Source organism: Phymastichus coffea, unplaced genomic scaffold (assembly GCF_024137745.1).
Source record: "Phymastichus coffea isolate CEN01 unplaced genomic scaffold, Cenicafe_Pcof_1.1 PCOF00006, whole genome shotgun sequence".
NCBI lineage: Eukaryota > Metazoa > Arthropoda > Insecta > Hymenoptera > Eulophidae > Phymastichus > Phymastichus coffea.
In genome coordinates this window covers 8,188,335-9,341,767 of record NW_026706817.1, presented here as the reverse complement: position 1 = coordinate 9,341,767, position 1,153,433 = coordinate 8,188,335, and the positions used below count along the sequence as shown (strand labels likewise).

At 38.8% G+C, this 1,153,433-nt stretch overlaps 5 protein-coding genes across 5 annotated transcripts; 3 read left to right on the top strand and 2 right to left on the bottom strand.

Moving 5' to 3' along the window:
* Window positions 1-53,035: 53,035 nt before the first annotated feature.
* On the bottom strand, window positions 53,036-54,528 carry LOC131668167 (histone-lysine N-methyltransferase SETMAR-like). The gene is made up of 5 exons (XM_058942101.1): window positions 54,126-54,528; window positions 53,774-53,983; window positions 53,469-53,701; window positions 53,169-53,400; window positions 53,036-53,127 (listed from the first exon to the last, which is right to left on the bottom strand). The coding sequence occupies exons 1-5, from the start codon at window positions 54,526-54,528 to the stop codon at window positions 53,036-53,038; spliced, it is 1,170 nt and encodes a 389-aa protein (XP_058798084.1).
* Window positions 54,529-125,339: 70,811 nt separating this feature from the next.
* On the top strand, window positions 125,340-129,478 carry LOC131668142 (uncharacterized). The gene is made up of 2 exons (XM_058942052.1): window positions 125,340-127,203; window positions 127,272-129,478. Exons 1-2 carry the CDS (start codon window positions 125,340-125,342, stop codon window positions 129,476-129,478), a joined length of 4,071 nt encoding a protein of 1,356 aa, XP_058798035.1.
* Window positions 129,479-234,403: 104,925 nt separating this feature from the next.
* On the top strand, window positions 234,404-1,021,826 carry LOC131668442 (putative aldehyde dehydrogenase family 7 member A1 homolog). Its single transcript, XM_058942621.1, has 9 exons — window positions 234,404-234,602; window positions 376,317-376,533; window positions 610,549-610,736; window positions 663,405-663,604; window positions 685,299-685,414; window positions 870,376-870,504; window positions 943,723-943,832; window positions 1,020,445-1,020,705; window positions 1,021,614-1,021,826. Exons 1-9 carry the CDS (start codon window positions 234,444-234,446, stop codon window positions 1,021,824-1,021,826), a joined length of 1,593 nt encoding a protein of 530 aa, XP_058798604.1. The 5' UTR covers window positions 234,404-234,443.
* On the top strand, window positions 262,158-263,433 carry LOC131668450 (uncharacterized). Its single transcript, XM_058942634.1, has 2 exons — window positions 262,158-263,016; window positions 263,100-263,433. Exons 1-2 carry the CDS (start codon window positions 262,300-262,302, stop codon window positions 263,109-263,111), a joined length of 729 nt encoding a protein of 242 aa, XP_058798617.1. The 5' UTR covers window positions 262,158-262,299; the 3' UTR covers window positions 263,112-263,433.
* LOC131668457 (rRNA N6-adenosine-methyltransferase METTL5) lies at window positions 1,021,354-1,087,365 on the bottom strand. Its single transcript, XM_058942647.1, has 3 exons — window positions 1,086,882-1,087,365; window positions 1,021,823-1,022,143; window positions 1,021,354-1,021,590 (listed from the first exon to the last, which is right to left on the bottom strand). The coding sequence occupies exons 1-2, from the start codon at window positions 1,087,213-1,087,215 to the stop codon at window positions 1,021,851-1,021,853; spliced, it is 627 nt and encodes a 208-aa protein (XP_058798630.1). The 5' UTR covers window positions 1,087,216-1,087,365; the 3' UTR covers window positions 1,021,354-1,021,590; window positions 1,021,823-1,021,850.
* Between the last annotated feature and the right edge of the window lie 66,068 nt (window positions 1,087,366-1,153,433).

The window sequence follows — 1,153,433 nt, the reverse complement described above, 5'->3', positions numbered from 1 at the left end:
AAATGAAAAAAATAAAACAGTAACTGCAATAGTAGAAGTTCCATCTATTCTATATAAACATATAAAAAACAATAGTAATAAATTATTTATTGGTTGTCAAAACTGCAGAGTCTTCGACGTCATCAACACATATCCGTGTTACAACTGCTCAGGTTTTGGCCACGACGGCGCAAAGTGTGAAAAAGCAAAAAAAGAGCCAACGTGTTATAAATGTGCCGGCAAGCACCAAGCAAAAATGTGTAGTAGCAGCATACTCCAATGTCCAAACTGCATTTTCCACAATGAAACATATAGTAAAAACTACAACGTAAACCATAGTGCAATCGACAGCGATATGTGTGAAGTTTTAAAAATGAAAATAAAAAGGTATATTGAAATGACAGATTATCCAATTCAACCAACCTATCAAAGATATTTTGGTAGAATAAACTTTGAAACAAACACCCGCAAGATATATAACCGTCCGAGAATAAATAACAGTTTATCGTTATCATCGTTATCTACACCAAGTCCAACAGGTAATAAAACCAGGAATACTAAATAGTTTTCTGCAATATTACAATATGGATAACAATTTATATGATATTATATTTGAAAATGAACATAAAACAGATAATATTGATGATTTAAACAAATATATATGTAAAGAAAATAATATCATTCTATGTATAAACATCAGAAGCCTAAAAAAAAATTACAATAAATTGCTAGTATTTCTGAAGAACCTCGATAAAAAACCATGTATAATAGTATGCACAGAAACATGGTATTTAGAAAATCATGAAATGTTCAATATTCCAGACTATAAATATATTATAATGAAAGTAAAATAAACAAATCAGATGGAGTTGTTTTGTACATGAAAGAAGAAATCATCGAAATTACAGAAATTCTTGAAATAGATAAATTAAAAATAATTAACTCTAATATTACACTAGAAAACAACAAAAATTTGGTGCTGTCTGCAATTTACAGATCCCATGATTTATCTAAATCTGAATTCCTTTTGAATCTCAAAGAATTATTGAAAATAAACAAAAAATATAAAAACAATATTTTAATGGGAGACTTTAATTTTGATATATTGAGAGAAGAAATACTAGATCAAGATTTTCTACAAGTACTGCTAGAAAATGGATATTACCCAGGTCTACATACCATAACAAGACCATCCAATATTGATATTAACAAAGGTACATGTATAGATAATTTTTTTGTTAGGCTAGAAAAAGTCAAATATAAAACTTACGTCCTCAACGTACCCTTCAATTATCACTACCCAATAATGATAAGTCTAAGGAATAATTATAAATGTACACAAAAAACCCATTTCAAAATAATAAACTATTTTAAACTAAAAAATAAAGCCAAAAGAACTGTTTGGGCTGACATACAAATAATAAAAGACCCTAACCTAGCTACGAACAAATTAATAGAAAAAATACAAACATGTATCAAGGCATCATCTAATAACAATAAACACAATAAGAATAAAATGAACCCAAGGAGTAATTGGATAGCTAAAGCAATAATGATATCATGTGCACACAAAGAAAAACTTTATAATAATCGGAAAAAAGATCCCAATAATACAATAAAAAGAGAAAAATATAAAAACTATGTAGAAACTTTAAAAAAGACCATAGATCTAGCTAAAGAAAAATATGAAAAAAATCAAATCAAAACACATCAACACAATCCACGAAAATTATGGAAAATAATCAACAACAAAATTGGGAAGAAAACCAAAAAAAACAATAATATAAATCATCTATTAATAAGTAATAATAAAATTACAAACTCAAACGACATTGCAGAACAAATGAATACATTTTTCAGTACAGTAGGCAAACAGATATGTGATAATATTAGACAACCAATAAATAGTAACATTACTCTACCATCTATGAACAACAACAGTATTTTTCTACATTTAACAAATAGAATAGAAGTTCAACAAACAATAAGAAAAATGGGCTACAAAAATGGAGGATCTGACGGCATCAACACTCAGGTACTAAAGATGATAATAAATCACATAAGTGATCCGTTGACCTATATCTTTAATTTATGCTTACAAAAAGAAATATGGCCTGACGAATTAAAAAGTGCTGAAATTATTCCTATCCATAAAACTAAAGAGAAGTATCTACCAACAAATTATAGACCTATATCTTTAATATCAAATATTGCCAAAATTTTTGAAAAATTAATACAAATCAGGATTACAAGTTTTTTCAACAAACATAATTTATTTTCTAATAAACAGTTTGGTTTTAGAAAAGGTCTTAGCACCAAAAATGCCCTATACTACCTAACTCAATATACAATCAACTAGACAAAAGTAAATCAATAGTAGCAACTTTCTTGGATCTAGCGAAAGCTTTTGACACTGTGGACCACAAAATTCTACTCAAAAAACTTTACAGATATGGAATTAGAGGAAGTGCGTATGAACTTATCAAAAGCTATCTAAGTAATAGGAAACAAAGAGTTAAAATCAATGGTGAATATAGTCAATATCAACAAGTCAACATTGGCGTACCACAAGGTACAATATTGGGACCTTTATTTTTCATAATCTATATAAATGATATGTTACAATTGCTACCAAATGATAGTGTGTCGGCTTTTGCTGATGACACGGTAATTATCGTGAAAGGCGAAACATGGCATGAAGTCGAAAGAAATATGAATTTCTACTTAAACAAAATATCCATTTGGCTAGCATTGAATAAACTGTCACTAAACATTGATAAAACAGTTTATATGGCTTTTGGAAATAACTGCAATAGCAACTCAACATATCTACATATAAATATAAAGGGTGCACCCATTCGAAAAGTTGATAACACTAAGTACCTTGGAGTGCTTTTCGATAGCCATATGAGATGGGACCTGCATACAAACATGCTATACAATAGACTAAAATATCTAACTTATATTTTCCACAAATTATCTAGGATAATGAGCACAGATAATCTACGTATGATTTACTATGCACTTTTCCATAGCATAACAACCTATGGTATTATAGCATGGGGTGGAGCATACATTGGAAGACTCAAATATATACAAACTCTACAAACGCGACTATTACAAATAATAAATAAAAACAAGTTTATAAATGAAACAAATCCACTAAACATAGATCAAACATTCACCATGGAATCTCTAGTGTATCACTATGTCAACCTGCAAGATATGTTCCTAAAGAAAAATTCCGTAACAAGGAAAAAAACTATACAGCCCCTTAAAAGAAAATTAACAATCAGCATTAAAGATAGCTATACAAGAGCTTTAGCCACCTTCAATCAACTACCTTCTCACCTCAAAACTTTAAATAGCAATATAAAAACAATAAAGGACAAAATAAAAAAATGGGTCAAAGGCCATCCATACTAGATACTTGATACAGGAATACAATGAACCACAAAATACACTGCAACAATTTACAACAAATCTATTACAAACTAAAGCAACAAGGGAACTTTGATAGTCTAAATTCAGCATTGCAAGTCCATGTGGATGAGGATAAGGATAAGTTTCTCTTGGATGTAAGGACATATTTGTGTTCACAAGGCACTTGTACACTTCATCAAAATCGTTCTCATCGTCGAATGTCTGAATATAACATGAAAAAAATGAAAGTATCAGATAACTACAGAAAAATAATTGAAACAATTGCAAATGTGATTGACATAGCATGGAACTCACAACGGATAACTATTAATACCAAAACAAAAAACGGATTCAAAGAGGGAAAAAGAAACGAAACTTACATTCTAACAAAAACAGATACAACCAACATAAATTTCATTAATAAATGTGAATACTGCACATACAAACAATTAATTGGTAAAAAACATACATTTCATAAAAGAAGAAAACAAAGAAGATCACAAAGAACCAAATATAGATAAAGTAAGATATAAACCCATAGAAACAGTATTTAAACAAATAGATGACATTGCAGACAACAATAGTATGCAAATAGAAACAAGTAAACCAAAAAATACATCAGGAAAACCGATTCTACAAACAAATAATATTCGAATGACCTATGGAGACATCAATTATCTTGGAAACAATAAAGCATTATTATACTTTTATAGAGGTATCAGAGGATATCAAACTTTCACTAATTCATTGCACTCACTGGAATAACAACCTAAATATAAAGATTTGATAGTCTTAGATGACATAGTATTCACAGCAACATGTAAATGCGATTCACATAAACAACATACTGAAATGTTCCCTCACTATAGAGTCACGTGTGCTACAGGACTTACTTGTCCAGCTAGACTAAATACATATGAAAGAATATCATATGCAAGAAAAATGAAAGCATCAATGACGACAATCGTAACGGCCAGACAAATGTTAATCAGATATTGGAGATAGAAGAACAAAATTGAAGATATTAGTGAAGTAAGCTTTTATAGGAAGCATTCTTGCTACCAATATTAAGCTATATTTCATTTGTGAAATATTATAAACTATTATACAAAATGACTCTTAGTTTAAAATTTTTTTTTTTCTTTTAATATCTTTAAGTGTTAGTAGTTTTATAATACCAGACCAGCGAACAGGTTTATCCTCTGCCTGATTACAAATTTGTAATGGATAATTGTATAATTATTACCACTTGTTGTAATATTTTGTACTATACTCTGGTTAATAATAATAATAATAATAATAACAAGGCTTTTCATTCACCTGCTGAAAATTTAACTTTTACCTACGCGGCAAAACATACGTTAGTAACAACGGATGACATCCCGGTACATATACGCCGATATCTAAGAATTAGTAGAAAATGAAATCGCCAAGCTTTCATGAGCAGGCATCATAGAACCCTCGGATAGGAACTATAATGTTCCTCTACTCGTCATTCCCAAGCATAGAGGCGAATGAAGAGTCGTATTCGACTTCAGAGAGCTGAACAAGAAAACGAAATTTAACCCCTATCCGATAGCGAACTTATTCAATAGTTTAACACAGTAAATGGGTCAAACCTGTTCTTGATTTAGACATGCAGAGCAGATTTCACCAAATTAAATTAGTCGCTAGGAACCGCCCGAAAACTGTATTTTTCACCCCTTTGGGCCGTTTTCATTTTGTCCGAATACCTATCGATTTGAAAAATACGCCTAACACTTGCCAGTGCATGATGGATAATATATTAAGAGACATACAAGCGAAAATTGTACACTTCTTGCATAAATTAAAGGAACAAAATAAATATCAAATTTTTTTCATAATTTTCAACAGGCTGTATTTCAGTGATAAATTGTCGTACAGGAAATAAAAAAATATAGCTTTTTAAGCTTGAAGACTCTAGATTTCGAATTCTTTAGTTAAAAATTTTTCGGAGTATCTGTAGCCATGCAAATCTTGGATAAAGCACAAACAAAAAATTTTCCAAAAAATTGATTGAAAAAAAAATTTTTTCCACCTTAACGTTAGCATGAAAAAAGAGCAAAAAAGTGCCAATTTTCCTTTTTTTGGTTAATCCACTGTATTTCCGGAAATATAAAGGGAAAAACTTAGGTTTGACAGAATTTTACAGTATAACGTACGCCAAAGACCCCCCTAAATTTTTAGATCTATCAGTTCAGCGGTTTTCCTGGACCGATTGATTGAAATTTTGAAAAAATTTTTGTTCCGTAAACTTGACTTAATCTTTCTAAAAATCAATAATTTCATTTTTTTCGAATTTACTCAATTTTCAGTTTTCTGAAGATTGATTAACGAAAACAAATCTTAAAAAGTTTTTTCAAAAATTTCGAAAATTTTCTCAACATTTTTTTTGAAAATTGAAAAAAAATTCCGAAATATTTCCTTAAAAAAATATCTCACACTAAATAATAATATCCCTAACTAATAATCTCATCTCATAGGCTCACCCTAAAGGACATCCCTGTAACTTTCCGCTAATTAATTTTTTGGAAAATTAAATTTTCAATTTTTAAAATTAAAAAAAACCAAGAGGCCATTTCTGACTTACCTCGTTGAAGCTGTGAACACATTCAAACCTTTTTTTCCTAAAAAAAATTTTATTGAATAGAATTAAAGTCGATATCCCGAAACTGTGCCCATGGTACTTATTGCGCGAAATTCTGAGCGATAAATTTTTTACTGTAACGGTCCTATCTATGAGCTAGTTTATTAAATCACTGAACTACTGCAACTAGTCTAACGAATCTATCTTTTTATTCAAATCAATACACCAAGCGGCGCTACCTCACTGTTTACGCGATTGTATACAAATAAGAGTCGAATCAAAATAAACAGCGTGACGTCACAAAGTAATAGATATAGATATAATGATTTTGGATATTAAGAAAAATATGTTAATTAGAGATAATTTTAATATAACAAAGTATTGATTATATAGATTTGAGCATGTAGATTCATAATATAATAACAAAAATTACATTCAATTATGAAATAATAATGAATATCAATATGCAAAGTTGATTTATTTATTACGTTAACATATGAAATATTAGAAAATGTAAATAATTCATATGCAAAGTGAATAAGTATAGAACATGAGTAAGAATTGGTTTCATTAATAACAGCTGAATAATAACTGTTATTAGTAAATAAACAATTAATAATTTAGTTAAAGAATAAGCTATATATAGAATGAAAATATTAAGTTTAAACTTGATAATGATAATTTTATGATTTAGAAATCTTAGATAATTAATCTAATAATTGCATAATAAGATTAGAAAAAACCGTTACAAATATGAAAAATTAGTCATAATTCAAATGTTTTTAATTAATTTAAATATTTATTTTTAGAGAATACTTCCAAAATTAATCAACTATAAAGTTATATGAAAATTTAATAATTTTCTATTGTAAAGATTGTAATATCACGTTAATTAACTTTATTAGTTAATAACTTTTGACGACACTATAGGCGATAATTGTATATTGTATAAAATCAACAAATAACAAATTCTGTAAAGTTTACATGTGTTAAAAGCTTAATATTAATGGTTATTTACTTGTAAATTAAGAAAACTCATTTCTCAAAATTCGCGAATGTCTCTCGAATTTTCGATGACATCTCTCCTGCAAAAATAAGCGGGAAAATCTGTGTTTAAATAGACCCACCTTTGCACAGGCTAGCATTCACTTCTAGCCTTGCAAGGTGAGCGCATGAGTCTGAATAAACTTGGATTATACCTAAGTTCTTTCTCTCATTGTAATTAACTGAGCAAGACTATTCCTTCCTTATAATTTGAGCTCAACTTATAGAACATTTCGCGCTATAAGAAACTTGGGCCGAATTATATCCTATCAAAGAAAGACTTTAGCTCTGCTTATGGGACAATTCGCACGATAAGAAACTAGGGCATTGTCTGACTTTCCTCGAAATATTGTACTCATTTATATACAGGGTGGTGAAAAAGTATGGAAACACCTGAAAATCTTAGAGGGTTGGTCATAAAAATAAAATTCTTAAGGTCAGGTCCTATATAACTTTCAACGAGGAATCCAGTGATGACCTTGAATTTGACCTTGGACCTTACCTTCATGGGTCATTTCAAGGTCAACCTCATTTTTTCAAATGAGAACCCCTATTTTTGATGCCGGAATCAAAATGAGCGGGAAATTTTACGTCCAGATACGTGGTTAGGTATGAGGTTAAAGTAACCTCTGGAGGTCAAATAGAGGTCAATGTCGGAAAAAGTATGGAAACCCCTGAAAATCTGAGCGTTGGTCGTAAAAATAAAATTGTTAACGTCAGGTCTTATGTAACTTTCAACGATGAATCCAGTGATGACCTTGAATTTGACCTTGGACCTTACCTTCAAGGTCATTTCAAGGTTAAATTTCTTTTGTTAAATGGGAACCTAAACTTTTGACAACGGCAATTGAAAGAGAGTCAAATTTTACGTTAAAATATGCCTTGAGGTCCAAGGTCGACGTGACCTCTGGAGGTCAAATAAAGATTAACAGTATATTTATATCGAAACTCCAAAAAAATGTGTCTATTTTGATTATTAAACAAGAAAACTAGTTTCTCAATCCAGAATCTTTCTTTTAGCGCTATCCAGGAACAACGACGTGGACGTAGAAGGATTCTGTTCCCTTTGGGGGGCATTTTTAGAGTAAGTTCCGCTTGCCTTTCACTTGGGGTGCTTTGTTGAATAGGTTTTAGTATCACTGATCTTGATCACGCTACCCTGAACCTGAATCAGGATACACGGCTACACGGAAACACGGCGATTTCCAAAATTACTGAATAAGTTGGCTAAAATAAGAAAATAATTTAGAAAATCAGATATGTAGTTTGTAATAATTTGCAAAAACGATTCACTTGCAGAAATTTGCAAAAACTATTCATTTACGAAAATTTGCTAAAATGATTCATTGGCATAAATTTGGTAAAACGTTTCATTTGCAAAAAATTTCTAAATCGTAGCCTTTCAAACAAATAGCGAAAATGAAGTTGGATCCCGCAAAAATTCGTTTCTATTTTCATTAACATTCATTTACCATTCAAACCGTTACATGAAAAAAGTATTGCTAAGTTTAAATTAGACAAGAAAAAATTATTTTCGTTACGCCTGCTTCTACAAGAAAAAAAGAAAAGAAAGAAAGCCAACGTATCCACATTTTCAAATGAAAATCCGACGTGTCCGCTTTTACAAATAAAAACTCAACTTGTCCGATTATTCCGCCAAACTGACGAAATGTATCTTTAACAAAATAGCTGTCTCATTAAAAGTCGAAAATTCAATATTATGTGTGACTTTTTCATGTCCGCGTAGTTACATAAATGATATTGTTAAAAAAAGGTTTTCTTTAGATAGAAAATAAATTTATGAATGAATGAATTTTTATTTCAATTCGCTTGACGAATACATTTTTGGTATTACTGCATAAATAACACTCTGTAGTTGCAAGAGATAAAATTTAACAAAATCACCAAATATTTTTGTTATAAATTAGTTTTGTACGAAGAAGTCATTTTCAAACCATTATGTTTCGATTGTCCGAATGAGAACGGATATCACTTTTGATGATGAGAGGTTTGGGGTGATATGCATAGGTCATATACACAGGTAACTAATCTGTTTAATGCAACATTTCGAAACGATGGTACTCCTATATCAAGAGGAACTGTTTCAAAAACAATAAGACGTTTTGATGACACGGGATCTGTTCGAAATCGTCCTGTTGCTGGTAGACCATCGACAGCAACAAACGAAGAAAAATCTTTACATGTTTTACAGTCTTTTGTAGAAAATCCTCATGAGACTCTTCGATCTGCAGCTTTACAACACGACATCCATCACACATCTGTTCTTCAAATTTTGAACAGAAACAAATTGCATCCCTTCAAAATTAAACTCGTGCAAGAATTAAATGAAGATGATCCTGATCGTCGCACTGAATTTTGTGAGACGATGATGGAAATGATAACTGACAATCCACAATTTTTAGGAAATATTGTCTTTTCAGATGAAGCAACGTTTCAGTTAAACGGTAATGTCAATCGACATAACTTTCGATATTGGTCTGATACAAATCCTCACTGGATGGACGCAACTCACACTCAATATCCTCAAAAACTAAATGTGTGGGCAGGAATTGTAGACGACACAATAATAAGTCCCTTTTTTATCGAAGGAAATTTAAATGCACAAAATTATGAACAGCTATTGCGAAACCAAATTGTTCCAGCAATACAAGCTGTAAAAGGAGACGATTTCGAAAACACATGGTTCCAGCAAGACGGTGCAGCACCATATTTTGCAGTTAATGTTAGAGGATTCTTGAATGAAACATTCTTCGAAAGATGGATAGGTAGACGAGGTAGCATAGAGTGGCCTCCAAGATCTCCAGACTTAACACCATTGGATTTTTTCTTATGGGGTTATTTAAAAGATCGCGTTTACAGAACAAATCCAGAAAATCTTGATGAATTAAGACGTAGAATTATTGAGGAAACTGCTCTCATTACAAGAGATATGATTCGACATGCAGTTCAGTCATTTTACATCAGGATTGGTTACTGTCAAGAAACAAATGGAGAACAATTTGAGCATCTGTTATAAATTTACTCATCTACTATAATAATTCATAAAAACGCCCTAAGTGAGAGGCAAGGGGAACTCACGATAATCCAGCACCCCGACGTGAGAGGCAAGGGGAACTCACGATAATCCAGCACCCCGACGTGAGAGGCAAGGGGAACTCACGATAATCCAGCACCCCGACGTGAGAGGCAAGGGGAACTCACGATAATCCAGCACCCCGACGTGAGAGGCAAGGGGAACTCACGATAATCCAGCACCCCGACGTGAGAGGCAAGGGGAACTCACGATAATCCAGCACCCCAAAGGGAACAGAATCCTTCTACGTCCACGTCGTTGTTCCTGGATAGCGCTAAAAGAAGGATTCTGGATTGAGATACTAGTTTTCTTGTTTAATAATCAAAATAGACACATTTTTGGAGTTTCGATATAAATATACTGTTAATCTTTATTTGACCTCCAGAGGTCACGTCGACCTTGGCCTCAAGGCATATTTTAACGTAAAATTTGACTCTCTTTCAATTGCCGTGGTCAAAAGTTTAGGTTCCCATTTAACAAAAGAAATTTAACCTTGAAATGACCTTGAAGGTAAGGTCCAAGGTCAAATTCAAGGTCATCACTGGATTCATCGTTGAAAGTTACATAAGACCTGACGTTAACAATTTTATTTTTACGACCAACGCTCAGATTTTCAGGGGTTTCCATACTTTTTCCGACATTGACCTCTATTTGACCTCCAGAGGTTACTTTAACCTCATACCTAACCACGTATCTGGACGTAAAATTTCCCGCTCATTTTGATTCCGGCATCAAAAATAGGGGTTCTCATTTGAAAAAATGAGGTTGACCTTGAAATGACCCATGAAGCTAAGGTCCACGGTCAAATTCAAGGTCATCACTGGATTCCTCGTTGAATGTTATATAGGACCTGACCTTAAGAATTTTATTTTTATGACCAACCCTCTGAGATTTTCAGGTGTTTCTATACTTTTTCACCACCCTGTATATATATTTGATTTACTTATTGATTACATTTGATTTATCTATCTATTTTATTGACAAGTAGAGTAAAATTATTGGAAAGAAATTCTTACTCATTAGCTAGATACGAGAGTTCGAATTATTTTATTTATAAGTGATACGAACATCACATTACGTTTTCTACAGAGCCATTACATAATACAAAACAGTTTTTTCCAAAACTTTTCGACTTCTGGTAATAAAAACCAATCAACAGTTTTTTTCATTATTTTTAAAGAAATTACTGACAGCAGCTTTTAAATTCCAATTTATCCCGTAATGCCTCCCACCCGACATTTATTTGCGTCAGAAGTCACTCGGCTTTGTTCAGGAGAGGTACAGATATCGACAGATTGGTGAAGAACTCGGTGTAAGTGCTTCGGTTGCGTCTTGTTCGTACAACCGATTCCGGGAAAAAAATGGATACCAACGACGTGCTGGACAAGAACCACATCGAGCAACGACTCGTCGAGATGATCGAGCAATCATACGACAGGCTATCCAAGACCCTTTTACTCTAGCAAACGTCATCGCTCGAAACTTCCCGTATCATCATCAACAGCGACAACAACAACGACAGCCGCGAAACATTTCTCAATCGACGGTAAATAATCGTCTTCGCGAATCTGGACTCCGTGCTCGAACTGCTGCCCGTGCACTGATGTTGACCGTTCCACATCGTAGGGCTCGTTTGCAGTACGCTCGCAACCATGTAAACTGGTCAATGAGAAATTGGAACAGCGTTTTTTTTCTGACGAGTCTCGGTTTTGCCTGCATGGTAACGACTGAAGACTTCAAGCTTGGCGTCGTACAGGTTAACGTTATCAACAGCGTTTTATTTGTCCCGTAGCTGCTTACGGTGGAGGATCGGTGATGGTTGGGACTGCAATTTCACGGAATTCTCGTACTCCTTTAGTGATTTTTTGAGGCACTCTCAATACTAGGCGTTACATTGACCGAATCTTGAAATCTCACGTGTTACCGTTAGCACGAAACAGAAAAGGATTTATTTTTATGCAAGATAATGCTAAGCCTCAAACGGCGAATATCACCCATCAATTCTTTCAGAGGAACAACATCAGATTGTTGAGGCATCCTGCAATGAGTCCTGATCTGAATCCCATAGAGCACGTCTGGGACATATTGGGCCGCTGATTGCGTCAAAATTATCTCTATCTGAATAATTTAGCAGAATTAGAGAACGCTCTGATAAGAGTTTGGCGTCAAATCCCTCAACGGATGATCCGAAATTGTATTTCGAATATGGGACAAAAGTTACAAGCTGTAATTAGGAGTAGAGACGAGAACATTCGATACTGAACACATACCCATTACACACTTTAGTAAATGAGTTTGGAGTCGTAAATAACTGTTGAGCTGACGAACCACGGGGTCTCATTTCTTCTAAAAATTGCTTACACTACACTAATACTTATATCCTTCGGAAAATGAGTTTGGAGTCGTTAAATACTGTGAAAATGACAAACCACAGGATCTCATTATTTCTGAAGTATCTAACACACGCGCGTAAGCACAAAAGAAGTGTAAATTCAACCATGTAACTTCCACATGGTATGCTTTGGATAACGCTAATGCCGGCGGGAAATCAGTAATAATCAGAAACCTTGTTTGTCTTGAAAACAAACAAAAATTTTTTTTCCAATCAACCATGTCAGTATTTTGTAGGAAATCTTCTGCAGAAAACGAAACCCCTTATCCGTTCGCTGGGCGACCAGTAGTTTCAGAGATATTATATCGGCAGTTGAGTAAAAAAAGATCCTTTTGCATTCAAAATTCAATATCATGAAAACTAATGCTCGTATCTGGCTCTCGCCAAAAGGAAATTGAAGCTAAATGAAGAGGCTATGCAACCAATGTGTTGGTCTAGCTCGAAAAAATTTTGTCATGCTCGTAGAGTAAAATAACGAAGTAAAAGTTTTGGAAAATTTTTTTTGTACTTTATCCAAGAATTGCATGGCTACAGGTGATCCGAAAAATTTCGAAATCTAGAGTCTTCAAACTTCAAAATCTATATTTTTTTATTTCTTATATGACAATTTCTCACTGAAATATAGCCTGCTGAAAACTGCCAAAAAAATTAGAAATTTTTTTTGTTCCATTAATTTATGCGAGAAGTGTACGAGGGCGGGGGGGGGGGAAGGATCAATAAGTCTTTAGATAAAGAAGGAAAAAAAAGTTTTCCGTATATAGTTTTTTTTATTTTTCAACATAATCTTCTTGAAGGTCGATGCGTTTTATTAAACGGCTTTCCAGTTTTTTTAAGCCATCAGAAAAACATGGTTTCTGAATACCCTCAAAATAAGCATTTGTATCGGCGATAACTTCTTCATTCGACGTGAATCGTTGCCCGGCAAGCCATTTTTTGAGGTTAGAAAATAAGAAAAAGTTACTGGGAGCTAAATCAAGCGAATGTGGTGGATGGTCAATTAATTCGAACTTTAAATCGTTAATTTTTGCCATTGGAACTGCACACATTTGAACTCGAGCATTGTCTTGAAGAAAAAGGCATTTTTTTTTGTTCCAGTAGGTCGTTTTTCTGTGATTTTTTTCGTTCAGCTGACCTAATAATGACACATAATATTGTCCAGTGATCGTCTGGCCCTTTTCCAAGTAGTCGATGTAGATGATTCCATACGCGTCCCAGAAAACCGCGGCCATAATCTTGCCAGTTAACTTTACTGTCTGCCTTCTTTGGGGCTGGTTCTCCTGCGGTAATCCATTGTTTGGACTATTCTTTGATTTCAGGAGTGTAGTGGTGTACCCATGTTTCGTCTACAGTTACGAGTTGACGCCAAAAGTCTTCCGGATTACGACGTATGCGTGCCAAAAGAGCCTCAGAGGTAACCACGCGAGTTCGTTTGTTTTCAACAGTGAGCAAACGCCGCACCTTTCTTGCTGATATTTTTTTCATCCCCAATTTTTCATGCAAAATTGAAATGATTGTACCCTTTGAAACCCCTGTGGCCTCACCTAATTCTCTCAATTTTAGTCTTCTATCACTCAATGCCATATCGTGGATTTTGTTGACCATTTCGGGCGTACTCACTTCTACGGGGCGTCATGAACAAGGTTCATCTTTTGTTGTTGTACGGCCGCGTTTAAATTCATTTACCCAGTTATAAACAGTCTTAAACACAGGGGCAGACTTGCCATGAACGGCGTTCGACTCAACTATGATTTCTTTTGGTGTAAGGCCTTTCAAATGAAAATGTTTTATCACCATTAGAAACAGTTTTTTCCATTTTTCAAATAAACCAATAACTTTTTGTTCAACCAACGCTCACAAAAAAACGACTTAATGAATCTAGCTTAAACTTTGTACAATATCTAGTTAGTAGTATTGCTTGCCAAAAACATCATAATTTAAACGTGACGAGCACCATCTCTTGAATTTTGTAAAGACTTATTGACCCTCCCTCGTATTTGCATACATAGATGGCCTAAACGTATTGACGCGACATATCGCTGACCATGATAAGAAATTCCTTTTAATCGCCAAAATACTAATCCACGCAAATTCAAAGTTTAACCTCCAAAAATACAAGCTTTATCGCAAGGAAGACCTTGCGAATCTTGGACACGTCTTAATTCGCGAAGGAATTATACCAGATCGTAAGAAGATTGAAGCGATAGAGAAATTTCCATTATCAGAAAACGCAACAGCTGCGAAGTCCTTCCACGGTTTCATTGGTTACTACTGCCGATTTATTCCAAACTTTTCTATAATTGCTATAATATATAACCTTTAATAGAACTACTTAACCTGAAAGTTCCATTTATTTAGGGCGAACCGCAACAAAATTCCTTCGAATATTTGAAACGTTGTCTGATTTCTGCACCCATATTAATACACATTAATTTTGAAAAATGATTTTTCGTAACCAAAAATGCCTTGAATTAAGCTATAAGAGGATTTTTAAGCCAAAGGCGGGAAAATTTACAGTTTTCAATTTGTTTTGTTTCTAGAACACTTACCAAACCTGAAGTCAATTATAGTACAATAGAAAAGGAACTGCTCGCTATAGTATACTGATAGAACAATTTCGATACTATATTTTCGCTCGAGAATTCACTGTGATTACAGATCATCAGCCGCTGGTCTAACTACAAAACTTCAAAAACCCCAACTCATGTTTAGAGAAATAAGAATACAAATTATAGGAATATGATTTCAACATTATCTACAGTCCTAGTAAGAATAACGGCGTCGCCAGTCCTCTGTCAAGGTACCCACTGCTACTTTAAGACGTACTTGTCATCAGGAGGCGAGACAAAACTGAGTCAAAAAGTACGTATCCATCGGCAAAATATCCGAAACAAGGCGGTCAGATCGCGAAAGAAACGAGAAAATATTGCAAGGTGAAAAACACGGTGTCAAAAACTACATCAAAGGGGTCTCATTGAATGAGTGCTTCAACATAGCGCGGTATGGCAAACTTAAAATTGGAAAAGCCATCATAATAAACATAAGAATGAACATGACAACCCGTGAAACAGTCACCAGCTATGGCTCCTTGTTCGACCAAGGAAAATATCAAGGAGTACTACTTGCAGTGAACGGTATTGAGTACGAGCACGCGTATGAGTACTCACTCAGAGCTTACAATCATAGCACAAAAATTCTACGTTAGTACAAAAAAGGAAAAGAATATATCTTCCTCTTAGCAAGTACTAAATGCTAAGCTGAACGCCTCAAACGATAAAACGACAACATTCCGCTAGATGACAAACCTTTTCTACTGTTACTAATTTACAATCTTTCTATGAAACCACATTGATTAATCTTACGATAAGTTATCCTAGTAGTTGGGCACCGAAAAGAGTAATATCAAATAATAATGAATATATACCTAGAGCAATAATAAATTTTAAAAGAAAGAGAAAAGGTATACTCTTACGAAATATTTGCCACTATTCCTGCATTAAATTTAAGAAAATATCAATACCGCGGTGGGTCAATGACACCGCTGATAGATATGACAGCGGTTTCAGGTAACCTACGGCTTGAGCTATGAATAAATATATCTAGTCATACGAACAATCACTAATAAAATTGTCAGGAAATTACCTTACATTTATGTGGCAATAGTAAGTCTCAGTATCAAATCTGTCAGCGCTAGTTTGTGCAATACATAAATTGCTGAGTTTGTTTGCAATTTCAAAAGTAAGGGCTTCTTTAACAAGCTCCACACTTTTTTAAATAGCGGGGGAGGTGTTATGTTCCATGCTAAGGTAGACACCAGATACTGAAGTGCCCCTAAGCGATCATTTCTGTGAAAAAGCTCATTTTAAGGTTTCTCACGCAAGAAAACCTACCTGTAGAGATTTATTGTTCTCCGCGGTCGCGAAAAGGCACATGTGTGTCTGCAATTCAAAGTTATCTTTTGCAAAATTGTCAATCCAGCTTAATAGCGTTCGATGTGCACTTTTTGAGTAAAGAGCCGCAAGGCTCAGAGGAAGGAGAAGTCCTATCCTCTCTCCCAGTCTTTCGTCTCTCTCCGTTTCTCGTCCCTCTCCGTTTCTCGGTTCCCACCTGATCAATTTTTCTCATTTTTGAACTGGCTCTCTCTTTCTCGCTTCTGCGGAAGTCGACACATGATTTTACTCTCGCGGTTGATTTTACAGCGTAGAGAGCAGAGGGATAAGCTGGTTAGTTAGTGATGTTCATTGTCGCGCCAATGAGCGACTTACCCTTTTTTGTTATTTTTAATGATTTGGCAATGAAGGTCTTAGAAGCTTTTCGGTAAACAGTTCCTTTTTTGAGAACGAGGAATAAAAAAGGCAGATAGGAACGAGACAACGGAGAGAACAGACGCGTTCAAAGTCGCGAGCGAATAGTTTTATTATCTCGAAAGATGTAAATAAATACGTTCTCTGAAATATTTTCTAGAGAAATTAATTTAAAAACCTAAACTCTCCGACAATCTCTCTCGACTAGTGTGATGTAGTGGCAGTGAATGTCGTTTCAAGCGCACTTTATATTCGATCATAAAGACTAAGAAGCAGTTAGAAGAGAAACTCCCATCATCTAAGGACAGGAAAACAGGACATAACACCATCGTGTAAGAGAAATTCATACCATTCAGATTTCGACAAAAAAAATTAGCATAGATAATAAACTTTATATAATTTTACCTGAAGAAAGAAACGAGACTAAATAAGAACTTGCAATGTGATTGTTAATTTTATAAATTAGCAAAAAAGAATGACATGGACAGAATTGTTCTGAAAAACGTTTCTTCTATTGAACGTAAGTCACTATTAAGTAAAAAAAAATTAAACAAATCTGAAATGATGTAAAAAGTGTTCGAAATATGCTAGTTTGATACAGAAATCTAAAAGTCATATTCGTAAAAAGTCTGTGATGGTAAATAATATTAAAGAAAGTGTAAAAAATATTGAACTGAAAACAGAACAATAATTAATCTTTTCTGCTAAAAGATCTTATTGAACTCAAAGGGGAATCTAATTCAGTAAAGTTGTTGTAAGCATAAGATGAGAAAGTCCTCAGAGTTAAAATAGGATAAGTGTAAAGCAAAAAAACGTTATTAATGATAGATGATTTTCAAAATATTCGTACTACCTTTAATTTTAGTTATAAAGTAACAAGTAGAATTATGACAGCTATTCATTGTAACGAGTGTCACTCGTTAAAAGTAGAGCCTAAGCGCTTCCATCGCGTGGGATAACGCAAAAGTCAGCCCGCGAGATCAAAGCAGAGAGGGGGAAGCGGAAAGCGCCCGCGAAACGAACGAAGGAAAGAAAGTGGAAGAGAGGAGAGAGATTAGGGCATCGGTCACCGCGTGTTAAGCGCGCGTAACATGGGACAGTAGGAAAAGGGAAAAGGGAAATGAGAGCGATTAGGCCGCCGGCCGGCGTGCGCGAGGCGCGAAGAAGGGAGAGGAGCGCGTGGCGGCATTCGAGTCTGGACCTGCGGATAGATAAGCACGAGTGACAAGTGACTATAGAAAAGAGATCGAAGAACTCCACGACTGACATCGAGTGAAGGTCCGACAGTTCTAAGGGAGCAGAGAATCCTAGCTGAGGGCAAGATCGTCTACTGCCCATTATAGCCAGTTGCCCAGAGCGGTCTGAGGCGACAGTCGAGGATCGCGGGCAACTGTAGGTCCGGGCAGGGATAACCTCGGCTTAGAAGAGCGCTGCGAAGAAGAGCCAGAGCTCGACGAGACCCGGGACTCCGTCAAGAACGCGGTTGTCTGCAGCAACTCGTTCCCGTAACGTAAGTCCTCGGTAATAGATGTAAGTGCGTGCGGCCGAATATCAAAATCAGATAGTGCGCGTCTTTCTCTCTCTCATCGTGAGCGCGACATACCCGGCGAAATCTCTCGGCCACAGCGTTATCGTTGTAAGATCGAACGCGGTAAAAAGGAATAAAACTGTAGATCTTGTGACAATTGGCTGAGACTTTTCTTTTCGAACTCCTTTTGGTTTTCCTCTCCGATCGCCCGTAACAGAACCTGCCCGACCTTGAGTCACTGGGCAGCTCGGATCGCCGCACGTGTTCTCCACGTGTGGGTTTCCACGGGCTCTAGGGCGAAAGGTCAGAAGATCGTGGCTGTCCGAACGAGGTGATCGAGGCGGCGGTTAGCCTCGCAACGCAAGGAATATCCTTACTTTAACGGATAAGATTTTTATTCGCACCCCGAATAAAATACCCCGTTACATCATATTGCAGTAAAAATGCGAAAGTAATTTATTCAACTTTGAAAAGAAAATTACTAGATAAAAATCATATATTAAATGATTTATTTGATTGCACATATGTTGCATTAATAATGATTTTTTTTTACTGGTAAGACATCGATGTACTATACCAATTTAGAGAAACTGATTGAACATTACCGAGTCACGGAATATTATATCAAATCATTGGAAATTTGAAATTGATGATGGAAGTGGTGTTTTGAAAGTTTGTTCGAGTATGTAGTCTACCAGTGAAAGTGATTTGATTGAAAATTTTTAAAAATTTACTCTACAATCGGACAGAGAAGGTATTGTGTCAAAAAATGACAAGATTCAAGTGTTAAGAACTCATTAATTTTAGAAATAATTCCACATATTGAAGTACATTATGAAAATGTGGTACAATTGTGCTTAGAGTTAGGTAACAATGATTATGAGGAAACTATTGGAACCAATTTAATGCTTGCGAACATGGCATACCTTTCAGACCGATTATTTCTACTATTAATAACCCTCCTAATTTCTTATCAAAATTTTTAGATAAAGTTTTTAAAAAAAGTATTTCAAAATCCCAGTCTCATAATAGTTTGCAGTTGATTAAAAAATCAAATTCACTAATTATTTTAAATGGATTTATTTTAGTTTCAATGGATGTATCTTCATTGTTTACTAACATTCCTGAAAATCTAAGTTAAAAGTTTAGATAAACGTTTCCAACAAATTCATTTTCATTCTAAGATACCATTTACTGACATTATTGATAGTGTTGAATTTTTGTTTTACAATAAGTTTTTTCAATTTAATAATGTTATTTACCAGTAAATTTTTTGAACATCAATAAGATCTCTAATTTCTCCACTATCTGTTGATTTAATAATGGATGACTTAGAAACTTATTGCCATAACAGATTGAAAGTACTAAATAATTGTATTCCAGTTTTTTACTTTAGATATATGGATTATACAATTATGTTCATTGAAGAAGAACATTTACAGTTTGTTTAAGATGTTTTTAATGAGAAAACAGTTCTTTATGAAATAGCAAATAGTATTAAAGTTGCGTTTTTGAATTTGTCATTATCTACATTTAATAATAGAATTTTAACTAATTGGTATCAAAAGCCAACTAGTTCCGGCAGAGTGCTAAATTTTCATTTAAATTATATTATACAACAGAAATGAAATATTGTTCATAACGTAGTTCACAGACTTTTGTCTTTTAGAAATTTCTATACAGGCAATATCGAAATCGTGAAAAACAATTTAATTGGTTGTTGAAATATCTGAATTCATATTTCCCGCGTAAAAGATGTATGTGGTAGCGCACGAGTACACGGCGAGATGTATCTGTACGTATCATAAAAGTGAGTTGAGAGAGAGCAGCTGCTCGAGGCGGACCGTGTCTCTGAGTATGTGATCCACGTTGTATATATTTGCATGACAATATATTTTATTTAAAGAGATGCAATCGTGTTTATCCCAGTCATTTTTAACATGGTAGCAGAGCGTGGTTAATTAAAAGTGAGGTTGATTGAGTGTATGGTTGTCAAAAGTTGAATGGAAAAGATAGGAAAGAATGTTGTCAGAAATTTGTTTATAAAGTTGAAAAATAGTGTCGTGAATCGCTAGAAATATTATTCAAGAATGTATAAAATGCGAAAGTGAAAAAAATTATTGAATGATCAAGAAGATGCAAGTAGATACAATTTTGAAGCCGTCATGCGGTGCATGGCAGGAGCACATGGCAATTTGAGGCTATACGACTAAATGAGTAGAAAGAAGATAATAAAGTACTCAATGTAATGAAACACCGAGGATATTGATAAGTATACTGAAAATATGAAGGTAATAAATTTTTTATCGAAGAATGAAGTCGTTTGAAACAATCATAAACAGTTAGAAACAAAAATAAAGTTAAAGCATTGAAGCTTAATAACACATCAACAAGGATTAATAAATATTTTATTAGATTTTGAAAAAAAGTGACTGACGTTGAAAGATTACGTTTGAGTATTGAAGTATACGCTACACGTGCATGAACGAGAACGTTGAGTAAAGTTGTGAAAATTTTGTTTGAAAGTTGTAAAATACAGAATGGCTTCTGATACGGATATAAAAATTCCTATTTTTGATGGCAAAGATTACAACCTTTGGAAAAAAAGATTATTACTCTTACTGAAATTTAGAACTTGTGATGAGGTAGTCACACGCGAAAAATAATTGAAAGATACTGATTGGGAAAAGCATGATTGTAAAGCTATGAACTTAATATATTCTAGTATTTCAAATGAACAATTGGAGTTTGTATGTGATGAAAAAACAGCAATTGATATATTGAATAAGTTTGATGAAATGTACCTAAAAAAATCAACTTCTTTACAAATAGTTTTAAGAAATAGACTGGATAAATTAAAACTGAAAAATTTTGAAAATGCTGATAGTTTCTTTAGTGAATTTGAGAAATTAATTAATGAATTGAAAAGTGCTGGAGCAGATATAAAAGAACAAGAAAAATTAGATTATATATTAAAAACTCTACCTGATTCACTTGCATACATTGGAGATTTAGTCGATACTTTGCACGATAAAGATAATAATTGCAGTTATATAAAAAATAAAATTAAAATGTATGAAATTCAACATAGCCAAAATAACAGTAAAAAGTCAAATTTATTTAAAGTTAAAAAGAAGGACATTGAATGCTTTATTTGCCACAAAAAAGGGCATACAAAAAAGGATTGTAAAACTAATGCCTTTCCAAATTTCCGAGCAAATTGGCGAGGAGGTGCTACAACCCGAGGCAGCTGGCGAGGCAACAACTCTCGTGGAAGCTGGCAAAGAGGCAGCCACAATCAAGAAGAAAATTACCAAAACAACAACAACAGAGGTTATACAAACAACAACAATAGAGGCTACGGTAACTACAGAGGCTACAGCAACAACAGAGGATACAACTACATCAACAACCGAGGTTACGGTCAACGAGGAGGTCACCGAGAGTTCAACCAACAACGAAGTTTTCAACAAGAAGGTCAACACGACGCACGCTATAGTTATAATGATAGGTATTACGATAATACACCACAGACTTTTTATTTGCATGCAAGTACTGATGTTAAAAATGTTAATAGTAGAGTAAATTCCATAAATCAGAGTCAAAGTACACAAATTAATTGGATCTTAGATAGTGGTTGTACAGATCACATTATAAACGATGATTCTTATTTCTCAAATTTTAAAAAGTTAGAAAGACCAATTTATGTAACTATTGCAGACGGTAGAAAAATAAAGTGTGAAAAGGTTGGAAATATTATAACATCATTTTATCAAAAAAGTTTTAGAACAGAAATAATTATGACAAATGTTTTTTATGTAAAAGAATTGGATAGAAATTTAATAAGTCAAGCAAGAATTACAAATAATAAAAATTTTTAAATCTTATCACAAAGAAATCGATCTCAAATTTACGATAGAAACAATAATATAATTTGTACTGCGTATAATGATAATGGTCTATATAAAATTTCGTCATATGTTGATAAAAGAAATATTAGCGTAAATAATTCTGGAATAATAAGTCAAAAAGAAAAATTGCATAGAATTCTTGGCCATGTAAATTTTGATTATTTAGAAAAACTTTGCAAATATGAATTAATCGAAGGACTTCCAAAAAACTTAGAAAAAGAATATATGAAATGTGGAATTTGTATCAAAAATAAAATGCATAATTTACGTTTTGAAAACAATAGAACAAGAGCAACAGAAATCCTTCAATTAGTTTATACTGACTTAAATGGCCCACACAGAAATACGGGGTACGAAGGTTCAAAATATTTTCTCACATTTATTGACGACTTTAGCAAATGCACATTGATTTTTCCAATTCAAAGTAAAACTGAAGTATATCAATGTTTTCTTGAGTACATAAATTTAGTAGAAAATTTAACAGGTAAAAAGATTAAAAAATTGAGGTGCGATAATGGAAAAGAATACATAAATAACAATGTTTTTAACTTGATCAGAGATAAAGGTATATATCTTGAGCCTTGCCCACCGTATGTTCATCCACTAAATGGAACAGCGGAGAGATACAATAGAACGGTCATGGACACCGCTAGATGTTTATTATCGGAAGCAAAGTTAAATATTAGATATTGGCCTGAAGCAGTAAAAACTGCAGCGTATTTAAAAAATCGTACAATTGCGAATACACTTCTTAATAAGACACCTTACGAGATATTTTTTGGAAAAAGACCGAGTATGAAGTATTTAAGAATTTTTGGAAGTAAAATCTTTGTAAAAACTCCGGAAGAAAAAAGACATTCAAAATAGGACAGAAAAGCTGATATGGGAAATTTGGTTGGATATGATAACGTAGGTTATATAGTTTTAATGAATGGTAGAATTATAATTGCTAGACACGTAGAAGTAGTTGAAGATGATGTGAAATGGATAGGAATAGATACTGATAATGAGAGTGAAAATGAATCTGAAATGAGATATGAAAGTATGAGTGATGATGAAGTATTTTATGATAATGAGAAAATTAAGAAAGAAAACGAATTTAAAAAAAGAAAAAAATCTAGTACAAATTCAAGCGGTAATGATAATGAAAAAGTAAACCCAAAGTTTGAAAGGAGAGAGTCAACGTGAGAGAAAAGAAAACCTGGTTGGTACGGTCAACCAGTGACAAGTTTTATTTATGTAAATACTGTTAGTGCTGATTCACCTAAGACTTATAATGATGCAGTAAATTGTAATGATTCTGATTTATGGAATGATGCTATGGTAAAAGAAATTCAAAGTATAGAAAAAAATAAAACTTGGACAAAAGTTGACAAACCAATAGATAAGAAAATTTTAGATTTAAGATGGGTTTACACAAATAAATCTGATGGTAGGAAAAAAGCGAGACTTGTGGTACGTGGATACCAACAAGATCAAATAATTGAGGACATATATTCACCAGTAGTTAGACTGCAAACTTTGAAATTACTTTTAGCTTACTGTAACCAAAATGAATTTTATATTGAACAAATGGATGTTGAAACAGCGTTTTTGAATGGAAAAGTTAAATCTGAAATTTATGTGAAAATACCACAAGGTTATGAAAATGTTAATGAGAATTCTGATAAAGTTTTAAAGTTAGAAAAAGCTTTGTATGGCTTAAGAGAAAGTCCTAGAGCTTGGTACGAATGTTTTGATAATTTTGTTAAAAGTATGAATTTCAAAAGAAGTGAAAGCGACTATTGTTTATATTATAAAACTGAGAATGGAGAAAAAATTTATATATTATTATTTGTTGATGATTTGCTAGTTTGTTCAAAAAATCAAACTGTCATTGATAAAATTAAAAAGAAATTAATGAAAAGATTTGCTATGAAAGATCTAGGAAAAATAAAAACGTATTTAGGAATTAATGTTGAATATAATCTTGAAAAGGGAAAATTGAGTCTTGATCAGACTGATTATATAAACTCGTTAGGAAATGTTTATAATTTAGAAAATACTAAACTGTACTCAACACCTATGGAGGAAAGGTTACATATACCTCCAGCACAATCAGCATCTAATGAAATTAAATATAGAAATTTAATTGGAGCACTTTTGTATATAAGTACATGTACTCGATCAGATATAAGCTATAGTGTAAATTATTTGAGTAGGTTTCAAAATTGTTATGATAAAACGCATTATAAATATGCTTTAAGAGTACTGAAATATTTATATTTAACCAAAGGAAAAAGATTGAATTTTATAAGAAAATCGAGTAATAATAATAATATTCTAGATTGCTATGTTGATGCTGATTGGGCAGGTGACAAAAATAGTAGACAGTCGACGACAGGTTTTGTTATACGTTATTATGGGAATACAATTTTTTGGAAAGCAAAGAAACAAAGTAGTGTAGCTAAATCTTCTACAGCAGCAGAATATGTAGCTTTATCTGATGGTGTTAGCGAGGTAAAAGTAATCAAAAATTTATTAAAAGATTTAGACGTAAATATTGTTAAACCTATAAAAATCTACGAAGATAACTCTGGTGCAATTGCTATTGCCAAATATGGTAATCTTACAAAGAAATCTAAATACATAGAAACGCATTTTCATTTTGTTAACGAAAGCTACGTAAGAAATGAAATTGATATTGTAAAAGTAGAGAGCGAAAAGAATATTGCGGATATATTTACAAAAGCACTAGGTAAAAACAAGTTCGAAATGTTCAGGAAAGATTTAAATATTGTATAATGAATTATAAGAGAAAGAATGTAAGATTTATGAAACTTGTGAATATTATGGATTTTTGAAAATGTTTATTGCTAGGAAATATAAATTCAAGGAGGTGTGTTGAAATATGTGAATTCATATTTCTCGCGTAAAAGATGTATGTGGTAGTGCATGGGCAGAAGAGTACGAGTACACGGCCAGATGTATCTGTACGTATCATAAAAGTGAGTTGAGAGAGAGCGGCTGCTCGAGGCGGACCGTGTCTCTGAGTATGTGATCCACGTTGTATATATTTGCATGACAATATATTTTATTTAAACAGATGCAATCGTGATAATCCCAGTCATTTTTAACATTGGTAATAATTATATCCTTGTGACTTTATTGATTCAGTGATTTCAGAGCATATTCGCAAAACTAAAATTTAGTATATATGTTTCTGTATTTGGTAACTAAAATTTGGTATATATATATATATATCTTATAGCCACGCCTGCGAAGCCGTTGCCCGTCATCAATTTTCTCACATCGCAATAATCTTTATTCCAGACATACAGGGTGTCCCATTTTCAAGGAACTACCTCGAAATTTTCTACGGTTGGCATTCTACAAAAAAATTGTTGAGATAAAAGTTGTTTGGGACAATGAGGGACACCTTTCCCAGAAATCGGATTTGACCTAGAAGTTTATTTTCAAGGTCACTTGAAGGTCAAAGTCCTTTTTTGAATAGAAATCTATAATTTTGGTCCCGGATTCGGAAAGAGCGAGAAATTCTACATTCAGATAAGGTATTATGTGTGAGGTGCGGTTACCCCCCCCCCCCCCCCCCCGCGTAAGGTCATAAAGGGGTCAAATTTATTATTTCCTTCATCTATGCACAAGGATGATCGGGCAAGGGTAAGATTATTTGTAATAACCCAATAACTTGCTGGTAATATCTTGCCCCCCCCCCCCAACCCAACAACTAGACGGTAATATCTTGCTGCAGCAAGATATCGGCCTTGACCGTCAAAATTACCCAGGAAGGCTTCGGTACCCAAACCACGTGAGAATTCGAATCATTGAACGAAGAGACAGACGTCAATCACGAATACGCAGAAATTGTCGACGCATTATGAGACGACGATTATCAGCGATTATCCACGAATTCTCGATGTTTTGGCAATGGTTGATTTGGATCATCATATCTCTGCGTGAAATTCAAATACGTACTGAAATCCCAAAAACAACAGCCGGTAGAATTTTACGGCTTCATAGATTTCATCCGTATCACATAACTTTGACTCAAGCTTTGATGCCAGATGATCTCCGCCACAGACTTGAATTCTGTAATTGGGCACAAGCAAGGATTCGTGAAGATCCTGAATTTTTCAGATACGTAATGTTTTCGGATGAAGCTACATTTCATAGTAATGGGCAACTCAATCGCCATAATACTCATTACTGGTCTATCCAGAACCCTTATTGGGTACGTCATGTTGATAATCAGCATAGATGGAGCCTCGTAGTTTAGTGAGGTATAATAATTAGTTATCTAATAGGACCTTATTTTTTCGATGGAAATGTCAACGGCGCCGAATATCTTAAATTCCTGCAGAATGAATTACCAGAATTATTGGAAGATGTGGACTTGGAAACAAGACGACGATTATGGCTTTAACAGGACGGTGCACCATGTCATCCCTCACTAAAAGTTCGTCACTTCTTGAACCAACGATACCGAAGACGATGGATAGGCATTGATAGTGACATTTCTGAGTGGTGTCCAAGATCACCAGATCTAACCAGTCCAGGTTTCTTTTTATGGGACTATTTGAAAAGTATTGTTTATGCACAGCAACCAACAATACGGCAAGATATGATGTAACGTATCATACAAGCGTGTAGAGCTACTCCGCGTCACGTGTTGTTGTCCACAGTTAAAAACTTCGAACGTAGAATTCAACACTACATAAATTTGAATGGCGGTATTTTTGAACATTTTATGAGATAAACGTTTGTGTTACAACCTTGACCATAACTCTATCTGTAGTCATCGTCTTGTCTTCATTGGCTGGGCATTTCCACCTTGTTTTAATTAGCTGGGTAATCAATATCTCGCCTTCATTGGTTGGATAGCCAACGTCTTGTCTTGATCGGCTCAGCATTCTCACCTTGCCTAGATAGACTGGACACTCCCTCTTTGCATACATTGGTTAGATTGGTTCACGTTACTAAATGTGGCACGAACACACGTAATGATTAAATAAAAAATAACCTCGATAATCGAACTTTTATTTAGCTTGGGTATTGGGTTATTATTATCATTATTATTATTTCTTTTTTCTTAAGGAGAGTCTGAATCCATTTATGGACAATTTACGGATGCCCGCCAAGTGTGGGACTCAGTAGCTTAGGCCACCAATACCCACCAAACATATCTCTCCTTGTTCGCACCGCAACCAACCCGGAACTGTTTATCACATTATTTCAGACTGGGCGGCTGTCATTGCGTGTCTAACGGACACCCTCCAGCGTGAGCGGGGATGACCGAAACGCAATGGGAAGACGTGCCCTGGTACGTCGAAGCGAGGGACCTGTGAGTCGTAGGAGCAATCCCTTAATACAGATACGCAGGGTGGGATGTTTTGAACTAAAGCCCAGGAGGGGAGGCCTAGCTGGTTGATCATCTTAGGAATTTCCTCTAGCTGTTCTAGCTCGGTCTCTCTTCTGACATCCCAATTTGGGTTGGTTTCTGCGGGGTAGTGGTACCAAGTCAAGCAAATTTCGTAAGATTTGTATGCCGCGTGTTTCCGACGCGGTAGACGTTGGGGCAACTAGAGTCCTGTTGCGCCCAAACCGAGGGTCAAGCCTTTAGTTCCGCTCTCCTTGAGCGGAAACCTTGAAAAGATCGGTACTTCTTTGTGACGGTGTAGACCGGTCATGGCCTGCACTGTGTGCTTGGTTCCCTCTCTATCCTAGGCATAGGCGCACGGCTGGCATCGGACGCACGTTATTTTACGTGTCTGATGCCTGCCTTTATTTTTTTCAGTATTGCAGTTAGAGAAAGAGTGAGAGAGAAGGCAGCGAGCAAGAGAAATGGGAAGGAAATATCAAGAGTAGGAGAGAGAGAACGAAAATATATGTAGTTCGGTGAGGCTCGATTCGCACGCACTACTAGATCGGCCGCACTGGAAAGGATTGCCATCTTTTCTTTGCCTCGAAGCAGAGAGAGAGTGTGAGAGCCGTGACGACAAAAGAAAACTGGGCCACGTCTTGCGTTAGCCGCCTCACCTGCAGCCCACCTGCCAAGCAGTCATCACTTTTTGGTCAGGTTTAGTTTTCTCTCCTCTCGTTTCTCTCTCTCTATTTTCCTCGGCATTGTCTCGCGGTTTGTGTGCGGCGCCAGGCTTTCACTAGCCGGCGCAACGTATCTTCGTCGTTTGAGTCGGTTAATGAAATGACATGGCGCTAACGTGCCGGTCATCTCATTTAGTGTAAATTTTGCGCATTATTAGTGATAAGTGGTTTTGTATCCTCGTCGGCACTCAGGGAAGTGGAAGTGTAATAAACGGTCAATTAACGAAGTTGAGTGTGTGAAATCATTGAGTCTACACCTTCTCCTTCCTGCTTTACTAGGAGCGACATTCCGCCTCCCTTACCCTCCTCTTAAATAATTCGGTAATAGCAGCGAATTGTAGGCATTGAAGGCTAACGCTATTACACCTTTTGAGGAGGTTGTCGTCTTGGATTAACAAGGCTCCGACTCCCTGTGAGCGTCAGGGATATCATAGCAAACTTGACTTCCGGATTTCCAATGTATCTTTGAGAGCGAAGGAGTGAAAGACAGTGGGCTATGCCAACCTCCGGTGCCCAGGGAGAGGGATGGTAATATTTGATTACGCTGTGCCTTCCTAAAAACGGAAAAGTGTGAACAATGCATACACTAACTGTCATTGTGTGTCCAAGCACACATTCATCCCTTTAATACTCATTCATTCCCAAATAGGCTCTAAAATTTTCTCATTTATTCAATTTTCCAAGCATCCATCCGTCTTTTTGTTTCGCAACACATTCGTAACGTACAGCGCGATCTTACACGATGCATCGGCTGTTGCCAACATTACGTTCGTCAAGTTTTCTGGCATAATCGGCCCTAATTCTGTCTCCAGTGTCAATCTTTGCTCGGCCTAACGGTCGCACACGAAAAACGTGTGCTCCGCGTCGTCCCAAGACCCCCTACAGTACACACAGTCTAGGGAAGTTACCTTAACCATTCTGTGCCGGTACTTTCGGAAGTATCCGTGTCCGGTCAGAGACTGGGTGAGATAGAAATCCACTTCCCCGTGTTTTCTATCTTACCACGGACCAACGTTTGGTATCAGTCTGTGGGTCCATCGTCCTTGAACGTCTATCGTCCATCTTGTCTGCCATTATTCTGTCGTTTTCGTTCGTTCCTCTGTTCCAGCGTCGACCCTCCCTACGGTTGCACTTCGGTCGTAAATGCGTTTCCTCTCGCCTGTCAAGAGGTCGATCGAGGTAATGCCCGCGATCGCGAATATCGCGTTTTTCGAAACTGTTCGGTACGCGAACGCGATTTTTAGCGCTCCCGTTCTTTGTACGCTCGTCATAGTCTTTGCGCGTCTCCTCACCCGTAACAAGTTGGCCCATACCTCTGCTCCGTAAAGCATGATGAAGTGGGTTACGCCCATCAGCAGTCTTCGTATACTCGATCTTGGTCCTTTCGTGTTTGTCATCAGCCTGCTCAAGGCATTGGTCCATTCGCTGGCTCTGGCGGTCGCGACTCGTATGTGGGGCCAAAATTTCAGTTTCGTATCTAGAGTGACCCCCAGGTACTTTACCTCACTTATGGTCTCCAGTCGTTCCGTTTCTATGGTCATCGGTATTATCGTGTCTATTCTCTGTCTCAACAGTATCAGTAAGTCTGTTTGAAAAAGAGCCAGGCTCAGTCCGTGGTCCGTCATCCACCAATCCAAACAGCTCATCACCTGGCTCAGTTTAAGCTGAGCTAGATGTGTGGCGCGGGCCGTTATTACGGCTGCTACGTCGTCAGCGTAGGCGACCAGACGCGTGTCCGGGGGCATGTCGAGCTTTATTAGTTCATCGTACAGTACGTTCCAGAGGTCGGGACCCAGTATGGATCCTTGTGCCGCCACCGCTATAATTTTCTGGTACTTCCGTCCTTCCGTCGTTTCATACGTCAGTCTTCGGTCCTTTAAGTAATCCTTCAAGACTCTTAAAAGGTAGGCGGGCATCTGTAAGCCGTCTAGTGATCTCAGAATATCCACCCACCTAGCAGAGTTAAAGGCGTTCTTTACGTCTAATGTTAGTAGGAGTGTTATTGGTCTGGCTCCGTAGCAAATCTCGTTCATTCTGTCAATTACCTGTCTCATGTCTGATTGCTCCTATCGTTGAGCGTCCTTTCCAGAAACTGTGTTGTCGGTCCGATAGGTCGCCAGCGGCTTGCACCGCTGCGTTCAGTCTTGGTCTCAGTAGCAGTTCGTATAATTTGCCGGTCGTATTGAGGAGACTCAAGGGCATATACGAATTCGGCTTGTCGGGGTCTCCCTTACCTTTGCCAATGAGTACCAACCTCGCGTCTTTCCAGAGTTTACTGAAAATACCCGCTGTCAGGTACCCATTGTACCACTGTAAGAGTATGTCGGGCCGTCAAGTCGCTACATACCGTAGCAGTTCACCCGGTATACCAGATGGTCCAGGAGCCTTGTTCATCTTCAGTAAGGTTGTCGCTCGTATGAGCCCTTCCCATGTGAATCAAGAACATTCCATCTCTTCGTCCGTGTTCGTGTCATCGATTCTGTCAGGATGCGATGGAAAAAGACCCTCAACTATCTTTTCCATTGTCCTAGCGTCTTTTGTCTCCGGTGGAGCTCGGACACCTAGTTTCCGGGTCACAATTTTGTAACCCATCCCACGGGACCGAGTCCACCTCGTCTGTTAGTCGTGTTCAGCATTGTCGGTTGCTGTCCGTTACAGCTTGTCTCAGCCTTTTTCTGGCAAGTTTGTATGCCTCTGAGGCTTCTTCGTCATGTCTGTTTTTTGTCTTTGTGCCTATCTACGTCGCCGGTGACACTCGCGTCTGATGTCTGCAATTTCTTGCGTCCACCAGTACATTTCTCGCCGGACGCGTCCGTATCGCTTTTTCGGAATCGTAGCTTCGCATAGATGACGGAGTTATTTTTCCGCCTCCTCAGCTAACTTCTCCGCCCAATCCGTACCACTTCAAAGTGGTTTCCGTAAAAGGCTCTGCGTTTTACAGTAGTCTGCCGAGTTCTTTTCTGTCCAAGTGTTTCGTGTCCCATCGTAGAGGGGGTAACACATTACCTCTTCGTCTATTCGTATTTATGTCTGTTACTTCAAAGATGATGTATTGGTGATCACTGGCTGTATATTCCTCGATCACTTTCGATCCTCTTATTCGCGTCAGTAGTCTGTCTGTGGCGAAGGTCACGTCTGGTATAGATTGACCCCACCCCGGTCGTCTAAATGTCGCCGTCTTTCCCTTGTTCACCACGACCAGTTCCAGTCTCGCGCCCATCCCTAGTAGCAGTGGTCCGCGTCTGTTTGTCCTGGGCATACCCCACTCAATCGCCCGCGCGTTCAAATCGCCCGCCACGATCGTATTTCCGAGTCTTCTCTCACGGCGTCTTCGATATCTGTGAGTCTGTTGGCATACTCCAACGCGGAATAGTTTGATGACAGGTATACACTGACGATAACGATAGTGCCCAAAGATAGTGCGCCCCGGACCTGCTTGCCGAGACTCGCATCGCTTCGTTTCCGCGTACCCACACCGCCGTCGTGTTCGATTTGCTAGGGAACCATCATGGCTCAGGTCTGTTCCTGTATTTTTCACTTATAACAAGCACGTCTGCGTTCGTCTCCGTCGCAATTTGAGGGAGAGCATGTGTTCTACGCTACTCCTGTTCACATTGCATTGTAGTATCGTCAGGGTCATGTTTTCTGTTTCGTCTTCAGTTCCATCAGTGCTGCTCTGTATACGGTGCACCAGCCTGATCAGTTGAAGCATCTTTGAGGATGAATGCGGAGTCGAGCTCGACAATTCATCCATCCTATTTTGATTCGTTGATTGCCTATCAGTCTCGTTGCTTCCGTCGTGTCGAACTTGCAAACGGCTCGCGCATTCCCATATGCAATGGGCGCAAAGAGATGGACTTTCCGTTCCGAGTCCGTATTTAATTCGCGATGTCCCGTACCGTCGTGACGCAGTCCAAGTCAGTAAACTCCAGCGAAGTTATATCACCCTCGAAGTTAAGTCTTTTACTGTCGCAGTCTGTCCTAATACTATCTGAAATATCCTTTGGAAGTTCTGTCCTTGCGACTTTTCCAGCCGTATGAATACAGCACCGTTCATGGTTTTTCTAATCGTCTGAACGTCTACCTTCTCTGTCTTGGGGTCTACCTTCTGTCTGATAGTCCACAAGACTCGGGCATACAGTTATCCTTCTGCCGGCTTGATCAGAATGGTTCCGCGCCTGGTTTTCAGGTTGGGACATTCCGATCCTCGGCTTCTGTATCCATCTGTCGTCTTCTGTACCGTTTCGTTGTCGGTGTTTTTCTTGTTCCTTTTCTGTTTCTTTTTTACGACAGTGGCCCAATCCTCTGACACCTCCGCTCTCATCTCAACATCCTCCGAAGGAGTCTGTTGAGTGGTATACGTGATATCCCCCTCGTCAGATGTCTATCGGTTTCTGGCATTTACCCCCGGCTTTTGCTGTATGGTAGCAACGTCTAGGAGCGTTTTCCGTCTTTCGTCATCTACTTGGTCTGGGCTTGGGGTCTGTTTTAGCTGTCGCCTTTTATATCCCGGAGTTTCCTCCATTACATTCGCTCGTTTTTCCGTTACGTTCGTCTTTTGACTGATCTGTCGCATTCGCTTCAATTCATACATACAAACTTCTACAGCCTCATATATCTTAGCCATACCGTTTGTAATCACGCCACTCACGTTTTTTTATATGTTCGTCTTCTCCGTAATTTGTCCTAGGACGCTGTGTATGGTGAGCAGTTGCTTTCGCATCTTAGTCTCCACAGCGTCCCATGATTCTGTCGACATCGACTCTGTCCTTTTCCCTGTCGCAATTATCCGTCCTCCAGCCAGGTTTCCTACTGGTGTACCGAGGGAGCCGGGAAACTCTTGTGACGCTCCTGAGTCGATGGGCGCAGGCGGCACTCTAGTACCTGCAAAATTTTCTTTACCTTTCATTTCATTTTCATCTCCTTCATTCTACTATGTGTTTTATGTGTTAGTGGTCAGAACTAATTCCGAGGTATAGTGAGTCCTGTAATCTTTCCTGAGTAAATCCCCTGACCGAGCGTGCCTAGAGTCCGTTCTCTGCCCTCGACCGTTCCTCCTCTCCTCCCTGAAGCAAGGGCCCTTCCAATCGCCAATCGAGATTTAGCGCTTATTAGGCGCATTACCATAGTGTAGGGCGAGCCTCCCATGCTGGTTGAGCTGGGTCCGACCCCCTCCAACTACTGACGGTCCAGGAGTACGAGACTGGTTTCACGATTGTACCCTCCAGAGTCGGCACACACACACAATTTAGGGTAAACTCTCTCGTGATTGCTCTCGTCACCGTCTGGTAAAGTTCTGCTTTGTGTCTGATCGACTAATCCGTCATTCCTCTGGTTTCACATGATTTATAACCCGCCTGGAAAAAATACCCGTTTATAGGGTTCCATCTCATTCGTAGGCAATACCCGTTTATAGGGCCCTTCATTCATGCTCCCAGAGAATTTTCAAACAGTCAATAAGATGTGTAGGTTTTGTCTGATGAGTGTCTACAGCCTTACTGCCTACCACTATTGGCGGCTGTAGTCATTGCTTTCCTTAGCCGTCTCTATTATAGATTGGGTTATTATTATCATTATTATTATTATTGTTGTTGTTATTATTATCATTATTATATTATAGGAGAGGCGGTTGACCGCACCCCACACATAATACCTTACCTGAACGTAGAATTCCCGCTCTTTCCGAATCCATAATAAAAAATGGGCGTTCTTATTAAAAAAATCACTTAGTTATTTGGTTATTTGAGTTATTGAGTTATAGGGTTATTTAAGTTTTTGAGTTATTAAAATTAATCTTACCTTTGCCTGATCATCCCTATGCATAGATGAAGAAAGTAGTAAATTTGACCGCTACATGACCTTACACGGGAGGAGGGTTCACCGCACTCCACACATAATACTTTATCTGAACGTAGAATTTCTTGCTCTTTCCGAATCCGGGATCAAAATTGTAGTTTCCTATTCAAAAAATGACTTTAACCTTCAAATGACCTTGAAAATAAACCTCAATCCGATTTCTGGGAAAGGTATCCCTCATTGTCCCAAACAACTTTTGTCTGAACAATTTTTTTGTAGAATTCCAACCGTAGAAAATTTTGGGTGGTTCCTTTAAAATGGATCCTTTAAAATTTTGCTTCGAGATGACCATCATACCTGCTACCTTATATCTTGCAGTTTGTATGGCAAGACCTTGTACTGCTCGCGACCGATAAGGTTAATCTGGAGAATGTTAACATTAGGGACGTTAGCCATTCTTTCATCTATTACCTGGCTTCCTTCTAACTTCTCGTAGTGCCTGGCAAGAAGCATCCCCTGTCCTGTGATCGTGCGATCGGCTAGCTGCCTTGCATAGCATGCATATCTGTATCCGACTCGGCAACGGTAGCACAGTCTCACTGGGATCTCGTTTGCACACTCTGCGGCTATATGGCTGTATTTAAGACATTTGAAGCATTTAGAAAACCCCTTTTCACGCGGGCTCTAGCATAAACTTATTCAACACAAATTTTGCCGGATTTGAGTATCTTTTCGGTTGCAGTGGCTCTTGGTGCCATAGCTACGTTGTTGATCCTTTTCTGAGAGATTTTACTTCTATTTGCGCAGGATTGGCCTCTCCGAGTGTATTAACCACTGCCTTTTACACTTCTTACATCTCCTCCAATTGGAGTGTTTTACACTGGTTCCTCTTCACTAGCATTCCTGTAGCAACTGCTATTACAATACTTATTCAGGTTACCTACGACTGCGCTGGGTTATTGTTGTAGTTTTGTAGCGCTACCCCTCCTAGATTCATGCAACTGGTACAAAGCGGTTGTATGGTTGAAAGGGTCAGTCACCGGGGCTTCCACCCGATCGAAACTGTCGACAAGACTATTGTTTACTACCTCGTTAGTTTCCATATTTTAAATACACTGAACTGGTTATCCTTGCTACCCTTTTTTTTGCTCTGCGATACTGGGGTGCCCAACTTTCATGGCAGCACCGCTGTATCTTGTATTCTAAGAAAGAGCTCATTAACAAGATACTAGCATCCGGGCCAGATGCTCCTTAGTTATTATCTTGGTTGTTATTTGTGACGGTGTAGGCCTGTCATGGCCTGCACAGTGCGCTTATCTCCCTCTCCTTCCTAGGCAAAGGCGCACGGCCGGCATTAAGCGCACGTTTTTATCACATGCCTGATGCCTGCCCTTTTCATTTTCAGCAACGCACGAGAGCGGAGGACGAGGACAGGGACGCGACGACGCTACCGCATATATATATAGAGAGAGAGAGAAACTATAGTCTAGTAGTTGGGCTTGGCGCGCGGCACTTGTCGCGACCGGCATTGCCGCGTGCCGCCGATTAGGAGGCGAGTGGTGGGAGAAGGCGCGAGTAGCCGGCTTCTCATGCACTCGCGACAGTGAGTTACGCGACGCGCGCGACAGCAATCAGTCGTACGAGTTAGTTGGTGACCATCGCTGCCTGCCCTTTATTCGGGAAGAAGTCAGCATTCCTCAGCAGATTGGCCGGACGGGACTTCCTCTGCCAGCGACGCAGCAGTCAGGAGTTTTTCCTGCAAGAAGCCGTCATCGAGGCAACACTCGACAGCCTTTTCTGCCAGGTCGCCGGCCACGCAGCAGCCAGGGGTTTTCCAGCCTAGCCGCCGGTGGGACACCTTCAAGGCTGCCAGCAACAGCGACGTCCACCGAAATTGGTCAGGTCACCGATTCCTCTCTCTCTCTCTTTATATCTCTTCCTTTCCTCGGCGATTCTCACGGTTCGCGTTGCGACGCCAGGCCTCCCCGAGCCGGCGTAGTTTTCGACAGTGCGTAATTTAAGTAATTGTTTGAGCCGGTTAACGAGGTGACACGGCGCTAGCGTGCCGGTCATCTCGTTTAGATTAAGTTTGCGCGTTATTGTTAATAAGTGTTTGTACTTTCGTCGGCACTCTAGGTAGTGCGTTGTAATAAACGGTTTGTCAATGGATTGAGTGTGTGAAATTATTCTGCCCGCTGTTCTCCTTCCTGCTTTGCCTGGAGCGATACACCGCCTCCCTTGCCTTCCCCCTTTATAAATAATTGGTGATAGTGGTGAATTTATCGGCATTGCACGCCGACGCTATTACATGGCATCCCTTGTGGGGATGGGCAAAGCAGAGGTGAGAACAGTGCTTGCATGTGTGTGCGCGAATAGCTAATAAGTAGCATTAGTAATTACATTTTCCTTTTTTTTACGGTTAATTCGGTAGTATGGTTTGTGAAAGTGATTTTGTCGCGTCTTGTTAGCAAGGGCAAAGCGTATTAAAACAACGCGCCTTTGTTTGAGAGAAAACGTAGAAATTTGAAGCATCAGTGTATCGGGTCGCGACACGCAAAGGTCGCTCGCGCCAACACGTGTTCGCTTCCGAGAATTTGAGCGTCCGAGTGTGTTTACGTTCGAACGCTGCATTCCTTTCTGGTTCTAGGCAAGGCGATAACTTGCCGGCCTAGCACACTGAAGGAACATAGTTTTTTTGTATTATTCTATTCGTTTATTATTTATTTCTTTTTTTCTTGGTTGGTTACATATAGTATAGTTTTTTCGTTTATATTTTTCTTTAACGTGTTAGCTGTCTGTTGGCAACTCGCGCGCGTCGTTGGATTTGAAAATAGTTTTTTTTAAGTATTTATTTCATTTGAATTTTTTTTTTATTAGCTAACGATTCGATCGCACCATGCCGCTTGCATGTAAGGATCGCGTAACCATGCGTAGAATTCTCCGCGATACTCGCGTCAAGGAAGTCAAGCGCCGTATCGACTCAACAGAGCCGGTCGTATTGTTACGGTTAATGCGACATAGGAGACTTTCTTTACACGGCGAAATCGAAGAGTTGAGGGAACGCTACTTGCGCTTTACGCTTGCGATAGAAAGGCCAGAGCTAGGAGCGCCGCTTCAACCGAGCGATTTTAAAGAAGGTCACGTGCCTGATCTTTCGCACCGCGAACCCACGCACGCGGCGGTTAGCAGCGACGAAAGCCAGACTGATCCGGTCGAATACGTTAGAGTCGCGTCACCAAGGGCAGTAGAGCCAGGCTTGCCAGGGCAGGCGACTTTGACACCACAAAGTGTTGCCGCTCTGCATCGGCCAGCTCAGCTGCAGGGCGCTAGGCTTACGACTCCTGACCGCGGGGAGGTAATTTTGCTAGCAACTGGCGCTGTCAGTACGGCTCAGCCTCAGGGTGCTAGAGCGATGACGCCCATTCGCGTGGAGGTTATCTCGCCGGTAACCAGTCCAGTAAGAACTACCCCCCCAGAGCGAGGCGCGCGCGCGACGAATGCGCCCGACTCAGAGAGACGTAGTGCCGGCACCTTGAGCCAGGTATGGAATGCAATAACAGCTGTTCCGCGATGGATATACCGGCGGGAAGTGCAACAAGGCATCACTGACGGCACAAATACCGTGTATAGGGTAGAGAGAGAGGCAATGCAGGGTGGTGCGGATCAGGCTGCGCAACAGGCTCGACAGCCGTTGCAAGCCGATCCGACGACCGGCCGCGCGGCGCTCAACGTGCCAGCGGCCGCCAGCTGAATCATGTCCTCTTTCCTGAGTGCCCACCATCGGACAGAGAGTCATGGATCTCTGAATGGGAAAGAGCTGTGCGAGCGCCTGTTAGCGTAGGCGCGCGAGTGTTTAGACGAGAAAAAGGAGACTCAGACTCGGAGTCCAGAGCTTCAACGAGAGCGTCGGAGTGTAAGCCGGTCAAGGCGAAAACTTTGCCGGACCATGGCAGCACAGTTGACCTCTCGAGCTCCTCCGAGTCAAAGATCGGAGAGCAAAGGAAAGGCGCGTCGCGTAAAAGCGACAAGACGACGAAAGCTAAAAGGAAAAAGAAAAGTCCAAAGCACGTTAAATATATCAATGGCGTGCCAGCCGATGGTGTTAGTGCGCTAAATGCCTGGTCGCTTCGTTTTTCTGATGATGGTAATACGAGCGCGATTAGCTATTTATCAGGACTAGAGGACTGTCAGCGCTTTTATAGAATTCCGGATAAAGAATTGCTAAACGCAGTAGGCACTAGTTTGCGTGGTAAGGCGCGTACTTGGTACGAGCTTAATCGAAAGCAATGGGCGACTTTATCGGAATTCAGAAAGAGCTTTTCAGCTAATTTTTGTCGTCGGCTTAGTAGGCAGCAGTTGTATAGGGAATTGATGCAGAGGTCGCAAGGAGAACGCGAACGCATCTCCGAATATGTAACGGCCTTCCAGTCGATCTTGAGACGTTTCGATCCGCCTGTTTCCGACAAAAAGCAAGTAGCTATTATTGTGGAAGGGTTACATCCGCAGTATAGGCGATATCTTGAAACGAAAGCGTTTAAAGACCTAAGTCAATTCAAGGAAGCCGGCCTAGCGTTAGAAGATCGTATGATAGGTTGGAAAAGGTGGCAACGTCCACCGAGCGCGGACGTTACGCTCGTACCAGAATCTGCTTATACCGAGCCTAAGAAGCTGGCTGGAAAGAAAGCAGTCGTAGCGGTAGAACAGGTCGCGAGCGAATTAGATGAGGTTTTAACACTAGAACCGGCTAAAGATACGCGCGCTGGCAGAAGGAAAGCAAAGGCCAAGGGCAAAGGGCCGAAGAGCGAAGTTACTGCGGCTAATGCCCAAGGCACGAAGCCGCAGGCGACGAACCGCTCTCCACAGCAGGCTGCGCAACCGAACGTTGTATCGCAACCAAGTGTTGCAGCTCAGCCGAACGTTGCAGCGCAGCCGCCGGCCGCCCAGGTGCCGATGTTCTCCGCGCCGAGTTTGATTCCACAACAGCGTGGACAAGCTAATGGCGCTCAAACAGGTGCTGCGAGAGGACAACGTCCTTTTGCAGGCGTGTGTTTCGCGTGTGGCCTGGTTGGCCATCAGAGGTCTCAGTGCCCGGTTGCGCAGAATTCGCAGCCGATTGTTTGCTATAAGTGCCGACAACCAGGGCACTATGCAAACAATTGCCCGCTGAGACCGACGGAGGCCAAGCCGGAGTGTCAGGTTTGTGGGACCGTTGGGTTTGTTTTCCGAAATTGTCCGACTTGTAGTCAAGTAAGATAGGGAAACTCAGGTGCAGGAGCCGCCGACCGCTCAGCGACTGCTGCTTAAAGCAAATCGAACGGGCGGTTTGGATAGATGAGTTGCTAAGAAAGAAGAGTAACTCGGTTGTTGCGTCGAAAATAAGGAATTTCGATTGCATTATTGACGTAAGGTTAGAAGTAGAATCGGATACAGGCGAAAGAAAGCAAGTCGTCTGTGGCCGGTAGTTTTAGATGTAGGTGAGAAGTTAGAATCGGATGCAAACGAAAGAAAGCAAGTCGTTTGCAGGCCGGTAGTATTGGATGTAGACGAGAAATTAGAGTCGGATGCAAACGAAAGTAAGCAAGTCGTTTGTAGGCCGGGTAGCGGAGTCATTTACGATGTAGCTGACGAGAAGCTGGGGAGACCAGATCTCGCAGTCAGTGGAGAGTCTATTTCCTCGGCTTTGGACGGGCCCCTAAAGCCAGAAGACCAAAAATCGAGCATTCCGCACGGTGGAAAAACCTCGGTTCAACGTGTTAGTGCCAGGGCCGGTCATGAACAACGGGACGAGGCGACAAGCGGAACTTTGTTTAAGCACGATGCGTGGGGTGCGGTCGGAAAGAACAAAACTCAGCTGAACGTGGACTCTTCCACATCTAATGACGTAGCGGGCTCAATAAATTCGTGTATAGAAAATACACAAGTATTGAACGAGCCCGCTAACACTACAGTTTTGGGCAAGCGTCCGGTTGTCTGTAGAGACGCACCGTCCGTTTCGGTGAGGGGGGAGACTGAGGATAGTTCAGTACCTTTGCTAATAACGGAAGAGTCGAATCAAGCGTTAGTAGCCGTGACAGAAAATAGGTTTTTCTTGAAGGTGAAGATAGGCAATGAAGTCTATAACGCGCTGCTGGACTCAGGTGTTCAGGTGTCAGTTGTAGGACCGAGGCTTGCACAAAGATACGAGGAACGTTTGAGGTCGCCAACTATATTCGTGCAAGGTATTTCAGGTGAAAAGGCGCGAACATTAGGCGATCTCAGACTCTGTGTTGAGATAGGTGGTAGAATCGCCTGGCTGACCGTCACGGCCGTGTCAACTTTAAAACATGACCTGATATTAGGCGCGGATTTCTGTAAGAACTGGCAAATTAACATTGATTTCGGGAATCGTGCTTGGCGGTCAGGTGATCAGAGTGATTGGTGTCAATTTGCCGACGAAGGTAGTGAAGCAGTTGACATGTTTGTGGAATGCGCAGGTTTTAATAGGTACGAAGAGACTCAGCGCGAGACGATTATGGCGCTTGTTCGCCGGATCGTCCCCGAGTCTGGTGATTCACTAACGTTATCGAACATATTATCGATGTAGGTGACGCGCGCCCTATTAAAACGCCAATGCGTCGAATGCACCGAAAATCTTGGCCTTCCTGCAGGATGAAACGATGCGCCTGTGGAAGGCAAAGATAATCAGGCCGTCGAACAGTCAATGGTGTAGCTCGCCGGTAGTCGTACGTAAGCAAGACGGCGGTTATAGATTTTGTCTAGATTTTAGGCCGGTTAATAAAGTGACAAAGATTGACGCTTATTCAATGCCAAGCATGGACTCAATCTTAGATAGGTTGCGCGGCGCGGTCCATCTTTCGAAAATCGACTTAAAGTCAGCATTCTAGTAAATTCCGCTCTCGGAACCGAGCAAGCAGTATACAGCTTTCGTAGTACCGGGACTAGGTTTGTGGGAGTTTGGAAGAATGCCCTTTGGTTTAGTGAACGCGCCAGCAACGTTCATGAGGGTAATGGACGCACTTTTCGGGCCTGAATACGAACCGCACGTCTTCTGGTATCTTGATGATTTACTAGTGGTTAGCGCGGACTTTGAAAGTCATGTCTTTTGGCTAGAAAAGGTATTAAAAAGGTTAGTTAGCGTAGGTCTGGAAATTAATCTCGAGAAGTCGGATTTCTTCTGCACAGAAGTGACGTATTTAGGCTATCGCTTAGACAGTGAGGGTTTGCGTCCGGACGACAATAAGGTGCAACCGATTGTAGACTATCCGGCTCCGAGCAATGTAGCTCAGTTGCGTCGCTTTCTCGGGATGATAGGCTGGTACGCTAGGTTTATCGAACACGAAAGTAATATTAAAGTTCCTCTAACAAAATTAATTCGTAAAGATCAATCGTGGGAATGGGGTGAAGCTCAACAAGTTGCATTTGAAAGGTTGAAGCGCGCGTTGACTGAGGCGCCTGTTCTTGCGCGCCCGGACTTCGCGCGCCCTTTCTACTTGCACTGTGACGGTTTATCTTTCGCGGTTGGCGCGTGTTTAGTTCAAATATTCGACGATGGCGAGCATCCGATATGCTATGCCAGCCGAATGCTTAACACTCATGAGCATAACTACACGGTTAGTGAGATAAAGTTTTTAGCCGTTCTATTCGCGGTAAAGAAATTTAGACCGTACATAGAAGGGTCACACTTTATTGTAGTTACTGATCATAGCGCGCTTACGAAAATTTTGAATAAAAGAGAACTTACAGGTCGGTTAGAGAGGTGGGTACTTGAGTTTCAGTAACACGACTGTGAGATAGTACATAGGAATGGGGCATTACACCATGTGCCAGACGCGCTATCTAGAGAATTCGAAGACGAGTATGAGGTATGCGCGTTTGAGGATACGAGCGATAAGTGGTATTTGCAACGAATACAGGATGTGTTATCTAGGCCAAAAAAGTATAGAACGTGGAGAGTAGAAGGTAACACGCTCTATAAGTTTATGCAGAACCATTTGCTCGATTCGATCACTAACAGAGAAGAGTGTTGGTGCATAGTAGTGCCGGTCGAGCATAGAGAACGCGTGTTGCGCGACGCTCATTGCGAGCCCTCCTCTGGACATTTAGGCCGGGAAAAGACTTACGATAGGATAGCACGTGAGCACTACTGGCCGGGCGTTTGGTACGACGTTAATACCTTTATTTCCGAGTGTAAAAAGTGCCAGGAGTACAAGACTGTACAACAGGCGCCGCTCGGTCTAATGGGAAAACATGCAGTAGAACGCCCTTGGGCCGTGGTAGCCACGGACGTAGTCGAGCTACCGCGTAGCAAAAACAGGTTTCGGTATATGGTCGTGTTTCAAGATCTATTCACCAAGTGGATAGAACTGAAACCGCTCAGGTCGGCAGACGGGCCTGCTCTTGCCGCTGCCTTGGAAGAATTAATCTTATTTAAATGGGAAACGCCAGAGTACTTGATAAGCGACAATGCGAAAGCATACAAGAGCGTGATCTTCCAAGGTATGTTGCGAGAGCATGGCATCGAGCACGTGTTGTGCCCCGCATATCATCAGCAGAGCGATCCGGTTGAACGCGTCAATAAGACGCTGAAAACTATGATTGCTATGTTTGTTGATAAAGACCACAGAAGCTGGGACCGTTATTTGCACGAGTTTAGGCACGCTTTAAATACCTGTTTAATGAAGTTGCCTATCACGAAAATTGATACGCAAGCGTGGACGGATCGGTTAACGCGATTGAATGCTCTTCGAGACCTAGTGGCGAAACATATTGAAGAAGCTCAAGAAAGGCAGAAGCGTCAATATGATAGAGGTAGAAAGCAAGTACTTTTCCAAGTAGGCGATCTAGTCTGACGGAAAGTCCATACGCTTTCTAACGCTGCCGCGGGTAAGAACGCGAAATTAGATCCGAAGTACGACGGTCCGTTCAAGATTATTAGCGTAGTTTCACCCGAGATTTATGAGTTGCAAACAGATAGCAAACACCGTAGCACGAGAGTACATGTATCGGAATTGAAGCGATACATACCACCTCGTAGAGTTAAAGGTTGTGAGTAGACTGTATATCTGTTTATTTTAATTGTTTAACGTATGTGCTGTTTTATTTTGTTTGTAGGTTTTATATTATTAGTACTATGGAAGGTACGCCGATGGAGTCAGGAGCAGCCCCACCCGTCGAGCCTGATCGCTCTGCGCAATCCGTTGCCGCGGTCGAGTTGAGCGCCGCGCTTCGAGTCGAACAGCCGATGGCGCTGGAGCAGGTGGAATTGAGCCAGGCTGAGAAACCTGCCGCTCTTCCTTTGCAGGAAGAGCAGGCGGCCTCTCAAGCCGAGGCTCAGCCACTGCATCCAAGTGCCTCGACTGTCCAGCTTGGCAGTGCCGGTTCGGGCCGCAACGTGCCGATTCCTCCCCCGTTGCCGGCGGGACCGGTCCCGGCCGAAGTGGGTAGCCAGGTACACCTCGCTAGGAAAGGCAAGGCTCCGCAAACGGTACTCCGTTTAGCTATGCCGGTGCAGACCTGGCCGGAGGCAGTGAGGAAGTGCACTTCCTTCCGAATCACAACTCTCGCGATACGCGAAGCCGCGGAGAAATCTCGCGTGATGTCCGCCTCGGCAGGTTTGTTCCAGCCACCGGCTGGAGAGGACTCCCGGAGTGATTCGTCGCCGGACCGACTCCCCGCGGCCAGTTGCGCCGTTAGACCGGTAATAGGGAGAGCCGCTAAGACGCGCGCGAATTCGCGAAGACGAGTTGGCCGTACGCCGTTGCCATCTCCGTCGGCACGTTCCACGGGCATGAACGGGGTACTCGAAATGCTCGACGACGACGGTAGTTCGACCGAGAAGAGTGCGCGGGCCGCTGATGCGCCTAAGGTGGCGCCTCAGAGGCACGTACACGAACCTTTGCCGTGGAAGCCTCTCGAGCTTCAGAGGCTCGACCCGGCTTACCAGTTCGTAAGAACTGGTGGCCCGGGTGGCTTCGCACCGGCCGGTTACTCGGCCGACGAGAGAAAGCGCGAGCACGAGGAGCGCATGAACGCGGGACGGAGACGAAATCGAGATCGGCTCAACCTATCCTCGTGTAACATAGAATCGCCGCTGCACTCGCGGGACCCAATGCCGCCGTCTTCGGCTCGCCTGGTCGCGAACGTTGCGTCAATTGACCCCGACCAACGTACCGGGGCTTCGGCGAGTCGAGCGGCGAGTCACATTGTGGCTCGAAGGCTTGGGCCCTGCGGGAGTGGTGTCGGCGCTATGGAGGTGGACGGGCCGTCGGTGCCCTCGCCGTCTCCTCTGTCACCGTTGCCGGTCCTCCCCGTGCCGACTGTTGAGCGCGCCTCGACATCATCAGAGGCGTGCCCACCAGTAAGGCGCCAGGGTGCACGCGCGGAAAGGTCGTCGTTCGATCAACTAGATCTCCCACCGTACCGGTGTTTCAACTGTCGGACGGGCTCCCACCGCAGGACTGACTGTACGAGGCCGCCACTCAGACGCGACTTTTGTCGGAATTGTGGCCGTTTGGACACGATTGTCGACAACTGTCCGCGTTGTAGCCAAGCGTATTCACGGGAGCAAGCGCAGTTGCGAGCGATTCGGGACGTCCCGACCTCGGTCTCGAGTGAGCCGCTGGCGAGTGTGGTGTCTGTCCCACAAGACAGGCCCACGCCACAGCAGGCTCCTCGAGAACCGGAGCCCCAAGTTTCGTTTCCATCGACAGTCGCGACGGCCACCTCGGGAGTGACTAGGAAGAAACGCCATCGTTCGGGAAAGGTGTACCGCAAAAGGCTGGCCCGAAAAAGCGCTCGGCAGCAGACGAGCGACGTTGAGTCTCGGTCGCCCAACGGGTCGAGCTCGCTCCCGGCGTAAGTTGCCCCGATGGAAACATCGGAGGCGACCCCGCCGGTAGCAGCGGTCGCGAGCGGTCAACGGCTCAGTGGTGCTTGCTCCCTTACCCCAGTGGCGGAGGAATTAAGAGCCCTCCGCCTCAAGTATTTGGAGAGGAGAGATTAGTCTCCGAAGGCAAGGTATGGTATTCTTTATGAGGCGGATATGTGCGTGTGGCGTCATGGTGCGCCATTGATTCGATCGGGTTGTGCGTTAATTAAAAATTCTTTATTGGATTTATTTTCTTTAGAATAATCGTTTTGCTTTTGTGCTTGACGTTGTAAGACTTAGCTGGCATAGATCGGTCGTTAATTCGAATCTTCGTTTAAATAATAAAACTTAGATTAAGCTAGTTTAAGTGTTATAAGTTTATGTATAAGCTATTTTTAGTTTGTAGCGTTTGACCGAGCCGTGAGCCATTTGCCGGAAAGAGAGAGAGAGCTTGAAGAGAGCTTAAAGAGAGGTAAGGCCTTGTCTCCAAGGGAGAGCTTGGGCCTTCGGAGGGGCTGTGACGGTGTAGGCCTGTTATGGCCTGCACCGTGCGCTTATCTCCCTCTCCTTCCTAGGCAAAGGCGCACGGCCGGCATTAAGCGCACGTTTTTATCACGTGCCTGATGCCTGCCCTTTTCATTTTCAGCAACGCACGAGAGTGGAGGACGAGGACAGGGACGCGACGACGCTACCGCATATATATAGAGAGAGAGAAAGACACTATAGTCTAGTAGTTGGGCTTGGCGCGCGGCACTTGTCGCGACCGGCATTGCCGCGTGCCGCCGATTAGGAGGCGAGTGGTGGGAGAAGGCACGAGTAGCCGGCTTCTCATGCACTCGCGACAGTGAGTTACGCGACGCGCGCGACAGCAATCAGTCGTACGAGTTAGTTGGTGACCATCGCTGCCTGCCCTTTGTTCAGGAAGAAGTCAGCATTCCTCAGCAGATTGGCCGGACGGGACTTCCTCTGCCAGCGACGCAGCAGTCAGGAGTTTTTCCTGCAAGAAGCCGTCATCGAGGCAACACCCGACAGCCTTTTCTGCCAGGTCGCCGGCCACGCAGCAGCCAGGGGTTTTCCAGCCTAGCCGCCGGTGGGACACCTTCAAGGCTGCCAGAAACAGCGACGTCCACCGAAATTGGTCAGGTCACCGATTCCTCTCTCTCTTTATATCTCTTCCTTTCCTCGGCGATTCTCACGGTTCGCGTTGCGACGCCAGGCCTCCCCGAGCCGGCGTAGTTTTCGACAGTGGGTAATTCAAGTAATTGTTTGAGCCGGTTAACGAGGTAACACGGCGCTAGCGTGCCGGTCATCTCGTTTATATTAAGTTTGCGCGTTATTGTTAATAAGTGTTTGTACTTTCGTCGGCACTCTAGGTAGTGCGTTGTAATAAACGGTTTGTCAACGGATTGAGTGTGTGAAATTATTCTGCCCGCTGTTCTCCTTCCTGCTTTGCCTGGAGCGATACACCGCCTCCCTTGCCTTCCCCCTTTATAAATAATTGGTGATAGTGGTGAATTTATCGGCATTGCACGCCGACGCTATTACATATTCTTCCACTTCTCCTTTCCCTATCTCTGTTAGAACAAGGTCCTGGGCTCAAGACTGCCGTAGTGGAGTTACACACACATACAACGTGTGTGTATATATATATATATATAACTTAATACACTAAACATGTGGTAGGGTACATAAGTGTCTAACAACCAACATGCCATTGAGATCTTACCACACGGAGGTCAGGCAGGCGAAAGCAGTTGGTCAAAAATGGATCCAAAATCTGAATGCACAGTCTTGTTCTACACAAACACTATATTAAAAACCCTCGAAAATGAAAATTCTAGCTACTCCTTCTTTCTAAATATAGGCATTTTAAGATTATTACTCACTTTTAGCATTAACCAAGGCATTAACCAAGGCATTAACCAATTACGTGAATGTAGTGGTTACATGGCCTTATTTTATACACACTCTTGCGTAAGCGCGCACACATACATCAAAACAACAGATTCATTTTTTTCGAATTCATTTTTTTGAATTTTCTTTGCATTTTTTTTAAATTATTTTGTTAATATATGCATTGTAATTATATATTAAGCGATAAAAATGGAATAACTGCTTTCAGATATCTTGGCAAATAAGATTCGTCCTATATTAGATTAATCTTGTAACGATCCCATATTTTTAAAATCTCACGGTGGTCTGACTCACCACTTTACTCAGATCATAAACCTAATACATATTGCCATCAATAAACTACAAGCTTTGTTTAATATGTTCAAGAATTACATGTATCTTGAATGTTCGAGTAACATTGTCAATACTCTGCAAAGCTTTATCTAACTCATTAATATACGCATCTAATAAGGGTAAAACAACAATCAACTATTTGATTCATTGCTTTAAAAGATGATATATATGGCATAAATTTTAGGATCATTAAGTTGGTCTGCTTCTTTCAACATTGTTCTGCGAGCGTTGCCTTTGAAACAATTCTCGTGATAATTTGTCGCAATCACTTTTAACTTTCTAGGAATAATTAGAGCTTTGTTTTCACCTAAAATGGAAACTAAGTCATCGCTAAACAAATTATTAACAAAATCTTAGTTAATGCTGAAAGTGAGTAAAAGGCACATAATAATCTTAAAATGACTATATTTAGGAAGAATGAGAAGCTAGGATTTTCATTTCCATGGATTTTTAGTGTATTTTTCGACACTCCGTGCGCAAAGTGCGTTTTTCCCGCACGCGCGACAGAAAACGTGCCTTGAAAATCACACTTTCCACACGTCGTATCAAAAAATACGGTACGGCACATATTCGAAAAAGATAGATTCGGGCGTAAACGCCACACGAGACAAGAACCTACTTTCCCGCACTTGTATCGTAATGTACTATTTTTATATAGCACAAGACTGTACATTCAGAGTTTAGATCCATTTTTGATCAACTACCTTCCTGCCCACCGTAACCATCTGCATTTAATCCATGTTACGTTGAATGGTGAGGATTATCGATACTATTAGTAACATGCGTACATGCTGTGACTGATATCGTTACCAATGCTATTGGAAAATTGTATCAAAATTCTTATAGCCTATACTGATAGTGAAAAATGAGAAGAAGAGACTAAAAGCAATGTAAGAATGACAAACTGAAAAATACAATATTCAAAGGAGTATCCTTCGAGAGCAGAACAGACCTCACCGAAGTAATACTGAAAAAATGCCAAATGATGCTAAATATCGTAAGGGGGATTTCAAGTTACGATTTCACACCTACACAGTTATAAAAAAATAAGTTTTTTACTCCTCTGGAGACTGGCACATGACAGTATTTTGGTGGAAATACTTTGTACAATCTCATTAACAATGCTTACTATGATTTATAAAAGATTTCACTATAATCTCAATAAAAAAAATACACACATAAACCTTCGCGGACCATTCAGCACAGAACTTTTCTATATATATATGTTTATACCCAAATCCATAGCAAGGTATAAATATTTTAAATGATTCAAGGTAGGACAAAAAATAATATAAGATTCGAGAGCTTTATTTAATATTCATTTTACAAAACGCGAAATTAATAGATTTTTATATAATATGTAGAAATAAATTATTGTAGATAATTACCAATATCAGGCGCTGTGTATACGGCATCATTTATTACTTTCAGAATATTTGTTTTTTTTAATGCTTCATTGCGTAAGCAATACAGCCTTTTCTTTTTTGAGATGATGGCATCTTTCTTTATATCTAATATATCACTTAATACATCAGACGAAATGTATATATCATCATTAGTGATTATTAAAAAGTTCAGAATTTCTTCGTCTCTAGTAGTGAATTTTTGATGTGAAATAAAAGATGATTTGATATTTTTTCTTGAGTTATCAATAAATCTGTACAATAATCCAATTTTATTAGAATATAGAGTTCCAGATGAACAAATCTTTTTGTAATGAGCCATATTATCTATATAACTGTGTAAATAAAATATAATCATATGAAAAATATCAATAATAGTAACAATTATTTTATAATTACAAATTCTTAGTTTTCTTTTATTAAACTATAAAAATGTTCTTGAGAATATTGTAACACACTGAACATGGAATACTGAACATGGATTGAAAGAGGCCGAGAAATCTTGAAGGATATACCTTGTGACAAAATTTCCTCCTTTTGTCACTAATTCTTTTGCCGGATAAGTGAGGCACTTTTGCTCAAGGTAATTGAGAGAGGAAAGAGAGGGGAGGTCAATAAATAAATAATGCAATGACAAAAATCATATTAAACTAAACCCATTATTATTAATAATTATTCACACTAAACATACGCGCGCATAACATAATCTAAATTATTGACCAAATAACTACAAAATAGAACAGTAAACTACTTAAAATAACCGCAAATAAATATTTCGCATTTCATCCTAATACCTAATCGCGCATTTAATCTATTACAAACTTACTTAAAAATTACGCTAACCTATACCGGATGAATTGCTCGACACGTGGGCGCCTGGACAATTCGCCAGTCGCAATTTACATTACTACGAATTACACTTAAGCGTGAACCTTTAGATAGCCGGCACGTGAATGCCTGGCTATCTTATTCAACGCGTACCAGTCGTCACATCACCAGAGAGAGAGAGAGAGTGTAGAGAGAAAGAAGAAAAGAAGGCTTGACCTTTTATCCACTGCTCTTCGCAACGTCGTGAATTTCGAGCGATGTGCTGCTGCAAGAAGTACCGGTCGTCAATGCTGGTCAGATTGTTGCTAGATGCTGGCTGTTGTCGCTGGCCAAGTATCTGCAGGCTACGTTGGCTTTCCTTACAGGTGGGGCTGGCTATAGTCGCAGACAAAGCTGTTGCCGGTAGAATTGGCTTTCCTTTCAGCTATCCCAAACTGCACTCTCTGCACTCTCACAGGACTAGGCTTGGACTCCCGCACGCACTTTTTCTAGCGCTCGTCTCGCGGCCGCTCAGCGGCGCTCGCTCTTCTCCCTACCTTGACCTATTAGTTAGGCGGCACGCGACGCGTCGCGCGCCTGCCTATCCCTGCATAGGCCTAATGCTGTCTCTCTCTCTCTCTTTTTCTTACTCTTTCCGTGCTCCTCAACTTATTCCTGCGCTCAGCTCCAAACAAAAAGGCCAAGTGTTAGGCGCATACTTTAATGCGCCCCACGTTGGCCACCACGCCTTGCCTAGTGAAGAAGGAAGAAACGCAGACGAGAGACCGGCACATGGCCTGCTCTCGTCACAACCTTATTTGTTGACTCGCCTATTTATGTTAATCCGCTTAGACATATATGTTGTCGTAATTAGTACAATAAGACACGTTTACTCTAAATTAGAGATATAAGAGAGAGCGAGATTAATTTGGTACTTTTATTCTGACTATTCTTCCTTCTCATTGTCATCATCTCCGCTAACGTGCGAATCTACCTTGTCACTAGATGAAAGAAGACATCTTAAATTGGTCAAATAATTCGAGCTCCGCTATTTTATTCTGACTAATTAAACGGATGAGCCTTGTATTGTAATTTCGAAAATTCAATCATTCTAAAAATTTACCGTGAATCGTTTTCCCGCGAAGAAGTAAAAAAGTTGTTCATTCATGAAACGGAAGCTATTCTTGAAAATATCCTTATTCCAATTTTAAATTATGCGATTCACACGGATTTTCGAACTCCTATCAAGTTCGAGATTGAACAGATCTCAATATAAATAATAGAATAAGAGATATATATATATATATATATATATATATATATATATATATACAGGTTGATTCTGAAACATATGAAGAGTTTGGTACCATTCGATTCGTTTTGAAAAATGGAATAAGATGGCACAGTTAAAATTTTTTTTTGATAATTAGTCAATTAGATAATCGCGATTGAATGTCAGCCAATGAGCGGCTGGCTACTGCCGACGGGCCGCGCGACGGCGAGTCGCGACGGAGAAGGGAGGTCGACTCGCGCATTTTAATCAACACGTGACAGAGGTGCTCAACTCTTGACCTGTTACTGCTAGCAGCCGTTATGTTGACGTATTTTGATATTATGAATATCAATAATAATATGGATAAAATTATTAAAAAATACGTTGCAATGTAATAATGCATTACATTGTTTTGTATTGTAAAAAACATGAATTGTACAAAATGAATAAAAACATTGATGAAATTTCGAACGAGGCATAAAAGAATAACTAAATGCCAGCAACGATAACTTCATATTGTTTATTGAACAATATTTTCAAAACAAATAAGTGTTGTGTACTACATGCGCATGCAAGAATGTTTTCGTTGGTCTTGTGGAAAAATAGTAAAGAGTGCAGTGTCGTGGCGTCCGAGAATTTGCGTCGTGTAGGAGTATTGCACGAGGCAAAATACGGGCGTAAATGGCTTGCAGTGGATTTGGTGGCAACAAATGGTAAGTTAGTACAATTATCATATACACATTATTAACCTTTAATGTTTATTTAGATGACAGGGAATATTTAAACGAATTGGAAGTTTCGACTGATGGTAAGGTGATTCTTGGAAATGAGCGCAGTGAAGGTAATTTAAATAAAAAAATTGTTAATCTATTATATTAATAAAAATATGATTATTTTTTAGATTCGGGAGATAATGACGAGGAGGCTATTTGAAGAGGATTTTGAGAAAGGAGTTTGCCGGACTGGAACCCCGAAATGGCAAGGTAGGGCAACTTACATACATACATACATACATTCATATACTCATACAATAAAAAACATACATACACAGCTCTTACAGACGTACAGGGTCATGCCTACTAACGCTTGCAAGCTTATAAACATACACACGCACACCCGCTGTATACAGCCAGTACTTACGCACGCTTGCAAGCTCATCTACCCACACACCGATGCATGCGCATACACGTTCACATGCACATTGCATTCACGCACGTTTGCAAGCTCACAAGCCCACGCATATACAACCACGCTAGTTCGCATGCGCTCACGCACTCTTGCAATCTCACACACAGGTACACACACACTACCAAGCACACTCGGACATAACGCTTAAAAAAACATACATTCATACGCACACGATACATACAACTAATATAAAAATAACAATACTTATTGTTATAGGTACGGCTTTGTGATGGTTCTTCGGTTTATGTTGTCCAAATTGAATTGGACAACATAACCGAAAAATACAAAGGGGACCCACAAAAACTGGTGACGAAGCTCATCAACATGCTGGTGATCAAAGATGAGCTTCGTCGCATGACACCTACCGGGAAAGCCGGTACGGTTGCCATTCCGAAAGCCATTTATGAAGGCGTACTCGGTAAGATATTATCTAATAATATAATCATTGAAAAGTAATTATTCTTGTTTTTGTTTTCCAGAATTTGTTAACAAGATTTCGACGGGGGCGGAAAAAATGGCGACGGATAGATATCGGCTAGCTCTGACGCGGATATGCGACAACGCGCGTCGAATTAAAAAATAATTTTACATTTTTTATATTAATTTTTATTTGTAAAACTTATTAATAATAAACAATTTCTGAACAATAACATTTTTTAACACAATAACTTAAACAATAATAACAATAACATAATAATAAGATAAATTAATAATAAATAATGTAAAAAAAAAATTAACAACAATAACAAAAAGTTTAACGAAATCTCCAGCCAGGACCGCAATTCCGCCAAACACTGCAAATAAATGGAAAATATTATATTTTTTTTACTTTTTTCTTTAACCTAATAACCCAACAACTTTGCTTACGACTTTTCTACGAACGAATAAACACAATAACCCAACAACTTTGTTTACGACTTTATTACGACTTTTTTACGACTTTTTTACGACTTTTACGACTTTTACGACTTTTTTACGACTTTTTTTACGACTGTTTTACGACTTTTCTATGAACCCAATAACCCAATAACCCAACAACTTTGTTTACGACTTTTCTACGACTTACCTCTTTCTATTCGTCCATCTCCCAGTCTGGATCGTTATCTTCTTCTGGATCCCTCTCAAGCTCCTCGTCGCCTACTCCATCACCAGGATCCCCCCTGCCTTCATGCATTGTTCAAAGTGGCCCGTATCCATTTGTATACATAGGCGAGCTCTTCGTAAAACTTGGAGCGTCGCTCTATGTATTTGATCGGGGGCCACATTTTCTGCCCACTCTTGAACAGCCTGCCAGCATCCATCTGCGTTGCCAGGTGGACCGTTATAGTAGATGGCCTCTTTGCACGTTTCCCAAACATAATAATCCAATGGATTATGATCTGGGGAACGTGCTGGCCATTCTACGGTACCACCACGGCCTATCCACTCAGGGTAAGACTGGAAAAACATAGAAATCAGTATACTTTTTTTTATAAATTAATAAAAAACAAACAGTAATCAATTACCTCGTCGAGATGGTCCCGGACAGGCTGCGCAAAGTGGGCTGGGGCTCCGTCGTGCATCAGGATGATGTTATTTTGATCTGGGAGGACGTCATCTAGAAGAGCTGGCAGATCATGTTGCAGAAAATCGAGGTACGCACCAGCATTGAGGTTTCGCGGTAGACGGAATGGACCCACAATTCGGTCACGAATCACACCAGCCCATACATTTACGGCATATCTATGCTGCGAACGATCTAAATTATGTTGAAAAATATTGTTAAATATTTTGTTGTGCAAGCAAATACAATATTATTCTTAAAATATACCTTCTCGCACCGCAAATGGATTCTCGTGGACCCACACATGTTCATTGTGTTGGTTGAACATTCCGATTCGCCCGAAAGTGGATTCATCCGTCCATAAAATGCGATCCAAGATGTTAGGATCTTCGTCAACCGCGTCCACAAGCCAATGACAGTACCTCAATCTCTGTTGCAGATCTCCAGGTTCTAATAAATGATTAAACGGTCCATTGTCTTTAATACAAACCGAGATATAATTGATCAAAACATAAAAATAAATACTGTGTCCGTCAGCATATCAAAGTTACTACAGGATCGACCTCCTGTCGTTACACGCGAATACATAACCGCTATAAATAACAAATTATGCACTTACCTAGTGACTGCACTCGCCGGAGATGATACGCATGTTGACCATCATCCTTCATGATCCGTTGTACAGTGCTGTACGAACACGCCACACCTAACGCCGCCGAGACTTGCCGCGAAACAGATCGCAAGCTGTCTGTCGGATCGGCGGCGAAAGCTGCGACGACAGGGTCATGAAGGCGATCGCGTTGGCGTTGGCGTCCTCCATCAGGATTCCTGACCACGACACTGCCCGTTTCCCTCAACCTTCTCACGGTATTTTCTATCGTCCGAGGATTGGGGTGTTGTGCTCTAAGAGGGTAAAGCTCAGCGTACCGTCGAGCAGCTGCATTCGCATTACCCTCAGCCCAGCCCAAGCACAACACCATATCGGTGTACTCCTCGTTGGAATAAGCATTTCTTCTTGCCATTTTGCAACGATGGAGTACACCGTGTCAAGAAAATTTTGCAACTAAGTCTATCAATAGTAATGAACAAATGAATAGCAAAAAAAAAACATTACTATTCATTTATTTGGAACTATTGATGTTTGACTGTTTGAGAGTTTGCATATTACAAAATATTCAAATCCTTGAACTATCGAAAATTCGATGCTTAAGTTGAGATAATTAAATAAATAGCGTTAAATCCATTACCCTATTGCAACTAATGCAGACCATTAATTAATCAATTTATTGATTGATTGATTGATTGTTTGTTTGAAAAATGTATTTCACGTATTGTATTGTATGTAGCTACAATGTAAGTAATGCCTATTGTAACTATTCGTATAGTTTAATATGCGTTTATTAAACATGCAAGTAATTGCACAATGTGCAATATTTTCGTAAAAGCGCATGTAGTACACATGTTTTTATTGATTTCATAAAATTCATGTTTTTTTACGATACAAAACAATGTAATGCATTATTACATTGCAACGTATTTTTTAATAATTTTATCCATATTATTATTGATATTCATAATATCAAAATACGTCAACATAACGGCTGCTACCAGTAACAGGTCAAGAGTTGAGCACCTCTGTCACCTGTTGAATAACATGCGCGAGTCGACCTCCCTTCTCCGTCGCGACTCGCCGTCGCGCGGCCCGTCGGCCGTAGCCAGCCGCTCATTGGCTGACATTCAATCGCGATTATCTAATTGACTAATTATCAAAAAAAAATTTTAACTGTGCCATCTTATTCCATTTTTCAAAACGAATCGAATGGTACCAAACTCTTCATATGTTTCAGAATCAACCTGTATATATATATATATATATATATATATATATATATATATATATATATATATATATATATATAAAGAATATGATTAAATTAAACAAGGAAATTGGAATAAATGAACAATAAAGCAGAAAATAACAAAAAAAGTGTAATAATAAAAAAAAGTATAGCTTAAATAATAAATATATGAAATATAAAGAAGAAAAATGAAGAGCAATAGCCAATGAACAGGGAAAAGAGATGTAAGGTAAAGAAATCAATAGAGATAGATGGAAGCGTGTTAGCGAAAATCAAAGATTTCCGACTTAACGAGTCTTGTAAATGAGGTTATGCTAATGAAATGGATGTCGATTGAAGATGAGAGATCGTTGATAATATTACATGAATTATTATCAATACCAGAAGCATTCTTCAGATTTTATTTTTACGAGAGCGGATAGAAAAAGTATATTCGCCAGCGCTAAGAATACGAGGTGGAATAATATTCTAAATGGCTAATTTTAATCGACGCACCCAAAAATTCTGAAATGTTAGAAAAATTGTTCAGGATAATTAGGGTCCATCTTTCTGTGAAAATAGATTTAATCTTGAAGTCGATTTTTAAAATTATTTTAAGGTCGAAACAGGTTTTTTAAATGGGAATCCCTTTTTTTGACACCAGATTTTAAAATAGCGGAAAATTTTACGTCCTAAAAGATATTAAGTGAATTTCGGAAAATCATATCAAGGTCATATCATGTTTAAATACTGAAAAAATTGGCTAAAAACCGGTGCATATTAACATTTAGATCAGTTTGCAAGATTATTTGAAGGTCAAACTGATTTTTTTTAATGAGAACCCCTACTTTTGACACCGAATTCTAAAAAACCGGAAATATTATTTTACAGTTGTCCCTTATCTCACTTTTAGCGATACTGAAAAATAACGTCGCGAAAGTAGTAACGACTATTTCCTTCGGGGTGCGTATTTAACGTGATTCCCCTTGTCTCGCACATTTGGGGTGCTTATTTACAACAGACGATAACAGGAATAACAACGATAATAATAACAACATCGCCCGGCCTCGATCGGGAAAAGATTTGAGAAGCAGAAGAAGACCTGTTACCTAGACATCCGTTTTGCCTTTTTCAGAGCATTCCGCCTTCAACGAGGACAAAGGTCGCCGATAAATATACGGAGTCGACTGGAGGCAAGGTCGGTCTGGTGTTTTCTCTTTCTCTCTCTCTCTCTCTATCCGAGGCGTCGGATAAACACCTCGCAGTTCGGCAGCTCTGCCGATTGCGAGGTCGCGCTTTGTTTTGTTCGGGCGGTTGTCGTTTTGTATGCGAGCATAATTTTCTTTTATTTTTTATTTTCTACTGTTTTGCATATTTCCTACTATTTTGTAGTTTATTTTATTTTGTATTTTTCTTTGATTTGTATTCTCCGATTATTTTATATACCCTTTAATTTCCTTTTGTTTCGATTGATTTGTCCGCGATTAAGTTCCATTATTTATCATTTCATCGCCACTATTATTAAAGATTACTGTTGATTCAAATTTGGCCTCATTTATTATACCCTCACAGTCGCTCCTGATCCCGTGTAACAATCCGCGTACGATTAGCGCGTGTGCTCGATGCGTTATTCAGCTGTGGGAACGATTTTGCTTCCCGAATCCCCGAATAAATAATCTGTACGGGCAGTCGCGAGCCTTTCAAAGAAGGACGACTGAGATTCTCCGTTACAAATTATTCAACGGCAAAAAGAGTATTTATATTTTGATTTTGTTTTAGATTAAAACATGAAGCTCAATCCTTTGAACGTAGTCAATATATTATTAGCATATTTTCAAAGTTTACAAATACCAGCGAGATTAATTTCAAAGAAATTAAATTGTCAGAAAAGTTGAAAGATATATTAATAGATGCCGTGTATGAGTTTAATGATATTGATATGGTTGTTGAAGAGACGTTAGATTTTCATGAAAATTATAAAGGTACTGATGCTAAAATAATCGAAGATGAAGTTCAACATCACTTTCCTTATCCTGATTTTGCACCAACAAATCAGTGCACAAATGATGATGAAGAAATCACATTTGATTATAAACAAAGAGCCGTAGAATTTCGGAGGAGCGGAAAAAACAAAAACTTTAAACTAGATACTGTACAACATAGATTCAAAAAAGTTTCATCTATAAGTCAACTTATACGTTGGGCGAAAACAATTAATAAAAATGGAATTTACTGAGAAAAAATTGCGCAAATTTTCCAATACACGTTTGATAACTTAAAAGCCGCTATTGCAGCTGGTACGACAGCGCATGATCAAGATATACAGAAATGGGCAATGCAAGCTCAAAAAATTGTTGGACATGAAGATATAAAATTTAAGGCATTTTGAAATTGGTTACTAAAATTTAAAAAAGCTCATAGAATAGTATCTAGAAAAATAAATAAATTTATCACCAAAAAAACATTAGAAAGTAAAGAAGAACTACAAACTAATGCTGATGCTTTTTTAGCTGATATTAAATCATGTATATCAGAAATCGGAATTACAAACTTTTATAATTCAGATCAGAATGGTTTCCAATTAGAAATGCACTCAGGAAGAACATTAGCAGTTGAAGGAAAAAAGCAGGTTGTAACGGTCCTATTTATGAGCTATTTATTAAATCACTGAATTACTGCAACTAGTCTAACGTATCTATCTGTTTATTCAAATCAATACATTAAGCGGCGCTACCTCACTGTTTAAGCGATTGTATACAAATAAGAGTCGAATCAAAATAAACAGCGTGACGTCACAAAGTATAGATATAATGATTTTGGATATTAAGAAAAATATGTTAATTAGATATAATTTTAATATGACAAAGTATTGATTATATAAATTTTAGCATGTAGATTCATAATATAATAACAAAAGTTACATTCAATTATGAAATAATAATGAATATCAATATGCAAAGTTGATTTATTTATTACGTTAACAATATAAAATATTAGAAAAATGTAAATAATTCATATGCAAAGTGAATAAGTATAGAACATGAGTAAGAATTGGTTTCATTAATAACAGCTGAATAATAACTGTTATTAGTAAATAAACAATTAATAATTTAGTTAAACAATAAGCTATATATAGAATGAAAATATTAAGTTTAAACTTGATAATGATAACTTTATGATTTAGAAATCTTAGATAATTAATCTAATAATTGCATTATAAGATTAGAAAAAACCGTTACAAATATGAAAAATTAGTCATAATTCAAATGTTATTAACTAATTTAAATATTTATTTTTAGAGAATACTTCCAAAATTAATCAACTATAAAGTTATATGAAAATTTAATAATTTTCTATTGTAAATATTGTAATATCACGTTAATTAACTTTATTAGTTAATAACTTTTGACGACACTATTGGCGATAATTGTATATTGTATAAAATCAACAAATAACAAATTCTGTAAAGTTTACATGTGTTAAAAGCTTAATATTAATGGTTATTTACTTGTAAATTAAGAAAACTCATTTCTCAAAATTCGCGAATATCTCTCGAATTTTCGATGACATCTCTCCTGCAAAAATAAGCGGGAAAATCTGTGTATAAATAGGCCCACCTTTGCACAGGCTAGCATTCACTTCTAGCCTTGCAAGGTGAGCGCATGAGTCTGAATAAACTTGGATTATACCTAAGTTCTTTCTCTCATTGTAATTAACTGAGCAAGACTGTTCCTTCCTTATAATTCGAGCTCGACTTATAGAACATCTCGCGCTATAAGAAACTTGGGCCGAATTATATCCTATCAAAGAAAGACTTTAGCTCTGCTTATGGGACAATTCGCACCATGAGAAACTAGGGCATTGTCTGACTTTCCTCGAAATATTGTACTTATTTATATATATTTAATTTATTTATTAGATTACATTTGATTGATCTATCTATTTTATTAGAGAGTTATTTTAAGTAAGAGCTATTTTAAGTAGAGTAAAATTATTGGAAACAAATTCTTACTCATTAGCTAGATACGAGAGTTCGAATTACTTTATTTATAAGTGATACGAACATCACAAGGTGCAATGTGTGGTACAGTCGGTTTAATCGACAACGCACAGTTATACAATTCAGCCAACTATCTCAGCAACCGGAAAACTTTTATCACCACTTTTTATAGTAATAAAAGAAAAAAGTGGTCAATTCGGTCCCATAATGGAATCTTCATTATTTAGACCAGAAAATATGCATGTGTAAGCATCTAAATCTGGAAAATTAACGACAAGTTAGTATATTTTTGTTTATTATAATGCAATGACATAAAAAAATTTTGACATTTTTTTATTTTAGATCATTTCAAAATTTGGTTGAAAGAAGTTTTTTACCAAAAGTTGGACTTCAATGTGTACTTCTACTCGACTCTTGGAGTGGACATTGCAATAAAGCTGTAAGGGAAACGATACCGACAAATAAAATTGTTAATATAAAAAAATTCCCACAGGAACGACAGGGAACATCCAACCACTCGATGTTTATAGATTTCGTATCTGGAAAAACTTCGTTAGACGTTTATCAGATCAAGTAATTTTGAAGGACTATGAAATGAATCTACATTTATTAAATAACGTCATAAAAATACAGTCTCTTGTCCATAACCAGCTTTCTTTACCAAGATATACAAATATTTTTAAATACGATTGGTATAAAAGCGGCTACATTGCTGAAAAACCAGCTAAAACAGATAACCCTGTTGATTTTGGTTTTGCAGATTCTTGCACTATACATTGCGAAGTAGAAGCATGTAAAAATGTTGCTATAATATGGTGTGGTTGGTGTAAAAGATTATTATGTTTCAAACACTTTTTCGATGATTATCATTTCTGTAAGAAATTCGTTGAATGATACATTTTAATTTACTAATAAATAAAAAAAAGAAAAAGATGGAAATTATTATGAAAAATCAAAATATATATAGTATCGCGTACGATGGCTCTTACATAAATATATTTATGTATATACATACGAATATAAATATATATGTATTGTAACGGGGTAGCTATCCGTTTATTTAACTTATGCGCGCGATCGTATCGAAGAGCGCGCGGGATTATCTACACGTTCAAATTCGAAAATCGGAGAGCAGGAGGGAACGGGTATCAGTCAACCAACTATCTACTATTGCGAAATATCAATATCAGAATTATGATCAATATCACAAGCGAGATCGTTTATGGCCTCTTAATGCTACACTATATTCGGCCCGCGTGTTTATGTTTACAAGACGCGCGCGCGCAACAATAACATGCGGTGTCGGATCGCTCACCACTCTTTGTTCGTCGAGTTATCACATATACGTTTCTTTCTAAGTACGAGAGACTAGTTATTAGCAATTCTACCACAACCGCGAAATTAAGCTGGCCAGCTACCTTTTTAGCAGTCGCGCGAAGAACGGAAGAAAAAGCTCGCACTCTGGTTGCGGGAAAGTCTGTCTTTGTCACGAGGTGGCTCACGTTTTCGGTTTCGCCCTCGATGGCGAAACCCCTCACTCAATCGCACTAGCACACACTCGCTCTGATCTGTCAGGTACAGCTCCTGTCGATCCTTGTCAGTTGACTCGCCTACATACTCCAAGGAAAACTCCGGAAAAAACTCTAATCAATTGCTACGACAGCTGAGCGTGCGGATTCTAATCCTCGACTGGTTCGTTTTCATTCGCGCGCGTTCCGTCGCGTCTCGTACCGAATTCCCTCAATACATTCCGCCCCGACCGACAGGTGCTGCCCTTGCCGGCAGCCGCATGGTTGGGCTGTTAGCGCTAATACGACGTTTACCATCACAGCCCCCTTCCAGTCTGGACCTATAGGGTCGTCGACGATAACATTATTAGCGCTGTTCCTTTTGAGGTGAAGAGGAGAAAGGATAATAAAAGGTCATATTCTCTGTGATACTTTGAGTTTTTATTTAGTGTTTGTGTGATTGTGGCCCTGCCCACGGGGGCAGGGATCGTTCACCTGGCTGGTCTCGTTGGTTCTTCCTGGCCTTCTTCGTTCAACGGGGGGCGCCCGCGTGCCTCCCATCCCAATCTCTCCTGGACCAGGTCGACGTGCTGTCTGACACGGGGACACCGACCTGTGCGGGTCACCCCGGGGTAATGGCATACGTTGCACCCTTCCTACTGTGCGCGGGAGAGGATGCCACGCGGGAGACCTCTCTCTCTGGGGGTCAGTGTCAACCCGTCCCGCCGGTTCGGGGCGGACCACAACGGCCTTTCGACCGTGGGGTCCTCACCCGTGGATCCCACCACATGATTTATGTGGATGGGTCCCGTTACTTGACCCCCGTTGCTGCCGTCCACGTTGACCACGAGGTTTACCCCGTATGTCTGCGGGCTCCGATGCGTCGTGGCCTCCGACCTGATCTCCGGAGCCGCTAGTCTGGGTCCGATAGTTGGAGGCTGGGAGAGGCCAATATAGTAGGTGCGTCATCGACCGGGCCTTCGAGGGCCTGGCGGTGACAGCGCTGCACCTCCTTTAGCGCCTGTGCGAACTGGCGCCGGCGGGACACCACCTTACTCCAGTAATCCATTACACTGGGGCAGTGTCCCGCAGCCGTGTACACGTCATACTCCGCGTATACGGCTCGTTGGAGGGTGTTGAGGCTCGTCCAGCCTTGTTCGACCTCCGTCAAACCCTCCACTATCTCTTCCAGGTTCGTTCACCAGGCGAGGATGCCTGGCTAGTGAACCTGGGGCGCCAGGTCGCATCGGAGAAGGCCCTCTCCGTTTGCGTGCCTACGGATGTTGGTGGGGCTTTCAACGGGATGGCTTCCGCTGTAGGTCCAGGTAGCGGCGCGGTCTCTCCGCGCGTGATTCCCGGCGTCGACAACGCGCATGTGGTAGTCCCTTCGATGGGGAGCTCTTCTATTAGCACGGATGACGAACTCTCGTGAGCTCGCACCCGTGCTTGCTCCTTTTCCTCCTTCTTGGTACTGAGAAGGTTTAGTGCGGCGTGAACCACCCTTTCGACGGCGGGGCCCCAGTCTAGCCCAATGAGGGTGGCCGCTGCCTGCTCAAATTGCTCGAGCGTGATCTGCATCCTGTAACAATCCCACGCGTCAGTATCTATAATCCTTTCCTCGGGTATCGAAGGTGGGCGCCTATTCGGCTGTCAAAGGCCTTCGTCGCCGGGGTTGAAGGTGAGGTACTTGGCGTCGGTCTCCCAGGTCCTTCGTTCGCAGGGCCTCATGCATCCACGGTCGGTGTTCTCGGCGGTCTACCCCTCTTCCCTTTCCCGACGATGGGAGGAGATATACATAGATTCTGTCGATGCGGGGTAGTGTGTGAGGTTAGTGCATTCTTGCGAGGTCTCCCTCGTGAGCGCTTCACCGTATTAGTTGAGGGGATAGTTATTGGGATCTTGTCGGAGGGATCGGAAGGGGCGTGACGAGGTGGGCTCGAAGTTGCCGCGTTATCATTCCGGAGTGTGTTATCCGTAGTGTCGGCGCGCCCGTTTCCGCGTATCGTCGCCTCGGTTCCCTCGGTGGTAGGTGTATCGTCATCTCGCTGTGGGGTTTCTCCTTCCGGCAAGGTATCCTCCTGTCCATAATAGGGTTTGAGGTCTTTGGCGTGATCCAATTCTGTGACCTCTTCCTGCTGGTTAGCAAGGCGGTACGAGTTGACTCTGAGTACTTTCGTGACAATGAAGGGACCTACGAATTTGGGCGCTAGCTTCGCGGAAATACCCTGCGTCGCACTGGATAGTACGTGATTTTTCTTCCATACCCAGTCCCCTTCCTTAAATTCGGTGGTTCTGTGCTTGGCGTTATAATATCTCGCCTGTCTCCGGGACTCGTCCGAAGCCATTTCATGAGCTTGCTAGATAACGAATCGGTGGTTTTTCATATGCTCGTTCCATTGTCCGGTTCGGAGCAAATCTTCCTCTCTGGCTGCAAGCTCGTCCATTTATCTCCGAAGGGTGTTCGGGGCTTCCGGTTGCCTACCGTAATTGAGCATGGCAGGACTGGTTCCCGTGGAACTGTGGACAGCAGTGTTCAACGCGAACGCGAGTTCAGGTAACACTCGGTCCCATTCTTTGTGATTTCCCCGCAGGTACGAGGTTATCATTGTCTTCAGAGTTCTGTTCACTCTTTCCGTAGGGTTAGCCTGTGGGGTATAGGTCGGCATAAAGGTTCGGTTTACCCCTTAGTCTCTCAGGTACCCGTCTACCAGCTGGTTGCGGAACTCGGTGCCATTATCGGACAGGAAGATCTTAGGCGCACGGAAGCGCAGGATTACGCGGTCCCGGAGTTCCTTCGCGATCGTCTTGCCGTTGGCACTACGTATAGGTATGCACTCGACCCATCGTGTGAATAAGTCGATGAATACCAACACGTATTCACACCCTCGAGGGCTCCACGGAAAGGGTCCGGCGATGTCGCCCGCAACCACTTGCTAAGGCGTGGACAACATCCGATCCTGCATGAGCCCGCGCCGCAGTCCTTGTTCGACCTAACACTGCCGACAAACCTGACATTTTTAGACGTAACCCTTGACTTCCGCGTACATCCCTGGCCAATAGTAGGATTAGGCGACGCGGGCGAAGGTCTTCTCGCGTCCCAAATGTCCCGCAGTCTCAAGTTCGTGGCTCTCGAACAGGACCGCCTTGCGGTCTTCCGGTGGCACGACAGGCTTCCATGCGTCCTCGTACCCATTTCGCCTTCGCCTTGGTAGTCGCAGCTCGGCTTTTGGTGATACATATCTTTGCCAACTACTTTCCAATCCGGGTAGTCTGCTGGATTGTCCTCGACATGTCTGAACTGTTCCGCGTACCAGGCTTTGTCACCTGGCTTCGGCTGGTCGAATGCACTAACCTCAGCCTTCGTGAACTCAAAAGCGCGCGTCAACGCATCGGGTAATATGTTGTCGGCCCCCTTTCGATACTCGATCTCGAAAGTATAACCTTGGAGTTGGAAGGCCCATCGGGCTAGACGTCCTATCAGGTTCTCCAGGTCGTACAGCCATTTCAGATTGTTATGATCCGTTACCACCCTGAATCGTAGGCCTCTATGTATGGGCGGAATTTCTGTATAGCCCATACGATCGCCAAGCACTCGCGCTCCGTGGCAGAGTAATTTTGCTCCGCCGGGTTAAGGACTCTGCTAGCGTACTCGATGATCCGGCCTCCGTCTCCTACTCTTTGAATCAGGACAGCGCCGATTCCCGTAGCGCTAGCATCCGTTTCCAGCACGTACTGCCCGTCGGGTTCCGGTAACCCGAGGCACGGTTCGGATATCATGAGTGCCTTAAGTTTGGCGAAGGCTTGTTCTTGGTCTGGTCCCCACACATATTCGCTCTTTTTCCCCGTCAATTTCGTTAACGGTTGAGCGTATGATCACTCAAGAATCGGCGGTACCATGAAGCAACCCCCAGGAAGGTGCGCAGCTGTCGCACGTTTCCTGGTCGTGGGTACTCCACGATAGAGCGTACCTTTTCAGGGTCGGGCCTGATACCCTCGCGGTTAATCAACAAACCCAGGTATTTGGCATCAGGCTTGCAGAAGACGCTCTTCTCTCGATTAATCGAGAGGCCAGCTCTACACAACCTATCCAACGCGGTTTTAAGATGTTGTAGGTGATCTTCGAATTTGGACGATACTACGATGATATCATCCAAATAGGCGAAGGCGAAATCGCCAAGCTCGGGTCCGATTACGCTATCTATCAACCGTTGGAAGGTGGCGCCGGCGTACGAGAGACCGAATGGCATTCGCACGAACTGGAAATGTCCCAGTCCGGGCACGGTAAAAGCAGTGATAGGTCGGGATTCGGTCTTGAGTGGTATTTGGTGATACGCGCTACTGAGGTCGAGTGTGCAGATATAGCGCGCGTTTCGTAAGCGCCTCAATATATCTTGCATAAACGGTAAGGGGTACGCATTTGGCTCGGTGACTTTGTTGACCTTCCTGAAGTCTATTCGAAATCGATACGAGCCATCCTTCTTGCGTATCATAACCACTGGGCTCGACCAGCCACTGTCCGCTGGATCGATAACCCCTTGGTCTAACATCTCCCTTACCAGTCTATGCATTTCTTGCTCGATCTTGTGTGATACTGGATAGTAGCACTGTTTGATCGGTTTCGTATCACCGACCCGAATCTCGTATTCAATGCCTGCCGCACATCCCAAGCCCACGGGGGTCTGCGATAAGACCTCACCGATGGTCCTCTGCAATATCGCCTGTTGAGAGGCCGTCACCTCGGCTAGTCCGATCGTAGCTAATCTCGGACCAGCCTTCAAGCTAGTTACCTCTAACTTCATCTTGGATTGTGATTTCTTGAACAGCAACGTAACATCGTCGGGGTCAAGTACCGCTCTAAACAATCTGACAAAATTCACTCCTAGGATACATTCCTCGACGAGGGCTGGGAGGATAGCTACCCTCGTCGGCATCGTCACGTCCCCCACTGTGAACGGCAACATGGCATGACCAACGATCGTTAACTGACGACCATCTAGTAGTCCTGCCGTACCCACGTGGGTGGTATCTAACCTGATGCCTAGCACAGACGCTATCTGCAGAGCATTACTACCCATTGCTGTGGTGGAAGCCCCCGGATCATAGAGAGCCCGTATCTGGAAGTCTCCTATTTTCACCGGCGCGTTTCCTGTTTCGGGGAATATTGCGAAACAGATTCGGCGGCTCCATAGCCCTGCTCTTTGCACACCATAGCGCTAGCCACTGTGCTCTCGCGTGGTAAAGTGATGCCATTTGTCGTTCGAACCACCTCGGTTTGGACGATCGGAGTTTCCATGGGGTTATCCTTCGACGATTTATCTGCCGTTACCCGCGCCCCCAAGGGTTTGTTGTCAGATGAGATGACCACGTACTCGGCGGGTGGTTATTCACTTCAGTATTAACTCCACTGAGTTGATGCTATCCACCCTCTCCGAAAGGGATCGTCCGGAGGTGGGTCCTGCCGGTGGCCCCGTGGGCCTCTGTCCGGGTCCAGCTGGAGTACTGTGAGGTAACCTGGTGTCGTAATGATAGGTGAAGGTATCTTGGAATGCTATGCTCTTACGCGTGTTCAGTACAGTATAGATCTATAAATGATAATTAGACCTCGTGTTATTCTCGTGTTTATTTTTAAGAGATATTTCTCGCCACTTTGGTACTATGAAAATAAAATGTATTAAACATATTTTTATTTGTCATAAATTATGTTTGAGCTACAGATATGTTTTATCAAAAAAAATGGGATAGCCCACGTACGGTGTAGAAATCAATTATTTTAAGAAAAAGCAACTGATAAACTCGATTCTCCCAAAGTTAGGTCTATTAGCCTACATTTGGTTGGGTAAGGGTGGTTTATGGGGGTTTGGTGGGTTAGAGGCAGGTTGGTTAGTTGAGGTAGCTCGCTCAGGCGTAGGATTAAATTATTTCAGGAAATAACAAACGACTTATCTCGTGTTTCCCAGGGTTAGGAGGTTTAGCCTGCTTGTGTTTCAGTAAGGGTGGTTTATAAGGATGGGAGTTAGATAGGTTAGGGGTAGGTGGATAAGAGGTATGTTATACAGCTGGGATAACTCGCTTATGGTGTAAAAGTCAATTATTTCAAGAATTAACAAACGACTACAGTTGCTTTTCACAGGATTAAGTGGGTTAGCCTGCATGTGGTTCGGTAATGGTGGTTTATGGGGGTTTGGTGGGTAAGAGGCAGGTTGGTTATTTGAGGCAGCTCGCTCATGCATAGGATTAAATTATTTCAAGAAATAACAAACGACTAAGCTTTTTTATCCCAAAGTTAGGTCTATTAGCCTACATTTGGTTGGGTAAGGGTGGTTTATGGGGGTTTGGTGGGTTAGAGGCAGGTTGGTTAGTTGAGGTAGCTCGCTCAGGCGTAGGATTAAATTATTTCAGGAAATAACAAACGACTTAACTCGTGTTTCCCAAGGTTAGGAGGTTTAGCCTGCTTGTGTTTCAGTAACGGTGGTTTATAAGGATGGCGGTTAGATAGGGTAGGGGGAGGTGGATAAGTGGTATGTTATACAGCTGGGATAACTCGCTTATGGTGTAAAATTCAGTTATTAACATTCAATTATTAATATTAAAATTCAATTATTCAATTAAATAACAAACGACTAAAGTTGCTTTTCACAGGGTTAGGTGTATTAACCTGCTGATAGTTTGACGGGGGTGATTTCTAGGGGGTAAAACACCCCTTAAATATATTTTTTTTAAATCCGGAAACACGTCAATTCGATTTTGGTATTTTCTCATTATCAGTTCGATTTTTAAATCACTCGAGCTGATTTACTATGTTACAAGTCGTAAAACAGTACAAAAAATAGTGTATTTACCCCTATTAAAAAGGAGGTTGCAACTCTTCGGTATACATGTTATGTCCTTAAAAGCGCCTTTTTATAAGAAATTTTTTAACGTTGAGTTTACTGAAAAATATTCATTTGATGCTGAGAAATATTAAAAAAACTGATTTTAGGGGTTGATTTTCAGGGTGGATTTCACCCCTTAAAAGCCCTTATGGGCCGATAAAAATAAACACGTATCTAATTTTCTTTCAAGTACTACAATATATCCCAAAATCATTCAAATCGGTGGTCGGGTTGGGGTGGTTCCCTTGTGAGTCCAAATACGAGTTCCCTCAGTTGTTCTGAATGCAGCTTAACCCATTTCTTCCCAAGGCGCCATTTTATAGTCGATTTGTGAAGATTTTGTGGATTTATTGTGGATATGATGATACTCTCTGAAACAAGTATCACAGAAATAAGTTTTGCACTCATAGCAATAAAATATTGTTCTTATGGTACACTTTATACACATTCGTCTACGATGAGGTATTGTGAGTTTCAAATACTTTGATAACTTTTCAATCGGTTGCTCAAATAAGACTTTGCAACACTTTTTGCAAAATCTTTACTAGACATTCTCTTTTTGTTCACCATATTGTACAAAATCAAAGCATTTGTCAGTGAAGACTCGATCAATCAACATAAAATAACCCATGTCCATTTCTTTGAACCAATATTCGTTTTTAGATCACTGCAGTATTGATCATGAAGATCAACTCCTCCCATAAATTTGTTGTATGTCTTGAATGCTCCAGGAAATTCAATTGTTACTTTACGTTTAGCTGTTTTATCGATTCGTTCCATTGGAATAGTAGGTGTAACGCCAACGGCTGTAGATAATATGGACACTGGTTTCGAGTCCATTACCGTAATGTAATTTATACCACTGGTTTTATCATGACTTACAACATAAGATCCTCTAACAGCTTTCTTTTTATCTAGTTTATGTTTATCTATCAATGTCTTCTGTTCGGAATTTTTGATCAATGTTTTCGAGTTTTTACTTGATTTATCCAACACTTTTGGAAACATCTCCTTTGTAAAAACACGATCATCTCTAACCGTACCTGTTGCACGCAGGCTTTGTTTTTTCAAGTGTACCAGTAAATCAGGGGATGTGAAAAATCTATCAAAATATAGATGATATTTAGCTACATCATTCTTATCGACCGATGTTAGAAAAACATGAAGCATATTCATCACTGCCCGAGATCCTAAACTGCATTTAGAGAACTTCGTGTCACTTTGATAATCATTTTTTCCACAATAGATATCTATTTCTAAAACAAATCCATTAGAAGTACAAAGGGCCCATAATTTTATTCCAAAACGTATTGGTTTGTCTTTGATGAATTGTTTTAGAAGCGTGCGACCGAAAAATTTAATCATCATTTCATCTATTGATAAAGAAGAGCAAAAAAATCCAAACTGTTTTACATTTTCTCTGAAAATGTTTAAAATTACACGAACTTTCCAAACTTTGTCATTATCAGTCTTATCCGAATTTTTCGAAGTTTTCAAATTAGACTCAATTTTTTCAAACAAATTTCTATTCATCGTTTCTGAAACAACATCGGAATGCCACATTAAATCAGTCGACCAGTAATCTCTATAGCTTTTACGAATATTGGACGTGGAAAAAATGATAATACCTAAAAATTTGTTGAAATGATCTGGATCTAATTCAAATCCATTTTCAGTTGTCGCTTCAATAATGTAATCTCTCATTCTATTACAAAAAAAACATTTCAAATAATTCTCGAGGTTCCTTTCCTAGTACATTTTGTTTTATTGCTTCAAAATTATATATTTCTGATTCAAGTTGAACATCGTATGGTCTTTCTTGATCTATCCATTCGTATTTATGTGAGGCTTCTAACTTTTTCTCGTTCGCGGAAAAATTTTGATACACTTCTTCATAAGATAAGGCTACTGCATCAGTGAATCTAGAAGTTCCATCAGCTTCTCCGTCATTATCGAGACCTTCTACGTCACTATTATCATCATCGGGTACCCACATAACTTCATGATCATTTTCATCTTCATCACTATGATCATTGTTTTCTACAACACTGCTATCAACACTGGCATTCCTCATCGACTTACGTTTCGGCATGATTTTGCTAGTTTTATGAAACTTCTTTTAGAGTCCGAATCTGATAAATATTTATCTTGAAAAAATACTCGGTGAATAGTAAAGCTCGCCAATTATCCTGAAAAGGACTATTGGAGAGACAGCCGAAGAAAAGAGTGAATATGCTCCAACTATCTTGAAAAAGACCGTTAGAGAAATACGCACTTTTCAATCCTCCACAAGATGGAAAATCTCGCCAATTATCCTGAAAAGGACTATTGGAGAGACAGCCGAAGAAAAAGAGTGAATATGCTCCAACTATCTTGAAAAAGACCGTTAGAGAAATACGCACTTTTCAATCCTCCACAAGATGGAAAATCTCTCCAATTATCCTGAAAAGGACTATTAGAGAGACAGCCGAAGAAAAAGAGTGAATATGCTCCAACTATCTTGAAAAAGACCGTTAGAGAAATACGCACTTTTCAATCCTCCACAAGATGGGAAAGTTCGCCAATTATCCTGAAAAGAACTATTGGAGAGGCAGCCGAAGAAAAAGAGTGAATATGCTCCAACTATCTTGAAAAAGACCGTTAGAGAAATACACATTTTACAATACTCGAGAAGACAAAGGATTTATCCAACTGTAGGGACAAAGAATCCAGAAAAAAATATAGTAATTAGATTCGCAATTTTATCAACATTACCTGATTTTGGTACTACCGACGCCATATTAGATCCGCTATTTTGTAAAATTGAAAACGGACATTAGCATTGTATTCAGCGATATCGAAAACATAGGAATTAAGTAACCACTCACTGGTGCTCATCATTTTGGTATTAACGACGCCATATTGGATCCGCCATTTTGTAAAATTGAAATTGACACTAGCATTGTATTCAGCGACATCGAAAGTATAGGTAGTATATATTCATTCTCTAAATCGGCTTTTATTTAGAAAATCTTAGATTTCCCCGCTTGTCAACATGTTGCTGGCCGCCATCTTGGAAAAATGTTCCAGGAAAATTCGTAATGCCTAGGTTTATCAAAGAACTAACATTTTCAATGTAAATCTACATTTTCATCCCGATTCTATAAATTTCAGTAACTAATTTCTGAAAGAAAAATTCTAATGTAATACTAAATTTTCATCAACATTCAAGACGCCATTTTGTAATTTTCCGTGAAAAATATCCTAATTCTGACTGCAGATTCATAAAGAGCGGAAAATTTTACAATAGAAAAGTGACTTCTAGTATACATTTTCGATTATTTTGAGGTTTTCCTCGGTCAAAAACCAATCGACTATAAAATGGCGCGTTGGGAAGAAATGGGTTAAGGTCATTTTAAGATCAAATAAAAAAAAATTTCATGAGGTCTTTCTAATTTTCTTTTAAGTTGTTTCCAATAGTATATTATGCATTCAGAGCGTATTGGTTTTTGTAGGGTAACAGATCAATATGAGCGTGAGTAAAAAGTATTCCATTATTCTTCAGCCTTCAACATTTACTGAAGAAGCTTTAGAATATAGAAGAACTTTGTTGAAAGTAAGTATATCGCAAAATGACTCATGTTACCTTATGTTTTTGGACATCAGAAATACTTGTCAAGTATCACAAGCATTTTAAAGACCTTCACAAAAATGATGAATTTCATTAACGTTAGGTTAGGTACATCTCAAGTGCCACACGTTCTGTCGTATGTTTTTAGGTATTTTGTCTACGAATTCACTACCAGAAGTACTCTATTATTTTTTTTTCTTCCAGCATATTGTTAAAGAACTTTCAGAAAAATCAAAAGTTTCATTAGAAATGACAACATTTTTCATCATTTTTTTGAGTATTAAGATTAGCCATCAGAAGTATTCCTTTACTTTTCCGCTCTCTGCAGCTCTTTGAAGAAGCCTCAGAATAATAAAGAATGTCATTCTAGTTAAGTATATCGTGAGTTATTTCCTGATAAAAAAATACAATCATCATCAGAAACTATATTATCCATGATTTCTGATTAATCAGTTGGAGAATATTTATCTGGTATTAGAGTAGATTATTAATTTCGAATCATGGCCAATTTTTCATGACTGCAAAGAACTATTTCAATACTTAATCGTAACCTTATTTTTAGCACATTACATAAAGCCTTACATAAAGTCATAATCAACATGTCGATCTACAAAAATCGTGGTCAGAATTTAAATAGGAACTGAAAAACGTACCAATTTGTTTTGATTGCTTTTTTGTTTATATTTTCAAAATGCAAGGCTGATTCATCTGTGTAAGTTATTTTCTCTGAAACATTATTTCTTACTTCTGTCAAGCTGTTAGCATTAGCATTACCCAGAGTTCATCACGTGAAGATTGCTCAGTTGAAATTGAACTCTGTTGTTTATCAGTCTGTCAGTTTGTCGTTAGTCTGTAAGTTTTTCAGTCGATTAGTCTCTCGGTTTGACCGTGTCTATCACTGCCTGTCATTTAAAAATATTATCTGTCTTTCAAGATTAGTCAATTTATCCATTGAAATATCTTGGTCTTATCTTCCAATAATGATTTATCCTGATTCTACTATATATATCTTATCATTAGTGAACTTCAAGCTCAAATATTTCACCGTTATTATCGTTTCCATTACGGTTACCAGCATCCTGTATGTACTCTAGTAAAGTTCTACTTAGATATTTTATTTGCTGCTAATGACGACCATATTCTAAAAACCATAAAACACTGTCAACATGGGTACAACAACCCATGTTGTATGCATGTATGTATGGTTCGAGCACCAGACTTACAGGTACAATCGTAACCTAATATTGGTCCTTCTTTTAATTCATGTAATCGCTGATATATCATCATTGCTTACTGGAAACCATATCCACAGCTGATATCGAATGGCATTTCTGAATTTTGAGAAAATTCTAAATCTCAAATATTCTGGCTCATAAATGTGTCTGTCAAATTGAAAGATATCAGTACTTTCATGATAAAAATAATATTGTATGTGCGAGATCGATTTGATAAGTACCAAAAATTACATGATGAAGAACTGCAAAATCAAATTGAGAAAACTCTGTATTGGCTTGATTTATTTCCTCCTATAGTAAAAATTTAGATTAATTGCTATTTATACAGTTTTATTTATTCAAAATTTTACTGGGAAACAAAAATTCTCTTATAACTCAACTAACCGCTTGCTGGATAAAGGTTCGCTAATTAACAAAGGACTTATTTAAATATACGTATAATTTTTTAATCATTTTTTTTAAATTTCTACTCAAGCTAAGCTCTAGAGCGAGAACTCGGTAACAGGTTCAGAGGCCAAAATTATTTGCGACATATTGTGGATATTAAATATTCAAATTAGGAAAAAATTATACAAGGTGTCAAATAAGTAACGGAACAAGGCTGTAGCTTTTTAGGTACAGATTATTAGACCAAGGTCAAGTTCATTCCTTTAGTAACTTTCAACGCGGAATCCGATGGTGATCTTGGATTTGACCTTGAGCCTGACCTTGAAGATTATTTCAAGGTCAACTTTTTTACATTTAGCGTTACCCAGAACAACGACGTGGACGTAGTAAAATATGTTCCCTTTGGGGTGCTTGATTACCGTGAGTCCCCTTGCCTCTCACGATGGGGTGCTTGATTAGCGTGAGTCCCCTTGCCTCTCACGATGGGGTGCTTGATCACCGTGAGTCCCCTTGCCTCTCACGTTTTGCTGAAATCTACTTCATATGTTCAAATTGCCTACCACCAACTTCTTGGCAAGCAGCTATGCGATCATAGAAAGCAGTGACAGCTCTGCGAATCATTTCCCTATCTATGACAGCAGCTTCCCCTAAAATCCTATTTCGCAGTTCTTCTAAAGTTTGTGGTTGTGTTGCGTAAACTTTACTTTTTAAGTAACCCCAAAGAAAGTAATCCAGAGGCGTCATATCAGGCGATCTAGCCGGCCACTCAATTTTACCCCTTCTTCCAATCCATTTAGCTAGGAATTGATTGTCCAGGTATTCTCTAACGTTCCTTCCAAAGTAAGGCGCAGCTTCATCCTGTTGAAACCATTTTTCATCAAAATTATCACCCGCTACTTCTCTTATTCTTGGTACAATTTCATTCCTAAGAAGCTCTTCATATCTTACTGCAGTGAGATTGCCTTCGATGAAAAATGGTCCTATCAACGTATCATTTAATATTCCAGCCCAAACATTAACCTTTTGCGGATATTGTGTGTGGCTCTCTAGCATCCAAAAAGGATTAGTGTCGGACCAGTACCTACAATTGTGCCTGTTTACTTCACCGTTCAATTGGAAAGTAGCTTCGTCAGAAAAAACAATATTATACAAAAAATTAGGATCTTCGTCAATTCTAGTCATCATAAATTCACAGAATTCAACTCGGCGATCTGGATCATCTTCATTAAGTTCTTGTACTAAAAGAATCTTAAAGGGGTGAAATTGTATAAATTTTAGTATACGTCGCACTGATTCATGAGATATTTCGTACTAAGCAGCTGCTTTACGCAATGTATGATGTGGATTTTCAATGAAAGCTTGTGAAATTTCTATTTGTTTTTCTTCAGCACTAGCAGACTTTGGACGACCGGGCCTTTCAGCATCTTCAATACTGCCATGTTCATTAAAGCGTTGAACAGTTCTAGAGACTGTCGATTTAGATATTGGCGTTAAACCGTCTCCATTACGGAAGGTTTCATTGAATAAGATCCGAACCTCATCTAAAGTTCGCATACGATCTCCCCAACCACGCATCATACAAACTCACTCTTTCCTGCTTAGAAAGTCGATTATATGCCATGATTTTTCAAGGAAATGAAACCAGAAAATGTAAAAAGCTTCAGGAAGAAAATAAAATTATCGTATTGTATTTATTTAAAAGAGATACAAACAATGCAAAACCAATTAAATTATAATTGAAATATTCAAAAGTAACAAATTTTATTGTGCCATATAATGTATTAAATAAGTACACTGAAAAATACAAAATAAAAAAGTACGAGGTGTGATCAAAAAGTAAGGTGAATTTTTATTTTTCTCAAAAAATATTTATTTATTCATCAATTTTTATTTTATCTCCTTCAAAGTAATCCCCCTCGGATATAATGCACTTGTGCCAACGCTTTTTCCAATCCTGTAAGCATTTCAAAAAATCATTTTTTGTGATCTTGTTTAGTTCATCCTTCGATGCCGTCTTTATCTCCTCAATCGTGGCAAAACGCCGTCCTTTCATGAGCCTTATCAGTTTTGGGAACAAGAAGAAGTCACAGGGGGCCAGATCTGGGGCATATGGTGCCTGTGGCATCGTTACTGTGTTGGTTTTAGCCAAAAATTCGCGCACAAGCAACGATGTGTGAGCAGGGACGTTATCATGGTGCAAAAGCCAATTTTTATTTTTCCACAAATTCGGACGTTTCTGGCGGATTGCTTCGCGCAAATTGCGCATAACTTGCAGGTAATATTCCTTATTTACTGTTCTACCCTGTGGCAAGAACTCATGATGCGCCACGCCCCTGCAGTCAAAGAAAACTGTAAGCAAAACCTTTACATTTGATCGAACTTGGCGTGCTTTTTTTGGTCTTGGTGATCCAGAATGCCTCCACTGGGACGATTGAGTCTTAGTCTCGACGTCATAATCGTATACCCATGTTTCGTCACCTGTCATAACCCTGTTGAGTAAATCTGGATCATCGTTGACGTCATTCAGTAGCTCTTGGGCGATGCTCATGCGACGTTTCTTTTGGTCGAAATTGAGCAATTTCGGAACAAACTTCGCTGACACACGTCTCATGTCTAAAACACTCGTCAAAATTGATTGGCACGAACCAAATGAGATGCCAATATCATCAGCAATTTCTCTAATGGTAATTCGACGATTTCCCAACACTATTTTCTTCACTTCTTCAACATTCTCATCAGTTGTTGATGTGCTGGGGCGTCCAGAACGAGGTTCGTCGTCGGTGTCTTCTCGGCCTTCTTGGAAGAGTTTATACCACTTGTAAACATTTTTTTGGCTTAAAGTAGACTCACCGTATGCCACTTTCAGCATTTCAAGTATTTTGGAACATTTGATTCCATTTTTCACACAAAATTTAATGCAAACTCTTTGATCCATGTTTTTAGACAGCAGCAAATCGTGGAGCACGCAAAACACTTCTAACCTTGATGCCTCTCACAAACAAACCAAACATACTACAAAGCTGAAATTTGGAACGTATGTTCTAGACGAGTGTACCGACATAACCAAATAAAAAAGTTGAAGATCAAACGGACGTAGCCCGCTAAATTTCAAAATTCACCTTACTTTTTGATCACACCTCGTATATTTTAGTCTTTTTAAATTTTTGTTTCTCTCTAAAAAAAAAAAGTGTCAAAATTATGAAGCGCAAATGATCAATACTTTTTGAAACAATTTACATTCTAACGATACTCAAATAATAAAGATTACTGCAATATTTTTATTATTTCCGAAACTTAAGTGTGACGAAGAAGATAAAAAAATCACGTCGTTCTTCCTGGGTAACGCTAAATGTGAAAAAGTTAACCTTGAAATAACCTTGAAGGTGAAGCTCAAGATCAAACCGAAAGTCACCGACGGATTCGTCGTTGAAGGCTACTAAAGGAATGAGCTTTTCCAGTATGGTGTAAACTTTACAGCAGATCAGGCAGTCATGAAATTACAATGACCTTGAACTTAACTTAACTGCGGGCCAGTTCGTAGGTTGACTCAAAACTAGTCCACAAGGAGTGGAAGTCCAACGCTCTCTGCGGTAGCTCGCAGTGGGCTGTAGGATTCGGGCACGACGAGCTCGACCGAAAGGTGTGATCTCAGAAAATGCGTGGTATGGTTTGAAGTGCTATAGGCGCCACCCGGGTGAGGTAGTACCCACGAGTGGTTTCTCGCAGGGGAGCCGTTTCTCGCATAACATCAAGGGAGGTGCCGGGCCGGTTGGAAGAAGTAGCGTTTCTCTTTTTGACAGTTGTTTTTTGTGTTTGTCAAGTTCGTTTGGTTTTGATTCTAGCTTTAGTTCTGGGGTTTCCTTTAGTTTTGAGTTTAGAGTATTTTGATTTATCGCTATTAGAGACTCACTCGTGGTCAATGGAAAGGCCCAGCCATGGCGAGACGCCCGGACGGCAAGAGCGGGAGATAGCCCCCGATCCTACGGAAAGGATCGGTTGCTTCGGGGAAGGGGGGGCTGTGACGGAGAATCTCGGCTAGGCAGATTTCGTCCGTTTGGCTCTCGCAAATGTCCGTGCGCCGCGCCAAGCTGAGAGTGTTAAGTAAGCTGTAGCACGCACACTCATGCTTGGTTTTTGTTTACAAGGTGCTGTACACGGACCGAGCTGACGGCTGGAACGATAGAGATGGCACAGAAGAAGAAAAAGAGAGAGAGAGAGAGTGCGGTTGAATTGCGGATCATCGCGGAAAATTCGAGAGCGTCTCTGCTAGGCTGTGGGCAGAGAAAGTCACGCGTGGATTAAACCGAAAGTCAACGGTTTTCCGGAGTTGGCCCCGCGACCTCGTTGACGTTCGTTCGTTTTCGGAGACACGCCCGGTGAGTGGACGAGTATTGGAGTATATGGCTGGGTCGCGCCCAGGTGTATTCCGACGGATACCCGGCACCGGTTCGTGTGGCTAACCGACGAGGTGCGCGGGTACGTGCTTGAGCAGTCTTTGACACTTCTGAAGTAACGAGCAACCGAGGGGCAAAAACAACGACTACAGTAATCATCGAGCGGAACAACGGATTGAGGCAGCAGTATTGTGGAGCGAACGAGAGGACGAGCAAGAAGATAAAGAGCGACGAAAACAAACTCCAGCGAGACGGTCAACCAAAAGGAGCGCACCAGTGACGTCACACTGCAGAGCGTTCCAGCCGTCGGAGATGCTGAAGGTCGAGGTCGGTGCCGTGTTTTCTTCTGTTTCTCTACGCCAGCTTATAGGTGGTAACACGGCAGATCTACTGGCTACCCCGTTGATGAATTAAAGGCGGAAAGTGTTTTGTCGGGCATTTGTTGTAACATTTAGTTTTAGAAAGGGAATCGGCAGGCTGACCAGCCACCGATTAACCTTCGCGTTCGGGTTTGTTATTGTGCCGCTCGTAGTATATAAGCGCGAGATCACCGTATTGTAATCGATTGTTGACAAGTAAAGGATTAGTGTGTTAATCCGCTGTTGTGTTTATTCGCCTGTATCACTCCTCATCCCGACTTCGAATCTATACGCTTAACGTGGTTGTGCTTGACGCGTTATTTAGTCGTGGAAACGTCTTTTGCTTCCCGAATCCCCAAATAAATAATTTGCCGCGAACTACCTAGGCGGGAACGGTCGCATATTCTCCTTTACAACTGTCTATTCTCTTGTAAATTAGAAAAATTGATTTCGTACAATTACGTAAATAACTTGAAGAGGGCTGTCCTGCGAAAATAGGCGGGAAAATCTGTGTATAAATATACTGATTTTTTCACAGGCTAGCATTCACTCCTAGCCTTGCAAAGTGGGCGCTCGAGATCAAATAAACTTGACTTATACCTAAGTTCTTTCTCTCAAGTGATTAACTGAGCAAATCCTTCTTTTCCTATTGTAATTTACGCACAACTCATAGACCATTTCGCGCTATGAGAAATTTGGGCAGAATTGCATCCTTTTTACAAGAAAGATTTAAGCTCTGCTTATGGAACACTTCGTACCATAAGAAACTAGGGTAAAGTCTATCTTTCCTTAAATCCAATTCATATAACCATAGATATTCATTTATAATTTTATTTCAAACTTAATATTCAGAAGCATTTTTTAAATTTAAAACGAATTCTTACTCATTAACGCAATAGACCACGAGAGTATGAACAGTATTATAAATAACAGGTGATATTAACATTACAAACCAATCTGATTGCAATTCAATTGCATCAGTGTTAGAAGAGATTGATTTGAACAACTTCACATCATTTGCATAGGAAAAAAATTTTTAAATTTTAAATTTCTAAAAAGGCGTCATTAATGAATTTGTTTGTATTTTTTATTTACTCCAAGTTTATTTACAATCTGTCCTTATCTTGGGGAAATATGTAAATGTGGTCACTATTATGATAACTATGACTGATAATTTGTCTATATCTCTATTAATTCGTATTTGTTGAGTCTAGAGAAAGTGATCGCTGTCTTAAGAACTTTGCTGATAAATTAAATAAATAATAAATAATAATTTAATAAATAATAGCATAGTTTTGCTATTTGCAATTAGTATTGTATTTTTCAAATAACGTTTTAATTTCTTTTTTTACTTATGGTATAAATATTTTAAAGATTTTATTGCGTAGGACATTCGACTGAAATATTTCCAAGATTTCAATTTTCGAGTTTGAATGAGTGCCTCATAGTTGCATGCCATATGAGGTCTGTTCCAAAATTATTCGGTCTAACACAATTTCTTGGCGCATGATTTAATCTTCGTCATCCGGGAAGTAGCATTCTTCAAAGTAGACCTATTTGATTGAATAAGATGCTCATATCGATGTTTCCATTTATTAAAACACTCTTGAAAGTTAGACTTTGGAATCGCCTTTAGTGCATTTGTCGCAGTAGTTTCTACAGTTTCTTTATCGTCGAATCGATGTCCCTTAAGTGGTATTTTCAATTGAAGAAACAGCCAAAAGTCGCAAAGAGCTATATGAGGACTGTACAGAGGGTGGCGAGCTACGTAACGCTGTGTTTCAATAATTATTGCTACACAACGTTTGATGCATGCATATGAGCATTGTCTTGATGAAGAAGCCAGTGACTAGTTTTCTAAAGTTGCGGTCGTGTTCTCTTGATTGCATCATGAAATCTTTTCAAAAATTCAATATAGTACTTTTTTTCGATTATCTGGCCTGTAGAAGCACATTCGTCGTGCACAATGCCCTTGTAATAGAAAAAAAACTATGAACATTGACTTGATGTTGCTTCGACTTTGATGGGCTGTAATATGGTGTTTTGCCGACTAACAATCACCATGGTACTCGGCGTAATATAAATTACAAATTACGATAATTAATTTATCAGATTATTGGGCACCAGGCATTACTAGGAGTACTAATTAATTAGACATAAGTAATTTTTCAGGGGATTGCCGCCCTGAATAATAATTAGTGTTAAGAATTTTAGCTAACACTGCAAGTAATTTTATATAGAGCAGTCTAATATTTTGGCAGACTAATCCATTTGAACTATGAAGCTGACAAAATATTATTCGCGAATCAATAGGTGTGTTTACCCGCGATACGTATCCGCGGCTATGCTTAATTTGATACTGAGTCGTGGCTTACCTTGATAGTAAACAGTCGAAGAAGATCCATTGTAACTAGTCGCTCGATTAAGAGCCTTTTAAATAACTGCAGAATGGTCCAAAAAGCCAACGACAGCTCTCCGTACTCCGAATTGCACTAGCGCAGCGAACTGTAAAATAATTTACAACTAACAACTATTTATTTTAATTTTTTTCATATGCTGTTACGCGATGAGCACCAGCGTTACAAATTTACTAACTACTAATACCTGCTATTCTTCCACCGACTACTCCGAAAAGTCAATATATGAATTGAAGCACAGGAAAATAATCAACGCTGCTAAAGAAGGAAAAACCATCCTATGTACGCCTACATGATGCGAGAAAAATAAGGAGTCATCAAATGCTGGACGTACACGATATGGAACTCCAAGATCTACGTCCAAAAATGCACATACCATGCCTCAAATAATTATTTTAATCTTGCGTAAGCGTATCGGATATTTTCTTCATGTTGCCTACACACAGAAAATATTTTGTAATTTTGCTTATGGAAAGCAGCGATAACTTTCCTAATTTAATTAATATGCGCAATAATACTCAAAAATTTCGATAATAAAAATATGTAAAGATCGTCTCGATATCTATCTCGAATTTATATACCGAGAGATACAAATTAACCTCTCGTTATTATTTAATAAAATTCATTTTAATATTCGTCTCAATTTAAATGCTGCTCGATATGCATATTCATATTCTACGCTAGCCACGCCCACTTACGTCTAAGCCTATGCGAAAAGAACGAGATAGTTTAATAGATAGAAAAGGACGGCGTATCACACTCGGCTTGCCTAGTAGATAGAGACAGAATAATATCTTGATCGATGCGATAGGGAAAGATAACGTCATGAGCGAAAATTATCGAAATCAAATTGTATTGCGACTATGAATATTCATGACTAGGAGAAAGTGGAGAGGGAAGAATTAGCAAGAGTTTGCCGATGGCTTTAGTCAAGTACAGACGTATAGTTCTGTCTCTTTGAATCATTTTGCAGATCTTTTTTTTTTTCGTGACTTTCCAAAGTTCAAGTGCCTGTGCACCATAGCTTGCTCGTGCTCACCGTGCCTAAATTTTAAGATTAATTGTCACATTACTGAATGGAATAGGCATTACTGGCGATAAGAGATTATTTCAAGCGTATACCAGCTTTACATAAAATTAGAGTGAGTACCGCACGACTTATCGTTACCCAGACTTTTGCTAATTTCATTTCATTATTCATCTCGGTCCGCATAAATGTGCCGTATACCAGCGAGATAACTGGCTTAATGAATAGTGCGAGGAGGAGTACGTAATAGCGCATCCGCGTTCGAAAACTCGTCGTGCCTATCTTTATATTGCGAAATTCCGTCTATCTTGTTATTAATAGTTTTAAGATAAGAGCCTGTATACTTAGACTAACATTTACGCAAAACACTATCGTCATTGTATGTTATTTACTCTTCACATTCACACAATTTCTTTGTTTAATAAATCGGCTCAATTAATTTTAAACCTAATTGTATGTTATATTCTAAACCTCCTGCCTTGTCCTCTATCCATCCGACCTTGGATTTCGCTCCAGCTTCGATAGAGAACCAGCGGAGTTAGTAAACATATAACCGATTTCGATCCGACTACTTGCTATCAAGGTAAGCCACGACCAAGCATCGATTGAGCTAAGCCGCGGATAAATATCGCGGATAAACAAATCTGTACACCTATTGATTCGTGAATAATATTTTGTTAGCTTCATAGTTCAAGGGGATTAGCCTGACGAAATGCTAAATTGCTCTCTATAAAATTATTTGCCGTGCGGGTTGAAAATTCCTAACGCCCGCCCTTACTACTCAGAGTGGCGCCCCTCTGAAGAATTAATCCTGCTTAATTAGTAGTGCCTGGCGCCCAATAATCTAATAAATTGTGATATTCGTATCACTTATAAATAAAATAATTCGAACTCTCGTAAACTAGCTAATGAGTAAGAATTTGTTTCCGATGATTTTACTCTAATTGTCAAGGGAATAGATAATGAATCAAATATAATAAATAAGTAAATCAAATATACATAAGTAATTGCAATATATCGAGGAAAGTCAGACAATGCCCTAGTTTCTTATGGTGCGAATTGTCCCATAAGCAGAGCTAAAGTCTTTCTTTGATAGGATATAATTCGGCCCAAGTTTCTTATAGCGCGAGATGTTCTATAAGTCGAGCTCAAATTATAAGGAAAGGTTAGACTTGCTTAGTTAATCACAATGAGAGAAAGAACTTAGGTATTAATCCAAGTTTATTCAGACTCATGCGCTCACCTTACAAGGCTAGAAGTGAATGAATCTAGCCTGTGCAAAGGTGGGCCTATTTATACACAGATTTTCCGCTTATTATTGCAGGAGAGATTTCATCGAAAATTCGAGAGACATTCGCGAATTTTGAGAAATGATTTTTCTTAATTTACAAGTAAATAACCATTAATATTAAGTTTTTAACACATGGAAATTTTACAGAATTAGTTATTTGTTGATTTTATACAATATACAATTATCGCCAATAGTGTCGTCAAAAGTTATTAACTAATAAAGTTAATTAACGTGATATTACATTATTTACAATAGAAAATTATTAAAATTTCATATAACTTTATAGTTGATTAATTTTGGAAGTATTTTCCAAAATTAATTATTTAAATTAATTAATAACATTTGAATTATGACTAATTTTTCATATTTGTAACGGTTTTCTTCTAATCTTAATATGCGATTATTAGATTAGTTATCTAAGATTTCTAAATCATAAAATTATCATTATCAAGTATTAACTTAATATTTTCGTTTTATATATAGCTTATTGTTTAAATAAATTATTAATTGTTTATTTATTAATAACAGTTGTTATTTAGCTGTTATTAATGAAACCAATTCTTACTCATGTTCTATGCTTATTCATTTTACATATAAATTATTTATATTTTTCTAATATTCCATATGTTAATAAATAAATTAACTTTACATATTGATATTCATTATTAATTTATAATTGAATGAGATATTGTGAATCTGCATGTTAAAATCTATATAATCGAAACTTTGTTATATTTAAATTATATATAATTAACATATTTTTCTCAACATTATGGATCATTATATCTATGTTTATTATTTGTGACGTCACGCTGTTTGTTTTGACTCGACTTTTATTTGTATACAGTCGCGTAAATAGTGAGGTAGCGCCGCTTAATGTATTGTTTTGACTAAACAGATAAGTACGTTAGACTAGTTGCAGTCATTTAATAAACAGCTCATAAATAGGACCGTTACATAGCCCCCTCTTGAGACTGAATAATTTCTGATAAGAAGTCTCATGAATAAGTTCCTTATGAGCTTTTTATTGATATTTTAGTTTGTTTTTTATATATTTTTTCTTTATTTCTTTATGTTGTTGGTAAAGCTGCAGAGGGCACAGGAGCAGAAGGACGTGGTACGTTTGAAGGCAGGAACGTAATTGTAGACTGGTTCCTAAATTGATCTTTATTTTTCGCCTTTGCCACCTAAGCAGGCTTGGATGGTGTCTGTGTGCTTTTGCACATAGACCAAGGCACCATATTTTGAGATGGCACAAAAGGTCTGGCTAATGGTGCTGGAATGTAGTGTTTTAGATCAGACCTATTGGTCTGAGTGCTTTCAGTCTTTCCAGACATCTTTCCAGATCGATAGTGTACTCTTTCCAGTGTTTACATATATCAGATCAATATGCAAATTTGATTGGAGAGAGAATATATCCCCTGGTGGCTAAATTTGGTACGGTTTTAGTAGAGAAGTATGAAATACACCTCTATCTTTACCATTTTTATATTTCAATAAGTATGTATCTAAACCGATTATGGATTTAATTATATACGGGCCTTCGTATAAGTTTAAGAGTTTTTTAATAATTTCTTCTTCTTAATTACTTATATTTTGACTCTGTAATAATACATAATCATTAACTTTATATTGATAATGATGTATATTTTTATTGAAATTATTTGCACGTTTTATAAGTTTATTGTGCATTTTTTTCTTGATATCTTCTACTTGATTATAATTTGTAGGTACCTTTGTTTTGGTGTCAGGTATCCACCGATGCCAAAATCTATCTGGTCTTATATGTAGATGAGCTTCTATAGGAGTTGTTTCAATTGTTTCATGATATACACAATTCATTATTTGTTGTATTTTGGGAATTAATGGAGCCCAACCTTTATGATTGTCGTTAGCATATGCTCTTAAAAATCTTCCCAGTTCTCTATGTATTCTTTCTACAATATTGCTTTGTGGATGTCGAATACTAGAAAATACTAATTTTATATTATTAGCTAAAAGCTTTTCTTTCCATGCTTTAGCTGTGAACTGTGTTCCATGATCACATATGATTGCTGATGGTTTACCATAATTTGGTATATAATGTTCAAATATCTTTTTAATAGTAGTATATGTAGTTGATCTTTTTATAGGATACAAAACTACAATTTTACTAAAGCAATCTATTGTGGTTAAAATGTATTTAACCCCTCCTCGTGAAGTTGGCAATGGTCCATAAAAATCTATAGACAATAGATCATTTGGTTTTTCAACTAATATAGGCTGCATTATGGATGATATCTACTTCGTATAATATTTTGTACGTTGACAGAGATCGCAGCGATTTATAGTTTTAGCTACTTTTTTGCGAAGCTTGTAGATATAAAAATTTTCTTGTAACATTTTCGTAATTTTTCTAGATCCAATATGACCATATATTTCATGTATTTCTTGGACCAATTCTTGAATAATTATTTCTGGTAGTAATAATTTATTGTTAATTTTATCTTTTTTATATACTAAATTGTTATAAACTATATATCTATGATTGAAATTTTCTTTATTCCTTAAGTTTTGTATAAAACCATCATTTTGTTGTAATGACTCCATATTCTTGAAGTATTTCATTAAATTTCGTGAAGGTTCTTTCATCAACATAGCAATTTCAATTTCATCTGTATAATTATTACTGCAGTCTGTGATATGTCTAGATAGAAAATCGGCGGCCTTATTCTTATTTCCTGGTAGATACTCATACGTAATGTTGTAGTCTTGAAGAAACAAGCACCACCTCACTAATCTCGCATTTGTAAATTTACAAGTCGTTAAAAATTTCAACGCTTCGTGATCAGTACGAATAATTATTTCTTTCGCACCTCTTAGATACGTTTCTAATTTTAAACATGACCAAGCTACAGCTAATAATTCTTTTTCAGTAGTAAAATAATTTAATTCTGCTCCTTTTAGAGTTCTAGATATAAATGTTATAACTTCTTCATCACCTTCATTATTCAATTGTGACAAAGCAGCGGCTATAGTATGATAACTGGCATCAGTAGTTAATATGTAAGGTTTATTAGGATTAGGAAATTTTAAAGTGATTGTATCAATAAATATTTTTTTCACGTTATTAAAAGCTGTTTCATGCTCAGGTAACCATTGATAGCATTTACTTTGTTGCAATAAATTCATTAAAGGTCTACATATTTCAGCATAATTTGAATAATACCCAAGGTCGGAAAAACAGAGGAAGCAGGTTATTGGAATAAGGAAAGTAATTAGAGTGGTATAAAATTGAGCCGATTTATTAAATAACAATCTATGTAATAATTGTCTTGTGTAAAATTAATAACAATCGGAATAACCGTTCAGTTAGGCGCACATAACTTAAGGCTAATAACAAAATGAGAAATTTAAACTTTGAAATTAGGCACACGTACAATGAGTTTCGAACGCTAACGCGCTATTACGTACTCTTCTTTGCACTATTTACCTAACTCTTAATTTCGCTGATGTGCAATGTAGTGAAATGAATAGACGTGAAATTACCGGTTAACAATAAATCGTGTAGTACTAACTTTCAGACTGAAGTAGATTTGATATCTTTATTCAATCTAAATTTTCTATCGTCAAATTAGCGGCTTCCGTATTTAGTAACGTGATTTTAGTATCTTTTCGAATCAGGCACGGTGAGCACGGGCGAGCCATGGTACTTCTAAATAAATGTACTCCAATTCTAGAAAAATCACGGGGAAAATCTATAAAATAATTCAAGGAGACAGAACTATACGTCTGTATCAGGTAAAAGCCATCAACAAACTCCGGCTAATTCTCCCCCTTCCTCTTTCTCCTAGTCATAAATTTTCGTAGTCGCAAGATAATTTCGATTTCGATGATTTTTGTGCTCTCTCTATCGCATCAATCAATATACAAGCTTGTCTCTGTCTATTAGGCAAGTTGAGTGTGATGCGCCGTCCTTTTCTATCTATTAAGCTATCTCTTTCTATTTAACATAGGCGTAGATGTAAAGTGCGTGGCTAATGCAGCATTTGAATATGTATATCAAGCAGCATTTTAATTGCTATTACACTCACGATATACGAGACAGGTTTTACAATTATTTTGATAAATATTTGTGAGAAGATAATTTAAATATTTTAACATACACTTATGTGGGAATTATTAGCACGCTTCCGCATATTTTATTTTGATATTGGAAATATTAAATATTAATTGTGTACGCAGGCCAAATCAGAAAAGCTTACCTGTATACATATAGGCAAAGTCAAGGAAGTGTTTTTAACATACGCTTTCAGAAAATTAAAGAAAAATCAAATACATGTTAGATGTATTTTCCGGACACGCTTCTTGAGTTAATCGTCGTATCTGAGGCGATTGTTTAGTAATTCCATATTCTTCTCTCTTGCAATTTATGTTTACGGCAGTGTTGGTTATTTCTGCTTCTTGAAGTGAACAACCTTTATTGGCCTGATGACTTTCGGAGGAGGTTTTGGAAGAATAGCAGGTTAAAATAATTATTTAATAATAGTACCGCTGGTGCTCATTGTGTAACAGTACATGAATAAAAAAAATACATAAATTGATAATTGTAGATTATTTTACAATTCACTGCGCTAGTGCAATTCGGAGTACGGAGAGCTGTCGCTGGCCTTTCCTGGACCACCGACTGTTTTTATGTTATGATTAATTATTACTGTTATTATTAATTATCAAACAGCTCGTTACAGGGCAAATTATGAAGAACCCAAATAGTCGTTGTAAATAAATACACGTTGCGCGGGAAGTAAGGCGTTTCATCGGTATCTCGGGTTACTGACGAGAAGGTTAGGAGTTGCTGATTACGTTTGTATCCTCCACAGATTGCCTGAGTCTCTCTGCACGAAGATATAAACGTAGGTCAGATACTTTTGGGACAAACTTTGTAGGAACAGATTGTTTTAATTTGTATCAGATTGTTGTTGCTTTGTATTTTATTTTAATTTATATGTTTTAATTATCCTTTAATGAGCCAGTACATTTTTCTCCATTTCTGTCTGAAATGCCTTTATCAGAGAAAAGTAAGCAGTATACGGCTTTTAGCGCTCTGGATTGTGTATTCTAGGAGTAAACTACTTGATTTTCCGGCTAGTCAACGTGCCGGTGACATTTGTATAGCTCATGAATGTCTTATTTGGCTCAAGTTACGAGTCTTACGTCTTTAAGTATTTGGTTAACATGATAGTGTCAGCCGCCGAAAGAAGAAGCGCGCAGAGACAAAGTTGGTTGGCAAAGCTTAACTAGGAGCAGAGACACCAGGTTATTAGGAAGTTCGCTGAGATGTTACTCCTGACCCCAATCGAGGATTAGGATTGAACCTGCCATACGAAAGCTTTTTATGTGTTATAGACGTTTGTTCACGGTTGTAAGTTTCTTTTTATATTGTAAATGTTCTGTTTATTCTTATTTTATTTATTTGATGAATTTTATTTTTTTCTTTTACGTTATACTCGTACGGCAACGGGTGACCGATATCTCCGATAATCCTACATCTGGTTCGTTTGGACTCATCGGTGCACTCGAGTGGCCCGAATGTCGACGCCTAAATACTGGAAGATTGAGCTAAAAAGCCTCAGACCGTTCGCCGGATCGATTGCTTTGGAGAGAGGAATGGTGATAAGGATGTTCGGATCCGCCATCTTGGTTCTCTTCCCTGATTGTGCGACTTCAACGAACTAAGAAAGTGTATTTTCGATACACTGACGCTTGGTTTTCTCTGCTTGAGGTACCGAACATCATCAACATCCTTCTAGACGACTTGGTGGGAGGAAGAGAAAGGAAAAGGAAACAATCGAATGGCCAGAGACAGAGAGAGCGCACACTAATTTCGCTCCCTTTGGAAGTCTAAAAAAGAGATACAAGGAGAAGAAGAGATAAGGATAGAGATAAACGCGACAAAGAGCGCACTGTGGAGTAATCACTGGAAAAGCCGATTTTTGGCAGTTAAAGATCAATAAAATCGGCGAGAAAATGCAAACTCTGGGCTTGATCAGTTTTTCTTCGCAACACTAAAAGAATAAGTGGCGGCAGCTACATCAGCATTGGAGTAGCGAGACTGTTATCAACAGTAGCAGCAGTAGAAGGAGCAGTCATAACAACGATCGGTCAAAAGCATGCACAGTCAGATTGGCAACAAAGAACTGTCGCTTATAGTTAACGGCAGTACAGCAGGCGTGTAGCAGAATAATCCGTCTAGGGCCTCGAAATGTACGAACAGTTTCTGTGTGGTTTTATGTCTATCTATCTGTCTCTCTTTTTTTCTCATACGATTAACTTTTGCGTCTGTTTTCACAATATTTACTGCGTCATTTCCATTATTATCTCTCTCTCCGTTTCTCTCAGTATATTAAATCCATATTTTTCATACAAATTTTCAATGTGATTATTGACTGCAGTTATTGTTTGGTTTTTGAGGTGAGCAGACGTATTGGAACTGTGCTCTGTCCGAAAAGCTATAATATTATCAAATCAAGTGAACTGACAGTTAAATTTAAAATTTATTAACGGTATCTCGAAACAAAAGAAAATAACGGCCGAAATGGTCGATCAAATAAGGAACGACATGTCTATTCATAATGAAAACCAATAAATGTAAATAAATCATAAATAATAAACAAACTGAATATGATAAAAGACTGAGAAATAGCCCAGAAGTTTAAACTCAATGTAAAAAAAGACAAGCACAATTATCAGAAGACTGATATACAGATTACTGTAACACAAACAACAAGTACGAAATACTTCGAGAAAATAAAGAAAGGAAAGATAATATAGCGAAGAAGAAAACAATAAAGCAAATCAGTTGAAAGGTAAATCCCCTCCAATCTTCGTTTATAATGTAGAAAATATCCCACCATTAGAAACAACATATGCACAGGTCATATCAAAACAAAACGATCAGAGTGAGATAGAAATATCAAAACAAACTATTATTCAAACAGAACTAAATAAACATAATAACGAAGTAAATACAAATGATAATTCTGAACACATAGAGCAGCTGATACAAAAATGGATTCAATGTTAAATCTTCTAACTGTACTAGTCAATAAAATGGCATAATGAACAATCTAAAACTCGCTATCTGGAACACAAAACCGTTTCATGCAGAGGCACCTTGAATTAAAAGGATTTTCAATCTACGAAAATATATCCATCATATCGATATCAGAAACACACTTTACATATAAAAAATATCTTAATATATCAAACTACACTGTAGATAAAACCAATTATTCACTTATAAAAGCATACGAAGGTAGTGTTATTATAATCAAAACAGAAATAAACCACTATATCCACACCTACACTAGTGAAGTCTATTTACAAGCAAGCACTGTAATTATCAAGGATAAAGACGAACCAATAACAATATCAGGTGTTTACTGTCCTCCATACAAAACAATTACAAAAGAATACTGGACTAACTTTTTCAACACAATCGGAAATCGCTTTATAGTAGGAAAAAATATACTGATTACATAGAGGAACGCGTAACGTGCAACGTTCCTCTTAAAACAGCTAATAATGTAGAAAGCAGCAATAACTCACACAACGTAATTTTAACTAAAACTATTAACGAATGTTCAACTACAATAGATAGAAATAAAACATAGCAAATTGCGTTCACTAAAATAGCCCTAAAATAAAAAAAAAAGATTATTAAGAACAAGATATCAGATAACTAGGTCGAGTCAAGACGAAATTAAAGTAAAAAAAGCATCAAAAGATCTAAAGAAAATGTTATAGGTAGAAAAAATACACAAAAGTGAAATTAACTTAGATCACTGATTACTATAGAAGCAATAGATTACTCATTATGGAAAAATACTACACGCTATGAACGGCAAACTACATTTATAAGACCTATCAGAAAACCAGATGGTAACTAGGTATGATAGGGCGAGGAAAAAACTGAAACGTTCGCAAATTATATTAGCCCAGTATTCAAGCCTCACCAAAGAATAATTACTGAAGAAGAACAATAAATCTTACTAGAGACTATGACGTCCAAGACAGTACACTAATCAAACCGGTTAAAATAAAGGAAGTATTAAAAATTATTAATAATATTAAGAATAGAAAAGCTTCCAGTTTTGATATATCATTGGAAAATTATTAAAATGTTACCCACCATTGCAATAAGATACTTAACAATTGTTTTTAATGCATGTTTGCGTCTATTTTCCTTCACAGTGAAAAAAAGATTAACTCAATAATACTAAATAGAAAACTTATCCTTGATTATCAATTCGATTTCAGGTATTGAAATTATTATTATTATTATTATCCTTATTCTTGACTACGCCAAGATTGAGGAAGTAAACAGAATAATATCTGTTGCGAGAAAAGCCAACGATATAATCATTAGTGCACTGGTATATTTCTGGGTGTCGGCCAGACTTTTGACTAGGTTTGTCAAAAAGGGCACCTGCACACACTCAAGACATTTTTTTCTGAATCCAACCTCACTACAAATTGTTACAATCTTATTTATACAATAGAGCCTATTAAGTTAAAATAAATAAAAATATATGAAAACGTCAGTTAATAAAAGCAGGTGTACCAACGAGCCGTATTATAAATCCATCACTTTTTCTGTTATACGAGGTGTGTTGAAAAAGTAAGGTGACTTTGTATTTTTAAGAAAAAATATTTATTTATTTATCAATATTTATGTTGTCACCTTTAAAGTAATCCCCCTCAGATACAATACACTTATGCCAATGGTTTTTCCAATCCTCAAAGCACTTCTCATAAGCACTTTTCGGTATAGCCTTGAGCACTTCCAGCGATGCACTCTTTATCTCTTCAATCGTTGCAAATCTCCGTCCTTTCATAGGTCTCTTTAGTTTTGGGAACAAGAAAAAGTTACATGGGGCCAAATCCGGTGAATATAATGGCTGAGGCATGATTGTGGTGTCGTTTTTTGCCAAAAAATCTCTCACAAGCAAAGATGAGTGAGCAGAGGCATTATCGTGATGCAAAAGTCATGAATTGTTTTTCCACAATTCTGGGCGTTTTCTTCGTATTGCTTCTCGCAAACTTCAAGATAATACTGTTTATTGACCGTACATCGATATGGTAAGAACTACTGATGCACCACGCCATGGTAATCGAAGAAAACAGTGAGCAAAACTTTGACATTTGATCGAACTTGGCGTGCTTTTTTCGGTCTTGGCTCATCTGGGCTCTTCCATTGGGACGATATACCCATGATTCATCACCAGTTATGACCCTTTTGAGTAAATCTGGGTCGTCGTTGACGTCATTCAACAGTTCTTGAGCGATGCTCATGCGACGGTTCTTTTAGTCAAAATTTAGCAATTTTGGAACAAACTTCGCTGACACACGTCTCATGCCCAAAACGTTAGAAACATTTCATGACACGAGCCAAGCGATATACCAACATCTTCAGCAACTTCTCTGATAGTGATTCGACGATTTTCCAGAACAATTTTCTTCACTGCTTGAACGTTTTCATCAGTTGTTGACGTGCTTGGGCGTCAGAGCGAGGCTCGTCATTGGCATCTTCCCGGCCATCTTGGAAGAGTTTGTACCACTTGTAAACATTTTTTTTACTCAGAACAGTTTCACCGTATGCCACCGTCAACATTTCAAGTGTTTCGGAGCACTTTATTTTATTTTTTACACAAAATTTGATGCAAATCCTTTGATCTATATTTTTCGATAGCAAGAAATCGCCGAGCACGCAAAACACTTATAACCTTTACGCCTCTCACAACCAAACAAAAAATGCTATACACATGAAACTTGGTACAGATGTTCAGGAAGAGTGTACCAACATAACAAAACAATAAAATCGGTAATCGAAAGTACGTTGCCCATGAAATTTGAAAAGGATCCTTACTTTTTGAACACACCTCGTACACCTTGGAGCTACCAAACTATTAATATCTTGACATCTAGATCTGCAGATGATACAGCAGTTTTAACAGTCTACCGAGCGACAACAATAGCAAACAAAACATTACAAAACTTGTGACGGGGGAGGACAGGGAAGAAACAATTCGTTTTATTTCTTCGGCGTCCTCGGCCACCAGCAGTGCAGTCAGCCGATGATTGCAGCTATGATTTTTTCCTTGGGCGCCAGCTACCGTCCTCGCGTTAGGAGGATGAGTAGCGCTGCAGATCAGCTGGCTCTGATCGCTGAAAGTCGAATAGCTTGCTGTCTTCTCCGCACGCTGGCCTTGCTAGCCACCTAGAGGTGTAGGAACGGGAGCGCGAAGTCCTATCTAGCGTGCGGAAGAAAATGTGAGCGGCGGCTAGTCAAAATGTCGGGCAAGGAAACTTCTTTCAGCAGCAGGTCGTCAGAGCGGCGGCTCAAGGTGCCTTAGCAGCGATCTGGGAATGGTGAAGCGTGGTAAGGGAGGGGGACTTTTCTCTCGCGCACACGGAATGGCGTCGAAGCGTCGACGCTCACTTGCCGGTTCCACGTGATAGCTACGGAGGAATGTGAAAAATTGATCGTGGTTTAGTAAGAAAATAAACATTTTGCGGGAATTATTATTTATTTTAATAAACTATCAGTTTCCCTGGTCAGCCCGAGGTCGGTCATGTCATAGGTTGCATGGGTAGCGAAAAAGGGGAAATAATTAATAGCGTCCGGTCATTGCATCCCCAACACAATTCGGTCTTCTTTTTGTTAAGCGCAAGAAATCTATCCACGGCGGTCTACCCCGTCCGAATTTCCCTACGAAGTTCGCGGATGGCGCATCGCGATGCGATCGCGATCTGCTTTCACGGTGATCGCGCAAACGTCTGGCGGCACTCTCATTAATGCGTGGACAACCTCGACGAACGCGCAATGGTCTGGTGGCACTGGTCGGATGACGGCGATCGGTTTGGCGAACGAGCACGATATAACAAAAAAAAGAAGAAAAGAGGGTACTCACTTTTGAACGCCCACCTTTCGCTACCCCCTTATTTTTTGGTCCGGTCTTATGTTGGTTGCTATCACTAGTCAATCTCTGCTGCTTCCTTGTTCAGTTTTTATCCGTCACTAAAAACTACACTTGATTTCTACTCTGTATAACGGCCTGACTGCTACAGTCGCGGCATTTCGCGGGCGTTTCACGTCGCTTCTCCTCGATTACCTCCCTTTCAAGTCGCGGGTTTTTATCCTATTGGTTTAGATTGTTGCTAAGCCGATTATCAGCGCTATCTATCAGTATTCTAGCCCGCGCAATTTTACTACTGGTCGGATCTTGGCACCTAATTTCCCTATTAGTCGGTCAGATAGCGTTGGTTTTACCTTATCCGTCAATTTACCCCTATCCTACTCGTCATTGGTCGGTATAGTCGCGCGCGTTGGTTAGTTTCGCGTTGTTATCGTCTATTCTTTGCGCGCATACGCTCGTTAGTCATACCGATCGCCCCTACATGAATATCGGTATCGTCTGTCTCGCTTGTACGCACGCTCTACGCTATCCTCCCGTTCGCGCCCGATCGCTCTCCTATCGGTCATCTCACTCGCACTCATGTGCTCGGTTGCCCCTCTCTTGATCTAGCTCACTCTCCTATCAGTTGTCTCCGATGTTCCTGTTCTTCTCCGGGTCGCGTTGATCAATCGTGCGTGTGTGTGTGTGTGTTTCCAACAGTTCCTCAGGTGTGCTAAATCGTCGGCCAGTGGTGTTAGTGGGTGTGCCGTGTTCCCCTTATGCATTAACTAGCAGGATCAGCTGATCTCAAGTGCGACCTTTTTCGTCGTGTGGCTTCCTAGGGAAGTGTCGGTCCGGGTTGCTGTGTGTGATCGTATGTGTCCGGAAGTGTAAGGATCGTGCACATCGATTTGGGCAGGTCCTGAGAGGTGTTTTTTCGCGAGGTCTCAAGGCTAATCGTATGCTCTTATGTGAGCTAATGGGATCAGATGATCAGGCGTCCGCGGCCTCTTATTGGAAGAGGATTCTTCTTCAGCCCTATAAGTCAGGCTTTTCGCGTGATGAGGCATCATCACATAGCCTCCCCAACAGCCGGTGCATTACACATGCACCGCGGATGGTAGGTCACATTCTGTTGACGGCGTTACTTTTCTTAGTAGTGTTGGTGCGGCTCCTTGCTGGTCCTCGAGTGCTAGCTTGGTTACATAAGGATGGTTAGGAAAAGTCGGACGAGGTCAAATAAATGAGATGTAATTTAATTGTTGGAGTTGGTCTTTTCTTTGACTGTTTACAAACGGTGATCCACTGCTTGAATCGCCGTTATCAGCTGGGTCTCTGCTAGACGACGCTGGTTCAGACGTCCAAGTTTCGCGGCTACCATAGCTTCCACAGCCTGTCGGAGCCGGTCCAGGTCTCTCTGACGGTCCGAAGTCACTTTGGTGTCATCTGGAGGTAACTCCGTTCGGGTTCGGCTTCGGTTCTGGCGGCAATAAGGGTGTTTCTCTTGCCGGGGCTGTCTGAGAATGGCACCCGTTGATGGTCCTGGCCGTTCTGGGTCTACTTGTCTAGTGATCTCCTCGTAGGTTGAAGAGGGTGCAGTTAGGTGTTCCCACTGCACTGGAGGAAGCGGCAGTCCCCAGCTTGGCGGCCTCGCAGTCGTCGTTGCGGTCATTGTTCCGGTCGTTCTGGTGGTCGGTGTTGCGGTCGTTCTGGTGGTTGGTGTTGTGGTCGTTCTGATGGTCCCGGTCTGTCCTAGCGTTTCTAGTATGCGGTGGAGCATCGAGGGCAAACTTGTATGGTAGTGTCCCCTCCTCAATTCCAGCAATATTCTGCGGCTTCGGATGACCGTGAGCACGTCCGATAGCTGTGCCCCGGCATCCAGCAGTTAAAACAACTACCGCGGGGGGGTCCACCACGGTGGGGTCCGTTGGTATGGGCTTTAACCCTCCAAACTCGGCTCCCATCTCTCTAGGGCGAGACTCAAAATTAATCCATGACTGAGGTAGTTGGGGGCGAATTGGGGGTCTGGTTCTACATCCTGTGTTTCCTGAGTCACCTCCACCTCACTCTCTAGATCTTCTAATTGAAGGTGTCGCCTCGGGTTGTACCTCCTTCGTCTACCGTTCTCTTCTCTTATCCTTATTTGGCTCAAGTCTTGCATCAGGGTCTGGTCGGGTATATTTTCTGTGTTTATGGGAAGCCAGCCGGGGTGTGGCAGTCCCTTAGGTGGTCGATCAGAGGTCGCAGGTGTCTCGTCCGACTGTCCTACTTCTGGTGTGGTCAGGTCCTTGCAACGGTCTTGGTAGGGCTTTCCAATCCCTCATCTTCATTGAATGGCTTAGCACTCCTACTAATGGCAAAGTCGCTGGCAAATATAACCCTGTTTATTCTTGGTCAGTTTTTTCCCCGACGCCTGAGAACGGTTCGGCACCAGTACGCAACAGCAACATAGGCTGTTGCAGGAAGCGCTGAACCGATTCCAGGGCGAAGATGAATTGGTGAGAGATTACGTGTCCAATCTGGTAGCTCTTGTCAATCGACTGGAACCATCAATGCCTTTGGAAGGGGGATATTGGATCTGCTGCATGCAAACCTCCTTCCAAACATCCAGATACAGCTACGTCATAGTGAGTTCACGTCAATACGCGTGTTTAATCGGAGAGCGATCGAAGTACAGAATACTTTGTCATGCGGTCAACGTCCACGCGTATTCACGGACCCAAACTCGATGATTTTCCCTCAACACGCATACCAGCCGATCAAAAGAACGGCTGGTAATAAATCCCAAACCGCTGTAGTAGCGTGCGAAAGGAAGGGGCGTGTTAAGAAGGAGGGAGATGGAGAACCCTGCTAGGAGGCCCACTCAACTGGTAACGTTATCAGCTACGCAAACGTCCACTTCAGATAAGAAGATGGAGGAGCGGCTCGAGGGCATAGAAAGACTCTTGCACAAAATGGCCATGGAATGGCAGAACAGCCCTCCAGAGCAGCATAAAAGCCGATAGCGTGGAAGAAGGAGGAATTCAACTTCTCCCAGGTCTCCTGGTGAGTGGCGAGAAGGACAGAGGAGGAAAATCGACTTCACGAAGCCTTTTCAGTGTTCCACTTGTGGCAAGCTGGGGTTCAGCTGTATGTTCTGCTCAGATTGTAACAAAAGAAATGGCAGGGAGAGCGAAGAGAAGAGGTCATCTACGCGGCTCCAATGAATTCAACCTCTCGCCGCAGATCGTCGACGGGGATAAAGAAAGTTGTCGGTGATCTAGTGATCCAAACAGATCTTAAGAGGGCAGCAAGAGGGCACGGGATCTCGCAGTACAAGGAAGCAGAAGGTGATTGAGCCCGATGCCAGCCCTCGGCAGAGTAGGGGTGTGGTCATCCTGGAAAGACCAGGTGGTTATATACATGTTGTGGAGGAGGGAGAAGACTCGATTATTATGAGGATCGAACAACCCAAAAACCTGAAAGGTTCGAGCACTACCACACAAAAAGTACTCTGCCTAAGGAATCCACGAGTAGGAACAAGCCCATTGTCGTGGATACGACCCAGAAGATGAGACCCGATGGTGGTTAGGGGAGACATACGTGACTTTCATATTAGCGCACTCTATGATATCGGTGCCTCATCTACAGTAATGGAACAGTTAGAGCTGAGATTAGTATCGGAGATGGGACTCGGACTGAATGTTTCCAGAGCGAGCGGTGCATGGCTTGCCGACGGACGCCCGTGCCCCATCGTTAGTCACGTGATGTTTATCTCTAAGGTAGGGAGAATCACAAAGAAGATAAGAGTCACCATTACGCCAATGCTCACAGATGATTGCTATGTAAGCGCGAACTTTATAAGATAGTTCTGCGCAGTTTTGGATCCCGACGAGGACAAATAATGGCTGAAGGACGCCCAGGTAAAAGTACCTATGAAAGTGGCAGAAATTGATGATACGGCGTTTCGCACCTGTAGGAGTGTGGGAGACTACGGAAACTTAGCTTGAGGAAATTGAAGACCTCGTCAGTTGATTGATTCCTGACGGAGGTTTCAGGCTGTGCTGTGGGGGTTCAGAACGAAATAGATGTTGGAAGTGCTCGACCTATCAAGAAAAGTACTACCCAGTATCCAACAGGGTGCGAGAGGAAATGCATCCGCTGAGCAAGAATATGCAAGAAAAAGATGTAATCGAACCAGCGACCAGCGGATGGTCAAGTCCAGTAGTGATGTTAAAAAAAGCTGATGAAAAATATAAGTTCTGCATAAATTATGAAAAGGTAAACGCAATAACCAAACTAGATGCCTATCCTTAGCCATATATGAGCGACATCCTAAGACGGATAAGGGATGCCAAGTTCATATCCACGCTGGACTTAAGTAGCGCATACGATCAGATTCCCCTAAAAGAAGAGTCCCGCCTGATATCGGCGTTTACAGTGCCACGGTTGGGGTATTTTCCATTTAAAAGGATGCCCTTCGGACTATCATACGCGGGAGCGACCTTCCAGAGGTAGATGGATAAAGTGATAGGCCCAGTATGGATCCATTCGCTTTTGCCTACCTCGACGATGTAATTGTGGTTTCGTCATAATTTGAGGAGCTTAAATGGCACCTGGAAAAGGTATTAAAACGTATTCTGGATGTGGGTTTAACCATCAACAAAGTTAAAAGCCACTTCTGTAAGACGGAAGTAAGGTACTCGGGAGTCCTCGTGAATCAGGACGGAGTAAGACCAGATACCGAAAAGATACCACCAATACTGGAGTATCCAACACCATTAACAGTCAGACAGGTATAGACGTTCTATAAGTGACTTCGCCATGATCGCAGAAACAATAAACCGCCTGTCGAAAAAGAATATACGAGTACGTTTCTCTTGGGTGGTACGAGCTTTTGCGAGGTTGCAGGAGACGATAACTTTCGCCCCAATACTGCAACCACCCTATCGTTGTGGTCAGTTTGTACTACAAACTGACACAAGCGATAGTGAGATCGAGGGGGTCCTCACGCAGGATGTCGATGGCGAGGGGCGTGTGATCGAATATGCCAGCCGATCACTCAACAGCGCTGAGAGAAATTATATAGTCTCCGAGAGTGTGTGCTTGGCAATGGTATGGGCCATTGGGAAGTTCCCGCTGTACATTGAAGGGCATTACTTCAAGGTCATCACTGTTCATAGTTGCCTGAAATGGCTTCACAGTACGAGAAATCCCACGGGAAGACTAGCGCGTTAGGCGCTAGCATTACAAGGCAATGTCTTCGATATTGAATATCGACGGGGAAAATTCAATGCTGTGCCGGATGCATTGTCTAGGACCTATGACGTGAAGAGTACTGAAGTGAGTGCCATAAATAGCCGACCAGAGACCACTGATGCCTGGTATTTACAACAATACCAGGAGGTATGCCATGACCCACACTCACACCCTACATGGAAGGTAGTTAGGGAAAGGCTGCATCACTATAAGCCTGATGTGGACGGTGAAGGATCCATCAACAACGAAGAAGCGTGGAAGCGGTGCCTAGAGAGAAAAGGCACCAAGTGCTCCAGATGGATCATGATGCTCCGACGGCAGGGCATCAAGTACGAAAGCGTACGTTCTCCAGGGCTAGGCTCTTGTACTACTGGCCTAAGATGTATGATCCGGTCAGGAAGTACGTGAAGAGTTGCCCGGTAAGTCAGAAATGCAAGGTGAAATAAAGGGCACCTTGCCGACTGATGGCTCGTAGACAAGTGTCACGAATCTGGATGCTGGTGGTCGGTGATATCACTGGGCCGTTCCCCAAAAACTCTAGAGGTTTTAAATATGTCCTGGTCTTTATAGACCTTTTTACTCGCTAGGTAGAGTTGGTTACGATACGTAAAACGAATGATAAGACGATCGCGAAGGAATTACACGAGCGGATTGTCACTAGGTTTGGCCTACCAGAGGTATGCTTATCGGATAACGGGACCGAGTTTAAGAATCAGAAAGTCGAGTTATACCTTTGTATGACCGGCATCCAGTGCGCCTTGACTCCCGTGTACCATGCTCAAGCGAATTCTACAGAGTGAGTAAACAGGACTCTTAAAACCATGATCACGTCATACGTGAGCTGTGATCATAAGAGCTGGGATGAACACATATCAGAGTTCAACTTTACGTTGAACTCGGCAACTCATAGCGCCACCGGATATAGTCCTGCGATGCTCATCTTTGGGCGTAAGCCGGTACCTCCATTGACGTTCCGAAGATCCAAGAATCAGCAGGCCCTTGAGTGTTTGGAGGGCTGTAGTAGATTGGACTAAACATATGGAGAATCTCCCTAACCTATAGGAGGGTGCCAACTCCAAGTCAAAGGAGGATGCGGCATGTCAGGCGGGTTACTACGATCGGATGAGACGGCAACCCGAGTTTAAGGTCGGAGATGGAAGAAAAACAGGGTACTTTCCTCGGCAGCCCTAGAGATATATCAGCCAAATTGGCACCGAAATACGTCCGTCCGTATGTGATTGAAAAGATATGTGGTTCCAACACATAGACTGGGTAATCAGTTAGAGATCCTGCCCGAGCTCTTCCATGCCAAGGACCTTAAACCCTACTATGGTCCGGGCGAAAAAGAGGGCGAAGAAGCGACCGACATCGAACCTCACGAGCCACGTCAATAAGGACTGGAGGAAGCTAGAGACTGCGCGAGAACGTGCGAAGATCCGGGCGGGGATTTGTCGAACGAGCGGATCGAAATAGATACCCCCACGGCCGTCAGTAACCATCCCACCAAGGCGTCGGATTTACAGATATCCGCACCAACTAAGAGAGGTCGAGCTCGACCTCGAGAGGTCCCAGAGACAAAGGATGGTTGAGTCGATTATCCCGAACAAGCCATGGTAAGGGAGCGGTAACCGACGAAAATCAGGGCGTTCACGCAAGTAAATACGAGAGAACGCCTAATCCGGTGGGATGCGACGAATAGTAGGTTTTTTGTCACGCAGGGAGTTTCATCCAATCTTTTTCTTCTGGATGTTACAGATGAACCGTAGAATCGTCGTTGATGAGGAGACTTTCGAGGTGGTCTCCCAGATGCTTTTGGATCTGTAACTGGGCCCTGACGCAACGCAGTTGATTGAAGATCTGCACAGCTTTGCTAGGGCCCAGGTGGAGGGGGCCACTCGAAGATAGCGCCACCATGGATCGGTGGTGGACGTTCTCCGAGACGCCACGTGGATCACCCCGAAGAAAGTTTCTTGGGACTCTTCGACCCAAACGGAGGACCAGGAAGAGGTAAAGCGTCCCAAGTCCACCGTGGACCAGAGTGTGCAGAATTTTAAGTCCGGCGTACCGCAGACGTCGGACAGTGTGAGCCAGTGCCCTGGACCCAGGGAGACCTGTGGAGCTTTACACTGCATCTGTAACCACCCCCGTATCTCAGAGCAGCAGACTCTCCTCCTCGATTTCAGACATGTACGTCTGGTACTCAACGAGGTGAAGAGTGGCTGGTGGTTCGTCAGAGAACTCCAGTCTCAAGTGCATGAGCACCTGAGACATTTTCTGAACCGCCAGGGGACAGAAGAGCTGCTCGGGACGTGGGCAGATGTACACCATGATCATGGTCAGGTCGCACGATAGATGTGCGACCGCCACGGCGGAAGGCATGACGATCAACGCCTCCCAGAGAGTCAGCGCCCAGCAGTCCCCTCGGTCTGCGGAGCAGACCGCACAGGATCGGAAGGCTAGTCAATCCCGATCGGAGCTGAGGGGATGCTACATTTGTGGGGAGCCTGGGGTGACCAATTCCCAACAGAGCCCAAAGAAGACTACACACTGGCGCTACTTGAAGCACAGAGCGCCAGGTGTAGCCAAAAAATGACATAGGCCCTGGAGGGCAAACAATAAATTATCCCTAAATAGAGGAAGGGATGTTTGACATTTGGTTCCTCTCCTTTCTTCTTTTTCAGGTTTCTGATGACGGCGAATCGCTGGTATTCGTCTTGTCTGGGTAATCAAGACTTGGAGGGTGCTGCAACGGTAGTCAATTCGATCAATCGATACGTTCGCGATTCGGTAGCACTCGTAATGCTAGAGCGAACTTCTAAGAGAGAGAGGGGACGTGCGAGAGTTCAATTTTTCATTTAAGCCTCAGCTGTTGTTCGTCAGAGTACCGCCAACATTTTTTCAATTGTGTTTTCTCCGTTTGGTAATCGAAAATTTGTTGGTTTTATACGTGCGAGAGTGACAACAAAGTGCAATAGATATAAGATGCAAGGACCAAGGAGGCTAATCTGAGCGATGACACAGTTAAGAGCTGCTCTCGTGAGTTAAGCTGGCCAGCTTCGCATTAATAGTTTCGTGCGTTTAGGTGAAGTCGCTGGCGATCTCATATGAGATCGAGAAACGACAAAAGGCGATCACGCGTATAATGCGATTGTAGCGAAGTCGAATAAACATAGCTCTTACGTGGCAGGGGATAAGATGGCGACGCCCGTATAAGCCACGTGTAGCAAATCGTGATAGCAACGCAGGCCCAAAACTTATACACTGCCGGCCAAAAGTTTGGAAACACTTCGTTCGGATTTCGAAATATGTATTTTTCCAGGAGTTTTGCCTCGAAAAAAGTATTTTTTGCTCATAATGACACAGAATCAAGCCTTTCCAGGTAACTTGAGGGTTAAGGTTTTAGATAAAAGTAGTATGAACTTAGAATTTTTGCCAGTCCGTTTGTTTTCATAATATTGACGATATGAGAGTTTATTATCGATGAGAAATTTATTGTGATGTTCTACTTTTGTTTCCTTTTTTGGCTTTAAACTTTTATCCATATTACTTTGGTTTGTCAGTATTGTTTTTTTATAAGTCTTGTATTTGATTTCCCTCATTTGAGTCAAAACTGTAAGCGTCTTTAAGTTGTCTCGAATATTTTTTTTTATTTAGGAATTTGTAAAAGTTTTGGCTTACATATTTATATTATACGGCTCAGTCATGGGAAAACGTAAAGAAATTCCACTTGAAAAAAGGGGAGCTGTATTGGCATTACATAATGAAGGTATCTCATATCGTGAAATTGCCAAAAAATTGAAAATTTCATTGAAAGGTGTGCATTCAACGATCAAAAGATTTGAAGACACGGGTAATCATCACGATCGTCCTCGAACCGGACGTCCAAAAGTAACTACTTCTCGCGAAGGTAAGCATATAGTGGTTACCAGTAAACGGAATAGACGGTTAACAGCTCCCGAAATATGCGCAGACATCAACAGAAGTCGTGAAAAACCGGTTTCACTAACAACTGTAAAAAGAAGATTAAACGCTGCCGGACTCAAAGGATGTGTTGCAGTGAAAAAACCATTACTACGTAAAGAGAATAAAAAGAAAAGACTACAATGGGCTAAAAGGCATCGAAACTGGACGATGGATCAATGGAAAAATGTGCTCTGGAGTGACGAATCCAAGTATGAAATATTTGGCTCTCGACGTAGAATTTATGTGAGAAGAAGTGCGTCCGAAAAAATGACACCTCAGTGTATAGTGCCTACTGTGAAGCATGGAGGTGGCTCAGTGATGGTGTGGGGATGTTTTTCTGGCCATGGAACCGGAGATTTAGTGAAAATTGATGGAATAATGAGAAAAGAGCAATATAAAAATATTCTCGTTCGTCATGCGATTCCCTCTGGATTAAGAGGACCCGGCCGTGGTTTTGTCTTCCAGCAAGACAACGACCCAAAACATACGTCGATCCTCTGCCGCAGTTATTTAGAGCAAAAAAAAGCTGATGGTGTCTTGGAAAATATGACATGGCCGCCGCAATCGCCAGACCTCAACCCGATCGAACTTCTGTGGGAAGATCTCGATCGAAAAATAAGAACATGTTGTCCAACATCCGCTGGAGACTTATGGGAGAAGCTAAGAGAGGCGTGGGCTTCTCTGGAACAGGAAACTTTGGACAAACTTATCGAAAGAATGCCACGGTTGGTGAGAGCAGTCATCAAAAGCAAGGGTGGATTTTTTGATGAAAAAAAAATCTGATATATTAATACCTTTTCTTTATAGACTTTTGTATTTTTCTTTTTATGTCTAGATACACTTTTTCTTGTTGTCTAGATATATTTTTTCTTGTTGTAAAATATACATTTTTTGTTGTTATACTATGTTTCAAACAAGTGAATCAATAAATTTCCTAATTAATTCATGAATACATATTTTTTCAACACTGTTTCCAAACTTTTGGCCGGCAGTGTACACCATTGTCGAAACAGTAAAGGACGCTTTAATGACGTATAATTTCTATGTAAAATAATCATTGATTGGCCCATTGACAAAATCTATTTCGCCATCAATATATTCGTTGAGGTAAAACTACTTCATGCTTTCGCACCCGTTTTCGGCTTGCCGGATTTTCTCCAAATACTTCCGAGCGAGGCTAAGACTATCGAATAAAGTAACGGTAGCAACCAATGGAGACTTCGTTCTGAAAGAAATGTCTACGTCTGGGGTAAGGTATCGGCGGGAGGATTGCCGCGGAGAAGGTTCTCGTGATTGCCCGTGTGGGCAATCTTTTAGAAAATTTCAGTGCGCCGCTAAAATGTGCGGCAACATTCTCGTAGCTCGCGCTCATTTGTGCACATATACGAGGCAAACCTACAACCGTGCCCGGCATAGCCTGTCATAAAATCACACCCCGTTAGAGTATATAACAATTTTACACATGACCTATTGTGTATAGAATATTATGGTACAGTATATCCATGCCTCGTCCTCTTCATTCGGTTCTTTTGCTGGTGTCGCTAGCGCATCAATAATTTCTTACTCCAAAGCCTGGTACTCATCATCTATAGGGAAGTCTTTTCCTACAGCTCCAATAGCTCGGTTGAGAACATCCTGCCACAACCGAGCTTCCGGCGAAAAAACTCATTGATTCAATGTCTGCACTGCATATTATTATACTTTAACGTACAACTCAGTCCTTAATTAAACAAAACACGAAATATGTATTTATTGCAAAAAGACGACTGGCGGATATTTTATTCATTTTCATCAAATTGGAGCACGCCTCGATCATTGGTCGACTAGACGGAGGTAGAGATTATGAAACAGCACTGATTTTGTAACGCGTATATAATTAGTAGTGGGAGTAGCTAAGTTAAAAAAGGATTAGTGCGGAGCAGTTTAGCATGGGTACATTAATATGTGATCTTAGTCGCGCGTGCGCTTTTCTTTTTACACAGCAGGCAAGACGTAAACATCAGTTCAACTAATTTTTACGTTTCAGGCAAGTCGTAAAAATCAACGAACAGGCCGTCGCTGGATAACTCCTGCCAGCTTCTCCGGGTAGCGTCCCGAGCAGATGCTGGAACAAGGCAGTCGTCCTCTTTCCTCTCGGTCCTTCTCGGCTTCTTGGTGGCGTGTACGTTCGGCTGACCATTTGTTCTCAACTGCACTTTCGACTCTGACCGACTAAACCGTCTTAAGTTCCGATCGACTGGAAAACCTTCTGACTGACTGCTCGACTCACTACCGTCTGTCTCGCTTGTTTTTTTCTTCCACGATCGATAGCTTCTTTCTCGTTCTTTCTCTCACTACTTGACCTACTTATTAGGCGGCGCGCGACCAATGCGCTAATTGGTTTGCGACGCGCGCCTGCCGAATCTTGCATGAGGCACGCACGCCCCTAACTCTCTCTATCTTTTTAATACCTCTATACTCTATCGTCAGCGTAATAGCTTCGAGCCGACTCGGCCTCACTCGGCAATCTCCGTCGGCTGAAACAAAGACCATGCAGTAGACACATTCTTAAATGCGCCTAATGCTGGTCACCGGGTCCGAAAGAAAGGGGGAATTGGCGAAAATACCGAAGAGAACAAGCGCAACGTCACATTTTCATTCAATTAAAATAAAAAACAGCACTTTTCACTGCAACATTACAATGTACGTATGACAAAATATATGTTTAATAAACAAATGAATTATATTTGAAAAAATTTATTGAATTTCGATAAAACAGTACTTTTCAGTGCTAAATTATAAAAATTATTAAAAACTTTGCCTGGTGTTTTTTTTCTTGTTTTCTATCGAATTTACAGTAAAATCAATAGGTAAGTATAAGGTAGGTATGTTTTTTAATTAAGTTATTTTCACTAGGTTGAAATAAACGACTGACATAATCATTTTTGTATTAAAAGTAATTACATATTTGTCTCCAATTGTCGTACATGAAGAATAACCATAGTAATTTATATAATCTTATTTTATAACTCCTTCTTATTATTTATACGTAGCCACAAATCAAATTTTTTGAACAATTTTTACCACTTTTTTATAGATTTAATTATATTATAGAATATGAATCAATTAAATGCTAGATAATAAGCATACGCAACGCGCATACTGACTAGTAGTCTCTCAAAGAATGGCTACGGCTCAAGCGGCATAGCATAGTCAAGCAAACGTACGAGGGGCGCGGGTTCGATTCCCCGTAGTGATGATATTTTTGGTTTCATTGATATTATAATTTCAATTAATGTATAACGAGCGGCCAGACCCTCGTTATGTCTGTCTCTCCCCATACATAATTATAATTATTCTTATATATATAATTGTCTTATAATTATCCCACATGTATGGCAGCCAAAGGTAAGTCAGAGAGAGCGCTAATAGAGGGCGAGCTAGAGAGAGAGAATTCGGGAGGCCGGCGCGACGCGCGCGAGTAGGAGAGTGGGGCAGGACAAAGCCCCGCGATAAGGACTCGCTCTTGTACCGGCGACTTCGAAGCACGTGGACGTGTGACGAGCGGCTATACTTGTGCTTGCGATCTTTTGTTGTCCGACCTTCCGCGACTAACCTTTTGTGACTGACTTTTCGGTTGTCTGCGAATACGCGAGTGTCCACTCGGTGTAAGATATCGGTGCCGAGATTGCCCCTAGTGCCTTTGGTGGGCTAGATCCTGCGACCACGCGTGCGAGCCTTTAAGGCCGCCCGCCTTTTGACTGCACCCGAGAGCTGTACACTGCGCGTCATCGCGAGCCACGTGCGAGGCTGAGGATATCGCCTGCAGGGCTAACGCCGAAACATTAATGTAAGTACCTTCTCGAATACGTGTCTCTCTCGCTAGCTTTCGCCACTCTCTCTCCCGCTTACGCTGCGTATTAATTTTGTATTACTTTCCGTAGTAAACTCGATGTTACTCGTATATCTGTTTTCTTCTTTTGCGCTTCCCCTTTACCTATCGTAAGCAATCCCGTTCCGTCCGGCTTTCGCACCTGAATTTCGTGATTGTTCCAAAGCGCCCATAGGACTACATGACGCTCTCCGCGGGCCAAGGTAACAGACGCTGCACCACAACGTTCCTGTTGCTGCTGGGCTAGGCTTTGCGCAGCCTATTACGAGGCCCACACCGAGCTGTTTTAATCCCCTCGTAATTTATATAACGAGTGACCCGCGCTGGGTCAAAACCCCGTTATAAATGATAAATATTTTTTATTTTGAAGAATTATTTATTAAAATATACTCGTAATTGAATATTTAATTTCAATTAAATATTTAAATATAATTACATCTTCAAATATGATTAAATATTCAAATGTCTTTTTTCTGTTAGAGATTTAATTGATGTCTTTAAATGGAAGGGTATAAGGATATAACTGTCATGAAAAAATAAGTTGATATATATTATACAAAAATTTTCAATTTATTTGTTCATATAAATACTACAACATGTTGTATGTAGATGGTTTAAAGTTTTTTATATCCTTCTGATTTTGGAATAGATTTGGTGTTGGTTAAATAATTTTCATTGTATGATTTCCATTGAAACACTGTTTTGTTTTCTTATTATTTGCATTCGAACTTTTACTAATTTCGGGAAGACGCATTTACGGTACATTATTTTTCTGCCCTATTCTGATGAAGAATGATTACAATAAGCTAAGCACGTTGTATTTATAGTTTAATCGTTAAAGATCAACCGCTGGTAATTTTTTTTAATACTTGTGACATCAAATTCGAATAATTGACTAAAGCGTTTACTAAAAATAGGTTGCCTTATTTAGTTGATTATTTTGAATGGATAGAAAATTAGGGAAGTAGAAGGGGGGTGGTGGGGGTAACTTTTATCTAATCCATGTGCTACTCGTGGTATAAAAATGGACTGAAATTCAGTGACAGTCATATTTGGCTATTCGCATTAAGCTAGTTAGTGTTAAAAAAAGAAATAGTAACAGCTTTCTGTAGCGCAACGTTCTTGTGCGAAAAAATGATACTCTGCAACGATTATGAGCGAGAAGGTGTTGGGCTACAGGTAACTATTATTTATTCGAAATTAATTAACTCAATTTCGAATGAATGATTTAAGCTCTGCTTATGGGATACTTTGCACCATAAGAAACTAGGGTAAACTCTATCTTTTTTTAAGCCCAATTCAAACAATTATAGATATTTCATTTATAATTTTACTTCAAACTCAATATTCATATATATTTCAAATTTAAAAGGAATTCTTACTCATTAATCGAATTTCTTACTCATGTCGTGATCATGATAGATCACGAGATTACGAATAAAATAATAAATAATAGGTGATATTAACATCATAAAGTCATATATTTGTAATCGTTGTCTGCACTATTTCTGAAATGAAAAAAGATTGAAAATACACGATATTGATTGTAAAAATGTGAATAAGTGTAAAATTGTGCTTCCTGATGAGGGGCACAAATTTTTACAATTTTACAATTGGAAAAATGACTGTCCTGTGCCGTACGTTGTGTATCTCGATTTCAAGAGTTTTTTGAAACTGGTGTTTAATGATGAATGCGTCTATCAACATCACGAACCGTATAGTGTTGGTTGTTTCATGATGACTCTAATTCACATTATTGAAACTACGGACAGAAAACTACCGATGACATTAGTCCAGCGAAGTAGTTCGTACATACTCTCTATTACTTAGCTATGAACCTGCACAAGTTATACAAAAATCCACAGTCTATGAGAAATTTAAGTTCTCATGATACATTTAGCTTTCTTCGTGCTACAGAATTCCACAAATGTAAAAAGCCCTTTTACACTGAGAAGGATACAACAGTTCGCGATCATTGCCATTTTACGGGAAAGCATCTGCTCATAGCACATGTAACATTTATAACGGGGTTGTTACTAGCCCGCGTTATTTCGCGAGAGAACAGAAAATATTAAATGCAGCTCATTGCGAGCGTACAATAACCGCTCGAGGCTATGCCCGGATATTCAGTTATGCCTTAAGGCCCGCGGGAGCGTCGTGAATCCAGCAGCTAATCTTCTTATCAATTCGTCGACGGGGAAACGTAGAAGGTTGTAGAGATGGGTGTAAATAAGAGGAAGGCGTACATAATATAAAACGACGTTTATATAATATAAGGGTTTACAAGGGATGCAGCGTAGCGATAAAGAGAGAGAGAATAACAAGCCAGCGAGAGAGAGACAGAAGACACGAAAAGGTGATCTCTCGATGGGAGGGTCGTTTTGTTCTGTCTTTGGCGTAGCTAAGGAGTAGCTGGGATGATCACGGAACGGTCCTTCCATGGAAAGCCCTAGGACCGTAGTCCTCGAGGTAGTCGTACCTGTCGGCTAATCCCAGCTCGAATTTCCAATGCTGGAAAAAGTTCGGGCAGTTTTCCGTCCTGCTTACACCGGTAAGATTGCACACGAAGCAGTATCGGACGCCTCTCTTTGGCACATTAGGGCCGTCCCACTTACCACAGGGTGTGGTAGCACACATGTGCTTCAACGCGTGGTGCTGAGGGACCAGGTTTTGGTTACCTTCGCAATAGTGAGCGGCTTGTGCACGATGGGCCAGCTCTCGGCGCTGTCCAAGAGAGAATTGAATTTCCCTCGACGCCTGATCTTCAGCTTCCGCGGGGGAATAGGATGGAACCTGCAATACCCCTGTAGACACGGGGAGCGGTTGAACCTCCGCTTCCAGCAGATTTAGCTGGGCCAACCGGCGTTGTATCTCTTCTCCCTCCTGGCGCTTTTGCTCCTGGAGTTTCAACAGGAGGGCTCCTTCCTTTTGGATCTTCTTCGGCGTATCCCAACGGGCCGCTGCATAAGCCAGAAATGCGCGGCGCTCCACTTCGTCCTGGATCTTGGTAAGTAGATCCTCGGGGGCGAGGGCCCGGATTCGATGGTCAGGGTGATTTGCCAGAGCTAGGGCCTCGGAGTAGGCCTGACCTTCGGCTTGATCAGCCTTACGGCGAGCTGCTCGGAGATCTTTTATTCTCTGCTTGATAGCCAACCATTGGTCCTCGGAGGAGACGGCATTGGCCATATCTCCTCCTTGATGGGACTAAGCAGTAGGAACCGGGAGTGCCGGTAACCAAGGCTGAGCTAGAGCCTCACGAACGAGCTGGCGACCACCGGCCGTATCGGCCCAAGTCAGGAGCAGCTCTTTAATTGAGGGGAGCTGAGGAATCAGCTCGAAAGGAAGGGTAGCCGTTCGCGTGGCCATTTCGTTGGCCAGTTCCAAGAGCCGGGTTGCCACGAAACGGGGAACCTCTACCCTAACGGTCTCTTGTTGTTCGGTAATCTGTCGTGCAGGTAACATGATCTGTAAGGAATACCGATGTTTATTATACATGCATGAGTAATGACATAATGTATTCGTGGAAAGGCAAAAAAAAACAAAAACATAGCTTATTATATAAGAAGCGTTAGAGCGGTAAGAAAAGTTAGTGGCAAGGCAACGTATACCAATTGATAACTACGATATGGGATTATGTCGCGAATGTAGTCGGCGAGGTGAAAGCATAACTGGTGCCCAGCCAGGAGGTTGGCTTTGAGACTTACGAGGCCTGCCTTTCTTACGAGGAGCTACCGCCTCCAGGGCGGGTAGAGTTTGGTGATTTACCGCTACCTTTCCTATATTTACTCCACTTTCTGATTGGAGTAGATAGGAATTCATTCCCAAACGTTTAGTCACGATAAACGGACCCTAGAATTTTGTGCCGAAGAGAGAACATGATTCTTCGCCCAGACTTTGTCACCAACATTATAGACAACCTCGCGATGGTAATCGTTAAAGTACCTTTCCTGTCGCGTCTGCGCGGCTCTGCTATTTTCCAGGGCACAAGCTCGTACTTCGACGAGTTTTTCCATACGGTCGTGCCATTCGTCACGGGCTGTAGCTTCCAATTGTAGAACCGCCTCACGCTCCTCCTCGCGTCTAACCGTGAAAGGGGGCACAGGATGTCGCCCGTAGTTGAGGAAAGCTGGGCTTGAGCGAGTAGCTTCATGAATGGCTGAGTTATAGGCGAGTGCTAATCCAGCTATGTGTTCATCCCATTTCGCATGCTTATCCTCAATGAAAGCGGCAATAATAGTTTTAATAGTCCGATTTACTCGCTCTGTCGGGTTCGACCGTGGATTATACGGGGCGCATGTTCCATGGACCACCCCGTGTGACTCCAGGAACTCATCGACTAACTTGTTTTTGAAAGGCGTGTCATTATTCGAAAGAAAACGGTCAGGGGTTCCGGCACGAAGTGCTCAACATCTTTGTACATACCAGGTCAATGATAGCGTAAGACGGCTCGTTGATGAGTCTTATATCGTCCTTGATGGCCCGATGTCGGCTCATCATGGCATTCCGCCAGAACTTTCTATCGTTGTTCTCGGGGAACTACCAGCTTCCATGCATCGTCATCATTGCCCATCAAATCATCGACTACTGGGTCAGTTCGATAAACATATAAGCGGCCACCTACTACTTTCCAGTAGGGATGCGCTTTAGGATCCAACTTGCGTCTATACCATGAGTATTTGGTGTTGTCGTCGATGGAGAGAGAAGCTAAAGTGGCGATAACTTCTTCGTCCGTCTCGAATATACGTGAAAGTGCGTCGGGCACGACATCGTCCTTGCCTTTGCGGTGCACGATGTCAAAGTCGTAGCCTTGAAGGCGTAACGACCAACGGCCTAGTTTTCCGTTAGGGTTCTTCAGATTCCTAAGCCAAGTCAGACTGTGGTAGTCTGTAACCACTGTAAAGTGATAGCCTTCTATGTATGGGCGGCTTCTCTCAATTAACCAGATTACCACGAGGCATTCTCGTTCGGTAACTGACAGGCGACGCTCGGCCGCGGAGAGGACTCTGCTGCCATAACAAATGACATTTATTTTTTGAACCAACACGAAGCAAATGCCCGTGTCGCTGGCGTCACATTCGATAGAGAATGGGGCATTGGGGTCTGGCCTAGCTAGAACAGGGGCAGATACAAGGAGAGCTTTAACTTACTCGAAGGAGGCCCAATGTTCGTCAGTCCATACATACTTAGAATCTTTTCTAGTAAGGGAAGTAAGTGGTTCAGCAATGGCTGCAAAATCATCCAGAAACTTCCTGTACCACGAGGCCATGCCAAGGAAACGACGTAGTTGACGCAAATTCTTAGGTCTCGGGTATTGTAGAATGGGTTTCACTCTCTCAGGATCCGGGCGGCTGCCATCTCGATACACCAGTACGCCGAGGTAACGCACCTCGAACATACATATTTTAGACTTTTTCATATTTACAGTAAGCCCAGCCTCGTTAACTCGCTTTAGAATCAACGTGAGCCACTTTATGTGATCGGCAAACGTATTTGTTGCAATGATCAGATCGTCTAAATAGGCAAAAGCAAAAGTCTCCATTTCAGGCGTGATAAGCTTATCCGCCAGCATTTGAAACGTAGCAGGACCGCCAGCCAAGCTATAAAGCATCCGAGTAAATTCAAATAAACCCATACCAGGAACGGTAAAGGCCGTAATTGGAATGGAATTTTCCTTAAATGGAATCTGCCAAAAGGCTCCCGAATAATCTAGGGCGCTTATATATTTGGCGTGTTGTATCTTCCGTAAAATAACATCTATATAAGGTAATGGATACGCAGATATCTTTGAAACCGCATTAACTTTGCGATAGTCCACACAAAACCGATACGTTCCATCTGGTTTCAGAATCATTACCACTGGGCTAGACCACTCGCTCTTGGATCTCCGGATCACTCCCATCTGCAACATTCTATGTACTTGCTTATGCATTTCGTCCTCTATTTTCTTAGACACTGGATAGTATCTTTGTTTAATCGGGCGCGGGCTAGTAAGGTTAATTTCATGAGCGATCCATCCGGTGTAGCCTAACTGTTCACCAGAAGTTTCAGGGATCAAGCTATGCATGACCCTAACGATTTCAGCTCTCTGCTCACCTGTGAGATCTTCGATCCCCAGAGAGGACAAGACCATTGCCTATTCAGACTTCTCGGAAGAGAGGGCTGCGGGCACGCCTTCGGAGCAACCTTCGAAAGTCAGCCTGTTATTCGTGGGATCCAACATGGCCGAAAAGGCGCGCTTGAAGTCGGCACCTAATATGCACTCAGTGTCGACTTCTGATAAAATGAGATCGTCAATCGCATGAGTTACCCCTCCCAAGGTAAAGGGCAACTTTACGATGCCCATAATGGGTACGTAGTGACCATCGACTGCCTTTGCCCCTGGGCCCACATAAGGATGCACGCGCCTACTCAAGGCGGTGGCAATCGAAATAGCGTTTGGGCCAAGGACAGTACGGGAAGATCCGGTATCCCAGAGGCCTCTGAATTTATAGTCTCCGACACTCACGGTCAGCCACCAGCGAGGTGACTTCTCAACCTGGGCGCTGGCCACAGTACCGCCGTCGCAGGGCTGTTGCACGTCGGAAGAACTAACTTGAGCTAGCATCGGGTCGTTCACCGTGTTGTGTACAGCCTGCGAAGCTCCTGTGTCGCCGCTAATCTCGAAGGTCCCGTGGTTTAGGGGAGCAATAGGGACCTTATCTACTTGCTCCCTTCGACGTTTTTTGCTTTGAGTTTAGCTTTTTCCAGAGGACTACATTCTGGACAAGACTTTTTCGTATAGCCAGGCCAACTGCAGTTCCAACAAAGAAGTTTATCTTATCTTATCCGATCTTGGCGTAGCCACTAAGGAGGGATTTTTATCGCGAGGTCTTAGACCTCCTCGACCACGGTCTCTGCCTCTGTACGAGTCCCAACGAGGGCTCTTAGACTCCTCACGGCGGGTGAACTCGGAGTTGGTGCCAGGACTCCTATCCTTGGCCTGAATAGCGGGTGATTTGGATCTTTCCATTTCTTTGAGCTTCTTCTCAAGGATTCTCATCATCAACTTTTCCAACTCGTCCGCTGAAGCGCTGGGAGCTCATGGAGGATAGGCCGGACGGCTTGTTCTCGCTGCCCCTCGGAGGCCTATGCGCTGTCTCAGGTAGGATGCTGTACTCAGCTGGAGGTGGGGGCTTCCACTGTCTAGCTTCATCATCTTCAGCCTCTTGGGCTTTGGTCAAAAGTACCCGAACGTCCTCCAGGTCGTTCCTATAGTGCTTCAATTTCTTGTGAAGCTTTGGTAGCATATTATCGATGACGAGGGTTATCTGGTCTTTCATCTCCCACGGCGAATCCATTCTTTTCAAAATGGTAAGCAGAGCTACGCTATATTCTGTCACTGGTTCTTCTGCACCCTGGGTCCGGCAATGAGCTTCTACCACTAGGTTTCTCCGATTTTTCTTTGACTTGCTGTAGGTCGTGAGAGCCGTATCTTTAAATTCGTCGAAAGTGTCCCAGGTTTTTCTTAGGGCCCTATACCAAAAGAGAGCGGATCCGGTGAATAAGGGAGTCATGGAGTCCAACAGCTCTGTATCCGCCACTCGGTCTAGGCGCCGGTTCTCCTCTACTCTTTCCAGGAACTCTTCAATGCTTAGCCCTTCGGCACCAGAAAATTTGATTTTCCATTCTCTGACTGTTTTCCCCAGGTTCCTGCTCGAGGGGTAATAAGCTGAACCTGTTTGATGTAAACTAGTCGGGTGGCTGGCTATCTGTGGGTAGAAATGTGCACCCTGTTGTGGTGAGTTCACTGTCGCGCTAGGTATGGCCCCCCTCCCCCAGCTCGAGCTTGCCGGGGCGGTCGAGGTAACGAGGGAAGCCGTCGGGCCGAGCGAAGAAAGGACATTGAACTGGGCATTCCTCCTTTCGTGCGAATGGGCCTGCGGGGGTGTTATATGCTTTTGGGCCGTCGAGGTAATTGTGGAGAGAAATGCATTAGGCGGTGCCATCGCAGAGGGGTAGGTGGTGGAGTGGAACATCGGTGTCCGTGGGTCCAGTGACGAAGTGGTCGGGGGATGAACTGTGTCGTCAAATTTTTGTGTTTCGTTATAGTAGTTATAACTTAAGGTGTCCTGGAATTGTACTGTTTTTGAACTTTGTGCTTCTAGGCGAGTTAGTTCTGCTGCTTGCTGTTGATTGATGGACCAGCTTGTTTTTAACTGCTCGTGCAGTTGTATGTTCGCTGTGTACAGCGTGTCCTTTTCCGTTTTGAGTTTTTGTAAGACCGTCTCAAGGCGGCTGAAATGATTTTCGTATTGTTTCAGCAGGTCTTTATTTTCTTCTACTTCTTTTTGCCAGGCTGCAAATTGCGTCTGGAATTTTGTTCGTTCTGCATGTGTTGCCATTTCTAATTTCCATCCTCTTCGCAGTTCGTCTGCTATAGATTTCGTCGTAATTTCTGTCTGGCCATTGGGCAGTACGATTTTTATTTGTTCTTGACTGGTACTATCGTACTTTGACATTGACGCAGTAGTAGTGGGTGTTGTGGTGTTGGTTACAGGGGTTACATTTGTCGTCGTAAATGTGATTGTTGTAAGTGTATGCATGATTGTTTGTTGTGATGGTAACACTTCATGGCTTTGCCCTTGTGGATTTGTGACTTCGGGAGATCGTGAGTCCGCTCCGAGGGTTAGCGTCATTTCGCTGTTGCCGTTGTGAGATGAACTGGTTGCCAAATGCTCTTCAATTTCTTCTTTTACGGTAATTGGGAGGCTCATATATCTTTCCATTTACAAAGCCGTATGTAGGTCTTTACTAATGTCGGATGGTAGTGTACCTGATTTGAAGAATGTTTTGGCCAAGTCATCCCGTCTTGTACGGGCCAATGCCTCATCGTCGTTTTTGGACACGACGAAGTCCTGTGCTGTATAGTCCCCTTGTTGTCTGCGGTATAATCTGTCCGCTCGCTCCAGAAAGCGTCCGTCGTTGTGCAATTCTAATTGTGATAGTGCGTTATCTAGGTCGATACTTGATAAATTTCGGATCCAGGTAAGCAGTTGTTCGTCTAACTTTTCTTCAAAGATTGTTAGGTCATCGAGCGTCCAGTTAGTTGCCATTGTTGTTATATGTTGAGTTTAATTTTATTATTTTAATTTGTTTTACAACTATTTATCATTCATTTGTATAATTTGTTATTATTATTTTTATTTCACAATTGTTAGCAATTTGAGCTAGTGCGGGAACGCTACCGAAGAAAACGAACGAAAGTTGTTAGCCGAAATTGTCAAAGGCTAAGTTAAACGATCGTTAATTGATTTTGAATCAATTTAACCATTAGCGCAATATATACTGCGTGCGCTTCAAAAAAACGAAGTTGAAATGGATTTGACACAAGAATTGTCGCGAGGCAATTATGCGAAAGAAAGAAGACATATGTGCGAGCCGCCGAGAAAGGTTGTTATATATTACTATATATACAGTGCCGGTCAGCCACTTTTACCCCCCCACGGGCAAAATCAGTCTAACTTCAAAGTTTTATATCTCTGGTAGAAATTAACGTACAGAGACGCGCGTGGGTGCGTTTGAAAGGTCTTTCGGAGAGCTTTCAAATGATATGACTCACGGTTGCCATCGATTGTTTTTTTAAATTTTGCAACAATTATGCAAAATTGAAAATTCTGAAATTTTTTTATTATTTTTGACAATTAGCCAATTTTGGAAAAAAAATCGTACGAAAATTTGAAGTACACCATTTTTTAGCTATTACCAAGCCCTATCTGAATCACTCATCAAAAATTTATTTTCGTCAAATATGATGCGCGCACGGGCATTTTTTCCTGGAAGTGACAGTTTTTTTCAACATTTTTTATCTCCGTCAAATTGTAACAATCGAAAAAAATTTATAGGAGAAAAAATGTTTGTTTTTTCACGTAGAATACTGCAATAATTTTTTTTTCGGTTTTTCGAAAAATTTTTTTTTTCGGTTTTTTTCAATTTTTTTTTCTCACAGTCGGTACGCTAAAAAGATGAGAAACCACAAAAAAAAATTTTTTTCCACCCATTCAATAATACTACATAACAAGTATCGTAAATTACATAAAAAAAAATCTTTTTTTTTTCGACCTTGAAAAATAATTTAAACCGAAAAAAAAAATTTTTCGAAAAACCGAAAAAAAAATTATTGCAGTATTCTACGTGAAAAAACAAACATTTTTTCTCCTATAAATTTTTTTCGATTGTTACAATTTGACGGAGATAAAAAATGTTGAAAAAAACTGTCACTTTCAGGAAAAAATGCCCGTGCGCGCGTCATATTTGACGAAAATAAATTTTTGATGAGTGATTCAGATAGGGCTTGGTAATAGCTAAAAAATGGTGTACTTCAAATTTTCGTACGATTTTTTTTCCAAAATTGGCTAATTGTCAAAAATAATAAAAAAATTTCAGAATTTTCAATTTTGCATAATTGTTGCAAAATTTAAAAAAACAATCGATGGCAACCGTGAGTCATATTATCTGAAAGCTCTCCGAAAGACCTTTCAAACGCACCCACGCGCGTCTCTGTACGTTAATTTCTACCAGAGATATAAAACTTTGAAGTTAGACTGATTTTGCCCGTGGGGGGGTAAAAGTGGCTGACCGGCACTGTATATATATGTATTATCGTTTTGATTTGACTAGCTTATTGGTTTATAGGCGAACGAAATTCCACGCTTCGTCGAACTCACACACAACAACACATTTTCCGCGATATCCTATGTATACACACTCATATTTATACGTACAGTCGTGTGATATTTCTTAAATGGCGTAGCCTTGAAAAATATATTTTATTCCAATATTGAAATAGTTTAAGTAGTTTGAGAAGTTTGAAGCTGCTCGACAAGCGAGGTGTATAGCAGTTTCAAGGCTGCCTTGTAAATAACACACTGTGTTTACATTCGCCGCGCGACCTGAGTCTCTATGATACACGCTCTAATGCTCTATCGTTTTCGTAAATACGCTGCGTCGTGTCTCTCACACGAAGAATGAAAAGAAAAAGCTACTTGGAATGCCACTGTCGGTTGGGCGCCAATATAACGGGGTTGTTACTAGCCCGCGTTATTTCGCGAGAGAACAGAAAATATTAAATGCAGCTCATTGCGGGCGTACAATAACCGCTCGAGGCTATGCCCGGATATTCATTTATGCCTTAAGGCCCGCGGGAGCGTCGTGAATCCAGCAGCTAATCTTCTTATCAATTCGTCGACGGGGAAACGTAGAAGGTTGTAGAGATGGGTGTAAATAAGAGGAAGGCGTACATAAGATAAAACGACGTTTATATAATATAAGGGTTTACAAGGGATGCAGCGTAGCGATAAAGAGAGAGAGAATAACAAGCCAGCGAGAGAGAGACAGAAGACACGAAAAGGTACTTACATAGGACGATAGGACCACAGACTAGTCCTACTTGACGCTCAATCACTGCGAATCTGGCGACTGCCTAGTACCCGCTTACTCCCACACACTCTCTCACACTACACTCTCGATACGCAAATTGCAATTGGTAGTTTCTCCTCTGATCTGCCACAAGGCCACGTAGAGGGTCGGAAAAGAAGTTGTCAGTTTTCAATACGAAAGCCGGCCGGCGAGAACACGTATACTTTCGGACGCGATCAACAAGCTAGTGTCGCGGAAGAGCCCCCCCCCCCCACTCTCTCTCCTTCTCTGCCGAGCATATGTCGGTTTTTATCGCTCCACAGTCTCTGATCTCGCACATGAATATACCTTCCGTTTGAGCCTACGCAAGTCTATCCTCCCTCTCGCTAGTTCACGTTGTACTATATATATACTCTCTCTCTCCTACCTTATACTCTATTGCCCGCTGCTACTGCGACTTCTAGACATCGTACGTAAATTAATGCTATATCAAATAAAGAATTATGTGTAAGCATATAGGTATATAAATAAATAATGCTATATCAAATAATGAATTATGTGTAAGCATATCGGTACATAAATAAATATAGTCGTCTGAGATATACTGGTGGAATATCACTGAACCTCCTCCGAAAAGCGGTTTTGAATGGTGTGACATTGACTCAAACTTCTCTTTCGATGTTCCCGATGATTCACTCTTTGAATACATACTCGAATTTGACTTAGAGTATATGATGGAAATTCCGGAGCACAAGTCTGCTCCTGAATCCAAACAGAAAAAACTCATGACGACTTTGGATGATAAAGAACGTTACGTGATCCACTATAGAGCATTGAAGCAAGTAATAAAGCATAGCTTACGTCTCAAGAAAATCCATCGGGATTTGAAATTTGATCAGAGTGCGTGGTTGAAGAAATATACTGAATTGAACAGCGACATGCATAAACAAGCAAAAAATGAGTTTGAACAAATGTTATTTAAACTTTTCAACAATGCTGTGTACGGGAAGACAATGGAAAATGAAAAGATACACATCGTTGTGAAAGTAGTGAACAAGTGGAAGGGGCGATATGGTGCTGAAGCTTTCATAGCTCGGCCAAATTTCCATAGTAGAGATATTCTTGACGATGCGGGGATTCAACTCTTGCGAACAGAAATAACAGTGAAAAACCCCATATACATCAGTCTTGCTGTCCTTGACTTGTCGAACACTCTCGTGTATCGCTTCCACTATGAGTATATGGCCAGTGCTGTGGGTGAGCATTGCAAATTGTTATACACTGACACGGATAGTCTGGTGTATAAAATCACTAATACCGACATATATAACGTCGTGCATCGAAATATTCATGAATTCGATATCTCAGACTTTGATGAACAAAATCAGTTCAATATTCCAAGAGCCTATAAGAAAGTGGTTGGACTGATGAAAGATGTGAACAACAGTTAAATGATGTTGGAGTTTGTCGGATTCAGTATTAAAATGTATAGCATTAGAGGTCAGAATAGAAATCCGATAAAAAAGGTGAAAGGTCTAAAGAGTTCCATATTGAAAGCTACGACCGTATTTAACGACCATGTCAAGTATCTTCCTAGAATGCGACTTTAAGCCGAGACCAAAAGATCATCAGATCTCGCCATTATCATTTATACGAGTACAGTGAAAGGCAGACAAAGATCGCGCTCAGTGCGCACGATGACAAACGATTCTTGCTTTCTATTACCACCGATACGCTTCCTTGGGGTCACTACGGTATTCCATTAGTGGAAAGGGAGGGCATTGGAAATGGTCTTGGTCTAACCCCCATCTGCTGCCCCAGCGCCAGCCGTCGTGTCTCCAGTATTGGTCACCGTTAACGAGCTCCCAATGAACTTGAAGAAGGGAGCAGAAAATAGTGTAGAAAAGTAGCAGAAAGCAGAAAAATTTAGATCAATCGCAACCACGAACTGTGGAGCTTATTCTCGTTGAGAAAAAATCAGCAGCAACAACCAGTGAGCAGCAACAATCTTCTGATTATATTCTAAGTCCAATTGCATGAAGGAAAACAAAGTTACTAGAAGCTAGATTTGTCACTAAAATTTAAAAGTTTAGTGATTGAAAGAAAAAAATTATTTTACCTTCGAGGTAAATACAAAATATTCTAGAAGTCATTTTTTCTTTTTTACAAATTGAATCGTTATTACTAATTTGTTTATTTTTTTTGTAAAGATAGATCTTATTCAACCAAATAATATTGCACGTGTGCGAATTTAAGCCCAACAAAAAAATTAGTGAATTGACAAAAGGCTGCAAATATATGATCACCAGAGTAAAGCCAGTTGCAACACGATTTGGTGACAAAATCATTGTTGAGATTAACGACGAATTTCAACTATTTCTGTCATCCAAGCTGTTGCAATTTTACAAAATCAAAAATGGATGGACGATTTGATGGAAAACGCCAATAAACTTAATTTACGAGTATTTATAAATTATTAAGGAGAAAACTGTATAGAATTTAGTAGTGCGTAGACGCATTATTATTATTAATAAATACATTCGATTGGACATCTAAGGAAATACACAAACATTTTGAAGCATCAAATTATATGATACAAAGATAAAAAAAATTACAAATAGCTAAAGGACCAATGGCAACATTAGTTTCTGCAAAAACATGTAATTTATCATTAATTTCTTAATTTTTTTTAATAGTTTTAGTAATTATGACTTTCAAATTTAGGAAAGGTTATTTCAAAAGAAACAATAATAAATATTATACATTTTTATGCTAGTGAAGACAATACTTACATATTGCCGGGTATAAAAGATTGTATCAAAACTAAAGATATAGAATAAAATATAGTTTTTTAGGAAAAACGTCTAATTCTTTGTTCATTGAAGAAATTATACATGCAGTTTAAATAGTATTATCCAGATGCATCTGTTGAATTTTCAACTTTTGGAAAACATAGACCTAAATATTGTTACTAGCGGGAAGTAATGGGACTCATTCAGTTTGTGTTTGCTCGATCCATCAAAATGTAAAGTTAATGATATCAGGTATTTATTTTGTAATTGTAACGATATAATCATAAATATCACTCGATTTTAAATTAAGCATATATAATTTATTTTAGGTTCTTCATTACCTGCAATAATATACGGTTATGATTTTCAGTTCAAAGATTACAAAGACATTTTGAAATTTATTATTTGTGACAATGATTCTGACATTCCAGACGCTAAATGCTAGTTGGGTAAATGTGAGAATTGTTCTCCAAGACTATTTGCTAACAATATTTTTGGAATTAGACTTCGATGAAATAAATTATTCGCAATGGGTCTCAACACCAAGAACCACATTAAAAAACATCACTTATGATGCCAGTGACTTCATCGCTGGCATTATCACTTAGTTTTTGCGAAAAAACTAAGCATCTCTTATCCCATACATTTATTTCGAGAGAGCAGTCTAAATATTTTAAAGACCTTAAAAATAAATTGCTGGATGATGAGATAAATATTAATTGAGATTTCTCCGAAAACTACGCATTTATTGTGTAAAATGTCCCACCAAAATTTCATTAAAATAATAACCAAGCCACTATTTTTGTTGGTTTCAAAATTCAAGGTGAATTAAAAAAAAAGGATTTATCGTTATTTTAGATAATTTGACACATGATACTATAGCTGTTTCTACATATCAGCAACTTTTGCTAAAGTATGTAAATAACAACTTCTCAATCAAAAACATAGATTACTTTAGTGTAGGTGCTCCCCAACAGTTTAAAAATTATAAAAATATATTAAATTTATATTATCATTATGACGATTTTAAAATTAAAGCCGTATGGAATTTCTTTCCTACAGCTCATGGGAAAGGTGCTTGTGATGGCATTGAAGGTTCTATAAAGAAAGCTGCTGTGAAAGTCAGTTTAATATTACCATCAGAAAAATCAATTTTAACTCCAAATGCGTTGTATGATTGCTTGAAACTCAAAAGTAATTTTCGTTATGTAGAATTTGAATTTTTGCCCATTAGTCATTATAATAAAAATTTAAGTAAGTTAAATAAGAGGTTTGATAATAATATTCGAGTTGCAAATTTGCAAAGGCAACATAATTTTATTCCAACCAAAAGTAGAATAATAAAGCATAAAATTTTTTCAAATAGCGAACAATATGAGGAAACAAAAATTATTAATAAACTATAGTAGTATAGGCTATATGGGATCCAAGCCACTTTTACCATACGAGTATTTATTCCTTCCTTACCAGCAGTCGGTAACATTATCAATCCTGCATTATCGAATGGGATGTTTTACCGGCAGATTTTTTATCGACAGTTTGCATTGTAGTCGACCGTTATATACGTTTGCGTGCGTGCGTGCGTGCGTGATAGTTAGCGACGTGGAGATGGATGGATGATGCCCCCCGCAGGCCCCCGGTCACCGGCCCCATGCCCAATGATCGATCGATGATGAGTTAGATTGATGAAAAAAAAGATATATGATTAATGGGTGGGGTATTATCGACGGCGGCGTACAGGCATGATGCCCATTCGGTATATCTCGTGGAAAGTTCTGGATTTAGCGGTGTACTACTACTATTACTACTACTCATGCGCATGCCCCGTGGGGGCTAAGGTTTATTATTATTGGAAAATCAACAAAAAAATCATCAAAATTTTGAATACGTTTAAAATTAAAAAAAATATTTATTTGATAAAAAAGTATACATGACTGTTATATTATAAGACTTATACAAGTTTTGTAACCTGATTATCTGTATTTCTTCTTATCATTGTTGAACTGTTGGTAGCCTTTTTGTTCTGGAAATTAACTAGTGTTGGTTGAAAATTTGGAAGTGATTTGTTTCCATGTAAATTGTTTTTTGTTTTCATCTGGGTCTTCTTGGCGAAGACGCGAATACTCAACTGACGGATAGCGGTCCATTTCATTCGAATGCTTGCTGATGAATAATCTGATTCTTGCGTTGTCTTATTTATAATAGCTGACAATTACGTTAGTTACACAGCCAAGAGAGTAATCTGGATTCTATGTTTGATAATTATCAATCTTTGTTTTCAGAGGTTGTAACACATTTATGCAAAATCATCTTCGATATTTGTAAGCCGAGTAAACAGGAATATATTTCACTTTGAAAAGTTTAACTTTGAATTTTGATTGGAATCGGTATATTCACGATTTAGATATAAAACTGTGAATATAAAATGTACATCCATAACCAATTCATTTCGGAGATAATTGTCAATGGTGATGCGAACATATTCAGCAACATATTGCATAAAAACGTTTAGTATGGAATGACTAACATTGATCACTACTTTTTTAGCTAACCTATCAGTTCTAGAACTAGGAATATCTTCCTGAGTAAATATATGACAAAGGCCCATTGAATATTCAGATAAATTATTCATTTTCTTATCCTTTGTCATGTACCAGATACCTTTCAATAAGGTTATAGAATATTCAATTATTATGAGATCATTCGTTGATAGGTTAAAAATGTTAGAAAAATGTTCATTCACCTTCGTCAATGAGTGACATAATTCATCGTTGTTTAAACCGTAGAATCATCTACATTGTACGGTTTACTAAGATATTCATGCAAGAACGCTATAGCCCGACTTCGAATGTTGTTACTTAATGAATTCATAATGTGTCTGATGCTGCTACAGACGGCAAATGAGCTGCAGCGAATGAATCGTGCTCCTTTTGTAACGGCAACTGCGTCATAGAGAGGGTAAATGACTCATTCAACTTATGAATGTCAGATAAAACTTCTATGATTTTTATATCATGTTCTTCTCGATGAAGATCAATCAATGATAAGTTTCTTTTAATTCAGCTTTCAATTTTAAAATAGAATCTTTAATATTTTCAATCTCTGTTAAAAGAATCTTATATGAAGTTTTCAAATTTAGTTTGTCAGCTCCTCTGAGCTTGCATCCAAATACATCAATACTCATTGTTAAAATGTATAAAAAAAGGAAATGAATGGATGATAAATAGTAAATTGAAAGATGTTAATTTCTTGAAGTTTTTTATATTTATTGAATTACTGTAACTTACATAAATTCTAATAAGCTGCCGCCAAGGTACTTAAGCTTAACAATTCTTTTTTTAAGTTGACAGAGCAGAGTATTGTACGATTCCGGGTTCACAATAAAATGTTCGCTTAGTGTTCGCGGCATCTGCGCTCCATGTGCATAGCACGAAAGTAGAGAGTAATAATTTATAACAATTTTTTTGGCGGTTGTAAATGTGAAAGTTTATTTAGAGATTCGGTCCTTTGTCGCTTAATGTTTTCTCTCTTTTTTTTGCGGATGGGGAAAACCCAGAATATTAACACGTGCGGCAGTTCCAGCGGTGCGCGCGCGATACAAAAGAAAACAGGCGGTATGGTCGTCCAGCAATTGTCGCGCAGGTAAACGTTCGGAGGGAAATTCGGCACTATAAACCTTGCTTTTTTTTAATTGTCTCCACGAACAGGCCCAATGCTGGAGAAAACTCTGATCCTTCTTCAGGAAGGAGGAAGCAGCAGTAGCTCTCGAGAACTCGATCCTTACACCTCGTAGCTCTATCTCAGCACCTCGTCGCATTATTTTCAGTCACCTAGTTAACTGCTGCTTTCAATTGTTACGTCGTTGTCTTAATTTATCGTGCTAGCCTTCACGGGTAACGTGTGTGTTGAATGTGAGTGCGAGTTCCTGCAGTATCGTGCATTTTATCTTGTGACCTGTCGAACCCACGATCGCAACAAGGGCTACCGGCATCCGTAGGCCTAGCTGAGGATATACGTGATATCCTCTGAGGCGTCTCCGACCCTGGGCAGCTCAGACAGCAGCAACTCGGCCCTACTTTAGGGGCAGCATAGTGCGGGCCGTGCCCGTGACCAAGACGTTGGCACTGTGCTGCTCTAGGAGACGACCTTCCTTCTCGCACAAGGTGCAATTAGCGTCGTGTGGTAAGCGAGTAGTCTATAACTTGAATGGCCATTCACAGGCAAAGCGAGCCTGCCGAAATGTATTAACTATAATAAGTAGCATAACTCTGTACATTCGTCGACTGTATTTGCTTATATTTAGATGGCTTTTCCCTACTTATGACTGGGGTTTTTATGCCGGATAAATACGAGCCTAATTATATTAGATAAAATTATAATAAAAAATAAATCCATATCTTTTATTTGTTCACTATTCACGCACCATATTAGTATTAAATTTCAAATAACTCAATATACATGAGACTTATAAATTCTTTCTAATAGGGGATCCAAATTTCTGTGTTAATTATATTTAACTTGGAATTTCTACTAAGAATTGTCCAATTTGTTCATGGTGCCCCGGGTGAGGAGTGCGTGATTAGTGAATAAATACATTGATTGCTGCGTTGCTTTATGGTCATATTTAGAATTGTCTTGTGTTAGAGGTCCACCACGATATAGTACGCTCTTTCCATTTGTCTTTTGTCTTTGTGTGTAAGATGGCGCCTAGCCCGTTAACCCGACTGATAGTACTCCAACAACAACGCCATGATGAAATTAAACGCATCGGCGATCACATACGTCATCGTGCGGCTAACACGCTTAGCAAAACGATCATACAAACGCGCATTAATATGATCAACGACCTGTGGGCGGATGTGCGTAAGACACACACCGATATTGCACTGCGAGCAGAGGCGTTTGAAAACGCTTATATTACTGAAAATAAGTACGCTGCCTTGCAAGATATCTATGAGAATACCCTTGACGTATTGTTAACCGCACTACCGCAGTCTCCGAGTAATGAGGAACGCAATCCTCGACGACGCGAACGTGAAGACGACGATCACGACGATTGTTCAGCAAAACTTCCTAGGTTAGATCTACCTACCTTCTCGGGCAAGCATGAAGATTGGGATAGCTTCGCGGACATTTTTACCACCCTCGTACACAACGCGCCGCGCATTGCTGATACTACTAAGCTTCAATACCTGAAGTCTTGCTTGAAAGGCTCTGCAGCCGAGTTAGTGAAGGACGTCACTATCTTAGGTATAAATTATGATACGACATGGAAAGCTTTGAAAAATCGATTTCATAATCCGCGCTTGACAATTAATAACTTGCTTGACGCCTTTATTAACTTGCCGCATCTTAAGAAAGAGTCAGCCTCTGATTTGCGTAGTTTTATCGACAATGCACAACGAATTGTGCGTTCGCTTAAAAATCTAAGAGCTCCGGTAGTCCATTGGGATTTATGGCTAGTCCATTTGTTGGAAGTCCGTCTTGATACCGAGTCCCGAAAACACTGGGAAGCTGAGTGGAGTGCGAAAGATCAATCATCCTTAGCCAACATAGAAGACGATGACGATGATTATCTCGTTCGCATGCCAAAGTTCGTCGATTTGGCTGCGTTTCTAGAGAGACGCGCACAGTCTTTGATAGTCATCCAAGCTGATAAGGAGGACAAACGTCCGAACCCTCCTATCAGTACTCTCTCAAGCTCGCGTAAAGTTCATCACGCACAATCGTCGCAGCCAGCCAGGATTTTGAAATGTGGATTTTGTGAAGGAAATCATTTTACTTCAAAATGTTCCGCCTTCCTTGCAAAAACTCCAGAAGAACGCAAAAAGGCAGTGCGCGAAGCTAAGCTGTGCTTCAACTGCCTCGGCCGTCATAAGCGTTCCGCGTGCCCATCAAAGTATAGGTGTAAAGACTGCACAACCGAAGAACGTCATCATACTTTGCTTCACTCCGCTTTTTCCACTGAAAGGTCAAGTGCTTTAGCAGCTACACAAAAATTTAGAGCGAATATTGGGCGCACGGCGGGCGGCCCCGGACTCAGTATTAACGCTTGCAACTCGGCTGCAAGTCAGCAATCCATCTTACTCGCCACGGCCCAAGTTACGGTTATAGGCCCGTTTGGAAGACAGACTTGTGCTCGGGTCTTGCTTGATCAAGGGTCAGAAGCCACGTTTGTCTCTGAGTCGCTCGTCCAACTCCTCCAGCTCAAACGAGATCGTGTGACAACTAGCCTAATGGGAATAGGAGGCTGTACTGCTGGCGCCGTCAAACACGCGACTAGCTTCACCATGAAATCGAACCAGGATCCTCCATTTAAAATTGATGTGAATGCATTTGTTCTGCCTAGATTGACGTCCGAATTACCGTCGCGAAATCTTGTGGAGCTTGAATTAGAACCATTTAAGATGCTACCTCTCGCTGATCCGGAATTTTATCTCTCGGATAGAGTCGACATTTTGATAGGAGCGGATCTTTACGGACAATTGTTACGAGCAGGTTTGACCAAATTTCCTTCAAGCTCGCTAGTTGCGCAAAATACTGCTCTCGGCTGGGTGATATCAGGTCCAACGCAAAGAGTGCCGTTACGGCAGCAAGCAAACGTGAGACCGTTAAATCTTTGCGTTGTGTAGTTAGCAATGACTTAAGTGATGTGATCGAACGTTTTTGGACAGTCGAAGAGGTTCCTGTCGCGCCTAAGAGTCTGAAGCCTCAGGATGAAGTATGGGAGAAACTTTTTGCCGAAACTCATAAGCGTACTACTGACGGACGATTTCAGGTTCGCCTACCCCTTAATTCAGAGCCTCCACGAGTAGCCGATGAGACGCGAAGAGTGGCCCTCGGTTCTTTGCAACATCTATTGCGTCGCTTTTCGCGCGATCCTACATTACAGCAGGCATACACCGACTTTATGGAAACGTACATAAAGCTCGGTCATATGATACCTGTACCAAGATCTGAAATTAAGAACACGCGAGCGTGGTATCATCCACATCATCCTGTTATCACCGGTACTGCAGAAAAACCCAAGATACGTGTTGTTTTTGATGCCTCTCGTCGTACTCATGATAAGTACTGCTTGAACGAGCTTCTCATGTCAGGGCCAGCTCTTCAGAGTGATCTCTCGTTGATCTTGTTGAATTGGCGTCGGTATAAATATGTTTTTACAGCTGATATTGTGAAAATCTTCCGGCAAATTCTTGTTGCTCGCGAAGATCAGGATTTGCAACGTATCCTGTGGTCGCGTGCACCGGGAAGGCCTGCTATGGATTACCGCTTAACAACGGTCACGTACGGCACGGCCTGCGCGCCTTTTCTCGCGATTCGTACGCTGCTGCAATTAGCATCCGACGAAAAGACATGTTTTCCCCTCGGAGCGGCTTGTCTTGAGTCAAATACGTACGTCGACGATACGTTCGCGGGTGCAGATGATTTGCCGACGGCTGTGCGTATACGTGACGAGTTTATCGGCATCTTGAAGTCCGCTGGCATCGAGTTAGATAAGTGGGCTGCAAATCACCCGAATCTATTACCTTCATTTATCCTGTCGGGTGAAGTCGGCGCGATTAAACAAATCGACACTAACAGCGCGGTAAAAACGCTCGGTGTGCATTGGAACCCGTCGAGCGATGCCTTTAGCTTTAGCGCGTCGATCTTGAGCCGTTCAGAGAAAAAACTCACAAAAAGATCGATCTATTCGGACATCGCGCGGTTATATGACCCTCTTGGCTGGCTTGCTCCTGTGACGGTACTGGCAAAAATTATTATGCAGGACTTATGGATTGAGAAGTGCGACTGGGATGAGCCCTTGTCTGCCGAAATCTGCGACCGCTGGCAGAGCTACTGCCAGTCACTCTCAACACTGCACACTCTCTCGATTAATCGTTGGCTTGGGTTGTTTGATCAGAAACCATTTGAGATTCATGGTTTTTCTGACGCATCTTCACGTGCATACGCCGCTGTCGTCTATTTACGCATCGATAACGGTAACGGTAATTATCATGTATCGTTGCTAACAGCAAAAACGAAGGTTGCACCAGTTAAGACCGTCAGCATTCCGAACCTTGAGTTGTGCGGTGCAACTCTTCTCGTTAAATTAGTGGTACACTTGCAAAAACTGAAGTTTCTGCAAAATGTGCCAATACGCCTATGGTCCGACAGTCAAGTAGTACTCACTTGGCTCAAGAAGCACCCGTGTCATTGGAAGACATTTGTTGCCAACCGTGTTTCTTTAATTCAAACCGAGTTACCTTCCGCGTTGTGGTCGCACGTACCCACAAAACAAAATCCGGCTGATCTTGCCACGCGAGGCGCGATGCCTGACGAATTGCGAGCGAATGACTTGTGGTGGACTGGTCCTATGTGGCTATTATCTCCTTCTGATAAATGGCCCCAGCCACGACAATCGTTGCGTTCACTACATACTCGGCCAAGCTCTGACGAACCAGTGTTGTTGGCGAGATACTCGAGTCTTACGCGACTCATACGTATAACTGCATGGTGTTTGCGACCAATATTGCAAAAGGTTCGACAGCGAGCATCCCAAGGCTCTTATCCTAAATATCTCACGCTTGCAGATATTGATAATGCCAGAACCGTGATCGTGAGAGTAGCTCAAGCGCACACGTTTTCGACGGAAATCGAGTTACTACGATCTCATAAGACTCTACCTAAGCGCCATTATTTATGCAAATTACAGCCCTTTTTAGATAAGGATGGTATTCTTCGCGTCGGAGGTCGCTTGAGTAATGCCAATCTACCTCGCCATTTGCAATATCCGCCAATTTTACCTCGTTCCTCATCCCTTAGCCGACTCTTTGTGTCATACGCGCACGAGTGAGCGTATCATGGTGGACCTACTCTAACGATAAGTATTCTGTTGCGATTTGCGTGGATTGTGAATATGCGAGCGTTGGTCAAATCAGCGATACACAAATGTGTAAGATGCCAGCGTCATTCGCCTCGCTTGGCCCATCAACTCATGGGCGATCTACCAACGGAACGTGTGACCCCTGCTCGACCATTTACCAACACTGGTCTGGATTATGCTGGTCCCTTCCAACTACGCGCATCAAAGGGCCGTGGCCGAACGATCTACAAGGGCTACATTGCGCTTTTTGTATGTTTTGCTACAAAGGCATTGCATCTTGAAGTTGTGAGTGATCTCACGACTACTTCATTTCTCGCTGCCTATCGACGCTTCGTAAGCAGAAGAGGACTCTGCAAGAAACTTTTCAGCGATAATGCTACAACCTTCCGTGGAGCTGACACCGAGCTTCGAAGCATGTTCACAGCCGCCTCAAGCTTTTACAAGGAAGCCGCAAACTTACTACTCAACGATAGAACAGAGTGAACATTCATCCCGCCTACAACTCCACACTATGGAGGACTATGGGAGGCTGGAGTTAAGTCTACTAAGAATCTGCTGAAAAAGTTGATTGGAGAACGCATTCTTACTTTCGAAGAGCTATCAACAGTCCTGGCTGAGATTGAAGCTTGCCTCAATTCGCGCCCCTTGTGCCAACTGACAGCAGATCCCGAGGACTTGCAAGCACTCACTCCAGCACATTTTCTCATCGGAGCTGCCTCTGGAGTTATCCCTGACGAAGCCACACCATCGGTCCCAGAAAATCGTCTCGACCGATTCCAACTCTTGCAGCGAATCCGAGACCAATTCTGGAAGCGTTGGTCCAGCGAGTATGTACTTCTACTGCAAGCGCGAAACAAGTGGCAACATCCGACTGCAAATTTCACAATCGGTCAACTGGTCCTTATGAAGGATGATCGCTATCCACCATCTAAATGGCCTCTTGGGCGTGTGCTTGAATTACACGCTGGCTCAGATGGTCTTGTTCGAGTGGTGACTGTCAAGACTGCAAACAACACACTCCGTCGACACATTGCCTGTCTCGCACCCTTGAACCTGCATCGATCTGAAGACCATGAGGATAAGTCCAAGCCGGAAAATAGTATATAAGTTGCGAAGTGTACATTCGTCCGACGGACGAAGGCGGGCGGAATGTTCGCGGCATCTGCGCTCCATGTGCATAGCACGAAAGTAGAGAGTAATAATTTATAACAATTTTTTTGGCGGTTGTAAATGTGAAAGTTTATTTAGAGATTCGGTCCTTTGTCGCTTAATGTTTTCTCTCTTTTTTTGCGGATGGGGAAAACCCAGAATATTAACACGTGCGGCAGTTCCAGCGGTGTGCGCGCGATACAAAAGAAAACAGGCGGTATGGTCGTCCAGCAATTGTCGCGCAGGTAAACATTCGGAGGAAAATTCGGCACTATAAACCTTGCTTTTTTTTAATTGTCTCCACGAACAGGCCCAATGCTGGAGAAAACTCTGATCCTTCTTCAGGAAGGAGGAAGCAGCAGTAGCTCTCGAGAACTCGATCCTTACACCTCGTAGCTCTATCTCAGCACCTCGTCATCTAGTTGCGCTCAGTTAACTGCTGCTTTCAATTGTTACGTCGTTGTGTTAATTTATCGTGCTAGCCTTCACGGGTAACGTGTGTGTTGAATGTGAGTGCGAGTTCCTGCAGTATCGCGCATTTTATCTTGTGACCTGTCGAACCCACGATCGCAACAAGGGCTACCGGCATCCGTAGGCCTAGCTGAGGATATACGTGATATCCTCTGAGGCGTCTCCGACCCTGGGCAGCTCAGACAGCAGCAACTCGGCCCTACTTTAGGGGCAGCATAGTGTGGGCCGTGCCCGTGACCAAGACGTTGGCACTGTGCTGCTCTAGGAGACGACCTTCCTTCTCGCACAAGGTGCAATTAGCGTCGTGTGGTAAGCGAGTAGTCTATAACTTGAATGGCCATTCACAGGCAAAGCGAGCCTGCCGAAATGTATTAACTATAATAAGTAGCATAACTCTGTACATTCGTCGACTGTATTTGCTTATATTTAGATGGCTTTTCCCTACTTATGACTGGGGTTTTTATGCCGGATAAATACGAGCCTAATTATATTAGATAAAATTATAATAAAAAATAAATCCATATCTTTTATTTGTTCACTATTCACGCACCATATTAGTATTAAATTTCAAATAACTCAATATACATGAGACTTATAAATTCTTTCTAATAGGGGATCCAAATTTCTGTGTTAATTATATTTAACTTGGAATTTCTACTAAGAATTGTCCAATTTGTTCACTTAGTTTATTGGGAAGGAAAACGTCAAACTCAGCCTCCAGTTCGACGACTCTTGTTCCGAATTTTGTTTGAACTTTTTTCATGCCAGTGACTGTTTAAGGATTGAAGGATTCAATTTTTTTAATTTCTTCGTTGGCAAGTAGGATGGGGTACGAACTACTGCGTTAATAGCTTCCACAATGCGACATGTAAAATTCCAAGTATAAAAAATGAAAAAATTCTATGAATAACAGTTGACATACAATTTTTGATTAAAAAGAGTATTCAAGCTATATGAAGGATCTACTGTGAGCGTAGACGAGCGAATGAATCGGTATCTTATATGGTTAAACCGCTCATTTTAATTGAAGATGTTGTACCAATCCCCCACCTCTACTTAATTTTCCTCATCCTCTAAATCTAACATTTTTAGTTTGCTGATCACATCATAATCATAATCATCACTATCATCATTATTCGACTCTGATGTTGAAGAATCACTGTCAGGGAGGTCGCAAGTCTGACTTAATTGTCGACTATAACGGTTTTTCAACCAGTTTTTAAGAGCCACGATATTTAGAAGCGCGTAGATTTCTGTCCAGTCTAGAGGATGATAATTGCAAACTATAGGTTCATAAAATCCTGACTGATGTAAGGAAGGACAACCCAGATCTTCGAGATCGAAGACATGATCAATAAATCTAGTGAGCTACTTCACTTTTTGACGCCCCTTTAAATAAATAAGAACTTTCTCAGTGTCAGCTGCTAAGCGACATAGGTCTTGTATAATAAGCGGATGGCAATCGTATGGTAAGTTTCCTGTATTCCAATCAAGCCCATGGAAGTTATTTGTAAGCCATGAATTTTCACGGTTTGAATGACTGGGAAGTTCTTCCCAAGGACATGGTGGTTTGAAAATCCAATGGACGGGTTCAATATCGTTAATTCAATATATTGAGATTTATCGTTGCTAGTTCTTTAAAAACTGGTTGATGATCGTACTTAAAGTCTTGTATATCAGAGATGATTTACATGTCAAATCTACAATAAAAAAAATATTAGACAGAAATATAGTTTAAATCAAAAGTTAGTTCATTGATTGAAATTTTTTCAATACCTTGTTAAAGGATTGCAATGTGCCATGATTGCTCGAACCGATGAGTGCTCGACTGAATATGATGAAGCATCGATTTTGACACGCATTTTATACATTTACCCCTTTCCACTTTTTCAAATATGTTAGTAACAGCGCGATAATCAAAATTCGCTCACACGTCTATGTCCAATCTTTATGAATGTGGCAAAGTTCTTTTTATATGCTACAAGAACTCTAGCTCCGAGCAAATATAGTTAAGTCCCTTTAAACGAGCTGACGCTAGATGACTTATACTATAGCCTTTCTTTCCAATGCGCACACGGCTTAGTTTCATCTGTCTCTGCTATCGACACTTAGTCTCTACAGCATGCAAAACAGAAAAAAAACTTAGAATCGTGCGCCTACGAAGTGATATAGCTCCATTAGCTATGTTGCACGCTGAGAAAGATAAGTTTTCGGTCATATGAGAACTTACACGTGTGAACGTAATATGGTCTTAGCCGTGGAGCAGTGCAATGCGTCACACTCTCCCCTCTCCCAAAAGTTAGCCATGTAGCGCGTGGCTATGAGCTGTGCGTGCACTTTCTCTCTCATTCATGAATTTATATAAAGGGAGATCATAATGCACACGCGTTAATTGATGATTGAACAGCGTCACGACTGCACCTTATGAATTACTAAATCAACGCGCTCATTTCAACTTTGAAAAATTTTTAAGTATTCATTGCACTAAATGTAATGTATTTGGTCTTGAAAATTTTTTTGAAGTTAATGAAAAAAGTAGTTAGCGTGACAGTTAGAAGCGTGCACGCATGAAAGGACATAGTTACGCGCGCGAGTATAAGTGGTCTTAGTTGCGCGCGAGTATAAGTAGAATTAGTTGCGCGCGCGAGCATAAACACCTTGCACGAAAAGTCCATAACCGGAAGACCTCATCCTCTCGCTGCGAAAGCTTAGAGTTAAATGACTCTGCGTTAAGCTCCCCATCCTGAAGTAGCCTTTAAATTCCTATGCATTGATTGATATGTAGGGACTTTGTCGCGCGCGAACATATTAGGACTTAATTATATGCAAGCATATTCGAGACTTACGATATATTACAAGTGTCAATACCCTCACTTGACTTTGACAATTTTTTAAAATAAAAATTTTTTCAATCATTTTTCTTAGAATTCATAGGTTTAATACAGTTAGTTCATTGCTATACATGTATATAGTAACCAATGCTCTCGGTTACGTTAGCTGATCCATAGTCGTAAAAATTTGAAACGTCGCGCCGTAGGTCATGTTATAATACAAATTCCCAAAACAAAATACACCAACTTTCTCTTATTTTAAGTGCGTAGTTCGATTTGAAAGAAAGAAAAAATCTCAGTTAGTGTAAAGCTGTGGTGCTGTTCAAATGTCTGAATTTTGACAGTGAAAAAATGTCGCGTTCTTCGAGGCGTTATTTCATCCATGAAATATATAAAAGTGAAAATTGTGATCGTGCACAAGAACATTTAATGGATCCACGACTTCAGTAATTAGAGTTATCAGTTGTTAGTTTGTTAGTTTTCATATCGTACATTGATATATGTGTTTTTCAAAAGTAGTTTTAACAGTCTAGTGATTGTTTTATTATTTTAGCCACTTAATTTTTATAAACGAAAAAGCAGAGAAATTGGAACGCAAACCGATATAGAAGATTGTCCAAAATCTGTGACTTCGAAAGAAAACGTCATTATAGAAGTCATCGTTCCTGATGCTGTAAGAATAAAAAAATTTTAAAATCGCAATGGAAATGGAAATTTTCAAATTAATGTTTATCTAATGATTTATTATTCTGATTGCAGAATTAGACAAAAATCGTGCATCGACGAAAAAAATGAAGAGTCGCCAACTCAAAATTATCCCGTTTCAACGGTAAATTTTTTAAAAAAATTTTAACGTCGGAATAGAAACTGAATTTTTTAAGTTAAATTAATTTTTTTTTAATTTTAGACACTTTTGGATATTGGTAATAATACAGATTATGAAAAGGTATGTTAAAACACTATTTTATTTTTATAAAAAAATTATTTGCATAACGACTTATTATTCTGTGTAACAGACTGCCTCCTAGCCGCAAACCCCGGGTAATAATAATCCTTAATACAGTCAGACGGTGCACTGTTAACTGTATGCTTCTAGCACACTTGCTCACCTTGTCTCGGTGTGCGCCTGCGCCGAGTTCTCTTACCGATCTAACCTGGGTTCGCGATCTCTCCGCAAGGGGCGCTGGTACGCTTGCTTTCCAGCGCTCCGTCGGCCACTGCTGACAACTCGGTTGGCGGGCAGCTTCTCCTGTTGCTTTCGTGATTCGTGCTGTACTACCGGCGCGTTCGAATCAAACGTAAACAATAACACCGATGTCGAACAAAGGGATGACGAAATAATGAGAGTGTTTCGTATTGATCTCTAACCAATTTATTTACTCAAAATGTATATAAGGGAGGGATTTGCCGAGAGACTTTCGCACGCTATTCCGACACCGTAATCCGAACGGGGAGAGAGAGAGAGTATATCTCGCAGACGTCGCGGACTATTCGCACGCTCGCTGACTATAAATCAACCGCGCACACTGCGCGGGATCGCACGCTAGACGTGATAAAAAAATGCTGTGCACCTACCGCTAAATCTACGAGGATACGGTGGCCAACCGTATCCGATTAAATTAACTGACGATGAACTGCCTCTGCGACTGCTGCTCCGCTGATGTTGTTGCGTCGCCGCTGAAGCTGCCGAGGTTGAGCTCGCTGCTGCCGAGGCCGCACACATTAAGCAATGTGCGCACTCGGCACTCCACTCACAGCTGTTATTACCGGTGTCGGAGCCACACACGTTGTGCAGTGTGTGCACTCGTTCCACCGTACCGATTGTTGTTGACAGTTGTTGATGCACACGTTGCGCAGAGTGCACACCCACCTCCACACTCACTAACAATGTACACAACTCCCTGGATCTCACTCAGAAACAATAGAACACGTCGTTGCCTCTGACTCGTTAACTACGATGTAGCCGGACTGAAGGACACAGTCATACTGGCTCGCTAACTCTCTCCTCCCGGTCATTGCTCCTAACGCGCCCTCTCTCTCTCTCTCTCTCTCTCTCTCTAATCCAAACCGATCGCGGCTTTTACGCTCAGCCACGCTTAGTAGCTCACGCGAGTCCAAACGATTTTCGGCAATCGTTGCATCTGATTGCAGGAGGATTTTGAAAAAATGTATATCGAAGAAAAAAGTAATGTGGCTGTAATTGAATATTATCCAGTACCAATCGTAAGTTTTTATTTTCAAAATCATATTTTATAAAAAAATTTTTTATCATAAATTCATTTATTATTATCTCATTTATTACCATAAATTTTTCAGAATCCATCAAACTACCACAGTTCAACGAAACATCAAAATAATACGCAGGCATACGAAGAATATGTTCCCTCTTCAGAGGTAAAATATTTTTTTTAATTTCTAACATTAATATTTTTTTTAATTTCTAACGTTCATCATTTTTACTTATTTATTTTTTATAGTATAATCAGAAGAAACAATACTTAGAATGAAAAAGGCAAAATGGAAAAAAATCTGGAAAAAAATCTAATAAACTTGCAGATCAAAGTGCAGAAGTACTTATTTTTATCTACGTATATTCTCTTTTATTAACTTAATTTAAATGAATCTGTAACGACGGAGTCACTCGCAGATACACTTGGAGTAAGCGTAGACTCATGGTTGCTCTAATTTGGCTTGTGCGTAACACTAGGGACGAGCAATATTGTTGCTCCAGAAAACACCTAATTATGGGATTAATAATAACTAAATGTTATTATGAGCACACCAGACTTCTAACTTAATGTGCTCTTAAGGGGCTTGAATGAAGATCCACCAGCCTCAGGCTTAATGGATCTCCGAAAAGGGAAAACTACTACTGAAAGAAAAGATAACTAAATAAATTTAATAACTTACTCTTTTTTTTATTGTATCATTCACTCTTTTTATCCTGCGCGTCCTTATTTTATATTAATTGATTTTTCTTGTATTTCTTGTTCCGCTTCTTGGGCTGCTTGGCAGCCTAACTCTTTGACTGACTTCTTGACTGAGTTTTGTTAAGTTCTTAGTTGACTTCTTTGCTAACTCCTTGGCCGACTTCTTGGCATTATTGATTCCTGTGCTTCCTTCAGCACTCACTCACTGGTACTCAATCTCCCTCTTGCACACACACTACGACGACTGCCCTTTGAGTCTTGTGCAGCCCTTTTTATATCAGGTGGTTGGGTGATGAGTCCCTCTTTGAGCCTCTCGGTTTCGGGAGAAGTGGTGCAGGCAGTGATGTGTTAATTGGTCCGTTTGTTTCTTTTGATTTTCCTCGCTGGATTTTCGGGCCCTGATTGGAGCGGAGCGTGGACAAAACCGGGAGCGCGGATGCAAGGGTACAGGCCTTAGCTCGTGAGATGGCTCCTCAAGTATCGTTCGCAGCCAAGATTGGTTCATAATTTTGTAATTATTAAATAATCGAAGTCGGAAGAAATCTAATCAACCGTGAATAGCTTATACACTACTTAATACTAACAACAATATTACAATTAATTCCGCCGCTTAATAATTATGTAGTAATAAAATATAATAAAAATAGAGCGATGCTTGTTATCTCGCACGCTACGTTGTATAAATTCGTAGATTAATTTCTTATAATAAAAGTTCGCTAACTAACAGTGAATTCATTAAAATTAACGTATATTTTTTTATTTCTTCTATTTTCTGCTTAAACTAAGCTCCGGAACGAAAACTTGATAAGAGGTTTTGAGAAGCCAAAATTATTCCTGATATATTGTTGAAGTAAAAATATTCAAGTTCAAAAAATATTAATTCATGATTTCTAAGGCCTAATTTCTAGTTGGAAAGGGAAAAATTCGTTAGTCATGATGTGAACAGGATGCAGACGAGATCTTATAGCTCTCTTCTCTTATCGGCATGTCAGCGCCCACATGTTCGGAAGCTGTATGCACTTCGTATGTAAGTGCGAGGGTGCGAGGGGCGGAAGAGCGTAATAAAAAAAGGAATGCACGCTTACATAAATTTGGACTATAGATTTTATTGCCGTTTGGAGACTATCAAGGAAAATTTCCCTGCGACACTTGACTCGGTTCCTACAGCTCATGGGAAACGGTTTCAACTCTGCCGTTGGTCTTAATACTAGGGAAAATTATTTTTCTAAAATCTTAACAATTTTGATCATATGGCTCACCGTCACAAATCTATAATGAAAAAATACTATTTTTAGAAACAGCAGCCGGACATGGTGTACCATTTGGATATTTACCATCCAAACAACAAAATCGAGTCTTTGCCACGCGTGCCTAAAAAGATGGATGAGAAAATAAAGAAGGATAACTCTTATAAGTATGTAGAATGTAAAAACATACACACATGACGATACCGGAAATAAACCGAGAAAAACAGAAGACTGATGACAAACAAATTACCAAAAAAGAATTGCCAAAAATAATAAGTGACGTTAAGACGCGCGTTATACCAAACAAATATAGAAATAAGACTGAAGCGATAAAAACAGACAAAAACGATAAATCGATCGCGAAAACCAAAGAACAGAAACTCCTTCCTCATTCCACAACATAATCTTAAAAAAAAAATGTAAAACAAACAGACAAAAATACGGACGCGACGAAATCACGACCGAAATTCAGATAGCGAAAACACACTCCTCGATCAAAATCAATTATTAGTACCACGAGTTCTGATAAATCACCTCCTCTGAAAAAAAAGAAATCCCCCCCAAAAACTTCTCCAAAAAAAATTGTAATAAGCTCTTCGAGTTTCTCAAGTTCCGCGAGTTCCTCGAGTTCTTCCAGCAGCTCCTCTTATGAAAAATCTCCACAAAGATAAGACTTAAATGACAACGTACTCCTCCAGACACTAACGCCTCTCGACCAAAACCAGTACAATATTCTCGAAAAAAACGATAGAGTTCGTGTTCCTCGATACATAAGCGACTGAATGAGTTTTTACATTTTAAAATTTAAATATTTTTTATGTACGTGCCTACGCCGTATAAGTAGTATAGCAATGTATGTTCCAGCATACCTGCGGGGGGTCCGTAACCCTTTGACACCCCCCCCCTCTCATGTTAATAATAATTGTTATTGTTAACAATTATTATTAACAATATTCGTGGGGAGGGTACTTAGTTTAACCCTTTGATTCCCTGGCCTAATCATTCCATGTTAATTATTATTAATGTTAATAATTGTTTATAATTTTTTGACGAAGGTTTCTAGGGCTCTTAGTCCCTAGGGCTCCTAGTCTCTAGGGACCCTATACCTAGTGCTTTCTGTCTAATTAAATTTAAATGTATGTTTTTTTAAGTTATAAATATATATATTATTGACAATTTACTTGCTGCATTGAAAATGAAACGAATAGAAAATAGCGACGATTTTTGAAAAAAAATGAAGGGACAGACCGGAGAATCGAACCGGAGTCCTCTGGGTTGACAGGCTAGCGCTCTACCACTAGAGTTAACGCCATATATACCTTAGAGGATGTATATTGTCTATATTAGCTACACACGTATACATTTGGTATAGGGCCTGAGTGTGCGGAGGAGGGGGAGCGTATGCTGTCTATACTTCTAACTTGTGGATGCGTGCTCTCTCTCTCTCTTGTGTATTTACTGCAGCACATACTATATTCTCACGATTTTGACTATGACATATGCATGATGATTTAAATATAAGACTTAAATCTTCCAATCACGGACATCTCATTTCAGTTTCGATACCTAAAATATTTCTGTTGTAACGGGGATTCGGACTTCTCCGTGGAGGGTGATGCTAGGTGGCTACTCAGCTTGTTGGTAGCTCATTTCGAGGTCATGCGGGACTCAGCCCAGTGGCTCAGTCATGCCACCGGAAGGCAACCTTGCCTTCGGCCCGCGGAGAGCGTCGCAAGTCAGGTAGTAGCAGGCGGTGTGAGTCAGCGCACGTGTAGCACGGGAGAGGGGGAATGCCGAAAGGAAAGACACAGCGGTTAGCAGAAAGAGCGTTTACTAAAACGAAGGTAATAGCAAAAGCATACAAGTGGCATGCGCCGTGAGAGAGACAAGCAAGAAGCGAGCGAGAGAGAGACTTATGATCGAGCAGGCACTTACACGTCAGTTTAGCAGTAGCCTCGGACTTGCTTCTGACACGCGCAGGTGTTCAGCCACGAGGCAGCTCTCTCGGCCTGATCACGGTTGTCCACACGTACGCACGCTCGCACACGCAGTCCGCAGTATACTATTGGTGCCTTGGTCTTTCACCCACTTGCACGCACTCTGCACTCTCGTTCTTTGTCGGCGGAAAACACTGGCTACGTAGCACCGGGTACCTACTCGTCGCGCGGTGACAGCCGGGCTTGCGTTCGTCGCAAAGGCGTGCAGCTAATTGTCCCTCACACGCGGAAGAGGTCCCCCTCTCTCTTGCTGGCTATTCGGCAGCAGCCCGTCCCAGCCAATTAGGCAAACGCGCGCGACACTCGAGCGTCCACGCACTCACGCATACACGCGGATCTCTCTCTTTGCTCGGTCTCTCTCACTTACCTCGCGCAGCATCAGCAGCTGCGGCCAGATAGGAAAATTACATAAGAAAAATACATAAGTTGTTAATAGATTATAATTGGCTTAAGGGGGGAGAGAGACATAACGAGGCTAAACTCTTTATACTGTAATTAAAAAAAAAAAAAAACTAATTAAATTCAAATTTAGAATTTTGTACTATTGTATATTATTTGAACCTACTTTTCAGGAATAATTTTTTTGAGACATTGCTTCTTTTGTAATCCTTTCACATAAATATTTCTACAATTATGTAAATGACTACGAATAGTACAATTTCAATAATTATATGGTAAAATACCATTTCTCCATAATATACCTATAAAATTGATTATATTAAGTATTTCAAATAAAATCAATGTTAATTAACGATAATAAAAAATAAAAACCATGATGATGTAATTTCAACCACTTATTAAAACTTTCATATTCAATAGGCAGTTTGAGCCAATGATATGGAGGTTTAAAAAGTAGTACTGTAGATGCAGTATTAGAACATACTGGTAAATAGGCAAACTCCTTAAAAATAAAAATATTATTAGGACTCTGAAAGCCTTGAATATCTAAAATATAGTCCATCTTAGAGTATAAATCCAATTATTCTCTATGATATGTGAGCTGAATCGTATCTCAAAGCAATAATGACTATATTTTTATTCTGAAGATCTATATATAAACCCTTTAATACTAAATTAATAAGTTAGAGGGTGCTACAGTCGGTTCACCCCCACTATTTCGCTTTAGCTATCCTTTCCATATACTGCCTACAGCGCCCTCACTTTATAAGCAACGCCCTCAGTTTGCTGGCAGCGCCCTCACTTAAAAAAATGTTTGCATTTATAAGACTACTGATCTTGATAGATGGTTTCAAAATAACGTTAAAGATATTATACTTAAACAAATCGAAGAATTTCAAGAAAGAGACTCAGGCTGGTCGATAAAAACTTATTGGTCTCACTATTAATATAAATAAGTATAATCCATTCAAACCATACTCATATATATCATTACCGTCAAGCATAGATAATAAAAGAGCCTGTGTTGATGTTAAAAATAAAGACAATGAATGTTTTAAATGGGCTATACTTTTATGCCTTCTTCTAGTTGAAAGAAATCCAAACGGAGTAATTAAGGACAAGCCCTATGAGAATGAACTGAATTTTGATGGAATAAGCTTCCCTGTAAAAATAAAAAGTATACTTAAATTTGAAAAGTTGAATAATATAAGTGTAAATTTATATATACTTAAAAAATATGGATCGAAATATGAAGTCTCACCGTGCTATATAACGAAATTAAAACAAAGTAAACATGTGAACTTACTCTTAATACAAAACGAATATATTGATGAAAATGATACTAATAGACCTCGAATATCAATAGATGATGAAAATTCAAATTAGAAACTCACTACATATGAATTAAAACTTTATCTGCTCTCCTTCGTAGACAAGTTACTCAACATACTGAAAAAATTTATCTTTGCGAACGTTGCCTTCATTATTTTACTAACAAGGAAAATTTGAAATCTCATGAAGTTGACTGTTCCAAAATAAATAAGTGTCGGATTAATTTACCTGACGATGCTACTTTAGAATTTAAAAATTTTAAACATAAAGAGGAAGTTCCATTTATTATATACGCTGATTATGAATATCTGTTAAAACCTATAGAAGATCCGAATAGAAATCTCAATGTTAAGAAACATACGTTCCAAGAACATGAAGCCTATAGCATTGGATTATATGTAAAATGCCGTTATGATGATAGTAAGTCGATATATAAGTCATATAGAAAAAATTAAATGAAAACGAATCACCAGCATTATGATTTATAAAGTAATTGAAGTCCCTAGTGATTGAGTTAGAACAGATATATAATAATGCAATAAAAATGAATTTATCATTAATTAATGAACAGGCATTCAAAACGGCAAGATGTCATATTTGCAACCAATATTTTCAAGATAACTAAAAACGAGTTCGAGATCATTGTCATTTAACAGGAAAATTTAGAGGTGCAGCTCACAATCATTGCAATTTGAATTATAAAAATGCTGCTTTCATGCCAGTCGTATTTCATAACTTTACAGGCTATGACTCACATTTTATTATAACAGAAATTGCTACTAACTCAGAATTTGAAGGAAAGATCTCTGTTCTTGCTCAAAACAAGGAGCGATACATATCCTTCACAAAAGAAGTTACAAACAGTCGAATTAGCTTTTGATTCATTGATTCCTTTCGATTTATGCCTAGATCTTTAGATAAATTAGCATATTATTTACCTTAACTAGATATTGTACAGAGAGAATTTCAGAAAGATAATTACACTTTAGAACAGATTAATTTACTCAAAACAAAAGTAGTTTTCCCATATGAATACACCCAAAATTTAAATAGACTAATTAAGACAGAGTTACCATCTATTGAAAAATTTCATAGTCGATTGAGAGATAGTGATATTCCTACTGAAAAATATAAGCATGCTCAAAACGTATGGAATATTTTCGGCAGTATTTGGAAGAAAATAGATTTAGGAAGTATTCTGATCTCTATCTGAAAACTGATGTAGCTATCTAGCTGATATTTTTGGAAATTTTCGATCAACCTGTAAGAATGCATATGATTTCGATCCTGCTCATTATTAACGCAGGTTATATTTGAGAAGTAGATCTAGAGTATCCACAAGAGCTACATGATGATCATAAAGACTCTTTGTCTCGAACATACTAAACCACCTGGATCAAAACAGAAAAACTTTTCACAACGCTTTATGATAAAGAATGATACGTTATTAATTATAGAGCGTTCAAACAAGATTTTAAATATAGACTAAAACTAAAAAAGATATACACTGCCCGTCAATCACTTTTGCCATGCTTACCTCAAAATTAGGCAAACTTGAAAGTTTTGTATCTCGGTCGGAAATCATCGTATCACAAAACCCGCAGGGCATTTTAAAGGTAATTGCAAAAGCTTCCATTTAAGACGTGCGTCCAGAGACTTAAAAATGAAAATATGTGTTTTTTACAGTAAAAAAACTGATTAAAAAAATTTCAATTTTTTAACCTCAACTTAAATCAATGCCAATTTAGAACCAGGCGATGGAGGGCAAATCGACCTGAAGGGTTCGGAGGGTAATGTCTTTCCCTTTAAAATGAGCTCCCGTGGGGTTCTATCCGATGTTTTTTAACCGAGTTACGGCATCTTTTGTAAAAAGCAACGTTTTAAAAAAATATCAAAGAGAAAAAAGTTTCATTTTGTGTCAAAGAATACGAAAATAAAGTCAAAATAAAGAAATAGAGAAAAAATTATTTTCGGTTTTTTAGCGCATTAACAAAATAAAGGAATTTAACTTTTTTTTTACGCTTAGTTTTAGTTTTTTTGTGATTTACTACGTCCCTAGACATTTTAAAACTAAGCTTAAATAAAAGTTAAATTCCTTTATTATTTATTAATTATTTATTTATTTATTACTAAGAATAAATAAATAAATAAGTAATTCTTTGATTTTTTATTTTACAGGATGGATTTCTCAGCAATAAATAAAATTTCCAAGATGACTTTCCTTCCTCGGAAGGCGATGTCCCAACTTACATCGAATACATTATATCAAGTTACTAAAGTTAGATCATTAACAACGAAAGATGGATTTAGCGTTGTTATTACAATAGATCACGAATTTGATGTGTTCCTGCTCAAAAGGGTTAATATAGTACTCGAAAAAGATGAAGAAATGTTGAAAAACCTACATCAGACTAGTGAGAAGGAGAAGTTATTTATTTACCATATTGTCGGTTCAAAGTTCGAATTTAAACATAATTGTATCTTCAACGAATAATAATTAAATGTATTATAATACTAATGTAGATAGCTGCACTATGAATAATAAAAAAAAAAATATCTAATTGAATAGTCTCTTTTTCCCTTTATTTAACTATCCTCTTATTTCCTTTTGTGGAGAGGTAAAAAACTAGTTCATAATGTAGCCCTTTCCAATGAATTTTATCTCATTGTAATGATGACTCATGAGCGACGATTCGAAAGGAAGTACCTCACAAGTGAGAGCGAAGGTTGGGGCTCTCATTATTCCCATAATTAAGCTTAAGTTCCGATAGAGGGCAGTCTTTCGTGTTCTAATATATTTATAAGAAGAATGCATAGCTTGCATTACCATTCAGTGAGAAGAAATAGCTATAGCAAGGCTATCCTCTTGTGATTCATCATGGCGCCTATTAGAAAAACAAGAAGAGCATTCGAGCTTCAAAGCATGAATGGTTCTCGGATAATATTCAAATTCATCATCTTTCTATTGAAGACAAAGATTCAAGGAAAGGAGTGTGGGAGTAGCTTGCACGAGATCGAGAACGCTTCCAACGTCGTATTATGCAACTAAGTAGTATAATATCGTGAGCACTATTTAAAAATTCTATAATAATGATGAATCATATTCTTGAACCTATACTAAAAAATCATTGTACGAGGTGTGATCAAAAAGTAAGGTGAATTTTGAAATTTAGCGGGCTACGTCCGTTCGATCTTCGACTTTTTTATTTGGTTATGTCGGTACACTCGTCTAGAACATACGTTCCAAATTTCAGCTTTGTAGTGTGTTTGGTTTGTTTGTGAGAGGCATCAAGGTTAGAAGTGTTTTGCGTGCTCCACGATTTGCTGCTGTCTAAAAACATGGATCAAAGAGTTTGCATTAAATTTTGTGTGAAAAATGGAATCAAATGTTCCAAAATACTTGAAATGCTGAAAGTGGCATACGGTGAGTCTACTTTAAGCCAAAAAAATGTTTACAAATGGTATAAACTCTTCCAAGAAGGCCGAGAAGACACCGACGACGAACCTCGTTCTGGACGCCCCAGCACATCAACAACTGATGAGAATGTTGAAGAAGTGAAGAAAATAGTGTTGGGAAATCGTCGAATTATCATTAGAGAAATTGCTGATGATATTGGCATCTCATTTGGTTCGTGCCAATCAATTTTGACGAGTGTTTTAGACATGAGACGTGTGTCAGCGAAGTTTGTTCCGAAATTGCTCAATTTCGACCAAAAGAAACGTCGCATGAGCATCGCCCAGGAGCTACTGAATGACGTCAACGATGATCCAGATTTACTCAACAGGGTTATGACAGGTGACGAAACATGGGTATACGATTATGACGTCGAGACTAAGACTCAATCGTCCCAGTGGAGGCATTCTGGATCACCAAGACCAAAAAAAGCACGCCAAGTTCGATCAAATGTAAAGGTTTTGCTTACAGTTTTCTTTGACTGCAGGGGTGTGGTGCATCATGAGTTCTTGCCACAGGGTAGAACAGTAAATAAGGAATATTACCTGCAAGTTATGCGCAATTTGCGCGAAGCAATCCGCCAGAAACGTCCGAATTTGTGGAAAAAGAAAAATTGGCTTTTGCACGATGATAACACCCCTGCTCACACATCGTTGCTTGTGCGCGAATTTTTGGCTAAAACCAACACAGTAACGATGCCACAGGCACCGTATTCCCCAGATCTGGCCCCCTGTGACTTCTTCTTGTTCCCAAAACTGAAGAGGCCCATGAAAGGACGGCGTTTTGCCACAATTGAGGAGATAAAGACGGCATCGAAGGATGAACTAAACAAGATCACAAAAAATGATTTTTTGAAATGCTTTGAGGATTGGAAAAAGCGTTGGCACAAGTGCATTATATCCGAGGGGGATTACTTTGAAGGAGATAAAATAAAAATTGATGAATAAATAAATATTTTTTGAGAAAAATAAAAATTCACCTTACTTTTTGATCACACCTCGTATAGTATGTACACTTAACAAACCAAAAGTCTAAGTGGATGTGGAAGAAGTAACAAGTGAAGGGAGGCGGTCTGGCGGCTAGAAAAAAGTGTAGTAGTGGGGTAAATGTCTTAAGAGTGAGAGAGAAGAGCTCGGAAAACGTCATTCTCTCAGAAGAATCATCACCAGTATTATCCACTTCCTTCTCCACTATTCTCAAGTCTTCGATAGCAAGATGGACTTGAAAATGTTAAATAAAATAGCTATGATCCACTACCAGAGAAAAATCATTATTAACTTGAAGAAAATCATTGTTATTTAGTAACAAACTTTAAGGAAGAAGATAACAATTGAATCATTCTGGAGCTGAATTCCAACTTATTTTACCAGATCGAATTTCAAGAGCCATCACGAAACATTATGATCTTTATAAATTACTTTCAGATCATGTACAAAAATATTGTTTACAAATTGAATATCATAGCGGTGGTAGTTTTCAATTTATTATTTAATGTAACAAAAATGTATCTTTATTTCAATAAAGTATGTACAAGAAATTTATTATAAAATATATTGTGGAGAGGTAAATGAGTCACAGGTGTTTCTACTAAAGCAGGTTTCGATATGTTCTAATGGACTCACAAGTGATGATGCTCAAATGGAAGTACCCCACAGGTGAGAGCGAAGGTTGGGGCTCTTACATTAAAATAAAACAAAAATTATTTATTATTATTATGATATTTATTTGAATAAAAGTTACTTTAGATAAACGTCTTTATTCTTTCATACGTATTAAGTCTTATCTATCCACGAATTGTGCGAGTTGAATAGTAAAAATCTTAGTAGACCAGTTAGGAGTGTATCTTTTTTCGAAAACGTGTTTAGACTTGCTCACACGTACTTTATCGCCTAGTTGGAATTTAGGGATCTTAACGAAAAGACGTCGGTCGTCAGAGAATCGTCTCAACACTTGTATTTGATTCTCTTTAGGCTTCATATCTATCGTACGATGTTTTCGATTATAGTAAGATTTCAATAAATCAGCTAGAATGTTGATCCATTTGTAATTTCCTTGAAGACTGAATTTTTTCCACATGACATTTTTAAGCGTGCGATTGAAACATTCACAAATAAATTCCTTAAGATGGTTATAGGTTGAGTATAGATTTATTTTATACTTTGTCATTAGTCTTTGAAAATTTGAATTGTAGAATTCTTTGCCACGGTCCACATGTAGATTTCTAGGAGTGCGTCCGTTTTTTAATATAGACTTCATTGCATAAACAACATCTACACCAGTTTTTTGTTTCACAGGAACTGCCCAAGCGTACTTTGAAAATAGATCCGACGATCCTTCCTTTAAAAACAAGTGGTGAACTGAATTGTCACTTTTCTAAAAGTAGTAACAGAACTAGGGTTGGGCTGAAGAAAACTGCCTATTTTTTCGCCTTCTTTTATGCCTTTTCATATCTTCTCCTTTAAAAAAAATCATAGAGATAGGTGTGCGAATCCATTTAACCTTATAGGACATATCAGTAAGAAGCTAAGGAAGAAGCCGAAAGATATGAATAAAAGATTTCCTGATATATTTGATACTTCAGTAGCTTGTAAATCATGCAGAGTATTGCATAAAAAAAATTTATTTTTCAGATAACGATACTGTTTTCGTTGACGAAAATGATAACATGAGTATAAGTTCTGAAAATGATCTTGAAGATTCTACATTTTCTGGTGAGGAGGAAGTTATACCAGATGAAGTTACGAAGATATTAAACGGTATTAGAGATAAATTTAATAGTCTACCTAATGATGATCATTTTTATATAAGTATTCTTACGGTTGCTTCTCATTCGTGAAGCAGTTGTAAAGTTTCAAAGGTATTTTTAATCATATAGAATGGTACGCAAAACTAAAATGTTAAAAGCTTCTCGAGAAATGTTGACTTCTCCAATAAAATCATCAGGTAAAACTTTACCTTAAGCAACAGTTGAAAAAGTAATACAATTTTATGAAAATGATAAAAATAGCAGGATTCTATCGAACGCAAAAGATGCAGTAACAGTGAAAATTAATGGAAATAAAAAGAAAGGAACAAAAAAGATTATTGCTTGATGATATCAAGAACTTGCATGTTCAATCAATCAAAAGTTCTCTGAAGATCCAGTTGGATTAACAAAATTTGCAGAGCTCGGACCAAAATGGTATGTCTTAGCAGATTCCGCAGGAACACATACTGTGTGTGTATGCACAATTCATCATATTTTCAAAGCAATGATTCATGCAATTAATTTGGAAAAACTATCAAACAATACCTTCAAAAACTATAAAGATTGTATATTTTATATTTTATGCAGAGCTTCTAAAATACAATGTTATTTAAATGAGTTCGAATTATGTCCAAAAATTACATTTTCAAATTTTCTCGAAAAAATCTTAGACGATAACCATATGAGTCAAGTGATATTCTGCACATGGCAATCTACAAAAAGATGCACTGTTATAAAACAGTGCTTGTCTGATGAAAATTTAATTGACATATTATGCACGAAATTAGAGGAATTAATATCCATCACTTTATCTCTAAAGAGCAATCGAAATTCATTTCTGAAATGAAAAATAATATTTGAGATAAAGAAATTGTAGTATAATTAGATTTTGCTCAGAACTATGTTTTTGTTGCTCAAAAAACTGCAGAAGCATTCAATTTTAATGATGATAAAAATACAATCTTTCCAATTGTTGTTTATTACAAATCAGGCAAAGACGTGAAACATTATAGTATTGTGACAATGTCTAATTGTAATAAGTATGATGCAACTGCAATGTACGAGGGTGGTCCGATAAGTACTTAGCCTACAAAAGAAAAACGAAAATTTTGAAAAAGTGGCGTTTTATTTTTCAACATAGTCTCCTTTTAGTTCGATACACTTGGCCCAGCGATGCTCCAACTTCTTTAACCCGTCTGAAAAATACGTTTCCTCGAGGTCTGAAAAGTAGGCTTCCGTGGCAGCGATTACCTCCTCATTCGACTCAAATTTCTGCCCGGCGAGTGACTTTTTCAAGTTTGGAAATAAAAAGAAGTCGCACGGGGCTAAATCTGGAAAATACGGTGGATGGGGCAGCAGCTCGTAACCTAATTCGACCAATTTGGCCATGGCGACGGCGGAGGTATGAGCCGGTGCGTTGTCATGGTGGAAGTACACTTTTTTCTTTGCCAAATTGGGCCGTTTTTTCTGCAATTCGACGTCGAATCTGCCCAATAATTCGGCATAGTACAGCCCTGTGACCGTTTTGCCCCTTTCCAGGTAGTCGATGTAGATCACACCTTGTGAATCCCAGAAAACGGTGGCTATCACCTTTCCGGCCGATGGGGCAGTCTTCGACTTCTTCGGAGCACTTTCGCCGGGTAAACTCCACTGTTTCGACTGTTCCTTGGTCTCTGGTGTATACCAGTGGATCCATGTTTCGTCGACTGTCACGAAACGACGCAGAAACTCCTTCGGATTGCGCTTAAAAAGCGTCAGACATTGCTCTGAAGTTGTCTCACGGTTGCGCTTGTTGTCCAAAATTTCATGCAGGACATGACCCACGCAGTCTTTTGAGATGCCTACGATCTTAGCTATCTCGCGCACCTTCAATCGTCGATCTGCCAATACGAGATTGTGACTTTTTGTCACGTTATCCTCCGTGGTAGCCGTTTTCGGAGCAGCTGAACGTGGCTCTTCAAAAATCGACGTGCGACCACGTTGAAACTCGTTAAACCAATTTTTGACGGTCGCCATCGAAGGAGAAGAGTCATCGTACACAGCATCCAAACGATTTTTGATTTCGCTGCGCGATTTCCCTTCCAAAAACAAGAATCGAATCACTGACCGATACTGCTCTTTTTCTATTTTTCAAACATCAACGGACACACTTGCTTTCACACGCTCTCAAAAATAAACTACAACTCCGATCCGGCTGAAATCTTGACAGTAACCATCAAGAAGGTTGTACTACGTGATAGAATATTTCTTTTGCGAGAGTGGCGCCATCGGGCGGTGAGGCTAAGTACTTATCAGACCACCCTCGTATATACCGCAATAAAAGTTTATTCCTGAAATTCTTAAGGTTTGTCTTAAATTGAAAAAAATAAAATATGTTAGTGATGGTACTAAGCAAAATTTCTACAACCATTTTTAAATATGTAATTTGATGTACCATAAAAAAAATTTAACATCGAAGTTGAATAGTATTTCTTCGCGACAGCTCCCGGCAAAGATAGCTGTGATGGAGTTAGAGCGATCGTGAATAGAGAAGCTGCACGAGCTAGCTTACAAGTTCCTGCTAATGAAACTATTTGCAATAATGAAACATTATCTTCATGGACTAATGAATAAAAATTTAACATAAAATTTTTTTTATACAAATGATGACGATAAAGCTGGTAAATATCGTTCACAACGATTCAACAATTGTCCAGCAGCAAGAAAAATTCAAAAGGGGAGTGCATTTATTCCACAGTTAAATGATCAACTGACCCTAAAACAATTTTCTAACGCTACAAAATCATTGAGTGAAATGTACTACGAACTCAATGACAAAAACTCTTCTCCAGTGGAAATAAGACAAATAAGAAGTCTTTTAGCATAAAGGACTAGTCTATAATATAACCAATACATTTCATAACTAGAACCACTTTAGTCCTTGCCTTGATTGGCCGGATCGCTTAGTCGTCGTCTTAAACGGTTGACACCACAAGAATATAAAAATGGAGACTAAAATTGTTATATTATGACTATGGCATAATATACAACCCATGAAATGCTAACACTTGTGCAAACGCACTATCAAGAAACTCAATAGTAAAAGGCGATATAAATGTTTTAACTAGGGCTCAGAAAATAAAAAGAATCGAAAAACAAAGAAATACAAAAAAATCAAAGATAACACGAAAGTTAAAAAAATTTTACAACGAACAATCAAAAAAGCAACAATCATCAAGACAAATAAAACTGAAGAAAACAATAATGACAAACGTATTACAGGAAAACACGACAAGATTATTTTTACAATAATGCTTATCGAATCCGGAAAAGACAACTTCGTTATTTTTATCGATAATCTATACAGCCCACTGGACGAGAAAATTATTTGTTTGATATTTAATAAAACAATACTAGTTAATAATAATGTAAAACCAAAAGAAATAGAAGTCACATAACTGGACATACAAGAATTACTATTAATACTGTGCATTATCAAAAAACGATCAATATCTTCAATAATTGACGATATTAAACTAATAATCACAACGCATAAAGAACTTATGATCAAGAAAAAAATTAAATGATACAGTATTTAAAAAAATTTTCCAATACATAATCTTGAAGGGAACTCATTAGGAAAAATTTCTTAAAAATACCTTCAAGAATATCGGTATTAACATTATTATATGTCTAAACTATATAGATTATGTAGAAACAACCAATCGTGATAACACATTCAACTTACATCATATATCTACGCTAGGTGGACATTCAGGAGTAAATAGAACAATGAACCGTATTAAGTATAAATACTTCTGGGAAAATATGAAAACAGATATAGAAAGCCATATCAAAAGCTGTGAATGCTGCAAAAGAAAGAAACTAAAAAAGATAAAAACCAGATAACCTGTGATTATCACAGATACACCATTCAAAACATTTGATAAAATATCGATGGACATATTAGGACTGTTAAATATAACAAAAAATAACAACAAATACATTCTAACAATACAAGACCAACTTTCAAAATTCCTCCTCGTGAGCCCGCTATCCGATCAAACAGTCAGTATCTGAAGCATTCATAAATAAATTCATTGTACATTTAGCTCTTCAAAAATAGTTTTAACAGATCGCTCTATAAATTTCACAAGTAAATTATTAAAAGCAATTGCAAAAAGATTCAAATCCTCTAAAATTGAAACAACAGGATTCTCACCCTAATCAAATGGCCTACTAGAAAGAACCTATCACTAATTGTGCTAATAACTAAAACACGTTTCAAAGAAAATAGAATAAGATAACCTACTGAATTTAACATATTTTCATTACAAGTACGCACAGCGCACACACATTCACTCCACACGAACTAGTCTTCGTTTACCCACACTACAATCAAATGAACCACGTGTAGCATATGAATAACTTCCAACATTTAATAATTACATATCGCAATTAATCAAAAATATGAAAGATGTAGCACGAGAAAATCTGATTTTAGCAAAAGAATAATCAAAAAATTACTATGACCGTTTTATTAATCCGATCGACTTTAGAAAAGGCAACCAAGTCTGGCTTATAAATGAACCGAAACCTGGCAAACTAGAAAAAAATAAAAATTTAAAACCATTCGAAATCATACATAAAACTGATAATAACAAAATCACTATAATTAAGGGTAGAAAACCATGTACAGTCTATAAGAATAAATTTATTATACATAAGAAAAAAAATCCTTACACTATTCTAGGTAATTCTCATCATAATGATCAAAACATTGCTACTAACTACAATCTTTAAAGTAAACAACGCACTCATCGGATACCACTGCAGGGTTACAACACCAAACATTACCAGCTTCTCCCCGTTGTATTCAATTCGTTAAAGGTCAAAGGTAAATTAAAATTACTTTCGTTCAAACAAATGCAAAGATTAGCTTGAATAATGATAAAATAATACTAACTTCTAGGGTAGTACGTAAATTATTAGAAAAATCGTGCTTAGATAGGGAAGCAGGATACGCATTCTGAAATATTCTACCAGAACGTCAATGCATCAAAAACAAATATGTTATCTTATAAAAAGGGCTAGCAATAAGATACTCTAGTGATAAGAACCGTGAAGTAATCTATATGTTAAATACCAGCGAAATAACATTTTCACTAACAGTTGAAGACAAAATAATAAGATGTAACAGAAATTTCATTAGAACAGAAAACCTAAAACTATTTATTGCCCCAAAAGACAATTATTTAATTATTTACAAGTTCGGAAACGACATCGTCAGTAATAGAATAGCGCAAACTTAGATCTATTTACTTATATTAATTACGAAATCCTTTTACGTACAAAAACATTTCAGAAGATAACTTAACAATCTATATTTAGATCTTATAACAAGTAAATGAGAAATCGAAAAGGAAGCAATGCGAAATTCCCTATCCATTGTAATTCTTTCCCCAGATGAATTTGCACATAACATTATGGAAAAACCAGGATACATGGCAATAATTGCAGGGGAAGTAGTATACATAATCAAATATTTATCTACAACAGTCAAGATATTACATCTCAAAGAGTGCTACAGCAAACTACCAGTCCTCTCAGGAAACGAAATCGGGTATCTGACACCTAGAACGCATATTCTAAAAAAACAGGGTATCTAAGTAAACTGCAACTCAATAATACCCACATACTATAAGATCGGAAACTAATGGATAAAATTTGCACCGACACCAACTAAAACAGCACCCTCACATATACGAAACCAAATACCAAAATTGGACGTTGGAATCCGTTGAATCTCTAGTAAGAAATGGCATATACTCTGAAGAAGAACGACTAACTACAAAACCAAATAATATTCCCAATGGCAAAAAAAATCACTCCTAAACGTCATAGCCCGAGAAATGACTGGAGAACAAGCAATGGAAAACATAATCACGGAAAACGTATTAAAAAAATTAGCTGAAAGCACATGGAACCTGCTCATTGATAAACTCTTTACATGTGGATCAATGTCCTCAGTGGTTATCATCATACCTATAATCTTGCACATAAGAAAACTAGTAATCCACACCATTATTAGAGATACATTATATACACCTTACGTGCAATCTATGAATGGTCCTTACGTCTTTTCGGGGCAATTTTCAGCTCAAGAACACATATGTTTATAACACTACAGAAGCCAAACCATAACAAAGAAGACATCGAACTCCAACTCCAAAAAATAATAATAAATCTGCCGCCACCACATTTCAAATTATCATCTCCATCTATCCCGAATAAATCACCCCCCTCCCTCCGAAATACAATAACTAATACCTCAAAATTTAAACCAATAAATGGACTGTTTTCTCTAGATATATGATAAACAAGTAATAATCTTAACATTTTACATTATTTTATCACCTGAAATATCAAACGCAACAAAGAAGAGGACGTATTATATTTCAATTTATCAAACAATAAAACAATACAAAAAGATTTTAACAATTATATATTATAATTCATTATAATTTCATAGTAAAACAGACTTATTTAATAGTACGCTATATTTACCACTGCGCGGAACACTCCACCATCGAGGGCGCTTTTGCAAAATTATTACGATATAACACTTACATACTATATCATAGTGTCCGAGTTTGAAAAAACCCATGGCTAAGTCTAAAATTGTGTATCATTTAGCACCACCAACTTGATTGAAAATATTACAAATGTTTGGTATCGGATAAGAATCAGCGATTGTTATCTCGTTGAATTTCTCATATCAAGTACCATCCTACCATTTTCGTTGGTGGCTTTTAGCACTATCAAAATAGGTGTTTTGTCAGATGAATTTGATTCGCAAATTAATCCAGCTATCAACAGCTTATTAACATGATATTTTAGCAAATCTATCATAGCATGTGGAAATTGTTACTGCTTACAATTAATTGATATTTCATCTACAGTATTGATTTCATGCATAACTACATCAGTACCAGGTAGGTTATCACCTAGATCTAGGTAGATAGAATGCGTCTCTGAACTTATTTACAAATTCAACAATGTATTCTTTCTCTTTTTCATTCATTTGATCTAAGTACAAATTTTCTTATATTTTGGTGTTCGACCCTGCACTTTCATCTTCAAAAATAGATCTACCATACAGAAGCCATCCAAGTAGTTTAATTGTTGAATATCGAGATCTTCATACATTTCGCTTGTTGCCATTCTTGAAACATGCTTAACGGCCATACAACAGAATAGAGTTTTTGTTTCACTGTGTATTATAGGTACCACATAATTTTTTGCTTTGAATATTTTGTAATTACAATCGTGTACAGCGTTTGAGTTTTCAAAAAAGAAAACGCTTATAAACCTTCGCTTATCATCAATTGCATGAAAAACTGTTTTGTTTCCGAATAACTTTATTTCTGTAATTCGTAATATTATTTGTACGGTATTTCTAATGCTTCTAATACAAATCATTGTCGTGTAACGAAAGCTCGTTCGTTATCAATTTAACAGATGGGTAAGTGAGGCGCACTCGCTCATAGCAATCAAGGCGGAACGGGGGGGAAAGGTAAAAAAATGAAAGTAATTAAGAAATATTACACACACCACAAAAATCGCATTCAAATCAAATTTAATTCTAATCAAAACCAAAACCAAATTATACTCATATTTCAAAATACCGTACATTAATAAACCGTACAATAATACCACCTTTTAATCTAATGAATAAAACGGTGTTGCAAAGACGTCTTAACACTAACGAACTCAACGTTGTTATTAACACCTAATACAATACCAGAAAAATAAACAAATTAACTAACTTATCACGCTTACTAATATAACCGATATACAGCACGCGTGCCGCCCAACAGATGACCGCCATGACGACGATGAACCAATTTAGCCTACTTAAACTAAAGAGAAAGCCACCTGGTGAAGGATCGCCTTGACGGTACTCTACCTGAACAAATTTATAACGCCAACCGTAATTAAGGCAGATAGCCGATGCCTGTACGCCTTGCTACTTACCTGACTCTTGCGACTACCCGCTGTGCCATACCGCTAAAGAGGGAGAGAGAGATAGAGAGAAAGAAATTAGATTTTCCTCTCGGCTACTTCTCGGGTCCTTGGCGGTGTGTGCGTTCGGCTGACCTTTTGTTCTCAACTGCACTTCAACTCTGTACCTCTGACCGACTAAATTGTCTTGATTGCTGATCGACTAGCTACCGTTTTTGTCTCTAATCGACTGAAAACCTTCTGTCGCTCGTTCACTTCCGTAATCAACAGCTTCTTCCTCATTCTTTCTCTTCCCACTTGACGTACTTATTAGACGGCGCGCGACCAATGCGCTAATTGGTTCGCAACGCGTGCCTGCCTAATTCTGCGTGGGGCACGCACGCTTCTAGCTCTCTCTCTCTTTCTAATACCTCTATACTTTGTCGTCCACTTGACGACTTCGGACCGGCTCGGCCTCGCTCGGCAATCTCCGTCGACTGAAACAAAGACCATGCATTAGGCGCATTCTTAAATGTGCCTGACGCTGGTCACCGTGCCTTGCCGAGAGAGAGGGATTATATTATTGGGGAAAATACCGACGAGAACAATCGCAACACTTGCTCTCGTCACAGTCGTGGTATCTATCTCATTTCCTGGAGGTAATAAATGTTGTTTTATAAGATTAACTTCTGACCCTGTATCTAGTAAGAAATATTCTTTTGTTTTAGTAGGGGGATTGATTATTTTAATTTTAGATGATACTTTATCAAATTGTTTTATTTTGACAATGTGAACAAAACAGAAACTAGCGTGAGCGAGTAGTTTATTTATTCAAAGTAGAGTCTATGATTCCCAAAATTTGACAATTGTTTTATTCTCTAGATAATATCTAGCTCCAGATACTGTTTCAAAGAGTACCTAGAAGTTGCTGAAACAATTTGAAATTCAGTGACTTTTCCGAAAATTGACAAAGTGATTGCGCCCAGTATGGGAACAGTTTATAAGCCAATTCCTTTCAACGAAAGTATGTTCTGAATTATCTATATATTCTAAATGATCTTGCAGCAAACTAATTTAAATATGTTAGCCTTCCGATCCAGTATCCATCATGATTTTCAAGCGGTTATTTCCCAAAATGTTAACACTTTCTATTAGAACTTTTGCAAAGATTCTTGAACTTAAGGGTATGGGCTGAGCAACATCTCGTTGTTTTCATACGATTGGTGCACTTATGTCGTATTGGTCCTGTACATTACGCTCGTTTGCGGATGCTATAATTTGTTTTCCTTTTTTTGATTACAGGCTTTATTGACTTTTCTTTTTATACATTCAACTATCGTATGTCCAGGTTTCTTACAATATGTCCGGATTGACGTAAATGACAAACTCCTTTGTTGATTGTATTGACTTGTGCGCAATATATACAGAATTAAAAAACATATGTAAACCTTGATATTTTTTGATTCGTCTAAAAATGTTATATAAGGTGGAATTAATAAAAAGTTTTTATAATAATTGAGTAATGAGATAATTAGCAATTAATGAGAGCCAATCAGTGGCTAGCTCTGGTCCGGCAGCTGCTTGATGCTTGATGCTTGATGGTGAGCGGGAAAGAGAAGCAGCGCGAACGGACTGACAACGGTGCTAAATTCGCTACCTAACCAATATATGGGTATATCTATAGCAGTTGTTGATACAATGCGCATTATTAAATGTTGGTTTTAATCGATTTTATACTTAATAAAACTGAAGTATGAGCAATTCCACAAAGAAACGTTCTTAATTCTGCACAATTTTCATATTAGGGACAGGCATCTACGGAAATCATTTTTATAAATTAGATTGTGTATAAATCGACAAAAAAATTTACCACCATTTTTGGATGATATCCATTTTTTTATTCGCTCCTAAAATTCTGAAACTTATGACATTTTTTTGCGATTTTTGCAATAATGAAATTGAAAAAATATTGAATAGTCGTTGAGATATTGTCGATTAAAAAACAAAATGACGTAAGCGGTCAGAATTCAAATGAACCACGCAAGAGATCAGCGAAACTATTGCACAAAAGTTACAATAGCTAACGATTATTCAATATTTTTTCAATCAAGGAAGATCTGCGTATTCGATACGAGATAAGCCATCGTTGACACTGTTTGAAATTTTAATACGATCATAAATATATTTATTATGGCAATTTAAACAATTAATTTGTTAATAAAAAAATTGTCTATAAACTTCTTGACTCGATAGCTCTAAAATTCATAATCAGCAACTTAAAATACATAAAAGACGCTTGGGTCGCGCAGACTATCCCAATTAAACACAAAAGTTTACGTATTAGTTGACGAATATATTTAGTTGATGAATCAGCGTGGTGATTGTTTAAAAGTCAATACCTCTAATTGTAATTGATATTTTTTCAAAAGTCAAAGTGTTTATTAATCTTTAAGTAAATACCTATCCTGTCGTGTAACTTTGAGGTGATTGTTACATTTGGAGCGATACTTATATCCTTGTAAACAAATAAAATAGCGAAAAATTAAAAAAAAATATTTCATTTTAACACTAATTTGTTTATATGTGAGTACGAAAACTATTTTTTTGACGTCAAAATGTAGAGCACACTTTGTTCATTAAAATGTGCACTTAAAAATAACAAAATCTTGATTAAAAGCTGTGATATTGGTGATTTTGCATATCGCAAAAATCATGAAAAAAATGTTTTACGTTTCAGAACTGTAGGAGCAAATAAAAAAAAATAGTTATCTTCTAAAAATATTTTTTTGCGGATTTTCATAATCTAATTTATAAAATGATTTTCAGAAACGCGTGCCCCTAATATAAAAATTCTCGAAAACTGTGCCGAATTATAGATGTTCTTTGTGTAACTGCTCATATCTTCATATCAAAAGCGCTGAATATCATATAATGAAAAACTAAATTTTTATAGTTCGGTAAATATATAAAGCTCAAATAAATAAATGTTCATACATTTATCAAGCATGTTTATACTTATTAATTTATATTTTTTATTGTTGAATCAAATAATTAAATACGCAAGCTCTTCGTAGTCAGAGCAGATTGATTCTGCCAAAATAAACCGAGTGGACTATCCCACCATATCCAAAAATCTCCGAAGTTACTCTATATTTCGGGGCGCTAGGTAGTCCATAATTGGTTGAATCCGGTCCGGATCTAGGCGCAGGCCTTCGCTGTCCAATTTGTATTCCGTGCAGAAAAAGTCCGATTTCCCCAAGTTTATTTCCAGGCCCACCTCAATAGCCGTGCTAACACTCTCTCTAACTACTGCATGTGGTCTTCAAAATTCGCGCTTACTACCAACAAGTCGTCCATGTACCAAAACACATTCTGCGTGAACTCCAGTTCAAAAAGCACGTCCAAATAGCGCATGAATGTCGCGGGCGCGTTCACCAGGCCGAATGGCATTCTCTTGAACTCCCCGGAACCGCAAACACAGTATACTGCTTGCTTTCTTCGTCCAAGGGAATCTGCAAGAACACTGACTTAAGATAAATTTTTTATAAGAATACCGCGCCGCGCAATCAATCCAGGATTGAATCCAGGCTAGGCATTGAGTATGCATCCATCTTTGTTACCTTTTTTACCGGTCTAAAGTCTAAACAAAACCGATATGTCCCGTCTGCCTTTTTCACCACTATCGGCGCGCTACTCCATTGACTATCTGATAGTCTAACTATACCCGCGTACCACATCCTCGTCGTTTCTTCCTGCGCGAACCTCAGGATCGGCTGTGACATCCGTTGCGTAGGCGTTTTAATTGGTCTCGCATTAGTAGTATAGCAATGTATGTTCCAGCACACCTGCGGGGGGTCTCCGGTGTGCTGGAACATACGTATGTTCCAGCACACCTGCGGGGGATCTGTAACCCTTTGACCCCACCGGCCCTTTGGCCCCTGGCTATGTTAATAATAATTATTATTATTAACAATTATTATTAACAATATTCGTGGGGGGTCCCTTGGTTTAACCCTTTGATTCCCTGGCCTCTATCCCTTCTGTGTTAATTATTATTATTATTAATGTTAATAATTGTTTATAATTTTTGAGGAAGGTTTCTAGGGCTCCTAGTCCCTAGGGCTCCTAGTCCCTAGGGACCCTATACCTAGTGCTTTCAGTCTAATTAAATTTAAATGTTTTTTTTTTAAAGTTATAAATATATATATTATTAACAATTTACTTGCTACATTGAGAATGAAACGAATATAGAAAATAGCGACGATTTTTTTGAAAAAAATGAAAAGACAGACCGGAGAATCGAACCGGAGTCCTCTGGGTTGGCAGGCTAGCGTTCTACCACTAGAGCCAATGCCACATGTACCTTAGAGGATGCATATTGTGTATATTAGCTACACACGCATACATTTGGTATAGGGCCCGAGCGTGCGGAGGAGGAGGGGAGCGCATGCTGTCTATAGTTCTGGCCTGATGGGGATGCGCTACTATAGTAGTATTAAATGTATGCTCTCTCTCTAGCTCTGACTCAGCGTGGTCCACAGTGCGAGGAGGAGGGGAGCGCATGATCAGCTATGCTTATTAACTACCCTATTATCTTAAGTTAATTATGTCTATCATAAATGTAGATCATAGCTGGTTTGAGGGTGATCAAGCTTCTCCACTACTTTCAGAAAGAGAGAGCATCTATGCTTACTACGTTCCCTCTTATCTTATGTTACCTATGACTATCGCAAATGTAGATCATAGACGGTTTAAGGATGGTCAAACAAAACTTATAGCGCGGACGCGTGACCTGCGTTTAATGTGTTTTCTGCGGATGACCATAAAGTCAGCGGGACGTCAAGATTTATAGTTTTTAGAAAGTGACAAACTTTCTAGCCTACATGGGGTGGGAAATGGTACACTAAACGTCCTATCTCACTCAAAGAATGTCTACGTTTGTGTGTAGCGTTACATATATTGTAGAAAATTCGTACCTGATAATAGTGTGAGTGTTCAGTAGGATTTTCGTTGATCAGTCTTAAAGGAAACTTCGAGCGGTTCACAGTGCAGTGCTAATTGTTTATTATTATTTAAACGTTAGTAATTTTTATATTTTTTATAAAGTTATAAATAAAAAAAATAAAACAACAATGGAAAATATTGTTAAAGCGTGTGAGTTTTTAGAAACTGTAAGTATAATTTTAAATAATTTAAAAATAATTAAAATAACTTTTATAATTTTTTAATAATATTATTATTCAATTTCAGCTTACCACTTACCAGCTTGCGACCATGCAGAATGTGGGAAAAGAGCCGTTATATCGGCTCTTAATTTTAATATTAATTACCGTAAGTATTTTTTCTCATATATTTATTTATTTATTTATTTATTTATTATCATTTATTTTCAGTTGCAACGATTTGTGGAGGAGAGCAGTCCTCAAGGACTGCAAATCATCGAAATGAAAGCTATGGTTCAACAAGTAAGTATTATTATAAAATTATAACAATTTATATTTTTTATTAATATTTAATTGTGTTATCTCTTTTCAGTGGATCAAGGAATCTATGGCGGCCAGAATGATGGCGCATCAAGTCGCCTATCAAATTGACAAAATTGTCAATGATCGCGTCAATGCAAAACTATAGCAACATAAGCGTGCGGACGCTATACGGAGGCAGCAAGAATCCGCTCGATTGGAGCGGAAACGGAAAGCCGCCTTAGCTAAAGCGCAGCAAGACGAACTTGCTGCGAAAGTTAAGCGAAGGCTTTCCAGCATTGCTGCACCATCAACAACAGCCATGGTGAATGAAGGTAATGGGTCATCTTCGAGGCTGTCAATGTCATCTGCGTCGATGACATTATCATCGTCATCAGCAACGTCGAGGACAACATCACCAGCGACGTCAACAGCAACCTCATCGACAGCAACATCCGCAGGCTGTCAAAGAGGAGATAATACTCAAATTGATAAACCACTCGATTTAACCGCTAATGTAAGTAATCAAGTTATACAATAAATCAATAAATTTAAATTAAAAATAATAATTAAAAAATTTTTTTACAGAAAAAAATTCTGGTGGTAAAAAACGTTGAGTGTGTTCGACGGAAAGTAATTTTGATTCCGGCTCAACCAACCATCAGGAAGCCGACTCGCCCCTCTAAGGTCGTCGGATCCAAAAAAATTAAACAATAATATTAAAAAGAAAAAAAAAATTGTATTTTTAATTTTATAAAAAAAAATAATAAATTAAACTAAAATAAAAAATTAATAATGTTTTAATTTACTTAGGATCTACCAGTGCCCCCACCCCCATTCACCTATTCCACCTACCTACTCTCATCCACTCACCCACCAATATTCATCTACATAGGTTGGTAAGGTAGGATGCTGTAGAAGTTGGTAGGGTATTTAGTAAGTTGTATGATGATCTCTCTCCTTCTATAGTAGGGAACATAGTAAGCTTATGCTGGCTAAGTTTGGGCCCTCGGAGAGGGGGTAGCGTCTCTAGCTTGCTAGGTGCGTACGCCGTTTAGTGTGGATGCTATTCTTTCTCTCTCTCTCTCTCTCTAGGATTATAGGTAGGTTGTATTAAATTCTAACAATATATAGTGTATATGTATATATATATATATATATAATTTTATTTTTTTTATTGAAAAGCATTGTGTACATTGATCATATAATGTCTTGTTAATTTTAAACTAATTTTTTAACATCACCACTAATTGGATTATATTGTACAATACGATCATGTAATATTAAGCAGTAGGCTGCAGTATCTTCAGGAAAATCGGTCCGAGTTTCAAATTCTAGGCGAACATCGACTGGAGCGCTTTTTAATGTTTCATTTTGTTTGAAGCAGTCTATAACTATTAACGGCACTTTATTAATGAAATCCTTTTTATTGAGTAACGGCTCGTTTTCTTTACCATAGTAAGCGTTTTGAAAATTAGTATACATATCGTAGAGAACAGCAAACTGATTTTGATTGATATTTAAATTGAGATTTCCATACGGATAGCATTGTGAATTGAGGAATAGCTTCACATTACTAATATTACAATGATCAAAATTACTAGAATTAACACTTGCTGAACTTTTACGTTTAGTTTGAAAAGCTAAAATAACAAAGCGAGGCTTTTCCAATTGATTGGAAGTCTTAACACTCCAAACATGCTTTGATGTACGAGGTAATTTTGGATACTCATACATTTCCCAAGTATGATAACTCATAGTAATTGCACGATCTCGTCCAATCTGATTGAGTAATTTGATTTTTTCTTTGTCTGCGACCATCACATATGGCATCAACCATTTAACCTTAGTTAAAGTAATTTTTGATTTTTCTGAAGCATCAGGATTCCTTACTAGAATACTTAAAATAGCATTCAAATCATCTTTTGATCTTGTGAGAATAAGTTCATGCTTGACATTGACTACAATTTTCCGATAATCTTCAGCAAAGCCCAGTAACATACTGAGAGGGATAGTCACATCAAAAAAACCTTGAGCGTTACATATTAAAACTTCATTGTTATCACCATTCCATCCGGCATTTTCAGCGATAGAGTTTTGACATGGATTGAGTGAAAGCCAATTTTTCATGAGGCTCGTTAAGCCTACATTTTTCACTTTATCAATTTCAATAGCATTTATTTCATATCGTATTTCCTCGAACAAATGACAGAGGGCGTTGTTGACTAATAAAGTGTTCTCCACTGGCGTAGTACCGTCCGGCTTGGTCAACCGACCACAAATATGAATCATACTGCGTGATGGAAGCAGAGATAAATCTTGATGTTGAATTGCTATATGGATTTCATCACTATTATTGAAATATGATAATGAATAAGGCTGATGCGTATGAACTTCATAATGAGCTATAGACTCATCGAAAGCGACACCTGAATGAATGTCTAGAATTCCCTCCATATTGTTGTTGTTGTTTTATACAGCACACTAATATACACAATATTTTCTTCCACGATTTTCGACGACTTTCAGTCTCAAGCTTTTCAGGAATTGACAGTTCTGAGGTGTGAGCGGTCTGATAGCTCGCTGTTGACTGATTGTTGATTGACATTTTTGTCTCTTAATATAGACTCGACCAGACTTTATATTGTAAATGATACCCATTACTAAGATATGGTCTTTATATGTACTCGCACTGTGATACCTTCTCCTCGAAAGTTAACTAGTTTTCCGTCTTGATCAACTATACGAATTTGAAAATGATCAATGCTCCTCACAGCGACTGGAAGGTAAATGACTTGAGAGGGAACTTCTATAATCTTATATCCAGGTGGGACTGCAGGGAAAAATTCATGTATAGTATGTACTTTGCGATCGTTTATGTAAGAGCCTGTAGTAATATTACACTCTACACGTAAAGCGTTGACTTTGAGAATAGTGACGGGTAAGTCAGAACTATGTGTTTTGTTTTCAACGAGCGTACGTCTAGTGAAGCCTAAAATTGTTCCAATAGAATCTACTGGTTCAAAATGTATTTTTTGACTGCACTGAATGACACAACGTAAAGTATTATTATTTGGTTTCAGGCTAAACGATATACCTTTAGATGCTAATGCTTCTTGGAGAAAGCTTTCAATATCTTCTATTTCGTAGCTACCAGTTGGTAAAGTGATAGCTTCTTGACCTTCAATGTAAAACTTATTATAACCAACGTCAATGTTAGGTATTGAATTAAATGTTAATAGCTCAACTAGACCAAGAACGTATTTTTTGTTTGGTATCAATTCGATTGGTGGAAAATAATATGTTTCGAGTACGGATGATGTTCCTGAGAGACTCAATGTCAGTGTATTCTCCATGACAGATGCATGTCAAATGATAGTCATTCTTTGAATGAGTATTTTATATATTAGTCGTCTTTTCTATAGCTTGTTTAAAAGAAATTTGAGACAAAGATGGCCGCAATTATATGTATTAAAATCTTGATATCTAATATAATTATACATGATAACTTTGAGATAAAGCAATAGATCTATAGGTGGTTGTAGATTACCAAAACTATCAAAATACATAACCTCATCACCTTTCTTTTTGTATGCTACCCAATGAGTACCTGGTCCACGTTTATCATCTAAATTTACAATAGCTGCCTCTTTATATCGTGGTCCATCAGCTGGCAGAGCATTACGCATGAAAACACCTCGAAAATTTGCAATTTTTAGTATTTTAGGATATTTTCTTATATCATGATCTGTCAGTGCTCGATTAGGTAAAGTTATTTCGAGCTTTTTTTTTTAAACCTTTTCCACTTGAATATGGTTTCAAATGTAGACCATAACCTTTACGATATGGTTTCAAATAAAGTCCTTTACCAATAGCAATAGCTTCCATAGTTTTATTATGTCTATGAGCTTCGTTCAATTGATTTTGAGCGGCCTTAGCACTGTTAACGGCTTTTGCTATTGAAGCAGCTCCTCCAGCTAGAGCTCCAGTGGCGGTTAAAGCAGCAAATAATGGAATTAAAAAAGGAATCGCTCCACCAACTTTACTGGGAATAGGTAAAATACGGGGTATATTTATTTTACTTCTACCGCCAGCCTTTTTCACAGCTTCATTGGCTCCTTTTATAGCCGAACGAATAACTACAAGAGCTCTATTGTTAGGCACACTACTTTTCGAGACCGTCTTAATAATTTTATTCAATGTCACTGACGGCTTTTTGATTTTTCTACATTTCTTTCGTGCTTGACGTTTTTTAAATCCTCTACCTTGTTTCTTACTACCTTTCTTCATAGCAACACCCATACCAAGCTTACTTTTAACTTTCATAATGTTGGCTACAGTGAAGGCAGCTGCTTTCTCACCAAAACTGCTATCTTTAGCTTGTACTCTTTCCCAAGCTTTGTTAGCTAGAATTTCGTCAGCTTTATTTCTTGTCGCAATATCCTCCAGATTTTGCGCATAAGCAATATCGTGTTCTTTACAAGCAACGTCTAGTGGATTTTTACCAGGATCTCCACGTGCCAATCGTTTGTTCAATTTTGTACCAGGACCACAATACTGATATCCAGGTAAGTGAGCTTCAATAGGCAAGTTATTTATAATCTCGTTCACTAGATCACCACCAGTCTTTTTTTTATAGTACGTGATCATACTTCTTCGAAAGACAGCATGTTAATGAAATAAAAGATATATAAGCAGACTTTTTATACCTAACAACTCATTCATTGAGGTGTCAATGATGAGTAAACAACATGGATTTCCAAGAACAACCTCTTAAGCTTCAAGTTATTAATTTCGATAGAGTGGTGGAGACGGAAAAACAAGAAAAAAGACATGGTGAACTATTGCCTAATAGTATCCGTGCCGTTTTCTGCGGACCTAGTAATTGTGGAAAAACTAATTGTTTATTAACATTAATCACTCATCCTAATGGTCTTAGATTTGAAAACGTATATGTCTACTCAAAATCCCTTAATCAGCCTAAATATACATTTTTGAAAGATTTATTAGAGCCTATTAATGATATAGAGTATCATGCTTTCAGCGAGCATGAGACAGTTGTTTCACCAGATAAAACACGACCAAATTCTATCATGATTTTTGACGATATAGCCACTGAGAAGCAAGATAACGTAAGAGCATTCTTCTGTATGGGTAGACATAAAAAAGTAGATAGTTTCTATCTCTGTCAATCGTACGCTCGCATTCCGAAGCATCTCATTCGAGATAATGTGAATTTACTTGTTTTGTTTCGACAAGATGGCGTGAATATTAAGCACATTTACAATGATCATGTTAACTCAGATATGTCTTTTGAGAAGTTTAAAGCAATTTGTTTAAAATGTTGGAGAGACGATAATCATTGGTTTTTGGTTATCGACAGAGACAGACCAATAAATCATGGACGATATAGAAAGGGATTTGATTCTTTTGCTATAAATATAGATGAGTGAGTGGATGAAGATTATTTAACTTCAGAAATTAGAAGCGTAAACATGACTGACTTTGAAAGAGAAAAGAAGGTGCTCGAACAATTATCCATGGCTCGTGATGCCATATGACGCAAGTATCAACTAATAAAACGTGGTAAAGCTGATTTAGAAAAGATATTGCATGAAACTTTTAAACCTATGGTTGATCCATTAAAGAAACTCGTAGAGGCAACTACTGATAAAAGTAACGCTACTACTGCTGAACAGCCAACGAAAAAGAAAAAGAAAATCGAGTTCGATAATGTTTTCAAGTCAGAAGTAGTAACTGAGACTCCCTACAAATCTAGATATTTCAATAGTACTGCTAATGAATTAAATTCTACATTACAACTGCTTGATACTACATTTGAGTCTGCTATTTCTATTGATGATAATGATGATGATCATGATGAATCATCACTTGATACAACTGCTATAAATTTGAAAAAAAGTAGTTTAAATGTAACTACAGAACAGAGACAATAGCTATTAGATGATTCGACTGTAGGAAACTATGTTCGACTATTGCATGAACCTCAGCAGAAAAGTAATTTAAACAAGACATTTGGTGTTCGCTTGCATGATATTACATAAGTCATAGGCAATTCTCCAATTTCTTTCCAAAACGATAACGTGACTGTGAATGATAAAGTATACAGCAAGACACCTGGTTTAATGAAACTTCTCTTTCGTAAAGAATCTGATTCTAAATTAATCAGTTCATCGGATATTGAAAATTATATAAAAATTCTCGAAATCGCTAACGCTCATCGAAAGAGATACGAAACAAATGGAGAATATCGCAATAAGCATGTAAATAAATTCAAAAAGTATATTGGACCAAATTTATCTTTGAGCAGTAGCGCTAAGAAGCGTAAATCGACTATTGATGGAAGAGGTCTTTTTCCTAACTATAAAATAGCTAGAAAAGGAACGTTATTTGATTATGTATATTGGAATGATCCAAACGAGCTCATTGATCGATTGAGATTGCTTATTGCCGAACAAACCGCCGGTAATTCAAGTCATGTTAATGAAATTCATTCAATTATTGAAGAATTACGTGAAGCTGGCTATATATATTAAGAGAATCCTAAATATTACTCAGTAATAAAATGAGTGTTGATGTGTTTGGACGTATATTGAATAAAAAAAAGGAGGATAATAGAGGTCCTCCTGGTATAAGGTATAATATCACTGAAGACGGACAATACGACGCGAATGACAAAAGAATTTGTTATATAGCCGATCCTCAGGAGAGTAACGATGCTGTAAACTTACGAACGTTGCGAAAAACTAGTGAAGCTAACGTTACTACGCTTACGAGTATGATAAATGATCTCTCAAAATCATTGGATACAATAAGATTAGAATTAGTAAAGCATCGAGTAGTTATTACTCAGTTAGAAAAAGATAATAATAGTAATCATAAAGAGAAAGAAAAAACTATTGGACCGTTTGACATTTAAAAAAAAAAACTTTAAAATGAAACATCATAGAGTGGTGGATGAGTTACATAAACCAGCACGTCGAAACTATCCCCGTAGAAAAGTTGATGTACGCGGAATAGATGAGACATGGCAAGCTGATTTTGTAGAGATGCAAGGCTACTCGAGAGAGAACAAAGGCTTTCGATATCTATTAACTGTCATTGATATATTTTCAAAGTACGCTTGGGCAGTGCCTGTGAAACAAAATACTGGTGTAGATGTTGCTTATGCAATGAAGTCTATATTAAAAAAAGAACGCACTCCTAGAAATCTACATGTGGATTGTGGCAAAGAATTCTACAATTCAAATTTTCAAAGACTAATGACAAAGTATAAAATAAATCTATATTCAACCTATAGCAATCTTAAGGCAACTATTTGTGAACGTTTCAATCGCACGCTAAAAAATGTCATGTGGAAAAAATTCAATCTTCAAGGAAATTACAAATGGATCAACATTCTAGCTGATTTATTGAAATCTTACAATAATCGAAAACATCGTACGATAGATATGAAGCCAAAAGACGTAACTAAAGATAATGAAATGCAGGTGTTGAGACGATTCTCTTACGATCGACGTCTTTTCGTTAAGAGCCCTAAATTTCATGTAGGCGATAAAGTACGTGTGAGCAAGTCTAAACACGTTTTCGAAAAAGGATACACTCCTAACTGGTCTACTGAGATTTTTACTATTCAACGAGTTGCGAAGACAAAGCCTATCACTTATCATTTAAGAGATTATAAAGGCAATCCAATTGTTGGAGGTTTTTACGAGCAAGAACTACAGAAAGCTATGTATCCTGATGTATATCTCATTGAAAAAGTTTTAAGGAAACCTGGTAATCAAGTATACGTTAAATGGTTGGGATTCGACAAGTCGCACAATTCATGGATAGATAAGACTTTATACATATGAAAGAATAAAGACGTTTATGTAAAGTAAATTTTATTCAAATAAATATCACAATAATAATAAATAATTTTTGTTTTATTTTAATTGTAAGAGCCCCAACCTTCGCTCTCACCTGTGAGGTACTTCCATTTGAACGTCATCACTTGTGAGTCCATTAGAACATATCGAAACCTGCTTTAGTAGAAACACCTGTGACTCATTTACCTCTCCACAATATATTTTATAATAAATTTATTGTACATACTTTATTTAAATAAAGATACATTGATGTTACATTAAATAATAAATTGAAATCTACCAGCGCTATGATATTCAATCTGTAAACAATATTTTTGTACATGATCTGAAAGTAATATATAAAGATCATAATGTTTCATGATGGCTCTTGAAATTCGATCTGGTAAAATAAGTTGGAATTCACAATCGAGCTCGAGAATGATTCGATTGTTATCTTCTTCCTTAAAGTTTGTTACTAAATAACAATGATTTTCTTCAAATTCATAATGATTTTTCTCCGGTAGTAGATCAAAGGGCTTCATAGCTATTTTATTTAACATTTCTAAGTCCATCTTGCTATCGAAGACTTGAGAATAGTAGAGAAGGAAGTGGATACTACTGGTAATGATTCTTCTAACAGAATGACGTTTTCCGAGTTCTTCTCTCTCTCTTAAGACCTTTACCCCACCTACACTTTTTCTAGCCGGCACGGCCGCCTCCCTCCACTTGCTACTTCTTCCATCTCCACTTGCTGCTTCTTCCACCTCCACTTAGATTTTTCGTTTGTTAAGTGTATATACTATACAATGATTTTTTAGTATAGGTTCAAGAATATGATTCATCATTATTATACGTTTTTTAAATAGTGCTCGCGATATTATACTACTTAGTTGCATAATACGACGTTGGAAGCGTTCTCGATCTCGTGCAAGCTGCTCCCACACTCCTTTTCTCGAGTCTTTGTCTTTAATAGGAAGATGATGAATTTGAATATTATCTGAGAACCAGACATACTTCGAAGCGCGAATGCTCTTTTTGTTTCTTCTAATAGGCGCCATGATGAACCACAAGAGGATAGTCTTGCTATAGCTATTTCTTCTCACTGAATGATGGTAAAGCAAACTATGCATTCTTCTTATAAATATATTAGAACTCGAATGACTGCCCTCTATCGGAACTTACGGTTAATCATAGGAATAGTGAGAGCCCCAACCTTCGCTCTCACCTGTGAGGTACTTCCTTTCGAATCAACGCTCATGAGTCACCTTTACATTGAGATGAAATTCAATGGAAAGGGCTACATTAAGAACTTTTTTTTTTACCTCTCCACAAAAGGAAATAAGAGGATAGTTAAATAAAGGAAAAAAGACTATTTAATTAGATATATTTTTTTTTATTATTCATAGTGTAGCTATTTATATTAGTATTATAATACATTTAATTACTATTCGTTGAAAATACAATTATGTTTAAATTCGAAGTTTGAACCGACAATATGGTAAATAAATAACTCATCCTTCTCACTAGTCTGATGTAGGTTGTTCAACATTTCTTCATCTTTTTCGAGTACTATGTTAACCCTTTTAGGCAGGAACACATCAAATTCGTCGTCAACTGTAATAACAACGCTAAATCCATATTTCGTTGTTAATGATCTAACTTTTGTTACTTGGTATAACGTGTTCGATGTTAGTTGGGACATCGCCTTCCGAGGAAGGAAAGTCGTCTTCGAAATTTTATTTATTGCTGAGAAATCCATTCTGTAAAATAAAAAATCAAAGAATTATTTATTTATTTATTACTAAGGTATTAATAAACTAAAATTATTTAAATATCTTACTTGTTTCAATAGTTAGTGGAAGACGTATTAGAGGTAAGACTGTTGCTTGAGTGAGAGCTGAGCAACTGTTTGGAACAAGAGTGAGCTCTTAGTTTTATAAGTGGCATCCCCACTCTTAAAGCTCAAGCCGCCGTCGCCGCTTCCCTCTCTTTCAGTCTCCCCTCTCTCATGATTCTTCATCTAAAACCATTCTCCCACTCTGTAGACTCAGATATCCATTGTTTTTCCCTCTCCATTACTAGTCATCAACGCCATCTAGTAACTGTCGAAGGAGTAGAATTCTTTCGCTAGTGCTGCCCTCTAGAATTATTTTCTTCAAATCTAAATCTTTTCATATTACTATTTTGTTCTATCACTTCGTCTTCTTCTCTATACCTCTTTCTTCGTAGCTGTTCAACTCTTTCTTTCATTTCAGCAATTTCGAGAGTTTTATAATGCCCCCATGGAAGTGTGTCCGGATTATTATAAAAAATACATCGTTTATCATCATGAGGGCTTAGTGCTGTCTTTTCCTCTCTCTCTGTTAATACTTGATGTAATTTAGATCGAATATTACATTGAGTACGTTTAATAATTTCCATTTCGTTTAAACACCTTCGATAATCTGAATGAGTTATTGTATTTTTTACTGTATGTTTTTTCACTCCTTTTGCCTTTTTCAAGGGATCCTTATTTATTATTTCAATACTGTATAGTTTACTTCGTAACCCAATGTACTCCCTCATAATAGCAGCATTGCACTCATCCTTCATAACACCAAGAACTTTTTTGTTAGCTAGAGGCATTCCAAATTGATTATCAGCAGGATAGTCCGATGTGTCAAATTTATCAATGTCTACTTTCATGATCTCATACATATCGACATCTTGAATTTCATAAATGAGGCTTTCAGTATCAGTATAAAGTAATTTACATTTTTCACCAATACGTTGCTTCATGTAACCATAATGAAAGTCATAGACTAATGTTTTTGGAAGATCTAATACACATAGACCGATGTATATAGGTTTTTTAATACTGATAGTTGTCCGCGATAATTGAATAGCAGCTAAATTTTCATGAAAGATAGAACTTCTATGGAAATTTCGTTGGGCAATTCGAGCTTCAGCGCCATATCTACCACCCCATTGATTGATCAGTTTGACATCTTTTCGTTTTCTTTCGTCTTCCATTGTTTTTCCATATACTGCATTAATCATAAGCTTGTAAAATAATTTTTCAAACTCATTTTTAGCTTGCTTTCTTTTTTCAGTATTTAAATCAACATATGGTTTCAGCCATTGTTTTTGTTTGAATTCTAGCGCTCTATATATCTTTTTGAGTTTTAGTCCATATTTGAGAGCTTGTTTTAACGCTCTATAATGAATAACGTATCGTTCTTTATCATAAAGCGTTGTCAAAAGTTTTTTCTGTTTTGATCCGGGTGGTTTAGTATGTTCAGGACAAAGAGGTAGGTCTTTATGTTCATCATGCAGCTCTTGTGGATACTCTAGATCTACTTCTAAAATATAGCCTACGTCGCTATCATCAGAGATATTGAAAAAATTTGACATATCCACATTTGAAACCCATTTGAAGCCCTCAAATGGTAGTGATTGAGTCATAGCCCAACCATAAAGGTTGTTTACGTCATAATATATTAAAAATTTGTTTGGCTCATCCTTATTGAATTCTTCACCCATATATTTATTGTTTGCTTTTGAAAATCTATTGCAGCATTGACTAATACCTCTTCGAATATCTTTTTGAATGAATAAAACCATATCTATATCTGTTAATAGTTCAAGCTTCATATTTGTATATTTTAACATAGCGTCCCATGTTAATCCAGGAGTAGTGTAATAATGAGCAGGATCGAGATCATATGCATTCTTACAGGTTGATCGAAAATTCTCAAAAATATCAGCTAGTAAAAGTACATCAGTTTTCAGATAGAGATCAGAATACATTCCTAAATCTATTTTCTTCCAAATACTACCGAAAATATTCCATACGTTTTGAGCATGCTTATATTCTTCAGTAGGAATATCACTATCTGTCAATTGACTATGAAATTTTTCAATAGATGGTAACTCTGTCTCAGTTAGTCTATTTAAATTTTGTATGTATTCATATGGGAAAACTCCTTTTCTTTTGAGTAAATTAATCTGTTCTAAAGTGTAATTATCTTTCTGAAATTCTCTCTGTACAATATCTAGCTGAGGTAAATAATATGCTAATTTATCTAGAGATGTAGGCATAAATCGAAAGGAATCAATGAAACGAAAGCTAATTCGACTGTTTGCAACTTCTTTTGTGAAGGATATGTATCGCTCCTTGTTTTCAGCGAGAACAGAGATCTTTCCTTCAAATTCTGAGTTAGTAGCAATTTCTGTTATAATAAAATGTGAGTCATAGCCTGTAAAGTTATGAAATACGACTGGTATGAAAGCAGCATTTTTATAATTCAAATTGCAATGATTGTGAGCTGCACCTCTAAATTTTCCTGTTAAATGACAATGATCACGAACTCGTTTTTGGTTATCTTGAAAATATTGGTTGCAAATATGACATCTTCTTGCCGTTTTGAATGTCCGTTCATTAATAAATGATAAATCTATTTTTATTGCATTATTATATATCTTTTCTAACTCAATCACTAGGGACTTCAATTGCTTTATAAACCATGATGCTGGTGATTTGTCTTCATTTAATTTTTTTCTATATGACTTATATATCGACTTACTATCATCATAACGGCATTTTACATATAATCCAATGCTATAGACTTCATGTTCTTGGAAACTATGTCTCTTAACATTGAGATTTCTATTCGGATCTTCTATAGGTTTTAACAGACATTCAAAATCCGCGTATATAATAAATGGAACTTCCTCTTTATGTTTAAAATTTTTAAATTCTAAAGTAGCATCGTCAGGTAAATTAATCCGACACTTATTTATTTTGGAACAGTCAACTTCATGAGATTTCAAATTTTCCTTGTTAGTAAAATAATGAAGGCAACGTTCGCAAAGATAAATTTTTTCAGTATGTTGAGTAACTTGTCTACGAAGGAGAGCAGATAAAGTTTTAATTCATACGTAGTGAGTTTTTAATTTGAATTTTCATCATCTATTGATATTCGAGGTCTATTAGTATCATTTTCATCAATATATTCGTTTTGTATTAAGAGTAAGTTCACATGTTTAGTTTGTTTTAATTTCGTTATATAGCTCGGTGAGACTTCATATTTCGATCCATATTTTTTTAGTATATATAAATTTACACTTATATTATTCAACTTTTCAAATTTTGGAATACTTTTTATTTTTACAGGGAAGCTTATACCATCAAAATTCAGTTCATTCTCATAGGGCTTGTACTTAATTACTCTGTTTGGATTTCTTGCAACTGGTTGAAGGCATGAAAGTATAGCCCATTCAAAACATTCATTGTCTTCATTTTTTACATTAACACAGGCTTTTTTATTATCTATGCTTGACGGTAATGGTATATACGAGCATGGTTTAAGTGGAATATACTTATTTATATTAATAATGAGACCGACAATAGTTTTTAACGACCAGCCTGAGTCTCTTTCTTGAAATTCTTCGATTTGTTTAAGTATAATATCTTTAACGTTATTTTGAAACCATCTATCAAGATCAGTAGTCTTATAAATGCAAACTTTTTCTGTATTGAAATACTTGATTTGAATATCTTCTTCTTGATTTTTCTTTATGATAAATTGTGATGCCATTTCTGTATTTATTTTTAAGTTATTATGGATAGCAAGAAATTGAGGTATTTTAATTTGTAATAGTTGATTTGCGGCAACTAGAAATGTTTTTATATCTAAATGATGTTGATTAACTATACAGACTGTACTAATTCGATTTTCAAAGGCTGAATGAATTGGTCTCCAAACAACTCCATCTCCTAGAATTTCATCCTGAATAGTTGTTAATGGTTGTATACTTCCACCAACTTTTATAGTTTTACTTAAATTGACTTCAATAGAATTTAAATGACAAGCACAAGTTTGACACCTTTGTCGAATTGCTCTACTTAAATCAGATCGTTTCATAAATTCATTAATTGAAATTATAGCATTAACTGTTAGATTTCTCCATCTAATACAATCGCCTATATCTAAATCGTTCGAATGGTTATAAGCTTTCCATAAATTTTTAATTGTTTCTTCAAAATAGGCGATAGAAGTCATGTTGTTAGTTATCTAGTTTTATTGTCTTGTACAGTCACTTGTCTATAGTTGTATAAAGGATTATTATGATGAAAGGATGGAAAAGGTAGTGAACAGTTCTAAAATGAACTTGTTCTCAGTTGGTAATGAATATTGATTTGTTTAACAAATCAATAAGGATTCAACTAACTACTGAGGAACTACTTGCAAATGGCGTAAGGTAAGGCAAGCTTAGCTCGCAGGCTGTCTCGAGAGACTGCGCTCTTTTGCTAGGCCAAAGCTGCTTTTAAAGGTTAAGTGAGGGCGCTGTCAGCAAACTGAGGGCGCTGCCTACAAAGTGTGGGTGCTGTAGGCAGTATATGGAAGGGTTAGCTCAAACGAAAGAGTGGGGGTGAACCGACTGTAGCACCATCTAACTTATTAATTTAGTATTAAAGGGTTTATATATAGATCTTCAGAATAAAAATATAGTCATTATTACTTTGAGATACGATTCAGCTCATATATCATAGAGAATAATGGGATTTATACTCTAAGATGGACTATATTTTAGATATTCAAGGCTTTCAGAGTCTTAATAATACTTTTATTTGTAAGGAGTTTGCCTATTTACCAGTATGTTCTAATACTTCACCTACAGTACTACTTTTTAAACCTCCATATCATTGGCTCAAACTGTCTATTGAATATCAAAGTGTTAATAAGTGGTTGGAATTACATCATCATGGTATTTATTTTTATTATCGTTAATTAACATTGATTTTATTTGAAATATTTAATATAATCAATTTTATAGGTATATTATGGAGAAATGGTATTTTACTATATAATTTTTTAAATTGTACTATACGTAGTCATTTACATAATTGTAGAAATATTTATGTGAAAGGATTACAAAAGAAGCAATGGCTTAAAAAAATTATTCCTGAAAAGTAGGTTCAAATAATATACAATAGTACAAAATTCTAAATTCGAATTTAATTAGTTTTTTTTTAATTACAGAAATATTTTAGATATCGAAACTGAAATGAGATGTCCGCGGTTGGAAGATTTAAGTCTTAAATTTAAACCATCATGCATATATCATAGTCAAAATCGTGAGAATATAGTATGTGCTGCAGTAAATACACAAAAGATACACGATTGGATGATGGAAAGACAAAAACAAGCAAAATCAAAAGGGATCGACACAGTCGAAAGATTTACAGACGACTATAATTCATATAAAAATTCAACTATATATTTAAAAATAGCTATGTCAGACACTGAACATAAAGATTATAAACAAAGTGTACTCTATTCAATGTATAATTAAAAATAATAAATATTAAATAAATAATAAATGTGTGCTTATTTAAATAGTAAAATAATCATAACGATTGTAAGAAAGGGTGAATGGATGGGAATAAGGTTCTCTCCTAGCAGAAATGTTTAGGAGGAACATCTCAAGGAGGTGTCAGTCGAGCGACTACATTCGTAGTCTCTAGCATTCTCACGAAAACAGTTCCCTTCGTGGAGAGAGCACGTGTTGACTATAGACAGCTTACGCTCCCCTCCGCGCACCATGGTCCACGCTTAGCTAGAGCGTAGGAGAGAGAGAGAGAGAGAGAGAGAGAGAGAGAGAGAGAGAAGAGAGAGAGCGCACGTTTACTACTACTATAGTAGCGCATCCCCATCAGGTCAGAACTATAGACAGCATGCGCTCCCCTCCTCCTCGCATTATGGACCACGCTGAGTCAGAGCTAGAGAGAGAGAGCATACATTTAATACTACTATAGTAGCGCATCCCCATCAGGCCAGAACTATAGACAGCATGCGCTCCCCTCCTCCTCCGCACGCTCGGGCCCTATACCAAATGTATGCGTGTGTAGCTAATATACACAATATGCATCCTCTAAGGTACATGTGGCATTGGCTCTAGTGGTAGAACGCTAGCCTGCCAACCCAGAGGACTCCGGTTCGATTCTCCGGTCTGTCTTTTCATTTTTTTTCAAAAAAATCGTCGCTATTTTCTATATTCGTTTCATTCTCAATGTAGCAAGTAAATTGTTAATAATATATATATTTATAACTTAAAAAAAAAAACATTTAAATTTAATTAGACTGAAAGCACTAGGTATAGGGTCCCTAGGGACTAGGAGCCCTAGGGACTAGGAGCCCTAGAAACCTTCCTCAAAAATTATAAACAATTATTAACATTAATAATAATAATAATTAACATAGAAGGGATAGCGGCCAGGGAATCAAAGGGTTAAACCAAGGGACCCCCCCACGAATATTGTTAATAATAATTGTTAACAATAATAATTATTATCAACATAGCCAGGGGGCCAAAGGGTTAAGCCCGGTGGGGTCAAAGGGTTACAAACCCCCCGCAGATGTGCTGGAACATACCTTGCTATACTACTCGCATTCCAGACATCTATTATGTGCTTAATTAACTTCATCTCGGTTGGGGTGGCTCCAGGTTCGGGCACGCTGCTATGCACCAGTGCTATCACCTGCTCCCGCTAAGTGACCCTATATGTTGCCAGTCCCGGACGCTCGGCAAAAACCTGTGCCGACCTACCCGCCTCTCGATGCTGATATCTTGCATTCACTCGTTCCAGAAATCCGCACCAAGGATCAAGACATGGGCGCACCGCACCACTGCACATGCAGTCAACGTTTCGCTCTTCCCTCCTACTTCGATATTTAGTTGTAGGTCGCCTAAAAGATCCGGTTCCTCGCCCGAGACTCCTCTTATAAAAATTGTCGGCGGCCTCAAGCGCGATGCAAACCTACTCGCTAAACTCGGGTCCATGACTATAACCTGCGCACCCGAATCTAATAACACCTGGTAGTCCTTCCCATTTATATATTTATATTAATTGCCAGGAAAAACCTATTCTCTACCATTGCCATCTGGGCTGCGTTATTGTCTTCGCTCTGGTTCATGGGCTGATCACCCGAGCTTGCCTCGGCCTTTCCCTTCGTTAAAACGGAAGGAGTTTCTGCTACCTTTGCGCGATTCACCGGGTGATCCATCCGCGACACCCCTGGCCTACTCTGAATCCTTTGCTCTCCGTAGTCCGAGAGTGACCGGGAGCCATTCGGCGATTCAATAGCATCCGATAGCAACAGAGAGCTCCGCGGCGGTCCCTTGGCCGCGTGCTCCACCCGCGCTCGATCGGTTCGCTCGCTTTCTATACGCACTTCCGAGAGCAACGGGGAGCTTCTTGACGGCTCTTTGGCCATGTGCTCAACCCGCGCTCAATCGAGTCGCTTACCTAGCACTTCGGACTTTCCATTATTAACCGCGTCTTCACTGTCCTTGCACCCGGGCTCCTGTATTTCATGCCTCTCTATTCCAGCTATGGCCCTCAAAAATTCACCGTTATCAATATCCTCCTTTCCAATCGTTCATAACGACGTGACAATTTATATTACTGCTTTCTCATCAGGTACTTCCGAATGCGCGCCTCCGGTTACGTGCGCCTGTCCACTCCTAATATTTTCACTATTCAGGTTACGTGGCTTGACCTTTTCCCCATTGTTTCCTTCTCCCGATCCGGCTAACATCGCGCAAGCCACCCTGTTCTGGTGTAACTTAAGCGCCAGCAATTCTTGCCAACGTAAACTCAGGCAGGGGTCGACGAGAGAACTTCGGCCCCCGCCCACGCATTTACCTGCTACGCGATGCCACTCGCGTACGTCGGGCAATTCTGGAATACGAACCCGACCGTCTCACAAACCTGACAACTAATCGTCGCATCCAGACACGCACCCGCGAAGTGACCAGGTCACTTACACCTATAACACGTGGACGGTGGCCTACCCCCCCCCCCTGCGATCCACCTGGCTCGGACACCGTGAGCTCCTATACCCCCGTCTTCCGCACGTAAAACAATTCCCCTCGAATGCGCGTGAACTTCCGCCCATCCTTTCGGTGCTCTGCTGCGCGCCCCGCTGTTAGGAAATCGAACTCGGTGGAACCGAAGTCCGCGATTGGGCAGAGCCCGTGTCCGCCGGGCCGGCCGCGGGTGCGACATTATTCGCACTGATGCCGGGGCCCGCTCCTGTGCCCGAACCCAGCCTGCTGTCTTCGCCTCGTTGTGCTGCCGCCGGAATTACTTCACTCTCCGACACATCACTACTCCTCCTTTGTACGCAACACGACAACGCTCGATCTAAGACTTTACACAGCTCAACTAATCACTCGACTCTCTTCTTTACCTCGCTTGCCCTTGATTATTTCGAATTCTTTTTCTGTTCTCTCTATACCGGAATATTTTCCACTAAAGTCGCATCACGTCTCTTTTGTGCAGCTATCCGAACAACGATTTCCTCGATTCCCCATAATGGATGCCATGTAACACGATGCATTTCTTAACTCGGTTCGCGCGTCAAGTTAATAGTCCAAAATAACGTCGCGCTACTAATTATTTATAAAAGAGGATGTACGGAAGGTGCAGTCACTTCGCCATGGAAGGCGTCGATAGGTTTTCGTCGTTCGGCGGTCCGGATGCTGCAATTGAAGGACAGGAGAAGACGTAGGAATGATTCAATTCATTTATCGTTAACAGTCTTCATTGATTAATCGTTATAATATATGCGACTTTGCATCAGAAAGAAGGCCGTGCAAGCCTGTCTCTCTGCGAGTGAATGCAGTGGAGACAAAGCTTCGACTCACTCTCACTCGTCCGGTCGTCCAGCAGATACGGTGCTAGATAAGCGCACGGACCTACCTGTCCACGTACTGACGATTTATCCGAGAGAGAGAATGGAAACCGAGGGGCGTACCGATAATACAGAAGAGTACCTGACCTGAGGAAACGGGCGTTGTCGAGAACCCGGCGATCAGCTTTAGCCGGTATCACTCCGCCACTCCTCGACGTCCCTCTCGTGATAGCTGCATGTCCTTTCGAGTTTCTAGGAGAATCCAGGAAGAGCTGGTTGCCTCTTGTAGTCTTCTCGCTGCTTTCCGTCGCCAAAGGATGGCCGACGAATGCTATTGGTCACTTTCTCTCTCGATTTTCACTTCTTTAGCTATCGCTCACGACATTGGACTGGTTAGTACTACTCGCACTCTTCTATTCCTCGCGGCATTCCCGCCACCTTTCCTCAGCACCCAAAATCGTCCGAGCGCCGCCGGCTATGCACACATGTGCGAGTCACGCCGGCGACACTATTTCTCTCTCTCTCCTTCTATCTCTCTCTCCTTTCCTCACACGACGCCAACCATCAACGCAGAACGGGAACTAAACCTGAAACAAAGCCACATCGAGCGTCGATACTTGGTCTGAATCACCAAGATATCGATGTGGCAGTAGCGAAGGGAAGGGCCCGCAGAAGAGAGAGAGAGGCACACAGGCCGAGCAATCTCAGCGATTGTCTCACTCGTCACAAAGTTTTGAAATAGTTTTGAAAATAATAACACCCCCCACACACACACATATATACGCTCCAACACGACCATAAATACTCGAAAATCAACGGAAACATGCGCAAAAATTCCTCATAAAGTTATAAGGAAAGTGATAAGTAAAGTCCTGAAAAATATCATCAAGAAAGTCCTCTAGAAGGATTTTTTGAAATTTTTTGACGACTTTATTGAGGATTTTTTTGATTACTTCTTGAGGGTATTTTCGATGGTTCGATTCCCCGATCTGTCCCTTTTTTTAAATTACCCCTTTCTCTACATTTTCAATTCAACATTATATTTAATTTATAATATTTTATAACTATTTAAAATTTAATATACATTTTAATGATTTACCAAACCAAACATATATCATTAGGGTTACTAAGCCCTAGAGACTTTTACCAATCACGTGGCTCTCATGGGCTAGAACAAATCTATGTTCTGTCTCACTTTTACCGCGGAGTCCATCCAGAACATACATTGCTATAGTAAGAGGATAGGTTAACAAAAAATTTTAACTATCGGACGTAACACAATCATTTATAAATATTACTAACCAATTCTATCGCGAACGAGGAAAAACGAGTCTTCCGCCGCTTGCCAACTTACCTTCGTTTATTAAGCAAAAGCAAGCCTATATTAATGTGCAGAATTGCGACGATTATGAGTATTTTAAGAAGCCATCCTTTTTATATTATGTCCAACTAACATGGACTTAAATCGTGCCTCAACGTATAAAAAATATGTTAAAGGTTACCCCCTGATAAGATAATCCCTGTTTCAGGATTAAAAGAAAAAGTATGGGTCTGTATTTATGTACTCATTTAAAAGTGTTCCAGCCAATTATCCGCTTTCCCCCCGCTAAAGGGGGGGGGCACAAAAACTTTCATTATAGATTTTATTTTTTTCTTTGAAACTAAAAAAGGTAATGACACAGGATTCGCAACATTATATTTTCATCGAACGTCGAATTCTTTGTTATTTTCGAATCCAAGATAAAAAAAGTAGGCTACTCTAAAAAACACAAGGTTGACCTTCAAATTACCTTAAAAATGACCCTCCATGTCAAAGTTAAAGTCACCACAATATGCCCTCTCAATGTGCAATAACTTTTATCTGTAACAGTTTTCGCAAAACCTTACTGTTCTTAGGTCCGTTAGGCGGAAAGATTAAAAAAAATAGCATTAAACTTTATGTGATCTTAGGAGTGAGCTTAGGAGGTCTACCGGATTCCACGTACAGTAGGTCATTAGAACGTATTTCCCACTCTTTCTGAAACCTATGTCAAAAATAGAGGTTCCTATTTAAAAAACCAAATAGACCTTCAAATAACTTTGAAAATTCCCCTTAAGGAAAGTCAATTCACCATAATGTTGACCCCCTCAAAAACGAGTAACTTTTATTTGAAACGTTTCTCGCTAGCTCTCATAGTTTTTGAGATATCTAGGTGCGTAATATAAAATGGAACACCCTGTATATTTATAGAAATAAACATAATTTACATTAAAATAAATTAAAATCAATATTTCGAATGCAACTAGAGGTCTTCTTTGTAGTAGTGCTGGTGGTCGTTGTGATGGTGATGATGGCGATATATCCTCGCTGTAGCTGGTAGTAGTCTAGCAATGTATGTTTCTGCTCACCTGCGGGGGGTCCGTAACCCTTTGGTCCCGTAACCCTTTCATGTTAATAATAATTATTATTATTGTTAATAATTGTTATTAACAATATTTGTGGGGGTCCCTGGTTTAACCCTTTGGTTCCCTGGCCAAACCTTTCCATGTTAATTATTATTAATGTTAATAATTGTTTATAATTTTTTAAGAAAGGTTCCTAGGGCTCCTAGTTCCTATGGACCCTATACCTATTGCTTTCTGTCTAATTTAATTAAATATATTTTAAAAAAGTTATAAATATATTATTGATAATTTACTTGCTACATTGAAAATGAATGAAGTGAAATGAAACGAATAGAAAATAGCGACGATTGAAAAAAATGAAGAGACAGACCGGAGAATCGAACCGGAGTCCTCTGGGTTGGCAGGCTAGCGTTCTACCACTAGAGCCAATGCCACATGTATCTTAGAGGATGCATATTGTGTATATTAACTACACGTGCATACATTTGGTATAGGGCCCGAGGGTGCGGAGGAGGGGAGTGCATGCTGTCTATAGTTCTGTCCTGATGAGGATGCGCTGCTATAGTAGTAGTAAACGTGTGCTCTCTTTCTCTCTCTCTTTCTCTTGTCTCCTACGCTGTAGCTAAGCGTGGACCACGGTGCGCGGAGGGAAACGATGCTGTCTATAGTCAATGCGTGCTCTCTCCACGAAGAGAACTTCACTTAATACCATAGCTGTTTTCGTGAGAATGCTAGAGACTACGAATGCAGTCGCTCGACTGACACCTCCTTGAGATGTTCCTCCTAAACATCTCTGCTAGGAGAGAACCTTATTCCCATCCGTTCGCCCTTCCTTGCAATCGTAATGATTAGTTTATTATTTAAATAAGTTCGCATTTTATTTTTTATTTCATATTTATTATTTTTTAATTATACATTGAGTAGAGTACACTTTGTCTATAATCTTTATGTTCAGTGTCCGACATAGCTATTTTTAAATATTCAGTCGAATTTTTATATGAATTATAGTCGTCTGTAAATCTTTCGACTGTATCGATCCCGTTTGATTTTGCTTGTTTTTCTCTTTCCATGATCCAATCGCATATCTTTTGTGTATTTACCGCACATACGAGGTGTGATCAAAAAGTAAGGTGAATTTTGAAATTTAGCGGGCTACGTCCGTTCGATCTTCGACTTTTTTATTTGGTTATGTCGGTACACTCGTCTAGAACATACGTTCCAAATTTCAGCTTTGTAGTATGTTTGGTTTGTTTGTGAGAGGCATCAAGGTTAGAAGTGTTTTGCGTGCTCCACGATTTGCTGCTGTCTAAAAACATGGATCAAAGAGTTTGCATTAAATTTTGTGTGAAAAATGGAATCAAATGTTCCAAAACACTTGAAATGCTGAAAGTGGCATACGGTGAGTCTACTTTAAGCCAAAAAAATGTTTACAAGTGGTATAAACTCTTCCAAGAAGGCCGAGAAGACACCGACGACGAACCTCGTTCTGGACGCCCCAGCACATCAACAACTGATGAGAATGTTGAAGAAGTGAAGAAAATAGTGTTGAGAAATCGTCGAATTACCATTAGAGAAATTGCTGATGATATTGGCATCTCATTTGGTTCGTGCCAATCAATTTTGACGAGTGTTTTAGACATGAGACGTGTGGCAGAGAAGTTTGTTCCGAAATTGCTCAATTTCGACCAAAAGAAACGTCGCATGATATATGCGTGATGATTTAAATTTAAGACTTAAATCTTCCAATCGCGGACATCTCATTTCAGTTTCGATATCTAAAATGTTTCTGTAATTAAAAAAAAAACTAATTAAATTCGAATTTAGAATTTTGTACTATTGTATATTATTTGAACCTACTTTTCAGGAATAATTTTTTTGAGACATTGCTTCTTTTGTAATCCTTTCACATAATTATTTCTACAATTACGTAAATGACTACGAATAGTACAATTTCAATAATTATATGGTATGTAACAGGCTACCGTTCAGCCGCAAATTCCGGGCAATTGTAGTTATCAATACGGCCAACCGGTGCTCTGTTAGCTGTATGCTTCGAGCACACTAACTCACCTTGCTCCGGTGTATGCATGAACCGAGTCCTCTCAGCGATCTAACTTAGATGTGCGAACTCTCCGCAAGAGGCGCTGATGCGCTGGCTTGCCAGCGCTCCGTCGGCCACTGCAGACAACTCGGTCGACGAACAGCTCCTTCTATGGCTTTCGCGATCCGTGTTGGATTACCGGCGCGTTCGAATCAAAATGAAAACATAAACACCGACACCGGACAAAGGGGAGACGAAATAATAAGATCTTCTCTTATTGATATCTGACCACTTTATTGGACGAAACTAATCCTGTACAAGGGATTTGCCGAGAGTCTGAACGCAACGCTGTATCGACACAATAATTTGAATGGGGAGAGAGACAGTAGATTTCGAAGAACGTCGTGGACTAGTCGCACGCACGCTACCTAAAAACTCACCGCGCACGCTGCGCGGGATCGCACGCAAAACGTATTACAAAGTGCAGCGCACTTACCGCTGATCTGATGAGGATACGGTGGCCAACCGTATCCACTTACGCCGACGACGAACTGCCTTTGCAACCGCCCTTTGCTGCTGTTGTTGCGTTGCGCCGTGGGTGCAACTGAGGTTGTGGTCGCTGCTGCCGATGCTGCACACGTTATGCAGTGTGCGCACTCGTCACTCCACTCGTAGCACAAAGTATCTATCAAATATCCCAATTGGTCACTCGGCACAGCTTTACACGTTGTTAGACTCAAGGAGAAGAAACTACGATGTCGCCAAACTGAAGAACACAGTCATACTGGCTCGCTACCTCTCCCGTCCCGGTCATTGCTCCTAACGCGCCCTCTCTCTCTCTCTCTAACATAAGCCGATCACGGCTATTACACTTAGCCACGCTCGACAGTCTACGCGAGGCCTAACGATTTTCGTTAATCGTTGCAGGTAAAATACCATTTCTCCATAATATACCTATAAAATTGATTATATTAAATATTTCAAATAAAATCAATGCATATTGAATACCATGATGATGTAATTTCAACCACTTATTAACACTTTCATATTCAATAGGCAGTTTGAGCCAACGATATGGAGGTTTAAAAAGTAGTACTGTAGGTGCAGTATTAGAACATACTGGTAAATAGGCAAACTCCTTAAAAATAAAAATATTATTAGGACTCTGAAAGCCTTGAATATCTAAAATATAGTCCATCTTAGAGTATAAATCCAATTATTCTCTATGATATGTGAGCTGAATCGTATCTCAAAGCAATAATGACTATATTTTTATTCTGAAGATCTATATATAAACCCTTTAATACTAAATTAATAAGTTAGAGGGTGCTACAGTCGGTTCACCCCCACTCTTTCGTTTTAGCTATCCTTTCCACATACTGCCTACAGAGATAATAGTGTTACTTGCACGGGCCTTACTCTGCTAGCAGCGCCCTCACTTTGCAGGCAGCGCCCTCAGTTTGCTGGCAGCGCCCTCACTTAACCTTTATAAGCCGCTTCGGCCTAGCAAAAGAGCGCAGTCTCTCAAGACAGTCTGCGAGCTAAGCTTGCCTTATCTTACTCCATTTGCAAGTAGTTCCTAAGTAGTTAGTTGAATCCTTATTGATTTTTTAAGCAAATCAGTATTAATTACCAACTGAGAACGAGTTCATTTTAGAGCTGTTTCCATTTCAGGAGATGGAGTTGTTTGGAGGCCAATCCATTCAGCCTTTAAAAATCGAATTAGTACAGTCTGTATAGTTAATCAACATCATTTAAATATAAAAACATTTCTAGTTGCCGCAAATCAAGTTTTACAAATTAAAATACCTCAATTTCTTGCTATCCATAATAACTTGAAAATAAATACAGAAATCGCATCACAATTTATCATAAAGAAAAATCAAGAAGAAGATATTCAAATCAAGTATTTCAATACAGAAAATGTTTGCATCTTGTAACGGGGATTTAGACCGTTTACAAAAAAATATTTATCGAGAGGATTGTAGAAAATTGCAGCTCGTTGCAGGCGTGCAACAACAATATGAGGTTATGCCCGATAGTTCAGCTTTGCCTTATGGCCCGCAGAGAGCGTTGTGGATAACACTGCAAGAATTCGCGATCTTGATTATTCAACGAGTTCAGTGCGACACTAAGGGAACGGAGGGGAGTCAGGCGCAAATAAATCAAGAGCGTGTAATAAATAAAATGACGAACTTTATATGCATAAATGAAAAGTGTACAATAGAGGTAGGGCAGCGGTAGAGAGAGAAGCGGAAGCAAGCGAGAGAGAATCCTAAGTGACAAGAAGGCACTTACATATAGATATTGCTGAGCCCTCGTGCTAAAAATTAAGCTCGCGTCTTTGGATGAGAACAATAGCCTGATGGCGAAAACTCTGGCGATGGCTTTGCTGCTCTCGCAGGAAAAGAATCTAAACGCCACCTCACTCACACTTCTCTCACACACGAATCTATCATACACGAAAAAGTCCAGTACAAAAATGCTGTAAACTCTTGTAAAAAAGGAATAGCGGAGATTCGCGGCCACGAGGCAAAACAACAAAAAAGAAAATCACACACAGCGCGATAAACACGTGTGTTTCGGTCGACAGCCAGCTAGCTAATTGCCGCGGAAGAGCTCCCCACTCTCTCTCCTTCTAGTCGGCGTGCTCACTCCTGTAGCGCGACACACTCACACATACGCACACGCAAAAGGAACACAATCTCACTTTCTCTCTCTCTCTCTACTAACAGTAAGGTACGACCAGGAAGGGCATAGCCACGTGTCAATCGTTCTTGAAAGAAAAACATAAGGAGAACGTATTATTTTAAGAAAATGGAAAAAGGGCGTCAATGCCTGATTAAAAAAAGATATTAAGGTGACACGCGAACTTATGCCAAAAGGCCGATCTTAGACGCGACTAATCTGATGCTAATAAGGCTAATTAACGGAGAAAACTTCTTAGGTCGTCGTCTTCTTGAATTTCCAATCTTCTTCGGTGTGGCCTTTTGGAGAAAGAGAGTAGCTACCGGTGACACTAGTGTTGCGGCTCTTGCTGCCGGTCGTCAAACTCGTTGCCGTAATCGTAGCGGGGCAGCAGGCCCTGTTCAAACTTCCAATGCAGGAAGAAGTTTGGACAGTTCTCCGTGCGGGATACTGCCGTCAGATGGCATACGAAGCAGAAGCGTACCCCACACTTTTCAGGGTTGGGACCATCATCCCTGCCACATGGCTCAGTATTGTTGAAGTTCCTTAAGGCCTGGTATTGCGGAACCAATCGGGCGTTGTCCCTACAAAAGAGCACGGGGGTATTTTGTACCCTTTCAGCCAGGAGACGACGCTCCTTAGGCGTCAGGTGTTCGGGAGTTCGGGGTGAAACGGGCGGCCTGCCAGCGATTGAGAGAGGAGCTCGTTCAATTCCTCCAATTGAGCATGAATCTGCTGGAGCTCGCGACGTGTCCTCTCCTGCGTCTCCAGCAGCTCTTCTTTCTCTCTTTGGAGGGCCATTGCAGCATCGAACCTTTGACCTTCCTCTCTGAGGAAGGCATAGCGTTCCATGGCCCCTTTCATCTTGGCCAGGAAGGCGGGGTTAACCACGAGTCTGACGCGAGCGTCATCGTGGTTCGAGATGGCAACGGCCTCGGCATAGGCCTCTTACTCATTTTTTTTCACACCTTCGCTTCTAATAGAGCCTATCATTCAGCAGGGCTGGTCTAGTTATCAGTTTCTTGTGGAGTACCTCTTGTTAGTTCCTCTCCAGCGAACCATTGGTCTCGACCCAAGTGAGGAGGAGCTCCTTAATGGCGGGTAGTTGCGGGCGGATGTCCTGGTTCAGTCCGGATTCCATGGCTGACCAGTGAGCAGCAAGTTCCTAGAACCTGCTTAAAAGAGCTCTGGGGACTTCCAACTGCACCGCGCTGGTCTTATTCATGGGCAGCATTGTCTGTAAGAAAAATATACCTTACGTAGTACACCGAGCCAACAAAAAAAAAGCACCAGTAGAAGCGAGGCCAAGCAGCAAGGCCAAAATCATGGTTAAGTCGTTAGGTAGAAGCTTTAAGCGAGGAAGAAAGCAAGAAGCAAAGAGTGTTAAATAAAAGTTCTATATTTAAGGGTCGGGTTTGCCTCTCGGGCGTAATCGCCGTGGAGAAGCCACTACTGGCGGCGGAGGAGTTTTTTAGAACCCTTGGGCCGACCTCTCTTACGGATGATCGCGACCGCAGGTGTGGGTGGAACTTGACTCGAACTTCGCAGGGTCGTTGAGTCAGCCACCGAGACAGGCACTGAAGAGGTAGGCTCTGCTACTGGTTCAGGCTCGTTAACCAAAGACTGATTGACCACTCCAATACCATCATCAGAGAAGTCACTTTGCTCCTCTGCATTGTCTTCTTCGCCAGAAGGCTCGTCAGGAGGAAATTGATCCTTATCCTGGCAGGGCTTGAAATGGTGTACGGCGACCTTTCTTATATCCTTGCCACTTATAGACTGGATTAGATAGGAATTCATGCCAAGACGCTTAGTAACAACAAAAAGGCCACAAAATTTCGGGCAGAACTTTGCCACCGCGGCCTTGGCAGCTGAGGAAAGAACGTGATTCTTCGCCCACACCTTGTCACCGATACTATAACTGACGTCACAATGCCTGTCGTTATAATACTTTTACTGCCTTGCTTGTGCCCGCGTTTTAAAGTGAGGTCTCTTTGAACGGTAGATCTCACAAGTGCCAACTGCTCCGCCTCAACGGGGTGACGCGGTGAACACCCAGAAGAGTGGCCAAATGGCGGCTCTGGCTAAATTTCGAACGCGATGAACCCTGTTTTGAACCAAGGACAGAGTTTTGAAAGTTTTGAAAGATCTGACTTTGGGACGGAACGGGGTAAAAACAACCTTTCGAATGACGGATACCCACCAGCGTGAGCGGGTTGGACCGAAACGCAATGGGGAGACATACCTCGGTATGTCGAAGCGATGGACCTGTGAGTCGTGGGAGAAATCCCTTAATACAGGTACGCAGGGTGGGATGTATTTTGAAAGCGAGCCCAGGAGGGGGGACTTAGTTGGTTGATCGTCTTAGGAATCTTCCTCTGGCTGTCCTGGCTGAGTCTCCTTTCTGACATCCCAATTTGGGTTGGCCTCTGCGGGGTAGTGGTACCAGGTCAAGCAAATCTCGTAAGATTTGTATGCTGCGTGCTTCCGACGTAGTAGACGTTGGGGCAACTAGAGTCCCGTCGCGCCCAAACCGAGGGTCAAACCTTTAGTTCCGCTCTCCTTGAGCGTTGAACCGTGAAAAGATCGGTACTCCTTCCGAGGAGGTCGCCGCCTTAGATTAAAAAGGTTCCGACTCGCTGAGTCGCGCCAGGGATGTCGTAGCAAACTTGACTTCCGGATCCCCAATATATTTGAAAGCGAAGGGGTGAAAGACAGTGGGCTATGCCAACTTATTGGCGCCCAGAGAGAGGGGTGATCATGTCTTGGAGACGCCATATCACCCTCAAATCGGAAAAGTGTGAAACAACGCAAACACTAGCTGCCTTGCTTGTGCGGCTCTGGTATTTTCAAGAGCCGTAGCTCGAACTTCGTTGAGCTTTTCCATCCGGTAACGCTATTCCTTGAGTGCCGTAACCTCGAGTTGTTGTACAACTGCGTGCTCTTCTTCCAATCAAACCGTACACGGAGGCACCGGATTCCTTTCATAATTCAGGAAGGCCGGACTGGCGCGACTAGCCTCGTGGATGGCAGTATTGTAGGCGAACGCGAGCTCATCTATGTCCTCGTCCCACTTGGAATGCTTTTCTTCGATGAAAGCCGAGATCATCGTTTTTATAGTTCTATTGACTCGCTCTGTGGAGTTCAACTTGGGATAATAGGGAGCACAAGTTCCATGGAAAACACCCTGTGCGTCCAGGAACTTGTCAACTAAGTTGTTCTTGAAGGACGTGCCATTGTCGGAGAGAAACCTATCAGGCAATCCAAAACGGAGGAAAACTCGCTGATCAAGCTCTCTCTTAATAGTTTCACCGATAGCATACATCCATGAAAATGAGCAAGTGATATGAGATATCAAGATTTCGATACCTATAACTATGGACATCTTCGCCTCAAATTTCTTTCGAATAAACTATAAATAGATGTGATGAATGAGTAAACAGTCATTAAATAAAAATCTCTGATGGAGAAAACACTAACGTTAAGTCTGTCAGGAAATTCATCAGTTCTTGAAGCAAATTATTTTCCACCAATAGAGCTATTGTCTAATAAAAAATATGTACTAGGCTTAGTGGAGCTATTAACATTTATTCAATACCAAATATTGACGTTGGTAATAATAAATTTTACGTTGGTGAACACGAAATCGTTTTACCGACAGGTAGCTATGAGATAGAAGATATTGAGAGTTTTCTACAAGAAACGTTAGCGCTTAATCAAATATCAATTGGCTTAAAACCAAACAATAATAGTAGTGTTATTCAGTGTAGCCATAAAATAAATTTCAAACCAAAAGATTCTATTGGTTCAATTTTAGGCTTTACTAGACGAGAGCTATCTGCAAACGAAACTCATAGCTCTGATTTACCTGTAACTATTCACAAAGTGAACGCTTTACGTGTAGAGTGTAATATTACTATAGGTTCTTATATAAACGAATGTAAAGTGCATACTATATATGAATTTTTTCCAGCAGTATCACCAGGATATAAGTTTTGAAGTACCTTCACATATAATTTATTTACCAGTCGCCGTGAGAAGAATTGATCATTTAGAAATACGTATTGTTGATCAAGACGGAAACCTAGTTAATTTTCGAGGAGAAGTCATTACTGTACGTGTACACATCAAAGCAATATCGTGATGGGAATCATATTTAACAACAATAAAATTGGACGAGGATATATGAATAGACTGAAATGTTAGTCAACGATCAGTCGACCGAGAGCTACCGCAGCGCTCACACGTCAGAACATTCAGTTCCTGAAAAGTCTAGGACTAAAAGTAAAAGAAAATACATGAGCTGGCGTAAAGTATCGTGTATATTAGTGTGTTGCTTACAACAAAATGGACGAAATTCTAAATATTCATTCAGGTGTCGCTTTCGATGAGTCGATAGCTCATTACGAAGTTCATACGCATCAACCTTATTCATTATCACATTTCAATAACAATGATGAAATTCGTATCTCAATTCAGCATCAAGATTTATCCATACTTCCATCTCGTAGTATGATTCATGTTTGCGGTAGATTAACTCAGAAAAATGGAAATGTAGCAGTTAAAACTAAGTAAGTTAATAATGCTCTATGTCATTTATTCGAAGAGATACGATACGAGATAAATGCTATTGAAATAGATAAAGTAAAAAATGTTGGCTTGACAAGTCTTATGAAGAATTGGCTATCACTCAATCCGAGTCAAAGTTCAATAGCTGATAATGCTGGTTGGACTAGTGACAAAGAAGTATCACTTACAAATGACGAAGGTTATTTTGTTGTTACTATACCTCTCAGTATGCTGCTTGGATTTGCTGAAGATTATCGAAAAATTGTAGTAAACGTTAAATATGAGCTTATTATTACAATATCAAGAAATGATTTGAATGCTACGATAACTACACCTACAAATACAAATGGAGTATTTACTTCTGAAAAAATTTAAATTACTCTGAATAAAATTGAATGGTTAATGCCATATGTAGTAGCAGCTGATAGAGAAAAAATCAAATTACTTAATCAAATTAGTCGTGATAGAGCGATCACTATGAGTTCTCGCACATGGGAGTTATACGAGTATCCAAAATTACCTCGCACATCTAAACATGTTTGGAGTGTGAAGACATCCAATCAATTGGAAGAACTTCGTTTCGTTATTTTAGCTTTTCAAACACAACGAAAAAATGAAGTAGCTGCTTCTGCTAGTTACTTTGATCATTGTAACATTTGCGATGTTAAATTATTTCTATACTTTCAATGCTATCTATATAGAAATCTTAATTTAAACATTAATGAAAACGAGTATGCAGTACTTTATGATATTTACGCTAACTTTCAAAGCGCAAATTATGGAAAAGAACATGAATCATTGCTTAATAAAATAAATAAACCGTTAATCGTGATAGATTGTTCGAAACAAAATGAATCTATCAAAAGTGCTCCTGTAGACGTCCGCCTAGATTCATGAGCATGTTATTTCTCTCACAATCAAACCAATTATGTCTATTATTGATAGCTCTACTAATTTCTTATCAAAAATTGAGATAATGAACTTAACAAATATATTTCAAAACTTCTGGCTTATATTAGTAATAGTTTACAGTTAATAAAAATGGATAGATTTTGGTTTCATTGAATGTATCTTTATTGTTGAACAATATTCCAGAAAGTCTAACTATTAAAAAATTAGATAAACGTTTTCAACAAATTTATTTTTATTCTAAGATACAGATATTATTGATAGTAGTAAATTTTATTTCACAATACATTATATTTCACAATACTTATCGATTGAGCGTGCAGGTAAATAATTATGTATCTTACCTTCAACCGACTAGGCTTTCAGAAGATTTTCTAAATGAGTCTCAGGTGTTTACACGTTTTTAGGGTTAATTATTTAAGAACAAATTTATAATGTTGAGATACAATTCTGGATCTGGGTGATCCGATATTGAAATTTCGAATGAATACGTGAATGATGATTCAGCCTTTTTATACCATAGGCTGGCTCGTCCTTTTTTTCATTTTTGCCATATTAATATGTTATACATAGTATTTACGGAGTTAATATGCAGAACACACTTAGCCTAATCTATCTCGCTAGATAGATTTACAAAATTTCCCGGAAAAGCTAACAATTGGTATGATAGGAAGTTAGATAGGCGATACTCGATTAGTTATCATAGCCCGTCTTTAATTTCGACATGCGGTCTTTAATATCGACATGACAGCTCTATTTTTAAATTTACAATTTTATTACCATATTACCTTATAAAAGTACAACAAATATGTTCACACATGTGTTATAAATTAAATTATATTGTTAAACTTGGTAAGGATAAAAATGAAAAATGATCAGAGATTTGCATTGTTTGTAAGTTTTAATATAACGAATATCTGGCTGTTTATATAAGACAGACAAAAAGGAAGCTCAAACAAAGAATCAAGGAACATGAAAATTCTTCCTTGGGTAAATTACACCGATACCTAAACATTTTACTAATAATCCGAAATACCGTTGTAGTTTTAACAATGTTTGAATTTTAGACAAAGAGAATAAATGATTAATTTCTTAAATGATATACTGTGACGGTAAACGTCTTATTAGCGCTATCACCTCAACCATGCGGCTGCCCGCGAGGGCAGCACCTACGGGTTGGGGAAAATGTGGAATAAGGGAATTCGGTACGAGACGGGACGGAATGCGCGCGAATATAAATGAATCAGTCGAGGATAAACTATCCGAGCATCCAGCCGCTGAGCAATAAGCCAGATTTTTCCGCCAAAGTTTCCGCGAGGAATAAGAAGTGAGCCAGCCGATTTTCCGAGTCGCAAGAAGTGACACCTCCGAGCTCGCGAGATCTATTTTCGTCGTTGTGGCAGCGAGTGTATGTGAGTGAGCAAGAGTGAAGAGTTTCGCAATCGAGGGCGAAACCGAGAGCGGACTGCTCCTGTAAAGGACTGACGATAACGAACTTGTCTCCTTTCCCCTTGCGAGTAGTGCGACCGATATGAAGGTAAGCTGGCCAGCTTTATATCGCGACTTTGTTTTATTTATCTCGCGACTGCGCGAAACTAATTGCTAATCCCTCGTACTTTGTAAGAATCGGTAGCGTGCATGTGCTTACCCGGCGAACAAAGAGCTGCGATCGCTCCGACGCTGCATGTTATTGACGCGCGCGCGGTTTGTAAACATAAGCACGCGGGTCAAGTATACTGTAGAGAATAGGAAAATAAACTAACTCGCATGTGATACTGATTATAATTTCGCTGTTATTATTTCTCACTAGTAGCAAGTTGGTTAACTGACTCCCGTCCCCTCTTGTTCTCCGATTAATGAATTTGAACGTTTTGACAGCACCGCGCGCTCTTCGATGCAATTGCGCGAGTAAATAATCGAAATAAAAAGACGGAGCATTCACCCCGCTATAATACATAGAGTAATATTATTAATATACAAGAGATAATACTCAATATCTCAGTAAACAATTCAATAGTATTTTTAAGCTTCTTAAATTAATTTACTAACATTAGTCATCTGATACTATATTATTTCATAAGCTATTGTTCCATGAAATATTTTCACAAGCTTGTTTTATTAAAAATAGGTTTTGTTAATAATTCCATATATTAATATAATTAATTTTTTATTTTTCTCGAGTTTTTCTCATTGTTTCTCAGTTTGACTTGTGTCGCAATCAATATCTAGCTCTTGGTGAGTGCAGACGTACAATATTAGTGATAAACTCCCCACAAGGAGAAGTGAAGGCAATTCGTTTGATCTACTAATCCAATCAGAGTAAGAATAAACAAATTTAAATTAGAGTACATAAAATTAAAAGATAGTGATAGCCGTTTGATTTAAACAAATGGCTGGTAGGTCTAATGGGCTAAATGCCCAAACTATTGATGCAAATTGAGAAAATGTAATAGATAATAAAAATCAATATAACGAGGCTTGGACTGAAAAGAACGGAAGAGAAAAGCAAATAGTCGAGAAATAAAAGTTTAAACTAAAAATAAGAAAATAACATTAAAAGACTACTGGCTAGGCAAGCCAGCAGAATTAAAGAACATTCGGACAGTTAGAGTCGGAAGTTGCACCAGAATCTATCGAGCCGTCGAGCCAAGATAAACCATCCAAATCCCCTCCAATATTAGTGATTGAAGTAGATAACATAAGACCGTTAAAAGAATGTGACGAGAGCCGGCCGTGTGCCGGTCTCTCGTCTGTGTTTCTCCCTCCTCCACTCGGCAAGGCGTGTTGGCCAACGTTAGGCGCACACTTTAATGCGCCTAACACTTGGTCTTTTTGTTTCAGCGCCAAGGATGGGCCAGCGCAGTTGAGCGCAAGAAAAAGTTGAGGAGTGCGGAGAGAGAGTGAGAAAAAGAGAGAGAGAGAGAGAGAGAGTACTAGGCCCATGCAGGGATAGGCAGGCGCGCAACGCGTGACCGATAAGCGGTGCGTCGCGTGCCGCCTAACTAATAGGTCAAGGTAGGGTGAGGAGCGAGCGCCGCTGAGCGGCTGCGAGACGAGCGCAAGAATAAGTGCGTGAGGGAGTCCAAATCTAGCCCTGGTAGAGTGCAGAGAGTGCAGTTTGGGGATAGCCGAAAGGAAAGCCAACCACCGGCAACAGCTTTGTCTGTGACTACAGCCAGCCCCCCCTGCAAGGAAAGCCAAAGTAGCCTGCAGATACTTGATTAGCGACAGTAGCCAGCAGCTAGCAACGATCTGACCAGCAACGACGACCGGTACTTCCTGCGGCAGCACATCGCTCAAAATTCTCGACGTTGCGAGGAGCAGTGAATAAAGGTTAAGCCTTCTTTTCTTCTTTCTCTCTACACTCTCTCTCTTTCTCTGGTGATACGACGACCGGTGCGCGTTGAAAAAGATAGCCTGGCATTCACGTGCCGGCTATCTAAAGGTTCGCGCTTAAGTTTAATTTATAGTAGTGTAAGTTGCGACCGGCGAATTGTCCAGGCGCCCACGTGCCGGGCTATGCCATCCGTTATAGGCTCGCGTAGTTTTTAAGTAAGTTTGTAATAGGTTAAGTGCGCGATTAGGTATTAGGATGAAATGCGAAATATTCATTTGTGAATTTATAAGTAGTTTACTGTTCTATTTTGTAGTTAGTTGGTCAATAATTTAGACTATGTTATGCACGCGTATGTTTAGTTTGAATAATGATTAATAATAATAGGTTGTAAGTTTAATTTGATTCATGTCATTGTATAACTTATTTATGACCTATCTTCTCATTTCTCCCTCAATTGCCTTGAGCGAAAGCGCCTCACTTACCCCGCAAAATAATTGGTGACAAAGGAAGAGTGATTCTTGTCACAAGAAGAACTTGATCGTATAGCAAAACTCAGTTATACATTTAAAATCCAGAAGAACAATGAAGTCAGAATACAACCAGTGTTATCTCAATATTACAATCCCATAATAAAAATACTAAAATAGAAAAATGCTGAAGTTTATACCTATCAAAGAAAACCGGACAGAAATTACAGAGTAATGCTAAAAGTATCCATCTTTTTGTCGATACGGAGGAACTGAAAATAGAAATAGAAAGCTATAATCACAAAGTAAAAAAAATTACCAATATTAGACACAGCCAAACAAAAATACCATTACCACTCTTTTTCATTGAAATAGAAACTCAAGATAACAACAAACAGATTTATGATATAGTTAGGCTACAAAACACAGAGGTAAAATTTGAACCGCCAAGAAAAAAGAGGAAAGTCCTCCAGTGTACCAGATGCCAGTGATTTTGTCACACTGAAAACTATTGCAACAAAAATCCCGCTTATGTCAAATGCGCAAAAAGCCATCTAACAGTGGACTATCTAATAAAAGAAAAGATGAAATTGTCAAATATGCTAACTGTTGAGAAGATCATCCAGCCAGTTACAAAGGATGTAATGTCCGAAAACAATTAGTGCAAAAACTATTCCCTCTAATAAGAGAAAAGAAGTTAAACTCAATTAACAATCAACAAGAAGATAATAGTAGCATGAACACTAATATGTCATATGCGCAAGCTGTCAGTGGAGATGGTTCCAAGCAAGAGCAGAGTCCTGAAAAATTAGATTTAAATAAACAAACTTCGGTTGCGATAAACAAAATAAAAGAAATGATAACTAAGATGATGATGAAAATGGAAACATTGTTAAACCTAATAACCACACTACAGATAAAACTAGCTTAATGGAGTCCAAACTGCTAATAGCTATTTAGAACTAGCGAGCAGATAGCACTAGCGAGAAAATTCTACTCCTTTGACAGTCACTAGATGGCGCTCATGACTAGTAATGGAGAGGGAGAAACAATGGATACCAGAGTCTACAGAGTGGGAGAATGGCTTTAGATGAAAAATCATGAGAGAGGGGAGACTGAAAGAGAGGGAAGCGGCGACGGGGCTTGAGCTTTAAGAGTAGGATTGACACTTATAAAACTGAGAGCTCACTCTTGTTCGAAACAGTTGTTCAGCTCTCACTCAAGCAACAGCCTTACCCTCAACCTCCAATACATCTTCTACTAACAATTGAAACAAGTAAGATATTTAAATAATTTTAGTTTATTAATACCTTAGTAATAAATTAATAAATAATTAATTCTTTGATTTTTTATTTTACAGAATGGATTTCTCAGCAATAAATAAAATTTCCAAGACGACTTTCCTTCCTCGGAAGGCGATGTCCCAACTTACATCGAATACATTATATCAAGTTACTAAAGATAGATCATTGACAACGAAATATGGATTTAGCGTTGTTATTACAATACAATAGATGATGAATTTGAGTTGTTCCTGCCCGAAAGAGTTAATGTACTTCTAGAAAAAGATGAAGAAACATTAAAAAAATCTACTTCAAACAAGCAAGAAGGAGGAGCTCTTTATTTATTGTCGGTTCATACTTCGAATTTAAATATAATTGTATCTTCAACGAATAATAATTAATGTATTATAATACTAATGTAAATGAATAGTAAAAAAAAATATCTAATCGAATAGTCTTTTTTTTTCCTTTATTTAACTACCCTCTTATTTCCTTTTGTAGAAGGTAAAAAAAAGTCCATAATGTAACCCTTTTCAATGAATTTTATCGCATTGTAAAGGTAACTCATGAGTGACGATTCGAAAGGAAGTACCTCACAGGTGAGAGCGAAGGTTGGGCTCTCACTATTCCTATAATTAACCTTAAGTTCCGATAGACAGCAATCGTTCGAGTCCTAATATATTTATAAGAAGGATGCATAGTTTGCATTACCATCATTCAATGAGACAAAATAGCAAAATAGCTATAGCAAGACTATCCTCTTGTGATTCATCATGGCGCCTGTTAGAAGAAACAAGAAGAGCATTTGTGCTTCGAAGCATGTATGGTTCTTGGATAATATTCAAATTCATTATCTTCCTATTGATGATAAAGACTCGAGGAAAGGAGTGTGTGAGTAGCTTGCACGAGATCGAGAACGTTTCCAACGTCGTATCATGCACCTAAGTAGTATAATATCACGAGCACTATTTAAAAATCGTATAATAATGATGAATCATATTCTTGAACCTATACTAAAAAATAATTCTATAGTATATACACTTAACAATCTAAATATCTAAGTGGAGGTGGAAGAAGTAGCTAGTGGAAGGAGGCAGTCGTGGTGGCTAGAAAAAAAGTGTAGTAGTGGGGTAAAGGTCTTAAGAGAGAAGAGCTCGGAAAACGTCATTCTGTTAGAAGAATCATCACCAGTAGTATACACTTCCTTCTCCACTATTCTCCAGTCTTCGATAGCGAAATGGACTTGGAAATATTAAATAAAATAGCTATGAAGCCCTGTCATCCACTACCGGAGATAAATCATTATGAACTAGAAGAAAATCATTGTTATTTAGTGACAAACTTTAAGGAAAAAGATAACAATCGATTCGTTCTCGAGCTCGATGCTGAATCCCAAATTATTTTACCTGAACGAATTTCAAGAGCCATCATTAAACATTATGATCTTTATATATTACTTTCAGATTATGTATAAAAATATTGTTTACAGATTGAATATCATAGCGCTGGTAGATTTAAATTTATTATTTAATGTAACAAAAATTTATCTTATTTTCAATAAAGTATGTACAATAAATTTATTGTAAAATATATTATGGAGAGGTAAATGAGTCACAGGTGTTTCTACTAAAGCAGGTTTCGACATGTTCTAATGGACTCACAAGTGATGATGCTCAAATGGAAGTACCTCACAGGTGAGAGCGAAGGTTGGAGCTGGTACCATTAAAAATAAAACAAAAATTATTTATTATTATTATGATATTTATTTGAATAAAAGTTACTTTACATAAACGTCTTTATTCTTTCATACTGTAACGGAGGAGGTTATCTGAAAAATAGGAAATTTATTTAAGAACAAATCCCACGATGCAGAGCAAATCGCCGCTTCATTATCACGTATGATAGTACGTGTATTCGCCTTAATGTCAGATGATTTATCCTAGTTGTCTTCTATTAAACGGAGTTGAACTCACCTTAAGTCACGTGTCTTGTGACACTCGTTGAGTTTTAAGTGTGAGCGACTTTAATCCTAATCTTCTCAATCCCCTAGATATAATTGAATTAAAACCAAAGCCTTTTTCAATTACTTAAGCTACTAGGAAAATTAAATTACGAAAACGGTGAATAAATTTAACAGACTTTAATTAATAAAAATTACTACAGTCTTTGTAGAGCCGAAAGACTAACGCACGCAAATAGGATTTTACAATTAGTTATATTCGGTAAGAAAGAGAGAGAGAGAAGATTTGAATTATACCGCGAACGAACGCTCGACGCGAATACTAAAAAATAACGCTATCGCGAATAGACAAAATACCGAATGTATTTTGTATCGCTTATAATGACGGACGGTGCACCTACCATGCGGTGCAATTACGGTGATCAGCCGTAATTATTGTTGCAAAAATATCAACTGCCGCTGCCCCTTGATTATCAGCTGCGCTGCCTTGTACTGCCTCCAATTAGCTACAATCTGCTGCTTCTGCACAGCTCCTTGCTGCTGCTTTTTATGTCGAGAATACCGTTGCACTCACGCACGAAATTGTCCCAGAAAACTAATTATTCGGCGAAAACAAAGTGCAACACAAATCGGCGGTAAATTCGCGTTCATAGCTGAAGCGTAACTGCCTATTTAAAAGATCGCGCGCCCCCTCTCTCTTTTAACTGTTAGAACTAACGCGCGAGAAGTAGAATCGCGAACGGTTCGATTAATTAAATCGACTACCGTTACAATACGTATAAAGTCTTATTTATCCATGAATTGTGCGAGTTGTCGAATCCCAATCATTCAACGTATACTTGATTACCACGTTTCCTTAAAACTTTTTCTATGTCATAAACATTAGCATCCATAGCTTTGTGTAGTTCTTGCTCGTAAAAACCTCCAACAATTGGATTGCCTTTGTAATCTCTTAAATTCTCTTTAGTTGCGTCTTTAGGCTTTATATCTATTGTACGATGTTTTCGATTATTGTAAGATTTCAATAAATCAGCTAGAATGTCGATCCATTTGTAATTTCCTTGTAGACTGAATTTTTTCCACATGACATTTTTTAGCGTGCGATTGAAACGTTCACAAATAGATGCCTTAAGATTGCTATAGGTTGAATATAGATTTATTGTATACTTTGTCATTGAAAATTTGAATTTTAGAATTCTTTGCCACGGTCCATATGTAGATTTCTAGGAGTGCGTCCTTTTTTTAATATAGACTCCATTGCATAAGCAACATCTACACCAGTTTTTTGTTTCACAGGATCTGCCCAAGCGTACTTTGAAAATATATCAATGACAGTTAATAGATATCGAAAGCCTTTGTTCTCTCTCGAGTAGCCTTGCATCTCTACAAGATCAGCTTGTCATATTTCATCTATTCCACGTACATCAACTTTTCTACGGGGATAGTTTCGACGTGCTCGTTTATGTAAGTGTTCGCGTCATATGCGCTCCATGTGTTTGAAGGAAAGGAAAAGATCGAATCTCTCAACGAGATCAAACAGCGAGATTAGAAGCTCAACAAAACATCTCAACTATAAAGGTTGAGAGAAAAAACAGCACAAAAACAACCGGCATCCCTTTATGGCCCAAACTTTCTTTCATTCATACAAGCACGTTCTGGACATTATTTTCGGGACTTTCCCAGCTCGGGATTTCCCCAACTTTCGCTAGTTGCCAAACTCAGGAGGGCCATTAAAAAAAAAGAGAATAGAGGACCGATTGCCTGCAGGTATAATGGTAGCGTCGCCACTACCATCAACGCCGCCGCTGCGCTGTCGCCGTGCTGCTGCCACGTTACGGGCAGCCTCCGCAACCTCGTAGAGTGGGCCTGAGCAGAACCCTGGCGCTCGCTCCACTTTTTTGGCTTCCAGGGAAACAGCGGAGGGAGCGACAGTGCGATTCGGGAAATCGCCAAGAACAGTTCTCGCTCTCAAACCATCTCAGTTTTCGGTTTCTCTCCGTTCGACACGACAGTTTGTTTAGCCGCTAAAAAGGGGACTGGACCTGGGAGTGCGTGTAGAGCGCGCCGACCGCATATATATATACGACTACACGGCTTGTGTACGACCCAGCGCCAGACGGAAGGGTTAAGACCGATCAAGGTTTTAGCTGAGGACACGGGCGTGTTTTCTGAGGTGTCACCGACTGCCTGGGCTTCAGCCCGACTCTACCATCTTCTGCATACGCGCACCTTCGACCAGGAACAACGTAGTAGGCGGTGCCCAGGACCAAGACGTTGGTACTACGATTGTTCTAGGTGACACCTTCCTAGCACTGTGTGCTGTCGGCTGTGGTAAACGTTTTTATATTGAATGGCCATTCAATCCGCGCTTCGACAAAGGCAAGCGAGCCTTCATAATTGTTTGCGTGTGTATTAATTCATATTTAGTTCTATAATTGTTAGCAGTATTACAGATTTCTTAGTTTACTTACTTCATTGATTTGTTCACCGTCCAGTTAGCGTCATATTAATAATTTTCATTAATTAAGTCACTTATCTGTAACTATCTGTATTAATTTCTTTCTATTCAAATGGCTTTTCCCCCACTCAGGACTGGGGTTTTTTATACCGGCTGAATTTTGTTTGATTATAATTAAAGATTACTTATATTAAACACTGGAATTATTATTTCGCACAACTACACTCACCTAATATAATAACGAATTCAATACTTAAATCTATGAGACTTATATATCCACATTTTTCTACCTATTAAATACGCTCAAAGCCTTCAGTAAGTCATCCACCACTTTGATGTTTCATTTTCAATCTTTTTTTTAAATTGATGTAAAAAGTCAAACGGTAAAATCTTTATTCCTTTCTCCTTATTATTATTATTATTATTATTATTTTCAATTCAAAGAGTTGCGGAATCCTTTTTGCGGATTCCCCTTAGTCTTTCTGACTGAGGGGTTATGTGGGACTCCCCGAAAAAAAGTAGGCCTACTCACTAAACCGCCATCTCCTTGGTGTCCTTCCCTCCCAGCCAGGGACTATGTTAATATTACTTCTGCCTAGAGGTTCTGTCTATGTTCGTCCGTTCGTGTCCTTCCTCCATATCTCGTTACGTCGCGTCACTTCTTCTGCTCAGTCATCTGTCAGGCAGCCATCCGCGTTATTATGTCTCAGTATAGTTTGCGTATAGGTAGCGACTAAGCGCCACCATTCGGGTTTATGCAGCATGAGAGCCACGATGTTATCGGGGGTGATGCTGCCGACCGTTTCTTCCAGTTCCTGTCTGAGTCTTGTCCAGCGGTCACACGCGAAAAACATGTGTTCCGCGTCATCTCGTTCGTGTCCACAGTACTTACAATCGGGTGTTCGCAGTCTGTTCATATTGTAAGGTACCGTCGAAAGTACCCGTGGCCCGTCAAGAGCCGGGTGACGTAAAATTTACATCAATCGTCTCGTCCAGTTACCACCTCGTTCCTCTGTCCATCGGCCTTACCAAATGTCAATTGTCCTGTCGCGCTCAGCGATTGCCGCGTTCTTTCGTCCTATGTCCGCGCTGCTCCCGTAGATCCTTTTCCGTTCAAAGGCCAGAAGATCCACGGGTATTACGCCAGCCACCACCAAAATAGCCTGCGCAGAGACTGTTCGGTAGGAGCAAGCGATTCGCAGTGCGCCCTGTCTCTGTACCATCATCATTGTCTTACAGTATTTTTTCGTCTTCAGGGAGTCTGCCCGTATTTCCGCGCCGTATATAAGGTTCGAGTTAGCTGTTGCCATTAACAGTCGTCGTTTTCCCGATCTCGGTCCCGTCGTATTTGCCATCAGGCGACTCAAGGATGCTATCCTCTATGCCGCTTTCCGGGTTGTTTTCTGTATATGAGGCCAGAAGGTCATCCTCGTATATCGAGGGTTACCCCAAGGTACTTGACTTTCCTCTTGATCTCTATTTCGCATGTCCCCACCCTCATGTGCAGTATCGTCTGTATGCGTCTTCTCGTGAGAAACATCAGTTCCGTTTTTTCCGTTGCGAGTTGTAGTCCGTGATCTGTCATCCATCGTCCGACTCTTCTCATGGTCTGGTTCAACGCCAGCTGCGCCAGCTCGGGGGACCTCTCCGTAACCACCGCCGCCACGTCATCAGTGTAGGCGACGAGGGTCACTCCGAGCGGCATCCCAAGCCGAAGCAAGCTATCCTATAAGCCATTCCAGAAGTCAGGTCCCAGTATCGACCCCTATGCCACCCCAGCGGTGACCTGTCTCGTTACTTGTCCCTCGATCGTCTCGTACGTTATCCGTCTGTTTGTTAGGTAATCCGACAACCCGAAGCAGGTATGGCTGGATCCCAAAGTTGCTTTTCAGCACCTCCAAGATATCCTTCCAACTAGCCGAATTGAAAGCATTCCTAATGTCAAGCGTCGCCAGCAACACTATAGGTCGCGCTGCGTGGCAGTGTCTGTCTAGTTCCAGGAAAGAGTCGACCACCTTTTGGATCGCTCCAATTGTCGATCGACCCCTCCTGAAACCGAACTGCAAATCTGATAAACCTCCTCCGGTCTGTATCACATCTATTAGTCTCGGTCTCAGTAGTTGTTCAAAGAGTTTACCAGTCGTGTCAAGTAAACTCAACGGTCGATAAGCCGAAGGCGTGCCAGGATCGCTTCTACCTTTTGGGATAAGAACGAGCCTTGCCACCTTCCAGATCCGGTTCTTTAATAGAATAGTAAGTGGTTTTGCGATCTTAGCAAAATTTTCTATAAATCGTCTATAGTATCCTGCCAGGCCGAGCCGTTGTTTAACAGTCTTTGGTGTGCATGGGACATGGAATTCTTTTACTGCGCGTAGTTTGTGGTTGCACGAGCGTAGTCCGTCTTTCGAGATTATATGTCCAAGATAATCAATTTCCCGGCCTCAAATTTTTCATTTCTTCGGATGAAGGACCAGATTATTTTCGCGAAGGCGTTTCATTAATTCGATGATGCTGTGAAAGTGTTCGTTGAATGTTTTAGAATATACGCAAATATCATCGAAAAATGCTACTACATTTTTTAAGTATGATACTAGTACGAGTATATTTATTAGTGACTGAAAAACTGGTGCGCTAGTTTTCAGTTCAAAGGGCGAGCGACAAAACGATATATGCCTGACTCGCATTGGAATACAGTTTTATGCCTGTGTTCCTTTTTAATGCTTATCTGATGATATGATGAATACATATCGAATGATGAGAGTAGCTGCGCGCTGACCATCCGTTCAAATAAGTCGACAGGTAGAGGGACTGGGAAATTATAATCCGATATAACTTTATTTAGCGCGCGATAGTCAACGATACGATCGATACGATACGCGGCGGTTGCGGTTCTCCATCTTGCGTATTCTTTTTGGGCACGTAAATGACTAGTGCGCAGTATGCGCTAGTTGATTTTTCGATAATCCCTCTGTCTAATAATTCTTGCATTTGTTCATTTATATATATACTGATCTGCGGGGATGCCTAAACTGTCGGAGTCTAATTGGTACTTCAGAGGTAGTATAGATCTCGTACTCGAGAATACTCGTGGCTCCGAGCTTGTCGCCCTTAACAAAAAATCTGTCGCTGTAATTTTAGACGATTTCTTCAACCTTTGTTCGTTGATCTTGTTTGACATGGTCCAATTTAATCAATAATTGAAGTAACTGTTTGACTTTTTCGTCAGATTATTAATTTCAGGGTTAATAAAGAGTGCTGCGCTGCGCGCTCTAGGTACTTTACCCCTAGTAATCAAGCGGACTGTTAATAATGCATTTAATGCATTACTAACTATATTAGGTTTTTGTAAGTTACTTTGTGATTTAATAATTGGATTGAGGTATCTATTTAGAATTTCGAGCAAGTATACGCGATCGCTATCAATTTCAGATTCTTTAGTGTTAAAACAACTGATAATACTGTTAGTTAATAAGAATTATTATTAACAAGAGTATTAGCGGATAATCTGATTCTGATTTTTCTGATTGTTTAATCATTTCTGATACTTTGTTGAAAGCGTCGAGTAAATCAGATTCGTTTTCCAGAGTTTGCGTGAGCATGCCATAAGTTACAGATACAGAGTTAATTTTTTTTTGAGTTATCGGAAAGGTCGTTAACAGCCAGGTTGTACAGATTGTCGGACTCTGATTTTTTTTGTGTTTCTCGGAATTCGTCTTCAGACAGCTGAGGTACATCCTCTTTAGGAGTCAGTGTATCATTCTGTTTTATGGCATCGTGACCATTTTTTCTTTACATGAGTTTCGTATATAGGCGTGTTCGTCCTCCAAGTTTCGACCACTAGGTCCGGCGATTTCCCGCTAGGACAGTCGACCGAATGCGAGGAGTTATCGCTAGGCTGTGCCTGCCCTTCGTTTGCGAGAGACATCTTGCTGGGTGCCTGGTTAATTTTTGTTGCTACGGGAATAGATCCAATGTCACAGGATTTACGTGAGAATTGGGAAAACAAGTCGTTACTTTCTAAGAGATTCCTAGCGTAATCAATATGCGCTCTGTACTTTTCTAATGACTCGCTTCCTATTACACCGTCTTCTAATATAGGAAAATTTTCCGGTACTAGGTGAAAATCTAGTACAAAGTTATGAAAGGTTAATGAAATTTTTCTTAATGTCAAGATACTTTCTTGCGAGATCTCTCGTAGTTCCTATCTGTCTAAATTATTTATGTGGACACCGTCTGGTTTGGTTGAAATTTTAAGTAGTGAGACTGCTGCCCCGGTGTCTACGATAAAGCTAAATTTTTGTTTAGTTGTATTTATTTCAAGCTGTATTGTGGGTGACTAACTGTTAAGATGTAAAAGGATGATTTTTTGTGCGTGCGACGTTTGAGGCGCTGTATTTACAGGGCTCCCTGGTAGCGTCGACTGTCTGGGAACCCTTATCTTTTCCGCCTGTTGTAATTTTTGATTTTGAGGAATTAGTTTGTTGCAATTTTTCTTGCGAATTTAAATTGACTGGGGCGCTTGGTTTTACTTGATTTTGGGCGGCCCAATGTGGCTGATGGTTGGAGCGGGAACTAGTGCTATTGTTGGCTGCCGCGCGAGGCTCCACCTACGGCTGCTGTTTAGGCTGCTGCGGTTGCTGTTTTGATTCTGCGGTATCCGATACCAACAGTCTTTAGCTGTATGTCTTGGCCTATTGAAAATTTGGCAGGTGTTAGTATCCTCCTCTTTCATTAATCGAACCGGCTCTATTTTAGGTTGGATTAGCGCTTTTTCTGTTTCGGTTATTTCCTCAGGTTTCTGTACGTTGAATTCTCGTTCAATTTCTATTGCTTTAGTTATGGCTAATTCTAAATTTTCGACTTCCCCCAAACGCGCTTTGATGACCCAATATAAACTGCGGATGAAGAATTTTACTTTATCTTTTTCAAGTTGGCTTTTAAATCCAGCATAGTTTCGATTTTTCCTTACTGCTGCTTCAAAAAGTTCGTCAGCTACTGTTTTTCACTCTATTAAAAAATGTGACTACATTCTCAACACGTTTTTGTTTTAAGGTTGCTAATTCGCTTGTTAATTGATTACATTTTTTTGCTGATCCGAACAGTAGGTCTAAAATTTTAATCATTTGTTCTACATTATCAAACGTTTTTCCTTGCACGCTTTTAAGTGCATCACCGCTTAGTTTAATTTTAATTAACTTGGTGAGATCATTTTCATTGATTGTCGGGACTATGCTGCGTAACTCTCGACCGTCGATAAATAAGTGTAAAGGTATGTTAAATCTATCGAATTTAGGTACGAAGTTAACAGCGTCTTTTAAGCTAAAATTTTTTATTAGCAATACTATCTTTTGTGTGGAATTCATCAGTCCTGTTCTGAAAGTCCCCGGCGTATAATACGTAGTCAATGGGCTGCTTTCAAAATTAGTTTTGTTTGTAGTGGCAACATGTGGAGTTGGAGTGAAATCAACTTTTTGCGATTTATTATGAGCCATTTCTGGTGATTTGGAAGCGGATGGTGTATTAGTCATAGACACGTTTGTAATGGATTATACGTTTCTGAATTTTCAATTGCTGTTTCGTAACCTGTTTGATCTTCAATGAGCTCAAGTAATGAAATTTCAGTTTTATCTAATTTTAATTTTTCGACGTTTATATCCGTAATAACGTTAAGGAGGAATGCTGGATTTAAATTTTTACTAGTCATTTCAATGAGGATGTCGAATATTAGGTCATCTTTACATAAAAAGTCCAATGGGATTGTATCAATGTAGTCTTGTAAATTATATTTTAATCTTTGTAATTCCTCGACTCAGGTAATTTGCTTTGTTTCGGTGGGCGGATATCTTTGATGCAGGTATGCGAGACATTCTGTAAGCGTAGGTTCCCTGTTTGTCGCAAAGTTTGGTTCTATTTCGCTAATTTTTTTAATTAGTATTTTGAGTGTAATTAGTTTTCGTTCGTAAGGTGTTTCGACCATCGTAATTTTTTTGCAATAATATCCTAATTACCAAGAATCAGGGGCCCCTAATTGTTATGTCTAGTCGAGGAGATGTTACGGCTAGACGTAATAATGTTTAAAATACTGTCACGTTGGTAAAAGTTGGATCTTAGTCAGGAGTTAAGCAGAGATTGGTTAAAGGGATAGCGCCTTTATTATATGTAGCGTATTTGAATAGATAACTTAGTTTCTTACCTTGTTAGGATTGGATTTCAGAAGAGGTTTTTACAATCAGTCTCAGGTCTTTGCGCTTGATTTAAGATTTATTGTTTAAAGACAGGTTTATAATGCCTAACAAAGTATAATTCCGGTTCTGAGTATCCGGGTAGCGAGACTTAGAAATAACTAAATCAGTATAAGCACGAGTACTAGGGTATGAGTACTAATATAAGCGCTAATGTAAACTGTAATATGAACTGCGTGAACTGTGTATTGTGTGAACTGAACTGCACTGCTCTTCGCGGATTTCGATCCAGCCTTTTTATACCATAGGCTGATGTACCCCATCCTGTGTTTTCGCCGAATTAATATGCGATGAGTACTATTCGCGGAAATATTATGGAGAACGTGCTTAGACTAATCTATCCCGCTAGATAGATTTACAAATGTTCCCGGGAGGGTTGATACGATAGGAAATTAAATTACCGATACCCGGTTAGTTACGATAACCCGTTGTGTGACATTTACTTATCATAGTTTGTCACGTACGTTTTCTTTGTATCGACGTGACAAGACAGATTATAATTTTGTGATAAAAAAAGAAAAAAAAAACTTGTGTCGTGAAACTTTTAGGACGTATTTTGCATTGCGTTTTCTAATTGCTATGTATTATATTAACTTGACTATGTTGTTTATTTTATTCAACAAAATTTATAATAAATTTTTTGTTGACTCATAGCCATCGACGACGTAATCTTGAAAAATTCCTTAGTTCGTATGTGTTTTTATTCAATGTTTGTTATTCAATGATGTGTTTGTTATTCAATGATATCATCTTTATTATTAAATTATCATCATGTGTATACAACGGAGTAGGTAAACCAGAGGGGCCTCAACTCAGAGGGGTATCAGCTCACTAAGTTGAAGCGTGTGAATGTTCACCTCACCTCCCGCCCCCCTATCGGCCCGTGCGCTGTCGGCTCCCCCCCCCCTCCTACTGAGTTATACCGATGCGTTCTACGCACTCCCCCCTCCTCTACTGAGTTGATCTGATGTGGCGTCTACCGATGCGTTCTACGCACTCCCCCCATCCCTACTGAGTTGATCTGATGTGGCGTGCGTTCTTCCCCCTCTCCCAGCCTACTGATTTGATTCCTATGCACTGCGCGCGTCACCTCCCACTCCTCCTACTGAGTTGTACCGGTGCAGTTTACGCACTCCCCCTCCCCTACTGACTTTATCTGATGTGGCGTGCATTCTCTGCACTTCCCCCTCTCCCACTAATTTGATTCCTATGCACTACGCGCGCGTTCTGTGTTACGCGTTTTGATTTTTTTATTGTGTGTGTGTGTGTCTGTGTGCGTGTGTGCGCGCGTGTGTGCGAGCGTGTGTTAAAAATTTTTAGATTTATCTGAAAAAAAACGGACGGATCGGGGGATCGAACGCGCGTCCTCCGGATCCGCAGGCCGATGCTCTACCGCTAGAGCTACAGCCACTGTTACCACGGGCAATACCGTATTGTGTATACTAGCTACACGATTGATATGTGGGGGGGCGACGGTAGCGGCGGCGCCGGCGGCTGCTGCTGCTGGGGAGGGCCCAAGCGCTAATACATACAAATGATAATAAATTTTAATAAATATACTAATTATAATAAATATTATACATAAATATTTATTATAATTGGTATATAACGAATAATAATTTTTTTATATTCGATGTGCGCGCGCGTGTGTATGTGTGTGTGTATGTGTGTCTGATCGGTGAAATAAAAAAGACATATTATTATTAATAATTATTTATTATATAAAAAATACAAGAAAATATTAAAAAATGTACAAAAAAATATAAAAAAATATAAAAAATGTACAAAAATTTATAAAAAAACCGACGCTTAGTTATCGTCACCATCGTCGTCGTCGTCGTCGTCGTCGTCGTGATCAGCGGGAAATAACTTGGCAACTTTATAGCGCGGGGCGTCGTCGACCGTTTCATCCATGACGCACAGGCGCTTTTTCCCCGTGATGTGGAGATCCTGCATGAGCGCCGTTACAGGCGATCTCGCGGGCCTACTCAAGGGACCTGGCGACGGCGATCGAGAAGACTGGCGCACAGCAGGAGAACCTTCGGGACTGCACGACCTCGATGAAAATAATCTGCGCACCACGTGTCTGACCGGCCCATTTCGATCGACGTGCCGCCTGCTGCCGCGCTGCGGTGGTGATTCCACCCACTGCGGCTGCCGACTGCAGCGACCAGCGGTGCAGTATACGCACTCCCAGCCCTCGCATACTGGCATGTTGTTGTTGTTGTTGTTGTTGTTGTTGTCGTCGACCTGCAACAAAAAAATTAAAAAAAACTTAGAACATACTACCGCCGATCAGAAAAAAAGAAAAGAGAAAAAAATCATACCTATTCTCTTTGGCGGCAGGGCGTCTCTTGTATCTCTGGTGAAACTAAGTTCATCAAGAGCGGCTGTTGTGGCGTTGTGATGTCGATGATCACGGGTACTGCTCGAGGCGTCACCAGGTCGACGTGTGTCACGTGTCGTGATGATGGTGATGGTGGTGGTGGTGGTCGACGCGAGACAATCACCTCGCAGACCATCTCCACGTCGTCGTCGTCATCGTCATCAGACCTGAAAAAAAAGATTCTTTAATTGAAAAAAAAATCAATTCATATATCTATCTATATATAATAATATTCAACTTACACATTCACCGTTGGAAGTAATCGCGAGCTTGGAGACGGTGGCAGTAATTCAAGTGGCGACCGATGCCTGCTGTAATAGGAAACACATGTATAATAAAACTGTGAGAGTAACAGCGATAACGACTACGACGACGAAAACCAGACATCGTAAAAAAAAGAACGCGATCCAAAAACAAAACAAGAAATTTTAACTACGTGAGAGAAAGGGACATTAAATTTAAAATTGGAAATACTCTCTCTCCCATATATATACACGTACATACATATTATATAACGAATAATACAATATTATTCAATGAAAAAAAAGAACAGAACCTCTTTTTTTAATGTAAAGAACATATATGCTCTTATTATTATAAAAAATTTACGTATAACTAATACCATTATATTGATAAATTAATAAAATTTAAATATAATTGTGTTATTAGTATAATGGTATTAATTATATATAAAAAGTTTATAATAATAAAAACATATCTATTTACATTTAAATGATTTTGTTCTTTATATATAAAAAACATAATGAGAGAGAGGGAGAGAGTAAAAGAGAATGAAAAAAATAGTTACTTACAATAATAATATTGTAGCTGGAGGTGTCAGTGGCATCCGTATTGTTGCCGCTTCGTGGATGTCGTCGCCGTTTCTCCTCGGCGAAGGTGTTCGCGGCTGCTCGACGACTTCGTCCACCGCTGCTTCATGTGCTGGTAAATTCATCACTCCGAAAACTTCGTCATCTTCGTAAAGATCAACGTCCTCGCCAAGTGCTTCTATGGCTTGATTTAATACGTTTTGCCACGACACATCGTCCAGCGAAAACAATTGTTCCAACAATTCATCACTCACTGCACTATCGTTTTCACGCTGCATTTTTCTTCACTGAACTTAACTTCACGACAAAAAAAATCACAATGATGTATCGTTGCAAGGCGTTCCAATTTTATTCATTTTTCAAACACTTGCCGCGTTTCGGTCATTGGTCGAAGTTTTTGGACTAGGGACGCGAGACTACACGATAGCACTGATTTTGTCGCGCGCATAAGACTATTATAATTAGTGGTGGGAGTAGCTAAAGAAAATGTGATTAGTGCGGAGAAAAGACGCCAATGTGTATTAATATAGGATCGCGATAGCGCGTATGCTCTTTTTTTCTCACGCAACGGACGAAAAGTAGGTGGTGGCAAGCCGTTGGTAGTGACAAGTTGCAGCGAACAAACGATCGGCCCTTTTCTGGGCCACTTTTTTTTCAAGTTGACGAAGCTGTACAATCCCGACAGTTAATCGATATCATGATCAGATCAGATAAATTTAATACAGCACTTTTCAGTGCTAAATTTTCAATAAAAAACTTATATTATTTTTCTATAAATCAGCACTTTTCAGTGCTATTCAAACGTATGGTTAAATATAACATAGACTAACTATTTGTTTAATAAAAAACTTATATAATTTTTTAAGAAATTAGCACTTTTAAGTGCTATTCAAACGTATGTGCAAATATATCGTAGCCGCAAAGGTAAGTACTAAAACAATAACATTTGGAAATTACGAATAAATTTAACCTTGTGTTTTTCTTTATTCTTAACCCTCCATTTTCAGCGAAACGAGCAGGTAAGTATAAGGTAAGTATTTTTTTTAATTAGTTAAAAAATTAGTTTTTAATTATTTTTTTAATTAGTTAAAAGTATTTTTTTAATTAGTTAATCAATATAATATTTAAAATATACAAAATTAAAAATAGTTCGTTTAATTCAGTGTACAAAATAATATTAAAAAAATGATAATTTTTTCCTAAATCATAAAGTAATATACAGTTAGTATGCACTATCTTTAGAAAGATCGACAATGACTCAGACGGTTGAGCACTGTCGTATAGATGCAAAGGAGGCTAGGTTCGATTCTCCTGTATGTCTATTACCGAAAGATTGTTACAAGAAAAAAATTCGATAAATAATGTTACTAGTTTTTTCTTATAGAGTATTAGATGTAGACAATTAATTATTCATATGTAAATTGTCAACAATTAAATTCAACAGAAAGGACAGGTAATTTCTTCTTAATTAAAAATAATTGAAATATCGTTATTAAAAACAACAACAACAACAACAAATGTCTCTAAAAAATCAGTGCGTATATGCGACTGTTTTAAATGACGTCACTCGCATAGGCCGTTGAGTCAATTCCCCACAAGTTGTATGCTTTACATACGCATACACGCACGCGCGCGCGCGCACGTGTATGTATAACTCATAAAAATTAAATGAATTTTTTTTTTATGGAATGTATGGTATATATGGAATGTTTTTAATGGAGGATGGAGGGGGGAAATCTTAATCGTCCGTTATAAAAATGAGCTGCATCTCATCAGCAGTCGCATTCGCATCCAAAGTCAATTAGTGTAAAGTGTGAAATAGAAAAGGTTATACGAACATTCTACAATGAGCTCCAACAAGATTGACTATAGGTAATTATTTGTTTTATTGTTTATAGAACATACTTTATATATTTTTTTAATATTTTTTTATTTGTGCAGATTCGAGCAAGCGAGGCTGGATAGCTTCACGTCTCAATGGACATGCGCACACGTACGACCAGCAGATCTTGCTGCGACCGGCTTTTATTATACGAGGCAGATCGATCAAGTGCGCTGTTTTGAATGTGGTATGGAAGTCTGTCGTTAGGAAGAAGGTGACGACCCTATGACGGAACATAAGCGCTGGGATGGTGGCTGCCTCTTCATTCGTAACAGAAGTTGCGACAATGTGCCGATCGAATCGAGCCCCGTACCGGTACTTCCTCCTCCTCGACGAAAAAGTAAAGATGTCTGTGGACCGTATAAGCTCGAGTATCGGGCAGCAACAGCGTGCGCAACAACTAGTTTCGAGTACAGACGAGCCTGCGTTATCGTTATCGATTGAGAGTCTTGTTACAAAGCTTTTTTCCGATTTACATTTGACGGAGAAATGTGCTTCGAAAACCATAGCAAATGCAACTGTTGGTATGGTATCTGTTTGCGAAGAATTTGTACGCGGTTATAAGAAGAGTATCGATAAACAAAATGAAAAAATGAATAAAATTCGCGAAAGGATTGAAAAGTCGCAGCGAGATATAGGCAATATTTTGCGTCAACTTCAAATTACCAGATGTAAGATATGTTTGGATGCTAGGGTCGCTGTACTTTTTTTACCTTGTGGACATATCACTGTATGCATGGAATGTGCATCAAGAATTGACGATCGTCCAATATGTCGTCAAACTATGCGTCAAACCAAACGCGTTCGTGCTTATTTTGCGTAAATTTGTTCTTGTTTGGTTTTAATAAAGTTCCTATTATTTTTAAAAAATGTTTGTGTACTTTTTTTCTCTTTTAATCTAATATTTTTATTGTATTTTAATGTTAAATTTTTTTTGTTTCTTATATATAATAATAATACACATTTCTAAAATTTATATATTATAAGTGAGTAAAAAACAAGGATTGATCAATACGTTAATTTTTTAAATTTATTTTCAAACTTAGATATAAAAAAATCAAATTACATTTCACGACTTTTGCGAGCGAGCATCCATCTACTGATAGCCAGCGCGTTTTTAAAGGCACACGGTGGATTTGATAGATACGCGTTGTGGTTACTGCATACGGAAATGCTATCGTTTGAAAGATTCTTGAGTGATGGACAACCCAAATCTTCAACGTTAACCACAGTCGTCTGTAAAAAAATCATTAGATATCATTTTTTTTCTTTAAGATGATACGCGACGAAAAGACACTTACTGTGCATTGGTCAATAAATTTCTGAACCATTTTGTTTTTTCAAGACCTTTGACAAAAATAGTTGCTCCAAAAAGTGTTTTTTTCATTATTTTTCCAAGATCGTCGTACGATAAATCGCTAGATTCCCACGGAATATCATGAAAATTTCTCGCTAACCACCGGTTTTCACACTGATTTTTCTTTAATAACCACTCCCATGGGTAAGGTGATTTAAACAGAAGCACCGATGGAGTTGGATCTTCTTCCAGAGGGCAAAGAGCAATCTCCTTAAATACGAATTCGTTTAAGGTAGTTTTGAAGCCCTGTACGTCTACAATAAAATCCATCGTAGTAACTGAGGAATCGACGTTGACGACTGTGTCAATACAGACGAATGAATGTCTTTTTATACTGAGCTTGCACTTGTTGATGTCCCACTATAATTTTTCGATCAATCACAATCGTTCACCCCCTCTATACTTTTTCCAACCAATTAGCATTGACGAGTAATGAATATAACGCGATGGATTTGTCAAATATGCTCAGTTGAGTAACTAGCAACATGGCTGAGTATTTCAAGAACACAGCTTTGTTGCTCTTGCGCGCACATCTTCTGGCGAATGCAGGTTATGCTAGTTACGAAGACATCGAAAGATGGTTGACACTGGGTTCATTGGCTTTGCGCAAAGCTTTCTCGTTCGCCTAGCTTGATCGTGTCTGGCAGACAAAAGCTGCAGGCAGCTATGTGCATGATTAGAAGCGTTTTACATCTGCTAAACTAATACAAGAGTAGGCTGTTGGCACAGCCCCCCATTGCCACCTCATCGATTGCCAAACCTGTGGTAAGCAAGCATAGCGAACAATCCATATACGAACCTCTCGTTATTTTGGATGTAGTTGATGAAGGTCTCGAACTGGCTAGTACTACTACTACCACTATACCGGCTGTTGTTAATCCAGCTCAAGACTCAACAGTTCACTGGAACGACATCAATAGTGCGTTCAGAGGCAGAATAAAGACTGGTGTGATAACCAATCTGAAACATCTGGATTTGAATGAGTTTTTGAGGCATGCCAAACCATTATTCCATGCTCAAATTTAGGAGACATTGAAGAAACATAGTTCTTTAAAAGTTAATGCCGTACTGGATGCCGAGTATGCAGTCGAAAAGAATAATTGCGATGAAAAGCTCGATGTGAAACATTTCAATACGAAGATGGCGCCAATATACCTAACCACAGACATAGACGAGTGGCTCGTCGAAAACGTTTTACAACCAATCAGTAAGAGCACGGAAGAATTTCAAGAGCAAGACTCGGGCTGGTCTCTTCGCGTTATATTAAACTTAACCGTAAATATCAGCAAGTACAATCCTATGAGAGCTGGTTCTTACGTTGAATTGCCCAAGCCTATTAAAAGAAAGAGAGCCTGTGTGAACGTGCGGAACAACGACAACGAATGCTTCAAATGGGCCATCCTTTCGGCGTTACATCCAGTAGCAAGGAATGTATGCCGTGTCACTGCCTATACTGCTCATCAAGATAAATATAATTTCAAAGATCTATCATTTCCGGTACACCCGAAAGAAGTCGTGAAATTTGAAAAGCAAAACAACGTTTCAGTGAACGTGTACTTTTTAAATTTGAATAATGGGTCCTACGATGTGTTACCGCAACATTTGACCGATGAGAAAAAAGACAGGCACGTGAATCTTTTTCTAGTGGAAAATTATTATATCGATGTGAACGAAAAGCAGCAGCAGCAGCAACAGCAGCAACAGCAGCAGCAACAGCAGCAGCAGCAGCAGCAGCAGCAGCAAATGGAACGTCCCGGTATGCCATACAAAGTGCATTACGTTTGGATAAAAGACTTATCTCGATTGATGTATCGACAGTTGTCATTTCGCAAATGTAAGTCGTACATATGCGATCGTTGCTTGCACTATTTTCTGACTGAAGAGAGATTGAAAACGCACGAGATCGACTGTAAACATGTGAATATTTGTAAATTTGTGCTTCCCAGTGTCAAGGATAAATATTTACAATTTGAAAACTTTAAAAACGAGTGCGCGGTACCGTTCGTCGTGTACGCCGATTTTGAGTCTCTTGGAAGCGGTGTCCAACGACGAGCGGATCTATCAACGTCACAAACCGTACAGCGTTGGCTTTTTCGTCAAGTGTAGCTACGATGACTCTCTTTCGCGTTATCGAAGCTACAGACAGAAAACCGTCGATGACGTTAGTCCGGCCAAGTGGTTCGTTCGCAATCTTCACGATTTGGCCAAGTATCTGCAAGAGTTGTACAGAAGCCCGCAGCCTATGGAAAATTTAACGTTCCAAGAGGCATTTAGCTTTCTTCGTGCTACGCTATGTCATATATGTAATAGGCCTTTTGTCGAGAAAAAAAAAAAAGACAGAAAAGTTCGCGATCATTGTTACTTTATGGGAAAGTATCGTGGAGCTGCTCACAGCACGTGTAACATTGCTTATCAAGAATCGCGAACTATACCCGTTTTTTTTCACAATCTCAGCGGATACGATGTGCATCTATTTATCCGGGAAATCGCGAACGAATTTCCCGGTCGAGTGAGCCTCATTCCTCAAACCAAGGAAAAATACATATCTTTTACGAAGTACGTGGAAGGTACCAATATAAAGCTGCGTTTTGTCGATTCGTTTCGATTTATGGCGTCTTCGCTCGACAAACTATCGTCGTACTTGGAAAAACACGATATTCTAGAGCGAGATTTTCAGCAAGATGACGGATACACACTGCCGCAGATTGCCCTACTCAAGAGAAAAGGTGTATTTCCGTATGACTGTGTGTCGTCGTTTACAAAACTCGAGGAGACAACGACGCTTCCACGAAAGCAAGATTTTTACAGCAGTCTGTACGATTCGGATATCAGCGACGAGGAGTACAGTCACGCGGAGATCGTTTGGAGGACGTTCGACATCGCCGATCTCGGCAACTATTCGGATTTCTATCTCAAGACGGACGTTCTCTTGTTGGCCGAAGTTTTTGAAAATTTCAGAGCCAAGTATCGAACGGCGTATCGTTTGGATCCGGCCCACTACTATACGACGCCCGGATTGAGTTGGGACGCCATGTTGAAATATACGGGTGTAAGGTTGGAGCTCTTGACGGATATCGACATGCTCATGTTTGTCGAGCGCGGCATTCGCGGTGGAGTTAGCCAGTGTTGTAATAGGTACGCTGCCCCGAACAATCCATACATGGACGACGACGACGACGACGACGACGACGACGACGACGACGACGACGACAACTACGATCCACAGAAAGATGACAAATATTTGATGTATTTTGACGTCAATAACCTTTACGATTGGAGTATGATCGAGCCTCTTCCACTCGGTGATTTCGAATGGTGCGACATTGACGCCGCCGCCGCCAACTTTTCCTTCGATATTCCCGATGACTCAGCCTTCGGTTACATACTCGAGGTGGATTTGGAGTATCCAAAAGAAATTCACGATGCGCACAGAAATATGCCATTTTGTCCGGAACACAAAGCCGCTCCGGGATCCAAACAGAAAAAGCTCATGACGACTCTCCATAATAAGGAGCTTTACGTAATCCATTACAGAGCTCTAAAACAAGCAATAGGGCATGGCTTGCACCTCGCAAAGATACATCGGGTTTTAAAGTTTAAACAGAGTCCATGGCTCAAGACGTACATCGATTTGAATAGCGAGTTGCGTAAGCGAGCGGCAAACGAATTCGAAAAAATGCTGTACAAACTGTTCAACAATGCGGTGTACGGCAAGACCATGGAAAACGAGAAGAAACGCATCGACGTGAAGTTGGTGAACAAGTGGGAGGGGCGATACGGTGCCGAGGCTCTGATAGCTCGACCAAATTTCCACAGTAGCGACATTTTCGACACGAACTGGTGGCGATTCAACTGTTGCGTACGGAAATCACCGTGAGAAAACCCATTTACATAGGTCTCGCTGTTCTCGACTTGTCCAAGACGCTCGTGTATCGATTCCACTACGACTACATGCGCGGTGCCGCCGTTGGCGAAGAGCGTTGCAAGCTTCTGTACACCGACACGGACAGTCTCGTGTACGAGATCACCAATGTAGACATGTACGAGGTCATGCGTCGTGATATTCGCGAATTCGATACGTCGGATTTTCCAGAGTCGAATCGCTTCGCGATTCCCAGAGCCAATAAGAGGGTGGTCGACAAGATGAAGGACGAGAACGCTGGAATGCTCAGCTCGAGTTCGTGGGACTCAGAAGCAAAATGTACAGCGTGAGAGTTCGGAATAGAGATGCGATAAAGAAGGCAAAAGGGTATCAAGAATTCGGTGCTGAATACCACGATTACGTTCGCGGACTACGTCAAATGTCTCCGAGAAAATGTGATTTTGAGCCGACAGCAAAAGTCCATTAGATCGCGTCATCATCAGTTGTACAGCGAGAGACAAACAAAGATCGCGCTCAGCGCGCACGACGATAAACGCTTCTAGCTGCCCGGAACCACCAATACGCTTCCTTGGGGCCATTACGGCATTCCATTGATGGAGAGGGAGGGGCGGATAGAGGCGTTGGGAATGATCGCAGTCGAGCCAACGGTCGCTGCTGCCGCCGCCGACGCCACAGCCGCCGCCACCACCATCGAAACGCCAGCCGACACCGTCGATCCGCTAACCACCGCCGTCGAGCCTCCAGCCGACGCCGTCGAGCCGCCGTCGCCGAAAAAGAGCGGAGTGGGGGACGGGTTATATCAATCGACACCCTAGGCTTCGCAGCTCATTCTCATCGAGACAAAGTTACCGGCAACGTTGACGACGAGTAGCGAGCAGCAGCAGCAGCAACAGCAGCAGTCTTCGAATTTCATTCTTAGTCAACTTGCACCGAGGAAAAGAAAGTTACTGGAAGCTCGGTTTGTCGATAAAATTAGAAAAAAATAAAAAAAATTACACGAGGTAATTGTGATTTTGTGTGTGTGTTTTGTTTCAAGTTAACTGAGTTTAAATATCATTGTTTTTTTCTACAGATGGATCTCGCGCATCTGAATAATTTAGCTTGTAATCAATTCAAACCCACTATGAAGATTCGTGAATTGGACACAGAATCTAAGTATATGATCACCAGACTCAAACAAGTTTAAACACGATACGGTGCAAAAATCGTAGCCGAAGTGAACGAGGAGTTTCAGCTGTTTCTCCCAAACAAGGTTTCGAGTGCACTGATCGTGAATCCATATGAAGATTCTTTGGCTGTCTACCTTTCGCTAAATTAGATTTCATGGCCGCTGTCACATCGCGACCGGTTTTCCTTTTCATTGGCACAGTCCACGCGTACTTGGAAAAATTATCAATTATCGTGAGAAGCCAATTATAACCGCGATTTTGTCTAGAATAGGCCTGTATATCGACGAGATCGGCTTGCCACGTCTCATCGATACCTCGAACGTCGTACTTTCGTCTTGGATAATTACGTCTCGTTGGTTTGTGCAACTCCTCCACCACCGCTTCCATCTAATCGACTGTTTTCTAAATTTTTAACACTTGACTTTATTCGTGGTAATTCCTCTTTGATAATTGCATCCAAATCCTCAAGATCACTCCTTAATCGTGCGATCACGTCTCTCGTAGATTTGATTGCCATCCGAACAATGTTTTCCGCAGTTTCCCAATTGATAGCATCTTTAGCCTTCCGCGGAGGAGCAAGATTTTCCAATCTTTTTTTTTTTTTTTTTTTTTTTTTTTATTAGATGCATTAAATCTACAATAATTGGCTATAAAGTTTGTTAAGAAATAATGGAAAAACATTTGTTACATTAAACTTTTAAGTCACATTTTTTAAGAAACGATACGATTGATTCGCACGCTTTAACATTAGGTTTCGCTATTAACATTTCTATATTTAAAGGTAGTTGTAATTTCAGCTGTAATAATTCTTTAATCAATTCAATTCTTTGATTGTCATATAATCGACATTGCCAAACAATATGGTTTATATCTTGAGAAAAGTATGTACATGTACAAGACGGATCGCTTACAATTTTAACTCGAGCCAAAGAAGCCGCGAGGTTGTAGTGATCAGCTCTGCAACGATTGATTGTAACAATTACTTCCCTTGAAATTTGTTTTTTGTAAAACCAGGGTTTGGAAGATTCAGAGTAATACTTTTCATAGTAATTTTTCCCTTTTTTAATACTTATTTCTCTGATGGTTTGCTTGGTGTTTTCATTCATATCATTTTTAAAATTTTCCCATAGATCAATGAAAGGAAGCTTAGTAGAATCATTCGTTACAGAGCTGTGAGCAGTTTTAGCCGCAGTATCAGCTAGTTCATTACCAATAATTCCACAATGAGAAGGGATCCAAACTATTACGATTGAGCCTGTATTAAAGATATTGTTTTTAAATTCTAGGTATTTTTTTTTTATTTCAAAGATGAATGGATTAGTTTTTATGCTAAACGTTGGTGTTTGAAGAGCTGAGACAACGCTTAAAGAGTCTGTGAATATTAAGTTGCGATTGTTTGGGTACTTTGAAGCGATGTCAAGAGCATCTGTAATAGCTGAACACTCTGCTGAAAATATTGAAAAGTTTTTATGCAAACTTTTTGTAATTATAATATTTTTTTTGGTGCAATACAGGCAGTGCCAACAGAAGGCATTTCTTTACTTTTACTACCATCCGTGAATATTAAATTAACATTTTCTGAATTAAGTTTTTCGAAATATGAATTTGGATTTTTGGATTTTTTGATGTATCTTCCCATTGTGGCATTAGTGGGAATAACTGATGTTATAATTTCGTAGCTATAAGAGTAAACATTCTATTTTTCATTTTTTTGAATTAGTTGAGTTTGTTCGTATATATTTATTAAACATTTATCGATTAGTCTTTTACGTTTGTGTTTATCTTTTTTAATTTTCTTTTGATATTTACATACAGTTTTAAAAATAGGTAGGCTTTCGTTTGAAAATATTTTAGATATGTAAGTGTTACATAAAAATTTCGTTCTTTCAATTAGTGTAGTTAATTTTGACTCTGCAAGCAATACATTTATAGGGGTGGTTTTTTGTAGTCCTAATGCTAGACGAACAGCTTGATATTGTATACGTTCTAATTTTTCTATCAAGTCTTTTCGAGAGGGAAAGTACACAAAATTACAGTAATCTAATATTGATCTAAGATAACTTTTATAAAAAATTAGCATGGTGGTAGGATTAGCACCCCACCAAATTCCTTGTAGAAATTTGAGTATATTAAGAGATTTTTGACATCTGTTGTACAAGTGATTAATGTGAGGGACGAATGTGAGTTTGTAGTCAAATATAACGCCAAGAAATCGAGCAGATTCGCTAGAGGTAATAACATTATTTTGGATTTTTATAGAAGTTTCTCCAGGAAGAGTACTTAGATTGTTAAAATCAATAAACAGAGTTTTATGAGCAGCAAGATCAAGTCCAATCAAAGATAGTTCAGTATTCAGTATGGTAATGGCTTTTTGTAATGTATTTAAATTTTTAGAGTAGAAAGTGATATCATCTGCAAATTGAGATATTGTGACTGACTTTGGTATATTTTTAACAATATTTGCTACATATATTGTATATAAAAGAGGACTAAGTACTCCTCCTTCAGGAACTCCTTTAAATGTATGTTGAGTCTCATTTATATCGCCATTGTATACAATTCGTTCGTATGTTATAAATTTTATAAAATTAATTAGAACGTATGGACAACCGATATCAGCTAATTTTTTTTATAAGATATCTGGTAGTACATTATCAAACGCTCCTTGTACATCTAGAAATGTAGCATACATATGTTTTTTATTTTTAATTGCTTCATTAGTATCTAAAAATAGTTTAGTTATATTATCTGTGCAGCTTTGGCCTTTGCGAAATCCAATTTGAGTGTCTGGTAATATATTTTCTTTTTCTACCCACCACTGAAATTTATTTTTTACTATGGTTTCAAATAACTTACAAATAGCAGAAGTCAGAGCTATAGGACGATATGAGTCACTGTTGGGTTTTTGGATAAAGTGTACATATGTTTGTTTCCAATTTTGAGGAAAATTTCCAGTTCTGTACATTTCATTATAAATGTCAAGTAACAAAAGTTTGTATTTTACTGTTAAATTTTGGAGTATAGTGTAGTCTATTCCATCTATTCCTGGAGATGAATTGGCATTTCGAGTATCTAAGGCTAAATTAAACTCAACATAGTTAAAAGAGCTTTCTAAGAATTCATTGGATTTACATTTTGGAAGAAATTCAGGATTTGTGACAGCCCAAGGTGGAGATATTTTATTCAGTGCTTCTATCTTTCTGCTTATTTGCAAATTCTCTGAAGTGTGTAATTTTTTAATTTTAATCCATTTATTTTTCAAAATTTTACATGTGTTCCATACATATCGGCTGTCAGTTTGTAGATTTATCTTTTCTGCAAATTTTACAAAGCTATTTTTCTTTTTGATTTTAAAAGTTCTTTTCGCAAACGCGGCAAGTCTGTTATATTCAATTAAATCAGCTAGTGATTGGGATTTTATCCAGTTTTTAAGAGCTTTGTTTCGGTTTTCTTTGGCTTCCATGCATTCATTATCCCACCATGCTAGTGGATTTCGATAAATTTTTGAACTAACATTTTTCTTTGTTGGAGTACTTATTTTGACTGACTCGGTTAAAATTTGTACAAATTTGTTATATTTTTCAACAACTGAGAGGGTGTCATATTCTTGTGTAAGGAAATATGGATATTCTTCATGAAGATTTAGTAAGAATGTTGACCAGTCAGTTTTTTTGGATCTAATTTTAAATGTTTTCTTTTTATAGAATGTTTTTTCTGTATTTATATTTATAAAAATCGGAAAGTGATCTGAACCCCAGGTAACATCATGCACTTTAGTTTCAATTTTGTCTGAGAAATTATTGGATGATAGAACTAGATCTATATTTGATTTTGATTTTTTATCTATATGAGTATAAGTGTCAACATTATGAATAAAAAAATTATACTTTTCTGTACATTTATAGAAGTTATTGCCATTCGTATCCGAATTTTCGCAATTCCAGAAAACATTATGGGCGTTAAAGTCGCCAACAAATAAGTTATTTTCTAAGGAGTTGAAATTATTAAAAATTTTATTCCATTGATTTAGTGCAAGAGTGTAATCCGGAGCTCTGTAACATACAAATAAGTTAAAAGCAGGGTTTGTGTCTATTTGAACACCGGCGAGTTCAACAGTAAAGTCAGGGGACTGAATATTTTTAATTTCTTTGTATGGTATGCTCTCTCTAAAGAGTATGAGGATACCGCCACCATTCGCATGAGTTCTATCTTTTCTAAATGTGACGAATCCGGGGAATTCAAACTCACAGTAGAGTTGAGCCAAGACTCAACACAAACAAAAATGTCGCTTTTGCTTAAAATTAGAGGTAGTTCTTCCTTCCGTTTTCTTATACTTCTAGCATTCCAATAGGTAATCTTTAATTCAAATTGATTTTTGATTTTTTGATTTTTAGAAGCCATCTTGGAAATTAAATTCTAAAAGTCGCTAGAATTACAATCACTTGTTTCTTCTTCTGTAATATGCTGTACATTTTCAGGTGTGTCTAGACTTTTTCTGATTTTAGTGATCCGGGTTTTCATCATTCTTTCTTCAATCAGTGGATATATATTTTTAAGCATTGTAGATAGCGTAGTTATTTCTGTAGTGTATTGGAGTGCGATTTCTCGAATGTTCGTTTGACCGTATGTGTTTGAGATAAATAACGAGAGTTTGTCAAAATCTAGTGGGTGATTTCCAAGATAGCTTTGAATTTGCTGTCTTGCTGGTTGTAACATTACTCCAACTTCTTCTGGAGAGCGAACTGTAGTTTTATTTCTTTTGTTATTATGAGTAACTTTCTTAAATCTATCATCGTCGATTAAATTCTTTTCTTGCGCGTCACCGATTGAGGCGTTTGAGCTTGAAGAAGATAGTTGCCTTTTGGTACTGGTCGCCAGAGTTGTCTGCTTGTTTACCTCGTTTTGAGCTGAGGGAGAGTGTGCTGTATTGATATTTTCCACACTTTGAATCGCATTTTGTTTGGGGTCTGTTTCTTGTTGTGTAATTGATGGAAAGTTTGATTGCGTATTCTGCTGTGGCTTATTCGTTGTATCTTCAATATTTTTTCAATGTTTGGCAAGGTGTCCCTCTTCCTTGCATAGGAAGCAGGTCAATTTTTCATATTTGCTTCGTCTTGTCGAAAAATTGCGAATAAATTGACGTTATCTCTCACGAGATGCTTAGGAATACGCGCGTACGTTTGCGAGAGATAGAAACAGTCGACGCTCCTATGTCTGTCCATACAAAAGAAAACGCGTACATTGTCCTGTTTCTCTCAGGCGATGTCGTCGAATATCATAATTGAATTAGGCAATGCATGCTCGGGATCGATCACGGATTCGTGCTCCTTGAACGGAAAATACTTCACTCCGTCTATCGGCTTTAACATCTCTTCCAATAATTTATACTTTGGCTGATCGAGCGATTTCGAGTACACATAAACATTTTCGAATCTAACGCCATTGGGGTGAGCGATAAGCGCCAAAAGACTGTTGGTCTTGCCACAGTTGGACGGACCACAAAAAATAGCTCTGATGCTATTCGGCAGTAAATCTCCATGACGCTTTGGTTGCTTATCCTCCCGCACGATGACGTCAAAATTTTCTACGGGAAGTTTCACAGTTTGTTTCTTGAAATTCATACTCACGAGACAGAGTTCGAACAATAACTGATCACATGGCTATATATATACACCTGTTTTTATAGTTTAAAACGTTAGTCGTGTGTTGGACTTGGTCGAGGGATGATCATATGCAAACGTCAAAAAGCAAAGAAAGGACGAGGATTCGTCAATAATATCATTAATAAACTTTCGTTTGAACTCCATATTCCAGGCTATCAATATTGCGGACCAGGAACTAAGTTACAGACACGTTTAGCTCGCGGCGATCCAGGAATCAATCCTCTCGACGCAGCTTGCAAACAACACGATATAGCGTACTCGAAAAATCGAGAAAATATCCAGGCTAGAAATATCGCAGACAAAATTTTAGCTGAAAAAGCGATCAAAAGAGTCTTCGATAAGGATTCTAGTTTTGATGAGAAAGCAGCTGCTTACGCTATATCTAACGCCATGAAATTAAAATCAAAGTTTGGTATGGGTCTCGCGAAGAGAAGAAAGAAAACCAAGATGAAAGGACGCAAGAAAACGAAAAAGTTAATTAATTTGAAAAGCGTGATCAAAGCGGCCACATTTAAATGGTCCAAGGGTAAATGTGCGCACAAAGTCATCGGTTCTGCTTTAAAAAAAGCTCGTACAACCGTTAAAAAAGCTGGTGGAAAAGCAAACATCAATGTTCCACGAATTCTGCCAATATCAACTAAGATGGGTGGAGCTTTGCCCTTCCTCATACCACTTTTTGCAAGCTTGAGTGCAACTGGCGCTCTAGCTGGTGGCGCCGCGGGAATCGCAAAAGCCGTGAACGATGCAAAGTCTGCAAAACAGCAATTGGAGGAGAACAAGAGACACAACAAAACGATGGAGACCATTACTTTGGGAAAAGGCCTGTATCTCAAACCTTATAAAAAAGGCTATGGAGTTTATCTCAAACCTTATCTGGGATCAGGTTTAAAAAAAAAAAAAGTTCGAAATAAATTTACCGGATAGAGCCCTTACAAATGCCGACTTGATGAAGTACGAGGTGTGATCAAAAAGTAAGTATCGACCGACGATAACTACACCCCTCGTAGTATGTTCGTCGATCTTGCAGAAGGACTTAAGTAACCAGGACTATTGAACTTTTTCGAATAAAATCCCTCTACCGCTCGAATTGTGGCTGCATTTCCATATACGAGGTGTGATCAAAAAGTAAGGAGAATTTTTATTTTTCTCAAAAAATATTTATTTATTCATCAATTTTTATTTTATCTCCTTCAAAGTAATTCCCCTCGGATATAATGCACTTGTGCCAACGCTTTTTCCAATCCTCAAAGCATTTCAAAAAATCATTTTTTGTGATCTTGTTTAGTTCATCCTTCGATGCCGTCTTTATCTCCTCAATCGTGGCAAAACGCCGTCCTTTCATGGGCCTCTTCAGTTTTGGGAACAAGAAGAAGTCACAGGGGGCCAGATCTGGGGAATACGGTGCCTGTGGCATCGTTACTGTGTTGGTTTTAGCCAAAAATTCGCGCACTAGCAACGATGTGTGAGCAGGGGCGTTATCATGGTGCAAAAGCCAATTTTTATTTTTCCACAAATTCGGACGTTTCTGGCGGATTGCTTCGCGCAAATTGCGCATAACTTGCAGGTAATATTCCTTATTTACTGTTCTACCCTGTGGCAAGAACTCATGATGCACCACGCCCCTGCAGTCAAAGAAAACTGTAAGCAAAACCTTTACATTTGATCGAACTTGGCGTGCTTTTTTTGGTCTTGGTGATCCAGAATGCCTCCACTGGGACGATTGAATCTTAGTCTCGACGTCATAACCGTATACCCATGTTTTGTCACCTGTTATAACCCTGTTGAGTAAATCTGGATCATCGTTGACGTCATTCAGTAGCTCTTGGGCGATGCTCATGCGACGTTTCTTTTGGTCGAAATTGAGCAATTTCGGAACAAACTTCGCTGACACACGTCTCATGTCTAAAACACTCGTCAAAATTGATTGGCACGAAGCAAATGAGATGCCAATATCATCAGCAATTTCTCTAACGGTAATTGGACGATTTCCCAACACTATTTTCTTCACTTCTTCAACATTCTCATCAGTTGTTGATGTGCTGGGGCGTCCAGAACGAGGTTCGTCGTCGGTGTCTTCTCGGCCTTCTTGGAAGAGTTTATACCACTTGTAAACATTTTTTTGGCTTAAAGTAGACTCACCGTATGCCACTTTCAGCATTTCAAGTGTTTTGGAACATTTGATTCCATTTTTTACACAAAATTTAATGCAAACTCTTTGATCCATGTTTTTAGACAGCAGCAAATCGTGGAGCACGCAAAACACTTCTAACCTTGATGCCTCTCACAAACAAACCAAACATACTACAAAGCTGAAATTTGGAACGTATGTTCTAGACGACATAACCAAATAAAAAAGTCGAAGATCGAACGGACGTAGCCCCCTAAATTTCAAAATTCACCTTACTTTTTGATCACACCGCGTATGCAAAAGTTTTGAGTATACCAAATTTTCGCGGAGTCTTCATGAGAAATGACTTACCGAGTTCTGGACCATATTATCACGAATCAGCTATAGTCAATCTTGACGGCGTCGAAGGAACAGGAACGCACTGGTTGGCTTATCGCAAAATCGGAAAAAACGTCACATATTTCGATAGCTTTGGAGATTTTTGACCACCTATTGATTTAATGATGTATCTTGGCGATATCGAGATCAAATATAATACGAAAAGATATCAAGATTTCAATTCTCACGTATGCGGTTATCTTTGCTTACAGTTTTTGTGCGAGGGTATAAAAGTAAAGGCAACGTGAAAATATCGGTAGTCATGTTCACACAGTCATGGAGGATTCGTTAACTCTGACGCTCTCGGGTAATTCTTCACTGTTGGAAGCGCACTATTTCCCACCAATCGAACTATCACAGCATAAACATTACAAGTTGGGCTTAGTCGAGTTTCTAACGTTCAACTCGATACCTAATATCGACGTACATAATAATAAATTTTACGTCGCAAATCAAATTATCGACATACCTGTCGGGACCTACAAGATCGACGACATTGATAAATTTCTTCGCAAAGCTGTGCAGCCTCTCCGTACTGATAATAATAATATAACATTTAGTTTGAAACCAAACAACAACACCTTGCATTGTACAATCAAGTGTTCCGAACCTATCGATTTTCGTCCGCAGAATTCTATCGGACGATTGTTGGATTTTTCACAACGTACATTAGAGGCAAACGTTTTTCACAACTCTGATCTTCCCGTCAGTATTCTCAGAGTGAACGCTGTGAGAGTCGAGTGTAATATAACCGCTGGAGCTTACTTGAACGGAAACACCGTTCACGATATTCACGAATTTTTTCCAGCAGTACCGCCTGGATATAAAATTATTGAAATTCCCTCTCGCATGATTTATCTTCCAGTTACGAAAAAGTCTATAGATTATTTATAATTACGCATCGTCGATCAAGACGGAAATTTAATTAATTTTCGCGGTGAAGTCATAACCATCAGCTTATACCTCAAAAGCGTATAATGGGAACTGTTTACGATGCAAAGAGTGGTAGGGACTATATAAGCATGGAAAAATGCAAACCCATCATCAGTCGTCGACTAAAATTGAAAACGTCAACAGGACGAACTCCAGTCATCAATCGTCATCGGAAAGCGAAAGCTTTAACACGTCAAAGCATAAAGTTCCTAAAAAGTCTTGGGTTAAGAGTAGTTCCAAGTGGAAAATAAATTGCCTAATTTTTTCTTTTTGCTCTTGCTTTCAACGAAACAATGGAGAACATTCTAGAAATACAGTCACCTCTCGTCTTCGATGAATCTTTGGCTCATTACGAGATCCACGCTCATCAACCTTACACCAATCCATCGTTCAAAAATAGTGACGAGATTCGTATATCAATTCAACATCAAGACTTGTGCCTTTTACCATCTCGCAGCTCGTTACACATTTGTGGACGATTACGCAGCAACAATAACACTTTGTTAACGAATACTGATTTTGTTAATAATGCCATTTGTCACATGTTTGAAGAAATTAGGTATGAGCTGAATGCTATAGAAATAGATAAATGTAAGAACGTTAGTCTCACAACCGTTATGAAGAACTGGTTATCTCTCACTCCAAGTCAAACCTTGATTGCCGAAAATGCCGGATGGATAAATACCTTAGAACAAGAGGACCGTAAAATAACTAATGCGAATGGCGACTTTGACATTTTGATTCCTCTGAGCTTCATACTTGGATTCGCTGAGGATTATTGCAAAGTGCTAGTGAATATGAAACATGAATTAATTCTCGTAAGATCGAGTAGTGATTTAAATGCAGTTTATCAAACGAAGAAGACCGTGGCCAACGTTGAAGCTTACGAATAATTCAAGATTAATGTAACACGTCTCGAATGGCTTATGCCCTATGTGACTGCATCGAATGCAAAGAAAATACGTCTACTCGACTTTCTAAAAAGCGAACGAAGTATTTCAATGAGTTTTCGTAGTTGGGAACTGTACGAATATCCAGCGCTGTCTGCAAACACAAATCACGTCTGGACAGTTAAAACGACAAATCAGTTGGAGAAACCACGCTACGTCATCTTAGCCTTCCAAATCAATCGAAAAAATGAACTAAACTCTAACTCTAGTATATTTGATCATTGTAACATCAGAAATGTAAAACTGTACCTCAACTATCAGTGCTATCCATACGGTAATCTCAACATTGATTTCAGTAAAAACCAGTACGCAATGTTGTACGATATGTATGCCAATTTTTAAAACGTATACTACGGTAAGGATACAGAACCGATGCTCAAAAAACTCGAATATAAAAATTACATGCCACTCGTAGTGATTGATTGTTCGAAACAAAACGAGTCATTAAAGACTGCTCCAGTAGATGTGCGCTTGGAGTTCGAAACCAGAGAAAATATTCCCGAAGGAACTACAGCGTATTGTCTTATTCTACACGATCGCATCGTTTAGTATAATCCGATAAATGGAGATGTGAAGAAACTTATTTAGAAGAGGGGGAAAGGGTATTAAAGAATTGACTCTTTCCATAAGCAGCTCAGTAGTAGCTTTCTATCGCAATGGAGTACGTAGTGGATATGCAAGGCTTCATGATGCCTGGCAAAACTTATGCCGTGAAAGAGTTAGCAATACTCCCACTTAACTACAACGAAGAACCGCTCGTACGCTTGTTCAAACCTCCCTTTCCATGGCGAAGACTAACGGAGAAATATAAGCGAGAAAATCTCTGGTTAGAACTCTACTATCATGGATTAACATGGAAATACTACTGGAAATACCTACTACATTTGGAAATACTTTGTTTCCATGTTGATGATTCTTTGTTCTTCTTTTCGTCCGGGTCTTCCTGTGGAAGACGAGAGTACTTTACTTTAGAGTAGCGATCCATTTTATTGGAATGCTGGTTGATGAAAGATTCGATAATTTTTACACCGTGCTATTTATAGTAGCTTACAACCACGAAGTCTACAAATAAAAGAAATTAAGCAGGTACTTGCACGTTTTTTCTATTAAACCATCTTCGGTAGATGAGACACGCATGCACGCACACACACGCGCGCCCGCGCGCACACATCGAACATAAGAAAAAAAAATTATTATTCGTTATATACCAATTATGATTAGTATATTTATTAAAATTTATTATCATTTGTATGTATTAGCGCTTGGGCCCTCCCCAGCAGCAGCAGTCGCCGGCGCCGCCACCACCGCCGCCCCCCCACATATCAATCGTGTAGCTAGTATACACAATACGGTATTGCCCGTGGTAACAGTGACTGTAGCTCTAGCGGTAGAGCATCGGCCTGCGGATCCGGAGGACGCGCGTTCGATCCCCCGATCCGTCCGTTTTTTTTGAGATAAATCTAAAAATTTTTAACACACGCTCGCACACACGCGCGCGCACACACACACACAATAAAAAAATCAAAACGCGTAACACAGAACGCGCGCGCAGTGCATAGGAATCAAATTAGTGGGAGAGGGGGAAGTGCAGAGAACGCACGCCACATCAGATCAAGCCACATCAGATCAACTCAGTAGGGGAGGGGGAGTGCGTAGAACGCACCGGTATAACTTAGTAGGAGGGGAGGGAGCCGACAGCGCACGGGCCGATAGGGTGGAGGGGGGAGGTGAGGTGAACATGCACACGCTTCAACGCAGTAAGCTGATACCCCTCTGGTTTACCTACTCAACTGATTGATTGATATTTTAAATAAACTACCTCATGAGGCTGTAAGACAAACCAGCGAAACATTGTCAAAAATAAATTGAGTTCAGATATTTTTAGATTATAGTATTTAGGTATCACTCTCCTATTTCTTTGCTTCATATAATTTTGAAAGATATTTTTTGACTCAATACACGTTTGAAGTCTTATTGGCGAAATTCCAATAAACTTAAGAGAAACATGAACTTGCGGAAACTTAGAAGGTACGAAATCATTTTTATACAGGTCTACTTGAAACATGTTTTCCTTAAACAATGGTTAGCCTTACAAATTGCTCATTCTTAAAGATTGCTTAGTCATTCAACTCATGAGACATTTATTTTTGAAAGACAAAATAGCCTAAGTCAATATCTCCTTTCGCAAAGAGAATATTATAACATAAGTTTTGCTAAAAATTTTTTATTAAGCTGAAAATTTTACGGACTTCGTGTATTTTTGAATAAAATGATTATATTCAATCATTGAGAAAATAGAGAACATGCAAATCTCTTAACCGCAACCTGATGGCTGCAAATATATTGTTTTATTGAAAAATAGCATATATTAATACATGTATATTTAAAGAGTATATATGAATTGGGTAAACTGAATAATATTTATTAAGGTTAATGTGGCTGTTCAATCAATTTATAGTTAAAAGCAGAAAGTTATCCTTCGATAAAATTTCGTCTCTATACTGAAGAAAGTCTCTAACCAAGTTTTAGTAGGAGTAATCATGACACTCTATCTTTATTGACGAGGAAATCGAGTATCATGCATGATAACTCAGTTTAGCACATCACCACAATTCTGCAGTCCACCAAACGCGTAGTCGCAATAACAATCTTCATTCTACTTTTATTTTTCTTCCGTGAATAATTCAAATCTCTACAATCAACCTCTCTTTTTTGTCTTTTGATATCGAAAAACGAAAGGGACACGTTCATCTGATCGCAAAAAAGTAAAAACAGCTATTCCTTGACATCGCGAATTCTCTCCTCGCGTTTCCTGTTTTGACTAATCAGCGTGCATGATCACTCTTCTACGACGCGAATGTACCTATCTCTCTTTCTCCGCGTCTCGTTCACATCTATTAAGCATACTTGCTCACACGGTGCCAAATCATAGAAGTACGTAGCTGGCATCATACAAAATAATAATTATAAAATATTGAATATGTCTATGTGCGTATGCACGCCCCACTAACGTCACCATTGCCGTCCTCCTCCATGCGCTGTGGCACACACTCTCTCATGCTTCAGCTTCTGTAGCAGCAGCAGTGACACCAATACATAAGTTTCTTAGATTATACTTTTTTGTTAAATAAATTAGAATATTATTATTCGAAAGTGAAGCCTATCTGTGTCCATTTATTTTCCAATCACCATTCCAAAATAAAATAATAATAATTATTAAATCATAGGAAAAGAGATAGACATAACGAATTAGCTATCTTACTCGTTATAGATTGGATGTCCCCTTCTTAGTAAAATCTTGCACGGTTTTTTTAGGACTAAGTTCTAGAATTCAGTATTCATACTATGTTCATCACTTGCACGAATTTCCTGCGTAAACTTAGTACATAGATTTAACATCCTGGGAACCTCCAGATTCAACTCAAACATTTCATCTTTTTACTAATTATGGCCAACGTTGTTGCATTGTAGAAAATGTTCCGCACATATATTTGTAGAAAAATTTACACAAAATCTAAAGTCTGATGGGCCTTATTACAAGCCAATTAAGCCATACAAGAGAAAGAGAGAGACTCTTACACTGACTAAACTAGGGATTCGGGGGATGGAAACTGTCTTGCTCTTTGCGACCATGTGGGCTGCGCTAACCTATTTCAAGTGAACCGAAACATAAATTTAATAATATTAATTGAGAATATACTTGTTGAAAGATTTAAATATTAATAGACAAAATAAAATAATAATATACAAATTAAAATAATTTTAACCATAAAAAAATATAATAATCAGAATATTTAAATGAATGCTTAGAGGTTATCGTGATACTATTGTAATCTATTCATATTGATTCAACCTTATAAATTTTCAACCGTTAATATCTTGTTCGAGCTAATGCGTTAAATCGGAAAATATCTTATAGAAAATAGTGTGTAATGATAAAAATTTAACACTAAACCTACCAGAGCGGTCAAATGACTGCTCCTAAAGCCCGAAAAATAAATGTTTTTTAATTATTATATGATAATTATTTTGTGTATATTGTTTATGATAAATTCTGTATTTAATACAATCAACTGGAAAAGATTAAATGTTTTTTTCAAAAGCCGTCATTTGACCGCCATTCAGTAGAAACAGGCATATATGATATGTCGGTAGGTTTAAGTGTTAATAATATTCAATCATATTCCATTGAATTTATTAAATTAAGTATATTAAAATAAAAACTTGTAGGTTAAAAAAATAAAATAATATAAAATTGGAATTCAAAATATAGAGTAGAATAGCTTACATCAAGTTAGATGAAATAAAAATAAGTAAATAAACAGGAATAAATGAATTACATTCTTAGTAAGAATGAATAAAATACCTTATTACAAAAGATAACTACTGATAACATGTATTTTTATAGTATCTTATCTACAGCTGTAAGTGTGTTGAAATAAACTTGCTTACAGTTTCGTTTCTGAACATTATTATATGAAAAATGTTTCGAGTAGGTTCAAAAAATTTATGTTTATATTATTGTAACACATCGTTACAATTATTCCAATTTATACGTAATAAATATGACTTTCTACATGAGCTTGGAATTGAAAATGAAAATCCTGGATATTTTGATGGAAAATGGGGTGGTACTGGAAAAGTAAGTGATATTAACTAAAGGAATTTTTGAGCCTCAAGTTTATGCGTTAATAATTATAGCATAAGAGTAATTTAAGCATATGAATTGCCATAATTTTTGGATTAAGGATTTTAAGTGAAAACTACAAAAATATTGATCGATTTATATTATTTATTAAAAATATTTCAGTATCAAGAACAGAAATATTATGAAATAAAAATATGAATAAAAACACAAATACTATATATTTCAAATCAATTTATTACTTCACTATACATACAAAATATTTTATATTTGAAACCTTCATGAAAAAGTTGTGAACGATCTTCCTAAGTTGACTCGGATTAATACTTTATCAAACCGTTTATTTGTTATAAACTGAATCATGAATAATACTTCCACAAATCATGAAAAAATAATTTAGAAAATTGGTGGAAGTTCGTTTCAGTAAATCAAATAAGATATAAAGGTATTAGAATTGTTTCGATTAAATCTAAAAATAGTTTTCTTATGTAAATATTACAACCGTTAAAATAAATGTCTAATAGGCTTGATGTTTTAGAATTGGAGATAATTGACTGTGAAATTTATAGTCTTTAACACAAATAAAACTATAAATGAGGTGGATAACATATTTATACGAAATCTTGGCGAATAATTTATTTAAATTGTTAATAAAAAAGTATCACTTTCAAAGGTGCTTTAAAATTTAAAATAATTTTCAAAAATTATACACTCGACAGGGTAACTAGCATCTGAATATAACCTTAAACTTTTCACAATCATTTACTCAATTTAAAGATTAATATAGACATAGTTTAGAAACATATAATCTGTCTCGACGAAATAAAATTAATGATACATATTCTAACAAAATATAACGAAATTTGGTAGATATTGTTTTTTCAAATCAAATTCTTAAAATTTTAAAAATCACAAATGTCAATAAAACCTACGACGAAAATCTTTGGTTTATCATATGATTGTGTATGTGTTCAAATAATACAACAATGTTCATGCGATATTAATTTACATATATTTGTACATGGTATCAAATAATTCATAAAATTATATATCATTATAAATAAAACCAAAACATTTTTATATTTCAGAAAAACAGATTTCGACAAAGCTAACGACGAAATTGTGCAAATCGATTACGTACGCTTTCTACTATTACAAAAATATTCATCACATATTTGTTTGCGAGATTTGTAATTTTCACTATTATAGCACAATATTAGTTATCGTTAGTCAGCTTAAATGAAATGATATTGTCTTCAATTTTATCATTTAATCTATCATTTTTTAAAGCTTTATATTAATCAACAGTTAACAAGTATATTTTCATATGAAAAAAATCAAAAATTAAATATCTTCATTTTTTCATATACTTAACCTGTAATTATATATGCAAATATCCGTCTCTTTTTTCTCGCTATCTTTTTAATGTTTAAACTATCTAGAACATACGTAATTTCAACATATTATTTAATATTTTTTTTATATTTAGAATTGATGTATTAAAGTATTTTATATTCTAGAATTTTTATTTATATAAACTAGCGTTATCAAGGGCACGAAGCGTTCTTTTTCGTTTGATTTTTATTGGTAAATAAAAATTCAGTTAAATTTATATTTGTAGATTTAGTTGTAATTTCATATCTAATGACGTAACAGATGTTCAGGTATGTACTATAGGTAATAGGAAGTATACTGAGTTCATATAATCTTTTCCATTTTCTTTTGCGTCTGACAATTACATTTTCTTTATTGTCTAACAAATGTTTGTACTTCTTGTACGATATCCCTAATTCAATAAATATATTTTGTTGACAAAAATACTGGAAGTTTAGTTTTGGCTCATTTGGGAAAGTGCTTTTCACATTAAATTTCAACATTTTTACTTTCAGCTGTCAACGTTACTGTCATCCTTTACCTATTTATCCATTTCGTTTTTAACTCTATATTTATATTTATAAATGAAATTTTTTAAAAGTTACATTGTACCTTATTTCTTCAAATTACTTTTCAGTATTTCCTACAAAATATTAATTACTGATTATCTTTATTGATGATTATACATATTCGAAGCTAAACTTCATTAAATAAATATTCAGTAAATTCATATCCTACAAATAAATGTAATTAAAGTGTATTTAAATTATTCAACATAATATTTTAAGGTTAAACCGTTGGGTGAATATGAAGTTTATTTTTCTCCTAATTCCTACGAATCATCTTATTTTCCCGCAATCAATCAAAAATATCTTAAACCATTTATTGGCACGGATTGACTACCAATTCCTTTAAATAAACATACATGCCATTACAGATAGTAACTCATATGACCATAGTCCAGTCAACCAGAAAACGAATAAACTAGTTTGACTTTGAAACCTATCTCAAATGCGCAGCTTTATCACTAATATTTAATACAGTAGAATAAGAGAGGCACTTTTTTTCCTAGCAATTGAAAGCGGGAAAGAGATAAGAGATAAATAAATAAATTCATCACAAAATTTATATCAAATAACGTCAATTTTATTTATAAAATATTTATAACAGCAAATTTATATTGGTTTATTTACAATAGAATTGGTAGATAACATTTCAATATAATACCTTCAATGTAGCATGTACGCTAATAATGTCATTTTCTTTCAATTACGTATCTTTCGCTAATTTTTTAGTAACCATCAATTTTGAAACCAATTCAATTTGGGAAAAATATAAAAATTATTTTACAGAAGATTTAAAAGAAAATAAATATTATTAATATTATATACGGTGGTTCTGAAACATTTTATGAAACTTCTATCATTGGATTCACCTTGAAAAATTATTTAAGATAAAATTTGTTGTTTATTTATTCAAATATGAAGTATTATTATGGGAAACTTTATTAATAATACACAGAATAAAAAAATGCAGTATATAATACAATATAAAAGTAGCACGTAACGCAGTACGTGATAACACACACAATAATTGAAATAGTCTTTAGTTCATTAATAAGCACTGTAATTAATACTGTATATAAAACACTGAACAACTTGATGTGAAAACTGTCTATAGAAAAATGCGACTGGCTGTCGCGTCGGCTACTTCCGGACTGACCCCTTGCCTTGCACTAGAGAGAGTGCATCCTTCGGGACTCCTTGAGAGGAAGGGGACAGGGCCATAAAATAAGGGCCTCCTACAAAGCCATAAACATAGCTTTCCTTTCCTCACTGATGTAGAAGTGTGCATGTTGTTGTAATATTCCAACACCCTTCCTCAACGACACACACTCGTGGTAGATTACTGACACACTAATCCGCTCTTTTCTGCCAAGTTTTGCAACTTTAATTTTCCTAATGGCTTCGTTAGCATGTCGGCAACCATTTCCTCTGTAGGGCAATATTTGTAATCCATAATACCATTTTTCTTGATATCTCTGATGAAATGATATTTTATATCGATGTGTTTGCTGCGATTGCTGAATTTTCCGTTTTCAACAAGCTTCAAGCAGCTCTGATTATTATCTTCGTAAATAATCGTCGTGTCCTGCGCCTTTCGCTCGAAATCTTCAAGTAGATAGCGTATCCATAAACCTTCTCGAGTTGCTTCCGCAAGAGCAATGTACTCTGCATGGGTCGATGAATCGGCAACGCAGGTCTGTTTTCGACAGGCCCAGCTTATTGGTGAGCCATAAAACTGAAACAGGTAGCCGCTATTAGATTTTCTGTCGCTGCGGTTTTCCGCCCAATCTGCGTCTGCATAGCCAATTAGCCCTGAAACTCCTTTTTTCTGTCCTAAGCGAAGTTCGTAATTGACTGTGCCCTTTAAATAACGAGCGATCCTTTTTGCCTCGTTCCAATCTGCTTTTGTAAGCGACCTGTTATATTGACTCAAAATTGTCACACTAACAGCAATATCTGGCCTTGTATTCACCGCTAAATAGAGCAATGATCCTATTAATTGCTGGTACTTCTCGCTGTTCGGCATCGGTTCATCATCTTGTCTTGCTTTCAAATATCCTTGATCTAGTGGAATACGTGAAATTTTCGCATCCTCGAGACCAAAACGATTTAAAATGTTCCTGATATAAGTCGACTGCTTGATGCAAAAAATGCCATCTGCATTTCTTCGTATTTCCATGCCTAGATAATAACTTAGCATGCCGAGATCCTTGAGCTGAAACTTTTTACTCAAAAATGTTGAAACTTCATCGATTGATTTCACGTCCTTGGCTGCGATCAAAAAATCATCTACATAGACTATCAAATACACAATTTTATCACCGTTGATTTTTGTATACAAGCAGGGGTCTACAACGCTTGATACAAATCCATATTCTTTCAAATAGTCACTGAGTTGATCGTGCCAAACTTTAGCGGCTTGCTTTAATCCATAGATGCCTTTAATCAATCTGCATACATTTTCTTCTTTTCCCTCGATGTATCCTTCGGGTTGACTCATATAAATCCGTTCCTTTAGTGTTCCATTTAGAAAGGCAGTCTTCGCGTCGAAGTGCTTTACGACCATACCTTTTTGACCTGCGACGGTGAGAAGCGTACGAAAGGTTGCTTGCTTTACGACAGGAGCAAACACCTCGTCATAATCGACGCCGTATTTTTGAGAGAAACCTCGAGCAACGAGGCGAGCCGTATATCTCTCTACTTTTCCTTTTGCATTGCACTTTTTTGTAAAAACCCATTTGCAAGTGACAATGTTCTGCTCGCTAGGTCGCGGCACTGTTTTCCATGTGCCGTTTGATCGCAAAGACTCGATCTCTTCATCCATAGCCTTCTTCCAATTTTCTTTTTCAGACCTTGATAAGGCCTCCGAGACAGTACGCGGGTTGCTCTCTTCTTTAGCTAATTTTGCTGTAGCTACATACCTGTCTGGCGGCACGCCCCTATTTGACCTATTGGAGCGTCGAACCGCTGCGGGGTCTGCTGCAGGTATATGAGCGACCGGTGCGTACCCACAGTGGCTGCTGCTTGTCTCATCTGGAGTAATAAAATCATCGGCGTCCAAACTGTTGTCGTTCTCATCAGTAGACTCACTCGAACTGCTGGCGTTGTCAGGTATATTCTCTCCTTCATCATCGCATTGTTTGCATCTCGAGAATATAACTTCGAATTTTGAAGCATCATCTTTTTTCAAAGTATCACCAAAATGCACATCTCGGCTAATCTTGATTTCGTTTGTCCTTGGATTGAGAAGTCGATAAGCCTTCGATTCCTCCGAATAGCCAACGAAAATCATTTTTTCGGATTTGTCATCCAACTTCTTGCGCAGCTCGTCCTCGACGTGTCTATAGGCCGCGCAGCCGAAAATGCGCAGATGCTCCAAACTTGGTTTTCTGCCGTACCATAATTCGTATGGTGTTTTGCCTGTCACTCGCGTAGGTAATCTATTTTGCAAATAACATGCAGTGTGAATTGCTTCACCCCAATACTTTTTACCTAGTTCAGCATCTGAGAGCATACATCGTGTTGCATCCGTCAAATATCTGTTTTTTCTCTCTGCCACGCCGTTTTGCGGTGGCGAATAGGGTGCTGTGTACTGAATGCGAATCCCTTCCTTTTGCAGATAATCTCGCAAATCACGATTTACGTACTCTCGTCCTCGATCTGACCTAATCATCTTTATGGTCTTGCTAAATTGTGTCTTGCACATCTGCACAAACAACTTAATAAATTTCGCTGCTTCATTTTTGTGCTCCATCAAATACACGTACGTGTATCTCGAATAATCATCGATGATAGTCAGAGCGTATTTCTTGTGGCCAGCTGTAAACTCTGGCATCGAGCAGACATCTGTATGAATTAAGTCGAGGCGGGCCTTTGTTTTGCTCAACGATTGCTTTGGAAATGCCAAGCGAGGCATTTTTCCCTTAAAACAGCACTCGCAAAGCTCGCGCTTGCCACAATCGTTTACCTGAATGCCTGTAGCAAGGCCGTTCGCCACTAATTCCTTTATTGCTCCAGGATGCCGATGCCCAAAACGCCTGTGCCACACGTGCAAGCAGTTTTCTGAGTGTCCCTCGCTGCTTTCCACCTTTATTGCTTGATTTGCCGAGCAGGCTCTTTCCGGAGTTTTTATCTCATAGAGATCCGAATGAGAAGGCGCGCGCGCGAATGCTTTCACCACACCATCCTTCACAACACTACAGCCATCGTCTTTGAAAATAAGCACGTACCCATCATTTGTCATTTTTCTGACCGACAATAAATTTGTCCCCAAGCCGGGAACGAGCAGTAAGTCTTTTATTTCCAACTCTGAGATTTTTTCATCGCCAACTTATGGCTCCAGACCCTTTGCCGCCGATTTCTGCTTTTCGTTTGTCCGCGAGACGGACGAAGCCTTTATGGCTCGAGTCTATCCTTGTGAAAAAATCTCGAGACTGCACCATGTGGCTCGTTGCTCCTGAGTCCACGATCCAGCTGCATTCTGTTGTTTTCGCGCCGAGGCATACCTCGCTACATGTGTTGAGTGAAGCTTGCACTAAATAGACAAAATATCCTTCTCCGCTGTCCTCCGAAACTTTATTGCTCTTTTCCTGCTGTTTGTCCTGCTGTTTCTTCTTTGCTAACCAAGCCTTGAATTTTTCACATTTTGGCCTTATGTGTCCTTCTTCCTTGCAGAAATAACAGCCCTTCTTTTTCTTTTGAGAGCCGCTGCTATTTGCCTGATGAGCAGCTTTCATGGCTGTTCCTATGTTTACACTTTCTCTTATTTCTTGAGTCCCCTTACGCCTCCTGTATTCGTCGATCAATCGACTCTTGATAAATTCTGACGTAAGATCCTTTTCGGGCCTACTCTCCAATGCCGTAATGAGAGTATCATAAGATTCTGGTATACTTGATAAGTAAAAGCACATTACCACATCATCTGGTACATTCATACCCAGTCCGCTCAACTTATCAAAGCTATCCGACAATGTAACAATGTGTTCTTCCATATTACCTCCTTCTTCGAGAAAAGTTCGACACAAACGCTTCAAGAGATGTACCTTATTTGAAGTCGTTGATTTGTTGTAATATGATTCCAGAGCCAACCATGCCTCACGCGCTGTCTTACCTTTGATAAAACGCAATTGACTATCTTCAACAGTCATGCCAATCGTTATGCGAGCAATTTTATCCTTTTCAAGCCATTTCTTGTTGGCTAGTTCGGCAGCGGCTTTAGTAGCGTCGTCAGCTCCAGCGACAGGCGTGCACGCGGCCGGTTTGTCCTGATTGACCGCGTCCCACGCATCGTTGTCATCTTCTAACAATAATTGCAACTTATAACTCCATGTTGTATAATTATTGCCATTCAGCTTTTCCACATTGAAACGTAATTTGTCAGCCATCGCGTAAAAACTCGATTCACTTTATCACAGTTCACTTTCAGTGTTTTAACTCTTTAACTTCAATTGTCTTTTTACTGCGTTACTCAACTTTATGTGCACTTTTATTGGATTATTACTGGGCCCATAACCTGTTGTTTATTTATTCAAATATGAAGTATTATTATGAGAAACTTTATTAATAATACACAGAATAAAAAAATGCAGTATATAATACAATATAAAAGTAGCACGTAACACAGTACGTGATAACACACACAATAATTGAAATAGTCTTTAGTTCATTAATAAGCACTGTAATTAAAACTGTAATTACTGTATATAAAACACTGAACAACTTGATGTGAAAACTGTCTATAGAAAAATGCGACTGGCTGTCGCGTCGGCTACTTCCGGACTGACAGCTTGCCTTGCACTAGAGAGAGTGCATCCTTCGGGACTCCTTGAGAGGAAGGGGACAGGGCCATAAAATAAGGGCCTCCTACAAAGCCATAAACATAGCTTTCCTTTCCTCACTGATGTAGAAGTGTGCATGTTGTTGTAATATTCCAACAAAATTATTTAAAATTTTTTTGGTAATTATTTTAGTAATTATTTTGGTAATGGTTTTATGAGCTGACACCATTATCCTTAATTACCATTCCTACAAAAAAAGCCCTAGGTCACAGAAAAGCTGCAAACCATGATGCGCGCTCGTGATGCTCTCTTTAAGTGCTTCAAAAAAACAGATTCTCTCTATGATTTAATTAAATACCGTACTGTTTGCAACTCCCTCTCCAATACTCTTCATACGGCAAGAAATTCGTACATCCTTAATAATATCCACCATGCCAACTATCAAACAAAAATGGCAAACTCTTCATGACATTGGTATTGCTAGCAGACAATTGCCCTCTCCACTGCTTTTCTTTTTTCCTGATACCCTCAATGACCACTACGCTGAATCTTACTCAGCAGAGATTTAAAGATATCATTAACGTATCTTCTCACAATCCTATTTTTCATCATTCTTTTCCTTTCTTCACGTTCTCTAATATCTCTCTACTTGAGGTCGAGCTTGAGGTCAGAGCGCTTTGCTCGAGGAGTAAGGGCGTTGATGGTCTTACTGCTCAAATGCTCAAGATTGGCTTGAATTCCCTTGCTCCTCAACTAACGCATATCATTAACCAGTCTATTATTACATTCATTTTTCCTTCCTCCTGGAAGCTCACCCTTATCTGTCCGTTATCTAAAACCAAAGCTTCCCAGTCTCCATCTGATACCAGACCTGTAGCCCAGCTCTCTGAGCCGTCCTAGGTTATGGAACATTTACTTTATATGTATCTTTCTTCTTATTTGAATGTTCATAATCTCTTCGATGTGAGGCAGGCTGGTTTTCAGAGGGGCCACTTGACCAAGACCGCCCTAGTGGGCCTTCTTGTTGATATTAGGCATGCTATTGAGTTGAGACAAGTTACTATCCTCTTGTTCTTTGACTTTTCTAAGGCTTTTGACGCGATCCCTCTTGATCTTCTCATTTCTAAAATAAGGGCCTGCAATGTTGCTAATTCAACACTCCCTTGGTTTTTTAGCTACTTGACTGAACGGCTGCAGGCTATTGTTGATCAGGGTGGTTTCGTGTCCCAGTAGTTGCCTGCTCAGACTTGTGTCTCTCAGGGTAGTGTCCTAGGACCACTCCTTTTTGCTATTTTTATAAATAATCTACCTAAAGTACTATTATTTTGTCGATACATTATCTATGCCGATGATACCTAAATTTACTATCATTATTTCCTCTCTGAAATCTTTGATCATCTTAATAGAGTGCAACTTGATGCGCAGGCTATTGCTGATTGGACCAGGCTCAACGGTTTCCAACTTATTGTTGCTAAGACAAATACGATTATTATTGGCAGTGAATCCTATATTTTATTTTTAAACCTTAGTTCACTTCTACAGATCACCGTTGACAAAAATCCTATAACCTTCTACCTCTCGGTCAGGAGCCTCGGCCTCACAATCTCATCTACACTCCATTGAACAACTATTATATTAACATCATTAAAAAGGTCTATCTTAATCTAAACTTCCTTAAATTTTATAGAAAATCCCTATCTATCTCTACCAGAAAATACCTTGTATAAACACTAATTTTTTCTCACTTTAATTACGCTTCTCTGACTTTTTATCAACTAGATAAAACTAGATCCAAGTAATAGCTCTTTCATCATAGAGTCAGTTCCGAATCTCTTTCAAATATTCCGTCTTTCTTAAAGCTACCAACCGTCTCACTTCCTTTTAATGTTTCAGCCTTCACGTCTACTTCACAATCTCACAACATCTTCGCAAACATTTCTATCTACACAATCCTGGATTCTACTTTGCCTATAATTTTCTTCCTTTTAATTCACTTCATTAATTGTTTCTCTCTACATTATCATTCTTAATCATTATTCTGTTTCCCTTTTGTTCTTTCGGCTATTTTCTTCGAATGTTCTTGAGATGCTTACATATATTTATATACTTATATATCTATTATTTCTCTCGTTTGCCTATATACTGACTCAGGTTCTTCTTTAGGTGTGTTTCTTGCCTCTACTTTTAATACTCTTTTGTGTTTTTAATAGTTTTTTACGTTTTATTTTAACCGTATTTATTTTTAACTTTATTTTATTTAGCTTATTATTTAGTTTCAAGTTTTATTGTTCATCTTTAATTGTAAATTTTTACACTGCGCTTTTTATTGCTATTTATTTATTTGTTATTTATTTTGTTATTTATTTTCAAGTTCATTTTTATTCTTTTCGATTGTATTTTTTTGTAACCTTATAACCTTATTGCCTAATATTTTATTGCTTGTTTTTTTATTGTAAATTTTGCAAAGGGGGAAATTATTTCGCCGCTTATTATGCCGATACTGCGCCCCTGCGAATTAGAGTGGACTCTATTCCAGTAAAGGGAGCTGGCGCGAACTCCCACGAACGCGAATTCAACGTGATGACGGGAAAGGTGAAGGAAGCAAGCCGGTATAATTAAAAAAGGCAATCTTTTTATTACGCTACCATCACCGATACAATAATAATAAGCGGAAACTATACTTAATATAACAATTGTGAGTGCAGACGCTTAAACCATTTAAACGCGACAAACAGGCGAAATCTAGGAGCATATTCGCTAGACTATTTAGACGCGACAAATAAGTGAAATTTAGGAGCGTATTCGCTCATCTATCTCAGCGCGACAGATAAAAGATCATGGCGTTGCACCGGACGAGAACTGGTGCGGGAGAGAATTAGCGAGAAAATATTTTATGCGACCCACCGGATGACTCCATCCGTGGCTCCCTGGTGGAGAGCCGCCGTCGCTGGAAATGCAGCCCCGCTGTCAGTGGAGCTCGTAGAACCACCGATGATAGTCTGCTGATCGCTGGGGGCATCCCCGGCTCCTTAATCGCCTAATGGTGGTAGACGAAGGGGGCTGCTGGAAGCAGCCGAATATCCACAGACGAAAAGATCTGAACCTCACTGGTTGTCAGTCTCACTAATCGCAGCCGGTGCACCGTCGGTCCAAGAAGTAGCTCTTGTGACCTGATTACGGAATCTTCTAAGCTGTTCTGCCAGTCCACTCCTAATCGCTCGATTTTCTTTCTTTTTGCCCTTCTTTTAGTGGCACGAGCCGTACTCTCCGCGTTCTCGCTAGCCCTTCTCGCTCTCTTACCCTCTCCTTCTAGCTCTCGGTCTTCCTCGCGCCGTCTTCTCCGCCGGCCACGCCCTCCTCTATCCAGGCCCTGCAACGAAACGAGCGCGTAAATATTATGCCGCCATAGCCACGCTCGGCCATACCATCCGTGCGAGGAGAGTGCCGCGTACAGAGCGAGCGAATATCGTCATGAGCCCTGGCACAATTTTAACCAGCTTATGTTTTGTGCTCTCACTGCTTATAGCCTACGGGGTTATAGCCCAAGGTTTAATAAATGCTCAATTAATCAATCAATCTCCTTCAATAGGCTATAGCTATGCATAGTAAAAGGAGTATGCGTCTCTCTCTAGCTTGAGATGTGTATGGAACGGGTATGCTTGCTAAGGCGAACGTCAAGCTTATATTAAAAGACAGAGCTCAGTGCCTCACCCGTACTATGTTTGGGAAATCGTCTTTTCCTACGCTTCTCGATCCACCCACCCAGTCTTCCACTTCACACTCTCCTACTTACCTTAGATATATTTATTTATAGTAGTAGACAATGTAATTATTAGAAATTATCTATTTTTTTATTTATTATTTTCATTATACGAGGTCTGTCCGGAAAGTATCGGGCCTACGTTTATATCTTCGCGCCATAGCGTTCGAGCGACCTTTACCGGACAGAAACGTCAACAGTAAAGCCTCACAAATCTATTGGTTACTTACTGATACCTGCCGGACGTATAGTTCATGCGCAGCGTGTCTTTGTTTACCGTGCCTTTTTCGCGTTCGTCGGATTTTGATATTGTCAAAAATGACTGAAAAACAAGATCAACGAATTTGCATCAAATTTTGCTTTCAACTCGGAAAAACGAGTTCGAAAACTATTGAAATGATGCAAAAGGTCTTCGGAAGCGAGTGTATGAGCAAAACACGAATAAAAGAGTGGTATAAACGGTTCAAGGATGGCCGCACTTCTGTCGATAGTGATTCTCGTTCCGGCCGACCTTCGACGACAAAAACCGCAGATAATATTGAGCGGGTGCGACTTGCAATCGAACAAGATCGTCGTATGACTGTGCAAGAACTAGAAGAAGACCTTGGGATACCAAAAACTATCATTTCAGAAACTTTAACCGAAAATTTAGGAATGAAACGCGTGTGTGCGAAATTCATCCCAAAATTGCTCACAGCAGAGCAGAAAAACATTCGCTTAGAAATTGCTCTGGACAATCTGGAAATGGTCAATAATGATGATAATGTGCTTAGAAAAGTTATTACAGGTGATGAATTATGGGTTTATGGTTATGATCCTGAAACAAAACAACAATCTTCACAGTGGAAGCATTCTGAATCGCCAAGACCAAAAAAAGCACGTCAAAGTCGGAGCAATGTTGAGTCAATGTTGAATGTTTTTTTCGATTGTGAAGGTGTTGTATATCACGAATATGCACCAACAGGTCAGACAATCAATAAGGAATACTACGTTCAAATTTTGAAACGTTTGCGTGATGCAGTAAGAAGAAAACGGCCGCACTTTTGGGAAAGTGGTGACTGGCTTCTCCATCACGATAATGCGCCAGCGCATTCATTCAATCTTGTGCAGCAGTTTTTGAGCAAACACAATATCGCATTCCTTCGACAACCTCCATACAGTCCCGACATAGCCCCTTGCGACTTTTGGCTGTTTACATAACTAATAAAACCACTCAAAGGACACCGATTCGATGAGAAAACAACGATTGAAAACAATGGGACGAGTGTACTTAAGGCTATCCCTAAAAGAGAGTTCCAGGACTGTTTTGAAAAGTGAAAACATCGATCGAACCGTGTTATTCAATCAAGTGGGGATTACTTTGAAGAATGCCAGCCACCAGATGATAAAGAATAACGCTAGCACAAAAATATAAAGGTAGACCCGATACTTTCTCGACAGACCTCGTATAAGTAGATAATAAAAGTAATACTGTGTAAACAATGAAATTTATGGCATTTATTTATTTACTATTTCATTATAGACTAGAAATTATCAGCGCGCCGTAATTTTATCAACATCACAATAAAAAATCAAATATTAGTGTAATAATTCGAACAACTAAGAAATTATTATAGCATAAGTCACTTTGGCAGAAGGACAAATCAATTTATATACTCGTAAAGCACACCCAAAGCAGCAAATAAACAAATTATCAACTTTACGTTATAATTATACATTTGCTGAATATTGATTACGAACAGTCTATTTTTATTGGTACAATTCAATGTATACAAAATTTTTAACGATCATAGTAGATCTTTAATCCTCAAATTAAATTTTTAGTGATTCCTATGATCTCACTCTCGACATGGCAACGTAAAGTTGGCCGTGATTAAATCATTTTTCCGTAAATCGATACCTATCTTTTCTAAAGTTTATCCTTGAGATTTATTGATAGTTATAGCAAGAGCCAATCTAATGGAAAATCGTTTAAAAGTAAATAGATATTGATTTTCACAGAATAATGTTATTCAATTAAGAAATATTATATTATTACGTTTGTCCCATGTTAATATTTTACATTGTAATAAATGATTTGAAAAATCAACCACTTGTAACCTTGTTCCATTGCATAAACCTTCACTGAGAATTATATTTCTAATGAACATGACTATGCAAAATTTTCGTAAGCGCAACTTATGAGGAAGGAAATTGGGTGAATTTAGCGAATTAAGATATTCAGGTAAAACAATATCTTCCATATCACCATTATCACGATTCTCCGTGCTATCTATTCCAGTGTAAATGTATTCAGTATTTTTATCTAATAAGTTAGTAATTCTATTATCCATATCATCTACATCAGCATTGATGGATGATAAAATAGCACATTAACTAATATCATCAATTTTTTTTATCTGTGATCAACTTTCCAAAAATGGTTTTAACAATGCATCCATCAACTGGTAATATACAGTGTTCTGGAAGTTGTAAATGATTATCCTGATTGTTCAATGTACCATCACTTACGTCCAACAAATAATTAGCAAATTCAATTTCGTGCAGCAAAAAAATCAATTTCATTTTCAAATGAAGATTACAAAAAGGGAACATAAATGATTATTTTCAAAAGATAAATTTAATATTTCATTATGAGTTCCATTCCCTTTGATTGGAAGATGTTGCCGAAAATCACCACCTAAAATCATTATTCTACCGCCAAATCGTAGATCATTATTCATGATATATCTTAAAGTTCTATCTACTATTTTTCAAGCATATCTAGGGGTCATTCATGCTTCGTTCCAAATAAATACTTCAGTATTTTTTAAAATGATGCCTTCATTGTATTTTAATGTTTGAAGATGAGTCATTGCGCATGCATAAGCGCGCGCTGAACACGCGACTTGGGTGGGAGCATGGAAACGGGCAAACCAAATGTTTTATGTACTGTTTTCTCATTCGGTAGCAGTGTTGCAGCAGTACCTGTGTATGTCATTGTAGAACATTGTATATTTTCTGACAAGAAAAGATTAAAAATGGTAAACAAAAGTTCTACCTGATCCTCCTTGTTCGTCTATATAAAAGCAAGTAAGCCATTATAATCATTTGTACGCGATGTTGCAAGAATTTTATCAAATATTTCTTTTTGTTCGGCATTTAATTGCTGATATTGCTGATTACTTATTGTTGATGATTGTAGTTCACGTTCATTGTTGTCATGAGCGATGTTAATTGTGACATTTTGATCCACTGTTAGAAAATGGGCTAAACTTTTTCCTTCTTTAATTAATATATTATTGATTTCAATATAAGTTAATTGATAACTAAGTTGTATTTTATTGCTATGCGCAAAATCTTCAGATATTGAATTTTTAAATATTTCTCACAATTTTTCAGGATAAACAGGTTGAAAGTGAATCAGTATTTGTGCAAATAAATTTCAGAGTCGGTGAGGCATCATCCAAGTTACTGCTTCTCTTATAGCTTTGTTCCACTCTTCATCATTTTCAATAATTTCTAAATCTAAACAGGCTGCTGTAAAAGATGGGTGCAATACATTATGTATAGTTTTTAAATCGTTATAGCTTGTAATACCTTTTTCATGTAGTAATAATAATCTTAAATAAAATAATTCGATTTGTATAGGACTTACAGAATACATTCGACCTATAACATTAAAATGTTTTTTCCGTATTTCCCACGAAGTAACAGATTGGCCGTTTATTTTTGTTTTCTTGTAGGTAAAATGTTTGGGTATTTCAGGATAATAATGTGACGGTGGGCCATATATGATCAAAAGATTAAAATTTCAAAAGAATAATTTTTCTAATATTAAGACCAACGGCAAAGTTGAAACCATTTCTCATGAGCTGTGGGAACCGAGCCGAGTGTCGCAGGGAAATTTTTCTTGATAGTCTCCAAGCAATAGAATCTATAGTCTAAATTTATATAAGCGTGCATTCCTTTCATTACGCTCTTCTGCCCCTCGTACCTTCGCACTTACATATCAATCTCCAAACACGTGAGCGCTAAGATGCCGATGAGAGAAGAGGGCCATGGGATCGCGTCTGCATCCTATTCACATCATAACTAATGAATTTTTCCCTTTCCAACTAGAAGTTAGGCATTAGAAATTATGAAATAATATTTTTTGAACTTAATTATTTTGATTTCAACAATATATCAAAAATAATTTTTTGGCCTCTTGAAACCTCTTATCGAGTTTTCACTCCGGAGCAGAAAATAGAAAAAAAATTAAAAAAATACGTTAATTTTAATGAATTTACTGTTATTTAGCGAACTTCTACTATATGAAATTAATCTACGAATTTACACAACGTAGCGTGCGAGATAATAAGCATCACTCTATTTTTATTATATTTTATTACCACATAATTATTAAGCGGCGGATTTAATTGTAATATTGTAGTATTAAGTAGTGTATAAGCTATTCACGGTCGATTAGATTTCTTCCGACTTCGATTATTTAATAATTACAAAATTATGAACAAATCTTGGCTGCGAACGATACTCGAAGAGACATCTCACGAGCTAAGGCCTGTACCCTTGCGTCCGCTCCTCCGATTTTCTCCACGCCCCCGCTCCAATCAGGGCCCGAAAATCCAACGAGGAAAATCAGAAGAAACAAACGGACCAATTAATATATCATTGCCTGCTCCACTCCTCCCAAAACCGAGAGGCTGAGAGAGGGACTCATCACCCAAACACCCACATAATATAAAAAGGACTGCACAAGACATAGAGTGGAAGTTCTAGAAAAGTTGTTAGAGAAATTTAAGTTGTTAGAGTTAGAGTTAGTTGCAAGAGTTGTATTAGTTGCAGTCAGTGATTGTAGTGACTGTGCAAAGCAGAGATTGAAAGAAGCACAGAAATCAGTAGTGACAAGAAGTCAGCCAAGAAGTTAGCAATATTGAGTCAAGAAGTCAGTCAAAGAGCCAAGCAGCCAAGCAACCAAGCAATGGAACAAGAAAAACAAGAAAAATAAGTTAATGTAAAATTAAGACGAGCAGGCCGAAAGATTGAATTACAAAATAAAAAAAAGAGTAAGCAATCAAATTTTAATTTTTTTTACTTATCTATCTCTCCTCTCTTTTATAAGTAGGTCGCAAATCAAAAATTTTCTCTTTGTCGTATTTGGAGACTACATTTGATAGGCTCCAAATACAATTTATATTAGGAAAACCGGGTTCTACTACTGGTAGGACCCAGGGTACTTCGCACTCTCGGATTACGACTATTGATTGGAATCCAAGAGCACATTGGCACTGTCCCCTTCGGTATTCTTAATTTTCGAATAGAGATCCCACTAGTTTATGCGAGAAATCGCAGTCTAGTAACAACAGAACCCTGAGACTGCGCCAAGACTCAGGTGCATCTGAGATGTGTCGTTGCCACGACGTCACAATAATATTGCCTCGCTGTATCATTAGTCGTATTCAATTTGAAGTAATCAAGTAGTATACTTCTTGAGTTGTTTAAAGTTGCTAATATGGAAGCTTGATCTACATTTTCCATAATTATGATTGATTCTTCATGAGGCAAGTGTACTAGAAGTCGCAAAACAGAGTGACTTTTATTTTGTACTGTGAAACTGAAAATTCGGTAACACGATTCCACAGGACCAACATAACGCGTTTCAATGGAATTACAACATTCATCATGTATAATAGTGCTACCATTTTCTACTTGTCTAATTACAACTGTAGCAGCATCGTGTCCTTTATAAATATATTTGTACAAATATTTAACTGCTGTAATGCTTGAAACAATTCCGACATTAATATACAGTCGGAAATCTGTGATAATTCAGTACAATACGGCACAACCTATATATTATTTACATTATGTCCATTAGGACATTCATAATCAACGCCAGTGTCTCTTCGACGATAATGTGGAAAACCATTTTCATTCATAGTACTTTTTTCTTGAAACTGATTTTTGAAAGTGGATTTTTTTTTGAACATTTAGCATCTTTCATACATCAGTTACTGTATGAGTCATGAATCATATTTCTCATAACAATATCGTATAATCGTGGATTTCTTAATTTAATTGATATCTCTGCTGATATGAATTTATCTCTATATCAGCAGTAGTATTTTGTATGCCTGTTCTAAGGTAATCAATAGATGCATGCGTGGCAATACTCTTTATTGAAATTGAATGACGCAAATATAATACGCAACTTTGCTAAAAAAAATTTTGTTTGAAAACGATATCGAGTAATCAATCTTTTTTTAAATCAAAAACTCTGGCTACTACATCTGGTCGATCAGCAACCTGTTGACCAGGTAATACATTTTCTGATATTTCCAGCCAATTGCGGTTACTTGTCATTATGTCAAAATGTCATGTTTTCCTGTTCCATTTACAATAGCCATAGTATCTTGATAACATTATTGCGTATATCTAGGTGATCCATTAAATGATGAAGGATGAATGACAGTTTTACCTACATGGTCATTAACAACTGTAGCGCAATTTCTCATGTGGTCATGTAAACCTTGATAAGTATCAGCTCTTAATTCTTTGTAGTTATTTTTACAATACTGAATACTACGAGGGGGGTCAATAAGTCTTTACAAAAAGAAGGAAAAAAAAGTTTTGCGTATGTAATTTTTTTTTATTTTTCAACATAATCTAATTGAAGGTCGATACATTTTATTAAACGGCCTTCCAGTTTTTTTAAGCCATCATAAAAATATGATTTCTGAAAACCCTCAAAATTAGCATTTATTTCCACGATGACTTCTTCATTCGACGTGAATCGTTGTCCGGCAAGCCATTTTTTGAAGTTAGGAAATAAGAAAAAGTCACTGGGAGCCAAATCAGGCGAATATGGTGGATGGTCAACTAATTCGTACTTTAAATCGTTAATTTTTGTCATCGAAACTGCATATGTGTGAACTCGAGCATTGTCTTGAAGAAAGAGGCATTTTTGTTTGTTCAAGTGAGGACGTTGTTCTCTGATTTTTTTCTTTCAGCTAACTTAATAACGACGCATAACATTGTCCAGTGATCGTCTGGCCCTTTTCCAAGTAGTCGATGTAGATGATTCCATACACATCCCAGAAAACCGTGGCCATAATCTTGCCAGCTGACATTACTGCCTTTGCCTTCTTTGGGGCTGGTTCTCCTGCGGTAATCCATTGTTTAGACTGTTCTTTGGTTTGAGGAGTGTAGTAGTATACCCATGTTTCGTCTACAGTTACGAGTCCACGCCAAAAGTCTTCTGGATTATGACGTATGCGTGCCAAAAGAGTCTCAGAGGCAACCACGCGGGTTCGTTTGTTTTCAACAGTGAACAAACGCGGCACCCATCTTACTGATATTTTTTTCATCCCCAATTTTTCATGCAAAATTGAAATGATTGTACCCTTTGATACCCCTGTAGCCTCAACTAATTCTCGCAATTTTAATCTTCTATCACTCAACACTATATAGTGGATTTTGTTGACCATTTCGGGCTTACTCACTTCTTCGGGGCGTCCTGAACGAGGTTCATCTTTTGTTGTTGTACGGCCGCGTTTAAATTCATTTACCCAGTTATAAACAGTCTTAAACACAGGGGTAGACTTGCCATAAATGGCGTTCAACTCAACTGTGATTTCTTTTGGTATAAGGCCTTTCAAATGAAAATGTTTCATCACCGCTCTAAACTCTGTTTTTTCCATTTTTCAAATAAACCAATAACTTTTTGTTCAACCAACGCTCACAAAAAAATGACGTAATGAATCGAGCTGAAAATTTGTACGATATCTTGTTAATAATAGAGCTTGCCAAAAATATCATAATTTAAGCGTGACGAGCTCCATCTCTTGGATTTCGTAAAGTCTTATTGACCCCCCCTCGTATCATTCTTAATTTTTACGTAACTATCAACAACTCATTGCTAGTTCCGGCCTCTAGTAATAGGATTAAATTCATTGCCTCTGATAGCTATTCTCTATCTTGTATAATCTAAACGTGAAATTTTTCTACAGCTATCATTAATGCACATCATATTTTGATGCCAACTTCGACTACCATTGTGAATCAATGATTGAAGTTTAATTATATTATTTCTCACATATAAATTCATATCATGATCCATTAACATTGCATTATCAGAAAATGTGCGGACAAAGTTTTTCCAAATATGGAATCCATAGACATCGAGTGGTTGTATTTTTCCTGTGGTTCCAGTTGGAACTTTCTTTATTTTAATAATTTTATTTTGTGGCATCGTTTCTTCTATAACTTTGTCAAAATGATCACTCCAAGAATCAAGTTAAAATATTAAGTGATGGCCTACATGGGGATAAAATATTTTTTCCAACCAGATTATAAAGTAATCTGCAATTAAACGACTTACTAATTAACTGATCAACGATATTACAATGTAAAAAATGTTATTAGTTCCCTTACTTGTTGTTAATTTTCCAGATTTAGATGCTTCCACGTACACGTTTTCTGGTCTAAATATGTTTTGTTCTATAATAGGGCCAAACTTGCTACTTGGTTCCTTTAAAACTAGAAATAGCGGTGACAGCAGTTGTCCCGTAGCTGATATTAGTGGCTGCATAGTATAACTATGCGTTGTTCCTGAAATTGACTGTACCAGACATTGTACTTGCTTTTCTCCTTCTACTGTTAATGTTCTTTCAGAATGTATTTCTAGCAGAAATCCGCTCTGATCTGAATTATACAAATTTTCGAGCCCAATCCTTGGTATACACGATTTAACGTCATCGATAAATGCTTCAGCTTTAGCCGTAAGTTCTGCACTACTTTCTAGTGTTATTCTTGTTATGAACTTATTTATTTTTCTAGAAACTATTCTGTGTGCTTCTTAAATTTGAGTAACCAATGTTTAGAAGCTTTGAATGTAATATCATCAAAACCAATTTCTTTTTTAGCTTGTATGGCCCATCGAATTATATCTTCATCGTGGATAATTGAACCACTGTCGAGAGCTGCTTTAAAATTATCCAGGGTATACTGACAAATTTAGGCTACTTTTTCTCTATACGTGCCACCTTTATTAATTGAATGAGCCGAACGACGTAGCTGACTAATAGTTGATACTTTTTTGAATTTGTTTTGCACTGTTTTGAGACTTAAATTTTGCATCGTTTTGCTACTTCTCCAAAAATCTACAGCTCTTTTTTGTATTCAAAATCGAGTTCTTCATTATCTGCTGTACATTGATTTGTTGGTACTATACCCGGATCAGGAAAATGATGTTGCACTTCATCTTCAATTATTTCCGCATTATGATCTTTATACACTTCTTGAAAATCCAAAGAGTCATCAGTAATCATTTCTACATCGTTGAAATCATATGTTGCATCTATTAAAATTTCTTTTATTTTTTCGGCCAACTCTGTTTCATGATATTCGTGACACTATCTGGTATGTTTAACGCTTGAAAGTATGCTAATAATAAGTTTAGAACGTTTAACGGATTAATTTTTATTTTTCAATCTGAAATAAAAACAAGCGGTAAAATTTATACAAGCTGTGTTTTAGCATGTAAGGCACGACTGCTACATTTCTACCAGAATAAAACGAGTGAATGTAAATTGAATCAAATCATTAATTTATGTATTGGAGAAGAATTCTCATTCCACTTTGTGATGTTTGGAAAACTCTATTTTTGGTTCACTTTATAGGCGCCGAAAATGGTAGTTTTTATTTACATCTTATAAAGAAACTCTTTGAGTTTGTTAAAAAACTTTATTACATACGATGTACCATGGTTATATGTTGAAAATATCTTTTTGCCCTGTGTGACGGCCAGCCAAAAGTTAGTTTTTTTTCAATATTAATTAATAGAAATAAATATGAAGAACGGAGCGGGAATCTTCCTGATTTCCCATGATGAAAACGTATTCGAGATAAAGAGTTTATATAAAACTTGATAGTGGCCCGAGCCTGCGACGCTCTATCCTGCTTTGTCCCACGCGGTTGACAGGAGCCTACGATCATCGCGTATACATCGGGGGGCCAATAGAAGGGGGCCATAAAAATGCAATTTATCTTTTTTCTTCACCGAATTTTAAGAAAATATCCGTAATATTCATGGATTTTAATCAATTTTGTAAGTTATTATTATACCATAATGCGCATCTTTTAATCACCAAATAACTAATAAATAATTTTATATTAGAATAATAATTCATGTTTTGTCGCGGAACGACTAAGCTATCATGCCTTAGGTGGCATGACGCCTTTATCTCCTTTTGAACCTTTTAATTGGTTACACACGAGTGTTGATGATTGAAATGGGTGAAGGTGTTGAAATTATTTTACACTCGCGTAATGGGAAAAAGCCGTCTGGCACAAAAAACCCATGATTTATTAAAATCTTAATAACACTGAACTAATACAAAAAAAGAGCAAATTACGCATAGAATGAAGATTCCGTACTTAAAGGAATAAAAAGAAAGAACGAGCGAATTTTACAAATGATGTCGCGTGCTTACACATACACACACACACCGCACTGCACACTGATGAAATGATATATTGTGGTCGAGAGAAATCTCAGACACACAATTTTGATGTAAAGATGTACTCAATACACCTAAAATGAATTAAGTGATGAAATTGAATACTTGATTAGCACCTCAAACGCCGAACGGCGAATGAGTATGATGCAACACGTGGTGACTTTAGTATATGAACTATTTTTTTTTTACACATGAATTGACTTAAGATTAATTAACTGAACTAACACTCGATAAAAGGTGCGCAATACGTTGGTTTGCGTCTTAACTATTCTGATAAGGGGCGCGAAAGCACACAATGAACTTTTAAGAAACTAAAAGCTATACTAAGCACGTGTTCACGAGCTGAAAGCCGGAACTCTTCGTCGCTACTGACTGACAACCACGTGGCGAGCGAGCAATTAGCCGCGTCCGGCATGTGCTTTCATTTTATAATAAATCGTAGAAGTTTTGGATTTTTCTAAATATTTATAATAATTTAATTATTGTAATAATCACTATGTATCGTTAAAATTAACTAAGTGTAGTACGATTTTGTATAAGTAATTATAAACTATAGCGTTACTCTTGTTCTTAAAGTTGCACTCCTAGAGCCATCTCTGGAGAAAAGGGCCCAAGTTAAAAAGGGACCGCCCTTTCTCTCTCTGAAAATTCACGCCCACAGACCAATAAAGAAATCCTAGATAGGATTAGAAAATTTCCCACCAATACAAAATTTGGCCGTTATCGCTTCATGGGCGTGAGGAAAGGGATTTCCACCCAACCACCCACTGCTTATAAAAAGCTCTGTACAAGAGTGTAGGAGTGGAGTGAGAACCAGGAAGTATCTAACAAGAAGTGACTACCAATGAGTGAGTGCTGAAGGAAGCATAAGAGAAGAAAATTTTGAAGTATTGTAACGGGGGAGATAAATCTGAAAATGGGAAATTTATTTAAGAACAAACTCCCACGATGCAGAGCAAACCGCCGCTCCGTTAAACACGTATTATAATACGTGTATTCGCCTTAACGTCAGATGATTTATCCTAGTTGTCTTCTATCGAACGGAGTTGAACTCACCTTAATTCACGTGTCTTGTTACACTTGATGAGTTTTAAGTGTGAGCGATTTTACTCCTAATCTTCTTAATCCCCTAGACGTAATTGGATTAAAGCCTAAGCCTTTTTCAATTACTTAAGCTACTAGGAAAATTAAATGACGAAAACGGCGAAAATGGCGAATAAATTTAACAGATTTTAATTAATAAAAAGATCACTAAGACTAACGCTCGCGAGTAGGATTTTACAATTAACTATTTTCCGTGAGAAAGAGAGAGAGAGAGAGAAGATTCGAATATTACCGGCGCAAATACAGAAAATAACCATATCACGAATATACAAAATATTAAAAGTATTTTGTATCGCTTAATATGACGGGAGGTGCACCTACCATGCCGTGCAATTATGGTGATCAGCCGTAATTGTTGTTGCAAAAATTTCAACTGCCGCTGCCCCTCTATTATCAGCTGCGCTTCCTCGATTCGCTTTTATTTGCTGCTTCTGCACCGCTGCTTGCTGCTGCAATACTGTCGTTGCACACACGCACGTAATTGACCAAAGAAAACTTTATTCGGCGAAAACAAAGTGCGAAAAACAAATCGGCGGTAACTCGCGTTAACAGCTGAGGCGTAACTGCTTATTCAAAAGATCGCGCGCCCCCTATCTCTCTCAGTAGTTCGAACTAACGCGCGAGAAGCAGAATCGAGAATGGTTCGATTAATTAAATCGACTACCGTTGCAGTATATTATCAAGAAGTCAGCCAAAATTCAATCAAGAAGTCACCCAACTACATCCAGAATAGAGAGAAAGAGAGAGCAAGAGGTCAAAGAGCAGAGAGAGCGCAGCCTTAATAACAAATAATTAAATAAAATAAAAGTAAGTAAAACCGTATATCTGGCTATACTTTTCTTTCTTTAAGCAATCCGTTTTTTTGGAAATTCATTAAGCGTAAGTCTGGTGAATTTTCATTAAAGTCCTTTAAAAACACATTAAGTGTGAGTCTGGTGTGTTCGTAATAACATTTGGTTATTACATACCACGCTAACATACAGTTTTCTCCACGCAACAATATTGCTCGTCCCGGCTTATGTGCTATACGATAGCCAAATCAGAGCAACCCTGAGTTTACGCTTACTCCAAGCGTACCTGAGAGTGACCCCGACGTCACACCTGCTTCCAGCAAAAATATGCTGTTATATGCATGTAAATCGGGCGGAAAATAGCACTTTGCCGCTCAAGGGTGGAGGAATGAACCCTTGGGCGGAAAATAAACTTAGGGGCGAAAATGTGCAGAAAAGGAACAAATTTCCGTTCTAGAAAATTTACTTACAATTAGCTATAACCATAACTTTAATATTCACAAAAAGGGTTTTTTTTTAAAATGTTATATCTTTTAAACTAAATCCGACTAGGCCCAAACATTTTCTAAAAATACGTAATTTGACCTCCAAACACCTTCAAACTTACTTCTATGAAGTTTTAACTGAAACTTTTACTATTATAAAGCTTTCTCTGGGAGGAAGCAAAATAAAAAATTGAGTCTTCCGCGAAAAAAAAATTGAGTCTTCTGCGAAAATCGCGTGTTTTTTTCGCTTTTAAAACAGACATGGCACCTTCAGCGAATTCATATTAGTTCAAAATTTATTTCATACTTTAAATAATTATTTTTTAATTGGTTACACATTTTGTTCTGGTGAAAATATAAGGCCTATTGTTAAGGAGTCGTGCCCAAAATGAATGATAAGTAACTATTACGATAGTATTCTTACACTCGAAATCGCTAAACAAGAGACTGTACTGGTCTAAACATTTTTATTTCAGAAGGAATTTTGAAAAAAAAAATTAAATATTTGTTTTCGTTACAATAAATTTTCGAAACAAGATGAAACAAAACAGTATCTTTTCTAGACGGGCCTCTTGAGCGGTATCGAGTTTAATTGAAAGAAGCAATAATACAAAAGTTTATTTATTCATTTTATATGAAACGTAATAATTACTGAAAAGATGTTCAAACAGTGAATAAAATACTTACGTATTGTAAAAATAATCACTTTTGAATTTTTCTACAACTGTATGATACCATTGATAAACAAAAAGACGTACTATTCGTAATTTCCGGCATCGAACTAGAATATCCACAAAACTCACTCACTACCGAAAAAATAACACAAGCAGCTGTGGTAAACACTCGATGAAAACAATCTAAAAAAAGAATATACTGATTTGCACATATTGTTAACAACTTTTATTAGTGAAAGACATTTATCTGTGGAATTATCATTGAATGTATGATAACATTCATTAAACTAATGAATGTACGAGTATATACAATTCCCTTTCCATAACAACGTGTTCTTTAATTGTAAATGAAATTCAAGTATTAATATTCTTTTACGTATTTTTACCAATAACAAAAGTTATCATAGTAATATAATAATATTATTAATAATAATAACAATAAGAATAAGAATAAGAATAGGAATAAGAATAAGAATAAGCATAATTGCAATAGCAATAATAACAGTAATACTGGCCGGGCTGGTCCAGTGAGTGGTAACACCTCACTGGGCAAATGCTAGCTTCCAACGTCCACGACGTGCCCGGTGGAAACGTTGTCCGTCGCGTCAATGCTCTGAGCAGCAACGCTATAACGGATACGGCCAAGAGGAAGATATGGCTCACAAATGACGCAAAAGATAATGGTATTCTGCCGATGTGTCCAACCATTAATCACTCATACACATACACACACACACACTACGCAAACACTCACACACACACGCCTTCTGGCAAACCGGAGAAGTGAATGCTCGGTGACCCTATAAACGGGTCTTACCGAAAAGCGAATGGTCGGGGACTCCTATAAACGAAGTCGCCCGAAAGCGAGAGAAGGGGATATCTCTAAACGGACTCTCCCCGTGAATGAAGCCTGGTTTCGCCTATGGGCACTCACGTACACGCACACACCACAGGGGGGAACACTGAACACACAGGGTAAACATACAGGGGGGGGGACCTCAGGGGCCGTGCGCTGTCCCAGCGCGGTTCGTGGAGTCGCGACCACGAGGGACCTTCAGCACAACGGGACAAAACCATCAATATGAATATGCACAATGAAAACATTGATGTACCTCAAGTGGTAACTCCTTCTCAGGAGGAATCCACCCCGGGTTCCGATCGGGTGAAAGCCCCGGTGGCCACGGGCAGCGGCACGGATTTTGAGGGCCGCACTTTGTGCACGGGAATGGGGGGAAAGACAGGAAAAAACGACAAGAAACTACTGAACATACCGAGACGACAGAGGACGGACAGTGGGTCAAGCGGCGGCAGCGGGGTGAGCTACGTCTCTGCCGCTGAGGGCCAAGAACCGACGACAGGACGAACACCGACAAGAACTAGTGATACACGAGACGTGACGGTACCGCTGCGGCGCATACAAGTGCCACCTGCGCGGAAAAACGAGGGCTCCGAAAAGCAGACCTCCAACACTGACGCCGACATGAAAGACGTGGACAATGACAACGGACATATGACAGAAAACCTCCAGCTGTTTCGCACGCAGCTCAGGCGCATTGATGCCGCGCTCGAAAAGATGGAGGCACGGACTAAGATACAGAGAAATATTAGTACGGACATAACGACTAGTATGGCTGTAATAAAGGAGGCGGTGGAGATTGCATGGAGTGAATGCGACCGCCTAAATCCCCTCCTGGAGTCCGTAAACGACAGGAGGACAGAAAGACAGAAAAGAAAGAGGGAGGACACGGGGGCCAGCCCTGAGCAAGCCGTGGCCTATCAAAGGGTTGCGGACGAGTCAGGCTGGACCACGGTGAACTCCGCGAACAGAAAAAAGAGGAAGTCTAAACAGAAGACTAATGACCAAACGACGGAGACGACTTCCCTCAAACAGAAGACGCAACAGACTACCCCTGTGGTGGCGCTGGGCGCGCGGAGGGAGAGGCCACTAGCTTCGACATCCGCAGCGGCGACGCCTATCCACGGGAACAAACGGCCCGAGCTGGACAAGAACCGGCCCAGTGCGGGTGGTTCCCGCCGGAAGGGGGGGACCAACGTTATACTGGTACGGCCAAACGACGGACGAACGTACGCGGATACCCTGCGCAGACTAAAGACGGAGATTAATCCCGAGGGCTCTAAAGTGAATATCTCGGGATATCGGAAGACTAAGGACGGAGGACTCCTCATGCGCTTTCGCTGTAACGCAGACGCAAGACGGAAGTTCCAGGAGAAACTCCAGGTTACTCTTGGAAATGAGGGTAATGTACGAGACATGACACACGGACAGACACTAGAGATACTAGACCTCGACTGTGTTACAGACACGAATGATGTACAGAACGCATTGAAACGAGAAACAGGACAAGATGCGGACTTTAAGATCCACATTTTCGGACCGAATAAACACGACGTTTGTATGGCAGTGTTCGAAGCAGACAGAGACACGGCCCACAAACTGCTCAAGAAGGGCAGAATTAAGATCGGCTGGGTCAACTGTCGGCTGAGAGAAAGATTGACGGTCCCGAGGTGCTACCGGTGCCTCGGATACGGACATAGACGAACGGACTGCACAGGACCTGACAGAGGACAGTGCTGTTGGAGGTGCGGGGGGACCGGCCATGTCGGGAGAGCCTGCCCCACCAAACAGCCGACGTGCTTCCTATGTTCCGAGGCGCGTGCAACGGAGAGGGCGCACGTCCCGGGAACGGGAGCGTGCGCGGCCTACCGGGCAGCGCTGGAGGAGTGCCGGAAGCAGACACGACAATGACAGGAATCTTACAAGGAAACCTGCGTAGGTGCGAGGCAGCCCAGCTGCTTATATCACAGACAGCGAAGGAACGAAACGTAGACATACTGATACTGAGCGAGCAACTGTGGGACTTACGAGAACAGGACGGCTGGTTCTCGAATACCCTCGGTACGTCGGCCATATGGGTCAAAGGCAAACCGGCTAGGAGAATACAAGCGTCTGGCAGGGGGGAAGATTACGCGTGGGTGAGGGTAGATTCCGTCACCTACGTTAGCGTATATTTGACCCCAAACTGCACGATGGCAGTGTACGAGGAAAAAGTCGGTAAGCTGGAAGACGCCCTCACAGGTCTCCCGGGTGACTTTGTCGTCGCGGGAGACATGAACGCGAGAGCGGTCGAGTGGGGTATGACAACGACGGACAAACGAGGAAGACTGCTTCTGGAAATGGCCGCAAGGCTTGATCTGGTAGTGGTCAACCAAGGGACGACAACGACCTATAGACGACCGGGCTTCGGATACTCAATACCCGATGTGACGATGACGTCAGACAGGATCTCGTCGCGGATAAGAGGATGGCGGGTGACCGAGGACTATACAGCCAGCGATCATCAGCACATCGTCTTTGAGGTGACAAATCAATCGACGAACATACGAAACGGACAAACTAGAGACAGGACTTCAACGTATTGGAACTTACGACGACAAGATAGAGAGCTGTTTGACAAACTGCTAAGGGAGGCACCGTTACCCGCCGAGTCTGTCCCGGCAGAGCTTGGTCTGCGGGAGCGTGCCGAATGGATAACGGACAAGACAACGGAACTGATAACGGAACTGTGCGACGCCACGATGACTCGACGCAAGGGCCGAACACACAAACGAGCAATGTACTGGTGGACGGACGAGATTGGCCTCCTCCGTGGGGAATGCATTGCCTGCCGCCGGAGGATGAACCGCGCACGGAAAAAGAGCAGACCAGACGCGGACGAACTATCGACAGCGTACAAGATGGCACGTAAGAGACTGACCACTAAAATAAAGGACAGTAAAAACCGATGCGCTAGACAGTTGTGTGAAGAAGTGGAGCGGGACCCCTGGGGACTTGGCTACAAGATTGTGACCAAGAAATTGGGGGCCCTTGGCCCTTCTGAACCAAAAGACAAAGACACCATGAAAGCAATAGTAGATGGACTTTTCCCAAACCAACCAGAGACGGAAGAAATGACGAACGAACAAGAGACGACAGTGCCAGAGTTTGTCGGGGCAGAGCTTATTAAGGCTGTGTCCACGATCAAGCCTGGTAAGGCACCCGGACCAGACGGTATACCGGGAGAGATCCTCCAGCAGATCGTGAGCGTACGTCCAGGACTCCTCCTGGATAAGTATAACGCGGTCTTACGTGCGGGCATCTTTCCCAGACGATGGAAGACTGCTAGACTGGTTCTCCTGCATAAAGGAAAAGGAGAGCCGAATAGTCCGTCTTCCTATAGACCCCTGAGTCTTCTAGACACAGCGGGTAAACTTTACGAAGCGTTATTGAAACCAAGACTGACGAACGCGGTAACTGCAAACGGAGGACTTGCAGGAAACCAGTACGGATTCAGACGGGGCTGCTCAACTATAGGGGCGATTCGACAAGTGACCGACGCCTTTCGGCGGACGAGGCTCGTGTGCTACGGAGCGAGGCCAATAGTACTTCTCGCGACTCTTGATGTCAGGAATGCCTTCAACTCCGCTCGGTGGGGGGATATTCTGGAGGCCCTACAAACTTTCAGGGTTCCCGAATACCTGATGCGGGTGATGAGGGAGTACCTACACGACAGATGGATTCGATACGAGACGACCGACAGAACAGTGACCAGACGAATCACAGCAGGAGTCGCCCAAGGCTCAATCCTTGGACCCGACTTCTGGAACATACTGTACGACGCACTACTAAGACTACCGATGCCACCGGGGGTGGAGCTGGTTGCCTACGCCGATGATGTGGCTGTGGTGATAATAGCCCGTACCCCGGAGCTGGCGCAAATGCTTCTGAACCGCGCGATGTTACGAATCAATAGATGGATGACTGAACGCGGACTTAGCCTTGCCCTGGCCAAGACAGAACTCATCCTTCTGACGGGAAGCAGGATTAATACCCTGATTCCCATGACAGTCGGAGAGGTATCGCTGCGGACCAGTGGGGCGGTCGAGTATCTGGGGGTGACCCTAGATACGAAGATGACCTTCTGGCCGCACATACAACAGACAGCGAGGAAGGCGGCAGAGAGGACTTCCGCTCTCAGTCGTCTTATGGCAAATACATTTGGACCGAGACAATGGAAGAGACGACTACTGATGACAACGACCCACTCGATCATGCTCTACGGGGCGGAGGTGTGGGCCGACGCGTTGGGGGTCAAGAAATACTGCAAACGACTGACAAACGTACAAAGACAGGGAGCACTGAGGATAGCCTGCGCCTACAGGACAGTCTCGGCTGAGGCTGTCCTGGTGGTGGCGGGGGTTATCCCGATAAACATGCTCGCCAGAGAGCGGAAACGCGTGTACGAACGAAACAGCGACATGACCAGAACGGAAGCTGCCCAGGACGAAAGAACTAGGACGATGACGGACTGGAACAAACAATGGAGGATGAGCACGAACGGAGCATGGACTAGACGACTCATTGACGACCTGAGACCGTGGACGGAGAGGCAATTTGGGGAAGTGAATTTTTACCTGACCCAGTTTCTTACCGGCCACGGGTACTTCAGGAAATATCTGTTTGACAGAAACAAAGTTAACAGCGCCGACTGTAAATACTGTGGATACAAATGTGATGACGCAGAGCATACATTTTTCAAATGCTCACACTGGAACGACGAAAGGCAAAGACTGGAGACGACGCTTGGAAACATCACGCCCAACAACATTGTGGCAAAGATGCTACAAGACAAAGACTACTGGACGGTAACGGCAACGTACGTTGAGACTATCCTACGAGGGAAAAAGGCGGACGGTTGCCTGGAAGTCGAGTGTTAGACGAGAAGAATGCGGGAGTAAATGGTATGAACAAATGGATGAATGTGAATAAACGGACGTAACGAAACGATACAGGACCCGTGGACAACGAGAGGACTTGACGCGGTTCTCCAGCGGGAAGTAATGCTTACGCGGTTCCCCGCTGGAGAATGGTGTAGGTGGACTTTACTACTCTTCCCCGGATGGTTTACCCTCCGGTTGAAGAGAAGCGGGATTTGGGCGGTCAGCTGGTCTTCGACGACCCGGAGGCTCCTTGCGTTCGATTGATAGATCGCTTGAAACAGCCCGGTCTGAGAGGATCAGCGAGTCACGTCACACGGCGGGTGGGAGAGTGTAGGTGGGTAGCTTCGGTGAACTGCCGTCACACTCCAACCGTTATGGTCCATGAGGATTTATCCTGTTTTTTTACCACCATAAAAAAAAAAAAAAAAAAAAAAAAAAAAAAAAAAAAAAATAACAGTAATACTGATAATAGCAATGATAATGAAAAATAATAATAATAATGAGAATAATATTTATGATTGAATTTAGATTTTTTGATAAATTCATTAAATCGTATAAAATAGTATTATTATGGAATGCCAGACTGTAAATATTTTACTATAGTAAAATAATCATTACTTCGAGAATTCATCTAAAAAACTTTTGGCTTACGGAATAATTGTAACAATGAAAAACTCCTAAGTTTGACAGCTATAAAATTTATTACAAAACGCAAAAGAGGTTGATAAACTAATTTTATTAACCTATGTTTTTTCATTTGCAAAAAAGTGTGGTGATAGGTGACAATTCGCGCAAAGCGAATTTGTCCCGTATGTAGGCCTTTCAACAGCCGAGCGGCCTTAGACTCAGGCGGTAGACAGGCTTTCGGGCACCCCGGCTCGTTCGCACGTCAATAATGAAATCCCTATTAATCTTAATCCGCCACTCGATACCGCGATCATGAGATATTTAATCGGACGTTTATATATATTTTCGCTCGTTTATGTAAAAAAAAGAATGTAGTAGAATTTTTTTTAATATAACGGGGAGGCACTGTAACGGGGTTAATATCCGTCTATTTAATTATGCGTGCGATCTCATCGAAGAGCGCGCGGGATTACCTAAACGTTCAAATTCGAAAATCGGAGAGCAGGAGGAAACGGCCGTCAGTCAACCAACTTTCCACTAAAAATTACATACAATATAACATGCGAAATCGTTTATTTCCTCTTATATCTACAATGTATTAGGCCCGCGTGTTTATGTTTACAAAGCGCGCGCGCGCGACAATACCATGCAGTGTCGGATCGGTCGTCGCTCTTTGTCGTCGAGTTAATACATGCACGCTTCTTATGGAATACGAGAGATCAGTTAGTAGCAATCAGAGGAATCGCGAAATTAAGCTAGCCAGCATACCTTATTAGCAGTCGCATGGTGAACGAGAGTAAAAGTTCGTATTTAAGTCTCGGGGAAGTCCGCTTCTATGACCGAGTGGATCGCGCCTTCGAACCCATCTTCGCCTTGGTAGTCACAGCTCGGCTTTTGGTGGTACATCACTTTGCCAACTACTTTGAAGTCCGGGTAGTCTTCTAGGTTGTCCTCGATGCGCCGGAAATGTTCCACGTACCAGGCTTTGTCCCTTGGCTTCGGCTGGTCCATTGCACTAACCTCAGCCTTCGTGGGCTCAAAAGTGCGTGATAACGCGTCGGGTAATACGTGGTCGGCCTCCTTTCGATACTTGATCTCGAAGGTATGGTCTTGGAGTTGCAAGGCCCATCGGGCTAGGCGTCCTATCAGGTTCTTCAGATTGTATAGCCATTTCAGACTGTTATGGTCCGTTACCACCTTGAATCAGTACGCCTCTATGTATGGGCGGAACTTCTGTATAGCCCATACGACCGCCAAAAACTCGCGCTCCATAGCAGAGTAATTTTGCCCCGCCGGGTTGAGGACTCTGCTAGCGAACTCGATGATTCGGTCTTCGTCCCTTACTCTTTGAATCAGGACGGCGCCGATTCCCACAGCGCTAGCGTCTGTTTCCAACACGTACTGTCCCCCGGCTCCGGTAACCCGAGGCACGGTGCGGATATCATGAGTGCCTTAAGTTTAGCGAAAGCTTGTTCTTGGTCCGATCCCCACACGTATTCGCATTTCTTCTCTGTTAATTTCGTTAACGGTTGAGCGTGTGTGGCGAAGTCACTCAAGAATCGGCGGTACCATGAAGCAACTCCGCAGGAAGGTACGCAGTTGTCGCACGTTTCCTGGTTGAGGGTACTCCACAATAGAGCGCACTTTTTCAGGGTCTGGCCTGATACCCTCGCGGTTAATCAACAAACCTAGATATTTAGCCTCAGGCTTGCAGAAGACGCTCTTCTCTCGATTAATTGAGAGTCTGGCTCGACATAACCTATCCAATACAATCTTAAGATGTTGTAGGTGATCTTCGAATTTGGACGATACTACGATGATATCATCCAAATAGTCGAAGGCGAAATCGCCAAGCTCAGGTCCGATCACGCTATTTATTAATCGTTGGAAGGTGGCGCCGGCGTACGAGAGATTGAATGGCATTCGTACGAACTGGAAATGCCCCAATCCGGGTACGGTAAAGGCAGTGATAGGTCGAGATTCGAGTTTGAGTGGTATTTGGTGATACGCCCTATTGAGGTTGAGTGTGGAGATATAGCGCGCGTTACGTAAGCGCCTCAATATATCTTGCATAAACGGTAGGGGATATGCGTTTGGCTCGGTGGCCTTATTGACCTTCCTGAAGTCTATACAGAATCGATACGAGACATCCTTCTTGCGTATCATAAGCACTGGGCTCGACCAGCCGCTATCCGCTGGCTCGATCACCCCTTGGTCTAACATCTCCCTTACCAATCTATGCAATTCTTGCTCGACCTTGTGTGATAGTGGATAGTAGCGCTGCTTGATCGGTTTAGTATCACCGACCCGAATCTCGTGTTCAATGTCTGCCGCACATCCCAGTGCCACGGGGGCCTGCAATAAGGCCTCGTCGATGGCCCCCTGCAATATCGCCTGTTGAGAGGCTGTTACCTGGGTTGGTCCGATCGTAGCTAATCTCGGACCAGCCTCTAAGCTAGTTACTTCTAACTTCATCTTGATTTGTGATTTCTTGAACAGCAACGTATCATCGTCGGGGTCAAGTACCCCTCTAAACAATCTAACAAAATTCACTCCTGGGATACATTCATCGACTAGGGTTGGGACTATAGGTACCCTCGTCCTCATCATCACGTCCCCTATGGTGAACGGCAACACGGCGTGACCAACAATTGTCAACTTACGGCCATCTGGTAGTCCTGCCGTACCCGCGTGGGTGGTATCCAACCTGATGCCTAGCACAGACGCTATTTGCAGAGCATTACTACCCATTGCTGTGGTGGAAGCTCCCGGATCATAGAGAGCCCGTATCCGGAAGTCTTCTATTTTCACCGGTAGCCACCAGCGCGTTTCTTTTTCCGGGGTATATTGCGAAACAGGTTCGGCGGCTCCACAGCCTTGCTCTTTGCACACCATAGCGCTAGCCACTATGCTCTCGCGTGGTAAAGTGATGCCACTTGTCGTTTGAACCACCTTGGTTCGGACGATGGGAGTTTCCATGGGGTTACCCTTTGATGGTTTATCTGCCGTTACCCGCGCCTCCGAGGGCGTGTGCGATCCATTCGCCACCACCTCGGCCAGTCTAGGGTCTTGGGACCAACGTCAATACCCTCTCTCTCCGCGTTTACTTTACCGCCATATTCATCATTTGCGCCACCAGGGGAGTTCTCGCTCTCGTCGCTCAACACGCTCGCTACTATTGATGCTAACTGTGTTGGCGGAGGCCGCGAGATTTCGTTAACGGGGTTTATTTTAGGGGATGAAGGAGTGGGGTCAACCCCACCTAACTACTCCTTTCCTCGTTCCCCTTGTTGCATTGGGGACAGTACTTTTTGCTGTACACCAGTAACCCGCACTCGATGCACTTGAGTGGCTTGGAGAAGTCCCTCTCCCGTCTTCGAGGAGCTTCCGGCTTCCTAGTGCGGTCCTCCGAGGTCAAGTTTTTCCCAAAGAGGTTGTGTTTCTCCCTTCAGATATCTCCTTGAGAGATAATAGCATTTGGCTCAGCAGATCGGCGGGTGGAGCCTTCTTTTCGCCATCAACTGTCTCTAGACTCGGACTAGGTGTCGCCCCCGAGGGCGTCGGTGTGTAGACGACCTGGTGCGTCACCTTCTCGAGCACTTTCTCCATACGATCCAACCTGTCGCTGACCTCCCGTTTATCATTGGACATCGCTGCCAGCTTGCCCTTACGACCCTTGCTTCCATCGGTGCGAGGGTGGTACGCTAACTCCGGTTACAGAGTTGATTGTGGATCCGGTACCACCCGTTCTGCCTTTCTCTGGTGCAGGCTGTTCTGTGCCGCCGTGGCCAGCGCATTCAGGGCTCGCATGGAGTTCACTTCAGATCTCAGCACCTAGCCCTGGATGTCCGGGAGAAGCTTGGCGTGCAGCAGGTCCAACTGACAATCAGGCGTCATCTCAGGGTTTAGCCGCTTCATCAGGCCCATCATGTTGGCGACATAAACATTTACGGGTTCGTCGGGGTCCTGATATCGGCTCTGAATTTCCCTCATCAGACGCTGTTGTTGCTGCACGCTGGTCCCAAACCACTCTCTTGCGTCCATCTCGAACTCAGCGTAGGAGAGCCATTCCTCCTTCACCGCCTCGTACCAGGTGAGGGCGGGACCGATGAGTAGCTCCGATACCGTTAGAAGCATTTTGTCTTCCGTGAGTCTCGCGCCATTCCTTAAATTGTCCAGCCTAGACAGGAAGGTGTCAATACTCGCATTTCCCTCTCCTGAAAACTTCAGTTTCCATCCTCGGACAATGCGTCCGACATCCCTTGTAGTCGACCAAGGGTTTGTTGTCTGCTGAGATGACCACGTGCTCGGCGGGTGGTTATTCACTTCAGCATTAACTCCACTGAGTTGATGCTGTCCACCCTCTCCGAAAGGGAGCGTCCGGCGGGGGGTCCTACCGGTGGCCCCCGTGGGCCTCTATCCGGGTCCAGCTGGAGTACTATGAGGTAACCTGGTGTCGTAATGATAGGTGAAGGTATCTTGGAATGCGACGCTCCTACGCGTGTTTTCTTGTTGTCTCATTTCGCTAGAATTATTCGCATTATCTTGCTGTACACTCCTGTTTTCGGCATTTTCCAATGCGCTCATTCTGACAGACAGGTCGTCCAGTTGGCTCTAAACATTGCTGCAGTTGTTCTATATCTAGTCTAATATTTTCGTTAGACTCGATACGTTTACTCTTAACAAGTCTAGCAGCTCAAGCTTCTTCTCATTTTCTCTGGACCGGAAAATGAGGTCCTGGATCATTACTGCGGATGCCGGCGGGAGTTGAAATTGGCTACCATCATTAGCCGTTATAGTAATATTCTTATTACTGCTAGTACTCTCGCCGTCGTCTACTACGTTTGTGATGTTTATCGCTGTTTCCTGAATCCGCGATATCACCTCTGCACTTTGCATTAGCTGGGCTAGCGGGTGTTCACCTTCTTGTTCGGATGCTGTGTGTTTCGCGTATATGGATACTATGAGCTCCGAGCGTAGGGCTGCTCTTCTTGCTGGATTGCCGTGTTGGTTGTCGATTTCCACGAAATCCGCCGCAGATAAAAATGCTGCTTTCATACCAGTCGTATTTCATAACATTACAGGTTATGACTCACATTTTATTATAAAAGAAATTGCTACTAACTCAGAATTTGAAGGAAAGATCTCTGTTCTCGCTGAAAACAATAAGCGATAGATATACTTCACATAAGAAGTTGCAAACAGTCGAATTAGTTTTCGTTTCATAGATTCATTTCGATTTATGCCTACATCTCTAGATAAATTAGCATATAATTTACCTCAGCTAGATATTGTACAGAAAGAATTTCAGAAAGATAATTACACTTTAGATCAGATTAATTTACTGAAAAGAAAAGGAGTTTTCCCATATGAATACACCCAAAATTTAAATAGACTAACTAAGACAGAGTTACCATCTATTGAAAAATTTCATAGTCGATTGAGAGATAGTGATATACCTACTGAAGGATATAAGCATGCTCAAAACGTATGGAATATTTTCGGCAGTATTTGGAAGAAAATAGATTTAGGAAGTATTCTGATCTCTATCTGAAAACTGATGTAGCTATCTAGCTGATATTTTTGGAAATTTTCGATCAACCTGCAAGAATGCATATGATTTCGATCCTGCTCATTATTACACTACCCTTGGATTAACATGGGACGCGATGTTAAAATATACAAATATGAAGCTTGAACTATTAACAGATATGGATATGGTTTTATTCATTCAAAAAGGTATTCGTGGAGGTATTAGTCAATGCTGCCATAGATTTTCAAAAGCAAACAATAAATATATGGGTGAAGAATTCAATAAGGATGAGCCAAATAAAATTTTAATGTATTATGACGTAAATAACCTTTATGGTTGGGCTATGACTCAATCACTACCATTTGAGGGCTTCAAATGGGTTTCAAATGTGGATATGTTAAATTTTTTCAATGTCTCTGATAATAGCGACGTAGACTATATTTTAGAAGTAGATCTAGAGTACCCACAAGAGCTACATGATGATTATAAAGACATATCTCTTTGTCCCGAATATACTAAACCACCCGGATCAAAACAGAAAAAACATTTCACAACGCTTTATGGTAAAGAACGATACGTTATTCATTATAGAGCGTTAAAACAAGCTCTCAAATATGGATTAAAACTAAAAAAGATATATAGAGCGCTAGAATTCAAACAAAAACAATGGCTGAATCCATAAGTTGATTTAAATACTGAAAAAATAAAGCAAGCTAAAAATGAGTTTGAAAAATTAGTTTACAAGATTATGATTAATGCAGTATATGGAAAAACGATGGAAGACGAAAGACAACGAAAACATGTCAAACTTGTCAATCAATGGGGTGGTAGATATGGCGCTGAAGCTCGAATTGCCCAATCAAATTTCCATAGTAATTCCATCTTTCATGAAAATTTAGCTGCTATTCAATTATCCAGTACAACTATCAGTATAAGAAAACCTATATACGAGGTCTGTCCGGAAAGTATCGGGCCTACCTTTATATTTTCGTGCTAGTGTTATTCTTTATCATCTGGTGGGTGGCATCCTTCAAAGTATTCCCCAGTTGATTGAATAACACGGTTCCATCGATGTTTCCACTTTTCAAAACAGTCCTGGAACTCATTTTTAGGGATAGCCTTAAGTACACTTGTCCCATTGTTTTCAACCGTTGTTTTGTCATCGAATCGGTGTCCTTTGAGTGGTTTTTTTAATTTTGGAAACAGCCAAAAGTCACAAGGGGCTATGTCGGGACTATATGGAAGTTGTCGAAGCAATGCGATATTGTGTTTGCGCAAAAACTGCTGCACAAGATTGGATGAATGCGTTGGCGCATTATTGTGATGGAGAAGCCAGTCACCACTTTCCCAAAAGTGCGGCCGATTTCTTCTTACTGCATCACGCAAACGTTTCAAAATTTGAACGTAGTATTCTTTATTGATTGTTTGACCTGTTGGTGCATATTCGTGATGTACAACACCTTCACAATCGAAAAATACAATCAACATTGACTTTACATTGCTCCGACTTTGACGTGCTTTTTTTGGTCTTGGCGATTCAGAATGTGAAGATTGTTGTTTTCTTTCAGGATCATAACCATAAGCCCATGATTCATAAGCTGTAATAATTTTTCTAAGCACACTATCATCATTATTGACCATTTCCAGATTGTCGAGAGCGATTTCTATGCGAACGTTCTTCTGCTCTGCTGTGAGCAATTTTGGGATGAATTTCGCACACACGCGTTTCATACCTAAATTTTCGGTTAAAATTTCTGAAATGAAGTTTTTGGTATCCCTAAGTCTTCTTCTAATGCTCGCACAGTCATACGACGATCTTGTTCGATTGTAAGTTTCACTCGCTCAATATTATCTGCGGTTTTTGTCGTCGAAGGTCGGCCGGAACGAGAATCACTATAGACAGAAGTGCGACCATCCTTGAACCGTTTATACCACTCTTCTATTCGTTTTTTGCTCATACACTCGCTTTCGAAGGTTTTTTGCATCATTTCAATAGTTTTCGAACTCGTTGATCTTGTTTTTCAGTCATTTTTGACAATATCAAAATCCGACGAACGCGAAAAAGGCACTGTAAACAAAGACACGCTGTGCATGAACTATACGTCCGGCAGGTATCAGTAAGTAACCAATAGATTCGTGAGGCTTTACTGTTGACGTTTCTGTCCGGTAGAGGTCGCTCCAATACTGGCGCGAAGATATAAACGTAGGCACTATACTTTCCGGACAAACCTCTTATATCGGTCTATGTGTATTAGATCTTTCAAAAACATTAGTCTATAACTTTCATTATGGTTACATGAAGCAACGAATTGGTGAAAAATGTAAATTACTTTATACTGATACTGACAGCCTAATTTATGAAAATCAAAATGTCGATATGTATGAGATCATGAAAGAAGACATTGATAAATTTGACACATCGGACTATCCTGCTGATAATCAATTTGAAATGCCTGTAGCTAACAAAAAAATTCTTGGTGTTATGAAGGATGAGTGCAATGCTATTATTATGAGATCGTACATTGGGTTACGAAGTAAACTATACAGTATCGAAATAATAAATAAGAATACCTTGAAAAAGGCAAAAGGAGTGAAAAAACATACAGTAAAAAATACAATAACTCACTCAGATTATCGAAAGTGTTTAAACGATATGGAAATTATTAAACGTACCCAAGGTTATATTCGATCTAAATTACATCAAGTAATAACAGAGAGAGAGAGTGAGAGGAAAAGACAGCACTAAGCCCTCATGATGATAAATGTTGTATTTTTGATAATAATCCGGATGCACTTCCATGGGGGCATAATAAAACTCTCGAAATTGCTGAAATGAAAGAAAGAGTTGAACAGCTACGATGAAAGAGGTATAGAGAAGAAGACGAAGTGATAGAAGAAAATAGTAGTATGAAAAGATTGAGAATTGAAGAAAATAATTCTAGAGGGCAGCACTAGCAAAAGAATTCTATTCCTTCGACAGTTACTAGATGGCGCTGATGACTAGTAATGGAGAGGGAGAAACAATGAATGCCTGAGTCTATAGAGTGGGAGAATGGTTTTAGATGAAGAATCACGAGAGAGGGGAAACCGAAAGAGAGGGAAACGGCTACGGCGGCTTGAGCTTTAAGAGTGGGGTTGCCATTTATAAAACAGAGAGCTCACTCTTGTTCAAAACAGTTGCTCAGCTCTCACTCAAGCAACAGTCTTATCTCAACCTCTAATACATCTTCCACTAACCATTGAAACAAGTAAGATATTTAAATAATTTTAGTTCATTAATACCTCAGTAATAAATTAATAAATAATTAATTCTTTGATTTTTTATTTTACAGAATGGATTTCTCAGCAATAAATAAAATTTCCATGACGACTTTCCTTTCTCGGAAGGCGATGTCCCAACTTACATCGAATTCATTATATCAAATTACTAAAGTTAGATCATTAACAAAGAAATATGGATTTAGCGTTGTTATTACAATAGATCACGAATTTGATGTGTTCCTGCTCAAAAGAGTTAATATAGTTCTCGAAAAAGATGAAGAAATGTTGAAAAACCTACATCAGACTAGTGAGGAGGAGCAGTTATTTATTTACCATATTGTCGGTTCAAACTTCGAATTTAAAGATAATTGTATCTTCAACGAATAATAATTAAATGTATTATAATACTAATGTAAATAGCTGCACTATGAATAATAAATAAAAATATATCTAATTAAATAGTCTTTTTTTTCTTTATTTAACTATCCTTTTATTTCCTTTTGTGGAGAGGTAAAAAAAAAGTTCATAATGTAGCCCTTTCCAATGAATTTTATCTCATTGTAAAGGTGACTCATGAGCGACAATTCGAAAGGAAATACCTCATAGGTGAGAGCGAAAGTTGGGGGTCTCACTATTCCTATAATTAACTTTAAGTTCCGATAGACGGCAGTCATTCGAGTTCTAATATATTTATGAGAAGGATGCATAGCTTACATTTCATCATTCAGTGAGAAGAAATAGCTATAGCAAGACTATCCTCTTGTGATTCATCATGGCGCCTATTAGAAAAAACGAGAGCATTCGTTCTTCGAAGTATGTACACTGCCGCCCAATAATCTTTGCCCACCTAAGAACAAAACGACTATAACTTTGAAACTCTATATCTCGGCTGGAATTACACCTACAGAGCTCAGCGGGGGCTCATTTGAAAGGGTTTTTCAAGCACTTTTCAATGGTGTATATTAAAATCATGCTTAGATATTTCCCTTGCAGATAGGGCGGCGAATATCAAAACAAAAATTACGAAATTTTTGCTTTTTCTTTAACCGCTTGCCATTTTGAGAAAAAAAATCGTAGAAAAATTCTAAACATAGCATTTTTTAGCTCTTTTTCTGCACTATCCAAAACACAAATTCAAAAATAATTTTTGTCTAAATTCAGCGATTATATGAGCATTTCATTCAAAAACAGCATTTATATTCATTGCTCTGTATCTCGGAAAAATCGAATTGTAGAAAAAAATTTTCTATGGTATGGTAAACAATTTTTTAGAAGATTAGAACAACATTAAAAAAAATTTATTTTCACTAATCATTAGTTATGTCAGTTTTGGTAGATTAGATTAATTTTTCTACTTAGATTTTTCGTTGATCGAGATTTGCATACAATTAAAATTTGTCTACAATTAATAGAATAGCTTCGAGTATAAATGATCTGTTTTATTATTCCAAAGTGAAATATTGAAAAAATTAGACTACTTGATATTACGACTGAAAAAAAAATGTTTTCATATGATTATCAAATTCCGTTCACGTATGCTACTTACAAAATAGAGCATTTTCTTCCAAGAAAATTTTTTTCTACAATTCGAATTTTCCGAGATACAGAGCAATGAATATAGATGCTGTTTTTGAATGAAATGCTCATATAATCGCTGAATTTAGACGAAAATTATTTTTGAATGAGTGTTTTGGATAGTGCAGAAAAAGAGCTAAAAAAAGCTATTTTTCGAATTTTTCTACGATTTTTTTTCTCGAAATGGCAAGCGGTTAAAGAAAAAGCAAAAATTTTGTAATTTTTGTTTTGATATTCGCCGCCCTATCTGCAAGGGAAATATCTAAGCATGATTTTAATATACACCATTGAAAAGTGCTCGAAAAACCCTTTCAAATAAGCCCCCGCAGAGCTCTGTAGGTGTACTTCCAGCCGAGATATGGAGTTTCAAAGTTATAGTCGTTTTGTTCTTAGGTGGGTAAAGATTATTGGGCGGGAGTGTATGATTCTCGGATAATATTCAAATTCATCATCTTCCTAGTGAAGACAAAGACTCAAGGAAAGGAGTGTGGGAGCAGCTTGCACGAGATCGAGAACGCTTCCAATGTCGTATTATGTAACTAAGTAGTATAATATCGCGAGCACTATTTACAAAACGTATAATAATGATGAATCATATTCTTGAACCTATACTAAAAAAACATTGTATAGTATATACAGTTAACAAACTAAAAATCTAAGTGGAGGTGGAAGAAGCAGCAAGTGGAGGTGGAAGAAGCAGCAAGTGGAGGTGGAAGAAGCAGTAAGTGGAGGTGGAAGAATTTTTGGGCGGGAGTGTATGTGTGTACTTGATTTCTCTCGTAGGCAAATTATTATAGGCTAAATCGAATAGCTCGTAGACAGTGTCGTTACAATACAGTAAGATATTTAGTATTTCAACACATATATATATATATATATATATATTAGTTATTTACGTATCTAGGGAGAGCCTCAACGGATTACGTGGAGGCGCGTTGGTGATAGGTGGGGGTAGAGAGCCGAGGTCGCGTAGCGGCCGAAGTATCATCTACCCCCCACCTATGAACGCGCCAAGACGTATCCGAAGCTCTCCCTAGATACGTAAATAACTAATATATATATATATATATATATATATATGTGTGTGTGTGTGTGTGTGTGTGTGTGTGTGTGTGTAAATACTAAATATCTTACTTATATTCCGCGTTTCTTACAATTCTTTTCATAATCCAATATCTTAGCTTTGTCTAAGTCAAATTTGTATGAGAGAGTTATTCTATGTGTAGCTACTATTGTATCTGAGTCAATATTTTTTTTTTTTTTTGTGTTCATTTAATCTAATTTTTAAGGATCGCTTACTTTCACCTATGTAGACCGCTGAATATTGTTTGTAGTTAAAATTATGTAGACAATACCAGTGTTGTCTAATAAATCAAATTTGTCTTTTGCTAAATGAATGAATTCTTGTAATGGTTTTTTTAATAAAGGGATTGTTGTAATGTCATGTTTTTTTTTAATACAGAAGAACATTTTTTTAAAGATGTTGCAATTATTTGGAATAGTGACTGTAGGTAGTTTTTGATTTATAAATTTTTTAGAATTATTCTTCCCTTTTATATATTTGTTAATCTGTTTGTGTATGTGTTTTTTTTTTTTTTAATAAATTCAGATGGATAATTACTCTTTTTCAGGATATTAATACTTATTTTTAGATTGCGTGAACGAAATAGTTTGTCAGCAAGTAAAAACACCTGGTCAATTAAATTTGAAACTTATAACGTGTGATAAACCACTCATTATGTCTCTCTCTCTCAAACAACCACTCTTATATGAGCAAATCCCTAAAACTTTAAAAATTTAAGTTACTCCATGATATTCGGGCTATACTAAGAGGAATTCGAAATTTGAAAAAAGGTTTTTTGTTCAAAAAATGATGACTAACAACCTCCATTAATTTATTTTAGACCATCAATTATAGATATAAAGCTATAAATCGAAATTGTATCGTTTGTGCAACAATTTAATGTGTTACTCGCTATAGAAAATTTGATTCTTTGTATTGTAAAAAAAAAAGTCTTGAACAAATTGCTTCAACATTTTTTTGTAAGTTAATCTTCACCATATTATTGTAATAAAATCGGTCTCATGCATGTGCTTCTATTAGACACAAAATAAAAAATTCAAATGTAAGTGAAATTCACTTTATAAAAAAACCGAAAACTTCGTAGACTTTATTTTTTTTTGCAAATAAGTTTGTTGGAACTCATACATAAATACTTAGAATGTGTTCTACTCTAAATTACTAATCTAAATCTATTTTTGTTATGCTTGTGCCTTGTAAATTATCCGAGTTGAACACTTTAGTAGTTGGCGTAGTCGGTGCGCCGCTCATGTTGAAAAAAGACATTTTTTATTGGCACAATAAAAATACCTTTCAGATTGATATATAACCCAAAGCCAATTTATATTTATTGTTTTTACATGATATTTAAACTCTGCTTGAGTTGCATATACATTGCGTTGACTGGTAAGATGCAATTATAAAAATTATAAAAGTCTAACATCGATATGATATAACGAATGAATTCATGTATAAGCTCACTATACCTATAACTCTCATTTCGCTTTCAAAACAGATAGAGCGAATTGTGCGTCTACTGAAATATGTAAGCAAACACTGAAAGTCGCGCGAAAAATTCAATGTCGTCCTGACTCTCGGGCAGTAAGTATGTGATATGAGCACAGCAGTTGCTCGTAATTTTTTTCAGAATGGATGATTTTAGTACCAAAGAAAAAAATAAACAATTGAAACGTGACAAAGTGAATGCCAAGAGAGATATAGAAAGGCAAAAGCGGCAGAAACGTGCAGATGATCTTCGTGAATTTAACGAAAAAAGAAGACAAGAACGTCTTTCAGACGTACAGTAAGTGCACAATTTTCGAAAAAGAACATTGCACCTAAACGCACGGATAAAATGATCTGTTTTACATAGTTATGCTCATTTTATGTATTATTGTGTATTTCAGCGTGAAAAATATTGATGTTTCTCAAATCCTATACCTGGATGAATCGTTAAATAATGAAATAATTGGTGACAGCAGCAGTATCGAAAATGAAAGTATCACAAGACAAATTAGCCGACTCAAAAGGAAACAATCAGTCAATTACAGGACTACGCAAAAACGGAAATCAACAAATGTACAAACAGTAAGTCCTCTCAAACAAATACGTCTTGACAGCCAGGCCAGTGACCTCGACAGTGACGACTCAAGTGATGATGTTTTGGATGACGGTGACTTTGTAAATAACGAAGTCTCCCCAGGTATTGTTTCACAGCCATATCTTGAAGGTGCTCTAATTGAAAGCAACAGTCGAGACGGGTTTGAATATAACGCTTCAAAACAAACGCGAATAGAAATTAAAAAAGTGGAAAATTCTTTACGTTTGTCGAACAATAGGGAAAGGAGGTTGCGCAGAAAAATTGAAAAATTGAAATTGGTTATTAAAAAAAAGTTAGACAGCGAGATGTATGGAGAGTAAAATATTACAGAGAGTTGCGAAAAAACACAAAGAAAGATGAAATTTTGAGAGAAGTGGAGGAAATTGAAAAACAAGGTGAAACTGAGATTAGGAAGCATTTATTAATTGGAAAAGTTTTGCAAGCTCAGTTGATTAATAATAAAACCAAACTGAATACAGAAATTGAAAAAGCTACTTTTGCGCGAAACACATCAGGTACAATTTCAAAGAAATATCGTTGTTTAAATAAATTATCTAAAATCAATAACTATTATTATAATAAAAAAATCAATAAATATAGCGATTGGTCTGGTAGGCGTTCTAACAAAAAAATAATGCTAATTAGAAAAACATTATCTGATGCGATTACTGCGTTTTTAGAGAGGGACGAGAACTCATGTGTAGCACCGGGTGTCAGGGATGTAGTAACAGAAAATGGAATGACTAAAAGAAAACGCTACTTAATGGACACAGTTGATAATATGCATAAAAAATTTTTGCAAACTGAAAAATTGAAAATTTCCCGATCTGTATTCTATAAACTCAAACCTTTTTGGATTTTGAATAAAAAATTCACTGCTCGTGATACATGTTTATGTAAACAGCATGCAAATTTCAATTTTCTATTGCAAAAATTGGCTCATTTGAAGATTATTTCAGCCAGAAGTTCATATAAGTTTATTAACAAGTTTGTTTGCGATTATAAAAATAAAAAGTGCATGTACAGAGACTGTGAAATATGTGGTAGAAGAACTGTAAAAGATAATAAAAATAATATGAAAACATATTATTATAAGTGGGTGACATCAAAAGAACATCGCATCGGCAAAAATAATAAAGTTTTCGACGTTACTATCACTTCGAAAACTAAAATTTTCTGTACTGTTTCAGAACTAATCCAAGAACTAAATACATCACTAAACTCATTCTTAAAACATTCTTATGATACTAGTCACCAGTTGTTATTTTTTGAGGAAAACAAATGTAATCTGAAACTAAACGAAGTCCAAATGGTCGTTGATTTCTCGGAAAATTACATATGTAAATACTCAGAAGAAATTCAAGCTGTTCACTTTGGAGCTTCTCAAAAACAGCTAAGCCTCCACACGGGAGTTTTCTATTACAAGAAAACTTTGCACGATGAACCGGAGTGTGTTTCTTTTTGTACTATGTCGGAAAATTTAAGGCATGATGCCAGTGCTATATGGGCCCATTTGCAACCAATTATTAAGCTTATCCAGTCAACTGTACCAAATGTAGAAACAATTCACATTCGCAGTGATGGTCCCACGACACAGTACAAAAACAAAACTAATTTCTACTCGTTTCGTCTACATTGTGAAAAATTTCGTTTAAAAAGTGCTTCATGGAATATTTCTACTCCAGGGCATGGAAAGAGTAGTGCTGACGCAACTGGAGGGACAGTGAAAAGATTGTGTGATAATTTCGTTCTAGCTGGAAACGATATTACTTCAGCAGATGATGTAATCACTGCTGTTACTAAATCTGATAAGAAAAAGATTCAAATTTTCAAAGTTATACTTGATGAAATAGAAAATATTGATCGTTGAATGATTATTGAATAAAGATTGTTGAGCCTCATTTAAAATCCGCGCCAAATTCTAACAAAGTTTTTCAATTATTGTGGAATGCAGAATTAAAAAATACATTATTCCTTAATTATCTCTCATGTAATTCATGTTTCACCATACTTCCATGTACTCATTATACACTCAAACCAACTAAATAGAATTTAGTCAATGAAAAAGTTGGGAAGGTGCAAAAACAGAAAAAAAAACTAGCAACAAAGCGACAAAAAAGCATACGTGAAAATAATTAAATTCAGTATTATTGTTATAGTTAATTTTGTTAGTTATAAAAACAATCAGATTTAATATTATTGTTATAATTAATGTTTGTAACTATTGTATTTTGTTCATTAATTTGTTGTACTATTATTTATAAGATAAATAAAGTTTACCTATTAATAAAAATATATTTAATGTATTTTTTTTTCGACACCTACAAAATTTCCAGTCTCTGTCAATTATGCTTTTTTGTGAAAAAAGGTTCTGAAAAAAACATGAGCTTGTATTTTTTCATGTTATTTAAATCTAACTAAAAGAGAAAAAAAGATCCTGGAAGCTGTGCTTTGAAAAAAAAAAAATTTTTTTTTTAATATCAAATTTCAAAATTTTCGGAGATTAGCTCATATATATACTTATATACTTATATTTATATTAATTTATGTAATTTTATGTACAAAGCCTAGAAGTGGCAGCCGCAGCAGACAATAGAGTACGAGGTAAGAGAGAGAGAATACTTAATTTGCAACGCGAACTAGCGAGACGAAGGATAAGCTCGTGCAGATCCAAACCGAAGGCGCGCTGACGTGCGAGAGAGAGACGGCCGCGCGACAGGAACCGACTTAGGTTCGACAGAGTAGGGGAGAGAGAGTGGGGAACGCTCCCGCGACATTAGTTTGGGAATTGCGTCCGAAACCACGCGTGCTCCTGCCGGCCGGCTTTCGCAGAGAAGTCCAGATATTACGTATCTTCATTTAGACGTTTGGTTTGGCCCTGCGGCAGTTGAAAGGAGAGACTTCCCACTGTAATTAGTGTAGAGGCGGTTGCAATCACGACGCTCTCAGGAAGCTCGATTATAATCCGCTTAGCAAAACATGGATGATGCATATAGTGCACCATATGGCCAGCCGCGAGGCTGGCCAGGTCACTTTGTGCAAAAATCTTTTGTCAAAGCGGCGGACGACAATTGTCTTCCTTAGCAGAGAACGCAGACTCCTCAAATAAACAACTCGTTGTTTTAGGCGAGGACGTCGAAACTTCTCTCTTTTGTGTACGGGCATATACAAATGCTGAAGTACAAAATGCGTCACCGATTGCCCTCGACAAGCAACTAATGCTAGTCGACCCGAAGTGAATGCAATGTATATTTGAACGAAGACTTGCAATCACAAGTGCGGATGTGTGTACCTTCACGTGGTGGGGCTGAAAACGCTGTCTCTGCAAAGAAACAGTAGGCAAAACACATAACGCTTGCCCCCAGGGCTAAAGGCCAACCGGCCAAACAAGATATAACAACACGGACCATAACAATACGTGGTGAGGTGCGGCCTGCAAACGCCCAAACATTCATCGCGGAGTCTACCACACCTCAAGAGCTCAACTCGAGCCCAGAAAAGCCAAAATCCGGGAGTCACTTGAGGGGAAATCTCTTGGGATTGTGGTACCGCGCGCCCTCTTAGAGGACGGGAGACCGCTTCGGGAGCTAGTTGCAGAGGGCCAATGGTCCCGGCAATCCGAATATAATTCGGGTAGATAACAAATTCCCCCCTATCGACTGGCAATCGGTAGGTGCCACCACCGTGGGTAAAGAGTCGCGGCCGTGGTCATAGCAGCCACCCAAAGTTCTTTGCCTCGAGCTCCCGGAGTAAGGCCCGACACCAAATTTTGCGAGAGAACAGTCCATTGGGCCGAGTAACTCTCGATGACTAGAACGCACTACGGATGCTAAAACCCTTACGAAAAATGTTTCCACAGAAGGGCAACATCCTTCCTGCTAAGGAATTGTTTTGAGCCCTAATAACTAAAGCAATTTTTGCAATTGAAAGCGAAATTAGTGGCTGTCAGCTCCTTTTGAAAGCGAAAACCATGCACTGAAAGTCCATCAGATCCAGTGCTGCTAATGGCGAACACAGGCTAAGATGACAGTAAAGGCAGAAACCCGGCATGCTCACTCAAATGCTACTTTGGTTGCAACTCGTCTAACACCTAACCCGGACTTGACCAAACGAGGTTTGATTGAAAATCAAACCCAGCGTGAAATAAAAACACGCTGGTACACTCGTAATTAGTTTTAAGTTACATTATAATAAGATTAGTCCTAAGCAATTAACTAAAATTTAAGCAATAGCATAAGCAGTAGTACAGTAAGTAGAAAAATTAGTATTAAGATGCGTTAAAGAAAGTTACCGATTAAAAATTAAAAATTAAGAATCATAAATCAAAAATCAAAATCAAAAATCAATCAAAAATCAAAAATCAAATAAAAGAAAATCAAAACAAAAATCAAAATCAAAATCAAAACTAAAAACAGATCAAAAGCTAGAAAAATAACTAGCTAATAAATCAAAATGTAAATAAAAGAGCCATGGGACCCCGAACCCATGGAGAAACCCGATAAGGTAACCAAGCTCAAGCCTAAGTAAACACGCACACGCAGAAGTACTCACTGCTCGCACTTGAACGCCACTTGCTTAGTTGAACGCGAAAGTTAACGCCAGGACTAAAGTTGAAAGCCACCCTCCAGATCGCCAGCAGCGATCCCAAAGGAGGAAAAATATAACTAGAAATTGCGTTGTACCTTGAAAGCGACATGGTCAACCACTCTAGGTATAACAAGGCGAGGAAACGTAAGCAGGAGATGACCGTCGAGAAACCAGAGCACTGCTCTAACACTCCGGTATCAACTCAGTTTCCTTCGCAACCAATCGAAACAGAAGAAAGCAAAGACGATTGCCCACCAGTTAAGAGGGTTTGTTTGAACGCACACCAAAACCCCGAACTGGGCCAGAAGTTGAGGATCATACAATTGAACCTCAACAAAAGGCAAGTAGCCAACGATGAGCTGGGAGACATCATGACGGACAGAAATCTTGACATACAGGTGGCACTGGTGCAAGAACCATATCACTGGAATAACGCGATTTCAGGTATGGGCAGCATCGCAGCTATTCATGGATCCAAAAAGGGTGAAAAGATTCAAGCTGCGATACTTTACAATCCGCACAAGGTCACCGCTGTCAAGATCTCTAATCTGTGCGACTCCCATTGTGTTTGCGCACAAGTGGTCGGAGCCTTTGGCGAAATATACCTCGTAAGCATCTACTGCCAGTTCAGCCACAGCAGGAAGACCTATCTTGACAAACTAGCTGAGACTCTGAAGCAATTGAAAGGCAAAAGAGTCTTAGTTGGAATGGATGCAAATGCCAAGTCAAAGATCTGGTCTAACACACAGGACAAGAATGGAACAGTCATTGAAGAATTCATAGACCAATTTGGGCTAATAGTGGCCAATAGAAGGGACCAACTTCCAACGTGCCGTAGCACGAGGGGCGAGACGGATGTCGATGTAACCTTACATACGTCAAACCTGTCAAACCTCTTGGCTAGCTGGGCGGTGAAAGAGTGGACCACCAGTGACCACAGGCCCATAGTGATCGAACTGGATTTTGCCTCACATCCAACCAGACTCGTACGAACCGGAGAAACATTAGAACCAAGGTTCAACACGAGAAAAGCTGATTGGGAGAAATTCGGGCGACTTTGTAAATTCGAGAAAGAGAACCTAGCTAAACTCCCTTTAAAAACCGTCGAAGACATTGAAACTTATGTTTCAAAATTCGAAGAGGTTCTGATAAGGGCAGCAAAGGACTCTATTCCATCAAAAACGAGAAGAACGCGCTCTCAACCCTGGTGGAATCCTGACTTGCGAAGAAAGAAGCGGGCGATACAAAAAGAACGCAAAATCGTCGCTCTGAAAGACAAGGAAGGATCGAATAGGAAACAAAGAAAAGCCCTCCAGAGATCACTTGAGAAATTGAGTCAAATGAAATCTGAATATGCTGCGGCTGTTAAAAAAGCCAAACGCAACAGCTGGAGAGACTTCTGCACTATCGAAAGCGAAAAGAATGCTTGGGCGTATCCATACAAACGAGCATCCAACAAAGTCAGAATCTCAAAAGCAATGTGCACGGTTAACTGTAATGGTTCTGTTACAAAAGATTGGAAAGAAACAAGCATGGCTTTACTAGAAGAATTAATGCCTGATGACGACCCAAGCTGCGAAAATGACACACATGCAAAGATCCGTAGAGATATGCGGGAGGTTCCAGCAACCGGCAACGCAGAGCCTTTCCTAATAAGGGAAGTTGAAATAGCCCTTAAAGCGAACAAGGCAGGGAAATCACCAGGCAAAGATAGAATAGAGTCGGAAATGCTTGTTAATGCAAAACCATTACACCAGGAACTGACACGACTTTTCAATGCCTGCCTAAAATGCGGAGTGTTCCCCAGAAGATGGAAAAGTGGAATGCTAATCACGTTGCTCAAAGGGGTTGAAAAACCCGAGAACGAGATTAAATCATATAGACCCGTATGTCTACTCCCCATAGCCGGGAAGACACTCGAGAGGCTTGTGATTCAAAGAATTTCCAACATTCTAAACAGCTCGGACTGGTCTTCGGAGGATCAATTTGGCTTTAAGGCAAATAGATCCACAGAGGACGCCATCAGAAGACTATATGAAATAGTAGAAGAGGCAGAATCTGATCCGTCGATCAAGTACGTAGCCGCTATTCCACTGGACGTCTCAGGAGCATTCGATGCCTTATGGTGGCCAAGCCTGCTTTCCCATTTGAAAGAAAGAAACTGCCCAAGAAACATCTATAAGCTCCTCCAGAGTTACTTCAGTGATCGAGAGGTGGGCATATATGCCCACTTCGAAGAAACACTGAAAACAGTGACGAAGGGGTGCCCCCAGGGCTCAGTTTTCGGACCGGTAGGCTGGAACGTCATATTTGACAAACCACTCCGGTCAATCAGGGACGCAGGATACGAAGTACTAGCCTACGCAGACGATGTGCTTCCCATCATTAAGGCAAAAACACGCATTGACTTTGAAAGACAAGCCCAAGAAATCATTAATATAATGATGGATTGGTGCAAGTCTGACAAGATGAACTTGGCGGTACAAAAGTCAGCACTAATATGGCTAAAAGGCCAATTAAGCGAGAATAGGAACCCTACAGTCAAAATTGGAAAAGACAACATTAGAACGCACAAAACAGTCAAGTACCTAGGAATCACAATCTCGAAGGGCTTCCGATTAGAAGAACATATTCGAAACGTGATTCAAGACTGTAACAGTACTTACTTCGAGCTAAGCAAAATAGCAAGAGTAAATTGGGGCCTAAAATTCAATTCTTTGAAAGAGATATATAATGGCTTCTTAGTATCGAAAGTTACATATGCCGCTGCAGGCTGGTGGCAAAGGACCAACATCAAACAGCAATCTGCTTTAGAAGGATTGCAACGATCGGTCCTCTGCAAAACACTCAAAGCTTACAGATCGATCTCTCATGAAGCAGCACACGTACTTGCAGCCTCCCGACCGATAGCTCTAGAGCTTGACGCGAGAGTTGCAAAGTACTGCGTCAGGAAAGGGAGATCGGTTAAAATGCACGGCATCCGAATTACATCGGAAGAACTTCGATCGGGCAGACTAAAAATCTCAAAAGCCATACAACTCATCAACGATGAAATCGAAAGGGTATGGCAAGAGAGATGGCAGTCAGCCACAAATGGCAGGAGAACGTACTGCTACTTCCCAGTAATCAAGGACAGATTAAAGAAGAGGTGGCTAAATCCCAATCACTACACAGTCCAGTTTATGACTGGACATGGTGCTTTTAAGTCATACCTCCACAAGAGAGGATTATGCGAAGACCAACTGTGTAGCTGCGGAGAAATAGAAAGCGAAAGCCACATTCTCTTTAACTGCGAAGAATTAAGGGAACTAAGAAAGCCATTAATAGAGGCTGTTGAAGAAGAAGGTCACATATGGCCTTGCCCAGAATCAGCCCTAGTATCCAGCAGGAAAATCTACAAAGCCTTCGGAGACTTTGCTAGAAAAGTCATAGAGCCCAGGGAAGGAGCACCCATGAAGAGGAGGAAGCGAAGAAATGTAGTTACAAACTACGGTAGAAAGATACCATCTCTTACAAGGTCCCTAACCAAAGGACATAAACTCGCACAATAATCTAATTTTTGAACTCAGACAAGCTCACAAAGCTTAAAATTTTTGAACGATAATTTTTGAATATCAACTTCAGAAATAAATTCTGAAGTCTGAATACTTGAACGCGACGAACCCCGTTTTGACCCAAAGACAGAATTTTGAACCAAATGCATGGCTTAAAAGGCAAGAATACTGAAAATTGCCTGGGGAGTTGCCTTGTCGGCTAGACGAGACCCCGCCCTGACATAATAGTCAAAAACCAAATCGAAAGAGCAATCATCAGTATCAGCCAAGCCATAAAATCACTCTCTAGAAAGCGAGATCTGACTTTGGGACAAACGGGGTAATAACAACCTTTCGAATGACGGATACCCACCAGCGTGAGCGGGGACGACCGAAACGCAATGGGGAGACGTACCTCGGTATGTCGAAGCGATGGACCTGTGAGTCGTGGGAGAAATCCCTTAATACAGGTACGCAGGGTGGGATGTTTTTCGAACGCGAGCCCAAGAGGGGGGACTTAGTTGGTTGATCGTCTTAGGAATCTCCTCTGGCTGTCCTGGCTGAGTCTCCCTTCTGACATCCCAATTTGGGTTGGCCTCTGCGGGGCAGTGGTACCAGGTCAAGCAAATCTCGTAAGATTTGTATGCTGCGTGCTTCCGACGCAGTAGACGTTGGGGCAACTAGAGTCCCGTCGCGCCCAAACCGAGGGTCAAACCTTTAGTTCCGCTCTCCTTGAGCGTCGAACCGTGAAAAGATCGGTACTCCTTCCGAGGAGGTCGCCGCCTTAGATTAAAAAGGTTCCGACTCGCTGAGTCGCGCCAGGGATGTCGTAGCAAACTTGACTTCCGGATCCCCAGTATATTTGAAAGCGAAGGGGTGAAAGACAGTGGGCTATGCCAACTTATTGGCGCCCAGAGAGATGGGTGGCAATGTCTTGATTACGCTATACCACCCACAAATCGGAAAAGTGTGAACAACGCATACACTAGCTGTAATTAGTGTAGAATGGACCTGTGAGTCGTGGGAGAAATCCCTTAATACAGGTACGCAGGGTGGGATGTTTTTCGAACGCGAGCCCAGGAGGGGAGACTTAGTTGGTTGATCGTCTTAGGAATCTTCCTCTGGCTGTCCTGGCTGAGTCTCCCTTCTGACATCCCAACTTGGGTTGGCCTCTGCGGGGTAGTGGTACCAGGTCAAGCAAATCTCTTAAGATTTGTATGCTGCGTGCTTCCGACGCAGTAGACGTTGGGGCAACTAGAGTCCCGTCGCGCCCAAACCGAGGGTCAAGCCTTTAGTTCCGCTCTCATTGAGCGTCGAACCGTGAAAAGATCGGTACTCCTTTCGAGGAGGTCGCCGCCTTAGATCAAAAAAGTTCCGACTCACTGAGTGCGCCAGGGATGTCGTAGCAAAATTGACTTCCGGATCCCCAATGTATTTGAAAGCGAAGGGGTGAAAGACAGTGGGCTATGCCAACTTATTGGCGCCTAGAGAGAAGGGTGGAAATGTCTTGAGTACGCTATACCACCCTCAAAACGGAAAAGTGTGAAACAACGCATACACTAGCTGTAATTAGTGTAGAGTGTTGCGAGATAGTGTGTGGGACTATTCCAGTGCAAGCTTGCCGATTGTCCCTCTGTATCCGAGCGTTTGATAAGGCTCATCCGTGGCCTCGTGCGCATTTGTAAGTACCTTCTTGTGTACCTTGTTTCTCTCTCGCTAGCTAGTTCCTCTCTCTCTCTCTTTATTACCACGCTGCTTTCTATGTAAACTTACAAGCTGTAGAAATATCGTTTATTTTATGTAACCCTTCTTCTTATTTACACCTGACTCTACAACTTTCCACGCTTTCCCCGTCGGTGAATTAACTCGAAGACTAGCTGCTGAATCCACGACGCTCCCGCGGGCATTAAGTATAATATACTTATTGATCTCTCGCGAAATAACGCGGGCAAATATCTACCCCGTTATATTGGCGCCCAACCGACAGTGGCATTCGAAGTAGCTTTTCTTCTTGTGCGAGAGACACGACGCCGCGTGTTTACGAAAACGATAGAGTATCAGTGCGTGTATAACAGCGACTCAGGTTGCGCAGCGAATGTAAACACAGTGTGTTATTTACACGGCAGCCTTGAAATTGCTATAAGCCTCGCTAGTCGAGCAATTTCAAACTTTTTCAATATTGGAATATAATATATTTTTCAAGGCTACGCCGTTTAAGAAATATCAGACGATTGTACGTAAGAAAATGTGTATGTATACATAGAACACGGCGAAAAGTGTGTCGTGGCATGTGAATTCGACAAACGAGGACCTTCGTTCGCCTATAAACCAACAAGCTAATCAAAACAAAACTCTTCTTTTCTCTCTTTTGCATAATTGCCTCGCGATAATTCGTAGAGCGAATCCAACTGGACTGACACCTGAAAGAATTCCAACTTCGCTTTTGGAGCGCACGCAGTATACATTGCGCTAGATATTGAATTAATCTAAACTCAATTAACGATCGTTTAACTTAGCCTTTAACGATTTCGGCCAACAACTTTCGTTCGTCTTCTTCGGCAGCGCCTCCGAACTAGCTCAGTCCGCTAACAATTACATAATAAAATTAATAAAAACCAATCAAAATAATAAAAATAATCTGAAGAAATGACAACAATGGCAACTAATTGGACGCTCGACGACTTAACAATCTTTAAAGAAAGATTGAACGAGCAACTGCTTGCCTGGGTCCGAAATTTATCAAGTATCGACCTGGACAACGCACTGTCACAATTAGAATTGCACAACGAGGGACGCTTTCTTGAGCGAGCGGACAGATTATACCGCAGACTACAAGGGGACTATACAGCACAGGACTTCGTAGCGCCCAAAGACGAAGATGACACATTGACCCGTACAAGACGGGATGACTTAGCCAAAACATTCTTCGAATCAGGTACACTACCATCCGACATTAGTAAAGACCTACATACAGCTTTGGAAATGGAAAGATATTTAAGCCTTCAAATTACCATAAATGAAGAAAGTGAAGAACGTTTGGCAACCAGCTCACCTCACAACAGTAACAGCGAAATGTCGCTAACCCTCGGAGTAGACTCACAATCTTCCGAACTCACAGGGCAAAGCCATCAAGTATTACCATCACAACAGACAAGTACATTTATGACGACAAATGTAACTCCCGCAAACAACACTACTACTACCGTGCCAACCTCAAAGTACGACAGGACTAGTCAAGAACTAATAAAAATCGTACTGCCCAATGGCCAGACAGAAATTACGACGAAGCCGATAGTAGACGAACTGCGTAGAGGATGGAAACTAGAAATGGCAAGACATGCAGAACGAACACAATTTCAGACGTAATTCGCAGCCTGGCAAAAAGAAGTAGAAGAAACTAAAACCTGCTGAAACAATACGAAAGTCATTTCAGGGGGTATCCCTCAATAGATCGATGAAAAAAGTCTTTTTTTTTGCATAGATCGAAAGTACATCATTTCAAGAATGTGCTGTTAAAATATTGGACCGAAATTCAGAGCGGTTCAGCCGCTATAGCTATTTTCTTATAGAAACTCTGGCGCGCAGAGCAGGTAGGCAGCTGCGCGCTCGAGCGGCAAGACGCCCCGCTGGGCGGTGCGCTGCAGTTCGCTTCCTACTTATAATATACAATGGATTAGATGTTTCTCGATCTTCCTTTGTATAAACTGTACGTTCGTTTACAGGGTCAGGCTAGGTGTAGCATAGTAGGTACAAAGATTTCTGGGGAAAGGTAGGGATTCGTTTGGGAGACCGTTACTACAGTTTGCTCAGTTTTATTTCGGCTTTTGGGTAGTGAGCATCGTGTTTCTAGTTTTCACAATTTGAAAATGAGTACTAGTTATCCTAAGGGCGAAAAAGAAGAAGGCTATCGTGCCGCAAAGAGACGAAGATCTTTCCGCGGTAATCAATTCTCAACTAAAGAAGGCGAGCAAGTAGGCATCAGTGCAAGTGCAAGAAAATTGGCATCGGCGTCTCTTGAAGATGTTCCGGTAAACGCTAGTCATAGATATCGCATAATAGAGTTTATGACGCTGTTTCTTACACTTTCACAAACTCTCTGCTGCCCAAAGTGTAAGGGACATGTTTAGTTTGAAGAACAAATGCGGCAAACAGGCTTTGGATGGAAATTAGTACTCACGTGCAGGTGTGGCACAACGGCTATTGATACAAGCCCGTATATAAATAACGGTTACGAAGTGAATCGACGAATAGTCTTTGTTATGAGACTGCTAGGCATAGGTATGATAAATTTATTTGCTGGGTTGATGGAGTTTGGAATCGGTCTGAGTAAAGGCGGCTACGATCGCATTCTCGAACATATACATGATGCTTCCAGAATTTGTTTTCTCCTGAGCTGCAAAAATGCTATTGAGGAAGCGAAAAAAAACAACGAAGAAAATTCACGGCCTTTGTTACAATTAAAAGTTTCGGGTGATGGTTCATGGAAAAAGCGAGGCTTTACGTCGAAAATCGGCGTTACAACTTTGATTGAATATGAAACAGGGAAAGTAGTTGATTTAATCGTCAAAAGTACGCCGTCACGCCCAAACCGAGGGTCAAGCCTTTAGTTCCGCTCTCCTTGAGCGTTGAACCTTGAAAAGATCGGTACTCCTCTCAAGGAGGTCGCCGCCTTAGATGAAAAAGGTTCCGACTCGCTGTGTGCGTCAGGGATGTCGCAGCAAACTTGACTTCCGGATCTCCAAAAATGTTTGAAAGCGAAGGAGTGAAAGACAGTGGGCTATGCCAACCTGTTGGCGCCCAGTGAGAAGGGTGGTAATGTTTGATTACGCTGTGCCTCCCTCAAATCGGAAAAGTATGACAACACACATACACTAACTGTAATTAGTGTAGAGGCGGTTTCAATCACGACGCTCTCAGAAAGCTCGATTATAATCCGCTTAGCAAAAACATGGATGATGCACATAGTGCACCATATGGCCAGCCGTGAGGCTGGCCAGGTCACTTTCTGCAAAAATCTTTTGTCAAAGCGGCGGACAGTAATTGTCTTCCTTAGCAGAGAACGGAAACTCCTCAAACAAACAACTCGTTGTTTTAGGAGACGACGTCGAAAACTTCTTTCTTTTGTGTACGGGCATATACAAATGCTGAAGTACAAAATACGTCACCGATTGCCCTCGACAAGCAATTAATGCTAGTCGACCCGAAGTGAATGCAATGTATATTTGAACGAAGACTTGCAATCACAAGTGCGGATGTGTGTACCTTCACGCGGTGGGGTTGAAAACGCTGTCTCTGTAAAGAAACAGTAGGCAAAACACACAACGCTCGCCCCTAGGGCAAATGGCCAATAGGCTAAACGACAATAAACAACACGGACCATGACAGCACGTGGTGAGGTGCGGCCCGTAAACGCCCAAACATTCAACGCGGAGTCTACCACACCCCAAGAACTCAACTCGAGCCCAGAAAAGCCAAAATTCGGGAATCACTTGAGTGGAAATCTCTAAGGATTGTGGTACCGCGCGCCCTCTTAGAGGACGGGAGACCGCTCCGGGAGCTAGTTGCAGAGGACCAATGGTCCCGGCAATCCGAATTTAATTCGGGTAGATAAGAAATTACTTCCTATCAACTGGCAATTGGTAGGTGCCACTACTGTGGATAAAGAGTCGCGGCCGTGGTCATAGCAGCCACCCAAAGTTCTTTGCCTCGAGCTCCCGGAGTAAGGCCCGACACCTTTGTGCGAGAAAACAGTCCATTGAGCCGAGTAACTCTCGATGACTAGAACGCACTACGGATACCGAAACCCTTAGGAAAAATATTTCCACAGAAGGGCAGCATCCTTCCTGCTAAGGAATTGATTAAGCACTAATAGCTAAAACAATTTTACATTTGAAAGCGAAATTAGTGGCTGTCAGCTCCCTTTGAAAGCGAAAACCATGCACTAAACATCCATCAGATCCAGTGCTGCTAATGGTTAACACAGGCCAAGATCACAGAAAAGGCAGAAACCCGACATGCTAACTCAAATGCTACTTTGGTTGCAATTCGTCAAATACCTAACCCTGGCTTGACCAAAACGAGGTTTGATTAATATCAAACCCAGCGTGAAAGATAAACACGATGGTACACTCGTAATTAGTTTTAAGTTATATTATAATCAAATTAGTTCTTAAGTAGTTAACAATAATTTAAGCAATAATATAAGCTGTAGTGTAGTAAATAGTAAGAAAGTTACCAATCGAAGTAAAATAAATAAGAAAGAATCAAAAATTACAAAAAAAAAAAAAAAAAAAAATTACAGATTTAAACCTATAAATTTAAAATCTCTAAATCAAATCAAAAAGAAATAAGATAAAATAAAATAAAACAAAATCAAAATAAATAATCTAATAACAGATTAAAACGCTAGAAAAATAACTAGCTTAATCAATTTGTAAATAAAAGAGCCATGGGAAACCATGGAGAAACCCGCCAAGGTAACTAACGAAGCTCACGTCAACACACACAAGTACTCACTGCTCGCACTCGAACGCCACTCGCTTAATTGAACGCGCACATTAACGCCAGAACTAGAATTGAAAGCCACCCTCCAGAATCGTCAGCAGCGATTCCAAAGGAGGAAATATATAACTAGACATTGCGTTGTACCTTGAAAGCGATATGGTCAACCATTCTAGGTATAATAATGCGGGGAAACGTAAGCAGGAGGCGACCGTCGAGAAACCAGAGCACTACTCCAATACTCCGGCGTTAACTCAGTTTCCTTCGCAACCAAACAATCTTGACGAAAGCAAAGACGATTGCCCACCAGTTAAGAGGTTTAAGTTGAACGCACAACAAAACCCTGAACTGGGCCCGAAACTGAGGATCATACAATTGAACCTCAATAAAAGGCAAGTAGCCAACGATGAGCTGGGAGAAATCATGACAGACAGAAATCTTGACATACAGGTGGCACTGGTGCAAGAACCATATTACTTGAATAACGCGATTTCAGGTATGGGCAGTGTCGCAGCCATTCACGGAGCCGAAAAAGGCGAAACGATTCAAGCTGCGATACTCTACAATCCGCACAAGGTCACTGCTACCAAGATTTCTAACCTGTGTGACTCTCACTGTGTTTGCGCACAAGTGGTCGTAGCCTTTGGCGAAATTTACTTCATAAGCATCTATTGCCAGTTCAGCCACAGCAGGAAGACCTATCTTGACAAACTAGCTGAGACTCTGAAGCAATTGAAAGGTAAAAGAGTCTTAGTTGGAATGGACGCAAATGTCAGGTCAAAGATCTGGTCTAACACATAGGACAAGAATGGAACAGTCATAGAAGAATTCATAGACCAATACGGGCTAAGAGTGGCCAATAGGAGGGGCCAACTTCCAACGTGCCGTAGCACGAGAGGCGAGACGGATATCGATGTAACTTTACACACGTCAAATCTGTCAAACCTCTTGGCTAGCTGGGCGGTGAAAGAATGGACCACCAGTGACCACAGGCCCATAGTGATCGAACTGGATTTTGCCTCACAACCAGCCAGACTCTTACGAACCGGAGAAACATTAGAACCAAGGTTCAATATGGGAAAAGCTGATTGGGAGAAATTCGGGAGACTTTGTAAATTCGAGAAAGAGAACCTAGCTAAACTCCCTTTAAGAACCTCTGAAGACATTGAAACATATGTTTCTAAATTCGAAGAGGTTCTAATAAGGACAGCAAAGGACTCTATTCCATGAAAAATGAGAAGAACGCGCTCTCAACCCTGATGGAATCCTGACTTGCGAAGTAAGAAGCGAGCGATACAAAAAGAACGCAAAATCGTCGCTCTGAAAGACAAGGAAGAATCGAATAGAAAAAAAAGGAAAGCCCTCCAGAGATCACTTGACAAATTGAGTCAAATGAAATCTGAATATGCAACGATGTTGCAATTTTATCGGAATGTAACGGAATATGCTATTAAAAAAGCCAAATGTAACAGCTGGAGAGACTTCTGCACTAATGAAAGCGAAAAGAATGCTTGGTCGTATCCATACAAACGAGCATCCAACAAAGTCAGAATCTCAAAAGCAATGTGCACGGTTAACCGTAATGGTTCTGTTACAAAAGATTGGAAAGAAACAAGCATGACTCTACTAGAAGAATTAATGCCTGATGATGACCCAAGCTGAGAAAATGATACACACGCAAAGATTCGCAGAGATATGCGGGAGGTTCCAGTAACCGGCGACGCAAAGCCTTTTCTAATAAGGGAAGTTGAAATGGCCCTTAAAGCGAACAAGGCAGGGAAATCACCAGGCAAAGATAGAATAGAGTCGAAAATGCTTGTCAACGCAAAACCATTACACGACTTTTTAACGCCTGCCTAAAATGCGGAGTGTTCCCCAGAAGATGGAAAAGTGGAATGCTAATCACGTTGCTCAAAGGGACTGAAAAAAAAAAAAACATCACTCATGTTTAAACTTTGATACTGCAGATTGAAAGAATGAACTAGCAACCTGTTAACGGCAGGTTGAGATGATCGTATGTGTTTTATGCTACTAACGTGGACTAATGAGCTGGCGGAAATGCCTCCGAGTATGATCAGTCTTAACATGTTTAAACAAGATCGTCAAACTTCTGCTAAACACAATATGCGCGCGATTATATTAAAATCCCTAATATATTTTTTTAAAACTATGCCACAAAGAACATACGTGTAGAGTAGGTAAACCAGAGGGGTATCAGCTCACTGAGTTGAAGCGTGTGAGTTGAGGTATGTGCATGTTCACCTCACCTCCCCCCCTTACTGATCGGCCCGTGCGCTGTCGACTCACCCCCCCTCCTCCTAGTGAGTTAAACCGGTGCGTTCTACGCACTCCCCCCTCCCCTACTGTGTTGATCTGATGTGGCGTGCGTTCTCCCCCCCTGCTCTACTGTGCTGTACGTGCGTTCTACGCACTCCCCCCTCTCCTATACTATGCTGATGTGCTCTGACGCGCGTTCTCTGCACTTCCCCCTCTCCTAGCCTACTGATTTGATTCCTATGCACTGTGTGCTGATGTGTTCTGACGTAACGTGCGTTCTCTGCACTTCCCCCTCCCTCCATCTCCTTCTCACTCTCCTCGTGATCTGATGTATTCTCGATGCGCGCGCGCGCGTTCTGTGTTACGCGTTTTGATTTTGTATGTGTGTGTGTGTGTGTGTGTGTGTGTGCGTGTGTGTGTGTGTGTGTTAAATTTTTGAATTTATCGGAAAAAAAATCGGATCGGGGGATCGAACGTGCGTCCTCCAGATCCGCAGGCAGATGCTCTACCGCTAGAGCTACAGCCACTGTTACTACGAGCAATACCGTATTGTGTATACTAGCTACACGATTGATATGTGGGGGGCGGCTGCTGCTGGGGAGGGCCCAAGTGCTAATACATACAAATGATAATAAATTTTAATAAATATACTAATTATAATAAATATTATACACAAATATTTATTATAATTAGTATATAACGAATAATAATAATTTTTTTGATGTTCAATGTGTACGCGCGCGCGTGTGTGTGTGCATGCGTGTCTCGTCTACCGAAGATGGTTTAATAGAAAAAACGTGCAAGTACCTGCTTACTTTCTTTTAGTTGTAAACTTCGAGGTTGTAAGCTACTATAAATAGCACACTGTAAGAATTATCGAATCATTCATCAACCAGCATTCTAATAAAATGGATCGCTACTCTAAAGTAAAGTACTCTCGTGTTCCACAGGAAGACCCGGACGAAAAGAAGAACAAAGAATCATCGACATGGAAACAAAGTATTTCCAAATTTTCGAGCAATACTAAAAATTTTCCTGAACAGAAAGGTTATCAGCAGTTCAATAACGAAAAGAAGAAATAATAATCATATGTATACATGTCATCATTGTACACCACCTCAACTAATAAATAAACATTTTTTTCATCTAAATTCTATGTTGTATAAATTTTTTTTGTAGATAAAAAATATAAAATTTATTATAAAAAAAGATGAACTGCTGCTGCTGCTGTCATCGTCAGAGTCAGCGAAGAATTTCGCTTTCTTTTTGGATGGTTTAATAAAAAATAAAAGAATATTTTTTTTGTATGAATTAAAACAAAAATTTTTTATTAATAAAAAATATATCTTATTCTACATGTTCTTAAAAAATACATATTATTCTACAAAGTATTTATTTAAAAAACAAAATCACTATACAAATCCTTCAACGACTTCATCGCTCTCTTCCCAATCCATACAACAGCCACCGATATAAAACTTTTTCATTAATTTAACGTTTTGATGTGCACATGTCGTTACGTATTTGCCGTTATGATTAGGGTATACGGTAACTGATTTTAATTTTTCGAAAGGCGAATAGCCCCAATCATTCAAATCGAAAACTTTGAGGCCATATCGTTCTAACCACTCTTTTTTCAAATCTCCGGAAACGAAAATTTTTGTGGCATCTTTGAGTGTATCTGTGATAATGAATTTATGCTCTTCGTATTTATAATCGCCAGATTTCCATGTTAATCCATGATAGTAGAGTTCTAACCAGAGATTTTCTCGCTTATATTTCTCCGTTAGTCTTCACCATGGAAAGGGAGGTTTGAACAAGCGTACGAGCGGTTCTTCGTTGTAGTTAAGTGGAAGTATCGCTAACTCTTTCACAGCATAAGTTTTGCCAGGCATCATGAAGCCTTGCATATCCACTACGTACTCCATTGCGATAGGAAGCTACTACTGAGCTGCTTAAGGAAGAGTCAATTCTTTAATACCCTTTCCCCCCTCTCCTAAATAAGTTTCTTCACATCTCCATTTATCGGATTATACTAATCGATGCGATCGTGTAGAATAAGACAATACGTTGTAGTTCCTTCGGGAATATTTTCTCTGGTTTCGAACTCCAAGCGCACATCTACTGGAGCAGTCTTTAATGATTCGTTTTGTTTGGAACAGTCCAACTCGGAACAGCAGTTAAAGCTCCCCAGTTTTGGCTTAGCGCCCCAGTGCTACGTTCGCCCCGATCTCTGGCTTCTTGCTCGCGAGCGCGTCCGGTCGCGCTAACCGACGGCAGGCATGTCACCGGTGACAACGCGTTTTCGTTAACCGGCGCGGCTGCGCTCTCGCCCGGCGACCGAACCCGCTCGCGAGGAGCGGCAACACTAGCAGTTACCTGCGTCGCCTGCTTTCTCGCGCGCGTTAATTCAATCGCCAAGGGCGTCACAGCCATCGCGAGCTCATCGCCAAGATCTGCGCTCTGCGCCCTGTCCGCCGCTGCTTCTTACTGCTCGTCGCATGGCAAGTCCGGGATTTGGCCCAGCGCGAAATCTTTAGAATGCAACGGCGGCCGTAAATCTGGTCGTTCTTTCACCAACATAAATCGAAAATACCGGTCCCGTAACTCTTCTAAATCGCCGCACAAAGTCAATCCGCGATAGCGCATCAACTCTAACAGAACGGCCGGCTCTGTTGAGTCAATTTTTACGTTTTAATCTTTTCGCGTGCGCATCACGTAATATTCTGCGTAAGACGATTCTGTCTCTACACGCTAATGACATTTTGCTTCTGTAAAAAAAATTAAATTTTTTTTAAGAGACTGAAATGCGAGCTACAAGAACGAACGTGTCTCAACCACGATCTATGTAATTCGACACTATTGCCAAATAATAAGACCGATTCTTTCTAAGCTCTGAGCCGGCGAGGAATCGCCTTGCATAAGCCAAAGAAAGAAACCGTAAATATATACATGTGTCCACTTACTAGAAAATATCACAAAACAAAACAAAACAGCAAGGCAAAGTTTTACTTTCTAAGAAATAGGAAACTTAAAATGTGTCGAACTCTAGCGCTCGAACGGCTCAATGACGCACGCGCGGCTATCCGACTCCCCGAAAAGAAAAGGTCGCCGATAGGCCCAAAACAAAACAATCCGAGAGAACAACGACGAAATTCCTTATAAAAAAAAAAGTTCATAGCATGCGCGTTTTGCCCTTAGCTAACAAATTATTTTTCCCTTCTTAAAAAAAACTATTAACGCTCGACCATTTCTCTCTATTATTACCCGATTGTTAATTTCCCCACAAGGGATGCCATATAACGAGGGCAGCGCCTTATTCGACACTGACTTCACCAATTTATTAAGGGGAGAGTAAGAGAGGCACTTTCGCTCTTTAACCATCGGGGAACGAGAGGATAGGTCGAACGAATAAATAATTTTCCTTACTTGGAACATACAACTTAAATCTATTCAGACAAACAAATACAAAATCGGTTATAATAAAGTTTGCATGACGCGCACATGTACAGAACAACTTAAACCAACGCGGGAGGATGAATGGCCCGGCGACTAAATCGCCTTGACCATTTGCCTCCTTACAAAGGAAAGAATACGTCGAAACCTCTCTACCGCATTACGATGAGCGTAGCCGGCAAGTGATCGCCAAGGCCAAGGCTCTGCCCTTGGCGATGAGCCGGCAACGGGGAGTTGACCTGGCCGCTAGCTGGACGTCTTCCTCGGCGTAGCCCGTGGTGAACCTACTGGAAGTCATGCCGTGCACGGTGGCGAGGGCGACACTGAGTGTCCTGCTGCAGGTATTGTCGCCACACGTTGCCTCGTCTCGCCCTGGTCTGGTCACTCCTGCACGTGTACTTCTTCTTCTCTCTTTTCGCTGCTACTTCCAACTTCTCTCCTTAACTTTCTTCCGGGAACTAGCTCACGCGACTTGACGCATGGTCAGCGTTCGCGCTCTCGCCAGTCTCTCCCACCAAGCCCACTCATTAGGCGGCGTGCGACAAAAGCGCTAATTGGTCGCGCGTCACACGCCGGCCCAAACCTGCATAGTGCGTGCATAGACGCGCACTCTAGCATGCTCGCTAACTTTCTCTCTCTCTCTCTCTCTCTGTCTCTCTCTGTCTCATAGTCGCTGCGCTCTTGCTTCTTCGGGCGCTCTCAACCTTGCTCGGCAATCTTCGGCGGCTGGAAAAACATAAAGGCCAGTGGTTAGGCGCAATAAATTTATGCGCCGAACGCTGACCACGCCGCCATGCCGAGCGATAAGAGGGAGAGAGAGAAGGAGGGCAGACGAGGAGCAAGCGTACTGCTTGCTCTCGTCAGAGTTTTTTGAGCATCGGTTCGGCATCCTTACCGTAGTATACGTTTTGAAAATTGGCATACATATCGTACAACATTGCGTACTGGTTTTTACTGAAATCAATGTTGAGATTACCGTATGGATAGCACTGAGAGTTGAGGTATAGTTTTACATTTCTGATGTTACAATGACGAAATATACGAGCGTTAGAGTTTGGTTTATTTTTTCGATTGATTTGGAAGGCTAAGATAATGTAGCGTGGTTTCTCCAACTGATTTGTCGTTTTAACTGTCCAGACGTAATTTGTGTTTGCAGGCAGCGCTGGATATTCGTATAGTTCCCAACTACGAAAACTCATTGAAATACTTCGTTCGCTTTTTAGAAAGTCGAGTAGATGTATTTTCTTTGCATTCGATGCAGTCACGTAGGGCATAAGCCATTCGAGACAGACGTGTTACATTAATCTTGAATTCTTCATATGCTTCAACGTCGGTTACGGTCTTCTTCGTTTGATAAACTGCATTTAAATCAGTACTCGATCTTCCGAGAATTAATTCATGTTTTATATTCACTAGCACTTTGCGATAGTCCTCAGCAAAGTCAAAATCGCCATTCGCATTAGTTATTTTACGGTCCTCTTGTTCTAAGGCATTTATCCATCCGGCATTTTCGACAATCAAGGTTTGACTTGGAGTGAGAGATAACCAATTCTTCATAACGGTTATGAGACCAACGTTCTTTCATTTATATATTTCTATAGCATTCAGCTCATACCTAATTTCTTCAAACATGTGACAAATGGCATTATTAACAAAATCAGTATTCGTTAACAAAGTGTTATTGTTGCTGCGTAATCGTCCACAAATGTGTAACGAGCTGCGAGCTGGTAAAAGGCACAAGTCTTGATGTTGAATTGATATACGAATCTCGTCACTATTTTTGAACGATGAATTGGTGTAAGGTTGATGAGCGTGGATCTCGTAATGAGCCAAAGATTCATCGAAGACGAGAGGTGACTGTATTTCAGGAATGTTCTCCATTGTTTCATTGAAAGCAGCAGCAAAAAAATAAAATTAGACAATTTATTTTCCACCTGGAACCAGTCTTAACCCAAGACTTTTTAGGAACTTTATACTTGGACGCGTTAAAGCTTTCGTTTTCCGATGACGATTGATGACTGAAGTTCGACGTGTTGACGTTTTCAATTTCAGTCGACTACTGATGATGGGTTTGCATTTTTCAATGTTGATATAGCCCCTACCACTCTTTGAATCGTAAACAATTCCCATTATACGCTTTTGAGGTGTAATCTGATGGTTATGACTTCACCGCGAAAATTAATTAAATTTCCGTCTTGATCGACAGTTAGTGTATGTGTGTCGTTCATACTTTTCCGCTTTGAGGGTGGCGCAGCGTAATCAAACATTACCACCCCTCTCTCTGGGCGCCAATAGGTTGGCATAGCCCACTGTCTGTCACTCCTTCGCTTTCAAACATTATTGGAGATCCGGAAGTCAAGTTTGCTGCGACATCCCTGACGCACACAGCGAGTCGGAACCTTTTTTAATCTAAGGCGGCGACCTCCTCGAAAGGAGTACCGATCTTTTCACGGTTCGACGGTCAAGGAGAGCGGAACTAAAGGCTTGACCCTCGGTTTGGGCGCGACGGGACTATAGTTGCCCCAACGTCTACTGCGTCGGAAGCACGCAGCCTACAAATCTTACGAGATTTGCTTGACCTGGTACCACTACCCCGCAGAGGCCAACCCAAGTTGGGATGTCAGAAGAGAGACTCAGCTAGGACAGCCAGAGGAAATTCCTAAGATGATCAACCAACTAAGCCTCCCCTCCTGGGCTCGCGTTCAAAAAACATCCCACCCTGCGTACCTGTATTAAGGGATTTCTCCCACGACTCTCAGGTCCATCGCTTCGACGTACCGAGGCACGTCTTCCCATTCCGTTTCGGTCATCCCCGCTCACGCTGGTGGGTATCCGTCATTCGAAAGGTTGTTGTTACCCCGTTTTGTCCCAAAGTCAGATCTCGCTTTCTAAAGAATGGTTTTTATGACTTGGCTGATACTGATATTTGCTCTTTCGATTTAGTTTTTGACTGTTATGTCAGGGCGGGATCTCGTCTAGCTGACAAGGTGACTCCCGAGGCAGTTTTCAGTATTCTTGCCGGTCATGCTACGCATTTGGTTCAAAACTCCGTCGTTGGGATAAATGGGGTAATTCGCGTACAAGTATTCAAGCTTCAGAATTTAATTCTGAAGTTGATGTTCAAAAATTATCGTTCAAAAATTTCAAGCTTTATAGGCTTGTCTGGGTTCAAAAATTAGGTTATTGTGGGAGTTTTTGTCCTTTGGTTAGGGACCTTGTAAGAGGCGGCGTCTTTCTACCATAGTTCGTGACTATTTTTCTGCGCTTTCTCTTTGTTATAGGTGCTCCTTCTCTGGGATCTATGACTTTTGTAGCAAAGTCTTCAAAGACTTTGTAGATTTTCCTGCTAGATACTAGGGCATTTTCCGGGCAAGGCCATGTATGACCCTCCTCTTCGACGGCCTCTATTAATGGCTTCCTTAGTTCCCTTATATCTTCGCAGTTAAAGAGAATATGACTTTCGCTTTCTATTTCACCACAGCTACACAGTTGGTCTTCACATAGTCCTCTCTTGTGGAGGTATGACTTAAAAGCGCCATGTCCAGTCATAAACTGGACTGTGTAGTGATTGGAATTTAGCCACCTCTTCTTTAATCTGTCCTTGATTACTAGGAAGTAGCAGTACGTTCTCCTGCCATTTGTGGCTGACTGCCATCTCTCCTGCCATACCCTTTCGATTTCATCATTGATGAGTTGTATGGCTTTCGCGATTTTTAGTCTGCCCGATCGAAGTTCCTCGGATTTAATTCGGATGCCGTGTATTTTAATCGATTTCCCTTTCCTGACGCAGTACTTTGCAATTCTCGCGTTGAGCTCTAGAGCTATTGGTCGGGAGGCTGCAAGCACATGCGCCGCTTCATGAGAGATCGATTTGTAGGCTTTGAGTGTCTTGCAAAGAACGGATCGCTGCTATCTTTCTAACGCAGATTGCTGTTTGATGTTGGTCCTTTGCCACCAGCCCGCAGCGGCATATGTAATTTTCGATAGTAGGAAGCCATTATATATCTTTTTCATGGAGTTGAATTTTAGGCCCCAGTTCGCTTTTGCAACTTGACTTAGCTCGAAATAGGTGTTATTACAGTCTTGAACCACATTTCTAATATGTTCTTCCAATTGGAAGCCCTTCGAGATTGTGATTCCTAGGTACTTGACTGTTTTGTGCGTTCTAATGTTGTCTTTCCCGATTTTGTCTGTAGGGTTCCTATTCTCGCTTAGTTGGCCTTTTAGCCATATTAGTGCTGACTTTCCTACTACTAATTTCATTTTGTCAGACTTGCACCAGTCTGTCATTATATTAATGATTTCTTGGGCTTGTCTTTCAAAATCAATGCGTGTCTTTGCCTTAATGATGGGAAGCACATCGTCTGCGTAGGCTAGTACTTCGTATCCTGCGTCCCTGATTGCCCGGAGTGGTTTATCAAAGATGACGTTCCAACCTACCGGTCCAAATACTGAACCCTGAGGGCATCCCTTCGTTACTGTTTTCAGTGTTTCTTCGAAGTGAGCATATATGCCCACTTCTCGATCACTGAAGTAACTCTGGAGGAGTTTGTAGATGTTCCTCAGGCAGTTTCTTTCTTTCAATTGGGAGAGCAGGCTTGGCCACCATAAAGCATCGAATGCTCCTGAGACGTCCAGTGGAATAGCGGCTACGTACTTTGTCGACGGATCAGATTCTGCCTCTTCTACTATTTTATATAGTCTTCTAATAGCATCCTCTGTGGATCTGTTTGCCTTAAAGCCAAATTGATCCTCCGCAGACCAGTCCGAGCTGTTAAGAATATTGGATATTCTTTGAATCACAAGCCTCTCGAGTGTCTTCCCAGCTATGGAGAGTAGACATACGGGTCTATATGATTTAATCTCATTCTCGGGTTTTTCAACCCCTTTGAGCAACGTGATTAGCATTCCACTTTTCCATCTTCTGGGGAACACTCCGCATTTTAAGCAGGCGTTGAAAAGTCGTGTCAGTTCCTGGTGTAATGGTTTTGCGTTAACAAGCATTTCTGACTCTTTTATTTTATCTTTGCCTGGTGATTTCCCTGCTTTGTTCGCTTTAAGGGCCATTTCAACTTCCCTTATTGGGAAAGGCGTTGCGTCGCCGGTTACTGGAACCTCCCGCATATCTCTGCGAATCTTTGTATGTACAACGTTTTCGCAGCTTGGGTCGTCATCAGGCATTAGTTCTTCTAGTAGAGCCATGCTTGTTTCCTCCCAGTCTTTTGTGACTGAACCATTACGGTTAACCGTGCTCATCGCTTTTGAGATTCTGACTTTTTTGGATGCTCGTTTGTATGGGTACGCCCAAGCATTCTTTTCGCTTTCAATGGTGCAGAAATCTCGCCAGCTGTTGTTTTTGGCTCTTTTAATAGCCCTTGCATAGTCAGAATTCATTTGTCTCAATTTTCCAAGTAATCTCTGGAGGGTTTTCCTTTGTTTTCTATTCGGTCCTTCCTTGTCTTTCAGAGCGACGATTTTTCGATTTCCTTGTATCGACCGCTTCTTACTTCGCAAGTCAGGATTCCATCAGGGTTGAGAGCGCGTTCTTCTCATTTTTGATGGAATAAAGTTCTTTGCTGCCCTTATTAGAACCTCTTCGAATTTAGAAACATATGTTTCAATGTCTTCAGAGGTTCTTAAAGGGAGTTTAGCTAGGTTCTCTTTCTTGAATTTACAAAGTCTCCTGAATTTCTCCCAATCAGCTTTTCTCATATTGAACCTTGGTTCTAATATTTCTCCGGTTCGTATGAGTCTGGCTGGTTGTGAGGCAAAATCCAGTTCGATCACTATGGGAATGTGGTCACTGGTGGTCCATTCTTTCACCGCCCAGCTAGACAAGAGGTTTGACAGATTTGACGTGTGTAAAGTTACATCGATATCCGTCTTGCCCCTCGTGCTACGGCACGTTGGAAGTTGGCCCCTCCTATTGGCCACTATTAGCCCGTATTGGTCTATGAATTCTTCTATGACTGTTCCATTCTTGTCCTGTGTGTTAGACCAGATCTTTGACTTGGCATTTTGCATCCATTCCAACTAAGACTCTTTTGCCTTTCAATTACTTTAGAGTCTCAGCTAGTTTGTCAAGATAGGTCTTCCTGCTGTGGCTGAACTGGCAATAGATGCTTATGAAGTAAATTTCGCCAAAGGCTACGACCACTTGTGCGCAAACACAGTGAGAGTCACACAGGTTAGAAATCTTGGTAGCAGTGACCTTGTGCGGATTGTAGAGTATCGCAGCTTGAATCGTTTCGCCTTTTTCGGCTCCGTGAATGGCTGCGACACTGCCCATACCTGAAATCGCGTTATTCCAGTGATATGGTTCTTGCACCAGTGCCACCTGTATGTCAAGATTTCTGTCTGTCATGATTTCACCCAGCTCATCGTTGGCTACTTGCCTTTTGTTGAGGTTCAACTGTATGATCCTCAGTTTCGGGCCCAGTTCAGGGTTTTGTTGTGCGTTCAACTTAAACCTCTTAACTGGTGGGCAATCGTCTTTGCTTTCGTCAAGATTGTTTGGTTGCGAAGGAAACTGAGTTGACGCCGGAGTATTGGAGCAGTGCTCTGGTGTCTCAACGGTCGCCTCCTGCTTACGTTTCCTTGCCTTATTATACCTAGAATGGTTGACCATATCGCTTTCAAGGTACAACGCAATGTCTAGTTATATTTTTCCTGCTTTGGAATCGCTACTGGCGACTCTGGAGGGTGGCTTTCAATTCTAGTTCTGGCGTTAACGTGCGCGTTCAATTAAGCGAGTGGCGTTCGAATGCGAGCAGTGAGTACTTGTGTGTGTTGACGTGAGCTTCGTTAGTTACCTTGGCGGGTTTCTCCATGGTTTCCCATGGCTCTTTTATTTACAGTTGATTAAGCTAGTTATTTTTCTAGCGTTTTAATCTGTTATTAGATTATTTATTTTGATTTTGTTTTATTTTATTTTATTTCTTTTGATTTTGATTTGATTTGTAGATTTTGAATCTGTAGGTTTAAATCTGTAATTTTTCTTTCTTATTTTTAATTTTAATTAATTTTTGATTTTTGATTGGTAACTTTCTTAATGTTATTTACTACACTACTGTTTATATTACTGCTTAAATTATTGTTAACTACTTAAGAACTAATTTAATTATAATATAACTTAAAACTACTTACGAGTGTACCAGCGTGTTTATCTTTCACGCTGGGTTTGATATTAATCAAACCTCGTTTTGGTCAAGTCAGGGTTAGGTATTTGACGAATTGCAACCAAAGTAGCATTTGAGTGAGCATGTCGGGTTTCTGCCTTTTTCTATCATCTTAGCCTGTGTTCGCCATTAGCAGCACTGGATCTGATGGACGTTAGTGCATGGTTTTCGCTTTCAAAAGGGAGCTGACAGCCACTAATTTCGCTTTCAAATGTAAAGTTGTTTTAGCTATTAGGGCTTAATCAATTCCTCAGCAGGAAGGATGCTGCCCTTCTGTAGAAATATTTTTCCTAAGGGTTTCGGCATCCGTAGTGCGTTCTAGTCATCGAGAGTTACTCGGCCCAATGGACTGTTCTCTCGCACAAAGGTGTCGGGCCTTACTCCAGGAGCTCGAGGCAAAGAACTTTGGGTGGCTGCTATGACCACGGCCGCGACTCTTTACCCACAGTAGTGGCACCTACCGATTGCCAGTCGATAGGAAGTAATTTCTTATCTACCCGAATTAAATTCGTATTGCCGGGACCATTGGTCCTCTGCAACTAGCTCCCGGAGCGGTCTCCCGTCCTCTAAGAGGGCGCGCGGTACCACAATCCTAAGAGATTTCCACTCAAGTGATTCCCGAATTTTGGCTTTTCTGGGCTCGAGTTGAGCTCTTGGGGTGTGGTAGACTCCGCGAAGAATGTTTGGGCGTTTGCAGGCCGCACCTCACTACGTGTTGTCATGGTCCGTGTTGTTTCTTTTGTTTGGCCGATTGGCCTATTGCCCTGGGGGCAAGCGTTGTGTGTTTTGCCTACTGTTTCTTTACAGAGACAGCGTTTTCAGCCCCACCGCATGAAGGTACACACATCCACACTTGTGATTGCAAGTCTTCGTTCAAATGTTCAAATATACATTGCATTCACTTCGGGTCGACTAGCATTAGTTGCTTGTCGAGGGCAATCGGTGACGCATTTTGTACTTCAGCATTTGTATATGCCCGTACACAAAAGAGAGAAGTTTTCGACGTCCTCTCCTAAAACAACGAGTTGTTTGTTTGAGGAGTCTCTGTTCTCTGCTGAGGAAGACAATTACTGTCCGCCGCTTTGACAAAAGATTTTTGCACAAAGTGACCTGGCCACCCTCGCGGCTGGCCATATGGTGCACTATGTGCATCATCCATGTTTTTGCTAAGCGGATTATAATCGAGCTTCCTGAGAGCGTCGTGATTGCAACCGCCCGTCTTGATCGACAATGCGTAATTGTAAATAATCTATAGACTTTTTCGTAACTGGAAGATAAATCACGTGAGAGGGAATTGCAATAATTTTATATCCAGGCGGTACTGTTGGAAAAAATTCGTGAATATCGTGAACGGTATTTCCGTTCAAGTAAGCTCCGCCGGTTATATTACACTCGACTCTCACAGCGTTCACTCTGAGGATACTGACGGGCAGATCAGAGTTGTGAGAAACGTTTGCCTCTAATGTACGTAGTAAAAAACCCAACAATCGTCCGATAGAATTCTGTAGACGAAAATCGATAGGTTCGGAACACTTGATTTTACAATGCAAGGTGTTGTTGTTTGGTTTCAAACTTAGTATTATATTATTATTATTATCACTATTCGCTTTTCAAATTAACTAACTTTTTCGTTTTCTTGTGTCCTTTCGTCTTGGTTTTCTTTCTTTTCTTCGCGAGACCCATACCAAACTTTGATTTTAATTTCATGGCGTCAGATATAGCGTAAGCAGCTGTTTTCTCACCAAAACTAGAATCCTTAGCGAAGACTCTTTTGATCGCTTTGCAGCTAAAATTTTGTCTGCGATATTTCTAACCTGGATATTTTCTCGAATTTTCGAGTACGCTATATCGTGTTGCTTGCAAGCTGCGTCGAGAGGATTGATTCCTGGATCGCCGCCAGCTAAACGTGTCTGTAATTTAGTTCCTGGTCCGCAATATTGATAGCCTGGAATATGGAGTTCAAGTGGAAGAATATTAATGATATCATTGACGAATCCTCGTCCTTTCTCTACTCTTTGACGTTTGCATATGATCATCTCCCGCCCAAGTCCAACACACGACTAACGTTTGAAACTATAAAAACAGGTATATATATAGCCATGTGGTCAGTTATCGTTCGAACTCTGTCTTGTGAGTATGAATTTCAAGAAACAAACTGTGAAACTTCCAGTAGAAAATTTTGACGTCATCGTGCGGGAGAATAAGCAACCAAAGCGTCACGGAGATTTACTGCCGAATAGCATCAGAGCTATTTTTTGTGGTCCGTCCAACTGTAGTAAGACCAATAGTCTTTTGGCGCTTATCACTAATCCCAATGACGTTAGATTCGAAAATGTTTACCTGTACTCGAAATCGCTCGATCAGCCAAAGTATAAATTATTGGAAGAGATGTTAAAGCCGATAGACGGAGTGAAGTATTTTCCGTTCAAGGAGCACGAATCCGTGATCGATCCCGAGCATGCATTGCCTAATTCAATTATAATATTCGACGACATCGCCTGTGAGAAACAGAACAATGTACGTGCTTTCTTTTGTATGGGCAGACATAGGAGCGTCGACTGTTTCTATTTCTCGCAAACGTACGCGCGTATATCTAAGCATCTCGTGAGAGATAACGTCAATTTATTGGCAATTTTTCGACAAGACGAAGCAAATATAAAACATATATACGACGGTCATGTGCATAAGCAGCTCACAGCTGCTTACAATAATCGCAAACACAAAACTATTGGTATAAAACCTATCCAAGTTACAGCGGCGAATCAAGCTCAAGTATTAAAAAAATTTATACAATACGTTGGAAGAAGAGAAAGAAGAAAGCCAAAGTTCAGTGAAGTGAAGTGAAGTAAAGTAAAGTAAAATAAAGTAAAGTAAAGTAAAGTAAAGTACAGTAAAGTAAAGTAAAGTAAAGTAAAGTAAATTAAAGTACAGTAAAGTAAAGTAAAGTACAGTAAAGTACAGTAAAGTAAAGTAAAGTAAAGTAAAGTACAGTAAAGTAAAGTAAAGTAAAGTAAAGTACAGTAAAGTAAAGTAAAGTAAAGTAAAGTAAAGTAAAGTAAAATAAAGTAAAGTAAAGTAAAGTACAGTAAAGTAAAGTAAAGTAAAGTACAGTAAAGTAAAGTAAAGTAAAGTACAGTAAAGTAAAGTAAAGTAAAGTAAAGTAAAGTAAAGTAAAGTAAAGTAGTAACAGTAGTAGTATTAGTAGTAGTAGTAGTAGTAGTAATAGTAGTAGTAGTAGTAGTAGTAGTAGTAGTAGTAGTAGTAGTAGTAGTAGTAGTAGTAGTAGTAATACTAGTACTAGCAGGTTCAAGACCTTCACCAACTACATCCAAAATAACGAGAGGTTCGTATATGGATTGTTCGCTATGCCTGCTCACCACAGGTTCGGCAATCGATGAGGTGGTAATGGGGGGCTGTGCCAACAGCCTACTCTTGTATTCGTTTAGCAGATGTAAAACGCTTCTAATCATGCACATAGCTGCTTGCAGCTTCTGTCTGCCAGACACGATCAAGCTAGGCGAACGAGAACGCTCATCGGCTTTGCGCAAAACCAGTGAACCCAGTGTCAACCATTTTTCGATGTCTTCGACACTAACATAACCTGCATTCACCAGACAATGTGCACGCAAGAGCAACAAAGCTGTATTCTTGAAATACTCAGCCATAATGCTAGTTACTCAACTGAGCAGATTTGACGAATCCATCGCATTATATTCACTACTCGTCAATGCTGATTGGTTGGAAAAAGTATTGAGGGAGTGAACAATTGTGATTGATCGAAAAATTATAGTGGGGCATCAACAAGTGCAAGCTCAGTATAAAAAGACATTCATTCCTCTGTATTGACGCAGTCGTCGACGTCGATTCCTCAGTTACTACGATGGATTTTGTTGTACACGTACAGGGCTTCAAAACTACCTTAAACGAATTCGTATTCAACGAGATTGCTGCTTGTCCTCTGGAAGAAAATCCAACTCCATCGGTGCTTCTGTTTAAACCACCTTACCCATGGGAGTGTTTATTAAAGAAAAATCAGTGTAAAAACCGGTGGTTAGCGAGAAATTTTCATGGTATTCCGTGGGAATCTGGCGATTTACCGTACGAAGATCTTGGAAAAATAATGAAAAAAACACTTTTTGGAGCAACTATTTTTGTCAAAGGTCTTGAAAAAACAAAATGGCTGAGAAATTTGTTGACCAATGCACAGTCTTTTCGTCGCGTATCATCTTAAAGAGAAAAAAATGATATCTAATGATTTTTTTTACAGAACGACTGTGATTAGTTAACGTTGAAGATTTGGGTTGTCCATCATTCAAGAATCTTTCAAACGATAGCATTTCCGTATGCAGTAACCACAACGCATATCTATCAAATCCACCGTGTGCCTTTAAAAACGCGCTGGCTATCAGTAGATGGATGCTCGCTCGCAAAAGATGTGATATGTAATTTGATTTTTTTACATCTAAGTTTGAAAATAAATTTAAAAAATTAACGTATTGATCAATCCTTGTTTTTTTTACTCATTTATAATATATAAATTTTAGAAATGTGAATTATTATATACAGGGTGAGTCATTTTAATTTCCCCAGTCTAATAACTTTTGAAACAAGCAAATTACGCAAAAATGTTTCAGACCAAAGTTGTAGGGGTTCAAGGGGGACATCTAGGGGTGACTTTGAAATTGACCTTGAGCTTGACCTTGACGGCTTTCTCAAGGTCAAGTCTATTTTTTTATTGGGAACCCCTATTTCTGACCTCGGAATCGGAAAGAGCGGGAAATTTTACATCCAGATAACATCTTTTAACATGGGTCAAAATAAACCCTTAAGGTCATGCTAAGGTCAAAACTATCCTGGAACAAGAATCGAACAATGTAAGCAAAATACGAAAAAATGACTTAGAAAAAAGTTGTAGGAGTTCAAGGGGGACGTCTAGGGGTGACTTTGAAATTGACCTTGAGCTTGACCTTGACGGCTTTCTCAAGGTCAAGTCTATTTTTTTATTGGGAACTCTTATTTCTGACCTCGGAATCGGAAAGAGCAGGAAATTTTACAGGATTTAAATTTTTTAAATTTTAAAATTTTTTAAATTTAATTTTTTTAAATTTTACGGGACTATTCTTGTTTCCGTTCCCTATCCTTTTTTATTTTTCACCGGACTGTATGATTATTATTAATAAATTTCAAATATTGGAAGTTGTTGCTAATAATTTGCTATTACAAGTCTATTAAATTAATGAAACTATTTCAGTATCAATCTGATGTTCTGCAAAGAAATAAGAGTAAAAGTTAAATACATAAGGATAAATTTCATGTTCAATGAAGAATCTATTACATTTGGAAGTCGTTTAGAAAGTAATCGCAATACGTTCAGTCGTGATTTCAATTTTGAAAAAGCTTTAAATATTACTTTTGTTTTAACCATGCTTGTGTTCATTGTATCACTATCATTATTTCTTCATATTTGAATAAGAGACCTTTCTTATTGCCATCGATCATATGAAATCTAATTTGGACAATATTGCCTCTGTTTTCAGTAATATTTAATTTGTATCATCTTTCTATGATCTTTGCCTTTGTTGATTTGTATTGAGGTTTTTTGAAAAAATCTTTTAAATATGGCTGATTTTACCCCAACAGAGATAGTTGATATGATTTGGATTTTAGGAGAATGTAGAAGTAATTACCGTGAAGCGTCAAGGTTGTATCGAATTCGATACCCACAAAGGCGCCATCCTGATCACCGTACCATTCATCGTCTTGAAGAAAGAGCTCGACAAGGGCATCTACGAAGAAGTCGACCAAGACATGAGTATGATGATAGAGATGCTAGGGTTTTGGTTGTCTTAGGATTGGTTCACCTAAATCCTCATATCAGCAGCCGAGAAATAGAGAGAGAAACAGGAATACCTCAGAGAACCGTTATTAGAATTTTAAGAAGTAATAGATATCATCCGTATCATATTACCTTAACGCAAGCATTAAACGCTAATGATATGAGAAACAGAGTAAATTTCTGTCGGTGGGCTCTACAGATGATTTTGCAGGATCCGAATTTTTTTAATTATGTCCTTTTTTCTGATGAAGCTACGTTTCATAGTACTGGCCAATTGAATCGTCACAACAGTCATTATTGGTCTGATCAGAATCCTCACTGGTACAGACCAGTCGATAATCAACATCGTTGGAGTGTAAATGTATGGTGTGGAATAGTTAATGGTCATCTCATCGGGCCATTCTTTTTTGAAGAAAACGTCAACGGCAATGCTATTTTAGAACTTTTAAGGGGTCATCTCCCACTTTTACTTGAAGACGAAGATCTTGAGACTAGACGTCGAATGTGGATACAACTGGATGGTGCAGGACCGCATTTCGCTTTAATTGTACGAGAATTTTTAAATAGAAATTTCCAACAAAGGTGGATTGGAAGAGGTGGTCCAGTTGCTTGGCCTGCACGATCATCGGACTTAACTTCCCCAGATTTCTTCCTTTGGGGATACTTAAAAAATACTGTGTTCGCCGAAGCGCCTACAACAAGGGAGAATATGATAGAAAGGATTAGAGTTGCATGTAGACAAATCTCTAGAGATATCTTACTGCGCACTATTGAGAGCTTCGAACAGAGGCTCAGGCAATGCATCGACGTAAATGGTAATAATTTCGAGCAAAACCGATAGGAAATAAGTTTATTCTAGTTTCATCACGAATTGTGAGAGGCAAGGGGACTCACATTAATAAAGCACCCCAAATCGTGAGAGGCAAGGGGATTCACGTTAATAAAGCACCCCGAATCGTGAGAGGCAAGGGGACTCACGTTAATAAAGCACCCCAGAGGGAACATAATCCTATTACGTCCACGTCGTTGTTCCTGGGTAGTGCTAAAGATAGGAAGTTTATGATCTTAAACATCAGCATCGTTAGTACATGGCCAGTCCCTTATTCTTTGGAAGTTTATTTAACAACGGTCATATGCGATAAAAGCTTCGCCTCGAAATGTAACAAAAATAAAAGAATTTTCAAGAATTTGACCTTTGCTTCACATTGAGAATAGAAGTACGACAAAGGTCTTCGATGCTCGTTAAACCTTTTGATGTTTGAAAGCGGCTTCAATTTCTTAAGTAAAAACTGAAATATTGTTTATGTTCTTATGAAAAAAAACTAAATAGATACTTGAACGTAAAATTTCCCGCTCTTTCTGATCCTGAGATCAGAAATAGGGGTTTCCATTAAAAAAATAGAAATGACCTTGAGAAAACCGTCAAGGTCAAGTTCAAGGTCAATTTCAAAGTCACCCCTAGATGTCTCCCTTGAACCCCTACAACTTTGGTCTGAAACATTTTTGCGTAATTTGCTTGTTTCAAAAGTTATTAGACTGGGGAAATTAAAATGACTCACCCTGTATATCAGAAACAAAAAAAATTTAACATTAAAATACAAAAACAATATCAGATAAAAAGAAAAAAAAAGTACACAAACATTTTTTAAAAATAATAGGAACTTTATTAAACCAAACAATAACAAATTTACGCAAAATAAGCATGAACGCGTTTGGTAATCGTTTGACGACATATTGGACAATCGTCAATTCTTGATGCACATTCCATGCATACAGTGATATGTCCACAAGGTAAAAAAAGTACAGCGACCCTAGCATCCAAACATATCTTACATCTGGTAATTTCAAGTTTACGCAAAATATTGCCTATATCTCGCTGCGACTTTTCAACCCTTTCGCGAATTTTATTCATTTTTTCATTTTGTTTATCGATACTCTTCTTATAACCGCGTACAAATTTTTCGCAAACAGATACCATACCAACAGTTGCATTTGCTATGGTTTTCGAAGCACATTTCTCCGTCAAATGTAAATCGGAAAAAAGCTTTGTAATAAGACTCTCTATCGATAACGATAACGCAGGCTCGTCTGTACTCGAAGGTGGGCTAGTTGTTGCGCACGCTATTGCTGACCGATATTCGAGCTTATACGGTCCACAAACATCTTTACTTTTTCTTCGAGGAGGTACCTGTACGGGGCTCGATCCAATCGGCACATTGCCGCAACTTCTGTTACGAATGAAAAGGCAGCCGCCATCCCAGCGCTTATATTCCGTCATAGGGTCGTCACCTTCTTCCCAACGACAGACTTCCATACCACATTCAAAACAGCGCACTTGATCGATCTGCCCCGTATAATAAAAGCCGGCCGCAGCAAGATCTGCTGGTCAAGAATATTGAAAAAAATATAATAACTATTCGTATAACCTTTTTTTCTTTCACACTTTACACTAGTTCACTCTGGATGCGAATGCAACTGCTGATGAGATGCAGCTCATTTTTATAACGGACGATTGAGATTTCCCCCCCTCCATTCTCCATTAAAAAAATTCCATACATGCCATACGTGCCATACATTCCATTCATTTCATACATGCCATACATTCCATAAAAAAAAATTCATTTAATTTTTATGAGTTATACATACACGTTCGCGCGCACGTGCGTGTATGCGTATGTAAAGCATACAACTTTTGGGGAATTGACTCAGCGGTCTATGCGAGTGACGTCATTTAAAACTGTCGTATATACGCACTGATTTTTAGAGACATTTTTTTGTTGTTGTTTTTTAATAACGATATTTTAATTATTTTAATTAAGAAGGAATTACCTGTCCTTTCTGTTTAATTTAATTGTTGACAATTTACATATAAATAATTAATTGTCTACATCTAATACTCTATAAGAAAGAATTAGTAACATTATTTATCGATTTTTTTTCTCGTAATAATCTTTCGGTAATAGACATACAGGAGAATCGAACCTAGCCTCCTTTGCATCTATACGACAGTGCTCTACCGTCTGAGTCATTGTCGCTCTTTCTAAAGATAGTGCATACTAACTGTATATTACTTCATGATTTAGAAAAAATTATCATTTTTTAGTATTATTTTCTACACTGAATTAAACAAACTATTTTAATTTTGTATATATTTTTCAACTAATTAAAAAATATTTACCTTATACTTACCTACTCGTCTCGCTGAAAATGGAGGGGTAAGTATAAAGAAAAACACAACGTTGAATTTATTCGTAATTTCATATTGTTATTGTTTTTTGTTGAAACGTTTGTTTTTAGTACTTACCTTTGCGGCTACGATATATTTGCGCATACGTTTGAATAGCACTGAATTATAAAAAAATAATATGAGTTTTTTATTGAAAATTTAGCACTGAAAAGTACTGTTTTATATTTATCTGATCTGATGATGATATCGATTAACTGTCGGGATTGTATAGCTTCGTCCACTTGACAAAAGTGGCCCAGAAAAGAGCCGATCGTTCGTTCACTGCAACTTATCACTACCAACGGCTTGCCACCACCTACTCTTCGTCCGTACGCGCTATCGCGATCCTGTATTAATACACATTGGCGTCTTTTCTTCGCACTAATCACATTTTCTTTAGCTACTCCTCCCACCACTAATTATAATCGTCTTACGCGCGCGACAAAATCAGTGCTGTCGCGTAGTCTCGCACACCCCTACTCCCAAATCTTCGACCAATGACCGAAGCGCGGTAAGTGTTTCCAAAAATGAATAAAATTCGAACGCCTCGAATAAAATTCGAACGTCATAGTAATTTTTTCGGTTGGAAAGTCAACTTTGGTGAAGGAAGATGCAGCGCGAATACAATAGTGAAGTGCGTGATCGAGATCGGCAGCAATTACTTGCGCCAGACGATAGGCCGTGGCAAGACGCATTGGAACAAGCTATGGAAGCATTTGGCGAGGACGGCGATCTTTCCGAAGATGAAGTCTTCAGCGTGAATGAAGCAGCGGTGGACGAAGTCGTTGAGCAGCCGCGAACACCTTCGCCGAGGAGAAACGGCGATGACATCCACGAAGCGGCAACAATTCGGATGCCACTGACACCTCCACCTACAATATTATTATTGTTAGTACCTATTTCTTTTCATTCTCTTTTACTCTCTCTCTTTCTCGGTGAGTAGCGACACACTGGTCTTTGAGGCTCTCTTCCTTAATAATTATTTTCTCAATTTTGCCACTTCCTCGAGCGGCATATTTTTGCAGGCGAGTTCGTCCAGCTGGCCACGGCGCTTCCTGCTAAAAATTCTTGGCTCTCAGTCAATTTTTTGGCCAGTGGATGAAAAAAACCGCCTGCCTGGTTACAGCATAACCTTCATCAATTCTCCAAATTTGAACGAGTTTTATCTATACACTTCTGCATACAACACAAACAACAACACAGGCTCCACTTCAGGACCGCTACACTCTACACACTACAGACTACACATCTCACCGAATGCAACACTTCCAACATTTTTGCTGCTAAGTACCTGTGTCAACTATTTTTACCGTTATCCACATATTTGAATCTTCTCGGAGAGACTTCTCATAGCCGGTGCTATTTCTTCGCCGCATCACTTCTCTTACTTAATTTGTGTCTTGCGCTCAGTCATCGCGATGGCTGTTTTAATTTTAAGCTCATTTTAATTTATATTTATTTTACAACATCTTGTTTTGTTTTATTTAGTTTAATACTGTTGTATTTTCATCAAGCGCTATTTACACGCTAGACAATTTTATTTTTAATCTTAATTTTAATTTTATTCTATCGACTGTGTCAAATCGCGTTTACTTTCTTGTTTTTTCACGTAATTTGTAATGTAATTTTTCTGCGTTCGCGTCATCAATCATTTTCTCTCATTTCATTCTTGCGTCCAAGTTACTCATTTATTTTTGCGTTTCAACCATCTCTAGGTTAATTTGCGAATTCCCTTACCGTCTATTGTAAATGGCATCATTTTACTCCCGTGTCTCCCGCCAATTTTGATCCTTAACTAACTGAGTTGGTGCCACTGAGGCGCCAATTTTCAAATCTTTTAAATCCAGACTTTTCACAACTACCGTTTATGACTGGTCAGTGACTCAAATTTTCGCGCGAAATTCAAACTGCTTAATTTGTCGTGTCGATCGGTCCTTTAAACTATCTCACTTGTTACAGTTTCTTGCGTAGTTTTGTGATCCGGAGAGGAGATATGGGAAACTTTTTGACACAATCTATGAATTTTTATTTTTTGTTTTAACTAGTTTTAAATTTTCAAACCTTTCACTCTTATCAAATGGTCTTGTCTTCATGCGCCGAGTGTGGTGAGGCGCTGAGTGATCTGGGTGCTAATGTCTTGCGGTGCGAGTCCTGTGTCAGATCTTTCCATCGCCACTGTTTCCATTTAACCTCAAATCCTGATCTTGCGACCTTTACTTGTCGTGCCTGCTCTTTTCAGTCCGCGGTTTTAGCCAACTCTCGTCAGTCCGGTGGCGTTTTTTTGGAATCCCCTTCTTCTACCCAATTTGACTCTGCTTCTGCTGGTGCTTTGCCCTTTATCGAGACCTCAGGCCGTAAGAGACAGGCATCTCCTTACCAGCTTTTCCCATCGAAGACGTCGAGAGTGGAATCCCGGAGTGACTTCCGTGGTGCTGACCGATCGGCCGTCCTTCCCACTGTTTCTCCCTCCAGTGAGGACCAAACCCACTTGCTGGATAGTATGGCATTTACCACGGGCGACAAACCACCAGCATGGTTTTCTGGCTTCGTGAATAATGAATTCACTGAATTTCGGAACGAGATCAGAGCCACCCAGACTTCCATTCTAACTAAAGTAAATCGTGTTGCCGACGAGGTGAAGAGCCTCAAGTCCGTGGTGGGTCTCAAGGATCGCTCCGAGCTCCTTATTATGGGCCTACCGCAGGGGTTCCAGGGTTCGCTGGAGGATGCCGCCGGGATACTTTTTGAGGCGATTGGCTGTCCAAACGCTGGTGGTCGCATAGTGGCCACCAGAGGATGGACTGCCACTCGCTCTCGTCCAAATCCGACCGACACTACGTCCACTTTCGTCGTGCGTATCGACTCAACGGTGGTGCGTGATGTCATACTGGAGCGCTCGGGCAAGCTCGCTGGGAAGACGGCGAGGGACATTTTTAAGTGCGGTCACGGAAATCCCGTCTTCATCCGCCAGCTGTTACCGCAGCCCATCCACAATCTCTTTGTAAAGGCACTCGCGCGCAGTCGTGAGCTGGGTTTCGCGCGCCCTTTCGTCTCGGGCATGGTCGTCCATATGCGGGAGAACACACGTTCCACCCCTATCCCAATCACGTCGGAGAGTGACCTTGCCTGTGCCTCCTGGTCAGCCTCCTGCCCAGGCGGCTCCGCGCTCTGGTGCCATGTCAGTGGCTGCCACTCCGATCGGCACTCGCAGACATGCTCCACCCAACCTTAACTTCGCGCCCCAGGTTGTCAAATCGCGACCTACTGCCTCCATCCCAAAAAATCCGGCTCCGCAACTTAGCAAAACAGACGGCTGTTTCAGCCCGACAGTGTCTGTCTTTCCGGCCCAGCTATCTCAAGCCATCCCAACTTCATCTCCTCCAGTTTCTGGTCCATGATGCCAACTAATCCGGGACCATACCCCGCCCTCTGCTTCCTTCGTTGTCGGCCACATCAATATTAACAGACTAAATTCCCCCTGTCACTTTGCTGTTCTCAAAGCACAAGCCCTTTCTACACATTTTGATGTCATAGCCATTACTGAAACTTTCCTCTCACCTGATATCTCTGACTCCCACCTCTCTCTCTCTCTCCGATTTAAATTTTTTCAGGCTTGACCGAATTGGAAAGCAGGGTGGCGGCGTTGGTCTGTACGTCAGATCTCACCTTAAATTCAGCTTCCTAGCCACTTCAGATCCAGTTTTTGATAACACGCCTGAATTCATCCTAGGTGAAATAAAGTCCGACAACACCAAGCTTTTAATGGCGGTGGTTTACAGACGTCCCTTTGCTTGCTCTCCCACACATTTTTTCAACTGCTTGGCTACTTACCTCCCTCTGTACGGAAATGTCATCATCACCGGTGACTTTAACGCAGACCTAGGTTCCAGCTCTCTGCCGGATGCTCGAGCTTTGAGATCTCTCGTCGACCTGCACAGCCTTCACTTCGTATCCACTGCTCCTACACATCACTGTCTTGGTACAAATCCCCCTTCCCATACCACTCTTGACCTCTTCATAGTGAAAGACCCAAATGCTATCCAGGCATTTGGAAAGTCTGATACTCCTTTTATTGCTGGCCATGATTTCATTTCGCTCACCTATCGCTTCACTTCTAACAATCATATCACCAGAGTCATTAGGTCCCGCGGTTTGAATCGGGTGGACGAAGCAGCCTTAAATGGGACCCTCAGGGGCCTCCTCTCGAATCTGGTCGACATTTCTTCAAAACGACTGCAGCACTCTTTCGACCCGTCGATCGAAGCCGACGTGCATCCCCTTGACAACTTGGTGCACTCTCTCACTGAAGTCCTCATAAAATCCTTTGACGAGGTAGCCCCTCTTAGGTGCATCAAGTTGTCTTCTAGGCGTAAACCCTGGGTGACTCCGAGCATTCTTGCGCTTATGAAAAAGCGTGACACTGCCTATAAACTGGCATCCTCCTCCCGCTCGGGCAGTGACGTCGCTGGATATCGAAGGCTGCGCAACGATGTCTCAAATGCCCTCGACTCTGCAAAAAATTCTTGCATTTCAGGCAGACTGTCTTCCGCAGCCACCAGCAAGGCCAGATGGAGAGAGCTACGAAACTTGGGAGTCACAAGGCGCGCTCTTCCATCCCCGTTTCAATTTTTTTCTCCAGCCGTACTTAACACCCACTTTGCCAACATAGTCAACTCATCCCCTCCATTGACACGTGACTTTTTGGACGCCCTTTTAGCGAGTCCCCCAAACGCTCCTCACGTCCACTCCCCATTCAATTTTCGTGAGGTCACTTGCCAGGAGGTCATGGATGCACTAAACTCGTCCACATCCAGAACATTCGGTCCTGATGGTTTGTCTGTCAAGATGCTTAAACTCCTCTCCTCTTCTTGTCTCTCATCTCTCACGCATCTTGTCAACAAATTATTACTGTGCGGCGTCTTCCCTACCTCCTGGAAACGGTCTCTCATCACCCCTCTTGCCAAAGTACCTTCGCCCGCTCTTTTATCGGACATCAGACCGATAGCAAGGTTATCTGAGGTATCAAAGGTGCTTGAGAGGCTCGTTCATTTACAACTCTCGTCTTACCTGGACCGCCACAAGCTGCGTGATCCACGGCAGGCGGGTTTCGTGCGGTTTCACAGCACCCAGACAGCTCTCCTGGGTGTCCTGGATGACGTCCGCAGGGCTATTGAGAAGCGTAAAATTACAATCTTCGTCCTGCTGGATTTCTCCAGGGCTTCCGACGTTATCCCCCATGGTCGTCTGATGGTCAAGCTCAGAGACCTATGCCTGTCTGATTCTGTCCTGGGATGGTTTTTTAGCTATCTGACTGACAGGTTTCAGGCTGTTATGGGGGAGGATGGCAGGGTGTCGGATTGGCTAAGGGTTGCTACTGGTGTATCGCAGGGTAGTATCCTGGGACCATTGCTATTTGCAATCTTTATCTCGGACCTGCCCTCTGTTCCCTCCTTCATGAACTATATGCTATATGCCGACGACACGCAGGTCTATCTTCACTGTCATCCCAGCAGCCTTGCGGAGGCTTTGGGGAGGGTGCAGCTTGATGTGCAGGCTATAGCGGATTGGGCACTAGGGAACGGTATCTCCCTAAACCTCACCAAGACCAAGGTCATGATACTGGGCAGCGAACAGTACGTTAGGGCTATCAACTTGAATAACATCGTGAAGATCACCATCAACGAGGTTCCACTCGACTATGTTACTAGTGCTCGTAATCTGGGTGTGACACTTACTCCCACGTTAAACTGGTCCGAACACGGGAGGAGCGTGACGAGGAGGGCATACAGCTGTCTGGCTTCACTTCGTTTCCACAGGAAATCTCTCTCGACTACCCTCAGAAAAGTTCTTGTCGAGCAACTCGTTTTCCCACATTTCGATTACCTCTCAGTGGTTTGTATCCAGCTTGATGGAGAGCGCTCGTCGAAGCTTCAAGTTGCACAAAACGCCTGCGTACGCTTCGTAATAGGATGGATCCCTTTTATACCTTCTCTATCCTTAAACAGTCACATCACGCACCATAGACTAGCCCTGGGCTGGCTATCCCTCACCCCAAATAGGTATAGAGCCCTTGCCGTTCTGGCCTACTCTGTCGTGTCCAGAAAATCGCCGCACTACCTGGCTAAAAACCTGTCTGTCCTCCTCGATGGTGTCATTATCCGGCGCTCGGGTCGCCGCCCACCGTCGGCGTTTGAATACAAGGCCCCTCGAACTGAGGCATGGAACCATTCCTTTGCTATTCTTGCTCAGAGAATACTCAACTCACTGAGCGTGACCCTGTTCTCCACCGATTGGATCCCTAACTTCAGGCTTTGGACCCACGATCTATTCTTAAACTACGAGGCTAGAGCATGGATTGAGAGGGCGACTCGCGAGAAGTTAATGCCGGTACCGGCACTGTCCGATTACACTCGCATACCAAACAGAGTTAATCCAGTCGCGTTCTCCCAAAATTACCTATCGTCCCACACTCACCCCGCTATCGACTTATGGTTCATGAAATAGCTAATTGAACGGTTATTTTCTGGCCAAACGCACGTCGATCCACCTTTATACCTCTCCTCTTTTCAGACCGCCCTTCTGTAAAACAAGTGCCATTCGCGTCCTCACTACTTTGCTACTTTTATTTTTTACTACTTTTAGTATTTTGTTGTTCTTATTACTTTTATTATGCTCTATTACCTTTATTGTCTTTATTATTTTATTATTATTTTTCATCTTTTATTATTGTTAATTTTGTTGTTTTATCTGATAACTCATTTACTTTGTTCTTTATATATTTTATTTTACTACATTTTCACATATTTTATTCTACTTTTAGTTTTATATATATACTCTTAGTGCTTACTGTTAACGCCATTGGAATTTCGCTGCTCACCGTATATACCACTCATGCATTTTCATGTAATTCATCTTCTTCATATAGTTAAATGCGTCACTATTTATCCTTGCATCTCTTTTTTTTGTCATGTTTAAATTTTGTAATTATTTTGTTATGTACATTTCCAAACTGCCAGACGGGGTTCCACCTCATTGGCGCAATAAACGAACTAATCTAATCTAATCTCTCATTCTGTTTTTTATAATATAAAGAACAAAATCATTTAAATGTAAATAGATATGTTCTTATTATTATAAAATTTTATATATAATTAATACCATTATACTAATAACACAATTATATTTAAATTTTATTAATTTATCAATATAATGGTATTAGTTATACATAAATTTTTTATAATAAGAGCATATATGTTCTTTACATTAAAAAAGATGTTCTGTTCTTTTTTTTCATTGAATAATATTGTATTATTCGTTATATAATATGTATGTACATGTGTATATGAGAGAGAGAGTATTTCCAATTTCAAATTTAATGTCCCTTTCTCTCACGTAGTTAAAATTTCTTCTTTTGTTTTTGGATCGCGTTCTTTTTTTTACGATGTCTGGTTTTCGTCGTCGTAGTCGTTATCGGCATAGTACACTGTTACTCTCACAGTTTTATTATACAGGGAATTTCAGTACAAATACATGTGTTTACTATTATAGCAGGCATCGGTCGCCAATCGAATTACTGCCACCGTCTCCATGCTCGCGATTGCTTCCAACGGTGAATGTGTACGTTGAATATACAGGGTGTCCAAAAAGTTCCGGGACACCCCAGTAAGTCCTGAGATATAACTATTTCCGAGGAGATTAAGGTCATTACTGTAGTATCTTTGAACGAGGAATCCAGTGGTGACCTTGGTTGTCAAAAAAAAGTTGACCTTGAGCTTGACCTTGCAGATCAAGCTCAAGGTCAACTTTTTTTTATTAAATGGGAACCCCTATTTTTGACAACGGCAATCGAAAAAGCGGGAAATTTTACGTCCAAAACGGTATATTAAAATTTTTTTTCATGGTCTTGAGAAGGTCGATTTAAGGTCAAATGGTTGAAAAACTGCCTAAAAGCGTTTTTTTAATTTTGAAGATATCGAAAAATGACCTCTACAAAATTTGTTCAGAACAGAGTGGGCCACTCAATGCATCAAAAACCTTTGACCTTTAACCTCATTTTGAAGGTCATTTCAAGGTCGAAGTGTTTTTTGTAATGGAAGCCCCTCTTTTTGGCCCCGGATTCGCACATAGCGCGAAATCAGAAAGGAACATTCAAAACGCAGTAGGTGGAAAAAAATTATCTGGCAAAAAAACAGCGACGAAGACGACGACGACGCTGATGATGATGATGATGATGATGATGATGATGATGATGATGATGGCGATGATGATGACGATAACTAAGCGTCAATTTTTTTATAAATTTTTATAAATTTTTTGTATTTTTATGTACATTTTTTGTAGTTTGTTGTATTTTTTATATAATAAATAATTATTAATAATAATATGTCTTTTCTTTATTTAAGCGATCAGATACACACACACACGCGCGCGCGCGCACATCGAACATCAAAAAAATTATTATTATTCGTTATACACCAATTATAATAAATATTTGTGTATAATATTTATTATAATTAGTATATTTATTAAAATTTATTATCATTTGTATGTATTAGCCCTTGGCGGCTAATACATACCGGCGGCGCCACCGCCCCCCACATATCAATCGTGTAGCTAGTATTCACAATACGGTATTGCCCGTCCTAACAGTGGCTGTAGCTCTAACGGTAGAGCATCGGCCTATGCTGATCCGGATGATGCGGATGATCATATATATGATCATGCGGATCCGGAGGACGCGCGTTCAATTCCCCGATCCGTGCTTTTTTTTCTGATAACTTCAAAAATTTAAAACACACACACACATAATAAAAAATCAAAACGCTTAACACAGAACGCGCGCGCGCGCATCGAGAATACATCAGATCACGAGGAGAGTGAGAAGGAGAAGGAGGGAAGGGGATGTGCAGAGAACGCACGTTGCGTCAGAACACATCAGCACACAGTGCATAGGAATCAAATCAGTAGGCTGGGAGAGGGGGAAGTGCAGAGAACACGCATCAGAGCACATCAGCATAGTATAGGAGAGGGGGGAGTGCGTAGAACGCACGGATAGCACAGTAGAGCAGGGGGGGAGAACGCACGCCACATTAGATCAACACAGTAGGGGAGGGGGGAGTGCGTAGAACGCACCAGTATAACTCAGTAGGAGGAGGGGGGGGTGAGTCGACAGCGCACGGGCCGATCAGTAAGGGGAGGGGAGGTTAGGTGAACATGCACACACCTCAACTCACACGCTTCCACTCAGTGAGCTGATACCCCTCTGAGTTGAGGCCCCTCTGGTTTACCTACTGTGTAGAAATGTACATAATCCTTATAAATAGTAGTAGATAAGCAATGTATGTTCTGGGACACAAAGGAACCGACAAAGGATGCCGCCAATGTATAAAGGATATGTGACTGTTCTGGGACACAAAGGAGCCGCCCGATGAAGGTGTCGTGGTAGTGATACCTTTTAATTTAAGTTGAGACCCCATGCTGAGTGTTTAAAAAGCATTTGTTTTTCGTTTGACACCTCCCACTTGCCAGTGAGCCCCTTCGACAGAGTGCCCCCCACTCAACGACCCAACCACCTACAGAGATTGTTAAGGTAGGATGCTGTAGAAGTCGGTAGCGTGTTTGGTAAGCTATATGATGGTCTCTCTCTCTCTCTTTCTGTCTGTCTCTCTCTCGCTCTCCTTCGATAGTAGGGCGCTTAGTAAGCTTATGCTAGCTGAGTGTGGACGCTCGGAGAGGGGGTAGCGTCTCTAGCTTGCTAGGCGCAGCTACCACTCACCCACCCACCTCCCACCTTTCGTCTGACTAACCTCTCTTCAACCTACAGCGCCGAAGCCGCTGCTTTCAGCGCCACCATAGTGCTTAAAAGCCATGGTTGGAAAAGAGCGCAGTCTTTCGAGATAGCCCGCTTCACTAGCTTTCTTAGCAGTGACAAGCAGTAGTAGTAGTAGTAGTACTAGTACTAGTAGTAGTATTACTAGTTATCCTACGCGCATTTTCATTACGATGAATTCTATTTCTTATTTTGAAAATATAGTACGCGATTTATGGAAAGCCTATTACAACTCAGACGCTAATAAGGATGATTTTATTAGATGGAAAAATATAATAATTACCGCTTCTCTTGATTGAATTCTCTTGATGAATATATGTTACGGCCTAACTTAAGTAGAGCAATACGACAGAGATGTCAAACATGCGCTACTCATTTGAATTCAATCGAAATTACTTTAAGTAATTCCATAAAAGTTGGAGGAAATGTTTATTTTTTTTTTTTTTTTTTTTTTTAATTTATTAAACGGGCATAAACCCATATCAAGATACATATAAATATAATAATAAAATATATAATATAAACAAAAAGAAGTATAAATAATTAATAAAACGACAATAATGAGAAGAAAAAAAATAAACGGAATAGCTATAAACAATATCCAAAAGTCGACAAAACAATACAATAGAAAAATAGTAAAATAAAAAATAAAAAAGTAACACAATAAAGGAAAAGAAAAAGAGAAAAACACAATATAAAAAAGAATAATAACTAATAACTAATGTAACGGGGTATTTCATTCGGGGCGCGAATAGGAATCTTACCCGTTAAGGAAAAGCTGTCCCCAGCGTCGCGAGGCTGTCCGCCACCTTGATTCAGCTCTTTCGATCGGCGTCGATCTTCAGATCTTCCGCCCCAGAGCCCGTGAAAACTCACACGTGCAGGACACGTGCGGAGATCCGGGTTGCCCAGTGACTCAAAGTCGGGCAGGTTCTGTCGTGGGCGTGAAGAGGGAACAACCAGTGGGGATTCGGAAGAAAGAACTCTTAGTCGGTTGTTGGAAGAATCAATATCTTTATTTACGCCTGTCGCTTCAATCTTACAATCGTAACACCGCGGCCGAGAGGTTTTGTCGAGTGTCCCGCGCACGCGGCGAGAGAGAGAAAGAAGACGCACTACCTAATCGCACTTTCCGTCCGCACGCATTTACATTTAAAGTCGGGGACTTACGCTGCGAGGACAAGTCGCTGAAGATCGAGTAGCTCTGACGGTGTGCACGGATCTCGTTGGCTCCTGCCACTTCTCGGTGAGAGACCTCTCAGTCGCGGCTTTCGCCGCCCGAATCCGCAGTTGCCCGCGACCCTCGACTGTTGCCTCAGATCGCTCTGAGCAACTGATAGTGGGCAGCGAACGACCTTTGTCTGAGAGATGATTTCTTGGCGACCTCTGGACCACTGGGTCTTCGTATGCTATCGGCCAGGTTGTCCCTCGAACTTCACTAACTTGATCACTTGACACTTGCGTTCTTCCTATCCGCAGGTCCGGACTTGACTCACTCTACCCATTCCCTCCTCCGTTGTCGCGCGCACGCCGGCCGGCGGCCCGATCGCTCTCTTTCCCCTTCCTATTATTCCTAATGTCCCGCGGTACGCGCGCCTGACTCGCGCTAGTCGGCGTCCTAATCTCTCTCCTCTCTCTCGCTCCTTCGCTCGTTCGTCTCGCGGGCGCTTCTCCTCCTCGGGTTTGTTTCTGCAGACCGGCTTTTACATAGCTCCACGCGATAGGGGCGCTTAGGTTGCACCTTTAACAAGTGACACTCGTTACACTAATAAATAATAACTAATATAAAAAAATAATAAAAGAATAATAAAAAAGAATAATAACAAAAAATAATAATAACAAAAATTAACATGTAGATAGGGAGAAGCAGCCAAGATAGGTGGGTAAAAGGGAAGAAATAGGTGAGGTGTCACATGACAGAAGAAAAAAAAAATAAGATACTAGCGAAACACCGCAGTATTCGCACGAACAAGCCGTTTAAAAGCGCCCAAGCAAACTGAGTGAACATCCAGCGGAGTTGACAAATTATTAATAATGAGGCAAGATCGATCAATAATTGATAAATGGTTAAGATTCCACCTACGTGAACGGATGAAAAAGGTATGATTACGGGCACGAAGAGTGCGTGCTGGGACAATATAGAGGATACGGTTAGAGAGTGAAATCGAATCGATGAAATTATGACATAATTTATAAATGAAAAATGCAGACTGGTAATTAATGAAGGAAGTGACGGTACTAATATGAAATGAGTTTGCAATGGCAGAGTAGTCATGAGAGAAGGGATCCATACGTGGGCCAAATTTATTAGCTAAAAAACGCAGAAAACGATGCTGAACAGTCTCTAGTAACTTAGATTGCTGGTCAAAACGTGGAGCCCAAATAACTGACGCATACGTGAGACGAGAGCGAATATTACCATTATAAAGTGCAATGAGGGAGGCTGGTCGCTTAAAGGCACGACATTGCCTAAACAGTAGAAAAAGTGACCTGGATGCCGTACAGCAGGACTGATTAATGTGAGCGGTGAACGATAAACTCCGATCGAACAATACTCCCAGATCTTTAAACTCCGTCACCCTACAAATTGCAAGATCCATACAAAAATAGTCGAATATATAGGACGCTTTACATCGAGAAAATGAAAGGACTGCACATTTATCAGTATTTAACAAGAGCCCATTAACTGAGCACCAATCAGAAAACCTCAGCAGATCCAGCTGTAACTCATCGGCATCATTCCTAGATGTAATAACTTTAAAAATTTTAGCGTCGTCAGCATAGAAAGAGATGCAGCAAGAACGAATAACGGAAAATGCATCATTTACAAAGGTAATGACCAAGGTGAGAGCCCTGCGGTACCCCAGAGGTAGCCAAATAAGATGAGGAGATGAATTTCAGGAGCTTAACGGAGTAGGTTCTATGTGATAGGTATGAAGAGCACCAGGATAGAAGAGGGCCATGAATACCATAGAACGACAACTTAGCAGCCAGAAGTTGATGATTAACACAATCAAACGCACTGGTAAGATCAGTGTAAATCGTATCAACCTGCCAATCGTCATCGAATGCGTCCGTAAGAAATTCAATGAACTCCGCAAGATTAGTAACCGTTGAACGGCGCGGAACAAAACCATGCTGGGAGACATTAATGACACGAAGAAGGAAACGAGAAAGTCGTGGACACGATGTTAATTCATTACGAGTCATTCCAAACCAAATTGAAGGGGACGGAGTTATTTGGCGTGAAATAAATTCAGCATTTGAAAAACGTATCATTACTGCATTCAAAGCCAATCAAGAACATACAGATATAAAGTCATTCTTAAAAGCAGCAAATAAACTATTACAATTACAAATACCAAAATATCTTTCAATTCATAATGCTCTATAAATAAATATAGAAATGTCAGCTTAATTTACCGTAATAAAAGATTATGTAGAGGACATTCAAGTAAAGTATTTCAATACCGAAAATGCTTCTATTTATAGAACGACAGATCTTAAATTATGGTTTACAGAAAATATTGAAGATGTTATACTTAAAAATTTGGAAGAATTTCAAGAAAAAGATTCCGGTTGGACATTAAAAACTATCATCGGTATTACTGTTAATATAAATAAATTTAATCCTTTCAAACCTGGCTCATATATTGAACTACCAAAACAAATAGCAGATAAAAAAGCAATTATCAACGTTCAAAATACAGATAATGAATGTTTTAAATGGGCTGTGCTTGCCTGTCTTCATCCAGCTAGATTTCATAGCGAAAGAGTTCAAAATTATATGCCCTTTGCAAATGAATTGAAATTCCATGATATAAACTTTCCTGTTAAGGTAAAGAATATTCCTAAATTTGAAAAATTAAATAGTATTTCAATGAATCTATACATACTAAAAAAATACGGTTTTAAATTCGAAGTCTCACCATATTATATATCAACTTTAAAACAAGATAAGCATGTAAATCTTTTGTTACTACAAAGCGATTATATTGATGAGAATGAAACAGAAAAATTTAATAGATCAAATAACAGTGATAATTTCAAATTAAAATTCCACTATGTATGGATTAAAAACTTATCTGCTCTTGTTAGAAGTCAAGTAACGAAACATACTGCACAAATTTATCTCTGTGAACGCTGTCTCCACTATTTTAATAATAAAGAAAAATTGAATATTCATGAGACAGATTGTTCAAAATTAAATAAATATAGAGTTAATCTACCTAATTTTCCTCTTCTGAAATTTAATCATTATGATCGAAAAGAAATGGTTCCATTTATTATCTATGCTGATTTAGAGTGCTTATTGAAACCAGTAAATAACTGACGATCCTTCCAAGATCATGAAGCCTTTAGTGTGGGGCTTTATATAAAATGTAGTTATGATGATTCCAAATCAGTCTTTAAGATGTATAGAAAAAAACTGAATGAAGAACAATCACCCGCACAATGGATTATCAAACAATTTCAGATTTTGTTAGATGAAATGAATCAAATATATAAGAATGCAATAGAAATGAATCTTTCATGGCGTAATCAAATGGATTTCAAGATGAGCAAAATGTGTCATATTTGTAGAAAATATTTTCAACCTGATGAAACAAGAATTAGAGATCATTGTCATTTGACGGGTCGATTTAGATGTGCCGCTCACGCATCCTGTAATTTAAATTATAAGAATCCTTATTTTATACCAGTTGTCTTCCATAACCTTACTGGATATGATTCTCATTTTATAATAAAAGAAATAGCTACTAGCTCTGATCTTGAGGGAAATGTGACTGTTTTAGCTGAAAACAAGGAAATATATATAGCTTTCACAAAACACGTGGACGGTAGTACTATAAATTTTCGATTTATTGATTTGTTTCGTTTTATGCCATCATCTCTCGAAAAACTGTCTTCATACTTAACAAAACTAAATATCGTAGAGCATGAATTCAAGATAGATAAATATACAAAAACATAAATAGAATTATTGAAGAGAAATGGCGTTATTCGATATGAGTATGTTAACAGTTTTGAAAGATTAAAACAGACTCAATTACTATCTATCGAAGATTTTCATAGTTAATTGATAGATAGCATCATCTCTGAAGCTGACTATGAGCATGTTTAAAAAGTGTGGAATGCATTTGACATCATTGATTTAGGACAGTATTCTGATTTATATTTAAAAACTGACGTATTACTCTTGGCCGATATTTTTGAAAATTTTCGTAAAACGTGTATGGACGTGTATCAACTCGACCCGGCACACTATTATACTACTCCTGGATTAACATGGGATGCTATGTTAAAGTGTACAAAAATTGAGCTAGAACTTTTAACCGATATAGACATGGTTTTATTCATCTAAAAAGGCATTCGAGGAAGTATTAGTCAATGCTGTAATAGATACTCAAAAGCTAATAATCGATATATGGGCTCAGAATATAATGAAAAAGAACCTAGCAAGACTTTGATGTATTTTGACGTTAACAATTTATATGGATGGGCGATGACGCAATCATTGCCATATAAAAATTTTAAGTGGGTCTCTAACATCGATGAGCCTCATTTTTTCTATGTTTCCGATAATAATGAGGTTGGATATATTTTAGAAGTTGATCTAGAGTATCCAAAAGAACTACACGACGAACATAAGGACCTTCCACTTTGTCCTAAACACAACACACCACCTGGATCAAGACAAAAAAAAACTTGTAACAACACTGTATGATAAAGAACGGTATGTCATTCATTATACAGCCCTAAAGCAGGCTATTAAATACGGACTCAAAATAAAACAAATACACAGAGCACTTCAGTTTAATCAAAAGCCGTGGCTTAAAACTTATGTAGATTTGAATAGAGAAAAAAGAAAACAAGCTAAAAATGAATTTGAAAAGTTATTCTATAAACTCATGATTAATGCAGTATACGGAAAGACTATGGAGGATGAAAGGAAACGAAAAGACGTTAAATTAATTAGTGCATCGAGTGGCTGATATGTGGCTTTATCGAGCAGAAGCACGGATCGCACAACCCAACTTTCATAGTAGTTCAATCTTTGATGAAAATTTAGTAGCAATACAGTTATCATGGACGTCTATTAGTATTAAAAAACCAATATATATTGGACTTTGTGTGCTAGATCTCTCAAAAACATTAGTATATGACTTCTACTATGGCTACATAAAAGAAATACTACCTCATAAAGCAAAATTACTTTATACTGATACAGATAGCCTCGTATATGAATTTCAAGATGTTGATATATCTGAAATAATGAAAGAAGATATCAATAAATTTGATACATCAGATTACTTAGAAAATAATTAGTTTGTAATAGCGTCGGCCTTCAATGCCGATAAATATATTAGAAAATCATCACACTATATATATGTTAAATAAAATGGAAATCTAATTTAAAGTAGAGGGAGACGGTTGTGACGGCTCGAAAACCAAAGTAGTGGGGAAAGGTTTTAAAAGAGCTGTGAGCCTCGAAGAGCTTCATTCCGTCTCAAGAATCGAGTAGTAGTAGCAGCAGCAGCAGCAGCAGCAGCATCAGTACCAACAGCAGTGAGAGCAGTAGTAGAAGTAGTAGTAGAAGTAGTATTAGAAGAAGAATACGTAACATTCTAGATCTCTTTACCTACAGCAAGATAAATTTTGAAATGTTAAATAACATTGAAATGAAGCTTTTCGATATACTTCCTGAAAAAAGTCATTACGAATTGCATGAAGACGAGAATTATCTAAAACATTCATGAGACAAGATGAATCTCGAATTATTCTTGAACTCGATTGTGAGTTCGAAATTGTTCTACCGGACCGAATGTCAAGAGCGATAATTCATCATTTGGATCTTTTTATTTATCTTTCTAATAGAGTACAAAAATATGAATTATTTATTCAATATCATGGATGTGATCGATTTCAATTTAATATTAAGTAAATGTATTTGTATTTTATTATATCTCAATAAAGATTGTATTATATAAATTTATTTTCTGGAGAGGTAAATGAGTCATTAGTGTTTCTATTAAAGTAGGTTTCGACTTGTCTTAATGGACTCACTAGTGTCGAATAAAAAAAATGGAAGTACCCCACAGGTAAGAGCAAAGGTTAGGGCTCTTATCCTTAAAATAAAAAAAAACAATGTAATATTTATAAATGAAAACAATTATTCATTGAAATACAAGCTAGATACATATAAATTTATATTTGTAATTCAATGTTGTATAGTCTCCTTATTTATCCAAGAATTATGAGTATTATCAAAGCCAAACAATTTTACGAAGACTTCATTACCCCGTCTTCTGAGAATTTTTTCTACAAGATAAATATCAAGATACATAGCTTTCTGTAGTTCTTGCTCATAAAACCACCAACTATGGGATTTTCTTGATAATCTAGTAGGTGATATGTTACAGGTTTAGTTCTCGAAATACGATGAATAGTAAAAATTACTGTAGACCAATTGGGCGTAAATCCTTTTTAAAAAACGTGTTTAGACTTGCTCACTGGCACTTTATCTCCTACCTGGAATTTCGGTTTTTTGAAGAGACGATGATAGTAAGAGAGTCGTGTCAAGACCTGCATTTCATTTTCTTTAGTCACGTCTTTAGGCTTCATATTTATTGTGCGATGTTTTCGATTATTATAAGATTTTATTAAACCCACTTATAATTTCCTATTAAACTGAATTTTTTCCACATAATATTTTTTAGTGTTCGATTGAAACGTTCAGAAATTGATGCTTTAAGATTGCTATAAGTAGAATAAAGGTTTATTTTATATTTTTTCATTAGACTTTGAAAATTTCTTTTGTAGAATTCTTTGCCTCTATCCATTTGGAGATTTTTAGGAATGCGTCCCTTTTTTAATACAGACTCCATTGCGTTAGTGATATCTGTAGCAGTTTTCTGTTTTACTGGATCTCCCCAAGCATATTTAGAGAACAAATCTATAATAGTTAATAGATAGCGAAAACCTTTATTCTCTCTAGAATAGCTTTGCATCTTAACAAGATCAGCTTGCTACGTCTTATCTATTCCGCGTACATCGACTTTTCGACGAGGATAGTTTCGACATGCTGGTTTGTGTAACTCATCCACCACTCTTTGATGTTTCACTTTTTCAATCTATTTGTTATAATTGAATGAAAAGTCAGACGGCTTAATCTTTATTTCTTTCTCCTTATTATGATCATTATTATTATCTGTTTGTAAATATTGAATCGCTTCTCCATACGATCGTAATTCTATTCTTATTATATTTAAAGATTTTTTAAGATTATTTATTGTAGTCGTAAGCGTATCGACGTTAGCTTCACTAGTTTTTTGTAACGTTCGTAAGTTTATAGCATCGTTACTCTCCTGAGGATCAGCTATATTAGAAATTCTTTTGTCATTCGCGTCGTATTGTCCGTCTTTAGTGATTTTATACCCTACACCAGGAGGACCTCGATTACTCTCCTTTTTATTCAATATACGTCCAAACACATCAATACTCATTTTATTACTGAGCAATATTTAGGATTAATATATATCTTAATATACGAGTATAAAGACAGCTTCATATAATTCTTCAATAATTGAATGAATTTCATTAAAATGACTAGAATTACAGGCGGTTTGTTCGGCAATAAGCAATCTCAATCGATCAACGAGCTCGTTTGGATCATCCCAATGTACATAATCAAATAATGTTCCTTTTCTAGCTATTTTATAGTTAGGAAAAAGACCTCTTCCATCAATAGTCAATTTTCGCTTCTTAGAACTACCATTTAAAGATAAATTTGGACCAATATACTTTTTGAATTTATTTACACGCTTATTGCGATATTCTCCATTTGTTTCATATCTCTTACTATGAGCGTTAATGATTTCGAGAATTTTTATACAATTTTCAATATCCGATGAACTGATTAATATAGAATTAGATTCTTTACGAAAGAGAAGTTCCATCAATCCAGGCGTCTTGCCGAATGCTTTATCATTCACAGTCACATTATCGTTTTGGAAAGTAATTGGAGAATTGCCTATGACATATGTATTTTCATGCAAGCGAACGCCAAATGTCGAATATAGTTTCCTATAATGGAATCATTCAATAGCTGTTCAGTTGACGTGAAAATAGAGCGTCGTTTATTTCCCGACATTTTGGAAATTAGCTTAAAACGTCGCCTTGATGAAAGAAATAATTAGAGAGTCAAAACATACGAGATCGTGCCTTAATTACTCAAATTTAATAAACAACAAACCGATGAAAGACTATGCTATATTTTCTAACTACATGAATACATTTGAATAATACAGTAAGAAGTAAAGCATGTTTATATCAAGCACTAGTCATTAGGCTGCTGGAACGGGCAGCGAATCGACCATGAATGTACACATATTGTGTACAAACAACAGGTCCTCGTGTAAGGTGCGAATGTTTGTCGCCGTTACATGACATACCGTTTCGAATCGCGATTCCAATATATTAATTCGTTCTCGCAATTCCTGAACTTCTTTCCTCAACGCAGCATTTTTGCGTTTCGCTAACTTCAATTTTCGACTATTCGTCATTATAAAAATTCGAATACGCACGCGACAAATAAAAGATCTTTCGCTCGAAAACTGTTTACAAACTCTTAAGAGTCCCTGTTCGGGCGCCAAATGTAACGTTTGAGTGTTTCTCGCGTTAATAAAAGTTCGGACTCTTTACAGTAAATTCGCAATAACGTTTCCGAAAAAAGCTAGAATTTGACACGCGCGCAATCTAAATGATCAAAAGAAAGTCTTTCGAGTGGCAAACCACGAGGCTTCCCAACTTGATGAGTTGTTTTCGAGATGCGATTGAGAGCAATTGCATCTATCGGGGAAAGGCCCGACAGCGCCGCAATTACTGCTCAATCCTATCTCTCAACAGCAAGTATATTTCAGAAAGGAAGATCTCTAAGGCTGCTTTTTTCTCATGAGAGAGATGGTCTCATGATTTGAGCGCTTAGAGATCTGTAGGATGGGAGTTTAACAGTCTAACCACTGATCAAGAAATTCGTCTCAGGAGATAGCTGAGGCTTTATTTCAACAACAGTGCTCGCGCTGCTAAGCAAGGTAGGAAAGTGAGTCCTTTTGCCGCAGCGACGAGCGAATTTATACATGCGAAATGGGCTCCTTTCTACGCTTGGTAGCCCCTACAACGCTATTTTTGTCTTTGACGCAAATTTTATACACGTTTTATCGCAAAATGGCTCGAACGAATTTACAATTGTGCGATTTAAAAAATTAAACTGGAAAAGATGAATTTTTTAACATAAATTGCATCTCTAGGAAAAATCGCCTCTTAAAGTTATAAGCTATACAATTTAATAATCAAATTACGCCATTTTTACAATAAAATTATGGAAAATTTTTATATGGAAAAATCGCTTGTGGTTAGAAGATTGTTATCTATATAAAAGATGATTAATGTTGCTCTCTAATTTTGAATGATAATTAAAAAACAGATTTGCAATTTTCTTGTTTAGCGGTTTAAAAATCAGCAAATTAGTAACAATCATAATCATCAATTTTACAGATACTTATGATCGATTTTCTATCTAACCGTGTCATTTTAATTGTTTAAAAAAATTATAAATTGTTTATTTATTGATAATTCAGTTAATAATGGGTTATCAAAGTGTCAAATTCTTGCTTTTCTGTTTTAATATGTCGAGATTGTAATCGCATACTTGAAATAACAATATCGTTGTTTATTGCAAAATAACTAACAATGTTAACTTGTAAATTAGATTTGACTAATAAATATCGATTTGACAGTTAAATTAACATGAAATTCAGGATCAGCGCATCAAATTTAACTAAGAAATACTTTTGTTCGTTTAAAAAACTTTATAATTAACGATTTTCGGTTGTAAACAATAAATTTTCCCACGGTCATGAAGTCACGCTACTTATATGGTAATGTTTTCGCAGAGTTACCCTAACACATTTGCATATGCGTGTGAAAAGCGCCTACGCTCAATTACCGATTTTCTTTAATTGTCTCGTGTGTGACAGGTTGCCGTTTTGCTGAGGAAAATAGGAGACAAATCAGACAGGACCGTTACACTATCAATAACTATAAATCCATGATAATCGTCTCTCCAACATTTTGAACAAATTGCTTTAAACTTCCCAAAGGTCATATCTGAGTTAACATGATCGTGGTAAATATGTTTAATATTCACGTCATCTTGTCGAAACAAAACTAGTAAATTCACATTATCTCGAATGAGATGCTTCGGTATGCGAGCGTATGATTGACAGAGATAGAAACTATCTACTTTTTTATGTCTTCCCATACGAATGCTCTTACGTAATCTTGCTTCTCAAAGGCTATTTCGTCAAAAATCATGATAGAATTTGGTCGTGTTTTATCTGGTGAAACAACTGCTGAATGCATAATACTGTACGTATACCATCAATCGGTTCCAATAAATCTTTTAAAAACTTATACTTTGGTTGATTGAGGGACTTTGAATAAACATAAACGTTTTCGAATCTAAGTCCATTAGGATGTGTGATTAGTGTTAGCAAGCAGTTTTTCCACAGTTACTAGGACCACGGAAAACTGGTCGTATACTGTCAGGTAGTAGTGCGCCATGTCTTTTTTCTCGTTTTACCATTTCAACCACACTATCAAAATTTATGACTTGCAACTTAAGTGGATGCTATTTGAAGTCCATATTGTTTTCTAGTTACCGATCGAACAACGAATGAGACTACTAACTATAAAAAGACTGTTTATATATTTTTTAGTTTCATTAAGACTTTGTCTTCTGATGAAGTATGATCATTTGTCACAAAAGAAAGACTGGTGGTGCTGGCTTAGTGAATAAGATCATTAATAACTTACCATTCGAATCTCATTTGCCTGGTTATCAGTATTGCGGGTCGGGAACTAAATTGAAAAAACGACTTGCTCGTGGTGATCCTGGAAAAAATCCGCTAGACGCTGCTTGTAAAGATCACGATATTGCTTATTCTCAGAATCGAGAGTACATTGAGGCGAGAAACGAAGCCGATAAAATTCTAGCTAAACAGGCGTGGGATAGAGTGTAAGCGAAAGATAGTAGTTTTGGTGAGAAAATTGCTGCGTTTGATGTAGCCAACATAATGAAAGTTAAAAGTAAACTTGGTATGGGTGTTAAAATTTTAAAACGAGGAAAGAAACGAGATAAGGGATTAAAAAATGCCCAACAACAACGACAGCGACGAAAGACATGTAAAAAGTAAAAATCTATCAATTGCATTGAAAAAAATTATTAACACTGCCTCGAGAAGTATTGTACCCAGTAATAAATCATTCTTTGTCATTCGTTCGGCTATAAAAGGCGCTAAAGAAGCTGTGAAGAAGGCTGGAGGAAGAAGAAAAATAAATATGCCTCGTATACCACCAATTCCTAGTAAAGTGGGTGGAGCTCTTCCTTTTTTAATTCCATTATTTGCCGCTTTGAGCGTCACTGGAGCTTTAGCTGGAGGAGCTGCTTCAATAGCAAAAACCGATAACAGTGCTAAGGCCGCTCAAAATTAATTGAAAGAAGTTCATAGACACAATAAAACTATGGAAGCTATTTCTATTGGTAAAGGAGTTTATTTATAACCACATCTTAAAGGTTATGGTCTTCATCTGAAACCATATTCAAGTGGAAAAGGTTTAAAAAAAAGCTCGAAGTAACTTTACCTAATCGAGCACTAACGGATCATGATATAAAAAAATATGCTAAAATACTAAAAATTGCAAATTTTCAAGGTGTTTTTATGCGTGATGCTCTACCGACCGATGAACCTCGATATCAAGAGACAGCTATTGTAAATTTAGATAATAAACGGGGATCAGGTACTCATTGGATAGCATATAAAAAGAAAGGTGATGAGGTTATGTATTTTGATAGTTTTGGTAATCTACAGCCGCCTATAGATCTATTGCTTTATCTCAAAGTTAATAAAATCATTTATAATTATATTAGATATCAAGATTTTAATACATATAATTACGGCCATCTTTGTCTCAAATTTCTTTTAAGCAAACTATAGAAAAGACAACTAGTATAAAAAATACTCATTCGACGAATGACTATCATTTGATATGAATCTGTCATGGAGAATACACTGACATTGAGTCTCTCGGGAACATCATCCGTACTCGAATCATATTATTTTCCACCGATCGAATTGATACCAAACAAAAAATACGTTCTTGGTCTAGTTAAGATATTAACATTTCATTCAATACCAAACATTAACGTTGGTTATAATAAATTTTACATTGAAGGTCATGAAGCTATCACTTTACCGACAGGTAGCTACGAAATAGAAGATATTGAAAGCTTTCTCAAAGAAGTATTAACACCTAAAGGTATATCGTTTAGCCTGAAACGAAATAATAATACTTTACGTAGTGTCATTCAGTGCAGTCAAAAAATACATTTTGAACCAGAAGATTCTATTGAATCAATTTTAGGTTTCACTAAACGCATGTTCGTTGAAAACGAAACACATCGTTCTGACTTACCCGTCACTATACTCAAAGTCAACGCTTTACGTGTAGAGTGTAATATTACTACAGGCTCTTACATAAACGATCGCAAGGTACATACTATATATGAATTTTTCCCATCAGTCTCACCTGGATATAAGATTATAGAAGTTCCCTCTCACGTCATTTACCTTCCAGTCGCTGTGAGGAGCATTGATCATTTTCAAATTCGTATAGTTGATCAAGACGGAAACCTAGTTAACTGTCGAGGAGAAGTCATCACAGTGCGAGTACATATAAAGACCATATACTCGTATTAGTAATGGGTATCATTTACAATATAAAGAGCGGCCGAGGCTATGTTAAAAGACAAAAATGTCAAACAGCAGCCAGTCAACAGCGAGCTATCAGACTGCTCACATCTCAGAACATTCAATTCCTGAAAAGCTTGAGACTAAAAGTCGTCGAAAATCGTGGAAGAAAATATTGTGCATATTAGTGTGTTGTATAAAACAACAACAACAATAATATGGAGGGAATTCTAGACATTCATGCAGCTGTCGCTTTCGATGAGTCTATAGCTCATTATGAAGTTCATGCGCATCAGCCTTATTCAATATCATATTTCAATAATAGTGATGAAATCCATGTAGCAATTCAATAGGCTTAACAACCCTCATGAAAAATTGGCTTTCACTCAATTCATGTCAGAGCTCTATCGTTGAAAATGCTGGATGGAATGGTGATAACAATGCAGTTTTAATATGTAATGCTCTAGGTTTTTTTGATGTAACTATACCTCTTAGTATGTTGATGGGCTTTGCTGAAGATTATCGGAAAGTGATAGTCAATGTCAAGCGTGAACTTATTCTCATAATATCAAGAAATGATTTGAATGCTATTTTAAGTATTCCAGTAAGGAATCCTGATTCTTCAGAAAAATCAGAAATTACTTTAATTAAGGTTGAATGGTTGATGCCATATGTGATGGTTGCAGACAAAGAAAAAATCAAATTACTCAATCAGATTGGACGAGATCGTGCAATTACAATGAGTTATCGTACTTGGGAAATGTATGAGTATCCAAAATTTACCACGTACATCAAAGCATGTTTCGAGTGTTAAGACTTCCAATCAATTGGAAAAGCCTCGCTTTGTTATTTTAGCTTTTCAAACTAAACGTAAAAGTTCAGCGAGTATTAATTCTAGTAATTTTGATCATTGTAATATTAGTAATGTGAAGCTATTCCTCAATTCACAATGCTATCCGTATGGAAATCTCAATTTGAATATCAATCAAAATCAGTATGCTGTTCTCTAGGATATGTGTACTAATTTTCAAAACGCTTATTATGGTAAAGAAAACGAGCCGTTACTCAATAGAAAAGGTTTCATTAATAAAGTGCCGCTAATAGTTATAGACTGCTCCAAACAAAATGAAACATTAAAAAGCGCGCCAGTCGATGTTCGCCTAGAATTTTGAAACTCGGACTGATTTTCCTGAAGATACTGCAGCCTACTGCTTAATATTACACGACCGTATTGTACAATATAACCCAATTAGTGGTGATGTTAAAAAATTAGTTTGAAATTAATAAGACATTATGTAATCAATTTATACAATGCTTTTGAATAAAAAAGAAAATAAATTATATATATTGTTGGAATTTAATAAAAACTACCTATAATCATACTATATAGTGACCATGACGCCCTATACTTTCGAATGGTGAGGTATAGGCTTTATATAGAATAAACACGTGCCTCTACTCTCATAACGGTTTATTAACTAGTAGAGTTCACATTAACTTCAGCATCTTTTCAAATGGATTTCGTAATAGATTTTCAAGGCTTTCAAAGTTTACACGAGACTTTTGTTCGTAAAGAACTCGCATATCTACCATTAGATGTAGATACTGTTCCAACTGTGTTTTTCTTTGAACCACCATATCATTAGTTTCAACTTCCTTTCAAGTGTCGAAAAGTGAATCATTTCTTAGAAACGTGTCATCATGGTTTATTATGGAGATCCGGTCTTATTCCATATAAAAATTTAGCACGTGTGCTAAACTATCATTTAAATAATTTTAGAAATATTTATGTAAAAGGATTAAAAATGAAACAATGGCTACAAAAAATTTTACCTGAAAAGTAAGTATTTTTATTTTTTTTTGTTAGTAATTAAAATCATTACTAATTAAAAATTTTTTTCCTTTTTTAAATAAATTTTAGAACTTGAAAGCGAGATGAGATGTCCACCTTTTTTAAATAAATTTTAGAACTTTAGAAGCGAGATGAGATGTCCACCAATGAGCGCATTACCTTACCCATTAGAAACAATATGTACATATCATTACAATAAACCAGCTAACTTTGTATGTGCCGTTACAGATGCACAAAGATTGTTTTTAGGAATAAAAGCTAGACGGAAGCAATCTGAAATGGAAGGTATTGATGAAGTTGACAATATTACATATAAAAATTCAAATCAATATTTCAATATAGCGATGTTAACTACTAAAAGTAAAAATTATATAGACAGACTGTATTATATTCAATGTATAGTTGAATGAACAATAAATTAATAATTAAACGAAAATTCTATTTAGTTTTATTAATTAATATTCAAATAAAATCAACTGTGAGGTTGAAAGGTTCCCGAAATCTAATGAAACTACTATAGCGCTTGCTTAAGGAAAGAGAGAGAGAGAGAGAGAGAGAGAGAGAGAGAGCGAGAGAGCGAGAGAGAGAGAGAACAGCATCCGTACTATACGGCGTACGCGCCTAGCAAGCTAGAGACGCTACCCCCTCTCCGAGGGCCCACACTCAGCCAGCTTAAACACCCTACTATTGAAGGAGAGCGAAAAAGAGAGAGAGACCATCATATAGTTTACCAAACACCCTACGGACTTCTACAGCTAACTACCTTAACAACCTCTGTAGATGGGTGGGTGGGTGAGTGGGGGGGCACTCTGTCGAAGGGGCCCACTGGCACGCGGGAAGTGTCAAACGAAAAACAAATGCCTTTTAAACACTTAGCATGGGGTCTCACCTTAAATTAAAAGGTCACTACCGCGACACCTTCATTGGGTGGCCTCTTTGTGTCCCAGAACAATACACATATCCCTTATACATTGACTTGTGTCCCAGAACTTACACATATCCCTCATACATTAGCTTGTGTCCCAGAACATACACATATCCCTTATACATTGGCTTGTGTCCCAGAACATACACATATCCCTTATACATTGGCAGCAGGCGGGAGGTGTCAAACGAACATCAAATGCCCTTTAATCACTCAGCATGGGGCCCACTGACACGCGGGAGGTGTCAAAGGTACATCATATGCCTTTTAAACACTCAGCATGGAATCTGACCATAAATTGAAAGGTATCACTACCTTCATCGGGCGGCTCCTTAGTATCCCAGAACATACGCATATCCTTTATACATTGGCGGCATCCTTTGTCGGCTCCTTTGTGTCCCAGAACATACATTGCTTATCTACTAATAGTGTAAATAGTAATTATGAATTAGTTTAATAAATAACCAAAAAAAAAAAGATGTGGCTCTTATTTTTTTATGTAAACAATATTTATATTTACAAATATTTGAAATAATTATACACTTTTCAAGCGAATACTTGAACAGTATAATTATTGATGTATAATTATAATTGATAAATATAATTTATGATTGCGTATAAGAAATTTCCTGTCATATACGGAGAATGCGGCCAAGTGCCGCGCCGTGCTGCGCCGCGCTTGCGCACCGATGGATTTTTATTCACGAAAATCGCTGTAACTCCAGTTTTAATGAATATTTTTGCAATTTTCAACAACCAATGTATTCATCAGACAATAAGGAATCTATTCATAGTTAGCCAGCACACTGAAATTACACAGGAACAAATTCACGGTCTTATAAATAATTGCATTGTCTGAAAAAGAGAAATTTTTGTTTAATTAAACTGCAATATTTTCGTTGTTAATCAATATTTTTGCAAAATCGACGTATTTGCTATAGTCTAACGAATATTTTGATACCCTGCCCAGGTTTCTAACTTGAATAGAACCAAAGTTATGGCCTGTTGAACAACAAAATTTACTGCTATAAAGCTTTTTGTTTGGTTAATTAACAATATCTCGGGTTCTATTTCATATTTTTTCAATCAGAAAATACCAGCGTTTTCAGGATTAAATTTGCAATAATTCGACATGTTGCACATATTCACAAATTGAATAACAAAAAAGTTATGACCATTTAAACATTTAATTTGTTAATAACAAATTAATTTCACCACTTACAGCTTGGTACCTTCGAAATTCGGACTCAGCAGATCAAAATACATAAAAATCACCTATAAGATCCCGTGGACATTAAAGGGCCACGAAAACCCCCCTGGCGCCTAGACTAAATAGCATTAGAAATTCTTCTTGGCTTCTTTAAATACATCTATTAAGAGTGTTTGATAATATTTCTTTCCATTCGCTATGTAGATCCACATCGTTAAAGCAGAATTACATTCCTTATTTTATTTCAAATTTATATTTTTCATTAAAAATTTATATTTTTCATAATAAAAACATCTTTTTTCTATTTACAACTTTTTTGTACCTTTATTAATTTTTCAGATATTAAAAAATAATTAATTTTTTACTAATATACTTATAAGTCGTACAAAAATTAACGGGTAAACTTGCTTCAACACACATTTTCAATTTATAAACATAAGCTTTTAAATGTCGTTGACAGTTTTAAGATATGATAACTAGTTTAAATACTATACAGTATTTCATGAGGGTTAAATGTTTTGATTTTTTTATCATTATTTTATTGTTATTAGAACATATTTTTTAGTTTCATCTAGTCCGGAATAGGTTTTTTGAAAGCTTTAAACTTACCAACATCACGTTGAAATTGGAAAGCTACGATAATTTTTCGCTACGATAAAGAACTTTTGTGCTTTCCAGATTTTTTCCTAAAATTGAGTGAAATAGGTGACGGGAAATAAACATCTGCCTAAATTTTGAAAATTAAAAATCATAAATACTAAATTAATTTATAAATAAAAATCAAGCATGGATAATTTATTGTACTCTTTTGATCAATTAATATTTAGTCTAACAATAAAATCTAGAAAACAATTTCAGTTTTGTCATTTCAACAAAGTAAATATTAATAATAATAATAATAATAATAATAATAATAATAATAATAATAATAATAATAATAATAATAATAATAATAATAATAATAATAATAATAATAATAATAATAATAATAATAATAATAATAATAATAATAATTACAACAACAATAATAATAATAATAAAAATTCCTAATTTCTATATAATACCTTACAATACTTGCATGTCTAATTATGAAATAGAATATAATGTTATTCAAATATTATACATGGTATTCAAAAACAATTAAATGAAAATACCGACTTATGAAATATTATTAATTACTAATAAAATAATTGCGGAACAAGTATAGATACACAAACGCATATATATAAATAAATTCAGTTAGCTATAACTTATAGCATGGAAAAAATGTCTTATGCATATAGAATTAACTAATATAATTTACCTTTAAACAATAAAAAAATCTGCCGGTTCACTTCAAATGGTTATTATAATCTTTTCTTACAACTTATACGTACTATAGACTCGCGTTATACTATATTAAGTTCCCTGTGTAGCCAAATTTAGAGAAAATCTATTTACGCTATAACATGTAAGAATTTAATGAAATATAAAAAAAAATTTTGTACGGTCGTCCGTCGAATGTAGAGAATGTTACAGGATTCTCCTCATTTTTAAATTTCAATTTTACATGATCTTACAACGAATATCTTGAACGAACAAATTATTAATACTATCGAAGCAACTCAAATTCATTTCTTACGAATTTTAATCACGAAAAGTATAGTAATATATTTTAAATATATTTTTGAAGGTGTGTTCTCATTAAGTAGAAATTCACACCTTAAAAGCAATATTTCCTAAATGAAATTAAATATTTTTCAAGTAGTCGATAATTTGGCCCAAAAACATTTTATTTAAATAATTCTTTCTCAATATACACACAACTGTCAAAACTGTCGTGTGGTATTTCTTTCTCGTATCAACTCAGGAAATAATACATTTTTTTACCTTTACGCAAGCAATTGGGACTATATTTTTCAGGTCGAGATAACCAAAATAAGAGTCGAAGATACAACTTTAGGATAAACAACTGAAAATTGATTCTTTTATGTTGAAGATTATGTCAAAAGATTAACTCACTACAATGTACGATATATTATTTATGATCATATAAGTTAGTTATCTTTGTGTTAAAATCAGTGAATCATCTTTCTCAAAATTATAAGTAGAATAAAAGAATGTATAATTTTCAACCTAATTTATGCCGTAGAACTTGAATTTGTTATGATAAAAATAACATAGAAAATCACATTTACAACTTCTGATTAAAGGTTTCTAATAATTTTAAAATCTATAAGATAAAAATAGGAAGTATTACAAAACAATATACGATGAGACAAGTTTTGCAATAGTAATATACGGAACAACGTTGAAGTCATAAACTACAGCGATAGCATCAAATTCTTTAAAATTTAGGTAAACTTAAATACAAGTATTTTTCTTTCTATTCTACAATCCTCTAAATTAGATATGTATATATATATATATATATATATATATATATTTGATTTTGAATGTTTCCAACAATGAATAAAGATTATTATGAAAATCTGAGTTATTCGTATATACGAAATGTTGCTGAATAAAAAATTAATAATTGATTTTTATTAATCACACTCCTTGTATCTCGTATCCGTGATAACTCAAATTTCCATTTAAAAATAGTAGAGGGATTATATTCAATATTACAGAGATAAATTATTTTCAAATTTGTGCGCTTGTGGGCTAATCTCTCTAATTTTTACTTTCTTAAATAAAAAAAGGACAATAAAGAAATTTAAGGATAACAACTTTGAAATTTGGTGCGAAGGTTTAGGAACAGTCTAGGAACGATATAGAATTATGTGCTTTTACGAGGGTCGTTTGAAAAGTCTTTGCTAAAATAAAAACTGCTTGATTTTTTTTAATAAATCTTTTTTATTTTCAACATAGTCTCCTTTTAGGCTTATACACTTTATCCAACGCTGCTCTAGTTTGTTAATCCCTTCCAAATAATAGGATTTGTCCAAGTCTGTGAAATAGGCATTCGTTTCTGCAATCACCTCTTCGTTTGAATGAAATATTTTCCCCGCCAGCCATTTTTTCATATTAGGGAACAAATAGTAGTCTGACGGAGCCAAGTCTGGAGAATAGGGGGGATGTGAAACGAGTTGAAACCCTATCTCCATCAGTTTTGCGGCCACAACTGCTGAGGCGTGAGCTGGCGCATTGTCGTGGTGGAAGAGGACTTTTTTGTGGGCTAATCGTGGACGTTTCTTTAGCAACTCGATTTTCAAACGATCCAATAACGATGAATAATATTCGGCTGTAATGGTTTTACCCTTTTCCAGAGAGTCGATGAAGATTATACCTTGCTAATCCCAAAATACAGTCGCCATAACCTTCCCGACCGAAGGAATTGTCTTCGCCTTTTTCGGAGCACATTCCCCCTTGGTAACCCATTGTTTAGACTGTTCTTTGGTCTCAGGAGTGTAGTGATGTATCCATGTTTCATCTAGACAGTGATGAAACGACGCTTAAAGTCTTGCGGATTTTGCTGGAACAGCTGCAAACCATTCTTGCAACACTTCACACGATTTCGTTTTTGGTCAATCGTGAGCAATCGCGGCTCCCATCTAGTGGATAGCTTTTTCATGTCCAAATGTTGGTGCAAAATATTATGTACCCGTTCGCTCGAGATACCTACAGTACTAGCAATCTCACGCACCTTCACTCTTCTGTCAGCCATTAACATATCATGGATTTTATCAATGATTTCTGAAGTAGTAGCCTCAACAGGGCGTCCAGAACGTTCAGCGTCTTTTGTGTTCATATGGCCTCTCCGAAAATTTTGAAACCACTTATGAACCATTCTAATCGAAGGTGCACAATCACCATAATGTTTATCAAGCTTCTGTTTGATTTCCTGAGGCTTTTTGCCTTTGAAAAAGTAATGTTTAATCAATACACGAAATTCTTTTTCGTCCATTTTTTTACAACTACTCGATTTCTTTGATTAAAACGAATGTAAAACGCAAAGTAATTGGCCGATCTGGCTGAAACTTGGTGTGTGCTCTTCAAAGATATGCCACTAACTAAAAATAACCTTGATACGCACTAGTAGTGCCATCTCTCTGACTTTGCACGGACTTTTCAAACGACCCTCGTATATATATATAAAATTCTGGTATGACTTACAATCAATCTAAAGAACTTTGTATACAATACTGGTTGGATGATAAATATGGGTTTTTAGTGATTGAAAAAGATAGAGCTATAAACTGTGGAAGATATCGAAAGGGCTTTGTTTGTTTTGTTATAAGTATATCACGATAGTAAAACAGTATATAGTCTCTTGACAATCATTGAAGCGTCAACATGGTTGATTATCAATGGGAAAAACATGTGGTTTCTAGCTTATAAAAGCAGAAGACATAATAAAACAAAAATATAGTTTATTTGTAATAGCGTTGGCCGTCCTTAGCCGGCGATACTTTCTCGCTATCACCTAATTATTTAAGGAGGAGGTAAGGGAGGCGGTATATCACTCCCAGCAAGGCAGAAGAGGAAAGGCTATCGCAATGAATATTCTCACCTTTTACCAACAAAATATATTTATTATAAAATCGCTACCTTGAGCGATGACGAACAGAACAATCTATCAAACCTTTACCTAATATACAATAACTTCTTACCAACTAAATGACCGGCACGTGAGCGCCTTGCCATCTCATCACCGACTCCATACACAATAAAGAATGAAAACTTAACCACTAGTTCAGCTGTGCCGGCCCGCGAGAGCCTGGCACAGCGCACAAGTCGCGAATAACTAAAAAGGGTAAAACTGATTAAGGAAGAGAAACGAGAGAAGAGAGTATGACCTGTTAATTGGCAAAGTCCACTGGGCTGGCACGTTGATCTTCTTTCTGCAGGCTGGTGACTTCCTCAGATATGACGTGACTGGTGGACAAAGGCCGCTTTTGAGGATATTCTGCTGGTGCGTTAGCTGGTATGCTCTCGCTCGCGGGGTCATTTCCTTAATGCTCGCGAGACACGACGCATTAGTGTGTGAGAGACTGCTTCTCATGCCCTCTCCACTTACTTACCTACTCAGCGGCACACGGCACCGCCAAGCGTGGCCAGTGTCACGCGCCTGATGCACTATAGCTGTACTCTCTCTCTCTCTCTCTCTCTCTTTCTCTCTCTCACTTTCTGTAACTGACGAGAGCGCATGTTGTTGCGCGCTCTTACCGACTAATACTGCTGCTGCTCTCTCTTCTTTTCTTGATGAAGAGAGAAACCGATGCTGAAACAAAAGACTGGTATAAGGCACGAAACATACATGTGCCAGATGCCCGCCAAGAGCCCTTGCCGATGTCGGAGAGAGAGAAGGAACGCACGGTGTAGGTCATGACCAACTTACACCGTTACAGATTAAACTTCAAAACCCGATGTATCTTTACAAAGTGCAAGCCATACCTTATTAATATTTGATAAAGGAAGAGATCGAGCAAACATTAAAAGATTTCGTTGTTTCCGTATAATCGTGGGAGTAAGGGGCCATGCGATGACCAAATCTATTCGACAAAAAGCGCAAAAAACAGTGTTAAATAATCTTCAAAGATTTAATGTAAATATCATAACGCGGAGACCAATTTATTGACGCGAACATTAGCCTGGAGCAAACAAGAGAATATAGTGTTAGAAGTAACCCAGGCTGCCTGAAAGCACGGTACTGTCTGAAAATAAGTGATAACGCACGATACGCCGAAAGACAAGTTTGGTTAATATGAGCTTCGAAACGAAGTTTAGGGTTGAATAAAACTCCCAAGTCCTTAAACTCCGTTACTCTACCTATGGCAACAGAATCAAAATGATAATTAAATAACATACGAGGTGTGATCAAAAAGCAAGGTGAATTTTGAAATTTAGCGGGCTACGTCCGTTCGATCTTCGACTTTTCTATTTGGTTATGTCGGTACACTCGTCTAGAACATACGTTCCAAATTTCAGCTTTGTAGTATGTTTGGTTTGTTTGTGAGAGGCATCAAGGTTAGAAGTGTTTTGCGTGCTCCACGATTTGCTGCTGTCTAAAAACATGGATCAAAGAATTTGCATTAAATTTTGTGTGAAAAATGGAATCAAATGTTCCAAAACACTTGAAATGCTGAAAGTGGCATACGGTGAGTATACTTTAAGCCAAAAAAATGTTTACAAGTGGTATAAACTCTTCCAAGAAGGCCGAGAAGACATCGACGACGAACCTCGTTCTGGACGCCCCAGCACATCAACAACTGATGAGAATGTTGAAGAAGTGAAGAAAATAGTGTTGGGAAATCGTCGAATTACCATTAGAGAAATTGCTGATGATATTGGCATCTTATTTGGTTCGTGCCAATCAATTTTGGCGAGTGTTTTAGACATGAGACGTGTGTCAGCGAAGTTTGTTCCGAAATTGCTCAATTTCGACCAAAAGAAACGTCGCATGAGCATCGCCCAAGAGCTACTGAATGACGTCAACGATGATCCAAATTTACTCAACAGGGTTATAACAGGTGACGAAACATGGGTATACGGTTATGACGTCGAGACTAAGACTCAATCGTCCCAGTGGAGGCATTCTGGATCACCAAGACCAAAAAAAGCACGCCAAGTTCGATCAAATGTAAAGGTTTTGCTTACAGTTTTCTTTGACTGCAGGGGTGTGGTGCATCATGAGTTCTTGCCACAGGGTAGAACAGTAAATAAGGAATATTACCTGCAAGTTATGCGCAATTTGCGCGAAGCAATCCGCCAGAAACGTCCGAATTTGTGGAAAAATAAAAATTGGCTTTTGCACCATGATAACACCCCTGCTCACACATCGTTGCTTGTGCGCGAATTTTTGGCTAAAACCAACACAGTAACGATGCCACAGGCACCGTATTCCCCAGATCTGGCCCCCTGTGATTTCTTCTTGTTCCCAAAACTGAAGAGGCCCATGAAAGGACGGCGTTTTGCCACGATTGAGGAGATAAAGACGGCATCGAAGGATGAACTAAACAAGATCACAAAAAATGATTTTTTGAAATGCTTTGAGGATTGGAAAAAGCGTTGGCACAAGTGCATTATATCCGAGGGGGATTACTTTGAAGGAGATAAAATAAAAATTGATGAATAAATAAATATTTTTTGAGAAAAATAAAAATTCACCTTACTTTTTGATCACACCTCGTAGGTGGTTTGCTGCGATAAAAGGAGAAGTTGTATACTTTTCAATTTTCAGAATCAGACCATTCAACTCACACCAAACCCGAAACATCTCAAGATCAGACTGTAGCTCATCTGCATCACTCATGGAACAGATTAGCTTAAAGAGCTTTGCATCATCCGCATAGATCAAGATCTTAGAAAATTTCATGACTGAAAAAACATCATTAATGAATATGATAATGTATAACGGATCAAGATGAGAGCCCTATGGTACGTCAGATACAGCTGTCAACGCGGATGAGACAAATTGCTGAAACTTAACAGAGTAAATACGATCTTCAAGTAAAAAGAACACCACGCAAGTAACGCACCATGAACCCTATAGAAAGAAAGCTTGGATAATAATAAAGCATTAATGACACAGTCGAATACATTGCTAAGGTCTGTATAGACCGTATCCACCTGCACATTAACATTAAAGGCGTCTGTCAAAAATTCGAAAAACTCAGCAAGGTTAGTGATAGTCGAGCCAGATAGAACGAATCCATGTTGAGAGACATTAATGAAGCGGAAAAGAAAAGATGATAAATGAAGGGATACCACGTTATCAAAGAACTTTAAAAAAATATTCAATTCAGCTATCGAGCGATAATTGGAAACAATCTTTCTATCGCCACATTTTTTATATACAGGGTGTCACATTTTAAACGAACCACCCCGTAATTTTCTACGGTTGGCGTTCTACAAAAAAATTGTTCAGACATAAATTGTTTGAGACAATGAGGGACACCTTTTCCAGAAATCGGTTTTGATCTTGAGATTTATTTTCAAGGTCATTTGAAAGGAAAAGTCATTTTTTGAATAGGAACCTATAATTTTGATCCCGGATTCGGAAAGAGCGAGAAATTCTACGTTCAGATAAGGTATTATGTGTGGGGTGCGGTTACCCCCCCCCCCCGCAAGATCATGTAGGGGTCAAATTTATTATTTTCTTCATTTATGCACAGGGATGATCAGGCAAGGTTAAGATTAATTGTAATAACCGAATAATTTGCTGGTAATATATCTTGCCCAATAACTGGATGGTAATATCTTGCTGCAGCACGATATCGGCCTTGACCGTCAAAATTACCCAAGGAGGCTTCGGTGCCAAAACCACGTGTGAATCGGAATCATTGAACGAAGAGAGAGACGTCGACCACGAATATGCCTCGAGAGATGTCAACAATTAGGAAGTATACTCCCTCATTGCATACATAGGTTAGATTGGTTCACGTTACTAAATGTGGCATAAACACACGTAATGATTACATCAAAAACGACCTTGATAATCGAAATTTTATTTATCTTGGGTATTGGGTTATTATTATCATTTTTATTATTATTATTATTATTATTATTATATTTTTACAAAGAGTTGCGGAATCCTTTTTGCGGATTCCCCTTAGTCTTTCTGACTGAGGGGTTGTGTGGGACTCCCCGAAAAAAAATAGTCCTACCCACCAAACTGCCATCTCCTTGGTGTCCTTCCCCCAGCCAGGGACTATGTTGATATTATTTCTGACTGGAGGTTCTGTCTGTGTTCGTTCATTCGTGTCGTTCCTCCGTATCTCGTTACGTCAAGTCACTTCGTCTGCTCAATCGTCTGTCAGGCAGCCGTCCGCGTTCTTACGTCTCAGTATAGTTTCCGTATAGGTAGAGACTAAGCGCCACCATTCAGGTTCATGCAGCATAAGAGCCACGATGTTATCGGGGGTGATGCTGCCGACCGTTTCTTTCAGTTCTTGTCTGAGTCTTGTCCAGCGGTCACACGCGAAAAACGTGTTTTCCGCGTCGTCTCGTTCGTGTCCATAGTACTTACAGTCGGGTGTTTCTAGTCTGTTCATATTGTAAAGGTACCGTCAGAAGTACCCGTGGCCCGTCAAGAGCTGGGTGACGTAAAAATTTACATCACCAAATTTCCTTCCGAGCCACAGCCTTAAGTCCCGTATCAATCGTCTCGTCCAGTTATTACCTCGTTCCTCTGTCCATCGGCCTTACCAAATGTAAATTGTCCTGTTGCGCTCTGTGATTTCCGCGTTCTTTCGTCCTATGTCCGCACTGCTCCCGTAGATGCTTTTGCATTCAAAGGCCAGAAGATCCACGGGTATTACGCCAGCCATCACCAAAACAGCCTGCGCAGAGACTGTCCGGTAGGAGCAAGCGATTCGCAGTGCGCCCTGTCTCTGTACCATCATCGTCTTACAGTATTTCTTTGTCTTCAGGGAGTCTGCCCATATTTCCGCACCGTATAGAAGGATCGAGTGAGCTGTCGCCATTAACAGTCGTCGTTTTCCCGATCTCGGTCTCGTCGTATTTGCTATCAGGCGACTCAAGGATGCTATCCTCTCTGCCGTTTTCCAGGTTATTTTCTGTATATGAAGCCAGAAGGTCATCTTTGTATATCGAGGGTTACCCCAAGGTACTTGACTTCCCTCTTGGTCTCTATCTCGCATATCCCCACCCTCATGTGCTGTATCGTCTGTATGCGTCTTCTCGTGAGAAACATAAGTTTCGATTTTTCGGTTGCGAGTTGTAGTCCGTGGTTAGTCATCCATCGTCCGACTCGTTTCATGGTCTGGTTCAACGCCAGCTGCGCTAGATCGGGGGACCTCGCCGTAACCACCGCCGCCACGTCATCAGCGTAAGCGACGAGGGTCACTCCGAACGGCATCCCAAGCCGAAGCAAGCTATCGTATATGCCATTCCAGAAGTCAGGTCCCAGTATTGACCCCTGTGCCACCCCAGTGGTGACTTGTCTCGTTACTTGTCCTTCAATCGTCTCGTACGTTATCCGTCTGTTAGGTAATCCTCCACAACCCGAATCAGGTATGGCTGGATCCCGAAGTTGCTTTTCAGCGCCTCCAAGATATCCTTCCACCTGGCCGAATTGAAAGCATTCCTAATGTCGAGCGTCGCCAACAACACTATAGGTCGCGCTGCGTGGCAGTGTCTGTCTAGTTCCAGGAAAGAGTCGACTACCTTTTGGATCGCTCTAATTGTCGATCGATCCCTCCTGAAACCGAACTGCAAATCTGATAAACCTCCTCCGGTCTGTATCACATCCATCAGTCTCGGTCTCAGTAGTTGTTCAAAGAGTTTACCAGTCGTTTCAAGTAAACTCAACGCTCGGTAAGACGAAGGCATGCGAGGATCGCCCCTGCCTTTTGGGATAAGAACGAGCCTTGCCACCTTCCACCGATTGCTGAACGTTCCCGTCGTCAAACACATGTTGTACAGGTCGAGGAGTATCTCCGGCCGTAGACGAGCCACAAGCCGGAGGATCTCGGATGTTACTTCGTCCGGTACCGGTGCCTTACCCGTCTTCATCGCATTCGTTGCTCTGATGAGGTCCTCAGCGGCAAAAGCGGGGGGCATTTGTGCGTCCACGTCATCCATCACGTTTGTCCTAATCGGGTGCGTCGGAAACAATCTGTCAACAATCCGTCCTGCTGTTTCGGCATCTTTAAGTTCCGGTGAGACTCGGGCCCCTAGTTTCCCGGTCACAATCTTGTAGCCGGTTCCCCAGGGATCCTCGTTCACCTCTCCGTAGAGCTTCCTCCAGCATCGCGTCTTGCTGTCCCGTATTGCTTTGGTCAGCGTCTTCTGTGCTGTTTTGTATATGGCTTGAAGGTTTTCCCTTTCGGGTCCGCCCCCTGCCCTTGTCATTCGTCGCCGATTTGTCAGGCATATCCTGCGTAACTCGGCTATTTCGTTCGTCCACCAATATTGTGGTTGTCTTTGTTGTATCTGTCGACGTTTCGGCATTGTGCCTCTGTATAAGCTGTCTATTAATTTGGCCGTCTCGTCTGTCAGTCTTTCCGCTCTTTGCCGGCTCGTTAGTTCGGGGGGAATTCTCTCCCCTGGAGCCGGTGCAGCCATTAGCTCTTTCGAAAATTTTCGTCCGTCGAGTTTACGTAGGTTCCACTGCGGGGGTTGATGGGTTCTCGTTCGTCTCGTTCCCGTCCGATCCACCACTTCAAAGACGATGTATTGGTGATCGCCGGCTGTGTAGTCTTCGATCACCCGCCATCCTCTCAGCCGTGGCAGAATTCTGTCCGATGTCATCGTGACGTCGGGGATAAAGTCACCAACACCTGGCCGTCTATATGTCGGCGTATGTCCGGTATTTAGCACTGCTAGATCGAGCCTTGCGGCCATTTCCAGCAGTAGTCGTCCGCGTCAATTCGTTTCGTTCATTCCCCACTCGGTCGCCCTCGCGTTAAAATCCCCGACAACGATGACATCCCGGGCAGGACCCTGATCCCGTCTTCTAGGAGTGCCACCTTCCTTTCGAACTCCATCGCGGTGCAGTTGGGTGTCAGGTAGACGCTGAGATAAGTGACAGCGTCAACTGTGACCCAGACGTAGTTATCCCCGACACCGCGATTGGAGACTCTAGATTGGGTGCCGCCCCGTACCCAGATAGCAGTGGTCTCTGTCTCGTTTGTAATGTATGTCTGGGTCGTCCTTCTCCTGAATGGTTCACTCAGAATCAGGAAGTCCGCGGCATATTCGTCGGCCATCTGAGGTAGGAGCATGACTGCAGTCCTACTTCGATGCAGGGGTCCCTGAATTATTTTGTCCGTCCTCTGATCCACCCCTGCACTCCTCCAGCACGGCCCGGAACACGGCACACCTGCCGCCTCCGGCAAGGTGGACGATGTCCCCGTGCCCGACCTCGGAGCACAGTGAGCTGACCGGCTTGTTTTGGCATTCCGTCGTGTAGTGTCCGGATGTGCCACACTTGCGGCAGCATTTCGTCCTGTCCTTGCCTGTGCATTCAGCTTTTACATAGCCGAAGCCTAGGCATCGGTAACATTTTGTTACCGTCAGTCGTTTCCGAACGTGGCAATACACCCAGCCAATTCCGATCCGACCACGCCGAAGCAATGCATCGGCTTCCCGCGATTTTAATTCGCAGACCGCCATATACTGCTCAGCGCGGTTTGGACCGAAAATGTGGACTCGAAGGTCCGTGTCTCGTCCCGTCTCTCGTCTGAGCGCGTCCGTCACGTCTTTCGGAGTCGCAACGCAGTCCAGATCCATGATCTCCAATTGGACCTTGGAGGTCACGGCCCTGACACTGCCCGCTTTCCCGATCGTGTCTTGGATCTGTCGTCCAAACATCTCACGTCCGCCCAGCTTGTCTGCGTCTACCTGTAGCTTCAGAAGACATAAGCCATTCTTCGTCTTCCTCAGGGTTGTCACCTGCACGTGGCTTTCCTTCGGGTCGATCGTCGTCCGTGTTTTCCGTACTATGTCAGAGTACGTCGCGTCCGTGCCCGGCCTGATCAGGACAGCCAGACCCCTTTTCCGGTGGGCCGGTCTCCCTCTGTCAGGCCGATTCTTTACGTCCGTTTTATTTTTTGTCTTATCTGATCGTTTTCGTGTTACCGTCTGCCAGTCCTTGGTCGGTTCTATCGTTGGTGGCCTCTTTTGTGAGGGCTCCAGCGTGGTTCCAAACGTTTCGAACGTTTTCGTTTCGTCCGTGGCGTTTCTTCGTTATTCGCCGCTGTCCTGTCTGTATTGTTGTTGTCTTGGAAACGTCTTTCCGAAACTGTGTCCGATCGCTTGTGCAGCGCGATGTCCACAGTCTCAAGAATTGTCTTAATTCCCGTCTTCACTGTCGTGTTCATGTTCTTTTGTATGTTTGCTGCCTTGGCCATTTTCGTGGCCGTCTCTTGTATGAGCCGCAGCAGTTCTGTCACGTCTCGTGTGAAGGTTTTGCTCATAGTTTTCTTCAATTACAGGGGCGTCATGTATCATGAGTACTTGCCACAGGATAGTACGGTCAATAAGGAATATTTCCTGCAAGTTATACGCAATTTGCGAGAAGCAATCCGCCAGAAACGTCCGGATTTGAAGAAGAACAAAAACTGGCTTTTGCACCGTGATAACGCCCCTGACCAAAATTGGCCCTCTTTGGTCAAAAACAACACAGTAATGGTGCTGCAGCCACTGTATTCCCCAAATCTGGCCCCCTGTGACTTTTTCCTGTTCCCAAAACTGAAGAGTCCCATGAAGGGACGACGCTACGCTACGATTAAAGAGATAAAAATGGCATCGAAAGAGGAGCTGGACAAGATCACAGAAAAAGATTTTTTTAAGTGCTTTGAGGATGGAAAGAAATGTTTGCAGAAGTGCATTATATTCGAGGGGGATTATTTTGAAGGAGATAACATAGATATTCATGATTAAGTAAATAATTTTTGAAAATTTACAAAATTCGCGATCCGTTTTGAACAGACCTCGTTCGAATAATGAAGAAATGCTTCCAGGAGGAAGGAAAGGTACCTGTACCGAGGGAAGAATTAAAAATTGTAACGGAGAATCACGGCCTTGCTAATGGTGGCGGCGGCGGGCCAAACTCAAAAGAGAGCGACGAGCTGCGAGAGAAGAGATACAGAGAGAGAGAGAGACAGAGAAGAGAGAAGAGAGAGGAGTAAAGCGGGATGAAAGATAGGAAAGTGCGCGCGTACTCTGCTGTTACGAGGGAGGAGAGTTAAGTTGAGCTTGGGAGTTTGAACGACCGCCGCGCGCACAATGTTTGCTACACGTTTTTTCCGAGTTTTTCCCGCACCTTCGCCGACGATTATTACGTGGAGACGCGCTCGGTGGGCGGAAGTGTTGTGCTGTGGGACATTGAATTTTGGGTCGCGCCCAACCGCGACTGAAGCGGAGCCGGCACCGGTGCGCGTGAGGTAACTGGCGAGGTATCACGGTGCGTGTGCGCGCGTACGGCCATTTTGGTGAAAGGTGAAGGAGAGAGGCAGCAATGAGAACAATGGCATTCTCTCGCAAGGTTATTCTCTCGAGGCTGCTGTAGCTTCCTCAGTCCACTAGTCGACCTCGCCGCGCAGAATCAAAAGAGAAAATCTTCAGCCTGTAAAAAAAGAGAATTAAAATTCTTAATAATAATAAATCTTATATCAAAGTAATAGACCTTTTTGTTGTCGTTCGCCCGCTTGCCCGTTGGAAAATGATGTATAATTTATTTGCAATTAGAGTTGCATATTACGATGATATAATATCTGAAGGATCATCTTGACACCGGCAACTCGTCCATCGGGGAAATCACCCTGGTACCTTCACCTCGTCAATCTGGGGGGCAACCTGACAGGAAATATTCTAAACTTCATTTAGAAGTGCCTGAATCCATAATACTAGAAAACTAAAAAAAATAAAAGGATTCCAAATCTTAAATTTTCATTTTTTCAGACCAGTCTTTCTCACAATCTTTTTTAAGTGCTTGGAGATGTTAATTCCGTAGATGTGATACTCCGTGCTCTTTCAATAATTTATAATGATTGTCATAGGTACAATAATCTTTCGTTTTTATACAACATTTCAATACTTGTAATCTTATTAGTGCTAACTGGAGTTAGTGTAAAGTGACGTTACATCCGTATTTGCGTACAGTATGATACAACATTTTTTATTCAATTCCCTTATTTTTACCTTCAGTGAAGGCGGATAGCGCATTCAGAGTAAGTTGGTACACAGGTAGCAAACTTTCTGCTTTGAGATGGGAGATTTTAATAATCGAAAAGATCAACAGCAACCTCCGAGTTTCTTGGGGTGGCTGAAAAAATCAAAACAATCGTCTTTTCAACAATTAACTGAAAATAATGAAGGTGATCGTAAGTATATAGAGGTTTCGATTGTCATTACTCGAATTCTAGTACGAATTATCTCCATCCATCAGCTCAACCCGTTATGAAATAATTCAATTGTTTGCCTGTTTTAAAAGATTAAACGAGAATTCTTCTCTTAAACTTCCCATATCCGAACTCTCTCACATCTCAATCGCCAAAATGGCAATTATGAATTCCTTTTTTATTTAGAAAATAATGTACATACCAAAGAAACTCAAAGAAATGCTACTGAACATGTAGATAATGGAAAGATTGAAAAGTAGTGATAATAAAGTTGAAACTGTAACTAGAGATAAAGTGCAAGACACAGCAGATCCCAAAAAACATAATTCAGAGATATCCAAATTGAACTTTAAATTCAATAAAAGCTTGATATATTTTTATATTAATCGCCATCCATGTTAAGCGCAGTGCGTGTACTGCAAAGACTACATCAAATTTCCAGAGATTGTGAAATTATTTTCACACAATAAAAAAACACTACCGATTACAACATTAAATGGCACAAAATTTAGGGAGCATATTGTTTTAAACCATTTAAATTCTCTAATGCAAACAAAGTCTCATAAATTTTGTCAGCAAACTCTTTTATCTCCAGTAAAAAAACTTTCAAATTCGCAAATCGGGCAATCTATAAATCCGGCCACTCTTTCTCAAGCCAATAACATTGTTATTTCGCGACTCCGTAGCCATGACATGTATTTATTTAAATCAATGAATTTCAATTTAAGACGGTATGGTCGAAATATATAAAGTATATATATATATAATGGCAGGACTTACCTGGGTTGATTATCAAGAAATATTATTTCCAACTATTACTTTGTTGCTGGATAATCGGGATCGCTCTTTATTAGAGGAATATTATTCCCGATTCTTATTCTCGTTGATGGATGTCTTCCTATTTATCCCAATAGAAGAGAGCAATGAATTTTGAGCACAATACTTAAGAGCACTAGTAAAATCTCACTTTATTCAAAAAATAGAATTCACTCCGTCAGCGGTAATTTAATTAATACAATGGAATTGTAACAATGAATTTAAAACCAATACTTAAAAGCACTAGTAAAATCTCACTTTATTTAATAAATAGAATTCACTCCGTGAGCGATAATTGAATTAATACAATGGAATTGTAACAATGAATTTTAAACCCAATATTTAAGAACACTAATAAAATCTTACTTTATTTGATGAATAGAATTCACTCCGTGAGCGGTAATTGAATTAATACAATTAAATTGTTGCGCGTCGCGAATCAACTGCCGAAAGAAATCAGTACGCTTTTATATATTGAATATCGACTTATTAGTCTACATTGGTTTGTCACATAATCGAGAAGTTAATATGTCAGTGTTACGATTTCTGGGTTGGAATTCTGCTAAGTTCGGTTAGTTTTGACAATTTTGTGTTTCGTAAAGGTGTAATACATTTTAGTGCTTATTTTGTTACTTTGAGCTTGCTTCATTGCCGCTGACTTCAAAATAAGTAGAGCTTACGTATCAGGACGTAACAACATAGATAAACTGTCTATTCATGTTTACGGCAGCGTAAAAAATTGACTATCTTGGGCTCATTGTGTTATTGCAAACTCGGTCGAAAAATTCGATATTAATAATTCTCAATGTAAGAGGTCTAGATGCAATTTGCACAATATCACGCCTAATAATAGTTAATAGTTATCGCGAGCTGTTACAGATTATAGTAGAATATCACTGATTAAATTTAGCCCAGCATCTGTTCAGCTCTTTAGCTATTTCATTAAGTTCTTGTCTATATGCAAATTGATAAAATTTATATAATGCTCAAATGCATTTCTAAAATCAGTTTGGAAGAGTTGTTTTCTTGGAACTACGGAGCCTGAAGAATGAGGAGCGAGTAGTTTATTAGATTCCCTTCTAAACCTAATTATTATAATTAATGCCCGATAAGCAATTTCGCCGTTAATGTGGCCGACGGGGTAGCTGACAGATCTCCCATACTATCTACCCATCAGCTGGTGCCGAAACATGCAAGAGAGAAAGAAAAGAGAGAATACGGCAGCGACCTTGATCGTCAACCCCTTTGACGGTTGGAATTTATCGTTGGATTACGTCACTAGTGCGCTCCTTCCCGATGAGCGCCTCGCTGGTGTTATTGTCGTTGCTCTTCGTTCTCTCGCTCGACCTCTTGCTCGTTCCAGATACTGATAACCAAAACCGTTGTCGCTCGTTGTTGTTCTGCTGCGGTTGTTGTTCCCGTTGTCCTCCGCTCGCTTGGTGTCTACAGCAGAGACGATGACCGTTCACACGCACACCCACGTACCTCGCCGGCTACCCACACGCACTGGTGCCGGGTATCCTTCAGGACACGGCTCGGCGCGACCCATCCACAATACCCTGTTTCTCGTCCGTGCACCGGGCGTGTCTCCGAAAATGAATCGTTGGCGAGGTCGCGGGAACGACTCCGGAAAACCGTTGAAAATTCGGTTCAATCAGCGCACGTGACGATAATAATCAGCGTATTTATACATAGATTTTCCCGCCTATTTTCGCAGGAGAGTTCTCTTCGAGAAGTTTTCGAATCTTCGAGAAATATTCGCAAATTTTGAGAAATGAATTTTCTTAATTTACAAGTAAATAAACATTAATACTAAAGTTTTAACACATGTAAATTTTACAAAATTAGTTATTGGTCTTTTTAGACGATACTATTTCTGATAATTGTAAATTACAATTATCACAAATAGTATTGTCAAAAGTTATTAACTAATAAAGTAAATTAATGCAATATTACAATATTTACAATAGAACAATATTAAATTTTTACATAACTTTATCGTTTATTAATTTTAGAAGTAATCTCTAAAAAGAAATACTCAAATTAGTTAATAACATTTAAATTATAACAAATTTGTAACGGTTTTTTCTATAATCTTATAATGTAATTACTAGATTAATTATTTAATATTTATAAATTATAAAGCTATCATTATTATATATAAAATTAACGTTTTCGTTTTATATACAATTTAATGTTGTAACGGGGTGTGAATTCCGTTTTATTTCTTTGTCTCGCCCGAATGCGTGCGGGAAGATCGAAATAATCGAGTCTATTAACTAACTGGAGAGCAGGATAGGACAGGTGTAAGTCAACTAACTTATTATTAGCAAAGTCAACAATAAATTAACGTTTCAATCATAAATGAGTTATTTTTTATTTTCTATATAATCTACAATACGCTCGGCCCGCGCATTTAGTTTATGCGACGCGCGCAACAATCTTACGCGTCGGCATTTCGTTTATAATCTCTCACTCACGATATTCGTTTGCATACTTGCTACCAATTTTCTCACAATCGCCGGCGTGAGGAGAGAGTAATCAAGCGCGGTCGTTTAACAAAAATCGCGATGCGAAGCTGACCAGCTTACCTTATGTGAATAGCCGCACTGTCAGGAGGTGCAGATTAATATCGTCTTTCAAAATACAACTCAGGTTACCGATTTTCTCCACTGGAAACGGGGTTTTCTCCGTCGTCCTGTTAATTCTGTCGGATAGATCTCGCGACTTTGTGGTTGGCCTGCGATGGCGTTATCACCAATCACTCCGGACAGCAACAACAACGGAAACAATTAATAGTCTCGCTGCCGCACTCTTTTTACGAGTAATGTACATTGCCGATTTAATTTGTGATGCTCCTGTATCCTAGGATGGCTATTCCTCGACTGGTTCTTCTACCTTCGCGCGCGTTCCGTCCCATATCGGACCGAATTAATATACTAGCTCATACGAGTAGATAGGACCGTTACACTATTTTTTTTAGAACTGCCCTTCGCTTGAGAACTGACGATTTTTTTAGAACTGCCCTTCGCTCGAGAACTGCCCATTAAAATATTCCCTGATTTTAGTATACATGAAATGATTTGATTGTGAATATGTAGTCCTATTTGTAAGTGTCCTATTGAGTATGAAATCTCATTGTATTATTATAAGATTGAAATAAGATTAGTAGAAAAATTTTGAAATACGAATAGTGTGCTTGGGTAAACCGTATATATAAGCTGGAAGACTGGACTGACTGGAAGGTTATATCCACTTTCTTTGTTCAGAAATTTTCTCATTGATTTTGAACTTCAAAATAACATATAGTAAACTAATTTTTATGAGTAAATGTAATTGCTAGAGATATCCATGGTTATTTACAAGATTAATATTAATACTTTAAATTTTCTGTGAATCGTAATGATTTATAAGTCTAAAATTTTCTTTTTATTTTCAGTCGATTTCAAATTTCTATTAATTCTTTATTTTAAATATAGTTATTTAAATTATTTACGCCGACTTTAACTTTCAACCTCCAATACTTAATTTAGAATTGAAATCTTTTCTTGATTAGACGTCATTTCCATATACCTACATAAAAATTCAAATGAAAGTTATTATATGATTTTCTTTTTAAAATTACAAACCAGGAAGACCTACTGTATCGTATGAAAATGCTTTTACTAGAACGCAGTATAGGATGATTAATAATTAATATAAAAGTATTACAACTGAAGAGTGTTTTGATTTGACAAAAACGAGATTTAAAATATAGGGAATTGTAAGCTAGATTACTCCAGCCTATCCGTAGCAGGGACTTTGGTGTCCCATGGGAACCGTCTAACCCGCCATCCGTTAAGCATGCCCCTGAAGATGATCAGAACCATGACCTCCGAATTGAAAATTCCACCTGCTGTCCAGCCCGTAGCGTGAAACTACTTCCATATTATTTCGTTTATTTCGTTACGTTTTTCCATCCATTTAATTCATTCAACTATTCACCAGCGGTATTTCTCGCACATTCATCCAAACTCCAGACATCCGTCCGCCTTCATCCGCACGATCTCCGCGACGGTAGTGCTCGCTGTCCAGCTGTCTTTGTTGCGTAGCATTTTTGTCATAGTATTATCCGACGTGATTTTGTACCAGTTTTTGTTTCCAGATGCAGTCTGTCCGTGGTCTATCGTGGGCATTCATAAAAAGTGTGCTCTACGTCATCGTTGTCGCATCCGCAATATTTTAAGTCCGGCGTCCGTACTCTGTTGCGTCTGAATAAGTAGTGTCTGAAGTATCCGTGTACAGTGAGAAATTAGGTCAAGTAGTAATCCACCTCGCCGAACCCTCTTAGTGTCTACGGTTTCAGGCCACTTATCAGGCGTTTGATCCACGTTGCCGTCTCGTCTCTTGTCCATTGTTCATTCCAGTCATTTAGTGTTCTGTCTCGTTCCACAACTGCGGCGTTGATTCTCCCTACATGAGCGCTTGTCTCGTACGTCCGTTTCCGTTCTTTAGCGAGCAAGTTATAACATGGTCATAATTTGTATACTTCATACCGTAAGGTTAGTTGAAATATTAGGATTTTTGAGTTATGGAAATTCATGTTCATAAAATATACTCTGAAAATGAGTATACATGTATTCTAGGTTTAAGCGAGCAAGTTATAACATGGTCATAATTTGTATACTTCATACCGTAAGGTTAGTTGAAATATTAGGATTTTTGAGTTATGGAAATTCATGTTCATAAAATATACTCTGAAAATGAGTATACATGTATTCTAGGTTTAAGCTGAAAAAGTAAAAACTTATCTTTAAAATTACGTAGCAACACAACAAGGCTGTACAGTGTCGTTACAAGACCTTCTTTATCACACAGTTGAACAGTTGAAATTAAATTTTGACAATGAGTGAGATCATTCCACATGATTGATTTTAATTTGTAAATATGGGTTTGATGGAATATATAGACAGGAGTTATTTCAAAATGAAGGCGTAAATACTGGAATTTTTTATTATGGTGTCACTTCGTTATGGTTCCACTATATTCGTTTCGTGTATGGTTTCACTTCAATTAGTAGACAAAAAAACCGTTTATTAGGGAAATCTCCGACCTTTGTCATTTACATTTTGCCGATCAATCAACATATATTTTGACCAAGAAACTACCCAATTAATTCAAAAGGAAGAATCAAAACTTAAAGAAGAAATTTATAGCTTAAAAGATCTTCGTATTAATGGATATAATACAGGTTTTCGAATAGAAACAACAATGATTGATAGAAAGTTATTAACTTTTCTTAATTTCTTTCGGGTTTCGACATTATAAATTTAATATTAATAAAATATTTAACCGATGTAGATTTCTGGTACACTTAATAATATCTCTAGCCAAATATGCTTTATCTCATTTAAACGACATCGAAACATTAGTAAACATGAAAGTTGATCAGGAATCATTAAATTATGGATTTTCCATACTACATGCGCATAATAGATTTATAGAATTAGTACTTCATATTATGTAGTTACCGTTTAGTTTTGGAAGAGAATGCAACGTGAAAAATGAGTATTAAACTTAAGAAAAAGAATAAAGCCACACTTTATACCTATTATGTACTAAATTCCTTCAAATGAAGAGTCCAGAGTTTATATTTAACTGTTTACATAAATTAATTTGGAATTTTTGAAGGTGAATTGTTATCTCATATTGTAGAAAATTACGAAATACTCTTGTAAAGCGTTGTATCACAGAAATATCATTAGTATTTGTCATTTTTATAGTTTTCTCAAACGGATGCAGAAGAAGTTGAGCAACGGAAAAAATTAATTCAATGTGGTCTTTGAGACGAGCTCGCTATACGAGTAATAGTCTATATAGTTTTAGAAGGTTCTCGTAATACAAACGATGGTAATAGCACCAGATAATTTTTTAACAACTTTCAGATAGTTTCCAATACAACTGGTAATTGCAATCGGTAAATTTTGGACTATGGATATTATTATATTTTATTTGAATTGTAACAGGCTGCCGTTTAACCTGTAATTCCTCTTGAATGTACCTACTTGATTGGCTAAATGACGCCTTGTTATCTATGTGCTAGAAGCACATTAACTCACCTTGTCCGGGAGTGCGCCTGCGCAGAGTTCTCTTACCGATCAAAGTTAGGTTCTCGAACTCTCCGCTTGGAGGCGCTGGCGCGCTTGCCTAGCAGCGCTCCGACGGCCGCTGCTGATAACTCGGTTAGCGAGCCGCTTCTCAAGCTGCCTACACGATCCGTGCCTTGCTACCGCGGAATCGATGGGGATACGGTGGCCAACCGTATCCGATGTACTAGCTGCGGATCAACTGTAAGATCGCCGCTCTGCTGTTGTAGTTCCGCTGTTGTTGTTGCGTCGCTGCAGCAGTTGACGACGCTAGGTACGCCGGTGCCGAGGTCGTCCACGTTCCACAATGCGGGCACTCGGCACTGCACCTACTGCTATTGTTTTCAGTGACGATGTCACACACGCTGCGCAGTGTGTATCCGTTTCACCGCACTGATAGTTATCGTTAGTTGCCGATGCACACGTTGAACAGTGTGCACCTTCACTTCAGCACCCTCGAACAATATCCTCAAACTCCCTGGATCGCACCCGAACTATTACGTACTTTGGCAGCTCAAACACAATCGCTAAGATGTAGCCGGACTGAAGGTCACAGTTATACTGGCTAGCAAACCCTCACCTCCCGGTCATTGCCCCTACGCGCCCTCTCTCTCTCAAACCGATCGCGGCTGCTACGCTCAGCCGCTTCGTAACCTACGCGAGTCAAAACGATTCTCGGAGATCGTTGCAGAATCTATAAAACATATCATGTCGTAGGATTCGATGAAAATCTACTTCAAAGGTTCTATGTTATTCTTGTAGTGATATCGTTCAGATATGAAATAAATACAAAGGGATTGAAAATCTATTGTGAAGATACAGCGAAAATATATGTTATATTGAACAACTGCTAATACATGCCCCTATCTGTACACGTTATCTTATTACACGGTTGGAAAAATTATAGATAGACTTATTCTACGTGATATTTCTCATAGATTGGATGTTTTTCAGAAGAAGATTTAAAGAGTAATAATAAGAATGTTAAAAAATTTAGAGAAAAATTGCCAACAAAATGCTCTAGGTATTTATTAAAATTTCTTTGCAAAAAAGTAAAATAAGATAATTAGCAACATAAAAATTACTTTGAATGAAAAAATTGCTTTCAATTGAGATTGTAAATATACTTTAGAATATTATCTATTCAAATGTTAAATATTTTTATTACTTTATTAATATTATTATTAGGTGTGAAAAATTACTTTTCATTAATCACTAAATGTAAAATCAATCAGTATGTAAAGATTGACAATTGAAATAATAACTTTTTCATAATGGAGACAAATAAAGATATCTATGTAACAAGGAAAGGTACCCAACCCGAACTCACTGATTTTGATACATATTGTAGAACATAAAAAAATAAGAAATACGTATTTTTTTTATCGGCTTATTTTCACTTTTAAGGGGTAAAAACCTCCCCTAAAGTTAACCCCCAAAAAGCGTTTTTTTTTAATATCTCGGCTTAAAATTAATATTTTTCAATGAAACAAATTAGAGGTTATTTCTTACAAAAGGAGCAAGTATTTCATGGTGATTTAAAGAGTAAGGGTAGCATCCCCTATTTTTTAGGGGTTGAAAACATATTTTGTGACCTAATTTTATAGTAAAAAAGTTTAAACCGACTAAAAAAAATGGGAAAAAATGTTTAAACATACATAATAACAAAATTTAGTTAACGTCTTTCGGTGTTTTGATAAATATTACTCCTTAGGCGGGTAAACCACCCCTAACACAAAATAACTGTAAATATGTAATTCAATACATAATATTTCGAGAAAGTTTGTATATAGAGGTTGTCGAGGTCGCTCATTACAAATCTGTTATCAAATTTTGAAAATTTAAAATGGCGGAACCAATATGGCGGACAGATATCTCGAAAGAAATTTTATATAATAAAAAAGTTTTAAATAACTAAAAAAATTGGAAAAAATTTGTAAACATCTATAATAAACAAATTAACCCATTAACGTCCAAAATGTCAAAATTTCTTGCACGTTTTCAAAGTGATTTTTTCTTATGTAATTGGCGTTGAAAAAATTCTTGAACCACATATTCTGATGTAAAATTGCATGCTCTTTCAGAATCCGTTGCCAGAATCATGATAAAACTGACAGGAAAAGAGATATGCTCAATTGAAACCTAAAAAACACCTAAATTTTCGAAAAAAAAAATTTTTAGGATTTTTTTTCAAAGTGTTACGGTGAAGATATCACGTTGCGACCGTGATCAAAGGTGATCATTGGATTTGAAGTTTAACAGGAAATTTTTTTGTTTACCTTGAACCATCGCTTCTTTACAAAATGGCGGAACAAACGAATTTTTTTTTTTTCAATCTTCATCAACTTTTTTCTCAAAATCTATGGTCTTTAGAAAAAAATTCATAAAAACAAAAATGCCTTAGAATCGCTCGAGGAACATTCTCAAATTTTTTCAGAATTTTTTGAGACAATTTTTGATTTTCCGGGAAACTTGGGATATGGAATTTTCAAAAATGTCTCCAAAAATTCTGAAAAAATTTTAGGATGTTTCTCAAGTGATTCTAAGACATTTTTCTTCTTATGAATTTTTTTCTAAAGTCCATAGATTTTGAGAAAAAAGTTGATGAAGATTGAAAAAAAAAAAATTCGTTTTTTCCGCCATTTTGTAAAGAAGCGATGGTTCAAGGTAAACAAAAAAATTCCCTGTTAAACTTCAAATCCCATGATCACCTTTGATCACGGTCGCAAGGTCTTCACCGTAACACTTCGAAAAAAAATCCTAAAAATTTTTTTTTTCGAAAATTTAGGTGTTTTTTATGTTTCAATCGAGCATATCTCTTTTCCTGTGAGTTTTATAATGATTCTGGCAACGGATTCTGAAAGAGCATGCAATTTTACATCAGAATATGTGGTTCAAATTTTTTTCAACGCCAATTAGATAGGAAAAAATCACTTTGAAAACGTGCAAGAAATTTTGACATTTTGGACGTTAATGGGTTAAGTTTTTTGTTTTTTTCATAGATACTACCCCTAAGGGGGGTAAACCACGACTAACACAAAATAACTGTAAATATGTAATTCAATACATAATATTTCATAGAAAGTTTGTATATAGAGGTTTTCGAGGTCGCTGATTACAAATCTGTTATCAGATTCGAAATGGCAGAACCAATGTGGTGGACGAAAATGTCTAAAATAAATTTTAATTTTCATAAAAACTTGTTTACAAATGTGTGATCTTTATAGCCTGTACATGTGAACTAAAGAGCCTTAAACCCTAAACCCCTAAACAATAAATAGGCTAGATGCCTGTGCTTTTTAACCAAACCACCTCAAATTCCTAAATTTGTAAACAAGAAAATTCCGTGTGTGAAGCAGTTGTATAATTTCCGTAGGAATTGTTATCAGAATATTATTGAAATTCCTTTATTGTAAATTTAACTATTAATGTATTTTTGTTTATAATATTAGAGTATAATAATAATAATAATCTACAGTCTTTTATCTTTTGCCATAGTGCATTTTTTGTATTGAGCATGAAATATATTATTATACGAAGTTTTTACAATAATGGTAGTCCTCATAAAAGTGTTTAAAGCACATTGCTTTTTTGCACAAACCACATTGTACAATTGCAATGTTTGTACACCCTTCTATTTCACAATGTGTTGCACAAGACTTTCCAAAACTGTAATCTATAGGATTATCAAATTTATCTGGTTTTTCATTCACGTAACCGCTTTTATACCAGGAATATTTAAACAAATCTATATATCTCCGTGAAGACAGTTGGTTGTGAACCAATGATTGAAGTTTAATTATATTATTTCTCACATGTAAATTCATATCATGATCCATTAAAATTACACTATCAGAAAATGTTCGGACAAATTTTTACCAAATACGGAATCCATAGACATCAAGGGGTTGTATTTTTTCTGTGGTTCCAGTTGGAATTTTTTTTATGTTCATATTTTTATTTTGTGGCATTGTTTTTTCTAAAACTTTGTCACAATGACCACTCCAAGAATCAAGTAATAACATTAAGTGATGGCCTACATGGGGATAACTGATCAACGATATTACAATGTAAAAATTGTTATTAGTTCCCTTACTTGTTGTTAATTTTCCAGAATTGGATGCTTCCACGTATACGTTTTCTGGTCTAAATATGTTTTGTTCTACAATAGGGCCAAATTTGCCACTTGGTTCCTTTAAAACTAGAAACAGCGGTGACAACAGTTGTCCAGTAGCTGATATTAGTGGCTGTATAGTATAAATATGCGTTGTTGCTGAAATTGACTGTACCAGACATTGCACTTGCTTTACTCCTTCTACTACTAATGTTCTTCCAGAATGCATTTCTAGCTGAAATCCGATCTGATCTGAATTATACAAATTTTCGCGTCCAATCCTTGGTATACACGATTTAACGTCATTGATAAATGCTTCAGCTTTAGCCGTAAGTTCTGCACTACTTTTTAGCGTTTTTCTTGTTATAAACTTATTTATTTTCCTAGAAACTATTCTATTTGCTTCTTAAATTTGAGTAACCAATGCTTAGAAGCTTTGAATGTAATATTATCAAAACCAATTTCTTTTTTAGCTTGTAAGGCCCATCGAATTATATCTTCATCGTAGATAATTGAACCACTGTCGAGAGCTGCTTTAAAATTATACAGGATATACTGACAAATTTGTGCTACTTTTTTTCTATACGTATCACCTTTATTAATTGAATGAGCCGAACGACGTAGCTGACTAATAGATGATACTTTTTTGCATCTTTTTTGAGACTTAAATTTTGCTTCGTTTTGCTACTTCTCCAAAACTCTACAGCTCTTTTTTTGTATTCAAAATCTATTTTCTTCATTTCTTAAATTCTTCATTATCTGCTGTACATTGATTTGTTGGTGCTATATCCGGATCAGGAAAATGATGTTGCACTTCATCTTCAATTATTTCCGCATTATGGTCTTTATACTCTTCTTGAAAATCCAAAGAGTCATCAGTAATCATTTCTATATCGTTGTAATCATGTGTTGCATCTATTAAAATTTCTTTTATTTTTTCGGCCAACTCTGTTTCATGATAATTTGTGAGACTATCAGGTATGTTTAACGCTTGAAAGTATGCTAATAATAAGTTAAGAACGTTTAACGGATTAATTTTCATTTTTCAATCTAAAGTAAAAACAAGCGGTAAAATTTATACAAGCTGTGTTTTGAATAAAATATCGGTAATATGTCTATACTCGTGTCTACGGTCAAGTATAGGCCTTCGGCCTGTCTGTAGGTTAGGGATTTGGAGTTGTTTGGTTGAAAAGCACAACCATTTAGCCTATTTGTTGTTTAGGGGTTTAGGGCTTAAGGCTCTTTAGTTCTCATGTACAGGCTACAAAAATCACACATTAGTAAACAACTTTTTATGAAAGTTAAAATTGTTTTTCGTCATTTTCAGCCATCACATTGGTTCCCCTATTTTGAATTTTCAAAATCTGATATCAGATTTGTAAAGAGCGATCTCAAGAACCCCTATATACAAACCTTCTACAAAATATTATAGATTGAAGTATACTTACAGTTATTTTGTGTTAGGGGTGGTTTACTTCCCCCCCCCCTCCCCTTAGGGGTAGTATCTATGAAAAAACCGAAAAACTTAATTTGTTTATTATAGATGTTTACAAATTTTTCAAATTTTTTTAATTATTTAAAACTTTTTTATTATATAAAATTTCTTTCGATATTTCTGTCAGCCATATTGGTTCCGCCATTTTAAATTTTCAAAATTTGATAACAGATTTGCAATGAGCGACCTCGAAAACCTCTATATACAAATTTACTCGAAATATTATGTATTGAATTACATATTTACAGTTATTTTGTGTTAGGTGTGGTTTACACCTCTTAGGGGTAATATTTATCAAAACACCGAAAGACGTCAGCTAAATTTTGTTATTATGTATGTTTAATCATTTTTTCCCATTTTTTTTTAGTCGGTTTAAACTTTTTTATTATAAAATTAGGCCAAAAAATAAATGTTTTCAACCCCTAAAAAATAGGAGATGCTACCCTTACTCTTCAAATCACCACGAAATACTTGCTCTTTTTGTAAGAAATAACTTCTAATTTGTTTCATTAAAAAATATTAATTTTAAGCCGAGATATTAAAAAAAAAACGCTTTTTGGGGGTTAACTTTAAGGGAGGTTTTTACCCCTTAAAAGTGAAAATTAGCCGATAAAAAAAATACGTGTCTCTTATTTTTTTATGTTCTACAATTTGTATCAAAATCGGTGAGTTCGGGTTGGGTACCTTTCCTTGTAAGACGTGTTCTTAATTCTGATCCACTAATAACATCTTTGAAGACATTACCAAAGACAAAATTGTCGGATGAAATGAAAAAGCTATTACTTATTAATACTAGCCAAGAAGAGACTGAATCAGAAAATAGTGATATTGACTGAAAACACTATAACATATTGACAAACTAACATAACGCAATTTGTTTATAATATAAATATCAGCAATATTTGAAACTGTACAAGTACTGGATAAAGTACAAGTAATGGATTTTTCACGTAAATAAATTTTTGTACTCAAAATTATATGTTGTTCTATAAATCTGATTTGATAATCGTACATCTATAATAAAATAACATATAATCAATTTTTATAACCAAATTATTGTGTAATATATACAATGACAGAGAAGAAACAAATTTTTCTTGGATTAATTATATTTCATAGCGAAAAACTCAAAAAATGACGACAAAAAAGGGTAAAATAGAAATTTCTCGGTAGCAAATTCATTAAAAATACATGCTGCATGCTTTCATGAAAGTGATGGGGAACTTGATGATAATCGTGATTTTCATTATGTTAATGCTTAAAGATTGTACTGGAGATGACGGATTTGGATTTCTCGTTGAAAGATACATTGAAAAAATGTATGATATGTGACGTCCGGGTCACTATCTCAGGTACGTCTAAGATGGACGTTATCTCAGGTGCTCTTTTTGGTTTGCGTGCGTACGCCTAAACCGCGATAAGCAATTGGAAAATCAGAGCTTCCTATTTCGCGTTTCGCGTTAAAAGAGAAGAAAAAAGTTTGGACTGCAAGTCTTCCATCAAACACCAGGATCCAGTGGTATCGGGACTCGGATGTGAATATCCCAGACCTTGCTGGAATTATCACATAAAAAGAATTTAATTTATTTCCTAACGCTGAAATGCTTTTCGAAGACTTATTCTCTCGAGTTTCGATTTGACTACTCTAATCAGAAGAGGAAAAGGAGAGATAACAATAAAAAAATTTAGTTTCGACTTACTTTTTTTGAACGTAATTGTCTGGTACCTGGAGAGTGGTATCCTACTGGACCTGGCACTTGGTCTATCTTTGTAAAACAAGGTAAAACTGAAAACTTAGCGAGGAGCGAGAGAGTGAGTATTTTTTCGCTCGCGCACGCCCTTTTAAAGCGTGGGGGTAGTTGGGAGGAAAATCGCTCTTTCAGTCCCTCAAAATTTAGAAAGAGTGGAAATGGCAACAGGATGTAATTGGCTGACTGAGATTTCCTCCCTTTTCTCTTTCAATTTTCGGGCCCTAATTGGTTCAGGGCGTGGTGAAAAACGGAGGCGTGCGTTCAAGGGTATGGGCCCTATCTCGTTAGATGGCTCTCCAAGTACCATTTTCGTTACAAATTTTCTTATAATTATTAATTTATTTTGTTAAATAATATGTTATGAGAAAGGAGAGATTATGCATTATTTAGGAATCGTATTCGTTTACATGAAGCTTAATAAATAGTTAATTGTGGACTATCTAATTGATTTATTATTTTATCTAATGGAATTCAATTTTATTTATTACAAACATAATTTTAATTTATGTCACATGTTGGACTAATATACTATAGTTCATTCATGTAATTGCTTTTTGAATATTTATCCAATTTTCCAACTTTTGAATATTTTCGTTGATTGTGCGGAAACTACGTTTTTAATCAAAAAGTGTGCGGGAGGTTTTACGAAGCTGCGAAATTCTCCCATCGTGCTGTTATATTCTCAATTTATTTATACCAAAATAATTATTACATTTTTTCTCTATGGTAAAAAAATTAGCTTTCAAAAGTGGAATCTTTCGGAGTAAAATTCGGAAAGTGCACGGCAAAGGGACGGGTATTTTCATTTGTTCTCCTGCCGCTTTAGCTGAATGCTTTCCCTTTTCTCACTCATAGAGTTAAAATTTAAGTCACGTATTAAATGCATATACGAGGTGTGTTCAAAAAGTAAGGTGACTTTTCAAATTTCACGGGCAACGTACTTTCGATTATCGATTTTTTTGTTTGGTTATGTTGGTACACTCTTCCCGAATATCTGTACCAAGTTTCAAGCGTATAGCATTTTTTGTTTGGTTGTGAGAGGCATAAAGGTTATAAGTGTTTTGCGTGCTCGGCGATTTCTTGCTATCGAAAAATATGGATCAAAGGATTTGCATCAAATTTTGTGTAAAAAATAAAATAAAGTGTTCCGAAACACTTGAAATGTTGACGGTGGCATACGGTGAAACTGTTCTGAGTAAAAAAAATGTTTACAAGTGGTACAAACTCTTCCAAGATAGCCGGGAAGATGCCAATGACGAGCCACCAAGCATGTCAACAACTGATGAAAACGTTCAAGCAGTGAAGAAAATTGTTCTGGAAAATCGTCGAATCACTATCAAAGAAGTTGCTAAGAATGTTGGTATATCGCTTGGCTCGTGCCATGAAATTTTTTCTAACGTTTTAGGCATGAGACGTGTGCCAGCGAAGTTTGTTCCGAAATTGCTAAATTTTGACCAAAAAAACCGTCGCATGAGCATCGCTCAAGAACTGTTCAATGACGTCAACTACAATCCAGATTTACTCAAAAGGGTCATATCTGGTGATGAATCATGGGTATATGGTTATGATATCGAAACCAAAATCCAATCGTCCCAATGGAAGAGCCCAGATGAGCCAAGACCGAGAAAAGCACGCCAAGTTCGATCAAATGTCAAAGTTTTATTCACTGTTTTCTTCGATTACCATGGCGTGGAGCATCAGTTCTTACCATATAGACGTACAGTCAATAAACAGTATTATCTTGAAGTCATGCGCCGTTTGTGAGAAGCAATACGAAGAAAACGCCCAGAATTGTGGAAAAACAATTCATGGCTTTTGCATCACGATAATGCCCCTGCTCACTCATCTTTGCTTGTGAGAGATTTTTTGGGCAAAAACAACACCACAATCTGGCCTCAGCCACCATATTCACCGGATTTGGCTCCATGTGATTTTTTCTTGTTCCCAAAATTAAAGAGACCTATAAAAGGACGGAGATTTGCAACGATTGAAGAGATAAAGACTGCATCGCTGGAAGTGCTCAAGGCTATACCGAAAAGTGCTTATGAGAAGTGCTTTGAGGATTGGAAAAACCGTTGGCATAAGTGTATTGTATCTGAGGGGGATTACTTTGAAGGGGACAACATAAATATTGATAAATAAATAAATATTTTTTCTTCAAAATACAGTCACCTTCCTTTTTGAACACACCTTGTACACGCAAAAAGCACACGGGAAAAGGAAAAAAAAATTTTTTTTGATAATAAACGGCCCGACGTTACAGATATATGAAATGAAATATTCTTAAGAAAATTTGTCCATGAAAAATGTATTTTTTGGTTGATGACTTGCTACAAACGCATGTCTTTAGACACCATGGAGTAATCGTGGGTTGTCGCGGGAAACGGATTTGGTATCGTTTGTGCAAAATAGATTGAAAAAGTATATTGCAAGTTAGTTTGAAGTCAAATCCAACCCATTCAAATATTTTGATACTTCTTTTGCTGTTCTGCATCACTGTGGGTCGGTGCTGCATTTCCCTCTCTATCACTCTCTTTCGTATATTATGGCCATCTACATCTTGCGGTTTGCGTGACATAACTACCAGTTATACTGTCGGCTACGATCGCCCATTGAATTTTGTACGGACGTCATCGTCTTTATTGAGATGTAAGGGTAGAATAAAGCGAATCGGGTTACAGCCTTGTCACCGCTTGATTTTTGCGAGCACGAGATCTATTATCGATCATAGAGGAGCCGGTGACGATATCCCCATTTTGTATTATTACTTCGTTATTATTTCTTGTTTTTGTTTTAGAAAGTTTTTCTTTTATTATTAATTTCCTCTCACCGTTACTTGCCGCTTCACTTACTCCTGATCTCAAATTTGTTTAGACATGATGCACGCGTTTTGCTCTGCGCGTGATTCAGTCATGGGAGCATTCGTGCTTCCGAAATCCCCTCTTCGCATAATTTGTGGGGGGATGATAACCCTTGATAACGGCGCTGTCAATTATATCTACTAATGATGTCACGGTGATATTATTAAGCTTTTAGCTCTCTATTAGGAGTTGTACTGAATGACGAAAAATCACAAGGCCATGTTTGGCCAATTTAGGCATCTCTCAACAAGCCACAACAAGATCATAGCTAATCCTAAGTTAGTTTTCGATACCAAAAGCATTAATAGCCTTTGTTGTTGAACCTCGAAATTAAACTGTCTTGAGATTTTGCACATTACCACATAAGCAAGTAAACAATTATTTACTCTTACAGTTAACTTAACACCTTGATATTTTGGTAAATATAAATTAATATACAATACAAAATAATCTGTTTCTTTTTGACTTAATATGAAAAAAATCTGTTAATGAAAACTGTGTAGTTCAGAATGGATAGTTGATGTTAAGTTATCTTTGTATGATAGAATTTAAATATATAATGCCGTAGGTACTAGAGTCTATTTCACCTGCAAGTGGATGCATGATCGCTAAAATTCAAATGCCAAGCTTAAAAGAAGTAGAATCTACTATTGAAAAAACTCATAATGCTTGGTTTCTCTGGAGTACATTGCCACCTCCAAAGCGTGGAGAAATAATTCGCCAAATTGGTAACATGCTTAGGAATAACAAGATTTCTCTTGGAAAACTGATATCTTTAGAAATGGGTAAGTAATGAATTAATTTTTCAAACAATAAATGACTTTGAAAGAAATTACTAAACATTATCCGTGGCAACAAGCGGCCTAAGTCAAATACGCTGAAGGCCTAATATCTAGTCTAGTACCTATATCTATAAAATTGTACTTTAGTGGTTTTCTAATATGTATTTGATAAACTTTGTCATGTCTTTCACTTTTAGACATGTTATTTCTCGAACCCCCAAACCTATTTTGAAATCTTGATAGATTCCCTAGGCCAGACTTGATGCTAACATATTATTATTTATGATAAGCTCGGAGAGTTCGAGTGCGCTATAGCTAAGAAGATCCTGCTAAGCAACGGAATCTTACTTGAGAGACAAACGAATAATAAAACTCATTCATTGAAATCAAATATAAACATACTCTATCTTTACTCTAATCTGATAAGAGTAAATCCTAAATAGCACCATCGACATCGCGATTCGCCTTTAAGTAGTTGGTACAGAAACGATATACAACACGGAAACTAAACACAACCAAATCTCGAAACATCAGGTGGAAAAATATATATTGAATGTACTAATGTACACCAATCTTCACACAAATGTAACAATCAGAAGCATGCATGCGAGATAGAGAGAGAGAGAAAGAAACCAAGTCAATCCCCCACGTCAATATAGTGAATGTTTCTGTTGCGATAAAGTAGTAGATTTTTACCCTCTGGCTTATTAGTTGTGATGGTTGTAAAGGGAATGCTTTCTTTATGAGTATATTTTTCCTCCAAATCTGTTTTGCTATCAATAGGAAGAACAAAGTTTTGCATAGCAGATGGCTGCCTTGTTTCTAGATAACTCTTAACTGTCGACTTAACATATTGCCGTGTGACTCCAGTTTTTACCGTGAATTCTTCTTCTTCATTTCTTTCTATCTTGCACCAGAGACAAAAAGGAAGATTGTTAACGGCAGTGCTACAGAGCGTCCTCGATGAAAGTCGCTGGTTCGAGCACCTCTTATGGTCAAAGCATTGAACCATATGCCCATTTTCAAACGGTGCGGGTATACAAACGTGCGTATAAAAGAATGTAAGAGAAGCGAATATGCGTCCGAAGGAGACAAGGGGAAGCGAGCGTACGTGTGTATTTTAGCAGCATGTCAGTGTTAGCTGATGAGCAGAGCAAAGAGCAACGCAAATCTGCACGCAGACGATTGAGGACATCCTTCTAAAATTCCTAAAATTCCTAAAATTTCTAAAATTCCTTCTAAAATTCTATATCATGAAATTAAATTTACGTATTTGCTAAAGTAATATAAATCAATATTTTATGTTAATCACTAATATTATAATAATCAGTTATATTCTTGACAGCTCATTTTATCTCAAGCCCCTACGCCTCTCGATTAACATATGTGACATTCACGATAAATGCACTGAATACTTCGATAGCCGAGATGGCTAATGCTCGTTTTTGTTTGTTTTTGTCGTTTCTGGTTTAAGACTCGTCCGGAAACCTTTTTCTTCTCTTTTTTTCTTTTATAAAATTAATCACTTTTATTGAAATCTATTTTTTCAAGTATAATTCGCGCGATCTTATCTTGTTTATATTAATATTCAATTCAATAATTGAATCAAATCATAACAGTTGTAGCTAAATTGAAGTAAATAGACGCTATATACGTGAAATAACTTTTTATCGTTTCAAATATTGTTCAGGCCTCGGCTTGTATTTTCCAATTTTTCCCTTAACATATGATTTTGGGTGGCTGGCTTCTTTCTTCTCTTAAATCAAGGAATTCATGGTAAACAGCTGTGACATCATGGCTTAACAAACATTAAAAGTAAATGTTTGACTTCATCTTCCATCTCGCCTATGTATAATTAAGACAGGCCGAATCTTGCTTCTTGTTAACTCACAACACGATTGTTGATAATATTTGTTTTATATTTTGGATTACAAGTATCAAGTGAAGTCAAATCTCTGACGTCACAAATTCTCCCAGAACTGATCTTATAACTTCCTAGTATGGGACATCTTATGGATCATTTTGTCCCTTCTTCTAATAAATGACATAATGAGAGAGAACGCTCTAAGCGCTGTGAACAGGGGTGTAAAAATCAATGCATCGGCTCACTTATTTCATTATTTCGAGCGGATCAACCAGCTTCGGATCTCATTGAAGCCTTTCAGCTTTCTATCAGGAATAGAAGTAGAACTACGAATCCCTGCTGCCAAACTAAAAGAGTTTTCAACGACATTTCCAGTGGCTTTTCCAGAAACTTTCCGAGGAAATCGCTTGTGACTACCAGGACTTGCTATCAAGGCATGATAGTTTACAGTAGCTTTTTCTGAGGCTTTTCCAAGTGTATTTTCCAAAGACTTTTCCAGTAAAATAATTAAGTGATTAGTGGCAGTGTTCTCATTCTCGTCTTTAAGTCTGCAACTTCTTAACTCAACCAATCAAGATCTGTTTGTTTTTCTCTTATTTTCACCAATATTAAATCTGATTAACACCGATATATCAGACAGTCTTGATCCTGAACAAATATATTAAAAGATTCTTGATTTTTTCTTGTTGAAATCATCCAGTCTATGCTAACGTGATGTCACGCAATTTTCCACGCTGTATTGCAGTCAAGTATCTATTAATTGGAAGAAGGAAATATTAATATTTTTTATTTATCCCGAAAAACCGTTTAATTCCTTTTTCAGACTTATCTCGACCGCTCCTACATTCTTCACTTTTATTTTGTCTAGCGCATATCCGTTACTATTTTATATTACAGACATCGACCGTTTTCTTTTTCGTTCATTTCTCACTCGTTCTCTTATACTATTTTTTCACTACGAAATTTACAAGGTAAGTCGATTATTGCGCATATAAATATTTTACACATAAACTATTGTGTATAGTATAGTATGGTACAGTATATCCATACATAAATATTCACGTATGTTATTGTACACAACAATTTATATGCTGTAACAAGATGTGAATTCCGTTTTATTTCTTTGTCTTGCTCGACGCGCAATCGTACCGGAATGCGCGCGGCGAAATTGAAATAATCGAGTCTATCAACTACCCGGAGATCAGGAGAGGACAGGTGTCAGTCAACCAACTTACTAACAATGACAACAATGAATTAACGTTTCAATCATAAATGAGCTAGTTTATTTTCAATATACTCTACAATACGCTTGGCCCGCGTGTTTATGTTTATACGGTGCGCGCGACAATCTCATGCATCGCCAATTCGTTTACAATCTTTCGTTCGCAAAATTCGTTTGCATGCAGGCTACCGATTTTCTCATAATTGCCGATGTGAGGGAGAGCAATCAAGCGTGGTCGTTTAACAAAAATTGCAACGCGAAGTTGGCCAGCTTACCTTGAGTGTACAGTCGCACTATCAGGGGGAGCAAATCAGTATCGCCTCTAGTATCTCAGATTGCTGCTTTTCTCTGTTGTAAATGGGGTTTCCTCCGTCGTCCTGTTGACTCTGTCGGAGGGATTCCGTGACCTCGTGGTCGCCTACGATGGCGATATTTCCACTCACTCCGAACGGCATCAACGGAAATTTTGATGGAAGTTATCGGCAGACTCGCTTCCGCACTCTTTTTTTTGTGATCGTATTTGTGCCTGGCTCCTCTGAGTTTCTTAATGCTCGGATGGCTAATCCTCGACTGGTTCTTTTACCTTCGCACGCGTTTCGTCCCATATCGTACCGAGTTCTCGTTTTCCGCTTTCCTCGGACGGTAGATGCTGCCCTCATAGGCAGCCGCGTGATCGAGATGGGCAGCGCAAACAAGACGTTTACCGTCACAGTCCCCTCCCAAGCCGGACCCCCGGTGTCCTTGACGATAGAATTGTTTGTGCTGTTCCCTTCGAGGTAAGGTAAACAAAAGGCAACGAGAAATTATGTTCATTGGCATATTCTTTTTATTGCCCGGCTATGGTCCGGAGTCGGCCCTGCCCACCGGAGCAGGTACCCTTTATAAAGATGGTCTCGGGTATCCAGGGACTGTATCTTCTTGGACCTCCTCGTTTAGATTGTGGCGTCCGCGTGCCTCCCAATCCAGTCTTTCGGCTACAATTTCAGGATCTTGCCGGACACGAAGGCAACGGTCCGTGCGGGTTACTCCGGGGTAATGGCACATGTTGCAACTCTCCCACTGTGCACGCGACGTGATGCCTCGTGGGATTCCTTGCTCTCTGGGGGTTAGTGGCAACCCATCTCGCCGATTGGGCGCGGACCACAGCATCCTCTCCACCAGGGGCACTTCATTTGTGGACCCCACCACCAGATTGATATGAATGGATCCGGTAACCTGGTCCACATTGCCATTATTTAGGTTTACCACCAGATTTACCCCGCACGTCCGTTGATTCTGGTTGATGGTAGCCGTGGGGTTAGTCTCTGAGATCTTGGTCGTTGGAGGCTGGACGGTGGCCGAAGGACGGTCATTAACCGGGCCCTCGAGGGCCTGGCGGTGACGACGCTGTACCTCCTTCAGCGAGACACCACCTTGCTCCAGTGCTCCAAATCGCTGGGGCGGTGTCTCTCAGCCGTATACGCGTCGAACTCAACGTATACGACTCGTTGAAGCCCGTTGAGGGTGGTCCAACCTTGCTCAACCTCTCTGAAGCCCTCCACGATCTCTTCCCACGACCAGTGACTACCCGGCGCAAGTGGTTGGTAGAGGAAATCGAGGCGCCAAATAGTACCGACGGGAGCACCTTCGGTTTGGGTGCCCGTCGACACCTTTGCCGCCGCGGGAATGGCTCCAACTGGTGGCCCTGGCAGTGATGCGGTCTCCTCGCGCACGATGCCCGTGTTAAATGACGAAACTTGGGGCTCATCGTTGTCCACCTCTTCGATCAACACAGATGACGAGCTCTCGTGAGCTCGTACCCGTGTTTGTTGCTCGTCCTTCCTCTTCTCTTCGATGATGTGGAGGGCGGCGTGTACCACTCCGTTGACTGCGGGGCCTAAATCCAGTCCAATAAGAGTGGTCGCCGCTTGCTCTATTTGTTTCTGCATGATCTTCATCCTGTAACGTTTCTATACGTCAATCGGTAATCTTTTCCTTTGATATCGAAGGTGGGCGCCTGTTCGGCTGTCAGGGCCTTCGTCACCGGGGTTGAAGGTGGGGTTCTTTGCATCGGTATCCCAGGTCCGTCATCAGAGTGTCATTCGTCAACGGTCGGTGTTTTCGGGGGTCTTCCTCTCTTCTTCTTCACGACGGTAAGAGAGGAGACGCGTGGTTTCAACAGATACGACGGAGCTTGAATAGTCAGCGCGTTCTTGCGAGGCCGTCCCCGAGGGCGCTTTACCGTACTATTCGGTGGGGCTATTATCGAGGTCTTATCAAGGTGGTCGGAAGGGGTGCAATGAGGGTGGCTCGAACTCGTCGCGTTATCGCTCTAAGGCATATTATTCGTGGTAACGGCGCGTCGGTTTTCGTGCGGTATCGGATCGCTCGCTATAGACGGGTGATTCGTCGCCTCGGCTCCCTCGGAGGTAGGGATATCGTCGTCATCTCACCTTCGAGTTTCATCTTCTGACAAGGTATTCTCCTATCTATAATAGGGTTTAAGGTTTTTGGCGTGAACTAATTCTTAGACCTCTTCCTGTTGGTTGGCAAGGCGGTACGAATTGACTCCGAGTACCTTAATGATCACGTAAAGGCCCATGAATTTCGGTGCTAGCTTGGCAGAAATACCCTGTGTCGCACTGGATAGTATGGCGGTTGCGATCACGACGCTCTCAGGAAGCTCGATTATAATCCGCTTAGCAAAAACATAGATGATGCACATAGTGCACCATATGGCCAGCCGCGAGGCTGGCCAGGTCACTTTGTGCAAAAATCTTTTGTCAAAGCGGCGGACAGTAATTGTCTTCCTCAACAGAGAACGGAGACTCCTCAAACAAACAACTCGTTGTTTTCGGAGAGGACGTCGAAAACTACTCTCTTTTGTGTACGGGCATATACAAATCCTGAAGTACAAAATGCATCACCGATTGCCCTCGACAAGCAACTAATGCTAGTCGACCACCCGAAGTGAATGCAATGTATATTTGAACGAAGACTTGCAATCACAAGTGCGGATGTGTGTACCTTCACGCGGTGGGGCTGAAAACTCTGTCTCTGTAAAGAAACAGTAGGCAAAACACACAACGCTTGCCCCCAGGGCAATAGGCCAACCGGCCAAACAAAAGAAACAACACGGACCATGACAACACGTGGTGAGGCGCGGCCTGTAAACGCCCAAACATTCAACGCGGAGTTGACCACACCCCAAGAGCGCAGCTCGAGCCCAGAAAAGCCAAAATCCGGGAGTTACTTGAGGGGAAATCTCTTAGGATTGTAGTACCGCGCGCCCTCTTAGAGGACGGGAGACCGCTCCGGAAGCTAGTTGCAGAGGACCAATGGTCCCGGCAATCCGAATTTAATTCGGGTAGATAAGAAATTACTTCCTATCGACTGGCAATTGGTAGGTGGCACTACGGTGGGTAAAGAGTCGCGGCCGTGGTCATAGCAGCCACCCAAAGTTCTTTGCCTCGAGCTCCTGGAATAAGGCCCGACACCTTTGTGCGAGAGAATAGTCCATTGGGCTGAGTAACTCTCGATGACTAGAACGCACTACGGATGCCGGAACCCTTAGGAAAAATATTTGCACAGAAGGGCAGCATCCTTCCTGCTAAGGAATTGCTTAAGCCCTAATAGCTAAAATAATTTTACATTTGAAAGCGGAATTAGTGGCTGTCAGCTCCCTTTGAAAGTGAAAGCCATGCACTAAATGTCCATCAGATCCAGTGCTGCTAATGGTGAACACAGGCTAAGAAAAGGCGGAAACCCGACATGCTCACTCAAATGCTACTTTGGTTGCAATTCGTCAAACACCTAACCCTGACTTGACCAAAACGAGGTTTGATTAATATCAAACCCAGCGTGAAAGATAAACACGCTGGTACACTCGTAAGTAGTTTTAAGTTATATTATAATCAAATTGGTTCTTAAGCAGTTAACAATAATTTAAGCAGTAATATAAGCAGTAGTGTAGTAAATAGTATTAAGAAAGTTACCAATCAAAGATCAATAAAATTAAAAATAAGAAAGAATTAAAGATTAAAGATTACAAATTAAAACTATAGATTTAAAATTACTTAACCAAATCAAAAGAAATAAAATAAAATCTAAACAATTAATCTACTAACAGATTAAAAAGCTAGAAAAATAACTAGCTTAACCAATCAATTATAAATAAAAGAGCCATGGGAAACCATGGAGAAACCCGACAAGATAACTAACGATGCTCATGTCAACACACACAAGTACTCACTGCTCGCACTCGAACGCCAGTCGCTTAATTGAACGCGCACGTTAACGCCAGAACTAGAATCGAAAGCCACCCTCCAGAATCGCCAGCAGTGATCCCAAAGGAGGAAATATATAACTAGACATTGCGTTGTACCTTGAAAGCGATATGGTCAACCATTCTAGGTATAATAAGGCGAGGAAACGTAAGCAGGAGGCGACCGTTGAGAAACCAGAGCACTGCTCCAATACTCCGGCGTCAACTCAGTTTCCTTCGCAACCAAACAATCTTGACGAAAGCAAAGACGATTGTCCACCAGTTAAGAGGTTTAAATTGAACGCACAACAAAACCCTGAAATGGGCCCGAAACTGAGGATCATACAATTGAACCTCAACAAAAGGCAAGTAGCCAACGATGAGCTGGGAGAAATCATGACAGACAGAAATATTGACATACAGGTGGCACTGGTGCAAGAACCATATCACTGGAATAACGCGATTTCAGGTATGGGTAATCGATTAAAATGCAAGGCATCCGAATTAAATCGGAGAAACTTCGATCGGGCAGACTAAAAATCTCGAAAGCTATACAACTCATCAACGATAAAATCGAAAGAGTATGGCAGGAGAGATGGCAGTCAGTCACAAATGACAGGAGAACGTACTGCTACTTCCCAGTTCTCAAGGATAGATTAAAGAAGAGATGGCTAAATCCCAATCACTACACAGTCCAGTTCATGACTGGACATGGTGCTTTTAAGTCATACCTCCACAAAAGAGGATTATGCGAAGACCAACTGTGTAGCTGTGGAGAAATAAAAAGCGAAAGTCATATTCTCTTTAACTGCGAAGATGTAAGGGAACTTAGAAAGCCATTAATAGAGGCCATTGAAGAGGAGGGCCATACATGGCCATGCCCAGAAACACCCTAGTATCTAGCAGGAAAATCTATAAAGCCTTTGAAGACTTTGCTAGAAAAGTCATAGAGCCCAAGGAAGGAGCACCTATAACAAAGAGAAAGCGTAGAAAAATAGTTAAAAACTATGGTAGAAAGACGCTGCCTCTTACAAGGTCCCTAACCAAAGAACCAAAACTCGCACAATAACCTAATTTTTAAACCTACAGAAGCGTATAAGCTTAAAAATTATTGAACGATAATTCGAACACTGAACTTCAGAAACAAACCCTGAAGGTCGACAATTTGAACGCGAATTCCCCTACTTAACCTGATATTGGAGTTTTGAATTGAATATGTGGCATGACCGGCAAGAATACTGAAAATTACCTGGGGATTCGTCTTGTCGGCTAGACGAGACCCCGCCATGACATAAAAGTCAAAACACCAAATCGAAAGAGCAAACACCAGTATCAGCTAGGCATAAGAGCCGACCTTTTGAAAGAGAAATCCGACGTTGGGATGAAATCGGAAAACAACCTTTTCGAATGACGGATACCCACCAGCATGAGCGGGGATGACCGAAACGCAATGGGAAGACGTGCCTAGGTACGTCGAAACGATGGACCTGTGAGTCGTGGGAGAAATCCCTTAATACAGGTACGCAGGGTGGGATGTTTTCGAACGCGAGCCCAAGAGGGGAGGCTTATCTAGTTGATCGTCTTAGGAATCTCCTCTGGCTGTCGTAACTGAGTCTCTCTTCTGACATCCCAATTTGGGTTGGCCTCTGCAGGGTAGTGGTACCAGGTCATGCAAATCTCGTAAGATTTGTATGCTGCGTGCTTCCAACGTGGCAGACGTCGGGGCAACTAGAGTCCCGTCGCGCCCAAACCGAGGGTCAAGCCTTTAGTTCCGCTCTCCTTGAGCGTTGAACCTTTAAAAGATCGATACTCCTTTCGAGGAGGTCGCCGCCTTAGATTAAAAAGGTTCCGACTCGCTGTGTGGGTCAGGGATGCTGCAGCAAACTTGACTTCCGGATCTCCAAAAATGTTTGAAAGCGAAGGAGTGAAAGACAGTGGGCTATGCCAACCTGTTGGTGCCCAGTGAGAAGGGTGGTAATGTTTGATTACGCTGTGCCTCCCTCAAATCGGAAAAGTGTGACAACACACAAACACTAACTGGATAGTATGCGGTTTCTTTTCCATATCCAGTCTCCTTCCTTGAATCCCGAAGCCCTATGCTTGGCATTATAATATATCGTCTGTCTAAGGGATTCATTAGAGGCGATCTCTCGGGCTTCTTGAATAACGAATCGGTTACTCTTCATGTGGTCATTCCATTGCTCTTTTCGGAACAAGTCCTCCTCTCGGGTCGCAAGCTCGTCCCTTTGCCTACGGAGGGTATTCGGGGCTTCAGTTTGCCTCCCGTAATTGAGCATAGCAGGGCTGGTTCCCGTGGAGCTGTGGATTGCAGTGTTCAGTGTGAACGCGAGTTCAGGTAAGACTCAGTCCCACTCTTTATGATTCCCGTGCAGATACGAGGTAATCATCGTCTTCAGAGTTCTATTAACTCTTTCGGTTGGGTTGGGTTGGCTTGTAGGGTATAGGTCGGCGTAAAGGTCCGGCTTATCCCCTGTTCCCTCAGGTATCCGTCTACAAGCTTGTTACGGAATTCAGTGCCATTATCGGACAGAAAGATCCTAGGTGTGCCGAAGCGCAGGATCACTCGTTCCCGGAACTCCTTTACGGTCGTCTTACCATTGGCACTATGTATAGGTATACATTCGACCCATCGTGTGAATAAGTCGACGAACATTTATACGTATTCGTGCCCTCGAGGGCTCCTCGGGAACGGTCCCGCAGTGTCGCCCGCCACAACTCGCCAAGGTGTGAACAACATCCGATCCCTTGTGAGTCCGCACGAAGTTACTGTTGAACCTTACATTGCTGACAGATCTGACGTTTTTGGACGTACCTTCTGACATCCACTTGCATGCCTGGCCAATAGAGTAGGACTGGGCTATGCGGGCGAAGGTTTTCTCACGTTCCAAATATCCGGCGGTCTTAATGTGGTGGATCTTGAACAGAACAGCCTTTCGGTCTTCCAATGGCACGTAAAGTTTCCAGGTATCTTCGTACCCGTACTCATCTTAGTAATCACTATTTGGCTTTTGGCGGTACATTACCATGCCAACTACTTTTCAATCTGAGTAGTTCTCCGGATTGGCTTCGACGCGTCGGAACTATTCCCAGTACCAGGCGTCGTCCCTTTCTTTAGGCTGGTCTATCGCACTGACCTCAGTCTTCGCGGGCTCGAACGCGAGTGATAACGCATCGGGCCATACGTTGTCAGCCCCCTTTCGATACTCTATCTCGAAAGTATGGCCTTGGAGTTGCAAGGCCCATCGGGTTAGACGTCCTATAGGGTTTTTCATATTATACAGCCATTTCAGATTGTTGTGGTCCGTTACGTCTTTGAATCGGTACTCTTCTATATATGGGCCGAACTTTTGTATAGCCCATACAACCGCCAAGTATTCACGCTCCGGGGCAGAGTAATTCTGCTCCGCCGGGTTAAGAACTCTACTAGCGTACTCGATGATTCGGTCTTCGTTCCGCACTCTTTGAATCAGGACGGCACCGATTCCCGTGGCGCTAACGTCTGTTTCCAACACATACAGTCCGTTGGGTTCTGGTAATCCAACGAAATCGTGTAGCGAAATCACTCAAGAAGCGGCGATACCATGAAGAAATGCCCAGGAAAGTACGCAGCTGTTGTCCATTTCCTAGGTTGGAGGTACTCCACGATAGAGCGCACCTTTTCTGGGTCGGGTCTGATTCCCTCTCGGTTAATCAGAAAACCTAAATATTTAGCCTCAGGCTTGCAGAAGACGCTTTTCTCTCGATTAATCGATAGTCCGACTTGGCTTAACCTATCCAACATGGTACTAAGATGCCGCAGGTGATCTTGGAATTTGGACGACGCTACCATGATATCGTCCAAATAGGCGAAGGCGAAATCGCCAAGCTCAGGTCCGATCACGCTATCTATCAACCGTTGGAAGGTGGTGCCGGCGTACGAGAGACCAAATGGCATTCGTACAAACTGGAAGTGTCCCAATCCAGGCACGGTAAAGGCATTGATGGATTGAGATTCGGGTTTGAGTGGTATCTGGTGATACGCGCTACTAAGGTCTAGCGTGGAGATATATCGTGCGTTTCGCAACCGTCTCAGTATATCCTGCATAAATGGTAGGGGATACGCGTTCGGCTCGGTGACCTTGTTGACCTTTTGAAAGTCTATACAAAATCGGTACGAGCCATCCTTCTTGCGTATCATAACCACCGGGCTCGACCAGCCGCTATTTGCCGGCTCAATCACCCCTTGGGCTAACATTTCCCTTACCAATCTATGCATTTCTTGCTCGACCTTGTGTGACACTGGATAGTAGCGTTGCTTGATCGGTTTCGTATCACCGACTCGAATCTCGTGCTCAATTCCTGCCGCACATCCTAGACCCACGGCGGCCTGCGAAAAGGCCTCGCTGATGGTCTTCTACAACATTGCCTTTTGAGAGGCTGTCACCTCGGCTAGTCCAATAGTAGCTAATCTCTGACCGGCCTCTAAACTAGCTACCTCTTGTTTCATCTTGGTTTGCGATTTCTTGAGCATCAACGTATCATCGTCAGGATCAAGAACCGCCCTAAACAGTCTAATAAAATTTACTCCTGGGATACATTCATCGACAAGGGTTGGGAGTATAGCTACCCTCGTCGGCATCGTCATGTCACCTACGGTGAACGGCAGCATCGCGTGACCGGCGATTGTCAATTGTCGTCCATCTGGTAGTCCTGCCGTACCCGCGTGGATAGTATCCAACCTGATGCCCAACGCCTATGCTATCTGCAGAGCATTACTACCCATTGCTGTGATGGAAGCTCCCGGATCATAAAGAGCCCTTATTTGGAAGTTTCCTATTTTCACCGGTAGCCACCAACGTGTTTCCTGTTCCGGGGAATATAGCAAAACTGATTCATCCTAATTTTTTTTATGAAAGGGGAGTTCCCGTAATTAAAAGTAATAGTCACTTAATAGCTGACTTTTTCTCAGTGATGCTCTTACCCCTTCTGGGATAACCCATTATTGATTAGTTTTTATGTATTTTGTATTAGCGAGATTGTAATGTATTTAGATCACCTTTTCGGATCAAACAAAACTTTCAACCAATTATCAGGTGAGCTGGCTATACTCAAGTAAAAAGCCTCAGAAAATGTAGTAAAATTCTCAAACAGAGTTAAAACGGTAGCGCGAGAATTAATAAGCGCAGCAGTGTGCGAAAAAAGATATAATGTTGGATTTTTAAATCAATTAGAAAAGGATAAAGTCGAGTTTTTCATCCGCGGATTACACTAAAGGGTGATTAAAGCGCGAATGGGATAGGCAAAAAATCTCGAAGAAGCAACAGCAAAAGAGGTAGAGATTGAACGCGATTAAGCAACACAAGACCCCAACGATCTCAACCAGACAGTAAAAGTACTTGCACAAGCAAAAAAAGAATTAGCAAACATCAAAAGTGTAAAAGTAGTAGAAACAGATAACTCGCAAGTATGTTAAATATGTAAGTTGTCAAATCATTTAGCAGATACGTGTTTTTACCATCACAATAGCAGTACGAAATTTAGAAATGAAAGATTCAATAGTAACGAAGGACAAAAGCAAATGAATAGTCAAAATACAGCCAATAGAGAAAGAATAAGCCAGCAAGTAGCTCCGCCCCAAGCAAATCAGAACTCTGCATCAAAAAATCAATACCAGGGAAAGTTTATTCTAATATATATATTATTATAATAAATAGAAAATTTATTATAATAAATATTCTGATGTACATACAACTGAATAATCGTTTCGCAAAATTTAATAGACAATCGCGCAGATTGTATGTTTTTATTAAGATCTATTGAGGAATAACTTAAATTTATTGTTTACAGATGATGAGTCTTCTAATTTGCCTACTGCTCTTGGAACTTGTCACCAAGGCGACGGCCTACATTGCCTATGATTGTGCGCAGAAGTTCGCAAATATTACATCTTTTTCTTTGGTAGATATTGCAGACTGCGAATTGCCACCACCAATAGTCAATTCTACGCGGATCGAAGTATCACTATTGCAACTCAATGAATATTTGTCGGTGCGAGTGCGCTATTGCAAAATAGAAACAGATAGGGACACTAAGAGATGCGGCTATAATAATCATAATATGGAAGTTGGATTAGGAAGAATAAAATACCTACGCGAAATATCAAGATACAAATGCGAAAGAATACACGTACACAGATCAATATCTATAGGAGATCGCCTCTTTCAATCTTTACTAGTGAATAATTCAGTAGTACACGCTATAACTTTCGCAGGATCAGCTGGTAGCACGGGTGGATACAGTAACGCAGGCTACTATAATGACCCATATGGCGAATTTCAAGACGTTTTTGTGTCAGGATATGTTAAAATTTCGTTGCAAGAACACTGGGAAATCATTAATTTATTTTATTGACAAGTAGAGTAGATTTATTAGAAACGAATTCTTACTCATTAACGCAACTAGATACGGGAGTACGAATTATTATTTATAAGTGATACAAACATCACACAGAACACACAAAAAAAACAAACAAGATGAAAAAAGCAGCAATCCGCCTGTATTTTCTTCTCGGATTTATGGTAGTTAGGGGACGAGAAGAAAACCCCGTCGTACATCTGATTGAAGACAATCCAGGGATTGCGTTTCATAAAATTGAACGTATAGCCTTTACTCGTGAAAATTGGAGTTTACTAACAACCATTGATCTGCAACACATATTCATTTGGAGCCAGGTGCTTACTAATCAAGTAACTACTTTAAATAGCATTTTTGTACAAGATAATGTGTTCAACATAGTAGCAAGTTCGATTATACAGCATGTTAAGGATCATTTGAGAGATATTAAACGTGTCGACGATTCCCTGAATCGTCTTGTCAACACTTTGCATGTTGATAAAATTAAGGGGGGAGGAAAAGCTTTATCTTTTCAAAACAGTTACGCATTGAGTAACACTAAAAAAGTTATAGAAAGAGCAACTAACATGCGTATAAACGATCTATCTTATATTATGGGCGATAGACCGAACACTTATTTTTTTGACAATGGCCTGCATGAACAAATTAGATCAATAAACTTGAAAACTGAATATCTATAAAGTTGTGTGCAACTGTTAAAACAAAACCCGAACATAACAGACAAAAATCAGGCCGCTAATTTCCACATAGCAATTTCACTCATTAAAGAAGTACAACATGAAAGCAAAGAAATTATCTTATTAATGGTTGAAATGTTTAAATATAACAAATATTTATTAGCTATGCACACTTAACAAACAGTAGTACATGAAATTGAAAAGACATCACTTTTAAAATCCATTGTTAAACCTAATAGTATTAATACAGCAAATATTGCTGACATAGCACAGTTACATTTTATGATGTATGAAAAAATATTAATACTAGAAATAGTACTACCGTTCATAGATACCAAACAGTTGGTCGTGTACAAAATGATGTCTTTTCCAGTTTTTCAACAATCTGAGACAAACAAATCAATCGCTGCATACATTGAATCACAGAATGATTAGATTGTTGTATCAGAAACTAATAATTCATATTTCTTTATGAGTGAAATGGCCTTTGAATTATGTATCATGGTAAAATATTATAATATATATAGTGTCGAATTAATAGAAAATACTAAAGCATTTTGTGAGTTCAACATGCTAATAAAGCCAAAAATCAAAACTTTATATGAATGTAATGTTAAATTAAGTCAAGATAAATATTTTCTGATCAAAACTCCTAGCAGTCATCTCTGGTTATTTTCCACGAGAGAATATGATTCATTAAAAATAAATGCACCAACAAATAGATAACTATTCCGAAACTTTCTTCTGGCATAATTGAACTCCCAAGGTCTTGTAACATATGGGCCGACGGAAAAATATATAGAGGTGTGACCGGCAATAAAGTAATAAAAAATCTAATTATTCCGTCTTTTTGACTAACCCTTTTAAATATAGATCAGCGGCTAGAGAGTACAACTAAAATTGACATCAAACCGATTACTACCCTAACAACAAAAGTAGAATCAAAAGTTGTAGACTTGTCAATTTGGAACTTTATTTGTATCAGCATTGTAATTTTATGTTTAATTATAAGCTCTCTAATTATGTTGATTGTATATCGCTATGTCAACAAAAAACAAAATAGAAGAGGCATTACAGTAAGCGAAACATATATACCAATGTCAAAATTAGATATCGGATTTAGATACGATTTTACAGGGCCACCGTTTTACGAGATCCCCGTATACCTCCTAAAAAGGATCATGACTATGAAAATATGTTACCAACTCTATTAGAATCAACCCAAGATGAAGAACTAAAGGAAGACTCGTCAAAAAAAATTGGAATTGAAAGCTCAGAATCAATAAATATCAAAGAATAAATAAGTATACCTGTTATTGAAGGAGTCAGCCTACTAGTTACAGTTTTAGCATTCATATGAAATATTTAGTTTTGCGGGGAACATTATCCGTAGTATTAGGTCAAGTGTGGGTAATAAAGCTTTTCGAGTGTGACTAGAGTAGGGCATAGATTGTAAAATGGTGATCAATCAGGAACATAAAAGTAGAAAGAGAAAAGTAGGGAATCAGTATTAAAACGAATGGAGCAAGAGGAAATTAGTTAGTCTATAGAAAACAACAGAGCAAGCAATTAATATAATTCAGTGAAAAATGTACGCTCAGTGTGTTTCCATCAAACTCATAAGTGAAAGAGGATTTTGCCACGGTTTTCTCTTTAACAAGGATGGTGATGTGCAACGAGACCCTCTAGAACTATTTGAAACTAGTGAGAACTACTGTAAGACACCCGAACCGTTCCATATTTATCGCTGGGGAGCTTGCCGCTGGTTGAACAAAACAGCAAGTGAATATGGATACAAAGTGCAAACCTTCCAACCAATCAACACGTATGAATTAATTGGGGAAATTTTATATAATAGTTCATCGAAATTTCAAAAAATAAGTAAGGAGAGTGTAACAAAGATGGGATACTCACTGCTAGGTCCAGTAATACCAGGACTCACAGTTGCACAACAACAAGCCAGAGGCAGGCGTTTTATATTAAGAAGTAATAATGAGATATTTCAATATCCTGAATATTCTACAATACAGAAGGATAATTTGTTCAAGAGCCAAAATTTGTTTCATTCTCTGTCTTAAACCGTGAGTGAAAGTACTGATATATTCATTCAGCATCTGTTTAAAATAGATTATAGTAGTCTTAATACAGATAACCGACTCACGTTTGCATATTGTGCAGTGTGTCAAATACCATTATTATCAGTACGTTATTGTCGTTACTGCACAGCCTTACACTTAAGTAAATAGTGTAAGGACGTGTTGGTGCGAATTTTGGAGTGTCCCTTTGCAGAGCATCGCAAGTCATTAGAAAATAATGACGAAAGATGCCGGTTCCATCAAGGAGGTAGTGAATTAATTCAGGCGTGGAGTAGGGAAGTAGACTAGTTATATTCAGAAAACAGTAGCTATTGGCTAAATCTTAGTAAATAAATTTTTTTTTGGGGGGCTATTTTTATATAAAAATAGAAATAAATAAATAACGTATTATTATATTAACAAATATAGTAAATTTATACTGCAATTTTCCGGCAAGGCTCCTCCAAAAACAGTTGACATAGAATACACTAAATTCGACACCTGGTGCTCGAATAAACTAAGTAGTATCTAGGAGTAGGAAAGAAGTAAAATTAGAATTTTATGGCGAGATTAGTGATTAAGCTCCCGGTTTGAAAGGTAGAGCAAAATAAAAGGGACTTAGTTGTCAGTGAGACAGCATCGTGTGAACTAGTTTTATGTCCGTGCCACTACAAGTGATAGTGCAACATGTTCGTGAGTAAGGTCTTGCAAAAGTTGGAAGAGGCTTATGGAGAAAATCACGGATTTATGATCACTGAAGTGATAAGTGATCCCTTGAATTTATTCAACAGTCCGGAACCATACAACAACGTAATTTTACCGGAAATGTATCGACGAGGAATCGTCTTGTGGTTGAAAAGTGAAGCAGCGAAAATGGGGTAACCATCCAGAGCGGGTAACCTTACGAATCAAACACAAGTCTTAGGCCAAATTTGTTATGAGAGTTGCAAGGACTACCGAAAGGCATCGGATGATTGCGCTCGTATGATGGGATACTACCTAATCTTACCGATAGCACCTGGATCAGATGTAACAAACGAGCAGCTTCAAATCATTATGGAAAGGTGGCAGTTAAGGTATGAGAATAATCAATTACAGTATGTAGGGTCTGTTCCTCGACCATCTGATGAATGTACTAGAGAAGAAATGCAAGTCTGAATAGATTAACTAGATTCATATTTTCATGGAGAAAGGATCGAACGAGGAAGAACATACGCAGAATTTGTGCATTTGCCTTATGGAGGTAGAGATTTTGCGGATCTGTTAACTTTCGATAACTGTGTGCAATGCTCGCGAACTTTATCTGTGTGGCGTTTATGTAAGTTATGTATTTTAAAATACTTAAGCCACGGACCGAAAAATATTTTCCTCATCAGTTGGGAGTGCTGGTCAACTGCTCATCAGAATGCCCTTCAACCTGGAGAAAAGTGCCGTATATGTAAACCTGGCACCATACGAGAAGAAATATTTTTAAGAAGATTAAATGTAGGGTGGAGTGATGGTTTCTTGCCTTTTAAAAATTAGAGACTTTATGTTAAGTAGTGCTTCGAAGTGTTTCTCTTTTAAACATATATATGTGTAAAATTACTTTGTGTTTAGTACGTAGTGTTTATAACTTCGCTATGTGCAAGGTATAAGTATACGTAAATATAACGTTTTGATGTACGAAATTTTAAATAGGCAGGTACAACTTGCGAGCGCCCTGCGTCGCTAGTCTTCAGGGGCGGCCGTATTACTTCGAGGACGAGTCAGACTATTCTATAGCGGTAAAATTTGAGATTTTTTATGAAAGGGGAGTTCCCGTAATTAAAAGTAATAGTCATTTAATAGCTGACTTTATTCTCAGTGACGCAGTTACCCCTTCTGGGACTAATCCATTATTGATTAGTTTTTATGTATTTTGTACTATAAAAGAGGATACAAAACAATTGTAACAGATACTCTGTATTCGACTCTGTAAGACTATGCACCTTCTGTAATTTGATCAATAAATATTTTAACTCTATTTCTATAATAACTTATTTGACAGTTCTACCTAAATCTTATCTACGTTATATCTCTGGCTTCTGAGGTACGAGTTTCTGGACCAGTTAAACTACAGGTAAAATTATTTAAATTATTACATTTCCACTCGGTATTCTAGATACGTTGCCGACCTGCTTTCGTTTTAGTCTCGTACCCGTGGTAAAGCGCTTACGCATTGACCGAAAAGTGACAGTCGCGTTTGAGTAACTCTTGTCAATTCGCGGCCGTTACGTGAGACGTAACATTGGTTCGGACTATCGGAGGTTCTTCGGAAGTATAGTTTGACGATTTATCTGCCGTCACCAACGCCTCCGAAGGCGTGGGCGATTCACTCTCCACCACCTCGGCCGGTCTATGGTCCTGGGCTTTACTATCGTCAATACCCCCTCCCTCCGCGTTTACTTTACCAACATTCTTATCATTAGCATAACCATAAAAATTCTCGTTCTCATCGCTCAGCACATTCGTTACTACTGGTACTGATTATGCTGACGAGGGTTGCGAGGTTTCATTTACGGGGTTCGTTTCAAAGGACGAAGGAGTGGGATCAACCTCTCCTAACCACTCCTTTCCTCGTTTCCCTTATTATATTGGCGACGGTACTTTTTACTGTACCCCATCAATCCTCATTCGATACACTTGAGTGGTTTGGAGAAATCTCTTTCCCGCTTTCGAAGGGCTTCTTGCTTCTTAGCGTGATCCTCCGAGGTCGAGTTTCCTTTAACAAAATTGTGCTTCATCCCTACTGATATTTCTTTGAGGGACAATAACACTTGATTCAGTAGATCAAATGGCGCAGCCTTCTTTTCGCTATCAACCGCTTCAATGTTCGGACCAGGTGTCGCCCCCGTTGGCGTCGGTATATAAACGATCTGGTATGTTACCTTCTCCAGTATTTTTCCATATGATCTAACCGATCACTAATCTCTGGCTTATCACTGGATATCTGGATCTCTTGCGGCTCTTGCTTCCATCGGTGTGAGGGTGGTATGCTAACTCCGGGTATAGAGTCGACTCGGGGTTAGATACCACCCGTTGTACCTTTCTTTGGTTCAAGGTGTTCTGTGCCGCCGTAGCTAAAGTATTCAGAACGCGTATGGAGTTCACTTCAGCCCTACGCACTTGGCTCTGAATATTGATGAGGAGGTTAGCGTGTAACAGATCCAGTTGGCGTTCATGCGCCATCGGTGGGTTCAGTCGTCTATTAGGCTCATCATGTTGACAATGTATGCGTTGACCGGTTCATCTGGATCTTGATATCGACTTTATATTTCCCTCATCAGTCGTTGTTGCTGTTACACGCTGGTTCCAAATCAGTCCCGTGCGTTTGCTTCAAATTCAGCGTAGGAGAGCCACTCTTCTTTCATTACCTCGTACCAGGTAAGGCAGGACCGACGAGCAGCTCTGATACTGACATGAGCATTTCATCCTCCGTGAGCCCTGCACTGTTCCTTAAACTGTCTAGCGTACATAGGAAGGTGTCCACACTCTCGTTACCCTCTTCGGAAAACTTCAGTTTCCATCCCCAAACAATACTACCAACATCCCTTGTAGTCGACCAAGAGTTTGTTGTTTGTTGAGGTGACCACGTGCTCGGCGTGTGGTTATCCATTTCAGCATTAACTCTATTAAGTTGATGTTGTCCACTCTCTCCGAAAGGGAGCGTCCGGCGGGGGCGTCCTGCTGGTGGCCCCCGTGGGCCGCCGTCCGGGTCCGGCTGGAGTACTTTGAGGTAATCGTGTGTCGTAATGGTAGGTGAAGGTATCTTGAAACGCTAATCTCCTGCGCGTGTTTCCTTGTTGCCGTATTTCACTTGAATGGTTAACGTCATCTTTCTGTGCATTTCTATTTTCGACATTTTCTAATATACTTATTCTAGCGGTTAAGTCATCAAGATGGCTCTTAACATTGCTGCAATTATTATATATCTCATCTAACACCTTTGTTAGACTTGATACGTTGACTCTTAGTGAGTCTAGCAGCTCGAGCTTCTTTTCGTTCTTTAGGGACCGGAAAATAAGGTCCTGGATCATTACAGCGAACGCAGGCGAAAGTTGAAACTGGCTGCCATCATTAGCCGTTATTGTAACATTTTTATTACTATCACCGTTTCCATCATCGTTTAATACGTCTGCAACATTTATCGCTGTTTCTTGTACCTGCGATATGACTTCTGCATTTTGCATCAATTGATTTAACGGGTGCTCTCCTTCCCCTTCAGATACTGTATGCCCAGCGCAGATGAATGTGATCAGCTCTGAGCGTAGGGGTGCCCTTCTTGCTGGTTTTTATTTTGAACTTCACTCCGTCTATAGGCTTCAGCATTTCTTCCAGTAATTTACATTTTGGTTGATTGCGAGATTTCGAGAAAACGTAAATGTGTTCGAATCTAACACTATTGGGATGAGTAATTAACGCCAAAAGACTGTTGATTTTACCACAATTAGATGGACCGCAAAGAATTGCTCTAATACTATGTGGAAGTAAATTTCCATGACGCTTTGGTAGTTTATGTTTCCATACGATGACGTCGAAATTTTCGATAGGAAGTTTTACAGTTTGCTCTTTAAAATCCATGCTCACGAGACAATGTTCAAACAGTAACTGATCCAATGGCTTTATATATATTCACTTTTAAAATTCTTTAAGTTAATCGTGTGCTGGACTTCATAGAATGATGATCACACACAAATATCAGAGAGTAAAGAAAGGACAAGGATTAGTTAACAAAGTCATCAGTAAACTTCCCTTTGAACTTCATATTCCACTATTGTGGTCCGATAACTAAATTGCAGAAACGATTTGCTCGAGGTGATCCAGGCATCAATCCTCTTGATACAGCTTGTAGAGAGCATGATATAGCTTATTTAAAAAATCGAGAAAGTGTAGAGTATACTATAGAAATATCGCAGATAGAATTTTAGCTGAGAAAGCTTGAAAGCGAATGTTCGATAAAAATTCTAGCATTGGTGAAAAAGTAGCTGCTTACGCTGTAGCTAATACCATGAAATTAAAATTAAAATTAAAATTAATAAAAATTAAAATCTAAATTTGGTATGGGACTGAACAATAAAAAGACGCAAAAATACTTTAGTCTAAAGGTCGCAAAAAGAAATATCAAAAGTTAATAGACTTGAAAACCATAATAAAAGCTGTCAATTTTTAATGGCCAAAAAATAAATGTACTCGAACGATCATCGGTACTGCTCTAAAAAGAGCTCGTGCAGCCGTTAAAAAGGTTGGTGGAAAAGCTAACATTACAACATCATCTACGAATTCTGCCAATTTCCAAGAAGATGGGTTGAGCTTTACCCTTTCTCATTCCTCTTTTTGCTGGTCTAAGCGTAACTCGTGCTCTAGCTGGTGGAGCTGCAGGAATCGCAAAAGCTGTAAATGATACAAAGTCTGTAAAACGACAATTAGAAGAAAGCAAAAGACACAACAAAACGATGGAGGCCATTGCATTAGGTAAAGGGATGTATCTTAAACCATATAAAACAGGCTATGGACTATACCTCAAAATTTAGTTGGAATCAGCTTTAAAAAAAAATTTTTGAAGTAAATTTTCCTGATAGAGCTATAACAAACATCGACTTAATGAAGTATGCCAAAATTTTAAGTATAGCAAATTTCGGAGGATTGTTTATGAGAAATGACTTACCAAAGTCTGGTCATCTCGATGACGTTAACGGAATAGGCACACAATAGGTTGCTTATCGGAAAATTGGAAATAATGTCACATATTTTGATAGTTTTGGAGATCTTAGACCTACATTTGATCTAATGGCATATCTCGGAGTACATGAGATCAAATACAATCCAAAAAGATATCAAAATTTCGATACCTATAATTGCGGTCATCTTTGTTTGCAGTTTTTGTGTGAGGCTATATAAATAAAGACACCGTAAAAAGTTAACAGTCGTATTTAAATAGTCATGGAAGAATCATTCACTTTTACTTTCTCGGGTAATTTTTGTTTACTGGAAACGCAATATTTTCTACCCATTAAACTATTACCAAATTAAAGAAACGTTTTGGGTTTAATAGAATTTTTGATATTCAACGCTATACCTAATATAGATATAAAAAACAATAAATTTTACGTTGGCGATAAACAATCTGTAATCATACCTGTGGGCAGTTATGAAATTGAAGATATTGATACATTTCTTCGTAAAACCTTAGAGCCTGAAATAACAGTGAGTCTGAAACCGAACAATAATACTTTACGTTGTGTAATTGAAAGTTCGGAAGATATCGATTTCTGTCCGCAAGATTCCATTGGTCGAGTACTGGGGTTTGCACGGCTTAAACTCGAAAAAAACAACTCTCACCAATCGGATCTTCCAGTAAAAATTTTCAAAGTAAATGCTCTGAGAGTCGAGTGTAACATTACCTCAAGTGCATATACGAATAGGCGTAAGGTTCACGATATTCATGAATATTTTCCTGCAATACTACCTGGATATAAAATTATCGAAGTTCCTTCAAATGTAATTTATCTCCCAGTTACCGTAAAGTGTGTAGATAATTTACAATTACGCATCGTTGACCAAAGACGGAAATTTAATAAACTTTCGAGGTGACGTGATAACAATTAGATTATACCTGAAAAGTACGTGATGGGAATCGTTTACGGTTTAAACAGTAGTGGTGGCTATATAAGCAGTAAAATATACAAACTAACCATCAGTTATCGATTGAAAGTAAAAGCGACAACACGGCGAATTCCGAGTGTCAATTGTCATTGAAAAGCGAAAGAATTGACATATCAAAGCATAAAGTTCTTAGAAAGTCTTGGCTTAAAAATAATTTCTGGTGGAAAGTAACTTGCATTATTTTTTGCTGCTCAACGAAATAATGAAGAACGTTCTAGAAATACAGTCACCTGTCGCCTTTGATGAATCCTTGGCTCATTATGAGATTCATACTCATCAACCGTACACCAATATATCTCTCAAAAATAGCGATGAAATTCGCATATCAATCCAACATCAAGACCTATGTCTTTTATTATCTCGTAGCTCATTGCGTATTTATGGTAGATTGTGCGACGATAAGAAAGCAGTCTTAATAAATACTCTATTTGTGAACAACGCCATCTGTCACTTATTTGAGGAAATTAGGTATGAGCTAAATGTGATAGAAATCGAGAAATCCAATAACGTTGGTCTAACAACTATTATGACAAATTGGCTATCACTTAATCCAAGTCAAAATTGGAGTGCTGAAAATGTCGGATGGATAACAGAAAATGATCAGAAAAAAATCAACGACGAAAGATATTTCGATGTCACTATTCCTTTAAATTTCATAATCCGATTTGCTGAAGATTATCGTAAAGTATTGGTAAACATGAAAAATGAACTAATTTTCATACGATCGAGCAGTGATTAAAATGCGGTTATCCAAACAACAAAATTAGTGGAACTAGAAACAATCATCGAAAACTTGAAAATCGATATAACACGCATCGAATGGTTTATGCCATACGTTACTGCATCAAATACTAAAAAAATTCATCGACATGATTTTCTGAAAAGAGAAAGAAGCATTTCAATGAATTTTCGTAGTTGGGAATTATATGAATATCCAATGCTACCTATGAACACAAGTCCTGTATAGACAGTCAAAACTGCAAATCAACCGGAAAAAGTACGTTATACCATCTTAGTTTTCAAACTAAACAAAAAAATATTCCAACAATTAATGCTAGCGTATTCGATCATTGCAACATTAGGAACGTGAAACTTTTCCTCAACTCTCAGTATTACCCATATGGTAATATAGGTCCAGACTGGTTTGAGTACAACTTTATATAGCAGTAATTTGTTTTCGATTGACAGTTCCGATTTTCCTCCTATGAGCCAGTACATTTTTCTCCATTTCAGTCCCAACTGTTTACGTTTAGTCAATATGTGTTCTTTCTATGTAAGCCTTCGGTTCAAGTAAATACCTAAATATTTTACTTGGTTACTTTATGGGATGTATTTATCGTTTAAACTAATAGGTGGACAAGTATCTTTTCGAAGCGTCAACGTTGTATATATTGATTTACTTTCGTTTACTACTATTCTCCATGAGTTGAACCAATTTTGACGATGATTATTATTAATGTATTTTTGAATTATTTCTGATGTAATTGTTGTGTCTGAATGCGTTGTTAGAATTGCTGTATAATCTGTGTATGTTGCTGTCAGAATGTTTTAAGATTTAGGTAAGTGCGAGATGTACAGTAGATAAAGAGTTAGACCGAGAACACTGCCCTGCGGCACTCCTGCTTTTATTAGCTGGCGTTTGAATTTATTTCTATTTATTCTAACTTGAAATCCCCTGTTTTGCAGATATAACCGTGGTATTTTGTAGTGGCGTACAGGAAAAAAACTTTTAAGCTTACGAAATAGCCCTTCAAGCCATACTCTGTCGAATGCCTGGACTACATCAAGGAAAATACCAGTGCGGTACTTTTTCTCTTTGATGGCTTTCCTCGTACCAGATACCACTCTATCCACCTACTCTATAGAGTGCTTAGTATATAGGGCTTAGAGTCTTAAGATAGTTCTGTGTTTTTATATTTTTTTCCTCATATAACAATTTCTTCAGTTCTTTAGTTACTTTGTTTACTTTTGTTTCATCTTAACTCGATTTAGTTATCTGTTACATTTTCTTAAATAATCTTTTATCTTTAATTTTTTGGACTATTATTTTGGAATTGATTTGCTGCTTTTCTTTATTATTTGTAGTCATAGTAGAACATTTGTTAATAGCTTCAGTTAGAAGTAAGTTTAGTGTATCAATGCTGTTTTCTATGTTGTTTTCTGATTTAAGAGTAACGTTACACTTAAGCGTTCCTCGATGAAAAGAGCATATGTCTTTTAATCGACTTTAGTATAATTGTTTACTGTATTAAGTACTTGAGAGTGTAGAGTAATTAATACTTGTGAGTGATCTGAGGTTAAATCTAAACATGATGCCACTTCGAAATAATTTTTGTTAATCCCTTTTACTATTTTTTCTTATTTGTTTGTTGTTGCAAAGTCAATCAGATCCGGAAGCTTGTTTACATGTGTCAGCCAGTATGTTGGTTCTCCTGTGGAAATTGGAAAGTAGTTGTTTTTTTGAAGTGTTTCATATAGTACTCTGCCTCTGTATGTTGGAAATGGTGATCTTGAACGCCACCACGGATGCTTGGCATTATGATCGCCTCCTGCTATAAATCAATTTCCGAGGGAATGGAAGAAATTTGTCCAGTTTTCGTTTGTTATTGTTTTATTTGGACGGCAATAAACAGCTGTTATAGTTATAGGGCCTTTATTGTTGTTTATGCTTACACTAGTCGCTTGCAGGTAAATCACACTGGTATGTGTTTGGATATGATAATTTATTTTGGTTTTTATTCTAAAAATGCTTTTTATTCGAGGTGTCTTTGCATGAGCCCATTTGCATTCTAGATAGCTATTTTAAAAGTTTTCATTGTTGAGACAATTTATTAACAAGATAGTATAGATAGAACTAGTTTTACTAATGTATCCATTATGAGTCTCCAACATATCAGCGAGTTTATCGAGTTTATTATTTGCGTTTATTTCGTTGTAATTACTTACATCTGCTTGAACAGCTGCTTGTTTTGATATTTCTCTCTCTCTCTCTCTCTCCCTCTCTCTCTCTCTCTCTCTCTCTCTCTCTCTCTCTCTCTCTCTCTCTCTCTCTCTCTCTCTCTCTCTGATCGTTTTGTTTTGATATAACTGTGCATATGTCATATTTGGTTGAGCTCTATTAACTTAGTATTTAAATTTAAATTTGGCTGAACTTGTCTATTGTTTTGATTTAGTAGTTTATGTCTTAGCCTTGGATACAATTTTTGTTACAACTGTTTACGTATTGGACATCCTTTGTAGCTTGCATTGTGATTACCTTGACAATTTGCATATATTACTTCTTTGATTTTTTTCTCTATTGTACACTTCCCCGTTGGATACTGTTTAGCACATTTCACACATACTGCACTTTTGAAACAATAGTTTTTTGTGTGCCCGTACTTGGCAGTTATGACATGGCGGTATTTCTCTTTTAACGATCGGCGGTTCAAACTTAATCACATCATAACAAATAACATATACAACTACAAATGACATTTTTAAATGACATAATAAACATTAGAAAAATAGATATAATTGCCTATGCTTGACAGATTTCCACACCACCACCGAGGTACTGTCAATTGCTGTATTAAGAAAGCGAGTTATTAGTGCAAATCAACATTTCCATCAATCTGTTAATGAAAAACTCGCTGTTCTTTATAACACATTAGGCGCGTTGTGTTTTTTTTAAATTTTATTTCAAAGTATTGCATAAAAAATTGAATTAATAATTTAATGAATTGCGCGGTATGCTACAATAATGAATAATATATTAATACAATAATAATAATATATTAATAATTTACCATTCGATTATTTGAAGTAAAACTATTGAACATTCGCCTGGAGCCCTATTGTAACCACGAGGAAAGAAATTGAGGAATACATCATTTATATGATTGAAACATAATACATAAACATTTCTCTGGCATAATAAACACATATAATAAAATTATGAAAAAACGCATATATTAATTATTAAAAATAAATAAAAAAATCCCTACGCGTTTTGTTCTGTGTAACGGGGGAGATTATCTGAAAAAATGGGAAATTTATTTAAGAACAAACGCCCATGATGCAGAGCTAACCGCCGCTCCGTTAAACACGTATGATTGTACGTGTATTCGCCTTTATGTCAGATGATTTTACTTAAGTGTATATTCTGTCCAACGGAGTTGAACTTACCTTAAGTCACGTGTCTTGTGACACTCGATGAATCTTAGGTGTGGGCGAATTTACGCCTAATCCGCTTAATCCCCTAGATGTAATCGGATTAAAACCTAAGCTGTATACTAATAAGAGTCGAATCAAAATAAACAGTGTGACGTCACAAAGTAATAGACATAGATATAATGATTTATGATATCAAGAAAAATATGTTGATTATAGATAATTTTAATATAACAAAGTATCGATTATATAGATTTTAGCATGTAGATTAATAATATTATAACAAAAATCTCATTCAATTATGAAATAATAATGAATATCAATATGCAAAGTTGATTTATTTATTAACATATGAAATATTAGAAAAATATAAATAATTCATATGCAAAGTGAACAAACATAGAACATGAGTAAGAATTGGTTTCATTAATAACAGCTAAATAATAACTGTTATTAGTAAATAAACAATTAATAATTTATTTAAACAATAAGCTATTTATAGAACGAAAATATTAAGTTTATACTTGATAATGATAACTTTATAATTTAGAAATCTTATATAATTAATCTAATAATTGCATATTAAGATTAGAAAAAACCGTTACAAATATGAAAAATTAGTCATAATTCAAATATTATTAACTAATTTAAATAATTAATTTCGGAGAATACTTCCAAAATTAATCAATTATAAAGTTATATGAAAATTTAATAATTTTCTATTGTAAATAATGTAATATCACGTTAATTAACTTTATTAGTTAATAACTTTTGACGACACTATTGGCGATAATTGTATATTGTATAAAATCAACAAATAACAAATTCTGTAAAGTTTACATGTGTTACAAACTTAATATTAATGGTTATTTAATTGTAAATTAAGAAAACTCATTTCTCAAAATTCACGAATGTCTCTCGAATTTTCGATGAAATCTCTTCTGCAAAAATAAGCGGGAAAATCTGTGTATGAATAGGCCCACCTTTGCACAGGCTAGCATTCACTTCTAGCCTTGCAAGGTGAGCGCATGAGTCTGAATAAACTTGGATTAATACCTAAGTTCTTTCTCTCATTGTGATTAACTAAGCAAGACTATCCTTTCCTTATAATTTGAGCTCGACTTATAGAACATCTCGCGCTATAAGAAACTTGGGCCGAATTATATCCTATCAAAGAAAGACTTTAGCTCTGCTTATGGGACAATTCGCACCATAAGAAACTAGGGCATTGTCTGACTTTCCTCGAAACATTATACCTATTTATGTATTTTCGAATTACTTACATTTGATTTACTTATTTATTTGATTAACAATTAGAGTAAAATCATTGGAGACAAATGCTTACTCATTAGCTATATTACGAGAGTTCGAATTATTTTATTTATAAGTGATACGAACATCGCAGAGGTAACTTATTTGGGGTGCAGCTTGGATAGTGAAAGTTTGCGTCCGGATGACGATAAAGTAATGCCAATAGTGAATTATCCTGCATCGAGTAACGTGGCTCAGTTGCGCCGATTCCTAGGTATGATAGGATGGTACGCGCGCTTTATCGAACACGAGAGTGAGATAAAGGTCCCGCTGACCAAGCATATTTGAAAGAACCAGCCATGGGAATGAAAGGAAGATCAGCAAGTTGGAGAGGTTGGAGCGCGCATTAACAGAGGCGGCGGTACTCGCGCGCTCTGATTTTGACGCGCCCTTTTTACTTGCACTGCAATGGCTCTTCCTTTGCGGTTGGCACGTGTTTGGTCAACGTATTCGACGATGGCGAGCATCCCATATGCTACGCCAGTCGGATGCTAAATGCGCACGAGCGAAATTATACGGTAAGTGAAATCGAGTTTTTGGTGGTACTGTTTGCGGTAAAAAAGTTTAGGCCTTATATAGAAGGCTCACACATAGTGCGCTCACTAGAATCCTAAATAAACGCGAACTAACAGCTCGATTGGAAAGATGGGTACTAGAATTTCAGCAGTTAGATAGCGAAATAGTACATAGAAAGGGAGCGCTGCACCATGTTCCGGACGCACTTTCGCGAGAATTTGAGGGCGAGCTCGAGGCTTGAGCATTTGATAAGATACAGAATGCATGATATCTGCAACGTGTAAAAAACGTTCTTCAAAGAAATTCGAGAATTGGAGAGTAGAGAATAACATCCTGTATCGGTTCATGCGCGATCGCTTGCTCGATCCGGTAACTAATCGCAAGAAATGCTAGCGCGTGGTAGTGCGGCTGGAATACCGGAAAGGCTGATGAGAAACGCTCATTGCGAACCGTTCTTCGGACACTTCGGCTGTGAAAAGACTTATGATCGAATTGATCGTGAGTATTACTGGCCAGGAGTATGGTATGATATGAGGACGTTCGTAGATGAGTGCTCTCAATGTCAAAAGTACAAGGTAGTCCAGCAGGCGCTTCAAGATCTAATGGGTAAACGTGTAGTAGAAAGACCATGGACCATGGTAGCGACTGACGTGGTAGAGTTGCCCCGTAGCAAGAATAAATTGAAATACCTGGTGGTTTTTCGAGATTTATTTACCAAGTGGGTTGAGTTAAAACTGCTTCGGTCGGCGGACGGTCCTGCTCTTGCTGCCGCGCTCGAGAAGTTAATCTTGTTTAGGTGGTAAACTCCGGAATATATCATTAGTGATAATGCAAAGGCGTATAGTTGCAAAGTGTTTCAGGACAGGTTGCGAGAATACGGTATCGAACATGTATTTTGCCCTGCGTATCATCAGCAAAGCGATCCGGTTGATCGTGTGAATCGAACGCTAAAAACGATGATAGCGATGTTTGTAGATGCCGATCACAGGAACTGGGATAGGTATTTGCATGAATTTTGTCATGCTATCAATACAGCGACTCAGACGTCTACAAAGTTATCGACGGCGTTTCTAAACTTTGGTAGGAATCCGCGTCCGGTAAAGAATTTAAGATGCGAGATTGAGGTAAAAGTCCCTATTGTTAAGATAGATACGAAGGCGTGGGAAGACAGGCTATTACGTTTAAATGCGTTAGGCGACTTGGCAGCTAGGCATATTGATGAAGCACAGAAAAGACAAAAGCAACACTACGATAAGGATAGGTGTCAGGCATTTTTCTAGGTAGGCGATTTGGTTTGGCGCGAAGTAAATATGCTTTCGAGTGCTGCGGAAGGTAAAAACGTGAAACTCGATCTGAAATATGACGGACCGTTTGAAATTATTTCAGTAATTTCGCCCGAGATCTACGAGTTAGCAATAAACAGTCAACATCGTACTACTTGAGTGCATGCCTCTACAATTAAGCGTTATGTGCCTCCGCGAAAGGTAAATAAATAGGTTCATGGGACGATTGAGATATGATAATTTTTGTTTGTTTCTTTTTTTTTAAAGGTTTAACGAGTGCAACGACGAAAAGTGGTGATGGCTGAGTCCGGAGACTCGGGCCGCATCGCCGAGAACCAAATACCTTCAGGCGTCACATTAGCACGGGTAGATCCGCTGGAAGTTGCTGAGGTTATGATGGAGGTTAACCAGGCGTTGAGGTCTGCCGCCCCGCTTTCAGGCTTAAGACAGGTGGCCTCTTACGATACCGAGGTTGCTCCTGCACCTCGCAGTTGGCCAGAACGCGTGAGTTTATAGAGGCGATAACAGAAAGGTGAAGGAAATTCAGAGGTCGAATCCCGCGTACCAGATTATTCCCGCGAAATTCCCTCCAGCCAGTTATCTGAAGGAAGAGTGGAAGAAGAAGGCTGAGGTTCGGCAGAATGCGAGAAGGAAGAATCGCTCCATGCGTTTCAACCTTTCCACATGTAATTTCGAGAGGCCGTCCTCGAATCAGACGTCGACGGGATTTCGGGCGGAGGAGGAGCGGTTGTTGAGACAACAAGCGCTCTCCAGCCACCGGTTCCTTTGGCGGCTGATGGAGGAAAGGCCTCGAAATTTGGTACGGGCACCGCTGCCGGAAAGACAAAAGTGGATCTGGCGGCACCGGTACGACCAGCCCTTAAATCGGTACGATCCCTTACGTCTTCCCAGGCGGCAAGATCAACCTCCCTCAACGCGCCTCCTTGTTGGGTAGACGAGACTGGGTTTCACTTGATTCGAGGTAGTTTTCAGCATGGTCTGGTCCTGATCTCCTGGGAGCCAGAGTTGGACATGCCCTTGTTTCGCTGCTTCAATTACAGAACGGGGTCACATCCAAGGTCGGCCTGCAGGGACCCGCCTCTTTCGCGTCCTGTATGCCGGAATCGCGGGCGATTCGGCATCCTCGTCTACGATTGTCTGTGCTGCCGTGATGCCTTTAGGGTGGACCACGCGCGCAGGATGCTCGTGGAAGAGGAAAGGACTCAGGAGCGCTCCAGTGATCTGATAAGACTCCAACCTTCGTGATGGAAAACCGTGGAGGCGGCGCCAAGGGATCCTGAGGCGAGGCCAGAAGTGGCCAGTCCTGAGTCTTCCGTCGGGGAGCCAAAGGCAAAGAAACCCCAACGTAGGTGCGGTAAGAGGCACAGAGAGAGACTCGCGCTTAAAACGCTTGACACGATGGGAAACCAAGTTGGAGCCAGTACAACCAGCACCGCGCAAGTAAAAGTCGCGTCGCGGACGGAACAAGTGCTAGTATCGGTCGGTGAATCGTGACGCCAGGGTAACTGAACCCGAGGGGACTGAGATTGCCGGTTATAGGCTCTCCGGATCGAACTCGTCTCCACTTGCGGTGGAATAGCTCCGAGTGCTCAGGCTCCGGTATTTGGAGTCGTTTGAGCGACAACAATAGTGATAAGTTCCTTTTGTCTAGTTTAAGTTTTGGTTAGTCGCGATTTTTGGGACATAGTGGCTTAGTCGATTTTCCGCGATGACGGGCTTGGTATTCGATTTGACATTCCCGGTTAAAACGATAAACTTTTGCCTTTAGTCTAATTTGGTTGTTACCAACCTAGACTTAAGTTTAATTAAGCTATGTTTAAGATGTTTATTTAAGTACGAGCGTTTAGCGTTGGTTGCCAGTTGCCGGTCGAGAGAGATTGTGAAGGAGAAGATTAGGCCGTTCGCAGGTGCGAACTTTGGCCTGGAAGGGGGTGTGACGAGAGGAAGCGTTGCGCTTGTTCTCGTCGGTATTATTCCCCAATTCCTTCTCTCTCGGCAAGGCACGGTGATCAGCGTTAGGCATATGTAAGAATGCGCCTAATACATGGTCTTCGTTTCAGCCGACGGAGATTGCCGAGCGAGGTCGAGCCGGCCCGAAGTCGTCAAATGGACGACAAAGTATAGGTGTTAGAAAGAGAGAGAGAGTTAGGGGCGTGCGTGCTCTACACAGAATTAGGCAGGCGCGCGACGCATAACCAATCAGCGTGTTGGTAGCGCGCCGCCTCATGAGTAGATCAAGTGGGGAGAGAAAGAGCCAGAAGAACCTGCCGATTGCGGAAGCGAACAAGCGGTCAGACGATCGTTAGTCGGTCAGAGGTAGAGAAGGTTTTCAGTCAATCCGCGGTACAGACGGTTGTTAGTCGGTCAGCATTGCAGTTGAGAGCGCAAAAGTCAGCCGAACGCACACACCGCCAAGGAGCTGAGACGAGAAGCTGAGAAGAAACAGAGGATTTATCCAGTATTTGCTAGGAATGCTACCCGGAGGAGCCGGCAAAGAGTTGACCAACGACAGCCACCAACACCATCCGCAGGGCGCAGCCAGGCCTCCCGTTCCTGGATAGATAAGGTCAAGGCTAGCAATATTTCTTTCTCTCTCTCTCTCTCTTCAACGCTATGGCACAGCGAGTAATCGTAAGAGCCAGGTAGGTAGCAAGGCGCATATGCGCCGGCTACCTGCCTTAAATACGGTCGGCGTCATAAATTTGTTCAGGTAGAGTACCGTCACGGCGATCCTTTCGCCGGGCGGCTTTCTCTTTTAGTTTAAATAGGCTAAGTTGGTTCGTCGTCATGGCGGTCACCTGCTGGGCGACACGTTCTGTAGGTCGGTTAGATTTCTAAGCCCATTAAATTAGTTAATTCGTTCTTTGTTCTTTTATTGTAGTAGGTGTTAAGAACACCGTTGTGTTCGGTAGTGTTAAGACGTGTTCGTAACATCGTTGTATTCATTAAAAGTTAAGGGCTTATAAAGCTGGTTATAAGTATAGTTATACGTTATGTTTATTTGCGGTATTTGAAGTTTAAATAGGATTTGACTTGATTTGATTTTGATTAGTTTAGATTTCGATTTGAAGTGATTGTGTGATATTTTTGATTTTTTTCATTTCTTTACCTCGCCCCCCCCCCCCCCCCCCTGTTCCCCCCTCCTCGATTGCTATGAGCGAGTGCACCTTCCACCTTTAGAATTAATAACGAGCGGAGCTTTCATTACAATTATAATAATAATAAAAAATAATTTTTGTTTTGTTTTTAATGGTAAGAGCCCCAACCTTCTCTCTCACCTGTGACGTACTTCCATTTGAGCATCATAACTTGTAAATCTATTAAAACAAGTCGAAACCTGCTTTAGTAGAAACTCTTATGACTCAATTACCTCTCCACAACATATTATATGGTAAAATGTATTGTACAAGCTTTATTTAAATAAAGATACATTTGTTACATTTAATAATAGATTGCAATCTACCAGCGCTACGATATTTATTCTGTAAATTATATCTTTGTACCTGTTCAGTAAATAATGTATAAAGATCATAATGTTTCATGATAGCTCTTGAAATTCGGTCTGATAAAATAATTTGGAATTTGGCTTCGAGATTAAGAATGATACGGTTATTAACTTCTTCCTTAAATTCTGTCACTAAATAATAACGATTTTATCCAAATTCATAAAGATTTTTCTCCGATAGTGGGTCAAAGGTCTTCATAGCAATTTTATTTAACATTTCAGAGTCTATCTTGCTAGTGGAGATTTGGTTTGAGAATAGAGGATACTACTGGTGATGATTCTTTTAAAAGAACGACGTTTTTCCAGCTCTTCTCTATCTCTCTCGCTCTCTCTCTCTCTCGCTCTCTCTCTTAAGACCTTTTCCCCACTAGTATTACTATTAGACTTTTTTTCAACCGCCTGCCTCTTTTTGCTGCTTCTTCCACCTTCACTTAGATTTTTAGTTGGTTAAATAAATATATTGTAGAATGAATTTTTAGTATAAGTTCAAGAATATAATTCATCATTATTATATGTTTTTTTAATTGTGCCCGCGATATTATACTACTTAGTTTCATAATACATCTTTTGAAGCGTTCTCGATCTCGTGCAAACTGCTCCTACACTACTTTTCTTGAGTCTTTGTTTTCAATAAGACGATGGTGACTTTTAACTTTATCTGAGAACCATACATGCTTCGAAGAACGAATGCTCTTCTTGCTTTTAATAGGTGCCATGATAAATCAAAGGAAGATAGTATTGCTATAACTGATTCTTCATACTGAATGACGGTAGCATAGCTTACCATGCATCTTTCTCATAAATATATTAGGACTCGTAAGATTCGAACGACTGCTCTTTATCGGGAACTTAAGGTTAGTTATAGGAATAGTGAGAGCTCTAACCTTTACTCTCACCTATGAGGTACTTTCTTTCGAATGAAACCTTTATAATGAGTCGATAGTCATTGAAAAGGGCTGCACTATTGACTACTTTCTACCTTTTTACCAAAGGAAATTAGAGGATAGCTGAATAAAGGAAGCACAGTATTCGATTGGTTATTAATTTACATTTATTACAAACTAACTTATAGCACATAATAGTAATACAGAAAATATTATTATTATTTTATCAGTTTATACATTACAATTATTTTTAAATTCAAAATTAGATCATTCGCGATAAAAAATAAAAAGCTCTTCTTTATCGCTGGTTTGGTATAAACCCTTTAGCATTTTTTCATCTTTTTTTAGCAGTATGCTCACTCTTTTGGGGAGAAACACCTTTAATTCGTCGTCAATGTTAATAATAACGCTAAATCCATATCGAGTTGTTAACCATCTGACTTTAGTTATTGTGACCTTTCGGACAGGTCGGAATTCTTTAGACCAGATAATAATTGCAAGCAATTCTGATATCGTAGCTAGAGTGAGAGTACATGTCCAAGCTTGTTCGTACTTATATATACGTTTTTCATACGCTCGCTTTATTTACATTTATACTTAATCTGCGAAAGTATAATTTCGAACTTTGCGAAATTATTTATGGATTCTGTCTTGGTAAAGAAAGCCGGCGCTGACTTCCAGAGGCCAATTGATCGCTCTGGTTGTGATAAGGCGATATCAAGAAATTTAACGAAGTAAAGTTACAATAGACGATCCTTTATTTACGCCTTCATACAAACAATGCCTAAAGTTAGTTACAATGACACATGGGCGAGCACGCTCGCTCAGCCTGAATCGCGACAAAAGTCGCTGGAACACGTGAACGAATTCGCACTGAGTACGCGTTATTTTCAACTTATCCTATTCGCAGTCATGTAGACGAACGAGATTTAGCGCGAGAGAGGAAAAAAAAAGAATGCCCATGAGAGTGACCCACCAGGTGCCGTTGACTCGTTGACAGAGAGACGACGTCAGTGAAAGCGAAGTTCCGATGGCAGGGGCATCCGTGTAATAACCTACGCCGACGCGGAGTTAGCTGCAGCGCGGTTCGTGCTTCTTGGACGCGGAATGGCTGTATTCTACGTTGGCCTCAGTCATATCAGGCAGGTGCTAGTGTTGATGCCTTAGCTGTGCGTTAGAGTTGCTTCTTCCTTGCAGATCTTTCTATGAGGCGGCCGTTTTCAACTTCAGGGCGTCTAACTGCCCTCCTTTCAGGGCCTTGTCCCCCATGGAAGTGTGAAAAATGCATCGTTTGTCATCATAAGGGCTTCGTGCTGTCTGTTCTCTCTCTCTCTCTCTCTCTCTCTCTCTCTCTCTCTCTCTGTTATTACTTTATGTAATTTAGTTCGAATATTACATTGGATACGTTAATAATTTTTATTTCATTTAAACAGTTTCCACAATCTGAATGCGTGATAGTATTTTTAAGTATACGTTTTTTTAGTCTTTTTGCCTTTTGCAGAGGCTTCTTATTTATTATTTCAATACTGTATAGTTTATTCCCTAACCTAATGTACTCTCTCATAATGGCGGCATTGCCCTCATCATTCATGACTCTGAGAACTTTTTTTTTAGCTAGAGGCATACCAAATTGATTATCAACTAGATAGTCTGATGTATCAAATTTATCAATGTTTTCTTTCATGATCTCATACATATCAATGTCCTGAATTTCATAAATGAGGTTGTCCGTATCAGTACAAAGTAATTTGCATTTTTCACCAATTCGTCGCTTCATATATTCATAATAAAAGTCATAGACTAATGTTTTTGAAATATCTAGTACACACAGACCAATATATATATATAGGTTTTCTGATATTGATAGTTGTCCAAAATAATTGAATAGCTGCTAAATTTTCATGAAAGATGGATATACGAGGTGTGATCAAAAAGTAAGGTGAATTTTTTTATTTTTCTCAAAAAATATTTATTTATTCATCAATTTTTATTTTATCTCCTTCAAAGTAATCCCCCTCGGATATAATGCACTTGTGCCAACGCTTTTTCCAATCCTCAAAGCATTTCAAAAAATCATTTTTTGTGATCTTGTTTAGTTCATCCTTCGATGCCGTCTTTATCTCCTCAATCATGGCAAAACGCCGTCCTTTCATGGGCCTCTTCAGTTTTGGGAACAAGAAAAATTCACAGGGGGCCAGATCTGGGGAATACGGTGCCTGTGGCATCGTTACTGTGTTGGTTTTAGCCAAAAATTCGCGCACAAGCAACGATGTGTGAGCAGGGGCGTTATCATGGTGCAAAAGCCAATTTTTATTTTTCCACAAATTCGGACGTTTCTGGCGGATTGCTTCGCGCAAATTGCGCATAACTTGCAGGTAATATTCCTTATTTACTGTTCTACCCTGTGGCAAGAACTCATGATGCACCACGCCCCTGCAGTCAAAGAAAACTGTAAGCAAAACCTTTACATTTGATCGAACTTGGCGTGCTTTTTTTGATCTTGGTGATCCAGAATGCCTCTACTGGGACGATTGAGTCTTAGTCTCGACGTCATAACCGTATACTCATGTTTCGTCACCTGTTATAACCCTGTTGAGTAAATCTGGATCATCGTTGACGTCATTCAGTAGCTTTGGGCGATGCTCATGCGACGTTTCTTTTGGTCGAAATTGAGCAATTTCGGAACAAACTTCGCTGACACACGTCTCATGTCTAAAACACTCGTCAAAATTGATTGGCACGAACCAAATGAGATGCCAATATCATCAGCAATTTCTCTAATGGTAATTCGATGATTTCCCAACACTATTTTCTTCACTTCTTCAACATTCTCATCAGTTGTTGATGTGCTGGGGCGTCCAGAACGAGGTTCGTCGTCGGTGTCTTCTCGGCCTTCTTGGAAGAGTTTATACCACTTGTAAACATTTTTTTGGCTTAAAGTAGACTCACCGTATGCCACTTTCAGCATTTCAAGTGTTTTGGAACATTTGATTCCATTTTTCACACAAAATTTAATGCAAACTCTTTGATCCATGTTTTTAGACAGCAGCAAATCGTGGAGCACGCAAAACACTTCTAACCTTGATGCCTCTCACAAACAAACCAAACATACTACAAAGCTGAAATTTGGAACGTATGTTCTAGACGAGTGTACCGACATAACCAAATAAAAAAGTCGAAGATCGAACGGACGTAGCCCGCTAAATTTCAAAATTCACCTTACTTTTTGATCACACCTCGTATTTTGGCATAGATTTGTTTAATTTCCAGGCGATATTAAATTAATGACGGTTTGGCTTGACTACTTTTGAGGTTGACATCATTTTTAGAGTTTTTTGGTTTAAGCAATGATTGTTAATTTAAGGAACAATGTACTTTCTAACGACTTATTATAATAATGGTATAGTTGATAAGCGATTTATGTATTGAGTTAAATATATAACAACTAGGTTAAGAACGTCAAATAAAAATATGTATCTCTTAATTTAAGATAATTTACAATATATGGAATATGCGTTAGTGTACAGCAGCGGCTGTAACTGTGTACACGAGCGTTCAGCAATGGCTGAAATTAGAATGATGAGGGGATAATTGTCAATATTTAATTACGTATAGTGCTGCGCCCAAGTGATCCGTTACTCATCTTTACGCCGTTCGTATCGTGCGTATCGTTGTCGTAATACAACCCTATTTACAGCTTCGTGAGCACATGGTTTGCGAAGGCTGCTTGACCCACGAGGAAGACAGGCTTCCGGACATTGTGGTCACCCAGGTACGGATAAGGTCACCGCGCTACCCTAGGCCGATTTGTTGCATTTTTTGCGTATTGCCTCTCGCAAACGACGCGTAACTTCAAATATAATACTCCTTGTTGACCATACGACCTTGTGGTAAGAATTCCTGATGAACTAAGTCACGGTAATCAAAGAAGACAGTGAGCAAAACCTTGACATTACCTTGACATTTGATAGAGTTTGGCGTGCTTTATGTGGGTGTTGGCTCGTCTAAGGTCTTCTGTTGAGATGATTGGACTTTAGTTTCGACATTATATCTATATACCCACGATTCATCACCAGTTATAACCCTTTTGAGGAAATTAGGATCTTCATTGACTTCATTCAACATCTCCTGAGTGATGGTCATGCACTGTTCTTTTGATCAAAATTCAGCAATTTTGGAAAGAATTTCCCTGACACACGTCTTACGCCCAAAACATCCGAAAGAATATCATGGCATAAGCCAACCGATATTCCAGCATCTTCTGCAACTTCTCTGATGATAATTCGATGATTTTTTAATACAATTTCTTTCACTGCTTCAACGTTTTCATCTGTTATTGATCTGCTAGCACGTCCAGGGCGAGGTTCATTTTCGATATTCTCTCGGCCTTCTTGAAACAACTTATACCAGTTATACACATTTTTCTCACCCAGAGTAGATTCACCGTATGCAGTTATTAATATTTCAAGAGCTATAGAGCACTGAATTCCATTTTTCACACAAAATTTCATGCAAACTCTTGGTCTATTCTTTTCGATAGAAGAAAATCGCCGAACACATCAAACACTTCTAGTCTCTGACGCCTCTGCCAAAAAAAAACATGTGCTAATTAGTCAAAACTATGAATATACGAGTATAATCGTGGCGTATGTAGCATTACAACAACAACAAAATTAAAAACTTGAATATACGTATCCCGCGAAAATTGAAGTCACCTTACTTTTTGAACACCCCTAGTATGTCAATAATTTTTAGATTTTTATTAAAGTTATTAAAGTTGAGTTTAATTAAATCTGATGAAAATCAATTCCAACACACATCTTTTACAAGACTTGAATTGCTTTATAAACCATGATGCTGGTGATTCGTCTTCATTCAACTTTTTTCTATATGACTTACACATAGACTTAATACCATCATAACGGCATTTTACATAGAATCCAACACTAAAGGCTTCATGTTCTTGGAAACTGCATCTCTTAACATCGATTAATATCAAAATTTCTATTCGGATCTACTACAGGTCTCAACAAACATTCGAAATCGACGTATATAACAAACGGAACCTCCTCTTTATGTTTATAATTTTTTAATTCTAGAGTGGGATAGTAAGGGAAATTAATTCGACACTAATTTATTTTGGAATAGTCAACTTCATAAGATTGCAAATTTTCCTCGTTAGTAAAATATTGAAGACAACGTTCACAAAGATAAATTTTTCTAGTATGTCGAGTTATTTGACTACGAAGAAGAGCAGATAAATGTGTAATTCATACATAGTGAGTTTTTAATTTGAATTTTTCTTCGTCTATTGGTATACAAGGTTTGTTAGTGTCTTTTCCGTCAATATATTCGTTCCGTATTAACAGTAAGTTCATGTTTAGTTTGTTTTGAATTTGTTATATAGCATGGTAAGACTTCATATTTTGATCCATATTTTTTATGTATGTTCAAAATTATAGTTATATTATTTAACTTTTCAAATTTAGGAATACTTTTCGTTTTTACAGGAAAGCTTATATGGTCAAAATTTAATTCTTTCTCATAGGGCTTGTACTTATTTACTTTATAAGAATGTTGTTCAACTGTATGAAGACATAAAACTATATCCCATTTAAAAAATTCATTGTCTTAATTTTTAACACACGAGTTTTTATTATTTAAGCTTAAGGGTAATAGAATATACTCTTATGAGCATGGTTTAAGAGGATTATACATATTTATATTAATAGTAAGCCAAACAATAATTTTTAACGACCAGCCTGAGTCTATTTCTTGAAATTCTTCTATTTGCTTAAGTATAATGTCTTTAACACTCTTATATATTTACTTAAATTGACTTCAATAGAATTCAAATGAAAAGCATAAGTTTGACATTTTTGTCGAATTGCTCTACTTAAAGCAGGCCGTTTCATTAATTCATCAAGTGGAATTATAGCATTAATTGCTACGAGTAGATTTCTCCATCTAATACAATCATCTATATCTAAATTTTCCGAATGATGATAAGCTTTCCACAAATTTTTCATTGTATTTTCAAAATAAGGGATAAAAGTCATATTGTTAGTTATCTAGTTTATTGTCTTGTAGTGTCACTTGTGAGTAGTTGTATAAAGATTATTATTATGAGACGATAGGAAAGCTAGCGAACAGCTCTGAAATGAACTCGTTCTCGGTTGGTAATTATTATTGATTTGTTTAACAAATCAATAAGCTTCAACTAACTACGAAGGAAGTACTTGCAAATAGAATAAAGTAAGACACGCTTAGCTCGCAGGCTGTCTTGAGAGACTGCACTTTTTTGCTAAACCAGAGCGGGTTATGAAGGCTAAGTGAGGGTGCTACCGACAAAGTGAGGGCGCTAGCGCACGAAAGTGAGGGTGCTGCCAGCAAAGTAATGGCACTGCAAGCAACGCTATTAGCTCTGTAGGTAGCATATGGTTGAGATAGCTAAAGCAAAAGAGTGAGGATGAACCTACTGTAGCACCTTCTAACTTATTAATTTAGTATGTAGGGATTATATATAGATTTGTAAAATAAATATATAGCCATTATTGCTTTGAGATACGATTTAGTTTACATATCTCAGAGAATGATTGGATTTATATTCCAAATGTACTATATTTTAAAAATATTTTTGTTTGTAAAGAGTTTACTTATTTACGAGTATGTTCATTAGAATTAATTAACTTAACCTACAGAACTATTAACTATTAGAATATATTAACTTCACTTACAGTACTACTTTTTAAACCACCATATCATTGGTTTAAACTTCCTATTGAATATCAAAGTGTTAATAAATGTGTGACGTCGTGGCAACGACACATCTCAGGTGCACCTGAGGCTTGGCGCAGTCTGAGGGTGCTGTTGTCGCTAGAAATGCGATTTCTCACCGAGACTAGCTGGATCACTAATCGAAAATTATTTTACCGAGGGGGAATAGTGCCACTGTACCTATACTTCTGCCCTTGGATTCCAATCACTTGTTGTAATTCAAGAACGAGAAGTACCCTGGGTCCTATCAATAGTAGTACCCGGTTCTTATATCAAAGTCGTACCTAGAGCCTATGAATAATAGTTTCTAGATACGGAAAAGAATAGAGTTTTAGGTCACGAGCTATTTCTAAGATTGTGGAGAGATAGATGAATTAGAAAAAAATTTTTTTTGTTTGCTTACTGTTTTATTGAAAATTTCACTTTTTCTGAACACGCGCGTTCTTATTCTGTACTGGTTGATTTCTTGCTTGGCTTGTTCTGCTTGTTGTGTTGTCTTGCTGCTTAACTTCTATGGCTTGCTTTGCTTCTTGACTTGTTTGGCTGCTTGGCTGCTTAACTTCCTTGGCTTGTTCTGCTTGATCTGTTCCTCGCTGGTAGCACGATAAAGTCTGTTTTTTATACACTTATATAGCCCTTATAACGAGGATTTAGACAACTACAATATATTAATTAAACCGAGATCAAGTAGTGGCTGGCACAATTGCAGCTCTTCGCGGGATTACGTTCTAATACGTAAGACCAGCCCGGTAGGTCAAATCGCCAACTGGTCTGCGGAGAGTGTCGTGGATCACGCAGCTTAAATCGCGAAAGTTGAGGAAAGCGATAGGAAGGAAAGGGTAGTTCAAAGGAAAAGCCATGCAGTTTTAGCAGTATAAAAATATATATAGTTCATGTACGTGTCAGTGTACAGGGCGGTTTAGAGAGAGAGGCGAGATAGGCAAAGTGAGAGAGAGATCCAAGGAACGGTCGGTACTTACATTAATCGAAGCCCTTTTATTACACCTCGGCACGATTGCGGAATTCGTCTGACTGTGCTGTCGCTTGTCGCGAAGGAGAGGAGGTATTTGACGCACAGTTGCAGCTCACTAACTTGTCACAGTCAAAAGTCTCTCTGTTGCCACGAGGCGATTCACAAAGAAAAGTTAATATAAACGCACGCTCGACCGAATATCTCTGCACGGCTCGCGAGCTATCGGCTAATTGCCGGTCCTTCGTCACGCGGCGCGCGGCTCGTCATACATATCGCTATGTCTACACGCGCACGCGGTCTCTCTCTGCCGGTGCTCTCTCTTACCTTTTCCGCAGTCGTCGTCTGCTGCTGCTAAAGAGAAATATAGTTCAAATAATGTAACATTATAAATATATGATATTCTTAATATTATGGTCATATATATAGAGAGAGAGAGAGAGAGAGAGAGAGAGAGAGAGACATAACGAGTTGACGTCAAACTTGTTATACCCTTTTTATACTCGGGGAGTGGTTGTGTGGCGAGTCCCTCTCTCAGCCTCTCGTTTTCGGGAAGAGTCGAGCAGGCAATGGCGCGCTAATTGGCTTGCTTGTCTCTTCCGATTTTCCCTCACTTGGTTTTCGGGCCCTAATTGGAGCCGGGGCGTAGGGAAAATCCGGGGCGCGGACGCTGAGGTACAGACCTTGACTCGCGAGATGACTCTTCGAGTACCGTTCGCAGCCATGATTCGTTCAAAAAGTTTATAATCATTTAATAATTAATTTCGGAGCAGACCTAATCGGTCGTACATAATTTATATACTACTTAATACTAAGAACAATACTATAATTAAATCCGCCGCAAGGTACAGTTAATTATTAATTGCGTTGTAATAAAAATAGTAAGAATTAGGCAACGCTTATTATCTCGCACGGTACGTGTTATAAGTTTATGGACTGTCTATTATTATTTCAAAATTTTGATTATTTGCTAATTATATAGTTTGAGAACTCGGTAAGAGTTTCTGAGAGGCCAAAATTATTTGCAACATATTGCGAATGTTCAATATTCAAATTAGGAAAAAGTTAGTTCATCATTAGTCATGATGAGAATAGGATGTAGTCGCAGTTTTATGGACCTCTCCTTTTATCGACATGTTGGCACCGTCTGATCACGTATTCGGAGGGTGCCTGCCCTTTGTATGCAAGCGCGAGGGCACGTTGAGCGAAAGAACGCACTAAAAAAAGAACGTACGCTTACATCAATGCAGAGTACAGATTTTATCGCCGTTTGGAGACTGACAAGAAGAATTTTCCTGTAATGCTCGACTCGGTTCCCAGTGCTAATTGGCAACGGTTCTCACTCCGTCCTCGGTTATAATACTAAGAAAAAAAATTTATTCCTTTTTGGAATTATACGGCCCGCCGTCACAAATGGCTGGAATCATCATCATGGTATTTATTTTTTATTATTGTTAATTAACATTGAGTTTATTTGAAATATTTAATACATTAAAATTTATAGGTATATTATGGAGAAATGGTATAATACCATACAATTTTTTAAATTGCACTATACGTAATCATTTACGTAATTGTAGAAATATTTATGTCAAAGGATTACAAAAGAAGCAATGTGTGAAAAAATTATTCCTGAAATATAGGTTTAAATAATTTAAAGTAGAATATAATTATAAATTTGAATTTAATTATTTTTTTTAATTATAGAAAAATTTTAGAAATCCAAACTGAAATGAGATACCCGCTATTGGAAGGTTTAAGTCTTAAATTAAAATCATCATGCATATACTCGTATCATAGTTAATATCGAGAGAATATAGTATATACTAGGGTAAATATACAATTGGACATACGATATACAATTGGATGATGGAAAGACAAAAACAAGCAAAATCAAAAGGGATATTGATGCAGTCGAAAGATTTATAGTGTAACAGGCTGCCGTTTAGTCTATAATCCCGCAGACGTACCTTTAATTGCGACTAAACGACGCCTTGTTATCTCTGTGCTCAAAGCACAGTAACCTACCTTGCCTTGGAGTGCGCCTGCGCAGAGTCTCTTCACTGTTCCAAATTGGGTTCCCCCAACTCGCCGCTTGGCGGCGCTGTCGCCCCTTGCTAGTAGCGCTCGTGCGGTCGCCGCCGGAACCTAAGTCGTCGACTCGCGTCTATCGATAATCGCACGATTCGTGCTACGCAACCGGCGAATTCGAATCCACTGAAAATAAACACTGGCGCGACCCCCGGACAAAGGAAAGACCAAATAACGACTATCTAACTCGAAAATAATGATAAAGATGCACTTTATTGAGGTAACTAATTTACACGGGGAATTGGCCGAGAGACTTACGCACGCACGCGTGAATGACAACACACGCTGAAAATGAGAGAGAGAGAAAACCACGAATGCCGCGAACTAACCGCCCGCACGCAACAACTAATCTTCCTCGCGCACGCTGCGCGGGATCGCACGCAAATTACAATAACGAAAAGGGGAAAAAGGTGCACCTACCGCAGGAACGATGAGGATACGGTGGCCAACCGTATCCGATCAACACGCTGCTAATAAGCTGCTCCGCTGCTTGCTGCACCGCCTCAATTACTATTGCTGCTGTTGTTGTTGCTGCTGTCGCTAATGCTGCTGTTGCTGCTAGGGCTGCCGCCGATATTGCTGCTGCTATCGCTGCTGCTGCCGCTATTGCTGCTGCTAACGCACCCACGCACTCACGTTCGCAATGTCACCAGAGAAACACAAAACTTGGACGGCTCGGGAAAACGGAGGTTAGATCGGCACGAACTGACTGAGTGGCACAGTCATACTGCCGGTCGGAGCCTCCCCTCCCGGTCATTGCCCCTTACGCGCTCTCTCTCTCTCGCGAACCGAACGCGGCTCCTCTCGCTTAGCCGCTCGTTAACCTCGCGCGAGTCTTACGATTTTCGGTAATCGTTGCAGCCCCCTCCTAGCTTCGAACTACCGGATCGAACTACCCCATTGACTCGCGACCCCAAGGACAGGATTGGGAAAGGAGAGAAACCAACACAATCTATCCTCAATAATACACGCTTTATTTGCCCATCCCGGGCCACCACCCCCCCACGTCATCTGCCGGAGCCCCCTGGCGCCTTGTGTCTTGGGTAGCGCCAGTGCTCCGACTTGTTGGGGCATTTGGAGGTCGTGGTTATCCCGGGATGGCCGCAGATATAGCAGCCCTTGCCCGGTCTTCTAACAAGGCTGGGCTCCGCCCCATGGCCCTGGCTCCCTGCTGGTGTTTGGGGCGGCATGGCTGCTGTTGCCGGGGCGGCGATAAACGTGACGCCGCCCACCGTGGCGGATGTGCGTTCTCCCATGGTACGCACCACCACGGTAGGGTCGGAAACCGACCCGTCCACGCAGACCGTGAACTCCTGTCCGGCGCCGGGGGCCCCCGAGACTCTCTTGGGTTGAGTCTTGGTCGGGGGCTTGGCCGGAGTCCTGGCCGCGTCCCTACTTGTCGGGGCCGCCGGTGGTAACACTGCCGGCGGGCCCGCGGCCTCTGGGGACTCCAGCCCCCGGTCAACGCGCAGGAGGGCCTCACCGTAGGCCCTCTGCCGCCGAACTACCGGAGCCCACTCCCCCAGCATCTCTTGGGCGCCGCGGAAGTCGAGGAACTCCCCCAGGTGTGCATGTACCTGGCGCTGGAGTTCCCCGACAAACTCCCAGGCATTCTCTAACTCCTGGAGGCCCAACCTCACGTGCCTCCAGGAGTTTACAAGCCCATCTTGCTGGGGGACCCGTGGGTGGTTGCAGACCCACTGCTGCTGGCCGCAGGCCTCCCTTGGCCCGGGGCACTGGGTCGAGCTCTCCATCGTTGCCGCGCTCGACCCTTGGGTCTGCACACCCTGGTCCTGCGTGGACTGAGACCGACGGCCCTCTTCGGATGGACCGTCGGTCTGGGTGGACGCTTCCCTGGTCTCGGGCCTTCTGACCGGGGGCCTCATGGCTTCCCGAAGGAAATCGTCCACCCGCTGGCGCGAGCGGCCCTCGCGAGCGGCCACCTCGACCTGGGCCCGGACGAACCTACGGAGGTCGCCGATCAGCCGATCGGCGCCCGGACCCAATCCCAGGTCGAGCAGCAGTTGGGTGGCCGTCTCGAGGGCCTCTTTACTGATGACCAGCTTCCTCTCCATCTGTAAAAGAGAAGAAGTGGGGTCAAGGGATTTCTCAGGCTCAGCCCTTAACCTACCCGTCGCCGTGTGACGCTCGACGCTATTGTTTACGAGGACGTCCCGGTCCCCGGCGCTTTCCTCGCGAGCATGGCCCATTTACGGGGGTAGCTGGCAGTACCACCTTCCGCACGTGCTGAGCGGTTCTACGTGGTCCGCCCCTTCCCCTTACCGCATTGCCATCCAGGTCGTCTCCACCTGGTTCCCGAGGTTCGCACGCGGGGTTCTTGCGCGGCCTACCTCGGCCTCGCTTAGCCGGTGCCTCGATCGGTACCTCTGGAGCCACCGCGGGTTTCTCACGCTCGTTCGCGGGGGCTGCATTCGCGACGCGCTCGCATATCGGATCCTCGCTGGATTCCTCGATCTTCGCTGGCGGGTCGCCTACGCCCTCCTCTTCCTCCAACGGTGCTGAGTCCCCGCCTCCTGGTTCCTCGTTGTCCTCATCCGAGAATGGACCGAAATAGGGCTTGAGGTCCTTGGCGTGGATCAGCTCGGGCAACTCTTCCTGCTGGTTACCTAGGCGATAGGTATTAGTCCCACATACCTCCTGAATTACGTAGGGACCAGCATACTTCGGCGCCAACTTCGCCGAAACGCCCTGAGCTGCGGAAGACAAGATGCGGTTCCGCTTCCACACCCAGTCCCCAACCCTAAAGTCGGCCTGACGTCTCCTCCGGTTGTAGTAGACCGCCTGACGGGCCGCCTCCTCCCTGGACTTAGAGCCAGCACGTTCCCACAAATTGGGTAACTGGCGCATGTGGTCGCCCCATTCGGTCAGTTATTGGCCCTCGGAAGCTTCCCGGGCCAACTGATCCTGGGCCCTCCTAAAGGTCGAGGGGGGAGTGGGCTGTCTCCCGAAGACCAGCGTGGCCGGGCTGTAACCTGTCGCACTGTGAGTTGCCGAGTTCAACGCGAAGTTGAATTCTGGCAGGTGCTCGTCCCAGCTCTTATGGTCCCGCTCCACGTACGATATGAGCATGGCCTTGAGGGTTTTGTTCACTCGCTCTGTGGGGTTTACCTGCGGGTGGTAAACTGGGGTAAGGGCGCGCCGGATGCCGTTCCTCGACAGGTAGGCATCGACCTCTTGGTTTTTAAATTCGGTCCCGTTGTCCGAAAGAAAAATCTCTGGCGCCCCAAACCTGGTTACCACCCTCTCGTGCAATTCCCGTACGATGGTCCTTCCGTTGGCCTTACGTACGGGTACGCACTCCACCCACCGAGTGAACAGGTCTAAAAAGACCAAAATGTACTCGAACCCTCTCGAGCTCTTCGGGAAGGGGCCAGTAATGTCACTGGCCACCACCTGCCAGGGTCGCGAGACCTCTCGACGACCCATCAGCCCGCAAGGCGGCCTTTGCTCCGCCTTGCATTGCTGACATACCGGGCAACTCCTCACGTACTCTCTGACCTGATCGTACATCTTTGGCCAGAAATACAGGTGCCTAGCCCGGGAGAACGTTCGTTCTCTCCCCTGGTGTCCCGCTGCTGGCGTATCGTGCACCTCCTCGAGTACTTGATGCCTCTTCTCGGCAGGAACCACTAGCTTCCAGGCTTCCTCGTTGTCGATGGACCCTTCGCTCTCCTCAGCCGGATTGTAGTGATACAATCTCCCTCCGACTACCTTCCAGGTAGGTTGAGAATGTGGATCCCGGCATACTTCTCTATACTTCTGAAGGTACCAGGCATCGGCAGTTTCCGGCTGATGAGTCATGGCACCCACTTCTACCACCCCCTCCTCATAGGCCCTAGATAAAGCGTCTGGCACCACGTTGAGGTCTCCTTTTCGATACTCCATATCGAACACATGGCCTTGTAGTGCTAACGCCCAACGCGCTAGCCTGCCTGTAGGATTCCTCATACTGTGGAGCCACTTAAGGCAACTATGATCGGTGATGACTTTGAAGTGGTGCCCCTCAACATAAGGCCGGAACTTCCCGATAGCCCATACTACTGCCAGGCACTCTCGTTCGGAGACTGTATAGTTTCTTTCCGCACTGTTTAAGGAGCGACTGGCGTACTCAATTACGCGCTCCTGTCCATCGACTTCTTGCGTCAATACCGCGCCTATCCCGCTATCGCTTGCGTCCGTTTGTAACACGAACTGCGCGTTGGGATCTGGCGACTGCAAGATCGGTGCCGAGACCATTGCGTCTCGTAACCGTTCGAAAGCCTGCTCCTGTTCCTGCTGCCACGCAAACGGGATGCTCTTCTTCGTCAGGCGGTTTATCGGCTCAGCGATGGTTGCGAAGTCGGGTATGAAGCGACGATACCACGACATCATCCCCATGAATCGCTTCACCTGTCTGATCGTCCGTGGTACTGGGTACTCCATGATGGGCTTGATCTTCTCTGGATCTGGCCTTACCCCTTCACGGTTCACTAGGACCCCCAGGTACTTGACTTCCGACTTACAGAAGTGGCTTTTGGTCTTATTCACAGTGAGGCCCGCACCCAGGATTCGTTGTAAAACCAATCCCAGGTGTCGCTTATGCTCCTCAAAAGACGGCGAGATAATAATCACGTCGTCGAGGTACGCAAAAGCGAAAGGATCTAAATCCGGGCCAATCACTCTGTCCATCAACGTCTGGAAGGTCGCGCCGGCGTAGGACAATCCGAAGGGCATTCTCTTGAACTGAAAATGCCCCAGGCCAGGGACTGTGAACGCCGTAATGGGGCGCGACTCCTTTTTAAGAGGTATCTGGTGGTACGCGCTACTCAAGTCCAGTGTCGAGATGAACTTCGCATCCCTGATCCTTCGCAGGATGTCGCTCATGAAGGGTAATGGGTAGGCGTCCGGCTTGGTGACTGCGTTTACCTTCTGGTAATTCACGCAGAACCGGTATTTGCCGTCTGCCTTCTTAACCATCACCACTGGACTTGACCACCCGCTGGTTGCTGGTTCAATGACATCGTTGTCCAGCATGGCCTTGACCAGCGTGTGCATTTCCTCTCGCACTCTATCTGAGACTGGGTAGTACTTCTGTTTGATGGGTCGAGCATTTCCAACATCTATTTCATGCTCAACCCCCACGGCACAACCTAAAGTCTGACCTCCGTCAGGAATCAATCCATCGACGAGGCTAGCCACTTCTTGACGCTGTGCTTCCGTGGCTTCTACCAGGCCTACGGGTGCGAGGCACGACGTACCAGTGACGCTTGCCACTTCCAACGGTACCGCCACTTTGGCTTTCGCCAAGTACAGCTGGTCCGTGTCAGGGTCCAGGTTGGCGCTGAATTCCCTCACGAAATTCGCGCCGACGTAGCAGTCATCAGACAGCAGTGGCGTTATAGCGACCCTTACGTCTTTTGTGATTCCCCCTACCGTGAAGTGGAAAATCACATGACCCAAGATGGGGCATGGGCGACCGTCAGCGAGCTTCGCTTCTCCCGCTCGCGTGACGTCCAGGCCCAACCCCATATCTGATGCCAACCTAAGCCCGAGTTGACCCATTACCGTCGATGAGGCCCCGGTGTCGTAGAGTGCCCTTAACTTGTAGGCACCTATCCCCACCTGAAGCCACCATCTGGTCTCATCCTCGGGTCTGTACCTGCGGGGAGCTTTCACCGTCTCTCTCCCCTCTGTGGACGGGAGGCTTTCACGGCTCTTCTTGCCCTGGGCAGCCGCTACTCGCATCGACGTGCTCTCGCCCGCAGGTGTCTGGGTCGTCGGCGTATCCTCCGGAGCGTCAGGTGGTCTCCTGGAGCTTTTGGGTCTGATGGTCTCCTCTCCGACCCCTTCAAACCCCTGCTCCACCACCTGAATCCGGCCTCCGTACCCTTCGAGGATACAAAATGCCCGGTTACCCAGATCAGGCATCTGTTCGGTCGCTGTCGCTTCCAACGCCACCGCACTGCCAGGTCTCGTGGGGTCCGATACCCCTGTCGAGACCTCCCTGAACCCTGAGGTTGTTGACGGGCTCCTGCCACGTTCAAACGACCCGTGACGAGAGGTCACCTTTACTGGGGACGCGGAGGGGACCTCCGTCCTCCGCTTCCCTGCCCGTTTCCCTTGTTGCAATCCGGGCAGTACCTTCTGGTAAAGCCTAGTTTGCCACAAGACGAGCACTTGATCGGTTGGGAGTAATCTATTTTCCTCCGCTGACCCTCTCGTCGCTGGCCAGGAGACCCTGGGGAGGTTTTATTCCTCCCCTTTTCTTGCGGCCGACCCCTCGGCCGCCTGGGAGAGTTAGCCTTCCTCTCCTTAAAGTACCGGTCCATATCACGCCGCAGGGTCGCAATCTGCGACGATAGATCCTCAATGGGGTCTGTCGCCTGCGTTGCGGCGATTGTGGGCCGGTCCTCGGGTTTCCTGGCCGGGGCTTTGACCGGCGACTCGGGTTGCAGCTGTTCCCTACCCCGAGGCTTGTTAGACATGGCCGCCGTTCGGGGTCCTGCCCAGGGCGGTGGTGCCTTAGCTGACACCCCCATGTGTTCGGGGTACAACGTGGACGTTGGCTCCAACCTGGTCCTCGGGCGCTCGTCGTCCCGCAAGGCGGTCTCGATTTCGGTCGCCCGGGCGTGGAATTCGTCCACGTTGGAGAACGCATTCCTCCGTAGCTGCATCCGGATGGCGGGTAGGAGATTTGCATACAGCAAATCTAACTGCCTCTGCTCTGGTAACGGCGGACGTAGCTGGGCTAACATGAAGAGGAGGTGGCAGGCATATTCTCGTACCAGCTCTCCTTTCTCCTGGTACCGGGCTTGGACCTCTTGCAGCAATCTTTGTTGCTGAAGCTCACTCGACCCAAACCAACGTCGAGCGCCTGCCACGAAGTCGGCGTAACTCCTCCACTTAAGCTTGTTAAGCTCGTACCAGGTCCTCGCAACGCCTTCGAGGAGCTCTGATACCGAGCACAAGATTTCGCCGTCTGTTAGCCCAGAACCCGCGCGTAGATCTTCTAGTCTCGACAAGAAGGTGTCTACGCACTCTGAAGCCGTGCCAGAGTATCGCAGCTTCCATCCTCTCACAATCCTACCCGCGTCCCGAGTCGCGTAGTACCCCGACGCCGCATTGGCGTCGTACCAGGCGGATCCTTCAGGGATCGCCTGCCCTTCATCCATGTCGGCGTCTCTTGGTCCTCTTCTCGGTGGCTGTTCCGTTCTTGAAGGCGCCTGCCTTTGGGGAGCCTCTCGAGGTTCGCCAGGGGTCGGTCGCTGGGGTTCCGGGGTACTACCTGGTACCCTTGGGTCGTAGTGGCACGTATACGTGGATTGGAAGTCCACGGTCCTCCGGGGCCGCTCTGGTATGACCGTTCGTCGATTGGTGGGGTCCCTGTTTCTAAACTGCTGGAACTCCACCTGCAGAGCGGTCACCTGGTCGCTCCACCGCGCGCATACCTGGTCGTGTTTTTCCAGCATCTCCAATATGCGGTTTATCCCGACCCGGTTGCACTCGATCTCTTCTTTTAGTCGCTCGGTCACGCACCGCTCTTCCTCTTCCTCTGGAGGTTGTAGCTCCGCGTTCTCGAAGCGACGGGCTCTTCGCCTATCCGGCGATCCGGTGGAGCCCTTGTGCTCACTACTGACCCCCTCCGTGGGCCCCTTGACCTCGCCGGTCCCCCCTTCCTCTGCGGGCTCTCGCTCCCCCGTCTCGCCCTGACTCTCCTCTTCAAAGTTGTCATAGACTGCGAGAGTCCGCGTCGGGTTGGCCTCCACCACCTCATCCCTGTATAACAGCATGAGTGGGTGGGCGACAAGATCCTCCGCATCAGCTGCTTCTAGCTCTTGTCGCCTGGACTCCAGCCACCTCTCTCGACTCCGTCGCCTGCGTTGTGTGGCCTCCCTATCCAACGCCGCTCCTTGGAAGTCTAGGTCGATATACTCACCTAGCAGCCAATATGCTAATCGAACTGCCTGCATCAGCTTAGGACCATCTGTTCGCAACTCCAGTTGCGTCAGGTACCTGTCCAGCTGTGTCGAAGGCAGTTCCGAAGCCCACCGGGTTATCGCGTCGGCGGTATCCTCCATGACGCTTATGCTGGGGCGTAGGTGGCGGTTGAGGTTAATTTTCCTAGTCGACCACTACCGCCTCCTATCGCCCAAGGCGCGAGCGGGGTGTTGCGATTTTTATCGCCAACTACCCAATTACGCCTTTATTCACAAGGCAACAATACGCGTGGCTTGTGGGTGTGTGCAGGTATCGCGTACTCTAAGGAAGTACGGACTTCCGCTTCGCAACTACCTGCCTATAGGTGGAGGCTAACTGTTTGTTAGCTCCACCGGGTTAGTTCATCTAACCTTACACACACCCCAATTGCGCGCTCTACTGGTACTGTCGCTCGGTGACTGACCCCCACTTAATTACTTTAATGTGTAATAAAACACTTAAAAAGCAAAAAGTTAACCAAAATACAATTAGTCACCTTTTATATTCGCGTTAGAGCGACTACGGACGTCTCTTCGACCCCTGGGGTTAGTGTGCTCTCGGCTCACAAAAGCAGTTGTTATTGGGTCGGAGAGGCGCCTTTCCCCTACCGCAGAGCACGTACCGAACAAGCCACGCGTTACTTTACCCGCTCGCACCTTATTACGCACGCGCGCAAACGTCTCTCTCTCGCGCGCGTTACTCTCTCTTTTCGGGCAATTTCCCTCGTGTGTGAGTCCTAATTTAGTTGGGCGCCATGTAACAGGCTGCCGTTTAGTCTATAATCCCGCAGACGTACCTTTAATTGCGACTAAACGACGCCTTGTTATCTCTGTGCTCAAAGCACAGTAACCTACCTTGCCTCGGAGTGCGCCTGCGCAGAGTCTCTTCAATGTTCCGAGTTGGGTTCCCCCAACTCGCCGCTTGGCGGCGCGGTCGCCCCTTGCTAGTAGCGCTCGTGCGGTCGCCGCCGGAACCTAAGTCGTCGACTCGCGTCTATCGATAATCGCACGATTCGTGCTACGCAACCGGCGAATTTGAATCCACTGAAAATAAACACTGGCGCGACCCCCGGACAAAGGAAAGACCAAATAACGACTATCTAACTCGAAAATAATGATAAAGATGCACTTTATTGAGGTAACTAATTTACACGGGGAATTGGCCGAGAGACTTACGCACGCACGCGTGAATGACAACACACGCTGAAAATGAGAGAGAGAGAAAACCACGAATGCCGCGAACTAACCGCCCGCACGCAACAACTAATCTTCCTCGCGCACGCTGCGCGGGATCGCACGCAAATTACAATAACGAAAAGGGGAAAAAGGTGCACCTACCGCAGGAACGATGAGGATACGGTAGCCAACCGTATCCGATCAACACGCTGCTAATAAGCTGCTCCGCTGCTTGCTGCACCGCCTCAATTACTATTGCTGCTGTTGTTGTTGCTGCTGTAGCTAATGCTGCTGTTGCTGCTAGGGCTGCTGCCGATATTGCTGCTGCTATCGCTGCTGCTGCCGCTATTGCTGCTGCTAACGCACCCACGCACTCACGTTCGCAATGTCACCAGAGAAACACAAAACTTGGACGGCGCGGGAAAACGGAGGTTAGATCGGCACGAACTGACTGAGTGGCACAGTCATACTGCCGGTCGGAGCCTTCCCTCCCGGTCATTGCCCCTTACGCGCTCTCTCTCTCTCGCGAACCGAACGCGGCTCCTCTCGCTTAGCCGCTCGTTAACCTCGCGCGAGTCTTACGATTTTCGGTAATCGTTGCAATAGACGACTATAATTTATATAAAAATTCAACTGAATATTTTGAAATAGCTATTTCGGATACTGAAACATAAAGATTATAGACAAAGTATACTCTACTCAATATGTAATTAAAAATAATAAATATCAAGTAAAAAATTAAAATGTATACTTATTTAACTAATATTTAAGTAATATTTTTTTACTAATATTTAACTAATTACTATAACCAAATAGTCATGCGTGAGAAGGATACGATATTCTCTAAGTAAAGACATTACATGTCAAGGATTGAGCAACCAAGCAATTATAAGAAAGGATGAACGGATGGGAATAAAGTTCTCTCCTAGTAGAGATGTTTAGGAGGAACATCTCAAGGAGGTGATAGTCCAACGACTGCGCTTGCAGTCTCTAGCATTCTCACGAAAACAGCTATGATACGAGGGGGGGTCAATAAGTCTTTACAAAATCCAAGAGATGGCGCTCGTCACGCTTAAATTATGATGTTTTTGACAAGCAATACTACTAACTAGATATCGTACAAAGTTTCAGCTCGATTCATTAAGTCGTTTTTTTGTGAGCGTTGGTTGAACAAAAAGTTATTGGTTTATTTGAAAAATAGAAAAAACAGAGTTTCGAGCGGTGATAATACGTTTTCATTTGAAAGACCTTACACCAAAAGAAGTCACAGTTGAGTTGAACGCCGTTCATGGCAAGTCTGCCGCTGTGTTGAAGGCTGTTTATAACTGGGTAAATGAATTTAAACGTGGCCGTACAACATCAAAAGATGAACCTTGTTCAGAACGCGCCGTAGAAGTGAGTATGCCTGAAATGGTCAACGAAATCCACGATATGGTGTTGAGTGATAGAAGATTAAAATTGCGAGAATTAAGTGAGGTCACAGGGGTATCAAAGGGTACAATCATTTCAATTTTGCATGAAAAATTGGGGATGAAAAAAATATCAACAAGATGGGTATCGCGTTTACTCACTGTTGAAAACAAACGAACCCGCGTGGTCACCTCTGAGGCTCTTTTGGCACGCATACATCGTAATCCGGAAGATTTTTTGCGTCGACTCGTAACTGTAGACAAAACATGGGTACACCACTATACTCCTAAAACCAAAAAACAGTCCAAACAAAGGATTACCGCAGGGGAACCAGCCCCAAAGAAGGCAAAGACAGTAAAATCAGCTGGCAAGATTATGGCCACAGTTTTCCGGGATGCGTATGGAATCATCTACATCCACTACTTGGAAAAGGGCCAGACGATCACTGGACAGTATTATGCGTCATTATTAGGTTAGCTGAAAGAAAAAATCAGAGAAAAACGTCCTCACTTGAAAAAAAAAATACCTTTTTCTTCAAGACAATGCTGGAGTTCACACGTGTGCAGTTTCGATGGCAAAAATTAACGATTTAAAGTTCGATTTAATTGACCATCTACCATATTCACCTGCTTTGGCTTCCAGTGACTTTATCTTATTTCCTAACCTCAAAATATGGCTTGCCGGACAACGATTCACGTCGAATGAAGAATTCATCGCCGAAACAATAGCCTATTTTGAGGGTTTTCAGAAATCATATTTTTCTGATGGTATAAAAAAACTAGAAGGCCGTTTAATAAAATGTGTCGACCTTCAAGGAGATTATGTTGAAAAATAAAAAAAATACATAAGCAAAACTGTTCTTTCCTTCTTTTTGTAAAGACTTATTGATCCCCTCTCGTAGCAAGTGAAGCTCTCTCCATGGAGAGAGAGAAAGAGAGAGAGAGAGAGAGAGAGAAGAGAGAGAGAGAGAGAGAGAATCGAAAATGTTCCCTCTACAAGAGAAAATATGGTCCCAAGCCACGCTGAGCCAAGGCGAGAGCTAGAGTGAGAAAAAGGGAGAGAGCGAGCGAGAAAGAGAGACAGAGCTCGCACTCTCTATCCTAGTACGCTTCCAAGCCACGCTGAGCTAGAGCGTGGAAAAGAGAGAAAGAGCACGCGGTCACTACCGCAGTGCATCCCCAAGCCAGAACTATAAACAGCATGCGCTCTTCTGTTCCTCCATGCGCCATGGTCCTAAGCCACGCTAAGCCACAGCGAGAGACAGAAAGCGCCGCCAAGCCACGCTAAACACGTGCTCCCCTCTTTCACACGCTTGGGTCCTATACAAAATGTGTGCAGCTAATATACACAATAAGTATTTTCTAAGGTACATGTGGCAGTGGCATAATGGTAGAGTGCTAGCTTACAAACCCAGAGGACGCCGGTTCAGTTCTCCGATCGATCTTTTCATTTTTTTAAATTAACTCTTTCTATTTATTTTCATTTAACAATTAAATTAATTAATAATTGAAAATGAATAGCGCTTGAGGTTATCGTAATGGATTCATTTTTCATCACCAGTAACAATCTGATGCAAAAATGACTTTCTTTTGTGGCGTTCCAGCAGCATTTCGAACATGCAATACCGCTTTTCGACGTCTCTCGGCTTGAGTTCATATACAGCTCAATTTCCTTAATTTTGAATATATCCAGCTACTTTCAAACGTTATAAATGGCTGCTTGAGTGATTCCCAAAGATTTTCCGAGCTCTTCTTATGTTTGCCAACAATCTTCTTCGAGTCATACTTCTAGTTCTTCATCTTCAAACTTGTTTGGTTGCCCAGGACGTTCATCGTCTTCCAAGCCAAAATCATCACTTTTAAATCATGCAACCCATTTTTGGTACATTTTTTCAGCTAGAGTATGTTCACCATAAACTTTCGGTAACAATTTTCGTCATATTAAAGTAATGAAAAAGAACTCCCCGCAAAAACACTTTTTCATGCACAAAGTTTGATATATCTGAGTGAAAAAAAGTTACTGTTGTTTACGCTTCAAATAAATGACATATACTGAAAAGATACACAATGGCAGTGACTTTCCAACGTATGTTCGGAATAATACAAGTTATGACATCTCTCAGCAAATTGCACGAATTAAGTTATAGACCTATATTAATAATATTCATAACTTTTCAAAACACCTTTAAATAAATAAGACAGAAAGCACCAGGGGCCCTAGGAACTTTTCGCAAAAATATAAATAATTAATAATAATAACAAAAACACAGACCAACAAGGTTTCAGAACCAGAGACCAGATATAGTACACCCGAAGGATTTTGGGGCGCTGAATTCAAATCCGAGCTCAGAATTGCGCCAGCACGTCAGGATTTTGAGATATCCTAACCTAACTATGCGAAAATCACGTTTTTTGACTATATTCGGTACCTTATAGCATTGTGAATAAATTTTTTCATGCAAAACTGACAACGGCATCTGGAAGAGCAACTCTTGGCCGACAAAATGCATTACCGATTTTTTTATGTCTTTTTCCAGCAGAGATACCGTCAATTGAAATGTGCCATTCATCAATTGATTTATACTGGAGTATGAAAAATCTTAATTAGTTTGCAATCTTTAGTAGTAGGAAAAACTTACACTGGCATATAAAGGTCTACCATTGTACTAATTTACGGCGAATCTAGCTGAATTTATTAGATGCACTCTAAAATGGTAGCTATAAATTTAGGATAGGCTAAGGCAGATGGTTATGACCTAAATGCACGGAAAATCCTATAACTCTAGAACCAGCGACAGATTATCTTAAGTGCGCTATAACCTGCAAGCTCAAAACCATGACAGGATTGCCTAAGTGCCCTATAACCTACACTTAGCTTAAAACCACGACAAGTTAACCTAAGCGCTCTATGACCCGTGAGAGGTTAAGCTAAGTGTGCTATAATACGCGGCTGGTTGACTCAAGTGCGTATAACCTGCAAGCTCAAAATCACGGCAAGTTAACCTAAATTCGCTATAACCTGCTACAGGTTAATTTAAGCGCGCTATAATCCGCAACAGGTATACTAAGTACGATATAACTTGCAAACTAGAATCCACGACAGTATAACCTATATGCGCAGTAACCTTCGAGCTCTAGACCACTACAGGTGAACTTACGTTCGCTATGATCTGCGAGCGCTAAACTCACAATAGGTTAAACTAAATGCAGTGAACAGTGAGGGCACAGGACAAATTAATTTAAGTGGACTGTAATCCATAGCATTTCAACCTAAGGTTACACTAAGAAGCTGACAATCTTTAGAATGTATATTATTAAACCTATAACCGCCAATTCTGTGATATTATGCTTTCTTTTTGTGAAAACGTTGGCGCTTCATTTCAAACGATCGTTGAAGAGATTTACGTTTGTGACTAGTAGGGTTATTATCATCCCTTTTCAATGACCAGCAATAGTCGGCCATCATTTTTTCGTCCCACCTTCCTTGGTAGTGTTGTTCCTTTTGTTTAAAGTCTTGGTGAAATCGTTCACCCATCTCCTCACTATATGCTTCAAGATTTTCTGGGAAATAGTCCAAATAAGAATGAACGAAGTGTATTTTAAGGCTCATTAGACAACCCATTTTTCGGAAATTCTGTAACATGTTGAACACAATAGTTTCAAACTACGGGTCTCGATTATTGCCTAAAAATTTTTCTGTAACATATTTGAGGCTCAACCAAGCATTCCTTTCAACGAAAGTCATGGTTTCGATAAATGTATCATCTTTCATGAGTTTTCATATATCAGGCCCAACGAAAATGCCTTCCTTAATTTTTGCATCACTCAATTTCGGAAATGTGGCTTTCAAATGATTGAAACATTTACCTTCTTTATTCAAGGTTTTGACAAACTGTTTCAGTAAAACTAATTTGATGTGAAGTGGTGGCAGTAATACTCTCTCTCTATCAACAAGACCTACGTAGGCGACATTATGAGAACCTATTTTCCATTCTGATCTTGTGGGACATTTTTTTGTTACCCAATGCTTATCTCTTGTACGGCTGTCCCAAAGGCAGAGGAAACACGGAAATTTCGTATTTCCCAACTGCAAGCCAACTATAAGATTTATCATCTTAAAGTCACCACAAACAAGCCAATTGTGAGTCTTGTAATTTATTTTTTCCAGTAGAAATTGAAAACTATTGTATGATTCTTTTAGTGCAGTTGAGTGACCTACAGGAAGTGCCGCATACTCATTTCCGATGTGTAATAACACAGCTTTGCGACTTTGTGTGGAAGAATCAATGAAGAGACGCCAGTTTTCTGGTTTGTACAAATCTTGGATATACAAGTTAACCAATTCTTCGATGTTATTACAGTACACCATCACATCCTCCATTGTAAAGTACTTTATGAACGCCTCTTCTCGGTTTCTGTAAATTGACACTTTTGTTCCAGGTAATAATAGCTTCCTTTCTTGGAGTCTTGAAGCACAGAGTTCAGCTTTATCCTTTGGAAGATTGAGGTCTCGAATAAAATCATCTAACGAACTTTGGTCAAAAAGCTTAGGACTCTCGTTATCAGAACTATCTTCAAAAGAAACATCTTCAGTCGTATCAATATTCATCGGTTCAACTTTTACCGAACCAACTTCTTTTCCGGGTTTACTTACTTTTCCTACTTTGGCTGGTGTTACACTCGCTATTGCAGGGTAGATGATTTTATTTGAATTTTGTTTATTGAAACCCGTTGTATTACATAAGCAGAAGTAACAATCTGTTTCATGGTCCTTGGGCTCACGCCAGATAGTCGGTTCAATAACAGTCATATTGCTGCTATTATCATCCCACTTCAACATAGCAAGTCTGCAAGAATTACAAATTGAAGATGGTACCCATGTCTTATCTAAATTGTCGATCGGAACCTTATAACATTTCATATATAGAGTTTTGATTGAATCATTCATCGATCGCCGATAAGAAGTTGTTTCAAACTTCCCACAAACAGAACAAAATATATCAATTTTTCTTGCACAAGGGCTTCTGGAACTCATTTTTCTTATAATGAATGACAAAGAGGATAAAAAATGTTCTTATGATAAATATTCTTATAATAAATAAAGTAGAAGAAAATAAGATGTTAGCATTTACAGGAAATTCAACCGTTAGCCCGCCACTCAAACGTGATCTCTAACACGGAAGGATCAGCATGTCACAAAATCAGTTATCTCAGCTTTCACCTATCTCAGCTTCAGCATACAATCATACATTTCAAGTTACGTAATATTCTACATCATCTATCTACAGAATTTCAAAAACGAATGAAAGATTTCACGGTTTTTGATTCCGCTGATCGTATCGGATATCAGATTTTCAAAACTTATTTTATTCAAGCAATTCGTTTAAACAAATTTTTATACAATTGAATATTTTTGCAAGTTGCACCTCATTACCATGGTTTTAGGGGTCACTGATTACGAGTTTGATGTTAGATTTGTGAATTTAGATTTTTTTAAACAATTTATTTAAACAAATGTTGCAAGACTCAATGTTTTTGCAAGTTGCACGTAGTTTTGCTGATTTTTGAGGTCTCTGGTTATGAATCTGATATCAGATTTGCAAAATGTTTTTTATTTAAAAAATTTCTTTAAACAAATTCCTGTATAATAGAATATTTTTACAAGCTGCACCACATTTCCATGGTTTTGGGGGTTACTAGTCACGAGTTTGATGTCAGTATTGTACATTTAAATTTATTTAAACAAATTATTTAAACAAATGTTGCAAGACTCAATGTTTTTGCAAGTTACCCGTACTTTTGCTGATTTTTGAGGTCTCTGGTTATGAATCTGATATCAGATTTGCAAAATGTATTTCATTTAAAAAATTTCTTTAAACAAATTCCTGTATAATAGAATATTTTTGCAAGCTGCACCACATTTCCATGGTTTTGGGGGTTACTAGTCACGAGTTTGATGTCAGATTTGTACATTTAAATTTATTTAAACAAATTATTTAAATTTTTAATTCTAATATTTGTCTGTGTGCCACAGGCCGACAAACTTCAGAACCAAAAACTATACATAACGCACCCGAAGAATTTCAATGCGCTAAATCCAAATCCCAGCTTAGAAGTGCGCCAGCACGTCAGTATTCCGAGATATTCTAGAAGGCTATAATCTGTGTGGCCATAACCCTAAATCCGTGAACCCAAATCACCGACCCCTTAACCTTTAACTGACCCCTTAACCTTAAATCCGTTAACCCTGTAGCCCTGAAACCTGTAATGTTTTAATCCTCGATGCCGTTACGCAAATTCCTTAATGCCTGAGCCCAGTAATTTGCGCCACAAGGAATCTAGGGCTATTGTATCGCAGGTTACAGCATTCCGAGGTGAAGAAATTCGGGGTTAAGTTGGCAGGTTTTATTGCCGCGCTTGTTATAACCTTCTTGGGTTAAAATATTTGGGGTTAAGGGGACGGGGATTATTGCATCGAAGGTCACAGGGCTCGGGGGTTAAGGGATTTAGGGTTAAGTGGGCAAGGTTTATTGCCCCGCAGGTTACAATGCTCCAAGATCAGGGATGTGAGTCGAAATTCATTGCGTTGCCGTATAAACCAATTGATAAGTAGTACATTTCAATTGACGATAAAAGAAGACATAAACTAAAGATTGTTAGTGATTTTTTACGATAAGAATTGCTTTTTAGATGCCGTTGTCAATTTTGCACGAAAAAAATTGTTCGCAATGTTATAAGGTACCGTATATAGCCAAAAAAACTTGATTTTCGCACTTTTAGGTTAGGATATCTCAAAATCCTGACGTGCTGGCGTAATTCTGAGCTCGGATTTGGATTCAGCGCATCTAAATCCTTCGAATATATTATGTCTGGTCTCTGGTTCTGAACCTTTGTCAAATTTTGTTGGTCTGTGTAATTAACACGGAAGAGTTAGGCCAGGGATATAAAGGGTTAGGGACCCCCCTCAAAGTGGCCTGGAACATACATTGCTATACTACTTATGTTTTTAATATTGTATCTGTTTCTTTTTTATGATCTATGTGATATATTTTAATTTCGAATTGTTCTTCTGTAATATATTCATGGAAATTGACCGAGCAAGGCCCTCACGTGCCGGCCATCCTATTTAATTATTGTGTTAATTAGGTTAAGATATATATATATATATATTGTAACGGGGTGGGTACCGTTTAATTAATTTTATCCACGTAATCGTATTGAAAAACGCACGTAATTACCTATGTTCAATACGGAAGTCGGAGAGCAAGAGGGAACGGGTGTCAGTCAACCAACAAACTACGAATACGAAATAAACACGTCGAAAGCACTGGTTAATATCACAGACGAAAACTCTTTATTACTTCTGAAACTTACATTACATTCGGCCCGCGTGTTTATGTTTACATACCGCGCTCGCACAACAACAGCATACAGTGTCGGAACGCACGCCGCTCTTTGTTAGCCAAGATATTGCATGCACGCTTTTCATCGAGTCGAGGGATTATTGTTTAGCGATTATATTACGGTCGCGAAATTAAGCTGGCCAGCTTACCTTTTTATTTAAGCTCTCGCACGGATTGCAAGGGGGTAAGGGGGATCTCGTACAGCACGCTGTGTCTTCGTGCACTGTCCGATTGTCGTTTGCGGTGTCTCTCGCTCGCAGTTTCGCCCTCGATGGCGAAACTCACCACTCACGCACACACTCGTACACACTCAGTTCCGTCAACTATCTTCCCTCGATCCTCGTATCTGATCTGTCTTCACGCCCCCAGGAACACTCGGAACAAGGTCCAAAGGTTATGCGGCACGGCTTTGCGATCGGTAGTTATTCTGATATGCGCCTCTCCGTATCGGTAGATAGTCCTGCACTTTTGGCCAAGCGTGACGATAGCTAATCCCTCACTGGTTTGTTTTCAATCGCGCACGTTTCGCCTCGTCGTGTGCCGAATTCCCTCGTTACATTTTTCGTCTCCCGGTAAGTGTTGCCCCCGCCGGCAGCCACTAGGTTAGACCATTAGCGATAATTTGACGCTTATCGTCACAATATATATATATATATATATATATGTGTGTAATTTTTGCCGGTACTCGTGGTAGTACCTCTGTAATAACGTGTGTTCCTTCAAATTGCATTAAGTTATTGTGTTCACCTTTCTTTTTTGCTTTGCTGGGAGCGATACACTGTCTCCCTTGCCTTCCCTTTCTAATAATTGGTAATAGTATTAAAATTGTCGATTATCAGCGACTGACACTATTACAACACGTGAAATGTTTCCTTTAGATGGTATGGACAAATCGCTTTCATCTTAATTCTCTTCTAATTCAGAAAAATCTTCATTGTTGTTACTTTCGTTATTACAGTTACCGTTTTCTGTTTTCTTCTGTCCATTATTGTAGTCTTCTCAGATTCAGATTCAAATTCAGATTTAATCATAGTAAAACTGCGAAATAAGAGGCAATGAGAAGAATTTATACAAAACAACAGTAACATAAAAAAATTAAGAGGATAGCATCACTAAGAGAATTTTGCTCCTTCTAAAGTCAATAGATGTCGCTCAAGACCAACAAGTATTGGGCCAGATAAGCTGCTAAGAGGAGGCTAAAGTTGATAGTTTAGAAAGAAAGAAGAAAGAGAGGGAGACAAGAGCTGCCTGAGTTTGAGGGTTAGAAGAATGACTTTAGAAGAAGAGCTATTAAAGAGAGGAGATTAAAAAAAATTGAAACGAAAACGGCGGCTGGAGCTCTAAAAGTGGGGATGCCGTTAATAAAACCGAAACCAGGCTATTGTCGAGAACAGTGATTCAGTATTCACTCAAATCAACTGATTTACGTGCATCTCTTCCCCTAGTATTTTCTAGTGTATCTACTACTAACCTATAATTCATCTAAGTTACTTGAATGAGTTTCATCCATTCATTCATTTATTCTTAAGCAATAAATTAATCAACTAAATTTTTGATTTTTATTTCAAATTAAAGAAAGTATTTTTCTTCAAAATAAAGTACAAAAATCGGCTTTCCACTCCAGGAAGATGATAACTAGCTAAGGATACCATTTACAAAATTACCAAAGTCAAATGACAAAAAACCAGATATAGATTGAGCGTTGTTGTTATAATTGATGACGAGTTCGAAGTGTTTTTTCCCAAAACAGTTAATACTTCTCTTGAAAAAGACGAAAGAATGCTCAAGAAGATTTCAAAGCAGAAAAAAGGAAAAACTATTTCTTTTTCATCGCAAAGGCACACCCTTGAATTTAAAAACAATTGTAATATTAAGGAATAAAATACTATTTTAATAACTAATACTATTGAAAACCTCTTATAATAAAGTTGTAAAGAAGTTAATTATTTAACTATCCTCTTATTTCCTTTTCTGGAAAGGTAAGAGTAGTCATTAACACGTTGACCGCCACGTCAGCCATCGGTGACTGACACTACACTTACCGTTTAGGCCGTGTCAACCATCGGTGGCGGACACTAGACTTTCCCTTTAGGCAGCGTCAACCATCGTGGCCTGAACGGGATTGTCTTAGAAATACGCGTGGCGCTCAACGTGTTAATGAAGCAGCCCTTTACAAAGAGTTGCTTCTCGTATAGATTTATTTTATATTTTCTCATGAGATTCTGAAAACTTGAATTGTAGAACACTTTGCCTCTGTCTACGTGGACATTTCTAGGAGAACGTCCTTTTTTTTAATATAGACTCTAATGCACAAGCGACATCTGCATCAATTTTTTAATTTACAGGAACTATCCAATCGTATTTTGAAAATATACCAATGATATTGAGAAAACATTGAAAGTCTTTGTTTTTTCTTGAATAGCCTTGCATCTCTAGAAAATCAAACTGCCATACATCAGCTATTCCGCGTATATCGACTTTTCCACGTGGATAGTCATGACATGCTGGTTTATGTAGGTCATTAATTAATTTTTCATATTCCATATTTTATTGTTTAATAATTATTTTATTAATGATTCAGATATTATTTTGGTTCTTTTCTAGAATTTTCTTATATTTCATATTCAGATGATACGGTTAACTTTTGCAAACTCATTCTCAAACTCATTTCGTACTTGAGCAATTTTTTCGTTAAAATTTCGAACCTCAGCCTCAGCTGATTAAGATATGAAGTTTAAATTCCCTGTCCTTTAGCTTGTTGAGGGTGAGCAATATTATAGATCATTTTTCCGTCTACTGATAGATAAAGCTCACATCAAATATGTCTTACTTCACGTAATTCTTTATTGACTAGAAACAATGAGCGAGCTACGCGCGCTGTAATTTTATTTTTTCAACTGTATTGTAATAACTATATAAAAAAGATTTATTTAAAAATAATTTAGAAGTATGCACCACATATTATTCAGTCTCGCATTTATTGACATGTTATTGCACGTAAGTACCAAGAATAATTTACAGTTTTTAATTTATTGAAATTTGGATAACTTGCAAATTGTGAATTATTTTTGGTATAGTTCTTTGTACACGAGATTTTTAACTTTTCTTAACTGTACATAATTTCCTAAGTATATTTTAATAGAATCCCAAGATCGAACTCTGGACATTGCAACATAAAGTTTCCCATGGTTAAATACGTCTCTTCTAAGATCTATAGTCGTTTTATTAAAAGTTTGTCCTTGAGCTTTATTGATTGTCATTGCAAAGGCCAGTTTGATTGGAAATTGTCTACTCTTAAATGAAAATGGATAATCAACATCATACAAAGTTATGCGATTTAAAAATACAACTTCGTTAGTTTTATCGTCTGTTAAAATTTTACATTTTATTAAATGGTTTGATAAGTCGATTATTTGCAATCTCGTTCCATTACACAAACCTTCATTAATACTGATATTTCTGATGAGCATTATAATACAATTTTTTCTTAAGCGTAATTCATGAGGAGGTAAACTTGTTGGATTTAAATTGTGCAAATGTTCTGGTAAAATAAGATCGTCTAATTCACCATTGTTATTAACAACGACATCGATGGCAGTGTATATACGTTCAGAATCTTTATTTAATAAGATAATTTGTTTATTAATGTCATCTACGTCAACATTTCTAGCCGATAATATAGCGCATTTACACATATCTTGGAACTTGTTTTCTTTCATTAATATACCAAATATATCATCAATTATGTTAGAAGTTGGTAAAAGTATACAATATTTAGGAAGATTTACACAATCATTTTGATCATTCAATGTTCCATTGCCAATATCTAATAAAAATTTGGAAAATTCTATTTCATTTGGTAAAACTCTCATGTTTGCAGTTAGTGAAAATTTGGTGAAATATTTCCAAACTTTACTGTATACAACGCAAAGGCTTAATATTTCACTTCAAGTTCCTCGAACTTTAATTGGCAACAGTTGCTTTAAATCTCCTCCTACTATTATAATTTTTCCTCCAAATGGCAAATTATAGTCCATAAAATTTTGTAAAGTTTTATTTACGATTTTTAATGTGTATCTCAGAGCCATTGAAATTTCATCCCAAATAAATACATCAGTTTCTCTTAATATTTGAGCTTCTTGAGATTGTGCTTTGATATTAGAAGAAGAATCTTGAAACAGAGGTACTGGTAAGCCAAAAGTTTTATGTACAGTCTTTCCATTTGGAAGTAGTGTAGCTGGAATGCCGGTAAATGCCATTGAACATATTTTAATGTTCTCTGAAGTTAATTTATAATATATAGTTTCATAAACGACCACCCAAGTAAATGCACCTAGGACCTGTATAATGTAAATTGTGAGCCGCTTCGAAAACTATGTCAACTATTTCTTTTTGTTGAGGATTTAATGTATTATAACGTTGCTTCCAATATTTGCCATTTGTTCTAAAGATATGTCAGTTCTGTTAACATATAATGGATAGTTTTCGTTCGATTGATCTGGAATCAAAAATTCGATATCGACTGTTTGGTCCATTGTAGGAAAATCAGCTAAACTACGACCTTCGTTGTTAAGTAAGGTATTGATGTGAGAGTAGGCTAATCTGTGACTTATACTTTCTTCGTGGTGACGAAAAAATTTTCTGACATTGGATTTTTGAAATGATTCTACAGCTCTTCTGGATTAATGTATGAGAATTCGGACAAATAAATGACGCAGTCTTTGTGGCATCATCCATTTAGTTCCTTCTTCTAGTGTTAGTTTCCATTCTTCGTCATTTTCGATCAGTCCTAACGCTAGGCAAGCTGCGACGAAAGTGGGGTGTACTGTGTTATCAACGGTTCTCAAGCTTTCAAAACTTACAACTACATGCAATAATAGCATTCTTAAATGAAATAATTCTAGTTGGGTTGGACTGATGGAATATATGCGCCCAATGACATTAAAGTGTTTCTTTCTAGTACTCCATTTACTTATATTGCCATTTTTTTTCTTTATATGTGTAAAATATTGTGGAATTTCGGAATAGTAATATTGTCTTGCAATTTCATTTTCGAGATTTAGTTTGAAGTAATCTAACAACATACTACTTGCACTATTTTGGGTTTCTAATGTTACAGGATTATTTGAAATAATGATGGATTGATGATTGGGTGAATGTATAGGTAATGTTATAATAGTATGGCTTTTATCTTGTAATGTTTTACTTAATAAACGATAAACTGATTCAACAGGACCAACATATCGAGTATTTATAAATCGGTAAATCTCATCGTGATAAATCGATACACTATTTTCAGAATCTTGAATAACAACTGTTGCAGCATCATGACCTTTGTATATGTATTTATATAAATATTTTACAGCCATAATACTCGATACTGCTTCAACATTTATGTGGCAATCGAACAATTCTGATAAATGCGGACAATGAGGTATCCACCTGTTATCAACTTGATGACCATTAGTTTGTTGATGTGTAGAGCCTGTGTTTCTTCGACGATAATTAGGAAAACCATTTTCATCCATAGTAGTTTCATCTTGAAAACTTTTTGGAAAATTCTTAGAACATTTGTTGTTTTCCATACACCAATCACCACCTGGACCATGGACCATGTGTTTTAGAATAATATCATATAAGTGTGGATTATTTTCTTTAATTGGAAATTCAGCTGATATAAATTTATCAACAATTTCAGGAGTGGTCCACTTATAACCATTTGCTAATGTTATCAATAAATGTATGTGTGGTAAACCTCGTTTTTGGAATGCTATTACATAAACATAAGCAGCCACTTTACCAAAAAATTTTTTTTAACAATTAAATCAATTATTCGTTCTTTCTTTAAGTGAAATATTTGTGCTACAATATCTGGTCTATCAGAAGTTTGTTGACCAGGTAAAAGATTTTCTTTAATTTCAGGCCAATTTGGATTACATGTCATTGTAAGAAAAATATCCGGTTTACCTTTTTTTCATTACCAAGGCCATAGCATACTGATAACATTGCTGCATATAACGTGGTGATCCAGTAAACGACGATGGAAGAATAACGGTTTTACCTATTTGTCCGCCAACTTCTTCAGCTGTATTTTGCATGTAATCACTGAGTCCTTTGTAAGTATCAGCTTTCAATTCTTTTTGATGATCTTTACAATATTGGATTCGGTCTTTTTCAACTTTAACGTAACTATCAACTACCCATTGTTGAAATAATCTACCACCCATAATGAAAGGATTAAATTCATCTGGTCTTATGGCCATTCGATGCCTATAATATGCCATTCTGGCGACACGTTTGTAACTATTAACGCGCAATATATCTTTATGCCATCCTTGAGTACCATATGTGTAAAATAACGGATATATCCAAGGTTCAACATTTGGATTCATTGTACTGACAAATTTTAAATCTTTTGTACGTTTGTTTCTAATCGTTACATACGATTCTGGAATTTCTCCGTCTGCTGTTGTTGAAAATACAGCAGCAACTTCGTTAACGCGTTGGAAATTGTATCTTCTTTTATCGACATTTGGTTGTAAAGTAAATAACAGCTGCAATTCAGGCTCAGTAAGATTATTATTGCCTTGTAATAATAATTGTTGTCTTTCAATTTCAACTCTCATCATTTCATAAGATTGAGCAAAAATATTATTTTCACGTATAATTGTATCCAAAGATTTTAAAAGTTCAAAATTTAATGTAGAATTGTTACTTAAACGATAATTTAATGCTTCTAATTGATCGACTATAAAAAGTTGTCCAAACGATGGATTTTCTCCTTCATTCGGGTACAATGCTGTATTTATCTGGTAATAAATTTGACCTTGTATTTTGAAACAAAAAGGTCCAGGACGATTAGGTGTAAAATTAAATAAGTTGGCATTTAATGAAGCAAAAGCTAATGAATTGTTGTAGGATCTAATGTCTTTTATAAATAAGTTTGATTTTGGATTGTTGCCTGTGAATAGTGATTGAAGTTCAGAAGGAAATGTACGTAAAGGATCTAATAAAGCAGAACCATGGCTGCAACAGTCACTGAATAATAAACCTTTATTAGAAATTTTTTCATCTTGAAAATGTTTAGCATTGCAATGTGAACATAGTACACTCATTGGTCCTAAGTAATCTTTGTCTATTCGTGTAGCTCGTACCCTCAATCGGTCTCGAGCTGCTTGACGTCTGTGACGTAAATTTTCTATATCTCGAAGTCGTTTAGCTTCTTGAAAAATTCGTTGTTCTTCGGGTGTTCGTCTAACTGCTCTAGCAGGCATAATGATTATAGAAAGTGATGATAATAATAGAAATTTGCAGATGTACGATTGAAATTACAGGAAAAATTATATTAAAAAATAATGTTAATTTGTATGAAATCTGAATTTTTTATGGAGAGTAATGTATATAGAAACAAACTTCCAAATTAAAAATATGCTAAACTCATTTATCTTAAAATAATTTGTAATATTTAATAGAATTTAGATTAAAATGAGTATTGAATATATAGATGATTTTTTAAAACAGAAAAACAAATAAATGTTGATGTGTAAAAATGATATAAAATTAATATTATATTATATATATTATATATAATATCAATGTTTAATGTGCAGAGAAAAGGTTAAAAGTCAATGATTGTAATGGTTATTGCAGTTAAAAAAATTTTTTATTTTTCAAGTTGTGATAATTTTTATATAACGTTTGATTAAAAAATACTTTTTTTGTTTTCTGCAACGGTAGTCGATTTAATTAATCGATTCGTTCGCGATTCTGCTTCTCGCGCGTTAGTTTGAACTATTGAGAGAGAGAGAGGGGGCGCGCGATCTTTTGAATAAGCAGTTACGCCTCAGCTGTGAACGTGAATTTACCGCCGATTTATATTGCACTTTGTTTTCGCCGAATAATTTTTTTTTGGGACAATTTCGTACGTGAGTGCAACGGTATTTTCGAGATAACCAGTAGCAGTGCAGAAGCAGCAGCTTTGTAGCTAATTTGAGGCAGCGCAGCTGATAATAGAAGGGCAGCGGCAGTTGAAATTTTTGCAACAACAATTACGGCTGATCACCGTAATTGCACCGCATGGTAGTGCACCTTCCGTCATATTAAGCGAAACAAAATACATTCGGTATTTTGTCTATTCGTGATAGCGTTATATTTTTTGTATTCGCGTCGTGCTTTAGTTCGCGGTAGAATTCAAATCTACTCTCTCTCTCTCTTTCTCACCGAACATAATTAAATTGTAAAATCCTATTTTCGTGCGTCAGTCTTTCGTCCCAACAAGGACTGTAGTGATTTTTTATTAATTAAAGTCTGTTAAATTTATTCGCCGTTTTCGTCATTTGATTTTCCTGGTAGCTTAAGTATTTGAATCAGGCTTAGGATTTAATCCAATTACATCTAGGGGATTAAGAAGATTAGGAGTAGGGTCGTTCACACTTAAAACTCATCAAGTGTAACAAGACACGTGACATAAGGTGAGTTCAACTCCGATCGATAGAAGACAACTTGGATAAATCATCTGACGTTAAGGCGAATACACGTATTATCATACGTGTTTAACGGAGCGGCGGTTTGCTTTGCATCGTGGGAGTTTGTTCTTAAATAAATTTCCCATTTTCAGATTTATCTCCCCCGTTACATTGCATATTTTTGTAAATTTATTTTTTTTGTTATTGATTTTGTTGTTGCTTTAGTTACTTTCAGTAAGTTTTTGTAAAAGTAAAGTCATTTTGTAAAAGTAAGTTTTTGTAAAAGTAAAGTAATGTTGTAAAAGTAAATGTAAGCAGCGTTCCAGGCAATCCTGAAAAAGAAAGAGAAGTAGTTAATAAATTCGTAATTAAAATACTTTTGTAATTGAAACAATTAATTTTTCTTCTGAATTCAATGTTTAATTATATTGTAACTGTATTTATTATTACGTAAAAAAATGTTTCCATAAAATTAGTGTTACAATATTTAACATTTATTTATTTCGTATATACTATAATGTTTTAATGTATAGGTCACAAAATTGTAAAAAAATAACTTTGATAATATTTGAAAGTCTATTACTAAAGTTTTTGTATCAAGTGTATAAAAAGTACCTGTGGAAATTAATGATTGAGTTTATTCTCACAACGGTATTCAATTGGAATATTCAGTTCATCACAAGTGGATTGGATACTGTTTATAAATTCTTATTATTATTTTACTGAATTTTTAATCTGGAAAAATAAAAAAATATTCTTTAGTATGTAGAGAAAAATACAAAAGAATAATAATATATCCCAGTGTATATTACATGAGATATTCGTGTAATAAAAATATATTTTATGAAAAATAAGTTTATTTTGTAACAGGCTGTCGTTTAACTTGTAATTCCCCTTGAATATACCTACTTGATGGCTAAACGACGCCTAGTTATCTATGTGCTCGAAGCACGTGAACCTACCTTGCCCGGGAGTGCGCCTGCGCAGCGTCTCCTCGCCAATCCGAGTTGGGTTCCCCAACTCGCCACTTGGCGGCGCTGTCGCTCCTGCTTAGCCGCGCTCCGGCGGCTGCTGCTTGAAACTAGGTTGGCGATTCGCCTCTACCGATCTCTGCGTGATCCTCGCTACACTACCGGCTTATTCGAATCGAGAGTAAATAAACGCGACCTCCGGACAAAGGAAAGACAAAGCAAAGACTCGATTAGTAACAACCGTTGTTCACTTTATTTAAGTTAAATAAATACACGGGGGATTCGCCGAGAGACTTGCGTACGCAAACGCAGTTGACAATACGCTAGATGGGAGAGAGAGAGAAAACCGCGATCGCCGCGAACTAACCGCTCGCGCGCAACAAACAATTTCTTCGCGCACGCTGCGCGGGATCGCACGCTGACAACAATAAAGGGAGGTGCACCTACCGCGAGATTGTAGGGGATACGGTGGCCAACCGTATCCGATTAACAAGCCGCTGATAAGCTGCTTCGCCGCTCGCTGCGCTGCCGCTATTACTGTTGTTGCTGCTACGGTTGTTGCTGCTACGGTTGTTGCTGTTGCTGTTGTTGCTGTTGCTGCTGCTGCTGTTGCTGCTGCTGCTGTTGCTGCTGCTCTGGCCGCACTCAGCACACCGCACTCAAGTTCTCGACGTTTAATCTCGCACCACCAAAAGAAACGCGATGACGGCACGAAAGAACAGGTTAGCTCGATGCAGACGGACTGAGTGACACAGTCATACTGCCTATTGAACTCTCCCCTCCCGGTCATTGCCCCTACGCGCCCTCTCTCTCTCTCGAACCGATCGCGGCTTTTCTCGTTCAGCCGCTTATTAACCTCGCGCGAGTCGAACGATTTTCGGTAATCGTTGCAATTTATTATGAGTATGCCCATAATAATTTAACAATTTGCTTAGTTTCATGATCAAGTATTATATATCGAGATAACAATAAAAAATAAAAAATCCCTTATAAAAATATTTCTATTCTAATAAAGCAAATTGTCAAATGATTAATTACTATGCTAATTATAGGTATACACATCAATTTTTCCATTAAAAAAGAAAAATAAATTTCGCTCAATGGATTGATAATTGGAAGAACTATGAAATACTAAAATTTTTTTTTCACTGGTAAATGTACATAGACTCAAATTACATATAATTCATTTATCTTAGCCAAAAACAGTTGATGATTTAAATATAATGAAAGTATAAATATCACATATTATAAATCAAATTTTAGTTTTAGTATATTTAATTACGACTATGTCACAATTGATGAAAATAAATTGAATTGAATTGAAATAGAAATTCATGAGAATAAATTGAATTCAAATAGAAATTCATGAAAATAAATTGAATTGAAAATAAATTAATTAGAATAGTAGTAATATTAACTTTAAGGTTATAAAATAATTTATTGAAAATCTATTGAGTAATTAAATATATTATACTTACATCAATAAATAAAACTGTAAATTGAGCGGCAATGATCACGGCTGAATAAGACTCTTGATCCCTGGCGATTCTCAACAATAATTATTTATTAATTTATAGCACAAATTCAACTGAACAGTGTTTAATTGTTTTGGTATGATAAAAGAAACGTGGTCATTACTATAGAAATGGTGAAAATGCTCATGCGCAAATTAATCGATTGCTTAATAAAATATAGCTTTTACAATATACACAAATTACAGAACATAGTGTATATATATAGGTCGTTACTGAAATCCAAATTCGTTATAATTATAATAAATTTTGTAAATTAAAAAATATTTACCATATACGGTTTTTTTGGAACGTGTTATTAGCGAAAGAAAATTATGAATTTAAAAATTGCAGACGCAATATTTGTGATAATAAAACATGTTTTTAAATAATCATAATATTATTCATTTTACTAAATTGAAATCTATATTCAGTAAATTCATATTTTTTGTAATTATATCAAAAAGAAGAGAAGAAAAAAAGAAATTCGTTTGTAAATTTTTTTTATTATGTAATTATTGGGAAAGGTTGTTTTATTTTTATTTTTTCATAAATATATTCATGAGGTATCACATATATTACATTTTAAAAGATTATGTAGATGAAAATGTTTTCAATGGTAATTCATACATCTACACTTATAAGTATTAATACTATTTTTATTTTATCATTAGTCTATATCCCGATTAAATCAGTCAAATTGTTACAAATTGAAAAAATTTTCATCTTAATAATCTTTACAATGTAAAAACTAAGAGTCATTGCATTATGAAAGTACACATAAATAATGAATTATGAACTAAATATTAAATTATTATTATTAGATTATGCAACGGTAGTCGATTTAATTAATCGAACCGTTCGCGATTCTGACTTTCGCGCGTTAGTTCTAAGTATTGAGAGAGAGAGGCGGCGCGCGATCTTTTAAATTAGCAGTTACATCTCAGCTGTTACGTGTGTAGTACCGCCAAAATAGTTTTGCACATTGTTTCACCGATTTGCCAATAAATAGTTTATTTGGATTTTGGATACGTGTGCAAGGGTGAGCGAGGAAGCAGCAACAGTAGCAGCATCACAAAAGCAGCAGCATAAGTGACAGCTATTAAACAGCGGATTTGTGATCGAGGCAGCACAGCTGATTTGGATCGGAGGAGCACCTTTAATTTGCTTCAACAATTACGGCTGATCACCGTAATTGCACCGCAGGGTAGGTGCACCTCCCTTAATTATCGCGCGACATAAAATATTTGATATTTTGTCCAACTGTGTTAGCGTTGACTTTTTGTATTCGCGCCGAGCGTTAGATCGCGCCAATTTTCGTATCTTCTCTCTCTCTCTCTTTCTCACCGAAAGTTATTTAATTGTAAATCCTGTTCGCGTGCGTCAGTCTTTCGGCCCGACAAAGACTGTAGAGATTTTTATTAACCCATTAAAGCCCACGCTAAGACTGGTTGAGATAGCGACAAACAAACTGTGCTATCTTTTGCATAAGTGAAAAATAAAATATACGTATTTTTTTTTATGTTATTTTCAATTGTTTATAACAAATTATTTAAACAAATTACAAAAAAATTCATAATTATCAAAATCTAAATGCGGGAATCGATTCTGGAGGTGAAATCAAGACGAAAACCTATATAACACTTTTTTGTCAGAATTCAATTTGTTAGTGTAACGTAGGAATAAACAATTGCATGTTGGGGAGAAAAAGTGACCATGTCAAGTCCCAAGCAAAATCTATCTGGAATAGCAAAAAATAAACTGTGCTATCCTTTGCATAAGTGAAAAATAAAATATATATATTTTTTCTTATGTCATTTGCAATTGTTTATAACAAACTATTTAAACAAATTATAAAAAAATTTATAATTTTCAAAATCTGAATGCGGAAATCGATTCTGGGGGTAAAGTTTAGACGAAAACCTATATAACACTTTTCTGTCAGAGGCCAATTAGTTATTGTAATGAAGGAAGAAACATTCGGCCTCCTGAGAGTGTTTCAAAAAATCGTATAAAATGAAGCTAATTATTGTATTTATCCATCAATATTGGCATGAATTATTGTAAATATAATCGGTGGGATTGAATTATTGTTCATTGCCATGTCCTTTTTTATGACTTTTGCAAACAGGCATAGAACATTTCTCACAATACCATTCCGTTCTTGTCCGACATGTTGAAATTCCACATTTCCTAAGACTCCCATGTTTCATCACGTGTTCTTGGGATGAAGTTTCACTCTGTTTCTGTCGTTTGGGGGGACGTTTGGAAGATAACTTGTCAATATAATATTCACAAACTTCTTGAACAATATCTTTGGAACCTTTTCTTTCGTCTGGATGTAACTTATTGTAAATCACTGTAGCGTTTGCTAAGGATGCTTGGATGAGCCGTAATACAAGGCACCATGTCCATTTCTTACTTCGAATTGTAGGCATCAAAGCATTACAGTGTTGATCATGTAGATCGACGCCACCCATGTGTTCATTATACATAGAGAAACAATGAGGAAAAAGAATAGATTTTTTCGATGATTCCTGCCATCTCTGCATTTCAACTTTTGGTTCATTTCCATATTTCGAAGAGAGAATCGATACTGGCTTTGAGTCCATAACTGTAATATAATTCAATTTTGAATTCACTTCATGCATTGAAATAGTGTATCCTCTTTTAGCTTTTTTTGGCATTTCGACTTTCACTTTCACACGATTATGCCGAACAGTTCCTGTCGCCGATAAACCATTTTTTTTCAAATGAATCATAAGATCTGGGTTTGTGAAAAAGTTGTCAAAATAAATATGATACTTTTTCAGTTCTTCTCTCTGTGTTTTTTCTAATAAATTCGAAAGTAACTTTATCACCACTCTAGACCCTAAACCAACGGCAACTAAAGGATTTCGTTCATCGATTCCTGATTTACCAGTGTAAATATCAAGATCATATATATACCCATCAGAAGAACAGACTGCCCATTCTTTTATTCCAAATCTAATGGGTTTATTCCTTATACATTGCTTGATACCAAACCTACCAAAGTATTTTACCATTATCTCATCTATTGATAAATTATAGTCAAAGAAACCAAATTGCATACAATTCTCACGAAACATATCATACAGAGTTCTAACCTTCCAGACTTTATCATTTTGATCAGTTTCTTGAAGTTTATAGAATCGTATGTTCTTTTTTATGGCAACGAAATTATTTCTAGACATAAGTTCCGCAATTACTGGACACTGAAGTATTCGCTTTTTTGACCAGTAATCACGAATACTTTTTCTAGAATTGAAGATAGTAATCATTATGATTGTAATAAATTTTTCTAGATCATCCATACATAAATCAAAATGATTTTCAGAAGTGGCTTCAATGATATGGTTTTTCATTGATTTCGAAAAGAAAACCTCAAACAACTCAAAAGCATTTTTGGATTGCAATGATGAAATAGGTGAAATATTGAAGTTGCTCTCGACATGCGGAGAAATATCATTCAAAGCATCATTTTTCCAACTGTACTTATGATTCGGTTCCAACAATTTCTGAGTACTTGTGTATGTACTTTTAACATGTTCGTAAGAACCTGATGGTAATTCATTTGATAATGTATCTTCATTTGGATCACCGTCCGAATCTCCATCTGAACTTTCATATTCATTAGGAATGAATGCTATATCAATATGTTGACCTTCATCACTATCAGAATCTTCAACTAAATTTGGTAGATCGCTAATTCTCCGTCTCGGCATTATCAGTAACGTTACCAATTTAGAACAAAATAAAAACTAAAAGTTTTCCGAAATTATTATTTCAAAGAATAGATCCAATGTATAAATGTTTTCAACCGTTAGCCCGCCACTCAAACGTGATCTCTAACACGGAAGGATTTACGAAATGAAATAAACTTATCCAATTACAGTATAAGATCTCAAAATTTATCAGTAAAAAATACTGATATGATTCCAGATACCATGTGTGAGAATGAAAACACTTATTTGTCAATAGTTTATTTCTACATAAAGATATCAAATTGAACTCTGACAAAAAAGTGTTATACAGGTTTTCATCTCAATTTTATCCCCCGAATCGATTTCCGCATTCAGATTTTGAAAATTATGAATTTTTTTGTAATTTGTTTAAATAATTTGTTATAAACAATTGCAAATGACATAAGAAAAAATATATATATTTTATTTTTCACTTATGCAAAGGATAGCACAGTTTATTTTTTGCTATTCCAGATAGATTTTGCTTGGGACTTGACATGGTCACTTTTTCTCCCCAACATGCAATTGTTTATTCCTACGTTACACTAACAAATTGAATTCTGACAAAAAAGTGTTATATAGGTTTTCGTCTTGATTTCACCTCCAGAATCGATTCCCGCATTTAGATTTTGATAATTATGAATTTTTTTGTAATTTGTTTAAATAATTTGTTATAAACAATTGAAAATAACATAAAAAAAAATACGTATATTTTATTTTTCACTTATGCAAAAGATAGCACAGTTTGTTTGTCGCTATCTCAACCAGTCTTAGCGTGGGCTTTAATGGGTTAATAAAATCTAATAAACTTATTCGCCGATTTCGTCATATGATTTTTCCTAGTAGTTTAAACAATTAGAAAAAAGCTTAGGTTTTAATCCTATTATAGCTAGGGGATTAAGTGGATTTGGAGTAAAGTCGCTTACACTTGAAACTCATCGTGTGTCACAAGGCACGTGACTTAAGGTGAGTTCAACTCTGCTTGATCGAAGACAACTAGGTTAAGTCAGCTGACGTTAAGGCGAATACACGTATTGACATACGTGTTAACGGAGCGGCGGTTTGCTCTGCATCGTGGGAGTTTGTTCTTAATAAATTTCTCATTTTTGCAGATTTACCTCCCCGTTACAATTAATATTATTACTAAATATAATTAATTATTATTAGAATAGAACTCATATAATAAATATATACTTAATTTTAAGTAGCATAATATAAAAATTGCAGTCAGCATAACACAATATTTATTTATATTTTTTTTTAATAAATTTTCAAAGATATTTTCAAATTAAACAAAGGAATCATATTAATGATATTAAATGAAGTAAAAGACTACGTTAATTTGAATTCAAAGAGTAATTAAAATGATGATTTTGAGTTAGGTTAACTTATAAAAATATGAGAAAACAACATTTGAAAAGAATCACTGTAATGCGGTACATTACAAGGCCTTTCCTGAGCGTTGCATTATTTGCAACACTTCAGAAAAGCCATTCCCGTCCCTTGCCGCCCCGTAACCGGTTGAGTATAATATAAACGAACGCGCCCTATAAAAAACGATTACTTTTTTCATGCCCGAACAACCACACCGGAGATATTAGCGAAACAAACCCGACAAACGCGATCCGACGGACACGCAAAAAAAAAAAAGGAACGCACCACGAAATAAGAGAGCGCACGCACACACTCACTCCCGACCACGTGTTGCCGACCGGCAAAAGAAAAACGGGAAACTTCACTAGGAAATGCAACGGAAATGCATGTTGATGACACATGCAGATCCGTTACACTCCCAGGCACCAACACCAACATTCACAAGACACTGACACTCCTGGGGCAAGCAGAAAATCGCCGATGAAGTGGCAGCCGGCAATCAGCTGGCTCGGGCTGCCGAACACCATCGGCGACATCCTGAGCGCCACACATAACTACAACAATAACCACAGACACAAACACCCGGGAAAACGTCACTTAACCGACACAGGAGCGCCCCAGGAAGCGCTCCAATAACCGATACGAGAACACGAAGCGTACACGCGAGGGACCGAGCGGCCATTTTGAAACACCGAGACCGACTGAGAGTGAGCGAGCGAGACAGATGTTATGAAATGATGAATAGAATAATATGTAAATGCGAGAATAGGGGCGCTACAATTGAAACGACGTATATTATATATGCATTCACAACGAATTAAAATTAAAATTATAATGAACATGGAATAAATACCGAATCATAAAATTCGCATGCGACCGACACACCCCCTATTATAATAGCGAGCGAAAACTACCCCTTTAAATTAAATTCATAAATTAACCGACAGAATTCGAACCTCTGACGAAATTCGCTAGTGACGTCACGACCAATAAGCGAATTAGAATAAAATTTGATTTCCGTCCGGATAGAAAAATAGATAAGAGTAGGGGTAGATCTTTTCCGTCAACTAATGATAGCTACCTTAGTGGAGGGTGAGAGAGGGTAAATAACGACGAAAGTAGGAGAGTTAAGGAGGGCGCTGTATCCTTCTAATTTACATACGGACCAATGATAAAATATTCGGAGGGCGCTACCGATATCCGAATTAGCATACCGATCAATAATAACATTTCTTCTCGGAAAGAGGAGAAGAAAAGCGATCTTTGACGGCGAAAAGCCGATTCTCTTCCATTTTGCCACTGGTCTTCTAGCTAGAAGGAGTGATCACGCCAGATAATCTTCTCGCAGGATCAATTGCGTTAGACGCCTTCTGTTGACGCCAATTACGTTCGCCGAAACAGCAAGGAAAATCGTAAGTAGGCAAAGTGCTACTCATTAATATTAATCGCGGAGTGCGGGAGTCAAATTTTCAGTGTCGTAGGTCGTCGCGACGCGTGGATCCGTCGATGCCGGTGCCTATCGAATCGCGCTGACCTTTCCGCCATTTCATAGATCGAACGTGACTGTTAGATTAATACGGATTACAGGCAGTGGTTGCGTTATTTGCGCTGACCTTTCGCCGTATACTAAATCGTTGCGCACGCAGAAGTAGACAAATAAAATTATTGATTAGTTTAATTGTGCTGACCTTTCCGCCATTTCATAAACCGAATGTGAGTGTTAGGATCAAACCAAGAAAACTCGTGATTTAGGATATTCTCGCTGACCTTTCGCTAATAATATTTATTGCGAACGTAGAATTAGCCGAATAAAATTATCGTGCCTATTGAATTGTGCTGACCTTTCCGCCATTTCGTAAATTGAACGTGAGTGTTAGGATCAGACCAAGAAAACTCGTGATTTAGGGTATTCGCGCTGACCTTTCGCTAATAATATTTATTGCGAACGTAGAATTAGCCGAATAAAACTATCGAGCCTATTGAATTGTACCGACCTTTCCGCCATTTTATAAAATCAAACGTGAGCATTAGGATCAGACAAATGAGGCTCGTGATTTGATTTATTCGCGCTGACCTTTCGCCAATAAAATGATCCACTGTGAATATTGCAGGTAGACGAATTCGAACTCGTGATTCAATTATTCGCGCTGACTTTCCGCCGTATGATACTTTATTGCAGAAATTGGGAATATATGAATTAGAATTCGTGATTTATTCATTTGCGCTGACCATTCCACCATCTTTGTCAATCGAAGACCGACCGGGAGAATATTAGCATTTCGACTAATTCGTGTCCTTGTTATCTCATAATTATTTCAGGTCATACTGACCCTAATCAATCCGACCACTTATTTATGGATCAATAAATACGCCAATACAACTGATTAATTGTTTTTTTATATACAATTTACTGTTGTTACCCTGTCTCATTTGCATGCTGGTGATTTTCAGCCGCGAGCGGTTATAATCCGGTAACGCTCATTTGCTATATTTCCGGGTCCCACGATATTACCTATCGTGGGACCCGGAAATAATAATAAATAATATTTATTGCGAACGTAGAATTAGCCGAATAAAACTATCGAGCCTATTGAATTGTGACGACCTTTCCGTCATTTTATAAAATCGAACGTGAACGTTAGGATCAGACAAATAATAATATGGTAACATACGCGCGAATTCGACCGAACTTTCGACCTGAAATAAGGAACCATCATCTCAGCTGCCGGCATACCATAATTGAGGAGGAAAAATAGGAAACGAGTAGTTGGACACCGAGGCCTGAAACGGAGGAGATCGCGAGTAATCACCCGTTTGCCCAAACTACGCAGTCGCCGTGAAGGCAAACCGGGATACACGCGACAAAACCCCATTTTGGCCCTACCCCCGACGATCGCCTTAATTAGCCGGCGGTCTGGCGCCCTAAATAATCGGGGGTAAAGAGTCAAACAGGCCTTGTGGCGGAAGAAATTCGTAGCGCTGTTAAAACCCCCGAAATTCCCCGCCACATCACTCAAAGATCATTCTCATCTTCTAAATCCATTTTTATTGGGTTTTTCTTCTTCGGAGACTTTTCAGAAGTATTGGTTTTGTCCTCCAAAGGTCTTTGTGGAGTACGACATCCCTTACGCAATTCTTTTTCAGTTAATATGGATTCATCAGTCAAGATTTTTATCTTGGTCATGTCCAAACAATGGATAGTTGTTGGCATATCTGAATAAGAAATAAAAATTAGTAATGTTATTATTTATATTTTAAGTTATTACTAAAATAAAAAAAAAATAGTTACCAGTTGTCTTGATCTCCCCTTCGAGTTGAATCTTTACACCTTTTTTAATATTTGAGTTAAAAAATTGCGCAATCTGCACATTTGTTTTATAAATCTTGTCGGTGATTGCGCCACTGCCCCAACTGGATGTATTATTTTGATTAGTGATAAGAGATAATTCAGTTTTTAACCAGCCAGTAATAACTGAAAAATAAATATATAATTATTTTCTTTTATGAAAAAAAAGAACAATGTTTTTCATGAAAAAAAATGAATTTTTTCACTTACTTATTGGCCCAATCAAACCAACAGTGCCTGGAAAATCAATGATCTTTGGACTAACACTAACTCTATCAACTTGACCGTGAGTGCCTAAAAACTTGACTATTGTTGCTTTTCCAATGATTAATTCATACTCAATCAATGATTCATCTTTGCGATAATTCGTATTGGACAATTTAGAAGTTGCTTTTTCTAAGTGCACAATCTATAAACAGAATTATATTATGTTAATAATAAATATGAATACATATGTATATATATATATTAATTTGAATGCTCACCCTATTGATTGTTAACTGTGGTTGGTACAAATCAATTAATTCCTTGCCCCACATCAAAACCATTATTTTCTTGCTGCCGTTGCTCAAAATAATTTTAAAAAGCCACCATTTTTTCACTCCTACTTGCACAGGAGCTATTAGGTTTTCTACAGAATCTATGATTTCACTCAAATATATATATATATATATATATATATATATATATATATACACGTTTAAAATATTAAATGAATTGAGGATGAAAATTTTTTTAAAACAAAAGGTATACTTACACATTTTGATCTTTATTAACAATCTCTGCCAATTCATCATTTGTTGTGAATTCTATTCCTTCAGCCATTTTATATATCTATAAATTAAAATATTTTTTACTACTAAATAATTTTGATATAACAGATTATGATGTAAGTAGGTCTCTCGTTAGCAAAATACTTTAAATAATGATTTAAATCATAGATTTTTTAATATAAAAAAATTTTTAAAATGATATACGAGGTGTGTTCAAAAAGTAAGGTGACTTTGTATTTTTAAGAAAAAATATTTATTTATTTATCAATATTTATGTTGTCTCCTTCAAAGTAATCCCCCTCAGATACAATACACTTATGCCAACGGTTTTTCCAATCCTCAAAGTACTTCTCATAAGCACTTTTCGGTATAGCTTCGAGCTCTTCCAACGATGCAGTCTTTATCACTTCAATCGTTGCAAATCTCCGTCCTTTCATAGGTCTCTTTAGTTTTGGGAACAAGAAAATGTCACATGGGGCCAAATCCGGTGAATATGGTGGCTGAGGCATGATTGTGGTGTTGTTTTTGGCCAAAAAATCTCTCACAAGCAAAGATGAGTGAGCAGGGGCATTATCGTGATGCAAAAGCCATGAATTGTTTTTCCACAATTCTGGGCGTTTTCTTCGTATTGCTTCTCGCGGCGCATAACTTCAAGATAATACTGTTTATTGACCGTACGTCCATATGGTAAGAACTCCTGATGCACCACGCCATGGTAATCGAAGAAAACAGTGAGCAAAACTTTGACATTTGATCGAACTTGGCGTGCTTTTTTCGGTCTTGGCTCATCTGGGCTCTTCCATTGGAACAATTGGACTTTGGTTTCGATATCATAACCATATAACCATGATTCGTCACCAGTTATGACCCTTTTGAGTAAATCTGGGTCGTCGTTGACGTCATTCAACAGTTCAACAGCGATGCTCATGCGACGGTTCTTTTGGTCAAAGTTTAGCAATTTCGGAACAAACTTCGCTGACACACGTCTCATGCCCAAAACGTTAGAAAAAATTTCATGACACGAGCCAAGCGATATACCAACATCCTCAGCAACTTCTCTGATAGTGATTGGACGATTTTCCAGAACAATTTTCTTCACTGCTTGAACGTTTTCATCACGTTGTTGACGTGCTTGGGCGTCCAGAGGGAGGCTCGACATTGGCATCTTCCCGGCCATCTTGGAAGAGTTTGTACCACTTGTAAACATTTTTTCTACTCAGAACAGTTTCACCGTATGCCACTGTCAATATTTCAAGTGTTTCGGAGCACTTTATTTTATTTTTTACACAATATTTGATGCAAATCCTTTGATCCATATTTTTCGATAGCAAGAAATCGCCGAACACGCAAAACACTTATAACCTTTACGCCTCTAACAACTAAACAAAAAATGCTATACACTTGATACTTGGTACAGATGTTCGGGAAGAGTGTACCAACATAACAAAATAAAAAAATCGATAATCGAAAGTACGTTGCCCGTGAAATTTGAAAAGTCACCTTACTTTTTGAACACACCTCGTATATGAAGGGATATATACGCCTTAGAAAAAAGAACGCACAGAGCGAACGAAAATATTATACGATGACTATTGTTTTTTTATTTTTTAAAAAGAAGTGAGATCAACTTGTAATTTACATATAAATCATCGTTTGTTAAAAAAAAATGTAAATAATTTCTTGTTAAAAAAAAAAAAAGAAAACTACTCTACAGTTCTTTGTTTTCCACAGACAAATGTATTAAACTTACATCTCCGCGTGCACGTGTTTTTTAACCAAAGAGGTTACAAATAGTGAAAACAAATTACTAATTCAGCCGTAAATTTTCCGCAAAATAAAATCTAAACGAAATATATGTATAAACTTACCTAATTTCAAGTGTATGTATCGGAAAAACAGGCAAAGTTTTTTCTTGAACCTGCTCACGTAAAACTGCTCACTTTTACTCAATCAAGAGGGAACAATAGCTAGCTAACAGGAAAAAAAAATTGCAGAAATGCCAATGACGCCACCTAGACCTAGACCTTACTCACGCAATGCAATCGCTTTTTAATTGGAGAAGGGGGTTTCAACGAATCCGTAAATTATGACTGTCAACGATACCCATGGGATTGACCGGAGAATACAATCATCTGTAGAATACGGTATCGTCGATCGCGCCTTAGTGGGCTTATCGAAGGCATTCGATATATCGTTCAATATTTGTACAGGTATCAGCAATGTGCTTCTGGCTTGTTCACAAAAAATACATGTATATACAGGTACTATTATTGTTGAGTTATCGAGTTGATAATGTAATTGAATTAATCAGTCAATTGATCAGAGAGAGATAAGAAAAACAAAGTAAGTATATATGCATGCATTGAAATATATAAATTGGAAAACCGTGAAAATATAATAATACTTTACACATTCAGACTCTAATAATTAGTTTACTTTCTCTAAAATAATATTTTTTATCATAGAAATATTATAGAGAACTGTGGGAAATGAACTAAATATAATAACATAAGAACTTGTTTTCTAATAATATGAATTTTCACTTTCAAAAGATGTGTAAAATGGATTTTTATGCTACTAACTAATAATGGGATCTCATGCTTTTGGAGGAAAATTCACAATATGTAGATAAATTTTTATTTCCAAGTTATCAAATCATTAACTCATCGTAATTTTATTATTTTCAAGTTTGATTACCTTGACTGGCTTAATTAATGAACTGTATCCTGTTGAAGCTGTTAAAGATAAGCGCTACCAGTTATTCAAATTTATTTTAAGTAACGACACAGACTGTACAATCCAGTGTGATGTGTGGGATCATCCAATTTCATTATTCAAAAATGCAAAAGTCAATTAAGTGAGTATTACGTAATTAATAAATTTGTTCTTCATAAATATGCGTACAGAATGCATTTAATTATGAAAAATAATTTATTGCAGGTTATTAGAATCATAAATGCTAACATGGTTAAAAACAATCTCTATTTCTCGCTATATAATAGGAGGCTTGATATTCTTCAAGCTCGAATCATCTTTCAAGATTATTCACATGTAGATTTCTTGAACTAAACGTTATAGAACTTGATTGAACGGCTTGGTGCGATCATGGTTGAAGATGGCTTTATTTATGTGCATATTAATTTCATACAAATACATTGTTTATTGTAAACTTTATTAATATTAAATAAAGAGACACCCTTTCCTCTTATTTTGAGGCATCTTACTTCTTTCACCTATTGATCCTATAATTGATCCTACAATTTTAGCTTAAAACTCTAAAAATTTTTTAGCTTAAAAGAAAAAGAAAAAGAATTGATGTTAAGATCAAGATGTACCAATCATAGAGTTAGGTTAGGATTTCTATATATTTGAAATTTGTAAATTCGAATCTCGATGACTACATTTTCCAACGTGTAGAAAAATACGTTTATGCATAATAAAATTAAAATCACTTTTAACTATACGTACATGTAAATAATAATAATAAATAAATTAAATTAAAAAATGAAAAAAATTAAACGAAATCTAACTTTTAAAATTTCCGCGCCATTTCAAACCTCAACCAATCAGAATGCCGGATGTCGGCGACACATTTTATCCATCATTCTTTTAAGATAGGATAGAGTGAATTTCATTAATATTACTAGGATCATCAGTTGCTTGTTTGTCTGTAAGTAATTTTAGTCGATCAACAAGTTCATTCGAACCATCCTGAATATAGACTTACTCAAATGACATTGTTTTTCATGTAACTTTATAGCGAGGTGAAAGATCACTCCTATCAATAGACTTTTGTTTCATAGTACCACGGAGGCTGATGGCGAGAGCAGTTGGACACAATGTAAGTTTTGAATTATTCACATGCTCATTTCGATATTCTCCATTTGATTCAAAAAGATTCTAATGAACGTTAGTGTTGTAAAGAATTTTCATATATTGTAATTTTCTTCAAATGAATTCTTCAAATGAATTCATTAAATATGAACTAATTAATTCAGAATTAGGTTCTTTATGAAAAAGAAGTATTATTAAATCTTAACACTAATTAACGATGCCGTAGACATCGCGCTCGAGTATCCTAACCAAGGATGCTTTATATTCTCCGACTCACTTAGTGCTCTTCTGTCACTCAAAAATTACAAAAATAACGTCAAAACTAATCCCCTCCTCCTAGAAATTCGAGAAAAAATTTATGAATTTCAAAAGAAAGCACACAAAGATTGCGAAATTGTTCTTGTATGGATACCAGCTCACTTAGGGATAAATGGAAATGAAAAAGCAGACCAACTCGCCAAGGAAGCTGCCAACTCTGCATCTACTGACATTTATAAGATCCCATTTACAGATTTCAAAGAAATAGCAAAAAAGAAATCAATAGAAAATACATTAGACTCAGTCAAATCTCAAGGACAAATTAAAGGCACTGAATACTTCAAAAACTACTATAAAGACAGTTCTAAGCCTTGGTACTTTAAAATCAATCTACCACAGGAAATTATATCTACCATCAACAGATGCAGAGCTGGTCACTACAACCTTGCCTTTTCCTTAGCACAAATAGGAGTCAAAGATAACTCTCATTGCGAATGCGGCGATGAAAATCAAACGATCGATCACATTCTATGGAATTGTTCCTTATACGATCAAGAACGTCAACCATTCATTAGAAAACTGCAAAAACTTAAATTCAGCCTTCCTACATCTGGCGCCACACTTTTAGCGAACCCAAATACACGTATATGTAAAGCTATTTATAACTATCTAAAAAAATGTAAACTACAGATTTAAAATTATTTATGTATGTATAAATATATGTAATATATCTATGTAAAGCCAAATAACTGTCTCACGACAGTTCAAATGCTTAAATAAAAAAAAAAAAAAAAAAAATCTTAACACTAAACCTACCGTCATACGTATTATATATAGGTTATTGTTGGCTATTTCGATTGACTTATAACCCGTAGGTTACGGATTTTTTTTTGATTTGGCACAGTTGTTGTACACATGAAATTGAGATTTTTCCCAAATTTTGATGTCGATATATTAATTATATCAAAAGTTATTAACAATTAAAACACATGATAAAAAATTTTCAAACGGCTATATTTTAAAAACTAATTTAAAAACTAATAAAGATATCGAAGTCGAATTTTTTTCATAATACTTATAATGCCTTAAAATTTCAAAATAATTACAATAATAAACAATAACAAATTTTTTTCGAAAGTTATTAGCTTTTTGTTGAAACAATTGTTAATATCTCAAAAAGTATATATTTTTTTTGAAAAATTCTTGCTCCTACGTATTCCTGAGGAATATTGCTATCGAAATCAATCATAAAATTCAAGGACCCGACATATCGGAAAGCGTAGCCTTAATCAAAAGAAGACGGCTCAGCGTAAGACCACGAAAACGTCCCGCTGCCGTTGCAATTTACACCGAGGCATCTTCTTTTGATTAGGGCTACGCCTTCCGATATGTCGGGCCCTTGAATTTTATAATTGATTTCACTAGCAAAAATTCTCAGGAGTAAGAATTTTTCAAAAAAAAATATACTTTTTGATATATTAGCAATTGTTTAAACAAAAAGTTAATAACTTTCGAAAAAAATTTTTTATCGTTTATTGTTGTAATTATTTCGAAAGTTAAAGGTATTATAAGTATTTTGGAAAAAATCCGACTTCGGTATCTTTATTAGTTTTTAAAATATAGCCGTTTGAAAATTTTTTATCATTTTTTTTTAATTGTTAATAACTTTTGATATAATTAATGTATCGACATCATAATTTGGGAAAAATCTCACTTTCATGTGTACAACAATTGTGTCAAATTAAAAAAAGATCCGTAACCTAAGCGTTATAAGTCAATTGAAATAGCCAAGAATAATCCATATACCTATTTCTACCGAATGACGGTCATTTGACCGCTTTTGAAATAAATAATTATAGTCTTTTCTAGTTGATTGTAATTAATACAAAATTTAGCATAAACAATAAACACAAAATAATTATCATATAATAATTGAAAAACATTTATTTTTCGAGCTTTAGGAGCGGTCATTTGAATGCTCTGGTAGGTTTAGTGTTAAGTCTTGGTATATCTTTCATCATCCCCTATCTCTTTATTACTTTCGAAGTAAATAGGCGAATTGCCAATCATGTATTTCTTTTCTTTTAGCCGAACACCAAATGTTTTATCTTGATTACTTTTCATATTAGACTCATGTGATGGTCTAATGTAATCTATAGATTCATCATCGTTAAGAGACTTATCGAATTCATTAACAGTATCATCGGCACCATCATTAGCAAATTCAAATGTAGTATATAACGGTCGCACGGTAGTATCAAACTCATTGGTTGTACTATTAAATTATGTAAATCTCTTAAAACTTTCTGCTTTTGACCTGAATATTTTTTCTATTCCTTTTTAGGTGGCGTTTCAATAGTAATAGTACGAGGGTGAGTTAATAAGTCCTTAGAAAAAGATAGAAAAACAATATTTTTTTGTTTGTTTTTTATTGAAAAAAAAATCTTTTTTTAGCTCGATACACTTTTCCAGGCGTCCTTCAAGTTTTTTTAAGCCATCAGAAAAAAATAGTTTTGGAAGTTCCTTAAAATAGCCATTTGTTTGTGTTATGACCTCCTCGTTCAAGATGAATCGTTGTTCCGCAAGCCACTTTTTTAAGTTTGGGAATAAAACAAGTCACTAGAGGCCAAATCTGGTGAATACCGTGGATGGTTTAATAATTTGAACTTCAATTCCTTAATTTTAACCATTGAAACTAAGCAAGTGTGCATTCGTGCATTGTTTTGATAAACCAGAATTTTTCTTTTGTTCAAATGTAGACATTTTTTCTTTATTTTCTCGCTTGACCAGTTCAGAAACGACGCATATTACTCTCCGGTGATTGTTTTTCCTTTTTCTAAATAGTCGACAAAGATAATTCCACGTGCATCCCAAAAAACAGTGGTCACTTTTTCGTGGCTCTAGCTCTACTGTTTTGACTGTTCCTTCGTCTTAGATTTGTAGTGATATCCACGTTTCGTCTACAGTTTATAATCAACGCAGAAAATCATCCAGATTACGGTGGATGCGCGCCAAGAGGGCCTCAGCGGCCACCACTCGACTGCGTCTGTTCTCGACTGAGACCAAACGCGGCACCCGTCTTGTCGAAATTTTTCTCATGTCTAATTTCTCATGCAAAATCGAAATGATTGTACATTTTGAAATCCCTGTGACCTCAACTATTTCGCGTAATTTTATTTTTCGATCACTCAACACCACGTCGTGAATTTCATTAATCATTTCCGGAGTGCTCACGTCTACACGACAGTCTGGACGATATTCATCTGCATCTAACTCAGCTTTGATATCTTGCGGTGTAAGTCCTTTTAGATAGAAATGTTTTATCACCGCTCGAAACGCACTTTTTTCCATTGTTAACAAGAAACAAAAGTAATTCACTTTGATGGACGATAAACTATCTCGACGAGAAATTACATAAAATTACTGAGGATGTTATTGCTCGATCAGATACTACCGACTCGAAGATTTCAGTTTTGCAACATGAATTGGTTACTGCCTCTAACACATTATCTAGCAAGAAAAGTTCAATAAATTCGGCCATAGCAGAGTAGACCATTCGTGTCGATGATTTGGAGAGCAGAATTACCTGAATTGAGACAGATATCAGCGGTCTTCCCTCGCATATCGAGGATGATACTCTTGCCGAGCTCAATGACCAGCGAAAGAAAGAGCTTAATTGTATAAACTACAATTTTCCGGAGCGTTCCTCGACATTCTAGGACTCATCTGATTTGACATCACTTCTCGTGGGAGCGGAATTTGACACAGCTAAAATAATTACGCTGAGTCTTGGCAAGCGGAATGATGATAGAATTAGACCATTGAAAGTCATTTTGCGGTCTCATGATGATGGATGTTTAGACGTGCGCCTAATTTATTTAAGGATCTTCCGGGCGTTAAATGTAGTCTTGATAAATCGACGAAGCAGCCTCAGCGTATGCGTGATACGCTGGTGAAATGTCGTTTAAAATCAAGCATATTAATGGCATACCTGTAACGGTGCCGGTGGATTCGACCTGCACCGTGTGTTCCCCATCTCTCCCTACCATCGGCGTGGACTCATGGCAGACCTATAGCACATAATTCACGTGCCTGATGCATGCCTGTATGTTTTCAGCATCGCCACCGCAACGAGCAAGAAGAAGAAGGATAGAGAGAGGCAGTGGCATTGGTCGACAAGAGCGCCTGTTATTATGCGCTCTTGTGGGAGAGAAAGAGAGAGAGTGAGAGAAAGAGAGAGATAATAGAGAAAGAATGAACGCGATTAGTGCAGGCAGGCGCGTGACACTAGCCGCACTTGACGGTGCCGCGTGCCGCCGATTAGGCAAGAGAGTGGGGAGAGCGTGAGAAGCAGTCTCTCACGCACTCGGAAGTGTACTCGTGACGGGCAGTAGAAAGTGGCCATTAGCAGAGAGAGGTGTGCTGACTCCCCTGCAGTCAACCGTAAAGAAAAGATAAGAGGAAACCGAGACGGCATCAGTATCGGCCCCGGATCCAGCCTATCTTTCGTCGAGTCTTCCGGCCACGGACAGACTTGCGCTGCGCCAGGCTCTCACGGGCCGGCGCGGCTGGTTCGGTTATTAGCCTAAGTTAAATTATATCGAGTCGGTATCGAGATGGCAAGGCGCTAACGTGCCGGCCATCTCTTTTAGCGATCGTAGATTGTAGTGTAGATAATAAGACGCGCGTTTGAATGTCCGAACTGTATGCTGAGGGTAGCATGATGTAATAAAGGGTTTATTAAGATATGAGGAATGATTATTGCGTCCACCTTTCTCTTTACCTTATCAGGAGCGATATAACGCCTCCCTTGCCCTCCCCCTTCTAAATAATTGGTAATAGCGATAGGTGCATCGGCGTTGCAAGCCGACTCTATTACATGGCATCCCTTGTGGGGAAAGGGGCAAGGTAAATGAGAAAGAGTGATTTAGAGAGTGCGCGTAAAATTTAGCTAAGTGTGTGCAGTGCGAAAGTGTGCGCATTCTGCAATTTGACTGGTTGAGGTATTCAGTTACACCGTATGACGCATTCCTTTATGTTCTTGTGCGAGGCGATAACTTGCCAGCACATGATCCAAGGAAGGCGCGGCTAGTCCAATCCACTGTGTTTATCAGTATTTTTAGTTTCTTTTTTTTCCCTTTTCTCGCATGTTATCGAATTCTTAGCGTGTCAGTTACCGTGTTCCGTGCGTTTCTTTGATTGTTTGTTGCCATTGCATCTACGCCGTTGAAAGGAGAAGAATAATAAAATAATTTTTTTTCTTTTGACAACATGCCGCTCGCGTGCAAAGATCGGCTTGCGATACGCAGGTTGCTTCGCGACGTCCGCGTTAAAGAAGTCAAGCGCCGCATCGATTCGACGGAGCCGGTTGCCCTACTTGAGTTAATGCGTTACCGTGGTTTAGCGTTGCACGGCGACATGGACGAACTTAGGGAAAGGTACTTGCGCTTCACGATCGCGTCGGAGAGGCCAGAGCTTGGGTCGCCTTTACAGCCGGGCGATTTTGCGTCGGGTCGCGTGCCTGATGTAACGCGCGACGAGTCAATGCATAGGGTAATTAATAGCAACGAGAGCGAGAATAGGACGGTCGAATCGGCTAAGGTTGCGCCGCCAAAGGCGGCAGAATGGCGATCACCAAGACAGGCGACGCGATCACCCGACCGCGTTGCCGTTCTGCCTGAGCCAATTCGGCCGCCGGGCGAAAGGGTTATCACTCCCATCCCAGAGGAGGAAATTTTACCCGCCACCGCTACCGCTAGTGCGATAACACCAGAGGTAGGCGTACGCGCTGCGACTGCGCCCGAGTTAGAAAGACGCAGTAACGGCACTTTTAGTCAGGTTTGGGACGCGATAACAGCAGTCCCACGATGGATTTACCGGCGGGAGGTGCAGCAAGTATCACTGACGGTACTAAGGCATTATATAGGGTAGAGAGAGAAGCTATGCAAGGAGGAGTGGATCAGGCCTTGCAACAGGCTCAACGGCCGTTGCAGGCCGATCCGTCGGCCGGCCGCGCGGCGCTGAACGTACCAGCGGCCGCCGGTCCCGTCTATCAGATTCACCCAGGCGTTCCTCCGCGTGGAGAAAGGCCGATGAATCACATATTATTCCCAAACAGCTCTCTCGAAACTATCTATTGATCGCCCCCGCAACCTGACACAGAGACCTGGGTTTGTGAATGGGAAAGGGCTGTACGCGCACCCTGTAGTGAATACGCGCGCGCATCAGGTTTAGACAAAGTAGGCTCGGGCTCGGAGTCTAGAGCTTCCACGAGAGTGTCAAAGAGCAGGCCGGTCAAGGCGAAAACAAAAATTTTGCCGGACCATGGCAGCACGGTTGACCTCTCGAGCTCCTCCGAGTCAGAGATCGGGGATGGCAAGGAAAGTGTATCGCAGCATAGCGACAGGCCGATTAAAACTAAAACAAAAGAAAAAAGCCCGAAACGCGTTAAGTATATAAATGGCGTGCCGGCCGATGGCGTTAGTGCGTTGACAGCATGGTCGCTTCGTTTCTCGGGCGATGATGACATGAACGCGATGAGTTACTTATCAGGGTTAGAAGACTGCCAGCGTTATTATAGTATTTCGGACGAAGAAATGCTAAATGCTATCGGCACTACCTTCCGGGGCAAGGCGCGTTCATGGTACGAACTTAACCGTAAACAGTGGGCAAATTTCTTAGGATTTAGAAAGAGTTTTTGGGCTAACTTTTGTAGCCGGCTTACTCGCGAACAGCTGTACCGAGAGCTGAGACAGAGGTCGCAAGGAGAGCGCGAACGAATTTCGGATTATGTAGCTGCTTTCCAATCAATTTTAAGATGCTTCGATCCTCCGGTATCCGATAAAAGACAGGCATCTATAATCGTGGAAGGGCTACACCCCCAGTACAAGCGCTTTCTAGAGACAAAAAGTTTTAAAAATTTAAGTCAATTTAAAGAGGCAGGATTAGCTCTAGAAGACCGTATGGCGGGCTGGAAAAGGTGGCAGCGTCCACCGAGCGCGGACGTTACGCTCGTGCCGGAATCCGCTTATTCCGAGCCTAAGAAGCCGGCTGGAAAGAAAGCGATCGGGGCAGTAGAACAGGTCGCGGGCGAATTAGAAGAAGTTTTAACGCTAGAACCGGCTAAAGATACGCGTGCTAGCAGGAAAAGGGCAAAGGCCAAGGGCAAAGGCCCGAAAAACGAAGTTGCCGCGGCTAATGCCCAAAGCACGAAGCCGCAGGCGACGAACCGTTCTTCGCCGCAGGCCGCGCAACCGAACGTTGCAGCGCAACTAAATGTTGCAGCTCAACCGAACGTTGCAGCGCAGCCGCTGGCCGCCCAGGTGCCGATGTTCTCCGCGCCGAGCTTGATACCGCAGCGACGTGGGCAAGCGAACGGTGCCCTAGTAGGCAACGCGAGAGGACAACGCCCCTTTGCTGGCGCGTGTTTCGCGTGTGGTCTGGTCGGCCATCAGAGGTCTCAGTGTCCGGCCGCGCAAAATGCGCAGCCGATTGTCTGCTACAAGTGCAGACAACCAGGGCATTATGCAAATAATTGCCCACTGAGACCGACGGAGGCCAAACCAGTATGTCAGGTGTGCGATACCGCCGGGTTTGTTTTCCGAAACTGCCCAGTCTGCAATCAAGTAAGACAGGGAAACTCGGACGCGGGAGCCGTCGACCGCTCAGCGACTTCTGCTTAAAGCAAATTGAACGGGCGGTATGGGTAGAGGAGCAGTTAAAAAGGGAAGGTAGTTGGGTTGGCGCATCGAAAATAAGGAATTTCGATCGCGTTGAAAGTAGTGTATTGCGTGAGAAGTCGGATACAAACGAAAGTAGGCAAGTCGTTTGTAGGCCGGGTAGTGGAGTCGTTTTCGATAAAGCTGACGAGAAGCTGGAGAGACCAGACCTCGCGGTTAGTGGAGAGTTCATCTCCTCGACGTTGGACGGACCCCTAAAGCCAGAGAACTAACAATCGAGCATTTCGCACGGCGCAAATACCTCGGTTCAACGTGTTAGTGCTAGGGCCGGTCATGAACAACGGGACGAGGCGACAAACGGAATTTTGTCTAAGTACGATGCGTGGGATGCGGTCGGAAAGAACAAAACCCAACTAAACGCGGACTCTTCCACATCGAATGACGTAGTGGGCTCAATAAATTCACGTATAGAAGATACACAAGTATTTAACGAACCCGCTAACACTACAGTTTTGAGCAAGCGTCCGGTTGTCTGTACAGATGCACCGTCCGTTTCGGTGAGGGGTGAGACTGAGGATAGCTCAGTGCCTTTACTAAAAACTGGAGAGTCAGATGAAGCGCTAGTAGCCGTTGTGGAGAATAGGTTTTTCCTAAAGGTAAAAATAGGCAATGAAGTCTATACCGCGCTATTAGACTCGGGTGCTCAAGTATCAGTTATAGGACCGAAGCTTGCACAAAGGTTTGAGGAACGTTTAAGGCCGCCTACGATTTTTATTCAAGGTATTTCAGGTGAAAAGCCGCGAATATTAGGCGATCTTAGATTGTGCTTTGAGATCGGTGGTAGATTCGCTTGGCTTACCGCGACGGCCGTGTCAACTCTAAAACACGACCTTATATTAGGCGCGGATTTTTGGAATAAATGGGACATTAACATTAATTTCGGAAATCGTACCTGGCGGTCAGACGATCAAAACGACTGGTGTCAACTAGCCGATACGAATAGCGAGGCAGTTGACGTGTACGCTGAATGCGCAGGTTTAAATAGGTACAAGGAAACTCAGCGCGAGACGATCATGGCGCTCGTTCGCCGGATCGTCCCTGAGCCCGGAGACTCGCCGGCTGTCACAAACGTTATCGAGCATATTATCGATGTAGATGATGCGCGCCCGATTAAAACGCCAATGCGTCGAATGTCGCCGAAAATCTTGGCCTTCCTGCAGGAAGAAACGATGCGCCTGTGGAAGGCAAAGATAATCAGGCCGTCGAACAGTCAATGGTGTAGCGCGCCGGTAGTCGTACGTAAGCAAGACGGCGGTTATAGATTTTGTCTAGATTTTAGGCCGATTAATAAAGTGACAAAGATTGACGCTTATCCAATGCCAAGCATGGACTCAATCTTAGATAGGTTGCGCGGCGCGGTCCATCTTTCGAAAATCGACTTAAAGTCAGCATTCTGGCAGATTCCACTCTCGGAACCGAGCAAGCAGTATACAGCTTTTGCAGTACCGGGATTAGGTCTCTGGGAGTTCGAAAGGATGCCGTTCGGTTTGGTAAACGCGCCGGCAACGTTCATGAGAGTCATGGACGCACTTTTCGGGCCTGAATACGAACCGCACGTTTTTTGGTATCTGGATGATTTACTAGTGGTTAGCGCGGACTTTAAAAGTCATGTCTTTTGGCTAGAAAAGGTGCTGAAAAGGTTAGCGAGCGTAGGTCTAGAAATCAATCTCAAGAAGTCGGATTTCTTCTGCACAGAAGTAACGTACTTGGGCTATCGCTTAGACAGTGAGGGTTTGCGTCCGGACGACAATAAGGTGCAACCGATCGTAGACTATCCGGCTCCGAGCAATGTAGCTCAGTTGCGTCGCTTTCTCGGGATGGTAGGCTGGTACGCTAGGTTTATCGAACACGAAAGTGATATTAAAGTTCCCCTAACAAAATTAATTCGTAAAGATCAACCGTGGGACTGGGGTGAAGCTCAGCAAGTCGCATTTGAAAGGTTGTAGCGCGCGTTGACTGAGGCGCCTGTTCTTGCGCGCCCGGACTTCGCGCGCCCTTTCTACTTGCACTGCGACGGTTCATCTTTTGCGGTAGGCGCGTGTTTAGTTCAAATATTCGACGATGGCGAGCATCCGATATGCTACGCCAGCCGAATGCTTAACACTCATGAGCGTAACTACACGGTTAGTGAGATAGAGTTTTTAGCCGTTCTATTCGCGGTAAAGAAATAAGACCGTACATAAGGGGTACACTTTATAGTAGTTACTGATCACAGCGCGCTTACGAAAATTTTGCATAAGAGAGAACTTACAGGTCGGTTAGAGAGGTGGGTACTCGAGTTTCAGCAACACGATTGCGAGATAGTACATAGGAAAGGGGTATTACACCACGTGCCAGACGCGCTATCTAGGGAATTCGAAGATGAGTATGAGGTATGCGCGTTTGAGGACACGAGCGATAAGTGGTATCTGCAACGAATACAGGACGTGTTGTCTAGGCCGAAAAAGTATAGGACGTGGAGAGTAGAGGGTAACACGCTCTATAAGTTTATGCAGAACCATTTGCTCGATCCGATCACTAACAGAGAAGAGTGTTGGCGCATGGTAGTGCCGGTTGAGCATCGGGAACGCGTGTTGCGCGACGCTCATTGCGAGCCCTCCTCTGGACATTTAGGCCGGGAAAAGACGTACGATAGGTTAGCACGTGAGTACTACTGGCCGGGCGTTTGGTACGACGTTAGTACCTTTATTGCCGAATGTAAGAAGTGCCAGGAGTACAAAACAGTACAACAGGCGCCGCTCGGCCTAATGGGAAAACGTGCAGTAGAACGCCCGTGGGCCGTAGTAGCCACAGACGTAGTCGAGCTACCGCGTAGCAAAAACAGGTTTCGGTACATGGTCGTGTTTCAAGATCTAATTCACCAAGTGGATAGAACTGAAACCGCTTAGGTCGGCAGATGGGCCTGATCTCGCCGCTGCCTTGGAAGAATTAATTCTATTTAGGTGGGAAACGCCAGAGTACTTGATAAGCGATAATGCGAAAGCATACAAGAGCGTGATCTTCCAGGGTATATTGCGAGAGCATGGCATTGAGCACGTGTTGTGCCCTGCATATCATCAGCAGAGCGATCCGGTCGAACGCGTCAATAAGACGCTGAAAACTATGATCGCTATGTTCGTTGATAAAGACCACCGAAGCTGGGACCGTTATTTGCACGAATTTAGGCACGCTTTAAATACCGCGACGCAATCGTCAACTAAGGTATCACCGGCGTTCTTAAATTTTGGTAGAGATCCTCGGCCGGTTAAAAGTCTTAGGTGAGAGTTAGAAAAGAAGTTGCCTATCACGAAAATTGATACGCAAGCGTGGATGGATCGGCTAACGCGATTGAACGCGCTTCGAGACCTAGTGGCGAAACATATTGAAGAAGCTCAAGAAAAGCAAAAGCGTCAATATGACAGAGGTAGGAAGCAAGTACTTTTCCAAGTCGGAGACTTAGTCTGGCGGAAAGTCCATTCGCTCTCCAACGCTGCCGCGGGTAAAAACGCGAAACTAGACCCTAAGTATGACGGTCCGTATGAAATTGTTGGAGTACTATCTCCGGAAGTATACGATTTTCAAACGGATAGCAAACATCGTAGTGCGCGGGTACATGTATCCGAATTAAAGCGATACCGTGCACCTCGAAAGGTTAAAGGAGATTAAGTATAACGTTCACGCTGAAATTAATGAGGTATGTAGTTCGTTCGAGAGGTAATAACTTAAATGTCCGTTGTTTCATTTAAAGGTGTCGGTAACTACGTTGCAAAGGAAAAGGGACGACGGATCTGGCAGTCACAGCACCCTTGGAGCCTGACCGAGCCGCACAGTCATCTACCGCGATTGAGATGAACTCCCCGAACGCGTCGCGGCAGTCGATGGAGTGGGAAGCTGAGGAGTTGAGCCAGACCGAGGGGCTAGCCGCTTTTCCTTCACAGGAAAGGCAGGCGGCCGCTATGGTCGAGGCTCCCCCGCAGCTTCCTGGCGCCTGAACGACGCGGAGTCGCGGTCGCGGAGTGATTCCGATCCGGTTTCGACGGGGGTCGCCCCGATGGATATATCGGAGACTGCTCCGGTGGATACGTCGGAGGCGCCCCCAGCAACGGAGACTGCTGCGGTTGGTCATCGGCTCAGTGGTGTTGGCGCTCTCTCACCTGTAGCCGAGGAGCTTAGAGCCCTCAGGCTCAAGTACCTAGAGGCCAAGAAATAGTCGTCGAGCTTTAAGGTATAGTATCCCTTAGGGATGAACACGTGCACGGTTCGCCTTGGCGCGTTGTCGACCCGATAATTTAACTTGTGTTCTTTAAACCATGTGGACTCCGCGTTTGCCCTTGTGATTAACCCTTGTAAATTTAGTCGTTGTTATTAAGTTAAACCTTAGTTCGTTCTTACGCTAACCTAGAATTAAGCTAGTCATAAGTTAAATTACATTAAGATAAGCTATTGTTGCGCCGGGCCATGTCGTGAGTCTATGCCGAGAGGGAAAGAGAGAGTCTGGAGATCGGAGTAAGGCCTTGTTGTCCTGAGGAGAACTTCGGCCTTCGGAGGGGCCGTAACGGTGCCGGTGGATTCGACATGCACTGTGTGTTCCCCATCTCTCCCTACCATCGGCGTGGACTCATGGCAGATCTATAGCACATAATTCACGTGCCTGATGCATGCCTGTATATTTTCAGCATCGCCACCGCAACGAGCAAGAAGAAGAAGGATAGAGAGAGGCAGTGGCATTGGTCGACAAGAGCGCCTGTTATTATGCGCTCTTGTGGGAGAGAAAGAGAGAGAGTGAGAGAAAGAGAGAGATAATAGAGAAAGAATGAACGTGATTAGTGCAGGCAGGCGCGTGACACTAGCCGCACTTGACGGTGCCGCGTGCCGCCGATTAGGCAAGAGAGTGGGGAGAGCGTGAGAAGCAGTCTCTCACGCAATCGGAAGCGTACTCGTGACGGGCAGTAGAAAGTGGCCATTAGCAGAGAGAGGTGTGCTGACTCCCCTGCAGTCAACCGTAAAGAAAAGATAAGAGGAAACCGAGACGGCATCAGTATCGGCCCCGGATCCAGCCTATCTTTCGTCGAGTCTTCCGGCCACGGACAGACTTGCCTGCAGCTAGACGCCATCACCATCTTCGGCGAGGCCCTGCATCGAAGATCGTCAATCGTCAGGTCAATTTCTAATCTCTCTCTCTCTCTAATTCTCACTCTAAGGCTACTCACGGCTTGTGCGCTGCGCCAGGCTCTCACGGGCCGGCGCGGCTGGTTCGGTTATTAGCCTAAGTTAAATTATATCGAGTCGGTATCGAGATGGCAAGGCGCTAACGTGCCGGCCATCTCTTTTAGCGATCGTAGATTGTAGTGTAGATAATAAGACGCGCGTTTGAATGTCCGAACTGTATGCTCAGGGTAGCATGATGTAATAAAGGGTTTTTTAAGATATGAGGAATGATTATTGCGTCCACCTTTCTCTTTACCTTGTCAGGAGCGATATACCGCCTCCCTTGCCCTCCCCCTTCTAAATAATTGGTAATAGCGATAGGTGCATCGGCGTTGCAAGTCGACTCTATTACATACCGAAGATAGTATCTTCAAAAAACGCTTAAATGCTATCAATTCACTTTTCAATATATCTGTTTACTACTAAAATATTTGCAGAATTAAGTCTAAAATTTCTTTATTTATTCGTAATGTTCTAACTTACGCTAATAAATTCAACATAATTATTTTGACAGAATTATAGCTTGATGGCACAGTTAATGATAAGGATTTGTAGATTCCTGGGTACACCTTTGTTAGAAGTGACCGATCATCGATTATGACACGTATTATTTGCCACCGATATCGTCTCTGTCTCCTGCTATCTTCTCATCTTCTATGGATGACTACTGTGCAACTTTAGAAGAGCTCTCACAGTTATATTCTTCTGCGCCGTTACTTGGTATAAGTGACTTCAACATTCCATGTTGTAAATTGTCCGACATTGATGGTCTCCTTCACGTTGATGGTACACTTCCAAGTTCTACAATACGTTCAACGGTGCATCGTCTTGAGAGCTGTATGAATTCTCTTCAGTGTTCTCAAGTGGTGCTGTCAGCTAATAGTTCTAGTAACAGTTTAGATCTGGAATTTTCCAAATTTAAAGCTTTGTTTTGTTCACCGCTGGATCCATTAGCACACTTCGACAGATTTCATGAGCCACATATAGTTGACATTCAGTTTACTGCTCTATCGCCCGCTATTTTCCTATACAGCTCTTCTAATATATTTAACTTTAAAAAAGCAAACTATCAGGTCATAAATAGTACGTTGTCTAACTTAGATTGGAAATTAGTATTCAGTGATCGGTCACACATCGACGCAGTTGTTAAGAATTTTTATAATAAAATTTTTGAAATAATTAGCTGTAATACACCGGTGGACGAGTCATTTTCTCAAACTTTTTCGTTATGGATGTCAAGTGAATTGAGAGATCCTATTTTTGAGAAGAAGAAGGCTCACCTTGAATTCAATTCGCTTGTAAGCGGTTGACTTCCCGTGATTATAATCTGTCGGCTTCAATCGATATCTTCTCTGTATTAGCGTTGGATTATTTGAAAGAACTGTTAAGTCAGTCATCTTTCAATTCCGATAACTAATCCCCGTTTAATTGACTGCTGTTTTCTTCCCCATCATAATTATTTACTATTAGTTTAATATTATTTTTGTATTTTGTATTTTTATATTTAATTAAATTTCATCATAAAGTTAGTAATCTGTTAATTTTGTACGTCTAGTTAAGTTGTGACTATTTTTTTTGTATTTACTTTGTATTTTTATATTTTTATATTTTATTATATTGTGTATTATCTTTTATATTCATAAGAGATTATATCCCGTTGTGACGGGGTGGGTTAACTGATGCAACTTGGGTTTATTAAAGAACAATTTTCCACGATGCAGAGCTAATCGCCGCTTCATTAATCACGTATCAGCATAGTGTATTCGCCTTTACGTTTGATACTTTCGCTCTAATGTCTCCTTTCCAACAGAGTTGAACTCATGTTAAGTCACTTTACTTGTGACACTTGCTTTATCTTAGGTGTGAGTGACCTAATGTTTACTTCAACTATTCCCTAGATGAAATCGGTTTAAAAAATAACCGGTGACGGATCCATTAAACTAAAGGGAAATGAAATAACGTAATGCGGTGAATAAAATCAAGATGTTATATATGATAAAATGTTATATATGATATAATATTTTATAAATGATAAAAGATACAGGCTTTGTTGGGCCGAAAGACTTGCGCACGCGTATAGGATTTATAATTATACGGGCGGAGAGTGAGAGTGAATTCGAAATACTGCCGCGAAATCTAACGCTTGGCGCGAATGCGAAAAGGGTAAAGGTCGCTAACAAATAAATGCGCGGAATTATTAGCGTCGCACGAAAATTAATGTGATGCACTTAACCTGCGGTGCGGTTACGGTGATTAGTCGTAACCGTTTATTAGCCAAGTTAATGGAGCTGCTGGAGAACCTGCTGCGCTACCTTAATAACCGGTAATGGGTGCTGCTCTGTGCAATGCTGCTGCTTCGCTGCGGCTGTAATTTGCTACTGCTAGCTAACGCTGGTATTTTTCTCGCACCTCGCTCTCACACTCACGTATGTATCAAAAGCAAAAAAACTTTTGATCGGCAAACGGCAAAAACACTATAAAAAATTTTGGCGGTTTTTGTGCACAATAGCTGAGGCTTAACTGAAAAATTAAACTCTTGCGCGCAATTACTTATGAAAAAATTTTAATTTCTTTGAATAAAATGGAATGGTTAATGTCATATGTAGTAGCAGCCAATAAAGAAAGAATCGAATTATTTAATCAAATTATTCATGATAGAGCAATAATAATAAGTTATTGCACTTGGAAGTTATACGAGTATCCGAAATTACCTCACTCATCGAAGCATGTTAGCAATGTGAAGACATCAAATCAATTGAAAAAACCTCGATTCCTTATTTTAAGCATTCAAACTTGACAAAAAAATGAAGTAAGCTATTCTGCTAGTAGTCTTGATCATTGTAACATTTGTAATGATAAATTACTTCTAAACTCTCAATGCTGTGCATATACAAATCATCATTTAAACATTAATCATAACCAGTTTGCATTACTTTCTTATATGTACGCTATCTTTCAAAATTCATATTATGGACAAAATTTACCATTGATTAATGAAAAATATTTTATCGAAAAATTACCGTTGATCGTGATAGATTGTTCAAAGCGAAAGTAATCTATGAAAAGTGGTTCTGTAGACGTTCGCCTTGAGTGTCAAACGAGAGAAGATTGTCAGTGGTGATGTAAAGAAATTAGTTTATTATAATTGTAATGCGATGTATTACAAGGTTTTGCCTGAGAGTGTTGCACTATTTGCAACACCTTAGAAGAGCCATCCTCATCTCTTGCCGCCCCGTAACCAACCGAATAATTATGATCTACTCGCGCTCTAACCGACACACTGCTTTATTTTCATTTTCGCCTAACCACACCCGAGAAAACGACGCAACAAGTTAATGAACGCGATCCGACGGATAAGCGAAAACTGGAGCGCACGACGAGAAAAAGAGAGGACACGCATACACACACTACCGGCCACGTGTTACCGGCTGGAGTAAAAACACGGGAAATTTGACTGGGAAATGCAACGGAAATGTATGTGAGCAAAATCCGTGGATACATTACACACCAAGGCACTAGCACAGATACTCTGAGGAAGCTGTCACACCTGGGGTGACCAGAAAATCGCCGATGAAGCGGCAGCCGGCAATCAGTTGTGTCAGGCTGCTATGCACCATCGACGACACTCTGAACGCCACACACACACACACACACTGCTGCTGACCCCTGATAACACCCGGAGACACACTCACATAACACCCGGATACACTCATGCACCACACTCCCGAGGGGAAGCGCTTCAGGAGGCGCTTCGGAGACCGGCAGCAGAGCACGAGGATAACACGCGGGAACGAGGGCGGCCATTTTGAAGTGCCAAGATAGACTAAGTGGGGGTGAGCGAGACAGACTAAATAAGAGAAAGCGTGACAGAACCTATGAAAGCGAGCGAACTAGATTAAATACAATACTAATTCGAACACAAACTCGATGATGAGGGTGCTACGAAAATGAAACCGACCTACAACTATTGTATTATATTGGTAAGATCTAACGATGCGAATTAAAATGTAAAATGTACTAATAAAAAATTGGAAATACTTGTACACGATCGCTACAATCCTCTAGTTAGATAGGTTATTGACTGATGAAATTTGAACCTCTGACTGGCCGGTGACGTCACGACCATTAAGCGAATTAGAATAAAATTTGATTTCCGTTCGCACCAAAGAATAAATAGGAGTAGGGTTAAATCTTGCTCATTAGTCAATGCTGACCAATTTAGTAGGAGTGAGAGAGGGAAGTATGAGATAAAATACAATGAAGTAGGAGATAAAAGGAGGGCGCTATTACATTTTTAATTTGCATATTGACTAATGACGGAAAATTCAGAGAGCGCTACCGATATCCAAACTAATATATCGGCCAATAAAATGATCTTCTCAGAAAGAGGAGAAGTAAAGGATTTTTGATCGCAAAGAGTCGTTTCTCGTCCATTTTGCTGCTGATCGTGAGCTCCGATTCACGCAATTCCGATAATAACTGAGACCATTGAAGGACTTTGTGTTTTAACAGAGTGAGTCTGCAGCTGTAATCTGTAACTAGGCAAAGTGCCGCTCAGTAGTAATAGTTGTCGGGTGCTGTGTGTGATTTGTCGTGCCAATAATTCCGTCGTGACGCGTGGATCCGTCGACGCCGGGAATAGAGTACTCCGACTGAGTCGCGCTGACCAACCACCATTTCTCAGACTAGCTTGTGTATAAGAAGTGTGAGATTTAGATAGCTAGGTAAAGTACTAATCGTCGTCACGAATTAGGGATCATGCATATAGTTCGTCACGTATTTGATTCGCCGGGACGAGTGGATCCGTTACCGCAACGTGTTAAATCGCGTCGAGTCGTACTGACCGTCCACCATTTTGACCGACTCTATACCCCAGCCATTGAATAAAGGAAAGGGAAGTGTAACCGATTTCTATTATTTACGCCCCGTTGACTTTTCCCTCTCTGCATGCTGATTTTATTTTCGAACAATAGGTGACCTACGCGCTAGATCTAGCGAACCTTCGACTAGAGGCGAGGAGTTGTATCCTGAGTTTCCGGCACTTCCAGAACGCGAGAGGACAGAGAAGATCAACGATTGGTTGGTACCACGGCTTGAGGAAAAGATATTGGCGTGAGATCACCAACTTGCCCACTCTTCGCAGTCGCACAGTGGGCAGATAAAACCTGCTTCGATTTCTGACCCTATCCCCGACGATCGCTGTAATCAAGGATTGGCGATCTGGCGCCCTTATTACTAGTCGGGGACATGGTCCTATCAGGTATTGTGGCGGAAGTATTTAGAGTGCGCGGCATAGACCCCCCGAAACTCTCCACCACACTTAGCGTCCAACATCTATTAGATTGCGTGTGAAGTTACTGAGCGGCAAATCGCGAACTAGTTCTGACCATTATATTATCTTATTATTATATATTGATAATTATTTATATGTACAAATAAATATTATGTGTGGTTGGTTACTGTATGCATGTATATGTGATTATATGTTCTGGAAAACCGGAACAATTTGTCACACGTACGTTAATAATTTTGAATTCCGCATGGGAAATAAGCCCGAACAACGTCGCGTCACAAATTATTTTAAGGGGGAAGGCTCGGAAGGCGCATTCGCTTCGTCGCGGAAAATTAACGAGGGCTTATGTCGTCGGGTAGTGTCGATAATCGCGATTTACTTAGTTACGAGAGAGACAGGTTGCACAAAGAAACTCATCATTTCGGACATTTATTTACACTTTATTGAAACAGCAATTTACATGCGGCGTTTGACGTGTGCGTCGGCTAAGTCCGGGCTAGTCCGTTCCGTGCGAATTAATGCAGAGGAAACAGAACATCGCCTTACAACTGTCCCGTGAATCCCCGTGAGTGCGGTGCGAATTCACACACGCAGCCACTCGTCCACGTCCGGCCGATACGATGCTCAGAGAGAGAGAAATCGAGGTGCGCATCGAAAAACGAAAAAGGGTACCTGACCTTAGGAGGAAGCGCTGCTGTGGAAGTCCACGTCCGCTGGGCTAACTACGTAGTCTTCAGAAGGTGGATCTCTATGTGGATATAGCTGGTCTTCCTCTTCGATACTGTTCACTCGGTGGCAATTAACTGTTCACGCTCTCCTTAGTCGCGAGGCTTGACTAGCTCGAAATTAGTTTCTGTTCAAAGCCATACTAACGTCGCGATCTCGCGCTTTCCGCGACGTCTTACGCGCCCCTCCCTATAGGTACCCAATTGGCCGAGAGCCGCCGGCTACGCACACATGTGCGATTCATGCCGGCGACACTATTTCTCTCTCTCCTCCTCTACTCCCCGCTCTCGCTCCATCCCTCCAACGCCAGGCATCTCCGCCGATCAGGAATCAAACCTGCAACAAAGCCACATCGTGCGTCGATAGTTGGTTTTAATCAACCGAGACCGATGTGGCAGCGGCTCAGGGAAAGGCACGCGGAAGAGAGAGAGAGAAAGGGGCGAACAGGGCGAGAGAACTGAACGGTCAACTCGCCCGTCACAAATTATTTGATTAATAAGATTATTTTGAGCTTAATTTCTGACCATTAGTATAACTACTGACCACCAGTATAATTATTGTCTCTTAGTATAAGTTCTGACACTAATTGTAAGTAATTTTAACATCCAGTATCTATTCTGACAATGTAGTATATAAATTCTGACCGTTCCTGTACTAGTATATCTGAAATTCAAAAATCGAAACTCCGAAACTCTAGCTAAATTTAGTATACTAGATTACGGTACATTGAAAAATTCGGCCAATTCAAATTCTGACAGTTCAGAATTTAACGGTATGAAACTGTCATTTCAGAGTCTGACTTAACTGAAATTGTTATTTCATATTTCGACAGTTGTATTTTCACGTGGTTTAGATTTCGAAATTAAAGTCTGACAGTTCAGATTTTGGATGATTATTGAAATACGATCGTTTCAAGAGTAACATTTCTGACTCCAACAGTTTGGAATCGGACTTGAAAATCTGGAATACTCTCAAAATTTGTAGTTAAAACGAGAAATGCATACATCACAAAAAGGCTGACAATTAATTTCGACATATTAAATTAAAAACAAGAGAAGAATCAGTATTATTAAAATGCTTATTGTACATGATGATATGCCACGAATATCAAATGCTGACCTGCTGCATATTTTAAAGTAAAATTAAACAGAACGAGACGTGGCAAATAGAATAGCTGATAATACGGAGGAAGAAATTTGTAATGAATTGCGCCAGAGAGAATGGCGAATATCCAATGATGATAACACAGATCGATTGGAGCTACTGAAATAGGTGGTTCGAGAACAAAGGCCCTCGGCTAATCTCTCCATGGCTCGCAGCCAATGAATTGACATTTTTCCACCGTTTACGAGAACATTATGGAATGAAGAACATGAAACTAATTCTAACAGAGTCATCAATTAGCGCCCAAAAACAAATACAACAGACGCGACGTCGATGGCCGGCGAAGAGCTAGAGACAGATGAACGACAGACTACGGAAATAAATCAATTAATATACTTGCCACTCGACACAGACATTATTCGTCGACAAGCTACGCTACAAAGGCAACTCCACATACCCTCATCGACATTGACATGGGGTCAGACCAATGAAAACTAAGAAAATAATGACAATATAAAAACCATCAAGAATCGGAAAACGGAAATAGCTTAAGTCAGCTTAGACGTTGACTATTCGCTAGTTCAAACGCCACATTTGCCGTCATTTAATAGACCTCATAAAATATAAAATTCGGACTCTAAATGGTTCGATAGAAACTCCGAGTCACCATCAGAAACCAAACAAAAGACACGCAGACGACCTAAATCACTACTCAAGGAGCGAGTAGCCTGAGGCGTAACCAGGGAAATCCACGGTCCGTTACACATTAAACAAAGCGGATACGGACCTGCCTTCCCCACAGTCAGGCCGACCAGAACTAAGCTAGCGGCGACAGATCATACCGTAAAAAGGAATAGAACAGACAATACAGAAATAAAAAAAAACACGAACTTAGACAAGAATTACATCCCAGCTTCAAGACCATTAAGGGACAACATAGATAAAAACAGAATACAAACAGTTAGACACTTAGAGTATACAGCAGCTAACAAACTGACATTAACAACAGGAATAAAAACAACTAACAAAAACAGTCATCATAAAAACGGACACGCGTTTCTCTCCTCGCAACAAAATCCAAAAGACATTCAAATGGCTCAGAAAATAAATAGACATTATGGAATGGTTGGCCAGTATATGCATAGACAAACAAACAAACTAAACCATAAATATAAAAATCAGTATTTAGACAAGAGAAATTATCAATGACGTTGAAAAGCACACAGAAACTAATAATCGACAACGCAAAATAGATTGATCAGACCGAATGAGTAAGAAAGATAATAGTAGGAAACATACAAAGGTACAAGAACCTCACTAAAGTCACTCATATCAACAACCTAGCCCCTTTAACCCGTCAAGGAAAACTGGTAGATAAAACGATTACCACAGACATGCTAGGCAATCGAAAAAGAGAGGATTTGTGAATAGACAATACTCGGAATAATACAGTAAAGATGATACATCCAACGACAGCCGTTACTCTAGGACTACACATCGATCAGACCGCTCGGACCGCAGCTGTCTACAAAATAACTGCCGAAATAAAATGGAATGGCGAGAACAGCACTTGACGTTAAAGAAAAGAAGGAAAAATATAATAGAAAGTGAATCTGACAGTTACCAACTAATGAGAAACTCAAAATACCGACTTAGGTATTGCTCTTGATCACGGTCACGATCGCAATCCAGACAGAGGAATAAGCATACAGGCTCCCGACATTCTTATGAACAATGGCGATAACCGGCCCGATATTACTCTGACATTGAAAGCTCGGATTCGTCTTTAGGCATAGAAGATGAGAGAAGGCATTGCTCACACAGATCACGAGATCATTATTTTGATACAGCTCGCCGCGATCTCCGCAACATTAAATTATTAGAAAGTCGTAAAATAAGATTTAATGGCACGGACGGACCCGAAGAGTTCATTAGCCAGATCGTAGACCAAAAGAATGAAATTCAATTAGAATATCAAACTGTGACTTATTACAAGCAATAACGGCTGTTTTCTTAAAGAAAGTTAATTCATGGTATCGAGGAATTTCAAAAGAAATTCATTCATGGCGGGACTGTAAAAGAACTTTGCGGGACCATTACGGCAGACAAATGACCGATGATGATATAGAGGAAGAACTCAGACGTCGAACACCAAACGAAGGCGAAACTATCACGGACTATCTGAACGCCTTCCGACACATAGCTAGCCTATTCAAGCATCCCATATCACTATGAACACAAATAATAATCGCTAGACGAGGACTTCTTTCAGCATATCGTAAATATATGGCAGATAAACGGACAGAGAGATTCAGTGACCTGACATATTATGGCCGACAATGGGAAGATTTGGAAGAAATGGATGAACAATGAGGATTGAGCGAACACGCTCACCACCTTTGTACTTGTAATATTCGTAGATGTACTTTCGTTGGCGTAAATAAAAAGGGATCGCCTCTTTGTACTCATACCGATTCTTTCCGTTGTTCACCTTTCCCGTCATCACGGTAGGTTCGCTCCCGTGGAAGTCAGCGCCGGCTTCCTTCACCGGAAAAGGACCCTTTATTAACTCGCAGGGGGCATAACAGTGGCGCACTTGGCTGTGTTTCGAGGATAAATCCCCCCCCCCCTTTGCAAAGTTACTGTTGTCTTTTGCTACTAATAAGTTGGTTGACTAATACCCGTCCTTTCCTGCTCCTCGGTTAGCTAACAAAACTTTATTTTTTCGATCTCGTCGCGAGCATTCCGGTACGACTGCACATCGGGTGAGACAAAGAAATTAAAACAGATTCACACCCCGTTACATGGCGCCCAACGTAAAAGAACCTACAGCGTTTGTGATTGTTCAAAACGCCGGTTCCATTAGACACTGACCTTGCGCTCAGTCGACCAACAACCCACGTGTAAATTAAAGTGTTGTTGTGCACACTTTGAACGCCTGCCACATGTGGCGTAGTTTGTAAACAGTTAGTGTAAGCGTCTGCGAGTGCGACCGAACGACTCTTTGTAAGTTACCTCGTAATCACCAATAGGTTTTGAAGGTTGTCGAAGAATAACAACATTGTACGCGTTGGCCCTGGGAAAAAATTAACACCGGCAATATTCAAAACGAAATAAACACAACACAAATGTTTCCTTTCGCTTTTGTCTCAATGTAGCTATATCTTTCGAATGTTTTTAACTGTGATTATTGGTGATTGGTCGGCGATAAGCTCACTGTATTAATTTAGAAACTAACCAACACAGTCGCGCTAACAAACAGTTAGTACGCCTGATAGGCAAGATTATTGTATTGCGCAATAGCAAGCATAAGAGTTTCTCGGCTAGCGCAATAGTAAAATAACTTGCATTGAGTCTTTCGTTGGCTAGTAGAAACTAAACGTTTATTTATAAAGCATTAATTGTAGCACTTACACTTGCACTGTCTTTCAAGGAATTGTGTAATTTATAAATAAAATTAATCGCGGCGATAATAAAACGAAGCGCGATATTATAAATAAAAATGGACAACATTTAGAAAGAAATTGAAAACTGGATACTGTCGCTCCAAGACGACTAATTAAACGAATATCTCGAACAATTGGAGCTAAGAAAAAACGGGAGTAAGCTCTCGCGAGCAGGGCGATTGCAAAATTGGTTGCTAGGCGACTACTCAACAGCAGTTTTCGTCGAAGTTAGCAACGAAAACAGCAACCCAGCAAGAAGGGCAGTCCTACGCTCAGAGCTGATATCATTCATCTGCGCCGAGCATACAGCATCTTAAGAAGGGGAGTATACGTTAACTCAATTGATGCAAAACGCAGAAGTTATATCGCAAGTACAAGAAACAGGGATAAATGTTGCAAATGTATTAGACAATAACGGAAACGGTAATAGTAATAAGAATATGTAACGGTGAATTTCGGCCGTGTCCTTCTCAGTTGCTCGCGGCCGTTCACACAAATTGTTTATTCGGGGATTCGGGAAGCAAAAGACGTATGCACGACTAAATAACGCGTCGAGCATAAACACATTAAACGCACAGATTCGAAATCGGGATGAGGAGTGATACAGCGACGAGTAAACACAACAGCGGATTAACACACTAGTCTTTTACTTGTCAACAATCGATTACAATACGGTGACCTCGTACTTATACACTACGAGCGGCACAATAACAAACGCGAACGCGAAGGTGACTCAGTGGCTGGTCAGCCTGCCGATTCCCTTGTTAGAGCTAAATATTACAATAAATGCCCGACAAACACTTTCTGTCGATAAACTATCAACGGGTAGCCAGCAAGTCTGCCGTGCTACCACCCATAAACTAGCGCCTAAACATGCAAGAGAGAGAGAGAGAGAGAATCAAGAGAAAAACACGTCACCGACCTCGACCTTCAGCCTCTCCGACGGCTAGAGCGCTCTATAGTGTGACGTCATTGGTGTGCCCCTCACTGATCGTCTCGCTGATGTTTGTTGTCGTAGCCGTCTATCTTGCTCGTCTTCTCGCTCGCTCCACAATACTGGCTCAATCCGTTTATTCACCCGAGAATTGCTGTTGTCGTTGTTTCTGCCGCCTCGCTTTTGGTCAGTGCTGCAGCACATCCAATTCCTCGCGTGCGCACCCGCGCACCTTGCCGGTTACCCACACGCACCGGTGGCGGGTATCCTTCGGGACACGGCTGGGCGCGACCCAGCCTCACGCTCTATTACTCGTCCGCGCACCAGGCGTATCTTCGAAAACGAATACAACATCGGCGAGGTCGCGGGGCCAACTTAGAAAACCGTGACCTTTCAATTTTATCCGCGCGCGCGACTTTCTCTGCTCATAGCTTAGTTTTCCTTCTTCTCATGTTGCATATACACCGATGCTATCATGTATTCCTTCCCTCCGATCTTTATTTCTCCTACTATTACCTCACTTGTCCTTTCTTTCTTCCATTCAACCTTATTCATCCCTTTCCTTTCTCTTACCGCCATTATTCCTCCTCCTATTTCTCTCCCCCTTCTTCCTTCTCTTCTTGAATCCCTCCACTCTATACTGTACCATTTCAGTTGTTTCTCCACACCAGTTCTTGCCCCTTGCCTCTTCACCCAGGTTTCCGTTAGCCCTATTATGTCGAATTCCCTAACATATTCCCAGTCGTCTTCCTCCATGCTCCTCACCCCCGCCACGTTCCAGAATAGTATTTTTACTGACTTCCTTCCCCCTCTCTCCCTTCTCTTCTCTCTCTCCTTTATCCCTATTGCTTTCGAAACCCTTCCACCCCTTTTCCTACCATTTTTCCCTCTCTCTCGCTCCACCACCATTCTTCTTCCTCTGATTTCACCCCGTTATGCCACATCTTTACCTCTTTACCTTTACTTCTTATTTCTTTCGCTTTCCTTCTTACTTCCTCTCTTATCCTTCTCTGCTTCCACGTCCAGTCCTGATCTATGTATATCTTTTTCTGTGCGAAATTCTTTTTCTTCTTCATAATTCCTTCTTTTTGTTCCCATGACGCGCATCTAATTTGCCACAAGTTTTTTCTTCTTTCTCTCCGCTCATCTCTCTCCGTTGTTCCTCCTATTCTTCTCAGATTCACTATCTCTCCTTTCATTTCTAGTACCTCCCTTAACCAGACCTCTGCCTCCCCCTTCTTTTCCCATCTTAACTCACCCTCTAGGTCTGTCACTATTATATTGTTTATCCTACTTTCTCTATCTATTTTTTCTCTCATATGCTCCAATTCTTCCTTATTGCCTACTTCTGTTCGTCTTTGCTTCTTGTTTCCCCCTTCTATGCTTTCTTTTAGTTTCACGCATTCCTCTTCCAACTGGTCCATCTTCTCTCCCCATTTTTCCTGCAGTTTCTTTTCTCTACGTTCTGCTTTTTCTCTTTCTTCTTTCATCTCTTCCTTACTTTCTTCTCTCTCTCTCACTTGTTCTTTCCTAACTTTTCCTATTTCCTTCTCCCACCTTTCTTCTCTTCTTTTTCCCTCTGCCTCCATTCTTTCCATTTTTCCCATTATTTCTTTAAACATTTCTGTCCATTCTTTCCTTTCCTCCTCCCATACCACTCTTAATTCCCTTATGTCTGTCCGTATCTTTTCCATTATTTCTTCTGCACCACTACTTTTTCCCCCTTCTCTTATCGTGTTGTCCAGTCCTTCTCCCCCCTCCCCGTCCATCTCGCTTCCCTCGCTCTTACTCTTGCATCTCTTTGCCTCCCTCATTTCTCCTCTAATATTCTCCCTCAGCCCCTCCCCGCACTCTCTCCCCCTCGCTACCTTTACTCTTTTCTTCTTTTCCTCCTATGGGCCTTTCTTATCCAACCTTCCACCTTTATCTCTTAATTTTTCTGTTGTCACAAATCTTTCCATCCTATCTCGTACGCCTTAATTCGATTCTCTATAACTACCCGTGATCCCACCTTTATTCCCTGTCTTACCTTTTCTGTCTCTGCCTTTACTTCTTACCGCCCCTCCTCTCTGCCTGTCTTTCCCGCTTTCTGATTTTCTCTCTTAACCTCAACTTTTATTTTTGTTCTTTATTCCTTTCTCTCTGCTTTTTTCTGCTCCTCTCCTGGCCTCTCTCTCTCCTCTCCACTCCTCCTCCACCTCCACGCTCTTTTCACTTCTATTTCTCTCCTCAAACACTTTTCCTCTTTGACTTTCTCGCCAAAACTCGCGCTCACATCCAAGACACGTCCACACTTCCCTCAAGTGAAATCTAACCTCTAGATAAAATATATAGTAATAGTAGCAATATTAAGAGCCAGCTAGATGACTTACCCGCTAAAATAAGTATATTAGAAAATGCCGAAAATACGAATACACAGCAAGATGATGCGAGCCAGTCAAGTGAATTAAGGGAACAAGAAAACACGCGCAGAAGTTTTCAAGATACCTTCACCCACCATTACGACATGCGATTACGTCAAAGTACTCCAGAGCTCGGGACAGAGGCCTACGGGGGCCTCCGGCAGGACTCCCCGCCGGACGCTCCATTTCGGAGAGGATGGATAGCATCAACTTAATGGGGTTAATGATGAAATGGATAACCACATGCCGAGCACGTGGTCACCTCAACAGACAACAAACCCTTGGTCGACTACAAGAGATGTTAGTCGTATCGTCCGGGGATGGAAACTGAAATTTTCTGGAGAGGGTAACGCGAATGTGGACACCTTCCTGTCTAGGCTAGACAATTTGAGGAACGGTGACGGACTCACGGAGGATGAAATACTCTTGTTAGTATCAGAGATGCTTGTCGGTCCCGCACTTACTTGGTACGAGGTAATGAAGGACGAGTGGCTCATTTACGCTGAATTTGAAGCAGACGCATAGGAATGGTTTGGAACCAGCGTGCAACAGCAACAGCGACTGATGAGGGAAGTGCAAAGTCGATATCAAGGCCCAGATGAACACGTTAACGTATACATTACCAACATGATAGGCCTAATGTGAGAAGACTAAATCCACCAATGGCGTATGACCGCCAAGTGAATCTGCTACACGCTAACCTCCTCATCAATATTCAGAGCCAAGTGAGTAGGGCTGAAGTAAATTCCATACCCGTTCTGAATACGTTAGCTATGGCGGCGTAGAACACCTTGAACCAAAGAAAAGTGGAACTTATGGTACCTAACCCCCAGTCGACTCTGTATCCGGAATTAGCATACCACCTTCACACCGATGGAAGCAAGGGCCGCAAGAGTAAGGTAGCAGCAATATCCAACGATAAGCCAGAGATTAGTGATTAGTTCGATCGTATGGAGAAGGTGCTTAAAAAGGTAATGCACCAGATCGTCTATACACCGACGCTATCAGGGGCGACGCCTGCTCCGAATATTGAAGCGGTTGGTAACGACAAGAAAGCCCCGCCAGTTAATTTATTGAATCAAGTGTTATTGTCCCTCAAAGAAGTATCAGAAGGGATGAAGCACAACTTTGTTAGGAGAAACTCGACACAGAAAGACTGCACTAACAATAAGAAACAAGAAGCTCCTCGAAAGCGGGAAAGAGATTTCTCCAAGCCAATCAAATGTATAGAATGTGAATTGCTGGGTACAGTAAAGGTACTGTCTCCAATGTAATAAGGGATACCAGAAAAGCAGTGGTTAGGAAGGGTTGACCCCACTCTCATGTAATGAACCCCGTAAATGAAACCTCGCAGCCCTCGCCAACACAATCAGTACTGGTAGTAACGAATGCGTTGAGCGATGAAAGCGAGAATTGTTATGATTATGCAAATGATGAGAACGTCGGTAAAGTGAACGCGGAGAAGGGGAGTATTGACGATAGTAAAGCCCAGGAGTATAGATCGGCCGAGGTGGTGGAGATTAAATTGCCCACACCCTCGGAGGCGCTGATAACAGCAGATAACCTGTCAAGTTATATTCCCGTAGGACCTCCGATAGTCCGAACCGAGGTGGTTCGAATGAATGTTGACGTCACTTTATCACGCGAGAGCACAGTAGCTAGCGCTAAGGTATCCCAAGAGCAAGTCTGTGGAGTCGCTGAAACAGTTTCGGTATATTTCCTGGAACAGGAAACGCGCTGGTGGCTACCGGTGAAAATAGGAGACTTTCAAATAAGGGCTCTCTATGATCCGGGAGCTTCCACCACCGCAATGGGATGCAATGCTCTGTAGATAGCGTCGACGCTGGGAATCAGGTTGGATACCACCCACGCGGGTACGGCAGGGCTGCCAGATGGACGAAAACTGACGATCGTTGGCCATGCGATGTTGCCGTTCACCGTTGGTGATATGACAATGCCGACGAGGGTAGCTATACTCCCAACCCTTGTCGATGAATGTATTTTAAGAGTAACTTTTGTCAGATTGTTTAGGGCGGTTCTTGATCCTGACGATGATACATTATTGCTCAAGAAATCGCAAACTAAGATGAAACTAGAGGTGTAGTTAGTTTAGAAGCTGGCCCGAGATTAGCTACTATCGGACTAGCCGACGTAACAGCTTCACAACAGGCAATATTGCAGAAGACCATCAACGAGGCCTTATCGCGGGGCCCCGCGAGACTGGGATGTGCGGCAGGGATTGAGTACGAGATTCGAGTCGATGATACGAAACCGATCAAACAGCGCTACTATCCAGTGTCACACTAGGTCAAGCAGGAAATGCATAGATTGGTAAAAGAAATGTTGGCCCAAGGGATGATTGAGTCGACGAATAGTGGCTTGTCGAGCCCGGTGGTAACTATACGCAAGAAGGCTAGCTCGTATCGATTCTGTATAGACTTTAGGAAGGTCAAAAAGGTCACCGAACCAAACACGTACCCCTTACCATTCATGCAGGATATATTGAGACGTTTGCGAAGTAGGCGCTACATCTCCACGCTCGACCTTAGTAGCACCTATCACCAAATACAACTCAAACCCGAATCTCATTACTGCCTTTACCGTGCTCGGATTGGGACACTTTCAGTTCGTGCGAATGCCATTCGATCTCTCGTATGCCGGCGCCACCTTCCAATGGTTAATAGACAGTGTAATCAGTTCACAGCTTGGCGATTTCGCTTTCATCTATTTGGACCATATCATCGTAGTGTCGTCCAAATTCGAAGACCACCTACGGCATCTTAGACCGGTGTTGTATAAGTTGAGCCAAGCCGGACTCTCGATTTATCGAGAAAAAAGCGTCTTCTGCAAGCCGGAGGCCAAATATCTAGGTTTACTGATTAACTGCGAGGGTATCACACCCGAACTTGAAAAGGTACGCTCTATCGTGGAGTACTCTCGACTAGGAAACGTACGACAGTTGCGTACTTTCCTGGGAGACTTTCATGGTATCGCCGGTTCTTGAGTGATTTCGCAACCCACGCTCAACCGTTAACGAAATTAACGGGGAAATATGCGAATATATGTGGGGATCAGACCAAGAACAAGCCTTTGCTAAACTTAAGGCACTCATAATATTCGCACCGTGCCTCGGATTACCAGAACCCGACTGACAGTATGTGTTGGAGACCGACGCTAACGCTACGGGAATCGGTGCCGTCCTGATTAAGAGAGTACGGGACGAAAACCGAATCATCGAGTACGCTAGTAGAGTCCTTAACCCGACGGAGCAGAACTACTCTGCCACGGAGCGCGAGTGCTTGGCGGTTGTATGGGCTATACAAAAGTTCCGGACATATATAGAAGCGTACCGATTCAAAGTCGTGACGGATCACAACACTCTGAAATGGCTGTATAATTTGAAAAATCCTATAGGACGTCTAGCCCGATGGGCCTTTCAACTCTAAAGCCATACTTTCGAGACAGAATATCGAAAGGGGGCTAACAATTTGTTGCCCGATGCGTTATCACGTGCGTTCGAGCCCGCTAAGACAGAAGTCAGTGCAATAGATATGGGATGTCCACATAAGGGGTATTCGAAAAGTAAGATGACTTTATGGTTTTCTTAAAAAATATTAATTTATTGGTCAATATTTATGTTGTCCCTTTCAAAGAAATCCTCGTTAGATATAATATACTTATGCCAGCGCTTTTTTTAATCATCGAAGCACTTTTGATAATCATTTTGAGGTATAGCCTTGAGTTCTTTCAGCGATGTAGTATTTATCTCCTCAATCGTTGATAATTGATGTCCATTCATGGAGTTTTTAATTTTTAAGAAAAGGAAAAAGTCACTCGGAGTCATATCCGATGAATACGGAGGCTGAGGCATGACTGTGGTGTTGGTTTTGGCCACAAAATCTCTCACAAGCAACGATGAATGAGCAGTTGCATTATCATGATGCAAAATCCACGAATTGTTTTTCCAAAGTTCCGGACATTTTTTGCGTATTGCTTTTTACAAATGATGCATAACATAAAGGTAACTCCTTTTTGACTATACGATCTTGTGGTAAGAACTCTTAATGAACTACACCACGGTAATCAAAGAACACAGTGAGCAAAACCTTGACATTTGATCGAACTTCGCGTGCTTAATTGGGCTCTTTTGGTGTTTTCCATTGGGACGATTGAACTTAAGTTTCAACATCATATCAATACGAGGGTGATCTGATAAGTACTTAGCCTCACCGCCCGATGGCGCCACTCTCGCTAAAGAAATATTCTATCACGTAGTACAACCTTCTCGATGGTTAGTTTATTTTTGAGAGCGTGTGAAAGCAAGTGTGTCCGTTGATTTTTGAAAAATGAAAAAAGAGCAGTATCGGTCGGTGATTCGATTCTTGTTTTTGGAAGGGAAATCGCGGAGCGAAATCAAAAAGCGCTTGGATGTTGTGTACGGTGACTCTTCTCCTTCAATGGCGACCGTCAAAAATTGGTTTAACAAGTTTCAACGTGGTCGCACGTCGATATTAGAAGAGCCACGTCCAGGTGCTCCGAAAATGGCTACCACGGAGGATAACGTGACAAAAATTCACGATCTCGTATTGGCAGATTGACGATTGAAGATGCGCGAGATAGCTAAGATCGTAGGCATCTCAAAAGACCGCGTGGGTCATGTCCTGCATGAAATTTTGGGCATGAGAAAGCTGTCGGCGCGATGGGTGCCGCGTTTGCTCCCTGTTTAAGCGCAATCTGAAGGAGTTTCTGCGTCGTTTCGTGACAGTCGACGAAACATGGATCCACTGGTATACACCAGAGACCAAGGAACAGTCGAAACAGTGGACTTTACCTGGCGAAAATGCTCCGAAGAAGGCGAAGACTGCTCCATCGGCCGCAAAGGTTTTCTGAAATGCCACCGTTTTCTGGGATTCACAAGGTGTGATCTACATCGACTACCTGGAGAGGGGCAAAACGGTCACAGGGCTGTACTATGCCGAATTATTGAGCCGATTCGACGTGGATTGCAGAATAAACGGCCCCATTTGGCGAAGAAAAAAGTGCACTTCCATCATGACAACGCACCGGCTCGCACTTCCGCCGTCGCCATGGCCAAATTGGTCGAATTAGGCTACGAGCTGCTGCCGCATCCACCGTATTTTCCAGATTTAGCCCCGTGCGACTTCTTTTTGTTTTCAAACTTGAAAAAGTCACTCGCCGGGCAGAAATTTGAGTCGAATGAGGAGGTAATCGCTGCCACGGAAGCCTACTTTTCAGACCTCGAGGAAACGTATTTTTCAGACGGGTTAAAGAAATTGGAGCATCGCTGGGCCAAGTGTATCGAACTAAAAGGAGTCTATGTTGAAAAATAAAATGCCACTTTTTCAAAATTTTCGTTTTTCTTTTGTAGGCTAAGTACTTATCGGACCACCCTCGTACACGCCGCCCTCCATATCATTGAAGAAACGAGAAAAGAGGAGGAGCAAGCACGGGTACGAGCTCACGAGAGCTCGTCATCCGTGCTAATCGAGGAGGTGGACAAAGTTGAGTCCCAGACTCCATGATCTGTTCCGGGCATCGTGTGCGAGGAAACCCCGTCACTACCAGGGCCACTAGCTGGAGATATTCCGGCGGCAGCGCCAAAGGTGTCGACAAGCACCCAAACTGATGGTGCTCCCGTCGGTACCGACTGGCGCCCAGACTTCCTCCACCAACCAACTACGCCGCGTAATCACCGGTCGTGGGAGGAAATCGTTAAGGGCTTGAGGGAAGTTGAACAAGGTTGGACCAGCCTGAATGCGCTTCAACGAGCCGTATTCGCTGAGTTCGACACGTTTATGGCTAAGCGACACCGCCCCAGCGATTGAGAACACTGAAGCGAGATGGTGTCTCGTCGTCGCCAGTTCGCCGCCGCGTTAAAAGAGGTGCAGCGTCGTCACCGCCAAGCCCTCGAGGGCCCGGCTGATGACCGATCTTCGGCCACCGTCCAGCCTCTCGCAACGAAGGCACCAGTATTTAATCCACCGGCTACCATCAATCAAAATCAACGGACGTGCGGGGTAAATCTGGTGGTTAATGTCAACAGTGGTAACGTAGACCAAAATATGGGACCTATCCACATCAATCTGATGGTGGGATCTACGGATGAAGTGCCCCTGGCGAAGATGCCGCTGAGGTCCGCGCCCAATCGGCGAAATGGGTTGCCGTTAACCCTCAGAGAGTGAGGACTCCCACAAGGCATCATGTCGCGCACGTAGTGGGAGGGCTGTAACATCTTCCATTACCCTAGTGTAACCCAAGTAGATTGGTGCGTTCGCGTTCGGCAACATCCAGAAATTGTAACCGAACGATTAGATTGGGAGGCACGCGGACCCCCCAATCTAAACAAGGAGGGTCACGAAGAAGTAGCCCTATGATATCTGAGATCACTTTTGTAAGGAGTACCTGCCCCTGTGGGCAGGGCCAGCCCCGGATCATACACAGGCAATAAAGTATATGCCAATGAATATAATTCGCCGTTACTTTTTGTTCACCTTACCTCAACGGGAACAGCACAAACAATTCTATCGTCAAGGACCCCGAGAGTCCGGACTGGAACGGGCTGTGACGGTAAACGTCTTGTTTGCGCTACTGTCTCAATCATGCGGCTGCCTGCGAGGGCAGCACCTACCGGCCGGGGGAAGTGGAAAACGGGAACTCGGTCCGATATGGGAGGGAACGCGCGCGAAGGCTGAGGAGTCAGTCGAGGAATAGCCATCCTAGAAATTAGGAGTACCAAGAGTTGGATCAACAACGTGCGCGAACTCGAACGTTAAAAAGAATGTGGAAGCTAGACTGTTGATAATTTCCGTTATTGTTGCTGTCTCTAGTGATCGGTGATAACGCCATCATAGCCCAACCACGAGATCGCGGAATCTATACGATAGTATCAGCAGGACGACGGAGAAAACCTCGTTTCTAATTAGGAAAAGCGGCAACCTGAGCTGTATATTGAGAGGCGATACTAATCTGCTCCCCCTAATAGCGCTACTATTCACATAAGGTAAGCTGGCTAGCTTCGCGTCACCTTTTTTTGTTAAATAACCGCACGTGATTATTCTCCCCTCACGTATATGAATATTGAGGCATCGAATAAACGTAAACGCGCGAGTGAGTATTTCGATTGAGCGACCATGAATGAACTGCTGGCGCGCAAGATTGTCGCGCGCATCGAATAAGTGTAACTGCGCGGGCCAAGTGCGTTGTAGATTACGTGATGAATAAACCAATCTATGCCTGATTGAAACGTTAATTTACTGTTGTCGTTGCTAATTATAAGTAGCTTGATTGACACCTGTCCTTCCTGCTCCTCGGTTAGCTAGCAAAACTTAATTATTTCGATTTCGCCGCGCGCATTCCGGTACGACTGCGCATCGGGCGAGACACAGAAATTAAAACGGAATTCACACCCCGTTACAACTTATAAATTGATTTTAAAAGATAAAGAGCCTTATTTTTCAAAACAGTATCCTATACCGTTACATCATCGAGAAAATGTTCGAATTGCAATCAAAGAAATGCTAAAGGATGGTGTTATTCGTCGATCAGTTAGTAATTCGTAATCAGTTAGTAATTAGTTAGTAATATTAACAGTAGCATTTTCTCTAGATGCCCGAAAATTAAACAAAAAATTAGTAAAAGATTATGAAGCCCTACTACATATGAATGATATTTTTCAACATTGTTTCGGAATACAATTTATATCTAGTTATGATTTGACAAGTAGTTTTTCGCAAATTCCTCCCGAAGAAGAAAGTAAAAAATATACGGTATTTATTATTGAAGGTAATACCTACGAATTTAATGTAGTACCTTTTGGTATATGCACTAGTACAGCAGCATTAGTAAGAGCTTTAAATTTATCAATTGACGATTTAAAATAATTTATAATCTCATTTGATGATGATATATTATGTATTTCTAAAACATTTAATGAACATATACATCATTTACATACACTATTTAATTGTTGTCGTAGAGATAATTATACATTGAAATTTGCGAAATCTAAATTAGTTCAAGTAGAAATTGAATTTTTATGACATATTATTACTCCATTTGGTATAAAAGCTCAAAAAAGTAAATTAGATATAATTCAAAATTATACAACTCTAAAAAACTTTAAAAAATTGCAAAACTTTCTCAGATTTGTAAATTTTTACACAAAGTTTTTGAAAAATTATGCTGAAATATGTAGACCTTTGACGAACTTCTTGCAACAAAGCAAAGGCTATCAGTGGTTACCTAAGCATGAATCAGCTTTTGTAAATGTAAAAAAGATTTTTATTGACACTATTACTTTGAAATTTCCTGATCCTAGTAAACCTTATATATTAACGACTGATACTAATTATCATACTATAGCCGCTGCTTTGTCTCAATTAAATAGTAAAGGCGAAGAAGAAGTTGTAATATTCATATCTAGAACTTTGAAAGACGCGGAATTGAATTATTTCACTACAGAAAAAGAACTTTTAGCTGTAGCTTAGTCGTGTCTAAAATTGGAGGTGAGAAAGAAATAATTATACGTACGGATCATGAAGCGTTGAAATTTTTGACTACTTGTAAATTTATGAATGCGAGATTAGTGAGGTGGTGCTTGTTTCTTCAAGACTACAACATTACGTACGAGTATTCACCAGGCAACAATAATAAAGCCGCTGATTTCCTATCAAGATACAAAACGAACTGCAGCAACGACTACACCAATGAAATTCAAGTCGCTACGTTGATGAAAGATCCTTCTCGTGATTTAATTAAACATTTCAAAAATCTTGATTTATTACAACAGAAGGATGACTACATTCAAAAATTAAGAAAAAAGGAAAATTTTGATCATAAATATATAATCAAGAACAACTTAGTATATAACAAGGATAAAATTAACAATAAAATATTGTTACCTCAAGTAATTATTTGAGGATTAATCCAAGAAAGACGCGAGGTATATGGTCACATCTGATCACGAAAAATTACAAAAATGTTACAAGAAAATTTTTATGTATAAGCTTCGTAAAAGGTTACTGAAACTATAAATTGATGTGATTTATACCATTATACAGCACATGAAGTATTATACTAAAAAGATATCGTCTATAATGCAGCCAATACTTATAGAAAAACCAAATAATTTATTGTCAATAGATTTCTATGGTCCTTTGCTTACTTCACATAACGGAGTTAAATATATTTTAACAACCATAGATTGTTTCATTAAATTTGTTGTTATATATCCTATAAAGAGATCAACAACATATACAACCATAAAAAAGATTTTTGAACATTATATTCCTAACTATGGAAAACCACTAACAATTATATGTGATCACGGTACTCAGTTCACTGCAAAAGTTTGGAAAGAAAAACTTTCCTCAGTTAATATAAAATTAATATTCTCTAGTCTTCCTCATCCACAAAGCAATATCGTGGAGAGGATCCACGATCCACGATCCAAAACTGGGAAGATTTTTAAGAACTTACGGCAATGAAAATCATAAAAGCTGAGCTCCATTAATTCCCAAAATACAAAAAATTATAAACTGTGTGTATCACGAGACGATTGAAGTGACTCCTATGAAAGCACACCTCCACATTAGACCGGAGAGATTTTGGCATCGATGGATACCAGATACCAAAACCAACGTGTAAACAGATTATAATAAATAGAAGGAATAAGAAAGAAAATGCACTCAATACTTATAAAACTTGCTAGTAGTATCAATAAGAATATTAATCATTATCAATATAAAATTAATGATAATGTATCATTACGGAGTCAAACTACAAGTAACAATGAAGAAGAATCTCTTCAAGCAAATTTGTATATCGATTCATTATATGTGCAAATACTGGAGAGAATAAGCTATCAATTTTGAGATGGAAAGAGACAAGTCAACTCAAACCGACTCCTCGGGACTTTGTCCCTTTCTCAAAAACTAAAAATTTTTTACCATCGCAAAACATGGTCCCTGGCTCTGTGTACAAAAACACACAGACACCATCCAAGCTTTCTTGGATGGTGAGGGTTAAAATAAAGAATAAATCCTCCATCCTTCCTTCCATCTAGCATCCCTCGCCCAGCTTCTCCTCTTTTCCTGTGCTGTCCGCGGCCCTTCCGACCACCTCGAAGAAGTGGAAGCGCAAATGCGCAAAAAGATAAAAAAACTGGCTGCGAGGATTGCGAAAACAGAGGAGGGGATTGTAGAACTGCAACAACATCTGGCAGCAACTTAACCCCAACCAGAGTGCCAACCAACACCTGGGAAGACATGGATGGTGGAGTAGCAGAAGACGAAAAAATAAATTTTTTTATTAATATAATATTATTATAATAAAGAGAAACAAAACAAAAAAACAAAAAAAACAAAAATAACAAATAAAACAAAGCAAAGAAAATAAGAATTAAGCTCATAGAAAACTTGATACATGAGACTTTTTTCAAATGAATCATTCAATCTCAAGAGGGGGCTATATAACGGTCCTATCTATGAGCTCTTCTCTTATTTTCATTAGATTGCTGCAACCCGCTAAACTCGACAATCTACAATACTTACATCAATTAGCATATTAAACGGCGCCACCTCATATATTATATGATTGTAATAATACTACAGTCAAAGAGCCCAGCCGGGTAAGCATGTGAAAAGTGCCCTTAGACCTTTCGAAAAAGTGACAAAGCCCAATGTTCCGGCTTATAATGAAACCCCCTCTGCCAAATTTTCAGACCCATATTGACCCATGGGGCAAAATAGGACACTATTTTATGGTTTTAGGTTTTTTGACAATAGCTCGGTTGGTTGTGAAGATACCTAAAAACTGTAAATATAAAAGTTGTAGAGTTTTTGAAGAGCTACAAACCTATAAACACCAAATTTTTTTTAGCGCGAAATTCAAATTTTTAAAAGCATTCGAAAATTCCAATTTAACGCCAATTTTGTCCATTCATACCTGCAACTCCGAAAAAAATCTTGAATATTTCTCATAGATAGGAGTACATGTGTGAATTTTTTCAGATTTTTATAGGTGGTAGAAGGTACCTAAAAAAAATAAAAACCACTAAAAACGAATAAAAAATCCAGTTTTTCGATTCTAGCTCTTTTTAGTTTCATTCCACGATAAAATCAATAGCGCCATCGTATTCTACGTTAAAAAATACGTCGAAAACATGCATAACACTTTTATCATCAGACCCATTACACCCTAAGAAATCGACGACTAAACTCCCAATCTTAGCCTACCCACATGTAATACATGGAAAATCGAAGGTCGCACGTTTCATTGTCATTTTTCATTACGTGGTAGAGCTAACGATGAAAGTATGATACATGTTTTCGACGTATTTTTTAACGTAAACACAATGGTGTAACTGGTTTTATGGTAGGCCTAATCCCGAAAACGATAAAAGCGAAAAACTAGTGGAAAGCAGCTGCTTTCCAGTAGTTTTTCGATATTTTTTTGACTATAGCACTTTTCAATTACATTCTACGATAAAATCAGTCGCGCCATCGGGTTTTACGTTCAAAAATACATCAGAAACATACATCATACCTTTATTATTAGTATCATTATACGACGAGAAATCGACTATTAATCTCTGAAACTCCGTTGAAAGGCTGAACCCAATATTATTATTATTCCTGACTACATGCATGACTTATGTTTACTACTCGTACCTTGATAATGATAAAAAAATCTTATTTCCCTGTTCACGACGAAGTGCTAAATATTTTAGGATGTTCTTTGTGGAAAAAATCTGTAGGATTTTTCATCAGATTTTTGCACTATTTGGTACTGCGGCACTGTTGAATAAGCCACGTAGTTTCAAAATCCTTTTTACTTACTTTTATTTTGCACCCGAATCTCCGATAAAAAAAATATTATTTTCCTGTTCACGACGAAGTGCAAAAAATTCTAGGATTTTTAAAAGTGATAGAAAACTATTAAATATTTCCAAAACTCAAAACAACGGTATTCCACCGACTATTCGATCGCAGTGCTGCCCTGGTTTTGCGAAACGATACCTTGCCACATTAAAATAACCTCCCCCGAAAATAACCTTCCCAAACGAAACGCATAAGTTTTGATTTACTAGTTACTATACTAAAAGTAAGCGATTTACGTATAGAGTGTAATGTTTCTACGGATGCTTATGTAAACGAACATAAAGTGCACACTATAAATTAGTTTTTTTCCAATCATACCACCTGGATCTATAGATTATAGAAGTTCCTTCATACGTCATTTACCTTTCTATGGCTGTGAGAAGCATTGGTCATTTACAGATACGTATTGTAGATCAAGACGGGAATCAAGTAAATTTTTATAGAGAAATTATCACTGTACGATTGCATATAAAAGCTATAATATCATAATCGGTATTATATACAACAACTAGAATGTTCAGATTGGACGAGGGTATATTAATAGACCAATATGTCAGACAGTGATCAGTCAACAGAAACCTATCCCAACGTTCACACCCTATAAAATTCAGTTCCTTGTAATAGCGCCGTCCGATCTTGGCCGGTAATCCTTTCCCGCTATCACCTAATTCTTTAAGGAGGAGGTGAGGGAGACGGAGTATCGCTCCCAGCAAGGCAGAAGAGGAAAGGCGATCTCAATAAATATTCTCACCTTTTACCAACCAAATATATTTATTATAAAATCGTTACCTTGAGCGATGACGAACAGAACAATCTATCAAACCTTAACCTAATACACAATAACTTCTTACCAACTAAATGAGATGACTGGCACGAGAGCGCCTTGCCATCTCATCACTGACTCGATACACAATAAAGAAAGAAAACTTAACCACTAGTTCAGCTGTGCCGGCCCGCGAGATCCTGGCACAGCGCACAAGTCGCGAATAACCAAAAAGGGTAAAACCGATTAAGGAAGAGAAACGAGAGGATTGAGTATGACCTGTTTAATTGGCGAAGTCCGCTGGACTGGCGCGTCCATCTTCTTCCTGTCGGCTAATGACTTCTTCAGATATGGCGTGACTGGTGGACAAAGGCCGCTGTTGAGAGTACTGTGCCGGTGCGTTAGGCTGATATGCTCTTGCTCGCGGGGTCACTTCCTTAATGCTCGCGAGAAACGACGCAATAGTGCATGAGAGACTGCTTCTCATGCCCTCTCCACTCACTTACCTAATCGGCGGCACGCGGCACCGCCAAGCGTGGCCAGTGTCGCGCGCCCAGCCGCAGTATAGCTGCACTCTCTCTCTCTCTCTCTCTCTCTCTCTCTCTCTCTCTCTCTCTCTCTCTCTCTCGATGACTGACGAGAGCGCATGTTGTTACGCGCTCCTGTCCACTAATACTGCTGCTGCTCTCTCTTTCTTTTTTGATGAAGAGAGAAACCGATGCTGAAACAAAAGGCATGAAAACGTACGTGCGCTAGATGCCTGCCATGAGCCCTTGCTGATGTTGGAGAGAGAGAAGGGACGCACGGTGTAGGCCATGACCAACCTACACCGTTACAGCCCTTCCAAAGGCCGAAGTTCTCCCCAGGACAACAGGGCCTTACTCCAACTGCAAGTCTCTCTCACCTTTTCGGCATAGACTCACGACTTGGCCTGACGCAACAATAGATAACTTATTCAATAACTTAATGGGCTTATGATTAACTTAATTCTAAGTTAGTATAAGAACAAAACTGAAGTTTAGCTTAATAACGATGACTAAATTTTACAAGTGTTAATTACAAGGGCAAACGCGTGGTCCATGCACCGTAAAAAAAAATAAACTAAACCATCGGGTCGACAACGCGTCAAGATGCCCCGCACGCGTATTCACCTCTACAGTCAGATAGATTACTAATGAGAATACCATATCTTAAGGCTCGACGACTAACGGTTACCCTCCAGGTACTTGAGCTTAAGGGCCCTAAGCTCCTCGGCTATAGGTGTAAGGATGCCAGCACCATTGAGCCGATGACCACCCGCAGCAGTCAGTAACGCCGAGGGCGCCTCCGACGTATCGAGGTTAATCTCTAAGCCTACACTTACTAACCTATTTAAGACTTTTTCTAACCAAACGACATGACTATCGAAATCAGCACTAACTACCAATAAATCGTCAAGATACCAGAAAATATGCAGTTCGTATTCAGGTCCGAAAAGTGCATCCATGACTCTCATGAACGTTGCCGGCGCGTTCACCAAACCGAACGGCGTTCTTTTAAATTCCCATAGACCTAATCCAGGTACTGCAAAAGATGTGTACTGCTTGCTCGTTTTCGAGAGTGTAATTTGCCAGAACGCTGACTTTAAATCGATTTTTGAAAGATGAACCGCGCCACGCAACCTACCCAAGATTGAGTCCATGCTCGGTATTGGATACGCATCAATCTTCGTCACTTTATTTACCGGCCTAAAATCAAGGCAGAACCTATAGCCGTCGTCTTGTTTACGTACTATTACCGGCGCGTTACTCCACTGACAATTCGATGGCCTAATTATTTTCGCCTTCCATAGTCGCATGGTTTCTTCCTGCGTGAATACTAATATAGGAGGCGACATTCGACGCATTGGTGTTTTGATCGGGCGCATCACCGACATCGATGATACGTTTGATAACACTTGTGACAGCCGGCGAGTCTCCGGGATCAGGGACGATCTGGCAAACGAGCGCTATGATCGTCTCGCGCTGAGTTTTCTCGTATCTATTCTGACCTGCGCATTCTGCCTACACATCAAGTGCCTCGCTATTCGTGTTGGCCAGTTGACACCAGTCGCTTTGATCGCCTGATCGCCCAGCACGATTCCCGAAATTAATGTTAATATCCCATTTATTCCAAAAATCCGCGCCTAATATAAGGTGGTGTTTTAAATTTGACACGGCCGTCGCGGTAAGCCAAGCGAATCTACCACCAATCTCAAAGCACAGTCTAGGATCGCCCAATATTCGCGGCTTTTCACCTGAAATACCTTGAATAAATATCGTAGGTGGCCTTAAACTTTCGTTATGCCTTTGTGCAAGCCTCAGTCCTACAACTGATACTTAAGCACCCGAGTCTAACAATGCAGTATAGACTTCATTGCCTATTTTCACCTTCAAGAAAAACCTATTTTCGATCACGGGTACTAGCGCTTGATCTGACTTTTCCGTCGTTAGCAAAGGTACATCTGAGCCAGGCTCAGTTTCTCCCCTCACTGAAACGTACGGTGCGTCTATACAGACAACCGGACGCTTACTCAAAATTGTAGTATTAGCGGATTCGTTAAATATTTGTGTATTTTCTATACGCGAATTTATTGAGCCTGCTACGTTGTTAGATGTGGAAGAGTCCACGTTCAGCTGACCTTTGTTCTTTCCGACCGCATCCCAGGCATCGTACTTAAGCAATGTTCCGCTTGTCGCCTCGTCCCGTTGTTTATGACCGACCTTAGCACTAACACGATGAACCAAGTGTTTTTAGCCTTGCGAATTACTTGATTTTTGGTTCTCTGGCTTTATAGGCCCGTCCAACGCCGAGGGAATAAATTCTCCCCTAACTACGAGATCTGATCTCTCCAGCTTCTCGTCAGCTACATCGTAAGTGACTTCACTACCCGGCCTACAAACGACTTGTTTTCTTTCGTTTGCACCCGACTTCTCACCTAACACACTACTAACAGCGCGATCGAAATTTCTTATTTTCAACGCGTCAACCCAATTATCTTTCCTTTTTAGTCGCTCTTCTATCCATACCGCCCGTTCAATTTGTCTTCAGCAGGAGTCGCTGAGCGGTCGATGGCTCCCACACCCGAGTTTCCCTGTCTTACTTGATCACAAACTGGACAGTTTCGGAAGACAAACCCGACGGTATCGCATACCTGACATACTGGCTTAACCTCCGTCGGCCTCAGTGGACAACTCTTTGCATAGTGCCCAGGTTGTCTGCACTTATAACAAACGATTGACCGCGCATTCTGCGCGGTTGGGCACTGAGATCTCTAATGGCCAACCAGACCGCACGCGAAACACGCGCTAGCGAAAGGACGTTTTCCTCTCGCGTTGTCTGCATAAGCGCCGTTCGCTCTCCCCCGTTGCTGCGGAATTAAGCTTGGCGCAAAAAACATCGGTACCTGGACGACCGGTAGCTGCGCTGCAACATTCGGCTGCGCTGCCTGTTGTGAAGAGCGATTCGTCGCCTGCGGCTTGATGCCTTGAGCAGCAACCGTGGCAACTTCGCCCTTCGGTCCATTGCCCTTAGCCTTCGCTTTCTTCTTGCTCGCGCGCGTATTTTTAGCTGGCTCTAGCGTCAAAACCTTGTCTATATTATCAAGTATCGGAAATTACTTCGCACATCAAAACATGTTTGGACTATGAAAACATCAAATCAAACATGGAAAAACCTTGTTTCGTTATTTTAGCTTTTCAAACTCAACGAAAAAATTAATTGAACACTATAGTAATTCAAGCAGATTTGATCATTATAAAATTAGTAATGTAAAACTATTTCTCAATCCACAATGCTTTCCATATGGAAATTTTAATTTACTACTATGCGTTTTCAGCCGTCTAAACCGCCTCCTTCTCTCTCTCTCTCTCTCTCTCTCTCTCTCTCACTTTTATTTCTCCATTTTTATGCGCTAAATTCCCATTTTTTTGAACAAGACCCTTGAAATAGTAAAATTCATAGATTAGTGTTTTTGAATGATACAGAGTCCAATGCATATCAGTTTTTTAATACTTATAAAAGTCCATGACTGTTGAACTATTGCCAGGTTTTCATCAATGATGGAGCTACTGTGGCAATTCAGTTGAGCGGTTCAAGATTCTGCTCCGTATAGATTATCACGTTTATCGAATCTTTTTTCAAATTCAAGATATTGAAATCTTTTTGAATATCTTCATGATCATTCTTTTTAACAAAAATTTGATAAATAAAATAACACTGCATTAACCGAAAACGAGGCTATATCCAAGTGTTATTGATTGACACTCGACCAGTAGCAAAATCGCGCAGACTAACAGGCTATAATAGACGGCGCTGTCGATTGGCTTAGCAACAGCCTCGACCAATGAAATAAAAATCCGCGACCGTAAGGGGAGGTGACGAAGAGGACGCGAGGCAACGCCGTGCTAGCCGCGGATTATTCTTCTGGTGACTCTTATGCGAAAACGACGTGGGGTGTTTGAAATTCTAGCTATAGACAAAAGGATCTGAATTATGAGTGACCGAATGAAAGTTAAGAGTAGTTGAGCAGCTCGTGATAGTAATAAGTACGGATTAAACCAGATAGTAGAGATTCGAGGATATTGACCCGAGGAACGTAAATACTAAGGAGGCGGCACCTAAACAGGTCCGGAATCCTGAAGCAGACGTGGAGCTAGCTATAAAAACAATGACTCCCTCGCATTTTCCCCCGTTGAGTGTTTATGACTAAGGATTGTGAGGACAGTGAGTAACCCACCCCCCTTCGTTCTTCTTAGCGCTACGTTCGTGAGAGTGCCGTGCGAATGACCAACTCTCGTTCTCACACTTCTAGGTGGCCAGCGAGGCCAGCGTGCGGAGAAGACAACAAGCTATCCGACTTTCAGCGACCAGAGCCATCTGACCCACAGCGCTACCCGCCCTCCTAACGCGAGGACATTAGCTGGCGCCCAAGATAAAATTCTAGCTGCGAATTCGGCTGACTGCGCCGCTGGTGGCCGTGGAGACCGAAGAAATAAAGTAAATTGTTTTTCGCCTGCCCTCTCTCGTCACAGCGTCTACGCCAGATGACGTTTAGGCGTGAGATTCAAAGAGGATAGATAATGTTTTAGGACTAAGTGCGAGCCCATGAAAGTATACGATAATTAGAACAAGGACAGAATAATAGCGATTTACATGCATAGAGTAGTTAATAGTTCAAGTATGTTCTTACTTTAGGTATTACTTCTTGATAATTAGTTGCAATAAGTCTCTAGTAGCATCGCGAGTGTTTTAGAGGTTGTTGTAATAATAAAAACTAGCGTAAAAAACCTCGCTCGCTGACGCTCGCTCGGTACGCAAAACGAAGTCGTCAGTAAATGGAAAACATAATTGTAGTCTGTTCAATTTTATATTTTTCTATTGATTAAGCGACAGTTATATTTAAAAAACCTCGTTCGTAAACGCTCGCTTGGCTCGATAAATAATGTCGTTAGTAAATAGAGAACATACTTTCTGTCTGTTTATTTGGAAATGATTCTAAGATTAAGTATGAGTGTTAAAGTAATAAAAATTGAATATAAATTAATGGACCAGGTGGTATAAGTACAATATATTTAATAAACGATTTTATAAAGACTACAGCAAGTAAAAACAGCAATGAAACGTTATAGAAAAAATAAGAAAATTAACAATGTGATAAAACATTTCCTAAATATGAGTGTGGTTGATGAAAGGAGTGACAACCCAAATACCCAACAAAAAAACGCAAAAAAATCAATCAACGAATATAAATCTGAAGTAAATGAAAACAATCATAGAAATAAGAGAAAATTAGACGAATACTTGCTTGAAAATCATGGAATGCCAAATTCAGGAAAGATGCTAAACGAAATCAAAATCAATCGAGTAAATTCATTAGACCAAGAACAAAATTACGTAAAAAACAAACGAAGACGAAAAACGTGCGAAGACGACAAATTAAAATTATTAAATACATCAAACATAATAGGAAGGATAGCAAATATTCAATTTGATGAAAGTCTTATTGATGAGAACAACATAGGAAATATGACATACAAATGTAGCAATTGCGATGCATTACATTTTCAAAATGAAAAAGACACAAATGGTAAATTTACCAGCTGCTGTGACAAAGGTAAAATAAAAATGCAAGATAACCCCCCTTATCCAAAATTATTAAAAGACCTCGCTACTGGTAATACACAAGATAGCGGAGAATTCAGAAAAAACATACGATTATATAATAATGCATTAGCATTCGCAAGTTTTGGAGCGAACTTTGACAGATTGCCAGGTAGAGGACCACGGGTCATACGAATTTGCGGCCAAGTATATGCATTACATATACTTGGCATCATAATGTATATGCACTACATCCGAACGAAGATGAAGCTAGAAAATATGGTCAATTATACATTTTAGACAATGAAATGGCAACGAATGAACGAACGCAGACTGCAAAGAAAGATGAAATAAATCATGAAATGTTAAAAACGTTAGATGAAATTATACGAAAAAACAATCCATATGCTAAAGCATATAAAATGATGCATGAAGTGGAACAGGAAGAAATACAAAGATGCAAAGAACAAGGTGTAACACCACGACAAGTTACGATGGCCATAACGCGACAAGTACATTTAGACAAAAATACATATAACCCATCAACATGCAATGAAGTGGCAATGGTATTCGTCGGAGAAAACGGATTACCTCCAGCAGAACGTGACATTGTAGTACATGCACGGCATGATCGTTCCATGAGTCTACCAAATATCAGCAAGCACACAGATCCTATGACGTATCCATTAATTTATCCACATGGCGGATACGGTTGGATGCCAAAAATGAAAAAGAAAATTGGAACAAATAAAATTTCACATTTACAATTCTACAACTACCGTATGAGTTGCAGAAATGGTTTTAATCCATATTTAAATCTTGGGAAAGTTTCACAGCAGGCCGCAGTTGACGCATTCGCCAAAGTAGAAAGTTCAAGATTATATTTTTTTAAAAAACAACAAGACACCTTAAGAACAGATTGTTATAGAGGATTAATGGATTATTTACAGACAAAGGAAAAAGATGAAAATGTTAAAATAGGCAAAATGTTTATATTGCCATCTAGTTTTACTGGCGGGCCGAGATATTTAAAACAAAATTTTTTGGACTCTATGGTCTTAGTCAACCACTATGGGAAACCAGATTTATTTATTACGATGACATGTAACCCAAAATGGAAAGAAATAACAGATCACTTGGAACCATATGAAACAGCATTGGATAGACCAGATTTAGTGGCGAGGGTATTTCATGCCAAAGTTGAAGAATTTAGGGATTTAGTAATAAAGAAAAATTGTCTTGGAAAACATATTGCTCATACATCAGTGATTGAATTTCAAAAACGAGGACTACCACATATGCATATGTTACTGTTCTTAGAGGGAGAGCATAAATTAGACACCCCAGAAAAGATAGACGAATTAATAAGTGCAGAAATTCCAAATAAAGATTGGTACCCCATTTTATATGACATAGTTAAACAATTTATGATACATGGCCTATGTGGTGAAAGCAATAAAAACAGTCCATGCATGAACACGGAGACAAAGAAATGTACAAAGGATTTTCCAAAACAATACACAGACGTAACAGGGGTCAAAGCGAATGGATATCCAATTTATCGTCGAAGAAATGACGGCTTTAAAATCAGATTTGGAGGAGAAAAATCTAGTAGATTAGCGGATAATCGATTTGTTGTACCATACAATCCATATTTATTGAAAAAATTTAACGCACACATAAACGTAGAAGTATGCTCAACTGTTCAATGTATAAAATATTTATTTAAGTACATTTACAAAGGACACGATTGTGCGTACATAGAACTGAAACACGTGGGAATAAAATTCAAAAAGGGAAATAACACCAACGACAATGAAAATGTAGAGGACGAAATTTACAATCACGACGAGGTGAAACAATATTTGAATACAAGATATTTATGTCCACCGGAGGCAATGTGGCGATTATTCAAATATGATATTTACAAAATGTCACATGCAATAATAAGATTGGCAATCCACGAGGATGGACAGCAAGATGTATATTTCAAGGAAGGAGAAGAAGAACTTGTAAAGAGTAAGGGGACAACATTAACGGCATATTTCGAATTGAATAAAAAAGATGAAGAATCGCGAAAATATTTATATAGCGAAATACCGTCACACTACGTTTTCGACGAAAAATCAAAATCATGGAAACCAAGAAAGAAAACAAATAAACCAATACTCAGCAGGATTTATTTGGTTAATCCTAAAGACCGAGAAAGATATTACATAAGATTATTATTATTACATGTGAGCGGTCCACGATCATTTGAAGAATTACGTACAGTTGATGGAATATTACATAATACATATTTTGAAGCTGCAAAAGCAAGACAATTGATAGGCGAAGACGAAGAATGGGACAAATGCTTAGAAGAAGCAACAAAAGTACAATTCCCAGATGCTTTATGTCAATTATTTGCAATAATATGTGTGTTTCATAATCCAACAAATGCAAGAGAATTATATGAAAAATATAAAACACATTTTTATCATCCGAAATACACAAATGAAATGGGTGAAAATGTAGCTCTAAAAAAAATTGACAAAATATTACAAGTACACGGATACACTTTAAATAATTATTCTCTACCAGATTATGAAAATAGAATTGATGATGATCTCACAGAAATGCTATTAGAAAATAATGAAAGCAGCAATGACACATTAGAAAATAAAATAAGTACATTAAACGAAGCGCAAAGCAAAATATTCAATTATATAATAAACACCATTAAAAATGAAAATAAAGAAAATTGCATATTTATAGATGGACCAGGAGGAACTGGAAAAAGTTATTTATTAAATATTTTAATTGACTATTTACAAACACAAAAACATGAATTACTTTGCGTAGCATGGACAGGAATAGCAGCAAACTTATTGAAGAATGGAAAAACAGTACACACAACATTCAAAATGCCATTGTCTATAACAGAAACAACAGTGTGCAATATAAAACCAAACTCAAAAGAAGGAGAAATAATGCGCAACGCCAAAGTGATTATTTGGGATGAAATATCAATGACATCGAAGATGGCATTCGAAGCTGTAGATCGTTCATTAAGGGACATATGCAATAGTGACCTACCATTTGGAGGAAAAATAATCATTGCATCAGGAGATTTCAGACAAATCCTACCCGTCGTTAGACACGGTAGCCGTACTGAAATAATTGAGAATTTAGTAAAAAACTGTGAAGTATGGAGAACATTCAAACGAATGGCATTAACAGGAAACGTACGTGTATCGGATGACGACAGACAATTCAAAAATTGGCTTTTACAAGTTGGTGAAGGCAAACGAAAATGGCGGTAAAATGTTACGACGCATGCGCGAAAATGGCGGTAAAATGTTACGACGCATGCGCGAAAATGGCGGTAAAATGTTACGACGCATGCGCGAAAATGGCGGTAAAATGTTACGACGCATGCGCGAAAATGGCGGTAAAATGTTACGACGCATGCGCGAAAATGGCGGTAAAATGTTACGACGCATGCGCGAAAATGGCGGTAAAATGTTACGACGCATGCGCGAAAATGGCGGTAAAATGTTACGACGCATGCGCGAAAATGGCGGTAAAATGTTACGACGCATGCGCGAAAATGGCGGTAAAATGTTACGACGCATGCGCGAAAATGGCGGTAAAATGTTACGACGCATGCGCGAAAATGGCGGTAAAATGTTACGACGCATGCGCGAAAATGGCGGTAAAATGTTACGACGCATGCGCGAAACTGGCGGTAAAATGTTACGACGCATGCGCGAAAATGGCGGTAAAATGTTACGACGCATGCGCGAAAATGGCGGTAAAATGTTACGACGCATGCGCGAAAATGGCGGTAAAATGTTACGACGCATGCGCGAAAATGGCGGTAAAATGTTACGACGCATGCGCGAAAATGGCGGTAAAATGTTACGACGCATGCGCGAAAATGGCGGTAAAATGTTACGACACATGCGAAAACAAATATACGCACACACACACGTAATCCTAAAAATACGTACCTTAAAGTACCATAAAACACCATAAACCACCGTAAAACACCATAAATCACCTAAAAACACCATAAACCACCATAAAACACCGTAAACCACGATAAAAGTCAAGAATACAAAAATATTGAAAAACGTAGAAAAAAAAAAAGGCTGTAAAAAAAAATTTCATGGTCCGCATCTCGGCCCATGACCATGGTATGGACCATATGGGTATATCAATGGATAGCACTCGGTGCCAGCTACCAATCGATGGTTCCAAAATCGAAATCCATCCATCATATGCGAACCATTGGGCTAAGATGTGTAACGAATGGACAAAAAACGATTGATAGCGAAAATCGGTAATCACGCTTAATATAATATAGGATAGGATAATATAATATAGGATTTGGAAGTTCGTTTGATAGCAAGCGTTACATGTCTCGACTGGCTTAACAAAGGCGCGACGTCATGATCCCGAGTCGAGCACGTGTAGAAGGCATAAAGATGCGAGCATATACAGTAACGCCGTCCTCTTATCGTGTTTCCGAGCAACAGGTCGGCGCGTGCCTGAAATTCGAGGAAAAAGAAAGAATGTGAAATGAAAACATAAGTTATTGGGTTATAATTTCAAATCATAAAATTAAGTAATATAATATAATAGATGTACTTAGAAAGTAAAATTGATGTGACTATGACATTAAATAGAAGTAACTAGAAGAATAAATTAAAGTGATTAACGAATAAATTAGATGTATTCGAAGAATAAATTAGACGTATTTTATTGATGCAAAATTAGAAAGTTGTTAAAATTATAAAATGTTATATCAGCCAGATTGTACAAAATCAATGTGAAACTGATCATAACGTAAATCCTAAATGCAAAGTCGAGTAATTTCGGGCGATGTTCGAACGTTTTTTCTTAATAGACTGGCGTGAGCTTGAAACACATTTCTGGTGCTTTGCATGTGTGCGATCGCCCCCTACTTTTAAAACTTTGTCGTACGATTTTGTTTTTAGCGGGGTGCATGTGCTGAGTATTAGTGTGTGCTAAGAGCAAACATTGTTTCCAATCCGAACTATCAAATGTTTTGACAGGAAGGAATAGAAACTGCAAAATATCCATGAGAAACTAATTGATATGTTTGGTATTTATCTAGAGGCCTGCTACTCAACGAAATGGGTGACATCACGCAATGTATTGATGCCGAAACCGGCACTCCTCCGGGAACACCACCCCCTTTAAAAAGAGCTCATGTTTCTCATGGTAAGGATAACAAAATAGTAACAATTAAAATAAAATTACATGTATATAAATTACATGAAGATTTAAATAGAAGTCATATTATAAGTAAATGTGCGGATCCGCCACTAGAAGTTCACTATAGAAGTTATAAACAAAATCCAAACATTAATTAGATTTTAATTTTATTTAGATGACGCAAACAGCAACAACTATGCTGAGGAGACTTTGAGTAGCTCCAGTAATATCGAGGAGGATATTGATGCTCAGGGAGGTGTTGATGACTTCCAAACACAATCCACAGGTGTTCAAACCACACCTGGAGGAATTATGGACTCTTCCAAAATAGCAGATGCTGTTCTAGACAGAGTCACCTTAGAAGTAATCAATAGACTGAACCAAAAGTTCCCTGGTTTGCTTGAACCAAGCACACCAGCTGCTTTTCTGTTGCCGTCCGACAGAGGAGCAAACAGTTTGCTCAGACAAAGACTGGACCAGGTAGAAGAGATGCTACAATCAAATGAAGTGGCGACAGCAATTCTGAAGGCAGCCGTGGCAGTAGCAGAGGGAGTACTGCAAAAGGGTCTTGATCTAGAAAATGCTACTATTAGATGTTTAGAGGTAAATCACACACAGCCCAACAATTTATTAACTCCAAATAGCTCGACTCCCTTAAATAATACTAGTTTAGCAAACCAAATACCAAATAATTCTGATATATTAGATGCCACAAACATTAATTTTCAAAACTTGGTACAACCAGTTTCAAATAACACTATGAGAGAATCCGTCACTGAAAAATCAATTGACATTAACCCATTAAGGACGGGACGGACACTTTTTCGTGTCCAACTTCAAGCTATCACCAAGCCAATAATTTAATTGCAAAAAAATTCCCAAAAAAAATAAAAACCGTTTCCTATGTTTTGGAGTATGTTCTTTCCGATTATGACACTTAATTTTTTCTAAAATGAGTTTTTTCATGTAAAATTTGAAGATTAAAAAAAAAGCACTGATTTTTTGGAAAAAAAAATTTTTGTGATCGAAATTTGTTTGCCTTTCGATTTTTTTATGGGCTTAAAATTCATAAAAAAGGTGTCCATGATACCTTAACTAAAAAATATCGGCCCTACGAAAACCCAAATATATATATTTTTAATAAATTTGCGTAAATAAACAAAAATTTCATTCACTAACTTCACCGATTTTTATCTCGAAAACGATCGACTTTCATGAAAAGTTTATAAGAACAAAAAATGCTTAGAATCAGTCAAGGAACACGTCTGAATTTTTTCAAATTTTTGGGGACCATTTTTGGTTTTTTCGAAAATGGCAATTTATATCCTTCTTTCAGATCGAAAAAGTGGACGTGGCCTATATTATTAAGATTGATACAATCATCAATTACTAATGCGTCAATTCTTCGAAATTTAGTTCATGATGATAAAGTAGGAACAAAATCGATCGCCTTGGAAATTGCAAAATCTTATCTAGCTAAATAAAAGAAGCACGAAAGCGTACATGTTGCAAAGAAAGGATATTGTCAAAATTTTGAGAAATGTAACGCAAGGACACAAAAAATGTGAAATTTACTTGTGTTCGTCCTGCTTTCTTACTTTTCACACGTCATAAACAAAACAAAAGAAAATTAAAAGAAAATGAACAAGAAAAATATAAAAAATGAACAAAAAAGAAAAAAAAACCATAAATTAAAAACAAAAAAAAAATTTTAAAACAAAAAAAACACAAAAAAAACGAAGCTCTTGATTATGCGTTTACCTCCCCGTGGTAAGAGCTGGGCAACGGTAGTGTTATTAGCCGGCTAAAGAACGCTTTTTCAAACTTGGATAATTTTTTTCTCGAAAACGATCGACTTTCATGAAAAGTTTATAAGAATAAAAAATGCTTAGAATCAGTCAAGGAAGACGTCTGAATTTTTTCGGATTTTTGGAGACCATTTTTGGTTATTTCAAAAAAAATTTAAAACCAAAAATGGTCCTCAAAAATTTGAAAAAATTCAGACGTGTTCCTTGATTGATTCTAAGCATTTTTTGTTCTTATAAACTTTTCATGAAAGTCGATAGTTTTCGAGATAAAAATCTGTGAAGTTAGTGAATGAAATTTTTGTTTATTTACGCAAATTTATTAAAAAATATATATTGCAACGATTACCGAAAATCGTTCGACTCGCGCGAGGTAAATAAGCGGCTGAACGACAAAAGCCCCGATCGGTTCGAGAGAGAGAGAGAGGGCGCGTAGGGGCAATGACCGGGAGGGGAGAGTTCAATAGGCAGTATGACTGTGTCACTCAGTCCGTCTGCGTCGAGCTAACCTGGTTTCCGAGCCGTTAACGCGTTTCTTTTGGTGGTGCGAGATCCAGAGACGAGAACTTGAGTGTGGTGTGCTGAGTGCGGCGAGAGCAGCAGCAACAGCAGCAGCAGCAACAGCAACAACAGTAGCAGCAACAACAGTAATAGCGGCAGCGCAGCGAGCGGCGAAGCAGCTTAGCAGCGGCTTGTTAATCGGATACGGTTGGCCACCGTATCCCCTACAATCTCGCGGTAGGTGCACCTCCCTTTATTGTTGTCAGCGTGCGATCCCGCGCAGCGTGCGCGAAGAAATTGTTTGTTGCGCGCGAGCGGTTAGTTCGCGGCGATCGCGGTTTTCTCTCTCTCTCCCATCTAGCGTATTGTCAACTGCGTGTGCGTGCGCAAGACTCTCGGCAAATCCCCCGTGTATTTGATTTAATTGAATAAAGCGATCAATCGTTATTACTAAATCAAGTCATCGTTTTGTCATTCCTTTGTCCGGAATTCGCGTTTGTTGACGTTCGATTCAAATAAGCCGGTAGCGTAGCACGGATCACGCGGATATCGGTAGACGAGAATCGCCAACATAGTTTCGAGCAGCAGCCACAGGAGCGCTGCTAAGCAGGAGCGACAGCGCCACCAAGTGGCGAGTTGGGGAACCCAACTCGGATTGGCGAGGAGACGCTGCGCAGGCGCACTCCCGGGCAAGGTAGGTTGATGTGCTTCGAGCACATAGATAACTAGGCGTCGTTTAGCCATCAAATAGGTACATTCTAGGGAAATTACAGGTTAAACGGCAGCCTGTTACAATATATTTGGGTTTTCGTAGGGCCGATATTTTTTAGTTAAGGTATCATGGACACCTTTTTTGTGAATTTTAAGCCCATTAAAAAACGAAAGGCAAACAAATTTCGATCACATTTTTTGGAAAACTACTAAAAAAAGGAGTGGCTAATAACAAATAGCAGCCTGAATACTGCGTATTCCTTATATTTTATTAGTTGTAAAATTATCTTAGGAGTAGTTCCAATCGTTCAGCGGGCTTCATCTTTGTACACTAGTTCATTATATGACATTCAATAATTTTATGCAAAAAAACTGAAAAAAGGAGTGGTTAATAACAAATGGCAGACTAAAAGCTGTCTGTTACGTCTTACGACGCATCTTTTTTGTAACAACTGCACACTCGTGAAATTCAAAGCTTCTAAAACTATTCGCACGTCAGCAGAAAGCTGACGAAACGCGAGGTAAATGATACTCCGAAATAATGTTGTTACACCTTACGACACATCCTCTTTTGTAACAAATGCATATTCAGGAAATTCAAAACTGCTAAAATATTCACACGTCAGCAGAAAGCTGACAAAACGCGAAACAAATAGCACTCCGAAATAAAGCCACCGAGCACAAGAATGTATATTCAGCAAAAAACAAAATGTCACAATTCGATACTGACCTGAAAATTAACATATAAAAAGCAATGAACATCATTACGAGGGGAGTTGATCAGTAGTCCGTCAGTCTGTCAATAAGTACCTGTAAGACTCAACTCCGTACACACCGGTCCGACAATTGGTGATCATTTTAATTAATAAACTCGCGACTGTTACAAGTAATATCGTGCAAGTATTATTCAAACCTATCCTATTCAATTCAACAAGCAGTTAGAGCCTGCTATATTTATTCAATTCAACAAGCAGTTAGAGCCTGCTACACTCATACAATCCAACAAGCAGTTAGAGCCTGCTACATTTTATCAACAATTAAAGGTAGTACAATCATCAGACATACATTTCCACATATATTTATAAGTGAGACATATCCGACCACTAGTCAACATATTGGAACGTCTCATTCATTAGCTATTCGTAGTTGATGCACGAGACGTAACAATTGGTTCCGGTACGAAAAATACATTCGATTGAGATAAAGGAAATTATTTTTATACATATTAAAACTTAGTTCTTATTAATGAATTAACGCATCAAACATAAAAGAAAGAGTTCGAAAACCGCGGATATGCGAGTAGGCGTCGTATTACAGAAGTAAGCAGCACATGTCACTTTCTTTCATAGTGACCGAATTTCAAAATTGCAATTTTGCAAAATTATGAAACTAAGACAACAGCAGAAATAAGTGACCGAGAAATAATTTTCAGCCAGTAGGTCAAATACCATACGTAGATAGAATTTCCTTTTTTCTTTTCTTTTTTTCCCCTTTTATTTTTGTCATCTCAATAAGCAATTGTGTTTCCATATACTTCTACCATAATTTTTTGCTAACAATAATTTATCTTATTTTATATATTTTTCCTACTTCATCTATTTTGATTTTGTCGAATTCCCTTTGTTTATCTCGTTTATTACGAAAGTGCAATAAATGAGCAAGAAGTCCAGCACAACGAAGGACACATCATCCATAATTAGGAAACTTACGCGATCACAAATCGACAAGAATCCAAAATTAGAAGACCTTTTAGAAAAAGGACTGGATGAGATAGCTTTCAAAAAGAGTAACAAGCTACAAAGATCGCCTATTAAGACCAAGACCCAAGAAGAAATCGTAAGAAAAGAAAAAAACACAGGAGCAATAAAGAAAATCATACCAACAGTTGACCAATTAGTTGATTTAACAGAAAAACAAACAAATAAAACCGACTGCACTGATTCAGATAAATATTCACTATTAGACCAGACGTTTGACACATTTGACTCAGAAAAACACGATAGATATTCAGACATTGGAGGATTTTTAGGTGAACAAAGCCTAATATTAGGGACACCAAAAGATATATTATTCAGCATAAACACAAACGAAGAATCTGTCTACACAAAATACTCATTACCAAAAAACTTTGACGAACCTATTAACCAACAACAGAACATCGAAGATTCAAAAAAAGACATTAGAAAAATAAACAAAACACAATACATAAACGAAAAGGAGAGTGAAAGAAACACTCAGCAAATTCAAAAACAAATTCAAGAAAACCAACGTATCACAAGTCCAGCAACAAACCCAATAAACATGGCAAATTCACACCCAATCAAATTATCACTTAAAGAATTGGTAAATTATGTTCCGGACTTCGATGGCAAAAATATGCCACCCGCAAAGTACATCAGAAGATTACGACGAGTAAAAAATTTAGTAGAAGATCAAGATGAACATAATGTAGTAGAATTATTGAAAGTGAGAATGAAGGGAGAGGCAGAAGAAGCTTTAGGAAACAGCTGTGTAGAAACAATAGACGAATTAATTACAGCAATACGAAGTCTATACCCAATTCAAGAAGACATACACGAACTGCGTGCTAGGATACGCAAAATAACACAAGGAACTACAGAATCAATTATCCAATACACAAATAGATTATGTCAATTGGTATTAGAAATAAAAGAAATATATAGAATACAAGAAACAAATGAAATAGCCAGGAAGAATTTCTACGAAGAATTAGATGCGGACGCAGCAAAATGTTTTAAAAAAGGAATGCGAACGGAAATAAAATACGAACTGGGCAATGAGACAACATTACAAGAAATGTCCAAAAAAGCTATAGAAATTGAAAATGACATAAATATTAGAAAAACAACAGACAATGTAACAATTAATAACACATATGCCGAATACAATGATTATTATAGACCTGAATTACCAAAAAAAATCATGATATGTCAAATTTGCCATGACCCCCAACACGAAGCACTATTTTGCCATTCTGCAGCATGCGTCTATTGTAAAGGATCAGATCACTTTTCTAATAATTGTAAAAATTCATTAGACAAAATCAATTTGATATGCAAATACTGCAGCCAAAAAGGACACTCAATAAGCGCTTGCCCACTGAATAAACGAAGAAATATCCATTGCCAATACTGTCAAGAATTAGGACATGAGGTAGGTCAATGCCCCTACATTGCCGACTACATAAAATGCTGGAAATGTGGAGAAACAGGACATGAAGCCATTAAGTGTAAAAATAAGATCACACAAAAGGTAAATAAATGCGATATTTGTGACGAAGGAAGTCATTCAACGCAAGAATGCCCTGAGGTCTTTTGTAAAAAATGCAATAAAAAAGGTCACTCTATCAAATTTTGCACAACAGGTAAAAATAGATCACCTTATAGAATATGCACCCTATGCCAAGAACAGGGACACGAAGAACAAGATTGTGAAGAAGCGCGAATATATTTCACAGAACAAAGAAATAAATCAAGTTACAAATGCCAATTATGTAATCAATTAGGTCACACAGCAAAGTACTGCAGAAAAATCGCGAATACACAACAATCTGCAAACCCTCAGCAAAATCAGCAAAACTATAACACTTACAATAGAAACCACAACAACGGATACAGAAACAATTTTAACAATGATCAAAGGAAAAAATTCTGCGCTTATTGCAAAAATATAGGTCACATAGCAAGTGAATGTAGGAAATTACAAGCATTAAAAAATTATCCAACTCAAAATATTTCAATCACATGCGAAGGTTGCAACGAAACTGGACATAACATAGATAACTGTGAAAAAATTAAAAGATTACAAGAAGAAAGAATATTTTGTAGAATCTGTAAAGGTGTCGGTCATACAACAGAACAATGTCGCAAACTTGGGACAAACTCGGAAAACTCTGGAGCTCCTTTGGGAAGGAACGCCTAAAGAAAGAGCAGACAAAAACGTTCCACGACAAAACACTCACTCTCCCAACACAAACAAAACATCACATAGATACATACAGCAAATTCAAAGAAAATATAAAGGAAATAGAGAGTACCATGCTACAGACAGATATAGCTAAAAATAGTACTGATATTAATCAACAAATTACAAATGATTATACCAAAATATACATTATCAAATTAAAAAATCTGCTCAAGTACATAGAAATAGTCGAACCAAATTCGAATAATAAACTGTAACTACTAGTAGACAGTGGAGCACAACTAAATATTATCAAAAATAGTAGCATTCCACAAAAGCAGTTAAATAGATATGAACAAATATCTATATCAGGAATCACAGAAGACGCAATAAGAACAATAGGTTCAACACAAATGTATATTGCAGATGAACCATTTGATTTCCATGTAGCACCAGATAACTTCTCTATTCCTTACGATGGAATAATAGGAATAAATGCCTTATCCAAACACAAATTAAGATTAGACAGAGGATACTTGGAAATAAATAATCAAAAAGTGCCATTAAAAGAAATCACTAGCAGAAATCAAACAAACACATTTACAATACAAACCTCAAAAGAAATTAATGAACATCATGACACATGGAAACCTATAGCATTTGATAAAAGACACATAGTAAACAAAAATGATATTGAAACAAATACGATTACACACAGCAAAGAAGTATCAATACATAAAGATGTAATTCAAATCTTAAATATAATAAGCGACATACAAGAAGAAACGAAAAATAGTACGAATGATCAAATATATGGGAATCCAGAAACAAAAATATCTCAACCTAACTATAACTCAAGCGTAACACAATTTATTGGAAACATTAATAAAGCCCTGGAAGACGAATCCAATGAAACCAAGGAGAACTATACTATTAATGATTATTCAAATTTTTGCGACACATTGAGAGATAACGTTGCAGGAGAGATCGATAGAAAATATGACAAAATGACGAACCTTCACATTATAAATGATATAGAAAATAACTTCAAAAACATCAGTGAAAAATTCACACCTAAAGAAACTAATTTAAAACCGACACATATATTTACAACTACGCACAACGAAATTACACAAAAAGAGACACAAGAACATGAAATAACAATACGACGAAAGCAACTGATAGATACAATAAATTTAGAACACCTGACTCAACGAAAAAAAGAAAACATAAAAAATTTAATACTGTCATTTGAAGACATATGCTGGTTAGAAGGAGATAAACTTGGCCAATGCAACATAGAAGAACACGAAATTAATTTAACTGATGATAAACCAGTATATGTTAAACAATTTCCTCTACCATATACACTCAAGCAAATCGCATGTGATGAGACAAAAAAAGCTAATTACAAATAACTTAATTAGACCTTCAACAAGTGCATATAACGCGCCAGTATGGATTGTGCCAAAAAAGGGATTAACAAAAGACGGAAAGAAAAAATGGAGAATGGTGATAGATTATCGAAAATTGAATGCAAAAACTATTCCAGATCCATATCTTATACCTAATATATTGGAAATTTTCGATTGCATAGGAAAAAACAAAGTTTTTACCACCATCGATATGGTTTCCGGATTTCATCAACTAAAAATGAAAGAGTCAGATATACATAAAACGGCATTTAGTATCCCTGGCATGGGACGTTTTGAATTCAAAGTATTACCTTTCGGACTAATAAACTCACCTAGAGTCTTCCAAAGAGCACTAACAAAAGTACTCGGAGACCTATTGGAAAAAGGGTTCTGCTACTTGTACATCGATGATATAATTATCGTTGCAAATACAGTTGAAGAACATAATGAAAGATTCAAATTCATAGCAGAAAAATTAAGAATAGCAGGATTAAAAATTGAAACGAGTAAATGCAAATTTTTCCAAAAGGAAGTAGAATTCTTAGGCCACATTATAAGTGAAGAAGGTATCAAAACAGACCCAAAGAAAATAGAAGCAATAAAGAAATTTCCTATCCCGAAAACTATCAAAAATATCAGAGAATTTTTAGGCCTAACAAGCTATTATAGACGCTTTATTGGACACTTTTCACAAATAGCAAAACCTATCATAGATTTACTACAAAAAGAACAACCATTTATTTGGACTGAAGAAAGACAAGAAGCTTTTGAAAAATTAAAAAACGCCCTATGCACAACTCCAGTTCTTCAATACCCAGATATGGAAAAACCATTCATCATTATAACAGATGTTTCAAACTACGCGCTGGGTTGTGTACTCTCTCAAGGAGAGATCGGTGACGACAAACCAATAGCATTCGCATCAAGAATCTTAAAATCAGCAGAGAAAAAATACCATACATACGAAAAAGAAGCACTTGGCATAGTATTCGCAATAAAAACATTTAAGAATTACATATATGGAAACAAATTTACCGTCGTTAGTGATCATAAACCATTGTTATCCTTTAAATCAGCAGACAAAAATTCAAGAGTACAAAAATGGAGACTAAAACTGGCAGATTATGATTATGACATTATCTACAAACCTGGCAAAATAAATACAAATGCCGATGCACTCTCACGAAATCCGATAGAAAATATAAAAATAAACACAGTTACCAGAGCACAAAAAGCAAAACAAGAATCAAAAGAAATAGTAACAAATGAACAAGAAAAACAAGAGGAACAAATCAAAATAATAAGAAAACAAGACAAAGAAAAAAGAAATAGAAATAAAAAGATTACACAAACACAAGTACATATAGATGTCGAAAATACAACACAGAAACAACATAACATAAGATTTACGAAAAAACCCATTGAATCAAGAAAAGACAACATTATACATTTTATCGATTACAAACATCAATCATTAGATAACACAACAGAAAGTCTAATGAAAATCAAACATATACAAGCAGACAAAAATCTACAGCCCCAAGAAATTGAAATAATACAGTCAAGAACAAAAAACATCTTCATAGCCTGTCTTGACACAAGACAGTCCGCTATAAGGATAAAGGAAAATCTCAAAAGTCTCTTCAAATTATTAAGAACATTAATAATTCGCAAGAAAATAAAAACATTCAGCATCTCAAGAGACCTACAATTAAAAAACATACACTGGACCGAAATAGAAAACATTCTAGCAACAACATTCGAAACATCTAAGACTAAAATTATCATTTGCCTAAATTACATCGACTACGTAAAACTCACAGACCGAGACAATATATTCGACCAATATCACTCAAGCGCACTAGGAGGACATTTGGGAATCAACAGAACATGGAACAGAATAAAGAACAAATACTATTGGGAAAATCTGAAAACTGATATAGAGAACCGTATTAAAAATTGTGAAATTTGTCAAAGAAACAAACTAAAAAGAATAAAAACTAGACAACCAATGATAATAACGGATACTCTCATGAAAACATTCGACAAAATCGCAATGGACATAGTAGGACCTCTGAACGTTACTAATAATCAAAACAAATACATTCTTTCTATCCAAGACCTCCTCTCAAAATTCATAATAGTTGTTCCACTCAGTGATCAAACGGCAGAAACAATTGCAGATGCCCTAATTAAAAGATTTATATGTATTTTCAGTTCACCAAAAGTAGTCCTCACCGACAGAGGAGCAAACTTTACAAGTAAAATTTTAAAAGCCATTGCTCGTAGATTTAAATTTGCAAAAATAGAAACCACCGCATTTTCACCACAATCAAACGGCTCCCTAGAAAGAGCACATCACCCCCTTTGTGAATATTTAAAAAATTTTTCTAGTAAAAAAATTGAATGGGATAATTTATTAGAATTAGCCCAATTTCATTACAATACAAGCATTCACAACGCACATAGATTTACTCCGCATGAACTGGTCTTCGCTTATCCACCACGATTACCATCTAGTGAACCATTAAAAACTTCAGAACAATTGCCAACATTTAATAATTATCTATCCACACTTATACAAAACATGCAGGATATTGCATGCTTAGCGCGTGAAAACCTCATAATAGCAAAAGAAAAATCAAAAAAATATTATGATCGCCACATAAACCCTTGCAATTTCAAAATAGAAGATCAAGTGTGGCTCATTAAAGAACCTAAACCAGGAAAATTAGAAAAGAATCAAAACCTGGGTCCTTTTGAAATATTAAACATCACAGACAAATATAATGTAACAATAAATAAGGGTGGAAAACCGAATACAGTTCATGCAAATAAATTAATATTACACAAAAGTATATAAAATAATAAACCTTTTTCTGTTTTAGGACAAACAAATCATGTATTCAAAAATAACGTTATTCATTACATTCTTTCAAATTACTTATGCATACATTGGATATCAGTGCGGCACCACAAACACAAACATCACAACATTCTCCCTACTGGACGCTGACGAATGCGACTTTAACACCAAAACCATAAATTCAACAATAGTAAATGTAGAACTTATCCAAGCAGCCGAATTTAGAAATATTCCAGTACATCAATGCAAAATTGAAATCCATCGGACAGTATACCAATGCGGATTATTCGGACGCCTCGAACCTGAACAAAATGGAGAACAGGAATACTTGTATGAATTGAGCCATGAACAATGCCAAACTATCCACGAAACAAGAATTTTTAAGTATGACAATTTTCATACGATTGCCGATTTAAAAATAAACGCCACAACAACCAAGGGCATAGACTTCGCTGGCGATGCAGGAAGCTGCAGCGGCGTAGCCTACGCAGACAGGTTCGGATCATGGAGTAAGGTACTTGTTCAAGGCACAATTAAAATCACATTAATACAAGCATATGCGAAAATTTGTCTGAGTAATGACAAATTACATTTAAGCTCAGGAACGATATGTAAATTTTCAGACACAACTTGCGTAGACTCTGACGGGGGTTATACATTTTGGGACATTTTACCTCAGGAAGAATGTTTTACTAACACTTACGATATTTTATATAAAGGTCCAGTAACAAAATACTTTAACACACACAATGACGATATAATATACATGGTAAACACTAGCGACACGACCTTTGCTTTAACAGCTAAAGATAAAATACTGAAATGCTACAGAGAATTCATAAGAACAGAACACCCAAAACTCTTTATCGCGGAAGAAAACAATAACTTCAACAAATACAAATTCGATAAAGATACTGTTACTAGCAAAAGCAAGGTCAACATAGATTTATTCACATATGTAAATTCTAAATTTGTATATGTCGAAAAGCATTTGGGCAGACAACTGAACGACCTTTATAGAAAAATCATTACAGATAGGTGTGAAGTAGAGAGGAAAACAATACAAAACTCCCTATCCCTTGCAACCCTCTCCCCTGACGAATTCGCATACAACATCATGAAGAAACCTGGATACATCGCCAGGATCGCAGGAGAAGCAGTTCATGTCATAAAATGCACCCCTACTGTAGTGAAGGCACAGCACCTTAACGAATGCTACAGCGAATTACCAGTAATTTCAGGCAATGAAACCTGGTTTCTTACTCCAAAAACGCATATCCTCAAAAGAAGAGGTACTCCAATGAACTGCAACTCCATCATACCTACATACTACAAAGTAAATAACAAATGGATAAAACTAACACCGAAACCAATGGAAACAATATCACCACAAACACTCAAACCAAACACAAACATAAATTAGAAATTTGAATCTAAAATGGAATGTACCTCTACCAAGGACCAACGAATTCATCGTCACGATGAAATCAAAGAGATGATAGCCACCAAGCTGGAGAAGAACAATAGTGCTGTGTTTGTCGAGCAAATGTTTGAAAGTCAGGGTCAGAGATATAGACCGGACCTCGTCGTTAAGGCGAATGATGGAAAAGCCTATATTCTCGATGTTACCCTTCGCTATGAGAACAGATCGTTTCTCAAAGCGGCTGCGAAAGAGAAGATCGACAAATACGGTAATATCAAGAGTGTAGTAATGAACACTCTAGGTGCGTCATCAGTGGAGGTCGTCCCGCTAGTGTATGGTTCGAGAGGAGCGTTGCCGGAGGCAACTATTACGTCCCTGAAGAGACTAGGGTTCAGCAAATCTGAACTAATAACGATGTCACTGATAGCGCTACGTAATTCTATTGAAATGTTAAATACTTTCATGGACTACGGCGCTGATAGATAAGATCATCGATATCAGGCGACGGATAAGAAAACAATTGGCTAGGGTGGCTAAGTATTGAGTTACTTAGTGGAATTTTAGAATTGACTAGAGCGTTGCTAAGTATACACGAATTACTTAGCAAGAAGAAAGAAAATTGTCTTATTTATTTCGTTGTTGCGTGTGCTCTTGCAGGTCTGCACTGCGATAAGAGCAATTAGCCCAGAAGCAGTGTGGGAGATCGGAGGTGAGCTAGGTACTCACGCTTCGAGGGATGCGGAAGTGATTCCCGCCACCGGTCATCGGGCCGATCTCTCTGCGACTATCTGCTTGGTGCGAGTCGTATCCTGCTAATTAAGTAGGTGCGGCGCGGAGCCGGGGCCATGGAATCCATGGCCTGCGGGGCGGACACCTTCTCGTCGGTTTTCCCTGAGAGTCCAACACTAGGACTGCCAAGATCCGCTTGTGAAAACACTCCGTGACTAATTTTTCCAGACGTTTTGCAGAGCCTTGGCTGTGGATGGGACGATGGGAACCCCATTCACGTTGTTAAGTTTTATCTTTTTTTAGAGTTTATTAATTGTTAAAGTGTTATAGTTTAATTTTGTTTTGTGATCTTTTTGTTAAGTTTTAAAATCACCCGCGATTCGCGCTGGGGAAGTACGTCCGAGCCACTTGGGCTCGTTGACGCAGGGAGTAGCCAAATGCCTCGTCATCTAATTAGTGACGCGCATGAATGGATTAACGAGATTCCCACTGTCCCTATCTATCACAAAATGTCACAATTCGATACTGACCTGAAAATTAACATATAAAAAGCAATGAACATCATTACGAGCAGAGTTGATCAGTAGTCCATCAGTCAGTCAATAAGTACCTGTAAGACTCAACTCCGTACACACCGGTCCGACAATTGGTGATCATTTTACTTAATAAACTCGCGACTGTTACTAAGTAATATCGTGCAAGTATTATTCTACAACCTATCCTATTCAATTCAACAAGCAGTTAGAGCCTGCTACAATTATTCAATTCAACAAGCAGTTAGAGCCTGCTACATTTATTCAATTCAACAAGCAGTTAGAGCCTGCTACATTCATACAATTCAACAAGCAGTTAGAGCCTGCTACATTTTATCAACAATTAAAGGCTACGGTTATCAAGGTAGTACACTTATCAAACATACATTTCCACATATATTTATTATAAGTGAGACATATCCGACCACTAGTCAACATAGTGGAACGTCTCATTCATTAGCTATTCGTAGTTGATGCACGAGACGTAACATAGGAAACGATGGTTCGCGAATTTTTTTGCAATTAAATTATTGGCTTGGTGGTAGCTTGAAGTTGGACACGAAAAAGTGTCCGTCCCGTCCTTAATGGGTTAATAAAGAATTATCAGAATCTATAGGCGCGCTAGCACACTGTATTGCAAAAAATAATACTGTAGCGAAGGATAATTTTAAATGTGAATACAAATTGACTAGAAGCATGAACCTAAACATTTGGTTTGATTATTTGAATTCTGAATTAGGAGCCAGAGATCTTTTAGATGTAATAGATCCCTCAATACCTTGTACTAAGTCATATAATACATCAGAAAAGTCTAGAAGAAACAAAATAGTTAGAGACATAATAATTAATCACTTAGAGGAAGACTATCATAAGAAAATTTTAGATGTTAAAGATCCTATTACTATTTTGTCAATAATAAAAGATGCAAAGAAACTTGAGAATAACGTCTCTGAAGTAACGGTGAGAGCTAAACTTTATTCCATGAAAATAGGCAGAAGCGAAAAGGTCGATAAATTTTGTGACAGGTTTAATGCTGTAATAAAAGAGTCAGAACTTTGTGGAAGGGAATTACCTCTTACCGAGGCTGAAAAGAGATGTGCATTTTATCAAGCTGTGAAAGACGAGATCCCAGGACTTAGCATTGCATATTCGATTAAAAAGGCTAATCCATAAAATAGCAACATGACTCTAGATGAAATAAAATCAATTGTGTTGCAGTTAGAAGCAGATGCTCACAGAAAGCAATTAGAAGCTAGAGGTCAAGCAAACATGGTCAATACTGTTCAGCCTTCCCTTGGTCACCGTGGTGGCACAGATGCTTGTTGGCGTTGCAATGAGCATGGGCATGCAAAAGGTGACTGCCCACTCATAGCAACAAATGAGTGGTTCTGCTACGTATGTCGTAGGGTAGCCTCTCACAATGGAAGAAGCTGTCCTAACAATGGACGAGACAATTATGGATCTAGAAGGTATCTAAATAACAATTATAGAAGTAATTACAAAAGGAATCAGGGTTCAGAGGGAGTTGGCTACAACGGAGGTTTTAGAGGAAGAGGCAATAATAATAATAAAAATAGAGGTAGAAGTAATAATTATCGAGGTAAAAATAATAAAGGAAACAGAGGTGGGGGTATATTTAGAGGTAAAAGTAGATCTTTTAAATCCAACACTAGACCATACACCCCACGCAATCAGCAACAGAATAACGCCAAAACTGCAGCAGCACATGCAGCGATCCAAGGTAAGAGTAATACTCATACCTCAATCAATAATATAAGTTTCCTGGCTGATTCCGGTGCAACAGAACATATAGTAAATAAAGGCTTTATTCTATCCAATTTTAAAGAATGTCCCGGGGCAGTTATTAGAAGTGCGAATAGAAATAGTACTGCTGATATTAAAATAGATGGAAAAGGAGATCTTGTTCTAGAAAAACTTGATAGTCAGAGTAAAACTATTGTACTATCAAACGTTTTAGCTGCGGATAATATTAGTGAAAATCTAATGTCACTTTGGAAGTTTGTTGATGCAGGTTTTAGTATATATTTAGATGATCGAATTTTGAAAGTTTTTGACAAAGAAACAAATCATGTGTATTTATCAGGCGTTTATAGTAAACCAAATTGGATTATATCGCTGAGTATTAAGAGTCCTGTTGATGCTTTAGACGAAAAATATCATAGTTATAGATGTGAAGCGAGAATAATCACTCTTGATGAAGTCCTCGATGAAACCCATATTAAATCATCCGATCAGTTAGACGAAAATAACAAAAATAAAAATATAGATGCTGAAATTGAGAGGGTGTGCAATGTGGACGAAATAAATTCCAGTTCAATACTTAACAATAATCCCTCACTCAAATACTTAAATTATAGATTGGTAGACATAGATAGTTTAGAAGATGCAGATAAAATAGAAGACCTGTTCACGTCATTTGAATTAGAAAAACTCCATACTGAAAAATTAAACGAAGGTATGTTATGGCATGTTAGATTAGGTCACCCTTCAGGCTTTTCTCAAAGAACTACAGAAATTAGATGTAAACTTGAAAGGGATAAAATTCGATAAAAATATAATGAACTGTGAAATCTGTATTTTTGCTAAATTGACGAAATTACCATTTAAAGAAACCAGAACCAGAGCGACAAAGCCACTTTATATGATTCATGCAGATACTATTGGTCCAATTAAACCAACTTCATTCCCAGATCAATGTCGATATATAGTAGGTTTTGTAGATGACTACACCAAATTTGCAATGGCCTATTCGATAAAACACAAGTCTGAATCAGGTGATTGTTTATAAGTTTTTCTGGTTAGTGCACGAAATCTGCTAGGTCAAAATGAAAAGATTAGTTTTATCGGTGCTGATAATGGTACTGAATTCACAAGAGAAAAGTTTTTAGAAGTAATGAAAAAGGAGGGCATAGAACCAAATTTTTCTAGCCCTTACACATAATGGTATTGCAGAAAGATTTAATAGAACCCTTATTGAGAAAACTAGGTCACTTATGATTGATTCCTATTTACCTAAGAGTATGTGGCCACTTGCTGTAGATGTATCTATAAACTTGTATAACAGAACTCCTAATAAATCAATTGACTTCAAGAATCCTTTGAAGTTAATAAATCCTGAAGGCAAATGCCACATAGACAAAATTAGAAGGTTTGGAAGTATTGCTTATGCTACGAAACACGCCCTTGAAACAAAATTCTCAGCCAAGGCTATTAAAGGTGTGCTGGTAGGTCAGACATCAAATGGTTATATACTATGGCATCCCAGCTCGGGCAAATTTGTTCACTCAAAGCACGTTAAAATCAAAGAAAAACTAACATACAAAAAATATTGAGAACAAAAGAATTTTAGAAGATAGCATTAAAAGAAATCAAGATATTGAATTAGAAGATGAAAAAGAAAAGACAGTGCATTTATATGGAGATAATTTAGAAGTATTAGAAGTCGAAGAAGATAATCTTAAAAACATGAAACTGACATCAAACCAAAACATGGGAGTCGATAGTTCAACCAAATCTAAATCTAGAGGGAGTAAGAAGGCCCGATCTGAGGAACAAATTATAGATGTAGGGCCCATTAGAAAGCAACCGAAAAGAAATGTAAAAACTACCAAAGACTATAAGACCATGGATAAAGGAAGTTCTGATGCTGGGATGGTAGTAGATGTCAGCTTTGCGTTTTTGAGTGAAATAAAAAGCATTGACTTAGAAGACAAAGATGAGTCAGTATTTGCTCTTTTGGCTGTCATGAATCATGACCCCATTAGTTTTAAAGAAGCAATGAGTATGGAAGACAAAGATGAATGGCTTATGGCAGTTAAAGAAGAGTTGAAATCAATGGAAATCAACAAAGTTTGGAGTTTGGTGGACAGGCCAACAGTCTTGAAGAATGGTAAACGAGCGAATGTTATTGACTCTAGATGGGTATTCAAGAAGAAATTAGATAAATTATATATACTGAAAAGAAAAGGCAGGCTCGTTATTAGAGGATTTATGGATAAAAATATTTATGAGCTCAGAGAAACATATGCTCCAGTCTCTAGATTGCCAGTTATAAGAGCAGCTCTAGCTATTATAAACAAATTGGATTTAGAAGTCCGCCAGTTAGATGTTAAAACAGCTTTCTTAAACAGTACTTTAAATGAAGATGAAGAAATTTATATGGAGATACCAGAGGGCTTAGAAGTAGATGAATTCACTAGAAAGACCAAAGTTTGTAGACTACATAAGGCACTGTATGGTTTGAAAACAAGTCCCAAGAAGTGGAATGAACGATTCGCAGTAGAAGTGCTAAAACTGGGTCTGCAAAAGAATATTAATGAGCCCTGCCGGTTTACTTATAGATATCAAGGAATTATTGTTTTTCTAGTCTTGTATGTGGATGACATTATTGCGGCGAGCAACTGTTCAAAGAAATTAAAAGAAATAATAGATCATTTGAGCGGTATTTTCCAAATGAAAAACTTGGGCGAACCAAAACAGTTCTTAGGCATGACTATAAAGAGAGATAGAAGTAATAAAATATTGACAATCAATCAAGCAGAGTATGTTTACAAAGTGTTAGAAAGGTTTGGAATGACTGATTGTAATCCACACGAAACACCAATGGTTACTCGACAAGCTAGAAGCAAGAAAATCAACCAAGATCAAGAAAAAACTAGAAGAAAATTAGATGTCCCATATAGAGAGGTCATTGGATGTATTTCTTATCTGGCGAATACTTCACGACCGGATATTTCCTTCGCGGTAAATTTTCTCTCGCGTAAGCAATCTATTCCCACCGAAGAAGATTAGTTAGATGTCAAAAGAGTACTTAGGTATTTGAAGGGGACAGCAAAGTTAGGACTTACATTTAGAGGTAATGGTGATACTTTAGAAGCTTACTCTGATTCAAGTTTTAAAGATTGGCCAGATTCCACTTCCACAAGTGGTTTGGCCATTTCATTGTATAAAGACACCGTTGCATGGAGAAGTCATAAGCAAACTTTGGTAACATCTTCAACTTGTGGGTCAGAGTATTTGGCTATGAGTGAGGCATGCAAAGAAATCGTTTCATTGGATAAGGCATTAAGAGATATATTAGGCTACACTATGTATCCAGTTACTCTGTACTGTGATAATCAATCTGCCAGAGATTGTACCCAAAAGGAGGGTAGTCACAAACTTAAAGATTTTGATGACACTTTAGAAGAGTTTAAGAAACGTCTGGATGAAAGAGAAAGAATAGGTGTTAAAAGAAAGTTGTCTGATACTCACGGAAATTACGTGAAACAGTGTGCTTTAGAAGGTAAAGTCGATATTAGAAGGGTATCTACTCATGATAATACCGCTGATATATTTACTAAGCCGCTTCGTCTTCAACCATTTCTTCCTCTTCAAAATTCAGAAATATATTGTTGAACCATTGTAATTGATTTTAGAAACATAAATGTAAAAACATTCTCCTATTTAATTTTTTTTTCAGAGGCGGCTGCGGTCACTAATGCTGACTAGAAACAATAATGAGTTGTTTAGAAGAATTTAGAAGTACTTAATTAAGAAGATGAAAAACTGTTAGTTCCTTTTGTATTTTAGATAGTAAGTTAGATTCCAATATTCATTAGAATATTGTGCGTTCTGTGATCAAAGTATATATATATATATTATTTATTTAATTAAACAAATTTAGTTCAAAAATTAGATGTAACACAATTAATATTTAGAAGTTTTTTTGTATGTGACATAATTAATATTTAGAAGTTCTTTTTTTTCTTTGTATTTAATGCAAAGCAAGAAAGGCAGTGTTTAAGATAGCTTGCTCTGCATTTCATGTGTGTGCGCATGCACGCACTCCGTAAGTGTGTGTATACGACAGTTGCGTATAGCGGCCTGCGAGCCGCCGATATATCTGCGTTAAAATACCCACTTGGATTGTAACCGTCTGACTGTGCACAACTCTCTCCAAGATACCAAATACATCTTTATATTAAATAAAATCTTTTAACAACAATTTTGTTCTGTTCTTTGCTCACTTAACAACAGGTATAAATACGTGCACATACATAGAGTTACATCTAAACGTATACGCTATAAGCTCGTATGATACGTCACGTATCGACGTTAGAGATTGAAATAAAGCAAGAATATAGCTTAAGTTGAAAATAACAATTCATTGATTTGAGAAATATAAAATTTTGTTACTAAATAAAATCTTGAGAATTCTGTTAAAAAAAAAAATACTACAAAAGTAGAAATTCTGAGATAAATAATTTTGAAGAATAAAAATTTAAGTTAAACAAAAATTGTTCGTTGTAATTGAAGTAAATAATTCTGAAAGAAATAAAATTAAAAGAATATTTATATAAAAGGATTTAAGAAAATTGTTTACTTTTATAAACTATAATTAATTCGAAAACTGTAAAGTAGGTTTAGTTTTGTGAAGTTTATAATAGAAAATTTTTTATTTGTTTATTGAAGTTTATAATAATAAACGATAAATGGTAAGTGAGAAATTGAAACTTAGGGAATCGAAAATGACAAAGCTAATATATGCGTTGATTAATTTGTTAATTAAATTTGTTAATTAATTAAAGCGAACAAAACATTGAAAAAACAAGTAAAAGCTTTTAGACCACAAATAAAAAATAACAAATTAATCAAAATCTAATTAAAAAAGGAAATAAAGATTTCATATAATAGAACTTAATAGATTAAAAAATTTTAATTAAACAAAATGAAAAATTACGGGGGTTAGTCTAAAATACAAATAGATATTAAGAGTCGATGAAAATAAGTAGTTTGTAAGTTATTTTGACAAAATATAATTTTGTAAGTGTTTGGTATTTTTCGTTTTGCTATAGTATTCGAGTACAGAACTTCTAGAAAATGATTAACAAAAACAAAAAGAGCTATCGCGACTGAAATCCGGAAACACGAGTTCTGATTACAGTAGGACACATAGGGAAGGGGATTAAAAGAAATATTTAAACAGAACAAGATCTAACTAACTCACTAGGTAATTATTTATTGAACGTCACAAAAAGGTTAAGATCAGACAAAAGAACAAAAGGTACAGGACCCACCTAAACAATCTACACCTTCAACAACTAACCGACAGACCCTGACTTTGGAAGAAAAGCTGCCTCAACTTCGAAGAATTTGTGCCAACATTTTATAAATCCAGAAAATTGTACTCTTTTTCAACGGAAATTTAAAAGGGATTATAAAATTTCCCTTTGTAAAAATAAGGATTTAAAAAAGAAATATAATATCAAGAATGCTATTGTTAATGTTACGTAAGTGACGAAGATTACAGATAATTGACGGATGATACAAAAGTAAATTCCGAATTTTATGAAGTTCTATAAAGATCTCTATGCGCTATAGAAAATATTAAAATAGAAAAAGAAAATAACTGGATTATAACTGGTGATGAATCGTGGGTACGAAGGTGGCCCGATAAGTACTTAGCCTACAAAAGAAAAACGAAAATTTTGGTAAAGTGGCGTTTTATTTTTCAACATAGTCTCCTTTTAGTTCGATACATTTGGCCCAGCGATGCTCCAACTTCTTTAACCCGTCTGAAAAATACGTTTCCTCGAGGTCTGAAAAGTAGGCTTCCGTGGCAGCGATTACCTCCTCATTCGACTCAAATTTCTGCCCATGAAATGTACCTTTTTCTGCTGTTTTATCGACATTGTTATTCACGTTCACTCTATTTACTCGAACCGATCCATACCTTTAAACCCCATTTTTTACATGAACCAATAAGTCAGAATTAATAAAATAATTATCTTGATATAAATGATATTGAATCAACTTTCTAGGTACAACCGACAATTTTGAAAAATTAAAAGAACTACAAGGCTTTCTAAATTACATTTTGTAAGTTTAGCTTCTTCACCAGAAAAATAAATATTTGAACCTTTACCATAATAATCGAACAAATATCTTTTGGGACTAGCGATTCCCCATTTTTTTATCCTTCATCGTTCAGGTTTGTTTTGCATGAACTGTTATAAACTTGTATGACTATGAAATTTTACCATCATCTCATCTGTGATAGTGCGATAGAAAAAATACCAAATTGCTGTAAATTTTTCCTAAAAATTTGAAGAACTTTCCGAAGTTTGCAAGCCTCAACATGATTATTTTTATTTTCTGGTATATTCATCTTCAATTTTGATTTAATTTCATAAATTTCTCATGAGTCATTGCTAAAGAAAAAGCTGGGCAGGCAAGAAGTATATCTGTAAACTAATAGTCTTTTTATGATTTTCTTTAATTGAAAGGTGTTAAAACTAATATTCCTATGAAAATATCCAAGTATTCTCAGTAATGTAGTTACCATTCACAATTGAAGATAAAATAATATACACTACCGTCGGACGACTTTTGCCAACCCTAGACCAAAATTAGCAATACTTTATAAATTTATATCTCGGCTCCAAAACATGCTCCAACAACCGACGAAATATGATTTTAAAGATCTTTTGTCGAGCTTTCAGATCATATGAAATACATATATGATTTTCCTTTTTTATAGATTCTGTGAGATCATAAATAAAATCTATTCATTCCGTTTTTTCTCTTGAACATTAAAGCAATGTACTTCTGCGGGAAGTTATCGGACAAGAAAACTAGACATACTCGTATCATTCAAAAATTCGTTTGAAAAGCTACAAAACCCATGTGCGAAAAAATTTTTTAAACTAGTTTTTTACGAGGTATAAATCGTTTTACAAAAAACTGACTTTTTTATAAAATTCGTTGTATTTCTGAAAGTTGTGATTATAAAAAATAACTTCAATAGAAAAATATGTTGCATTTTTCAAGGACTAACTGCTTGTTAACTTGAAATATAAAATATCTATGCAAAAAAATTCACAAAAATCGTCTTAATTTAAAAAATATTTATGCAGGACCCGTCATCTCAAATTAAAAAAAACTATTAACAGATTCGTATTCATCCCATAAACTAGTTTTCATCAAAATTAATCATGAATAAATTGATTTATTCAAAAATACTATAATAAGCAAAAAACTTTTGGCTTTAAGTAATCATATTGGATATTGATATGCTTAAATTCAAAAAACTCTATAGAATATTTTGAAGGCTACGGTCTATGGACGCAAAAAATCAACAAATTGAAGAAATCCAAAAGTGAATTTGGTGCCATAACATCGAAATAAAAAAATTTTCTGTTATGATTTTATGTTAAATGAACAAAATATTTTGTTACATGAACAGTTTCCATAAAAATAATGCCATTAAATAAATTATGAAAAAAGTATCTCCCTCATTCTTAATAGGTTAAGAATATTTTTAAATGCCTGTTGAGTGACTTTATCAAACAAATAATATATAAAAAATAGCTTATCTTATGCAAAATCATGTATATCAGAAAAAAATTCGCTTAAATGTAAGAATCAAGATGTTTTTTTACAAATATGTAATAAATGTAATTCCAAAAATTTAGTAGATTTGGTTTCATTTCAAAATTATTTTAACACTGAATTATTTGTTGGTATATGCTGTAACGGAGTGAATATTTGATGGGCTACACGGTTTGCGCACAAGCCTCTCCATGTGTGCACGGATAACCGTGAGCAGAGTGTCACCTTTAGCGGAGCTCTGTGCGCTTACTGTGGGCAACCGCAAACGCTTCCTCTGCGTTGAACCTTGCACCGCGACCTTACCGTAGGCGTGTGCCCCTGCCATTATTGTTCCTGGACAACCTCAGCATCGCTCTAACCTATGGCTCAATTCAGCTAGCTAAAAATGGACGCAAAAGTGCGAAAGCGTATGACAGAAACAAACATACAAATATGAGGTGAGAATAGGCACTTCTGGAGAGTCAGTCAATGATCAATATAAGTCGTCCTTTATTAACACAACGGTCTCGTTTATTAGACAACAGTTCATTCATTAATTGTGGCCTGCGCAACGGTGATAATGCCTAGCATGTAGCAGATGCGGGCGTCACCACTTTATTCGCTACCACGTGCACGCAGCGATCGTTTGTCCACCGATACACGTGCACAATTATACCGTAGCGGTTTTCAAGCTCATGTGAGTTCACGCCCGGTGATTTACCTTGGGTTATACCTTACATAACACACGTAGGACAATGAAAGATCGCGCACGTATATTGCGCAGAGCTGGCCAGTTTACCTCGCGATATCTGCAATTTCTCCATCGCTCAGGTTTCACGGTACCTTCTGTAGTCGTCCAAGATCGAAACTCTAGTGGCCGGTACCTCTCCTCCATATCATCGCGTAGGCACCGCGTGTGCTGATTTCATGGCTGGTAGGTGTTGCCCCCGCGGGCAGTCCCACCGACGAGACAAGTGCGCGAATATAACGTTCATCATTACAGCCCCTTCTAGTTCGGAATAGTAGCGGTATGAAATGGTTTAGCTATTCGCACTGATTTACGGGTGCTAATGGACGTGAGGGTACCTTGATGTACGGATTATGCCGGGATAGTGACATATGTTGCACCCTTTCCACTGTGCCCACGACAAGGTTCCCCGGGGTGGTCCACTCTCCCGGGGCGTTAATAGCAACTCGTTTCTACGGTTCGGAGATGTCCACAGCGGGAGCTGAGGCTATTCATGAGCCGACTAGCCCATTACCACATTAATGTAGATGGGGCTCGTGTATTGTTCCTTGTGAGAACCACTGAGGTTTACCTTAAGCTTGACTCAACCTCGATTGGGTTCTGCGACTTCAATACGCAGACACCGAATCACGCATCGTTGCCTCCCCAGACTCTTTCAATGTCGGGCCCTTGAGGGCCTGACGCTGTTGCTGCAATACGCCCTTCAGCACCACTCGATCCCCATGTATACTCGCGTCTCTTGTCCGTGAGCTTGAGCAACGGTTGAGCGCACGTAGTGAAGTCTTCCATCTAGCGACAGTACTACTATGTAGCCCCTATAAAGGTTCGCAACTGTCGAACATTTCCCGGTCGTGGGTACTCCACAATAGAGCATACCTTTTCATATTTGATGATTTGTATCTTCAAACTAGCTTTCCTTAATCGATTTACTAATCATTTTTACTAATAATTTAAAGGTGCATTTTTCAAACTAAAGGGCATACAAATGAACTCATAGTGACCAAAAAGCGTATTAAATGCTATTTTATGAGCGTCTTTTGGGTGCATCTTTAGTTGATAAAAGCCATTTGCGAGATCTAGAATGGTATAGAGTTAGCTCCGCTCACTTCAGATCCAGTATCAATGAGAAAATATTCTTGTGATCCCGTAGACAGATTCGTTATTTAAATCTTTGAATTAGTTGTTCTCTTTCAACATTATAAACAGAACAAAATCCTGTATATACAAAATTTTTCAGTTTCATAAAAGTAATTAAATGATTGCTTAAAATGAATCTTCGTTTTTCAAAATCTATTATAGTTTCATTGATTGAGGAATCAATTTCACCCCGCAGGCTACGGGGAAATTTTTGAGCACTAATAAAAATTTAGTCCACTTGTCTAGTACTGAGAAACTGATCGTTCCAATAGTTGGAAAGCTTTCTAATCCCTTAACAAATGGTATTTGGTATTATCTACGTAATTTAAATAATCTCATACAATACCGATCTTCAAAATGTTAGCTTTTGATCCACTATCTATAATTATTTCTAGCACTTTTCTAAAAAATTCGATATTAATTACTGGAACTTTTGCAGCGAATTCATTATTTACGGACGTACACGTATCTCGTCCGTTTCTTATCCCATTCGGTAGAACTGGAGAACTGGTCGGACCAGATAAATCAATTCCATTTCTTTACCTTTAAATTGTCTAATGATTCATTAAATTCTCTCAATTTATTCAAATCAGGATATAAATGTTCGGAAGAACTAGACTTAGAGAAAATAGTTTCTTTGTCGTCAACTTTTTGCTTTATAAAATCGTCGGAGTGTATAAGTCCACCAGTTGGGCCTGCTATTGTCCAAACTAAACCCTTCGATTGGCTGCACGCTAGTCATTTGTTCGAATTGTTTTTATTATTCATGAATAAATATTCTTCTCAAAAACGTGACTATGATGAAATTTGTAATTTTATTTATTATTTTTCTACTTGTTTTCTGATTAATTAATTCTGTTAGTTAGATTTTCAGTCGTTTGAAATGATACTTTGTAACGAGTGTTGCTCGTTAAAGGTAGAGCCCAAGAGATTCCATCGCGTGGGGCGACGCAAAAGCCGGTCCGTGAAAACAAATCGGAGAAGGAGAAGCGGAAAGCGCCCGCGAGACGAACGAACGAAAAAGTGAGAGAGAGAAGAGAGATTAGGGCGCCGGCCAGCGTGTGTTAGACGCGCGTAGCACGGGACAGTAGAAATAAGGGGAAGGGGAATGAGAGCGATTAGGCCGCCGGCCGGCGTGCGCGAGGCGCGAGTGAGGAATGCGTACGGCAGTCAAGTCCGGACCTGCGGGCAAGAAAACACGAGTGACGAGTGACTGCACTGGAAATTGAAGGAGCTTCTTGACCGATATTACGCGAAGACTCGGTGGTTCCAAGGTCGCTGAGAATCACGCCCCAGGGAAAGGTCATTCGCTGCCCATTACTGCCAGTTGCCCAGAGCGATCTGAGGCAACAGTCGAGGATCGCGGGCAACTGCGAACCCGGGCAGGGAAAACCTTGACTCAAAGGCGTGCTGCGAGGAAGGGCCGGAAACCGACGCAAGTCGCGAATACCGTCGAGGATACTTTCGGCAGCAGCAACTCGACCCCGCAGCGTAAGTTCCCGACATTAAATGTAAGTGCGCGCGGCCAGAAAGCGAAATTAGATAGTGCGCGTCTTTCTCTCTCTCATCACGAGCGCGATATACCCTACGAAATCTCTCGGCCACGGCGTTACCTTTGTATGACCTAACGCGGCAAAGGAGAATAAATTTGTAAATCTTGCGACAACTGGCTGAGACTTTTCTTTTCGGACTCCCTTTTGGTTTTCCTCTCCTATCGCCCATAACAGAACCTGCCCGACCTCGAGTCACTGGGCAACCCGGAATCGCCGCACGTGTCCTCCACGTGCGGGCTTTCTCGGGCTCTAGGGCGAGAGGTCAGAAGATCGAGCTGATCCGAACGAGCTGATCGAGGTGGCGTTTAGCCTCGCAACAGAAGGAATATCCTTCCTCTAACGGGTAAGATTTCTATTCGCGCCCCGAAAGAAATCCCCCGTTACAACTTATGATTACACAGGCCGACAGAATTTGACAAAAATATTTTACCAAGAACCTGAGTATAGTTTTCCGAAGGTTTTTTGCGCGCTGAATCCGAATCCGAGGTCAGAATTACTCTGGTGGCTCCGGTTTTCGAGATATCCTAACCTTAAAGTGCAAAAAACGCGATTTTTGCCTATATTTGAGGTTATGTAGCAAAGAAAAGAAATTTTTTTTCAAAAAACTGTATACATCAAATTAAAGTATGAGTTTTCTTCTTTCAAATGCCGTTGAGTATGCTCGGATATCTTTTTTTTTTCACGAAGTTACACAAATTTGAAAATTTCAAATTTTATGAATTTAAAAAGCACCACACCATTCAGCCCAAGCTATCTAACAAGTAACCATATTAAAGAGCCACTCACCAATTTAAACCAAACTTGGAAATATGACAAAACACTAAAAAATATTGTGAGCATCGTGCTTCTATTTACAAAATGCTCTCTTACGGGTAGAAACTACCCCTGCCAACCCCTAAACAGGCTCACCCACATAACCCTGGGTAGAGCAAGTTTAATTAACTGCTTTTTGATAAAAAAACTCATTTTCTAATCACAGGTATGCGTACTAATATGATCTAGATAGGCCTCATCCTCAAATACCTCCCCAACCCTTTAAAACCAGCCCTCCCAACCGCGTACAAAAAATAAGCTGCGTATGTCTATCTGTGATTAATTCCTTCATCGAATTTCACATGATTAAAATAGCTTACCCAGGGTTCTATGATTAGCCTGCCCAAGGGTTTTTAAGGGTTGTACATGTATACAGGGATAAGGCATATCCAGGTTAAGATGTGTATGTCTATTTGTGATTAAAAAATTAATTTTTTCATCAAAAAGGATTTAATTAAACTTGGTGTAACTAGGGTTACGTATATAAGCCTGCAAGGGGTAGATAGGGGTGGCTTTTAACCCTTTTCGGCATACATTTTTCTATTGACTATTCTGGCTTAAAATTTCTTACTCGGGGGTTTTCGGGGTCGCTGAATACGAATCTACAGTCAGAATTTTCATTTTTGAAAATCCAAGATGGCAGATTCAAGATGGTGGATGAAAATCATAGAATTAGCATATTTTTGGTTGGAAATTAGTACTCGGGGGTTTTCGAGGTCGCTGAGTTCGAATATACTACCAAAATTTCGTTTTTTCAAATCCAAGATGGATGGTGGAGGATCTTTTTTTGAAATCAATATTTCGCTCAAAAAATAGTAACTTGAAGGGTTTCCAAAACCCCCGAGAATGAGTTTTTTTTACCGAAAAGCAGTTGATTAATCTTGCTCTACCCAGGGTCATGTGGGTGTGCCTGCTTAGGGGTTGGTAGGGGTGGTTTTAAAGGGTTCAGCAGGTATTTGGGGATGAGGCTTATCTAGGTCGAGATTAGTACGCATACTGTGATTGGAAAATGAGTTTTTTTATCGAAAAGCAGTTAATTATATGGGTGAGCCTGTTTAGGGGTTGGCAGGGGTGGTTTCTACCCGTAAGAGAGCATTTTGTAAATAGAAGCACTTTTGTTCGTTTAAAAAACTTTATAATTAACGATTTTCGGTTGTAAACAATAAATTTTCCCACGGTCGTGACGTCACGCTCCTTATATGGTAATGTTTTCGCAGAGTTGCCCTAACACATTTGCATATACGTGTGAAATGCGCCTACGCTCAATTACCGATTTTCTCTAATTGTCTCGAGTATGACGGGTTGCCGTTTTGCAGAGGAAAATCGGAGACAAATCAGACAGGACAGTTACATTTAATTATTATTTTGAAAACTTTCATAATTTAAATTTCATTATTTCTCAATTATAACTGTGACGTCGTGGCAACAACACATCTCAGGTGCACCTGAGGCTTGGTGCAGTCTCAGGGTTCTGTTGTTGCTAGTCTGCAATTTCTCGCATAAACTAGCGGGATCACTATTCGAAAATTAATAATACTGAAGGGGACAGTGCCACTAAACCTGTACTTCTACTCTTGGATTCCAATCAATAGTTGTAATCCGAGAGCGGGAAGTACCCTGAGTCCTATCAATAGTAGAACCCGGTTTTCCTATCAAAATCATACCTAGAGCCTATCAAAAGTAGTCTCCAGATACAAAAAAACGCTGACAACTGCTCTGGCGGTGTGCTTCCTTGGAATTTTTGTTATTTACGTTTGTGTTTACGTTATTAATCGTTTTTATATTGTAACAGGCTGCCGTTTAACCTGTAATTTCCCTAGAATGTACCTATTTGATGGCTAAACGACGCCTAGTTATCTATGTGCTCGGAGCACATCAACCTACCTTGTCCGTGAGTGCGCCTGCGCAGAGTCTCCTCGCCAATCCGAGTTGGGTTCCCCAACTCGCCACTTGGCGGCGCTGTCGCTCTTGCCTAGCAGCGCTCCTGCGGCCGCTGCTTGAAACTTGACTTGCAATGCGCCTCTAGCTACCTCCACGCGGTCTGTGCCAGACTACCGGCTAATTCGAACCGAATGTAAACAAACGCGACCTCCGGACAAAGGATAGACGAAACAATGACTCGATTAAGAATCTCAGTTAAACGCTTTATTCGATAAAATAGATGCACGGGGGATTTGCCGAGAGTCTTGCGCACGCGAACACAACTGACAATACGCTGGGTGGGAGAGAGAGAGAGAAAACCTCGCGACCGGCGCGAACTAACCGCTCGCACGCAATAAATAATTTCCTCGCGCACGCTGCGCGGAATCGCACGCTGACAACAATAAGGGAAGGTGCACCTACCGCGAGATAGTTGAGGATACGGTGGCCAACCGTATCCGATTTACAAGCCGCTGATAAGCTGCTTCGCCGCTCGCTGCACTGCCGCTATTACTGTTGTTGTTGTTGGTGGTGCTGCTGCTATTGCTGTTCCTGTTGGCGTTGCTGCTGCTATTGCTGTTGCTGTTGGTGTTGCTGCTATCGGCGCGCACGTTTACCAGTGAACGCACCACTCACCAATTATTTGCTGCACCCTTGGCTCTCGCTCGCAAAACACAGAGACAACGTCTATACCACGCTCACGCACTTGGATGCTATCTGACTGAAGGACACAGTCGTACTGCTTACCGAACTCTCTCCTCCCGGTCATTGCCCCTACGTGCCCTTTCTCTCTCTCTCGAACCGATCGCGGCTATTCCGCTCAGCCGCTTGTTAACCTTACGCGAGTCGAACGATTTTCGGTAATCGTTGCAATATTCATTGTATTTCATTAAATATAGTATATTTCATACAGCAATTATGAAATAATTGGTTACATGCATAATTTTATTTCAACTATAATGTAACATTATAGAAATGATAAAAAAACTCAAAAAATTTGATCAAGTATTTGTTTCAAATAATATTTTAAAACTCAAACTTACATAAACGTTATTATCAATTGAATTTCATATCTTATGATATTTAGCAATTATTCAAATATGCGATGCTTCATTTGAAAGCTACTTGTAAAAGATTTTAAACAAGCTATCATATGACGAAAACTACGTTCTCAATCAAAAGTTGTAGCAATTTTACAAAAAAATCACTTTTTAAAAATTGACAACTTTTTCCTAAAAATGGGTTGGGTATAAAATATTTTTTAAGTCGGTTATTGGCCTTAAAAAATATTTTCCCACCTATCTTCCATCATAACAAAACATATAAAAAAAGTCTCATCAAAATCTATCGACTTGAATAGTCATGGCGATTGATAGAACATACACACACATACACTCATACATCCCCACGAACAGACGTCATCAAAATATGACTTTGACGATGATTCTGAGCTTCAGACAATAATTCTATGGTAAAATATCAATTTACACAGTTTCAGGACGTGTAGATCTATCAAAAAAAAAACAAGAATGGAACCGCGAACGATAAAATTAAAAAAATTACAGTGAAAAAGGAAAAATTATTGAAAAACCCGAAAAAAAGCTTCCTTTCCAAGGAAGCAAAAGGAAGAATTTTACGTCACGAGCTACTTCGAAGAAAGTGGAAAGATAGATAAATTACCAATAAAATTTTTTTGTATGCTTACTCTTTTATTTTATTAAATAATTCACTCTTTTCGGCCTGCGCGTCCTTATTTTATATGAACTGATTTTTTCTTGATTTTCTTGTTCCATTGGTTGGATGCTTGGCTGCTTGGCTCTTTGACTGACTTCTTGACTGAGTTTTGTTGAGTTCTTGGCTGACTTCTTTGCTAACTTCTTGGCTGACTTCTTGACATTACTGATTTCTGTGTTTCCTCCTGCACTCACCTACTGGTACTCAATCTCTGCTTTGCACAGACACTACGACAACTGAAAATAACTGCCCTTTGGGTCTTGTGTAGCCCTTTTTACGAGGTCTATCTGGAAAGTATCGGGCCTAGCTTAATATTTTCGTGCTAGCGTTATTCTTCATCATCTGGTGGATGGCATTCTTCAAAGTAATTCCCACTTGATTGAATAACACGGTTCCATCGATGTTTCCAATTTTCAAAACAGTCCTGGAACTCACTTTGAGGAATAGCCTTAAGTACACTCGTCGCATTGTTTTCAACCATTGTTTTATAATCAAATCGGTGGCCTTTGAGTGGTTTTTTTAGTTTTGGAAACAGCCAAAAGTCACAAGGGGCTATGTCGGGACTGTATAGAGGTTGTCGAAGCAATGCGATATTGTGTTTGTTCAAAAACTGCTGTACACGATTGGATGAATGCGCTGGCGCTTTATCGTGATGGAGAAGCCAGTCACCACTTTCCCAAAAGTGCGGTCGTTTTCTTCTTACTGCATCACGCAATCGTTTCAAAATTTGAACGTAGTATTCTCTATTGATTGTCTGACCTGTTGGTGCATATTCGTGATGTACAACACCTTCATAATCGAAAAAAACAATCAACATTGACTTAACATTGCTCCGACTTTGACATGCTTTTTTTGATCTTGGCGATTCAGAATGCTTCTACTGTGAAGATTGTTGTTTTGTTTCAGGATCATAACCATAAACCCGTGATTCATCACCTGCAATAACTTGTCTAAGCACATTATCATCATTATTTCCCATTTCCAGATTATCCAGAGCGATTTCTAAGCGAATGTTCTTCTGCTCTGTTGTGAGCAATTTTGGGATGAATTTCGCACACACGCGTTTCATTCCTAAATTTTCGGTTAAAATTTCTGAAATGATAGCTTTCAGTATCCCAAGGTCTTCTTCTAGTTTTCGCACAGTCATACGACGATCTTGTTCGATTGCAAGTCGCACCTGCTCAATATTATCTGTGGTCTTTGTCGTCAAAGGTCGGCCGGAACGAGAATCACTATTGACAGAAGTGCGACCATCCTTGAACCGTTTATACCACTCTTTTTTCGTGTTTTGCTCATACACTCGCTTCCGAAGGCCTTTTGCATAATTTCAATAGTTTCCGAACTCATTTTTCTGAGTTGAAAGCAAAATTTGATGCAAATTCGTTGATCTTGTTTTTCAGTCATTTATGACAATATCAGTTATTTATGACACTGGGACGTTTTTCCGTTGAGTAAATAAAAAATATATTACTCAATTGGAACGCATTTTGAACATTTAATTAATAGTCTGATAGTAACTCTTTTATGTTCAAGTAAATAAATATATCTGTACACTGTACGATTGGTTTTGTTTTCAAGTTTAGTTGAATTATTGTATCTCAGTATGGCTGAATTAAATCAATATGCTTCAGTTGAATTTAGTTTACTTCGGTTTACTAGATGGCATTGAGTCTTCGACTAACTATGGAACCACCCCAAACCTCCGCCTTCGATTTTTCTGCAATTGAGATATGTTAGAGTTCGTAAAAAAATAAAAGACACGTATTTTTTTATCGGCAGAAAAAACTATCTAAAGGATGAAATCCATCCCCAAAAAAATAGCCCCAAAAGCAGTTCTATAGCATTATCTTTAGTTGTAATGAATATTTTTTTATGAAACAAAAAACACAAGATACTTATAGAAAAACTAACAGATACACATCAATTTGGTCCACGGGGGTTGCAACCCCTGCCTTGTATAGAGGAAAAACTGTATTTTTAAGTGTATTTTTACCTTACAAAATCAAAAAGTTATGTTAAAAAAATTTTTAAAATGATAAAACAAAATTGACGTGTTTCGTGGTTTTCCTATTATCTATTATTTCGAGGATGAACTACCCCTTGATGTTATTAATACAATAAAAGCAGTTGTTAATCGCAGATTATGCTGGTTATTTCATGTTCTACGACGCTCAAAAAAGCCAAACACATGTATACTTTTGTTTTGCCTAATAAACTATTTAGCGGGTGAAAACTACCCACGAAAGTTACCCTTCAACACCATTTTATAGCGAAATTTTCGTATTTTATGCACCGTTTTCGACGAAACAAACTCTAAAAAATTCTTTTAAAAAATTTTAGATAAATATATGGATTTCGTCTACAGCGGTTGCAGCCCAACCCCCTAAGTCGCTTGAAAGAAAAGCTATGTTTTCAAATATTTTCTTGCAAAATTTTTTAAGAAGAAATGAAGCTTATGAAATTCCGTTTAAAATCTAATACAAATTATACCGTATCAGTTACCAGGGGCTGCTACCCTTTCATTGGAGAGTGAACAGAGCATTCATTTGTTACCCTGATCCCCTACCACCCCGAACCCAATTTCATCAACCCTCGAGTTGGTTACCCTGCCACGCTGTAACCCCAAACTCTTAATCCCAATTTCCTTAACGCTCGAGCTTGTTACCCTGCCACGTTGTAACCCCAAACTCTTAACCCCAATTCCCTTAACGCTCGAGCTGGTTACCCTGCCACGCTCTAACCCCGAACTCCTACACCCGAATTTCATCAACCCTCGAGCGTTACCCTGCCCTCTTCAATTTTCTAGTCCGAAGCAATATTTAACAGGATTGTCGAACAAATCAGGTTTTTTATCTAAGTACCCACTTTTGTACCAATCATATTTAAATACGCTTTTGAATCTAGGTGAAGATAATTGATTATCTGTGATAGACTGTAATTTTAAAATATTATTCCTCTCATGTCAACTGATGTCTGATCCGAATAAAATAATGGCATTAGATATTTTTCTTACAAAGTTTTTCCAAAATCGAAAACCGAATACATCCAGTGGCTGAATTTTGCCTGTTGTACCCTTAGGAGTTGTCATCAATCGAAAATTTACATCCAAAATCTCACAGCTCGTTCACACTGTCCACTCCATAAGTTTAGTAATAAAACTGCTGTTTCCCATAGTTAGGAAAAAATACATGTTGCAACCATGTTTGAAGTAATTCATTCGACAGCTTTCCTGATGCGCTTGCTCGCAAAAATATATTAGGTGCATTGAATAGTTTTTTTGAAACAATGGTTCCAAACTCACCATTTGTTTCTTTTAATACTATAAAAAGGGGTGATAGCAATGTACCTTCTGCAGATATTGTCGGTTGAATCGTAGAACTATACGTAGTCAATGATACTGATTGTACTACTGATTCGACTGTCTTCTTACCTTTTTCGCTCAATGTTCTACCAGTATGCATTTCTAAATTGAATCCACTTTGATCGGAATTATATATATTACTTGCACTTTTGGTTGATAATTCTGTTTTTATGAGGTTGATAAAATTTTGACAATCTAACTTTAAACTAGCCTCATTTTCTACAGATACTTTAGTCACATATTTAGTTATTTTACGCAATACAAATTTATACTTTTTTTTGAATAGTAATATCCAATTGGGTGAAGCTTTAAACCAAGACATATCTAATTCATACTTTTTTTGTAAAGCCCATCTTTTAAGATCTAAATCATGCACTGATAACTTCCAATCTAAAGCATCTTTGAGTTGTTGTAAAGTATATTCTGAAACTTTAAACAGATTCCCTCTTTTGGTCCCACTTGTCAAAATTTGCTGTTTCCGTGTTCTCAAGTGACGTTCTGACGAAACTTGTTTATATTTACTCTGGACGGAACACAAAGACAGTTTCTTTTTCTTATCACTTTCCCAGTATTCAATAGCTTTTCTTTTATATCCATCGTCGAGTACCGCATTTGTTACCGTACAAGTAGGTACCTCGGTATAGTCTACACCATGTATTTCTTCAAATTGATCAAATTGATTACTTCTGGATTAATCTCAAAATCATCATCCAGGAAACATTAGTTCTTACTTGTTTCACATTCAATACCTGAATTCGTTCCAATGCTTTTTCTCAATATATCTTCAACATAATCGTGTAGCTGCTTCTCTGCATCGATTAATATAGGTATGCTTTCTATAACCGCACTTATGTGGAATGTTTTCAGTAATTTTTGAATGACGTTGTGAATATTAATTGCCATTCTAACACAATTTTGATATTCAAAAACGTACATGTAAAGCAAAGTTCTGTTACTAATTTACTGAAGTATGCTGATCGAATATGCTTATATATACTGTAAGTGAACAAAACATGTTTTGAAGTTGGGACCACACAAACCGATATCAAATCAAGGTGCCCGAGGTTCCTCCACTGTTAGATCTTGGCTTATCACATACGTCAACGATTGCGATTTCTATCAAGGAAAAAAACAGTTGCAGTTCCAATCTTACTATTTAAACCACATGAACCGCATTCGTTGATTGTTGTTTCTATCAAGATAAAAAAACAGTTGTAGTTCCAATCTTGCTATTTGAACCACATGAACCGCATTTGTTGATTGTAGTTGCTATTAAGGAAAAAACAGTTGTAGTTCCAATCTTGCTATTTGAACCACATGAACCGCATTTGTTGATTGTAGTTGCTATTAAGGAAAAAACAGTTGTAGTTCCAATCTTGCTATTTGAACCACATGATCCGCATTCATTGATTGTGGTTTCTATTAAGGAAAAAAACAGTTGCTGTTCCAATCTTGCTATTTAAACCACAGGAATGAACCACATTCGTTGATTCTGGTTTCCACGTCATGCCACAGATTTTGTTTTGCCACGCACATACTCGAGTGTGTTTAAGGTGGAAAATAAGAGTGACATTATCTCATGTCAGTATTTTCATATTAGCTAAAACCGCCTCGCGAAATACGTACATATACCTATTAGTAAGGTAGAATCAGTTTGTCTAATGAATTGTTTCGTAATAACATAATAATCAAATTTCCTCAGGGATAGTAGTAATATTTGTTGAACATAATGATTTAAAAATGAAATTCCTTGTATATAGCAAATTGTTGCATTTGCTATTTCCCACCTATACATAAATATACATAATTAATTAAAAGTTATCTTCTACAAAAAATGTGCATATGTCCTTTTATTTGAAGATACTATAAATATTTCGAAATCGGGATTATTAATGACTGGGAGCTTGGTTCCGGATTTCAGAAAAATTGGAGTGCACGAGTTCGGGGTTACAGCGTGGTATGGTAACCAGCTCGAGGATTGATTTTTATATTCAAAAAATGTAATCTCAATATCAGATGAAATGAACGAATTAATATAACGTAAATATAACATAAAAATAAATAAATTTAACGTTATCTTCTACAATCATTTCGCCTATGTCCTTTTCTTCAGAGATATTACAAGTAAGTCGAAATTGGGATTATGAATAACAGTGAACCGGATTTCGGACTAGAAAATTGAAAAGGACAGGGTAACCAGCTCGAGGGTTGATGAAATTCGGGTGTAGGAGTTCGGGGTTAGAGCGTGGCAGGGTAACCAGCTCGAGCGTTAAGGAAATTGGGATTAAGAGTTTGGGGTTACAACGTGGCAGGGTAACCAGCTCGAGCGTTAAGGAAATTGGGATTAAGAGTTTGGGGTTACAGCGTGGCAGGGTAACCAACTCGAGGGTTGATGAAATTGGGTTCGGGGTGGTAGGGGATCAGGGTAACAAATGAATGCTCTGTTCACTCTCCAATGAAGGGGTAGCAGCCCCTAGTGACTGATACGGTATAATTTGTATTAGATTTTAAACGGAATTTCATAAGCTTCATTTCTTCTTAAAAAATTTTGCAAGAAAATATTTGAAAACATAGCTTTTCTTTCAAGCGACTTAGGGGGTTGGGCTGCAACCGCTGTAGACGAAATCCATATATTTATCTAAAATTTTTTAAAAGAATTTTTTAGAGTTTGTTTCGTCGAAAACGGTGCATAAAATACGAAAATTTCGCTATAAAATGGTGTTGAAGGGTAACTTTCGTGGGTAGTTTTCACCCGCTAAATAGTTTATTAGGCAAAACAAAAGTATACATGTGTTTGGCTTTTTTGAGCGTCGTAGAACATGAAATAACCAGCATAATCTGCGATTAACAACTGCTTATATTGTATTAATAACATCAAGGGGTAGTTCATCCTCGAAATAATAGATAATAGGAAAACCCCGAAACACGTCAATTTTGTTTTATCATTTTAAAAATTTTTTTAACATAACTTTTTGATTTTGTAAGGTAAAAATACACTTAAAAATACAGTTTTTCCTCTATACAAGGCAATTCTCCTAAAACTCCCCGTAAGAAGTCGATTTCGTATGAATATTTCAAAATATGACACGCGCAATGCCGATTGGGATGACTTTTCAAACGAGGCTCAAGTTTCAAGGGGATATCTCTTTTCATTTCTTGGAGCTAAAGTCAAGATTTTTTCAATTTCGTTATCATTGCACGTCAGTATCACACTGTCGGATCCACATGATAAACGATAAAGAATTCGCTTGTAACGCCCCGTAAGATGTCGATTTTGTATTACATTTCGAAATATAACCTGCGCCAAGCCGATTGGGACGGCTTTGCAAACGAGACTCAAGTTTCAAGGGGATTTCTCTTTTCATTTCTAGGAGCTAAAGTCACGATATTTTCAATTTCGTTATCTTCGCACGGCAGTACCACAATGTCGGATCCACATGATAATCGACGATAAATTCTCCTGAAGCTCACCGTAAGAAGTCGATTTCGTATGAATATTTCAAAATATGACACGCGCAATGCCGATTGGGATGACTTTTCAAACGAGACTCAAGTTTCACGGAGATTTCTCCTTCCTTCACTATGATCTCAAGTAAAAATGTCTTCAATTACATTATCTTCGCACGGCAGTATCACACTGTCGGATCCACATGAGAAACGTTCAGGAATTCTCCTAAAGGTCAAGATCTTTTCAATTACGTTATCTTCGCACATCAGAATCACAGTGCTATATTCACACGAGAAACAATGATTCATTCTCCTAAAAATTCCCGTAAGAAGTCGATTTTATATTATATTTCAGAATATAACCCGCCCAAAGCCAATTGGGACGACTTCTCCAACGAGACTCTAGTTTCAAGGGGATTTCTCTTTTCATTTCTAGGAGGTCAAATCAAAATTTTTTGAATTTCGTTATAATCGCACGTCAGTATCACACTGTCGCATCCACATGAGAAACAATGATAAATTCTTTTGTCAATCCCCGTAAGAAGTCGATTTTGTATTCTATTTCAAAATATGACCCGCGCAATGCCGATTGGGACGGCTTTTCAAACGAGACTCACGTTTCAAGGGGATTTCTCTTTTCATTTTATGAGCTCAAGTCAAGATTTTTTAAATTTCGTTATCGTTGCAGGTAAACACCTCGAGGGTTAAGGAAATTGGGGATAAGAGTTTGGGGTTACAGCGTGGCAGGGTAACCAGCTCGAGAGTTGATGAAATTGGGGTGTAGGGGTTACGGGTTATAGCGTGGCAGGGTAACTAGCTCGAGGTTTAAGGAAATTGTGTTCGGGGTAGTAAGGGATCAGGGTAACAAATGAATGCTCTGTTCACTCTCCAATGAAGGGATAGCAGCTCCTGGTGACGGATACCGTATAATTTGTATTAGATTTTAAACGGAATTTCATAAGCTTCATTTCTTCTTAAAAAATTTTGGAAGAAAATATTTGAAAACATAGCTTTTCTTTCAAGCGACTTAGGGGGTTGGGCTGCAACCGCTGTAGACGAAATCCATATATTTATCTAAAATTTTTTAAAAGAATTTTTTAGAGTTTGTTTCGTCGAAAACGGTGCATAAAATACGAAAATTTCGCTATAAAGTGGTGTTGAAGGGTAACTTTCGTGGGTAGTTTTCACCCGCTAAATAGTTTATTAGGCAAAACAAAAGTATACATGTGTTTGGCTTTTTTGAGCGTCGTAGAACATGAAATAACCAGCATAATCTGCGATTAACAACTGCTTTTATTGTATTAATAACATCAAGGGGTAGTTCATCCTCGAAATAATAGATAATAGGAAAACCACGAAACACGTCAATTTTGTTTTATCATTTTAAAAATTTTTTTAACATAACTTTTTGATTTTGTAAGGTAAAAATACACTTAAAAATACAGTTTTTCCTCTATACAAGGCAGCGGTTGCAACCCCCGTGGACCAAATTGATGTGTATCTGTTAGTTTTTCTATAAGTATCTTGTGTTTTTTGTTTCATGAAAAAATATTCATTACAACTAAAGATAATGCTATAGAACTGCTTTTGGGGCTATTTATTTGGAGATGGATTTCATCCTTTAGATAGTTTTTTCTGCCGATAAAAAAATACGTGTCTTTTATTTTTTTACGAACTCTAACATATCTCAATTGCAGAAAAATCGAAGGCGGAGGTTTGGGGTGGTTCCATAGTTAGTCGAAGACTCAATGCCATCTAGTAAACAGAAGTAAACTAAATTCAACTGAAGCATATTGATTTAATTCAGCCATACTGAGATACAATAATTCAACTAAACTTGAAAACAAAACCAATCGTACAGTGTACAGATATATTTATTTACTTGAACATAAAAGAGTTACTATCAGACTATTAATTAAATGTTCAAAATGCCTTTTTTCCGCCGATAAAAAAATACGGGTCTTTTATTTTTTTACGAACTATAATATATCTTGTAACGGGGTAAGACCGTTTAATTATATTTTATTCGTGCAATTAAACCAAAGTAGAGAATTCATGAACGTTTCTCATGTGGATCCGACAGTGTGATACTGACGTGCGAAGATAATGTAATTGAAGACATTTTTACTTGAGATCGTAGTGAAGGAAGGAGAAATCTCCGTGAAATACGAGTCTCATTAGGAAAGTCGTCCCAATCGGCATTGCGCGTGTCATATTTTGAAATATTCATACGAAATCGACTTCTTACGGGGAGTTTCAGGAGAATTTATCATCGTTTTTCATGTGGATCCGACAGTGTGGTACTGACGTGCGATGATAACGAAATTGAAAAAATCTTGACTTTAGCTCCAAGAAATGAAAAGAGATATCCCCTTGAAATTTGAGCCTCGTTTGAAAAGTCATCCCAATCGGCTTTGCGCAGGTTATATCCTGGAATATAATACGAAATCGATTTCTTACGGTGAGTTTCAGGAGAATTAATCGTCGTTTCTCATGTGGATCAGACAGTGTGGTACTGCCGTGTGAAGATAACGAAATTGAAAAAATCTTGAATTGAGCTCCTAGAAATAAAAAGAGAAATCCCCTTGACACTTGAGTCTCCTTTGGAAAGTCGTCCCAATCGGCTTTGCGTAGGTTATATTTCAAAATGTAATACCAAATCGACATCTTACAAGAAGTTTTAAGAGAATTTATCATCGTTTCTCATGTGGATCGGACAGTGTGATACTGACGTGCAACGATAACGAAATTTAAAAAATCTTGACTTGAGCTCCTAAAAATGAAAAGAGAAATCCCCTTGAAACGTGAGTCTCGTTTGAAAAGCCGTCCCAATCGGCATTGCGCGTGTCATATTTTGAAATATTCATACGAAATTGACTTCTTACGGGGAGTTTCAGGAGAATTAATCGTCGTTTCTCATGTGGATCCGACAGTGTGTTACAGCCGTGCGAAGATAACGTAATCCAAAATATCTCGACTTGAGCTCGTGGTAAAGAATGAAGAAATCCCCCTGAAATTTGAGGCTCGTTAAAAAAGTCATCCCAATCGGCTTTGCGCAGGTTATATCCTGGAATATAATACGAAATCGACTTCTTACGGGGAGTTTCAGGAGAATTAATCGTCGTTTCTCATGTGGATCCGACAGTGTGTTACTGCCGTGCGAAGATAACGTAATCGAAAATATCTTGACTTTAGCTCCTAGAAATGAAAAGAGAAATCCCCTTGAAACTTGAGTCTCGTTTGAAAAGTCGTCCTAATCGGCTTTGCGCGGGTTATATTTCGAAATATAATACGAAATCGACATCTTATGGGAAGTTTTAATAGAATTTATTATCGTTTCTCATGTGGATCCGACGGTGTGATACTGACGTGCGATGATAACGTAATCGAAAATATCTTGACTTGAGCTCCTAGAAATGAAAAGAGAAATCCCCTTGAATCTTGAGCCTCGTTTGAAAAGTTATGGCTGCATTTCCATATATAACTAGTACTTGGCCGTTTCCGACGACGTTTTGATTTCCGACCGACCACTTCTACACCTCCCATAGTGCGATCGTCGTCTCTGCAGGAGAACTTAAGAAACCAGGACTATTGATTTTTTCGAATAAATCCTCTGAACCGCTCGATTTGTAACTGCATTTCCATATATAACTAGTACTTGGCCGTTTCCGACGACTTTTTGATTTCCGACCGACGACTTTTTCCCTCCCATAGTATGATCGTCGATCTTGCAGAAGGACTTAAGAATCCAGGACTATTGATTTTTTCGAATAAATCCTCTGAACCGCTCGATTTGTAGCCGCATATCCATATATAACTGATACTTGGCCATTTCCGACAACTTTTTGATTTCCGACCGACCACTTCTACACTATGAGATAGTATGATCGTCTTTTCTGTAAAAGGACTCACAAAGCGAGGATTTTTAAACATATTCGAATATAACCTTTCAACCGCTCGATTTGCTGCCGCATATGCATATATAACTAGTATTTGGCCGTTTCCGACGACTTTATAAATTTCGACCGACGACAACTACACCCCTCGTAGTATGTTCGTCGATCTTGCAGAAGGACTTAAGTAACCAGGACTATTGAACTTTTTCGAATAAAACCTCTCAACCTCTCGATTTGTGGCCTCATATCCATATATAACCAATACTTGGCCGTTTCTGACGCCGTTTTGATTTCCGATCGACTACTTTTACACCTCCCATAGTGCGATCGTCGTTCCTGCAGGAGGACATAAGAAACGAAGTACTATTGATTTTTTCGAATAAATCCTCTCAACCGCTCGATTTGTCGCCGCATTTCCATATATAACTAGTACTTGGCCGTTTCCGACGACTTTTTAAATTTCGACCGACGATAACTACACCCCTCGTAGTATGTTCGTCGATCTTGCAGAAGGACTTAAGTAACCAGGACTATTGAACTTTTTCGAATAAAATCCCTCTACCGCTCGAATTGTGGCTGCATTTCCATATACGAGGTGTGATCTAAAAGTAAGGAGAATTTTTATTTTTCTCAAAAAATATTTATTTATTCATCAATTTTTATTTTATCTCCTTCAAAGTAATCCCCCTCGGATATAATGCACTTGTGCCAACGCGTTTTCCAATCCTCAAAGCATTTCAAAAAATCATTATTTGTGATCTTGTTTAGTTCATCTTTCGATGCCGTCTTTATCTCCTCAATCGTGGCAAAACGCCGTCCTTTCATGGGCCTCTTCAGTTTTGGGAACAAGAAGAAGTCACAGGGGGCCAGATCTGGGGAATACGGTGCCTGTGGCATCGTTACTATGTTGGTTTTAGCCAAAAATTCGCGCACAAGCAACGATGTGTGAGCAGGGGCGTTATCATGGTGCAAAAGCCAATTTTTATTTTTCCACAAATTCGGACGTTTCTGGCGGATTGCTTCGCGCAAATTGCGCATAACTTGCAGGTAATATTCCTTATTTACTGTTCTACCCTGTGGCAAGAACTCATGATGCACGACGCCCCTGCAGTCAAAGAAAACTGTAAGCAAAACCTTTACATTTGATCGAACTTGGCGTGCTTTTTTTGGTCTTGGTGATCCAGAATGCCTCCACTGGGACGATTGAGTCTTAGTCTCGACGTCATAACCGTATACCCATGTTTCGTCACCTGTTATAACCCTGTTGAGTAAATCTGGATCATCGTTGACGTCATTCAGTAGCTCTTGCGCGATGCTCATGCGACGTTTCTTTTGGTCGAAATTGAGCAATTTTGGAACAAACTTCGCTGACAAACGTCTCATGTCTAAAACACTCGTCAAAATTGATTGGCACGAACTAAATGAGATGCCAATATCATCAGCAATTTCTCTAATGGTAATTCGACAATTTCCCAACACTATTTTCTTCACTTCTTCAACATTCTCATCAGTTGTTGATGTGCTGGGGCGTCCAGAACGAGGTTCGTCGTCGGTGTCTTCTCGGCCTTCTTGGAAGAGTTTATACCACTTGTAAACATTTTTTTGGCTTAAAGTAGACTCACCGTATGCCACTTTCAGCATTTCAAGTATTTTGGATCATTTGATTCCATTTTTCACACAAAATTTAATGCAAACTCTTTGATCCATGTTTTTAGACAGCAGCAAAACCTTGATGCCTCTCACAAACAAACCAAACATACTATAAAGCTGAAATTTGGAACGTATGTTCTAGACGAGTGTATCGACATAACCAAATAAAAAAGTCGAAGATCGAACGGACGTAACCCGCTAAATATCAAAATTCACCTTACTTTTTGATCACACCTCGTATAACTAGTACTTGGCCGTTTCCGACGACTTTTTGATTTCCGACCGACGACTTTTTGATTTCCGACCGACGACTTTTCACCTCCCATAGTATGATCGTCGTTCCTGCAGAAGGACTCACATAACGAGGATTATTAAACATTTTCGAATAAAACTCCTCGACCGCTCGATTTGTGGCTGCGTTTCCATATATAACCAGTACTTGGCCTTATCCGACGACTTTATGATTTTCGACCGACGACTTCTACGCCTCCCATAGTATGATCGTCGTCTCTGCAGGAGGACTTAAGAAACCAGGACTATTGATTTTTTCGAACAAATCCTCTCAACCGCTCGATTTGTCGCCGCATTTCCATATATAACTAGCACTTGGCCGTTTCCGACGACTTTATGAATTTCGACCGACGACAACTACACCTCCCGTAGTGTTGATCGTCGCCCCTGCAGGAGGGCTTAAGAAACCGGGACACTTGATTTTTTCGAATAATTTCTCTCAACCGCTTGATTTGTTGCCGCATTTCCATATATAACTAGCACTTGGCCGTTTCGGACAACTTTTTGATTTCCGAGCGACGACTTCTACACCTCCCATAGTATGATCGTCGTTCCTGAAGGAGGACTTAAGAAATCAGGACAATTGATTTTTTCGAATAAATCCTCTGAACCGCTCGATTTGTGGCTGGATTTCTATATATAACTAGTACTAGAACGTTTTCTATATATAACCAGTACTTGGCCGTTTCCATAAACTTTTTGATTTCCGACAAACGAGTTTTACACCTTCCATAGTATGAACGTCGTCCCTTCCTGCAGAAGGACATAAGAAACCAGGACTATCGATTTTTTCGAATAATTTCTCTCGACTGCTCGATTTTTAACTGTATTTCCATATACAACCAGTACTTGGCCGTTTCCGACGCTTTTTTGAATTCCGACCGGCGATTTCTACACCTCCTATAGTATGATCTTCGTTCCTGCAGGAGGACTTAAGAAACCAAAACTATTGATTTTTTCGAATAAAACCTCTTAGCCGCTCGATTTGTAACTGCATTTCCATATATAACTAGTACTTGGCCGTTTCCGACGACTTTTCGATGTCCAACCGGCGACTTCTACACCTTCAATAGTATGATCGTCGTTCCTGCAGGAGGACTCACAAAACGAGGATTATTAAACATTTCCGAATAAAACCTCTTAACTGCTCGATTTGTGGCTGCATTTCCATATATAATTAGTACTTGACCGATTCCGACGACTATTAAATCTATTTACTAATTTTTATCGAAAGACTTCTTTATTCGATGTTTTCTGTGCTCATCCTCAGATGTATAGCCGTTTCAAACGACATATAGATTCCAAATCGTCTCAAGCGGCCTCATATCAGAACACCTTTTTTGCTCTAACAAGTTTTATTTTATTATAGATTAATAGTTGACACTAATCTATACCAATATATATACTTTTTTTCTAATCTATAAAAAGTCGTCGGAAGCGGCTTAACACCTATATATATATATATATATATATATATATATATATATATATATATATATATATATGCAAAGATGAAAATACAATTATAAATAGAAACCATTATAACAAGTTATAAATCTATTAACTTTGATTATATTTACGATCAATGTATATACATTATTCTTACATGTAACAACTATATAACAATGGAAGAGTACTTTCACAAATAACGAGCACTGAATTGCCGAATTGCTTTTAGTAAAGAATTGGCATATCTAGGATTCTGTCGTTTTTTTACTAAATAGTTTGACCATATTTTATTGAAATCGTGGTGAATGCTTTCGACTGCCTGTTCACTATAAAATCCAAGGCTACGATTATTATCTTTACAAAAGTCTAGAACATGAAAAAATATCGCATGAATTTTTGGTGTAATAGATAAACCTGTCGATAAATAATTTTTTTGGAATTTTTTAATACTTATTTCGAATATAGGTTTCAAATCGTTCCCGAAGAAGTCATGTATTACATCTTTTAAATCTTGCAGTATCTGTACATACTTTATGAGAAAAATATTTTTTTTAGATCGTAGAGTGTCAAGTGAAGTACGTAATTTTTTACATGAATTTCCTTCTAAAGAACAACCATGATAAGTCACTTTTCTCTCTAAAAAACATTCTTTCATCCATTCATCTATATCATTTTTGCATTGCTTATCATTATGAATATGATCAATGATACTATTAACCCCTCCTAGCATGAGATGTAATTCGGGAGGAGGTAATACATCCAAAATTTTTTTATCAGAAATATCATGAAAAATAGGCATGTTGATGCAACTTTCAAAATCTTTAGCTTTTTTGGATTCAAACCGGCAGCAGAGTAGTTTTTATAATTATTTATTATGTTACTAATTTTTCTCTGCGTAGCTTTCAAATGTAATTTATTTTTTTCAGCTGTACACCATGTACAAGGAAATTTACTGGAATGCGTTCCAATGCCACAAAGCAAATTAGCTAGTTTTAAATCAGTGGAAATAGTTGCATCATTTTCCAATAATTTACTCAAGCTCAGTTTATTCCAAATTTTATTTAAATTACAATAATTTTCTTGTACAGGTGCAATAGCTAGTAGACACATTTTTTTTACGCCTGAGTCTTTAAATATTTCTTTTTTACATTTTTCTGTATTGTTCATAATTTGAATTGACAAACACACTTTAAAAAAGCCGCCACCGCCGTCTGTACCTATCTTAAGATGAACTTTTTCGTTGGTAATTCGTCGCTGTTTTTTAATATGATCAATGAAGCCCATCGCGTCATTACAATACACCAAAGGTTCCATTACTGAAGTTTCAACTGTCGCTTTCGAATGAATAAATTCAATTTTTTCCATTTGAACAAATTTATCCACATCGTGATTTTTAGATACGAGTTTATTTATGACATCTGTTTCAAAAATTTTTTTATCACTTGTGGCATTATTGAAAAACGAAACAACGCCTTTTGTAGTTCTTAAACTGAAGTTATAGGTATTTTGTAAATTTGAAACATCTTCGACAGAGATTGTTTTATTTTTTGCTTTCACCGGTTTAATCAACACTTTTAACGGTTTACCGTGAGTTTGCGAGAGAGAAATACATCTGCTATCTGCATTGGTATTTTCTTCGACAAGATTCATTTTTTCTGTCAGTAACGAAGAAACGACATGATCTGATTCCTTGTTTTCAAGTTTTTGGGCTACTTTCAAAATATTTTTCACTTTACCAACACATTTATGTATAACACCTCTATGAATGACTGAAAAGCACCTTGTACACCTTTTTTCCACAGATTGTTGCTTTTTTTTTGCTTTTTCAACTTTGGTATGTTTTCGATTTCTAATTGTTTCACGAAGAAAACAGTTGCACGCACTATGACTCGATCTCGTAGAACGAAAATTAAATTTTGAAAAGTCAGGCAGAATAATCTTCTCTTTTTTATAAACTTTAGTGTAGCATGTGGTGCAAACTACTACAGTTGGCTCAGATGCATCAATTCTGAAGCCCACTATGCCTTCAATTTTCACTTGAAGCTTGCCTTGAATTGTTTTCAATGTCTTACTTGAAGATAGACATAATAAACAGAGTGTTTCCCTGTTATCTTATGAGATGGTGAAACGTAACACTTTTTCGAAACCGGAAGTGGCATTTTGTTGTAATTATTGGAAATACATTGATTTCCATACACAGTGAATAAAAAGCATCTTGTGCCTGACAATTCTTAATCGATACTAATTGGGAAAGCTACGAAAAATCTCTGTAATGTGTTATGATATTGACCTAATATTACACCAGCTGTTCGCCTCATCCATGTATACATATATCTCAATGTATACAAAAGAATCAAAACAAAGTCGCCGGTAGCCAACCAAGCATTTTCAAGCATGATCATATTATAAACTCTATTGCTACAGCGTATATCATTAAATGTAAAAATATTATCACTATCCAAGATCCCACATATATATGTGTGTGTATACGTGTATATGTGCGTGTCTGTGTGTGTACGATGTACATATCTATATGAATATGCGCCTACATTTGTCATTGTAAGCATGTTTTTTTTAATTAATTTGAATCCGTAAAATGATACTTTACATTTTTTTTGATAAAAAACGCTTTTATTTGTTTTTCTCAAAAAGTGTATCATTCGCGATTTTGAATCAAGTTAATTCTCATTGTATATGATATAAGAAACACAATGACGGAAGAATCGGCGGGGTGGGAGACCGATTCATTTAAATTGTCTACAGAACACCGTGAAATGGAAACCTCTCTTTTTCATAGCGGTTATTGAAAGAGCGGAAAATTTCACGTTCAAATATGTATCGAGGTCCAAGGTCAAGGACAACCCTAGAGGTGAAAGAAAGGTCAAACATGTGTTGTTAGGGAAACATCTGGAAATGTTGCAGGATTAGTGAAGGACATAAATGACAAATTTTTTTCAAACGAAAACATCTATTTTTGATATCGGCAATGACAAATTTTCGCTGTGGTAATATGTAGATTATAAAGGCCACATCCCCATGGTATCAGTATCGTTGGAAATGCAGCTTGTACTGTGATTTTTGGGATCACTAATCACGTTAGTTCCAGACGGTAGCTCCACTGAAGGCGTTTCGTCCGTGGACCCCACCACCAGATTAATATGGACAGGTCCCGAGCCTTGGTCCACGCTACCAATGTTAAGGTTAACTACCAGGTTAACTCCGCACGTCCGTTGGTTTTGGTTGACGGTCGCCATGGGGATATATGCTGGCGTCTTGGCAACCGGAGGTTGGTTGGTGTCCGAAGATCGGTCGCCAATCGGGCTCTGGAGGGCCTGGCAGTGTCGACGCAGCACCTCCTTTAACGCTGCAGCGAACTGGCGACGACGAGGCACCACCTTGCTCCAGAGATCTAGATAGTTGGGGCGGTGTCCCTTGGCCGTAAAGGCGTCAAATTCAGCGTATACTGCTCGCTGAAGTGCGTTGAGGGTGGTCCATCCTTACTCAACCTTCCTCAAGCCCTTGACTATTTCTTCCCATGACCGGTGACTACCCGGCGCTGTTGGCTGGTCGAGGAAATCTGGACGATAGTCGTTATCGATGAGAGCACTATCAGTTTGGGTGCTCGTTGATACCTTCGGCGCTGCTGTCGGGATAACTCCAGCTGGTGGTCCTGGCAGCAATAGGGTCTCTTCATACACGGCGCCCGGAGCAGATGACGGAGTCTGGGGTTCATCTTCACCCACCTCTTCAATCAGAACGGATGACGAGCTCTCGCGAGCTCGTGCTCGTGCCTGTTCTTCGTCTTTTCTCGATACCGGTAGCCGCTTGCAATCACGACACTCTCAGGAAGCTTGATTACGATCCGCTTAGCAAAAACATAGATGATGTACACAGTGCACCATATGGCCAGCCTTGCGGCTGACCAGGTCACTTTGTGACGAGAGCAAGCAGTACGCTTGCTCCTCGTCTGTCCTCCTTCTCTCTCTCCCTCTTATCGCTCGGCATGGCGACGTGGTCAGCGTTCGGCGCATATATTTATTGCGCCTAACCACTGGCCTTTATGTTTTTCCAGCCGCCGAAGATTGCCGAGCAAGATTGAGAGCGCCCGAAGAAGCAAGAGCGCAGCGACTAAGAGGGAGAGAGAGAGAGAGAGAGAGAGAGAGAAAGTTAGCGAGCATGCTAGAGTGCGCGTCTATGCACGCACTATGCAGGTTTGGGCCGGCGTGTGACGCGCGACCAATTAGCGCTTTTGTCGCACGCCGCCTAATGAGTGGGCTTGGTGGGAGAGCCCGGCGAGAGCGCGAACGCTGACCATGCGTCAAGTCGCGTGAGGCAGTTCCCGGAAGAAAGTTGAGGAGAGAAGTTGGAAGTAGCAGCGCAATGAGAGAAGAAGAAACACACGTGCAGGAGTGATCAGACCAGGGCAAGCCGAAGCAACGTGTGGCGGCAACACCTGCAGCAGGGCATTCAGTGTCGCCCTCGCCGCCATGCACGGCATGACTTCCAGTGGCTACGCCGAGGAAGACGTCCAGCCAGCGGCCAGGTCAACTCCCCGTTGCCGGCTCATCGCCAAGGACAAAGGTCAGGTTATCTCTCTCTCCCGGTATTTCTCTCTCTCATGGTGATGCGCGGCCGCGCAGGAACGATAGGTAGCCAGGCGATCACTTGCCGGCTACGCTCATCGTAATGCGGTAGAGAGGTTTCGACGTATTCTTTCCTTTGTAAGGAGGTAAATGGCCAAGGCGATTTAGTCGCCGGGCCATTCGTCCTCCCGCGTTAGTTTAAGTTGTTCTGTACATGTGCGCGTGATGTAAACCTTATTGTAACCGATTTTGTATTTGTTTGTCTGAATAGATTTAAGTTGTATGTTCCAAGTAAAGAAAATTATTTATTCGCTCGACCGATCCTCTCGTTCCCCGATTGTTAAAGAGCGAAAGTGCCTCTCTTACTCTCCCCTTAATAAATTAGTGACGTCAGTGCCGAATAAGGCGCTGCACTCGTTACAACTTTGTGCAAAAATCTTTTTGTTAAAGCGGCGGATTATGATTGTCTTCCTCAACAGAGAATGGAGACTTCTCAAACAAACAATTCATTGTTTTTTGGAGAGATTATCAAAAACTTCTCTTTTCTGTACGGGCATATGCAAATGCAAATGCTGATGTACAAAATGCCCCACCGATTGCCCTCGTCAAGCAGTAAATGCAAGTCGACCCGAAGTAAATGCAATGTGTACTGAAAGAAGACTTGCTCTCCTTGAGCGTGAACCTTGAAAAGATCGGTACTCCTTTCGAGGAGGTCACCGCCTTAGATTAACAAGACTCCGACTCACTCTGAGCGTCAGGGATGTCGTAGCAAACTCGACTTCCGGATCTCCAAAGTATCTTTGAAAGCGAAGAAGTGAAAGACAGTGGGCTATGCCAACCTTCGGCGCCCAGGGAGAGGGGTGATAAGGTTTGATTACGCTGTGCCTCCCTCAAAACGGAAAAGTGTGAAAACGCATACACTAACTGTCAATACCGGTAATCTTTTTCCTTTGATATCGAAGGTGGGCGCTTGTTCGGTTGCTCAGGACCTTCGTCGCTGGGGTTGAAGGTGGGGTTCTTTGCGCCAGTCTCCCAAGTCCTTCGTTCGCAGGCCGTCATTCAGAGACACGTGGACTTTCTTGGCACGATGGAGCCCGAATAGTCAGCGCGTTATGGCGAGGTCGTCCGCGCGGGCGCTTTACTGTACTATTCGATGGGGCTATTATCGGGGTTTTGTCGGGGTGATTGGAAGGGGTGCGACAGGAGTGACTCGAACTCGTCGTGTTCTCGGTCTGGGGCGTATTATTCGTGGTAACGGCGCGTTTGCTTTCGTGCGGTATCGCATCGCTCGCTATAGGCGAGTGATTCGTCGTCTCAGCTCCCTCGGTGGTAGGGGTATTGTCGTCATCTCGCCTTCGGGATTCGTCTTCTGACAAGGTGCCCTCCTGTCCGTAATACGGTTTAAGGTCTTTGGCGTGGAACAATTCTCTGACCTCTTCCTGTTGGTTGGTAAGGTGGTAGGAATTGACTCCGAGTATCTTAATGATCACGTAAGGGCCTACGAATTTCGGCGTTAGCTTAGCGGATATACCCTGTGTCGCACTGGATGGTATGCGGTTTCTTTTCCATACCCAGTCCCTTTCCTTGAATCCTGAAGCCCTATGCTTGGCATTATAATATTTCGCCTGTCTAAGAGATTCGTTAGAGGCGATCTCTCGAGCTTCCTAAATTACGAACCGGTTATTCTTCATATGTTTGTTCCATTGCTCTATTCGGAATAAGTCTTCCTCCCGGGTCGCAAGCTCATCCCTTTGCCTACGGAGGATATTCAGGGCTTCCGATTGCCTCCCATAACTGAGCATAGCAGAGCTGGTTCCCATGGAGCTGTTGATAGCAGTGTTCAGTGCGAACGCGTGCTCGGGCAAGACTCGGTCCCACTCTTTATAATTCCCGTGCAGATACGAGGTAATCATCGTCTTCAGAATTCTATTAACTCTTTCGGTTGGCTTGGCTTGTGGAGTATAGGTCGGCGTAAAGTTCCGGCTTATCCCCCGTTCCCTCAGGTATCCGTCTACAAGCTGGTTATGAAATTCAGTGCCATTATCGGACAGAAAGACTTTAGGTGTGCCGAAGCGCAGGATTACTCGTTCCCGGAGTTCCTGTACGATCGTCTTACTATTGGCACTACGTATAGGTTACATTCGATCCTCTTGTAAATAAGTCGACGAACTCTAATACGTATTCGTGCCCTCGAGGGCTCCTCGGGAACGGTTCGGCAAGTCGCCCGCTACAATTTGCCAAGGTGTGGACAAAATTCGATCCTTCATGAGTCCGCGCGGCAGTCACTGTTCAACCTTACACTGCTGACAGATCTGACATTTTCGAACGTACCTTCTGAGATCCGCGTGCATGCCTGGCCAAAATTAGGACTGGGTAATGCGGGTGAAGGTTTTCTCACGCCCCAAATGTCCGACGGTCTCAATGTTGTGGCTCTCGAACAGAACAGCCTTTCGGTCTTCCGATGGCACGACAAGCTTCCAGGTATCCTCGTATACGTACTCGTCTTGGGAATCACTGTTGGACTTTTGGTGGTACATCAAACTGCCAACTACCTTCCAATCTGGGTAGTCCTCCGGATTGGTTTCGACGCGTCGGAACTGTTCCGAGTACCAGGCGTCGTTCCTTTCTTTAGGCTGGTCTATCCCACTGACCTTAGCTTTCGCGGGCTCGAACGCGCGTGATAACGCATCGGGCAATACATTGTCAGCCCCCTTTCGATACTCCATCTCGAAACTATGGCCTTGGAGTTGCAAGGCTCATCGGGCTAAAGGTCCTATAGCGCTCTTCAAATGATACAGCCTTTTCAGACTGTTATGATCCGTCACGACTTTGAATTTGTATGCTTCTATATATAGGTGGAACTTGTGTATAGCCCATACGACCGCCAAGCATTCGCGCTCCGTGGCAGAGTCGTTCTGCTCCGCCGGGTTAAGGACTCTACTAGCGTACTCGATGATTCGGTCTTCGTCCCGTACTCTCTGAATCAGGACGGCGCCGATTCCCGTAGCGTTAGCGTCGGTCTCCAACACATACAGTCCGTCGGGTTCTGGTAATCCGAGGCACGGTGCGAATATCATGAGTGCCTTAAGTTTAGCAAAGGCTTGTTCTTGGTCTGATCCCCACACATATTCGCATTTTTTCCCCGTTAATTTCGTTAACGGTTGAGCGTGGGTTGCGAAATCACTCAAGAACCGGCGATACCATGAAGCAACCCCCAGGAAAGTACGCAACTGTCGTACGTTTCCTGGTCGAGAGTACTCCATGATAGAGCGCACCTTTTCAGGTTCGGATCTGATACCCTCGCGGTTAATCAGCAAACCTAGATATTTGGCCTCCGGCTTGCAGAAGACGCTTTTTTCTCGATAAATCGAGAGTCCGGCTTGGCTCAACCTATCCAATACGGTTCTAAGATACCGTAGGTGATCTTCGAATTTGGATCACACTACGATGATATCGTCTAAATAGGCGAAGGCGAAATCGCCAAGCTCAGGACCGATTACGCTATCTATCAATCGTTGGAAATTGACGCCGACATGCGAGAGACCGAATAGCATTCGCAGAAACTGGAAGTGCCCCAATCCGGACACGATAAAGGCAGTGATGAGTCGAGATTCGTGTCTGAGTGGTATCTGGTGATACGCGCTACTAAGATTGAGCGTGGAGATATAGCGTACATTTCGCAAACATCTCAATATATCCTATCGTCAATACTCCCCTTCTCCGCGTTCACTTTACCGACGTTCTCATCATTTGCATAATCATAACAATTCTCGCTCTCAGCACTCAACGCATTCATTATTACCAGTACTAATTGTGTTGGCGAGGGCCGCGAGGTTTCATTTACGGGGTTCGTTTCAAGGGACGAAGGAGTGGGTTCAACTTCTCCTACCCTCTTCTTTCCTCGTTTTTCTTATAACATTAGGGATAGTACCCCAGTAATCCAAATTCAATACACTTGAGTGGTTTGGAGAAATCTCTTTCCCGCTTTCGAGGAGCTTCTTAATTCTTAGCGCGGTCCTCCGAAGTCGAGTTTCTCCTAACAAAATTGTGCTTCGTCCCTTCTGATACTACTTTAAGGGATAATAACACTTGGTTCAATAAATCAACTGGCGGAGCTTTCAACCGCTTCAATGTTCGGACCAGGCGTCGCCTCCGATGGCGTCGGTGTATAGACGACCTGGTTCGTTACCTTTTCCAACACTTTCTTTATACGATCTAACCGATCACTAATCTCTGGCTTATCGCTGGATATTGCTACTACTTTGTTCTTGCGGCCTTTGCTTCCATCGGTGTGAGGGTGATAACTCCGGATACAGAGTCGACTGGGGCCAGGTACCACACGTTCCACCTTTTTTTGGTTCAAGGTATTCTGCGCCACTGTAGCTAACGTATTCAGAACGCGTATGGAATTTACTTGAGCTCTACGCACTTGGATCTTAATATCAATAAGGAGGTTAGCGTTTAACAGATCCAATTGGCGTTCATCCGCCATCGGTGGATTCAGTCGTCTCATTAGGCCCATCATGTTGGTAATGTATACGTTGACCGGTTCATCTGGGCCCTGATATCAGCTTTACACTTCCCTCATCAGTCGCTGTTGTTGTTGCACGCTGGTTCCAAACCATTCCCGTGCGTCTGCTTCAAATTCAGCGTAGGAGAGCCACTTTTCCTTCATTACCTCGCACCAGGTAAGGGCGGGATCGACGAGCAGCTCTGATACTGACAAGAGCATTTCATCCTCTGAGATTCCGGTACCGTTGCTCAAATTGTCTAGCATAGAGAGGAAGGTGTCCACACTCGCGTTACCCTCTCCGGAAAACTTCAGTTTCCATCCCCGGACAATACGACCAACATTCTTTGTAGTCGACCAAGGGTTTGTTATCTGTCGGGGTGCCCACGTGCTCAGCATGTGGTTATCTATTTCAGCATTAACTTCATTAATGTTATGCTTTTTACCTTCTCCGAAAGGGAGCATCCGGAGGGGGGCCCTGTCGGTTGCCCCCGTGGGCCTATATCCGGGTCCAGCTGGAGTACTTTGAGGTAATCGCGTGTCATAATGGTAGGTGAAGGTATCCTGAAACGCGACGCTGCTACGTGTATTTTCTTGTTGCCTTAATTCACTTGAATGGCTCGCATCATCTTGCTGTGCATTCCTATTTCCGGCATTTCCTAATATGCTTATTCTGGTAGATAAGTCATCAAGCTGGCTCTTAACGTTACTGCAATTACTATATGTATATCTTGTCTAACACCTTTGTTAGACTCGGAACGGAAAATGAGGTCCTGGATCATTACAGCGAACGCAGGCGGAAGATGAAACTGGCTGCCATCATTAACCGTTATTGTAATATTTTTATTACTATTACCGTTTCCGCCATTGTCTAATATATCTGCAACATGTATTGCTGTTTCTTGTACCCGCGATATGACTTCTGCGTTTTGCATTAGCTGAGTTAACGGGTGCTCTCCTTCCTCTTCAGATGCTGTATGCTCAGCGCAGATGAACATAATCAGCTCTGAGCGTAGGGCTACCCTTCTTGTTGGGTTGTTGTTTTGGTTGTCGACTTCGACGAAATCTGCTGCTGAGTAGTCGCCTATCAATCAATTTTGCAATTGCCCTACTCGCGAGAGATTTCTCCCGTATTTCCTTAGCTCCAATTGTTCGAAGTACTCGTTGATTTTCTCGTCTTGGACCGACAGTACCCAGTTTTCAATTTCCTTCCATTTTTATTTAATATATCGCGCTTTGTTTTATTATCGCCACGATTAATTTTATTAATGAATTACACGCTTTCTAAATTAATACAGCGAGTATATCTCTGCCCAATCACCAATAATCACAGTTAGCAACTCTTGAAAGATATAACTACATTGAAATCAAAACGAAAGAAAACATTTGAGTTGTCTTTATTTCGTTTTGAATGTTGCCGGCGTTAATCTTTTCTCCGGGCCAACGGGTACAATATTGTTATTCTTCGGTAACCTTCAAAACCTATTGGTGATTACGAGGTAGCTATAAAGAGTCGTTAGGTCGCACTCGCACGCGCTTACACTCAATATTTATAAACTATCGTTGCGGCGGGCCTTCGCAAGTTAGATTACGATTTACTTTGTTTCCTATATGGCATTCGTTCAAAATGTGCACAACACTTTGATTGCTACCTGGGTCGTTGGTTGACTGAGCGCAAGGTCAGTGTCTAATGGAACCGGCGTTTTGAGCAATCACAAACGCTATAGGTTCTTTTACGTTGGGCGCCATGTAACGGGGTGTGAATTCCGTTTTAATTTCTGTGTCTCGCCCGATGCGCAGTCGTACCTGAATGCGCGCGGCGAAATCGGAATAATCCAGTTTTGCTAGCTAATCGAGGAGCAGGAAGGACAGGTGTCAATCAACCTACTTATTAATAGCAACGACAACAGTAAATTAACGTTTCAATCAGGCATAGACTGGTTTATTCATCACGTAATCTACAACGCACTTGGCAATTACACTTATTCAATGCGCGCGACAATCTTGCGCGTCGGCAGTTCATTCATGGTTACTCAATCGAAATACTCGCCCGTTTACGTTTATTCGATGCCTCAATATTTATATACGTGAGGGGAGAATTATCACGTGCGGTTATTTAAAAAAGGTGACGCGAAGCTAGCCAGCTTACCTTATGTGAATTGTGGCGCTATCAGGGGGAGCAGATTAGTATAGCCTTTCAATATACAGCTCATGTTGCCGTTTTTCCTAATTGGAAACGAGGTTTTCTCCGTCGTCCTGCTGATCCTATCGGATAGATTCCGCGACCTCGTGGTTGGTCTACGATGGCGTTATCACCGATCACTCGAGACAGCAACAATATCGGAAATTATCAACAGTCTAGCTTCCGCACTCCTTTTAACGTTCGAGTTCGCGCACGTTGTTGATCCAACTCATGGTACTCTTAAATCCTAGGATAGCTATTCCTCGACTGACTCCTCTGCCTTTGTGCGCGTTCCCTTCCTTATCGGACCGAGTTCCCGTTTTCAACTTCCCCGGCCGGTAGGCAGCCGCGTGATCGAGACGGTAGCGCAAACAAGACATTTACCGTCATAGAGTATGTAATTTTAATAAACCTCGTTTTTTACGAAATACATCTTCAAATTCGTACACGAGCAAAGCATTTTTTTAAGCATCGATTAGGCTTGAGCTTTCATCTATTTTCTCATTGATTTCCCCTCGAGTTAGCTTCGCATAGTCGTCTTTTTCGATCTCAGCGTCTATTTTATTTCGAGCTAGATCAATGAGCGATGGTAGATCATTACCAAATTCCGAGACAGTATCATACTGAATAGTTAAGCTTTGAAAAGTACTTTTATTTATAAATGTATCGTTATATTTTAGGTTTTCTAAAATATTACCAATTTCGAAATAAATATGTTCATTATGCGTATCGAGTTTGAGCTTTATATATTTCGTTGTATCATAGCCGATAATGCAATCTTTTATTAATTTAGGAATGATTATGAAGATAACATTAATATATTGATTACTTCATTTTACATTTAAATAAATTTGTTTCATCAATCTCACCGATTTTTGGCCTGTAGCTACTTTAATAACATGCCCACTAATCGGAAGAGTTGGTTTATCCTTAAAAATATGTAGGTTTTGATTATAAAATTCCTCTGAAATCGCAGAAATTTCACTACCCGAATCAAGTAGAGCTTTTACCGGAATATTATTTAATAAAAGAAGTATTTCAGAACAAATCTACACCCATTATTATTTTGATTATTTAATAATTCACCATTAATTTCTTGTCTATGTGGCGAGAGTGAGCCTTGCGCTTGTTCTCGTCAGTATTATTCCCCATTTCCCCCTCTCTCGGTAAGGCATAGTGGCCAGCGTTGGGCGCATTTTATATGCGCCTAATGTGTGGCCTTTGTTTTTCTGCCGACGAAGATCGCCGAGCGAGGCCGAGCTGGCCCGAAGTCACTAGAGTGGACGATGCTAAGTGTCAGAAAAGAGGGGCGTGCATGCCCCACGCAGGTTTAAGCAGGCGCGCGACACAACCAGTTAACGCTTTAGTTGCGCACCGCCTAATATGTAGGTAAAGTGGGGAAAAAGAAAGAATAGTCGTAGGAAGATGTCGATTGCGGAAGCGAGTTGTAGACGAATAGAAGTCGGTCAGTTGTGTAGCAGGCAAAAGTCAGTCAACCGAGTACACATTCGTCACCCCAAAGAGCTGAGTCGAGAGCTAAGGAGACAAAGAAAAGCACGACAAATACTAGTGCTCTTTATTAGCACCTCTGCGAGACTGAAAGAAACCGGATTGGAGTTACCCAGTGACGGCCAACAACACCATCCGCAGGGCGCAGCCAGGCATCCCCAACGTCCTGCATAGTAAAGGTCAAGGCCATTTTCTTTTATTCTTTCTCTCTCTTTTTCTCTCTCTCTCTCTTTAGCGGTACGGCACAAGTGTGTAATAGTCAAGTAGGTGGCAAAATGTTAGCGTGCCGGCTACCTGTTGGTAATTACACTGCCAGCATAGTAATGTAAGGTAGCGATCCGTCAAGGAGATCCTTTGCCGCACAGTTTCATTTAGCATAATTAGCCTGAGTCGGTTTACCTCCAAGGCGATTACCTACCGGGCGACACATACTGTTTATCGTTAAAATTTTGTAAGCGCGGGTAATTTTAGTGTATTAATATCTCCGTTCCTTTGTGTGTTGTGTGCGGTATTAATTCATTTGGGTTCAATAGTGTCTAAGGTTTTGTATTGTGTTAATAATTAGATAGAACGATTTAATGGTTTTCTGAGATGCGAGTGCAGTTTATTTCTTGATCCTTCCTTTTCCCTCCCCGATTGCTATGAGCGAGTACGCCTCACTTGCCCACCTTTGAAAGAATTGGTAACCATGCAGAATTCGTTACATTTAGAATCTTCAAAAATAGTTAATAATTCTTTTGATGTTAACGTGTTATAAGATTTTAATGTTGTTACTCGTTGAAAGCTTTTGCATTTTTCCGATTTCCGAGAAGCAACATTTCCCGCAACATTTCGTGTTTCCCGACGAAGTACGCGGTATGTACTAGGTACATCTAGTGGAATCAGTTTTGTGCTGTTATTGTATTTGTTCTTATTTACTTTATTATTGTTATTTTTATTAATTGTGTGACGGTAAACGTCTTATTAGCGCTAACAGCCCAACCATGCGGCTGCCGGCGAGGGCAGCACCTGCCGGTTGGGGCGAAATGTATTGAGGGAATTCGGCACGAGACGAGACGGAACGCGCGCGTATGAAAACGAACCAGTCGAGGATTAGAATCCGCACGCTCAGCTGTCGCAGAAATTGATTAGAGTTTTTCCGGAGTTTTCCTTGGAGTACGAAAGGGAATCAACTGACAAGGATCGACAGGAGCTGTACCTGACAGATCAGAGCGAGTGTGTGCTAGTGCGCGTGAGTGAGGGGTTTCGCCATCGAGGGCGAAATCGAAAACGCGAGCCACCTCGTGACAAAGACAGGCTTTCCCGCAACCAGAGTGCGAGCTTTTTCTTCCGTTCTTCACGCGACTGCTAAAAAGGTAAGCTGGCCAGCTTAATTTCGTGATCGTGATAGAATTGCTAATAACTAGTCTCTCGTACTTAAAAAGAAACGTATATGTAATAACTCGGCGAACAAAGAGTGGCGAGCGATCCGACACTGCATGTTATTGTCGCGCGCGCACGTCTTGTAAACATAAACACGCGGGCCGAATACAGTGTAGCATTAAGAGGCAATAAACGATCTCGCTTGTGATATTGATCGTAATTCTGATATTGTTATTTCTCAATAGTAGATAGTTGGTTGACTGACACCCGTTTCCTCCTGCTCTCCGATTTTCGAATTTGAACGTGTAGAGAATCCCGCGCGCTCTTCGATACGATCGCGCGCATAAATTAAATCAACGGATAGCTACCCCATTACAATTGATTTATTATTTTCAACTGTTATATTATTTATTTGTTGTTCTATGCCGCTATATTTTTGTAAATGGCGTGAACTAATATAAACATCATTATCGGGTTTAGCGGATTGCAGTAATCCAGTGAAAATAAGAGAAGAGCTCATAGATAGGACCATTACACAAAGAAGACCGCAATTGTAAGCATTGAATTTTTAATATCTAAAATAATTATATTTAACTCTGTTAGCTCCAATATAACGTAATAAATTTATAGGTGATTCACGGTCATCAAAACTATAAAAATATCTAATCTCACTTTTTCTCTTTTTGTAGGCTACCTATTGAGTACCTGGAACACTTTTATCATCTAAATTCACAATAGCCGACTCTTGATAGTGAGGTCCATTAGCTGGCAAGGTAACGCATGAAAACTCCTCGAAAATTATCAATTTTCATCAATTAACCATATATTTTTATATCAAGATCTGTCAGTGCACGATTAGATAAAGCTACTCGTACTTCGAGCTTTTTCTTCTTAGACCTCTCCCATTAGTATAAAGCTTGAGACGCATAACCGTTATTATGTGGCTTTAAATAAAGACCTTTATTTACAGAAATTGGTTCCATAGCCTTATTATGTTTATGAGCCTCTTTTAATTCATTAGAGCAACAGTGGTACTGAAAGCGTCAAATAAAGAAATTAAAAAAGGGAGAGCTACCCCAGCTTTTAGAATTGGTAAAATACGTGGTATATGTATTTCACATCCTCCGTAATTTTTTACCGCATCTTTAGTACCCATTATAGCAGAGCAAATAACTAAAAGCAGACGGTTATTAGGTACAGTAATTTTCGTAGCCATTTTTACAATTTCTTTCAATGATGTCATTTGTTTTTTAATTTTCTATATTTTTTTAGTCATTGCCGTTCTTTAATACCTTTATTTCGTTTCATTCCCATACTAGTACTTAGTTCTCACTCTGTTCCAAGCCTTTTCAACTAAAATATCATCAAATAGATAAGTTTTTCCTTTGTCAATCGTATGTACGCATTCTGAAGTAGCTTATTATAAATAATGTGAATTTACTAGTTTTATTTCGACACGACGATGTTAATATCAAACATATTTATAATGATCATGTGAACTCAGATATGCCTTTTGAACAGTTTAATAAGATTTGTTCCAAATGTTAGAGAGATGATAATCGCGGATTTTTAGTTACCGATATAGTCATATTAATGAAAATCACTTAATTATTGAAGAATTACATGAATCATGTTATATATATATAGTATAACGGACAACAGTCCCGTTAGCATAAAAATTGATAAGTGAGGATTCGCGGATAAGGCAAATAATAGATACGGGCACGGTTAGGCAGGAACAGCTCGGCTCGTCAGGTGTTGTCGGGGCGTCGTGGCTGTAGTGCCAGGTCGCGGCATAAGACTCGCACACGTAAACGCGAGTATAAAGGTCGAGGAGTTAGACGGAAGGACGGAATAAAGCGCACGCGCGTTGACAAAACAAGCGTGTTATTTATTAGAACGACAAACAAATGTTAACAAAAATAATATAAGAGCGGCGAAGCAAAAGGAGAGAAAGAAAGCAAAAGCTGAATTTGGAGAGAGAGTGAGGTACGCAGCAGTACTTACAAATAGCTCTCCCCTGCATACGGCGGCTTTACCCATATCAACCCCATCGTCACTTTGGAGTTGGTACGTGTTGGTACCCAGGCGTGAAGTTACGAGAAAGAGTCCAGCATATTTCGGGCTTAACTTAGCCGCGACGGCTTGTGCTACAGAGGACAGCACGCGATTCCGAACCCAGACCTTATCTCCGACGTTATAACGAATATCAGGTGCTTTGCATTATAATAATTTTCTTGCCGTTCTTGTGCGGCTTGGAAGTTTTGATGGGACTTAGCTCTAAATTCCTCGAGTTTTTGCATACGACAACGCCACTCGTCAAGCGCGTCAGACTCAAGTTGATCAGTGACAGGACGTTCTTCAACTCGACGCGCTGAATGAGGTGGTTCGGGATTGCGTCCATAGTTGAGGAAGGCTGGGCTACTTTTCGTAGCGTCGTATATGGCTGTGTTATAGACGAAGGTAAATTCGGCTACATGCACATCCCAAGTAGTATGCCGTTCCTCGATAAATGCGGTGATCATTGTTTTGATCGTCCGATATACTCACTCCATAGGATTGCTTTTGGGCGAATAAGGAGCGCAAGTCGCGTGCAAAACTCCCTGTGTTTCGAGGAAATCGTCCGCTAACCGATTCTTAAAAGGCGTGCCATTGTCGGACATAAACATATCCGGTACCCCGAAGCGTAGAAATATCCGTTCATAAAATTAGTTTATTTTTCCGCCTACTCTTCCGATTGCATCTAGAGCGAAAGAGTCTTTCTTACCTTCCCTTTAAAAATAGGTAGCAGCGCGTCAAAACTGTTACAATTATAATAAATGTATTTACTTTTAACTACTAAATTATAATGAATTTGAATGTGCAAATTTCATTTGTTTATTATGTTGTAAATGTTAATTATTAAAATAAAGCGAATACTCTAAATTCCAGATGACTATCTGAGAAACATGAGTCAGAATTCGTTTCATTGATAACAGTTTAGTTATTACTATTATCAATATATAAAAAATCAATAATTTATTGAAACAAATAATTATATATAAATCAAAAGCGTTAATTTTGTACTTAATAACGACATCTTTATGATTTACTAATTTTCATTAATTGATTTAATATTTGCATTATAAGGTTTTGCCGAAATACGAAAACTGATTATATTTCAAATGTTATTAACTAATTTAAGTAGTTCTTTTTTGGAATTACTTCTACAAGCAATAAACTATTGCTATATGTCAAATTTTATCATTATTTTATTGTATATATTGCATTATTATATAAACTAACTTTATTAGTTAATAACTTTTGACTGTACTTTTTGCGATAAGTGTAAATTATACTTAAATAATCCATATCTAATTCTGTAAATTTTACATGCTTCAAAATTTTGTTATTGTTGTCTATTCTATTGTAAACAAGAGAAAATGATTTTACACACTTGTATAAACAGCTCGAAGAGGGCTGTCCTGCGAAAATAGGTGGAAAAATCTGTGTATAAATACGCTGATTTTTGCACAGGCTAGCATTCTCTCTTAGCCTTGCAAAGTGAACGCTCGAGATTGGATAAACTTAGTTTATACCTAAATTATTTCTCTCAAGTGATTAACTAAGCAATTCTTTCCTTTCCTATTGTAATTTACGCTCGACTAATAAAACATTTCGCGCTATGAGAAACTTGGGCTGAATTACATCCTTTTTACAAGAAAGACTTAAGCTCTATTTATGGGACACTTCGCATAATAAGAAACTAGGGTAAAGCCAATAACACAATTCAAACAATCATGGATATTTTATTTATAATTTCATTCCAAACTCAATATTCATAAACATTTTCAAAGTTAAAAGGAATCCTTACTAATTAACGCGACAGACCACTAGAGTACGAACAAAATAATAAATAATAGATGATATTAACATCACAAACTAGAGAAGATAAATTTTTAATCCACACATAGTGGAATTTCAATTCGAAATCTTTATTGTCAATGGGCTTATGAGAATTTTGCAATTCATTTTTATCAATGTAATCACTGCATTAAAAGAAGATTTATATGCATAGTTTGCTTTGTCTTCGTCAAATAATAAGGTGAGATTTCAAATTTTTATCTATGTTTCTTAAATATATATAAATTTATAGAAATACAATTCAATCGTTCAAATTTAGAAATACTATTAGTCTGTACTGGAAAACTTATGCCATCGAATTTTAATAATACATTTCATCTACATAGGATTGATAATTGACTATGACTCTTTCACTACGACATTAACGCATGCGCTTTTATCAGCTATTTCTTTTGGTAATGGAATATATAAGCCAGCTTTGAGAGGATTATATTGATTTATATTAATTTTATTTTCAATGATATTTTTAAATGACCATCCTAAATCTCTATCTTGAAATTCTTCTATATTCTTGAGTATAATGTCTTCGATATGGTTCGTAAATCATACTTTTAGATTAGACGTTTTATGAAGGAAACCATTCTCTGTATTGAAATACTTGATTTGAATATCCTCTACATTGTCTTTTTTAATAATAAAGTAAGTTGAAATTTCTGTATATATCTTTAGAGCTTTACGTATAGCAAAATATTTTTTGGTATTTGAGTTTGTAAATGTTTATTTACTGCTTTTAAAAATAACTTTATGTCTGTATATTCTTGATTTATGATGACTGCACTAGTAATACGTGTTCCAAAGGCAGAATTAATTTCTCGTCACACAACCCGATCTCCTTGAATTTGATTTGAACTTTCTCGTAATGTGTGTGTATTTCCTCCAACTTTTATTGAAGTACTCAATTTGACTTCGATGGAATTTAAATGAGAATAAATTCATCTACATCTGCATTTGGATCGTAATAAGTTTTCCAAATATTTAACACTGCATCTGACAAAGTACAAAACAGAAGTCATTTTGTTAGTAGGTTATATAAGATAACTGTATATTACAATAGAATATTTACTCCGATATATCAAATAACTGTTTGTTATTTCAATCTAATTCGATATCTATCTATGAGTTATTACTACTACTACTACTACAAACTCATACACATACTCTAATAACAGATTTGATATTTCATAGAGATCACATTAACTTCTTTATGTTTTCAAATAGATTACGTATTAGATATTCAAGGCTTTCAAGGCTCAAAAAAGTATTTTTTATGTAAAAAAACTCACCTATTTATCATTAGATATTGATATTCTTCCAACTATGCTTTTCTATAAACCGCTGCATCATTGACTGAAATTGCCTTTCCTATGTCGTAAAGTGAATAAATGGTTAGAAATGTTTCATCATGGTATATTGTGGAAATCTGGCATTACACTAAATAAAATTTTACCATGTGTTTTGAGCAATTATTTACATAATTCTAGAAATATTTATATAAACGGATTGCAAAAGAAACAATGGCTTCAAAAAATGCTACCTGAAAAGTAAATATAAAATAAATGTTTTTCTGTTATATAGTCAAAAATTAGAATCATTATTAATTAGAAACTTTTTTTTCCTTTTACAGAAAAATTTTTTATTTTGAAAGCAACATGAGATGTCCATCATTGAGATTTTCATTGAAATTACCTTTGCCATTAAAAACGTTATGTATATATCATTACGGTAATCGAGCTAACTTTGTATATGCCGTTACAAATGTACAAAAATTTAATTTTAAGGCATCAGTGAAATTGATAGTAATACGAGGTGTGTTCAAAAAATAACGAGAATTTTCGTTTTATGAAAAAAATATTTATTTATTCATCTACATTAATGTTGTCGCCTTCAAAGTAGTCCTCTTCGGATACAATACACTTATGCCAACGCTTTTTCCAATCCTCGAAACACTTTTGAAACTCGATCTTTGTAATAGCTTTTAGCTCTTTCAGCGATTCGCTTTTAATGTCATCTATGCTTGTAAAACGACGGCCTTTTAATGTTCTCTTTATTTTTGGAAATAAAAAAAAGTCACATGGAGCCATATCTGGCGAATATGGAGGCTGAGGCATCGTTACAGTTTCGTTTTTGGCCAAAAATTCACGAACAAGCAATGAAGTGTGAGCAGGCGCATTATCGTGGTGCAAAAGCCATGAATTGTTTTGCCACAAATCCGGGCGTTTTTTTCGGATTGCTTCACGCAAACGACGTTGAACTTGTAGGTAGTACTGCTTATTGATTGTTTGACCTTGTGGCAAGAATTCATAATGCACTATGCCATTAAAATCGAAGAACACAGTGAGCATAACCTTCACATTCGACCGCACTTGTCGAGCCTTTTTCGGTCTTGGTGATCCAGAATGCCTCCACTGGGACGATTGAGCCTTAGTTTCGACATCATATCCGTAAATCCATGTTTCGTCACCTGTTATAACACGTTTTAGTAGTTCTGCATCGTTATTGACTTCATTTAGCGACTCCTGAGCAACATCCATTCGCCGCTGTTTTTGTTCGAAATTCAACAATTTTGAAACGAATTTTGCTGCCACACGTTTCATACCCAAAACATTCGAAAAAATTTGATGGCATGAGCCAACTGATATGCCAACATCATCAGCGACTTCTCTGATTGTGATTCGGCGATCGTTCATAACCATTTCTTTCACTTTTTTCACGTTTTCATCGGTTGTTGATGTGCTTGGGCGTCCGGGTCGTTCGTCATCTTCAACGTTTTCGTGGCCAATTTGGAAACGCTTATACCACTCATAAATCCTTGCTTTACTCATAGCAGACTCACTATATGCCTTTGTTAACATTTGACAAACTTTACTACACTTTATTTCATTTTTTACGCAAAATTTAATACAAATTCTTTGATCCATTTTTTTTCACAAACGAAAATCGCCGAGCTCGAAAAACACGTCTAACGTTAGCGGCTGCCACTTAAAAAGTAAGCAATGAATATTGCTGAAAATTTTATCGTACTTCAGGGGCATGTATACCAACATAATAAAAAAAAATTTTATACAAGCAGACTCTCCAAACCCGCGAAATTTAAAAATTCTCGTTACTTTTTGAACACACTCGTACATATAAAAATTCATGTAAATATTTCAAAATAGCTACGTTGACTACTGAAAATAAAGATTATAGACAAACCATTCTGTATTCAATGTATAATTGAATAATAAATTAGTAATATAATTAAATGAAAAGTCTATAAATTCTACCAATTAATATTCGAATAAAATTAACTATGGGGTTGAAAGGCATCCGAAATCGAATAAGGCTATTACAGCGTTTAGATATAGAGCATTGTAGTCCATCTAACTACGGGATTTGGAATGAGGAGGAAGCATGCAACATCTCAAGACGGAAGCAGTCTAGAGAATTCTAATGCTTTATAGGTTAGCCACTTGTAGTAAAACCAATTGCACCATCATATTCTAAGCGAAAAAATACATATCTTATTTATTTCCATGCTATAAAGTATAACCGATCATGGCTGTTATCAGTTTGAATCTGCTAATCTGTTTGATAACAAAAAGTCGTCAATCAATTTAACTGTATGAATAAACAGTTGCGAAAAACTTTTTTTGGAAGTTTATAGAAAATATATTAGAAATCATTAAAAATTAACATCAAAAGTTATGCACTGTTTAAAAGGGTATGTTCAATAATCTAATACAATCTTTATTTGATTTCATTTCATTCACTTTAGTATAATGACATATTGGATATCAATATTTAATGTCAAAATAAAACCAAAGAATTCAGAATTTATTTCTTGAAAAATTAAATAAGCTACTATCATAAATGTAGTACATATTGAAATATTTGGAATGTTAAGTTATGTTAATCCGAAGTTCAAATTAAATTTTTTTTATTGAAAGTAAAAGATTAATTATAAATACTTTTATGCGATAAGATATTGATATCAATTACAATAATTTTTTTGGTATTGTAAAGATATATTTCAAGCATTCATAGAAGATATTATATATTCATAAAAAAGCGACATCTCTGAGCGGACGATCTAATTCACTCTCCTTGCGGCAACGCGTCCTCCGTCGTCCAGCTCAGTCGTTGAACAAACGCCATTACAAACGCCTTGCTTCAGTATTCAGTCACGTACATTCCGAGACACAGATATTCAGAGTTTATGTTGAAATTAACTTAGATATTATCTATTGTTAAGGAGCAGCGCAGTGTTTTGTGGAGTAAGTGAAATTAATATATATAATTCAGAGTGTCATTAAACAAACGAGTATCAGTGTTGGAAATGATTTTCCTAGCTACCTGAATTTCACTAACTTCTACATGTTTACATAAGTCAGACTTTATACTACTTTAACTGTAAGTACTTGTCATTAGTAAACGTTACTAATCAATTATTTAATCAAATATCAATGTTAAAACAGTCAAGAAAGCTGATCTATTATAATAAACCTAGAGTAAAACTGGAATATTGTAACGATCTTCGAAAAATCTTTGAAAAATGTTGGGGGAAGACGTGTTTTTACGCGTTTTTGTATTCTAAAAAACTTACTGATTAATTGATAACTGATTCTTTATGATTTATAACTGAAAGAATTAATGCTGTTTATAATTTTAATCAATATTAACAAACAATTTCCAATTTCCGATTAGTATTTTAAAATGGTATGACCGCAGAGAGCAAGAGCTTATTATTTTTCTTGGCTTATTGTGGTAATATACAATAAACCACGTGTGTAATCCACAATAAACCACGAAAAACATTTTGATTGACCTTGAATTTGTTGGAATATTAGGATAAATCGAAACAACAAACACCTTTTAATTGAATATATATATATATATAAGTGAAACTGTACAAATGCTTTACTCTAAAGATATTACAAGCTCTAAATTCATGTTAACTAAGACACAACTCAAAAATAGCAAAAGAATAAGTAAGTCCAGTTGAAGAGCTCCGCGTTGTAGGAAGGGTATAGCTGGAATGGCAGCGCCAGCCAGCAGAGCAGCGCAGCAACGTGAAGGCGCCGCGGTGAGCGCCCGCGCACATGCGCACAGTATTTCAAACAGAATTCAAAAAAATTTTTGCAGTCAAAGATATTAAGTTAATAAAAATTCGTAGTATTGATTGACTTTATGTTTGGTAAATAAATACTAGAATATAAATATTATTTTAGTTGAATATAACTTTATGTTATATTATAATAGAAACAATTTTTTATATCTTATTCTTGTAACGGCAAGTTTAGTTTTGTTTTCTAGTTGCACAATAGTTATCTAATATTCAAGGATTCTGATCGTCAATTTATTTTCAGATAACCATTGCTTTTGTGATTTTTTATTAGTAACAAAACCAAATATAATTTGGGCATCAGCATATGCTATGTAACAGGCTGCCGTTTAGTCTAAAATCACGCAAACGTACCTTTAAATGTGACTAAACGACGCCTTGTTATCTATGTGCTTAGAGCACAGTAACCTACCTTGCCTCGGAGTGCGCCTGCGCAGAGTCTCTTCGCTGTTCCGAGTTGGGTTCCCCCAACTCGCCACTTGGCGGCGCTGTCGCTCCTTGCTAGTAGCGCTCGTGCGGCCGCCGATGGAAACGCTGTTACCGATTCGCCTCTACCGATCTCAGCGAGCTCCGTGCTACGCTACCGGCGAATTCGAACGAAATGTAAACAAATATAGGCGCGACCTCCGGACAAAGGAAAGAACACAATAACGGAAACTCGTTTAAACAGAACCAAGGGATGATTTATTAAATCAAGCAAATTACACGGGGAATTGGCCGAGAGTCTTACGCACGCACGCGTGAATGACAAGACACGCTATTTGAGAGAGAGAGAAAACCACGAATGCCGCGAACTACCTGCTCGCACGCAACAATAAATTCTTTGCGCTCGCTGCGCGGTTTCGCACGCAAATCGTAACAACAATTAAAGGGGGAAGGTGCACCTACCGCGGGAACGATGAGGACACGGTGGCCAACCGTATCCGGACGACGAATCGTTGGAACGCCGCTACGCTGCTCGCTGCACCGCCTCGAATGCTGTTATTGCTGTTGCTGCTGTCGCCACTGATGTTGCTGCTGTTGATGCTGCTGCTGTTGCTGCTATCGCAGTTGCTGCTACTGCTATTGCTGCTGCTGCTGCTGCACACCGCACCGAAGTTCGCACTCTCACCAGGAATCAAACAACGCACGTAATTTGAACGGCTCTAAATAGGTTAGGCGCACGAACTGACTGAGTGGCACAGTCATACTACCGGTCGGACCCTCCCCTCCCGGTCATTGCCCCTACGCTCTCTCTCTCTCTCGCGAACCGAGCGCGGCTACTCTCGTTTAGCCGCTCATTAACCTCGCGCGAGTCCTACGATTTTCGGCAATCGTTGCAGCTAAGTGTAATGTTTTGACTCGTATAGTGTATTGATAGATTTTACAATTAAAATTTTAATATTCTTTAGCTTTTTCAACAGTCATAATATGCAATAAACTCTTGTATTGGAATGTAAATTAAAAAAAATATTTTATTTAATTAATTGTAAAATTGTTATGAACTTGTTTTTCTAACTTAGCTCTATTTTCTTTTTTTTTTCAAATTGTATTACACAGCATTTGTTTCAATTTTAATTGAATATGTATTCTAAATATATAAGAATAAATCCACAATTATTTTGTTCCTATTATTACAATTGAGTAGCTATATAAAATATTGGCCCGAAACTTATATTTATTTTTTGTGGTATTGACATAAAACTGCAGAGATAACTATTTTAATACTAAATTTTACTCATTTATCTGTGAGTATTTAATAAAACGAAAGTAATTTGTGGATTTTCTCAGTAAAGAACCAGAACAGGTAACGTCATATAAAGCAATTAGTCTTTCATCGGCAATTTCTAAAATCTTTGAAAAAGTAATTCTAACTAAAATTAACCTAATAATACTCAATAAAAAACTTATTCTATGCTGATCTAGCAATTTTAAACACATTACAAAATTACATAAAAAATTATCTTCAAAATTGATTTAACTTCTGGAGAATAATAGTAAATGAAACTAATCAATACCTACGACATTCACACTTCGAAAAGATACATGTCATCCTATTAGATTAAACGGGAAATATATTCCTCAAAGCAATCAAGTAAAATATCTAGGTAGACACCTTAACCGAACACTTACATGGAAAGAACATATATTTACTAAATGTAAACAGTTGGGTCCAAAATGAAGGAAAATTTACTAGCTTATCGAAATAAAAATGGAGCTGTCAATTAAAAACAAACTACTGCTATATAAAGCTGTACTTAAATTAGTCTATATATATGGCATTCAACTATGAGGTGCTGCTTCTAACTCAAATATCAAAATACTGGAAAGATTTAAATCGAAAGTCCTGTGCAATATAGTTCGAGCTCCATGGTTCATACTGAATAAAATTATCCGAAATATTTTACAAATACCTACAGTTAAAGAAAAATATGAAAAATTCTACGCAAAATATAATTCTAGACTTCAAAACCACCCAAGTAAACTTAATTAATATTGTAAAACGAAGAGAGTATACTTACTGAAGTATACTGCTGTTTATACGTATATATATAATAACAACAACATTTGCTTATTGTCTCTATATGTGAGACAGATTGTAAATAAAATAGCTGTACGTTTCTTCTTCTTATCAGCGAGAGATTGGAAGATGTGTTCTCAGTTTATAGAGTTAAACGCGTTCTTAAAATCTAATGCAATTAGTACAAAACCCTCATTAATTCGATAGTTCGTATAAGGCCTGTGTAATCCTTTTCTGTTCCTCATATAAGGCATGGTGACTGGATAAATGGTGACTGGCAAAACTCGAATTAATTTGGACATGTTCGCTCGTTACATCTTCTTGAGTATCAAGACTAGTTTCTACTTCTTCCATCTAGTCAGAAAGGTTTCTTCGACCAAACCTTTATTAAAGACATCCAAAATCAGTAGAATCAGAGGAATATTTTGCACCACTAGTCTTAAAACGTCGTTAGGAATACCAGCGATTTCTAGGCTTTTTCAATAGTTAGTCTACTTACTACCATCTTGAGCTCCTGCAAGATGAAGAATTTTCCTGCTGAGATGTTTGCATCACTTGAGAAGCGAGTTCGGAATTGGCCAATTAGAAATAGGAATTTTCCGATCTTCCGTAGGTAAGGCTAATCACTCGGTACGTTCGTCCCGTATGTTTTGTGTAGTTTGCCCATCACATTCTTGTAACAAAATCCTTAAGGTCCTCGATTTATTAATTTAATGAGATCCTTACAATTTTTATTTTTACTTAGCTCATCTACTATCCACAAGGTTCTTCTAGCATTTCTATAGGCCTCCTATGCTTTGATATATCCGGTGCCATTTATTACACTCCCTTCATAATCCTGCCAATTCCTTATTTTACCAATAAGCCACTTCCCTGTAATAGTTTAGTGGCCTACGTATCAACGATGTATAGTATACTTTTGTTGTGATCTGATTATTAATTTCTGCTGTTTCTTTTACGATCTATTTTTGGAAAGAACCAGCCCCTCAATTCAAGTATTTCTTTCTTGTATTTTGACTTTCTGCGATATTTGACGCTATGTACTGGTGATCGTTAAGAAATTCATTCCTCTTACAATTAGTAATATTACTTACAAGGGAACATTCCCAACCGTACGTCTTCAATTTTGTTGTGATTGAGATCTGTTATACTTTATAATAAAATAAGTCACGTATTTTTTTTATCGGAGGAAAAAGCTGTCTAGGGGATGAAAACCACCCTCAAAAGTCACCCCTAAAAACAGTTAAATTGCAGTAACTTTGATTATAATGAATCTTTTTTGATGAAACAAAATGGAAAATATTTCTTACTTAAAAAAACAAAGTCGTATAGTTTTGGACTCGGGGGGGTTACAACTCCTAGTATGTACAGGGAAAGAACTACATTTTTGAGTGGATTTTTCGTGTACAAAATCACAAAATTATCATAAAAAAATTGAAAAATAAATTTCCATCTAGGAAATGATAAAATAAAATTGACGTGTTTTGACGTTTTTCATTTTTATGTATTTTTAAGGTGAACCATCCCTAAACCTTACTATTGTTATATGAATAGTTGCCAATCACTAATTTCGCTGATTTTTGATTGGCTATAACGCTTAAAAATTGATGAGAGAATTGTACTGTTGTTGTGCTAAAAAATTAACTTGGGGTCTAGAAACCATCTTCAAAAGCCATCTCCAAAACCCTGTTACAGCAATATCTTCGATATTTATGACGATTTTTCGACAAAAAAAATTTGAAAAAATCTATATAAAAGAGAAAAGTAACCATACAGGTTTTTTCACTGGGGATTGCCAGCCCCACGTTGTACAGTGGTGAAACTGCATTTAGAGTATATATTTTTATCGTCTACCAGGTGTGTAAATATGAAACCGGAATTTTTCAATAGAAAAGAAACATTTATTGTGCGAAAATGGTACACAAATATTTTATTCGAAGTACTTTCCTTCACTAGCTACACATTTTTCCTATCTCTCTGGCAATTTGTGGATTCCTCGCCAAAAAAAATTGTTCGTTTTTTGAAGCAAATCAATCATCAAGCCATTTTCGTACATCTTCGTAAGAAGTAAACCGCTGCTCAGCTAGTGCGTGTCCCATGGATGCGAACAAGTAAAAATCGGATAGAGCTAGGTCTGGGGAATAAGCCGCATGCGAAAGAATTTTTCAAGAAGACGTTTTTCAAGTACAGCTTGGTTTAAATTGATCATTTGTTGTCGGTAGCGTGCAGTATTAACTGTTTCCCTTGGTTTTAGCAGCTCGAAGTAGATCACACCCTTCTGATCCCACCAAACACAGAGCATTGTCTTCCGTCCAAAGCGATTTGGCTTTGCAGTGGATATCGATGGTTCGCCTGGAGTTACCCATGATTTTTTATGCTTAGGATTCTCGAAATATATCCACTTTTCATCCCCAGTCACAATTCGATGGAGAAATGACTTTCTTTTGAACCTGTCAAGCAACATTTCGCAAGATGTTCTTCGGTTTTCCTGCTGTCTTTCGTTCAGTTGATGTGGGACCCATTTTCCTACCTTTTGAATCTTTCCCATGGCTTTCAAACGTATGGAGATCGCTTCCCGTGTGACATTTAGTTGATCTGCAAGTTACTGTTGCGTTTGAGAGTCATCTTCGTCCAACAATGCTTGCAAATCGTTGTTTTCAAATTTCTTCGGTGGTCTTCCACGTTCTTCATTTTTCACATCAAAATTGCCATTTTTAAACTTTTTAAACCATTCAAAGCACTGTGATTTACCAAGACCTTGGGGACCTTGGGGTCAACCCGTCGGATGACCATTCACATTGGGTTAATTCTTCTGGAGGTAAAACTGTCTTGGGGATAAACTGGGGGCTTACATTTCTGACGGTTAACTTGACAAGTGGAGTTATTCAGGGGGTATGCGATTGGGGTTGATAAGGGCTGAGGTTGATCATGGGGTATGCGAGTGGGCTTGATCAGGGTGTATGCGAGTGGGGTTAATCAAGAGATGAGGTTAATCAGAAGGTTCGGATTAATCAGGGGACATGAAAGTGGGCTTGATGAGGGAATAAGGTTAATCAGAGGGTACGCGAGTGTAGTCAATGAGGGTCAATCACCGAGTATGAGAGTGAGGTTGATCAGGAGTATGCGAGTGGGGCTAATCAGGGGGTTAATGAGAAAGTTGATTAAGAGATATGCGTATGGAGTTAATCACTGGGTGTTTAAAAGATATATCGGAACACTTTAGGTTTATTAGTATTATTTTTCACAAGATAGATCGTTTTTATTAATTTTTTTATGATCCATTTTTGAATTTGGACGATAAAAATATATACTATAAATGCAGTTTCACCCCTGTACAACGTGGGGCTGGCAATCCCCAGTGACAGAACCTGTATGGTTACGTTTCTCTTCTATATAGATTTTTTCAAATTTATTTGTCGAAATGTTTTTGTCGAAACCTAGAGAGCAAAGAGCCATTTTCGAGCTATTCTGGGGCAGAAACGAGAGGTACCATGCAAAGGAGAGAAATTGCCAGTGACCTTCACCATACCTCTGCCAGGAACGCTCCCGAAGAAGAATGCGGCTTAGCGTTGACCCCAGCGACGGCTAGTACAACCACCCGCAGGGCGCAGCCAGACCTTCCCAACGTTTGCGGCATACAGATAGCAATGCCAAGGCTACTCTCTCTCTCTCTCTCTCTCTCTCTCTCTCTCTCTGGCAATATGGCGAAAGTGTAGAAGTCAGGAAGGTGGCAAGGCGTTAGCTCGCCGACTACCTTCTGGTAATTGCACAGTCAGTGTTCTAGGTTTAATTTAGCGAACCGTTAAGGCGATCACTCACCGGATGATTTCGCTTAGCATAAATTAGGCCAAGTCGATGTATCGCGAAGGTGGTCACCCGCCGCGCGATACTGTTTCTTTGTTCGTCTTAATATTGTGCGAGTGCAGCGAGTTTAAGTTTTATTTATCTTTTCTTTTTTGTGTGTGTGATATATTAAGAGTTTCGACGTGTTTCTTAGTGATTAAGATTTTGTACGCGTATGATTGAAGATAATTATAGTATTTAATTTGGTTTTCTGAGACTCAACTTTCTCTTATTTCTTGACCTTTTCCTCCGTCCTCCCCGATTGCTTTGAGCGAGAGCGCCTCACTTGCCCACCCTAAAATTGGTAACGTTGCAAGATTGTTACAAATTCTACATAAATTGATCAAAAAGGAATAAAATAAAATATAGTTTTTTTAAACGCATTGATTCATTATTCTTTTACAATATTAGATGAAGAAGCTCATTGAACATAAGTATAGTTTGAGACTTCCATAATAGAAGAATATAAATTATATATACGTATATTATTCATTTGAAGAAAGAATTTTTTATTGAAGAAAGAAATTTCGATAGATGCTTCCATCTTACTAGTGTCATTTTGAATTTTATAACTGCGAATTATCACTTCCAATTCAAGAACTGCAATTTATGACTTTCAAATATATAATTAAAAAAAGCTCTTTCATAGCCCTAATGCTGTGTTCGATTGGAAAAGCAACAAAGAGGAGGTATAGCGGTACCTGCTATAATTCCCCGTCACATGTTTAATTAAAATTTTTGCTTGTTTGTGAAATAAAAATATCAAAATGTTGATCATCAATTGTTTATCCAGGACAAATAATTATAAAACTTTCATTCTTTTGTTTACTGCAGCTATCTAAAATAAGGAAAAAGTGATTCGAGTCTACGTGTGTTAGCAAAATATTGAGAATATAAGAAAGAAACAAGGCTAATTATAATTTTTAAGAATTTGAACAATATTTAAAAATATATAGAATTTTTCTTCATAGAAGAAGAATAAATAAACATGCAATAAAAATGTCTCAAAATTCCGATATATTATTTACTCAAAAATTTTCAATCTTCTTGTCTGTCTATAGTATAATTATGTGTATAAATATATAATTTTAGAAATCAATTTTTCTGTTTATTCGCTATTCGATCTAAAAAATAGATATTATCAAAATTAATATAAAAAGTATTTTCTTCATAACGAGTAAAATTTCTTAACTCGTTATACCTCTCTCTCCTTGTTGTTTAATAATCACCTGTGTACAACTTATTTTACTTTATAACTTTTTGTATCAATCAATTTATTGTATTTATAGTCTTTCTTGTACAAGTATGCTCACGCTTCTACATGAGGTAATTAAGAGCGGAGAGAGATGCGAATACGCAGGGACTCACTAGACGCACGAAAGTGAGACGGATAGAGCAAGGATAGCTTCGCCGTAACGAGTAGTCCCGCGTGCTGGTTAATTGACACAAGATGAAAACGCGAGAGCGAGCCCGCGAAGCCAGAGAGGTATCACACCTGCGCCTTAATAGAAGGCCGTATGCGGTATACGTACTCATGTAGAAACGCTCACGACAAGATCCTCGATTAACATAACTCGGCTGCTTGCCTGAACGCTCAATTTGTAAGTAACGGCCCGATAGTTCTCTCTCTCTCTCTCTCTCTCTCTCTCTGTCACGCCGCTTGTGTTAATGCTTCTTTATTAAAGAATCTTTGTTGATTACCGATGTCGATCTGTGTATACGTTGTTGTTTTATTTCAAATGCTTTATACTCTTGCGCCGTCCTTTCTAGCGTACCATCAAAATTCGCGTTATTACCTAACCACTCCTTTCCTCGTTTCTCTTGTTACATTGGGGACAGTACTTTTTGCTGTATCCCAGTAATCCACACTCGATACACTTGAGTGGTTTGGAGAAGTCTACCTTCCGTCTTCGGGGAGCTTCCGGCATCTTAGTGCGGTCCTCCGAAGTCAAGTTGTGCTTCATCCCTTCAGATATCTCCTTGAGAGATAATAGCACTTGGCTCAGTATATCCCGAGTCTCGAATTTCGCTTTCTATGGAAGGCTTTTATGACTCGCTGATATTGATCTCTGCTCTTTCGATTAATATTTTCTAACTTGGGTCAGGGGCGGGGTCTCGCCTAGCCGAAAGGCGACTCTCCAGGCAGTTTTCAATATTCGTGCCAGTCATGCCACTCATACGAATCAATTTCCGAGATCCAGGCTCAAATCAGGTGTTTTATCTTTCGAAATTAGCGTTCAAATTGTGTTTTCTCACACAAAGGTGTCGGGCCTTACTCCCGGAGCTCGAGGCAAAGAACTTTGGGTGGCTGCTATGACCATGGCTGCGACTCTTTACCCACAATAGTGGCACCTACCGATTGCCATTTGATAGGGAGTAATTTCTTATCTACCCAAATGAAATTCGGATTGCCGGGACCATTGGTCCTCTGCAACTAGCTCCCGGAGCGGTCTCCCGTCCTCTAAGAGGCCGCGCGATACCACAATCCCGAGAGATTTCCCCTCAAGTGAATCCCGGATTTTGGCTTTTCTGGGCTCGAGTTGAACTCTTGGGATGTGGTAGATTCCGCGTTGAATGTTTGGGCGTTTACAGGCCGCATCTCACCACGTGTTGTCATGATCCGTGTTATTTCTTTTGTTTGGCCAGTTGGCTTGCCCTAAGGGCAAGCGTTGTGTGTTTTGCCTACTGTTTCTTTACAGAGACAGCGTTTTCAGCCCCACCACGTGAAGGTACACACATCCGCACTTGTGATTGCAAGTCTTCGTTCAAATGCACATTGCATTTACTTCGGGTCGACTAGCATTAGTTGCTTGTCGAGGGCAATCGGTGACGCATTTTGTACTTCAGCATTTGCATTTGCATATGCCCGTACAGGAAAGAGAAGTTTACGACGTCCTCTCCCAAAACAACGAATTGTTTGTTTGAGAAGTCTCCGTTCTCTGTTGAGAAAGAGAATTACTGTCCGCCGCTTTAACAAAAGATTTTTGCACAAAGTGACCTGGCCAGCCGCGAGGCTGGCCATATGGTGCACTATGTGCATCATCTATGTTTTTGCTAAGCGGACCATAATCGAGCTTCCTGAGAGCGTCGTGATTGCAACCGCCTTATCTTATCAACAGTCGCGCAGTCAACAAGAGAGGTAGAAAGTATCCGCACAGCGCACGCTAGTCTCGGGAATTGTTTGTCCGCGGGCGAGGTGTCTCGCGCTTTTCGGTTTCGCCCTCGATGGCGAAATCCTCCACTCACGTACGTTCACACACACTCGCTCTCGTTAGACGAAGGCACAGCTCCTCTCGATGAGTCCGTCAACTCGTCTCGGTACTTCCCAAAACTTGGGAAACTTCTTTTTATCGCTCACTGCAGTTAGACACTCGGATTGCTTATCCTCGACTAGTTCATTTATATTCGTGCGCGTTCCGTCCCATATCGTACCGAATTTCCTTATTACATTTTCCCCCAATCGGTAGGTGCTGCCCTCGCGGGCAGCCGCATGGTTGGGTTGATAGCGCTAATAGGACGTTTATCGTCATAACTTATACAGATTTTTTTATTTTTTAGTGGATTAAAGAGTCATTGACCGAAAGGCTGATTGCGTAGTAATTGGTAGAAGATCGAGTGAGGGCGCAGCTTTGTCGCCAGAAGTGCGCTCAAATAATGAGGAAAAAACAGGAGTCCTCACGATTAGAGCGAAAGCGAAAACCAGAGCTCGCCAAGCTGAAGCAGGACGAATTGGCAGATAAAATCAAGAGAAGAGTAGTGTCATCAAAATCGTCCTCCTTAGCGTCATCCTCATTAGCATCATCTTCAGGATCGGTGACGTTGTCATCGTCGGCTACGTCTCTGCGTCTGCGACGTCTGAGTCTGCGACGTCTACGACGTCTGCGACATCATCGATGCCTTCAATTGAAATTGTACAGGATGAGGCAATGGATTTGTTAACAGCAACAGCAACATCCACATGCTGTCAAAGAGAAGAAGCGCAAGTCGATGTTCCACTCGATTTGACTACTACTGTAAGTACTTAAATTATAGAAATAAGTAAATAATTAATAAATATCAATTAAAAATAATAATTACAAAAATTTCTTTTTACAGAAAAAAATTTCGTTGGTGAAAAATGTCGAGTATGTTCGACGAAAAGTTATCTTGATTCCGGCCCAACCAACAGTGAGGAAACCTACTTGCCCCTCGAAGGTCGTCGGATCAAAAAAATTGAAATAATAGTAATAATATTAAAAAAAGAAAAAAAACTGTAAATTTTGTAAAATTTATAAAAGAAAACTAATAAAATAAACTAAATTAAAAAAACAATAATGCGTTAATGTACTTTTGCGAGAACACATGCGATGTATATAGTAAGTAGCATACGGTCTAGAGCCCTATAGAGTTTGCATATGGCTATAGTTAGCTTGGAGAACAGTAGATTACTACTTTATATCTGTCTTTTTATATCGTGGTCCATCGGCTGGCAGAGCATTACGCATGAAAACACCTCGAAAATTTGCAATTTTTAGTATTTAAGCATATTTTCTTATATCATGATCTGTCAGTACTCGATTAGGTAAAGTTACTTCGAGCTTTTTTTTATAAACCTTTTCCACTTGAATATGGTTTCAGATGATGACCATAACCATTGCGATATGGTATCAAATAAAATCCTTTACCAATAGCAATAGCTGCCATAGTTTTATTGCGTCTATGAGCTTCTTTCAATTAATTTTGAGCGGCCTTAGCACTGTTAACGGCTTTTGCTATTGAAGCAACTCCTCCAGCTAGAGCTCCAGTGGCGCTTAAAGCAGCAAATAATGGAATTAAGAAAGGAAGCGCTCCATCAACTTTACTGGGAATAGGTAAAATACGTGGTAAATTTATTTTACTTCTACCGCCAGCCTTTTTCACAACTTCTTTGGCTCCTTTTATAGCCGAACGAATAACTACAAGAGCTCGATTGTTAGACATACTACTTTTCGAGACTGTCTTAATAATTTTATTCAATGTAACTGACGGCTTTTTGATTTTTCTACATTTCTTTCGTGCTTGGCGTTTTTTAAACACTCTACCTCATTTCTTACTACCTTTCTTCATATTGACACCCATACTAAGCTTACTTTTAACTTTCAATATGTTGGCTACAGTGAAGGCAGCTGCTTTCTCACCAAAACTGCTATCTTTAGCTTGCACTCTTTCCCAAGCTTTTTTAGCTAAAATTTCTTCAGCTCTATTTCTTGTCGCAATATTCTCCAGATTTTGCGCATAAGCAATATCATGTTCTTTACAAGCAACGTCTAGTGGATTTTTACCAGGATCTCCACGTACCAATCGTTTGTTCAATTTTGTACCAAGACGACAATACTCATATCCAGGTAAGTGAGCTTCAATAGGCAAGTTATTTATAATCTTGTTCACTAGATCATCACCAGTCTTTCTTTTATAGTACCTGATCATACTTCTTCGAAAGACAGCATGTTAATGAAATAAAAGATATATAAGCAGACTTTTTATACCTAACAAACTCATTGATTGAGGTGTCGATGATGAGTAAACAACATGGATTTCAAAGAACAGCCTCTTAAGCTTCAAGTCATTAATTTCGATAGAGTGGTAAAGACGGAAAAACAAGAAAAAAGACATGGTGAACTATTGCCTAATAGTATCCGTACCGTTTTCTGTGGACCTAGTAATTGTGGAAAAACTAATTGTTTATTAACATTAATCACTCATCCTAATGATCTTAGATTTGAAAACGTCTACTCAAAATCCCTTAATCAGCCTAAATATAAATTTTTGAAAGATTTATTAGAGCCTATTAATGGTATAGAGTATCATGCTTTCAGCGAGCATGAGACAGTTATTTTACCAGAGAAAACACGACCAAATTCTATCATGATTTTTGACGATATAGCCACTGAGAAGCAAAAAAACGTAAGAGCATTCTTCTGTATGGACAGACATAAAAAAGGAGATCTATCTCTGTCAATCGTACGCTCGCATTCCGAAGCATCTCATTCGAGATAATGTGAATTTACTCGTTTTGTTTCGACAAGATGACGTGAATATTAAGCACATTTACAATGATCATGTTAACTCAGATATGTCTTCTGAGGAGTTTAAAGCAATTTGTTCAAAATGTTGGAGAGATGATAATCATGGGTTTTTGGTTATCGACAGAGACAGACCAATAAATCATGGACGATATAGAAAGGGATTTGATTCTTTTGCTATAAATATAGAGGAGTGAGTGGATGAAGATTACACAGGCCGACAGAATTTGACAAAAATATTTTACCAAGAACCCGAGTATAGTTTTCCGAAGGTTTTTTGCGCGCTGAATCCGAATCCGAGGTCAGAATTACTCTGGTGGCTCCGATTTTCGAGATATCCTAACCTTAAAGTGCAAAAAACGCGATTTTTGCCTATATTTGAGGTTATGTAGCAAAGAAAAGAAATTTTTTTTCAAAAAACTGTATACATCAAATTAAAGTATGAGTTTTCTTCTTTCAAATACCGTTGAGTATGCTCGGATATCTTTTTTTTTCACGAAGTTACACAAATTTGAAAATTTCAAATTTTATGAATTTAAAAAGCACCACACCATTCAGCCCAAGCTATCTAACAAGTAACCACATTAAAGAGCCATTCACCAATTTAAACCAAACTTGGAAATATGACAAAACACTAAAAAATATTGTGAGCATCGTGCTTCTATTTACAAAATGCTCTCTTACGGGTAGAAACCACCCCTGCCAACCCCTAAACAGGCTCACCCATATAACCCTGGGTAGAGCAAGTTTAATTAACTGCTTTTCGATAAAAAAAACTCATTTTCCAATCACAGGTATGCGTACTAATCTCGACCTAGATAAGCCTCATCCCCAAATACCTGCTGAACCCTTTAAAACCACCCCTACCAACCCCTAAGCAGGCACACCCACATGACCCTGGGTAGAGCAAGATTAATCAACTGCTTTTCGGTAAAAAAAACTCATTCTCGGGGGTTTTGGAAACTCTTCAAGTTACTATTTTTCGAGCGAAATATTGATTTCAAAAAAATATCCTCCACCATTTTGAATTCGCTATCTGGCGTTCGCCATCTTGGATTTGAAAAAACGAAATTTTGGTAGTATATTCGAACTCAGCGACCTCGAAAACCCCCGAGTACTAATTTCCAACCAAAAATATGCTAATTCTATGATTTTCATCCACCATCTTGAATCTGCCATCTTGGATTTTCAAAAATGAAAATTCTGACTATAGATTCATATTCAGCGACCTCGAAAACCCCCGAGTAAGAAATTTTAAGCCAGAATAGTCAATAGAAAAATGTATGCCGAAAAGGGTTAAAAGCCACCCCTATCTACCCCTTGCAGGCTTATATACGTAACCCTAGTTACACCAAGTTTAATTAAATCCTTTTTGATGAAAAAATTAATTTTTTAATCACAAATAGACATACACATCTTAACCTGGATATGCCTTATCCCTGTATACATGTACAACCCTTAAAAATCCTTGGGCAGGCTAATCATAGAACCCTGGGTAAGCTATTTTAATCATGTGAAATTCGATGAAGGAATTAATCACAGATAGACATACGCAGCTTATTTTTTGTACGCGGTTGGGAGGGCTGGTTTTAAAGGGTTGAGGAGGTATTTGGGGATGAGGCCTATCTAGATCATATTAGTACGCATACCTGTGATTAGAAAATGAGTTTTTTTATCAAAAAGCAGTTAATTAAACTTGCTCTACCCAGGGTTATGTGGGTGAGCCTGTTTAGGGGTTGGCAGGGGTGGTTTCTACCCGTAAGAGAGCATTTTGTAAATAGAAGCACGATGCTCACAATATTTTTTAGTGTTTTGTCATATTTCCAAGTTTGGTTTAAATTGGTGAGTGGCTCTTTAATATGGTTACTTGTTAGATAGCTTGGGCTGAATGGTGTGGTGCTTTTTAAATTCATAAAATTTGAAATTTTCAAATTTGTGTAACTTCGTGAAAAAAAAAGATATCCGAGCATACTCAACGGCATTTGAAAGAAGAAAACTCATACTTTAATTTGATGTATACAGTTTTTTGAAAAAAAATTTCTTTTCTTTGCTACAAATTTTTTTACCTCAAATATAGGCAAAAATCGCGTTTTTTGCACTTTAAGGTTAGGATATCTCGAAAACCGGAGCCACCAGAGTAATTCTGACCTCGGATTCGGATTCAGCGTGCAAAAAACCTTCGGAAAACTATACTCGGGTTCTTGGTAAAATTTTTTGTCGGCCTGTGTTATTTAACTTTAGAAATTACAAGCGTAAACATGGCTGACTTTGAAAGAGAAAAGAAGGTGCTCAAGCAATAATCCATGGCTCGTGATGCCATAAGACGCAAGTATCAACTAATAAAACGCGGTAAAGCTGATTTAGAAAAGACATTGCATGAAACTTTTAAACCTATGGTTAATCCATTGAAGAAACTCGTAGAGGTAACTACTGATAAAAGTAACGCTACTACTACTACTACTGCTGAACAGCTAACGAAAAAGAAAAGGAAAATTGCGTTCGATAATCTTTTCAAGTCAGAAGTAGCAACTGACACTCTCTACAAATCTAGATATTTCAATAGTACTGCTAATGAATTAAATTCTGCATTGCAACCACTTGATACTACATTTGAGTCTGCTATTTCTATTGATGATGATGATGATGATGAATCATCACTTGATACAACTGCTATAAATTTGAACAAAAGTAGTTCTAATGTAACTACAGAACAGAGACAACGGCTATTGGATTATTCGAAGGTAGGAAACTATGTTCGACTATAGCATGAACTTCAGCAAAAAAGTAATTTAGACAAGACATTTAGTGTTCGCTTGCATATGTAACGAAGGCTCGTTCGTTACAATTATTTAGAGGTGTGCAAGTGAAGCGCAGTTGCTCATAGCAATATTGAGGCGGGAAGGGGGAAGAAGTAAATCAATGAAAATGGTTAATAACTTTATACACACAAACAACATTCGCATTTAAACAAATATAATTTCATTAAGCCAAAGTTAAATTACACTTAAACTCCGCAAATACCGCACATTAACAAACTGCATTACACACTCTTTAATCGACTAACACAACGACGTCCTTAACAACTATTACAAAGAAGGAACAAATTAACCATCTAATCGCGCTTACAAATCTCTAGAAAACACAACGCGCGTCGCCCGGCAGATGACCGCCTTGACGACGAACCGACTTAAGCTAGTTGGCTAACAGAGAAAGTCGTCCGGCGAGGGATCGCCTGGACGATTTCTCTTTGCGCGATTTACTGCCCTACCGTCATTAGGGCAGGTAGCCGGCGTCTGCATGCCTTGCTACCTACCTAATGTTAAAATTCGCACACAGTGCCGTCGATGAAGAGAGAGAGAGAGAGAAAGAGAGAGAGATTAAATTGAAAACTATACCTTGGTTCTGGAGCGGGAGTCCTGGCTGCACCCTGCGCACGGTGTTGCAGGTCGTCGCTGGGCAACTCCTGTCGGCTTCCTCTCAGCCCTCTGTCCTCGGCTGAACTTCTTCGCCGCTGGCCGTCCACCGTCCTGCTCTGGTCGACTCCGAAAACCTTCTGAGTCTCTCCTCGACTTACTAGCGTCTGTGTCGCTCGTTTTTTTTTTCTCGCGACTTACAGCTTCTTGGCCGATCTTTTCTCTCCCCACTTCACCTACTTACTAGGCGGTGCGCGACCAACGCGCTAATTGGTTCTAAACGCGCGCCTGCCTAATATTGCGTAGGGCACGCACGCCCCCGACTATTTCTCTCTCTCTCTCTAACATCTCTATACTCTCTCTGTCGCCAGTTCAGCCGCTTCGGGCCTGCTCGGCCCCGCTCGGCAATCTCCGTCAGCTGTAACAGAGACCATGCATTAGACGCATTCTTAAATGCGCCTAACGCTGGTCACCGTGCCTTGCCGAGAGAGAGGGGACCTTGGGAAAATTCTGACGAGAACAAGCGCATCGCTTGCTCTCGTCACACATGAACATACATATTTCATAGGCAATTCTCCAATTTCCTTCCAAAACGATAACGTGACTGTGTGAGTGATAAAGCATACAGCAAGACGCCTGGTTTAATGGAACTTCTCTTTCTAAAAGAACCTGATTCTAAATTAATCAGTTCATCGTATATTGAAAATTATTTAAAAATTCATGAAATCACTAACTCTCATCGAAAGATATACGAAACAAATGGAGAATATCGCAATAAGCAAGTAAATAAATTCAAAAAGTATATTGGTCCAAATTTCTCTTTGAGCAGTAGCGCTAAGAAGCGAAAATCGACTACTGATGGAAGAGGTCTTTTTCCTAACTATAAAATAGCTAGAAAAGGAACATTATTTGATTATGTACATTGGAATGATCCAAACGAGCTCGTTGATCGATTGAGATTGCTTATTGCTGAACAAACCGCCTGTAATTCTAGTCATGTTAATGAAATTCATTCAATTATTGAAGAATTATGTGAAGCTGTCTTTATACTCGTATATTAAGATATATATTAATCCTAAATATTGCTCAGTAATAAAATGAGTGTTGATGTGTTTGGACGTATATTGAATAAAAAGGAGAGTAATCGAGGTCCTCCTGGTGTAGGGTATAAAATCACTAAAGACGGACAATACGACGCGAATGACAAAAGAATTTGTAATATAGCCGATCCTCAGGAGATTAACGATGCTATAAACAAAAGGAAAGTTGTGAAAAACTAGTGAAGCTATCGTTACTACGCTTACGAGTACGATAAATGATCTTATAAACTCATTGGATACCATAAGATTAGAATTAATAATGCATCGAGAAGTTATTAAATAGTTAGAAGAAGATAATAATAATAATAATAAGGAGAAAAAACTAAAAATTGGACCGTTTGACTTTTCACATCAATTTAAAAATAGATTGAAAATGAAACATCAAAGAGTGGTGGATGACTTACATAAACCAGCACGTCGAAACTATCCCCGTAGAAAAGTTGATGTACGTGGACTAGATGAAATATGACAAGCTGATCTTGTAGAGATGCAAGGTTACTCGAAAGAGAACAAAGGCTTTCGATATCTATTAACTGTCATTGATATATTTTCAAAGTACGCTTGGGCAGTTCCTGTGAAACAAAAAAATGGTGTAGATGTTGCTTATGCAATGGAGTCTATATTAAGAAAAGGACGCACTCCTAGAAATCTACATGTGGACCATGGCAAAGAAATCTACAATTCAAATTTTCAAAGAATAATGACAAAGTATAAAATAAATCTATATTCAACCTATAGCAATCTTAAGGCATCTATTTGTGAACGTTTCAATCGCACGCTAAAAAATGTCATGTGGAAAAGATTCAGTCTACAAGTAAATTACAAATGGATCGACATTCTAGCTGATTTATTTAAATCTTACAATAATCCAAAACATTGTACGATAGATATGAAGCCTAAAGACGTAACTAAAGAGAATGAAATACAGGTGTTGAGACGATTCGAACACGTTTTCGAAAAAGGATACACTTCTAACTGGTCTACTGACATTTTTACTATTCAACGAGTTGCGAAGACAAAGCATATCACTTATCATTTAAGAGATTACAAAGGCAATTTAATTGTTGGAGGTTTTTACGACCAAGAACTACAGAAAGCTATGTATCCTGATGTTTATCTCATTAAAAAAGTTTTAGCACAAGTCGAAATCTGATATGTGAGCATTCGCGGATAACGCAAATAATAAATCCGGGCACGGTTAGGCAGGAACAGCTCGGCTCGTCAGGTGTTATCGGGGCGTAGTGGCTCCAATACCAGGTCGTGGCGAAAGACTCGCATGCCTAACGCGAGATTAAAAGGTCGAGGAGATAGGCGGAAGGACGGAATAAAGCGGACGCGCATTAAGAAAACAAGCATGTTATTTATTAGAATAACGGATAAATGTTAACAAAAATAATATAAGAGCGGCGAAGCAAAAGGTGAGAGAGAGAGAAAACAAGAAGCTGAATTGGGAGAGGGAGAGAAAGGTACGCAGCAGTACTTACAAGTTGCTGCCTTTTGAAGGTCGGTTCGCAATAAGTGCACGAATTACAGACTACAATTAAATTATAAGCCCGAATAGGCTCGCGCCGGTGGCAGGAGACCGTCACTCACACACTCCACACTCGCACGATACTTCAGTTCGGTAATTCTCTCACGCTGCACACTCTAAATCACGCTGATCAGGAATCACAGACTCAAGGCACGAGTGTCGTCAGCAAAACACGTGCGGTCGCGTTGAAGAACGATCACCGAATCTGCTGTGCCAAGAAAATCAAGCGCCCTCCTCACGGTCCGCGCGTTCAATAGTCGGACCATCTCTCTCTCTCTCTCCGTCCTACTCTCTCTCTGTTACCTACCTTGCTTCAGCCTACTGAAATTAAAATGACATATAATATACATTTGGCTTATATTAATAAATTAGAATATGGAAGAGAGAGACATAACGAGTATCATTCACACTCGTTATAGTATGTTTTTTTAATTGACTTCGAACTAGAGAAGATAACTTTTTAATCCACACATAGTGGAATTTCAATTTGAAATATTTATTGTTAGTTAGACTATATGAATTTTCATCAATGTAATCACTTTGCAGTAAAAGAAGATTTACATGCTTAGTTTGCTTTGCTTTTGCTATATAACAATGTGAGATTTCGAATGTTGATCCATGTTTTTTAAGTATGTATAAATTTATAGAAATAAAATTTAATCGTTCAAATTTAGGAATACTTTTAATTTGTAGCGATTTGTTTTAGTAATGGAATTTCTGAGCCAGCCTTCAAAGGGTTATATTTATTCATATTAATATTAATGTGATGAGAGCAAGTGTAACGGTCCTATCTATGAGCTATTTTCTTATTTCACTGAATCACTGCAACCCGCTAAACTCAATCTGTGTACATCAATTAGCATATTAAACGGCGCCACCTCACATATTATTTGATTGTCTTAGTACCAGAGTGAAATTTCATGACTCTATAAGGAGCGTGACGTCACATACATATATAGATATAGATATAATAGTTTTCGTTATTTGTTTAAAATATGTTAGTTAACAATAATTTTGATGAAACAAAGCATTTTTTATATAGATTTTAGAATATACATTTAGATTATAATAATTTTAATTGCGTTTAATTATTAAATGATATTGAATTTTAATATGCAAAGTTAATTTGTTTATTACATTGTAAAAATTAATTATTAGAAAAATGCGAATACTCTAAATTCATAATAATATCTTAAAAACATGAGTAAGAATTGGTTTAATTGATAACAGTTTAATTATGACTGTTATCAATAAATAAATAATTAATAATTTATTTAAACATAAAGTTGTATATAGATCGAAAGCGTTACTTTTGTATATAATAATGAGAGCTTTATAATTTATAAATCTTAACTAATCTAGTAATTACATTATAAGATTATAGAAAAAACCGTTACAAATATGAAAATTTATCATAATTCAAATGTTATTAACTAATTTGAGTATTTCTTTTGAGAAATTACTTCTACAATTAATAAACTATTAATTTATGTAAAATTTTATTATTGTTTTATTGTAAATATTGTAATATTACATTAATTAACTTTATTAGTTAATAACTTTTGACGATACTATTTGTGATAATTGTAAATCATAATAAACGATCAATAACTAATTTTGTAAAGTTTACATGTTTTAAAATTTCAGTATTAGATGTTTATCCACTTGTAAATTTAGAAAATTTATTTCTCAAAAGTGCGAATACTTCTCAAAGATTCGAAAATTTCTCGTAGAGAGTTGTCCGGCAAAAATAGGCGGGAAAATCTGTGTATAAATGCGCTAATTTTTGCACAGGGTAGCATTCACTCCTAGCCTTGCAAAGTAAGCTTATGAGATTGAATAAACTTGGCTAATACCTAAGTTCTTTCTCTCATTGTGATTAACTGAGTAAATTCTGTCTCTTTTTATTGTAATTCATGCTCGACTTATCGAACACTTCGCGCTATAAGAAACTTGGGCTGAATTATATCCTTTATAAGAAAGACTTTAGCTCTGCTATGCGACAATTCGCACCATAAGAAACTAGGGCAAAGTCTGTCTTTTCTTTGAAATTTTACTTCCATACTTATATACATTATTTGTTGATTTATGTCATATTAATAATTAGAGTAAATTTGAAAGAAACGAATTTTTACTCATTAACGCGACAAGACCACGAGAGTACGAACTATAAAATAAATTATAAGTGATACGAACATCACACAAGTAATAGCCTGCTTCTTACTTGCCTCTCCTCTCCACTCTCGGCAAGGCGCAGTGGTCGGTATAGGACGTACACTGAACATACATTTAATACTGAACCTCTTTTTCAGCCGACGAAGATCGCCGAACGACCGAACGAGCAATCAAGGGAGATAGAACGACAGTCAATAGACGGAAAGAGATAAACAAAAGAGAGAGATAGAAAAAAAGAGAGCGCACATGAGGTATAGGTAAGCTCGGGCTGGCACGCGGCCAATAAAAGCTACGTCGCATGCCGCCTAAAAAAATGATGGCTAAGTGAGGAGGGCTAATGAAAGCCGCAGTCACCGGCGACATGAGGGAGGTCGCTGTTTGATATTCTGTCGCCGGACTAATGACTCTGAGAGCTGATAGTTTTCATGCGCCTGTGGTTCGTTTTACAATATCGTGCGCTCGTGAATCTGATTCGCTCCAGCCCGTTAACACGATCGACGAAGAGGTATTCGGTCTCGGGCAACACCCTGACCATCGCCCACCGTCGAGTCTAGACCATTTCTTCTGAGGCTCCTCTAATTGGAGGGTCGCATTGCTGCTCTATTAAGCAGGTAGGTTTGTCTGTACACAGTTCAGCCTGATGCTCTTTTCGGACATTCTCTTCGATGTCACGGTCTTTTACGGGCGCGCTACCACAGCTATAAGTGACTGATTTAGATCAGTCTGGTTTAACAACATAGGGATCGTAGCTGCTGTTGGTTCAGATTGCTGCTCTGTTAAAATGGGTTCACTGACTTCAGCTATTGGTTTATTGTTTTCATCTTTGATTTATAATGAAAAATAGACAAATTAATAAAAAGTCAATTCAATTTTCGGATTATTGAAAAATACAGATATGAAAAACTTACTGCTTTTTTTTGAAACTAATGATGGTTCCGTTTCTGATAAAGGTATATCTTATCTGTTATTTAGCGAGTTGTTGTTGAACAATATATAAATCTTTGGAACATTTCTTATTATACTTTTCCAACTTATTTTTGATTTACAACGAAAAATTAAACAATTAATAATGTCTTAATTTGATTTTTGAATTATTGAATCATACAGATATGAAAAAACTTACAGCTCTTTTCTTCGAAATTGATCGCCAATTCAAGTCTTATTTGAAATTATACCACTGTACTCAATAAAACATTTCTAGGTATGACAGTACAGGCTTCTTATGTTATTATGTTATTATGTTTGCTCTTGTGGTTGCTTGAGTTCTTAGTAAACTATATTTTTTAGATATCCCTACAAATTAAAATCAGATAATATCAAGTCGGGTGAACGAGCTGGCTATGCGACTGGTCTTATACGTCTAATCCATCAATGAGCATATTCTTGATTGAAATTCCTCACTATGCGTGCTTAATGTGCAGATACTCTATTTAGTTTTATCCACATTCTCTCGCGGAAAAATTTTAAAATATTTTGTCCATTTGCATTGGTATTAAAGGTTCAACCAAGTAACTATTAACAGTTCCACACCAGTCATTGATACTCAAGCAATGTTGATATTGAACTGATTGAAACCAGTGAGGGTTTTCATCTAACCAATAATAGGAATCATGCCGATTTCGAGCTTTTCTTACTTCTAAATGTCGCTTCATCAGAAAAAAGAACAAATTGAAAAAAGTATGAATCGAACTCAATCATTTGTAAGGCTTATTGAGAAAAATGAGTGCGTTCTAACGAATCATTCGGTGTTAAAGCTTGAGTTAAGGTAATATGGTATTGCTGATAATTCAGAACTTTTAATATCCGTAGAACCACTGCCTTAGTAATACCACTTACTCTGACTATCTGACGCGATTTTATCTGAGGATTCATATGAAAAAATGTTAATATTACCATAATTCGAACATCATTTGTACTATATTCATGGTGTCGTGGTCGATGACGCAACTAAATATTTCGTGCTCGCTAAAAAATTGGAAAAAAGTTTTTTTCTCAAAATCAAATTTAAACCGCAAATCTTTGTTCTATCGATAAAACTATATATTTTTCCTCTCTATATTTTTTTTCTATCTAGCTTATTCTTTTATGTATTCGCAATCAAATAAAATCTCGTTTTTTACAAAAAATGCTCTAACTTGGTAAAAGATTATTGAAAAACGTGCTCGACCTCTCATTTTGAAGCTAAAGAAATTCTTTGGAAGCTGTGACCAGTTTTTTTTCACGTACGAGGTCGAAGTCTGCGGCCTATTAAACTCATATGAAATTTTTTATATTTTTTACCTTTTTATTAGTCATATTAAACTAAAATTTGATATTTTAGAAGTCTGCAATAGCATTTGTTAAATGCCTTCATCTCCTCTTTTGAATACCCAATGTTAAATGCCCAAAAGCATACGAAGGGTAGTGTAAATTCTGCTTGATGTAACTTTTAAATGATAGAATAAGTTACATTAATATGACTAGAATTATGATCTGCTTGTTTGGTTGTAATTAATTTTATTCGGTCCATAAACTTATTCAGGTCATTTTAGTAGACATAGTCAAACTACATTTTCTTTTCTTACAAAATTTATACTGAGATAAAAGACCACTTTCTTCAATAGATTTCCGTTTCTTAGCATCACCGTCGTTGCCAAGAGATTAGTTAGGACCAATATAGTTTTTGAATTTTTTTACATCCTTATTTCGATATTCTCCATTTGATTCATAATAATAGCGTTAGTGTTTTTAAGAATATCCATTAAATTTTCTTTTTTCAATAAGTTTATTAATTTAGAATTAGATTCTTTACGAAAATGAAGTTCTATTAAACTAAAAGATTTGGAGTATCTTTCACTATCGCTTTATCACTCTCAAAATAAATAGGAGAATAACCAATTGTATACTTATTTTTCTGTAGACGGACTCCAAATGATTTATCTAGATTACTTTTTATATCAGACTCCTGCAATAATCGAATATAGTTTCTTGAACTTGAGTCGTCCAGCAACTGTGTTGAATATGATTTGTCGAAATTTTTCGTAGTAGTATCTATAGGTTCACTATTATCATCAGACATATCTAATTCATTCACAGTATCATCGTTACCAAGTAGCAGATTAAAATATAGTATCTAATGGTTGCATATAAATATCAAACTCATTGGTAGTATCAATAAAGTATAGAGATCTCTTTGAACTATTGCTGCTTTTGACTTGAAAATTTTATTCTATTCTTAGATGATTCTATTCTTTTCGTAGGTATTTCGATAGTAGGAGTAGTATTAGTTTTTTTAATATCTTTCTCTACAAGTTGTGCACAATGCCTGCATTATGAGGGAGTACAAGGTTCCGAAATAGTATAGTATTGAAATAACAAATAAAGAGTCGCTGAAAAAAGCAAAAGTATCACGCATTCAGTTTATCGAAAATGCTTAAATGGAGAAGAAATTATTAAATGTACTCAGTGTAATATACGAATCAAATTACATCAAGTATTAATAGAGAGTGAGAAAAAGACAGCACTAAGTCTTCATGATGGTAAACATTGTATATTTGATAATAATCTTTCCATATTCCATTCCATTCCATATTCAGATATTTAATAATAATCCAGACATACTTTCATATGGGTATTATAAAACTCTCAAAATTAGAAAACTGACAAAGAGAGTTGCAAAACTACGAGTAAGAGATAGAGAGAAAACAAAGTGATGAAAGAGCATAACATTGTAAAAAGATTAAGAATCGAAAAAAATTATTCTAGAGGACAGCATCAACGAAAGGATTCTACTCATTCGACAGTCAGGAGATGTTGCTCACGACCAGCATCAAGTAGCGAGCAGGACGAGCCGCCTAGAAAGAGATTGAAACTGACAGCAGGTTAGAAGGAAAGAATGACGAGAGTGAAATACCGGCTGCCAGAATCGGTGGAGTGGGAAAATGGCTTAAAATGAAGAATCGTCAGAGACGAGAAACTGAAAGTGAGGGAAACGAAAACATCGGCTCGAGCTCTAAGAGTGGAGTTGATACTAATAAAACTGAGATTTCGCTATTATTAAATTCTGAACAGTTGTTCAGAATTCGCTCAAAAACAACAGCCTTACTCTCAATCACTAGTATATCAACTACCAACTCATAAAACAAGTAAGTCACTTGAATAATTTCTATTTATTAATACGCTAGCAATAAACAATCAACTAATTCTTTGATTTTTACTTTTTTGTAGAATGGATTTTCCGACAATGAATAAGGTTGCCAAAACGACTTCCCTTTCCAGGAAGACGATGTCTCAACTAGCTAGGGACAATCTCCACCAAATCACTCAAGTCAAATGATTAATAAATCGATATGAATTTAGCGTTATCATTACCATTGATGACGAATTTCAGATGTTTTATTCTAAAAATGTGGGCATGCTTCAGAAATACAAACAAATGCTTAAGGGTTTATAACAAACTAGCAAGAAGGAAGAGCTGTTTATTTCTCATCGCGATGGTCCTAACTTCGAATTTAAAAATAATTGTCGTATAGACCGAAGAAATAATAAAAATATTTTTGTATTACTATTGTTATTAGTTAGTTTTTAATAAATATAATTTACTAAATAAAATTAACAAAAAATAATAACCAATCGAATAGTGTTATTTTTATTTAACTATCTTCTTATTTCCTTTTATGGAGAGATGAAAGTACATCCTTTTTCAAAAATATGTTTAGACTTGCTAACTCGTACTTTATCGCCTACTCAGAATTCCGGTTTCTTAATGAAAAGACGTTGATCGTAAAAGAATTGTCTCAGCATTTCTATTTCATTCATCTATAGTCACATCTTTAGTCTTCATTTCGATTATACGATGTTTTCGGTTATTGTAAGATTTGAATAAATCAACAAGAATATCAAACCATTTGTCATTTACTTGTGGACTGAATCATTTCTATATAATATTTTCTAGCGTACGGTTGAAAGATTCGAAAATATATGACTTAAGATTGCTATAAGTAGAACATAGATGCTATCACATAGATGCAATCATCCCCAATGCTACATTAACCATGGAGTGCTACTTATATGCAGGTGTCCAGTCAAATCAAGTTGCTTTTTTGTACTCTCTCTCTCTCTATCTCTCGCTAATTTTTTCTCTTCATAGTAGATTCGCATCCGCGTAAATTTGAGTTGGATAAATTGAATTAAATTCGGTGATACTGGATAGCATAGCGCTTATTCGTCGGCTGCCTTGTATTTCTTTTTCCTCTTGTTCAAACCGCCGGTTGTTATCTCAAGTTGTAGGTGAGAGATTTTAAATAGCTAAGGCATTGAACCGCCGGATATTTCTAGCTTGCATCGCCAGGTATCTTTTTTTTTTATTCTTGTTGAATAAATCGATTGAGTTTGTTTTTCATTCATTAATTAAATTCATTTCCTCTGTTAACCTTCCGTCTCCTTACCCCAACCGTAAGAGCGAGGACGCTTCCTTTATCCTCCTTTCTAAAAAATTGCTAAGGCGAAGCAATTTTGTTACAGTCCTTTATGCTGCAAAATTTTAAATATATAGAAATATATTATTTAGTGGATATATTTTCATATATACGAGGTGTCATCAAAAAGTAAGGTGAATTTTTATTTTTCTCAAAAAATATTTATTTATTCATCAATTTTTATTTTATCTCCTTCAAAGTAATCCCCCTCGGATATAATGCACTTGTGCCAACGCTTTTTTCAATCCTCAAAGCATTTCAAAAAAATATTTTTTGTGATCTTGTTTAGTTCATCCTTCGATGCCGTCTTTATCTCCTCAATCGTGGCAAAACGCCGTCCTTTCATGGGCCTCTTCAGTTTTGGGAACAAGAAGAAGTCACAGGGAGCCAGATCTGAGGAATACGGTGCCTGTGGCATCGTTACTGTGTTGGTTTTAGCCAAAAATTCGCGCACAAGCAACGATGTGTGAGCAGGGGCGTTATCATGGTGCAAAAGCCAATTTTTATTTTTCCACAAATTCGGACGTTTCTGGCGGATTGCTTCGCGCAAATTGCGCATAACTTGCAGGTAATATTCCTTATTTACTGTTCTACCCTGTGGCAAGAACTCATGATGCACCACGCCCCTGCAGTCAAAGAAAACTGTAAGCAAAACCTTTACATTTGATCGAACTTGGCGTGCTTTTTTTGGTCTTGGTGATCCAGAATGCCTCCACTGGAACGATTGAGTCTTAGTCTCAACGTCATAACCGTATACCCATGTTTCCTCACCTGTTATAACCCTGTTGAGTAAATCTGGATCATCGTTGACGTCATTCAGTAGCTCTTGGGCGATGCTCATGCGACGTTTCTTTTGGTCGAAATTGAGCAATTTCGGAACAAACTTCGCTGACACACGTCTCATGTCTAAAACACTCGTCAAAATTGATTGGCACGAACCAAATGAGATGCCAATATCATCGGCAATTTCTCTAATGGTAATTCGACGATTTCCCAACACTATTTTCTTCACTTCTTCAACATTCTCATTAGTTGTTGATGTGCTGGGGCGTCCAGAACGAGGTTCGTCGTCGGTGTCTTCTCGGCCTTCTTGGAAGAGTTTATACCACTTGTAAACATTTTTTTGGCTTAAAGTAGACTCACCGTATGCCACTTTCAGCATTTCAAGTGTTTTGGAACATTTGATTCCATTTTTCACACAAAATTTAATGCAAACTCTTTGATCCATGTTTTTAGACAACAGCAAATCGTGGAGCACGCAAAACACTTCTAACCTTGATGCCTCTCACAAACAAACCAAACATACTACAAAGCAGAAATTTGGAACGTATGTTCTCGACGAGTGTACCGACATAACCAAATAAAAAAGTCGAAGATCGAACGTACGTAGCCCGCTAAATTTCAAAATTCACCTTACTTTTTGATCACACCTCGTAAATATGTTTCTACAAATGTGCGCATAGGTCAGAAGAGATTAAATAATGTTTACATGTTAAATAATTTTATCGAAACGATCAACGATTATTATTTAGAAAATTAGGAAAAATTTTTTTATATCTTTGATTCATTTGTATAAAACATACATTACTATTAATAATGATGAAGGATGAAAAATAATAAAAGCTTTACAAAGGAACTCTCGTAAAATTTAAAAGAACAAATTATATAAACTAATTGTAAGTAATATTCAGTATATAATTATTTATATTAGGTATTCTAATAGCTTTTAATTGTTTTAGGTAAGATATTATCTGAGGGAATAGGTGAAGTACAGGAATATATAGATATATGTGACTATGCGGTCGGACTATCCCGAATGTTGCCGGGAAAAATTTTTCCGTCAGAGCGAGATAACCATATTTTACTAGAATTATGGAATCCCATAGGTGCAGTAGGAATTATTACAGCTTTCAACTTTCCCGCAGCTGTAAGTATATTAGTCTTTGCAATAATATAACTTTCATTAAATTCCGTATACTCCATCTGTTTTTATTAAATTCTTTAACTAAAAGTGATTTAAAGACACTGAAAGAGACCCTACATACAACAGTATGTAAATACAACAGTAGGATAATATGTTATCGAGAATAAGACATTACCTTACCGAAAGATGTATAGGTGTGAGAACGACAAATCGCATATTTGACCTTACATGAGATATGATCTCATTTCAAAGTTGTTATGGAGATTCGAATTTTTTCTAATATTAATGAAAAAATAAAATAAAAAGCTTTTTTTTCCGAACCAAATCATCTTTTAAATTAAATTTAAATGACAGAATTCGATTATTTATAATATATCATAATTAATCGTTTGTAACGGTCCTATCTATGAGCTCTTCTCTTATTTTCACTGGATTACTGCAACACGCTAAACTCGTCAATCTACTCAATTCAATTAGTATATACAAAGTCTGTCCGGAAAGTATCGGGCCTACCTTTATATTTTCGGGCTAGCGTTATTCTTTATCATCTGGTGGGTGGCATCCTTCAAAATAATTGAATAACAATAATACCCACTTGATTGAATAACACGGTTCCATCGATGTTTCCACTTTTCAAAACAGTCCTGGAACTCACTTTTAGGGATAGCCTTACGTACACTCGTCGCATTGTTTTCAACCGTTGAACACGGCACCGACCTCGACCTTCAGCCTCTCCGACGGCTAGAGCGCTCTGCACCGTGACGTCACTGGTGTGCTCCCCGCTGACCGTCTCGCTAATGTTTGTTGTCGTCGCTATTTTCCTCCTTCTCGTTCCCTCGTTCGCCCCACAATACTGCCGCCTCAATCCGTACCTCGCTCGTTAATTGTTGTTATTGTTGTTATCGTCGTTATCCTTGTTGTTCAGTACTGCAGCACGTCCAGACTGCTCACGTGCGCACTCACGCACCTCGCCGGTTACCCACACGCACCAGTACCGGGTATACTTCGGAACACGGCTGGGCGCGACCCAGCCTCACGCTCCAATACTCGTCCGCGCACCGGGCATGTCTCCGAAACGAATGAACGTCGACGAGGTCGCGGGGCCAACTTGGAAAACCGTAACCTTTCGGTTTTATCCGCGCGCGCGACTTCCTCTACTCATAGCTTAGCAGAGACTTCCCGAATTTTTTTGCGGCGTTCCGCAATTCGAGCGTCCTCTCTCTCCCTCACTCTCTCTCTCTCTCTTCTTCTTCTGCGCTATCTGCATCGCTCCAGTCGTCAGCTCAGCCCGTGTTCAGCAGCTCGTAAACAAAAGATCCAAGCATGAGTGTGTGTACCAAACGCACACACTCTCAGCCTGGCGCGGCGCACGGACATGTGCGAGAGCCAAACGGACGAGATCGGCCTAGCCGAGATTCTCCGTTACAACATAGATTTTTAACATTCACACACTACAAAATTAGTCCAATAACAACAACGATAATAATGACAGGAATTAGAAAAGTCGACTCATTTTTGTTTCTTACATAAAACATCTAATCCATTAAATAAAATAAATTTTGACAGCTTACAATTTCTTTATTCTTCATAAATCGATTAACAAACTCTAACTTTACAGTGCTCGTTGAGCAATTGAGCATTGGTAGCGAGCAGACGTGTCTGCTGTTGTCTCTCTTATTCAGTTTGTTCTCATACTTGTGCTCAGTGCTGTACTTGCATTTACACACTATTTGCAGTGTTTGAACTAAACAAATCCTCAGCGATTGCTTCCATAACAGGGTGCCTAGAAGAAAACTCGAGTTCCTATTCACCGACTGTTCCCCCCTTTGTACGCTCAAGCCACTTATCAACCATTGAGTGAAAATGCCATTGTCATCAAATCTATCGACGGGTTATCTAACGATTGTCACACAGACGGCTTAGAAAACTTAATCGACGTCTATCACATAAAATTTATATTTAAAATTTCCGGAGATTAGATTTCACTCGAGGGGAGTGTGGACGTGTATTGGATGTGAGCGCGAGTTTTGGTAAGAAAGTCAAAGAGGAAAAGTGTTTGAGGAGAGAAATAGAGGTAAAAAGAGCGTGGAGGTGGAGGAGGAGTGGAGAAGAGAGAGAGAGGCCCGGAGAAAAGCAGGAAAAAGCAGAGAGAAAGGAATAAAGAATAAAATAAAAGTTGAGGTTAAGAGAGAAAATCAGAAAGCGGGAAAGGCAGGCAGAGAGTAGGGGCGGTAAGAAGTAAAGGCAGAGACAGAAAAGGTAAGACAGGAAATAAAGGTGGGATCACCGGTAGTTATAGAGAGTCGAATTAAGGCGTACGGGATAGGATGGAAAGATTTGTGACAACAGAAAAATTAAGAGATAAAGGTGGAAGGTTGGATAAGAAAGGCCCAGAGGAGGAAAAGAAGAAAAGAGTAAAGGTGGTGAGGGGGAGAGAGAGCGGGGAGGGGCTGAGGGAGAATAATAGAGGAGAAATGAGAGAGGTAAAGAGATGCAAGTGTGAGAGCGAGGGAAGCGAGATGGATGGGGAGGGGGGAGAAGGATTGGACAACCCGATAAGAGAAGTGGGAAAAAGTAGTGGTGCAGAAGAAATAATGGAAAAGATACGGACAGACATAAGGGAATTAAGAGAGGTATGGGAGGAGGAAAGGAAAGAATGGACAGAAATGTTTAAAGAAATAATGGGAAAAATGGAAAGAATGGAGGCAGAGGGGAAAAGAAGAGAAGAAAGGTGGGAGAAGGAAATAGGAAAAGTTAGGAAAGAACAAGGGAGAGAGAGAGAAGAAAGAAAGAAAGAGACGAAAGAAGAAAGGGAAAAAGCAGAACGTAGAGAAAAGAAACTGCAGGAAAAATGGGGAGAGAGGATGGACCAGTTGGGAGAGGAGTGCGTGAAACTAAAAGAAAGCATAGAAGGAGGAAACAAGAAGCAAAGAGGAACAGAAGTAGGCAATAAGGAAGAATTAGAGCATATGAGAGAAAAAATGAATAGAGAAAGTAGGATAAACAATATAATAGTAACAGACTTAGAGGGTGAGTTAAGATGGGAAAAGAAGGGAGAGGCAGAGGTCTGGTTAAGGGAGGTACTAGAAATGAAACGAGAGATAGTGAATCTGAGAAGAATAGGAGGAACAGCGGAGAGAGATGATCGGAGAGAAAGAAGTAAAAAAAATATGTGGCAAATTAGATGCGCGTCATGGGAACAAAAAGAAGGAATTATGAAGAAGAAAAAGAATCTGGCACAGAAAATGATATACATACGAGGTGTGTTCAAAAAGTAAGGTGACTTTTCACATTTCATGGGCAACGTACTTTCGATTATCGATTTTTTTGTTTTGTTATGTTGGTACACTCTTCCTGAACATCGTACCAAGTTACAAGTGTATAGCATTTTTTGTTTGGTTGTGAGAGGCGTAAAGGTTATAAGTGTAAAAAATGAAATAAAGTGCTCCGAAACACTTAAAAATGTTGACGGTGGCATACGGTGACACTGTTCTGAGTAAAAAAAATGTATACAAGTGGTACAAACTCTTCCAGGATGGCCGGGAAGATACCAATGACGAGCCTCGCTCTGGACGCCCAAGCACGTCAACAACTGATGAAAACGTTCAAGTAGTGAAGAAAATTGTTCTGGAAAATCGTCGAATCACTATCAGAGAAGTTGCTGAGAATGTTGGTATATCGCTTGGCTCGTGCCATGAAATTTTTTCTAACGTTTTGGGCATGAGACGTGTGTCAGCGAAGTTTGTTCCGAAATTGCTAAATTTTGACCAAAAGAACCGTCGCATGAACATCGCTCAAGAACTGTTGAATGACGTCAACGACGACCCAAATTTACTCAAAAGGGTCATAACTGATGATGAATCATGGGTATATGGTTATGATATCGAAACCAAAGTCCAATCGTCCCAATGGAAGAGCCCAGATGATCCAAGACGGAAAAAAGCACGCCAAGTTCGATCAAATGTCAAAGTTTTGCTCACTGTTTTCTTCGATTACCATGGCGTGGTGCATCTTACCATATGAACGTACGGTCAATAAACAGTATTATCTTGAAGTTATGCGCCGTTTACGAGAAGCAATACGAAGAAAACGCCCAGAATTGTGGAAAAACAATTCATGGCTTTTGCATCACGATAATGCCCCTGCTCACTCATATTTGCTTGTGAGAGATTTTTTGGCCAAAAACAACACCATAATCATGCCTCAGCCACCATATTCGACGGATTTGGCCCCATGTGACTTTTTCTTGTTCCCAAAACTAAAAAGACCTATGAAAGGACGGAGATTTGCAACGATTGAAGAGATAAAGACTGCATCGCTGGAAGAGCTCAAGGCTATACCGAAAAGTGCTTATGAGAAGTGCTTTGAGGATTGGAAAAACCGTTGGCATAAGTGTATTGTATATGAGGGGTATTACTTTGAAGGGGACAACATAAATATTGATAAATAAATACATATTTTTTCTTAAAAATACAAAGTCACTTTACTTTTTGAACACACCTCGTAGATCAGGACTGGACGTGGAAGCAGAGAAAGATAAGAGAGGAAGTAAGAAGGAAAGCGAAAGAAATAAGAAGTAAAGATAAAGAGGTAAAGATGTGGCATAACGGGGTGAAATCAGAGGAAGAAGAATGGTGGTGGAGCGAGAGAGAGGGAAAAATGGTAGGAAAGGGGGTGGAAGGGTTTCGAAAACAATAGGGATAAAAGAGAGAGAGAGAAGAGAAGGGAGAGAGAGGGGAGAAAGGTAGTAACAATACTATTCTGGAACGTGGCGGGGGTGAGGAGCATGGAGGAAGACGACTGGGAATATGTTAGGGAATTCGACATAATAGGGCTAACGGAAACCTGGGTAAAGAGACAAGGGGCAAGAACTGGTGTGGAGAAACAACTGAAATGGTACAGTATAGAGTGGAGGGATTCAAGAAGAGAAGGAAGAAGGGGGAGAGAAAAAGGAGGAGGAATAATGGCGGTAAGAGAAAGGAAAGGGATGAATAAGGTAGAATGGAAGAAAGAAAGGACAAGTGAGGTAATAGTAGGAGAAATAAAGATCGGAGGAAGGGAATACATGATAGCATCGGTGTATATGCAACATGAGAAGAAGTAAAACTATGAATACCTAAGTGAAGAGATAGAGGAAAACAGAGGAAAAACAATAATTATAGGAGGAGACTTCAACGCAAGAACAGGAAACGAAGGAAGGGAATGGGAGACAGAAGAAAACCTAGAAGAAATTAAGGCCAAGGATAAAGTGTTAAACGCAGAGGGAGAAGAAATGATAAAATAGCTATGAGAAATGGGCTTAGTGATAACGAATGGGAGAAAAGAAGGAGATGAAGAGGGAGAAATAACATATATAGAAGCGAGAGGAATGTCAACGATAGACTATGTAGTAGGTAACGAGGAAGGTGATGAGGCGATAAAAAAGGTTCAAATTAAGGAGAGGGTAAAGTCGGACCACTTACCAATAGAGGTGGAACTGGGAGACAAAATAGCGGAAGAAAGAAAAGAAAAGGAAGAAAGAATGATACACGACTGGAGTGAAGAAGGTATAAGGGAGTATCAGAGATGGATAGACGCAATAGAGGGAACAGATAAATGGAAAGATATAAAAACTAGAGTGAAGAACGCAGTTGTAAAAAAGAAGATAAGGAAAAAAAAGGATCAAAAAAAAGCTGGTGGAGAAAAGAATGTAAGGCAAAAAGGGATAGGGTGATGGCAGAGTTAAATAAGGTAAGAAAAGGGGAAGGAGACAGAGGCAAATACCTAGAAGCAAAGAGAGAATACAGAGAGGAAATAAGAAAAGCAAAAGAAGATGAAGGGAAAAGAGTGGCAGAAGAAATAAGAACAGATAAGACGAGAAGAAAATTCTGGGATAAAGTGAATGGCAATAGGAAGAAAAGAATTGGATTAGACGAAAATATAGGAAAAGAAGAATGTATAAAGCACTTCAAGTAACAATTGGGAGAGAAAGAACAGGAAGAAAGTAAAGGAGAAGAAACCGAAGACAGCGAAGGAGAGGAAGGTGAAGAAATTAAAGAAAGAGAAGTAAAAGAGGTAATAAGAAAAATGAAAAAGAAAAAGGCGACAGGAGAAGATGGTATAGCAAATGAAGCGTGGGTGGAAGGCACGGAAGGCTTGATAAAAGATCTGACAAAATGCTTAAATGGAATATGGAACGGAGAAGGATATCCGGAAGAATGGAGGAAGGGAATAATAGTACCAATATATAAGAAAGGGAGGAAAGAAGAAGTAGGAAACTATAGAGGAATAACGCTGATGGATACGGGATATAAAATATATGCGGAAATACTGAGAAAAAAGCTGGAGAGAACTAGAAGCTAAAGAAACGCTAAGTGATACGCAGATGGGATTTAGGAAGAAAAGAGGAACAATGGACGCGATATTTATATTAAAAACAATAATAGGGAAGGAAATAAGGGAAAAAAGAGGAAAACTGTTCGTATTCTTTGCAGACATGAAGGCCGCTGTTGATAAAATAAAGAGGAAGAAAATATGGGAAACAATGAAAGAGAAAGGGATAAATAGAAAAATTAGGAAAAGAATAGAAGAAATATGCAAGAAAACAGGGAGTAAAGTAAAAGTTGGAGGAGAAATAATTGGGGAGTTTGAGACTTTCAAAGGCGTAAGGCAAGGGTGCCCTTTGAGCACCTCGCTATTTAATCTTGCCTTCGCCGACCTGGAAGGGAAGATCAAGCAGGTACAGGAAGGAGGGGTAGTGATAGAAAGGAAGAAAATATGGACATTAGGATACGCAGATGATATAGTGATGATGGCAAAGAGTGAAAGTGGAATGAAAGTAATGCTGAAAAAATTAAAAAGATACCTGGAAGAAAGGGGATTAGAGTTAAATGTAGGAAAATCAAAGATGATGAAATGCAGGAGAGGAGGAGGAAGGGGGAAGGAAGAAGAATTCGAATGGGAAGATGAGAAGATAGAGATGGTGAAAGAGTACAACTACTTAGGATATGTGATAAGCAGAAATAACGGAAACAAAAAGCAGATAAAGAAGGTAGAAGGGAAAATAAATATGGGACTCGGAAAGTTATGGGGGCTAGGAGAAAAGCTATTTAGAGAAAACTGGGAGCTAAGGATGAACCTGTTCGATGCTCTGGTGAAAAGCGTGATTATGTATGAAGCAGAAATCTGGGGATGGAAGAGATATGAGGAAATAGAGAGACTACAACTAAAATACATAAAGTGGGTATTAGGATTAGATAGAAACACGCCAAGTTACCTAATACGATGGGAAATAGGAAGACAAGAAATGAAAGAAACAGCATTAGAAAGAGCAATGAAGTATGAAAACAAAATAAGAGAAGAAAGAGATGGTTCAATAAGAAAAGAAGCATAGAGAGAATTAAAGAAAAAGGAAAGAAATGAAAAAGATAAAAAGGGTAAGAAGGAGGAGAGAGAGGAAAGGCTGGAAAAAAGTAAAATATATATAGAGAGAGAGAAGAGGGAGATGAAATGAGGGAAGAGTTTTGGGAAGAAATAAGAAATGAGCTGAAGAAAAAATCTGAAAAAGAATTAGAAGAAAAGTTAGAAAAATCAAGATACATAAACGAGTGGAAAGAGCTGAAAGAAGAAATGAAAAAGTATAGGTTAAAGGAAATTCAAGGAAAGGGAAGAATAAAAGGCCTGCAAATAAGGGAAAGGTTTAGGTTAGGTAATGAAACGACAGGAAGCAGGTATTGGGAAAAAGAAGAAAATCAGAGAGGCAGAATATGTATGAAAGAGGAAGAAAATTGGAAGCACATGGTAGAAAAATGTGAAAAAAGCAGAAAGGAAGGGGAAGAATGGGAAAAAATAATAATAGGAAGCAAAGAAAAGATAGCGTGGATGATGGAGATAAAATGGAAAAGAAGAAGAAATGAAAAGAAAGAAAAAGGAAAGTAAGAAGACGAAGCTACAAGACCCTAAGGAGAGACGGAAACAGAAGAGAGAGAAGCAAGACTCGCAGACACATCTACACACACATACACACACACATACACACAAAACACAAACATATGCGCAAACATAAACATACACATACACACACACACACACAAGACACAAGTAAAAGCGACTACACAAGCGAGAGGAAGCAGGTATTGGAGGATGGAGCAAAATGGAAAAGAAGAAGAATCGAAGAAGAGAAAGAAAAAGGTAAACTAGAAGGCAAATCATAAGATACTAAGGAAAAATAAGTGAGGTTGAGGAAAGGAAAGGTAGAGGGAGCAATAGGAAACAAGAAAAAGGTGTCCAAGCCTTAATTAGGAGAAACATAAATGAAATGATTAACAAGAAAGAGAGCAAAAGCAAAGGAAAGGCAAAGGTGAAAAGGCAAAAGAATGTAATAAAGGAAAAGCTGAAGAGAAAACAGAAGAGCGGAAAAGGCAGATCTTGGAGAGAGAAAGAGGAAGAGAAGATTAATCAGAAGAAAAATGAGAAGAAAAGAGGAACAGGCAGGTGCAGAAGACAGGGACACAAGAGTTGCAGACACACCTACAAAGGCACATATTTACACAACACATACACACACACACGCACGCGCACTCACACACACACACACACACACACACACACACACACACACACACACACACACACACACACAAAACACATACATAATCAACTACACAAACTGGATACGAGACACAAATAGAAATTTAAGAAATGTAAACCAAATGTAACATATAAGTTGTAAATAAATAAACTAAACTAACTAAACTATTTAAAATTTCCGGAATTCGAATCTGCTTTTTTCTCATGTCCAAAGCTGCTGACGAGAGTCTCGTCACTAAACAAATCAGAATCCTTAATCATTGTCTCAGCATTCGACCTCGCATCGAAAAAAATAAACGGGTTGTCATTTTCAATGTTACCCCGATAATTCCTAATCAAATAATCATAATAATCATTGATATACTTGAAGAAAAAGGAATCCATCTAGTTTCGCAAATTCACTGTATTCGTACAAGCATAAGCAAACTTGGACGTACACACATTCTTTCACTTCGCTGTCAAGTTTACATCAAAGAAGGCGATGAATCTTTACTCTCTTGCTCTATACAAATAAACTACAACAACACTAACTATTGAATCTACTTCAGCACCAACTCTACTAGCTGCTTTTTTGTCGTCAGTAAGGGCATAAAGCTAAGCAATGCTCGAAGAATCCTTCATCTCCACCAACTTAACCTGTAGTTACGTCTGCTGCCTCTATAACTCAAAATGATGTGAATATGACATCTATGGAAATTTCAGAACAAATTAGAAACACAGATGATTCAAACATCTCTATTAATGGAAACACTCTGAAAAAATCTTTATCTTTATCCAGTCAATTCACAGTTATTTCACCTGAAAAGAACAGTGTTAGCGTAAACCTAAAAATCAATTATCACCAGACAGCTCTGAATTCACATAACAAAATTAATCTACCTTCCAAATATATAAAATTTAAGAATGATAAACCTTCGAACACTTCCTGTAGTGAGATTGAAATCAATGATATGGATTCATCTCTGGAAGCTGTTCATAATGAAGTTACTAAAAATTTCTCTGCATATTGCTTAAACTTTTCCCAATTCAAAAATTTTCTTTATTTAACGTATGTCAAAAGCAACGTTGTTCAAATTGCCGAGATAAATACTCCGGATATCACTGGTCTTCAAAATATAATGAGCGGATTGATTGAACTCATCACTGATTCTAAACTCAAGGCTCGATGCAAAAGACTGTCGATAAAATTGTCGTATTCATCGCGTCAACCAGCGTACGACGAAGGTACTGAAACTGAATAACACTTAAAATGAATGAAATTCCAAGCAAAGATCTGAAGATCGTCTTCTGGAACTGTCGAATCTTTAAAGCCAGGTTTCAAGAAATACTAAAAATTCACAAAAAAGTGGACATTCTAGTGTGTGTCGAATCATGGCTAAATGAACATGACCCAAATATACATTTTTCTAGATTCACAATTCTGTGTAAAGACAGACATAAAGAAAGTGATGGTATCGTTGTGTTTATAGAAAATAATCTAGCCAATTTCGAGATCGATAACCTGCTCTCTTTGAATGAAGCGTTTGAGTTTTTAAGTTTCAAAATCACGAATGTTACTCTGAATATTATTTTTCACACTTACTACAGAGCTCCAAGCATTGATAACACAAGCCGACAAGGAAAAAAACCCAGAAACCAGACAGTACGTTCCCAAAGGTTTTTGGTGCGCTGAAACCGAATCTGACCTTAGAATTGCTCCATCACCCTAGGATTTCTCGAAATCCTAACCTAACATTTCAAAAAACACGATTTTTCACTATATTTCGCGTAGTATTACGTCGTAAGACAATTTTATTTTAAAAAACGAGTAATGCTATCTCAAAGTACTACTCTTACCCTTCAAAACCCTTTTTCAGATTTAAAAAATCTTTTTTTTCCATCGAGATATCGAAAATTGAATTTGAGTAATTTAGCGATTTCGTTACAGCATGAAATAGTGGCGAATTTCCGAATAAGGAGTTATAGTGTAATTATATGTTTTTTGGGTCACTGAATCCAAATTAACGTCAGAATGACTCTATAATCTAAATTCCCTTAACCATAGAGCCCCATAACCTGCGACGCTGTAACCCCTGACCGTCATACCCCAATTTCCTTAACCCTCGAGCCCTTTAACCTGCTGCGGTATAACCCCCGACCCTCACACCCCAATTTCCTTAACCCTCGAGCCCTTTAACCTGCTGCGGTATAACCCCCGACCCTCATACCCCAATTTCCTCAACCATCGAGCCTTTAACCTGCGAAGCTATAACCCCAGACCCTCATATCCCAATTTCCTCAACCCTCGAGCCTTTAACCTGCGAAGCTATAACCCCCGACCCTCACACCCCAATTTCCTCAACCTTCGACTCCAATTACCGCGACACTATAACCTCCAACCCTCATACCGAAATTCGCTACGCAGAATACCTCAAGCCTCCAAATTATATTCAACCCCCGAGCCCTGCAAGTCTGCAACCTCAGACTCCTTTGCCAGAATTTCCTCAATCAGCACTTCAAGCTGCTATCGTATAACCGTATGTTTCTACATTTCAATCCCTTCAATATCCAAGCCTTGTATTCTACACAGCTTTCAATTACGCGTTTTAAATCTCATTTATTCAGTTTGTGAGGGTTGCATCTGAATATCTGCAACCCTACAGTTTTTCACTACTTTTTTTTATGAAAACGCTCTCGTTTATCTTGAAATGAACGTTTAAGATTTGCGTCTATGATGATCTGTCAATGTATCGTGTCGGTGTAGAGCCCAGCAATAGTCAGCCATCATGCTCTCATTCCATCTACCTTGATAATGTTCCTCTTTGTTTCTGAAATCTTGATGAAATCTTTCACCCATTTCTTCACTGAACGCCCCAACATTGTCCGGAAAGTATTCCAAATGTGAAAACAAAAAGTGTATTTTCAGGCTCATCAAACACCCTAATTTTTTAAAATTCTGTAGCATTGTCGACACAATAGTTTTGTATTTAGGGTCCCGGTGGTTTCCGAGTAAATTCTCGGTGAAACTTTTGAAACTTATCCAAGCATTTCTCTCATTAGTCGTCATTGTCAAGAGGAATTCATCATCTTTCATAAGTGCTCGAATGTTTGGCCCTACAAATATGCCTTCCTTAATTTTCGCTTCAGACAATTTAGGAAATTTGCCCTGAAGATACTTGTAACATTCGCCTTCCTTATCCAGTGCCTTGACGGATTGTTTCATCAAGCCCAGTTTTATATGAAGTGGAGGTAACAAGATATGTTTAGTATCAACAAGGTTCTCATGGACGACATTGTGTGATCCAACAACCATTCCGATTCTTTTCGTCCATCCTTTCCGAACCCGTGCACGGCTGTCCTAGAGACACAAAAAATAGGGGTGCTTCGTATTTCCAGATTGCAAGCCAACTAATATATTGATCATCTTGAAATCGCCACAAACGAGCCATTTGTGTTCATTGTAATTGATTTTCTCAAGAAGGAATCGAAAGTTATCGTGGGACTCTTTCATCACAGTGGAATGAGCAATGGGAATAGCTGCATACTCATTCCCATTGTGCAGAAGTACTGCCTTGAGACTTTGTACAGATGCATCCACGAAGAGTCGCCAGTTCTCTGGATTATAACCTCCTTGCACTCCATATAAACTAATGAGATGCTTTATATCGTTGCAGTAAACAAGGTTATCCACGCAAGTAAAATATGGCCGAAATTTAATATCTCTCTTCCTATAAATGAAACTTTTGTCTCAGGTAATAAAAGATTTCTTTCTTTTAGTCTTGAAGCTAAGAGTTCTGAAGAATCTTTCGGAAGATTCAAATCACGGATCAGATCATCCAAAGAATTTTGGTCGTAAAGTTTGGACTTTTCTGAGTCAGAAAAATCTTCTTCATCACTACTGCTACTTTTGTCTGTTACCGGAACTTCTATTGGTTGAAGTTTTTTTGGCTCAGAATCAGAATTTTTTTTCTTTCTATTTTTCTATACTGAGCTGCTGTTACACTAGAAACGTTCGGATAAAGGAGAGAAGCTTTGTTATTATGATTAAAGCCTAAAGTATCATATTTACAAGAGTAACAGTCATCATGGTGATTTTTTGGTTCACACCATATTGTTGGTTGGAGAACAACTTCGGTTTTAGTTTTATTCCAGTTTTTCAAACTTCGGCGACAGTCTTCACAAATATATTTAGGAAGCCATGGTTTGTCTAAATTCTTCATAGGTGTCTCGTAACATTCTTCAAACTGATCTTTAATGATATCAGTGATTGGTCGACGAAGTCGAGCTAACTCAAATTTACCGCAGATATTACAAAAGGAATCGATTTTTCCTTTGCATGGAATTCTACATGCCGACATCTTTAATAACTTATAAGTTAATTGAAAATCACGAGTAATATTATAAACTTATTCTAATAACGAAATGGGTAAATATAATTAAATTTCTAGAAGACAAAATAATAATAAAGATTAGTAAAAGTACTACACGCAGTGTTGTACGAGAAATAATACCAAAAATTCAATTCCAGTGACTTATCCGTTAGCATGCCGCTCAAACACGATCCCTAACACGGATGAAGAAGGAAGCACAAAAATTTTTAGTTTTTGAGCAATGTCATACACGGTTATCCTCAAGTAAGGAAATGTAGGCCCTACGTGAATCCGATATCTGCTAACGTAGATACATTCTTCATCGTTAGTAGACCAGAAAAATGTAAGATTAAAAATCCTAGCTGATCGATTTCGCAAGTTATAGACACTTGTATGTAAACGTAAATTGTACTTGTATACGTAAGTTGGATATGAATTTTCCTATCACCGACACAAATTCTTTTACCTTCTTTTACCGCAGAAATGACGACTATCGTTGTTCCATTGACCCAGCGGTATTCCCCGACCACCAAACCCGAATTTCTTTAACCCTCGATAGGGCCGAGAGTTATAGCTTCGCAGGTTAAAGGCTCGAGGGTTAAGGAAATTGGGGTGTGAGGGTCGGGGGTTATACCGCAGCAGGTTAAAGGGCTCGAGGGTTAAGGAAATTGAGATTATAAAGTCATTCTGACGTTAAATTTGGATTCAGTGACCCAAAAAACATAATTACACTATAACTCCTTATTCGGAAATTCGCCACTATTTCGTGCTGTAACGAAATCGCTAAATTACTCAAATTCAATTTTCGATATCTCGATGGAAAAAAAAGATTTTTTAAATCTGAAAAAGGGTTTTGAAGGGTAAGAGTAGTACTTTGAGATAGCATTACTCGTTTTTTAAAATAAAATTGTCTTACGACGTAATACTACGCGAAATATAGTGAAAAATCGTGTTTTTTGAACTTTTAGGTTAGGATTTCTCGAAAACCTAGGGTGATGGAGCAATTCTGAGGTCAGATTCGGTTTCAGCGCACCAAAAACCTTTGGGAACGTACTGTCTGGTTTCTGGGTTTTTCCATTTTTTAAATTTTGTCGGCCTGTGTAATTCTCGAGACAAATGAAACTATATTTTTAATAATATCAACAGCAACAAAAAATAATTATCATGGGCGATTTCAATGTCCATCACACTATTTGGAACTGCGACGACTGTGACCGTAACAGTGAATGTTCTCTTTCAATTTGTCGTAATTCTACTTACGTATCCTCGTACTTTCGCTCTAACTCGAATTATTTCTCGATTCTGGATTTAATTTTTTCCTCCAGTAATTTTACACATAACGTTAACGTCTTGGTTTATGACAAAACTTGAGGTTCTGATCATTTTCCTATTTATGTAGATATCAGTATTTATAAAAACATTTATCGTAAGAAAACTTTTAATCTCAAATAAACTCGCAATGTTCGGAATAAGGTTACAGACTATCTTGAAAACAGCTTCAATAATTTCCTTAAAGATGAGTACATTTCAGCAGAACCTCATGCTAAATACTCTATTTTTACTGATATTGTAGCCAATACGATTAAGATAAACACGTCAGTAAAGAGAATTATTAGTAACAGAATATAACGAAATCCAGTTTCCTCGTGGGAGTCTGACTGCGGCAGAGTAAGAAGACTTAGAAGAACTGCGTTTGAAAATGACATTTCCCTAAAAAACAATACGACTGCATCGATTACAGAATGGCCGCTGCGGTGACTTGCAAAATGTTTAAATATAAGAAAAGATCCAATTTTCGAAACTGCTGAATCGCTCAGTTTTAATATTAATCAGAAATACGTCTGGAACAAATCAAAATTATTTAAAAACAAATAGATTATAATTACTTTCGATAGTTCCTCCGAAAATCATCAGAACTGAGGGTTGGATCCATTAACGACTACTTCGATCGCATCAGTCCGTACTGATGCGAAAACAATCCGAATACTCTACCCGACTGTCAATCCAATCTTCTTTTCGAATCTTTGTTCAACTTCGCTAGATTCAATGTAGCACGAAGTAGTAAAAGCACGCGTTCTTCATATGGCGTAGACGGGTTAGTCTATAAAGCTATTCAACGACTACCGATCAAACATAATCTTATTCTTGTAGACATTTTTAACGATATGTACCAAACGATCTCCTTTCCTGACAAATGGAAAAAATCTTATATTCACTACATTAATAAGCTCAACAAGAAAGGCGTAAGATCAATTGTTCTCTGTTGAGTATATGTAAAGTCTTCGATACTATTGTTACGTCTCGTGCATCAACTACGAATAGCTAATGAATGAGACGTTCCAATATGTTGACTAGTGGTTGGATATGTCTCACTTATAATAAATGTATGTGGAAATGTATGTCTGATAATTGTACTACCTTGATAATCGTAGCTTTTAATTGTTGATAAAATGTAGCAGGCTCTAACTGCTTGTTGAATTGTATGAGTGTAGCAGGCTCTAACTGCTTGTTGAATTGAATAAATGTAGCAGGCTCTAACTGCTTGTTGAATTGTTTAAATGTAGCAGGCTCTAACTGCTTGTTGAATTGTTTAAATGTAGCAGGCTCTAACTGTTTGTTGAATTGTTTTGGGTAGGTTGTTGAATAATTACTTGCACGATATTACTTTGTAACAGTCGCGAGTTTATTAAGTAAAATGATCACCAATTGTCGGGCCGGTGTGTACGGAGTTGAGTCTTACAGGTACTTATTGACTGACTGACGGACTACTGATCAACTACCGAGAGTAATTTGTTCATTGCTTTTTATATCTTTTATAGCTCTTTTCAGGTCAGTATTGCGATATTGTGTGACATTTTTGTTTTCGCTGATTATAAATTCTTGCGTTTTGGTGACTTAGTTTCGGAGTGTGTTTCGACAGCTTTTTGCTGTCGTGTGAATAGTTTAGCAGTTTTGAATGTGCATAAGTTACAAAAAGGATGCGTCGTAAGGCTTAATTTCGGAGAGTCATTTACCTCGCGTTTAGTTAGCTTTAGCTGACGTGCGAATAGTTTAGTAGCTTTGAATTTCGCGAATGTGCATTTTATAAAAAGGATGCGTCGTAAGACGTAACACTATACTCAAAAATAAATTACAATGGTGTGTTGAAACTAATAATATACGAGGTCTGTCCGGAAAGTACCGGGCCTACCTTTATATCTTCGCGCCATAGTGTTCGAGCGACCTCTACCGGACAGAAACATCAACAGTAAAGCCTCACGAATCTATTGGTTACTTACTGACACCTGCCGGACATATGTTCATGCGCAGCGTGTCTTTGTTTACAGTGCCTTTTTCGCGTTCGTCGGATTTTGATATTGTCAAAAATGACTGAAAAACAAGATCAACGAATTTACATCAAATTTTGCTTTCAACTCAGAAAAACGAGTTCGGAAACTATTGAAATGATGCAAAAGGCCTTCGGAAGCGAGCGTATGAGCAAAAAACAAATAAAAGAGTGGTATAAACGGTTCAATGATGGTCGCACTTCTGTCAATGTGATTCTCGTTCGGGCCGACCTTCGACGACAAAAACCTCAGATAATATTGGGCGGGTGCGACTTGCAATCGAACAAGATCGTCGTATGACTATGCTAGGACTAGAAGAAGACCTTGGGATACCAAAATATCATTCCAGGAATTTTAACCAAAAATTTAGGAATGAAACGCGTGTGTGCGAAATTCATCCCAAAATTGCTCACAGAAGAGCAGAAGAACATTCGCTTAGAAATCGCTCTGGATAATCTGGAAATGGGAAATAATGATGATAATGTGCTTAGAAAAGTTATTGCAGGTGATGAATCACGGGTTTATGGTTATGATCCTGAAACAAAACAACAATCTTCACAGTGGAAGCATTCTGAATCGCCAAGACCAAAAAAAGCATGTCAAAGTCGGAGCAATGTTAAGGCAATGTTGATTGTTTTTTTCGATTATGAAGGTGTTGTACATCACGAATATGCACCAACAGATCAGACAATCAATAAAGAATACTACGTGCGTGATGCAGTAAGAAGAAAACGGCCGCACTTTTGGGAAAGTGGTGACTGGCTTCTCCATAACGATAATGCGCCAGCGCATTCATCCAATCTTGTTCAGCAGTTTTTGAGCAAACACAATACGCATTGCTTCGACAACCTCCATACAGTCTCGACATAGACCCTTGTGACTTTTGGCTGTTTCCAAAACTAAAAAGCCACTCAAAGGACTCCGATTCGATGACAAAACAACGGTTGAAAACAATGCGACGAGTGTACGTAAGGCTATCCCTAAAAGTGAGTTCCAGGACTGTTTTGAAAAGTGGAAACATCGATGGAACCATGTTATTCAATCAAGTGGGGATTACTTTGAAGGATGCCAGCCACCAGATGATACAGAATAACGCTAGCACGAAAATATAAAGGTAGGCCCGATACTTTCCGGACAGACCTCATACTTCCTAACTTTCGAACTGATTTTAGAAAAAGCCAATCCATTGATTGTTTAATTAGCCTGTTACTGGAGGTTGAGGAAGTCTCTGAGAATAAAAGTGCATATGCAACTTTTCTTAATATTGAAAGTGCATTTGACAATGTCAATGTTGAAATCTTGCTCGTGAAACTCGCAGCTGTTGGGTGTCCCCTCATCCTTATTAAATTCATCCAGCATTTAACATAATAATTCACGTTGGAGTATTAGGGGAAATTACAAGTACAGTCAGCAAGGGAGTCCCTCAGGGTGGAGTAGTTATTGTTTTACATCAATATATCATCTATCTGCAACCGATTACCTGAATCCGTCAAAGTTGCCAAATTAGCTAATGGTATTGCACTTTACTGTAAGCCTCGTCCTTTTTCCTCCAGCCAGAAACTCATTAAAAAATTCATTGACATAGTTTACCACAATCTTCATGAACTTGGACTTGATCTAGCCCCGATGAAAACCGACTTACTTCACTTCAATAAGTCGGTAATTCTACCGGGAGGAACATGAATTCATATTAAGGATAATATTATTTACTTAAGTGAAACTGTACATTTCCTTGGTGTTCTATTCGACGATCGATTTACGTTTAAGCATAACACTCGTTCCGTTATCCAAAAAACTCATAGGGCCATCAATATCATTAAATATTTACGAGACGCCAGGTGGGAGTCTTGTCCGCAACCCTGCTTGTTTTCCACAAATATTATGTACACTGTATCTTGATTGTTTCATTTATCTTATACTTTGGAACTGGGCTCTTTTCTTGAAAATGTTCAATTTGCTGTCGTTAGATTCACGCTTGGATATCGTAACAGCAGTCCCACAAATATTCTGCTGTTCGAATCTAAACAGCCTTTCATAGAGTGCGTATACTCGTATTTTCTATATAAAGGCTACACTGACAAAGTTATGTCTAATTTCAGATTGGCGGCTCACAAAAATATTCATAGAATTTTCAACAAAACACAAAGTCTATACGCCTAATTATAAAATGCATTAGGAGTTCTGAGTTTACTGATAACAAAGTTTATACTAATATGCACTACAATATTTATCTGTATTGTCACGTTATCCTTTTCAATCCTATCAATATTGACATACTCTTTGGCCTTCAGTTAAGCAAAGCTGTTGATCTTATTAACACATTAATGATTGAGCTGATTAAAAAGCTTATACGATCTTCACAGAAGGTAGCAAAACAATAGAGAGTATCTTTATAGGCACTACAACTATATGTCAAAGCTACGGCATTTCGATTGTTAATAGACTCGACAGCAGAGCTTATTTTTTTATAGTTGAATGTGTTTCCATTAATGAAGCTGTAAAATTTGCTCTTAGTCAGCTCAACTGCAATGTAATCATTTTTACTGATTCCTTCAGTGTGCTATTATTTCTTAGAAATTTAACGTTAATCTCAATATTAAAGTTGATCTGTTTATTGTGGAACTCAGGAAAAACATTTAAGAATTCCAGTCTAAAAGTTCGAATTAGTGTTCTTTAAACTCATTTGGATTCCAGCGCAATCTGGAATTCAAGGTAATGAAAATGCTGACCGTCTTGCTAAAGATTCCACGCTAATAACTCCTGATCCTAATTTAAGAATTCCCTTCACTGATCTTCGCATGAACCTTAAATATACTACTTGACGCAACACTCTTGATCTCGTCGTTGAGGAAGGAACATTTGAAACTCAACTTTATTTTCAAAATGTTCACAATGATACTTGTGATATTAGGTACTAATGATAGTTGTACATCACAAAAGACATAGCTTTAGCCATATCTTGGTTCAAATTTCAATTACCACGTTCCATTATAACTAGTATTAACCGATGTAGATCAGGGAATTATAATTAAAAATCATCACTTTTTAAAATCGGACTCTGCCTTGATTCTACCTGTGAATGCAACTATGTGTTACCAGATCTCGACCATATGCTATGGGCAATGCCCTTAGTACGATAAACAAAGATCGAAATTTATTCATAATCTAATACTCAACAAAATGTTCCTTCCTTCCTCTAGTACAGTGATATTAAATAATATTAATGCTAAAATCGCTCGTCATATATGTACATTTTCAACGATTATAACTTAAGTATTTAGATCTAAACCACAGTATTCCGTCTATCTTTTATGTATCTCTTCACGAACTACGAATATGTAATTCTTTCTTGCAAAAGAACCCTCCATATAGGTTAAGCTTAACTAAATAAAAAAAAAATTCTAAACTTAATAAAGATACGAAGTTTGTCCCACAAGTATCCGATCTACGTTCTTTCTTTGCATGGAGAGTCTCAGGCGACCTCTGGTGGGTACGAATATAATCAGCAATTCCTAATCTTCTCGTCATTACCCCGAGATACCGATGAAACACCTCAGTAGCCGCGCAAAGTTCATTTGTTTACAACGACATTTTGCCTTTGAGAAACAGGACAACGTGCGTGCTTTCTTTTGTATGGGCAGACATAGAGGCGTCGACTGTTTCTATCTCTCGCAAACGTACGCACGTATTCCTAAACATCTCGTGAGAGATAACGTTAATTTATTGGCAATTTTTCGACAATACGAATCAAATATGAAATATATACTCGTATATGACGATCATGTGAATTCAGATATGATTTACAATCAATTTAAAGAACTTTGTGCAAAATACTGGTTGGATAATAAATATGGGTTTTAAATGATTGACAAAGATAGAGCTATAAACTGTGGAAGACATTGAATGGGTTTTGATTAATTTGTTATAAATATATCACGATAGTAATGCAGTATACAGTCTCTCAACAATCGCTGAAGCATCAACAAGGCTGATTATCAAATCACGGGAAAAACGTGCTTTCTCAACTCGTAAAAGCACAGGACGTAATAAGACTAAAATATAGTTTATTAAAGCATAGCCGAGATTATACCGACGAAGTCTTGAATAAGACATTCAAACCAATAGCCGATCATCATAAAGCCATAATAAGCGAAGTGGATCCAACCAAAAATTTAATAAATAAGAAGGAAAATTTTTCCGAAGCTCTTGTTACAGTTAAAAAGTCGAAATTTCCAAACAAAGAAAACAAAATACGAAATCAATTATTCTGATAACGTCGACAAGTATGACAACGCTCAGTCTAGTAGCGAAGATAGCGATACTACTGTCACGCACAGATTTATAACAGATTATCCGAGCCCAGCGAAGAGCATTTAGCTGGCGACAAGTACACGAATGCATTGGATAAAAGTGATTCGAATTTTGTGGACTTGATTTATGAAGTATGTAAAGAACGAAATAGCTCATATACGCTTGGTAAATCTACACTGATTTTTGACAAAAATTACGTAGACGTCGATGCTTTCAAGTATCCAAAAACACAGGGTTTAATGGAGTTGCTGGTAGCAAAGAAACCTAATAAAAGTTTAATCAGTTCGAATGATCTCAAGAGCTACAAAGAAATCTTGGAGATATCTAGTATTCATAGGAAAAATAATAATCCAAACGAGGCTATACGAGCGCACAATAGTAACAAATTCAATAACATAATTGGTCCGTTGTTCAGTTTGACTAAAAAGACAAAATGAGGCGAGAGGCTACAGACTAGTACGTCTTTGCCTATCTACAAGGTTGCACGAAACAATACTTACATGGATTACGTATACTGAGATGATTCCAATAAGCTCGTTGATCGTCTTCGATTGTTATTGGCTGGACAATCAGCTGATAACAATAAGCATATCAATGAAATTCATTCAATGATCGAAGATTTACGCGAGGGCGGATATATATATACATATATATATATATACATATACTGAGAGCACATTTATCGTTTGAGTATTATCAAAATGACCGTCGACATATTCGGAAGTAAATTTAAAGAGCAAGAAATCCACGGTCTTTGCGGTTCGCTCGGTATCGGGTTCAAGCTCACGAATGAGTATCATTACGATATAGAGAATAAAAGATTGGAAAATCTTGCTCTTCCGCGGCAGGCTAAAGACGCTATAAATTGGAAAACTGTGGAAAAGATCGTTCAGATAGAAATCAAATCTTCGAGAGACATGATCGCACGAGTGAGGAGTGAGCTTGAGGATTTGGATGTAATTATAGAAGAAAAATTACCACTAATAAAGTCAAGTGTTCAAAATTTCGATGTGACAAAATTCTCTTGGTGTCACTAATTCTTTTGCGGGGTAAGTGAGGCACTTTCGCTCACGGCGATTGAGGGAGAAAAGAGAGAGGAGGTCAATAAATAAATTATACAAAGACAGAAATCAAATTAAATTTTCGACTTATTATTATTAATAATTATTCACACTAAATATACGCGCGCATAATATAATCTAAAATTATTGACTAACTAACGAAGAAATAGAACAAAAGAAACTACTTAGCATCATCGCGAATAAATGTATCACGGTCTTTCCTAACTAAGTAATTATTAATCACATACTTATCCTACTTACAAACTTACTTACAAATTACGCAGAAACCGGTACCGGATGAATTGCCCGACACGTGAGCGCCTTGACAATTTACCGGTCGCAACTACCACTAATACAAATTAAACTAACCGAGAACCTCTAGATAGCTGGCACGTGAATGCCTGGCTATCTTATTCAATGCTCACCGGTCGTCGTATCACCAGAGAGAGAGTGTAGAGAGAAAGAAAGAAAGAAGGTTTGACCTTTTTTAATGCTCCTCGCAACATCGAGAACCTCAAGCGAAGTGCTGCTGCAGGAAGTACCAGTCGTCGCTGCTGGTCAGATTGTTGCCAACGATGCTTGCTGTAGTTGCTGGCCAAATATCTGCAGGAAACGTCGGTCGTTGTCATAGGCCCAGTATTTGCAGTCGACGTTGGTCGTTGCCGTAGGCCCAGTATCTGCAGGCGATATTGATTCTCCTTGCAAGCGGGGCCGGCTGTAGTCGTGGACAAAGCGATCACCAGTAAAGTAGGCCTTCCTTCCAAAACTACATTCTCTGCTCAAACTGGACTGGACTCGCGCACGCATTTTTTTTCGAGGAATCAAGCTAAAATAAACCAATCCTAAAATCAAGGCAGAACCTATAGCCGTCGTCTTATTTACGTACTATTACCGGCGCGCTACTCCACTGACAATTCGATGGCCTATTATTTTCGCCTTCCATAGCCACATGGTTTCTTCCTGCGTGAATGCGATAGGAGGCTACATTCGGCGCAACGGCGTTTTCATCGGGCGCGCATCACCTGCATCTATGACGTGCTCGAAAACTTTTGTAACCGCCGGAGATTCACCAGGCTCCGGGACAATCCGGCGAACGAGCGCCGAGATTGTCTCTCGTTGAGCCTCCTCGTAACTGCTTAAACCTGCCCATTCCGAAAAAACGTCTATCGATTTATTTCCTTTTTCTGCTAACTGATATCAATCGCCTTGGTCGCCTGCCCGCCAAGCGCGATTACCGTAACTAATGTTTATATCCCGCGTGATCCAGAAGTCGACTCCTAAAATCAAGTCATGCTTAAGTGTAGACACTACTGTTGCAATGAGCCAATCCGTCCTACCGCCAATTTCAATACTTAACTTTAAGTCGCCCCACGTTTGCGGCTTCTCGCCTGAAATACCCTGTACAAAAATCATAGGCGTTTTTAAACAATCCCCAAACCGTAAGCCAATATTCGGTCCTACTACCGATACCTGAGCACCTGAATCTAGCAGCGCTGTATAGACTTGCCCGCCTATGTCGACCTTAATAAAGAACCTGTTCTCTACAACTGCGACTAACGCTGCGTCCGATTCATTTGTCGTTTTCTTTGGGATTTCTGAGTTCCACTCAAACCCTCCTCTCACCAAAATAGAAGGTGCGTCGGCACCGACGACCGAACGTCCAGACAACAAAACCTTACTATCAACGAATTCATTTCTATCGCGCGTGACTATGACTCTTGCCGCAGCCCGCTCCGACGGGAGCGCAGCGCCTGAGCTCGCTTTCTCACCAACAAATTCTATCACAGGTTCGCTCTGATTTTCTAAAGCAACGGCCTTTTCCGAAGCCTGCCCAACCGTGGGCTAAATACTCGAACCTGCCTCATTCGTGTTCGTGCGCAACGATGGCAACTCATTTTGCCTCGCTGGGCACTTCTCGGGCGAACTAACTATCGCGCAAATTTGTTAAACCCGAAATTTCCCGCGTATTAGTGTGTCGACCTTTTTGAAGACTTTCCGCGTCCTGCTGTAACGAGTTGCGTTTATTTGCCTCTTTGGATTCGTTGCTAATCCGACTACGGAAACTCACGCCCTCGTCACTCTGCGCCCGAAATTCTTTCAATGTCGAACGTCTAAACTCGCCTTTAAACACGTTTTTAAACTCTACAATTTCCCTACTACCTTTTTCCGGATCCTCATATTCTACAAATACTGCACGCTTGACTTTAGCCTTGACTTTCAAATATTCGCCTATTACCTCGTCTAAGAGAGGAGGCGCAGAACTGGCAATTCTTGCCTTGTTATAGCCTTCCTCTTTTACCAAATTCACGGAAGGAGGCGCAGAACTGGCAATTTCTGGCTTGTTCTCGCCTTCCCTTTTTGCCTTAACTCAATTCCCTTCTTCCTCGGTGCCTTCGCTTCTTGCGCGAAGCACTTTCTCTACCTCAATGGCCCGCTCGATCCATCTTAGGCAGGAGTCGTCGAGCGGTCGACGGCTCCTTCACTGAGGTTTCCCTGCTTCACCTGGTTGCAAGTAGGACGATCTCTGGACACGTAGCCGATTGTCCCACAAATCAGACAGTAAAGCGTCGGCTCCGAAGTTCGCGTCGGGCAGTTGTTGGCATAATGCCGTGGTTGTCGGCATTGGTAGCAAACTACCCGCGGATTCATCTGAACTACTGGGCATTGAGCTTTCCTATGATCTAACGCGTTGCAATTAAAACAGGCCCCCGTAAATGGCCTATTTGAATTGCTACCTCCTTGATTGCGCTGCTGCGGAACCAAGCTAGGAGTTAGACCAACAGCCGGGGCCCACGAAGCCTGCGCGCTCTGACGAGTAAGCGCGGCTCCGTTCGTAAGCTGGTTCGTCGCTTGTGGCTGTTGCTTATTAGCTGTAGCCACGGCAATTTTACCTTTTTGCTTCTTGCCCTTCTTTCTTAGCTTCTTGCTCCGCTGCTGCGTTTTCTTTTTAAAAGGTTCAATCGTTAGGACCTCATCAATCGCGTCATTTAAACTGTTTATAGTTCCGACCGATTTCTATTTACCGGTAGACTTCTTCATGTCTGTATACGTCGATTCGGGAATTAACGTCACGTCGGTCGTTCACGGCTTTTGCCACCTTTTCCAACCGGCTATACGATCCTAGAGCGCTAAACCTGCCATCTTAAAACTATTTAAATCAGAGAAGGTCTTGGTTTCAAGATATCGTTTATATCTTGGATGCAGACCCTCTATGATCATCGCTAGCTGGCGTTTTACCGATACCGGAGGATTAAAACGACGCAAAATCGTCTGGAAAGCCGCGACTTAATCCGATATCTTCTCGTTTTCATCCTGTGTTCTTTGACGCAATTCACCGTAAAGTTGTTCTTTATTCAATCGCCGACAGAATTCGCTAGAAAAACTCTTTTTAAAGTCTTTCAGCGTCTTCCACATACCGCGATTAACCTCGTACCACGGAAGCGCCTTATCGCGGAATGCAGTGCCTATTGCTATCAGCATCTCTTCATCCGAGATGCCATAATAGCGCTGGCAATCACTCAAACCTGATAGAAAACTTAGTGCGTTTGTACAATCCTTATCGGAAAAACGGAGAGACCAGGCATTGAGTGCGGTTACTCCATCCGCAGGTATACCATTTATATACTTGATTCTTGGAGAAGCATTCTCTTTGCTTGGTCTTTCCGCTTTAACTTGCCTAGTTTTCCGCGGCGATTTAACTTTATAAATGTTGCAACTATCAGTATCCGATAAACTCGAGCTTGTGTCAATTCCACTAATATTTTCTACTTGTCTCTCCTGCTTTTGTTTAGGTCGCCTTATACTAATTACACTTTTCTCGCTAGTAATCGAACCTTCACCTAACGGACCTGGTATTTGCGCTTTCTCTCTAGTAGCTGCCCGTACCTCGCGCTCCCAGTCTTCAACCCACGAACTTACTCTAACTTAAAGCCAACACAGTGAATTCTCCTCGTTCCAATCATCCAGTAAACGGCACGAGTCTAACCTCGAGGTCCACTTGTATACATTCACATACCTACGAGGATCGTTTGAAAAGTCCGTGCAAAAATAAAAACTGCTTGATTTTTTTTAATAAATCTTTTTTATTTTTCAACATAGTCTCCTTTTAGGCTTAAACACTTCATCTAACGCTATCTAGTTTGTTAATCCCTACCATATAATAGGATTTGTCCAAGTCTGTAAAATAGGCATTCGTTTCTGCAATCACCTCCTCGTTTGAATAAAATCTTTTCCCCGCCAGCCATTTTTTCATATTAGGGAACAAATAGTAGCCCGACGGAGCCAAGTCTGGAGAATAGGGGGGATGTGAAACGAGTTGGAACCCTATTTACATCAGTTTTGCGGCCGCAACTGCTGAGGCGTGAGCTGGCGCATTGTCGTGGTGGAAGAGGACTTTTTTGTGGGCCAATCGTGGACGTTTCTCTAGCAACTCGTTTTTCAAACGATCCAATAACGATGAATAATATTCGCCTGTAATGGTTTAACCCTTTTCCAGATAGTCGATGAAGATTATTCCTTGCTAATCCCAAAATACAGTCGCCATAACCTTCCCGACCGAAGGAATTGTCTTCGCCTTTTTCGGAGCAGATTCCCCCTTGGTAACCCATTGTTTAGACTGTTCTTTGGTCTTAGAAGTGTAGTGATGTATCCATGTTTCATCTACAGTGATGAAACGACACTTAAAGTCTTGCGGATTTTACTGGAACAGCTGCAAACCATTCTTGCAACACTTCACACGATCTCGTTTTTGGTCAATCGTGAACAATCGCGACACCCATCTAGCGGATAGCTTTTTCATGTCCAAATGTTGGTCCAAAATATTATGTACTTATTCGCTCGAGATGCCTACAGTACTAGCAATCTTACGCACCTGCACTCTTCTGTCAACCATCACCATATCATGGATTTTATCAATGATTTCTGAAGTGGTAACCTCAACAGGGCATCCAGAACGTTCAGCGTCTTTTGTGCTCATATGGCCACTCCAAAAATTTTGAAACCACTTATAAACCATTCTAATCAAAGGTACACAATCACCATAATGTTTATCAAGCTTCTGTTTAATCTCCTGAGGCGTTTTGCCTTTGAAAAAGTAATGTTTAATCAATACTGGAAATTCTTTTTCGTTCATTTTTTTACAACCACTCGATTTCTTCGATTGAAACGAATGTAAAACGCAAAGTAATTGGCCCATCTGGCTGAAACTTGATGTGTGCTCTTCCAAGATATGCCACTAACTGAAAATAATCTTGATACGCACTAGTAGCGCCATCTCTCTGACTTTGCACGGACTTTTCAAACGACCTCGTATAATATACATATATTTTTTTATGTATACTATGTGAACCGGTCTTAATCTCCATTACAACAATGTACATTTATTATATTAATATGTAACAAACTAAATAAAAATTTACAATATAAAGTATGAAAACGTTATTATAAACTTTTTTCTTTTTTATAAGTTTTATATTTATACATTTTTTTATATATATTTTTAGAAATTTTTTTCTTCAATTTTCTTATATTAATATATTATATATATGTACATTGTTGTATACAAAAATATAGGATCAATTTTATTTAAAATAAAAAATCATTTTCATAACTAAATTTTTAAAAGAAACCATTTTTATAATTTATGTAGTAAATATAAACTATATATTTGATTCATCTATAACAGAAAGTATTTAGTTTTTCAGTAAAAGTAAACTGCATATCTCTTTTAATTAATATAATGAGAAAAAATTAGAAAAAGGAGTTTTTCTCCGAAATACGCATATTCCGGGACACTTTAATGCCATTTTAAAGATCTTCTAATACTCTACCTATGAAAAAATTTGGAGAACAAAATAGCCTTTTTGAAATAATCAATTGTAATTTTATTTAATTACATTTTTTACGGTATTTATTAATATTTTCTAGTTCTGTTCCTGTAATTTAGTTTCAAATTCAACAAAATAAGTAAAGAAATATCTCTGAACGTCAATAAAAAAAATTTAAGACCAACTTTCGAAAAATACAATGTTCGACATGCACTTTGAAATGCACTTAAAAAGTGGCTTATCCCTCTGCCAACGGTGGATGTTGTCTTATTGCATAAGTAAAATATACATTTCATTAGGAACGACAACCCTAAAGGGTCTAGCAGGGTAAAATGGTCAAAAATGCCTTTGAGTCATCCGGGAAAATAATTATACCCCCATGTTCAGCATGAAAAATGACTAGGATTCCCAGATTTTCAGACCTCTAAACCCATACAGGTCCCTATAAGGCCCAGTTTTGTCATTTTTGGTTTTTTGACCAAATCTCGGTCAGTTTTTGAGCTAGAAAAATCTTTCTTGTTTTAAATTGTAGGATTTTTAAAGCCCTATAAAATGGCCGCGCTCAAATTCGAAATTCAAATTTTTAGAGCCGTTCAAAAATTTTAAAATTTAATATTTCGAAAATGAAGACCGACTCTTTGCTAGAAAAAAAATATGTTGTGTATTTTTGACTGAAAAATGTTCCTGATTTTTTTCAGATTTTTAAAAGTGGTGGAACGACCTTAAAAAAAATAAAAATCAACAAAAAACCTAGTTTTTCTCCCCTAGCGCTTTGTAGGTTAAATCTATGATGAAACAAATAGCACCATCAAATTCTGCGGAAAAAAATACATCGAAAACATGTATCACATGTATGGAAAAAATCAAAATCCTTCACAAATTCAGTACATGATAGCATCGGCCATGCCGATCGGCTCCACTGGCAGTGTAAATATTTATTCCTTTTCGATTCAAGGTCAACTCAAGATTGTTTTCGAACATGTGATACATGTTTTCGATGTATTTTTTCCGTAGAATACGATGGTGCTATTGGTTTTTTCATAAAATTGACCTCATGAGCGCTAGAAGTTAAAAACTAGAAAAAAATCAAGTTTTTCGCGTCTTTGGTTGAGTTTTATGAAAAAACTCAGTAGCACTATCGTATTTTACGTGAAAAAATACATCGAAAAAATGTATCACATTTTTTTTAATACTTCAGTAAGGATATTAATCATTAACAAGTTCAGGTAAGAAAATGATGTCTTATGCCGATCGATCCGGCTAATAGAGCAGACGTTTTTTTCATCATACACGTATACATGATTTCAATGTATTTTTTGGCAAAAAATACGATAGTGGTATTGGTTTGATTCTAAGATTTACTTTGAGCGATTCATTCAAAAAATATCGAATAAGAAAAATTATCGTTACTATTATTTTTAACCTTACGAAAATTTTTTTTTAAAGATTCATTTTTAGCTGGAGCATGGTTCAAGGGTATACTTGATTAGTGTGCGACTAATAAATAAGAAGACAACAAACAATTTCTAGAGATATCAATTTTCTGTAATTATTTAATAATTTGTTTACATTTTACAAAAATAGAAAAAATATTCTTTTGAGATAATCTATAACCATGCCACATGTATCAATCGTCATCACTATCTGCTTCAATAACAGCCACCACATGATCTTGTTCATAAATCTTTGTTAGATGTTGGGCAGGTTTTACAATGGAAGATTGGAATCTGGCGTACGCTAAATAATAAATAACGGCAGCCACGTGAGAACAGCATCCAATTGTTCTCATACCGTTAGCACACTCACAGCAAAAACGGAGTATGCCAGCACAGCCAATGGTATTTGGTTTGTAGTGAATATAGCAGTTGTATTGTTTACTTTCGATATGTCTAGATCTCACTTGTAACTTGATTAGATCAGCAGATTCACGGTAGTAACTTACATTTATTTCATACGTGTCGCCCATCATTTCAGCTAAATAGGATATTGCTTGTTTGAGTTGGTAAGTTCCAGTGAATAGTTTGACTAGATCCTGTTCCGTCATTTCAGGAAAATCTTCTAGCTCATCAGACCTTAACGTTTTGAATAAACTCTTTCTTCGACTATATTTTCCTGATATCACTTCCGTTGCTAAACTATTTTCATTGGAATTTCTTGAAAGAATGTAATTGAGTATCTCATTATCGGTCGAAGCCCTTGACACGATTCGTTTTCCGAATTGATTAATTAAAAAGCAAACAATTCTGCAGTAAAGACCAGCTTCAGTCAGGTAACGATTATCTAATTGCTGATGGAAAAACTTATACTTCTGAGCTACAGCTCCGTGTACCGCTTCCACCACCCAACGAAGTATGGTAACAAGTCGAGATTTGTTTGCATCTTCCGCTGACAATTGTTTCTGATTTTTATCTTTTAAGGCTGGCATGAGGACCCGATAACCATCATTTTCTAATTTTGATTTTATATCGCGAAACCCTCGATCAAGAATAAAAACATCACCCTCTTTGCACATCAAATTCTTTAAATTGTTATCGTGGGCCTTCAAAATTTTTTCCAAAATCATAGAATCGTTTTCTTTAGCATAAAACGGCCCCAGTACATCAACAATAAAACCAGTTGTAGTGCACAGAGTAAAGGGCTTGCATAGAGGAACTTTCTTATGTCCAGAAAAAGATCTTCGTTGGTATTCGTTATTGGAACTTTTTTGGTGCTTCAAATAAGTGCCATCGCCAACTAACGAAAGATTGTTATCACTTATGCCATGAAGCTTCTGAAGGAGAATCGTTGAATTATTAGCAATCAAGTCCTCTCGATTGACGGCTTGTAAACCAAAGCATGAAGGCAATACATCTTTTTCAAAGGCACTTAACACAGACTTTGAAAATTCAGAGACTTGCTGATGACGATCAAGGCCGAGAACAGAACAGATTATCTCATTTGAGTTTCCTGTTCGTAATCTGAACAAAAAAACAACAACAGCTTGCGTAATAGTCCGATTGTCGGTATTCCTCAACGAAACCATCATTTCTCGCAATTCTATTAGTTGTTCCCAATTCAATCCAGTAAACGTACGAATCCTCTCTTCAGAGATTGAAAAATCTCCGATTCTATCGTGTAATTCTCTGTCGGAAGTTAAACTCAAAGATTTAAATAGTTTTGTTATATCTGCAGCTGTTGTGGTAGTTGAATTAGAAACTACTTTTAAATTAATTAACTCATCTGAATAAAATCTTTTCTTTATTAAGTGTTTTCGGCAACATCTATTACCCTCTGGTATGAATATATCTCTTTCAACAAAAGCTTGTTTTCTTGCATCGAAAGGAACAATAACAATATTTGTTTTGCTTTTGCATAAACAACAGTAATCATGAGTAGAAACTACTCTTTTTAAAGGTAACTCGATAGTATCTTTTGCTTTTTCAATAACTTTTTTCTTTGGTGGAACATAAACTGTATCATTATGTGGTTGCGATAATGTCTCTGAAGAAGATGTTGACCCTTGACTGTCGATTTGCAAAGTATTTACATTTTGTGGTTGATCGATTTTTCTGCGTTTTGCTTTGGCGAAGCGGGCAGAACCACTGCATTTCTGACAAAGTATGTCTCCCATTACAAGTGTCACAGCCAAATAATCGGACAAAGTATAAGCTTCATCATCTGTGTCAACAGTTTGTTTGGGTCCCACTAATTTTTTCTCTGGTAAACCGCAGCAAGCGCATTTTTTACCAATACCTGAGGCTGACATAGTGACATTCTGGAAAAAATACATTGGAGTTCATCAATAATGTCATTATTTGGAAGAGAAAATTTTGAAATGTTAAATACATTTGGCAATGTTTGTAAAAAAGTAATTATAATTGATTTTTTTCGTTTTTTAGATATTTTTTTATTTTAAGGAACTTTTATTTTAATTTTATCAGTTGCAGTATTAGCTTGTGAGATAGAATAGTTTATTTAGAAAAAAACACAAAAAAATTCTAAAGAATAATTGATCTAATGTGATAATAAAGAGTAATAACGTGGGGATAAAGTGTTTACTTCATTGGCAATATATGTTAAGTAAAGATTTGATTTTATGCATATAGATATATTAGAAATCACTAAATGTTTGGTTCTAAAATGAACTCACTGTTTTATAATAAAATGTTATTATTATTTTCAATCCAGCAAAAATAATTCCAATTTTCGAGTATTCAAATCACACTCATTATTTAAAAATTTTTGTAATTATATGAACTCTTTCGTTGTGAAAAACAAAAATTATTACATAATTTGAAATAATGCAGAACATTATAATTAAAAATATTAATGAATAATTTATTTTATGAATGTAAGAAAATCATACGCCAACTAATGTCAGGTCATAATCTTTTTTAAATGTTCGTTGAATGATAGAAAAAATTCAGAGTCATTTCATTCTGTTGGAGTGAATAAAAATCCTTATTTTCTGTAACTCTACTTAATTAATACACTATTTATTTTTAAATCAAACCATTAATCACTATTTTTTAATGCAATACTAATATTTTTGTTTTAGAAGCACTTCAACCGCATTAGATATTTGTATGCCACTAACCGACTTTGTAAATCCACTACGTTACAATGTTAATATGAACAATGTAGATTGATCTTTTCAGGAACCTCCGATAGAATATTTAACGATGAAAAAGACATGCTCAGCAAATCGTTAGCTTTGAATTTATTTTCATTGGCAAGTGATTCGACTATTGACATTGATTTACCTCTGATCACGCTAGATCAATGCATTTGCAAAAAAAATGTCGATGTCAATAATCGATTCATGTGATTTAGAATTAGGAAGTTTTTTCTGGTTTGTTTTAAATAAACTTTTTTCCATGTCGTAAGCAATACCGTAACTAATAAAATTAAAACGAAAGTTCCGTAAATATAAAAAATTACCAAAAATAAGAAAAAAATTAATTTTAATTATTATGTTTCCGAGACGGAAATATCATTTTCGGCATATAGGGCACGGCTTGGTGTGATGGCAAAAGTGATAATAACTTGACCATTTCTTGAAAGATTTTGAGCAAAATAAGTTGGCGTATAAGAACTAAATCAGAAGTATCTAAAATTGTAAACATTATATTATATCACATATATTTGATACACATGCACACACTTACTCATGTTTTGTAAAAATAATGATTTAATGCATATGAGATTGTAACCGTGAAGTTAATAAAACATACATACCTGTGGAAAAAACAATTTCTATTTCAGAAATAGTCAAATATCCTGTATTATAGCCCCACCTGCGCAATCTATTTTTACCCTACAGTATTCAAGTAAAAAAGCTTACTATAAATGCCAATCAAGTAAAATAATCGATAATACAACATTAAACGCCTTGTAACTATGATACGGTGTTATTGAGGTCTTATATATTATAAAAAAATGTGATACACTTTTTCGATGTATTTTTTCACGTAAAATACGATAGTGCTACTGAGTTTTTTCATAAAACTCAACCAAAGACGCGAAAAAACTTGATTTTTTTCTAGTTTTTAACTTCTAGCGCTCATGAGGTCAATTTTATGAAAAAACCAATAGCACCATCGTATTCTACGGAAAAAAATACATCGAAAACATGTATCACATGTTCGAAAACAATCTTGAGTTGACCTTGAATCAAAAAGGAATAAATATTTACACTGCCAGTGGAGCCGATCGGCATGGCCGATGCTATCATGTACTGAATTTGTGAAGGATTTTGATTTTTTCCATACATGTGATACATGTTTTCGATGTATTTTTTTCCGCAGAATTTGATGGTGCTATTTGTTTCATCATAGATTTAACCTACAAAGCGCTAGGGGAGAAAAACTAGGTTTTTTGTTAATTTTTATTTTTTTTAAGGTCGTTCCACCACTTTTAAAAATCTGAAAAAAATGAGGAACATTTTTCAGTCAAAAATACACAACATATTTTTTTTCTAGCAAAGAGTCGGTCTTCATTTTCGAAATATTAAATTTTAAAATTTTTGAACGGCTCTAAAAATTTGAATTTCGAATTTGAGCGCGGCCATTTTATAGGGCTTTAAAAACCCTACAATTTAAAACAAGAAAGATTTTTCTAGCTCAAAAACTGACCGAGATTTGGTCAAAAAATCAAAAATGACAAAACTGGGCCTTATAGGGACCTGTATGGGTTTAGGGGTCTGAAAATCTGGGAATCCTAGTCATTTTTCATGCTGAACATGGGGGTATAATTATTTTCCCGGATGACTCAAAGGCATTTTTGACCATTTTACCCTGCTAGACCCTTTATTGTTAGAATTTCATTTATCCATATTGGTTATTGAAAAAAGCACATGTAAAGTCAAGGAAAGTTTTCCATGACTCTTGTTGTTTAACTAATTAACAATGGCAGATATTATCTTAATTGATGATAAAGTATATATTTATGTATGGTTTAATTTAAGTAGATATATTCTTCTGTTACTTTGTCATCAAAAGCCGGTATCGAATTCACTAAATTAAGTAGGCCTCTAGATCAAAGAGAACAACCAATGTTATAATTTAGCATATTTAAAACGTTTTCTAACTTTTTATGATGATTTTACATTAAAATGCACGGAGAATATTTAAATAAAAATTTATTTCTACATCAAAGTTTCTGTTGGGCTTAATTTCTAGGTGAGGAACATTATAATACCATTTTTAAAACCGGTTCACATATTCGATTTGGACGAAAATAAGTATGAATGAAAAGATTGTTACTGGACGTAAACAATCATTCATTTAATACGAGGTGTGTTCAAAAAGTAAGGTGACTTTTCAAATTTCACGGGCAACGTACTTTCGATTTTCGATTTTTTTTGTTTTGTTATGTTGGTACACTCTTCCCGAACATCTGTCCCAAGTTTCAAGTGTATAGAATTTTTTGTTTGGTTGTGAGAGGTGTAAAGGTTCTAAGTATTTTGCGTGCTCGGCGATTTCTTGCTATCGAAAAATATGGATCAAAGGATTTGCATCAAATTTTGTGTAAAAAATAAAATGAAGTGCTTCAAAACACTTGAAATGTTGACGGGGGCATACGGTGAAACTGTTTTGAGTAAAAAAATGTTTACAAGAGGTACAAACTCTTCCAAGATAGCCGGGAAGATGCCAATGACGAGCCTCGCTCTGGACGGCCAAGCACGTCAACAACTGATGAAAACGTTCAAGCAGTGAAGAAAATTGTCCTAGAAAATCGTCGAATCACTATCAGAGAAGTTGCTGAGGATGTTGGTATATCGCTTGGCTCTGTCATGAAATTTTTTCTAACGTTTTGGGCATGAGACGTGTGTCAGCGAAGTTTGTTCCGAAATTGCTAAATTTTGACCAAAAGAACCGTCGCATGAGCATCGCTCAAGAACGGTTGAATGACGTCAACGACGACCCAGATTTACTCAAAAGGGTCTTAACTGGTGACGAATCATGGGTATATGGTTATGATATCGAAACCAAAGTCCAATCGTCCCAATGGAAGAGCCCAGATGAGCCAAGGCCGAAAAAAGCACGCCAAGTTCGATCAAATGTCAAAGTTTTGCTCACTGTTTTCTTCGATTACCATGGCGTGGTGCATCAGGAGTTCTTACTATATGGACGTACAGTCAATAAACAGTATTATCTTGAAGTTATGCGCCGTTTGCGAGAAGCAACACGAAGAAAACGCCCAGAATTGTGGAAAAACAATTCATGGCTTTTGCATCACGATAATGCCCCTGCTCACTCATCTTTGCTTGTGAGAGATTTTTTGGCCAAAAACAACACCACAATCATGCCTCAGCCACCATATTCACCGGATTTGGCCCCATTTGATTTTTTCTTGTTCCCAAAACTAAAAAGACCTATGAAAGGACGGAGATTTGCAACGATTGAAGTGATAAAGACTGCATCGTTGGAAGAGCTCAAGGCTATGCCGAAAAGTGCTTATGAGAAGTGCTTTGAGGATTGGAAAAACCGTTGGCATAAGTGTATTGTATCTGAGAGGGATTACTTTGAATGGGACAACATAAATATTGATAAATAAATAAATATTTTTTCTTAAAAATAAAAAGTCACCTTACTTTTTGAACACACCTCGTATATGGTGTCACGTCGATACTAAGAAAACGTTCGTGACGAACCATGATAAGTAATTAAGTCTCACGAGATGACACATGACGGGTTATGGTAACTAATCGGGTATCGGTAATTTAACTTCCTATCGTATCAACCCTCCCGGGAACATTTATAAATCTATCTAGCGAGATAGATTCGGCTAAGCACGTTCTCCATAATATTTCCTCGAATATTACTCACCGCATATTAATTTGGCAAAAACAAGGGAAGGTGCACATCGGCCTATGGTATAAAAAGGTTGGATCGAGATCCGCGATAGCTCAGACTCATGCTAATACTCATACTCGCACTTATACTGATTTAGTTATATCTAGATTTCACTATCCGGCTATTCAGAACCGGAATTATTCTTAGCTAAGCATTATAAACTTATCTTTCAACAATAAATCTTAATAAAGTGCAAACACCTGAGACTGTTTGGTAAAATCTCTTCTGAAACCCAGTTCTAACAAGGTAAGAAACTAAGTTATCTACCTAAACACACTACATACGAGTATAATAAAGGTGCTATCCCTTTAACCAACCTCCGCTTAACCCCTAACTAAGATCCAACTTTCACCAACGCGACAGTATTTTAAACATTATTACGTCTAGCCATAACATCTCCTCGCCTAGACATAACAATGGTTTTATACTAAATAAAAAATTATATTACCTAAAATGACAACTGTAATGTAAGCCATAATAATTAAATATAATTATTTTATTACAACACATTATGAAGAGAAATTATTTTTCGAAGTTCCCTATTTTAATTTGTCACTTATAGTGCTCTTCTAGATTTTACTTTTTGATAGTAGATTTTAATTCCATTATCCCATCCAAAGTACTTATCGGGATTCCCTTTTTGATAGACGCTTAGAAGAATTATATATTTAATTCAATAAGTAGACCATTCAGTCAAATAGCAATCATATTTATTTTAGTTATTGTTAAGTTATCATCAAGTTACTTTTAAATATAAAAAAGTTTGCTCTTTATGAAGCTCAATAAAGCTTAACTTTTGGAATATAGCGATAGTTTTGCTGACATAGCCAAGTCTTTAAGATTCTGAATAAATATAAAATAAAATTGGATAGAGGATTAAACATGTCATTCTGTATTTCTGACAGTGGGAATTGAAATTTTTATATCATTTGTAATTATAAAGCGTACGGGGGAGGTTATCTGAAAAAAAGAGAAATTTATTAAACACAAACTCCCACGATGCAGAGCTAACCGCCGCTCCGTTAAACACGTATAGTTGTACGTGTATTCGCCTTTATGTCAGATGATTTCGCTTAAGTGTCTTCTATCAAACGGAGTTAAACTCACCTTAAGTCACGTGACTTGTGACACCCGATGTATCTTAGGTGTGGGCGACTTTACGCCTAATCCGCTCAATCCCCTAGATGTAATTGGATTAAAACCTATGCCTTTACAATTTACTTAAGCTAATGGGAAATTAAATTACGTAATCAGCGAATGAAATTGACTGACTTTAATTAGCAAAAATAATTACAGTCTTTTATGGGCTGAAAGACGCGAACAGGATTTTACAATGAATTATTATTATTCGGTGACAGAGAGAGAGAGAGAGAGAGAGAGAGAGAGAGAAGATTCGAAAATTACCACAAGCGTACGCTCGGTGCGAACACAAAAAATCGCTATCATGGTTGACAAAATATCGAATGTATTTTGTCACGCAATAATAACGGGAGGTGCAGCTACCCTGCGGTGCAATTACGGTGATCAGCCGTAATTGTTGATGAGACAAATCAACTGCCGCTGCTCCTCCTGTTTATCAACTGTGCTGCCTCGCTCTTCTATCAGCTATAATTTTCTGCTTCTGAACTGCTGCTGTTTGTTGTCGTAGTAATGCCGTTGTACTCATGCACGTAAAATTGTCCCAGGAAAAACTTATCAATCGGTGAAACTCAGTGCAAAATAAAATTTGGCGGTATCGACATGTAAACAGCTGAGGCGTAACTGCTTATTCAAATTCTCGCGCGCCCCGTCTCTCTCTTAATTGTTCGTACTAACGCGCGAGTTAGAGAATCGCAAACGGATCGATTAATAGAATCGACTACCATTGCAAAAGATATCAAAATAGTTGTCTTATAAGCATATACATTTTTTTTTTAAATTTCATGATTATATAGGATCTTTTAAAGATTCAAGAATAATTTTTTACCATTTTTTTACAACATAAATTGAAATAATTTTGTCTGTTTATTTTTCGTGCAAGCACTAATTGTGGTAAGTACATAAATCATAAAAATAATTGAAATTAAAAAGTATATGACCACGGAATATAAATGACTTTTGATTTTTGCAAACACAAGTACTACGTTTTTATTTTTATTGGTACTGCAACGATTGCCGAAAATCGTAGGACTCGCGCGAGGTTAATGAGCGGCTAAACGGGAGTAGCCGCGCTCGGTTCGCGAGAGAGAGGGAGCGTAGGGGCAATGACCGGGAGGGGAGGGTCCGACCGGTAGTATGACTGTGCCACTCAGTCAGTTCGTGCGCCTAACCTCTGTTTTTTCCGAGCCGTTCGAGTTTTCTTTGGTGTTTGTTTGCCGTTGACATTGCATTTTGCGTGGGTGAGTGCTAGCAGCAGCAGCAGCAGCAGTAGCAGCAGCAACAACTGCAGTAGCAGCAACAGAAACAGCAATAACAGCAGCATTGGTAGCGGCAACAACAACAGCAGCAACAGCATAAGAGGCAGCACAGCGGAGCAGCTTAGTAACAGCGAGTTATTCGGATACGGTTGGCCACCGTATCCACGCCGTCGTTGCGGTAGGTGCACCTTCTTTCCCGTAATTAATCATTGTGTTAATTTTGGCGTGCGAATCCGCGCAGCGAGCGCGAAGAATTTGTTTTGCGTGCGAGCAGGCAGTTCGCGGCAATCGCGGTTTTTTTTCTCTCTCTCTCGATTAACGTGTGTTGTTATTCACGTGTGCGTGCGTTAGACTCTCGGCTGATTCCCCGTGTAATTTAATTCGTTAAATAAAGTGTATCTTTCTCATTATTTTCGAGTTCGTTAGTCGTTATTTTGTCATTCCTTTGTCCGGAGGTCGCGCCAGTGTTTATTTTCAGGAGATTCGAATTCGCCGGTTGCGAAGCACGAATCGTGCAAGTATCGATAGACGCGAGTCGATAACTTAGGTTCCGGAGGCGGCCGCACGAGCGCTACTAGTACGAGCGACAGCGCCGCCAAGTGGCGAGTTGGGGGAACCCAACTCGGAACATCGAAGAGACTCTGCGCAGGCGCACTCCGAGGCAAGGTAGGTTACTGTGCTTTAAGCACATAGATAGCAAGGCGTCGTTTAGTCGCATTTAAAGGTACGTTTGCGTGATTTCAGACTAAACGGCAGCCTGTTACAGTACACTCAATTATATTGAACAATTTTTATTATTCAGATATGAAATAGATAGATTTTTAATTAAATTTAAATAGCATAGATTTTTTTATTCACATTGTTAAATAAAATTGAAATAATTCGTGTCTTTTTTATTAATTTGAAAACGTTGTATTACTTAAGTGAGTCTCTAATAGAATTTCTCAACTTTTTCTGGAAGATTTTATTGAACATTAAATTTTGAATTCCTTATATAGGAATTCAAAATTTCATTCAAAATTAATGTGTCAGTTTTAGCGATTCAAAGTGGGCTAAGGGTATGATTTTTGAAGAAGAAAAAAACACTGGAACATATTTTTGGTATACGAGGGTGGTCCGATAAATACTTAGCCTCAACGCCCGATGGCGCCACTCTCGCAAAAGAAATATTCTATCACGTAGTACATCCTTCTTGATGGTTACTGTCAAGATTTATGCCGGATCGGAGTTGTAGTTTATTTTTGAGAGCGCGTAAAAGCAAGTGTGTCCGTTGATTTTTAAAAAATGGAAAAACAGCAGTATCGGTCGGTGATTCGATTCTTGTTTTTGGAAGGGAAATCGTGCAGCGAATCAAAAAATCAAAAAAGAAATTAAAAAACGCTTGGATGTTGTGTACAGTGACTCTTCTCCTTCGATGGCGACCGTCAAAAATTGGTTTAACGAGTTTCAGCGCTGTCGCACGTCCATTTTTGATGAGCCACGCCCAGGTGCTGTGAAAACAGCTACCACGGAGGATAACGTAACAAAAATTCACAATCTCGTATTGGCAGATCGACGATTGAAGGTGCGCGAGATAGCTGGGATCGTAGGCATTTCACCGCGTGGGTCATGTCCTGCATGAAATTTTGGGCATGAGAAAGCTGTCGTCGCGATGGGTACCGCATTTGCTCACTCCGGACAACAAGCGCAACCGTGAGACAACTTCAGAGCAGTGTCTGTTACGCTGTTTAAGCGCAATTCGAAAGAGTTTCTACGTCGTTTCGTGGCCGTTGACGAAACATGGATCCACTAGTATACACCAGAGATCAAGAAACAGTTGAAACAGTGAACCTTACCCGGCGAAATTGCTCCGAAGAAGGCGAAGACTGCCTCATTAGCCGGAAAAGTGATGGCCACCGTTTTTTTGTAGATCACAAGGTGTGATCTACATCGACTACCTGGCGGCGGGCTAAACAGTCACAGGGCCGTGCTATGCCGAATTATTGGGCTGATTCGATGTCGAATTGCAGAAAAAATGGGCCCATTTGGCGAAGAAAAAAGTGCTCTTCCACCATGACAATGCGCCGGCTCACATCTCCGCCGTCGCCATAGCCAAATTAGTCGAATTAGGCTACAAACTGTTGCTCCATCCATCGTATTCTCCAGATTTGGTTCCGAGCGACTTCTTTTTATTTCCAAACTTGAAAAAGTCGCCTACCGGGCAGAAATTTGAGTTGACTGAGGAGGTAATCGCGGCCACGGAGGCCTACTTTGCGAACCTTGAGGAAACATATTTTTCAGATGGGTTAAAGAAGTTGGAGCATCGCTGGGCTAGGTGTACTGAACTAAAAGGAGACTATGTTGAAAAATAAAATGTCACTTTACTAAAATTTTCGTTTTTCTTTTGTAGGCTAAGTACTTATCGGACCACCCTCGTATAAAGATAGGCTACAAAGTAATTTTATTGTTACGTGCAATAACGATGAGATACGTGAAATAAACATTAATAAAAAATATTAATGTGAGAGATTTTAAGTTTTCGTTGAATGATTCTTAAAATTATTTAAATATTTATTAAAAAAGGGAACCGGCGGGATATCGGTTATGATCATTTTTTGTTTGACCTTATGTCTATTTGATTTTCCCAATTGGCATGGTAAGCATTTTTGAATGAACTCTTGCACATATTCCTTCAAATGTACCCAGTAGTATTTATTCTTGATACGTTTGTAAGTTCTATTGCAACCGTTATGACCATCTATCCCTGAACAGTGGGCCTCTTCGATTATTTGTTGATGATGCTTGATAGAGGCGAAAACTATAAGTCCCTGACATACTATAATCTTGACTTCAGAAGGACCTAGAGTATTTTTTATCATTCGTAAAATTTCAAAGAAATCGACGAGTTCAATTTTTTTACTTTAGGCTATACTGACGGTTTTAATTTTATTTTCAGTTAAATTTATTACTAATTGCTTCAGTGCCAGGTATATATAATTTCCAAATTTCAGTAGTCTCTCCATTTTTACGACGGATTGGGATAATAAAATGCATCTTGTTCCCTATTTTGATTACAGTGGGAACGGCTAATTGTAATTTGTTCATTTGCGGTAGTTTATCATGTTTAAATAAGCTGAGTGCATCTTCATCCAGGGGGTACCAAAGGTGTCAGTGAAGTATAAGTAATTGTCTCGCCTCATAAATAGTGCGTCCTGACAAAAAATAACGTTTTCATTGGGTAAAGTCACGGGTTCGGTAGGGGAGTTCACTGAGTCTTCAAGCATCATGTCTTTTAAAAAGGTCATATCCTGTTTTGGTTGTGTATCCTGTTTATTTTTAGAGTCTTCATTATGCGTATAATATTGTGTGCCAATTTTATTGCCTTCGGACCAGTACGTGTTTACAGTAACTATAGGATAATTATTATTCGTGTCTGTTTCCGTTACTGGCTTGTCTACTTCCTGAGGAGGCGGATTCTTTTTCTGACGCGGCAGGAGGGACTGACCGCTGATGAGTTGCTTGTGAATTTGGGTCGCTTATCGAGTATAAATGTACCAAAAGGTCTATGGTCAGTAATGATGATGAATTTTCGACCGTACAGATAAGGCCTGAATTGTGAAATACTCCATACTATTGTTAATAGTTCAAGTCGGATAGCAGGGTATTTACTTTCAGCAGGTGTCAGGGTATGTGAGATTTATGCTACAGCGTGTTCTCGCTCTTCGTCATCAAATTGAGAAAGCGACCCTGCGATTCCGATTTTGGATGCGTCAGTGGTAAGAAAAAATGTTCTGTCGAAATCCGGGTGTCTGAGCACCGGAAGTTCACATAATTTATCGCGTAGTGTCTCGAAAGCTCTTTGCTGCTCTTCCGCCCAAATGAAGGGCTGGCGTTTCTTTAATAGAATAGTAAGTGGTTTGGCGGTTTTAGCAAAATTTTCTATGAATCGTCTATAGTATCCTGCCAGGCCGAGCCATTGTTTAACATTCTTTGGCGTGTTTGGGACCGGGAATTCTTTTACTGCGCGCAGTTTGTCGTTGCACGGGCGTATTCCGTATTTCGAGATTATATGTCTGAGATATTCAATTTCCGGGCGTAGAATTTTGCATTTCTTCGGATGAAGGACCAGATTAGTTTCGCGAAGGCGTTTCATTAACTCGATGATGCTCTCGCAGTGTTCGTCGAATGTTTTAGAATAGACGTAAATATCATTGAAAAATGCTACTACATTGTTTAAGTATGATACTAGTATATTATTTAGCGCGCGATAGTCAAATACAATGCGCGGCGGTTGCGGTTCGCCATCTTCCGTATTCTTTTTGGGCACGCAAAAGACTGGTGCGCAGTATGCGCTAGTTGATTTTTCGATAATCCCTCTTTCTAATAATTCCTGCATTAGTTCCTTTGTAAATTTACTGATCTTGGGGGGCGTACCTAAATTGTTGGAGTCTGATTGGTACTTCGGAGGTAGTATAAATCTCGTGCTCGATAATACTCGTGGCTCCGAGCTTGTCACCCTTAACGAAAAATCTGTCGCTGTAATTTTCGACGATTTCTTCAATTTTTGTTCGTTGAACTTGTTTGATATGGTCCAATTTAATCAATTGAAGTAACTGTTTGACTCTTTCGTGACGATTATCAATTTTTGGGTTAACAAGCAGTGCTGCGTGACGCGCTCTAGGTAATTTTTCTCTGATAATCGAGCGGGCTGTTAATAATGCATTTAATACATTACTAACTACATTTGGTTATTGTAAGTTACTTTGTGATTTAATAATTGGATCGAGGTATCTATTTAGTATTTCGAGCAAGTATACGCGATCGCTATTAATTTCAGATTCTTTATTATTTAAACAACTAATAATACTGTTAGTTAATTCTTGTATTAACGGATAATCTGATTCTGATTTTTCTGATTTTTCAATCATTTCTGATGCTTTGTTTAAAGCGTAGAGTAAATCGGATTCGTTTTTCAGAGTTTGCATGCGCATGCCAGAAGTTACAGATACAGCGTTAATTTTTTTTGAGTTCTTGGAAAAGTCGTTAACAGACAGGTTGTACAGATTGTCGGAATCTGATTTTTTTTGTGTTTCTCGGATTTTGTTTTCAGACAGCTGAGGTATATTCTCTTTAGGAGTCAGTGTGTCATTCTGTTTTATAGCATCGTGATCATTTTTTTACATGGGTTTTGTATACAGGTGCGTTCGTCCTCTGAGTTTCGACCGCTAGATCCGGCAGTTTCCCGATAGGGCCGTCGACCGAATACGACGAGTTATTGCCAGGCTGTGCCTGCCCTTCGTCTGCGAGAGGTATCTTGCTGGGTGCCTGGTTAATTTTTTTTGCTACGGGAATAGCTCCAATGTAACAGGATTTACTTTCGGTGAGAATTGGGAAAACAAGTCGTTAATTTCTAAGAGATTCCTAGCGTAATCAATATGCGCTCTGTACTTTTCTAATGACTCGCTTCCTATTACACCGTCTTCTAATATAGGAAAATTTTCCGGTACTAGGTGAAAATCTAGTATAAAGTTATGAAAGGTTAATGAAATTTTTCCTAATGTCGAGATACTTTCTTGCGAGATCCCTCGTAGTTCGTATCTGTCTAAAATATTTATGTGGACACCGTCTGATTTGCTTGAAATTTTAAGTAGTGAGACTGCTGCTCCGGTGTCTACGATGAAACTGAATTTTTGTTTAGTTGTATTTATTTCAAGCTGTATTGTTTCGCTAATTTTTTTAATTAGTATTTTGAGAGTAATTAGTTTTCGTTCATAGAGTGTTTCGACCATTGTAATTTTTTTGCGATAAGATCCTAATTACCAAGAATGAGGGGCCCCTAATTGTTATGTCTGGGCAAGGAGATGTTACGGCTAAACGTAATAATGTTTAAAATACTGTCGCGTTGGTAAAAGTTGGATCTTAGTCAGGAGTTAAGCAGAGGTTGGTTAAAGGGATAGCACCTTTATTACATGTAGCGTGTTTAGGTAGATAACTTAGTTTCTTACCTTGTTAGGATTGGATTTCAGAAGAGGTTTTTACAAACAGTCTCAGGTGTTTGCGCTTGATTTAAGATTTATTGTTTAAAGACAAGTTTATAATGCTTAGCAGAGTATAATTCCGGTTCTGAGTAGCCGGATAGCGAGACATAGAAATAACTAAATCAGTATAAGTACGAGTACTAGGATATGAGTACTAATATAAGCGCTAATGTAAACTGTAATATGAACTGCCCGAACTGTGTATTGTGTGAACTGAACTGCTCTTCGCGGATCCCGATCCAGCCTTTTTATACCATAGGCTGATGTGCCCCTTTCTGTGTTTTCGCCGAATTAATATGCGATGAGTAATATTCGCGGAAATATTATGGAGAACGTGCTTAGACTAATCTATCCCACTAGATAGATTTACAAATGTTCCCGGGAGGGTAGATACGATAGGAAATGAAATGACCGATACCCGGTTAGTTACCATAACCCGTTATGTGTAACATTTACTTATCATAGTTCGTTACATACGTTTTCTTTGTATCGACGTGACAAAGGATATAATTCAGTCCAAGTTTCTTATAGCGCGAAGTGTTCTATATGTCGAGCATGAATTATAACAGGAAAGGAGAGGATTTGCTCAGTTAATCACAATGAGAGAAAGAACTTAGGTATTAGCCAAGTTTATTCAATCTCATGTGCTCACTTTGCAAGGCTAGGAGTGAATGCTAGCCTGTGCAAAAATCCGCGTATTTATACACAGATTTTCCCGCCTATTTTCGCAGCACAGTTCTCTTCGAATCTTCGAGAATTATTCGCACTTTTGAGAAATGAATTTTCTAAATTTACAAGTGGATAAACATTAATACTGAAATTTTAAAACATCTAAACTTTACAAAATTAGTTATTGATCGTCTTAGTATAATTTATAATTATCACAAATAGTATCGTCAAAAGTTATTAACTAATAAAGTTAATTAATGTAATAATACAATATTTACAATAAAACAATAATAAAATTTTATATAAATTAATAGTTTATTAATTGTAGAAGTAATTTCTCAAAAGATATACTCAAATTATTTAATAACATTTAAATTATAATAATTTTTCATATTTGTAACAGTTTTTTCTATAATCTTATAATGTAATTACTAGATTAATTAAGATTTATAAATTATAAAGCTCTCATTATTATGTACAAAATTAACGCTTTCGATCTATATACAACTTTATGTTTAAATAAAATATTAATTATTTATTAATTAATAACAGTTATTATTAAGCTGTTATTACTCATGTTTTTAAGATATTCATTATAAATTTAAAGTATTTGCATTTTTCTAATAATTAATATTTACAATGTAATAAACAAATTAACTTTGTATATTAAAATTCAATATCATTTAATAATTAAGCGCAATTAAAATTATTATAATCTAAATATATGTTTTAAAGTCTATATAAAAAATGCTTTGTTTCATCAAAATTACTCTTAATTAACATATTTTATTCAAATAACAAAAACTATTATATCTATATCTATAAGTATGTGACGTCACGCTCCTTATATGGTCATGAAATTAGACTCTTGTACTAAGACAATCAAATAATAGGTAAGGTGGCACCGTTTAATATGCTAATTGATGTAAACAGATTGATGAGTTTAGCGGATTGCAGTGATTCAGTGAAATGAGAGAATAGCTCATAGATAGGACCGTTACAAATGCCTCGTTCAACTAAGATTCATCAAAGGAATTTACACGTCCTGTCATTTTTCCGTTCATATATCGGTCATTGCGAAACCAGTAATTTAGTTCTTTTCAATTGAGGATAGGTCCAGTTTGAAAAATAATAATCATACATAAAATAGTAATATGGAAATCTGGAGTGTAGCCCTTTCTGATGATTATTTCAGATTTGAAAAATAATAAACAATGGCAATGTTATGGATACTCAAATATGACGAATAGCCGTGTTTTTCGCATTTTATATGTTAGGATTACTCAAAAATCTGAAGTGATGGAGCAATTCTAAGTAATTTTAAGTTCTACGCCGAACATTACTTCGGAAATTACTATCAGCTTTTCCATAACGATCACAACCTCATATTTTGCAGACCTGTGTAATCTAATGAAACATACTCTATAAATATTGTGCTACATTTGATTAAATTAAATTTACAAAAATGATGATCAACAGCAAAGAAGAGAGGTCGATATACAACGAAGTTTGTAGACCGACTCAGAAAAAGCTCAGACGAAAAGTAGAGAATGAAAAGTCTCATGATTTTTTTGTTGGCAGTTGTAAGGATAAATTAATTGAAGACGATAACATCAGTAGTACTGAGCTCTTTGACGTAATATCTTATTCAGAGAGATCAAGTCATTTATTGGAAAAAATCAAAAGGACCAAAACTGACGAATCATTACACAGACTCACAAAATAAACAAAAAGATGTCTGTACTTTCGACAAGACATACTTTTTCTTACGTATTTTTCGACGCTGAATCTGATCAGCAGGCCCTGGTAGTCACAAGCGAACTTCCGGGATATTCCTCAGAATAATCTTCTGGAAAGGCCACTGCAAATGTCTCTGAAAACTCTTAGTTTGGCAGCAGACACTGATAGTTGGAGGTGAGCCTCTATTCTGATAGAAGGTAGATTACTCAAGAAGCCTCTGGAAAAACCTCTGGAAAAGCCACTGGAAATGCCGTTGAAAATTCTCTTGATTTGGCAGCAGGCACTGTTAGTTGTACTTCTGTCCCAGATAAAAGGCTGGAAGGCTTCAGAGAGATCCGAAGCTGGTTAAGCCGCTCGAAATAATAGCCTGAATGAGCCGGTGCATTGATCTTTATACCCTTGTTCAGAGCGCTCAGAGCGCTCTCTCCCTTTATGTCATTTGTTGGAAGAAGGGACAAAATGGTCAATGAGGAGTCGCCCTCTGGTGAGTTATGAGATTAGTTTTAGGTGAATTTGTGACGACAGAAAAGATTTTCCAGTTGCTACTGTAATGAAAAATATAAAACATGTATCATCAACGATCGTGTTGTGAGTTAACAAAAAGCAAGACTCGACCTGTCTTAGTTGTACATGAGCGAGATAGCAGACGAAGCCAAACATTTACTTTTAATGTTTGTAAAGCCATGACATCATAACTGTTTACCATGAATTTCTTGAGTTGAGCGAAAAAGAAACCAGCCACACAAAAGTCCGATGTTGAGGGAAAAATTGGATAATGCAGGCCGAGGCCTGAACATCTATTTTAATGGTTTTTCATGATTTGATGTATGAAAACAAGATTAACTTGGAATGTTGAATGTAAATTTGGTTTGAAATTAATCATCAGTCACACAAGTGTGACAGGGTGCGGTAATTTTAGTTATTTTTAAGATGTTGTAGTATTAAATTGACTTTCGCTTACGCACACACTTTCATCGAATAATCGATGTAAAGGGTTTCTGGCACGTTTTTGTCCCCTTGTCGAAATTGTCTCTCTTTTTATCATCCAGCAGTAATCTGCCAACATATTTATACCCCACCTTCCTTGGACGTTTCTACGTTCAAATTCTTTTAAGTCTTTATGAAACCTTTAACCTTGCTTTTCACTAAAGTCACCGTTATTTTCAGGAAATTGATCAATATGAGAATCAAGAAAGGCAGCCTAATTTTTGATAATTACATACCATTCTTTTGACAATATTTATGTAGTCTACATCTATTGTGTTACCCAAAAATTTTGTTGACACCTCTTTAAAGCTTGACCATGCCGCTTTCTCGGATTCATTCATGGTTGTGTCAAAGTTTTCATCTCTAAATAAAGTACGGATTTCAGGACCGTCAAAGATACCTTCTTTTAATTTAGCATCTGATTTCTTATGAAACATTTTTTCAAAGTATTTAAAACATTGGCCATTTTTGTCCCATACCTTGACTAATTATTTCATCAACTCAATCTTTATATGCAGAGGAGGTATTAAAATATCAGACGGATTCACAAGAGGTTCTTTAAGAATATTCTGTTTTCCAGGTTTAAGTGAGTCTCTTGGTGGCTAATTCTGTATTTTGTAGTGATTTGTTCTATCTCTACTATCGAACATACACAAATAACATGGAAATTTTGTGAATCCAGATTGCTTTCCAATATCATGGATACAATTTTCAATTATCCATATATTTGCCAATTATGTTCTTTGAACTTTATTTTTGTCAAAATCAATTCAAAATTTGAATACTCTTTTTCAGGCGTAGTTGAATGTGCTAAAGGCATAGGAGCATACTTATTTGTATTGTGAACAAGTACTACTTTAAGGATGCGCTGTGATAAATCAATAAACAGTCGCTAATCCTCAGGTTTTTGCACATCTGGCTTTAATTCATCGATGAGTCCTTTATGTCAGTGCAGTAAACTAGATGCATCTTCATTAAAATACTTACGAAACTTTTCCTCTCGGCTGCGGTATGTACTTAATTTAGTACCCTTTGTCACCATATTTCTCCTCTTTATTTCTGAAGCTAGTAACTTCGATTGTTCTTTGGTTGAACCAATTAAATCGTTGAGACTTTTCTAATCATATTTGTCAACAGTTCGCACTCTATCTTTAGAAACATACTTTTCATTATTGTTTAGAGAAAGATTTTCTTCACTTTCATCGGATTCGTAAAAATCCTCATCTGTTGCGTTATGATTGTTGTCAGTTCATTAATTTGATTTGTCAAATCATTATTTACATTTAGAGTTCTCAAACCTAATATAAAACTATCCCGAGACTCTTCATTCTCGAATGCTTCTGTTACGTCTTCCGAAACTCAAGGTCTTAAAGAAACTCAAATTCTGTATACGTCAGCAAAAGTCATTGCACTTTCATAAACTCTCAGATAAGTGGCAAACTGAAAAATCTTACTCTGCAAATTGCGATGAATCAAGCAAAAGATTGCAAATATCGAAAATTTAACGAAATTCGGCAGCTATAAAAACCCGCAAAGCGCAAATAGTGTTTGCGCTTGCGCAAACACTACTTGGTTAGACAGTATTCAGCTAGTCATTTCCTGCATTTTTAAACCTGATTTACGAGACATCTCTACAATAAGATTAACTTTTTGTTCATACTTCTACATCATATATAAAATATACATGGAAAATATAAGTGAGCTTTGCCCACTAGATTTCATATTGATACGTCTTAAATATTAGGTTTAACGGGTAGCTAACGCCCAAGACGTAACAACTGGTTTCGGTACCTAACTATCTAAAAACGAATTTTCGTACAAATCGTTCGGATCAAAGTTAATAACGGTTGGACCACCAAATAAAATAAATAAATTAGCATAAACAAAAGAGTCATAGCTTTTGAAATAATATAAACAAAAACTGTAAATCGCAGTTTCTAAAATAAAATAAGCATAAACCGAAAAATTGTAGCTTTTAAAATAAAATAAACGTAAATCGAAATATTGTAGCTTCAATATTCTACATAAAATATAATATCTACAATTAATGCAACTAATCAATAAACTAGAAGATTACAGAATCACCTTGATTCCAATCAATGACCTACAAGTTACACACTGAACAGGAGCGTTAACATTCACAAGCAACAGCTGTAGTGGTAAATGAGCCAGATAAAATGATAACGCTATCAAAAAAAGATACAATGCTGTGCTTCTGAGAAATACAATAACTAGGTCACTAGAAATATAAGCTCAACATTTAGAGAGCAACCTGTATTTATTTGAGAAATGTTCAAATTAGCAATAACAGAACACCAGAGAATAAATCAACAATTCAAATTCAACTTACGCGTCAATAAGTAAACAAAATTCCAGAGCTTAAAAGTCAACTTAGTAATAAACTAGAAGAATTCAGAAGAAGTTCAAAAATACAAAGATCATCAGTAAAAACTCAGTACAATCAAACAAACGATACTGAATTAACTGATTAAGCTAATAAAGAAATCATTCAAAAAACCGTAATAAGAAAGAACCCAAAACTAAATTCCTCGAAACAAGTATACAGTGCGGCATCTTTTCACGCAAATACAACATTTGATCTCGAGATCAGTGGAAAATATTTAAAAATCGAAGGATATATAATGTAACATAACTTGTTATATTCCGCTATATTAGCGTTATATTCCGTTGGCGGGATATCCGGAAACTTCGAGAGACCACTATTGTAACGTAAAAGATAACGTAATAGATTTACATAAGACGAAAATAAAACACATATCCTTAGGAAAAACACAATTAGAGTTAATAAGACACTATACACTAACATAGCAGAAGAATCATTATAAGTAAAATCAATGAAATTACACTTAAATGATGTTACGAATTACGTCCCTGAATACGATGGAAAAAATTTATCAATAACAGAATATATAAAAAAAATTGAAACAAGTAAGAACCCTCATTGATGACATAGACGAAACAAACCTCACAAAGTAACCCGCAGAATTCTTCTGGGAAATGGCTTTCGACTAATTTTTTGAAACTTTGTAAGATGATAGTTCTTAAAACGTAGAACAACAGTCTTCATAGGCCCAAAGCTCCAAGGATCTTAGTTTAAGAGTTACAGTCTGTCAAAATCGAACTTTTTTATTCATTCGCTGTATAACGTAAGCACGGGAATGATGTTTTTAACGGAGATATATAGATATATATAAATAGGTATGTACTCATATATCGGTATAGGTATTGTCTACAAATGTATATATGTATGTATGTATACATGTATAAATATATATATATATATACTTATATACATTGGGTTATTTGGCTAACTGTCATCTATGAATAACCGATCAGATTCTTTTGATCACACTAGCCATGATATATATTCAGTAATATCATATATATATAATAATTCTTTCTAGATTTTTAAGAATAAATAAGCACAAACTTTCCCTTCCCAAATTAACCCTGATTACTGTGTGATTGACATTGCGGAGGATTAAAAGTATAAGGTTATTGCAATCGATTGTTCTTACCCTTTTCTATCAGATAATTAAGAAATATAAGCAAAAATACTAGAATAATTTACTTTTCGAGTTTTCGAAAAATTAATTATCAAGCTTTTCGTCGGATGCAGACAAGTTACGAGGGTTGTTTGTTCTATAGTCCTTTTGAGGATAGTAGAGCAGAATATCCGTGGAAACCTTTCCTTTGGTTTCTTTCTTCGACTTGCATAACAGTCCTTTTTAGGATAGTTAGCGAATTTAGAAATTCTACGAAATTGCAGTGCTACGTGTATAATGTTCAGTTGAATGCACGTCAGCTGGCATTAATGAATGGCATTCAGAATATCATTAAAAAACAAATAGCAATTACTAGACTAGATGAACGTAATTATCCAACTCTAGTCCTAGATGAAAACTCTAGAATATGTGTTAATTATAATCAGTTAATAGTTGCTGAAATTACTTTAGTAGATACAGATTCAGCCTGTTTGCGATTAAACGTTTTTACGCAAACAGCATCTCAAACTTGCATTATTTGCAATGCGCAAAATAACATCCTCAAGTTATCGTTAGAATGTAAGGTTCAGATTTTTATAAAGAGAAACATTTTTATACCAAAGAATGTACGTAGTTGTAAACTTCACTTGAATGACAGTAAGGTTTTCTTCGATCCACTAAAGCTTGGCTTGCAATTTATTCATAGACCGTATGTTAATAGAGGTCAGCAATATGTTATTACAGGTTTTTCTTCAAGGAAGGAGAAACGTGGTATTGGAAAGGGGTAAGCCAGTTGACTATAATAACTTAACTGATCAGGATTTTTAATGATTATTACCAATCAATAAACAACAGTTTGAAGAACTTATAACTTTTTGTGATCCAATAGTACAAAACGGAAAATTGGGACATATTCACAGGAAAGATTTATTAATTATTCTGTGTAAGATTAGGCAGGGATTGAGTGATGAATTTTTGAAAATAATTTTTGATCAGTCTAGCAGACAAAATATCAGTTTAATCATTGAATATGTCAGAACATCATGACTACAAAGATTTGTTCCAGAAAATATCTGGTTTGATGCCATAACTAGGTAGCAGTTTATAGAACAGCATGTAACAGACTTTGCAAATGAGCTCTACAATCCCGATCCTGCAGAAAGGAATACCATAAGTATAATTGACAGTACATATTCCTACATACACAAAACTTCTAACTTTCGTGTATTGCGACAATCATACTCTGTTCACAAAAACAGACATCTATTGAAACCAACCCTCATAGTAGCCCCAAATTGCTATTTTCTCATGATTTTCAGACCTTATTTTTCAGACCCTCGTAATAATGATGCTGAAGTACTTCGTGAAGAATCTGAAAAATGCTGATGGTTTAGCAAACTTGTTCACACAATATTGTACACGTAGTTCGGTAGATAAAATACTAGGAAGAATAAGAGAACAATGACAGTATTATTGACTAATATAATCTACATAAACATTGTATCATGATAACTTTTTCAATAAAGTAACAGAAAAATTTATCTAGTTAAGAAAAAAGCTGATAAAATGTTTTGTTTCAGGTTTTTGGATGGAATAGTGCTTTAGCAATGGTTTGTGGTAATACAACTGTATGGAAAAGTTCACCAACAACTCCTTTAACATCAATCGCCATAACAAAGATTATATCAAGAGTTCTAGAAGCCAACAAACTTCCAGGATCAATTGCATCCTTAGTTACAGGATCAGGCGATATTGGTCATATATTAACTAGTGATAAAAGGTAAGATATTCAATTTGTATAAATGAAATTCTCGTATCAATAAATTTAATATTAGCCTTAAATTGGCTCATTATTTTTGGATATTAATTAAATAAATATCTTTTGATAAATTACTCTAATAAATGATTCTAATACATCTAAAAGATGTAACAGCGATTAAGCCCGGCTTACCCTGTTAACATAAGAGAAAGGGACTAATGCGATAGGCCGGAATGCATCTGGAAATCTAGGTAAGGTCCGCGTCATCTAATGGACGGCTGGAGCGGCATGAATTCACTGTGATGGCTCAAAAACGTGAATTTTGATGGTACGCTAATAAAGGACGGCGCAAGAGTATAAAGCATTTGAAATAAAACAACAACGTATACACAGATCGACATCGGTAATCAACAAAGATTCTTTAATAAAGAAGCATTAACACAAGCGGCTTGAGAGAGAGAGAGAGAGAACTATCGGGCCGGTACTTACAAATTGAGCGTTCAGGCAAGCAGCCGAGTTATGTTAATCGAGGATCTCGTCGTGAGCGTTTCTACATGAGTACGAATACCGCATATAGCTCTATTAAGGCGCAGGTATGATACCTCTCTGACTTCCCGGGCTCGGTCTCGCGTTTTCATCTTGTGTCAATTAACCAGCACGCGGGACTACTCTCTACGGCGAAGCTATCCTTGCTCTATCCGTCTCACTCTCGTGCGTCTAGTGAGGCCCTGCGTATTCGCATCTCTCTCCGCTCTGAATTACCTCATGTAAAAGAGTGAGCATACTTGTACAAGAATGACTATAAATACAATAAATTGATTGATACAATGAGTTATAAAGTAAAATAAGTTGTACACAGGTGATTATTAAACAACAAGGAAAGAGATGTATAACGAGTAAAGAAATTTTACTTGTTATGAAGAAAATACTTCTTATTTTAATTTTGATAATATCTATTTTTTAGATCGAATAGCGAATAAACAGAAAAATTGATTTCTAAAATTATACAGGGTGGACAATTTTAATCGAAGCACCCAGAAATCTTTTTCCAGGTAAGAATGCGTGAAACATGTTTCAGACAAAAGTTGCTGGACTCCGAGGGGGACATAATCGGGTGACCTTGACACTGACCTTGAGGGTCATTTTCAAGGTCATCTGAAGGTCAACTTTGTTTTTTTAAATAGAAACCCCCATTTTTGACCTCGGATTCAGAAAGAGCGGGAAATTCTACGTTCAGATGACCTATTATACGTGGGGTCTGGGTGACCACCAAGGTCGTCCCCAACATCACGTAAAGTTCAATGTTATTTTTTTCTTAATCTTTCCACCTAACTAACCTAAGATCGGTATGGTTTAGAGAAAAATGATGTAGACAAAAGTTATTGCATTTTGAGAGGGGCATCTTGTGGTGACCTTAACTGCGACCTTGAGGGTCATTTACAAGGTCATTTGAAGGTCAACTTTCTGTTTCTCGGAATAGCCTACTTTTTTATCACGGATTCGAAAACAACAAAGAATTCGACGTTCTTGAAACATAACACATGTAGTATCTAGGTGACCCTTCCTGTAAGGGTTTTTTTGTTTAAGCTTTTTCATAAACCCGTTCGTAATTCTAACTTGAGTAACATTATTTTGAAACGACATTTTTTGTAATTATTAAGATTTCTTCGCAATGCTTTGTGATTCCTGATTAATTATTAATAAAAAAGATAATAAATATGATAATTTTTTCATGATAAATAAGATCAATTTGTGTACTGTACACTTTGGTGTGATTTATTTACCCTATCCAAGACACTCCCAAAACAAGTATTGTAGAAATTACTACTACTGTTACTACTAATAAAAAAGTAGAAACAAATTTGACCTTCAAATGACCTTGAAAATGACCCTCAAGGTCGAAGTTAAGGTCACCACAAGATGCCCCTCTCAAAATGCAATAACTTTTGTCTACATCATTTTTCTCTAAACCATACCGATCTTAGGTTAGTTAGGTGGAAAGATTAAGAAAAAAATAACATTGAACTTTACGTGATGTTGGGGACGACCTTGGTGGTCACCCAGACCCCACGTATAATAGGTCATCTGAACGTAGAATTTCCCGCTCTTTCTGAATCCGAGGTCAAAAATGGGGGTTTCTATTTAAAAAAACAAAGTTGACCTTCAGATGACCTTGAAAATGACCCTCAAGGTCAGTGTCAAGGTCACCCGATTATGTCCCCCTCGGAGTCCAGCAACTTTTGTCTGAAACATGTTTCACGCATTCTTACCTGGAAAAAGATTTCTGGGAGCTTCAATTAAAATGGTCCACCCTGTATATTTATACACATAATTATACTATAGACAGACAAGAAGATTGACAATTTTTGAGTAAATAATATATCGCAATTTTGAGACATTTTTATTGCATGTTTATTTATTCTTCTTCTATGAAAAAAAATTCTATATATTTTTAGATATTGTTCAAATTCTTAAAAATTACGAGTATAATTAGCCTTGTTTCTTTTATATATTCTCAATATTTTGTTAACACACGTAGACTCGAATCACTTTTTCCTTATGTAGATAGCTGCAGTAAACAAAAGAATGAAAGTTTTATAATTATTTGTCCTGGATAAACAATTGATGATTAACATTTGGATATTTTTATTTCACAAACAAGCAAAAGTTTTAATTAAACATGTGACGGGGAATTATTGCAGGTACCGCTATACCTTCTCTTTGTTGCTTTTCCAATCGAACACAGCATTAGGGCTCTGACAGAGCCTTTTTTTAATTATATATTTGAAAGTCATAAATTGCAGTTCTTAAATTGGAAGTGATAATTAGCAGTTATAAAATTCAAAATGACACTAGTAAGATGGAAGCATCTATCGATATTTCTTTCTTCAATAAAAAATTCTTTCTTCAAATGAAAAATATACATATATATAATTTATATTCTTCTTTTATGGAACTCTCAAACTATACTTATGTTCAATGAGCTTCTTCATCTAATATTGTAAAAGAATAATGAATCAATGCGTTTAGAAAAACTAAATTTTATTTTATTCCTTTTTGATCAATTTATATAGAATTTGTAACAATTTTGCAACGATACCAATTTTAGGGTGGGCAAGTGAGGCGCTCTCACTCAAAGCAATCGGGGAAGAGGGAGGAAAAGTTCAAGAAATAAGAGAAAGTTGAGTCTCAGAAAACCAAATTAAATTCCATAATTATCTTCAATCATACGCGTACAAAATCTCAATCACTAAGAAACACGTTGAAACTCTTAATATATCACACACACAAAAAAGAAAAGAAAAATAAAACTTAAACTCTCTGCACTCGCACAATATTAAGACGAACAATGTGATGTTCGTATCACTTATAAATAATAATAATTCGAACTCTCGTATCTAGCTAATGAGTAAGAATTTGTTTCCAATAATTTTACTCTACTTGTCAATAAAATAAATACATAAATCAAATGTATTCTAATAATAATAAATAAATAAAATATATATAAATAAGTACAATGTTTCAAGGAAAGTCAGATAATGCCCTAGTTTCTTATGGTGCGAATTGTCCCATAAGCAGAGCTAAAGTCTTTCTTGGATAGGATATAATTCGGCCCAAGTTTCTTACAGCGCGAGATGTTCTATAAGTCGAGCTCGAATTATAAGGAAGGATCAGTCTTGCTCAGTTAATCACAATGAGAGAAAGAACTTAGGTATTAGCCAAGTTTATTCAGACTCATGCGCTCACCTTGCAAGGCTAGAAGTGAATGCTAGCTTGTGCAAAGGTGGGCCTATTTATACACAGATTTTCCCGCTTATTTTTGCAGGAGAGATGTCATCGAACATTCGAGAGACATTCGCGAATTTTGAGTAATGAGTTTTCTTAATTTACAAGTAAATAATCATTAATATTAAGCTTTTAATATATGTAAACTTTACAAAATTTGTTATTTGTTGATTTTATACAATATACATTTATCGCAAATAGTTTCATCAAAAGTTATTGACTAATAAAGTTAATTAACGTGATATTATAATATCTACAATAGAAAATTAATAAATTTTTATGTAACTTTATAGTTGATTCAATTTAGAAGTATTTTCTAAAAATGAATATTTAAATTAGTTAATAACATTTGAATTATAACTAATTTTTCATATTTGTAACGGTTTTTCCTAATCTTATAATGCAATTATTAGATTAATTATCTAAGATTCCTAAATCATTGACTACACTCGCGTACCCTCTGATTAACCTTATTCCCTCATCAAGCCCACTTTCATGTCCCCTGATTAATCCGAACCTTCTGATTAACCTCATCTCTTGATTAACCTCACTCGCATACACCCTGATCAAGCCCACTCGCATACCCCATGATCAACCTCAGTCCTTATCAACCCCAATCGCATACCCCCTGAATAACTCCACTTGTCAAGTTAACCGTCAGAAATGTAAGCCCCCAGTTTATCCCTAAGACAGTTTTACCTCCAGAAGGATTAACCCAATGAATGGTGATCCGACGGGTTTACCCCCAGGTCACCGCTTGGCAAATATTTCCCCCTATAGTTGATTCAGGAGAAGTGATGTATGTTTAATTATTTTAATAATGCAATATTAATACGTTTTATGGTATCATCATATGGATCTTTAAATTCAATCGAATTTTTAAAGTTAATGATTGTATTGTATATAAGATCTGTCTTCTTGTCACTATTGATATTGTGAGCAATAATGATACTCTATAAACAAATATTGCAGGCATAGTAGTGTCTTGCACCATGCACATTTCATAATTGCTATATTTTCCAAGATTAAAATTTGATTTAATTGCGGTTAACGAGGCAAACCAAGATTGAAATTCTATCATAATAGTTTCTTCCTATTCAGTACAATAGGCCGATAGTATACGATAACATATGTAACTTAAGTGAACAAAACAAGTTTTGCAGTTGGAACTACATGAACAGTAAAAAACGGGATTGTGCATATTCTAGTAAAACTGAAAGTAATTTCTCAAGCAATTTTATGCGTAAAATTTGAATCCATTCTCTGAATTAAGCAATCACATCAAGCTTTCGAGATATTCTAACGTAAACGTGCTAAAGCCTTTAGGCTAGATTTTTACCTATAGTCAAAGTTATGTGACATCGTGAATGAATTTTATTTCTATAAACGGACCATACACCATAAAGTAGTACTCCTACTCTTTAAAATCCACTTTACAGATTAGGAATACATTTTTCTTCATCGAGATGATCGGAGATTTACCGTGGGGTTAATCAGTGGCTATGCGAGTGGACTTGATCAGGGGTATTCGGGGGGTAAGCAAGTGAAGTTGATGAGGGAGTGTTCAAGAGTATGCGAGTGGAGTTAATTGAAGGGTATGCGAGTAGGGTTAATCAGGGGATGAGATTGATCGGAGGGTATGCAAGTGGAATTGATCAGGGGGTGAGGTTGATCACGAGGAATAAGATTGGGTTTGATCAGGGCTGAGGTTGATCAAGTAGTATACGAGTGAGGCTAATCAGGGGGTTAATGAGAAAGTTGATTAAGGGATATGCGTATGGAGTTAATCAGTGGGTGTTTAGGAGATATATCGAAAGGCTTTTCATTTATTCGTATTATTTTTACAAGATAGATCGTTTTTATTAATTTTTTTATGATCCATTTTTGAATTTAAACGATAAAAATATATACTCTAAATGCAGTTTCACCCCTGTACAACGTGGGGCTGTCAATCCCCAGTGAAAAAACCTGTATGGTTACTTTTCTCTTTTATATAGATTTTTTCAAATTTTTTTTGTCGAAAAATCGTCATAAATACCGAAGATATTGCTGTAACAGGGTTTTGGAGGTGGCTTTTGAGGATGGTTTCTAGACCCCAAGTTCCTTTTTTAGCACAACAACAGTACAATTCTCTCATCAATTTTTAAGCGTTATAGCCAATCAAAAATCAGCGAAATTAGTGATTGGCAACTATTCATATAACAATAGTAAGGTTGTAACACATCATCAATTCAACTATTTTACTCTTTATTGCTACAATAATATACATTCGGCGTTGACGTGCGCGTCGGCCGAGTCTGGGCTAAGTTCGTTCCGTGCGAATTAACGCACAGGAAACAGAACGTCACCTTACAACGTATCTCGCGAATTCCGCTTGGGCGATGCGAGTTCAGGCATGCAACCGCTCGTCCGCGTCCGGCCTATACGATGCTAGGAGAGAGAGAAATCGAGGTGCGCACCGAGAAACTAAAAAGGGTACCTGACCTTGAGAGGGAGCGCTGCTGCTGAAGTCCACGTCCTCTGAGCAAACGATGTTGTCTTTCAAAGGCGGGATTCTCGATGCAGCCGGTCTTCCTTCTTGCTGATGGTCGCTATATGGCAATTAACCGCACAAACACTCGTTCTGGTCGCGAAGCTTGACTAGCTGGCAATTAATTGCCGGTCAAAACTCTACTCTGCGATCTCGCGCCTTCCGCGATTTCTTACGCGCCCCTCCCTATAGGCACTCAAAAACGGCCGAGCGCCGCCGGCTACGCACACATGTGCGGCTCATGCCGGCGACACTATTTCTCTCTCTCCTCCTCTGCTCCTCGCTCACGCCTATCCCCCTAACGCCAGGCATCTCCGCCGATCAGGAATCAGACCTGCAACAAAGCCACATCGTGCGTCGATACTCGGTTTTACTCAACCAAGACCGATGTGGCAGCGGCTCAGGGGAAGGCACGCGAAAGAGAGAGAGAGGCGAACCGGGCGATCGAATTCAACGATCGATTCGCCCGTCACACCCCCTCCCAAGTCCAACGATACCCCCAGATCATCGGTGGACGACCACCTCGACCTCCCCAGCACCGCCGCCATCGGCCTCGGGAACTCAGAGGGACACAAACGGAAATACAACATGAGAGCAACATTCGCACACGCCAATAATCAGACTCAACATTCACTCCAATTAAATATAACCTTCACCACTACTCATCCATTTGCCTTCGTTGGTACTCCGGGCATCAGGTGTGCTGGCTTGCAACGCAAAGCGTCGCAGCCGCACCATCCTGATGTATTCGGCCGTGGTGGGGTGGCTAGGATTAACCGCCCCAGCTTATCTACCCAGCTCTTCGGCCTGTTCGTCCGTCCACGGCTACTCATGCGTCGACCCTACCACCTCCGCTCGGGGCCGAAGAGGCTCCTCAGAGGGACCAGGGGCAGGATCAGCCCTCTCCGAATCGTCGCTGGATCCCGGCGGAGTGCGTCGCAGGGCAACCTCGGCGTCTCGCTGAAGAGAACTTGTAGCCTGGTGTTCTAGCCGCGCGTCCTCTCGCAGCCTCAAGACTGCATCGTCCGGACCGGCCCGCTCAGCTTCGAGAGCTCGTTTCCTCTCGATCCTTTCTCTTCGGAGACGGCCACCATGCCGCTGCTTTTTCTTGCGCGGCTCGGTTGTAGTCTCTTCTCCGGCCTCCTCGCCACGGGCCCCTCCACTCTTTTCACTCGGCGGTTAAGGTCCATCCGCCTCCTTAGGCTGCTGCTCCCCAGACGCCCTCGCCGCACCGTCGGCCGCCGCTCGAGTCCGCAAATACTTTGCGTAAGCGGCCGCGCATCGCACGCAATGGGTAACCGTGGCGTCCAGGCGCCCACAATTCCTGCAACACTCTCGCGGTTTCGGCGGCTCCGGGCATCTCGAGCGGCGATGTTCCTCAGTCCTGCAATTGAAGCAGGTGAACGGCCGCACGTCCTATTCCCGGTCGAACGGCACCGAGTTCAGGCCGGCCAGAAAGGTGCCCGTCAATCGGCCCATCACCACGTCCTCTTCCCCGGCTCCTACAGCTGGAGTCCCGACGGGAAAGGCGTCCCGCAACGGAGGCCGCGAGCCCTCACTCGACGCAATCGGCCCGTCCTCCTCGCCTCGCCGTGGCTCGGGTCGGACAGCAGCAGGCAAGCACGGAGTCGCCGGCGGAGACGACCTCCCTTCAGGAATCTCCCACATCAGTTGGCGGTGATGGGGGAAGAAACCCAAAACCGGCTGGGCCCCGTCCGTCTCCCGGATCCACCGCCCAGCCCGGAACACCAGACACGGCGGCTCGGCCACCGACACCCGACCGGCCGATTCGCGAGGCTCCAGGGCAGACCTCGCGAAGACCCTTTCATCACGGTCACCGCGGCCACCCAACGGAACGCGGAGGTGAAACACGTGCCTCCCTGGAGCGACGGGGGCAGTGCAGCCCACGGGCTCGTCCTATCTCCAGTCTGCGTGGACGCCTCCCCAATGCTATCGCCTCCGCGGACGCCTCGCCATGGAAACGGTGCGAATTTACGCACTCATTTCCCGGTCCAGCGTCCTCGGTGCGACGGTGGCCGATTTGAGCCTCCAGGCTGCTGGTTAACGGCCGCTCCGGTTCCTCCGCGCTGGCCTCAGTCAGAGGCGAGACCCAATTGCTCGCCGAGAAATCCGGGCCCTTGTTCTTCTTCTTTTTCTTCTTGCCGCCGCCCCGCTGCTCCTCCGCGGTCCTCTTCCGCTCGTCTTCCAGGTATCCGGCAGGCGGGATGCTCGACGGCGGTCCCTGCCGGCGGAAACTGAATCTCGGGTCCAGCCGCTGCTGGTGCATAGGCACCCACTCCATAGGCTCGTGGATGTGCCTCTCCGACCGCACCACCGCCGTCGCCGCTGCCGAGCTCGCCGCAATTCCCGGAACCGGCTCCCCCGCCAACTGCAGCCGCCCGTTGGTAAAGCCCAAGTCCTGGGGCCGGTCCGCTGCTGCTGCCGATGGTATGCCGGGCAGGTCCGCAGAGCCCCCGGGGTTCGACGGACGTGCGAATTCACGCACAGGCGTCTCGCCCTCCAGCTCCATTTCTGCTGCGTTGCTGTCCACAATCAGGCCAGCCGCTTCTCCTCCCTCGGTGCCCGGTTTCTCTTCAGGAAACCCCGGGCCGACGCTCAGGACGCGATAGGCCGAAAGCTCAGCGACCATGGCCACGGCTCGCCTCAGCACTCGCGTACCCCGGGTTTTCGGAGTCCCGGGAGCCGCCTCTCCGGTCGTGCACTCCAAGCCGCACGGATCCGGGAGCACTTCTTCTCCATCACCATCCGTGGAGCCGGCAAGCGACTGCTCGGGCCGAGCCAAAGGTGACGAGGGCTCGGCCACGCTTGCCTCCGTTTTCTCGGGTTCTGGGTCCGCCGTCCTGTTTCGTCCTGGAGAAGGCTCGCTCCTGACGCCTATTTCGGCTGTCAGAGCGGCCAACGTCGTAATTTCATCCTCCATCTGTAAATTTAAGGCTTATTAGTTATTTGGTCCTTCCGTCAAAATCAGTAATAAAAAAAAACAATTAAGAGAAGAAAACGAAAATACAATCTAGCCCGTCCGCTTCATTACCCGACGGCGGTCGGCCGCCGTTCGTTGCCCACACCGCGCGGCGGAACGTAACGCTTCAAGTCCTTCACGTGGACCGTCGGGATCCGATAGTTATTGTCAGTCTCCAACTCGTATATCACGTTCGAGACTTTCTTTACTATTTTATACGGTCCGGTGTATTTGGGGTCCAGTTTCGCGTTCCTGCCCGTCGCAGCACACGACAACGAGTAATTCCTCCGCCAAACTAAATCGCCTACGCTAAATACTACGTCCTTTCGCCTCTTGTCATACTCTCTCTTCTGTCTTTCCTGCGCTTTCTCGATATGACGTCCCACCAAGTCTCGCAAAGCATTGAGCCTTTCTAATCGGTCCTGCCAAATTTCGGGTTTGATCCTGATCACGGGAGAACGCCGCTCTATTTCCCTCCTTAAACTTTTCACCGGCCGAGGATTACGCCCGAAGTTCAGGAACGCCGGCGTAACCCTCGTAGAAGACTGGGTCACGGTGTTAATCGCGTGCCTGAATTCGTGTAGGTAGCGGTCCCAAGTCCGGTGATCGTTGTCCACGAACATAGCTATCATCGTCTTCAGCGTCCGGTTAACTCTCTCTACTGAGTCACTCTGCTGATGGTAAGGGGGACAGAACACATGCTCAACGCCGTATTCTCGGAGCGTATCCTGAAACGCCTTGCTCTGATAAGCTTTCGCGTTATCACTAACCAAATACTCGGGCGTTTCCCATCGGAACAGGATCATTTCCTCAAACGCGTGCGAGAGCGACTTTCCGTCCGCGGAGCTCAATGGTTTGAGCTCGACCCATTTAGTAAAGAGGTCCTGGAATACTACCATGTACCGAAATCGATTTTTACTTCGTGGCAACTCTATCACGTCCGTCGCAACCACCACCCACGGGCGCTCAATCATTCGCCTTCCCATCAACCCCTTCGGTACTTTCTGCTCGACCTTATATTTTTGGCAAACCTGACACTGATTTACGAACGTCCGCACGTCATATCGCACCTCTGGCCAATAATATTCCCTTATGACCCGATCGCACGTCTTGTCCTGTCCAAAATGTCCGGCCGAACGCGCTCAATGGGCGTCCTGCAAAACCCTTTCCCGATACTCGAGTGGAACAACCATTCGCCAGCACTCCTCACGATTGGTAACTGGATCAAGCAGATAGTCCGTCATATAGCGATACAACAGGCCGTCCTCTACCTTCCAATTTTTATATTTCTCCGGCCGCTCCTGGACTTCTTGGCATCTTCGCTGGTACCAAGAGTCCTTGATTGTCGTAAATTCGCCGACCTCTGCTTCGTCCTCAAACTCGCGCGAGAGTGCATCCGGGACATGGTGTAAAGCACCCTTCGTATGCACTATCTCGCAATCGAGCTGTTGAAAATCCAGCACCCAACGCTCGAGTCGGCCGGTCAAATCTCGCTTGCTTAAAAGCCTCGTCAACGCGCTGTGATCCGTCACTACTACGAAGTGAAATCCCTCGATATACGGCCTAAACTTCTGAACTGCGAATCGAACCGCCAAAAATTCAATCTCGCTCACCGTATATCGTTTCTCATGCGCGTTTAACATACGACTCGCATAGCAAATCGGGTGTTCCCCATCGTCAAAAATCTGCACTAAACACGCTCCCATCGCGTATGACGAACCATCACAATGCAGATAAAACGTCCGCTCAAAGTCCGGTCTCGCCAGCACAGGAGCCTCAGTGAGCGCTCTTTTCAGTCGCTCAAAGGCTTCCTGTTGCTCCTCGGCCCAAACCCACGACTGGTCTTTCCTCAATAACTTCGTGAGCGGTACCTTTATATCGCTCTTGTTTTCGATAAATGGCGCGTACCAACCTACCATACCCAGGAATCTACGAAGCTGCTCTATCGAACGAGGCGCCGGGTAGTCCATAATCGGCTGAATCCGATCCGGGTCCGGGCGCAGGCCCTCACCGTCCAACCTATAGCCAAGATAGGTCACCTGCGTACAAAAGAAGTCCGACTTCTCGAGGTTGATCTCCAACCCTACCTCAACTAAACGCCGCAGTACTCTTTCTAACCACTGCATGTGGTCCTCGAAATTCGCGCTCACCACCAATAAGTCATCCATATACCAGAACACGTTATGCGGGAACTCCGGTCCGAATAGAGCGTCCATGAAGCGCATGAACGTCGCGGGCGCGTTTACCAGGCCGAAGGGCATTCTTCCGAACTCCCACAGCCCCAACCCGGGAACCGCAAATGCCGTAAATTGTTTACTGTTTTCGTCCAAAGGGATCTGCCAAAACGCCGACCTAAGATCAACCTTCGACAAAAATACGGCGCCACGCAACCGATCCAGAATCGAGTCGAGACTGGGCATCGGGTACGCATCGATCTTTGTCACTTTATTCACCGGACGGAAGTCCAGACAAAATCGATACGTCCCGTCTGCCTTTTTCACCACGACCGGTGCGCTACTCCACTGACTATCTGACGGCCGGATTACCCCTGCATGCCACATTCTTGTCGTCTCCTCCTGGGTAAACTTTAAGATCGGCGGCGACATCCGGCGTATAGGCGTTTTGATCGGTGTCGCATCCCCCACATCTATTACGTGTTTAATCAAATTCGTCACAGCCGGAGCAATTCCGGGTTCCGGTACGATGCGGTGCACCAACGCCAACACCCGCTCACGTTGCGCGCTCACGTAGCTCACTAGTCCCGCACACTCAGCGAATACGTGCGCCGTCCCGTCCTCATTATTCGCGAAGGGAATCCATTCTCGCGAGCCTCTCGGTCGCCATTCCCGTCTCTCGATGCTGATATCCTGCATCCACGCATTCCAAAAATCCGCGCCTAAGATCAGGTCATGCACACACTGCGCCACGGCACACGCGATCAGCGTCCCGCTCTTTCCCCCTATCTCAAGGTACAATTTCAGATCGCCCAACGGGTCCGGTTCCTCACCCGACACTCCTCTTACAAATATCGTTGGCGGCCTCAACCGTGACCTAAACCTATTCGCCAATCCTGGGCTCACCACCGTAACCTGCGCACCTGAATCCAACAACGCAAGATAATTTTTCCCATTTATTTTGATAGATAGAAAAAATCTATTCTCTACTACGGCCACCTAGGCCACGTCATCATCTTCACGCGGGCTCGCTAACCGATTATCCGAGCCTGGCTCGGCTCTTCCCTCCGCTACCACGGAAGGCGTCTCCGCCACCCTCGCACGGCTCGCCGGATCCTCGCCCACCGATCCCTGTCGCATCACTCCACTGTACCGTTCACCGGTGTCCGAGAGCCTTGGCGAGGCTCGTGGTGGTTCCATTTCCCCGCGCCAAACTCGTGCTCCATCGGACCCCTCTCTCACCTGAGGCGCACCCGAGGGCCCCAGGGCGCGGCGACTCGTCGGCCACGCGCTCAACCCGCGCTCGCTCGGATCGCTCACTCATCTTTAGCGCATCCGAGAGCAGCGGGGGGCGTCGTGGTGACTCCTCGGCCACGGGCTCAACCTGCGCTCGTTCGGATCGCTCTCTTACTTTTGGCGCATCCGAGAGCAGCGGGGAGCGTCGTGGTGGCTCCTCAGCCACGTGCTCAACCTGCGCTCGATCGGATCGCTCTCCCACTACTCCGAACTTCCCTTTTTCGGCAGTGCGATCTTCCCTTCTTTCGCTTCCTATCGCCTTCCCGAACTGGACATCCCCGAGATCCGACACGTTCAACCGCTCATAACGGCGCGACAGACTATTCCAAAATTCCTCTGACCTACTCTTAGCTATTTCCGGGTATGCGCCTCCAACTCCGCGCGCCGTTCCCTCAATCGCGCTATTCTTATTCTGGTCCGGCGCCTCGGCTGCGAATAACAACGCAGCCTCCCCGGGCCCGACCTCCTCACTCCCATTGATTTTCCCGTTACCGGTTCTCATTGCGCGAGCCACCCTGTTCCGGCGCAACTCAAGCGCCAACCGCGCTCGCCCGAGCAGACTCAAGCAGGGGTCGACGAGCGAGTTTCGGCCCCCGCCTGCGAGTTTCCCTGTTGCACCAGACCATCCGCACACATGGGGCAGTTCTGGAAGACCACCCCCGCGGTCCCGCAAACCTGGCAGCTAACCGCGGCCCCCGGACACGCATTAGCAAAGTGTCCGGCCTGCCTACACTGATAACAGGTGGGGGGCGGCCTACTTCCCTCGCGATTAACGCGATTCGGACACTGCGAGCTCCTATGTCCCCTGCCTCCACACGTGAAACAATTACCTCCGAACGCGCGCGAACTCACGCCAGCGCCATCACCGCCTCGCTGCGCGCCCCTCTGCTGGGGAACTGAACTTGGTGGAACCGAGGTCTGTGTCCACGCCGCACCTGGGTCCGCCGGAACGGCCGAGGGTGCGGACTTATTCGCACTGATTCCCCCGCCGGCTCCGGAACCCGAGGTCGGCCCGCCACCCTCGCCGGGCTGCGCTGCAGCCGTGAGTACCTCGCTCTTGGATGCGTCACTACTCTTTCCTTTTGACCGCCTCTTAGAACGTCGCGCACCCGATCCGTCCTCCGGCGTCACCTCGGCGCCCTTTTCCGCCTCTAACACCGCGGTCCTTGCCACCTTTCTTGCTGGTCCCGCTGAGCTTCGATACGCCGCGTCCTGAACCAGCATGCTGTCGGCCGCTGGAGGTGGCCGCCACCTCTTCTCCCTTGCCCGCTGACGCTCAAATTCACAGCCCACCCTCTTCAGTTCCTTGAGCGTAGCAAACGACTTCCCGTACAGGTACCTCGCGAAGGTGGGATGCAAGCCTTCTTTGCAAATCGCCACCTGCCTTCTCTCCGACGGAGGCCTATCAAAACGGCGAACGATACATTGGAAGGCGGTCAGGTAATCACCCAGCGTCTCTCCCTCTGCCTGTGTCCTTAACCGTAACTCCTGGTATAAATCCTTTCGCTTATAATGCCTTCCGAATTCCTCCTTTAAATCGGTGAGAAACTCCCCAAGAGTTCGCCACGTATATTCATTATTACGGTACCAGAGCGCCGCCGTCCCCGTTAATATTATGCCTACCGCCCGGAGTACTTCCTCATCCCTCAACCTGTAAAAATCCTGGCATTTCCTAATATCACTTACGAAACCGTCCACATCCGCTCCCCCGTCGCCCGAAAACTTCAGCGACCAAGAGCGAAAGGCCTTCACCGCGTCCACCGGCTTATAACGTCGGGGCTGACGCAGACCTGAGCGCCTGCAAGTACTCCGGCGCTTCGGTCTGCGACTGACCAACCCCGCCTCATCCGGCCCGTCCTCATCCGAACTCGGGGACTCGCTCCAACTATCCTCCCAGTCGCTTGCCGATGGGCACCTCGGCCTGTACTTGTCCCTAAATTCCCCCAGGTCGGCAAACCGTGGCCTGGCCCGCGGCGATGTTCCCTCGGTTTTCACAGCGTAATTCTCTCACGCGCCGCCCTTCAACAGTTTACTAACTAAATCTTCCCAATTCTTCATGGCCTCTCCAACTTCGCGTGGCAGTGCCGGGGTGCTCGTTCTCCGGTCGAACGACCCCAATTCTCTCTCCTCGGTGGCGTCGCTTTCCACTTCGGAGAAAAATTCGTCCTCCGAAACCGGCTCACGCGAGCTACTTTCTCTCCGCCGGCGCGACGCAGAGCGAGATCGTCCCCCCTCTCGCGCCCGTCTACGTGGCGTCCGAGTCGTCGTCACGTCCCCGGCGCGCAGCGCATCCCGCCTACCCGCCTGCATCCCCAACGCGGCCTCTTCTACGCGATATAAATTATTCGCGCTTTCCGATAATGCTGCACGTACTTCCCTCCTCATAACTAAGCCAGGTAGGCTTGCGACGATGTTCCACGCCTGTCCGAAAACGCTCGGCCCCCCCGCGGCACCCGGGAACGCCACCTCTCCGTGAGATGCCAACTCTCTCCTCGCATCGGCGGGAGCCGTCGTCCCATCCTGTGACGCAATTCGGGCGCTATCCTGCCCGTCCTCGCTCCTATGCTCCGGCCCACTTGTCTGCACCGCTACCGGCGGCGGCCGCTCGTCCGAGGATGCCAAGCTCTCTCGCCTGCGCATTAACGCAGGCTCGATCCGGCCTTCCAGACGTCCATTACTCCCCTCGCCTCTATCGGGCTGCAGGTCCCTGTTGACCTCACGCGATTCCTCCCGCAGAATGGCCTCCGGCGGGCCCGGCATAACGCCCGACTCAAAGTCACCCGGACTCAGGGGCGGATTAAGCTCCGGCCGTTCACGCGAGATCATGTAGCGCAGCATGCGCTCCTGAAGTTCCCCGAAGCTACCCGTCACGCTAAGGCCATAGCTCTTAAGGAGACCCAGCAACTCCGCGGGCGGCGTTTCGTTGATTCGCCGCTTAAGAGCCCGCACCGACCTATCCTTTAATATTTCGCGCATAATCGCGCCCGCCGTCCCGCTTGGCGGCATCCTGACAAGCCCCCTGCTTCTCACACCGCCCGAACGCTCGATCTACTATCACGCTCGCGATGTGGGCACAACCGCCGACCGCGTCGCGCAACCGTCCAATTATAAAACGAAATTAAACAAACTAAAAAAAAAAACACTAACGACCAACACTAACTTGCCCTACATTATTGTCCGGCCAATTCTCATCAACGGCGGATGCGACTTCTACGCATTCGCTTTCTTTCGTTTGTCCGTTACTTAATCAATAATATAAAATAAACTTTCAGGCAGTGCGAATTATACGCACTGCTCTGCGTCCTTAATCTCAAAATAAAACACAAATACCAACTACTCTCTCTCTCGTCGCGGCTCCCAGGCAAGGGCGCACCTTTATAATCCGCTGATCAAAACAGATTAGTTCCCAATGGCCATACCGTTTAAGTATTTAACTAACTACACTGACAATACCCGCTTCTTAAATGGACTCGTCTAGCCGTCCTTTTACTGGCCGTATACCATGGGTATAGTGAATAGTGGCCTTCGACACGTTAGGTCGATGACTCACTCGCCCGTGCCTGAGTATAGCGACGGCAACACAACCATGCTACAATTTCGGCCTCGTATCTCTCTCTCGATCGGCGCTCTCTGTGAACCCGAGATGAGGAATGTAAACAAACACCGGTCAAGCCGCGACTCTACGCAGCTCGGCCGATCGTTCGATCACCTCCCCTCTCGGCCTCAACCGACTTTTTCAAATTCTTTTGTCTACGTGAATTACTTTTCTATTTTATAATTTCGCGTCCTGTCTCTCTTTCTCGCGATCATCTCAATCCCGATTTCCGCGAGTTCCCCACATGGGATGCCATGTAACACGTACGTTAATAATTTAAGTCCGAACAACGTTGCGTCACAAATTATTTAAGGGGAAAGGCTCGGAAGGCACATTCGCTTCGTCGCGAAAATTTAACGAGGGCTATGTCGTCCGGTAATATCGATAGTCGCAATTTAATCAATTACAAGAGAGACAGGTTTAAACAGAATAAACTCATCAATTCAACTATTTTACTCTTTATTGCTACAATAATATACATTCGGCGTTGACGTGCGCGTCGGCCGAGTCCGGGCTAAGTTCGTTCCGTTCGAATTAACGCACAGGAAACAGAACGTCACCTTACAACGTATCTCGCGAATTCCGCGATTTCTTACGCGCCCCTCCCTATAGGCACTCAAAAACGGCCGAGCGCCGCCGGCTACGCACACATGTGCGGCTCATGCCGGCGACACTATTTCTCTCTCTCCTCCTCTGCTCCCCGCTCACGTCTATCCCCCTAACGCCAGGCATCTCCGCCGATCAGGAATCAGACCTGCAACAAAGCCACATCGTGCGTCGATACTCGGTTTTACTCAACCAAGACCGATGTGGCAGCGGCTCAGGGGAAGGCACGCGGAAGAGAGAGAGGGCGAACCGGGCGATCGAATTCAACGATCGATTCGCCCGTCACAAGGTTTAGGGATGGTTCACCCTTGAAATACATAAAAATGAAAAGACGTCAAAACACGTCAATTTTATTTTATCATTTCCTAGATGAAAATTTATTTTTCAATTTTTTTATGATAATTTTGTGATTTTGTACACGAAAAATCCACTCAAAAATGAAGTTCTTTCCCTGTACATACTAGGAGTTGTAACCCCCCCGAGTCCAAAACTATACGACTTTGTTTTTTTAAGTAAGAAATATTTTCCATTTTGTTTCATCAAAAAAAATTCATTATAATTGAAGTTACTGCAATTTAACTGTTTTTAGGGGTTACTTTTGAGGGTGGTTTTCATCCCCTAGACAGCTTTTTCCTCCGATAAAAAAAATACGTGACTTATTTTTTTATAAAGTATAACAGATCTCAATCGCAACAAAATTGAAGACGGACGGTTGGGAATGTTCCCTCGTAAGTAATATTACTAATTGTAAGAGGAATGAATTTCTTAACGATCACCAGTACATATCGTCAAATATCGCAGAAAGTCAAAATACAAGAAAGAAATACTTGAATTGAGGGGCTGGTTCTTTCCAAAAATAGATCGTAAAAGAAGCAGCAGAACTTAATAATCAGATCACAACAAAAGTATACCATGCATCGTTGATACGTAGGCCACTAAACTATTACAGGGAAGTGGCTTATTGGTAAAATGAGGAACTGGCAGGATTACGAAGGGAGTGTAATAAATGGCACCGGATATATCAAAGCATAGGAGGCCTATAGAAATGCTAGAAGAACCTTGTGGATAGTAGATGAGCTAAGTAAAAATAAAAATTGTAAGGATCTCATTAAATTAATAAATCGAGGACCTTAAGGATTTTCTTACAAGAATGTGATGGGCAAACTACACAAAATATACGGGACGAACGTACCGAGTGATTAGCCTTACCTACGGAAGATCGGAAAATTCCTATTTCTAATTGGCCAATTCCGAACTCGCTTCTCAAGTGATGCAAACATCTCAGCAGGAAAATTCTTCATCTTGCAGGAGCTCAAGATGGTAGTAAGTAGACTAACTATTGAAAAAGCCTAGAAATCGCTGGTATTCCTAACGAGGTTTTAAGACTAGTGGTGCAAAATATTCCTCTGATTCTACTGATTTTGGATGTCTTTAATAAAGGTTTAGTCGAAGAAACCTTTCTGACTAGATGGAAGAAGTAGAAACTAGTCTTGATACTCAAGAAGATGTAACGAGCGAACATGTCCAAATTAATTCGAGTTTTGCCAGTCACCATTTGTCCAGTCACCATGCCTTAATGAGGTACAGAAAAGGATTACAAAGGCCTTATACGAACTATCGAATTAATGAGGGTTTTGGACTAATTGCACTAGATTTTAAGAACGCGTTTAACTCTATAAACTGAGAACACATCTTCCAATCTCTCGCTGATAAGAAGAGGAAACGTACAGCTATTTTATTTACAATCTGTCTCACATATAGAGACAATAAGCAAATGTTGTTGTTATTATATATATATACGTATAAACAGCAGTATACTTCAGTAAGTATACTCTCTTCGTTTTACAATATTAATTAAGTTTATTTGGGTGGTTTTGAAGTCTAGAATTATATTTTGCGAAGAATTTTTCATATTTTTCTTTAACTGTAGGTATTTGTAAAATATTTCGGATAATTTTATTCAGTACGAACCATGGAGCTCGTACTATATTGCACAGGACTTTCGATTGAAATCTTTCCAGTATTTTGATATTTGAGTTAGAAGCAGCACCTCATAGTTGAATGCCATATGTATAGACTAATTTAAGTACAGCTTTATATAGCAGTAGTTTGTTTTTAATTGACAGCTCCATTTTTATTTCGATAAGCCGGTAAATTTTCCTTAATTTTAGACCCAACTGTTTACATTTAGTATGTAACAAAACTCTCTCCTTTGTTACCAATTCTTTGCGGGGTAAGTGAGGCACTTTCGCTCATGACAATTGAGGGAGAAGAACGAGGAGTGGTTGATAAATAAATTACATAAAGACAGAAATCAAATCTCACTTCAACCTATTATTATTAATCATTGTTTAAACTAAACATACGCGCGCATAACATAGTCTAATTACTAACTAACCAACTACATAATAGAATAGTAAATTACTCATAGTATTCACAAATGAATATTTTGCATTTCGTCTTAATACCTAATCGCGCACTTAACCTATTACAAACTTACTTAAACTATGCGAACCTATACTGGATAAACTGCTCGGCACGTGGGCGCCTGGACAATTCGCCGGTCGCAACTTACACTACTACAAATTAAACTTAAACGCGGACCTGTAGATAGCCGGCACGTAGATGCCTGGCTATCCTATTCAACGCGCACCGGTCGTCGCATCACCAGAGAGAGAGTGTAGAGAGAAAGAAGAAAAGAAGGCTTGACCTTTATTCACCGCTCCTAGCAACGTCGTGGATCCTGAGCGATGTGCTGCCGCAGGAAGTACCGGTCGTCGTCGCTGGTCAGATCGTTGCTAGCTGCTGGCTGCTATCGCTGACCAGGTATCCGCAGGCGACGTTGACTCTCCTTGCAGGTGGGGCTGGCTGCGGTCGCAGACAAAGCTGTTGCCGGTAGGGTTGACCTTCCTTCCAGCTATCCCAAACTGCACTCTCTACACTCTAGCAGGACTGGGCTTGGACTCCTGCACTCTAGTAGGACTAGGCTTCGACTCCTACACGCACTTATTCTTGCGCTCGTCTTGCAGCCGCTCAGCGGCGCTCGCTCCTCTCCTTACCTAGACCTATTAGTTAGGCGGCACGTGACGCGCCGCTTATCGGTCACGCGTTGCGCGCCTGCCTATCCCTGCTTGGGCCTAGTACTCTCTCTCTCTCTTTCTTTTTCTCACTATCTCTCCGCCCTCCTCAACTTTTTCTTGCACTCAACTGCGCTGGCCCGTCCTTGGCGCTGAAACAAAAAAGACCAAGTCTACCTAGATATTTTACTTTATTGCTTTGAGGAACATATTTCTCGTTTAATCTAATAGGATGACATGTATCTTTTCGAAGTGTGAATATCGTAGGTATTGATTAGTTTCATTTACTATTATTCTCCAGAAGTTTTTTTTATGTTTTTCTCCAGAAGAATTTTTTATGTAATTTTGTAATGTTTTTATTGCTATTGTTGCCTCCGGATGTACTATTAAAATTGCTAGATCATCTGCATATATTGCTGTCAATATATTAATAGACTTCGGTAGGTCCGATGTATATAACAGATATAGCGTTGGACCTAGAACACTGCCCTGCGGTACTCCTGCTATTATTAACTAACGTTTTGATAAGACTCTAATTTGTAGTGGGGTCGAGGAAAAAATCTTTTGTGCTTGTGCAGTAGCAATTCATGACAAACCTTGTTAAAAGCCTGAGCAGCATCCAGGAATATACCAGTGTAATATTGTTTATCTCCCATGGCTTTCCTTGCAACAGATACTATTTACTTGCTCAATCTTGGAATGGAAACATCTGAAACCGAATTAATTGACAGGAATAAGGTTTTTATTGAGTATTATTAGGTTAATTTTAGTTAGAATTAGTTTTTCAAAGATTTTAGAAATTGACGATGAAAGACTAATTGCTTTATATGACATTACTCGTTCTGGTTCTTTACTGAGATTAGGTATTAAAGTAATCTCTACTACTTTCCACTAGAAAGTAAATTTGCAGAGACACAAGCATGCATTGAAAACAATTGTTAGGTATCGTATTGCAATTGTCGGTAACATTTTGATCATTTTTCTTGTGATATCACCAGATCCGGGAGCTTTTCTAATCTTAATATTATTAATGAATTGTAATACTTCCTTTATTTTAATCGATTTGATTAGTCTTAGACGTCAGAGCCTTCTAGTAAGAGTTCTTCTTCTTCTTCGGTGATTATTTTTTGGTGAGGCTTCAATACTGTAGTAAGATGATTTGCGAATATTCAGGGTTCGGCCTGCATTTTCTAATTTTCTCCTCATCATTGGATTTTTGTGTGACTGGCTTCTTTTTCGCTCAAATCGATGAATCCATGGTAAACAGTTGTGACTTCATAGATTTACAAATATTAAAAGTAAATATTTCGCTTCGTCTCCTATCTCGCTCATGTACAGCAACGATAGGTCGAGTCTTGCTTCTTGTTAATTCACAACACGATTGTTGATAATACTTGTTTTATATTTTGAATTTGCAAGTAGCAACTAGAATCAAATCTTCTCTGACGTCACAAATTCACCCAGAACTGATCTCAGAACTCACTAGAGGTTCCTTATGAACCATCTTGCGGAGCAAAAGATTAACTACCAGTTCATAATTAATGGCCGGCACTGTATAAGGATTAATTCAAGTTGACCGAATAACCAAAACTATAATCAACAATTGGAATTTTTATAAATTCATTTAAAAGTAGTAAATCAAAATCTCAATTTACATAATTTTTATTTTAGATTACCACTTATATCATTTACTGGAAGCTCTACAATTGGAAAGCGAGTAGCACATGTCGTACAGGAACGATTTGGAAAGACTATATTAGAATTAGGAGGAAATAATGCAATGATAGGTAAGTTAATTTAATCTTTATTTTATTAATATTGTAAGGAGAATCGTTAATAGTCGCGCGTATCAGTCGGTTTAGCAAGCATACACTGAACCATGAATCTGCAATGACCGACATGCATGTCTATATCGTTGTATGCGCGCGTGTGTGTGCGACGGAGAAAAGGGTACTCGATCGCGACATGTGGTTTCTAGTCTCGCAACGAATAAGCTAGTTTTGCTAACCTGACAACGGGATTCCCTTTCGATATGTGAGGAAAGAACAAAGGTCTTAACAGTATTTTGTAGATGAGGTGACAAGAAGTAATCCGCTCCGTGTCACAGATAGCTCGACAGCACCCGTGCTTTATATATATATATGAATAGCTCCATTATTTTTCTAAGGAAGTAGATAAGCAATGTATATTTCAGGACAGATTTCTCCCTAGATTCTAGGGTCAATTGCCCTATGCTTGAGCATATATGTATGTTTCAGGACAGATTTGACACTAGGAACTAGGTACTATGCTTAAGCATATATGTATGTTTCAGGATAGGTTTGTTTCTAAGGACTACAGACTCTAGTGCTTCCGTTCTGGTAGTTTTTGATGAGTAGAATTAATTTATAAGCAATTTGAATTTAATTATTATTTTCATTGCGCAATTAAATAACGAAAATAGTAAGAATGCTTTTCCACGTAAACAGGTAGAAAAGCTAGTTTTCAGCTAGTAATTGAGCTAATAATTTATAAAAAAGGAACGGACGCATCGAGGAATCGAAACCGCGTTCTCTGGGTCCACAGGCCGGTGCTCTACTATTCGAGCAACTGCGGGCCGAGTCTTGTACAGTTCGCAGTGAGTATATGTGCTAGCTATACAGGGTGTCCCATCATAAGGCAGGCGCGCCCCTGCCTTATGTCAAATATACAGGATGTCCTATTTTAACGGAACCACCCCGAAATTTTCGATGGTTGGCGTTGTACAAAAAAATTGTTCAGACAACAGTTGTTTGGGACAATGGGGGCAACCTTTCTGTGAAATCCGATTTGACCTTGAGATTCATTTTCAAAGTTATTTTTTGAATAGGAACCTATATTTTTGATCCCGGATTCGGAAAGAGCGAAAAATTCTACGTTCAGATAACGTATTATGTGTGGGGTGCGGTTAACCCCTGCCCCCCTCGCCTAAGGTCATGTAGGGGTCAAATTTATGATTTTCTTCATCTATGCACAGGGATGATCAGGCAAGGGTAAGGTTAATTGTAATAACGCAATAACTCCAATACCCAATAACTTGATAACCCCAATAACCCAATAACCAAGAGATATTTTGAATAATGACCCCCATTTTTTATCCCGGATTCGAAGAGAACGGGAAATTCTACGTTTAGATAAAGTATTATGTTGGGGGAGCGGTTCACCCCCCCCCCATCCCACTGGGGCAAGGACGAGGTTAATAAGGTATTGATTACCCAACCAGTGAAGGCAAGGTATTGATTACCCAGCCAATGAAGGCAAGGTGGGAATGCTCAGCCGATCAAGACAAGACGTTGACTACAGATTTCAAGTTATGATCAAGATTGTAACACAAACATTTATCTCATAAGATGTTCAAAAATTCCCCCGTTCAAATTTATGCAGTGTTGAATTCTACGTTCAAAATTTTCAACTGTGGACATCAAAACGTGACGCGGAATAGCTCTGCAAGCTTGCATGATGCGTTGCATCATATCTTGCCGTGTTGTTGGTTGCTGTGCATAAACAACATTTTTCAAATAGTCCCATAAAAAGAAATCTGGACTTGTCAGATCTGGTGATCTTGGACACCACTCAGTAATGTCACTACCAATGCCTATCCATCGTCTTCGGTATCGTTGGTTCAAGAAGTAACGAACCATTAGTGAGCGATGACACGGTGCACCATCCTGTTAAAGCCATAATCGTCTTCTGGTTTCCAAGTCCACATCTTCCAATAGTTCTGGTAATTCATTCTGCAGGAAATCAAGATATACTGCACCGTTGACATTCCCATCGAAAAAATAAGGTCTTATCAGATAACCATTTATTATACCGCACCAACCTACGAGGCTCCATCTATGCTAATTATCAACATGACGTACCCAATGAGGGTTCTGGATAGACCAATAATGACTATTATGGCGATTGAGTTGCCCATTACCATGAAATGTAGCTTCGTCCGAAAACATGACGTATCTGAAAAATTCAGGATCTTCACGAATCCTTGCTTGTGCCCAATTGCAGAATTCGAGTCTGCGGCGGAGATCATCTGGCATCAAAGCTTGAGTCAAAGTTATGTGATACGGATGAAATCTGTACAGGCGCAAAAATCTAGCGGCGTACTGGAATCTTGGGATTCCAGTACGTCTCTGAATTTCGCGCAACGAGATATGATGATCCAAATCAACCATTGCTAAAACAACGAGAATTCGTGGATCATCGTTGTTCGGCATCATAATGCGACGACGATTTCTGCGTATTCGTGGTCGACGTCTCTCTCTTTGCTCGATGATTCCGATTTTCACGTGGTTTGGGTAGTGAAGCTTCCCTGGGTAATTTTGGCGGTAATACTTTGCCGCAGCACGATATCGGCCTTAACATGCCCCGAGAGACAACAGAATATCAACAATTTCGTTTCTCGAATAATCCGGCATATTCCCTCCTTTTAAGTCGACTAAGAAAATTACACTTGAACTATCCTGAGAAGGACTTTTCGCAAATCACTATTGTCATAAACAATACTAAAAAAATGTTATTAAACAATTTAGTTGAAACTTTGTAGGCTTGTCCGGAAGCACACCAGAAAAAAGAATGGAAATAACGTGTTATCCTACAAAATGGAAAATGACACTTCTCATGAAGGCTTTGAATACATGAAGTCAAATTTGATAATCAACTTGAAATTTAAGCTCAAGGTCACTGTTGTATGACAATTTTTTGGGATATTGAGGTTATTGAATTATTGGGGTTATCGGGTTATTGGATTATTGGGTTATTTAGGTTATCGAGTAATTGGGTTATCGAGTAATTGGGTTATTACAATTAACCTTACTCTTGCCCGATCATATCTGTACAAGGATGAAGAAAATCATAAATTTGACCCCTACATGACCTTATGCGAGGGGGGGGGGTTAACCGCAACCCACACATAATACGTTATCTGAACGTAGAATTTTTCGCTCTTTCCGATTCCGGGATCAAAAATATGGGTTCCTATTCAAAAAAGGACTTTGACCTTAAAATGACCTTGAAAATGAGTCTCAAGGTCTAATCGGATTTCACAAAAAGGTTGCCCCCATTGTCCCAAACAACTGTTGTCTGAACAATTTTTTTGTACAACACCAATCGTCGAAAATTTCGGGGTGGTTCCTTTAAAATAGGACATCCTGTATATTTGACATAAGGCAAGGGCGCGAGCTAGCTATCTCTCTCTCTCTCGTTCTGATTTAGCGTGGCTTGGTAGCGCAGTAGTGGGGAGCGTGTGCTAGCTCTAGCTGAGAACTGGAGACTGCTAACTCAGTCTCTAGACTGCTTCCGTCTTGAGATGTTGTATGCTTCCTTCTTATTCCAAATCCCGTAGTTAGATAGACTGCAATGCTGTATATCTAAGTAAGCGCTATAATAGCCTTATTCGATTTCGGAACCCTTACAACCCCATAGTTAATTTTATTCGAATATTAATTGGTAGAACTTATAGACTTTTCATATAATTATATTACTAATTTATTATTCAATTATACATTGAATACAGAATGGTTTGTCTATAATCTTTATTTTCAGTAGTCAACGTAGCTATTTTGAAATATTTACATGAATTTTTATATATATTACTATCAATTTCACTGATGCCTTAGAATTAAATTTTTGTACATTTTTAACGGCATATACAAAGTTAGCTCGATTACCGTAATGATATATACATAACGTTTTTAATGGCAAAGGTAATTCTCTCAATGACGGATATCTCATGTTGCTTTCAAAATAAAAAATTTTTCTGTAAAAGGAAAAAAAAGTTTCTAATTAATAATGATTCTAATCTTTGACTATATAACAGAAAAACATTTATTTTATATTTACTTTTCAGGTAGCATTTTTTGAAGCCATTGTTTTTTTTGCAATCCGTTTATATAAATATTTCTAGAATTATGTAAATAATTGCTCAAAACACATGGTAAAATTTTATATAGTGTAATGCCAGATTTCCACAATACACCATGATGAAACATTTCTAACCATTTATTCACTTTACGACATAGGAAAGGCAATTTAAGCCAATGATGCAGCGGTTTAAAGAAAAGTACAGTTGGAAAAATATCAATATCTAATAGTAAGTAAGTGAGTTCTTTACATAAAAAATACTTGTTTGAGCCTTGAAAGCCTTGAATATCTAATACATAATCTATTTGAAAACATAAAGAAGTTAATGTGATCTCTATGAAATATCAAATCTGTTATTAGAGTATGTGTATGAGTTTGTTCTATATAAAGTCTATACGTACCTCATCAGTATTCAAAAGTGGAAGGCGTCATAGTCGTCATACCCCCTCCCTCCAAACTTTTCCATTTTGTTACCTTCTTCATAGGCTACAGCGCTGAAACCACTGCCTACAGTGCCATCATCTTGCTTAAAAAAGCTATCTTTGTTCGACAGAAGTTGCACTTTTTTCCCGAGAGCCAACAAGCATAGCTCAGTTAACCCATCCTTCCTCAGAAGTACTACTACTAGTAGTGATTGTAGTAGCAGCAGCAGTAGTAGTAGTAATAACTCCTAGATAGATATCGAATTCGATTGAAATAACATACAGTTATTTGATATATCGAAGTAAATATTCGATTGTAATATACAGTTATCTTATATAACTTACTAACAAAATGACTTCTGTTTTGTACTTTGTCAGATGCAGTGCTGAATATTTGGAAAACTTATTACGATCCAAATGCAGATGTAGATGAATTTATTCTCATTTAAATTCTATCGAAGTCAAATTGAGTACTTCAATAAAAGTTGGAGGAAATACACACACATTACGAGAAAGTCCAAATCAAATTCAAGGAGATGGGGTTGTATGACGAGAAATTAATTCTGCCTTTGGAACACGTATTACTAGTGCAGTCATCATAAATCAAGGATATACAGACATAAAGTTATTTTTAAAAACAGTAAATAAACATTTACATACTCAAAAACCGAAATATTTTGCTATACGTAAAGCTCTAAAGTTATATACAAAAATTTCAACTTACTTTATTATTAAAAAAGACAATGTAGAGGATATTCAAATCAAGTATATCAATACAGACAATGGTTTCCTTCATAAAACGTCTAATCTAAAAGTATGATTTACGAACCATATCGAAGACATTATACTCAAGAATATAGAAGAATTTCAAGATAGAGATTTAGGATAGTCATTCAAAAATATCATTGAAAATATAATTAATATAAATCAATATAATCCTCTCAAAGCTGGCTCATATATTTCATTACCAAAAGAAATAGCTGATAAAAGCGCATGCGTTAATGTTCAAAATACTGATAATGAATGTTGCAAATGGTTAGCGCTTGCCTGTCTTCATGCAGTTAAATGTCGTAGTGAAAGAGTCGAAGTCAATTATCAATCCTATGTAGATGATATGTATTATTAAAATTCGATGGCATAAGTTTTCCGGTACAGACTAATAGTATTTCTAAATTTGAACGATTGAATTGTATTTCTATAAATTTATATATATTTAAGAAACATAGATAAAAATTTGAAATCTCACCTTATTATTTAACGAAGACAAAGCAAACTATGCATATAAATCTTCTTTTACTGCAGTGATTACATTGATAAAAATGAATTGCAAAATTCTCATAAGCCCATTGACAATGAAGATTTCGAATTGAAATTCCACTATGTGTGGATTAAATATTTATCTTCTTTAGTTTGTGATGTTAATATCACCTAATACTTATTATTTTGTTCGTACTCTAATGATCTGTCGCGTTAATTAGTAAGAATTCCTTTTAACTATGAAAATGTTTATGAATATTGAGTTTGGAATGAAATTATAAATAAAATATCCATGATTGTTTGAATTGAGTTATTAGGTTATTGGCTTTACCCTAGTTTCTTATTATGCGAAGTGTCCCATAAATAGAGCTTAAGTCTTTCTTGTAAAAAGGATATAATTCAGCCCAAGTTTCTCATAGCGCGAAATGTTTTATGACTCGAGCGTAAATTACAATAGGAAAGGAAAGACTTGCTTAGTTAATCACTTGTCTAAGCTGTTGGTGCATATTCGTGATGTACAACACCTTCACAATCGAAAAAAACAATCAAAATTGACTTAACATTGCTCCGACTTTGACGTGCTTTTTTTGGTTTTAGCGATTCAGAATGCTTCCAATGTGAAGATTGTTGTTTTGTTTCAGGATCATAACCATAAACCCATAATTCATCGCCTGTAATAACTTTTCTAAGCACATTATCATCATTATTGACCATTTCCAGATTGTCCAGAGCGATTTCTAAGCGAATGTTCTTCTGCTCTGCTGTGAGCAATTTTGGGATGAATTTTGCACACATGCGTTTCATTCCTAAATTTTCGGTTAAAATATCTGAAATGATAGTTTTTGGTATCCCAAGGTCTTCTTCTAGTTCTCGCACAGTCATACGACGATCTTGTTCGATTGCAAGTCACACCCGCTCAATATTATCTGCGGTTTTTGTCGTCGAAGGTCCGCCGGAACGACAATCACTATCGACAGAAGTGCGACCATCATTGAACCGTTTATACCACTCTTTTATTCGTGTTTTGCTCATACACTCGCTTTCGAAGGCCTTTTGCATCATTTCAATAGTTTCCGAACTCGTTTTTGCGTGTTGAAAGCAAAATTTGATGCAAATTCGTTGATCTTGTTTTTCAGTCATTTTTGACAATATCAAAATCCGACGAACGTGAAAAAGGCACTGTAAACAAAGACACGCTGCCCATGAACTATACGTCCGGCGGGTATCAGTAAGTAACCAATAGATTCGTGAGGCTTTACTGTTGATGTTTCTGTCCGGTAGAGGTTACCCGAACACTATGGCGTGAAGATATAAACGTAGGCCCGATACTTTCCAGACAGACCTCGTATAGAGAAATAAACTAACTTGCATGTGATTCAAACGATAATTTTACTGTTATCATTTCTAGCTAGTAGTAAGTTGGTTGACTGACTCCCGTTCCCTTCTGCTCTCCGGTTAATAAATTCGAATATTTTTATGTTACCGCGCGCATTCTGATATGATTGCATGTAGAATGATTTAAGGAATAAAAACGGAGTAATCACCACGTTACAGAATATATTCAATAATTGTATAAAAAACGAAATATTTATTACTTACAAGTGCTCAGTCTGTTATCCCTGGACCATATACAGGGTGTCCAAAAAGTAACGATACACCTGAGAAATTTTCTAAGCCGGTTATTTTTTTAACCGGGTGAAGGTTGTTCTTGAAGTAACTTTTTATGAGGAATCCGATGGTAACCTTGGATTTGACCTTGAACCTCATTTTCAAGGTTATTTTGAGCTCAACCTCATTTTTTTAAATGGAAACCCCTATTTTTTATGGCGGAATCGGAAAGAGCGGAAAATTTTACGTCCAGATATGTATTGAGGTATGAGCTTGAGGTAACCCTTAGAGGTCAACTGAAGGTCAAAGTATGAATTCTTAAAAATCTCGCGAATTCAGTGGTTAAGCAAAACAAACAAAAGGATAACCCCAGGTAACTTTCAACGGTGCTCTTTAATTTGTCCTTGAACCTCATTTTCAAGGTTATTTTGAGGTCAACCTCATTTTTTTTAATGGGTACCCCTATTTTTTATGGCGGAATCGAAAAAAGTGAAGACTCTCACGTATGGATGAGTTGAGGTTTGAGGTTAATGTGACCTCTAGGGGTCAGATGAAGGTCGAACTGTGGCATTGTAATAGTACCGGGATTTTAGTGGTACAAGGAAGCAAATAAAGGTCATGGAAACCCCCATTTTCGACAGCGGCAATCGAAAGAGCGGAAAATTTCACATCCAAATATCTACTTAGATCATAAGTCAAGGGCGAACTTAAAGTTTAAGGTCAGTCGAAGGTCATCTAAACTTAAAGACGCCCTAAAATTTTTTAAAGTTTTTTCAATAATGGAGAAGGGTATTTATTTAGTAATTGCCCATCGGAGATCCGTGACCTTGAATTTAACCTTCAACCTCATTATCGAGGTTTTTTCAAGATCAATTTTTTTTACTTTTAGCGTTACCCAGGAACAACGACGTGGACGTAGTAAAATCTGTCCCCTTGGGGTGTTTTATTTTTGTAAGTTCCCCTCGCCTCTCACGATCGGGGTGCTTGATTTTTGTGAGTTCCCCTCGCCTATCAACAATGATTTTTTACGCTTATTTTCTTAATAACTTGATTAGCCGGTTAAACTTTTTAAGGTTACTATCCCATACCTATTCATTGAAAATCCACCAACAATTTCACTTGGTTCTATCCTTAGGAAATGTACTATGCCTAACTTTATCGTTTTGAGCTTATTCTTCGGGACAATTGCATTTTCAAAAATTAATATTTAAAAAAGCAACATATTTGAAAAGATTTTACCATTCGAAAATCTCCATAAAGCATTAGTGCATTAGTCGGACTGTAGTAGAACTTTTTTGTAAAAGTACTCAAATTATAATTTTCATTTTCTGAAAACATTTATTTGGGTTGCAAACTTTTTGTTTTTAATTCTGATTGATTTTTGAGTAAATTTCGATTCGCTGACTTAAAATGGAACGCCTCACTGAACGAGAAAAAATATCACTTCTTATGATGAGAGGCTGGGGTGGAGTAGAAAGATCTTACAGGGCAGTGAGAAATCTTTTTAATGAGACATTTCAGGTTAATAGAACTCCAATTGCTGTGTCTACTGTTCAGAATACTATTTCAAGGTTTGTAAATTTTGGCCATGTCAGAAATCTACCTAAGTCAGGCAGACCACGCTCAGCAACAAATGAAGAGAATTTATTAAATGTTCTATTATCATTCACTGAAAATCCACATAATTCCATCCGCAGAGTTGCTCAAGAGCATGACATAAGTACATCGTCCGTACATATCATTTTAAAAACAGCAAAATTCCATCCGTTTAAAGTACACCTGGTTCACAAGTTGAATGAAGACGATTTCGATGGTCGTGTTGAGTTTTGTGAAGATATGATGGCACGCATAATTGAAAATCCAAAACTTCCATCAAACATAGTTTTCTCTGATGAAGCAACTTTTCAACTTGACGGAACATTAAATCGACATAATTGCAGATACTGGGCTGCGGAAAATCCACACTGGATGCGAGAAGATAAATCGCAATATCCGCAGAAGTTGAATGTTTGGGCTGGAATAGTGAATAATCGAATCATAGGGCCATTCTTTATTGATGGTAACTTAAACGCTCAAATTATGAAGAGATGCTTCGTAATCAAATAGTTCCAGCAATTAGAGAAATAGTCGGAGACAACTTCGAAAATACATGGTATCAGCAGGATGGTGTTGCAGCTCACTATGGACGAGACGTTCGAATTTACTTAGATGAGGTGTTTGATAATCGGTGGATAGGAAGGAGTTTAACCGGCTAATCAAGTTATTAAGAAAATAAGCGTAAAAAATCATTGTTGATAGGCGAGGGGAACTCACAAAAATCAAGCACCCCGATCGTGAGAGGCGAGGGGAACTCACGAAAATAAAGGCACCGCAAGGGGACAGATTTTACTACGTCCACGTCGTTGTTCCTGGGTAACGCTAAAAGTAAAAAAAATTGATCTTGAAAAAACCTTGATAATGAGGTTGAAGGTTAAATTCAAGGTCACGGATCTCCGATGGGCAATTACTAAATAAATACCCTTCTCCATTATGAAAAAAACTTTAAAAAATTTTAGGGCGTCTTTAAGTTTGGATGACCTTCGACTGACCTTAAACTTTAAGTTCGCCTTTGACTTATGATCTAAGTAGATATTTGGATGTGAAATTTTCTGCTCTTTCGATTGCCGCTGTCGAAAATGGGGGTTTCCATGACCTTTATTTGCTTCCTTGTACCACTAAAATCCCGGTACTCTTACAAAGCCACAGTTCGACCTTAATCTGACCCCTAGAGGTCACATTAACCTCAAACCTCAACTCATCCATACGTGAGAGTCTTCACTTTTTTCGATTCCACCATAAAAAATAGGGATACCCATTAAAAAAAATGAGGTTGACCTCAAAATAACCTTGAAAATGAGGTTCAAGGACAAATTAAAGAGCACCGTTGAAAGTTACCTGGGGTTATCCTTTTGTTTGTTTTGTTTAACCACTGAATTCGCGTGATTTTTAAGAATTCATACTTTAACCTCTAGTTGACCTCTAAGGGTTACCTCAACCTCATACCTCAATACATATCTGGACGTAAAATTTTCCGCTCTTTCCGATTCCGCCATAAAAAATAGGGGTTTCCATTTAAAAAAATGAGGTTGACCTCAAAATAACCTTGAAAATAAGGTTCAAGGTCAAATCCAAGGTTACCATCGGATTCCTCATAAAAAGTTACTTCAAGAACAACCTTCACCCAGTTAAAAAAATAACCGGCTTAGAAAATTTCTCAGGTGTATCGTTACTTTTCGGACACCCTGTATAGGCGCATTTTTTTAAGCCAACAGTGTGTATTGTGATATACGAGGTGTGTTCAAAAAGTAAGGTGATTTTGTATTTTTAAGAAAAAATATTTATTTATTTATCAATATTTATGTTGTCCCATTCAAAGTAATCCCCCCTCAGATACAATACACTTATGCCAACGGTTTTTCCAATCCTCAAAGCAGTTCTCATAAGCACTTTTCGGTATAGCCTTGAGCTCTTCCAGCGATGCAGTCTTTATCTCTTCAATCGTTGCAAATCTCCGTCCTTTCATAGGCCTCTTTAGTTGTGGGAACAAGAAAAAGTCACATGGGGCCAAATCCGGTGAATATGGTGGCTGAGGCATGATTGTGGTGTTGTTTTTGGCCAAAAAATCTCTCACAAGCAAAGATGAGTGAGCAGGGGCATTATCGTGATGCAAAAGCCATGAATTGTTTTTCCACAATTTTGGGCGTTTTCTTCGTATTGCTTCTCGTAAACGGCGCATAACTTCAAGATAATACTGTTTATTGACCGTACGTCCATATGGTAAGAACTCCTGATGCACCATGCCATGGTAATCGAAGAAAACAGTGAGCAAAACATTGACATTTGATCGAACTTGGCGTGCTTTTTTCGGTCTTGGCTCATCTGGGCTCTTCCATTGGGACGATTGGACTTTGGTTTCGATATCATAACCATATACCCATGATTTGTAATCAGTTATGACCCTTTTGAGTAAATCTGGGTCGTCGTTGACGTCATTCAACAGTTCTTGAGCGATGCTCATGCGACGGTTCTTTTGGTTAAAATTTAGCAATTTCGGAACAAACTTCGCTGACACACGTCTCATGCCCAAAATGTTAGAAAAAATTTAATGGCACGAGCCAAGCGATATACCAACATCCTCAGCAACTTCTCTGATAGTGATTCGACGATTTTCCAGAACAATTTTCTTCACTGCTTGAACGTTTTCATCAGTTGTTGACGTGCTTGGGCGTCCAGAGCGAGGCTCGTCATTGGCATCTTCCCGGCCATCTTGGAAGAGTTTGTACCACTTGTAAACATTTTTTTTACTCAGAACAGTTTCACCGTATGCCACCGTCAACATTTCCAGTGTTTCGGAGCACTTTATTTTATTTTTTACACAAAATTTTATGCAAATCCTTTGATCCATATTTTTCAATAGCAAGAAATTGCCGAGTACGCAAAACACTTATAACCTTTACGCCTCTCACAACCAAACAAAAATTCTATACACTTGAAACTTGGTACAGATATTCGGGAAGAGTGTACCAACATAACAAAACAAAAAAATCGATAATCGTAAGTACGTTGCCCGTGAAATTTGAAGTCACCTTACTTTTTGAACACACCTCGTACATATGCATCTATATATTATTTGAAAGTAAACGGTGAACAGCTGCCGAAAATACCTTTTACCAACCGAAAAAATCGTGCGCGCTGAAATTGCTGTAACTTTTTCATTTTTTGGAATATTATAATAAAAATTTAGGAAGGCATAATTAGTTGAAAAATGAAAAAAAATGATTTTTTCAAAATTATAACTGGTAATACCCCCTTAAAACAGACAGAGCTACCTACTATTAAAAATTTCTAGAGCCAATTGACCGATATCTCTAAGGCTGACTATCAGCATGCGCAAAGTATATGAAATATTTTTAACATTAAAGATTTAAGAAAGTATTCTTATTTATATCTAAAAACAGATATATTAGTCTTAGCTGATATCTTCGAGGATTTCCGTAAAACTTGTACAGATGCGTATCACCTTGATTCAGCGGACTGTTATAGAACACAAGTATTATCATGGGATGTTTATGTTAAAGTGCACAAATATTGAATTAAAACTCTTAACTGATATAAATACGGTTTTATTCATTCAAAAAGGAATTCAAGGAGGTGTTAGCCAATGTTGTAATCGATATTTGAAAGCTAATAATCGTTACATGGGCGTAGAATATAATAAGGAAGAGTAGTGTAAGATATTGATATATTTTGATGCCAATAACCCATATGGATAGGCCATGACAGAGGCACTACCGTATGGAAAGTTCCAGTGGGTCTCTGACGTTGAATAAATAAATTTTCATAATTTTTCTAATGATAATGAGGTTGGATATATTTTAGAAGTAGATCTAGAGTATCTCATAGAGCTAGATGACAAACATAAATACTTTTCTCTCCCGGATCAAAACAGAAAAGACTTTCAACAACGCTTTACGATAAAGAACGTTACATAATTCATTATAGAGCGTTAGAGCAAGCTCTCTAATACGGATTCAAACTGAAAAAGATACATAGAGTTTTAGAATTTCATCAAAAACCGCGGCTTAAAATTTACGTTGATTTAAATACTGAAAAAAGAAATGAGGCTAAAAATGAAATTGAAAATTTATTTTATAAGCTCATGGTTAATTCAGTATATGGAAAAACTATGGAAGATGAAAAGAAGCTAAAAGACGTTAAATTAATCGACAAATGGAGTGGTCGATATGGAACACAAGTACGGATTGTATAACTCAACTTTAATAGTATCTCCATCTTTCATAAAAATCCGGTAGCAATACAATTAACATAGACGTCTATTTGAATTAAAAAATCTATATATCTCGGTGTGACGTATTTTCGAGTAGACACACACGTCGTTAGTGTACTTTGAGCAAACAAGTGACACTACAACTCGTAGTGGTGAATTGCTGCAAGTATGAGACCCCGCTCACTTAACGCTCGCTAGTTATTTGATAAATATAATTTATATATAAGTATATTTTATGGGACATAAATAGTAATAAAAAAAAATCAATTAACTAATATATATTTGTATAGGGGTCCTTCTATTACTATCGCAAATATAGGCACAATTATTCATATATATATAATAAAATAATTATATGGATCGAAACTCTTATTAGTCTCGACTCCACTGGTTAACGACAAAGGTATCAAAGGTAGTAATGGCTGCGTTTGACGAGCAATTAGAATTTAAGTTCTTTTAAATATAATCAAAATATTGCAGACGTACTATTCATCCTATACACATGCATATTATATTATCTGGGGACGTGCTTAATTGTTAAACACTTCGTCAGCGTAGGCTATTATACGACGTAATCGAAAAGATCGTGTAACGCTAGTCCGACCGGTCGGCGCGAGCGGTATTTACGAGTATAACAATAAATTAAGAAGAGTCGCGAGAATAAAATACCAAAGCCAAAATAGTTAAGAATTTAACAATCACACATACACACACACACACACATATATATATGTATATATATATATATATATATATATATATATATATATGTGTGTTGATTTTAGAAATTAATGACAAAAACTGATTGATAAGAAAACTGAGATGAAAACCGATTATAAACAAGAAAGACAAATTTACAAAAGAACTGAATATAATCTGTATGACGTAATTCTGAAGAGAACAAAGCTGTGGCACGACTGTCCGTGATTAACCTTCGCACGGGAATGAATTATTAGGCGTGGGTGATACAGTAATGCAGTGCGGGAGCGCCACCACGCGCCCACTGAACCGCCCACGCGTGCCCAATGCGTACAACTAATACGCACGGCGCAATTATACATAATACTAATACACAATATTAATCAGGATTAAGAAAATTTAAAAGTTGTCACTTAACATCCTCCCCCCCCTTAGAATAATTACCGTCCTCGGGAATTATATGTCCAATGAGAATGATTACTATCATATTATCAAAATGATTACTATACATAAAAGAAAATTTACAAGGATTGAGAGAAAAAAAAAATTATAAAAATAAGGAAAAAGAGTTACAAGGACTGAAAATTAAATTAAAAATTGGTAATGTTCATGGGCATTGCTGCTAGCTCGTCCAAAATGTCTTCCAGCATAGTGGTGAATCTTAGATTTCAGGCCATAGGTTCTTCGGACTGCTCTGGTTGCATCCAGTCCCTACCTATTTACATGTTGCATAGGGTTTCATGGACTTCGAAATCCTTGGCTCCATATACCCTATGATATAGTCAGACAGCCTCAGCAGCAGACTCCTTGGTCACAAATCGCACACTGTTCTCGCGAACAGTATACCGGGATTTGGAGGAATACCCGGTGGCCGAATTCCTGTTCCCTGACCACAACTCTAGAACAGTTCGGATTTAATGACTGGATACTATCATTCAAGTAGTTGTTTAAAGCCGAATGATAGTCCGTATGAGCGCAGCAGCGTATACGGAGAGATTTGTGTCCATCCAGCCGAGATCCAAATTGACGAAATTGTTCGATGGGTCCATAGGTTTGGAAGTGTTGGACCTCATCAAACTCCACAGTAGTCGAAAGGAAAGTAACCACCAAGGTGTTCTCTTCTTGGTGGTAGGGTGCTACTGTGACCTGACTATGTCCTGTAAGATTATATCCATGTAGAAGGAAATAATAGTAGGATAAAGATATGTAAGAGAGAGACATTAATGAAAAAGAGTTTTAAAGAGAGTATATGGATGAATGGAACTATGTATGATAAAGACAGTCCGTGAAGTCCGGTTATAAAGTTATTGTCCTTCTACCCACTTTACATGCTAAAATTTTAAAGTAAAATAATACAGATTTTGATAAATAAAAATGTACGTAACATCACGAAACTATATTAACAAAATTGTATATATAAAATTGTTCATAAAAGAGAGGAATTCAAAAAAAAAATATTTTCTTATGACGCAGCTGCATCTTCTAAGTATTTTTAATCTTCTGAGTTGACCTCAGCCTCGATTTCTCCATCAGTCATTTCCAAATCTTGTTCGGTGACTGTTCCGGACAGTCAGATTCTGGATTTGGTTTCTTCATGTATATTTCAGCAACGTCCTTTCCATGTCCTGTCTGTGATTCGATCGATGCATCAGAGAAGCTGGCGGCACCGGTGTTTGTTATTTGTACCAATATATTTGACGTGTATTTAGGCGTTTCTGACAGTTGTTCAAGTGAATTGGATGTACGTTGTTTTTTGTTAACCTTACGTTGTCTGTCGTTAGATGCAGAATTATTTTTGTTTAACCACGATGTCCTCTGGCCACTTACAAGTGTAGAAATGTTCATCTTCTAGTTTTGCATCGACATGTTCGTCACATATCCAGCATAATACGGTTCGCTCCGCCTCTTGTTCACGGTCTTTAGCATATTGTGCACCATATTCAGGGTTACTGTATTGTAAAGCCCTAGTTGCATCTTTCTCATCATAATATTGTACATAGCCCAATGAAAGTCGTCCTCTATTGTCCCTTACTACTCTATGATATAATAGTTGTCCAAATTCGACAAAATGTTCAAAAAATTTGACCTCCCTATTTTGTTCCGGGACTGCCCAAGGCAGTCTACAAAATAATCTTTTCTTATTAATAGGTGTCTTTGGTTTTATTATCACACTCTTGTATATTAGAGATCTCAAGTCAGCTGAATATACGGCTTCTTCTCGAGAAGTTCCAGTAATACATTGCGGCAGCTTTCTAGCCTTTTCAGCCTGTCTGGTGTCTTGATATCGGCAAAGAGCAAATTTTGTATCCGGTCCTGATATACTTTCTATGGAATGGAATTCTATAATCGTCCCTACAGATTCCAGTTTTACGAGTAAGTCACTCAGCTTTATGTCGGCCGAGTACAAGAATGTAATGCCTCTTGGATCATCAATACTCAAAGCAGGCTGATTGTTCATTATGTCCAAGAAGAATACTAGAGCTGAAAAAGAAAATACAGATCCGTCCATCATGTTTCCATACATGAGATAAAGTCCGGTACTAATGGTCCCAGTTGTGTTAGTTAGTAGTTTAGGTTGTTACAGGACTTTGTTTCGGAAGCCCCGATTTTGTCTCTCGACCGGGTGAGGAGGTGGGAATTTCGGAATCGGGTAACATATTAGTAAAGTCGTGTTGAGCGATGTTAGTTGTTTCCGGAGTATTGGCGAAGGTAATTATAGTAGCAGGGTTCTGTTTCATGTCCAATTTAATATTTTTATTAATGTTGTTAGTACATGTTTCCCATTTTTTTGTTTTGCAATATTTATAAGCTAGCAAGAGTGTAGCAGTTAGGAATATAATTCCATTCACTCCCAACCCTCCATAAATTAGATTCGAATGATAGGACGTTACACGTTTATGCTCGCCCACTATTTCCATTTTGTACATTATTTCGGTTAATGTTCTTTCTTTATTTTTAATATACCAATTGAGATGCCCATTTTATTGTTTCTTGTCGTTTAAGTGACGCTATTTGGAGGATATTAGGGAATTCGTTTAGTATAGGATAAAGAAGAGTTACATTGAAGGTAAGGTCCGGTTTGTAGATATATTGCTCTGTAGCATTTCTGTCCATTTCGGTCATTAGCGTTGCATCAATTGTGTGTCCTATACATCCTGGTGCTAATTTAATAATACCAATGCCCTCCAGATGAACAGGTTCATCTTTATGACCCATACAACTGATACGTAACTTTTCGGGTTTTGCCGCTGAAAACAACCAAGACCCGTCAGATTTGATGTAATTCCACTGCGTTGTTTGTTGTTTCCTAATTACCAAGTCGCAATTATAGATTTCTTTTTGCGACGGTTGTAATAACATTCGGACTTCACAATCCTGGTTGAGGTTAATGTCCAGTAGCGATGTTTTGGTCGGGCAAATGAATGCATAATGTGTACTTATACATTCTTTTAGAATGGCGTAATCCAAACGCATATATTGTTTTAGATCATTGTTCAGAGCTAGATATGGGTATCTGTATCTTATGTAGGCTGAATTTCCAGTAGATGTGGATGGTTGAGGAACTAATATGGAATGCAACCTGTAAAGGTTAATGAATTTCTGTCCACTAAGGGCAGATGCAAAACTATGTATGTCCGTCCTAATTTGTGAATTGCATCTACCTTAGAAATTTTTACAATCTCCTCTATTCTTACATATTCTGAAGGTATCGAAACATCCAAGTCGTGATATGTGTGTTTGATATCAGAGGTTATTTGATATAATATGTCGGTAGTAAGTAGATCTGGATGTATCCTACCCTCTTTGACATTATGCAATATGTACAATAGTCTTCTGAATTCATCGATACAATGATCTAAACGTGCTTCTAGTGCTCTTCCGTAGGAATACAAGAGCATAATGTAGTCCCATTGCTTCCGGTTATCCTCCATTTTATTTAGTACGTCCGCGACTTGCGATTCTAGGTGTGTTATAATTTCGCTATGTTTGTCCATCATAGTATATAATTTGTCCATGCCAGTCAATATTACGTGAGTTTTCTTTTCTACTAGATTTGCCATAGTTTTCTGATCTACAAATAGCTGATCTATATTTTTATTTATCTCATTAGTTTCGTCCTCTATCACGAGTCCGAATAAGCTATGGCTAAGCGTACCAATACCTCCAAAAGGCGTTAGACGTTTAGTTCTTATACTACGTGGGCTCCTTATTTTGGGAGGAGTAGTACTGCCCATTGTTTTAGAAGCATAAATGACGTCCTTGTGCAGACTATTTAAAGTTTTCATTTTTAGGTCCAGTCCCTGTTCCCCCAAAGTATTGGCACAGGTCGCCTTGTGTAGATGAATAACACATTTGTCATAAAATGAGTGGAAGTCTACCGATTGTCGCGACTGTGTTATTAAATAAGCGATATCGAGAGCTATATAAACTTTCCAATCAGCACTTTTCGTTTTAACCTGACTCATTTGTTCATAATACAGTCTAGGATTATTGTCTAATTTTTCCATTGTATATGTTTCTTGTCCTTTTGTCCATAAGAAAGGTAGAAATAGCAACGACAGTAGATAGAATTGAATACACATATTGGTTAATGTGAAAGAAAAAAAAATAGTAGGATAGTCCTGAAAATAGATGTAATCACATGTAAAGAATAAGAATACAGATTCGTCGTAGAGAAAAAAAAATAAAAAAAAAATACCAAAAAATTTCAACATGTATAAATATAGATAATATCTACAGAGTAGTAATTATGAGAATAATAGTGCAAATAATAGTGATTAATAAATAAATAATAAAGATTAAAACAAAATATATATACTATAAATTGACTATAAATACTCAGCATAGTCCGAAGCATCGGTAGTCAAAGTGAAAGGTTTCTCGAAATCGGGAAAAGTCAGTATGGGAGCTTTACATAAGAGTTCTTTTAGTGTATTGAAAGCTTCTTCTTGTTCGGATCGCCATTCGTATTCTCTGTCTCTTTTAGTTAGATCACTCAGCGGTTTTGCTATTTTCGAATAATCTTTAATAAAACGTCGATAGTAGCCTGATAGTCCCAAAAAGGAAACGGATACTTTTTACACCGGTTGGACGTGGGAAGTCCATGACTGCAGAGGCCAATTTTGGATCCGGTTCTACGCCTCGTTTGCTAATAATATGTCCTAAGAATTTGACTTCTCTACGAAAGAAGTCTACTTTGTCCGGCTGTAGGACCAATCCTGCATTAGACAATCTTTCGAATAGTTTTCTGACCTTTCTCTCGTGGACGTTCAGGTCCTTTGCATAAACTATTATATCATCAAGGTAAACTAACATTTCAACGTTTAACAGTCCTCTTAGTAAATGGTCCATCATTCGTTGAAACGTAGCCGGGGCGTTCACCAAACCCTCGGGCATGCGTATATACTGAAAATGTCCACGTAAAGTAGAAAATGCAGTTTTAGCTCTGTCCTCGGCCTTCAAAGGAATTTGTTGAAAGCCATTTGCAATATCGAAAGTTGAAAAATAGGTACAGCATCCTAGCTGGTCTAAGATATCTGCGATATTAGGGAGAGGGTAAGCGTCTCCAATATTCTACTGTTCAATTCACGGAAGTCTATTACAATTCGCCAACGCGGTTTGCCATCGCTTCCGGCTTTCTTCGGTACAATCTATAAGGGCGAATTATAAGGAGAATTTGATTCCTCTATAATTCTATCCTTAAGTCGTTTCGTAATTTGTTCTTCTATAAACTACTTATGCGCCGGCGGATGTCAATATTGTTTAGCGTTAATGGGCACATTGTTTTCCAGGTGAATTTCATGTTCAATAATACTTGTATATGGTAGCGGCTCACCTGTCAGTAAAAATACATTTGGGTATTGTTTTATTAAACGCTTAATACTTCTGTATTCGTTTCGTGCCAAATGTCTTGTTCTCAATAATTTAAGTAACCTCTTATATTTTCGTTTGAGCTGTATTTCAGCATTCTGTGGACTAGTGCATTCGCCTTCACTTTCTGAAGACGAACTAGCCTCGGGGTTCATGTGCTCGAACGGCAGTATGACCCTCGGATCCACTTCTATTGTTACGTCCTTATTAAAATGAGTATTAACAGCCATAATTTTACAAGTTCCATTTTGATTTGTTACTACTCCTTGTCCCATGTATACTCGATCGTCTCCTACGTTGATTCGTGGGAGATAACCTTCCACTAGATTTGTCCGTACGAAGTTTATTTGAATAACTTGGCGCGACCTTGCAGGTATCTTATATTTCACCTTGCTACTATTGATGTCAGCATCATTTAAATTACCTTCAGAACAATCGGTCTTCCCTTCATGCGAAGGTATTTTACCTTCTTTCAGCATTTCTTGGTACTTGATGGGGTACATAGCGATAAGATCGTTCCGTAGATTGTTTATTGAAACATTCTCTGGCAGGAACTGCAATGGATTCATCACATCGCTGTTTAACATTAAGGCATCGCCGTGGTAAGATATCACAGCCCTTGTAGTTTTCAGAAATGCTTTTCCCAATATTCTATCTTTTTGAATTGGAAAATTGTCCCATACAATATGAAATTTAGTACTTCGTCCATTTATGCTTAACATAACAGTCCCCAATGTCGGTACTGTATGAGCTGTAATGCCACTAAGCGAAGTAGCTTCCTCCAGATTAAAAGTCGTTGTCCACCTTAAAGTCTTAAACTTAATTATATTTACTGAAGCGCCATTGTCGGGGACGGGAATGAGTTATTAAGCATGGGTGATACAGTAATGCAGTGCGGGAGCGCCACCACGCGCCCACTGAACCGCCCACGCGCGCCCAATGCGTACAACTAATACGCGCGGCGCAATTATACATAATACTAATACACAATATTAATCAGGATTAAGAAAATTTAAAAGTTGTCACTTAACAATCGGACTTTGTGTGCTTGATCTCTTAAAAACAAGAATGTAAGACTTCCACTATAGATATATGAAAGAAAGGGTAGATGATAAAATTAAATTATTCCATATGGATACAGACAACTTTATGTACAAAATTCTAGATGCTTGTCTAGATATTTGTCAAATTATGAAAGAAGACATTATTAAATTTCATACATCCGACTATCCAAAAAATAATAGATATGATATACCTCGAGCCAATAAAAAAGTTCTCAGAGTAATGATGAATGTAATGGAAACATTATGAGAGAATTAATTGATCTTCCTATTAGAAGTAAAACGTATAGTATACAAATAGAAGATCAGCAAATCATAAAGAAAGCAAAAGGAGTGAAAACACATACTGTTAAAAAAATATATCTCATGAAGATTACCGAAAATATTTAATACAATCAGAAAATATAAGGCGTGATCAATGCTATATACGTAGTGTACTGCACCAAGTAAGAACTGAGAGGGAACAGAAGGTAGCACTGAGCCTTTATGATGATAAACGTTATATGATTGAAAACAATCTAGATACACTTCTATGGGTTCATAAAACGACTGAAGTAGCGAAATTCAAAATCAAAGCTGCAGCACAACGAAGGAAGCGAACAGCGAAGAATATTTTTGGAACAAATATATTTACCTATAGTGTTGATATAAGAGACTAAAGTTGAAAAAATAAACAAGAAGGAAGAGGAGGGAATATTGGTAATAAAACTGAGAGCTTGCTCCAGTTCAGCACCGTTGTTGAACACTAGCCTGAAATAGCAGTTGCATCTTCATCCTTCTCCTCCAGTAGATCTTCAATAATTTTCTAGTAAAACTAAGATTTTATATAATTTTCTCATTATTTTTCAATAGAAAAGTAGATCGAATCAACTTATTGATTTTAGTTTTTTATTTAATGGATTTTTTTCAATCAATACGACTTTCCTACCCAAGAAAATCATCTTGCAATTTGATTAAGATTGCACCTACTAGATGACCAAATTGAAATGGCTAACAACTAAATATAGATTTAGCATTGTTATTACTATTGATGAAGATTTTCTTACCAAACAGATTGAGATTGATTCTTGAAAAGGGTAATAACACGTTGAAGAAACTCTACGAAACATGTGAGAAGAACGAACGTCACGAAGGATCAAAGAGAGACCCCAAAAACCGCTGTTTTTTCGCCCGTTTTCTTGACATCTCTTGCGGATTGTTGAAAAATGCTAAAAATATTATGAAGGTACCAAAATACTCGTCAGGAAAATCTAAGATGAGCATGTCTCTTAGTTTTTTGAAATTTTTCAAAAATCACTTTTATGATTGCACATGATCCATTAATGGTAATTAATAACTTGCAATCAACATTTAATGCAAACAAGAGAAAATTAGATAGGATATCAGAAATTCCTCTTCAAAGCAAGATCTGTAAGTCTTGTTACAATATCATTAAACAGCATCGTCTTCAAATCAACTAATACTTATCACCAGATTTGTCAATTTATAGAATATATCTCACGATATATATTTGGTTGCAAAACTGCAGAAAACTTGACCTCAGTCCCTAGTAAGTTGCAAAAAAGATTGCTTATGGAGTTTTTTTGCTCAATCTGATTCTCGCGTATGTAAAGTTCATATAAGGACAGAAAATCATTAGCCTTTGATAAAACAAATATCAGAAGAAGTAATGAATAAGGATAAAAAAAAAAATTCATGATTTTACGTCCAATATTATCACAAACATGTAAAAAAAGCAGTCTTCGATGACACAAATTCGATCAAAGATGAAACATTTAAAAATTGGTTCGAGTATACAAAAAACGAGTTTTAGCAGATACGTAACTACCTCAAATCAGCTAGTTCAATGAATCTAGGTATTTTCTTGTGCAAAATACGTAGTGCTTTATCCAATGAACAATTTGCTTTTTTGTTTGAGCGTTGTTTTCAAACAATAAGTAACCGATTCAAAAAGGCTAGCGAAGACTTACTCAAGAATTTTACCGAAGTTCATAAATGTTTCTGATCGTGTTAAATTATTAAATAATAATACTCCTATGTCCAGAATATTATTTGATGTACCTGAAGGTCAAGTTTGCTGTATTTTTGGTGCAACGTATCGCCTTACAAAGAAATCTAAGAACTTTTCAGCCCAAAAGATGCTTTGGAGCGAACAAAAAAAATTGCCTTTGGTAAAACCAATGGTAGGATGTACTCCTAATGGATACATAACGCATATTTTAGGTCCTTATGATGCTAATCATAACGATGCAGTCATTCTGGAAGATGACTTCAAATCATTTGAAACTTCAATGAGTGTTTTAGAACCAGGAGATTTTATTTTTGTCGACAGAGGTTTCCGTGATGTGGTTCAATTTATTTAGGATGAAAAAGAATTCAAAGTTTACATTCCAGGTCTTGGTCAACTTGATACTAAGGAAGTTAACAAATCGAGATTTGTCACTAAAATCAAATGGATGGTTGAACAAGTTTTTGGTAGACTGAAAAAGAAGTATAAATACTTTTCAATTCCAGCTCATAATACAACATTATCTAATGACTATCGTTATCTACAAATCGCATTTGCACTATTGAATTTATTTCATAAACCCATTCATAGCGACAAACAATATGATGGTATTGCGCATTATATGAAAACTAGATTCAACAGAGGAAATAATCTCAAAATAGTAGTTGAGGATTATAATCTTACCTAAGTGAAGGTCCCGTACATGAAAATCTATTATACTAACCTTAATAATGAGGAAAATAATAACCTTCTTCAATTTACCTATCTAACAACGGAAGAATTATATTACATCAGCTTATCAAATTAATAATGCAATAAGCTACTATACAGAGCATATGCATGAAGATATATTCCTCGTACACAAATTTCAACCAGGTCCAAGACATGCAACTGCTCGATTAAATTATTCGGAGTATGATATTGTTGTTGAAGATCGGTTGTTGGTCAAAGCATATAGGAAATCCTGTTATCGTGGAGGTAAACACCATCATATTTTTGTACTGGTTGACAAAAGTAAGATCGGGAGGGATTCGATTGTCGAATATTATTGTACGTGTGAAAGTGGAGCAAGAACCGTTGGCTGTTGTAGTCACATCATGATAATAATATGGTATTTAGGTTATGGGCAGTATAATACACCCCACATACCTAATCCAGATTTATTTGACATCTCCTTGACTATTCCTAAAAAATAAAATGATCCCGGAATTGATTGATTGAACGAAATGATTGGCAAGGAGATTAACGCTAAAAAATCACGTGAGAGGCGAAAGGACTTACGTTCAAAAAGCACCCCGACGTGAGAGGCGAAGGGACTCACGGTCAAAAAGTACCCTGACGTGAGAGGCGAGGGGACTCACGATCAAAAAGCATACTGACGCATTTGAGGTTTTGAAAATCGGAGTTAGTCGGGCTAGGGGTCTAAGGTTAGTTGGGTTTGGGAGTTTGAGGCTTTGAAGATTAGGATTAGTTTGGTTTGATAGCTAGAGGTTAGTTGGGTTTGAGAGTCTGAGGGTTGGAAGATCAAAGCTAGTTTGGGTTTGGGAATCTAAGATTAGTGGGGTTCAGAAGTCTGAGATTTTAGAGATCAGAGTTAATTGGGCTTCGGAGTCTAAGGTTAATTGAGTTTGGGAGGCCGAAGATGGGAAGTTTGGGGGATCTGCTATTTTGAATTTTGAAAAACTTTATGTACAGAAATTTAGCAAAGTCTGTGGAGTTTTGAAAAAAAGGCCGCCATGTTGGATCCACCATCTTAAATTTTGAAAAAAAATGTGAGATTCGGATTCAGCGACCCCAAAGACCCTTGTTACAAAATCCTGGCAAAATCGATAATTTTTTTAATTATTCAGTATTTATTTAAACTCTTAAGCTTTTAAGGGGTAATTTCACCCCTTTAAGTGCTTTAGTGGTGAATTTTTTTACCACGGCAAGTCTTCTTTAATCGCATGCACTTCTTTTTTCAATTTTTTAATATTCATTCAACAACAATGTGTAATAAATAACGTTTCCGAATTAGTTGATACTATTTTGATGACTTGCTTTTTGGGTATTTTCAACCCTTGTAACGAGGTGTGAATTCCGTTTTAATTTCTTTATCTCGCCCGATGTGCAGTCGTACCGGAATGCGCGCGGCGAGATCGAAATAATCAATTCTATTAACTATCCGGAGAGCAGGAGAGGACGGATGTCAGTCGACCAACTTACTAATAGCAAACACAACAATAGATTAACGTTTCAATCATATATAGACTAGTTTATTCATCAAGTAATCTACAACGCATTTGGCCCGCGCATTTACGCTTATACGGTGTACGCGACAATCTTACGTATTGTCAATTCCTTCACAATCAGTCGATCGAGTTATTTGCTTGCATGCTCGGTCGCTACCGATTTTCTTGTATTCACAGGTGTGAGGGGAGAGCTAAGATGTTACGCGTGGTTGCTTATCGAAAACAATAACGCGAAGCTGGCCAGCTTACCTTATATGATTATTCGCACGGTCAAGGGGAGCAGTTCACTGTCGTTTTTCAGCGTGTAGCTCAGGTTGCCACTTTTCCGAATTAAAGACGAGGCTCTCTCTGTCGTCGTGCTGCTTCCGTGGAACGGATTCGGCAATCTCGTGGCTGGCCTCCGATGATGTCTCAGCTAGCTACTTGAACTCGCAGCAACAACAAAGAATGATCGGCCGTTTCACATTTACGCTCCTTGTGGCGTTCACACGCATGCACGTCGTTGCCAGTGCTAAAGGCACCCCTAGGTTCGGGCACGCTATTCGCGATTCTCGGGTAGCTGCACAACCTTAGCGTTAGTGCTCCTGAACTTCTGCACGTTATTACCAGTGTCAAAGGCGCTCTCCCACTGGTTCTTTTCTCTGCGCACGCATTCCTTCCCATTTCGGACCGAGTTCCCATTTTCGACTTGACCGGAAGGGTAGATGCTGCCGTCGCAGGCAGCTGCGCGATCAAGACGGTAACGCAAACCGGACGTTTACCGTCACACTCTTAAATAAGGGTGATTTTCGAAAAATTTCAAAAAACTAAGAAACATGCTCATCTTGGATTTTCGTGATTAGTATTTTGGTACCTTTATAATATTTTTAGCATTTTTCTACAATCCGCTAGAGATGTCCTGAAAACGGGCGAAATTTGGAGTCACTCATTTTAATTGAAGAACTCTAATAATTAAGGAATTAAAAAAAGTCTTCTTTTGTATTAGTAATATAAGAGTTATAATAAAAATATATTATTCTTAATCCAATGCTGTTTTTAATTATTTAAGACTTATTTATCGATTTAATTATCATCCTTCTCAGTGAGCAATATTACAGATCCTTTTTCCGTCTGCATCCAAGTGACCATCTACAGTGATTTTATATCCTATACCTGGAGGACCTCGACAGCCCTTTTCTTTGTTTACAACCAAATACGTAAACACTCATTCAGTAGTAAGATAGTAAGAGTTTTCTCTCAATATTTATAACCTGATTCACGTATTCTTCAACGATTGAGTGATTTTCATTAATATGACTAGGATTAACAGTTGCTTGTTCAGCTATAAGTAATCTTAGTCGATCAACAGCTCATTCGGGTCATCCCAGTAGACATAATCAAACGATGTTTCTTTTCTTGCGACTTTGTAGTGAGGTAAAAGACCACTTCCACCAATAGATTTTTGTTTCTTAGCGCTATCACCACCGTTGCCGAGAGATAAATTAGAATCAATATAGGTTTTGAATTTTTTTACATCCTTATTTCAATATTTTCCATTTGATTCATAATAATAGCGTTAGTGTTTTTAAGAATTTTCATATAATTTTTTTTTCAAGAAAATTAATATAATTTTCTGCATCTAATGAATTAATTAAATTAGGATTGGGTTTTTTTACGAAAAAGAAGTTCCATTAAACCAAGAATTTTTATGTATCTTTCATCATTCACTATCACTTTATCACCTTAGAAATAAATAGGAGAATTACCAATTACCTACTCATTTTCATTTAGATGGACACCAAATGTTTTATCTACTCGTATATTACTTTTCACATCAGACTTATGCTACAATTGAATATAAATTCCTGAAATTGTGTCGTCGAGCGGCTGCGATGAATACGTTTTGTCTACAGTTATAATAGTAGTATCTGCATATTCGTTATCAGCAGACTTGTCAGTATCATCGTCAGCATCAATAGTAGATTTAAATGTAGCATATAACAATTGTTGAGTAGTATCAATCTCGTTTGTAGTGCTATTCAATAATGGATGAACTCTTAGAACTGTTTGCTTTTGACTTAAATATTTTTTCAAAAGGGATTCTATTCTTTTCCGTTGACTATTCGTTAGTAGCAGCAGCAGTATTAGTTTTCTTAGTAGCTGTCTCTATAAGCTTCATCAATAGTTCAACAACTGGTTTAAATGTTTTATTCGAAGTCATTTCTAAATCTGCTTTTATACGTTCACGAGTTCAGTTAATTGTTAAAGTACTATCTTTTCTCGTTCAAAATCTGTCATACTATTGACAGTTGTATTAATGAAAGAGAATAACGCTCGTTCACTCAGTCTACTATATTTATAGCAAAAGAATCAAATCCTTTTCTATATCTTCCATGATTTATTGGTCTATCTCTGCGGATAACTAAAAATCGATAATTATCATCTCTCCAACATTGTAAACAAATTTCCTGAAACTGTTCGAAAGGCATGTCTAAATTAACGCGATCATTGTAAATATGTTTGATATTAACATCACCTTGTCGAAATAAAACTAGTAGATCCACATAATCCCTGATAAATTGCTTTGGAATGCGTGCATACAATTGACAAAGGTCAAAGCTGTCTACTTTTTTATGCCTTCCCATACAGAAAAATGTTCATACGTTATCTTGCTTTTTGGTTGCGATGTCGTAGAAAATCATAATAGAATGTGATTGTGCTTTATCTGACGAGATAACTGACTTGTGACAGGGTTATAGCGATGTTCTCTAGCTCTGTGTGCGGCACTCTCCTCGCGTCAACGCAGCGACCAAGTGTACGCTATATAGCGACTACATACTTTTGTTGTTGCAGGATCTGGAGAGAGGAGCGCGACGATCGGCGAGGTGTCGCCGTGTGTGCGAGTGAGAGCGAGAAGAGCGAGAGAGAGGGAGCGATTTTGACTGATTTTTGACGGCGCGGCGGCGTGAAGCTTAGAAATTAAGAGAGAGGAAGGGCAATTAGGTGCGAGCTCTCAAGTAATTAGGGTCGCCTAGAGAGAAGACTGGACGAGACGATATTTCGGCCGGAAAGGAACGGCTGTCAGCGGTGTAACTGCCACGATTGCCAGGGAGCAAGTCGTTCGAAGGAGAGCCAGTACACGCAGCGACCATTCGCCGTCTACGAGGCAAAGGCCGTGCTTCGGCCCTTCCTGCAGCAACCTCAATCGTCGGCAGGGCGCCATGCCCTGCGGGTCTACGTTTTCGCCGGCGTCGCCTCTCTGTCAACGCACCGTCGGCATCCGGTGGGTCCAAAGCCAGTTTATCTTTCTCGCGCCAGCTCTCGCTCGATTACGGACATTAGCGTATTTTGATTTTATCGCGCACGCTGAGCGATCTCGCTCGTGTGATCCCGCGAACTCTGGTCGCGGAAAGGTTGAGCGAGAGCGCTCGCCGCGGCGAAGTTAACCTTGTAGCGATAATTGTGAAAAGACGTCAATAAATGAGATCGCCATATGTAGTATAATTGAATTAAAGTGTCCGATTCTTTGTATCAACCTCCCCCAACCAGAGCGAACTTTGGCCTGTGAAAGTCAGAGCCGGCTTTCTTTACCGAGGAAGAACCCAGAAAAATTAGCAGAGACCAGCCCAAGGCGCACGGAGGCTGACCACTCTTGCATGGCATCCCTTGTTTAACCTCGGCGGGTTTTCGTTGTTCGCATCGCTTTGTTCTGGTTGGAAAGAGGAGATCGCGATAATTCCCTTTGTGATAAGTTTTGAACAGTGCGGTCTCTCGGCCGATGAGCGCTTTTCGGCGAATTCGCGGAGTAGCGAGCGAGAGCCGTGGAAATAAGTTGGAAAAGGGAAAATTTTAGTTGCATGGGACATTATGAGTTTTCGTCATTATTGTGTCGTCAACGCATTTGGCTCGAGTTACGCGGAAGCCCGGAGCTAGTGAAACGGGCTGAGGCGAGTATCGCGGTGTGGTGATTAAGCGATTACGCTGTAAATTTGTGTACTGTTATTACGCAGATTGCGATTAGTCGAGCCGGGTGTTTTGGCTAGTCAAAATTTGTACGTTTGAATTGTGTGTTTGTGAATTTGAAAGTTGCGAGAATCGCAACGATCATTCTCGGCTGTTTGGATTGTTGCTGAGCGTGAGCTCAAGGTTAGACGTGTTTATAGGCTGAGTAAGGTCTTTGTGTTGCGTACTCTCACCATGGGCATGCCGGTTTGTGCACGTTGAGCTGTTCTCTAAAACAAAGAGGACAAACGCGCTTAGGCCTAGTGAAGGTGAAATAGGTCTAGGAAAGCTTGGGTCTGTTTTGGTGCCTGTTTGTTTACCGCGCGGGGTCGCGTGAAATACGATGCCGGTGACGAGATCGCCCAAGCATCGGAGATCTGCGGAATCGCGGCCGCGGCCAGAAGCGTTTAGAAGGCGGGTTATGAAAATTCCTGTAGTAAAGTCAATATAGGAGCACATTCAGGCAATGCAAATTCAGGAATTGCTGATATGGATGACATCGAACGGATTGGTTACGGACGGTACGACCGCGATCGTGCAAGACAGGGCATTTCGCGCATTTTTATATAGCGTGCGTCATGAATCGGCACCGCCTGTGAGAGCCGACGATTTTCTATCAGGTGAAATACCGACTATCGTTGATGCGAGAAGCGCATCATCGGCACGGGTCGGATCACTGTTGGAAACTTTAGAGGCGGAGGTGAACGCAGCAGTAAGCGCTCGACGAGAGCGGAGTGACGTCATGCGGCAGACACGTGCGTTGCCATCGGAGACGCGAGTTCGCGCCAGAGATGGTGCGATTGCACGTGAGGAGGTGCGCGGAAGGAAACAAAGAGCGGGCTTGCATCGTTCGGTGCCGACGGACTTCGCGCCAGTTTCTTCTGCGAACACGCAAACAGAGATTGTTTCCATGGTCAGGAGCCATCGATGTGGCAGCGCGCAGTAAAAACGTTTTGGCCGGCATGGCTGATTTTGGCAGCATCTAGGGTAAATAATGCCGAGAGCTGGGACGAGCGCGAGGGCACATCGCAGGTAGCAACGCAAGGCCCGGGAAGTACGAGCACGCCGGTGCGTGATGGCGCGCAGCTGGGGGCGAGGTACCAACCTTGTGAGATGAATTATGATCAGAAGCGCGTGAATGATACCGCGGATGCGCGGTTAGGCAAGCGTGAAGCCGGTAGAGAGCCTGATGAAGCGGAGGACACGGACTATGATTCGGCGCTCGATGACGACGAAACGTGGCTAGAGAGCGCGTCAGAGGAAGAGCGAGCGAGCAAACCAAGAGGCCGATTTCTTAATGGGCAACAAGCAGACGCGGTCACGGCGGTAAGAAGTTGGTCTTTAGCATTCTCGAAGAAAGGCGGACTGACAGCGCAGCAATTTTTGAGGCGATCGCATGAAATGCAATCATTTTACAGATTCAAGGACGCGGAGATATTGTCGGCGTTAATGTTGTCGTTTACTAGCGCGGAAATGGCTTTATGGTGGGAAACGAATCGCCCGAGCTGGGATACATTGCAGGATTTTAAAGATGAATTCCAGCGCCAGTTCTGTCCGCGGCGATCGCGCGAGGATGTTTACGACGCGCTACGCCGCCGAACTCAAGACGAAGATGAGCCATTAGGTGAATTCCTCACGGCCTTCCTGTATATTGCGACTAGGTTAGAACCGAAGCTTTCGGAACGTAGACAGCTTGAGTTGATTAAAAATAACTTATACCCGAAACTTCGCAATTATATCAGGGCGAAGAAGGTTCAAACGCTCAGAGACCTTCGCGTTTACGGGGAGAGATTTGAACGCAGACGGGACATCGAGAATCGCTACCGCCCGCCGCCAGCGCCGCAGGAGTCGTTGATGCCGGAAGTCGCTTACCGCGGAGATTCGTCAAAAAGAACCGCGAAGACTAGCAGCGGTGCGAACTTTGCGATGGGCGAACGAGCTTATGCGATCGGGAATGAGAATAGTAAGGACCGCCAAGGGAAGAAAAATAAGTCGGCAACAAAACCCGTAGGCAGAAGCCGCAATCCGGATAGTGAAGGTGTAGCTCAACGTAAGGATGTGGATTCGTCAAAAGAGTTGCCGAGAGATATAGTGGCCGTGTTATTACAGCTAGCTCATTCACAGGGGGGGCCCGCCCAGGGAAAAATGCGAGCCCTGCTGCGAGGAACGCTGCAGGGCGCGTGACCTTTCAGGGTATATGCCACAAATGCGAGGGGCTGGGACATCGGAAGGCCGAGTGCCCAAGCCTAGAGAACTTGAAGTCGACGCGAACAAGTTCGGAGCCGTTGGGGGCTGGAGGCACGAGTGGCAGAGGGGTTCCTGACCAAAGTGCGAGTCGCAATCGGGGAAAGAACCCAGTGCGCTGCTACAAATGCCAACAGCTAGGACATTACGCGAACCGGTGTTCACGAGGAAGTAGAGCGGGGTCAACGTGCCAAGGCTGCGGTAAAGAAAATAAGACGTTGGAAACATGTCCGCAATGTCAGGTGTGGCTCAAAGCTCTGGAAAACTTAAAAGCGGGACCCAGTTGCCCGACGGATTCCGCGTAGTTGTGCGTAATAGGGCACCCAACAGGGCAAAAGTCGCGTTCATGAGGCTGTTTTATAGCAAGTTCGCAGAGTTTCAACAGCAGGTGGAGCGAAATGAAGCTAGATTGGGCGCGAATAACGCGAAAGTAGAGGCCTCTATGCAACGCGAATGCGCGAAAGGTAGAATCAAAGAAAGTTCGAGGAAAGAGTTCGACTGGATCGAATTCAACGAACGATGGACAAGAAGGCGTGAAGCAGGGCCTGAGCGCGAGCGAGGAAAGCGAGCGTTGGAGTCGGGGGAAATGCTGAATTCACGCGAATTAGAGCGAAATCGAGGAGATGGCCAAGAGACTCCGGCGCTGAGGCGTGGGTCGAGAGGTGAATCGACAAGAACGCCCGGGGTGGATCAGCTGGGCATGAACTCGATGGAAACTGCAGAGACCGCGCGGTCTTCGAGAAGTCCAGAGGGGAATGCGGCGCGTGCGCGGCCGGTTCCGGAACAAACTCGGACTGAGAGATCGCCTCAGCAGGCTGGAAACTCAAAAACTGACGACCTTGACGGTGTAGACGAGACGTCGTCGCGATCCGTCACCTTCTTCAGGGAGTTTATGATGCTGAGCGATAGCAGTTAGGACGATACCGATCGCATCGGGTTTGGAAGCGTCGGATGGCGCAGGATGCGAGTCGACAAGCAAAGATTTAACGGATAGTCGGGGGAGCGAGAAGCGAGGCGAGTCATCGGGGACCGGTGTAGGTTTCTCGCGCCTCTGTGCTCGTGTTTGCGTGGGCGAACCAAATGCGGACGCGGTGGAAAATCGCGAGTTGTTGGTAGTCCATATCGCGGGGAAGCCATACAGTGCGCTGTACGATTCAGGTGCGATGGTGACTATCGTGGATCCGCGAATACGCGGCGACTTTGTAGACAAGATTGAGCCGTGCGACTTCGCGTTGTTCGGGTTTTCGGGAGCGAAAACCGGGATCGTGGGGAAACTTCGGCTTAGGGTTGAGATCGAAGGAGTGTCACGAATGATCGTAGCGCGAGTCGTGGATGTACCAGTGCAATACGACATGATAATCAGGATGGACTTCATTCAGGAGTTTGGCATTGGCATGGATCATGCGAATGGGAGATGGCATATAGAGGATGGCCCGTGGCACTGGTTCGCGGAGCTGAAGAGCGAAAGAGTGGAGTTCCCGAGTGAGCCTGGGCTCGCGCGTGTTCGCGTTAGAGCCGAGGTCGCGGGGCTCTCCGAGTTGCGATCTTAGCAGTGCCAATTAGTGGAACGTCTGGTGAGGCGAGTAGTACCCGAGAAGTCACCTGCGCGTACGCATTTAATTAAGCATGAGATCGACGTGCAGGGCGCACGACCAGTAAAAACTCCCTTAAGGCGATATTCGCCACAGGTGATGGAGTTTATGCCAAGCGAGGCAAGGAAATAGCTGGAATCGGGGCTAATCAGAAAATCGATAAGCGATTAGAGAAGCGCGCCGGTTATAGTCAGAAAACAAGATGGCATGAATCGAATGTGTATAAATTTAAGGTTGGTGAATAAGGCGACGAAAACAGATGGATATCCGATGCCGAGCATTGACTCAGTTTTCGATCGATTGCGTGGGGCGCGTTATATTTCTAAAATCGACTTGAAGAACGCGTACTTGCAAGTACCGCTAAGCGAGGAGAGCAAGAGATATACGGCATTCGTGGTCCCGGGATTAGGGTTATTCCAATGTAATTATATGATCTTCGGATTAGTAAATGCTCCAGCGACGTTCATACGGCTGATGGATACGCTTTTCGGACCGGAATTTGAGCCATATGTTTTCAAATATTTAGACGACGTAATTGTAGTAACCAGAATTTTTGATGAGCATTTAACTTGGCTTGAGCGAGCTCTACAGAAGCTGGTAAAAGCGGGACTCGAAGTAAACGTGATGAAGTGTGAATTCGGGTGCTCCGAGGTGACGTTCTTGGGATACCGATTGGATAGTCAAGGGTTGCGACCTGATCCGGACCGGATTAAGCCGGTGATTGACTTCCCGCAACCCCGAATCGTTAAGCAGTTGCGACGTTTTCTCGGTATGTGCGGATGGTATGCGCGATTTATTGAGCATGAGAGCGAGATGAAAGTACCGCTCACGAAGCTTACGCGCAAGAGCGAACGTTGGCATTGGGGGCAGGAGCAAGCCGAAGCTTTCGAAAAGCTAAAGAAAGCTCTGATGGAGGCGCCAGTTTTGGCGAGACCCGACTTGCGAGGACTTTCTTTATTCATTGCGATGCATCGTCGTATGCGTTAGGTGCGTGTCTAATTCAGAAGGACGAGGATGGGTTTGAACATCCTATATGCTACGTGAATAGAATGTTGAATGTGCACGAACGCAATTATACTGTGTCGGAGTTGGAATGCGCGGCTGTGATAATGGGGATTAAAAAGTTCCGCCCTTACATTGAGGGAGTGCATTTCGTGGTAGTCACGGATCATACGGAACTTACTTGGCTACGCAATAAGAAGGAACCTACGGGTCGGTTGGCGCGGTGGGTTCTTGAACTCCAACAGTACGATTTTGAAATCGTGTACAGGAAAGGTCGCCTGCATCATACGCCGGACGCGTTATCGCGCGCGTATGAGGACGGCAAGGAAGTAGCAGCTTTCGCGACGATCAGGGACTCTGTATACTTGCAGCGCATGAAGGACATACTTGCGAGACCGAATAAATTTCGGAATTGGCGAGTGGAGGACGGAATGCTGTATAGATTCTCGTCTGATAGATTATTTGATCCGGTTACAAACTGTGAGCAGTGTTGGCGCTTGGTGGTACTGTTAGAACACCGAGCTCGAGTGATGCTAGACGCACACTGCGAGCCCTCGGCAGGACATTTCGGAAGGGATAAGACCTACGATAGAGTCGCGAGGGAGTATTCATGGCCCGGAATGTACTATGATATCACGGAATTCGTGCAATCGTGCGAGAAATGCCAACGGTATAAAATAGAACAACAATTTCCGATGGGCCTCATGAGCACGCGGGTAGTTGAGCAACCATGGTTGGTGATAGCGGCAGACGTGATTGAACTTCCGAGGAGTAAGAATAGATTCAGATACTTAGTCGTGTTTCAGGACTTGTTCACGAAATACGTGGAGTTTAAACCTCTTGTGTCAGCTACGGGGAAAGCTCTCGCACAGGCTCTTGAAGAGCTTATTTTGTATCGATGGGAGATACCGGAGTATATTGTCACGCATAATGGTAAGAATTTCTGTGGGAATGAGTTTCGAGCGACGCTAGACGAGTACAAGATTGAGCACGTACTTTGTCCGCCGTACCATCAGCAGGCGAATTTCGCCGAGCGAGCGATTAAGACGCTGAAGCTGATGGTGGCGATGTTCGTTGATCAGGATCACAGGAATTGGGATAAGTATTTGCATGAATTCAGGCAGGCGCTGAATACGACGATACAGGCGAGTACAAAAGTCTCGCCGGCGTTCTTAAATTTTGGCCGCGAACCGCAGCAGGCTAAAAGTCTACATCGTGAGGTAGAAATGCGAACGCCGATCATCCGCTCCACAATCGAGGATTGGAGCGAGCGTATGGCGAGACTCGATACGTTACGCGATCTTGTGATTAAACATATTGAAGAAGCGCAAAACCGTCAGAAGAAACATTATGATAGAAAACGACGAGACGTAGAGTTTTCAATGGGCGATCTAGTCTTGAGGCGAGCACACACTCTGTCAAGCGCGAGTGCGGGGAAAAACGCAAAACTAGATCCGCGATATACCGGTCCGTATAAGATTTTGCGAGTGGTTTCTCCGGGAATTTATATGTTGACCACGAATATCAACAAACAGGTACCAAAAGCTCATGTATCTGAGCTCAAAAGATACGTGCTTCCTCGAGGTACGAGGAAAGGTAACAGCCGAGAGTGATTTGTTTGTTGTGTGATGTTTGTGTGAGTGTGATGTTTGTATTGTTTATTTTATTTCATTTATTTCTCCGACGAGTTAGGAGGAGACAGAACCGTGATTATCTGGTTAACGGACTGGATGTCAGTTGAGGTAGCAAGGCTAATACATGCATGGTTTATTACAGGAGAGGTAATTATGCTGGAGGAAATGCCAGGCTTCTCTGGCGAGTCCGCCGAGATGCCAGGAGTGGTGGAGGAAGGCCAGCAGGGGTAATCGGTGTTAGAGCTGCCTATCGTGCCGCGGGGCGCGTGTGACCTTGTTGATGCGGGAACGGCTACGTGGCAGAACCAAGGCGAGAACGCTGGTTCTGTTCCCGAGGGGGGCGCCGAAAACGAGGTAATCGCGGACAGGATCTTGGAGATAGCGGTAGCGAGACCATTTGAGAGGCGCACGGAGCGAGGTACGCTTCGTGTTGCTACTCGCCCACCTGGTCGGAACGCGGTGGTTGCCGCTGCTGCTGCGGCCGCTGAAGCGAGGGCAAGGGTCGCCGAATGGCCGCACGATTTGCCGGTGGTCGCAGTAAAACCGTCACCGAGACGAGAATTCGAGAATCAGGTGGCGATGGCTGAGCCTACTGGGAGTTGGCTGCCGGTGGAGGTACAACCATCCACTTCGTGGGCAAGCTTGTCGGACGAATGGGACAACAGCAGGGCTTTTTCACCGTTGTTGATAGTTGAGCTTCGTCGGGGTGTGCGGACTCCGGAGCGAAGGCAGGAATTGATTGGAATGTTTGGCCCGATCGTGATTGAATTGATTAGGCCGGAGGATCTGCTGCCGGAGCGTCCTTTGCGCTTTAGCGCATCGGATCCATCATCTGCATCGGAGCGTCCGCGACCTCGTAGGTTGCCGCCGGTAAGCGCGACGTGGCGCGCGAGCACGGATGGAGTTCCACCGGAATACCTAAGGGAACTTCGGGAAGAGGAAGACGCAGCTAGATATGAAACGTTGAGAAGACGCCGTAAGAACATTTGCATGTGCTGCTCTGATAGAATGGTTCAGGTCGAACTTGGGGAGGCGCGAGAGTAGCAGCAGCGAGAAACGCAGCGTGCTCTGCCTGCCGCAGAGCCACCGATCATGGCGAGTTCGCTAGATTCGGTACTTGCGATGCAGAAAGCACCGGTAGCTATGGATGTTGAGGCGGAAAACGTGGATATGCGGGTGGCTGTTTTGTCTGAGGCTGATGAATCGGAATCGACGCAACAGTTAGGTGAAAGCGGGGCTGATGTGACGTTATCGCATCAAGCTGCTGAGAGATCAGCTAAACCGTATAACATAGGTAGTGGAAAGGATAGGTATCGCGTGTTCCCCGATGGGACACGCATACCAGCACCAAGAGCGGGGGTGATGGTTCGTCGCCGTAGGGAAAACCAGCAGGCGAGGGCTGCGGAGGCCAAGGTAGCGAGATCGCAGCCACAGCTTCAAATCGCAGACCAGAGTCAGCTCGAGGTAATGCATTTGCAACGACAAATTGTAGCGGGGGATGGTGTGAGCCGTGATCCCGTAGAAGCAATATTGTTAGAGTTAGCATGTTTAACGCCAGAACAACGGGAAGAAGTAACCAGGATCCAACGCCAGGCGTGTGAGCTCGCTGCCAGGGCGATTGGCAGGGGCGCAGCTCCAGATAAGGCATGAGAAGGCTGAGGTACCAAATCTGTTCACTTTAAAAGGGTTTTCTGTTGCTTTGTTTTATTTTATTTTATTTTCTATTTTATTTTGTGTATGGTATGTTTATTTCTGTTTGTTTATTTATTTTTATTTTTATTGATTTTGAAGGTTTTGGCGAGCTGAATTATTAAAGTTTTATGATTTTGATTTTGTACTATAGTTTTAAGTCGTTTTCTCGCTGGTCCTGCGTTCGGACGAGGAGGGTTGCGTTGGGTAACCCACGAATGCCTGCGGCTTGCGCGGCTTAGCGGGGGCCTGTGACAGGGTTATAGCGATGTTCGCTAGCCCTGTGCGCGGCACTCTCCTCGCGTGAACGCAGAGACCAAGTATACGCTATATAGCGACTACATACTTGTGTCGTTGTAGGATCTGGAGAGAGGAGCCGGACGATCGGCGAGGTGTAGCCGTGAGTACGAGTGAGAGCGAGAAGAGCGAGAGAGAGAGAGCGATTTTGACTGATTTTTGACGGCGAGAGAAGTGGGAGCGCGGCGGCATGAGGCTTAGAAATTAAGAGAGAGGAAGGGCAGTTAGGCGCGAGCTCTCAAGTAATTAGGGCCGCCTAGAGAGAAGACTGGACGAGGCGATATTTCGGCCGGAAAGGAACGACTGTCAGCGGTGCAACTGCCACGATTGCCAGGGAGCAAGTCGTTCGAAGGAGAGCCAGTACACGCAGCGACCATTCGCCGTCTACGAAGCAAATGCCGTGCTGCGGCCCTTCCTGCAGCAACCTCAATCGTCGCCAGGGCGCCATTCCCTGCGGGTCTACGTTTTCGCCGGCGTCGCCTCTCTGTCGACGGACCGTCGGCATCCGGTGGGTCCAAAGCCAGTTTATCTTTCTCGCGCCAGCTCTCGCTCGATTACGGACATTAGCGTATTTTGATTTTATCGCGTACGCTGAGCGATCTCGCTCGCGTGATCCCGCGAACTCTGCTCGTGGAAAGGTTGAGCGAGCGCGCTCGCCGCGGCGAAGTTAATCTTGTAGCGATATTTGTGAAAAGGCGTCAATAAATGAGATCGCCATATGTAGTATAATTGAATTAAAGTGTCTGATTCTTTGTATCAACCTCCCCCAACCAGAGCGAACTTCGGCCTGTGAAAGTCAGCGCCGGCTTTCTTTACCGAGGAAGAACCCAGAAAAATTAGCAGAGACCAGCGCAAGGCGCACGAAGGCTGACCACTCTTGCAGACTCATGCTCATTAAATGAGTAATATTATACTCCATCTATCGGCTCCAATAAATTGCTTAGAAACTGATACTTAGGTTGGTTTAGTAACTTTGAATAAACATATACATTTTCAAATCTAAGACCATTCGGATAGGAGATTAATGTTAGCAAACAGTTAGTTTTTCCACAGTTACTGGTTACACAGAAAACAGCTCGTGTATCTGGCAGTAATTTAACATGTCTTTTTTCTCATTTTTCTGTCTTCACTACCCCATCGAAATTTATAACCTGAAGTTTGAGAATCTGCTCCTAAAAATTCATCTTGATCCTCGTCACTGAGTCATCGACAAATAAGTTCAAGACTATAAAATAAATGCTTATATATTTTACACTTCATTAAAGTATTGTCTTTTAAAGTAGTATGATCACTCATTATCATCAAAGAAAGACTGGTGGTGGTCTAGTGAACAAGATTATCAATAACTTACCTTTCAAAGTTCATTTACCTAGTTATCAGTACTGTAGACCAGAAACTAAATTAAAAAAACGATTGGCTCGAGGTGATCCTGGTAGAAATACACTGGACGTTGCTTGAAAGATTACGATATTGCATATTGCCTCAATAAAGAGAACATTGTAGCGATAAACGAAGCCGATGATATTTTAGCTAAAAGGGCTTGGGATAGAGTGAGTACTAAGTATAGTACTTTTGATGAAAAAGCAGCTGCTTTTGTTGTAGCGAACATTATGAAAATGAAAAGTAAATTTGGTATGGAAATCAAAATGTCTAAAAAAAAGTGGCAGTAGGAACGTGTAAAAAAACGAGCAACCAGTATAAAAGAACGGTAGTCACGAAATAAATGTAAAAAAAGTAAAACACAAACGACATCATTGAAAGAAATCGTAAAAACTGATACAAAAAGTACTGTATCTAGCACTCGTTCACTTTTAGTTATTCGCTCTGCTATAAAGTATGCTAAAGAAGCGGTCGAAAAGGTCGGAGGTAGAAGTAGAATACACATACCACGTATTTTACTAATTTCAAAAACTGTAAGTGGAGCTGCTCCTTTTTTAATTTCATTATTTGTCACTTAAAAGAGGCTCATAGACATAATAAGACTATGGAAGTGATTTCTATGGGTAAAGGCCTTTACTTAAAGTCACATAATAAAGGTTATGGTCTGCAGCTCAAGCCGTATATCAATGAGAGAGGTCTAAAAAAAGCTCAAAGTACCTTTATCTAATCGTGCATTGACAGATCTAAATATAAAAAAATATGCTTAAATAATCAAAATTGTTGATTTTCGAGAAGTTTTCATGTGTAATGCCTTGCCAACTAATAGACCTCGCTATCAAGAGTCAGCTATTGTAAATTTATATGATAAAAATGATCCAGGTACTCATTGGGTAGCCTACAAAAAGAAAAAAGACGAGGACATATACTTTGACAGTTTTCGTAACCGTCAACCACCTATAAATTTATTACTTTATCTCGGAATTGATAGAGTTGAGTATAATTACGTTAGATATCAAAAATTCAATACCTACAATTCTGGTCATCTTTGTCTTAAATTTCTTTCGAATACACTATATATAGTATAAAAACGCGTATTACCAACATTCAACTCGATACCAAACATTGACGTTGGTAGTAATAAATTTTATATTGATAGTCACGAAGAAATCATTTTACCGACTGGTAGTTATGAGATAGAAGATGTAGAAAGTTTTCTCAAAGAAGTCTTAACACTGAGGCATATATCATTTAGTCTGAAAGCAAACAACAATATTCTACTTAGTATTATTCAATGCAGTCGTGAAATAAATTTTGAACCGAAGGATTCTTTTGGATCGATTTTAGGCTTCATTCCACGTAAAGTTGGTCCAAACGAAACCCATAGTTCTAATTTACCAGTAACTATACTAAAAGTCAATGCTTAACGTGTAGAGTGTAATATTACTACAGATGCATACGTAAACGAACGTAAAGTATACACTATACATGAAATTTTCCAAGCCGTACCACCTGGATATAAGAACCGATGCGAAAACAGCCCGACACAAATAACATTTTATTAAAAAAAATGATCACACCTCATGTATGTCTAATTGTACTTCTCGAAAAAATAATTATTTGTTATTGTACCATTATATTTCTCATAAAAAATAAAAAATATCGTTATCGATAATTTACCTCCTATTTATTCACATAAAAGACATAATTAAGCAAAAATAAATTCGCAGAAAAATTGTACCTTCTGTAGTCTAAATTGTACCATCAGTACAATTCTATAAATTTGATTCTAAAACAAATAATAGGACAATTACAAAGCTCTACACCTGCGCAAAGTGCATTTCCGGATGACATCCTTGTAAGTTGTAACAATTAGTGGTAATTTGTAATTGTCCTATTATTTCTTTTAGAAACAAATTTATAGAATTGTACCGATGGTACAATTTAGACTACAGAAGGTACAATTTTTCTGTGAATTTATTTTTGCTTAATTATAATTTGCTTAAATATAACTATATTCATGCACGTAATGAATTTTGCTTGCTAACTGCAATTTTCAGTAATTCAACAATTACTTTAATTTACTTCAATTATTTTATTTGATATCAAGTGACGAATTAAGATGATGAATTTGAGTGAGTCGAAAATACTACCGTTTTTAAAAATTATGCTACATAGCGGAATACAAACTACGCTATTCATAGACAATTTGGAAAAATACCAAATTTTTTTCTTTTGTTATTTGTTAATGATTATAAATATACTTTCATTTATAAAAATCTTTTATTTATAAAAATATTTGGTCTTAATGTTATCATAACGTTTTAATAAGTGTAACAGGCTACCGTTTAGTCGGAAATCCCGGGCAATTGTAATTATCGCTACGGCCAAACGGTGCTTTGTTAGCTGTGTGCTTCGAGCACACTAACTCACCTTCCTCAGGTGTACGCATGCGCCGAGTCCTCTCAGCGATCCAACATTGATGTGCGAACTCTCCGCAAGAGGCGCTAATGCGCTTGCTTACCAGCGCTCCGTCGGCCACTGCAGACAACTCGGTTGACGAACAGCTCTTTCTATAGCATTCGCGATCTGTGTTGGACTATCGACGCGTTCGAATGAAAATGTGAACATAAACACCGACACCGGACAAGGTAAGACGAAATAATAAGATCGTCTCTTATTAATATTTAACCACTTTATTCTACGAGGTAAATCCTATACAAAGGATGATTTGCCGAGAGTCGGAACGCACGCTGTATCAACAAAAAATACATCGAATGAGGAGAGAGAGTTGATTTCGCGGACGTCGCAGGCTAGTCGCACGCACGCTACCTACAAAGCTCACCGTGCACGCTGCGCGGGATCGCACGCAAGACAAATTCCAAAGTGCAGCGCACTTACCGCTGATCTGATGAGGATACGGTGGCCAACCGTATCCGCTTACGCAAGTAACGAGCTGCCTCTGCAACCGCCCTTCGTTGCTGTTGTTACGTTGCGCAGTAGGTGCTACTGAGGTTGTGGTCGCTGCTGCCGATGCTGCACACGTTACGCAGTGTGCACACTCGCCTCTCCACTCACAGCACAGATTATCTAATTAATCTCTCCGTATGTCACTCAGCACGGCTTTACACGTTGTTGCTTCGAAGGAAAAAACTACGAAGTTGCCAGACTGAAGAACACGGTCATACTGACTCGCTAGCTCTCCCCTCCCGGTGGTTGCCCCTAACGCGCCCTCTCTCTCGCTAACCTAAGCCGATCACGGCTATTATACTTAGCCACGCTTGACAGTCCACGCGAGGCCTAACGATTTTCGGCAATCGTTACATAAGATAATGCACAAAAATAAATTAAAAGTACAAGCTAATGAATAAAACTTAATTAAATGCACGAGCTTGCTTTTTCGAGCGAGCATAAATCGAGTCTTCGCCCAGGGAACATCGAAAAAATGCAAGAGCAATACTGCTTACCAATACCATAATTATTTAGCAATATAACAATAGTACGAGGATGGCATACTATTCTTTATTTACGCGTACGATTCACGCATATGTATAAATTCTATGGTGTGAATTGTGAATGACTAAAATTACCACTCGCTTTATTCTTCATACGGGTGTGTTAAAAAGCAGAATTAAAGGTAAATAAAACATTTATTTAAGTAATGATTATTCTGGAAAAGCTAGTTAGTTTTTACATAAACTACGAAGTCTGTCCGGAAAGTATCGGGCCTACGTTTATATCTTCGCGCCATAGTGTTCGGGCGACCTCACCGGACAGAAACGTCAACAGTAAAGCCTCACGAATCTATTGGTTACTTACTGATACCTGCCGGACGTATAGTTCATGGGCAGCGTGTCTTTGTTTACAGTGTCTATTTCGCGTTCGTCGGATTTTGATATTGTAAAAATGATGCAAAAGACCTTCGGAAGCGAGTGAATGAGCAAAACACGAATAAAAGAGTGGTATAAACGGTTCAAGGATGGTCACACTTCTGTCGATAGTGATTCTCGTTTCGGCCGACCTTAGACGACAAAAACCGCAGATAATATTGAGCGGGTGCGACTTGCAATCGAACAAGATCGTCGTATGAATGTGCGAGATCTAGAAGAAGACCTTGGGATACCAAAAACTATCATTTCAGAAATTTTAACCGAAAATTTAGGAATGAAACGCGTGTGTGCGAAATTCATCCCAAAATTGCTCACAGCAGAGCAGAAGAACATTCGCTTAGAAATAAATCTCTTTGGACAATCTGAAAATAGTCAGTAATGATGATAATGTGCTTAGAAAAGTTATTGCAGGTGATGAATCATGGATTTACGTTTATGATCCTGAAACAAAACAACAATCTTAACAGTGGAAGCATTCTGAATCGCCAAGACCAAAAAAAGCATGTCAAAGTCGGAGCAATGTTAAGGCAATGTTGATTGTTTTTTTCGATTGTGAAGGTGTTGTACATCACGAATATGCACCAACAGATCAGACAATCAATAAAGAATACAACATGCATGATGCAGTAAGAAGAAAACGGCCGCACTTTTGGGAAAGTGGTGACTGGCTTCTCCATAACGATAATGCGCCAGCGCATTCATCCAATCTTGTGCAGCAGTTTTTGAGCAAACACAATATCGCATTGCTTTGACAACCTCCATACAGTTCCGACATAGCCCGTTGTGACTTTTGGCTGTTTCCAAAACTAAAAAAACCACTCAAAGGACACCGATTCAATGACAAAACAATGGTTGAAAACAATGCGACGAGTGTACTTAAGGCTATCCCTAAAAGTTAGTTCCAGGTCTATTTTGAAAAGTGGAAACATCGATAGAACCGTGTTATTCAATCAAGTGCGGATTACTTTGAAGGATGCCACCCACCAGATGATAAAGAATAACGCTAGCGCGAAAATATAAAGTAAGGCCCGATACTTTCCAGACAGACCTCGTATGTCGATTATCTTAACTTTTTTTATCCTTATCTAACGTAGTATTAATAATAATTGATACTACTATCAATACTATTTGGCTTTCTATTTCCCGTTGATGCGTCTTACATTATTTGACACCACAACACTAAATTCTGCCGGATCACACAACTTCCACAACACCAAAGAGAACATTTCGATGTCAGTGAATGGAATACACTAACCGCGTTTTGTCAAATAGGATGGATAAATAATGTGCAATTACCGTTGCTGGTAATTTATTAGTATTTATACTTAATTCGAATTTCATTAATGTTTCTATTAATTTCGTAATTACTCATTAGATTACATTCATATTTATTTCACTGAGCTTTTTCCATGAATTCTTATTAAAATAAAACATAATTTTTGTTATGTAATAATTAAACTAATTTATTGTTGTCATTTGCGATGAGTATAACATTATCAAAAAATTGTTACAATATACAGTCAGTAATGTAGTACGCAGTGGCAATCGAGTTAAACAACGCAACAACGCTATCACGTGTTGATTAATATGCGAGAGTCAATTTGCCTACTCCGTCATGATCCGCTGTCGCGCGGGTCATCGGCCATAATCAGCCTCAAATTGGCTAATATTGAATCGCGATTATCTATCTCATTATAAAGAAAAAATTAATTGGGCCATCTGATTCAATTTTTTAAGACTAATCCAATGGTACGAAACTCTTGAATCTCCCTTATAGTGGCGATTTTCTCGGGTAAAGAGTGCAAATTTTAAAAAAAAGTATCTTTACAGCCCCCTGAATATTAGTTCATGTCAAGAAAATGTTATCGAAAATTCAGAAAATTGAGGGGTGAGAGGTCTCTTTGAGGGAGAAAAACCGCCAAAAGGGTGGTTTAAAAATCGCAAAAAATAGACGAGTAGGACTATTTAATAGAGCTCGGTAAAAGAAAGAAAACGAACTTCGCAGACTTCCAGGAATCAATTCTAAGTGTAAAAAAAAGTCTTGGAAACATCGATATATGTAATCCTGTAATTGTGCTTATTAACATACCTAATTTAGGACAATAGTATTGATATTAGTGTTACGTCCTGAGAAGTAAATATTTCTTTCTTTCGAAATAATAACCAAGGTAAGTTCCTGTCACTATAATAATTACACAGGTTTACAAAATAAAAAAAGTTGATGCCTATTTGACCAGACCATATAACTTTTATGTATTTCGATGCGCTGAACACGAATCCGAGGTCCGTTGATCTCCATCACGTCAGGTTCGAGGTCTTTCGAAGGTCAAATGTATTTAATACAACGGAATTCAAAATTTGACTACGGATTCGGAAAGAACGGGAAATTTTACGTTCAAATACATATTGTTGGTTTTTTCCAACATGACCTTTGAAGGACATCTAGAGCTCAAACAAATAATAAATAGACCTTATTTGCTTTTTATCCATATGAACTTGTTTTTGAGACTTCCGATGGGCTTCTATTGTATACTGTCATGTATCTTTGTATTCTGAATACAAACCTGGAATCCATTTGACCTCATCCAGTTAGGATCAAGGTCATTTCAAGGTTAATTCGTTAATTTTGCACAAAATAACAAATATAACCCTAGTCTTTGAACCCTGGTTGCTTTAAACCTCGAGCCCTGCAACTCTCTATGACCTTCGACCTCCGCATCCTAATTTCCTAAAACCCCGAGAACTTGACCTTAAAACGCCTTGAACCAATCCCTCATACCCCCAATCCAATAACCACCGAGCACTTAATCCTAAAACCCGATTCCCCATATTCCAATGTTCTTAACTCCCCAGCACTTAACTCTGAGACATCTTACACCCAATCCCTAATAGTACATTTTCCTTAATAACCGAGTCCTATAAGCTATAAGCGTGCACCAGCGGCTCCGTCCGACGGTCCTTTTCAGGATAGTTGGATATCCGGTGCAGCAGCGATTTCTCCAGTTTTTATTTAGTTATTTTGTACAAATACAGCAGGACTTGATTTATGATCAGCAAAAATGGATGAGTGCTCAAAAAGTTTCTGTGTTCTGTGCGGCAAATACAACGTTCATAGAAACTTCATTTCTTTCTCTAAGAAACTTCGCATGATCTACGACGAGTGTTTTAAAACCACTGATGTGGATCTAAACCAACCCTGGATTCCAAAACTCATCTGTCGATTTTACGATTCACGTTTAAGACGTTGGAAAAGTGGAGAGCGACAAATGATATTTTCATCGCCTATGATTTGACGCGCACCTCGAGATCATGATAATGATTGCTATTTTTGTATAAACACCAAATTTGGATTTAATTCAAGAAACATTCGATCTGTGACTTACACAACTACTTTGTCTGTCACAATGCCAGTCTTAGTAAGCGATACCAGTAATGATGAAGATGAAGCAATGGAAATCGATATAAGTGATGAAAACATTACAGAATCTTTGGGGAACACGGACCAAGAAAATGACAAAGAAGATAAAGAAGAAGATGACGCAGAACATGATGAAATGAATGACCGAGAATGTTACGAAGAAGATGACGAAGAAACTGATTGTGATGTTAGTACAACGGGTAACGAGATAACCCTTTCAAAGTTCAATCAGAGTGAACTCAACGATTTGGTAAGAGATTTAGGGCTATCTAAAGCGCAATCGGAACTATTGGCATCACGGCTGAAAAAAAAGGTTGTTTACACAAAAAAACAAAAGTAACATACTACAGAAACAGAGATGAGCCTTTTCGAAAATATTTTGTTTAAGGTGGTTCTTTGGTATATTGTAGTGATATAGATGGGTTGTTTAGAACATTTGGAGTTGAACATGATCTTAAAGAATGGCGGTTATTTATTGATTCTTCTAAGAGAAGCCTTAATGCTGTATTACTAAACAATGGGAATAAACTAGCTTCTGTTCCATTGGCTCACTCTACGACAATGGATGAAAATTACGTGAATATGGAATATTTACTTGATAAAATTAATTACGAGTTGTATAAATGGAAAATCTGCAAGGATTTAAAAGTTGTCACAATCATTTTGGGACAGCAATCTGGTTTTACGAAATACCCATGTTTTCTATGTGAATGGGACAGCAGAGCTCGTGAAAAGCATTATGATGTAAAGGAGTGGCCAGCAAGGGATAGTTTTGTTGTAGGGAACAAAAATCTCAAATACAATAAATTGGTTGATCCTGATAAAATAATACTGCCTCCTCTTCATATAAAATTAGGCTTGATTAAACAGCTGGTAAAAGCTTTAAAGAAAAGAGATAGTAAAGCTTTTCAATATCTCTTCTTGAAATTCCCAAAGTTATCCGAAGCAAAACTCAAAGAGGAAATTTTTGATGGACCTCAAATAAGAGAACTCATAAAAGATCTCGAATTCCCGAATAGAATGTCAGAAGATGAACGAAAAGCTTGGCAGAGCTTTATTGACGTTTGTACGAAATTTTTCCGTAACAACAGAGATCAAAATTATAAAGAAGTAGTCAACGACTTGGTCGTAAACTACAAAGCTGTTCAATGTCTCATGAGTCTGAAGCTCCACTTTTTAGATTCTCATTTGGACACATTTCCAGAAAATCTAGGAGATTATAGTGAAGAGCAAGGTGAAAGATTTCATCAAGACATTAAAGAGATGGAAAGGCGCTATCAAGGATTTTGGGATGTCAATATGATGTCAGATTACTGCTGGAACCTTAAGAGGGATACTTCAGTTAAGCACAAGAGAAAAGCGCTGAAAAGAACATTCGATGAAAGATGTAGACCTAGCAAGAAAGCACGTTTACATTGAAGAGTGGTGGCTTAACAGAGTAAGAGACATAAACCTCGATGTTAAGAAGTACCCTCCATGAGATTATAATAAAAAATGATTGTTTCACCATGACATTGAAATACTTAATATAAATTTCAAAGATTTCCTGATTTTCATACCTTTAACTGACTTTAGAAAGTTAGAAGATCTTAAATTTCGATTGGATTTCAATTCGATTTCGAGAATATCAAGGTCGGGGCGTGTAGAATTTACTATGCCGTGTTTGGGATTTTTTATGCGGTGGTAAAAAGCAAGCGAATCCTCCTATCTAGAACCCTGTTCTCTACTTTACTATTCGGAGAATCCCGGTAGCATTTGAAGTACCCAAAGCACGTAAGCATCTGCGTAAGGTAGAAGTTCACTTATCCGAAGCTCCTCTCCATCCACGCCCTAATGTCTGGAATTGAGCTTCTCGTCCATACGCCTTTACCATCTCTCGACCACCGTTCTCGCCATACCTCTATTGTTCTATCATTCTTCTCCTTGGCTACTTCTACTTTATTTTCGTTTAACCTTCTGTCATAGATCCTCTTGCGCTCCCTAGCAAGAAGATCTACGGGGATTACACCATCGACAACCAGAATAGCTTCCCTCGAGACCGTCCAGTATGCGCTAGATGTCCTCAAGGCCCCTCGCCTCTGTACGCTCAAAAGCCTTTCGCGATATAGATCGAAGTTCATCGCATCAGGGGTTCATGAAATTAGGATGTGAAGGTCGGGGTTGTAGAGTTGCAGGTTACCGGGCTCGGGGCTGAGAAAATTAAGATATGGAGATTGGAGGTTGAGAGTCCAGGGTTATAGTCACGCAGAGATGCAGAGTTCGAGGGTTAAAGCAACCAGGGTTCAAAGACTAGGGTTATATTTGTTTTTTTTTGTGCAAAATTAACGAATTAACCTTGAAGTGACCTTGATCCTAACTGGATGAGGTCAAATGGATTCCAGGTTTGTATTCAGAATACAAAGATACATGACAGTATACAATAGAAGCCCATCGGAAGTCTCAACAACAAGTTCATATGGATAAAAAGCAAATAAGGTCTATTTATTATTTGTTTGAGCTCTAGATGTCCTTCAAAGGTCATGTTGGAAAAAATCAACAATATGTATTTGAACGTAAAATTTCCCGCTCTTTCCGAATCCGTAGTCAAATTTTGAATTCCGTTGTATTAAATACATTTGACCTTCGAAAGACCTTGAACCTGACGTGATGGAGATCAACGGACCTCGGATTCGTATTCAGCGCATCGAAATACATAAAAGTTATATGGTCTGGTCAAATAGGCATCAACTTTGTTTATTTTGTAAACCTGTGTTATTAATAAATAAATGATAATACACACTCTAAAATCATACGTCGCGGCTATGTATTCGCGACATAACAAATTGGTTCCGGTACTAAATGGGTGTTTGTTTTATATAAAATAACATTCTAGATGAAACCACATTTTATTGAGTAACAAAAACTGCTCTAGCCCTATTAAAGCAAAACGACTCACGCGGCTTCAGGTAAAAAATAAACCAGAGTTGGAAAGTGATATAGTGCAACCGAGCACATCCGTTATAGATCCTTTCAAACGATCAAGGAAATTGGTACACTCTCCTCCTAAAGGAATTAGTAGGGAAAATACGGAAAAAGCATTAAATAATATAGTAACACCTAACGAAAGCACGATACAAGAAGTGCAAGTATTTAATACGTTGGACGTAAACAACTCTGTAGAAAATCCACTTAAACGATTAACACAAAATTTTGAACACTTAAATTCATTATTAGATTTGGACTTTACTCTTGATCAGAATTACGAATTTTTATTTAATAATAACGAATACACAGATATTGGTGGTATTTGTAACGAGGAGAGTATTTGCAAAGATGCGAAACGTACAATAGATACGAACGGAACGGACAGACAAGTAATACTCTATAATCCAATCATTCACACAAATAAATTTGAACAAGTCGATAACGACGGTGTAGAAACAGGCAACAAAATGACGCAACCGTTACGTTTACCGCTTAAATACGTTGCAGCTTTAGTTCCAACGTTCGATGGAAAAAATATGACAACTAATGAATATATTGAAAAATTGAAACACGTAAAAACAATTGTTTCTGAGTTAGATGAACCAAGTTTAATATCAATTCTGAAAATTAAATTGGGCGGAGAAGTTTACAAAGCATTAGTAAACATCAAAATAGATAAGATAAATGATTATATCAAAGTAATAAGGCAGCTATTTCCCTCCTTTGACAATATTCATAGTTTATATGGGAAATTTACGGAAATCATCCAAAAACCAAATTAACCCGTTTTAGCATATGCAAACCGTTTACAGGAAATAGTTTTGCAAATTAAAGAAATGAAAAAGTTAGATGCAGACGTAACTGACGAAGATTTCAAAACGTATGAAACAGTATTAAATGCTGACCCGTTAAAAATTTTTAAACAAGGTTTACAACAAGACATTCGTTTAGAATTAGGAAATCACATTAATTTGGGTACTGTTTTACAAGACGCTATTGAAATTGAAACAAACTTAAAAAAACAAAGATTATTGAGGGGTGATATCGCTAGTCCTTTTCATAGTAATGTAGACTCGGTTACTGCTTCAGCAAATGTTACTCACATATATAATTGTCAAATTTGTCAGGACTATAACCATGAAGCTTTATTTTGTTACAAAGGAGCTTGTGTATATTGTAAAAACAAAGATCACCTATCAAACAATTGTAAAATTGTAAATAAAAAGATCGAATTGATATGTAAATTCTGTAATGCTCAGGGGCATTCTATAGACGGTTGCAAATTTAACAGAGTCAAAGGAAATCATTATCAATATTGTCAGGTGATGGGTCATACGGTTACACAATGCCCATTTATTATAGAATTTGAAGTATGTTGGAAATGTAAGGAAAGCGGACACGCCCCGCACAACTGTTCTAAATCTTTCAAATCAGCGAACTTTTGCGCTGCTTGCGACCATACGATACGCAATTGCCCGAATGTGACATGCAGGCGTTGCAATGAAATCGGTCACTCAGTAAAATATTGCTCAAACGCGGACGAAACAAAAGAATGTAGATTTGCAATGTGTGCAATCTGTAAGGAAAAAGGTCATGAAGCCAATAATTGTGAATTGGCAAGAATCCTGGTTAGCTATAGTAAGAACAATAGAAGTAACGATAATAAAATCAGTTCAAATACAAATTTTAGTGACGATAAACGTAGAAATGGAAATTTTAGTCACGATAACGGACCTTCACGATTCAATAATTTTGGGAAAAGAAATAATAACACTAAGTGCGATTATAGCCACATGAATAATCATGTAATTGAAAATTCTTTGAAATTGAGAGCTTTAGAAAGAAATGCAAAAACTACTAGTATTTGTACGTATTGCAAGGAATCAGGTCATAAAGTCGAATCATGTCCAATTATAAAATCACTAGAAAATAACCAAGAAAAATTTTGTACAATTTGTAAACGTACCGATCATATAGAGTCGACTTGTTTCAGACGTAATAATCAGGGAAACGAATAGATTCTTCCGAATATGAGTGCACGGAGGAAATAAATAAAAAGTCACTCGCTGCAGAATTAGGAGACGAAATAACGACAACACGAAACATGGACATTGATGACCAAAATGAAACTCACGCATTAAATTTAATAGGACAATATGAGTCGCAAATCAAAACGGAAAAAAATAATAAAGTATGCCTCCGAAATAATAAACAAAAGAAACTTTATAATGAATGTAATGGCAATATAGAACTTACAAGTATTATTGAAACTAAAATGCCAATATATTTCCTAAAGTTAAAAAATTTGTTACAATACATACAGGTTCCAAATCCGTTTTCGGGTGTTAATTTTAATTTACTTATAGATAGCGGAGCTCAAATCAATATCATAAAAAGCGATTGTATACCATCAAACGCTATTTTGGACTCAGAAAAAATTTCATTATCCGGTATTACTGATAAAACAATTCAAACATTAGGTTTGATAAAAATAACAATTAATGGGTTGTTAATTGATTTTCATATTGTACCAAGAGAATTTTCAATCTCTTATGACGGCATTCTTGGCATACCTGTTCTGAAAGAAAATAAATTAAGATTAGATGAAGGTTATTTGGAAATAAATAGTAAGAAAATAAAACTTGTATCAATACCGTTGACTCAAATGAGCTCAAACGTTTTTACCGAAAACAAAAAGAAAGAGGAATCAAGGATAACAGAAGAACAAAAGGGTTTTTAAGTAAAATTTTACATGGCATTAATAAGGAAAATAAAACAAAAAACGAAAAAGAAAAACACTACGAAGAATCGAAAATCTTTGAGGAAAATAACAAATTTCATCCACTAGAAAGAGAAAATATACTAGAGGACCCCGAATCTTTTATATTTCCTTGCACAACAACAACGGATAAAATAAATAACGAAACAATGACTGTAAAGGATTTAAAACTAGAACGCGAGATCGAAAGTTGTAAAAACTCATTACTAATACCTTTTTCTTCCAAAGGAATAACGAACTTGGAAGCTGAATTAGAGAAAGACCCTTCGAAAATAGAACACATGATTACTGATATAAATGTAGCAATACGTACTGATGAAATGACTAACACAAAGGATGATTATGCAGACAATAATGATTATAAACAATTTATATCGGTTATATAAAAAAATATAGGAATAGAATTCCCGTCGGAAAATACTGTTTCAGAAGAATGCCAAACGTATCAATATTTATCTTTCGACTTAGAAAACTTTCCAAACAGTATTGAACTAACGGAAAATATAGATTTCAATGTCAATGAAAATGAAATTGTATACGCGGGTAGCATAAATTTTTTAGGAGAGGAACAAGAAAAAATTGAAGGAAATCAATTAAGCCACAAGGAAAGAGTATTAGAAAAAATAAATTTGGGAGATTTAATCGGAAACAACTATAAGATAATAAAAGAACTTATTGAGGAAAACAAACATGTATTTTGGGCCGATAGCGACAGATTAGGTACATGTAATATAGAACAACATGAAATTAATTTAACAGACAACAAACCGGTTTACGTCAAACAATTTCCCTTGCCACACAAATTACAAGATATTGCTATTGAAGAAGTAAAATCATTGATATCTAATAATTTAATAAGGAAATCGAAAAGTGCTTTCAATGCACCAACATGGGTAGTGAAGAAAAAGAGCTTAGCAGACGGGAAAGCTAGATGGCGATTAGTAATTGACTACAGGAAATTGAATTAAAACACTGCTCCTAACCCATATCTAATTCCAAACATAACAGAAATATTTAATCAACTCGGGAAAGCAAAATTTTATTATGTTGTCGATTTAAAATCCGGCTTCCATCAGGTAGCAATGCACCCGATATTTTCAAAACAGCGTTTAGCATACATCCATTAGGAAGATTTGAATTTCTCGTTTTACCATTCGGATTAGTAAACTCGCCTAGAACATTCCAAAGAATTCTTAATACAATTTTGGGGGACTTAATCGCCAATACATGCTTTGTTTTTATTGACAATATAATCATCTTTGGAGAAACAATGGATGAGGTCAATAAACGTTTTTCTGAAATAGCTCAAAAACTAAGAGAAGCTAACCTAAAACTTGAACCTCAAAAATGCGATTGGCTCAAAACAGAAGTATCCTTTTTGGGACATATTATCAGTGAATATGGGATTAAACCAGATAAAAAAAAAGTACAAGCTGTTGAAGTTTTTCCAACACCGACAATTACGAAAAACGTTAGAGAGTTCTTAGGGCTATGCAATTATTATAGACGTTTTATTCCAAATTTTGCAGAAGTAACAAAACCATTAACTATACTCTTACATAAAAACACAAAATTTTTCTGGAACAATGAAAAACAGGAAGCCTTAAATAAATTAAAAAAACTACTATGCGAAGCACCTATCCTACAATATCCACAATTTAACAAACCTTACATCGTTAGAACAGACGCATCGAATCATAGTTTGGGCGCGGTCCTTTCCCAGGGAGAATTAGGGTACGATAAACCCATCGCATACGCTTCAAGGGTTTTGAACAAAACAGAACAGAATTATATGACTTATGAAAGAGAGGCTCTTGCAATAATTTTCGCTATTAAAACATTTAGAACATACTTATTCGGAAATAAATTTACGGTAGTAACAGACCACAAACCTTTACTTTGATTAAAGTCGGACGATAATAATAGTAGAGTACAAAAATGGCGACTAAAACTAGTTGATTACGATTTTGACATAATTTATCGCCCAGGCAAAGAAAACGGTCCAGCTGACTGTTTATCGCGGATTGCGGTAGAACCAAAAATTTGTGTTATGACACGAGCACAAAGAAAAAGAACCTTAGACGAGGTAGTACAGACAAAATCATTAAATATTGACAAAAAGTAACAAATTACATATCACGCATGCATTCAGGAAAAGAGCAAACGGAAACATACATACAAATCCAACAATATAGATAAAAAATGTATAAAAAATAATAGCATTAATAATGATTATAATAGAGGTCATGTCATTTATAGCAAAAGTTCTATACAACTTCGTCATGATAACATTATCCACTTAATCTCTGAAAAACATGAGGGGCTGGATAAAAATACGAGTAACATACTTGCAGAGAAAAATTTGAAAATAAACAAAAATTTATCCAGTAATAATTTGGAAACATTAAACTACGGTAAACGAAAAATATTTATTTTGTGCCTGAACACTGCCACAGCGACGGAAACAGTAAAACAAAATTTAGCCGAATTGTTCAAAAATTTGAAAAGACTTCTATTACAAAATAAGATTTCTATGCTGAGTATTTCAAAAAAGATTGACATAAGAAACATACAATGGTCAGAAATAGAAGAAATCATAAATGATACTTTCATAGGAACTAACAACAAGACTATTGTTTGTATGAATCATGTTGAATATATATGTGAGTTAGACCAGAGAAATAAAATTTTTAAAATATATCATTCTTCGAAATAAGAGGTCATTCGGGAGTGAATCGAACTTACAATAGAATTAAAGATAAATATTGTTGGGAAAATCTAAAGAACGACATACAAAAGAGAATTTCCATGTGTATAGAATGTCAAAGAAACAAATTAAAACGTAAACCGACACGACAACCAATGATTATAACAGATACACCTTTCAAAACTTTTGATAAAGTTGCCATGGATATAATGGGGCCATTTGATATTACAAAAAGTAATAATCGGTACATACTTTCAATTCAAGACCTACTTTCAAAATTTATCACATTAGTAGCATTAAAAGACCGAACAGCGGAAGCTGTAAGCGAAGCTTTTATAAAAAGATTTATTTGTACTTTCGGAACTCCAAAAATAGTACTAACGGACAGAGCACAAAACTTCAGAAGCAAAATGTTAAAGCAAATTGCCAAAAGATTTCATTTCGAAAAAATTGAAACAACGTCTTTTTCACCTCAATCTAATGGATCTATCGAAAGGGCTAACCATCCGCTTTGCGAATACATCAAACAATTTACATCAAAAAAATGTGATTGGGACGAACTCCTAGAGTAGGCCCAATTCAACTACAACACCAGCGTACACACTAGTCACAATTTCACACCACATGAATTAGTTTTTGCTTTTCCAGCTAAATTACCATCTAGTGTACCATTAAAAAAATCCGAACAATTACCAACTTTTAATGGATACCTAGAGAATTTAATAAAAAACATGAATATAATATCACACATGGCTAGAGAAAATCTAATAACCTCAAAACAAAAATCAAAAAATTATTATGACCGATTTACAAATCCAGTAAATTTAAAAATTGGAGATAAAGTATGGTTCATGAAAGAACCAAAACCGGAAAAATTAGAGAAAAATAAATATTTTGGATCTTTTGAAGTATTAAAAATAACTGAAAAAGGCAGTGTTGTATTCGATTACAATAGAAAACCAAAAACAATCCATGCCAATAAATTAAGCGTAGCAAAACAAACATAGTAATCTTATTCTATTTCCAGGAAACACAATGGCGCAGAAATCAATGACTATCTTAATCATAATCACCTTCTTTTCAACAAGCAAAGAACTTATTGGCTTCAATTGCGGCTCAACGAACCCTACCATTACAACATATTCACTCTTGGATGCAGGGGAATGCAACTTTCAAGTAACTCAAGTAAATAGTACACAAGCCACTATCGAACTATTACAAAAAACGGAATTCAAATCAATAAAAATCATACAATGTAAAATAGAAATAAGGCGAACAATTTTTCATTGCGGTATGTTTAGTCATTTAGGCCCAACCGAAAATGCAATACAAGAATACATTTACGAAATATCACACGACAACTGTAAAGCTGTACATGATACGAGTATTTTTAAATATGATAACGCACACACAATAGCCGACCTAAGGATTAACTCGACAAAAAGTGTAGGTTTAGATCTAGCAGGAAACGTTAAGGGAAAAACTTGTTCAGGGGCAGCCTACGCCGACCGATTTGGTACGTGGAGCGATGTTCTCGTACAGGGACTTATAAAAATAACTTTGTTAGAAAGCTATGCAGCAGTCGAATTAAACAACGATAGATTAAGATTAAATTCGGGTACAGTATATAAATTTTCGGACCAACATTGTATCGATATGGAAGGGGGTTACACATTTTGGTCATTACTACCGCACGAGAACTGTTTCGAGAATCAATACGATACACTGTATAGAAGAACGGTCACTAAAATAAGCTCACCCAATCATGAAACCATTTTTAGCATAAGTACGAACGAAGTATCCTTTGCATTGTCAACTAGAGGGAACATGAGCTTTTGCAAGAGAATCTTAATCACAACTGAACATCCAAAACTTTTGATATATGAACGAACCTAATTCAATATTTTGTACGACAATAATATTCAAACGAAGCAAGGGATACTTAGCTATGATCTATTCATGTATTTCAATAGCAAATTTGTGTATGTAGAGAAACATTTCAGGGTCGAAATAAAAAGCCTCTATATAGATATATTGCAACAAAAATGTGAATTGGAAAGGGAAGTCCTATATAACTCCTTATCCCTGGCATCCCTCTCACCAGATGAATTTGCATACAACATCATGGAGAAGCCCGGGTACATAGCTCACCTGGCAGGGGAAGCCTTACATATTATACAATTTACGCCTACAGAAGTTAAACTACTCCATACATACAAATGTTTCTCGCAACTTCCAGTCATTTCAAGAAACGAAATTTATACCTCACACCAAAAACACACATCTTAATGAAAACAGGAACAGAAATAAACTGTATCAAAATCATTCCCCAATACTACAAAATAGGAAACGAATGGATAAACTTGACGCCAACACCGAGAAGAACAACCAACGCAGTTCTAACCTTGAAACCGACCACCAAAATAACATGGAAACCGACGGAACTAGAATCATTGGCGACCAGTGGGATCTACTCCCAAGAAGACCTACAAAAACTACAAAATTACATCCTCTTTCCCATGGAGAAAGCATCACTCCTCAACGTAATTGCGAGAAGTATGCGAGGTGACGAAAGTGTAGAGGGAGGATTAGTATCAAACCTAATACTGACAGAATAAACACTAATCAACATCACTGGAAGCACATGGAATAAGTTCATCACCAAACTAACTAAATTTAGTTCTATAAGTTCTGCCATCATAATGACCGCCATTATATTTCAATGCGGTAAAAGTTTAATCAACGTAATAATCAGAGGCTACACTCTACACTTTATATATAGAATTTCTGCATATTTGCTAGGAGCCATATTTAGTTCAATAACACAATTACTGGTGGCACTGAACAAACCACTGATCAAACAGAGAAACCAAACTCCATCGAAAGATGAAGAATATACATTGGATGAAATAGTAATAGACAAACAAAAAAATGAGAACCCACAAGCAATAACCCCATTCACGAATCAGACCTGAAACACCACACCCCCCGTCCCTACTCCTAAAGAAATTTCCACCAGAAAGAAGCAACATATCCCAATTTTCACATTAGAATCACATTAGTTAAAAACACAAATCAGTTATATATATACATATCGAATCCTGAAATGAAGCTCTATTATACCATGATACGGAGTCTTATTGTTCGCGTAGCATTAAAAGTACTATTAAGGCAAAATTAAAGCGTATTCAATCGATTGCCGAATAACTAAGAGTAACGCACATTTATTTATTTATTTATTCCTTTTTTTTTCTTTCTCTCTGTTTGTTTTGCGTTGATATCACACCGATATACAACGATCTAGCCACGGAGGTGTTACGTCCTGAGACGTAAATATTTCTTCATTTTGATTTCATCAACAATCGATTGAAAACGAAATAATGTATAAACGACGAACGGCATTTTTACGAAATACAAACTCAGCGAAATTAAAAAAGATGAGTAGTCCGAAAATTTGAGGCGCCCGACATTTTGATTTTCTCATTACTCAACACATTAAAATAGGCTGAAGAGACTCGACTTCTCGGCAGTTGATTCGCGACGCGCGACTACTCAATAACATTAAAATTTGTTAAAGTTCTTACGAGCTGATTCGCGACGCGCGACGGCCGAATAACGTACAATTTATCTATTGTTATTTTTGAGAAATCATTTCTGTTCTTGAATAAATAAATAATTACTTAAATCGAGTGTTCGTGCATCATTACTTCATCGAGATAGAGCCAAGCAGCCAATTTAACTCGAAATAATAACCCAGGTAAGTTCCTGTCACTATAATAATTATTAATAAATGAATGATCATACACACTCTAAAATCATACGTCGCGGCTACGTAGTCGCGACATAACATTAGTATTAATTAGTATTAATACTACGTTAGATAAGGATAAAAAAAGTTAAGATAATCAACATAGTTTATGTAAAAACTAACTAGCTTTTCCAGAATAATCTTTACTTAAAAAAATGTTTTACTTACCTTTAATTCTGCTTATTAACTATTGTCATATTGCTAAATAATTATGGTATTCGTTAGCAGTACTGCTCTTGCATTTTTTCGATGTTCCCTGGGCGAAGACTCGATTTACGCACGCTCGAAAAAGCAAGCTCGTGCATTTAATTAAGTTTCATTCATTAGCTTGTACTTTTAATTTATTTTTGAATCATTTATTGAAAGTATTTTTGTAATCATTAACAAATAACAAAAGAAAAAAATTTGGTATTTTTCCAAATTGTCTATGAATAGCGTAGTTTGTATTCCGCTATGTAGCATAATTTTTAAAAACGGTAGTATTTTCGACTCACTCAAATTCATCATCTTAATTCGTCACTTGATATCAAATAAAATAATTGAAGTAAATTAAAGTAATTGTTGAATTACTGAAAATTGCAGTTAACAAGCAAAATTCATTACGCGCATGAATAATAGTTGAGCACCGTTTTCAGTTGACTGCGGCGCACGCATGTCAACTCTCACCCCGCTAACCAAGCTGTGTTATACATTCTAAAGTCGGTCGCTAATTGGCTACTCTTTAAAGTTGATTATCTCGTTACCTAATTACCAAAAACTTTTTTAAATAATTTTATCTTAAATAATTTTTTAAGACGAATCCAGTGATATAAATTTCATGTTTTAGAGTTACCGTGTATATACACTGAGAACTGTAAAAGGTTTGTCCTGCAGTGGCTCGAATGGTAAAGTGCCGGCCTGTGGATTCAGAGAACGCGGGGTCGATTCCCTGATGCGACCGTTCCATTTTGGAAAATTACTAGCTTATCCAAACACGTGGCAAAGGATTCTTTCTATTTTCATTATTTAATTGCGCAATAAAATAATAATTACAATCAAATCAATTCATCTATAAATTAATTCTACTCATCAAAAACTACCAGAACGAGAGCACTAGAGTCTTTAGTCTGTAGGGAGAAACATGTCCTGAAACATACATATATTCTTAAGCATAGGGCTTAGTGCCTAGTGACACATCTGTCCTGAAACGTACATATATGAGTAGGTAAACCAGAGGGGCCTCAACTCAGAGTGGTATCAGCTCACTGAGTTGAAGCGTGTGAGTTGTGGTGTGTGCATGTTCACCTCACCCCCCCCCCCCTTTCTGATCGGCCCGTGCGTTATCGACTCACCTCCCCCCTCCTCCTACTAAGTTATACCGGGACGTTCTACGCACTCCCCCCTCCCCTACTGAGTTGATCTGATGTGGCGTGCGTTCTCACCCCTGCTATGCTGTGCTGTGCGTGCGTTCTACGCACTCCCCCCCTCTCCTATACTATGCTGATGTGCTCTGACGCGCGTCCTCTGCACTTCCCCCTCTCTTAGCCTACTGATTTAATTCCTATGCACTGTGTGCTCATGCGTTCTGACGCAACGTGCGTTCTCTGCACTACCCCCTCCCTCCTTCTCCTTCTCTCTCTCTCTCCTCATGATCTGATTTATTCTCGATGCGCGCGCGTATTCTGTGTTACGCGTTTTGATTTTTTATTGTGTGTGTGTGTGTGTGTGTTAAATTTTTGAATTTATTGGAAAAAAACGGACGGATCGGGGGATCGAACGCGCGTCCTCCGGATCCGCAGGCCGATGCTCTACCGCTAGAGCTACAGTCATTGTTACTACGGGCGATACCGTATGGTGTATACTAGCTACACAATTGATATGTGGGGGGCGGCGACGCCGCCGGCGGCTGCTGCTGGAGAGGGCCCAAGCTAATACATACAAATGATAATAAATTTTAATAAATATACTAATTATAATAAACATTATACACAAATATTTATTATATTGGTATATAACGAATAATAATAATTTTTTTGATGTTCAATGTGCGCGCACATGTGTGTGTGCGTGCATGCGTGTCTCATCTACCGAAGATGGTTTAATAGAAAAAACGTACAAGTACCTGCTTACTTTCTTTTATTTGTAGACTTCGGGGTTGTAAGCTACTATAAATAGCACAGTGTAAGAATTATCGAATCATTCATCAACCAGCATTCCAATAAAATGGATCGCTACTCTAAAGTAAATTACTCTCGTCTTCCACAGGAAGACCCGGACGAAAAGAAGAACAAAAAATCATCGACATGGAAACAAAGTACTTCCAAATTTTCGAGCATACTAAAAATTTTCCTGAACAGAAAGGCTATCAGCAGTTCAATAACGAAAAGAAGAAATAATAATCATGTGTATACATGTCATCATTGTACACCACCTCAACTAATAAATAAACATTTTTTTCATCTAAATTCTATGTTGTATAAATTTTTTTGTAGATAAAAAATATAAAATTTATTATAAAAAAAGATGAACTGCTGCTGCTGCTGCTGCTGTCATCGTCAAAGTCAGCGAAGAATTTCGCTTTTTTTTGGATGGTTTAATTAAAAAATAAAAGAATATTTTTTTTGTATCAATTGAAACAAAAAATTTTTATTGATAAAAAAATATATCTTATTCTACATGTTCTTAAAAAATACATATTATTCTACAAATTATTTACTTAAAAAACAAAATCACTATAGAAATCCTTCAACGACTTCATCGCTCTCTTCTCAATCCATACAACAGCCATCGATATAAAACTTTTTCATTAATTTAACGTTATGATGTGCACATGTCGTTACGGATTTGCCGTTATGATTAGGGCATACGGTAACTGAATTTAATTTTTCGAAAGGCGAATAGCCCCAATCATTCAAATCAAAAACTTTGAGGCCATATCGTTCTAACCACTCTTTTTTCAAATCTCCGGAAACGAAAAATTTTGTGGCATCTTTGAGTGTATCTGTGATGATGAATTTATGTTCTTCGTATATATAATCGCCAGAGTTCCATGTTAATCCATGATAGTAGAGTTCTAACCAGAGATTTTCTCGCTTATATTTCTCCGTTAGTCTTCGCCATGGAAAGGAAAGTTTGAACAAGCGTACGAGCGGTTCTTCGTTGTAGTTAAGTGGAAGTATCGCTAACTGTTTCACAGCATAAGTTTTGCCAGGCATCATGAAGCCTTGCATATTCACTACGTACTCCATTGCGATAGAAAGCTACTACTGAGCTGCTTAAGGAAAGAGTCAATTCTTTAATACCCTTCCCCCCACTCCTAAATAAGTTTCTTCACATCTCCATTTATCGGATTATACTAAACGATGCGATCGTGTAGAATAAGACAATACGCTGTAGTTCCTTCGGGAATATTTTCTCTGGTTTCGAACTCCAAGCGCACATCTACTGGAGCAGTCTTTAATGATTCGTTTTGTTTCGAACAGTCAATCACTACGAGTGGCATGTAATTTTTATATTCGAGTTTTTTGAGCATCGGTTCGGCATCCTTACCGTAGTATACGTTTTGAAAATTGGCATACATATCGTACAACATTGCGTACTGGTTTTTTCTGAAATCAATGTTGAGATTACCGTATGGATAGCACTGAGAGTTGAGGTACAGTTTTACATTTCTGATGTTACAATCATCAAATATACTAGCGTTAGAGTTTGGTTTATTTTTTCGATTGGTTTGGAAGGCAAAGATGACATAGCGTGGTTTCTCCAACTGATTTGTCGTTTTAACTGTCCGGACGTGATTTGTGTTTGTAGGCAGCGCTGGATATTCGTACAGTTCCCAACTACGAAAACTCATTGAAATACTTCGTTCGCTTTTTAGAAAGTCGAGCAGACGTATTTTCTTTGTATTCGATACAGTCACATAGGGCATAAGCCATTCGAGACGTGTTACATTAATCTTGAATTCTTCGTAAGCTTCAACTTTGGCCACGGTCTTCTTCGTTTGATAAACTGCATTTAAATCAGTACTCGATCTTACGAGAATTGATAGGTTTGCATTTTTCAAAGCTTATATAGCCCCTACCACTCTTTGAATCGTAAACAATTCCCATTATACGTTTTTGAGGTGTAATCTGATGGTTATGACGTCACCGCGAAAATTAATTAAATTTCCTTCTTGATCGACAATGCGTAATTGTAAATAATCTATAGACTTTTTCGTAACTGGAAGATAAATCACGTGATAGGGGATTTCAATAATTTTATATCCAGGCGGTACTGCTGGAAAAAATTCGTGAATATCGTGAACGGTGTTTCCGTTCAAGTAAGCTCCAGCGGTTATATTACACTCAACTCTCACAGCGTTCACTCTAAAAATACTGACGGGCAGATCAGAGTTGTGAGAAACGTTTGCCTCTATTGTACGTTGTGAAAAACCCAACAATCGTCCGATAGAATTCTCGGACGAAAATCGATAGGTTCGGAACACTTGATTGTACAATGCAAGGTGTTCTTGTTTGGTTTCAAACTTGATATTATATTATTATTATCATCAGTGACGATAATTTAATTTGCGACGTAAAATTTATTATTATGTATGTCGATATTAGGTATCAAGTTGTACATTAGGAACTCGGTTAAGCCCAACTTGTAATGTTTATGCTGTGATAGATCGATTGGTGGGAAACAATGCGCTTCAAACAGTGAAGAATTACCCGAGAGCGTCAGAGTTAACGAATCCTCCATGACTGTGTGAACATGACTACCGATATTTTCACGTTGCCTTTACTTTTATAACCTCACACAAAAACTGTAAGCAAAGATGACCGCATACGTGAGAATTGAATTCTTGATATCTTTTCGTAATATATTTGATCTCGATATCGCCAAGATACATCATTAAATCAATAGGTGGTCTAAGATCTCCAAAGCTATCGAAATACGAGTATGTGACGTTTTTTCCGATTTTGCGATAAGCCACCCAGTGCGTTCCTGTTCCTTCGACGCCATCATGATAGACTATAGCTGATTCGTGATAATATGGTCCAGAACTCGGTAAGTCATTTCTCATGAAGACTCCGCGAAAATTTGGTATACTCAAAACTTTTGCATACTTCATCAAGTCGGCATTTGTGAGGGCTCTATCCGGTAAATTTATTTTGAACTTTTTTTTTCAAACCTGATCCCAGATAAGGTTTGAGATAAAGTCCATAGCCTTTTTTATAAGGTTTGAGATACTAGCCTTTCCCCAGACTAATGGTCTCCATCGTTTTGTTGTGTCTCTTGTTCTCTTCCAATTGCTGTTTTGCAGACTTTGCATCGTTCACGGCTTTTGCGATTCCCGCGGCGCCACCAGCTAGAGCGCCAGTTGCACTCAAGCCTGCAAAAAGTGGTATGAGGAAGGGCAAAGCTCCACCCGTCTTAGTTGATATTAGCAGAATTCGTGGAATATTGATGTTTGCTTTTCCACCAGCTTTTTTAACGGTTGTACGATCTTTTTTCAAAGCAGAACCGATGATTTTGCGTGCACATTTACCCTTGGACCATTTGAATATGGCCGCTTTGATCACGCTTTTCAAATTAACTAACTTTTTCGTTTTCTTGCGTCCTTTCGTCTTGATTTTCTTTCTTCTCTTCGCGAGACCCATACCAAACTTTGATTTTGATTTCATGGCGTTAGATATAGCGTAATCAGCTGTTTTCTCACCAAAACTAGAATCCTTAGCGAAGACTCTTTTGATCGCTTTTTCCGCTAAAATTTTGTCTGCGATATTTCTAGCCTGGATATTTTCTCGATTTTTCGAGTAAGCTATATCGTGTTGCTTGCAAGCTGCGTAGAGAGGATTGATTGCTGGATCGCCGCGAGCTAAACCTGTCTGTAATTTAGTTCCTGGTCCGCAATATTGATAGCCTGGAATATGGAGTTTAAATGGAAGTTTATTAATGATATTGACGAATCCTCGTCCTTTTTTTGCTCTTTGACGTTTGCATATGATCATCACTCGACCAAGTCCAACACACGACTAACGTTTGAAACTATAAAAACAGGTGTGTATATATAGCCATGTGGTCAGTTATCGTTCGAACTCTGTCTCGTGAGTAATGAATTTAAAGAAACAAACTGTGAAACTTCCCGTAAAAAATTTTGACGTCATCGTGCGGGACGATAAGCAACCAAAGCATCACGGAGATTTACTGCCGAATAGCATCAGAGCTATTTTTTGTGGTCCGTCCAACTGTGGCAAGACCAACAGTCTTTTGGCGCTTATCACTCACCCCAATGGCGTTAGATTCGAAAATGTTTACTTGTACTCGAAATCGCTCGTTCAGCCAAAGTATAGATTATTGGAAGAGATGTTAAAGCCGATAGACGGAGTGAAGTATTTTCCATTCAAGGAGCACGAATCCGTGATCGATCCCGAGCATGCATTGCCTAATTCAATTATGATATTCGACGACATCGCCTGTGAGAAACAGGACAATGTACGCGCTTTCTTTTGTATGGGCAGACATAGGAGCGTCGACTGTTTCTATCTCTCGCAAACGTACGAGCGTATTCCTAAGCATCTCGTGAGAGATAACATTCAACATCATTCATGATTGATAACATCAATTTACTGGCAATTTTTCGACAAGACGAAGCAAATATGAAACATATATACGACGATCATGTGAATTCAGATATCACTTACAATCAATTTAAAGAACTTTGTGCAAAATGCTGGTTGGATGATAAATATGAGTTTTTAGTGATCGACAAAGACAGAGCTATAAACTGTGGAAGATATCAAAAGGGCTTTGATTGTTTTGTTATAAATATATCACGATAGTAATGCAGTAGACAGTTTCTTGATGATCGTCGAAGCGTTAACATGGCTGATCATCAAAGAGAAAAACATGTACTTTCTCAACTCGTAAAAGCGCAAGACGCGATAAGACGAAAATATAGTTTATTGAAGCATAACCGAGAGTATACCGACGAAGTCTTGAATAAGACATTCAAACCAATAGTCGATCCTCTTAAAGTCATAATAAGTGAGAAGGAACAAAAAAAAATCTTCCCCCCGAAACTCCCGTTACAGTTATTAAAAAGCCGAAATTTCTAAACAAAAAAAAATTAAAATACGAAATCAATTCGGCTGATAATGTCGACAAGTACGAAACCGCTCGGTCTAGTGGCGGAGATAGCGATGCTACTGTCACGCACAATACTACACAGTTTTATAACAGTTTATCCGACGAGCCGAGCGAGGATGAGCATTTAGCTGGCGACAAGTACACGAATGCATTGGATAAAAGTGATTCGAATTTTGTGGACTTGATTTATGGAGTACGTAAAGAACGAAATGGATCATACACGCTTGGTAAATCTACGGTGATTTTTGACAAAGATAACGTAGACGTCGATGGTTTCAAGTATCCAAAAACACAGGGTTTAATGGAGTTACTGGTTGCAAAGCAACCTGATCAAAATTTAATGGCTTCCAATGATCTCAAGAGCTACAAAGAAATCTTGGAGATTTCTAATATTCATAGGAAGAAAAATAATCCAAACGAGGCTATACGAGCGGACAATAGTAATAAATTCAATAACATAATTAGTCCGTTATTTGGTTTGACTAAAAAAAAATACAAAAGGAGGCGAGGGGCTGCTACAGACGACTGGTACGTCTTTGCCTATCTACAAGATTGCGCGAAACAATACTTCTATGGATTACGTATACTGGGATGATCCGAATGAGCTCTTTGATCGTCTTCGATTGTTAGTGGCTGAGCAATCAGCTGGTAACAATAATCACATCAACGAAATTCATTCGATAATCGAAGAATTACGCGAGGGTGGATATATATATATATATATACTAAGAGCACACCTATCGTTCGAGCATTATCAAAATGAACGTCGACATATTCGGACGTAATTATAAAGAGCAAGGAGTCTACGGTCTTCGTGATCCGCCCGGTAATGTGTTCAAGCTCACGAGCGAGTACCATTACGATCTAGAGAATAAAAGATTGGAAAATCTTGCTCCTCCGTGGCAGGCTAAAGATGCTATAAATTGGGAAACTGCGGAAAACATCAGATGGCAATCAAATCTACGAGAGACGTGATCGCACGATTAAGGAGTGATCTTGAGGATTTGGATGCAATTATCAAAGAGGAATTACCACGAATAAAGTCAAGTGTTGAAAATTTAGAAAACAGTCCATTATATGAAAGCGGTGGTGGAGGAGTTGCACAAACCAACGAGACGTAATTATCCAAGATGAAAGTACGACGTTCGAGGTATCGATGAGACGTGGCAAGCCGATCTCGTCGATATGCAGGCCTATTCTAGACAAAATCGCGGCTACAATTGGCTTTTCACGATAATTGATAATTTTTCCAAGCACGCGTGGACTGTGCCAGTGAAAAGGAAAACCGGTCGCGATGTGACAGCGGCCATGAAATCTATTTTAGCGAAAGGTAGACGGCCAAAGAATCTTCACACGGGTAGAGGCAAGAAATTCTACAATGTAGATTTTTAAGCTCTCGTGAAAAAATATAATATCAATCTGTATTCTACCAATAGTTCGCTCCAAGCTTCGATATGCGAACGATTTAATCGCACGTTGAAGAACGCTATGTGGAAAAAGTTTAGTCTCCGTGGGAACTACAAATGGTTGGACGTACTACCGGAGCTCACAGCTGCTTACAATAATCGCAAACACAAAACTATTGGTATAAAACCTATCCAAGTTACAGCGGCGAATCAAGCTCAAGTATTAAAAAAATTTATACAATACGTTGGAAGAAGAGAAAGAAGAAAGCCAAAGTTCAAAGTTGGCGACAAAGTCAGAGTGAGCAAAGCGAAGCAAATATTTGAAAAGCAAATATTTGAAATATATAAATTTGCTTTTCAAATATTTGAAATATACACCGAATTGGTCAACGGAAATATTTACAATTGTACGCGTGGCATCAACAAATCCAACTACTTATCATTTGAGAGATTATCAAAATAAGGCTATCCTAGGTGGCATCTACGAACAGGAACTTCAGAAAACCAAATATCCCGACATCTATCTAGTGGAAAAGGTTATTAAGAGGCGTGGTAATCAAGTTTTCGTAAAGTGGTTAGGATTTGATGATTCGCACAATAGTTGGATAAATAGAACCGAATTGTAGAGAGAAAAAAAAATAAGAACACTACGAGGTGTGATCAAAAAGTAAGGTGAATTTTGAAATTTAGCGGGCTACGTCCGTTCGATCTTCGACTTTTTTATTTGGTTATATTGGTACACTCGTCTAGAACATACGTTCCAAATTTTAACTTTGTAGTATGTTTGGTTTGTTTGTGAGAGGCATCAAGGTTAGAAGTGTTTTGCGTGCTCCACGATTTGCTGCTGTCTAAAAACATGGATCAAAGAGTTTGCATTAAATTTTGTGTGAAAAATGGAATCAAATGTTCCAAAATACTTGAAATGCTGAAAGTGGCATACGGTGAGTCTACTTTAAGCCAAAAAAATGTTTACAAGTGGTATAAACTCTTCCAAGAAGGCTGAGAAGACACCGACGACGAACCTCGTTCTGGACGCCCCAGCACATCAACAACTAATGAGAATGTTGAAGAAGTGAAGAAAATAGTGTTGGGAAATCGTCGAATTACCATTAGAGAAATTGCTGATGATATTGGCATCTCATTTGGTTCGTGCCAATCAATTTTGACGAGTGTTTTAGACATGAGACGTGTATCAGCGAAGTTTGTTCCGAAATTGCTCAATTTCGACCAAAAGAAACGTCGCATGAGCATCGCCCAAGAGCTACTGAATGACGTCAACGATGATCCAGATTTACTCAACAGGGTTATAACAGGTGACGAAACATGGGTATACGGTTATGACGTCGAGACTAAGACTCAATCGTCCCAGTGGAGGCATTCTGGATCACCAAGACCAAAAAAAGCACGCCAAGTTCGATAAAATGTCAAGGTTTTGCTTACAGTTTTCTTTGACTGCAGGGGCGTGGGGCATCATGAGTTCTTGCCACAGGGTAGAACAGTAAATAAGGAATATTACCTGCAAGTTATGCGCAATTTGCGCGAAGCAATCCGCCAGAAACGTCCGAATTTGTGGAAAAATAAAAATTGGCTTTTGCACCATGATAACGCCCCTGCTCACACATTGTTGCTTGTGCGCGAATTTTTGGCTAAAACCAACACAGTAACGATGCCACAGGCACCGTATTCCCCAGATCTGGCCCCCTGTGACTTCTTCTTGTTCCCAAAACTGAAGAGGTCCATGAAAGGACGGCGTTTTGCCAGGATTGAGGAGATAAAGACGGCATCGAAGGATGAATTAAACAAGATCACAAAAAATGATTTTTTGAAATGCTTTGAGGATTGGAAAAAGCGTTGGCACAAGTGCATTATATCCGAGGGGGATTACTTTGAAGGAGATAAAATAAAAATTGATGAATAAATAAATATTTTTTGAGAAAAATAAAAATTGACCTTACTTTTTGATCACACCTCGTATGTAGATTGAAGAACTAATAAATAAATACACACACATATTTTGATTTGAAAAGATATAACGAAAGTTTATTTTCTTCTTTTTTTTGTTATGCATACATTTATATACATACGATATTTATGCAGTTGTAAATTCTATACAACCATTACCCTTATGGGTGAAAAATAATTTAAGTTTATTAGCGTAATCGGACATATCGTTGAACAGCTTTTCATTCACGATCAGTGCACTCGATACCTTGTTGGGTAGAAACAGTTCAAACTCCTCGTTCACTTCGGCTACGATTTTTGCACCGTATCGTGTTTCAACTTGTTTGAGTCTGGTGATCATATACTACTGTGGGCAAAAAGTAAGGTGAATTTGTTTGTAAAATGAAAAATCTTTATTTATTCTTCTACATCAATGTCATCCCCTTCGAAGTAATCCCCTCCCGATAAAATACACTTATGCCAACGTTTTTTCCAATCCTCGAAACATGCCAAATAGTCCCTTTCCGGTATAGCCATCAGCGCCTTCTTCGATTCAGCTCTTATCTCCTCAATCGACTCGAAACGCGTTCCCCGGAGTGGTCTCTTGAGTTTTGGGAATAGCCAAATCAGGCGAATACGGTGGTTGCGGAACGATATGCGTCGAATTTTTGGCGAAATGGTCACGAAGAACGAGTGCAGTGTGAGATGGTGCATTATCGTGATGCAAAAACCAAGAATTGTTGGCCCATAATTCTGGTCTTTTTAGACGAAGTGCTTCACGCAAACGACGCATAACGCTCAAATAATATTCCTTATTAACAGTTTGGCCGGGTGGAAGGAATTCATAGTGCACCACACCACGAAAATCGAAGAAAACTGTCATCATGACCTTGATTTTTGAACGACTTTGACGTGCTCTTTTCGGTCTGGCCTCGCCTTTAGCACGATATTCGCTTGATTGGTCGGTTGTTTCAGGGTCGTAAGCATAAATCCAAGTCTCATCTCCCGTAATCATGCATTTGAGCTTGTCCTGATAGTCAGAAAGCATTGTTTCACACACATCAACGCGGCGACTTTTTTGCAAGAAATTGAGCGTATATGTTCTTTACATTAAAAAGGAGTTTCTGTTCGTTTTTTTCATTGAATAATATTGTATTATTCGTTATATAATATGTATGTACGTATGTATATGAGAGAGAGAGAGAGTATTTCCAATTTCAAATTTAATGTCCCTTTCTCTCACGTAGTTAAAATTTCTTGTTTTGTGTTTGGATCGCGTTCTTTTTTTTACGATGTCAGGTTTTCGTCGTCGTAGTCGTTATCGGCATAGTACACTGTTACTCTCACAGTTTTATTATACAGGGAATTTCAGTACAAATACATGTGTTTCCTATTACAGCAGGCATCGGTCGCCACTTGAATTACTGCTACCCTCTCCAAGCTCGCGATTGCTTCCAACGGTGAACGTGTACGTTGAATATTGTTATATATAGATAGATATATGAATTGATTTTTTTTCAATTAAAGAATCTTTTTTTTGCAGTTCTGATGACGATGACGACGACTACGTGGAGATGGTCTGTCAGATAATTGTCTCGCGTCGAGACCACCATCATCACGACACATGACACACGTCGACCTGGTGACGCCTCGAGCAGCACCCGTGATCATCGACATCACAACGTCACAACAGCCGCTCTTGATGAACTTAGTTTCACCAGAGATACAAGAGACGCCCTGCCACCAACGAGAACAGGTATGATTTTTTTTCTTTTTTTTCTAATCGGCGGTAGTATGTTCTAAGTTTTTTTCATTTTTTGTTGCAGGTCGAGATGCAGAATCTCCACATCACGGGGAAAAAAAGCGCCTGTGCGTCATGGACGAAACGGTCGACGGCGCCCCACGCTATAAAGTTGCCAAATTTTTCACCGCTAATCACGACGACGACGGCAACGACGAAGGCGCCGACGCCGATGATGATGATGATGATGATGATGATGATGATGGCGATGATGATAACGATAACTAAGCGTCAGTTTTTTATAATTTTTTATACATTTTTTGTATTTTGATGTACATTTTTATATTTTGTTGTATTTTTTATATAATAAATAATTATTAATAATAATATGTCTTTTTTTTATTTCATACACACACACACACGCGCGCGCGCGCGCACACATTGAACATCAAAAAAAAATATTATTATTCGTTATATACCAATTATAAAAAATATTTGTGTATAATATTTATTATAATTAGTATATTTATTAAAATTTATTGTATTAGCGCTTGGGCCCTCCCCAGCAGCAGCCGCCGGCGGCGCCGCCGCCCCCCCACATATCAAATGTAGCTAGTATACACCATACGGTATTGCCCGTAGTAACAGTGGCTGAAGCTCTAGCGGTAGAGCATCGGCCTGCGGATCCGGAGGACGCGCGTTCGATCCCCCGATCCGTCCGTTTTTTTCCGATAAATTCAAAAATTTAACACACACACACACACACACACAATAAAAAATCAAAACGCGTAACACAGAATATGCGCGCGCATCGAGAATACATCAGATCACGAGGAGAGAGAGAGAGAGAGAAGGAGGAGGAGGGAGGGGGAAGTGCAGAGAACGCACGTTGCATCAGAACACATCAGCACACAGTGCATAGGAATCAAATTAGTAGGCTGAGAGAGGGGAAAGTGCAGAGGACGCGCGTCAAGGCATATCAGCATAGTATAGGAGAGCGGGGAGTGCGTAGAACACACGCACAGCACAGCAGAGCAGGGGAAAGAACGCACGCCACATCAGATCAACTCAGTAGGGGAGGGGGAAGTTCGTAGAACGCACCGGTATAACTTAGTAGGAGGAGGGGGGTGGTGAGTCGATAACGCACGGGCCGATTAGAAAGGGGGGGGGGGGTGAGGTGAACACGCACACACCTCAACTCACACGCTTCAACTCAGTGAGCTGATACCCCTCTGAATTGAGGCCCCTCTGGTTTACCTACTTACATACTTAAGCATAGGGAAATTGTCACTAGAATCTAGGGATAAAAAGATGTCTGTCCTTAAACATACATTGCTTATCTACTTACGGAGCCACAGCATTTGTTGAGCTGTGGTAGCGAACGGACGATCTCACGAGTGATCCGTCGATTTATCAAATAAGAGCGTTCTTACCTGAGGCTTCTATAACATGTGCAGCTGTCAAGCTGCGAGAAATAAAAATGGCGACGCCCATATTCACCACGAGGTAACATATTTTCAGATCGTAGACCGACAGATCAAAGTCGATTTTTAATAAATCCAGGTAGATTTTCTATAAAATCCTACGCGGATTTTAATTGAATTATTTTTTTTTTTATTTTGTTTAACGTCGTTCTATTTATGCTCCATCAGTGCTAATCAGCGACGGAAGCTTGCAATGTGTTTGAGAAAAAAGCACATAAAACTTTTTTCAGTGGTGCTTGTATCAATCAGCATGGACTGGGAATCGAACCCGGGCCTACCAGGTGCGAGTCCGTCGCCCTACTGACCGAGCCATTGCAGGCCTCAATTGAATTACTTAAAAATCGTTTCACTTATCACATTATTGTGTTACATAACTTTTTAATGTATTAAAATATTAATATTAACAAAAAAAAGAATAAAACTAGTGACATTTTATGGTTTGGTCTAATATGTTTGTTTTTATTCATAACTGCATAACGGCAACCTATCACACCTCTGAAAATAAAAAGAAGTGCTATCAAAACTAAGGCACTATTTCAATTATAAGCTTAGATGTGTTGGGGCACTTGATAAAAATCATTACCATATAAGAGTGAAACCTCATGTTTATTTTAAATATATTGTTTACTATGCGATTGTAACTTCAATGTTTTTTCATGAACAAAAGCACTTGTGATGGTCGTTTCACCTTTTATTAATATTATTGTTCGTACACTCGTGGTCTATCGCGTTAATGAGTAAGAATTTGTTTTGGTTTTTCAAAATGATTCTAATTATTACTTTGAAATAAGATAATAAATAATATATATGATTATATGAGTGAGATTTCAAGGAAAGATAGACTTTACTTCTTATTCTTATGGTTATGGTAGACGTTTCTTATCGTGCGAAGTGTCCCATAAACAGAGCTTAAGTCTTTCTTATAAAAGGATGCAATTCAGCTCAAGTTTCTCATAGCGCAAAGTGTTCTATGAGTCGAGAGTAAATTACAATAGGAAAGAAAGGATTTGCTTAGTTAATCACTCGAGAAAGAACTTAGGTATTAGCCAAGTTTATTCAATCTCATGCGCTCACTTTGCAAGGCTAGGAGTAAATGCTAGCCTGTGCAAAAATCAGCGTATTTATACATAGATTTCCCCGCCTTTTTTCGCAGGACAGCTCTCTTCGAGTTGTTTACACAATTATGCAAAATCACTTTTCCAAATTTACAAGAGAATAAACAGTAATAATGAAATTTTAAAACATGTAAACTTTACATAAGTAAATATTGATCATTTTAATATAATATACAATTATCGCAAAAAATATCATCTAAAGTTATTAACTAATATATTTTAGTTAATAATATAATAATGCAATATTTACAATATGTAACGAGGAATCTCAGTCGTCCGTTTTGGATAGCTCTCGACTGTCCGCACGAATTATTTAATTGGTGATTCGGGAAGCTAAAACTGTTCCCACGGCTGAATAACGCGCCGAGCACGTGCGTTAATCGTACGCGGACTGTTGTACCCGGGATAGGAGTGACTGTATGGGTAGAAAAAAAACGGAGGCGGAGACTAGGTGGAACAATAGTCTTTAATAATAATTATAATAACAAAAAAAAGGGTAAGCAAACTTAAACGCGGAAACTAATCAAACAAAGGAACTTAAGTTAAACTCAAATGATCGGTAAAACAAAATAAACAAACGGTAAAAGAAATACAAAATAAGGAAGTACAAAATAAAAGAAATTACAAAATAATCAAAATGAACAAATAAAAAGAAATACAAATAAGGAAAAATTACAAAATAAAAGAAAATTACAAATTAAAGAAAAATCGAAAATAAAGAAGATTACAAAAATAAAGAAGATTTCGCTGTGTACTAGACTGTGTAACGACCGCCCGAACACAATAAACGCGACCTCGCAATCGGCAGAGCTGCCGAACTGCAAGGTGTCCGTCCGGCGCCTCGGATGAGAGAGAGAGAGAAAGAGAAACACCACACCAACCTTGCCCGGGTCGACTTAGATTTCCTGTCGCGTCCTCGTCCCTGCAGATCCCGCAAGTAGACACTCTGGAAAGAAAAAACAAAGACGACGGCTAGATGAAAGTCACCTTCAGCTCCTTGAATACTCTCTCGCCGATCTCGCTGTTCCGGTTGGTGTTGTTAATAGTGTATTTGTTGCTGTTCCCATCTTCGTTGTTAATGGTGTCGTTGTTATGCTCCCGTTGTCGTTACTGTGTTCACTACCGTTGTTATCGTTGTTATTACTGTTGTTGCCATTAGTGCGTGGACGTATTGGTGAGTTGTTGAGCCCCCTTGGACGTGACTGTGTGCGTGTATGTGTGTACGTGTGTCCGTGTGTATGTATCCGTGCGCGTGTATCCGCGTGCACCAGCGTTTCGCCTCACGCTGCAGACCGGTAACGGAACTCACTTCCAAGATGGCCACACGCGCACACACTCCCGCGTCACCTCGCCGGTCGCCACGTGTACCGGTGCCGGTTCAGCTGCCTCCACAAGCGATCTTCTAGAACACAATTTCCGCGCACCGGCCACGTGTTTCCAAACAAAACGCAAATCGTCGGCGAGGGCGCGGGAACTCACAGATCACAGGCAAATTTAGTAGAAAAACGTGTGCGCGCGGTGGGCCGTGCGGCAGCTCAGCAGGTACTACTCGTTCCTTCCTCAAGCCAGCGAGATGCGCGCGCAGGTCTGCCGACGCCTCGCCGGCTTGCGCTTATCTTCTGTCTCTCTCTCTCTCTCTCTCTCTCTCTCCTTCGCTGTGCTCTCTACGTCGGCTCTCGCTCTCCCCAATTCACTGCCGTCGCCGTCGTACCTCAAGAACAGAACAAAGAACGAAACGGAGTGATCAGAGTGTGCTCAACTAGTGCACACTCCCAGCTCGTCAAAGCGCACGGGGAAATGGTGAGAGCCCGACGGAGAGCAACGGTCGAGCCGTGATTCTCCGTCACAAATAAAATAATGATAAAATTTAACATATAGCAATAGTTTATTGCTTGTAGAAGTAATTCCAAAAAAGAACTACTTAAATTAGTTAATAACATCTGAATTATAATCAATTTTCGTATTTGTAACGGTTTTTTGTAAAATCTTATAATGTAAATAATAGATTAGTTAATTAAGATCAATAAATTATAAAGTTGTCATTATTATGTACAAATTTAACGCTGTCGATCTATATACAATTATATGTTTAAATAAATTATTAATTGTTTATTTATTCATAACAGTAATAATTAAGCTGTTATCAATGAAACCAAATCTTACTCATGTTTGTAAGATATTCATCACGAATTTAGAGTATCCGCATTATTAATATTTACAATGTAATAAACAAATTAAATTTGCATATTAAAATTCAATATAAATTTAGTAATTAAACGCAATTAAAGTTATTATAATATAAATCTATGTCCTAAAATATATATAAAAAATGCGCATAAAAAAATCTATATAAAAAGGTGGCGCAGTTTAATTTACTAATTGATGTAAACAGATTAATGAGTATAGCGGGTTACAGTGATTCAGTAAAATAAGAAAATAGCTCATAAGACCGTTCAACGCTTTTTATTTTATTTTCTATACGCTGATCTCAAATCTAAACTTGTTATGCGTCTTAATTAATCAATACTTATCAAAACTTAATTGATAAGTATAAATCATAAATAATTTTGCAACAAACTTGTAACAGAGATGCTAATTCGTGGCTGTCCCAAATTCGGATAGCTCGAGACCGTTCGTAGAAAATTATTTATCGATAGGAATTCGGGAAGCGCGAACGTTAGTAGTATAGCAATGTATGTTCCAGCACACCTGCGGGGGGTCTGTAACCCTTTGGCCCCACCATGCTTAACCCTTTGGCCCCACCGGGCTTAACCCTTTGGCCCCCTGGCTTAACCATTTCATGTTAATAATAATTATTATTGTTAACAATTATTATTAACAATATTCGTGGGGGGTCCCTGGTTTTACCCTTTGATTCCCTGGCGTAACCCTTCCATGTTAATTATTATTAATGTTAATAATTGTTTATAATTTTTGAGGAAGGTTTCTAGGGCTTCTAGTCCCTAGGGCTCCTAGTCCCTAGGGACCCTATACCTAGTGCTTTCAGTCTCATTAAATTAAAATTTTTTTTTTTAAGTTATAAATATATATTATAGACAATTTACTTGCTACATTGAGAATGAAACAAATAGAAAATATCGACGATTTTTTGAAAAAAATGAAGAGACAGACCGGAGAATCGAACCGGAGTCCTCTGGGTTGGCAGGCTAGCGTTCTACCACTAGAGCCAATGCCACATGTACCTTAGAGGATGCATATTGTGTATATTAGGTACACACGCATACATTAGGTATAGGGCCTTAGCGTGCGGAGGAGGAGGGGAGCGTATGCTGTCTATAGTTCTGGCCTGATGGGGATGCGCTACTATAGTAGTAAACGTGCGCTCTCTCTCTCTTTCTCTCTCTCTCTCTCTCTCTCTCTCTCCTACGCTCTAGCTGAGCGTGGACCATGGTGCGCGGAGGGGAGCGTATGCTGTCTATAGTCAATACGTGCTCTCTCCACGAAGGAAACTGTTTTCGTGAGAATGCTAGAGACTACGAATGCAGTCGCTCGACTGACACCTCCTTGAGATGTTCCTCCTAAACATCTCTGCTAGGAGAGAACCTTATTCCCATCCGTTCACCCTTTCTTACAATCGTTATGATTATTTTACTATTTAAATAAGCACATATTTATTATTTATTTAATATTTATTATTTTTAATTAAACATTGAATAGAGTACACTTTTTCTATAATCTTTATGTTCAGTGTCTGACATAGCTATTTTTAAATATTCAGGTGAATTTTTATATGAATTATAGTCATCTGTAAATCTTTCGACTGTGTCGATCCCTTTTGATTTTGCTTGTTTTTGTCTTTCCAGCATCCAATCGTGTATCTTTTGTGTATTTACTGCAGCACATACTATATTCTCGCGATTTTGACTATGATATATGCATGATGGTTTAAATTTAAGACTTAAATCTTCCAAACGCGGACATCTCATTTCAGTTTCGATATCTAAAATATTTCTGTAATTAAAAAAACTAATTGAATTCGAATTTAGAATTTTGTACTATTGTATATTATTTGAACCTACTTTTCAGGAATAATTTTTTTGAGCCATTGCTTCTTTTGTAATCCTTTCACATAAATATTTCTACAATTTTGTAAATGACTACGTATAGTACAATTTAAAAAATTATATGGTAAAATATCATTTCTCCATAATATACCTATAAAATTGATTATATTAAATATTTCAAATAAAATCATTGTTAATTAATGATAATAAAAATAAATACCATGATGATGTAATTCCAACCACTTATTAACACTTTGATATTCAATAGATAGTTTGAGCCAATGATATGGAGGTTTAAAAAGTAGTACTGTAGGTGAAGTATTAGAACATACTGGTAAATAGGCAAACTCCTTACAAATAAAAGTATTATTAGGACTCTGAAAGCCTTGAATATCTAAAATATAGTCCATCTTAGAGTATAAATCCCATTATTCTCTATGATATGTGAGCTGAATCGTATCTCAAAGCAATAATGACTATATTTTTATTCTGAATATCTATATATAAACCCTTTAATACTAAATTAATAAGTTAGATGGTGCTACAGTCGGTTCACTCCCACTCTTTCGTTTGAGCTAACCCTTCCATATACTGCCTACAGCGCCCACACTTTGTAGGCAGCGCCCTCAATTTGCTGGCAGCACCCTCAGTTTGCTGACAGCGCCCTCACTTAACCTTTAAAAGCCGCTTTGGCCTAGCAAAAGAGCGCAGTCTCTCGAGACAGCCTGCGAGCTAAGCTTGCCTTACCTTACGCCATTTGCAAGTAGTTCCTCAGTAGTTAGTTAAATCCTTATTGATTTGTTAAACAAATCAATATTCATTACCAACTGAGAACAAGTTCATTTTAGAGCTGTTCACTACCTTTTCCATCCTTTCATCATAATAATCCTTTATACAACTATAGACAAGTGACTGTACAAGACAATAAAAACTAGATAACTAACAACATGACTTCTATCGCCTATTTTGAAGAAACAATTAAAAATTTATGGAAAGCTTATAACCATTCGAACGATTTAGATATAGACGATTGTATTAGATGGAGAAATCTAACAGTGAATGCTATAATTTCAATTAATGAGTTTATGAAACGATCTGATTTAAGTAGAGCAATTCGACAAAGGTGTCAAACTTGTGCTTGTCATTTGAATTCTACTGAAGTCAATTTAAGTAAAACTATAAAAGTTGGTGGAAGTATACAACCATTAACAGCTTTGAAAATCGAATTAGTACAGTCTGTATAGTTAATCAAGATCATTTAGATATAAAAACATTTCTAGTTGCCGCAAATCAACTATTACAAATTAAAATACCTCAATTTCTTGCTATCTATAATAACTTAAAAATAAATACAGAATGGCATCACAATTTATCATAAAGAAAAATCAAGAAGAAGATATTCAAATCAAGTATTTCAATACAAAAAATGTTTGCATTTATAAGACTACTGATCACGATAGATGGTTTCAAAATAACGTTAAAGATATTATACTTAAACAAATCGAAGAATTTCAAGAAAGAGACTCAGACTGGTCGCTAAAACTATTGTCGGTCTCACTATTAATATAAATAAGTATAATCCATTTAAACCATGCTCGTATATACCATTACCGTCAAGCATAGATAATAAAAGAGCCTGTGTTAATGTTAAAAATGAAGACAATGAATGTTTTAAATGGGCTATACTTTCATGCCTTCATCCAGTTGCAAGAAATCCAAACAGAGTAATTAAGTACAAGCCCTATGAGAATGAACTGAATTTTGATGATATAAGCTTCCCTTTAAAAATAAAAAATATGCCTAAATTTGAAAAGTTGAATAATATAAGTGTAAATTTATATATACTAAAAAAATATGGATCGAAATATGAAGTCTCACCGTGCTTTATAACGAAATTAAAACAAACTAAACATGTGAACTTACTCTTAATACAAAACAAATATATTGATGAAAATGATACTAATAGACCACGAATATCAATAGATGATGAAAAATTCAAATTAAAAACTCACTACGTATGGATTCAAACTTTATCTGCTCTCCTTCGTAGACAAGTTACTCAACATACTGAAAAAATTTATCTTTGCGAACGCTGCCTTCATTATTTTACTAACGAGGAAAATTTGAAATCTTATGAAGTTGACTGTTCCAAAATAAATAAGTGTCGGATTAATTTACCTGACGATGCTACTTTAGAATTTAAAAATTTTAAGCATAAAGAGGAAGTTCCATTTATTATATACGCTGATTTTGAATGTCTGTTAAAACCTATAGAAGATCCGAACAGAAATCTCAATGTTAAAAGACATAGTTTCCAAGAACATGAAGTCTATAGCATTAGATTATATGTAAAATGCCGTTATGATGATAGTAAGTCGATATATAAGTCATATAGAAAAAAATTAAATGAAGACGAATCACCAGCATTATGGTTTATAAAGCAATTGAAGTCCCTAGTGATTGAGTTAGAAAAGATATATAATAATGCAATAAAAATGGATTTATCATTTATTAATGAACAGACATTCAAAACGGCAAGAAGATCTCATATTTGCAACCTATATTTTCAAGATAACCAAAAACGAGTTCGTCATTTAACAGCAAAATTTAGAGGTGCAGCTCACATTCATTGCAATTTGAATTATAAAAATGCTGCTTTCATACCAGTCGTATTTCATAACTTTACAGGCTATGACTCACATTTTATTATAACAGAAATTGCTACTAACTCAGAATTTGAAGGAAAGATCTCTGTTCTCGCTGAAAACAAGGAGCGATACATATCCTTCACAAAAGAAGTTGCAAACAGTCGAATTAGCTTTCGTTTCATTGATTCCTTTCGATTTATGCCTACATCTCTAGATAAATTAGCATATTATTTACCTCAGCTAGATATTGTACAGAGAGAATTTCAGAAAGATAATTACACTTTAGAACAGATTAATTTACTCAAAAGGAAAGGAGATTTCCCATATGAATACATACAAAATTTAAATAGACTAACTGAGACAGAGTTACCATCTATTGAAAAATTTCATAGTTAATTGACAGATAGTGATATTCCTACTGAAGAATATAAGCATGCTCAAAACGTATGGAATATTTTCGGTAGTATTTGGAAGAAAATAGATTTAGGAATGTATTCTGATCTCTATCTGAAAACTGATGTACTTTTACTAGCTGATATTTTTGCGAATTTTCGATCAACCTGTAAGAATGCATATGATCTCGATCCTGCTCATTATTACACTACCCCTGGATTAACATGGGACGCGATGTTAAAATATACAAATATGAAGCTTGAACTATTAACAAATATAGATATGGTTTTATTCATTCAAAAAGGTATTCGTGGAGGTATTAGTCAATGCTGCAATAGATTTTCAAAAGCAAACAATAAATATATGGGTGAAGAATTCATTAAGGATGAGCCAAACAAATTTTTAATGTATTATGACGTAAACAACCTTTATGGTTGGGCTATGACTCAATCACTACCATTTGAGGGCTTCAAATGGGTTTCAAATGTGGATATGTCAAATTTTTTCAATATCTCTGATGATAGCGACGTAGGCTATATTTTAGAAGTAAATCTAGAGTATCCACAAGAGCTGCATGATGATCATAAAGACCTACCTCTTTGTCCTGAACATACTAAACCACCCGGATCAAAACAGAAAAAACTTTTGACAACGCTTTATGATAAAGAACGATACGTTATTCATTATAGAGCGTTAAAACAAGCTCTCAAATATGGACTAAAACTCAAAAAGATATATAGAGCGCTAGAATTCAAACAAAAACAATGGCTGAAACCATATATTGATTTAAATACGGAAAAAAGAAAGCAAGCTAAAAATGAGTTTGAAAAATTATTTTACAAGCTTATGATTAATGCAGTATATGGAAAAACAATGGAAGACGAAAGAAAACGAGAACATGTCAAACTGATCAATCAATGGGGTGGTAGATATAGCGCTGAAGCTCGAATTGCCCAACCAAATTTCCATAGTAGTTCCATCTTTCATGAAAATTTAGCTGCTATTCAATTATCGTGGACAACTATCAGTATTAAAAAACCTATATACATCGGTCTATGTGTATTAGATCTTTCAAAAACATTAGTCTATGACTTTCATTATGGTTACATGAAGCAACGAATTGGTGAAAAATGTAAATTACTTTATACTGATACTGACAGCCTCATTTATGAAATTCAAGATGTCGATATGTATGAGATCATGAAAGTAGACATTGATAAATTTGACACATCGGACTATCCTGCTGATAATCAATTTGGAATGCCTCTAGCTAACAAAAAAGTTCTTGGTGTTATGAAGGATGAGTGTAATGCTGCTATTATGAGGGAGTACATTGGGTTACGAAGTAAACTATACAGTATTGAAATAATAAATAAGGATCCCTTGAAAAAGGCAAAAGGAGTGAAAAAATATACAGTAAAAAATACAATAACTCACTCAGATTATCGAAGGTGTTTAAACGAAATGGAAATTATTAAACGTACTCAATGTAATATTCGATCTAAATTACATCAAGTATTAACAGAGAGAGAGGAAAAGACAGCACTAAGCCCTCATGATGATAAACGATGTATTTTTGATAATAATCCGGACACACTTCCATGGGGGCATTATAAAACTCTCGAAATTGCTGAAATGAAAGAAAGAATTGAACAGCTACGAAGAAAGAGGTATAGAGAAGAAGACGAAGTGATAGAACAAAATAGTAATATGAAAAGATTCAGATTTGAAAAAAATAATTCTAGAGGGCAGCACTAGCGAAAGAATTCTACTCCTTCGACAGTTACTAGATGGCGCTGATGACTAGTAATGGAGAGGGAAAAACAATGGATATCTGAGTCTACAGAGTGGGAGAATGGTTTTAGATGAAGAATAATGAGAGAGGGGAGACTGAAAGAGAGGGAAGCGGCGACGGCGGCTTGAGCTTTAAGAGTGGGGATGCCACTTATAAAACTAAGAGCTCACTCTTGTTCGAAATAGTTGCTCAGCACTCACTCAAGCAACAGTCTTACCTCAACCTCTAATACATCTTCCACTAACTATTGAAACAAGTAAGATATTTAAATAATTTTAGTTTATTAACACCTTAGTAATAAATAAATAAATAATTAATTCTTTGATTTTTTATTTTACAGAATGGATTTCTCAGCAATAAATAAAATTTCTAAGACGACTTTCCTTCCTCGGAAGGCGATGTCCCAATTAACATCGAACACATTATATCAAGTTACTAAAGGTAGATCATTAACAACGAAATATGGATTAACGTTGTTATTACAATTGATGACGAATTTGATGTGTTCCTGCCTAAAAGGGTTAACATAGTACTCGAAAAAGATGAAGAAATGTTGAACAACCTACATCAGACTAGTGAGAAGAATGAGTTATTTATTTACCATATTGTCGGTTCAAATTTCGAATTTAAACATAATTGTATTTTCAACGAATAGTAATTAAATGTATTATAATACTAATGTAAATAGCTACACTATGAATAATAAAAAAAAATATATCTAATTGAATAGTCTTTTTTCCTTTATTTAACTATCCTCTTATTTCCTTTTGTGGAGAGGTAAAAAAAAAAAGTTCTTAATGTAGCCCTTTCCAATGAATTTTATCTCAATGTAAAGGTGACTCATGAGCGTTGATTTGAAAGGAAGTACCTCACAGGTGAGAGCGGAGGTTGGGGCTCTCACTATTCCTATAATTAACCTTAAGTTCCGATAGAGGGCAGTCATTCGAGTTCTAATATATTTATAAGAAGGATGCATAGTTTGCTTTACCATCATTCAGTGAGAAGAAATAGATGTAGCAAGACTATCCTCTTGTGATTCATCATGGCGCCTATTAGAAGAAACAAGAAGAGCATTCGCGCTACGAAGTATGTATGGTTCTCGGATAATATTCAAATTCATCATCTTCCTATTGAAGACAAAGACTCGAGGAAAGGAGTGTGGGAGCAGCTTGCACGAGATCGAGAACGCTTCCAACGTCGTATTATGCAACTAAGTCGTATAATATCACGAGCACTATTTAAAAAACGTATAATAATGATGAATCATATTCTTGAACCTATACTAAAAAATCATTGTATAGTATATAGACTTAACAAACTAAAAATATAAGTGAAGGTGGAAGAAGCAGCAAGTGGAGGTGAAAGAAGTAGCAAGTGGAGGGAGGCGGTCGTGCCGGCTAGAAAAAAGTGTAGTAGTGGGGTAAAGGTTAATTAAGAGAGAGAAGAGCTCGGAAAACATCATTCTGTTAGAAGAATCATTACCAATAGTATCCACTTCCTTCTCCACTATTCTCAAGTCTTCGATAGCAAGATTGACTTAGAAATGTTAAATAAAATAGCTATGAAGCCCTTTGATCCACTACCGGAGAAAAATCTTTATGAATTTGAAGAAAATCATTGTTATTTAGTAACAAACTTTAAGGAAGAAGATAACAATCGAATCAATCTCGAGCTCGATTGTGAATTCCAACTTATTTTACCAGATCGAATTTCCAGAGCCATCATGAAACATTATGATCTTTATATATTACTTTCAGATCATGTACAAAAATATTGTTTACAGATTGAATATCATAGCGCTAGTAGATTTCAATTTATTATCTAATGTAATATCAATGTATCTTTATTTCAATAAAGTATGTACAGTAAATTTATTATAAAATATATTGTGGAGAGGTAAATGAGTCACAGGTGTTTCTACTAAAGCAGGTTTCGACTTGTTCTAATGGACTCACAAGTGATGATGTTCAAATGGATGTACCTCACAGGTTAGAGCGAAGGTTGGGGCTCTTACCATTGAAATAAAATAAAAATTATTTATTATTATTATGACATTTATTTGAATAAAAGTTACTTTACATAAACGTCTTTATTCTTTCATACGTATAAAGTCTTATCTATCCATGAATTGTGCGAATTGTCGAATCCCAACCATTTAACGTATACTTGATTACCACGTTTCTTTAAAAGTTTTTCAATGAGATATACATCAGGATACATAGCTTTCTGTAGTTCTTGCTCGTAAAAACCTCCAATAATTGGATTGCCTTTATAATCTCTTAAATGATAAGTGATAGGCTTTGTCTTCGCAACTCGTTGAATAGTAAAAATCTCAGTAGACCAGTTAGGAGTGTATCCTTTTTCGAAAACGTGTTTAGACTTGCTCACACGTACTTTATTGTTTACTTGAAATTAGGGCTCTTAACGAAAAGACGTCGGTCGTAAGAGAATCGTCTCAACACCTGCATTTCATTCTCTTTAGTTACGTCTTTAGGCTTCATATCTATCGTACGATGTTTTCGATTATTGTAAGATTTCAATAAATCAGCTAAAATGTTGATCCATTTGTAATTTCTTGAAGACTGAATTTTTTCCACATGACATTTTTTTGCGTGCGATTGAAACGTTCACAAATAGTTGCCTTAAGATTGCTATAGGTTGAATATAGATTTATTTTATACTTTGTCATTAGTCTTTGAAAATTTGAATTGTAGAATTCTTTGCCATAGTCCACATGTAAATTTCTAGGAGTGCGTCCTTTTTTTAATATAGACTTCATTGTATAAACAACGTCTACGCCAGTTTTTTGTTTTACAGGAACTACCGAAGCGTACTTTGAAAATATATCAATGACAGTTAATAGATATCGAAAGCCTTTGTTCTCTCTCGAGTAGCCTTGCATCTCTACAAGATCAGCTTGCCATGTCTCATCTATTCCGCGTACATCAACTTTTCTACGGGAATAGTTTCGACGTACTGGTTTATGCAACTCATCCACCACTCTTTGATGTTTCATTTTAAACTATTTTTAAAGTTGTTTTTAAAATGTCAAACGGTCCAATAGTTTTTTCTTTCTCTTTATGATTACTAATATTACCTTTTTCTAACTGAGCAATAACTACTCGATGCTTTACTAATTCTAATCTTATTGTATCCAATGATTTTGAGAGATCATTTATCATACTCGTAAGCGTAGTAACGTTAGCTTCACTAGTTTTTCGCAACGTTCGTAAGTTTACAGCATCGTTACTCTCCTGAGGATCGGCTATATAACAAATTCTTTTGTCATTCGCGTCGTATTGTCCGTCTTCAGTGATATTATACCCTATACCAGGAGGACCTCGATTATCCTCCTTTTTTTTATTCAATATACGTCCAAACACATAAACACTCATTTTATTACTAAGTAATATTTAGGATTCTCTTAATATATATAGCCAGCTTCACGTAATTCTTCAATAATTGAATGAATTTCATTAACATGACTAGAATTACCGGCGGTTTGTTCGGCAATAAGCAATCTCAATCGATCAACGAGCTCGTTTGGATCATTCCAATATACATAATCAAATAACATTCCTTTTCTAGCTATTTTATAGTTAGGAAAAAGACCTTTTCCATCAATAGTCGATTTTCGCTTCTTAGCGCTACTACTCAAAGATAAATTTGGACCAATATACTTTTTGAATTTATTTACATGCTTATTACGATATTCTCCATTTGTTTCATATCTCTTTCGATGAGCGTTAGTAATTTCGAGAATTTTTATATAATTTTCAATATCCAATGAACTGATTAATTTAGAATCAGGTTCTTTACGAAAGAGAAGTTCCATTAAACCAAGCGTCTTGCTATATGCTTTATCATTCACAGTCACGTTATCCTTTTGGAAGGAAATTGGAGAATTGCCTATGACATATGTATTTTCATGTAAGCGAACACCAAATGTCTTGTCTAAATTACTTTTCTGCTGAGGTTCATGCAATAGTCGAACATAGTTTCCTATAATCGAATAACTGTTGTTTCTGTTCTGTAGTTACATTTGAACTACTTTTGTTCAAATTTATAGCAGTTATATCAAGTGATGATTCATCATGATCATCATCATTATCATCAATAGAAATAGCAGACTCAAATGTAGTATCAAGCGGTTGTAATGTAGAATTTAATTCATTAGCAGTACTATTGAAATATCTAGATTTGTAGGGAGTGTCAGTTGCTACTTCTGACTTGAAAACATTATCGAACTCGATTTTCTTTTTCTTTTTCGTTGGCTGTTCAGCAGTAGTAGCGTTACTTTTATCAGTAGTTGCCTCTACGAGTTTCTTCAATGGATCAACCATAGGTTTAAAAGTTTCATGCAATGTCTTTTCTAAATCAGCTTTACCGCGTTTTATTAGTTGACACTTGCGTCTTATGGCATCACGAGCCATGGATAATTGCTCGAGCACCTTCTTTTCTCTTTCAAAGTCAGCCATGTTTACGCTTCTAATTTCTGAAGTTAAATAATCTTCATCCTCTCACTCATCTATATTTATAGCAAAAGAATCAAATCCCTTTCTATATCGTCCATGATTTATTGGTCTGTCTCTGTCGATAACCAAAAACCCATGATTATCGTCTCTCCAACATTTTGAACAAATTGCTTTAAACTTCTCGAAAGACATATCTGAGTTAACATGATCATTGTAAATGTGCTTAATATTCACGCCATCTTATTGAAACAAAACAAGTAAATTCACATTATCTCGAATGAGATGCTTCGGAATGCGAGCGTACGATTGACAGAGATAGAAACTATCTACTTTTTTATGTCTACCTATACAGAAGAATGCTCTTACGTTATCTTGCTTCTCAGTGGCTATATCGTCAAAAATCATGATAGAATTTGGTCGTGTTTTATCTGATGAAACAACTGTCTCATGCTCGCTGAAAGCATGATACTCAATATCATTAATAGGCTCTAATAAATCTTTCAAAAATGTATATTTAGGTTAATTAAGGGATTTTGAGTAGACATATACGTTTTCAAATCTAAGACCATTAGGATGAGTGATTAATGTTAATAAACAATTAGTTTTTCCACAATTACTAGGTGCGCAGAAAACGGCACGGATACTATTAGGCAATAGTTCACCATGTCTTTTTTCTTGTTTTTCCGTCTCCACCACTCTATCGAAATTAATGACTTGAAGCTTAAGAGGTTGTTCTTTGAAATCCACGTTGTTTACTCATCATCGACACCTCAATGAATGAGTTTGTTAGGTATAAAAAGTCTGCTTATATATCTTTTATTTCATTAACATGCTGTCTTTCGAAGAAGTATGATCACGTACTATAAAAGAAAGACTGGTGGTGCTCTAGTGAACAAGATTATAAATAACTTGTCTATTGAAGCTCGCTTATCTGGATATCAGTATTGTGGTCCTGGCACAAAATTGAACAAACGATTGGCACGTAGAGATCCTGATAAAATCCACTAAACGTTGCTTGTAAAGAACACGATATTGCTTATGCGCAAAATCTGGAGGATAATGCGATAAGAAATAAAGCTGACGAAATTCTAGCTAACAAAGCTTGGGAAAGAGTGCAAGCTAAAGATAGCAGATTTGGTGAGAAAGCAGATGCCTTCACTGTAGCCAACATTATGAAAGTTAAAAGTAAGCTTGGTATGGGTGTTGCTATGAAGAAAGGTAGTAAGAAACGAGGTAGAGGATTTAAAAAACGCCAAGTACGAAAGAAATGTAGAAAAATCAAAAAGCCGTCAGTTACATTGAATAAAATTATTAAGACGGTCTCGAAAAGTAGTGTGCCTAACAACAGAGCTCTTGTAGTTATAAAAGGAGCCAAAGAAGCTGTGAAAAAGGCTGGCGGTAGAAGTAAAATAAATATACCCCGTATTTTACCTATTCCCAGTAAAGTTGGTGGAGCGCTTCCTTTTTTAACTCCATTATTTGCTGCTGTAAGCGCCACTGGAGCTCTAGCTGGAAGAGCTGCTTCAATAGCAAAAGCCGTTAACAGTGCTAAGGCCGCTCAAAATTAATTGAAAGAAGCTCATAGACATAATAAAACTATGGAGGTTATTGCTATCGGTAAAGGACTTTATTTGAAACCATATCGTAAAGGTTATGGTCTTCATCTGAAACCATATTCAAGTGGAAAAGGTTTAAAAAAAAAAGCTCGAAATAACTTTACCTAATCGAGCACTGACAGATCATGATATAAGAAAATATGCTAAAATACTAAAAATTGCAAATTTTCGAGGTGTTTTCATGCGTAATGCTCTGCCAACTGATGGACCACGATATAAAGAGACAGTTATTGTAAATTTAGATGATAAACGTGGACCAGGTACTCATTGGGTGGCATACAAAAAGAAAGGTGATGAGGTTATGTATTTTGATAGTTTTGGTAATCTACAACCACCTATAGATTTATTGCTTTATCTCAAAGTTAATAGAATCATATATAATTATATTAGATATCAAGATTTTAATACATATAATTGCGGTCATCTTTGTCTCAAATTTCTTTTAAACAAACTATAGAAAAGACGACTAGTATATAAAATACTCATTCAAAGAATGACTATCATTTGACATGAATCTGTTATGGAGAATACACTGTCATTGAGTCTCTCAGGAACTTCATCCGTACTCGAAACATATTGTTTTCCACCGATCGAATTGATACCAAACAAAAAATACGTTCTTGGTCTAGTTGAGCTATTAACATTTAATTCAATACCAAACATTGACGTTGGTTATAATAAGTTTTACATTGAAGGTCAAGAAGCTATCACTTTACCAACTGGTAGCTACGAAATAGAAGATATTGAAAGCTTTCTCCAAGAAGCATTAGCATCTAAAGGTATATCGTTTAGCCTGAAACCAAATAATAATACTTTACGTAGTGTCATTCAGTGCAGTCAAAAAATACATTTTGAACCAGAAGATTCTGCTGGATCAATTTTAGGCTTCACTAGACGTGCGCTCGTTGAAAACGAAACACATAGTTCTGACTTACCCGTTACTATTCTCAAAGTCAACGCTTTACGTGTAGAGTGTAATATTACTACAGGCTCTTACATAAACGATCGCAAAGTACATACTATACATGAATTTTTCCCAGCAGTTCCACCTGGATATAAGATTATAGAAGTTCCCTCTCAAGTCATTTACCTTCCAGTCGCTGTAAGGAGCATTGATCATTTTCAAATTCGTATAGTTGATCAAGACGGAAACCTAGTTAACTTTTGAGGAGAAGTCATCACAGTGCAAGTACATATAAAGACCATATCTTAGTAATGGGTATCATTTACAATATAAAGTCCGGTCGAGGCTATATTAAGAGACAAAAATGTCAATCAACAACCAGTCAACAGCGAGCTATCAGAACGCTCACACCTCAGAACAGTCAATTCCTGAAAAGCTTGAGACTGAAAGTCGTCGAAAATCGTGGAAGAAAATATTGTGCATATTAGTGTGCTGTATAAAACAATAACATCAATATGGAGGGAATTCTAGACATTCATTCAGGTGTCGCTTTCGATGAGTCTATAGCTCATTATGAAGTTCATACGCATCAGCCTTATTCATTATCATATTTCAATAATAGTGATGAAATCCATATAGCAATTCAACATCAAGATTTATCTCTGCTTCCATCACGCAGTATGATTCATATTTGTGGTCGGTTGATCAAGCCGGACGGTACTACGCCAGTGGAGAACACTTTATTAGTCAACAACGCCCTCTGTCATTTGTTCGAGGAAATACGATATGAAATAAATGCTATTGAAATTGATAAATTGAAAAATGTAGGCTTAACGAGCCTCATGAAAAATTGACTTTCACTCAATCCATGTCAAAGCTCTATCGCTGAAAATGCCGGATGGAATGGTGATAACAATGAAGTTTTAATATGTAACGCTCAAGGTTTTTTTGATGTGACTATCCCTCTCAGTATGTTGCTGGGCTTTGCTGAAGATTATCGCAAAATTGTAGTCAATGTCAAGCATGAACTTATTCTCACAAGATCAAAAGATGATTTGAATGCTATTTTAAGTATTCCAGTAAGGAATCCTGATGCTTTAGAAAAAACAAAAATTACTTTAACTAAGGTTGAATGGTTGATGCCCACGGTGTTCTGTAGACAATTTAAATGAATCTGTCTCCCACCCCGCCGATTCTTGCGTCATTATGTTTCTTATATCATATACAATGAGAATTACCTTGATTCAAAATCGCGAATGATACACTTTTTAGAAAAACAATTAAAAGCGTTTTTTATAAAAATCATTTTACGGATTCAAATTAATTAAAAAAAACATGCTTACAATGACAAATGTAGGCGCATATTCATATAGATATGTACATCGTACACATATTTACGCATACACACACAGATATATATATATATATATATATATATATATATATATATATATATATATATATATATATGCAAAGATGAAAATACAATTATAAATAGAAACCATTAAAACAAGTTATAAATCTATTAACTTTGATTATATTTACGATCAATGTTTATACATAATTCTTACATGTAACAACTATATAACAATGGAAGAGTACTTTCACAAATAACGAGCATTGAATTGCCGAATTTCTTTTAGTAAAGAATTGGCATATCTAGGATTCTGTCGATTTTTTACTAAATAGTTTGACCATATTTTATTGAAATCGTGGTGAATGCTTTCGACAGCCTGTTCACTATAAAATCCAAGGCTACGATTATTATCTTTACAAAAGTCTAGAACATGAAAAAATATCGGATGAATTTTTGGTGTAATAGATAAACCTGTCGATAAATAATTTTTTTGGAAATTTTAATACTTATTTCGAATGTAGGTTTCAAATCGTTCCCGAAGAAGTCATGTATTACATCTTTTAAATCTTGCAGTATCTGTACATACTTTATGAGAAAAATATTTTTTTTAGATCGTAGAGTGTCAAGTGAAGTACGTAATTTTTTACATGAATTTCCTTCTAAAGAACAACCATGATAAGTCACTTTTCTCTCTAAAAAACATTCTTTCATCCATTCATCTATATCATTTTTGCATTGCTTATTATTATGAATATGATCAATGATACTATTAACCCCTCCTAGCATGAGATGTAATTCGGGAGGAGGTAATACATCTAAAATTTTTTATCAGAAATATCATGAAAAATAGGCATGTTGATGCAACTTTCAAAATCTTTAGCTTTTTTGGATTCGAACCAGCAGCAGAGTAGTTTTTATAATTATTTATTATGTTACTAATTTTTCTCTGCGTACCTTTCAAATGTAATTTATTTTTTTCAGCTGTACACCATGTACAGCTACACAAGGAAATTTACTGGCATACGTTCCAATGCCACAAAGCAAATTAGCTAGTTTTAAATCAGTGGAAATAGTTGCATCATTTTCCAATAATTTACTCAAGCTCAGTTTATTCCAAATTTTATTTAAATTACAATAATTTTCTTGTACAGATGCAATAGCTAGAAGACACATTTTTTTTACGCCTGAGTCTTTAAATATTTCTTTTTTACATTTTTCTGTATTGTTCATAATTTGAATTGACAAACACACTTTAAAAAAGCCGTCACCGCCGTCTGTACCTATCTTAAGATGAACTTTTTCGTTGGTAATTCGTCGCTGTTTTTTAATATGATCAATAAAGCCCATCGCGTCATTACAATACACCAAAGGTTCCATTACTAAAGTTTCAACTGTCGCTTTCGAATGAATAAATTCAATTTTTTCCATTTGAAAAAATTTATCCACATCGTGATTTTTAGATACGAGTTTATTTATGACATCTGTTTCAAAAATTTTTTTATCACTTGTGGCATTATTGAAAAACGAAACAACGCCTTTTGTAGTTCTCAAACTGAAGTTATAGGTATTTTGTAAATTTGAAACATCTTCGACAGAGATTGTTTTATTTTTGGCTTTCACCGGTTTTATCAACACTTTTAACGGTTTACCGTGAGTTTGCGAGAGAGAAATACTTCTGCTATCTGCATTGGTATTTTCTTCGACAAGATTCATTTTTTCTGTCAGTAACGAAAAAACGACATGATCTGATTCCTTGTTTTCAAGTTTTTGGGCTACTTTCAAAATATTTTTCACTTTACCAACACATTTATGTATAACACCTCTATGAATGACTGAAAAGCACCTTGTACACCTTTTTTCCACAGATTGTTGCTTTTTTTTTTGCTTTTTCAACTTTGGTATGTTTTCGATTTCTAATTGTTTCACAAAGAAAACAGTTGCACGCACTATGATGACTCGATCTCGTAGAACGAAAATTAAATTTTGAAAAGTCAGGCAGAATAATCTTCTCTTTTTTATAAACTTTAGTGTAGCATGTGGTGCAAACTACTACAGTTGACGCAGATGCATCAATTCTGAAGCCCACTATGCCTTCAATTTTCACTTGAAGCTTGCCTTGAATTGTTTTCAATGTCTTACTTGAAGATAGACATAATAAACAGAGTCTTTCCCTGTTATCTTCATGAGATGGTGAAACGTTACACTTTTTCGAAACCGGAAGTGGTATTTTGTTGTAATTATTGGAAATACATTGATTTCCATACACAGTGAATAAAAAGCATCTTGTGCCTGAAAATTCTTAATCAATACTAATTGGGAAAGCTACGAAAAGTCTCTGTAATGTGTTATGATATTGACCAAATATTATACAAGCTGTTCGCCTCATCCATGTATACATATATCTCAATGTACACAAAAGAATCAAAACAAAGTCGCCGGTAGCCAACCAAGCATTTTCAAGCATGATCATATTATAAGATCTATTGCTACAGCGTATATCATTAAATGTAAAAATATTATCACTATCCAAGATCCCACATATATATGTGTGTGTATGAGTGTATATGTGCGTGTCTGTGTGTGTACGATGTACATATCTATATGGATATGCGCCTACATTTGTCATTGTAAGCATGTTTTTTTTAATTAATTTGAATCCGGAAATTGATACTTTACATTTTTTTTGATAAAAAACGCTTTTATTTGTTTTTCTCAAAAAGTGTATCATTCGCGATTTTGAATCAAGTTAATTCTCATTGTATATGATATAAGAAACATAATGACGCAAGAATCGGCGGGGTGGGAGACCGATTCATTTAAATTGTCTACAGAACACCGTGTGCCATATGTGATGGTTGCAGACAAAGAAAAAATCAAATTACTCAATCAGATTGGACGAGATCGTGCAATTACTATGAGTTATCGTACTTGGGAAATGTATGAGTATCCAAAATTACCTCGTACATCAAAGCATGTTTGGAGTGTTAAGACTTCCAATCAATTGGAAAAGCCTCGCTTTGTTATTTTAGCTTTTCAAACTAAACGTAAAAGTTTAGCAAGTATTAATTCTAGTAATTTTTATCATTGTAATATTAGTAATGTGAAGCTATTCCTCAATTCACAATGCTATCCGTATGGAAATCTCAATTTAAATATCAATCAAAATCAGTTTGCTGTTCTCTACGATATGTATACTAATTTTCAAAACGCTTACTATGGTAAAAAAAACGAGGCGTTACTCAATAAAAAGGATTTCATTAATAAAGTGCCGTTAATAGTTATAGACTGCTCCAAACAAAATGAAACATTAAAAAGCGCTCTAGTCGATGTTCGCCTAGAATTTGAAACTCGGACCGATTTTCCTGAAGATACTGCAGCCTACTGCTTAATATTATACAATCGTATTGTACAATATAATCCAATTAGTGGTGATGTTAAAAAATTAGTTTAAAATTAACAAGACATTATATGATCAATGTACACAATGCTTTTCAATAAAATTATATATGGGACGTTCCATGTCAACCGGATCACTGCTGTGTCCAAAATTTGATGTGACCAAAAAAATTGTGCAACGACTCATTTTAAAGCTTAGGATATCTACTTTCTGATGCTGTGTGCGCCTTTGCAAAATCCAACATGGCGGCTCCAATATGACGGCTATAAGAGACAAACTCGTAAACAAAAAATTTTATTTTTCAAATTTTTAGTAATAAATGTTAAAAAAATTAATATTTCATATTTTTTTATGAAAATCTGGCTCATTTCCTACAAAAAAGTAACAGAGACCATTTTCGCTAAAATGAAAAATAAAAAAGTTATAATTTTTTGAAAATTTTCAAAAATAAAAAACTTTGCGATTTTTTTACTCAGAAGGAAATGACTTTGGAAAAAAAATTTAAGGAACAAAATTGCTTGAAATTCATCAAAACACAAGTGTGAATTTTTTCGAATTCCTTTGAGCGATTGTTTGCTTTTTGGATTTATCAGATTGTTTGAAAAATTAAAAAACTTCCCAAGATCTTTTACAGAAATTCATACGTAGTCTACGACTAATTCTAAGAGCTTTTTATTTTATAAGATTGTTCAGTAAAGGCGATCCTTTTTGAGTAAATCGAAAAAGTAACTTGGACCGCTAGACACCAACCAGATAACCCACGCAAGCTCAGGAGAAGCTGTTTATAAATAAAAATGTAAGAAAATTAACCCCAAGCTATTGAACCTGCATGCCCAGGGGCAGCAATTTTTAAATTATAATGAGAATAAACTAGTGAGGCCAATAACCAAATAACCCACACAAGCTATGAGGCAAACTGTTTGCAATTAAAAATTCAATAAATTATAACCCCAAGGCGTTAAACATGTGTACCCGGGGGACAGCTGTTTTTAAATTATACTGGGAATAATTCAGTGGTTAGATATGGTGTAAGATATTGTCCAATTCATGTACAACTGCTGTTAATTCTAATATTGTATTATATCAGCAGGTGGGTTGGGGAATTTTCTTTTTAATGTATCAGATAACCTCTTATGTTCTTCTTTTGTATAGTAAAGAAATTGTATGTTCTTGAACTTTTCCTTAGCCCATTTAAAGAGAGTTATAGAATTTAATACAGCATTTTTTGGTTCAGCTTGTAAGCTATATCGGGTTGCCTCACTCTTCAAAGAAGCACCTAGTCCATCACAGATGCATTTACCATGAGACGTTGCGTAACAGTGCCATTCCGCATCAATTTGAAAATCAGTCTTGTGATGGGCAAGGTGCATCATTTGAGTTCTATTCTTAAAATGTTACTTGGCACCATCAGATATATAATAAATTTTTGTACTTTTTGGACACAACATTTTAATTATCGGTATCACTTTCTGCTGCATTAAATAAACTGCTGTTGCATCATGGGTTGTGCAATCTGATAGTAAAATCATGTTGTGATGTTTTAATACGGTATTGGAGCGATAGTAAAATGCAACAGTAAAAACCGAACATTGGTCATTGTTATAATGGAAAGCTTGAGCGGCATCCTGAGCCACGTATGCATAAATTTCCGCAAAATCACAGTGTAGCAATATTTCATTTTCTTTTAAATTTTCCCTTTTATCAGATATAAATTTTGTTTGTTCATTTGATATAAAACTATGCGTAATGAGAACTTTGATGCGATCACACAATACTTCTATATATTCATCTGAGGGAAGACATTCTTGTTTGAGGGTACAGCGATCAGTAGATTGCCAAGTGCTGAATATAACTTGTTCGATTTTATTTTTTTTCAATAATTCCAAAAGGAAGTCGGAAAGCTTCTTTGTATTAGGACATTTGTTACACTGTAGCAAATGACAATCAGTTGTAGGTTTCTTACACTGAATGAATTTAAAACAATCTTTGTAGTCACATAATTGAAATTCAGAATCCCTGCTCAAAAATTTAAGATTTATAGCATCTAACATTAGTTTAACATTCTGGTAAGTCGTGCATATGCAAACGCTGTGTGTTCCTGATGATCCAGCTGAAACACACCATTTAGGACGCAGCTCTGCGAACTTTCGATACAGTTTCTTCATCTATATTTTTCCCCTTTTGAAAGGTGGTACTGATAATACTCCACCAGAATTTTTCAAATCCTTAGAGTTTTTTGCCAGTCTATAAGAACATTTAAATTCTTCCATGATTGTACGAATGCTCCAACAATCAGGAGCTATAGTGAGAATAGACGTACGCATTGGATCATTTTCAGATAAACTTAGGAATTTCTTTTTAAGGCCATTCAAGAGTTCTTCTATTTGTTCTTCTCTAGATTTGCATGCAAGTTCTTCCAAGGAATCATCAAATTTCATGTCCTCTATACTATCATTTTTACTGCAGGATTCGCGTATTCCTTTATTCGGAGGTTCATTCAAGGAGTCATCGAATTCCAGGTAATCTCGACTATTACCTTCAAAAGAAAGATCTTAATGAGAGTTATAAATACTTTTTCTGCAAGTGTGACAAATTTTTGAAAGTGGATGCAAATTTGGATAGGACTCAAAAATACCTTGCGAAATATTCCGCAAGTTTTTACCCACATGACCATCTTTACCCAGTGGGTTACAACATCTCTTAGAATGGAGATTTTGTGACGAATCAGCCATGTCCACAGTTAGGATGCGAATACGTACTTGTAAAAACAATGGACATAAAATAAGAAAATTAAAAGAAATGAAACAAGTAGGAAATACACCAACTATTCTGAAAAGGACTGTTGGAAATTGACCACCGATGTTCCGCACAAACCTGGAAAATTATCTCAATAACTATCCTGAGAAGGACCGTTACTGAGTTTCTACCGATGCTGAGTACCACCCAATATATCAGAAAAACGACTATCTTGAAAAAGAGCCGCCATGTTGGATTTTGCAAAGGCGCACACAGCATCAGAAAGTAGATATGCTAAGCTTTAAAATGAGTCGTTGCACGATTTTTTTGGTCACATCAAATTTTGGACACAGCAGTGATCCGGTTGACATGGATCGTCCCATATATATATACATATACACTATATATTGTTAGAATTTAATACAAACTACCTATAATCATAGAGAGAGAGAGAGAGAGAGAGAGAGAGAGAGAGAGAGACAGAACAGCATCCACACTAAACGGCGTACGCACCTAGCAAGCTAGAGACGCTACCCCCTCTCCGAGGGCCCAAACTTAGCCAGCAAAGCTTACTATGCTCCCTACTATAGAAGGAGAATGAGAGAAATTATCATATAGCTTACTAAAAGCCCTACCAACTTCTACAGCATCCTACCTTAATAACCTCTGTAGGTGGGTGTGGGTGTGTGGAGTAGGTGGATGGATGGTTGGGGAAGGCACTCTGTCGGAGGGCCTACTGGCAGATCCAATCAGCGGTGATGTGAAGAAATTAGTTTATATAGTTTACTCTCTAAATAAATTGGAATTAATACAATTAAATATAAGCTAAATAAATCTAAATGTGTAACATACAGTACATCACGTTAAATTTTATGAATAAAAGCATTTACTTTTTAATATAATAATAATTTAATTTAAAATATAAATTGGAATTAATACAATTAAATATAAGCTAAATAAATTTAAATGTGTAACATTCAGTACATCACGCTAAATTTTATGAATAAAAGCATTTAATTTTAAATATAATAATAATTTAATTTTAAATATATAATACCTAATCATAAAAGCATATGTAACTCTCTCTCTCTCTCTCCCTCTCTCTATCTCTCTACCACTAGTTCTCTCACTCTCTCACTTCTTTCTCTCCCTCTCTCTAATTAAAAAAATTAAGCATTTTATTTATTTTAATTTATTTTATTCAAAATTTATATTAATAATTACAAAAATAATATTATTTTATTTTATTTTGTCTTCTTTCTTCTTATACGTTCCTACTACCTTGAGAGGGCGAGTCGGCTTTCTCGTTGTCAGTTCAGCTGGAATCATAATTATTCTACGCCGAATAGCCTCACTACTCTTGATTTGTGGCTTCTTCGGCACAGTTCTCTGTAAAATATTAAAAATATTAATTAATTTTGTTTAAAATAAACGCATAAAATATATAAATTTTATAATAAATATAAGTGTTTTCTTACCTTAGTAGACAAATCAATTGCCTCATCTTGTTGTAAAATGTCGAGCGAAGGCATCGATGATGTTGCAGACGCAGACGTAGATGACGCAGACTTAGACGATGCTGACGTAGACGACGATGACAACGTCTCCGATACTAAAGATGATGCAGATGAGGGCGACGCTGATGACGATGATTGTGCTGGAACTAATCTTTTTTTTATTTTGGCCGCTAGTTCATCCTGACCGTCTTGGCCAGCTCAGCTTTTCTCTTGCGCTCTAATCGTGAGAATTCTTGTTTTTTTCTCATTATTTCTGCGCGCTTCTGGCGACATAGCTGCGCCCTCACTCGCTCTTCTACGGTCTTCTCAATCTGATAGGCCAATTGTTGTGCGACCAGTCTTTCAGTCATTGATTCTTTGATCCACTGAAAAATGAAAAATCTGTATAAGTACATGTATAGAATTAAATAATAATATTAATATACTTACTTCACGAACAATCGCAATAATCTGGGTTAGTTGGGCAACGTGTTGTGCGTTGCCTGCACACCTAAGCAACTGAAAATAAATAAATAAATAAATATTTAAATATTAAATATTAAATAATATAAAAAAAGACCTTACTGCGTTTAAAATAACAATGAGCAGCCGATACAGCAGCTCGCGTGGGATATCATTAGTACTCTATAAATTATAAATAAAAATTATTAAAATTATATATATACATAAATTATTTTTTATTTTTAAAATGTTCCTGGAATGGAACTTAACTAATTGAAAACGTAAACATAACAACAACAAAGCTCCCGCTCGTAGCACGATCAGTAAAATTCTCTCCGCATCCGAGAAGAAATATGAATCAGCGTCAGGACTGCCACCCAATCCACCTTCGCATTACTATTCCAACACTTAGAAAGTTAAATTAAATGGCGCCCGTAACAAAGAAAATTGAAAACGATGGCGAAAAGTAAGGTATCTGGCAAGTAGTCTGCTGCGCTATCCGCTCAACGAAAACGCCCGGAACATGCGAAAGAGAAAGACAGAAAACTCGGCACCGACCTTGTCCACCTGCCCTTGTCTCCTTGTCTGCTCCTCCTGACGATGAATTCGCTTCTGTGTGTGTGTGTGTGTGTTTTTGTGATTCTCGTATTGCCGGTGTTAGTATTGTTGTCTTTATTGTTACTGCTGTTGTTGTATTGCTGTTACTATTGCTGTTGTGGCTGTTGTTACTGTTATTGTTACTGCGGCGCCAATTGCTTCCTCTCACTCCAAATCTGCCAAACTATCACCGCCGATGCTACTCGAGTCCTCTCAAACGATGGCTGCTTACATACTCACGGTTACATCACCTCGCCTGAAACCTTGCTCGCACCGGTGTGGGTCTCGAAACGATACGTGGCTGGGCGCGACCCAGCCAATCTCCACTCCACTCAACGAAAGAACTCACACACACTGGCGCGTATCCTCTGAACTTGAACGTCGGTGAGGATGCGGGAAAATTCAGCTAACAAAGGCACAAGCAATTGTTAGTAAAGAAAAAACGTGAGCGTGCGTGACGGACCGTACTAATGCTTAGTACCAACTCGCTCCAAATTCGGCGCAAGAATGCGCGCGCAGCTTTATCGTTCACTTCTCTTCGGCCTCTTTCTCTCTCTCCTCACTCTTCTCTATCTACCGCCTACTCTCCTTTACAGCTGCTTCAACGCTGCACCTCTGAAAAAGAAGAAGGCTTGCATAAGTGTGTGTTCGCAACGCATACACTCGCAGCCTGGCGTGACACGTGGACCTCGAAGAGAGCTCTATGGCTGACACGACAGCCATACAGCGATTCTCTGTCATAAACTTAAATCAGTCGCCTATTATCTATGTCGTCAATTCCTATATCACAAGCGCACCTTGGTTACTTCTCTACATCCCGTTAATGGATCTGCGTGCATACACAGAGGTGTTTTCGCAACGGAGTGGCTGGCACGAAAGATCATGTGTGAATCATGTAATGCGCTTGCACAGGGAAATCAGGTTCAAAACTTATATCACCGACGGGCCAGGAGTGCGAAGCAAGAAAATCAAGCGGACACTTAACTGCAACGTATGGGATTTTATTAATCAACTTTCTCAACACCTCATTTCTTACAAACGAATTTACTATGCACTTGTTAACATCATAGAGAGATAGAGAGAAAGAGAGAGGGAGAGAAAATCTTTGGCGCAGACGGACGCACAACTAGAGCAATTACACAGAACGAGATTACAGTTAGTGTATGTGTGTCGTCCACACTTTTCCGCTTTGAGGGTGGCGCGGCGTAATCAAACATTACCACCCCTCTCTCTGGGCGCCAATAGGTTGGCATAGCCCACTGTCTTTCACCCCTTCGCTTTCAAATATATTGGGGATCCGGAAGTCAAGTTTGCTGCGACATCCCTGACGCACTCAGCGAGTCGGAACCTTTTTGATCTAAGGCGGCGACCTCCTCGAAAGGAGTACCGATCTTTTCACGGTTCAACGCTCAGGGAGAGCGGAACTAAAGGCTTGACCCTCGGTTTGGGCGCGACGGGACTCTAGTTGCCCCAACGTCTACTGCGTCGGAAGCACGCAGCGTACAAATCTTACGAGATTTGCTTGACCTGGTACCACTACCCCGCAGAGGCCAACCCAAATTGGGATGCCAGAAGGGAGACTCAGCCAGGACAGCCAGAGGAAGATTCCTAAGACGATCGACCAACTAAGTCCCCCCTCCTGGGCTCGCGTTCGAAAAACATCCCACCCTGCGTACCTGTATTAAGGGATTTCTCCCACGACTCACAGGTCCATCGCTTCGACATACCGAGGTATGTCTCCCCATTGCGTTTCGGTCATCCCCGCTCACGCTGGTGGGTATCCGTCATTCGATAGGTTGTTGTTACTCCATTTTGACTCAAGGTCAGATCTCGCTTTCTAATGAATGGTATTATGGCTTGGCTGATACTGTTGTTTGCTCTTTCAATTTGGTTTTTGACTGTTGTGTCAGGGCGGGGTCTCGTCTAGCCGACAAGGCGACTCCCCAGGCAGTTTTCAGTATTCTTGCCTATTATGCCATGCATTCGGTTTAACATTCTGTCGTTAGGTCAAAACGGGGTTTATCGCGTTCAAGTATTCCAATTTCAGAAATTAATTCTGAAGTTGGTGTTCAAAAATTATCTTTCAAAAGTTTCAAGCTCTGTAAGCTTGTCCTCGTTCGAGATTTCAAAAATTAGTTTATTGTGGGAGTTTTTGTCCTTTGGTTAGGGACCTTGTAAGAGGCGGCGTCTTTCTGCCATAGTTCTTGACTATTTTTCTACGCTTTCTCTTTGTTATAGGTGCTCCCTCTCTGGGCTCTATGACTTTTCTAGCAAAGTCTTCAAAGGCTTTGTAGATTTTCCTGCTAGATACTAGGACTGTTTCCGGGCATGGCCATGTATGGCCCTCCTCTTCAACAGCTTCTGTTAATGGCTTCCTTAGTTCCCTTATATCTTCGCAGTTAAAGAGAATGTGACTTTCGCTTTCTATTTCCCCACAGCTACACAGTTGGTCTTCGCATAATCCTCTTTTATGGAGGTATGACTTAAAAGCACCGTGTCCAGTCATAAACTGGACTGTGTAGTGGTTGGGGTTTAGCCACCTCTTCTTTAATCTGTCTTTGATTACTGGGAAATAGCAGTACGTTCTCCTGCCATTTGTTGCTGACTGCCATCTCTCCTGCCATACCCTTTCGATTTCATCGTTGATGAGTTGTATGGCTTTCGAGAGTTTTAGTCTGCCAGATCGAAGTTCTTCCGAATTAATTCGGATGCCGTGCATATTAATCGATTTCCCTTTCTTGACGCAGTACTTTGCAACTCTCGCGTCGAGCTCGAGAGCTATTGGTCGGGAGGCTGCTAGCACATGCGCCGCCTCATGAGAGATCGATTTGTAGGCTTTAAGTGTCCTGCAAAGAACTGATCGCTGCAATCTTTCTAACGCAGATTGTTGTTTGCTGTTGGTTCTTTGCCACCAGCCCGCAGCGGCATATGTAACTTTCGATACTAAGAAGCCATTATAAATCTTTTTCAAAGAATTGAATTTTAGGCCCCAGTTTGCTTTTGCAACTTTACTTAGCTCGAAATAGGTGTTATTACAGTCATGAATCACATTTCTAATATGTTCTTCTAGTTGGAAGCCCTTTGAGATTGTGATTCCTAGGTACTTGACTGTTTTATGCGTTCTAATGTTGTCTTTCCCAATTTTGACTGTAGGATTTCTATTCTCGCTTAGTTGGCCTTTTAGCCATATTAGTGCTGACTTTTCTACTGCTAATTTCATTTTGTCAGACTTGCACCAGTCCATCATTATATTAATAATTTCTTGGGCTTGTCTTTCAAAATCAGTGCGTGTCTTTGCCTTAATGATGGGAAGTACATCGTCTGCGTAGGCTAGTACCTCATATCCTGCTTCCCTGATTGCCCGGAGTGGTTTGTCAAAGACGACGTTCCAGCCTACCGGTCCAAATACTGAACCCTGAGGGCATCCCTTCGTTACTGTTTTCAGTGTTTCTTCGAAGTGAGCATATATGCCCACTTCTCGATCGCTGAAGTAACTCTGAAGGAGTTTGTAGATGTTCCTCGGGCAGTTTCTTTCTTTCAATTGGGAGAGCAGGCTTGGCCACCATAAGGCATCAAATGCTCCTGAGACGTCCAGTGGAATAGCGGCTACGTACTTTGTCGACGGGTCAGATTCTGCCTCTTTTACTATTTCATATAGTCTTCTAATGGCATCCTCTGTGGATCTGTTTGCCTTGAAGCCAAATTGATCCTCCGACGACCAGTCCGAGCAGTTAAGAATGTTGGATATTCTCTGAATCACAAGCCTCTCGAGTGTCTTCCCGGCTATGGGGAGTAGACATACGGGTCTATATGATTTAATCTCGTTCTCGGGTTTTTCAACCCCTTTGAGCAACGTGATTAGCATTCCACTTTTCCATCTTCTGGGGAACACTCCGCATTCAAGGCAGGCGTTGAAAAGTCGTGTCAGTTCCTGATGTAATGGTTTTGCGTTAGCAAGCATTTCTGACTCTATTTTATCTTTGCCTGGTGATTTCCCTGCCTTGTTCGCTATAAGGGCCATTTCGACTTCCCTTTTTAGGAAAGGCGTTGCGTCGTCGGTTTCTGGAACCTCTCGCATGTCTCTGCGAATCGTTGCGTGTACATCGTTTTCGCAGCTTGGGTCGTCATCAGGCATTAGTCCTTCTAGTAGAGCCATGCTTGTTTCCTTCCAGTCTTTTGTGACTGATCCATTACAGTTAACCGTGCACATAGCTTTTGAGATTCTGACCTTTTTGGATGCTCGTTTGTACGGGTACGCCCAAGCATTCTTTTCGCTTTCAATGGTACAGAAAACTCGCCAGCTGTTATTTTTGGCTCTTTTAATAGCCCTTGCATAGTCGGAATTCATTTGTCTCAATTTTTTAAGTAATCTCTGGAGGGTTTTCCTTTGTTTTCTATTCGGTCCTTCCTTGTCTTTCAGAGCGGCGATTCTTCGATGTCCTTGTATCGCCCGCTTCTTACTTCGCAAGTCAGGATTCCACCAGGGTTGAGAGCGCGTTCTTCTCGTTTTTGGTGGAATAGAGTCCTTTGCTGCCCTTATCAGAACCTCTTCGAATTTTGAAACATAAGTTTCAATGTCTTCAGCGGTTCTTAAAGGGAGTTTAGCTAGGTTCTCTTTCTCGAATTTACAAAGTCTCCCGAATTTCTCCCAATCAGCTTTTCTCATGTTGAACCTTGGTTCTAATGTTTCTCCGGTTCGTATGAGTCTGGCTGGTTGTGAGGCAAAATCCAGTTCGATCACTATGGGCCTGTGGTCACTGGTGGTCCACTCTTTCACCGCCCAGCTAGCCAAGAGGTTTGACAGGTTCGACGTGTGTAAGGTTACATCGATATCCGTCTCGCCCCTTGTGCTACGGCACGTTGGAAGTTGGTCCCTTCTATTGGCCACTATTAGCCCAAATTGGTCTATGAATTCTTCAATGACTGTTCCATTTTTGTCCTGTGTGTTAGACCAGATCTTTGACTTGGCATTTGCATCCATTCCAACTAAGACTCTTTTGCCTTTCAATTGCTTCAGAGTCTCAGCTAGTTTGTCAAGATAGGTCTTCCTGCTGTGGCTGAACTGGCAGTAGATGCTTACGAGGTATATTTCGCCAAAGGCTCCGACCACTTGTGCGCAAACACAATGGGAGTCGCACAGATTAGAGATCTTGACAGCGGTGACCTTGTGCGGATTGTAAAGTATCGCAGCTTGAATCTTTTCACCCTTTTTGGATCCATGAATAGCTGCGATGCTGCCCATACCTGAAATCGCGTTATTCCAGTGATATGGTTCTTGCACCAGTGCCACCTGTATGTCAAGATTTCTGTCCGTCATGATGTCTCCCAGCTCATCGTTGGCTACTTGCCTTTTGTTGAGGTTCAATTGTATGATCCTCAACTTCTGGCCCAGTTCGGGGTTTTGGTGTGCGTTCAAACAAACCCTCTTAACTGGTGGGCAATCGTCTTTGCTTTCTTCTGTTTCGATTGGTTGCGAAGGAAACTGAGTTGATACCGGAGTGTTAGAGCAGTGCTCTGGTTTCTCGACGGTCATCTCCTGCTTACGTTTCCTCGCCTTGTTATACCTAGAGTGGTTGACCATGTCGCTTTCAAGGTACAACGCAATTTCTAGTTATATTTTTCCTCCTTTGGGATCGCTGCTGGCGATCTGGAGGGTGGCTTTCAACTTTAGTCCTGGCGTTAACTTTCGCGTTCACCTAAGCAAGTGGCGTTCAAGTGGCGTTCAAGTGCGAGCAGTGAGTACTTGTGCGTGTGCGTGTTTACTTTGGCTTGAGCTTGGTTACCTTATCGGGTTTCTCCATGGGTTCGGGGTCCCATGGCTCTTTTATTTACATTTTGATTTATTAGCTAGTTATTTTTCTAGCTTTTGATCTGTTTTTAGTTTTGATTTTGATTTTGATTTTTGTTTTGATTTTCTTTTATTTGATTTTTGATTTTTGATTTGATTTTGATTTTTGATTTTTGATTTTTGATTTTTGATTTATGATTCATCTTTAATTTTTAATCTTTAATTTTTTTTTTTTTTTTTTTTTTTAATCGGTAACTTCCTTTAGCGCATCTTAATACTAATTTTCTACTTACTGTACTACTGCTTACTCTATTGCTTAAATTTTAGTTAATTGCTTAGGACTAATCTTATTATAATATAACTTAAAACTAATTACGAGTGTACCAGCGTGTTTTTATTTCACGCTGGGTTTGATTTTCAATCAAACCTCGTTTGGTCAATTCCGGGTTAGGTTAGGTGTTAGACGAGTTGCAACCAAAGTAGCATTTGACTGAGCATGTCGGGTTTTCGCCTTTACTATCATCTTAGCCTGTGTTCGCCATTAGCAGCACTGGATCTGATGGACTTTCAGTGCATGGTTTTCGCTTTCAAAAGGAGCTGACAGCCACTAATTTCGCTTTCGATTGCAAAATTGCTTTAGTTATTAGGGCTCAAAAGCAATTCCTTAGCAGGAAGGATGCTGCCCTTCTGTGGAAGCATTTTTCCTAAGGGTTTGGCATCCGTAGTGCGTTCTAGTCATCGAGAGTTACTCGGCCCAGTGGACTGTTCTCTCGCACAACTGGTGTCGGGCCTTACTCCGGGAGCTCGAGGCAAAGAACTTTGGGTGGCTGCTATGACCACGGCCGCGACTCTTTACCCACAGTAGTGGCACCTACCAATTGCCAGTCGGTAGGGGGAAATTTGTTATCTACCCGAGTTAAATTCGGATTGCCGGGACCATTGGCCCTCTGCAACTAGCTCCCGGAGCGGTCTCCCGTCCTCTAAGAGGGCGCGCGGTACCACAATCCCAAGAGATTTCCCCTCAAGTGACTCCCGGATTTTGGCTTTTCTGGGCTCGAGTTGAGCTCTTGAGGTGTGGTAGACTCCGCGATGAATGTTTGGGCGTTTGCAGGCCGCACCTCACCACGTATTGTTATGGTCCGTGTTGTTATATCTTGTTTGGCCGGTTGGCCTGTAGCCCTGAGGGCAAGCGTTGTGTGTTTTGCCTACTGTTTCTTTGCATCTACTGTTTCTGTGATTGCAAGTCTTCGTTCAAATATACATTGCATTCACTTCGGGTCGACTAGCATTAGTTGCTTGTCGAGGGCAATCGGTGACGCATGTTGTACTTCAGCATTTGTATATGCCCGTACGCAAAAGAGAGAAGTTTCGACAACCTCGCCCGAAACAACGAGTTGTTTGTTTGAGGAGTCTCCGTTCTCTGCTAAGGAAGACAATTGTCGTCCGCCGCTTTGACAAAAGATTTTGCACAAAGTGACCTGGCCAGCCTCGCGGCTGGCCATATGGTGCACTATATGCATCATCCATGTTTTTGCTAAGCGGATTATAATCGAGCTTCCTGAGAGCGTCGTGATTGCAACCGCCAGAACGAGATTACAATGACAACAACACGACCGCATAGCTTCGCTATTTTAGCGCCACCGTATGATGCACGCGACTTACTTAATGAAGACCGAAAACTCGGCCGTAAGCTATGGCCATCGTCGGTGGCTCGAATGTCACCCTTGAATGTATAAGCAGTCTAGTCACTAAGAGGTCGACGATGCTAAATGGCTAGAACTTCTCTAGATATCTCCGCTGGTGGACTTTTCAATCCGTTGCGCTCATCGCTGTTTTTGCACCTCAGTTTTTCTTGTTAAAGACAAGCCTGCTCGCACTCTGGTCGAAGAACAATGAACGTAAGAAAGCCGGTTTTCATCTGCTTGCGCATTTTCGCTCTCTCTCTCTCTCGCTCTCTCTCTCTCTCGCTCTCTCTTTCTCTCTACTCTACGAAAAAACGAAATAATTTGCGAATTTTTTATTTTAAAATTATTCAAATTCTATCTGTTAAATTGACAAACTCCATCTTAAATGACGTCTCATGTATCATATACAATTTTTTGATGTAAAAAGTTTATATAATATTATAATAAATTTTGTCTTATAAGCGATAATATAATAAAATTCAGCGTTTTTAAGTTCATTTTTTACATCACAAACTTTTCACTTCCCGTGCACAACGTAGCATTAAAGCTTGTTTAAGGTTTCTGCAAATATCCGAAAGAAGTATTGTTTGGACTAGCCAACATAAAGACAGGCCTCCACCATGAGTATAAAATCGTTTGTCGTACTGCTTGAGCACTGTAATAGATGTTTCAGCAATGTCCACAGATTTGTTTCATTATTCAGTGATTAGCCTTGCTAGTTTCGTTTTCTGCATGATTGTCTAAGTGTTCAACTCATAAAACCTTCTCTCTTATGAGAAAAAAGTAGCCTTAGGTAATTTCCTAATTAGATTATTACAGCCTAACAATTCGACTAATTTTTTGTTGCGCTATCTAGCCTTTCCCTGATAGATGCCACAATAGTTATCAGAATTTCAAGCGTTTAGTCGAGATGACAAATTGTGTTGACTCTGTTCACTGCTCAATGAATGTCACTTCTAGTTGTTATTGAAATTTGCTTGCTTTATGTCACGCAGTCATCAAGGAGAGTCATCTTCGCGACTTTGACACGAAGTAGCGAATTTCTAAAGGTTTGAGTGAAGAGTGAAGATTATTGATATTCACGAAAGGATGCGTCAATATCTACCAGTAAATCATATAGCAATTACTATTTTTATTATTTTCAATTATATCTTTCTTGGTCAAGTTTTTGCTTCCTCTCAAAAATGAAAATTGTAAATCTATTTTAACTTTATTTTTACAGCATATACTTGTAATATCGTTACAACTCAAAATCATGATTATTATAATGGACTAGTTGCAGAAACTATAAATATGTATGTGGTAGGAAAGATACTTCTTGTTTGATCATATCTACAAATAATAAAAAATAGTAACATGCACTAAATAATAAATGTTGGTAGAATTTACTCACATAAAAGATGTGGATAAGCTAATTTTCACGTTTGCATTCTATTAGATTATGTCACTTATTTTTTGAGCAGAATCATGTATGATACATAAATAATGTAATATATATATATATATATATATATATATATATACGATACGGGATGGAACTCGCGCGAAGGTAAAAGAACCAGTCGAGGATTAGCCATCCGAGCATTAAGGAGTGCAGAGGAGCCAAGCCCAAATACGGACAAAGAAAAAGAGTGCAGAAGCGAGTGTGCCGATAACTTCTATCAAAGTTTTCTGTTATTGTCGTTTGAAGTGAGTGGTGACTGCGCCATCGTAGGCCAACCACGAGGTTGTGGAACCCCTCCACCCGCTAAAATAAACACTTGATCGTGATAGAGACGGTAACCTGAGATATCAGCGGTGATAATAACCTGCTTCCCCTGACAGTGCGACCATTCGAATAAGGTAAGCTGGCCAGCTTTGCGACGCGATTTTTATCAAACGACCGTGCTTGATTGCTCTCTCCTCGTACCGGCGATTATGACAAGATCGATAGCGTGCATGCAAACGAATGTCGCGAACAAAGGATTGTGAACGAACTGGCGATGCATGATATTGTCGCGAGCGCTGTACAAGCGTAAATGCGCGGGTCAAACGTGTTGTAAAATACTAAATGAATAAACAAGTCCATGTATGATTTAAACGTTAAGGTATTGTTGTCATTAGTAGTAAGTTGGTCGACTGACTCCTGTCCCCTCCTGCTCTCCGGTTAGCAAAACGTGAATACTTCGATTTCACCGTGGATATTTCGGTACGACTGCGCATCAGGCGGAACAAAGAAATAAAGCGGATTTACACCCCGTTACAATACATATATATAAATATATGTATAAATGTATATACAGGGTGACAATTAAGTCCCGGGACGCCTGAATATTTTCTGAAGTACTTCAGTTCTGAAAAAGGTCAAGGTCATTCCTTTAGTAACTTTCAACGCGGAATCCGATGGTGACCTTGGATTTGACCTTAAGATTGACCTTCAAGGTTATGTCAAGGTCAACTTTGTTTTTTTTAAATGGGAACCCCTATTTTTGACAACGGCAATCGAAAGAGCGGAAAATTCTACGTCCAAAACGGTATTTTAAAATTTGTTTTCATGGCCGTGAGAAGGTCGATTTAAGGTCAAATGTTTGAAAAACTGCCTAAAAGCGTTTTTTTAATTTTTAAGATATCGAAAAATGGCCTCTACAAAATTTGTTCAGAACAGAGTGGGCCACCCAATGCACCAAAAACCTTTGACCTTTAACCTCATTTTGAAGGTCATTTCAAGGTCGAAGTGTTTTTTGTAATGGAAACCCCTCTTTTTGACCCCGGATTCGCACGTAGCGCGAAACTCAACACAATACCTTATCCAAACGTCGGATTTCGCGCTATGTGCGAATCCGGGGTCAAATAGAGGGGTTTCCATTACAAAAAACACTTCGACCTTGAAATGACCTTCAAAATGAGGTTAAAGGTCAAAGGTTTTTGGTGCATTGGGTGGCCCACTCTGTTCTGAACAAATTTTGTAGAGGCCATTTTTCGATATCTTAAAAATTAAAAAAACGCTTTTAGGCAGTTTTTCAAACATTTGACCTTAAATCGACCTTCTCAAGGCCATGAAAAAAAATTTAAAAATACCGTTTTGGACGTAAAAATTCCCGCTCTTTCCGAATCCGGGGTCAAAAATGGGGGTTCCTATTTGAAAAAACAATGTTGATCTTGAAATAACCTTGAAGGTCAATCTCAAGGTCAAATCCAAGGTCACCATCGGATTCCGCGTTGAAAGTTACTAAAGGAATGACCTTGACCTTTTTCATTACTGAAGTACTTCAGAAAATATTCAGGCGTCCCGGGACTTAATTGACACCCTGTATATATAATACTGTAATGAAATTAAGTAGAAAAAATAGCTCAGACGGTAGAGTATGAAATTGGAAAGCAAGAGATCCTGTGTTCGAGCTATGATCGGTTCATTAGTTGCTTTCTTTCTATTTATTTATATTTATATTTTAATATATTAAATAACTTTTTAAAACAGTAATTTTATAAAAAAGATTAGTTTTATAAATAATGTAATAAAAGTCTAAAAAAATATAGGAAATCCACCAGGAATAACTAAAAATCGATTTGAATCTAGCTGCAAATTCTAAAAGTTCTAAAATACTCAATGTTACATTCGAAATTTACAAATATTTATTTTCCCTTTTTAATCTCGAATATATCCGCAATTTACTGGAAAAATCGGTCTAGAGCGAGTGAAGCTAGGCAGGATTATCGAAAGAAAAATCCTGTCGTGATGAATTATTATCCTTCGCCATCTTTAGCCTGTAGTTTCTCCTGTGATTTGTCGAACTGCAGTTCGGTGTTGACGAGAATAGTGGAGTGTGCCTAAATCACCGCTCATAGCCAGTCACACTTCACAAGTCAAAAGGGATTAGCGGAATGTTTCGATTCGAGTTGAAACTTCACTGATTTTTATAGTATCGATTCCTTTATTAGTATTACACTGTTAATCTTTTTAGCGATTTAGACGTTTCGCATAGCTTGTTACAGTTTCGTTCGCAGTCGCGGAGTACCTTCCAGTCCTTTCCGCAATCGAAAAAAAGCTAGCATTGGCCCGCGCACTGGCTTGTTAACATGTTGAGCACCACGCGTATTTCTAAGACAATCCCGTTCAGGCCACGATGGTTGACGCGACCTAAACGGAAAGTCTAGTGTCAGCCACCCATGGCTGACGTGGCGCTCAACGTGTTAACTACTGTCATCGGCCAATGGGCTAAGTGCTCATTCAGCTTCATGAGTATCAGTACTTTACCCTATTCAGCAATTCTCGCGAGAGCGTGAGAAAAGAAGACTGTATCTTTCCCACTTTGGCGATGTGCTTTTGTCAAAAGCGCATATTGGACGAAAACTCATACGTGTCTCTCATTATCTGCCGGAAACGACATCAACTTACATGCACATTTCGTCTGGAGGTCGATCCGTACCGAAGCTGCCAAGAGCGAGGAATTACGCAGTTAGCCGTTTGCGTGAAAGAGACTAAAAATCGCACACAAATTGCTGTTTCGGCAACATTTCAGCGTTTGATATCTGACTTGCGTGGCACGTGATATAAAAATTCAATGAAATTTACATGCAATCCATATCAATCTACATCGATATTCAACTGGATTTCCAGAACATTTTTTGTAGATTTGTGTAATTATTCTTAGTTTCTTAAAGTAATAAAAATTATACGTTTTCACCATACATTATAGAAAAAATTGTTGACAATCTATATCATACACACTATTGAATAATTTCATATAGAATGACATGTTTTCATAGTATATGAAAGTTAAAGTTAGAATTCTTGAAGAAGTAAGCTTTTGTAAATGTGCAAAATTGTCATTTTCATATTCTACAGGAAGAAATTATTTTTTCTGTTAACGTAATTAATATTATTTTTTCTATTTATATTAAGTAATCTAAATATACTTCATATTTAGATGTGACTCTTTTCCTTTAAGCGTAATGATATCTCAAACTTTCAAAATCTCGACCCTCTAGTCCTCAAAATTTTTATTTTTACGACACACTCAATCTTCATAACTACTTGCAATTTAGAAGATCCTTTAGATATAGAAAGATCTGCAATTTTGCAACAAAAAATATCAATCGAACTGAATTTTTGTTCAAGTTCTCAGAATACGTCAACAAGGGATGATGCACATAATACACCGTCCTTGCAAAAAATTTATGGTAAAAGAAATATTCATAACATTAATTTTTATTTCACCTAAGGTAGGTGTACCCTATATGAGACTATAGTCAAATTTCAAACTTTTGCACTTTGTGATCGTACGAGCTTATGGTATTATATTCATACGATCAAATAATAACACGTCCATTTTTCAACTATACCCAAATGCAAAACCCGGTTTGTAGCAGACATTTTACGCTTAAACGAGCAAATTTTCCAACTGAATCGGTTGCTCTTTCAAATAACAAATGTCATTTCAACCACTTTACTCAATTTGACCATACGTCTATAAGACACCACTAGATTCCTCATGTTTCGACCTTTCAGAATTACTCCTTCATTTCTTCGTACTTTACAAATAAGTCTAATACCGTGCCATGTACTATTTTAGAAAAACCTAATAGTAGGCGATGTATGAACTTAAAAATAACATTTCTACAAATATTCAGGAATGATATTTTTTCTGAATATCTTCACTACATCTGATTATTATGTGCCACGCGTAGCTTACGGAGCGAAAAATATCTGTTCCCGTAGTATTTCATATTGGATACACTTGTTTTACATGCTTAAAAAAAGAGGGTAGGTTCGAAAAGATATAATTCAGGCTACACATCATTAAAATTATCATGCGGCGGCTCATTTCAAAGCTCTGTCCATAAACATGCAAATGAGTCATATCACCCCTATAAATTCTAGTGTGGTCACGAGTTACAGCTATTTGAGCATAGTTTTCTCATATTTGATACACCTACCTTATTTATGATATGAAAAAGTGTTTGTTTTAAAAAATTTTTACTGTTTTTAGATGAACAGTTAGTTATTCTTAGAAAAGTCAATTATATATTTAAGAAGCTAGAAAATAATGACAAAATGTTAAAAAATCAAAGAAGGCATACTTTATCAGAACATTGTTCTGTTTCTAAAGAATAATCACAAATATTCCATGAGTCTTTTATAATCGATACTAATAATAATAATAAAAAAAAAATAGAAGTAGAAGCAAAATTACTAGATAAGAAATTTTCAAAGATTATGATGAGTATTTCGCTGTAAGTCGCGTTATTATTGAAATGCCGTATTTTAGAAAGTAATTCAATAAGGTACGCTCGCCGGAGACTAATTCTGACCATTACTTGAATTGTTAGATGGGCTCCCCATGTTTAAATTTAAATGGGTAGACAGAACTCATCTCCGGTGAGTGTACTTGATCTTCAACCTTAACAGCAATAAAAATTGTTTATAACACCGACAAAAATGTATTCAAAAAGTTAGAGCCTGCTAAAATATCCATCTGTATATTTTTATTATAAATATCTCTAAATACCTGAATAGGATAGTTCGCATGTATCTTGCGACACATAACGATCACAATAATAAAAGTATTAAAATAATGAATGTAAAGTATTATGTAATGAATTCATATTTAAAAGGATTTTTAAAATACGATGCTTCTGTCGAGAAAACCGAATATTGTTTCACGTAAGTTGTAACATGTAGATTGTAGTGTTGTGCAATGTATTCATAACTATACATTTTATTTTTCATTATTAGTTTGTTTAAAATTATTTATTTTTCTAATCAAATTTTTATAACACTATAACCATCATCAGTTCGTAAATTTTTCATGGTTTATTGGCTATTATTATAAAAAGCATCGAATGGAACTGACATAAAATTTGATTTATCACCTATGCAACTTCAACCACTGTATGAATTGTATATCAGGTGTGTTCAAAAAGTAAGGTATCTATTTATTTTTATGAAAAAATATTTATTTATTTATCAATATTCATGTGTCTGTGTGTGAATATATGTGTGATCCCCCTCAGACATAATACACTTATACCAACTTCTTTTTCAATCCTTAAAGCACTTTTGATAAGACTTATTGTATAGTCTTGAGCTCTTCCAGCGATGCAGTCTTTATAACCTCAATCGTTGTGAATCTCCGACTTTTCACAGGTTCCTCCAGTTATGAGAAAGGAAAAAGTCCCAGGGGGCCACATCCGGTGAACATGTGGTATGATTATAGTGTTGTTTTTGGCCAAAAATTCTCTCACAAGCAATAATGAGTAAGCAGGTGAATTGTCATAATGCAAAACCATGAATTGTTTTTCCACAATTCCGATCGTTTTCTTCGTATTGCTTATCGTAAACGGCGTACAGCTTGAAGGTAATAATCTTCATTGACATATAACCTTGTCCAAAACGATTTGTCTCACCGTTTTCATCTATTGTTGACGTGCTTGGACGTCGAGAACGTAGTTCGTCATTGGAATCTTCTCGGCCATCTTGGAAGAGTGTGTAGTATTTATAAACATTTTTTTACGTAAAATATACTTGCCGTATGCCACTGTCAACATTTCAATTATTTTGGAGTACTTAATTTTATTTTTCACACAAAATTTAATGCAAATTTTTTGAGAGTACTGGCCTCTTGTCGTAGAACAATATGAAATAATTTAAATTGGGCACCCTGATTCATGTTTTTTAAAAAGTGATCTGAATTAATGGATTTTTTTATAGAACTACTATGACTTGTAATTTAAGATTCAACTCATTTTGGTTTACTTGCATGTAAGTATGTTATTCAATTTATCGAGAATGTTTGCACAATAGGAAATTGATTTAGCAACTAGAGTAAAAAGTAATTTACGCTAGATAGTATATGCATAGATTAAATGGTTCAAAACTTGCATGCGATACTGTAGTATTTTCTCCACAGATTCTAATGAGCAGGAATTAATAAATAAGCCATTTTCATGCCAATGATAATTAGAATCCTGCTTTTATTATCAATATTTCGATACATTATATGTGTGTGTGGTCTGTGTGTGTGTGTGTGTGTGTGTGTGTGCGATGCTTGTATAGTTTTTGGGAGTTTGGGATTGGGTTTTTCTGAGATTACAATAATTTTTTCAGCAATTCATTCCATCATGATATTACAGGACTTGATTATCGATTCATTGAAGGCGGCCAGGTAAAACGCAGGAACAAGATTTTGGAACGTATAACGGATGAAATGAAAGCTTTTATTACGTAGTATGTTGAAATAAGAAAGTTTTTCGAATTTTTTTTTCCCTCTTGAATCCCATCTAGTCCCCTAAAATTTATTGAGCTACATACTAATTCGTTTGCCAACTTGTTATAGTTCATTGCATTTCATTAAACCATCTAAAGTTGAAAATAGATTATTAATTATTTGTATAGTGTGCTTTATGGAACGAAATTGCAGATAAAGCATCTTAAAGAAGCTAGTGGTGCCAATGCTCATGATCTGATATACAACATGATGCCAAAAATAAATACCGATGAGTTTTTGCAAGGCTATAGCTTTTATAGAAGAAAAGCAAGAGATCAAGAGAAGATTAAATGTTTCGCTGGCCTTTCTCTTTCTACGAGGTGTGTTCAAAAAGTAAGGTGACTTTGTATTTTTAAGAAAAAATATTTATTTATTTATCAATATTAATGTTGTCCCCTTCAAAGTAATCCCTCTCAGATACAATATACTTATGCCAACGGTTTTTCCAATCCTCAAAGCACTTCTCATAAGCACTTTTCGGTATAGCCTTGAGCTCTTCCAGCGATGCAGTCTTTATCTCTTCAATCGTTGCAAATCTCCGTCCTTTCATAGGTCTTTTTAGTTTTGGGAACAAGAAAAAGTCACATGGGGCCAAATCCGGTGAATATGGTGGCTGAGGCAGGATTGTGGTGTTGTTTTTGGCCAAAAAAACTCTCACAAGCAAAGATGAGTAAGCAGGGGCATTATCGTGATGCAAAAGCCATGAATTGTTTTTCCACAATTCTGGGCGTTTTCTTCGTATTGCTTCTCGCAATCGGCGCATAACTTCAAGATAATACTGTTTATTGACCGTACGTTCATATGGTAAGAACTCCTGATGCACCACGCCATGGTAATCGAAGAAAACAGTGAGTAAAATTTTGTCATTTGATCGAACTTGACGTGCTTTTTCGGTCGGTCTTGGCTCATCTGGGCTCTTCCATTGGGACGATTGGACTTTAGTTTCGATATCATAACAATATACCCATGATTCGTCACCAGTTATGACCCTTTTGAGTAAATCTGGGTCGTCGTTGACGTCATTCAACGGTTCTTGAGCGATGCTCATGCGACGATTCTTTTGGTCAAAATTTAGCAATATCGGAACAAACTTCGCTGACACACGTCTCATGCCCAAAACATTAGAAAAAATTTCATAGCACGAGCCAAGCGATATACCAACATCCTCAACAACTTCTCTGATAGTGATTCAACGATTTTCCAGAACAATTTTCTTCACTGCTTGTTTTCATCAGTTGTTGACGTGCTTGGGCGTCCAGACGAGGCTCGTCATTGGCATCTTCCCGGCCATCTTGGAAGAGTTTGTAACACTTGTAAACATTTTTTTTACTCAGATCAGTTTCACCGTATGCCACCGTCAAAATTTCAAGTGTTTCGGAACACTTTATTTTATTTTTTACACAAAATTTGATGCAAATCCTTTGATCCATATTTTTCGATAGCAAGAAATCGCCGAGTACGCAAAACACTTATAACCTTTACGCCTCTCACAACCAAACAAAAATTCTATACACTTGAAACTTGGTACAGATATTCGGGAAGAGTGTACCAACATAACAAAACAAAAAAATCGATAATCGTAAGTACGTTGCCCGTGAAATTTGAAAAGTCACCTTACTTTTTGAACACACCGCGTACATGCATTTACAGTAAGTTTTTCTCTTTTACATATATATATACACACATATATATATATATATATATATACAGGGTGTCCCATTTTAAAGGAACCACTCCGAAATTTTCGACGGTTGGCGTTGTACAAAAATATTGTTCAGACAACAGTTGTTAGGGAAAATGTGGGCAACCTTTCTGTGTAATCATATTTGACCTCGAGATTTATTTCAAGGTCATTTAAAGGTCAAAGTCATTTTTTGAATAGGAACCCATATTTTTGATCCCGGATTCGAAAAAATGGGGGTCCTTATTCAAAATATCTCTTGGTTATTGGGTTATTGGGGTTATTGGGGTTATCGAGTTATTGGGTATTGGAGTTATTGGGTTATTACAATTAACCTTACCCTTGCCCGATCATCCCTCTGCATAGATGAAGAAAATCATAAATTTGACCCCTACATGCCCTTAGGTGAGGGGGGCGGGGTTAACCGCAGCCCACACATAATACGTTATCTAAACGTAGAATTTTCCGTTCTTTCTTATTCCGGGATCAAAAATATGGGTTCCTATTCAAAAAATGACTTTCACCTTCAAATGACCTTGAAAATGAATCTCAGGGTCAAATTGGATTTCACAGTAAGGTTGCCCCCATTGTCCCAAACAACTGTTGTCTGAACAATTTTTTTGTACAACGCCAACCGTCGAAAATTTCGGGGTGTTTCCTTTAAAATGGGACACCCTGTGTATAAAATACCTATATACAGGGTGTCCAAAAAGTAACGATACACCTGAGAAATTTTCTAACCCGGTTATTTTTTTAACCGGGTGAAGGTTGTTCTTGAAGTAACTTTTTACGAGGAATCCAATGGTAACCTTGGATTTGACCTTGAACCTCATTTTCAAGGTTATTTTGAGGTCAAACTCATTTTTTTAAATGGAAACCCCTATTTTTTATGGCGGAATCGGAAAGAGCGGAAAATTTTACGTCCAGATATGTATTGAGGTATGATGTTGAGGTAACCCCTAGAGGTCAACTGGAGGTCAAAGTATGAATTCTTAAAAATCTCGCGAATTGAGTGGTTAAACAAAACAAACAAAAGGATAACCCCAGGTAACTTTCAACGGTGCTCTTTAATTTGTCCTTGAACCTCATTTTCAAGGTTATTTTGAGGTCAACCTTATTTTTTTTAATGGGTACCCCTATTTTTTATGGCGGAATCGAAAAAAGTGAAGACCCTCACGTATGGATGAGTTGAGGTTTGAGGTTAATGTGACCTCTAGGGGTCAAATGAAGGTCAAACTGTGGCTTTCTAATAGTACCGGGATTTTAGTGGTACAAGGAAGCAAATAAAGGTCATGGAAACCCCCATTTTCGACAGCGGCAATCGAAAGAGCGGAAAATTTCACATCCAAATATCTACTTAGATCATAAGTCAAGGGCGAACTTAAAGTTTAAGGTCAGTCGAAGGTCATCCAAACTTAAAGACGCCCTAAAATTTTTTAAAGTTTTTTTCATAATGGAGAAGGGTATTTATTTAGTAATTGCCCATCGGAGAGGTTTTTTCAAGATCAATTTTTTTTACTTTTAGCGTTACCCAGGAACAACGACGTGGACGTAGTAAAATCTGTCCCCTTGGGGTGCTTTATTTTCGTGAGTTCCCCTCGCCTCTCACGATCGGAGTGCTTGATTTTCGTGAGTTCCTCTCGCCTATCAACAATGATTTTTTACGCTTATTTTCTTAATAACTTGATTAGCCGGTTAAACTTTTTAAGGTTACTATCCCATACCTATTCATTGAAAATCCACTAACAATTTCACTTGGTTCTATCCTTAGGAAATGTACTATGCCTAACATTATCGTTTTGAGCTTATTCTTCGGGACAATTGCATTTTCAAAAATTAATATTTAAAAAAGCAACATATTTGAAAAGATTTTACCATTCGAAAATTTCCATAAAGCATTAGTGCATTAGTCGGACTGTAGTAGAACTTTTTTGTAAAAGTACTCAAATTATAATTTTCATTTTTTGAAAACATTTATTTGGGTTGCAAACTTTTTGTTTTTAATTCTGATTGATTTTTGAGTAAATTTCGATTCGCTGACTTAAAATGGAACGCCTCACTGAACGAGAAAGAATATCACTTCTTATAATGAGAGGCTGGGGTGGAGTAGAAAGATCTTACAGGGCAGTGAGAAATCTTTTTAATGAGACATTTCGGGTTAATAGAACTCCAATTGCTGTGTCTACTGTTCAGGTTACTATTTCAAGGTTTGTAAATTTTGGCCATGTCAGAAATCTACCTAAGTCAGGCAGACCACGCTCAGCAACAAATGAAGAGAATTTATTAAATGTTCTATTATCATTCAATGAAAATCCACATAATTCCATCCGCAGAGTTGCGCAAGTACATCGTCCGTACATATCATTTTAAAAACAGCAAAATTCCATCCGTTTAAAGTACACCTGGTTCACAAGTTGAATGAAGACGATTTCGATCGTCGTGTTGAGTTTTGTGAAGATATGATGTCACGCATAATTGAAAATCCAAATTTTCCATCAAACATAGTTTTCTCTGATGAAGCAACTTTTCAACTTGACGGAACATTAAATCGACATAATTACAGGTACTGGGCTGCGGAAAATCCACACTGGATGCGAGAAGATAAATCGCAATATCCGCAGAAGTTGAATGTTTGGGCTGGAATAGTGAATAATCGAATCATAGGGCCATTCTTTATTGATGGTAACTTATACGCTCAAAATTATGAAGAGATGCTTCGTAATCAAATAGTTCCAGCAATTAGAGAAATAGTCGGAGACAACTTCGAAAATACATGGTATCAGCAGGATGGTGCTGCAGCTCACTATGGACGAGACGTTCGAATTTACTTAGATGAGGTGTTTGATAACACAGGCCGACAAAAAATTTTACCAATAACCCAATAACCCAATAGAAATAATCTAAAGGCGTCAAATCGGGGGACCTAGCTGGCCATTCAATTGTGCCTCTCCTTCCTATCCACCGATTACACAGGCCGACAGAATTTGACAAAAATATTTTACCAAGAACCCGAGTATAGTTTTCCGAAGGTTTTTTGCGCGCTGAATCCGAATCCGAGGTCAGAATTACTCTGGTGGCTCCGGTTTTCGAGATATCCTAACCTTAAAGTGCAAAAAACGCGATTTTTGCCTATATTTGAGGTTATGTAGCAAAGAAAAGAAATTTTTTTTCAAAAAACTGTATACATCAAATTAAAGTATGAGTTTTCTTCTTTCAAATGCCGTTGAGTATGCTCGGATATCTTTTTCTTTCACGAAGTTACACAAATTTGAAATAAAAAGCACTTGGCTAACTTGCTCTACCCAGCGTCATGTGGGTGTGCCTGCTTAGGGGTTGGGAGGGCTGGTTTTAAAGGGTTGAGGAGGTATTTGGGGATGAGGCCTATCTAGATCATATTAGTACGCATACCTGTGATTAGAAAATGAGTTTTTTTATTAAAAAGCAGTTAATTAAACTTGCTCTACCCAGGGTTATGTGGGTGAGCCTGTTTCGGGGTTGGCAGGGGTGGTTTCTACCCGTAAGAGAGCATTTTGTAAATAGAAGCACGATGCTCACAATATTTTTTAGTGTTTTGTCATATTTCCAAGTTTGGTTTAAATTGGTGAGTGGCTCTTTAATATGGTTACTTGTTAGATAGCTTGGGCTGAATGATGTGGTGCTTTTTAAATTCATAAAATTTGAAATTTTCAAATTTGTGTAACTTCGTGAAAAAAAAAGATATCCGAGCATACTCAACGGCATTTGAAAGAAGAAAACTCATACTTTAATTTGATGTATACAGTTTTTTGAAAAAAAATTTCTTTTCTTTGCTACATAACCTCAAATATAGGCAAAAATCGCGTTTTTTTGCACTTTAAGGTTAGGATATCTCGAAAACCGGAGCCACCAGAGTAATTCTGACCTCGGATTCGGATTCAGCGCGCAAAAAACCTTCGGAAAACTATACTCGGGTTGTTGGTAAAATATTTTTGTCAAATTCTGTCGGCCTGTGTAATCGGTGGATAGGAAGGAGAGGCACAATTGAATGGCCAGCTAGGTCCCCCGATTTGACGCCTTTAGATTATTTCTATTGGGGTTATCTAAAGGATCGGTTATACAAAACTAAACCCCAAAACTTGGACGAATTACGTCAAAGCATCATAGACGAATCAGCTCTCATTCCCACTGAAATGATCCAAAATGCTGTTGATGCTTTTTACCACCGATTAGCTTACTGTCAAGAAGTGAAAGGTGAACAATTCGAGCACTTAAAATAAGATGTGCTGATGTAAGATAAATCATACGTGAGAGGCCAGGGGAACTCACGAAAATCAAGCACCCCGATCGTGAGAGGCGAGGGGAACTCACGAAAATAAAGCACCCCAAGGGGACAGATTTTACTACGTCCACGTCGTTGTTCCTGGGTAACGCTAAAAGTAAAAAAAATTGATCTTGAAAAAACCTTGATAATGAGGTTGAAGGTTAAATTCAAGGTTACGGATCTCCGATGGGCAATTACTAAATAAATACCCTTCTCCATTATGAAAAAAACTTTAAAAAATTTTAGGGCGTCTTTAAGTTTGGATGACCTTCGACTGACCTTAAACTTTAAGTTCGCCCTTGACTTATGATCTAAGTAGATATTTAGATGTGAAATTTTCCGCTCTTTCGATTGCCGCTGTCGAAAATGGGGGTTTCCATGACCTTTATTTGCTTCCTTGTACCACTAAAATCCCGGTACTATTAGAAAGCCACAGTTTGACCTTCATCTGACCCCTAGAGGTCACATTAACCTCAAACCTCAACTCATCCATACGTGAGAGTCTTCACTTTTTTCGATTCCGCCATAAAAAATAGGGGTACCCATTAAAAAAAATAAGGTTGACCTCAAAATAACCTTGAAAATGAGGTTCAAGGACAAATTAAAGAGCACCGTTGAAAGCTACCTGGGGTTATCATTTTGTTTGTTTTTTTAACCACTCAATTCGCGAGATTTTTAAGAATTCATACTTTGACCTCCAGTTGACCTCTAGGGGTTACCTCAACCTCATACCTCAATACATATCTGGACGTAAAATTTTCCGCTCTTTCCGATTCCGCCATAAAAAATAGGGGTTTCCATTTAAAAAAATATGGTTGACCTCAAAATAACCTTGAAAATGAGGTTCAAGGTCAAATCCAAGGTTACCATCGGATTCCTCGTAAAAAGTTACTTCAAGAACAACCTTCACCCGGTTAAAAAAATAACCGGCTTAGAAAATTTCTCAGGTTTATCGTTACTTTTTGGACACCCTGTATAGTATGTGTATGTCTATGCAGGGTGTCCAAAAAGTTCCGAGACACCCCAGTAAGTCCTGAGATATAACTATTTCCGAGGAGATTAAGGTCATTCCTATAGTAACTTTGAACGAGGAATCCAGTGGTGACCTTGGTTTTGACCTTGAGCTTGAACTTCAAGGTCATTTCAAGGTCAACTTTTTTTTTCAAATGGGAACCCCTATTTTTGACAACGGCAATCGAAAGAGCGGGAAATTTTATGTCCAAAACGGTATTTGAAAATTTTTTTCATGGCCTTGAGAAGGTCGATTTAAGGTCAAATGCTTGAAAAACTGCCTAAAAGCGTTTTTTTTTAAAATTTTTAAGATATCGAAAAATGACCTGTACAAAATTTGTTTAGACCAGAGTGGGCCACCCAATGCATCAAAAACCTTTGAACGTTAACCTCATTTTGAAGCTCATTTCAAGGTCGAAGTGTTTTTTGTAATGGAAACCCCTATTTTTGACCCCGGATTCGCACATAGCGCGAAATCAGAAAGAAACATTCAAAACGCAGTGAGTGGAAAAAACTGTACCTATGTCTCTGCTTGCTCCTCATTTAAAACAACTTGACTTTCGGTTTGGATAACCCGTTACTTTATTATTCAAACAATCAAAGGTGACCTTGAAATAACCTTAAAATGATCTTGAAGGTCAAAGATAAGGTCACTGTAACATGCTCCCAGTAGAAGTTAATAAATTTAGCCCGAAACATTTTGTAAATGTTTCGCGAATAATATTGGATCTAAATTTCACATGACCTTAGCGATGAACGTCGTGGATCAATCGAAACTCAACATAATACCTTATCCAAACGTCGGATTTCGCGCTATGTGCGAATCCGGTGTCAAAAAGAGGGGTTTCCATTACAAAAAACACTTCGACCTTGAAATGACCTTCAAAATGAGGTTAAAGGTCAAAGGTTTTTGGTACATTGAATGGCCCACTTTGTTCTGAACAAATTTTCTAGAGGTCATTTTTCGATATCTTAAAAATTAAAAAAACGCTTTTAGGTAGTTTTTCAAGCATTTGACCTTAAATCGACCTTCTCAAGTCCATGAAAAAAAATTTTAAAATACCGTTTTGGACGTAAAATTTCCCGCTCTTTCGATTACCGTTGTCAAAAATAAGGGTTCCCATTTGAAAAAAAAGTTGACCTTGAAATAACCTTGCAGGTCAAGCTCAAGGTCAAAACCAAGGTCACCACTGGATTCCTCGTTCAAAGTTACTACAGGAATGACCTTAATCTCCTCGGAAATAGTTATATCTCAGGACTTACTGCGGTGTCCCGGAACTTTTTGGACACCCTGTATACGAGGTGTGTTCAAAAAATAAGGTGACTTTTCAAATTTCACGGGCAACGTACTTTCGATTATCAATTTTTTTATTTTGTTCAGTTGGTACACTCTTCCCGAACATCTGTACCAAGTTTCAGGTGTATAACATTTTTTGTTTGGTTGTGAGAGGAGTAAAGGTTCTAAGTGTTTTGCGTGCTCGGCGATTTCTTGCTATCGAAAAATATGGATCAAAGGATTTGCATCAAATTTTGTGTAAAAAATAAAATAAAGTGCTCTGAAACACTTGAAATGTTGACGGTGGCATACGGTGAAACTGTTCTGAGTAAAAAAAATGTTTACAAGTGGTACAAACTCTTCCAAGATGGCCGGGAAGATGCCAATGATGAGCCTCGCTCTGGACGCCCAAGCACGTCAACAACTGATGAAAACAAGCAGTGAAGAAAATTGTTCTGGAAAATCGTTGAATCACTATCAGAGAAGTTGCTGAGGATGTTGGTATATCGCTTGGCTCGTGCCATGAAATTTTTTCTAACGTTTTGGGCATGAGACGCGTGTGAGAGAAGTTTGTTCCGAAATTGCTAAATTTTGACCAAAAGAACCGTCGCATGAGCATCGCTCAAGAACTGTCGAATGACGTCAACGACGACCCAGATTTACTCAAAAGGGTCATAACTGGTGTCGAATCATGGGTATATGGTTATGATATCGAAACTAAAGTCCAATCGTCCCAATGGAAGAGCCCAGATGAGCCAAGACCGACCGAAAAAGCACGCCAAGTTCGATCAAATGACAAAATTTTACTCACTGTTTTCTTCGATTACCATGGCGTGGTGCATCAGGAGTTCTTACCATATGAACGTACGGTCAATAAACAGTATTATCTTGAAGTTATGCGCCGTTTACGAGAAGCAATACGAAGAAAACGCCCAGAATTGTGGAAAAACAATTCATGGCTTTTGCATCACGATAATGCCCCTGCTCACTCATATTTGCTTGTGAGAGATTTTTTGGCCAAAAACAACACCATAATCATGCCTCAGCCACCATATTCGACGGATTTGGCCCCATGTGACTTTTTCTTGTTCCCAAAACTAAAAAGACCTATGAAAGGACGGAGATTTGCAACGATTGAAGAGATAAAGACTGCATCGCTGGAAGAGCTCAAGGCTATACCGAAAAGTGCTTATGAGAAGTGCTTTGAGGATTGGAAAAACCGTTGGCATAAGTGTATTGTATCTGAGGGGGATTACTTTGAAGGGGACAACATAAATATTGATAAATAAATAAATATTTTTTCTTAAAAATACAAAGTCACCTTACTTTTTGAACACACCTCGTATAGGGTGTCCTATTTTAAACAAACCACCTAGAAATTTTCGGCACATGGTGTTGTACAAAAAAAAATTGTTTTAACAAAATTGTTCAGGACAATGGGAGACCTCTTTCTGTAATAACAGATTTGTCCTTAAGATTGATTTTCAAGGTCATATAGAGGTCAGTGTGAATTTTCAAATGCCTGATCTCTCAAGTTTAGCGGGGAAGATAACGCCGACGCGGACGGATTAATAAGGGAATTAACACGATGTCAAATTTTTTACGGTTTAGATAACGAGGTGATATTGGAGGCAGTATGTGTGGTAGCTCGAGGAAAGCGGCGTTGTGGTACCGATATAACGAACTGAATTGGTCTAACCTCGATGAGTTTTTAAAGGATTTTGACGAGGAATTCGGTAAGCATTGGAGGCGATCGGATTTATACCAGGAACTGTGCTTACGGACGTAAGCCTAGGGGAAAGTCCTTGAACGACTACATCACTGCGTTCCAGTATATAGTCAGGCGTTTTGACTGTCCCCCGTTGAAAAACAGGCAGGTGAACATCTTCAAGGAAGGCCTGCACCGAAAGTCTTTCTTGTCTATGAGGGTATTAAAACGAGTAGGTTACGAGTATGAGCGGCAACGCGACCGAGAGAAGCGCTGACGGCCACCTTCGGCCCCCGATCGCATGCTTGTGGCTAATGCGGCTTATAAGGGCGCCTCGAGATCCGGGAAGAGATCTGCTAATGCAGCAGCGGTAGAGGCGAAGAAGGCCGAAGTCGTCCCGGTTGAACGGTCGGAGAATGCTCGGTCGCACACACGGAATACGAGATGGAAAAGTGCCTTCACAGAGGAGAAGTCGCGGTGAACATCTCGCGGTCGTGGCAGGGAAAGACGTTTGAGCGGCGAGGCGATGGCACCGGAAGTTTGAGTGCGGAAGACGCCGCACCTTTGGCTGTCCAGGAGAGCGATTCGGGACAGGCGAGACAGCAGGGCGCGACGCCGCTGAGTTTGGTTGCGCAGCAGAGAAGGGAGTGGCATCGGAATAGTAGCGGGCTTGCAAGTAGTTGGCCGTTTAGTGGAGTTTGTTTTACATATGGGGTGAGTATAAATAGAAGCGCGCAGTGTCCGGGCCGGAGCACTGGTAGAAGTCACGGAGTCGGCGAGAACGCGCCGCGATGTTTTACGTGCAAGCAGCTAGGGCATTATGCTAACACGTGTCCAGGGAATTCAGTGTCGAATCAGGTTTGTGATACGCCGAGTTTTGTATTCAAGGATTGTCCTATGTGTGCAGGTAATTTGAAAGCACAGAGAAACTCGCAGGAGGGAACCGGTATTCGCTCACCGACCCTGCGTAAATTGGCTCGAGCGAGCATGGCTGACGTTAAAGGCACATCGGGAACGGATGGCGCGCAGAGCGCATGCTTTGGCGAGCGTAACCAGGAGAAGGTGACTTGAGACAGGCGAGACGGCGTTCGCATCCGCCAGCAACCCGCCGGGCTCGAGCACTGGCGATAGGACAATGAAGGAAAGGAAAGGAGAGTCAGATCGTGTACGCGTAGTCGTAGACGACATGCCGCTCGCGTGCAAAGATCGGCTTGCGATGCGTAGGTTGCTTCGCGATGTCCGCGTTAAGGAAGTCGAGCGCCGCATTGATTCGTCGAAGCCGGTTTCCCTACTTGAATTAATGCGTTACCGTGGGTTAGCGTTACACAGTGACATGGACGAACTTAGGGAGAGGTACTTGCGTTTCACGATCGCGTCGGAGAGGCCAGAATTTGGGTCGCCCTTACAGCCGAGCGATTTTGCGTCGGGTCGCGTGCCTGATATATCGCGCGACGAGCCGATGCATACGGCAATTAATAGAGATGAGAGCGAGAATAAGACGGTCAAATCGGTTAGGATTGCGCCGCCAAAAGCGGCAGAATGGCGATCACCAGGACAGGCGACGCGATCACCTGAACGTGTTGCCGTTCTGCCTGAGCCAATCCGGCCGCCGGGCGAAAGGGCTATTACTCCCATTCCAGAGGAAGAAATTTTACCCACCACCGTTGCCGCTAGTGCGGTAACACCAGAGGTAGGCGTGCGCACATCGACTGCGCCCGAGTTAGAAAGACGCAGCAACGGTACCTTTAGTCAGGTTTGGGACGCGATAACAGTAGTCTCACGATGGATTTACCGACGGAAAGTGTAACAAGGTATCACTGATGGTACCGATGTATTATATAGGGTAGAGAGAGAAGCAGTGCATGGTGGAACGAATCAGGCTGCGCAACAGGCTCAATGGCCGTTGCAGACCGACCCGTCGGCCGGCCGCGCGGCGCTTAATGTACTAGCGGCCGCCGGCCCTGTCTATCAGATTCAGGCATTCCTCCGCGTGGAGAAATGCCGAGGAATCAGATATTCTTTCCAAACCGCTCTCTCGAAACTATTTATAGATCGCCCCCGCAACCTGACACAGAGACGTGGATTCGTGAATGGGAAAGGGCAGTACGCGCATCTTGTAGTGAACGCGCGCGCGCATCAAGATTAGATAAAGTAGGCTCGGGCTCGGTGTCTAGAGCTTCGACGAGAATGTCAAAGAGCAGGCCGGTCAAGGCAAAAACAAAAATTTTGCCGGACCATGGCAGCACGGTTGACCTCTCGAGCTCCTCCGAGTCAAAGATTGAGGATCGTAAGGAAAGCGTGTCGCATCATGGCGACAGGCCGGTTAAAATTGAAAGAAGAGAAAAAAGCCCGAAACGCGTTAAGTATATAAATGGCGTGCCGGCCGATGGTGTTAGTGCGCTGACCGCATGGTCGCTTCGTTTCTCGGGCGATGATGATATGAACGCAATGAGTTATTTGTCAGGACTAGAAGACTGTCAGCGCTACTATAGTATTTCGGATAAAGAAATGCTAAATGCTATTGGCACTACTTTTCGTGGCAACGCGCGCTTATGGTACGAACTTAATCGTAAACAGTGGGCAAATTTCATAGAATTTAAAAAGAGTTTCTCGGCTAACTTTTGTCGTCGGCTTAATCGCGAACAGCTGTACAGAGAGCTGAGACAGAGATCGCAAGGAGAGCGCGAGCGTATATCGGATTATGTAGCTGCTTTTCAATCGATTTTAAGACGCTTCGATCCTCCGGTATCCGATAAAAGACAAGTAGCTATCATTGTGGAAGGGCTACACCCGCAGTACAAGCGTTTTCTAGAGACAAAAAGCTTTAAAAATTTAAGTCAATTTAAGGAGGCAGGATTAGCTCTAGAAGACCGTATGGCGGGCTGGAAAAGGTGGCAGCGTCCACCAAGAGCAGACGTTACACTCGTGCCGGAGTCTTCTTATACCGAGCCTAAGAAGCTGGCTGGAAAGAAAGCAGTCGTGGCGGTAGAACAGGTCGCGAGCGAATTAAATGAGGTTTTAACACTAGAGCCGGCTAAAGATACGCGCGCTAGCAGAAGAAAAACGAAGGTCAAGGGCAAAGGGCGGAAGAGCGAAGTTGCCGCGGTTAATGTCCAAGGCACGAAGCCGCAGGCGACGAACCGCTCTTTGCAGCAGGCTGCGCAGCCAAACGTTGCAGCGCAATCGAATGTTGCAGCTCAGCCGAACGTTGCAGCGCAGTCGCCGGCCGCCCAGCTACCAATGTTTTCTGCGCCGAGTTTGATTCCACAACAGCGTGGACAAACGAATGGCGCTCAAACGGACAACGCGAGAGGACAACGTCCTTTTGTGGGCGCGTGTTTCGCGTGCGGTTTACCTGGCCAGCAGAAGTCTCAGTGCCCGGCTGCGCAGAATTCGCAGCCGATTGTTTGCTATAAATGCCGACAACCAGGGCACTATGCAAACAATGGCCCACTGAGACCGACAGAGGCCAAGCCAGAGTGTCAGGTTTATGGGACTGTTGGGTTTGTCTTCCGAAATTGTCCGACTTGTAGTCAAGCAAGATAGGGAAACTCGGGTGCGGGAGCCGCCGACCGCTCAGCGACTCCTGCTTAAAGCAAATCGAACGGGCGGTTCGGATAGACGAGTTGCAAAAAAGGAAGAACTCGGTTATTGCGTCGGAAATAAGGAATTTCGATCGCAGTATTGGTGTGAGGTTAGAAGTAGAATCGGATGCAAACGAAAGAAAGCAAGTCATTTGCAGGCTGGTAGTATTAGATGTAGGTGAGAAATTAGAGTCGGATGCAAACGAAAGTAAGCAAGTCGTTTGTAGGCCGGGTAGTGAGGTCGTTTACGATGTAACTGACGGGAAGCTGGAGAGACCAGACCTCGCAGTTAATGGAGAGTTTATTTCCTCGGCGTTGGACGGGCCCCTAAAGCCAGAGAACCAAAAATCGAGCATTTCGTACGGTGAAAAGGTAGCAAGCGTAGGTCTGGAAATCAATCTCGAGAAGTCGGATTTCTTCTGCACAGAAGTGACGTACTTGGGCTATCGCTTAGACAGTGAGGGTTTGCGTCCGGACGACAATAAGGTGCAACCGATTGTTGATTATCCGGCTCCGAGCAACGTAGCTCAATTGCGTCGCTTTCTCGGGATGGTAGGCTGGTACGCTAGGTTTATTGAACACGAAAGTGATATCAAAGTCCCTCTGACTAAGTTGATTAGAAAAGATCAACCATGGGAATGGGGCGAGGTTCAGCAAGTTGCATTTGAAAGGCTGAAGTGCGTGTTGACTGAGGCGCCTGTTCTTGCGCGCCCGGACTTCGCGCGCCCTTTCTACTGGCATTATGACGGTTCATCTTTTGCGGTTGGCGCGTGTTTAGTTCAAATATTCGACGATGGCGAGCATCCGATATGCTATGCCAGCCGAATGCTTAACACTCATGAGCGTAACTACACAGTTAGTGAGATAGAGTTTTTAGCCGTTCTATTCGCGGTAAAGAAGTTCAGACCGTAAATAGAAGGATCACACTTTATTGTAGTTACTAATCATAGCGCGCTTACGAAAATTTTGAATAAAAGAGAACTTACAGGCCGGTTAGAGAGGTGGGTACTTGAGTTTCAGCAGCACGACTGCGAGATAATACATAGGAAATTACACCATGTGCCAGACGCGTTATCTAGAGAATTCGAAGACGAATACGAGGTATGCGCGTTTGAGGACACGAGCGATAAATGGTATTTGCAATGGATACAGGACGTGTTGTCTAGACCGAAAAAGTATAGAACGTGGAGAGTAGAAGGTAGCACGCTCTATAAGTCTATGCAGAACCATTTGCTCAATCCGATCACTAACAGAGAAGAGTGTGTGCGCATGGTAGTGCCGGTTGAGCATAGAGAACGCGTGTTGCGTGACGCCCATTGCGAGCCCTCCTCTGGACATTTAGGCCGGGAAAAGACTTACGATAGAATAGCACGTGAGTACTACTGGCCGGGCGTTTGGTACGACGTTAGTACCTTCATTGCCGAGTGTAAAAAGTGCCAGGAGTACAAAACAGTATAACAGGCGCCGCTCGGCTTAATGGGAAAACGCGCAGTATGTTATTTTAGCATAAGTGAAATTGTTTAGTTCGTTAGCACTTATGATAGTGCGGTTGTAATAAAGAATCAGTTTCTGGAATATTGTTAAAGTTATTTGCATGCACTTCTCTTTCCTGCTTTACTAGGAGCGACACACCGCCTCCCTTGCCCTCCTCTTAAATAATTCGGTAATAGTAGCGAAATTGTTGGCATTGAATGCCCACGCTATTACAAATCTTTAACTCATCCCTATCTAAACGAACGTGTTTTTTCCGTGGTGGAATTGATCGAATGCAAAGCTCTTGTAATACGGGATAGAGTCTAGTATCCATCAAGCAGTTTTCTACATGCTGCGTGTTGAGTTTAAAGGTACACTCTATAACTTTCGCTTTTAGTGATGGTGCGTCCAGGGAACTTGGAGAAGTTGGGGAATTTGGAGGGGCGACTGGATAGTTCCTGTTGGCCACTGATCTCTACTCGATATTATTTTGATTTCTATCTCGTTCCTGTTCTTCCGTAGGAGTCTGAGATAGATGGACAAGTAAATTGGTCAGTGAATTGCACACTACACCTATTATTTTAATAGACCATCCGAAGACCGACTAGAGCGCATACCCATGAATGATTTCATTGAGTATAAACTTTATCGTGCGGAAGAGCATAATTACGGAAATAATGCCTGCGCTTACTGAGTCAAAACTCATAAATCTTCCCCATAATTTTGACTATGTAGATTCAGTTAATTTTTCGTCGAGCATATGATAAAATGACAATTCTGTTTCGGGACGTCCGATTAGTGACACACACTTTGCTGCTTTATTCAAAATTGCAGCTTGTTCGTTTGGAAACATGATATAACATTTTTATTTTTCAATATCTGAAAAAAATTCCGCTGTTTGTTATATCGATGGGTTCTAAATATTTCCAAGTTTATTTTATTTGTGGCTTTTAAACACCTGGTCCGTCATCAAAATAGGTTGTTCTTGGTAATATTTTAAACCACCCACTTCCTACTTTGAACATTACTGGTACTGTCTCATCACAAGCTGTCACTGTACCGAAAATTTGTAATAAATACTTGCGCGGTGTCATAAACATAGGTCTGCCGGTACGTTCTACAGGCAATTTCTGATAGCACGATGAAGAGTTTTTTGTGCGTACGTCCACAGGTAAGCACTTAATTATATGAATGATCTCGCCTGTCAGTAAGCTCATACTATATAGCCTGATCCGTTCATCAAATAATAGGCTAAGAAATCCGGACTAACTCTCGCGATATTTAGTGCATTCATTATCATTTCCTTTTCTAACTCTCTCTTTTCTAAATGTAGGCCGTCACCTTCGTGACAACTCCCAAGATCAGTAGGTAATTTAGAAGACTCATAATCTGTGAACAGCAAATTTAAGTTATTCCTTAATAGATCCTAGTCAGAACATACAATTGGCATAACCGTCTATTATATTTTGCAAAACAATTATGCCATTGGCCTTATGTGTGATATGCGTAAGCGGTTGCTATGTACAATTTTGCTGCGGTTTTTGCCGAATTCAATTTGCACATTTCCATTCGGCCATACTTCTAATACTATATACGGACCTGAGTATTGATCAGAACATTTTTTTAGTTCCGGGCCGCTTAAAAGCCAAACATAATCGTTTAACTTGATTTCTCTCGGATTTATTTTCTATCATAATAAAATTCTGATTTAATTTTTGTAAGAGTAATTTTTTCAGGAACAATTTTGTGCAAAGCATTCAAGCGGTTAATTAATTGTGACATATAGTCCGCGCGTATATGTAGGCAAAAGATCTTCGGGTTCTGGAGGAGTTGCTGATAGCACTCTTGTGAACATGAGCTCATACAGAGTATAATGCGTAGTCTCGTGTCTGCTATTATATTTAAACATTATCATTTCCACAAATTCATACCAATCTTTAAACTTATTTTTAAAAATGTTTAAATACTCGTTTAACGAGGAGTGCTGTCTCTCTTTTACTCCATTAGATTCGGGATGAAATACACTCGTGCGAAATTGTTTAATACGAAACTTATTTGCAATTCTTTTCATTAATTTTGACAAAAGATTTTGCCCGCAATTAGTAAGCAAACCATTTGGAGCACCGAATACACACACCATACGTTTAATAAAAGCGTCTGCTACAGTGATAGCTGTTTGATGTAGTATTGGAATACCTATAGCGAAACGTGTAAACATGCACTGAAATGTTAAACAGTAACGGTTATTTAATTTGGTTGTTGGCATCGGTTCCACTATATCCCATGCCGTTTTGAAAAATGGTACTGGCGGTGAATCTGTGACCACCATCTTTTGTTTAGTTTTTTCACGTACTAATTTTTTCGTTCGACAATCGACACACTGTTTACGAAACTAAAGACGTCATCTTTAAGTTGCTCCCAGTTTGATTTGTGACAAATACTATTAAATGTTTTATTAATTCCCGCGTTTCCCCCTATTGCTGAACAATGTGCCTCTTGTGTAATATCCGCTTTCTCGTTAGGTGGGGGGATGTTTTACCTGCCCTGTCCACACTATAACCTTAATATCTAGTTTTCCAAGTTTGTCTCGTATACAATTAATAACTTTATTAAATAATACGTTCTCTATACTTTCATTCTTGGCTACGGTAAAAGTGACTATCTTCTTTTCATCAATGACTTTTCTTAAATTCATGAGAAATGCATTTATAATAATTATATCATCGGTGCTTTCACATTGTTCAAACCTTAGCGGCATCACTAAATGAGATCTTTTCCTCACTTTAATTAGTTCAAGGTAACTTACTTTTAAATTTCTAATCTTGGTAATTTATTTACTTTTTACCAGGTGTACTCCTTCATCAAGAGATTCCCCTTTATCATTGATAAAATATAAATAATTGTCTTTTCTCATGAACAACTTTTCACGACAATAAATGATGCTACTTTGAGGTAATTTACTTTCTTTTTCAATCTCATCACTTATAATTTCATCCATTGCGTCGGTTTTAGTTTCGTATGATTCACATTCATTCTTGTTTTCGATAGTTTCTAAACTAGTTCTTAATGGCACATTGTTCACCTTGCTTTCTGTATTCGACGTTTGGTTCTCGGTTCATTGCGTACCTGATGTATTGCCAGTTGCGTCCACAGAGGTTTCTGACATCTTGTCCTCCCCCTTGTGTTGTTTTGTTACGTCACTGGTACTTTGACCTCGCCGCGTTTTCTGTTTACGAGGTCTCAGCGCGCTTATAGTTTCATATTTAGCGCTAGGCTTTCGTCTAATACGCCATCGCGTGGTCATTCCCGCTAGTTTCGGCACTTCATCATGTTTTGCCTAACCTTTTTACAATATTGATCGGCTCTAGAATTAGTTGCGGATCTAATGTATGTAATTCTATTGGGTTAAGAGACAAGACATTCGCGTTTATATTGGTAGCTTCTGATTTATATTTAATTTCACATTAAAAATCCGCTACCTTTGGTCTCATTCTAATTACTCGGGAGTTAAGATCTTTGTGCGATCTTAATCCAACTAAAGGTTTATGATCAGTAAGACAGTGAATGTTTTAGCATATAAAGTACGGTCGAAATTTAAGAATTCCGAAAACAATTACTAACATTTATTTCTCGAAGGTGCTGTAACGTCTTTCCGCGTCATTTAACGCTCGCGATGCATAAGCTGTCGGCTATGCATAAGCTACCACACTATCCACTAGCATTAAAATTTTTCGAAGTCTAGATGTACTAATATGGATGGCTCACACAATTTGTGTTTTAACAGTTCAAAGGCTCTCTGTTGCTTTTCCTTTCATATAAACTGCTGATATTTTTATATGGTTTGTTCAGAGGTTGCGCAATGTCGGAAAATTTGTCAATGAATCGTCTGTAGTAACTACACTGACCGATAAATTGTTTAATATTCCTTGGGTTTCTTGGTGTGGGAAATTGCTGCACGATTAAAATTTTATTGTTGTGAGGTATGTGACAGGGTTATAGCGATGTTCGCTAGCTCTGTGTGTGGCACTCTCCTCGCATGAACGCAGCGATCAAGTACTTATACTTATATAGCGACTACATACTTGTGTCGTTGCAAGATCGGGAGAGAGGAGTGCGACGGTCAGCGAGGTGTCGCCGTGAGTGCGAGCGAGAGCGAGAAGAGCGAGAGAGAGCGATATCGGATGATTTTTGACGGCAAGAGAAGTGGGATCGCGGCGGCGTGTGGCTTAGAAAATTAAGTGTGAACAAGGGCAGTTAGGCGCGAGCTCTCGAGTAATTAAGGCCGCCTAGAGAAGATTGTCCTGGAGAAGGTTTCTACGGCAGAGGAACCATTGCTACTTGTGCAACAGCTATACCTGCCAGTGAGGAAAGCTATTTTGGAAGCAGAACCCGTTCCCGTAACGACCATTCGTCGACCACGGAGTAAAGACCGTGCTGCGGCCATTCCTGCGGCAACTTCCATCGTCGCCAGGGTGCCGTTTCCAGCGGGTCTCCGATTTCGCCAGCGTCGCCTCTCTACCGATGGACCGTCGGCACCTTGTGGGTCAAACGCCAAATTATTCTCTCTTGAGCCAGCCCTCGCTCGTTTACAGATTCCAGTTTATCAAGCGTAATTCATCGCGCACGCTGAGCGATCTCGCTCGCGTGATCCCGCGAACTCTGGTTGCAAAAAGGCTGAGCGAGCGCGCTCGCCACGGTAAATTAAATTTTGTAACGAACGTTTGTGAAAATGGCGTCAATAAATGAGATCGCTATATGTAATGTAAGTTAATTAAAGTGTCCGATTATTTGAATCATCCTCCCCAACCAGAGCGAACGTCCGTCTGTGAAAGTCAGCGCTGGCTTTCTTTACCGAGAAAGAAACCAGTAAAAATTAGCAGAGACCAGCCCAAGGCGCACGGTGGCTGACCCCTCTCGCAGGTAGTAGACCATCTTTCGAAATCACTTAACCCAGGTATAATACCTCTAACTTAAAATACTCACATTTTTCCGGATTTACTACTAAATTTGCTTTTCTTAGACGCTTCATTATAATTCAGTAATACTCTCACAATGTTCCTTAATGGTCATACTGTGTACACAAATATGATCGAAGAAAGTTACTACTCCTTTTATTCCTGTTATTAAAAGGCGGATTAATCATAGAAAAACCAGTGCGTTTCTTTTCAATCCAAAAGGCGACCTTGCAAATTGAAAAAGGTCCTGATCATATTGAAATGCTGTCACCTGCCTGTCACTCTTTTTTAACTAGGCATTGATGATATCCCAAATAAAGGTCAAACACCGAGTATATTGTGGATCCTCCTAGGGCGTCTAACTGATCGTCTACATTTGGTACTGGAAAATTATAATTTGGAATCAGTGTAGTAGTGTACTCGTATTTATCGGGCGGAAATCTATTACCGGTCGTTTCTTGATTAGGCCTTCAGCATTCTTTTTTTTGTTAACGCAAAATATTGGAGATGAATAAAAGCTGAAAGACTTTTCAATTATACCTTGCTCAAACATATTTAAAACTTGAGTATCAATTTGTTTTCTTAACTCTGGCGGTTGTCTGAAAGATTTTATGCACAATGGTACTTTCGATGTTAATGGAATTTCATGTTCGAGTAGATTGATATATCCTAATTAGTCCCCTGGTAAATGATATCTGTCGTTGAATTTATTAATTATATCTACTACGCGTTCGTTTTCATTTGGATTCAAATGATCTAATTGGGACATACTAATTATTGTTGATGCTCTATCTTTCATATTCTGATTAATACTTATTTTGGCTATCCGCATGCACTCGTTGATTTTAAAAGGTATCGGTGCCTTTCCCTTCAATAAAAATTTAATACGACCAAAAGTTGTAAAACATTCATTTACTCTCTCTCCAATAGCGTAGTCTCGTCAGTACTATCGTAATAATTTACACTCTTGCGATCCCGGCTACCAATTTCTTCAATTTTCGACTTATAATATGACTCTATACCTAAATTACTTTTTGACATTGATAATTTCGTGGGGTGAATTTTATCATCCGCATAATTTTTATCGGCATATCTTCTTCATGGCTTTGCTCAGCCCTACTTATTTTATTGTTCTGAGTAATTAACAAATTAGCTTTCGCGGAACTTGGGTGTGGTGCACTCCCGTGTTCTTTGTTTGCTAATCTCAAATTACAAGCTAAGTATGAATTTTAGTTTTTTCTAATTTCGGAGTTTTTCTTACAGTTTGCCACATTCTAGTTACTAATTTCAGACGTACAGATTTCAGGTTCATAAATTATAACACGCTATCCTTTTCTGGCCCAATTTCAAAATTAAAAATTTCAGATTGTTTATTTCCAAATTTATAGGTTTCAAATTTTCGCAAATTTACTTCAATTTTATTTGAACGGTTGTGTTTGGAATCACTCCCACTAACTCGGCAAAACATTAATTTCACAGCTTTAACACTAATCATACCAACACTTATTAGATACCTAGTTTACCATAGCGGGTCAAATGACCCGAAATTTACGTTTCCTACTTTTATGTATGAAATATGGATGTTAAAGGAAATAAAAATATAATGATAATAAAATATGTATTATAATTATATGAAATAGTATTTTTACAACTTCTATTTCAAACACAAAAAATAAGAGTTGTTTTTATACATCACATTTTTTACACATAAGTGTTTCCGTCGCACATTTCCCGCAAACAAATTTTTTACAAGTGGAGCAAATTTTATTAGTTTTATTTTCTTTGCAGTATCCTATTTGACACCTCCTACGTTTATTAGAATCTGTAACAGGGTTAGGCAACGATTGTTTAGTATTTGCTTTTTCTTTTGGTTGTTCACGGGCAACTCGGAAATCGTCGGCAAGTTCTACTGCTAGCTTGAGTAAAAAATCTTGTCTCGAGATATTATCTCCTGTCGTTTGCTTGTATAAAATGCAGGCAATTATACCAGCTAAATCAAGGATATTAAAAAAAACTTGCAGTGGCCATCTGCAAGGCTTAAACTTTGTAGTAAATTTCCTCGCCATATGATCGGTCATGTCTACACCAAATTTGGCTTTATTGTAATATGAAACAGTTTCAGGTAAACGCTTATCATTATTTTCTATTGATACAAATTTATGTTTAGAACTAAGTGAAAGTACCTTTTTATTTGGCTTGCTTTTATAAATTGTAAGAGTAGAATTATCAGAAGTAAAAATTTTCGAAGAAAATCTTGCCATGTCATCTTTCTAGTTACTAATTTAAATTTGCAATTAGTGGCAGCTCCCTTTTGAGCGAATGGTTCCAACTACGGTAGTTCTTTTTGCTAGAAGTTATATGGCTAGGGATTTGCTTGTGAAGAAGTTGTCCGTGGTCAACCCGTTGTTCCGCAACCCGTAAATGGCTCGATCAGCTTGAGTACAACATATTCAGAGAGTGTACTGAAGAGGGTCTATTTTCATCTTTTCCTAGATATGAAAATGCATTTATGACGTATTTGCTATCGACGTCCGATGCTAACCAAAATTTGATTCCAAATTTATCCGGCTTGTTAGGCATGTATTGCATAAAACTACATCGTACTTTAGTCGGCAATAGCTGTTCATCTATAGTAATATTACCACCCGGTTTGTAACAGTTTTGGCTGTTCTCAATGAAAATATTCCAAATCGTGGATACCATAGCAAATTTATGACTTTTTATATCAAAACGAATAAATCTAAGAATTTCGGTAAAATTATTTCTGTTCATAGTTTCAGAAAAAAATTTATTATTATATATTATTCCACAAAAAAGAAAGTTTCAAATTATTTGCTCCATATGTAGCTCGTGCATATAAAATTGCAATAAATGCAGCAAGTTTTTCTTGAGATAAACTCCAATCGGATCCTAACACTCTGTTTGCTTCTTCTATTGTGCATATTCTTATATGGTTCATAATACGGTGGTCAATTATCAATGAAAATGCAGTACTAACTTTACATTTCATTATATGACGTTTAGCATATCCTGTTGGGCCTACTTCTTGCCTGAAAATATTATGAAGTGGTAGTCTTCCAGGTGTGCCACCTATTTATATTTCTTTCCAAACAGATCCATCAATTGCAACACGTTGTTCATTTATTTCTGCTTCACTTTCTTCAGAACTTGAGAGTAATCTTCTTCTTTTTCGTCCACAACCGATATTCACAATATTTTCCTCTTCATTGTCAGTATCTGTAGATTCAGACTCATTTTCGTTTGTAACCAATATATCTTCGTTTTCAGAAAATTCATCTTCACCGATTTCCGAAAACTCTTCTCCAATATCATTTATATCTTCTAAGAATTTGGATTGTCTCGTTCGTTTCGACATTTTATGGGTAAATAGTTATCTGTATCACTAATAAAGCTATCAAAACAAAATAAAAACTATGTACCAAACTTTTCTTTTTTTGCTACCTTTTTTACACAAAAATCTAGTTTCAATCTAAGATTTTTATATTTTCTTGAATTATTCTCAGCTATTTTGATTGAACTACTTTACGTAACAGTCTTTGCATACGTTTGCAGTTTACTGAATACAATAAGATAAGCAATATGTATTGATAAGCTTATAAAACAAAAAAAATGTTCTCCGGGTCAAATGACCCGATGTGGTAGACAACGACAGTTATTACTCAAAATAAACAAAACAAAAAATTATAAAAATAGTATAAGAACAGTAGACTTAATTAGTCAGAAAAAGTCAGTAAGTTAAATTTGGAGAAGTAATAAGATAATATGCATTATCAATGCAAAAGTTCAAAATGGGTCATTTGACCCGTTAAGGTATGATTAATGTTAAGATCTGTCTCTGAATCTTCATTGCTTTCTTTATTATTTGTAGCTCTTCTCGTAAGTGTATCAAAACTGCTACAAATTCTGTCTTGATTTTTAACTACTCTAGCGTAAGTTTTGCAATTTGTTATAGATTTTCAACAATTATTACTATCTTGCAATGTTATAATTTGATTATTGGTATTTTTATTGTTTTTTGACAAAGAAAAAACTTTATCAGCAATTTGCAGAGTATTGCTTTTATAATCTATTCTAGCGTTAAACTTACGCATACATTCACTACCATTAGTCCGTCTTCTTCAATGAGTAAATCATCGTCTACCATATGAAATTCGAGTTCTAAATCTTGTATTTTAATATTTATTTTTTCTAATGTTGCTACGATGTTATGTGTAATATCTTGCAACTCTACAATGTTTTAGTTGTTCAGATATGCTTCCGTGTGTTTCTTAGACCATTTGAGTAGAGATGGTTCGGCACCAGTATTGAGCATGATAGAAAAACTAATATTTTGATTTTTATTTTTTAAAATGAAAACTGGTGAGTTCTTCAAGTTCAATAATACCAATGTTTTCGTTACTTCTAATTTCTTTGTATTCCTACTTATGCTCGGCGCTCTGTCTGGCTGCTCGTTTCCCCGATCGCACCGGTCACCTGGAAACCACTGGCGTTTTCCTGCTGCTGTTTTTTTTGTTCGTTGAAAATTCTTTTGTTACAGCTAATTTTCTAGAGACCTTTAATGACGCATTAATTACAAGCTGTTGCTTCTCTGTTTGGGTTTTCTGGTCTGCGATTATTAGAATTAAAATTTCCCTGGTATTGATTTTTTGGTGCGGAGTTCTGATTTGCTTGGGGCGGGGCTACTTGCTGACTAATTTTTTCTTTATTGACTGAGTTTTGACTATCCATTTGCTTTTGCCCTTCATTACTAACAAATCTTTCGTTTCTGGATTTCGTTTCGCTATTGTTACGGTAAAAACAAGTATCTAAATAATTTGTTAACCTAAATGATTTGTTAACTTACAAATTTGACATGCTTGTGGGTTATTTGTTTTTACTACTTTTACATTTTTTATGTTTGCTAGTTTTTTTTTGCTTCTGCAAGTACTTTTACTATCTGAGTGAGATCGTTGGGTTCCTGTGTTGCAAAATCGCGTTCCATCTTTTCCGCTTTTGCTGTTGTTTCTTCAAGCTTTTTCACCTGTCCTATTTGTGCATTAATCACCCAGTTAAGCCGCGGACGAAAAATTTGACTTTATCCTTTTCTAGCTGGTTTAAAGATTCTACATTATACCTTTTTTCACGCATTTCTGCGCTTACTAATTCTCGCGCTACTGTTTTAACTCTGTTTGAAAATTTTACTACGTTTTCCGAGGTTTTTTGCTTGAGCATAGTCAGCTCATTCGACAGTTGATTGAAAGTTTTGTCTGATCTGAATAAATGATTTAAGTATATTTCAAACTCACTAATTGTCTCAAGATGTTTTCCTCATATACTATTTAATGCATCCTCGTAAAATTTCATTTTAACTAATCTTACCAGATTTACTTCGTTTTCAGGTGGAATAACATTATAAGCTTTCCAACAGCCATCTAAAAAATTATGTAGCGGAATATAGTATCCGTCGTATTTAGGAATGAAATCGACCATATCTTTCAAACCTACATTTCTCATAGGGCTAATTGCATAATTTTGCATTGTATGCGTTGAATCTTGTGGTGTTGAATGAGAAATCGGTCTTGTATTGACAAATGATCTGAATGTCGACTTGGTTATAAAATACGTATTCTGTATTACTACTTTTCTCGTTTTGATTAATTACTCGATCACTTTTCTCGTTAAAATTTGGTATTGAAAATTTTACGTTTTTCTGGTTCGTACCATGTATTTCGTTTCGTGTTTTATTTCTTTCGTTGTCGTTATCATCGTCAATTATCAAGTATGCCAGAGATTGGGAAAATTCTCATGACTCGTCGTCTGTTATTTCCGCGGTAGACACAACTATTGGTTCAAACTTATTTTTAAATTGTACTTCTTTATCAGTGCGAGTCACTACTTCTAAAATTTCTTCCGGGCTTATATTGTGTTTCGTTAACTCTTCTACAATAAGCAGTAAAAGTGGATCTCGATATGCATTCCTTATTAACTTTCAATCTATATAATGTTCTAAGATTTTTATTAATTTATCTAGTTGTTGTTTGTTGCTTTCTATATCAAAACCTACATCCTGACGAGCGTACAGAAATCTTATGCATTCCAATAATGTTGGTTCTCTACCGGTTATGAAATTTTCATCTATTTTTCCTATACAGTTTTTTAAAACTATTAGTACTTCCGCGTTTCGTTTGCCTCTTGTATCAGCTACCGTAGCCATATTGTTTTCGGAAAGAGAAAAAAAAAATATTTTGCCTATCCTTGCTTTTGTTCATAATAAAAATCCGAAGGGGTCCCCAACTGTTACATCTCATGTAACGTCCGCGGATCGTCAATAATTACTCAATTGCGACTGTCTCTTTTCAGCCAACGCGTAAGCGCTTTACCACGGGTATGAGACTAAGCAAGAGGAGGCTGGCAATAAAACTAAGACGGCGACTAGAAAAAAGTAACGATTAATATAAATAGATTTATCTGTAGGTTGATTCGTTGTACAACTCGTACTGCAGAATCCAGAGATGGATTGTAGCTGTATTAAGTAGGCGCTAGACCTTTTCGAATTTAAAATAAATGATTAGTGGTATTTTACTTTAAATATTTATTAATCAACACAAGCGATACAGAGACTTCCGTAGCCTTTCGGAGTGCATTACTAAGTCCTTTCAACAGACGCTCTCTCACCTCTCACCTTGCGCAAGTTCTTACGGGCGTATTTCAACTATCATGTTTTTCGTAAGAATTACAAAAATTCATACGTAAGATCTTACGCTACGTAAGATCTTATGTTATTCTGAACAAATTTTTTTTGAACAATTATTATGAGTTTATATACTGCTAGAATTTTTATAAAAATGACTGATTTTAAATAAATCGAAGAATATTTCTCAAGATCGACAGAATTTCACATTGATATAGCCAAACATTTCAATATTTAAGGATTAATTGCTATAAAGAACTATAAATAATTATGAATAATAGTTTGGATAATTTTATTTCAAATATAGTTGAAAGATACAGTGATGTATTGTAACAGGCTACCGTTCAGCCGCAAATCCCGGGCAATTGTAGTTATCAATACGGCCAACCGGTGCTCTGTTAGCTGTATACGTCGAGCACACTAACTCACCTTGCTCCGGTGTACGCATGCGTCGAGTCCTCTCAGTAATCTAACTTGGATATGCGAACTCTCCGCAAGGGGCGCTGATGCGCTTGCTTACCAGCGCTCCGTCGGCCACTGCAGGCAACTCGGTTGACGAACAGCTCCTTCTATTGCTTTCGCGATCCGTGTTGGATTACCGGCGCGTTCGAATCAAAATGAAAACATAAACACCGACACCGGACAAAGGGGAGACGAAATAATAAGATCGTCTCTTATTGATATCTGACCACTTTATTGGACGAAACTAATCCTGTACAAGGGACGATTTGCCGAGAGTCTGAACACACGCTGTATCGACATAATAATTTGAATGGGGAGAGAGAGAGAGTAGATTTCGCGGACGTCGCGGACTAGTCGCACGCACGCTACCTAAAAACTCACCGCGCACGCTGCGCGGAATCGCACGCAAAACGTATTACAAAGTGCAGCGCACTTACCGATTGATTTGATGAGGATACGGTGGCCAACCGTATCCACTTACGCAAACGACGAACTACCTTTATAACCGCTCCTCGCTGCTATTGTTGCGTTGCGTCGTGGGTGCAACTGAGGTTGTGGTCGCTGCTGCCGATGCTGCACACGTTATGCAGTGTGCGCACTCGTCACTCCACTCGTAGCACAAAGTATCTATCAGATATCTCAATTGGTCACTCGGCACGGCTTTACACGTTGTTAACTCCAGGAGGAAAAACTACGATGTCGCCAAACTGAAGAACACAGTCGTACTGGCTCGCTAGCTCTCTAACCTAAGCCGATCACGGCTATTACGCTTAGCAGTTCACGCGAGACCTAACGATTTTCGGCAATCGTTGCAGTATACATATATACTCATATATAATTATATTTATGAGTCATTCTTTCTCAACGAATGACCCCCTATAAACAAAAAATCATTTTGTTCATCTAATTTCTATAGATGGTTATTCGAAAGATCTTGAAGCCTACTTTTGAAATTTAAGCGGTCTTTTCCTCCAAACTACATATCTGATCAAATATGACGGCCAAAATCACGTGACTCTACTTTTTGTTTATTAAATTGATAATAAAATCAGCATCATAAAACTGATTGAGCTCTGGAACGACCCGAATAAAAGGTCTTGAGCTCTGCTTTCAAAAACCATATAGTAAGAATTTTTCCGTTCGGGGTAAAATCCACACGTAGAGATTTTTGAAAAATCAACAGTTTCTCATGTAATTCGATATATGGAGGCTTTTGTAGTCACTGATTATGAATCCAATGATTGATTTGCTGAGTCCAAGATGGCCGACAAAAATTTTTTTTCATTAGGTGTTTTCCACCAATTCCGTTATATAGATATTTTTACGTCGCTGAGTAACAATACAAGCTCTGATTTGCATTCCAACGTAACGGATCTAAAATGGACTTATTTTATTTTTTTTTATTTTTTATATTTTTATTTTAATTTTGCATGTTTTTATGTTTTTTTAATGTTTTTTATTTATTTAAAAATGGAAACCGAAGATTTGACATTGATATAATTGATACTGAAGTTTAGTGAATTTGCTTTAAATCACGAATATCTTTTAATCATTAATGATTCATTTTTAACACTGAAGTCAAGAACTAGCGGTACAGCTAGGGCATTGCTAAATCTTTTATTCAAAAACCTGACATTCTTTGTTAGTTCTGCTGATAAAAAATTTACATGGTGTTTGTAAACCTTGATTTCGACTACTCGAAAAGTCTTTTAGCGCTTAATACCGCTTCTTTGGGTTTACATAATAGATTATATCTAACAGCTTCTCTTTTGAAGAATCTTCTGATGCATTTGAAGGATCATTAGCATACGTTTTTGGATGACAATGCCATTCTGCCTTGACACCAAAATCTCTTTTATGATTGACAAGATTCACCATTTCATATTTATTTTTGAAATGCTGTTTGCACCATCACTAGAGTAAATTAGTTCTTTTGTTTTATGATTCTGTTTAAGATAGGGAACCATTAATTTTGGGAGAGTGTAAACAGCAGCTGTGTTATGCTTTTCAGACTTGGAAGACATATCAAACTGTTATGTTTAAGCTCAAAATTTTTAACATAATAATAAACTATTGAAAATACGGTAGCCTGATCACAAATGAAATGCTTGTGCAGCATTCTGTGTCACAAGTTTATAATTTTCAGAAAAATCTAAAACAAGTAACAGCTCTCCAGCTGTCAAATTGTTTTCCTTCGACTCATATAATTCCGCTTGTTTTTTGATAATATATGAATTAGCTTTTGTGATAATATTATAATAAGCTTTAAGTAAGGTAAAGATAATATTGTTTGTACTAGAATTAAATTTTTTATAATTAAAAAATGAACATATGAACATGAAGATATGAATTTTTTAATATTTTAACGAAATATTTCCGATAATGTTTCAAAAATATTTCACGAAACCTTTCAGCTATTTTTCTAGACATACGTATTTCGGAAATATTATTTGAAGTATTGCCCAAAAGCTTTCGGAAATATATTTAAAATATTACCTCAAAGGTTTCGTGAAAGTAAAAAATATTATTTCGTGGAAACAGCTCTAAAATTTCAATCATGTTTCTAAAAATATTTCACAAAATATTATAAATATCTTTCACAAATATTACTTTGAAATCATACATAAAAATATTACTGGAATATTTTAGGAACCTTCTAGAAAAAATTTTAAGTAGATATGCTACTTATGTTTCAGGACAGATTTGTCTCTAAATTTTTGATCAGAAGAATTAATTTATGGACAAATTAAGTTCTTTTTTATAGAAACTAGGAAGCTTGTATCCACTGGTGGTTAAATCCAAATAACCCATCATTTCTTACATACACGTTGTGATGTTAATATCACCTGTTATTTATTATTTTGTTCGTACTATTGTGGTCTGTCACGTTAATGAGTAAGAATTCGCTTTAACTTTGAAAATGTTTATGAATATTAAGTTTGAAATAAAATTATAAATGAAATATCTATGATTATTGAATTAGGCGTAAGGAAAGATAGACTTTACCCTAGTTTCTTACGAAGTGTTCTATGAGTCGAGCGTAAATTACAATAGGAAAGGAAGAAATTGCTTAGTTAATTTCACTTCAGAAAATGAACTTAGGTATAAGCAAAGTTTATTCAATTTTGAACGCTCACTTTGCAAAGCTAGGAGAGAATCCTAGCCTGTGCAAAAATCAACGTATTTATACACAGATTTTCCCGCCTACTTTCACAGGACAGCCCTCTTCGAACTGTTTACGCAAGTATGCAAAATCATTTTCTCTTGTTTACAATAAAATAGACAGCAATAACGTAATTTTAAAGCATATAAAATTTACAGAATTATATATGGATTATTGAAGTATAATTTACACTTATCGCAAAGAGTATAATCAAAAGTTTTTAATCAATAAAGTTAGACAATATAATAATGCAATATTCATAATAAAATAATGATAAAATTTGACATATAGCAATAGTTTATTGTTTGTAAAAGTAATTCCAAAAAATAATTACTTAAATTAGTTAATAACATTTGAATTATAATTAATTTTCGTATTTTTCATTATAAATTAGTAGTTAAAAGTAATTAAATTTATTATAATCTTAATCTATGCCCTAAAATCTATATCAAAAATGCTTTGTTACATTGTAATTACTCTTAATTAACGCATTTTAATTGAATAACAAAAACTATTATATCTATATCTATAAGTAGAGTGACGTTAAGCTCCTTATATAGTCATAAAATTTGACCCTAGTAATAATCAATCATGTAATGTATGCGGTGGCGCCGTTTAATATACTACTTGATGTAAGTAAATATATGAGTTAAATCTAGTGAATCTAGCAGTAATCTAGTGAAGATAAAAGAAGAGCTCATACAGTGCCGGTCAGCCACTTTTACCCCCCCCCGCGGGCAAAATCAGTCTAACTTCAAAGTTTTATATCTCTGGTAGAAATTAACGTACAGAGACGCGCGTGGGTGCGTTTGAAAGGTCTTTCGGAGAGCTTTCAAATGATATGACTCACGGTTGCCATCGATTGTTTTTTTAAATTTTGCAACAATTATGCAAAATTGAAAATTCTAAAATTTTTTTATTATTTTTGACAATTAGCCAATTTTAGAAAAAAAATCGTACGAAAATTTGAAGTACACCATTTTTTAGCTATTACCAAGCCCTATCTGAATCACTCATCAAAAATTTATTTTCGTCAAATATGACGCGCGCACGGGCATTTTTTTCTGGAAGTGACAGTTTTTTTCAACATTTTTTATCTCCGTCAAATTGTAACAATCGAAAAAAATTTTATAGGAGAAAAAATGTTTGTTTTTTCACGTAGAATACTGCAATAATTTTTTTTTCGATTTTTCGAAAAATTTTTTTTTTCGGTTTAAATTATTTTTCAAGGTCGAAAAAAAAAAGATTTTTTTTTTGATGTAATTTACGATACTTGTTATGTAGTATTATTGAATGGGTGGAAAAAAATTTTTTTTTGTGGTTTCTCATCTTTTTAGCGTACCGACTGTGAGAAAAAAAAATTGAAAAAAACCGGAAAAAAAAATTTTTTGAAAAACCGAAAAAAAAAATTATTGCAGTATTCTACGTGAAAAAACAAACATTTTTTCTCCTATAAATTTTTTTCGATTGTTACAATTTGACGGAGATAAAAAATGTTGAAAAAAACTGTCACTTCCAGAAAAAAATGCCCGTGCGCGCGTCATATTTGACGAAAATAAATTTTTGATGAGTGATTCAGATAGGGCTTGGTAATAGCTAAAAAATGGTGTACTTCAAATTTTCGTACGATTTTTTTTCCAAAATTGGCTAATTGTCAAAAATAATAAAAAAATTTCAGAATTTTCAATTTTGCATAATTGTTGCAAAATTTAAAAAAACAATCTATGGCAACCGTGAGTCATATCATTTGAAAGCTCTCTGAAAGACCTTTTAAGCGCACCCACGCGCGTCTCTGTACGTTAATTTCTATCAGAGATATAAAACTTTGAAGTTAGACTGATTTTGCCCGTGGGGGGGGTAAAAGTGGCTGACCGGCACTGTATGAAAAACAATAAAAGGGAAGAAAATAAGAAAAAAAGGAGAAAAACTATTTGTATTCTTTGCCGATATGAAGGTCGCTTTTGACAAGATAAAGAGGAAGAAAATATGGGAAACAATGAAAGAGAAAGGGATAAATAGAAAAATTAGGAAAAGAATAGAAGAAATATATAAGAAGACAGGGAGCAAGGTAAAAGTTGGAGGAGAAATAATTGGGGAGTTTAAGACTTGCAAAGGCGTAAGGCAAGGGTGCCCTTTGAGCACCACCCTATTTAATCTTGCCTTCGCTGACCTGGAAGTCAAGATCAAACAGGTGCAAGAAGGAAGGGTAGTGATGGGAAGGAAGGAAATATGGACATTAGGATATGCAGATGATATAGTGATGATGGCAAAGAGTGAAAGTGGAATGAAAGCAATGCTGAAAAAATTAAAATGGTACCTGGAAGAAAGGGGATTAGAGCTGAATGTAGCAAAATCAAAGATGATGAATGCTGGAGATGAGGAGGAAGGGGAAAGGAAGAAGAATTCGAATGGGAATGTGGGATGATAGAGATGGTTAAATAGTACAATTACTTGGGATATGTAATAAGCAGAAATTACGGAAATAAAAAGCAGATAAAGAAGGTAGAAGGGAAAATAAATATGAGACTCGGAAGACTATGGGGGCTAAAAAACAGCTATTTAGAGAAAATTGGGAGCTAAGGATGAACCTGTTCGACGCACTGGCGAAAAGCGTGATTATGTATGGAGCAGACATCTGGGGATGGAAGAGATATGAAGAAATAGAGAGATTACAACTAAAATACATAAAGTGGGTATTGGGATTAGATAGAAACACGCCAAGTTACTTAATACAGTGGGAAACAGGAAGACAAGAAATGAAAGAAACATCATTAGAAAGAGCAATGAGGTATGAAAACAAAATAAGAGAAGAAAGTTGATGGCTTAATAAAAAAAAAGCATGGAGAGAATTAAAGAAAAGGGAAAGAAATGGAAAAGATAAAAAGGGTAAGAAGGAGGAGAGAGAGGAAAGGCTAGACAAAAGTAAAATATATAGAGAGAGGGAAGAGGGAGATGAAATGAGGGAAGAGTTTTGGGAAGAAATAAGAGATGAGCTAAAGAAAAAAGGAGAAAAAGAACTAGAAGAAAAACTAGAAAAATCAAGATACATAAACGAGTGGAAAGAACTGAAAGAAGAAAGGAAACGGTATAGGTTAAAGGAAATTCAAGGAGAGGGAAGAATAAAAGGCCTACAAATAAGGGAAAGCTTTAGGTTAGGTAATGAAACGAGAGGAAGCAGGTATTGGGAAAAAGAAGTAAATAAGAGATACAGAATGTGTATGAAAGAGGATGAAAATTGGAAGGACATAATAGAAAAATGTGAAAAAAGCAAAAAGGAAGGGGAAGAATGAGAAAAAATAATAATAGGAAGCAAAGAAAAGATAGCGCGGATGATGATACATACGCAAACATACACACAAAACACACACGCAAACATACACATACACATACACACACACAAAACAGAAGTACTAGCAACTACACAAGCTAGAGGAAACAGGTATTGGATGCAGGAGCAAAATGGAAAAGAAGAAAAATCGAAGAAGATAAGAAAAAGGAAAACAAAAAGACAAATTATAAGATACTAAAGAAAATAAATGAGGTTGTGATGTTCGTATCACTTATAAATAAAAATAATTCGAACTCTCGTAATTTAGCTAATGAGTAAGAATTTGTTTCCGATGATTTTACTCTAATTTCAGGAAAGTAGATAAATGAAATAAATATGATAATCAAGTAAATCAAATATATATAAGTAATTATAAAATATCGAGGAAAGTCAGACAATGCCCTAGTTTCTTATGGTGCGAGTTGTCCCATAAGCAGAGCTAAAGTCTTTCTTGGATAGGATATAATTCGGCCCAAGTTTCTTATAGCGCGAGATGTTCTATAAGTCGAGCTCAAATTATAAGGAAAGGTTAGTCTTGCTTAGTAAATCACAATGAGAGAAAGAACTTAGGTGTTGATCCAAGTTTATTCAAACTCATGCGCTCACTTTGCAAGGCTAGAAGTGAATGAATCTAGCCTGTGCAAAGGTGGGCCTATTTATACACAGATTTTCCCGCTTATTATTGCAGGAGAGATTTCATCGAAAATTCGAGAGACATTCGCGAATTTTGAGAAATTATTTTTCTTCATTTACAAGTAAATAACCATTAATATTAAGTTTTTAATACATGTAAATTTTACAGAACTAGTTATTTGTTGATTTTATACAATATACAATTATCGCCAATAGTGTCGTCAAAAGTTATTAACTAATAAAGTTAATTAACGTGATATTACATTATTTACAATAGAAAATTGTTAAAATTTCATATAACCTTAAAGTTGATTAATTTTGGAAGTATTTTCCAAAATTAATTATTTAAATTAATTAATAACATTTGAATTATGACTATTTTTTCATATTTGTAACGGTTTTATTCTAATCTTAACATGCGATTATTTGATTAATTATCTAAGATTTCTAAATCATAAAATTGTCATTATCAAGTATTAACTTAGTATTTTCGTTCTATATATAGCTTATTGTTTAAATAAATTATTAATTGTTTATTTATTAATAACAGTTGTTATTTAGCTGTTATTAATGAAACCAATTCTTACTCATGTTCTATGCTTATTCATTTTACATATAAATTATTTATATTTTTCTAATATTTCCTATGTTAATAAATAAATTAACTTTACATATCGATATTCATTATTAATTTATAATTGAATAAGATATTGTGAATCTGTATGTTAAAATCTATATAATTGATACTTTGTTATATTCAAATTATCTATAATTAACATATTTTTCTAAATATTATGGTTCATTATATCTATGTCTATTATTTGTGACGTCACGCTATTTGTTTTGATTCGACTCTTATTTGTGTACAGTCGCGTAAACATTGAGGTAGCGCCGATTAATGTATTGTTTTGACTAACAGATAAATACGTTAGACTAGTTGCAGTCATTTAATAAACAGCTCATAAATAGGACCGTTACAAGGTTGAGGAAAAGAAAGGCAGAGAGAGCAATAGGAAATGAGAAAAAGGTGTCAAAGCCCTAAAAAGGAGAAAGACAAATGAAATGATTAGCAAGAAAGAGAGCAAAAGCAAAGTAAAGGCAAAGGTAAAAAGGCAAAAGAAAGTAACAAAGGAAGAAGTCGAAAAGAAAATAAGCAAGAAAGAGAAAAACAAGAGCGGAAAAGGCAGATCTCGAAAAGGGAGAGGAAGAGAACAGAAAAATGGGAAGAAAAGTTGAACAGACAGGAGCAGAAGCCAGGGACGCAAGAGTTGCAGACACACCTACATACGTAAACATGTAACAAAACTCGATCCTTTGTTACCAATTCTTTTGCGGGGTAAGTGAGGCACTTTCGCTCATGACAATTGAGAGAGAAGAACGAGGGGAGGTTGATAAATAAATTATACACAGACAAGAATCAAATCTCACTTACAACCTATTATTATTAATAATTATTCACACAGAACATACGCGCGCATAACATAATCTAAATTACCGACCAACAAACTACAAATCGAACAATAAACTACTTAAGATAATCACAAATGAACATTTCGCATTTTATCCTAATACCAAATCGCATACTTAACCTATTACAAATTTACTTAAAAACTACGCGGACTAATACCGGGTAAATTGCCCGGCACGTGGGCGCCTGGACAATTCACCGGTCGCAACTTACGTCACTATGAATTAAACCTAGCGCGAACCTTCAGATAGCCGGCACGTGAGTGCCAGGCTATCTCTTTCCACGCGCACCGGTCGTCGCATCAACAGAGAGAGAGAGAGTGTAGAGAGAAAGAAGAAAAGGAAGGCTTGACCTTTATTCTCCTGTTCCTCGCAACGTCGGGAATCCTGAGCGATGTGCTGCCGCAGGAAGTACCGGGTGTCGTCGCTGGTCAGATCGTCGCTAACCGCTGTCGCTGACCAGGTATCCGTAGGCGACGTTGACTCTCTTGGCAGGTGGGCTGGCTGCAGATGCTGGCAAAGCCGTTGCCGGAAGGGTTGATCTTCCTTCCTCCCGGCTATCCCAAACTGCTCTCTCTGCTGGGCTCGGACTTCCGCACTCTCGTAGGACTAGGCTTAGACTCCCTCACTCTAGTAGGGCTCGGCTGCGACTCTCTCACGCACTAATTCTTACGCGCATCTTGCAACCGCTCAGCGGCGCTCGCTCCTCTCCCTACCTTGACCTATTAGTTAGGCGGCACGCGACGCGTCGCTTATCGGTCACGCGTTGCGCGCCTGCCAATCCCTGCATAGGCCTAATACTCTCTCTCTCTCTCTCTTTCTCACTCTCTCTCTGCGCTCTTCAACTTTTCTTGCGCTCAACTGCGCTGGCTCGTCCTTGGCGCTGAAACAAAAGGCCAAGTGTTAGACGCATACTTTAATGCGCCTAACGTTGGCCACCGCGCCTAGCCGAGTGGGGGAGGGAGAAACGCGGACGAGAGACCGGCGCACGGCCTGCTCTCGTCACACCCCCTTCCAAGGCCAAAGTTCGCACCCGCGAACGGCCTGACTCCGTTTCTCCCTCTCTCTCTCCCTGTCGACCGGCAGTGGCAACCAACGATAGACGCTAAATTATATAATAATACCTTAGATTTAGCTTAAATCATAATTAATTCTAAGTTGGTAACAACCATATCAACTAAGAGCAAAATCTAACAAACCCAATAGTCTAATCCGAGTGATATGCCTAACCTTTCGTCATAGCAAGCCGACTAATCCACTGCGCCAAGATCGCGACTAACTCAGTACCCAATTAAACCAAGAATCTTACCATTCACTGCCGCTCCAACGACTCCAAATACCGGAGCCTGAGCGTTCGAAGCTCCTCCGCCGAAGGGAACGAAGCACTTGCCCCGAATAGTCTTTGGCCGGCATCATCAGTCGCCTCGGACCCAATCACCTCGGCGCTCCGATCGCTCGGCTCACCCGCGGGGACCGATGCCTGCTCCGTCCGCGACGCGACTTCCATCCCCGTATTTTCGGTCGAAATGGCTTCATTCCCGGCTCCCTCTGCAGCAAGCGCCTGTAACCTACGCGCGAGCTTAGCGCGAAAACGCCTGCCACATCGGTGCCTGGGCTTTTTCGCCTTGGGCTCCCCGACGGAGGATTCAGGGCTGGCTACCTCGGGCATTGACCTAGAAGCTTCGAGCTCCGGCTCCACAGTCTTTGGCTGCGTCGCCGGGAGCTCTACTGGTTCGCCTGGGCGAGCCCAAACCCTTACCTCCTCCACCGATCGTGCGCGCGCCTGGTCTGCCATAAAGGCGTTGCGGCAACGCGGACAATCTTGCACGCGGACATCGAGTCGCCCACAGTTTCTACAAACCGGACGCGAGAGAGGCGGGTTCCTGCAGGCCGACCTGGGATGTGACCCCGTTCTGCAATTGAAGCAGCGGAACGAGGGCACGTCCAATTCCTCATCCCAGAGGACCGGAGCCAGGTTTTGCAGGAAGCTACCTCTTACCAACCGAAACCCTGTTTCGTCGACCTAACACGGCGATGCAGAGGACGAGGCCGGGCTCGCCACCTGAGGAGTCGGGACAGGTCGTACCGGCCTAAGGGTTGGTCGCTCCGGCACAACCGGCTCCACTCTTCGTGGGGTCGGCGGCACCACCACTTCCATCCTTGTGCCTGCCTCTCCCGTCTTCTCGGTGACTATGCTCGCACTAACTCCCGAAGCTCTCCCTTTGCCAACAGCCAACGAAACCGGTGGCTGGAGGGCGCCTGTTGCCTCAGCAACGGCTCCCTCCGCCATCTTGGGTAGAGTTGGTGTTGAACTAGAGGTTGGCCTTTCAAAATTACACGCGGATAGGTTGAAACGCATCGTGCGCTTCCTCCTACCCAAATTCTGGTGAGCCTCAGCCTCCTTCCTTCTTTCGTCCTCCAAATACCCCGCTGGGTAGAATTGCGCGGGCCCACCCCTGCGGACGAATTGGTACGCGGAGTCTAACCTCTGTAACGTGAGCGGTTCGAAAGGGAGGTTAGGATGGATGTGTGGCTGCGGAGCCACTCGAGGCAGCTCCTGCACCGGCATCGCCTCATCCTCGGAGTCGCTCGAGCTTAGCACCACCTCCAGTATACCGTTGGTGGCGCCTCGCTTTGTGGGACTCCAGTTTCCCCTTCCAATACAAGCCCTCGCGGTACGGCTCCGATTTGCCGCCCTACCCGCGAGATATCCTCCCGCGGCAGCTCGAGAGCCCGGCGATTTCTCGCCTTGGCTACTCGTGCCCGCCTGCGAGAAGACAATTCCCTCTTTTGCGGCGATAACTCTCGACTTCTCGGATGCTTCGCGTATGCAAAGCGTCGTGAGCCGAAACGCTGCGCTGCGACGTACCGCCTCATCCCAGGTACGCGTGGGCGCAGCCAGACGAATTATCGAACCCGCACGGCGATTTCCCGTTAGCAAACGGACCCCTCGCCGGTCGCTCACGAACGGCGTCGGGGGCGAAGGCAAAGGCGGCGGCAAAGGGAACCCCTTCGCCTGCCCGTCACTGTCCCCGCCAACCGACGCCTGTGCCAACTGTGAAACACAGGAGGCAACCTCGACGTCAAAGGAGGCCGCCTGCCCAAGGCCTGAAAACCGGGCGGCAGACTCCGACGCTCGGTCTACCTCCATCGCCTCAACAATTCCCGCCGAGTTCACCGATGCGGTCACGTCGCCTGTAGGTGTTTGAGCTTCGGCGACTTGAGCGATGCGGCCCGACTCCTCGGTTTCAGCCATCATCACCTGACGTCGATGAACCTCTTGTACCTTAAAACAAAACAATTCAATTATTACACCTGTCCTATTTCGCAAACTATTTATTTACCTTACGCGGTGGTATATATCGCTTAATTTCCGAGACGTGTACCCTAGCGGTACGATGCTTACTGTTTGTCGTTAGCTCGTAGATCTCGGGCGAAATCACTGAAATAATTTCAAACGGTCCGTCAAACTTCGGATCCAGTTTCGCGTTTTTACCATCCGCTGCGCTCGAAAGCGTATGCACTTTGCGCAAAACCAAGTCACCTACCTGAAAAAGTACCTGACGCCTACCCTTATCGTAGTGTTTCTTTTGCTTTTCTTGAGCTTCATCTATGTGCCTAGCTACCAAGTCGCGTAATGCATTTAAACGTGATAGCCTATCTTCCCACGCCTTCGTATCTATCTTAACAATAGGGGCCTTTGTCTCGATCTCGCGCCTTAAACTCTTTACCGGACGCGGATCCCTACCAAAGTTTAGAAACGCCGGCGATACCTTTGTAGACGCCTGAGTCGCCGTATTGATAGCATGACGAAATTCATGCAATTACCTATCCCAGCTCCTGTGATCGGCATCTACAAACATCGCTATCATCGTCTTTAGCGTTCGATTTACGCGCTCGACCGGGTCACTTTGCTGATGATACGCAGGACAAAATATATGTTCGATACCATATTCTCGCAACCTGTCTTGAAATACTTTGCTCCTATATGCCTTCGCATTATCACTAATGATATATTCCGGAGTTTCCCACCTGAACAGGATTAACTCCTCAAGCGCGGCAACAAAAGCAGGGCCGTCCGCCGATCGCAGTGGTTTCAGCTCGACCCACTTAGTAAATAAGTCTTGAAAAACCACCAGGTATTTAAACCTATTTTTGCTACGGGGCAGCTCTACGACGTCAGTCGCTACTACGGCCCATGGTCTTTTTACCACGCGCTTACCCATTAGACCTTGGGGTGCCTGCTGGACTACCTTGTACTTCTGACATTGAGAGCACTCACTTACGAACGTCCTCACATCATACCATACTCCTGGCCAGTAATACTCACGAACAATCCGATCGTAAGTCTTTTCACGGCCGAAATGTCCAACGAATGGCTCGCAATGAGCGTCTCTCAACACCCTTTCTCGGTACTACAGCGGCACCACCATGCGCCAACATTCCTCGCGATTAGTTATCGGATCGAGCAGGTGATCGCGCATGAACCGATACAGGACGTTATTCTCTACTCTCCAATTCTCGAATTTCTTCGGTCTTTGAAGAACGTCTTTCACGCGTTGTAGATACCAAGCATCCTGTATCTTATCAAATGCGCAAACCTCGAGCTCGTCCTCAAATTCTCGCGAAAGTACGTCCGGCACATGGTGCAGCGCTCCCTTTCTATGTACTATTTCACAATCCAACTGCTGAAATTCTAGTACCCATCTTTCCAATCGACCTGTAAGTTCGCGTTTATTAAGAATCCTAGTGAGCGCACTATGATCCGTAACGATGACAAAGTGTGAGCCTTCTATATAAGGCCTAAACTTTTTTACCGCAAAAAGTACTGCCAAAAACTCGATTTCGCTCACCGTGTAATTTCGCTCGTGCGCGTTCAGCATCCGACTGGCGTAGCATATGGGATGCTCACCGTCGTCAAATACCTGGACCAAACACGCGCCAACCGCGAAGGAAGAGCCATCGCAGTGCAAGTAAAAGGGGCGCGTAAAATCAGGGCGCGCGAGTACCGGCGCCTCCGTTAATGCGCGCTTTAACCTCTCAAATGTAACTTGCTGTTCCTCCTTCCATTCCCATAGCTGGTCCTTTCAGATGAGCTTGGTCAACGGGACCTTTATCTCACTCTCGTGTTCGATAAAACGCGCATACCATCCTACCATACCTAGGAATCGGCGTAATTGAGCTACATTATTCGACGCAGGATAATCCACTATCGGTTTCACCTTGTCATCGTCCGAACGCAGACCCTCACTATCTAATCTGTACCCTAAGTAAGTTACCTCGGTACAGAAGAAATCGGACTTCTCTAAGTTGATTTCTAAGCCAACGCTTACTAAACGCTTCAAAACTTTCTCTAGCCAAATCACGTGGCTATTAAAATCTGCGCTAACTACTAGCAGATCGTCCAAATACCAGAAAACGTGCGGCTCATACTCTGGACCGAAAAGTGCGTCCATGAGGCGCGTGAAAGTAGCCGGCGCATTTACCAAACCAAACGGCATTCGCTCAAACTCCCATAAACCAAGACCTGGGACCGCGAACGCCGTATATTGTTTGCTATTCTCTGAAAGCGGAATTTGCCAAAACGCCGCTCGCAGATCTATTTTCGTCAGGTAGACTGCTCCGCGCAACCTATCTAAAATAGTGTCAATGCTAGGCATCGGATACGCGTCTACTTTCGTCACCTTATTTACTGGTCTAAAATCGAGACAGAACCTATAGCCGCCGTCCTGTTTACGTATGATTACCGGCGCACTACTCCACTGACTGTTCGATGGCCTAATTATTTTCGCCTTCCATAGCCGCATGGTTTCTTCCTGCGTGAATGCTAATATAGGAGGCGACATTGGGCGCATCGGCGTCTTTATCGGGCGCGCATCGCCTACATCTATGACGTGCTCGATAACTTTTGTAACCGCCGGAGATTCACCAGGCTCCGGGACAATCCGGCGAACGAGCGTCAAGATTGTCTCTCGTTGAGCCTCCTCGTAGCTGCTTAAACCTGCGCATTCCGCAAAAACAACTATCTCGTTACTATTCTGCTCTGCTAACGGATACCAATCGCCTTGGTCACCTGCCCGCCAAGCGCGATTAACGTAGCTAATATTTATATTCCACGCTATCCAAAAGTCGGCTCCTAAAATCAAGTCGTGCTTCAGCGTAGATACTACCGTCGCAATTAACCAGTTCGTCCTACCGCCAATTTCAATACTTAACCTCAAGTCGCTCCACGTTTGCGGCTTCTCGCCTGAGATGCCCTGTACAAAAATCGTAGGCGGCTTTAACCGGTCCTTAAACCGTAAACCAAGATTCGGCCCTACTACCGATACCTGAGCACCTGAATCTAGTAGCGCTGTATAGACTTGCCCGCCTATGTCGACCTTAATAAAGAACCTATTCTCTACTACTGCGACTAACGCTGCATCTGATTCATCTGCCGTTTTCTTCGGGATTTCTGAGTTCCACTCAGACCCTCCCCTCACTAAAACGGAAGGTGCGTCGGCACCGACGACCGAACGTCCAAACAACAAAACCCTAGTATCAACAAGCTCACTTCTATCGCGCGTGACCATGACCTTTGTCGCAGCCCGCTCCGACGGGAACGCAGCGCCTGAGCTCGCTTCCTTACCAACAGATTCATTCACAGGTTCACCCAGATTTCCTAAAGCAACGGCCTTTTCCGAAGCCTGCCCAACCGTGGGCGAAATACTTGAACCTGCTTCATTCGTGTTCGTGCGCGACGATGGCAACTCATTTTGTATCGCTGGGCACTTCTCAGGCGAGCTAGCTATCGCGCAAAATTTATTAAACCCTATCGGATCATGCATATCCTTATCGGGCAAAGTTTTTCGCGCGATAGTGTGTCGATCTTTTTGAAGACTTTCCGCGTCCTGCTGTAACGAGTCACGATTATTTGCCTCTTCGGGTTCATTGCTGATCCTACTAGGGAAACTTACGCCCTCGTCACTCTGCGCCTGAACTTCTTTCAATGTCGAACGACTAAACTTGCCTTTAAACACGTTTTTAAACTCAACGATTTCCTTACTTCCTTTTTCCGGATCCTCATATTCTACAAATACTGCACGCTTGACCTTAGCCTTGACTTTCAAATATTCTCCTATTACCTCGTCTAAGAGAGGTGGCGCAGAACTGGCAGTTCCCGCCTTGTTCTCGCCTTCCCTTTTTACTAAATTCATAAAAGGAGGCGCAGAACTGGCGGTTTCTGCCTTGTTCTCGCCTTCCCTTTGTACCTCAACTCTATTCCCTTCTTCTACGGTGCTTTCGCTCCTTGCGCGAAGCACTTTCTCTACCTCAATAGCCCGCTCAATCCATCTTAGGCAGGAGTCGTCGAGCGGTCGACGGCTCCCGCGCTGAGGTTTCCCTGCTTCACCTGATTACAAGTAGGGCATTCTCTAAACACGTAACCGATTGTCCCACAGACCTGACAATATAATGTCGACTCTGAAGTTCGCGTTGGACAGTTATTAGTGTAATGCCCCGGTTGTCGGCATTTAAACAAACTACTCGCGGATTAACCTGAGCTATTGGGCATTGCGCCCTCCTATGTCCCACCGCGTTACAATTGAAGCAAGCCCCGTGAATGGCCTATTTAAGTTGCTACCTCCCTGATTGCGCTGCTGCGGGACCAGACTAGGGGCTACACCTGCAGCCGGGGCCAACGAAGCCTGCGCGCTCTGACGAGTAGGCGCGGTTTCGTACGCAGGCTGGTTTCTTGCCTGTGGCTGTTGCCTATCGGCAATAGCCACGGCAATTTCACCGTTCTGCTTCTTGCCCTTTTTACCTAGTTTTTTGTTCTGCTGCTGCGCTTTCTTTTTAGGAAATTCGACTATTAAGACCTCGTCAATCGCGTCGTTTAAACCGTCAATAGTTTCGACCGATTTTTGCTTACCGGGTGACTTCTTCGTCTCTGTATACGCGGATTCCGGAATTAGCGTTACGTCAGCCGTGGGCGGCTTTTGCCAACTTTTCCAACCGGCCATGCGATCTTCGAGCGCCATAACCGCTTCTTTAAAACTATTTAGATCCGAGAAGGTCTTAGTTTCAAGATATCGCTTATATCTTGGATGTAGACCCTCTATGATCATAGCTAACTGGCGTCTCACCGAAACGGGCGGATCAAAACGGCGTAAAATCGTCTGAAAAGCCGCGACATAGTCCGTAATGTTCTCATTCTCGCCCTGTGTTCTTTGACGCAATTCGCCGTAAAGTTGTTCTCTGTTCAATCGTCGACAGAATTCGTTAGAAAAACTCTTTTTAAAGTCTTTCAGCGTCCTCCACATACCGCGATTAACCTCGTACCACGGACGCGCCTTATCGCGGAATGCGGTGCCTATTGCTATCAGCATTTCTTCGTCCGAGATGCCATAATAGCGCTGGCAATCACTCAAACCTGATAGAAAACTTAGTGCGTTTGTACTATCCTTACCGGAAAAACGGAGAGACCAGGCATTGAGCGCGCTTACTCCATCCGCAGGTATACTATTAATATACTTGATTCTTGGAGGAGCACTCTTTTTGCTTGATCTTTCCGCTCTTACTTGCTCAGTTTTCCCCGGCGATTTAACTTTATAGGTGTTGCAGCTATCAGTATCCGATAGACTCGAGCTAGTGTCGCTTCCACTGATATTTTCTACCTGTCTCACCTGTTTTTGTTTAGGTCGCCTTATGCTCATTACACTTTTCTCGCTAACAATCGAACCTTCACCTAATGGAGCTGGTATTTCCATTTCCTCTCTAGTAGCTACTCGTACCTCGCGCTCCCAGTCTTCAACCCATGAACTTACTCTAGGCGCGTGATATTTCGTGCTCGCCGATCTATTTGAATCGGCATAGAGGAATGTACTATCTGCTCTATTGTTTGGTGCGTTCGCGTGGGCCGATGGCTCAGTCGCAACCGCTGGCGCGTTTAGCGTCTCGCGGTCGCCGAGCGGCTTGGCCTGAGGTGGCAATGAAGCCTGCTGTTCGGCCTGAGCCGCTCTACTGTGCATCGCCTCTCTTTCAACTCTAAAAACTGCATTCGCACCATCCGTGATGCCCTGTCTAACCTCGCGCCTATAAATCCAACGCGGTACTGCAGTTAAAGCTCCCCAGATTTGGCTTATCGCTCTAGTGCTACGCTCGCCTTGGTTTTCCGCGATTTGTTCGCGTGCGCGTTCGGTCCTGCTGTCCGACGGCGAGCGAGTCGCCATCGGTAACATGTCGTTATCACCGAGCACGACTGCATTTTCGCCCGGCGGTCGAACTTGTTCGCAAGGAGCGGCAACACTTGCTCTTGCCTGTGTCGCCTGCTCTTGCTCACATGATAATTCGGCCGCCAAAGGTGCTGCAGCTACCGCCAATTCATCGCCCAGATTCGCGTTCCGCGCACTGCTTACCGTTGTTTCTTGCTGTTCGTCATACAGCTTTTCCGGGATTCGGCCTGACGCAAAATCGCTCGAGCGCAACGGTGGCTGCAAATCTGGCCGCTCTCTTAACAGCATATATCGAAAATACCGGGTTTGTAATTCTTCGAGATCACCGTGTAGACTAAGCTCGCGATAGCGCATTAATTCCAACAGAACGGCCGGTTTTGTGGAATCAATTTTGCGTTTTAATTTTTTCGCATGCGCATCGCGTAATATTCTGCGCAAGACTATTTTATCTCTATATGCTAGCGACATTGTTATTTCTAAAAGTGAAAATCCGTAACTTAACTACGACGCGAGCTTATTGGGCTAAGCAAGTCTCGAGCGGTCCGTGTAACCTGATACTTTACTGACTAATTTCTTTCCAAACTATAAGCCGGCAAGAAATCGCCTTGCTTACGCCTATAGAAAGAAATTATAATTTATCAAAATTTACTTACCGTAATTTTTGAATAGACAGTCTAGTAAAATTCTTAAAACAAAGAAAAACTAAAGCGAGGAAAAAACGCAGTCGTCTAGCGTCAAAGCGACTCAATGACGCACCGTTGTCATCCGACACCGCTATTAAGAAAGGTCACTGGCAAGCACTAACAAAGAATTCAAAATACCGAAAACTCGAAATTCTTTTACGCGCACTCTTTTGCCCTTAGTTCACAAAGAAAATCAGTTAACCGTTATTTCTAAATTTCATTATCAAACCATTTCTCTCATTTGTCTCTCAATTGCCGAACTCACAAGGGATGCCATGTAATAAAACTCGATCCTTTGTTACCAATTCTTTTGCGGGGTAAGTGAGGCACTTTCGCTCATGACAATTGAGAGAGAAGAACGAGGGGAGGTTGATAAATAAATTATACACAGACAAGAATCAAATCTCACTTACAACCTATTATTATTAATAATTATTCACACAGAACATACGCGCGCATAACATAATCTAAATTACCGACCAACAAACTACAAATCGAACAATAAACTACTTAAGATAATCACAAATGAACATTTCGCATTTTATCCTAATACCAAATCGCATACTTAACCTATTACACATTTACTTAAAAACTACGCGGACTAATACCGGGTAAATTGCCCGGCACGTGGGCGCCTGGACAATTCACCGCTCGCAACTTACGTCACTATGAATTAAACCTAGCGCGAACCTTCAGATAGCCGGCACGTGAGTGCCAGGCTATCTCTTTCCACGCGCACCGGTCGTCGCATCAACAGAGAGAGAGAGAGAGTGTAGAGAGAAAGAAGAAAAGGAAGGCTTGACCTTTATTCTCCTGTTCCTCGCAACGTCGGGAATCCTGAGCGATGTGCTGCCGCAGGAAGTACCGGGTGTCGTCGCTGGTCAAATCGTCGCTAACCGCTGTCGCTGACCAGGTATCCGTAGGCGACGTTGACTCTCTTGGCAGGTGGGCAGGCTGCAGATGCTGGCAAAGCCGTTGCCGGAAGGGTTGATCTTCCTTCCTCCCGGCTATCCCAAACTGCTCTCTCTGCTGGGCTCGGACTTCCGCACTCTCGTAGGACGAGGCTTAGACTCCCTCACTCTAGTAGGGCTCGGCTGCGACTCTCTCACGCACTAATTCTTACGCGCATCTTGCAACCGCTCAGCGGCGCTCGCTCCTCTCCCTACCTTGACCTATTAGTTAGGCGGCACGCGACGCGTCGGTTATCGGTCACGCGTTGCGCGCCTGCCAATCCCTGCATAGGCCTAATACTCTCTCTCTCTCTCTCTCTCTCTCTCTCTCTCTCTCTTTCTCACTCTCTCTCCGCGCTCTTCAACTTTTCTTGCGCTCAACTGCGCTGGCTCGTCCTTGGCACTGAAACAAAAGGCCAAGTGTTAGACGCATACTTTAATGCGCCTAACGTTGGCCACCGCGCCTAGCCGAGTGGGGGAGGGAGAAACGCGGACGAGAGACCGGCGCACGGCCTGCTCTCGTCACAAACATATACATAAAACACACACACAAAACACATACATTATCAATTACACAAACTGGACACGAGACACAATGGTAATGTAAGAAATGAAAACCAAATGTCACATATAAGTTGTAAATAAATAAACTAAACTATAAATCAAGACTGAATATGATGAATCAAACCTATAAGCTAATAATTAAATTTTGAACTAAAATTCATGAGCGAAAAATGCCAAAAAACTACAATCTTCAATTAATTTTAATAATGATATACATAAATATCAATTCACTTTTATAGATATGCGAATCCTGATCAAAGACAAAGACCTGAAATCAGAATGGATCCGAAACATAAAAAGTATTGATTCACTTTTGGGAAAATTTTTTTTTGGCTGTAACATATCTTTTATCATATCAAATTCAGAGTATGTAAAGAATTTGTTAATGCATTGAAACCAGACTACACTGTTCCGAATAGAAAAACTATAGCTGGACTAATATTAGAAGAATTTCTTACTGATTTTTAAAATGAATTCAGAAGACATACTTATACAAATAGTGTTTTAATGTTAGATGGATGGAAAAATAAATCCGCTGTGACAGGGCTATAAAGAATTCGCTGGTTTTGTGCGTTGCCCTCTCCTCGCACGAACGTAGCGACCGAGAACGTATGGTGACATGCTTGTGTCAATGCAGTGATGGATCAGGGGAGGTAGCGGCCGGCGGAGCGATGTTGCAAGCGAGAGCGAGAAGAGTAAGAGAGAGAGATAGTGACGAAGAAGTTTGGTCTAGGAAGAATGGAGAGAGGAGCGACGCGTGTGGCGACGGAAAGAAAAGACGTGAGGCCATAAATCAAAAGGAAGGGCAGTTAGGCGCGAGCCGAAAGAGAGAGGAAACGCCGATAAGCTCGACGAGCCACCATTTTTGGTTTGTGGTTGGAGGAAGTTCAGTATTAGGATTCCGAGACTAAAGAACACTTACCATGCTTTGAACCTTCAAAGTCATTGTAAGGTCAGTTTTTAACTTAACGTTACTTAGAAACTACGACGTGGACGTAGTAAAATGTGTTCCCTATGAGGTACTGGATTAAAGTGACTCCCCTTGCCTCTCACGATCAGGATGCTTTATTTATATGAGTCGGTCTTCTTAATTGTAATTATTAAATTATTGCATAAATATCTAAATTGTGAACTCGCATCTCACTAATCTTAAACTGTGAACTCTCACAGAAAGAAATAATACTTTATCAACTAATGACTAATAACTTTCTAAAATAATATTATAACAATTTTTCATTTTCGAATCATTTTATCGTTAAAAAATTTAGTTTACATGTAAAATTGTGGTACAGCTTTACCTAAAAATATTAGATTACAATTATCATTTTTCAAACTAGTATCTAAATTATGATATTTCATTCTGATTAATTTTTGAGTAATATTTGATCCGTCAACTTAAAATACAACGTCTCACTGAAAAAGACAGAATAACACTTCTTGTGATAAGAGATTGAAGTTAAATGGAAAGATCATATAGAGTAGTAATGAATGTTTTTAATGAAACATTTAAGGCTGATAGAAATCCGATAACACTTTTAACCATTCAAAATATAATTATAAAGATTAATAATGTTGTCAATATTAAAGATTTACTAAGTCTTGCAGATCAAGATTAGAAGCAGGTGAAGAACAATCACTGAATGTTTTATTATCATTTTATAATGGGGAGGGAAATCGGGCGATGCAATACCCCGCCATAATTAATTTAAGTTAAGTGTCCAATGGATGACGTAGTAGTACGGAACGAGTCACTGGAATTACACAGCCTTCTTGCCAATGGGCTCGCAGCGGCGTTGTGCGTCGATTCGTTGCGGCTAAAAACGCGGAATATAAAAACGGCCACGCAATATAATAGCACCAGGAGTGTGGAGGATCGGGCACAAGTAAATAAAGCACAAAATTGCTATATAATAGATATTTATATACGTGAAGAACAAAAGAAAGATTACACGCAGTGTAGGGGCGAGAGAGAGAGAGAGAGAGAGAGAGAAGGTGCGTAAGCAAAAAAAAAGAGAGAAGTCGGGCTGGCACTTATATATAAGAGCGCGATCGGTGGGGCTGCCGTAGCCTTATTTATATACGTGAAGAACAAAAGAAAGATTACACGCAGCGTAGGGGCGAGAGAGAGAGAGAGAGAGAGAAGGTGCGCAAGCAAAAAAAAAGAGAGAAGTCGGGCTGGCACTTATATATAAGAGCGCGATCGGTGGGGCTGCCGTAGCCGTCGCTCTTTATAGGTATAGTATGGACGCGTCGTCGCAGGTGCAGGTACAAGAGAAGGCGGGCGATAACTATGCCGGCTCGCTCGAACGCACCTTATGTCACTCTGTCCATACGTGCGTACTGTCAAAGTCACCGCCTGGCACACGGGATTGCAAGGACAATGCACCCGACGCGAAGACAACCAATTCGTGATAATTGGTGAAAGAAGGAGTACGTATAGCAAAACGAGAGAAAAAAAAGAAATATGCTGCGAGCTTGTCGATCTTGTCCTCACGGAAGCCATCCCACTTTCCGCAGGGCGACGTGGCATATCGCCGTTGTTCGGTGTAATAACCAGGCGTACGACGTCGCGGAGTTGAAACACGAGAAGTGGAGGGTACTGCATCTAGCGCATTTAGTTGGACCTTAATGGCCTCTAACTACCTCAGTTTTTCCTCCTGTTCCTGTGCGTGCCGGAGACAGAGTTTCTCCTCCTGCCTGCGTGTCTCACAATCTGCTTTCCACTGGGGAAGCAGTGCTTGCTGCCTGGCCAGCAACTCTTCGGCCTTGTCAGCGAATTCGCCAGCCAAGCTTTTCTCCCGGTCTTCATTTCGATCTACAAAGGCACGGGCCACCAGATAGGCTTCCTCTTCCTTTCTCGCCGCCTAGATACACGTATTGCATGCACGCACCATTTCATCTTTAACCTCGGCCCATTCCTGACTAAGGCTCTGAAGACCGCTCGGTAGTGGAGGCCTGACCTTAATAGTGGAGCTAAGCGTAGTCGAGTTGCTGCCAGATGCATAGGTCGCCACTCGGATTCTTCCCTCGGCAGTCTCGTATGCATATTTTTCGCGCATACGCTGTTGCGAGAGACGGCGAGCCAAGTACTCTTCTTGCTGGCCCTGCTGGGAATGGAGGATGCGTCTTCGCTGGTGTTGTAGACTTTAGTGGGTGCTTTCATGTTGCCGCAGTGGGCCGCTGGAGTTGCGACGTCACTTCCAGCAGCGTTTGGAGCAGCCGTTGGGGCGCTGCTAAGTGGGTCCAACTCCAGCTCCAACAGCGATTGGAAGGAAAGTGGCCCGTCCTCCGATGAGCTTAGACCCAGTATGGCTATAAATTGGTAGCCGATTTTCACCGCCATCTCGTCCGTCAGATTGTCAACCGTGCCTGCGAGACTTACCCACTGTAGGGCCTCGGACATCCAATCCCTAAGGATTGGGACCATGTCGGTCTCCCTGTTAAAAATTCGAGCAAAATTTAGTATTTCGGATACTATCCTCCATTGATCCAGTCAATGACTGAACGTCGGCGGAAACGGAGCACCAGTGGAGCTTCAATGACCACATTTTCGGTTGTTTGTGTTCATCACTCACATTGGGAGCCTGGGTGGGTAGAGTGTACTCGTTGCCAGCAATTGTACTTCCGAAAGCTGAGTCCTGCTCACCGTGAGAAGCTTCAAGTTCCTCTTCGTCATTATCGTTGTGCGAATCCAAACGAAATTGATTTTCGTCGTGGCATGGTTTTAAATCGACATCAGTGACTGTACCAATGTCAGTTCTATTTTCTACCTCCAACTGGTATGAGTTCATATCGAAACGTTTTGTCACGATGAACGGACCAGCAAACTTGGGCGTCAGTTTTGCGGCTATTTGCTTAGCCTTGGAGGAGAGCGCACGGTTTTTCGTCCAAACTCTGTCCCCGACGTCGTAGGTGACATCGCGATGTTTGGTGTTGTAGTATTTTTCTTGACGGTCTTACGCTGCCTTCGTGTTCTCTAGGGCGTTTGCTCTAAGATGGTCAAGCTTGTTCATACGAGCGCACCAGCGCTCGATTGTTGCAACCTCGAGTTCATTGAGAGCTGCGCATTCTTCAGCTCGTTTTAACGAGTGTGGCTGCTCTGGATTTCTTCCAAAGTTAAGAAAATCGGGACTTGCACGAGTTGCTTCTTGTCTTGCTGTGGTATAGGTAAAGGCAAATTCTGTAATATGCGCATCCCAGGTGTTGTGTTTTTCATTAATAAAAGCGGCAATCGTCGTCTTTATTGTCAAATTTATCCTTTCGATGGGATTACTCTTGGGTTATTAAGGCGCGCAAATCGCATGAATTACGCCATACGAATGCAAAATTTCGTCGACAAGATTGTTCTTGAGCTGGTTACCCTGCCACGCTGTAATCCCAAACTCTTACCCACAATTTCCTTAACCCTCGAGCTAGTTACCCTGCCACGCTCTAACCACGAACTCCTCCACCCGAATTTCATCAACCCTCGAGCTGGTTACCCTACCCTTTCCAATTTTCTAGTTTCTAGTCCGAAACCCGGTTCTCTGTTATTGATAATCCCAATTTCGACATATTTGTAATATCTATGAAGAAAAGGACATAGGCAAAATAATTGTAGAAGATAATGTTAAATTTTTTTTATTTTTATGTTATATTTACGTTATATTAATTCGTTATTTCATCTGATATGGAGATTATATTTTTTGAATATAAAAAGACGATCCGCGCTCATTATCACTGTATATATTGTGAACAATAATGATACTCTATAAATAAAAGCTGTAGACATATTAGTTTCCTGCACCATGCATATTTTATAATTGCTATTTTCTCATATATCTCGCAGATAGGCTGTTCTAAAAGTTCGAAGCAATATTCAACAGGATTGTCGAACGAATCAGGTTTTTTATCCAAGTACCCACTTTTCTACCAAGCATATTTAAATACGCTTTTGAATCTAGATGAAGATAATTGATTATGTGTGATAGACTATAATTTTATTATTATTCCTCTCATGTAAACTGATGTCTGATCCGAATAAAATAATGGCATCAGATATTTTTCTTACAAAGATTTTCCAAAATCGAAAACCGAATACATCCAGTGGTTGAATTTTGCCTGTTGTACCCTTAGGAATTGTTATCAATCGAAAATTTGTATCTGCTGGTGTCACTTCTCTTCCAGTTCGTTCACACTGTCCACTTTATGAGTCTAGTAATAAAACTGCTGTTTTCCCATAGTTAGGAAAAAATACATGTTTCAACCATGTTTGAAGTAATTCACTCAACAGCTTTCCTGATGCACTTTCTCATAAAAATATATTAGGTGCATTGAATAGTTTTTTTGAAACAGTGGGTCCAAACTCTCCGTTTGTTTCTTTTAATACCATAAAAAGGGGTGATAGCAATGTACCTTCTGCTGATATTGTCGGTTAAATCATATAACTATGCATAGTCGACGATACTGATCGTACTACTGATTCGATTGTCTTCTTACGTTTTTCGCTCAATGTTCTGCCAGTATGCATTTCTAAATTGAATCCACTTTGATCGGAATTATATGTTACTTGCACTTTTGGTTGATAATTCTGTTTTTATGAGGTTGAAAAAATTTTGACAATCTAACTTTAAACTAGCCTCATTTTCATCAGATACTTTAGTCACATATTTAGTTATTTCACGCGATACAATTTTATGCTTTTTTTTGAATAGTAATATCCAATTGGGTGAAGCTTTAAACCAAGGCATATCTAACTCATATTTTTTTTGTAAAGCCCATCTTTTAAGATCTAAATCATGCACTGTTAACTTCCGATATAAAGCATCTTTGAGTTGTTGTAAAGCATATTCTGAAACTTTAAACAGAAAATTTGCTGTTTCTATGTTCTCAACTGACGTTCTGACGAAACTTGCTTATATTTACTCTGAACGGAACTTAAAGACAGTTTCTTTTCCTTACGACTTTCCCAGTATTCAAAAGCTTTTCTTTTATATCCATCGTCGAGTACCGCATTTGTTACCGTACAAGTAGGTACCTCGGCATAGTCTACACCATGTATTTCTTCAAATTAATCGTCAATTACTTCTGGATTAATATCAAAATCATCATCCAGGAAACATAAGTTCTCACTTGTCTCACATTAAATACCTGAATTCGTTTCAATGCTGTTTCTCAATATATCTTCAACATAATCGTGTAGCTGCTTATCTGCATCGTTTAATATAGGTATGCTTTCTACAACCGCACTTATGTGGAATGTTTTCAGTAATTTTTGAATGACGTTGTGAATTTCAATTGCCATTCTAACACAATTTTGATATTCAAAAACGTACATGTAAAGCAAAGTTCTATTACTAATTTACTGAAGTATGCTGATCGAATATGCTTATATATACTGTAAGTGAACAAAACATGTTTTGAAGTTGGCACCACACAAACCGATATCAAATCAAGGTGCCCGAGGTTCCACCACTGTTAGATCTTGGCTTATCACATACGTCAACGATTGCGATTTCTATCAAGGAAAAAAACAGTTGTAGTTCCAATCTTGCTATTTGAACCACATGAACCGCATTCGTTGATTGTGGTTTCTATCAAGGAAAAAAACAGTTGCAGTTCCAATCTTGCTTTTTGAACCACATTAACCGCATTCGTTGATTGTGGTTTCCACGTCATGCCACAGTTTGATTTTGTTTTGCCACGCACATACTCGAGTGTGTTTAAGGTGGAAAATAAGAGTGACATTATCTCATGTCAGTATTTTTATATTGGCTAAAACCGCCTCGCGAAATACGTACATATACCTATTAGTATGGTAGAATCAGTTTGTCTGATGAATTTTTTCGTAATAACATAATAATCGAATTTCCTCAGGGATAGTAGTAATATTTGTTGAATATAATCATTTAAAAATGAAATTCCCCGTAGCTATATCGAACTTCAAAAATTTGCATGATTTCGTTCTTGCATTTGCTATTTCCTACCTATACATAAATATACGTAATTAATTAAACGTTATCTTCTACAACAAATGTGCATACGAGTATGTCCTTTTATTTGAAGATACTATAAATATTTCGAAATCGAGATTATGAATGACAGGGAGCTGGGTTCCGAAATTCCGAAAATTTAAATGCACGAGTTCGGGATTACAGCGTAGCAAAATTGGAAAGGGTAGGGTAAACAGTTCGAGGGTTGATGAAATTCGGGTGGAGGAGTTCGTGGTTAGAGCGTGACAGGGTAACTAGCTCGAGGGTTAAGGAAATTGTGGGTAAGAGTTTGGGATTACAGCGTAGCAGGGTAACCAGCTCGAGGATTGATGAAATTCGGATGTAGGAGTATGAGGTTAGAGTGTGGCAGGGTAACCAGCTCGAGGGTTAAGGAAATTGGGGTTAAGAGTTTTGGGTTACAGCGTGGCAGGGTAACCAGCTCGAGGGTTGATGAATTGGGGTGCAGAAGTTACGGGTTATAGCGTGGCAGGGTAACTAGTTCGAGGTTTAAGGAAATTGTGTTCGGGGTGGTAGGGAATCAGGGTAACAAATGAATGCTCTGTTTACTCTCCAATGAAGGGGTAGCAGCCCCTGGTGACGAATACTGTATATTTTTGTGTTAGATTTTAAACGGAATTTCATAAACTACATTTCTTCTGACAAAATTTTGCAAGAAAATATTTGAAAACATAGCTTTTCTTTCAGGCGACTTAGGGGGTTGTATTGCAAGCCCTGTTGACGAAATCCATATATTTATCTGAAATTTTTTAAAAGAAATTTTTTAGAGTTTGTTTCGTCGAAAACTGTGCAAAAAATACGAAAATTTCGCTATAAAATGGTGTTGAGGGGTAACTTTCGTGGGTAGCTTTCACCCTCTAAATAGTTTATTCGGCAGAACAAAGAGAACGTGTATTTGGCTTTTTTGAGCGTCGAGAGCTCTCTCGTGTAGATGCTGTAAGGTCGTGAATTCGTACGCTTCAGTCTCTTTTTCAATTTTTGGATTATATTTTCTATTGCCAGAGTAATCTGATCTGGGATGCTCCAAAGTCGTTCGAATTACGTGAAAATTTTATTAAGAGTCGCTAAGTAATCTCTCGCGGGCTCTTCAGGCCGCTGTGTGCGAAGGTGCGCCTCAGCAGAGAGATTTTTCTTGTACTTGCGCGATTTACTATAAGCAGTCAGTGCAGCTTCCTTAAATTTGTAATAAGATTTCCACGACGGCCAAAGAAACCGATACCATAAGAGCGCAGGCACTTTAAAGAGACTTGATAAAGAATTAAGCTACTCTTCCTCACCTATACAGTCTTGACGGCAGTTTTCTTCTATTCTCTCCAAAAACTCTTCGACCCTAACACTAGAATCACCTGAAAATGTAATTTTCCAATCGCGAACTGTTTTTCCCAGATTCTTGGACAAGAAGCTAAGAAGAGTCGCATTGAAACCTACAGCCGCTGAACTCTATCGAAGTGCCTACTGTTGTACGCCTGACGCTGGCGCGGGCGGGCCGCTCTGTGCTAACGTAGCAACTCCCCTTCCTCAGCCCGGGCTTGCGGACGGTTAGTGAGCTGCTGTTGTAGTTGTCATGTATGGTAGCTTTTGCTGCGTCGACGATATTCCACACATTGTACTATTAATATTTGTGTTCTTTGGTGCATTAGCTGATACAGAGTTCATGTAAGTAGTTGTAAATCCTATTGTAGTAGGGCAAGTTGTGGCGTCAAAGAGTAGCGTGTTTTGATATACGTTCGTACGCTAGTTTATATTTGACAAGTCATATTTGCCTATAAGATCGTAAATTATGTCGTACGTATTTTGGAAATGTAAGCTTTTTCCCACATTAGCCGCATTCACGTGGCTATTCGCTTCTGCAATCTCTTTTTGCGCGTTCGCAGTGACGTCGCGGATCTGCTGACGAAGGTGGTTATTAGTATATTCCCAGTTCATTGTTTTTTGTAACAACTTTTCTTTTCCTGCTGAAAGGGACGTTAATTCAAGTTGCAATTTTGGTAACTGCAATTGCAAATACCTTTCTGCGAACACTGCCCGTTTTAGTTCGTCGGTAGTTGATATATATTGTGCTCTGTCATCGGGTAGTGAGCACCAAACCATTATATCGCCAGTGGCGCTGAGCACTTGCTCACTTTGAGAGAAAGCAGAAGATTCATGTGCGTGCGCGCTTGACAATTGTGTGCTGTTGTTGAGTGTGTGTGTATGTTGATTTCTAAAATCATTTATGTCGGTTGGTACTGCGTCGTTAGTTATAGCTGCAACATCCATTGTATGACTTGTGTGCGACGTATTTTCTCTTGTTACAGTTTTGTGTATTTTTGCTGTGAATGTGTGCGACATGTCGGTAGGATTTTGCGTGTCTGTCGGCGAACTTGTTGAGAATTGTGCTGCGCTTTCTGATGCGCTAGCCATTCTATCGCGCTCAATCTCTTGGCAAATTACGGATACGAATTTGTCACGCAAGTCTCTCGGTATTATATCTGACTAAGCCAGCGTAAATTGTCTCGCCGACGATGCATTTCCTCGACGTACGGGTCTTACGTTGGTATGAAATCTTCTGCGCTATAGTCACCTTGCATTCGTCTATATAATCTGTTCGCGCGATTATACAATACGTCATCCGTTTTCAGCTCTGACAGCTCTAATATCGTATCTATTTCGTGGCTTGATAATTTTTTAATCCATTCCGCCATTTTACAATCCAAATCCTTTCGAAATATGTCTAATTCTGATACATGAATCCTTTGATCGGACATTTTCAATTATTTTACTAACAAAAAAAAAGGAAATTAATCGTAATTAATTCTTTTTTCCTTTCTTTTGTTCGAAAGTCCACGTAAAAGAGCTGTTATGCTATCACGCGTTATTATATCATATAAATCTCTAAGCATACCCCATACAAAAAGTAACAAAAGGGTATTCGCGTTGTATAGCGGATACAGACACATATAATTCGTACATGTACGCTTAATTCAGACCGGTGAGCCCTACGTATTCGAAATTTCAGGAAACGAAATTTGTTAACGTCGCATTTCATACTCACTACAAAATATATTTTGACAACGAAATATATTTTTTTTTTTTGTAAAACGCGGTTTGTGTCGCATGTAATAAAATTTAGAAGCGCTGGAAACGAGCGTTTTATTTACGTATGTATCTGCCGACGTTCAACGCTTGTGTTTACAAGCTAGTTGAAAATTCCTCGCCGAATTCTTGGAAATGCTTCGTCGTTCACGACGAGTTTTCCTCTCAAGATTTAGCGTTCTCGCAACAACTTAAATCCCAGACACGTTGGACGCTAAATATAACGGGAAGGGAAATCGAGCGGTGCAATACCCCGCTATAATTAATTTAAATTAAGTGTCTAATGGATGATTAAGCGAAACCCGACCTGGTAGCTGCAGAAATGCCTCTTACATAGCCTTCTTGTCGATGGGCCCGCGGAGGCGTCGTGCGTCGATTCGTCGCGGCTAAAAACGCAGATTATACAAACGGCCACGCAATAGAATAGCACTAGGAGTGTGGAGGATAAGGCACAAGTAAATGAAGTACAAAATTGCTATATAATAGATTTATATATGTGAAGAACAAAAGAAAGATTACACGCAGCGTAGGGGCGAGAGAGAGAGAGAGAGAGAGAGAGAGAGAGAAGGTGCGCAAGCAAAAAAAAAGAGAGAAGTCGGGCTGGCACTTATATATAAGAGCGCGATCGGTGGGGCTGTCGTAGCCGTCGCTCTTTATAGGTATAGTATGGACGCGTCGTCGCAGGTGCAGGTACAAGAGAAGGCGGGCGATAACTATGCCGGCTCGCCCGAACACACCTTAAGTCACTCTGTCCACCCGACGCGAAGACAACCAATTCACGATAATTGGTGAAAGAAGGAGTACGGATAGCAAAACGAGAGAAAAAAAAGAAACGTGCTGCGAGCTCTGACGTGTCGCTCTGAATGCCGTCACTAGTACGCCGACGGGCTCTCCTCGCCCTCTCTTTATTATGCCGCCCAACTAGCTAAGCGACGCTTCGGAGTTGTGTAAATGAGTTGTCGCGCGCTCTCTCTCTTTTTCTAATGGAACGATGATTGGCGCGTGCATTCTCGCGCTCTCTCGCACTGACCTCTTGGCACTGCTGAAAGAAACATCATATATTTGTGTGTGATATGCGTATATATATAGTGTATAAACGTGTATAGGTCTGAGGCGAGAGAGATATAACAAGGGAAATATTCACTCGTTATAATTTACTGAAAATCCTCATGCTTCCATCCGCAGAGTCATACAAAAGCATAATATAAGCAAATTATCAACAAAGAAAATATTAAAAGAATCGAATTTTCATCCATTTAAATTGAACTTAACTAAACGAAGACCATTTTGATCATCTCGTTGAGTTTTGTGAAGACGCGGTGACACGTATCGTTAAAGATCCTAACCTTCCATCAAACATTTTTACAGATCAAGCAACTTTTTCATTAAACGGGACTTTAAACAGATTGAATTGCAGGAAAACTTAATAACCATATTATAGAACCACATTTTATTGATAGAAATTTAACTGATGAAAACTATGAAAATATGCTTCGAGCTCAAATAGTTCTTACTATAAGAGAAATAGTAGGAGACAACTTAAAAAATACATACCTTCAATATGTCGGTGCAGCAACCTGTGCATGAGATGTTTACGCATTCTTAAATGAGATATTTGCTAATCGTTGAATAGAAATAAAGGGCGCAATTAAACAGCCAGCTAGTTCACCAGATTTTACGCCATTAGACTATTTTTATTGGAGTTATATAAAGGATCGGGTATACAAACAACACCCCGAAACTTAGAAGAATTACGACAAGGGATCATAGACGAATCTGCTCTTATTCTTACTGAAATGATCCAAAATGCTATTAATGCTTTTAAACGTCGATTAGCTTACTATTAAGACGTGAATGGAGAATAGTTCGATCACTTAAAGTATGATGTGACTATTACTTCAGATATTTAAGTGTGAGAGTCAAGAGGATTCACTACAATTAAGCACTCTGATCATGAGAGGCAAGATGATCCAAAGGGAACAGATTTTACTACGTCCACCTCGTTATTCCTGAGTAAAGTTAAAATTAAAAAAAATGACCTCACAATGACCTTGAAGGTTCAAACTTCAAATCGGTTGGAGTTCATTCATAGCAAGTTTGAATAAAATTTGCCGCTCTATTGATTGCTGTTCTTGTAAGAAATAACCGTTTCCATTTTAATAAGTTGACTGTTGAACTTAGACGGACCTTCAAAGTTTAACTCCAGGTCAAATCCGAGATCACCACTGAATACTGTTACTTCAAGAACCCCTTTAATCTTTTGAATATCCCTAAGTCACAAAGTTCAGATCGTAGTTGGCCCATACATAAAACTCAATAACCGTCAGCTGAAGGTTCGAGGTCATCTTGACCTATGACTTCAGTACATTTTTAGACGTAAAATTTCCCACTTTTTGAATACCGTTGTCAAAAGTAGGAGCTGCCATGTGAAAAATACTAAGTTGACCTTGAAATGAACTTGAAGGACACGTTGAAGGTCAAATCCAAGGTCATCAGGTCATCACTAGATCACTCATAAAAAGTTACTTAAGTAAGGACCTTCACCTTTTTCTAAGAAATCTTTAACCTGCAATATATATTAGGTGTACCATTATTTTTAGAATACCCTATATATACAAGCTAAAAATATTATTATTGAAGATAAAAACAGCTCAATTATATTCTTCAACATATACTGCCCTCCAAGGATTATTATCATAAAAAAACAATATGAAAATTTCATTTGTATATTAAGAACTCACTTCTTAGCAGGAAACAACTTGAAAGTAAATCATCCATGATGAAAATCAAGATCTATAAAGCCAAATCCAAAAAATGTAAATCTTTATACAATAATACAAATTGAAAATTTAACATCAATTTACCGGCAAGCCCATTTATTGGACCCCAGATATAAACAAACAATCAAATCTAATAGACTTGCTATTATTAAATGATTATGGCTTAAAAGATTTACTATCAAGTGATGCTTTGACTTATTGGATTATTCTCCAATCATGATAAATTTTGAGTAGGTATTTGAGATAATTACGACGAGGGAAGTACTATATAGTAAAATAAATAGACTAGAAAATATACAAAAAAACACCTGGTATCGATCTAGATTGCAATAAATCGCACAAAACATAACATACTTAGATAGTACCACAGAAAACCTAAATAGAAACATTTTCCGAGTGATATAAATAGCCATACCCAGAAACTTAATCAAAAGCAAGGATCACATTCTAATATCCCGCACAGTCTGAGAAAAACTAAAAAAAAAAAACAAACTTATAAACATAAGGAAAAAGGATCAAAATTAGTCAAAACAAAGTATAATAGATCAATTAAAGAACTCAAAAACTAATATAAGAAGAATAAAATCAGAAAATAAATAACTACTTGGTAAGTTTATCTACTATAGAACCATCTGATTACTTACTTTGGTAAGCTACCAAAAATTCAATCAAACTCAAAAATGCTCTCCCCCATATTATAACCAATACAATATGAGCTAGAACTAATAATGAGAAAGCTACTATCGTTTGTAACATATACAAACACCGAACGCTAACATGTAAATAATAAACATGTAATTAAAAAGTCAAAGACATCGCGAAGTAAACAACTGATCGATTGACACACCTAATCCACTAAGGTATATTAGAATATTAAGACACGCCTACTAGAAATTGAGTTTATAAGGGCAAACGAGCTTGGCTGTGTTCTTGGATTCTAGTCTTCCTATCTGCTTATCCGCTAGCGTGCGAAAATACGCATTGCTAAACGAGAGAAACAGCAATACTTCATAAAGTCTATCCTTGTGTCTAGATTTAAGCTAGAATAGTGCTCCCTCTTCCAAAAAACATTTATCTTTACTCGTACCTAATTCGAGATCAATGTTCCCGCGGCGAAGCAATAAGGCTATTCGCTTGTATAACGGAGCCTTTTCTCGGATATCCTTTCCTCTCACAATAACTACGTGACTACACCGGGATATCAAAATCTTAATTTATAGCATAAGACATACATTTCTGTACACTTAGAAAATGCATTCAACACACCACATAGATATATAACAGAAGAAGAAATTAGACTACTCCGTGACGTAAAAAATGAGCAATGATGAAAAATACATATTCAACAATATAAAAGTTAAAAAAATAAATAACAAAATTGTCAACCTTAATAATGAAAAGAACTTTTGACACGATAAAATAAATGGAAAGATGCTTAAAGAATCTCGTCGAAAAGCAAAAATGTACAAAACTATAATAATTAAGGCGATAATTAAATTCACTTACTACTTTTCTGATTCACGGAAAGTAGCTACAATAGTAACATTTTCTAAACCCAGTAAACCATCCGAGTTTGTTTTGTCATATAGACCAATAAATTTGTTGCCAATATTCTCAAAAAACATGTGGATGAGTAATACAAGAACGATTTAAGGAGGTTCAGGAGTGTCATGAAAATGCACAGATTTTCATGAAATTGAAAACTATGGTAGAGTATGATGTAACATTGATGTCTGATTTTTTTCAAAATTTTGGACCTCGTAGTTTTGGAGAAATTAATGCGTATAGTTAGCATTGTTTTAAATAGACTTCTCGTGTAAATGAGTAAATTAACTTCATCTTATGGGAATAACTTGATGAAAAAAGCACAGATTTTGAATTTGTAAAGACGGTTTGAAAGAGAATTAATCGATGATTGTTTTTATGTGTTTAAACTCATGGCTTACCGTGATTCCGATTAAATAATAGTAATTTTAGTATAAAAATTTTCTAGCTTAATCCAAGCTCACGGTGCTAACTAATGAAGTGCGGCAACATCGCAAACATTATATAGATATATTGGGAGTACAAATAGAAAATCGCCGTTTTTTCTAATAATTTGAGGTTTTATTGTAAAAAACTCGTTACAATCTCATTCTTCAAAATAATTTCCATCCTTAGTCACAACTTTTTCCCATCTTTCTGGCAGCTTCTGAATTCCTCTTCGAAAAAACTGTTCGTCTTTTGACGCGATCCACGAATCGATCCAATTTTTGGTTTCTTCGTAAGAACGAAAGTGCTGTTCGGCCAGGTCATGCGTCATTAATCGGAACAAGTAGAAATCAGAAGGGGCGATGTCAGGAGAGTACGGCGGGTGCGATAGGATGTCCCATTTCAAAGTTTCCAGGTATGTTTTCACGACCTTGGAAACATGTGGCCGAGCGTTGTCATGCAGAAATATGACCTTGTCGTGCCTTTCCGCGTACTTTGGGTGTTTTTCCTTCAACGCTCGACTCAAACGAATCAATTGCGTCCGATAGAGGGCTCCTGTGATGGTTTTGCGTGATTGCAGGAGTTCATAGTAAATTACGCCAAGCTGGTCCCACCAAATACACAGCATCAGCTTCGAGCCATGAATGTTTGGTTTCGCTGTCGAAGTTGATGCATGGTCGGGAAGACCCCACGATTTTCTCCGCTTTAGGTTGTCATAGTATATCCACTTTTCATCGCCGGTCACAATGCGATGCAAAAAACCCTTCCTTTTTTGCCGTTGGAGGAGTTGTTCGCACGTGACAAGACGCCGTTCGATGTCCCTCGGCTTCAGCTCGTACGGCACCCAACATCCCACTTTCTGGATCATTCCTAAGTATTTCAAGCGATGGAAAACGGCTTGCTGAGTTACGCCCAATAAATCCGCAAGTTCCTGTTGCGTTCTGCAAGAATCTTCATCCAGCAAAGCCTCCAATTTCGCATCCTCGAACTTTTTTACGGGTCCGGGACGATCCTTGTCATCTACGTCATACTCGCCATTTCTAAACTTTTGGAACCATTCCCGACACGTTCTTTCACTAATACAGTTGTTACCATAAGTTTCTACAATCATTCGACGCGCCTCAGCTGCATTTTTTCCCGAATGAAATGCCAAAAGCAACACTTCCCGCAAATGTCTCCTGTTCGGCTCGAATTTTGCCATTTTTGCGCACGAACAAAACAAAGCACAGTAAAAATAGACAAGGGAGGTGATGAAGAGTTGTTGACAAATGCCTCAGCTGGCTATGTAACGTTCCTGTTAACAATTTTTTACCGACGTGCAATACTGACGCCACCTATGGGAAAACGGCGGTTTTCTATTTGTACTCCCAATATTTAGCGTAGCCGGTATTGCAGAGCAGATACGATTATATTTATTATGAATTGAAATTGAATTAATTTTCAAATGATTTAGACGAAACTTATTCAACATTATGATTTTTTTTATTAATTTAAGATGAATTGAAAATACATTAATGGAATAAATATTTTATTGAAAACGCTTTATTGTCGTTTCAAATAACCAATAAATAATGTACATTAATTTTTGGCATGCAAATATTTTAAATAAATACTGTGAATTCGACGTATAAATTGTAATCAAACTTGAGTTTTTAAAAAATTCAAAATATTCTGAAGTATTTTTTTAGATTTTATGACAGTTTGCTTTCCGTTGTTGCATCCTTCAAGCAGATTCGATGTTTTTTCTTCGCCTTCTAATTTGTAAAAAAATTCTTATGTTTTCACTCCTGAGATCAGAAATTGTTTTCACTAAGATCAGAAATTCTAATTTGTAAGTTCGTAGAATTTCTTCATAGCTACGAGGGTTGCTACTTATATTTTGAGCCTAATAATGAAAAGACAGTAATTTATTATCTAAAATGGCTTTATTGTTTTTCGAAGTATTCTCCATGATGATAAATGCACTTTTGCATGCGCTCGAACCAATTTTCGTAACACTTTTTCCACTCTGATTGAAGTACCTCCAAAACATGATTTTTGAATGCATCAACGGCTTCTTCAGGCGCCGAAAAACGTTGTCCACGCAATTTATTCTTGATATGCGGGAATAAAAAGAAATCATTTGGTGCTAAATCAGGGCTGTATGGAGGATGACCCATCAATTCAACGTTTTGGCCAGTCAAATAGGAGGTTGTTTTAGCTGATGTGTGAGAGCTTGCATTGTCATGATGAAGAATGACCCTTCGTTGTCGCTTCTTTTTTCGTATTTCACCAAGCACTTCTGGCAAACAAATGGTTGTGTACCATTCAGTTCATTCAATCAATTCACTGTTCTACGATGCTCTAACGGTACAGTCGCCACATGTCCAGTTATTTCAAAGAAACAGGCGATCATTTGCTTCGAAGTGCTTCACGCACGAATCACTTTTGTTGGATTCGGCTCGTCTTGGAAGACCCATACAGTGGATTGCTGTTTGGTTTTGGGCTCATATGCATAGATCCAAGATTCGTCACCTGTGTAGATGTTATACACAGCGTATGATGCACCGCGATTGTATTTTTTGAGCATTTCTTTGCACCAATTGATGCGAGCATCTTTTTGAGCTTTTGTCAAATTATGGGGGATCCAACGAGAACAAATCTTTTTTACAGCTAAATGTTCATGCAATATCTTATTGATGCTCATCATACTCATGCCCAAGGATACCTTAATCTCACGATATGTTACATGCCGATTTTGCTTTATTAGTTCGTGCACAGCATCAATGTTTTCTGGCACAACAACTGATTTTGGACGACCTTCACGACTTTCGTCCCCGAGCGAACTGCGGCCACGATTAAATTCGTTATACCAGCGTTTCACAGTGGCAAGGGATGGGGCTTCATCGCCAAAAGTCGAAGTAAGTTGATCGATGCACTCCTGTTTTGATAGCCCACGTTGAAAGTCGTAGAAAATCATCGCACGAAAATGCTCACGAGTTAATTCCATTTTTTGCCCGAGATGAATTTTTCAAGTTACTGTGAACAACACAAATTGCACTCAAATGAAAAAATGTTCTGAAGAAGATTATGGTTAAAAATGTCAAACTTTCCACTGGAAACGTCAGATGGCGCCTCTAAACACTTAGTATTGCCAAGGCTCAAAATATAAATAGCAACCCTCGTAATACCTGACGAACATGGTCGTTTTTTCATTCCAACGAAAATAATTCCATCCATACAAGTAAAGGAAGGTAACAATTTTTGCGTATTCTCATTGCTATCTAACATAGAAACTATCTCTCCTACAGTCTTTTTCCTCTCAATAATCTCATTAATGCTAAAAAATTCTGTGCTCAGTTTTTCCAATAAATTTACATCGAAAATAGCGTCATGAGCACCTTCCGAAGAAAGACACAAGAGATCAGCTGCCAAGGTAGTAAGTTTATACCCGTTTTTTCTTTTAGGGTATTTCTTTTTAAATAACGCTAATGAGTCACTGAAATCTTCAAGGACCTCTTCATAGTCTTCAAGCAAGCTCACATTTTTCAAACTTAATATTAGTCGACTAGAATCGAAAGTGCAATTATATGCAACAAATAAACACTTTTTATTTAAACTTCGTAAGAAAGTCAGCAGCTTTGTGAAAACTAATTTTTGAGGCATAGTTTCAACTTCAACTCCATTTTGAAATAATTTTTTATGAACTTTAGTAAGACCATTTATTTTTGATGCTGTTGGATTTATTGGTTGTGTAGGGGTTATAAATGATTTGAAAACTTGCTGTCCAAACTTCACACATATTTGCACAATCGTGCTTCAACCTCAATCCAGCAGTTTCAAGGTCAAAAATTAAAATAGCTACGGTGCTGGTTTCGAAAGTATTTGAATCATAAGCTAATACTTCTATGTAACTTTTGTCATTGTTAGGAGATTCATCTAGTAAAGCCATGCCTCCCTCACTATTTTCTTTTCGATATTTTAGTTGAGATCTTTTTGCCTTCAAATCTAATCTATTCATTTTAAAAGCTGGTGTAGAAGCTTTTTGTTTTCTGGCTAGTGAGATTTTTGTACTTTTGATAACATATACATTCAATAGTTTTTTATGAATAATACCAGCTTGATCCAAACATCTTTGTAAGTACGACACTTCATAATTTTTCTGAGCCACAGTGGCACTAAATCTGTAGTCGGTAGATTCCGATGTACAATATATTAAGCCTTTTGGATTTTTGCGACACATGGAATTATTGAGGCTTTCATTTGCTTGACTACTCGCTGCACCGACAAATTTGGAAGTGTTTGCCGACAAATCATCAAACAACTTTTGTAAGTTTTCAAATAACGTCGAATCCTTCAAAGTAATACTGTTTGCATTTTCATTTTCATTTCTACTTTTACACCAATCCCCACAATTTCGGTGCATATCAAATAAGTGGTAGGGTATATTTTCCAAGGCATTTTTAATTCCATTAACATTTTTTTTATTTTGATGGATAGCGTAACTGAAATAACGTTGGATGTGTTTGATTACATCACCTGTCAATTCGTGAGCCGGGTCTGATATCTTTTTTAGCGTATACAGCATGCTTCTTACATTGTTGGTGGAGTGATTCATGTCTGATAATTTTACAATATTATAATCGATCACATTTTGTATCTATGAAATACTACAGCTATCATTGTTACCAATGAAAGCGCCAATTTGTACGTTATTTTCTTTTAATATTCGACTCTTAGTAACTAATTGGATAGCTCCATCAGATTCCATTGCTTTGGCACTGCCCTTGAAATTTTTTCTGCAATCATGCAACACCTTCTTTCCTGTGTAAAGCTCAGAGTCACAATAGCGGCATTTACGATTCCTCGTGCAATAGTCTAGAACCTTTCCAGTTTTCAAGCCTATTAGAGCACAGTAACCATTCAGACTATCATACGTGCGACCATTTCCTCTCTGACCCCAGCCCATGTCAAATGATGCAAAAACTCTGACAATGCTGCTACCATTATTATCAACATTAACAATCAAGTACCCTTTTTGCAATTCTTCTGGCCTAACAAAAAAATGAAGGTAAAATAACAAAAAAAAATTTTTTATCTTTTGTATCTCAATTTTTTTTGTGGAAATTTATTCCAAATCATCAATAATTAAATATGAATGTTTACATGTTTCTTTGAATTTAAATTTTATAATATACTATTAATTCTTAAAATTATTGTCGTATTGTATATAACGTAAACAGATCTCATAACTTGATTGATTTGCATGCAATGCACTAAGAAAAATAAAAAAATCAAAAGCTATTATCTTAACAAAATATAAAATTGATTATAAATAAAAAATCACTGTAAATAATAAATAATAAATCAATTAGATGTTGTGACGGTAAACGTCAAATTAGCGCTAATTACCTAACCTAGTAGCTGCCTGCGGCGGCAGCACTTACCCGTAGACGAAAAATGTAACGAAATATGTAACAGAAAAAAAGCAGACGGAACGCGCGCGATTGAAAACGAGGCAGTGGAGAACCAGCTATCGGTGCGGAAGCCAGAAAAGTCAAGGTTCGCGAACCAATTGCCGATACGTGTACTAGAGTCCAGGATAATTGTCACCGAGCTACACGGCTTGCAGACCTGAGCCAGCCGAAAAAGCAGCAACGTTACGTGCGGCATCAAGAGTGTGTGTGTGGGGTTTCGCCATCGAGGGCGAAACCACGTGCGCGCGAATTCGCGATCCACGACAAAAAGAACAATCAGACTTTCCCGCAATGCGAATTGTTCCCTTCGTCTTCGTGCGTCTGCAAAATAAAGGTAAACTGGCCAGCTTAATCTTGCGACCGCGATTGCATGCATGTTAATTAATCTTCCGTATTCGATGTGAAGCGTGCATGTAATAGCTCTACGGACAAAGAGCAGCGAGCGTTCCGACACTGCATGTTGTTGTCGAGCGAGCGCCGATGTAAACATACACACGTGGGCAAATTCTAATGTAGCATTTGAAAGATAATAAAGAGTTTTCGTTCGTGATGTTAACAAGTACTTTCGACGTGTTTGTTCCGTATTGATTCCACTCCTGTAGATTCGTAGATTTGTTGGTTGACTGACACTCGTTCCCTCTTGCTCTCCGACTTTCTTATTTGATATAGGTGATTGCGAGCGTATTTACGCGATCGCCTCAATAAAATTAATTAAACGGTAAGCAACCCTGTTACAATGTATAAATTATCATTTCATTTAATAAGTCGTAGAAGAAATCAATAGTAAATAATTGATTGGTTTGGTTGTAACTGATAGTTATTCAAAAATAAAAATCACTACGATTACTTTAAATTCACTTATAAAATTGACTCTCAATGAAGTTTCGTTGTGCAATTGGTAGAGCGTAAAATGTTTATAATTAGCTTACAACAACTTCTTTAATTCTTTTATGCTTTCAACAGTAAGTAACCGTTCCATGGCAGTTGCCTCTGTGCAGCTTTCTTTTGCCACAGCTTCTACAATAGGTCCAATAATTCTTTCATGAGTTTTAAAAGTATGTGAATCAACTGTTGACAAATCCAATACACTAAAAAACTTGGTGATATGAGTCTCACCGACGCCACTATGAATGGCAGCTGTAAATACGCATTACAAATCAATCTCACAAAAAACTACACACTTTATTGTTACATTGTTGATGCATGTCATAAGAATTAATACATACCTAATGCAAGTTTGGTATTGATGGCGAATACACTTTTCCCAGTGACTGGATTTGTGTATTCATCTCCAGTTTTCAGCGTATTCACAAGCAAGTAGTAATGACATCTAATACTAAAAATTGAAGCTGCACCTTTTATAGTCTCTTGCTCAATATATTGTAAATCCAGCCTTGTATTACACATAGTGCAATTCATATTTTTAGACATAAATGCCAAGTCGACTATACGATTTCCTTGCAAGTTGCATTTCACCTCTGTAGGATCTATCTCTTGAATTTTTGTACAGCCTTTTCTTCTTTTTCCGCATTCAGTACGTTGTAGCATTCGCTTGTACTGTTTTTTGCTTGCAAACTTGCCTTTCCATCGATACTTTTCGCAGTTTTCGTGAGACATAATAAATAATAGGTGTTTCGATACAATCACAATATAAACAATTGGAGGTTAGGATAGGTACACGCAGCTGCTCAAACCGCCTCGTGTCGTGTCACTCATCTGCTCTGTGCACGCATGCGCAGTGCAGACAACTTAAGAAAAATAAATTTCGAAGTATGCTATGTTGCCAGATCGTTACCTCCAATTCGTATTTTCATAATTCAAATAAAAACATAAAAATTGACGACTAACGCATATTAGGAGTAGATACTTGTGATGAATGTTCAATTCTCATCATTCTTACCAGTTCATACTCATCTAAGTACAATAATACAGAACATTGAATTCAGTTATCTACAGTTTGCGCCACTGATTTCATCCAATGTTAAAGCATAGGCACTTTCCCCTTACCCCAACCCCCCTGGTGACTGTCCCGAACCTCCTTAATAACGTATTGATAGAACAGAAGATACTGCTCAATCATCGGTTCATAAAGATGAATAATTAGAAATAATTAGAAACAAACATGCTACAGTGGAGCAAATAAACGAAATCACCTCTACAGTCCGAAAAACCTTCTCAAGAAATGAATGTTATAATGCAGCAGCTGTTTACGTAACCAAAGTTTTCACAAAGTCTGGCACAGGGGGTCACTATATAAACTAAATAAAGTTCTATCAGAACAATTATATTTCATCATAAAATTGGACTTAAAATATAGAAAATTTAAAAAGATAGAAGTATCAAAGCTTATAAGTATTGATATAGATTACTAAGTCATCTGAAATGATACCGTCTATTAATGTTATTACGCGTGGTAATCCCCTCTATTACTTGCACACGCACTTATTAAATAGCTGGCACCTACAAGTAGGACAGACAGATTTAAGGCTAGGAACATATGGGTAAGACTCGTGAAATTGGCTACAAATTGTTATATTATTTTTTCCCTTTCTATAGTGAAATAAAAACAATGTATGACATGTTTTCTCTCTTCCATAGCATGTACCTTCCATGGTATAACATGTATAAATAGTTTAAAATAATATTTAATTATATATTTCCGTAATTTTACAGTATTAGATGACGCTGATATAGAAATGGCTGTTAAATCAGCTGTATTTTCTTGTATAGGGACTGCCGGTCAACGCTGTACTAGTACAAGAAGAATAATATTACATCGTAAAATTGAGAAACAATTTACAGGTAAGATTTATTTTTAATGATAGATTATGAGCTTATTTTTATTTAGACAAGTATTTTTAATTCTTTATTTAATATGAAATCGAATATACAAACTGATGCCCTTTTATATATTATTGCTACATTTATCAATAACTAAAAATATGAAAGTCAAACAAAAGTGAAACATTTTACTTTTCAAAAAAGTCCCCGTTTGATCTCCTACTATTATTACGATTATAGAATTCATAATATAACATTATCTAATAGAATCAATACTTCATTAGTTAGTTTAGTTAGTTTATTTATTTACAACTTATATGTTACATTTGGTTTTCATTTCTTACATTACTATTTGTGTCTCGTATCCAGTTTGTGTAGTTGATAATGTATGTGCTTTATGTGTGTGGATGTGTGTGTGTGTGTGCGTGCGTGTGTGTGTGTATGTGTGTGTGTGTCTTGTGTATATATGTACATATGTAGGTGTGTCTGCAACTCTTGCGTCTCTGTCTTCTGCGCCTGTACTTTCAGATTTTCTTCCCATGTTTTCTATTGATTAATCTTCTCTTCCTCTCTCTCTCCGAAATCTGCCTTTTCCGCTCTTCTGTTTTTCTCTTTCTTGCATATTTTCTTTTCAACTTTTTCCTTTGCCTTTTTTTACTTTCTTTTGCCTTTTCACCTTTGCCTTTCCTTTGCTTTTGCTCTCATTCTTGCTAATCATTCCATCTATCTTTCTCCTTATTAGGGCTTTGACACCTTTTTCTTATTTCCTATTGCTCCCTCCGCCTTTCCTTTCCTCAACCTCATTTATTTTCTTTAGTATCTTATAATTTGTCTTTTTGTTTTCCTTTTTCTTATCTTCTTCGATTTTTCTTCTTTTCCATTTTGCTCCTGCATCCAATCCTGTTTCCTCTAGCTTGTGTAGTTGCTAGTACTTGTGTTTTGTGTGTGTGTGTGTACGAGGTGTGATCAAAAAGTAAGATGATCGGCGTTCGCGTTTCTACCTCACGATGTAGACTTTTAGCCTGCTGCGGTTCGCGGCCAAAATTTAAGAACGCCGGCGAGACTTTTGTGCTCGCTTGTATCGTCGTATTCAGCGCCTGCCTGAATTCATGCAAATACTTATCCCAATTCCTGTGATCATGATCGACGAACATCGCCACCATCAGCTTCAGCGTCTTAATCGCTCGCTCGGTGAAATTCGCCTGCTGATGGTACGGTGGACAAAGTACGTGCTCAATCTTGTACTCGTCTAGCGTCGCTTGAAACTCATTCCCACAGAAATTCTTACCATTATCCGTGATAATACGAGTACTATTGTTAATGATCTCTTTTTAGTGGCTGTAATATAATGATTAGATATATCAAATACTGTTGAGATGCAAATAATTTAACAAACAACGTTTTACGATGTATTATCAGAATATACATAGCAAGAAAAGGTCATTTTAATGTTTATTGATTTTAACTATATATGAGAATCTTATTTCTTAGTAATTTTACACTGCCTGACTATTATCAAACTACTAAAATGCAATCGACTCATCGACAATAGATATCAGAGACCCGTGTTTTTGTTGAGTAATACGAACTGCTAACTAATAAATTGTGAAACAATCATAACAAAATAAAAAATTCTTTTAATAAAACGTACAATGTAAAAATGCACATTATAATTTTCGAAAATTACTGTATTGTAACACTGTAATTAGCAAGAAACCGCAAAGCCAACTACATAAACCGGATCTATATTTATTTCTCACATGAGCATAATATTATTTGCAACTTAGCTCTTATGCTATCTTTACCCTTGTCCAAGAGTTTCCTCAACAGCCTGTAATAAAAAAAATTATTAAAATTTTAATTTTACACTGAAAAATTAACAGAATAAGTATCAAATTAGTAATTTACTTAATTTCATTCCTTATAAAATGAAAATAAGCAAATCTATTTAAGTCTATACACTCCGCATTTTTAGTCGTAGCATCATAAAGTTAATTAACAATACTATTTTATTGTCCATTATCGTTATTGTAAAGAGCAAGGTGAAAGGGAGTCATGTAATAATCGTTGTTACTGTCAACATTGCTCCATTTTTCAACAGTTTTCTTTACATTTACTTTCAACAACAAAATGCAACGGATTATACAAAGACAAAGGACAGCATCTCTACTGATAAGGAGGTTTGCGTCTGTACCATTGTTGATAAGAGTTTCAACAATTTCTGGATCATCTCAAACAAGTTGTTGTAGTAGTTGTTGAAAAATTGTTAAATGACTTTAGTGACCACTTTCAATACAAATATTCTCTGTAGATAGAATGTGAACCATTGTTGAAAAAAATTTAGTTTCTGATATGGCAACTTAAGTGCAGTTTATTATCTTTGGTATACTTGTAATAACTGGCTTTCATGAGAATTGTTATACCTTCTAACGATACAAATTCTAATGAAAAATTGTTTGCAATTGAAAAATAAAATTTAGTTACTATAGATTTAAATCTATAGTAATAATCTATAGTATTTTAATCTATGGCTAATGGAGTATAAAAGTACAATGATCGTTTATAATTCTCAAACCAAACATGTAATGCGGTACATTACAAAGATTTGCCTGAGAGTGTTGCATTATTTGCAACACCTCAGGAAAGCCACCTCCGTCCTTTGCCGCCCCGTAACCAGCCGTATAATATTAACCTATGCGCGTCCTAATTCATACATTAATTATTTTCCATATCCGTCCACCCCAACCTGAGAAAATGATGTAACAAGTTGGAAATCGCGATCCGACGGATGAGCGAAAAATGGAGCGCAATAAGAGAAAAAGAGCGCACGCACACACACACACTCCCGACCACGTGTTGCCGGCTGGAAGAAAACACACGGGAAACCTGAATGAAAAATGCAACGAAAATGGATGTGAGCGAAACCTGCGGATACGTTACACTTCCCAACACTGACACAAACACTTTGGAGATGATAGCACACCTGGGGCAAACAGAAAATCGTCGATGAAGCAGCAGCCGGTAGTCAACTGTGTCAGGCTGCTGCGCACCATCGGCGACATCCTGAGCGCCACACACACTGACACTGCGGCCGATCACTGTTAACACCCGGAAACACACACACAACACCCAGACACATACGAGTATCACACAATCGAAGGGGAGCGCTCCAGGAGGCGCTTCGAAAACCGGCAATAGAGCATGAGGTTGACACGCGGGAGCGAAGGCGGCAATCTAGAAGAGCGGTACAGACTGAACGAGAGCGAGCGAGACAGACTGGACGAGAGCGAGCGAGACAGACTGGACGAGAGCGAGCGAGACAGACCACATGAAGCAAACGAACTAAAATAAGTATTATATAGATTCAAATGTAAATGTAATGATGAGGGCGCTACGAAAATAAGACCGACATACAATTATATTATTACTACAAATAATTTAGCGATACGATTTATAAATGTAACATAATGAAATATAAAATTAAAAATACTTGTATTCGGCCGCTATCACCCTTTAAATATTAATAAGCAACAAGCCACCTGCCAAATTGAATTAAATTAATAACTGCAACGATTGCCGAAAATCGTTATGCCTCGTGCGGACCGTCAAGCGTGGCTAAGCGTAATAGCCGTGATCGGCTTAGGTTAGAGAGAGAGAGAGGGCGCGCGTTAGGGGCAACGACCGGGAGGGGAGAGCTAGCGAGTCAGTATGACCGTGTTCATCAGTCTGGCGATATCATTGTTTTCCCTTGCGAAGTGACATCGTTGTACAGCCGTGCCGAGTGACTTACAGAGGAGATAAATAGATAATCTGTGCTGAGTGTGGTGAGATGAGTGCGCGCACTGTACAACGTGTGTGGCAGCTGCAACCACAATCTCAGCAGCATCCGCTGCGTAGCTCAACAACAGCAACAAAAGCCGGTTGCAGAGGCAGCTCGTTGCTCGCGTAAGCGGATACGGTTGGCCACCGTATCCTCATCAGAGCTGCGGTAAGCGCGCTGCACTTTTGAGTTTGTTTTGGGTGCGATCCCGCGCAGCGTGCGCGGTGAGTTTTGTAGACATCGTCGTGCGTTTGATTAGTCCGCGACGTCAGCGAAATTAACTCTCTCTCTCCCCGTTAGGTTTATTTTGTATATACCGCGTGCGTCCACGACTCTCGGCAAATCATCCCGTGTATCGGATTTACCTCGTCCAATAAAGTGGTTAACTAATAATAAGAGACGATCTTATTATTTCGTATCACCTTGCCCGGTGTCGGTGTTTATATTTACGTTTTGATTCGAACGCGCCGAGAATTCAACAAAGGTCACGAATACAATAGATAGACCTGTTCGTCAATCGAGTTGTCTGCTGCGGCCGACGGAGCGCTGGTAAGCAAGCGCACCAGCGCCTCTAGCGGGTAGTTCGAGCATCGAAGTTGGATTGCTACGAGGACTCGGCGCATGCGCACACCGGCGTAAGGTGAGTCAGTGCGCTCGAAGCACACAGATAACAGAGCACCGGTTGGCCATTGCGGTAATTATAATTGCCTGGGATTTGCGACTAACGGTAGCCTGTTACATAACATAAAATCGACATACAACTATTGTATCAATGTAAAATATCTAGCGATGCGATTTAGAATATGAAACATACTAAAATAGAAATTAGAAAATACTTGTATATGGCCGTTACAATCTCTTAAGTGTAGTAATAAGCGACAAACAATCTGACAAATTCAATTGATAATTGATTAATGAAATTCGAAACTCCGACGAAACTCGCTGGTTACGTAACGACCAATAAGCGAATTAGAATAAAATTTGATTTCCGTCCGCATCGAAAAATAAATAAAAGTAGGGGTTGATCTTTCTCATCAATCAATGCTAGCCGACTTAGTAGGGAGTGAAAGAGGGTAAATAGCGACGAAAGTAGGAGATAAAAAGAGGGCGCTGTACTTTTCTAATTTACATATGGACCAATGATGAAATATTTGGAGGGCGCTACTGATATCCGACTTAGCATATCAGCCAATAATAGGATTTCTTCTCGGAAAGAGGAGAGGAAAAATGATCTTTGACCGCGAAAAGCCGTTTCTCGTCCATTTTGCCGCTGATCCTCAAGTTAGAAAGAAGCAAGTGTTCCAGTTTTTGCTGCCGTAATTTCGTTCGTCGAGTTCTCAGCGGAAATCTGTAAGTAGGCAAAGTGCCACTTACTAAAATTAATTGTGAAGTGCGGTGCGTGAGTTTTCTCTGGCAAATAATACCGTCGCGACGCGTGGATTCGTTGACGCCGGGAATTCAGTGCTCTGGTTAAGTTGCGCTGACCTTTCGCCATTTCTTCGAATTTGAGGTGAGTGCTAGGAGTAAAACTAACAGGATTTAGATAGTGAAATAGAAAATAACGGTTTCAAATAGAGGAATCGAAAGTGTAGACCGTCGAAGATTTAATCCGCCGGGACGTGTGGATCCATACCACTGCGAGTTGAATTGTGTCGAGTTGCACTGATCATCCGCTATTTGGACCGTCATTGTATGCGTATTTTGGAATAAATAAAAATTAAGATTGACCAATTGTCTTAATTTTACGTCACGTGACCCTCTCTTCCCTGCATACTGATATTATTTTCATCCGCGGACGGTTAATAACGGGAAGTACTTGTTCGCTATTTTCGGTTGCGACATTAGGTAACAAACACGCGAAATCGAACGAATCTCCGACCTAAGACGAGGAGTCATAGCTTGAGCTGCCGGCATTTCAAGGATATGAGAAGACGAAAAGAACCGAATTGTTGGATACTAACGGCCTAATACCATGGAAATCGCGGGTCAACGTATGCCTTCCCACTCTGCGCAGTCGCACCGTGGGCGAACAGAGATACCCACAGATATTCTGGCCCTACCCCCGACGATCGCCGGGGGTACGGCGGTCTGGTACCCTTATAATTAATCGAGGAAAAAGGGCCAATCAGGTCTTGTGGAAGAAGAAAATCAAATTTATATTTCGCAATAATTAAAACAAATCAATTAATTTTTAAATATTAAATTAAATAATTAATAATAATTAATTATTTAAATAATAAAATTAATAATAATTAATAATATATATAATAATAATAATAATAATTATAATAATATAATATAATATAATATAATATAATAATAATAATTAATAATAATAATAAATTAATAATAATTAATAAATTAATAATAATTAATTAATTATTAATAATTAATTAATTATTAATAATTAATTAATTATACTCACATTTATTTGTAAGATTTGTACATTTAACTGTAAGAAACATTGCAACAACTTATTTGCTTTTATGGTTTTGTGCAAGGCACGTTATGTTGATCTGCAACACAGCAGCGTAAAATTTATCACATCACCTCATTTCACTGTCACTGCAAAAAATTCAAATATATATTTATTAACTTTAGCGAAAAATTCATTTCTTTTAAACAAAAATAAAAAAGATTTTCATAGTTTCTTCATTCTCTTTGTTGATTTATCTAGTAATTTGATACCTAGATTCTCATTCATTCAACAGTTTTAGTGCTGTAGTTAGAGCTCTATATTAAGATTATCCTGCAAATTTCCACTAATGATATTGCAACGGTAGTTGATTCGATTAATCGATCCGTTCGCGATTCGGTACACTCGCGATGTTAGTTCGAACTACTAAGAGAGAGAAGGGGCGCGCGAGGTTTTGAATATTCAGATAAGCCTTAGCTGCTTTAGCGTAGTATCGCCGTGATTAGCTTTTCACTGTGTTTCGCCGTTATTTTTATAAATCAAAAGTTTACCTGGGACTGTTAAATACGTGCGAGTGCAGATAGGGATCATCACAACAGCAGCATATAAAGTAGCAGCAAGCAGCAGCAGAATTTTGGAGCGAGGTAGCGCAGCTGATATTCGAGGAGCATCGACCGTTGATTCTCAATAACAATTACGGCTCATCACCGTAATTGCACCGCAGAGTAGGTGCACCTCCCTTTATTATTGCGCGACAAAATACTTTCGAAAGTATTTTGTCAATTGTGAACGTAATTTTTGTATTCGCGCCGAGCGTTAGATTTCGCTGCAATTTTCGAATTCTCTCTCTCTCTCTCTCTCTCTCTCACCGAATTATAATAAATAATTATGAAATCTATTCGCATGCGTTAGTCTTGTGGCCTATAAAAGACTGTAGTTTTTGTTAATTAAACTTTGTTAATTTTATTCGCCGTTTACGTCATTTCGTTTCCTATTAACTTAATAGATCTATAAAGGCTTAAGTCTGAATCCAATTTCGTCTAAGGCATTAGGCGAATTAGACATTAAGTCATTTATACTGAAGATAGATCGAGTGTCACAAGGCAAGTGACTTAAGGTGAGTTCAACTCGGTTGGAAAGAAGACACTGAAACGAAATCATCAAAGGTAAAGGCGAATACACGTATAACTATACGTGTTTAACGAAGCGGTGGTTAGCTCTGCATCGTGGAAGTTTATGCGTTAATAAATTTTTCATAGGATATCCACTCCGTTACAATATTCATAAATATTCTTTTCTACTGAGATCCATTGATATTCAAAGTAATTTTCACCCTTCTCTCGTTTAACGCTAAAGCTTTTGTTATATGAACTTTTTGGAATCTTAATTAAATCTCTAATTTTTATTTAATAAATAAGAATTACGTTAAAGTTTTCTTATCACAAAAGTTGTAAACGATCTGAAATGAAAAAGAAACTTCTTCAATATTTTAAAAATACTCGTATTATTAATTTCTTATCAGAATTTGTCACTCTAATCTAGTAAATTAAAGAAAAAATAAAAAGAATAATCATGTTTTTCATATTAACAGATTAGAATTTATCGAAAATAAAACACCGTCGTCAACGTTTTAAAACAATAGAACTTCAGTAACTGTTACGATTAGCCAATAGCGTTAAATATTCGCTGCAATCAGCGTAACCATACCTTGCAAACATGTGACAATTTTTTTAAAAATCGCTTTGAAACAAATGAAGTTCATTTCAAAATTTCTAACTATTTGAACAAAGAGATTGCATGTTCTTATAGCGCCATTAGTCACAGTAGATAATTTCTGCAGTTATGGTATCAATCCTGTAAATAGAATAATTCAATTATTATTCAGTCATGAATTTAGTGAAACTATTTAGAGATGCAGTTATTTTTTTTTCGCGAGACGTGTTACTTATAAAGAGCTAGATGAAGCGATTATTGAAAAAATTACAAGCAATATATTGCTCCAACGCGACGAACGAAATCTTAATTTGGAGAAAAATTATTCCCCACAATCTACGTATATAACAGATGCCTGTTTTTATCGTGGTTATTTTTAAGTAATAAAAGCATTAAATGTTTGACTAGTACGTTTATTTTCTATATTCGTTGACGAAAAATAAAAAATGACAACCTATAATATATTATATAATATATTACTTTCCCCAGTGGAATATATGATGACTATTTTTTCTCGTGTCATTGTATTGCATAATGGCAATAAAAATATCATAAAACTCATTAGTCTAATTTATTTATTAAGAATTATTAAATAATTTCAAAGAAAATTTCAACAAATAAAGTAAAAAATAATCTCAAGTAAAATGATAGGACGTAAGGCAACCATATCTCCCACAAAATTAAAACAAAAAATTTTATATTTTGAAATCTACAACGAAAATAAAACTTTAAAAAATAAAAAGGATTAAGTTTAGAACAGAATACGTAAAGTTTTTATTAAGAAAATGAAATTTTTTAATGTCTATGAGATGGTTGAGCAGAATGTGAGAGGGTTATAGCGATGTTCGCTAACCCTGTGTGCGGCACTCTCCTTGCGTTAACGCAGCGACCAAAAACGCTATATAGCGACTACATACTTGTGTCGTTGCAGGATATGGAGAGAGGAGCGCGCGACGATCGGCGAGGTGTCGCTGTGAGTGCGAGTGAGAGCGAGAAGAGCGAGAGAGAGAGAAAGAGAGAGCGATTTTGACTGATTTTTGACGGCGAGAGAAGTAGGAACGCGGCGACGCGAGGCAGAGAAATTAAGAAAGAGGAAGGACAGTTAGGCGCGAGCTCTTGAGTAATTAGGGCCGCCTAGGAGAAGACTGGACGAAACGAGATTTTGGCAGAAAGAAACGACTGCCATCGGTGCGACTGCCACGTTTGCCAGGAAGCCAGTTGTCCGAAGCAGAGCCAGTACACGCAGCGACCATTCGCCGTCTACGAGGCAAAGACCGTGCTGCGGCCCTTCCTATAGCAGCTTCAATCATCGCCAGGGCACCGTTTCCTGCGGGACTACGCTTTCGCCGGCGTCGCCTCTCTGTCGACGGACCGTCGGCATCCGGTGGGTCCAAAGCCAGTTAATCTCTCTCGTGCCAGCTTTCGCTCGATTACAGACATTAGCGTATTTTGAAAATTTATCGCGCACGCTGAGCAAACTCGCTCGCATGATCCCGCGAACTCTGGTCGCGGAAAGGTTGAGCGAGCGCGCTCACCGCTGTGAAGTAAATCTTGTAGCGATATTTGTGAAAAGGCGTTAATAAATGAGATCGCTATATGTAGTATAAGTGAATTAAAGTGTCCGATTATTTGTATCAACCTCCCCAACTAGAGCGAAATTCGGCCTGTGAAAGTCAGCGCCGGCTTTCTTTACCGAGAAATAACCCAGAAAAATTAGCAGAGACCAGCCCAAGGCGCACGGTGGCTGACCCGTCTCGCATGGCATCCGTTGTTTAATCTCGGCGGGTTTCGTTGTTCGCATCGCTTTGTTCTGGTTGGAAACAGGGGATCGCGATAATTCCCTTGGTGATAAGTTTTGGACAGTGCGGTGTCTCGGCCGATCAGTGCTTTTCGGCGAATTCGCGAAGTAGCGAGCGAGAGCCGTGGAAATAAGTCGGTAGTTGCATGGGACATTTTGAGTTTTCGTTATTATGGTGTCGTCAACACATTTGGCTCGAGTTACGCGGAAGCCTGGAGCTAGTGAAACGGGCTGAGGCGAGTATCGCGGTGTTGTGATTAAGCGATTACGCTGTAAATTGGTGTGCTGTTATTGTGCAGATTGCGATTGCTCGAGCCGGGTGTTTTGGCTCGCAACGATCATTCTCGCCTATTTGGATTGTTGCTAAGCGAGAGCTCAACGTTAGACGTGTTTAGAGGCTGAGTAAGGTCTTTGTGTTGCGTACTCGCACCATAGGCATGCCGGCTTGTGCACGTTGAGCTGTTCTCGAAAATAAAGAGGACAAACGCGCTTAGGCCTGTTGAAGGTGAAATAGGCCGAGGAAAGCTTGGATCTGTTTTGGTGCCTGTTTGTTTACCGCGCGGGGTCGCGTGAAATGCGATGCCGGTGACGAGATCGCCCAAGCATCGGAGAGCAGCAGAATCGCGGCCGCGGCCAGAAGCGTTTAGAAGGCGGGTTATGAAAATTTCTGTAGTAAAGTCAATATGGGAGCACATTCAGGCAATGCAAATTCAGGAATTGCTGATAAGGATGACGTCGAACGTATTAATTACGGACGGTACGACTGCGATCATGCAGGGCAGAGCATTTCGCGCATTTTTATATAGCGTGCGTCATGAATCGGCACCGCCTGTGAGAGCTGACGATTTTCTGTCAGGTAAAATACCGACTATCGTTGATGCGAGAAGCGCATCATCGGCGCGGGTCGGATCACTGCTGGAAACTTGAGAGGCGGAGGTGAACGCAGCGGTAAGCGCTCGACGAGAGCGGAGTGACGTCATGCGGCAAACACGTGCGTTGCCATCGGAGACGTGAGTTCACGCCACAGATGGTGCGATTGCACGTGAGGAGGTGCGCGGAAGGGATCAAAGAGCGGGCTTGCATCGTTCGGTGCCGACGGACTTCGCGCCAGCTCTGGGTATTGCGAATACGTAAACAGAGATTGTGCGAACGCGCGCGGAGCGGCGACCGGAGAGTTTCCACGGTCAGAAGCCATCGATGTGGCAGCGCGCAGTAAGAACGTTTTGGCCGGCATGGTTGATTTCGGCAGCATCTAGGGTAAATAATGCCGAGAGCCGGGACGAACGCGAGAATGTATCGCAAGTAGCAACGCGAAGCCCGGGAAGTACGAGCACGCCGGTGCGTGATGGCGCGCAGCCGGGGGCGAAGTACCGACCTTGTGAGAGGCTGGGGACACGGACTACGATTCGGTGCTCGAGGACGACGAAATGTGGCTGGAGAACGCGTCAAATGAAGAGCGCGCGAGCAAACCGAGAGGCCGACTCCTTAATGAGCAACAAGCAGACGCGGTCACGGCGGTAAAAAGTTGGTCTTTATCATTCTCGAAGAAGGGTGGACTGACAGCGGAGCAATTTTTGAGGCGATTGTATGAAATACAAATATTTTACAGATTCAAGGACGCAGAGATATTGTCGGCGTTAATGTTGTCGTTTACTAGTACAGAAATGGCTTTATGGTGGGCAACGAATCACTCGAGCTGGGATACATTGCAGGATTTTAAAGATGAATTTCGGCGCCAGTTTTGTCCGCGGCGATCGCGCGAGGACGTTTACGACGCGCTACGCCGCCGAACTCAAGGCGAAGATGAGCCATTACGTGAATTCCTCACGGCTTTCCTGTATATTGCGAGTAGCTTAGAACCGAAGCTTTCGGAAAGTAAACAACTTGAATTGATTAAAAATAATTTATACCCGAAACTTCGCAATTATATCAGGGCGAAAAAGGGTCAAACGCTCAAAGACCTTCGCGTTTACGGGAAGAGATTTGAACGCAAACGGGACATCGAGAACCGCTACCGCCCGCCGCCAGCGCCGCAGGAGTTGTTGATGCCAGAAGTTGCTTACCGCGGAAATTCGTCAAAAAGAATCGCGAAGACTAGTAGTTGTGCGAACTTCGCGATGGGCGAACGGGTTTATGCGGTCAGGAATGAGAATAGTAAGGACCGCCAAGGAAAGAAAAATAAGTCGGCAACAAAATCCGTAGGCAGAAGCCGCAATCTGAATAATGAAGGTGTAGCTCAACGAGAGGATGTGGATTCGTCAAAAGAGTTGACGAGAGATATGGTGGCCGTGTTATCACAGCTAGTTCAATCGCAGAGGGGCCCGCCCAGGGGAAATGCGAGCCCTGCTGAGAGGAACGCTGCAGAGCGCGTGACGTTTCAGGGCGTATGCCACAAATGCGGGGGGCTGGAACATCGGAAGGCCGAGTGCCCAAGCCCAGAGAACTTGAAGTCGACGCGAACAAGTTCGGAGCCGTTGAGGGCTGGAGGCGCGAGTGGCAGAGGGGTTTCTAACCAAAGTGCGAGTCGTAATCGGGGAAAGAACTCAGTGCGCTGCTACAAATGCCAACAGCTAGGACATTACGCGAACCGGTGTTCACAAGGAGGTAGAACGGGGTTAACGTGCCAAGGCTGCGGTAAGGAAAATAAGACGTTGGAAACATGTCCGCAATGTCAGGTATGGTTCAAACCTCTGGAAAACTTAAAAGCGGGATCCAGTTGCCCGACGGATTCCGCGTAGTTGTGCGTAATAGGGCACCCAACGGGGCAAAAGTAGCATTCATGAGGCTGTTCTATAGTAAGTTCGCAGAGTTTCAACAGCAAGTTGAGCGAAATGAAGCTAGATTGGGCGCGAATAACGCGAAAACAGAGGCCTCTATGCAACGCGAGAGCGCGAAAGGTAGAATCAAGAAGAGTTCAAGAATGCGTGAAGCAGGTCCTGAGCGCGAGCGAGGAAAGCGAGCGTTGGAGTCGGAGGAAATGCTGGATGCACGCGAATTAGAGCGGAATCGAGGAAATGGCCAAGGGAGTCCGACGCTCGGGCGTAGGTCGAGAGGTGAATCGACGAGAACGTGCGGGGTGGATCAGCCGGACAGGAACTTGATGGAAACTGCAGAAACCGCGCGGTCTTCGAGAAGTCCAGAGGGGAATGCGGCGCGTGCGTGACCGGTTCTGGAACAAACTCGGACTGAGAGATCGCCTCAGCAGGCTGGAAACTCAAAAACTGACGACCTTGACGGTGTAGACGAGACGTCGTCGCGATCCGTCACCTCGTTCAGGCAGTTTATGGTGCTGAGCGGAGAGGTAGCAGTTAGGGCGACACCGATCGCATCGGATTGGGAGCGTTGGATGGCGCAGGATGCGAGTCGACACGCAAAGATTGGGCGCATAGTCGGGGAAACGACAAGCGAGGCGAGTCATCGGGGACCGGTACGGGTTTCTCGCGCCTTTGCGCTCGTGTTTACGTGGGCGAACCAAAAGTGGACGCGGTGGAAAATCGCGAATTACTGGTAGTCCATATCGCGGGGAAGCCATACAGTGCGCTGTACGATTCAGGAGTGATGGTGACTATCGTCGGCCCGCGGATACGCGGCGACTTTGCAGACAAGATTGAGCCGTACGACTTCACGTTAATCGGGTTTTCGGGAGTGAGAACCGTGATCGTGGGAAAACTTCGGCTCAGGGTTGAGATCGAAGGAGTGTCACGAATGATCGTAGCGCGAGTCGTGGATGTACCAGTGCAATACGACATGATAATCAGGATGGACTTCATTCAGGAGTTCGGTATTGGCACGGAGCATGCGAATGGGAGATAGCATAGAGAGGATGGCCCGTGGCACTGGTTCGCGGAGTTGAAGCGCGAAAGTGTAGAGTTCCCGAGTGATCCCGGGCTCGTGCGTGTTCGCGTTAGAGCCGAGGTCGCGGAGCTCTCCGAGTTGCGGTCCTCGCAGCGCGAGTTATTGGAACGTCTGGTTCGGCGGGTAGTACCCGAAAAGTCGCCTGCGCGTACGCATTTAATAAAGCATGAGATCAACGTGCAGGGTGCACGACCAGTAAAAACTACCTTAAAAGCGAACGTTGGCACTGGGGGCAGGAGCAAGCCGAAGCTTTCGAAAAGCTAAAGAAAGCGCTGACGGAGGCGCCAGTTTTGGCGAGACCCGATTTTGCAAAGACTTTCTTTATTCATTGCGATGCATCGTCGTATGCGTTAGGTGCGTGTCTAATGGGGTCGGTTGGCGCGGTGGGTTCTTGAACTCCAACAGTACGATTTTGAAATCGTGTACAGGAAAGGTCGCCTGCATCATACGCCGGACGCGTTATCGCGCGCGTATGAGGACGGCAAAGAAGTAGCAGCTTTCGCGACGATCAAGGATCCTGAATACTTGCAGCGCATGAAGGACGTACTTGCGAGACCGGATAAATTTCGGAATTGGCGAGTGGAGGACGGAATGCTATATAAATTCTCGTCTGATAGATTACTCGATCCGGTTACAAACCGTGAGCAGTGTTGACGCTTGGTGGTACCGTTAGAACACTGAGCTCGAGTGATGCGAGACGCACACTGCGAGCCGTCGGCAGGACATTTCGGAAGGGATAAGACCTACGATAGAGTCGCGAGAGAGTATTCATGGCCCGGAATGTATTATGACATCACGGAATTCGTGCAATCGTGCGAGAAATACCAACGGTATAACATAGAACAAAAATTTCCGATGGGCCTCATGAGCAAGCGGGTAGTTGAGCAACCGTGGTTGGTAATCGAGGCAGACGTGATTAAACTTCTGAGGAGTAAAAATAGGTTTAGATACTTAGTCGTGTTTCAGGACTTGTTCACGAAATACGTGGAGTTTAAACCTCTTGTGTCAGCTACGGGGAAATCTCTCGCGCAAGCTCTTGAAGAGCTTATTTTGTATCGATGGGAGATACCGGGGTATATTGTCACGCATAATGGTAAGAATTTCTGTGGGAATGAGTTTCAAGCGACGCTAGACGAGTACAAGATTGAGCACGTACTTTGTCCACCGTACCATCAGCAGGCGAATTTCGCCGAGCGAGCGATTAAGACGCTGAAGCTGATGGTGGCGATGTTCATCGATCAGGATCACAGGAATTGGGATAAGTATTTGCATGAATTCAGGCAGGCGCTGAATACGACGATACAAGCGAGCACAAAAGTCTCGCCGGCGTTCTTAAATTTTGGCCGCGAACCGCAGCAGGCTAAAAGTCTACATCGTGAGGTAGAAACGCGAACGCCGATCATCCGCTCGACAATCGAGGATTGGAGCGAGCGTATGGCGAGACTCGATGCGTTACGCGATCTTGTGATTAAACATATTGAAGAAGCGCAAAACCATCAGAAGAAACTCTACGATAAAAAACGACGAGACGTAGAGTTTTCAATCGGCGATCTAGTCTTGAGGCGAGCACACACTCTGTCAAGCGCGAGTGCGGGGAAAAACGCAAAACTGGATCCGCGATATACCGGTCCGTATAAGATTTTGCAGGTAGTTTCTCCGGGAATTTATATGTTGACCACGAATAACAACAAGCAGGTACCAATGGCTCATGTATCTGAGCTCAAAAGATATGGGCTTTCTCGAAATACGAGGAGAGGTAGTAGCAGAGGGTGATTTGTCTGTTGTGTGATGTTCGTATTGTTTATTTTATTTTTATGGATGAGTTAAGAGAAGATAGAACCGTGATTATCTGGTCAGCGGACTGAATGTTAGATGAGGTAGCAAGGCTAATACATGCATGGTTTATTACAGGAGAGGTAGTTATGCTGGAGGAAACGCCGGGTTTCTCTGGCGAGTACGCCGAGATGCGAGGAGTGGTGAAGGAAAGCCAGCAGGGACAATCGGCGTTAGAGCTGCCTATTGTGCCGCGGGGCGCGTGTGACCTGGTGACGCGGGCGCGGCTACAGGGCAGAACCAAGGCGAGAACGCTGGTTCTGTTCCCGAGGGGGGCGCCGAAGTCGAGGTAATCGCGGACAGGGTTCTAGAGGTAGCGGTAGCGAGACCATTTGAGAGGCGCACGAAGCGAGGTACGCTTCGTGTTGCTACTCTCGCACCTGGTCGGAGCGCGGTGGTTGCTGCTGCTGCTGCGGCCGCCGAAGCGAGGGCAGGGGTCGCCGAATGGCCACACGATTTGCCGGTGGGCGCAGTAAAACTGTCACCGAGACGAGGATTCAAGAATCAGGTGGCGATGGCTGAGCCTACTGGAAGTTGGCTGCCGGTGGATGTACAACCATCCACTTCGTGGGCAAGCTTGTCGGACGAATGGGACAACAGCAGGACTGTCTCATCGCTGTTGATAGCTGAACTTCGTCGGGGTGTGCGGACTCCGGAACGAAGGCAGGAATTGATTGGGAGGTTCGGCCCGATTGTGAATGAATTGATTAGGCCGAAGGACCTGCTGCCGGAGCGTTCTTTGCGCTTCAGCGCACCGGATCCATTATCTGCATCGGAGCGTCCGTGACCTCGGAGGTTGCCGCCGGTAAGCGCGACGTGGCGCGCAAGCACGGATGGACTTCCACCGGAATACTTAAGGGAACTTCGGGAAGAGGAAGACGCTGCTAGATATGGAACGTCGAGAAGACGCCGTAAGAATCGGAAAACGCCGAACTTCAATGACTATGAGCCGTCATTTGCATGTGCTGCTCTGATAGCACAGGACAATAGAATGGTTCAAGTCGAACTTGAGGAGGCGCGAGAGGAGCAGCAGCGAGAAACGCAGCGTGCTCCGCCTACCGCAGAGCCACCGATCATGGTGAGTTCGCTAGATTCAGTACTTGCGATGCAGTAAGCACCGGTAGCTATGGACGTTGAGGCGGAAAACACGAATGTACGGGTAGCTGTTTTGTCCGAAGCTGACGAATCGCAACCGATGCGACAGTTACGTGAAAGCGGGGCTGATGCTATGTCATCGCATCAAGCTGCTGAAAGACCAGCTAAACCGTACAACATAGGTCGTGGCAAGGATAGGTACCGCGTGTTCCTCGATGGGACACGCATACCAGCACCAAGAGCGGGCGCGAAGGTTCGTTGCCGTAAGGAAAACCAGTAGGCGAGGGCTGCGGAAGCCGAGGTAGCAAGATCGCAAACACAGCCTCAAAACGTTTTTTCACCTGAAATACCTTGCACGAATATAGTTGGCGGCGTCAAACGTTCCTCGTATCTTTGTGCAAGCCTCGGTTCTATAACTGACACCTGAGCACCTGAGGCCAACAGCGCGTTATAGACTTCATCGCCTATCTACACCTTCAAGAAAAACTTATTCTCTGTCACGGCTACTAATGCTTGATCCGATTCTTCCGTTTTGGGCAAAGCTACTGAGTTATCCTCAGTCTCCCCCCTCACCGAAACGGACGGTGCGTCTGTACAGACGACCGGACGCCTACCCAAAGCTACAGAGTTGGCGGGTTCGTTAAATATGTGCGCATTATCTATGTGCGAATTTGTTGAGCCCGCCGTGTCGTTAGATGTGGAAGAGTCCACGTTAAGCTGAACTTTGTTCGTTCCGACCGCATCCCACGCATCGTACTTAAGCAATGTTTTGCTTGTCGCCGCGTCCCGCTATTCATGACCGACCCTAGCACTAACACGTTGAACCGAGGCTTTTCCGCCGTGCGAAACGCTCGAGTTTTGATTTTCTGGCTTTAAGGGCCCGTCCAACATCGAGGAAATAAACTCTCTACTAACTACGAGATCTGGTCTCTCCAGCTTCTCGTCAGCTACATCGTAAACGACTTCATTACCCGGCCTACAAACGACTTGCATTCTTTCGTTTGTACCCGATTCTAATCTCTCGTCTACACCTAATACTACCGGCCTGCAAACGACTTGCTTTCTTTCGTTTGCATCCGATTCTACTTCTAACCTCACACCAATACTGTGATCGAAATTCCTTATTTCCGACGCAACAACCAAGTTACTCTTCCTTTTTAGCAACTTGTCTATCAAAACCGCCCGTTCGATTTGCTTTAAGCAGGAGTCGCTGAGCGGTCGGCGGCTCCCGCACCCAAGTTTCCCTGTCTTGCTTGACTACAAGTCGGACAATTTCGGAAGACAAACCCAACGGTTCCACAAACCTGACACTCCGGCTTGGCCTCCGTCGGTCTCAGTGGCCAATTGTTTGCATAGTGCCCAGGTTGTCGGCACTTATAACAAACAATCGGCTGCGAATTCTGCGCAGCCGGGCACTGAGACCGCTGATGGCCAGGCAAACCGCACGCGAAACACGCGCCTACAAAAGGCCGTTGTCCTCTCGCGTTGCCCGTTTGAACGCCGTTCGTTTGTCCACGCTGTTGTGGAATCAAACTCGGCGCAGAAAACATTGGTAGCCGGGCGGCCGGCGGCTGCGCTGCAACGTTCGGCTGCGCTGCAACATTCGGTTGCGCTGCAATATTCGGCTGCGCAACCTGCTGCGAAGAGCGGTTCGTCGCCTGCGGCTTCGTGCCTTGGACATTAGCCGCGGCAACTTCGCTCTTCGGACTTTGCCCTTGACCTTTGCTTTCCTTTTCTTCGAGCTAGTTCTATCTCTAGCCGGTTCTATCGTTAGAATTTCATCTACTTCACTCGCTAATTCTTCTACTGCCGTGACTGTTTTATTTGCGGCTTGCTTTTTCGGCTCAGAGTAAGCCGCTTCCGGCACCACTGTAACGTCCGCGCTCGGTGGACGTTGCCACCTTTTCCAACCTATCATACGGTCTTCTAACGTTAGGCCGGCTTCTTTTAATTGACTTAGGTCTTTAAACGTTTTCGTTTCAAGGTATCGCCTATACTCCGGATGTAACCCTTCCACAATAATAGCTACTTGCTTTTTGTTAGAAACCGGCGGATTGAAGCGTCTCAAGGCTGCTACATATTCGGAAATGCGTTTGCGTTCTCCTTGCGATCTCTGCATCAATTCTCTATATAACTGCTGCCTACTAAGCCGACGACAAAATTTGGCTGAAAAGCTCTTTTTGAATTCCGATAAAGTCGCCCATTGCTTTCGATTAAGCTCATACCAAGTACGCGCCTTACCACGCAAACTAGTGCCGATAGCGTTTAACATTTCTTTATCCGGAATTCTATAGAAGCGCTGACAATCCTCTAGTCCTGATAAATAGCTAATCGCGCTCGTATTACCATCGTCCGAAAAACGAAGTGACCAGGCATTCAACGCACTAACACCATCGGCTGGCACGCCATTAATATACTTAACATGCTTTGGACTTTTCTTTTTCTTTTCAGCTTTTGCCGTCTTATCGCTTTTACGTAACGCGCCTTTCTTCTGATCTCCGATCTCTGACTCGGAGAAACTCGAGAGGTCTACGGTGCTGCCATGGTCCGGCAAAATTTTCGCCTTGACCGGCTTACTCTCTGACGCTCTCGTTGAAGCTCTGGACTCCGAGTCCGAGTCTCCTTTTCCTCGTCTAGACACTCGCGCGCCTACTCTAACAGGCGCTCGCACAGCTCTTTCCCATTCAGAGATCCACGACTCTGTGTCAGATGGCGGGCACTCAGGAAAGAGAACCTGATTTGCTGGTTGAGCGCTCGAGCGAATCTGGTAAGCAGAGCTGGCGGCCGCTGGCACGTTGAGCGCTGCGCGGCCGGCCGTCGGATCGGCTTGCAACGGCTGTTGAGCCTGTTGCGCAGCCTGATTCGCACCACCCTGCATTGCTTCTCTCTCTACCCTATAGACGGTATTTGTGCCATCAGTGATGCCTTGTTGCACTTCTCGTCGGTATATCCATCGCGGAATAGCTGTTATTGCATCCCATACCTGGCTCAAGGTGCCGGCACTACGTCGTTCTGTCTCGGGCGCACGCCTAACTCTTGAGGAGCGGTTCTTACTGGACTGATCGCCGGCAAGATAGCCTCCTCGCGCGTTGCCGTCATCGCTCTAGTACCCTGCAGCTGAGCTAGCCGATGCAGAGCAGCAACACTTTGTGGTGACAAAGTCGCCTGCCCTGGCAAGCCTGGCTTTGCCGCCCTTGGTGATGCGACTCTAACATATTCGACCGATCCAGTCTGGCTTTCGTCGCTGCTAACCGCCGCGTGTGTGGGTTCGCGCTGCGAAAGGCCAGGCACGCGACCTTCTTTAAAGTCGCTCGGTTGAAGCGGTGCTCCTAACTCTGGCCTTTCTATCGCAAGCGTAAAACGTAAGTAACGTTCCCTTAACTCTTCGATCTCGCCGTGTAAAGAGAGTTTCCTATGGCGCATTAACCGTAACAGTGCGACCGACTCTGTTGAGTCAATGCGGCGCATGACTTCTTTGACGCGAGCGTCGCGGAGAATCCTACGCATAATTACGCGATCTTTACATGCAAGCGGCATGATGCGAACGAACCGTTAGTTTATTAAAAAAAATTTAAATGAAATAAATGCTTAAAAAAAAAAATAATTATTTTCGAATCCAACGGCGCAACCGAGTTGCCAACAGACAGCTAACACGCTATGAACGAAACAAACAGCTATATGTAACCAACCAGAAGAAAATAAACAGAATAAAAAACTATGCTCCTTCAGTGTACTAGGCCGGCAAGTTATCGCCTTGCCTAGAACCACAAAGGAATGCAGCGTTCGAGCGTAAACAAACTCGGACGTTCAAGTTCTCGGAAGCAAGCACGTGTTGGCGCGAGCAACCGTTGCTCGCCACGACCCGATACCCTAATGCTTTCAATTTTCTAAGTTTTTTTTTTTTTTTTTTCTGACAAAGGCGCATTGTTTTTAACACGCTTTGCCCTTACTAACAAAACGCGAGAAAATCACTTTCACAAACAACACTCACTGACGAATTCACTATAAAAATGTAATTACTAATACTACTTATTAACTATGCGCGCACACACATACAAGCACTCGTCTCACTTCAGCTTTGCCCCCTTCCCCACAAGGGATGCCATGTAATAGCGTCGGCCTTGAATGCCTACAATTCACTGCTATTACCGAATTATTTAAGGGGAGGGTAAGGGAGACGGTGTGTCGCTCCTAGCAAAGCAGGAAAGAGAAGGTGTAGACTCAATGATTTTCACACACTCAACTTCGTTAATTGACCGTTTATTACAACTACACTACTTTGAGTGCCGACGAGAATACAAAGCTATTTATCAAACACAATATACAAGACCAATATAATAGTGCCAATAACACACGCACTTTCGCCGGGCTGGTCAAGTGAGTGGTTACACCTCACTGGGCAAATGCTAGCTTCCTACGTCCACGACCGTACCCGGTGGAAACGTCGTCCGTCGCATCAATGCTCTGAGCAGCAACGCTATAACGGACACGGCAAGAGGAAGATATGGCTCACAAATTACGCAAAAGATAATAGTATTCTGCGGATATGCCCAATCATTAATCACTTACACACACCTACACTCACACATTACGCAAACACTTACACATACACGTCTCTTGGCAAACCAAGATGAATGAATGCTCGGCGACCCAATAAACGGGGCTTATCGAAAGAGCGAATACCGGGGACCCCTATAAACGGAGCCGCCCGAAAGCGAATGAAGGGGATCCCTCTAATCAGGCTTTCCCCGTGAACGAAGCCCGGTTTGGCCACTATGGGCACTGACAATCACGCACACTCTATAGAGGGAACACTGAACACACAGGGTAGAGGAGGGGGACCTCAGGGGCCGTGCGTTGTTCCAGCGCGGTTCGTGGAGTCGCGACCACGAGAGACCTTTAGCACAACGGGACGAAAAAGAAATATGAACATGCACAAAAAAAACAAGGATTTACCTCAAGTGGTAACCCCTTCTCAAGGGGAATCCAACCCGGGTTCCGACAGGTGAAAGCCCCGGTGGCCAGGGGCAGCGGCAAGAATTTTGAGGGCCGCACTTTGTGTACGGGGCAGAGGACGACAACACGAAACAACGACACGAACCAGAACCTACTAAACCTACCAAGACGACAGAGGACGGATAGCGTGTCGACCGGCGGCAACGGGGTGAGATACGCCTCTGCCGCTGACAGCCAAGAACCGACGATAGGACGAACACCCACAATGACAAACGACACACGAGACGTGATGGAACTGCTGTGGCTCATACAAGAGACGGCGATGAAAATGGCCAAAGCAGCAAACGTACAAAAGAACATGAATATGACAGTGAAGATGGGAATTAAGACAATTCTTGAGACTGTGGACATTGCGCTGCACAAGCGATCGGAGCCCTCACAAAAGAAGCCACCGATAACGAAACCGACCAAGAACTGGCAGACGGTAATACGATAATGAACAGACAAGACAAAAAAGAAAACGGACGCAAAGAATCGGTTTGATAGAGGCGGACCGGCCCACCAGAAAAGGGGACTGGCTGTCCTGATCAGCCGGGTACGGACACGACGTACTCCGATATAATACGGAAAATACGGACAACAATCGGAAAGCGGCTGAGATGATAGCATCCTTGAGTCGCCTGATGGCAAATACGACGGGATCGAGATCGGGGAAACGACGACTGTTAATGGCGACAGCTCACTCGATCCTTCTATACGGTGCGAAAATATGGGTAGACTCCCTGAAGACAAAGAAATACTGTAAGATGATGATGATGGTACAGGGTCAGGGCGCACTGCGAATCGCTTGCTCCTACCGAACAGTCTCTGCACAGGTTGTTTTGGTGGTGGCTGGCGTAATACCCGTGGATCTTCTGGCCTTTGAACGCAAAAGCATCTACGGGAGCAGCGCGAACATAGAACGAAAGAATGCGGCAATCGCCGAGCGTGACAGGACAATTGATATATGGCAAGGCTGGTGGATAGAGGAACGAGGTGGTAACTGGACGAGACGATTGATACGGGACTCCAGGCTGTGGCTCGGAAGGAAATTTGGTGATGTAAATTTTTACGTCATCCAGCTCTTGACGGGCCACGGGTACTTCCAACGGTACCTTTACAATATGAACAGACTACGAACACCCGTCTGTAAGTACTGTGGACACAAACGAGACGACGCGGAACACACGTGTCTCGCGTGTGACCGCTGGACAAGACTCAGACAGGAACTGGAAGGAACGGTCGGCAACATCACCCCCGATAACATTGTGGCCGTGATGCTGCGTGAACCCGAATGATGGCGCTTAGTCGCTACCTATACGGAAACTATACTGAGATGTAAGAACGCGGACGGCTGCCTGAGACATGAATGAGCAGACGAAATGACGCAACGTAACGAGATACGGAGGAACGACATGAACGGATGAACACAGACAGAACCTCCAGTCAGAAGTAATATCAACATAGTCCCTGGCTGGGAACTATGGGGGGAAGGACACCAAAGAGATGGCAGTTAAGTGGGTAGGCCTGTTTTTTTTTCGGAAAGTCCCACATAACACCTTAGTCAGCAAGACTAAAGGGAATCCGCAAAAAGGATTCCGCAACTCCTTGAAAAAAAAACAAGCACTTTCAGAAAAAAATTCTTATTTTTACCGGAATTAGCTAGAAAAGTGGATACAGTCTGTAGGTCACATACCAAACGAACTCATTACAGACATGGGAAAAGCAAAATGGTGCATGCTTGGCTTTCAATTCCATTACTTTTAAAGCTTATAATAACATATGTCTTATGATTTTATTTGGAGAAATAAGTATCATTCAACTTCATACACAATTGAGAATAGACATAGCTCATGTCATTCACGGAGTGAATAGGTGGCCTCGTTCACAAAAAATACTAGCAATGCCAAGCTGCTTTTTGTAAAATGCTTTGGATTTGCAACTAATATAGCAAAGCTCGAAATCTTTCAAAAAGTATTGAAATCTATTCTTACAGTTGCATACTCCAGATATTATGATAAACGATGTCAAACAGCTATGACGTATCTTGTTAATGTAATACAAACCTTTGAGATTGATTTGAAAATATCAGCCGCTATTAAATCCAGTGAAATATTCTACAAAAATGAAGATCCTAGAAAAAAAAAGAAGTATTCATTTACTCGTACATTTATTGATATAAGTAAAAATGATGTTACCTCTAAAATAAATAATGACATGAAGACAGATATTGGTGTACAAACCAACGACTATTACTTAATAAATTTTAGAGACAGGCTGGCAGATTTGTCATAAGACTTTGTTGGACCAACGTGATGACAGCATTTTTTAGAAACCCTCATATAGTTCCTATATCGGCTAGGTTTGAGGCGTTTTTTGGAGATTTGAAAGCAGCATTGGAGAGTATGATAATGAGAGCAGATAAATTTGTTGTGAAGCATATACGTATCTTGATGCTGATATAAAACTACTGATATAAAACTGCAATTAACAATAAAAAAATTAGTCATCAGAATTTACAAGAAACAAATAAAAATAGAGAAAAATATCATGATATTGAACATTTACTAGTTATTGAACGGTAGAAAAACAAGTATTCAAATGTAACAAAGGAAGATGAAACGATTTGTGAAGTAACCAATTAAACTCTATGTGAGAACTATCTATTTATTTTGATAATATATTTTTTTAAATATTCAACGTGTAGAACTATCATTTTGTTTTATTTTTAGATTCATCCGCATGCAGTAGTATAGAAAATAAAAAAATTTGAAATCAAACCATCAGAAGAAATGAGTTATTTAGCAAGTAAAAGTGGAAACTAAAAAAAATCAGAAAACAATGAAGTCATTAATTCTGATATTGAAAACAGAATTTCAGAGAAAATAGACATCTAACTAGAACATAGTTATTCAAAATTTAAGAGTAATGAAAATCTCACTTCTTCATTTTATATAAACGAATAGGCAGTAATGAAAAATAAATAGAAGAATACTGTTGTATATACGAAACTATAAAAGTCTAGAAGAATTGACGTACGTGCTAATCCAGCAACTGCCTTAAAACTGCATCAACATACTTCTGGAATTCGTGGCAGCAAAAAAGAAAATATCAAAAATGGAAACATATTACCGCCAAGGAAAATGAACTGGCAAACGATTAGCTTTACAAACACTTGTGCCTTCGATGCAATTACAGAGCTTAAAAATAGTGCCTGCTTCAAAGTAATTGTTTACAGAAATTTCATAGAAAAAAGTGTAAATAAAATAAAAAGATACTTTAAAATAAAGTTACGAATGTTATGCCAATTTTCAATATCAGAAGTAAATGGTATGTTATACACTAATCAAGGCTATACAGGGTGTTCCAGACCACCCGTACATCCCCTCTAGAATCTAAAATAATGGATTAATCAAAAACTGCTTCAGACAAAAGTTGCTGGGCTTCGAGGGGGACATATCCGTACGACCTTGGCTTTGACCTTGGAGATCATGTTCAAGGTCATTTCAAGGTCAACTTTGTTTTTTTAAATAGGAACCCCCATTTTTGACCCCGGATTCGGAAAGAGCGGGAAATTTTACGTCCAAAACGGTATTTTTAAATTTTTTTTCATGGCCTAGAGAAGGTCGATTTAAGGTCAAATGCTTGAAAAACTGCCTAAAAGCGTTTTTTTAATTTTTAAGATATCGAAAAATGATCTCTACAAAATTTGTTCAGAATAGAGTGGGCCACCCAATGCACCAAAAACCTTTGACCTTTAACCTCATTTTGAAGGTCATTTCAAGGTCGAAGTGTTTTTTGTAATGGAAACCCCTCTTTTTGACCCCGGATTCGCACATAGCGCGAAACTCAACACAATACCTTATCCAAACGTCGGATTTCGCGCTATGTGCGTATCCGGGGTTAAAAAGAGGGATTTCCATTACAAAAAACACTTCGACCTTGAAATGACCTTGAACATGACCTCCAAGGTCAAAGCCAAGGTCGTACGGATATGTCCCCCTCGAAGCCCAGCAACTTTTGTCTGAAGCAGTTTTTGATTAATCCATTATTTTGGATTCTAGAGGGGGTGTACGGGTGGTCTGGAACACCCTGTATACTCTATTCTAAGTTCCAACAAATAGGAAGTAATGTCGTCTGTAACATTAATATAAGCCAGTTATTTAACTTATTAATGAGTGATTACCTTAGCACTGTTGAAAAAATGACTTCTAGCAACTATGGATTTAAAGCGGATCTGAAAAGAATAATAACATTTTTACAAAATCTTGAAATTGCCTGATTGAATAGTTATCAAAATTGAGATAAATAATGAACAGATATTTTAAAGATAAGTTATACAACTGTTAGTATTGCGTGACGTCGGTTGACGAGACATTTCTCAGGCGCACTTTTTGGTCTATCCCTTCGTACAATAACCGGGACGTGCGTTGCTACCATCGTGGGAAATTCTGTTTTCGGCGACGGAGGATTGAAGCTTTACTATACCACACGCTTGGCAATATAGTTGTGCTTCGCGTTATTTTACCACACTCTTGGCAATAAAATAACATAACATGGAGCCTATCTAATATGCACTCGACCACATGCTTGGCAATCGAGTGTAACTATCTAAAATAAAAAAAAATCGTAAGTGAAACTAAGAAAGAAAAGAATGCGGAAAGAAATGAACCGAATAAACCAAATTAGAGTTATGGTTGTTTTTATTAAATTCGTTTACTTACTTTTTTGTACTTATTTTCCATACACACGGAGGTCCTTTTTATAGAATACCGAACTGGAACGAATTGGGATAAAAACACTGCCTATTTTTTTTTTCAAGAGCTTCCTTTTATGCTTTTCGCAAGAGAGTTCCACTCTAAATTCCTTGTCATTTTTGGGCAGGAAGAATTCAAATTTTCCTGATTTAATGGATTGGAAAATTTAGGGAGTGTCTCAAGCGTAAGTGAAATTCGAACCCTAATTGGTCGGGGGCGGAGTATGCGAGAGTGGCCTCATTCAAGTGTTTTGGGCCCTTTTCACACAGATGGCCCTCTATGTACTATCTTCATCTTTAATTATTTAAATTAATTTTATTGAAATTAATTATGCGTGTGGTACTCTAATATTACTAATACAAAAATATTATTTAGTCTATAATAAAACTAAACTATTTACTAACTAAACTATTTAGTCTATAATAAAACTAAAGTACAGAACAAAAGTTAAGGATTATATTTATCTGGAAACAAACAAGATTTTAATAGTTTTAACCATTAATTAATTACCAATAACCCATAAAAAATATTGGAAAATCGGAGTTAATTATTATGAATATAATCATTAACTTTCGTTCAAGACATTCTTAAATTTTTGAACGCAAAGTTGAGTGTATTCAACGATTAAACATACAAAATTCACAATAGAAATCTTAATTAATACGAAAATATATAATGAATTATTATATATTTCTATATTTATATTTATATATAAAACTAAAGCTATTCGAGCAATAAAAAAAAAACTATTAATCAAAATAGTCTTTGTTAATTACTTGAATAATACTTGAAACAGACGAGTCTCTCATATTTTTGAGATATCTGCAAGCAAATGTGCTTCCTTTAATTTAAAATAAATTAATAAAATTAAAAGAAATTAATTAAAATAAAATAATTGTATTATGGATTGGATGCACATGTGCGCTGCAGCTCTCCATTTTCCTGAGATGTTTGCAATCTGGCTATTCCGAATGGCGCGGTTGTAAACTCGCTCTGATTATTATGGTACAGTTCCAAACATCCGAAAATTGCCAGATGCGGGAGACGAAAACTGTCGTTCACGAAAAAAATTTTCTTTTCTCAGCTGTACGCGATTTATAATCCTAATTTACGGGCTTAATGTGTGGCCTGTTTTTTGCTGGTCCCTTTTTATATCGAGCCTCCGTTACAATTGTCACAAAAAAAGTTTGTTAACAAAGATTAATCTTGGACCATATTTATGGATTGATAATGACGAGACATACCAGAAAAGTAGGTTTGCAGATAGCTTAAGCATGAACGCTGGAGAATTCACTACATTTTTCAATAACCTACCAAAAATACTAACAATAAAAATAATAAAAATGGAAAATTTTATATTATATGGAGTTACAAAATATATTTCACTGTTTCAAGATGGAGGAATGGATCACTATATAGCATGTTTCTTTAGTAATAAAAATTGGATTGGACGAAATGATTTAGTTAAGTATAAATCATTGTTGCAACGAACCCCACCAGAAATGAAAATAAGTAGTTTATTTTATACAAAGAACATATATATGGCTCATACACATTCAGAAATGTTCATAAAATAAATCCAAATACTCACCTTTAACCATCTTTCTTACGCATCTTTTGCCAAAGAAGAGGTTGTAACAGGGGAGGATAAGTCGTGTAAACGTGGAAAATATTGGTGAAATATCCCTCGATGCAGAGCTATCCGCTACGCTGTTAAACACGTATAGAGTTTGTAATTTCGCCTTTATGATTGACACATGCTCCAACCTCACTGATCTTTCTCAGCCGAACTCACTTTTAGTCACCTGACTTGCGATACTTGTCTTTCGTATCGTGTGTAGATGCTAAAGTTGATCTGCTACAATCCCCTAGACGAAATCGTTCAAATATTTTCGGGAAACGAACTTACTAAATATGAAGGTAAATAGTGTATGCAATACGGCGAGTTAAAGCGATAATCCCTTTAATCTTATTAATACTCGTTACACTGAAAGCGGGCCGAAAGTCTTTCGCGCGCGCAAAGATTTACAAATGTTATCGGGGAGAGAGAGAGAAAGAAAACACAAAACTAAACAGCGCGAACTAATGCACGGTTCTTTTGTTTACCTGGTGAATCGGCGCTAACTCTACCTCTTGCACAAATCTATTCTAAACAATGACGCGAATAAAGTAAGTGCACCTATCCTTCATTGCGGTTATGGTGATCAGCCGTAACCGAAGTGTAGATTTAATATCAGTGCTTTCGGTCATTACTTTAGGCGCCGCAGTTGTAGCTGACTCCGATCTTTGGTCTCACTGACACCATTGCAGGTGTATCTGCTAGCACTGTCACCGATATTGTTTACCTGTCTCTGCTGCCGCGTACCCTGGACTTTTTTCGCTATTGCCAATAACACTCACAGAAATCTGAACAAAAACTTTTCTATGGATACTGGACACTGGCTCAGACGATACTAGTTCTAAATACCGCGCGCGCCCTCTCTCTCTCCAATTAGTTATCTTGCGTGCCTCGATCGCTACCGAATCGCGAACGGTTCGATACCTTCAATCAATTACCGTTGCAAGGTGCATATATGAATTAAGTCATTTATTTTATAGATAAATATATGATAAGAAAAAAATGTAAACAACGTTCACTCTAGTTGTAATAAAAATGTAATTAATTTGTATTATAGTAATACCATTATCTTATTAATAGTTTCTCCATAAACATTTTCACTTTTAATCCTTTGTCTGCTAAGTACATGGAGATGTATACAGCTGCTAAATACGACGATCTACTAAAATTCAAGGTGGCGTCGTTCGTCTTCGCCAAAATTTAAGGTTTATTCGGAAACTCTGAAGCGGACAAATTATGATGCAGCATAGTTGCTTATGCACAATGCACAAATCACACAGGCTTTACAGTCCGTATTTTATTGAATTATTTTTTAATAAAATATTAAACATTTCTAATTATAGTCAACTGGGTAAATTAAATTGATTCATGGGCAACTTTTTAAAACTTTAGTAAGTAAAAAATATAGTGAAATGAAAAAGTTTGAAAACGTAGATGGTAAACAAATTGTGATTAATTTATTACTAACAAACTATAGATAAAAAAAAATCTGAAGACGCCATTATATTGGACAATTAAAAATCTATCAGTTTGTATATTTTTATTTAATTTGTCACGGAGAATTTCGGCTCGCCGACTTCTCCTTTGTCTCTCTCTCGTCCGTTCGCTACACCCGGGCTGAGAGTGTGTTGATATACACTCTCATACCTGGTTTTTCTTTGTTTGAGGTGCGGCGAACGGGCATTGGCGGAGCTGGAGGCGGCCGACGAGTGGCGATCCGTTGCCAGGATCGTCATGCGGGAGAGCGAGCGAGATGGGGAGAGCGAGCGAGATGGGGAAAGCGCGAGCTGCGCACGGATCCGATGCGTGCGTAGCCGGGGGGAAGAATCGGCAGTTTTCGTTTTGGGCTGGCCGATCGCGTGCGCGTGTTTGTTTGCTTTCGTCGCCGATTTGGATTTTTCGTTGGGTTTGGAAGCGGTGCGGTGCTTCGCCACGTCGTGTTTTTTCTTTGTGGATGCGCACCCGGTGTGTGGGCGTGCATCGGTGGGTTTGTTTGGTGTGAGTGGGAGTGAGTGGCTGGGTCGCGCCCAGCCAAGCCTTGCCGCCCAGCACCGGTGTGCGCGGGTGAGAGCGAAGCCCGTACCGCCGGCGCGCGCGCGTTCGGCGAGCGAGTCCGGCGAGCAGCTGAGCAGCCACAACAGCAACAACAGCAACAGTTGCAGCAGCAACAGCAACAGCAACAACATCAGCAGCAGCAGCAAGCCGCAGCCGTTGGACGAGAACGGTCATCTTCGCTTGAGGTGAACGTTGGCGAGGTCGGTGCCGGTTTTCTCTCTCTCTCTCTCTCTCTTTCTCTCGCTCTCTTGCATGTCCGGGGTGTTCGCGGGTGCAACGGTGCAGGTCGGGCAGTGATGCCGGCCCCCGTTGCCGGGTTTTGAGGTCGCGGGCGTTTAGGCTTAAGCGGATTATCGGGCAGTGATTGCCGATAATCCGATTAAGCGGATTAGCGTTTTTCTTGTATTAGGCCGATTTGCGAGATGGAGTGTGCGTGCTCCGTCTAATTATTAATTTGTGTGTCTTTCTTTTATTTTTCATTTATTGTGTTTGTAATAATAAATTTGTAATATATATATTTGTGTCATAAATCACTGCGTCAACCCGTTCGTTTTCCGATTTTCCTTTGATTCGTGCGCGATTGGCACACACGCTCGGTGTGCCATTCAGTCGTGGGAGCATTCGTGCCTCCCGAACCCTCCTTTTTATAAATATTGTGCGGACGGCCGCGAGCAAGCATTCTAACGAATAGTCGGCTTAAATAATTCCGTTACAAATTTTAGATTAATTGTGCAGGTCGGACAGGATGGCAGGGAGGAGGGGGGTCGCAAAACAGGTTTCAGAAGTTGTCACTCAATAATTAATATATGGATAAAAATTATATACTAAAAAAACTGTAATATATCTTTAAAAAAATTAAGTATTAATATATTGTTTACGCGTCGTTCACACTAATTATGTTTATATGAAAAACAAATAAAATAAATCTAAGGTACTATCTGATATCAACTTTCCAAATTCGGTGGTCTATAAAGTAAAAAAAATTATTGAACAACACAATTGTAAGTGCATCTTAAGTACTATTTGCAGATACAGAAAAACGACAAAAGAATTTTTTCATGTAATAAATTACAACAATTTATCAAACATGGGTTATTGTTATATTGTTTCGCTCCTAGACTTGGTGCTTTAAGCGTGTTTCGACATATTATAATTTAATATTTGTATAGTGTAAACTAGATTATGGAACTGAATCTATTGTACATAAAGTCCATTTGGACTACATTCGAATACACATGCGCAGTTCTCGCAATAATCGAGATGATATAAATTCAATTGTATTCGGTAATTGACTAAAAGTATAAAATTTCAAATTGGTCTAAGCAAAAACTGTAAAAAATTACTAATACTTTTTAATTAAACAAATTAATGAACACGAGTGCAATATTTTACGTAATAAAATCATGAATATAAATATACAATTAATTAAAAAAATTTTTAAGTGTTAGTTCTTTAGGAAAATGTCACTTAGTTTAAATTGATTTTTCAAGAATACTGACATGCTGCTTGAAATAACTTAAGTCACTACGAAAACACTTTTACTAAAGTAAAAAGGTGCATGAATGATATTTTAAAAAGTCTTTTAGCGATACAAAATCGTATAATAAATTAAGTACTACATTTTAAAATGATAAAGTACCATATTAAGAAAGTATCAAATTTAAAATAATTGTTCCAAATTGTATATTCATTACATTATTTAAAAATAATTATTGTAGCAATTTGGTTACAATATTTTGTTGGAATAATTTTTAGACTTCAGAAAGTAGTGCAAAGTATTCGATTAGGAAAATTACGTACTAGTGCAACCAAAGTCAATCGATTATCTTACTTTATATTATCTGTAACATTTGATCCTTATCCTACATCATTGAAATAAAAACTCTAAGATATATTCATAATCGCGTTTCCGAAAACAAGCAAGAAGTTGCCAAGTAAAAGTACTTTGAATTTTAATATTGCTACAATCAACGAATAACGAACACAGTATTATCCACGTAGTTCGCTGCTTCGATGAGCCGTTTGAAACACAACTGAGTACTGTTGCATCTATCGAGGGAAAGCCCGAGAGCGCCGCAACGAATACTCAATTTAATTTCTAGGTAATATTAATTTTGAAGAGGAGATAATCTAAGGCTGCTTTTTTCTCACAAGAGAGAGTCTTATGGGTTAAGCACTTAGATTATCATATATGAAAGGAATAGCCGGTTAACCACTGAATAATGAAAATCGATCTGAGGAAATAGCGGAGTTTTATTGCAATTAGTGCTCGCGCTACTAAGCAAGGTAGAATTCTAAGTCTTCTTGCCGCAGCGACGAGCGAATTTATACTTGCGAAAACGGCTCTTTTCTAGGCTAGGTAGCCGCTACGACGCTATTTTTTATTTTCACATAAGCTTTGTACAGGTTTTGTCGCAAAATGGCTCACTCAAGATTAAAAATTAGTGACTTAAAAAATCAAGTACAAGATAACGAATTTTGTAGTATAAATCGTTTTTCAAGAAAAAATCGCCTCTTAAAATTATAAGTGATTTAAGTTAGATAAGTGAATAACACGGAATTTACGATAAATTTATGGAAGATTTTTAAATCAAAAAGTCACTCGTGATAAGTGGAACATTATTCAAAATAAAAACCACTAAATTAACAATCCGTTTTTGAATAATAATTAACTAATGAATTCGTAGATTCCTTTTTTAGGCATTATAAAATCAACAAACGGGTAACAATCGTTAACAGTAATTTTATATATATGTACAGTTGGATCGCTATCTTGCAACGCAATTTTAATTGTTTAAATAAATTATAAATTTTTTTTATTGATAACTCAGTTGAAAATCAGTTATCAAAGTATTAAATTCTTGCTCCTCTTTCTTAAGGTGCTAGGATCGCTGTTGTATATTCGAATTTGCATCATATTTATTTGTTGCAAAATTACTAGCGATATTTACTTGTAAATTAAATTAAGTTAACAAATACATATTGAATGATTATAATAACTTGAGATTCGAGATTAGCGTATGAAAATTGACTAAAAAATGCTTTTGTTCGTAAAAAAAAACTTTGCAATTATTGATTTTGCATTGTAAACAACAAATTTCCAACGCTCATGACGTCACGCTTCTTAAATGGTCTTGATTTTCGCTGAATTGCCCTAACACATTTCCGCGTGTATATGAGGTAGCACCTTAGCTCTGATACCGCTTTTCTTCATTTTTCTTGTGTATGACGGGTTGCTCTTTTGCGGAGGAAAAGGCAAATCAGAATGGACCGTTACATATCATTACATTATTTATATCATTTATTTATATGATTAATTTATATCAGCTCTAATTATGGTTGTATTTCAAAGCGACATTTCAAAATCTTTATTATGGACTTCCCCATCCCTATCAGTGTGAAATATGACTAGAAAAGGCATAGATACTATGGTTCCTTTAAAATGCTTGAAAACTATCAAATAGTAACGTCACTCTACATTAAATTATATATTCAATCATTATATTATACATACATCATCTGTAAATGTTCTTTTAAATGAACAAAATAAATAATAATCAACTGTTCAAAGAAATTTTTTCATTGCTTATAAAACTGCTAAACTGAATATACAAAAAATTGTATATAATCAAAAATTAAGCAGGTATGCCTTTTATAATTATATTTCACAACTCAGTATATTTAAAATAATTTCGACGGTACATAGAAAGCAAATTGAAACGACAATAACTTAAAAATAATGAAATAAATTGCACAATAATTTTATATTGTGACGTCGGGATCACTCTCAGGTACGCTTGGAATAAGCGTAAACTCAGGGTTGCTCTGATTTGGCTATCGTGTAACACATAAGCCGGGACGAGCAATATTATTGCGTTGAGAAAACTGTATGCTAACGCGGAATGTAATAACCAAATGTTATTACGAACACACCAGACTCACGCTTAATGTGTTCTTAAGGGACTGTAATGAAAATTCACCAGACTCACGCTTTATGAATTTCCAAAAAGAAAGGCGGATTACTTAAAGAAAGAAAAGGATAGCCAGATTTAAGATTTTACTTACTTTTATTTTATCAAATCACTTATTATTAAAGTTGCGTTCTCTCTGTTCTTTGGCCTCTTTCTCTCTCTATATGCTCTGAATATACTTGGGTGGCTTTTCTTCTTTGATGCTTCCTCCGGGACTCACTCACTGGTAAATACTTCTTATTAGGGACTTCCTGGTGCTCACTCCGCACTTACTCTCTTACTCCCTTTTCCAGTCTTGTACAGAGCTTTTTATAAGCCGTGGGTGGTTGGGTGGAAATCCCTTTCCTCAGGCCCATGAAGCGATAACGGCCAAATTTCGTATTGGTGGGAAATTTTCTAATCATATCCAGAATTTCTTTATTGGTCTGTGGGCGTGAATTTTCAGAGAGAGAAAGGGCGGTCCCTTTTTAACTTGGGCCCTTTTCTCCAGAGATGGCTCTCGGAGAGCCACTTTTAAGAGCAAGAGTAACGCTATAGCTTATAATTACTTATACATAATTGTACTAAACTTAATTAATTATGACGATACATAGTGACTATTATAAACATTCAGAAAAATTCAAACCTTTTACGATTTATTATAAAATACATTATTGTTCTATTTATTGGTTATTCGGTGACAAAAAGATGCGCATTATAATGGCTTACAAAATTGATGAAAATCTATTTAATATTACGGATATTTTCTTAAAAATCGGTGGGAAAAAAAGATAGATTGCATTTTTATGGTCCCCTTCCATTATCAGCGTGATAACACTTCACGATATATACGCGATGATCGTAGGCCCCTGTCAACACATGCGTGTGGGACAAAGCAGGACAGAGCGTTGATTGTAAGCTTGAGTACGCAGGCTCGGGCCACTATCAAAGTTTATATTTCGAATGCGTTTTCATCGTGGGAAATTAGGAAGGTTCCCACTCCGTTCGTCATATTTAATAATTAAATTAATAGAGGAAAAAAAAACTAAGTTACGGCTGGCCGTCACACCCCCACACTTAAACGATTACTAGAGGAGTGCAACGAGGAACAGCAATCGAAATTTTTATTCTCATTATAAAGATCTTGTCGTATCATGCTGTAATCAAGGTTTTATCATTATTTTTATTATTTTATTAATCTCGAAGATCTTGCCCTAACATGGGAGGAACCCAAACGATGGTTTAACTGCTTGAGATTGTGATGCTGGAATCGAATTACTCTGGTTGTGTTGTGTTATTTCATTTTCTGTTGTACGTAGAGTTGGATATAACTCCTGTCCAGGAGCGGTGGCAATATTTGCTGATGATTCTACATCCCTTTTCGCTTCTGTGGGTTTTGGTGCTAAATGTATCAGAAACGTAGTTAAACTATTCCATATGGCACCAATCAGATGAAAAGACCATCCATAAATGCTATGTAGAGTTATTCCATTGATGAGGACTTCTATTAATTTTTTTGTAGTTTGGACAATTAGTATAATTGCAAGTATACCGGCACTGAAAGTACCAAAGGTCATAAATTTCATCCACATTTTGTTCCAGGTGTTGACTATTAACTGTTCCATTACATTCTCGTTCATTAAACTTCCAATTATTTCGTTATTGTCTTTTATGGTGTGTCCACGAATTTCTCGGGTTACATCATTTATTACTGCAGGTTGTTCCAGGAACAGGATTCTGTTCATTAAATCTTGTAGATCCTTTTCTGTATATATTCCGCTAGTGGCTAGTGAGGGAATATTCTGGTACTTCCAAGTTAATGCAGAAAAAGGCTTAAGAGTGGTGGGAGTTTTTGCTTCTACTGCTCTTGGTAAAAATTATACCAGTCATCATTAAAGTAAAAAAATGTGGGTAGGAGAGCATTACAATCAACTACTGTCCCATAAGCCTTCAAAATATGTGTTTTTGGAGATAAGAATTTGGTATGGTTATTATGGATTACTTTTAGTTCAGCATAACATTCGTCTCCTTGCGATACCTTCACATCAACGGGTATACACTTAACGATGTGTACTACCTCTCCTGCTGTCACAGCCATGTATCCGGGTCCTTTCATGAGATTATAGGCAAACTGATCGGGAGATTGACTAGCAATTGCAAGTGCATTTTTCATAATTTCTCTTTCTTGCTTACAGCGATGTACGACAACATCCTTGTACATACGACTTAATTGTACTTTTATGTGACGTTCTACATATACAAACTTAGAATTTACATACGCAAATATATCTAGCAATGTCTTGTGTTACTAACGAGTATAAAGTTTGTTCTATTTCACCTTCAATTTGATTAGCTGTTCCTTCATACAATTTTTGATACCGATTAAATTTGCATACATCTTTAGGTACACTTTCCCAAAAAGTGTATCCTCCTTCAGAATCTATACAATGTTCACTACCTAAAATACATCTAACGCCACTACGTAATATTATTTGGTTATTATCTAAATCGACAGAAGCGGTATATTCTTGTAAAGTTACTTTTATTTTAGCTTGGACAACTACGGAATTCCAGCTTCCATAAGCATCGGAATAACTACCATAGGTACATTCTCCATTATGATCTACGCTTCCTGCAAGTATAGCGGGTCTAACTGTGGTTTGATTAACTTTGATATCTCGAAATACATGTGAATTGTCAAAATAAAATGTACCGCTTTTGTGTAAATCACAACACGTTTGTTGGCTTACATCCATTAAATATTCTATCGCGCCATTCTCTATTATGGAATTATGTGAATGCATTCCACAATAATAAACAGTTCGGTCTACTTGGACTTTACATTGAATCACTTGAGCAGTTTCATAGTTATTTAACTGTAATAATTGAATGTATTTTCTTGTTACGTTTATTTTTGTAGAAGGCATTTCACATTCTTCCACGCTTAATAAAGATATAGTGGTTATATTAGGAGATCTTGCTCCGCAGTCGTATCCTATGATGGCTGTAACTGGATTAGTTATTGTTAAAAATATCAGTGATAACAGAGAAGAATGCATCATGTTTTCGGTTCTGTAATCAGAAAATATTTCATTATATGTTCCTTTTGTTCAATTATGTATTGGTTGTTTCATAATATATATATTTTGTTTTATGATTTATCTCATTTTATTTTATATTATATTATATTTTTCCTCTCTCCCCCCTTTTCTATTTCGGCTTATTTTCTTTGATTGATTTGTTTATATGCGAAATTCGGAGTCTATTTGAATGAACTATTTTTGTGCCCTTTTTAGTCTCTATTTTTACATTATGTTTTGGAAGAATACCAACTATTTTATAAGGCCCTGAGTAATGATCCCCGAATTTCCCTGGTTTAGGTCCTGATTTTAAGAAAACGTAATCACCTAAACTAAAGTCTTTTGGATTGATATGTCTATCATAATATTTTTTTGATTTTTCTTTAGAGCTAACTAAATTTTCGTAAGCTAATTTTCGTATACTACATAAACGCGCAACTAAATCTATTATATATCCTTTATATGTAGGTAACGTATCGCTTTCACGAAGGGGATTATTTGAAGGCATTCGAGCTAAGCGGCCAAATACAACTTCATACGGCGTATGTTTGGTACTTTCTTGTACACACGTATTGTAGTGTAGGATAGCTAGGTCGAGCCAATCATCCCAATCATTGTCAAGATCGGTGTATTGCTTTAAGTACTCAATTAATACGTGATGAGATCTTTCTAGGGAACCTTTAGACTGAGGCATGAATGCTGTGGTTTTTAATTTCTTTATCTTGAATCGCTTGGAAATACGCGTCATTAGTGAACTCAAAAAATTTCTGCTTTGGTCAGTAAGCACAGCTTTCGGACATCCAAAAACACAAATGAATTTCTTAAGAAATGCATCCGCTATTGTTGATGATAAGGTGTCTGCTAATGGGACAGCTAGACAAAATTTACTTAATTGATCCTGTAAGGTTAAAATGTATTCATTTCCTCTTATTGTTCTTTTTAGAGGGCCTACAATATCCATAGCAATTTTATCAAACACTGTAGCACATGTATCAGTTATTATCATAGGTTGTTTGGTCTGTAAACGAGTTAATTTCTTCAATTAACATTCTAGACACTATTGGATTCGCCTTGGTATATCGTCTTTTAGATTTTCCCAATAATATTCTTGTCTGATCCGGTGAAAGGTTTTTGAAACGCCACGATATCCTCCAATTGGGGATTTATGGAATTCATAAAAGATTCCGTCGCGTTGTTCTAAGGGTACATACTTTAACTTATCTGTACAAATTATTAATTTTATTCCACTATTTCTAAAGACACTATCTAATAAATACTCTATTTCTAACCAACTTAAATTCTCTACATGTTTACTCTGTGCAATACAGACTTCAGTTTGATTAGTATTAATTAGTAAATCTCTTAATATTTTTAAAGTAATGTGTATATAATCCTTAATATAAGTTAACGATTCTGGGCGGTCTCCTCGTATGCAGAGTCCAAATTGATGATACGAGTACTTCTTCTTCTTCTTTTCTTTTGAGACTTCACCCACTTGTAAGATTACCTTAGTATTAATTTTCTTATTTTCTATCAATTTTCGAGCGCCTTCATCACAAGGTTGTCCATTGCTGCTTATAAAATAAGCAACATTATCGTTCCGCACATGTATGGCTTCTTTAACCTTAACTATATTAGCGGTGTCGTTATCGTTATTTACGGACTCACCCAAACTATTATTCATTGAGTCCTCGTCGGAATCGGGATCTTGTATATTGTGTGGCAGATTCTGATTGGGTTGCACAGGTATTTTGGGTATAACTCGTGCTTCAGCTTCAAGTTCACTATCGTCTAGATCACTTTCTACGTAATCAGGTATCTCATTTCGAGTTCTTTCGGGGTAACGTTTTGAAACAACTTCGACAGATTCAGGTATAGGCAACTTCTCTACAGGAGGTGTTCTTGGGTGTGGGATAATATTTTTATTATCATTATTAATAGGAATTTTCCGGGGTCGTCCGCGTGGACGTTTTATTGGTTTGATTTCTTCAGTTTCCTTTTGAACTACCAAAGGGTCAGATGACTGTTCCAATTGTTGTCTTTGCCTTCTAGTAACTACATTTATTTCAGAAATTTGATGTGTTTTGTCTGCTTCGGTGATTACAGATATGTAACTATCATTTTCTTGTGTTGGTATTTTCCGTCTTTTAAAAGGAATGTAAGTGTCTCTTATTTTTATTGTCTTTGTGTCAAAATTAACACTTGCTTTACTAGAAAAAAGGAAATTAGATCCTATTATGCCTTCGCAATTTACAGGAAAGTCATTTTGTACAATATGGAATTTCATTGGTATCTCAAATAATTTCAGTGTTATTGATCCTAAAGTTCTATGGGTTAAACCATTAATATCTATTAGGTCAATTTGATCGGTCTCATCACGAATTCCTAAAGCATACTTTTCCTTTATTAGACTCTGTTCAGATAAACTATTAATCATATACTGTGTCCATCCGTATTTTGGATTATATATATTCAATAAAGGAGGTTCTTCGTCAACGAGTGTCGTATATAAATTATAAATTTTTCTATATTTTTGCATGTTACTATCACTAACAACAGGTTTTACTACGTTACTTTCGTTTATGCTATTGTTATAATAGTTTATTTTCGTATTGGTGTTGTATAAGAAATTTTTACCTATAATTCCGTGATATGGCATTTGACAATTTACAACAACATAAAATACTATTTCATTTCCGGCTATTGTTAACTTGACAAATCCACAATCTTGGTAATCATCTTCACCAAAAATACTCTGCATGGGTAAGATATTGGACATTTGGATAGGTATATCGTCCGGTACACAACAGGATTTAATGATATTGGTAGTGGAAGTAGAATCAATTAAGAATTGAAACTCTTCACCTGTCTGTTTGCTAATATAAGAGTAGACTAGATTTTTAATTTCTCTATCATTCTGACATATGTGTTTTACATTAATTGGTTCTATCGGATTCCGTGATAATGCATCGGCTGTCGCATTGGCTTTACCTGGGCGATAAATTATCTCATAGTCATATTCAGAAATTTGGAAACGCCATTTCAAAACCCTGGTATTGAGGTCGGCTGACTTAAACCAAACTAAAGGTTGGTGATCAGTAATAATGGTGATTTTCCTTCCGAAGACATATGATTTGAATGCTTTGATACTGTGAATAATTGCGAGCGCTTCTTTTTCGTAAACCTCGTAATTCAATTCCGGTCTACGTAGTACTCGAGAGGTGTATGCGATAGGTTGGTCTGATCCAATAGTGCCTTGTGAGAGTATTCTTGCTATTGCGATTCCAGAGGCATCCGTACGAATTATGTAATCTTTATCAAGATTTGGGAATTGTAATAATGGAGCACTACACAGCAACTCTTTAAGTTCACAAAATGAACTTTCGATTTATCTTTTTGCAAAAGTCTGGTCAAAGGTTTAGCAATTTTCGCAAAATCTTTAATGAATCTACGATAATAGCCATATAACCCTAAAAATTGACGTACAGCTTTAACCGACTTTGGTCTTGGGAATTCCATAACTGCTTCAATTTTTTTCGGATCTGGTTCTAGACCATTTTCACTTATTATATGACCTAAGTAATTAACTCGTCGCATTAAAAATTTGCATTTTCCAATCTGCAATTTCAATCCTGCTTTTCGTAATCTTTCTACTAACATTCGGAATTTGCGATCATGTTCTTCAAGTGTATTTGCATATATAACTATATCGTCTAAATACACGAACAGATCTAACCCTTGAAGTCCGCGGAGCAACGTATCCATTAAACGTTGAAAAGTCGCGGGTGCATTCTTCAATCCGAATGGCATACGCACAAACTCATAGTGACTGTTACGTGACAGTTTTGCTGTCTCTTCAAAACGGGCACGTGTTAGACCGTTTTTAGCTCCGAGTGGTCCTGACTCGGGCGGACTAGACCTTCAGTACGGTACCCCGACCGTGTCACCGAATGGATCGCGTCTTTACCGATAATATCCGAAGTTCGTCCTTGCGAGGGGCAGGCGGCAGTAATCGGGAAGGAAAAAGGGAGGGGGCTTCGCCGGTTTACTTAAATGAACTTACACCGGTACGTTAGATAGGTTTATATATATATATATTTACACGTTCCCACCGAGTCGCGCACACGAATACTGCTGATTATACTATGTCCGAACGGAAATCTCGGGTCCGAAATATTATTAAACAAAATACAATTATAATACAATGAGCGTCACGTAACAGTGACCGAAAGGAGTACTGAAAGCCGTTTTATGCGCATCTTTTGGGTGCATCTTGATTTGGTAAAATCCCATGGCGAGATCAAGTACGGAATAGAATCTAGTACCTCCTACTTGGTCAAAAATTTGTGTAATGTTAGGTATTGGATACGAATCAGCGATTGTTTTTTCGTTCAATCCTCTCATGTCCAACACCATTCTTCCATTAGTGTCTGTTGCCTTAGGTACGATCCATATGGGAATGTTGTATGGTGAAATAGATTCTTGTATTATGCCAGCTTTTAGTAATTTTTCGACATGATAGTTAATCTTATCCTTCATCGCGTGAGGAAATTGATACTGTCTACTATTTACTGGTACATCATCGATTGTTCTTATCTCATGCAAGACAAGATCGGTTCCCGGTAACTTGTCGCTAGGAAGATAGAACACATCTCGTACTTCCTTAATGAGATTAACAATGTAACTTTTTTCAGTATTGTTCAGGTGACCTAAATCTAAATAATCTTCTATGATTTTATTACTATCTTCGTTGGTTTCATCTAAGATTACGTCGGCTATCCCTAAATCATTATCTATATCTTCTATATCTAATTCTTCGTTAACGCTGTCTTGTGCAATACTATAAACGTGTCTGACGGCCGAATTAAACGGTACTCCAAAATCTAAGGGTATCAATTCGTTTAATATTCTGTCAAACTCATCAGGACTAAGCTGCACTTTATTGACTTGTGGTCTTGGCATGATTTTTCCGAGGTCTCGTTCTAATAATAGAGGTACAACAAAGTTTTCTCCTCTAAAATTATTAAATCCAAAGTCTATGATGGCTTTAGCTTCTTCGAGAAATAAAGCGCCTAATATTCCTTCGTAAGTCATTCCAAAAGCATCATCGACTACATGAAAGATAGTGTAAGTGTCAAATATCCTTATTTCGGTTGTACCAAGAGTTGATATTATTTCTTTTCCTATTCCTCGGACTTGTGTTTTTTGCGTGGTATCAATTTCGTTTCCAGATGATAGAAGACGTTTCTTTATTAGATTGACTTCGGACCCGGTGTCTATTAGGAAATATTCTTTGATACTAGTTGCTGGATTCAAAACTTTGACTTTTGGAGAAACCTTTTGTATTGCATTTATACTAACTTCTATTCCTTCTGTACTATGTAAATAGCAAAAATTGCTACATTGAACATTATTTTCTTGAAATCGTATGACATGATCTCCTACAATAAATTGTCGTGTTGCGAAATTTATTACAGAATTGCTTTCTGAAAAATATGTAGCCTCTAAAATTGCTTCACAAGGTATTGGAAAATTATCTGGTACTAATTGAAATTCCGTCGGTAAACCAAATATTGATAGTGTAATTGTTCCTAATGTGATAAACACCTCTGAGCCTATTCCCTTTAACTGTTTGCATCTAGTACTATTTATATGTTCTGCGTAACTTTGAATCATTCCTATTTTCATTATGTTAGCTTCTGAGCCTGTATCAATCATAATTTGAAATTTGATATCACCTAAGAAGTTTGCATTAATTATTGGGACTTTAGCTGAAATTTTTGGTTCATTTTTTATGGTATAAGACTGAGCGATACTTCCGTCTCTTGTAATTGATGCGCTTGATTCGAATTGGTCCTCTGCATCGCGCTCTGATGAGAGGACTTCCCTGAAACTGATGGCGATATGGTTGTCTTTTTGGACAATTAGCGATATAATGGCCTGGTTGCTTGTAATAAAAACAATTAGTGTTTGGAGTAACACTATTACTATTATAACATTCTTTTGCTGAATGGCCTGACTTGCGACAAACTTGGCAAATAACTTCTGTATCACGGTTGATGCTTAAGTTTTTGCGACACTCTTTCGCTGAGTGGCCAGGTTTATCACAAATTTGACAAATAACTTGATTTATCATTCTTATTTGTGTTCGAGTTCGGCAGTCTGCAGCTATATGGCCGTTTCTATTGCATATTTGACATTTGAGATGTGTTCGACAATCACTAGCAACGTGACCTTTCCTATTGCAAATTTGACATGTTGTAATATTATTCCTTAACTTGGAGAAGCATGAATTTTCTTCGTGACCGACCTTTTTGCAGAAATTACATAGTTTATTATTACTTTCTCTAATTATACTATTGCAATTCAGGGCATTGTGGCCTTCTTTATTGCAGTTTTGACAGAGGGTTATTGATCTGAAAGAACGAGAATTATTAGAGGCTCGTGCTCGCAATGTTGATTGTAATTCTAGGTCTTTTTCGACTTTTATGCCATTCTTTAGCGCATTCAGGATGGTGGTGTCGCTAGGTAAATTTAGCCGAATTTCAGGCTTTAGTCCTCTTCTAAAGCATTCAAATATGTTTTGTTCAATTATCTGTTTTTGTGTAGGCGTTAAAGATACTAGATTCTCTTCTTTCTTTTTGGCTTCAATAATTTTACTACTTAACTGTCGTAACCTATTTCCAAAAGTTAATACCTTTTCTTCATTCCTTTGGAACTCATTGCCTAATTCACCTAATAATTGATTTAGTGTTTGGATAGGACCGAATATGTCAGCTAAATGATTTAATAATTCGTCTACACTAGAAAATGTTTGTCCTACTACTGTAGCACGTGCTTCTCCTTCTAATTTCGATCTTAAGCGTTTGGTTAAATTTTCTTCTATGTTTGGCGGTATTATGCTTAATGCCTCTTTGCATCCTTCTACAAATTGGGTCCATTGGTTTGGTCTTCCATCAAATGTTGGCACTACACTTAATGCATCATTACACTTAATGGATCGGTAAATCAATAATAGGGTCGCTTAAGATATGTGAAGTGGACGCAGTTTCGACTTGGTGTAAAGCTCTGTTTCGATTAAAATCTGGATCTAAAGCAGGACTGTCTTGAATATCATTTAAGTCAGGGAGTGACTCTGTTGATCGCTTTAGATTTCCGCCAACTTTACTAATTGTCCAGCTGACACTCGAGGTTTTCGACTGGCTGCGTGTAAGTCGCTTATCTTTGTTTTTGCTCATTAATAAATATACTTATGTGCATTTATATATGTCAGACAAAGGGAGAAGAGAAGAAAAAAAAATGAAATTTGTACTAGAAGGTGTAAATTTATTTGGTGTTTTATTTTGCTAAATATTACAAGTATTTATATATTTTTACATAATTTTATGTTGTGCAACGATTATCGAAAATCGTTTAGATCCGCGTACCGGGTTAAGAGCGAGCGCGTTCGGTTCGCGAGAGAGAGAGAGCGCGTAGGGGCAATGACCGGGAGGGGAGGCTCCGACCGGCAGTATGACTGTGTCACTCAGTCAGTGCGTCGCGCTAACCTGTTCCCGAGCCGAGTTTTGTGTTTGGTGGTGTGCCAATAGCAGCAACAGTAGCAATAGCAGCAGTAGCAGCAACAGCAGCAACAGCAGTAGCAGCAACAGCAGCAACAGCAGCAACAGCAGCAACAGCAGTAGCAGCTATAGCAGCAACGGAAGCAACCGCAGCAGCAACAACAACAACAGCAGTAGTTTCGGTGGTGCGGCAAGCAGCGAAGCGGCAGTTTAACGATTCGCTAGTCGGATACGGTTGGCCACCGTATCCTCATCGTTCTTGCGGTAGGTGCACCTTTTCCCCTTTTCATTTGTTGTTAATTTGCGTGCGATCCCGCGCAGCGAGCGCGAAGAATTTGTTTGTGGCGCGCGAGCGATTAGTTCGCGGCATCCGTGGTTTTCTCTCTCTCTCATTTACGGCGTGTATTGTCATTCACGCGAGCGTGCGCAAGACTCTCGGCAGATTCCCCGTGTCATTGATTTAGTTGAATAAATCAATCATTATTCTTATTTAAACGAGTTTCGGTTATTGTGTTTTTCCTTTGTCCGGAGGTCGCGTCAGTGTTTATTTACAGTGGATTCGAATTCGCCGGTTGCGTAGCACGAATCGTGCGAATACCGATAGACGCGAATCGACAACTTAGGTTCCAGCGGCGGCCGCACGAACGCTACTAGCAAGGGGCGACAGCGCCGCCAAGCGGTGAGTTGGGGGAACCCGACTCGGAATAGTGAAGAGACTCTGCGCAGGCGCACTCCGAGGCAAGGTAGGTTACTGTGCTTTGAGCACATAGATAGCAAGGCTTCGTCTAGTCGTAATAAAGGGCACTTTCAAGAGATTATCGACTAAATGGCAGCCTGTTACAGTTGACAAATTGTTAAGTAATTACAACTTAATTAAGGAATCCTTATAATCTTTTATTAATGCGAAAAATTTGTCTATTCTAGATATCGGCTCACTAGCAGAGGATAAATTGGGAGAAGCCATAAAATTTACATTCTTTTTTGTTATCAGTGGTAAAGGCGGATTCAAAAGAGCTTTGGGGATAGAAGGAGGCTCTGAAGATTTCTTTTGTATCTTAATTTTTTTAATCGCGCGCAAGGATCTTTGTAAAACTTCGTAAACCTCCGGGTTTACTTTTGTACCATCCTTCAGTATTTTAAGTTTCTCGTCACTTTTTGCAATTTTAATAACAGCGTCTTTAATATTATGCTTTTTTTTTAATCTTTGATTTTCGCAAAACGGTATTTTGTATTCCCTCCTAAATGTTTGTTGACAACGAACACACTTTTCCGGGATAACAAAATGTCGACATAAACATCTTCGAAATTGGGTGACCTTTTCTTCTAATGTTGTAGACAAGTTACTTGATGAAGGTGCAGGTTGTTTGGGTGGACCCTATACCTCGTCTTTTGGTGTTGACCAAATCTCTATCGGACGAGCTAACTCTATTTTATTCTGCTTAGATATCTCTTTTAATCCATTTTCATACTTGTCCTTTGGCAATCCTAACTCGTGCTTTCGAATCTCCCTCCCGAGAGCTCTTCGTTGTGTTTTAGTTAGCCGTTTTCTAGTTGTTCTATATCCTAATTCCACTAGAACAATATCGAAACAAAGACACCAAACTTATATTAATACCATATTTCAATAATTAGAATGATTCTAAAAAAAAGTCCGAACTTCATATACTTTTACTAGAAATCTCAATCTAATTTATTGTAATAAAACCTTATCTATTTCTGTGTATAAACTAAGGATTATCGCGAATTATTTTACTTATAATTGTAAATTTTCAAATGACTTTGCTAATTTATCTACTTTATTTGCTAAAGCCCTTTTTGAAATCGTATTCCTATTAATTAGTTTGTTATTAATTTTTACTTGCTTCCTAAGATTTTTAACTTCTCTCTTTAGGGCAGTATTTGTTTTGATTAAATCTACACAAATATTTCCCAAACTAGCTATTTGTTCAATTCTATGCTTATTCTCTAATTCAAGTTTCGCGACACGTGTGCTAAGACTATGACCGTTATTGTTTATTCTTGTGATATCGGAACTATGATTATTAACCCTATTAATTACGGATATTTGACTGTCCTTTAAATGTGTAATGTCTTCGATTAATTCATCTACCGTGTCGACTATTTCGTTAGAAAAAGTATTAAAACTTACGAACGGTGGCATTACAATTAAAAGAAAGACCAAAAATCTTATCTATCTAACAACAAAATTTTATTAAAACTTATTCGTTTGTAGAATTATGAAAACCGACCAATGGTGGCATAGCTAAAGGAAAACTGTATGTGAACGTTTTATCAAAATCTTATTTTTACAGATATATTACGGCAATTCATTCCTTCAATATAAATTTTGATTCTTACAAAAAGATATTTATCTTTATTTTTACTTAAACTTTCTTAATTAAACCCTTCATTCTTTGATACTATTTATTTTAAAATTATTTATTTTACTTATAACAGGCAATTTTCTTATTTAAATTTTTTTAATTTGCAAAATTATTTATTTCAAAATTTCTACTTTTATATTATTTTTCTCAGCAAGATTTCCTAAATTTCTTTTAAACACAATATTCTAAAACTCTTTTATTTTTACTCCGAGTTTTATTTATTTATTTATTTTTAAATTTTCTTCCGCAGGATTTCTAATTTCTCTAATTAATTTTTATTGCTAATGTATTTCTTTCCGACTCAGACAAGATTTGTAATATTGTCTCAAAATTTTTTCTGTATGTTATTTTCGATCTTTCTAAATTAACCTTTTTATTTCTAAATACAATTTTTAGAACAAAACATAAATTCAAAACCCTGCTTTTTCTGTAATAAGCATTTATTCTTATTTTTCTCTTCAAGGCACAAAAGAAGACTTTTCTTTGGACAAATTTTCTATTCTAATTTATAATTTTATTTTCATAAAAAATGATTCTTTTCTGAAAACTTTTTACAAATTTCAAATACTTTTCAAACCCTTTTCTTAAACAACTTAATTTTCTTTATTTTTCTCTAACTCTTCTATTAATTAACTCATTCAAATTTCAATAATTTTCTAAATTATTCCACTATTCTTTATTGCAAAATAAATTCCCATTAATTTTCCCAAAATTTTCCTAAGTTCAATCCAAATAAACTCCAATTAATTTTCACTTTCAATTTAAGCTACCTCCTTGTTTAACATAAATCTTATTTTCCATTTTCTCAATTAAATCAGTGATTTTCTGACTAATAAATTTGTATTCTTATTCAAAAAAAAAAATTTTTATTTCTTTACTTTATTTTATTCTTCACAGATTTCAAATTCAACAAAATACTTTAAGTAGTATCTATTCTTAATTTTTTTTTATTCTAACTGATCACTGATATAATTTAAGAAAGGAAAACCCAAACAGTTTTCTTTGCAACAATTTAATCCCTCCGGGGCCTCCAAAATTTTTATGTGACGTCGGGGTCACTCTCAGGTATGCTTGGAGTAAGCGTAAACTCAGGGTTGCTCTGATTTGGTTATCGTGTAACACATAAGCCGGGACGAGCAATATTATTGCGTTGAGAAAACTGTATGCTAACGCGGAATGTAATAACCAAATGTTATTACGAACACACCAGACTCACGCTTAATGTGTTCTTAAGGGACTTTAATGAAAATTCACCAGACTCACGCTTAATGAATTTCCAAAAAGAAAGGCGGATTACTTAAAGAAAGAAAAGGATAGCCAGATTTAAGATTTTACTTACTTTTATTTTATCAAATCACTTATTATTAAAGTTGCGTTCTCTCTGCTCTTTGGCCTCTTTCTCTCTCTATATGCTCTGAATATACTTGGGTGGCTTTTCTTCTTTGATGCTTCCTCCGGGACTCACTCACTGGTAAATACTTCTTATTAGGGACTTCCTGGTGCTCACTCCGCACTTACTCTCTTACTCCCTTTTCCAGTCTTGTACAGAGCTTTTTATAAGCCGTGGGTGGTTGGGTGGAAATCCCTTTCCTCAGGCCCATGAAGCGATAACGGCCAAATTTCGTATTGGTGGGAAATTTTCTAATCATATCCAGAATTTCTTTATTGGTCTGTGGGCGTGAATTTTCAGAGAGAGAAAGGGCGGTCCCTTTTTAACTTGGGCCCTTTTCTCCAGAGATAGCTCTCGGAGAGCCACTTTTAAGAGCAAGAGTAACGCTATAGCTTATAATTACTTATACATAATTGTACTAAACTTAATTAATTATGACGATACATAGTGACTATTATAAACATTCAGAAAAATTCAAACCTTTTACGATTTATTATAAAATACATTATTGTTCTATTTATTGGTTATTCGGTGACAAAAAGATGCGCATTATAATGGCTTACAAAATTGATGAAAATCTTTTTAATATTACGGATATTTTCTTAAAAATCGGTGGGAAAAAAAGATAGATTGCATTTTTATGGTCCCCTTCCATTATCAGCGTGATAACACTTCACGATGTATACGCGATGATCGTAGGCCCCTGTCAACACATGCGTGTGGGACAAAGCAGGACAGAGCGTTGATTGTAAGCTTGAGTACGCAGGCTCGGGCCACTATCAAAGTTTATATTTCGAATGCGTTTTCATCGTGGGAAATTAGGAAGGTTTCCACTCCGTTCGTCATATTTAATAATTAAATTAATAGAGGAAAAAAAAACTAAGTTACGGCTGGCCGTCACAATATATAGTAATTATATATATATATATATATATATATAGGGTTATATTGTGACTTGGATGAGAGTAGACGTGTCTTGTGTGAGTGCTGAATATAGGCCGATTCTGGAGAGAAGGAGAGCAGGAAGTAAAGAGAAAAGTCGAGAAAAGGTGCAGGAGGAGTGGAAGGGCGTTCGGAGAAGAGAAAAAGAGAACGAGATAAAGGGTGAAGGAAGAAAGGTGAAAAAAGAAATAAAGGGAGAAAGGATAGGTTAGGGTAGATAAGACAGAAGGCGGGAAAAGAGGAGCGTAGGAGAGGGGCATAAAGGCGAAGATAGAGGGAATAAGAGAGAAAGTTAAGGCGGGAGCAAGGCGGGGAATAGGAATAGGAAACAGGAACGAGATGTTTACAACGCCAGGAACAGCGAGAGAGAGGGACGGTAAAGGGGATAAGAGGAAGGCAAAGGGGGTGAGAGGTAGAGAGAGCGAAGAGGGCATGAGAGGGGGAAACAAGGAAGAAGTGAGACAGGCGAAAAGGTACAAAAGTGAAAGCGAGGGGAGTGAAACAGAGGGGGACGAAGGGAATGAAATGGACAGAACATTGATAGGGGTGGGGGAGAGTAAAGGAGAAGACAATGCAAATGAAAGAGTACTAGCAGAAATGAGAGAGCTGAGAAGAGAGGGGAAGAAAGAGAAAGAGGAACTGCTAAATGAAATGATGAGACAAATGGAAGAGGCGGAGAAAAAAAGAGAGGCAAAATGGGAGAGAGGTATGGAAAAACTTAGAGAAGAATTAGAGAAGGATAGAGAGGAAAGGAAAAAAGAGAAAAGAGAAGAAAAAAGAAGACAAGAGAAGTGGGAAGAAAAAATGAAAGGATGGGAAGAAGAGATGAATAAGATGAAAAAATACATGGAAGAAAGAGAGACAAGGGTAGAAGTAAAAGGAGTAGATAATAGGGAAGAAATGGATCACATGAAGGAGAGGATGGATAGAGAAAGTAGGGCAAATAATATAATTGTTACAGATCTGGAGAGAGAACTAAAATGGGAAAAGAAAGGAGACGCAGAGGAATGGTTAAAGGACAGAATGGGAATAAAGGGGGAAATAATAAGCCTAAGGAGCATAGGAGGACCAGAAATAAAACAGAGACAGGAAGGGATAGAGTATAGAAGGAAGAGGATGTGGCAAATAAAGTGTGCCACATGGGAGCAAAAGGAGGGAATAATGAAGAATAAAAGTAAATTAGGGGAGAAAAAAATATATATAGATCACGACTGGACGTGGAAACAAAGGAAAATAAGAGAGGAGGTAAGAAGAAAAGCAAGGGAATTGAAAAATAAGGGTAAGGAAGTAAAAATATGGCACAATGGGCTAAGAGCAGGGGAGGAAGAGTGGAGGTGGAACGAGAGAGAGGAGAGAATGACAAAGAAAGGAAGGGAGGGGTTTCGGAATTAAAGGGGGGAGAGAAGAGAGGAGAGAAGAGGTGAAGGGAAGGAAAACAGTAAAAATGTTATTTTGGAATGTGGCGGGAATAAAGAGCTTGGAAGAAGAGGACTGGAAATATATTAGAAATTTTGATATAGTAGGACTTACGGAGACATGGGTGAAAAGAGAAGAAGCAGAAATAGGAATAGGAAGAAATCTGAATGGGTATAGTCTTCGTGAAGGCTAGCACATGCAACATATGGACACTTTGTCTTAATCGCTTCAATCATTCCACTAACAGTCAGTACTGTAGTTCAATAAGCACCAGGGTCACCAGACTCCCGATATGCGATGCCACAGCAGTATTTTTGTCTTTCTGCTCTTCTCGATATGTCCAGCAACATGAGGCGATGAACTCTTTTTTTTTCTTCAGTATCAGTATTAAAGAAAACAACACATGTGCACGCTTGCCAGAAAATCACAGTGTTTTCCGTAAACATTGTTCCCTCTTCTTTTTACCATGCGTGGATTTCGATGAATCAGTGCATGGTTACGAGTATGTGACGTGTAAATTTATCTTTCATTCTCTATTTGTTGTATTCACGCATCAAGTGTAACGTTACGTACACGCATCTCTCTCTTCTCCTTCACCTTGTGCTGGAATATAAATATACAAGAAGCTGTACAAGTAATACAAAATAATATGGTAATAATAATTATTATAAAATAGTGAGAGAGAGGAAGCGAAAAATATAATAAATTAGCAATCTTACTCGTTATATCCTGCAAACCCTAGACACTGTGTACGATTCTACCAATCTCGAAAGGTAATTCTTTTTCTTGGCATACGAAAAAAAGAAAATCAAAATTTTTATTTGTTTGAAATGATTATGTTATTTTTTATATAAAAGATGGTATTTAAAAAAGAAAATAAATAAATACGGTTCACGCATCTCTTTCACCAAATCATACACCAAAAAGAAAAAAATACGAAAACGAATGATTTTTCCGCCTGCCAATTGCCGGCTTTTGATGCGGTGATGCATGGTTTATGATACCTCTAATTCTTATAAGAGTAATGGGTCAGAAGTCCTTAGGACCATTTTCATTACTGAGTGTAATTAGGACAGTCTCGGCAACTAAATACCCCGTTATCTCATAAGGCCACAATTGTGACAGTAATTGATTAATCGGAGATCCAGACTGGAATATTCCACTTCCCGCATGATCGAATGACCAAGGCTTCCTATTTCGCATGGTATCTCGGCTCGCCTCTGACTGATGAGTCGGGACATTGATGGCAGAGAGTCAGAGGAGGATGGTTATAGTTATCCTCTGTAGGGCAGCAAGCTAGGCCTTAAAGGTATGTAGCTCTCGTAGCTTCTTGGCTTGCTCTACGATGATCCTTTCTTTTTCGGTCTCCCTCCGCTGCTTCTGTTCGACAAGCTATTGCGATTACGCATCTTTTTTCTGAAGGTATAGAATTTCTTTGCAGGTTTAGGCATCTGATCATTATTCTTCTTTGGTGTTCATATTCAGTTGTGTGATTCATTATGCCATCCGCCACCTCGATCTTCTCTAGGAGAGTTAGATAAAATCCCCTCCATGGAGGTATTTTCTCACCTTGTCTACTTCCGTGGCGAACTACTTCTATTAGTCCATTTCCTTTCGCTGGTGAGGAATATTTGCCCTAAGCCGCGCCAATTTCTTTCGACATCTTGTCGGAAAACTGCTAGAACCATTTCTCTCAGTCTGTTTCCGAACTCTTGCTAGATTTCTCTGAAAGAGAGGCTATGGACGGTTCAAGTTTTGGGCTCTTCGCATTGGGCTGCCATGTTGCTTCGAGTAACAAGTATTTATCAACTGGTGGAGGCGGATTTAGTTTACTTGGACTCTTTATTCTCAGCCTTCAATTATATGAAGATAAAAAACGTAATCTCGTACAGGCTCACCAGGCCCTTGAATATGTTTGTGCGCCTCCACAATTAAGTTACTCTTATTCCACCGTGACTTACTATATGTTTTCAAGCCTACCTGTTTAAAGTCTTGATATATGCGCCATGTTGGCCTAAGCGATTGGTACCATAATAAGGCCGGTTTTCCAAACAGAGGGGTTAACGAATCTATTATCTCCTCACCTGCTACGCTATCTATACGTCGATTCTCTTCGATTTATTCTAAGAACTTCTAGATATTCATGCTGGATTCTTTCGAAAACGTGGGTTTCTACTCTCGTACTATTTTGCTAAGTTGTCTGCTCACAAAGCTTGTTTGCATGATATTTGAGTAACTTTGCGTATTCACTATTGGGTACGTTACATTGTCGGTTAGGTTCTATGGCGCGCCTGGAAAGGGCCACCCCTTTCCTCCAGCTTAAGCATGTGGGGACTGAAGCGCAAGCAGGAACAGCAGTTTACGTTGACACAACAGGGTCATATGTAACGGTAACGTCATGGATATTTGAAATTAAAGTTGTTGATGTGAACTTATTTTTTGTTATTATTAATATCGTGTATATTATAGTTTCTATAGTCGCATCAGCTGAGACTAGATTGAACTGATTCGAAGTCGTTTATTTAACTATATATATTAAGTACGCATTACTTGACGTTACAGGGAATGAGTCTACTATTATTGAAAGTGACTTATCTATCGATTCTGTTTTATACGAGGTCTGTCTGGAAAGTATCGGGCCTACCTTTCTATTTTCGTGCTAGCGTTATTCTTTATCATCTGGTGGGTGGCATCCTTCAAATTAATCCCCACTTGATTGAATAACACGGTTCCATCGATGTTTCCACTTTTCAAAACAGTCCTGGAACTCACTTTTAGGGATAGCCTTAAGTACACTCGTCGCATTGTTTTCAACCGTTGTTTTGTCATTAAATCGGTGTCCTTTTAGTGGTTTTTTTAGTTTTGAAAACAGCCAAAAGTCACAAGAAGCTATGTCGGGACTGTATGGAGGTTGTTAAAGCAATACGCTATTGTGTTTGCTCAAAAACTGCTGCACAAGATTGGATGAATACGCTGGCGCATTATCGTGATGAAGAAGCAAGTCACCACTATCCCAAAAGTGCGGCCGTTTTCTTCTTATTGCATCACGCAAACGTTTTAAAATTTGAACGTAGTATTCTTTATTGATTGTCTGACCTGTTGGTGCATATTCATGATGTACAACACCTTCACAATCGAAAAAAAACAATCAACATTGACTTAACATTTCTCCGACTTTGACGTGTTTTTTTTTGGTCTTGGCGATTCAGAATGCTTCCACTGTGAAGATTGTTGTTTTGTTTCAGGATCATAACCATAAACTCATGATTCATCACCTATAATAACTTTTCTAAGTATATTATCATCATTATTAACCATTTCCAGATTGTCCAGAGCGATTTCTAATCGAATGTTCTTCTGCTCTGCTGTGAGCAATTTTGGGATGAATTTCGCACAACGCGTTTCATTCCTAAATTTTCGGTCAAAATTTCTGTAATGATAGTTTTTGGTATTCCAAGGTCTTCTTCTAGTTCTCATACAGTCATACGACGATCTTTTTTGATTGCAAGTCGTACCCGCTCAATATTATCTGCGGTTTTTGTCGTCGAAGGTCGGCCGGAACGAGAATCACTATCGACAGAAGGGCGACCATCCTTGAACTGTGTATACCATTCTTTTATTCGTGTTTTGCTCATACTCTCGCTTTCGAAGGCCTTTTGCATCATTTCAATAGTTTCCGAACTCGTTTTTCCGAGTTGAAAGCAAAATTTGATGCAAATTCGTTGATCTTGTTTTTCAGTCATTTTTGACAATATCAAAATCCGACGAACGCAAAAAAGGCACTGTAAACAAAGACACGCTGCGCATGAACTATACGTCCGGCAGGTGTCAGTAAGTAACCATTAGATTCGTGAGGCTTTACTGTTGACGTTTCTGTCCGGTAAAGGTCGCTCGATCACTATAGCGCGAAGATATAAACGTAGATCCGATACTTTCCGAACAGACCTTGTATGTATATATATATATATATATATATATATATATATATATATATATATAAATACTCGTATATTACATGCCTTTTTTGTGTACTATCGTGTATGGTGCATGTTTTTAAGTAAAATAATCATATTGAAATAATGTTCAAATATAGTTCAGACAGATAAGTCTCTCTTACTATTTAAAGCTCATTAATTTACTATTAAATAATAATTCTTCAACTCATGTTAACATATTCCGTAATAATTATAAATTAAAATAAGTTTTGTATATTTAAATATTGTAAAAGCTTTGCGCTTCTTAGTAATAACATAGTCATAACGAAATATAAGAAAACGATACTCGAAAAGCCATCTCTCGAGGAATAGGTCGAAGTTTACGAAAATCACGCCCTGGTTTTCCCACAAAAAACATGCCCTCCTATCAATTAGGACTCTAACTTTAGACAAGAAAACCGAAAGACCAATCCGGAAAATCGAAGCTAACTTAATAGTCTTTTACAGTATGGACCTGAAGAAGGGATTTTCTGCCTGCCGCCTCCCAGGGGTTTAGAAGGGCCATACGAGAGACTAATTGTAAGAAGCCAAGTAACACAGAGGAGTTAACAATCTTCTACTTGAAATAAAATCAAGAATTTAAAAAACTTTAAAAAGGAAAATTAGCGCGTAAGGTTTATTAAATATAAAAATAATAAATCAGTGAAAAGGAAGGAAAATAAACACAAAAAAAAGTTGGTAACTACATAAATATAGTTTTTCTCTAAAACGATTCATTACAGTTCCTCATTCTCCTTTAGATAATACGCGAATTATATAAATTTATTTCACTTTGATCGGCATAGGTCTGAGCTTGGTGAAATAAAAAGCATCGACGCCTAGATAAAGGTTTTGGACGCTCGATGCTCGAAATTCACTATTTATCTCTTCCTTTATAACCACCGATCACAATTTTAATAGGCACTTAACTGCGCTCGACTCTTGTAGAATAAAAACCTGAGAAACGACCTCGCCAGTCGTCCTGAGAATTTTAGGAAATACGAAGGATCAAAGCATAAGTCTGTGATCTTTCTGTTTCCGAAAAATCTAGTGAACATCTAAGCATAGGTCTGTGATTCTCCACTAGATGTTCCACAATCAATCAGATTAAGTTTTATTATGAACATTAATAAATCGCAACGAAAATCATACTACCAAACTCTTATCTACCACTACTAGTATCCGATCATGGAATGCAATATGTAGCTTTATCAAAAATGAAAAATAAAATATATTCATATTAATATATTATAACAAGTGAACTTGGAAGCATTCATTATCTCTCTTTTCTTTACTACATGAATTCACATTTATAATCATAACTGTTGCTATTATACCATTGGGCAGTGGGGTACGTGTGAGAGAGTGAGAACACTGCGTTATCATACAAATGTGAAAACACAATATTAGGTCGGGAGAGAGGGAGCTACGCTTATGCATGCATGTATGCACGCCAGTAGACAATACCCCTAATGAGCGGGGGAGCGATTTTTGAAGGAGCCCGTGACCGACGGAGGAAATCAATAGTGAACTATTGTACAGGAAGCTTCGTACAGTGAGCACCGATTTCATGATTCCATTCACATCATATCCTCGCCGTTGTTGATTTTTCAGCGAGGTTGCATTTTCTCCTGCGCGCGGCCAGTCACGCGCGTAGATCGGCAAAGAGGGAATAACTTTGTTTTATTTGTATCAGCGCTACGATTTTGTAAGTACCGGCCCGATCGTAATCTGTCTCAATTGCTCTTTCTCTCTCTCTCTCTCTCTCTCTCTGTCTCTCTCTCTCTCGCTTGCTCTCTCTCTCTCTCACTCCGTTAGTTTTGCTTTGCCTTTTTGTACTTCTTACCTGCACTGCTGCGATAACTTCTAACTTCTTTTTTCATAAATTATTGTATGTTTAACCGTTTTTTCATCAGTTTGCAACGGACTCTATCCTAACCTCGTATACTTTCCCTTCCATCAACTTCACCCCCTAGCTTAGCTTGTGCATTAGCTGCGATAATATCGACTGCCCGACACTCTTCGCGGATCCACGTGTATAAAGATCTACACGTGCGGCATACTAACCGATCGGGTCAAGCTTCACACAGCTTGCAAGGAGCTTTCCATAAGCAGATTATCTGTATTTCCTCTCAATCTTCCCCTTTTTTATAAATGGGGCTAGCAAAAACCCCGTTATAATATAGTAACGAAAAGAAACCTGAAAATACCATATTTTCAAAAGACATTGCATACAAAGAAATATTTTACTTTAAAAAGATTACGAATATCATTCATTTTTTTTTAATATTAAAACCATGACCATAGGGAAACAAAAACCAAAAACCCATACGTATCAATCATATGGATTAGTAGCTAACACGACCACCTATATCTATTTAATATTCCAGTTTTTGGTTTGAATAGTTAATAATAAACTATTAAACAATGATGTGAATCATATCATTCACTTTTGGTGAGAAGATTTCGGCGTTGCTTTAATACAATAGAGATTTCCTTGCAAGATCCTTTGAAGTATATGTTTTTTAAATCAAGACCAGTTTAAATTTATAATTTTTATTTCCTTTTGTATACAGTTTTGAAAAGAATCCGTATTTTGAATAATTAAATACATCATTATTCACCATTATTATAGATCTATGGATGATATTCCAAAGATTTTTGAGAGTGACACCCAAAACTCCAACCAAATAATTATATACAATTATTTATGACAACGTTTCGCTGGTTTATCTTCTAGCTTCATCAGGTCTTTTATTGAATTGGCAACTGATAAACTAAATTCTTTATGACGACTTAAATAAATGATAATATTAAAGGTTAATACAACAGCAATTTTACATACTCCTACAAACCCAACATGTAGAAATTCAAAATTTATATTATCCATTGCTAATATTCCAAACTTTTATAGTAATTTTTGTCATTTAATTTGAAATTATAATCGTGTCAAAAATCATAGTGTGATAATTAGAAATCAGATAACATAAATCGAATTGACAACAGAAAGGTTCCAAGTCACAAATCATACGAAGAAATTAAACACAACGGCACATAGTAATATTCGTAAGTTAAACTCAGGCAAGGTTTATTTTATTAAAACAAAGATGTAGAGACCAATTTTTAAGAGAAACAGTGTATTGAAAAAACCCATAGAATTAATAACAATTATCTTAATCTATTAAGAATTTTCAGCTATTTAAGAAATTTAAAAAAGTCCAGTTTTATAATATTATTCAATTTTATACCCATAAGCGGAGCTACTCGTATATTATATTTTTTTAAAGCAGATTTACAAGAATTAAAAACTGGTTTATCTTACGGTAGTTTAATTGTGAATGTAGGACTGTAGTTCTTATTCTTTAGGAATTGTGTTAATTCATGTTCTTAAATTTTAATTTTCGAATACGTTGTGTGATTGTCAATTCAATAAAATCTTGCGGATAATTATTATCAATTAAAATGTCTTTTATTATCGTAATATTTATTGTGTGGAATTTTTTGTGATACAACATTATTACTCTGTCTACCAAATTATGTATAATATTACGTTTTTGTTGTATAGTATAATTTCCAATTAAAATTTAATAATCTGCCAAAACTAATTTTTTTTATACCAATTAGTTAAAATTCAATTATTAACAATCGACAATGATGAATCTAAAAACGCAATTTTGTTGTTTTTAGCTATTTCATGTGTAAAATTCAGATCGTTATTATACTCATTAAAAACGTCCATAACAACTTGTAAATGTTGTTCTTTTATACACATAATTGCATCGTCTACATATCTGAAGTGAAAAACAGGGATGCAGTCATAAATTATTTTTCAAGACAATATGTTTCTAAATCTTCCATCACTATATCAGCAAACAAGGGAGAAATTGGAGAACCCATAGGTGTTCTAAAAATTTGTTGGTAAATGACATTATTAAATTTTAAAATATACTCTGAAACAAAAAATTCACACCATCAACAACATCAGTAAATGGAATCTTAGAGTTAAAATGGATTTGGTTAAACTATTTGTCTAAACTTTCGATAGTCAGACTTTCTAGAATATTAGTAAACAAGGATGAAACATCAAGAGAAACTAAAATATGATCATTTGGAATTAGAATGCCTTGTTTGTGAATTTTAAATAGAGCATATCACGTCGTTACGTGACGTATCACACGAGCTTATAGTGTATACGTTTAGATATAAGTCTATATACTCGTATGTACACGTATTCATACCATCAAAATAATTTTGTATCTACTGATGTAAAACTACGTGGTCGATAATATATCTGTCATCGACTCTGTATCCTCCATCGAATCTGTTACCGATATCGTAAAGCACGATAATATTGCCTCCGCTGTATTACCTGACGCATATACCGACACTATAAACCGGGTTTAATTCATACATGAATCAGCATTTGACGCAATAACTTTCTATAAATCAGTATCCTAATTTGAAGTCAAGAATATAAAAGGAGCCTTTCGCGGCTGTACTCGCTCTCTTACGATCTTGCTCTTCTGTTAGCTCGTTCCACTCGATCTTCGACTCTTGTCTCGTTTTAAGTTCCAATAAACCTGAACTCTGTCAGTTTAAATATTGTATTGCTCTTATATTAACTTATCAAGTATAAGTTCTATTTGTACTTTAAACTTAGATTAAAAGAGTCACTTATATATCTAGCATTATTTATTTAACTTTCGAGTTAATCCGCGTACCAGGTGAATTATTTAACAGACTTACTGCAACAAATTATCAACAAACAATACCCAAGTTAAGAATATACTTAAACTATTAACTACTCTATGCATGCAAATCGCTATTATTCTTTCCTCGTTCTAGCTATCGTATACTTTCACGGGCTCGCACTTAGTCCTAAACACTACCCATCCACTTTGAACCTCGCTCCTAAACGTCATTTGGTGTCGACGTAATAATTGGGGGCTCCTCCTGAGGTAATTAGGACTATTGTTAACATAATAGAAAAACAATAGCAAAATGTCAAACTTGCAAACCGACCAAGCAATCACACACGAAATTATTGGACGTAAAATATCTGAAATTGAAAAAATATTCACGCAGAATAGAGTACCGTCGCTCTCTGAATGTATTGCATATCTACAAAATAGATTTACGCCCATTGTAAAAAAAAATCACACACTTACAAGAACTACAACGACTAAAATTTAATTTACAAGACTACATGAACACAGAACCACTCAACAAAATCTGTAAGGAAGATTTAATATTTGACATTCTAATCGAGCTTACATCTAAAAATCTTAATCGTACAGATTTACTGCAAGCTATCGTAGACAAAGAAAGAGCAAAAAAAAAATTAGAAGTTACTGATATTCCGACATTCGAATTAGTCAGCGTGGAAACCGATAATAAAACGCTATATAATGCCTGATTCTAATCGGATTTTATTTGTTTCCAGAGTCATAGCATTATATCTTTCTTCAAGCGAGATTTTGACGTATCCTGTAACATGTACGTTGCTGAATTGTCCGTACGGGTCTGAGTAGCTGGCAGCATTAGTACAATCTCCGTTACTATTAATATAACCTGCTAATTCTACTGAGTGAGCGGTGGTTTTATTAATTGCAATATTACTTATTATATTATCGCCAATTGTAGTGGATCGATATACGTGTATCCTACGTCATTCTTCGCGTGTAACTTCTTTTATGTATTCTATTTCTGGGAATGGTCAGGATCATTCGTGAGTAAGCTCCGCAAGTTTTAACCATTCGTTTTATTTGCACTTTACAGTATATTACTATTACTGTAGTGAAGTCATTTAGTTGTAAAAGTAATATTTCAGTGATTGACGACTTTACTATCGGATTTGGTATATCGCACTCGACAATATCTAGTAGAGAAAATGTAGTAAAATGTGTATATCGCTGAAAACAATCATAACCTATGAAAGAAGTAACAAATGGAGTGAAGATGATGAGAAGAATTGCTTTCATCTGTAAACATAATGATTACACAGGCCAACAAGGTTTCAGAACCAGAGACCAGACATAGTACACCCGAAGGATTTTGGTGTGCTGAATTCAAATCCGAGCTTAGAATTGCGCCAGCACATCAGGATTTTGAGATATCCTAACCTAAAAGTGCGAAAATCACGTTTCTTTGGATATATTCGGTACCTTATAGCATTGTGAATAAATTTTTTCATGCAAAACTGACAACGACATCTGAACGACCAACTCTTGGCCGACAAAATTCATTACCGATTTTTTTATGTCTTTTTCCAGCAGAGATACCGTCAATTGAAATGTGCTATTCATCAATTGATTTATACTGGAGTATGAAAAATCTTGATTTTTTTGCAATCTTCAGTAATAGGAAAAACTTACACTGGCATATAAAAAAGGTCTACCATTGTACTAATTTACGGCGAATCTAGCTGAATTTATTAGATGCACTCTAAAATGGCAGCTATAAATTTAGGGCAGGCTAAGGCAGATGGTTATGACCTAAATGCACTGAAAATCCTATAAATCTAGAACCAGCGACAGATTAACTTAAGTGCGCTATAACCTGCAAGCTCAAAACCATGACAGGATTGCCTAAGTGCGCTATAACCTACACTCAGCTTAAAACGACGACAAGTTAACCTAAGCGCTCTATGATCCGCGAGAGGTTAAGCTAAGTGCGTTATAATACGCGGCTGGTTGACTCAAGTGCCCTTTAACATGCAAGCTCAAAATCACGGCAAGTTAACCTAAATTCGCTATAACCTGCTACAGGTTAATTTAAGCGCGCTATAATATGCAACAAGTATATTGAGTACGATATAACTTGCAAACTAGAATCCACGACAGTATAACCTATATGCGCAGTAACCTTCGAGCTCTAGACCACTACAGGTGAACTTACGTTCGCTATGATCTGCGAGCCCTAAACTCACAACAGGTTAAACTAAATGCAGTGAACAGTGAGGGTCAAGCACAGGACAAATTAATTTAAGTGGACTGTAATCCATAGCATTTCAACCTAAGCTCCAATGTAGTTAGAGAGGTTACACTAAGAAGCTGACAATCTTTAGAATGTATATTCTTAAACTTATAACCGCCAATTCTGTGATGTTATGCTTTCTTTTTGTGAAAACGTTGGCGCTTCATTTCAAACGATCGTTGAAGAGATTTACGTTTGTGACTAGTAGGGTTATTATCATCCCTTTTCAATGACCAGCAGTAGTCGGCCATCATTTTTTCGTCCCACCTTCCTTGGTAGTGTTGTTCCTTTTATTTAAAGTCTTGGTGAAATCGTTCACCCATCTCCTCATTATTTGCTTCAAGATTTTCTGGGAAATAGTCCAAATGAGAATGATCGAAGTGTATTTTAAGTCTCATTAGACAACCCATTTTTCGGAAATTCTGTAATATGTTGGACACAATAGTTTCAAACTGCGGGTCTCGATTATTGCCTAAAAATTTTTCTGTAACATCTTTGAAGCTCAACCAAGCATTCTTTTCAACGAGAGTCATGGTTTCGATAAATGTATCATCTTTCATGAGTTTTCGTATATCAGGCCCAACGAAAATGCCTTCCTTAATTTTTGCATCACTCAATTTCGGAAATGTGGCTTTCAAATGATTGAAACATTTACCTTCTTTATTCAAGGCTTTCACAAACTGTTTCATTAAACCTAATTTGATGTGAAGTGGTGGCAGTAATACTCTCTCTCTATCAACAAGACCTACGTAGGCGACATTATGAGAACCTATTTTCCATTCTGATCTTGTGGGCCATTTTTTTGTTACCCAATGCTTATCTCTTGTACGGCTGTCCCAAAGGCAGAGGAAACACGGAAATTTCGTATTTCCCGACTGCAAGCCAACTATAAGATTTATCATCTTAAAGTCACCACAAACAAGCCAATTGTGAGTCTTGTAATTTATTTTTTCCAGTAGAAATTGAAAACAATTGTATGATTCTTTTAGTGCAGTTGAGTGACCTACAGGAAATGCCGCATACTTATTTCCGTTGTGAAGTAACACAGCTTTGAGACTTTGTGTGGAAGAATCAATGAAGAGACGCCAGTTTTCTGGCTTGTACAAATCTTGGATATACAAGTTAATCAATTCTTCGATGTTATTACAGTATACCATCACATCCTCCATTGTAAAGTACTTTATAAACGCCTCTTCTCGGTTTCTGTAAATTGACACTTTTGTTCCAGGTAATAATAGCTTCCTCTCTTGGAGTCTTGAAGCATAGAGTTCAGCTTTATCCTTTGGAAGATTGAGGTCTCAAATAAAATCATCTAACAAACTTTGGTCAAAAAGCTTAGGACTCTCGTCATCAGAACTATCTTCAAAAGAGACATCTTCAGTTGTATCAACAAAGACTGTGGCAACAACATATTCGCAGCAACATCCACCGCGCAACTCAATAACAGCAACAAAAGCCGGTTGCAGAGGCAGATCGTTGCTCGCGTAAGCGGATACGGTTGGCCACCGTATCCTCATCAGATCTGCGAACGCGCCGATAATCCAACAAAGATCGCGAATATTATAGAAAGAGCTGTTCGTCAATCGAGTTGTCTGCAGCGGCCGACGGAGCGCTGGTAAGCAAGCGCACCAGCGCCTCTAGCGGATAGATCGAGCATCGAAGTTGGATTGCTGCGAGGACTCGGCGCATGCGCACACCGGCGTAAGGTGAGTCAGTGTGCTCGAAGCACACAGTTAACAGAGCACTGGTTGCCGTAGCGGTAATTATTATTGCCTGGGATTTGCGACTAAACGGTAGCCTGTTACAATATATATATATAAATATTATATATATATATATATATATATATATATATATAATAAACCATACATAACGCACCCGAAGAATTTCGATGCGCTAAATCCAAATCCCAGCTTAGAATTGCGCCAGCACGTCAGTATTCCGAGATATTCTAGAAGGCTATAATCTGCGTGGCCATAACCCTAAATCCGTTAACCCAAAAACCCTCGACCCCTTAACCTTTAACTGCCCCCTTAACCTTAAATCCGTTAACCCTGTAGCCCTGAAACCTGTGATGTTATAACCCGCGATGCCGTTACGCAAATCCCTTAATGCTTGAGTCCAGTAATTTGCGCCGTAAGGAATCTAGGGCTATTGTATCGCAGGTTACAGGATTCCGAGGTGAAGAAATTCGGGGATAAGTTGGCAGGTTTTATTGCCGCGCTTGTTATAACCTTCTTGGGTTAAAATATTTGGGGTTAAGGGGACGGGGATTATTGCATCGAAGGTCACAGGACTCGGGGGTTAAGGGATTTAGGGTTAAGTGGGCAAGGTTTATTGCCCCGCAGGTTACAATGCTCCAAGATCAGGGATTTGAGTTATAATAGTCGAAATTCATTGCGTTGCCGTATAAACCAATTGATAAGTAGTACATTTCAATTGACGATAAAAGAAGACATAAATTAAAGATTGTTAGTGCTTTTGTACGATAAGAATTGCTTTTTAGATGCCGTTGTCAATTTTGCACGAAAAAAATTATTCGCAATGTTATAAGGTACCGTGTATAGCCAAAAAAACTTGATTTTCGCACTTTTAGGTTAGGATATCTCAAAATCCTGACGTGCTGGCGCAATTCTGAGCCCGGATTTGGATTCAGCGCATCAAAATCCTTCGAATATATTTTGTCTGGTCTCTGGTTCTGAACCTTTGTCAAATTTTGTTCGCCTGTGTTATTAATGTTGTATTTTAATTAACATTTATTGTCATTTTTCTATGTGCGATAGGCGTTAGCGGTTTGCGTGCACTGTTTGTGATTGGTTTTCTTTTACTTTGATTTTAATATATTCTTTTTCATCGACTTTCAAGACCAGGTACAGACCCGAGTAGTGATAGCCTGTTAGCTTATTTGGTTTGAGTTCGCTGTTTAATAATACCTATTGATCTACTTTGAAATTTTTTGAATTTGATTTTTTGTTATAATATAATTTAGATTTTTCATTTGTAATAGCGTCGGCGTGCAATGCCGATAAATTCACCACTATTACCAATTATTTATAAAGGGGGAAGGTAAGGGAGGCGGTGTATCGCTCCAAGCAAAGCAGGAAGGAGAACAGTGGGCAAAATAACTTCACACACACTCAATTTCGTTAATAAACCGTTTATTATAAACGCACTACCTCGACTGCCGACGAGAGTACAAACCACTTATTACTAATAACACGCGAACTTATTCTAAACGAGATGACCGGCACGTTAGCGCCATGTCACCTCGTTAACCGACTTAAACGACAACTTATACTAGACACTGCCGAAAACTACGCCGGCTCGGGGAAGCCTGGCGTAGCAACGCGAACCATGAAAATCGCCGAGGAAAAGGAGAGATATAAAGAGAGAGAGGAATGGATGACCTGACCAAATTCGGCGGACGTCGCTGCCGCTGACAATCTAGAAGGTGTCCCACCGGCGGCTTGGCAGGAAGACGCTTGGCTGCTGTGTGACCGGCGATTTGGCAGAAGAACCCGTCGGGTGTTGTCTCGATGACGGCTTCTTGCAGGAAACCTCCTGACTGCTGCGTCGCTGACAGAGAAAATCCCGTCCGGCCAATCTGTCGAGGAATGCCGACTTCTTCCCGAACAAAGGGGCAGGCTTCGCAGCGATGGTCCAACTAACTAATGCGGCCGATTACTTTCGCGTGCGTCGCATAACTGTCGCGAGTGCATGATGAGCCGGCTACTCACGCCTTCTCCCACCACTCGCCTCCTAATCGGCGGCACGCGGCAATGCCGGTCGCGACAAGTGCCGCGCGCCAAGCCCAACCACTAGACTATAGTTTCTCTCTCTCTCTCGTACTCTCAATATTCGAACGCGTCGTCGCGTCCCTGGCCTCGTTCTTCGCTCTCGTGCGTTGCTGAAAAATAAAAAGGGCAGGCATCAGGCACGTGATAATAACGTGCGTTTGATGCCGGCCGTGCGCCTTTGCCTAGGAAGGAGAGGGAGATAAGCACACGGTGCAGGCCATGACAGGCCTACACCGTCACAGCCCCTCCGAAGGCCGAAGCTCTCCCTTGGAGACAAGGCCTTACCTCTCTTTAAGCTCTCTTTAAGCTCTCTCTCTCTTTCAGGCAAATGGCTCACGGCTCGGTCAAACGCTACAAACTAAAAATAGCTTATACGTAATCTTATAATACTTAAACTAGCTTAATCTAAGTTTCATTATTTAAACGAAGATTCGAATTAATGACCGATCTATACAAGCTAAGTCTTACAACATCAAACACAAGAGCAAGGCGTGATATAAACGATTATTCTAAAACAAAAAAAAAATGAATGAACAAAGAACTTTTAATCAACGCATAACCCGATCGAATCAACGGCGCACCAGGACGCCACACGCACGTATCCGCAAACAAAATAAAACAGCATATACGTTAAACAACTAAAATAAACAGATATACAGTCTACTCACAACCTTTAACACTGTATGTATCGCTTCAATTCCGATACATGTACTCTCGTGCTACGGTGTTTGCTATCTGTTTGCAACTCATAAATCTCGGGTGAAACTACGCTAATAATCTTAAACGGTCAGTGTGCGTGAGATGTATGCTACAGGATGCTTCCGATTATCGTAGTCGAGCTGAAACAGAGATTCGGCGATACCGATTTTATATGCGTCAGTAGTGAGAAAAAATGTTTTGTCGAAATCCGGGTGTTTGAATACAGGTGATTCACATAGCTTTTCTTTCAACGTTTCAAAAGCCTTTTTTTCCTCTTCTCCCCAGATAAATGGTTGCTTTTTCCTTAATAAATTAGTTAATGGTTTTCAATGAAATTTTCAATGAAACGCCTATAGTACGGACGCCTGCTAGACCAAGCCATTATTTAACGTTTTTTAGTGTGCGTGGTGTAGGAAATTCTTTGACAGCGCGTAATTTGTTATTACAAGGGCGTATGCCGTCTTTAAAGATAATGTGACCAAGGTATTCAATTTCTAATCTCAAAATTTTTCTGGTTGTAATACGAGATTAGCTTCGTTTATACGTTCCATTAACTCTGTTATAGTTTTGCAATATTTGTTAAAAGTTTTAGAGTAGACGCATATGTTGTCGAAAAAAGCTACCACATTTTTAAGACCAGCTACTAATATATTTACAAATGATAAATACTGGCGCGCTAGTTTTTAGTCCAAACGGTTCTACGACAGAATGGATATAGTCCCGATTCGTATTGAAATGCTGTTTTCTTTCTATGTTCTATTTTAATATATTTGATGGTATGATGAATACGTATCGAATGACGAAAATAGTTGAGGTCCTGTCATTCGTTCAAATAGATCTACAGCTAATGGTACCAGGAAATTATAATCTGAAATTACTTTATTTAACGCGCGGCAGTCGAATACTATACGCGGAGGCTGTGGTTAAATTATATATTAAATGTTGGATTTGTATATTAAATTTTCTTTCGATGTCGATTGCCTTTGCTGTAGCTTGTTCGAGATTCACTGCGTCTCCCATGCGCGCTCTAATTACCCAGTATAGTCTCCGAATGAAGAATTTTACTTTATTTTTTTCTAACTCTTTGATAAATCCATAGTGGTTACGATTTTCTCTGATAACTGCTTCAAATAATTCGTCGGTTACTGATTTTATTCTGTTAGAAAATGTTACTACATTTTTGCCGCGTTGTTGTTTTAAAGTAGCTGGATCATCTGATAGCCGATTACAGGTTTTTGCGGTTCCAAATAATAAATATAAGTATTACAACGGTAATCAATTCGATTAATCGATCCGTTCGCGATTCGATACACTCGCAATGCTAGAGCGAACGTAGAGACAGAGGGCGCGCGGGAGTTTAAAAGTTTTCAGTTAAGCCTCAGCTGATACTAGTGAGAGTCCCGCCAATTATTTTGCATAGTGTTTCGCCGTTTTTTATAAAGTTTTCCTGGATTGTTTGATACGTGCGACTGTAGCGAGGAAGCATCAGAAAGCCCCATTTAAAGCAGCAGCAATTAAAGCAGCAGATATTTGCGAGCGAGAGAACGCAGCTGATTCTGATCCGAGGAGCACCTTTTATTCTCTTCAACAATAACGGCTGATCACCATAATTGCACCGTAGGGTAGGTGTACCTCTCTTTTATTGCAGGATGAAATACTAGTGAGAGTATTTTGTCTATCGCAATTGTTATTTTTTGTATTCACGCCACGCGTTAATTTTCGCGGCAAAGTTTCGAATACTCTCTCTCTCTCTCTCTCTCTCTCGCTTCCCGTATTATTATTGTAAATCATTGTAAATCCTATTCGCATGCGTTAGTCTTTCGGCCCGTCAAAGACTGTAATTTTCTAGAATTAAACATTATTAATTTTATTCGTCGCATTACATCATTTCTTATCCCAATAGTTTAACGGATCTATCACCAATTAAATTTTACCGATTTTAAACCGATTTCATCTAGGGGATTAGTCGGATTAACCTTTTAACTGAGCGGGACGTATAAATACGACAAAAGTAAACAATATCGGGTACGGGTAGGACATATGAATACGTCCTCGATATTTATATTACGTCCTGGAACGGGGGGACGTATATTTTACTACTACTATGGTAATACATCATTCATACACGTCTTAGTGGAAAAGGACACGCCCGTTATATGTTGCGTAATTAGAAAGGGATTTCCCTGGTTAACAGGTTAAGTATTAGGTCACTCACAACTAAGATAGATCGAGTGTCACTAGTCACGTGACTTAAGGTGAGTTCAACTCTGTTAGAAAGAAGACACTGAAACGAAAGTATCAATCGTAAAAGCGAATACACGTATACCCATACGTGTTTAACGGAGCGGCGGTTAGCTCTGCATCGAGGGAGTTTGTTCTTAAATAAATCTCTATTGTTCTAGTTAATCCACCCCGTTACAGTATTTTATAACGTGTTTAATGTTCATAAAGTTTTTGCCCTATACGCTTTAATGCTTCGACGTTTCAGCGCATTTTTAAGATTTTAGCTAAGCCACCTTCATTTACTGCGGGCATTATATTACGTGCTTCGCAACATCCATCTATAAATTGATGTAACGGTATATTACATCGGTTGAATTTTGGTACAAAAGTGATTACATCTTTAAGGCTAAAATTTTTTATGGGTGATACTACATTCCTTTGCAATGAGTTTACTATTGTTCTACCAGTATTCGGTACTAATATTTACTATTCGGTACGTGTGTGGTGTATAGTATCCGGTGCTAGATGTGTTAGTAAATTGTAATATTTTAAATGCGGTTACATAGCGTGTATTATTTTTTGGAGTAAATTCCCGGGGTTCTGTCATTAGTTCTGTCCTCTGTTCATTAGATTTTTTATTACTAATGTAAGTGTAAGTTGTATATTTTCGGAGGTATTATTATAAGCAAGTTGCGGGATGTCTGTTGGAGGAAAGGTTTTATTGTCGTCCGCGATAATGGATTCGTACAGGGTTTTATACAACGCGCTATAGACAGCAGTTAAGAAATTAGAGAGGCCACAGATCAGGGGGCCTCAGATCAGTGATCTGAAGTGCGTGATTTATCAGATTAGCACTCTTAGATCACGCGCGAGAGCCGCCGCCCCCTCCTCCTCAGATCAGTATAAGTTATTAGATTAGCACTCTTACAAGGAAGATAAACGAAGTGTTTCTTCATGTTTCTTATTTTTTCGCAGCAGAGCTACATCTGCATTGTATGTACACATTAATAAATTATATAAATTAATTAAATTCAATTACACATAAATAAATTAAATTCAATTACACATAAATGAATTAAATTCAATTACACCTAAATAAATTTTAATATTTGAAACGCATTTCACATTGAGCGGGGACTCTCGCGCATGATCTAACAGCAAGGTACACCAAGTGTAAGTAAACGATTTCCATGAAAATTTTATATGTGGTAAAGGACAGAAATATAGTCGACATGTATTTTTTTATGTGTTAATACGTGGTTTAAAGGGGTGAAAACTACCCACAAAGTTCACCCCCGAAAATCGTTTTTTTGATATATCTCTTCTTCTAAATGAGATATTCTCTTGGAACCAACTGGATTTTCATTGTTACTCAATAACAGTATCGCGTAGCGAACCAAAGCTCCAAAAGGTTACAACCCTTACATTTTGTAAAGGGGGAAGTGATTTTTTTCCTACATTTTTGTCTGCCAAAATTGTGAATTTAATTCAATCCTCTTCTAACTTTTTTTATTTAGAAGGGCATTGAGGATAAAAGTTGAGGTATTATTTATTTTTTTCTCATTCGAGGTTAAGCTACCCTTAAATTAATTTTTTTATTTTCATTTAAACTAAGCGTTTTGAGTTAAATGTATAAATGAAATTGATGTAACTAATATTGAATCTGTTCAATATACTATGCACGACTAACAAAAAGCCAGAAGTATTCATTCGTGAGGCAAAGAAACCATATAAGGGGTGGAAACTACTCATCACGTTCACCCCCAAGAACAGTTCTTTCATTAATCTCCTTTTCTATAAAACATTTTTTCTTGAAACAAACTGAAAATTATTTGCTACCATGTCACAATGTTATAAGTTATATCACGGATCCAGGGGGTTGCATCTCTTATTTTTCACAAGGGTGAATGTATTTTTTTTTTAATTTTATTCTTGCAAACTAAATGAAACTTCTTTTATTCGGAAAGACATTGAAAACTATAGGTAATGTATTTCGCATTTTCTTTTTAAATTATATATTAGAAGGTAAAGAGTTAAATATTTATCATATATTCTCCTCAGATAAATATTCATTTTTATTACAATAGATAGCTACGATAAGCAAGCAGAATTAAATTTGAATAATACACTAAATGGTAGTCCATTTTACTTCTTATTGTTGGGAAACTTATCTATTAACATTATTAATTTTTTTAGCTGCTGTCGCGAGAATACCGCCAATATGTTTTGCACTGTGTTTCGCCGTTTCTTATAAAATTTTCCTGGGATTGTATACGTGCGTGAGCGTGCGAAAAAGCAGCAGCAGCAGTATTTTAGCAGCAGCAGCAACATTGCAGTAGCAGCAAATAGCAGCAAATCTGAGAGCGAGACAGCGCAGCTGATCAATTCGAGGAGCATCAACCGTTGATTTTCTTCAAGATCAATTACGGCTGATCACCGTAATTGCACCGCAGGGTAGATGCACCTCCCTTTATTATTTCGAAAGTATTTTGTCAACCACGAGCATAAATTTTTGTATTCGCGCCGTGCGTTAGATTTCGCGGCAATTTTCGAATTCTCTCTCTGTCTTTCACCGAATTATAATAAATAATTGTGAATCCTATTCGTGCATTAGTCATTCGGCTCGTAAAAGACTTGTAGTTTTTTATTGATTAAACTTTGTTAATTTTATTCGCCGTTTACGTCATTTCGTTTCCTATTAGCTTAATAGATCTATAAAGGCTTAAGTCTTAATCCGATTTCCTCTAGGGAATTAGGCGGATTAAGCCATTCATATTGAAGATAGATCGAGTTTCACGAGTTGTCGTGCATAGTATATTGAACAGATTCAATGTTAGTTACATCAATTTCATTTATACAGTTAACTCCAAAGCGCTTAGTTTAAATGAAAATAAAAAAATTAATTTAAGGGTAGTTTAACCTTGAATTAGAAAAAAATAAATAATACGTCAACATTGATCCTTAATGCCCTTCTAAATAAAAAAAGTTCGAAGAGGATTGAATTAAATTCACAATTATGGCAGAGAAAAATGTAGGAAAAAAATCACTTCCCCCCTTACAAAAAGTAAGGGTTGTAACCCTCTGGAGCTTTGGTTCGCTACGTGATACTCTTCTTGAGTAACAATGAATATCCAGTTGGTTCCAAGAGAATATCTTATTTAGAAGAAGAGATATATCAAAAAAACGATTTTCGGGGGTGAACTTTAGGGGCAGTTTTCACCCCTTTAAACCACGTATTAGCACATAAAAAAATACATGTCGACTATTTTTCAGTCCTCTACCACACATCAATGTTTCATGGAAAACTGTTACTTATACTTGGTGTACCTTCCTGTTAGATCACGCGCGAGAGTCCCCGCTCAATGTGAAATGCGTTTCAAATATTAAAATTTATTTATGTGTAATTGAATTTGATTTATTTATATAATTTATTAATGTGTACATGCAATGCAGATGTAGCTCAGCAGCGAAAAAAGTAAGCCGACACTGCGGGAAATCGAACTCGCGTCGTATGGATCGATAGATCGTAAACTCTAACGACTGAGCCACGGCTGCTTTTAGCTCTTGATAGTTCTTACTGTGTATATTAATTACACAGCCGAAAAGAGACTAGAACGGCGTCCCCGCGCCTCACTCCCCCCCCCCCTCTCTGCCACTTTATCCGTCTATTCGTATTTTAAGATCGCACGTTATCATTTTGCTTGAATGCATATATTCGTATATATTGTTTTCATATATTCAATTATATATATATTATAACGGGGATTTAGCCCGGTTTACCCCATGAATATATAAAAAAACAATAAATGGGAAATGGTCGAACAAACGAATTCTGAAGCTTCCTGGACTTAGTCGTCCTCCAAGGTCCGGTGCTCGTCACGCCGGTAACAGGACGGCCGCATCAGCGCAGATTCGTAGTGTTGGCTAAGGAACGCGAAACTCGGAAATTCAAAAGCGGTTGTCGGCGCGAGAAGGTAGGATGTTTGAATAAAGCAGTGGGATACGATTAATTAAAAAAGTTTAAAAAGAAAAGAATCTTTAATCAAGAAAAAGATAATACAGATGGTCGAGAGGTGGGAGAGAGCACGCTGAGTGAACGAATAGAAAGAGAGAGCAAACCATCAAGCCGATACTTGCAATGCAGGTGCCTAAACTCTAGGTACGTCGAAAACTTCCACTATTTGCGTTAACGCGTACACACGAACGCCCACGCGTCCGAACACGCCCACGTGTCTGAATCGTCCGCAGAGTCAGATGACGTCGCAATTCCTTCTTGAACAGGGACACACTCTCCAAGGGCGGAGAAAAAGGGCAGCAGGCCACAACCAAAGTCAAACAAATGATGGCAGTTGAAAAAAAGACTCTGTCTGCTCACTCGCATGTCGAGACAGCTACTGCTCGCGCCGCGGGCTGAACTACGCGATTCCATCTTAATGCGCTAATCAGTGCGCACGGTCACTCGCTAAGGCGCGACTATGTTTCTCTCTCTCTCTCCGTGCCCTGCTGTCGCGCACGGAAGTATCCCTGCGTATTCCCATCTCTTTCTCACCTCACTTACCTTGTATCAGAACAGAAGTGCAACTATATATGTAAATATATATAATAATTGAATATAAATATAATAAATTCATGAATATATAGGATAGGTTGGGAGAAATATGTTATTTTAAAATAAATTGTTTTTTTAATTTGATAATTTCAGAAATAAATATCAGTTCAATTGAAAATTAAAATAAACAAAATTCTAATAGTGTGTACACGAAATCTCTTTTGTACCAGGTTCCCTAAAAATATATCTGTGATATCCGTGTATCAAACAATGTAAATTCATTTATATAGATATAAATTGACGAATATAAGTTAATTTAATGATAAATTAATGATATACTTTACAGAAAAGTTGAAGAAAGCTTATACAGCTATATTAGAAAAAACTGGCGATCCACTGGATAATCTAACATTGTATTCACCATTACACAGTGAGGAATCCCTAATCTCCTTTGAGGTATGACTGGTATAATATTATATTATCCAAACAATTATGAGTAATTTAGCGTTATCATGTCCTAGGTAGCAATGATTCATTATTTTAATTATTTAATTAAAATATTACGACAAAAAATAAACATATAAATTATTTTAATATAGATTTATTCACATAGAAAGGTTGTTTTAAATTAAATTCAAACGGAAGAAAGTAAAAGAAATATATAGAAGGCTAAAAAACCGAATTTAATAACAATAAACTGAAATTATGATTCGAGTCACGGTCGCACACAAAGGTCTTCAATAATTTCACTCACACACATACATACCACACATCCAATGTACAATGATGGATGTTTGCGCAGCATCGTAGGCACGAATATGCAATAACAGAAAGATCAATGAAATGTTCAATTGTATACTGATCCTGACATGCCGTTACGTGGGGAACAATATTTTGACATTAACAGCCAGATGCAATGTGCAGATTTTCATGCACCATGTACATGCATAACATTCAACTATACTATATTAAAAATCTCCGTTAAGGTAATGATTGCTCGAACTAAGGGGTGAAGATGAGTGACGTTGGCTTGATAAAAACATTACAAAAGTGGTTAAGTTTGCAGTGCCCTTGATAAACTAACGAAGAGTCCTTGACTCTTGACGTAAGCCGCGGACAGTAGGTGAAATCGTGGTTTTTACGGGATATTTTTTAATTACACTGTAACGGGAGCAAGCAGTTTGCTTGACCTTTATCTGCTGTACCTTAATTTCCCTTGCTCTCAGCAAGGTATAGTGGCCAGCGTTGGGCGCATAGTGAAAACACTCCTCACTACTGGCCTTTGTTTCCGCCACCGATGATTGCCGGACGAGGCCGAGCAAACCCGAAGGAGAGCGCCTCGAAATAGTAGTGAAGGAGAAAGTGAAAGAAAGAGAGTAAGAAAGAGACAGAAAGAGCGCACGCGAACTATACAAGTTTAAGCAGGCGTAGGACGTATGACCAATTAGCGCTCTTTGTCGCAAGCCGCATAATAAGTAAGACAAGAGGGGATGATAGAAAACACGTCGATGACCGCGAGGCTACGTAGATCGCGGCCGACATTTATTAAGTACTTCTCTCATGGCCTCCTTGACATATGAAGGTAGAGCAAGTAGCAGCGTTCAGTAGTTCGATGCAACAAGGTCTACAAGCTTGTCGAGAAAGAGGCTTATCGTCAGGAGGAACACCACGAAGGAGACGTGGACGGCTCATCTGTTGACCCCGCTGAGACGCCTAGTCATCACGAGGACAACGGCATCCCTCTGTGCCTCATTCCTACAGCGAGATCTGCATCACCTGACAAGCCAGGGACACAAGGGTAAGGTTATCTCTTGCTTCGTTATCCTCTCTCCGTCTCTCTTAAGGGTTGGGTTGAGTTAGACTAAGTTCGGCAATACTCCGTAGCCAGGCGTTTACTGGCCGGTTACTAATATTCTTTGTACGAGCAGTGGCTCTTTTGAAACGCGTATCATCAAGACGATCCTGTTGTCGGGCGATCCACGACTTATTTGTCAAAGGTATTATTTGTTAGTAATCAATCATGCGAGTTATTAATTGTTAGTATTGGCAGTAAGTCTTGCGAGTTAGTTTGTTGCCTGGTTCATACTAATAATAAGTTTGTGTTCAATTTCGAAAGTTTATGCGCGAAATCATTTCTTGACCTATCCTCCTTCCTCTTCCCACTCGCATGTCGAGACAGCTACTGCTCGCGCCGCGGGCTGAACTACGCGATTCCATCTTGATGCGCTAATCAGTGCACGCGGTCACTCGCTAAGGCGCGACTATGTTTCTCTCTCTCTCTCCGTGCCCTGCTGTCGCGCACGGAAGTATCCCTGCGTATTCCCATCTCTTTCTCACCTCACTTACCTTGGATCAGAACAGAAGTGCAACTATATATGTAAATATATATAATAATTGAATATAAATATAATAAATTCATGAATATATAGGATAGGTTGGGAGAAATATGTTATTTTAAAATAAGTTGTTTTTTTAATTTGATAATTTCAGAAATAAATATCAGTTCAATTGAAAATCAAAATAAACAATATTCTAATAGTGTGTACACACAATCTCTTTTGTACCAGGTTCCCTGAAAATATATCTGTGAAATCCGTGTATCAAACAATGTAAATTCATTTATACAGATATAAATTGACGAATATAAGTTAATTTAATGATAAATTAATGATATACTTTACAGAAAAGTTGAAGAAAGCTTATACTGTTATATTAGAAAAAACTGGTGATCCACTGGATAATCTAACATTGTATTTTTTTTTATGTTATGTCAGTTCAGCAAAGTTCGGCTGAATAATAATCCTTATAAATGGAGTTAGGTGTGGTTTATCGTGGTTCCTCATAGGCATTTGATAACATTTTTGGAATGGTTTTTGAATGATGTCAAAAATCAAGACACTTCAAACTTTCGCAAACATAACAAAACTTATTCACTTTATCTATACAAGAAATCCTTGACTCTTTATGTATATATAGAAACCTGATGATTAAATCCACAATTACAATTGATTTGATAGATCAAAAAAATAAATTCATGGATTTTTTGAGTCCCTGATTACGAATATGAAAGCAAATTCAAAGTTTCTGATTGAATTTAGTACACTAAATTATTTCAAAAAAGTATACATCTAATTTTTTTTCTTTATTCTCCGTGATTTCACCTTCAAAGTACCTTGAAGGTGACGTGTTTGAACTCAACCGACCTCGTATTCGTAATCAGTGGCATAAAAATCCTTACATAGCGTAATGTCATATACAACGTCTGGTGCATCGCCTTAGAAAAAATGATGAACTGTATAATATTAAGACACGACTAAAATACTTAACTTCAATCAATGATATTTCGATGAAAAAAAAAGATATTTCAAATCCGAAAAATGGATTTTGAAGTGCTACTCTCTGGAGGTCTAACTTGTTTGAGAAAAAAAATTTATTCATTGTGTTACATAACCTCGAATATAGCTAAAAATCGTGTTTTTAGTATTTTTAGGTTATATTATATATATATATATATATATATATATATATATATATATATATATAAGTATTTATATATATATATTATATATATATATATATATATATATATATATATATATATATATATATATATATATATATATATATATATATATATATATATATATATTAAAATACTTATATATATATATATATATATATTTAAGTATTTTTAGGTTATATAATATATAGAATATCTTGGAAACCTAGGGTGATGGATTAATTCTGAGGCCGGGTTAGAATTGAGCGCATCAAAAGTCTTCGGATATATTCTGTCAGTGTTTTAGATATTTTTTTCTTTTTACAAATTTGATGGCTTAATTTATTATAGGTTAGAAATTTAAATTAATTGTTGGTTTTCACTATTTTTATTTTTGATTTAATCTTTCATTATGTGTTATTTATTGTTAATTAAAAGAGAATTAGAGAATAAAAAATGCAAATCGTGATTGCTATCGGCCGATCATACTACTGAAGAGCGGAAGTATAAAAAATTTGCGAGAAAACGTCAATTTGGCGCGCGGATATTTGCACGCATGAACGGAGATCGACGTCTATCAGTCGATTTTGAAAAATTTCAAAACTTTAACAAAATCTTGAAATCTCTCTTCATGCGTACGGGCCTACTGTTTTTATGTTGTTAGCTAATAGCAAAGTTGACGTTGGAGTGTATTTGAAGTTCTTCACTCATATCTAATAAAACTGGTGTGGCTAAAGTGCATTCAGCTTGCACGCTTGGTGTAATGCCTCGGCCATGAGTTAGACCTCCTCGTGTCTTCTTTAAACGCATCAAAGATTGTTCGATGACCATCTCTGACCACGTCCTGGACCAAAAGTTATTCGTGCGTCTAATAGTAAAGAAGCCTTTTGTCATGTATCTATCTAGTTCTATCAATTCTTTTTTTTCGCTTGAAGTTTGTTTTGTTTCTCTTTCAAACCCGTTAAACTGCAACAAACTTTCATCATTTTCTACACGTATGGTAGGATGCACTTTACGTCGTGAAAGTATCTTGTAGCAATGAAAACTAGAACCATTCTGTGACACGATTCAAGGTGTACATCAAAATTGCCGCCACACTCAAATTGTATCAATAATTTAACCACTGTCAACAATTTAAAATAAAGCGCTTATAATTGAGCAGTTGGTTCTTTACATTCTAGCTGATCCAATTTTCTGTAAAATTTCTCGTAAGCTGTTAGAAAATTTATGTTGTTCAAATACTGTGGAAGTTCTGGTCCTTACTCTGATATAATAGTATTTAAAATTGCCTTCTCATAATTATTAAACTCACATTCGTCCATAATTAGTTTACCTAAGGTCTCATGAACTAATGAATGTCCGCGAATAGATATATTATACACAGTGCGACTTAAAACTTTATCGCAAGAGTTCTCGGCATATATTTCGCAAAATAATTCTCTGAGCCCACTACCATTCATAATGTAAGATACTGTACCTGCGCAAGAAAACCAAAGATGAAAAATTCTTATTTGTCTTATTATTCTTTTAAAAAAATCGAAATATGATTCTACTTCCTGTGACTTTCAAAACAATGCCGAGTCATACGTAACATACATATACTCTTGATTTAACTTTATACGCAAATTTTTGGTTCGCTAAGTGATGTGAAAATAGTATCAAGATTATTCATTGGTGTACTGATAAATGGCAATATTTTAACATTACTTTGTTGAAATGCATCATGTTAAGTTACTTTTTCCAAGCGCTCCGACCATACATCCAGAAAAAATCAAGTTTCGTTAATTTTATATCTTTTGGAATTTTGTGAATTTTATATCTTTTGGAATTTTGTGAATTTTATATCTTTTGGAATTTTGTGAATTTTATCAATATTTTCTATAGTTATATTTTTAAGGCCCACCTCTCTTTGCTTACTAAAACATTGAATTTCAATATGTCCGTATTTTGCCAACTACATTACAACTCATTAGCCATCATAGTATTTTTCAATCACAACACAGGCCTATTTTCTGATATTACAGTTTTCGATGTTATAACTTGAATCCCATCCATTATATGAAGGGTACCATGACCATTAGCTGCATCCACGTTGTGACCCACGTTATCATATACTAGCTGAAAAAATGCATCGTTATACTCTATAACGGGGGTTCTGACTTCCCCGAGGAGGGTGTTGCTAGGTAGCTACTCAACTTGTTAGTAGCTCGCTATGGGGTCATGCGGGACTCAGCCCAGTGGCTCAGCTATGCCACCTGAAGGCATCCTTGCCTTCGGCCCGCGGAGAGCGTCGCAGGTCAGGTAGTAGCAGACAGTGCGCGTCAGCGCGTGTATAGTGCGGGAGAGGAGAATGCCGAAAGGAAAGACACAGTGGTTAACAGAAATAGCGTTTACTAAAACGAAGGCAATAACAAAAGCATACAAGTGACATGCGCCGTGAGAGTGACAAGCAGGAAGCGAGCGAGAGAGAGACTTATGATCGAGCAGGCACTTACACGTCAGCTTCGCAGTAGCCTCGGACTTGCTTCTGATGCAGGCGGGTATTCAGCCACGAGGCAGCTCCCTCGGCCTGATCAACGGTTGTCAGCACACACGCACGCATACGCAGTCCGCAGGATGCACTTGGTGCCTCGGTCTTTCACTCAATAGCGCACACTTTGCACTCTCGGTCCTTATCGACGAAAAACACTGGCTATGCAGCACAAGGAACCTACCGGTCGCGCGATGACGGTCAGGCTTGCGTTCTTCGCGAAGGCGGATAGCTAATTGTCCCTCGCACGCGGAAGAGATCCCCCTTTCTCTCGTTGGCTATTCGGCAGCGGCGCGTCTCAGCCAATTAGGCAAGCACGCGCGACACTCGTGCGTCCACGCACTCACGCATACACGCGGTTCTCTCTCTCTGCTCGGCGCTCTCTCACTTACCTCGCGCAGCATCAGCAGCTGCGGCTGTAGGAAAATGCATAAGAAAAATACATAAGTTATCAATAAATTATAATTGGCTTAAGGGAAGAGAGAGACATAACGAGACTCGACTCGTTATAACTCGTGTTCTTCTTCATGACTTATTACAGTGACAAATATCTTCGTACTTCATTATATGAGGCGCAAAATCATTGGAATGTAACAAATTAATTAATTCTTTAGAAGCGAACTTGCGATGTAGTACGCTTGAAATATTAACTAATACGGGCGAAACGAAACATGATGGTCTTGTTGTTGCTATTATTGCGTAGGCGATTGAATTGATAACTTCACTCCAATCAGTAGGCTTGATTTTGTGCTTGATTATGATATTGAATAAAAGTCTACGTAGCGTTTGCAAAATTAAGTTTTTACTATCTTGTAGAAATTTATCTTGAGCAGGATAATAATTCATATCATAATTCTTACTTTGAATATCTTATAAACAAATCGATGATGAATCGACAATTTTGTTTAATCACTCTTGCTCAGTATCAATTGTTTTACTATTTTTAAATTGTTGCAATAACAGAAAACACGTTAAAGTCACACGAGATATAATATCATCTTTGAAAATTTGTAACAGAAAATTCACATTTAAAATGCTCCTCTAGTTTACATTTTAATTTAGGCAAATACGGAGAGTTGTCAATAAATATATTACAACTTATAATATTAAAGAGACTAAATTGGGTTTAAGCAGGATTATTTAAATTATGCTGAATTATGATATAAATAATATCCTGTTTAGATATATCAGATACTTCCGTAGGTTTATTATCAAAGAAAGACGAATTTCTCATACATTTTTTATAATTTTTGGTGTTAGATTTTATAAAGTTTTTTGTACCTTGTTCTTTTACAGTAATGGTATCATCATGCATCACCTTCTTGCATAGAATGCACTTGATTGTCCGAGTATCGTCATCCGGAATTGGCTCAGCCATGGCTACGCTGTTTGAAAAAATAAAACAGTGGCCACTGTAATAATAAATAAGTATAGAGAATCAGGCGTTATTTAAAATTTAAATACAATTTCAGTGTCGCTTGAGGGACGGAATATACGAAATACAAAGTGCAGGAAAGAAAGAAAGAAAGAGCTCCGATCGTTACGAAGCAGGTAGAAAAATTCAAAACTATCGAGACAGACGGGGAACCTTGCTTCTCACTGAAATGACGCGCCTTAGTGAATAAGATTTATTTGGCCCGACAGTTGTGAGCCTATGTAGATTTTTATTAGTAAATTAAAAATAGTCTAAAATCAATTTTCCATTGAAAAAGAAGACGAGATATGATTAAATAAAATTGTGAATGAAATCTCACCTTGTAAATTTCTTATTAATTTTCTTAAAATGTGTGTTTGATAAAAATTGCAGGGAAACAACACTCGTTGGATCATGAGCTTCTCCGCAATTACAACGTCGCGTCAGTTTGATTTGATAAATTTCAATATATGAGAAAAAATTCTTGAGCTATGGATCACGAGAAAAATTTTTTTTCCGCTATCTAGCTTATTTATTCAAACAAAGAAAGTTTAACAATTAAATTAATTAATTAAATTAAAGTTTAACAATATAAAGCTTCGTTATTTATCATCGGATCTTAATGAAAAAGATTTTATAAGAAAGTATATTGAATAATCTGTTAATCTATGTTAATAAAATGTGGCAATATCCGTATATAAATTGAATAACCATTTTTACAACTAAAGCTGGAAAAAGAAATAATTGTTCTAGCTTTAAAATTGCAATCCCAAAAAAAATGATTGCTTTCGATGGTATATGACTCTTTTATAATCGAGAAAAATTCGGCGTGAGTCTAGAACATGCTGGGAATCGTGAATATGAATAAATAGCTAATTTGTTTATAAGGCCGTAATTCATAAAAAATTTAATCTACACATTTCAACTTTAAGAACTATTAATATACTATAATTTTTGATCGATCGCCGTAGTATAGAAATCTTTGTATTACTATGACGTTTGTTATAGATGTTTATAGAAAGCGTTGCAATACATTTTATTTTTGCAATAACATTGTACCTAATCAAAATTTTCCAACATGCAACGATTCGTTTTGTAGATTTCAGAAAGATCAAGAAACAACTACTTTAATATTTTTTCATGGGATCATTAGGAACAAAGATATTTACGAAAAACTAAAATTTGCATGAAATTTAGTTTCAAACGATCCGTAAACAATGTTCCACCCATTTTCGTGTGTTAGGGTTGATATATATTGTTATACACCCCACTTATGAGCTTTTCTCAAAAAATCAGCCGTAAGGGAAAAAAGGTCGTCAAAAGGCTTTTTTTGGGTTGTATTTCTAAACTAAATCTGAACCTGATATGCATATCAATTAATTAATTCTTGGCGAAATTTAATTTACGATTTATTATCATGGGTAGTAGGTCCAATCCTTCGAACGAGTATGGATGTGTGAATAAAAAAAAGTTATAGTTAGTCGCTGTAGTTACACTTTATTCAAGCTTAAGTATTGAGAGAGATCGTGTGTGTGCTTACTTACGTGTGCGTGCTCGCACGTACTTGTCCATGTCCGATACCCGAATTCCTCATCGCGCTAAGCCGCGCCTATAATAATACCTCGTCCAATCGTTCCCTTTCATCATGCATCTGTGAGAGTGCATCTGCACTGGCGAGACGTGTGAATGCAGATGCCACTCGAAAAACGCTGATAAGCGTCTGCCCGGGTGTGAGAAAGTCTAAAGGCTATAATAGCGTCTCCACGGAATCTCGAGTATTGCACCCATGATATTATAAATCACAAATAATTTTGCATTAAAGAAAGGCAATGCAAATTCGAATATCACGCAGCGAAAATAGCATCTTAAGAAAGAGAAGCAAGATTGACACATTGATAACTAACTTGTGTGTTGCAAAATCTTTTATTGCAAATTTTATCCTATTCGTTTAATTAATTTTCTTTGTTTATAACTCTGTAAGGCCATTTTTTCCACGAAACGATTTATATTATAATATTCTTTGTCTTAAATTTAATGTTTTATATTAGAAACTTTTCATTTCGCATGTGCGATGTTATGCTTGTTTAAACTTTGTACAAATTTGCGAAGATATCGGTTCAGAGGCAACTAAGCGTGAAAAGGGGCTTCTGCTATAAGTATAAGGCCCCGGGGGCGACACTGGTTCAAGACCCTCCACCTCCATAGGGTCGGACCTGTCCGGGTTTACCACTTCAAGGGGAACCGGTTCCACCCTCGAGGTCTGGGCTTGCCCGACCCCTCCGGATGCGTCTCGGTCCGCCACATGTCGGCTCACAACATCTACTTCCGCAGTTGAAACCTCCCGCGGAAGCGGGCTGTCGCCGACGTTGCGGAACTCTACGATCTTGGAGAAATCGGAAAACCGCCCAGACTTCTTCTTCCTCGAGGATTCGAGGACATCCTCGTCGGTGGGAGCACCCTACCTCGCCTTTCTATCGGCTCAGCCGACATCGGGAGGAACTGCACTTCAAGGGGGATCTCCACTTCCCGCCTCACGGCGCAGCTTGGAACTACAGGTTCATCCTGAATAGCTGGTGGGGGGCCATGTTCTTCTCTTGCTGCTTCCTCAAATCGCAAACCCAGGGTGCCCAGTTCCAAACGGGTTTGTAGACCCCAGGTGTGAGCAGTCTGAAGGCCAATAGCCACCCCAGCGTAGGCGCGCCTAATCCGAGCGTGAACCCGCGGCCCACGAGACGCCATATTGGCCAGTGCGTGTGAGCGGAAGTGCGTGGCGAGCCGGGTCAGTGTTTAAGTGGTTATCCCACTCGGCTCGGCCTCGATGAGGAACCGACTCCAGCGGGTCAAGGTTAGCTTTAAGGGCCTCCTTTTCCCGCTGCTCCCAAGCCTGCCGTTAAAGGTCCGGGAAAAGTAGGACAGCGGCCGGCGTCGCCAAAGGTGCGCCACCACTGGCCTCATCCAACGCATCCACGGCTGACATGGGAGGTGAGTCGATGTCCCCAATGGAACCCTGTTAACCAGGACCGGAAAGGAGGACAAGCTCTTGCACACCAGATGAGCTCGTGGTTGTTGGCTCCACAGCGGCATGACTGCTAGCCGCGACCACCTCCGAACTTCCCATGGGCTCTACGGGAGCTGCCACGTCACGTTCTGAGTCCGGACCCACCTGCGCCTAAAGATGACCAATCTCTTCCCCCAGGCTCATTTCGGAAACCTCTTACAAATAGACAAAGAAATAGTATTAAGCCCCCACACCACACCCTTCTCATACCGAGTCAGAAGTGTTAGTGGACTTTGAGTGCAGTAGTTCCCTCCACTGTGTTAATCAAGAGCCTCAACATGCACTACGTCTATCAAAAAGGAACGATAGACAGTGACGAAGAAAACGACCGAAACAAAGCTCCTCGGATTGGGGAAACACGAGCCGCGGTCTACAAGAGCCCTCCGACTAAGGCCTCCCTAGGTTGCCATTCATATTTTTTTTAAAGCACTCGAATGCTCTCCTCGCGGCGGGACATACCGCTTTAACTCCTCCACGTTCCACGCGATCTACCTATTTCTTGCGACCTATCTGTCGTCAGAATATATAATTCCGCGGACATCACCTCTAGCACCTTGTACGGCCCGATGTACGAGGGATTTAGCTTTGCGTTACTGCCCTTAGCCACGTTAGAGAAGGTGTGCGACCTCCGCCACACAATATCGCCCTCCTAGAACTAGGCAGACCGACGGCTACGATCATAATACCCTTTCTGTTTATCTTGCGCGTGCTTAATGTGCTTAAGCACTAAGCTTCGCAGTGCGTTCAGGCGTTTCATTCAATCCGCCCACTCCCCAAGAGAAAGGCGTACGTACGGTCACCGTTTTTCTACTTCTCTTCGTAGGTTCTTAGCTGGACGCGGTTCTCTACCAAAATTCAGGAACGCGAGAGATACCCTCGTAGTCGACTGTACGAGGGTGGTCCGATAAGTACTTAGACTACAAAAGAAAAACGAAAATTTTGGAAAAGTGGCGTTTTATTTTTCAACGTAGTCTCCTTTTAGTCCGATACACTTAGCCCAGCGATGCTCCAACTTCTTTAACCCGTCTAAAAAATACGTTTCCTCGAGGTCTGGAAAATAAGGTTCCGTGGCAGCCATTACCTCCTCATCCGACTCAAATTTCTGCCCGGCGAGTGACTTTTTCAAGTTTGGAACCAAAAAAAAGTCGCACAGGGCTAAATCTGGAGAATACGGTGGATGGGGCAGCAGTTCGTAGCCTAATTCGACCAATTTGGCTATGGCGACGGCGGAGGTGTGAGCCGGTGCGTTGTCATGGTGGAAGAGCACTTTTTTCTTCGCCAAATAGGGGCATTTTTTCTGCAATTCGACGTCAAATCGGCCCAATAATTCGGCATAGTACAGCCCTGTGACCGTTTTGCCCCTCTCCAGGTAGTCGATGTAGATCACACCTTGTGAATCCCAGAAAACGGTGGCCATCACCTTTCCGGCCGATGGGGCAGTCTTCGCCTTCTTCGGAGCATTTTCGCCGGGTAAAGTCCACTGTTTCGACTGTTTCTTGGTCTCTGGTGTATACCAGTGGATCCATGTTTCGTTGACTGTCACGAAACGACGCAGAAACTCCTTCGGATTGCGCTTAAACAGCGTCAGACATTGCTCTGAATATGTCTCACGGTTGCGTTTGTTGTCCGGAGTGAGCAAACGCGGCATCCATCGCGCCGACAGCTTTCTCATGCCCAAAATTTCATGCAGGACATGACCCACGCGGTCTTTTGAGATGCCTATGATCTTAGCTATCTCGCGCACCTTCAATCGTCGATCTGCCAATACGAGATCGTGAATTTTTGTCACGTTATCCTCCGTGGTAGCCGTTTTCGGAGCACCTGGACGTGGCTCTTTAAATTTGACGTGCGGAACGCTGTCACGGCATCCGCCCGTCTCCTATTCAAACGCTCCTTGGGACCATCACGAGTGGAGTCACCAGAACTCGACCTGGCCCGGCCGCCACGACGAGACTGGCATTGACGGCTAGAGCGTGCCCTCTTATCACCGCTTGTGGAGCTTCATATGCTCACCTCGTCCAACTCCGAGAAGCTCATCCGCATTTCTCGTCGCCTTCTAATGGGTCTTCTCTCGAGGCGTGGTTGCGCCCGATTCAGCTCGCTAGATGACATCGGTGATAACGCCGGAAAATCATGTGTTGGTGTCGGCCTGGGCCGACGCTCCCCTCCACTCGTACCCGAAACGGCTATTAGTTGCTCAAGTCGGTCCGCTAATCCACCAGAGCTCGAACGCCTGGGAGGTCGGATATGAGTCTCCGGCTGCGGCACCAGTTACCGCACGTGCCGGTAACGCCCGAGAACATGGATCAGTTGGAGTCCGAAGTGGCAAAACCGCACTCATTGTTGCAGCCTGACTCCTTGAACCAAATCCAAACGCCTGCAAGACCAACACCAGTTGATCCAGTACTGCCGGGTCCATCTGGGCAAGGCTAGGAGGCAGGGTAGGGTTCGGCGGTGCAGGGTTCGAGGGTGCAACGCTCGGCGATGCAGCAACCCCCAACCTATCCTCACCGTCCGGAGACCTCGTGCCTCCCTTCCCCCTTTATATCTAACGAACCGCTCACATCACCTCCTCCAATCAGGGTGCGATACACAATGTCGGTCGGCTCCGCCAAATCTGACGTCGGCAAACGCCCAGACAGGAAATCCTCGGGGAGAAGAGGAGTATCCGTTTCCGGCCGCGCAGTCATAACAAAAGCACGGAAAAACCGGTCCTAGAGAACGGCCAACTCCCCCTCCGGACTCAACTCAATCAGCTGCTGTGGAGGCATTCGCAGAATGCGTGCCAGCAATTGCTGAACTTCGGGCTGTCTCTATAGGCGACGAATGAAAAGCTCCTGCTTATCCGAGGTGGATGGCATCATTACCGGTCTTTTAATTCAAGGACACGATGCGTTAGTCAAACCACAGACCTAAAAAATCGAAACAGCAAAAAAGGAAGAGGGGTGACAATACTGATGGGCCCTACTGGCAGTGCTGCCGCTGCGTAACCCTTGCACACCCGGAAAATACAATAATAATACCCTGATTGGAACCGGTATAGTACCCTCTCCTTACTGCCAGGTCTCCGCGCCTGTGGAAAGACACGCGCACTTACGATCGGCAACCAACAAACCCAAACAACAACAAAACACCAGCAAATTTAAACCTAACCAAGGTGGGCCTCCCCAGCTCCAGCTGTATTGATCTTACTAGAATACCGCGGTACCTACTTGCTGTGGGTCGTTTAGATCTGGATTTTGCTTAAATCAAGGCCAATCCCGCTATGCGCAAGCGCTAACATCGATTCGAGGCACCTTAAGATTGCTTGCCCCCTAAAACAGAACTCAGAGTCCCCACGGCGCACGCGTTATGTCTCAAACTTGACGGTAAATCCTTACGCAACTCCTGCGCAACGGAAATCTGTCACTACGCAGTCAATTCAGCTACTGCGCAGCTATCACAGCTACTGCGCTCCAATTGAGTTCCGCGCACTCAACCCCACACACTCAGGAAAGCCACTTACGCTCAGGTTGACCGCTAGAGCTAACAAAATAATCTAATTTGCGGGGAGATCAATTAACAATCACGGTGCATGCACATACGAACCGTGAGCTTTAACATTGCAAACTCCTGATTTAACTGCGCGCCCGCCAATCACTCCTGATTAGAGCACACAAAAAAAACTCGCGTACTCGTCGCTGAATCCCCACAAGGGATGCCATGTAAAGGAGAAATCCAGCCATTCCCGTTCACGTAGCTCGCGACTGTCCGTACAAAATTATTTCATTAAAAGGGAGGGGATTCGGGAAGCAAAAGACGTTCCGGCACCGGTGCACGTGGGTTAACTGGCGAGGCGACGCGCTTTGTGCGCGCTTGCGGCCATTTTTTTGGTGGCTAGCAGTACACAAGAAACAGGAGTTACGACACTAACTAGCAATCACACACTCAACAACAGTAATCGATATTACAACATATACACACTCATACGCAACAAGAAATATCAGGACAATAGATACACACAAAAATCAACAACAACACTAACAACAACATTAACAATAATAACAAATAGCAATAACAGAGAATAACGAATAAAAATAATAATTACATCACAATAGAATCAACAGTATAACACAAAGGAGGAATCCAAGAGAGGAGAGTCGAAGGACGGCAGAACACATCAACAGTAAGCAGGTCGGTGTTGTGGTTTCTCTCTCTCTCTCTCTTTCGCTCTCTATCTTTCTCTCTCTCTCTCTCTCTGTCCCAGGTGCCGGATGAGCGCTTCGTAGCTAGGTAGCCTTACCAGCTACGAGGTCGAACGAGTGACTTTGTTACGGGCAAGAATTGTTTTTTCTTGAATCTTTGTACATTTTATATATTTTGCGATTACTGACGAATCAACAAACAGTGGTTCGGTGAGCAGCCCCGCAGCCGATCCACTGCACGTTACGCGGTACGCACGATTTTGTGTTATAGCGGCGTTGTTTTTCTTTATTCAGAATAAGTGGCGATTTTGTATTATTAAAATTGTTATTACACCAGAGTTTGTTGTGATATCGTTACCTAAAATCACTCCTGATCCTACATTAGTTTATTCGCCTATGTTTAGTCCATTTGCTCTGCCTTTTAATAAAATAATTTTGTACAGTCAGTCGCGAGCTACCTAAACGGGAATGGCTGGATTTTTGTCTATTACAACTGGGTTTAGGTATTAATATAATCTCTGCTATTTTCCATGAGAAGGAAAATAGCAAAGGCGGAAACATGCATTGAAAACTGTTGTTATAAATCTTATTGCTATTAAAGGTAGTTTTTTGATCATTTTCCCTGTAATTTTATCATATCCAGGAGTTTCTTTGGAATTAATATTGTTAATTATTTGTAAAACTTCCTTTAATTTCACTGTTTTTATTGGTATGCCTCCTTGAATATCTGAGTTCTCTAATAGAATTTTTTCTTCTTTATCAGTGATAAATCTTTGATGAGGTTTAAAGACTGACAAGGAAGGTATACCAAGTGTAATTAACCGATTTCGATGAATCATTGATATGTAGTAGAGGACTAAAAATAGTCAACACGTATTTTTTTATGTGCTAATACGTGGTTTAAAGGGGTGCAAACTGCCCCTAAATTTCACTCCCGAAAACCGTTTTTTTTATATATCTCTCCTCCTAAATGCGAATATTTTCTTAAAACCAACTGGATATTCCGTGTTACTCAATAACAGTATCACGTAGCGTATCAAAGCTCCAGAGGGTTGCAATCTTTACTTTATATAAAGATGGAAGTGATTTTTTTTCTACATTTCTGTCTGCCAATATTGTGAATTTAATTTAATCCTCTTCTAAGTTTTTATTTAGAAGGGTATTAAGAATCAAAGTTGACGTATTTTTTGTTTTTTTCTAATTGAAGGTTAATCTACCCTTAAATTAATTTTTTTGTTTTCATTGAAACTAAGCGCTTTGAGTTAACTGTATAAATGAAATTGATGTAACTAACATTGAATCTGTTCAATATACTATGCACGACTAACAAAAAGCCAGAAGTATTCATTCGTGAGGTAAAGAAACCATATAAGGGGTGGAAACTACTCATCACGTTCACCCCCCAGAACCGTTCTTTCAGTATATCTGCTTGTCTATAAAACGTTTTTTCTTGAAACCAACTTAAACATATTTATTACCATGTCACAAGTTATACCACGGATCCAGGGGGTTGCATCTCTTATTTTTCACAAGGGTGAATGTATTTTTTTTTTAATTTTATTCTTGCAAACTAAATGAAACTTCTTTTATTCGGAAAGACATTGAAAACTATAGGTAATGTATTTCGAATTTTCTTTTTAAATTATGCAGGGTGAGGAAAAAGTATGGAAAAACTGGAAAATTCGGAAAACCGCATGAGGTTAGTCATAAAACAAAGGTCATACCCTATGTAACTTTCAACGAGGAACCCAACGGTGACCTCTGATTTGACCTTAAACCTCATTTTCAAGGTTATTTCAAGGACAACCTAATTTTTTTATATGGGAACCCCTATTTCTTATAATAAAATCAAAAAGAGCGATAAATCTTACGGGTGGGAACAATTCAAGTCCAAAGATATCGTAACTCCTAATCCTTCTTTTAGCGCTATCCAGGAATAACAACGTGGACGTAAAAGGAATCTGTTCCCTTCGGGGTACTTTTTTATAGTTAGTTCCCTTTGCCTCTCACTTCGGCGTGCTTTTTAATAGTGAGTTCCCCTTGCCTCTCACTTCGGGGTGCTTTTTAATAGTGAGTTCCCCTTGCCTTTCACGTAAATGAATTTACAACAGATGTTTAAATTGTTCTCCATTCGCTTCTTGACAGTAACCAATTCTATTGTAGAATGATTGAGTTGCATTTTGGATCATCTGCCGTGGAATGGCATTAATTTCTTGAACTATTCTACGTCTTAATTCTTCAAGATTTTGTGAGTTACTTCTGTATATCCGATCTTTTAAATACCCCCACAAAAAATAGTCCAAAGGGCTTAAATCTGGAGATCTTGGAGCCCACTCTACTGTACCTTTTCTACCTATCCATCAAAAAATGTTTCATTGAGGTATTGTCTGACATTTACACCGTAATGAGCTGGAGCACCATCTTGCTGAAACTATGTATTTCCAAAATCATCACCTCCTAAGGCCTGGATAGCTGAAACAATTTGATTTCACAAAAGTTGTTCATAACTTACAGTGTTCAAATTCCCTTCGATAAAAAAGGGACCTATTATTGTATCGCCTACTATTCCTGCCCACGTGTTTGATTTTTTAGGATATTGAGTGTGACTTTCTCTCATCCAATGAGGATTTGTGTTGGACCAATATCTAAAGTTGTGATGATTGACTTCGTCATTTCATTGAAATGTTGCTTCGTCTGAAAAAACAATATTTTGTAAAAATATTGGATTTTCAGTAATCATTTGCATCATTGTCTCACAAAATTCTACTCCACGATCAGGATCATCCTCATTCCTGGACAAGCTTCATTTTATAATACTGAAACTTATTTACCTTTAAAATTTTAAGAACAGATTTTTGATTGATCTCCTGTTATAAAGCTACTGATCGAGATGATTCATGTGGATTTTCCACAAAAAACAGTAAAACATATAAAGACTTTTTTTCAGTTGTTGCTGTTTGTTGTCTTCCAGTAACAGAGCGATTTTTAATAGACCTCGTTTCTTGAAGACGTCTTAAGGTTTTTAAAACTGTGGATTTAGACAAAGGAGTTTCGCCATCGCCATTTCGAAACGTTCTATTAAAGAGATTAACACTATTAGTATACGACATTTGCTGATCACCCTAATCCCTCATCATTAGAAGAGATATTCGTTCTCTTTCGGACAAACGAAACATAAAAGTTTGAAAAAAAAACAAAAATTTCATATTGTTATTGTAACTAAAATAAAAACCTATGAAATATTTGACGAATTTGCCGAATTTATTTTTTTTTTTTTTTTTCTAGAGCCTATTGACTATGAAAATAACAAAATATGGTTTTAACTTCCAATTAGTAGAAGTCAAGAACAAATAAGATTTTAAAATCAAAATAATAACAATTTCTTAATTATTATTTGTAAAAGCACTATTTAAGTGATCAAAAACATATTTTTATTATATTTGAATATGTTTAATGATACGAATAACTAATTTTTATGTGTTGTTTCAATTCGAGAAAGTTTCGTTTTGATGGAAGAAATTTTTTTGAAAAGCATCATCGTATAAGTATATTGTTTTTAAAGGTTTATAAAATATTCTATAGAAATGGAGTTATCTTATGAAAATCTGATTTTCGAAGTGAAATTTGATGGTAATTTTTACCGCTTTGAATGTGCTATTCACATATAACGATATACATTTCTGATTATTTTAGGCCTTCTTTAGATTGAAATTTCATTCAAAGCAGTTATCATAGCTATTTGTTAAAAGGATACTATATATTTAACTGAAGAAGGGCTTATCCTTTTATATATATTTTAAAACGAAAATTTGAAATATATTACCTGTAGTTTTCAATATCCTTCCGAATAAAAAAAGTTTTATTTAGTTTGCAAGAATAAAATTAAAAAAAAAATACTTTCACCCTTGTGAAAAATAAGAGATGCAACCCCCTGGATTCGTGGTATAACTTATAATATTTTGACACGGTAACAAATATGTTTAAGTTGGTTTCATGAAAAAACGTTTTATAGAAAAGCAGATATATTGAAAGAACGGTTCTGGGGGGTGAACGCGATGAGTAGTTTCCACCCCTTATATGGTTTCTTTGCCTCACGAATGAATTCTTCTGGCTTTTTGTTAGTCGTGCATAGTATATTGAACAGATTCAATGTTAGTTACATCAATTTCATTTATACAGTTAACTCAAAGCGCTTAGTTTCAATGAAAACAAAGAAATTAATTTAAGGGTAGTTTAACCTTCAATTAGAAAAAAACAAAAAATACGTCAACTTTGATTCTTAATACCCTTCTAAATAAAAACTTAGAAGAGGATTAAATTAAATTCACAATATTGGCAGACAGAAATGTAGAAAAAAAATCACTTCCATCCTTATAAAAAGTTAAGATTGCAACCCTCTGAAGCTTTGATACGCTACGTGATACTGTTATTTAGTAACAATGAATATTCGGTTGGTTTTAAGAGAATATTCGTATTTAGGAGAAGAGATATATAAAAAAAAACGGTTTTCGGGAGTGAAGTCTAGGGGCAGTTTTCACCCCTTTAAACCACGTATTAGCACATAAAAAAATACGTATTGACTATTTTTCAGTCCTTTACCACATATCAAGGTTTCATCGAAATCGGTTACTTACACTATTGTACCTTCCTTGTGAGTATAGATGTTTTGCGAACATTTGTTTTTTCTTGTCAGATCTGGTCTAATTATCATATTTTTTCTGATAGATGGTATAAATAAGGTTTGTCTCTTAAATCGTTTAGTTACTTTTCATAATGAGTAATACGTTATTTCTATTGGACTGAGAGCTTTTAGACTATTTAGCATTTGTTTATTTTTATCTTCGTATAACATTTTCTTTAAATATTTAAATGCTATATTTAGTTTCTTTTTGTCTTGAGTCGCTCTTGTTATTTGGTACCTTTTTCTAAGTGAGTTCTTTTCTTTTATTTTTTTAGCAATATTTTTCGGTATGATTTGCTGTATTTTTTTATTATTTGCAGTAGTGGAGTACTTACAAATAGCTTCAGTTAGTAGTGACGTTAAAGTTGTAATGCTGCTTTCTATGTCAGTAGCTGTTTTAAGTGGAACATTGCGCGTTAAACGTTTCTCAATAAAGAGAGTGAATTTATTCCAGTCAGTTATTGTAAAGTTGCTTTTATTTTGATTGACTTGCGAGTATAGAGTGATTAATACTGGAGAATGATGCGATATTAAGTCTAAGAGCGAAGATGTTTCAAAATATTTTTTTTTATACCTTTTGCAAATTCAATTAAGTCCCGTAACTTGTTGATATCAGTTGGCCAGTATGTTGATTCACCGGCTGATATTGGAAAACAGTGGTTTTTTGTATAGCATCGTAAAGTATTCTGCCTCTATAAGTAGGAGTTGATGATCTGGATCCCCATCACTTGTGCTTCGCATTGTAGTCACCTCCAGCAATAAAGCGATTTCCTAATGTTTTGAAGAAATCTGCCCAGTCTTCTTTTGTTATTGCTTTATTGGGAGGTTAGTATACAGCTGATACTGTTAAGGGGACGTTGTTATCGCTTATGATTATACTAGTTGCTTGAAGATAAAGTTGAACAAAATGTTTTATTTTCCTTTTAATTAATATCGCTGTTCCTCCATGGGCTTTGTTGAGTGGGTGATTTGTGTTATGTACAGTATAATTTGGAATATGTAGGTAGTTTTTCTTGGTAAAATGTGTTTCTGTTATTAACATGATGTCAATATCTTCGTAGATTAAAAATGCTTTTCATTCTAGAAATCTCTGCATTAATCCATTTGCATTCCAGATACTTATTTTCAGTGAATTCATTAAGCTAATTTACTCTGACTGATTGTTTGTTTGTTTTGATTCCTCTGTCGTATTCTGCTTATTTTGATTTGCCGTTACTTGGGCATGATATGTTTGATTTCACCCTGTTTTCGTTTGTATTTAAATCAGGCTGCGATTGGCTATTGTTTTTTGTAACCGTTTTTACTCTTAATATGGGATATAATTTTTGTTGTAACTCTTTACGAATAGGACATCCCTTGTAACTTGTAGTGTGGTTACCTTTACACTTTACACATGTTACTTCTTTAATTTTTTCTTTGATTGGACACAACTTTGTTTTGTGATTTTGTGGACATTTGACACATACCACTCTTTTATAGCAGTAGTTTTTTGTGTGCCTGAATTCTTGGCAGTTTTGACATTGAGAGATGTCTCTTTTTACGTTTGGTGGTTTAAATTTAATTACTGAATTTAATAATCTGTTAATTTTATATATTTCTTGGCTATTGTGGTTGTGTTAAATTTCATCAGTAAATAATGGCATCGGTAGTTTCGTAACTCGGTGTAACATATAGCGAATACTTATCACTTTATGTCCGTATTCTTCAATAACTTTTTTAATGTCATCAATATCAACTGATGGATACATACGATACTTCTCAGGATGACTTTGAAACTTTTGTCCTCTTAGCGCTGATAGGTGTAGAATTGAGTGTTTTTCTCTTTTAATTCGCTTATGATCGACAGGTATTTTTCGGACGTCGTCGGTTGTATTTTCACTTTGTTGTTAGCTAACACATTCAAAGTGTAACTGTCCTTGGCTACCGTGTTAAGAACGTTTTCCAGCGGACGTATGTTCTCTAGGCAATAGACAAAGATCGGGTGTACTTTGTTTTGTGTGACGTTATCTTCCTTGAATTTTGTACGATTCTTTCCCCACATTGTCAATCAGTAATCTGTTAATTGAGCTTGTTTTTTATTGGGAGTTTGTTCTCCTGGGCTGGTACGTAGCCTTTTATAATTTCCGTGTATCCATTTTTCCTTTTGATTCATTGTTGGGGTAAACATATCGTCCCCTGGTTTTATTTCTATTTTTGGCAGCTATGCCCCTTTATTATGAGGTTAGTTGTTTGTGTAGTCTCTACACTTGATTTGCAAACTATCACTTCACTTAGTTGGCTTATAGGTTTACTTTCAAGAGAGCAGAGCACAAATAACACGTCTAGCCTCCTTGAGATTCAAACGAAAACTGATTATGAAAAATACAAACAAAATAAATTATTTTAATACGGATTTATTCATGCACAAAAATTAGTTCAAATGAAATTTACAAAGAACAAAGTAAAATAAATGTAAAATAAATAATGGGAATAAGCTCTTAAAGATAATAAAAACCTATTATCGTTGATTCCATCTCAGATCATGCAGAGCTCGATGCAGACCTGTCACGAAGCTACTCCAAAGTATTATTTTATAGTTCTAGGTCAAAAATAAGAATACCCGTATTTTTTTATTTTTCTCTCAGATGCTTATTTGCGTCAATTATGCAATCGGAAAATGCATTGCTGAAAAGAGAAACTTGAGTAAAATTTTAAATCGGTTGTTTAATATTTCTTTTATTATTCGGCACGGTAAAATAGTTTTCATGTTATTTATAGCGGAAATGAAGCTCTTTAACCCATTGACGTCCAAAATGTCAAAATTTCTTGCACGTTTTCAAAGTGATTTTTTCCTATGTAATTGGCGTTGAAAAAATTCTTGAACCACATATTCTGATGTAAAATTGCATGCTCTTTCAGAATCCGTTGCCAGAATCATGATAAAACTCACAGGAAAAGAGATATGCTCGATTGAAACATAAAAAATACCTAAATTTTCGAAAAAAAAAATTTTTAGGATTTTTTTTCAAAGTGTTACGGTGAAGATATCACCTTGCGACCGTGATCAAAGGTGATCATGGGATTTGAAGTTTAACAGGGAATTTTTTTGGTTACCTTGAACCATCGCTTCTTTACAAAATGGCGGAAAAAACGAATTTTTTTTTTTCAATCTTCATCAATTTTTTTCTCAAAATCTATGGACTTTAGAAAAAAATTCATAAGAACAAAAATGCCTTAGAATCGCTTGAGGAATATTGTCAAATTTTTTCAGAATTTTTTGAGACATTTTTGAAAATCCCATTTCCCAAGTTTCCCGGAAAATCAAAAATTGTCTCAAAAAATTCTGAAAAAATTTGAGAATGTTCCTCGAGTGATTCTGAGACATTTTTGTTTTTATGAATTTTTCTCTAAAGTCCATAGATTTCGAGAAAAAAATTGATAAAGTCGAAAAAATAAAAATTCGTTTCGGCCGATGTTTTGAAAACCTATTGGTAAAAAAACGTTCTGTCTACGAAAACTCGGAAAAAATTTTAATATTGCTCGAATGATTCTAACTTATTTTTATTCTTTTTTCAAACACTTATAGATTCCGACAAAAATTTCATCCTTTATTTCCATTTCATTTCGGCAGATAAGCGTAATTTTTGGTCTCATGTATTCATGAATATTCGTCTTTTTTTGTTCTCTTCTTTCGTGTTTTTGTACATACGGATGAGTGATAAATAAACGAAATCATTAATTTAATACATTATGTCGCGGAAACGTGTAAGATCTTCTGAATATGAATCAGATTCTTCAGATAGTGATTCAGAACGCAACGTATTGATTCCGGATCCTGACTATTCAGGTTCCGATGATTCTGGTTCCGATTTTGATTCAGATTGCGAACATGAAATACCCAATATCACTTACAATAAAGCTCGTGCAAATTATTCTGAAAAACAAGATAAACTTGAAAAAGGTCATGAATTCACTTGGATTGAGGGTGAAAAGTTACACCCTGATTCTTGTGAAGATAAAGTATTATTGTCCGAATCGCAAAAAAAGGAAATTACGTAGGAGCGAACCTTTTCAATTGTTTGAAACTTTTTTTTCTATTGAAATGAAAAAATATATTATTGATGCGTGTAAAGACAATGGTTATGATCTGAAATTGAAAGATCTTGATACTTTTATTGGAATAGTTATTTTTTCTACATTCAATCCCAGAAAATCACAGAGAGATTACTGGTCATCTGATCCGTATTTATCTAATGAAGTAGTTTCTTCTGCAATGTCTCGCCAACAATTTGAAATCACAAAATCTAAATTGAAGTTTTCAAAAAACAAAGACAAAGATTCAAATGATCGAGGATGGCGCGTTCATTCTCTACTGAAACTTTTTCAAAATAACATCATGAAATTCGGAATATCGAGAACTGCTCTATCCGTTGATGAGATGATGGCCAAATCCTATTCAAAAACTGTTTTGAAACAATTTATTCGAGGAAAACCGATAAGATTTGGTTTGAAATTTTGGGGCTTGTGTACTTCGGACGGCTATCTACTGAATTTGGATCTTTATTGCGGCAAGAATTCTCAAATTGGAGATAAGTTATCTAAATGTGCTTTAGGTTCACGAGTAGTATTATATTTATTACAACCATTTTTTCAAATAATAAGTTATAACAAAATTTCTCAATTTCATCTGTACTTTGACAACTTCTTCACGAATATGGATTTGGTATTACATTTGAAGAAATTGCGTTTGAAATGCACTGGTACTATCAGAGATAATCGAGTCAAAGAAAAAAATGTGCTTAATAAGAAAGCTCCAAGAGGGACATATGTGGTGAAGCACGACGTAAACAGTGGCATAAATTTCATTACTATCATGGATTCGAAGCCCGTCTCAATAGCTTCAACTGCAGCAGGTGTCAATCCTCTATCTATTTCAAAAAGATACAGCGCAGAGGCTAAATCTAAAATTGAAATACCTTTTCCGCAAGCTTTTCACCTATATAACAAATTCATGGGAGGTGTTTACCTGCATGACGGACATTGCAATGACAGTATACGATCAAAAAAATGGACATGGGTAGTTTTTATGAGACTTATACAGGCGTCTATTACTAATTCTCTTGTAATTTTCAATGCTGCTAACGATGGAAAGAAAAAAGTTGGAATAAAAGAGTTCACTATTTCGATTGCCAAATACTACTTACAAAAAAGTAGTCGCAAAAGTAAAGCACATGAACGATCTAATAGTGACAAATTGAGGATTTGTTCGAATGGAAACTGTCCAATAAGAACAAAAATTTTCTGCAAAACATGTAATTTAAATATTTGCAATAAATGTTGGCTAAAAAAGCACAGCTAAAAGTAGGAATAAGTAAGAGGCAAGGGTACTCATGGAAAACAAGCACCCCGAGACGTGAGAGGCAAGGGGACTCACGAAAAACAAGCAACCCAAAGGAGACAGAATTTTACCACGTCCACGCCGTAGTCTCTGGGTAACGCTAAGAGTAAAAAAATGTTCCTAAAATTTGCACAGAAATCGTTTTTTACCAATAGGTTTTTAGAACATAGCGGCCGAAACGAATTTTTATTTTTTCAACTTTATCAATTTTTTTCTCGAAATCTATGGACTTTAGAAAAAAATTCATAAGAACAAAAATGTCTTAGAATCACTCGAGAAACATCCTAAAATTTTTTCAGAATTTTTGGAGACATTTTTGAAAATTCCATTTCCCAAGTTTCCCGGAAAATCAAAAATTGTCTCAAAAAATTCTGAAAAAATTTGAGAATGTTCCTCGAGCGATTCTAAGGCATTTTTGCTTTTATGGATTTTTTTCTAAAGACCATAGATTTTGAGAAAAAAGTTGATGAAGATTGAAAAAAAAAAAATTCGTTTTTTCCGCCATTTTGTAAAGAAGCGATGGTTCAAGGTAACCAAAAAAATTCCCTGTTAAACTTCAAATCCCATGATCACCTTTGATCACGGTCGCAAGGTGATATCTTCACCGTAACACTTCGAAAAAAAATCCTAAAAATTTTTTTTTTCGAAAATTTAGATGTTTTTTATGTTTCAATCGAGCATATCTCTTTTCCTGTGAGTTTTATCATGATTCTGGCAACGGATTCTGAAAGAGCATGCAATTTTACATCAGAATGTGTGGTTCAAGAATTTTTTCAACGCCAATTACATAGGAAAAAATCACTTTGAAAACGTGCAAGAAATTTTGACATTTTGGACGTTAATGGGTTAAGTATACATTATTGAAAATGTGCATAAATGCATTTCTCGACAGAAAATGCATTTTTTCAAAAAAGTCCATTTTCGAAAAAAAACCGTTTATCTCAAAAAGGCCATCTTTTTTTCTCTCAAATTTTTTGTAGGTTCATTGTACCAGGACCTTCAAATCTATGTATTCGAAATTTGATGTTTTCTCCCCAAATCGCTTAAAAAATTAAAATAAAAAAAATTCACTTTTGTGTCAAACGCAATAAATTATTCAGCAATTCATTTTAGCGACTGTGTAAGTAAATTAGAAAACAATTATTTTTATGTAAGTATTGGCCTAATCAAGAAGACATTCTTTCATTCGGTCATATGTTATTTACTTATGTACGTACTTCATAAACACAGATGACCGAATACACAACCGAATAGAGACCCCGACGTATGTAAATATTCACAAAAAGAACGTGTATCAGTGTAGAAGTGTAAAATTTTTAAAAATTGGTGATTACGCTGACTATTTATAAATAAAGCTCTAGAATGATGAAATTGATGCGACTGTTAGTGTATGTAGCAATTGCTACAAACGTATTGTGAATGACCACAACTCAACAGAGCTAGATGATTACAATGAACAACAAGCAGATCAACCCAAAGAAATGCAAGTTGATAATACTGATCGTGATTTTCTATTAGATACATCGGCCTGCATTAAAGAATTTCAGAATGAAATCATCTGCCAGTTAAAAAATCCATTATTAAAATATCCAATTACGTAAAACGCATGATCCGTCAAATACTAATGTTGCAAGGTATGTTCTCAAAAAAGAGACAAATTATCTCTTCTCATTCTGAAGCAACAAGCGAAAAATTACAAAAAATATACGATGTGAAAATTGAAGTGACAACAAGTGATATGAATAACTTTTCTACTGAACTACAAGAAAACTTTTCCAAAGTTTTTAATAACTGTTCAACGATCTCTGAAAAAATAAGACTTCTGATAATAATTGTAGCACCTGTATTATCGAAGTTTCAAATTTTAACAATGTTTCCGTAAGTAACTGTCTATATGATGGATAAAGCAAGAAATCGTGCTTCGAACGGAGGTAATAATTAAAAAATCATTATAACATGCGTATTTAGTCCATGAAATCCATGTAGAAACTGGAATTTATAATTATTTTTAAGAATTTATTGCGAGCTAGATAAATACAGTGGGCATCCAATAGATGAAAGAACGAGAGATATTGTCATGGAATATTTTCTAAAAGATGATTTCAATTGTTCTAGACAAAGTCCAAATAATTCAGACGTTATTACAGTAATAGAAAATGATAAAAAAGTAAAAAAAGTAAAGCGGTTCTTGACTTAAAGCATGAAAAAAGTTTATGTTTTAATGAAAAAAGAAAATCCTGGAATAAAAATTAGTAAATCTAAGTTTTATTCCATGCGTCCAAAGTATGTTTTGATCAATCCATTAAATAATGTATCTTATGTACATATTGTGATAATTATGAATTACTTTTAATTGCATTAAAAAATTTCATCGGTCAAAATTATATCGATATTTCAACTCTACGCTCTAAAGTTCTATCTTCTGCATTGTGCTCATCACCCACAGAGTCTTACTATTTTCAAGAATGTGATTCGTGTCCTGGTGTTATTATCTTTGAATTGCTGGGGCTCAGTAAATCGGATACTGAAAAAAATATAACTTTCGCTGTTTGGAATCAAGTAAATTTAAAAACTCGCTCAGTATCTATTTCTACATTCAAAGAAGAGCTAGCCAATCATACAATCACAATAAGTTCACATTTTTACGCATCAAGGAAGTGCAGCGAATGGAAATCAAAGCTGAAAAACAAAAAGTGAAGTTATATTATAATCATTTGCTGATGCACATAGACTTTGCTGAAAATTGATCTGTTATATTAAAAAATCTAGTTCAAGGAAATCATTGCATTAATAAACAGAATTCAATTTTTACTGCAGCATGTATGTACTATGTAGGTGACATTATAAAGAGTTATACTGTACTTAGCGAAGATTTAATACATGATTTTTCTTATGGATTGTTAGCAATACAAAAAGTTCTCAAAAACATGACCAGATACACACAAGAAATGTACGGAAATTCGATTGAGTCTATTACCTTACTCCGATGGCGCTGCAAGTCAATTTAAAAACCGTTTTCAGCTGAATGAATTTTTACATTTAAAAATAGATAAAAAGTGGATATTTTCAGCTACAGGTCATGGAAAGGGTGCTGTTAATGGAGTAGGTGGCTTGATAAAACATTATGCAACATGCATAATTTGCGCAGTTCCGAATTTGATGCTATTCAAAGTGCTGAAAGTTTTGTTGAAAGTGTAACAAAATATACAACGTCAATAAAGCTGATTTTAATGGAAACTGCTGAAATTTGCGTTTTTCGTAGTAGTCAACAAGAGCATAGAAACATTTGCCAGAAATATGTGGGTATTCAGCGTTGTCACATGTAGAAATCTGTTGTCTCGGAAAGAGGGAGCGAATGAATAGCTCAAACGGCTGCTCATCCTTGGATTCAAGTGAAAAGCAATGAAAGAAAAAAAAATTACCGACAAGAAGAAAAAAGAAAAAAGAAATAAGATAAAAAAAAGTGAAAATTGTAGCTAAAAAGGTGAAGTAAGTTGTTGATATATCATGTAAATTTAGTCTATTTGCACATATATGAATAAATAAAAACGAACGATTTCTTTGATTCACATGCTATTGAATTTATATTCTTCACCTACACAGTCGCTAAAATGAATTGCTAAATAATTTATTGCATTTGACACGAAAATGAATTTTTTTTTTATTTTAATTTTTAAGCAATCTGGGGAAAAAACATCAAATTTCGAATACATAGATTTGAAGGTCCTGGTACAATGAACCTACAAAAAAAATTTGAGAGAAAAAAAAGATGGCCTTTTTGAGATAAACGGTTTATTTCCGAAGATGCACTTTTTTGAAAAAATGCATTTTCTGCCGAAATATGCATTTATGCACATTTTCAATAATGTATACTTAAAGAGCTTCATTTCCGCTAAAAATAACATGAAAACTATTTTACCGTGCCGAATAATAAAAGAAATATTAAACAACAGATTTAAAATTTTACTCAAGTTTCTCTTTTCAGCAATGCATTTTTCGATTGCATAATTGACGCAAATATGCATCTGAGAGAAAAATAAAAAAATACGGGTATTCTTATTTTTGACATAGAACAATAAAATAATACTTTAGAGTAGCTTCGTGACAGGTCTGCATGGAGCTCTGCATGATCTGAGATGGCCTTATATTAAAAAGAACAGAAGGTTGAAATTGTAATTTGAGTGATGGTCGCACACAAATGTCTTTCCTAATTTCACTTACACACACACATACACACACAAACACACACACAGCATGCAGTAAAAGAGCAACCTTCCAATAATAACAATCAACTACAATTATAAGACTGCTCAAACCATCTTTTCCTTCATGGGGACTAACAGAAAAATATAAACGAGATAACTTATAGTCAGAGCTCTACTATTATCAGCCCAAATGGAATTTAGGGGATCTCATATACGACGAGCACAAATTGATCGTCAGAGATACACTTAAAAATGTCACAAAAATGTTCTTCTACGGTGAACTGAAATGGAAGTGGCTATAGCTTTTAGATTAAATCTTTGTATGTAGTATTTGGAGTAGTGTATGAAGAGAGAAAGAAAACTAAACTTATTGAAGAATTTCAATAAATGTAAATTAAATTTATTTTTTAATAATAAAAGAAATAAAAAAAAATGTCGTGTATTCATTTCTAATCGCGAGATTTTAAGAGGGAAAATTTCATAAACTTACTTGTTAGTAAGAATTAATCGCATAAAAAAGGTTCGTATTACTAAAAACGGAGGACGCAAATAACGTGTATTAATATATATATATATTTTTTATTTACGACTTTTGTTACATTTTGGTTTACATTTCCTACTTCACTATTTGTGTCTCGTGTCCAGTTTGTGTAGTTTCTAATGTATGTGTTTTGTGTGTGAACGTGTTTTATGTATATGTGTGCGTATGTAGATGCGTCTGCGAGTCTTATGTCTCTGTCTTCTGTTCCCGTCTGTCCTTAGGGTTTTGTAATTTCGTCTTCTTGTTTTTCTTTTTCTTTCTCCTCTTCGTTTCTTCTTCTTTTCCATTTTATCTCCATCATCCACGCTATCTTTTCTTTGCTTCCTATTATTATTTTTTCCAATTCTTCCCCTTCCTTTTTGCTTTTTGCACATTTATCTACTATGTGCTTCCAATTTTCTTCCTCTTTCCTTCACATTCTACATCTCTTATTATTTTCTTTTTCCCAATACTTGCTTCCTCTCGTTTCATTACCTAACCTAAATCTTTCCCTTATTTGTAGGCCTTGTATTCTTCCCTCTCCTTGAATTTCCTTTAATCTATACTTTTTCAATTCTACTTTATAGTTCTTTCTACTCCTTTGTGTATCTTAACTTTTCTAGCTTTTCTTCTAGTTTTTTTCTTCTTTTTTCTTTAGCTCTTCTCTTATATCTTGCCAAAACTCTTCTCTCATTTCGTCTCCCTCTTCTCTCTCTATATATATTTTACTGTTTTCTAGCTTTTCCTCTCTCTCTCTCCTCCTTCTTACTCTTATTATCTTTTTCATTTCTTTTCCTCTTCTTTAGTTCTCCCCATGCTTCTTTTTTTATTGAGCCATCTCTTTCTTCTCTTATTTTGTTTTCATACCTCATTGCTCTTTCTAATGCTGTTTCTTTCATTTCTTGCCTTCTTGTTTCCCATCGTATTAAGTAACCTGGCGTGTTTCTATCTAATCCCAATACCCACTTTATGTATTTTAGTTGTAATCTCTCTATTTTTTCATATCTCTTCCATCCCCAGATTTTTGCTCCATACATAATCACGCTTTTCGCCAGTGCGTCGAACAGGTTCATCCTTAACTCCTAATTTTCTCTAAATAGCTTTTCTCCTAGCTCCCATAGTCTTTCGAATGCCATATTTATTTTCCCTTCTACCTTCTTTATCTGCTTTGTATTTCCATTATTTCTGCATATTACAGATACCAAGTAATTGTACTCATTAACTATCTCTATTTTCTCACCTTTCCATTCGAATTCTTCTTCCTTTTCTCTTTCTCCTCCTCTCCTGCATTTCATAATCTTTGATTTTCCTAAATTTAGCTCTAATCCCCTTTCTTCCAGGTACCTTTTTAATTTTTTCAGCATTGCTTTAATTCCACTTTCACTCTTTGCCATCATCACTATATCATCTGCATATCCTAATGTCTATATTTTCTTCCTTCCCATCACTACACCTCCTTCTTGCACTTGTTTGATCTTGACTTCCAGGTCGGCGAAGGCAAGATTAAATAGCGTGGTGCTCCAAGGGCATCCTTGCCTTACGCCTTTCTAAGTCTCGAACTCCCCAATTATTTCTCCTCCAACTTTTACCTTACTCTCTGTTGTCTTATATATTTCTTCTATTCATTTCCTAATTTTTCTATTTATCCCTTTCTCTTTCATTGTTTCCCATATTTTCTTCCTCTTTATCTTGTCAAAAGCGGCCATCATGTCGGCAAAGAATACGTACTGTTTTCCTCCTTTTTCCCTTATTTCCTTCCCTATTATTGTTTTTAATATATATATTGCGTCCATTGTCCCTGATTTCTTCCTTAATCCCATTTGCGTATCGCTTAGCTTTTCTTTTGCTTCTAGTTCTCTTTACAGCTTTTTCCTCATATTTCCGCTTATATTTTATATCCCATGTCCATCAGCGTTATTCCTCTATAGTTTTTTACTTCTTCTTTCCTCCCTTTCTTCTATATTGGTACTATTATTCCCTTCCTCCATTCTTCCGTGTATCCTTCTCCGTTCCATATTTCATTTAAGCATTTTGTCATATCTTTTAACAAGCCTTCCGTGCCTTCCATCCACACTTCATTTGCTATACAATCTTCTCTTTTTTCTTTTTCATTCTTCTTATTACCTTGTAGCGGGGAATTTCGGGGATCTTAACTGCGCTCTCGAATCTCTTCCGCCACAAGGCCTGTTTGGCTCTTTACCCCGATTATTAAGGGCGCTAGACCGCCGTTTGATTAGGGTAATCGTCGGGGATAGGGCCTAAAGGTCGCATCGTACTCCGGTTTGCTTTCAGGGTGACTGCGCAGTGTGGGCAACGTATGGGTACTCGCGATCTCCTCTACTCCAGGCCTCGATGTCCAACAATTTGGTTCCTTTTTGTCTCCTTGTTTATAATATGCCGGCAGCTCAGATGGTGACACTTTACCTCAGGTTGGACGTTCGTTCGAACTCGCGCATATGTCACCTATCGTGGGAACCGAAAAACAACGAATCAGCGTTTTTCCGAGTACAACTCTTCGCGGCTGAAAATAATCAGAATGGAAATAAGGTAGAGTAACAAGAAACAAAATTTGTAAAGAAAAATTGATCACTCTTTATTTCACCCTTCATACGCACGTAGTCTAATTAATTAAAGGTCAGTATAGTTCAGCACAATTCTACGTAATAGCAAGGATATGAATTAATAGAAAAGCTAAGGTTCCTTCAGTCGGTCTTTGATTAACGAAGATGGCGGAATGGTCAGCGCGACGCAATCAAAGAATTACTACCTGGTTCAATTTTCAACTACGTCCTAATAATCGAACAATTAGTTAGCGCGACCTAACCCAACTATTAATTATCCTCCGATTAATTGAACATTGACATTAACTTCGGATCAAGCGAAAGGTCAGCACGAATTAGTTAAATTTTAATCTTCTTCGAATCTTACGGTAAATTAATATACTGGTGAAAGTTCAGCGCGAATAATCTAATCACTGATTTTACTCGTCTAATTCTAACACTCGCGGTAAATTAAATTACTGGCGAAAGGTTAGCGCGAATAATCTAATCACTGAATTTATTCGTCTAATTCTAACACTCGCGGTAAATTAAATTACTGGCGAATGGTCAGGGTGAATCATCGATTTCCTTTGCCCGATTCGAACACTCACGTTAGATTCCAAGAAATGGTGGAAAGGTCAGCGCGTATCACTTGAAATAATAAGCGTCGGTGTCGACAATCCACGTGTCGCGACGATCTATTACACCAAGAAATCCACACCCGCACTCCGCAATTTCTAATAGTGAGTGGCGCTTTGCCTACTTACAGTTTTCCTGCTAAAGACTCGACGAGCAAAATTATTGTGGAAATAGCTAGTACAATCACTCCTTCTGGCTAGAAGAGCACCGGCAAAATGGACGAGAATCGGCTTTTCGGGGTCAAAGATCGCTCTTCTTCTCCTCTTTCCGAGAAGAAATACTATTATTGGTCGGTATGCTAATTCGGATATCGGTAGCGCCTTCCGAATATTTCATCATTGGTCCGTATGTATATAAGAAAGATACAGCGCCCTCATTGATTCTCCTACTTTCGTCGCTATTTACCCTCTCTCACCCCCGACTAAGTTAGCTAGCATTAATTGATGGGAGAGATCTACCCCTACTCTTATCTATTTTTCTATGCGGACGGAAATCAAATTTTATTCTAATTCACTTATTGGTCGTGACGTCACCAGCGAATTTCGTCAAAACTTCGAATTTCGTTGGTTAATTTATCAATTAAATTTGTCGGAATATTTGTCGCTCGTTATTATAATAAAGGATAATACGAATGAATACGAATTTTCATAATTCGGTATTTTTCCATGTTCATGTTTAATTTTAATTTTAATTAGTTGCGAGTAATAATATAATTTAAGTCTTTTCATTCGTAGCGCCCTCATCTTTGCATTTACATATAATTCTATTTATCATTTCGTGTATTTCATATAATTTATCTCGCTCGCTCTTATTTAATCTATTGCTCTCGCTCTGTCTCGTTCGCTCGCTTTGTCTCGCTCGCTCGCTCTCAGTCCCTCTCATTCGCTCATGCTCCGTTTGTCTAGGCGCTTCAAAATGGCCGCTCGCTCCTCGGGCGTGTACATCGTGTTCCCGTAACGGTCTTTGGAGCGTCTCCTGGAGCGCTCCTGTTTTGGTGAGGTGATGTGTTTCCGGGTGTTTGTTAGTGGTCATCGTTGTGAGTGTGTGGCGCTCAGGATGTCACCGATAGTGTTCGGTAGCCTGACACAGCTGATAGCCGGCTGCCACTTCATCGGCGATTTTCTGCTCGCCTCAGGTGTGTTAGTGTTTCACGAGTGTTAGTGTTAGTGCCTGGGAGTGTAACGGATCTGCATGTGTCATCAACATGCATTTTCGTTGCATTTCCCAGTTAAGTTTCCCGTGCTTTTTCTGCAGTCGGCAACACGTGGTCATGAATGAGCTTGTGCGTGCGCTCTCTTATTTCGTAGTGCACTCCCTTTTTTTTGAGTGTCTGTCGGATCGCGTTCATCTAGCTTGCTTCGCCTATTTCTCCGGTTTTGTTGTTCGTACATAAAAAAAGTTGAGTGTTTATTTTAGGGCGCGTCTGTGTTCGTGTTGTAAGACTGGTTACGGGGCAGCAAGGGACGGGGATGGCTTTCCTTAGGTATTACAAATAATACAACACTCTCAGGTAAAGCCTTGTAATGTACCGGATTACAACCTCTTCTACTTTTTTTACTTTGATTTCTTCACCTTCCTCTCCATCGCTATCTTCCGTTTCTTCCCCTTTGGTTTCTTCCTTTTCTTTCTCTCCCAGTTGTCCCTTGAAGTGCTTTAACCATTCTTCTTTTCTTATATTTTCATCTAATCCACTTCTTTTCTTCCTATTGCAATTCACTTTATCCCAGAATTTTCTTCTCGTCTTATCTTTTCTTATTTCTTCTGCCACTCTTTTCCCCTCACCTTTTTTTTCGCTTTTCTTATTTTCTCTCTGTATTCTATCTTTGCTTCTAGGTATTTGCCTCTGTCTCCTTCCCCTTTCCTTACCTTATTTAACTCTGCCATCACCCTAGCCCTTTTAATCCTACATTTTTCTCTCCACCAGCTTTTCTTCGATCCTTTTTTTTTCCTTATCTTCTTTTTTACGACTGGGTTACTCACTCTATTTTTTATCTTTTTCCATTTTTCTGTTCCCTCTATTGCGTCTATCCATCTCTGATACTCTCTTATACAGTGCCGGTCAGCCACTTTTACCCCCCCACGGGCAAAATCAGTCTAACTTCAAAGTTTTATATCTCTGGTAGAAAGTAACGTACAGAGACGCGCGTGGGTGCGTTTGAAAGGTCTTTTGGAGAGCTTTCAAATGATATGACTCACGGTTGCCATCGATTGTTTTTTTAAATTTTGCAACAATTATGCAAAATTGAAAATTCTGAAATTTTTTTATTATTTTTGACAATTAACCAATTTTGGAAAAAAAATCGTACGAAAATTTGAAGTACACCATTTTTTAGCTATTACCAAGCCCTATCTGAATCACTCATCAAAAATTTATTTTCGTCAAATATGACGCGCGCACGGGCATTTTTTCCTGGAAGTGACAGTTTTTTTCAACATTTTTTATCTCCGTCAAATTGTAACAATCGAAAAAAATTTATAGGAGAAAAAATGTTTGTTTTTTCACGTAGAATACTGCAATAATTTTTTTTTCGGTTTTTCGAAAAATTTTTTTTTTCGGTTTAAATTATTTTTCAAGGTCGAAAAAAAAAGATTTTTTTTTTATGTAATTTACGATACTTGTTATGTAGTATTATTGAATGGGTGGAAAAAAATTTTTTTTTGTGGTTTCTCATCTTTTTAGCGTACCGACTGTGAGAAAAAAAAATTGAAAAAAACCGAAAAAAAAAATTTTTCGAAAAACCGAAAAAAAAATTATTGCAGTATTCTACGTGAAAAAACAAACATTTTTTCTCCTATAAATTTTTTTCGATTGTTACAATTTGACGGAGATAAAAAATGTTGAAAAAAACTGTCACTTCCAGGAAAAAATGCCCGTGCGCGCGTCATATTTGACGAAAATAAATTTTTGATGAGTGATTCAGATAGGGCTTGGTAATAGCTAAAAAATGGTGTACTTCAAATTTTCGTACGATTTTTTTTCCAAAATTGACTAATTGTCAAAAATAATAAAAAAATTTCAGAATTTTCAATTTTGCATAATTGTTGCAAAATTTAAAAAAACAATCGATGGCAACCGTGAGTCATATCATTTGAAAGCTCTCCAAAAGACCTTTCAAACGCACCCACGCGCGTCTCTGTACGTTACTTTCTACCAGAGATATAAAACTTTGAAGTTAGACTGATTTTGCCCGTGGGGGGGTAAAAGTGGCTGACCGGCACTGTACCTTCTTCGCTCCAGTCATCTATCATTCTTTCTTCCTCTTCTTTTCTTTCTTCTACAATTTTATCTCCCAATTCCACTTCTACTGGTAAGTAGTCCGACTTTAGCCTCTCTTTCATTTGAACCTTTTTCATCGCCTCATCACCTTCCTCGTTACCTACTACATAATCTATCGTTAACATGCCTCTCGCTCCTGTATGTTATTTCTCTCTCTTTATCTCCTTCTTCATTTCTTCTCCCTCTGCGTTTAACACTTTATCCTTGGCCTTTATTTCCTCTAGGTTTTCTTCTGTCTCCTATTCTCTCCGTTCATTTTCTGTTCTTGCATTGAAGTCTCCTCCTATAATTATTGTATTTCCTCTGTTTTCCTCTTTCTCTTCACTTAGGTATTCATAGTTTTCCTTTTTCTCATGTTGCATATACACCGTTGCTATCATGTATTTCCTCCCTCCGATCTTTATTTCTCCTGCTATTACCTCACTTTTCCTTTCTTTCGTCCATTCAACCTTACTCATCCCTTTCCTCTCTTTTACCGCCATTATTCCTCCCCATATTTCTCTCCTTCTTCTTCCTTCCCTTCTTGAGTCTCTCCACTCTGTGTCACACCCTTTCAGTTGCTTCTCCACCCTAATTTTTGTCCCTTGCCTCTTCACCAAAGTTTCCGTTAGCCCTATTATATCGAATTCCCTAACATATTCCCAGTCGTCTTCCTCTATGCTCCTAATCCCCAGCGCGTTCCAGATTAGTATCTTTACTGCCTCTCTTCCCTTTCTCTATTGTTTCGAGATCCTTCCGCCCTTTTTCTTACCATTTTTCCCTCTTTCTCGCTCCACCATCATTCTTCTTCCTCTGTCTTCATCCCGTTATGCCACATCTTTACCTCTTTATCTTTACTTTTTATTTCTCTCGCTTTCTTTCTTACTTCCTCTGCTTCCACGTCCAGTCCTGATCTACGATATGTATATCTTTCGCTGTCCCAGCTGCTTTTTCCTCTTCATAATTCCTTCTTATTGTTCCCATGAAGCGCATCTAATTTGCCTCATCTTTTTTCCTCTTTCTCTCTGATCATCCCTTTCCGCTGTCCCTCTTATTCTTCTCAGATCACTATCTCCTATTTCTAGTTCTTTCCTTAACCAGTCTTTACCTCTCCCGTCCTTTCTCATCTTAACGCACCCTCTAAGTCTGTTACTATTATATTGTTTATCCTACTTTCTGTATCCATTTTTTCTCTCATATACTCTATTTCTTCCTTATTGCCTACTTCTGTTTCTCTTTTCTTCTCGTTTCCTCCTTCTATACTTTCTTTTAGTTTCACGCACTCTTCTTTCAGCTACTTCATCCCCATTTTTCCTGCAGTTTCTTTTCTCTAAGTTCTGCTTATTCCCTTTCTTCCTTCATGTCTTTTTTCTTGCCTTCTCTCTCTCTCTCTCTCTCTCTCTCTCTCTCTCTCTCTTGTTTTCTCCTAACTTTTCCTATTTCTTTCTCCGATCTTTCTTCTCTTTTTTTCTACTCTACCTCCATTATTTCCATTTTTTCCATTATTTCTTTAAACATTTCTGTCCTTTCTCTCCTTTTTTCCTCGCATGCCTCTCTTAAATCCCTTATATCTGCCCATATCTTTTCCATTATATCTTCTACCCCAAGACTTTTTTCCACTTCTCTTATCGTGTTGTCCAATCCCTCTTCCCCCTCCCCCTCTATCACACTTTCTTCACTTTCACTCTTGCATCTTTTTACCTCTCTCATTTCTCCTCTAATATTCTCAGCTCCTCTTCGCTCTCTCTCCCCCTCACCACCTTTACTCTTTTCTTCTTTTCCTCCTCTGTGACTTTCTTATCCATCCTTCCATCCTTGTCTCTCATTTTTCCTGTTGTCACAAACCTTTCCATCACTAACCCGTACGCCTCAATTCGTCTCTCTAATTCTGCGCGTGATCCCACCCTTATTCCCTGTCTTACCTTTTCTATCTCCGCCTTTACTTCTTACCGCCCTTCCTCTCTACCTGTCTTTCCCACTTCCTGATTTTCTCTCTTAACCTAGACTTTTCTTTTTTCTTTATTTTCTCTCTCTGCTTTTTCCTGCTCTTCTCCAAATCTCTCTCTCTCTCTCTCTACTCCACTTCTCTTCCGCCTCCACCCACTTTCCATCTCTCCTCTCAAATACTTTTCCTCTCTAACTTTCTCACCAAAACTCGCACTCACAGCCAAGACACGTCCTCTCTTTTCCACGAGTTGATACCCGCTCCCGTGTTTTAATATATTATTAATAAATGATTTAGAAAGGGGGAGTCGGATTATACAATTAATGTTTGTCCCCGAGTCTATATATTAAATTATTTACGCTATGATACGGAAGGCAAAATGCTTCAGCTACTGAGCAACTTGCTCGGGAAGCAGTTTGCGACATTCACGCAACAGAAAGCCTGGAACGGGAAGAAATAAATCATAAATCCTAATGCCAACAATTTATTAAATTACAGACAAAAAAATATAATAGAAATTACAAACTTAACTAAAGAAAAAAAAACGAACAATGAATAATTATAATAAAAAGTCTTTGGCGGGCATGTCCCCTTCGGACAAATGCTCAGGACAAAACGGAAAGGTGCTCAACCACTGAAAACGCCAGCAGTAGCCGTGTGCGATCCGTCTTTCCAACCTAAATCAAAACATAATATCCTGCAGCGATCCCCGTCGCTGAGAAATCGTCGTTCTCGTCGTACCACTGACGCACAGTGGGGACTGAGATCATTTTAGCTCAACTTGTCTACCTGCTCTTCAATTTTTCACCGATCATGATCATTTTTCCTTTACAATGTTCATTTTGTATTATATTTTAACGGATCACTGCCTGTTTTTTGATATTTGCAAAGGAAGCCTTTAAAATTAACCTCGAATACAGAATTTTATCGAATGGCGTATGTTACAGTACATAATGAGACTGATTTTTAACTTTTTTCTTGAAATATTGCAAAAGTTAAAATTAAAACATTAATAAAAGTTCATAAATAAGTCATAAAACAAATTCTACTCTCATGATACCCCTCCTCCCTCCTCTATCCCAAAAAAATGCCCTAATAATCGTTTATCTATCGGATTAATTTTCTTTCCACATTTTTATTCTATAACTTATTTTTAACTATAATTCTTCTCAAATAAGGCATACGTTGCATAAATTTTCAACTACTTAGCCCTCCTCCCCTCTTTTTTCAGGATTTTTAGGGATGAAAACCACCCTTACCAACTCTTAAGTAGGCTAACCCACCTGATCCTGGGTAGAGCAGTTTCATCAACTGCTTTCCTTTTAAAATAAACCAACATTTAAACCACAAACAGGTAAATATACCTTGACCTTGATATACTTTGTCCTCACAAATCTTTAGAACTAATATAAACGACTCCTATCTTGTATATGTAGTATTCAATAATTTAAGTTTTGTCAGCAGTATATTCGTAAAGATAATAGATGTTAATGAGTTATATGAAGGTGGGTTTGCCTGTTTGTGGTTAATATGGTTAATAAGTTTAGTAAACTTTTTCTACCCAGGGTTAGCTGAGTTAGCCTAGTTAGGGGTTGATAGGGGTGGTTTCAACCCCTAAAAATTTTATTTTAGGGCTCATCCGTGGTCCAGTCGTCCTATGTAAGTACCTTCTCGTATACCTTGTTTCTCTCTCGCTAGCTTGTTATTCTCTCTCTCTTTATCGCTGCACTGCACTCCTTGTAAACCCTTATATTATATAAAAGCCGTTTTGTCTCATATGTACCTTTCTCTTATTCACACCTGATTCTAATGCCTTCCACGTTTCCCGTCGATAAATTAATGCGAAAACTAGCTGCTTGATCCACGACGCTCCCGCGGGCCTTAAGGCATCCGGGCATAGCCTCATGCGGTTATTGTATGCCCGCAAAGAGCTACACATAATATTCTTCGTTCTCTCGCAAAATAACGCGGGCAAGTAACAACCCCGTTATAACACATAGATGCATTTTTAAAGCAATAGGTTTTGAACTCTTTTATCATTGTTGAAGAGCTACAAGAAACAACTTGCAATATAACACTAAATTTGCTTATCAAAACTTCATCGATACCAGTTGCCTGCGCTACAGCTTCTGATTTACGAAAAAAATTCCGAGCTAAGTTTACTGTGTTTGTTGTTCAAGCTCCTTGTTTTACGACATCGACTGTAATTTGCAATTTTTTTAACTCGGCTTGAACAATTTACTTACCATTCTTCATTCTTTTTTTGATTTTCTTGGGGGTTATTTCCTTCCGTGAAATTCAAATCATAAGCTATGTGTAGAAAATATTCCATAGAGCAAATTTTGCTGTGTAAAGTTGACAAGCCAAATTTATAAAATTTTTCGTTACATTGAAGTTTCTTAACATACTCAAGATTATTTATAAATTTAGGTCAAACTTTACAAATATTACAACATCTTGTAGCTTTTTGACCTGTGATAGCATTGCAAACTTTTTCATCAATCATTTTAAGAGTTTATAACTGGGTGGTTACTTGCCCGCGTTATTTCGCGAGAGAACGATGAATATATTATGCAGCTCATTGCGGGCGTACGATAACCGCACGAGACTATGCCCGGATGCTTAGTTACGCCTTAAGGCCCGCGGAAGCGTCGTGGATTCAGCAGCTAGTCTTCGAGTTAATTCGTCGACGGGGAAGCGTGGAAGGTTGTAGAGTTGGGTGTAAATAAGAGGAAGGAATACATAAGATAAACGGTATTTATATAGCATGTGGGTTTACATAGAAGGCAGCGCAGCGATAAAGAGAGAGAGAATAACTAGCTAGCGAGAGAGAAACAAGGTACGCAAGAAGGTACTTACATAGGCGGAGTGGACCATGGATGAGCCTTATCAAACACTCGAATACAGTGGAACAAACGGCAAACTCGCACTTGTTTACTCCCACACACTCTCCCACAGCACTCTCTATACACCAATTGCAATGGGAAGTTTCTCCTTCTAACTGCCGCAGGGCCAAACTGAGAGTCTAAATAAAAAAAGTAGTAGTCGATCTTCACTGCAAAAGCCGGCCGGCGGGGCACGTGTGCTTTCGGACGCATTCCACAAGCTAATGTCGCGGAAGAGCTCCCCACTCTCTCTCCCCTTTTCTGTCGCGCGACTGTCTCTCTCTCACACATCAGCACACCTTCGGTTTGGACCTGCACGAGCTTATCCTTCCTCTCGCTAGTTCGCGTTGCATATTATGTATTTTCTCTCTCGCTTACCTCGTACTCTATTATCTGCTGCGGTTGCCACTTCTAGGCATTGTACATAAATTAATATTATGCCAAATAAAGAATATAAATATAAGTATATAAGTATGTAGGTACATAAATAAGAGTGGTCGTTTGAGAGAGAGAGAGACATCCAGAGAGTGGTTTATCACACGTTATAAGTTACATCAAAAGTTATATCGAACTTTATATTTTTGAATTCTATTTCATATATTTTTATTTTATTTAATATTTTTTCACAATATGAGAATTCTTGTTTTGCCAATTCGTCTGACTCTATCGCAAACAAAAATTTTATAGGTCGACAATATAGTACGGAATTTGGTTTTTAATTTTCCCAAATTATAACTCCATCAGCTTCTAAATGCAGAGGTACAAACGATATCATAAATACAATAAATAAATCGTACTGACACATCACTCAAAATGGTATTGGTTTTTTTATTTTTCGATGTACTTGTTGCATTGCTTTTTTTGTTACTGTTTTTTTCGTCTTCTTCACTATTTGTTTCACTATTTTCTACCACTGACTCTCTACTAACATTATCGACATTTACATTCCATTTTTGTCGTGTGGTTTGCTGGTTAGAAGCACCACCCATTCCATACTTTCCACATAGTGTTAATTTCTTATTTGTAATTTGTTCCAAAATGTCTTGAGGTAGTAATGAAAGTATTCTTTTTGTAGTATGTTCTAACAAATATATAATGTGAACACTTGCTCCAGCTTCATTTACCTCGATATTTTCTGGATAATAATCAGACTTTGCTTTAGCAATACTCTTGTAAGGTAAAAATATTTTCTGCATGTTATCACTTTTTTTATGAGCTATTAAATTCTCATATTTATTCTTTGATAAATGTACATCCATATACATAGCTACTTCCTTTGCTTTAGTTATTAACTGTTTTTTTGATGACTCTTCATTTTCCTCAGGTTCGATGACTTCTCTTGACTCCTTCAGTTTTAAAGGTCTTTCAAGCTCTTCTTTGGAAAACTGCAAGCACACTTCTTCAATCCGTTTTCTCTTAGTATTAGCACAACAATCAACATAACTCACTCTACTAAGACTTCTTTTAAAACGTGTATGATTTGAAGGATTTTTTTTTTTCATTTAAATTAATTAAATCGACATCTACATGAAAATCATCTTCCATAAATAAGCTAAATTTATTTGAAAATCTAAACTTATCTCTATTTACACTTTTCTATTTTTTGTTATATTGTGGCAAGAAAGAATTAATAATTTTTTTTCTGATTGATTACAGTTGTATTTCAGTAATTGTGTATGAAGTTTTCATGTGTTCTATAATATTATCAGCTTGTATCAGATTTTTATTGTTATCTTTGTTCCAAATCGCTTCACATAAAACTAAATTTTTAACTGAATAAAGTGTCATTATTTTAATAAAAAACAATAACTAGAAAGTTACACAAACTTGAAGTGAAATCACATATTTTTACACGCATTTCCCGTAAATTATGCACTTATACTTTAAATCAACTAAACAATCCACGATAGAGAACTAAGAATTCAAATTATACAATAATAAGTTTAGTAGAACTTCATTTATCTCGAAAAAATATAAGCTATTTTATATAAATATAAAATCTGAACTATTGTGATAACGTTTATTTTGTATTTATATATTAGATTGGGATTAGAAATCTTTTTGGGAGTTATACGATTTACCTAAGTTTCAATAATTATTTTATTATTCATTATTATACTTCAGATTATTTATAAATAACGTAGAAAATTGAATCGTAAATATTAAATTATTATAAGCCAATCGATTATCATTTATACTCGTTTAGCCAGCTAAAAGCCCAGTTTTATATTGTGTCTTATAATATCAAACTTGTTTAGGAAAGCCACTAGATTATTAAACGCAAATTTATACACTTACATATTCATGCGAATTAAAAGATTTTTTAAGAGTCACAATAAACAATTTATTATTTATATATCTCTCAAAATTTCTATCGAATATGTAAATTAGAAGCTCCCTCGTAGAAGCTTTGTTGCATTTTTATGGAAAGTGAATGGTATTCAAATATAATAAATCCAATTAAGTTTTACATACTGCTGTATAATGTCAAACTTGTCAAAAAAAATACAAGATTATTAAACACAAAATTGTACATCTTATAATGTGGTCGTAATAAAACAATAGTCTCAAGTCTGAAAACATAGAGAGTAGTTGTTCGTGTTTTTTTCCGATTTTGAGTAACTATGAGAATACAAATATAGTATTGGTTTGTCTCTGTCTAATTTGTAGGATGTGATTTCAATGAACATTCATGTATTAGTCAGGGATGTTATGTATTTTAATAAAACATTTGTTAAAAAGGGAGGTTGTAAGTCAGTAGTACTGACTTTTCTCTCCTTTTCTCAAACATATTTTGAGGATTATAAATTCTTGTTAGCTCTTTTGAATTAATTACACTAATAATAATCATTCAATAACTAATTTAATACACTTAATAACGCTTAGAAAAACTATCTAAGTGTAACTTAACATTCACAATGAAACTTTGCATACCGATAAAACACTGAAAAATTATTATTTAATTTCGGCGGAATCCACTTTTTAGGGGTTGAAACCACCCCCTATCAACCCCTAACTAGGCTAACTCAGCTAACCCTGGGTAGAAAAAATTTACTTAACTTTTGTTGTATAAAAGAAAGTAACATATTAACCACAAACAGGCAAACCCACCTTCATATAACTCATTAACATCTACGAATATACTGCTGACAAAACTTAAATTATTGAATACTACATATACTAAATAGGAGTCGTTTATATTAGTTCTAAGGGTTTTCTGAGGACAAAGTATATCAAGGTCAAGGTATATTTACCTGTTTGTGGTTTAAAGGTTGATTTATTTTAAAAGAAAAGCAGTTGATTAAACTGCTCTACCCAGGTTCAGGTGGGTTAGCCTACTTAGGAGTTGGTAAGAGCGGTTTTCATCCCTAAAAATCCTGAAAAAGAGGGGAGGAGGGCTAAGTAGTTGCAAATTTATGCAACGTATGCCTTACTTGAGTAGAATTTTACTTAAAGATAAGTTATGCAATAAAAATGAGGAAAGAAAATTATTCTGATAGATAAACGTGTATTAGGGCATTTTTTTTGGGATAGAGGAGGGCGGAGGGGCATCATGAGAGTAGAATTTGTTTTATGATTTATTTATGAACTTTTATTAATGTTTTAATTGTAACTTTTGCAAAATTTCAAGAAAAAAGTTAAGAATTAGTCTCATTATGTACTGTAATATACGCCATTCGATAAAATTCAGTATTCGAGGTTAACTTTAAAGGGTTATTTTGCAAATATCAAAAAACAGGCAGTGATCCGTTAAAATATAATACAAAATGAACATTGTAAAGCAAAAATGATCATGATCGGTGAAAAATTGAAGAGCAGGCAGACAAGTTGAGCTAAAATGAACTCAGACCCCACTGTGGGACATCTCTCCGAACAGAATCTAGCGATACCATTTCCGTTGCTACCACCGATAATCCACCGAGCCGAATCTCTGCATCAAAACTGTTCTGTTTTCTGTTCTTCCACATTCTTTTATTCTTTTTTCTCTCTCCTCCCCGCGCACCATCTTGCAATCAGTCACACAGCTTATACGTCTTTAGTTTTCTAAGTCGCTAATTCGCACCTCAAATCATATAAACCGGGCATTAGTAATGTACTATTCCAATTACATCGATGCCCGGCTTAATGATATAGCACGTAGACAGAGAGAACTCAGGAACGACAAGGATATTGAGCGGTTTTTCCTCTTACATATTTATAAATAAATTAATAATTGCGAGGAGTAGGGGCTAAGGAGATCCTGAGCCACTTACCATGCGATTTTTCGATGCCTACTCTACCGACGATCAGTAACGTTATAAATCCTCATATTGGCGATCTATGAGTTGCTTTATCGACCGATGTATATCGACCTGTTTGACGGGAATCGTTTGCGACCGACTATGTACCGACGTGCAGATCCCATGGGCTCCACCGGCAATTACCAACTCTTGTATCGACGTGCAGATCCCATGTCCCCCGCCGGCAGTTACCGACTCTTGTATCGACATGCGTGCCCCCGGCCCCATGCCCCATGCCCCTTGTTCCATGCCAAAATAAAAAATGTTTGCTTTATGTTGATTGATTGTGATTGAGTAGAATGTATAGGTGGGAGTTTCATGATCTCAGTCAAAATGAATGAAAAAATATGTAGGTCTGTGTAAGTATAAAAGCTTTTTTATTATCAAATTTCAATTCTCTATATAAATTCAATCAAACATCCACCGAGAGATTTTAATTTTATATCCCGCTCTGTCACTTCTTTCTTAAAATTCTAATATGAAGATTCATTCTAGACGATAAGTTCGTTGACTTTCTTGGGAAGAAAAATATCAAATGATGCATCCAATTCTAGAACGATCTTCACACCATATTTAGTGTTTACTTTTTTCATGCTGGTGATAGCGTAGAGAATATTTTGCTCCAAATCTTTAAGTTTTTTTGTGGGTAAAAAGCTTGGAGTTTTTGCAACTAGGTTGATAGCGTCCATGGTGTTAGATCTGTGAACCGATCAAAGGAAGAGAAAACGTAAATTATATGTATTACAAAATAACTTATTGAATATTTAAGTATTGTAGTTAGAAAGTCAACATTTTTACATACACATTCTTTTTAATATTGAATGAATATAATTATACTTGATACTACACACGAAGTAGAAAACTGAATGAATGCTCACCTTATCAATGCTGCGTATATAACCTTTTCCCCACTCCTAGTTCACGGTGTCATACCCCTCCTCTTTATTCTGTAAAGATAATCTATCCATCACATCAAAATACATTTCATCGTTACTATTGGATGCTAAAGTCACTGAAGTACTTTCTGATGTATAATATTCTACATCAATATAAGCATCATCGTCGTCGTCGTCAAAAATGTTACTCTGCGATGACAAGATTTGTTCTTCCTCATCATCAGTGTCTGATGGCATATGTTGTAAATGAAAAGAAGGTTTTAGCCATCTTTTAAGTGCCATCACATTTTCAAGTGCACAATTTTCTGACCAATCAGGTTGATGATAAGAACAGACAACGGGTCTTCGTAATCCTGGTTCGTGTAAAGAAGGACAACCCATTTTCTCTAAATCAAATACATGAGCCACGTATCGCGAGAGCCACTCTACCTTCTGCCGTCCATTAACATAGATTCTGACTAAATCATCGTCAGAAGCTGAACGACCTAAGTTCTCTATAATTTGAGGATGTTGATCGTACGGTATATTGCTTGCATTCCAATCGATTCCATGGAAGTTTGGCATGAGCCAGGAGTTCTTTCTTTTCGAATGACTGGGAAGATCTTTCCAAGGACATGGTGGTGAAAAAATAAAATGAGATGGTGTCAAATGGACATTGTTGAGATTGATGACTGCAAGCTCTTTGAACACAGGTTTATCATTTAACTTGAAAGCTTGTACGTCAACGACAATTTCCATAGCGAATCTACAATGAAATAGCGGAAAAAATTAGTCTTTTTTATGAAATGAAGAGTTAGAGTATGTATTGAATTTTTTTCTTACTGTATAAAAGGTAGACAACGTGCCATGATTAATATGCTCAATCGAATGAATTAATGATTAATAAGTCAATGAAATTCATATAGTTTTTCCCCACTCAATGTGTAACCCATACAACAGAGCTTGGTTATATCGTTTTTTACGCATGAAAACATAAGAAAAAAAATCCAAGTTCTTATTATAGTGCTCGTTGTGATAAATAGTACAGCGCTAGGCACTCTGCGCGCGCATAATACAAAGTTACTTTCAGTGCACGCTTTTCGTCGAAGCGACTAACAAGGAAACCCCCCCAACCCGACCTCACCGATTTCAATAATCTTTTGATATGTTATAGTTCATCAAAAAATAAGACATACGTATTTTTTTTTATCGGCGGAAAAACACTTTGAGGGGGTGAAAACAACTTTCAAAGTTCACCCCCAAAAATAGATTTTCCAATGTATCTCAGCATCTAATTGATATTTTACGACCAAACAAATTTCATATCACTTCTCATGTGAAAAGCAAACTAGCACATGCAATTCCGACCACAAGGGATGCAACCCTTATTTTTTTTATTTAAAATACTATCTATTTCATGGCTATTTTTATGAAAAAAATTAAAATAACCCGAAAAAAATTGGAAAAAATATTACCCTACATAAAATACAAAAATAAAGTTAATCTAGTCAAGGTTTTTTTTGAAACTACCCCCTTAAAGTTGAAAAACCACCCCTAAAAAATTGTTTTCAATACATTACAGGTGGTGTTGATAATTTAGTGTAAAATACGTTAAGCATCATTTATACTGTACAAACACAACTATCTCGTGCAGTTTCGACCACAAGGGTTGCAACCCCTAATTTCTGTCATCGAAATTTTTACCTTCTTTGTACCTATTTTTGAAAAAAAGTTCATAATGAGCTTGAAAAAATTAGTAAAAATATTACCATGGATAGAATAAGAAAAAAAATTTACCTTTTATTTTTAAAACCACCCGTTATGTTGAAAAACCACCCCCAAAAAATTGTTTCCAATACATTACAGGTGGTGTTGATAATTTACTGTAAAATACGTTGCTCATCACTTATAATGTACAAACACATTTATCTCGTGCAGTTTCGACCACGAGGGTTGCAACCCCTAATTTATGTCATCGAAATTTTTACCTTCTCCATTCCTATTTTTGAAAAAAAGTTCATAATGAGCTTAAAAAATTGGAAAAATTATTATCGTGGATAGAATAAGAATAAAAAATTTACCTGTTCAAACTTATTTTCAAAACCACCCTCAATGTTGAAAAACCATCCTAAAAAAAGTTTCTGACATATCGTTGCAATCTCTTCTAAATCAAATAAGCTATGATTCCATAGCTATTTTGTTGCTCTCTTTTAAATTTTTTACGTTCTATCGTTTATTAATTCTATCAAAAAATAAATAACTTTTATTATATAAAAAAACAAGTCAAGAATAATATAATATTATAAGTATACCTAGAAGATAAGTATAGTTTCTCGGATGTTCAAAAATTTTGGTATATGAATGATAGTATTATCAGAATTTTATTTACGTCCTACTATCAGCGTCTCTGACGATTGTCTGTTATTTTCATGATTGATAAATATGAGTAAGTAATTCTTCATCAGTAGCCAACACAACTTTCTTGTTGTTGGACGTATTGTATCGACTATTGAACTAACAGCATAATAAATAGTAATAAGAATATAAGATTATAAGTACAAATAATAATAAGATACTATTCCGTTAATTCATATTTCGTAGTACCTGCTACGTAAGTATAACTATAAAATTATTTTTTATATGCAAATAATTTTACGGCTTTTTAATATTTGTTATTAAAAAAATTGAAATTACACTGATTATGAGGATTTATTAATTAATGATGTTTATAATTATTGTTTACTTATTGATTTGTTTATTATTATTGTTTATTAATTAATATGTTTACTTTTTAATTTATTAATTAATTAATTTTTTTCATGAATGTTTTCTATAAGTTTGTTTATCATTATTGTTTACTTATCAATTTGTTTATTTATTTGTTTTTATCCTAATTTGTTTATTTGTTATTCAGTTTATTTCTTATTCCCCAGCGATATCAGGAGAGACCTATACAGAGGAAAAATAAGGAAAAAAAGGGGACGGATGGATGGACGGACGCACGGAGAATTTCGCGCCTTCTGTTTAATATAATAGAAGATATATAAGATATATATATATATATATATATTTTTTATTTCAGATTAAAAAATGAAAATTAACGCTCTGAACGTTTTAAATTTATTATTAGCTTACTTTCAAACTCTACAAATACCTGAAAGTGAGACAAATTATAAAGAGATTCAATTGTCGGAAAGAATTAAAAGCATTTTAATAGATTCCGTGAATGATTTCAATGAAGTAGATATGATCGTTGAAGATACATTAGATTTTCAAGAAGATTACAAAGATCATGCTGCAAAAATAGTAGAAGATGAAGTTCAATACCATTTTCCTGACGATTTCGAAGCACCCACCGACCATTGTACCAAAGACAATGAAGATGTCAGTTTTGAATATAAGCAAAGAGCCGTAGAATACTGGAGAAGTGGCAAAAAAAAAATTTAAGTGTTGAAAGTGTACGTCAAAAATTTAAGAAAGTTTCATCTGTGAGTCAGTTGAAACGTTGGGCTCATACAGTCAACAAAGGTGGTACTTATAGAGAAAAAATTGCAAGAATTTGTCAGTACACTTTTGATAATTTTAAAGCAGCAGTAGACGCTGGTTACATCATTCATGATCGTGACATACGTCGATGGGCATTGCAAGCTGAAAAGATTATAGGATCAGAAGATGTAAGATTCAAAGCTTCGGATAACTGGCTTTGTAAATTCAAGAAAGCTCATAGAATAGTATCCCGGAAAATAAATAAGTTTATAACCAAGAAAACACTAGAAAGTAATTCAGAACTAACGATTAAAGCAAATACTTTTATTGCTGATGTTAAAGCAGGCATAAGAATAATTGGAATTCATAATGTGTTTAATTCTGATCAGAGCGGATTCCAACTGGAAATGCACTCCGGAAGAACGCTAGCGGTTGAAGGAGAAAAGCAGGTACAGTGTTTAGTACAGTCAGTTTCTTCAACAACCCACAGTTATACTATACAGCCACTCATATCAGCCACAGGAGAATTACTGTCACCACTCTTTTTAGTTTTGAAGGAATCTAGCGGTGAGTTTGGACCCATTGTTGAAACCACTTTATTTAGACCCGAAAATGTTTACGTAGAAGAATCTAAATCTGGAAAGTTGACTACAGGTATACATAATCCCATCTAGTTACAATTAATGTCATTATAAATGATTTTACAAATAAGATTTTTGATTTTAGATCTCTTTAAAATATGGCTGCAAAAAGTATATTTCCCTAATGTAGGTTCCAATACGATGCTGTTGCTTGACTCCTGGAGCGGTCATTGTGACAGTGCCATAGAAACTGTAACTCCACGTGATAAAATTATAAATTTTAAAAAAATACCGACTGGCACAACGGGAAAAATTCAGCCACTTGATGTTTTTGGATTTCGCATATGGAAGAACTTTGTCCGCCAATTTTCAGATACCGTAATTTTGATGAATTATGATTTGGATTTACATAAAAGAAACAACATTATTAAACTTCAGTCATTAGTCCACAATCAATTATCTTCACCAAAATATACTAATCTTTTTAAATATTCCTGGTTCAAGAGTGGTTACCTCACTAAAAAACCAGAAAATTTTGACAATCCTGTTGCTTACAGTTTTGGAGATTCCTGCAATACACATTGTGACATAGAAGGATGCAAAAATGTGGCTATTATACGTTGCGGTTGGTGCAAAAAATCATTATGTTTCGAGCACTTCTATGAAGAATATCATTATTGTAAGAAGTATGAACAATAAATCCGTCCTAATTTTTTTGATTGTTTTTAATTGGTAACTGAATGAATTATAGTAACGCATATAAAAATCAATTAAATATATATTACTTGGCAGTTTACAATTTTAGTCACAAGAAAGGAGAAAAACTCAACCAACAAAAACAATGGCCATGCTATCAACCCTCCTAATCACTGAATGGCGATGGTAATAAACCTCCCCCTAATAACCCTCCTAATATCCCCCAATGGCATTGCTTACAACCCCCCATTAACCTCCTAATAACTCCCCCCCCCCAATAAGACCTTCCCCCTAATAACCCCCTAATAACCCCAGTAGTTAGCAGTGTTGATAACGTTGCCATTATGTTATTCGGTGGGTTGCAAGCATTGCCATAAGGTTGCAAGGGGGCTCAGCTATGTCTTCGGGCTATTAGTGGGGGGTTAACGACATTTTCATTGGAGGTTTTTAGGGGGTTATTAGGGGGGGTTGTAAGCATTCTTTTCCCGCATGTTCTCTGAACATGCGGGTTAGTGCGGGAAATTGCCATTGGGATATAAGGGGAGTTTTCGAAATTGCTACTGGGTGATGGATCATTTTTCCGGACAGATTCGGAATCGGCGCAACAAAATACTTTGGAAAAACGCTGTCCCAGTTCTGGGTCTTGTTGGGTGATATAATCTTGAATTGGTACATATTTTTCGTATTCTATCCACGATAATAATTTTTCCAATTTTTTAAGCTCATTATGAACTTTTTTTCAAAAATAGGAATGGAGAAGGTAAAAATTTCGATGACATAAATTAGGGGTTGCGACCCTCGTGGTCGAAACTGCACGAGATAAATGTGTTTGTACATTATAAGTGATGAGCAACGTATTTTACAGTAAATTATCAACACCACCTGTAATGTATTGGAAACAATTTTTTGGGGGTGGTTTTTCAACATAACGGGTGGTTTTAAAAATAAAAGGTAAATTTTTTTTCTTATTCTATCCACGGTAATATTTTTACTAATTTTTTCAAGCTCATTATGAACTTTTTTTCAAAAATAGGTACAAAGAAGGTAAAAATTTCGATGACAGAAATTAGGGGTTGCAACCCTTGTGGTCGAAACTGCACGAGATAGTTGTGTTTGTACAGTATAAATGATGCTTAACGTATTTTACACTAAATTATCAACACCACCTGTAATGTATTGAAAACAATTTTTTAGGGGTGGTTTTTCAACTTTAAGGGGGTAGTTTCAAAAAAAACCTTGACTAGATTAACTTTATTTTTGTATTTTATGTAGGGTAATATTTTTTCCAATTTTTTTCGGGTTATTTTAATTTTTTTCATAAAAATAGCCATGAAATAGATAGTATTTTAAATAAAAAAAATAAGGGTTGCATCCCTTGTGGTCGGAATTGCATGTGCTAGTTTGCTTTTCACATGAGAAGTGATATGAAATTTGTTTGGTCGTAAAATATCAATTAGATGCTGAGATACATTGGAAAATCTATTTTTGGGGGTGAACTTTGAAAGTTGTTTTCACCCCCTCAAAGTGTTTGTCCGCCGATAAAAAAAAATACGTATGTCTTATTTTTTGATGAACTATAACATATCAAAAGATTACACAGGCCAACAAATCTCAGAACCTGAGACCGGACCTAGTGTACCCGAAGTATTTTGTTGCGCTGAAAACGAATCCGAGCTCAGAATTTAGCCTATACGTCTGAGTTCCGAGATATTCTAACCTAAAAGTGCAAAAAATACCGTTTTTTGCTCATTTTGAGGTTACATAGCATCTTGAATAAATTTTTTTTTCCAAAACGAGGAAAAGCATCACAAAGGAAGACTCTTGTCCTTTGAAATCCATTTTTCAGATTCAAGATGGCTTTTTTTTTCGTCGAGATATCATTGATTGAAGTTAAATATTTTCGCAATTTTGTAACAACGTTGAAACAGCCTATGTAGCATATGTGAGGCTATAAGCCCAATTTATAAGTGATCGTATTCGATCGAAAAAATCTATATATGGGTTTTTGAGGTTGCTGTTAAAGAATATAAGGACAGATTTTGAAAATTCAAAACGTGCGCCATATTGGATCCGCCATTTTGAATTTTCAAAATCTGTCCTTATATTCTTTAACAGCAACCTCAAAAACCCATATATAGATTTTTTCGATCGAATACGATCACTTATAAATTGGGCTTATAGCCTCACATATGCTACATAGGCTGTTTCAACGTTGTTACAAAACTGCGAAAATATTTAACTTCAATCAATGATATCTCGATGAAAAAAAAAGCCATCTTGAATCTAAAAAATGGATTTCAAAGGACAAGAGTCTTCCTTTGTGATGCTTTTCCTCGTTTTGGAAAAAAAAATTTATTCAAGATGCTATGTAACCTCAAAATGAGCAAAAAACGGTATTTTTTGCACTTTTAGGTTAGAATATCTCGGAACTCAGACGTATAGGCTAAATTCTGAGCTCGGATTCGTTTTCAGCGCAACAAAATACTTCGGGTACACTAGGTCCGGTCTCAGGTTCTGGAGTTTATTGAAATCGGTGAGGTCGGGTTGGGGGGGTTTCCTTGTTAGTCAACTGTCTTTACGCGTAGGAGAGTCGATCTCGTATTCTGATGACTAAGTCCTCGCTCTACACCGCTCCCTGTGTTGACGAAGTACTACAACGTCAATCAGCTTGCGTGCGCGCTGAGTTCATATTTCATCTTAGCGATTAATACCATATCGAATGCATCCGCAGCTTAACATATACATGGTCGAAAGAAAAAACTTAAGTACGCGCCTACAACATGTCAACCCTTTCTATAGTGATACACTAATTCTATGCGCTCAGAATACAGCAACGTCCCTTTAAATGCGTTTGATTGGCGCACCGCTAGTTAGTCGCGGCTAGGTCAAAATGGACTTAGTTCGTGCGCCAGCACTCGCCACTCATAAGAGAACTTAGTCACGTAAGTCTAATATAGTGTTAGCCGTAGAGCAGTATAGGCTGTGCTTCCCTTATATTACAAAAGCTCTCTATGTAGCTATGAGCCATGTGCTCATGTTTACATCCCCACCCTCTACACATACACATATTCATGAATTATTATAAATGAATGCACATCATGCGCACACGTCAATTGATGGTTGAACAGCCTCATGTCTGCACCATATCAACTGTATGGTCAGCGCGCTTAATTTGACTTTGAAAATTTTAAAAAGTTCATAAGCATTGGTATTTATAAATTAGCAGCTGGATTACACCTTGATGATTATAAGTATCAATGCACTCGATGTAATAGACTTTCTCTTGAAAATTTTTTGAAGTTCATAACTTCTAATTTGAAAAATGGTAATTAATCTTATTAGGACTTGCGCGTACATGCATAAAAATAAAAAGGTCTTAGTTACGTGCGAGTATAACGCTGCAGGATCTGAGATCTGAATGACCCTGAGTGCATCTACACGCCATGAAGTAGCCTTTGACCTTATATATATATATATATATATATATATATATATATATATGCTGCACACGCATACTCACACATGTTTGCACCAATGCGAGCGCATATAGTTTGAAACTCTGTGTCATAAAAATTTGAGACGCTGCGCTATAGCTCGAGTATTCCAATATTTTCAAAACAAAAATAAAACACTCCATGCAGTTTAATTTGAAAGAAATATAAATTTAGCGTCAGTATAAAGTAATTTATTGTGCAGTTCAAACGTGTGTGAAAGACAGAAAGAAAAAAAAATGCGGTATTTCTTTATTACGGACATATGTAAACGAGCAAATTGTGAAAGAGCAAGTGAACATAGGATTGCTCCGAGAATTCATCATTTGAAGATACCTCCTTTCCATCTACGTACTGTAAGTATATTCATGAACTAAAAATTTATATTTTTAAGAGTAGTTTTAAACAGCATCATAAGTATTTTATATTTTAAGGCACCAGAATTCTACCAACGTACACGCTATGAGAATAATGACGTTGGAACGCAAACTGATGAAATAATGTCAGTGGATCAAACGGTAGAAATCAGAATTTTAGAAGATACAAAATCTGTTGGTGTGCAAGTTGGTGAAGTTACTACATGTAGCGTCAATGTAAGTAGTGACATATCAAAATGTGTAAATTAATAGAAGCTTGTGAAGTAAAGTGTTTTTTTAATTTTAATATGTATCACAACCTATTGCTCAAACCAGCGGGGTTACATGTGATGTTGAAAATGTGAGTATTGTAATTTTACAATGATTTATAATTTTAGAAGCTTGTGGAAGTTAAGTTATTATGTTTTCAGCAGTCTGCTATTCAGAGCAATAGAGTCAGCATTAAAACGTCTGATGTACTGAATAGTAAGGCTAATCATGCTACTAATAGTCAAGTGAGTGTAATAAAATCATTAAAAAATTATATATATATATATACAGGGTGAGTCATTTTAATTTCCCCAGTCTAATAACTTTTGAAACAAGCAAATTACGCAAAAATGTTTCAGACCAAAGTTGTAGGGGTTCAAGGGGGACATCTAGGGGTGACTTTGAAATTGATCTTGAGCTTGACCTTGACGGTTTTCTCAAGGTCAAGTCTATTTATTATTGGGAACCCCTATTTCTGACCTCGGAATCGGAAAGAGCGGGAAATTTTACATCCAGATAACATCTTTTAACATGGGTCAAAATAAACCCTTAAGGTCATGCTAAGGTCAAAACTATCCTGGAACAAGAATCGAACAATGTAAGCAAAATACGAAAAAATGACTCAGAAAAAAGTTGTAGGAGTTCAAGGGGGACGTCTAGGGGTGACTTTGAAATTGACCTTGAGCTTGACCTTGACGGCTTTCTCAAGGTCAAGTCTATTTTTTTATTGGGAATCCTTATTTCTGACCTCGGAATCGGAAAGAGCAGGAAATTTTACAGGATTTAAATTTTTTAAATTTTAAAATTTTTTAAATTTAATTTTTTTTAATTTTACGGGACTATTCTTGTTTCCGTTCCCTATCCTTTTTTATTTTTCACCGGACTGTATGATTATTATTAATAAATTTCAAATATTGGAAGTTGTTGCTAATAATTTGCTATTACAAGTCTATTAAATTAATGAAACTATTTCAGTATCAATCTGATGTTCTGCAAAGAAATAAGAGTAAAAGTTAAATACATAAGGATAAATTTCATGTTCAATGAAGAATCTATTACATTTGGAAGTCGTTTAGAAAGTAATCGCAATACGTTCAGTCGTGATTTCAATTTTTCGAAAAAGCTTTAAATATTACTTTTGTTTTAACCATGCTTGTGTTCATTGTATCACTATCATTATTTCTTCATATTTGAATAAGAGACCTTTCTTATTGCCATCGATCATATGAAATCTAATTTGGACAATATTGCCTCTGTTTTCAGTAATATTTAATTTGTATCATCTTTCTATGATCTTTGCCTTTGTTGATTTGTATTGAGGTTTTTTGAAAAAATCTTTTAAATATGGCTGATTTTACCCCAACAGAGATAGTTGATATGATTTGGATTTTAGGAGAATGTAGAGGTAATTACCGTGAAGCGTCAAGGTTGTATCGAATTCGATACCCACAAAGGCGCCATCCTGATCACCGTACCATTCATCGTTTTGAAGAAAGAGCTCGACAAGGGCATCTACGAAGAAGTCGACCAAGACATGAGTATGATGATAGAGATGCTAGGGTTTTGGTTGTCTTAGGATTGGTTCACCTAAATCCTCATATCAGCAGCCGACAAATAGAGAGAGAAACAGGAATACCTCAGAGAACCGTTATTAGAATTTTAAGAAGTAATAGATATCATCCGTATCATATTACCTTAACGCAAGCATTAAACGCTAATGATATGAGAAACAGAGTAAATTTCTGTCGGTGGGCTCTACAGATGATTTTGCAGGATCCGAATTTTTTTAATTATGTCCTTTTTTCTGATGAAGCTACGTTTCATAGTACTGGCCAATTGAATCGTCACAACAGTCATTATTGGTCTGATCAGAATCCTCACTGGTACAGACCAGTCGATAATCAACATCGTTGGAGTGTAAATGTATGGTGTGGAATAGTTCATGGTCATCTCATCGGGCCATTCTTTTTTGAAGAAAACGTCAACGGCAATGCTATTTTAGAACTTTTAAGGGATCATCTCCCACTTTTACTTGAAGACGTAGATCTTGAGACTAGACGTCGAATGTAGATACAACTGGATGGTGCAGGACCGCATTTCGCTTTAATTGTACGAGAGTTTTTAAATAGAAATTTCCAACAAAGGTGGATTGGAAGAGGTGGTCCAGTTGCTTGGCCTGCACGATCACCGGACTTAACTTCCCCAGATTTCTTCCTTTGGGGATACTTAAAAAATACTGTGTTCGCCGAAGCGCCCATAACAAGGGAGAATATGATAGAAAGGATTAGAGTTGCATGTAGACAAATCTCTAGAGATATCTTACTGCGCACTATTGAAAGCTTCGAACAGAGGCTCAGGCAATGCATCGACGTAAATGGTAATAATTTCGAGCAAAACCGATAGGAAATAAGTTTATTCTAGTTTCATCACGAATTGTGAGAGGCAAGGGGACTCACATTAATAAAGCACCCCAAATCGTGAGAGGCAAGGGGATTCACGTTAATAAAGCACCCCGAATCGTGAGAGGCAAGGGGACTCACGTTAATAAAGCACCCCAGAGGGAACATAATCCTATTACGTCCACGTCGTTGTTCCTGGGTAGTGCTAAAGATAGGAAGTTTATGATCTTAAACATCAGCATCGTTAGTACATGGCCAGTCCCTTATTCTTTGGAAGTTTATTTAACAACGGTCATATGCGATAAAAGCTTCGCCTCGAAATGTAACAAAAATAAGAGAATTTTCAAGAATTGGACCTTTGCTTCACATTGAGAATAGAAGTACGACAAAGGTCTTCGATGCTCGTTAAACCTTTTGATGTTTGAAAGCGGCTTCAATTTGTTAAGTAAAAACTGAAATATTGTTTATGTTCTTATGAAAAAAAACTAAATAGATACTTGAACGTAAAATTTCCCGCTCTTTCTGATCCTGAGATCAGAAATAGGGGTTTCCATTAAAAAAATAGAAATGACCTTGAGAAAACCGTCAAGGTCAAGCTCAAGGTCAATTTCAAAGTCACCCCTAGATGTCCCCCTTGAACCCCTACAACTTTGGTCTGAAACATTTTTGCGTAATTTGCTTGTTTCAAAAGTTATTAGACTGGGGAAATTAAAATGACTCACCCTGTATATATATATAAATTTGTAAGAGCTTTTAAAGTCAAATATCTTTTTGATTTTAGCAAATGTGCGCTCCAGCGTCTTACGATTATTTAGAAGTCGTTTCTGCTACCATTGAACGAAATATAGCTGAAGAGGAGTCTGCCTCAAGATTGCAATTTGATGCTGATCATGCTACTTATAGCCAAGTGAGTATCATTGTATATTGTGAGAAAGTTACATCTTATTCATTTTCAAAAATATTCACAGATTGATATGCTATTTACAGAATGAATTCAACAAAATGTACTTGGAGGTACAGAACATAGAGCAGTCTGCAGATAGTCAATATACCCCCCTCTCAGGTGTAATTATTTTTATATTTTCAATCATATCATGTAATATTTCAATATCTTATATTAATTTTTGTATTAATAGCGTGAGCAGCAGAGGGAACTACTTCAATCGAAAAACAAAAATTATAAACAGGTAATAGACTGATAATAAATTTCAAGTGTATGTGTATACATATATATATAATACTTTCTCAATTATTTATCAAAAATTTTTTTTTCAGAGCTGTGATATAGAAACAGTTGAGGAGTTGGAACCATACGTTCCAAATAATCGTATGATCCTCTACCTCGCATCCATAAAAAGCCTGGATCACAAAATAAATTAGTAAAAGAATGTACAAACACATCAACCACAGATTCACAGTTACTCATACAAAAAGATATTCATAATCAAAATAAAAATACAACAAATGACAAGACGGATGAAAAAGATAAATCAAATAAAAATTTAACAAGTAATAAGACGGATGAAAAAAATAGATCAAACAAAAACTACTTAACAAATGACAAGACTGATAAAAAACGTACAGAACTCTATAGACAAACAAACAAAACTAGCAAGGGACATTCAAAAATAATTAATGACATTAAAATAACACGAGACGTGAAAAATAACAAACTAGACAAGAAATCAGACGCTAAAAGAACTAAAAAGCGAAAATCTCCTCCACGTTCAAAATTAATCATTAGTACAACTTCTTACAGTTCCAATGATGACACAAAAACACATACACAACCAAACACTACTCGTCAGTTAAATCTGAATCGAAAACGCTCGAGTTCATGCTCATCTGTCAGCACAAAACGATGGAGACTTCATGAATTAACTGAGATTTTAACTTTTAACCAAAAATGAAATACTAAATAAATTGTGATAATTTTGTATGTTTTTATACTGATTATATAATAAAATGAAATAAAATAAGATTCGTTTTGTGATTCGAATAAATATATAATGTCAATCCTTTTTTAAATACATTTTTTTTTAATTATGAAAGATAAGCTTCAAACATAGCTATTATTTTTACACGGCAAATCGGATGTGATATTTTTGTCTGATTATATAATAAAATTGTGATGATGCCATGACAGGCCTACACCGTGTGCTTATCTCCCTCTCCTTCCTAGGCAAAGGCGCACGGCCGGCACCAAACGCACGTTTTTATCACGTGCCTGATGCCTGCCCTGTTCATTTTCAGCAACGCACGAGAGCGGAGGACGAGGCCAGGGACGCGACGACGCTACCGAATATTGAGAGTGCGAGAGAGAGAGAGAGAGAGAGAGAGAGAGAGAGAACCTATAGTCTAGTGGTTGGGCTTAGCGCGCGGCACTTGTCGCGACCGGCATTGCCGCGTGCCGCCGATTAGGAGGCGAGTGGTGGGAGAAGGCGTGAGTAGCCGGCTCTCATGCACTCGCGACAGTGACGCGCACGCACGCGAGAGTAATCGGCCGCATGAGTTAGTTGGTGACCATCGCTGCGAAGCCTGCGCCCTTTGTTCGGGAAAAAGTTGGCATTCCTCGACAGATTGGCCGGACGGGATTTTCTCTGCCAGCGACGCAGCAGTCAGGAAGTTTCCTGCAAGAAGCCGTCATCGAGACAACACCCGACGGGTTCTTCTGCCAAATCGCCGGCCACACAGAAGCCAAGCGTCTTCCTGCCAAGCCGCCGGTGGGACACCTTCTAGATTGCCAGCGGCAGCGACGTCCGCCGAATTTGGTCAGGTCATCCATTCCTCTCTCTCTTTATATCTCTCCTTTTCCTCGGCGATTCTCACGGTTCGCGTTGCTACGCCAGGCTTCCCGAGCCGGCGTAGTTTTCGGCAGTGTAGTATAAGTTGTTGTTTGAGCCGGTTAACGAGGTGACATGGCGCTAACGTGCCGGTCATCTCGTTTAGACTAAGTTTGTGCGTTATTGCTAATAAGTGATTTGTACTCTCGTCGGCACTCGAGATAGTGCGTTTGTAATAAACGGTTTATTAACGAGTTGTGTGTGTGAGATCATTTTGCCCGCTGTTCTCCTTCATGCTTTGCTTGGAGCGATACACCGCCTCCCTTGCCTTCCCCCTTTATAAATAATTGGTAATAGTGGTGAATTTATCGGCATTGCACGCCGACACTATTACAAAATGAAATAGTAAAGATTCGTTTTGTGATTCGAATAAATATATATTGTCAGTCCTTTTTTAAATACATTTTTATTTAATTATGAAAGATAAGCTTCAAATACGTATAGCTATTATTTTCACACAGCAAATGGGACAATTCTCAAATGTGATAGCACATCGCGAAGTCCCCCCACCCTTTTGAAATGTGTATATAAAAGAAACTGCTAGTGAGAATGAAATCATTCTTTCACAATGTGCTACCCGAAACATGCTCAAGACATTAGTGAAAAGGAAATTCCGCATAATCAACCATTAGCAGAGTTGCTTTTGGAGTTTGCGATAGAATCAAACGAAGAAATGTTTAGTGAGGATGATGAATTGATCAATAGAGCTTATGATAATTATATTCAACAGCTGTGAAGAGGACTGATACACATATATATGACTGTCCACATCGGTGGTGGCTCATTCGTGATTGATTTCTGCTACTGATAAGAATGGAAATCTTAAATGATTGTTTGGAACATTTTCATGCGATTGAAGAAGCTACAAACCTTATTATTTCAAAAAATATACGTGATGAGAATCTTATAGAGAGATGGAAAAAACAATGTATTTTTTCATTGCGAACTTTGAATAAACTTTTAAAGCAATCATCACTTAGCGTGCAGCAAAAGCAATCACTGCTTAGTACTATTGGCAAACTTGAATGCATTAACTTACTGTTAGAAAATTGTAAAGTTCGTGGAGCAGGTTTGGGTACTAACATAAAAAATCGTGTGTAATGGGTTAATTTGGATAGTGTTTTCGAAAATCGTTTGAAAACTAGCATTATAGCTAACATTCAGCACATTGATATAGAATCATTTTTGAAAGATGCATGGAGTTTGTTTGTAAGTATGGCTAAAATTTTTTTAAAAATATATAATGTTTGTAAAGTTAATGCTGTGCTTTCATGCAAATTTTGGAAATATTCGAGTAACCAAGATGAGTTCGAAAAGACTTTGTAACTGGTCGCTCGATTAAGAGCCTTTTAAATAACTGCAGAATGATCCAAAAAGCCAACGACAGCTCTCCGTACTCCGAATTGCACTAGCGCAGCGAATTATAAAATAATTTACAACTAACAACTATTTATTTTAATTTTTTTCATATGCTGTTACGAGATGAGCACCAGCGTTACAAATTTACTAACTACTAATACCTGCTATTCTTCCACCGACTACTCCGAAAAGTCAATATATGAATTCAAGCACAGGAAAATAATCAACGCTGCTAAAGAAGGAAAAACCATCCTATCTACGCCTACATGATGCAAGAAAAATAAGGAGTCATCAAATGCTGGACGTACACGATATGGAACTCCAAGATCTACGTCCGAAAATGCACATACCATGCCTCAAATAATTATTTTAATCTTGCGTAAGCGTATCGGATATTTTCTTCATGTTGCCTACACACAGAAAATATTTTGTAATTTTGCCTATGGAAAGCAGCGATAACTTTCCTAATTTAATTAATATGCGCAATAATACTCAAAAATTTCGATAATAAAAATATGTAAAGATCGTCTCGATATTTATCTCGAATTTATATACCGAGAGATACAAATTAACCTCTCGCTATTATTTAATAAAATTCATTTTAATATTCGTCTCAATTTAAATGCTGCTCGATATGCATATTCATATTCTACGCTAGCCACGCCCACTTACGTCTAAGCCTATGCGAAAAGAACGAGATAGCTTAATAGATAGAAAAGGACGGCGTATCACACTCGGCTTGCCTAGTAGATAGAGACAGAATAATATCTTGATCGATGCGATAGGGAAAGATAACGTCATGAGCGAAAATCATCGAAATCAAATTGTATTGTGACTATGAATATTCATGACTAAGAGAAAGTGGAGAGGGAAGAATTAGCAAGAGTTTGCCGATGGCTTTAGTCAAGTACAGACGTATAATTCTGTCTCTTTGAATCATTTTGCAGATCTTTTCCTCGTGACTTTCCAAAGTTCAAGTGCCTGTGCACCATAGCTTGCTCGTGCTCACCGTGCCTAAATTTTGAGATTAATTGTCACATTACTGAATGGAATAGGCATTACTGGCGATAAGAGATTATTTTGAGCGTATACCAGCTTTACATAAAATTAGAGTGAGTACCGCACGACTTATTGTTACCCAGACTTTTGCTAATTTCATTTCATTATTCATCTCGGTCCGCATAAATGTGCCGTATACCAGCGAAATAACTGGCTTAATGAATAGTGCGAGGAGGACTACGTAATAGCGCATTCGCGTTCGAAAACTCGTCGTGCCTATCTTTATATTGCGAAATTCCGTCTATCTTCTTTTAATAGTTTTAAGCTAAGAGCCTATATACTTAGACTAACATTTACGCAAAACACTATCGTCATTGTATGTTATTTACTCTTCACATTCACACAATTTCTTTGTTTAATGAATCGGCTCAATTAATTTTAAACTTAATTGTATGGTATATTCTAAACCTCCCGCCTTGTCCTCTATCCATCCGACCTTGGGTTTCGCTCCAGCTTCGATAGGGAACCAGCGGAGTTAGTAAACATATAACCGACTTTGATCCGACTACTTGCTATCAAGGTAAGCCACGACCAAGCATCGATTGAGCTAAGCTGCGGATAAACAAATCTGTACACCTATTGATTCGTGAATAATATTTTGTCAGCTTCATAGTTCAAAGGGATTAGCCTGACGAAATGCTAAATTGCTCTCTATAAAATTATTTACAGTACGGGTTGAAAATTCCTAACGCCCGCCCTTACTACTCAGAGTGGCACTCCTCTGAAGAATTAATTCTGCTTAATTAGTAGTGCCTGGCGCCCAATAATCTAATAAATTAATTATCGCAATTTGTGCTTAATATTCCGCCAAGTAGCATGGTAATCATTTAGTCGGTGAAAGCACCATGTTACAACTTATGACACAAAGCACTTCACTACGCAAAACATGGAAATGTATGTTTCAACCCCTCTCAAACAATGGTGCAATAATAATCTCAAAAGTCCATTGTTAATAGAAGTAAAGACATTTGAAAGTAACGAGTCCGGATGGTCTTTGGATTCTATTATCAATATTCAGATTAATATCAATAAATTCAATCCAATGCGTAGTGGAAGCTCTTATATACCTTTACCAAAATTTTTGAGAAATAAGCATGCATGCATAAATGTGAAAAATAGTGATAACAAATGTTTTGTATGGTTAATCTTAGCAGCCATATGTAAAATTTCACATACAGATCACCCTCAAAGAATAAGTCACTATATATCACATGAGAATAAACTGATTTTGGATAGAATATAATTTCCAGTCTCCTTGAATCAAATAAATAAATTTGAAAAATTAAACAGCATGATATCAGTCAATGTGTTTGGTTTAGAGGGCAAAAGAATTGTTCCCCTTTATCATACAGAAAATAAAAAATCAAACCATGTGAACCTTTTACTAATTGATCAAAGTGTTTGTGATGATGATGAAATAATATCAAATAATTATCACTATGTGTACATAAAAGACCTTGCAAAATTAGTGAGAAGTAGTTTGTCACGTAGTAAAAATATAAAAAATATTTGTGATCGGTGTTTGCATTATTTTAATACTGCAGAGAAATTTGTTGCACATGATACGAATGTCAAGAAATAAATAAGTGTAGAGTTCAGATGCCAAAAAAAGGTCAAGATGTGATTGAATTCAAAAACTATGGATTCAAATTAAAATCACCATTTAATATCTATGGAGATTGTGAATTTTTATTGAAGAAAACAAATGTTGACCAGCAAGACATTGATAAAAATACTGTCACAACCCAACATCATGAAATGTTTAGTGTAGGCTATTACTTAAAATATAGCTATGATGACAGTTTATCAAGATATAAATCTTATCGCGGACCAAACCCATCAAAATGGTTGGCAAAAGAGTTAAAAAATATAGATTATTACATCAAAAACATATACAATCATCCGAAACCTATGGATGAACTAACACCGCAGGAACTTGATGAATTCCAAACGTCAAATATATGTCATATCTGTGAAAAACCAATGAATTTTTCAACGAAAGTTCGCGATCATTATCACTTGACAAAAAAATATCGAGGTGCAGCTCATCAAAGTTGTAATCTGAACTATCGAGATTCTCATGTAGTGCCTATAGTTTTTCACAATCTCAGTGGTTATGACGCTCATTTTATTATACGTGATATATCTAATCACTTTTCTGAACACATTGAAATTTTACCGTTAACAAAAGAGAATTATATTGCATTCACAAAGACTGTTGCAGATACTGGGAATCAAACTACGATTTATTGATTCATTTAAGTTTATGGCTTCATCGCTTGACAAACTAGCTTCTTATTTGAATGATTATAAAATTGTGAACTCTAAATTTCCTGATCATGATCAAGAAAAAATCAATTTCTTGACACATAAAGGAGTACTTCCATATGAATATATAGATAGTTAGGAAAAACTCGAAGAAGATCGACTACCGGAAAAAAATGAATTTTTTAGTAGTCTTAATGATTCTGAAATATCAGATGCTGACTATGATCATACACTCAAAGTTTGGAATGCATTCAACATAAAAACTTTGCGTGAATATTGTGATTTGTACATGAAAATTGACATTCTATTACTCACAGAAGTTTTCGAACAATTTCGCGAGCTGTGTCTATCAGCGTATGATCTTGAGCCGGCTCATTATTACACAACTCCAGACTTTTCCTAGGATGCAATGCTCAAGTTTACAAAGGTATCATTAAGACTTTTGACAGATATAGATATGCATTTGTTCATAGAATCAGGTATTCGAGGTAGTTTGAGTCAGTGCTCAGGTCGATATGGCGCAGCTAACAACAGATATATGAAAGAAAAATTTGATAGTAGCAGGGACGAGGAATATCTTTCTTACTTAGATGCCAATAATTTATATGGTTATGCAATGACGCAATATTTGTCACGAGACAATATTGAATGTGAAGAAAATTTTGTCAACATCGACTTTTTACAAGTTGCTGATGACGCTCAAACCGGTTATATTTTGGAAGTTGTGACAGTGTTATGGCGATGTTCCCTAGCCCTGTGTGCGGCACTCTCCTCGCGTGAACGCAGCGACCAAGTGTATGCTATATAGCGACTACATACTTGTGTCGTTGCAGGATCTGGAGAGAGGAGCGCGACGATCGGCGAGGTGTCGCCGTGAGTGCGAGTGAGAGCGAGAAGAGCGAGAGAGAGAGAGAGAGAGAGCGATTTTGACTGATTTTTGACGGCGAGAGAGGTGGGAGCACGGCGGCGCGAGGCTGAGAAATTAAGAGAGAGGAAGGGCAGTTAGGCGCGAGCTCTTAAGTAATTAGGGCCGCCTAGAGAGAAGACTGGACGAGACCATATTTCGGCCGGAGAGGAACGACTGTTAGTGGTGCAACTGCCACGATTGCCAAGGAGCAAGTCGTTCGAAGGAGAACCAGTACACGCAGCGACCATTCGCCGTCTACGAGGCAAAGGCCGTGCTGCGGCCCTTCCTGCAGCAGCTTCCATCGTCGCCAGGGCGCCTTTTCCTGCGGGACTACGCTTTCGCCGGCGACGCCTCTCTGTCGACGGACCGTCGGCATCCGGTGGGTCCAAGGCCAGTTTATCTCTCTCGCGCCAGCTCTCGCTCGATTACGGACATTAGCGTGTTTTGATTTTATCGCGCACGCTGAGCGATCTCGCTCGCGTGATCCCGCGAACTCTGGTCGCGGAAAGGTTGAGCGAGCGCGCTCACCGCGGCGAAGTTAATCTTGTAGCGATATTTGTGAAAAGGCGTCAATAAATGATATCGATATATGTAGTATAATTGAATTAAAGTGTTCGATTATTTGTATCAACCTCCCCCAGCCAGAGCGAACTTCGGCCTGTGAAAGTCAGCGCCTGCTTTCTTTACCGAGAAAGAACCCAGAAAAATTAGCAGAGACGGAGGCTGACCACTCTTCAAAGTTGATTTAGATTATCCGCCATCAATTCATGATGAGCATAATGACTTGCCATTCTGCCCCGAGCACATAAAACCACCTGGTTCTAAGGATGAAAAATTATGTGCTACTCTCATGAATAAGAAAAATTATGTGATACATTATCAAGCTCTCAAGCAAGCTGTTAAACATGGACTCGAGCTTGTAAAAATTCATAGAGTATTGAAATTTGAGCAATCGGCGTGGCTAAAATCATACATCGACTTGAACAGTTCAATGAGAGCGAAAGCTCAAAATGAGTTTCAAAAAAATCTTTTTAAACTCATGAATAATAGTATATATGGTAAAACTATGAAACCTACCATCAATTATTTTGACACTTCTGACTATCCTACTGAAAACGTATTCAATATGCCAAGAGTCAATAAGAAGGTTGTTGGATTAATGAAGGATGAGTGTAATGGAAATATACTAAAAGAATTTATTGGCTTGAGGAGTAAAATGTACTGTACTCGTGTAAATGGTGTTGATGCTTCAAAAAAAGTCAAAGGTGTGAAGGCTTCTGTTGTCAAGAAAACTATTGACTTTGATCATTATTTGCACTGTTTGCAAAATTTAAGTATTCATAAAAGAGAGCAATGTATGATCAGATCTAAATTGCAAAATGTTGAAACTATTCGACAGAAAAAGATTGCATTGAGTCCTTATGATGACAAGAGACATCTAATTCCTAACAGTACTGATACATTAGCACATGGACATTACAAAATTGAGTAAATTGTATATTTATATTTTTAAAACATAGAACAGATATATAATTAGACTTAATCAGTGTTATTTAATTTCAGAGAAAAACCATACAAGTCTGTACGTTTTCAAGAAAAAATTCAAATACATCAGATGGTTACGTGGGCATATGCACAACGAACTGCTCGACAAGGAGAATGGATGCGGATGGCTTGTGATAGAGAACATTTTAAAATGAGAATTCATCGTTTGAGTGAAATAATTACACCAATACTATTACAGAAATGTAAGGAATTTGAAATAAAGAAACATGAAATATATATTTTATAATATTTTATTCATTAACTATTCACATATCATCTTTATGAACATAACTATTGTGAGATTCATCAAATCCCAACCATTTAACATAATAATGATAACCACGTTTTCTTACAACTTTTTCTATCAAATAAATATCTGGATATTTTGTCCTGAATAATAATTCTTCTTCATAAAATCCGCCAGCAATAGGTTTATCTTGATAATCTTTCAAACGGTAGGTGAATGGAACTGTTTTCATAACTCTATCAATTGTGAAAATTTCTGTTTACCAATTGGGTGTATAACCTTTCTCAAAAATCTGCTTACTTTTGCTGACTCGTACTTTATCACCAACTTTGAATTTTGCACGTTTTGTTAGAGGTCGATGTTTTTTCAAAGATAATCGATTCAATATATCTGGTACTTTGGCTGCAGTCACTTCACTGAACTTCATTCCAATTGTTCGATGTTTAGAATTATTGTATTGTGAAACTAGATCAGGTAGTATATCCAACCACTTATAATTACCATTTAGCGAGAACTTTTTCCATATCTTATTTTTTAGAGTTTTATTAAATCTTTCACAAATCGACGCTTTCAATTTACTGTATGTAGAGTATATATGGATATTATGTTTGGTCATTAAACTTTTGAAATCTTTATTATAAAATTCACGACCACTGTCGAGACATATCTTCTTTGGCACTCGTCCTTTCACAAATATTGATTCCATAGCCTTTGCAACATCTTTTCCAGTTTTTTGTTTGACTGCAACACACCAAGCATACTTAGAAAAGCTGTCAATAGCACACAAGATGTACTTATAACTTTTATTCTCTCGTTCATATAGTATCATTTCAACAAGATTGATTTGCCATGTCTCATCAATATCACGAATGTCAAATGATCTACGTAGATAATTACGACGAACTGGTTTATAAAGCTCCTTGATGACTGTTTTACGTTTGTTCTCCATTTTTCTTCAGACGTCCAAAAAGATCAATGCTCATAACGATAATGAGCTTGAAAGCTAACTAACACTACTAATATATTATTTCAGCCTCTCTCAATTCTTCGATTATAGACTGAATTTCATTCACATGATTTTGATTACCAGCTGATGTTTCAGCAATTAATACTCTAAGACGTTCTACAAGCTCATTGGGATCACCCCAATATACATAATCAGTATGATTATCAAGTCGTGCAATTTTGTACGGTGACTTCAAAGAAAATCCTCGGCCAGATGATGAGTTAACTGGTATCTTTCCATCAACTTAGAAATAATATCTCTGAATTTATCACTTGTTTGATAACGTATATCCTCTTCAGCTTTATAATACTTTTTATGCGCATTCGTTTTCTTTATAATTCGACCATAGGTTGCAACGATTACCGAAAATCGTTAGACTCGCGCGAGGTTAATGAGCGGCTAAACGAGAGGAGCCGCGTTCGGTTCGCGAGAGAGAGAGAGCGCGTAGGGGCAATGACCGGGAGGGGAGGCTCCGACCGGCAGTATGACTGTGCCACTCAGTCCGCCTGTGTCGAGCTAACCTCTGTTCCCGAGCCGTTCCAAGTTTTTCGTTTTTGGTGGTGCGAAGTGCGAGGTCAGAGGTGCGAACTTACGTGCGGTGTGCTAGCAGCAGCGATAGTAGCAGCAACAGCAGCAATAGCAGCAACAGCAGTAGCAGCAACAACAACAGCAGCAACAGTAATCGCGGCGGTGCGGCGAGCAGCGAAGCGGCGTTTCAGCGATTTGCTATTCGGATACGGTTGGCCACCGTATCCTCATCGTTCTCGCGGTAGGTGCACCTTCCCCCTTTTTATTATTGTTATAGCGAGCGATCCCGCGCAGCGTGCGCGCGGTAATTAGTTGTTGCGTGCGAGCGGTTAGTTCGCGGTAATCGCGGTTTTCTCTCTCTCTCTCATTTAGCGTGTGTTGTCATCCGCGCAAGCGTGTGCAAGTCTATCGGCAAAACCCCGCGTGTAATTGAAACGGTTAAATAAAGTGAGTATTAATCTTTATTAAGTCAAGCAGTCGTTATTGTGTCTTTCCTTTGTCCGGAGGTCGCGTCTATATTTGTTTACAGTTGATTCGAATTCGCCGGTAGCGTAGCACGAATCACGCGAATACCGGTAGACGGGAATCGACAACTTAGGTTCCAGCGGCGGCCGCACGAGCGCTACTAGTAAGGGGCGACAGCGCCGCCAAGCGGTGAGTTGGGGGAACCCAGCTCGGAATAGTGAAGAGACTCTGCGCAGGCGCACTCCGAGACAAGGTAGGTTGCTGTGCTTTGAGCACAGAGATAACAAGGCGTCGTTTAGTAATTATAAAGGTACATTTAAGAGATTGTAGACTAAACGGCAGCCTGTTACAAGGTGTCTAATTCATCTTCAGTTATAATGGAAATATCAGATTTTTTCTTGAACAATAGTTAAATTAATCCAGAACTTTTTTCATAAGTATTTCTGCCTATGACAATTTTATCACCTTCAAAATTCGATGGTCTATCACCTATCATAAAAGAACCATCTTTCCATTTACGTACTCCATAGATCGTATCCAATGATGTTACTTGATTCCTTTGGAATATTGATAAATACTTGTTAAGGGAATCACTTTCAGGTGTGTGAAATTCAACAATATCATCATTTTCCTGAAGTTCATAAGCATTCGATGCTTCATCCAATCCACCGTCTTTATCTGATAACTTTTCTAAAGGTTTTTTTTCCTTTTCAAACAATTGTTCTATATCATAGCTAGCTTTTTCATCATCATCTTCTTTTTCTTCTTTTTTAAGTTGCAACAGTTTTTTATTTTTCGATTTTTTCTGCTGAGTAAGTTTTGTTCCATCAACCAACTTTTCAAGTGGTTCAATCATAGGCTTGAAAGTTTCTTTAACAAATTTTTCAGTTTCTAATCTGTCTGACTTCAATAAATTATATTTCTGTTGTATTACTTCACGAGCTTTTTTCACCTGACGAAGATCACCAATCTGTTGACTTAAATCAATCATGTTGTCTACTTGCAATCCAGTTGATCACTACCAGTTTTATGTTGAGTTATTTGCATTTATAATAAACTTATCAAAACCTTTTCTAAATCTACCAGCATCTATTTTTCGATCTTTGTCTATCACAAGAAAGCAATAATCTTCTTTCCAACATGAAGAACAAATATCTTTGAAACTTTGATATGACATATCAGTATTTACATGATCATTATAGATGTATCTTAAATTCATATCATCTTGTCCAAAAACTATTAAAAAATTCATGTTGTCTCTCACTAAGTGTTTAGGTACTTGAGCATATGACTGACACAAGTAAAAACAATCAACGTTTCTATGTCTTCCCATATAGTAAAATGCTTTCACATTATCTTGTTTCTTACATGCAATATCATCAAAAATCATGATAGAGTTTGGTCGTGCTTCCTCTGGCGATACAACAAGATCATGCTCGCTGAAAGGTAAGTATTCAACACCTTTGATGGGTTCACGAAGTTGCTCAAGAAATTTATATTTCGGTTGGTTCAGCGACTTAGAATATATATAAATATTTTCAAACTTCAAACCATTGGGATGGGTTAAAAGAGATATAAGCGCATTTGTCTTTCCACAATTAGACGCATCACAACATACTGCACGTATGCTCTCTGGCAAAAGATCTCCATGCTTTTTCAATTTCTTTCCATTTTTTTCTGTCAGAGTCAAAATTTATCACAGGAAGCTTCAGAGACTGCTCTTTGATATCCATTTTACATCTAGCTCTGAATTAAAACTGATAAATTTTACTGTAAAAGAGTTTATATATATAAGTTTTGTGCATTCATTATCAAACGCTCAAACAATGCTCGTCCATGAGAGAACAAAGAAGAGGAAAACGGGTAGAGGGCTATTGAACAACTTGATAAATATCTTACCTTTTGAAGTTCATATACCTGGTTATCAGTATTGTAGACCTGGAACAAAGCTATATAAACGATTGATTCGCGGAGACCCTGGCATTAATCCTTTAGACGCTGCATGTAAAGATCACGACATTGCCTACTCTAAAAATAAAGATATTCGAGCACGAAACGCTGCAGACAAAGTATTAGCTAATAAAGATTGGTAACGTATACGTAGTTCTGACGCTACTTTAGGTGAAAAAGCTGTAGCATACACTGTTACAAATATTATAAAAGCAAAATCAACCTTTGGAATGGGGCTCGGCAAGAAGCATCTCAAGAAAAGGAAGACGATTTCGAAAAAACGTTTCAAGAAGAGAAAGACTTTAAGTATGAAAAGATTAATCAGTATGACAAAGAAATCCATAACTCCTAGTAATGACTCAAAAATTGTATTTAAAAGTGCTTTAAACGCAGCACGTAAAAATATTAGAAGTGTTGGTGGAAAGAAAAATATAAATTTACCACGAATACTTCCTATCCCAAGGTTTTGGTGTAGCCTTCAATACAACAAGTAAATTCAAGAAGACTAAAAAAAAAAACTTGAAGTAAAACTACCTCATCGTCCTCTAACAGAATGTAATATAAAGAAACATGCTCGATAATGGCAAATTGCGAACTTTCGCGGTGTTTTTATGAGGAACTCTCTGCCAACGCGTCCACGATTCAACGAGTGTGCTATTGTAAATCTTGATGATAATTTAGGACCTGGTACGCATTGGGTAGCATATCGAAAAAGTGGCAAAAATGTTTATTACTTTGATAGTTTTGGTGATATAAGACCACCTCTAGATCTTATGAAATATTTCAAAGTTGATCAAATCAAATACAATTATAAAAAATATCAAAATTATAATACTTATACTTGTGGACATTTATGTTTGAAATTTTTATGTGATTTGCTAGAGCATCATGTCAATTACCATTTGTATAATTACTGAGAATTGTGAATAAATAATTCAGTTTTGAACGATCACTCAACATGGTTGAATCATTAGCCCTCAGTTTGTCTGGTAGATCATCTATACTAAAAACATATTATTTTCCACCGATAGAACTGGATAGAGATAAAACTTATGTTCTTGGTTTGGTAGAATTACTTACATTCAATTCGATACCAAATGTTGATGTTGGACACAATAAGTTCAAAGTTGGTAACATTGAAATTGAACTACCAACAGGCAGTTATGAAATTGGTGACATAGATAAATATTTGAAAGGTTACTTGAAGTCAACAGGGATAAAACTTGAAATAAAGCCCAACAACAATACTTTATGCAGTGAAATAATTTGTAGTGAACCAATCGATTTTCAATCAAATAACTCTATTGAACGTTTGTTAGGTTTCACCAAACGGTTGTTGCCCGTAGATATAAATAATGTCACTGACATGCCTGTTGCCATTCTCAAAGTGAACGCGCTACGCGTCGAATGTAACATAACATCTGGAGCATATGTCAATCAAAATAAGGTACATATTATTCACGAATTCTTTCCAGATGTATCACGAGGATATAAAATCATTGAAGTTCCTAAACAGATCATATATTTGCCTGTAACTGTCAAAGTTATCGATCATTTACAGCTACGTCTAATTGATCAAGATGGAAATTTAATAAACTTTCGTGGTGAAACAATCACGATCCGTTTACACATAAAAAGAGTTTTATGACGGGAATAGTTTATAATCATAAAGTAGGCAACGGCTATAGAACAACTCCATCATGCGCTCAGAAAGTCAGTCATCGACGGATAGCCAAAAGTCTAACACGTCGCAACATTCAGTTCCTGAAAAATCTCGGTCTGAACGTCGTCGGAAGCGCCGTAATAAAAAGAAGAAACATGAAAAATTTGAAAAACTAACTTGTATATTTGCGTGTTTTTGTCATCTCAAAGATGGAAGAAATACTTAGTGTACAAGCACCTGTCATTTTTGATGAATCCATAGCTCACTATGAAGTTCATGCATATCAACCTTATAATTCACAAACATTCAATAATAGCGATGAAATTCGCATATTGTTGTGAATGTAAAGCATGAACTTATTCTTACTCGATCAAGAGATAATTTAAACGCAGTCATGCAAAATACTGTCAAAATTGATAATTTTGATACATATGAGCCTCTTAAAATAGAACTCACAAGAATTGAATGGTTAATGCCGTATGTAATTATGTCTGATAGGCGTAAAATACAGTTGTTCAATTTCATTCAGAAAGATGCACCTATTTCTATGAGTTTTCGGTCGTGGGAACTTTATGACTATCCAGCATTACCACAAACATCAAAACATTTTTGGACTGTAAAAACATCCAATCAATTGGAAAAACCAAGATATATTATATTAGGTTTTCAAATAAAACGCAAGTCTGATAAAACTAAAAATTCTAGCAGATTTGATCATTGTGTCATAACCAATGTTAAACTTTTTCTGAATTCTCAGCAATATCCATATAGAAATTTGAATCTTGATATAAGTAACAATCAATACTGCGTCTTATCGTATGCTCAATTCCAATTGAACTATTACAATAGAGACTGTATGTTCAATCCACTTCTAGATCGAAAACAATTTATCACACATGCACCGTTAATAGTGATAGATTGTTCAAAGCAAAATGAATCTTTGAAACAAGCTGCTGTCGATGTACGTCTTGAATTTGAAACCAAAAATGATGTGCCCGCGGAAACAGCTGCATATTGTTTGATTTTACACGATCGTATAGTTAAGTATAATCCTATAAGTGGTCATGTAACCAAACTTGTATAACTCGTATAATAGCTATGTATACTTTTTCTAAATACGTAACTCTTATTGAAGAACTTGAGAAAAAAGCACTTGGATTGAGATATCTTGGCTGATATTTACTTGAATTTGTAAAACCATAAAGTTTTTATCAATGTAACAGAATATTGCATAAATAAAACCCAAGTCGAATAAATACTTCAGTCTTTTTCATTCATTTCAACGATGAGCATTGATGTGTTTGGACGCAAACTTGGTAGAGCTGACGAATTAAACTTGAAAAATTTACATGAGAATCTGTTAGTCGAACTAAAAAATATTAAAGATACTATATTAAAGTTAAAAGCTAAATTAAAAGAAATGAGTTTATTGATCGATATTCATCGAGAGGAACTTGATATGAAATTTCTAGGGGTACTATATTCAGACATTGACAAGTTGAAGCAAAATCAGTTACCCCCACCATGAAATGCTTGCAGCTTGTATAAAGAAGCTTGGCTCATGAACCACACCTCATTCACTTTTTGTATCTGCACCACGGCTCGTTCGCCTTCTGTAGCAGCACCAGCTCAATCATGACACCATTTATTGATTTCATTCAAGCTAAGGTATTAGCCAGCTTGAATGCGCATATTATTTCTATGTTTGATGGTACAGATCCTACGATCACGATAAAATTGATAACAGATGCTTATTATTATGAATATTCGGAGAAAGATTGCAGAAAAATTGAATACTCCATAGCCTTGTTGGAAGCTCTTTGGTATATGAAAGAATACCAGAAGACAATTGGTCATGGAAATGGTTATATTCATGATTTTAAACTAGATGATATTCCAAGTGCTATTCAAAGTAGGTTAGCTACATAAAAATTGACGAATATTCGTTATTCAATAAACAAGGTTTTTTTCAAATATGTGGCTGAATGTGTTCAAGCCACGGTATTTAATTTGGTCAAAAAGGCATTTCTAAGGGAAGTAGACATTGTTTTTACAGCTGTGTATGAAGAACAAATTAGCAATCAATCTCCAAACAAAATAAAAGTCAAGCTGTTCAAAGTGGAAACTATTCCTCTTTACTCAACTCAAACCTATCAGAAATGGTTTGAAGAAAAAGTACAAGATCCTCTGATGACTATGATGGGAAAATTTGAACGTAACTATTCTTCTTACTCTTTGGAATTTATGACAAATGCAGTTGTCAGCTATTATAAGTAGCGCAGTTTGAGCATCATCAGATTATTCAGCACCAAACATTCAAATAATATGGACCGCTATCCAAACGTGAACTACTTTCGTCTTCTGCAAATCAACAGTTTGACAACGGAAAGAAAAAAACAAATAATCATAAGTACATGTATAATATATGTAAGCATATAATCATCACGCTCAACCTCAATAATTGTTTAGTTGTTTATAATTTATGATAATAAATAGATTTTTTTTTTCATGTAAATTATATCTCTGTTTATTTAATAAACCTAACCCCGAAAGTTGATAATAAAATAACTTTTATACTTACACAGACCTACACTTTCTACTCAATCACAATCAATCAGCATAAAGCAAACATTTTTTATTTTGGCATGGAACAAGGGGTATGGGGCATGGGGCCGGGGGCACGCACGTCGATACAAGAGTCGGTAACTGCCGGCGGGGGGCATGGGATCTGCACGTCGATACAAGAGTCGGTAACTGCCGGCGGGGGGCATGGGATCTGCACGTCGATACAAGAGTCGGTAATTGCCGGCGGGGCCCATGGGGTCTGCACGTTGGTACACAGTCGGTCGCAAACGATTCCCGTCAAGCAGGTCGATATACATCGGTCGATAAAGCAGCTCATAGATCGCCAATATGAGGATTTATAACGTTACTGATCGTCGGTAGAGTAGGCATCGAAAAATCGCATGGTAAGGGGCTGAGGATCCTCTTAGCTCCTACTACTATTGCGTATTTCTAAAATTGTAACGTTTGATAAATATACAGTTTATTTATCGCTGTTAAAAATCTTTTATTTCGACTCACGGTGCGAGGCTAATCACCACGGCCTCGATCCGCTCCTGTGATATACTTTGCTAGTACGCATATGCTCCACGCAACTGACAAAGAGTGCAAAAGTACGTAGCAGAGATGAAGACGAAATAAATTATATGCAAAAGTTCTATACTACTGGGATTAGTAAATAGATAGTGAGGTCAATAGAAAAACGTGAGGCGATAGTAAAGTAAATGTCGATTTATTTGATTGACTAGCCATCGCCAAAACCTTTTACCTGTCATCCTTGCTGCAGACAGCGGTACATGACAATCCATAGATGACAATAACCCACCAGTGAAGACATGGTGATTTTACAAAATGCCTTTTTAAGAGACGGATCCTATGGCCGGATGAGTCAAGAATCAACCCGCTTATTATCTTATTTGGTTCAATAGAAGAGAATTCTTTTTTTTTTTCAAAAGACAGGCTCTTTTGGTCGGATGACCCTGACATCAGACTGATTGAAAGAGAAGCCTTGTCGTCTTTTTTTAAGATTGTCAGGACAACAGTCTGAAAAAAGGGTGAATAATTTTATGAGTTGACCTGTTGAGTTCAAGAACAAAACCGTTGTTAGGCGATAGTTATTTGTTCGTTTTCTTGACTTTTCTTTAGATAGTCAAGACATAATATAATAAATACGTTTAACCCTGATTTTTATGTTTAGGTTAAATAAACACGTTATCTCTTTTTTCTAATAAGTGCTATATTTTTTGTGTGATTACGAATGTATGTGTGTGTGAGTTGTTACAATACATTCTAAATGCTTCATAAGTCAGATAGATGAATATTCTTTCAAACTATGAAAATTATTCCATTTTTATTCAATGATTTCTATATATTCTCAATTGAATTTATTATTGTAAGCCTCCCGGTACGAAGCCGTGATTCATTTCACTGTAATAAATAGATAAATAGTACATGAATAAATATAATAAATATATATTTGTATAATTTCTGTATTACAGGCTGCAGTAGAATCATCTTTAGAAAATGGCGGAAAATTAGAATTTGGAGGAAAACGTATACAACGGCCAGGTTATTATGTTGAACCTACCATTATAAGTGGATTAGAGCCAAATTTGCCTATTGTAAAAAAAGAAACATTCGCACCAATTGTGTATAAATTTGAAATTGATTCATTAGAAGAAGGCATTACTTTAAATAATTGTGTAGATCAAGGCTTGAGCAGTTCTTTGTTTACACGTGATATTCAAAATTTCTTCAAAGTTAGTTTAATAATAACTTATACAAATGTATAGGTGATTATGAAAAAGTATGATGTTTTATAGTCTCAACCTTATCATAAAATTAACGATTTAAAAGTTGTAATCTTTTTTTACAATATTTATTATATACCGAGAAAACATATTATCAAACTCCTAGAAATTCTATGATGAATTTTTAAATCAAAGATAAAATTAGTAGCCGCTTCGAGTAATTAATAATTATTTAAGTAACTAAATTATTATGGAAATGGTATTTACGACATGAATTTTATATAACTAAGATTTGCGAGCCGTTCGTAGTCATAATACATTCTTTAGTTCTTATACAAGGTATATTTATTTATTTATTGCATTCCTTTTTACAGTAGTTTTCAAAGATACTTTGAGATAGTTTCAAGATTTCCTAAATTTCTATGGCATTGGACAGGCACTGTATATAACAATTAGTACATATAAAAAACTCAGTATATATTTTCTAATGCATATAAATAATTGAATATAAGTTTTATGTAGTCAGTTAATAGCTAAAAGCAATTTATCAATAAAAAACTATTTTATTTGTGTGACTTATACACCAATTTTTATTTTGAACATTTACAGTAATGAAGTGATTTACTTGTGTATTAAATTATTGAATTTATTCTCTTATATTAATTATAAATTACATACAAATTTTGATTTTGAATATTTACATTAATGAAATTATCTTCTTGTATAATAAATCACAAAAATTTAGTAGACCTTTATTGTCACTTGAATTTGAAGAAATTAGACATTCTTAGTAACGGTACAATTTTCAAATAGCAGTTGTTTTGGAACCTTATGAACATCGGGCATCCAAACATCTAACTTTTCTTATAATCATCCTTCCTTTATTTTTATATTCTAAAAATTGAATTTTATTTCAGTGGATTGGTCCGACAGGATCAGATTGTGGTATCATTAATCTCAACATAGGAACGAGTGGTGCTGAAATAGGTGGTGCATTTGGAGGGGACAAATCAAGTGGAGGAGGACGAGAAAGTGGAAGTGATGCGTGGAAAAATTATATGAGAAGATCCACCATTACTGTAAATTTTGGCAAAAATGTACCTCTTGCTCAGGGCATTATATTTACCTGAATTAATTTAAAATACGTAGATTTATCATTTATGACAAAATCTTATGAAATCTACTGCTACATTTGTAGATTTTTTTTTATGAAATTTATAAATAAGTGGTATATCAAACTTTAGTTCTGCTAATACATCACATTCCATTCCAAGTTGTGCACTTTTTCGAATAATATGTCTACGAGTACTGGTTTTATGAAGTGAATAGATGACACCTTGTGATAATTTTGAAGCTATTTCTAGAAATTTCATGTCACTACCAGCATTATGTTTTGTACCAAATGGTGGATTCATTATAACAGTATCAAAAAATCTATCAAAAGTTCCTGTAATAAAAAAAATATATAAATATTATATATATATATATATATATATATGTACACTCCCGCCCAATAATCTTTGCCCACCTGAGAACAAAACGACTATAACTTTGAAACTCCATATCTCGGCTGGAAATACACCTACAGAGCTCTGCGGGGGCTCATTTGAAAGGGTTTTTCGAGCACTTTTCAATGGTGTATATTAAAATCATGCTTAGATATTTCCCTTGCAGATAGGGCGGCGAATATCAAAACAAAAATTACGAAATTTTTGCTTTTTCTTTAACCGCTTGCTATTTCGAGAAAAAAAATCGTAGAAAAATTCTAAACATAGAATTTTTTAGCTCTTTTTCTGCACTATCCAAAACACTCATTCAAAAATAATTTTCGTCTAAATTCAGCGATTATATGAGCATTTCATTCAAAAACAGCATCTATATTCATTGCTCTGTATCTCGGAAAATTCGAATCGTAGAAAAAAATTTTCTTGGAAGAAAATGCTCTATTTTGTAAGTAGAATACGTGAATGAAATTTCATAATCATATGAAAACATTTTTTTTTCAGTCGTAATATCAAGTAGTCTAATTTTTTCAATATTTCACTTTGGAATAATAAAACAGATCATTTATACTCGAAGCTATTCTATTAATTGTAGACAAATTTTAATTGTATGCAAATCTCGATCAACGAAAAATCTAAGTAGAAAAATTAATCTAATCTACCAAAGCTGACATAACTAATGATTAGTGAAAAAAATTTTTTTTTAATGTTGTTCTAATCTTCTAAAAAATTGTTTACCATAGTAACATATTATTGAAGTATGGCACCGAGAGATTTGAGTAAACGTTATCAAGTTATTGGATTTCACATAAATGGTAAAAGCAATCGTCAGATTGCTAGTATTCTCAATATTCCTCGTCGAACCGTAGACTACAATGTAAATAAATTTAAAAGTAGCGGCAGTGTTGAAGACAAGAAGCGCTCTGGTAGACCGCGGAAACGATTGCTTTTACCATTTATGTGAAATCCAATAACTTGATAACGTTTACTAAAATCTCTCGGTGCCATACTTCAATAATATGTTACTATGGTAAACAATTTTTTAGAAGATTAGAACAACATTAAAAAAAAATTTTTTTCACTAATCATTAGTTATGTCAGTTTTGGTAGATTAGATTAATTTTTCTACTTAGATTTTTCGTTGATCGAGATTTGCATACAATTAAAATTTGTCTACAATTAATAGAATAGCTGCGAGTATAAATGATCTGTTTTATTATTCCAAAGTGAAATATTGAAAAAATTAGACTACTTGATATTACGACTGAAAAAAAAATGTTTTCATATGATTATGAAATTTATTTCACGTATTCTACTTACAAAATAGAGAATTTTCCAAGATACAGAGCAATGAATATAGATGCTGTTTTTGAATGAAATGCTCATATAATCGCTGAATTTAGACGAAAATTATTTTTGATCGAGTGTTTTGAATAGTGCAGAAAAAGAGCTAAAAAATGCTATGTTTGGAATTTTTCTACGATTTTTTTTCTCGAAATGGCAAGCGGTTAAAGAAAAAGCAAAAATTTCGTAATTTTTGTTTTGATATTCGCCGCCCTATCTGCAAGGGAAATATCTAAGCATGATTTTAATATACACCATTGAAAAGTGCTCGAAAAACCCTTTCAAATGAGCCCCTGCAGAGCTCTGTCGGTGTATTTCCAGCCGAGATATGGAGTTTCAAAGTTATAGTCGTTTTGTTCTTAGTTGGGCAAAGATTATTGGGCGGGAGTGTATGTATGTTCAGAATATCGTATTATATTGTTATACATCTTACTAACCACAAGTTTAATGATATAATTAAAAGTATAGTCATGTTTATTAAAAAATTCTGATGTATTAGGCTTATTATTATGAAAAAATGTCAGACCAATATGTCAGGTGGATCTCCCAACCTTATGACAAAAACTTTAGCTTAGCGTATAAAATTGAAAAATTCAACAAATTTGCACGAAACCAACTAAAATTTTTTACTATTTTTCTTTAACCTAGCTGGCCCTCTCAACTAAACGTTTCTCGTATTTGCTAGAGTTAGCAACATGCGCCAAGATCTAACCTCTACTAATATTTTAATGGAGGATTCAGTTCCGATTAAGGAAGCTAGCGCTGACTTACACAGGAAAAATGGATTGCAGATGTCTGAGAAGATAGAGGAATGACAATACATGAATGACACCAAAATTATACAAAGGGCAGTCTATAATTGTGCCAATGATTAAATTACATAAATAATAACGATTAAATACAAAAGTGATTTATATTAATTACCACGAAGTAGGCAAGCGCTCTCACTCGCACCCGAGTAATACCGATACTTAAATAGTGACCCACGTGAGCGAGTTGGCTCTAAGTATTTAACGCGGGTATTTAGTCTTGGACGCCGTGTCCGAGCAAGAACTGGTACAAGAGAGAGTAATGAAACAGCTACAGGCAACGATCTACCAGAGACGATGACCGCGGCCTCCAGGTGGAGGGTTGGTGTCGGAAAAATCGCAGTCCAGCCGGAAACGGCGCTCGAGGAATGACGTCAGCAAGTGATTGATTGCGACGTTGGAACCTCACCGTAATGGCTAGACCGATTTCAGCCTCACAACAATGACAAAGTGGAGAAACCCTTCACTGACGATGGGGCTAGCTGTTGGTGTAGATGCCAGCTCTGACGTTAGCACTCTTGTACGAATCTCAAGCACTCCCTCTTCTAGCCCTACAATGACACAAGCATGTGAATCCTAAGTCACGCTTCATCGCTGCATCTCTGCAAGGAGAGTGCTGCGCACAGGGCCAGCGAATCTCGTTGTTATCGCTGTCATATACTTTTGAAACGTGCCGTTCTACTTTACAATTCAATGTAATACAATGGAAAAATAAGTTTTTTAATCGAAAGATTACGTCATGGTAAAAAAAATTAATTTTTCAAACTGTGACAGGAAAAACGGCTTTGCTATCAATTTTCTCTCTATCCGTCCCCTCTTGGTACTTGCACACCTGCCTTTGACAGACCAGATGCATACAAAGATGAGGGTAAAGATGCGAACGGGGCCAGAGGGCGGAAAAATGGATAGAAAGGAGAAAAACGCAGTGGGGTGCCTGAACCTGAACGTTAGTGAGCGTACCTAAGGACCGCGTTACCCGCGAATTTACAGGCGGCCGTGAGAGGAATAGCGCAATGTACGTATATTCGTATGGACGGGCACTCACTTGCTCAGAAGCAAGTCGGTTTGACAGGGTAGAAAAGAGAGACGCATTCAGTGTCGCGGACCTCTACGCCATTTTTAAAGCGCCGAGTTTTGTCCCCCGTGGATCCGCTGGTGCTTCACTTAACACCAACTCGTAGATTTTATCAATCATTTCCAGGGTACTCATGTCTACAGAACAGCCTCAACGATGATCATCTGTAGTCGATGTATGACCACATTTAAATTCATTTGCCTAATTGTAAACAGTTGCAACAAAAGGGGCAGATACAATATTATCTTCATCTACCTTAAATTTGATTTATTTCGCTGTTAGGCCTTTCCAATAGAAATGTTTTATCACTGCTTTGTATCTTACTTTTTTCCATTATTAACAATAAGCAAAAGTTATTCACTGTGATCGACGATGAAAAGGGAATCACTTGATAGATCTGGATGAAACTTTTACAGCACTATATTTAGAAGTGACGCTTGCTGTTTTAAACTAAGTTGTGATGGTTGTTGCGCCATCTTTTGGATTTTCTAACGATTCATCGACTCTTCTTAATAACTTTTTGGAAAGTCAATAAAATTGTTTTATACCAATACCGTGAAAATAGTTTGCAATTGCTATGAATAAAGTTCAGATTCGATAGCTTTAAACGTCACTCTGAAATATAAATTTGAAAAAAAATTCTTATTTGATTATAATAAATGTCAATAACTTTTTAATTGATTTTATCTTGTCGCCATAAAATTGATAGGAGTATTCTCTATATGTAATGCAACTCGAGATTTTGCATCAGGTTTTTTGTATAAGAGTTCAAAGTTGGCAGAAACAGATTTTTCAAGTGAGGGATAACAAACTCAATCAACAGTACGAGGTGTGTTCAAAAATTAAGTAAGAATTTTTAGATTGGGCGGGCTACGTCGATTCGATCATCGATATTTTTTGTATTATGTTGGTATGCATGTCCTTCACATATACTCACAGTTTCAGCCAGTTTGTATATTTAATTTTTTTTACGAGACAGAAACTTTAGACGTTTTCTCTGTGCTTGGCGATTTTCTGCTGTCGAAAACAATGGATCAAAGAGTTTGCATAAAACTTTGTGTAAAAAATGGAATTAAGTACTCCAAAATACTCGAAATATTGACAGTGGCATACGGTAAATCTACTTTAAGTCAAAAAAATGTTTACAAGTGGTACAAGCTCTTTCAAGATGGCCGAGAAGACACCGACGAAGAACCTCGCTCTGGTCACCCCAGCACTTCAATAACTGATACAAGGATGAAAGAAGTGAAACAAATGGTGTTAAAAAACCGTCGAATCACTATTAGAGAAGTGGCTGAAGACGTCGTCATCTCTGTTGGCTCGTGCCATGTAATTTTATCCAAAGTTTTGGGCATGAAACGTGTAGCAGCAAAATTTGTTCCGAAACTACTTAATTTTGAACAAAAGAAACGTCGAAGGAGCATCGTTCAAGAGCTGTTAAACGACGTCAATGATGATCCTGATATGCTCAAAAGAGTCATAACTGGTAATGAATCATGGATTTATGGTAATATTTTGAATAAAGAAAGTCCTAGTGAATAAATTTCAATAAATATATTTCACAATGCTGATCAATTTTAATTTTACTATACCATGTAATAAAATTTTCTTTTCATCAAAATGATGACCTTTACGTTGAATTACAGTGATGGCATTCTCTGGACTAGTTTATTTAATGTTACTACAGATATCTGCTTTCATTTTTCTTGTAGTATTGTCCATAAATCTGTTACAGAAGTTGGGTTCGTCCTTTTTACAGTACGATCTACTATAGTTCTTATCATAACAACTTGATTGGATTGAGATCTCGCCACTGAGGAGGCCATACCATCAGTTTTTATTTTCCCTGCTTCTCTGAATTTGTTATATAGTTTTCACATACATTTGAAATATATTTCAAATCGTTAATTTGCTGAAAAATGAGAGAAGGGCGATTAGACGTGTGCCTCTGAATGATTTGTTTTCACTTTTGCTTGTTCGAAATACCTTCAATTTTCACAATGTCTTCTACTATTACTATACTTCTATACTAGACTATACTGGTCTGGGGAATACGATAGCTGTGGCGTCATTACTGTATTGTTTTTGGCCAAATATTCGTGCACAAGCAACGATGTCTGAGCAGAGGCATTATCATGGTGCAAAAGTCAGTTTTTGTTCTTCCACAAATCCGGACGTTTCTGGCGGAGTGCTTTGCGTAAATTGCGCATAACTTGCAGGTAATATTCCTTATTGACCGTATTATCCTGTGACAAGAACTTATAATACACCATGCCCCTAAACTAATAAAAGTAAGCAAAACCTTTACGTTCGACCAAACTTGGCGCGCTTTTTTCGGACTTGGCTCATGCGGCAGTTTCCATTGGGATGATAGAGCTTTGGTTTTCACATCATAACCATAAACCCATGATTCATCACCAGTTATGATCCTCGGGCACACATTTGGGTCATCATGGACCTAGTCCAACATTTCCTGAGCAATGTTAACGCGATGCTGTTTTTGGTCGAAATTGAGCAGTTTTAACACGAATTTCGTGGCGACCCGACTCATGCCCAAATCATTGGTTAAAATAAAATGGCATGAGCCAATCAATATGTTTAGATTCTCAGAAACTTCTCTAATGCTGATTCGACGATTGGCCAATACTATTTTCTTCACTTTATCAATGTTTGCGTCTGTTGTTGACGTGGTAGGGCGCCCGGCATATCGTTCGTCGTTTACATCTTCTCGGCCTTCTGAAAATATTTTTTACCACCGACAAACGTTGCTTTGGTCCAAGGTAGCATCACTATATACCACAGTCAACATTCGGAATGCGTCCGCGCATTGTATTTTGCTTTTCACACAAAATTTGATACAGATTCTTTGATCCATTTTTTAAAATAGGCAAAAATCGAAGACGAACTAAAACCCATTTAAGCAAAACAGCTGTCAAAAATTAACTAAACATTCAAAATGGCCGATCTTGTCAGCATAAATAAGGGACATGAGTACCAACATAACGCTACAAAAAAAATCAAAATTCGCGATACTTTTTGAACAGACCTCGTATACTTAAACCATAACAGGATCGCTACCATGCTTCTTTGTTGGAACAATACAATTTTTTGCAAATTTTTCTTCTGTACGTCTTCGAACATGAACTAATCTTTTGGAACTAAAAATCTCAAATTTAGACTTATTCATCTACAGCATTTGACTCCAATTTGCTATTGTTCAGTTTTTGTGTTCTTTAGACAATTTTAATCTCTTCATGACATTTTGCTTTCTCTGTAGCGGTTCCTTTACTGCAATTCTACCAAACAAATTGTTTTCACATAGTCCACGCTTTGCGGTTGCTTCACTTACAGGTTTCTACCTTTAACGTCTCACATTAGCAGCGATTTGTCTAGCTCGAAGGCATCTATAAGATAAACTTAAATTTATAATGTACTTATTGTTAGATTTTGCGGTTTTCCTTGGTCTACCGCAACGTTTCTTCTCTTCGTGTTGTTGAGCCAATTGTCAGTTTTTCGATACCATTCTGCAGTTATAGTTGCAAGCTACTTGGTAGATAACGATAGTTCACCTGAAAAACAATGAATAATATGAAGACAGCTTGCAAATTCTAAACCTATGAAGTAAAATAATTTTTTCAGGTGCAGACATACATCTAATTGGACTATACAATTTATTGGATGTACATCCAATAAATAGAGAATCACATAAATTTCACGATTACTTTGTTAAGATTAACTTTTGATGAATATTGTAGAGTATCTTTGAAAATTTTACCCAACTTTATGAATGTACGTCAGTTAACTAATTTACTTTAATAAGATTCTTAAGGAATATATTAAAAATTCGAATTGCAGAAAACAATTTATCTACAAGAAATGATCATTATGTATTGTAACGTCCGCTGTTAATGGGATCGATCTTCATACAATATATATGTATATATATGTTTACTTAATAGAAAAATAAATGGAAGTAGTACTTAAAAAATAAGAGATAAAACGGGCTAAGTATAAGAGATACCATTGGGCTTTGAATTCCATTAATCTACGCGTATACAGACTATGTTTTTCCTAAAAGGAAATAAAAACAGCCTCCTAGCTAGGCATTCTCTCCTTCCTGTCTCATAACTATAGCTTAGATGTACATTAGAACAATCATAAATTATCTTGTTGTGACTAAAATAACTTTGGTATTTGAATTTTACATTTTACTATCGTTTATCTTTCTGAACTAAATAATAACTTATCAAATATAACGGGGATTTAGCCCGGTTAGCCCCGTAAATATAAAAAAGGAAGTAACTAAAGTTAAATGAGGAATGTCCGAGCGAAGTCTGAAGCCTCCTGGACTGTCCGTCTTCTCAGGTCCGGTGTTCGTCACGCCGGTGACAGGGCAGCCGAATCCGCGCAGATTCGTAGTGTTGGCTGAAGAACGCAAAAGCCGAAGATTCGAAAGCGGGTGTAGGCGCGAAAGGGCGGAGCGTTTGAATAAGGCGTCGGGGTACGATTAAATAAAAGAGACTAACGGTAAACAGCATTTTTAATCAGTATAAGTTAACAAAAGCGGTCGGAAGGAGGGAGAGAGTACGCTGAGAGAACGGATAGAGAGAGAGTAAACCAACTAGCAGGTACTTACAATGACGGTGCTCGTCCTCTAGATACGCAAACGAGTCGCACAGTTTGCGTCAACGCACACGCACAAATTATCGGGCACCACGTGCACTCCGCGGCTCGTTTCCTGCTGACGAACTCCCGCTCTAACAGCTACAGCACGCGAGCGTAGATCCTCTACAGGGCCGGGCGATGTCGCAACTCTTCTCCGGATAAAGGCCACAACTCCGAGATCGAAGAAGAGGGAAGCACCAGGTCACCACGAAGATGCGAGCAGGGGAAGTCGTTGAGACGAAGGAATCTACCTGCCCGCTGACAAATCTGCACGATAACAGCTCTCTAGCGAGTTGCCTGCTCGGCTCTCGATTTCTTTCTGCTCTGCCTCTCGTCGATTAGTGTCCGCGGTCACTCGCTAAAGCGCGACTATGTCTCTCTCTCTCTCTCTCCGCGCCTCGCGGTCGCGCGCGGAAGTATCCCTGCGTACTCGTGTCTCTCTCACTCTCTTACCTTATATTCGAGCCGAAGGGTAATTACATATATAAATATTAATGATAAATGAATATAAACATAATAAATTCATAAATATATAGGATAAGTTCGGAGAAATATGTTATATTTACATATCATTACTAGGGAGAGAGAGATATAACGGGTTGGCAATCTCACTCGTTATATCCCCCCGGCCCAGACGCTGAGTACGGGGTACCAGCTCGAAAGGATGACTCTCTCTCTCAGTAATAAAGAAAAGCCGAAACTTATTATAAGACTTTATTATCGTCAACGTCAAAGAAAAGGGAAATATCGTAATACAAAAAAAAGGTTTAAACAGAGAAACATCAAGTAGGCGCCTCTCTCTCTCCGTACAAGTTACGGTTCAGCTAACCATCTACTCGCGATGAGGATGCGTTGACGCAGATGAGCATCGTAGACCCTCCTACTCATCGTAGGAGTACGGGGCCAAGAGCCCCTGGGCCCATTTCCAATGCTGAGTGTAGTTGGGGCAGTCCCTTCCCCTTCACACCCCTGTCAGGCCACAGTGCGGGCAGCTCCGGATCAACCGAAGGTCTAGACGGGGGCCATCCCACTTGCCGCACGGGCGAGTAGCGGCTGCTCCCTGCCTCGCATGGTGACCTGGCTCGTTCCTCACCCTGTTGGACGTGTGCGGGTTGGGAACCAGGAGAGGACGGCTGGCGTTCTCCTCTTCCAAGGCCGCCAGCTGGGCCCGCAGAGCGTGCAGTTCTTGGAGCTTCTTAGCCTGCTCTGCTATAATGCGCTCTCTTTCCTGCTCTGCCTCCAGTCTCCTCTTCCTCTCGGTGAGCCAGGCCGAGCGTGTCTCCTCGAGGTAGGCAGCTAGATCAATGGCCTCCTGCACCTTGGGGAGCCACTCTTTTGCCAGCTCTGCTGCCTGAGGACATGGACGGCCGGCGAAGTCAAGGACAGCCTGGTAGGCCTCTTGCTCCAGCTTCGTGGCTTCGATGCGAGCCTTCCTGGCTGCCTTGGCTAGAGTCAGGATCTCGCCCCATTCGGCGAACAAGTCTTTGGCCACTGTTGGTCCGGGTAATGGACTCGGGGCTACCTCGTCTTCAAAGACTGCCCCGGTAGCCGTTGGAGAGGCCTGGGTATGCGTTGACGCAGGTGGGTCCTTTGGACCAGGTAGCGGGATCTGTGCCCACTTGCCCTCAGAGGCGAGTTCACCGGCCCCTGGAAGGGCTCCATCGTGCGTGGACGCTATTCGATAAGCTGGTCCTTCCGGCGACGCGACCGAAGCGATTGCCTCGAGGGTGTGTGATGACGCCTCCAATGGCGCGCCAATAGCCGGTCGGCTAGAGGTACTTGGCAGCCGTGCCAAGTCGGCCGTGGCTGGGGTGACCAAGCCCACCAGGGTGGGTGAGGCTCCTGCTGCCAGCAGTTCATGCGTCAGTCGCGCAATCCCTTCAATCAGCTCCTGGGACACCCACAGCCGTCTGTCCGCCGACATTATCTGTAATTAAGTCAGGTACAATCAGACAAGATTCCAGGGGCTAACAGGAAGGAAGGGAGTAGGGGTGAAGAAAGAAGCCTGTTCCCGTCAGTGATTCCTAGGGCGAAGACGTCGAGGGGATGCGGCCACCGGGATTAACGGAGGTTTTTTCGATCCTCGAGGGCGTCCTCTCCTCTTAGACATTACGGTCGGCGTAGGTTCCATTTTGGTGATTTCCTCTCGACTTACTTCCGCTGTATCATCCCGCGTAATCGCTACCGACCGGCTTAACTGAGACTGAGCTTCGTCGGGTTCGTCGTTGAATTCGACATCATCACTCTCCTCGTCGTCGGGGAGCTGCGCTTGGTCGAAGCAGGGCTTCAGGCCTTCCAAGGCGACCTTACCGAAGTCCATACCATTCTCATCCCTGAGCTGGTAGGAACTGGGACCATTCCGACGTGTTATTATAAAGGGTCCGCAGTATTTCGGACCTAACTTGGCTGCGACGGCCTAGGCTGACGACGACAGTAAGTGATTCTTCGCCCACACTTTGTCGCCTACGTCGAAAGTCACATCGCGATGTCTCCTGTTATAATAGGCCTCTTGGCGATCTTGAGCGGCTCTCGAGTTCTGTGACGCCTTTGCTCTGTACTCCTCGAGCCTCTCCATGCGAGAGCGCCAGTCTTCTAGGGCTTCTCCTTGAAGCTCGTTCTCCGCTTTCCTTTCCTCGTCCCTCTTCGTGGAGTTAGGCAACTCAGGGTTCCTTCCATAATTCAGGAATGCGGGGCTAGAGCGAGTAGCTTCCTGCACGGCCGTGTTATATGCGAAGGCGAACTCTGCCACGTGCTTATCCCAGGTACTGTGACGCTCTTCGATGAAGGCCGAAATCATGGTCTTAATAGTCCGGTTAGCTCTTTCCGTGGGATTAGACTTCGGGGAGTAAGGTGCGCATGTCGCATGAACCACTCCCTTAGACTCCAGGAAGCTATCCACAAGCTTATTCTTAAACGGTGTCCCATTATCCGACAGGAATTTATCGGGGACACCATACCGGAGAAATATGCGCTCGTTGAGCTCCCTTTTAATGGTCTTCGCATTGGCCTTCCTAATCGGAACACACTCGATCCAACGAGTGAAAAGATCTACAAATACGAGTAGATATTCGTGGCCCTGTGGCGATCTAGGAAACGGCCCCATCGTATCTCCTGAGACTATCTCCCAGGGGCGGTGAACTATATGCCGACCCATAAGTCCCGCAGGAGCCCTTTGCTCGACCTTCACTTGCTGACAGGTGGTGCAATTCCTGACGTAATGGGCCACATCCTTATAAATCTTGGGCCAAAAATACTGTGTGACCGCCCGCTGATGAGTTTTAAAACGCCCTAAGTGTCCGGCCGTCGGTTCATCATGGCATTCCGCGAGGATGCGTTCACGCAGCTCTCGAGGGACCACGAGTTTCCACGCGTCGTAATCTTGACCCAACACGTCATCGACGGCAGGGTCCGGCCTATAAGCGAACAGTCTACCGCCGGTGACCTTCCAGTGCGGGTGCTCACTCGGACTTTCAAGGACTTTTAGTACCATTTTCCTGTACCATGGGTCCTTGATATTCTCATCAACTTTTAATGAAGCCGCGGCGGCTGTCACATCCTCTTCAGTCTCATACATGCGAGACAGGGCGTCTGGCACAACGTTATCCTTCCCTTTCCGGTGTACGATATCGAAATCGTACGATTGTAGGCGCAATGACCAGCGACCTAGCTTACCGTTCGGGTTCTTCAAGTTGCGCAGCCAGACCAAGCTATGATGGTCAGTCACGACGGTAAAGTGGTAGCCTTCGATGTACGGCCTATATTTTTCTATTGACCATATCACGCTTAGGCATTCCCGCTCCGTGACTGACAGCTTTCGTTCTGAGGCAGAAAGGGTGCGGCTCGCGAAGCATAGGACCTTATCCTCCCCATCGATGTGCTGCAGCAAAACACTGCCTAAACCAGTATCGCTCGCATCACACTCGATGACGAACGGGGCTCGATAGTCCGGACGGGCTAATACAGGCGCAGTAGCAACTAACGCTTTAACCCTTTCGAAAACCGCTTCTTGCTCGTCTCCCCATTCAAACTTGGCGTCTTTACGCGTTAACGCCGTGAGGGGTTCACAGATCGTTGCGTAATCGCCTAAAAACTTCCTATACCACGCGGCCATCCCAAGGAACCTACGTAGCTGCTTGAGATTCCTTGGCGCGGGGTACTCAAGGATGGGGCGAGTCCTCTCAGGATCGGGGCGACAACCTTCGCGATTGACCAGTACTCCGAGGTAACGTACCTCAGTCATACATATCCGCGATTTCTTGCGATTTATCATAAGACCGGCTTCTTTAATCCGATGCAGGATCATCTTAAGCCATTTGACGTGGTCCTTGAACGTTTCAGTCGCGATAATCAGATCGTCTAAGTATGCAAACGCATAGGGTTCCATCTCTGGAGTAATCACTTTATCTGCCAACGATTGGAAGGTCGCTGGTCCACCTGCGAGTCCATACGGCATCCTGACAAACTCGAATAACCCCATACCCGGAACAGTAAACGCTGTGATCGGGATCGACCGTTGGGTCAAGGGAATTTGCAAAAATGCACCGGAGCAGTCCAGGGCCGTGATATATCTCGCGTGCTGCAGCTTGCGCAAAATCACGTCCATGTAGGGCAAAGGGTATGCGCTAACGCGTGACACTGCGTTCACCTTCCGGTAGTCAATACAGAACCTGTACGAACCATCGGGCTTACGTACCATGACTACCGGACTGGACCATTCACTGGTTGATTTACGAATTATGCCGGCCTCCAGCATCTTGCTCACCTGTACGTGCATCTCTTTCTCTATCTTGGGAGAAACAGGGTAGTAACGTTGCTTTATAGGGATTGCTTCCCCGACGTCAATGTCGTGCTGAATCCAACTAGTACAACCTACTCGCTCGCACAAAGACTCTGGCAGCAGTTCTTCAATCACCTTCCGTATCTCTTCGCGCTGGTCTTCCGAAACATCTTCTATTCCTAGAGAGGCCAACGACAGGGACTTCTCCGTACGTAACGAAGAAAGGATGGCAGGAATCTCCTTGCCTTCCCTCCCCATTCGAAATATATTCGTCTCGGGGTCCAATACTGCTGTGAAAGCTCGAATAAAGTCGCCCCCTAGAGTACACTCCGCATCAGCCTCCTTTAAGATAAGAGTGTCGATGAGGTGTGTCATCTCCGCGACTGTAAAGGGTAATTCTACGTGGCCTAGTATGGGTACCCTATGACCGTCGACGGCCCGCGCGACCTGGCCCGCCCTATAGTTCACTTGGCAGTTCAGCGCTGCTGCTATTTACAGACCTAAAGAGTTAAGGACCGTGCGTGAAGCGCCAGTGTCATACAAGGCTCGGAAAGTGAAAGATCCGATGTGTACCGTCAGCCACCACCTGGGATACCTTTCAACCGAGGCGCTTGCCACAGTACCTCCATCGACCTGCGTCTGCGCATCCTTTGAACTGCTCGTGGCTAGCGTTGAGTCAGCTACTTCGATACGCAGAGCTTGCGCTACTCCTGTGGCGCCATCAGCTTCCAAGGTCCGGGTGTGTAGTGGGGCAGTAGGGTGTGTAGTGGCGCGTCAAACAGATGCGCCAACACAAGTAACGACAAAAAACGTAGTAACAACTACAACAATGACCGACGCGTACACGCAACCAACAACGATAGCCTCTACGACGTCGGATTTCTTCCCTGCAATGTATAACACAGGAACTCTACCCAAATGGTCAAGCTATGTAGCTCCGGGAGCGTCCACGCAACGACAGGACCCCCTTATTAAAATGCGTCTGCCGAACGGTATCATCCAATCAATTCCCAAACCTGCTGCAGATGAATTACGACGTGCTTTAAAAGCAGAAATAAATTTAATATTATCCTGCGATAAATTAACAGATGAAGTTAAAAGGTTAGGAATGGAGGTAGCAAACAAAAATTTAGAAATAAACGCGCTAAGGACCACAAATCGGGACTTGCTTAAGCAAATGCAAATAGTTGTGACAAATGCGCAAACGTTACCGTCAGAAGCACAATACCGTACGAACGCAAACAGAGACTCAAGAACAGTGCAGTTTCAAGATACTTACGATTTAATTGAAGACGAAGTAGACCAAATAGAAGACCTGTCACTGTTACAACCGGACTCAAAGTTAAACCCGCACGCGCAATTTTTTCACTCGACGACGAAACCGCCCATATCACGAGCCCTACAGCCATCGCCCCCGGCACAACACCCGTCGTCTTCGTCTATGGCCTTTGCAGCCTCCTCGCCGGCTGACGCCCCCGCATGCTCGAGCTGGGGGAGGGGGGTCCTGGCTCCAAGGCCACAGTCCTCGCTCTCGCAAGCGCGCGGTACGCGGGCGGGCGCGACAGATGAAACAACGAGCCCCACGTTGGGCGCCAAATTATATAACGGGGATTTAGCCCGGTTAGCCCCGTAAATATAAAAAAGGAAGTAACTAAAGTTAAATGACGAATGTCCGAGCGAAGTCTGAAGCCTCCTGGACTGTCCGTCTTCTCAGGTCCGGTGTTCGTCACGCCGGTGACAGGGCAGCCGAATCCGCGCAGATTCGTAGTGTTGGCTGAAGAACGCAAAAGCCGAAGATTCGAAAGCGGGTGTAGGCGCGAAAGGGCGGAGCGTTTGAATAAGGCGTCGGGGTACGATTAAATAAAAGAGACTAACGGTAAACAGCATTTTTAATCAGTATAAGTTAACAAAAGCGGTCGGAAGGAGGGAGAGAGTACGCTGAGAGAACGGATAGAGAGAGAGTAAACCAACTAGCAGGTACTTACAATGACGGTGCTCGTCCTCTAGATACGCAAACGAGTCGCACAGTTTGCGTCAACGCACACGCACAAATTATCGGGCACCACGTGCACTCCGCGGCTCGTTTCCTGCTGACGAACTCCCGCTCTAACAGCTACAGCACGCGAGCGTAGATCCTCTACAGGGCCGGGCGATGTCGCAACTCTTCTCCGGATAAAGGCCACAACTCCGAGATCGAAGAAGAGGGAAGCACCAGGTCACCACGAAGATGCGAGCAGGGGAAGTCGTTGAGACGAAGGAATCTACCTGCCCGCTGACAAATCTGTACGATAACAGCTCTCTAGCGAGTTACCTGCTCGGCTCTCGATTTCTTTCTGCTCTGCCTCTCGTCGATTAGTGTCCGCGGTCACTCGCTAAAGCGCGACTATGTCTCTCTCTCTCTCTCTCCGCGCCTCGCGGTCGCGCGCGGAAGTATCCCTGCGTACTCGTGTCTCTCTCACTCTCTTACCTTATATTCGAGCCGAAGGGTAATTACATATATAAATATTAATGATAAATGAATATAAACATAATAAATTCATAAATATATAGGATAAGTTCGGAGAAATATGTTATATTTACATATCATTACTAGGGAGAGAGAGATATAACGGGTTGGCAATCTCACTCGTTATACAAATATGCAAAGGATAATTTATGTATTAAAAAACGTACTAAATATAAAAAATAATATTATACTGTTATTATATTAATCTATGCTTTGATTTGTTGATCTTAAGTAATATGTAAATAAATAATTCTCTTTCTGGTCCTCAATAAATTTATAAGAATCTCAGAATAATTATAAATATTTTTGTAATCATATGATAGCAATAGAAATTTGTCAATTGCTCTCACTACGGAAAAAGCAACGTATCTATACGATTTGATGAAATAAAGTATGATTAAAAGTGATAATTATTCCTTATATGTATTGTAACGGGGGAGATAAATCTGAAAAATGAGAAATCTATTTAAGAACAAATTCCCACGATGCAGAGCAAACCGCCGCTCCGTTAAGCACGTATGATAGTACGTGTATTCGCCTCAACGTCAGATGATTTATCCTAGTTGTCTTCTATCAAACGGAGTTGAACTCACCTTAAGTCACGTGTCATGTGACACTCGACGAGTTTTAAGTGTGAACGACTTTACTCCTAATCTTTTTAATCCCCTAGAGTTAATCAGATTAAAACCTAAGCATTTTCCAATTATTTAAGCTACTAGGAAAATCAAATGAAGTAAACGGCGAATAAATTTAATAAACTTTAATTAACAAAAATCATTACAGTCTTTGTAGGGCCGAAAGACTAACGCTCGAGAATAGGACTTTACAATTAACTATTTTCCGTGAGAAAGAGAGAGAGAGAAGATTCGAATATTACCGCGAACTAACTACCATTCGGTGCAATTACGGTGATCAGCCGTAATTGTTGTTGTAAAAAATTTCAACTGCCGCTGCCCCTTTATTATCAACTGCACTGCCTCGATCTGCCTCAATATATCTTTGTTGCTGCTCCTGTACTGCTGCTATTATCTGTCACGAAAATTCTGTTGCACTCACGCACGTAATTGACCCAAAGAAAACTTTACTTTTTGCGAAACAAAGTACAAAACACAAAACGGCGGTAAACTCTCGTGAACAGCTGAGGCGAAACTGCCTATTCAAAAGATCGCGCGCCCCCTCTCTCTCTCAATAGTTCGAACTAACGCGCGAGAAGCAGAATCGCGAACGGTTCGATTAATCAAATCGACTACCGTTGCAGCCTCCTCCAAGTCCTGACTACCCGGGTAGGACGAATACCCGCGATTCGCCGCCATCAGGAACCTGAAAAGTAAAGAAGGAAAGGAACTAAATAATCAACTCCCTTCTTTATTTCGGCTAATTTTATTGCCCTCCAGGACCTACATCATCGTTTGGCTACACCTGGCGCTCGATGTTTCGGGTAGCGCCAGTGTGTAGCCTTTTTCGGGCACCGCTGGGTGTTGGTCACCCTAGGCTCCCCAGAGATGTAGCAGCCCCTCAGCTGCGATCGAGATTGAGCATCTTCCCGGTCTTGTGTAGGCTGCTCAGCAGTCAAAGGGGACTGCTAGGCGCTGACTCCCTGGGAGGCGGCAATAGTGACGCCTCCCATCGAGGCGGTCGCACGACCATCTTCGAACCTGACCACGATTGTGGTATCTGGAGCCATACGCCCGTACACATGGACCGTGAGCATTGGTCCAGCGTTAGTAGCTCCCGGGGCTCTCTTCTCCTGAGCCGGCGCCGGGAGCGCTGCGGGGAACTCCTGTCTTTTGTCTACCCCTCTCCGTAGGCCCTCTGACGCTGAGCCATCTCTGCCCACTCCCCGAGCAGTTCTGGACCCTGGCGGCTCATGAAGTGTCTCAGGTGCTCCTGCACCTGAGACTGGAGTTCTTGAGCGAACCGCCAGGCACTCTCCACCTCGTTGATCCGCAGACGTACGTGTCTGAAGTCGAGGAGGAGAGTAGGCTGCTCCGGGATTCGGGGGTGGTAGCAGACCCAGTGCGATGCCCCACAGGTTTCCATGGGTCCTGGGTACTGGATCGCACTGGCCGACGTCTGGGGTACGCCGGACTTGAGGGTCTGCACCCCCTGGTCCACTGTGGACTTGGGACGCTCGACACTGTTCTTGTCCTCCGTCTGTGTCGAAGCGTCCCGGGAAGCCTTCTTCGGGGCGACCCACGATGAGTCCCGGAGAACGTCTGCCACCGAAGCATTATGTCGCTCCCTTCGGGTGGTCCCCTCCAACTGGACCCTGGCGAAGCTCCGCAGATCTTCAATTAACTGCGTCGTGTCAGGGTCCAGTTGCAGATCTAACAGCATCTGAGTGACCACCTCGAAGGTCTCCTCCTCGAAGACGATTCTCCGGTCCATCCGAAACATCCAAAACAAAAAAATCTCGAATAAATCTCCCTGCGCGAAGAAAAACCCTAATATACGCCGCATCCCACTGAGTTATACGTTCCCTCGCGATTCTTTGCGGGAACGTCCTGGCCCTCGTCGGTTACCGTTCGGGTTTATCGGCCCAACCGTCCTTTGCACAACGGGCACGGTCTTTCGAGGCCTACCTTTCCCTCTTGTTTCCTTCATGGGAGAGTTGTTGCCTCTTACTGGACCAGTGACCGTCTCTGGGACCTTTCGAGGTCGACCTCGACCTCTCTTGGTTCGGGCAGATACCGGTAAATCCGACGTCTCGGTGGGTTCCTTATCTACGGCCGTGAGGGCTGCGAATTCGATCCGCTCGCTTGGTAAATCCCTTCCCGGATCTTCGCACGCATTCGCGGAATCGTTCGCCTCCTCCGACTGTTCAACTTGCGGCTTACGAGGATCGATGACCTCCTCGCTTTCCTTATCCTCACCCGGACCGTAGTACGGTTTAAGATCTTTGGCATGGAAGAGCTCGGACAGGATCTCCAGCTGATTGCCTAGTCTGTACGTGTTGGATACACAAAACTCTTCAATCACGTACGAACTGACATATTTCAGCGCCAATTTGGCTGAAATGCCTTGGGCAGCCGAAGAGAGAATCCTATTTCTCTTCCAAATCCAATCTCCCACCTTAAACTTGGGTTGCCGACTCTTCCGGTCATAATAAGCCGCCTGACGCGCAGCTTCCTCCTTTGACTTGGAGTTGGCCCTCTCCCATAGATTACGGAGCTTCTCCATATGTTCAACACAATCCACTACAGCTTGACCATCCAAACATTCAAGGGCCTGCTGATCTTGGGATCTTCTGAACGTCAAAGGAGGTACCGGCTGACGTCCAAAGATGAGCATCGCAAGACTATAACCGGTGGCGTTATGAGTTGCCGAGTTCAACGCAAAGTTGAACTCTGACAGGTGCTCGTCCGAACTCTTATGATCACGGCTCACATACGACGTGATCATGGTTTTGAGCGTCCTGTTTACTCGCTCTATGAGATTAGCTTGGTGATGGTACACGGGAGTCGAGGCACGCTGGATGCCGTTCATCTGAAAGTATGAATCTATTTCCTGATTCCTAAATTCGGTTCCGTTATCCGACAAGAATACCTCGGGTGCGCCAAACCTAGTGACAATTCTCTCGTGTAACTCCCTTGCGATTGTCTTCCCATTGGCTTTGCGTATTGCAACACGTTCTACCCAGCGAGTAAACAAGTCTACAAAAACTAAAATGTACTCAAAACCTCGAGAGCTTTTGGAAATGGACCAGTGATATCACCGGCCACCACCTGCCAGGGTCGTGACACTTGTCTACGACCCATCAGCCCGCAAGGTGCTCTTTGTTACACCTTGCATTGCTGACACACCGGGCAACTCTTTACGTACTCCCTGACCTGATCATACATCTTAGGCCAGTAGTACAAGTGCCTAGCCCTGGAGAACGTACGCTCTCGTCCCTGATGCCCTGCTGTAGGAGCATCATGGACCTCCTGGAGCACCTGGTGCCTTTTCTCCCTAGGCACCGCCAGCTTCCACGCTTTATCATTGTAGATGGACCCTTCACTGTCCTCATCAGGCTAATAATGATACAGCCTCCCTCCCACTACCTTCCAAGTGGGGTGAGAGTGTGGGTCTTGGCATACTTCCTGGTATTGTTGCAAATACCAGGCGTCAGTGGTCTCCGGCCGACTATTTATGGCACTCACTTCAATCCCCTCCTCCTCATAGGCCCTAGACAACACATCGGGCACCACATTGAGATCCCCTTTTCGATATTCAATATCGAAGACATTGCCTTGCAATGCTAGCGCCCATCGCGCTAGTCTTCCCGTGGGATTTCTCATAATGTGGAGCCATTTCAGGCAACTATGATCAGTGATGACCCTGAAGTGATGCCCTTCAATGTACGGCCGGAACTTTCCAATAGCCCATACCACTGCCAAGCACTCTTTTTCGGAGACCGTATAATTTCTCTCAGCGCTGTTGTGTGATGAGCTAGCGTATTCTATCACACGCTCTTCTCCATCGACATTTTGCGTGAGGACTGCCCCGATCCCACTGTCACTAGTATCAGTTTGTAGTATAAACTGACCGTTGGGATCGGGAGATTGCAGTATTGGGGCGGAAGTCATCGCCTCATGCAAGCTCGTGAAAGCTCGCTCTTGCTCCTCCTCCCAAGAGAAACGTACATTCTTCTTTGTCAGTAGGTTCCGCGATCATGGCAAAGTCGGGTATAAAACGTCTATACCACGAGGTCATTCCCATGAATCGCTTCACCTGTTTAAAGTCCGGGGTGTTGGATATTCCAATATCGATCGTATCTTCTCTGGATCTGGTCTTACTCCGTCCTGGTTTACAAGAACTCGCAAGTACCTGACTTCCGTCTTGCAGAAGTGACTTTTGGCTTTGTTGATGGTTAAGCCCGCACCTAGAATTCTCTTTAATATCATTTCTAGGTGCCGCTTATGCTCCTCAAAGGACGACGAAACCACAATTACGTCGTCAAGGTAAGCAAAAGCGAATGGATCCATATCCGGGCTTATTACCTTGTCCATCAACCTTTGGAATGTCGCTCCTGCGTATGACAGTCCGAAAGGCATTCTCTTGAATTGAAAGTGCCCTAATCTAGGTACTGCAAACGCTGATATCGGACGCGATTCTTCCTTTAGGGGAATTTGATGGTACGCACTGCTCAAGTCCAGAGTAGATATGAACTTTGCATCTACCTTTTGGTAATTCACGCAAAACCTATATTTTACATCAGCCTTCTTTACCATTACTATTGGACTTGACCATCCGCTGGTCGCTGGTTCAATTACATCTTTTTCCAGCATATCTTTGACCAGCGCGTACATTTCCTCTCGCACTCCATCAGAGACTGGGTAGTATTTCTGTTTGATGGGTCGAGCATTTCCAACGTCTATTTCGTGCTCAACCCCCACGGCACAGCCTAAAGCCTGACCTCCGTCAGGAATCAATCCATTAATGACGTCTATTTCCTCCAGCTGTGTTTCCGTGGTCTCCCACAGTCCTACCGGTGCGAGAAATGCCGTACCATCAATTCCAGCCACTTCCATTGGTACTTTCATTTGGTCGTCCTTAAGCCATAACTCATCTTCGTCGGGATCCAAAACTGCGCGGAACTCTCTTATAAAGTTCGCGCCTACGTAGTAGTCGTGTGTGAGCAGTGGCGTAATGGCGACTCTGATTTCCTTCGTGATTCCTCCTACTTTAAAGGGGAACATCACGTGACTAATTATAGGGCATGGGCGCCTATCAGCGAGCCTTGCATCGCCCGCTCTGGTCACAGTTAATCCGAGTCCCATCTCTGATGCCAATCTCAGACCTAATTAACCCATTACCTTGAATGTGGCGCCGGTATCATATAGTGCTCTAATTTTAAAGTCACCTATGTCTACCCGCAACCACCACCTGGTCTCAACCTCAGGGTCATATCCACGAGTCGCATCTTTGCCTCCCATCGTCCTGCTTTTTAGCGGCTTTTTCCCTTCCACTGCTGCGATAACGATGGGCTTGCTTCTACTCGTGGATCCCATGGAGCTTTTTGTGTGGAGAGTCTCTCCCTGGAGTCTTCCCCCTCCTCCACAATTTGTATGTGGCCATCTGGTCCCTCCAGAATGACCACTCCTCTATTCTGCCGAGGGCTGGCATCAGGTTCGATCGCTTTCTGCTCCAACATACCGCTAGGCCCCGGGCTCTCTTGTTGCTCTTCTAGGACCTGTTTAGATCCCTGGATCGCCGATAACTTGCTGCTTCCCATCGGCGACCCGCAGCGAGAGGTCGAATCTACTGGAGACGCGAAGATGACCTCTTCTCTTCGCTCTCCTTGCCGTTTCCCTTGTTGTAATCTGGGCAAAATTTACGACTAAATAAATTACCACAAGCGGAAGACTGGAGAGGCTTGGTGAAGTCGATCTTCCGCTTCTGTCCTTCTCGCCGCTCGCCAGGAAAAGAAGAATTTTTCCTTCCCCCACGCCATCGGCTCTTACGCTGTTCTGGAGGGCTGCCTTGCTTCTCATTGGCCAACTTGCGCAACATCCGCTCGATGCCCTCTAGACGCTCTTCCATCTTTTTATCAGAAGTGGAAGCTTGCGTAGCCGATACCGATGCTTGTTCGGTAGGCCTCCTGGCAGGGTTCTCCACGCCCTGTCCGCGCTGCGGATCTCCCTCTTTCTTCGCACGCGCCTTCCCTTCGCTGGCCATTGCAGCGGTTTGGGATTTATTACCAGCCGTTCTTTTGCTCGGCTGGTAGGCGTGCTGAAGGAAGATCGTCGAGTTGGGGTCGGCGAGCACACGTGGACGACGACCGTAAGATAAGGTGTTCTGTACCTCGGTCGCCCTCCTGTTGAATTCGCGTATCGACTTCATCTCGCTCCGACGCAGCTGAATCTGGATGTTTGGGAGGAGGTTTGCATGGAGTAGGTGTAATAACCTCTCCAAGGGCATTGGTGGTTCTAGTCTATTGACAAGAGCCACCAGGTTGGACACGTAGTCTCGCACTAGTTCGTCCTCACCCTGGAATCGGTTCTGGGCTTCCTGTAACAGCCTTTGTTGCTGTTGTGTACTAGTGCCGAACCAATCTCGGGCGTCAGCAACGAACTCCGCATAACTGAGCCACTGGTACTTGTTATCGTACCAGGTCCTCACGTTACCTTCGAGGATCTCTGATACGGAAAAAAGCACTTCGTCATCAGTTAGCCCTGCGCCCACGCGCAGATCTTCCAACCTTGACAGAAACGTATCTACGCTCTGTGCCCTACTGCCCGCAAACCTCAATTTCCATCCGCGGACAATTTTTCCAACATCTCGGGTTGTGGAGAGCCCTGAGGATAGTAGAGGACCGGTGCCAGATGATCCGCTTCGACTCCTCTGTCGAACAGGTGCGGATCTCCCATATTCTTCCGGATCCTCTTCACCTCCTCTTCTACGAAGGGCTTCTGGTGGGGTAACGTCCCTTCTTCTGGGTAGTGGTCTTGGAGGAGCCGGTGTGCTTCCCGAAATCCCAGAATCGTAGTGACAGGTGAATGTGTCCTGAAAGTCCACATTACGTCCGGAGCGCGGTTGAACCGAGTCGCGTTGAGAAGAACGGCTAGCATTGGCAATCTCATGCATTGCGTCTTCCAGCTCTCGTATTCATAGGCGCATGTCCTGTGCCACGCGCTCCGCACACACCTGTATTCCCTGCAGAGTCTGAAGGGTTTCTAGGATTCGACCAACCATGTTGCGGTTGCGGTCGACTCCCTCCTTCAGGTACTCTATTTCCCGGAAAGCTTCACTCAAGGATAATTCTTCCTGAGGTTCCTTCCGGGTGCAGGATTCCTGCGACCTGAGATCCGGATTGCTCCGTCTCCTCTCCCCCTCCTCCTGCTCCTGGGTGCGTAGGGCCTTCTGGATGAGCTCATCCTCCTCTTGGCGGCTGGCTTTACCCTCACAGTCTTCATCCGGGTAGGCGAATGTCCTTGACAGATATGTCAAGGATATTCCCCCCCTATTGATGATCCTCAGGGGATGGTCGCTGTTCTCGTCTGCGCTGTGGGTTTCCACCTCATCACAGACTGTGTCGAGCCACGCTGTCGGGGGCGCCTCCTGTACCCCGCCACCTCTTTACTGTGTGTGGTCTCCTCGAAATCTGTGACGGTGTACTCTCCTAGCAACCATCTCCCAAGCCTAGCCGCCTGCTGGATGACACTTCCATCCTTGTGCAGCTCTAAATCCGCCAAATAGCTTTCGCGCTGTGCGGAGGTCAGCTCTAATGCCCAATTGTTAATCTGAGCTGACAACAGAGCCATCTTGCCTCCGCACGGGTGTAGGATGCGGTCGAGGTTTGAAATTATCGGCCTAAACGACCACTACCACTTCCTATCACCCGAGGTATGAGCGGGGTATACACTATTTAGTGTAACTACCCTTAATGCCTCCTTTTTATAAGGCACAGACTCGCGAGATTATGAGCGCGCGCAGTCTTCGCAAACTATCTATAAATATTATAAATATATCCTACCTAAGGTCGGAGCCTGCTGTTTTGCTTGCTCCGCCTGGCTAATATTTTTGGACTGCGCGCTTGGGTCGCACTCTCTGCTTTTATCGTCGATCAGGTGCTTCCAACCCTCCTTTATCCACCAAACTATGTCTAAAATAGGTTAAAACCTGATTACTTCAAACGACCTGAAATCACTTCGACCAACTTATAATTATCGCTTTCGGCCCTTTTTACAATCAACTTAATAATTTTTAAGTAAAAAGTTCGAAGTGACTTCGTTTTTTCCCCAGCAGAGGGCGTACCGCTCACGATCTCGCGCTACCACCCGCTCAAACCTTCCTAAGCAATCGCGCAATCGTCTCTCTCTCTCGTGCGGCGATTACCTTCGACGCACATCCCTATTCGCACTAAATGGGTCTTAATACCAGTTGGGCGCCATAAAACGGGGGAGATAAATCTGAAAAATGAGAAATTTATTTAAGAACAAATTCCCACAATGCAGAGCAAACCGCCGCTCCGTTAAGCACGTATGATAGTACGTGTATTCGCCTCAACGTCAGATGATTTATCCTAGTTGTCTTCTATCAAACGGAGTTGAACTCACCTTAAGTCACGTGTCATGTGATACTCGACAAGTTTTAAGTGTGAGCGACTTTACTCCTAATCTTCTTAATCCCCTAGAGTTAATCAGATTAATACCTAAGCCTTTTCCAATTACTTAAGCTACTAGGAAAATCAAATGAAGTAAACGGCGAATAAATTTAATAAACTTTAATTAACAAAAATCATTACAGTCTTTGTAGGGCCGAAAGACTAACGCTCGCGAATAGGACTTTACAATTAACTATTTTCCGTGAGAAAGAGAGAGAGAGAGAAGATTCGAATATTACCGCGAACTAACTACCATGCGGTGCAAATACGGTGATCAGCCGTAATTGTTGTTGTAAAAAATTTCAACTGCCGCTGCCCCTTTATTATCAACTGCACTGCCTCGATCTGCCTCAATATATCTTTGTTGCTGCTTCTGTACTGCTGCTATTATCTGTCACGAAAATGCCGTTGCACTCACGCACGTAATTGACCCAAAGAAAACTACTACTTTTTGCGAAACAAAGTGCAAAACACAAAACGGCGGTAAACTCTCGTGAACAGCTGAGGCGAAACTGCCTATTCAAAAGATCGCGCGCCTCCTCTCTCTCTCAATAGTTCGAACTAACGCACGAGAAGCAAAATCGCGAATGGTTCGATTAATTAAATCGACTACCGTTGCAGTATTTATTATATCTGACGAGTGGCATTACAGACATATGATCTTACAATATTCATAAATCCACAAACACTAAAACTAGACGCTTGACTTCGGAACCTTTATATTCGATAACTGTTGAGTTGTAATTACGCAACTCAGCACGCACCAAAATTTCAGAGAGTACAGCGTACTGCTATGCTTTACATTCCATGCAGTGCATTGTACTGCTGAGCCTAACACAAATTTATTTCAAATTCTAACACACCTCCGTAAATTTATGTTGTATGCTCATTACATAATTCGTAATTCTTTTCTAAATTTTTCAAATTTGTTTCGTCTCAGAGGTTTGGTTAGTATGTCTGCCTTATTGTTTTCAGAATCGATTTTTACAATATTAATGATTTTTCTGTTCATAGCATTCATTTACAAATGGCAATATATTTCTATATATTTTGAATTATTAGTCAAGTTTCCGAATTTGATTATAGTAATGGCAGCAGAGTTGTTTTCAAAAATATTTATCGGTTTTTCTATATTCACTCTGAAATCTTTCAACATATTTTTAAAAGGTTTGGCTTCACTAACTAATTCTGATGAAGCTACATATTCTACACCTGTTGACGATTTAGTAACGCTACTTTGTTTTCTAGATTTTTAATATGTGTTCCATCTTAACGTTTCATCTTCCATCAACAAAACAATCCATTATTTCTGCACTTAAGTTTCTTATATAAGTCAATTTAATATTTTTTGTTAAATAAAAATACTTCAGAATCCTTAATGCATATTTATAATAAGTGTCATCGTAACAGTTTTGGAATCTACTCAAATAATTTACAATATAATTCACGTCCAATCTTGTTCCCTTACTTATATACAGGGTGGCCAATTTTAATCTCTCCACTGAGATATCTCGATTAGTAAGCTTTTTCTCGAAAAAATTTTCAGACCAAAGTTACGTAACTTTGAGGGGGCTTTTGGTGATATTGCATTTGACCTCGAGCATGTTTTTCCAAGGTTATTTCAAGGTCAATGTTGTTTTTTAAATAGGATCACCTATTTTTGATGACAGATTTTGACTTGAAATTTTACGTTCAGGTAATGTACGTAATATGTGTGGAGGTCCTTGAGATCCCCACCCCATCCCCAAGGTAATTACTTGGTCAACCTTTTGTTTCAATGGGAATCCTTATTCTTGATCAAATATTTGCATTCTACGTTCATTTCTACGTTTAGACAAGGTTATGTCTGTGGGGTTTAAGTGACCCCCACCTCATTTCCAAGGTCATTTCGAGGCCAACCTAGAGTGGAAAATCCAACTTTGAAAACCGCTACGCCCGCAATTCTACTTTCAAAATAAATCTAAGGACAAATCTTCAAAATTAATTCAGCAACTTTTGTTCGCAATGTTCGGTTTTTATGACTTGTGGTTCGTCCGATGAATACCTTACAAAGTCTAAGCAATTAAATCCATTCAAAGTATCTCTTTTATGGAGGGTTAAACTACCTCCGAACATGGTAAATTATGAAAATATAGCTGCAGTCTAATTTGATTTTTATTTTTTATATATTTAACGAATACTCTATGTTTCAAATTATATTTTAAGAAAACTACTTACTGAAGGGGTGAAAGCATATCCTAAATATAGTTGTATCCATCAATATTCTTAAATATTAAATGAAAAAGTATTTGTGGTTTTGCATGATAAAAAAAAGTTTCGTCGTTTTTTAGTCGTTTCTTTCTAATAATATGTATAGAACTCAAAATTCCCACTAGGTGGTGCATGGCTTTCATGATGCAATGCTTTTTGAGCGTGAGTCCCCTTACTTCTCACGAGACGTTGGTGTTGCTTTCAGAATCTAACGATTTTTATTGTTTAATATTTTGACTAAATCAATTTTCAGTATTATCATTTACATTTTTTGGAATAGTTAATGATACATTACGGATATTTTCGTTAAGTACATGTAGTGCATGATATTGACCATAGCCTAGGTACCATATAATAGTCATAATGTGTCTACAGCAATCAACGGTTCGTGATCCGCTCTCAGAAGTGCAATAATATTCTACTATCGCATCCATTCCAGTCTTGTTTTTGTCCACAAGTCCGAAGATGTGATGGGTTTTACCGTCACGGAATCGTGATTTCATATGTGCCTTAACTAACAATGGGTTTTCAATAACAATTCCATAATTTTAATAGTCTAATCTTAAAGTTACATGTCTTGAACCTGGTTCAAACTTGTGAACGAGAAATCTTCGTGCTTATGCTCAGCGTAGTAGCTTATTGCGTTATTAATTTGGTAAAGGTCTAAGCTGATGAGATACAATTCTTCCGTGGTTAGAAACGGAAATTGAAGAAGACTATTATTATCCGCATTATCGAGGCTAGTATAATGAAATTCGATATAAGGGATTCTTACTTGTGTAAAAGCGAATTCCTCAACTGCTATTTTTAAATTATTGAGTACATTTAATCTAGTTTTCATATACTTTGCGATACCTTTAAACTCTTTGTTGCTATAAATTGTTTATAGAATAAATTAAACAGTGCAAATGCAATTTACAGATAAACATAATCATGAAATAATGTTGCATTGTGAGCTAGGATTGCAAAGATTTAAAATTTTTTAGTCTACCAAAAACTTGCTTAATGAGCCATCTGATCGAGATCTGAACAAATCGAGACAAATTAGCTTTTTCACTGTCAAGCTGACTAAGACCGGGAATGAGAACTTTGAATTTTTTTTCATTTTCGAGGAATTGAACCACGTCACGGAAAAATGACGAAGCTATATTCCAGAATAACTGCATCATTATAATTAGCATCATAAGGACCTAAAACATGCGTTATGTATCCATTCGGAGTAGGTACATGCAATTATCAATTTTACTATTTTTTTGCTCACTCCAAAGCATTTTTTGGTCTGCGAAATTCTTGGATTTTTGTACAAAGCGATACACAGCGTCAAATATACAGTAAGCTTAATCTTCCTTAGCATCGAATAATATCATAGACGTAGGAGTTCGGGTATTATTATCCAGTCATTTAGTACGGACAGAACCATTTATGAATTTCGGTACTAAATTCTCAAGTAAATCTTTACTAACCACTTTCATAAGGTTATTTATTGTTCGAGAACAAAATCTAAAAAGGAGAGAAAGTTGTTCGTCAGATAGCGCAGTACGTACTTTGCAGAGAAAAATACCTAGTTCCTTTGGATTGCATGACTCAAGGTAGTGGCGTATCATGTCAAACTCATCTTTCTTGTATCAGAACCAATTTGTGTCGTTTTCGATCGAATTTATATTATCTAAATCAAAGATGGCTTTTTCTTGCACCTATGTCATAATATTCAAACATGAGTGCAGAAAATTTTTTCTGATCCTCACAACTAACTTCGTCCATTATTTGTTTTACAAGAGGTCAATAATCTTTTCTCTCTGTATAAACTGAAAATATAAGGGAAGAATGCTCAACAAAAAACATAGTTCATAAGTAATATTTGGCGCAATTTACTAGGGACTGAGAGTAAGTTTTCTACAGTTTTGCAGCCAAATATCCATTGCGAGTGCGCATTCAGTCCATGTCTGTGAATTGACAAATCTGGAGTTGAGTCATAGTTTACTTGAACATGAGACTCTTTGCTTATATTAAAGCACGATTTGCAGATCTTGCTTCTGATTGGAATTTCTAATATCCTATCTATTTTTCTTTTTTTTTTGCATTGTAATCTTTTTTGCATGTTAATCTCAAGTTATTAATAACTATCAATGGATTAATTATAAAATCCAGGGAAAGGAATTCTCGCATTTTGATCTTTTTTGTATATTGTAGACTAAACAATTAACGAAAGGTATGGTTCAAATACTATTCAATTCAATTCAAGAATTTTATCAAAGACTTTGAATGAAGAAGTAATTCTTACACCCAGCGACTAATAAAGCCAAATATTTTTCTCCACAAACATTATTACAAAGTTTATTTAATTTCATTCTTTGAAATCTGAAATAAGAGAAATCGAATATTTTCTTATTTTGCAACTATAGTGTCGTAATTTATCACGTTTAGGGGTAGTTCCACCCTGCTTTAGAGGGCTAGTTATAACATAAATATTGAAGTTGAGTGTTGCTTCCATAATTTCATTCGAAAAAAGTGTCCGTATTATTTTTTTTTTATTTTTAAGAATTTTTATAGATCTAATCATTGTAAGGGGTTGTTTTTACCCATTCCGAAGGGTTAACTTCATAAAAAATCATTTCAAATGTTCAGATTGAGTTAAGTCTACCCCTCTGTAGAAAAGAAAAGGAAATTGAAGTGTTTCTTTTGATTTGCAAGAAAATATCTCACTTTCTGATATTTAAGGGTGGTTTCACTCTTGAGAATAGGGCTTGTTTTCTTTATAAATATCAACAAAAGGGTATTTTCTCTTGAATTCTTACCATATGAAACATCTAAATATTTTTTTCACATTTTTAAACAATTTTTCAATTTTTGCCTTACAGGGGGATGATTTCACTCTCTAAAAGGCTTTAAGGGTGAATTTTTAACAACCACAAGATTCCATCAATAATATATTCACATCATTAAGACTTTTTAATATTCACTTTTTGGGTATTTCCAACCTCTAAACACAAAGGTGATTTTCAAAAATCTTCAGAAAACGAAAAAATATGCTCATCTTTATTTTTCATGACGATTAATTTGGTACCGGCCACATATTTTTAGCATTTTTCTACAATTCTCTAGCGAAGCCCAGCAAACGGGCTAAATTTGCGGTTACTCTTAAAGTTTTCTTCCATGGGTGTATGATAAAATTTTGCTTCTAAAATATTATCTTTCTTTGCTAATGAATCTATATAATCGCTCTGATCAAGGATCATTTCACCCTATTCAATATTATATTTAATATTAATGATTAAATAAGTATTCACTTAACTCAAATCTTTCATGGTGAATTTATTTGACAATTCAATTTTGACCCTTTCTAGTCCCTTTCTATTCTTTCCGCAGATCTACAAATCGTGTACGAACAATATCAAATAAATTTCATCAACTTTTTCATTTTTTGTTTACAAACAATAATTACTCTTACTTTTTTCGACATTCAATTTTTTAATATAATCGGCAAAACATTCATACCAAGCTCTTGGGCTTTGTTGCACACCATACAGGGCTTTTTCAAGCTTATACACTTTTATCTGTTCCATCATCATAACCCAATAGTTATTTCACAAATACTTTTGATTTAACGTAACCGTTTAAACAAGCTGTTTCTACATCCATTTCCATAATTAACACTTACAACGTTTACATAAATATAATTTGAATTAACGAAACTTACAGTATACCGATTAGTCATTTTCCTTTCTCTCTCTGACTTTCTTAAAGTTTATATTAACTTTAAATAAATTTAAATATATTTATTTTTTTAAATATATTTTCATCGTTTGGGTTTTCGTTATTTATATTTCCATTGTTATTAAAATACTCATAAACATTTTCATTATCATTTTTATTATCTTGAAATCCGATTAGGTATTCATTGTTTTCAATTATGTTAACATGTCTCGCTCTAGTGATTTTATTATCTATCAAAATTCTATATCCCACATGGTCGTATCATAATAAAATTTCTATATCAGTTTCTCTATTCCATTTCGTATTTCGTTTAATTTCTGGCACTCTAATAAATACTTTACTTCCGTATATTCGCAAATTGCTGATATCAGGTTTCTTTTAGCATAAAATTTCGAATTGTCGATTATGTTTGCAATCGTTCTATTTTTCAAGTATGCGGCGTTTTTTACTACCTCTGGCCAATACTTCTGACTTACTCTGGCTATAAATAATAAACATCTAGCCGAATTCATAATTGTTCGATTATATCTTTCAGCCGTTCCATTTAATTTGTGTACCTATGGAGGAAATGATTTTAAATAAATTCCTTTCTCTCTTAGAAAACTTGTATACATCATTATTCAAGTATTCTTTTCCGTTATCGCATCTCACTTTCTTAATGCTTTTTCCCGTTATATTTTCAAATTTATTAACGTAATCAACAAAACAATCGTATATCTCTGTTTTTGATTTTAATGTATATATTAGTGCACACTTAATATAATATCTATATATGTATATATATAGCTATAATCATCGACAAAAGTTATAAAATATTACGTAACATACTGTCTTGATTCCCTTGTAGTTTTCTTAAATGATAAATTTTGTACTAATGGAAAGAAGGCAAATAGTGAGAGATGGAGAGATTCACTTAGGCCCCGGTCCCATAGCTACATATGAATGCAGACGGATACGGACGCGAATATCAACTCTAGTAACATCACTAAAAATATCTAGTTCGATTATTTAGTACCAACACTACCGGTAGTGAGCAAAAGTAACTGTTGTTTAAAACTGTAGCGCCGAACGTACCACATTTAATGTAACGCCTATCTAACCTTTACATTATTGCAGTCTATAAGATGGCAAATGATAGAGAATTGATAGACTTTCAACTACAATTAGTGGAATTAGGCCTTAATTTTATGGAAGTACTTGAATATATGAGAAGAAGAAGAAAATATATATAAATGATATGTATTAATTATCCCAAATGCTTTTTTTACATTAGCATACTCATCAATAAGCAATATTCATGAGAATTTGAAAAGTAAATTGTAGACCTGACATTTGAACATTAAATGTGGTACGTTCGGCGCTACAGTTTTAAACAACAGCTACTTTTGCTCACTACCGGTAGTGTTTGTACTAAATAATCGAACTAGATATTTTTAGTGATGTTACTAGAGCTGCGATTCGCGTCCTTATCCGTCCGCATTCATACGTAGCTATGGGACCGGGGTCTAAATTTTAAATATAATCAGCAACCTTTCGTTAGCACATTTGCTGACCTCTTCAGGCTTTATTAACAGAAAAATAACAACAAATTATTAACAATAAAGTTGAAAATGTAATCTTAAAGGCGTATAATTATATGTATATGTGTGTACCTGAGTTCTCTCGTAGTCCAATTATTATAGGCTAAAACGAATAGCTCGTAGCGAGTCACGTTACAATACAGTAAGAAATCAAGTTTTTGGACACATATATGTATATTCTTCATCTGTCATCCCTTCCTCATCGATCTTAATAAAGCTTATAAGTATGACTAAGATATTGTATATCCTCTTTTCTATTTAAAGTGTTTTTATGTAAGTCGATGTGCAAAATTAATAAATAAAAAATAAGCTACAGTCGCTATTCCAAATAATTGCAACATCTTTAAAAAATGTCCTTCTGTGTTAAAAAAATATGACATTACTCGAATATCTTTATTACAAAAACCATTACAAGAGTTTACACGTTTAGAAAAAGACAAATCTGATTTATTAGACAATACTGGTATTGTCTACAGTTTTAACTGCAAACAATTGTGACGTCGGGGTCACTCTCAGGTACGCTTGGAGTAAGCGTAAACTCAGGGTTGCTCTGATTTGGCTATCGTGTAACACATAAGCCGGGACGAGCAATATTGTTGCGTTGAGAAAACTGTATGCTAGCGCAGAATGTAATAACCAAATGTTATTACGAACACACCAGACTCACGCTTAATGTGTTCTTAAGAGACTTTAATGAAAATTCACCAGACTCACGCTTAATGAATTTCCAAAAAGAAAGGGCGGATTGCTTGAAGAAAGAAAAGGATAGCCAGTTATAACATTTTACTTACTTTTATTTTATCTAATCACTTATTGTTAAGGCTGCGCTCTCTCTGCTCTTTGGCCTCTTTCTCTCTCTATATATTCTGAATATACTTGTGTGACTTCTTAATTGAATTTTGGCTGACTTTTCTTCTTTGATGCTTCCTCCGGCACTCACTCACTGGTAAACACTTCTTATTAGGGACTTCCTGGTGCTCACTCCACACTTACTCTACCTTTCCAGTCTTGTACAGAGCTTTTTATAAGCCGTGGGTGGATGGGTGGAAATCCCTTTCCTCAGGCCCATGAAGCGATAACGGCCAAATTTTGTATTGGTGGGAAATTTTCTAATCATATCCAGAATTTCTTTATTGGTCTGTGGGCGTGAATTTTCAGAGAGAGAAAGGGCGGTCCCTTTTTAACTTGGGCCCTTTTCTCCAGAGATGGCTCTCGGAATGCCACTTTTAAGAGCAAGAGTAACGCTATAGTTTATAATTACTTATACATCATCGTACTAAACTTAATTAATTATAACGATACATAGTGGTTATTATAAACATTCAGAAAATCCAAACCTTTTACGATTTATTATAAAATACATTATTGTTCTATTTATTGGTTATTCGGTGACAAAAAGATGCGCATTATAATAGCTTACAAAATTGATGAAAATCTATTTAATATTACGGATATTTTCTTAAAAATCAGTGGAAAAAAAAAGATAGATTGCATTTTTATGGTCCCCTTCCATTATCAGCGTGATAACACTTCACGATGTATACGCGATGATCGTAGGCCCCTGTCAACACATGCGCGTGGGACAAAGCAGGATAGAGCGTTGATTGTAAGCTTGAGTACGCAGGCTCGGGCCACTATCAAAGTTTATATTTCGAATGCGTTTTCATCGTGGGAAATTAGGAAGGTTCCCACTCCGTTCGTCATATTTAATAATTAAATTAATAGAGAAAAAAAATCTAAGTTACGGGTGGCCGTCACACCCCCACACTTAAACGATTGCTAGAGGAGTGCAACGAGGAAGAGCAATCGAAATTTTTATTCTAATTATAAAGATCTTCTCGTATCATGCTGTAATCAAGGTTTTATTTGATATTTTATTAATTTCGAAAATATTGCCCTAACATGGGAGGAACTCAAACGATGGTTTAACTGCTTGAGATTGTGATGCTGGAATTGAATTATTCTGGTTGTGTTGTGTTATTTCATTTTCTGCTGTACGTAGAGTTGGATATAACTCCTGTCCAGGAGCGGTGGCAATATTTGCTGGTGATTTTACATCCCTTTTCGCTTCTGTGGGTTTTGGTGCTAAATGTATCAGAAACGTAGTTAAACTGTTCCATATGGCCCCAATCAGATGAAAAGACCATCCATAAATGCTATGTAGAGTTATTCCATTGATGAGGACTTCTATTAATTTTTTTGTAGTTTGGATAATTAGTATAATTGCAAGTATACCGGCACTGAAAGTACCAAAGGTCATAAATTTCATCCATATTTTGTTCCAGGTATTGACTATTAACTGCTCCATTACATTCTCGTTCATTAACCTTCCAATTATTCCGTTACTGTCTTTTATGGTGTGTCCACGAATTTCTCGGGTTACATCATTTATTACTGCAGGTTGCTCCAAGGGGAACAGGATTCTGTTTATTAAATCTTGTAGATCCTTTTCTTTATATATTCCGCTGGTGGCTAGTGAGGGAATATTCTGGTACTTCCAGGTTAATCCAGAAAAAGGCCTAAGAGTGGTGGGAGGTTTTGCTTCTACTGCTCTTGGTAAAAACTTATACCAGTCATCATTGAAATAAAAGAATGTGGGTAGGAGAGCATTACAATCAACTACTGTCCCATAAACCATCAAAATACGAGGTGTGTTCAAAAAGTAACGAGAATTTTTTAATTTCGCTGGTTTGGAGAGTCCGCTTGTATAAAATTTTTTTTTATTATGTTGGTACACATGCGCCTGAAGTACGATAAAATTTTCAGCAATATTCATTGCTTACTTTTTAAGTGGCAGCCGCTAACGTTAGACGTGTTTTTCGAGCTCGGCAATTTTTGTTTGTGAAAAAAAATGGATCAAAGAATTTGTATTAAATTTTGCGTAAAAAATGAAATAAAGTGTAGTAAAGTTTGTCAAATGTTAACAAAGGCATATAGTGAGTCTGCTATGAGTAAAGCAAGGATTTATGAGTGGTATAAGCGTTTCCAAGATGGCCACGAAAACGTTGAAAATGACGAACGACCCGGACGCCCAAGCACATCAACAACCGATGAAAACGTGAAAAAAGTGAAAGAAATGGTTATGAACGATCGCCGAATCACAATCAGAGAAGTCGTTGATGATGTTGGCATATCAGTTGGCTCATGCCATCAAATTTTTTCGAATGTTTTGGGTATGAAACGTGTGGCAGCAAAATTCGTTCCAAAATTGTTGAATTTCGAACAAAAACAGCGGCGAATGGAAGTTGCTCAGGAGTCGCTAAATGAAGTCAATAACGATGCAGAACTACTAAAACGTGTTATAACAGGTGACGAAACATGGGTTTACGGATATGATGTCGAAACTAAGGCTCAATCGTCCCAGTGGAGGCATTCTGGATCGCCAAGACCGAAAAAGGCTCGACAAGTGCGGTCGAATGTGAAGGTTATGCTCACTGTGTTCTTCGATTTTAATGGCATAGTGCATTATGAATTCTTGCCACAAGGTCAAACAATCAATAAGCAGTACTACCTACAAGTTCAACGTCGTTTGCGTGAAGCAATCCGAAAAAAACGCCCGGATTTGTGGCAAAACAATTCATGGCTTTTGCACCACGATAATGCGCCTGCTCACACTTCATTGCTTGTTCGTGAATTTTTGGCCAAAAACGAAACTGTAACGATGCCTCAGCCTCCATATTCGCCAGATATGGCTCCATGTGACTTTTTTCTATTTCCAAAAATAAAGAGAACATTAAAAGGCCGTCGTTTTACAAGCATAGATGACATTAAAAGCGAATCGCTGAAAGAGCTAAAAGCTATTACAAAGATCGAGTTTCAAAAGTGTTTCGAGGAATGGAAAAAGCGTTGGCATAAGTGTATTGTATCCGAAGGGGACTACTTTGAAGGCGATAACATTAATGTAGATGAATAAATAAATATTTTTTTCATAAAACGAAAATTCTCGTTATTTTTTGAACACACCTCGTATGTGTTTTGGGAGATAAGAATTTGGTATGGTCGTTATGGATTACTTTTAGTTCAGCATAACATTCGTCTCCTTGCGATACTTTCACATCAACGGGTCTACACTTAACGATGTGCACTACCACTCCTGCTGTCACAGCCATGTATCCTGGTCCTTTCATGAGATTATAGGCAAACTGATCGGGAGATTGACTAGAAATTGCAAGTGCATTTTTCATAATTTCTCTTTCTTGCTTACAGCGATGTACGACAACATCCTTGTACATACGACTTAATTGTACTTTTATGTGACGTTCTACATATACAAACTTAGAATTTACATACGAAAATATATCTAGGTTGTTCATTGATATTTTCTTACTTAGAAAAAATGCATTATTTTCGACAATACGAGTATAAACAAATAATTTTGGGTGCTCAGTAACTATAATTTCGTAACCACATAGATTACGTTTAGATTTGGATATTAACGCAAAAGCAAAGTCTTGTGTTACTAACGAGTATAAAGTTTGTTCTATTTCACCTTCAATTTGATTAGCTATTCCTTCATACAATATTTGATACCGATTAAATTTGCATACATCTTTAGGTACACTTTCCCAAAAAGTGTATCCTCCTTCAGAAACTATACAATGTTCACTACCTAAAATACATCTAACGCCACTACGTAATATTATTTGGTTATTATCTAAATCGACAGAAGCGGTATATTCTTGTAAAGTTACTTTTATTTTAGCTTGGACAACTACGGAACTCCAGCTTCCATAAGTATCGGAACAACTACTATAGGTACATTCTCCATTATGATCTACGCTTCCTGCAAGTATAGCGGGTCTAACTGTAGTTTGATTAACTTTAATATCTCGAAATACATGTGAATTGTCAAAAAAAAATGTACCGCTTTTGTGTAAATCATAACACGTTTGTTGGCTTACATCCATTAAATATTCTATCGCGCCATTCTCTATTATGGAATTATGTGAATGCATTCCACAATAATAAACAGTTCGGTCTACTTGGACTTTACATTGAATTACTTGAGCAGTTTCATAGTTATTTAACTGTAATAATTGAATGTACTTTCTTGTTGCGTTTATTTTTATAGAAGGCATTTCACATTCTTCCACGTTTAATAAAGATATAGTGGTTATATTAAGTGATCTTGCTCCGCAGTCGTATCCTATGATGGCTGTAACTGGATTAATTATTGTTAAAAATATCAGTGATAACAGAGAAAAATGCATCATGTTTTCGGTTCTGTAATCAGAAAATATTTCATTATATGTTCCTTTTGTTCAATTATCTATTGTTTGTTTCATAATATATATATATTTTGTTTTATGATTTATCTCATTTTATTTTATATTATATTATATTTTTCCCCTCTCCCCTTTTTTTCTATTTCGGCTTATTTTCTTTGGTTGATTTGTTTATATGCGAAATTCGGAGTCTATTTGAATGAACTATCTTTGTGCCCTTTTTAGTCTCTATTTTTACATTATGTTTTGGAAGAATACCAACTATTTTATAAGGCCCTGAGTAATGATCCCCGAATTTCCTTGGTTTAGGTCCTGATTTTAAGAAAACGTAATCACCTAAACTAAAGTCTTTTGGATTTATATGTCTATTATAATATTTTTTTGATTTTTCTTTAGAGCTAACTAAATTTTCGTAAGCTAATTTTCGCATACTACATAAACGCGCAACTAAATCTATTATATATCCTTTATATGTAGGTAACGTATCGCTTTCACGAAGGGGATTATTTGAGGGCATTCGAGCTAAGCGGCCAAATACAACTTCATACGGCGTATGTTTGGTACTTTCTTGTACACAGGTATTGTAGTTTAGGATAGCTAGGTCGAGCCAATCATCCCAATCATTGTCAAGATCGTTGTATTGCTTTAAGTACTCAATTAATACGTGATGAGATCTTTCTAGGGAACCGTTCGACTGAGGCATGAATGCTGTGGTTTTTAATTTCTTTATCTTGAATCGCTTGGAAATACGCGTCATTAGTGAACTCAAAAAATTTCTGCCTTGATCAGTAAGCACAGCTCTCGGACATCCAAAAACACAAATGAATTTCTTAAGAAATGCGTCCGCTATTGTTGATGATAAGGTGTCTACTAATGGGACAGCTAGACAAAATTTACTTAATTGATCCTGTAAGGTTAAAATGTATTCATTTCCTTTTATTGTTCTTTTTAGAGGGCCTACAATATCCATAGCAATTTTATCAAACACTGTAGCACATGTATCAGTTATTATCATAGGTTGTTTGGTCTGTAAACGAGTTAATTTCTTCAATTGACATTCTAGACACTGTTGGATTCGCCTTTGTATATCGTCTTTTAGATTTTCCTAATAATATTCTTGTCTGATCCGGTGAAAGGTCTTTGAAACGCCACGATGTCCTCCAATTGGGGATTTATGGAATTCATAAAAGATTCCGTCGCGTTGTTCTAAGGGTACATATTCTAACTTATCTGTACAAATTATTAATTTTATTCCACTATTTCTAAAGACACTATCTAATAAATACTCTATTTCTAACCAACTTAAATTCTCTACATGTTTACTCTGAGCAATACAGACTTCAGTTTGATTAGTATTAATTAGCAAATCTCTTAATATTTTTAAAGTAATGTGTATATAATCCTTAATATAAGTTAACGATTCTGGGCGGTCTGCTCGTATGCAGAGCCCAAATTGATGATAGTTCTTCTTCTTCTTTTCTTTTGAGGCTTCACCCACTTGTAAGATTACCTTAGTATTAATTTTCTTATTTTCTATCAATTTTCGAGCGCCTTCATCACAAGGTTGTCCATTGCTGCTTATAAAATAAGCAACATTGTCGTTGCGCACATGTATGGCTTCTTTAACCTTAACTATATTAGCGATGTCGTTGTCGTTATTTACGGACTCACCCGAACTATTATTCATTGAGTCCTCTTCGGAATCAGGATTTTGTATATTGTGAGACAGATTCTGATTGGGTTGCGCAGGTATTTTGGGTATAACTCGTGCCTCACCTTCAAGTTCACTATCGTCTAGATCACTTTCTACGTAATCAGGTATCTCATTCCGAGTTCTTTTGGGGTAACGTTTTGAAACAACTTCGACAGATTCAGGTATAGGCAACTTCTCTACAGGAGGTGTTCTTGGGTGTGGGATAATATTTTTATTATCATTATTAATAGGAATTTTCCGGGGTCGTCCGCGTGGACGTTTTATTGGTTAGATTTCTTCAGTTTCCTGTTGAACTACCAAAGGGTCAGATGACTGTTCCATTTGTTGTCTTTGCCTTCTAGTAACTGCATTTATTTCAGGAATTTGATGTGTTTTGTCTGCTTCGGTGATTACTGATATGTAACTATCATTCTCTTGTGTTGGTATTTTCCGTCTTCTAAAAGGAATGTAAGTGTCTCTTATTTTTATTGTCTTTGTGTCAAAATTAACACTTGCTTTACTAGAAAAAAGGAAATCAGATCCTATTATGCCTTCGCAATTTACAGGAAAGTCATTTTGTACAATATGGAATTTCATTGGTATCTCAAATAATTTCAATATTATTGATCCTAAAGTTCTATGGGTTAAACCATTAATATCTATTAGGTCAATTTGATCGGTCTCATCACGAATTCCTAAAGTATACTTTTCCTTGATTAGACTCTGTTCAGATAAGCTATTAATTATATACTGTGTCCATCCGTATTTTGGATTATATATATTCAATAAAGGAGGTTCTTCGTCAACGAGTGGTGTATATAAATTATAAATTTTTCTATATTTTTGCATGTTACTATTACTAACAACAGGTTTTACTACGTTACTTTCGTTTATGCTATTGTTATTATAGTTTATCCTCGTACTGGTGTTGTATAAGAAATTTTTACCTATGATTCCGTGATATGGCATTTTACAATTTGCAACAACATAAAATACTATTTCATTTCCGGCTATTGTTAACTTGACAAATCCACATTCTTGGTAATCATCTTCAGCAAAAATACTCTGCATGGGTAAGATATTGGACATTTGGATAGGTATATCGTCCGGTACACAACAGGATTTAATGATATTGGTAGTGGAAGTAGAATCAATTAAGAATTGAAACTCTTCACCTGTCTGTTTGCTAATATAAGAGTAAACTAGATTTTTAATTTCTCTATCATTCTGACGTATATGTTTTACATTAATTGGTTCTATCGGATTCCGTGATAATGCATCGGCTGTCGCATTGGCTTTACCTGGGCGATAAATTATCTCATAGTCATATTCAGAAATTTGGAAACGCCATTTCAAAACCCTGGTATTGAGGTCGGCTGACTTAAACCAAACTAAAGGTTGGTGATCAGTAATAATGGTGATTTTCCTTCCGAAGACGTATGATTTGAATGCTTTGATACTGTGAATAATTGCGAGCGCTTCTTTTTCGTAAACCTCGTAATTCAATTCCGGACCACGTAGTACTCGAGAGGTGTATGCAATAGGTTGGTCTGATCCAATAGTGCCTTGTGAGAGTATTCCTGCGATTGCGATTCCAGAGGCATCCGTACGAATTATGTAATCTTTATCAAGATTTGGCAATTGTAATAATGGAGCGCTACACAGCAACTCTTTAAGTTCACAAAATGAACTTTCGATTTTATCTGTCCATTCAAACACCGTATCTTTTTGCAAAAGTTTGGTCAAAGGTTAAGCAATTTTCGCAAAATCTTTAATGAATCTACGATAATAGCCACATAACCCTAAAAATTGACGTACAGCTTTAACCGACTTTGGTCTTGGGAATTCCTTAACTGCTTCAATTTTTTTCGGATCTGGTTCTAGAACATTTTCACTTATTATATGACCTAAGTAATTAACTCGTCGCATTAAAAATTTGCAATCTTTCCACTAACATTCGAAATTTGCGATCATGTTCTTCAAGTGTATTTGCATATATAACTATATCGTCTAAATACACGAACAGATCTAACCCTTGACGTCCGCGTAGCAACGTATCCATTAAACGTTGAAAAGTCGCGGGTGCATTCTTCAAACCGAATGGCATACGCACAACCTCATAGTGGCCGAAAGGAGTACTGAAAACCGTTTTATGCGCATCTTTTGGGTGCATCTTGATATGGTAAAATCCCATGGCGAGATCGAGTACGGAATAGAATCTAGCACCTCCTACTTGGTTAAAAATTTGTGTAATGTTAGGTATTGGATACGAATCAGTGATTGTTTTTTCGTTCAATCCTCTCATGTCCAACACCATTCTTCCATTACTGTCTGTTGCCTTAGGTACGATCCATATGGGGATGTTGTATGGTGAAGTAGATTCTTGTATTATACCGGCTTTTAGTAATTTTTCAACATGATAGTTAATCTTATCCTTCATCGCGTGAGGAAATTGATACTGTCTACTATTTACTGGTACATCATCGATTGTTCTTATCTCATGCAAGACAAGATCGGTTCCCGGTAACTTGTCGCTAGGAAGATAGAAGACATCTCGTACTTCCTTAATGAGATTAACAATGTAACTTTTTTCAGTATCGTTCAGGTGACCTAAATCTAAATAATCTTCTATGCTTTTATTACTATCTTCGTTGGTTTCATCTAAGATTACGTCGGCTATCCCTAAATCATTATCTATATCTTCTATATCTAATTCTTCGTTAACGCTGTCTTGTGCAATACTATAAACGTGTCTGACGGCCGAATTAAACGGTACTCCAAAATCTAAGGGTATCAATTCGTTTAATATTCTGTCAAACTCATCAGGACTAAGCTGCACTTTATTGACTTGTGGTCTTGGCATGATTTTTCCGAGGTCTCGTTCTAATAATAGAGGTACAACAAAGTTTTCTCCTCTAAAATTATTAAATCCAAAGTCTATGATGGCTTTAGCTTCTTCGAGAAATAAAGCGCCTAATATTCCTTCGTAAGTCATTCCAAAAGCATCATCGACTACATGAAAGATAGTGTAAGTGTCAAATATCCTTATTTCGGTTGTGCCAAGAGTTGATATTATTTCTTTTCCTATTCCTCGGACTTGTGTTTTTTGCGTGGTATCAATTTCGTTTCCAGATGATAGAAGACGTTTCTTTATTAGATTGACTTCGGACCCGGTGTCTATTAGGAAATATTCTTTGATACTAGTTGCTGGATTCAAAACTTTGACTTTTGGAGAAATTGTATTGCATTTATACTAACTTCTATTCCTTCTGTACTATGTAAATAGCAAAAATTGCTACATTGAACATTATTTTCTTGAAATCGTATGACATGATCTCCTACAATAAATTGTCATGTTGCGAAATTTATTACAGAATTGCTTTCCGAAAAATATGTAGCCCCTAAAACTACTTCACAAGGTATTGGAAAATCATCTGGTACTAATTGAAATTCCGTCGGTAAACCAAATATTGATAGTGTAATTGTCCCTAATGTGATAAACACCTCTGAGCCTATTCCCTTTAACTGTTTGCATCTAGTACTATTTATATGTTCTGTGTAACTTTGAATCATTCCTATTTTCATTATGTTAGCTTCAGAGCCTGTATCAATCATAATTTGAAATTTGATATCACCTAAGAAGTTTGCATTAATTATTGGGACTTTAGCTGAAATTTTTGGTTCATTTGTTACGGTATAAGACTGAGCGATGCCTCCGTTTCTTGTAATTGATGCGCTTAATTCGAATTGGTCCTCTGCATCGCGCTCTGATGAGAGGACTGCTGCCCGTTTCCCTGAAACTGATGGCGATATGGTTGTCTTTTTGGACAATTAGCGATATAATGGCCTGGTTGCTTGCAATAAAAACAATTAGTGTTTGGAGTAACACTATTACTATTATAACATTCTTTTGCTGAATGGTCTGACTTACGACAAACTTGGCAAATAACTTCTGTATCACGGTTGATGCTTAAGTTTTTGCGACACTCTTTCGCTGAGTGGCCAGGTTTATCACAAATTTGACAAATAACTTGATTTATCATTCTTATTTGTGTTCGAGTTCGGCAGTCTGCAGCTATATGGCCGTTTCTATTACATATTTGACATTTGAGATGTGTTCGACAATCACTAGCAACGTGACCTTTCCTATTGCAAATTTGACATGTTGTAATATTATTCCTTAACTTGGAGAAGCATGAATTTTCTTCGTGACCGACCTTTTTGCAGAAATTACATCGTTTATTATTACTTTCTCTAATTATACTATTGCAATTTAGGGCATTGTGGCCTTCTTTATTGCAATTTTGACAGAGGGTTATTGATCTGAAAGAACGAGAATTATTAGAGGCTCGTGCTCGCAATGTCGATTGTAATTCTAGGTCTTTTTCGACTTTTATGGCATTCTTTAGCGCATTTAGGATGGTGGTGTCACTAGGTAAATTTAGCCGAATTTCAGGCTTTAGTCCTCTTCTAAAGCATTCAAATATGTTTTGTTCAATTATCTGTTTTTGTGTAGGCGTTAAAGATTCTAGATTCTCTTCTTTCTTTTTTGCTTCAATAATTTTACTACTTAACAGTCGTAACCTATTTCCAAAAGTTAATACCTTTTCTTCATTCCTTTGGAACTCATTGCCTAATTCACCTAATAATTGATTTAATGTTTGAATGGGACCGAATATGTCAGCTAAATGATTTAACAATTCATCTACAGTGGAAAATGTTAGTCCTACTACTGTAGCACGTGCTTCTCCTTCTAGTTTCGATCTCAAACGTTTGGTTAAATTTTCTTCTATGTTTGGCGGTATTATGCTTAATGCCTCTTTGCATCCTTCTACAAATTGGGTCCATTGGTTTGGTCTTCCATCAAATGTTGACACTACACTTAATGCATCATTTAACGATACTACATGTCTTGGTAATTCTTTGGTTTCGGCGTATATTTCTGCTTCGCTATTATTATTGATTTTCGGCGGCATTTTGTTATAATTAATAAAAGGGATCGGTAAATCAATAATAGGGTCGCTTAAGATATGTGAAGTGGACGCAGTTTCGGCTTGACGCAAAGCTCTGTTAGAATTAAAATTTGAATTTAAAGCAGAGCTGTCTTGAATATTATTTAAATCAGGGAGTGACTCGGTTGATCGCCTTAGACCTCCGCCAACTTTACTAATTGTCCAGCTGACACTCGAGGTTTTCGACTGGCTGCGTGTAAGTCGCTTATTCTTGTTTTCGCTCATTAATAAATATACATTTACTAGAAATCTCAATCTAATTTATTGTAATAAAACCTTATCTACTTCTGTGTATAAACTAAGGATTATCGCGAATTATTTTACTTATAATTGTAAATTTACAAATGACTTTGCTAATTTATCTACTTTATTTGCTAAAGCCCTTTTTGAAATCGTATTCCTATTAATTAGTTTGTTATTAATTTTTCCTTGCTTCCTAAGATTTTTAACTTGTTTCTTTAGGGCAGTATTTGTTTTGATTAAATCTACACAAATATTTCCCAAACTAGCTATTTGTTCAATTCTATGCTTATTCTCTAATTCAAGTTTCGCGACACGTGCGCTAAGACTACGACCGTTATTGTTTATTCTTGTGATATCGGAACTATGATTATTAACCCTATTAATTACGGATATTTGACTGTCCTTTGAATGTGTAATGTCTTCGATTAATTCATCTACCGTGTCGACTATTTCGTTACAAAAAGTATTAAAACTTACGAACGGTGGCATTACAATTAAAAGAAAGACCAAAAATCTTATCTATCTAACAACAAAATTTTATTAAAACTTATTCGTTTGTAGAATTATGAAAACCGACAAATGGTGTCATAGCTAGAGGAAAACTGTATGTGAACGTTTTATCAAAATCTTATTTTTACAGATATATTACGGCAATTCATTCCTTAAATATAAATTTTGATTCTTACAAAAAGATATTTATTTTTATTTTTACTTAAACTTTCTTAATTAAACCCTTCATTCTTTGATACTATTTATTTTAAAATAATTTATTTTACTTATAACAGGCAATTTTCTTATTTAAATTTTTCTAATTTGCAAAATTATTTATTTCAAAATTTCTACTTTTATATTATTTTTCTCAGCAAGATTTCCTAAATTTCTTTTAAACACAATATTCTAAAACTCTTTTATTTTTACTCCGAGTTTTATTTATTTATTTATTTTTAAATTTTCTTCCGCAGGATTTCTAATTTCTCTAATTAATTTTTATTGCTAATGTATTTCTTTCCGACTCAGACAAGATTTGTAATATTATCTCAAAATTTTTTCTGTATGTTATTTTCGATCTTTCTAAATTAACCTTTTTATTTCTAAATACAATTTTTAGAACAAAACATAAATTCAAAACCCTCCTTTTTCTGTAATAAGCATTTATTCTTATTTCTCTCTTCAAGGCACAAAAGAAGACTTTTCGTTGGACAAATTTTCTATTCTGATTTATAATTTTATTTTCATAAAAAATGATTCTTCTCTGAAAACTTTTTTCAAATTTCAAATACTTTTCAAACCCTTTTCTTAAACAACTTAATTTTCTTTATTTTTCTCTAACTCTTCTATTAATTTACTCATTCAAATTTCAATAATTTTCTAAATTATTTCACTATTCTTTATTGCAAAATAAATTCACATTAATTTTCCCAAAATTTCAATCCAAATAAAGTCCAATTAATGTTCACTTTCAATTTAAGCTATGTCCTTGTTTGACACAAAACTTATTTTCTATTTTCTCAATTAAATCAGTGATTTTCTGACTAATAAATTTGTATTCTTATTCAAAAAAAAAAATTTTATTTCTTTACTTTATTTTATTCTTCACAGATTTCAAATTCAACAAAATACTTTAAGTAGTATCTATTCTTAATTTTCTTTTACTCTAACTGATCACTGATATAATTTAAGAAAGAAAAGCCCTACCAGTTTTCTTTGCAACAATTTTATCCCTCCGGGGCCTCAAAAATTTTTATGTGACGTCGGGGTCACTCTCAGGTACGCTTGGAGTAAGCGTAAACTCAGGGTTGCTCTGATTTGGCTATCGTGTAACACATAAGCCGGGACGAGCAATATTGTTGCGTTGAGAAAACTGTATGCTAGCGCGGAATGTAATAACCAAATGTTATTACGAACACACCAGACTCACGCTTAATGTGTTCTTAAGGGACTTTAATGAAAATTCACCAGACTTACGCTTAATGAATTTCCAAAAAGAAAGGGCGGATTGCTTTAAGAAAGAAAAGGATAGCCAGTTATAACATTTTACTTACTTTTATTTTATCTAATCACTTATTTGTTAAGGCTGCGCTCTCTCTGCTGTTTGGCCTCTTTCTCTCTCTATATATTCTGAATATACTTGTGTGACTTCTTAATTGAATTTTGGCTGACTTTTCTTCTTTGATGCTTCCTCCGGCACTCACTCACTGGTAAACACTTCTTATTAGGGACTTCCTGGTGCTCACTCCACACTTACTCTACCTTTCCAGTCTTGTACAGAGCTTTTTATAAGCCGTGGGTGGATGGGTGGAAATCCCTTTCCTCAGGCCCATGAAGCGATAACGGCCAAATTTTGTATTGGTGGGAAATTTTCTAATCATATCCAGAATTTCTTTATTGGTCTGTGGGCGTGAATTTTCAGAGAGAGAAAGGGCGGTCCCTTTTTAACTTGGGCCCTTTTCTCCAGAGATGGCTCTCGGAGTGCCACTTTTAAGAGCAAGAGTAACGCTATAGTTTATAATTACTTATACATCATCGTACTAAACTTAATTAATTATAACGATACATAGTGGTTATTATAAACATTCAGAAAATCCAAACCTTTTACGATTTATTATAAAATACATTATTGTTCTATTTATTGGTTATTCGGTGACAAAAAGATGCGCATTATAATAGCTTACAAAATTGATGAAAATCTATTTAATATTACGGATATTTTCTTAAAAATCAGTGGAAAAAAAAAGATAGATTGCATTTTTATGGTCCCCTTCCATTATCAGCGTGATAACACTTCACGATGTATACGCGATGATCGTAGGCCCCTGTCAACACATGCGCGTGGGACAAAGCAGGATAGAGCGTTGATTGTAAGCCTGAGTACGCAGGCTCGGGCCACTATCAAAGTTTATATTTCGAATGCGTTTTCATCGTGGGAAATTAGGAAGGTTCCCACTTCGTTCGTCATATTTAATAATTAAATTAATAGAGAAAAAAAAACTAAGTTACGGGTGGCCGTCACACAATGTTTCAGCTGTCTACATAGGTGAAAGTAAGCGATTCTTAAAAATTAGATTAAACGAACACAAAAAAAAACATTGACTCAGATACAGTAGTAGTTACATAAATTATATGAAGAACTCTCTCAGATAAATTTGACTGGGACAAAGCTAAAATATTGGATTATGAAAAGAATTACAAGAAATGCAGAATATCCGAAATGTTGCACACATCGGCTTACATAACAACACTTTAAATAGAAAAGAGGATATACAATATCTTAGTCATACTTATAAGCTTTATTAAGATCGATGAGGAAGGGATGACAGATGAAGAATATATATATGTGTTGAAACACTTGATTTCTTACTGTATTGTAACGTGACTCGCTACGAGCTATTCGTTTTAGCCTATAATAATTGTACTACGAGAGAAATCAGGTACACACATATACATATAATTATACGCCTTTAAGATTACATTTTCAACTTTATTATTAATAATTTGTTGTTATTTTTCTGTTAATAAAGCCTGAAGAGGTCAGCAAATGTGCTAACGAAACGTTGCTGATTATAATTAAAATTAAGTTAATCTCTCCATCTCTCACTATTTGCCTTCTTTCTATAAGTATAAAATTTATCAGTTATAAAATATTGAGAATCATCAAAACCTACTGTCTTATGTGGCCCGTTTAAACCAGTATGTACTATTTAAAAATTTCATTTGCTCAACTTCTATTATTTTTAAATGGGAGAGTATGCATTTTATTTTGAATACACGTGACACATTTCAAAAATACTGAATCTAAATTTTCCCTTTGCTTTGCATTTTCAGGACATACCGAGCAACTTTTCAAGTACTCCTTGACCTGATCATATATCATAGGCCAGTAGTATAAGCACCTAGCCCTGGAGAATTGATGCTTTCGTCCTTGATGCCTTACCGTCAGAGCATCATGGATCTCCTAGAGCACTTGAAACCTTTTCTCTCTAGGCACCGCAAGATTCCACGCTTACTTATTTACGTTGTCGAGGTAGGCAAAAGCGTATGGATCCATATCCGGGGTTATCACCTTATCCATCAATCTCTGGAAGGTCGCTCCCGCGTATGACAGTACAAAGGGCATCCTCTTCAATTGAAAATGCCCCAACCCTGGTACTGTAAACGCCGATATCGGGTGCGACTTTTCCTTTAGGGGAATTTGATGATACGCACTAGTTAAGTTCAGCGTGGATATGAACTTGGCGTCCCTTATCCGTCTTAGAATGTCGCTCATATATGCCAAAGGACAGGCATCTGGTTTGGTTACTGCATTTACCTTTTGGTAATTTACGCAGAACCTATATTTTCCATCAGCCTTCTTTACCATCACAACTGGACTTGACCACCTTCTGGTCACTGGTTCGATAACATCTTTATCCTGCATATCCTTGACCAGTGTATGCATTTCCGCTCGCACCCTGTCGGACACTGGGTAGTAGTTTTGCTTGATGGGTAGAGACTTCCAACATCTATTTCGTGCTCAACCGCCACAGCACACCCTAAAACCTCTTCTCCGTCAGGAATCAATCTACTGTCGAAGTCTTCAATCTCTCCAAGCTTAGTTTCCGTGGTCTCCCACAGTCCTACCGGTGTGAGAAATGCAGTACCATCAATTACCGCTACTTCCATCGGGATCCAAAACTGCGCGGAACTCTCTTATAAAGTTCGCGCCTACATAACAGTCATCCGTGAGTATTAGCGTTATGGTGACTTATATTTCTGGTGATTCCCCCTACCTTAAAGGGGAACGTCACTTGACCAATGATGGGGTATAGGCGTCCGTCAGCGAGCCTTGCATCGCCAACCCTGGTCACATTCAGTCCGAGTCCTATTTCCGATGCCAATCTCAGCCCTCTCTGACCCATTACCGTAGATGAGGCTCCGGTATAATAGAGTGCTCTAATTTTAGTCACCTATGTCTACCCGTAACCACCATCTGGTTTCATTTTCTTGGTTGTATCCACGAGTCGCGTTTTATACTTCATTTGTCGTGCTTCTCAGCGGCTTTTTCCCTTCAGCTGCTGCTATGATGATGGGCTTGCTCCTACTTGTGGACTCCTTAGACCGAGAAAATTTTTGTGTGAAGGGATCCGAACTTTTCAGGTCTTCGGATTGCCGGATCCCTTAACTATCGAGTCATCTCCCTCCTCCACAACTTTTATATGGCCAACAGGTCCTTCCAGGATAACCGCCCCCCTGCTCTGCCAAGGGCTGGCATTGGACTCGATCGCCTTCTGCTCTATTGTACTGCTAGGTCCCGGGCCCTCTTGGAATCTGTTTAGTTCCCCGGGTCGCCGACACCTTGCTCTTTCCCGTCGACGACCCGCGGTGAGAGGTCGAATTTACTGGAGGCGCGAAGATGATCACTTTTATTCGCTCTCCATTGCTGTTTCCCTTGTTGCAATCTGTGCAGAACTTACGGCTGAATCCCATCTTGCCACAATCGGAACACTCAAAATGCTTCGTGAAATCGATTTTACACCTTTGTCCTTCTCGCCACTCACCAGGAGACCTGGGAGACGGTGAATTCCTCCTTCTCCCACGCCATCGGCTTTTGCGCTGCTCTGGAGAGCTGTCCTGCCTTTTTGTGGCTATTTTATGCAGGAGTCTCTCTATGCCCTCCAGTTGCTCCTCCATTTTCTTATCAGAATTGGAGGTTTGCGCAGCCGATACCGTTACTTGTTCGGTAGACCTCCTGGCAGGGTTCTCCACTCCCTGTCTGCGCTGCGGATCTCCCTCCTTCTTTACACGCCCCTTGCCATCGTTCGCTACTGCAGCGGTTTGGGATTTATTACTAGCCGTTTTTTTGCTCGGCTGGTATGCGTGTTGAGGGAAGATCATTCAGTTTGAGTCCGTGAATATGCATGGACAAATTGTTCTGTACTTTGGTCGCTCTCCTATTAAACCGCGTATTGACGTTAACTCGCTTTGACGAAGCTGTATTTGGATGTTTGGCAGGAGGTTCGCATGCAGCAGATGTAGTATCCTTTCCAAGGATACTGGTGGTTCCAGCCGATTAACTAGAGCTACTAGATTGGACACGTAGTCTCTCACAAACTCATCTTCGCCTTGGAAACGGTTCTGCGCTTCTTGCAACAGCCTTTGTTGCTGTTGCGTACTTGTGCGTAACCATTCTCAAGCGTCAGCGACGAATTCGGCGTAACTAAGCCACTGGTGCTTGTTATTATCGTACCAGGTCCTCGTGTTACCTTCGAAGATCTCTGATACGAAAAAAAGCACCTCGTTGTCGGTTAGTCCTGCGCCCATGCGCAGGTCTTCTAACCGGGACAGAAACGTATCCACGCTCTGTGCCCTACTGCCCGCAAATCTCAATTTCCATCAAAGGACAATTTTCCCTACATCTCGTTGTGGAGAGCTCTGAGGATATGTGTGGAACGGTGCCAGACGATCCGCTTCGACTTCTTTGTCGTACTGGTACGGATCTCCCGTAATCCTCCTGATCCTCTTCACCTTCTCTTCCGGTGGGGTCACGTTCCTTCTCTTAGGGATGGATCTCGGTGGAGCCGGTGTGCTTCCCGGAATCTCTGAGTTGTAGTGGCAGGTGTACGTGTCCTGAAAGTCCACATTGCGTCTGGAGCGCGGTTGAATCGAGTCACGCTGGGACGTATGGACTGCATCGGCCATTTCATACATCCCGTCCTCCAGCTCTCGTATTCTTCGGCGCATGTTTTGCGCCTCCCGTTTCGCACATACCTGTATCCATGGAGAGTTTGAAAGGTCTCCAAGACACAGTCGATCAGCTTGCGGTTGCGGTCGACTTCCTCCTTTAGGTACTCTATATCCCGGAAGGCGTCCCCCAAGGATAGTTCTCTTTGGGGCTCCTTCCGAGTCCAGGATTCCTGCGACCTCAGATCCGGGTTGCTCCATCTCCTTTCCCCCTTCTCCTGCTCTTAGGCCTGCAGGATTATCTGATCGCCGTTATCTTCTTCTTGGGGGCTGGCTTCAGCCTCAGAGTCCTCATCCAGGTAGGCGAATGTACTTGACAAATTTTCTAAGATTATTCCCTCCCTATTGATGAGTCTCAGTGGGTGGTCGCTGTGCTCCTCTTACTAATTACTCTTACTATACATTCACCACCTCGACTAACTTGGGGACCAACTTTTGCAGCTTTTGAAGAACCTCGACTGTAAGTTTTTCTGCACCAGTAAGCTTATAATTTCATTCAAGATTTCTTTCAGTCCTAGACTATTCCCAGTGGTAATTTTATAGGCTGTTACCTTAACCTCTTCCATAGTAAAAGGCTCTCTTGCTTAAGTCCTTCCTTCGTTTGGAAAACTCATTGTGGTTCCCCCGCTGGAAATAATATTATTGCGATTCTTTGAATGTTTAGCTAATCATCCGATATATCATGAGACATTCACAGCTTATCCATTGTTATCTTGTACGGTAATCCCCAAAGATCCCGATCCATTGACTCGATAAACTTTTCCCAGCACTCATCCGAATTGCTCTTTTGAATATCCTTTTACGTTTATTGTATGCCTATATATGTATGTATGTACGCTCTTTTATATTCAAAGTGGAGGGAAAAGCTCTGCTATCCAATCCTGCCGGCCTGTACCAGCAGGAATGCAGCTCGCATATACTAAAACCGTATTCATCAGTAATTGATAAGTTGAGTATATAATGAATTCCCAAAACATGTTGGTGTATACGAGGTCTGTCCGGAAAGTATCGGGCCTACCTTTATATTTTCGTGCTAGCTTTATTCTTTATCATCTGGTGGGTTACATCCTTCAAAGTAATCCCCACTTGATTGAATAACACGGTTCCATCGTTGTTTCTACTGTTCAAAACAGTCCTGGAACTCACTTTTAGGGATAGCCTTAAGTACACTCGTCGTATTGTTTTCAACCGTTGTTTTGTCATCGAATCGGTGTCCTTTAAGTGGTTTTTTTAGTTTTGGAAACAGCCAAAAGTCACAAGGGGCTATGTCGGGACTGTATAGAGGTTGTCGAAGTAATGCGATATTGTGTTTGCTCAAAAACTGCTGCACAGGATTGGATGAATGCGCTGACGCATTATCGTGATGGAGAAGCCAGTCACCACTTTTCCAAAAGTGCGACCGGTTTCTTCTTACTGCATCACGCAAACGTTTTAAAATTTGAACGTAGTATTCTTTATTAATTGTCTGACCTGTTGGTGCATATTCTTGATGTACAACATCTTCACAATCGAAAAAAACAATCAACATTGACTTAACATTGCTCCGACTTTAACGTGGTTTTTTTGGTCTTGGCGATTCAGAATGCTTCCACTGTGAAGATTGTTGTTTTGTTCCAGGATCATAACCATAAACCCATAATTTATCACCTGTAATAACTTTTCTAAGCACATTATTATCATTATTGACCATTTCCAGATTGTCCAGAGCGATTTCTAAGTGAATGTTCTTCTGCTCTGCTGTGAGAAATTTTGGGATGAATTTCGCACACACGCGTTTCATTCCTAAATTTTCGGTTGAAATTTCTGAAATGAGTTTTTGGTATCCCAAGGTCTTCTTCTAGTTCTCGCATAGTCATACGACGATCTTGTTCGATTGCAAGTCGCACCCGCTCAATATTATCTGCGGAACGAGAATCACTATCGACAGAAGTGCGACCATCCTTGAACCGTTTATACCACTCTTTTATTCGTGTTTTGTTCATACACTCGCTTCCAAAGGCCTTTTGCATCATTTCAATAGTTTCTGAACTGGTTTTTCCGAGTTGAAAGCAAAATTTGATGCAAATTCGTTGATCTTGTTTTTCAGTCATTTTTGACAATATCAAAATCCGACGAACGCGAAAAAGGCACTGTAAACAAAGACACGCTGTGCATGAACTATACGTCCGGCAGGTGTCAGTAAGTAACCAATAGATTCGTGAGGCTTTACTGTTGACGTTTCTGTCCGGTAGAGGTCGCTCGAACACTATGGCGCGAAGATATAATCGTAGGCCCGATACTTTCTGGACAGACCTCGTATAGATTAAGTTATCCGGATTACTTATATGATAAAATTCAGTTCCTCTATAGTAAAAGGATGTATGCGAACATTGATGTTATACTTCCCTGTGATGTAAATAAGCAGTCGACATCACGGCATTAATTTGCAGGCATAAGTATTCTAGTTGCCATATTTGCGGATATATATGTATTTATGACTGAGTGTTTTAGCAACTGAAGATATAGCCATATTGGATCACAATTAAGATCGATTAGTTGGATGAAAGATCAAAGCAGGTAGTTTCCGCTTAGCAAATTTTGTATTAGGTTGGTATCAAAGCCAATCTTCAGATTCCGCGTACTCAAATGTAGCAAATGAAATGATCGACGAAAATCTAAGTGATTGTGATTGACTACTACGCATCATCTTCCACTGCACAAAATGGATCACTTATATTATCTTCCTGGTGTTATTTTTGTATCGATGGTCTTATCAAGGTTATTTCTGTCAATGAAACCTACCTAAGTGTAGATGCTCGCCAAAGTGCACCAAAATTTGTAAGATGGTAAGAAACCTAAAAATATCGACATATATTTTTCTATGTCACTGAAATTTCATAGTTTAGGGTTCAAACTATCTCTATTATGTATTTTACTACTTCTTTGATGTATACAATTTTCTGTTCGATAAATTAACTTGAAAATTACCACTCGCGGATTTTGAGGGTCGCTGATTACAACTCTGAAGTCGGAATATTTAAATATTTATCGAAATTTGCAGAAAATAATTTGAATTCATTACATGTAATGATACATGATACACCCTTACAGACGGTATAGAAAAATTAATTTTTTCTTTGAAATACTTATACATAATGAATTAATGAATTATAATGTTTTTAAGGCTATATTAGAAACTTATAATCATTATCATCTCTATTACAATCATTTGTATAATAATAATTATTATTATTTCTAATTATCACAGGATTGCAAAAACTTTTGTGGGGTTTACTCGGGCTTCCGTGAGTGTACTGCGTTTTTCGAGTCACTGAATGCGGACACTTTTTCAAAATTTCTCCAGCACGCAGGATAATTATTATAATTCTATATAAAAGCTATGTTTTGAAAAAGCAATTTCTCTCCAACTATGAAAGAACAAATCATTATACGTATGATTATTAAGCACATAAATATATAAGATCATTGGTATAGATTTCTTTATAAATAATCATCTAATTTTCGGATATTTACGTAAGTATTTTATTATTTGTATTTATTTTACATCATTTTATTTAAAAAATCATTTAAATTTTGTGAATGAGTTTGATTGAAAAATAGTCATGAAATATCGAATAATAATTCACTTTTAGGGGTTACGGTGTAATACTACTATTGCGAAAAATATATAATATGTTTCATTTTTGTATAAATTATATTCTGTTCCTTACAGCATATATTCTTTACTTGGGTTTCTTAAAATATACTCATTAGATACTAAGATATAATAAGAAAACGATTTTAAAGGTAAGATATAGGGATGGCTTTCTACTCTTCAAAGTAGATGTTGGCAGAAAAAGAAAAATAGGTGTCTCTATATTACAACATATAAAAAAATAATTAAAATAGATGAGGTTGGGTGAGGTGGGGGAGTTACCTTGTTATTTGTCAAAAATACTAAAATACTGGCTCACCGTTCTCGTTGAGCGGTAGAGCGTTTTGCGTGTAGCGATTAGATGCCTGGTATCTCAGTACTACGAAAAATAAACAACACGTGTCGAATATTTGTCAATGTTTCATTATACTACAAAGTTTAGTGCGATTTGGTGAGGGACTTCTAGGTAGGATTACTTATGAGTAGAGTAGCATCTTGCACTTTGGGTAAATCGGAAGATCAGTGTGTTCACATGGTGATATCTGCCAATCTTTCATCAGACGACAATAATCTTATTTTAATGACTTGTTGTAGATTTATATTTTTCTAGTTATTGTGGCTAGAACTAGGTACGATTGTCTCTTCACGTGGCCATATCTAATTGGCCAAGTAAGGATCTGGGTTAAAGATATATCCTCCCTCTTAATTTAGAATATGTGGAGAATGAAGTGAGTTGGCCTGTTCAAGATGAAACCAATATAATTCTTTCTGGAAATAAGCGTTAATTTTTGTAGAAAAACTGATAGAAATTCTTAAACGCAAGAGCTTTGATTGGGAAATATGCCTTTCGACTTCAATAAAATAATTTACATAATATAAGTGACAACATGATGTGCTCGTATATAGCGTCGAAGGGCGTTATAGGCGAGTAATGTTATTCCTGCCAACAATAGAAAAAATGATACATGTTGTGGCTTTATTTTAAAATTAACTTGAGCGAGAAACTAGATTTTATAGCAGTTTCTTGCGTGTAGAGCTATTCCAATTCATCAGATAATGGAACCAATGGTACCATAGTATTTTTTTGCGTAAAATCCAAAGATATTATTGTTATCCTTGTAGAATTATCTTCAAAAATACTAGAAATAAAAAAACCATTGTCAAATTTAGTATTTAGTTTCTAGTACTTTAGAGGTGAACCTTACTATCCATCCAATAATAAACAGAAAATTTATCCTAGATCATCAATTTGGTTTTAGGTACAAGCACTCCAAAATAGAACAAGTACACAAATTAGTAGCTCTGTTTCAAGGAAATATAGAATGAGAAAAAGCAATATTATAGCGTTATATTACTTAATATCACACAGAAATTTGATAAAGTATGACATAAAGGACTTCTGTATAAACTAAAAAGATATTTACCAATAAGAAATTATGAATTATTCGATCATACCTACAATATAAAATAAAGTTTTTCAAGACAAAATAAATAAAAAAATATCAAAACAACACCTAATAAAAGCAGTAAAATACGCACAAAATTATTTGACATCAAACTGTCAAATTCAAACAACAAAAAATAAAATTCAAATTTACAAATTGTGATGAAAATCATGTAGCTAGTTATGAAGGAATGCTAGAAAATGTCTCCAAGAAAAATTATTGCTAGCAGAAAGATTACATCAAATAGCAAATATACAGGTAGCAACGGCAAAAATGTATAGTTTACAAAACAGTACAAGAGTTTATATAGAGACTCAACCGATAATAGTGGACTATAAAAATAACAGTCATTTAGAAAATATGTTAACTCAGCTGATGAAAAGAATGAATATGAGGCTCCATCTCCTCACCACGCTTAAAAGTAACATTAAATAAATAGTAAGTATAGGTTAAATGAATAATTTATTATTGTTAAAGCTTGCTCATCCGTTGGTGCGAAGTTAACTGCCGCCACGATTTGCTTATTTACTTCTACTACACCGGTTACTTTCCGTGCACTTGAAAACGGACGCGAAAGCGTGAAACAGAGTGAAGAGACGAACCAATATTCAATTAGGTTCCATACTACAAGCGGAGATTAGAAGGCAGACAACTAGATGAATGTAAGGCGATTTAAATAAATAAAAAGGTGGATTTTATTATGCTTTTCGGTGACAATTACGTGTCATATTTCCCGGCCATAAGATTTGGGGGCATGCAACTACAAACAAAAATATCAATAAGCTAGCGCACTTGTTGTCTACGACTAGTGAGAGAAAGGAAGAAAAACGCGAGTTAGCGCAAGACGCGATGTATGCAAAACAAAACGATCACTTTCATAAATATTTAACTTCAGCCTACCAATGATACATGCGCAAGCTTGCAGACGTGGGTGAGCGGTTAGCGACGGCGGATATTCTGATGATTACCCTCAGTCAACGTGACATCTAGAGAACGATGATCTAGACGATGGTTTTTTTTTGAGACTTCCTATGCTGAGTGTCATGCTCTGGATGAACGCACGACTGGTTGGATAAATCTACTGGACTGCTTCACATGGTATCAGTACACTTACCAGCACGTTTGGGAGAAATCAGTACCAAGATGAAAGAAACGAGCGGCAGAAAACAGGTTCACGAGTAAAGAATTTTCTTTTATTTCGTCTCACGACTAGACTGTTCAAGCGATGTTAACTTATTTTTTCTATTCAGGTGTCGTTCTTTCCGTGACAACGTGCCCACGTGCTTCTTCGTGCACTCCCGCAAACTTATACGACCTGTCTCTCATGTTCGCTCTTGTGATTTTCCTTTGCAGTCGCTCCTTATGTTACATTCACGCTTTAACGAATATTTATTGCTTACATATTGAAATAAAAATAACAATTCCAAGCGCTAAAGATTTAGTCCAAAAGCTTATACTAAAACCATTTTTTATAAAAAAATAGCATTGCTAGCATTATTAACAGTAGCATTTATTAACATTAGCAATTATTAACAGTAATATCTGAAACACCAAAATATCTATGAAAAGAATAAAGATCAATAATTCAAAATCTAAAATAGGCAAATATCTATGGTATACAGTAAGCCAGCAAAAACTCTGATACAGTCGAACCCGCGGCACTTCTCGTTGCGGCACTTCTTGCGCCCCCGCACTTCTCGCTGGCTGCGCCGCAGCACTTCTCAAGGGGCAGGGCCGTACACTGCCCCTTGCGTACCAGAGGGTCTCTCTTTCTCTTACGGTCTTATTGGAAGGCTTATTCTTCCCTCTTTATAATTTTAATAGATTTCCGAATATGTATGGATAATCCGACTTCAAACTTTTAGTTTTATGGATACACATACATAATCCGACTTTAAACTTTTAGTTTTATGGATGCAGATAATCCGATTTTAAACTTATGAACCCATCTCTTTCTCTTACGGCCTCACCGGCAGGCCTCACCTGCCCTCTCTTACTTCTAGAACTAAGATGTGATAATGATCTCGAGATAACCCTCGGCTATCCCCGAATCGCAGCCGAAACTGGTAGAGGCTGAGACAGCCTTGCGTAAAACGCGGCACTCATTTCACCCAAGCTGTTGCGTGCAGCCCTGGCTAATCGCCACACCGCCAGACGAGCGAAACATTGAGGAAGCATGCCGCATCTCATATGTTGTCATAAAACAACAGGCAGACGCTTGCCACGTCGAATCAACCAGATTACACTTAATGTTTTCCGAGATATTAATATAATTACTTAATAATTACCCCGAGACCTGTCGGTACCTGCTGTGGAAAACATTGGGATTGCCCAGAAGTTTTCCCGGCGCGTCCGACATCTATCGGTCCGATGTATTTTAATTATTCGCGCTTAGCTCTACCTAACCGTCTGCTACATCAGTCTATTTTGACTTTCGAATCTATCCAGTCGTAGGTTTGTTTGTGTCATAGAAAATTTTGTCTCGAAGCATTGCTTAGTTTCCTGTTGATTATATTTACATAGTCAGTCAGTTTGTTGTATACAGTTGTATACACTATATATATACATATATACGTATATATTTATAGATTTGTACACGTTGATTGACGTTTTTGAAGTGACTTTTTTGCAGTGAATATTTAAACGGTAAGTGTATTACGTTTTAATAATTTTATAATTTTCCTCCACAAAATAACGCAAGAATGTATTTTTAATTTGATATTTATATTGTTTTAACCCGTAAAGTACATATTTTATATATCTGCTAATTAATTTGTTTATCAAAACAAAGTTATAAGTAAATTTTAATTAACAATTTAAAATAAATTAAAATTTAAGAATCTTTCTACACTTATTAAAAAACTTGTAAAAACAAGTATTTGATAGTTTTATAATTTTTATCCAGTTTATTTGCAGTAGAAAAATTCAATTATAAATTGTTTATACATATGTATATATCCTTTAAGGCCCATGCAGAAAATGGATGATGTAGCGACAAATTAATTACGATTTTCATCGTATAATTAAAAATAAATTATATGTATTTTTTCTACTTTGGAACTTTCAATTGTTTGAAAAAAATTATTTAAAATGAAAATTTTCATTCGTGAAAAATTGAAACCACCAATCGATTCTATTCAAAATCCAAGACGAAAATCACTATGACGTTTTTTTGTCAGTGTACAATATTTATAAGCAATTGAAATTTATTAAAATTATTATGATTTTCGACAATTAATTATGCCAATCGATTCTATGGAAAAAAATTATGACAATAAATCAAAATCTGACGTAAAAACATCATAGATATTTTCGCCTTGATTTTTTTCGTAGCTTCGATTGATGCTTTTATTTTTTGAAAACCAAAAATTTTCCACTAAATTCTTTAAATAATTTTTTTATAAACCATTGAAAACTACAAAAGAAAAAATACGTATATTTTATTTTTTTATTATATGTACAATAAATGACGAATTATGTTTCATTTATATATACTATTGTTTACTGTATTATTTATTTACAAAAATTTCTTTTTCAGATTGCCATGTCTAAGTCTTTAACAGCAGCGCAAATCTCCGATATCAAACAGAAACTGTTTGAAAAGCAGTCGATGGCCAGTCTTGCTAAGGAATATAATGTATCATCAAGGACAATCGGGAGAGTGAGGGACATGGACGGCCAGCAGCAGACAGGCCTAGAATCTCCAATCATCAGGAAGCACCAGGTGAACTTGTCGATTAAAGACAAACTGGACATCATCGCCAAGCTTGAGAAAGGACAATCGACGGATGATTTGGCAAAGTTCTATAACGTCGATTCTTCAACTATCAGAAATACCAGATCTTCAAAATCAGATATATTGAAGCGTAGCTTGGCGCTGGAGCAGTCAAAGCAACCATTAGATAGTAAAAGAATTCGTACAGAAGAAAACATCCGTGACACAGCGCTATATTCTTGGTTCGAGGACGAACGTGCTGCTGGAACACCAATCTCGGGTAGTTACCTCCAAGAAAAGGCTTTGGAGCTCCACAAAGCGAAAGGACTCGAAGGCGATTTCAAGGCGAGCAGCGGTTGGCTCAACAATTTCAAGAAGCGCTATGGTATCAGAGAATTATCTATGCAAGGAGAAAAATTGTCTGTTGATAGTATTGGAGCAGAAGACTTCAAAAGTGAAATGAAGAATTGCATCGTAGAAGGAGGCTACTCTTTGGACCAAATGTACAACGCAGATGAAACGGCCTTATACTTCAGATCGCTGCCACGGAAAACTTTAGCTGCAGGCCACGAAAGACAAGCAGCGGGATTTAAAGAGCCAAAGGAACGAGTCACGGTCATGTGCTGCGCCAATGCGACGGGATCGCATAAAATTACGCCTTTAGTCGTCGGAAAATTTGCAAAACCAAGATGTTTCGCTAAGTGTAAAGGAGAAAATATTTTGTTACCAGTGAAGTATACTAGCAGCAAATCAGCCTGGATGAACAAAAAATTGTTTTTGGACTGGTTCGAAAACGTCTTTATTCAAGAAGTAAAAGAAAAACATCCAGTGCATAGGAAAGTGCTTCTTTTACTCGACAATGCGCCATCTCACCCTTCTGCTGATGAGCTGAACCAAATCGATGAGACGATCCAAGTGAAGTTTTTACCGCCGAATGTGACGGCTTTGGTTCAACCTATGGATCAAGGAGTGATAGAAAAAATGAAAAAGATGTACTGAAAAAAGCTGTTGAAAGAGCTTTTCCTACAGCAACGTGGAGGCAGTACGAAAGGCAGCATTCACAAATTAGCGCAAAAACAAGATATGAAAGATTACTGCTATAGAGTTTGGAACTCTTGGAATGACATCAACGACCGAGATATTTCCCATGCCTGGAATCGGCTTTTTGATGTCGCTGATTTTCCACGAGAGCAACGAGTTTCTGCAGAAGAAGTCAATCAGTTACTTGCCCTTCTCAGAGATGCTCCAGAGTACGCTGATTGTACTTTTGACATGGCAGCAGCTTGGATTGCAGCTGATTTTCAAGAAAACGCCTGGAGCGTTCAAATGTTGTTGAAATTTATGAGAGGTATGTAAAGATGTTTTCAATAAATAAATTTATATATATATATATATATAATTTCATGATACGTTGTATTAAAGCATGCTATAATTTTTTTTTAGGATGACAGCATCTAGTAATGGCTCGGAAGAAGGTGAAATTGAAGAAAGCGATCGTGTATGCCAACCAGAAGAAGAGGTTTCACGCGAAGATGCGTATAAGGCTGCACTGACACTCTTGAAGTTTCTTGAGAATGATTGAGATTCTACGCCAGGCCAAATCAAAAATATCCAAAATCTTGCAGATCATGTTATTACTAACTATAAGCCAATTTGAGTTTTTCATAATTTAATTTTGATATTTATGTGATTTCTGAGTTCCTATATGTAATAAAAAAATATCTAGTTTGTACAATGAAAATAAAATAGATTTTTATTGATTTTTTACCAAACGCGTTGTGTATTGTGATTTTTATTGAAAACGAGACATGATGAAAAAAAATACCAGTATGTAATTTGCAATTGCTTATAAAAATTATTTAAACGAATTAATAGATCTTTTATTTATAAAAACTAAAAAAACCATTGGTGTTATTAGTTTTTCAAAATCGGTAGTTTTTAAAAATTTTGAATCGTTTATAATGATTTTACACTAACAAATTAGAATCTGACAAAAAAAAACGCGATAGAGAATGTCTTAGATTTTCTCGTCAAACCAATTGATGCTTTTAATTTTTTTAAAGAAAAAAAAATTTTCCGATTTATTTTAATAATAAACAAAATTTTTAGCGATTTATTTTTATAATAAAAAAATAACAAAAATATAAAAAAATATGGTATTAAAAAAAAGAAGTATTTCGTTCGTTCATGTTTTACAAAGAAATTAAATAACTAATTATTGCCTATACATATGTAGAAATCATAAATAAAATTTATTTGCGTTCAATTTTTTAAATTATCAAAAAAAAGTTGACTATCATATTAATTATACTTTGTTGTTAACGTATGAATTTTGTTTAATATAAGGCGCAGCTGCTTATTTTGAACTATTTTTGAGGGCCCCAAAGGGCCCGCGCGGCAAGCTACAGTATGCCCATACCTGGCCGTACGCTCTGATTGGCTGCCGCTCACCGAGAAGTGCCGGGGCGAGCTACTCCCGAGAGCGAGAAGTGCCGCGGGTTCGACTGTACCATTATTAACTTACGAATCCAACTATTGAATCTCAGATACTAGCAAACTATAAATCAGATTTAATTGTTATATCGTAAATTTTTAACAATCAAATCATATCTAGATTTCACCGTCTACCATTCTTCAGTCATAATCAATATTTAAAAGATCCCTGTATATAAGAAAAACAACAAATTTAGGATTTGAAAGAAGTAGTTAATGATAACTAATCTGTAATATATGACTTAAAACTTGTAACGTGGTGATCACGGCATGACCGTGGTTCTTATCGGGTTCTCGCCGAGGTCCGCGCGCCATGCTAAGCTGTGAATATGTGCGTTGAAATCACAAACTCATGCTTGCCTTTTATTCGTTGAGGTGCGATTCTAGGACGAGCGGCGAAGAAGGGCGCAGGCGGCAGTGGAAGAAAAGCAAGAGAGAGAGAGAGAGAAAGAGAGAGAGAAGCGAAAAGAAAGAGACAGAGAGAGAAAAATGAAGAAGTTGCACGTGCATCGTCGTGCTGATTTTACCAGCCAGTACATGCTGAGCTTCAGCATAAGCCGTTACGCGCGCCATTTTCCGTCGATCAGTTTTCCCGCGCTCTCGCCGAAAGATTTTTGGTTTTTTCGGAGACGCGCGCGGTGTGCGGAAGTTTTATGATATTGTCTGAGTCATGCCTAGTGATGCGGGTCGGCTCTTGAGCGGCCGTTGCTACGAACAGTGTTTTTACTGTGAGCAGAAAGTTGCTGCGAGAAGCCACTTTGTTGCCACAAACAACCAGGGTGACGAGGAGAGTAACAACGAAAAAAACAAGTAACGGAGACAACAACATTAGCGACAACGACATCAACAACACCGACGACAACAACGTAAACAACTACAGCGACACCGAGGTCGCTGCTGCCTTTTTCTCTCTCTCTCTGTCACTCATGCTTCAGACGCAGTTACTACGCGGGACGAATGGCAGATCTGCTAGCAACCTTATCGACTGTGGCCGTTGTTGAATTGTACAAGCGCGTTTAAATCCTATTGCTGACTGTAGGAGAAGTCGGAAAGGCAGATTCGATGGCAGCCTAATCACTGATTCGTTCTTCGTGAGCGCGGAAAATTTTGTCGAACGTAGATGAACTGGTGTTACGTTTGATTAATTATAGTTGAACTTTTGTTTGTTGTCTTATTTCGAGTGATATTTTGTTTTGTTAATTAAATTTTTTGTTATTAACTAGTTATCGTTGTTTTGCCTAATCACTCCTTATCTTGAATATTGTAACGCGTGTTTTGAACTGTTTTACTCGGCAGATCATTCAGTCGTGAAAACATTTCCCGAATACCTCCCTTTAAATAAATCGTACGGATGGCCGCAAGATACCCAAAACGGGAACGGTTACAATTTCTCCATTACAAATTCAAGATATAGATAATGCCATGAAAAATGAAAATAACACCTTTAAAAGGCACAAATATTGTGATTTCTAAATATTCAACAACATAAGAAACCAATATCCATATTTTCTTAGTTAGTTTCAGATAAATTGAAAAAAAAATAATTTTTACAAAGCTGTGTCTTAGTATTGGAATTCTTGATTATCAAATCGCATATTCGTGATACTGGTGCGACATTCAGTTTAAGTGAACTCGTTTAGTTAAGGCCATTAGCTTTGACTCGGTTACCTTTGCTCTTATTACTCGCCTTAGATTTATTGTAGATTTTCCTATCTTCTTTGCTTTCATTCAGGCTTTGTGCAGATGCCCTTACCTAATTTATTTTTATGTTAGATGATGATGAGTACGGCTTGCCATTAGATTTTTTTACATGCCTTTCCTTCATACGCCGCATCGGAAATGAGAACTACTTTATTAGCGGAGGAAATTTATAGCGCGCATCTTTCTCATGCTGTCGTTCAAATATTTTACTCCAATATCGCAAGTTGTTAATAATTTTATCGAAAAAGTCTTATATCAAGAACAAATCCTAATGAATAAAACTAGTTCTTAAGAAATAGTTTTATTTCACTCTAACGTTGAGGATCGTACACTATTTAACGTATACTTATATTATTTAAATAGTGAATTTATATTTGCAACTCAGAAAATTCGAACTTAATTCAAGTACATCAAGATAAAAACTGTTTGATATCTTTGTGAGAACAATTTTTAGAAGCCAACATCGAAAATTACCAATTTCATAAATTCATAGGTTGGTATTCTTAATAAAAGTTGAAATAATTATACACAATAGCAATTACAACACAGATTTATTTTGAAGCTACGTTACTATAATGTTCAATAAAGTAATAGATACTTTGCAATATTTTTATAAAATTAAAGATATAATAAAAGATTATAAAAAACTATGGACTATGGGAAAAACTTCCTAACAAGAAAATTATAAACCTGGAATCTGATACGAGATTCATAATTTTTTTAAATCATTTGAATATTGAAACTCCATATACATTGCATCATAAAAATATTCTATATCTGGCATGTGCGATAAAAAATATTTATAAATCAAATTATTAATTTGACAAAAACAACCTCCATATTAAAGGATGGATTTATATATTGGTGATAATGATTCATATAAAAATTCAATTACATATTTTGCTATACCTACATTAACGATCGAACATGAATATTATTGGCAAAGTGTTCTGTACACTATTATTTTACAATATAAGATTCTTGCATTTTATCTAACCTGGTGATAATCGAAGAACATCGCAACAAACAGCTTCAGAAAATAAGCCCAAACTTGCATAATTATCTGCTCGAATTTGTAATGCGTGCATATCTATATCAAAACCAATAACGCTTGCGGCTCCTAAAATGGAAGAACCTACGGATAAAATTCCACATCCTGTACCTAAATCCGCCACGTACTGATTAGTGATATCTGCGTACTGTGTTTGTGCAACATATAATATCCGCGAGGCGATGTGTGAACTAGTCGAATATTGTTCTAATGATATATTAGGAACCTCAAATGATAATAAATATTGCAATTTTTCTTCTAATTCACGTATTTTAATCATTTTTTTTTGTTTTGTTAAAATTCACTTTCCATACATTAATTAGTATCTTCAAAACGAGGTAGAACCGGTAATATAAGATTTCCAAATGATGAATCTTGTGTCACGAAGAAACCCGTCGAAGACGCATGAGCATTCAGTAATGCTGATCGTTGCAGTGAATTGATTGAATTTCCATCATAGTTTGAAGAAATTGTAGTCTGTAATCAGAATTTTTTTATATATAATCAATAACTATGAAATGGAACTGTATATGATACAAAGTAAATGATAGTTTTGATATTACCACATGGAGTTATTATAATCTTTTATGGTACATATAAGCTTTAGAAAACTTTGTATTTGGTGAATACAAATAACTTAATAATTTTATTTATATTCGAATTAATATAGTGAATAAGTAAATTGGTAGATTGAAAATGTAAAATTAAATATTTATTTACTACAATATACATTGAAAATATGAAATTAAGAGTTCAGGTTGAGTTGGGTTGGGTTGGGTTCGCATTCACAGAAATAATCATCTTCAAAATAATCATGTCCTAATATAGATTAATAATATACGTTAATGCGATAATGAAATATAGTTTGAGTTATTTTATTCGGACTATTCTTTTGGCTAGAAAAATTACGATAACCCATTCAGTACGCGACGGCAGCTTTTTCGATTCCAATTTTAGTGGCTTTAATAGGTTAGAAATCGATTCCCCCCCCCCACCCCCAAAAAAAGGAAAAGAAAATTTATATACATTACGTAACAAAATTATAACATGTAACAGGGTGGATTAGCTAGTAGAAATGAAATTTATTAAAGCACAAACTCCCACGATGCAGAGCTAACCGCCGCTCCGTTAAACACGTATGATTATACGTGTATTCGCCTATATGTTTGATACTTTCTATTCAGTGTAATCTTTCCAATAGAGTCGAACTCACTTAAGTTACCTGACTTGTGACACTCAATCTATCTTAGGTGTGAGTGACCTAATGTTTACTCCAACTATCCCTAGAAGAAATCGGTTTAAAAATTAGCCGGTGACAGATCCGTTAAACTAAAAAGGAACGAAATAACGTAATTCTGCGAATAAAATTAAAATCTTTAATCACACAAAAAAACTACAGTCTTCGTTGAGCCGAAAGAATTATGTACGTGAATATGATTAACAAATTGTTACAATAATACCGAGAGAGAGAGAGAGAGAGAGAGAGAGAGAGAGAGAGAGAGAGAGAGAGAGAGAATTCAAAATTTGACCGTGAACACTAATGCTCGACGCGAATACAAAAATAACAGTAGCGATAGACAAAATACTCTCGCTAGTATTTTGTCGCGCATAAAAAAAGGGAGGTGTACCTACCCTACGGTGCAATTACGGTGATCAGCCATAATTGTTGTAGCAAATCAAATGTTGGTCCTCCTCTTGCCCCCCAGGGCCTACATCATTTCTTGTCTATAACTGGTGCTCAGTGTTTCGGGTAGCGCCAGTGTGTAGCCTTCTTCGGGCATCGCTAGGAGTGGGTCACCCCAGGCTCCCCACAAATATAGCAGCACCACAGCTGCGATCGGGATTGGGCAGCCTCCCGATCGTATTGGGTATGCTCGGCAGACCGAGGGGACTGCTGGGCGCTGAATCCCTGGGAGGCGATGATCGTCACGCCTCCCACCGTGGCAGTCGCACATCCATACTGCGACCTGACTACGAATGTGGTGTCGGGAGCCACACACTCGTCCACGTGGATCGTGAGCATCGACCCAGCACCAGTAGCTTTCGAGGCTCTCTTCTCCTGAGCCGTCGCAGGAAGCGCTGCGGGGATCCTGTCCTTGTTCCACCCGCAGCAGGGCCTCTCCATAGGCCCTCTGGCATTGAGCCACATCTGCCCACGTCCCGAGCAGCTCTTCTGCACCCTGGCGATTCAGAAAGTGACTCAGGTGCTCCTGCACCTGAGACTGGAGATCTGATGCGAACCGCCAGCTACTCTTCACCTCGTTGAGCCCCAGACATACATGTCTGAAGTCGAGGAGGAGAGTCGGCTGCTCCGGGATATGAGGGTGGTTGCTGACCTAGAGCGAAGCCACACAGGTTTCCATGGGTCCAAGGTACTGGCTTGCACTGTCCGACGTCTGAGGTACGCCGGACTTGAGGGTCTGCACCACCTGGTACACGGTGAACTTGGGACACTCGACTTTATCCTGATCTTCTGTCTGAGTCGAAGCGTCCCGGGAAGCTTTCTTCGGGGTGACCCACGTGTCATCCCGGAGAACGTCTGTTCCGATCCATGGTGAGGCTCCCTTCGGGTGGTCCCCTCCAACTGGACCCTGGCGAAACTACGCAGATCTCCAATAAGTTGCCTTGCATCAGGGCCCAGATGCAGATCTAACAGCATCTGGGTGACCAGCTCGAAGGTTTATTCCACCACGATAATTCTCCGATTCATCTGTAAAATCCAAAACAAAAAATTTTTGGATGAAACTCCCTGCGCTAAAGAAAATCCTGTTATGCCGCATTCCACCGGGTTACACGGTTCCCCGCTTTACCTTGAGTGAACGCTCTGGCCCTCGTCGGTTACCGATCCCTTCTCGTCTCTTGTTCGGGATTATCGGCCCAACCGTCCTTTGTACGACGGGCATGGTCTTTCGAGGCCTACCTCGCCTCTTGCCTAATCGGTGACCGTCTCTGGGACCTTGCGAGGTCGACCTCGACCTCTCTTGGTTGGGGCGGATACTGGTAAATCCGACGCTTCGTGCGAGTGTTACCTACGCCCGTGCGGGCTGCTAATTCGATTCCCTCGCTCGATAAATCCCCGCCCGAGTTTTCACACGCTTTCGCAGAATAGCTCGCCTCCAACGGTTCTTCTTCACGTAGCTCGATAGGTTCGTTGTCGGTCGCCTCCTCATTTTCCTCTTCGCCCGGACCATTATACGGTTTAAAGTCTTTGGTTTGGAAGAGTTCAGGCAGGATCTCTAGCTGATTACGCAGTCTGCACGTGTTGGGACCGCAAACCTCTTCAATCACGTACGGACCGGCTTATTCGGCGCCAATTTGACTGGTATGCCTTGGGCAGCCGAAGAAAGAATCCTGTTTCTCTTCCATACTCAATCTCCGACCTTAATGTGGGGTTGCCGTCTCTTTCGGTCGTAGTAACCCGTCTGACGCGCCGCTTCCTCCTTTGACGTGGAGTTGGCTCACTCCCATAGATTACGGAGCTTCTCCATATGTTCAACACAATCCACTACAGCTTGACCATCCAAACATTCAAGGGCCTGCTGATCTTGGGATCTTCTGAACGTCAAAGGAGGTACCGGTTGACGTCCAAAGATGAGCATCGCAAGACTATAACCGGTGGCGCTATGAGTTGCCGAGTTCAACGCAAAGTTGAACTCTGACAGGTGCTCGTCCGAACTCTTATGATCACGGCTCACATACGACGTGATCATGGTTTTGAGCGTCCTGTTTACTCGCTCTATGAGATTAGCTTGGTGATGGTACACGGGAGTCGAGGCGCGCTGGATGCCGTTCATCTGAAGGTATGAATCTATTTCCTGATTCTTAAATTCGGTTCCGTTATCCGAAAAGAATACCTCTGGCACGCCAAACCTAGTGACAATCCGCTCGTATAATTCCCTTGCGATCATCTTCTCATTGGCTTTGCGTATCGCCAAGCACTCAATCCAGCGAGTAAAAAGGTCTACAAAGACTAGGACATACTCACAACCTCGAGAGCTTTTGGAAAATGAGCCAGTGATATCACCGGCCACCACCTGCCAGGGTCGTGACACTTGTTTACGACCCATCAGCCCGCAAGGTGCTCTTTGTTCCACTTTGCATTGCTGACATACCGTGCAACTCTTTACGTATTCTCTGACCTGATCATACATATTAGGCTGTAGTACAAGCGCCTAACCCTGGAGAACGTACGCTCTTATCCTTGACGCCCTGCCGTCGGAGCATCATGGACCTCCTGGAGGACTTGGTGCTTTCTCTCTCTAGGCACCGCAAGCTTCCACGCTTTCTCGTTGTCGATGGATCCTACACCGTCCTCATCAGGCTGATAATGATACAGCCTCCCCCAACTACCTTCCATGTGGGGTGTGAGTGTGGATTTTGGTATACCTCCTGGTATTATTGCAAATACCAGGCATTAGTGGTCTCCTGCCGATAATATATGGCAGTCACTTCAATCCCCTCCTTCAGATAGGCCCTAGACAATGCGTCCAGTACTACATTGAGATCTTCATACGATATTCAATATCTAAGACATTGCCTTGCAATGCTAGCGCCAAACGCGCTAGTGTTCCCGGAAGATTTCTCATACTGTGGAGCCATTTCAGGCAACTTTGAACAGTGATGACCTTGAAGTGATGCACTTCAATGTACGGCCGAAATTTTTCAATGGCCCATACCACTTCCTAGCACGCTCTCTCGGAAACTATAATATATAATTTCTTTTAGCGCTATTGAGTGATCGGCTGGCGTAGTCAATCACACGCTCCTCTCCATCAACATCCTGCGTGAGAACTGCCCCGATCCCATTGTCACTGACGTCAGTTTGTACTACAAACTGACCGCAAGGATCGGGTGGTTGCAGTATTGGGGTGGAAGCCATCGCCTCCTGCAACCTCGTGTAGGCTCGCTCTTGCTCCTCCTCCCAAGAGAAACGTACATTCTTTTTCGTCAGGTGATTTAGAGGTTCAGCAATCTGGCGATGTCGGGAATAACACGTCTATACGACGACGTCATGTCCATGAATCGCTTTACTTGTCTCACTATCATTGGTGTTGGATACTTCCGTATCGGTCGTATCTTCTTGGGGTCTGGTCTTACTCCGTCCTGGTTCACGAAGACTGCCAAGTACCTTACTTCCGTCTTACAGAAATGGCTTTTGGCTTTGTTGATGGTTAGATCCGTACCCAGAATTCTCTTTAATGCCATTTTCAGGTGCCGCTTATGCTCCTCAAATAACGACGAAACCACAGTTACGTCGTCGAGGTAGACAAAAGCGACTGGATCCATGTACGGGCCTATCACCTTATCCATCAACCTCTGGAAAGTTGCTTCCGCGTATGACAGTCCGAAGGGCATCCTTTTGAATTGAAAATGCCCCAGACCTGGTACTGTAAACGCCGATATCGGGCGCGATTTTTCCTTTAGGCGAATTGGATAATACAGGCTACTTAAGTTGAGCGTGGATATGAACTTGGTGTCCCTTATCCGTCTTAATCCGACTAATGCCCTAGATGAAATCGGATTAAAACTTAATCCTTTATAGATCTGTCAGACTATTAGGCAACGAAATGACGTAATACAGCGAATAAAATTAATAATGTTTAATTTTAATAACACTCGGTGCAAATACAAAAATAACAGTCGCGATAGATAAAATACTCTCGCTAGTATTTTTTTGCGCACAAAAAAAGGGAGGTGCACCTACTCTGCGGTGCAATCACGGTGAACAGCCGTAATTGTTGTAGCAAATCAAATGTTGCTGCTTCTCTGGAACCTACTGCGCTGCCTCGTTCACAAATCTGCTATTACTCTATCAAAAGATGCTGCTCGATGCTGTGTTTTGCTGCTACCGTGATACTGCTTGCTATCACTCGCGCACGTCCAAATATCGCAGGAAATAACTTTTTATTGGCAAAAAGGCGAAACACAGTGAAACTAATATGGCGGTACCTCTCTTACGTAACAACTGAGGCTAAACTGAAAACTTTAAACTCTCGCGGGTCCCCCTCTATTTCTTAATCGTTCGCTCTAGCATCGCGAGTGCTAGTGAATCGCGAATGGATCGATTGATCGAATTGACCACCATTGCACACAAGAAAATTTTTCATTGATATATTGCCATTTTCGAAATGCTTGTATCTCCGTCAATTTTCATCGTATTAAGTTGATTTTCGTTTCATTTTGAAAGAAATTATCTGTAAAATTTATTTTTATTCAAAGACAGCGTTTTCACAAAAACATTATGTTCCAAAACAACGTTAAATTTTGAATCTTCGTATCTTCAGAAATGTTCATTAGGAAGAAAATGCTTTATTTTGTATAGAAAATATGCAGAAATTAAAAAAAATAGTTTGTGCCTTTTTTTTCTTTAACTGACATCTTGGTGTGTCGCGAAGATGCAGACTCAATCGATCAGCAAAGCTAAGCAGCATCAAGCATGGCTAGCACTTAGATAGGTTCCGACTATACAGCTGTGTTTATTGGTTAGCTTGTTTTTACACGGAACGAAGTGAGTGGAAGTTATAGCATAGTAAGTTATAGGGGTGTATAGTTTCAGTATTTTTTATACAACACAAGTCGTAGTCGCACTAGGAGTAGAAACAACCAAATTTAAATTTTTCATATATTTTTTTAAATTAAATTAAGCAGATGAATAGAAAAAATTCAAAATATTGTATTTATACAACAGTAAGTTCTAATAACTTAAATTTTAATAAATATATTTCACAATGCTGATCAACATTAATTTTACTATACAATGAAATCAAACTTTTCTTTCATCAGAATGATGAGCCTTATTTTGGATAACAATCTATACATGCTCTGGATTAGTTTATTTAATGTACAATCCATAAATTTGCTGCAAATGTTCGCTTCGTCCTTCTTACAACCGGATCTAGTTCTTCCTATAACAATTCGATTGGATTGAGATCTGATGAATGAGGGAGCCATACCTTTATTTTTATTTTGTCCTTCTTCTCTAAATTAACATATATTTTATGCACATAGTTGAAGATTGTGTTATGTCACGACTCCGTAGCCATAACATGTATTGATTCAAATCAATGAATCTCAATTTAAGATGGTATAGTCGAGATACAGATAATGACAGGACTTACCAGAGTTGTTGACTATCAAGAATTATTATTTCTAATTCTTACTTTGCTGCTGGATAATCTGGATCGTTCTCTATTAGAGGAATCTTACTTCCGATTCTTATCTTCGTTATTGGATGTCTTTCTATTAATTCTAATGGAAGTGGTAGCAATGAATTCCATACACGATATTTAAGAACATTAGTAAAAATTTTACTTTATTTAATAAATAGATTTCACTTATATTTGATAAATAAATTTCACTCCGTGAGTGGTAATTGAACTAATACAATGGAATTGTCGCGCGTCGCGAATCACCTGCCGAATGAAATCGGCACGCTCTTTTATATATTGAATATTGACTAATTAGCCTAAATTTGATATGTCGAGTAATCAATAAGTCAGTATTACAAATTCTGGATTGGAATTCTGTTGAGTTTCTGTAAGTTTGGCAATTTTGTGTTTCGTAAAGGTGTAATACATTTTTGTGCTTATTTTGCTACTTTGAGCTTGCTTCATTGCCGCTGATCTCAAAATAAGTAGAGTTTAATTTAGAATTTACGTAGCAGGGCGTAACAATTGTTTCAAATTGTTATCTTGTTGGAAAATGAATGGAGGGCTATTGGCCAGTTTTTATGTTCATTAGCCCATTTTAATCTCTTCATAACATATGGATTTCTCAATAGCTGTTTTTTTACTGCAATTCTACCAAATAAGTTGTTTTCACATAGTCTGTGCTTTACGGTTGTATCACTTACACGCTTCTTTATTTGACGGTTCATACCAGCAGCGATTTGTCTACTAATTGTAAGGTGCCTATTACGTAAAATTAAATTTACAATGTATTTTTTATTAGACTTTGCGGTTTTCCTTGGTTTGCCTCAGCGTTTTTGTCTTCAATACTATCAGTAGTTTTGAATTTTTTTACATGGTAGTCTACAATACGTCAAGGAATATTCAAATTTCCAGAAATATCACGATTACTTTTACCATTTTTGTCTAATGCGATCGCTTGGTAACGTTTAGCCAATTGTGAATTTTTTTATGCCATTCGGAAGTGATTGTAATTGTGAATTGCAAGCCACTTAATAGATATCGATAGTTCACGTGAAAAATAATGAAGAATGATATGAATAATATGAAGACGGCTTGAAAATCCTAAATCTATGAAGTTAAAATATATCCATATATTTCCGCTATATCCATCCAATAAATAAAGAATCACATAAATTTCACGATCACTTTGTTAATATTAGCTTTAATGAAACTTGTAAAGCATCTTTTACACAACTTTATGAATGTACTTTGTTCAACTTGTTTATTTTAAAACAGTTTTGAGAAATTGACATATTTTACATTGAACATTCGAATTATAAAAAAAAGTTTATCTACAAGAAATGGTCAGTTTGTATAGAGAATACGCAGACATTTTTTCAGAAAATTTGATGAACAATCAAAAATTTTCTATTAATTTAATAAAGTTAAATAAAAAAAAAAAGGCACGCAATTTATTTTCTTAAATTCTTAAAAAATTTCTGTGTATTTTGCGTACAATATAGTGTTTTCTTTGATATAAATATTTTTATATCTTTCGCATGTTCAAAGATACGGAGAGTCGATATTTAACATGGATTTGGAAAAAAATGTTAATAAAATTGCTGAATTTGAACAAAACAAAATTTTGCATTAGAAATCACAAAAGTATTCAACAAAAAGCTAGGGAGTGTTTTTTTTTAATTTTTTTATGATTTATTTTTGCAAAACGGCCAGTACTTGAAGGTGAATCAAAATTTTAGAAAACAGTTTTTATGATGGGTTTAAGAAAGAATTATTTAAAGTAATTTTCACATACACATTTTGAAAGCATTTGGAATAACCTTTCAAATAAGTTGCCATGGAGCTTTGCAAGTTGATTTTCAACTAAGACATGAAATTTAGAAACTTAAGTAATTTTGTGTTTGAGTAAGCAAACCTAACCTCCAGAGAGGCCGAAGGCCTATACTTTACCGTAGATACGAGTATAGACATATTACCGATACATATTTTATTCAATCATTTTGTATGTAACAAATAACTTCTCGTTTTGTGTTTCAATCAAGATTATTTATTTTTCTGCTTTTATAAATTTCAAAAGTAATTTCATAAATTATAAAGTATTTCATAACTTTCATAAAAACTTGCTTACAAATGTGTGATTTTCGTAGCCTGTACATGTGAACTAAAGATCCTTAAACCCTAAACCCCAAAACAACAAATAGGCTAAATGGTTGTGCTTTTCAACCAAACGACTCCAAACCCCTAACCTCCAAACAGGCCGAAGGCCTATACTTTACCGTAGACACGAGTATAGACATATTACCGATACATATTTTATTCAATCATTTTGTATGTAACAAATAACGTTTCGTTTTATGTTTCAATCAAAGATTATTTATTTTCCTGCTTTAATAAATTAGCATAATTTAAAAAGTAATTTCATAAATTATAAAGCATTTCATAAATTTCATAATTATATAATTTTATAAATTCAAAAAGTCCACACTTTTTTGCAAATGAAAAAACATAGGTTAATAAAATTAGTTTATCAACCTCTTTTGCATTTTGTAATAAATTATAATGTTGTCAAACTTAGGAGTTTTTCATTGTTACAATTAATTCGTAAGCCAACATTGTTTTTTGATGAATTCTCGAAGTAATGATTATTCTATTTATAGTAAAATATTTAGTCTTGAATTCCATAATAATACTATTTGATACGATTTAATGAATTTATCAAAAAATCTAAATTCAATAATAAATATTATCCTCATTATTATTATTATTTTTCTTTATCATTGCTATTATCAGTATTACTGTTATTAGTGCTATTGCAATTATGCTTATTCTTATTATTATTATTATATTAGCTACTGGACAACTGTTGTCACCGCTATTTCTAGTTTGAAAGGAACCAAGTGGCAAGTTTGGCCCTATTTTAGAACAAAACATATTAGACCAGAAAACGTGTATGTGGAAGCATCCAAATCTGAAAAATCAACAAGTAAGAGAACTAATAACAATTTTTACATTGTAATATCGTTGATCAGTTAATTAGTAAGTCGTTTAATTGCAGATCACTTCAAAATCTGGTCGGAAAAAATATTTTATCCCCATGTAGGCCATCACTTAATATTATTACTTGATTCTTGGAGTGGTCATTGTGACAAAGTTATAGAAGAAACGATGCCATAACATAAAATTATTAACATAAAAAAATTTCCAATTGGAACCACATGAAAAATACAGCGACTTCATGTCTATGGATTCCGTATTTGGAAAAACTTTGTCCGAACATTTTCTGATAATGTAATGTTAATGGATCATGATATGAATTTACATGTGAGAAATAATATAATTAAACTTCAATCATTGGTTCACAACCAACTGTCTTCACCGAGATACATAGAGTTGTTTAAATATTCCTGGTATAAAAGCGGTTACGTCAATGAAAAACCAGATAAATTTGATAATCCTATAGATTTCAGTTTTTGAAAGTTTTGTGCAACACATTGTGAAATAGAAGGGTGCACAAACATTGCAATTGTACGATGTGGTTGGTGCAAGAAAGCATTGTGCTTTAAACACTTTTATGAAGACTACCATTATTGTAAAAACTTCGTAAAATAATATGTTTTATGCTCAATACAAAAAATGAACTATGGCAAAAGATAAAAGATTGTAGATTATTACTATTATACTCTAATATTATAAACAAAAATACATTATAAGTTAAATTTACAATAAAGGAATTTCAATAACATTCTGATAAAAATTTCTTCAGAAAGTATAAAACTGCTTCACACATAGAATTTTCTTGCTTACAAATTTAGGAATTGGAGGTGGTTTGGTTAAAAAGCACAGGCACGTAGCCTATTTGTTGTTTAGGGGTTTAGGGTTTAAGTCTCTTTAGTTCACATGTACAGACTACAAAGATCACACATTTGTAAACAAGTTTTTATGAAAGTTAAATTTTTTTTTCGACATTTTCGTCCACCACATTGGTTCCGTCATTTTAAATTTTCAAAATATTATATATACAGATTTCTAATCAGCGACCTCGAAAACCTCTATATACCAACTTTCTACGAAATATTATGTATGGAATTACATATTTACAGTTATTTTGTGTTAGGGATGGTTTACTCCCCTTAGGGGTAATATTTATTAAAACACCGAAAGATGTCAACTAAATTTTGTTATTATGGATGTTTGAACATATTTTCCAACTTTGTTTAGTCGGTTTAAACTTTTTTATTATAAAATTATGCCAAAAAATATGTTTTCAACCCCTAAAAAATAGGGGATGCTACCCTTACTCTTCAAATCACCATGAAATACTTGCTCCTTTTGTAAAAAATAACTTCCAATTTGTTTCACTGAAAAATATTAATTTTAAGCCGAGATATTAAAAAAAAACGCTTTTTAAGGGTTAACTTTAGGGGAGGTTTTTATCCCTTAAAAGTGAAAATTAGCCGATAAAAAAAACACGTGTCTCTTATTTTTTTATGTTCTACAATATGTATTAAAATCATCAAAATCGGTAAGTTCGGGTTGGGTACCTTTTCTTGTAAGTAAAAGCCATGTAACTCATGCATGGCTTTTGATAAAGTCTAAAATAAAGATTTACTTTATAGATTTAATAAATTCTTACAAAAAAACAATCTATAATTACTTTTAGAATCATACTTGAGCTTAGAAATTGCAAAGTTAAAATAAATAACGAAATACAAAACTGTATCCAATTAAAGCCGGCGTTCTTCAAGAAAGCGTTCTTTGTCTCGTGAATGAAGGAGAAATTATTAGAAAAGTAGTTTTCCCTGTCACGAAGTTTAATATCGATGATTCGTGATGTTTATTGCAATACTTTTTCGATCCATTTCTATTTCTTTATATTGATTTTATATTTTCGGTTATTTTTTAGTTTTGAATTTTACCATTGAAGTTCTTATTATTGTTATAGTGAGGTCAACATATGAGACATTTTCTCCGCTTAGAATAACAGTGTAAATGACAAAATTGTGCGTTAATAGCATGAATGTTGTCTAGCAATTTTCTCAATTATTTTTTCGTCGTCGAAAAATCCTACTTTAATTAATAAATTTAACAGAATAATCTAATAATAGATATTATGTTTATGCTAGTATTAATATGAATTTTATTATTTCATAAACAAACTATCGCCAGAGTCATTAGACTCCCCGTTTTCCATCTTTATTCGAGCTTGTTACGTTCTCATGACAATGACGGTACTCATCACCATTGTTGGGTCACGGATGTAAGAGCATCTGTATTTGTATCGTACAGTTCGGACAGTAATCGTGCAGATACACACACACACACACACACACACACACACACACACACACACACACACACACACACACACACACACACACACACACACACACACACACACACACACTTTCTCTCTCTCTTTATGACTTTGCAATTAATAAAGTACAGTTAATTATATTTTAATTATAATTACTTCATCCAATTTGTAACGGGGTAATACCGTTTAATTATATTTTATTCGCGCAATTAAACCAAAGGGGCGAAAGTAATTATCTATGCTCAAAATGCAGTCCGGAGAGCATGTGAAGACAGGCGTCAGTCAACCAGTAATCCTAATTAACCTATAATAAATTGAGTGGAAGCTGTGAGGTGTAAGCGAGTCGAAAAACACTTGTTAGTAATACGAACTAAACCTTTTATTATTCCTCAAATACTACATAAGGTCGGCCAGCGCGTTTGTTTACATCAACGCTCGCTCATCGACAACATGTAATGACGGAACGCTCGCCGCTCTTTGTTATTAGAGCCGCTACAGCACGCTTCGGATATGATAATTTATTCGTTAACCATGCAACCGCGATCGCGAGATTAAGCTAGCCAGCTTACCTTATTATTGCAGGCGTAAGGAGGTGACGCGATAAAGCGTCGCACTGCGCGAAACTGTCTTTGTATGTCTTTGCCGGTCGCGAAAGCGCGCACACACGGTTTCGCCCTCGATGGCGAAACCACACACACTCTGCCGGTCTCCTGGAGGTCTGTGCTTCCTCGCTGGCTCAGGTCTCTCCTCTGGGTTCGGGTTGCTGAAGGGCACCTTGACGACGGCGGTCACAGCTAACCGGCACTTATCTGCACGTTCTTCTTTTGGTACGTTGGCGTTAACGGCACGTAGATCGTCGATAGCAAAACGAAAGCGGGCGGACTCAGTGGTAGTCAATGCTTCACTAGTTCGGTTTCAATCGCGCGCGTTCCGTCTGCTCGCGTGCCGAATTCCTTCGTTACGTATTTCGTCCCCCCGGCAGGTGCTGCCCTCACAGGCAGCGATTAAGTTAGAATATCAGCGCTAATTTGACGTTTACCGTCACAGCCCCCTTCCAGTCTGGACCTACGGGGTCCTTGACGATAATTCCATTAGCGCTGTCCCTTCCGAGGAGGAGAAGAGAAAGGATAATAAAGGGTTATAGTCCATGTGATGTTAATTCAACATTTATTTGCCGGGTAATATAACTGTGGCCCCGCCCACGGGGGCGGGGGAAGTTCACCTGGCTGGTCTCCCGGGTAGTTCTTCGCCCTGGTCATCCAGTGGAGGACGGCCGCGCGCCTCCCACCCCAGCCTCTCTTGGACCAGGTCGGCGTGCCGTCGCACACGGGGGCAGCGGTCCGTGCGGGTCACCCCGGGGTAATGGCACACGTTGCACCCTTCCCACTGTGCGCGGGATAGGGTGCCCCGTGGTAGGCCTCGTTCCCGGGGGGTCAGTGGCAACCCGTCCCTACGGTTCGGGGCGGACCACAACGGCCTTTCAGCCGTGGGGTCCTCACCCGCGGGCCCTAATATCACGTTGATGTGGATGGGCCCCGTTGCATGACCACCCTGGCTGCCGTCCACATTCATCAGGTTTATCCCGCACGTTTGCGGGCCCTGGCGCGTTAACTTACGACCTGACCTCCGGAGCCACTGTTCTGGCTCCGATGATCGGAAGCTGGGGGAGGTTTGTGGAATTGCCACTCGATGCCGGGCCCTCGAGGGCCTGGCGATGACGCTGCTGCACCTTCCTAATTGCCGACGCTAACTGGCGACGGCGGGACACCACCTTATCCCAGTGGTCCAGATCGTCTGGGTGGTGCCCCGCGGCCGTGTACGCGTCGTACTCGGCGTACACAGCCCGTTGGAGGGCGTTGAGGGTCGCCCAGCCTTGCTCGACTTCCCTCAACCCCTCAACTTTTTCCTCCCAGATCCGTTCGCCAGACGGGGGTGTCTGGCTAGTGAACCTGGGGCGCCAGGTCGCGTCGGTGGCCCCTCCTCCGTCTGGGTGCCGACGGATGATGTTGGGGCCTTCAGCGGGATTGATCCCGCTGGGGGTCCGGGCAGCGGTATGGCATCACTGCGTGCGATGCCGGGATTCGTCGACGGCATCGCGGTAGGGTCTTCCGTTGGGAGCTCCTCGATGAGCACGGATGACGAGCTCTCGTGAGCTCGCACCCGTGCTTGCTCCTCCTCCTCCTTCTTGGCACCGATAAGGTGCAGGGCGGCATGCACCACCCCTTCAACGGCGGGACCTAAATCCAAGCCGATGAGGACGGCTGCCACTTGCTCGAATAGTTCGAGCGTGATCTGCATCCTGTAATAATCCAGCAAGTTAGTATCCTGAATAGTTTTGGATATCGAAGGTGGGCGCCTGTTCGGCTGCCCAGGGCCTTCGTCGCCGGAGTCGAAGGTGGGGTCCTTGGCGTCGGTCTCCCAGGTCCTTCGTTCGCCGTGTCTCATGCATTCACGGTTGTCGTTTCCGGTGGTCTGCCCCTCTTCCTCTTCCCGATGATGGGAGGAGGGGCTCGAGTAATCTGTCGGTGTTGTGTGGTTCGTGCGCACTTACGAGGTCTTCCTCGTGAGCGCTTCATCGTGTTAGTAGGAGAGGTATTTAGTGGGGTTCGGCTGGGGGGACCACGACGAGTACGGCGAGGTGAGCTCGGAGTTGTCGCGTCGTCATTTCGGAGTGTGTTGTCCGTAGTATCGGCGCTCCCGTTTCCGTGTATCATTGTATCGCTCGCATTGGGCGGGACGCTTATCGCCTCGGTTCCCTCGGTGGTAGAGGTCTCGTCGTCATCTCGTGGTCGGGTTCCATCTTCCGGTATATCGTCACCTCGCCCATAATAGGGTTTGAGGTCCTTAGCGTGTATCAGCTCCGTGACCTCCTCCTGTTGGTTGGCGAGGCGATATGAGTTGGCGCCGAGTACCTTCGTGACGATAAAGGCGAACTTGGGTGCTAGTTTCGCGGAAATGCCCTGCGCCGCGCAGGACAGTACGCGATTCCTTTTCCACACCCAATCCCCTTCTTTAAACCTGTGGTCCCTGTGCTTGGCGTTGTAGTACTTGGACTGCCTCAGAGACTCATCCGAGGCGCTCTCGTGAGCTTGCTGAACGGCGGAACGGCTATTCTGCATGTGCTCGTTCCATTGCCCGATTCGAAGCAAACTTTCCTCTTGTGCGGCGAGCTCGTCCATCCGTTTCCGGAGAGTATTCGGGGCTCCCGGTTGTCTGCCGTAGTTGAGCATGGCAGGACTGACCCCGGTGGAACTATGGACGGCCGTGTTCAATGCGAACATGAGTTCGGGTAGCGCTCGGTCCCATTCCCTGTGATTCACCTGCAGATACGATGTTATCATCGTCTTCAAGGTTCGGTTAACCCTTTCCGTAGGGTTAGCCTGCGGAGTATAGGTTGGGATGAAGGTCCGTTTTACCCCCTGATCTCTTAGATATCCGTCCACCAACTAGTTGCGGAACTCGGTACCATTGTCGGACAAGAAGATCTTCGGCGTACCGAAACGTAGGATTACCCGTTCCCGGAGTTCCTTCACTATCGTCTTGCCGTTAGCACTACGTATGGGTATACATTCGACCCATCGTGTGAATACGTCGATGAATACTAGGACGTATTCGTGCCCTCGAGGGCTCTTCGGAAAGGGTCCGGCGATGTCGCCCGCGACCACTTGCCAAGGCATAGACCACGTTCGGTCCTGCATGAGCCCGCGCGGCGGTCGCTGCTCGACCTTGCACTGTTGGCAGACCTGGCACTTTTGGACGTATCCCTTAACATCCGTGTACATTCCCGGCCAGTAATAGGATTGGGCGACGCGGGCGAGGGTCTTCTCGCGTCCCAAGTGTCCTGCCGTCTCTATGTCATGATTCTCGAACAACACCGCTTTGCGTTCCTCCGGGGGCACGACGAGTTTCCATTCGTCGCCGTATCCGTCTTCTTCTTGGTGGTCGTAGTTCGGCTTTCGGTGATACATCACCCGGCCGACAACCTTCCAATTCGGGTATCTCTCTGGGTGGCTCTCGACGCGTCGGAATTGATCCGTGTACCAGGCGCTGTCCCTTGACTTCGGCTGGTCCATTGCGCCAACCTCTGCCTTCGTGGGTTCAAAAGCGCGTGATAAGGCGTCGGGCAACACATTGTCTGCCCCCTTTCGGTATTTGATCTCGAAAGTATGGCCTTGAAGTTGTAAGGCCCATCGGGCGAGACGTCCAATTGGGTTCTTCAGGTTGTATAGCCATTTCAGGCTATTGTGGTCGGTTACCACCTTGAACGGGTACGCCTCTATGTATGGGCGGAATTTTTGGATGGCCCACACGACCGCCAAGCACTCGCGCTCCGTAGCTGAGTAGTTTTGCTCAGCCGGATTAAGGACTCTGCTAGCGTACTCTATGATTCGGTCTCCGTCTTCTACATTTTGTATCAGGACGGCACCGATTCCCGTAGCGCTAGCATCTGTTTCCAGCACGTACTGCCCATCGGGTTCCGGTAGTCCCAGGCATGGTGCGGACATCATGAGTGCCTTAAGTTTGGCAAAGGCTTGTTCCTGTTCCCCTCCTTACACATATTCGCTCTTTTTTCCTGTTAACCTCGTTAACGGTTGAGCGTCCGTGGCGAAGTCGGTTAAGAATCTGCGGTACCATGAAGCAACCCCCAGGAAGGTGAGCAGCTGTCGCACGTTTCCTGGTCGTGGGTACTCCACGATAGAGCGTACCTTTTCAGGGTCTGGCCTGATTCCCTCGCGGTTGATCAACATGCCCAGGTACTTGGCTTCAGACTTGCAGAAGATACTTTTCTCTCGATTAATCGAGAGGCCAGTTTTGCACAACCTGTCCAATACGGTTTTCAAGTGTCGTAGGTGATCCTCGAAACTGGACGATACCACTATGATATCGTCTAAATAGGCGAAAGCGAATTCGCCTAGTTCGGGACCGATCACGCTATCGATTAACTGTTGGAAGGTGGCGCCGGCGTACGAGAGGCCGAACGGCATCCGCACGAACTGGTAATGTCCCAGTCCGGGTACGGTAAAGGCCGTAATTGGCCGAGATTCGGTCTTGAGGGGAATCTGGTGATACGCGCTGCTGAGGTCGAGCGTCGATATATAGCGTGCGTTCCGCAAACGCCTTAATATATCTTGCATAAACGGTAGGGGATACGCATTCGGCTCGGTGACTTTGTTGACCTATCTGAAGTCAATACAAAATCTGTACGAACCGTCCTTCTTGCGTATCATAACCACTGGGCTCGACCAGCCACTGTCCGCTGGTTCGATTACCCCTTGGGTTAACATTTCCCTTACCAGTCTATGCATCTCCTGCTCGACCTTGTGCGATACCGGGTAGTAACGTTGTTTGATTGGCTTCGTATCACCGACCCGAATCTCGTGCTCGATGCCTGCCGCACATCCCAAGCTCTCAGGGGCTTGCGATAGGGCCTCATCGATAGTCTTCTGCAGTATCGCCTGTTGGGTTGCCGTTACCTCGGCTAGTCCGATTGTAGCTAATCTCGGACCAGCCTTCAAGCTAGCTACTTCTAGCTCCATTTTGGCTTGTGATCCCTTGAACTGCAACGTGTTATCGTCGGGGTCAAGTACCGCTCTGAACAACCTGATGAAGTTCACTCCTAAAATACATTCTTCGACGAGGGTAGGGAGGATGGCTACTCTCGTCGGCATCGTCAATCCTCCCACGGTGAATGGTAGCAGGGCGTGACCAACGATCGTTAACTTACGACCGTCTGGTAATCCTGCTGTACCCGCGTGGGTGGTGTCCAATCTGACGCCCAGCACAGACGCTATTTGTAGAGCATTACTACCCATGGCTGTGGTGGAAGCTCCCGGATCGTAGAGGGCCCGTATTTGGAAGTCCCCTATTTTCACCGGTAGCCACCAACGCGTTTCCTGTTCCGGGGAATATCGGGAAACAGTTTCGACGGCTCCACAGCTTTGCTCCTTATACATCATAGCGCTGACCATTGTGCTGTCGCGTGGTCGAGTGACGTCACTTGTCGTCCGAGCCCCCTTGGTTCGGACGATCGGAATTTCCATGGGGTTACTCTTTGACGATTTATCCGCCTTCGCCCGTGCCCCCGAGGGCGTGTGCGATCCATACGCCACCGCCTCGGCTGGTCTAGGGTCTCTGGCTTTATTAACGTCATTACCCTCATTCTCCGCGTGCACTCTACCGCCACGTTCATTTTTGGCGTCACTAAGGGAGTTCTCGCTCTCGTCGTTCAACACGCTTGCTACTAACGGTGTGGGCTGTGTTGACAAAGGCCGCGAAATCTCTTCAATGGGGTTTGGGTTACGGGATGAAGGAGTGGGGTCAACCCCACCTATCCACTCCTTTGCTCGTTTCCCTTATTGCATTGGGGACAGAACTTCCTGTAGTACCCCAGTAGGCCACACTCGGCACATTGGATCGGCCCTGAGAACTCTCTTCCTCGTCTGCGGGGAGTCTCCGGCCTCTTGGCTCGGTCCTCGGAAGTCAGACTTTTGTCGGCGCGATTATTCTTCATTTCCGCCGTCATTTCCTTGATGGACAACAGCATTTGGTTAAATATGTCGATGGGCAGAACCTTTTTCTCGCCGTCGACGGATTGCAGACTCGGATTAGGTGTCGCCCCCGAGGGCGTCGGCGTGTAGACGACCTGATGCGTAACCTTCTCGAGTACCTTCTCCATGCGGTCCAACCTATCATTGACTTCCGGTTTGTCACCGGACATAGATGACACCTTCCCCTTACGACCTTTGCTCGCGTCGGTGCGGGGGTGGTACGCCAACTCAGGATATAGGGTCGCCTGAGGGTCTGGTATCGTCCGCTCCATCCTTCGCTGATGCAAGTTATTCTGGGCCGTCGTGGCCAGGTCGTTCAGGGTCCGTACGGAGTCCACTTCTGATCTCCGTATTTGGCTCTGGATTTCCGGGAGGAGGTTGGCATGTAGCAAGTCCAGCTGGTTCTCGTGCGTCATTTTGGGGTTCAGCCGACTCATTAGGCCCATCATGTTCGCGATGTAGACGTTCGCGGGTTCGTCTGGGCCCTGATATCGGCCTTGAACCTCTTTGGTTAGACGCTGCTGTTGTTGCCTGCTGGTCCCAAACCATGCTCTGGCGTCTGCCTCGAAATCCGCGTAGGAGAACCATTCGTTTCGCATTGCTTCGTACCAGACGAGGGCAGGACCGACGAGTAGCTCGGATACAGCTATGAGCATCTCGTCTTCTGTAAGTCCGGCGCTGCTCCTCGAGTTGTCCAGCCTTGATAAGAAGGTATCAATGCTCGCGTTGCCTTCTCCGGAGAACCTGAGTTTCCATCCCCGGACGATGCGGCCGACGTCCCTTGTTGTCGACCACGGGTTTGACGTCTGTTGGGATGACCACATGCTCGGCGGGTGGTTGTCCACTTCAGCATTAACTCCACCGAGTTGATGCTGTCCACCCTCTCCGAAAGGGGGCGTCCGGCGGGGGATCCTGCCGGTGGCCCCCGTGGGCCTCTGTCCGGGTCCGGCTGGAGTGCTCTGGGGTAGCCTGGCGTCGTAGTGGCATGTGAATGTGTCCTGGAATGCGACGCTCCTACGCGTGTTTTCCGGTTGTGGCTCCTCGTTGGAACTGTTCGCATCGTCTTGCCGCATATCTCTGTGTATGGCATTTTCCAGTGCGTTCATCCTGGCTGACAGATTGTCCATTTGGTCCTGCACTTTGATGTTGGTCCTGAGGATTTGGTCTACTATTTGTGTTAGGTTAGACATGTTCGAACTCCGTGAGTCTTGTACCTCCCATTTCTTCTCATTTTCTCTGGACCGGAAAATGAGGTCTTGAATCATCATCGCGAATGCCGGCGGGAGTTTGAACTGGCTGCCATCGTCAGCCGTTATAGTAATACTCTTATTACTATTCGTGTTCTCTCCGCTGTCCAGGGCATTCGCGATGTTTATGGCGGTTTTCTGAACTCGCGATATTACGTCCGCACTCTGCATTAACTGGGCTAGCGGATGTTCCCCCTCCTGCTCGGATGCTGTGTGTTCCTGGCATAAGGATACGATTAGCTCCGAGCGTAGGGCGGCTCTTTTGGCTGGACTGCTGTGCTGGTTGTTGACCTCCGCGAAATCTGCTTCGGAATAGTCGCCGAGTAACCAGTTGTGTAGTCGTGCAGCTCTCGAGAGCTTGGTCCCGCTTGTTTTGAGCTCCAGTTGCTCGAGGTATTCTTCGATTTCCTCCTCCTGGAGCGTCCATACCCAATTTTCTATCTCTGTCTGAGTGCGGTCCATAATTCTCTGTTAGTTTACTTGTGTCTAATTTCTTTGTAAAATTTACAGGTATGTTACGCGAGTGCGAGTGTTGTATTAAAATTCGTACACCAAATGAAAGGGAAAAAAATAAAAAAAATTTTATTAGCCAACACTGGGCTTGATCAAGGGCGTTTTACGATTTATTTGCCGAAAGATTCTTCGCTCGTTAATACGTAATATAACGATCCTGCCTATCAGACGCACTAACTGTTTGTTAGCGCGGCTGTGTTGGTTAGTATCTGAAATATTCTAACGAGCGTTGCGCGTGATCACCAATAACCGCAGTTAATAATATTTAAAAAAAATGTTTACTTTAAGGTAACACGGCATCAGTTAAAATTATTAAATTAAATTAATTTCGTTTGAGAATTGCCGGTTTTAGTTTTCCCCGGGCCAACGGGTATAATAATATTATTTACGGCAACTTTCAAAATTCGTTGGTGTTTACGCTTAAGAATCTTTCGGTCGCACTCGCACGCGTTCACAGCTATTGTTTACACTTTTACGCCGCGACGGGCCTTCGCAAGCTAATTAACAGGCTTTGTTTACTAATGTGGCCTTCGGTATCAAGTGTGCACAACAACACTTGATTGCCACCTAAGTCGCTGGTTGACTGGGCTCGAGGTCACTATTGAGAACCGGTGTTTTGAACAATCAAAAACACCGTAGGTTCTTTAACGTTGGGCGCCATGTAACGGGGTAATACCGTTTAATTATATTTTATTCGCGCAATTAAACCAAAGGGGCGAAAGTAATTATCTATGCTCAAAATGCAGCCCGGAGAGCATGTGAAAACAGGCGTCAGTCAACCAGTAATCCTAATTAACCTATAATAAATTGAGTGGAAGCGAGTGATGTGTACGCGAGTCGAAAAACACTTGTTAGTAATACGAACTAAACCTTTTATTATTCCTCAAATACTACATAAGGTCGGCCCGCGCGTTTGTTTACATCGACGCTCGCTCATCGACAACACGTAATATCGGGACGCTCGCCGCTCTTTGTTATTAGAGCCGCTACATGCACGCTTCGGATATGATAATTTATTCGTTAACCATGCAACCGCGATCGCGAGATTAAGCTGGCCAGCTTACCTTATTATTGCAGGCGTACGGAGGTGACGCGATAAAGCGTCACACTGCGCAAAACTGTTTTTGTATGTCTTTGCCGGTCGCGAAAGCGCGCACACACGGTTTCGCCCTCGATGGCGAAACCACACACACTCTGGCGGTCTCCTGGAGGTCTGCGCTTCCTCGCTGGCTCAGGTCTCTCCTCTGGGTTGCTGAAGGGCACCTTGACGACGGCGGTCACAGGTAACCGGCACTTATCTGCACGTTCTTCTTTTGGTACGTTGGCGTTAACGGCACGTAGATCGTCGATAGCAAAACAAAAGCGGGCGGACTCAATGGTAGTCAATGCTTCACTAGTTCGGTTTCAATCACGCGCGTTCCGTCTGCTCGCGTGCCGAATTCCTTCGTTACGTATTTCGTCCCCCCCGGCAGGTGCTGCCCTCACAGGCAGCGATTAAGTTAGAATATCAGCGCTAATTTGACGTTTACCGTCACAAATTATATAATCAACCATCAGGCGACGACAAGAAAGAAGGCTTAAATCGTCAAAACTACGATATATCGATCTAAATTTTGAAATATAGAAATACAGAAAAATCAGAATTTTCCGGATCTTATGATGTTTGTCAATTCTGATAATTGATAGTTTCATTGTATTGCTGGGATTGTTTAAATGCATAAAAATTGGTTCATAAATATTTTCAACATTGACATTTCAAAATTGTACTATTGAGCTTAATATAAATTATGCTCAGATTTCTTACCGGAAAATTCTATTTGTTTGGCAATTGCGAGAGATAATTATCTAACTAAATACTTAACAAAATATATATATATATATATAACATGACAAATTACAAATATATCTTCGAGTTTTTTTATTAGTTTTCTATATTCAATTTGAAAATTTATTGAAAATTAAATAATAACACTGGCCAACAATTTTCAGATCTAGAGACTAAACCTAGTGTACCCAGAAGAATTTGATGCGCTGAACCAAATCTAGATATTTAAAAAATTAAATATCTTCACTTCATCTAATTGTGAGTTACACCCATATCTAACCGTTATCTTGAACTATTTTCATGTAAAATTTTCTGTAAATTTTATATGCGACATGCTGATGATTCTGCTGGGATATGGTTTATAAGAATACACGTAAGTTCGAGATTTACCAATCCAGTCAGAGTACGGTAATTCTACAAACGAAAACCGCGAGCATCGGGCGCATTCACTAACATCGTTTTCACTTCCTAGTTCACGAGAGCGAGCGAGAGCGAGAAAAAAAAGAGAAATTACGAAAAAAAGTGCATCATGGGGAAACAGCGGTGTGACATCATGCCGCCACCTGCTAACCTAATCGATCACGCGCACGAAGCTGGCCAGCGTATGAGATAATCGGTTGGCTATGTTTTTCGGAGGAATCTTTTATTGCTACCTTTTGCGCCTGTTATAGTAGGATAATTTCATTGGAATGGATAACTGGGCTGCTGGATTTATTGATAATCGTGAACATTACTCGTTGTTATTTCGTAGCTGCACGTACATGTCGTGTGAACTCTTTGTCGATACGAAAAACTGCTGATTCCTGCTCTCTCTTTCTCTCTCTCTCTCTCTCTCCCTCTCCTATTCTCTCGTGCGCAACCATACACCGTCTCGATAGCCGACTGATACTACCATTCCGCCTTTGTGGTCGTATCTTCTTACACGTAACGCTGTGGAATAGCGACTTGCCCGAAATAACCCTATTTCAGTCGGATTTGCAGTTAACAATATGAAGATCATCTTTTGTGTATCAGTTCGTCTGACAACTAGTTGTTGTCAGAATAAGAGAAAAAAGAGATCGTAGATTTTGAAAAAGCGATTACTTATCTTTATATCATAGATTCGGGAGGCTGGCAATTTTAGTCTTTTTGGCTTTCTTCTTTCAGTGATTGCGTTTAGGGTCATCATCCATTATTGGACCTCGTACATCCTAGTCAGCTGCGTTACCTCTGGGTAGTTGCAGATCTTGAAATGGTCTCTTAGGATCGTCTCACATATGGTTCACACAGGTAATTTCGTATTTTTTCGAGAGCGTACCGGTTTGTATCTTAGCAGGAGTGCTATTACCTTACTAGTTTTTGCACGTACTGTATCTCTTTCGATGGTCGTGCATGCGTTTCTGGAGTCGCTTGGGCGCTCTGTTGGAAACCTCGTGGCTGTAAGTTTTACTGTTTGCTGGCGGTTTCCTTGCCTTTCTAGCATGTTGTCTGTATCTCCGGGTCCAGTTAAGCTTAACCCTTGTCATTCAGGTATACTTGAGTGAGATTGCTCCGTAGATGTCGGAAATCGTGGTATGGTTTCAAATGTTTGGTGATTGATTTTTGAGAGCTTTACGCCATCTGTTCGCAGGCCCAATCTTTCTAGATGAATTTGCAATTATTATTTTTTCGGTTAGAACCATTTTTCTTCGCTGTATCTGTATCTAGTATTTCCTTCAGTAATAATAAATGTTTATGTAGATAACGAATATCGAGGCGTAGCGCTGTGGAATTCTTACGTCTATTTGCATGCGAGTATGTACCTATATATATATTGTTATACTTCATTTTTTTTCTTAAATTTTCTATTTAATTTATTATTAACATAAGTTTTACAAGACATGATAATGACTATTATAATCCATTTGAAATACATATGGTTGTATTTTTTATAACATCTTTGATCATAATATTTTCAAAAAACATAGCATAATATTTAGGTATAACATTTTTAATCAAAGTATCATAAAATTTTCACGATTATATTAGTGAAAATAATATTCTAATTCCTTTTCTTAACAATGTTGCTTAAATTTGGTGTATTTAATTTTAGTAATCTTTTTCACCTTTTTACTACTAGATTCTAAACCTATAAAAACTGGATAGTTCACGGAGTGGATCAGTGAAGAACATACAGTGCCGGTCAGCCACTTTTACCCCCCCACGGGCAAAATCAGTCTAACTTCAAAGTTTTATATCTCTGGTAGAAATTAACGTACAGACACGCGTCGGTGCGTTTGAAAGGTCTTTCGGAGAGCTTTCAAATGATATGACTCACGGTTGCCATCGATTGTTTTTTTAAATTTTGCAACAATTATGCAAAATTGAAAATTCTGAAATTTTTTTATTATTTTTGACAATTAGCCAATTTTGGGAAAAAAATCGTACGAAAAATTGAAGTACACCATTTTTTAGCTATTACCAAGCCCTATCTGAATCACTCATCAAAAATTTATTTTCGTCAAATATGACGCGCGCACGGGCATTTTTTCCTGGAAGTGACAGTTTTTTTCAACATTTTTTATCTCCGTCAAATTGTAACAATCGAAAAAAATTTATAGGAGAAAAAATGTTTGTTTTTTCACGTAGAATACTGCAATAATTTTTTTTTCGGTTACTCGAAAAATTTTTTTTTTCGGTTTTTTTTCAATTTTTTTTTCACAGTCGGTACGCTAAAAAGATAAGAAACCACAAAAAAAAATTTTTTTCCACCCATTCAATAATACTACATAACAAGTATCGTAAATTACATAAAAAAAAATCTTTTTTTTTTCGACCTTGAAAAATAATTTTATCAATAAATAAATGAAATAGCAACAAATGTGAAGTCAGAAAATATTTTTAATGTACACAAAGCAATAACTACGTATTATAAATTCACATAATGATATTTACATAGACTAAATACTTCAATTATCAAAATAGCACCGATATAATTGGATTAACGCGTCTTAATTTTTTTCAATCTTAATAATGTTGGAATACGTAAATACATTTCATAATGCTTCAATATCAAGTAACAATATTAAACGTTCAATTAATAGATACATAAATATCCATACAATAATCAGAATAAATTAAACTTTTTTTCATCAAAATGTCCTCTTTTGTGCTTAATCACTGCTTTACAGATTCTTGGCATTCTGGCAACCAGCTTATCTAAAGTCTCCTGTTTGATGTTTACCCACTCTCTTTTCAATACTTCCCATAAATTAGTGGCAGAACTTGGGCTATTTTTTCTCACGGCTCGATCGAGTTCTTCCCATAATAATTCAATGGGGTTCAAATCAGGCGACTGAGGTGGCCACTGCATAACTTTTAGCTTCTTTTGTTTTTCTAAATTAGATAAATAATTTTTGCATATCGTTGATGTACTATATGCTTAGGGTCGTTATCGTGTTGGAATTCAAAAGGTTGTCCAATCGCAAACCTGATTTTACTGCATGGTATTGGAGAATTTTTTTGTAACCTTCTTTGTTCAAAATTCCATCAATTTTAACGATATCGCCTACTTTTGAACCAGCAAAACATCCCCATACCATGACCGAGCCGCCACCATGCTTAACACTTGGAATTAAACAATCGTTATTGTATTTCTCATGAGTTCTCCTTCTTACGTAGACTCTCCTTTTATTCCCAAAAATTTCAAACTTCGATTCATCGGACCAAAGAACTTTTTTCCAATCGGCGATCGTCCAGTTTCTGTGTGCTCTTGCCCACTGTAGACGTTTCCTTTTATTCACACATCGCAGTAAAGGTTTTTTAACGGCAACTCGACCAAACAGTCCTTTTTCTCTTAAACGTCTTTGTACGGTGCTTACACTCACGGATTTCTCTAAATGTTCGTTAACATGAGCAGTTATTTGAGGAGCTGTTAACTTTCGATTACGTACACTTTTTTGGCAAATATAGTTATCTTCTTTAACAGTAGTTTTCCTTCTTCGCTGTGAGCATCGATTTTGTACAGTACCTGTTTCATGGAATTTTTTGATGTTATATGCCACTGTACGCCTGTCTATGTTCAACTTTTTTGAAATTGCATGGTGACTCATATTGAGTTCGTATAGTGCAATAATGCTATTACGTTCACGCACCGTTAAATTCCTCGATTTTACCATGGTCACAATACATAGACACTACACAAATAGTTACTCATACTGTAACTGTTCGCTACCGACTGATAAGCTTGTGATCAGAAGTACAGAAATATTTGTAGAAGTATGTTTGATTTGATGAAAGTAGGGATATCACTTTGTTTGTAAATACTGCTAGTATTAATCAGCGTGTTAGATAGTACATATTCTCTATGAAACAAGTAATCATTTCCAAATTAACATCTGAAGTAAATTTATAATACGTAGTTATTGCTTTATGTGAATTAAAAAAAATTTCTGACTTCACATTTGTTGCTATTTCATTTATTTATTGATAAAATTATTTTTCAAGGTCGAAAAAAAAAAGATTTTTTTTTATGTAATTTACGATACTTGTTATGTAGTATTATTGAATGGGTGGAAAAAAATTTTTTTTTGTGGTTTCTTATCTTTTTAGCGTACCGACTGTGAAAAAAAAATTGAAAAAAAACCGAAAAAAAAAATTTTTCGAGTAACCGAAAAAAAAATTATTGCAGTATTCTACGTGAAAAAACAAACATTTTTTCTCCTATAAATTTTTTTCGATTGTTACAATTTGACGGAGATAAAAAATGTTGAAAAAAACTGTCACTTCCAGGAAAAAATGCCCGTGCGCGCGTCATATTTGACGAAAATAAATTTTTGATGAGTGATTCAGATAGGGCTTGGTAATAGCTAAAAAATGGTGTACTTCAAATTTTCGTACGATTTTTCTTCCAAAATTGGCTAATTGTCAAAAATAATAAAAAAATTTCAGAATTTTCAATTTTGCATAATTGTTGCAAAATTTAAAAAAACAATCGATGGCAACCGTGAGTCATATCAGCTGAAAGCTCTCCGAAAGACCTTTCAAACGCACCCACGCGCGTCTCTGTACGTTAATTTCTACCAGAGATATAAAACTTTGAAGTTAGACTGATTTTGCCCGTGGGGGGGGTAAAAGTGGCTGACCGGCACTGTATTCACTTTCATTTAATTAATCATGATGTCTGTTTTAGCAAATACATTGCCTATGTAAGATCCTTTATTTAAATTATACGAATTTGGGTAATGATTTCATTAAATAGAGGTATATACTTATATTCTAGAATACTAAAACATGATTCCCGCGCATCATTACTTTGATCATTATCAAATCAATATTAAAATTGCTAGTTGTAAAATTATTGGAAATAGTTTTGTTAATATTCACATATTTATTCAGATTTTTTATGAAAACTTTCTTTTTATAATCAGGACATATATAAATTTATATCATTTTGATCTAACCAAATTTTCCAGAGCATGTCGGAAAATATAAATTATCTACTTTTCAATGAACGGTATTTCTAGTTGTAATAATCTGTTAAAAAAATTAAGTAGTACTTTTTGAAACAGTTAAATTCAAAATTTACAAACGTATAAAAATTCGCGATTTGAGAAAACCCCAAAAACTATGACTAATAATATTTTTTGCACTTTTCAGTTAGGATATCTCAAAAAACGTAATGAAGAAATTCTGAGCGTAGATTAAATTCAGCACATCGAACCGTTTCCGGTACATTACTTGTCTCTAATTTTGAAAAGTATGTATTGACCTATTTTATCAGAACATTGAAAGAATAATTTTAATCTTTCTAATAACTAGATCCAATGAGAAATAAGTTCACTTTTTCATAGCTTAAATCTAACACCAAATGTTAAAAAGAATTTCAAGTATTTAAAAAATACGTATCTAAGTATCTAACGAAATTCATTTAAAGTTGAAGTTCAAATTTGTAATGATTTACCTTTCTATAAAAATACTAAACATATTAATGAGAATTAAAACATAAATGACATTGTTTTCTAGAAGCTGAGCCGAGTACATTTTGATCTCAAATAATAATTAAAAGTCGTATGTATTTTCTTGCTGATAGGTCACCGCTATGTAACGAATAACAATTTAAATATTTTTTTCGCCTTCACGATTATACGAGGTCTGTCCGGAAAGTATCGGGCCTACCTTTATATTTTCGTGCTAGCGTTATTCTTTATCATCTGGTGGGTGGCATCCTTCAAAATAATCCTCACTTGATTGAATAACACGGTTTCATCGATGTTTCCACTTTTCAAAACAGTCCTGGAACTCACTTTTAGGGATAACCTTAAGTACACTCGTCGGATTTTTTTTAACCGTTGTTTTTTCATCGAATCGGTGTCTTTTGTGTGGTTTTTTCAGTTTTGGAAACAGCCAAAAGTCACAAGGGGCTATGTCGGGACTGTATGGAGGTTGTCGAAGCAATGCGATATTGTTTGCTCAAAAACTGCTGCACAAGATTGGATGAATGCACTGGCGCATTATTGTGATGGAGAAGCCAGTCACCACTTTCCCAAAAGTGCGGCCGTTTTCTTCTTACTGCATCACGCAAACGTTTTAAAATTTGAACGTAGTATTCTTTATTGATTGTCTGATCTGTTGGTGTATAGTCGTGATGTACAACACCTTCACAATCGAAAAAAACAATCAAAATTGACTTAAAATTGCTCCGACTTTGACGTGCTTTTTTTGGTCTTGGCGATTCAGAATGCTTCCTCTGTGAAGATTGTTATTTTGTTTCAGGATCATAACCATAAACCCATGATTCATCACCTGTAATAACTTTTCTAAGCACATTATCATCATTATTGACCATTTCCAGATTGTCGAGAGCGATTTCGAAGCGAATGTTGTTCTGCTCTGTTGTGAGAAATTTTGGAATGAATTCCGCACACACGCGTTTCATTCCTAAATTTTCGGTTAAAATTTCTGAAATGATAGTTTTTGGTATTCCAAGGTCTTCTTCTAGTTCTCGCACAGTCATACGACAATCTTGTTCGATTGCAAGTCGCATCAGCTCAATATTATCTGCCGTTTTTGTCGTCGAAGGTCGGCCAGAACGAGAATCACTATTGACATAAGTGCGACCATCCTTGAACCGTTTATACCACTCTTTTATTCGTCTTTTGCTCATACACTCGCTTCCGAAGGCCTTTTTCATCATTTCAATAGTTTCCGAACTCGTTTTTCCGAGTTGAAAGCAAAATTTGATGCAAATTCGTTGATCTTTTCAAGGATCGTAGTCGCGCGTAATTCCGAAAAAAATTCTTTACGGAAAGTCATGTGCTTTCCAGCGCCCGTGTCCGCGATAAAATAGTCTTTGTCACTGTTACTTTTACACTTGTACGAAGTAACAATGATACACACGAACGCGCCCGGTGACTTCCTTGTTTGGCTGCCATTATTGTCATTTTTTTCGGAGTTTTTCTGAGGACACCCTTGTGCCCTGTGGTGTTTTTCTTTACACACCACACAACGCGTCTTCTTTTACAGCTCCTCAATTTCCTTTTTAGAGAGCTTCATTTTCTTCGAGTCACTTTTTATATCACTTTTCGCTTAATTTAGCGATGCTTTCTGCACATGAAGCGCAAGCGTTTTCGCTTCTTTTTCAGTCAGGCGTTTGTCTTCCTTAATTAATTTGGCGATTAATGTATCCTTCGTCTTGTCAGTCTTGGGCATCTAATCTCAGCATTTCAAACTTTTCCGGCAAGCTTGACAGCAATTTTGAAACAATTGCTTCTTTAGTGGGCTTCGTGTTGATTTCATCGAGCTTTCTTAAAATGCTTTCGAATGTATCTAATTGCACTACTACCTTCTCGTCAGCTGTAATGCGGAATGTGTAGAACTGCTTCCAAGTATCTTGTTTGACATCAGCGCTCTTATCGCCGTACAATCCGGCGAGTTTGTCCCACATCTCTTTTAGCGTAGTGCAATTGATTAGATTGCACCGCAGCGTGCGTGCAATCAAGCATGAAATCAAGGACTCGGCTTGAGACGATGATTTGTTGAACATCTTGAGTTCAGCTACTTTGTCGTTGGCTAGCTTTGCTTCTGTCCCGGTCACGTAGCCGAAGAGGCTTTTGCCTTTCAGCACTATTCACACCTCGAACGCCCATTGCGAATAATTGCTCGAGCTTTCGAGCTTCGTAATGTTGAGGCTAGCTTTGTCAGTCATCGTGACGGATCAAGGAAAAAAACGCACGGAGAACAGAAAACAAATAACTCAAAACTTTAAAATACTTTCACTTAGCCAGCGTGGCTTGTCAATAAAATTATGCGCAGCGGAAGTGTACTGGACCTATAACCTATTGAGTTTTAATAACTCAATGTAATTAGCAGAATAAAATAATATTTATTGACACAGAAGAAAGAGGTTACAAAAATGAGATTATAAAAAACACGGCGCGGAGCATCTTGGGAACAAGGCAGTTACAGTTTTCTGCAGCTCGTCGCATCTTAAGTATAGTTCCGCATTGGAAAGCGTGGGAAAATCCCCGTAAATTAATATATTGCTCGGGGGAGGCCACGCTTTCGCCCATGCAAACTCTCAAAACATAATCTACTGGAAACCCATGCTCGCTCACATTTCTCAACAAGTTTAATAGGTGAACAGGTGACTTTTCGAAATGTAAACATTGTATGTATTGATTTAGTTTCATTTACTTTAATACTCATAAGTTGAACGAGTTTAGAAGATAAATATTTATGTAATTTTGTAATGTTTCGGAACCAATCATTATCTCTGAGTATGATGTTAAAACAGTTCTATTATCTGCGTATGTTGATGTCGTGATATTAGGGGACATAGGTAGATCCGATGTGTAACAGGCATAGTATTGGGCCTAGAACACTATTCTATGATACTTCTGCATTTATAAGCTGTCGTTTCAATTTATTTTCATTTATTTCTATTTGGAAAGCTTTATCAAGGGTCGCGGCCGCGACCTGCGGCATGAATGCCGGAGGCGTGGTTTTTACGCGATACTACTACTGTGGGCAAAAAGTAAGGTGAATTTTCAATTTAAACTTCGCGGGCTTAACATTTCGGGCTAGTTCTTTTTTTCTTGAGTTGGTAGGACTGCGAATGACATCTGGGACAAATTTCATGTCAATGTCATCATCAGTAATATATTTACGCTTGTGTTTACCAAACGACCAAGAGTGCATGTTTCGATTTTTACAATGTCTGATTTAATTGAGCAAAGAAGTGCCATCACATTTTGTTTGCGGAATGAAATTTCGGCTGCGGAAACGTTGAGGATGTTGCGGAAGGCCTTTGGTGATTCTACCATGTCGCAGAAAAATGTTTATAAGTGGTACAAAGACTTCAAAGAGGGTCGAGAACGTGTTGATGACTTGGAGCGCTCCGGACGACCATCGACGTCAACAGATGACCAACACGTCAATAAAGTGAAGGAATTAGTGCTCGAAAATCGTCGGTTGACTGTTAGAGACCTTACTGATATGATCGGAATATCAGAAGGATCTGTGGAAACAATTTTGAAAGACCATTTGGGCCTACGAAAAGTCAAATCTCGTTTGGTACCGAAAACGCTCAATTTCTTGCAAAAAAGTCGCCGCGTTGATGTGTGTGAAACAATGCTTTCTGACTATCAGGACAAGCTCAAATGCATGATTACGGGAGATGAGACTTGGATTTATGCTTACGACCCTGAAACAACCGACCAATCAAGCGAATATCGTGCTAAAGTCGAGGCCAGACCGAAAAGAGCACGTCAAAGTCGTTCAAAAATCAAGGTCATGATGACAGTTTTCTTCGATTTTCGTGGTGTGGTGCACTATGAATTCCTTCCACCCGGCCAAACTGTTAATAAGGAATATTATTTGAGCGTTATGCGTCGTTTGCGTGAAGCAATTCGTCTAAAAAGACCAGAATTATGGGCCAACAACTCTTGGTTTTTGCATCACGATAATGCACCATCTCACACTGCACTCGTTCTTCGTGACCATTTCGCCAAAAATTCGACGCATATCGTTCCGCAACCACCGTATTCGCCTGATTTGGCTCCGTGTGACTTCTGGCTATTCCCAAAACTCAAGAGACCACTCCGGGGAACGCGTTTCGAGTCGATTGAGGAGATAAGAGTTGAATAGAAGAAGGCGCTGATGGCTATACCGGAAAGGGACTATTTGGCATGTTTCGAGGATTGGAAAAAACGTTGGCATAAGTGTATTTTATCGGGAGGGGATTACTTCGAAGGGGATGACATTGATCTAGAAGAATAAATAAAGATTTTTCATTTTACAAACAAATTCACCTTACTTTTTGCCCACAGTAGTATGGTCGAAAACTTATTCTCCTTTTCATTGTTCCATATACGCCACTGCGCATGTCTGTCTAATTGGAATCTCCGGACAGACACCAATTAGACACATAGATATACTCATATATGTTTTGTCTTTCGTTCGTGATCGTGATTAGTTTTTCTAGTGCTGTGGTGCTGATCATTGCCGTTGTTTCAAGCACATTTTGTGTTTAATAAACGTGCTATTCCTAAATAACATATATAACCACACTTTGCTGTTTTAGTAAGTGTTTTCTTATAAATTAATTTATATTAATTATTTATAAGCGTAAGAATTCATGGCCTTGTCTGTTACAAACACGCGGATATCCATGATGTTACTTTTGTTAATCCCGAATATATTTTCATCATTTAATTATTAATTAGTATGTGAATAAAAATCTAATCAACAAAATGTCAAAGTTACATTTTATTTCAATTTATTTTATTTCATCAATTTATTCATATATATGTATATTAATATATTATATAGTCATTACGAATATAATAAAAATCAATAAAAATAAGAAGTGAGGTGGAAGCAAGGTTTTATGTTTTGGGTATTAATCATATTAATTTTTGTTATACAACAGAGATAAATTCAAAAATATGCCGGTGAATTCAGAAGGAGTGGAGATTGATTATACTTCAGATGAGACAATACAAGACATGTTGGATGGTGAAAATGTAGACTATTGTCTGTAGGTTTATTATTTATTCTCAGTATAGAATTTTATTTTCTGCCAGTGTCAATTCTTACACTGGCTTCAATTTTATTTTATTTCAAATCAGTGAATTTGATGGCTATATTGCCAAAAGACTTGGTCGAGTTTATGTTGAGAAAAGAAATTCAGAACTTTTCAAGTGCATAATTACAAATGGACCTAAAAACATTTATTTGTTGCTTTGGGATGTAGACCAACACGAAGAACTGGCATCGAACCTTATCAAGGGTAGTGTACATATACAAAAATTGAAATATTAACTTTGCAAGCAATTTACATCAATATTGATTAAGTATATATTTTTTAGATCTTACATTTGGATAATTGCAAAGGACAAAAAAAAATTATATACAATTACCATGAAAACTTGAATGTACTTAATTATGAAATTTTGATAGAAAAGAAATCTGTAGTTAAGTTTATGGGATTTCATGTTGTGCCTAAAATTATTCCATCAATTCCTATTGTAGAATTCATTGATTTGTCAAAAGTTCGAGGGGAAATTAGTAAGTATAATTTTATTTTTTGCAATACAATTGCAACATTTTTCATTGTTTTCTAGGTAATAATTTATTATTTATTTTATATTACTTAGTGATCAAAGCATACGAGGTATGTTCAAAAAGTAAGGTGACTTTTCAAATTTCACGGGCAACGTACTTTCGATTATCGATTTTTTGGTTTTGTTATGTTGGTACACTCTTCCCGAACATCTGTACCAAGTTGCAAGTGTATAGCATTTTTTGTTTGGTTGTGAGAGGCGTAAAGGTTATAAGTGTTTTGCGTGCTCAGCGATTTCTTGCTATCGAAAAATATGGATCAAAGGATTTGCATCAAATTTTGTGTAAAAAATAAAATAAAGTGCTCCGAAACACTTGAAATGTTGACGGTGGCATACGGTGAAACTGTTCTGAGTAAAAAAAATGTTTACAAGTGGTACAAACTCTTCCAAGATGGCCGGGAAGATGCCAATGACGAGCCTCGCTCTGGACGCCCAAGCACGTCAACAACTGATGAAAATGTTCAAGCAGTGAAGAAAATTGTTCTGGAAAATCGTCGAATCACTATCAGAGAAGTTTCTGAGGATGTTGGTATATCGCTTGGCTCGTGCCATGAAATTTTTTCTAACGTTTTGGGTATGAGACGTGTGTCAGCGAAGTTTGTTCCGAAATTGCTAAATTTTGACCAAAAGAACCGTCGCATGAGCATCGCTCAAGAACTGTTGAATGACGTCAACGACGTCCCAGATTTACTCAAAAGGGTAATAACTGGTGACGAATCATGGGTATATGGTTATGATATCGAAACCGAAGTCCAATTGTCCCAATGGAAGAGCCCAGATGAGCCAAGACCGAAAAAAGCACGCCAAGTTCGATCAAATGTCAAAATTTTGCTCACTGTTTTCTTCGATTACCATGGCGTGGTGCATCAGGAGTTCTTACCATATGGACGTACGGTCAATAAACAGTATTATCTTGAAGTTATGCGCCGTTTGCGAGATGCAATACGAAGAAAACGCCCAGAATTGTAGAAAAACAATTCATGGCTTTTGCATCACGATAATGCCCCTGCTCACTTGTCTTTGCTTGTGAGACATTTTTTGGCCAAAAACAACACCACAATCATGCCTCAGCCACCATATTCACCGGATTTGGCCCCATGTGACTTTTTCTTGTTCCCGAAACTAAAGAGACCTATGAAAGGACGGAGATTTGCAACGATTGAAGAGATAAAGACTGCATCGCTGGAAGAGCTCAAGTCTATACATATCAATGTATAGACTATACATTACAATCTATAAAAGTGCTTATGAGAAGTGCTTTGAGGATTGGAAAAACCGTTGGCATAAGTGTATTGTATCTGAGGGGGATTACTTTGAAGTGGACAACATAAATATTGATAAATAAATAAATATTTTTTCTTAAAAATACAAAGTCACCTTACTTTTTGAACACACCTCGTACATCAAGTCTGCAATTGCATCAACCTCGTCTAATTCTGGAAACATGAGCTTCGGTTGTTGTTCTTTAACCGATGGAAAATAGTAACCATCGAGAAGATTGTACTACGTGATAGAATATTTCTTTTGCGAGAGTGGCGCCATCAAGCGGTGAGGCTAAGTACATATCGGACCACCCTCGTACATGTACGATAATCATTCACCTTAAGTATTCTTGGTGTTATTCAAAGAGCTGACAATTCGTTAATGAACAGAATCAAAATATTCTTCTCTAATTTTCGTTTAAAATGAACACTGCCAGACTGAATAGATCTGCCAGACGCAGATAGATTGATATTATTGAAAATGGATCTTTAATGAAAGACACTCATATTGATCTTTACCATGATATACTGAAACATTGTTCAATAGAAAACCACCTATTATTCAGCTGAGGTCTACCTTGATTATACACCAGATTATGAAAGATCCGAAAAAACAATGGCTTCAACCGGTTCCAATCAATACGGTACACTTGCAAATATTACATAGTTGTAACGGTATTGTCCAAATTGTGTGGGAGGCCATTGGATTGGCTGTTATTATGACACTGAATTTGTAAGCATCTATGACTCGTTGAATCCAAATGATTCGCATCCTTGCATTGAACAGTTTCTAAAGCAATTATTTCGTTACTTTATAAAAAACGATAAATTTAACAGTGAAAAAATTATTTTTGAAAAAGTCCAATACCAAATAGTACCAAATAGTAGTAAATGTGATGTGTTTGCAATTGCATTTATAACATCTGTATTTTTTATGAAAATCCTTCAACGATTCATTACATTCAAAATAACATGCGTAATCATCTTCAAGAAATGTTCGAAAATTATGAATTATCACCTTTCCCTTCAATACTAAACAATAACGAAAGGCTGAATCCTCTTACACAGCGTAATGACAATAATTGCATTTCGATACAGCCTGAAAATAAAATTTCAAAATGTGATGATTTTCACAAGAGAGATACTAATTCTAAAGAGCACTTGAATATGAGATGTACTTTGAACGTTTCTTCAAAAACCAACTGGCAATTAACTGGGCTTTCTAATTTAGATGGTGTATCTTGCTATGCAAATTCTTTTGTGCAAAGTCTATTTCATTGTTCATCCATCAGAGATGTTCTTGAGACAAGCAACCAAAATATTCTATGCGAAGTATTTAAGAATTACCAATTGAAATGTGAAAATAACAATGTCTATGTAGATATTTTTAATTTGAGAAAATATTTAAATCGATAATTTGTTGAGCAAATTCGTCACCAAGATGTACCGGAGTTCATTAATTATTTGTGTGATAAATTTGAACATATAAAATTCGCTGTTTATCATGAATTACAAACAACACTATCATATCCTAGCTGTAATAATATAAAAGTCCTTTATCCATACTATAACAATATATTTCCTCTATCCATTTCTTTAAATAAATTGAGGTGTAATTTACAGGCTTTGATTAACATAAACTTAGGAGCTTCAAAGCTAAGTGATGTATTTTGCGATTGTTGCAGTGCTAGTACACAAAAATTTGATGAAATATTACCTTTGACAACTAACAATGACGTTATAATAATGCAAATAAATCTATTCTATGTAACTGGTACAGACATTTTCAAAGTTAATAATTTCGTTTTAAAAGACGCACTGACACTAGTTACAATTAATAACAATCTATACTAAATTAATAGTGTAATCGTTCATATTGGACAATCAAACGATAGTAGACATTACATTAACTACGTTAGACAAGGTGACATTTGGCTGATAATTAACAATAATAATGTAACTAAAATACTTCCTCCAAATGTTATACAAGATGTCTACGTTATCGTACTGCAAAAGTTAAGCAAACTAACAATAAGTTAGGTTTACATCACGTAGAAATTATAACAGACTGTGCTAATACATCTACTACCTTCCGGAAAAGAAAAGCATGGTCTTCATCAAATGTTATGCTTCCAGCGGAAAAGCACAGGCGATTTGATATTATTACAATTGTAAATGCTAGTGAATTTTGCTTCAATGAAAATGCTTCTAATATAAAGAATCAAAATTATATTATATTATATTATATCAAATATTAGACAATTCATTACCGGATAATAAAATTATTATAATAAGTAATATTATATAAGTAATAATCAATCTATTAGTTATCAAACAGTATTTTCTAGTGATACAAATACCAACAATAATAAGTCACTAAAAATGTTAAGTAAAACGTATTACCAAAAGTACTATCAGAAGAATAAAGATAAATTACACAGACGTCAATTGAGATATAATAATGAGAAACGTTCTCAGAAAAATACAACACGAAAGGTTAAGAATAAAGAATTATATCAAAAGTATTATAATGAAAATAAAACTAAAATATTACAGAATAGAAAGAAGTATTATCAAACTCATACGAAACAAATCTTAGAAAATAGCAAAAAATATTACAATCTCAATTGAGAAGATAAACTGATTAACCCATTAACGCTCACAGGACGGTTTTTCGAGACCTGAGTTTGAACTATTCTCATGTCATGAATTCTCGTGGAAAAAATTCAGGAACCATTGTTTCTTATGTTTTCGAGTGTCCTCTTTCCAATGATGCTGGTTAAAATTGTCGCTGAAAAACTTTTACGGTCCAAAAATCAAAAATAAATAAAAAAAACATGATTTTCTGATTTAATTTTTTTTTTAAATCGACTTTTCGTTCCCTAAGCATTTTTTTAATGCCTAAAACCCATATAGATCGCGGCCTCGAGTGGATTTTGTTGACCATTTTGGGCGTACTCACTTCTATGGGGCGTCCTGAACGAGGTTCATCTTTTGTTGTTGTACGGCCGCGTTTAAATTCATTTATCCAGTTATGAACAGTCTTAAACACAGGGGCAGACTTGCCATGAACGGCTTTCAACTCAACTGTGATTTCTTTTGGTGTAAAGACTTTCAAATGAAAATGTTTTATCACCGCGCGAAACTCTGTTTTTTTCATTTTTCAAATAAACTAATAACTTTTTGTTCAACCAACGCTCACAAAAAAACCACTTAATGAATCGAGCTGAAACTTTGTATGATATCTAGTTAGTAGTATTGCTTACCAAAAACATCATAATTTAAGTGTGATGAGCGCCATCTCTTGGATTTTGTAAAGACTTATTGACCCCCCCTCGTATATCAGAAGCTAAGTGTACATTAAATAAATTAAAAGATAAAGGGACAATCGGATTGAGTCGTTCACGGAATATTAATATTACCAACGATAATATTAACAATACAATTGCAGCGTACTGTGTAACTTCAATGCATTCTTCGCATTCAGAACCATATATTTTCGAAACAACTTATAACTTTGGAAATGGACGGTCGACTAATATTATACCTTTACTTGAGGGTACTAAAAATCATAATGACTGGTTATGTAATCAATACTGTAGAATGTCTGATATTTACACCATAATAGAAATTAAAAATCTTTATGAAAAATTAATATGAATTACAATATGCTAATGCTTATGATTTTATGAAAAATATTGATATATGCAGATCTGAATCTAAACTTTCGGAAAAACTTGGTCATCTTATTGTTTGTCATATTGGAATTTTCTTATATAATTCGACATTATTTAAACTTCGCACAATCGCTTGCCACTTTCCTTTCGTAAGAGCAATTATAGATATAACATATACGTTAAAAAAGTGTTATAGAAATGTTGAAAAAGTGAATGAAGCTTTAAACCGCTGTAAGTTGGATAAATTAAATGATATTGCATCAAAAGCTTCATCATCTTTATTTTATTCATGTAAAAATATCGATCAAGTTTCTTTGGATGAGAATGAAATATTACAGAAATTTCACGAGGGCGTCAACATTTATTACGAAATTTTAAAAGACCTCCCTTTAAATGTTTGTGTTTCTTGCGAACGATTATGCTGTGAAAAAATTATAAATGACGCTTGGAAACAATTAGTAGAGTATTATGAAAATAATTACTCGTTGGAAATATTCCACAATGGTAAGATTTGCAAAACTTGTTTGGAGAAGCTTAAAAAGAATAAAATACCTCCAACGTGTCTTTTAAATAATCTTTATTTCAAACTTATTACAGAGGAATTGAAATGTTTGAATATGTATGAAAGGGTTTTAATCCATCGTGCAAAAGCATTTCAAGTTATCCAGAAAAAAGGTTCTGTTAAGAAAAAAAATCTACTTCATTACGCCCGTCATGACAAACTCGTGGGGAAAAGAAACTGATGCATTGAACACAGCTCATGAGTTATATATATTGGTTAGAAGTAATCCTACTAAAGGTAAGATTATTTGGGAAGAATACGTTAATATAAAAAAAAACATGGAATGCATTGAAATGGCTCAAAGAAAACGATCAACTTTATTCGAAAATTAACCTTCCTAATAATCTAGGAGATTTACTGAATGAACTCATAAATACAGATTTAGAGTATACTGAAGAAGGTTTTGTTGATAATGATGAAAAAGTCGATGAACATAATAATAAGAGGACTATAAATTCGACATTGCCTCAGCCAGAAGCTTTACTGACAACAAAATCGCAATCATACACATTTTACGATGAGTATACAATAAATGCTTTATATGTTAAAAAACCTAATAAAACAGATACAAAATTATACTAAATGAAAAAAGTTTATGAAAATCCTAAAAAACAATGATAACGACTTGGATTTGAAATGTTTTCCAGACATTTTTCCTTATGGCCAATGTGATCAACGCGTGTCGAGAAATGTCCGATTAAGAGATTCTGATTTTATTAAACACGTACTAACCTCTAAACATTCACGATTTAGAGAAAGTAAACAATTACTTTTTTACTATTTACATGACAGTAATATGAGAAATCTCAACGCAGGAATTTATCACATGATACGTGTTTTAGATACACGTTATAAATATACGGCTGGAAATTTCAGAAAAAAATTGGATGCTTTAGAATCAAATCTTTATTTTATTTTTTCTCGATTAAGAGGAACGGAAGTATAATGGAAAAGACCTAGAAGAGAATTAAATTGTATGACTCAGGAATATGGTCCAGTTACATTTTTCGTAACATTAAGCCTAGCAGAATGGAAATGGCCGGATTTACGTGAATTCATACGAGATTATCAAGAATTGGATAATCATAGTAAATCTAATAGTCAACTTATCGTTGATTACCCTGTTCCAGCTACAATTTTCATCGAACAAAAGTTTAAAGCTATGATGGCTTATTTGCTTTCTGACGCAAAGCTATAGGAAGAATTTAACACTATTATTGTGTTCGAGAGTATAAAGGTCGAGGATTACCTCAGTTTTATTGTATTTTCTGGATAAAAGATGCTCCAATATATGGTATATCTTCAAATGAAGATGTAAGAAAATTAATAATGCAATACGTTAACATGTCGTTTACCTAATAAATATACATCTCCAGATATGTATCGTAAAGTTATGGAATATCAACACCACAAACATAATGACTATTATATGCGTAAAAATAAAACACGAAATGGTTTTATATCCGCTTGTCGTTTCGCATTTCCGTGAAAGACAACAAAAGAATTTATTTTACGTGATGTTATTATGGCTATAACAAATCGTAGAAAGTTAAAAAATAATAGTAGAGTCTATGATCCGCCTCGAGAATTTAATGAAAAATATACAAATGATTATACAGGGTGAGGAAAAAGTATGAAATCCCCGGAAAATTCGGAACACCGCATGAGGTTAGTCATGAAACAAAAGTAATACCCTATGAAACTTCCAACGAGGAACCCAGCGGCAACCTTTGACCTTTAACCTCATTTTCAAGGTTATTTCAAGGTCAACCTAATTATTTCATATGTGAACCCCTATTTTTTTTACTGGAATCAAAAAGAGCGATAAATTTTACGGGTGGGAACGATTGAAAGATAGCGTGACTCCTAATCCTCCTTGAAACCAAGTACTTTCAAAATCATCACATTTTAACGCCTTGATAGCTGAAACAATCTAATTTCACAAAAGTTGCAGCGTTCAAATTTCCTGTGATAAAAAAGGGACCTATTATTGTATCGCCTACAATTTATGCCCACAGGTTTAATTTTTGAGGATACTGAGTGTGACTTTCTCTCATCCAACGAGGATTTTGTTGTACTAATATCTAAGATTAAAGCGATTGACTTCGCCATTTAATTGATATCTAGCTTCGTCTGAGAAAACCATATTTTTTTAAAAATACAAAAACAGGGTTGATTTTTGCTAGAAAACGAATAAAAAGCAATTTGAAGATCTGTCTTTCTCTTATTTTAATAGAATTTTGAAAAAAGAAGACAACTCTTTTATCACAGTCCACAGTTCATCTGGATCTCATTTTTTTGGCAATCTTCATCTTTCATTTTAGAAAATAGAAAGTCACTACTTTGAGCATAAAATATTATTAATTGTCAAAAACTGGAAAGTCACGTTTTTTTTTCGTCAAAAGTTACGTTTTCTCCTCTTTCATGGGCTGTAAAGCTAATTGTTTATTAGAAATACAAAATTATTTTGAAGGTATTTGAAAGAAGTGAAAATTTAAAAATAAAATAGAAGTGCTTTTACAAATAATAATTAAAAAATTGTTATCATTGAGATTTTAAAATCTTATTTGTTCTTGACTTCTACTAATTGGTAGTTGAAACCATATTTTGTTGTTTTCATAGTAAATAGGCTCTAGAAAAAAAATACTTGACCAATAAAAAAAACAAATTCGACAAATTCGTCAAATATTTCATAGTTTTTTTAATTACAATAACAATATTAAATTTTTGTTTTTTTCAAACTTTCAAAATGTTTCATTTGTCCGAAAGAGAACGAATATCTCTTCTAATGATGAGGAGTTAGGGTGATCAGCAAAGGTCGTATACTAATGTTGTTAATCTCTTTAATAGAACGTTTCGAAATGGCGATGGCGAAACTCCTTTGTCTAAATCCACAGTTTTAAAAACCTTAAGACGTCTTCAAGAAACGGGGTCTATTAAAAATCGCTCTGTTACTGGAAGACAACAAACAGCAACAACTGAAAAAAAATCTTTAGATGTTTTACTGTTTTTTGAGGAAAATCCACATGAATCATCTCGAAAAATAGCTTTACAACAGGAGATCGATCAAAAATCTGTTCTTAAAATTTTAAAGGTAAACAAGTTTCATCCTTATAAAATGAAACTTGTGCAGGAATTGAATGAGGATGATCCTGATCGTCCAGTAGAATTTTGTGAGACAATGATGCAAATGATTACTGAAAATCCAATATTTTTACGAAATATTGCTTTTTCAGACGAAGCGACATTTCAATTAAATGGCGAAATAAATCGTCATAATTTTAGATATTGGTCCAACACAAATCCTCATTGGATGAGTGAAAGTCACACTCAATATCTTAAAAAATTAAATGTGTGGGCAGGAAATGTAGACGATACAATAATAGGTCCCTTTTTTATCGAAGGAAATTTGAACGCTATAAGTTATAAACAACTTTTGCGAAATGAAATTGTTCCAGCTATCCAGGCCTTAAACGGTGATGATTTTGAAAATACATGGTTTCAGTAAGATGGTGCTCCAGCTCATTACGGTAGAAATGTCAGACAATACCTTAATGAAACATTTTTTTAAAGATGGATAGGTAGAAGAGGTACAGTAGAGAGAGCTCCAAGATCTCCAGATTTAAGCCTTTTGGATTATTTTTTGTGGGGATATTTAAAAGATCGGGTATACAGAAGTAATCCACAAAATCTTGAAGAATTAAGACGTAGAATAGTTCAAGAAATAACTGCCATTCCACGGCAGATGATTCAAAATGCAACTCAAACATTCTACAATAGGATTGGTTACTGTCAAGAAGCGAATGGAAAACAATTTGAACATCTGTTGTAAATTCATTTACGTGAAAGTAAGGGGAACTCACTATTAAAAAGCACCCTGAAGTGAGAGGCTAGGGAAACTCATTATTAAAAAGCACCCCGAAGAGAACAGATTCCTTCTACGTCCACGTCGTTGTTCCTGTATAGCACTATAAGGAGGATTAGGAGTTACAATATTTTCGGACTTGAATCGTTCCCACCCGTAAAATTTATTGCTCTTTTTGATCCCAGAATAAAAAATAAACGTTCCCATATGAAAAAATGAGGTTAACCTTGAAATAACCTTTAAAATGAGATTCAAGGTCAAATCAGAGGTCACCGTTGACTAACCTCATGCGGTTTTCCGAATTTTCCGGGGTTTCCATACTTTTTCCTCACCCTGTATACCTGCTATATTAGTTTCATGGGAAGGAAACACTGATGCCCAATTTATTGGCGAATCAACGTATCGTTTGACTCATTAAGTTACGTGTTATGGAACAAAAGGCGAAAAAAGTAATTTTGATCTTTCTGGTATAGCATTGAATAGATCTCTTTGTAGCAGACTTTGGACCATAGGTCTGCGCGAGCCAACTCACAGAGAATGTGGAGCTATCGGAGCTGCTGATACTTTATTAAGTCATCCACTTCATGAAACAGATCCATATACTACTTTTATATGGATTGACGTTGGTTTAAAAAAAAAAAAAAAAAGATAATTAAAACCAAAAGATGTCATGGAACAATTGTCTGAAGATTCCACGGTCATCTTTTGTGATAATTTAGTAGATACATACTATCCACAATGCCCAAAAGAGTTAGAAACCATGTGTTTGTATGATTTTGCAAGATTTTTCGATGTATGGAAAAAAAGCCAATTCACAAAGCTGAATATTATAAGATGGATTAAAATTTATACTGCACAAAAAGAAAACAAGCACATTTAGTTCTTCATATGAAGTACAATCCTCAAACACAATCTAAGGCTTGTTATTGCTCTATACTGATATTATTTAAACCTTGGAGAAATACTGAAGAACTTAAGGGAATTAAAAAATATATATAATGATGCTTTTTTAGAAATAAAAGATGAATTATCTGCAGCACTTAAATATCATGATAAGCAGCAGGTGATTAAAAATGCTATGGATGAGGCTAATAAGTTAATAGAACAACAAGAATTTTTGAATCTATCAAAAATTTTAAAACTGACAATTGAGAATATTTAATAAAATTATATCTACAATATCAACTAGTAATAAAGTAATAAGACTATTTGTTAGCGGATTTGGAGGTACTGGTAAAAGTTACCTGATTGAACACTTGGTTTTATGGAACAAACTGAAGAGAAAGAGAAATACCGCTGTTGTAGCTCCAACTGGTATTACAGCATTTAGAATTCAGGGACTGACAATTCACAGATTATTACAATTACCTGTAGAGCCAGGAGGTATGGTAAAATATAAACCTCTATCCGACAATGCGTTGAAACGAATACGTCAAAGTTTAAAAGATGTTGGTTTTATTATTATTGATGAAATTTCTATGATATCAAACGTAACCTTTATGTATATACATTTACATCTGGTAGAGATTTTTTGCACATCAGACAAAAAAGACGGTTGGTTTGGTAAAATACATATTGTAGTATTTGCCGATTTACTTCAACTACCACCTGTGCGAGAAGAATTTGTTTTCGTTGCACTGACAAGACCGCAAATTGATAAATATATAAAAGACATGTTATCATTTAATTTATGGACCATGTTCGAATATGAGGAATTGACTATAAATATGAGACAAAAAAATGATGAAATTTACTCAAAAATTTTAGGAAAATTAAGATTAGGTTATTTAGCAAATTCTGATTTAGAAACTTTACTAAAGAGAAAGATTTCTTTTTCTAGTCACACTCCTTTAATTTCTCTCCATGATCTGTGCGAATATTTGAATAATTTGCCTAGTAATACAGTATGCTTGATGCTGACTAAAGATATGTCTTCAATACTTAATACCATGTTAAATAAAATAGAGTCTGAAAAGATAAAGCTAATTGCTAATGATTGTTACAAATGTCCCAACAGATTAGAAAAACGTGTTTTGAAAATGTTAAATGAAGATGATGACAAGGCTTGTGAAATTTCTCGAATAATTACAATCAAAATAGGTTGTAAAATTATGTTACGAAGAAATATCGTTGTAACCATCGGATTAGTTAATGGAACTATAGCAACAGTTATTTCAGTAAGCAAAGGAAAAACATGTATCGATAGCATTACTATTAGACTCCAATCAAATCAAGAGTATTCTATCAGACGATTAGAATATCAATTTCAAATATTAGATTAAGTATTTATTACAAGACAACAATTTCCTATTTGTTTAAGTCATGCTATTACTATTCACAAAAGTCAAGGTTTAAGCTTAGATAATGCTGTTGTAGAAGAGGGAACAGTATTTTTAGCTGTATCTAGGATTACTACATTACAAGGTTTGCATTAATTTTGATCCTTCTAGTATTAAAGCTGATGAGTCAGCTATAAGAGAATATAATATACTGAGAACGCGATATCGTACAGATCTTGATATATACAATATTCCTGTTAATGATGTTTATATAATAATAATAAATTATTCGATAGTATATGGTCTATATCACGCCAAATATTGCAAATTCAAGCTGATAATGTTAATAATATTATAAAATGTCCATTGAGTAAGTTTATCCATCTAATGCCTAATAAAAATATCTTATCTTACGCAAAACCATGTATACAGAGTATATTTCATTGTCAATTGATTAGAAAAAATTTGCTTGAATTTAAGCATCAAGATATACTTTTACAAATATTTAAACAATACGTTACCAAAACTTCGGTTGATTTAGTCCCACTTTTAAATTTTCTTAATACTACCAAGTATTCATTCTTAATTCGAAAAGATGCTGCAGATTATTTATCGGATATATGTATGAAATTTGAAATAATAGGAAAACTTACTGAACAGGAACTTACAATAGGAATAAGATGCCCGGGATGTAATTTTAGACCAGATCCAATTAAAACACGTAATTTTATTATAAATGTATACTTGAATACAGAAACAAATGGAGCATATGAGGCCTGCAATGGCTCGGTCGGTAGGGCGACGGACTCGCACCCGGTAGGCCCGGGTTCGATTCCCAGTTCCTGCTGATACAAGCACCTCTGAAAAAAGTTTCATGTGCTTTGTTCTCAAACACATTGCAAGCCTCCGTCGCTAATTAGCACTGATGGAGCATAAATAGAGCGACGTTAAAATAAAAAAAAAAAAAAAAAAAAAAAAAAAAAAAAAAAAAAAAAATTGGAGCATATACTTTGCAGCAAATTATTGATGAAAATCTTAATGTGTGGCGCGACATTCATGAAAGTTGTCATAATAACTGTAAATATAGAAAACAAAAAAAGTATCTCTTCCTATTGATTTAGAAAAGATTTTAATAATTAGGCTGTCACTATTTTCAGTCAATAATAAATTAACTTGATTCAAGATTAATGATGTACCAAAGGCGAAACTTTCTATCGGTGATAAATGTTTTAGGGTAATAAGTGCAATTTTTCATTGTGGACCAAGTTTGGAAAATGGGTATTATTTTAATATATTACGTGAAAAAACTTGTTGGTTTCATACTTCTAATTCTAAATGCATAAAAAAACCATGGCCTAAAGGCTCGAAAGATATATACATAATATTTTTAGAACAAATAAAAGCATCAAAAAGAAAATTATTATGTAAAAAACATATACGAGTATAATGCATATAATGTAATATTAAGAAATTTGCTAACTAGGTAAAATATATCATTGCAATAAATACTGTTGCAATAAACTCTTATTATTGTTATTAATAATAACTATAGCTTACATTGAAATAAATAGTATCTCCATAAAAACACTTTTGACAAAGTAAAAAGTTGCATGAATGCTTACTATAAATTAAATAAATTAAGTAATTAAATAACTTTAATAAATTTTTTAATAGTATAGTCTTAATTACAATATATTAATCTTTGAAATATATTATTTGTCAACGATTCATGTGCTTTGTTCTCAAACACATTGCAAGCCTCCGTCGCTGAATAGCACTGATGGAGCATAAATAGAACGACGTTAAATAAAAAAAAAATTATTTGTTAACGATTCTATTTCAATACTATAAACAAATATCTATAAAAATAGAAATTTGTGTCGTATAAAAATAGGAAAACATTTCTAAAGTGAAATGTTGCATTACTTTATTTTTAATGCGTTACTTAATTTTTTTAAATAACTATTTGTATCGAAATTGCTTAAACATTGTTTTTAAAGTTCTGAAAGTAGTGAAATTTATCTAAAGACGACACAAATGCTATAAATTACTTTCTGATGATTTACATAACTTATTAAATAGTAAGTTAACTTTAGCATAGCGAACTACATTCAAATAAATAATCTACTGTTCACAATCATTACAAAAAAGGATGTTATTGATTATAGAGTTTTGAAAAAAGTGATAGAATGAAAATAATGGTATAATGTTAGATGTAATTTATACGTTAAATGCTAGTCACCAATAATTTATATAAATTTTATATAACTTTCATTCTTGCCGGGATTTTTTCCAACAGTATCAAGCCCGAATCAGGATTCTATAAAAAAAATATATTATTCACAATTGCTGCTATCTAAGATAAGAAATAATTTATTGAGTAAATCAGATCATGTTTATAACCTAATAACTTCAGAAAAGGTTGAAGATAGGTTGATAGTAATAAGTAAAACCAATAACCCTATAATCTAAAAATATATATGTTATGGTATAATCAAATAAAGAACAACATTAAAATTAGAGTAAATTTTAATTAATTATTCTATTTAGATACAAAATTTCGATATACTTTAATCAGGCAAAAGGCCGGGCAAGAATGAAAGTTTGTAATGTGGCACATTACAAGGCCTTTCCTGAGTGCTGCATTATTTGCAAAACCTCGGAAAGGCCATCCCCGTCCCTTGCCGCCCCGTAACCGGTTGTTTAAAATAAAGCTAAACACGCCCTATACCGAACAATTATTCTATTCCATGTACGAACGACCACGCCGGAGATATGGGCGAAGCAAACTTGCCCAACGCGATCCGACGGACGCTCAAAGAGCAGACAAAAAAAAGGAGCGCACCACAGAAAAAGAGAGCGCACGCACACACTCACTCACATACACTCCCGACCACGTGTTGCCGGCCGGCAAAAGAAAAATGCAAAACCTGACTGGGAAATGCAACGGAGATGCATGTTGATGACACATGCAGATCCGTTACACTCCCAGACACCAACACGAACACTCACGAGGCACTGACACTCCTGGGTCGAACAGAAAATCGCTGATGAAGTGGCAGCCGGCAATCAGCTGTGTCGGGCTGCTGAACACCATCGGCGACATCCTGAGCGCCACACACACGAAAATCAGCGACCACACACACAAACACCCGGAAAAACATCACAGAACCGACACGGGAGCGCCCCAGGAGGCGCTCCAACAACCGGCGCAAGGACACGAGGCGTACGCGCGAGAAACTGAGCGGCCATCTTGAAGCGCCGATATAGACTGAGAGCGAGCGAGCGAGACAGACTGAGACAGAGCGAGCGAAGCAGACTAAACAAGAGCGAGCGAGACAGACTGAGACAGAGCGAGCGAGACAGACTGAGACAGAGCGAGCGAAGCAGACTAAACAAGAGCGAGCGAGACAGACTGAGACAGAGCGAGCGAGACAGAGCGAGCGAAATAGACGAAACAAGAGCGAGCGAGACAGACTATTTAAAATAATAGATAGAATAATATGTAAATGCGAAGATGAGGGCGCTACGAATAAAACGGCGTATATTATATACGTATCTCCTATAATAAATTAAAATATTAAATTGGAAAAGAATGAACACGAAACAAATATCGAATTGTAAAATTCGCACGCGACCGACACCCCTATTATGATGGCGAGCGACAACTACCCCCTTTAGGTTTAAATAATAATTTAACTAACCGAATTCGAACATCTGACAAAATTCGCTAGTGACGTCACGACCAATAGGCAAATTAGAATAAAATTTGATTTCCGTCCGCATAGACAAATAGATAAGAGTAGGGGTAGATCTTTTCCGACAATTAATGATAGATACCTTAGTGGGGGGTGAGAGAGAGTAAATAACGACGAAAGTAGGAGAGTTAAGGAGGGCGCTGTATTATTCTAATTTACATACGGACCAATGATAAAAATTCTGAGGGCGCTACCGATATCCGAATTAGCATACCGACCAATAATAACATTTCTTCTCGGAAAGAGGAGAAGAGAAACGATCTTTGACCGCGAGAAGCCGATTCTCGTCCATTTTGCCACTGGATATCCGCAAGGAAGGAGCTAACAGCTAATCGCTATCAGATTATTAGCGCTAGACGCCTTAGATATCTTGCCAATTTGTTTGCTAATACTGCAAGGAGAAAATTGTAAGTAGGCAAAGTGCCACTCACATTATTTAATCGCGGAGTGCGGGTTAGATTAGTTAAATTATTTAGTTCGGTGCTGTAGGTCGTCGCGACGCGTGGATCCGTCGACGCCGGTGCCTACCGGATCGCGCTGACCTGTCCGCCATTCCGTGAAAATAAATTGAGTGTTCGGTTTACGAAAGAGAATTGCGATTTAGGATTCGCGCTGACCTTTCGTTCATCAGTTATTAAGTGTAGATTTTACGAAAGAAAGTTGCGACTTATTATTCGCGCTGACTTTTCGTCAACTTTTGTTAAGTGTTCGAGTTTACGAAATAAAATTGCGACTTAGTATTCGCGCTGACCTTTCGTCGACTTTTATTAAGTGTTCGTTTTACGGAAGCAAATTGCAATCTAGTATTCGCGCTGACCTTTCGTCAACTTTTGTTAAGTGTTCGGTTTACGAAAGAGAATTGCGATTTAGGATTCGCGCTGACCTTTCGTTAGTTATTTAGTACATACGTAGGTTCAATTGAATCAAATTGTTTTGATTAATTAGTTGTGCTGACCTTTCCGCCATTTCGCAAACCGAATTTGAGCGTTAGGTCTTATAAAAGAAAATTGCGACTTAGTACTCGCGCTGACCTTTCGTCAACGTTTATTAAGTTCGGTTTTACAAAAGCAAGTTGCGATTTAGTATTCGCGCTGACCCTTCGTTTACTAGTAATTGAGTGTTCGGTTTACGGAAGAAAATTGCGATTTATTATTCGCGCTGACCTTTCCGCCATTTTAGGAACCGAGTGTGAGCTATTTGCGCTGACCCTCTCTATTCGCGACTGAGCTATTTGCGCTGACCCTCTCTCTTTATTAATCGAAGACCGACCGGAAAATTATTAACGTTCCGATTAAACTGTACCTTTAAGGATTAATGAAAATTCAGAATTTTACCGACCATATTCATTCCGACCTCGTATGTGAGAAATTTTTAATGCATCAATAAAGTGATTAGTTATCTTTATATCTATATATATAACTTACTTGATAACCCACCCCTATTTCATGCTAGCGATTTTCAGCCGCGAGCGGTTACATACGGGTTTCACTAATTCGCTATATTTTCGGGTTACTCGTTAGGAAATATACGCGCGATTTCGAACGTCCTCACGACCTGACTTAAGGAGTCATCACCTGAGTTGCCGGCGTACTCTAATTAAGGAGGAAAATAGCATCGAGAGTTGGACACCAAAGGCCTGAAGCTAGGACACAACGCGTATTCCCCCCATCTGCCCACTCTGCGCAGTCGCCGTTAGGCAGACCGGGATACGCGTAACCCTACTGGCCTTACCCCCGACGATCGCCGTAATCAGCCGACGGTCTGGCGCCCTAAATAATCGGGGGTAGAGCCAAACAGGCCTTGTGGCGGAAGAACTCGGAGCGCAGTTAACACCCCCGAAATTCCCTGCCACAAGTTATATAAAATTTATATAAATTATTAGTGACTAGCATTTAACATATAAATTACATTTAACATTATACCATTATTTTCATTCTATCACTTTTTTCAAAACTCTATATACTCCAATATTGTAATATTTGTAATTGTGATGATATATTTAATAAATCAATATACTATTGAATCTATGACAACTAAATATGAAAGCAATTTTCATCGACTATTTTTAGCATTCGTACTATTTTCAGATAAATCTTTTCATTACTACTTTCAAAACTCTATAATCAATAACATCCTTTTTTATAATGATTGTGAACAGTAGATTATTTATTTGAATGTAGTTCGCTATGCTAAAGTTAACTTACTATTTAATAAGTTATGTAAATCATATGAAAGTAATTTATAGCATTTGTGCTGTCTTTAGATAGATTTCACTAATTTCAAAACTTTAAAAACAATATTTAAGCTATTTCGATAAAAATAGTTATTTAAAAAAATAAAGTAACGCATTTAAAAATAAAGAAATGCAACATTTCACTTTATAGAAATTTGTTTATGGTATTGAAATAGGATCGTTAACAAATAATATATTTCAAAGATTAATATATTGTAATTGAGACTATACTATTAAAAAATTTATTTAAGTTATTTAATTACTTAATTTATTTAATTTATAGTAAGCATTCATGCATATTCTAGACATGATTAAATTAACTCGTAGTTGTGATTTGAAAAACACCTCTTGAGTTTCTGCATCAGCCTTTATGCCAAATTTTATCTAATGTTTATGTGACATCAACGAATATCCTGGAGCAATATTGTGGATATAGTAGTTTATTTTGGTTTTGATTATAATTGCAGTGTCTCCGTGTGCTTTATTGATTGAGTGATTTGATTTGTATACAGTATAGTTTTGTATGTTGAAATAGTTTGTGCTTGTAAAGTGTGTTTCTAATATTAACATGATGATATTTTCGTTGACTAAAAATTATGTTAATTCGTGGTGTCCCTGCGTGAGCCCGTTTGCGTTCCAGATAGCGAGTCTCAAACTATGCATTGTGCCGTATATTTACTAATACTGTTAATAGATTAATCATAGTGTCCATTCTTTTCATCAACTATTTCATCATACGTTCAAGTTTATCCGTATTTGCATCATTGTTGTGTTTACTTGACTCTACCTGAGAATTTGTTTGATTTGATTCTCCTGTCTTACTCTGTTGTTTTTGTTTTGACGTTGCTTGAGTGTATGTTTTTTTAGTTTGTTTCTGTTTTTATGTATATTTGAATTAAATTGAAGATGATTACTGTTTGGACTAAAAGTTTTGTAATTGCGTCGGCCAAGGACGGCCGATAATCCTTTCCCGCTATCGCTAAATTATTTAAAAGGGAGATAAGGGAGGCGATGTATCGCTCCCAGCAAGGTAGAAGAGGAAAGACGATCGCAATAAATATTCTCACCTTTTACCAACCAAATATATTTATTATAAAATTGCTACCTTGAGCGATAACGAACAGAACAATCTATCAAACCTTAACCTAATACATAATAACTTCTTACCAGCTAAATGAGATGACCGGCACGTGAGCGCCTTGGCATCTCATCACCGACTTGATACACAATAAAGAAAGAAAACTTAACCACTAGTTCAGCTGTACCGGCCCGCGAGAGTCTGGCACAGCGCACAAGTCGCGAATAGCCAAAAAGGGTAAAACCGATTAGGGAAGAGAAACGAGAGGAGAGAGTATGACCTGTTAATTGGCGAAGTCCACAGGCTGACACGTTGATCTTCTTTCTGCCGGCTAGTGACTTTCTCTGATATGGCGTGACAGGTGGACAAAGGCCGCTTTCGAGGATAATCTGCTGGTGCGTTAGCACGATGCTGAAACAAAAGACTGGCATCAGGCACGAAACATACGTGCGCCAGATGCCCGCCATGAGCCCTTGCCGATGTCAGAGGGAGAGAAAGGACGCGTGGTGTAGGCCATGACCAACCTACACCGTTTTAGTTTTTACTTTTAATCGGGGATATAATTTTTGTTGAAACTTGTTTTTTGTTGAAGCTTTGTTTGCAAACTGAGCATCCTTTATAATTTGCAGTGTGGTTACCGCCATAATTTCCATTCTTTAAATCTTTAATTTTTTCTTTAATCGGACAGTCTTCAGTTGCGTTTTGTTTAGTACATTTGATACAAACTGCACTTTTGTTACAATCGTTTTTTGTATGTTCGAGTTCTAAACAGTTATAACATTGTTAGATATCTCGTTTAACAAGCGGCTCTTCAAAATTAATTAAAGTATTGAATAACCTGTTAACTATCGTTTAACCTGTTAACTATATATTTATCGATTTTTGTAATTATGTTCTATTTCTACAGCGAACAGCGGTAATGGTATCTTCAATATCAACTGAAGGATACATACTTATCACTATTACTTTATATCCCTTATCTTTTTTGCGTTTCATTCCTAAATTTTCGGTTAAAATGTCTGAAATGATAGTTTTTGGTATTGCAAGGTCTTCTTCTAGTTCTCGCACAGTCATACGACGATCTTGTTCGATTGTAAGTCGCACCCGCTCAATATTATCTGCGGTTTTTGTCGTCGAAGGTCTGCCGGAACGAGAATCACTATCGATAGAAGTGCGACCATCTTTGTACCGTTTATACCACTCTTTTATTCGTGTTTTGCTCATACACTCGCTGCGGAAGGCTTTTTGCATCATTTCAATAGTTTCCGAACTCGTTTTTCCGAGTTGAAAGCAAAATTTGATGCAAATTCGTTGATCTTGTTTTTCGCAAGGCGAAAAAGGCACTGTAAACAAAGATACGCTGCGTATGAAGTATACGTCCGGCAGGTGTCAGTAAGTAACCAATAGATTCGTGAGTCTTTACTGTTGACGTTTCCGTCCGGTAGAGGTCGCTCGAACACTATGGCGCGAAGATATAAACGTAGGCCTGATACTTTCCGGAGAGACCTCGTATATAAAATTGTACATTTTTTCTTGTGAAGCGTTGACTAACAGTAAATATTTTTCTGACATTGTCTGTTGTATTTTTATTTTATTTTGCATTATCACTTATGTACATTCCTTTTTAGCTATTGTGTTTAGCAGATTTTCGAATGGGAGGATATTTTCTACGTTATATACAAAAATTGGGGAGTTTTATTTTTTACCGCGTTTGCTTTGCATTTCATAGTTTGGTTTTTCTCATTTTGATTTTCACATAGTCCCTCATATTTGTTTGTTGATTGCTTTAGGCAGTAATCTGTTGATTGGGTTTGTCGTATCTTGTTTTTTAGTTGATTTTCTGGGATACTTCGTTGTATTTCATTCCTTAAGGATTTCCACTTTTCGATGTTGTGTTTGGTAGGATTATAGACGCTGTGTCCCCTGATTGAAGGCATTTTAGGCATTACTTAGTTTGTATTCTATTGTTTACAGTAAATTTCAATTATCTGTCAATTTATTTGATTGGTTAATACTTTTCGAATAGAGCGTGGTGAAAACACGTCTGTCCTCAAAGATTGAAGGCTGACTAAAATAGAGAAAAATGAAAAGGAAATGACGAAATGAAAAAAGTAATAAAATACGTTAGCCCAAGGCAAAAGATATATCAAGAAAAGTTAAGAAATCAATATTTTCTATTTATACAGTGTGATTTAATGCATCTCGATTTTTACTCATATGTGAAAAAAATTGTTTATTTTATTTCTCCATAAAAACAGCAAAAACTAAAAATCAGACTGCTATACGTTTGAAGGTATTGGCATGCCGAATCTATTTAAAAAAACCAAAAAATGACGTATTTGAAAGATATAGTTTTTATTTTAGAAAAAGTGCAAGTCTTTCACGAAATGCTCTTACACGTATCTTTAATCATGTAGACTTGAAGGGTTTGCATTCCTCTACAATGTAAAGATCTAATTAGGACTAATAATAAACGAGCTGCAGAGTCAAAATTAATGTTTTTACATTCAGAACAATTTAATCTGTAGTCAGTTACTACGCAAGAGAGTAGATAAATACAGCACAATAAATTATAGATCTATTCCACTTACATTCAATTTATCCAAAATAGTTGAAAAAATTATACATTCTAGATTAAGAAGTTTTCTAAATAAGTGTGGTATACTGGCGGAAAACTAATACCGATTCAGGAAAAACAACATTATATACAACATACTAACTACTGTAACGGTCCTATCGATGAGCTCCTAGACTAGTTTCTCATTTTCACTATATTACTGCAACCCGCTAAACTCGCGAATCTACACTATCAATTAGTATATTAAAAGGCGTCACCTCACGTATTATATGTTTGTATTAGAGCAATAGTCAAATTTCATAACCATATAAGGAGCGTAACGTCACTCTACTTATAGATATAGATATAATAATTTTTATTGTTCAATTAAAATGCGTTATTAAGAGTAATTTCAATGAAACAAAGTATTTTTTATATAGATTTTAGGGCATAGATTAAGATTATCATATTTTCAAATATTTTTAACTATTGAATAGTATTGAATTTTAATGTGCAAACTTAATTTATTAATAACTTTGTAAATATTAATTATTGTAATAAAGCGGATACTCTGAGCTCAAGATCTTAGAAACATGAATAAGAATTCATTTCATTATTAACAACTTAATTATTATTGTTATCAATAAATAAAAAATTAATAATTTATTTAAATAAATAAAATATATGCATCGATATATGAACCGAAAGTGTTGATTCTGTACATAATAACAAAATTGTCAGAATTTATTAATTTTAATTAGCCAATTTTATATTTAAATTATAAGATTTTGCAAAAAATGAAAATTACTTATTACTCAGATATTATTAACCAATTTAAGCAGTTCTTATTTGTCATTATATCTACAAGCGATAACGTATTTTTATATGTAAAAATTTTTTATTATTTAACTGCGATTTTTGTGATAAGTGCTGCAACGGAAGTCGATTTAATTAATCGAACCGTTCGTGATTCTGCTTCTCGCGTGTTAGTTCTAACAATTAAGAGAGAGAGGGGGCGCGCGATCTTTTGAATAAGCAGTTACGTCTCAGCTGCTCACGCGAGTTTACCGCCGATTTGTTTTTCGCACTTAGTTTCGCCAAAATAAAGTTTCCTTGGGACAATTACGTGCGTGTGTATTGCAGCAGCAAGCAACGGTGCAGAAGCAGCAGATTGCAGCAGATAAAGGCAGATCGAGGCAGCGCAGCTGATTAATCGAGGGGCAGCGGCAGTTGATAATTTTGCATCAACAATTACGGCTGATCACCGTAATTGCACCGCATGGTAGGTGCACCTTCCGTCATTATAAGCGATACAAAATACATTCGGTATTTTGTCTAATCGTGTTAGCGTTATTTTTTGTATTCGCGTCGAGTGTTAGTTCGCGGTAATTTTCTCTCTCTCTCTTTCTCACCGAATATAACTAATTGTAAAATCCTATTCGCGTGCGTTAGTCTTTCGGCCCTACAAAGACTGTAGTGATTTTTATTAATTAAAATCTGTTAAATTTATTCGCCGTTTTCGTGATTTAATTTTCCTAGTAGCTTAAGTAATTGAAAAAGGCTTAGGTTTTAATCCGATTACATCTAGGGGATTAAGAAGATTAGGAGTAAAGTCACTCACACTTAAAACTCATCGAGTGTCACAAGACACGTGACTTAAAGTGAGTTAAACTCCGTTTGATAGAAGACAACTAGGATAAATCATCTGACGTTAAGGCGAATACACGTACGATCATACGTGTTTAACGGAGCGGCGGTTTGCTCTGCATCGTGGGAGTTTGTTCTTAAATAAATTTCCCATTTTTCAGATAACCTCCCCCATTACAGTGCAAATTATGCTTAAATGATCTATATTACCTTCTGTATTTTTTACACTATTTAAATTTTCTTTAGTGTTGTCTATATTATTGTAATCAAGAGAAAATGATTTTGCTCATTTGCAGATCAGCGTGAACAGGGCTATCCTATGTAAACGAGGCTCTAAATTTTGTGTATAGATAGGCTCATTTTGCATAGGTGGGAATATTCTCTCCTAGCCTTGCAAAGTGAGCGCTCGAGATTGAATAAACTTTGCTTATACTTAAGTTGTTTCTCTTTAGTGATTAGTTAAGCAAGCCTTCCCTCTCCTATTCTGATTTACTTTCGACTAATAGAACATTTCGCGCTATGAGAAACTAGAGTAAAGTCTATCCTTAATTACATTTCAAATAATCATATATATAAATTATTGTATAATTTTTAAATTCAATATATCATTAATTCCAATTCAAACGAATTTTTATTCATTAACACGACAAACCACGAGAGTATGAACTAAATAAAAATAATAGATGATAAGTAACGTCACACTACGGGTTCCCTAATAGTAGAGACTTTCCTAGATTTAGCTAAAGTTTTCAATACTATTAATCTTGCTATCTTATTAAAAAAGTTATTAAACTATGAAACAAGTTTATTGGAAAATCATAGTTAATCAATTCATCCGTTAGCTCTCATGATCGTCCGGTCGCTACTTCAGGTTGAGAGTGTGTAGATGTACTTTCATGCCTTTTTTTTTGTTCGAGATATGGTATTCGAGATGGTAAAGTCATCAGTGTTCGACGATTGCTGAGAAGAAAGAGAGATCGCGAACGCGGGATCGAGAGGGGCGAGGAAAGAGGTGACAAGAGATTTAAACGGCGAGTTTGAACTAAACCATGCGGTCATGTCTATGGCCGATTTTTGTTTTCGTTTTTGACATTTAGTAAGCTGGGTGTAGCCTTGTCGGATTTGGACTTGTACGTTTGCAGATATACGCCCGTTGCTCGTAGCCTGTTAGCTAAGTTTCTTTTTTGTTTTTTGTTGCTGGGTTGCGCCCAGCTATTGTTAAATTCCAGTATCGGAACGTGTGAGAATCGCGACGAAGCACCGAGTGAACGGCACAAGGGATCTTCACTGAGCGAATAGATGCAACGGCCAGCAGTAGGACGTAAGCGATGGCAGCATCGACGGAGAGCATCAGGAAAGACACCATCTAAAAAGCGGTCTCTCTCTTTCTCTCTCGTCATATGTTCGGGCGTTGTATTTATGTGTGTATATGGCCGACTAGCCTTGTCAGCCCGTGCATCAGTTGTAACGGTTGGTTATGTGTTCATTGGGCTTCAAGAGGGGAAAGAATTACAGAACAGAATGCCGGTAAATCTATTAAAGGGGCCAGACGATGTTTCGGATCAAACAAATCGATTTTTTTTATTACTATTTTTAATAGGAGTTCTCGTAAAAAATATATAGTTTTCCTATTTAAAAAATATCTTTCCGTTCAAAATTTACACACAACTTTGCAACAACAAAAATTGATCCCTATTTTTCATAAATTCGGAAATTATGATGTAGTAGCATGCAACTATATATATGACTATTAAATTCTACTAAACCCATTAATATCAATTTAAACCATCATGTTTAGTTCATAAATGTTTAGTTCATAAACTATACTATCACGTTTAATAATGAAGTTCGAAAAGCGCAAAAGTTTTATAAAGACTGCTATCAAAGAAGAAACTGCTGTTAATGGAAAGGAAATGACTGAGTATTTCTGGTAATGGTACTTATTGAAAAAAAAGGTTTTTCTATCCTTCAAACTGATCAAATAGTAGCCAAATGTGTAAAAAATAGTTATTGTGGAGAATGTAACAAGTGAGAGAGGGACTGCTGAGTATGAATAATGGTATGGAGAGCATCAAAATACTTGTCCAGCGAGTCATACAGGTTACGTAGGTAGAACGGAAATAGATGGTAATACAGAAATTCTTGAAAAGTTGTACAAAGAAGGTACTATAGAAAAATAATATTAATTATGAAGATAGCAAAGTTTTTTCAGTTATGTTGAACAGAAATTTGTATGGAGATGAATTGATATTACAGAAAAAAAAATGCGTTGGCCATGTGCAAAAACAGATCGACACTGAGGAACATCTAGCAAAATTTAGGAAATAATAAACTCTCTGTTGGAAAAGTATCAGTGGGCATTTATTATAGCACTTCGGAATATTATAAAAATGCTATACGTACTCATAAATCATCATCGATGGAAGAAATGAAAAATGCCATCTAGACAACCTTCTACCACAAAAGTTCAACAGATGAAAATTCACAACATCAGTTTTGTTCTAAATGAAAAGAGAGTTGAAATTCATATTAGAAAGCTAAGGCTAGAGAAACTGAAGACAGTTATAAACATCAAGGACTCTTCCGTGCAGTAATAGACTCTAGCAAAATTATTTATGAATATGTAACATCTAAAGATCTATTTAAAATATACTTGGGAGGCTTCACCCATTACAACAACGAGAGTTTGAATAACGATATCTGAAAAATTGCTCCGAAGACTTCATTCAATGGCCTGACTGTTTTAAAAATGTGTGCGGATATAGCTATAGTCATGTTTAGTGATGACAGAATAGGATTTCATAAAATTATAGAAGAGATCGATATCCATTCTGAAAAAGCTGCTGTTCCGTCGTCACAATGTATGTGTGCGAATGTGTGAGTGTGTCGGTAGTCCCACGCAAAGGCGACTAGGCGGCGCACCGTACGGGTTTGATTCCCATGAGTTGTTACCGGCGAGCGAGAGAGCGCGCGAAAACTAACAAGCAGTCAAGAGCAAGCAGTGATCGCGTGCGCAGCTCTCATCTTTACCTCGCGAACGGAGTCTTTGTTCGTCGTGTCCGTTGGTTTTCTGTTCCAGGTGAGCAACAACGAGAACAACAGTCAACAATTCTGGCAACAACAGCAGCTTACAACAGATCATCAAACGATCAAACAAACGAGAAGCTCACGCTTCTCAACTGGCGAGAAGCCCATGCTTCTCAACTAATCAACAACTTATTGTTATTGGTCTCCACATCGCCAATAGAACTTGTTCGGCTTCACCGAGTCGAACATCATCTTGATCATTGTCACCTTGATCGTAAAATCAATCGTGTGTGAAAGTGTGTGTGTGTGTGTGTAAGAGCTCTCGGTGCGTGCACGGCCACGTGGCCGGTGAATTTCTCCTCGCGCATTCTTTCTCTTTGGTCTAACAAATACCGGCGTACGTACAAGTCACTTCGTGCGGCGTTACTCGTTATTCAATCTCCTTTCGTCATCCAATCTTTGTATCAATCATTTCAGCATCAGTGCATTTTCAAATAAAAGTGGTTTTTTATGCCTTGCAGGCTTTTTCCCTAAATAGTGTCTTATTTCTTTGTCTTTCGAATAAACAATTTCATAATTAAACTTAAACCAAAAAATCGTGAAAAATTCCAATAATAAAAAACAATTGACCAAATACCATCTAAGGTATTTGGATATTATCATAATACAACAGCTGCACTGGACTGGGTGAAAACTAGCAACAACCAGAGATTACTTTTTGCAGAGAGAAAAGCACAAGAAAGTACTAAGTAAGCTCGTCAAGCTCTGAGAACTTTGCGACTAGGAGTGGAAGAAGACTTTTATGCTGCTGGAGCCTACTAATGTGAGCATACACTATAAAAAAAATATGAGTTTACACTGTACAACTTTCTCAAACAATTTTTTTCAAACAAAACTTTCTCACTTCACTTCTACACACACAATAAAATGGACGCTTCTGCAAAGATTAAACAATTTTAATTGCTGGGATTCAACAATAATTAATTTTATACACAGTTATGTGTAGCCATTTACTTTTAGACAGGAGAGTAGCGGGTTATGTAGGACAGTTGCAAGCTACACACTACTACATAGTTATATGTAAGTCAATCAGAAGTTAGATAGGGCAAGCATGTTTATTGCTGCTATTATGACTGGTGGCAAATAAGTGTTTTTAATTATGTTTAAGTTTCAACATGTTTATCAAGTGACAAACAAGTCAATTGTCTTACAGGAGTCTATCCTTATCTGTTAGTCTTTAGAAACCGACTTGTGCTCTGAATTGTTCTGGTCATTATTGAAGTTAATTTGATGTCAAAGTTATATGTTTTTGTAAAATTTAGATTTATTGATTCAACAACTAATTATGTGGTTAGTAACACTATGATTTATGAAAAGTGTAAGAGAAAAAATCGTATTCGATTCTTCCCACTAGCCACACTCTAGGTCAGTGCTCAAACGCCGTGTTACTAATTATTTTGAAGGGGAAGGTATGGGAGGCTCATTCGCTCCACTGCAAATGTGACCATGGGCCTCATCACAAAGTTGGCGGACTGGATGTTAGTTCGAGAGGACGGGAATGATGGGCGCACAAAGTAATGACTCTCAATCACCTTAGATTGTATTTATTCCATTAATTCATACAAAAGTAGAGATGCCGTGGATTTACATTCAGTACATTTTGTCGATAATGTTTCTGATCAGTATTCATCACACCTTCTTCATAATATTCGGTTGAAGTTTTATAAAAATTCCGAAATTTGTAAATCTTTCGACTACGAATATATCGATTCGTTCTGACTCTATTTGTTTTTGCATTTCCTTCAAACATTCATACATCTTTCGTGTATTTATTACAGCACAGACTATATTTTCTTGATTTTGACTATGATATATGTATGATGAATTAAATTAAAGACTTGACTCTTCCAATAGTGGGCATCTCATTTTAGTTTCGATATCTAAACTTTTTCTATAATTCAAAAAATAATTATATTCAAATTTAGATTATTATTACTACGTTAATCTTTTTACATAAATATTTCTACAATCGTGTAAATCATGACGTATAGTATCATTTAAAAATTTGTATGGTATTATACCGTTTCACTCTAATATTCCTATAAAATTCCATTCATTAAATATTTCAAATCAATTCAATACTCATTAACAATATAACTAAATAGCTATACGAGGTGTGATCAAAAAGTAAGGTGAATTTTGAAATTTAGCGGGCTACGTCCGTTCGATCTTCGACTTTATTATTTGGTTATGTCGGTACACTCGTCTAGAACATACGTTCCAAATTTCAGCTTTGTAGTATGTTTGGTTTGATTGTGAGAGGCATCAAGGTTAGAAGTGTTTTGCGTGCTCCACGATTTGCTGCTGTCTAAAAACATGGATCAAAGAGTTTGCATTAAATTTTGTGTGAAAAATGGAATCAAATGTTCCAAAACACTTGAAATGCTGAAAGTGGCATACGGTGAGTCTACTTTAAGCCAAAAAAATGTTTACAAGTGGTATAAACTCTTCCAAGAAGGCCGAGAAGACACCGACGACAAACCTCGTTCTGGACGCCCCAGCATATCAACAACTGATGAGAATGTTGAAGAAGTGAAGAAAATAGTGTTGGGAAATCGTCGAATTACCATTAGAGAAATTGCTGATGATATTGACATCTCATTTGGTTCGTGCCAATCAATTTTGACGAGTGTTTTAGACATGAGACGTGTGTCAGCGAAGTTTGTTCCGAAATTGCTCAATTTCGACCAAAAGAAACGTCGCATGAGCATCGCCCAAGAGCTACTGAATGACGTCAACGATGATCCAGATTTACTCAACAGGGTTATAACAGGTGACGAAACATGGGTATACGGTTATGACGTCGAGACTAAGACTCAATCGTCCCAGTGGAGGCATTCTAAATCACCAAGACCAAAAAGTCAAGTTCGATCAAATGTAAAGGTTTTGCTTACAGTTTTCTTTGACTGCAGGGGCGTGGGGCATCATGAGTTCTTGCCACAGGGTAGAACAGTAAATAAGGAATATTACCTGCGAGTTATGCGCAATTTGCGAGAAGCAATCCGCCAGAAACGTCCGAATTTGTGGAAAAATAAAAATTGGCTTTTGCACCATAATAACGCCCCTGCTCACACATCGTTGCTTGTGCGCGAATTTTTGGCTAAAACCAAACCAGTAACGATGCCACAGGCACCGTATTCCACAGATCTGGCCCCCTGTGACTTCTTCTTGTTCCCAAAACTGAAGAGGCCCATGAAAGGACGGCGTTTTGCCACGATTGAGGAGATAAAGACGGCATCGAAGGATGAACTAAACAAGATCACAAAAAATGATTTTTTGAAATGCTTTGAGGATTGGAAAAAGCGTTGGCACAAGTGCATTATATCCGAGGGGGATTACTTTGAAGGAGATAAAACAAAAATTGATGAATAAATAAATATTTTTTGATAAAAATAAAAATTCACCTTGTAACGGTGCCGGTGGATTTGACCTGCACCGTGTGTCTCCTATCTCTCCCTACCATCGGCGTGGACTCATGGCAGACCTATAGCGCATAGTTCACGTGCCTGATGCCTGCCTTTATGTTTTCAGCATCGCTGCCGCAACGAGTAAGAAGAAGAAAGATAGAGAGAGGCAGTGGCATTGGTCGACAGGAGCGTGTGGTAACAGGCGCTCTTGTAAGAGAGAAAGAGAGAGAGTGAGAGAAAGAGAGAGATAAGAGAGAAAGAAAAGAACGCGACTTGTGCAGGCAGGCGCGTGACACTAGCCGCACTTGACGGTGTCGCGTGCCGCCGATTAGGCAAGTGAGTGGGGAGAGCGTGAGAAGCAGTCTCTCACGCACTCGGAAGCATACTCGCGGCAGTCAGTAAAAAGTTGCCCACAGCAGAGAGAGGTATACTGACCCCCTGCAGTTAACAAGGAAAAAGCGAGGAAACCAAGACGGTAATAGTATTCTGCCCGGGCCCAGCCTACTACTTCCAGCGAGCCCTTCCAGCCACAGATTTGCCTACGGGGACGCCATATCTCCATCACCGGCAAGGCGCTGTATCGGAAGGAAATCTGCATACATAAGGTCGTTCTCTAATCTCTCTGACACTCTCTCTTATAAACTTTATCTAACGGCTACTCACGGCTTGTGCGCTGTGCCAGGCTCTCACGGGCCGGCACAGCTAGTTTAAGTGTTTAAGGTAATTTAAATTATATCGAGTCGGTAGTGAGATGGCAAGGCGCTAACGTGCCGGCCATCTCCTTTAGCGATCGGAGATTGTTAGTATAGATAGATAAGGCGTGCGATAGAATGTCCGAACTGTTACGCTCAGGGTAGCGTGGTGTAATAAAAGGATTGACCAAGATAAGAGGAATGATTATTGCGTTTACCTTTCTCTTTACCTTGTCAGGAGCAATATACCGCCTCCCTTGCCTTCCCCCTTTTTAAATAATTGGTAATAGCGATAGATTCATTGGCGTTATAGGCCGACTTTATTACAACCTTACTTTTTGATCACACCTCGTATATATACAGGGTGTCCCATTTTAAAGGAACCACCCCGAAATTTTCTACGGTTGGCGTTTTACAAAAAAATTGTTTGACAAAAGTTGTTTGGAACAATGAGGGACACTTTTCCCAGAAATCGGATTTGACCTTGATATTTATTTTCAAGGTCATTTGAAGGTCGAAGTCATTTTTTGAATAGGAACCTATAATTTTGATCCCGAATCGGAAAGATCGAGAAATTCTACGTTCAGAAAAGATATTATGTGTAGGGTGCGGTTAATCCCCCCTCCCGCGTAAGGTCAAGTAGGAGTCAAATTTAATATTTTCTTCATCTATGCACAGAAATGATCGGGCAAGGGTAAGATTGATTGTAATAACGCAATAACTTGCTGATAATATCTCCCCCCCCCCAACCCAATAACTGCACGGTAATATCTTGCTGCAGCACGATATCGGCCTTGATCGTCAAAATTAGCCAGGGAGCCTTTGGTAACCAAACCACGTGAGAATCCGAATCATTGAACGAAGTGAGAGACGTCGACCACGAATACGCAGAAATCGTCGTCGCATTATGAGACAGAACAACGATGATCCACGAATTCTCGTTGTTTTGGCAATGGTTGATTTGAATCATCATATCTCTTTGCGTAAAATTCAGAGACGTACTGGAATTCCAAGAACAACAGCCGTTAGAATTTTGCGGCTTCATAGATTTCATCCGTATCACATACCTTTGCCTCAAGCTTTGATTCCATATGATCCCGCCGCAGACTCGAATTCTGTAATTGGGCACAAGCAAGGATTCGTGAAGATCCTGAATTTTTCAGATACGTAATATTTTCGGACGAAGCTACATTTCATGGTAATGGACAACTCAGTCGTTATAATAGTCATTATTGGTCTATCCAGAACCTTCATTGGGTACGTAATGTTGATAATTAGCATAGATGGAGCCTCGTAGTTTGGTGGGGTATAATAAATGGTTATCTGATAGGACCTTATTTTCTCGATGGGAATGTCAATAACGCAGCATATCTTAATTTCCTGCAGAATGAATTACCAGAATTATTGGAAGATGTGGACTTGGAAATATGTGACGAGAGCAGGCCATGCGCCGGCTTCTCATCTGTGTTTCTTCCTCCTTCTCCACTCGGCAAGGCGTGGTGGCCAACATTAGACGCATTAAAGTATGCGCCAAACACTCGGCCTTTTTGTTTTAGCGCCAAGGACGGGCCAGCGGAGCTGAGCACAGGAAAAGTTGAGGAGCGCAGAGAAAGTGAGAAAGAGAGAGAGAGAGAGAGAGAGAGAGAGAGAGAGAGAGAGAGAGTGAGCATTAGGCCTATGCAGGGATAGGTAGACGCGAGACGCGTGACCGATAAGCGGCGCGTCGCGTGCCGCCTAACTAAAAAATGCTTGCGTGAGTACATTCCAGTTTGAGCAGAGATTGCAGTTTTGGATAGCTGGAAGAAAGGCCCACATTACTGGTGATCGCTTTGTCCACGACTACAGCCAGCCCCGCTTGCAAGGAGAACCAACATCGCCTGCAGATACTAGGTCTACGACAACGACCGACGTCTCCTACAGATATTTGGCCAGCAACTACAGCCAGCATCGTTGGCAACAATCTGACCAGCAGCGACGACCGGTACTTCCTATAGCAGCACTTCGCTTGAGGTTCTCGACGTTGCGAGGAGCATTAAAAAAAGGTCAAACCTTCTTTCTTTCTTTCTCTCTACACTCTCTCTCTCTCTGGTGATGCGACGATCGGTGCGCATTGAATAAGATAGTCAGGCATTCGCGTGCCGGCTATCTAGAGGTTTGTTAGTCTAATTTGTATTAGTGGTAGTTGCGACCAGCGAATTGTCAAGGCGCTCTCGT

What these genes read in the sequence shown, in the direction of transcription:
- LOC131668457 (XM_058942647.1), bottom strand. Translation starts at nt 1,087,215, where the DNA reads ATGATTAAAATACGTGAATTAGAAGAAAAATTGCAATATTTATTATCA. An exon ending in TGTTCTTCGATTATCACCAG is followed by an intron (nt 1,022,144 to 1,086,881) that starts GTTAGATAAAAT and finishes TTTTTATTACAG; the next exon opens with GAACTTTTGATAGATTTTTT.
- LOC131668167 (XM_058942101.1), bottom strand. Translation starts at nt 54,528, where the DNA reads ATGGCAAGAAGAAATGCTTATTCCAACGAGGAGTACACCGATATGGTG. An exon ending in TCCGGGACCATCTCGACGAG is followed by an intron (nt 53,401 to 53,468) that starts GTAATTGATTAC and finishes ATGTTTTTCCAG; the next exon opens with TCTTACCCTGAGTGGATAGG. An exon ending in TTTACGAAGAGCTCGCCTAT is followed by an intron (nt 53,128 to 53,168) that starts GTATACAAATGG and finishes CAATGCATGAAG; the next exon opens with GCAGGGGGGATCCTGGTGAT.
- LOC131668450 (XM_058942634.1), top strand. Translation starts at nt 262,300, where the DNA reads ATGTTCCGAGGCGCGTGCAACGGAGAGGGCGCACGTCCCGGGAACGGG.
- LOC131668442 (XM_058942621.1), top strand. Translation starts at nt 234,444, where the DNA reads ATGTTTCGAGTAGGTTCAAAAAATTTATGTTTATATTATTGTAACACA. An exon ending in AATGGGGTGGTACTGGAAAA is followed by an intron (nt 234,603 to 376,316) that starts GTAAGTGATATT and finishes ATAATGCCGTAG; the next exon opens with GTACTAGAGTCTATTTCACC. An exon ending in AGGAAATAATGCAATGATAG is followed by an intron (nt 685,415 to 870,375) that starts GTAAGTTAATTT and finishes GTAATTTTACAG; the next exon opens with TATTAGATGACGCTGATATA.
- LOC131668142 (XM_058942052.1), top strand. Translation starts at nt 125,340, where the DNA reads ATGGCGCCTAGCCCGTTAACCCGACTGATAGTACTCCAACAACAACGC. An exon ending in TCTCGGCTGGGTGATATCAG is followed by an intron (nt 127,204 to 127,271) that starts GTCCAACGCAAA and finishes TGCGTTGTGTAG; the next exon opens with TTAGCAATGACTTAAGTGAT.